The sequence below is a fragment of the Cuculus canorus genome, chromosome 2 (genome assembly GCF_017976375.1).
Source record: "Cuculus canorus isolate bCucCan1 chromosome 2, bCucCan1.pri, whole genome shotgun sequence".
Lineage (NCBI taxonomy): Eukaryota > Metazoa > Chordata > Aves > Cuculiformes > Cuculidae > Cuculus > Cuculus canorus.
The window spans coordinates 76504873-77658305 of NC_071402.1; the positions used below are offsets into that span (position 1 = coordinate 76504873).

The 1153433-nt window shown below is 38.3% G+C and overlaps 3 protein-coding genes and 1 long non-coding RNA gene across 11 annotated transcripts; 1 reads left to right on the forward strand and 3 right to left on the reverse strand.

Annotated features, from left to right (window-relative positions):
- The first annotated feature begins 23101 nt into the window (after positions 1–23101).
- ANKRD33B (ankyrin repeat domain 33B) lies at positions 23102–65736 on the forward strand. Its single transcript, XM_054059895.1, has 4 exons — positions 23102–23760; positions 52084–52213; positions 57795–57935; positions 62544–65736. The coding sequence occupies exons 1-4, from the start codon at positions 23335–23337 to the stop codon at positions 63392–63394; spliced, it is 1548 nt and encodes a 515-aa protein (XP_053915870.1). The 5' UTR covers positions 23102–23334; the 3' UTR covers positions 63395–65736.
- LOC128851400 (uncharacterized) lies at positions 44682–79837 on the reverse strand. Its single transcript, XR_008448762.1, has 4 exons — positions 79604–79837; positions 71843–71986; positions 51857–51987; positions 44682–45295 (listed from the first exon to the last, which is right to left on the reverse strand). It is a non-coding gene; the product is annotated as an uncharacterized LOC128851400 (long non-coding RNA).
- A 2894-nt stretch (positions 79838–82731) lies between these two features.
- On the reverse strand, positions 82732–136431 carry DAP (death associated protein). Of its 2 annotated transcripts, none has more exons than XM_054060214.1 (4): positions 135884–135927; positions 128948–129044; positions 88497–88539; positions 82732–85581 (listed from the first exon to the last, which is right to left on the reverse strand). In XM_054060214.1, exons 1-4 carry the CDS (start codon positions 135906–135908, stop codon positions 85462–85464), a joined length of 285 nt encoding a protein of 94 aa, XP_053916189.1. In that variant the 5' UTR covers positions 135909–135927; the 3' UTR covers positions 82732–85461. The 2 variants fall into 2 exon arrangements, with proteins under 2 accessions (XP_053916189.1, XP_053916190.1); XM_054060215.1 differs by lacking the exon at positions 135884–135927 and adding an exon at positions 136274–136431 and having other exon boundaries at positions 82733–85581.
- Positions 136432–221604: 85173 nt separating this feature from the next.
- On the reverse strand, positions 221605–884392 carry CTNND2 (catenin delta 2). Of its 7 annotated transcripts, none has more exons than XM_054059035.1 (23): positions 882318–882391; positions 768977–769110; positions 641862–641974; positions 545829–545863; positions 545263–545379; positions 522033–522205; positions 512084–512636; positions 490595–490789; positions 472032–472350; positions 397077–397209; positions 375329–375542; positions 359331–359514; positions 324543–324660; positions 321610–321795; positions 311747–311920; positions 299555–299705; positions 265857–266067; positions 262385–262469; positions 255987–256112; positions 240304–240430; positions 235371–235502; positions 228128–228201; positions 221605–225401 (listed from the first exon to the last, which is right to left on the reverse strand). In XM_054059035.1, exons 2-23 carry the CDS (start codon positions 769103–769105, stop codon positions 225141–225143), a joined length of 3810 nt encoding a protein of 1269 aa, XP_053915010.1. In that variant the 5' UTR covers positions 769106–769110; positions 882318–882391; the 3' UTR covers positions 221605–225140. The 7 variants fall into 7 exon arrangements, with proteins under 7 accessions (XP_053915010.1, XP_053915009.1, XP_053915012.1 ...); XM_054059034.1 differs by lacking the exon at positions 882318–882391 and adding an exon at positions 884219–884392 and having other exon boundaries at positions 221606–225401; XM_054059036.1 differs by lacking the exon at positions 882318–882391 and adding an exon at positions 884219–884392 and having other exon boundaries at positions 221610–225401; positions 472032–472284.
- Positions 884393–1153433: the final 269041 nt, after the last annotated feature.

The window sequence follows — 1153433 nt, forward strand, 5'->3', positions numbered from 1 at the left end:
CCTACAACATGTTCTGTTACAAAAAAACATTTCCCTTCACGTTCCAGGTATTCAGCCAAGAAATAAAGGACTACAGGTGGGCATATGGCTTTTTCCTCTGTGTCGTATTTCAAGATGTTTTCACAAGTATTTGACAAAACCCCCATGCTTTGTTTCTTCATTAAAGCAGATATTAAGCTCTTTTCTCATGGAAGGCTCTGATAACCAGGTTGCTACTGAATCATAAGTGGCTTTCTTGAAAACAGAGTGAAAAAAAAAAAAGACTCAAACTGCTTATAAATGTCAGAGATTGATCTTTATTACGCTTACTTAACTTAAACATGTAAGGAATACCATAGAGAAAACCCACTGTTTTTAGGACCCAATTAAAAAACATTGTGTTAGAAGAAACAGCATTATTGGTGTTGCGCTTGTCTTGCAATGCAGACATCTGTCTACGATACGTTGCATTCATTAATGCATTTCTCCTTGAACCCACCTGTGAATTGCTATTATTCACATGTTTATAGCTAGAGAAATGAGGCCCAGGAAGAGCAAGTGATCCATCTACAGTCATAGACTCAAGCTAACATGTTAACTAACCATTGGACATCCCAACTCACCACCTTCCAGCTCTGAAAACGTGCTCTTACAAATGAAAACCCAAGTAACGCTCTTCACAGATTGCGATACCCAGTTGCTGAGCTGGTTTTGCATTGGTGTCAGCCTGATAAAATTCACGTTTTGCTTACTTGTTCTTTGATAAATTTCATTTTGATCAAATAAAAACTCAAACCCCTATCAATCATTTGCCTAAAAATATTGACAAGGCTACTATCCTTTGTAAATCAAATGGAGTGTACATGAACACTTGGCTCACAATCTTAACTCCAAAAGAAATGTCAGGATTGCCTTCCCATTTTCTCTGCCCTGCCTCCACAGTTTTTACCACCTCTTGGCTGAGGGGAGACCTTATCACGATCTACAACTATCTGAAAGGAGGTTGTAGCAAGGTGGGTGCTGGTCTCTCCTCCCAAGTGACAGGTAATAGGATGAAAGGGAATGGCCTCAAGTTGCAGCAGGGGAGGTTCAGCTTACACATTAGGGTTGTCAAGCACAGGCACAGGCCGCCCAGGGAGGTGGTTGAGCCACCATCCCTGGAGGTATTTAAAAGATGGGTAGATTAAGTACTCAGGGATATGGTTTAATAGTGGACAGGTATGGCTGGACTTGATGATCTCAAAGGTCTTTTCCAATCTAGTGATTCTATGATTCTTTCACATTCTCTCCTTATGGAAGACGAGTCATGGATTACTGTCCCTTGACAGTTTTGTCAATGAGCTGTTTTGTCAACTCTTTTACTACCTTATTCTCCAGCTAAAACCAATGCTATTTTTCTTACTGGTAAGGAATCAATAACCCAATTAAACAGAGTAGCATTTTAACTTCCTGGGGAATGGGACAATATTTTTGCCTGGAAAATAGTTAACTTCCATAGAGCTGGAAAGCACAGCTCCTATGCACTGAAGCCTTTCTCAGATGTCAGATATTTATTTTTTTCACATCCCTTGGCCCTTGGTGCACTTTATTATGTCGAGACCTCTAATGATGCAACTCTGAGACCAATGGGATATTACTGCTAACACAGCTTGCCCCAACACAGTGTGCGCAGAAAAGAAACAAGAAGTCAAGACCTTAGGAGTATGATGTTCCAAAAGACATCACATATTTTGTAACAACAAACTCCTCCATTTAGGCAGAGACTAACCTTTTCAGAAGAAAGAGAGCAATAAATGTTCATAGGAAAAAAAAAACCAGCTAAGGTGGGATAAGTGTAATGCTGGCCTAAAATGCTGACGACATTCAGAGTCATGTCTGAACTGCCCTACTAGTAGGAAGTCAGATGTCACAGAATCATAGAATCACTAGGTTGGAAAAGACCATTAGGATCACTGAATCCAACCATTCCTATGAACCACTAAACCATGTCCCTGAGTGCAGGTTCACAACACCCTTGACCTGGTCGGCGCCGGCAAGTCTTAATGCAAGACTGGTTCATAAGTGATTTAAATGCTTTGTTAAAACCTCACTCACTCCATAGGAGCACTTTTTACTCCCTTTCTATCCCAAAAGCACTGAATGCTGACACCAAAAGCACTCAGTCTGCTTGGATGCTGTGATAAACGCATGTGACTGTTACAGTAAGCAGACTCCCCTTGTTCTCCAGAGTGCAGTACAGTGGCCAGTGGTGTTACCAGACCTCTCTCCTCTATGCTTCAGTAGCTGTGGGTTCAGCTAGGTTACATCAACCTTGGCTTAATCCACCATCACTTGAGTAACAGCACAGTTATTATCAAGTACTTGGTGTGGTCTTCTTTCCGCTGGAAAGAGATTTTTACTTTCTTAGCTGGCCCCTTGGCTGATATAATTCTGTAAGAGCCTGGAATAATATGTTCTTCACTAAATTTGTCATATACTAACCTCAACAGCCTTGCATCAGATAGATGTCCTATTTCCCTCATTTATCCCCCGAAAACAGTGCCTTTGGGTAAACTGTGTCATCATTCAGCATTTGACAATGGGAACTTTATTTACCACACTGCGAAGGAAATATTTTTTTTTATCCATATATAACAAATATACCAGGGAATTATTCCTACATTAAGCATTAGGAAACATGGCAACGAAAAATCTTGTTTCATTGGACGACTAATTATACTTGCTGGGGATGGCAGCTTAAAGAGTAATGTAAACAAACACACTGATGCAGCAATTCCCCTCAGGACACACTGTATACAATTCTGTAGTGAAAATAGTCAGCTGAGACCCTCTGGGCCAAAATGTCATTAGTGACATTAAGAAAATGCCACTGCTTGCTGATTTATGCAAAGTCCAAGGACTCGTGAGAACTAGAGCAAATGTTGCTTGTAAATTTTAAGTCACCTAAAGCACAGTTTCATATAGTTTTTGCAAGTATTTTTGTCATTCCCATGCTTTATTCTAAAAAAAAAACCATAAAAATTTTCATGATTTCTTACTTAATTCAGCCACTGAACTAAGAATATAATCATTTACACTGGAACAACAGGCTTCACTCTACAAGGTTGCTAGAAAATAAAAAAAATTACTCTTTTTTTTAAAACAAAATTCGTGTGCCTCTACAGGGAATATCTAGTTTCACCAATTTTAGTTTGTTCACTCACAGTTCGCATGCATGCTCACAGTGTAGTACCTATATCTGGGCCAGGTGTAGAACCCACCTAATGCTGTCGGTCTTCATTGACTGTCCTTGCAAGACTCCTCTGACTGTAGCTTGATCCCACATAACTGTCTTAGACATAGATATAGGTACCTTGTGCCCTTGCGGACACAACAGAGCATCTGGCTTTCTTCTGCCCCAGAAGGCTGCTCTGCCCCAGAAGGGTACAAGTATGCTGTGGGACCCATGTCATCTCATGTAAAAATCCCAGGCTTCATGCAGCATAAATGTAGGGAGCTCAGCGCCTTTTAGATCACTGACCAGCTCCTATTACAGTGTAAAACATTTTAAAGACACAGCCTGTGCTGTTTGCTTCCCTAAAGTTAAATGAAAAGTTTCCTGTCCACTTCTGCTTTGTCCATCTCATCAATCAGATATAGCCACAAAGCAATCTAGAAAGATTTTTCACACCTATTATTGAAGCTGATTTCTGTGTGCTGCATAGCAGCAGCGGAAATGCTGCAGGTGCCCTTTGCTCATTGAAAGATGCATATTTGCAATCAGAGAAAACTGAACCTCAAAGCAAATTCCCAAGACTTTAAATCTCAGCTCTAGCCCTAACTCCAAGCCCCAGTTTAATGGATTTTACTAGCTCATGCACAGCACCACACTGCTGGAGTAATTCATCTCTGCACCTCCTGGTTCTGCATGGCAAAGGTGTGGACAAGCCACAGGATAAGTGAAGCGGCAGGCTCTTAGGTTTGCAAGGCTTTGCCACGCAAGAGGCTGCAGCTCTTTTAGAGATGCCAAACTGGTCAAAGCTTTCTGTGCCTCTTTTGGAAACACCTGTGGTTGCTGATCTAATACTCATTTTTACTCAGCATTTTTTGTATTTTGGGTTTTTTTTTTTAATGTCATGTTGTGGCTTACTTCTTTCTGGTCTGCATCCAGATGATTCAGTCCTTCCTGTATTTCTTTACTTGCCTTTAAATTGACCACTGGTTGTCTGAACCCCCCTGCTCCCACAGTTAACCACAGCAGGGACTTGCTGGAATACCCCTAGACCCCTATCTAACATTTGCTACCAAGTTTCCTACCTATAAAAAAAAAATAAGAGTAGGGAAAAAAACTGGTGAATGTCTCAACCCCTTACTGGAACAGCTGGATCATACACCAAAACCCAAACCTTCAAAACACTTCACCAAACTGAAACTTACTATTCCAATTCTCGGAAGGTTTTCCCCCATCAAGCGCTAGAGATGCCTCCTCTTCTGACTTGGGCATCCATTTAACAATACTTTTACTTCTCCACTTTTAAGTGGAGAAGAAGGGACAATTCCTCACTTGGATACAATCCAGAAGTAAGTTGTTTTATTCTGACCTAGAACCTAGGCCTAAAATGGGGATGGTCAAATTTTGGTGTTTACTGACGCTTTTGCTTTAGGGCTATTCCCTTCTTACAAATATCTCAGGCCAAACCCAAGTTCCAGTACCTCAATAATGGTACAAAGGAGTAGCAACAGAGTAACCAAACACTAATCAGAGCAACCTTTCCAAACAATTTTATTGCATTTAAATAGTCACAAGATACTTTGATAGTTATTTATTAAATACTTTATTGTATCTAATACTTACACAAATTAAAACAATCTGGAAGAGTAGAACCACCCGTCCATATTTGTCTCAAAATTGTTGGGTTCATCTTGTCTATTTCTCGATTATTTTTCTTTATCATAAAATCTGGAATGACGTACTTTCAAATTCTGTGACTATTTCCCTACTTGCTACAGCTTTTACTTACTTTCAAAAAAACCTGTTTTCTATTAATCTTCTACAACTTTACAAAGGAACTGTTTTTCTTTTCTTTTTCAATTTTCTTTTAATGTCATTTACCCTTGATTCTGTTAGGAACAAAGCATAGTTAAATGTATTTCCTTTGTCTGTCATTAATATAAGCACAATTAATATAATTGAGATGGGAGTTCCAAATCGAACCTGCCTTTCAATTTCTTTCAATTATGTTTCATTAAAATTACCCTATGTCATTGGTAACAGTTATGTCAGGTTTATAAGTCAAGGCAAGAAGCCAGCTTCAAAAGACAATTTTCTACCCTACCAAAACCATAACATTTCTGTAACTACATTACTGAGTGTCTATATTATTATTCATTAGATGCAAATCTCTTTGTGCCACTCCTGAGTACATAAATGCATTTTTCCCTAATAAAAGTCTTGGATGTGCCACTTAGCTTGAGCACTATTTTTTTTTTACATTGTTTTAAGTGATAATCAACAGCCTTCTACATCTTTGTATTCAAACAAGAGACTGCTTTGGAGACACAGAAACAAATTGCACACCACTTAATTCTGCTCTAATAATATTTGAATCATTTAGGGGACTGGTCATCTTGAGAAAAAGAACATGCAAATCTGATCCAGTTGTAGTGTGGGGAATTCCTTTCTGGAGATGTCAAGGTCATCAGAAGCTGTGTAACTAGCAGCATGGATGACTTTTGGTTTTCGTGTTTATTACACTTTTATAAAAATGTTTGTAACAACTCTCCTTAACCTGTTAGCAAAAGTTATAGGCAATACAATTGCATGCATGCGAAATGAGTGTTTGTTCTATTGTTTTCTCTAGTTTTATCATCTGGATCCCATTTCTTCTGAATCTTGTGATTTTCTAGTTTCATTTACTCCTGTGTTAAGTTTGCCCTTTTAATTATGTTCTCTTTTTGTGGCACAAAGACATCACTGAAAAGCTCAATATAGAGAAGCTTTGCAGAGAGAGAATACAGAGAGTAGTTTCTTAGAAAACCATCCTAAGAAAAAGAAACCCTTGAAGATGATCCAAAATCCAGTGAATGCTGTGAAAAAACACCCTTCCCATGTCCTTTGGAATAGGTCCCAAATGTGGCAGAAGTAGGTGTTGCACTTTTGTGCCTGACTTCCATCCCAAAAGGAAAGCAATGATGACCGGGGTCCAGCTCTTGTTCCTTGCAGAAAACACTGGAGAACAGAAGGTAATACCTCGACTTCTCACTCAAACAGCCCAAACGATGAGCCAAATATGTATATACAAGAATGTATGTGAGTGCTTATATGTCAGCCCCGTTCTTAGAGACTGTAGGAAAATGAGAAAATAAACTACTTAACTGTGCAAGTAATTTCAGCTGGAGCCGATTATCTGTGTGCTAATACAGTGCAGCCTGGAAGCTTTGCCAATGGCAGATTAAGGTCAAACAAACGATCGTTCCCGAGAGATATGCTCCTCTTCCTAAACATATTTTTCTTCAATATGTTTGAAATGGTGATCAAAGAGCCTAAAATAATATTATATTAGCATAAATTTCATATAGTGAAGCTACAGCAACTTTGTGGAGTAACACTGGGATCTAGACAGGCCAGACGATATGTTTAAGACATAGACTCTGGTCTTTAGGAGCTGACAGGTGAAAAAGGGAAAAAAACCCCAGAACGTAGGAAAAACTGCAGAAAGGGAGTGTTGTTATTTCATTCAGAGGGCAGCATTACAGCAGGGAGCTTGTGGGAAAGGGTACACAAAATGTGCAAACACTGGAAAAGAAACAGCAACTTTAAAGCCTGCGTCCAGTGACAGTGTGAAGCTGAAACTCCCCCATGATATACCTAAGAACATTATCTCCAAATTTTAATTTGTGCTGACTTGTTTTTGCAGAAGCAATTTTTCTAAAAGATGTTTAATGATCACCTTGAGACAGCTTTGAAAATCCCAACCTGCGCAGATGTGCACACACACACGAACCACAGTACCTGAAGGGGCTAAAAGAAAGCTGGGGAGGGACTATTTACAAGGGCACATAGTGATAGGAAGAGGGGAATGGCTTTAGATTGGAGAGGGGAAGATTTAGACTAGACATTAGGAAAAAATTCTTCCCAATGAGGGTGGTGAGGCAGTGGTACAGGTTGCCCAGGGAAGTTGTGGCTGCCCCATTCCTGGAGGTGTTCAAGGCCAGGTTGGATGGGCCCTTGACCAGCCTGGTCTGGTGGGAGGTCCCTGCCCATGGCAGGGGGGTTGGAGCTGGATGATCTTTAAGGTCCCTTCCAACCCACACAATTCTATGATTCTATGAATTAAAGAAAAGGTCTTGGTATGAAAAGTGTTAAGCAGACTGAGTAATAAGGATTACTACTTCTGCAGCCCAAAATGTAAGACAGACCCATAATTAGTATTTAATTTTATGACTGTAAGGTTATGCAAAGGTAATTTAGGCGTGCTTTGAATTCAGACACAGGTCTTAAATATCGAATCAGTAAACCTCATTCAGACGCGTTGCTCAAATGTTTTAAATCTTTGCACAAGCTGTCTCATCTTTTACCACTGCTTTGACCATGAGAGAATGCTCAAAGCCAGGCAGCAAACATGTAAATTGAGGATAACAGTGACCTGTTTTCTTGCATAGAGCACTATAATACCTACTAATGAGAAGTGCTGCCTAGAAGCTGGGTACTGTTACATAAACAGAGCATCCTCATGTCATTAATCCACAGATGTCTCGCAAATTCTTGTGTAACGGACTGGCAAGGAATAGTGTGCATGTTGCCTCCTCTCAAAAAAAGCTGCTTTGAACGAGGGATAAGAGCCTACTTAGCCTGTCCCACAGTATCTGAGCTACAACGATGACCCATCTGTGCCACCCAAGGCATAGGTAGGAAAAAGAGTAGCATGTCACTAGCTATTTAGGGACTGCAGTGCAATGCCAGACACGTGCAGAATAATGAATGAAAATGTTTTGAGCTGCACTTTTGAAGAGGGGGGCTGAGAAAAACAGGAGTTTGCTGAAAGTGAAGGCAGTCTGGCTGACATCAAGATTTTTTCAAGGTAGTTCAGAAACTATTTTAGTTCCCATCTCTCCTTAACTTTTGAATTTCCTGGTAAAAAAGAGGGAGAGAAAAGGAGTAATAGGAGAAGTGAAGTAAAGCCTGACTTTTTAAAGAGGATGGTTCACCGTGAAATAGATTTGTCACAAACTAGAAAAGCTCTTTTCAAAGAAGATAAAGCATAAGGAGGCAGGGGACATAAGTGTCCACTAATTTAGAGTTGACTGCTGGAGGTGCTTATGACCTGGATTTTGCCAGTGCATGCCAGGTGAACAATTTATATGCGTTTAGATACTTAATACACACGCTTAATTACCTTCATCATTTCCTTAAGAATTTTACAGGATGTTCTCCCTCTTTAGCATAGGTATGTTTCACCTGCAGCAGTGAATGATGAGCATTTTTGAAAAGCAGATGGAGGACTTCAAAAAGAAGGAATCAAGACCCTCTGAAAATCTGAAAGATGACACTACTGGGAAAAAGAAACAGCACGCTTGTCCTTTCTATTTTTCCCTTCCTCAAAGTTGCAAACCAAATTAGGGTAACACCTCCTCCCACCCCCTAAAGTCATAAAAGCAACCTTCCTAAAACCTAAGGAGTTTTGCCTAGGCATTTAAAATTTGGTGAATTTTTAAAGTAAGAGAGCAGGGTTCCTTATAATGTGAAAGCATTAAACTGCCTTGATTACATCTGGCCCCAAGAGGCTGAATCTTTGTTGTGCGAGGCTTGATATTGGTCACAAACTGCAGAAGCTTCTCTCTTCAAGTCCAGCACAGATCTATAATGAAACCTGCTCCCCAGTAATGAAAGGCTGGTCATTTGAAATCACTTTACTATGTCCTTGGACCACACATGGAAAGCTTGCAATACAGGAACTGAAATTAAAGGTAGATACAGAAAAATAGGCAAGAATTTGTTGGTTATAGATGCTGGACAGCCTATTATTTCTGAAAGATTATTTTGCCTATATAGCAGAATAATGGGGCAATGCAGTGTGGAACTGCCCGCTGTACTACTAACCCGTAAATATATGATTCTCACCAGATGTCAGCCAGATGTACTTCCAAACCACTGATTCCTAACTGCTGAACTTAAAATGCAGATTTTCTACTAGTTAATAACTAACTTGCAAAACCATTGTGTTACTATTGCACTGTAACTATCAGCAAGGATTGGGAAAGTGTGATCTGTCCCCCAGATTGCAGAAGAATTTGCTGAAGAACGCCATGTGTTTGGGAACTGCTCCCAATGTATGCATTGTTTTGTAGGAAATGCGTCCCAGCGAATTCACAGATTTCAAGGGCCACCCCACTCAAGCTTTCAAAGACTCTGCAGTCAGCAACATGAATCACCAGATTATCTTCAAAATAATCAGATATTTAAAATAGTGTACTTACTGTTTCTTTTATGTACCTTTCTAGTTTAGAAATACGATTTCCAGATAAGCCAGTGATTTCAGGAGGTCTGACTTTGCGTGAAAAATTGGGACATCATGAGACACTGCTGGAAACTGAGACGGTTGTTTTCACAGGACCGTGGCTTATTCCTGCTACTCACAGGGAGTTTTCCCACTAGTGCATATCTTGTTCTCAAAAGTTATACCCAGTGGACCTCAAAGCTTTCCAAAGACCATCAACGTGACTTTCCTCATCAGCCTTTCACTACAACTGCTGCTAGGACCATCCAGTTGTGTTGGCAGCCTCTCTGGCCACATGGACCTGGGAGGTAATCCTTGTTTCATGGAATCCATTTCAGAGGCCTGGGTATGTTATTAGTATTGACTTGCAGAAGGCAGTTCTCTTCATGCTCTCCACATGAGGAACCTTTGCCAACACCATTCCTTGCTTCCCAAACAAACCAGAGGAGCACCACCAGAGAAATGTGCCTTGCTCCACATTTCTAATTAGCTCAAATGCTGTGATTTAGAGAGCACTTGTCTGTTGACATAATGAATGGTTAAAATTAGTTTTCTCTTAAATCCTTGCTGACAGGGAAGGTGTACCCTGCTGCGTAGTCCCTGCCTGGTGTGGTTTTGAGTTACAGTGCTGGGGAGGTCTCCTTATTCAGCTCATCCCACACACTCTTCCTCCATGCCCGTAGGAAGCAAATCCATCCACTGCATGAAGCCGGGTGTTTCATCGACAGGGGTTTGCACCATCTGTGCTGAGCCAACACACCAGCACGCAGAAATACCACCTATTGCAGCACTTGCGGAGGCACAATTGGCATACACAGCCCAAAATGACTCACTCCAAAACATTTAAATGGGGAAATAACGTGTGAATTGAACAGCACTCAGCTCAGTTTCTCTCACAATTCTAAAGTATTTTAAAGTGTTATTAATGCATTTGTGTTACCCACGGAGGGATTTAGTAGGTAAAGGTAAACGCAGCTAGGGTGAAGAGTGTGGAGAATGCCACTCAAGGGAACCCTGAGCCCTAGTAAACAGCTACTGCTGCCACACCAAGAGAGAAGGAGGATATAACCTGCTCACAGACCAACCAGGTAATACGGCTGTCCCGACTGGTGCACAATGCATTTGTCTCCTCTCAGTTCCCTTCATCCACGCCAAGTCTCAGCCCTCCTCCCCATCCCCAAAGGGACTGTGCTGGCCTCGTTCCTTACCCTCCTGACTGTGGGATCACCTGGAACACCCACTCACTCTGCTCACTTTGTGAGTGTCAGGAGACTTCTGACTGCACTATTCAAATATTTAGGAATGCCTTGTGTGGTATAAAACCAGCGGCACCTGCTGAAAACATGCATGTGATCTAAGACATACCCATTATCCAAGACTCTGTCCATTTTACACTGTTGCATCTTGCTACAGAAGTTGTCCATATGGCATCAGCAATGGATTGTCTCTGCAGAAAGGTAGTCGTGCTTTGTACACATAAAAAACCCCTGAATCTCACCAAGGTTGCTGTAACAAGTCCCCATTAAATGACAATGTTTCTTAGCTATTTAAAGGGCCTTTCATTATCTTTCATAAATATCATTCTAAACTCCCATTTTTTTTACAGAAATGCAGGGGATGCTTTTTATTCTAACACCAGGAAAGGTTTATAGGTCGCACAGTGCCAGAGTGAGGTTTAACATGGATAAGCAAAAGGCAAATTTGTAAAACTAAATGTTAGATATCCATTTTTGTTGAGTATTGAGAAAGGTGTTATAATTTAGCTAAAAACAAAAGAGAGGTGCAGGAGAAGGATTTTTAAGTTGAAGGCCATGTGATTAGCAAAATCTTAACTCTTGTGGTTTAACTTTAGAGCATGCCGTACAACATAGCACAACGCAAAAGTTTACATCAGTGACAACATTTCTGTTATACCTAGAATGGGTTTTCCTCTTTTAGTAACCTTATTTGAAGATACTTAACCTTACAACAAAAATTAACAACAGTCTGTCTTTTTAAAATATGTTATAACCTATTATTCCCAAACGAACATTTCCAGCAGAGTCTACAGTCAAACTCAGCTCAATATACAAGTCCCTGCTGCTAAATCTCATAAGCAAAATGCCATTTTTATAAACCAATCAACAAAAAAATTAAGTCAGCTTGCTAGCGAATTCTGTTATCTCTAAATATTTTGTAAATAAAAATTCTCCTGGAAATTGCTAGGAAATGTCAAGGTTTGTTTTTCCTATTCAGACTCTGAAATGGCATTTTTTTTCCAGATCAGTTAGTTCACATTGAGCCCTTGTACCAATTACAGTTCATTACGTTGCTTGTAATGTTAATATGCTAACTGGTCCAATGAAACTTTTGTAAGTAGTATTACAGACTGCATTCACTATTAAGGCAAAGCATGTACCTTTCCCAGACCACTGAAATACTGTCTTCAGGCTTTTGATGGGAGAGTTATAATCTTTCTCACGAAGCAGGCCCCTGTTTGTGTTTCCCCCTATCAGCTGGCCATGTGTGAGTCTGGACATGACCAGTGTGCCCAGTGCCTCCAGGCAGGGCACGGCACCTCCGGGTGATGACAAGAAAGGGTATATCTGACTTGAGTCTCACTCCTCTGCCAGGGGAAGAGAAAGATATAGCAGGATGAGGAGTCTGATCATGTGAATGCAGAGCTACGATAAAAGAAGAATCTGCTTTCTTCCACCACTGATTACTAAGTTAGGCAACTTTACTGTATTTTCTGTTAGGTCTGCTGCAAGTGGAAAAATGTCTGCCATGGCCACATGCCTTCAAGTGAGGGAGAGGACTAAAAGGGTCAATTGGTCCAAGATGTTCAAGTTTTAGAATTAAAAAAAACCCTTTTAAGAGCTTTACAAAATCCATGCGTTCCTGCTATGCGTTTGAGATGCCCTGTGGTCAGCAATTCATTAACAAATCACCCATAAGTGAAGATAACATGCCAGTAATGCTGCTCCTGGTGCGCATCACCACTCACCAATATTCTCTGGACTACCTTTCAAACAGGACTGTGTGGATGAGGAAAAGAATGAAGTGCAAACACTCTTCTAAAACGCTGCATTGTCGTGCCCTGTTCCTTCCCTACTGCTGTCCTCTGGGAAAACAAAATGCTCATTCTTCCTTCTTCACCAGGAAAGTGCATGTTTTAATCTTTTCCACGATCACTTGCAGAGTAGATGATACGCTTTTTCCATCACATAGTGTGCAAGTTCCTTCATCAATGTGAGACAGACTGTAGTGAGGGAAACTGAAGGGCATCTAAATACAAATTAACTTTAACAGCAACCAAGATATTTAAGGAAATTTTCCTCCCAAGATCTTGATATTACACAAGGGCAAATACATAGAGGGGGGTAATTTAAATTCAGGTATCTACTGCTGAACATAAGACAAAACTCCAAAACTAGAAAGATTTAGGATATGTTTGGTCATGACCTGACATTGCCCTAATCACTAAAGGAAGAACATTTAACTTGACTACACAACTTCTGGCATGTAAATGAGCATTCCAGGATTCCCAAGAATGTGCAAACCTTTTGATTTTGTAGGTTTCAGAGGTTTGCAATTCATGTCACTAATTTAGCTTTAGAAGTCCAACCATAAATTTTAAATTGGAAGAGTCTGACCTTCACCTCTTTATTTCAGTTTCACCAACTGAAAAGCAGAGATAACATTATTTACCTATCTCAGTGTCTTCTCATTATTAATTGCTGCTTGTGAGGCAGCTTGACTATGGAAATCTCATCCCTCGATGTTGCCTTCTTACAGAGAAAGTTAAAGACTTTTTTGTTGCTGGATGTGCAAGAAGCTCTCAAAAGGAAATCACACTAGACTCACAGGATGTTTCCAAGGAAAATACAACCACACGGAAGCATTTATTTCCTTTACTGAACCAGTAACAGACTTTATTTGCAGTTGTAAAGAAAATACACGCAATGAGAGCAGTGCAGGAAGGAGATCTTGCACTCGTCATTTGGTATTACTCATTAACTCACTCTGTACAGGGGGTCACAAAGACTCTCCATTCATGCCCTCTGTGACATAATATGCTTCAAGCAGCTACAGCTCTCCATTTTAATACACTATATCTATATAGAAGAGAGCTGTACAAGTAACAGAACTGAAGCCAGTGGAGCTGCATAGAATTTATCACAGAAGTGTAGTGAAATTAATAGAAACATATTTTCTTAAGTCAAAGGATTCTGATAAAAAGATATGCAACAGAGTAAGTAAGATACTTAAAACTGCTCAAATAATGAGCACATGAAAGGTATAGTTTCTAAAGAGGCAGGTTATACAGCTAATATTCTGCTTTTACTTGATTATCTTCTGGGACTAGTCCCATGATACTTGTGATTTGTGAAAACTGCATTACAAAACCACCAAGAAAAAAGAGAATCATTGGGTGAGATGAGCATCTATTTATTTTAACCTGGCAGTATGGCAATTTAAATGATTCCAGGAAAACATTATATAAATAATCTCCTTGAAGAGCACTGCATTTCTGCAAAAATGAAAATGAGTATGATCCTTGCAGAGACGAGGAAACCTAATAGATAATGTGCACAATATGAAAATAACAATAGCCCCGCAGTTATTCTATGAGTTTCTAAGATGTTTTCAGGGTAACAAGTATTTTTATAAGGGCGCTAATTCTCCAAATCACTTAAATACATGCACAAATCCTTTCCAGAATATTTAGAAGTATTTGTCTTTCAATTCAAGCTTCTAGTTAGTGGTAAGATTGCACACTCTGGTGAAACGCCAGTTAATACCAGAAAGACCAGTTATCTCATGAAGAGGTGGGAAAGGAAAACCAAGAAATCCTCTGAGTATTATTAAATTCATATAAAAAGAATCACATTTCCAAATACAGGGTATTATTTTGATACTTTATGAAGAAACAAATGCAAGCTGAAATCCCTTACTGAAGCAACAAAATGTCTTTTTTATTCACGTGGATTTGCTGGAGACCACTTTGTTTCTTTGTTTCCTTGTTTATATTTAATAATGTAGAAGAAACAGAGAAAAATCCACTGTGCTGAATATAATAACTGTGTTTGTCATAAACTGACATTTATAATATTTGCTGGCCAGCATTCATTATCCACTAAAAAGAGAAATAGTTTCAAGATGACCACTTGTTGCCCTTGGTGGAGCTACACCAGACGTGTTCAGATGGGGGTCTCTAACAGTCTCAGTGAGGAGCCATACCCTCTTCCCGATTTGCCTGGCTATACAGATTTGGACAAGCCATTTAAAGCATGAGTCATTTAAAGCATTTGAGTAGTGCCAAAATAAGACCTCTGTATGTTTCAAGTTACATTTCGCAAATCAATTTCAGCACCTACAAAATGAGGCTGATATTCACCTTTACGACACGAGCTGAGATGCTTTGCTGAAACATGTCAAGCACTTGAAATTCTTACAGGAGAGTAGATAATAAAATGAAATGGTATATATGAATGCATTATGGCAGCAAAACTTCTAGACATTCACTTTTATTTCTTTACTTTGTGGAATTGTTTCTATTTCTGCTTTTGTATCAATGTTTCTCCAGTACTGGATTGCATTAGATAGCAGCATTCAACCCGCAGTCTGAATTAGATAAAACTGAAATAGAAAGAGGATTAAAAACATAATATTTCAGAAATAGAAACTGGGTCACATATTAAGGCTTTCTCCATGGTTTGCCAGAAAAATTAGAATTAGGATGAATTCAGCACTGACTCCCTTACGGTCTGCTGATGTGGGGCAGTAGTAGGGATAAAAACACCATCTGAGCCTCTATAAAACTGTAATGTCCTTAGGTTCCAAACATCATAGGAGTGGAGAGGTGTACCATTGTCATTCAGGAGCAAAACCTCGGGGATGGAAGGGCTCGAAGCCCCCACAATCGTGCAGGAAATCTGTAGAAGAGGGGTGAACTGATCTTAAGCTTCAGAAGTGTAAGGGTAGATGTGCTACACACTGCATATAGAATGGCATCAGCAGACTTGTTCATACCAGTATCAACACAACCTGGTTTTGGTTACACAATTTGACAATAAGGAAGAGGAATTATTGTTGGAAAATGTGAAGCAAACTCATGGTTTAATCCCTGTATGTGGAAAACTGTTCCTTTAGTAAAGAACAAAAGATTCTAGTGAAAACATAGCATTTACTTTAGATACCAAACAGAGTGACACATTTTCACATATATACATGAAGAGTCCTTTGCTACACTAGAGTTCAAAACCAAAACAGTTCACAAATAAATTCTCATGCACATTAATACAGATAAAAAAAGCTGATGATCCCATAATTATAATCTAGTAATGGAATATATATGGGATTTTCCCCTAATCAATTTTACACTTTCATTAATTTCTAGAACTATGTTCTTCTGTTAAAAGATATCAAAATCTAGGAAAACAAAATTTAACTTATTGTTTGAGAAGCGTTTTGCTTTTCCTGCTCTCAGTCTTTGTTAGTCTTCATCCAATGAAAGACAGAGATTGACATTTCAAACAATGAATCTTTTCACCTTGCTATGTGCATACGTAGCACTTTAAGAAATAATATGCAAAGTAAAAAGAAAAAAGAAATATTTTGAAGTGGAGATTTCTGAAATCTACTCTTCAGAGATGGCAGAGGCCCAGGCAAAGATTTTATGCAAACTTCTTTTAGTGCTCAGTATTTTAATAAAGCAGCATCTGAACAATAATAATAAATTTTCATCAGTTTTCTCACAAGAAACTCCCTAAGAGAGGAAAGAAGAGAAATATGAAAACAAAAGTTCCACACCAGAGAATTGTTGAAAAGCCTCAAGAATCTTCACTGTCAACATAGTCTACAGTAGCATATATTTGGCTCTGTAGGAACTTTATCCATCCTTCCCTGCCTTCACTTGCATTTGCTTCTCCACTGTCAGCCTTCTACCCATCACCTTATGAAATATCAAAAGAACGTATAAAAGCATAATATTAGCTTATTTGATCTGCCTTACCAATGCCACAACAGTTGTTCTTCACAGTCCCAAGGAAATAATCCCAAGAGTCAATTCAGTAGCTTCGAAACTTCCTGCAATGAAGATGAGCCCTGACAACCAGTGCAGAGGAGGTAGTTGTACAACTTTCAGGTGCTCCTTGCCCCGTCTACTCAAGCCCACCAAAATTTACCTAGAGAAACCTACTTGCTACTGAGCACTACTATCCTCGGTGAGCTTAGCACTGGCAGGGCTTGCGAGCTTGACTATAAACTAAGCTGAGATCAGCTATACCCAATACTGTTCCTTGACGGAATGATCTTTTTCTAGAATAGGCCATGATTTCGATTTCAAGTAGGAATAAAACATCGATTAATGTTAAAACCAGTACACCAATTATTTTCTCATAGCTATCAAATGAAATTACAAGAACTAGCATCAAATCTTTACACTTATGTCCTTTTGGCATATTAACTGAACAGAGGCACCAATGGGCTGTTATTACTGATACTTGACTTCCAGCACCAGCTGGAAAATACCAGCAACTGAGAAAACACCAACATTTAGCAAGATGATTACTAATATTTCTTATTCTTTGGCTCTACTCTCAACATTCAGCTCAAGCCTTTGGTTTCTAGGAAACGTATTGCAACTTCCACCCATAGCCCCTTAGCAGATGCTACTTCTCAGATCAAGCAGGATTTCACATCAAATATTGTCCAGAGCTTAGGAAAACTGAAGTTGCAACCCCACTCCTTCCAAAGGACTTTGTAAGTGGGGTAGTCCTAGCAAGTTCTGCCGAATCTGTTAATTTGTAAATACTCTCTTCACCTGCTTCCCCAGCTGGAGGAATACGAAAATGAACAGTCTCTCTTTGACTCTTTCTAACTGACCGGAAAGGTTTCCCCAGTGATCTCTGCAACTTAATTAATCTTTACCTTGAATGTCTTCTCCATACACACCTCACCAACAGTAACACTCAAGTATGGTACATCACCTGATGTCTTTTGACTAACATAACGGCAATTTTATGCCTTGCAGCAGCTAGCATTTTTACAATCCTGCTACAGCCCTAGTAAATTATCCAAATAAAAAATACATTATCTGGTGTAATAAACACAGTGTTGGATTTATTCGTCTGCAAGCCCTGCCAAGAACTCAGCTACTCCAGGAACCAGTTTACTTACATCTATGCATAAATATTGTATTGAGACTAACTCTATGTAGCCGGGTTTTGGAGCTGCAACTGGACTGGTTTTGTTTTCTGACCAGCACAATGCTTGAAGACAGCAATACTGAAAGAAATCTATGTCTAAGAATCAAGAATACTATGTCAGTAAAAAATGATACTCCATATCTTTTAGCAGTTTATTTCCCTCAGTGCTCGTGTTTCCCCCATGGACACCTCCCTGGCACCAGTTGTGACCTATGATATGAACCAGTTTGGCACTAAGGTGATGCTGGTGTAGTTCATACCACCAAACCCATTCCCCCATGTTGGCTGTTTGGAGGCTTCAGCTCCTCTTCTGTCTGTGAAGATGGACAGATTTCTCAATGGATGTTTCCCTGTGGTCCTTTGGTGGCTCTGGTATAATACCATCGAAAAGAGGTCCAGCACCCGCAGTAAAATCTTCTATGCGTTTCAGAAAAGGAGCTTTTACAAGCTGTTCAACAGAGAAATAAAGTAAGGAAGCAAGGCTGCTTGTAGGTTTAACAGTGTGTACATTGCATTCTCCTTTTACGTGTTCCCAGCACAAACCTACGAAGCAATGAGTGAGGAGACACACAGCTGCAGGAAAGAATATCTGATGTGCAACTGAGAATTTATAAAACCCTTGAACCATTAAAACTGCTTAAATTGCCAGTTTATGGGAATACACTGGGAGATGCATAAGCACCAACAAATGTTAACAGCCTCAATTTCTCATCTGGTAGATTTTTACAGACAAATAAACTGAGGAGAGAGAAATACCCTCAGAATTTCAGAAGAAAGAGCATAGATCTCAGATGGGTAAAAATAAAACAACAACAGGTTTCTTGTTAACCAGAAATTTCAGAAACCTATACAATCTTAGCAACTAAGCATATATGCATATATATAGCAAAATATGTGTATATGGAATAGAAACAAATACTTTTGTTCTAACTGTATTTTCTTTTTAAGAATATTGGCAAAAACTTTCAGTGTGTTATGAATTTTTTCCTTAGGTTAAATTACTGAATGTGAGAAGGACAGGTAACACTCACTGAACCTTCCTAATAATTTTACTCTTGCACATGGATCTCATTAAATCTCAATTTCAGAATTGTTTAGAAATGAAATGGCTTGCAAACCTTAATGAGGCAAACTGAGGGCACCTGATGCTATAGTCATTCCAAAAAAGATTATCTTCAAGGGAAGGTCTGTCTACATACAAACAGGTGGTATCTGCTCTGGATATATTAATTTCCTGCCTTGTTAATACCTAGCAATAAATTTTCATGAGATGCTAATGATGATTATGACTAATAATTTTGCGCTATTTGCTTTAAGATGATAAACTTTATTTCTTTGCTTTTATTACAACGTTTATAAATACCATCATTTAACTTGACTGATATGAACTGGTCTTTTCTAGATGAAAGCTTTGAAGACGTTCTCTTAAAACTGCCATGAAAGCAGCTTTTTTTTTTAATATACTTTGAACAAATTTGTTGTCTTATTCTATGGCCTTTCATCATGTTGCTTTGATTTGATTCGCACAGTGAAACACAAATGACAAGAAACCCCACGTGCCACGTACAAGCTCTGTCACTAAAAGAGCTTAGATACCAGACATAATCTGTTTTAAATCAATAACTGTGTCCAAGCAGACTATCATTTGTGGTAGCTTATTGTCAAGCTGCACGGGGATTAAATAATTTGAACTGCAGTCTCAACGGCAGTTGTAAAAGTGAAAAATTCAGTGGGAAACAGTGTCTGCTCTGTACTAGCCTGACGCCTTGCTTTGAAAGCTCAAGCAATATAACATTATGTTTTGAGAGAAAGGATGAAAGCATCAAGCTTAGGCAAGAGAAAACAGTTTTTATCTCTGAGGTCTCCGCAGAACCTTGGCAGCTGTGGGAGTGAACGGATTCATTTCTCCTCTTTTGATAAGCCAATAAGGTAAATGCTGAACCCAAGGGGAGAAAGGATGAACGCAAGAATAATTTTTTTTTTGCCTGTATTGAAATAACTGTTGTTTCCCTCTAGTTAGAAATAGCAGTTTTCAGGTTTGTTTGTTTGTTCATTTGACTGGTTGGTCTTAAGGGTTTTTTTTTTCGCTATTCGAAGTTAGTGGTGCCTGCATCTTTGCTAACATGGAATCATAGAATCATAGAATAATTAGGGTTGGAAAGGACCTTAAAGATCATCTGGTTTCAACCCCCGTGCCATGGTCATGGACATCCCACTGGATCAGGCTGCCCAAGGCCCCATCCAACCTGGCCTTGAACACCTCCAGGGATGAGGCATCCACAACTTCCCTTGGCAACCTGTTCCACTGTCTCACCACTCTCATGGTGAAGAAATTCTTCCTAATGTCCAGTCTAAATCTGCCCCTCTCCAGTTTGTACCCGTTCCACCTCATACTATCCCCACAAGCCTTTATGAATAGCCCCTCCCCAGCTTTCCTGTAGGCCTCCTTCAGGTACTGGAAGGGCTCTATGAGATCTCGGAACCTTCTCTTCTCCAGGCTGAACAACCCCAACTCTTTCAGCCTGTCCTTGTAGGGAAGGTGCTCCAGCCCTCTGATTATCCTTGTATCCCTCCTCTGGACATGTTCCAACAGCTCCATATCCTTCTTACATTGAGGATTACAGAACTGGACACAGTATTCCAGATGAGGTCTCACAAGAGAGGAATAGAGGGGTAGAATCACTTCCCTCGACCTGCTGGCCACGCTGCTTTTGATGCAGACCAGGATACAGTTGACCTTCTGGGCTGCGAGTGCACGTTGCCGGCTCATGTCGAGCTTCTCATCGACCAGCACCCCCAAGTCCTTCTCTGCAGAGCTGCTCTCAATCACATCATCTCCCATCTTGCACTGAAAATGGAGATTGCCCTGACTCAGGTGCAGGGCCTTACACTTGGCTTTGTTGAATGTCATGAGGTTCTCAGACGCCCACTTCTCCAGTCTGTCCAAGTCCCTCTGGATGACATCCCGTCCTTCCGGTGTGGCAACTGCACCACTCAGCTTGGTGTCATTCACAAACTTGCTGAGGGTGCACTCAATCTCACTGTCAATATAATCGATAAAGATATTGAACAGCACCGGTCCCAGTACGGACCCCTGAGGGACACCACTCTTCACGGATCTCCATCTGGACTTTGAGCCATTGACCACTACTCTCTGAATACGACCATCCAACCAATTTCTTATCCACCTTACTGTCCACCCATCGAATCCATATCTCTCCACTTTAGAGAGAAGGAAGTTGTGGAGGACTGTGTCATATTTTTGCTTCCCTCCTTTTATGACGAGTTCAGGCTGAGAACAATGCATATCCTCCTTCTCAGCTGCAGGGTCTCAAGGAAAAATAAAGTTCTTCCAAAATACAAGTGCTACTCTAAGGAATAACATCCTACAGAGCTGCCATGCTGCAGGTAATGCCGATGTGGAAACATTTGATTTGGGGACAGATGCATACAGCTGTATCAGATGAAGGGCCTTTCTTTACACAAAGTAGTAACAGCAGACAGATAGCGTCAGCATGAACGTGGCTGGTAATATACGTCAGCTATGATCTCAGAGCTGTCTGGAGGTGAAAGAATAGTTTAATCTCATTTCTTCCCAGTTCAGCTTATTTGCAGAAGGAGCCAATCAAGGAGCTATTTATTACCAGTTCTTATTACAGATATCCTTTTTCTAGGTGCTGGTCTACCCTACCAGCTAGAGATCAGCAAGAAGCCACTAGGCTTTGTACCACCCGTGATGTCTGTTCACGTGACATCTTCTTGAATGGCTGTAGAAAGCTACTGCTCAGAGCTCTTTACTCACAGCTACATTTTACTTTTCATTCATACTTTCTTTTAATGTAAAAAGTTTGCATCATACTTTGCCTCACCTCATGCAGAAATACCAGCTCCCATCAGAAAGACAGGGACTTGGACCCTGGATGTTCATCTGCTGAAGCACATCATATATTACAAGGTTTGCTTCGAAGTGCTATTGCAGAGACCAGCTACCCTGTTTTACTGGCTAAAAGGCTATCACTCACCACTTCCCTGCCAGTAAGGAGTGCTAATTCGTGACATTTGAAAGGGAAAAAGGTTTCAGAAGAACAGCGATAGTTTATACATACATTATTCTCCTCAATCTAATCTCCAAACGCCTTCCATAAAAAGTATGTCTGATATCTCTACGGTTGGTAAACTGTTGGGGCTGTGTTATGTGATTTTATGAATTATTTGCTTTAAAGGAAGCTCTCTCTCAAAGCATTCAAATTCTGGCTTTTCAGGTTGATTCTGTCTTTGCCTCTGACAGAGGATCTGTAGTTATTTTGCAGGAATTGCAAGAGTGAGATCTACGGCTGTGCATGAATCTGCCAAATTTCTATAGAGAGTATGTGAACATGTTTAAAAGACTACAGATAGTTTCACTTGAATCCTTTAATTGCTGCACAACACTAGTACTCACATAAGGGAAAATTAATGATCATTAACTCAAATCTAACTTGCACTGGGCTTTAATAAATGTAAGTTTGTAGTCACTTGAAGAATTCTGTGTGGTTTGGCTCCTTGCAACTGTTTAGTGATATGGCAATTATCTGGATCCTAATTGAGATTTAGACTGTATATAAGGAAGACATTTTTTACAACGAGGGTGGTGAAGAACTGGCACAGGTTGCCCAGGGAGGCATCAGAGGCCTCATCCCTGAAAACATTCAAGGTCAGGTTGGATGGGGCTCTGAGCAACCTGATCTGGTTAAAGACACCCTGTCGGACTGGATGACCTGTAAAGGTCCCTTCCAAACCATGATTCTATGGTTTCTATTATTCTAATACAATCACATAATTTACCTTGGTTTCAGTATTTATTTCAGAGATGAATTCGACTCAAATTAGTTGCATTACTGAAAAGTTTCACATACATCACTGTATGCAGGGCTTTTGCCACCCCACAATCTGTGCTGCAGGACTGGTGGCAGCGTCTCCCTCACCCGCCCCAGGTACAGCCGGCCCCACTCCTCCTGCCTCTCTCCACCGGGATGCTGTGGGGATGCTCCCACCTCTTTCTACCGGGATGCTTTGGGGATGCTCCCATCTCACTCAGCCGGGATGCTGCAGGGATGCTCCCACTTCTCTCGGCCGGGATGCTGCGGGGATGCTCCCACCTCTCTCCACCGGGATGCTGTGGGGATGCTCCCACCTCTCTCAGCCGGGATGCTGCGGGCTGTGGGCGGTCGATCTCCCCGCAACCATCGCTGAGATGTCAAGCAGGACTCGGCAGTCCCGCTGCGGATCTTGGAGGTGTCCTGGAAACTGAGGTTTCCCACCTGCCGGCTGCGATTCGGTCTCGCGGCGCGTAAGGAGGAGCAGCCGCCCGCTCCCCCCGCTCGGACACGGCGCCCCTGATGTCAGCGCGCTAAGCCCGAGCCCCAAATCTTCTCACAGAGATATTTGAGCGGATTACGGGCCAGGAGTTTGCAAACTGCCCGCATCTCCCCTGCGGCAGCCTCTCCCCGCTTCCCTGCAGCAGCAAGAGAGCCCGAACCTTCCCTCTCCAAGAAAAAACGGAAAGCAGCAGAATGTCCCGGCCGCCGGGATGCTGCGGGGCGACCTGAAACTTGGGTGAGGGGCGGAAGGGGCAGAGAGGATCCCTGCCCGCCGCGGGTTGGGACGGGGCAGCGCTCGGGGCGCAGGGGAGCGCCCTCGTCCCCGCGATGGTGCTGCGGTGCGGGGACGGCGAGCAGGGAGCCGGGGACCGGGTCTGCCCCGCGCCCCAGCGCGACAAGGAGGTGCCCAGCGCCCAGGAGAGCGGCCCCGAGCAGGGGGATGCCGCCGAGGGGCTGGACGAGGAGGAGGACGAGGAGGAAGAGGATGAGGAGGAAGAGGAAGAGGACGAGGTCTATGAGGACTTCTCCGAGCTGCCCGACACCTGCAGCATCGCCTCGGACGACTCGTTCTACCCGCCGCGGGGGCTGGAGGACGAGGAGGACCGCTGGTCCTTGGCGCAGGGGGACCGCGACAGCCCCGAGGCGCTCAGCCTCTTCCGAGCCTGCTGCACCAACAACGCCGTGGTGCTGCGGGCGCTCATCCGCCAGGGCCCCGAGGGCGACGAGGTGCGGGAGACCGACCGCAACCGCAGGGTGAGCATCCCGCCCCGTATCCCCTCTGCCCGGGCACCCCCGAGCCTTCCCCGAGCCGGGCAGGAGGGGGGAGGCAGCCCTGCAGGGCTGGGGGGCGCTTTTCCTTGGATGGGACGCTGGTTTGCAGTCCCACGCGGGATGGGACACCCCCCGGTGCAGCCCGGGTGGGAGCAGGGCAGCAGCGCGGGGGTTATTTGCTGCCCTTGGCAAAGCAAGCGTCGGCTTTATGGGAAGAGAGAAAAATTGAGATTCCGGTTTTCCTGCCATCCGTTTTGAGTCGGGTCTTGCTTTCCCGCGGTTTGTTGGGAAGAGCGGCATCACTAGTAAGTGCAGTGTTCAGGAGGGCTAACCTTCCTCTCCGTGGGGCAGCCCACCCGCTGCGGTTCTTCACGCTTGTCACACGCAGAATTTGAACAATTGTTCAAAGTTTGTGTTTCCCCTTTTTTTAAAAAATTTATTTTTACTTAGCTCCCCCCAAAATGTAAGGTTGCTCCCAGTTCCTAGAATGCCAAACAGGGCTTGGCGTGTACCTATGCGAAAATCAGACTTTTGGGAGTTCTCCTGGTATTTGTTTTGTTACTGGTGGCCTGGGTTTGGATTCTGTGGCAGTACAGAGTTTGTGGTTTTTGCCTGTTGCTCACTCAATTGTATTGTGCTTCACTGCTTCAGAAGGTGAAAATGCAGGGAAGATTTCCCTGGATGCTGTGTAAATATTGTTTGATCAACAATATTGCAGGTTAGCACAGCAACTCCACTTACTAGTATTGTAGTAATACTATATATATATATATATAGAGTAATATATATATATTTTATATATAAAATGTATATAAAAATAAAGAATTTTTTTACCCATTGTGTTCATAAACAGCAACTAGCCTGTGACAGGAATGTTTTGAAAGAAAGCCCGAGTGATTTTACCTGGGCAACTGATTCGCACATTCTGGCAAAATAAGTAATCTTTGAAACAAAAGCAATGCAATGGTTTGCATTTGGAGCTGTTTGGAAAAGGGCTTTTTTTGTGTCTTAGGTATACGTACTTGTAGGACTTTTCCTGAAAAATATCTTTACTCCCCTCCAAGGATTGTTTGTAATACAGATTTTTAGTGATCTGATTTACAATAAACTTCTGCAGAAGAGTCAAATACGAGGAGTTGTATTGACACATCTGAGAGGACAGCAAACCGTGACACAGAGGTGGGAGTGGGCAGCATAGGGTAGAAACGTTTTAAATCAACTTTTCAGCTGGAGTCGACATTTGTTGCAGTTATACTCTTAGTCAGTACTGTGTGAGGTCCAGACATGTATTATAGGAGATTTTGAAGACTCTGCAGATACATCTATCCACTATATGAGATTTAGACCCGAGTTGGAGGCATTGTGCAAACGCTTGCCTCCACAGAGGCCCATTGTTTCCCTGTGCCTCAAGTATGTGACAGTGGGGCAAGTTTGGCCCCACCATACATGTTGCATAAAAGACAAAGTACCCCACAGCTGTCCTTTCTGAAAGGGTGGCCCTCCCACCCAGCAGAGAGCGTGCAACCGACTGCAAAGCTGGAGGCACTCTCTGCCTCAGGGCTGGCGCTGCACAGAGCTGAGTCAGGGACTGTAACAAAGTTGAATGTAAGCATCAGTCTTCATCTCCCAGCAGCTCATTCTGCAGACGTGATTACATCAGGGGTGTGAAAATAGTGGATTCACCTAGTTGGACAGCACTCGCTTCTCCATCTCACTTCCCCCAAAAACAAGTTGTCATGCTTTATCCCTCCAGTTTCCCAGAAAAGAAACAAGATTTTAGGTTGAGTCCAAGCTGTGTTCCTCTCATCTGTCTAGGATGAACTTCTGTTTCTTCTAAGATTTTATTTCTTTTCTGTGAGGCAAGAGAGAGAGGGAAGAACTTTTTGAGAAGTGGGATGGTGAAGGGAGGGCTGTCCAACTAGGTGAGTAAATCAACTGTTTTCACAAATCTGATCTGATAACCTCTGTTATGTATGCACAGTAAAGTTTCATTTCTGTAATTATTTTTTTTTCTAAATAGACAAGGGGTTATGGTAGTAAGACAATGACATGTTCTGATTCTGAAAGTAAACTCAAATCTCAAAGCATAACATGAAGAAGAAACTTCCTAATGGTAAAATTCTTAAAATGCATTTGGGCACAAACAGCTGAAGTTTTGCCATTGTTTTAGTTTTAAATTTTGACTGTGTCCCTAAAGCAATCCTGTGTGTATATTTAAGATTTGGAAAGAATTATTTCCAAACACGCTAATATCCAGAGTTAACTTTACTTATTTTCCGCAATCTTTTTAATCAAAATGCATCGATTCTCTCTTTTGAGACAATTTTCCAGGGCTGGATAGTGGCTTTTCATCAGATTTCTGCAGTAGTGTATTTTTTCTGTGCTGTTTGTGAGCTGCAGAACCACCTGCCAGGCTCAGGTTTTCATTAAATTCACCTTTCCTGCAGTAAACCACACTCCAAAACATCCGATTTGTTAGTCACCACATATAGCCTGAAGACCAGTACCTTCCCTGTCTCGTTTTCCTTACTATTAAGACAACACCAATTTATATGTCATTGTCTGCACAGCATCCCTAAAGGCTTGATCCCCTCATCTTCAGTTGTACTGCTGTCTGTATATGGAGTCCTGAAAGACTGGCTTGGTACTGCTTGTTTCTTCTCCCTGTCAAATACAACACTGAAATATCTGGAAAACAAATATGACAACATATAGTATACTAATGGTAGATCATGCAGGGTGGCTTCTCATGAATGTTAATATATTTAACTGACTCGTGCTGACAATAAAGAGGGATTTGCAAATATACCTGAGAAAATAATTGTGGCTCCAGTGAAATATCCTGATCTGTCTGAGACCAGAGTGTGATCCAGAAAACGATGCTGCTTTTCTCCATGTGCGGTGGGGACTGGTTTTGCCTCCTTACTAGCCACATTTCTAAAATTTCAGATATTTTCATCTCCTAAGTTTAACATCACTTCGTATTAAATCTTGCCTGGAGACCAGAATTATATATACTCAGAGAGATAAGAGTTTCAAAATCTAGTGTTACCTAACCATAGAATGAAAGCAAATTTAGAAATTTGCCATGACAATAGAGAAGGCAATAAGAAATGTGAGGGAGAGAGAAAAAAGAAGGCAAAAAACATTCTTATGCTAGATTGAAAACAATCACTGCAGCTCATCAGCAGAAAGGTTTTGTGTTAACCATCCACGTGGTATAGTCTGTATTAGTAGATATGCTGTATAACTCTGTATTTTAGAGTTGATATATATGCCAAAATACTCTGTTGTGGTCTTTTTCAGCTTTCTCCAGTTCCATAGACAGCTAGAAATAATTTGCCGTTGAATAGTTTATTTTAAACATACCATTATAGAGGAAATCATACATTTGTGATCTTCATTTTGCTGCCTTAAAAGTCATGAAGGCAAATTAATCTATGTAGCTCAGCTCATAAGCTCTTCTCCTTTCAGAAAATATTCCTAAATCTGTAAATGAGCATAGTTAACTTTTCCGCTTAATACTTTAAACAGGGTGCTGTTGATCAGCATTGCTCTGGAGTAAATTTTCCTTTGAGACACAGCAGTTCTGCAGCTCTGTCACCAAGCAGGTCTGGATTTCTCTTCTCTTCTCTTCTCTTCTCTTCTCTTCTCTTCTCTTCTCTTCTCTTCTCTTCTCTTCTCTTCTCTTCTCTTCTCTTCTCTTCCCTTCCCTTCCCTTCTCTTCTCTTCTCTTCTCGAAGAAAACGGAATTTTGAAGGCTGTTGTTGTTCCTCCTGATCCAAGTTTTTTTTATTTTCCCTGTCATGATGCTTGGTAGGAAAAAAAAAACAACCGTGAAGGGACAACGATGCATCAAAAGCCTGGAAGTTGCTGAATAAAGAAAGATAAGGTAGTGATGTCCTGGCTAGAAACCTACTTGAAAAGATTATGAGAATATAGAATTGTGCCAACTGTGGAAGTAAGCCCAGAGAAGTAGGAGCAAGGGAGGGATTTCCTGTGGGGTGATTCACAGTGTAGCGTAGTATATAAATTAGGGATGTGGTTTCCCTTCTCTCCTTCTTTCCTCAGCAAAGAGCAGTGGGTTTCTCCAGAGAGTGATTCAGGTGTCTATGTTATGCTCATTTATACCTGCTGTCCCCTCACTCCCTGCCAAAGAGTCTTCCTCTGCTGACTTTCAAGAGAGTTTGCAGACACTGGGTTCACAAGACTCCTCATTTGGGCACTATGCGTACCTTCAGACGTGGACATGCTGTATTGGAGAGCATCAGAGAATGGAGATGTTTCTCTGAATGCATGCTAGGTTTGTTTGCATGTTGCTGGCTGTAAAAGGAGGTTTCAGAATGGCATCACTCATATAATCTCCTTATTGGGCTCATGGTGGTATCATACTGGTCTTCCTGCCGTATGCTGCAGACTGCTCCTCAGCGAGGCAAAGCAGCCCACGGGCTTTGTACTGCCACAGTGAGACTGCATCAGGCAACTCAGCTGGTTTAGGGAGCATTACCCTTCAGAGTTTTTCACAGAGAGATGCACAGTGAGTCCCTTATGGCACTGACACCCAAATTTGTCTTTGCCAAAGGGTTGTGCTCCTAAAATTGTGGCTGTCTGAGAAGGACAGGGAGCAAGTCGTTCAGTTCCTGCTTCCTGGATGAGGGAATATTGCGCTAGATAATGCTTTTCTAGAAAGTTATGTATCACAAAAAGTGCCAGAGCTCGTGCAACACTCCTTTAACATGTTTTTATTGTTTTTGTTGTCTTCATGATGCTAATGTGCGAAAATAAAAAATAAGGACTACAGCATTTTGTGGTAAGGGATAAACACCTCTTTGTCATGTACTGCTTTTCAGTTGTCATGGCACATAGTCTAAGTCATCCTGTCTCAGAAAAAGGATTTGAAGAATGTCATCTGCTACAGTGCTGGGAACTTTTCTTCATATTTTCGTGGGCAGTTTCAGTTCCCTCATATTCTCTCATACAAGGTGTTCTCATGGGAAGGATTGTATTGAAACTTAACATCACGACAATAAATCATGAAAGGGAATTTTTTGGGATGGAAATAGTTTAAAAAAGACCTAACAGTAAAAGGAATCTAATTTAAATCCTTCAAAAAAAAAAAAAAAAGTACAGAAATAGCCAAATGCACTAAAAATGTCCCTGGAAATATGTCTGTGTTTAAAAAGGAAGTAAGTAAGCAAGGCAAGCCAAGGAATAGTAAATGTCAAAATAGAGAAGCTGCTCAAAAGAAATTTTGAACCCTTCAAATACTATAATGGCAAAAAACCTCAGGAAAGCCATCAGAAAGTAGTAGATAGAGCATGGAAAATTTGAAGTCAGTTGGCTAAGAGGGAATTCACTGAGCTAACCAGAGCCTGGACTGGATTGATACAGATAGGCACTCAGGGGTGTTGTCAGAAGAGCGTGGGCAGGTTAGCTGTCTGCCTGCCCTTGTCTGCATTCATCTGAAGTGTTAAGTGAGTAATGCCTTTGTAAATCTGGCACAGAAATATCCTTTAAAATAACTTAGATGAAGAAGTATATGCCAGGAACATATTTTCTATGGAGTAAATGAGTAATTCATCAGTATGACACTACGCAGAGTTCACAGTCCTGAAAGCCTTCAGTTGCTGATCCTGTTGCTTTAGGTTTACCATGATGTCTTTATATTCATTAGCAGATTTTGTCTTTCTATAAAGGAGATATAGTAAGACCGAAAGTAAACCAAGCTGTAGCTTCATGCTATTTTGTAGTGGTACCAAGGCATTAATTTCTGAGTTGTTTGATTTCAGTGTGCATCAAGAGTGTGTGATAATATTGAGAACCATTGCAATGTCTTCATCCCAGCAACTCTACTGATACCTGACATACCTGTGTACGCACAAGTGGAAGTGATTTATATCTGGACATTGTTGTTCTTCTACCTTCCTCTCCTCAAGGGCTAAGATTTCTAACTTACAGAAGAAAAATTTATTTTCCAGTAGTACTTCTCCTTTACCCTAAGGCAGCATAAATGCTTGGCCTTAGGAATGTTTCACACCTTTTGGTAAGGAGTACTCCTTGAACTGGGATGCTACTCCGTGTAGAAATCACTTTTCAGGCCTAATATCTGACCTGAAACAAAGTGCATGCCAATACGGTTTCTCAGAAAGAAAATGGAAGTTGAAACAGATGCCATGACACAGCACCTGAAAAACTGCATCCTGTTGAGTTTCAGTAACCTGTAGGAGATACCAAGATTTAAGTACATTGCGAAAGGAAGCAGGTCCAAAATCCCCCAAATTCCAAAATTCTTCAGCTCCAAGGCAAGCACCAGTAAATCATTGCTTGGTATCTTGTCTGTCAAGGCTGTAGGCCTCGAAGCAGGGTCTGTGAAGAAGAAAGAATAAATGGTCCCATCTCAGACACTGGGCTTAGAGTTGTCTGCTAAGAAGCACCATAGGAGTGATGGATTGAGGTGCCAGCTGCAGGGGACAGCACACCCCCAGTGCCACATCTTTCAGCATCATTAAGAGCTTAATTTTGAGTTCCCTTCATGTCCTTTTTCCCTGCTAATGCTAATGGGAGCGGTGACACAGGCTGTGGCTTCTGAGGGACCAGAATCAGCGCTGTCAGGTGGAAAGGCAGGGATGGGGACCCCTAGCCCCTTGTTGGGTAGTTTCCTTTTCACAGATGTGAGATTTGTTTGTTTTCCACTTAGTCAGACTTGTCACCGGGTTTCAGGGGACACTTCAAAAGGGCTTTTGGGGTAGGTTCACTTTTACATGTGCCACAGGCACCGCTTGTCGTCATATTAATTCAGTCACATGTTATTATGTGTGTGCTTGGGAATAATGTAAGCTATGAAAATAAATACTGACAAATGTTGAACATGGAGTAGAAGTAATCAAAATATCTATTTGGGTCTATTCAGATGTTGCAGTAGGTACTGTTGTGTTCAAAATCTGTTCTACTACTCAAGAAGAGGTAGGCTGAAAGATAAAAAAATAGGGACTTGTTACACATTTTGATAATGATTACTATGTAAAAGAGTCTCAACAAAAATTAGGTGATTTATTGTAATACTATCACGTGTTGGTGGCACTTCACAAAGGGGAATGATAGCAAGACTGAGTAATAACTCTTGTGTGACCTTACAGGTGCTGATTACTTCATGCTAGATGAGCCTAATGAGCATCAGGTTTATTTTTAATTGCATTTTATTAAAACACATTTTTCTTCCTCCGAAGAAAAGTAGTACATGATCAGTAACTAAAACTCACTGGTAATTTTGAAATAAAGGTTGATTTGGAAAGGGTCAGCAGCCTTTTACTTGCAGAAGCCCCCACTAAGTTGAGCGTGGGCTGTGTGTTTTTTGTCAGAGGCAAACACCACCGGCATGAGTTCACGTCTGCCCTACTCAGAGTTAGCCTCTCTGGAGGGGACCAACAGTGTCCCCACAGCTGGCAATGGGCTCAGATTTTCTTTGAGTCCCAAGTGGTTCTCCTATTTTGATTTTTTTTTAGGCTATTCAATTCAAAGTGCCCAAACTAGCATCATTTGAAAGGACCGGTGATAGCTCCTGTTGGGTAATGGTTTTGGAAAGCATTAACTATCCTAATACTAAAATTGGTACATAACGTATTTGCAGATGCTGTGCACTTATTTCAGATATGAGGAGATAGCTTTCAGATAGGATAGCATACTTAATATGATGCTCCAGTTTTTCCGAAATCAATGTGGTTTCTTTCACTAATTTTGGTACCTTTTCCAATTTTCCTACTTTGTTTATACAAGTCATTTTGCTTTGGGTATTTTGTTGGCAATTAAGACAAAAGGTATATCGCCTGCTAATGATTTTTCTTCATGTTCTTATATTGTCTGTTGCTGCGCTGTGGGATTAAGTTTAACTTTTGTGACTGAGGTGTAGTTGCACAAAGGCCACTCAGTAAACACTGCTGGTAGATTTTTTTTAAATAGAAGAGGATATCTCTGGAGGATGGGAAAGCAATGAAGAACTCCCACAGGCTTTACTGGAGACAGGAGTTCACCTTTAGTATTTTAATAAATAAAGTTACTCTCAGAAGGTTACCCTTCTGAATTATTTAAAATATTATACTGCATTAGTTTAAATTTACCCATTTCTAAGGGTACTTTCAGAACAAACAAAAATGAGAACCCTCCAACTTGGGCTAAATATAATCCTGTAGTATATCCAGTGTGTTGTATTAAGAAATAATTAAGTACTATAGGAAGAGCATGGTTGTCACAGAGTCTGTAGTTGCACATCTGGCAGTGAATTAGTGATTCAAATTGTATCCACTGTGGGAAAACCCCACAATGTTGAAATAGTTCCCATTTTTCAATTCTATTATTTTCTATTATGTCTGTTAAAACCCACAGGGAGCAATTTGAAAGTAAGCTGATGTAAAATGGGAATGACTCATGGGCAGGCTTTTGTTGCTTCATTCTTTGGGATGTGTAACAGTTTGAGCCTGAGCCTCTAATACCCTATATGAGGGTGGTGGTGGGCTTTTAGTCTTTTACCTCTTTGCTTCTTATTATGTGAGGCTCAGTCTTTGGGATAGTCTGATTGCTGATGATGAGAGACATTGCCAGCGGCCACTGAAGCTCAGAAAATTTTGTCTCTGTTACTACTGAACAAGTGAGCTTACATGTAAGCTATTGTTATTGGTTTTCTGAAGTGGAAAAGTGGCAGATAACTAAGCATATTAAGTTTGGAAAAGCAGCCTTTCACGGGCATATTTAGCTTTTCTGTCCATTTGTTTGTTTGTTTTAGAAAAACTGGATATCTTGCTATTCATAGCTTATGCAAAAAAAAGAAGTCTTGGCATATTTCTTTACTATTTGATTGGGAAACACAGTAAGGGTAGTTGTGTATTCATAAAAGTGTCTTTAGATGTGGATGAAAGGAAAGGGAAGAATGGTTTTGGAAGGTGCTAAGGTACTTCTGCATATCTGGAAGTGCCATACAGGTTTGATAAAGGTTTCGAGAGAAGGCAGAGCTGAAGCTCAGGTCCATAAAGGAATTCATTTAAAATATTTTTCTTTCTGCAAAGAAAGATTTTCTCTGAAGAGCATGAAATAGCAATAGCTTGCTAGATAAGGAATATAGAATAACGAGTATTGATTGGTTTTGGAAAACACCACAAATATTAATGAAACCTTAGAGTTTAGATTTACGAAGCCTTTCTGAGCTGGAGAAAAATGCAAATACAGTTGATGAGTTTTCTGGTTACACACAGATAAGTGTAAATGGGTATAGTAAATGCCTAGATGTATGGACTAACAGCAGCCGGAGGAAACCTTCAGCTGGGAAGCAACAGGTTAGTTTCCCTGCTGTGCTGCAGGCACTTAGGTCACCGCTGTGTCAGGTGAGTCCTGTCTGCTGACGGGAGACTGAGCAGTGAAACCATGTCAGAGACATTGCTCTGTGGCACTGCTTCAGCAGAGGTCCCTACCCAGAAATGCCAACCTGGAATAAAATCCATGTGGAATACTCCCTGCAAATCAAGATAATTAAGCCTCATCAAATTAAACCTGTTGCAATAAATATAATTGACTGAAGACTTTGAAATAGTTGGTTTTGAATTTAAAAAATGTAATCAGATACCACAACCTTTTTCCACCATACGTTACCTCCAAATCATCCAGTTAGTGATATAACATGACCAGACACTGAAATACTGAATACTTAAATGAGGCATTTTAGAAGCAGTAAGCAACATCAGCATCCCAGAAAAAAAAAGAAAGAAAAAAGGAAAGAAAAAGAGAAAGAAAAAAAGAAAAAAAAAAAGACACATGTGAACAAATGTCAACTTTTCTTCTAAAATTTATCACCCAAATTATTTTTCTCTAAGATGCAAGATTGTGTCTTTCACTTACTATTGTATTTTTTTATTTCTGTGAGCATTTTTAGCTTGACCTAGTTTATGCTTATTACACTCAGCACAGCTGATTTATGAGCAGAGGCTCCATTCACAGATGGGTGTGGGAAGAACTGAGGTATTTTGGTGTGCAGCTATGGGATTGATGCTGCACACTTCACAGTTCACAAATGTACAGCAAACAGATCATCCTCTGAGGGTCTGTCTTCGAATAAGAAAAAAAGAAAAAAAAAACCTGAAAGTTTCTAGTAAGGTGTTGCTGTTCCCCAGTGTTTCTCATGTCTCAGGTCTAGTATTCTCTTTTCTGATGTCATTAAAGCTATGAAATCCCCTAGCTCTCAAGTGCCAGCAAAAAAATACTGTGATCTCTCTTTGGAAGTCTAGTACCTGACATTAGATCGGTAGGAACTTCTACTGCACTGTAGTAGACCCAAGATCAGTCACCCTATTAGACATAGACAGTCACTGTGAGAAAACAGATTAACATCACCAACTAAACACCAGTGATCCATGTGGTAAACATTGCAGAGAGGAAGGATTTTAAAAACACGAGGTCTCCTTTGGTATTTTTGCAACGAAAGAGCCCACCATGGGCTGTGGCAAGTGTCAGAGGGAGGGGGCAGCGCTCAGGGCACAGGCACCAAACCTCCTCCTAAGACCACATTCATAGACATTAAATAATTATGTGGGAAGTTCACTCTGTAGAGTACTTACACATGTTTTACTGAAGTACATCCCCACAGCAGAGGGAAATGAGGGTTTCTAGCTGGACTGCTTACAGTGAAAAGCAGCCACTGCATTTAAAAATCCCAGCATCTAGCTTTCTTATGCTGCCATTATTATTTGGACAAGTTAAGTGTGCAGAAAAGTACACATAATTCTGCAAGTAGTATCCTTGGTAAGCTAGATTACTGTCATCGATCTGACAATCTCCAGAGTTTGAAAATTTAGATCGGATATACCCATGGAATAAATTCATATTTTGAGAATTTAAAAAAAAGAATAATTTCATTATTTTGAGAATGTTTAAAAATAATAATCAGAAACTACTGTTTCTGTAATGCAAAATAGTAATTGTAATTGCAGTTGGTGAGTTTAATGTGTATCTGTTTACTCCTTGCCATCCACGAACTACATTCCTCTGTGGAGGAAGTTTTCAAAGTAGTGCTTAGGTATCCAGTTAAGACTTTAAATACCTGTCTAAAAATACTGTATTTTTCACTTCCTCATGTACTTTCCATTTCCAGTACAGTGACTGCACCAGTTCTGATTTATCACTAAATTGTTAGTGTGTCTTATAGGAAATAAGGAGCCTATACAATTTGGCAGCTTATCAGTCACAGAGGAAAGGGCAAGTGAGGATTGTCCACGTGATATACAAACTAAGAAAAGCTTTCAAATATTGTTGTCCCATAGCTGTCTCCCGTTGTTTCCTTTTGGATTTTAAGGTCTTCAGGGATAGCATCTGGAAAGGTTTTACCTCACTACTGACACTACTGGTGTAGAGAATATTATTCCATAATACTTGATTTTGAATGTATGGGCTGAATTTTTAAGATTATTGCGACAAAGTGTTGTCAGTTAGTATAATCATCTTCGTAGAATCACAGAAGTATAGAATCATTGAGGCTGGAAAAGACCTCCAGGATCATCATCTTATTTACAACAATTCTACTGTGCCAATATCCAATATGAGATTTCCAAATATTAAGGGGAAGAATATGATTTTTGGCTGTAGGGTTTTGATACTAATGTTAGTTACATCATTTAACTGTAATAAGCCTTCATTTTGGATATTTTCTTTTGTATGTGTTGTTCCAGAGGTGGACAGAAGGTGTTGTACTCTGAAGGTAACAGGAAAAGTCCTGCTCATATTTTTTTAGATAGAAATACAAACACAAGGCATTCTGCTCTTAAAAATGTAGCAGTATTACCAAGGAGCATTCCCTCATGTTGCATTAGAGAAATAGAGCTCCAAACACTTAGCAAAACATTTGAAAATGTGTAGAGGTTTATTTTAGGGGTAAATCTGGTGCAGCTTCCAGGTGCCTGAAAACTGGGGGGAGAAAAACATAAATTTTGTCATTCTTCCACTGCTGTTTTGTGATCTTTTTAGCTACTAGGGATATGGAATTCTTGGAAAATCTGAACTATGAAGCTGCAGCCTTTGGTCAGTAATTACAAACCATCCAAATATGTTACCTTCCACTCCTCATGGAAAAGAAGATTAAAAAAACCCAGTAATTTCTGAGATTATGAGAGAGATGCTTTGCGTGATGAACTGATAAGTGGATGGTGACCATACTTGTTCATAGTTTTTGATTTCCATTTCATTTCACTTATGTAAATTTTTGCAAGTAGAGGAAAATCTTAATAAACCTTCTTGTTGTTTTTTACTACACTGTAGCTTTTCTGCACAGACCTAAGTCACCTTTATTGCTACCGAATTAAAAATAAAAGCCAGTGGAAACTGGCAGCATATCTCCAGATCAAGAGAGTGATGAAAATTTTAGCAGAAGCAATAGTTAAACTAGAAATTACATAGAAAATTGATTATATATTCTCTGGAAATATTTTAAACTTCTCTAAGCTTATTGGAGTTTTTGTCCTTTAGCAGATATTTAGGCCAGAGACATCTGAGGCAGAAAGGCATGTACCGGTGAGGTTCCTCATACCACAAAAATGTAATATGAATGCATGAAATTATGTGGAAAGTAAAATGCTATTAATCAGTAATTTTCAAATCTGTGTGTAAAAGCTATTTCGCTTGTACATAACCTTAAAAGAAAAAGAAGGAAATTGCAAGCTGTTAGTTTTCCAAAACAGGTAAGAACTTCATATTTCCTCCCCGTCCTTACTAATATCCAGCTGAATAAGATGAGTTAGCATAAAAGGAAGGGATGTGAGGGGAAACCTGATTCAAAAATAGAAAGGATCAAAACCTGAAAAAGAGTTTTTTGAAACCATTAAGGTACAAAACTATTTCAGTTTATTGCTCCAGTATGAGTCATTGCCGTTGTGTATCTGATACAATTTAATCTGACCTGTATGTCCTTCCTGAGATATGGAAGGGGTTTTTGGTTCTCACTCGGGGTGTTGGGGAGCCTGGTATAATCCTGTAGCAAGTGGGAAGTTCTCTGCAAAATAAAAGGCTCAGAGGCTTCGAAGGCAACCCTTATGATTCTATGATTGTTAGCACATCACTTCTTACCTTTTCAGAACTGAAAGTATTAGTTGCACATTTCATTTCTTTGGCAAAAGAATGAGGTGGGAGAGTCACTCCTAAGAAATGAAACATTCAGCACTGGGTGATTAAATGCACATTGGGGGGATTAAAAAAATACCAGACAGAAAATGTAGACCTTAGTGCATTTGCATTATGACTGAAGAAACAATATGTTTATAGCTTTGCTGGTAATGAAGGTCAGATAGTGTTAGCTGCTCCTGAGTCCTGTGTCCATCCGCAGGGCAACAGTTGAAACAAGCTTTGGCAATGATGTCTTGTGTTGCTGATGTATATCAGCTCAGCTCTGTGGGGAGTTCTGCGTAGAGCTGGGAGTTTAATGCTGCTGAGATTTACTATTCTCAGACCATGCACAGATGGATTCAAAGGAGCTCCTCAGGGTCTGCTGCTGAAGGAGGACAGCTACTGCTCCTTGTACTCAAGTTATAATGGAACAAAAAAAGACAAATGACAAAAAAAGCTGCAGAAAAAATGTTTACCATTTATCATCTTGATTGTTGTTGGGTATGTTTAATCATCAATCAGCTCCAAAAATGCCAGTCTTCTGGTTTTGCCTCAGGAAAATGGCTTGATTTGTCCACTAGTGTTGCCTGTGAGTGATTGTTAAATGAACGAGGACTAATTTTTTGAAAATTACTGTTACTCATTTATAGGGTGGAAATGTAATTTTTTTGGTTTTATTTCATGTAATGTAAGGAATAAGGCTGCATAGATGAAAATTTACATTGTGTTGTACATTGTGGATAACAAAATGACAAATTTACAAATAAACAAATTTATAAATTTTATATTTAGTTATACCACACATGGTATTTTAACTTTAAATGCAGAAATACATCTTCATCCCAGCTTTTTATTCTTATTATTCCTGCTTACTGCTAGCAATCCTGTGCTTATCCAACACTTGGAAAGTTTCCTTCTGTAACACGCTCTTCATAATTGTGAGATAGAAAAATTGCACAAATATTAATGGAATGTTTAAGGTAAATGTGTTTCTTTGCTCCTGTCTCTTAGCAAATTCCAGTGTTTTGGAGCTGGGCACCACAAAAATAAAGACAATTTTGTTTACAGGTCATGTCTATACTATTTTAATGGACAAGTGACTCTAAGCAACCAAGTCCTTTTCAATCAATTGTCCTCATTTACTATACAGGAATCTCTGCAGTTGTTGGTGTACTTTTGTTTATATCTTTAGTAGAAATGCAATTGCAGTTTGCTGATTTTGCCAGCCTTTTTACTTAGATGGAGCTTTCTAACAGCAACAGATGAGCCATGAAAGCCTTGTGTGGCCTTGTGCCATATTGAGCTGATGGAAAGTATTCTCCTGTAACAGAGAACCAGAAAATCCTGGAAAGCAACACAGACAGCTGATGGATATGGAGACCTATTTGCCAATTCCTACTTTTTTTTTGAGAAATGAGTAATATGGCTGCAGCTATATGAGTAGTTATGCTAGTCCAATAACTGCTAAGCTGTTTGGCCCACATTGCTTGCAATAGGATATAGGGTGAGCAGTATTAGCTGTTCCAAACTGAGGTGGAATGTGTTAGGTAGCCATTTTTTTTCTGTATCCTTTTTTTAATTATAAATGTATTTATTTACGAATCTGCTGGAGAGACTAGAGGAGTCTTGGACATAAGAACACACTTATTTTCTTTTATAAGTTGTATGGTTTGCAGACAGTTAAGCAAAAAGAAAAATACTTTTTTTTTTTTTTTAGGCTGTAGTTCCCAACTTTACATTCAAAATTCCCTATACATTGAACATATTTTTTTTCTCCAGGGGCCTCGGACATCATTCAAAGGTCCCCAAGTATGTTCACATACCACTCTCATTAGTAAGCCCCTATCAGCAAAAATGCCATTCTGCAGTCATCAGTGTCTTGAAATACCAAAAGACTCTGTGTCAAACTTGTAATTCTTCAGCTGCTGTGAGGCTTGGAGACATATCAAGCTCACTGCAAACAGCTCTGAAAAACCTCCATCAGATACGTTTGATACATACTGCTTTTTTATAGCATGTTCATTTTCAGAAAAAGATGTTCTTTTGTTAAGAAAATTGTTTTAAATGTCTGCTATTTCTTTCATAGATATAGATCCTTAAATTAAAAGGTAGATCACTTATATGAATTCCCGAAGTCTTGACTCAAGAGAAGCCGTTTTACAGCTTATGCAAATAATCTCCAATTTTATGAGGTAAAAGAAGAACAGTTTCTAGATTGTTTACCTGAAACCGTTCAATAAAGATAATATTTTGAATTAATGAGTTAGGAGGTTTTTAAAAAGACAGGTCATCTCTAGTAGTTCTAGACATTTGTACATAAATGTGAAATTACTCCTCCCTCTTTTTTCCCCAGATATTTAATTCTATCTTCTTTACTTCAAATTCAACAATATATTTGTGTTCAATCCCTCTCTACTCTTCTTTATTATTTACATGAATGCAGTATTCACTGGAAGATGCGACTGTTAGATCCAAACACAGAGGCAGAAGATGTTTTCCTGCCTTTTTTTGCATGGAGCTGAACACTCAGCTGAGAAAAACAGAGTCATCACAGGCTCTATATAAGATGACAGACTGCACCAATGGAGAATACAGCCTCACTCGTCTCTTGCCACTAGGTAATAATGAGTGTGTGCTGTATTTGCTTATTAGACTGAAGCTGCAGTACTGTACTTTACTTGAGACAGAAATGATTGTGATGGTACTGTCTCTCACTTGGATATTATACATATGACTTTTCAAGTTTGCTGAACCCTGCTCATACACTGATACCTGTTACAGCTGCAGTGGGTGATAAATCCTTATTTAGCCAATTGAGATAATAAAAGAGAGACATTTAAAATGGGAATGCACATGAAAAAAAGAAAAGAGCTGCCTTGGAACTGTCTACTTCAGGATTTGTAAAAAGTTAAATCCACGAAAAATTGTGAGCTATCAGAGGAAAAAAGATCCCCTCCGAACAAATTAATTCAATGACACAGGGTGTGTTTTATCAAACAAAAAAATCAGGCTGAACCTCTAGCAGATACGTGTCATTCAGGATAAGCCCATTCTCTAAGGCAGTGTTAAATTAACGTGAGGCTACTTGCTGGGGCTTGCAAGTCAGTAGCAGCAGTGTTCTTCATACAGCCAAGTGCTAGTCTCTGATCTTTCAAAAATGTGATTCTGCCTTTGTTAAGACAGATGCACTTTTCACAGGATGATGTTAAACCTGCAGGAAGGAACCATTCCTTAATGGGAAGTATAAGGCACACTGGATTTCCTGTCCAGTGGCTGTATGCAGCCTATCAGTTACTTTATTCCTAAATTAGACAGACTAGTAGTTTGATAGGTTTTATAGGAGGAGTTAGGTCTTTCTCTCTAACCAGCCGTGAACATTACAGAGTTGTCAGTACTCATAGGTGTAAGCCACAAGACTGCAACCCTCTTTGCCCTTGACCAAAGCATATTTACATAGAAACTAGAAAAATCTATCATCTGGAACATAACCCACATGTTCTGCTGTAATTTAAAATGTGATCATATTCATCGGTGTTTCTAACAGTTATAAAGCATGAGAAACTTGGGCATAAAATTATACTCTTATTATTAGCAATGCTAATTCAATCTGCGCTACTTGGAACTTGGACACTTTTTTGAAGATGATGTTTTCGCTCAGAACTGAAGATCTCCAGTATCCAGAGTGTGACTATATTCAGGAAGTGTTTATACAATTACAATTATTAGTGCCTCATCTTTCTTGGTGGAGATCCACTTTTCAGTGCAGTTCCTGGAGCACTAGTAATTAGATGGGAAAGAATGAAAAGAGTTCTTATGGAGTCAGGAACCATAGCACTTTCCTCCAAGTTTCACACACCTAAATCCAAGTAGTAATATAAAAATCCAGGTTTTGACCTCCAGCATGGCCTTCTGTGATATTCAGCAGTAGCTACATTGCATGGAGCTGTGGGATTAGAGGATTGCACCCCTTAGGATCACAAGAATTGACACTAATCCATACATACGGAAATCCACTTTAGGTCACAGTGCAAAATAGACACCTCTCATCAATTCACCATAAATGTGCCTATTGCTTAAAAAGTTTATTTGTTTTCTAAGGAGAAGTAGGTGACATTTTTTTGTATTTATGCTCAAAGAAATCTTTTGCTTTGTTGGAGCTGGGGAAAATACAGGAAGGAGCACAACTGAAATGAAAGCCTGTCTAGGTAAAACCAGCTGTATATCCTAGATAAAGGAAGATCTTTTATTTTGGAAAGCACAATAAGGGATTTCAAGAACCTGGATGCTTTAAAATCTGAAGAACCATTGCTGCTTGCACTAGTTGATAATCTGAAGAGACAAGGTAGTGAGATCCCATCAGTGGGATCTTTGCTTGATAGAAAGAAAATAATAACACCTGGTCCAACTGATGAATCTTTTTCATGTTAACCAATAATATTTCAGCATACTTTCCTTCCTGAATATCAGCATTTATCTTGTGTTTCTATGAACAACAACTACTGATTGTTGTTACCATGTTCTCCTCTCGTCTGAAAAGAGGATGCTGACTGTTGCTACATGGTAACACATCTAGAGTGAAGTGCATAAGGAGAATCCACTAGGCTAAATACTAATAAATTTCTGTTATCTGATGGTCACTTGTCATTGTTCTATAGAAAGGCAGCTGGTCTTCTCCTCTCTGTTTTTACTGGTAGAGAAGGTTTACCGCAGTTTCCTGGTCTGTTCAGGTCAGTTGCAGGATCAATAAGGCTTATTATTAGAAGATCCAAGATCAATAAGGAGAGTTATTATTAGAAGTGTTATAGAAAAGGAAGTAATGACGTTCAAAAGCCCAGGGAGCACTAAAGAGCACAGGGGAATTTGGGAAGAAGAGACAGTGAGGGTGCTACTTATCCATTGATGTCATTATGAAACTTATTGTCCAATGGCAGACTAAGATGGAGACTGGGCTTTTATTGCTTTTAGAACTTCTTAAGATCTAAGGGTAAGAAATAAGCTGGTACTTTTGTGTGTGGTACTGTGCAGTGTTGTGTGTAGTTTGCAGATAATCCCCCTTCTCTAGTGTCCCGAGAAGCATATGCAGTTGCTCTTCTTGGTGAGAACAGAGCCTCTGAAAGGAACGGCTTTCACCCTGATATTTTTTTTTTTCTTTATAGAATTGCTTTCCTTTTCAGGAGATATATAAATATGTGTGTGCGCCCGTGTATTTTAGTGGCAGATTAATTGCTGGTGTACAGACTTTTTCCTGGGCTCTTACTTTATGATGTTTGGGTATGGTGTGATTCCACAACTGAGAGGCTCAGAGAAACACAAGCAATGTGAATTTACAGAAGTCGTAGGAAAGGAACTGCAACTTCTTGGCAAGGCCTTTCCTAATGTAACTGCAGGAGTTCATTGCCACAAGAGGGTGCTTGCAAGCTCTTCGCTGGCTGTGTCTCTTCAGAGAACTCCACCGTGAAAAATCACTGGGGTCTTTAAAGTGTGGTTTACAGAAGGAATAGACTAGATACAGTGACAGATTATGAGGAAGTAGAAGCCTGTGCATTTATTTTGTAGCCATTGTAAAACTGAAAATTATTGCTTAAAAAGTTTTTGTGAGTCATTACTTTTGGCTGAAAAAACCTGCATTCAAATACTCTGTTTAGCTGCCAGCAACAGATCTGAGCTATGGTCAGCCTGTATCTGACAGAACATACCAGAAAGGAAAATGTTATCTATTAAACACATAGAGGGGAGTTGAATCATACACCTTAAAGCCAAAGGAAGTACTTTTGACAGAGTTATGTCAGTACACAAAATGCATTTCGCATGGCTTCTGAATGATCTACAAAACTTGTTTTTAAAATGCTGCAAACTCTCCATTTTATCTTAAAAGTGAGGATTATGTGTATATATTTAGAGGCCAGCAGAGATGTTCACAGTAGTGTCAAGCCCAGGATGTAAACTTATTTCTGAGTGTTCCTAAAGGTCTTACATGGTGAGAGAGTGCACTGAATACAAGTCATGTCAAGCTTGGGTTGTGCTGTCAAATGATCCACCTTTGGCTGTCATTTTATTTAGCTCTTAGGAGTTTTGCCTTTCTGAAAGTAAATAAATGAAATGATTTGGTGATGCAATTGATAGGAAATCTATTATTGTAGCACTGGATTTTGAAATAATCTTGTCATCAGGAGATTCTCCAAAATGTTTTCCATATAATTATTTCCACAAAAGGTATATTTGGGTCCTTGTTACAAAATGGCTTTCTTTTAATCATTCCCAAACTCACTGCAGCTTTGTGCAGCAGTTGGCCAGAGCAGCAGGCCTCTCCAGCCTCATACATTCACAGGAGGAAGCAGTCACAGCTTTACTGTTTTAAATCTATTGCAAGCTAGATACCCCTGCTCAAGCAAAGCATAATAATGAGCGGTTCATTGAATTATCCAGAAATACATTATCCTTGTTCACATGATGGTTCACAACCCTTGGAGACCTGGCTAAACGTTGCATAGCAAGACAGTGAAAGACCAATAAAATCCACTCGCTATTCATTGAGGCAGGATCCTGATGTCTGAGGGAGTCTGTTAGATGCCTTCCTCAGCCCTCATCAGTTAATGGTTTGGGTTGGTAATGTTTAGAGCACCTCGAGGTGCAGGCATAGGATTTTTGCTAGATATACTGTCTGGCTTTACAGAAGGATCCCCGCATTAAAAGTTCAGTACATCATTTACCTTGTTTTCTGAAGTCAGACCTCTCACTTTCTTACAAATCTCTTCCTTTTAAACCAAAGTGACCCACATCTAGCATAGATCTTGACGAACAGGCATAGCAAAGAGGGATGTATAAATTCGTCTGCCATGTATCATTTGTTATTATTGTCAACACTATCAAAACTTAGCACTAACATTTGACAGTATTAACACTGATTAGTATGTGCTATACAAACAGGAAAGCTAGGATTAGTAAGGCTGCATTATTTGTCAGGGATCATCACTGCTTAGTAGTTGTACATAACATGACAGTCTAAACAAAATGAAAATGTGAAAACTAACCTGATAAAAATTGTGTTACTTACCCTACCATCTACCCACAGTATTCTTTTTCCTTTACGGTCAGGCATCTCATAAGCAGAACAGAGAACCTTTCCCCCAGGATGGTATCCTGGGCTGAATTCCCATGCTATCGAATTAGAGATAGTGAACATATTTAACATATGTGTAATGGCATAAGCTCCACTAGGGGACCTATCAGTTCTTTTAAAGTATGTTTTATTTTTATTAAATATTTTTGCCTTAAAGATTCCATACATATTCCTCTTCTAAAATTATACCTTATTTATTTCTGCTGTGTCAAGATATCTCACATAAATTACAAAGCTTGATTTTGGACTGATTGGACTACATCAAATGTCACTTCTTTTTTTCAGTTGTGTGAAAATGATCCCAGTTTCCTCTCTTTCCATATAAACTTCTTCATTCTCTGTATTGCTCATTGCATAAGTTTGCTATCCCTATCAAAGACATTTCTCCCACCCAATGAAACTTAAGACTGATGAGTGTATTTCTAATATAGGCTTACCAGCTGTCAATGCAAAATAATGTTATTTTATCAAAACTGATCTTGAATATGAATGTGTATACTCAATAACATCCTGAACAAGTATTTTTTATTATTTTATATATACGTATATATATATTTAAATGGAATCACATTTAATTTCCTCGCTTAAGCGCCTCACCATTAAAATACATGAGTCAGTTGAACCTGCAACTAGCTCTTGTCCATGCATTCAGGTCTTCAGTTCTTTGTTTCAAGCTGATATTCAGAGAGAAAAGAATAATAAAAGATTTTTCATATGATAACACAAGTCCAGTTGCTACTGTCTTAAGAAGTATCACCAAGTGTCATCTTACCATGTAGTAAAACAGTTGGCAATGCAGCCCAGCCCTTCTGCCACTTGATTGACACAGTACCCCTCGGCTCATATGTTTTTGTGGGGATATTTCCACTGCTAGGTGTAATCCTGAGTGCCCTTTGCTGCTGTCCTCCTTCTGCAGTGAAAAGGGTGACCAAAAGGATGTGATACAGTGAGGAACAAAGCGGCCCTTTTCTCTGATCGTTGTGAAAGAGTGTTCCAGTGAGCGTTGACTGTTGGTCAGGCCATAAAATCAAAAGATGTCTTCTGTCCTTTAGCAGCTTTTTAGCCCTTTGGATGTGGCATGACTTGGAGAAGGCACATGTGGGGTAAGAGCTGGCAGCAGATGCTGTGAGTAAAGAGATATGAGAAAGAAGCTGCCTTCTGCATCTCCGGGAGCATCCCTGGGGGCCAGGGTATGGTGAAGGTTTGCTCCTGAGCAACCAGGTGTTGTCTCTCCCAGGGCTGGTCTCACAGGAAGATGAGAACTCCCTGCAGGAGAGAGGAGAAGAGAGGATTGCTACTTTTGGTGTAACACTTTCCTCCCATCAGGCTTCCCGTGGCTTGAAGATACAATCATCTCATTCTTCAGTCACCCTCTCCCTTCAGCTCCAGTGGAGGGAGCCCTGTCAAGAGGCAGCTGTTTGTCTGGTGTTGGGCAGTGCAGGAGCTAGGGACATGTTCCAGCCTGCTGTGGAACAGCATACAACCTCCAAGTCCCCATCAACCCGAGGTTTTTTGATTTCCCATTGAATTATTTGCTTTTATTATGTGGCTTCATATTAAAAAAATATAGAGAAGAGTTAATCCCTCGTAAGTTTCTCTCAGTATTGCCGTATAATAAAGCGATTTGTTTCCTGTATGTCCCACCTAATGTAGTATCTCTGGCAAATGATTGTTTGCCTTGTGTGTATCCCTCCCTGGCAGTAGCTTTCTGAGGTGTTTGCCAGCTCCTTACATCACTAGTGGCGTTGAAAGTGATTCAGAAAATGTACGTGTTAGTAAATAAATCAATTTTGTCACCTTTTCTTGTAGTCTAATTTATTAGACAAGTAGTGCTGGTTTTCTTTGTTGTGTAATGCAAGCTTTTGCAGGCGTGGTAAAATGATTTTCCCTGGGACTATTTTTAGAGGTGATTACAGAGATTTGGATTAGAATAAAGTAAGGACTTCTGCAGAGATGATACATATACTCAGCTATACCTTTACTTAAAGTCATATGGCCTGACTGAAACAAGAGGGGTTTATGAAATAAGTGAAGTAAAACGTGTTAGACAAAATGGAGGGGGAAAATAGTGGGTTATCATCTGCATGTCCACAGTCTGGCCAATGTTTTGAGCTAGCAGAGTGCAGTTCGTGCTGAGAAATGAGTCTGTGAGCACTCATATGCTGAGAAGCAAAGGTGGCAATTTTGTGCCATCAGTATTCAGGTAGTGGAGGTGGCAGTGGCATTTAAGCGTGCTTTTTGATACAAGATTGTGCTTCAGGCTACTGTGTTCCTCTGCAAAGGAGGCAGAGAGTTTTGCACACTGCTGATCCATCCCTGCTCAAATACGCTTTTGCACTTGTCTCATCACCTCCCTCCACAAAATCAGCAACTCTCCCCTCACCCTCCACCAGGCACATGGAGTCTTGGCCAAGCAACAGAAGGACAAAATTAATTTAAATTTCCAGCTCTTTTTTTTTTTTTTTTTTTGTTATTGCATTCCCAGCATAAATTTGTATGTGACTAAGCCGTTGAAGCCTTTTCTCTAAAAGGTCAGTCTAAATTATTTTGTGCAGATAATATTAAAGCTAACGTGCTTGATGGATTTCTCTAGCACATAAACACCACTTCTCATGGGACTGATGACCTGAATAATTACCTCATCTCAGTCACCGTTGATCTAATCAGCTAAACCAATTATAATATAAGCTCAAGCCGTTTATGAAAGTTTCTCAGATTGTTTTCTGCAGACTGGAAGGTTTTATGCAATATACACAAATTAGTATATAGCAGATGGTGATGCTCAAAATTTTGCTAAATTTTGCTCTTTTTCAATACAATGTAAATTTAAAATCTCTGTTAAGCTAAGTTTCACAGAATTTTGGAGTTTTTAGTGGAGATCAGAATCTCCCTCAAATAAGTTTGGGAGATTTATTTTGAGATACTTGACCTGATTTTTTTTCCTCTTTGTATGTGGATTATGTTATAGCGAGTGATAGTTACGTATAAATCTGTTATTATAGTGAGTTACGTATAACACAAAATATTAAATATATCAATTATTCATCAACAAAAAAAAGCTTAAATGCAACTTTGTATTATTTTATGTTTTGTTATTCTTCCATTTCTTTTGCTCACAGTATTGTTTGTGTAATATGTTTTAACTTAGACATAATTTTTATAGTTGTCCCTGCATATGAATATGGATTACAATGAAACATTAATTCAATTAAATTAATCATTGTTGTTAAAATAACTTCACAGAATTGTCATTAATACTTACAGATGCATGCAAAGCAAAGCGGACAGTTGTTTATCATGACACTTATGGAAAGCGATGGGTCATGTGAATTTAGTCCTTTGCCAGACCCATTTTTGTGTGAATAATCACTGAAAAGCTACTATCAGCATCTTGGTGGAAAATAAGTCTCCTGAAGAGATCTATTAGAACCTAAAAAAATGCTGTGTTTGATTTGTTCTGCTGTTCAGCTTGAGTTCATTATTGATCCTCTAGTATTTCTTGTCATCTCTATTATCTGTGATGATCTAGTCTACAAATAGCCTTACATCTGTAATTTTGTCACAACATCTGACTTGTAAAACTGTCTCCTGAGATATCCATGACCTCACTTAATCATACGTCTTGTTGTGTCATTAGCCAACACAACTGAGCAGAGCAGAGTTTATTTATTTTTATAGTGGCAACATTATTCCAGGCTTATGTGAGGAGGCACGTGAAAAAAAAACCCAACAATTTAAAAGGAATCAAAAGTTTCCCAAGACTGTTTAGTTCTATTTCAAACATGCAAATTTAAAGTTCATGCTTTTGTAGGGTATTTTAATATAACACTTTTAGTCTGATTATAGAAGAGCACGATGAAACTCTAACAAATTGTAAACACTGATTGAGGAAGGTGTTGCAACATATCATTAACTTCATGTAGTTCCATGCCTGAAATGCCCGTTTAAGTACTCTGTGGTGAAATTAAGAAAATTACTTGTGCTTTACTTAGATTATTCAGAACACATGAAAAATAAGTAATTTCTCCCAGATTCACTGTTTTGCCATATATTCTAAATAAAGTATTATTAATTTTGCTGTTTCTTCAAAACAAAGAGATCTTTCAAAACTGTGTTAGTTACATAAATATAAAATATGTCATATACTATGGAAAACCTGTGGGGAAGCTCTGCAAAATGCCAAATGTTGCACAGAGGAAAGACAGAAACCTCAACAGTATTATGGCAGTATTATGACTTCTACTTGAAAAAAACCTGTTATTGAGCTGAATTTCCAACTTCTCTCCCCTAATGTGGAAAAATCTACAGTAAATGTTAATGTAGCTGATGTGATGGATGACCAATGTTTCCTTACTCCAATGTTTCCCTACTTACCGAGCAGTATCTGTATGTGATATTTGAAAAATGAAATGGGATCTGTTGCAAAACTCAAAGAAGCCAGCAACCTTGGTCTCCTGTAATGAAGAAATCACTTTTCCTATATTCCAAAGGCATCAGTGCCATTTTATGCTTAAGGTCTCTTCTACACAGAGGATCAAAGCAAACTTTTTTGCCTGTTCTGTTTCATTGGTCTGGGAGAATGACAGGCAGCAACTCTGACTGCTGAACGAGAGAGAGCAGGTCTTAGCTAACACAACAGTCCTTGAAAAGCAGGGATACCATGCTTGCATGCTGTGATGTTTGTACAGTTATTCTTTCTAATGACTGGTTATTATTCTACATCAACAGGAACAGGTTGAGTTTTTGCTATAATTTAAAGTAGGTGGTGGTGGAGGAGATTTGAAAGGGAAAAGGTGGAAAGGGATGCAGTTGAAGAAAATATTGAAGCCTTAGAGAGAGTATAATACATCCATTTAGGAGTTATCAGTGTTCCTTCTCCTAAAGCTTTCACATAGAGTGAATATGCCTGACAACTGATCTTACTGACAAAATAATAGTAAGATTAAATTTAATTTTTGTTTTCCATGTACACTGAGCACTTCACAGTTGCACTATGACTCTTTATGTGAGGAGCAGAATAACTGATGTCTTGCTAGAACACTAATGAGATGTTTTCTCTTTTCTGAGGATAACCAGATTGCTCAGGTTCTGAATTTTCTAGGTAAAATTCACTTACATTGCTTTCTTTTTACGTTTTTAAAAAGCATTAACTGCACAACTGTATTTTACTGCTGGCCGCTGTCATGCGGGTTGCTGCTTTGCTGATCGCTTCAAAAACCAGTGTGCTGAAAGCAGTTTTGCACAGTATTTCTTGGTACTCGATTAAGGATTTCAGACCAATAACTCACGTTGCAGTTGATCGATTGTGGCTGATCTGCTTGTACTTTCAGCAAACAGAATACAGAAAGGGCCAGAAATGGTTGCAAAAAGAAAAAAAAAAAAAAAAGTAAAAAAAAGCAACCTGAAACCACAAATTAAAATGGAATCATTGAAACAGGTTTGGGGAAATAACTGTTGAATGCAGGTGTTTATTGCAATTTTCATTCTAAAACTTCTGCACCAGATATTTCAATATCAGATGCATTTGCAAGAGTTATGCAAAGGAAAACAGTCCCTCAGCAAGCGGTCTGTCTCACCCACCTCCCTGTGAAACACAGGTAAACAGAGAGTGCCTGCATGAGCTTTACAGCTCTGGACTGTGCTGGGAACCACATGGCAGTGAAGCCGCTTGGTTTTATGTCCTCATGCTACTCCTCATTTTGCTTCTCAGCCAGGGAGTGCTGGGAATGCTCCACTGGATATCAGATTCTCACACTCTTGTCTGAACTACTTTAGATGTACACAACCATCCTCCAAAAATAATTTTCCATGTTACTGCATCATGTAATCCCACAGAAAGATCCTACTCTGTCGCCTTTCCTTATCCTTAAGCAAGCAGTCTTTGATAGCATCTTCGGAAAACAAACGTTAGAAAATGTTGATACCTAAGTAATCCTTCTGTTTTGTAAACTTAGAACAGTCAATAAGATTAATTGATCTTGAGATCATTTGTGTCTCATATCTTCTAAAATCAGAGTGCTGACATGTGTTCTATATGCCTTTAGGTGTCTTATGTGATGGAGATACCCACTAGAAGTAGGACAGAAGACCCAAAATTCTATAATGCAGCAGCCTCTTGCAAACAAGACCTAAGATTCTTTTTGCTTCTTTGGCTGTTTTACAGTTTGTTTTTCTTTTAAGGAGAGCAAAAATGAACTTATTTTCTTTTTAAGCATCTGGTAAATACATTTAGAAAACAAAAATTGCCTGTGAAAATAAATTGCAAAAATATCCTTCAGGTCTTCAGATACTGGATTTCGGAATTATGAAGTCCTGTATCCTGAATATCAGGTGAAAAATGAAATTATACTGAAGAATTTAAATAATGCACAAGTGATTACCAAGTGCACACTTCTAATTTTGGGGTTTTTTTTTTGTTTGTGTTTTTTTTTTTTTTTAAAAAATTTAAGAATCATTACATACTTGGATTAATCTGAATAATCCCACCAGGAGAGAACATATTTTTGGTGGTCTATTTCAGGTGATATGTGTATAAATATATATATATATCTATTTGAGGAGAATCCTCTATACAATTTCAATAGAACGGTTTGAGGTATTACAGGTGCTTCATAAGGAAATGCAGTGGTGGGTGTTGTTTCATACTGAGGACAGGAATGAATTGAGAATAAAAGAAATCAGAGTAATAATTTTATTGAAAGATGTAATTAAGAAATACTGCACATAGCTTGTGAGCATCCCAAAGTGTTGGCGCTCCCTGTTTTTTAGTGAAGCTGTCTGCCACCTGCTCCAAGCAGACTATCCAGAAAAATAATAAAACAGGACACTGAAATATTAACTAACTAGTTATAATGACAATAAATCAGAAACCACAGCTGTTGTTAGTTGGTGAATGGCTCTGGCTCAGTAGCGTCCATGGAGAAAAGACATTTTAAAAGGAGTGTTTATGTAAAAGCAGCTTAGAAAAGGGACAGAGAAGTCAGGGCGGGCCATTCAGATTTTGTAACTGTGTTCTCCTGCTTGCTAGTCTTTTGTGGTTATGAACTTGCAGCATGTCTATGTGAGTGCATCTTAGGCAGAACAAGTTACCAGAAAGGTTGAGATTTGTGTCTCTGCCCTTATCTTATTAATAGTCAGGTACTGATGCTAAGCTCAGGAAAACTGAGTCATGTGTTTGCAATGAAGAGGGACTGGAGGGAGCACTGATTTATCCGCCCCTGCCCTCCCTTACACCGGTCCACCACACGCAGATGAACGCTGGGCTCCCTAAGTAATCCTGAAAACCAGAGATAATGGTCCTAATCCTAGTGGTCAAGTGAGCAGCCAAGATTAAGTACTGTAGTTCCATTTAATTAATGACAAGTGTACTTTGATGTATTGTAGGCAAGCTGTCTCTTTGCCACTGTGGAGTGAAACGCTAGCTGGGTACCAAGCTGAGTTATAAGGCTTACCTTCTGGCTTGGCTTCCTTCAGGAAGTTTTACAGCTTCCAGCTGTCATAAAGCACATTAAACAGGAACTCTAAAAGCAATTTTATTTTAGTTATGACTGTAAAAAAGGTCTGGTTATAATGGGAAACCTGAAGCTTTTAAATATAGCAACAGGCAATATGAACACAATTACTACCTACCGCTTTCCCTTCAGAGAACAAGTAGTTGTTTTACAAATAATTATTATTCAGATCAGATCCAGTTCATCTTCTCTGCTGGCTTCATTTTATTGTATAATAAAATTTGATTTATTCTCATTTGGATCTAGATTATATAGTCATATAAGCATAAGCCATTTATAAACAGTTACTTTCCAAGTAGCATAATAGAATACTTACTCTCTTAGGTATTTCTGAGGAATATCAAATGTTACTCGCCAAAGGGTAGAGATAAAAAGTAGTAGTTTGGATCTGAACATGGTGCCTGGAGCTAATCACTAGTTATACTGATATTTTCTCAGTTCTTCGTTCTGAAAGAAAGAAATGAAAAAGCAGGCTAGTATGGTTCCTCAGTGAACTTTCCTGAGTCTGGTAAACCTAACTCTCTCTTTGTATTTTACTTACAGAATGGTCTTATTGTTGCCTGTTATCAAGGTTATGTGGATATTGTAATAGCCTTATCACAATGCCCTCACCTTGATGTGAACTGGCAGGACAACGAAGGGAACACGGCTCTAATTACAGCTGCACAGGCAGGTAAGGTTCTTTGATTCACCTCTCACATACAGAGTCTTAGGAGAAGTGTGTGTTTCAGCTATTATTTTTAGGATTTTGTGAAAGTCCTAAAAGAAACAAGTTTGCATAAAATAATCCTGGCCAAGCCCACTTCCAAATAAGTTTGTTATTATTTTCTTTGAATAATTAATATACAGTAATATTTATCCAATGGATTAAGACAGAAAAAGCTATACATTTCTAATGGATGCCATTAATATTTTAACTTAAAAAGAAAAAAAAAAAACTTGCCCCATGTTGCAGTACTATATTGCTTTGTTCCTTTAAGCTTCTGTGCCTGTGTTTTCTCTGGCAAGCAACCAGTCAACGTTGTGGTCATATAGTGTGCTGTATCAGTGCTCACAGCATCTCTTTTCCCATCTTGCTGCACCTATCTCAGTAGATCTGTAGTAATTGCTGACTGCAGGAAAATGTATCATCATTAAGAAACATCTTAGCTGCTTAGACATTCTTCAACTACTCCACAGTTAAAAGCAAAGAAAAAACAACCCCCCCAAAAACCAACAAAAACCTGTTTATATAGACTGTGCAGAAATCAGTGTTTGCCAGTGCTGCTCTTAAAACAGACTGGTTATATTGACATTGACCATGTAAATCTTGATGCAGACTGGAGTGAGAGCAGAGTTTATCTCCAGTTTTTCTTCTATCTCATCCACCATGGTAATATTCAGTGAACAAGTGTAACAGATCACATAAATGGAAGAGACGCTCCTAAAAGAGTTACTAGTTTCAAGCATACAGTTAAAAATTAATCAGTCAATCATTTCTGTTAAAACTGTAAGACTGTGCTTTAACCTTTAAGGGAAGCTGTAGTTTTCTCTTAGAAGTGTTAATGAAATGCTGAAGCATGTGAATCAGGAATGAGCTGACCAAGAGAGCCATCCCTTTGTGGTCTAAAAGCTATTCAGAGGGCTGCCATGGCTCTGCATCCGTGGTTTCCTTTGCGTGCTTCAATTGTGCTCCCCAAAGGCAATCACTTAATGAGGAAGTGTATATTTGATCTTTAGCCCATCTTCTTACCGACGAAGAATGAGGGATGTCCATGGGAGTTCACAGGGCATAGTATTCCCTCTCAGAGCCTGTTTATTCTTCCCTGGCTAGGTGGAGGAAAAAAGCTTCCATCAGACAGCATCCCATGTCCATGTCAGCCATGTCTGAACATTGGAGCAGTCAGATTTTGATTTTAATTGACTAATATTCCTGCTAGACATTTCCATGTAATACCAAACTTTACTTTGTGTGGTACCAAAAAGTAAACTCTGCTAAAGAATCCACTGAGGTAGGTCTTGAATATCGAAAGAGAGAATTGGGTCCAGAGTTGCTACTTTCATAGCAAAGCCATAAGTATAGTAGCTTCCCAAAGAAAGTATAGAAGTCTCCAACACTCTAGCCTACTTTATTTATCTGCCCTAATGTAAACTTGGACTGCAAAAGGTTTAACTTCAACACTGACTCCTTGCTGACCTTTATAACCGGTGATAATGAGCTCAGAATTAATCCGGAGGGCTGACATTGACTTGACACTCTCTGCCAGTACTTGCTATTGATCCTCAAAGCAAAAGGAAATTACTGTAGTCAGCAGAAGCTTATACAAACTGCTAACAACTTGGATGTTTTCCCGTCTGTGATAATCCTGAGCTACAGTGTTGACACCAGTTATTTAATTCATTATCACAGGATACTGCTGTAGTGTTATTGGAGATTACCATGAGGTTAACGTTGCAACCAGAGGAGCTACGGTGCAATAGATGCTGCCTAATTATTGCTGAATGTTAAGTAGTAACAGAGCAGTGTATTATGAAGAACTGAATGCAAAGCTGATGTGAGCTTTGGTTTATGTGTTTTTTTTTTTTACCCCTAGGCCATGGAAATAATAATAATTTTTGCAAAATAAACTATTCTGAGAGCACACTCTTATCTATACCAGAAGTATTGTTTTTCCTGTAGAGAATCTAGTAGCAAATCCACAATATTTCACTTGATTTTGAAGTGCTATCAGAAGGTTTCAGAAAGCCCTGCCATTTCTGCTATGTTCCACTGACCAGGCGGGCCATCACGTATGGCCAGACCCTGAAGAGGAGCTGGATTGGAAAGAGCCTGCAGTCCTGGGAGATTGCTCTGTGTGTTTCAGAGGCTAGGTACAGGCACTAAGGGAGATGAGAGGGAGGCCTCTTTACTTTCCCTAGAGGAATGCAAAATCCGTACTTGCTTATGCAATATCATGACTGCCCAGAAAAGATGCTCAAATCTGAGCATCAGCTTGATTTAAATAGAATTATTTTGAAGACTAGCTAGAGTCTCAGAAGAGAAGCAAATTCAATTCTTTGTATCCATTTGCTTTTGATAACTTAAGATCCTCACCTTAAAGTATCGAAAGGTGAAGGTTTTCTTCATGGCTGACGTGAGGAAGATAGGGTGGAAAGATGGATGAAAAGCATTATTTTCTTAATAAGCTTATTAGTATAGAAAAAGAACAACAGAGTGCTTTGCTTAGTGTGTAAATTTCAGTTTTCAAAATGTATCTGTTCATTTGCTCTCTCAATATTTTTTACTTAGGTGAGATCCCTTCTCAAATCCTTGCTTTTCAAAACTGTAAATTTGTTGCAGTGCGCAGCATGCAGTGCCCAGACATGGGTGATGATGCTGTTAAAGCAAAAGAAAAATCATTAAATGTCCGTTTAAGGACAATGCAGGAAAAACAGGGAGATTGATGGAAAAGAGATTGAATTAACAGGTGGGAAGAAAGGAGGGAAGAAGAGTGGTTTCAAAAGTGGAAAAAGGAAGGAAAATTACATTTTATCTTCGTTTTTCATAGTCCTGCTGCTGCCGAGGACATAGGTACATCAGTGGCAGTGTATGGTAATTGGCATACACTGATGTTTGGAAAGAGTCATATTTGCATAGATGTTTTATGTTACAGGGACTGGTTTGGGGCAAAGCAGTAGATCTAGGAACATCAAGTGAGAAGTTATCCCAGTTTCTGATTATTAAGGGGAACATGAGAATATAGCCCCCTAAAGTATCCAGAGGATAAGGATTCCAGATGTTTTCAGTTCCACCCATCCGCCAGAAAGCATTCACCTCCCACAGATCAAACAAAGTCTTTCAGCAGGTGTCCTTCAAAATTATAATGTTATATGACACAGCATCTTCCTTACTATGCAGCTTATCCTTCTGCCTGTATTGCATAGATTATTAGGTAATATTGTGATCATTATATTCATTTCCTCTGTGGCAGCAATTAAGTGGATTAAGCTATTACAGACATCTGTGCTGATCTCTAAATATGGCTCACAGGGCAAAGAACTGTACCCTTGCATGCCAGCTCTGGTAGAAGATAGATCTGGCTTAGAAAGAGCAAGACCCTGATACGAATTCACTGTCACTAAACTGAGTGAGGCCAGGCTAATTTATGTTAGAGCTGCACACAGCTTTCATAGCAGACTTTAAATCATGGAAGAGTCGGTTTACAATTTACAAACAGATTTCTAGTTTGCCCAGACGAGAAGAACTGAAGCAAACTTTATGGCCTTATATCAAAAGTGTATGACAGAGTTTGAACAAAAACTTGGCAGCTCTGAGTTTTGCTTTGATTTTGATATCTGTTTGAACTAGGAGTCTGAAGCAAACCTCAGAGGACAGAAGCTCCTGCAGATTAAAACTGAAGTGTTTTTTCAGGAGTCCCTGAGACGCAAAACTTCTGAGAATCACAAACCTCTTCATTTTCTTTGTTACTTTATTTCTGGTAGTTTTTCTGTCTCATTTGGGGCCATCTGTAGTCCCCTGAAGGGTTTAGCCGAACAAGGTCTTTCAGGATTGACTGTTAGAATCATCCCAGATTTGCAAAACATCTCTTACTGCAGCTATACTTTTGGCAAAGGGAAGAACATCTTTAGTAATGTCATAACTACTGAAAAAAAAAATCCGTTTTATTACTTCTCCTTGTTTCAGTTCCTGTCTTTGGTTTCTGTGGTCAAAAAGCGTTATTTTAGCTGTTCCAAAACCTTCATGAAGACCCACACTGTACATCAGTGAAACAGAGCATATCCTGCAAAACACTTTTGAGCATGAAGATTCTCCTGGTGATCACCAATACCCTGCTAGGATTTGATCTTATGCCACAAAGTCAGTGAAGCTGAAGTATCTGCATTGAGTAAGCAGGACAGAGTCACTTGATCCTGCCCTAAACCTGGTTCACTTTTGCTTTGTTCAGCTTGTTGTGGTTTGCCACATCTTTATATTTCATTTGCATCAGACTGCACAAGGTACAGGCAGCACCTTATTTGGTTTTCTCTGACTCTAGCATTGCTAAGCTGATCTGCGCTCTCTCTTACATCTGCTCGGGTTCCAGGAGTTTCCGGTCATGCAGCAAGGTAGCAGAATCCAGCAAATTCTAGAAGATAAGGAGTAGCATCTGGAAAACATCTTGAGTTAGTAGATAAAGATTTTCTTAACTTTCTTTCCATAGTGAATGCAGGACTGTGTTGGTACAAAGTGACTGCTGATGAAATCTGCACCTTATATGACACTACAGACTTTTTGAATTGTCCTGTATGAATTATAATCTGCTTCAGTAACATTCCTAGATGAATTTGAATGACATGCATTACAGAATACTCAGCTGGACTGCAAAGTGAGATGAGAGACTATTTTTACAGCTCCTCGTAATTAAATTGTGATTTTTGCAGCTGCCTGACAGACTGCATTATTTTATAAAGCGTTAAAGCATCATAAAGTGAATGACAAGTGAAGGGAAAACTGTTTTGAATGAGTCATAATGGAACTAGATGTTCGTTTTGTTCTGATAGTCCAATTATAAAGATTTGATATTTTAATTGGTCTTCCAACCACTTAACTAGAGATGTCTTCAGCTACTCAGCACACCCTTGCTGACACCGGTTAACCTGGTGTACAAGCAACGTGAATGGCAACAACAGTTCCTTTTAGAAAAGGAACTTAAGTCATTTATTTTACTAACAAAACTGAACATCCGCCTTATTTTCCCGTTGCTGGAGACTAGGCAAGTGGCTTCACACTGTCAGATGGAAAAATAAACTGTGGGATTCTACACAAAATATTCCTTTGTCTCCTATCAGGCCTGGCATGGTTTGTTACTATTATCAGCTGTAAACCTTTGTAGTCAGTTTCCTCAGGTGACAGATCTTCCTTCCATAATCTGTAGGAATTCCCTTTGCAGAGCTGCTCACTAGGGTGAAAAACTGAGGCCCCTTGCAATCACAGAGTGACCATCTCTGTTCTTCAATTATTCCTTTACCTTAAACTGGCTTTTAAGAGAGCAGACCAAATTGGGAGAAAGTGGGAATCCACTTCCAGCTCCTATGCCAACACTCTGGTCACAAGGCAGTGCCACCTAATCCAAGGGCTAATGACTACAATGAGCAGAAAAGGAGATGAGAAAAAGAAATCTTATTAATTGTATGTATTTTTCCAGTTATCAAACCCTCAGGAGTAATTTTTGGCTTAATCTTGAGACAGAGTCTTAGTTCTGTAACATGTTTTCTGCTTTTTAATTTCTTTACAGGGCACATAACCATTACAAACTATTTGTTGAACTATTTTCCTGGGCTTGATATTGAGAAGAGGAACGTCTTTGGATTCACAGCACTGATGAAATCCGCAATGCAGGGCCGAACTGAATGTGTGAAAGCCTTGATGATGGCAGGTATGTGAGATGTTTTGCTGCTTCTTCATCATAATCTAACTGTAAATACTGGACAGTCACAGGCAGACACGAAGAAGAAAATTGGCTCTTGGGGTGTTTACTCTGAGAGGTGTGGTGCAGCCTTCCCTGCAAAGGGATGCAACCTTTAAATAAATTGTAGACGTAAAGTCACACGCTGCAGGTGAAGGAATACTCAGTTTGTCTGTGGAAACTCAACTGGGAGCTCTCCAAGAGCTCTCAGCATGAGATTCATTCTCTCCAATAGAGATCGGGGGGGGGGGGGTGTGATCATCAAGATTTGTAGACAAAGAGCTAATGAATTTGATGATGCAGCTGGGAAAGACACACAGGTCTGTTGCTGCCAGCTGCTGTGGTTGTGATGGTGCAGGGGTGGGTGATGGTGGTGGGACTGTGGGGCTCTGCAGCTTGACCTCTCTCTCCAGCTGGGGCAAGGAGTGGAGAGCTTTGAGGGCCCTGGCTCCTGTCAGGAGAGTTGGGCGTAAGGTTCATACCTCACAAGGGACATTGGTGGGAAATTTGGCAACATAGGAAACAATCTCACTTTCTAACTCCTCTAAGCAGAGTCTCCAGGTTTATGGGCAACAGAGCAGGTCTGTACCTGCTGCAAGGAGGGAGTCATGGCACAGGGAGTGAGCAGGTCCCTCTCTGTCCACCTGCCTCTCTTCACATTTGAGAAGAGGAAATATGTTTCTTGCTGTTGGTCCTTGACTATTGTTGAATTTCCAGACGCATGAATTATAAGGTGAAGCGGTTCTGGAGGGGAAAGTCAGAAATCAAGAGGCATCAGGGAAAACAGCCTCTACAACTGCAGTTCCAGCATATGTGTTAAAATATAAGAATGTATGTAAATACAGGGGAAAAACATCCATAATCAGCTGTGGGTCTACTTGCACAGTCACTGACTTTTGTATAGCTACAAAGCAGGTATGTGTCTTTAGCAAAAAGTCACAGCCAGGAGGACTTCGAACTCAATATCTGTTTAGTAGCTTGGGTAAGACCTCTGTTGATGGGCACCTACTTATGGCAGTGGAGGAGGTCAGTAAAGAAAAATAACTCACCTTCCTAGCCGCCTAAGCAAGGATTTAGCAGTCAGATGGGGAGCAGTTAATGGCAACTTGTGACAGATGGTTGGAGCTGGATTGTCAAAGTGACTGCTCTTTCCAAAATTTGAGTTCTGGAGGGTGGCCAAGGTCAATCACTACAAGATTAAGGTGCTCTGAGACACTTGGCCATCATGTTTGCTCTTTCAAAGCAAGTCTATGGAACATGTGAATTTGCTATTCATGAGTGAACAGCAAGTAAGGGGGGAACCCAGTCACTCATCAGCAGTTTGTCACAGGCTGCTGCGCTGCCAGCACCGAGCTGCTGCCAGCATTCAGTAAGCAAGCCAGCCTGAGTGGGAGCACAGAACGTTGGTTGTAATTCACACCTCAAGCCCTGTTGTAATCTCCAGCGTAAACTCAGTGCTGCTTTAGTAAAGTCATTGGAGTGTATGTGTATCTAGAAACTGGGCTTTAAATAGTGTGTATAAAACAGCTCTCTAACAGATGCCTGAGCTCTTTCACTCCCTGTCTCTAAACGCTGCAAATCAGTTTGCATCTCAAGAGACATGAAACCTTCTTAGTTGAATAGGATATTGATATCTCAAAGAGGCGTATGTATTCAAACTAGTTGCACTGAAAATTATCTTCAGGGCACCTTTCGTAGGAAAACCAAGGCAAGTGGCAAACACAATTTTCCTAAAAGAAAACTTAGAAGCTATACTTACACTGAAGTGACAATTAGTTCAATAAGACTGCTATCACACTTAGAAAATAAGATGACTATTCATGTCTCTTCCAGATGAGACATACTGCTGAATGACAAGTTTATTCAGAAATGCCTCCTGCTTTGTACAGAAAATCAATACCACTATAAAAAAATCACGCCTTAGAAGAGATTTTGTGATACAAGGTACAAATTCAGCATCGATTTCTGTTGAAAGATCAGAATTTCAAACTCTGTAGTATTGTTTCTGGAGATAAAGTTTCTGAAACTCCTGGGGACACATCTGTCAGGCAGAAGCAGGAGTGGACTTATCTACAAAGGGAGGGGAATCAAGGGTGGCCACAGAGGCACTAGATTCATCAACAGCTGTGCTTCATGAAGAAACAGAGCAGGGCTAGCAACAATAACCAAGATCACCCATTAATGCAGTAATTGCCAGGGAAGTCCACGGTGACAAGGCAAGTCCACAAAGGCAAGATAGGTCTGAAGTCAAACAGGAAATTAAATCTGTGGGTCAGGATCCAAATCAGCAAGACATGTGGCCAGGCACAGCACAGGCACAGCTGCAACATAGCTCAGGCAAGGACTAGAGCTGATCATCTGTGCTTCAATGCAGCCCCCAAGCAGAGGTGGAAAGCCTACAGTGAGCACTTTCTCACATAGCTCTTTTTGCACAAGTCTGATCCAAGGTCCCACAGCTGCACCATATTGGAGCTGGCATATCTTTTTTGTTGAAGATAATGGTAAGCAGCAGTCTATACCTCTTGCTTGTTTCCAAACAGAACATACTGTTAATTAAAATTTATGGGGTAGATGCAGGGGTAGGAAGTTTGAGTAGGTTGGGTCAAAAACAGGCTAGTGGAGCAGGAGGACTCCTCTTACTGGTTTGTAGCTTCTGCAGTCAAACTTCTGATCAATTTACCTATTGATCCTTTTCCCTCTGTTTCTCTGAAATGGCAAAACATACTTTGTGTGGAAGGTTGTGCTAGAGCTGCTGCAAACGGATTCCTGGTTGCTATTCCTGATACTTAGTTCCCCTTATGCTTGTTTGAAATGCTATTACCAAGATAAGCAATGGGTGCAATGCAGAGGGCATGATGCTATCTCTCAAGGCCTCATCAGGCTCTCAGATTCTTTTTGATTCAAGCAGCAGGCTAGGTTTTGGTGAGATTTTTGTGCCCTTTAACGGTCACCAGCTGTAATGTGTTGGGCATTTATGACAGTGTCTTGCTGACTTCAGCCACCAAAAGCAGTTATTGCAGCTTGTGGTTCTGCAGCAATGCTTCCAAAGGTGTGCTCTGCATTGAGCTTCCTCTGTCCTTTACAGAGCTCTTCTGTGTGAGAAGAGTGAGGTGTATATCATTCTCAATGACAAATGCTCGTGCTTCCACCCTAATACCAGAGCTGAGAGGACTTCCTGCAATTTACTAGTGGTCAGGGAATGTGGTGCCATTGGATATAGTACTGCAGAAGTTGTAGAGGAAACGGTAGAACAGACTAGGATGCTTGCTCCTCCTGTACTCTTATATCTTCTCTTCAGGCAGCCAGGTGCCCTGGAGAAGAGCGTAACCCCACTGAAAGCAAAAGAGGGAAGAACAAGGGCAGAAGCCCATGTAAGGGGGCTTGTAGGAACATGGAGAGACCAAAAGGGAAGCAAAGCTAGAAAATGGATGCAGAAATATGCAAGCAGAAAGAATGGTGATGGAGACAGATGTCAGAATCTGATGGATAAAGATCATAGATTGCGAATGGGGGCAGGACAGGCTGAAAGATAATAGCTGCTAGAAATATTTTCCTCCCAAAACACCGTACATCAAAAGTCTAAGCCTCTGCTGTCCAGTATATGTCCCAGTCACCTCTTATGGATGGTCCACTTGGCAATAATAGCATGTTTTTGTTAACAACTACCCCATTTCCTCGGAGTCAGTAGTCTAAGATAGATGAGAACAGCTGTTCTGGGCTCAGACTGAAAGTCCATCTTGCCCTTTATCCGCTCTCCAGCATTTATTGAATTTTTCCTTATTCTCCTTGTCACTATCGTCTCAACTTTTCCTTATTGTAGAGTATCTTTCCAGAGATAAGAGAACCTGAATTGTACACCTGGTGTTTTCTCTATTTTTTTTGGGTTTTTTCCCCTATTTTTCCTCTATTTTTCTCTATTTTTGACTGTTTTATAGAAATTCCTTGTATTTTTGGATGTCCCTGCCCAGGGTGGGGGGGGTGTTGGAATTAAGTGATCTTTAAGGTCCCTTCCAACCCAAACTATTCTATCATTCTACGGTTTTATTTGCTATTTTGGCCCTTAGTGAGCATCGAGTTGATATTTTCATGGAACTTGTGATCAAGATCAAGATCACAAGTGATCACAAGTGGTCAAGATCACAAGTGGTCAAGATCTCTCTTCTGAGTGGCAGAAATCAGTGCAAAGTCCATTATTCTGTATGGGAAGGATTTTTATGTACAGAATTGTTTCTTTCTGTATTCATCAGTCTTTTCTTGCAAACCTGATTGAATGGATTTTGAAATAGCAGGGAAATCCATTATGTCGTTTGAGATTCATTATGTCATTCTTTACATTGCTTTAAGAGAATTTCACATATATATCTTTAATTTCTTTTATTATTTTTTAAAATAAATTAGGAGTTCTGAAAGTCAGGAACCCTGATCTCTCCTTATTATATGTTCATTTTGACACAAATATTGTAGTGTGTTTTATGTGACATTTTCATTTCAAGGATCTGTTTGATTCAATTCTGATTATAGCAATAAAATTATGGGCAGTTTCATTAATTAACACTGTTTGGTTTTCTTTTCTTTGAGGTGCAAATGTTCATGCAACCGATCCAAGCCGTGGACTGACTTCATGGGAATGGGCTTGTTACACAGGAAGATCAGAATCTGCCTTCTTCATGCAAAAGCTGATGGACAGACCATGCCCAGAGCAGTTTTGTGATAAATTTAAACCAGAATGGCCAAAGATGAAGGAACTTCTTTCCAAGGCTGCAGAGCCAAAAAGCTGTTTGCAGAGGGTTTCTGAGTGTGTGAGGGCAGCTGTCTCATTCCGGCCTTTCTATGGCCCTGAAGAAGACGGGGTCCTCGATCACATGGTGAAGGTGACAACAAGCTTGAGCAGTCCTTTCATTGCTCCGTCATGCCGGACGGTGTGCCCAGGCAGCCCACCTTCTGTGGGGAAACGCAGACTGGCTGTGCAAGAAATCCTTAGGAAGCAGAGAGCTGAGGAGATCCGGTCTCAGGACAAAGACCACGTTAGCAGCTATGAGAAGCTATTTCAGAACTCCAAAATAACACTGATCCCCAAGAAGAAGGACCGGAGAGCCAGCCTGCAGCCCATCAGCCTTGCAGTCTCTCAAGTGAATACCATAGCCACTAGGAAAGCGAGCCTCTTGCCACTCCACCTGCTTAGACGGAGCAGTGTCAGGCCAGGATTTTTCATCCCCAAAGTTCGTATCAGCAAGGCTCCTCCACCCACCTTCCAGCCGGAAAAGGCAAGAAGGAGGAGCAGTGCAAAGGATGACCCCTATTTGCAAATTCCCAAATGGAGATACAAAGAGCTAAAAGAGGAGCGGAAGAAGGTGGAGGAACTGGAGAAGAAAAAAGCAGCAGAGGCTCAAAAGCAGAGGCAGGTGTCTCCTGCCAGATGCAGGACCTGATTTAAAGGCATTTGCTTAGAAGGTTTTAGAGCCATTAGTCTTGTTATCTGAGCAAGATAACAGACTGCATGCCTCTGTGCATGCCTAATGCTCATGGAGCTGGAATACTGAATAATGGCCTGTAAGGTGCAGAAAAAAGGGCAGGGGCTAGGCCACAGTGTGTCTGGTGGTGGAACAGGAAGGTATTTTGAGTTGAAGACTTACTAAGTTTACCTGTCTGCTGTTCATAGGAAGTCTTAAGTGGTGCGGTTCTTTTGCAGCTTCCTTTTTTTTTCCCAGTTCCAGGTGAATGACTGAGAAAATGTTTGAGAAACAACATGTGTGTGAAAGGATCATATTTTGTGTTTGTTCATTTTCTAATGGACAAAATTAAGGAGTTGTTTTTTTTTACACTAGACATTCTCCCTTTCCTTGCTTAGGTAGACATATTGCAAGGTTCTATAGTGATAATGGAAAGTTTAAATATACCGCAGTGTTGGTGGGCAGTGAATATCCAGGTCTACAATTGTTTTGAACATACTAAGCACTTTATTTGAATTTGAGTAATCAAAGTTTAAGACAGGATAGGTATTGAACTGTACAGCTTTATACAGTCTATATGGATGCAGTTCTTAATGCTATTGTTTGTTCTGTTGAATATAAAAAGGGCTGCATATGAAATATCTCTGTAGCTGAGGTATTACATCCTCTCCAGGTATAAATCAGGGGCAAGAACTGATTTCTTTGGAGCAACAGATTAGCTGAGCAAATTTTGGAATGCTACCATCACTTAAGACTGCTTCCCCCATTAAGTTTCCCTGTACCTGCTATCTGTTGTCTCCTCTTTAGTCTCAGGGAATTTTTTGTCATTGCATTTAACTGTGAAATATGGGAGACTGTGAACCACAGGTGGGGTGTTTTTTTGGGGTTTTTTTGGTTGATATTTAAGTTCCTGTTAAGAACACCCACTGGGTTTATTGTGAGTCTTTCCATATTGTAACCAGGACAGGAAAATTTTGCAGCTTCTGGAAGTTCAAGCAATTTTTCCAGGTATTGTGCCCAGCCATATCCTGTGAACGTCCAGTCAGAGATGCAGTATCAGGCAGATTGGCCACTAATGTTTTGAAACTGTGGCCAGATGTCATTGTGAGCTTTGGTAGTATTCCTCTGGGTACCCAGAGAGGGCAGTACCTCAACCGTCTGTCTCAACACTGGGAAGAAACCTTCCCTACTACACGAGTGCATCTCAAAGTGGCAGTTACCACAGGTTGCTGCAGGTTCTTGTGGTCCACATTAAGGCTTTTAACAGCAGTCAGTCTGAATGACATGCCAAACCCTGGCAAATTCCAATAAGGAAGCACTGTAAACCTGCTGCTTGCTGAAGAAAGACCACATTCATAAAAGTAGAGGTCAAAGGCAAACAGCAAGTCATACAACACATGCCTAGGGTATGTTTTTCCTCAGGCTGTGCTCCTGTTTGAAATTAAATATGCTATGCTGTATTGTCCGGACAGCGTTGCTCTGCAGGAGCCCAGGCAGACCATAGCTGCTGCCGTCACCAGCTTCTCCCTTCAGTTAAAGAAAGTGAAGACTCTTCTGTCCTTCACTCCCACAGCACAAAGGCTGACTGCAGACTCACTGTAATGAAACTGTACACATAATGGGAGAAATAAATTCAATTGTTTGAAAACTAGCACCCAGATTGGTATGCTAGCTAGTGTCTAGGGGGTCAGGGCTTAACAGAGGTTATGGCAGATGTGGGAAACAAGGTGTTTCCATACAGCCTCTTCTTTGTACCTCTTACTAGAGTAGCTGCATTGCCAGGTAGCCTTCCAGGTCAGAATTGAAGAAATATGCAGCCTGCTAGTAAGCCTCCCCAGCCCTGTGGATATAAAGAGGATTTTAGTCTGCAAGCGCATCAGTGCTTGCAGCTCAGAGGCCCCAATTTTGTAATGGATTTGGTGTGACCAGAATATAAGCTGAACTCATTTCTTTGGAGTGTAGGAAGACAACCTTTTGGCTGTCGGTAGCAAAAATATTAGGGTGGATTTTTAATTGGATTTAACTGGATTGAATGGTTTAACTTTTAATATTTGTTTGCTGCAAGCCCAATTTACTGAAGATTTAGCATTCAGATACACCGTATGAAAGACAACCTGTGCTGCAGTTGAACACTTGAATTTGCACTCTCGGTGTCACTTGCAGGAGACATACAATTGACAGGTGCTCTCAGGGATTAATGTACAGTATGTTAGATTTAGGGGCTGAAAAATGAAGCCTGTTTTCTAACCCTTTGTACTTTACTGTCTGTGTGTATAAATATGTGATACTTCCATTAAAAGAGGAACAAGCTGTTTAACTTATTTGGTGACCTTATTCTTCAGAGCGGTTTGGGGATGCTGCTTTTCACTTTTCAGAAGATCAAAAAGCCCAGCCATTTTAACCAATGGACTAACCAGAACTATCTGAAAGCAGTTTGGTTTCCCTGGAAGGAGTTGTTGTGGGCTAAACTCCACTTACCCTATGAGTAAAAGAAATCCACTGCATTTGTCATGACATTGGGCTTTGGCCGGCTACCTCACTGCAGAAAGAAGTTGTGTAATGGTGTCCCAAGGAAGAGACTACTGACACCATGGAAGGTTTTTGGGCAGGAACACAGAATTACACACGATTGGCTCTCTGTATTACCATGTGATACTAATCTGGGTTTTTTTTACGCCAATGAAAACTGTTCCTTAAGGCTTGACATAAATATTCATTGGGCCTCTTCATTGAATGCCTTTTTCTGGAAATGTTCTTGATAGCCCTGAGTGATCATGCTGTCCTATTAAAGGACAGAGCAGCTGGTAAAAAAAATGCTTTGAATAGAAAAATGGCATATGGATATTCCACGTTCCTCGAGGGCATTTCTTTTTTAAACATCTACATTTCAGCAGGAAACTTCCAAAAGCTGTGACTGAAATTGGGGCCCAATAAGCAGGAAATGCTGATTTGCAGATGGTCTGAACTGAAGCCTTTTCTTTTTTTCTTGTAATTCATGCGATGCAGCCTGGTTTTGGTAGATATGCTCATTGTGCCTCATAATGTAACCCTCACAGTTTTGTTAGGTACCTGGAGGCTGCAGGCAGGAAACAAGCTCGAAAGGGCAGTCTTGTCCCTCTCTCCTGCCTGTGCGTTCCTGCTTCCCTCCAGCAAACCTGTCATTTTGTTGGATTAGTATTCTGCCAATTTAACGAGCTAGACAAAATCACTGGAGCCAGTACAGGGGAACAGGGAAGGGGAGGGTCTTGCTGAGAGCCAGCACGCTGCCAAGTGGCTCAGCCAGTGCTCCAGACTGCCCAAATTAGCAAGGAAGAGCTCCCTGGCACAGATTAGGCAGCTCCAGAAAACATCTAGCTATGTAAAACACAGAGGTGATACTCTTTTACAGGTAATTGTCCCTCTTCTGAACACCAAGGAAAAGGGCTTGAACTGGTTCGCAGATATTCAGGAAAATTATAGGACCCTCTTGCCCGCTGCTGTGTCCTTTGAGCCCTCTTCGGAATGATTGAACAATCACCTGCAACAGAGCTGCTCAGCCGTAAAGTAGGGCACAAAGATTTTAAGAAATGGGAATTAGCCTCACATTTTTCTTCCTTTTAAATGATCACAGGTAGAATTACAAATCCATACAGTCATTTGGGTCATTTAAAGAGCCTCTTCATTACTTAGATAATTATTCACCCAGAGTGTATTCAGCTGAGAGAGCAGCGGAACAGCCAGCCAGTCATCTTCCTAAGGCAAGCAAAAACTGGATTGGCACTTCTGCAGACTCTCCCTGTAGTAAATTTTGCAACTCAGTCTTTGAATTCCAAATCACTGAAAACTGCTAAACTCATGATATCAGAGATAATAGTGGGCAGAGATAAGTCCTGGGGGAGCGGGCAAGAGGTAATGGAGGCAGTGAGGGGGAAAGAAAATGTGTGTCTCCAATTGAAAGCAAGATTGGTCTTTTGACCCAAGTTTTTCTGACTATTATGTAGACAAGAGTTAAAAGCAGCCATAAAGGCTTGTTCTGGTCTGCAAAGAAATATATTATTTTTAACAGAAAGTGATTCAATATGAGCCTCTTTCAGTATCTCCTCCATTCTCGGAAATTAGCTTTCCCAGTAGTTTTGAGCAACCGTTTTCAACACCTTTGCACATCTGCCTGAATGCAAGGTAACCTTGCAAATTTCTTACAATTGGTTGGTGAAAACAACTAGCAAATCCAGTTTCCCAGCATTTTCTTTTGAAGCTTTTTAGTTATCAATTACTTTGGACAGAGTTGTAAAAGACTTGATCTGAGGTGGGGAAAATGTCTCCAACAGCATCTTGAAAATAAAAATGCCAAATAAACCTGTCGTCTAGCAGACTGGCCACAAGGGATCCTGTAGATGCTCCCGTAGAGCATCCCGTCTACCACAATGTTTTGAGTTAAGATGAGCACAAAATCAAAATAATAGCCAATAACAAGAAACATTACTTAGGTTCTTTACTGTGAACCTGTGTTGAAAATGTTCAAGTCACCCAGGCCTACCCTTTGGAGAAATAATGCTGGCTGAAGGAGCTGGAGAACCAGAGGCCCCGCAGAGTGGTAACAGACTGTATGGGGGATACACCTTGATCAAACAATGAAAACCTGAAATCAGTTTGATCAGAATAGGAGACGTCAAGCAATTAATTTATTTCAGTGTGAACATGTTCCTTAAGCAAGTCCAAAATTGCTCCTCTCTGTTAATAAGGAGCCCAAGACATCAATTCTAGGGTGGTAAGCACAAACCATGACTTCAGATATGCAGTAAAGTAAAGGCTTCCACAGAAATAAACCTTTTCACCTAACTAACTCACACTGGGATAGTCCTGTGTCTGCTCAGTTGGACTGTATTATCCCCTCAGGAGCTGTAAAGGTTGTCCAACTGATGATCCCGGGAGCACTGATTCTCTAGGATCCCCAAGCCAAATGGAAAAATTAAAGAAAAGAATTGCTCATCATCCCCAGGTACTATTTCTCTGACAACACCTTCTCTGTTTGCACAAGGCAAAAGGGGATTATTTCCAGGGAAAGACAGGTTGGAAAGTCCATCAAGGAAGAGGACAGGTAAATTATAATGAAATACATAGTGTTTGAAGTCTCTGACCACAAGCTCTTGAGTCATGCAAGTAAACAAAAAATACAATGTGTTCCTAGGTACATCCAAAGGTACTACAGGCTGTCATGGTATCACAAAGGAGTTCTGGAGAATGACTTATGGCAAATGAAAAGGGCCAATTCATCTTGCTTTGGAGAACAGGAATCTTTTTCTGCCTGGAGAATTCCTACGTATAGATAAACATAGCATTTAAGGAAAGAAGTCTTATAAACTCTGGACCCTTTTTGCTTTGGCTGTGGAGCTGCTGACCACTGAGGAGCTGTTGACCACTGAAATTATGTCAGCCAGAGCCATGCTTGGACCAAGATGTGTTCTATAACACTGAGTAAGGACGTCCCAGACTTTCCAAACGGGATGCCTCAAATCATTTCCCTACCTATAAAATAATTATATAATTAAGTTTCATTAATTATACACAATATTAAATTAAACCATACCTATAAAACTATCTATTGGTAACATAGGCACACATAAATAAAATAATAAATGCCATTTATATATATAATACATAGATATTCATATATGTTTAGAAATAAAATATACATATATAAAAAGCCTTTCACCTCCCAGTGATAATGTGACACATTCCAATATGTAAATGATGACTGCATCTAAGAAAGCTGGCATTAAATAATTGTTCTGTAAGAGGAACAAATCATTTGGGATATAATACAGAGGCTACAAAGAGGAAACAGACCAGCTGCCTTTCCACTGAATACTATGGAGCACTTGCATGGGAAGAGGCAGGAGATTCTGTGAAAAATTGTACTTCACGGGGTAATTAAAGTTATTATGCATATTAATTTTGCTTAGTCAGGTTTAAATTCGGCACTTCTCTTGCCACATTTGAATTTACAATGTTTGTAATGTTCTTTTATGTCTATAAAACCGTGCAGAGGTTTGGGGATAATTAGTGGGCCAAATGCTGCTGTTTCAGTCCACTCTTGGGAAAACAGAAGAGGTTGGGGAAAATGGGTTCAGGTGGTTCCTTTTTTCCTTCTTGTTATGAATGACATTCTGCTACTTTGCCCAAACCCTTCCTCCCAAACAAATCAAGAATAAGCTCAAACCCTCAAGAGGCAGATGTGCAAAAAACATGCTTATAGGTACCACCTTGGATGCATTCAGCGATTTCCCGTAACACACTGATCAAACATCAAACTCTAGTAAATGAGGATGGAGAAAGTGGCACAGGGACTACTCAAAGACCTCTGTTGCATGTGTGTTCATGCGCACGTGTATGACAGTGTTAATTTTGATGCTGTAATAATGGAAACCTGCTCAGGGCAGTATTAACCACCAAAGATGCTTTCCGAGTATATATCCACAGCCTTCTACCAACAAATGTGACAAAATATTTACTTTCCAAGTGCATCTAGGAACAGGAGCTAAGGTTTTCTCATGCTTGCTGCCATTATATTGAAGCCACTTTCTTGCAGAAGCTGATAGAATGGGGATGCTCGATGTTATTGTGTGACAGTGTTAATGTGACACAAATCAATAAGCAATGCTACTAAGTAGTGGTCCCACTAAAGTTCTGTTCCAAACCAAGGTGAAAAAGCTTTTCAAAAGGATATACAAGCATAGTTCTATTGAAAGCAGACAAGCTGTATTATCAGTTTGGCTACTTTCCCAGGGAAGTGTAGTGGAATAATTGTGACTCATGATTTCCCCAGTTTCCATGCAAGATCTGTGCGGTCTTGTAAGTGATCACATTGACCACTTGAAATCCTTTTCCAATAGCTGCAGTCTCAGCCTCCTGAAGTGTATTGTTATAAGTGAAATAAAACAATACTAATTTAGTGAACAATAGAAGTGAGTAGACTGGTCAAATGAATTTTTATTTGTTTTGCCCTTGAAAATTTGTTTGGCAAACTCAAATTTTACTAACACGATCTGTTAAAAAAATACTTCGTAAATGTTTTACCTGGTCCCTTTTTCACTTGTGGTTTGTTAAATCTGTAGGCTTTATTCTTTGCATTTTTCATATTAACCGTTCTCTTATGTTCCTGAGCAGAACAAGCCTATGGTTTCCCTGGCACTATGAGGTAGCCTTCTGCAAGAGCCTTATTTGGCTTACACAGGATTTCCTGCACCAGTGCTCCTGAGAGTCTGCACCTAGAAGAAACTCAGTTAGCTGAGCCACAGGAACTGGGCTGCTTTGTGTGCCAGTGCTCACCTCAGTCACAGTGACTTATGGGCACCAGTTTTGGTTGTATGCTCAAGCCAGGTTTTCCACATTCTAGGGTAATCACTTGCCCATTTATGAACCTTAAATACCCTGAACTGCCTTAGGATTTCCATGACTGACTAAGCTATTGTGTTCAGAGAAAGTCATAAAGTGCTCAACTTAAACTGCATGTCAGCTGTTCGACAAAGAACTACTCAGGTATCATGGCAAGATCTTGTCTGTATCTAAAACCAAAAATAAAAAAGCTGTCCCACTGGTTTAACTGCAAAGTTAAGCTGAATAACTGTGCACAGACTCTCTTTGGTTGGTTTTAATCAGGCTAATATTCACTTGATTAAATCACTCAGATCCAGCTTGAAACTAGAGCAATATAGATCATTCATCCTGAAATCATAGTTTCTACCCCGAGTTATGGCAGCTAGACCAATTTGTTTTTCAATAGATAGTGCTGTTCTACCACTGGGCAGAGGGCCGTATCCATGACCTGGGGGAAGGCTCTGCCCATTCTGGTATCCTTGCAGCTTTCATTTTTCCAACAGAACAGTAAGATACTTCTATCTCTTCTACAGCTCATCACTGAGGAGCTCTCTCATACACAGCAGAGTCTATGACACCTCCTGAAGCAGTTCAGTGTCTCTTGCTCACTTTCAGCTGATTACCAGTCTCACTCCCACTAACGTGGCTTCTTACCTCACTTCCACCTACCAGTGACCCTTCCCCTCACAGAGTCCCCAGCACCATGCTGCAACTTTGCTGTATCATTTGGAACTGGGGAAATTTTAAACACCCCTTGCATGCAGAGCCGGGTAAGAACTGCATTGTCAACATCCTCCACAGAGAACTGCTCTCTTTCCGCCAAGTAAAACACTGGCTTAATCTTTAATTCAAGGCTGTCTTTTGAGGATCGCAACCCCAACTCAGGAACAAAGTGAGCTTGACAACAGTCAGAGGCAGAAGATGAAATATTAATCCATGCTTTCGTGACATCCAGGCTGGATTATAGTAATTCCCTGTCTGTAGGTCTTCCCAAGGCTGCCTCCTACAAAACACAGCTCATACAAAAGCCAACTGTGGGATTTAACCATGCACTGCAGACAAACATCCCACCTCCCAGGCACCAGTCTTGGGGCTTGCTTGAAGACCTCTGTTCCTTCTTCATCTCCATATTTGCTCGCCAATCGCCAGTTGTAGAGGACATCCATAACTGTTGTTATTTTTAGTCACTAAAAAAGTCTCAGATTCAGGATGCGTCTACCTGTATAAGAAAAAAAACACAGAAAATCTATTTACACGGCAGGCAAAATTTATAAACATGGTAGGCAAGTTCTGGTTCTTCCCCTCCTAAGCCCATCATCCCAGGACACAGAACATGCATTATATAAGTTCACCCTTCTTTTAGGGTATTGAGTGGCATTTTCTCAGGCCAAGAATTAATTATTGTTATTTCAATAAATTGAAATATTGATAAAAGTATGTCATTGTGATGAGCTGATTGCTTTACACCAGTCAGCTTTGATATGACAGAAGTAAAGAAAATGTCAGGTTGGATGAGAGAATGGAAACAGATAAAAGACAACATCACCATCCAGGTACTACCAGAAGCGTCAAAGCTGCAGTTGTGCCTGAGTTGGCACATGCTGGATCAAGTGTAGGACTTGTTCCACTCAGACTTGCTTGTCTCTGCTGTGACTCAGTTTCCCCATCAATTACACAGGAATATTTTCCTAAATCCCAACTTTACTCATAAGGGCAGCTCTTGGTTATCAGGTAATGAGGGAAAAGGATGTCTGGGAAAACCCACAAAACCAAAACCACATCATGAAAACTATGTCAATCAAGCAAAGAAAGCACATGTTTTCTACCAGCTTTGGAAACCATGTGAAGTTCTCTACAGATGATAGAGGCAGTCTGGATGGCAAGGGCCAGAGTGGAGCCTTGGATGATCCTAATGATGGTCTGCAGATGTCAAATGATTGTGAGGCCAGATACATCCAGATCACCTGCTGCTCGTGGCTGGAGGGTGGCTGAACTCTTACAGCTTCTGAAGAAACCGAAGTGCGAGAGTGCTCACGAGTTCCCCACAGTATAGTTAGATACCATTAAGGGTATCACCCTTCAAAACCCATGAAAAGAAAGGAAATACTTCCCTCAGAGAAACAGGAAGATCGTACTGTCGTTGGCCTGCTTTTCCCATGAAGTACCTTCCTTAGGTGAAAGAATATTTGCAGTAGAGCAAAAAGTCCCTCGCCTGTGCCAGAGCAGGCATGCCAGTCATATCACAATTATCAACCCCAACCATGTGATAACAAAGCTTGTGAAACAAGCACGAGATGCTCTGATCACACATTGGTAATGCTTTAGGAGAATAGCAGACATTTTACTACTTCTAGTCTGGGCAAGATTGCTTTTTAAACAGGCTGTGCAGTGTTCAAGAATCAGCTTGTCTCAGTTCCTTTGAGCTTGTCCAGAAATGTAGCTAAGGCAGGTGATGTTCGGAGGAGACTGTAAACATTTCTAGGCACCGAGAAAGAGTCATGAGTGAGGATGAAGCAGAAGGTGGTAAACTAAGGTACTGGGGATGCTACAGCCAGCTGAGCCCAAATCCTGTCACAGGCAGCACTTTGATTCATACAAAGTCATTGAACTAAACATAAAAATAAATACTACTGCTGGTGCAGTAGTCAGAGATCTTATTTTGATATGAAGTTTCACCCTGCTTTCAGATCTAGTTTTAATGATGCTGCCAATTGCCAACTATGTGTTTTGAAGCCAACAATCCCATTAAGATACCTGAAGAGTACTTTTTTCTTAGAGATTGTTTCAGGCAGCCTGCAAACCTGTATGTCAATGCACTGGTTACACTGCTCACATTTTCAAGATAGCACAAAGAAAATCATAGTAGTGGTAAGGAGGGGAAGAGGGAATTCTTGAGCATTACACTGCACGCAGACCTCTGCAGTAAGGTCTGCATCTATGAAATACTCTGGGAGCCACTCATACCTTTCCTAGGATTCCCTACAAAATGTTTCTGCTAATTTCAATTGTATTGGTGTTTTCCTTTGAAAAAATATCTACTTAGGCAGTCAATGCTGGGATGCTGGCAGAGCACATTTAAAGGCTTTTTCACATCTGCTTTCACAGGAAAACTGTATTAAATTGTAACAATACCCACATGCATTTTACTGGTGAGCAATCAATTTCCATGAACGATAACAAAAGCCAAAGAGGGCTAGAAATCCATATCCCTTAAAATCTGAGTCCATATTCTAACCATCATGCTCTAGGCATTGCAGTAAACCCTGCTTATTGAGGGACTCCATGTGTGCTTTTCTTTGGTTACTCGTAAGCATTACCAGCAGGTGCAGTCACATGTGGCATGTAAGCTCACATATTTTATGTCTGGTGCAAACTCATAACATATCCTGTGGTCTTGAACAATACACACTTGTTCCCCTGTCTCCTGTCAGCTGCTCACCAGCAACAAGCCTTCACAAACTCTCCTAAAGAAAAGCGCCTCATGGTTGGATGCTTCTGGTCACCAGAAACTCCCCATGTGCTGGGATTCTCTGAACTGCCTGAGTCCTAAAGACGATGCAAGACAGTGTCTAGAGAAGCGGCCCTGGCAGTGGCCCTCCAAACTCCTATCTCAACAGCATTTGGGTCTAAACCTCAGAGATCCTCACCAAGTCGGGATACAAAAATCATGTTCTGGTCTCCTGTGCTGGTCTCCGACTAAGACCAAGGGCTGTCCACTGCATCACTCCTATAAGTGACTGAGAGAGAACAGCACAGGGGTACTCACCTCTAATGCGCAAAGCTGTCAAGAATACTCAAACTCAGATAATTCACAAGCTCTTCTAGGCTTTGTTGGCACTGATAGTTCAGGTGATCAAAGCTAGCCTTGAAAAGCCTTTTCTTAGAGATACTATTTGTTTTTTTCCCCAATATACAGATCTCTCTCATGTCTGGATTCTTCCAACTCGTCTGACTCTAGGAGAAATTGCTGTGCCAGCCAAACACATCTTTTCAGCTCTGCTGTTTCTCTCCTTGCCAAGAGGCTCTCATCTGAGATGCCAACAGCAACGATGCACAGCCAGGAGTGTGCCTCCAGGAGCATAGCTCCAGGAAAGCAGGACAGGGGAGTTTGAGACAGGGATCACCAGAACGGCTGACAGACGGGGGTCACTGTGCAAGATAGTGTGGCTACGCCTTCCACAAGAGTGGAAGGGAAGAGAGAAAATGATGGGATCTGTGCTTAGAGAAATGATGGGGCCAGACAAGTGGAAGTTGCTAGGCACTCATGTGTGTATTTTTCTGTCACAGGTGTTGGATCCACAGATTATATGCTTATGATTTGCTTATTCCAAGTGCTGTAAGCAAAGTAGTCCTGCATAATTATGTGAGCTGCATTCACTTCTTTTCTGAATTGCATTTCCAGGGTGCATTTCCAAGAAGGCTGTAGCATTTTTCTCTTTAAAATGTCAAGGTTAGATGAGCCTATCTGCTATCATGATCTTTTGTTAATATCTTCCACAAATTCTGTTTGTCTGCCAAACCATCCCTCAGTGAATCCACAGAAAATGCCTACCTGACTCTCAGCATTCAATGACAGTTTTAGGGAGTGAAAAGACGCACATTCAGCTTGAGGTCTCTCCCCTGGATGCTCTCCCAGCCACTGCTTTTAGACACCTCCCTACATCTGGACAAGCTCACCTTTGAGAAGCTTAGCCCACCACAAATCAGTACCAGCCACTATACCAAAATCAATCAGGCAGTTTGTAAGGCACATGTGGGACTCGGGCCCCAGCACGATGTTACAGCCTGTCCTTGAGAGCAGCAGTGCTAGGAGGTGAGATGCCAGCAGATAGGACAGATCTACATGTTATATACATTGCTGCCTCTGAGGGACTCAAGGTCCAACAGGTTTTGCCCACAATTTAAGTTCCTCCTCCCACCCCTTAGATGATATTTTTGCAGAATCTTTCTCTCTCTGTCTCTCTTCCTTTTCTCCTTTGTTGTTGCTGATGGGAAAGGTTGTGAAGCCACAAAAAATCTCACCCAAATCTGCACTGATCACAATCGAAATGATGCACGAACCAACTCCAGCAGCTTCTGTCAGCAAGCTGCACTGGGATTGGTGATTTTTTCTTAATAAGCATTTTTGTTAAGTTTGCAGTGTAAAAACAAGTTCACCTTTCCTTTTAGACTTGAAGAGCTTTTGCTGCACAGCTGATGGAAAGTAAAAAGTCTTCAGCTCTGTTGTTATTAATGTCAGAAAATACGGCTGAAAACACACAGGGCTCATATTCATTTCCTGTAGGTTATATTACCCATTAGAACTATAATGCCCTCAAAGTAATATTCTCCATTTACATCAGGTCTAGCATTTTACCTTAAGTACATATTATAAGCTATCAAACTGCAGTGGCCCATAATGAACACAAAGGTGCCATCTTTGTTTAGACACCTTTCAGACTAGTAGTGCTAGGTCACTAATGCTATTTAGAATTGCTTCTTGTGGCAATTGGTATATCTCTTCTTGCTGAAATGCTGTGCTTTAATCTTTTCACTCTATAACCACAGCTCCTTACAAACAGCCACATAAATATTTGTATTTTCAAAACATAAGGGACAATGTATCAAGAATAATTGATTGCTTGATTCTGACTATAAAAGCATCTCAATAGTATCTCCAGGCTGAGCAGCTAGCTTGCCAATTGCTTTGCAGTGTTGTTTGATTACATGCAAAGCAACGCATAAGTAGAGGTGAGAAGAGGGTTACTGTAGAGCAGTAACCCTGGGAATGCTTTTGGAAATTAGAATATGGTTTATATCATTCCTCAAAGAGTGGCTCTGCTGGAATTATATTTGTTTCTGCTGAGACATATTGTACATTTTTTAACTAGGAATTGCAAAACCAAGGCATTTTCCCTAGGTTATTAAAATCAGACAACACTGGTTTATACAAGTATATATAAAGATGTACATGTACATCTGTGTGTTATAACAGTGAATTTTTAACTTCTTATCTAGGAATTTCATCTACCCCACAGCATTCTGTTCAATTGTTTTCAATTTCAAAATCAGGTTTTCACTCATACTACCCTTTCGTTTAAACTTGCTATTCCATCAAGAAGCACTACACAGACAGGTGGTCCTTCTTCCAAGGAGTTCTACTGAATCCCAGTCCCCTATTTTTGAAGTCATGGGATCTATACAACCACAGGCTGTGCTCATACTTGGCATGACAAATTTCATTTCACTCCCTCAAGCCAGAGCTTTACAACACATTTGGGTGTCAGCAAAAAGCTCAGAAACCAACGTTAAACAAGTAGTTTAGCAGCCACCAAGCCACAGACTGAAGACCGGACAAAGTCATCTAATGCTGAGATCCACAGAGACAACTTAATAATTGAATCATAGAATCATAGAATCATAGCATAGTTTGGGTTGGAAGGGACCTTTCCAACCCCCCTGCCATGAGCAGGGACATCCCACTAGATCAGGCTGCCCAAGGCCCCATCCAACCTGACCTTGAACACCTCCAGGGATGGGGCAGCCACAACTTCCCTGGGCAACCTGTGCCAGTGCCTCACCACCATCACTGTGAAGAAAATAAATATATATATAAAATAAAAGAAATATAAATAAATATAAAATAAATATAATAAAGCAAAGGATCAGCCCACAAGTCTTCTCCTCCACCATTTCTCAGGCTGATAAGCCCTACAGTGTCTGAGAAGAAATACATCTGGAGGTCCCTACTTTAGTTCATGTAAAAGATATAGTCTGACCCTCCACTCCTACAAAACAAATCAGAAGTTAGCTTTATACTTCAGAGACTATCCCTGAAGTTAACAGGATTCTGTAAACACAAAATGAAAACCCACTCTGAAAGATCAGTGGCCTGCACAGGATGGGAAAATAACCTGCCTTAAAGGTTGTTTAAACCCTGAAAGGCTTAAAGGTCTGTAGGAATCTTAAATCTCTCAGGAAAGATCTGCTTAGATGCTATTGGTGACATTTTCTATACTTTTAAGGTATAGATCCTGCCTTTTGAGATTCCACCTTTTAATCTGCTTCCACTGAACAAAGTCTTAACTGTTGCAAAGGATAGACCATCAGAGAGCCACATGCCGTGCACAATGGCAGCGAGGAAAACACAGTGAAAAGCTACCTGCAAAAGGATGTGAAAGGTGTTCTCACAAACTGTGTGTTCCAGGGAATCTGATCTCACACTCTTCAATGCCTCTGAGATGAATAAAATATTAGATTTTAGATTCTAAAATTGACTCTTCTCTCTCTTTCTAAGTACACACATACTAGAATATTAATTAGGTCTCAGTTTAACTAGAATATGTCTCAGTTCCACATCCTAGATACGCATACACCCTGTACTGGGTTTTGTAGCCAAGAGATATAGAATATATATTTCTTTAAACTAAATTTTGTAGGTTACAAGAACCAGAAGTTTGTAAAAATATGTTTGCATTTGCAGATCTTCCTTATCCAAAGGTCTTTCCCATGCAAAAAGATTCAAGGACGTAAATTTACAAATCAATGAACCTTACTTTTGGTATATAATTAGGCAGTGGAAATTGAGGTCACTGAGCAACATAAGAAAGGGTCAGTATCCAGTTCTGAAAGGAGATGATAGCTCAGTTCCTTTTCTCTCCTCATCTTCTAACAACAGTTTTACAGAGCACAACTGAATTAATTTCTGTGCTGATCCACTTACTATTCTAGTTTTAATACTTGAGGGTTTACTGCTTTAGTCACAGCCCTTATTCACTGTAGATTAAAATACATCAAAACTTAAAATGAAATGTGCAACATTATACCACCATGTGCCCCAGTCTGCTGGTTGTCAAGGGACAAAGCTGCAAGACCTTTAACTTCCTCCAAGTCCCCACTAGCGTGTTACAAAGCCAGTTGACCTACCCTGCCACTGGGGACAGACCTGCTCAGAGCAGCGGCTTGGAGCTGAGAACCAGAGTTCCACTCAGCCCCTGCTTCTATGATGCTTCAATAACAGGCACCAGGACAACAGAGGGAGATGAAAATGATGAGGTCTGTATATCTGCTGTGTCCTGATGGCTCAGGACTACTATCCCTATCATTGTTCCCCACCTTCCAGGCCTTTACTGGCAGATGAAGGCTCATGTCCCTCCGTCATCTGTGAACCTTTTCCGTGGGCTCTCGCTGTACTCCTTGACCTCAATCAGCATTCAGAGTCTCTTAGGAGGAACCCGCTGTCCATGGCTCCTGTTCATGAAAATCTGCTCTGAATTCACTGTAACAATCATGGATCAGAACAGATTTTAAAAAGAAATGAACCATGAGGTTAGCAGAACTCAAACAAGTGGAAGGTTAACCCTCACCACAGAGTGATGCATCACTTGCAAAATGAAATGAAGCCTGAGATTAGATGTATATGACTTTAGATATAAGGCCTGTTTTAAGAAACGCTAAGCAAAGTTTTCAGGTAAATAGGTTCACAAGTAAGTGTAAAACAAGAAGAAAACTGATGGTTCTCTTTCTTCAGACCCAAACATAGCACGATGGTGCAATCTTACTCAGAAAGGTGTTGAACATACCTGATTCAGTCAACTCTGAAGCATGATGAGATGCTAGTTATTCCAGCTGCTAGAAGCATGCAGAGACTAGTAGCTAACTTTTGCTTTTCATTTTAATTAAATCCACTGATTTGTATTTCAAGAGACGCTTCTGGTTTAAGAAGAAAGTCAGGTTAGTTGCTGTGCTCTCCAGTTCATTTGCTCCTCTTTAAGCAAGCGATGTCATTATCCTTTTTAACATGGTATCCGACATCTACCGACACCAAAACTAGCATGTAAAAAGTTACGTTACCTACCTGCATAACATGTCTCTTCTTTGCCAGCCAGAAAGAAGGATTAAAAATGTTTTGCTGAACCAGCTTTGTCACAAGAATGTGAGAATGCACCGAAGGTGATACACATGTCTTGCTGTCAGCTATCAAGTGCTCACAGCTCGTTAACAGCTAAACAATTTTTACAGTCCTTAAAATCACTGTGGATTACAAATGCTTTTCTTTTTCTAAAGCCACAAGTGACCTACAGAACATCAGCCACTCCTGTTTTCTAAAAATATCTCCAACACAAGCTGGGCAGCAGAGATTGTATTACAGGGCTTCTTTCAAGGTCACTTGCAAGATCTATGCTTGCAATGGCTTTAGCATCTGTGTTTTGGTTTTGTCCCTGGTAGTGCTGGGACTGTGTTTTGCAAAAAAATCATCAGTATCCATGCATGCTCATTAGCTCCAAGCAGTAATAAATTACATTCCTAGAAAACGGTACTGTGCTCTTGTTCTCTCATCTGATAAGCATCCTGTAAGGAAGAGGAAGAGTCTTTGCAGCAGAATTGACTCCTTCATTCATGGAGTGCTTTTGTCAAATACAACCCATTCCTCCTCCCCTCTCAGGCTTCTTATCTAAACCCTAGTGTTACCATTTTATGAAAAGACACAAAAAATAGTATACACTAGATGCAGCCTTTTCTCTGACAGGGAATGAGGAAAACGAGTAAATGTTCTTGAAGGATGCGGTTGCCAAGCCACACTCCATAATATCTGAAAAGTCATGGCAGTCAGGAGAAGTCCCTGGTGACTGGAAGAAGGGCAACATCGTGCCCATTTTTAAAAAGGGTAGAAAAGACAACCCTGAGAACTACCGACCTGTCAGCCTCACCTCTGTGCTTGGGAAGATCATGGAACAGATCCTCCTAGAAGCTATGCTAAAGCACATGGAGGACAGGGAGGTGATTAATGGCAGCCAGCATGGCTTCACCAGAGGCAAGTCCTGTCTGACCAACTTGGTGGCTTTCAATGATGGAGTAACCACAGCAGTGGGCATAGGTAAACTGACAGATGTGATCTATCTAGACTTCTGTAAAGCCTTTGACACGGCCCCCCACAACATCCTTCTCTTTAAATTGGAGAGAGAGGGATTTGATGGGTGGACGGTAAGGTGGATAAAGTGTTCAATATCTTTATCAATGATATTTACAGCAAGATTGAGTGCACCCTCAGCAAGTTTGCAGATGACATCAAGCTGCGTGATGTAGTTGCCACACCGGAAGGACGGGATGTCATCCAGAGGGACCTGGACAGACTGGAGAAGTGAGCCTGTGAGAGCCTCATGAGGTTCAACAAGGCTAAGTGTAAGGCCCTCCACCTGGGTCAAGGCAATCCCCATTTTCAGAACATGACAGGAGATGATGTTATTGAGAGCAGCCCTGCAGAGAAGGACTCCGGAATGCTGGTCGATGAGAAGCTCGACATGAGCTGGCGATGTGTGCTCGCAGCCCAGAAGGCCAAACGTACTCTGGTTTTCATTAATAAAAAAAGCGTGCATGTCAGAGACGTAATAGAGAAATTTTGAGAAAAAAAAAAGAAAAGAACTCTTTAGGAAAGCAAATCAGCTTAATAATTACCCTTTACTAATTATACATAATACAGTCATGCACAGCACTCACCAAAGGCTACAGCTACAACACAGATCTATTTTACCCACCTGTTGAAGAAGTCTCGCTGTAGACTTGACTCAGTTTCTTCTCATCAAGGTTCCTCCAGTCACTATGACCCGGATTCCTCTTTTACTGACACAGAAGATAATGTTAGCTGTAACATTTTAAATTTAAGTGTCTGTCATGTGAGGGAAGAGGTTTGTGTGCAAAGAAATTCAACTAGAACAGAGATTTATCTTCTTAATTCTTTATATCATTGCAGCATCTGAACAGCAACATCTCTTCCTGCTGTAAAAGTAACTGTGCCCTTACTGATATCCTCACATTTTCTAAAATGTGTAGCTAATTAATATATCTTAATCCTATAGCTAAAGGCATTGACCTAGACCTAAATTTCAATTTAAACTTGATATACTCAAATCTGAGGGGAACAGGAGAAGCAGTTTATAAATCTCCTACAAAAAGGAGGTTTATAAACTCCTTTAAAAACCACCTCCCTCCTCCATGAACATGCTGAGTGTTCAAAATAAAGTTATTCCAAAGGGACAAAAATGTATGTCCAATTCATGCCCTTTGTATGAAATAGATTTCTATAAATATTTTTGTTAAAACAGCCAGGAGCATGTAGTGATTGTACTACCACAGATAAAATTACCAGACTTATATTTCAAGACATCAGATGACAAAAAGTTAAACCATACTGTTGAAACTAGAAGTAAATAATTTCTGATTACTAGCAACATTTGCCATACTGCTGATAGCAGGGCCACAGATGAATGATCGACAACTCCATCAGCAGCAGGCCAGATGTCAGGCACATATATTTTCCCCAAAACTTAATGAAGAAAGATATTTTATTAAAAAATGTAGCACATTATTATGTGAGTGCAGAGTCTAAGGATGTAAAATTGCAATTGTCCCAGGGCAGTAAATCTATCATATCTGCACTGTATGCTGTATATTTGTTGGATTACATACATATTACATAAATACTAAATATAGAACAGCCAAAGTATCAAAAAACTGCCAGAAACACTGCAGCCATTTATCTAAACCCTTTTGTGAATCACCTGCATTACGGCACGCAACATGTAATATTAACTGCAGTTTTACGAGAAGCTTGCTATCTCTTCTGATTACAGTACTTTCTTCTTCTGAAAGATTAAAACTTGAAAAGCAATGGAAAGTGCTAAATTTCATTTCTTTTACCATAATGATTTATTACCAGGCTTTGATTCTATAGCTTTGCAGAGATCAAGTGACGAATCTCCAATTTCCTAGATGCTACCAGCAACTAGCATTCTAGGCAGCATCATCTAGCTTTTCTTTTAAACGAGACTGGACTATCCAAACCAGCTCATCCACTGTGTCATAAAACTTCCTATTAAATTTCACTGTCTATGAAATGTTGATTAGTCATGCAGCATTCTATAATAAAATCCCATAAACCTCACAAACCCACACCCTGCTGATTTACATTCCACTTACAGAAAAAAGAGCCCAATATAGAACTTCATGCTTTATTGTTGCATTATAGCCACAATGACAATGACAGAAAATGTCTTTTGCAATCATGTCAAGGTAACATCGCCTGTGACAGTATGTTGCTGTAACATATTTTAAAATTATCAATAACCATCAATAAGGCAACCCAGATCACAAGTTATGATTCTTTATTTCGGGCAAGGCAATGCTTTGGTAAGGACACCTATGTATAAACATGGATACCTCCCAACAATATATAATAAGCTTTCATACAGAGACATTTTCTAACCATAAAGGAATTCCTGTACTCTAAAAGCCACTAAAGCTATCTTGAGAGTCATAATCCATTGTACAAACTTACATATTCATCTAAGTAATCAAAGACAAAATTCAGGTACAGTCTATATATGCTGTATGTATTGCATTAACAACCAGGAGCAGTATTTCATAATTCAAAACCATCCATGTTCCTAATTTTCAGTATTAGAATGGAAATGTGGTGTTGCTTTCAGAAGATAGACAGAAATGTGCATTTCTACCAGCTGTTACTAGACACAGAGCAGAGGTACCCAGCCCCACCTGATCGTGTGGTTCTACACTGAGGTACATCTAGGTTTCCACTGCAGTCAATGGAAAGTGATTCAGCTTGTCTTGAAAGACACCTCCATTTGGTCAAAGACGTCATACCTAAACTCTACCAACTGTCTTGACTACATCACCATTGACTACAGCTGGAGTCTAGACTCTACCTTAGATGTAGGCACAAGACTATCCAGCTCACTCTCAAGCTAGCAGCTGCCAGTACCAGCCAACTGCAATGACCTACTTTATTGCCCACACAGCACACTGACAGCTACTGGCTGCACCATCAACAGGATGCCACAACTTTCTGTCCTGAATCTCCAAATGTTTCTGTCAGCAAATTACCTGGTGCAGATATTCCATGAGGCTCAACAATGTTACCCTTATAAATGAGTTACTCATATGTGACTCGCTTGTAGACTCATGAGTGGCTACAAACAAGGCCTCAGATGTACCGACATCAGAAATGGAAAGCATATTTTAAAAATTATAGATATTCTAATGCAGAATAGTTCTTACAAACAACACTCGTTCCTTAAGGCAAGTACGGTTATCTAATTAAATTGAAAATAAGGACTGTATATACAGACTGTGCATCCCTCCTTGGGTGTAGGATAAGGATAGATTCATGCATATCCTTTGCAAAACATCACTTCCATTTCAAGCCTGTAAAGAAATGGAAATGCCAGGTCCCTCTCACCCACATGAAGTGAGTTATTCCACTTGTGAAATGGGATATATTTCACATGATTCTGTTGCTAATGTTGTTTTAAATCAGCTATTCAAGGAATAATTACTTAACCTACAGAAATTTTTAAAAATCATATCGTATCACTGTTTTTCTGTATTAATTGATTTTAAACATAAATGAACTAGTAAAGCTTCAAGTGACTCCAAGTTTTCAACGGTAAATGTTTGTAGCACCAGCTCTGGTACCCACTTTTTGGACATTATTATAAGTTTTATAAACCTAGAAGGTACTAAAGGATTTATTGCATTTGTAGTCAGTTAAAACCAGAAGTACCCTATAAAAATGTAGGTGGAATGTTTAAAAAATTGTTTTCCTGGGTTTTACAGAGATGAGTTGCAGAAGGAAAATGATACGAGCTAAGTGACTTTGAACTGTGCAATCAAAAGATTATATGGCCAAAAATAATCCAATTGCTCTCTTTGAAAAGTAACTTTTTTATTCCCTCATATCACTACTGTCCTTATTCACAACAAGATGACTAGGAAAAAATATGATGCGCAACACAAACTGTGTCATAAAGTTGAGCACATTTAGTAATGGTATTTCTTAATTTCAAACAGTGATCTCAAATTGTAAGTAAAAAAAAGAAAACAGATTTTTTGCCAGTATATTATAAGTTTAATTCTGGAGGGTCCCAAAATACTTCAGCTTGCTATTGGAACTGAGAAATCACCACCTCATAAAAATACAGCCCTCAGTGAGACCCTTGAGATCACAAATCGGTTGCCTACAGCAGCAGTGTTCCTGTAACTGATTTATCTTCCCCTCTCCACACCCATAGACCTCCAAATGGAAGAACCTCAGCAAGCCTGTGTGAGCGCAAAGGGGTGTAAAGAAGATTCAGCTGGATTTCTGCCCACTTGAGAATATTTTTTGGGCCCTTTTATCATCTCACTAGTTGAAATCAGAGGGCACAGTCACTCATATGTAACACCGTAGGATACTGAAGACTCCAAAGGTTCTATGTAATCAAGACAACCACCGTTTTCTGTCTCAATGCACACAACAAGCTCCCTCCAGGTAGTAAAGGTACCAGCACAAAGGGGCTATTCTTCTTTACTAGCACAAAAATAACACTAACTATCTGCTATTGCGATGCCACAACTAAAAGTACACGTTTTAAGCCCTTTAATCACATTATTCATAGTATAGTTTTATCTTGGCAATAAGAAAATCTTATAAAAAGCCCACTCTGATCAGCAAATACTTAGAGATTTTTCCATCTGGGACAACAACTGAACAGTGTCTTCATTCTTATTAACCCTTGAGAACTAAAGTAAAAGAAACAGCATTTTATTTTAAAGGTCAATTTTACTGATTTGATAGTGTGAATCCTAAAGCATTCTCGTCTTCTCTCAAAAACTTATTCACTGATGGCAGTTTGGCAGAGATTTCGATGGAGAGCTCACTTGCGAGGCTGATGGATGTGCTGTTTGATATGTTGTGGGTGAGGAAGCTTCTCCACAGAAGGATGTGGTTTCTGATGAGCCACCTGAGCCGCAGCTGGAGGGAAGTCCTTATCACCCTGTTCAAACAACACACCAGGAGAAATTTAATAAATTTTAAAAGCATACTTTCCAGTTCAAGTGGATCTAAGTTTTTAAAAATGTGATAAGCAGATGGAAAAGTGTTGCTTGTTGCTCTGAAGACCCCCTGTAAACATCCTATCTTGCCATTCTTTCAGCCAACTTCAAAATTTCTTATTCAACTTTCATTTCCTCCAATTACACTCACCGTCCAAGAATACAGTATCTTAAAGTGATCCAAGGGAACACAAACCTCAATGTTCCTATCTTCAGAGCTTAACAACTTCTTGTGCTGTTACTTTCACTGGCTCAGTAGGGTCAGATCTCCTTGACCTGTCTGGTTGTCACAAAACAGCCAGAAAGAGGAGACTATTTTACAAATAAGGTAAGGTAGTGTGAAAAACTGCCTGCACAAGAAATCCTACTGTAGGATTGCCAGTTCTGTAGGAAGAAATGTAGGATCTGAAACTATTTCTGACTCAAATCCTAGGGCTGGCTGGCTCTTAAGTTTAACATACTTTTTTTAACCAGGTCTGCTGGTGTAGTTGATCTTTAAGGGCCCTTCCACGCCAAACTATTCTATGATTCTATGTGCTGCTGTTAGGCAGACTCAGTTCAGGTGTAACCCTTACAACACCTATTTAATACTGTCATTTCTAGGGTTAGTGCCATGAAGTTTTCAAAAAAGCAATGGGAAACAAGTACTACCAGTGCTCAGTGAGGGGGGAGGAGAATAGCATCACAACTTCTTTCTTTAGGTGCTGGACAAACATATAAACTAGAAATTCCCTGCGTGCCATTGGCTCACAGGGTAACAACTTTACACACAGGTACTTCGTACAAAGCTGATGTCTCAGATGACCTGTTTCACACCTGATCCCACTTCAATCTACTCCAGACTCTCCCCTTCTGTTCTGACATAATTTTATTTTAATCTCGATCACTAGGTTACCTTCTCGATCACTAGGTTACCTTTTTATATTTTTTTTTTTTTCTCTACTCCAAGTTGCTTCCAATTTTCAAAGATCTCCTCTTCTCAGGCTTGAAATTTTCCACCTTCTTTCCCCTGATGCTGCTGTTTGCCCTTCCCACACTTCTCTGACCCCTCACACCTTGCTGTTTCAAATGGGTGATGTGAATGTGGCTCTTCTATGACTCATGTGTACTGTAGCGGTTGAGCAGATGACAGAGTCAATCTGTAGATGCCTAACTTGGAATCAAAACACTGCAGAATAATTCAGGTTGGAAGAGACCTCAGGATATCTTTAGCCCAACCTCCTGCTCAAAGCAGAGCTAGCTGATCAAACAACTTATTCGCGCTGTTGTCTCTTGTCTACTTGCCATGCACCACTCCAAACAATCTGGCTCCAGATTCTTGAAAACTTTGTTGTGGGTGTGGGAAGGCTGCTGTTAGGTCCTCCCCAAACCACCTCTTCTCCATGCTAAACGTGGCCTGTTCCCTCAGCCTCTCCTCTTAGGGCTTGTGAGCCAGCCCCCTGACCACCCCAGAGGTCCTTCAGTGAACTCACTATGGTTTATCAACACCTTTCATACACTGGGGTGTCCAATATGGGATGAACTATCCCAAATGTGGTCTAAAGCATGCTGAGCAGAGGGGGATAATCCCTTCCTTCAATCTACCAGGTACTTTCCTGTTAACGCAGCCCATGATGTTGTTGACTTTGTTGCTGTCTTACATGTGACTGACTAGTGTCCAGCTGCTGCCTGCCATTCTTCCAGTCTGTTCAGGTTCCTCTGAGTAGCAGCCCTACCCTCAAACTTAACTGTTCCTATCAATGTGGTGCCATCCACAAACCTGATTAGAAGTCTTCTGTCTGATAAAGACATTAAACAGGATAGGTCACGGTATATAAACCTTCACTTGATACTGATGAGAACTACTATATACCAAGAAACTTGAAAAATATAATTGAAAAATTACTCTGGATTCAAAAAAGCATCAGCAGGTTTTGTTTATTACACACAGAAGAAATTTTGATACATTTAGGTACTATAAAGTCTCAGAAAATAATAGAACCAGTTTGCTCTTCATAGGTTAACTATAAAGCTGTAGCTGACAGCTTATTACCCTATCAATTAACCAGTTAGCTAAAGAAGAGATGCATTACAAAATTAAGGAAATATTTTCTTTCCATTTTGAATCTTTTGCATGCCTACTAGACTTTAGGGTCTGTGGTTTTTATGTCTGAGATTTCCTAAGTCACTCATAAAAAAAAAAATCACTACCTTACAACTGTTAAAGCTCTATCAAAATTACTAAACGTTAATGCAATAACTAGTTAGAAGTAATTAGGCATCTAAATGCCTAAATAGGTATCCACCTTGGTGCAGATGGAGGTACAGAAAACACATCCGTGTCTGTCTACTGTCCTTATGGGCTAGGGAAAATTACTGATCATACGATTAATGGTTAGCTAATACTAATGATTAGCTTATGGATTCCCAGGTCCTGCCTGCTGTTAAATTCCAGGGCCTTGAATCCCGGGTACCTTAAGGCATGTATAGCAGCTGAAACACTTATCTTCAAACAAGTATCCTTACAGGCAGGAATGCTGCTTCTTATCACAGATCAAGCTAAAGCAGCAGACTTACACGCAACTGCTTTCAAAGAAAATGAATGCGGTAATATCTACCCTGGATATGAAAAGAAAATCCAATAAAGTCCTAAAATTCTAAGTAAAATGATAAAAGTAATTTCAATAAATAATTTCAGTTTCACACAAAATCAAAAAGAATGCTCAAAGGGACTCACACAAATATACAAAACATAAAGCCTCTTTTCATAAAAGAGGAAGGGGAATGAAAAAAAATTAGTTTTGCTCTGATGAGTGATAATTCTGAGAAGCCTACAACCACTTTTGTATGACTGAAAGAAATTTAATGGTAATCTTACCCTAGCAATGACACCAGAGATGAACACCGCTGGTTTGGGTGGGCTGAAAAAAATAAGAGGGATTATTTGTATAGATTATTGAGAAGGTAAAAATGAAGTATAGCAGACATACAATGCAAAAAAAAAAAAAAAAGAAAAGTGGCATTTTTGGCAATTAATGAATGTTTCAAATAGACAAGATAAATCCCCTCTTCAAATGACTATAACTTTACTGGTACTTATTGCAAGAATACACCTGTAGGTTTTGGTTGCCATTACTTCACATTAACCATGACAGCAGTAAAACAATACACTGTTCCTCACTTAAAGCTGAGTATCTTTGTTTGCATTGGCTTCTTAATCCTCAAATTTTATACATAAGACGCCAGCAGACATTTAGGCTTCATATATTTGAATTGCAACAATGAAAACTATAGTTGGACTAAACTTACTGCTGTGATGGAGAATAAAATAAAATTCCAAGTGTATATCTGTCAGTCAAAAGGATTTTAAGTGTCAGAAAAAACCAGCACCCAGTACTTTAAATCGTAGATTTTTCAAACAGATATTTATCTACTCTGTTACACAGCAGGGGAATTATGTCTGCAATAAAACAAATGTAAAAAACATAAAGAAAAGTCTGCCCTGCCTTTTCATTTGAAGACCATCTCTCACACCAAGAGGAACAGACTCTCCATAGGCAGAAAATTACTCTGAAGCTTGGCCAGCCTGAGGGATCAGTTTCCCTGGGCCACAGATCTGCTGAACTGACCACTTCTACACGGAAGCCAAAGTGCAGACAGGCTGCCACATTTAACAGCTCAATTCTGGTGGCAGGCATAGTCATGGAATCTAAATTATAAATCCTCAGTGGTCACCTGGGCAAGTAAACCCACATATCTGCAGACAGTCTGCAGAAGGATTGAGACCAGAAGGTCCAAAAAATCTTCACCAAAGAGGTAATATATCTGTAAGAAAACAATGTAACCTGAAGCACTGGAAAGGGAAGGAGCACGTGGAGGTAAAGTTGTGCCTCGTCCTGAACATGTCCATAACTGAGGACTCAAAGCAGGTGGTTCATTAGCTTGGACCATGAGAAGGGTCCCTATCCCGTGATGTTATGGCTGATGAGGTTGGAAAAGCACAAACAAATACAAGTAAAATGATTTATTAGAGGAACAATAACGATTATTATGATGCACTTTACAACTACACAGCCTGTAAAGATTTATTAATGTTACATGAAGTTAGGGTAACAAGCAGCACAATATTAGATCTAGACATAATGGTCTAATAAATGTTGCCTGAGCCCTTTTAACTTACAGAATTGCTACACAGTCTCTGAACACCTTAGCTATTAAAGCAAGACTCATCATCCCTTTGACAAATTTTTACGTCAGAAAGACAGGATTAGAATAAAGGAGAAAGGAAGGAAGTTCTGCTCTAAAATACTTCAATTTAAGAGTACCAGTGATATTTCCTGCAATGAGAAAGTATATTTTGATAGTGTATTAGATTTCTCCAATCTAATTTTCTGTTACTATAAACTAATAACAAGCAAAGATCAATAGCAAAACACTTCCATTTTATCCTGATTGTACCGAGCCAATTAGTATGTTACAGGCTGCATGAGATTTCCTGGATGCTGAGTAACAAACTCAAAGAAATAACTCTGAGAAAACACAGATGTACCCCAGTGGCTCAAGGTAGCATTCATAAACTACCACTATGGCATTATAAAGGAAATGAACAGTAAATGGAAAAAAAATTGCGTGGCAAGTTATTCTTCAACTATACATGAAATCTGGCTTTAGTCACACTCAGAGCAACAGTTATTTGTTTGACATTGTATTAATAACAATATTGGATAGTGAGAAAGTAAAATCAGATGGATTTTTTCCCTTGTATTCTTATTATGACCTTTCAGTCTTCACTATGCTTGGATGATGCATGAAATTGAAATGAACATTTCCCAAAAACCAGCTTATACTTGCTGAAAGTACTAAGGCTTGTCTGCCTACCATCTGACTGTATTATCTGCTGTCTGTTCTATACTTCTTGCTTTAAAAACAAGCTCCATGGGTTTGGCCAAAAATGACAACCAGAAGGAATCGATAGCATAATGGCTGTTTCAAACGTAGTTTTTCCTGATGCAAATCATAAGTCTTCTTAGAAGCCTTGATCCCCTGTTCCAAATGTCACGTTAGCTATACTCAAAGTCCCCAGCTTGCAAATGCTAAATTCTCTGGGTACACAAGAAAGCTGGATAAACTTCGAATATTTGATGCATTTCTGTACTTATTTTTACTTAGCTGTATGTTCTTTTGACTAAGGAACTAGGCTGAGATCCTACAAGGACCATTTCAGAATCAGTTAAGCTAAAAATCCAGCCTGAAGTTTATTTTTCAGGCAGTACTGCTGAATTAGCTACCATATTTTTATAAAGAAGACAAAAACCAGTAATACTATTTTCTTGGTAAAAACTATAGTGAACTATGGTAAAACTTCATATATAAGGCATCTATCTTGAGCTTTACCATGAAATAACATGTTTACTCGTCTGTATGCAATTGGTTCTGCGACTGTCTTCAATTGGACTGTCTTAGGAACAGGACACTAATTAGAACTATCCCACAGGTGTATGCTAGCCACCAAAACACCTCACATGAACTAGTCTAAGGTTAATGTGGAACATTTTAGGACAGCACAGGACAGTTCACTGACATATAGGGAACAACCTATTACCAAGGCAGAGTTGTAAAAACGTATCTAAATACAGATGCAGCTGGAACAAATTTGTCCTCCACTTTGTTTGTCCTCTCCATGCCTTTTTGCTTGGACTCTTCTTGTGTTATGCTAAATTTCCAACTTATAAATAGAAGAACTAATGGAATGCTGATATGGCTTCCAGCTCAAGCACCTCCATACTCCATCCACAAAGATCTTTTCTATAAAACCCTGCATTCATTTCTTGCCGAACTGAGTTCCCACATCCAGCTGCAGGCACACACTGTAATGAGGCTTCACGTCTTTACTTAACTGATTAACAAAGGCAAAATGCTGCACTTCTATAGAAGACACCTTATTTTCATGCATTAATTATCCCTAGTAGTGAAAAAAAACACAGAAAGCTGGCCAGAAATGCAAACGATTGAGTGTCCGTATTTATGTTCTACATTAAAGCCACTGGCTTTCCCCTCATTTCTACTAGATTACATTGTCCTGGAAAAGATCTTTAAAAATGTAATATTATCAGTTGGTGAACTATAGAACCAGAATCAGGCATATATAATCACAATTCTGTACTAATGAAGAATTCAACAGATCAGAGAAAGGCCTGGATAATCAGTCACTGATTCATGCTTTAATTTCATTCCTAATGAAAGAAATCTTTCTACAGATGAATGTCTTCACACTAAATCTGTCTCTACTGCCGGGCTCTCATTGGCTTTTGTGGACCCATATTAGCTACCAACAGCATAACTCTGTAATTGCACTCTGAGACATCAACTGGGATTGTAGTATTGCAGCATCACTCACTATCTTTCCCAAGGATCTACTGAAAATAGAAACAAAAGTGGAGGCTATCATTGCTACATTTGTAAAACACTTCCAAGTGCTTTGAATTCTATTGGTGTTTTATGCAAAGCACAACCTACATTTTCAGTATTTTATAAGCTGTGATGGTTGCTTTGCGGATATACTTAATCTGATGAAAATCGGTTTGACAGATGTTGTTTTGAAGTTGCAGCATTCCTTTGTCTAGACGTCAGTAAACAAGAAAGCATAAAAAATATCACTTTCTGACAAAAATGATTTTGTTTATACATATATGTGCTTTATAGCCATATAATGGACACATCTTTTTTTTTTAAGTTAAATAATAACCAAAGCTGATATTGTGTAAGGAATACAATGGTGTGCTTGCCGCGACTGCTTCGAGTGTGTCAATACTTCCCAAGCAAATTGTTACTTTATTATAACATATGGAGAAAAAGACCACATCTGTTAAGATTCGAGTGTTCAAGGAACTTAGCCTGATTTTACACATGCAATGTTGCTGAGAACTGCACCTGTTTAACATCAGACTCTCTACTGGATTAATTTCTGATTGTCTTCAAATAAAATAAAGATTTCTAGTATTTCATAATACTTAGCTTAAATAAGAACTTTATCTGACATTGTGAGTAAATCACAAAGATGATGGAATACTTGAAAAGATCATTAACTAGATGAAATGAGGCATTAATAATACTAAAATCTTATGCCTTCACCTTAGAGGGATTGGTCTAACTGACAGACATACTGTAAAGACACAGTGACATTGGAATTACTGTGAAATCTCCTGCAGGACACAGGATATACATAGGGCAGATGACTATTTATCCAGCTCTATTTAAAATACAAATGGAATAAATTAGTATTCTAAATTAACAGGCAATTTTACTCCTATTAACTATATGTACCTATACATGCAGTGTACGGTCAAATACACATGCAGAGGCTATGCATATACACATACACAGCTTACACAGATTCACAGCTGTTCAAGAGTGATTCCAAACGCAGGAAAGAACACAGCATGTTCCCAGGGCTATACACGAGATGAATGCCTGCAGCCACTGGGTTTTGCAGCATCTGAGCTGCCTACTGCACTGTTACCTGATGGGATGAATCTGAATCTGATGACAGTTTCCAGTGGCAGGTTGAATGGCAGATCCAATCTGGAGGAAGGACTATGAGCATTGCTCAATGTGCAATCCAAAACAACAGCCTACGTTTAGAGCTGACAAACCAGGAAACAGAACCATGCATATAACCATTCCTTTCCACGTGAACTATAAAAGTTCCTGAAAAGGGAAATGGACATTACTGCAGCCAGCTGGTATGGAACGCTAGAATTCCATATTCACTGGTGATCAGAAAAATTAAACCAACATACTAAGACAAACATAGAATGAGTAAAAGCAATGGTAAAAATAGTGCCTCACAGTATACCTCATTTAAAATAATGTATTCAGTCCAGGAACACCATAAATACAGAATTAGAGCAGAAATAGTTGAGAGAGCATGGAGAACCTTTTATATGAGGAAAGAGCTAGGAACTATTTGCATTCAGTATACAAAAGAGTGGAGTATATTGTTTCCATTTGCCTACTTTATAGCAGTACAAGTAGAAAATAACACTTGAAGAAAGCAGAAGACGTACATTTAAAACTAATAACAGCAGATACCTTTAAAATACCACAGAATTTTAATGCAGAACCTCCTGAAAATAAGGCAATATAAAACCCAAGAATTTCAAGAAGTTCAGATACTTCTTTATAGCAGCGCTTACTTGAATTTGCACAGTTGCCTTTGATTTTGGCATTGTCTGAGAAAATAATTTCCGATATAATTAAAAGCACATTTTACAGCAACAGAGTAAAGCTAACAAGCACACTGCTCACCTGCTTGCCCAAAATACTTTCCCATTTGTTATAATCCATTTAGGTTATTAATTTTCTGGACAGAAAAGTAATAATTAGTCTGACTGACTAGCAGAGGGAAATATTCTAGCCGACTACATGGGGATATACAGTATCTGATATTCTATGATAATTTATGCTGTTGAGATCATTTATTTATCTGTCATAGCTTTCAAACCTTTAAGATCACCCACAGGATGGCACTGTTGAACCTCTAAGTATCACATACAGTAAGTAGGGAACAATCTTAAAGAAATCCAGGTGGTGTGGAAAACATTAAGACAACTAAAAAGCAATACCTCCCCTTGACGCCAAATCTTCCTAAAATGTAGTACGTATACACACACACAAAAATTCATACACATACCTACAGACGCTACTTTTGGAAAACAATTTTCTTGTTCCTGTGGATTATTCTATGCCTGATGAGCTAGCTACCAACTCAGCTAAATGATTCCTCTTCCTATGCAGCCAAAATTAATGTAAGTTTCAAAGAAGAACTCAATGCCCTATCAGGAAATTTTAATGACTATTTGTTTTGCTATTCACGTACAAGCAAATTGGGTGTCCTGATCTTTTAATGAGGTGGTAAATCTCTGGCCGTTATATTTAATAGCAACTGATTGACATTAATTGTTCTTACATTCACTGTCAAAATATTGCAGCATGTGGCCTGATTAATCTCACCAGCCTCTCATTCATCTTTGTTTTTAGTGCATGTGTTAACTGTAAAAGAAAATCATTTATGAAATATGTCCACCATCTCTTTTCTATATTGTTGTATATTATATTGCTATCAAGGAATAAATTTCTCTTTCATGCCTTCCTTTGATCACAAAATGAAGATTTATGTATTTCACCTTTTCCATAGACTCAGAGGATTTACAAATAATCCCTAATTCTCCAGCTGCTGGTTCGGGGGTTATTGCCGTATCTACATCAGCTCTTAGCGAACATCAACGACCAACTTCTCACAGCAGTGACTGCAGCATTAGCCCAGTTAATATCTGTAGCCACTTCACCGTGGGAAAAATGAGAGCTATGAAAACTGAAGTAAAGCAAGCAGTACTTAAGTGGGGATACAACTCAAAGGGAACTCGAAAATAAGGAAATAGGACAGACTTTAAGCATTTGCAAAATGGCCAGCAAAAACCATGATGCAAAGGAGGGAGAGGACCGAGTCTTCCTTGTGTTAGTAAAATGCTTAAGTGTATACCCATGTGTGTCCCCATGACAGTAACACACTTCCCTGAGGATACCATGACCATGGACATGCAGTGCAGCATCTCAGCTAGAGAGGCACATCAGCCAGTTGCAGCACTGCTGTAGATCCTCCATCTCTGAGTAGATGAAAGATGGAGTGGAACTGGTGAAACAACAGTGTGACACTGTACTAGGAATTCTTGCCCATTTCAATGGGTCACTCTTGGGAAAGCTCTGAGTACAATAAAGGGCATTATGGAAGGTCACGAAGACTCTGGTACTATCAGATCTCATGCTGGTTATTGTGTGAGCTGGACAGCCACTTGCTTTAGTTCAAACATTGCTAAAGTTATTGACACAGTTCTTATTCTTCAGTGGCAAGTGGCATTTCTAGAGGCATAAATCCTGTCATAGGACTAAGACACAAATCAATGCTGGAACCTGGAATTCCTCTTAATTCAGACAGAGAAAACAAAGAAAACACTCTTTAAGTAGGTAATCTTACATGTAAAGCTCATAAAGATGCAACAGAAGACATAATTAAAAAACATTTTAAATTTAACAGCTTATTTTAATAGTAAGAAACCATTTAACTCCTAATAAACTTAGCCCAGCGAGGTTTTCAATGTGACAAAAAACAAGGAACAAAGCTCTCTAGAAGGGATTCAGACAAGGATGCATCTTTGTTTAAATCAAACATAACGGGAGAAACATAATTTCTCCACAGAGACGTTGACCTCCATCGACCTGAGAGGAAGCAACCACTTCATTCCTCAACTACCACTACTATCCCTGCTGCTGTGCTGCAGCGGTCAGAAAGGCAGCATCTTCATTTTCCATCCATAAACTTCCATTCACCTGAATACAATCAGAACAGGCTGTTTCTTCCTTCCACATTTATCTTAAAGATTTAAATCAGAAGGTCAATATCAGATATTACTACTATCATCTGCAAAACACCCACTGTTGTCAATGGAACTGGAACTTGGTACCAAGTAAATACACAGAAAATGACCTTGAAGAAATCAATAGTAAGGGGATTCAAAGCATTACAATGTGAAGGACTTCCAAGAGGAGTTCTTAGATGGTAAGCTTATACTCAGTGTGAAATAAATGTCTAGCTTTTTGAAGTGGTAATAAAAGCCATGACAATGCAAATGGGTAACAGATCAACGTGCTTTAAAACTGAATAGAGTTCTATAATAGTACCCATTCATTTCAACGGATGTAGAAATATTAAAGCAACTACAAACTTCTGAATGTCAATATCACAGTGATTTTTGTGTTAATCTAACAAAAGCAATTGCTAATTTTCTAGTTCAGACTGTTTGATTTGTGCTCCATTTGTTTGAATGGCCTTTAATTGCTTTAATAACAGCTAAAGCAGATAATTTCCTTAAGAAAGTACTATAGCACCTGCAAGATGGCACCTAACCACTTGGCAACATTACCTTCTACCATACAGAACAGGGTTCAACTATGTTCTTTCTGCTTGTGATGCACACATAGCTTTACTTCTTCACTTTGCTTCTACAGGACAAACAGATCAGTCTTTGATGAACAAAACCAAAACAAGCAAGCACAGTCTCAATTGAGTTTACGCTTATTGAACAGCAGCAATACTGCTAGTACGATATACTGATTGTTTGTACTAGTATTTTAGACTGGTCATTTCTGCACAGATCACAACATGGTAAAAAAGACACTAAAAATGACTCATTTTACTTTAGCGCTGTCTAAAGTTGTGTTTCTGTAGTTCGAGTTGAAGGGTGTTCTCAATAAGAGCACATTTTTCAAAGCACCTGCCTAGTGGTAGTACCTCTGGCTGCTGTCTGGATGTTGTGACAAGTGACAGTATAATAATGAGAGTTGACTTAAGAAATCATTAGCCTACTCAACTTTGAAATCAGGGACAATGGGCATAAGTAAAATGTACTATTTATTTAAAAATATCTAAGTATCAATTTAGGTTAGATTAGCTAAAAAATTTTTTTCTAAAGATTCCTTGATTCCTCTGTACACTTCAAAAGGCCATTTCTGTCATCCTGTATGTGCTTGGACATATAAACATTTTAATTAATAGCTTTTTATTTGCTAATGAGATAGGATATACCTTTTGCAGAAGTCTATTAACATGCAAATATAGCGATCTCTCCTGATTCAGTCTATGTAGTTCAACAAAGTCATGGAGTCCTAGTACATATGTGTAAAAATTACTGAAAACGCATCAGCTATCAGATTTTCAAGCAATTAAGAAGTGGAAATAGTAATTGTTACAATAAGTGTACTTTCTATCATACACACAAACAGATGTGCACATTAGTAAACCCTATAGTGCCTGACTGTTCATAACATGGTAAGACTTAATGACAGTTTACTCTTTAGAAATTCTCACAATCTTAAGAAATACTTCGTACATATGAGACATTGCAACTTATCTCTTGGTTCCATTACACTCTCTTATTTCTCTTCTCATCATTAAGATCCTCCAATTTGTTGGATGTACAGCTAAGCATCTGTGTAACACTCATTCTTTATTTTAAGAATTCAGTGTAAAACACATCGCCATTTAATTTTCATTACAAAAGCAAGCTGTTAGAGGGAGCTCAAGATCTGCAGTAGCAGGAACCAAAGGAAATTTTCTACTGGTACTTTTTGGCAGAGGGTACAGGGGAGGTAATCATCCTGTCCTCCTCCCCATTCCCTCCACCTCTAAATACCTCTAACAGTCCAAGCGCTAGCTCCCAAATCAATAGTTTTTTTGTTTTCTTTTTTTTTTGTTTGCTTTTGTTTTGTTTTGATTGTTTGTTTTTAATAACAACATGATAATTGTGCACAATGGCAAGTTAATCATCAAATATTCTAAGGAGTGATGACTTTGGGTAACATATGTCCAAAGCTGGTGCTTTGCAGAGAAAACATCTCTGTAAATTACAGCATAATCACTTCACATGTAAATAGAGAGTATAAGGAATTTCGAACTTGCAACAACCAAATTTTGCTGCAGGCTGAAGTGTACAATGATGCGCTACCTAATTCAGCTGAACTGCTCTGAATTCACACGATCTTAGAAGTAGCTGAAAACTTTTACAATGAAAAGTCTTCAAAATACTTTAGAGGAACAGCACCATCATGAATCTTAACTTCCTTCTTTTTTTTTTTAGCAAAGACTTAGGGAGAAAATTAAAGATACAGTGGCCTGAGATTGCTAAGTCAAAGAACACCAAGAAAGGACTCAAATGGTTAACCTGCTCACATCAAGAGAACGTATCATGAGAGAGACAGAAACAGCAGAAATCATGCTGATAGAAATAGACATCTGAGAAAGGTTGCATACTCCATTAATGCTCTAAAATCTGGTCTGATAACTTACAATACAGATAAATCTTTAAAAGAAAAACCCTAAGTTTTCATCTAATTCAAATCCAGAGATCATTATTTAAGCTTGTTATTCAGATCAGACAAAAATCTTGATGAATATATATACTATAAATAGTGAAGGCCAGTGGAAAGAACAAAGCTATAGGAAACGACAACATATTTTTGAAACAGTGTCTATCTGAGGTCACTTTGCTCAGTCTTGGAGATTCCCAGAGCACCCATCACATGGTAGATGCAAATCAAGTGGTTAAGTGAGATGACAATTTAGGCTACTCCCAGACACATAATGCTGGAGTCCAGTGAGTATCTACTCTCTGATGGTAGCTGAAAAAAATAAGTCAGGTGGATTACTACAGTTTTTTGGTCACAACCTGACAGTTATGTTTAAGAACCGAAAATAAGAACACAAGAAGCCAAATTTATACTTGATACATTTACTGCTATTACTTCTGTATTGACTTATATGAAGGTCCTCCTTTCACATTATTTCCTGAGATGACATTTGATAAAGTGGTATGTACAAACTTTTAATCAGCAACCCTGATTCTCCCTTCATGTCAAATACCTACCCACTCATTCTAAGTTTATCATCACAAAAAACCGAAAACAGGCCAGGTGTAAAGAGAACATCCTTAATTTAATAAAACACCAAACCATTTTCTAATTTTCACCCTCTATCGCAAAATTTTGTATTAACCAACATGGTATTCCTATTATTGACCTGCACTTTCAAGACTGAAGGCAGACCCCTTGTGTGTACTTGCTCAGAATACTTGCTGCTATGACATTAAAATTGACAGGAGGGTATTGGGCTCCTGTCACGTTTATTTAAAATCTTTATAAAGAAGTCACCCATGGAGACATACCCTAGGCACCCAGATGACAGCAATGCTATTGCTGCCACATAATGGCCAGCTGCAAACTGAAGTTTAATTTCAGTTTTGTCTACCAGAGAGATCTCTTCTAGCTATTTCCAGTTGCAAAGAAAGAGAAATATCCACAAACTTTACAGTAGGGATCCTCATTCATTACTGTAACACATCAAGAGAATTAGAAAGTAAAAAAATGTATAGGAGCATTAAATGAGAAAAGCTAGCTTTGGTAAGAAGATCTGCTGTGAAGAACATTATTGCTTGATGTAACATGGAGAGGATAACAACGCAATCCACAATTCAGAAAAGACACAGTGCAATCATGCTACTTGATCTGTGAGTGGAAGTAAGAGGACAAGTTCAGATAGCTTAAGAATTTTGTAAGTGCTATGCAGAAGTACAGCAGGAGAGGAACTGGAGAGGCAAGGAGAGGGAAAAGGATGGAGAAATGGGAAGAAAAGAAAAGAATGAAAAAGGGATATTCTCTCTTTTGGAAATACTGCTGAATAAATATCAGGAAAAATTTCCTAAAACATGGTGGAAGTATAAGCTCCTGTGACAGGCCTACATGACAGGGCAGAAGAGACATTCAGGGACACTCTTAATGTTACATGGTATCTTGTTTTGTAGACAACAGTCATACTGGAGAAAGTGTATGAAAAGACAATGCATAAGTGCCACAAAGTGCTTCGATGTAGATACCACAGGGTATCAGTAACAGGCATGTTGCTGCAGGCTTATCACCTCATCCAAAGAACTCCGCTATGACCTTGCTAAGGGTACAAAGGGAGACACTGGTGCACAATATTCTGGTGCACAAATATTCTCCCTCCTCCCCCTTTTCTGCGGGGGTGAGCTGACTACAGTCACATGTATCCAATCCCCCCCAATACATTTTATTGATGTCACATGAAGAAATGATCCAAATGTTTTGTAGGCTATGCAGAAACAAGGAATTCTCTCATCCTCTTGAAAGAGAGCACCAAACAACATATTTGCAACTCCTATGAAAAGCTCTGATAAGGAGCAACCAAGCATCTATGTACGAGTCCTGGTAACTCTGCTATTTCCAGAACCCTAGTTTTCATATGGACCACTGGAGATCCTCAAGTCTTTTATGAATCAAAAAGTTATGACTTGAGCATTTGAAATAGGAAGCTCACAGCTGTCCACAGCAGAACAAAACTGAATGGGAGATTGCCCAGCCTCTGTAACTGTTCTGTGCTGGCATGGTACAATCATGACCTGTGACAGAAAAGATACACCTGGCATTGTGTCTAAGGGGAAGCTACGATCACTCACAGAAGTAACGGAAGTCATGCTGATTTCAGGCTGCATTCGCTTTGCAGAGCTTCAAGTAACAGTAGGGTGTTAACACAGAATGGCAACACTACAGAAAACATGAGCTAAGCCAATTTGATTAAGGAAGTCCACCCTGAAGCAATTCCTGTCTGTCTTTCTCTAGGTCTCGCAGACTGGCAAGCAGCCTTCTCTTAGCTTTCTCATCAACCAATCCATGTTCAGAAAGTTTCATTTTGATTTCACTTAGTGTTATCTCACTGTCATTCTTGGCATGTGAAGCAATTTGATCAGCTGTTACCATTTCTTTTAGGTATGGTAATCTTGAGGAACAAATTAATTAAAAATTTAAGCCAGGCTGACAGGTGTGACTATTCAGTGGTGTTTTTTTAATGGAAATTCATATTTAGAACTTCAGAAAGGCTTGTAATTATTTCAGGTAGGTCAGGTTTTTGATCAGATCAAAAAATTAACATAGCAATTGGAAGATGTACTTTGGTGGTGTTTATGTCCTTGGAAAATCTAAGGAAAACCTATTCAGTATCTCAGCTACTGTGCAAATAATGCAATGGTTTCAAAAGCAGTTTTCAAACTTGAAGTCCATACTTTCATTAATATACCCTGCTGCAATTTCCAAAGGGGTAAGGCATTCACAATTTCACTTATTTAAACAGGAACACTGCACCTTTGAACAGAGAGTGAAGACTATCAAGTAGGGTACTTGCACTTGAGAAACCACTTAAAAATTTTCAGTAGAATACATAAGTTAGCCTGCATAATCACTGTCAAAGAAGCATGTCAAAAGGGAAACATTTGAGATAAACCTTAGGTTAAATGTGTAAAGAATTTGAGCATGAATTAACAGATTAAACAGGATCACGTGTGCCACCTCACACATGATCTTGATCTTGAGTTTTAGTCTATCTAGTCTAGTTTTGAAAAGCTAACAGATATTTTCCTATAAACAAGTTGGTTGTAGTGGTTAGGGAATAAAATATTGTGCAAAACGTGAATTTGACAGCTCACAAGATCATAGTCCTTTAAAGTACAGAGCAGGCAATGCAAGCACAGGCCAACTCAAACACCAGTGCTAATGTGACCTTGACCCTGGCCTGTACTTTAGTATCTTCCCTAGTGGTTTATCTGACTGCAGCTTATGCTCTGTTAGCAGTGCCCATAAACAGATGCTGGGCCACAGATATCACTCTCATCACTACACTGATGCACTGGTTCAGTGCTCAGAGCAGGCTGTCTCTGGAGGTTCAAACGCCCATGGCAGTTTACAGCATGTTTCACACTGAAAATCACCTTTTTCTTCGTTTGTGGGACGTGTCATTGCATATATATTTTTTTGGCACACAAAATGCATTAGTCTGACACTGTCAGTCTGTTGATCAGACTTCAGACCAGATAGTTTGGACCAGTAAAACTTTAGAGGTAACCAGGAGGTGGTTCCCTGTTGTCCCACCAGCCTGATTTGTTACATCTGGGGAGGCCTCCATAAGATGTCACTCTGAAAAGGGCAGGTGGCTCTCTGGATCATCGAGCGTCTAGCATGTCCTGCTTGGGTGGCTCTTCCCCAACCGTGGCACAAAGGACAAGTGCTTCCTCTATGTCCATTCTTACTGAAAGTCTACCACGACACTTCAGACTGATTTAAAATTGTTGGCTCAGATTATATTGCTCCTTTAATCTGATATACATATCGGAAGTCTGCTCAGAGTATTGGAAACACTCATTCCTAACCCATTCCCTATACTTGCTATTTACAGAGTTGCTGGGGAAGGTCATGGAACAGGTGGTCCTGAGTGCTATCATACAGCACGTGCAAGATAACCGGGTGATCAGCCCCAGTCAACATGGGTTCATAAAAGGCAGGTCCTGACAAACTAACCTGATTGCCTTCTATGACAAGGTGATCCACTTACTGGATGAGGGAAAGGCTGTGGATGTAGTCTTCCTGGACTTCAGTAAAGCCTTTGACACAGTTTCTCACAGCATTCTGCTTAGGAAACTGTCAGCCTCTGGCCTGGACAGGCGCACACTCTCCTGGGTGGAAAACTGCTTGGATGCCGAGGCCCAAAGAGTGGTGGTAAATAGAGTTAACTCCAGCTGGAGGCCAGTCACAAGTGGGGTTCCCCAGGGCTCAGTGTTGGGTCCAGCCCTGTTCAATGTCTTTATCAATGACCCGGATGAAGGCATTGAGTGCACCCTTAGCAATTTTGCAGACGACACTAAGCTGGGAGGAAGTGTTGATCTGCTTGAGAGTAGGGAGGCTCTCCAAAGGGATCTGAACAGTCTGGACTGATAGGCTGAGACCAATGGGATGAGGTTTAACAAGGCCAAATGCCGGGTCCTGCACTTGGGGTACAACAACCCTGTGCAGTGCTACAGACTGGGGGAAGAGTAGCTGGAGAGCTGTACAGAGGAGAAGGACCTGGGGGTGTCGGTTGACAGCTGACTGAACATGAGCCAGCAGTGTGCCCAGGTGGCCAAGAAGGCCAATGGCATCTTGGCTTGTATCAGAAACAGTGTGGCCAGCAGGGCCAGGGAGGTTACTCTCCCTCCGTACTTGGCACTGGTGAGACTGCACCTTGAGTACTGTGTTCAGTTCTGGGCCTCTCACCACCAGAAGGATGTTGAGGCTCTGGAGTGTGTCCAGAGAAGAGCAACGAAGCCGGTGAAGGGGATGGAGAACAAGTCTTATGAGGAGTGGCTGAGGGAACTGGGGTTGTTTAGCCTGGCGAAAAGGAGGCTGAGGGGAGACGTTATCACTCTCTATGACTACCTGAAAGGAGGTTGTAGAGAGGAGGGTGCTGGCCTCTTCTCCCAAGTGACAGGGGACAAGACAAGGGGGAATGGCCTCAAGCTACACCAGGGGAGGTTCAGACAGGATATAAGGAAAAAAAATTTCACAGAAAGGATTTTCGGGCACTGGCAGAGGCTGCCCAGGGAGGTGGTTGAGTCACCATCCCTGGAGGTATTTAGAAGATGGGTAGACGAGGTGCTCAGGGATACGGTTTAGTGGCAGATAGGAATGGTTGGACTCGATGATGCAAGAAATCTTTTCCAACCTGGTGATTCTATGGTTCTATGAATAAAACTGTCTTCAATGATTCTGCTTGTTTTTGAGAACTCAAAGAATAACCAAGTTATTCTAGACAAACAATACTGAAAGAACTAATAAAACAAATTACAGAACTTAAACTAGAGAGCAGTCCACAACAGAACCACCGAATGGCTGAGATTGGACATAGTCCTGAGCAGCCTGCTCTAAGTGTTCCTGCTTGAGCAGGGACTTGGACCAGATGACCTCTACACGTCCCTGCCAGAAAGACTGAATATCTCTCCAAGAAGTGAGACACCACAACCCTTCTGACACAACCTGTCACTGCTCAGTCACCCTTACAATAACAGTGTTTCCTGTAGTTCTGAGGGAACCTCCTGTGTTTCACCTTGTGCCCATGCATCTGTTTTATGATCAATCCATGCTGACTACTCCCGATCATCTTTTTGTCCTTCTAGTGCCTGGAAATGGCTTCCAGAACTAGCTGCCCTACCACCTACCCAGGGACTGTGGTGAGGCTGACTGGTCTGTAGTTCCCTGGCTCCTCCTGCCTGCCTTTTTTGAGCTGCTTATAAATATCAGGAATTTTCTTCTGTCCTTTGCTGAAAGAAATACAATTCTTATTCTAAGAGTTTCTCTTAGGTGCTTCAAGAAAACAAATCATTACTATAAGGGTGGGACTGAAATGTCAAAATTATGAATAAGGTGTTTTCTTCTTCAAAATGTTTTATTTTCATTTAGCTTTTAACTTACATGAATCTTTTAAGTGCCCCCTACAGTTACATAGAGAGCAATCAAAAGTTTTAAAATTGAGACTTACATATCAGATTGTGCAGTGATTATTCTGCAATAAATACCTAAGATGATTACTGAACTAGGAACTCACGAAGAGTGTGATATCCACATTTACTTTTTTATGGGTTAGAATTAACTACATACAGGTATACTCTTCTGTGAAAAGCAGCAGAACAGCAGACTTTGGCATTAGTACATTTACATGCTAAAGAATCTTGTGATACAGGTAAGGTCTTTGAAGTTATAATCTATAAAAATTGTTTTTACATAGTGCTGTTCGTACAACAGAATTCAATTTCCTCCTTCCTTGTATTCAGGAATTCAACTTCTGCAGAAAACAATTTAACCATTCTAATATCCTCATCTAACACATGAGAGACTGAGGTATGGAAATGTCAAGAATTATTATATGGAGACATATTTGAAGTAAGGCATATAACTAACACTAAAAAGTATTGTATTACTGAAATAAGGTCTAGATAAACCTCGGGCTCCTGAAACTGCCTGGGGAAGATTCATGTAAAATTCCTGGTAGGTAAATGAATTGGGAAGCATGGACCTCCACAATCAACAGCATTCATCTTCAGAGAAACTATGTGAATTAAGGGACATCAAAAACTTAACAGAAGACTGGTGAACTTGTGACTCAGCAGCACATTATTTAAGTCCTGTGAAAATTAACTTGTAGATTGTCTTTTTTTTTTTCCATTAGAGATTTCACCCTAAAACAAATATAACAAAGTTGCCTAAAAGTCTCTGTGACAGATCTGTCACAACAGAGGAAATGAAGTCTCTGTCAGTTAACCGCAGTACATTACAAATGTAAAGACTTTTAAAAATCAGTTATGAGAGCAGAGAATCGGGAACCTCTGATGAAAGAGACATCATAAAATAATTCTAAAAATGGAGTAAATAAACGTAGACAAATAAATTAAATCATTGTGTAGTAACTGACTTCTACTTTAGTAGGCTGAAGACACTTTATCCTGTTTATAGCTTGGACACAAGAACCTGCAACATCCCCTTAAAAAGGAATACATAATACCCTGCACATCAAAGCTTGCTGTAGCTGAGATTATTTCCATAGCCAGGAAAAAAAAAAAAAAATCACATTTCCTAAACTACACCAGTCTGACACCAACACTTTAAATAACACGTTTTTCTTACTATAAAAGTAACAGGACCAACTTTTTTTCTAATGAAAAGACAAAGCTTTGAGTTAAATTTCCACCCATGATGAGCTATCCTTATGTTTATGCAACCGTATAGATCTTTAAAACCTATTTCTGACCAAAAAACCCCCAGTATAACTCTTTTTTTTCCCTGTGTGCTCAGGTCCATTAATCCAGTGCAAAGAAAGAAAAGAAACCCAATGCATAAGCTGTACAGCTATTCCTGTGCTGTACTCTAGCATCGTTACTTCATGCATTGCACATTACTTTCTCTAATTATAAGAAATTCATCTAAGGTAACATCTATCTTGGGGAGAATGAATCCCTTATGCATGGCAAGCAGTTCTCTGAGATGCTGAACTGTTTGGTTGTAACAGACGGGTGATAATCTCACATGTTTTATAGTACTATCCTCTGAATTAAAAAAAACTCAATAAAAATTACCCGTTTCTCCCAGATAGCTAATAAGTCCACTGATCATAAGGTAAGAGTAATGTTCTTGAAGCAAGTGGTTCTTGGAATTTATCAGCTAAGAGAAGGTAAATGCAAAAAAAGATAATGACCTTGAAGAGGTGTACAACAGAAGTCATGGGGTGGGGTTCACATGACATTACTCTCTGCAACACCTCTAGCTATACAGAAGTCAGAGCGTATTACCTCTTAACTTTTAAACAATTCATCCTGATACTTCTTGAAATATTCACACATGACAGACAATAGAACTGAGACAGTTCCCACTAAGACTTGACTTCCTCCACAGCCAGAAGACTGTCTCTCCTCTACAGGTAGAATAATTCTCTGCCACAGAAAGCATCGGTCCCCTGGAATACAGGGATGTAGCCCAGCTGTTCAAATAAACAGCTTCAAGGGAAGGTAAGTTATTCCGCCATACGGAGGGTGGAAGCAACTTTAAGCAGCAGCAGCATTACCACAGCTTATAGGGGAATCTCAACTGCTGCTCATTGTCAAGAACATTCCCTTCAGCATTTGTGAATATGGCAAAAAAAAGTGAGGTCTTGAGGTGATACCACTGTTCCCATGATGGCCTATGGACATAGGCAAGGCAAGATATGTAGGCATCGTCAGATAAGGAACAGAAGTCTGAATATTTCAAATATATAAAGGTCTACAAGCCGAAAAAGCTCATCTGAATTTCCAGCTATGTTAGGAATTCTAATGAGATACAACATCTGTACTTTTGTGCTTGCATGTATCTGCTACACATATGCTAAAGCAGAGTGAATACTGTTCACCCTGTACAAGATTCCTCAAAGCTTCATGAGCGAAATGGAATTGTTCTGCAATTTCGGCAGACAGCAATACCTCTAAAACCAACACGCAAAGCACCAGCTATGCTTCATCATGACTGCTTTTTAGTGTTGTCCCCTCTATACATTGTTACAGAGGAAAATCCCAAGAGATCTGAGTGCAGAAAATACAGGCTTGGCAGGCTTGGCAGGCCAGGCAGGAACAAATGAAACCAAAAAGATGATGAGGCTGAAGAAGAGATCAGACTAAGTTTTACAAGTAATGCAGTACATATCTCTCCTGGAGTCTTGGTGATCAGCAAGCTGTACATGAGCCAGCAGTCTTCCCTGGCAGTATATAAAGCCAGCAGTATTTTGTGCCCCCCTCTGCTAGAGCACTCACTAGACCACATCTGGAATACTGCATCCAGTTTTGGGCTCCAATATAAGATATCAATAAAGCAGAGTGAACTCAATGAGGGCTATGAGGAAACTCGGGGTGTTGGACCACTCACCCTATGACAAGAAGCTCAGGAAACTGGGTTTGTTCCGCCTGCAGGAACAAAGGCTTTGGGGAAATCTAACAGCAGGCTGCCAGTGTCTAGAAGGAGGTTAACAAGAAGACAGAGCCAGGTCTGACTGAGAAGACAGGTCACCTCCACTTACACTCCCATCTAGCATTTATTCAAGCAGAAAACAAAGTCTCCTAATGGTATGCACATTCTTTAAAATGAAAAAGGCTGTTAAACTGATAGAAAAGTGGCATGAAGGCAAGTATGAACTGGATGCTACTTAATGGAATTCTAGATGATTCTACTCAGGTTATCTACTAATAAACAGCTAATTAACAGAATTCACAAACTGCTTTGAAAGCTCAACTAATTTCTTTTATACTTCACCCACATATAACTCTGTCTTTCTTCTGCAAACAGAACAGACATGTGGTGATGAATGAGGGTTATGCAGAAGGAGATCTCCTTGCTTTAACACTTGGAAAGAGTTTACCAAATAAGCTAGAGAATGCTCAAGAGAAAAAACATCTAGGACTAAGGGAGTCCACGTTTTCCTGGAAAATATGCCAAAGCAATATGTAGCAAACCATGTAACGAAACTTTTCACAGACTATACTTTTTTTTATGGTGTTCAACTTGAGATCTTCGATTCAAAGAAAGAATGGCCAACACAAATAAAGGCAACGGGAACTATGGCTGGAAGACACAAAAAGCTACAGGCAAGCTAAGTATTCTAATGTGACTGGATCTTCGGGTCAGGCTGGCCAGCTAATTAATTGTGCTGTCTGTACTTCAACATTAAACTCAGCCTCTTCAAACCTTAAGAATGTTATAAAAATAAACTAATGCTGGAAGTACCACTTATAAGCACCATGAAAAAGCCCATGAGAAAATTATTCAGACTGCTGTGAATAAAAGATTTTTGAAGTGTAATAAATAGGAACTAGAGCCACAGGAAATTCAACAGGGATTATAAAAGGTTGAGTGAGTAGCAGCTTAATGGCATGAATTCTGTGAAATAAAGCATGTTCTGAAGAAAACTCGGAGAGCTGATGATGCAACTAAATTCTGTCAGTGAATAAACAGATAGGAATAGATTTAATCCTAATTCTTAGTTTCGGGGGGGTTGTCATTTTCTGTTTGTTTGCTTGCAGTCTTACTGTTACTTTAAGACAACTTTTGCACATATGAAGCTTCTGATTGGTATCATCTAAGTGTGACAGTCTAATAATTATGGGAAGTTGAGTCTGAAACAGCTGCTATTAAATTCACAAACACATCTGAAAGGACAGATTTTCCATTACTCCTGCTGCTTTTAGAAGAAATCACCAAACCAAAGCTCAGTGAAGGTCAAGTACATTTGTTTTATTAAGCTTATTTTAACCTAGTTATATTAGTCAGGCTATCTGAAATCCCTCTTGCAGCAGTATAAGGAAAAGGAAGATAGCTTTTTTGCTCTTCTTAAGATCACTTTCACAAGGAGTGCACGGTTGCACATAGCTCATTAGATAGTAAGCCTGCATGGGGTGAAATTTTCTGCAAGTTTGCTTTTATAAGGCAAAGCGAGAAAACAGATTTCATCACATAGCACCATACTGACCATCACACTGATGAAGATTTGTAGATTGTTATATCCACTGAAAATATTAGTTACCTAAGCCAGAAGGGTAAGTGACAGCAGTAACGAGCTGTCATCCTCTGCTCAGGCCAGCACTGCATGAGGTAAGGACACTCTGCTAATACCTTCTGCCTAGTCCCTGACCACAAAGGAGCTGGAGAATTAGAAGCAAATATACCTTTCTGCACTCCCTTCTGTTTCTCAAGTTAAATCCATTCTGCCATTCCATTTCCAATGTTGATTTTGATCTCCTTCCTCTCCCCCTTTCTACCTAGCTCCTTATTAATTTCAGCAGGCCTCTCATTCAGTTTTCTACCCTATCTAATGCAGTCCAGGTCACTCTCTCACACTTAGACAATTCTACCTTCCCATTATCTGTTCAGACAATTACAATCTTTTCTTCCAAGAGCCTCCTCCTACTCCCTGAACCTCCCTTCTTTGTCCTAGAAAGATATTCTTCCCCTCAGGATCTTTAATTTGTCACCTTTATGATCTAGCTCTGAGGAATTACTACTTGGAGATGTTAGTCCCTGGATATTTCTACAGCAAGGATCTTCTGCTGATTCACTTCTTGTTGCAGGATCAAAAAGAAACTTCAGGAAGTGGAACATCTCCCTGCTGCTGCTAACCAGTACCACTCCAGAGCTGACAGCAGGTTGAAAAGAGAGAGAAAAAAGCAATCATTCAGGAATGAAACCCATGCCAACATATATTTAAGTGTCAACTTAACCTGAAAGTTTGGCTAAAATTCTTTCTGGTACAGTTTTGGCCGCTGTCACAAGCCAAGAGCTGATAAGCGTTATGCCACTATAGAAAATCTGAACAATTGCTGGAACAAAGCAAAGATAAGAAACTGGTGGTAGCAGTAAAGACGGCTGCCTACAAAGACAGCACTTAATCCAAATTGGACCCAGAAGCCTTACGTTCCTGAGAAACCACTGTCTTTTCTATTTCAAAGCCAGCGTCACAGCAGTATTTGGCAAGCTTCTTTTAGGTTTGGAGCGAACTGACTGCATTCTAAAACTGCCTAAAAGGTAATGCCTAATTATACTAGTTTGAAGCGATAACAATAAAATGTTGATGACTCATACAATTGGTTCCAAGTTTATCTACGCCAGTTGCCAAGCAGTTCTTTTCAGTTTTCGCTTTGATTAGAGAAAGTGACTTTGCTATCCTTCTAATACCAACTATAAAACCAATAGCAGGTACTGCTCTCCCTGTAACCCCACAAATTCTTACTGCAAACACAGCAAACTTCTAACTTACCCTCAGGATGTGACACAAAAAGATTTTCTCCTCTCCCTAAAGTAGCAGACGTGAAATTTGGACATAGGTGTTCCCATCACCCACTAGTGTAGCTGCTAATAATGCATAAAATCAGAATCAGAGAGAACTTCTCCTACATTAGACTGTTAAATGAAGATGATAACATTCTCTGAGAAACTGACAATAAGCATAATACCCTCTCTGCTTCATTGCCTATACTCAGAGAGATTCTTCATCTATCTGTGACCGTAACCTTTTGCAACTGAGGTCTACAAAGTGACTTTGAGATCGAGTAACAATAACCAAAGTAACAGAGTGAGGACATTTGATGTTTAGCTATGAGAAATCAAGGACACCTGTCTTCCCATATCTAAGTGAAAAGAAACAAAGAAATGCCAGCAAAATTTGCCTCGAAGACTCGTTATTTTAATGCATTATCAGCCAGCGTTCCCTCTCATTCACAGGCTTACCTCGCCTCAGGATGGCGTGTCAGACACACAACAGTAAACAAACTATCCAAGAATCTGATTATAAGGAGGTTTTCTACTATACCACACAGAGTCTGGCACTTTTTCAGGAGGACAATTTATAGAAAATAGACTACAAACATTGCTCTTGGAAGTCTTTGTTTTTAAACACTCTGAAGCTCTTGTTTGTAAGGACATCAAGTTTCTAGGTCAAATGTGCTTCAGCCAAACATTCTTTTTTTTTTTGCTTGGACTTCATAGTTAGAGGCTATCCAACACACTGAATTTTCACCCCACAAAATATAAAACATAATTAAGGAACTACCTGTAGACAAGGAATCAAAAAATGGTTTGGGTTGGAAGGGACATTTAAAGATCATCTAATCTTGATGATGGACTTGATGATCTTAGAGGTATTTTCCTACCCTAATGACTCTGATTCTAGTCCATCCTTCCCTGCCATGGGCAGGGGCATCTTTATGGTTGCTTTGATCAGGTTGCTTTAAACCCCATCCAACCTGATATTGAACACTTCCAATGATAGGGCATCCATATCTTCTCTGGGCAGCCTGTTTCAGTGTTTCACCATCCTCACTGTAAAAATATTCTTCCTTATATCTACCTTCTTCTAGTTTAAAACCACTACACCCCATGTTCTCTCACAACAAGCTCTACTAAAAACTTTATCCCCATCTTTCTTATAAGCCCCTTTTAAGTATTGAAAGGCCACAAATAGGTCTTCTCAGAGCCTTTTCTTCTCAAGGCTGAACAACCCCAATTCTCTCAGCATTTCTTCACAGGACAGGTGGACCATCCCTCTGATCATTTTTATGGCCCTCCTCTGGACCTGCTCCAACAGTCCTCTGGACTCATTATAACAGATTCAAGTCCGCCTGTGCTGAGGCCTCCAGAGCTAGATGTAGTACTCCAGGTTGGGTCTCATGAGAGCAGGGTAGAGTGGAAGAATCACCTTCCTCAACCTGCTGGCCACGCTTCTTTGGATGCAGCCCAGCATACGGTTTACTTTCTGGGCTGCAAGCACACTTGGCCATGTTGTACTTCGTGAGGTTCACATTGGCCCACTTCTCCAGCCTGTCAAGCCTGCCAATCAATCCCAACTCATTCCTTCTGCTCTCTTAGGCAGGAAGTGCCAAAGTATCTGGCAAAGCTGATCTTTCTAACAGACTTGGAGTACATCTGACAGATTTTCATAACCTCCTCAAAGCACTCTTGCAGCATGTTTTATTGAGGAACCTCAAGTTCAGCAGCTGAGTTTACCGCATGCCAGGTAGCAAAGAACAAAATCATTCAGGACTCACAGATTAAAACCAAAACTCCGCATTTCATTTATGAGCTTCAGTAAGAACCAACACAGATCTCCACAGAGTAGTGGCATAGTTAAGATACAACAGTTTATTTTATAAATAAGTTGTGGATCTGTGCACTGGATACAGCTTCTCAGTGGGCCTTGATGGAGCACATGGCCACAGAAGGACATTTCTATCCCAGTGCTGATATCCCTGCACTAGGGAGCAAAGGTCCTAAGTTTAAAGGCAAATACAGAGGGGAAAAGAAGTGTGTAAAGCTAGGACCTCCACACTTCTGCTTATGGCTTTGCAGGGCTCATCAATAATATCTCATCTCACCTGGGCTGAGTTTATGCTAGCTTGCTGCCCTTAAAACATGCCCAAGTGCCTGAAGAACATGTTCATATATTACCCAGAGCGGGAGATGTTGCAGATGCCCGTGGCTAAAATGTAAAGTTGCCCCTGCAGCAACAGAACAATTGCCTGCAATGCCTCTTGGATGATCACAGACAAGCAGGAACACAATCCAACAGTATTTCATAACCAATATTTTCAGAGACTGCTTATAGAAGTAAACATTAACACAGCTGCAGTTTCTAACATACAATCAGGCTCATATAAACAATTATTCACCTCTACAGAAATGTGAGGGGGGAAAAAAAAGAAGTCAGCTCTGAATTCTCTTCTCTTCAAGAAGGTATCTCAATTTGGAGTTAGAGGGTTAGCACTTTAGTCCGCAAATCCAACAGCACTACAAACTGGTTCCTGGCTGGCCTGGAGAGCAAATACAGGGCTCAAACTGCCTGTCAACAACCTCAGGCAACAAGTGCCTCCTAGCTGGTGGAAGTCAGGGAAGGAGATTAATTTACATTCTGGCTGCAGCCTAGACTTCAGTCATTTCACCTGTTAGACAGTGCAAAACTCAGCCCATGGCCAGGGCTCCAAGGTGAAGCTTGCAATAGAGTCAGAGTTACTGCTAGAGAAGAGAAATTTCACTGTTCTACGTCTGACTCCACTCACAGCATACTGTCCCTACTTCCACCTTTCTTTCCCCACTAACATGCCAAAGACAGGAATCTAGTCAAGATGGCAAAGCACCACAAGAACATTTCACATAGCAACCAGACTGCCAGCCGCTCAGAAGTGATTCAATGTGTGAGGCAAGGCAGAGACTACAGTGCAACCAATGGAATCTATATCAGTTTCCCACATTGCTGTGGTATTTGATCATAAAAAACCCTTTCTACATACACATTAACCAGTTGGTTTGCCAAGAGACCTACAAACGAAACTTCAGTGGTATCTCTGTAGCTCATCTGAGAGAGCTCACATGATACATATTTCCTTTTATTACCCTGTATTTTCACTGGGTGTTCCAGCCTTGTGTTACAGAAGCGGGTAAATAAAAGCATTCCACACCACCGCTTCACATGTTGTACTGATACTTCTACCTGATCCTTCTTTTTCCATAGTACTACAAATTGGAAGGACTTTCTAACTGACCAGTCAAACCTGCTGCTCAAAGTGGGGCAACACTGCCATGCCTTGACCTGTCAACATCTGACTAGCTTCAATAATGAGGATTCAAGAACTCTTCAGGCAGCTTTTTCAGTGGCTGACCACTACCGTCAAAATACTCTTTGATATAATTTTACCACCGGTGTATCTGTGCCCAGCCTTGTCCCCCGCCAGCCCAGCTCCCCCCCAGGTGGGCTCTAGCCCTGACTGGCTGCCTGGCATGCTTCAGTCATGGCAGCCGTCCTGGGGACCACTCATGCCTGCCGATGTACTGCAGGGCTGCGTGTTTTCTCCAGCAGCTGCTCCTGCCACACCTGCTACTTGCAGTATCTTTCACTTGAAGAAAGTATGGTTAGCACAAAGGTGCTGCTAGTACTTTTCGACTAAAGAAACTTTTGGGATTCTCTGCAAAGGCTTTTATTACCATAGTTGATTCCCAGTTTATGGACAGCCCAAAAGATCTCTTCCTTTGGACAACATGCAGTCCTCCTTAAGACGCTTTGATTTAAGAGAACAATCAGAATAATTCTCCCCTCTGAAAACATACCAAGTGTTATGTTTAAAAAAGTGAATTTCCACATGGATTAACAGAAATAAGGCTCACTACTCTGTCAGACTTACCTTTATGCTGCAACAGTAGCCTCAAGTTTTGTCTCTCCCTCCCCTAGCCATCAACTCGTGGATTGATTAAGACTGGGAGAGATTAGGAAAACCAAACTAATGGAAGTTCTCGTTTATCATGCACCCTCAGAGCGGAGAGCTAGCATGAGGACTGAAGCGAGTAGACAGGTCCTTCCTGAGGCCAGCCCTACCCACCACCTCCAGGCTGGGTTTGCACTTTGAGCCACGTAGTTGTGATCTTGTTTCCAGAACACAGTACCACCCCACGTGCTGGCCCTCAGCACTCACTAGCCTTGCTAACACTCCTTTAGTTAAATATCCTGATAAAGGTGAGGAAAGCCAGGAAGACAGCACTAAATTCTGCAAAAAGCATATTACAAAAGGCCCTGGAAAATAGTTTGTTGAGGGCTACTGAATACAAGGACAAAGAGGCCACAGGTTTTCAGAAGACTACTCTTGCCTCAGGAAATGTCGTTGCTGCTCTAGCTTGAAGACATTTACTTTTTAACAGCGCTGAAGAAGTGTCTCTGGTCCCAGCTACTGCATGGACCGGTGACAGACCCCTCTTCTGATCATTCCAGGATTGTTCACAATTACCAGCTGACGAGTGCTAGCATGGAAGGCAATATTTATGCTGCCATCATGTCCTCCAAATGTGACCTTTTCCAGGACGTTGTCTCCACAGCAACATCACTTCCAAATAATTTCAAGATGTCTAGCAGCAGAGGGACTGCAAACCTGCATCTTAAATGAAAATTCTCACACCAGGAGTTGTAGGGGACAAGGGAGCGAAGAGAAGCTCATTTCTGAATATGAAAAATCATGAATGCCAAGTACTACACACTGAAATAAAGGCACTATACATAAAGATTTTTCAGGCTTCTTCCCATATAGCGATATTTCATCCCTTCCAACAGTTTACTTTAGGGAAGAGAAAGTACATGACAGATGTACAGAATCAAATTAAACTTTTACATCTAAACCATCCATGTCTTGATGTCTATCCAAAGACTGACTAGTCTCACTGTAGAATTAATTTACACAGACCATGTTAGTTAGACTAACAAGCAGCATTCAAATTTTTCATCTATATTTACCAGGTTGTTTTCTCAATTTTCAACTGGAAGAACACAGATATCTCTCTAGAAAAATCTCTTGCCAAGTTTGTGGTAAAATTATTTTTTTTTTCAGACAACTCTTATATTTCCTTCCTTTTTCATATTTCAAAAGCTAAAACACGGGGTTTGGGTTGGGGGTTTTTTTCTTCCCTTTCAGTGAAATTGATTTTGGCAGATCATGAATCATCAACTAACGCTGCCACTCTTGTCTCCCTTCATTTAAGAAAGAGGAAATCAAACTGAAAAATGTATAAATCAAGGCTCTTTTCCTCTCTTTGCTCTTCAGTCCTTTCTTGTGTCTGCTAGAAAAGCTCAGTCTATATTTATGCCCATGACTACAGCTTGAAGACACCACAAAAGAATTAATCATACCCAATTTATGTCACATATTAAAGATAATAGATACAATCCTAAGCAAAGTCTAGGATAGTTAAGGTGACAGCTCAGACATTGCTGTGCCAAAAATGAACTCCTAGAAGCATTCCTTGGCAATCAAATCTTAAAAATCAAACAAAACCAAACTCATGCATATGCCTTAAAATTCCCACCCCACCCCCCTGATTAATTCTCAGAGTCTACCCAGGAGAGATTTCCTGAGGTACTGTAAACAGATTAAGGCTTATGGTAAGCAATTAGATTTACATTTTCTCTACCCCTTTTTGCCTAGGGAATCTTGCAAGATTAAAGGTATTAATAATATCATGTACAACAATGGTGAATCCAGAGAATAACACTGCTTTTGTGTTGTTCCCTCGATTTGCTATAAAGCCTACAGATATCCCACATAGACTAAACATGCGTAGTATGCAGAGACCAGTTCCTCACCTAAGGGTCCAAGGCAGGCCTGCCAACACCAGCTGAGGATCTGGCCTACTTATGCTACTTACAACAGGGTTAAAGCAGCAAGCAATTTTTTCAAATAGTTTAGAATTCCACTCCAGAATGCTTCCCTGGAAGGTGCTCTGATGCAGGTTTCCAACTTTTCAAGTTCCTAAAATCAACCATACATGTTCTACAAACTACTCCTGCAGTACTACTGGACTGCCTCTACCATCCGCTAATGAAACTACAGCCACTGAGAAGCCAATTTTCCAACTACTTCTATTATTTAGTATCAGTACATAAATGTTTCATGAGGTCACCACTTCCTCCCAACACACATATATCCCCATTGAAATTGGAACTGATCTTAACATTCATTCAGCCTACAACTAGCCATACAGTGTTAAGAGCACATATTCACCTTCTTGACTCCCAGTGGGCAGCAGTGAACATGTGGGAAAGGAGATGACATTGGAGCACACAGAAGAGTGCTCCTGAGAGCTCTTTCCAGAAATCTGCTGCTTGTGAACTTCCTAAGCCAGAGGCTGTGTCCTCGTATTTAGTAGCCCTCAACAGTTTTCCATGAATTTTGTAGCGGCTTTTATAATCCAAAACTACTTTTTGCATAGTTCAATGACGTCCTTCTGGAGTTCCTCAACATTGGTGGGGCATTTAACTAAGCAAACCAGCTCTGTATGACCTGCAGACATATTTCACTGTTAACTTCCTTGTTAAGGTCACTGACGACCAATGCCTTCACTGTTTGCATATATGAAATTATATGTCTACCATATCCATCAATAAAGCTTTTGTTTATTAATTCAAATCCTAAATGCACGACTATTTCCTCAGAAACTTGGCCCAACACTGCCTTCCCTACTGAAGGGTGAGATGGGCTATAGAAACCCATGGCAGTAAACTTGTTGAAATTATGGCAGACTAAATATCAACTGCAAATATTCAGTAACTCCGGTGTTATCAAACATCATTATAAAGGCTAAGAAAATCTAAATGACTTCTGATAGAAATTCTTCCGTTAGGCTCCTTGTACACATGCTTTGCTCCATTTGATAATCTTATTTTTCTCTACATCTCATAGTAACATAATTAAGTTTAAATAAACAAATGAATGCCGCTTCTCACACAAGCTATTTACTTGCCAGGGTTTCCTCTCTAAAACTGGTACAAAGAAATAACTTAGAAAAGGAAATATTAAAAGCAAGCACATAAAGATTTAATTTATTTCAGCAACATCAATGCTGAATTAGATTCAGCATATGAATCTATTACTAAATTCCTTTGTTTGCATATTTTTTGCATACCACCTAGTGAGTGTAACAGTGTCAGAAAACTTCACCTCAAGATTTTCTACAGAAAATGAGCAGGTTTTCAAGGTAAAGTTTCTGTAAAGTTACCCCCAAAAGAGAGGTTAAATATGTTGGCTAAACATTTGATGCTATTGGTATTAAAATCTGAATGAATAATCAAGTGAAGAAAAAACCTTCCAGTCTATTTGGTATGCGTAGAAATCAAGAAAATGCAAACAAGGCTCCTCATTAAATAAACCAAGTTACCATGGGATATGGCAGAAGACGCTCTCCAGGATCAGAGGCTGGAAATAAAGCATAGGAATAAACCAAATATTATAACAATGAAGGTTAACTCTGGGATCCTACAAGAATCTCAAAAAGAAGTCTAAATAGTGAGACAACAATATATGCTAATGTTAGTGAACTATTCAGGATAAAAAAAAACCCTGAATATATACAGTTACAAGGGATCTCAGAGGAACAGTGGAACAACTAAGTGAAAGATGACACCTTGATAAACGAAGAATATACAAACTGGGAAAACCAATTGTAACCGTACCTACATTATGATGGGCTCTAAAACAGGTTATTAAACTCACAAACAAATGTTGGAAATACTATGAAAAGATTTTTGAAACCACACCTTATTACCCTAAAGGCATTTAAAAAGGCAACTGGAACACAAAAACTATTAGGATAAGGAAAAGAAGTAGAAAAATAAAACCACGTCACTGTGCAAGTCTGCAGTATACTTATACCCTGTGCACTGCAATTCTAGTTATCCTGCCAAAAAAAAAAAAAAAAAACCACCAAAAAAAACCCCCAATAAAACAAAAAAAAAACCCCAAAAGATATAAGAGAACTTGAGGAAATATACACAGTAGAGAGGAGAAAGTAAAACAAAACCAATTATTCCATGTTTCTTAGTACATAAGACTTGGAGGGCACAAGAAAAAGTTATCAAGCAAGCAAAAAGAAAACATCTCCTGCAGCATACACTACTCGGAGACAGTGATACTTAAGACTATTATCAAGATGAGAAATACAAGTATACTCAAAGGAGGGCTAGAAAAATAAGAAGTAGGTCCAATGGCAGTAATTTGATATGATTAGCAACTTCCTAAGCAGTAATTCGGATTTCTAGATGCTTGGAGAGTTCACTGGACTGTTTGACATGAGCTCTCCCTGTACGCTGCCTCAAAGTACCACCTGTTGGGGAATGCTGTACAGGCAGGTGAGGACAGGCGGAGCTTCATGCTGGTCCCTCACAGCCATTCATTTTCTTTAAAACAGAAGAGGAAGGAAGAGATGATAATGAGGTTAGAACTCCCCCTTTCCTTCATTGTATTAAATAGCTCCATATTGGTTTAGAAGACATGGCAATAGGCAGAGGGAAGTATGAACTATACAGTGTCTTAAAAAAAAAAATACCTAATAAATCTACATTAATTTTGAAAAGTGACAGAGAAGTCAAAATCTGGTACATCAGCTGTGAGCAGTTATCTCCCCTTTCCTTCTCCTGTCAGGGAAAGAAAAGTGTCCATTAACTTGGCTAATTGCTAACTTTATCCTTCGAGTAAGAAGCATTAAAATCTGAAAGAATGATAAATAAAAAAAAGTCTTCTGGCCTATTTGGTAAACATAGATTTCCAAAAAATGCCAGCAAAGCCCCTCATTAAATGGAATTACCATGGGATATGGCAGGAGACATTCTTAAGGATCGGAAACGGGACTAGCCAAACACAAAAATGACATGTTACTGCTTTAAAATATCTATGGCTATTACGTACTGAGGCCTATTATAACTATGGAACTCCTAAACACCATTTTTATTTCTCAGACTGACACAGAAAATATAAAAGAGCCAATTCCTGATAATCAGATGAGCTAAACTGTTAGTCAGCTCTGCACGGAAAGAGGAATACATACACAAAGGCCTCTCAATATTATAACTCTTTTCAGAATGAAAAAAGGTAGGTTTAGGAAAATACAACAGGAGAACAACTGACAGTCACTAATATAAAAATCATTTCAAGTGAAAGACACATTATGAAGTAAGAACATGAATACTGGGAAACAAGGTATCATAAATTGAGATCCTCGGAGGGGCAGCAGCAAGAATAAATAATATATTAGCAGCAAGACTGCAAGTTTTATACAATTGTATCTGCTTACAAGACAACAAGGAAAAATGTAGTATTAACTTCAAACCCATCTAGAGGTCATCCAAACCATCCCAATACAGGGAAGGAGCCAGAACAGCCAGTGTTATCTGTCAGAAAGTCTGTTTGGAGAACGCAGCAGAACACAAAGCTCCACTCCTTAGAAGCTTTTGAAGTTCTGCCATATTTTCTCTATTGTAAACTGGAACAAGAATAAAATCTTTCAAACACAACAGAAGAAACAGAATTGCGTAATGTCACAAAACAGGAAATTAATCCTATGGCAGATTTCAAAGTAGTAAGAATGCTAAATTTCATTTAGTCAAAAGCCTCCTAAATAGCCTTATGTGGAAGAATTTGCAGTAATGTTATTAGTGTCACTGTTGATATAAAACAGCATACACATAGCTACATACACTCCTCCTCTAGAATCACAAGTTAGCACAATCCCAGAAATAAAAGGAGAATCATAGTTCAGTTTGCTGAAATTTAATCCCATCAGCTCCAACAAATACAACTTCTTAACAAGCAAGCTAAAGGGCCTTTGCATTAACTGGTCAATTAATCAGTGCCCTAGTCAAAAGTCTAGCATGTTACATGGAAATAAGTGGCTTATTGGCAAGAATAATATGTTGCATAATCGCAAATATGCTAATATGTTGCAAGCAAAAATAAACTTTTTTTTTAAAAAAATCTTCTTTGTAGAAAGAGACATGCATGCAAAGTACATTTTATCACCCCAACAACCACCAAATAGTAAATACAGTTTATCAATGCAAGTTCTAAACGCTAACAGAGGTTATAGTCTCAGAAGAGTGACTTCAGGACTACTGGAGGACAATTAAGCTCATTATTAGTGTTTAAAGCACAAGGATGGACACATTCAGTAACAAAATTCTGCTTACTGTGTTACTTTGAAAACTTCCAGTAGTTCCAAATACTCTCAAAAGAGACACTACAACTTAAGCTGTTCGGACAAAAGAGTGTCACCCTTCTGCTGTATCACCTGGAGCTTTGCATCTATAATCAGAAAGAAGGCTTTAGAGTAGGCTTTGGGAAGCAATTAACAAGCACTCAGCACTACAAACCACAAGAGTTTGTCTTAAATACAGTTCTCTGTATTTGTAGTTTTCCCAGAGTGAAATTTATAATTTAAGAAGACACCTTCAGCATGTCCTCATTTACAAGCTTAATGATAGTTTTCCCCACTCCAGAGAGAATCTCAAGACAATCAGTAGGAATTCAGTCTGAATCAATGCCTTGAGGTTTGCAGAAGGCAGAGTCCACCTGCTGCAAGACACCAGTGAAACCAAGCACCCTAGGACGCTAGGACTGCTTGATTCAGTAGTGCTAGATGAAGCACTTTGTGGGTTTCTCTATAACTGAAACTGTAACTGAAACTGTAACTGAAAGCTAGCCTAATATTTAATTGTGGTTCTCACAATTTAAAAACAAACAAAAAAAAAGTTACATTTCAAGATCATTAGGGAAAAGAATGAACCAGTTTGGTTGTACCCTGCAGGAATAAAACCGGCTCCTCTTTGATGTGTTAACAGTTCTAGGCTCATCGTGTCACATATACTCTAAGGAATGTGCCCCAGAGAAATTGAAACTCATCAGAACTAAGATTTATGTGAATGGTGCTCAAGTATTTTTTACTAATCATTGTTTATGTGGCAGTATGCCTGGGACCAAGATGCAATCATTGAAATGTAACAGTAAAATCAGAAGGTAGCAAGTCTACTACATGGGAAATTGTTCACTGCAATATGCTCCAATGAACAGCTCTATCAACTGCTACAGCAGACTAAACAGAACCTTAATGATAATATAACAAACGTTTTCAATGTTGTCTTTAATTATATCTCATGTATCTCCTGCTTCTAGCACCAGTGTCATGGGAGCAGCCAACTGAAATTCTCTCGTTTGGCTCAATGACAGTCAACAAATGATAACTGTAAAATTTATGTCAATATTAAACTGTTTCTGAGTTCAGTGCCTGCTGCAGCTGAGGTAGAAAAAAACCTAAGGGAGAGGAAGATGCTACTTGAAAAACTAGATCTGCCCCCCTCGGCACACATGGTGCCAATCTCACATACCTCCTACCCATTTTAAGCTTATGGTGACTTCACTTCAAACATAGGGTTTTGATTCTAAATAAACAAGTAGCATCTGGTTCTCTGGCAGGTTGTTTTTTTTTTTTAGTAGGAATTCATACCTTTAGCTTTAGAAATGTTATCAGTGTTGCTGAACACTTATTTAATAGAGATCTTCAAAGCATTTGATTATACTTTTGGGTTTGGAGACTTTTGTGCTTTCTAATGCCTATGTAGTATTAACACCATCTTTGCCTTCAGACTGGCATGGTGACTGTCATCCCATGCATTCCACTACTTTAGAAAGAGATCAAGATCAAAGCACAAATCAAAATGCCACCACTCCAGCTATTACCTTAAGACATTTTACTTTTCTGTACAGATGTGCTAACTGAGCTGTGCCACTGACAAGATACTACTTCCCTTCCCAACCATTTCCCTTTCGCATATGACTAAGCTTTTTGCACTTTCCTCATCACACAGAATACAAATTATAGACTTCCATTCTTTTAAAATCTTTTTCTAACAGCAGCTTGGCCGACAATTTAAGTCAGCTTTCCAGCTAATTTCATAAGACAGCATATGTTTCTTTGGGACCAAACCACCGAACCTAGCTGTTGCTGAGCTTCTATTCACTTTGAGAGGGGGATGTATCATGTCTTTTTTAATTCTTTCACACATGCATACAGTACTTCAGGAATATGAAAAGAGCTATCCATAGAATGTCAAAACTAACACACTGATGGATTTATCAACCTACTCCCATCTTTCTGTATGAGAATGCTTCATTCATAATCTTGTCCAGTTGCTTCTCCACTCCCCACATGTACAGATATTTTCTCTTCTTAAAGGGAGATATGCCTCTTGCCTTACAGCAGTTCTGCATCTAAAAATCACTATTCCCACAGTTAAACTGTATATGCATTTCATATAGTTCAATACAGGTCACAGCAATCACTTTGCTACTTCTCCAAGAAACTGGTCATCTCCAGAAGGTACTGTCCTTTAAGTCGTATGAAAATTACCAATCTTGTGGGTTTGTTTTATAATTAAACAAATGATGTATATATAAACCTTGAGACTTGAGCATCTGCTAATCAAAGAACTCCATGCAAAAGATTAAGCCATGAAGATGAACAATGAAGTGGGAGAATGCATTAAAGGCAATATCACTTCTGTAACAGAGAAGAGTGTGACACTATTAAAAAAGTTATTCCCTTAAATGTAAAGTGAATTTAAGTCCAAAATAATAAAGATAAGGAGGAAAGAGGAAAAAGACACTAAGCACAGAATCTTTTTGGAAAAGAAAGACGTTACGGCAAAGGTAGAAACCCGTTTCCCTCACCACACTAAGTTCCGTACTCTGTTTAATAATTAATTATAAAATTATAGTTGCAAATATTTTACAGCTTTTTTGCCAGCACAACTTCCTTTCAGTTTTTAGAATATTTAACCAAGTAAAGAAAAAGTTACAGTCACACCAAACTCTGGTATGAGAAAGTGATAATGTCTATTGTTTGATGCAGTTCGCATCTTTCCGAGAAACTGCAAACATGGTGTTCATACCCAGGTTGCTCTTTCATTGCATTTCCTCCAGACATTTCATCCTCTCAGGCAAACTGCCTCTACTGCTCCACATTCAAGAATGAGATATGAGAGACCTCAAAGTCCAAAGACATGAGGATCTTGAGATCCCTCAAGAGTCATATCCATACATTTTATCAAGTCCCAATCCATCTCTTTCTTTTACCTTAAATATTCACCAGGTTAAGTCAATGACTGCTTGCTTTTCCAATATTGTGGTTTTAGAGATACATGAACACAGGTAAAGAGGTCTATTTTTAGGGGGAGAAACACTACTGGGCTATTGACTCTGCACATTTATGGAAGTACAATGTTATCTGTTCATGGCGCTTTGGTTTCCATGTTTAACAACCTGTAAAGTATCTCTCTTTTCTTTTTTTTTGGGGGGAGGGGCCTCAGAACTCCCAAATTTTCCCTCTGTCAAACACTTGCTGTCTCTACGACAAAGAACATTAGAACTAACTAGACAAACATTTTCATCTACAATGGAAACTACCTCATACAGGACTTGTGTGCAAGTGAGCTGAACACCTGACAATTTCCCAAGTCTTGGCTGTGAAGGGCTACTATTCCCAACTTAAGAGTCAGGATTTTGACTCCACAGCTTCTGCCTCAGCTAAACCACCAGAACAACAGGGTGAAATATAATACAAAGAGCAGAAATAGTTTCAAGCACTTCCATATTAGGGTGTAAACAAACATACATGTCTGCTCAAATGGCTTAGTTGCATAATCTATTTTTTAAATTCAGTCAGAAGATTGCACAACAAGGGTCACTGCAAGACAAAATTTAAGTGTATGTCAGTGGCAAAAGAATCGTCAGTGGCAAATGAAAAACGGAAATAATGCCTGTGGTGCATTTCTTGTCAGTTGCAACAGAGTGGAATAAGGGAAAAGGAAAACAAATTTACTCTTGAATGAAAGTATATAGCCACAGCTTAAATTTTTGAAATTTCCACCACACTTCTAAAAGAAAAAAAAGAGAGAAAAAAAAAGGAAAAAAAACCCAGTTGCAGCTTAACTAGCACATTCAGGCTTTACAAGCAACATAGAGAGATATCTGACAGATGAGAAGTACCTTTGACAACCCCTCTCTCACCATGTAAGTGAATAAATACTGAGACTGGCTCTTTGACATATGTAAACACATATGCCTTATTAGCATGATTTTGCTTTTGAGTCATCGCATTCAAAATTTAAATCTTTTTGTTTTACACAACAAATAAAGGTAAAGCAAATATCCATATCCTAAACTGAATTAAAATCCACACTGCATGATTTGTTCCTTATAGAGGTAATGGGAAAGTCAGACATAATACTGGATCCACGGTCTCCAGGTAAGTTTAAGATACAAAACACATACAATTTCCATATGTATGCTGAGAAACCACTCTACTGCATTAATATTCAGTAATTAAATCACTGTAATTATCCATTTTGTTTCAGAAATATAACAAAAGAGAAGGAAAGAGTCTTTAGACATGAAAGTCTGTGCAGTCTACCCGGTTAGTTAGAAGACAAAATGAGCCAGACATTTGCTTTAAATATTTTTTAAAATCCGGACGCTCATATGCAATTATAGTTTCTTCTTCTTGAGGCTCCAGAGCGACAATTAATGAAGCTCTTGGGCAAAAATGAACAAGCAGGTCTCGCTTCAAATTATCTCTTTCAGGAGTATTTATTATGGCTTGAGTCAGATGCTGGCACAGGAGTGAGCATGATACTGCAAATCTGAGTTAAACATGCATTCTAATAAGCCCAGGATTATGAGTAACCTACTTGTTCCAAATACTTTCTATGGCAATACAGTTCCGAAAAATGATGGTTTCTATTCATAATCCTACTTCTAATTACATGTTTTACTTTCATTAAACATCACAAAAAACCACTCTTCTGGCAGCAATCAGTTTGACTGTCACTCCATCAAAACTGCAAATCATATCCAAAACCCAAGACTTAAGGAACTACAGAAACATAAGAAAATCATTAACAGATCAGATATTCATCCAGCCAGTATCCTATGTCCAATGATGCTGATCAAAATCACTCTTTTTCTGAAGAATACATGGGCCAAGGACCTCACTTTACAGTCAAGTTTGCCACTGAAATTTTGACTACAGTAGTGCCACTGGGTTTGGATGCCACATACCTTTTTTTAGTTCACCTAAACCAAAGGACGTAAGCCATCCCTTCCTTCATTGAGTCTTCCCCATATAATCATAAACAGCCAGCCCTCTTTAAGTAAAACTATACTTATACCAGACGTATAAAATTATTTCTATTATTGCTCAAGACTGAGAACTGCCTTGCGGGGAAAATTTTAAATTTATATAAAAACATCTCACCACATGTTGTTTTCTGGAATCACAAATCACCATTATGACAAGTTAGCCTGCCATTTCATGAAATGGTAGGTTGTCATAGCAATTTCATTTTAGGAACCAGAACTGAAAAAAATACTTTACAGAGTAACTTACAGTAACTGGATTGCAAGTTACTGAACAACTAAGAAAAAGAAATGTCAAAGAACATACACCTGGTGCAAGTTACTTTAAAGTCACCTTTATCACTTATCACAACATGGTTAGTCACCTTCAGGGGTGTTTACTTTTATCAGCTTTGTTTACATTAAGGCTAGAAACACTGACCCAATGTCTTTTTCTACAAGCACATTGCAAAAACAATGCCAAGTCTCTCTAAATGCACAAATGCTTCCATAGAATCTAGCCGAAAACTTTCTTGCTGAGCAGCTGAGCTGCTCATATTTTTGCCACTGTGTGGAAGACATGCTCTCACAGCTCGCAGGGCACTCTCTGAGATCTTGAATCTTCTAACTCAATTTACTGCCAACTCTACTAATCTGTCCTCAACTAAGCCTGCAATGAGATTAAAATAATCACTCAATCATCCTAGCCTCCCTCTTCACACATGCATAAATTTCTCTTCTCTGGTTTATTATTTTTCTCTCACGTCATTGTCAGCTGCCCATATCACCTGATAAGAATTGACCAAAGGTCTGTTTGCTTCTTTTGAGTTTCAATGCAACAGGGAGTAGAGATTGCATCATACCCAGGAGACCGCTTTAAAATAGTTGTCTCAAAATGGTAAAATCATGAAAATAGAAAGGTAGAAACACAAATGTCCCCTTGTTTAGCAGAGTGCATAAAATACCAGCTAGTAACGACCAAGAAATACATATATTGGTGCTAGAGAAACCAGAACAGTGGCCTCTTCTCCCTCCCCTGATAAAACCACCCCCATTTCCTGATAAACCTCCTTCCATGGGCATCAGAAACCCAAATGGTTTAGAAGGGCGCTGTGAATTACCAGGAACAGAAACGCAGGAGCTCCAGAGGACTGCACCTTCCAGCATGAAAGCAGATGACATGCTGCAAATGTAATTTAATTTTGACAAAACCCAACAACTTTGTGTACTATAGCCCGTGGAGTTATGGCTAAATAACTCCCTGCTCACATCTATAGCTTGTACAGCCACCAGCTGCAAAAGTACTCCCACAGGAGCCTACAACAGGTACATTAAACCCTTTCCCTCACAGTTGCAAAGGTTTCTTAGCTCTACCAGACAAACAGCTTCTCCCAGACTTGTAAACTAACTTACAGTTTTGTTTTATAATTCATGCTGGTTCCCATAGAACTATGCTCTTTATGTCCTTCCTGCCACTTCCTTTCTCAGGAGGATTAAATCAAAGAAATAAAGTTCAGACCAATGGCTGTATGTATTAACATACAGGCTCAAGAATAACTGTGTGCACAAGTGCCAAGGTGTGAATCGATAATGTATGCTCTATAAAAAAAGCTCCATGAAGAGCATACTCTGAGTGCATATTTTGTCAATAAACCAACCAGCTAGCTGAGGGAACAGATGCAACAGTTAGCTATTTCCTAATTAATAAGGTAGCTCTAGAGGTCTTCCAGATCGTTCTGTTGGTCACGCATTGTTTTGCAGTGTGGACTGGACTCAGGGCGCCTGACCTGGACTCCTTGCAGATGAAGCTAAACTGGTACATGCAGCCCAAGGAGACACCTAAAACGTCCCAGCTAGCATTGGTCCTTTAGTCCAGAAGACCAGACTAAGTAATTACAAACGCACACAGTGTGAACATGAAGACCTCAGCACCGACTACAGATCTGCTTCTGTTGTGCCACAGCACTTGCTAAAGCAGAAAGAGACACAAATAACAAGGTTAAAATTTAAATTTGCCCTATGCTATTGGAGTGAGAGGGGAAAATTATAATCTTGTTTGAAGAAAGGAACAAAATAGATAGCTATATTGTAAATGAGTTTTAGATCTGTGACAAGCCTAAGAAGTTTTCTCATTTGGATCCTAACGAGATTCCTTCTCCGTGAGGTTGGCATGCCAAGAAAACGCAAGAATAAGCAAGTATATAACACACCTTAAATAAAAGGATGCATCTCCAAGCAAAGTTTAAATCAACCACAAGACAGGATTTCTCCCTTTGGACAAAACCTGACTGCAATACAAACTGTGCTTCAACTTACATTCCGCTCAACGGAAATACAAGATGACCAACTTGCTTAATGAACAAATGGCATAATGTTTCATCTTCCTGTCTTTCAGTTGAATGTATTAATTAAAATTGCTTTTCCCTTCTCATAAATGTGTTTCCTAGTTGAGCTGTGATTTAGTTAATAAACACGTTTGTTCTTATGTACACAGACATTTTCAGAATTCCTATTTATTGCCACTGTTTTACATGTAAAATAAATATCACAGAAGTCAGTCTACTTACCAAAGAACAAGAATGGTTCTCCATTTTTTTATTTATTTTTTGCCTTGAGCAAGCAGCAAAACCATGTAATAAGCTAGCACATAAAGATTTCAGGTAAACGTAGTCTTGTCCTCAAAGAAAAACAGTTAGCTGAGGAAAGCATCACAAAAACAAGTGGCTCTTGTACAAAGAGAAATACAGCAGCAGTCCATTGAACTTCCCTGCTTTCATTTCTACACAGAAGTTACTAGCAGTTTTAAGCAGATTATTAATCTACAGTAACAGGTGTTTGTTTTGGTATCCTCCACCACTAAAACTGCCAAATTCCCATTGAAAATAAAAGCAGATAATATTTTTTTACTTGTTTTTTAAAAAAGCACTATATTGTCAAGCACTTTGCAAAGGCAAGAATATGGGCCAAATGGTAGAAGGAATCATCTAACACACAGAGAGATGACCTTGTATGCAGATTGACAGCCTAATGCTTGTGACAAAGTGTGCCTAGCCCCTATATTGCTACATAGTGTTAAATGATTTTCTGACATTTTAGGGAAGCTAATGTCTAACTTTTAACCGTGCAGTTTTCTCTAATCTTCTCTTACCTGTCAGGATCACTTAAAAGAGGCTCAGCAAGGTAAGAATTCCCAAATTCCCAATTCTCTTGAAGGAGTATATAACTAACTTGCTACCGCTTTAAATCAATTTTATGATACAAAAATTGGTTTGCTGTCCGCAAAATAAAACAAAACTGGTGATAAGGTTCAAGGTCATGGAACCTATGTGCTGTACTACAGGCACCAAATCAAAATGCTTACCTGCTGGTTTCCCAGTCTTGGTCATCCTTATCTTTTTCTTCTTTGGCATCAGAATTGTGTGGGTGCTTCTGCACAATCCGCATCCCACCAGCTTTCACTGGAACGAAAACGAGAGACACAACAAATCTCAGCCAAATCAACATAACTAAAGAATGTTTTAAGGATGATGCTCCACTCCCCCCTAGTATTTTACAGAATAGTTTCACAGTAATCACAGTTTGAAAAAAGGGGCCCAAAGCATTTAAGAGTGGCACACATGAGGATCAGCTACTTCAGCACCGCATCTGCCATTCACTTTCACATCATGCCATCTTTGCTCATCCTGAGAAGTTGCAGTTCATTTTACCGCCTGCTTCCAAAATAATTTTAGAAAACTCAACCCTGTTTCAACTCTCTCCAACCCCTGTAAACTTGCAGCAGTCAGAATAAATGGAGGCAATGGCATAACACTATGCAAAAGGCCACAAATTCCCATAATACCACCATAAAACAGGAAGGGACAAAGAACCTCACCTGTCATTTCAAGTTAAGAATTACAGCTATAATAATAGCATTTCTATAAGGAAATACTTCAAGAACAGTATAATAAAAACAAAGTTTAGGGAAACTCTTAACTTGCATTTACAACAGAGCCTTTCATTTTGGAAAACAAGCATTTACCACTTTTCAAGTCCTTGTCATGATTTAGTTTTAGAAATTATGCAAATGATAAAGCATAAAATCTTTGAAACACCGAACAGTAAGTGAAAGCAATGTTCACTGTTTATCCCCTCCGAAGTGAAATGTAAAATAGGAACCAAGCCAGGCCTAACACTGTAGCTACCAGTCAAGGCAACAGGCAGGCTGCTCTTGATCTGCTTTCTGTTTTAGTATTGTACTTTCGTTTTCTTTTGCTTCAATCATTGCTACACATGCTTACAAGACCCCATCAGATACAATGACGCATCTTGTTAGCTAATTGGACGGGTTACAGTGCCATCAGAAAACATATCAGAAAACCATTATTGTGGTCAGGTGTCAATAAAATCACCTACAGATGCGTTGGTTTGTGTTTCACATTGCCATTGACACAGTAAGCCTGCAGATAGCCTCAGCAGAGATGTCACAGCTTGAGCAAGAAGGATGCCAGAGCAGCAATAGAAAGAAGTCAAAGCGCCTTGGCAGCACAGCTAGGGAGGCTGTTCTTCTGACAGCTCTCCTGTTCCAGCCACAGAGGGATTAAGGCACCTCACAGCAGTTCAGTGCTAATCCCTGAAATCCAGAAACGGGTTTAGTTCTCAGTTCTCAAACAGGACAGCAATGGAAACGACACTCCTGGGCATAAATTTTACAGCCTAGGTGAAAGCAGGCGGTAAAGAGAAAGTGACCTGCCCTAGGAGAAAGTGACAGCTCCCTGGCCCTGGAATTCTTAAAATATATTTTAAGCTTTGTGTGATTTTTGAAAGATAAACTCCTAATTCAATAAAGGACATGAACTAAAGACAAGTGACTAACAGACAAAACTAAAGAAATCTCTTTTAAAACCTATCAAAACTGTCCCTTAATCATGCACTAAAAAAAAAAACCCCAACCAACCCACCACACCAAACATTTTGTGTTCTTTCTCCAGCATAAAACTGGTGACAAATATCTGACATGGGATAAGGGAAGACAGAAAGGCTAGGCAACAATTAAATGTAGTTCTAAAAATCAAACTAAAAATTAAAATTCCTATTAATTTTTCTCGATGCAAACTCCTTAGAAGCTTGTTTGCAAAAGCAAACACTCCAAGTTCTGTTGAGTGCTGTCCTGTTCTAACGCCTCAGTTAATCAAAGTGATTGATATTTTTTATTTACATTAATTTAAAAATTTAACATCATTGCACACTCAGTTCTTACTAGTTCCCTTTCAGATCACTTTCTGTGGAACATGCTGTCTCCACAGCAACATCTGCCAGGTTACAAACAGCACTTCTGGACAATGCATGCACACTTCCATTTTCTTTACCATCTAATAGAAAACTAAAGAAAACAATATCTGAAGATTTAGTGATAATTTAGACAATCTAAAATCTCTCTTCTCTCATGCTGCATATCATCAGACCACCAGCCCCTTGCTTTCTCTTTATCTGTCACTGGCAAACATGTTCATGCAGCTAACACGTTCAGATTTTTCTGTACGTTGAATTAGTGACTAAAAAGCAAATAACCAGACAATTAAAAAGTGTAACAGTGAGTAACCAATGCAGTAACTTAATAGCCTCAAATGCCTGATTTTCTGTGCCAATATATACAGATATAGTACAATCAGCTAAACGTACATTGGTGCATAATTGGACAATCTTTAGCAATCCAGGGTTACTGCACAGATCTGGGAAAGCAAAAGAAGAATCCAGCAAACATGATACTGCTGAGAACAAACACGAAATAAGCAGACCAGCACCGTGTACATATAGATACATCTCTGCCACCTGTGGCACAGCATGTTCATACCCAATCTAGTTTCAAGAGACTGCTTAAGAAGAGGAATACACTCGCAACATAGTTCAGCTTCCTTTTCAAAATATTTCAAGCAAGCTACACTACCTCAAGGTTAGACAGAGAGAAAGATTATATCTACCAATGCTGAAGAAAAACCCACTCCATTTGTGAGATTTTCTTGGGCTTGAGAGGATTCATCTATTTCTTACTTGCATAGGATTTACTACATAATTTGACATGGTGATTTTGTCATTTTAATGTCATTCTTAAAAGAATATGAGATCAGATTTCCTTATAGTAAAACCTGCACAGAGAGAAGATTTAAATAACCCAGAAACTACCCTCCAGTACGCTGCCAGAAATCGGTGCCCGCAAGAGGACAGTGTCAACGACACCATGCTGGGATTATGAAGGAAGCAGTTCTCACACTAAAGAGGGAGATGAGGCTGCAGTTGCTCAGGAGAGGTCCAGCAGGACCTGTTCTAAGGCATGAAGGGACTGAAAACAGCTCCTTGGAATGGGGACAGACAAGGGGGGCAATCAGCCTCCGAAATGTGAAATAAAGAAGGGATCATCTGCCATCATACTTTGATAAGAGCAACAGCACAGGTCTGTTTGCCTCACTGCTGGGTAAGAGCCAAGTTTTGAATTTTAACTGTTATCTGCCATGTTTTACTCCCAAAGAGGTAGATGCGACTGTCGTCTTTTACCGTGAGCACTAGCCTGCATTCTTCTTAAGGATATGATTGTTCCGTTTGGAAATGTATTAAACAACTATGTTAATCAATTACCATTCAAGACGATCTGGAGTCAGTAAACATTCTCAGCCTATTCACCTTCCCCCGCCTCCACTGCTGTGCTCCTTCAGGACTTCTCCCAGCTTCTGAGACTGAATTCTGAAATAAACCCCACTGAGCCACAGCTTGCACCAGGTACCTAGAGAAGCCCACAGCTCTGCAATGGATCCCATCCCAGCTCGCTCAGGTTGCAGACTTGAGCCACTTCTTCATTGGGAAACCTTCCACTTCAATCCAAATCACCCACTGGTCACAACAACCAGACACGAAGTTTTAGAAATCCAAAGTATAACCAAGAGCTTTACCAGCTTCCCACTTTCCTTAGGCATCATATTAAATATTAACACAAAATTTATTTCTTACATAACATGTAATAACAGATTTCATTACATTTAAAAGATGTATGAAAAGCCAGAATTGAGAGAAACAAAAAGTATGCTGTTCTGCAAGCTTAAGGGAGCATACATTAGTATCCGACATAACAAGAACGGGAGTAGGAGTTATTATATACCTTTATTTCACAGAAAACTTGGCTCAGAGCTGTATTTTTTAATGCAGGAAAAAAGCACAGAACAGTTTTCATGAGCCGACTGTAAAGCTTCATAAATAAACTATTATACAATCACCTTGCTTTATTCCCCCAAACTATCTACTAAAGAACAGCTAAAAGCATAATTACCCAGGCTCCTTCAGAGGGACTGCAAGCTGTACAAACCTACTCAGCAAGGCATTATAGATGCACTGATCTCACTGACAGACAGATATTTAATAAAGCTTAAGCTGTTGCCCTCTTTTTTCAGAACAGAGTTCAAAGTCACTTTGCGCACCCTGTAACCAGCCTGAGGTCTTGAGGTTTCTCTCCATTTCAGTATCTCTTGTCTTTTCAAATGCTTTTCTTGTCTTCTCCCTCCCCGTGTGAAAGATCAATACAGAGAGGAATGTAACAGACTGCATACAGTCAGCAAGCGAGGGCTAGGAACGCAAATGAAAAATAATGCATTTGTCAGTTCTGCTTTAATTTGATGATTCAAATTCTCCCTAACTTTTACATGTGTGGGGTATGACATATCTATAATTAGAGGCAGGGCATAGGCAGCAAACCCAGAGCTTTTATGGCATTGGTAAAAAAAAAATGCCCGTTCCCATCTTTGCCTTGCTAGGAACTATCTTTGTTATTTATGAACACAACTCCACCTGTATTTATGTAGTCACCTCTTATTTATTTACTGAAGAATTTTTTACTTTCATTTTGTTAAAACTTGTTTGCAAACTTCCTTGTTGCATTATATTATTATTACTCTTCAAGGATCTAAACCAGCTTGAGACAGTGATTTAAACCCAGCTTCAGCCCTTACAATAAACATAAACTGTCACTAGTCAGCACATTTATTGTGGATTTTCCAAGTGTTAGAAGAACACAGGGCCACCTTCCTCTGCCAGCCAGCTCAGAACCATCTTCCTCCAGAAAAAATCTGAATATACTTTAAGGGATTAGTTTTTCTCTGGCCTCAAAGACAAACTTGGTGATCCCCTTCCTTCCAAAGCTGAACTGGCGTACACTTACAAAAAGTGCTCAGAGATCTTAAAAGGTGCATAGCTGAAAACATTCTTCAGTTCATATGTGGATGCACGTTTTACAAAGAAAATAATACCGAAATACCCAGATAGCAAGGAAAACCTTTGTTATACTCCAATTGTGCTTTTACATTGTTCACTGCCTGTTTCTTGTGCAGCCTAGAGGCTCACTACAGATCTTCAGAAAAATTCCACCCGTTTCCAACGATAGTTTTTGAAGCAAAACTCTCAAACAGGCAATGACATCAGAAAATGCAGTTACGAAGCACCTAATTGAAAATAGCCACCATTTATCCTTCACTGCCTTTCCACAGATGATGCAGCAGGAAGACACAGCTAAACCAACCTAACGTCCTAACCATGCCCTCACACCGAAGCTGATGCTTACCTGACCTCAAGAGAAGCCAGCTTCAGGAGCTATGGTGGCAAAAGCTGTTGACATTGGGAAAGGTACTTCAGTTAAGTTCCCTGAACCAGCTCACCAGGATGTCACATAAGAGCTAATGCCATGCCAAAAGAGGCTGCATAAGTGGGATGACTGCTCAGTGCAGAGAACAGCTTCACTGTACTTGTGAGCTGTTATCTGCCACGCAAAGCAAAGTTGCCATTTCTCAATTCTATTTCTATTTAAAGGAATGTCAGGTCCTCATTATAAACAAATTCAATTAGAGGTCAAAAATTGTTTTCAAATTTAGCTATTAAATCTCACCAATTGATTTGAGCATAAAACTAACCACCCTATGTATTAAGAATTTCTGCATTTTTTGTCAGAAACACTTAAAAAAACACCAACTATTCCACCAGGAAACACTAGAAGACAGATGAAAAGTTGTTGGTGCAGGGATCATGGTTCCCTTTTTTAATAAAACCATAATAAAGAAGAAAAACTAATAGTATGTGAAGGACCAAGACAACCTGAATACTGTAACTGAACCCCATCTGGGTAAAGTGAGAAAGTGTCATCTGTGGACCCTGGCAGAACAGTGCCCCACTGAAAGCGAAACATAGCTCCTACCCCAGCCACCTGCTGCTCTTCTCACCCCTGAACACGCAGTGCTGGGTGGGAGGTGCTGGACCTCCTTCGCTGGGCAGCTGATGAGCAGCATTCCTTGGTTCTTACCCTGCCAGCCTTCAAGAAATAAAGGCAGGAGAGCGCAGCCTGCTCTAGCCTGCATGCAAAATGGATGTGCAGAGTACTACTGATTTCATAGTTTGTTCACGCTCAGCTTGCACCATGCTACAAGCAGCCACATGGGCTGTGATGTGGCTGAGACTGCTCCCTTCTCATCTATATTCAGCCCTGGGCAGTTGGTTTATAGGCCTTCACTGCCTTTTGAGATGAGGGCTGATGAGGACAATGTTATCCATCTCCTGGGTCCGAAACTGGAGATCAGAGAATCACAGAATGCTTTGGCTTGGAAGGAACCTTAAAGATTATCCAGTTCCAACACCCCCGCCATGGGCAGGGACACCTCCCACCAGAACAGGCTGCCCAAGGTCCCATACAACCCGGCCTTGAACACCTCCAGGGATGGGGCAGCCACAACTTCCCTGGGCAACCTGTGCCAGTACCTTATGGCGAAGAATTTCTTCCTAATGTCTAGTCTAATCTTCCCCTTTCCAAACTAAAGGCATTCCCTCTCGCCCTGTCACTACATGCCTTGTAAACAGTCCTTCCCCAGCTCTCCTGTAGCCCCTTCAGGTACTGGAAGTTCACTATAAGATCTCCTCAGAGCCTTCTCTTTTCCAGGCTGAACAAACCAAACTCTCTCAGCCTGTCCTTGTACGGAAGGTACTCCAGCCCTCCGATCATCCTCGTAGCCCTCCTCTGGACTCGTTCCAACAGCTCCATATCCTTCTTATGTTGGGGATTCCAGAACTGGACACAATACTCCAGATGAGGTCTCACAAAAGACGAATAGAGGAATAGAATCCCTTCCCTCGACCTGCTGGTCCCACTTCTTTTGATGCAGCCCAGGATACAGTTGGCCTTCTGGGCTGCAAGCGCACACTGCCAGCTTATGTCGAGCTTCTCATCAAGCCCAATCCTTCTCTGCAGGGCTGCTCTCCATCACGTCACCCCCAACGAGATGCCGATACGCACAAACCAGACCAGGATCTGTCTGCATCCACACAGCTCCTCTGGGAAAAGGCAGGGAAGGGCGCGTCGCCCCGTAACCGGCAAAGGCTGACGGGGAAAGCCGCGAGGGAAGGCAGGGAATCATGGAATCACAGAATAGTTTGGGTTGGAAGGAACCTTAAAGATCATCCAGTTCCACCCCCCTGCCATGGGCAGAGGGGAGGAGGGACGCACGGGCGGCGGGGCCCGAGCCGAGGAGCACAAGGAACCCGCCCGGGGCTCCGGGCAGCGGCGGCTCTGCGGGGACCCGCCCGGCTGGGCTCACCCGTAGCCGCTCGCCCGTAGCCGCTGCCCCCCCGCCCTCCCCGGGAGCAGGAAGAGAAAGAGCGGAGAGACGGGACCCGGCGGCCGTACCAGCAGGAGGGTGTCCGGCCCGCGTCTCTGCTTTCTCTTTGGGAGGCGATGACATTTTTTTGTTTTACTGCGGCAGCGGCCCCGCTCCCGTAACCCCGCACCGCGGCGCCAGCCCGGCCCCAGCCCGCCCCGCGCCCGCCCTGTCAACGTGGCCGCCGGGCAGCTCCGGCTCCGGGACGCGCCCACCGGGGCGGGGCCGTGCCCGCGCCGTGCCCGCGCGCCTGGCCGCCAGGGGGCGGGGCCGAGGGGGCGGGGCCGCGGGGGAGCTCTCCCCCCGCCAGCCCGCGGTGGGGGTGCGGGACCCCGTGGGTTCGCCTCGGGATGGCAGAGTCACAGAATCACCAGGTTGGGAAAGACCTCTTGGATCAAAGAGTCCAACCATTCCTATCTGCCACTAAACCTTGTCCCTGAGCACCTCGTCTAGCCAGCTTTTAAACACCTCCAGGGATGGTGACTCCATCCCCTCCCTGGGCAGCCTCTACCAGTGTCGAAAAGCCCTTTTTCCTGATGTCCAGCCTGAACCTCCCCTGGTGGAGCTTGAGGCCATTCCCCCTTGTCTTGTCCCCTGTCACTTGGGAGAAAAGGCCAGCTCCCTGCTCTCCACAACCTCCTTTCAGGTAGTCGTAGAGAGCAATAAGGTCTCCCCTCAGCCTCCTCTTTTCCAGGCTAAACAACCCCAGCTCTCTCAGCCGCTCCTCACAAGACTTGTTCTCCAGCCCCCTCACCAGCTTTATTGCTCTTCTCTGGACGCGCTCGAGAGCCTCAACATCCTTCTTGTAGCGAGGGGCCCAAATGCACCCAGGCAGCTGGGGGGGGGTTGGGGGACCCCCCGGGCTCACCTGGGAATGCACCTGAGAAGCTGCGGGTGGTTGCAGGACTCACTAGGTCTGCCTGGGGATGTACCAGCGGAGCTGGGGATGGTTGTGGGACCCCCTGGGTCCATCTGGGGAAGCAACAGAACTGAGGGTGTTACAGCCTGCCCCGTTGTGCAGCGCAGCTCCACCTCTTGATTTATCTATATCTGATTGCATTTCTTTAGCATTTTGTTGTTTTTTTTTTAAAAAATTGTCTTCTCATTATCCTTTTTGCCACTGTGACATCACATCAGTGCTGCAAAACTACCACCCTGCTGACGCCTGCCTTATTTTTTCTCTTCCCTGAGCAATATGTATTCATCTTTATGATGAATATGAATTTCATGCTTTATGTAACCGGTTCCTGCCTCTAAAATCACCACTGGATAGCATATGCAATTTTAGAATTCTAGGTAATCATAGAACCATAGAGTCATTAAGGTTGGAAAAGATCTGTAAGATCATCCACACCACAATCTGACAACCCTGTTCCAGTGTTTCTTATGTTTAAACAGAACTTGTTGTATTTCAACTTGTGCCCGTTACCTCTTGTTCTATCACTAGATACCATGGGGAAAAGTCTGGTCCTCCTTTACTCCCTCACATCAGATCGTAGAATCGCAGAGTCATTAAGGTTAGAAAAGACCTCTAAGATCAACCAGCCCAACTGTCAGGCCAACACCACCATGACTACTAAACTATGTCCCAAAGTGCCACGTCTATGCTTTTTTTGAACACCTCCAGGGGTGAAAACTCCACTACTTCTCTGGACAGCCTCCACCTGTTCCAATACTTCACCACTCTTTTGGTAAAGAAATTTTTCATAATATCTAAAGCTCCCCTGGCCTTATGCAACTTGAGGCCATTTCCTCTTGTCCTATCGCTTGTTACTTGGGAGAAGAGGCCAGCACCCACCTTGTTACAACCTCCTTTCAGGTAGTTGCAGACAGCAATAGTGTCTCCCCTCAGCCTCCTCCCGGCTGAAAAATCCCAGTTCCTTCATCTTCTCCCCACAAAACTGGTGCTCCAGACCCTTCACCAGCTTCGTTGCCCTCCTCTAGACACACTCCAGCCCCCCAGTGTCCTCCTTGTTCTGAGTGGCTCCAAACTGAACACAGTATCCAAACGCTGCCTGACCAGTGCTGGGTACACACCTTTTTATTTAATTGATACACGAAAACCATACAGGCAATTAACACAATTCTGAATTATATGCTTGTACACTTCAAATAATACTTTTCATTAGTGACTAATTGGCAATTCACATATTCCTTTTTATTTTGTTCTGCCAAATCATGTATGTGTAAAGTGGCACATGTAGTGCTCGTCTTGCCTGTGCTTCAGATCTCATTACTTTTTCCTTTGAAATTACAATGCTGATTCACATTGGTTTAAGAAATGTCTCAAACGCTTCAGTTACATTTTCCAAGTGATGTGGAACATCATGAAGCACAACATCAAAATTAATTATATTAGCAGCAAAGTGTATATCATACAGGCTGTTCTGTTTTTCTTTTCTAGTTTGACATAAGAAAAATTAGTCCCTCAGAAGACGTGTGGAAGGTGGTTGGTAGTTGAACCCCACTAAATGTGCCGTAGTAATACTGCATGTTAGAGGGAAATTAATGTAATATTTTAGTTATTTACTATCACACTTTGTTACAATTTTATTGCCCTTGTCATAATATAAGTAAGAAGTAAATATACGGGGTTTTTTTTGCAACAGTCCAAAATATAATAACATCATAGTATCCTTAAAAATCTGCATGATCAAATGTCATAAAAATGCTGTATCTAAGTTCTTGCATTTTGCTGCTGTGTAATTGCAGTTTCTTACGCATACAGCACTTTAGAGTCTTGTTATATAATATTTTCAGCTCTGTCACCTTCTGTGTAGCCTAACACAAATGACTGCAATTCCCTTTCCAGTCTCTGTCAAAGTCTATTCAGATTATAATTTTTTCTAGACCAGATTTATCTCCTAAATGGAGATTTTAATGCTTCTTTGTCTACTTTCCTGTGGATTCCAATTAAAAGATTACATTTGCAGTTATTCTTGGTTTTCCCAGTTATGTTTGATTTGTAGTTCCCTGTGCTAGTTACTGGAGCTGGTATGAATTTTTGTCCTTGCAGGTCAACCAGCTGTTACGGAATTGAAATTAAAGAAAAAGTGATTTATGACAGTGAAAGACCCACAAGTTAATGGTTTTTATCTAAGAATCGGTAATAATTTCATATTTCAGCGGAAGGATTTGATACGTGGAGGTGCACAGGGAAGAAGACTTGCATAAAAAATGAACTTTGACTGTTCTTGTGAAAGCTGGCAACATTTCATAACATTACAAGACTTTGCATGTCACCATTAACACAAGTGCTTGCATGAAGGCTTGCTGTGGCTTCACTGCTGAAGCATGACATCCGTCCTGGGTACATCTCAGAAACAGTGGGCTGAAACAGAGTGTTTTCCTGCAAACGCAGCTATGCATCAGGTTTGGAAGCTGGGGTTGTAAGACAAGCCATTCTGATGCAGAAGGAGCAAGGACTGGAAGAGGGGAAGAGAGGTGGAAACAGGAAAAAACAAAGCACCAGAGGACTTGGGCCTGAGTGGACTAGGAGAGGACAAAATGTTGAGTAGGGGGTGGTAGAGAAGTGGCATGCAAATTGTGGAGGCAGAGCAAGTGCCAGGGTGGGACACAAGAAAAATCTTTCCTTAGCCAATGAATTGGAAACCAGGACTGGCTGGGCAAGGATGAAAAGTGCAGAGGAGGGTAGGAAAGGCAGAAGTCAGGTCAGGCAGAAGTGAGCACACAGAGGGTCAGGCTTTCAGGAGGGAGAGGGGAGAATCTGCACTGCTTTCAAGAGCTGGGAAGTTGTCAGACCTTACTATGTGTGTCAGTACATATAATGACTCATAATTTCAAGTGACAGGGGCCTGTGCAAATGCTGTTTCTGTGCTTGCTGAAGGATTAGATAGATCTCAGTATGATACCAAAGGACAGAATTTTATTTTCAGTTAGTTATTCTATTATTGTTTCTTTTTAAATGTTGCAAGAAAAATAAAAAGGAGAAAAAAATCCCTAAATTAAAAATAAATCAATTTAATCGAGTTTTTTAAAACCAAGGATTTAAATGAGGAGATACTGTAAAGGCTGTGAGTGAGATTTCACTTTTGTGAAAGAATGAAGATCTTCCTTAGCAGATCCGAGGCAACATGCATTCCTCAGGCTAGTGGTGTTGCCATATCAAGAAGGAAGCAATGTCCTTCTTGATTATGTGCATGCACAAATAATACAGAGGTATTCTTAATTTACGACAAGCATTAAAATGACAGTTGTCAGTCACTTTGTCATTTTTGACAATCCTGCTATTCATACCATCACGCACAATGGGAGTAACTGTGGGAAACTGCAGAGGAAAACAGGCAGAGTTTTTACAAAAAGTTGGCTGTGGAGTCATTTCCTTTGCCAAGTCAGCCACACCTGGCATTGACACCCCTTTCCCAGAGATTGTAGCAAAGGCAAGTCTCCACTGGAAAACTAGTGAATGACAGCATCACAAGATAGGGCACTGAAACGCAGCAGCACAATGAAGGAAGCGTAAATAAATCAGGGTGCTTAGAGTGTTTTTATGTTGTGTTTTAACGTGTTTTGAAGACCAGTGGATGTTTTAGCATTTTTATGAAGGATTCCACAGTGCACCTTGATTAATGGGTAAAAGCTCATATCAAGTATCTGTGACACTATGCAGTACAACCAAGAAAGAGTAAGCTCTAGCTACTACTAACTTTAACTAAGAGAGTGAACAGAAAGAAGCTATGTCTTTTGTGGTGACAGTGCAGGCAAAAACACCCCAGCTTCCACATTAAAATAAGCCAGACAAACAATAAACATAGGAAAAGAGCCTTTGCAGATCCTGAAGACTTGTTATAAAAAAAAATATATGAAGAGGTTAGATAGGGGGAAAAAAACCCACATGTGTATAAAACCTATTTTCAGTTGCAGTTGGCCCTTCACACCTCTGACAGTAATACTAGGTTCTGATTTTTGTGTTTCATAGACCAAAGTATGCTCAGTATTTTAAAAATAGGCAGTCTGTTGAACTATGATTAGGACACCATTTATGTCTATTTTGAAAATACTCCCCAGTACTTAACATATGGCTGTAATTTTGGTACTTTCACTGAGGCCTGAGGCAAAGCTTTGCGTTCTTTCTGAAAATACTGAAACACGTAGCAAAGCCTTTTCTAGGTTCAAGTCAGGGGGAAATTATAATAACTCAGCCTAGGGTCACTTAACACTTAAAAGGTAGCTAAATGCTTTGCCAAGACCATCTTGACTTCTGCCATCATTTCCAGTATGCATATGCACATGCATGCTATAAATCCTGGGGAGCAAGATAGACTGTTCTCTATTTAGCTATAGGGTGGGTTAAACTCTCTCAGTGAGTAGTTTTTTCGCCGCATTTATAGATACACATGAAGTTAATGAAAACTACTGTCTGGTTTAAATAATGCATCCAAGATATTTTCTCCTGAAAACAACTGGTTTCTTTGAACATTGAGCTGGTTTATTTCATCAGCATGTTTTAAGATTTTGCTGTTTTTAAAGATTAAAAACCACTGAGAAATTAAATTACTTTTCTATCTTTTTTTTTTTTCCCAGCCAGTTAACGAAAATATCAGTTCTTCACATAGTTCTAATACTTTGAGACATTTTTTAGGGTTGCATTTTAAGTTTCTGAGAAATTATAGACAAACTAAACTGTTTTGTTTGGAATTTGATCCTTCACTTTGACTTCCCTGGTCTGCAGGTTTTTACCTATATATGTTGCTACCCACTACTTAAAACAATGGGTTTACAACCAGATACAGTCACAAGATAGGAAAGTTCACTGGTTTTCTACTTCCATGGAAATATATACAGACTTTATCAAAAGCCAAATAACAGTCATTTCTGTTCTTTCCACTGCTTTTCCAGGTTAAGAAAAGGGTATAGTTTTTAAGGCTATAGTTTGCTAGGAAATCTTCAGAGGTTGTGTGGGCTGCCATCCAAAAACATACTTCTGTTATAATGTGCAGATTTGGGAAAACAGTTTGTGTAAGAAACAATTAAACAGATCTGGGGCAAGAAAGTAAGATGTACTTTAGAATCCATTTTCCACTTTATTGACTGTTGTTGACTTAGTGATTGAAGTCACTTGGGGTGCCAGTGTTTGCTGGTTTCTTCATATCCTGATGATCTGATTGATTCCGTGCTGGTACTCTAACTGCACTGCTACTCTGACAAGGAACACAAATATCTTTGCTTGCTGGATTTACTAGCTCAGTTTTCCAGGAAAACCTTTACAATTTATTTTTTTCTTTAGAATTAGAATAAGTTTCCAACAGGGCAAATATATAAATCTGTTGAGATTGCTGAATTGAATCATAATGTAGCTGTAAAACTCAAACACCCTTTTATCTTAGTGTTTTATAAGTTTCCTTAGAAATGTTTCTTCTAAAATGTATGCCACAGATCTATTTCATCAGAAAGGTGGAATGATGTTTTCATAAAGAAGTGTTGAAACCTTACATTGCCACTCTTATGTTATATTGTCATAAAGTTCAGAATTTTGAGCTGTTATCAAACATTAAATCATCACAAAAAGCATTTTCCCAGTATGATGGATTACTGCTGAGTTGTGAATCAAATTCAGGAGGTTTTTAGCAAGAGAAGAAGTTGCTCTATATGCCTTTTTCACAAAGCATTCTGTTTTCTGTTAATATTTATCTTAGGTGCAGTTACTACATTTTACATTTGCTTCTCCCCGCTGTTGTTTACAATATTTTCTTAGCTGTTAGGTGTTAGGCAGGGTGCATGCTAGAGTAACATAATTTGTACTAGGTTTCTTTTCTTTCAAGAGCAGTTGCAGGTTGTTATTTGCCATACCGCTGAAGCAGAAATTTATGTTGACTTCACAGAAAAATTCTACCTTTAAGGAAAACCCAAATGGAAAACACTGCCACAATACAGTCTCACATTAAGCTAAAATTTAGTGCTTTTCATTAAAATCTTTATAAATGCCTCTACCACTTTATACTAAAAGGAAAATAAAGCAAAATAAAGTGAATAAACCCCTGTGACCTTATAGAGACTTTGCAGTACAAAATGTCACTATTCATTAGTCCTCGAATTCAGTGCAATTCAATTCTGCCTTAGGACACCATTCACGGTGATAGCACTACAAAAGTATTCTGATACACAAGATAAATAAAGCCATTTATAGATTCAAAGGAAGGAAGGAAAGAAGGAAGGAGGACAGAGGGGAAAAGAAAGCGAAGGAAGAGAAAGAAAGAAGGTAAATAGGAAGGGAGGGAGAGAGAGAAGGAGGAAGGAAGATGTCCAGTGCAACAGAGAAAGTAAAACCCATCCTTTGGAGTTTTTTCATCCAAAGATCTCAACATTCAGCATAAAGGCCATCATTTTCATTATTCCCTGCCTTATGATGGGTAAATGGAAGTACAAAGAAGTACAAAAGGTTACCAAAACTAACTAGCAGCAGAGAAGAAAACAGAAGCCAGGTTGGATGGGGACTTAGGCGGCCTGACCTAGTGGGAGGTGTCCCTGCCTATGGCAGGGGGGTTGAAACTAGATGATCTTTGAAGTCCCTTCCAACCCAAACCATTCTGTGATTCTCTTGAGGCACAGTTCTCTCTCCATTAGCTCTCATTTGTCTGGGCCTTGCTAAGGAACCTGTGTATTATATCATTATTCATAATAGGCACATTACTGCTGCCCAGTTAGAGAGGATCTTGTTCTTCCGGCTCTGTATACAACAAGGTTTCCCTCTACATGAATGTGAGTGTGCACAGACCGTTGCTTTTTTTGAGGCACATAGAAGCTTCACTGCCAGTGGCAATGGGGTCTGCAATTGCTCCTGGAAGCTACTCGTGTGGGTCACGATTGAGGCTCAAGAGAATTAGGCATTATACTCAGCTTTGGGTCTTATCACTTCTCTGCTTCTCTTTCCCATCGCACTCTGTCTTTGAGATTGCAACTGATTTGAACCTGTGCTATTTCATTGAAGAATTAATGTTGATTCAAAAATTAAAATGATAAAAAGGTCAAGGTAATTTAAATTCTTAGTATTTCCAAGCATATTGGACACTGTGTGTTGGATTCCACATTTTATTTCTAGCAACAGTTAACATCAGAAGGTTGAGGTTCTTTTGTAGTTGTAATGGGAACTGAGAACCTGGCTGACTGTAAGCCTTACAGTAAGCACTCATTGCAGAAGTGATGGTTGCTTAGTGTCTGTATTTCATATTTAGGGTCAGATACCATGGTAAATACCAAGAAATGCATTGATTTCCATATCTTCAGGTTCTTTCTGTTCTTTCATATAAACTGTTCCTGACATCAGAGGGAGTTTTGCACATACCCAGATATGGGCAGTTGGCCCTAGCTTCTTGGAAATAACCATTTAAGACTGGAGGATTGCCTGTTATAGGTGTTAAAAAGCTGCCATTAACACAAGCTCATTATAGGCCAGCACCTTTCAGTACCTGACAAGAGGACTATCTTGGAGCTTAGGCACAAGCAGCCATTCCTAAGACGTATGAGTGAAGTTGGTACTCAACTTCCCACAGCAACAATATGTGACACAGGCTTTGCTTGACTCCACTTTATCCTTCCAAGAGATAGCTAGACCTACTAAAACCCACTAAAACCCACTTTTTCTCCTGGAAGAGCCTTAGTTTCAGACCTTTGGTAGCTGACTTAAGATTTCTGTTAACTTTGCAGCAAACATATCAATTGCAAAGTTTAGGTCTTTATGCATTAATTATTTATGTTCCTTTCAGAGAACATTAAGTAATAGACAACAAGAAATGATAAATTGTGGTGTAAATTTAGTCCAAACCTGTCTTTGTCTAGAGCAATGCAGTTGTTTTTTATTCTTTGAACTGATCTTAGCACATAGCTCAGTTGTAAATCTACCCAATAATTTTCCTTTAGAAAGACTACTTTATGTTACAGAGAGAACTAATTGCTAAACAGCAAAAATCCCTTTTCAGTTGAATTCTAGATGTCAGATTTCCAACTATAATTCTTCTTCATTCTTATTAGAAGGAGTCTGAGTGTGTCAACATTTTTATTGATGCTTTCTGTTGAATGCTTTGTTATAAACTGAACATAATTAAATGTAAGTAGATTAGTATTTCATCACAGCTCAAGGGTATAAGGCTAACACATTCTTTCTCCTGTTATCTCTCTAGTCCTCTTTCTTCTTACATGAAAAGAATGCAAAGTATCATCGTTCTTTAGGGCTGGAAAGTCTTATGACCTCTCTTTAGGAAACTGCAGCGTTTGAACAATGGTGAAAGGGCTGTTTTGCTTTTCAGTTGTGTTCCAGAATTATGTCAGTTTAAAAGAGTACATTTTCAAAATACTTGGTGGCTGAGAGCTAAAGGGTCATAAGACATTTTTAAAGTATGAATCTATATTTTATTTTTCTTTGCACAAAGATTCCATTTGTTTACCAGTTTTCATTTTTTCCCCACTTGTCTAGGCTACATAATTTAATTTAGTTTAGTTTAGATTAGTTGTTAGTATTACAGTTTTCAAACTTTTCACAGAAGCTTAGTTTTATTTTTGTCAATTATCCTATGTTAAACATTGATCAAATATCACTAGAAAGTTTTTTGTGCTTGTACTGGGTCTGGCTGGTTGGGAGTAATTCTTGCCATAGCAGCCCTTATGGTACCGTGTTTTGGATTTGTGACAAACACAGTGTTGATAACACACAGTGTTTTGGCTATTGCTGAGCAGTTTGCACAGCATCAAGGCTTTCTCTTTTCCCCACTCAGTGCCCCCTGTGCATGGGAGAAAGAGAGGGAGGGAGCAGCTGTTTGTGGTGCTTGGCTGTTGGTTCAGGTCAGCCCACCACACTGTTGTACTGCGGATACACCTTCACTCATGTTTTAAGAGTGGCTGCTTGTGGCTAAGCTGCAAGAGAGCCACCTTGTCAGGGACTGAAAGGTACTGACTTATGATGACCTTGTGTTACTGGCAGCTGTTTAGCACCTGTAACACTCAACCCTACCATTCTAAATGGCTTCCAGGAAAATTTGTTGCCCAGCTTCTCCATGCATGGCTGACTGGCCTGTATTTCTCCAGATTTTCTTTCTTGCCCATGTTAAAAAGGGATGTGACATTTGTCTTCCCCAGTCTTCAGAAACCTACTTGTGATTGCCATGACCTTTCAAAAGTGATAGAGATCTTGCAATGACAGCAGCCAGCTGTCCCAGCGCTGTTGGGTGCACCCCATCCAGTCTCATTTGTCCAGCTGGCTTAAGTGATCCCTAATTCTGTTAATTACCTTCTACCATGAGTAATGCTTCAGTTCCACTGACTGTTATTAGGTTCCTGGTACACCTGAGGAAAGACTATAGCCATAAAAACTGGGACAAAGAAACACTGAGTACCTTACCTTCTCCATATCCTTTATGACTATTCCCCCTACCTAGGGGACCTACAGCAAATCTAAGTTTTCCCTAACCTTCTGTTTGCTGCCAGTGTACTTGCAGAAAACCTTCTCAACAGACCTTCCTAGCCATGCTAGTTTCTCATCCAACTAAGCTTTAGCTTTACTAACTCCATCTTTGCCCATAGTATAATATATCATAGTGGATAAATATGCAATTAGATACTATGTATATACACATATGGGCAGGTGTCAAGGGGGTGGGGCCAGACTCTTTTCAGTCATGCCCAGCAACAGGACAAGGGACAGCAGGCACAAGCAGGAACACAGGAAGTCCCTCTTCAACATGAGAGAAAATTTTTTTACTGTGAAGATGATGGAGTACTGGAACAGGCTGCCCCTGAGAGGCTGTGGGATCTCCTTCTCTGGAGATATTCAAAACTTGCCTGGATATTTTCCTATGCAACCTGCTCTAGGTGAACCTGTTTTAGCAGGGAGTTGGACTAGATGGTCTCTGGAGGTCTCTTCCAATCCCTACCCTTCTGTGATTCTGTGATATCAAGGATCACTTCAGTTTCTTCTCAAAACTCCAAAAGAACAATAAGATACACTTCAGTATGCAACACATGCTACGTAACTAGTAGCTGCGTGTGAAGGCAAAGCTCTGTCTAGCCTAATGAATGCACTCTGGAACTGCCAATAAGTATGAGACCTGTATTTTCTCCACTTCTTTCCAAGAAATCCAAGTCAGGCCACCTGTCAGTCCCAACATCTGAGTTGGGACTCCTACACTGTTGCACTGAATCCATCGTCCCTATACTCAGAGCAATGGCTATGGACTGACCTTCTCTAGTGGATGCTGCCATGCCCTGCTCAGTGAGGAAATCCATATTGTGCTACATATGCATTGCAGAGGTCATTTTTCCTCCAGATTTACCTTCCCTGAGAACCTCAAAAACTTCTCAGAATGTGCTTTTGTAGCCCCTCGATATCTTTGGTCCAAAACAGGCCTGCAAAATTGACCCTTACTCAGGATCCATAAGCACAAAGGTTTTGGCCTGAGAAATCCACTGGACGAAGATCTCGTTTCCCAAAAGAATGTGTTGTTCTGAAACTGAAATTAATTGCCTCAGGTAAGTTTACTCAGGCCTGCTATGCCCTTATTTGGAACAAGGTGTAACACCAGCAGCACTGCACCACGGACTTATTACAAGTTTGTGTTATGGTGAACCATGTTGCTCATTAAGAGACAAGCCTCTTTCTGTATGACCATCACATTTTGCAGTGGTTAGAGCATTATGCTTTTGTGCAGTCACTGCTACTATGCTTACAAGATCTAAGTGCCCCACAGCAACACCTGCAATTGTTTGAGTGATACTTCTTGGCCCCTTTGCCCTTCTGATTTCTCTCCACTCCTCATGTGGCAGCACGTGTTGATCCCATATGGGTATCTAGCTTGTTTACCTTGTCAAGGCAGCGTCTGTGCAGAGACAAAGCGTCTGTCTTTGTCTTTTTATTTGACCATAGAGACTTCTTCCCTTCCTGCTACCACAGACTGCTACCACATTGTTCTGTACTGCTCTCCTTTCTTCCCTCCTTTCCAGCACAGTCCTGAGGACAGTGAGCTGCCATAGGCTTTCCACTTCCCATTTCACTGCCTGTACTTCATTTTGATGAATTATCAGAGGCTGTACCAGCCACTGAGCAACCTATTGACATTGCTTTGTTGAAGAAATACTGTTCCTGGATCTTGAATCCCAGCAAATTGAAATCATGATAGTGAGCTGGTAATAGCTGAAATACCAATTTGGTGTTACAATTTGCAAGCCATGTTACAAGGCCATGGGGAAGAATAACTGGTGCTGCTAGGTCAAGGAAAATGTGTATCAAAAAAATAATCGAGGGTCACCACCATCATTTACGAACACTGCGAGGATATGGGGGATGCTGAATGGATCATTCTGAATTCAACTCATCCTTTTGTCAATATCTGTCCTAGAGGAGTAAAGGGATCCATAATCCTCTTTGCAGCCACCTCATTTATTATTTTTTATAGGCCATTTCTTTCCATCCCTTTAGTGATTTTAAATTCTTGGCTGTTAGAGTACTCTGGTTCCCCCTCAAGGACAACCCTGCTAGAAATATTGTCTCTTATGGTCATCCTGAAACAGAACCTCAAGTTTACACAGATTAACTGGGAAAGTTCTGGCTCCTGAAACTACTTCATCCTTCTGCCCAAGGATTAGTGCTCCTTCCTTGCCCTTTTCATCTACTTCTTATCGTCCTACTTGCCCTTTTCCATGGCACAAACTTAATTTTAGTTTCCAAACCTGTGCTTGGCAGAGCAGTGTGAAAATTTATAAGCTGTCTAAAAGACAGAACTCTGCATTGAAACTAAACTGCACTTTTGCTGTCATTATCAACAGCCAGAAGTCACGCTTCGCTCCACTGTCCCTTGTTCATCAGTGAATTCTTGTCTAAATTCAATTACATCTTAAAAGTGCATGCTTCAAAAAATTCTGTACGGCCTGCCTCTGCTTTTGCAATGTGTGTTTTTAGCTCTTGCTTCTCCTTTCCCTGCTCTGTTGCTATATTTTCCAAATGCAGCAATGAAAATAGCTCCTCATGGTCCTGTTCCAAACGTCTTTCCAGATTAGCCAGTCTTCCATATTGCAACCAACTCTGAACAGCTGATGGAAATCCCTCCACCAACAGATTGTTCAGGAGGGAGTGCCCTGTTTCTTTCCTCTGCTCAGTCCTATACACGAGCTAAATACCTGTTGTTTTGCCTGCCTTCTGTTTGAATAATCTTGTTTGTCCTTTGGAGACCATCCTGGAATGAAGTTCTGCTGCATCAAACTCACCCTCAGCAAATGAAGTACATGTGAAATCAATCTAGCTGCTTTTCAGTCTCATGGGCACTTCTCATATCTCATGACTCAAGTCTCTAGGGAAAAAAACAAAATTAAAAATCCCGAACAAAAAATCTCACAATATTCGTAAGTGCTTCTACTCCATCTGTTGGAGTAGGTTTTGTGGCCCTATTGCCCATACTCCTTGTCCCACCCAGGCATCTCTGCTGTCCTTACAGCTATGAGGGTCTTTACCCTGGACATCTACTTGGCAAATGCTGGGACTTCAGCAAAGGTAGCCTGTTTCTGGAGGACTCCTCTGTTCCTACAGTAGTCTTGAGATGTTGCTGCGATGTCTGTGAAGATCTGAGTCAGATCCTTCATGCTGCGCTGATTCCAGTTAGCTGTGTTGTAGACCAAAAGTGAATCAAACCCCATGCAATCAAGGTAGTTGTCAGCTACGGGTACTTTTCAGACATCCCATGCCTGAATTACCCTATGCTGAATTACCCTATACGGTAAAGCTCAGTTGTGTCTAGTCCAGTGATCATGTCTGAAAGACAGATATGGCATAGGCCATTGTTATGTTTGTATAAAACAATGGTGAAACCTTACATGAATTAAAACCTTCTGATTAAAGAGACAGTGTACACTGACTTTCAGAAGTATTTTCAGTTTTGATCAGGTAGGAAGAGAAGTGTAACAGTTGGTGATAAACTGATTAACAGTTTGCTAACAGTGAACCAAGGAAATAACTGTCTGGTTTACCAGAAAGAAAGCAGCATTTTCGAAGAGGCAAGGGCATTTAATCACCAAGAAAAAGATCCAAACTTAAGAAGTGAAGGTGGGAAGAGAAACTTGGTTTTGAACGAATGCTTAAAAGGTACTTAAAGGCACATATTAAAGGCAACATTCTTCCCTGAGCCAAGATCTTCCCTGAACCCAGCCTGAGAAGGTAGTCACTTCAAGGCTGGATCCTCAGTCGAGAAGATGTAAATTTCTAACAGTCTCTCAGCTGCCTCACAATGAGTGAGAAGAAAATTTAGAGCCAACATAAATAATGACCAGTGTACATTTTCCATTTTCTTTTGGCACTTTCACTTTACAAAATTTCGTAACCACTGTTTTAATTTCTGTAGTCAAACATTTTTCTTCCCTTTTACTTTAGGCTGGCTTGAATTAAGGATGATTTCATAGTAAACAGTTAATGACTTATTCCCATAGGTGCAGCTAACCTTAGAACCACTTTACTGGAATATTCTTGTAATGCCCAGCATTTGTTTTTTTTTTTCCTTTCCATAGCTTCTCAGGTAGGATTTTAAGTGGAAGAAGCATTTTCTGATGACTGATGCTAGTCAGGGAAACAGCAGAATAGTGGAGGAGTATGCTTAACCCTAGAAGTATGCCAGTTTGGGTGTTAAAGCATTTCCTAACACTGAATGAAAGAAATTTTTAAATGTTTACTTCCGTACTGTGAAAGACATGCAGCACTGTGAGAATCAGTAGGAAAATGATCTGTTGTATGTATTTGAACTCCTCCTGAGGTATCTTTTCTCCTTTGTCCTCCCTGGAATAGCTAAAACTAACATCTCTATTTAGCTGCAAGAACTGAGCCAATCAACTATTGAACACAGAGCATTTGTCACCAAGAGGAATGAATAATTAATGTAGCCTCACTAATCTGATACCAAGGGGTAGGAAATGTAGTTGCAAATACTATGCATAAGGGGAAAAAATAAAATAGTAATATCCTATCAGGTCTGTTTTAAGTGTTTCACACATGAACCTGAGCTGAGGGTGCAAACTGAAATGCCTAGTGAAAATGGGCTAAGAAACCAGAATAACTTCTTTTGCTGGGAAGAGAAGTGAGATGAAGGCAGAAAAGATTTCTGAATCTGTTCAAAAGGAAGCAAGGGAAATGTTTCCAGCTGAAGATTTTGGACTTAGAGATGAAATTATACTGCTAAGCTTGGCTTTTCTCTAAGGTAATGAAAGATTCAGGCTGATTGTATTTCTGTAACTTCAGTATATCCTGCCTCTGAAATATAACTTAGGCAAATCTAGAGGTAGAAATCCATTTAATTTGCTCTTCACTATGAGAATATTTCTTTTTAATGGTTCTTTCTCTATTTAAAAGCAGGAATGCATTGGGGGATGGGGGAGAATATATATTCCAAAGCTACTCCTAGAAGCTTGGTTACATTTTTGAAGGAAGATGCTGTAGATTAAATGTTCAAAATTGCTCTAGAACCAGTGCAGTCTGCAGAGACAGTGTGGAAAAAGCAGTGCAAAAAGGGAAACAGGAACTGATGAATAGGAAGCGTAACCACAAGAACATTTTGAATATTGTTGAGGTCCCCAGAAGCTACAATGAAATCTGTGCAAGTTTCTGTTTTGGGATACAACTAAAAAACTGTGCTCGCAATCAGAGATAGAAGTGTGGAAAAGATGGGGAACTGGCAGTATAGAGTTAAAAATACTCTAGGGGACTGTATTTTTTCTTAACTTACTGTATATAGTTTAAAGCCTTTTCTCCATGAGAAAGTTGAACCAGTCTGTTTAGGTTTGCAGTTTTAAATAAATATTACAGATATTCCTGTTTGAACTTAAACAAATTTCTTTCACTTCTAATTCAGGACAATGAAAAACTTGCATATGCTGTACCAAATAAGAAAGTCTACACAAGAATTTACATTAGTTAAACTAGATTGGTTTAAAAACTGATTTAAATTACGTCACTGCATCTTTCTGTTGTAAAGAGGACTTGTGCACTGTCCACATTAGAGACAAACACGGTATAATTATTTCATTGTTGAGAAGGTACAACTGAAGATTCACCATTGTTCAGAGAAATACTTTGAAAAACAAACTAGAATTAAGAAAAGCTGACTGCCTTATGAGAAAAAAAACCCCAAACCTACTATAAACAAACAGAAAATTCTGAATACACAGCATGAAACTGGACCACAAAATCAGGAATTAAAGACATTGAAAGACAGAAAGGCCTGCTCAACAAGAAGCATTAGGGAAAGCCAAAACCATTGACACAGGCAGACAAACATTACATTTAGCTTGGTGAAGGAACCAGTTGACAAATTCAGAGAACTTAAAGCATGTCATGTTTAACACACTGAAAGATGAAAGACGATTCAATGAATGCAAACTGGACTTTAAAAAAATTCAATGTCACTACTGCTGCATGATGGGTGAATCATTGAAAATCTGTTGTGGGAGAAGGAATCAGAACTCCTTTCTCAATAGGCTGACATGGAGATTTTTCTCTTCTCCAGCAGTTCATACATCTTTGTAAAAATATAGTAATCAATAGAAGGAATTCTAGTTAGAAAGCAGACTGTACAGATCTAGGAAATAATGCAGATACAGAATTTGAGAAGAAAGAGCAAATTTTGCAGTATTTTTCCTGAGCAATTTCCTCTTTTTTTTTTTTTTTTTTCAGTCATCTGTATACACAAATGGAGGTGACTTCAAGAGAAATATGAAAAGGTAAAGCATTTGGGAGTCTTTCAGTAACACAGAATGTCAGTGAAGGGAAAAAACCCAACTCTGATAAAAAATGTAAGCTAGGAAAAGAAAGAAGGCATATCTGAGAAATAAGAGAATCCATGGACTAAAAATACCTAGTGGTAGTAGCAGAAGACCATTACATGGCTGACTGCAGACTAATTGCATTTGTTCAGTCATTGTGAAAATGGATACAGATGCGATGCACAAGTTTGAAAATATCCTACTGTTAAAAAGAAAATAAAGCAAATGTTATGTGATAAACCATTACCTAAGATGATGTTGTTGGAGAGAAGTCAGAAGATCATATGCCTAAAATGTCGTTCTCTGCTTTAGCAGCTCTTTTAATTAATTTTTACTGATTTTTTCATAAAAAATAAACCATCGAAACATAGAATCATAGAATCCTAGAATGGTTTGTGTTGGAAGGGACCTCAAAGATCATGTAGTTCCAAACTCCCTGCCATGGGCAGGGACATGTCCCACTAGATCCGGCTGCCCAAGGCCCCATCCAACCTGGCCTTGAACACCTCCAGGAATGGGGCACCCACAACTTCCCTGGGCAACCTGTGCCAGTGTCTCACCACTCTTATTGTGAAGAATTTCTCCCTTATGTCTAATCTAACTCTTCCCCCTTCTGATTTAAAGCCATTCACCCTTGTCTATCATTACATGCCCTTGTGTGGAAAGTTCCTCCCCAGCTCTCCTGTAGCTTCAGGTACATTAAAGCTGCTGTAAGGTCTCCTTGGAGCCTTCTCTTCTCCAGGCTCTCTCAGCCTGTCCTCATAGCAGAGATGCTCCAGCCCTCTGATCATACTTGTAGCTCTTCTATGGACTCATTCTAGCAGCTCCATATCCTTCTTATGTTGAGGATTCCAGAACTGGACACAATACTCCAGTTGGGGTCTCATGAGAGAGTAACAGAGAGGCAGAATCACCTCCCTCAACCTGCTGGCCACACTTCTTTTGGTGCAACCCAGGATACGGTTGGCCTTCTGGTCTGTGAGCCAGCTCATGTTGAGCTTCTCATCAGTCAGCACCCCCAACTCCTTCTCTGCATGGCTGCTCTCAATCACGTTGTCCCCCATCCTGTATTGAAAGATTACCCCAAGCCAGATGTAGGACCTTGCATTTGGCCTCATTGAACCTCATGAGGTTCACACAGGCCAACTCCTCCATATTGTCCGGATTCCTCTGGTTGACGACCCATCCTTCTGGTGTGACAACTGTTCCATTCAGCTTGGTGTCATCTGCAAATTCAGTGAGGGTGCACTTGATCTCGCTATCTATATCATTGATGAAGATACTAAACAGCACTGGTTCCAGTACGGGCCCCTGAGAGACACCACTTGTCATGGATCTCCATCTGGACATTGAGCCATTGACCACTACTCTCTGAATGCAAACATCCAACCAATTCCTTATCCACCGAACAGTCCACTCATCAAAAACCGTCTCTCTCCAATTTAGAGAGAAGGATGTTGTGGTGGATCGTGTCAAAGGCTTTACAGAATTCCAGATAGATTGCATCCATTGCTTTTCCTGTGTCCACTGGTCACCCTGTCATAGAACGTAAGATAATGATTGGGGGGAAAAAAGAGGGAGGCAAGCCTTAGCCATGAGATAGGTTTTCTTAGTCTGCCACTGACTGAAGTAACATAACACACTCCTTGCTTGAAACTGAACTTAGTTTTGTGAAAATCTGCTAGAGTTGGTTGCAGAGCTTCAGGGGCTCAATGAGTGTTTTGCATTTTCATGACTGCTGTGGTATTGAAGGTTCTTCCGTGGATGCCTTCAAAGGCACAGTCCAGATTTTACAAGCTTTTTCTAAGTAGAAACAGTTAGGGAAGCAGCTGATATCAAACTTAATAATTCCTCACAGTTCTGAATACATTACAGATTAAAATGGAGAAAAACCCAGACCAGTCTTTTGTATCTCGCTTTCATATACTGGTAGTACACCTAGTGGCAACTGCGACTCACAGCTGTTATTCCCAACTGCTCTGATTTTATTACATCATTCCTGGAAAGTTACATCAGGTCCCAGCAAAGCTTGTATTGGTTAGAGGGAAGACATTAAAGTATAAAAACTGTTTCCAGTTGCATAAACAACACAGCAGAGTCCTACTTAGTTCTCAAAATAGTAGTAGGTGGCTGATTTTCCAGGGAGGAAATCTTCCTTGCCAGTTAGCGTCCGTCATTTCTCGCAGTGCAGACAGATTTACCAGTCAGAGACACTGGGTAGCCTTTGGGCCATATGGCTGGCATGTCATTCTCCACAGCTGAAGAAGGTCGTGTGTTACCCTTCATTAAAGAAATCATAAGATGCACTTGGCAGTGCATTTCTCTGAGCAAGGTGACTGTGGCATTTGGTGTGAGTCTATCAGAGAGCTACTTCTCTTTCCGTTTCTGCACCCCAGGTAAATCAGCTTTACTATATGCATCCTTTTGTTTATTTGTCTCCTAGGAACACCCCAACACAAGAGTAGTACATATTTTTGCAAAATGCTTTGAGGCTGCTGGATAAAAGCAGAAAGAAAATGCAAAAGACATTTTGTGGATAAATTTAAGTCTGAAGATTAAAATACGACTCCATGGCAGGGAACATTTAGGATACTTCTTTAGGCTCTGTCAGTTACCCAAATAAAATGTTAGATGAGCAGGCCCTTGAGCTCTGGTAATTTAATGTAAAATTCCATTCATTTTGGCAAAATTGCTACAAACTTATGCAAGCCATGTTAATTAAAAAGGCCCGGGGAAGTCTCTGTATTACAACAGTAAGAACCTGTAAGAAAGGACCTTCCAGCCTTTGAAGAAAATTCTAGAAAGCCACAGGAAAGATTAAAATTACACCACAGAAACTCAGAAAATTGAATTGTCAGGGGAAAGAAAGAGCTTGGGAAGAAAGGGACAATAGGGAGGGGGAGACAAAGCCCATGATGATAGTTTCAATATAATTTAGAAGAAAGAGGAGGTCAGGCAGAGCAGTATAACATTGTGTCTGAATCTACACAAGTCAGAAGGAAAAGCTCACACATTTTCTACCAATAATCCACATTTCTTACATTAGCTGACAGCAACAGAGGAGACTGAAAAAGCACTCCTGCAGGTACATAGCTAAAAAAGTTTGGAGAACATTACTATTCACTCTGTGAAAGACAGATATTAAATATTTAAATCAATTTAAATGCAACTGTTCTTTTCTAAGTCAGAGAAAATCCACAAGCACACCAAAGATGTGTGAGGATTTTGGTAGCAGGCTTTCCAAGGAAAGGACACAAAAAGCAATTACCTGATATGTAATATCTAAGCATGTCAGCCATGGCTGCAAATCAGGTGCTTAAGCTGGTATGACAAAGCCGTGGCCCAAATGTGCAGGCTGTGGCTGCAAAGGAGAGGCTCTAATTAGTATTCATTGATGTGTTTCCTATGGATTCCCAGCCTTCGAGGCCTTCGTGTAATCTCCCATCTGAGCCTACAACAGACTAAGCAGAGATGCGTAAACCAGGCTACATGTCTTGCAGTTTCACTAAATCCATGACTCGTCTGGCTGAGTAAGAGCCAAGCTCCCAGCAGGCTGGCAGGAAGGTGGAGATTGCTTGACAGAGTGGAATGGAAGATAAACATGCTGCAGAAGTGTTGCACAAGCAGTCACCGCCAAGAGCCATTCAGGGCTCTGAATGTTTCAATAAATGAAGCATTCCCTTGGGTATCGTGTAATCTTCTCATTACTTAAGTTTATCAGTTGTGGGGGAGTGCTGGGAAGAAGATCCAGAGCAGCAGGATTCACTGTATGACTAAAATAATCTTATCTAATGTTCTTCCATGAAGTCCTTGCTGCAAAGATTTACATATACACAGGCATCTCTTGCTTTACTATACTGTCCTTGGCTGACTGTGTACTTTATTATGTTTTTTTCCCCTGGAACAATGTGGTGGTGTGGCGGTCAGCCATGTCCAATGCAGCAGCTGGTTGTTCCCTTGTGTCTGGATTAATTATTGCCTTTTATATGGCCCATAAATGCACAACCCAATGTTACTAGCTGCTGGCTGGGCTGGGACTGCTGGTTTCCCTCAGGGGATGCTTAAGCTCCTGTGTTGGTGACCAGGCTTGAATGATGGTACCCTCGGGCTCATTATCTGGCTTAAAGCCCCTCTGCAAATGATTGGTAATAACTGTCTTTCTGAGCTAAGAAGTCCACCTCTGGTCTTCCATTACCTCTGCTAGCACAGTTAGGTTGTCCTTTCTGCCTCAGTGGCTGACCCAGGACAGCTGGAACTGTGGTGAGTCACAGTATTTAATAGTTGATTCTGTGATGTTTGTTTCACCATATGTTGCAAATATGTTCAGGTCAAATGAAACTGCTGTGCAGGGCTCTGGATGTTTCAACAAGTGAACCATCCCCTTGGGTATCATGTAATCTTCTCATGAGTTAAGTTTAACAGCTGGAGGGGGAAAGGAGCAATGGGAAGAAGATCCAGAGCAGCAGGATTCACTAGGTGATTAAAATAATGTCTGGGCAGAGGCTGCCCAGAGGCTTGACATGATAGCAGCTTTAGCTTTCATCCTGGGAGGTGAAGTACAAGCCTGGTAGTGTGTACTCTTGCCTGAGTCCAAAAGTTTATTTGGACTTGGAGCCATGCTGATAATGGCATCTAGCAGTCTTGATAAATAGTAGCTTGTGATCAGGCCTTCCTGCTGCACATAGCTTCATCAGTTTGTGATCTTTACTAAAAATTCAGTCTTTGTGATAAAAATTAGCTTGTTTCTTTTCTCATTATGCCTTTGGCATTTGATTTATTTAGAGTTACTTTCCTTAAATATTTCATTGTCTTGCTTAATCATGCCTCGATAACTAACACTTAGAGAACCAGGGACTTCCCTATCTTCAGAGAAAGCATTGACCAGCTGCATTTTTTAACACAGTACTGCAATTTCATAGTATTTAATTAAATACCCAATTAACTTACATTGTGAAAATATAAATGGGCCCTTTGCTCTCAAATTACTTTGCAAAGTAGTTATTTTAGTTGGTACTTTTTATTTCAGAAAATTCTTAATAGTAATTGCCCTATCTGATTCTAAGATGTAGTAAATACTGTCTTTGTCTTCGTGTCTTGCCTAACATATTCTTTTCATTAAATTTCCTACTCTGTGTGTGTGTGTGTGTGTGATGATGCTTGGGTGGTATGTCTAGTAAATTGAGCAAAAGCTTCAAATGGCATGACTTAGATTTTCATGGCACCGGTTCTTAGGGGTTACAAATAATATCTCTTTCACTGGTTGAAAAAAGGATTTTAAGGATGACAGGTTTTAGGAGGACATCCTGAAACCATCATTTGTATTGTAAAGCACTGGCTTTTAGTGAGACAGGCTCTTCATACTTTATGGAAAATTAATGAGTAAGAAATAGAACTGAACAGAAGTAGAGCATTAGTTTGATACACATTGCAAGGCAAATTCCAGCAGGTTAGAAAGAGGGCAGCTGAGTGGATGACATATGTACCTACAGCTCTGGTTTAGTTCTTCACAACATGATATTTGAAGTGGTGGCCTTAAGCAAATCATTTAATAATTCTTTGGACAGAATCAGTTAGCTCTTAAGTTTGACATACGCAGTCACCTGAGTGGGAGCTCTACCTAGGAAACAGAAATCAAAGACCACACTTCCTCCAGTGCTTGAGGAAGATTCAAATCCACATTAGAGTTTTCTGCTTGGAGAATATTACCAAGACTGACCAGTTCATTATCCTAATGGAAGGGAGTAGGAGAGACTGTTCCTTCCAGGACATATCTCTTGGCTGCACTGGCTGGAGCATGCTTAACCTATGGATCCATATTATGTTTAGAGACAATTGCTCATCTGCAATGAAATCTCTACCAATACACTAAACACAGATAGTATTCTGTGACCCTGAACTTTGTAGACCTGGCCTACCTTGTCCTGGCTTGTCCTGAGTGCACCCACCCATGCTGTAGCAACTAGCCTTAAGTCTCCTCCATGGGGTGCTTCTGTGACTTCAGGATGTAGATGTTTCTGCCTATCTTTCAGCTCATAGTGTCCAAAACAATGAGGGCACTGTAACAGCCTGTCATTGCTGAAATAGAAGATGTGTGTTGCATGGATTACAGCGTGGCATGATAGCACGTAAATATGTTTGAGATTGCAGTCATGTGCAATTGTACTGAAGCAGAATGCAGGCCAGACAAATGTGGTGCAGTCTTGTCCATGCTGCCTAGTGTTCTTGGTCTTTGGTTCTGCTGTCTCAGAGACTGTGGGTAGGCATGGGGCAAACCCATGCTAGGCAGCGTGTTAACAATGAAGCAGTAAGAACAGAATACTGCAGCCATGGAGTGCTTGAAAACGTTTCTAAATCCTGTTCTAGTAAACTGCACAAACACAGTAAAAAAAAAAAAAAGGATAATTCCATCTACAAGAGCGAAACTTTAAGCATCTAAGTGACTTGACTGCTGGAAACAAAAGTGTTCATTGGGGTAGAAAGGAGCTTTTAAGAATTAGATGCTTAAATTGATTTCTGGCCTTCCTATGCCTTAGCTAATCAGCAGTGAGGGCAATCACATGCCCCTCTACTCAGTGTTGCAAGGATGAGTAATATAATGATTTTACAGAATTCAAATAAAAGAATAATGAGGGCCAAACAAGGACCTTGAATAGTTTGACCGTGGGATCAATAATGCAGTTTGACTGCAGTAATATCCTTCAGTGTTGTAGACTATCTCAGCTCTGTCAACTACAATTAACTGCAGTGTTGTAAACTCACTATAGTACTGTGTTGAAATTTTCTAATTCTATCTGCCTGCATAACCATTTGGATGGTCACTGAATCAGTAGCATGTGTCTAAAGCTGGTTCCTCTGATGTGACTATTGATGAGGATACAAAAAAATGTTATAAATAATTATCCTTGCCCCCCTCCTGTCATTCAAATCTCCCACATTATTCAACAAAGTCCTCAAAGTATACCACGTTAGCCTCTGAGGTGCACTGAAGTCCTGGGTGGGCCAGGCTTTGTCTGCTTCACACTGTAAGCTACATGAAAACACTATGAAGTAGAGTTCTCTTCAACCTCCAGAAACTGGAGATGCATTGCAATGTGTTCACCCCTTCCCAGGCTAGGCTTAGTCCATCTTATTGTGTTCAGGATAACAATTTGTCTGATGCTAGCATACAAGTGCTGTTAAGTGCTAGCATAAATCCGAATTAGTTTTGTTTCCCTCTGTGGACCAGAGCAAATATTTTAGATGTCCTCTAGTGTATTGGTTTTGGAGTGCCTTTAAATCTTCTGAACTTCATGGAGCCCCTCTTCTTCAATCTTTGGTGTTTCTTTTGTAAGATCCTACTGCTTCCAACCACCATTCCCTTTGAAAGACACCGCAAAAGAAATTGGTGGTTTGCCCAAACACATGACATGGCAACATTTTAGCTTGGAAATATGAAGCACTCTGCTTGGGGTCACTGGCAACTTTGTCAAGTAGCAAAGGGGTTTATAACTTAAGCGTTTCAACTAATGTGTAGGGACTCTGTTGCAAGGATCTCTGGTTTTGGGAGCTACATGCTCATTTCCAAGGCGATATACAGTTTGCTTCATTTGTAAAAGTACTCTCTATGGTTCCTCACAGCAACAAAAGCTGGATCAATAGACTTGGAGTAAGAAGCTGCACATGGTCTGAAACCTTTCCTCCTCGGATAAAAGGCAGCTCTGCTTAAAGATGCCTTGAATTTAATCACCCCAACAGCTTTGCAGATTCATGGAGAAATGCTGCAAAGACTCATCCCTGCTGGAAGCCTGGCACTGCCATCACTCAGAGCTCCTTGGGGAATGAGCCCATGGGGATCCATGGGAAATAGGACAGCACTCCTGCTGGTAAACAAAATAGGGGAAGGCTTGCCTGGTGACTGTCCAGACTGTTTAATTGCTAGCATGTTCACCCATCCAGCGTTGGCCCATGCTGGCTGGTATTCCCTGAGATGCTGCTGGGACACAGTTCAGAGTTAGCAAGGGTCAAAACCTGTTCTTAGCTGGTGTTATGTGTCATATAGTGTTTAGGGAAGGAAGGATTCAGTTGTATGTCTACCAGTCATGCCTTGACATTTGCCCTCAGGGCCAGAGAAGAGGGGATCTAGGTGATGATGGCATTTAGGAATGAGAAAGAGTTACTTTGGTGGACAGTATGCTGACACTGTAATGAGGGATATATCCAGTACTTCATCTCATCCAGTCACACTTCTGGCTCCTGTGTACCACTTGAAAGGGACTTACTGATTGATTTCCAGACAGGGAATGCCCTGGCAGCAAGGGAGTGTGCCTTCTAGTCCAAATCATGCTTCCAAGAGCCAGCCTTCCTGCCCTGTGCCCCACACCCCCAATGCAATCTCTGTGCCCATGTAAGGCAGAGCCAGGACAAGACTCAACATTCAGCAGAGAGCAGGGCCCCCCCAGAAGATCTGTAGCAATGTGAAGGCTTGTTGCAGTTACAGTCTGCCTCACCTTCTTGGCAAATTGCCCCTGCAAACTAAGCTTCAACAGCCTCATTTCTGAGGTTAACTTTTTAATGTTCTCCTTTTTCTCTCTCTCTTGAAGGATTAACTTCAGTTTGCCTTTCTGGTTTAGAAGGGAAAGCTTCTGTACAGCATTTCTGGATTGAGTTTCTGCAAATGGGGGTTGGTAGACAGCGTGATTGTCTTTGTGTAGGGAATTTTTGAAACTATTATTGCTCCAGCAGAAAGGTCTGGGACTGTAAATCATTTAGCAATTGATTGTTTGACCATCAGCTGATAAGTTTTTCATTCTTCTCCCATTGTAAGACATGGCAGCTTTGCAGTTTAGATGCCCTCTGCTAGATTTCTGAACCAGCCTTTAAGACCACAAAGTCTAGTCCTGGCCTCTACAGTGGGGATTAGGCAACTGTGGTTAGGTAACTAATGGTTAGGTCTCAGTGGACTACGTTTATCAGAAATCAAAGCTATCTGACGCTGAGTTCATTTTTATTGCTTTTTTTTTTTCAAATGTGAGCAAAACTTCTTCATACTCAGAGGGAATTTTATCAAATTTCCAGTCCCCTACTGCACAAAATAAATCCCAGTGGCTGAAAAAAAAAGAAGAAAAGATTCTGTAGTAATGCTTTCTGTGAGATTTAAGAATAGCAGTTCCTACTACAGGAACCATACCAGTTGCTACTTTTCTACCATTAAACTGGGTGACATGGTTCTTACAGTTCACAGGCAATTTTGGTATAATGGAGATAATTCCCCAACAATTTAATACAAATTTAAAGTTTTAATTAGTAGTATTTTATGGTTTATATCTCATTATTCTGGACAACTTCAGGAAATCCAAGTAAAATATGAGCATATAAGTGTCTTAATTTTTGCAGATAATATTATCAGAATTATAATAGGATATGTAGATCACAATAATGTATTAGTATTATAATGTCTGTGCCCATTTCAGATGTAGAGTTTTAAGTTTTTACTAAGTTGACCTGAAGATCTTTTTATGTCAGAGAAAGCTGTGTATTAAACACACAGCGCTAACTTAAGAATATTAAATGGAGTTACAGTCTTGCCAGAGGCAAAATTCTGCCACAGTGACTAGAGGTTTTTACTACTGTACAAGTCCCACATTTTGTAAACAGTAAGAAAAATTACTCTAGCAATACTTATTAAACTTAGCGTCAGTATACAAATGAAAATATAAAAGATAACTATATTGTTCTCTACAATTCTACACAGCCTAATACATGCACTTTAACTTTCCCTTTTGAATCTGTCTGGTGATTAACTCATCAATCGTCTGGTAATTATCAAGAATTGACCCTCAAATGGTGATAAATCTGATGCCTGTTATGTGGATGTTATGGAAAATGCAAGATGTTCTCCTGAGGATTTTGCAAGCAGTAATTCAGATAAAAATATGTTTAAATAAACACTGTGTGTTGTTTAAATTATAATATTATTATAGGTCTACATACTATAATATGACAAATATTAGATCCTATGGAATATTTTGTGGCTGAAGGCTGAGTCTTTATGAAATAGTTAGCAATGTTTGATAGAAGTTGACAAAATCCCCAGACTATTGATTTTGTTTTCATTGGGTACTACTGAATCATATTTCTTCTTTTAGAGGTCTTTTCAAATAAGCTTAGCTTTTACATTTTGGTTTATTTTTTCCTAGATAGGGAGGAGCAGAGCTTCAGCTTGTTGAAATTGTTGAACATCTTCAAAAGCCAATAAAGAACTGATGTTTTTCCCAACTCAACCTATCCAAGATTTGTGTCTGAAATTTTCAAAGTACCAGCTCGATACTACTTCTGTTTTTCATATATGTCCCCTCCATGTAAGGTCACCCTCATACATACACAGTGTAGCCTAATTTTACATCTAATTTTTACTGTTTTGAAGAACACACTGAAACTATGAATTAGTTTTCTTCCAGTATTTCCTTGTAAAATAACTGAAATTCTTGCCTTCTGCTATAGCACAGCTTCAGAAGACGATCAAGTCCAATCAGCCTGGGTGGAACACTTTGCTAGTATGGGCTTGGTTGTGTCTGGCATGCCAGTGGGTAGTGCGGTACCAGGTCAAACACTGACATTCTCAAAATTCTGCTATTCTCTTTCCTGTTCATGGAACTATCTCAGCTCCTCAGAGTGCATACATTTCTGTGGATGAGACCTCACAAGGCTGCTCAGATACAGTCCCCAAAATTATTTCTGGATGTGTAGAGGACAAGAAGCTTAAGCAACCTGATAGCCTTCTGCAATGAAATGACCAACTTGGTTTACCTCAGCTCTAGTAAGGCTTTTGGCAATGTATCCCATAATATCCTCACAGACAAGCTGATGAAGTATGTCATATGTGTAGACAGTGAGGTGGATTGAGGACTGGCTGAACTGCTAAGTGAAAGTGTTATGATCAGTGATGCAAAGTCCAGCAGAAGGCCAGTCACTAGTGGTGTGTCCCAGGGGTAAATACTGCATCCAATACCATTTAACCTCTTCATTACTGACCTGGATGATGGGACTGATTGCACACTTGGAAAGTTTGGAGGTAACATAAAACGGGAGAAGTGATTAATATTACAGGTGATTCCACTGCCATTTAGAAGCACCTTGACAGGCCGCAGAAATAGGAAGATAGGATCCTCATGGAGTCCAACAAAGGAAAATGCCGTAACCTACAGCTGGGGAGGAATGACCCCATACACTACTAAAGGCTAGGGGCCAACCATCTAGAAAGCAGCTTGGCAGAGAAGGATCTAGGGGTCCCGGGGGATGAGCACAGTGGAGCACAAACCAGCAGTGTGACTTTGAAGTAAAAAGGCCAACAGCATTTTGGGCTGTGTTAGGAAGAGCATAGCCAACAGGTTGATGGAGATGATCCTTTCCCTCTGCTTAGTACTGGTAAGGGTGCTGGGTCCACTTCTGGGCAATCCAGGACAGGAAAGACATGGACTTGCTGGAGCAGGAGTGAAAAGCTATAAGATGATTAAGGGGCTGGAACATCTCTCATATGGGGAGAGGATGAGAGAACTGACACTGCTCAGCCTGGAGAAGAGGGGGCTTGGGGGGCCCTCGTCAATGTATATAAGTACCTGAAAAGAAGGTGTAAACAAGATGGAGCCAGGCTTTTCCCAGTTGTGTCCAGTGACAGGGCAAGAGGCAGTGGGCACAAACTGACACACAGGTAATTCTACTTGCACCTAAGAAAACCATGTTTTTACTGTGAGGCTGAGTAAGCCACCGGAACAGGGAGTCCAGAGAGATTGCGGTGTCTACATTCGTGGAAATATCAAAAGCTGACTGGATATGACCCTGAGCAACTTGCTCTAGGTGACTCTGGTTTGAGGAGGAGGTTTGGGCTACACAATTTTCAGAGGTCCTGCCAGATTCAGTGATTGTCTGATTCTGTGATTCTGTTTTATCTCAGTTTCCAGGGTGTGTTTTTCTATCTCACAGGAGCGCTACAAGAGATGATGAAGGCTGTGAGGTGTTTAAACACTGCGGTAAAAGTATGAGAAATTACCTATATAGTCTAGTTTTGAAAATATAGTTTTCCCTGTAGTATATTGAAGAAAGAAAAGCAAAATGCCTAAATACATTGCTCACTGAACTCCATGCGGTTTCAGGTGTTTTAAGTACAGTCATTTGCTGTTTACTCAGTAACAGAGACACAGTTCAGGCTGTCCAGGCACATTTAAGAACTGTGTTGGGAACTTAAAATGACGTAGAGTCAGTGCAGTGAGTGCTATAGTAAGAGTTTTCCATCTTTGTTTTCTGTCATGTTTTCGCAATTACTTCATAGACTGCACTGCCAAGATTCAATTCTGGTACAAATGGAATTTATTTATTGATTGATTGATTGTAAGAGGGAATTTACTTTGTTATATATTCCAAGTAGCATGATGGAAGTATTCTACAATTTCAAAAGCCTAATGTTAAGTTACATTGCGTTATTGTTTTCCTGCCATGGCATATTTCATCATTGCCAAGCAGGGTACATTTCTGTAATGCCATGGCAGATTCTCGGTGGAATGGAGTTTTTATCTACCATGTTAATGAATGGTTTAATAATACAGTAAGAAAGACTACTCACATAAAATGCTTTAATGATGGATGTCAGAACAGTTTCTTGAATGGATTTGTTTTAACAAAGGCAAATGCGCTTCCTCAGGCATATAGGGGATTGCTAGTAATAAAAGGAATGAACGTCATTAAATTGGTAACATCATGCGCCTATGCTTTTATTATCCTTACTTTTTCTTTTATTATGTTTTACTAGATGTTTTTGAAACATAAATTATAAAATAATCTTTGTCACATTTATCAGTAGAGTTGGAGAACCTGCGCTCATTGCAGTATTCCCACAGTGTGTTCCCCTCGTAGCATGTATTTAAATATATCTAAGCCACACACACACAAAGGTTATAAGATTGCCATTCTGCCTATTAGACTGGTGTTTCCTGTGGATAATCAAGAGCAAATGATGATGTTATAAAAAACTCAATCACTGTTCTGTATGAGAGAGTGCATTATAAGCTTTTTTTTTTTCCCTTTTGTTTGACTGGCAAGTCATGGCTGCAGCTTGACCCCAAACTGAAATAAAGGCTCTACCAGGCAATTTTGGTGATTACCTTAAAGTACTAAGCACCAAATCCTTCTTCTTAGTGTGTCTGTAAAGCCATAATTAGAAAAGTTCTGTGGTTTTTTTATACCATGTACAGAAATAAAACGGGTTTAGACAAAGAAGTCCTGAGTAGAAGTGGATAAAGAAGAACATATTTAAGGACAGTACAAATTTCTTCACAGTATTGAAACTCCTTAGCATTATAAAATAGTAACTCTTGTTGAATGTTTCCCACTGTAATATTATCCTAGTCTCTAACATCATGTACAAAACTATTTTAATTAGCAGCCGATACCTGCAAAATATCTAGACTCTTATTTGCTTGCTGAAGTAGAAAAAAAAGTTGTGAATTTAGTTTTTATTGGATAAAACCATATTTATGTTATGTACATCCTGAGTACATCCTAGGTAATGCACTTGGGATCCAATCTTTCCTTCATGCATGAAACTCTCATTTATTTGAGCATAGTGAACCTCAGATTAAATTATTTATTCAGTCTCCCATTACTGTGTCTTTGCTGCATAGAAACCAAGCAGTTGCAAAATTATATGAAATACATTTCAGTTCAAGTCTGAAATCTTGCCTCTGGCAGTGAGCAGCACTTGGGTTATCAGAGGAGGGCAGTAAACAGAACAAAATTTATAGTTCAGTTATCTGATTGCGTACTATTAAACACATAAGGGAAAGATTTAATCTTCATTCTTGCTAAGACCAGTATTAGGTCTGGAGTAACAGACATGAATGCCCTTGTTTCTAACGTTTACATCCTAATTTTGTTCAAAATGAATTTTTGGAAACCAACTGCCGGTAAAATAATATATAACATAACATAACATAACATAACATAACATAACATAACATAACATGACAAACATATACTATGTGTACATATGTATGCATATTGAGTTAATATATGTATATATGTAGAATATATCAGGTAAAACAGAAGTGGAATACTATATAATTTTGGTCAGATACGAGTTATTTATTCTGAGAAATATACCACATTGTTAGTTGCATTGATGAAAATAACATTTAAAGGTCAGTTGCAAATATTTTTCAAAGTATTGCTTTTCTGAGATTTTTGCCTGAACAGCTGTACTCTAAGGCTTTGACAAGTTTCCAGGGGAACTAATGGCTGCAAATGTGACTGATAATTGAATAGTACTATTTTATTTCCTAGTGGTACTACTAAATCCGATTGGCACAATGCACTTCCTGAAGTCTTTCTGTGTTTAAAAATTGACTCTTCTTTCTTCACTTCTATCGGAAATACATAATTAGCACTTATTATTACACAGAAGTATGATTTATCCTTTCTCCTAGCACCCTAGAAAGCCGGGAAAAGATGCTTACAAGCAGATCCACGTAATTTCTTAGGTAGGATTTAGGTACCAAAGATCAACATTGTAGTGCTCAAAAACTTGTTCTCTGCCTCTAACTAATTCCCTCAAAGTTGTCTTTTTTTTTTTTTTTTAATATTCATATTACGAATGCACTTCTGCTTGTGAGCAAATGTTCAAGCGTCTTGATCCTGAAAAGGCAGAGCCTCTCGAAACCTGTTCATGCCTAAACCCTGTTAGCAGCCATCAAACAGGTACTTGGCCACCTATTTTGCCAGAGGGACCCTGTCACCAGGCGCTTCCTAAGTGCATTTAGTGGCTGGTTTTCTGCTTGGAGGACAACAGCAAAAGGCTTTGTCTCCTCCACTTCCATTCACTTCTCCTGTCTATGGCCAGTGCTCAGTTGCTCAGGCAACCTGAATTTAAGTCCCTGATTTTGCTTTGCAGAAGCTGGTTTCAAGAGTCCAGCTTTGTTGAGATCTACATTGCACATTTTACACCTTTTCTGTATTTAAATCTCAAAAATGTGCTGTAATTGATTAAAAAAAAAATCAACGCTTCATCTTGGGAAAAGCATATTTTTAACGGATTTTATGATTTCCTGTGTTTGGTATTTCATGTATCCAGAAACCCTGAGGCTTCTGTCACCCAAACAAATTCCCTGAAAGTGTTAATTTTTCCCACTTTACTATGCTAATCTACAAATGCTGTTTTTTCTTGGGAAGGTCATTTTCTGTGACATCTCAAGCCTTGAGCTTCAAGCTAAAAGTAGCAACAAAGATCCCAGATGTGCCAGTCATTTTGGCAAGGCAGCCTTTTAATAATAGGTCAGCTGCAGAAGGTGCAGATATCTGCAGAGCAAACCCTCCTGCATCGTCTAGGGAAGGATGGGAAGAGGAGCCCTGAGGGCTGTGCCAGGGGTGAGGAAGCAGCAAGATCCTAAAAAAAGCGGGTATGGGAGAGATGTGGTATAAGCCAAAAGCCCCTGGACATAGGGAAAAGGAGGTAAGCTGGTGATAGACAAAGAAACTAGGGTAGAGGTTGCTACATGCCACCTAGGTGGGCATCAGATGAAGTGAGCTGGTGACAAGTTCATAACAAACATATGGAGACAATTTCTCTTACATCATGTGACCCACCTTCCAAACGCCTTTCCATCAAATGATATGAATACTGGAAGTTTCTGTGAGTTATAGGGTAATCAGACAATTTTAGGAAGAAGAAAATAGATTTGAGTACCATATCATCACGTCTGGCTCAGTTACTCCCTGAGTCATAAACTGTGGAATGGTGGGAGAGAATTTAGGGAAACAGAGCACATTGTTACAACAAAATCTCATTATAGGCATACATGCGGAACCAAAAATTTATTTTTAGCCTTGTTAATGTCTTAACAGTCTACTTGTAAAAAATATATAGTTAATATAACAAAGCATCATTAATAATACAGCTAAAATTGTTATAGAAGAAAACTTATTTATACCTACTCCTTTTCTCCTGATGTCCCTCTGAGCGCTAAAATAAACACTTGAGTCTTCCTCAAGGTGAATGGTGGGAATCAGAACAAGTCATCAGCATCCTCAGGTCTCATCTGGGCACAGAGCAATGTCCATGAAAAGGGGTGTTCCTCTCTCCTCAGTCTTGGGGTCTGTTCAGGGCTATTTGTATAAGTTTTCCTATCACAACCTGCCTCCTCCTCCCTGCTCCCCAGACAAAGTTTGGGAGCCACATGCCCTCCCCCATACTGTTATCCCAGAGAGGCTGAATTTTTTTCCTGCAGTGACTATATAGTGTGCCAGTCCCCTGCCGTGGGCGCTCCCAGAGAGCAGCCAACATGGGGAGGCCACAGGCACGTGGCCACCAGGCAACTGCTGCCACAGCTAAAACCAGCACCCACTGAGGCAGTGCCAGACACGGTCTGAGACCCTACGATGCCACCAACCCTTGTGCTAGTGATGACAAAACCTACATTTACTGATTTTCTATGTGTTTGCCCTGTTTTTATGTCTGCCCTAAGTTTTGGTCAGTTTTTCCAAGTTTTGATCATTGTCACAAATACAATACAGATTGTTGGGCCTAATATAGGTGCTCTTATTTGCTACCACAAGGCTCCCTCTCTTTTTTAGGGCTGATGAGCTGTGGAAAGGGGTCACAAAGAGGGAATAAGATCTCCAAAATTCACACTGGACCTTTCTGTTCCTCCACCCCTAGTCAACAGATATTCTACAGATCACTTTCAGTCATTCTTGAATCTCTTCTAACTCTCCCCATAAAGGTAATTTTTCTTTGGAAAAATTATTTTGTTGCCTCAGAATGACAACAAAGTAGGCATTCACCTCCTCTTCGAACAGAAAATTTCAACTATGCCTGTACTTCCACAGAGCCTTGAACCAGCTCTGCCTCAGGTTAGTAATGTGGGATTCATGTCATACCTTTACTCAAGCTTCATCATATATTTTAATCAAGTAAATTCCCTCAGGAATTAATGGAGTAAAAGCTTTGGAGTTTGCAATAGTTCCAATGAAAATATTGGTTAATAAATAATCCTCCAGGACATCCACAGTGCTTTTAAAAAAGATGAGTCTTCACTCGTTGTACTAAACTTGCAGAAATATTTTCTCTGGTACACAGTGCCATATGTCAAAATAAAACTACAACTTCTCACTAAATTAAGATATACAATTTCATGAATAAAACTTTCAGAACACACAATTTTGATTTGCAAGATTTGACAAAACTAGAGAAGGGATGTTGGCTGCCTTCTATATGCAGGGCAACTCACCAGATCATGGTGAAAGAAGCCTCTGCCAGACTTCATTTAGCACTGGCAGTGCTCCGGTTTTAGTGTCTTTTGTGACTTTACTCAGTCAGCACAGTATCTTAAAAATCTCGGATGTGGAGAGGTCTATGGACACATGTACACTGCTCTTCCAGGAAGGTTCCTGGGCTTCCAAACCATAATAAACATGTTTCTGCTTTGATAATATGTTTTGCTCTCAGTAATGTGCTACATTTTTTTACTATCCTTCTTTAAAAATCAAATATAAATTAAAAGCAAGGATAAGGAAAGACTCAATTTTTCATTTATTCCTGAACTGTTTGGCTAGAGTTATGCTCTCAGATCCAGATCAATAATCACATCTGATAGCATCAAGTGAAGGTTTATGCTTGACTAAGGAAAAATAAAATAAAAGTTGGTATAGAAGGAATTTATTTACAGAGTGACCATTTTTCTCCATTACCATAGAGGTGTCACAGAGATGGACTGCTTGCAAGACACTGAAGAGTACTGAAAGGGCCACGAAGTGTTTATTTATAGACATTTGAAATATTTCACGGAGGCCTAACTTGTCTTCAGTAGCCTTTTTACCCCAGTATAAGCAAACTCTGATTTTAAAGGCAGAAGCTACCCCTTAATATACATTTAAGTGATCTTCATCACTTCTGACAGGAGAAAGTTCGTGGTTTTCTTTTTTTTTTTTAAACGGCAGGCAAATACCTTTCCATTTCAGCACACAGCATGGGCAGAAAAAAAGCTCAAGGGCAAGTGTGTGCCTGACAGAGAAGAGAGAACTGCTTTAGGTATGAAAATTTAGCAATGAATTCCCTTAAAAGCAGAACTCCTTACTCTGTCTAGATAATTTCCCATCTTGTAAAGGATGTAGAGAAATTATAGTACAATTCCAAGTGGCCTTTAGGTTTATTTTTTCTTAGAGTTAATATGTAAACTTAGCACAGTAGCACTCCAGTAAGTTCTGCATTTCACTAACTATAAGACATAGGAGTGCTATTACTACTGCTACTGCAATTGAAAGTCCCTTAAGTGTTGACAAATTACAATAGTAATGCATACCTACCATCGGGTTAGTTTTGCACTGAAGCATAGTGTACAGTTTAAAGAGGTGTTTGATACATCTGCCTTAATGTTTTGTAACAGCTAATACAGATACACTTCTGCTATGCTGATCTTCACCTTTCTTTATTTTTTGTTAAAAGCCATTTTAAGAATATCTAGTAATTCCTTCCTATTAAGATAAACATTAATGTTCAAAATCTGTTCCTCATTTCCAATGCATCTGCATACAACATTTTTACAGCAAGTCCATAAGTCTGTGAAATTTCTCACTGTCCATTCAACATGGCAAAAACCAGTCACTTGTACTGGGCATTCTGACAGGTAACTGAGAAAAGAAGCTCCCATATCAAGAAGCAGGCAAGTATTATTCTTTTGAAGTTATTTATAAAATTACTTGTTTTGCAATCACATGCAGGCACTCTCCTTTGTGGGAAGGCTTATGAAGCATAAGTACATCCTATATCCTAAAAAGATTTTGATCCCAGTGCTCCAGCCACCTTCAGATTTATGTTTCTACTTTGGCAGAGCCCTGATGTCAAGCACATGGAGGAGTGCCTGAAGGACTGGACCAGGCTAAGATTAGAGCCAAGAATAAGCATAAAGAGCAACAGAGAGGTGGGGCAAACAGGCGGAATAAAAATATAAGCACACGATAAGAAAAAACATCTGTGAGAAGTAAGATTGTTGTTTTTTCTTTTTCAATTAAATTGAAAAATACCAAATGTAACCTATGGAAAATGTTACAACTAGCAGAAATAAAAAGTTATTAATAAAAACCATGTTTCTTTTATAGGTTTTATCAAAAGTCGCTACAAATACTTGGTCTCCCTCTAACATAATTCACATTTTTATTTTATAGGGTCTTGGCAGATGCATGAAGCAAATCACAACCACACTGAAGCTTTACTCATTCAGGAGAACTTTTGCAAAACAGACAACTTTGAAGATGCTTCAGCTAAAAGACATCCAATTCAATAAATGCTCCATTATTAGATATAGTCCAGCTTGAAATAAACATAGTCTTGATTCTCTGTCATTAAAAAAAAATAATAATATCAGAACAATTTCAACAGGAGAAGACGCTTGTGTTGACAATGTCTCATTTTTTTGCTTACCTATGTGAGGAAAATGAACTCAAGCTGCAAATAATGCTGGAAAGAAAATCTATTAGAATTGTGAGTGTGGTGGTTTGACCTTAGCTGAACAGCAGATGCCCACCAAGCCACTCGATCACTCCCCCTTCTCAGCTGGACAGGGGCAGAAAAAATATGATTAAGGGCTTGTGGATTGAGACAACAACGGGGAGATTACTCACCAATTACTGTCATGGGCAAATGAGACTTCCTGTCACCCTTCCTTTCTTCTTGGGTTTAACTTCCCTCCAAATTTCTTTACCTCCTCTCTGCCCCAAGTGATGCAGGGAGACAGGGGATGATGTTTGCAGTCACTTCATCACCCATTGTCTCTGCTGCTCCTTCCTCCTTACTCTCTTCCCTTGCTCCAGCATGGGGTCCCACCCACTTCTCCAATGTGGATCCTTCCCATGCATTACAGCTCTTCAGGGAGAGACTGCTCCAGCTCGAGTCTCCTACAAGATCACAAGTTCTGCTAGAAGACCTACTCCAGTGTGGGCTCTCTGTGGGGTCACAGCCTCTTTTGGGCAGATCGACCTCCTCCAAGTTGGGGTCCTCCATGGGCTACAGATGGACGTCTACTCCACTGTTAACCTCAATGGGCTGCAAGGGCACAGCCTGCCTCACCATGGTCTTCACCATCAGCTGCTATAGTCCAGTGCCTGGAGCACCTCCTCCCTCTCCTTCTCCACTGACCTTGGTGCCCGTGGGGTTGTTTCACTCACATATTCTCACTCTTCTCTCTGGCTGCTGCTACTCTACAGGTTTTTTTTACCCTTCCTAAATAAGTGACCACAGAGGTGCTACCACCATCATTAATTTGCTCCTCTTTGGTCAGCAGCGAGTGTGTCTTAAAGCTGGCTGGCATTGGCTCTATTGGACACAGGGGAAGCTTCTAGCAGCTTCTCACAAAAGCTAACCTTGTAGCCACCTCTGCTACCAAAACCTTGCAATGGAGCTCCAACTCAATGAGACAAAGAGAGGTTTACATACAGAAGATTATTGAAAGAGCCTTGTTAGGAAAAGGAGTATGAATGTCGTCTAAAAAACACCAGGGTGCGCTGTCAGGAGGGAACTGTTTAAAATGTTGGACAAGTAGGGGAGGTATTCACTGGATCATCTGACCAGAATTCAGCAGTTTCAGCTTCAACTGCATCCTCATTGAAATGTGGATAGTGACTTGAATTTTTTTTTCTGCCCAAGCAGGTAGCCAAATCAGTAGAGACATGTTTATTCTGTCTTTAGTGTGTCCCATAGTTTTTTTACACCAGAACACTGCAGCCTGGTAGCTTCCAAATCATTGCACCCTCAACAACTATGAATGCTCCAGCTTCTTCCCAAGAAGAAGATGAGAAAAGGTTGCTTTAGCAAAATATATCCTTTTACACAGCCTTTGTCTCCAATGCAAATCAGCACAATATCTTTCACTTTGGTAAGGCTTGCCCTTCTTTGAGGATTTCTGGAGCCAGATGATCAAAACATTTTCTTCCATAAGAATTATATCAAGAGAGAGCTGAACCAGAAGCTCCCACTTTGGTAACTGAGCTGTCACATGCAATTTATTTCTGTCCTCTTTTTTTCTGTGAGATAATACCTTTGGCTCTTGATCCTGGGAGAGAATATAGAAGCCTAAAAGGAACCAGCTACCTTCTTCTTCATTAGGTTCTAAAGAAGGCAAAATATAAGACAGATATCTCAGCTTTTTAAAAATTTCTTTTTGGTTAGGTAAGCTGGCAGAGCCAGCCAGTCAGCTTATGTGGATCTGTCAGGCAAGTATCCCTCTGTCTTCATATGGAGAACCTAAGCCTGAAAAAAACTTGTGTATTCCACCTCATTGATGGCTTCATGACAACAGTGAGCAAGTTTTTAGAGTATGAGAAAAAAAAGTTGCGACAGATGTTAGTCAAATTGCTTCACTATCTACTGGAAGGTCCTTAGATGACAAAAAGTGTAGTCTCCTTCAAAAATTTCTGGATGCTGATGGTAGAGATCATATAAGGCTTTAGTTTAACGGAGGTTCTTGCTTACATAAAACTAGCTGGAAATCTTGCAGTCCAGTTGAGTTTATTGCACAGAGCACATCTTTATTCTCATTTGTACTCTATCTTATACTTTCAGTACATATATACATACCTTGTAAATTCAATACATGGTTTTTAGTGCATCAGTGTTCAGGTGACTAGAGGTCAAGATGATCTGATCTCAGTATAAACTTTTTCATTGCTTTGTCAACAATCTTGTTATTTTAAAAAGCAGACACTGAACACAGTGCTACTAACTTTGCCTTGATGCTTTTCCCCCCTCCTGTCCCATTTTTCCCAAACACACAGCAAAGTTATAAAAAATTGAAAAGTAGAACTATTAATGAATCACAGCCAACACGACAGTTTTTCTTTTTTTTTTTTCTGTGCATCAAAGAACCATGGCCTTTTTTTCTTTTCAGCGTAGCACAGTTCCTTAAGGCATCTAATCAAAAAAAAAGTTGGCTCCAGTCAAGGAAAGAGGGTGAAATGTTTAGCTCGACCTAAGTCAAAACCTATTGAAAAATCCCTGTCAAGAACATAGTCTAATGCTGCACTCCTTGACCACGCTTTCTTTCTGAGCAGTCTGCCTGTAGCGTTGCAATTTGCAGGCAGACCTCAGAATTCCCAGAAGATGTCTGTCAGAGCTGGTGAGCAGTTAAAAAGAGCATCAAAGGTAAAATTTCTAACACTGTAGTTGAAGTGATGAGTGAAAAACTGGAATAAAATAGGTAATTAACTTTGAGAGTGTTGTCAGAGCAAAGGCAGCATAATGAGCACCACAGATTATTCAGAATTAGGGCATTTAGTTTTGTTCCTAAAATAGCGTGCAGATTACCTTTTGAATGTCTTGTTTTTACAGTCTTGTTTATGAGTAATCCCATGAACAGCTGTTTAGCCCAACATTTTGAGCACAGAGCCCAAATGACTGACCTGATGTAACCTCTTTCCAGCTATTACCCCTCATCTAGGCTGCTGTCAGAGACTGACATTACTCTACAATGGCTGGAGTTAATGGATAGATTATTTTTGCTTCCTGTTTTTAGGACTTCACTGAAAAAATGCTAGTGAAAGCCAAGCTGCAAGCAAAAGGAATAAAGACCTTAATACATAAAAGAACAAACAGGAAGTAAGTAATTATGCCTGAGATGTGCAAGACTGCATTGCAAATTAAACACAAAGGATTTTACTATGTGGTATTTCACATTTGATTCTTACTTTCATACATATGCTTAAAACCTTTGGATGTTCCAATTTTGTCCTTTCAGATAATATCATCTTCTGGGTGTTGGGCTATTTTAGGACATGGGCAGTTTGCAGTTGCAAACTTTCAGACTGCATAATTACACAGACAACTCTCTAAATTAGTGTTGGGCATGGTTTCCATGAGCGGTTTCTAGGAAAAGGAGAACATTGCCTATTTGAATTTTGGTTTCCATGAGTTTACGTTCTTTGAATTGTTACAGTTGAGGGTTCACAAATGCAGAAAGCAAAATTTTGTTATAGCATTTCAGAGCACAGCCTTGTGTCTGGGCTCTGTTGTGCACTGCCAAATCTGTAGTAACCCTTCCTTGCTGTTGGCAGTGTGTGCCTTATTACTATACACTAATGACAGTTACAATTAATTAGGGTGCAGCATTTCTGGTGGGAAGTAAGCTCATTAGAACCTTTGTCTCATTAGAACCTAGAAGTATTCAGGGAAGAGACTTACGGGAAACTCTGGAAAGAAAACTTTCTCCTTTGTGGAGTCTCACATGGAAAACGATATGTTTCTTAGCTGGTGAAATAAGAAGGTGCATTTTGGATCACAAAGGCTGTCTAAGAGAATGATCTGGTGCTATTTTGAATCAAATCTCCTTTCTGTCTACAACTTTTTCGCAGTTTCTTGGTATGACTTAAGTGCACAAAAACTTGATTCTACTTGGAGAAAAATCAACTGGAAGTACTTCTTCAAGTTACATCAGAGCATCAAGTTCTGAACTACCGTGTGGGAAGTTATATATATTGGAACCCATTTTCCAGTATAAGAGTTTTTCTTTAGAAAGTTTTGAGTTGCCTATATAATAAAAACACTTGGGCTAGGGGATGAGGCTAAATTTAATCTGAATTCAGTTTCCTGTCAGGCAGCAGCAAAAGCAGGGTGCTCCACAGGAGAAGGCATGCAGAGAGCTGAGGATGGTGATGAGGCAGACAGGGGCACCATCATCAAGAATAAGGGAGGCAGAGCAATGTGCCTGAACAAGAAGAGAAGAGCAGTATCCAGGCTCAGCTGGCAACGATCACTAAAACCATCTGAGGGTGATGAAGCAGATCTGAGGTCAAATCAGGACGAGGTCACATCAGCAAGGCAAGGATCAGCAGGATACATGACAGGGCACAGGCATACCTGCCATGTAGCTCAGGCAAGGAGCAAGGACCTGAGCTGAAACACACCTTCCAAGCATAGCGTGCTGTCCTCATACAAGGCTTCTCACAGCTCTTTCTCACAGTATAGCTGTTTTCACAGCAGAATAATGAAAGTTTTCACTGCTGTACCATGTCAAAGGTAATCCTGAACACAAAATGCTAAACCTTGTGCAGTGATGGAAGATGTTGATAGACTCATGGCCAGTTTAACCTAATTTTATATTCTGTTCCTCATTCTCCTGTCACATTTGAGGAGCTCTCTCCTGACTCTCTTGACTCGTCGTTTCTGTTACTGTTTTGTTCTCTGATCATCCAGATATTTGTTTCATTTTCATTTGTCCATCGTGCTGAAAACTGGTAGACATTTCATTAAGGGGTTTACATTTTCTCATTTGGGGAAAGACCCCACATGGGCTCAAAAGGCTTTTCCCAAGCAGTCTGGTTAGCTGCTTTGTGCCAGCAGGAGTGAAGTCTTTCCAAACAAATGAGAGGACACGCTCATTTTTGTCTGCAGAAAGAGAGCCTTCACTGAATTTTCTATGCCTTGAAAAGAATTTCTGCATCAGACAAGATTTACCTGAGCATCACTCTGAGATTAGCTGAGGCTCAAGTTAATTTTGTTCAAAACTTGACCTGCGCCACAGAAATTCAGCCCTTGCTTCCCGGAATCTTTTACAGGACTTATGCCTGTGTTAAATACTCCCACCAGTCTCAGGACCAGACTAATTTTGCCTTATTCCTTATTTTGTTATGACGTATCACATAATTCCAACCCAAGCAGTGTGCTTATGCTAATTTTTTTTTTTTTTTTTTTTTTAGATCATCAGGTAGAACTAGGAAATCATTAACAAGTAAGGTCATTTTGCTGTCAGTATATTACCAACATTTGGGCTGGTTTTCTCTTTTCCTGTTCACCATGGTGAGGTTGGCATTTGAGGTGCGTGCCAACACACTCTTCTCACAAAATGCCAGTGAAGTAATTCCAGAGCAGCTCCACCGATTCCTGTGGAAGTAGGAAGTGTCCAGTGCCTTTGAAAAGCAAGTTCCTTATTTAAAGACTAAACTCCGGGCATGCGAGTCTTAGTAAAGCTTATCTGGCAGTGTTGAAATCGGAAGATGATAAAGAGGTATGGAAAAGAAGTAGGGGAAAGTGATACAGTGCAGAGACCTGTGTCAGCTGTTAGGCATGCAAAGAAAAAAGAGGAAAGAGCTGTGAAAAGGGCTTTGAAAGAGGTTTGGGGGAATGATTTGAAAGTCACAGCCCCTCTTTCCAGCAAGATGTCCCAGCTGGATTTCAAAATTTTATACAGATACCCTAAATTCTTAAGGTTTGAAGTCCTTGTTATAGATCTACTGCAAGAAAAAATTTAGGAAATGTTCCCTGTTTTCCCAGCTAATCTGGATCTGACTGTCTTGGGCAAGAGTGTGCCAGGCAATTTAGATTTCCAATTTTCACTTAGGGTAAAGCTAATTGAAGAAAACACAGCAGCCACAGAGGTGTTTAAAAAAGTTAATCAAATGAACAAAAATAGAAAATGTTTTATTATGAGTGAAACTTTCAACCTAAATACTGCCATGTATATACCTGGGAAAGAAAAGAAAAGATGATAAGTAAAATCAGAATTAATTCTTATTTTACTGTCCAAATCAACCTGGAGGACTGAGAGGTGTTCTGCTGTTTGTGTTATCATTGCATGCCAACATTAGATTCATTGATGTCAGGATGTAACAACAAATCCAGGCCTCTAAAAAGAAGTAAGATTTACTTTTAGTCTATGATACAAGTAAGGGCTTTTGAAATGTGCCAATGTCTGCTATGAATATCTATACAGAGGCAGACATTCCCTGATAAGTATAATAGATTTTTTGAGATGGAGCTGCCAACTGCTGATCAACTTAGCAGCTAAAGGTGCATATGGTCACTCAATAGACTTCAACAATTATTTTGTAAAGTGACAGCTCCCTCAGAATCCCCCTCACCTTCTGTCTGTGGTTGTACTTGGCTCTGAGTCATTGCCGCATGATCTGTACTTTATATCTGGGAAGTCAGTCTACTTCTACACCGTGACAGGCATAGTCTGCCAATAGCATAATGTGGTTTCCCCTGGCATACAAAGGCTGACACACCAATGACATCCCACTTATTAATGCTGTAAGGACTGGGAAATAATTATTCTGTTTTAGCTGTCATCCAGCCTTTTGCCCTACTCTTCTCCTCTTTGAGTGTGTACGTGTATGTATGTGGTGTGCGTGATTTTTAAGAAACTTATAAACAGCTCCATTTATGCTGAAGACTCCACCCATGAAACAGATTTCTGAATTAGCTCAGGTTAAGAAAGAGATGATGAACGAATGGAACGGAGCAGTTGTGAAACCCTCCTTTTCCTCCATTGACTTAATGATAAGTAATGACTTTCCAGTCTGTTTCTCAGCCATTTGGTAGAGCTAATATAATGACATGTTTTTAGTTAATCATTAGTTATTTTATTAATATAAACTACAGTTTGTGAAAGGTAGTGAAGAAACTCAACATGTCAATGTGTTAAACAAAGGTGCTAAAGCACTCTGTGAGTTTGAAGCTTCAATTATTTCCTCATTTACCAGGCACAGTGCTCTCAGGTTAGGCCTGAAAAACAAAAGTAATAACAAAGAATCATGTGGCTCATGTAGACTAGCAAAGCCCATAATGTAGCCAAATCCTCATACTATGTACATAACGACCTAGTAACCTCCATGATTAATGTAAAAAAAAAAAGTCTCTTACCAAGGAAAGAACTAGAAGTAATTTCTAATTTTTTTTTGTCTCCAGAATCTAAATGCTTTTTGTTTTCAGTCTTGCTTGGTTATTAAGGTAGTCCAAGTAGATGTTTGATAATTCATTAATACACAAATTATGTTATCTTACAATACATCATTAGTTTAGATATTTAATACATTGTACATACATGAGGTTGAAGGCAAACACACACTTATGCTCGAAGAACAAATCAAATATTAAGAGTTTGTAGAATCACTCCCATGCATCAAAATCATAAGAAGCCATAGTCAAAATGTTCCATACGGTAAAATGATTTATTTTATAACTAAAGTCATACTTTCAATTTGTAAATACTTTTAAGCTATAAAATACTTCTGTATTATTTTATAGTGACAGTTTTTTCTTTCCTGATAAAAATTCTTTTGCCTGAATAGTTTGACATGGGAGCTAATGGCCAGTTCACCAACAGCACCGGTGCTGACTCTGCTTCCTTTTTTTGAGATGAAATAAGTCACTGAGGCCTCACCAAGCCTGCCTGCTCTCTCAGGACTCCAAAGGATTAAATATGTTATTTGGCTGGACTAGCCCATAGCATTTACAGTTTTTGCAATCCATGAAGGCTGCTACTGCCAAAAAATTACTTTCCAAAGCCTCAGTAATGCCTGGGAGACTGTGTAGAACAATCTGCATCCTGCAGTACACACAGAAGCCATGACTACAATAACTCAGAGAAACCCTCTAGCACCCTTGGCTTACTGAAATCTTGTTTCAAGCTAATATGCAACCTAAATACAATCATCTTCACTCTCAGCTGCCCTGTCTCTGATACAGAGTGCCAGGGACCAGAAGTGCACATCTGAGGCAGCTTCAGGCCAACGTGCGAAATTGTCTCCTGCAGAAAATCTCTGTAATGAGAACTTAGTGACTTACTGAACTTTCTGCTTGGAGGGATATTATCCATGTCTCCTCTTGAAAGAATTAAATCCTTCCTTTTCAAGCTCTAAAGTCTCTATAATGCAGTAACCATCACAGCTGTGATAGTGACAGATGGCCTCAGATACTATGGCCCTAAAAGGTAATATATTCAAGGATATCAGTGAGCAGATCTTCTTAAATGTAAGGCTTAGAAAGTGATAATTTGCCACTGAGTTTGTTGGTCTATTTGTTGCACTTTCCAGAGTTTTCTCTTGATCATAACTGAAGAACTGCATTGTGATTCCAGAAGCTAGAGAGTCTGAGGAGGCTCTACGAGGCATAGGGTCTTCCAAGCAAATCAGTTTGCAGGACTGAAGCTTTTCTGAGCTGTCACCAAAGAGAAAGATTTGAACAGCCGTACAGGTAATATCAGAATGATCTGGTGTGCTTTGCTAAGGCACTGAGGTTTTAATTTTGCTCTCATTACTTAGGGGCCACATGTTTACGTGTTCACTGAGCTGCTTGGATTTTGCGTTGCTACACAAATCTCTGCTCACAGAATCCTGGGACTTATCTAGAGGAAAAGCCGGGTCCAGCAGAAAGCCATCTGACTCTAGCAGCAACTTAACAGTGACTTTATATCCTTTTGTCTATAGTTTTATTTACTATACATTCATATCTTAAAGTAGCTTAAAGTAAAAAAAAATAAAGAGAACGTGTGAGGGTCATCAAAAGAGAGCAACCCTGTGGAAAAGAAAGGTACTATTTTTAACCCTTTGGCCAATAAACTCTTATTTTTTGATTGTGTCAAACACAGAAAAGCTTTATATGTGGAGTTTGGCACCTTCCTAGCCCTTCTCCTAACTTCTCAAAATCAACAGTGCAGAAGATAAGCAAGTTTATGATAGGGAAAGTATGACTACTGAATCTGCAGATAGTGTCAAACTAGGAAGAACCCTAGAGAGCAAGCCTAGTGTTCTGGATAATTGTGTTGAACTGGAGGAATATTCTACAAAGACAACAGGGTATCTATCATTCAGTAGTGAGAAGTAATATACTTAGGCAGGGACAGTCCTTTTTGTAAACAGAAGAAGAGCAAGAACTGGCAAGAAATCATTCTGCAGGGGAAAAAACATATACCCACTATGCTGAAAGATATTTTCTGTTCTTATATCCCTATATATAGGTAGAGAAAGAAGGGATTATAGCTTAAAAGATTGGATTCCACTGCAGTCAGCATTGCCAGGGTTTCAATGACTTTGCCTGGGTCTCAGCAGGAGGACTGTCTGTTTTTGGTGAAATGCTTTAAAAGCAATGTGCAGAAAAGCATTGCAGAGGGAACAGTGAGAGCACTGGAAAACATCACCTACAGGGAAAAGTTAAGTCAGTTGAGGTTATTTAATCTAGAGAGGAAAATGTCAAGGAGAGGCATAAGAATAGTCTTTGAATGTATAAAGATGTTGCTGCTAAAAGCAAGTAAATAAGCTCTTCTCTATGTCCATAGTAGGCAGAGGATAAAGTAATAGGTTTAAGCTCAGGAGGAAAAATTCAGGTTAGACATCTGGATATCAGGCATACTATATGTTTCCACAGAACGAAGAAAATTTAAGTCAATTGAGGTTGATTTATCTCAGCAAGGGGACTGCACTTAATGGGGGCTCGGGGAATGATCAAAAGATTCCTGGCAATTACTGAATTTGATGCTACTCTGCTGATGCCAGGGAATGAAAGAAATGGAGGAAATAATGCAAGTTGTAATGGGGAGAGAGGAAATATGTGGAGTACCATGTAAATAACATTGCAGAAGGAAGATTAAAGAGAAGAAGCAGGAGGCAGTAGGTGAGAGGAAGCAATGGGGAATAAATTAAGGTGGTAAAGGGAAAGTAAGTATGCACCCAGAAGATAAAAAGGTGAAGACAGGTGTCAGAAATAGAAGACTTGGCACAGAAGATTCAATCCTAGTTGGACCCCTTTAGACATCTGAGGTATAGACGCAATAAGATGCTCAGAAAGATTTATTGCTTCCAGACCTTTCCAGACCATGCTGCTTCCCAGATACTTCCACAGAATCCTCTGCATTCTCCTGCATTCAGAAATGATGGTGAAACTGAGTGGCAGAGTTTCATCACTTTCCTCTTCCTTGTTTTCTCATTGCAGCTCATTGCACAGCCCCAAGATTTCTCAGTCACTGTTCTCAGAGATCAACCCTTCAGCAAGCCAGGCCCTTTTAATTCTTAGTTTTGGGTACCAAGAAACTAATCACTCTGGGAAGTTTAATAATAAGCATCAGATAAGAATTCTCCAGCAAGATTCTGGGGGATAAAATACATGGCACCATTCCACTTGCTCGTTCATTTTTTTTTATACCTGGAGGCAACTTCTTTACTCACCACATACTTTCCAAAAGCCGCAACATGGGAATTAAGGATACTATAGGAAAGAGTGTAGTTTGGTGCTTGACTGCCTCTTCCATCTGCACGCAGCCTGCTCTCACTTCAGGCACTGCACAACCAACAAGGACCAGGAATTAGACATCCAGATAATACTTCTGAGGGTCCAGCAGTAACATGAGGGTATCTTTTACAGCAGCTGTAATATAAAAATAAAATAGTAATCATAAACATACAGAGTTTAGTTATCTATACATGAAGAAAGAATATATAAATAGCACAAAGATGGATGTTCCCACTTTTTTTCTGTTGGAGTGGAAAAGAATCACCAGCCATGCTGATTTCCTTGTGCAATGTTAGTATCAGTGGGAAAATGACAGGGTGGAGAACCATCAAACAGCACACAAGAGGGAAAAATGTCTGAGCAATTTACTTCCCATGGCAGTAAGTGTAGTGTTGCATCTTTGGTCTGCCAAATATTTTAACAGCTAAGATCATGCAGAGGAGGCATTTAGAGTTTGTTGCAAAAAATCAAAGTTTTTAAAAAATATGTTTCCCCATTCATGTTTTCAGCCACGTGCCTGTTATTCATCGATCAGCTAATTCTCTGCAGGTGTATTGTCTTGGAACTACAATTTCCATCCCCCTCAGCAACACCATTTAATGTGATGAACAATGTTGTCACAATGAGCCTCAACAGTTTTCCCCTAGCCAATATTTCATTGAATTACAGCCAGAGTAGAGGAACTTTGTGGAGATAGAAAGAGCCCCCCAGCAAATCCTTCTATGAGAAAAGGAACAGAGCACTTTGGTGCTTTATTGCCCAGGAAATGAGTAAGATGAGTGTGTCACCAGTTTAAAGAAGTCACTAGTCCAGACCTGTTAAGGTTATTGGGAAGTGGGGCAATGATACTATAAGCCAACATTTTCCAGCATATTAGGAAAAAAAATATACATGAAAAATGCAGAAGTTTCCAGTTTTAATGAAGCCCTGTTCCTTACGCTTTTTTTTTTTTCCTTTAGGGAATAGCTGGATTGCTATTAACATCAGTATACATTTGTCAGTGCAGGTTGTTTAGCTTGGTAGCAAAACTCAGAGAAAAAAATCCTGGTAATGGACATTAGGATCTGTCAGGCTGAAGAGAAACTCATGAGCACAAACAAAGCAAGGTGAAAAAGGTCAGCTAATAGCAAACAAATAGTCTCCAAACCTTCTGTGTGATAAAGCTCTCAGAGGCTGAACACAAAGCCATACTCCTGTCATTCTGCCCTTTTTGGCCTGTTGTAGCCTCATTTTTAAGGCTATTTCCTAATTACAAGGGAAGGAAAAATGAAACTGGACAGCTCTGAGGTCCCAGCAACTGTACGGTGCCTCTCCCCGCATCCTGGACTGATACAGAAGAGCACCTGTAGCGTACAAAGAAAATGTGCTAATGAGCTTATTTGCTCCCCTGCTCAGAGATGAAAGATAGCTTTCCTGAAAAGGGAGTTGCTGTTAGAAGCTGCCATTGAAGTAAAGGAGCAGCAGGTTGCCATCATTTCTGGATTTCATTAAGACCAGAGGAAATAATTTTCTTGTTTTGAACAGCAGATAAAGTTCTACATTTGAAAACAAAATTCAAAAGTATTACAATATAAATCTACCCTCCCTGCTTTCACCCCATTTAACAAGTTTTCTCCCCTTTCTTTTCCCTGCTAGTGAAAATGCACTGCTTTGGTAAGATTTCCTCAGACAGGGATTGTGAAGATTCAGCTAGCAGTCTTCCACCACTTTTTCAGTGGAAATATTCAAAAAAAGATGAAAGCACTAGAAAGCATTTGTTAGATGTCTTGGAGTATTAACTCCATATTGGAAAGTGGACAGTCTCCAATGAGAACAAATTATTTCTTGGTTTCAATAGGTTCTTCATTAACAGGAGGACTGTCTAACATAACCTTTTCTGATTTCTTTTTGTCTTGGTTTGTGCTTACTTTTTACATATTCAGCAGTTCTTAAAAATGAAAGCTTTGTTTTCTACCCTTTCCAGAAATGGAGAACCATGTTTCACAGCTAGAGAAAACCAAACTTCCCAGTGGTTGTTGCACGCAGCTAGAAAAGCAGCTTTTGAAACCCGCACCACACTACCTTCCATTTACTCAGAGAGATTTTTATAGAGAAGATTGTTCATGAAGGAATAAGTATGAAATAACAGTAGAGCAGGCACAATATTCTTGCAAAGATGACTAAAGGGAACTATCCTGCATAACTAGCTATTTGAGAAACTGTGCAACATTGCAGAATTCGTGCTGGACAAGAAAGCACAATGCTTCTATGTGTTAACATGAAGAGAAAAGTAGGGGAAGGCTACAGTGATTCAGGTGCTGTGCCCTCCCATTTGCCTTGGCAATGTGGTACCTCTAGCGATTTCCCTGGGTGAATAGTTTCCAAGGACCTCACTCCTTCATTTCTCCCACGTATATTACAAGCTAGTGACAAGGATGCACTCTCAGTCCAGCTTCACCATGCCTGCAATATCTTCTGTGGCTGCTGTTCCTGTGACTGCATCAGGGTGTTTGAAATTATATACTTGCGATCAGCGACAAATAGCTTTATGAAGCACAAAGGGATGCATCCCTTAAGCAATACCTTGGGGCATTAAGCCAGCTTGTACTCTACATGCTTCTCTTTAGGGATGAAAAACATCATGTTGCCCCCATGGCATTAAAGATCTAAACGGAATGATCTCTCTGATTGAATCTTTTTGGCCACCCCAGACAAATATCAGACAGTCAGAAGAACAGAACACATCTTTTTCCAGGGAACTGATTATCACGTGCCTGTCTGGAAACAGAGAAGATGCTGTCTGGCAAGAACCTCTTGGAATAAAAACACTGAGAGACACAGTGCAGAGGGCAACCTGTGAAAATTTACAAAGGTAACACATGTGGAGCTACAAGACGGCAAATCTAAAACACACCAAAACCCCACAGTTTTACACCTGCAGTATACTGTCAATTACTGCAGATGTCTTGCAAAAAAACCCATGAAAATAATTGCAGAAACAGCAGATATTCTGATGCAGGTTTGCCACAAAGTCCAATTTAAAGAGCATTAAGTTACTGTAGTAGGTGTGCTTGTGCTGAACAGGAATAGGATCTGTGTCTGCTGCAGATGGAAGGAGCTGTGTTGTTAAGGTATATTAAGATGGTTCCAGAACATCATATCAGTGCTAGAATTGACTTAGTAATTTCTGTACACATTTGAATCTGTTATCCCACAGTTCTTTTGGAGTTTGGCACTTTCTGAACCAATATAATGTAGTTGGTTGTCTTTTAATATATATTATATACATGCTGAATCCTACAAAATGCATAGTTGTACTGCACTAGATGAAGATTTGCTCGTTGCTACTAATATGCAAATAGCAATTGATGCACTGATTCAATGCTACCAGAAAAACATCAAAATACAAACTGCAGTTTCAGTTATTACACAACATGGTTCTGCAAAGGTGCTTGGTTGTGCAGTTTGCTCAAAAAATTAAAGTTCAACATAAAGTAACATTCATATAAAAAAATACGTATCTCTGATCTTGTGAGAGAGATTATTCTGCAAAAGCTTAAAAAACTCACTCAAGTTATTTTATCTTTTTAAATTTATTGATTTTTGTTTTCTTGTTTGTTTCCTGCCCAGGTTTCACTGGCAGATGTTTTCATTAATTTAGTAGAATCAAATAAAGCTGTGGGGCTGACAGCCTTTCTCTGTGCCTCCAGGATAGCCAAAAGTTTACAGTGAGAGGGAGTTGGGCTTGTGTCGTCTGCAGGAGCGGAAAATAAGGGGCCACGTAATAGCTGCCAATAGCTACTTAGGGAAAGTCACAAAGACGGGGAAGCCAAATCCTGCATAGTAGTTGTAGATGATGCAGTGTAGTGCAAAGGACACCAGCTGTGACTTGTGAGGCTCAGGTGGACTTGAGGAAAAACTTCTTCACTAAGAGGTCAGAGCAGCACAAGAACAGCTTATTGGGGAAGGCGGGAAACCTTGAAGATTTTCAAGAACTAGCCTGGCAAAGCTGTGGCGACCTGATATTGCAATGTAAGGTAAGGAAATTTTGCTTTGAGTGGCATGTTGGACTGGACAACTTTTAGACATCCCTTCCCACCAACATAACTACGATTCTTTGATCTGCTTACTAGCCTATAGTACAAATGAGAGTCTTTGTACTGGCAGTAGTTGCGAAGTCATTCTAGATCACCTATCTATATGAGCTATTAGCACATTAATAATTTCCAGTAAGAACAGTATTACATTTTTCCCAATGAGGAACAGTTCCAACAGTTCACTTCTCAATTTTACCTTTTACTTTAGGCACTTTAGGCACAGGCTGTCCAAAATAAGGGTGCTTTCCTGAAATAGGGATATATGCCACCACATTTCTGCCTTCCTCAAAGAGAAAAATTAATATAGGCCTTCTGATAATTGTTGTTACGTTGAACAAGATTGGCTAAACACTGGGGGTTTTTTTTGCATAACGATAACATTTAGCTGTGCCAAAAGATCTTTCACTACTAAATCTGTTCTTACCCATGATGAAAGCGAGTAATTGCCTTAAGGAAAGGTCAGCCTAAGGCAGACAAAGAGTGGAAAAAAGGGAGTGTATATAATGTTTCATAGAAGTTTTCTTACAATGGGGAAAGGTGAGCTATTACATAGATGCTGTTCTCCTAAGATCTAGCTCCATGATGCCACAACATAGCGATCTTCCAATTCTTCCAGTCATTTTTATAACTTGTGGTGGTTTTTCTTCCAATAATGAATAGTGTGGAGTTTTCAGAAAATCATATTCTTCAGCTTCTCAAAGAAAACAGACACTTTCATAATGCTTCTGATGAAGCGTTCTGGCCTTCTGCCCCTGCCAATTACTGCACAGCCAGAGAAGGTCCCACAGATTGTTTCATAAAAATTGCAGACAAGTTTTGGTGACAGCTTTATTTCATTCATTGCCTTGGAGAGTATATATATATTGCCCAGGGCAGAGACACAGCTCAGTGGCAAATTACTGGAGTCACAATTCACATTTGGATATTCTAACAGAGGAGTCAGTTATAGGGGGGACAAATGATATCATCAGAAAACAAACCTGTGGATGTAAAGCTATGGCTTGCAAAGTACAAACACAGGAAAGAATCTCCATTGAGTCCTGAGCTGGTTGGTTTCTTGGGTTTAGGTAATCTGACAAATTTTTATTGTGCTGTTCTGTAGTTCCTCTAAGCCAAGGGTGAACACCAAGGCCAGACATCCCAAATACTAGTTCCTCCTTTAGGAATTCAAGATTCTGTTCAAAACCCACCTCTTTGCTTCTGCATATCAAGATGAAGTATTGTCTATAAGGCACTTAAGTAAGTGCACTTCAGTTGCCAGTAGTTTTCCTGGACTCCAATGCATTCACATTCCTAGGGATACTTCCATCATGGGAATGAACCAGAGTTGTTTCAGTGGCATCAGTGTTTCAGATTTTGCAAAATGATATTAATCTGACCTCTAGTGACTTTTTGATACATTATGTATTAAAATTGTATATGGAATCTGAACATTTATTTTCGCAAATCAAAATAATGAGAAACTTATGTCTGAATGCTTTTTTATGGATATTCTCTTTTGTAACATAATTAGGCAGTTGTTGAAGCTATTGATCAAAAAAGAGTAGGGTGATAGGTCTGCATTTTTATACACTGCATGTTGCCTTTATAAGCCAATTGATCTAAACAATCTGCTTCACGCTGAAGCATGATTCTTTCAGTGTTAACTATTACTTTACCTCTGTTATTAAATTACTTTCTAAATGAGATATGCCTGATTAAATCATTTTAACAACCAAACAAACAGCTCCAAATTTGATTAATTTGCTATTCATGAGTCACACTGAAGTCAGAAGAGGCTTTGTTTGGCAGCAAATGGATATTAAACAATGCAAGTTCATGTTCATACAGTATCACCAAGAACCCAATTGAGAGTATGCCTTAGTTAAATACTTCCTGACTGATAAAGAATAAATCGTCACGTTCATCAGTTTCTACTTGCCTGTACTGTAAAAATTTGGGAATATTTACACTGAATTCATTGTGATTGCTGAGATGCAAAACATATAATCAATTGAAGGCCCGTACTCCTGTTAATGTAAACCATCCCCTCTTTTTTTTTTTTTTTTTTTTGTTTAAGAAAGACAAAGATGGTTACAGTGGAATTACATTGACGTAAATGATCATGAGAGAAGAGTCAGGCCTTGACATTCCTGAGTTTAATGGGAAGAAGTAGTGAAGGCTGTCATCTGTCATGCTATCATGCTATTTTATTTTTTTCTTCCTTTTTTTTTCCATTGAGAAGTCTTATTTTGAAAGCTTTAGCTCCTGGAATTGTAAGACTATACTAGGGGTTTATGTTTCTTTTTAAGACAATTTTTAAAGTCTTGAAGATCGCTGGACATCAAGGGTTGGTTCTTGTGTCTCTTGCATCTGTAGTTAACACTACAATGTCCCACACAATCAAAACCTCTTGACCATTCCAGGTGGAGGAAAGGAGAACCAGCTCACATGGCTGCCTCCACTCAGTGATGATTCCTGAGGTCACCTTAATGCCTTCTTGTTTGCCAGGTGTTTGCCATCATTTTTTCCTTTTCTTCCCACCTGAATTTAGCAAGATTTGTGTTTTAAATGTCTATACCTAGCATAATTGTTGTCCTTTATTTTGTTAGCCCCATAGGGTGTTAGGTCATGACTATTGAATATACTGACACTGGATGTCACTAAACATAATCATGGAATTTATGCTTTATCATCCTAAAAGACAGATCCTTGATTTAAGGATGGTCATATAAGCTTGCTTCACAGTTAACAGAAATAGAAATAGGTGCCTCTAGAAGTCAATTCATCTAGGAAGAATCCCTTTTTACTACAGAGGAAGACTAAATAACTAGCTTAAACTAGATACCTCATAGAGGACTGCAGTTTGGGGGTTATGTCTCACCCTTACATCTGTGGAAGAAAAAGGGCTGCAGCCTCTAAGGACTGAAATTCAATGTGGTGCATACTATTTTTAATGGGGAATACATGAAAAATCATCACTGATAACTCACCCAGAACTGCAACAACAGGTCACTGAATTGCTATTTATAGCAACGCTTATTATCATTTATCCTACTCAGATTAAGTGACCTTGGAATTTTTGCTCATCAGACCTTTAAAATTTCATTTATTGCCTGGTCTCTGGCAAGGAAAGGAGTCCAGCTACATGCTCTGATTGTTAATGCAAGCAGTAGAAGCACTATTGACTACAGCACTCTAGCTCTCCATTTTGGCCTTCTACTGTTGCCCAATGTCAACAGCAAGGTGTTACTGACAGTCCCACATTCTAAAGAACGAAGGAACTGCTGAGTTTCAACCTAGCACAGCTGCTGCTGTCTAAAGTTTCATCTGTCCTTCCCTCCATTCTTTTTGATTCTTCTTGTCTGTTTCTATCACAGGCACCATGAACAATGCTCTCAAGGCAGCGTGTCACAACCCAGAATATAGACATAAAGATGCAGATATAGAAAACATAAACCCATGTACAGTGCAGAGATTTCCTTTCATTCTGATCAAATAAGTGTAACCTCCCTCTCTATTCCAGAGAGGCTAACTTTTGTTGCTTTCTGTCCAATACAGAAGACTTTTAAAAAAACAAACAAACAAACAAATGTGATTTCCCACATAGTAGAACATTGACTTCCCAGACAGTTGCATGTGTAGATAAACACATAGACACAATAGTTCAAGCTAAGGTGATGGGGCATTCTGGCTCTTGCTGACCTAGACTGGCATGACCTTGCAGCTGCAATGATGCCCTTCCTATGAATGCATTTTGTGCACAACTGAATGTAGCTGTTCAAATGCAAACATAAAAATAATAAGAAAATCGTCATGAGTATTCCTTCCACTGAATCACCAGTAGCATCAGGGGCTAAAAGTTTTTTATCCTGAAGTTTCCCTATTCTAAGGCAATTTTTGAATTGAAGACGTTTTTGAGCATTCTTTAGTCATAAATGGCTACATTCTTAATACCTCAGTGCACAGGACAAAGTTCTTCAAGAGTGGTCATATCACTGATTTTTCTCCAGAACCGCAGCAGGCAAGTACAGAATGTCCCGTTTGTTCTTTTCAAGCTGCAATCACTTCATTGCAGGGGGCCACTGAGGCCCAGCTGCAGCCTTGGATGGAAGCACATGTTGATGCTAATTTCATGTAGGTATTTGACTCCTCTTTGTGTGTAGACAAGACTAACCAATTATTTGAACTAAGATTCCTGTAGGAAGCTAGGCAAGGCTACCGCGACAGCAAACACAGCTGCTGCAAACTTAGGTGGTAAATCCTCCAGTGGGTCACCAACCAACTTTCCACATTCTGCAGATTGGCTTTACCTACTGTTTGCCCACAATAATTAATGCCTTTTACCAGAGAAGGGAAAAATAAATGCTCCTACGTACTTCATGATGAAACCTAGTCAAGCAGAACTGAACATTACCTCAGAAAATGTAAAATGCCTTTGACACTGTCCCCCACGACATCCTTCTCTCTAAATTGGAGAGTTATGTATTTAATGGGTGGACTGTACAGTGGATAAGAAACTGGTTGGATTGTCATATTCAAACAGTAGTGGTCAATGGCTCAAAGTCCAGATGGAGATCTGTGATGAGTGGTGTTCCTCAAGGGTCTGTACTGGGACCGGTGCTGTTTAATATCTTTATCAATGATATTGACAGCGAGATTGAGTGCACCCTCAGCAAGTTTGCGGATGACACCAGGCTGAGTAGTGTAGTTGCCACGCTGGAAGGACAAGATGTCATCCAGAGGGACCTGGACAGGCTGGAGAAGTGAGCCTGTGAGAACCTCGTGAGGTTCAACAAGGCCAAGTGCAAAGTCCTACATCTGGTTTGGGGTAATCTGCAGTTTCAATACAGGATGGGGGACAATGTGATTGAGAGCAGCCCTGCAGAGAAGGACTTGGGGGTGCTGGTCGATGAGAAGCTCAATGTGGTCCGGCAATGTGTGCTTACAGCTCAGAAGGCCAAATGAATCCTGGGCCGCATCAAAAGAAGCGTGGCCAGCAGGTCAAGGGGAGTGATTCTGCCCCTCTATTTCTCTTTTGTGAGACCTCATCTGGAATACTGTGTCCAGTTCTGGAATCCTCAACGTAAGAAGGATATGGAGCTGTTGGAACGGGTCCAGAGGAGGGCTACAAAGATGATTGGAGCACCTTCCATATGAGGACAGGCTGAGAGAGTTGGGCTTGTTCAGCCTGAAGACGAGAAAGCTCAGAGGAGATCTTGTAGCGCCCTTCCAGTACTTCAAGGGGGCTACAGGAAAGCTGGAGAGGGGCTATTCATAAAGGCTTGTGGGGATAGGACGAGGAGGAACAGGTATAAACTGGAGAGGGGCAGATTTAGACTGGAAATTAGGAAGAATTTCTTCACCGTGAGAGTGGTGAGACACTGGAACAGGTTACCCAGGGAAGTTGTGGATTTTATTATTTTCTGTAATGTCTAAACTATTCAAAGTGCAGCATAATCTTCCCAAGCCTGACACCTTCATTTTCCATCCCTGGAGGTGTTCAAAGCGAGGTTGGATGGGGCCTTGGGCAGCCTGATCTAGTGGGATGTCCCTGCCCATGCAGGGGGATTGGAACTAGATGATCTTTAAGGTCCCTTCCAACCCTAACTATTCTATGATTCTATGATTCTAAAATAATTTCTCCAGTTTATTCAGTTGCCACAGCTTGCAATGACACAGAGAATGGAGGTGTAGAAGTATTTGATTGCAAGGGCTGCCAAGGAGTTTAGTGCTTTGTGATTAAAACCAAGGTCTGAAAGCCATGGTTCACATACAAAGAAGCAGCATAGGTTCCCAGAAGCAACTGACCTCATCAACAACATGTGAAGCTTCCCTGAAGAAGCAGTAAAAGAGCAGGACACGAAAAAAGGCATAGTTTCTTCCCTGAGTCCAACTATTATAAATGTACCCAGTTTGTACACTGTTGAGGATAGCAGTCGCTTCTGGTAACCAAGGACAACCTAAAAGGCTGTATTTAGCTATTTGTTTTTCACAAAGCCTTCTCCAGGACTCTTAGCAGAAAACCCTGATGTTCAACAAAAATAGAAAGAAACTCCAGATATAATTCCCACCTGGCTCTTGGACACATGAGTCTTAATCCTCTCAAATGCTCCAGAGAATTTATCAGAAAGCCATCCTTGCTGTGAAAGACTTCTCTGTCCTGCAGCAGTCAGGGTTTCTGAAAGATCCCCCCACTCCCAGCTACAGCCCGTGTACAGCATGGTCCCCACTCAGAGGAGAGGAATTTATTCATCATATAGTGTCTTCTCTCTCTAAATGTTGTCAAAATATATTTTCCTTCCATAACACTAGTACTCCTTGCTAGTGGTGTTAATACTTAAGCTTACTCTGTTCTCTATTCATCACACAACGTATACACAGCAAAGGCTTAAAAACAATACCGAGGTTTTAATTTTACAAGAGCGTTTTGTCATTTGGAATAGGTAGTATAAAATCAGAATAAGTTCCTGTTATTTTCAGATCAGTTCTCTATACTTTCCTTCATTGTTTTAAATGGTATCCATTTCTTTGCCTTATGCACTACGTAATATGCAGTCTCTGTGGACTCTGCAAATTATTTTCTGTAATGTCTACCAAAAGGTAAACTATTCAAAGTGCAGCATAATCTTCCCAAGCCTGACACCTTCATTTTTAAAAAGCATATATAAGATAACCAAATATTGTGCCACATGGGGCCTATTCATAACCTAATTGGGCAGCATCAAATTTGAAACACATTATTCCAACAGCAGCTTATATAGGTAGTTGTTCATCATTAAGAAAATAGATATTCCAGTTGCTGCTGGATATTATGCTGTCCACATTCTCTCTGCTTTATGGATCCATGGAGAATTCCTGACTGCAGGCATTATTTCTTGTCCCATACAGGTTAAGCTGCCTGTAGGCTGTGCTCAGAGAATGGAATCCTCAGATGTTTGATTTGCTGTGTGTTCAGTGAAAAATCATCCTGCTTATCACCTCTTAGGTAATCCACCCAGGACCTGGGTCGGTTACTTCATATATATAAGGGGAATCAGCCAGATAAAAGAGATTTCCATATCTCTAGGTGATCTTTGGGTATTTTTTCATTTAATTCCTTTGATCATTATTTTGAAGACTTAGATTGTAACTGGATGTTTACTGTTCGATCCTAAAATTTACTACGAGGAATAGTGTAGGCATAACTCAAACATTAACAAGCAAAAGAGAATACACTTGAGAACCACATTAGTTATATCTTGATGTCCTGGAATCTACATTGCAAAATCTTGTTTTTGGCTTTGGTCTCCTTCATAACATTACAGAGCTAAATATTATTTGCACTTCTGAAAGTCATTCTTCATTTTCATTCATTTGTTTTTCTCAGGAGCATAGAAAGGTGACGTGTTTCTCAAGCAGGCCTATAAAAACAGAGCACTTTAAAGGGAAAATATGCTAAACATTACCCCCTAGAATGCTTAGCAGTAATGACATTATCTTACTAGTAGCCTGCAAAAACATTCCTATTTAAGAGTCTGTCCAGATACTGCAAACCAATGATACTTCACTTGAAAGCAGACCTGAAACTGTACCCTTTCGACGGCAAATATGTTAATCATCATCTAGACAGATTCATTAGTCGTAATGTCAGTAAACTTACAGACTAACTTAACCAGTTTCCCTGTCTACCAATCTGTTGCTCCATATGTCCAAATCTACAGCAGAGAATTGTCTCAAGGGACAGCAACACATTTTGCTCTTTGAGGCATCTGTCACAGCTGGGGCTGAGCTCTGCCTCCTGAAATGCTTGCACCAGTGCCTGCAAATGCGTTCGCTATAGGTGACATCCAAATGAGTGTGTCTACCGCAGTATTCAGCTGCTCCAGTTGACAGGAAAATGTGGAGTGGTAGTCCAAGGTCTTAAAAAATGAAAGTCTTCCTTTGAAGCCAGTCAGTTGCCAGACAGATGATGGAAGGGCTACAGCCCAGTAGCTAACACAAACAAGCTATTAGAAAGTATCTAGTGGTACAGGAGGTATTGCACTGTCAGCAGACATCATATGCAATGCTTTGGTTTGTTCTCTGAGAATGAAGATGTAAGAAATGTGCGGAGGAGCACTGGGATACAGCAGTGCCATTTGCCTTGCTTTTTCGTGACACTGAATGAATGTATAGACTAACAACTTCCTTGGAAGTGAATAGGAGAAAAAGTTACACACTTTCAGGCAGCTGCCAAGAGTGTTGATTTGGGCATGTTTGGTCCTTGGCTAGGAGGCCTATACTTGACTCAAATACAGATCATGCTTTCCTTCTTCCCCAGAAAACTGGTAAAAACCAAATGCTACCTAAAACCATCTAAGATATCAATGAAAACACCTTTTGTCCTTCTCATAGGCCTGGCAGTCTTTCTTCTTTAAGAGATAGTGGGGGTTAAGGCAAATCCCCAGTATGCTCCATGATCTGATTCCTTTAATGGAACAGATGTTTAAAGGTGCCACAGGCAAGGCAGGGAAGTAAGGCCAACTGCTAACCAAAGACCAGTCCCAGGACAAAAGAAAAGTCCAACTGGCAAGTCATCTTAGAGGGCTTTTTTGGGGGGGCAGTTGCTGTTTAGGGAAAGCAGGTCTATCAGCATTGCCTCTACTCAGGGATTCCTTCTTCATGCAAAAGAGCAGCTGAGGAGTGAAAGTCAAGTTTAGAGAAAAATCTTGTGGAGAGACTAGCGGAGAAAGGATTTTCTTCACTGAGGTTTGTAAGACAACTACAAGTGGAAAGTTATGTTGATAATCTGAACACAATTTCAGTACTAGCAAGAAATTAGCTTCTTTATCTGGGTACTTGGTTGAACTGCCCTCCTTACAATGTTTTCTCCTGAAGCAGATAGAAAATCTGTCTTGCTTACCACCTCTTGCAAGGCTGTGATCCAAAGGAAAACTTTGCATTTGTTTTAATATTTTATGAAATGTATATTATGAACATATGATTAGAAAACATATACAGATGCTGAGCTATATTTATGTAAATATGCAATATATATATAGTGCCAAAATATATAATATGCTATGTATGTGATAAGAAATCACAGAACTTTACGGAAGAACAAAAAAAAAAAAAAACCTAGCTAAAACCCAGATAGCTTTGATTTACTTTTCAGGTTATCATTTATCAGTGTTTTTATTGTTTTCAACCTTCCTTGGAAAACCATAATTAAAGTTCACTGCAAATCATGATTTCCAAGATTCAAATGAATTCTTCTCCCCCGCTCTTTCTGTGTGCTTTCGTAACCTCTTTTTACTTCCATTTTCCAAAAACTGTTATGGCTTCCTAGCCCTTAAAAATATTTCTTACTAGTTTAGATTTAGCTGAGCCAGACAGGAACTTATTTTGGGGCAATATTTATTGACACCTACTCATAGCTTTCATGCGCCTATTCCAGCCTTTGAGTATCTGAAAGGATGTGGTGTGATAAGTAGCATAGTGCTTATAAGAACCCCTAGCTTGTATGAAAACACTTGTACAGATTGTGAACAAGGTGGACATACATGGACATGTATTCAGCTGGTTGTAATAGACCTGACTGAGGTCTTGATTGGTTTGGAAGAGGAAGGGGAAATTAGTAAGAAAACACAATATGTTGCTCCATATTTTAGAAATTCCTGTGAAGAGCTCCAAACTATGAAAATCTACTATTTGGTAACACCCAAAGAATACCATACTCCATTGTTTCTGGGTATGCTGAAATTTATTCAAAACTGAGAATAATTTTGAACTATAAAATGAAAAAAAACTACATAAGGAATACTTTGCATGTCAAAGAAAACATAGTTTCTATACTAAATGAGATTTCTGATTAGGAAGTTAAACTATACAAAGAAAAATAAAGAGCGCAACATAAAAAATATTAGAGAAATGACACAATTCTTTCTCTCCTTGCATTGGGTAGCCCAACCAGACTTTACTACTTCACTTCAAAAAGAACATAAGTGAAATAGAAGTGGTTGACTTGAGAATAGCAACAGGAGGTCAGTGAGCTGGAGCTGCTGCTGATGTGAAGGGAGTTGCAAATGACCATGCTGTTACTGGAAAGAGTATTAAGAGAAGATATTATAAGGGAACATGAATTTGTTGCAACTATTGTTCCAACTCCAGACGACAGACAACTACAACTCAGGAAACAGATCTTGGAGCTATTGATGACTATTTTCCAAAATTACTGACCTGCTGTGCAACAGCAACCAGAAAAGCCAGTAAGGCTCTGGGCATCATCAGGAAAAGTATTTAGAACATTTCAAGAAGGACATGGTAATGTTAGAGAAGGTACAGACAAGAGAAACTACAATGATCAAAGGGATGCAGGATTTGCTTCATAAGGAGCAACTAAAGAGGCTGTGGCTCTTCAGTGAGTAGAGAAGGAGATGTATGGGGGATTTAACTGAAGTTTACAGAATCACGAAGGCAGCAGATGAAATAAATGCAGAACTGGGCTGTTGACCAGATACCATGAAGTACTGGCACCGGAGATAATCGAGAAAACTAGTAGGAGACTAGTTTAAAACAGAGAAATGAAAGCACCTCTCTGGGCTGTGTGTGGTAAGCATCTGGGGTTTGTTGCTGCAGGATGCTGTGGAAGTCCTGTGGACACTCAGCAGGTCCAAAGGGGAGAGGGGAGTAGTCAAATATGAGGTCTGCAGGTTCAAGCACACATGTTAAAGGAAACAGGCAAGGCTGTGTACCCTCTAAAATCTCTTACACACAGTTCTGAGTGCTGGAAAGGTGTAAGGAAGGTGGGCAGCACATCGTGGCAGTCATGCACCACTTGTGAGAGGTGGACTGTTATTCAGAACCCGTGGGGCATTTCATACATTCTTGATACATAGTACAGTAAAGAGTAGTTGGGAGATCTCATTATGACCATTATGTAAGGAAGGGAACACTTTATTTATTCCATAATCAGCAAAATGTAAACAAAGCAACAAAAAAAAAGAAATTGTTTTGCACATTCCAAATTCATGGAAATCACTGGGAATGACATGGAGTTAAGTAGGTCATGCAGCCCAGACATAAGCCTACCCACCAATTAGGGTAACATCAAGAGAATTATTTGTCAGCTAATCCCTGAAGACAGGAAGAGATTCTTTCTGTGTGTAATTTGCTAATCACAGTATGACTTGGGTTGGTTGGTTTCTTTTCTGGCACAGTTATTATCTTGCCTATGTGGAAGAAGGGAACTAATTCACAGTGTATTGCTGTCACTTCCTACAAGGGCAAAGATTTCAAAGGGCAGGCAGTGGAAGGTAACTTCTGTAAAACTAAACGCATTTACTTCTGCTTCCTTAACTGTGGCAATTATGAATTCAGGAAAGGTTTCTGTGTTCAGTTCCTTCAATGCACAGATTTTGGCTCATAAAAAGAAGGTTGATGGACTTCATTAAGCAAGTATATTTCTAAGCTTCCTTCATGTAAACTTTTTCTTGAGTCTTTATCTCTCTAATGGTCACGTCTGCCAACTGCCACATCTGCCACTATAAGGAGTCATTTTTCTTTTGCTTTTATATTAGAGCAGCTTGAGGACCTTTACTGCCACAGCTGAGCTCCATACTACTGAAAGACAATGAACCATGACCAGTAATATCTCCAGTAGCACAAGTGAATTCCTCAGTCTAATGGTTGGAAAATATTTTCTAACTGCAAAACAAGAATGAAGCCCCAGGTGGTGACAATGTGCACGGTTTTGTTTGAATACACTAATTGTTTACAACTTTTTACCCTTATAGAAAACCCAGGCTTTCAACAACCAAATTTATAGCAGTTGTAAGGAGTCATTGCTATTTTCTCTCTAATTCCTCAGTATTGTATCCTACTCTTGTATTTAAGAAGATAATGTAAGTTCTAAGGTGAGACTTCGAGCCACTATATAAAAGACGCTTTTCTTTTAAACTCCGAGCTTTGAGTTTAATAAAGCCTTGAAGATCTGGACATGTTTTGCTGTTCTGTTTTTCTTCTCTTGATGAGCCTACTATTAAATGTGGATATTCTACTATAAGAGTCTACTGATGTAGGGCTTTAGAAGAAGATACTGCACAGTAATGCTGTCAGCAGATGTTCCTAGTGCTGAATCTCTAAATTAAAATGGAAGACTGAAAACTCACCTACCTTATTACTTCCATGTGAAGTCACAACTGTAAGAAATGTTTTGCTGGAAATTTGATTTAGAGAGACTTTAATTACTACTGACATTTCTGGAAGACAAGTAATTGTTTCCCCTGTAGCAAACTTGTACCCTTTCTGCAAAATCTGAGCAGTCTGAACAAAACTCAGCAATTTCAGAAGCTGTCTTCTACCCTGCAAGGGGAAAATGCATTACAAATCCTGCTAAATTTTAGATGCTTTATATTATAAACCTACTCTCCTACCCTAGACAGCATCCAAAATCCCTGGGCAATCTGACATGCTTTTGTGTCAGTTCATACCTAGATAACGCAACAAGACAGTCCACACATCCTTTGTAAATGCAGGTGCTTTGGATTACAGGATATACCACTTCTGCAACGTTCTTATTTTGCAGTATTAATGTGCAAGATTCATGTCAGGGCCTGACTGACAGCAATAAGGGCCCAGGTCAGTTTTCTGAAGTGACTAATAAAACACTGGCTTGCATTCCTACCCAGAAACCAGGGTAAATTAAATTAAACCAGCAGTTACTCAATGACCTAAACTTCCTCAGTTGTGAACAGTGAATAAACTGGCCTAAATAAAGAGAACAGCATAAAGGAAGAACAGGAAAAACAATACATTAAAATGCTCCATGGATCTCTTTTATTAAACTTCTCTCCATTGGATATCAAGAGGAAGGAGTGTCCTACTTTTTTAGGTATCAGCCACTTCAAGCTCCTCTGCTAACACAGAATCCATCTGCTTTGACAAGAAAGGGGGCTGAAGCTGCAAAAGTAAATAAAAAGAGCAGTAACGCCTTCTTTAAATGGAAATAAATGGTGTTTCTCTGAAAGGAATAAAGCATTTTTATCTGTAATATACTACAAAATTTGTCCTGAGGGACAAAAACTAACAAAAAGAAAACATGTTTTTAAAGTAAAGAGAGAGGAAACTTCCCTGCAGGCCCTTCTGTACACCTACAGTAGCAAAAATAATTGTATTAGTGAGAGTAGGAGAGCAGTGTCCCCAGCAGCTGGGGAATAGGTGCTAAATATGCATAGCCTTGGTAGCGGTGGGTCATGCCTCTGTATAATGCTCAAATACAACTAAAATACTTCAGGCTGCTTACCTCTGTCAAATCTCTCCCATGACCACTGAACCTGCTGTGCAAGTAGGGAAAAAGCCCCGACAAAACCAAATAAATCAAAACCAGCAACAACAATGAAAAAAATGCCTAGAGAAACAGCCTGGAAAGCATGAAGAAGCACTTGAAATCTCCAGGAAAGCTGAACCTGTCCAGAAGCCTGAAGAACACCTGGGAGACTGAAAGCAGCGGCTTGCTCTAGGTCTGCAAACAGCAGATGCCAACAGGGTTCCTTCAGTTTTTAATTCTGATGTTTTCACTAGTTTTCACTTAACTGCAGTTATGTTTTACAGACATGTGAATGGTATTGGTCTGTGTTTACAGAGAGTGCCAAAGAAGGTGAAAGTGAAATAAATTGCAACCAACTTAAGACTGAGAAACATATTCTTCAATGTTGGCAATAAAACCAGACAGAAGAAAAAGAAGTTTACCTTGGCATCCTAGCTATTGTCGTCATCCAAGGAAAGCAAGAAAGCATAAAGGTATCCCAGGTGTTGTAGGGGTTCAGCCCACATGCAGATGAGAGTCGTAGAATCATAGAATGGTTTGAGTTGCAAGGGACCTTAATGATCATTTAGTTCCAACCCTCCTGTCATGGGCAGACAAATCCATTTTGCAAAGTCACAAGCAATGTAACCTCCAAATTCCATAAAAAGAGGAGCAAGGGAGGCTGTTTTTTCCTGAAAAGACCTTAGCAACAGCCATAGTTTTGAAATTAGAAGTCCAAGACCCACTAATGTCAGAGCAGAGACTGCAGGCTGTTGCACGTGTTAGTCATCAGGCTCCAAGTAATGCAAACTATGGTAGGACTTCAGTTTTACAGTATGACTTTTCTTCATTCTTAGCTGTTGCTGTTGGATTTTTTTTTTTCTGAGAGAAAAGGAGAAGGCTTTGTCATGAGCCATCTGGAACAGGTCACTGAGTTTTGGGAATGCTTATGGTCTGGATGTAATGCTTTGAAAGACAAGTGCACTCCTCAGCTACCCTTCAATGAGAGCACCAGGTCAGGGATAGAGGATGAGCTGATTGTGTCTGAAAGAAAGGCTTGAGACCTCCAGATATGTTTCTTTGAAGCAGAGAGAGTTATAGAGCAAGGACATGTAAACTGAAGTCTAATGGGACAAAGGCCCTTCAGCATTTACCACCTTATGCTCAAAACTGCATGTGACAGGACTCCAGATGGTGTACAAATGTGAGGAGGGTTTGCCTGGACCTTTTCATGCAGTGAATTCCCCAAGCAGCTTTTAAACTCAAAAAAGTCCAGGCTTATTACAATACAAAACTCCAATGTTTAGATATGTCAGTGGAGGCAGCAGAAAGGTACTGACTGGGGTTGCAACACCACAAAGAGGGGAGCAAAGGAGATATAGACAAGTCTGTAGATTTGACCAGAACAGTGAATACACAGTCAGACTTGTGTTGTTTTTTCAAGTACCTATAAGATTTCAACTGTCATTATATTGAGTTGGAGTTGGAAACATTCCTCCAACTACTTCTCAGCATCTCAGTAGTGGGTTGGGGTTTGGGTTTTTTTTTAAGACGAAACTTTCTTGTTTTAATTAAGCTCTAAATGTTGGCTTCATGACAGGTTCTCAACTCCTGACTTCCTTTCATACTTCCTTTCTAAGGAGATCTCGCTGTAAGCAGCCTCACAATGTCTTCATCTCCATGTTGTAAGACTGTGGTAATTAGTTGGAGCTTTGCTGAGTTTGTGGAAATCTTGTGAGCAGAGTCATTGTAATAGAGGTTAGTGTTTTAGCCTCTTGCTTTTATTTGAAAGATTATTGATAAAAGAAACAGATTTTGACAATGTGATAGCCGTAGATATTCGAAAAATTGTCTCCAAGTTGTTTCCTTAGTTAAGTGTGCAGTACAGTCTCTTATTCAAGGAGCACAGTGACATTGTGGGTAGCAAGCCCAGGGAGATGGTGACAGGTAGGTACTGTTCAGCTTACATGATTATGCACACACTGTCATCAATTTAGTTATCAGGCCCAAGCTGTGGCTAAACATATATTTGCATCTTTTTGCAAGTTATTATGGGTCCCAATTTGCCTTTAGTTTTTAGAACAAGGATCTGCCTTTTCTACTCTATACAGTAGTGATTCAGACAAGGTAAAGTAAGCTGTGAATTTGAAAACCAAAGAAATTCAGTGTTATTGAAAAAAAAAGCATAAACTTAAAGGTCTTTAGAAACAACGTCTTCCTCTTCATCCTATGAGAAGTGCAATCTCAGAAAGATAAATCCATCCCTGGTAAAGTGGGCATCAGCCAGTGCAGCTTTCTGCATAGACTAGTCAAAATAAAATGCTTTGATAGAGTAGGTAATGAACTGATGCTGGAAGGGGCACAATAAGAATAAAAGAAAAGGTGGATATGCTTGCAATAAAAGCCAGCTGACTGGGAAGCCAAACAAGTGTTGAGTGAGTCATAGTCTGGCTGAGAGCTTATATACCAGGTGTTAGTGATTTTTGAGCCAAAATGCTTGAACAAGTCAGGCCAGGGTAGGGATGGCTGCGTGCCTAACTTCTACCTTAAACATCAGCCGACATGAACAGAAAGACAATGAAAGATCAGCTTGGGTACAGTATTGGAACGGGAATTAAAAATTACTGTTTTATGTTCCAGTAATGATATCCAAGGATATGTAACGGTGTTTAAACAAGGGGGTCTGTAGACCAGGCTCGTTCATACGTCTTGATAAGATGGTTAATGGTGGAGGCCAGAGACGATTTACCAGCATATCTTCTAAAACTTGTTTAATTCACATAGGAATTGATTTTAGACTTGAAAGTCTTACAATCCTTATGGCTAAAAAAAAATGTCAGTGCAACAAGTGAAGTATGTAAATGATTTTGCAACAATTGTAGCTCTTTTTCTTTTATGAAATTATTTGCCAACAGGCTATGAATTTGGAATTTGTTCCGAAAACCATTTTCAACATAATTTTAGCACAATTTTTATCAGCTTGCCGTCATGAGTATTTATTGTTTATTTATGTCATATGAATATTCATTCAAATTTGCAATGATGTCTATCTCTACTGATTTGGCAACAAACATATAAGCAAATAATTCAATGAATACCTGTAATTTTTAAATACACCTTCAGTGTGAAGTCTACCAAAAGCATTGAAACACTGAAAATGTTTTTCTTCCAGACACTCTCAAAGGTGATTATGTTACTGTGTTTCATGTTTGGCTCCTGATAAAACTTCATGAAAGCATCATCCTCAGCTTGCCACCTCAGTGCTACAGCACAGACTCCAGTCACAGCTTTGTGTAGCTGCTGAAGTTTGAACTACTGACTTAACAGTTTATTCATAGACTGAATAACCTATAATATACATAATTTAAGATTTAGTAAACCATCTTGTGTTGCCTATAGGTATGGCTGTGTTAAGTGTTACACGATTATGCAAGATGCAAGTTTTCAACTAAGCTCTTAAAGGCAATGTTAAGCAAGGGGATTTCAAGATAATATAACATAATAAGGATTATGTGTTGATTATGTTTAATGCTGATGATTATGATTTAATTATCCAATTTCCCGATAGAAAGAAGTAAAAAAGGAAATGGGTTTTCGAATGGAGATGGATTTCAGAAACAAGAACTTTTCAGTTTTCCATTGCCTTCTATCTTTTTACTGTCTTTACATATTTCATTTTATATTTTGAAACAAGGGAGAGACTAACTAAAAGTACATTTGTGCATAACACTTTTTCTGCTGCCTTCACAATTTCTTTTATGTCTTCCAAGCCCACAAAGAAATCATAATTGTGAGACTTCTCTTCTGACTTTGAATTGTTAATGACATAGAGACTCAGACTCCTGCTAGCCTTTCAAGAACATTTCCTATCACAAAAAGTGTTTAAAAAAGATAGTAAAAATGATCCAACGATATTTTAAAGGGCTAGTGAAGTTCAAGCACCTATTTGATAAAATTTTCAGGCAGTACATTGTGAACTTATCTGCAGTGATTCAATCTAGAGATATTTTCCAGTTTGCAGTTTCCACAATTGTTTAAGTGGAATAAAACCTGGGAACAGAATAAAAATTTTAAAAAAGTAAAACTTCTTCACCTTGGTTTATACTTAGTGTTTGGCAGACTGAGAAATTTATCATGCAACTGGGATGCTGAGTTTCTGTTTTCATAGTTGTTCTGTGTGTATTTCTAAAATAGAACATTTTGGATGCAAAACAAATGTACTACAATTCCTGTTTTATATCTTTGGTTCACTTTGTTGGCTGTTTGATCAGAAGAAAAATCATTAAGCCTTATGACCATATTCGTTGCTATACTCTGCAGACAAAAAGGGACAATAAACATGGCTTGACTAACTACTTAACATGATTTACCTTTTACTTGGATTAATGCAGCATATTGCTTAATATCCTGCTCCATATATATATTAAGGATAAAGCAGTTGCAACTGGTACTCAAAGTATGCAATGGATCTGGAACTTACAGTCAGACATCTGCTATGTGTGGAAATGAATGTGTGTGTGTATATATACATACACAAATACACACATGTATATATAAAAACTAGTATGTATATATCTGTGTGCACATGCATGTAGAAGCAAAAGTAAATGGATATTCTAGATCTTCAATAAAATCAAAAAATCAAACCCCAAACTGACCAGCTGATACATTCCTCTTAGGAGTTTTCTTTTATTTCACTGCTGATATTTCCGTGAGGGTTTTTGTTTTTTTTTGTTTTGAAAGTAAGCAAGCCATTTCCTGTCTGAACCTGTTCCAATCACACAATCTTGCCAGGCAAGACGAAATATCTCCTCTTTATTTTCCATTTCATGTTCTTTCTCAAAGGAGCACCTCTGTCTCCTCCAAAATTGTAAGGCTCTGACAGCTGTCTACTCTGAACAGTTTTTATTCTTTCTTACAGAAATACAGCATTCCTGGCAGCCCAACACCCTGTACTCTGGCTGCTTTGTAGCTTTAAATTCATCTCCATGCTCCACATCTATTAGTCACATTCTCTTCCTCGTGGTGGATCTCTCTAAGTTATCTTGGGCACCCTGATGAATTTCCCCTGTGCTGGTTAATGATGAACTCACAGAGTCAACTCATAAAACTAAGTTTGGTATTTATTAAAAGCAATGATCGAGAGGTACGATTGCACCTGTCTTTCAGTAATATTTACACTGACTTCAAATCATGCCTTCCTTGGATTTGAACTCTTCTCCGCAAAACATCCCCAATTCCCAGCTCAGTAGCTGATTTGAAAAATAGCTTGTAAGGGCTTGGATTTCTTACAGTTATTCTACTATCACAGTGTATCACTGCCGTGTCTATGGCGCTGCTATAAAGCCACATGTAAAGTAATATACATCGAATATTTTGCAATGGGGCAATCAGCCTTAAGACAGCATCTCAAAAGCATTTTATTGACCTACTCAACTATCACGGTGTTTGCAGCAACGTAATCTTTATTTAAACAGCTGTGCTAGAAATCCCATCAATGTTCCTCCTTCCAGTAATTAAAAATGCCTTGGAGGTAAGCCTTTCATCTGCTTTCCAACAAAACTGTTGGACATTTGGGCAATGTTTTATGTATTGTTTTATGTGAGAGAAATGAGTCTCAGAGAAATTGATTGTAAAATATGAGTAAAGCCCACCTGAACTTGTGCCCTCCCACTTCTGTACTGACAGGTACAAGCGCAATAAGCAAAGGCATGACTGCACTCCTGAACTTAATTTAGCCAACGTTTGTGCATGGAGCAATAGCAATGCCCAAACCTTTCCCTTCTCCAAAGAGAAAAAGAAAACCCTTTGAAGCAGTTCAAGGCAATTTGCTAAGGGTGGGCAGAGAGTGACTTCTCCCAGTCCTCCCACGACTGTACTGAAAGAGGCAGCAAGCTGACAGCCAGCTCAGATGGACCTTTCAATTAAAAACCGCAGGGTATTTTTTCTAGAAATAAAAGTTGCTGTATTTTACACAGTAGTTAATTCTTCAAAGCTTATGTTCAGAGAGGTTAGTAAAATCTATTTCTGTGCAAATGATGTGAGACTTTTGCAAAGTGCTGAAAAAAAAATTTAACTACAAAAGAAGGCTCAAGTCTGTGTCTTCTCGCAATTACACCAGACTCTCCAGAACTTCAATTGACTTAATAACTGTCAAGAACTGTTTGAACCATTTTGAATGTAGGGTTAAAACTGCAGAAGATAGTTGCTCTGGTCTGAGTGTGATACCTTGCCATTACAAAGATGTTTAATTTATGGAGTATACGTGAGCAAGAGAAACTGAAGCCATTTACCTTGTCAAGTAAAGGCATTTCCTGGCATGTGCTGCTTCCCAACTTCTCTTATTGCTCCCAGCGGCGTTTGTTCAGAAACGCATTGTGGATTTCCTCTCCCTTTGTGTATGGTTCTTGTTTTGGAAGGGCACCATTATAATGAAGCATCTTCTTGCTATGAAAAAGGGATATGACGCTGGAGAGCAGGACTGGGGCATCTTGCAGGGCTGGCAGGTTAGTCTGAGTGCTTTAGTTTTATGGTTCTAGTTTTGATCTTTGCAGCATTGATCGTCCAAATTTCTGTCTGTGATGTTATTATGAATCTGTAGACAGCATGCATTACGTTCTACTCGGATTGGGTAATTAACAGCATCAGAATTCTAAGCCATCTGCTAAAATTAAAGCTTCTGTACCAAATATACACAAACTATGAATATATAAATATTAAAATATATAAATGAAAATGCACAATTTTTTAATAGCACTGTTTAGACACTTTAAAAATTCTGTACTTAATTTTATTTTCACTTTGTATCTGAAAATCAGTTTTAACTTTGGCTTTCAATGTTTTGGCTTTTCTTATTTCAAAAAGCCTATAACTTTGATGTAACGTTGACAGAGTTCATTTCGGTTTGTTGCTTTGGGGTTTTTTTTTTTTCCATTAGAAAGGAAATTTTGCTTTGTAAATGAGGGTTTATTTATACATTCCAAGCCAGGTGCTGTAAACAGACATGAAAATGATATGAACCCTCCACCAGGCACAACCTCTCTGCGGAGGCAGAGGTTCCTTTAATGGAACAAGTTGCATGGTGCCAATTATACAAAATTTAACGAAATCGTATCAGAAAAAAAACATCTTTGGGTGGCTGGGGAGAATCAGCTCACTTTCCTGCACGTTCCTTATGACTTTTAATAAGGTGGTTGCCAGGGGCTTGGGGCTTCCAGTTGAGAAAGTAATTTTTTCACACCCTAGCCAGTAAAAGCAACACCCAAACCATGTCCTTGTTTTATGTATCTGCAACTTCTCTGCAAGTGTTTTCAGCACTAAAGGTACTTCTGACTTGGGCTGTCACTCATAACATTTTGACCAAGGTTCAAACCTATGCAAAGCACATCATCTGTAGGAGACATGAGCTGGTAAGGTGTAGGTACAACACCTCTCAGTGATGAAACAAGAAGTAAAGGCTCAGCCGGATGGACCTATCCTGGCAGCATGAAAACAGTGATGCTTGCTAGAAACAGGAAGGGCCATTTTGCTGGAAATGAGGGCCTTAACAGCGTACATTGCACAATTCTCTCTCTGGCTGAGCCTTTATTTCTTGTTTCATCACTGAGAGGTGTTGTACCTACACCTTACCAGCCCATGTCTCCTACAGATGATGCGCTTTGCATAGATTTGAACCTTGGTCAAAATGTTATGAGTGACAGCCCAAGTCAGAAGTACCTTCTCTTTGAGAGAATTGTCATTTGATTATCCCTCTTCGAGAGAATTGTCATTTGATTATCAAAAAGAGAAAAAGAAAAGCTGGAAATGGAAACCAGACTACAATACATTGTTTCCATACTGAAATTTCTCCATGAGAAGAGATATGTCTTGCTCTATCCGAAGTTTTGTGACTAAGGTACTAATCTCTAACAGTGGTTTCTGTTGGAAAAGTCAGCAGATCTTTAACTAGATCTGAACAAGGTTGCTTCCTTTTCGTAGAAAACAAAGATGCCCCTTGAACCAAACAGGATGAAACTCATAAACAGTGAATAATTCAAAATGAAATATTTTTTTAAGCTTAGTACAAAAAATTCCCATCCTGTGGTTAAATATGTGAGAAGTTCAAAATTTCAGACAAGAATTACTTGCTCTAAATGTTATCTTTTGTCAGCATAATATACATCCCATGTCAGAGAAAGGACTACTTGGTGAGCCTGAAAGCTATAAAAGTCCCCAGGGAGAAATTACAAGCTGCTTTACTGAGCAGTGTCTAATACTACAACTGAGATAACATAAAAGCAATATGGGAAAATCCTACCCATCAATATGCACCCATCTGAGCTGTAGTGTCCTGAAACGCCAGATTTTCATCATCATCTTGTCTCTTGATCATGCTCACTAACAGTCAGAAAAACAGTACAAAACAAGAATGTCATATAGAATTTTTTCAGGCGTTACGTATCATGCTTGGCATTTGAGTTCCAGGGAGTCAAAAAAAATAGTTTTAAGCAGAAATTCTACTCCTTTACCTGGAAGTGATAGAGGAAAGGAAAATGAGAGCTGTGTTCACCTTCAGGGTCTAGAGGCACGTTTTGAAATAAAGGCACGTTTTGTACTTCAGAAACTGACCTAGAAGTTAGGACTCTGATCCTAGAAATAGAACACAGTCCTGTGCATCTTAACATCTACAAACTCACTCTGTTGTGAGTCTCTTTGTGTAGACATCTGCTTTGTGAAACATCTGCTGAATCAAGCCCCAATGATCAGTGGCAATCCCAGATGTGGTATCTGTAGTTTCCATTTCTCAGGTCTAGTTCTAATGACCAGAAGGCAGGCTGAAAATAAGCAAGCCTACTGTCCTAATTATACAGTGAATTGTGCTATTAATCACTGTATAATTGTTTAAATCATAATAAAATTAAAAAATATTTACCCAACCCTTTTTTATCCTGAAATGTGTCATATTGTCATATTTCACTTTTCCCTCACTGACTCTGAAAGCTGTTTCTGTTTCAGCTGTTTCACTTTTTCTCTCCACACTCTTTTGGAGAGAAATAAGTGTTCTCAAATTGGAAAGGCTTTGACTGTTCCTATTTGCTGATTAAAACTCAAAAAAGGTCAACCTTAACTTTGTTCAAGTAAAAAAAAAATAAGCTTTTATGCAGTTCTATTGTTATTGTTGCTAATATATTCTAAGTATGCCTCCAAAATCTCCTAAAAGTGAAACTAACATCTGGTGCAGGCACTTCCGTGCCAACATCTAGTCTCATGGCAATGCATATTTTAGCCTGAATTTCACCTCAAAATGAAGAGGCAGAGGGGACAGCAGTGATTCAAGACCTGTCAGGTAATGCTTATCTGTCAGGTTTCTTTCTATCACTTGCCAACTAATTAAGGTAACCTTGTCAAAGAATTGAATTAACATTCAAGTGAAATGACAGAGCTTTAGATGTTGTGGTTAGAGGTTATCCCATTTCTCTTTTCTTGGCTGTAGGTAGCTGTTGCACACATGCTGTCTGCTGCCGCACTGAAATTATTTTCCATTGAAGCACTGAGACATTGCAAAGGTGATTAATCTTTCCTTTTCTTCAGAAAGCCATTTTTTTGCCTGTGCTTTCTTGTTGAATTTAGTGCACGGTAGCCAGACAAAACAAGGGCTGCACAGTAGAAAGATTTGAGGAAGAAAAACCCCACAACATAATGAATCAGGATACAGTGCCCAGTTTGTCTGGCTTTACTACAAAAATACTGTGCGGCCATCAGCTGTTTGGTAGAAGATATATTTCATGAAAAAATATCATGAACCAATTTTTCGGAAGGAACTCATGTTTGCTAATGGGATCTTCTAAAAATGTCTGTCCATAAAAATTATATTTGAAGTATTAGAGCATTGAGCATTTTATAAAATCTGTTAACTGCCTTTTTATGTTTCCCTGTGTGCTTTGCATTACCTTGATTACTCATCCATGTAACAGTGGTTTGCTACTTACCAACATTTGGGGCAAATGAACTTACTGCTGTCTCTAATACCATTGCTACCTCAAAAAAAAAAAAAAAATTGATGAGGCAAACCCATTGAGTGGGCAAGAACAGATCCTATTGTATGTGTGTAACCCCCCATTTTCCAAGCAATATTAACAACACCTCTGAGATCTGTGATCTGCTTAAGACAACTAATGTACAAGTGATAGCCTAGGAACTATAGGTAAGTTTTCTGCCTAAAGTCCCCAGAACTAATATCAGATCTAGATTGAACAATGAAGTAGACTTGTTTGCAAAAAACTCAAGTAAAAGATGGGGACAATGAGTTGAACAGTGAAAATATGACAAGCAAAAAAAAGAACCCAAAGATGTAGTGTCAGCTAAAAATGGAGTTACCAGTGAATTTTATAGCTTTCCAGGAAGGGGAAGAACCAAGACATAGAAAAATATCATTTGCAAGCTCATCCATGCAAGAGAACAAATGATAAGGGTTACAAACACACTTGCTTATGTTAGAGGTAAATGAGGTATATTGGAAATGAAGGCTGAATTAATTAGCAATGCTTGGAGTGATTATTTTGCAAAAGTACCACATGAAGAGAACGCAAGAGAGGATTTAAATCATGTAAATCCAACCAGGATGAGATTGGCTGTACTTAGAAGGAGCGAGTCATAAAAGCAGGTAGGTAAATGAAAGTGAGGGAAATCTCTTGATGAAGTGCCAATGCATTTGCTGAAGTGATTTGTTATGGAAGGCCATTTTGATTGCTTTATTGCTTTTCTAAGTCTAAGAAAGTACTAAACCAATGTTGTAAAATCTTTGCAGAATATGTGTTTAAATGTGGAGAGGTATTAAGCCTGACACAAATTATCCAAGTGGCATGGTGCTGCAGAATATGAAGGCTTGGCATAGATTACTGGCATCATCTGCAGAGAAACCGAAATTATAGAGGTGTTAGACAGTTCCATGGTGGGGAAGTTTGGAAAGCGGGCTATATGTATTTTCTTGGAAATTTAGAGAAAAGAGACAGCTACTGGAATGGTCTTTGTAGAAATGGAAAAGGCACATGCTTATGTTATGAGAACAAGCACGTTAGTTTGGTGAATCTTGTGTGTGCCACCTGTGCCAAAAAAATGTGCTCAAAAGTGAGAAAATATGAGGAGAACTACTGCAGAATGTGCTATTACTTAATGAGATGCACAAAGCTTGTGTTGTCATATTAGCTAAATTTTAACAATGGAAACATTTTCTTACATAGGCATGAGTTAGAGTGATTGTCAATAAGACTGAGGCCTCCAGTGGTGGTGAAAGGCATCCTCCACAAACAGGCGCAAAGGACAAGACCTTAGAGGAAACAATTCTAATAGTTCTTTCTGATCACTTTTTCATTGCACATTAGTTCTGTGATGAAGGGAAGCTCATATGGACTCTGTTCTTTAATGTTAGTGGGAAATTACTGTACTTAAATTTCTGTAAATTATGCTATTTAATTGATCAAATGGTTGACTGCTCTGAAAAAAAAAAGGAAGGAATGGGGGATTTTAGTTCAGGTTATTCCGGTTAAAGGTGTGCAAGGGAAGCTAAAAAAGGCTGAACTTTGTTTGAATGACATATATGCACCTCAGGACTGTATTAGTATAATAGTTCCAAAACAACAGTGTAAGAGACAATTATAGGAGTGGCCATAGACCTTACATTCAGACTGGGTTTAGTAGCAAGTAAATTTGTAGGAGATAATTGGCTACAGATAGGCTAAAGAAACCTGCAAATGTTGCTAACTTAAACCAAGGAACCTTTCATGACAGAAGAACTTTGATGATTTTTTTGTCTCTTCTCTAAAATATCTGCCATTATCAAAAAGTACCATACCCTCTGGGATTACAAAATACAGGAGAAATGTGTTTGTCTCCTCAAACACAGGAAAATAACCTGTGTTATAGATATATTCAGTTTCCTCATCTTTTGGTAAGAAATGCACAGTTTGTACATATGCAAGCATATATATATAGACAGACAGTAGAGTGACTCTGTTTCTCCCACCTACCTTTTCAAGCAGTCAAAGAACTTGGTTTCAACACTTTCAATACTCAAGTTTACAACCACATCAGTCTTGCTATGACCACCAGTCAGTCCGCATGTTAAATCCTTCATAAGACAGATATCATATTGTGCGCTTTAGTACTTTTACTGCTAGGCAAAAGGGACTGAAAGCTGAGCCTAACAGCTGGACTATTCACCATAACAAGCAATTACTCAGTCGTTTACTTGTTCTACTAAACATTGGGTTTGGGATGCTTGTTTTTCACGATGTTGTTTTCTGTGTGGGTAATCCATGTCCTCCCAGCTCAGCTCTACAGATACAGCACGGTAGTTAAGTATTAAGTGTACTCAGAATGATTTTGTAGTACAGACATCTGTTGGAAGGTAAAAGGTTTTGAAACAGAAGTCTCTCTTCCAGCCGTCAACCCTGTAACTAGCTACTGCCTTGTTAATTCTCTAGGATGTTATATATTATTTTAGTCTCTGCAATTATTTTCTCTAACATTAATTTAGCTTACAGTTGGCATCAAAGTCCATGGATTTCACTCACACTTTTTCTGCAAGAAGAAACAATTCTTTAATATGCAAATCAGAGCAACAAAGTTGGATGAATTTAGTTAGCATGCCCTTGAAGGAGAGAAAGGCTTTTATGAAAAGCTCAAGGTTATAGTTATGTTCCTAAGCATGATGAAAAAGCTACTTAACCCTTTAGAACATAAGTAGGAAGATTTTCATCATAAAAAGGAAATTTTTCTTGTGTAGGATATTAAAAAAAATGGGAATCAAATTAGTGGGAGGGATGATAAGCAGAAGCTGAACTGTAATTTTGACAAATGCTGCAGGCCTGTCTTTCTTATTTTGTTGGACAAAACTCTAGTCAACATGGTAAAATAACCTGTCCTCATAGGCACATTGTAGGAATCTATCTGGAAAACATATTGACAGATGTGTTCTTTCTATGCTAAGAGGTGTTAGCATTGGCAAATAAAATTGACTTCAGTGAAATTGTTAAATAAGAATAGTAGACGCTAAGACTTGAAGCCTGACGTGATACTGCCATACAGATTCTTCATAGTTTACAATACAGACACAGGCAAGGAAAATTTCTCTAGTAAGCATGGTTTGCTTCAGGACTGAAAAGTGATATTAACTTCATGAAATTTCTAAAAGCTCTTTTCAGCAAGTCCCTGTGCATGTGCTTTTCAAATAATACATATCTAAATGAAAAGCTCAATTAAAATGGATGTTTGGCCTAATTCAGAACTTATTCCTTCAGCCTATATCACGCCTGAGTCCAAAAAAAAAGAAGAGATGCTCTCTGCAACACAAAATGTTTATTGATTTTGATCGATTGGATAAGCAAGTGAATTCTGGAACCAAGCTTTACCCAGGATGAAGTGAGATATGCACCCTCTGATGCAAATCCAGTCTTAGGATCTCAGTTTGAATTTTATGAAGACAATTAAGAGAGTTTTATAAAGAAAAGACCTCCAGTCTTTATGAATTGATAACATTTCATACTTGATGCTCCTGAAATCCAATTATGCATTATTTGATTATCAGTATAAGGCAAAAATGCCTTCAGTGAATTAATAGAAATTGCAGACAAATATTTTGTTTTCTGAAAAATCAATATAATCCATATTGTACTACTTAGCTCTATCAACATCGATGAAATCAAATAAGTAAATAATGAAAATCAATCATCAGACATATTAAAAATAACATTCATCATCCTTTCAGGGGACAATAACAACAGCATAAAGAGCACAAAGAAGAAAACCAGTATTTGATGTCATCTTTCTACACTGAAATCTGTCTATATTTTAAAGTATCTGTCTTCATCGGAGTCCACTTCAGCAGGCACTAGGCAATGGGTCCTCTCACTCTGCTTTCAGAGAACTGAGGTCAAGAAGAAAGGCTGAAAAATGCAAAAACTCCACAAGATCAAATACTATACTTTCATTATCTTGTGGCTATCCCCTCAGCTATCCCCCTCAGGTTTGAGGACCTAGCCTCAAACAAGGCTTTTGCTCCACAGGGTGCTGAGTCCTTTCGCATCATATTCCAGCATGAAGGAATGCCATGCAGCATTTTCCTCTTCTGGAAGGTATTTTTTTCTAATTGAAGTTTGATCCTGCATTAACAGATGTTCCCAAGGAACTTTTTATTTCCAGTGAAGTTAGCCAAAACCAAAGTTGAGCAGCTCTGTGATTTTGACAGCTGAAAACTAACTGACACAACACCTTATGAAAATAATCTTTGAGGTCCTTACCTGTAAAATCACAGCTCTAGGTGTGCTAGTGAGAAGCAACTCACCTTTTTGTGAGTTTTCATTCTGTGGTGGGCCCAGATGATATGCTGTTTTACAGATCTTGGGGACTGTCTGTGCTGCTCAACAGCCACTTGACAACGATTCTTCATGTAATTTTAGAAAGATCTTACACATGTGAAGAACAGACACGCTTTCAGATCTGGTTATCCTTCCCTAAGCTTGCTAGGCCTGAGAAATGTCAGGCAGGGTCTTCTTTTGTCCAGAGCATCCTCTTCTGATATCCCTTCCATGGGGGGAAAATCTGTAGCTCCCTTACATATTTGCTGTTAATCAAGTTAATATCCAATCCCTGTTATTTTCCCTCAGGTTGTTTGGCTTATGGGCACACCCATGATCCATAATGCCTGTCAGCTTGGCCCTGGATGCAGCTCATGTCCTCCTTTCCTCACTTAGCACATGCTGCTCATGCCTTAATCTACAACTGTTTAGTCAGTTATACTTTATCCCTCCTATATTTGGATGAGTATTTTTGTTCGTGCTGACACCACACAATTGTGCAAGACTAAGCAAAACCTCAGCTTAGACTTATAAATCCTAAGACGGCCAAAGAAAGATGGATAAGAGAGTTGCTGCAAATTTTTGCAAATATTGCTAGAACAGACAAATCCAGAGAAGGTCTGAGGCTTAATACATTCTGTTATTGTTATAAATAAAGCTTAAAACTTACTATTAATACAAATGCATACTTTCCATTAATATTAATATTATTATTATTGCTTGACAGCCTTGCTGATCTTGGCTTATCTCTGTCTCAGTGCCTGAGCACAGTAAAGTCTTGAATTTCCTGCAGGTCTCCTTAGTTCTTCTGCCTCTGCCACCACTAACCACGCACAGGACGAGTCACATTTCTATCTAGCCACCACCCAGACATGGCCACTCACTAGGATTGCACCAGAGGACAAATTGCTCCAAAGTCTTTGTCATTTCCATCTCCTCAAGGGTAGTAAGAGTGGGCAGTGACTCCCATCCCAAGCAAAGGCACTGAAAGCACATAGAAAAGTACATGCCCAGCTTAGCAGGTGGCTGTCCAGCGTTGTGCAAAGACCTGACAGACTCAGTGCACCTCTGCCTCTCCTGTAGGCATGCTGCCCTTCATTGCTGCCCCACAGTAAGTCACGCAGTGATTAGGGGATCTCTCCAGAAACCACTTTAAATGGCCTCAGGACCTTTGCTTTGCAAGTCTGTTCCGTTACATCAAACTGGTTTGACTTCATTAAGCCTCAGTTAACTTCAGTTCCCGGTGGCAGTATTTCTTATCTTGCTCATTGACCCAAGTACAATGACTAGTCAAGCCCACGAGTACTTGATTGGCAGTAATGGGAGCAGCTGGTACATTTAAGGAGTTTGCTAGTAAAACACTGGTTTCAGTGCCCTTCAAAGGTATGGGGAAAAAAATTAATCTGACAACTTTTTTTTGCACTCAATAAGGTATATTTCTCTCTTTGCCATTCAATGGGATTCACCCATTGCTTTAAACTATTTTATTGAAAGGGAGAAAACTGATGACCGAACTAGGAGAGGAACACAGCATGTAGTTTTGCCCCACACTGTGCCTTGCTCTGCCAGCTACTCCAGCCAGCTCTGCTAGCTGTTTCTAGTATTTCACCTTGCCACAAAATCCATATATTGCTTAAGACCTATAAAATCCTCTTGCAAAGAGGACACTCCTAGAACAGCGCTTTCACTTTACACTTGACTCCAAAAGAGATAAGCAAAAAATGGTGTTTTCTTTCTATGGAGTGTAACTTTTGCATCCCAGGCCTGGCTGCTATTGCTTTACTTTAGAATAATTACTTACCCCGGTCAGCTAACTGACCTAGCCATCCATGCACCTACAGCTACAAACCCTTCTCTCTTTTACTGTGAGTTATCTTTTTCAGCAGAAATGGCTTCCAAGGACAGTGAAATGACCAATAACAGCTATGGCTACTACAGGCCAGCCTACTGGTCACTACAGTCATCTTTCCTTCTCTCCACCACACGTTCATAGAATACTCCTCCCCCTTCTAGCACCTTTTCTCCTCTCAAATAATTTTACAGATAGGATTATTTTAAGGCATCAGCCACTAGATCTATACAGATGGCACCGAAGAGTGAGTAGCACCTATAGCTAGTAGTGTCTGAAATACCCCATATTTCCAGGGGGTTTCTCGAAGCTGAAAAAGTCTTTAGGAAGCTCAAACTCTTCTTGCTGTAACACAATTATTTTTCTGTTGCCTTTTAGCCAAAAATCACATAATGAAACTATATTGGGGCGCACACACCAATAAATTAACAAAATAGAACTAGAATATCTATAGAACTAGAATATCTACTAGTTCCAGGTACTGATTTATTTCCAATAGCAGGCTGGGGTGGTCACATCCCCTTTCTGCTCCTCCAGCCCTGTGTGGGATAGATGAAGGTTTTGGAGGAAGGATCAGGAGTTCTGTTGCAGTAAGATACAGACCTGGTGGTTTTCTTCCCAAACACGTGACTGTTTGGTGAGATTTCATGAAAATATTGTTGGCCATATCGTGAGGATCCATCGTGCCTTGACAGATGGCCTTACAAACGGCAGTAAGTGCTGTGAGCAAGGCACAGAGTAAACCCCTGAAGTAAGAGAGTCCTAGTCTTTCAGGGATAATTCATGATTTCTGGACATACTATTGGAAATACAATAAAAGAGTGTATAGTTAATTTCCCACTTTTTACATCCCTTTGTTCAAGTGTTGAGGCTTAGCTGTGACTGAAGTTGTTCTGGTTTATAAAACTGCTTTTATTATTTAAATCAAAGTTAATACAGCAGACAAACACCAGACTTAAACTGCGACGTGGCAGAGACAAGATGAATGGCAGCCATCATTTGTCAGTTCATGAAGCAGCTCCAAAATCCTCCTGTATTTAAACACCTGTTTAACCTTCGTTTTGTTGATTTGCACAGTCATTAATTAACTGCGTATGCTAAGTACACCTATCCCGATAGATCAGGAATTTCACAGCCTATTAGAGCACATAATTTGCATTTACATCACAGTGTTGTCAAACCAAATAATTATCTTAACCTACACATATACATCAAATTTTAGGAAGTCAAAACAACTTGTCTCCAACTGTATTTTTCAATTATATATATTAGCATCACTTTTCTTTTTGCTCAGTCAAAACACATTCCACAGATAGTGACATCAAAAACTTTATTGCCCTAAATTCTAATTGCCGAAAGTAAGAAAACAAGCCAAAAAGGACCTAAATCCCAGACCTTAGCTGTGCAAAGGTTAGCTTGCACTTGCCCCTGCATTTAGCAGAGGTGGCTTTAGTTGTCCTTGCCTCTGGCTTACAGCACTATATTGCCTTCTTGCTAACTTAGACATTACTGATGCCCATATGCTGGCACAGAGCCCTTCTCTGTGGTGGAGGCTGTACAGTAACCTGTGGGCAGTACCTGCTCACTCAGGCAGTCTGTAGCCTCCTGCTCAAACACCTTCTTCCTGTCTGCCCAGACCTGAGCTTAGCTTAGGGGTGTGAGCTGCTGCCTATGCTTTAATGTGCCAGCAAACTAGGCATATTTAAGGTTTCCTGGCTTTTCATTTTAAAATTTGAGGAAGATGCAAATTTTTTTTCAGGAGACATAATTATCGGTTCCCACTAACTTGAGATATTTTTTTTTCTCCATCACAGATAAGCTGTGAGTGCAAAAGCAGAATGAGTTGCTGATGTGCAAGCGCTGGCTCTGCACCCGGGTTTTGGTAATTGGGGTAGATCATAACAACTTCTACAATATTAAAAAAGAACAAGAAGGAAAAAAACCCCCAAAGAAATAGATGACTTCTTAAACTATACTAACTCAAGGTAAAGCAAAAAATTGAACTGGAAGACCCCTGGCTGAGCTGCAGCAGAAATGTAAGGTGATAGTGCTCAGTCAGCGCTGCCCCCCCGCTAAGCTGCAGCACCTGCAGCTTCCCTCCCACTAGCGCTCACTCCTTTGCTCTGGCCCCAGTTGTGCTCTGCTACCAAGGTGGCCAAGGGCTAAATGCTGCCTGCTTTTGGCTACAGTTGCTGTCCCTTGACCGTGAGCCCACGGTGGCCCTGCAGGTAGCAGGCTGCCCCCTGAGCTTGCCTTGCTCAACCCCACAGCTGAGTACAACCCAAAGTTAGTGGGTCTTTACTGACCAGCTTTTGTACCACTCACACGTCTAACACTTGACTGAGTGGCCACTTTATTCACATCCACAGACCGTGGGCAGAAACCAAAGCAACGCAAAGCACCATTCAAATATTGCATATAAAGCAAATTCTCCTCCCCTCCTGCCATTGTGATAAAAAGTCAAACCCAAGGTAACATATAAGAAAAGTTTTGGGGTATTTTTTGAGGGAAAGGGTGTAAATCTTTTCTTAAAGGGACTTATGTTTGCTATAGGAGATGTTAGGCTTCATACAGTAGATGCTCTCTTTTTTTTTCTCTGTCAGTTGATGTCAAAGAGGGATAATAATTGGTTGTATCTGTAAAGAGCAGTGTGAATTCTCTGCCACAGATTTTCTCTTCAGCCTCGATGTGTTATTGTCTTGATGGTTTTAGTTATCAATATATTCTGCATGTATAACATTCATGTAAAGTAACTAAATTATGTAAAAAGCAACCCCCATAGCCACTGGGCTATGCATAAGGTAAAAGGCTTATGTGAATTTGTATATTAATTGATTTTTTTAAAAATAGGGAAACAGCAAACCACTGCTACCTTGCTTTCCTAGATTTAGTGTCAACCTTCAGATTGTGCCTGTGATTGTGATTTGGAAAAGAAATGTATTTCAGTGTCTGAAACTACTCATGTGACTACTGAAATTAACTGTAAAAAACAGTCACTGCAAGTAGTTTTTATCTAAGTCACTCTCCTAAAGCAGTGAAAATAAAATTCAGAAAGCCAAAGCTTTATAGTGAATTTTGACAGATACTAGAAAATAACTTGGGTATTTTTCCTCTTTCAGCAACTAGAAGAGTGCAGCCTTTGACATGCTGGTTGGGACAGCTGTCCTGCACTCATCCTTCTTTGAGAAGGTTGCATCAATTCTTCACCTGTTTTTACTTTGGGCCATATCCATGGCTTGGTTAAGCTGATGGAAGTCTTTCTGTGGACTTCTGTGGGCTCTAAAACTAGGTGCAAGCTAAAAGTTTACACTTTGCAAGACTGTAGCACGTACCTTCTTCTAGCAAAGCAATACTGATGCCCACAGAGGAAGGAAACTGCTTTTACAATTGCATTAAAAGTACTAAAGTGAGTTTGACTGGGAATTAGACTTAAGAATAATGCATTGGCATGGTGCCTGGCTGGACTACTGTGCTTGGCTAGCACCAGTAGTCTTGCATGTGCCTCGCTGGCCTTGCAGAGGATTGTGGTGTGCCAATCGTTTGAAAGATGTGGCCCAGTCTAGATGGTGCAAAACCTTAGAAGGGGGTGAGTGGGTGGGTGGGGAGAAAGAACTTCACGTGCTTGTGTTACATGGATTTGTTTGGCTTGGTTGTCAGAAGAGTGGAGGAAGGTCTCCCAACCCAGGTGTATCAAAATATGTCATAGTCACTGTTTTTCTCACTTGTTTTTTAGAACAGCCTGGAAGCCAGAGTTGCTATCCCTCTCTATAGGTATCAGCTTCAGTCTTCAATCCCCTCGCCTGGGGATGAAATTCAAATCTCCCACTTTCAGCCTAAATGTCTGAAGCTGCCTTTATGCCACTGTTTAAGAACTCACTGGTCCTCTGGAATAGAGCCGGTCCTGCACAGCTCTTCATCAGATGCCAGTGTGCCTCTGGCCTTCAAGGAAAATGCTGGACTTCAAATTGCAAGTGTTTGGAGCCTCTTCTTGGCAAGTCTAGCTCCAGCATTAGCAATATTCAGCATGGGTGGATGCTCAGCTGCGCATGTCTACTGGACATTGCTCAGCTGATACTAAAGGGCCTTTGCAACCGGGGTCCTTGGTGGGATTGTCTCCCACGTGTACTATGCCCATGTACCCACTGGGGAGACCACACCTGCTATTAAGGATGGTAGAGTGGAGGGGAGTGGGAGTTTGCAAAAAATGCCTTTATTTTAGTCTGCCTAATGTCTTTTTTACTTAGTCCTAAAGTCTTTGATCAAGTCTCATCCTCCTCCTCTCTACAGCAGTGAGCAGTCACTACCCTCATACCTAGCATCTGCTGGCTGAAGCTGGAAGTGCCCAATGGTGACCTGTGATTTCCCTCTTCTGCTTCCTCTTAGTTTTCTAGCATGAAACCTATTGTTCATCATGTTGCATCTACTAAATATTCAATCTATTAGCTTCTTAGTAATATTTGATGATGTCAGTGCATAAAATCTGTTGGGCCCATTCCACTATCAGTAATTAAGGGTGTGTACCTGTCTTCATGCACAAGATCTGAGTTTCTGTATTTTTAGGCCCCTTGTTCGCCTCCATCCCTCCCTCTTCTTTCACTGCTCACCATAATACAATAATGGTAAACTCAGAGCTCTTTCTGCCTCTTGGCAGGAGAGGATGAGCAACAGGGGTGGAGGAGTTGAGAAAGCCGCCCTTGCAGTGCACTGGCTTCCAGAGCCTGTGTTGTGCCAAGGTATGAAAAAATAAGTCATCATTTCCGATTTGAGTTGCAAGGCTCCCTGGCAAGGCGTTTCTGCAGGCTAATGCAACCCAGTCCCATGAAACAATTATTCCCGAGCTGTAACACACACTGCACTCCATGGTTCCAAGCAACACACACATAAATTAATGGCTTACTCGCTGTTTCTTGGCTGCAGTCTACTCAAGGTTGGGGCCAAGATCGTGTTTTTTTACACTGTGTTCCTATCCAGGGGCACCAGCCTGGAGCTTTTGAGTTTTTTTTCACAAGTGTAGATAAACTATCTCTCTGTAAGCAGTGACAGCTGAACACCCTCAGTCATAATTAGGGGTGAACTGGGTGTGACACTCTTCTCAAATACTTTTCCCCTTCGTTTGCTGTTGCAGTATAGGTTGTGCTCATAAACCTGATGGAGTAGGAGGGGGTAGTGAATGACTTGAGAGCTGAAAGTTAGCTATCTGATTAATATTTATGATAAATAAATGGCAGGGGGTTATTGGCTGCGTGAAGCTAGGCATCAGTCTATGGGGTCACCTTCTGAGTTTAAACATATTGCACTATGACCAGCGATTCTCCACAATACAGTAGGATTTATTAATAGAAAATATGTCAATATGAGTTTGCCTTTGTACATGTTAGCAACATGTACAGTGAAACACATTTTTTTTCTCAATCTATATTGTTATAGTTCTTTTGTGTTATCTGACATAACCATTTATAATTTGGGCTTAAATATGTTATTTGTCAAAATGTACTTTCAGTGTTAATATACCTTTAAAATCATAGTTTATCTTTTAAATATTGAATTAATATTTTTTTCAAATCAATATTGCTCATATTAGTGCAAATTTGTTAATCTTGAGATAGGTTAACCATTCCTTCCAGACCATAAACAGCATTTAATAAAACAGTGAGATTTATATAGCTCTACACAGCTGAACAAGATTCTAATACGAAGCTTGTTTAAAAAAAAAAAATCTGACATTTTACAGTACATCAATTGAATTTTATACATTTTTTTGGAACAGTTTTGTTTCTTCTCTATTTCTGTGTGTGATCTAGTACAAGAATGAAGGGAACAGCAACAGGTAATGATACTTTCCTCAATATTGAAAAGAATGCATCAAAGAATGCATCAGATATATATCTTGTTCCACATGGCAGCAGTGTTGGATTTCCAAGCCTGGAAAAGAAGCCAGGTAATTAAAAATCTTCTCAAAACTTAGTACAGCAAGAGGGAATGGCATCAGTCAGGGCACTTGCTGCTACAGAAGAATGGAAACAAAACAACACAAACTATAGACAAAAAGTATTTTATGCCACTTTATCAATCCAGAATCTCTCACTTGAGCAATGGTCAACATTTGACTCTAAGGAATTTCTAAGAGGAGCTGAAAGGGGACAATGTGGGCATTGCAGTAGTCTGAAAAATGGAAATAAATCCAACTTACAATAACTTCCTGTTCTAAGAACTTTAAACTGAAAGGCAGATCCCTTTGGCCTGTTACAATACTGCACCTGGAGAAGCGTGCCAGCTTGGTGATTATCAGGCAGTCAAGAAGAACTTCAAGTTACAAGTGACATTCTTTATTAAAAAAAAGCTTTTATACTGAAAACGTGCTTTGTTCAAAATAGCACTGCAAATGTCACTTATCTTATTAAAATCAATGTAATAAATAAAATATAAACAACCTGTGTCCAAAACTATGAATAATATTTTTATCTACCTCACTATACATCTGGCCCACTGTGCCCCTCCCACCCACACCCTTTCTGAAATTTTTCTAAATTTTTTTTGCATGCGATTTTTTTTCCCTGTTTACTACAAAGAGCAGATAAGGTTACATATCGTACACTGGGAAAAGCTGCCAAAAAAGATTAAGCTATAGTCCTAGATCACTGATAAACCAATTCTACATCACAATACCTGCCTGCATGAACTACTTGGGCTGTGTCCTGCAGGGCAGGCAACAGACTTGCGAGAGACTTCTCCCCCTGCACACAGCGAGAAGTGTGCCAGGTGATGTTACGACTATTACAATGACTAATCACGGAAATGTTTGCAACCTAAAACAAATTCCTTAATTGCGATTTGAGCAATTTACAACTACTCCATTTGTAGTGTGTCTTACGCTATGAAAGCTGTGAACTGTTGCCTGAATCAAAGAATTGAAGAAATGCTAGATTCTTCTTTTTCACTTCCAGAATTCCAAGAGCTAAGACGAATATGCCAGCTCTTCTGGCCTCCTAGCCTAGCTTCCTTTTCTAGTCTTCAATTAAAAAAAAATATCTCTGTACCTTACATTTTGTATTTTTCAGGGTTTTTCTTTACATGCACAGAAAAGGTCAGTATCTTTCATATTTGAGGAATGTGTTCTGCGTATCACATTTTCTTTTTGGTATGGGTTAAAAGAAATGATTGTCCTAATGGTTCAGGAGTTGGACCCTTCTATAGCCCAAAGAGTTTGGAGACTTCAGACTTAAGTCTGATGGCTCTTTGTTTTCCATCCCCTCGGGAAGATGGGAAGATCAAATTCTGCCTTCCTTGAGTACTTGCTGGTTGGTGGCTGGAGAGTAATGAAATTTCTTCAAGAGATGCTATTTCAAAGGAAATGGCACCTAGGGGTGAAGGAGTCAGGGAAAAAGATCTGATAACCCCTTTCCTTGTGAGTATGTGGCCTAACGATTTTGAATTGCTATCACTTGTTAAGAAAGTGAGTAAGAGAAAGCACATACTGGAGTTTCCACTGTTTAAAAAAAATGAAAATCAAACAAAAATTGAAGCTTGAACAAGGAAAACATTGGATGAAAAGAAGTCTTACGCCACACAAACACACACACTCAAACACATACACACACACACACACACACACACAGAATACTATGCATACGTGGACACACACAAGTAAGAATGTGTATTTTTATGGTAGGTTCTTGGAAATAGACATTCTTAGCAAATATGGATGACAGACCAATTGTAATTTATTTTCTTTTAACACTGTATCATCATAAAGAAAACTGGTATAAATGAAAAAAATCTATTTCAAATATCTACATCTAAAATTTTAGGCAGTGAAAAAGCACTTCGTTGACAAGGAGTGTGGAATGATGAATGTTAATTGTCAGAAACTGCTGAATGCCTTTTTTTTTAGTTGCCACAAACAAATTCACATATCAGAACGAACAATACTGCTAAATATTCCTTTTTGGTTTTTTTGATTTTTTTTTTGATTTTTTTTTTTGTTAAAACGCACCGGGGAAAAGAAAACAAAAACCTGGAAATTCATACATCTTTCAAAATTTGAAATTGAAGCAATATTTAGAACCATAGATGAAGAAACACTGTGGCATTGGTGTAATATACACAATGCACTTTTTCTTTTTATCTGTAATGTACATCAAATACTTTACAACAATGCATTAACAAAAGGCAAGAAACATCTTGCTGTACAGAGGAAACCCCAAATGCAACTTGAAGCCTAGATTCACAATGAATGAGGATATTAAACAAAGTGTGAGAAGCTGTTCCCCATAAAGTATGTACGCTGCTCAGTTACTTGTGCTTAACTCTTGACCCACATCCACTGTCATGTTCTCCCTCCTTCCTTCAGCCACATTCAATATACAGCACTGAACTTAAGACTCTACGGGCCAACAGTAAAGTTGTCCCATACTGTAAAATATATATATATATGTATATATATATTTCTTTCTAATTACTCCCAGGTTTAGCTTTCGTATCTTTTAGCCTTCTAAAAAAATCTCTTAAATTTTTCCATACTGGTTATCTGGGCCTTCCTATGGAACAGGCTTTAACAAACTAAATTTGCAGGAAAAAATGTCTTGTGGTATGCATGCACATGCACAGTTCCTGGAGCTTTTGTATCTGCCCAAGTCTCAAACCCAGGAGTCAGGAGAGGCTGGATAGTGGCTTGTTTCATAGTTAAGTTCACTATATGGACGAGCAGCTGAATAGAAGTCGACATAATTGCCAGTTGACTTTAGTCCCAGGTGCATGTTGTATTCGCTTGCAGGTGGACGATGATGTACTTGGTCCTCAAAGAAGGACTCATCATAGTTTCTTGTTGAATTCTGAAACGGTTGATATGGTTCATAATCTTTTCTGCTGGGCTCCTGTGGAACTGGCTGTGTTGAAATCTGAAAGACAGTAATACCCACAGCTTGTTAGATACAATTTACTGTGGACAACAAGAAGGAAGGAGCAGTAAGTCTCTATCATGTTGGAAATAAAAAGTTTACCTTTGTAATCTTAATATGTGCTCAAGGTATTGTTTGATAGTGAATAAATTCCACAGCTTTGCCTTGTCATTATGTTTCATTACATTTATTTATGTAATACTTTTATTAAAAAATATTATTTTTTATTTATTTTACTACTGCTAACAGGTACTGGTTTACTTAAAATGTAATTTGAATGTGGATCTGAGCAGAGTAGCTTTCAGTTACTTTTGTGACTATAACCCGTGTATAACCTTCTGACTATTTTGCAGCTATTTAATGCAAATAGTGGCGGCTAAAATTCAGCTTTGAAGAAGTGAATGGAAGTGATATACACTCCAAAGATACTAAACATTTTGCAGCTGCCTTTGCCACAAGTGAGATTTTGAGTGATACCATATCCTTAAGAACCATTTATAGTCTTCCGGGAACTGAAATGAGAAAATTTCAGGGTAAGTGCCCTGAAATGTGTTCTACTACTGTTAAGCTGAACCATCTTCTTATTATCTCTTCAGCACTTCATGTTGGCAATCTTGTGTTGTTGCTACATTGCAACAAGTTACTTTGAAGCTGAAATATTTAGGATATGAAGTAAAAAAAAATCTCAGGCAGTCCCTTAATGTAAGTTTGCCATAAAGTTTTTTTTGTAGGCAGCCCTAGCAATTCTCTGTTTTTATAGTTGGGACTTAATCAAAATCTTAATTTTATAACCATTTTCTAAGTCTCTTAGTGGCACACTACCTTTTACTCTATCTCACCTTTGTTAAGTTTGGGCAGTCTTTGTGGCTGAAAAATGATATAGCCCTTCAATCCTCAAATGGTCATATTGATGCTCAGGCATTGGTGTCAGAATACTCTTTGTAGATCCTGCTGTCTCTGCAAGATCTAGTAATACTCCCTCAAGAAGAGAGGAACAGTTGCACTGTTGTGTCCCAAACACAGTCATACTCTTTCAAAGCATTTCTGTATAGAGTGCAAAAGGCTGCCCATGTCCTTTAACAACCCCACAAGTGATCTTACAACATTGGGCCCAATATTAGAAGAGCACAGGGGAGCATAACTGCTCTAGTTTCTATTTCTGGTATTGCTATCAAATTGTATATGATCTGGAGCATCTCATTTTATTTCACATATTCAAACACAGATGTTTAATTCTGGACACGGGAGAAAAATTCTATACTAAGCAACCTAATTACATGCCAAAAAGTTTTAGACAGGCAATTTCTGAGTAGAAAACAAGGGACTGAAGTAGTATTTCTGGGTTCTTTTTTAGCTAAAAACATTATTGCTGATCATAAACCTAATGCTTCTTTGAGAAAGCAAGTGGGAAAAGATGGGAAATTGGGTTTGGGTTTTGTTGTTTGTTTGGCTTAGTCTTCCTCAAAATTTCACCCACAAAATCAAATTAGTTGATTCATGAGTGCAGTTAGAGTGCACCTGCTGTTACAATACCTCATACCCTTATTTTCTTGAAATACTATGTTAATTAGAAGAGCTTAATCCCTTTAAATGCGATAAAAGCAGAAATACCTTCATGCACTGAACTGGCTCACACAAATAAAGGAATACGGTGCACCACAGGAAATACTGGCTAATTAAAAAGCAAAAGCAATAAAGAGAAATGGGGGCAGAGAATATCAGAAACCCTCTTCACGTAAAATTTATAGATTAAAACAGAGATTAATTTATCTGTCTGATAATACTAATCACTTTAAGTGCTTTCCTTAAATGGTTTCTCATTTCTCTAGTTGAAATATGCTATAACTTTTGCATATTACACAAAGAAGTTGTGAAAATATTAGAGTTGTGATAGTTAAGTACAAAGCAGCATTATGCATAATGATGAAAAAAAAAAAAAGCCTATCCATGCAGAAAAATATCTGTATTCTAGGGATTTAGGAAATACTACAGGGGAAATACAAGCTATATGAATGCCATATATGTCAATTTTGCATGCTTTGTGTGAGTGCATTAGCTTGACACTTATGCTGACAATTACATTTTTGTAATGTCCAACTTCTTCAGACATACTTATTGCTTTCTGTTTTTCAGGGACGGGACATTTTACACATTTTACACAGTCCTACACTGCTTGACTTGGATATATTTATGTGAGAAAACGTCCTTGCTTATGAAACGCTACATTTTCTTTTGCCCATGCCCCAATGCATACTTCAAAAAACAACCAAGCAAATGGCTTGTTACAATCATGCTTCTGGAGTGACTAAATAGCAATTCTGAGGGCTTTGGCTACACCAAAGTGTAGCGTACCTATCCCTGCCGAAGACATAGGTGGTTCCTTCTCCAGGACTGTTCCATACTTGAGTTTCTATCGGGATGCCTTAGCATGTGAGCTGTGTGGTGTCAGCAGTAGAGTTGGATTTTATTATGCCTATACTCAAGCAATAAGATGTGACTGGACTCAAATTCATTGGCACAGGATGTCACAAGATACCTGAGACAGCAGAAGTGCCCATTAACATTAGCTTGGCTTTTGTAGTCTCTGTCACACACATCCAGAACTTTAAAGGCATTCAGCATCTCAAGCTGCTCTTGACTTCATTGCGAGCTGCAGGCTTAAACACCTGAGATAATTTTTGTGCATATGCCATCTAGAAAAGTAACAGTTTAGTCTACTTGCTTACCTGGTTATGTTTGATGTCTTCTGCAGGTGCACCATATGAATTCCTGTACAAAGTTGAGATTCCAGTGTTCTGAGCTGGAGAGAGAAAAATAGGAAGGAAAAAGCGGGTTTATCAAACATACCTCTTTGGCCTCAAAATGAATTCTCAAGGCTTCGTTAAATACATTATACAGAACCTGTTTCCCATGCAGACTTTAAAAGCATCTGCAGACTTCTATGTTCCTCCACTGAGCAGTCATCATCTTTGCTTTGGTGCACATGCAGGTACATGGTATACACTTACTAAACTTAACAGGTGCTATGTCATGTTCATATCAATTTTGTTCATTTCACATATAAATCAACAATATAATTTCATATACAGCTAGCATTCAGTAATATATTTCAGGTTATATATGGGATTTTATATCACGCGTACACAAAGAGATAACAGTTGTAAATATCAGGATTAAGAAACATTTATTTCCTTTCACTTCAGTTGTATGATACAGCAAAACCTGGATAGTTATCCTACAGTGCTTTTGCTGTATGGAGAAATTATTCATGGAAAAATTGACTAAGTGCAAGTGAAAAAAGAATTATGCAAAAAAGTAACAAGTAGTTATACTGAAGAAATCTGGCCAAGATAGTCTCAAATCAATGAACTGCTGTCACTTCCTTCTCAGATGTCCTACTACTAAAATGCAAAGACAAAACTGAGCTATGAGTTTGAAATCAGAAATAATTCTAAAGACACAGATAACATCATACAGCTTTGCTAGAATTATTTCCCACTTTGCCCCCTCCAAACACATAAAAAGCTAAGGATTTTTCCTGCAAAGCTGACTTCAGTGATCACTTTGATTTAGCTGTTGAGCTGAGGCTCCCTTTGAGGCTAGAACGACTGTAGTAATTTCTCATATTTGGAAGAATATGAGGGCAGTATTTTGTGTGGCTGCTGTACACTGTGCTTACGGGGCATGCATTATTAACTTCCCAGACGTTGTTACCAATGATCCGATGCTGTCATGATGACTCTCATTATATGCCTGAAAGTAAAAATTGCGTAGTTGTGAATCAAGAGTCATCAGCAGTACTGAAACGTATTGTTCATGCAACTTCTCTCAGGTCTCTGTGCAGTGATGTAATATCTGGAGGCACTAAAGAGTTGCTTTTAATACCTTCACAACTCAAAACCTTGGAGGGTGATGACTGAGCATCAAAACTGAAAGCTTGGTTTGGGATTCATGCTAGTCGTATCACTAAGAAGAACTACAGTTACTGAAGAAGTAACCATTCTTTCTTCCTTTGCAACCTGCTAGCACAGATCCCAGCATGTACAATTGCCTCCATCTTTCCCCCACCCACTACACTCTCACTGGAGAAAGGAATGGCATGGTGTTTAGTCACAGTTGACTGTAATATGCCAGTTCTGTTCTTCAAATCTGCTAAGGTTTCCATGCTGAAGGTATAACTCTTGTTAGAGTTTGGTGGACTGTTCCCTGTGGGGCTTTACAGATGTCAGATGGTGTTCTTAAAAATCTCCAGCACATTCTTGATACAGATAAAGGCAGAGCTTATGTGTTGGGGTAAAGAGCCCTAACAGCTGGAAAAAGAGAATTTTCACTTGATAACCATTAACTAATAGGGATGAAAAAACTCTTGCTTCTTGAAGATCTGGATGCAGTACATAGTCCACTGCAGGAAATGGAGAAGAGCTCTTCAGGTCTCCAAGGACTGCAGCAGGATCCTCTCTTTGAAGGCAACACAACTATGAAGTGTAGTAACAGATGATGATTAGTCTTTCCTAGTGGCAGGCAGATTTAATTCTGCCTGTGTGCCAATAGGCGGTAACAGATGGAAATGATAACCGCTTCAGCAGTTTGTCTTTGGCCATAGACGTTAGTACTGAAGGGCTGATCCGCAGAGGTTCTCTCTGCTCAGGCTGTACTTTGTCACCAGACTTGAGTGCTGTGTGTGACTTGACTGACATTTCAGAGTTTTTTATATCCCATCTGCATCCTCTGCTTTGGATGTGTTTGGAAATTTTCCTCCCAGTGACAGTCTTTGGTATTAGAGGAGTCTGTATCAGCATTGCTATTTATAGTGCATCTCATGAGGGCATGACTCTCAGTAGTACAATTGCCATATCTTTCCTTGATACCATCTTTTTAGTGCTGTTTTTGTGAGGTTTTTGCTTGTCTTACAAAGTGCTAGAAGATGTTGGGTTATACAGATTCCTTTTCTCAAGATCCAAAGACAGTCAGTATTTCAGCTACCTAATTTTGTGAAGTGCTACATCTTAAAAAAAATGAAAATGATATTCAGTGTGTTGGACTCCCATAAACAGGGGAAGAACTTCTGCTAACGATTTTGTTTTCACATATATAAACTGCAAGATAAGCATGATTGAAGTTTCATACATGCAAGTTTTCAGCCATGTGTGACTGAACACATTCAGTCCAGACAGGACAATACTGGTTGAACAACTTGGATGCCAAGAATGAAAGACTGGTATACGGTGCAACACCTGAGGCTTTATGAAGACTCTGATGAAAAACAGCAAACTGGACACATGCTAATTTATATGTACTTCCTACAGCTACCAAAGAGACTTTAAGGCGGGTTATGACCTTGCCATTTTTATTTATAGGTATATGAAAAGGCACAAGGTTCATATGTACCACTAATAGCCATGACTATGATAAACAGAAATAGTCTAGAGTTGGTGCATAGCACCTGTCCAATGCAGCACTGTGACATTTGCACTGATGCTCAGAATTGTCACATGCCAGATTGAAGACTGTTACAGTCTCCCAGATCACATATTCTGCAATGGAAAAATGGATAGTTTCAGCTTATGAAAATAGCTGCAAGGTTTGCATTGATGGTTTTACTGCAGTGATGTGGACACAGATCAACAGCTTTAAAATTAAAAAAAAAAAGTATTATTTCCTTAATGTAATAAAAAGAAACATAATGACACATTGAATGCTTGGAAATGAATGCCAAGAGATCAAGAATAAGAAAACTTGGCTTAGTCTAGCAGGGAGGCTGGGATAATATGTCTCTAGAGGAAATGTAAGTCAAGCAATGTAGCTGCTAGCAACGCATGCAGCCCTGCTCCATTACCTGCTTCTGAACACACAGGTGGCATCCCTGGGAACTCCTTTCCCACTCTGCCATGCTTCAGTGAACACTTGACTCTTGCTGTCCAAAAGTAGAGGGCAATTATAAAAGAAAGAAGGGAGAGAACGAACTAGATGAATGGACAGAGATTGAGTGGTTAGCATCTGATCTTTGCTGTTAATGTCGTATACGTACCATCATAGTAAAATTATCAAACAGAGAGAAAGTGAAGTTAATGAAGTGATGCTCTTTTTAAAAACGTGGCAAGAGAAGAGAAAGGGGTACAAGGAGCAAGAGATGAATTTTCCAGCAGCCTTACTCGCTTACAGAGATGTGAAAATTGTAGGTTTAGATGAAATGGCTTATGGAGTATGTGTGTATGTGTGTGTATTTTATGTAGTAGCTAAACATTAGTACATGATAGTACTGAAGAGGTACTTTTTACTAGGCAAGATTGTGAAGGTTTTAAAATGAGTACTATGATCAACCTGCAATACTTTGTAGTTGCATTGCACAAAGAACATTATAGAAAAATACTCTCTTCCCCCCCCTTTACCTTTTCAAGGTAATATTGTTTTTTTCAAAAAAAATATCATATAGTTTCCCACAGCAGTTTTTGCAAAGCTGCCAACATTGAAAATTATGTCACTCAGTGGTTTATATGTCAAAGGTATCACTGACTGAAGCCGTCCTCATATATCCCAGTCACTTGATTTGTGGTTTAACAGTCAGCTTTCAGTTCTTGTTAAGTACTTATTCTAAATACACTTGCAGACACTTTGAAATAGCAAGGTGCTAGCCTTTTGCCCTCACAAACACAGACTGACAGTAAGAAAGGATAGCCTAGCTGGACAGGTAGTCATCCTCATCTGGTATTGCACGAACTGCTTTTTCTGCAGCAGGACTACATTTTCTAAAATTTTGTTCAAGACAGTAATGGAAAATGCTTCTGTGCCTCACAATTCTCAGCTAAAAGAGATCATTACCTGTCACTACCATTGCCACTTTCCTACATGGTGAAAGATGAGGTAAGGGCATGGGAAAAGATTACAGTGTATTATGTTTCTTTTAAGTAATAGTGAGTTCAAGTACCCTCAGCGTTTGTAGCTGTTGTAGCAGATGATGGCAGTTGGTTGTGTTCTAAATGTGCAAGGACTTGCAAGTAAGTTTAAATAACAAAAGTACAGATGATCGATTATTGATAACAAGAGGAAAATAAATTAATCAGAAGATGTTTCTGCTGGTGGAAATGAAGACACAGAGTGCAGACTAGGATGCATATATTAGCTCATCAAGGGAACTAACAAAGTAAAAGAAATTTTAGAGTAGGAGTCCCATGATAGTATACAGTAAGCTTATCTTTTATGTTCTGAACAAATACACCATGGCATAAATAACTTTATCAGATGTACTTATAGTTCCTGTTTTTTAAAAAGGAATATAATCATTTTTGTCTTAAAATACACTTTAGGTAATAAAATTTTATTATTGGTTATTATTTTGTACAGAGACGATGGACAGTAAATATACCACGCATCATAAACCTATGAAGGGAAGATGGCAATGAGAACTTTGATATTGTTCCTCTATTTTTTAGCTGTCTTTGTGAAATCAATATAAGTTACCATCTTCAGCCAAACAGTTTACTTCATAACAGTGCCCATTTTTCAAAGAAGTTTCCTGACAACTCCCCACAATGACAAGAAACCAACATTTCTACTTTGAAAATCCATCAAAAAACCTTCACTACAGTCTCAGCCAAGAGGTCATAAAGTTTTTCAACTATAAACTGAGAAAAGCTTTGGAGAAGACTATGGAGAGAGTCATGGATATATTTGGGCTACAGCTATGGCTCTGTATTCTATGTAAATCCATAAGTCAAAGAAAGCTCTCCGTAATGCATCAACTTCTCACAAAATAAAAGAGCAGCTCAAAAGAAGTATATGCTAGGTGTAACCTGAGAAAACATTTATCTAAGTCTCATGGGCACTGCACAAAATGAAATACAGGCATTGCAATGAACTTGCTACATGAACTTATACTAGACCATCCAAGTAAAGCCAAAATGTCTTACAATTAAAATCACAAATACTGATTTTATACTGTCCTTTAATGAAACATTTATTTTATGAGCTACAAAAATAATACACAAATTTCATGGTGAAAGTTGATGAGTGAAACTCCTTCTGTTATATTCCTTTGTTCTAAAGATGGTGGTTAATTTGAGCTCAGACCAAATGAGCTGACACTTGATGATCTGAAAGAGAGAGAAAATGATTTGTTAATTTCATGTTCATTTATACAATGGTTATATAAGACTGTGAAATATTATTATACTTTTCAATTTGATTTTCTTTTGATTTTTCTCACTGAGCTCAGTAGCTGGAAAAATAGTCTATAGCTGAGCATGATGCTGAGTTTCAAATTTCCTTACTAAAAGCTCACCCAAAAGATCAGTAGAAAAGATAAAGTACAAGCAGGTATTAAAGGAAAACCTGATGCAAATATCAAAGTGGAGCAAAGGTTGCTGGGGAATTACAAGCCTCACAATCTGAAAATTATATTGAAAGAGAAAGGAAACAAAGGAAACAGGAATGGGGGAAGAAAACCACTGCTGTAAAAGATAAAATAAAAAGAGATGGGGAAAAAGAAACACCATTTCTTTTGAAGTGTGGAGAGAGAGAGAAGACTATCTGCAAGGAAACAGATTTTCCACATGGAAAAACTTCTTTTTGTGAACTTTCTGAGATAATCTGGTAGCCTAAATTTGCAGATACAGCTAGAATAAAATACTAATGTTTCTGCTTTTTCAGCCTGCTGCTTTTACTTCTGAGATTCCCTCTTCATGGATCCTTCACAAAGTGCTGAAAAAACCCACAGTCCTGTCCTTCACAATCAAACACGTAAGGACCACTGAAGTGTTTTAGAGAGCTGTCTTGTGCAGTGACTATGAAACACTCAAAATATTAGATACAGAAAATGCAGTACCTTGACTGAATCTACTGCAACTTCATGTAGTACTCTGCAGATGCTGTTCAGGACACTTCTCATTTCTGTGGTTTCCAAATGCTCTTGACCGTCATTCGTCTTCAGATTTTCACTTGCATGATAATTGATCTTCTGTATTGCTTTGTCACACAATTTCAAATGCTGGCCTTTAGGTTTTGATTACACAACAGTGCATAACACAGTAGACGCAGTGTGTACCATAATACCCAAAGTACACTCTTGAACGCTAGTATGGATGGCCTGTTGCTGAAGTAGCATGCTACTGGTGTCCTTAGTGAGCTGAGAAACACATTCTGGCATCCTCGGAGCAAGACCTTTACAGGGGTCATGGGAAAAGGTAACAAGCATTCAGAAAGTGCAGAATGACTCCTTGCTGTGATCTTTTTCCTTGCCCCAAGGGTGGCTTTTGGAGGAGAGGACACCATGACGCTCAGTACTGCATAAATGTAGCAAAACGCTCAACAGATGTATAAGCTTGTGCCATGATGATGGAGACCAATATGTATTTTGCAAGAGAAATAAGAAAGAGGTGCAAAAGACTCAAAATATTATAATTATTAGAATGCTGACAGGTTAATGAGTTCACTAATGGAGCCTTCAGTGAAACCTGCAGTAGATGCCACAACATATGCAGACATCACTGTTCCATTTACATCAGCCCAACTGAGAAAGTAACAGGGACAGACTTTACAAACTGCTACTGAATTTCCTAGGAATGACTGACGTGTAAAATAAGCTAACTGCTCCCGAAAAGCCATTGCCTGCAAAAGACAGATGGTAGGGATCACTCATTGTCATGCTTCAGAAACAACATTAGTTAATACAAGGTGGATTTATTCATTTCCTTCTGAAACAACACAAAATTTCAATTAAAAAGAAATGCAAAATTGCTGTCAGAGCCTTTCCTCTGTAAAGAAACATGGTCATATAAAAAATTTTTACACAGCATTGTATTCATTCATAAAAATCAAATATTTCTTCGGTTGCATTGTGCAAGGTAGCTAAAACTCTGGAATCAACCAAAGCAGGTTGACTCTTTTCTATAGTAAAGTAAACCCAGCCAAGCCTATAAAATCAGCAGTCTATCACAGCTGACTTTTATATATACTATGCAAGCATAATCTTACCTGTCATGGTGTCTTTCCTAGAAGTGTGTTCTCCTTTATTTCCATGGTAAGTGGCATTTGTTCCAGTTGATTCATAGTCTGTTTTTCTTTCTTTTAGGCTTATCATTTCCCGAGGTGAGGCTGGGGCACTTGCTAGATCATAAAAATGCATTTATTTCTTTCTTGCCACATATGACTAAATGTAGTGTTTAACTCTAGAGTAAGCATTTCAGTAAAATTTATATTTGCTAGCATATTAACATTAAGCTGTTTGAAGAAACACTACCCCATTATGGAATACAAGACAAGATGCTGTATTTTCAAATACAGAAATGCAGTCATTCACGGGACAATCAACCACAAACATTTTATCTCTGAATGTTTTACTTTTTTCACTTCCACCCAACATCTAAGATGATCATTAAGAAAAAAATTACAATAATGATTTTTTCTTCCCCTTTAACTTTTAAATTTATTTATCTTGTCAAAACTTTCTGGTATAGGCACTTCCTTCTTTTTCTCAAAATGGATAATTTCTTTCTGTCGAAAAGACCATTAACTTTCAACTGTGTGAAAAAAAGCCTTAAAAACTGTTTCCCCCCTCACCTGTTGAAAATAAGGAAACCTTTTAAATGATTCTAATGGGGACAGGAAGAAAAGAAAGGTCTTTTTCACAGAAAACATACAGCAAAGAATGACTAACACTTAAAGGTAACTCAAATAATTTATCTTCTTTAAATATCTATGTATGAACAATTGCCATTGAAGCAACAACTGCCACTTTAAGGTATCATTAAAATTAAATCCTTCATCAACAATACTTGTGTTATGGTTAAAAGAAGGAAAATATGAGGTCACTAGGAGGAGAAGTGGGTTTGTACTTGATTCTCACGCACTGGAAAATGTGAAGGTGATCACTTGCAGATCGAGATGCTTAGGAAAAAGAGAAAAGCATTGGTAGATTCAATTCACATTTCCCTGCTGTTGAAGGCAGGGAAAGAAGTACAAGGCAAGTGGCAGAACACCTCAGAGCGTCGTGAAGGCACAGTGGTACCAAAATGACCAAAGTACTAGTGCTTACTTACACTCCCTCCCCTGCCTCCACCTAGATGGCTGATATGTCAAAAGAACCTCAAAAGCAATAACAATGTCCTTGCATAAAAAACGAAGAAAAAAAAAGAAAAAAATGTAAGACAAACTCATCTGAAGCTTGGTCTTGTGATATGTCTTTCAACATCTCTAAACTATGTTACATTTTTTTAGTTAAGGCACAAGGAAGCACATGCAATTAATTAAGGAGTAGGGAAGCACAAGTGATGTTGAATTCTGCTTAGCTTGGTTCTGCTGGTTCTGGCCTTTGACTTTACAGAGCAAACGTGGGACAGACAGTTTTTCTTATGAAGCCATTAGAATTGGGTATTGCTTTTAAATTGCTTGTCAATACTGATGTAATTCTAAAGCTGATAATCCAGCAGATATAAAGAAACATGACATTAAATTACCAAATCAGCTCCCAGCAACTTGAGTCTACTAGGGAACAAAACAGAATGAAAACCTTGAAAAAGTTCCTAACATGAGGATGCATTTTGTTTCATATACTCTGGTAATGCTTTTAAGTGCTCTGCTGTTTTGAACAAAATTTACTGATAGAGACAAAACCATTTCTCTCTGGTCCCTGTGGGAGTTATGTGTCTCTTCCCATGTAAGAACAACTGCTTTCTGGCAAGTATTACAATACAGAAGTGCCCTCTTTCAGCATTTTTACTGGAAGCAGACACAAAATTATTGGTTGACATTAGACTGAAAAGTGTTATCGAGGCTTTCTGCCTTATTCTTAAAGGACACGGAAAAGAAGATAGCTCTCTATGCTAGTTATGGCATCTTATCACAAGTCCTATGGATGGATGGGACATTGTGAGTTCATTTACTTCAACTGTTTACCCCAAGGTAGCATCCAGTATACCAAAATAATTCTTGACAGATTTTCATCTAAAACTAAAGATCTCTAATGACAGAGACCACATAACTGCTCCAAGTGGTCTGTTCCAGTGCTTTGTTTTCCTACTGTTCCCTGATGTCTAGTCTGACTCCTTGCTGCTCATTATTTCCATTTGTCTGCTATGAAAGCAGAGGAAATTTATACCATTCCTCGTCACAGCTGGATGTTATGCGCTTGAATACTTGATGTGTACTTCTCTGCCCACTGCCCCTATCTTAGTCTCTCTTATTCAAGTTAGAACAATCTCTTATTCAAGTTAAAACAACTACAGTCCATTCAGTGTGTTCTCATATCCTGATTTCTCCATCTCCCGATTCATGTTTGCAACTGACAAAAATTCCTATGGAATTTCTAAAGCATTTTTGTCTTGCTAGGTATTCTCCTTAAAATTTATTTGCAAAGGACTGGATCTTTTTTTTTTTTCCTTTGGACAGTGTAAGGGTTGATTTATTTGCTTTTGATTCTTAAACACTCAACGTGAAACTGTGTGTGTGTCTGGGGCTTTAAGCCTTTCAGCATCTGGCTGCCCTAGTGTCTGAGTGGTGTGGTGAGAGAAGGGAGGGGGCTTCAAGCCTTGTGAATAGTGGAAAGCTGCTGAATCACTCTTGACTGGGTGAAAGAGGCAACAGTACCTCTGGCTGGGTGAAAGAGGCAAGAGTGCCCCTGACTGGGCATGTGCACCCAAAGAGTTCAAGTAGCAGCTATTCTGGCAAGGTTCTCTTGAACTGCAAGTGAATCCTAAAACCCCCAGAACCAATTCTGGAACCTTCCAGAGAGGACTTCTATGCATGCACCACTTGGAGAACTTTCTGAGCACAGATATTGTGCATGTGTGGTGAGATCCCTTCTCTATTCACCTCATAAACTAATAGGGGGCATAGACAAATATATTTGTCTATAAATAACCTGTGCCAAAAGGCACATGTGCATGTCTGCCTCTCCATGGACCACATTTTCTGCTGAGATGTTCACTGGATCCATTTGGGTGGTGAATTATTTTTCTGCTAGTTTTCCTTTCCTTTTTTTTAAAAAAAAACCCAAACCAACAAATCATATCAAAACAATGTTTGGATTTGATATAATACTACAAGAGAGACAACAACTTACACTACTAGGTAGAAATAATACAGGCCTAGAGTTAAGCAGTACCTTATGTTCCTGCTAACTCTGAAGTGCTCAGATTATGATTTTTTTTTCCAGTAATTTTCGAGAATGAAGTTGAGTTGATTGGTCTGCAATTACATGGGCTCCTCTTCCTTCAGAAACAGCCACTAAATTTGTCCATTTCCAGTCTCATGATAACCAATGATGGCAATAAGATTCAATCCAAAATTTCCTTAAGTATGTTCTTCAAGCAACAGAGCAACAGAAGCAAGAAGACAGTTCTGGCAAGAGACAGAACTAAGATCTCAGGGCCAGACATTTCAGTGCCTTGCACTTACAGGCAAAATGAGATTTTGGAGAAGAACAAAAGGAACAAGAGCCCTTTATGAACTTGTATAATGACAGATTCTGAAAACTGAATAGCAGGTCTCATTGTACTTCTGGTTACATTTCTAAATTTCCTCAGTGGTTGTTCTGCAGGATCAAGGTGCAGCTTCTAGATAAGTAGAACTAGAATAATTAAATAGAACAATTTTCTTAAAACTAAAACCATGGCACAATCTGATGGTAATTATCAGTTTGGCCCATTTTAATCCTAACCTCTTGGTGTACCTGTAAATGACAGCATTTGATTGAAGATGTAGTAAAAAGCACATTGAAAGGCTGATTGTTTTACTCTGTTATCTTAGATTTTCACTGGAAATGTTTTTATCTAACCAAGGTAACTTCTACCTTAGAATAAGCTGAGGGAAAAATGCCCAATTTCTGAATAGAAAAATTAATTAAAACTGAGGCATAAGCTAAGCTAAATCCATCTGGAGGCCAGTCACAAGTGATGTCCCCCGGGGATCAGAGCTGCGTCCATTTCTGTTCAATATCTTTATCAATGACCTGAACGACAGGACTGAATGTACCCTTAGCAAGTTTGTGGATGACACTAAGCTGGGTGGAAGTGTAGGGAGGATCCACAGAGGGATCTGAACAGGCTGGATCGATGGGCTCAGGCCAGTGGGATGAGGTTTAACAAGGCCAAGTGCAGAGTCCTGAATTTGGGACACAACAACCCTGTGCAGTGCTACAGGCTTGGGGAAGAGTGGCTGGAAAGCTGCCTGGCAGAGAAGGGCCTGGGGGTGTTGGCTGACAGCTGGCTGAACATGAGCCAGCAGTGTGCCCAGGTAGCCAAGAAGGCCAATGGCATCTTGGCTTGTACGAGAAACAGCATGGCCAGCAGGACCAGGGAAGTCATTCTGCCCCCCGTACTCAGCACTGCTAGGGATTCTATGATTCTAACTCATTGTATGGATCATAACAGAATTAATGATAGCTGGTGTACATATGCCATCAATGTTACTTGAATACCTGCAGTAAATCTGTTATGAAACTTACATATGCGTGTGTATGCACACTTATGTATACATCCACATATAATCAGAATAAAAGCTGAAAAAAATAATTTGGACCCTTCAACTTCTGCTAATTGTGCAGCAGGTCATAAACAACACGGCAGTTTTCATATCTAGCAAAGTGATTAACAGAATTTCATCATGGTACAAATGGGCACCTTTGCCCTGAGATCTAGTCAGGCAATCCCAACCAGGAAAAAGCTGGAATTCATAAAAAATGTTATGGAATATTCTTTCTGCTGTAAAACTTTACAAGGTTTTAATAAGAAAATATAAATCCTGTTGTGAACAGACACTGCAGGTTTAAAGTAAAGAATATATTTTCTGCCCTTCTACCACTGTTAACAATAAATCTGGATGCCAGCGATGTTCTTTAAAGAAGGAAAATAACAGTGATGGATTGCCTCTGTCTTTACTCTTTACTTCAGTCCTGAAAGCCTAGCCTTACCTGAGCGGTTGTTTGGAGACATGCGCACGGGAGAGATGGAGGGCGTGCGTGACGAAGAGTACGGTCTTTGCCGATCCCTTTCTATTGTTGAAGATGAGGCTACAAAGTGATACTGTGACCATCCATCCTGCAACATCAAACGACGTGATAGCAGTCAGTGAAAATACCATACAGTTCCCCAATTTAAATACAGGTTACCTGCCTCTATTGTTTTCACTACATATGCACAAGAGGGCTACTATATTTTTCCTAATACTGGATGGCAAAAATTCATAGTGGTACAGGATACGATGTGCTGACACACCGGAAGAAAAATGAAAATGCAGAAAGTTCTGTAAAGTAACACATTTCAGAAAGATGCAAATTATGAAACCATTTAACTTTTCAGGCTACTTGTTTAATAGTTCTGTCTTTTTTTCATGCCTCTGTTCTCTCATTGCAAACTACTTATTGGCTATGAAAATATTTCAAACAGTGAAAATCAGTTTTTGCTTTAAATGATTTCTATCTTCTAAGGAAATTTTGGAGTAAGTAGATGGGGATGCTCCAGGATTATCAAAATTATCATAAACATTTTGGTATCTATAGTACAGTTATATTAACTGCCCATTTGTTCACATTTGAAGGAAAAAGAATCAACACGTTTTCCCTGTATTTTTCTCAAAGATGTACAGAAACAAATTCTACTCTACCTATTTAAAAGCGTGGTAATAGTGATGTATTAAAAAAAAAAAAAGAAACAAAGTAATACAAACACCAGAAACAGCTAGTTCAGAAGTAAAAAATGAGAGTTTTAATAATTCATGTTTTGTTCCTGTACCAGAACATAATGCATAATACAATACATTAATCCAAAATAATGTACTTTACATTTTTAGAAGGCTATTAAAAAATAGTTTGAAAGTATCATATTAGTGCTCTTATTAAATGACAGCAATTCCGATATCTTAAAGTTTTGATAGATTTTAACCATCTTTATCACTACTTAATGTCAAATCTAAAACAGTAACGGAGAGTTTTCCCAGTCTTGTATTGAAGGCACAAGTCTTTTAAAAATGTTTGCTTTCTCAAACAAAAAGAAAGTTTTGGGCTCAGTGGAAATCAAGTCAAGCACCTGGAATGGTGCTAAACAAAAGTTTTGCAATGAGATGCTGAATAAAAGCAAACACAATATAATATTACCAAAAAAACAGCTGGAAGTTTTCTCTTGCTTACAGAAAAATAATTTTGTGTTGTAGAAAAGAATATCTCCACCCCGTACTTTAGGCTACTCCAGGCATCCAACCCTCAGTCCCACACTCTCCCACTCGCTGACTTTGCCCAAGGCATCTCTCTGACTTTGTTCCCTCCACTGAAACTCCAGGCAGCTTGTTGTTGTAATTGCAAGAGAAAATGCCCTGAAAATACCCCTTCCACTAATCTTTTATGAATGAGAACTCAGTAAGAATGTGACATTTTCTCTTTTTAAAAGCAGATGAGAAGCTGGAAAGAAGATACTCATACTTGATGCAGAAGAAAATGTTATAAGTAAATTAGGACAGACAGATATGACACCTAACTACTAATTTCACGTCTGTAGTCCTTACATAAAGCATTTGTATAAACATGTGGGTATCTCAGTTGCAACTTCAAAGTAAAGCAAAAAGAGTGAAGTCTGTGCCACAGCTTTCACTGTAGAATCATGACTTTGCCTAGAGTCAATAGTGGGTGTTTGTCCACAGAGGTCACTCATGTTTAGGACACTTCACTGAATAGCACCTTGTATTTCACTATAGTCATATAAGAAAGTATAAGGAAGAAAACCCATTAATTAATAAAAAATAGTGAGTAACCTGAAAAATAATTACTCTTTAATACCACTTGCTTAAACCAAAATTTTCTATATCCAGTCTTTCATTTCCAACAAGCAGCTTCTACACAAGCCACATCTTCCAACCTAGGATGATCAATGAGAAGACAAACAAAACCCTCTGTGAAGCCCTAATGTCTTAATGTTAAATCAAATTGGAAATTATTAGATTTTTCAATATATATAGACACATAATATGTGTATAGAAAATACATATATATATCTCTTAAAATAACTAACATAGTTATAATTGCAATGAATAGCTTAAATTCAATAATCTTATCCAAGCATCAAGACTGTAAACAACATACTTAGCATTATTTTTACATCTCCTTCTAATAATAACTTGCATGGTGATTTCTCTCCTATAAAAATAAAGTAGCAAACATGTAAGAAGCCTGTGCCTTTATCCTCCTGAAGAAAAACGATTTCCTTCTCTGGGATCAGAAGTCCTTAGAAGAAAAGGTGACTCTGTAGTTCAGTCTGTTACAGTTTTCTGATCATTTATGTATTTTTAAAAAGATACCAAGAAGACAGACTCTAGATGTGATAAGATGAGAAATAATAGACTATTTATTTCTGTCTGCCTGCAAAAGGAGGAGACAACAGTCATGCTTACACAGTGCAAGTCAGAAATGCTTACAGCTTTGTGGATCTGGGTGCATGCCTGGCCAAGTACACACTCATTTTACTCTCGCTTCCTTCAAATAAATCTCTGGCATGTGGGACAGAAGAAAAGTGACCAGAGTCTTCCCCTAAGCCTTTCTTCCTGTTGTCTATTCCTCCTGTTGTATACATCAACACCTGGATGCTAGCTCCGATGGGAAGTGAATGAAATAAATCCAAGTTATCTGCACTGTCCCGTGGACTCTAGAGAAACAGCACATGGCACCAGTTTTATTCTGCAGAATATCAGTGGGTACCTTGTCAACATTGCTTCCTCAAAAATAGCCTTGCAAGGTGCCTCAACAGTGAGGAGACAAACTTCAGCTGTAGTTGGCATGCTTGGCAACAGCATTCTTCTGAAGCAGATATTTTCGTTTCTTGTCCTCCCTGCAATTTTTTTTTCTCTCTCTGCCAAGAGTAGTGTCTCTAGTAAGGTCTTCAAATAAAATCTGCCACAAGCAAGTTCACAAGCCTTATCAGCTCAGTGAAACAAGACTAGGTGAACGATGAACTCTAACACAGGTACAGTAGTGACTTGGCATTGCTTTTGACTAAACAAAACATATTGCTATCACTGTGTGACAACCTTCTTGATGTTTTTCAGCAGTATTATGGGCAGCTTCCAGACCTCATGCCATTTCATAATCCTAAATACTATAAGTCACCTATCTTTAGCTCTCCTCTGCCACAAGGAACAAAATTCTGTACTTGGAAAGGTAAATAGCTTGTAACAAATTCATTAAAACTATCCCCCACCAACAATTCCAAAAGCTATTAGCGTTAAATATTGAAACTAATTTTTAAGAGCCTAAAGGGAGTATTTTCAATTTAATGCTGAGATAAATACCACCTGACGTGATGGCTGCTTTCATTAGTTTGTTTCAGCTCTAGTGCTTGCAATGAAATTTAATTAAATTGATTTGGGTACTTAAAGGTACAGTATATAGCAGTGTCCTGCAGAGAAGAAAGCTAACTCAAAAGCCAAGTGTGTGAGACTGCATTTCAGAAACCAATTTACCAGCCACAAATGTGATCTAGGAGAGGAAGAGTAAGACAAAAAGAACTGGCATTTTGGAAAGAAATTCAATGCAATTCTGTTAAAGAATGATGTATTTGTTAACTGGCAGCAACTAATTAATAGGTGGCAACTGCAAACTACAGGAGGATGCAGAATGACTAGAGTACAGAAATACCACTACACGTCCTATTGCCTCTTCCAAGGATCTTCGATTGGGCATTTCTCTGCATTTTGACCATAACGAATATAAGTATTCTCCCTCCATTGTACTCCACGAAGTCCAAACATTGAAGTTTGATTGCTAGTTAACATATTTCTGATAGTATGTTCTTGCTAAAACTACAAGGATTAAATTTGGGGTGAGACTGGATAATCACTGCGGGGGAAAAAAAAGTGAAATGTAGCCTCACTGTTCTTCTTTTACTTAAGGAACGAACAGGTCCTTTGCTCCTCGATAAACTTTCAGTAATTTTGAAAACAAATAATTTTTTTCAGGCTTAAGGGAAATAATTACTTTGTCAGGGTAACTAAACTAACCATGCCAAACACCTATTACATAGGTAACTTATGAAAATATTAGGTTGGTGCAAAAATAATTGCCATTTTTCTCATTGTAAAGTGTGATGCTTATTTTGGATTAAAATTTTATTTAACTGTGCTCATGTAATACACAATTTTGAAGCATGAAATTTGCTCTCCTTAATTATGCTGCTTTTGTTTTCACTGTTTATCCTATTTTATATTACATCAACAAATTAAAGATGGGGAAAAAAGCAAATTTGAGCTATTTTGTTGTAGGAGTTCAAAAGTGAACATAAAGCAGCAGAAATTGCTAGCAGTATCAACCAAGGATTTGGCCAGGGGACCATCAATTAATGTACAGCTCAACATTGGTTCCAAAAATTTCATAATGAAAACGAGCCTTGAAGATGAGGAGTCACGGATGTCCTTCTGTGATAGACACAACCAATTCAGAGCCATTATTGAAGCAGACTCATGCAAAACAACTTGACAGGTTGCAGAAGAACTAAACACTGACCATTCAACATTCGTTTGACATTTGCACTAAACTGGAAAATTAGAAAACCTTGAGAACTGGGTGCTACCTGAACTGAAGAAAAAATAAACAAAATTGCTGTTATGAAGTCTATTCAGAGCTTCTTTTGTGCAACAGAAGTGATGCATTTCTTGATTGCACTGTGACATGATAAAAAATGGATTCTATTTGATAACCAACAGCATTCCATGCAAAAGTTGGACTGAGGTGAAGTTCCAAAACACTTACACAAACCAAAACTGCATCAAAAGAAGGTTATGGTCACTGGTGGTCGACAAGTGCAATTATCCATTACAACTTCTTGAATCCCTGTGAAACCCTCACAGCATAGAATATTACCAGGAAATTGACAAAATACACCAAGAACTGCACTGTTTATGTCCAACATTGGTCAATCAAACCTGACCAATTCCTCTCCATGACGACACCCAACAGCCTATCTCGCAAATGAATCTGTAGAAGCTGCACAATCTCTACCTCACCTACCTCACTTACCAGACCTCTCTCCCAAGGATTACCACATTTTCAAGCATCTCGACAACTTCCTGCAAGAGAGGATTTTCCACAACCAAGCAGCAGCTCAAAATGCCTTCATGGAATTCATCAGTTCCAGGACTCCAGAATTCAAAACTACCAGAATAAATAGACTTGTTTCTTGTTCGCAAAAATGCACAGATGCTAATGGTTCTTATTCTGATTAATGAATTTTAGTCTAAGTTGATATATACCACTTTAAAGTTGATGGTTAAAAACAGCAATTATTTTTTGCACCAACCCAATATATTAGGGGTGTTCAACATTACTCTTTTTGTGTTTAAAATGTAGGGAATAAGAGAAAGCAGTTTACTATTGGTTTTGCAAGAATTGCAGATTTTCAAAACTCTCTGGTGGCAAGAGTCCTTGACTTGAGGAGATGATTTGAGGAGATGGGTGATACCACACACCCCATCTTCTCACTTGTAGTACAGTAACACTAGAAGGATTGAATGAAATTAGGCCCTGATGGGAACTGACATCATGTGGGCAACAAGGGAAAACCAGAGCTCTTGCCTGAAGAATTCACAGATGTGAAAGGAAAGACAGGGGACCAGATAAAATGAGGTAGGCAAGCGATGTGTGGTGGAGTTGGGAAGTAGCACCGACATCGCCAGACTCGGTGCGATGCCCAGCCTGGATGACCTCAGAGCATCCAGTCAGGAAGAAACCCCACATCAGCTCATGTGCTAATAGCCATGCAGCAAAAACAGGAATAAGCCCTACCTTCTGACTGATTATACTGATCAGCTGCTAAGAAGACACTGACTTAAAAAGCACTGAATGGTTTAGAAGTGTACTGTAGCTGCATGCGCATAAATATCTCTCAGTGCTGAAGAACACAGACTGCCCTGACTCGTGGCCACTTAACATTGTTGAGAGTGACTTCTCAGAAACAGAAATCCAACTAGGGAAAAGAAGCAAAAATGTTGCTACAAATCCAATAATGAAACAATTGCAACTTGAGAAACTACAGAGAAGGTAGTGTCCTTCCTCCATGAAGTTTACAAACTCTCCACCATGTTACTTCTTGCTTCAGGCCCGATACTCCTCTGACTTGATTTAATAAACATTTTTCCAAATGATTTGAAGCATAATGGACCAGATTTGTTTTGCCATCCTACTTCTTTATCTGTAAGCCAGCATTTTACTGGTTCCAGGAATTAATCATAATAATAACTATTTCTGTAATGGTAATAAGCTGTAGGAAAGTGAGGTTTTGATAGGCAACCACTTGCAGGAACTGGTAACTAGACCCACCACGGTTTTAGAAGTAGGGGATACAATAACAAGGTAAAGTGTCTGTAAGTAGGTAAAATAAGCTCAACTTCCTTTGAAACTCAGCCAGACACTGCTCTGAGTTGCTGGTGTTGAATCTTTCACAAGCTGAAGCACTGCTGTCAGGTTAAATGAAACTTCCCCACTAGTGTGCACCAGTGTGACACTGTCTAGAGTAAAAGATAAATCTGATGTGAATTAAGTCAAGGTTCATTGGACTTACACAGGTCTGGGCAATCCTTCACTGGGAATTCGTTGTCACAATACTAATAAGACGTAACAGAAATTAGAACTGGATCAAATTATCTACACACATTGACATATGAAAGTTATGCACGTGACTTGACTGTGGTGAGAAATCTAAAATGGTAACAAGGTTGAGGTGATCCACATATCCACATTAAGGAGCTCTTAAATGGGATTTTTAAAATAATATGGTTTAAATGCTCACTAACCACCACACTTATCATTAGGCTTTACAGTCTGGGATCATATTATTTTCTTTTAACACAAAAAGAAGAATAGATAAATTTCCCACGGCTTTTCAACAAAGATACCAAGCATGATTTCTCTCCCTCTGCCAGCCCCATGGCAGGGAAGGCCAATCACCCCTACTAATACACCTGAATATTGAGTTTGCTGGCAGGACTGCTCCCTGCATGCCACCAAAGTATATGTATGACAAGGAAATATCAGCTGCTGAAGGAAAGATGGAGAGAAGGCTGCTCTCTAAAAAAGCCCACATCTTTGTATTGAAGTGTGGTTATTTTGGAAGAAGGATTTCAACTAAATACTTGTATTTTCAGCAACTCTAGAAACGCTCCTGAAAATCAAACAAATGATCTAAGTTAAAAATAAAGGTGTTCTTTCATTTTGCTTTGACTTTACAGTGCCAAATCCTATTATGAGCAAACAATTCCTGAAAGGATTGTCCTTTATGGATTTGATTGTATCGTTTCCAGAAAAACTCAAAACAGCAGACAATTTCTGGGCATGAATCTACTTTATGATGTTATCTGAATAAATCTGCTTCAATGATGGCTTTTTAATGCCACCAACTAAGCTACAAACCATTACAAGCAGAATATTGACATTTTTACTCCTAGGATTTTGTCTTTTGCTCTTAAAGTAGCAACTGGAGACGTGTTGTTGAACAGCAGAGTAGGGATTGCGCCTGGAAGACCTGGTATTCTCCCAGCAGCAGTTGCTGTTTGGTTTAAACCCTTTGAAGTGATTCTACATTAAGTCTATAAGTGGAAATCTAGAGTAATTTCAGTGTGTGCAAAAGACAAAAGGCTGCTGTCTAGTTGTCCTGTCTCCACTTCTGTCCCAAGCAGTTATGAGCCAGGCTCTCAAAATCAAACAATATGAATTGAAGACATGGATCACTAAAGCTCATCTTAATTTGAGGATTTTAATATTTGCATTTATAGTCTTATTTCCACAGCTTATGAAAATCAAAAAATTACTTACAACAGAAAAATTATTCAAGTTTGGGGGATTTAAAAATATTATAATAATATGGATAAAACTGCAGGAGCTCCTCTCAGTACAACCACTCAGCTGAAGTGGTTAAAGGAAAATACAGTTTGCTTCCCATGCGTTCTGATGAATGATACTGATGCCCGTTACTTGCTGGTTATGGGTTACCTTAGGAGTACAACACCTGCTGCTGCGCGAGCCTATGAGGAAGGCCCCTCAGTCCTCTTTTGCATAAATATAACTGAGGGGAGAGGATGGAGACCCTGCTGAGAACACCAGGGGGGCAGTGCCATCACTTGAGACAAGGCTAAGAGCCCGGCAGGGAAGAACCAAGTCAACCAGGCGGCAGACCTGCAACTGAAGCACTTGTCTCTCACAGTGGCTCTTGGCCTCCTGCCTCAGTGCCCGATGCTGGAGAACTGCCACCCCACTCCCTGGCTGGTGCAGCTGTTTGATACACACACGCACTGCTTCAGTCTCCTTTCTTATGATAAGCAGCGGGCTTGACCTCAGCACTTCTCTCCTTTTCACTCTGAATTTCAATGTACAAATGGCTTTTACTTTAAGTGACCATTTCTACATTCCAGACACAGCACAAGTTCAATTGCTTAAGAAGCTGAAAGAGAAATACATATTTAATGCAGCATGAGGCTTAAAGAAGGGCTCCTAGTTGGTCATTAACCACAGAAAATCTATCTTGCACTGGATGAAGATTATTAAGTTTTCCGTAGGCTCTTTAAAGTGACATTTTCAGAATCAGTGCTTAAATTCATTCTTTTTGAAATGACACATGTACTTCCCAGTCTCCACCTCAGCTTCTCTGAAAGCAAAGCCATTTTTCTCCTATTGTCAGCACTGTACCCAAAAATAATTTGGAATATTTTCTCTCTCAGTTCTTCCCTTGTCATGACAGAGCCTAAGGTAGTATGTTCTTCTGAGAGTATTGTCCATTTTTTTTTCTTTCAAAATACCACAAATGGCCTTGGCCAGTTTTCTCTTTTTCAAATACTTCTTTTCTGTGCAGTGTTATCATCTTCTAAGAACATTTCTTCTACTGTAATTTTGCCTCTCATCCCTTGATTTTAGCTATGAAAAGACACACAATAAGGGAGAGATATGTTAATTACTTGCCAAATCTATCCAAGTGAGGAACAGCTAGGTAACTATCTCTGGTTGTTTTACACAGCACAACTCTGGGATGTTTTTGGAAACTACTGAGGTATTGCTTTACCTATCCATAATTAATTATTGATTTCCTGTTGTGTGAGTTGTGAAGATGACAAGACCTAATTTGATGAATCAAACAGCTATAAGATAAGGGAATTGTATGTGAGGCAAAGCGTGAAGGACAAGACTTCAGATACAGCAGGGCACTACTTGGCCCTTTAGCTAGAATTTCTGTTCTCCTGTTTTCCACTGCATAAAGTATATATGCTATAATTTAACCTTAGAATCACAAAGAACTATTTTGCTTGCAACTTGTATGCCCACAATAACTTCCATCCAAGAAAGTATTTACAATAATTTTTCACTTGTATGCTGTTTTCAATCCAGTAATGCAATTTCACCTATCTTAACATGTTTATGACCTAGAAATGCAAACTATGGCTCTTCATCACAAAATCTCAGGAGGAGGACAAATGCTACTTTTTGTTAAGGATCAGTTTCTTACACCTACTGTCCTTACAAAGACTTGAAACCAGTCAAAACCTCTTACTCTTACTTTGCATACATTAAATCATAAAATCAACCAAATGCAACTCTGTATTACACCTGTGAACATAAAACATGGAAAAATCGTTATTTAAAAAAAAAAAAGTCATTTATGGTGAAGAACATGTTAGGACTGGTGGTACTGACTGTGATCAAGGGCCGTTAGGTGTTTTTGCTTCCTAAAGACTGGCACTGTGGCTGAAAATGGGGGATCATTTTATTCAAATGTGTAGCTATCTGACAAACAAGGAATCAGCAACCCCTTGGAAAAATCACTAGGTGACAGAATCATTAACTGGTTTGGGTTGGAAGGGACCTTCAAAGGTCACCTAGCCCAACCCTTCTGCAATAAGCAGGGACATCTTCAACTAGATCGGGTTGCTCAGAGCCCCATCCAACCTGACCCTGAATGTTTCCACGAATGCCATTTCTACCAACTCTCTAAGCAACCTGTTCCAGTGTTTCACTACTCTCAATGTAAAAAAAAAAAAAAAAAAAAAAAAAAAAATCTGCCTTGTATTAAACGTATGTTTAGTCTGAATCTATACTCCTTTAGTTTAAAACCATTAGCCCTTGTCCTATCGCTGCGGACTCTGTTAAGAAGTTTGTCTTCATCTTTCTAATAAGCCCTCTTTAAGTACTGAAAAGATGCAATAAGGTCTCCTTGAAGCTTTCTCTTCTCCAAGATGAACAATTCCCAGCTCTCCTTTCCTCACAGGAGAGGTATCCTGTGTCTCTGATCACTTTTGTGACCCTTCTCTGGACCTGCTCCAACAGGCTCATGTCTTTCTTCTGCTAATGGTTCCAAAGCCGGACACAATACTCCAGGTTGGGTCTCAACAGAGGAGAGTAGAGGGGCAGAACCACCTCCCTCGATCTGCCGGCCAGGCTTCTTTCAATGTGGTCCAGGATACGGTTGGCTTTCTGTGTGGTGAACACACATTTCTGACTCATGTCCAGCTTTTCATCCACCATTACCCTCAAGTCCTTCTCTGCAGTGTTTCCTGCAATCCTTCATCCTCCAGTCCATATTCACACTGGAGGTTACCCTGACCCACATGCAAGACCTTGCACTTGGTCACGTTGAGCCTTATGTGTTTCACACTGTCCCGCTTCTCAAGCTTCCAAGCTCCTCTGGATAGCATCCTGTCCCTCAGGCATGTCAACCACACCATTCAGTTTGGTGTCATCTGCAAAGTTGCTGAGGTTGCACTTGATCCCACTCTCTATGTCATGGATGAAGATATTAAACGTTACTGGTCTCAGTACGGACCCCTGAGGGATACCACGCATCACTGACACTCATGCTGTCGTTGGCTCTAGGTCTATAGCATAAATATACTTAAACTAGACAGTTTGGGATCCACAACTTTCTCTGAAAGCACTTTGCAAAATTAAAAGTAATAAAAATGATTTAGAAACTGCCATTGAATCGTCTCATTTCTACTTTCTGCAGGAAGAAGCTACAACTGTTTTATCAACACAAACTGCATCAGCCAGTAAATGAAGTAAAACAATTAAAAATCAAGCACACATACTTCAAAAGAGACACCTTTCAAAATACAAGGTTACCTTCTTTGAGTCTGAAATGGCAGACATATTTAGGCTGTTTTTTAATTCTGTTAGCAGTTTTAGGATGAGAAGAGGAAGGAAATTGTAAGGATTTCTCAACAATTTTTTCCCCCACCCATTATTAGATTCTGTAGAATATCAAAGAACTGAAACTAGGATATTGATGCACCAGTTTCATATTTCATCAGACTTTGATTACATTTACATGTACCAGCCACGTTAAACAAACACTTCTAACCTTCTTATAGAATCCAGAAGAATGAGGATCATGGTAGCATAAGTACAGCAACACAGAGGAGCATCGGCAAAAGATGCCCAGTGTTATATATCAGATCATCACAGCTGAACTATTCACCTCTGAAAAGAAAACTTGCTTTGATCGCCATAATAATAAATTTCATTTCCACCCCCTCTGTGCTGCTTGCATATGCTACTGCTACTAGAAAAGTTCTACTGATCCAATTCACTTGCAAAACTATAAGCAGCCATACAACACAGCGCTTCAACTTTGCTGGGAGAAAGAAGAGTTTCTTATTCATAGTCTTTACTATATAAGTGCTTTTACCTGTGTCTGAAGCTACACATGCAAACACCAAGTATATAATTTAAGTAAAAATGTTATTTTGTACTGAATGGTAGAAATCATGATCCTCGAAGGGATTTTGGAGAAAAAGGTTGACATGAATTAAAAATAGCTTTGCTAAGCATGTATCTTTAGAAGACATGTGAAAGTCTTTAGAAGACATGTGGAAGTCTTTAGAAAGACTTATGGATTCTTTTCAGTATTGTACATATGATTCCAGCTAAACTTTCTTTGCCATTAATTAATGTTATTTATATTTGTTTTAAAAATGTATTATTTGAGTGGACTAAAAATGTTCCCACACCTAAAAGACATGCCGATAATTTTCTTAGGTATCTACTTTGTATTCAAGTGTTAAAATTTCATCTCATTCTGAGGAACTGCACTTTTGAGAAGAAAAACTCTCTAGATGTTACCTACCACTTATGCATGACCCTCCAGATTCTGGACGCCTACTTATATCTCTACCCTAAGGATATCTTAGAAACTTCAGATATACAATTCCTTTCAGAAAGAAAGCTCCAAGTCAAAGATACTAACCCCCGGCTGCATTTTAAATTTTATTTTCTTCAGAGAAGTTCAAAAGTTGGAGTTTTTTAGAGACAGACTTCACACAAATATGAGATAATATTTCTCTCTTCTAAATCTGTGCCTAGTAAATTAAAATTCACTCAGGTTTTCAGGTGAAAAATATCTAGTGGTTCCCACATAAGTCAGCTAGAGCTTACTATGAGACTCACTATCACTGCTGAGGATGCTTTAGCATCACATATATGGCTCATTCTTTTAATTCTTTTTAATTATTTTCTTATTTGTTTAGCACCTCTTGAGTCTAGCAGGTTTTGGAAGAGAATGGTGTCAGCTTCCACACATCTCATACTAATAATTTAGAAGAATTGCTGCCAAGTCTGGTTGTTGAATTACTGCTTGCTACAATGCTGAATGTTAAAGGAAAGGACTATTATGCCTTTAAGGCCCTCACTGGAAAATCAACAGTCAAGTATAGCTGCAGATACTTTCTATGCTCATAGCCCTCTTTTCAGATATCATGCTTAAAGTTAGCATCTTCTAGGTCCATGCTGTGTTGTGAGTACATTTTGCATACATCCTCCCATTTGTGTATACACATATACACACAGAAACATTTATTAGCAAAAATGCAGATATGTTGTCACACAAACACACAAATATTTGCAAGGAATGTAAAAAAACCCAACCCATTAGTTTGGCTTTAATTGTGCTTTGTCATAATACCTGATTTTTTTTTATACCATTCATTAAAAAATCCTGCAGCAAAATAATGTAAGGATGGGCAAGGTCTCACCTGATCTGCACAGGACTGTTTACATGAACATACCATCATCAGTATGGAATCTTCAGTTGAGCACAGAATGTACCTTAGATTACTGCTAATATTTTAAATAACGTAGTACACATGGAATATGGTTTACAAAGAAACTTATAAATACTGAAGTAACTGCAACATGATGAAAGGAATGGTAGGTGATAGTTAACAAACCTTTGTCGGGAGTATCTCAAAGAATTTAACTAAGTAAAATGCAAAATTTTTAAAATAAATGAAGTCTATTGTACGGTAACAATGAAATTTAGAAGTACAAAACATTTGAAAACACCTCCTTCTAGCAACTGTTGCAGAAACACAAATTTTGATTCTCCATCATGTACCGTCGTTGTCACGTAGGTAAGAACATTAATATTTTGGATTCTGAAAGATTTTCTACCCTCTTTAGGCCATGAAAATATATAAAAAAGTGTAATAACATAATAGCAATCCCATCTCTTTCTAGTATAGTCTGCTACTATTAATAAACTCAAAGGCAATTAGAAGAAATTAGGAAAACCAATATTAGATATGATGGATAAGCTAGGAAAATCGGTACATGATCTACTTGACCGCCCAAGTGAAATGACAATTATTTGAATTAAATTAAAATTGAAATAACATTTGGTTTGACTTAGCATTTTGTAATATTTTGGATATAAATTTTGTCAAGCAGGATATTACTTAAGAAGGCAACTGGCAGTGAAAAAGCCACAAAGTTAAAATTTACTTGACAACATTTTGAATGAAAAACAAGCCCTGGGAAAGCATATGCAATCAAAATAGGAGCTAAGTTAAATGATAAGTTTATACTATACAGTGATGCAGCCTAGCGCTAATTATGTTGAAAAATGTAGCATCAATGTAAAAAGAAAAAAAACCCCAATTTTCAGACTACCATATCTATCATTCCTCACTGAGGGGGCCTTCTGTCTCTAAAAAAGAATGTGAAAAGATTAACAGATTATTCTTTGGTCTGTAGCTACTATTTGTTATTTCTTGCAGAACAGAAAAAATGCTTTTGCTTTAATGACGAAATACTTCACATTTGGATGCACATTGGGAAAGGCAAGCCTAACTGACATGAACACCAGAAATTAGTATACAGCATAAAATTTAGAATTAATAATAATTCAACACATACAGACAAAAAATCAGCAATAACAACTTTTTCTCCAGTACCGAAATCAATGACAATTTCATGATCAAGTATTTGACATGACTGCCATTTCATAAAAAGCCACATTTAAAACGTTCATTTAAATGTGAATAATGTTTTTAGCAAGAAAGACTTAAAGAGAAAGAAAAAAAGAAAGCATATCTTTCAAGACTACATTTTTTACTATATTGGTTATAAAATCTGTCTTCTTAAATACGCTGATGATGCCTTAAAAAGGCTTGAATGTGTTAATTTCACAGATTATTTCCACACTTCCTTTATTTAAAATCAATTTTAGAAATTTGCTTAATTCTCGATTAACAAAATAATGTTATATATTGGATCATGAAGTTCTAGGTGTTTTAAATATCATATTCCTATTAACTAGAGATTAAAAGGAGTTACCCTAACCTTGAAAGACATTTATGTCTACAGTATTTAAATGAGATCTCCGCTGATGTCTTGTCTCTTCCAGGAAAACTTAGTAGCAAATGCAATAAACTGAAAGAAATAGTGTAACTACCATGTCCTGTCTAACCAGCACAAAGATGTAAATGTTAATTCTATTTTCTCTGAATGTTTTATCAGAGATAATACACAGACATACACACATACACACATATATATAAAGACTTCTTCATGAATTTACTTGAATGTTGTGCTTATGTAGAAGGTATTTTGGTCTGCAATAATGCCAGAGTCACATTTTATTATGGAAAAAAAAAAAAATAGGAGGACAACAAAAGACTACACTTCGTTAAGGAAATGGAGTTTTGTACCTAAAATGAAATAATGCCGCTAATAAGAAAATGCCTGGTCACACTAATTCTCAGCAGCAGCACTTATGTCTGAAGGAAATCTCTACTGTTTTTATTAACAGAGATTTTGAAAATTAGCATTTTAAGAAGTTAATTGACTTGCGGACACTCTTTTTCTATAGATATCCTAGCTTGCCTAAGAACTTCTTACTGAAATTCAAAGCTATTGCTTTTTTTTCTTAGAGATGCCATTAGGCCAGAAAAGAAAGCAAAGTGCTTGATAAATTTAATCTGCTATTGCAACATAGTGCTTATTAGTAACTGCCTTTCTGTTTGAAAGCTTCAGACAATAAATAAAGAGATTACAGAAATGCTAAGAAGCTTGTCAGGGAATTTGTCCCTCTCTCTGGTATCTGCTGTCCTCAGAGAGAGCAAAACTCTGTGCACCTTCCTCATACAGCAGAAATGAATGGAACTTCTAAGTAAAGTGAGACAATTTCCATCTAAAACCTACAGGGTTCAGTAAATTAAATTGTAGAATATTAAAATATATACTTTAGTAAAGCTTTGCTATTTTTGATTCAAATGTCTGTTGTAGAACTCTTTTGGGTACCAATCTCAGTATGCATGAAACATCACAAATCAACACAGGTCAGCTGACAGCCAGAATACCTGGGTTGGGGAATAGATTCGGGTTTCTTGGCTCTGGGAGAGAGTATGCTGAGCGTGCCATGACCCAGAGTGGTGGGTTGGTGAAAATCCTCTGTCATCAGTCACACTGAAGCTTGGGGCCGCCCACTGCCATAAATCAATCAATCAGTCAATCACTTATTAATCAGGTATTTGCATTTTCATAGTTAATATAAAAATGCGCTCCAGACAATGCCTTCTCTATAATGACAATCTAGTTTTATATTCCACTGGGATGGGGGGCTATCTTAAACTAATCCATCCCTTTCTAAAAAGGTGAAATATTATTCACAACAAGGCCTTGCTAATTGTACAGAAATCAATTAAGCCCCACTGAAAGATCAGCACTGCAAAATATATATGCTCACAAACAATTTGAGCATATGAATAGTTTCAAGTCAAGCCACTTTTTTAAAGAACTGTTATGTTCCGTATTTGGAATTTAGATGCAAGGTTTAAGTTCTGCACAGATCTTTTTACTAGGTAAATTTTACCAAAAGATAGCATCTTTTTTGAGGATGTTTGAATAATGATAAGCTTACCAGAAGAAAAGCCAAAGGATGTGTTCCAGGTCTACATAATAGCATGATGTAATTATCATTTTTAAAGGGTGAGTAGGTATATTTTACTTCAGAAAGGACTTTAGTTTCTAAAACTCCTTTCAAGTTTATTGCTGGCAATTTTCATGGAACATTTAGCAATAAAGGACCTTCGCATAGAGTCATTGTTTTATTATTCTGAAAGTCACATGAAAAGAGAGTCCTCTTCTACGTCTGGACTGTCTCCACTGCTCCTGTGACTCTGGGCAATTCTAAATATCTTTTCCAGATAATTACAGATTCTGCCTGTTGTAAATGGCACACTACACACTGAAAGGTGACCACCTTTAGCAGCCTCCTTCATTTCAAATTATTGGTTGTACTTTTATTCATTTGGTAGGTGAATAGGACAAACTATTATTCCATGCAGAACAGAAACCTAAGACAATAAATGGAAAAGAAAACTAATTTCTACAAATTCATTGTGATCTCTACTCATATACTTGAACACAGAATAAGTGTAAACAGAATGACAATGTAAACATATTTTGTTGGAGCCTAAGTGGTTAGGCAAAGCATATCAATTAAGAGAAAACATATTCTTCCTGACAATTGCTCCAACTCTTGTAATATCACACAGATTTAATGCTCATTGCAGCTTGTTTTCAGCTAATACATTTTCTTTCATGTTGCACTCATGTAGCACAGCCCTTTTGCTCAAATTTCCTCATGTCATTTAACAAGCTATCTGTGGTTAAGAGTAGTCAGCTATTTTCTTTAATGTTGAGACTGACAGAATTTTCCAGCTAATGGAAATCTGTTCTCCTACAGTTACATCTGTGTTATCTAAGCTGCCCCCAAATCTTCAATTAGCTGACACCCTAGAAACTGGAGTGGAGGCCAGTGTTCCTCATTTAGAAATAGGTGTCTTCAAAGAATCACCACAGTATCTACTTTCACCTTGCTTGAGTAGCTAAACATAAACGACAGGACAAGACTTCTCTGTAGACTGTAAGCATCACTTAATTCTCCTGCTAACTGTACAAGATACGTGAGGAAGAGGAGTGTACCATGAGTCTGAAGCACAGCCACAAGCAGGATAGCTCCCCTACTTGTTTTCCATAAGGGCTGAGCCACTGACCCATGGTGTTATGCATCATGTGACCATTAGGTCACATTTTTTTTGAAAATCATTTTTTACGTGTTTTGGAATGGACTCACGAAAACAGAGACAGATAAATGATAATTTATGAAAATTTAAGTCTTACTTGTAGAGAACAAAGAAGTTTGAAAATGACACAACATTAAAATCACTCCTTGGGAGACAATATTTCCTCTACTGATGAAGAACTGTGACAATCGCTTCTTTCTTACTTGCTAAGCTTTAGCAGTATTTAAAAATTAATCACATTAAATCACCCAAACAGTGTTCATACGGGGCTGAATCTGAATCTTGTTTTCCTCTTGCTGGGAAGTTTCCAGATTAGACTTCTGTTTCAACCACTGCTCAGTAAACTAAACACTATTTTCCGTGATGAAGTACTTGCAAGTTAAACATCTGGGATGACTGGCAACACTTTCACTTCAAGACTAAATTCACTGCTTTCTTTCGGTCTGTCAATTTTGTTTTTCCCCCTATAATTTCAGGACTGGAAATAGTTATGCTTTTAATAGCTTATCTGTTGACTGTGTTAGGATAGTACCACATTAACCATACCAGGAAATTAAATCCTTTTTTTTTCCCCCAATGCACAAGCCTACAAAGGATGGTAAGCACTGTCATCTCACTCACAGATCTGAATGTTGACTGTTTATCTTCTGTGACTTTTCCACGTCAGCACAGTCTAATAAGACTATGTGTCCCATTAAAGTCACAGCACAGTTTTGAACTGGAAATCCTAGTACACTGGATAGAACTGGATAGAAAAGTACAGGGCATGACATGGCCTTGCAAACACAGTGCATAAGTTATTGTGGACTTAGAGAGTTTTCCAAGTAGAAATTGCTACAACAAAGCCCATGCATCCTACTCCTCCTTCAGTTTGCAGCTCAAGCTGTAGGAAGTTAGAAATCCATCTACCATTCTCCTGCAGCAGAAAGCCACAGTCTACACCTTGGCATGCATTCTATAGGATAAAAAGCTATTGGAGAAGAGAAGACAACAGCTCAAAGAGTGTAACTCCTGTTTTATTAGCTATTAATAAACAGGCATGGTGTTCCTGCTCCAGAAAACAACACACAGACCTTCAACTGTTTTTTTTTTATAGGATCTTGGTAATCCCAGGACACATCGGATGCTGCAGACTACTTAGCCTGTCTCCCAAGTCAAGTTCAACTGGTTGTAAAAGTTCTAGCTTTTGGAGGCCTTACAGAAAAAGATCTATGAAACCAAAAGGGCCTTCCCTTTGCTTTCACTGAGTGTAGGATGAGCCTGCTGCAGAGGAGTTCCTGAGTACCAGAACTGTGAGCTCTGGAGTGTTGGAAATAAGCTGCTTGCAGGGTTTCTTCTGACCTTCTGCTCTCCCTTACTTTTCAAACACGACATTTGGGTTAGTCTAAAACTCTTTTTTTTTCCCCAGAAACACTTACATATCTAGATTAGCTTAGTTTATCAGGTTTAATTTTCTATGCTTTCTACCTCACTGACTTCTGGAATAATTTTTGCATTTTTCAGGACGAAAAAGGACAGGACTTTAAATTTCTGTGTTGTCAAAAAATATCTTTTGTATTCTTTGTCAGGCACACTATGATCTTGAGACAGGACATATTGCTTAATTTGGGCAATGAAGCTAACTAACTAAGTTGTTGACATTGCTTCTGCAGCTTTTGGCTTTGAACTGACCAGAGAAACAGGCAATATATGTAAGACGAGCAGTGCAATGAAAACCGTGCTCATTACTATCCCTCTTCAGCTACATAGCTGAAACTCTTACCCTGAAATCTGTTATATTTGGGCTATTTTTTATGTACTAGCTGATTTTGACAGTGTCCTTAGAGGCTGCTTAATTCAGGTTTCACTACATGGTTACATCAATGTTGCAGTCTTGATTAAAGCTGAAGAGCTTGCTCACCTATGATGCGACAGAATTTGCAGAAAGCTTTGTATACCTTGCTTAGGGCAGCCCAGCTACTGGCAACAGGTAGGGGACTAGTTTCTGCAACTCATTTGACAGACAGGACTTTACTGGGGAGTGGTGCTACTGGAATACTGGTGCCTATGCACTTCTTGGTTTTTGGTCCGTCACAGGTATGGCAAGTCATTAGATGACCATATCAATCCTCAACTCTGGACAGACTTCCTGTCAGTGCACTTTATATTCTGCCAGCTATGGGATGATTCCTGTAATGTTGAGCAAAATTAGAAAAGTGAATTAGGTTTTCATGTTTCTGCTGATACAATCTCATTTGGAATAAATACATCAACTGTTACTGTACCAGCAGCAAACTATAGTGCCTTCTCTCACCATTAACACAAAGGTTAACTCTTCTATTCTCTTTACCCCTCCTTACTTACTCTACTGTAAACATGTAGCTTTAAAATACACCACAATTCCAACTATTTTATTACACTGTTCCTCAACAGCAAGGCAACTGCTGCTGCTCTTCTTAAATGTGATCTGATGCCTGTAATAGTGTTGTATTACAACACAAAATTATGCCTCTCTGTAGGCAACAAATTCTTTGAAAGTAATTGTATAGATATTTCAGTACGTACGAAGAAATTGCTGATGGTTTTGCAATAGGATTTACCTGCATTTGAAAAAAAAAACTGTACAAGTGCAAGATACTGCAAAGTGCTGATCATATTATACTGCATGTTCACTCATTTTTACTAGCAGACTGCCTTGACCCACTATCTTTATGTTACATAACCAGCTGATTATTAGTATAATGATAAATTTTTTACTTTTCCTATCATAAAAACATTTTCCCAACAGAGGTGAAACTCAGACTGTCAGGACAATAGTCAGCCTCCTCTAGGCAAGTTTAATAAATATTATGGGCTTCACAAAGATCACTGTATGTCTTTTAAAAAACAGGAGTATCTTAATTTAACTATCTGAACATATTTATACAATGCTCAGCTGAATATGTAATGGCATATAATAACTATATGTAAGTATAGACTGACCTTCATTTTAAGATTTTGTGAAGCCTGTAGAATTCAGCCAATATAGAGATTAATGAAATGCTTCCTGAGAATACAGACAATCTGTCTACTATGAGTGTCCTGGAAGCTACCTCAAAGGCTAACCTGCCCTATTTTCCATACAACAACTATGTTTTCGTGGCTGCAGAAAATGTCCCTTTAAGCGTGCAAGGTACTTAGTTACCAAGTATGTAAGTATATTACCAGACATTCACATTGGCAGCCAACAAAATATCCTTTGCAGTATCCTCAGAAACCACACAGCATATAGATAACCTCATGCATGAAGCAATCCCTGAAGCTACTTTTCCATCATGGCATATATATAGACAGAAGGTCGGCAATGAGCTAGCCGTTGTAAAAACTTCTAAGAGATTATGGTGCAACAAAGTTCAGCCTCTATATTGCAGCCACTCACATGCACAGAAGTCAGGCTATGCACACTTCTAGTCTGTTACTGTCTTGTACCAAGAAGTCTACTCTAGCTCATGTTTGTTCCCACCTCTTAACAGGACAGTTGAGTATCAGCTCAGTTCCAAGCTCAGTTCCAAGCTCAGTACTTGGAACATCTTCACATATGGTATCCCTAGGGCTGCCAAGGATGACTGAAAATACTGGAAGTGAGCAATGGGAGAGACTCAGTAATCATCTTCTTTACTGCTCAGACTTGACACAAACAGGGCTGAGGCATGGAAAAGAACAGCATTTCAAACAGACGGTCAGCTTCTGCTAGTTTCAGATCTGGTGCATACATTTCAGTAACCAAGCTCTCATCTTGTGCAAAATTCATACAGCACAGACTACGCTGCTGTAAACCTTCCCTACTTCACCATTCTTATGCCTCAGCCTTAACTAAGACCTGAACTTTTGTGCCACATGAAGTCATACCTCTCATTGCTGAGATTACAAATACAAATATCAATTAGGTCAGCTGTGAAATGTCATTTAACGAGAAGACCTCTGAACACTAAATCTGCAGGTTGATCCTCACATGGAATGTAATTCAGTTCAGAAATATTCGGCAAGAGCTGCTTTAAATGTCATGGACTAAGTAGACACTTATGTTTTATAAGCTATATAGGATGCTGTTTCACAGGATTGTATCACTGTATTGTGAACAATTTTAAGAGGCTAGCAGGCCTGTGGGAATGGTATGGTACTATAGACTCCATAGACTGAAAAACAAGCATATGATACTAGTGTCTGCCATTGATCAGAAGTGTAGCTATCAAGTTTCAGCCCAGCTCCACATGTAACTGGTCCCTAAGTACCACTCCTTCAGATACTCTTGTTTACAATCTCATGAGGAAATTTGGGAGCTGAAGTCCTGGAATTCTGGTAAATCTCCTCAGGACAGGGTAGGGAGCTGCAAGGATGAAAGGTACAGTAGAGAGAGTGCATAGGTTTGTTCTACAGAGACCTTAACTCTCCAAGGCTGTCAGATTCAGCACTTTCTCTATGAGTTCTCTTGCAAAATTCTGATCCTCCTTTCACCGTCACATGTATTTCCAAAAGGTATTTCTATATTAAAAGTAGAAATGAGGGAAAACCCCATAGCTCCAAGTATCTGAAATTTTAAAACTCTAAGTGAATATGTAGTTCACATAAATGTTTTGATCTAAAGTCTTTCAGCCCCCAGATTTGGATAACCATATGAAAGATAACAAATCAAGAAAAAACACAAGCCTTACCTTCTTGTAGAGACTTCTCAGGTCTCTGTACTGCCACATACTATTGAGGACCTGAGATGCTGCTTTCACCACTTTTGGCGAATGCCTGTTACACACATATATTAAAAGGGGAGAAAGAGAGAAAGAAAGAGTGAGAAAGAGACTGTGAAGTACAAGACTCCATTCATCCCAATTTGCAAATGCATTGCAATGGTTTTAAACCCACAACTAAACTCTGTTTCAATGTACCATAAGATCTTTGTTTGGCATCTTGGAGACCAATTTGTTTTAAGCAAGGGCAATACATGTTACTCCTTTAGTACTAATTATTCAGTGAGGAGAAAATATGCATTCCTCAGCATACTGAGAACAAGGATTCATGCTGAGACCACAATGAGAAGAATGGGAGAGGCAACAATTGGCACAATGAAAGTAACCAACTGGTGATGCGTGCATGTAAGAAGATGTCCTGGCTACAACTTGTGGCATAAAGGACAAGAAATTAAGCTGCCATACTTCAATGCTTAAAGAACCTCTTCGCTGTGGCCAAAAGCAACACTCTAGATGGGTGATTAGCACTGTTCTCAAAGTGCGGAGCCAAGACACAGAAATACAACTGATTATAAAAAGTCATGACAAATTTCATTAGGTATCCAAATTAGAACTTGCACCTTGCTCACACCATTACGCTTTGATGACAGCAATGTAATGTTATGTTGAAAACCATATATAACTTCACATGGACTTGCTCTTCAGAAAGGTTTTGAAAGCAGCTCTGAACTATTGTTACAGTTAGTTGGAGTCATATAATCCTCTTGGGATGTCTTTTAGTTCTTTTTTTTTAAAGTTACCCATATAATTATGGATTATATGGGTAACTTAAAAAAAAAAGAACTAAAAGAAAGTATATTAGAAAGTATTCAGCTCAGTGAAGAAGTTTCAAATAGAAAGGGACTGGAAGGATAACCCAGCCCCGTGAGGAAGCACACATTGTGTAATTAAGATCTTGTGCTGTACCAATAACATACATAAAGCTGAAGAGCGCTAGAAAACCTTGCAAAGTCTGGAGCGAGGATTGATGGAGCTCAGGGCAGTCATTGAGGTAATTGTTTTGCTCAGAAAAGCCATATGGATTGCAAAACCAAAGGGAAACCAGGAAACAAACAGCATATCTTAGTGGTTTGGACAGGAAGTCCTCTCACGGGTCAGGCTCTGGTGCATCCTGTGACCTCTGAGAAGGAGCATTGGTAGGTTGACACTCAAGATGGTAAAACAATGTTTATGACACAACCGATTCAATTAACTTATACAGTATTATCCTAGGAATTTATTTGGTGCCTTTTTATTTTCTTCTATTTCTCACCCAGAGTACAGCATTAGGTGGGCAACTGGTGAATAAACAGGAATTTGCTAAACACTTTCAAGCATAGCTGTTTTAATTATATACTCCCAGCTGTACTGGCTTGTGAGGTGCTGTAGCATGGAGTAACCGGAAAAATAACTCCGCCAACCATACTGAGAGTACTAAGGAAAAACAAGAACTCTGTGAAGGCAATATGGGCTTGGCCAACATGACCTTATGAACAAATTCTCTTGTGCTGTCATACAGGGAAAGTGCTCAAGCCCTGGGCGCGTTCAAAGGGCAGCGGGGCCAGCCCCACTCTCCTGGCACTAACAGATACCAGGATGCATGGCCAGGCTAGTATTCTGCACTTGCAGAAGCAGACGCTTCAGACTGGACAAGAAAAAGTCATATTGAATAGTGTTTTACTGTATTAAAATGAGCATGCCAGAATTTCCTACCAATCAAACAACTAGCAGTTCTGATTTTTGAGTAATGGATTACCTATAAGAAACCAAACCAAAGCAATGGTGCAGAATACTAACATATCTGAAAGTTGAAAAATGAAGCTTTCATTTAAGATAAGCACTTGCAGCATGGTGAGCTCACCAGTTTTCTTGTTCTAGGACTGTGTAACCTGTAACAGTAATAACGCAGGACCTCAAGTCTAAGTACTTGAGAGGAGGGATACTTATGATTTGGGAGGGCATTTTGGAATTACTCAACACTACCTCGGCTAACTACTATAATTCAACATAGATGTCTTTCACAGGTATGAGGGATACTTAGACAGGGAATTATACCCTTGAATCCTCCTAAATCTGTCCAAGATACTTTGAAAATTCCAGACTCAGCAAATATTAATTATCCCTACCAGATAATGAACAGATAGACAAATGCATTTGTCTGAAGAAAGACACATTCGACTTAAGAGAAATGGATGTGAACCTGTTTGCAATACCATTCATTTGACCTAGACAATAGAAATAAAAATTTAAAGTAGATTTAATAACAATAAAAATGCAAATGTAAATAAATCAGGAGAGCATGGGGAGCTCCCACAACTGGAATCACATACTTTGATACACTACTACATTTTAGCCCTTACAATCAGAATGTGAGAATGTTTCAGTAATGAATTTGGTATGAAAAGAAAAGGGTGACAATAGAGGAAAAGAAACGTGATTAAATTATATTGGCAATGCTCTGATCACATAGGCGAGCATAAGTTCTCATACCAAATGTAAGGTGCATAAATCTTTCCTTCAAGTTGTAGCCTGGCTTTGTGGGGCTCTTTTAGAGCTCTGATGCTGCAGTAGGCTGTATGATGACAGCTTCAAGTAGGTGGACTGGTGGGTTTTGTACACTACAATGAAGCCTTTTTATTTTCAAACTGCCATAGTCCCATTGCACTCTAGTTCTGCAGAAATATGAGAACGAGGCTATCTGTTTTAGGCAAGAGAAGGATAAAGAGTGAAATCTTCATGAAGAGTGCGTACATAGGAAACCAGACAAGATGAAACCATAACTGCTCTGAAAATGTCACAGTTGTGTGTTAGAATTTTGCATGTTTTGGTGCCTCACAAAGTAGCCTGCAGGTATCCTAATGCTCCCCCAGAAGCATGGTGTTGGGAAAATCCATGGATCCATTTTTCTACTCTGTCCCACCTTACCAGCAAGCTTGTGGCAGGGAAAAGGGTACACTGAAGAGGGACAATGACTTTACATTCTTCACTCCCAGAGCGAGGGGAGCAGTAACAGACCTGTGGTGAGGTCCCTTCCTTTCATAGGATCCCTTCATCTGCACATCACCCCTTCTGCAACGTGCAATCCAACAGCTCTGGTCCCTAATGTTTATCAGGATCTTCTGGAAGTGCTTAGAGACAGTGGTTACTGTAGATAATTACTGTTCATTGAACTGCACATACAGTGCACTCCATACACTGCTGATGGTACCTCAAAAACAAACCACAGCAGAGACCTTTGCTATTGGTTATTGTCTGTTTCTTGTCATCTTTCACACTCGGCGTATGATTTCTGATGAAACTAAAGAATTCAACTCACGATTGCACAGAGGAGGCAAACACATTCAGGACTAGTAACAACTACTGGAGATGTTATAAAAGGTGCAAGATGATTTGCAAAACATACTTGTCTCCTTTACTCTTAGATATGCCAACCAGTTTCTCAATGCCGCCTGCGTCTCGTAAGGCCTTGGCATTCTCCATGTTTTTAGTGATGACTTCATGCAGAGTGCAGCAAATGGCAGTAACGGTGTCATCAGACATGGCCTTGCTTGCTGAGCTGTTGCTGTTGTTAGCGCCTGGCAGTCGGTGGACCAGATCCCTCATGGCATACTTGCCTTTGTTGAAAGAAAATGAAGGGAGAATTCAGAAGATAAAATAACAAAGGGTGATGGGGAAGAAGTACAGGGAAAATACGAAGACTATTACCACCATTTGCATCATCGCATGTAATCTAATTGGCTACTGATACTATTTTGGAATAAATCACATTTATACGATTCCATATTCAAGCATTTCACACATTAGGGACTTCTAGTATTTCCATATTACGCTAATTGGAGACTTCAGATATGGGCTACATCATGCCTTTATGAGAATGAAATGATGATATGTAGGCCGTGTATACGTATAAAGATAATCTAAATACCACAATTTACAGAGTTTGGCAAGCCCTCATCTCCCATCACACAACTCATAACCCAACTTACTACAAATAAAATATACATCAGTTAAAAACACCACACCGAAGGCAAAACCAATGACATCGTTGTAAAAATGCATTCTCTAACAGTTCAGTTTCACTCAACAAAGTTAATTCGATACTACATGCAGTAATTTAACTGAGTTTATTAGTGTTATAGAGTGCTCGGGGATGACACTGCACTATTCCACACATCCTTAGTTGAACGCATGGTGCTGACAAGAAAGGAAGACATTCTGACATCTATTCTTGTCTGATATTTGGAGATTATTTTATGTAACACTAACTTGAGAACTTAAGCCTCCTACGATGTAAACTGCGATGGATTTTTAAAATGATCACATTGACCTGAAGAAATGAAAAAGAAATTCTGTTGATTATTGTAACTTTTTCATGTTTAAATGAACAACTTTTTTTTTTTCAAAATTGTGCCTGAAAGCCATGCAGTTCTTGTGAAAATAACACAAACAGCTTTTGAGATTTTTTTATCTATCTATCTATCTATCTATGAATGTAAGGCAGGATTAGCACCAGCACAGACACATGAGAAGCCTCACACCAGTTCTACTGAGTCGCTGTTATGGTAAAATGGCATTTGAGTCCTTCAGTGTGATGAAGACAAGATCAGAGAGGGTGAGGTTTCGTAAAGTTCTTGCTGAAGTCAGTAAACCAACTCTGAATCACTTTCAGTGCAGCTGTGCTAGGAATTTGCATACAGCAATCATCATGAGAGTGTATCACACTGGATGAAAAGGACAGGAAAATTTGGATAAGTAAATATAATTAGTAATCTAATCTATATCACAATTTATGAATGAAATAATCAGGTATGATTATTTTATATAATATGATAATTTAATCAGTTTTTGATAACTTAAAGAAGTTCTGATCAAATAGTATTTATGAGTACTCATTAAAAGTCTTATTTCTGAATTCATAAATTCAGTTGTTTGTGTCCATATTTGAAAGCAAAGGTAAGAGGAAAATCACACCTTAACTATCAAATGTTAAATTATTTTATTTCTCATAATTTTGCCTCCAGTGGTAGAAATATAGCCAGCCACTTGGAACAGAAGTCATTGTAGAAATCTCTGTACTGGAATGTTAAACTTAAAGGTTATCAGATAAATGTTGTGGTAATGCAAGATCTTAGAATCTACTTATTCTATATCATGTAAAAACACTCCTGATTATAAAAAGGAATAACACTACCTACCTACTAAATGCGTACAGTAAAATTTGAACGGTACTGGTGTTCTGCAATTCAGATTCAAATCTTGCCCTCAGACATTTTTATTTCTCTGTACTTTTAGTCTGTCATTATTGGCTTTTCATCAATATTATTAATATCAGACATAACATGAATGTTATTTTCTCTTTTAAAAATGGCTTGTTTGAGCAAAGTGAAATTCTTTTTTTCCCCTGAAAAGGCACAGAACACTGCTCAAGAACAGCCTGAAATGCTATTTACATCTGCATTCATTTGTTGTATGTAATATGAAGACATCAATAGTTGCTTATCACTTATGGTGCTTACTTCAGCCTGTAGCATATAGTAAATTAAACTTGTCAAAAAAAAAACCCAAACCCTAACAAACCAAGATTTGCTGTAGCTTTTACTCTTCTGACTAGTGTCTGCCACTGGTCAGGAACAAGTACAGTTAGATGAACCAGATCAGCAGGACTTTCTGCTTTACTTTGTACACACATCCAGAACAAACCAATGTTGCCTTTCTATTTTGTACCTCATCTAAAGAGCAAGAGTGTGTCATCACCTCAGTCCTCTGCTGGAAGCAGATAACAATGATCACTCCATTAGCAGCCAAAGACTGTATCCCTTAGCTCTGGGTTTAAGGAAATCTGGATGGCTGCCCCAAGAAGATTTCTTTCCTGAAATAATCCTAGTATTGCAGGCAATAATATTCATGCCAGAATGCATGCCAAGACACACAAGATGCTTCTTACAATAAATAAAGCTTTTGGAGCTATCAGGAAAAGCTGATGAGGAAAACTGAAATAAACACATACAAACACGGTATAAGCATTCTAGACATGCTAATGTTCAACAGTTCTAGTATTTCTGCTGTGCACACACTTAGGCATGAGAAGATCAAACCAGTGTTATGTACTTCAAATACATAAACCCTGCTTTTTACAGATAAGGTATAACAATGGGACAGTACAGAATTCTGAGCAGCTATAGTAATTCTGGCTCAATACTACTATTCAATTCTGAGTCAGTTGCATATTTAAACTATAATATATTCTAAATGTTTTGGGATTTTTTTTTCCCTATGAATTGCATCAAATTTAGCTTTTGAACAGAAAGTGCCAAAAGACTCACAATGCACATTTTCTAGAATTAAAAAGCAGCAAGGATACTGCAGCCATAGCAGCTGTGCAAGCTGGTGTCCAGTTGGGAGACCTCCTCTAATAGAACCTGTTATGACAATGACAGGCTCCTTGTCCTGCGAGGTGCTACCTGTAAGGGACACAGGCTTATTGTTCCTGAAGCACAACAAAAGCCAGAACTGGCACCTCCAACAGAACTGCTCACACAGAAAGGTAAAGCAGCTGACTGCACAGACAGGCATCGCAGCTCAAACTCTCTTTGCAAAGGTTCACCTGAAAAAGGTGGCACACCAGCTGGAAGAAGGAGTAGCTGGGCTATGGGATCATTTACATGGGCTTAAAATCTGTTAACAAGAGTAACTGCTAACAGATTTCCTGTGATTTTAGTATTTGAACACTTTGGTAGCTATTTGAAAACATATTTGGGATGAGAAAATCCCTGCCTTAGCCACAAAAATGTGTCTAATTTAATTTAATTTAATTCAAACCAAATTAAGTTATCTCAAAACAAAGCAGCAAATTTGCTTCAATAGGGACTTAAATCATGAAAGCTAGAAGTTAAGGACTATTCTTCAAACTGTAGAAAACATTCTGCAGTAACTTGCTGGCATTCCCAGTGTGTTTTCTAAAACAATACACAGTTAATTGATTCCTGTACTCCATTCACAGTAAAAATTCAGTCATCAGTTAACTTCTCTGATCTCAATTATGTTCCTGTTGCTTTACAATTGGCATGAAAGAGAGAAGAGTCATGTTTTTTAGCACTAACTACAGAAGAAATCCTGCTCTATTTAGAGTCATGCAAATCTTAAGTAACACCAATGAAGCACAGCTACTGCTACATCAGCTCAACACAACTGACAACACATGCAATCCTTGACTTCTGCATTAGTGTATGTTCCAGTTTGCAGAGAGTTTGCATTTACAGTTATTGCTTTAACATTAAAAGCCTTTTCTGGAAACAGACTGAAACATATAATGGAGAATAGTCCTGCAACATCAGTGAAGTTTTATTTAGCACTACTATTAGGAAGGCTGGGGAATTCAACTTGCAGCTCAAGAAGTATCCCTGAGCTGAGGAAGTGAAAACTGATGAGAGTCCTGGGAAGAGAGGAGTATGTGTGTGAGAACAATATTAAAAATAAATAGGATTGTTAATTTTAGTTAAGGTTCACACAGAATTGCTTTGATATACAAATAAATTAATGTTTTTATTCAAGCAACTAAGACCCCAAACTGATTTGATGCTTTTAAAGAGGATTTACATAATATGATTAAACATAACCACCAGCTTGAAAAGGAAAAAAGAAATCACATTTACTTGTTCAATTTCACTCATAAAGGAAGGAAGACATTACATAGCCATAATGTGGGGGCAGCATCACAAGAAAGAAGTTGTCTTTTATGTGTTTGGGGCAGCGTTTCTCTGACATTCTATGTTTTAAAGGTTTTTTTTAAGATAAGTCTTCCACTGCTTCTACACTGAGAGCCGGACTAGTCTATCACCATACACTAAGTCTTTGACTGTAAGTTGATAACTTTTGCTTACTAAACATTCCAGCAATGCAGATTTAACATCTTTTCCTTTGCATGATAAAACCTCATTAGCACCTTAGCACATTCCTCTGTTAATTTAGGGAATTTTTTCTTTCATAGGATCAAATGGATAGCTGTCCTAAAGAAGACACTGCCTTCAGAGGAAAACAGTAGAGCAAACTTTTCTTCTGGTAGATTTAACATGAGCAAAATATCACAGATAAGGTTCAATTACCGCAAGTATTTCCCTACTATTGCCTTAAGACAAATTCACTGCTGATGTAACCCCATTGACTTCATTTCCATTTTCACTCATCTCTGAAAAATTACTTTGACACATTGGCACACTTAATAAGTAGTTGTGACATGGTTGCTAGTTTCAGAGAACAAGACTGGGAAAATTACCCTACTGAAAACATGAGAAACCTCAAACAGATATTATTCCCTCACCACAAGAAGGTTGTTGAGGTTCTGGAGTGTGTCCAGAGAAGTGCAACGAAGCTGGTGAGGGGGCTGGAGAACAAGTCTTATTAAGAGCGGCTGAGAGAGCTGGGGTTGTTTAGCCTGGAGAAGAGGCTGAGGGGAGACCTTATTGCTTTCTACAACTACTTGAAAGGAGGTTGTTGAGAGGAGGGAGCTGGCCTCTTCTCCCAAGCGACAGGGGACAGGACAAGGGGGAATGGCCTCAAGCTCTGCCAGGGGAAGTTCAGGTTGGCCATCAGGAAAAAAATTTTCACGGAAAGGGTCATTGGGCACTGGCAGAGGCTGCCCAGGGAGGTGGTTGAGTCACCTTCCCTGGAGGTGTTTAAGGGACGGGTGGATGAGGTACTGAGGGACATGGTTTAGGGATTGTTAGGAATGGTTGGACTCGATGATCCAGTGGGTCCTTTCCAACTTAGTGATTCTATGATTAACCCAAACTAAGAACACACTCTACTGAGGTAGAGTTTGCTGTAATAAAAGCAATACAATCCCATTCCCCTGCTCCATTAATTCCCATAATAGCTAAGTAGCTAATTAATACAAAAAATAGCGAAATGCCACCATATTTTTTTATAATGATACAGATATCCTATTCCTGAGCTACTGCTATTTGTATGTCACAATGTAGGTGAACTTTGTCTTTTGGTTTTGAAACATGCTCCACTGAAATTTCCAGACATTTTTGTGCATTTTCACCATCCTTCTGTGGTATTAAGACCATTCAACTTTAGTATTTCACAGCCTTTTTGGAACGTATATTACTAGGAGAGCTTTTATTATTACTTTCAATCATTATTTAATAAATGTGCCAAAACTGTCTATTTAATTTGAGTGGAACAAATTTTGATCCTGAGTCACTGTGTACAACTGATTAATAAATTAGAGGGCATTTATCACATGACAGCAGTGGCAGAAATACCGCTTCTGTATTTGAAAAAGAGTTAATTTGTGCACCATGCTTTCTCTTGTCAGATACTGATTTTTTTAAGGCATAACTGATAACAACTATAGCATCTGAAAGTGCCCCTTCCATACATACTGCGGTGCAGGAGTGGGTTATAACAGCCAACAAAGAAATGATTATGCTTAGTACAATATGTAGGAAACTATAGACTCAGACTGATTAGGCAGTACCAGGTATTTCGTAGGAATCAGAGCAGCAGTGAATCCCACGTGATTTCAGAGGTTAAAGGTTTGTTAGTTTTCATAAGGAGATTTTCTTCTGCTACTGAAACACTTGAGGGGGATAAACTCTCCCAAATTTTAAAGGCAAAGTTAGCAGATGGAAGGAGACAAAGTTATAATTTTGAAAGCAAGAGAGGCTACAGTACCGAAGTTGAGAGACACTTGTCTATGGGAGTAGATGATTACTCCTCAGACTCCCGGGAGCACCAAGTAAGGTGCAGGTGAGTCTATAACAAGAAATAATCAACTTTGCAATGTTGGTTTATAAAGGAGGACTCCTATTGCAGAAGATAGAGCAGCACAAACTAAAACAAGGGTTATGAGCCATCCCAAACTTTAATGGCATGTCATTCAGCCTCAAATAACATGACTGTCTCCAGACAGGCTATCTACTGCAACCACTGAGCCAGTGATTTTGCTATCCACCCCTATCCATAATATATAGTCTCCAGCATTGCTGACTGCAGCCTACATTGCATGTTGTGGAAGTATAAGTGAAGATCGGAGAGGAAGAACTATAAACGTGTTCAAGTGACCTTGCAGCAGAGATGCAGAAAAACACATAAATCTTGCTAATCATTGCCTTGTCTTAGGTGCTTAACAATCAGAACCTTTTGTATTCAGGTAACACAGGCCTGTGAAACTCAGGGCCATCCTAGAAAACATCCGACGTTCTGGCTCTGCTGTGAGAAAGATCATGCCTGTGTTCCCACTTGCATTTCCTACGCACAAGTACTGCTTTGGAGTTGCCCTGGATCATGAGGTAACAGAAAAAAATTATTCTCTTCACTTTCCTGTGGCTTTGTGGTTGTTCTTGCATTCTGTCTGTGTTCAGCTCACAAACATGTAAAGGAACCAGAAGTCACAACAGTTTGTATACAGCAACTCTCTCTTCTCTTTGCCTGCTGACTTCTGGTTTGACAAGACTTAAGCTGCTCATAGGGCAGGTTTATGCAACTCAAATGCAGTGGCTACTGTCAAACCCACACGGTCTGACCAGTGCTAGCTAATGACCTCTGTTGTTGCTCATCACAATAGATTAGTTTCAAGTTCTTGAGTCCACTGGTCATGAAGCAGTATTAGGTGTGGAAACCAGAAAAATACCTGAGCAATAGTACTGAAAAGTATGCACCCGAGAGACATGGGTCACACTAGTTTGAACAAATGTCAGAGAACAGAGGATCCTAGATCAGTTTGGGATTTAGGTATAAAAGGAAAGTTAAACCCATTTTTTAGGAACGTAGAGGGCACTTCATGTGTCCAAATATAGGGGGTTAATGCAGTTTCAAATGCCCTCAGATACCTGAGATGTTTGCGCAAAGTTAGTAGACCCGTGGAAGACACCCTTCTGGAAAAGCAGCTGAAGACAGGGTAGGATGCCCTATAGTCTTTTAACTTTCAATGTTTGTCTTTAGGCACCTGAATGTCACTCCCAATGTTTGGCCAAAAACCTTTTTAGGCACCCAATTCCTTTCACTTCTTATGTTTGGGATGTGCACGCACGTGTAATCTCTGGCACTTCAGAGTACATGCATATCAAGACTTTTCCCTACACAATGTGAATTCACTACAGTACAACAATTATCCCTATTAAAAATATTATCATCTCAGTTCAATCATTTGTAAGGGAATGATTGATGAGTTAACTTAGACAGTTTCGAGTAAGCATCTGAAAACTCATGGACTGGAGCCACCCCTTTAGCTGCTTCACATTAAGCCTAGCCTGACAATTAAGCTGGGATAATAAGTGCTTTGAGCTAGAGAATAATGCTGGATTTCATGGCCTTGCAGCTTTATTTGGGCTTAAATTTTAAGACTCTGTAGAGATAAATTACTTTTGGATAGAAATGTTACACATGCCCTCCTGTGCCTCCAAGCACCCAGGTGCAGTTTGCTGACAGCTGCTGAGCCAGAACAAAAGATTAGGTGGAGGTCTCAAGATTCCTTCTTCCCCTTAGAAAAACAACAAATATTTTTTCGATTTTCCACCACCTCTGATGACAGGCAGCAAGATTTCAAGACATAAGATCGGTATATGGTGTGGACCACAACAGAGAGGAACAATATATTCTCTGATTCATTGTATGTGACGTGCCTTTCATTGGTTTTCTTTTTTAAAAACCTTTTTTATCAAGAATAAACTCTGTGACAGGTAGTGTAGCATATAAAGCCCTACAGGGAGCAGGAATAGTCATCTTGCACAGTTTCAAGGAAGAAACTCTCAAACTTTCATAAAATGATCAAAGTATGTGAACCACCAATATCTGTGTTGTCAATGTCAATTGAGATATTCTTGTAAAAGAATCAAGTATCTAAAAGAGCAACTAAAATAGATGCTTTTATCTTTCAAAAAAGACAAAATATGCTGGTTCTATGATTCTGTATTTTGCATGAGAAAGGTATAGCATGAGGAGAACTAGGATGACACAGGGCACAGCCATAACAGGAGTGGAAAAGTAATATATATAGAAGCTAGCAGTATTGCGCAGATAAAAGAGAATAGTTTGGTATTTTCACTCTGAACATGCCATGGGAAATCAAAACTGGGTGCAATGCAATCACCACTTTTCAGCAAATTGCCTTCTTAGATCCATGATCCTTCACAGATTTCCTTTCCAGTAGCAGCATTTTAACCCAGCCACCTTCCTCCTTCAGCTTCTGTTTCCAGAAATACAACTTTTCCATTTTATGTATTTCCTGCCTCCCTGTGGCTGATCATTTCTCTTGCTTTCAACTCACCTTCTCAGGGCCACCTCCTGTCCCCCCTATCATATGACTAATATCTTTCTCTTCCTTGAGACGTACTCCCTCAGCCTCTGGGTCTGAACCACTAAGCTTTCATGTTCCTTCACCATCTCTTACATATCTGATATTTAAACATACATCTCTGCGCCCACTCTGTCTGCACCCACTCTGTCTGCCAAGCTTTTCCATTATCTCCTCGTATTGGTTTAAACGACCTCCAATTTGATGCTAAGCTATATCCTATTTTTGTCAAATCCCTGCACGGCCATGACCCCTGCCAGACTCCTTCTTTTTAATGTTCCAAAGTAAAGGACATTTTAGTTAGCTTACAAGCATAGATTTTAGACTTGAAAATACCAGTGTGTTTAAAAGCTATTTCTCTTGTACTACTCTTGCTCTCTCTCTCGTATATCTCAATTCCATACACAACTACCTATTTAATCTACTCTAATTCCTAACACTGATTTTACTCCCCACTCAATGGAAAACTTTCAGACTCTGCATTTCTCTCACACAGCAAGACTGCAGATATTCAGTCTTTCTATTAGCAGCTGTCTTAAAACCTAGAGATTAAAGAACTTCCAGAGCTCTTTAAGAGGACGTAAACTGCTAAGTCATACAGTATATCTGTCCCAACGCATGCTTTAAAGGCTAGATCCACGTCTAAACTTTGCATGCAGAAGCACTTCGTCTGGCTCCATCAGAGATACTGCTAGAACTAGGGCAATGTATTGAGAACCTGCTGTAGATCTCTGCCTCTTTCATCTTCGGTGCTGTCTTTTCGGCAGTTGTCATGGGATGCACACTGCCACAGAAAAGCCGATTTCTGGAGAAACTAGCTCTCCTTTGGGGACTAGGTGTTTGCAGCAGACAGCAGAAAACTATCAGAAAAATGAATTCAGGGGTACAATGGCCAAATGGAGTTTCTGTTTCTTAACACCACCTCTCATCCAGTGTAGTGGTTGGCTTCGATTTTAAATGTTAATCCAGGTATCAGCTGAGCATTCTCTATCCCCTCTCTGACGCTGGAGAGGCAAATCAACCATCAAACACAGGCAGCCCAGCTCAGGATACATTCTCAGGCTCACAGTCTGGTTTTGGAAGATGAATTTACAAGAGACGCATGCATAAGCTGTTGACCGTCTCTCCCCCACTGTGACTATATAAAATGAGTCAGTTCAAGTCCAGCTTGACCTGCATAATTATCTGTTGATTTGATGCACCAAACTAATGCGTCCACAGGAGAAGAAAAATCTCCACCAATAAGCTTCTATTTGTCACTCTCATTTGCAAAAGAAACAGCGCTTTTTTTTTAAGGTAAACCGCTACAAATTCGAAGACATTACTGCTCTTACGTTGTTCCCCCATCCCCTGGCCAGTAAAAAGGACTTGGGTGGTGGCTCTTGCACTTTTAGCTTTGGTAGGCTAGCTTGGAACAAAAATGCCAGACCCAGATTTTATCATTCTTGGATCTAAGGAATTTGATCTGGCATGCTTGGATTTCCAGAAAGGATGGAGTCCATGCAGACAATCACTCAAATAATTTTGGTTTTAATTAGTCCTGTTCACATTTTCTGTCAGGTATACAATCCGGAATAGACATGGAAAGGAATTGTTAGCCTACCTATTGACACAGGCAGTGCAAATACATCTAACTAATCAGCTGCTTCAAACTCCAACACATTTATTTCTTGTTTAGACTGCACTGTCATCTTTCTTTTCATCTTTCCACTAGCCCAAGGTAAAAGAGATTCTGCTAAGGCAAGTGATTCCTCAGTTTAATTGCTGCAGGCTAAGTTTTTTGATTACTGGAGCTGGTTTTACTCCCTTGCTTTCCTCTTCCCTGCTCCCTGCAGAGAACAGAGCTTTTGGAAGGCTGAATTTTAAAAAATATAGTCATTTAATTAATGTTACGATTAATCAGTGTTTCTAAAGTGCTTTGAAGAGGAAAAGTGCTATGTGAGTGTTGAGCGGAATTTTAGTTTTATCTGTATTATTTTCTGAGATAGGATAATATTTTGTTAATAGTCTGATTCAAGGGACTTTAAATTAGGCCATAATGAAGAAATAAGAATGTAATCTATTTTTGGAAAAATAAGTTTAGGCTTGAAGATCTATGCCCTGATCCAACAGCCATTGAAATTAATGAGCCTGTCTACCAATGTCAGAAGGTATTAAATTGGATTCATAAAGAAGAAGCTTTTCTCTTCTACTTTGGTTTTTACTTTGTGTCCAAAATAGAACAAGATTCTGACAAGAGAGTGATGTAGCCAGAGTGAATTACAACCAGACATTATCCTGCTTTAACTGGCCATGAAGCAATTGCTATTTATTTGCTACTATTTTTCTTCTTTTTCACTTGTGCTATAATATTGCCTGAAACTAATGAACAAATTGGCCCCCATTGTATTGTCTGAAAGACTGATTATTTTTGCATGCTTTTATATGCAGTTACGACAATATCACGGTGAAATGCATAAAAAGTCTTGTTTAGAGATGTACATTAAGATGTTAAGAAAAATGAACCCAAAAAGGATCCTTATAATATATTAGTAAAGATTAAATAAAATGCATGTGTGAGACCAAAAAATATCGATCTTGGTAAGGTGATAGTATCTTTTGAAAACAACTCTTCCAAAAAAATATAAAAGACACTCTAGGTCTAATTACTGCAATGTTCAAATATTTCTTAAGTCATCACCATGAAAACTCTACATGGAGCTGTTAAGATAATTAAACTGTTCACAGTGGCAAAACAACAGTGCTGTGGATACATATCAGTATTCCACATTGCTTCACTGTGCAGCATAAAATAAAATAATTTATATTTAATAACAAAATCCTAGTTAGTATCTAAGGTCCAGTGAAACCATACACTAACTTCACAGATGACAATTTTTGGGAGAAGGACATAAGGGAAAAGAAAAAGAACAAGTGTAAGAACAGCAACAGGAAAAGTACCAACTGTTTAAAAAATATTTTAAAACCTTTCAAAGACAATTTATCCATGAGTGGGTAAAACTAATACAGTATTTGGTTTGGGGTTCTTTTTCCGATTTGGAATTGTAGACAAAAAACTCATGAAGACACAGCAGACATCTGTTGAACTGCTAATGCATCAGATCAGGGTAACTAAAACAGACCATACAAGCATCTGCTGTAGTAATAAAATTATAGGTGCCTCTATTGTAAATTGTGTATCTCAGAGGTCATGCAGAAAGTGGACAGGCAGTCAGTTTTACTACGTATTTTTTTACAGGCCAAGACATTTTTGCAGATAATACTAATGTACTGACTCAGTTTAATTCCTGCTCTTGCCAGAATGCTTTGTGTTCTTAGCAACACAGACGTTGGAAACAAGCAAATTATATTGAAGTTTTATATTTTAATTCATCTGAAGCTACTACAGTTTAAGGCCGGTAAGTAAAGGTATGGTGCAGAGTTAAAACAAGCTTTCTGTTCCCATGGGAAGGGCAAAAATGTATCTGATAACCTTCCTTAACTAATATGTATCACATTAATTTTTGTTTTGACTAAAACAGGAGTAGTTTTTACATTTCTCATGATAAAACATCCTTGTCTCTTCTTACATCTTATTACTACTTGTGTTTAAGGACATTGTGGCAAATGAATCCTAGTCCAAACTCCCCCATCAGAGTACAGATCTACTAGAGCATAGTTCTTTTTGTGCTTCCTCAGGAGGTGCTAGTCAAGAGGTTCATAATGTGACTTGGTTTAGGGTTGTGCTACTGCCGTTCTTTTCAAAGTAACAGCTCCAGGTGGCATCTTCAGGCTAGTAGCTGATGAAGCCTTTTCTCCAGTGTCTCGCAAGGAAACCTTACCTCTAGACTTCCATTTGAGCTTGCTCCGTGTCACTATATTATTGCCTATTTAACCTGAGTCACAGCTCCTCATCTACATCTCAGTAACATACAGAGGGAGGATTCTCAGGACTGTACATTCACTGAATTTCCTCCTCTTACCTCCATGAGGATGCAAGTGCTCACATGGCAAGAGTCCATAGATTAGACTTGTTGCACTAGACTTGATCTCCTTTTCAGAGATCAAGTTGGACAAAAGAGATCTGCTTAAGGCAAAGATCTTTCAAGTTCATCTCTATCAAACCTCTGCTATGTTGGCTCATCTCTGTTAATCCCAAAGAGAGGGGGAGAATTGGGCAAGCTTTCAAAAAGTCTTCTCTCTCATTACTTGGGGAAAAGAAGAATCTGCCAGAGAGCAGTGAGCTCCCTGGCTCTACGTGCCTTACTCTAAATGATGAGTGCTCTGAAAGACTAGGGTGAAGTCAGAGTGAATTTTTTACAGCAGCTTCGCTGCTTCCCTGCAACGTGGTAGAACATGAACTACACTCTACACTGCAGGGAAAGGATAGGAGACAGGTTTGAAATAGTAGAAGCGATTTCACTTAACAACAAGGAAAAAAACAAAGCAGAAAAGTAAATATTCTGTCAAACAGAACAAGTGAAACAGCAGATACAATGCTGACCTCCTAACCACAGGAGATTCAGAGGACAATATTCCCAAAGGTAAACTATTTCTTGATAGACTGCTCCACTGTGAATGATAAATTAAATTTGCAGAATACCATGTTCCATTTATGAAATCAACCGTTGTCAGTGTCACCTTGAAAAGTTTTGCACACAATTATATGACTTTGCATATATTCATGCTAATAATATGCATTTTTTCTACTTAAAACTAGCACTCTGATTATTTCCTAGAATAATCTTGAGTCATGAAATTCAAATAATGTATAAAACATATCACTTTAAGAGCACCCCGAATAGTACAGAATCTAAGAGATCCTGTAACTTTTCTACAGAGAAGAGTAAGTAATGAGACAGTTTATTTTCCTCATGTGGCACATTAAATCTACCAAACAGCAGGTGAACTCCATCACTGCACACATTCTTTTGGAACACAGAGCTGAATTACTGCGTTATGCAGCAAAATCTGTAAACTTGGACTAAGAGGTTTTTTCCTCTTTCTCAGAATTGTGGAAGACTTCTCAGGATTTTGAGAAGAAAAGGAATGTGGAGTCTGTATCTTGAATAAAATGCAAGGACTGACATAACAGGGTCATTCACTGATTAATTAAAAGACTAAGTTTGCTACGTTAGAATGACTAGCCCACCTCCGCTCCTGTTCCCCAAAGGGCTAAGCTTATAAAACTGAGGTCCTACCATGAACGAATGAGGCGCCCGGGTTAATCATGCCTGACTGTGGACATTGATAATTCTGGCAGCAAAAATGAAACAAAACCTGATGCAAATAATTTCCTTTTAAATCACAGAACATTTGAGGTTGTCAGGATCCTCTAGAGATTATCTAGTCCCACTTCCCTGCTCATAGTGTCAGCTTGGTGTCGTCTTACATTCCGACGGAATTTCCTGTATTTCAGTTTATGCCCATGATATCTTGTCCTTCACTGGACATCACCAAGCAGAGTCTGGCTCTGTCCTCTTTACACCCTCCCGTCACGAATTTAGACACAACGGTAAGATGCCCCTAAACCTCCCCTTCTCTAGGCTGAACAGTCCCTGCTGTTTCAGCCTCTTCTCACAGGAGAGATGCTCCAGCCTCACAGTCATCCTTGAGGCCCTTCACTGGACTTTCTCCGGTATGCCCACATCTCTCTTGCACCACGAAGCTCACAATTGGAGCCAATACTCTAAGTGAGGCCTCACCAATGCTGACTAAAGGGGAATCACAGAATCACAGAATCACAGAATCACAAGGTTGGAAAGGACCCATTGGATCATCGAGTCCAACCATTCCTAACACTCCCTAAACCATGTCCCTCAGCACTTCATCCACCCGTTCCTTAAACACCTCCAGGGAAGGCGACTCAACCACCTCCCTGGGCAGCCTGTTCCAGTGCCTAATGACTCTTACTGTGAAGAATTTTTTTCTGATATCCAACCTGAACCTCCCCTGACGGAGCTTCAGGCCATTCCCTCTTGTCCTGTCCCCTGTCACTTGGGAGAAGAGGCCAGCTCCCTCCTCTCCACAACCTCCTTTCAGGTAGTTGTAGAGAGTAATAAGGTCTCCCCTCAGCCTCCTCTTCTCCAGGCTAAACAACCCCAGCTCTCTCAGCCGCTCCTCGTAACACTTGTTCTCCAGCCCCCTCACCAGCTTTGTTGCTCTTCTCTGGACACGCTCCAGAGCCTCAACATCCTTCTTGTGGTGAGGGGCCCAGAACTGAACACAGTATTCGAGGTGCGGTCTCACCAGTGCCGAGTACAGAGGGAGAATAACCTCCCTGGACCTGCTGGTGACCCCATTTCTGATACAAGCCAAGATGCCGTTGGCCTTCTTGGCCACCTGGGCACACTGCTGGCTCATGTTCGGTCGGCTGTCAACCAGCACCCCCAGGTCCTTCTCTTCCGTGCAGCTCTCCAGCCATTCTTCCCCCAGTCTGTAGCGCTGCATAGGGTTGTTGTGCCCCAAGTGCAGGACCCGGCATTTGGCCTTGTTAAACCTCATCCCATTGGTCTCGGCCCAGCAGTCCAGCCTGTTCAAATCCCTTTGCAGAGCCTCCCTACCCTCCAGCAGATCCACACTTCCTCCCAGCTTAGTGTCATCTGCAAACTTGCTGAGGGTGCACTCAATGCCTTCATCCAGGTCATTGATAAAGACATTGAACAGAGCTGGACCCAGCACTGAGCCCTGAGGAACTCCACTTGTGACTGGCCTCCAGCTGGAGTTAACTCCATTGACCACCACTCTCTGGGCCCGGCCATCCAACCAGTTTTCAACCCAGGAGAGTGTGTGCCTGTCCACACTGAATGATCACACCTCCATCAACCTCCTGATAACACTTCTAACACAGACCAAGAGGCTGTTAATCTATTTTGCTGCTTGGGCATGCTGCTGACCCATGGACTTTTTTAGACTTTTCTTGGCAGTTGAAGCAATGGCAATGTCGTCAGCGCAGTGAATGTGAGACCACATTGTTTAGGTCCTTACTCTAACTCTTGCCATTAATCCTAAACTCTCATAACTGAATGCCTAACCCTTTCCCCAACACCCTTCTGTAATCCCAACACCAAGCCAAACACCAAAACCCTAACCCTTTATCCTACCCCCACCCTAAACCCTTGCCCTGGTCACTAGTGTTAAATTGCTGTCCCTAACCCTAACTGTAGCCCTTACTGCTACTTCTGACAACTACCCCACCCACACCCTAACCACTGTACCACAAGCCCTTGACACCACCCCCAGTCCTCAGCCAAAGTCCTTCTCTAACCCCAAAGGCTAATTCCTCGCTCCAAAAGGCAAGCCCAATCCCCTTGCCCTAACTTCTACTCAGATGCCCAAAAGCTAAGCCAACCCCCTCCTTCCTTGCCCTGCATGTTCACCCCAGATCTAAGGCTGGCACATGAGGACACAAAGGGTGTAGAGAGCTGGGCCAACAAGGGTGATTTTGTGGCTGAAAGGGGGATTCAGGTAATGGGACATTGATTATGACTCCACATGTGTTACACCTTTACCCTAACTCTGACCAGTAACCCTAATTCTGCCTTCTAACTGCTACTTCTACCTCCATCCTCTACCCCAACCCCAAACTCTAATCCCTGATCCCAATATCACAAAGTCCAAGCCTTTAACAAAATCCAATAACGAATAATCTGTAAAAAGAAGAAAATCAATTGCCACAAGAAATATTTATAACTGTCAAAAAAGAAACCAGATTTTTTTTTGGCATGATCTTGATCTCATAAAGCTGAGCAGGAACAGTGAGGTAAGGCTTCATTTATCACTGTCTCAGGCAAACATTAGTATTCGCTATGTGAGAAAATTAAAGATTTTGCTCCCATTAGCCATGGTATTTCTTCCCCACAAGCTGGTTCCCAGTTACGTGACTTAGCAGAAGCACCCAATTAAAATTCCTATGAATCAAATCCAGTGTAAAGTAGCTGGAGGATAGTGATGGATCTGATGCAAAGCACTAGCAAATGGTACTGGTCTTCCCTTTGACAATTATCCTAAATACTCTATTTAAAAGGCATCACTAAACTCAATGGATCTTAAATATCATACCCCTACTTAAAAAAAAAACCCCTCAGATAAACGAAAATTCTGTGAAAAAAATGAGAAGAAAAAGAATATAAGTATTGGCATATCAGCTTTTGAGTGAGATGCAGTCAACAGCAATATCATGCAGCCACCCATTCCCCTTTAAAAATATGCTCCTTATCTAATATAATCAGCAATACAAAAATATTTGTAGTCATGTTACATGAAATTAATAGCAGACAAATCATACTGAAAAGATTCTCTAAAAATCATTAATACGAAGCACACCCTCACCAATTATGTCATATTCTATTGGATATTTCTTAGCATTCAGATTTATTCTTATCTTTGAAAATGTCTGAAACATATTCTCAGTACATATTTATTTCAAATATTAAAAGTAAATATCCTGGAGAATATCTTGGAACCTGGCCCATTTCTGTGCTACGAAATCTTCTTCTGAAAACAAATTAAAGGAGATAAATTTGTCATTTATGTTCAAGTCCTCTTTATCCTGGAATTATTTTTCTTTCCAGAGACTGAGTCAGAAAATGGTCTCCTTATAATTCATAGAAGTATTTGGGTTTAGATACACACGAAAAAATGTTTATATTAATAACAAGTAAATTTCATAATTATATCTTGAATCAAGATAACTCAGGTTGGAAAGGACATCTGGAGTTTGTCTAGTGCAAGCTCCCTGCCCAAAGCAAACGTAAAACCAATGCAATACAAACACATCCCAACGGACCACTGCATATCAATGAGAGAAGACTGTTTAAAAAAAAATGTATTATATCTGATATACTTGACATAATACACTGGATGGCCCATAGAGTCCATTTGCTGCTCTCCTGCTAAAAAGGCTGCCATCCATAATGAAAGAAATTCTTAAATACGTTGAATGTGTCTCTTCATGTGTGCACACACGTTTAGTCTCTTCTCCCAGTACAATTTTAAACCATAATTTTGCCTACACAAACACCACAATGGACTCCATTCTTTCTGATACGCATATATTTGGGGAGATGATGCAACAGTACGTAAGTGAAAAGATAAGCTAATACAGAGCAGAAAATTTGTATTTAATGATAGAACAGGAATGGAAATTAAGATGTTTTCTATGCATTGGTACACACACATGATATGCAGCTGCAGATGCCTTTAAAACCCAAATCTTTCCTCAACAGAAACCACTAGTACACTATGGTTTTAAACTAATTGGTGTTTTAGCTATCTCAAACCCCTATGCTTCTTTTCTTCTGCCATGGCAGTTGAAACTTGATGCTACTTTTCAAATATTTTGTAATTTGGGAGAAAAGTGGCCATAAAAGTATGTCCCTGGAAGGAATGCAATTTACCGTATTCCATACAGGTGCAGTTTACTCTCATATGTTAAGCCTTTATCCTGCAGCCTGTAGGAATGATGAACAATACAGAAAGAACTCAGAAAGGAAGAGCAAACTATTCAAAATCATGACAGCAGAGCTAGGACAAGACTATTGACCGAGGTTGTGTATACTGTACTAAAGGAGCAGAAGAGGGAGTTGTAACATGAGGGACTGGCTCATAGAGATTTTCACTCATGGGCCTATCCATGGGCTCAGCGTAAGTTGGTTTCCCCTCAGAATAATTGTTGAAATTCAGCTGACTCCGTAAAGGCATTGATTTAGTGGGCTCAGAATGACAGCTGGTAGGAACCCGCACAGAGGCTTATTTTCAAAACTCCTGCAAGCAAAGTATGAGAGCTGCTTTCAATAATACCCTTCATCTTCTTCCGGATCATAATGATTTGAGAACTTCACTTCAGGTCTTTGTGATTCCAGGGCCCAGTAAGTATACTTCTTAGTTGAAGTACCCTCTTAGCTTGTGAATGAGGGTAATACACTGGTAGGAAGATAATGTAACATGATCTTGCATAAGGTATGAACTGCTTAAACTGATACTTGGAAGAAAGGTAAAAAAGAGGTCCAAGAAGGGAAGAAAGTGAGATGACAGAAATGGCAGATTCAGCAACCTGAGTAAGCAGATCTAGGTTTCCGAATCTCTCTTTTCTTCACATTTTCAAATTGCACAATTCCTCCAGTTCATTTGATCACCATCCTTCTTTTCTTACTCCTTGTTTCTTTCAGGTTCAGGAGAAACAGAAAGCAGAGACATCCCCTTCCACTCCTCTTCATAATCCAGGACAAATTCATTCACTTTGTTCACTCCATTCAGGTGACTCAGCAATCATGGATTCTGGATCAGCTGCTGCCATTGCACCATGGAGTAAGTGCCGGCTCCTGCAAGGGCTATGTAGATGCTGAAGCGCCAATACTCAAAAGCACTCTCTTTCTGCTAGATTAGTGTGTGAACAGCTCACCTTAGGTGCTTTCTCCTGGCTTCCCACTGCATTCTAATCTAGGCTACGTCCCAGGAACGGTAATAAAGAAAGCTCACGTCATCCTAACTTTTAAATTAGTACCAACACTTCTGAAAGTACTTCCATCAATTTTGTAATAATGACGTGCTTTTTAGAATGCTTTTGAACTGATGATGTCTAGGCATTTTCTGCACATTAACTGTCCCTAAAAAGACACATGATTATTCATTCACAGTCAAGGAAACTGAAGGCAAGACAGGCCAACGACCAACTCAAGAAGCTATCTAAGACTTAATGGTTTTCTACCTCAGGAATAACTGAACAAATCTAGAGAAAAAATTAACTCCTCCAACTTCTAGATGTGATATTGTTGTGTTTGCTTTCTAAATCATTTAATTCTCTTACTTTGTTTACTTCAATGACAACTCTACAACAAATCTCTAGCCACAAGGCTCCTAATTGCAGCATATTATTAGTACTCCCAGGCTAATAGTTACTGATTTCTTATATTTTAAGTAGATTTTATAATAAATAGGGTAATGAGTGAGACCTTAAGAATGTGGAAATGGTTACATCCAAGTTAATCTCTGACTCTTAATAATTTTTGTCTTGTTTGAAGCACGAAGTAAAGGTGCAGTTCATCTTTATTTCTCTCTTTAATAACTTTGCCTCAGCTTTGAAGTTTCTGTAAGCTGAGGATATCTTATCAGAAACGCCTCAGTGAATGAAAGATGCTTAAATAGGGCTACAAGCAAATGAGTCTACGTAGGAAGAGGCTGAGCTCTTCAGTATAAGGCATATACATATTCAATCCCTTGGCAGAAGAATGGATTTCACTCTAGTGGATAATGCAGAAAAAATACATCCTCGCTATCCCTGTCTCGAAGGCTTTGCTCGTGATGTAGTCAGTATCTTGGATTGTTAGTGGCTAACAAGAGAGAAGGAGACGTGCCTTTTTTTTGTGGCTTGATTTAGACACTGCAGTACAGTACTGTACAACAGAGGATAACACCTTTAGCTGCTGAGGATTTAATACCTATAAGGGGAAACTAAACAGGCTGACTCGCAGGCCTATCCGATATCAGCATGTCCAAAGGAGCTTGGTTTTGTCTGGCTGAGAAATGCAGCTGATCTGTTTTGCTATTCTAATTTTCTAGTAAAGACACAAAGGAATGACCCAGACTGCTTTTTTGGGGGAGGTTGGGGTAGAGAGGAGGGAGGGTTTGTAGTAATGTAACAGTTTACAATGGCGCAGTAATACTATGGTAGGACTCGTGGTGGCTGGTTTCTAACAAAATGAAACAACTTTTAGGGTGTCAGCAGACATCCAGTACACAAGTATTAAAAGTTTATTAGACAATGACCACATTTTGAGACTCACGGGCACTACTGGGCCAAATCGGAGTTTTCTACCCCTCATACTGGATACTCATGCAACTTCTTTGAGTTTTTTCTGTTTAACTAAGTTTGTTTGTAACAGGAAGGAGTAATATTTTGCTCACTCAGCTCATTTTAACCAATAAGTCAGGCAGAGCTGACTCACACAAGTGGTTTCACTGTAGGCATAATGAGTCAATGAGAGGCTGGAGGGAGCCTAGGAGCAGGAATACCTTCTGCCACTGACTGTCTCAAGGTGAGTTACTATGTATAAGGTGAAGAAGCTGTAATTTCCTAAACATGCTAAATCAGTCAACTGAGAATCTATAATTTTAGAGTGAAAATAGAAATTCCACTGTCAAAAAGGAACACTTTTATATAATATTATATTTTTATACATATTTCTATGAAATACACTTAGGGGGGAACCTGAATATTTTCAAAGGACCAAAGTGACTGAACAAGCATCCAACTCCATTTTTGAAAACAGAATATTAGTCCTTTTGAAACAGTTGCTTAGAGCCTATGTCATGACTGAAAAGACAAATTCAGTTCTTAATTCACCATCAAGCACCTAAAAATTTTAACTAGTAAAAATCATTTGTACCTTCACTTTCCCTGCTCTCATACTGAATTCATTAACTTAAAGCAGATCTCACCACTGTTTGACACCGATAATGAGCACTGATTCATCCTACTCACTCTACCTTAATAATACTGCTTTGTTTCTTGGAGTTGAATCCTGGTTCTCAGGAATTTGATGAAAAAATTCCTTCTAGCTTCCAAGAGTATAAGATTAAGCTGACAGCTACAATATGTTATTAAGGTTGTTGTAATTGTGTGCCATAATATATGCTTTTTAAATGAAAGGATTACCTTTCTACGTGCAAATGTACCTCACAACACACTTCCCTTTCCTCTCTGGTGCAGGATAAAGGTTGCAATAAAACCTATGTACATACCCACATAGAAACACACACATATATATTGTGTGCATATATTCATATGTATATAAAGATTAAGTCAAACACACTTTATGTCAGTTTAATATAAGGATGATACACAAAGGTGAAGTTGAAGGAAGTTACCATAAAGGAAAGGACTGAAAATGCCTTCGGACATAAGAGTGTTTATGATTACACTTCTTACAATGACCACTTTTTTTCCATGAATCTGCAATAATTAAAAATCTATGTTATTGCTATGTAATTGAATTATAAATCAGACCAGAATATATTAGTCTACATGTGATTACTAAGATTAGTTTAATAATAGGCATCACTACTGAACACTAGGGAAATCATTTATTGCCACTGATTTTAAAGTAACCACTTCCAAAGTTTAAGACATTCACACAGCATTTCTCTTTTAAAATCTGCAAGTATGGTGCCTTTCTGAAAATGCAACATTTTGAGCTACTCTAGTCATTTCCTCTTTGGTAAATACAGGAAACTTCTGTGTCTAAGTGAATTTAGTGGCAATTATGCTATCATGGCCTTGATTCCAAGATTATTTGACACCAGTCCATATACATTGTCAAACTGAAACTGTGGTTCAAAATTTGCTGAAACTTGTCCTGAAATAACTTAAGTATATGCAATGATGTCGCTGAGGTTAAACACATTTAGATTTTGCCTATCCACTGCTAATTTAGGAATTCCAGAGTTAATTCTGCATGGCTTGAAGCAACAAACATGTCAACTTACCCACTCCTTACTCACTATGGTATCCTTACTGAGATTCTGACCAGATATATCGACGATATGCTGGGTGGAACACTGTCTGGACTGCTGTGGTCAAAAGGCGGTAATTGCCAGTATGAAATCCAGCCAGCAGATGGTTACTAGTAGTGTCCCACAGGTGGTAATACTGGGGGCAATAATTTTTAACATCTTCATTAACAACCTGCATGATAGGATAGAAAGCATTCCCAGAAAGACTGTGGACAATATGATGTTAGGAGGAGGAATCAATATACTGAAGGGCAGAGTGCTATTCAGATGGACAGCTGATCAGGAACCTCAAATTTCAGCAAAGGCAAATGTAAAAGTCCTGCAGCCAGGATGAAATAATCCTCAGCACCAGCACAGGCGGTGGTGAATTAGTTTGAAAGCAGGTTTTCAAAAAACCCCTAACTTAAGGGTCCTGGCAGACAAGTTGAGCATGAGTCCACAATGTGTTCTTGCAGCAAAGGCCAGCCACATCCCAGGCTATGTTAGCTAGAGTCTAGCCAACTAATCACAGAAATGATTCTTCTCTAGAATCAAATGATTCTGCCTTTAGACTACACCTAGAGTATTGCATCCTGTTTCTGTCTCCCCAGTACAAAAAAAGACATTGCAATGTTGGAGTTCAGTGGAGCACCACAAAGACAGCCAGGGGACCAGAACCTAAAACACACATAAAGTCCATTTTCTGAAACCTTTAGAGAATGTTAAGAAGAGATCTTACTGTTGTCTACAACTTCTTAATGGGATGGGGTAGAGAAGATGGAGTCAGGCTCATCTTACGGTTACACAGTCTAAGAAAAAAAATGCAAATAACACAAGCCGGAACACAGGGAATTCCAGCTGATAAAAGAAGGAGAACTTTTACTAGGAAAGTGGTCAAACAATGCAACAGGTTGCCCAGGGATGTTGAGCAATCTCTATCCTTTCATCAACTGGACAGGGTCCTGAGCAGCCTGCTCTTACTGGCCCTCCCCTGAGCAGGAGCTTGTACTAGCTGACCTCTAGAGGACCCTTCCAAGCCCAAAGGATTCAGTTAGATGAAATACAGACTTTTGTTGCACTGGCAGACTGAAGCCTTCCCTACAAACTGAGAAAATAAGTTTATTTTTAAATGCATTTTCTTAAGTTACTCAGTAAACTACATTGTCCAGATGGATTAAAAGGAGGTAAACTGCCACAAGATCATGCAGTACCCAGATGAATTTCATAGTATACGTATCCCAAACTGCGAGCAATTATTTGACAGTTAAGACTGCCTATAGAGACAAGTAACTTTTGAATTTTGAAATTCCCAAAATTATCTCTTTAGGTGTGGTTTTCTGATAAATTTGTTCAAAATCTTCATTATGGAGTACAGGATGGATCACATCTAAAATATTCAATTATCTACTTTCTTTACAAAAAGAAATATCTTCAACTATGAGTTTTAACGAAGTGCTGTATTGTCTCAACCTGATCATTCAAATTGCACTATGTATGTTACATTTCTACACAAAAAAGAATAGGTTTAAGCAGCAACGCATATAAATGCTTTCTTAGATCAGTTCCTGAAGTCTAATTTATCAGTATAAAGTATTATTAATTATTAATATATAAAATTGCTAACTCTAGGGGGTAGTCATTATATCTTTTTCATGTTTGCACAATCTCTTGTATAACACAGCCAGAAGAAGCAGCAAAAGAAAAATGAAAAACATAGTAATACTAAAGATGGTATCAGTAATATCAGATTTCAAACAGTTTTATAGAGATACCATGAAGAGATCAATGGACCTTTGAAGCTGATTCTAAGGGTTCTCTAGGCCTTCCTTGGAAGGAAAACTAAATTTCTTTATTTTTGTTTAATTGAGCCCATCGAGATGTTAAGTACTAGAATCACAGTCCTACCTTAAGGAATTATGATAATAAGGCCCCAAAACAAATTGATTATTTCCTCATTTATCTCAGATGAAGAGAATTTTTTATCATTTTACTATTTTGTAACTGCGTATTACAAAACTGCTGCTATGCAATCCCAGCACGAAACAGCAGATTTGGATATTTTTAAGAATCGCTTGATAAGTAGGGATGCAAGATGATTTAATCTGAGACCGACTCAACTAGTATCCAAAAGAAGAGCCCTAGAAATTAATAAGAACATAAAACATGATGACAGTGCTTCCAGCCAGTGCCCTTTTAGAGATACTGCTTAGAGAGATAAAGGTACAATATTCATGGGGAAACACAAGAATTCATTTACAAAGACCGCAGTGAAAGACTATTACTCCTTTCTGTAATCAAAAGGGTACTCGAAGTTTTAATAATATTATCTGAAACAAGAGCCTTTAACACTAAAAGCTGTAATAAGAAATGGAAACAACTAGTCTGTGACTTAGTTCTTAAGAGCAGGAAAACACTACATCCAAGTACTTTACAAAGAGCAATTACTTTGCAAGAAAACAGCAGCATCTGAAAATGTCATGCAGAAATCAAGTATGAGACTAAGTTTCCTTTTCGTAACTGTCAAAGACTAAAATAACACTAGGATTGCCCTTATTCTGACACAGAATACATATAACCCCGCAGAGAAATGCAGTCACTTTCCATGTATACTGGGGCAACTGCAAATAACCAGACACACTGTGTAATGACCTAATGGTCAGAAATGGAAACAAAAACTAAATACAATTTCACTGCATTGAGTTTTAGTTAGAACGCAAATTGTAAGAATCCAGACATCCATACTGTTTCCTAATCTTGCATTCTTTCAACAATGCCTTTCTGATATCTTTCACCTTTGTCATATTTTCATCCTGGGAAAATAAGACATTTTATGGTATAAACATTTATCTAATGGATGATGACAAACATCTGTACTGCATATCCACAGGTATTATGCTTCTGTGTTAGCCTACATCATGCTAGTATAGTCCTCTTATGTGAGGGCACAGAATCTGAAACATGCACAAAACAAGTTTGGGAACACTGAGATAGAAGTATGTCTCAAAAGCCAACCGTGGGGCAAAGGACATTGTGCACTGCCACTGTCAAGATCTAACTCATGAATTAGGATTGTATTACATATTGCAAGAACAACTGTGATAATTTAAAGAGTGCAAGGATGCAGATGCACAGAGAAAATTACTATTAATGTGAATGGAAGCAATCTATAGATAGCTTAAATTTAATCAAAAGAAATTTATTTATTTATTTATTTACCTCCACTTTCCTGTGCAACTACAGTGCCCTAGCCCTATTCCCAGTCTCTCCACATGTGAGAAGAAAAAGATGTTCCATTCCTCTATCAAATGCTAATTCATCTGCCATGTTCTACTCTCTTTCATCCACATGTATTAAGAATAGGATAGAAGTTCTAGTTTCTTCAAAGAAAAAAGTGCTTTCAGTAAAAAAATGCCATATATGTAATTTCTATCATTTGAAAATTGCTTAAGTTGATTAGGATTCCAGGGAAAAAAAGGTTATTTTGTATCTTGCATAGAATAAAACTATCTCACTGTTCCATGAATTGAAGCTGATACAGAACAAGCTGGAAACATCTGTTTTGATATACTTATCTGTTAACGTAAGGCTGTCACAAAACTTGAATATTCAAAACCACTTTGCAGATTTAGGGTAATTCCTCACAGATTTAAAAGTACTTTTAAAATTACTCTGGCAGTTTATGACATTTTCTTTTCTCCTTTTCTATGTTTTATGGAATAAGTGACTGAATTATATGCACTTTTTATATGAACTCCAAACTTTCAAAAGATAAGTAGCACTTCTCAGCATGAACATACTGAGAAACAGAGATGAAAATTAATATTGAATTGTTTGAAACGTCAATCTTCTGAGTGAGAAAAGTGGATACAGTTATGGTTTAATTGCTTTCTACCTCGCACAGAAGAACAGAACCAAACAGAAATTGTTTGTCTCAAACTAAATGTAAGATGCAGACTGGGGCACTTTCTTATGTGCAAAATGAACATAAATGAAGTGAAAAGGCACATCCATTGCCTGCTTGTGGTTTTTTTGGTGGTGCTGTTTTTGGCAGTCACGCTGAATCTAGGGTATCCTGGGCCACCTCCACAAGATTTAAAATTACCGCTATTATCTAGATAAGCTGTCATAGTGCAATGCTGAAGATTATAATGAAGTGATGCAGTCTTCTTCCCTGAAGGTGTTCAAAAAGTGTGCAGACCTGGCATTTTGGGACATGGTTTAGTAGACATGGTGGTGTTGAGCTGATGTTTGGACTGGATGACCTCACAGGTCTTTTCCAACCTTAATGATTCTATGATTCTCTTGAGACTGTCATTTGAAACTGAAACACAGCCATTTGCAGCTATTTCTCCACAGGAGAACTCCTTCCACAGGGAACAGCTGACCTAGGGCTGGGTTGTGGTTAGTATTGTGAGGCATCTTGATCTTATTCTATGGAGATGAAATGCTGTGTGATTCTTTGACGTGGCATTACTACAAAGGAACAGATCTGTGAAAGTGGTATTCTTTGTTATCCTAGACCTGAGCCTGTATACAGTTATTTCTGTTGTCTTGAGTAACACTGAAAAAATTGCAGTTCTTTTCCACTAATTGTCCTTTCAAAGTCTACTGAGCTAAGTAAAGGGGAGCAGGACACTACTTATTCTGCATCATAAGAACAACTCCTCATGGGATCGCAATTGCTTATCTTCAGTCACCCAAAAGTAGCCACAGAGACTCTGCTACAAGACTCATCCCACTGTATGATCCAAGACTTTAAGTGACAGAGGTAAGTGGGATGAACATCTAGAAATGCCACTTCTTCCCTACTGTCCACAGTAGATGCCTACTTGGCTGGCTGAAACACCAGCTTTTTTAAGATGGTCCAGGCAGAGAAAAACGCCTCCAAATCTAGACAGTCGTACTTAGGCAATAGCGAAGTCCAGATGTAAAAGACTTGATCTAGTCTTGAAAATGCCTGATCTTGACTTCAATACTAAAAATGAGAATTCAGCTTTACCAGCCCTGTTTTTCCCCCTAAATCCCCTTGGTTGAGAATGTTATTTAATAATAAATGAATGAGGGAAGAAACCTTTCCTACCTCTGTAACCACTAGGTCTGCTTGTCAGAAATATATTTGAAACAAACTGGAGCAAAAGGCAATGCATAAATGGTTGAAGGCACATGGGAAGTAAAAATCTCCTAGACCCAAAGCTTTTACACTGTAATGGAAAAAAATATTTAATATGTAAAATTTTAGGAGTTTAAATTCTCAGCTAACTTATGTATACAACAATAGAAACTAGGGAGTCTGGACTTTGCCATATAAGTGTTATAAAACATCAAAGGATAGTTATTTCATTTATCACCTTAATTAACATATTTTCATTGATATAGAGTAAGGAGCACCAGCTATTAATGTGTTACCATATCTTCCATAACCTAAATCAACTTCTTGATGACAGCCTCTTCTTATCCAGGTATCTGTTTATTGTAATAAAGGTTTTGCACAGCTCAATTATTAAACACAACAAATGAAGTGCAATAAAAACTGACACAAATTAAGCAAATTGCAGCATACATTCTGTCTTCATCTTCTTCCAAACAAATGTCTGATTCTTGATTAATGCTTTCTAGCATATTGTGCATTGTCAGTTTATATCCATTTAACATTTCAGTGACTAAGCTACTTTATAAGTCAATTAAAAATTCAATAAAAATATTCAGTGTCTCTCTTTCACATCTTTGCATATGTCTGTGTGAGAAATTCAGAACTGCTCACATTTAAAAGTGAGAGAGAACTGCATGTAGACGCTCTAAGTGGGATGAAAGCTGCATATATAATCATTTCCAACCCATCCCCACATTCTCTGTCAATGTACTTTACTAAAGACCTGGAAGTTCTTACAGCTGCTGCTCTTGTAAGTACAAAAGTGAACACTGTTTTCATTTGAATTTATTACTAATACTGACACAAAGCTAGGGTCTTAAAATGTGGCCACGTTCTAAGATAGGAGAACTCCATATACTTATTCATGCTCCAGAAGAGTCACGTTCTGCTGTGAGAATGCAAATACTTGTCTCTGATGTGTTTTCAGCGTAACAGCTGAAAGCAAACCTTTCCAAATGTGAATCAATACTGTATACCTAACCCTGCTTTGAGTGCAAGGCCAGGCACGATGACCTCCTGAGGTTCCTTCCAATTTGAATTACTCTGCGAGTCTAACAGTTCATTAGAGCTGTGAACTCCTGATATGTATGTCAACCAAACTTCATCAAGTTTAGCAATAAAACTTTGAAACAAATACCAGTTATTTCAGGCACTCAAACAGATCCACGTTGCTCATGTGATAGCAAGGCACACACTCACTGACAATCTACACATTCCCTAGAATTCTTTCATCACTCAACAACAGTGAGACAGTAATACAGGGAGAGATCCATTTTATCACACGTTGGATAAAATAAATCACTTCCCTGGGGGACTCGCTCTCTCTGTCAGCTATAAGAGAGTCTAATACAGATACACTGGATGCTGAACTTTTAGACACTTAGTAAGATTAAGCTGGTTCCAATACACATTAATCAACAATTTAATTGATATGCTATCCTTGATTTTTGTGCATATCTTATAACTGCATTACCAACAGATGAGTAGCGAATTGAGAATTATACAATACTGACACCAACTAGCCCCCAACTCAGGAACCATTATTACAAAATGACTCCTGATACAGGCCCTGTTTCAGGACTTGTTTCAAAACCTTATGAAGGTGCAAGAAACTGTGCCACTAACTTCACTTATCTGAATCATCCTTTTACAGCAATAGCTTTCAATATTCCATAGAACTCCCTAGAATCTAGAGCTTTGAATAGACACATGGATTCTCTACCTATTTCAAGAAAAGAGATACATAAGAACATATTTTCCACACAAGACAAGAAGCCATCAAAAACCTTTAGATGGAATTGTCCCAATTATTTTTCAAGGGTGACTGATCAAAATTCTTCCAGTTTTCATGGTTAACTAAAAGACGGTTTTAACCACAAAAACACAGGTCAAGAGAAAGAATGGTGCTCTTGAATTACTAGTACTATACTTTTCCCAATCAACATTGAGCCGGAACAGCATTATAAACCACTGTCAGGATAAGAGAAAATTGATAAAAAGACCCAAAGCACAAGACTGTGCACTGAGATTTTATACATTTTACCTCCAGCTATGCATTCACTCCAAAGCCCATACCCTGTAGACCTACTGCTAAACAGTATGAAATGCATTACTAATATAAGTTCTAAACTGCAATTCAAGAGTGAAAATCCTGTTTTGTACATACTCTCCTCTACATGAGTAGCGAAAAGATTCTTACCTGGGGCAGCCTGAAAAATCAGCTTACCTCTTCTGAAAGACCACCACTGCACTTTGAAATGCCAAAAAAATTGCCATTAAAAATCAAAGTTAAATGCCATGCACATACAAGAACAATGCAAATGCATATTTTGCCCACAGAGATTCAGCTTTTAAAAAGCTGACAGTGAAGATTGAATGGGGAATCTTGATTTGGAAAGCCTTCTCGCATCCTGAGTGGGGAGAGAAACCAGCAAAGAGGGAGCCTGCTGTGCCGGTGCTCGCTGGGAGACTTGGGAGGAAAAAAGAGTTCATGTAAAGTAGGACACAATTCTACAATGCAGGGTCAGATGACTTACAGAAAGTTTCCTAGAAGTCCAGAGAGCTGTGTGGAAGGTGTTCAAACTAGAAGGCCACTGAAGGTTGCTGGGGCAGATGAAACTGCACGGAAAAAAGTCATCCTCCAAAGACGCTGTTTACAGGAGATGTATTTATTTTGAAGTCTTTCTGCCCTTCCTAGCTGATCCAAGTTTTTGCAAAAGAAAAAGAACATTACTCTAGATCAGTAACGTTTTTGACATCATTACAACAAAGTGTGGCTTTAGAGAATAGAAGTCTGCAGGTGCACTCACTGCAGGGAAGACAGTGGGACAGCTCCAATGTGAGGCACTAGCCTGACTAGCAACCTACCACAGGTAATCTTCAGGTTAAGAAGAAGATTCCTAAGGAAGAGAGAAGAATGCCATATCCTCAGATTAAGACATCTATATAGCATCGAGGGACACAGAAGAGTGGGTTTGTTATTCTACCTTTTCCCCTTTTCGTTTTTGAAAAAGAGTGGAAGAGAAGGGAAGAAGGAAGGAACATGAAAATGACGTAACAGCACAGAGATGATTGACAAAACCCTTGGAGAAGCTGTGGGACAGAAGTGACTCTTCTATTGAAGTGAGTATCAAAGGCAAAAACTTGTTATTTTCGGTCAGCTTGGAGGCCTATAGGAGGGTTGGAGGGAGATACGTGGAGAAAAACCTACTTCCAGGAAGGAAAACAAGCACACCTGGTCAAAATGGGGGGAGATCAAGCATCCCAAAATGCTTCTGAAACACATGAGAAGAAGCAGGAAGATGGTGGGGTACCAGAGGGTTACAGGGGCATTGTGCAGCTTAGACTTATGAAACCCAAACCAAGAACCACAAAGCAGGCATCAGCAGTAGGTCTTTTCAAGACCCACTTCCCTCATCTGTGGTGTTGCTGGGAGAGAGAAAAGGCCAATAGCCTTTCCATGGGGTTCACTTTTGGGAAGTAACATACTATTTCATGTAGCTGAGGGTCCTGAAAGGCTAGAGGAAAATTAATGTGGTCTGAAGGAAACCAAAACCACAACTAGGCAGTACGCCCAACGGGGGAAACCCAGGTGCTGGATTACCTAGTGCCAGAACTAAGTAGGCCAAGTTTAGTATATGTTTTCCTGGATGCGCTTTAATTTTGGGGAAGAAGATAAATATTCCTACTGTGTTGGCCTAGAGACATATGGTACAATACAAAAATCTATGAACAAGGCAAAAAAAGGAGGTTGTATTAAGGACATAGAGCATGCTCAAAATGAAACCTAGGAGGAAGACTTCACTCTAAATAAAGAAAATGGTGTTGTGGGGTTGGCTGAGATAAGAAAAGCCTGGCACCAACCTTTAGTTATATAACACCACAATTTATAGATCTATGTGGAAACTGAAAGAGATTGGTCAATTCAGTCTAGAAAGAAACTTATGGTCATTAAAAAAATAGCTTTTCTATTTATTTGTAGTTCAGTACAGGTGATTCTGGATCTTACCACGCACTCTGATATATTTGCAAGATGCCTCAACAGTGATTTATGGGCTGCCTGGCAGCTACAGGAAGAAATATTTCATTCACTGGCACATTTCAGTAAAAATTTGTCAGTCAGGTATGGAACAACAGCATCACTTAAAAGAAATGAATAAAAATAAAAAATTCTACTTATTCAATTTTACTACATATACAGTACAACAATTCATCTTTAAAAAGGGTTATTTAAAGTTCAAGATTCACAGCCGAAATGGTTAAGGAATTATAATGTCCATGTCATATTGGCATGTTTTGACTTTCCTTAAACTGCAGCAAATTTGTATTGCAGTTAAAAGTACAATTCCCCAGAATCACCCCACAAATAACTTGAATCTGAGCAGCACCACATAGCCATTACAGGTTGACTACATAAATAAATTTATTAGATAATTATTTTCAACAGAATTTTTCCACCTTGTGAAAATTCACCTTTATTTATATCACATGTTCTCCAAGAATTCCATAAAATATTAAAATGTAGAGGTTAAATAAGCTTATTATCCATAATTTACTGAATATTCTAAGTTGCACATTATGTGAAGACAGCTCCATTTTCACATTAGACCTTACTTTCCTAAATAAAGTTTGCAAATTTGGAAAGAAAATAAACCACTCAATCAAAAAATAATAGTCAGAGCAGAGAAAAGGTAACCATATATAGTATAATCCATGGCATTACAGACCATGTTTATACTCAGTAAATTCAACTTCAAAAAGTTTTTTTGTGATGTCAGTAGGTAGGGAAAAGAGAACATAGAAGAAAACTCAGCATGAATGTGGCTCATGAACCTTATTGAGGAAGTCCCACAAATAATACGCTAAATAACAGGGACTATAGCACACTGTAGACTGCCTGTGGAGGTGGATCACGAGAGAAAAAAAAAAAAAGTCTGTTATTAATCCAGATTAGATAGCCTGATATACTTGCTTCAACAGTAATTTCTACTTTCAAATTCCTATAAAACAACAAAAAATCCACTAAGAATACATATACAACATCCTGCCTCAAGAAAGCTGAACATAGAACATTGAACAAATCTGATTTCATGCCAATTTTATCAACTACAACATGAGCAAAATCTGAACAAGCAGGCTAGTCTTGCAGGTTAAGCATCAGTCTTGAGTTCAGTCCCTGAGCAACCACAGCAGGTTTACATTTCTCAGCAACCTCTACTTCTATTTGATTTAAAGCATTTTGTCAGTGAAGTCTTTCTAGTTCATAGAACATGGAGGGGAGTGATTGCTTTAACAACTTGTAGAACACTACTGCAATGAAGCCCTAACCTTGAGATAGCACTAGATACAAATAATAAAACATTATGATAAAAATATCTATTCACAGAACTCTGTAATTAAAAGCAGAGAAGTATGCTGTAATGACGTTGAATTAAAAATATGCTCTTAATGTACTGAAAAGTAGAAATAATTTTGTCATGACTCTTGAAATAGTTCAAAACCAAGGAAGTGCTAATTATTTTTTGAAGACAGAAGATGAAAATAGAAGTTCAATGATCCACAGTGTTTGGATGAATTTCAGCTAAAAAATCCCACCAAAAACCTAAACAAAATAAAAAACCCAAACCCTATGATGATTATTTACTATGTGATAAGAATCCAGGGGCAACAGTGATTTATACAAATTATTGTCGTCTTCCTTTACTGCATAAGTTTGTGAATCAAGCATCTCCCAGTTCTCTTGTTGGAGCTACTAATAAATCCCTGGAATAATCTTAAAATCTTTATGATTTGTCACTTCATGACCCTAAAATTACTTGCAACAGACAATCTGAGGATCAGGAGTGGCTGCTCCACTTTGATCCTCAATCTGGAAGATGCAAGTTCTACTGCCAGCCTAGAAATGAAGCGCTAAAGCAGAACAAAGCCATTGCTTTTCTTCTAGAGATTACAGTATGACAGATCATGAAACACTGCATGATGTTTAATTAATTTAGCAATTCCTTGCAATATAGCACTAAGCTGTCACACAAAATGTGAATATGACACATTAGAGAAAGAATTGAAGAAATTGTGCTAGCAGTGTGGGAATAACTGTTTTCATTATGCTCATTCTGCTGCAAGCTGGAGAAAAAAAAAGTCCAACCCCACAGAATATACAGATTGTTTGGAAAGAACTTACCTATTAACTCCTTATTTCTGACATCTAAGGCCATGTTTCGTAAAGCTGTAGCAACTGCACATACCACCCGGTCATTGTCTATTCGAAGCAGCTCCACCAGGATTGGCAATCCTTTTTCTTTGCGGACAGCAGCACGGATATACACTGACCACTGTAAAGACACATGAGTAACCATGAAGAAGAAAGTGAGAAATCCACTACAGAAGGCAAGGCACCTGAGATTATAATGGACATGGAGAAAGGAGTAACAGAAGCATCTGGATGCAAACTCATAAGAGGGGAAATAAATGCATTTATGATCCTAGGTAACTGCTTGATTTAGAAATCCGTACTAAGTTTTTTATGGTGGCAGAAAAATTAAATGATGATTTGTCCTTACTGCTAGCACACCTGGTTACATTTGTACAGCCCAAGTCTGCTGACCACTTGCTTTGCATCAGCATTTCCTATGCATCATCTAATGATGCTTGTTCACCAACAAAACTTATATCACAAAATATATATTACAAAACACTTCCAAGAAATTTGAAATATTTCTTTGCTATTACCATAAAAATGATTAAGTGTAAAACCATGAAAATGCTCTTATAATTTCTCCTGTGGTTGTCAATGTGTTCAGAAGGAAAAATGAGGACAACTATACATCTGGCTTTGGCACCTGTGGCGGTCCTAACTGGAAGATTATTGTACATTGAGGAGTTAAGAGATTCACACAAGAGTTAACCTGAGGTGCAGGCCTGTCCTGTGCTGTGCTGCTCATAACATGCAGCTGCAGGATAAACCCACTGGATGATGACATCAGAGAAGCTTGTAGGCATCTCTCACTTAGAAGTTGGTCATGAGACCTCTGGTGGGCCTTGTCTTCATCTCAAAGTGAAGTAGCATGTACTGATGTGAACGACCTTTTTGTCTGACAATAGTAGCAAAGAATAGAATTGTTTACATCTAATAAAATCCTCTAAGAGCTCTGAAGACTATCATGCTAGTGAACCTCTCCATGTGGATGGGATGCAGCATGCCATAACTAGGAGGTACATCCAATGTTTCACAACTTGGGTTTCCCAGCATCTGAAGGGATGGAAGATTAACTAAATTATCCTCTTTTTTCGTTCCACTGTTAGGTCCAGAAGTTGAAACAATGCAAATAAGACTGAAACTATGACTGTGATTTTAAAATCAATGGGTATTGCCAAATTTGAGATGCTTGGGCACGTGCAGGATGTGCAGGTCTTCTCAACACAGTCCACTTCAAAACAAGCCATCTGCTAGGCATATATTCCCTCCCACATCCTGAACTCGTATGGAATTTTCATAAAGTTCATATTCATGCTCCAACTGACAGTTGAAAGGAATGTATTGAAGCAGAGCTTCCTCCTCCTTTCAGTACATGTATCCTTATCCTGTCATTATGCCTGGAAGGCGAGGACAAAGTTCTGGAAGCCCTTAAGACTTTGAAATACTTCAAATATTTCAGAGGCTCATGATTTTCAGATCATGATGACCTTTCTCTTCCAACAAACCCTCCTTGAAGAACAGTTCAATCACACCTTAAAAACAGTTATATCACAATAGTGTTCCTCCATAAACAGAAAGAAAAATTCCATTAATTAAAGCATTAGAAAAAGGTAAGTACACTCACTGTCAGCTGACCATGCTTAACCTTTGCATACAGCCTCTACTCACCACAGTTGAAGTGCTCATTTTAAAAGCTAATATCAGCTTATGCTATAGAAAGATGCCCTGAACAGCAAAAGCCAGAATATATTTTATGATAACAACTGTAGATATGAAGACAGGCAAGGGCTGCAGTGTCACACTATAAATTCATTGCAGGTGATGTTCTTCAGGTGAAATAAGGACAAAGGAAAAAAGGAAAAGAAACAAGCATTTGAAGAATATTATTTTATTATTTTTCTGTTCTAGTACCTATGCATTAGAAAAGCTGGCTGGACTTTGCTGTAGAGGAAAGCGATAATGGTTATGATAAGCTTTCAAGTCAGGTAAATGGGACATAGGATTCTCAGCATCATGGAACACAGTAATGTAATATGTCTAAAATGTAAACGTGCCATCATTTGCTGCAGCAAAGCAAATAGCTCTTAAGTGAGAGAAGCAGCAGCAGCATGATTCTTGATTGATCCTATTCTGTGCTCTTTCCTCCAGTGTATTCTCTAGAACCAGTGTATGGGATGATCATCAGATAAAAACTTAAAACGCATCTTAAGGATCGGTGAGTTTAACTGAAAGTATCTGCTGAAAAATAATTCCTTTCCTATACCTTGATTTTAATGGGATGTGAAATGTAAAGGATGCTATGGAAACAATAATCTGTCTAAGCTTCCTTTTCTAACAAGCACATTCTTAACCTGCCACATAAACACACTCTCACCTGCAGCTAGGAGCACCCGAAGCAATAGCTCTTTGCACTTAAAAAGGCTGTATTTTCTACACCTCTCCCAGGGGAGGCCTCTGCTGTGTCTGCTGTGATTACGAGGTGACTGCAAGAGTGAGAGTTCATGGAAGCACTGAGCCTACTTCGAGAAAGTAGCGAGCCTCTCTGGTTGAGGTGAGAGTTCAAGCTAGAAGACAGCACGAAAGATGCTGTCGTTCACTGCAGTAGTGCCTCCAATACAGATTACATGGGAAATAAGTGGGACTGTTCTGTTTTTTCGTTTGTAGTTTGTTGGTTTTTTTTTTAACCTTACGTCTGTTTATTTGATACCAGAGAGAATCTAAAATGATCATTCACAGTATTATCAAACTCTCTATATTAAAACTTCAGTAAATAGTTTTCCTTTGATTTTTTTTTTGGTTTTTCAGTTATCCACCCAGGGAAAACACAGACACTTTTTTAATGAAACGTAGGTTTACAACAGACTTCTTGGCTTGAAGTATTTTCATCATCCGTTCCAAAACACAAGTCCAAAAGAAACAGATTAAGAAATGGGGTTTTTAACCCTAGGGAGAGTAGAAGATGTAGGAAAAATACTGAGATAACTCAGCATGACAAAAAGAGAAAATACAAACCTAATTACTGATTAAGTGACATGAAAGCCTTCAGCATCCATAGTGAACCAATTAATTTGTTCACAACAGTGAAAAATACAGGTCCAAAATTTTCATAGGGGAAAAATTCAGATATAATGTTTTACAGATTCACATATGCACACACATACATAAAACAATGGGAGGAAGAGTGTAAAGTATGTCTGAAAACGCTCCTCTTCCCTGTGCATTCCTCCCCCCACCAAGCAGCTCTTTCCAGAGAATGCCATGCACTTTGGGAATAGTCCAGAGACTTCTCAAAGTGTGAGTTGCTATCATTTCATCTGCATTTTCAAGTTATGCACCTTGGGCAGAAAGACAGAAATGTCTATTAATTGTTTCAACAGCCTCCAGAGAATTTTCCATGTGGAAAGCGGAAGGAACTGTCTGTATCTCCTTAAGCTGCCAATTACGACACGTCTCTGCAAGCAATTACGCTGTGCTGTGTGGATTTCAGGAATGCTCAGACAGAGATGCCTCAAAATGGCTATTTTATTCTCACAGAAAATGGAAAAATTGATTCAGTCTTGCATACACTGATGATTTTTTTGTTTGTTGAAAGCCATCATGAAACACACCTGCATTTCCACTTTGCAGGTCAATTGCTAGTATGAGCTCAGTGAATTATAGAAGGGAAGAGATGAAAAATCATAAAAAGGAAAAGAAATAAAGGGTTTGTTGCCTATCAGTCAGTAAATGAGGCACTCTGCCAATATACTTAATCATCTTGTTACTCCACAAATCAGTGGCAGTGTCAACGATCAAATAATTGTTCAGTTTGTAAAGAGAAAGGGCTCCTAAGGGAACAGCAAACACTTTAGAGGGAACTAGGAACTGAGAATAAAACAAAATCATTACTGTTGCATCAGACTGTGGCTAAATTGTCAGAGACAAGCAGAGGAGCCACAATCTGTGCACGAATACTCTTCACAGATAATTGAATTCGGGTAGCATAACTGCTATACATCACTTTGAAGGTATCTAGTGCATCTCTATGTCCACTTCCATTAGTAGTTCCTTTTTTAATTTTTGTCATGGTAATTAAGTAGAAAAATACAGTAAACAGGAAAATTATTCTTTAGTTTGTCATATTTATTATTATAAAGGACCCTTACCAGAGCTGAATGCCTATCAGGACTAAGAATATATTAGGCTAAAATTCCACAAAAGAGCAATTAATCTAGATAAAACTTATGTATTTTTTTCAGAAAAATCAACAACATTTAACCAGTTAACTCCTTTTTGTATTTCATATTTTTTCTGGCACTGGCACTGGTGAGATCGCATCTTGAGTACTGTGTTCAGTTCTGGGCCCCTCACCACAAGAAGGATGTTGAGGCTCTGGAGCGTGTCCAGAGAAGAGCAACGAAGCTGGTGAGGGGGCTGGAGAACAAGTCTTAAGAGGAGTGGCTGAGAGAGCTGGAGTTGTTTAGCCTGGAGAAGAGGAGGCTGAGGGGAGACCTTATTGCTCTCTACGACTACCTGAAAGGAGAGGAGCTGGCCTCTTCTCCCAAGTAATTGAGGACAGGACAAGGGGGAATGGCCTCAAGCTCCGCCAGGGGAGGTTCAGGTTGGATATCAGAAAAAAATTCTTCACAGAAAGAGTCATTGGGCACTGGAACAGGCTGCCTGGGGAGGTGGTCGAGTCGCCTTCCCTGGAGTTGTTTAAGGGACGGGTTGATGAAGTGCTTAGGGACATGGTTTAAGGGAGTGTTAGGAATGGTTGGACTCGATGATCCAGTGGGTCCTTTCCAACCTGGTGATTCTATGATTCTTTGTTTTCCTATGAAGCACCACCACAGGAGACCAAATTAGAAGTGAAGAGATTTCCAGCACAAAAAAAAAACAACTAAAAAAACTAACCCAACCCAATGCAAAACTCCAATACCCTCTGGCCCCCAATTGATATTTTGAATGGATTTACTTCCCTGCCACTGCTATCAGTGTTATTGGAGTACCTCAAGAATATTCCACTACCACATGCTTCAGATTGACTAGAATCTGCATTCTATTGGTACGGTTCAACACTCTAACTCAAACACTCTATTAAGATATTAAATATTAGAGAGAATTAATTGAATCAAAGAATGGCCTGAACTGGAAGGGACCTTAAAACATCATCTAGTTCCAACACCCTGCCATTGGAAGGGACACCTCCCACCGGATCAGGTTGCTTAAAGCCTCATCCAGCCTGGCCTTGAACACCTCCAGTGATGCAGCATCCACGACTTCTCTGGGCAACCTGTGCCAGTGTCTCACCACCCTCACAGTAAAAAAATCCTTCTTAATATCTACTCTGAATTGCTGAAACATAAACAACAAAACGAATGCCAAAACAGGGCAGCAAACATAACAAAGCCAGCTAAGTTACCAACAGAACGAGAAGGATTAGAGAGACTTGAAATTTGCTAGGAGAGGCTTAAAAAGTGGCTGTCTGCTAACAGGAGGGGACCAACGGGAAACCATCAGGAAAAAAAAAAAAAAAAGAGTATTTTTACATTCTTAAAATACACTTAGAAAATTACATTTTTACTTTACTCAAATAACTCTACTGGGTTCCCTGAGCAGTCACACTACCTGACACAGAGCGAGGCTCTGCAAACTTGGTTATCTTTTGCAATTTCTTAAAGAGAGTGAGAACATCTCAGAGGCTTTCCATTCCCTAACTGCAGTGCTTCCTTCTCAGAAATGATCCCATTTGGAAGGCCTCCAGTAAGTTCTCTCCAGTAAGTTCAACACATCTACATGTGTTGCAACAAGAGGAAAGTATAATGTTGAGCTGGTTACTTTTCCCTTTCTCCATTACTTTGGTCAAGCTTAAAAAATAAAGGAAAAATCTAATTGGTAAAGATAGACAGGTAAATAAATAAATAAAACTAAAATGGTATTAACAGAAAATACCTTGAATGTTCGAAGAAGTGAAGTTCAGAAGGAACCACCCTCACATCTTGTCATTCATGGTTTTGAAATACAAGTACGTATTGAGTATTCAGAATGATCTGAGAGTCTTTACAATGAATTTTCCAAACCTTTTACCTAATATCATTAGAAAAGAATGGCTTTGAGACAAGTGACACATCTCACGGGAAGCAAGCCGACTAAGAAATTACTTGAAGCATCGCATTCATTATAAGCTACTGTTCTCCCATTCCACTAATTGATGTCCATGCTGTTCTCCTTATGATGTCTGTGATACAGGTGTTTCCAGCAGCAGGTCTTGCTTCTTGAATATTGTCCTGTCCCTTAAATTTTGTTCTCTTTTCTACAGAGATAATGTGCTTCTCTGTATTAATTGATACTGCCTCATCTACTGCGGGAATAAGTAAGATTTCCTGCCAGAATAATGTATTGATATTTAACTCCTTGCCTTTTTTTTTACTAGCTAATATGTTGCAAGTGGCATTCTCCGTCTTATCACATAAGGATTTATAATGTTAATAATAACATTTTCACTGGAATCCAAAAATCTTCCTCCAGGAACAGCTCTATGAAGTTCCAGAGGGTTAATATGTAAATAACTAGTCCTCAGAAAAGTCTGACAAGAAACCCACAATATGTCCTGCCCTGATAAGAGGAAGATTGATAACCTAGATGTCTTCTGCTTGAGACAATAATTATTTGTTATCTGCTAATGTTTGGATGGCAAACAGCTTGAAACTCTTTTCTTACTACTCTTTGAAGTAGCTGAACTGACCTTGTGACTGCATCAGTCCCTTTTATGATTTCAGTTTCCTTATCTAATAATTTACTTAACAGAGCTCTTGCTCCTATGAGACTTGGATCTCTCTAGGACAGAATTAAGAAAATAAATGTAGTTGCTTGCCTAAGGAACAAAGACTGAAATCTCATCTAGCTACCTCAAAAGATCAGGCCACTGATCCATAAACCCCATTCACATGGGTATTGTACCTCTTGGGGATCAAAGGCAAGGACATCCAGTTGTCTAACGAAAGAGTCTTATGATTCCCTGTTGAGTATGATCAAACATGGAAGTGAAAGGCGATAGAACGAATTAGCCAAGGAATGCTATGGCCTCATGCAACCGCAAGACTTAAACAGAACAGCATCTGTTCCTGATGTTAAGGCGCACAAGAAACTAACACACACTCAGGAAAATGAAGTGGTCATCCTGTCATTAAAGCATATGGGGAAGTTTGTACAGCCTGAAAAGCAACTTAGACAAAAGACTTGGCGCACAGAAGGAAGTGACTGAGGCCCAGAGCAAGTGGGCTACCTGTTCTAATATAAGTAATTATGTCAGCAATAGAAACAGAAATCTTCTTTCCTGTTTTTAAAAGATATGTATTACCTATGTGATAGTATTTGAAAACAAAACAGAAACATATGAATGAGGAAATTATTTTTAATGGTATGACAAAACTAAGGAAATCCTACTTGTGGTGACAACACTGTTTTTTAACTGCCTGCAGTCAAAAAGGTAATATTTTAAGACCAGAGACAACGGGAACAAACTGAAACACAGGAGGTTTGCAGAACATCAGTAAATGCTTTTTCACTGTGAGGGTGACTGAGCACTGGCATAGCTTAAACACAAATGCTGTGGAGTCTCCTTCCTTGGAGACATCTAAAAAAACCATCTAGATGTGGTCCTGGGCAATTGGCTCCAGGTGACCCTGCTTGAGCAGAGGGCTGGAACAGATGATCTCCAGAAGTCCCTTCCAACCTCAATCATTCTATGATTCTATGAATTCACAGCACCAAGTACTTCAGAAATTACTCTGGCAGATAAGCTGACATCAGCCTAAACTTAGCTATGAGTTATGTATAGACAATAATATGCAGATATTCCAGTCCGTCCTTGCTTCCTGAGAGGGAGATTTTCTTCAGAAGGGACATAACCTTGGATTCTTGACATCGTTAACTCTAGGACATTTTGCACATAACTTTTTACATGCTCAGTATATTTAATGTATTAACACCTTATTGACCAAGGTGAAAACAAAAAAGAACTCGGTACTTTTATTCTCACCATCTAAGGAAAAATACTGATGCCAGACTACATATAAAAAGATGTATGGCGATTTCCTTTTACAGGATGCCTCTTGTAATTTTATGTCTCATAATTAAAAAAACCTCAAGGTAATAAAATAAGTTCTGATATGAGGTTGAAGAAAGGACTTCAGGTTGGCAGTGTTATAGTGGGAGAAAGTTCTTAATAAGGGGGCAAGTGTCTTCAGAATAGAGCTGAACGAGTTAGCAAATGTCCTATTTTTATTTGTGCATTTATGCACTAATGTGGCAAAACCTAAATTAAGTGGCAAAGAAAACTAAGAGTTCCCAATGAAAGAAGGGAGTTACTTGCCTAGTGACAAGTAATGAGTCTTCACTGCTTCTAAAGGCATATCTCAAGCTTTATTTTCTCAGGAAAAACTTCAGCTAAGCTTGATTAGGAATGTATTTTCCTGGATTTTTATTTCATATTACTATGCAACTTTAAAATACACGTTCATATCAAGTATGATTAGAAAAAGACTACTTTTGGAAAATAATGCATCTAGGAGTGGCAATAAAAGGAAGCAAACCCAAAACCTATGGCCATCTTTTTATGCATTTTTCCTTCTGCTTGTAGGAATTTTATGATACAGTGAAATTACCCTAGTTATGATTTGATAGTAGAAAATATTTCGCAAAGCAATGACTCTCCTCTAACAGAAACCCATCCAGTCCAAGGTAGCAGCTGAGTTCTGCAAGAAGGGGGTAGGCATGAGCACATACAGCGCTGACAACCTGACCCGCACCAGCAGGTTGCACCTGTACGTAGGAGTGTGTGTATGGCCATCAACCCCATCAGCAGAGGGACATGCAGTGACCAACTGCTAATATCACAGGCCACTGTGCAAAGCAATCATCAGCCCTTAAACAAAGTAGTTTCCTGGTAGTGACATGGGAAAACTTTAATTTGCCAAATTTTCCCCAAAGGCTTACATACATGGCTGTCTCCACATACATAATTCTAGAAGGGCCATTCATATTTTGCATAGATGCATCTATTAATTATATGAATAAAACAGAGATCTCTGAGGATACGCATCTGTTTTCCCATGACAATGAGTTTGCTTCCTTCAGGTTTTAATACCAGTGTCCTCCCTTTTTAAGGATATCTTGGTGCAGAAGAACAAGAGGAACGAATATCCATATTCACCTGAAACAGCCTCTTCCAAAATGAGTTCTGCTTTGTATGCAAGCTGTCAATCTCTTCTTCAGAGCCAGAATACAAATCAAGGGCAAGACAGGCAGACGTGCTCTATCCCAGGTTAAATTTTTACATAGAAAATATCCTTTCTCATACTTCAGATCAGTATCTTGTTTTATTGAAAAACTTTCATTTTGACCTGTAATATATTGGACATCAATATGCTCCTTCTTTGATTTGTTAGAGATTGTATTGGTTCTATTGATAATTGCACAGACAAAATACTGTAATAGTCATAGTGAAAAAAAAGTTTACTTTGCAGATGGGTAATATATAGCAAGACTTTGGTCCGAAGTGTTTTATCTTGAACTTAGAAAATTTATATGCAAATATATATATGTCACACTTTTTTCGTTAGTTGGCTTTAGAAGGAATTCCTGGAACTGAAACAGTACTAAAAATGTCCTACAGATTAAGATTTATTACATGTAAGTGATGATTTTATATGTATATATCCATGGAAAGCTATATTCCCTGAAATAATGAAAACTTCAAGCCTCTCTGTGCTGTTAATCCTTAAAGCTACGTACTGCTGCTTTGGTTTTATGTTTGAAATTTCAGAAAGTAGTCTAGGGGATTTAGAGACGTATCTTTTGTTAATTCTCGTGGTAGACATTTATATAAATCCCCCCCAATTTTTTATTTTTTAAAAATTACTCAGGCTTCCTTTTATCTGTTCCGTTTCCCTTAATTATGGAATTAGTTAAGCACTGCCTATGTTAAAAGTGTTACTTCTTGGTCACTGAAGAGGACTAGATAGATTTGTATCAGAGGAACCAAAATGATGAAAAATGTAGAAAAGAATTATGCAAGTATATGAACTGCACTATATTTTTTTCCAGAACGGACCGTATCTTCAGAAGTGTGTGAACATGCCTGGTGCACCTGCTGCCTCCTATGTTCCGGGATTCTTCTGGCATTAAAATAATGTTAATTGGAAAATAAACCACAACTGCTATTGCTTTTAACAGCAACATTATTTATTTTTATGCAATTTGCTCTTTTTTGCTCTTTTGGTCCATCAGAAAGTTCTTCTTGAAAGATTTCAAGTTAAAAAAACCCCAATCTTTTCCCATTCTTTATACAATTACAACTTCTTGGAGGAACTAAAAAAAAAAATAATATCTCCCTTAGGAATAACCTCTTCTTTCAAGAGCTTTCTATCTTTTACTTCAGTTATTTTATATCCAGAAGACAGCAGTAGTGAAAAGGAGAGGTCAAAAGGTAGAAACATCAATGCTTATGTAATCCCCAAAGAGGATTATTCCCCTCACAAAAGTTGCTAGTATGACATGTGAAATTAAGGATATTCATTCTGTGCCAGCACATCACTTCTAATGGAATTCAGGAATCTTTAGAAAAATTGAGCAACACAAGAACAATTGAGCTTTTCCCATGGTATCAGCACAGAGAGTGTTAAAGTTCAAATCGGTTTTTCTAACCTGGCACTTGCCAAAGAGCTCTGTGGATCTGTCCTTCCTCTCCCTGTACAGATCTGCCAACAGAAGGATGACAGGTAAATAGATTTATTAAAAATGGGAGAAGGGACATCACTTGGATTTTAGCTCTCCTGTTAGTCCTGGCAAATATGTACGCATTGTTTTCTCATTTGGATCAGGGCTACACCATCCCCAGATGGATAAACCACATTTATGGTGTTTCTGTGCCAGGATCACACAATCTGATGTCATTTACAATGTAAGAACAATATAAGTATAATGCTTTTCAGGCACAGTGCAGACATAGCACTTCATAGGACAAAAATCACTGGACAGATTCTTTGTTACTCATTTCATATGTCATTGAATGCAATAGCTAAAGGCATTTTATAAGACTGGTGGAACACAGTGTTTCAAAAAATCGCATGCCTCTGAAGATCTATGGAATATGCAAGGTACACTTCCAATAAAACTTTAGGGAAAAAAACCCCAATTTATTAGTGTCAGGGCTAACATTTAAAAATGAACACCTAATGAAATCAGTACTTACTTATCACCTTCGAATGCTCAACTGCTTAAAATCAAACAGGATACCTTCTGAGACATAACACTGATGACCTCATTTCCACATACACACATGCTTTCATAGTAAATCAGAAAACTTGCCCATGAGAGTTAACTTAAAATCAATGCATTATATTTATACAACAGAATTAGATAAGTTAGCACTTTCACCCAATCAAACCAGGTTACCACCAGGAAAACAATGAAGGAATTACCCTAAAAAATAAACCAAGCTTAACTGTTACCATAAATTTTATTTTTTATTCTAAATTTAGAAATATTTTCAAAATCTAGTAATAACTTGTTTTTTTTTTTTCTCAATTCACTGCAAGTAACAAAAGAGAGAACAACGGACCTTTTAAATACAAATGAAAAGTAGGATTAGCTGGAATAGACTGCCTTGGCCGAGCATTTCCTTGCTCACTGTACATATTTAATCATATTGTCAATGTATTTTAATAGTTTCTTATTTTAAAAAAATTGTAGATGATAAGATTATTGTGTTGCTCTGCTCTTGCCCGATTTCTCTTATGAGACAGAATGTCAACCAGTTTCTGAAGTAAGAAAGCAATATGGTTTCATTTGATTGTCACTCGTGATAGTTTTGGCTCATTTTTCATGGCTCTGTCACCCAGATTCATAAACAAGCTGCTTCTCCTCACTTGGATACTGGTTTTCACTGGCAGTTTATCATACTACCAATGTGATTTTCACTACTGTATGCTGACTTTTGCTATGATATGACTACCTGTATCAATTCCGAGGACTTAAAATACTATCTCAAATTTGACTGCAGATAGTTCTGTGTAAACAGAAGGTTATTTCACTACCAGGAGCATTCAGATACCTCCACATCACCAATTTTCTGTTATCTGTAGGGTTTTTTCTGAACTGTAAAAAAAAAAATTCTTATCAGGTTAATATTCCTACCTTCCAACTCCCAGCAGCCAAGTTCTGCAGTGCCCCTGCTGCCCCCTCCAGCGTGTCTGGATTTGAGCACTCAGAAAGAAGTGTGAGGTAGGGTTTGACTATTGAAGGGTGCCACAGCATCTGGATTCCTTTGGGTGGTTCTGCACAGTCTGGGAGAGGTCCTACACCATCCCACTGTTGGAAAGCACAAATCAGATTGTCAGCAAGGACCAACAAAATACTTGAGAAATGCCCCAGTTCGAGCTATAAGATCTATCTGTGTGAGCATGAGGGCATCTGCCCTCAAGAAGCCGTTTACAGTTTTAGCATATCACATGATTCTTCACAGAGAAACCAAATTTCCTACTCAACATTCCTCACAGAAGAGCTACAAAACTGGCAAAAGTCACAGTGTTTTAGCTAGCTGACATAACAGAACCACATTTCACTGCATTTATTTTTTATGATGGGAACAGAAGCCCAGTGAATGTGAATGTATCTCAACAGGCAAATCTAGAACTTGCACGGAAAGAAGAGATTTTCCTTTTTCACATCCTGCTCAGTTCTCCACATTCCCTCTCTTCTCATGAGAGAAAAAAAAGACAAAACACTACTGTGGAAAACAAAATAACTAAAGGCCATGAGGCCTCCCATCCTCTGAAAGTCCCAAGTGTGAAAAGTCTTCCTCAACTGCACAACTTCTTTTGCCTTCTCACGTTGTGAGTGCATAAGGGATTAGCCATACAGCCAGTCGTATGCTGAGACTCTGACGTAGTCGGTAGAACCACTTTGCACAAACCAGTCTCTTCCTCTAATCACATATAGAGTTTTGCCACGAAAATAACTTGTCTGATATCCCAAATAGGCAATATTAAAACCTGGACATCAAGTAGATTATTGCACAAAACTCACTTTTACCAGGAAGAGAAAATTTACTCCAGCAGAAGAGTGATTCACTCCTCCTGTGGAATACAGAATACTTGTACATAAGCATCAAACCTCTTAAAAGAAGGAAAGAAGGAAATTCAAGGACTTATTTTTGCTTCTTTAAACAAAAGTAAGAAACGGAATGCACCTTTAATGAAATTTCAAATGTGATTTCTATCTATATATGTAATGTATATTTTGCTTTGCTTTGTACAGATAAAGGGATTTAGGAAACGCATAGCATTAATACCACTGTTAGGAACAAGCCTTAGCTGTTTAATAAAATCCCTCTTCTAACACCTCTGACATGTTCAGATTGCACAATATGATACTAAGTAAACCTTTTAATGCCATGGGTTAGAGTTTACTGTGATTATGTAGATAAAATACGTGTATCATAGCATTGAACATTCACTACACAAACAAAGATAGCACAAGCCAATTTAATTCCTTTCTTAGATCTGCAACAGTTAATTTAATTAGTTACACCACAATACTTACACTGGGAAAGATCTAGAATCTATTGTTTTCAGGAAGTATCAATCGTTTATTTAAGCTGACTTTAAAAATCAACATACAGTTTAAGGGATAATTAATCAAGTCTTATCTAATAATAACTAACACAACTTAATTTTAACAAGGTTTTGTAGATTACTACCATACAGAATGCAAACCGCTCTTTTTTTCCTAAATTAAAACAGAACTCCAAAGTGGAAAGCTTGTGGGGCCATTTAATACACATGAGCTGTTAGTGAAAAACAGGAACCTGCTCAAATATGAAATTCACTGTGCTGTACAAAAGTTACCACAGTTTACAAGAACTGGCACAGCATTACCCAGTGTTGGTTGAAAAACTATGGGATAATTGCTTTCAGAAGAAACTATCCCTTTAAATGACACTATTACAGGGTTGTACCTTTGAATTTCTGCCTTTAAACCAACAAGTTGATTTCAATGCATGTAACTCAGTTCTCCTTTTTTCTCCATACAAATCACCATCCTTGCCAGAAATTACTTCCTGTCAGCTCATAAAGAATACATTTAAACCAGCTTCTTATTTATCTCTCAGAATTCCATCATCTGCACTTTCAGAATTCTTTGGAAAACAAATGAGAAACATATCTTACAGGTCAAATCTGACCTCACACCAGATTTGGACTTTGTACTTAAATATTAATTCCACTAACAAACAACTTGTGATGTCCAAGATCTTCATCCATGTCATTTCGCTTTTGCGTGAATTATGGATGCGTTAGACAACTGAAGAGTGTTTGCACAATGTATTTAATATACTATTTCAGGGGTAAAGTACATATAATCTAGAAAATATATCAGATCTACCCAATTCACTTTTGGGCATATGTGGGGATAAAATGATCTTTAAGCTCAAGTATCTACAGTTTTATAAACCCAAAGACTACTGAAAATCAGCTGATATAAATAAAGCAGTATGTGTTCATGCTGTGCTGGTACATATAAAGCACTAGAAGTGATACTCGCAGATAAATGAATATTTAATGTGGTTTTGTCATTCTTCCCAGTAATGAGAAAACATTTAAAAAAAAATGTGAGACAAATCACTGCATTTCCATGCCCTTCTTGTGACTTATTTTTAGCATGACTGCCTTAATTTATGACCAGCTGTAGGGGAAGACCTTTTTCTCAAGACACTGTTATGCCTCAGGGTCCTTTTAAGAGTGATGGAAGTCTCCGGTAGTGCATGCATGGGTGCAGTGAAGGTCCAGTAAATCCAGTGACATTGGATAATGTCCTGTATCATTCTTCACACGTGGTGTGTTTGCCAATAGCAGATGAGCGGTATGCACAGCGAAGGTGTCGCTGCCAGCCATGCATGACACACCATAGTAGCCTCTTCAAGGTTCTGTGATAAAGGGTGACAGAACTGTAGCTGCTTTATAGGAGGAGAGGGCACAAGCTACTATGACCTGTCACATGCTCCTTGCCTCCATGTTTCAGCTCCTCTCTGCTCCTGCATCTGTGATCTCAGTTAACCCTTCACTGAAAGGCTTCTGGCACCTTCTGCATAGCTGAGACCAGTGCCTGCAGCTGTACAGCCCAGCTGATGCAGGGCACGCAGGGCTCATCGAGATCAGAAAAGAAGCTAAGCAAAAGTGATTTTTCTGATCTTCACCAATTTAATTAGTACTTCATAAACATAAACATCAATTGCTGAATGAAAAAAATATCTTCCCCAAAATGATACTACAGTCTATTTTCTCAAACGGCGGCTAAGGCATGGCAGAAATTGCTTTATGGTTCACATTGCTCAATATTAATGAGCCAAGGCAGTGTGCTAAACAACACTACCCAGCGAATTACTGGAAGAGTTACTGTATTGTTGCAGACTACCAGCAATGATCAGTAGGGTCTATGTCAGATAGGCTGTGGATGTAGTAGGAGTCTCTGAAAAACAAAACAACTGCATGCAATTACTCTTCCTAGCTTATGCTAAGGAGGAAAAAAAAGTCATAAACAAATATTCCTTCCAGGCTTCCCTCCTTCAGCTGAAATTACCCACATATATATTGTGAGTGAAGCTGACAAACTGTTTGTTACGTGGGTGAGATACAAATCTCTAATTTCCTGAAACTGGTGCAAAGACAGAATGAAAGTCAAGCAGAATCAAAATCCAAATCCAGAGATCTTCAAGAACAGCAGACTTGTGAGAATAAGAGTACTTTTAATAAAGTTTTCCAAAATTGCAATAGAACTTCGAAGAGAGAAAAAGATCACTCATCAAGATGTTCCCCCCGTGCCACATAACACATTTGTTCTCATTTTAATGAAAGCAAATTCGTGTTTATAGTCTATCGTACTGAATATCAGGAAAGGCTTCAACTCAGTGAGACAAGTGCATTCTTCATATTTTAGGTCTTGTACTAAAACCCTCAAGTTAGTGGAGTTTGTTACTAAGGAGTAGCACGTGACGATAGGTTTTCCTGTGATAACAAAACAACAGTGTTGTATTTCCATTTATTAAATATATATATTTTCCTTCCCACCAGTCTGTGGAAAATACCACTGCTAACAAAAGAAAATCTAGGACAAAAAAAGCCTCCAACAAAACCCAGCAATGCCCACAACCATCTCTCTCCAGTGATCCCAGACATTTGAGATAGCCTGATAATGCTGTAGCTACTCCCTTTTAACAGCAGTGATAAAATTTATATCAGCAACTGAACAGCGCTCCACAGAACCATTATATATTGCATTCTTAAAATAATTGTCAACGCCTTTATTAAACTTCTTTATATTAATACTCTTAGCTAAGAAAAATAATTTTATTTGATTTGTGGATTTTGTCTGCTTAAAATCAGACTCCTCCCAAGAAAAACAGGATGGAGTTCAATCCAGGGACAACAATCTTGAACATCTCACTGCATCTCCTTCTCCTCTCCACAGGGAGCTGAAGCTAATGGGCTCTGCCCTGTGTTCCACAATCTGATAAACACAAATTTTATTTAATACCCCTACAGTTTTGACTTTGAAAACAACTTGGTCATACATGATACCAAGAGATTCCCAGGGCATATGAGGTGTTTCTGTGTAAGCAAGCAAGAACTTAGAAATGGTTGCTAAGAAGCTCCATCGGGAGCTGCTCAAGACAGTAGATGTCTTGCTAGTAAACACGTGGCATAACCACCTTGTGGAAGACAAGGAAGCAACAAGTGGAAATAATATCCTTCCTGGGCAGAACATAGTGGCAATAGTCTTTCACCCTAATTTCAGTTTAAATTATTAGCTAACAGCAGGAGCCACCGTCATATCTGTTTCTGTGCTTATTAACCTGGTGTGGCTTAGTAGAGTATTGGTATATACATGGTAAAATACCAGTTCCATCACATGAAAAGACATATCTGACAGCTTTATTTTTTATTCTTTTTGAAATATTATTTCCTTAAATCTGCTATTTTACCTGGACAGAAGAATTTACAGCCCATTTAGCAAGCATACTAAAGAGGTGTGCCAGTCAATTCATAACGATATATAACTTGAAATGTTGCTTTTATACCTTAAGGCTCTTGACAGAAGGTGAAAGAGAAGGTCAGGCTCATTTCAAAAGTGTCACTTCCAATCAAAAATCAGTTTTTGGGCTAGATTCTAGGTTGACAAGAATGATCACAGATGAGGAACTCGAGAGGAGCATGAAGCCAAGAAGCCAGCCTGTTTCTTCTTAGCAGAGGAAAAGAAATGAAATAGTGCCACGTGTATATATGGGCTGCATAACAAGAAATAAAATAAGGATTAATCAGAACTCCCTGGGTCTTTTACTGAAATTGGTCCATACACCTTATTTTCCCTCACTGCTTTTTCTCACAATCCATGTTTCTCGTACAGCTCAAAGAACAAACCTGTTGGCGGCAGCAAGCATACTAATACCAGTGACAAAATATTCAGCAGTGGAAAAATTAGTTTCCATCTGAAGAGTGACATGACATAAGGTCAGAGATGAAGGACTCTACAGCTGGAGAGAGTAACAGCTGATCATAGGTAAGCAGCAGAGAGAATATAATGAACAACGGTGACAAAAGGAATTACAGTGCTTGAGGTTTGAGACAGCAATAAAGTCAGGTGAGTTTTACTTATTTTTCCTCAGGCCTTTATAAGTTTTGCTTTCTGTTTTTCCACAGACAATACCGACGCTATAAGTGGCTTTATTGCAAATCTTTAGAAGGTTTGGATCTCTTTGGGCATTAAACTTGCGTGACACAGCATATGCCTCAGGAATCTGTCTGACCTCTTGTACACTGCTGCAGAGAGGAATGATTGTGGGCTCTTTTAACACCACCCACCTTTATTCTGAAATGAGGAGAACACTTGTTTCCTGTGATCCTAAGGGAACTTATAAAGTTAAGCGATCTGGAAGGTGTCATTAGACAACTATGACCTGAATAAAGAAATATCTCTTATTCGGTTTTAAGATACAGAGAAGTTGCCATTGGTATAGACAACTGATGCAATTAATGAAAAATATATTCCAGTTTGTTCTTGAAAGGCCTTTCAAAGAAAACCACATTTTACATTACCACTCAGTTCTGTTCTTGCCCTGAAGTAACTTATATATGACTACAACTGAAATATAACCTAGAAGAACAGGGATAATTGTTTCATGAACCATAAAACAAATAAACTAACTTCTGCTTTCTTTACAGAACAAAATAATGAAAAAGTGACTTTAATGTTACAGGTTTCTCCTGTTTTATGGTTTAAGAAACAAACATCTTAGCAAGGTATGGGATTATTCTTTTTTTAAGTATAGAAAACCGTGTCTTCATCCACATCTGCTGTCTAAAATGATACAGCTGGTATAATTGCCCAATTACAGTAGTTGTGCTACTAGTAGCTTTTAGATAAGTTGAACACTTCTACTTAAAAATTGAAGACCACTGCATAAATGCCCACATCTGTCACTTCAGGAGGAGTTCAAGAAAATACACACTTGAGAAACCAAGTGAAGAACTGAAGAAGTACACTGTAAAAGTTTTTATCATACACTGAACCCCATACACTGCCAAAAAGAACAATCCCTATACCCACAACACTTTTTCCAGGGACATAAAATGTAGCAGGCTACAGAACTGGAAATTACTTCCCTGTACTGAGTTGTCACAACTCTTAGAGATGTGTCTGTGCTTTGTCTGACATGAGAGGCAAACCCCTCAAGTATTAAAGGAATCTCACAGGTAAATGACTGGAGTTTTTACACTGTCTGAATTCCACTTTGTGTATGTGTAAGTGACAATAATAATAAGCCCCAAAAAAGATTTGATTTTACACTTGTGAAGAAATTTTGCTACAGGTAATTAGGTTTGTATTGCCTAGTGTGAACAATTATTAAAAGTAGCCTGAAGCTCAATGCCATCTCCTTAAGGGGCACGTACTTTTATAACTTTCTCATCTTACGTTTCTTTGAGGTTTCTTTCCACAGGTTCTGAATCCATGTCAGTTTGCAACGCTTTAGTGCTTCAGATGTTGTAAATCATTGTATCCTATAAAGATGCCATTAAGTACACCTTCATTATTTACATGTAAAACACTGTCCATCATGAGTGTGATCTTTAGATCTATACTATAAGATACTTCAGAGCAGGAAAGCTTTCCTGCTGAGGCACTTAAAGGAACAAGCATTCAAAAAATATCATCCCCAGGAAAGCATGAGACCTGTTCTAAGGTACAGAACAAGCAGCAGGCAAGAGCTTAAGCACTGCAATTGAAAAGAGATTATGAAAGACATTACCTGGAAAATTTAAAAGTCTTGCAGAAAAATGATGAGATTACTGTACGAGAATATGGACATGTTCAATACTCGGGCAGCAGTCAGCACATAGGGAGACAATATATGGTTGGAAGGGCATGTAAAAATGTTCTCCTCCAGGAAGTGTTGATAAGCTTAATTTAGATGGGTAAAATCTGACTAACCTGAAGAACACAAGACGATGTTGTCAGACACTCTTGCCTGGAAGAAAACAATCCCAACAAAACATCTAAGAAAACTAATTTTTCTTGATAGACATAGACACAGCGGTGAGAGTATTCCTGATTGTGACATAGTCTAGAAGAAGAAAGGTTTTCCAGTTACTCCAAGTTTTCAGTAGTATGAATCTACTGGAGTCCCCCAAAACAGCAAAAAAATGACAGAGCAAAAGAAGCAGAAAGAACTTTTTTTTTTACATAATTGGACTGTGTGGTTTCCAGAAAGAAAAGACAATTGAATATAATTGTGTACCTATTTTCACAAAAATAAATGGACAAAAAATTACCTTTCACTTTACCCCAGTCTGAGTTGGGGGTCAGGCCCTATGCTATGAATACAAAGGTACAGATACATAAGAAACCTTCTGATTTTCTTTTCCACTTATGACAATAATGTGGGAGAGCTATTTCTGGCACGATAACCTAGCTGATAGACCTCAGACACATTTGGTTTTAGTGGCACTCTGGTTAACTTGACAACATACTTTAAGATGTTTGATGTAGTCGACAACAGCCAGGGATCATGGGGTGAGAATAACACACTCTGCAGAAGGCTCACAAGGCTCCCTGAGATTTCTGATGAATAATAACCACAGGTGAGAACTGGTAGGTGGCAAGATGGGTAGACTGTCCAGATTTAAAGGAAATTAAATGAAATAAGAAAAATAATTAGAAAAATATTTCTAATATTTGTAAGGCAAAGGGGTCCTGTACACCATAAAATTATTTCTGGATAGAATAAATTTATTTCCTTGCCGCAGAAAAAAACTAGTGAACATAAATCTGAAAATATGTGCATAGTTTTACTTTTCTCTGGATTTAAAAATTTATATTAAACCATTCCACTAAACAAACACAAGTAGATCTGAAGAGACCTTTACCATGCTGCATGCTGAAAATGAGCGCTCACAGAAACAGACAAAGGACACCTAAGAGCAGGCAGGAACACGTACATTGTAAAGAAAATCAGCCAAAAAGATATTAGTTCTTTGGCCTGGAGAAGAAGAAAGATCTTCTATAGAGAATCTTTAATGTACAGAGAAACCTGACAGGAACATTGAAACAGTCAGTGGTACAGAATTAAAGTATAAACCCAAGATCCAGAAACTGCAGAAGGAATATAAGAGTTTAAAACGACTTTCTACAATGTGTGCATGCACACATGCATGCATGTTGATAAACAGAGCACCAAAAGAGAAAGGTGAGCTGCAGTATGACCCATTCATATCCAGACATGCTATTTTAGTTTCTGCACCTTGAATAACTGCAGGCATTAATTGTGTGGGAACTGTTAATTAAGGAAGAGGGATGATGACTGCTTTATGGGTAAAATTACTTTGCTTTGGCGCTTTTTATCTTCCACGTAGCCTAATACATAAATCACAACAAAAGGCAATAATAAATCCAAGTTATCTGATGACTGCAGTGTCGTCACAATAGGTGAAATAAAACTCCTACTAGTCATGAGTGCTGTGTTTTTCAGCACCTGAATCTAAGCTTGTTAATGTTTCTATAACTTTTCCACATTACCAAAATTTACCTTTATGAACTCAAGAATATTTTCAGTACTGGTTTACTACATTTATTCAAATACTCTGTGCGCCTAATTGCTTACTCAAACAAATATTTTCTTTGAGCAACCTGAAACAGAAATAAATGGCAGTGGAAAAGACTAAGTCCAGGAAGACATGGAAAACTACTTCCTGCCAGCACAGTTCATAAATCAGTAGCCATTCTCATTGCTAATTAGTATCTATACTGATACAACCACATCTTTCTCTGTAATATCATTGACAGCATTCCCCAGATTTTAAGTTGTTAATGGGAAAAAAAGGAGATAAATACACATTGAAAGACAACCCACTTGAAATAAAAACCCGCAGCACCTCAAATAACTTCAGGAAACTATCACTTCTCAATCTTTGTCTGGTAACAACATTAAATGTAACAAAATATACATATTTTATCCGTCACTCATATTGCTTGATTCAGTCCCGTACAGTGTTCTTTTAAGATGTAAAGTCAAAGACTAACTTTGAAGCAAAGAAGTATACAAATTTAAGTCTACTTGCTTGCATCAAAGCCTCTCTACACATATACGGCTGTGTTGAAGTACAGTGTCAAGTATATGCAGATTAAACCTGAATATTAAGACTTACACTTTTCATTACAAATAGCTTCCTTTAGTAGACTGAGCATTTTACAGTATTTATGACATTCACCGCGTACCCATGACTACAGTTTTCCAGGTGTCATTACATAATATGCACCGTTCTCAAGCAAATACATTTAATTACTACAGAGCCATACTCGGCTTTAAGCTCTCAGCTAATTAGCAAAGGCAACAGTTTTGTATATTATGCATCATGTACTTAATTTCTAATACAGTGAATTCATTATTTATAAGTTAAATGATGGGCACTTCAACAACTCACAGTGCAGCTGCAAGTAATGTTCATTACCTGATCTTGTGATTTCTTTTTCTTCTTCTTCTTCCCCCAGCACCCTGAACTCTCTGCATCTTTCCCATTGGCATCACCACAGAGTAATCCATCAAGTTCATCTGTTCCCATCTGCTGTCCCTGAGATGTTTCAGCAGCTAGCCTGTATGAGAGGTTCCTCAAAATGCACACACAGTTTTCAACGGTCTGAGAAGTGTGACAAAAAATACACAGAAAACAACACAACAAAAAAGTCAAAATCCTTTATTTGCTCACTCTATATAGAAAGCAGAAGAAACATCATTGATCTTTGCACACACATCTTCCCAGCACAACTCTTACCTCCTCATTTCTGAGTGCTCCCCAAGTAAAAACACCTTAAGAAATTTAGGAATTTTTATGGAAAGTAATCAGTAGTCTGGACAATATTTTTCTGGGTGTGTTTTAATTGTCATTCTGAATTTCACACTGGAGCCCCATGTGAAACAGAAGGCAAGTTAAAAAGCAATCAAAAGAACCTGAATACACACGGAATGGCAGCAAACTCCCATCTTGGTGAATAGAAAACGCTATAAACAGAAAAACTGCAATAGGTTCCGCATTTGTTTTCTTTTCTTAAACCAGAAATCACCTCTTTTTCTGGCATAAATTCTGTAAATTATCAGAAAAATAGGATCCAAGTTCTATTTCACAAGTACTTGCAGCATGAACAGATGATTTTTCTTGAGCCCCAGGAGTAAGACTAGAAATTTCAAAGTCTTGCTGCTTTTACTGCTTCTAGCCAGGCTGCCAATACCTTGTGGGTAGCCTTTCTCTTTCATTGATTTGTCCCCCAAATAGGTTGTGCCTTCTGTAGATGATGCTGGCAGGAATCCAGAAATGGAGCAAGACCCAATGGAGGAGAATTCACTGATTATTCAACATAATTTCTGTAAGTCTAAAATAAGCTCATTTTAGACTGACTTGAATGGTTCAATTTGGTATAACCATCCCTAATAAGAAGGATATAAGTTTAATTTTCTGGAGTACAGTTTAAAAAAAACAGTCTGTATCTACATTTATGCTCCATGGAAAAGCTACCGTCACTTCATTCCAGGTCTGTTGCTTCATTAACCCAGGGCAGAATGGCTGTGAGGCTTTCGGCTCTGTCTTACTCTACCATATTCACCAGTGAGGCAAACAGATGGGGCTTCATTTACTTTCAAATACTGTATGAGCTTATGCCAGGTATGCATTTGGCATACATTTTTTGTGACGGCATTAAGTTACAGAGATGATATTAAAGTCAGACCCATCTACACAGGAATATTTATTTATTTACTTTTTAATGTAGACAAAATTCCACATGACACTTGTACTAATTTGAAATCTCCAGCCAAATATGTAAACATCTGTAGAAATATATGTGTGTCCTGAAAGTGCTCTTAGTGAACATTTCATACCTGAAGGCTTTGCAGACCACATAGTGACCATGACTTTTTTAACAAGTTGGCTCTTTTACTTTTCTTTAACATTTCCATATGTGTATTTTATTCACTAGTGCTAATATTTATTTCTGCACAGCCACAGCATGCTAAAATTGAAGCTTTGTGGTTGTTGAATACGGTTCTAAATTTTAAGACTTCCTTTCACAAACAATAGCTCTCACACTTAGAATTATTATTAAGTCATAAACAAATAAGTTAAGCCCACCATGAGGACAATACTACCTCAAACTAGAAACTGATAAGCAAACTTCCAAGGCTCAAATGGAACCAACACCTTCTTCACTAAGGTGAACTCCTACAAGCCAAGAAAGCTGGTTCTGGCCAGGTAGCTGGACAGATTTCACTCCTTCTTGACTTGTAGCTTTGAGCTTTCAAGGGTCCTCGTATTCCTTACTCCTTTTTCAGTTTCATCATAAGAGGACTAAATATGAGCACAGTAATCCTTCTACCTTAATAGATCAAACTAAAACTATAAACAGTAACTTTGACAGGTAACCATGTCCAAGTCACTAATTTTTAACACTTTAACTTGAATTAGCATAGCTTTTTTTATTACACATCTATAAAAAAAATACTACTGCTAAGATGCTTTAAAAGCTGCTACGATTTATGCACTCTTAACTTTGCCAACATGAGGAATGACTTTTACAACAACTCCGCATGTGATTGCAAGTGCCCCATCTTCTCTCAGAGCCTGTAGGATCAGGGACACGTTTCCCAGTATTTTAGTTTTTAGTCACTAATGGCATTACAAAATAATCTAATAAGGCAATTGTCATGGCATTTGGAAAACAACATTTACAACTTTAAAATAAAGTTCCATTTTTTTATTATAATAGCATCATTTTTGAAATGAGATTAAGAAATTATTTAGTCGGTTATTTAAATATTTAATTAAAATTTTATGTTTTGTCACACAGTTAGAAACATGTTAGACAGGAGGTTAAAACTACTCAGATAGCGAGAGATAATTTTTCTCTCATTTTTTTCGTTTTCCCCTGCATATATGACTTAGCCGGCAGCTTTTCCAAGTCATACCAGCTACAAATAAGAGTATAAACAACATTCTATATTAACAAGAAGATGCAAACCAGGAGCTTACTGCACTTCTTATTCAGTCTTCTAAATAATGAACTGTGAAATCAGTTGGGTCACCTACAAAGAAACTGCCAAAAAAGCAGCAGCTGAGCTGTGAGATGGGGGGCATAAACTGACTTCTTTCCTCCTGCTTTCCTCCTCCTCCTCCATCCACCTCTCACTCTGCTGCAACAAAGCCCCTCTAACTTCAGCCTGACAGAACAGGGGAATTTGAAAGAGTCCCTAGACCAGCTCTTCCGAAGCTAATGATGCCCTTGTGTTTGGGCTGCTCTGTGGGAGGTGGCTTTCTTCTGTGACAATGTCACTTTATTGTCCTAATGTACCCTGCATACCTGGATTCTTGGTCCTGAAAATACAAAGATGACAAACCTTACTATCAATTTCACTGCTCCCCAGAGCAGACTGGATCACGTACAGCAATGCGTCCGTCAGGCCATCACACTCCCTCATTCTTCTGCGAGCCTCCTCTCCAGCAGAGCTGACATTCCTGCAAAGCAACAGCAAGGGTCAGCATCTTCCCTCCTGAAACCTTCTCACAATTAACATACAGATAAAAAAAAACTTGTTTTCTTTTCTCCTTCCATCAGTTCAGAGCTGTGAATAATGAAGACAGCCGTGAATGAGCTCAGGAAATGTAACACAGAGGGGAACAAATGGAAGTCATCAGGTTCTCCACAAGAAGGGGCTGAGAGGCCAAGCAGCATGCAACCACCTGAGCTGGGAGACTCACAGCCTACTAAAATTTGATGAAGGGATGATAATTTCTCTTTCCTTTTTTTTTTTTTTTAAAAAAGTAGGCTTTATGTTTGTGAGAAAGCATTTTTAAAATGTGAATATGTACATATAAATCAGGCTTTGAAAAATCTAGGAATTTTGCTGAAGAAATCTCCTAGGATTTGAAGAGCCTAGTAGTTAGGGCTCTCAACTTGAGAGAAAAATATTATCAAAGCATAACATAAAACACCTGTTATTACTTGCTTCTCATTCTGCATGAGTGGTTCCTTTTCTCTCTTATTTTGAGAGAACATTAATGCCTTGATCTTCTCTTTATGTAGTTACAAGTTGTTTTACATTGCAAAATTTAAAACCTCAGCTTATCATAATAACTGTGTTCCTCAGACAGGGCCAGAGGGCCTTCTGAACACATGTATAAAAACACAATTAAAACAAAATGTACTGGATAACATAATATATCATAAAGTTCAAAATATTGATATCTAAAGAAACAAATATGTATGAACGAACATCTACAAGTAGAATCTTTATTTGCTAACATCAAGCCTTCCTGAGAAAACCTGCTTTCAAATTTGCACAGTAGTTTTCATTGGGAAATGGGTGAATTAGCAGTCTCGGGAACAGTCTAAAAACTTCCTTGTGGTTCCCTTCGGTAGAGGAAGCCAACTCTCTGTTAGGCTGCTCATCTGTAGCTCCTCTCTCCCCACTCCTGAAGTTTATACAAAAGGAGAACAGAAAAGAGCACACCAGCCCTAAGTACTTAATGCCAATATACAGAAGTGGAAGTGAGGCCACTGGCCCTTGACTTGGAAGAAGGCAAGGCACTTTCTTCCTCTTAAGCTATTTGCAATTGCATTTGCATTTAAGATGGAAAAATGACAAGAATCTTGGGAAGGAGGAATGAATTTCAGATGAAGGAAGGTGAGAGGATGTAAGGATAGGATTCCTTTCAATTTTTTCTTTGCTCTATCTACTTCATCCTGTTCTGCCTCCCTATCATCTGAAAAAAAAACATTTCAATTTCCCTAAAGCACCAAAGAATTTTCCTAATCAAATAATCGTATAACCGGATGATCCCCCAGACCCCAAGTGCAGGTTCTTAATTGACACTGCTCCCTAAACGCACATGATTTTCCATCTACGCTTGCCACCCCACACAGTTCTAATTAGTTCTGCTCTCCCACACATAAGCTGCCCCAATTAATTCAATATGGTTTCCTTCACTTCTGCAGATCGTCTGAAAAAAACGTACAGCACAGGAGCACTAGAATGAATTCCTTTATCTCCCTAGCACACAAATTCACAGCTTCCATTCTCCTTGAGACCTTCCAGTTCACCCTACATTTCAGATCAGAAGCGTGCCCTTCATAGTGGCTTGCAAGCTTTGTGTGGTCTTGTTCTTGTTCTGATCCATACCTTTTCCCCTCTCTGCTGCTATAAGAGAAGCAGATGAACGATTTTCCTAATTTAATCAGGCAACGAGGATAAGGGGAATTAGTGGAATTCTTTTATCTGAAATTCTACTCCTCCACCCTCCAGAAAGAGAAGAGAGAAGTATCCAACCTCAGAATAATAACTGCACAAATTACAACACAACAGAAAGATGCTGAGGAAGTGTTTGCGGCACTCTACTTTTCCTTGTACCACTATAAAAATAAAAGCTGAAATATTACTGGATCTTTTGAAATAGAACTAGATGTACAAACATTATGCGCCCAGGCTTCTTAATTTTCTGCACTTACATATACTGAGTGGAAGCTTTCAAAATATATAGACTTAGATATTGGTAAAAAAGTGAGACACATTCTCTCTAATCTTTTCATTGAGGTGGTTTCTCCTTCTCTCTAGCAATGTACATCACCTCGATTCTCCAGAGCCTGCAGAGACTGGCAGTGTCTCAGCTCCTCTCCAAATTCACCAGAAACTCCTCCTCACCAAGACAGCAATGCAGACATTCTTATAGTCCCTGAGCTCTGAGCTGTCTGCCTCATTCATTTCCAGCCAAACAAAGAATATGAGGCCTTCATACAAAGTAACACAGGCACTCTAGGGGCACGTCTCGCAAAGACAATGCATTCCTTTGCCCTGTGTAGAAAAGCTGTCGAGTTCAGTTCTTCTGTTTATCATCCTTTCCCATTACGCTCTAGTTGCTTCTGTAATCAAGAGGCGAATACACCAAATTCCCATGACTGCTTTTCCTTTTGTTTTAAAAGTCTCTGTCGAAGTCTCTGCACTGACTCACAGATCTCCCTAGATTTCATATGTTTATTTACATGGCAAATAACTTAAAAACCAAAACAAATTCAAACCTTGCACCAACATTTTGGTAGAAGTAATAATTTGGTTATTTAAAAATAAATACATTCCATTATCTAACTATTCCCATTTCACATCTATTGAAGAAATCATTGTTAACTGAGAACTTTCACGGAAGGTCTCTAATACAAACATGTTCAGGCTATGTAGTTCTGCAAAAGAGAAGCAAGTGCTAGATTACTTGAGCCATGAAAGAAAACACTCTGCCTTCTTAATGTCCTTATTTTTTGTTGTTAATTCAAACAAGCTGCAGGTGTCAGTGTGACAGGGACCAAGATATCATTTGTCATTTATGAATTTACAGGTCACCCTGTAAATCTTACACTGGACCACTAGCAATACCTACTGTTGGTAAAATGTTCCACTAACGAAGCACATATTTCTCCTGTGTCAGTCTGCAACCAGGTGAAACCACGTTTTCTGGATTTTTAAAAAGACGTGGAGATACAATGCACAGATTTCAGGAAAAAAATACTTTTCATCATAAAAGCAGCCCAGCAAAACTTGATTACCTGGTAAGTCTTGATACTTTGTGGAAACTCTACTAACAAGGTAAATATGAGGTTAGGCTGACATTTTTAATTTAACAGGACAAGGAGGCCCTTAGACCTCCATAAACCAGTAAAATTAATTTCACACAGAATCCAGCCACAAAGGAATACCAGGAATACAGAGCGCTGAAGAATAATTCTCAGTTTAGTCAGCAGGTCCCACTTAAGACTTCCAAACCCCAGCTAATGTAAGCAGCTTCTTCTCAGGAAAGGAGCACCAAGAACAAGAGCTCAGACCCATGGCTCACCAAATTGCTGTTTTCTGAACAAATGACAGACTGATTTGGCTAATTATCTAGGAATGGAAAGAAAATTATAATAATCCAGCTTCAGTTTTATGGGAGGATGTACCACAGCTATGATGTCATCACTCAGTAAGTAACAGCAGGGCACGATACTCCAAACATAGATAAGGGGCGTCAATCCAATGCTCCATGGATATGAAGTGAGGGCTATAAAGGAAAGCACTGTGCAAATCATACCTGATTCCTGTCAACTCTGGCACTTATCTTAGTAATTCAGTACAATTAGTGGGATTTGAGGCAGGGAAAAATGGTTGTTGCCCATCTCTTTTAGGGTCATTTTCCATACACTCATACAATATTTTGAGCAATATTCTTTTGACTTTAGGATAACTAAGTTCATCTGTGTTATCCAGAGGAGGAACATCGAATTCTATGTAAAGACCATCCAGAAAGCCAGTGTGCTGAGATGTGCCGTCTGGATATGGGACTATTTAGCAAGCTGTTAACCTTACTCCCAGTGGCAGTTCTACAAATCTTAAAGACAAAGTTGAAGTACCTACAGAAACAACTGTGCTCCCTGAGCACGCTCAGGTCGCCAGCAACAGGTCTGCAGATCTCACTGGGAGCAAATAATCTGTATTTAGCAAAGATGAAACCAAGACTGGTCTTCTTCAAGGTTCCATGATAAAAACATAGCACATTTAATATCTAGTATATGTAATATTCTTTTTAAGGACTGATGTGATGTAAGAAAGGACAGAGGAAGGACAATATCCTAAATCAGGTAGAATGCAGAAGTTATCTTTGATACGAAACTTCCAAGGCATCTAAAGTATACTTTTATTCCAAAATTTTTGTGTGAGAGGGACTAATCATAACAGCTTCAAACTTTTTCATCCTTTTACTTGCTGTAATAGTCACCAAGAAGAGAATTTTCAAAGAAAAGGGAAAAGTTTATACAAACCAAGAATTCAAAAAACTCTATTAATGTTGTAGGAATCACATTTATAGTTCCCTGAGGATACCTAGCAAGGGAAAAGCCCTCAGGAGAATACTGAATTGCAACTGATGAGTGAAATATTCATGTCTAAAATATAAACATATTAAAAAAAATAAAATTCCCTGATACAGGCCTCCTCCACATGTGCTGTCTTACATGCTGCCTAATTTTATTTCTGTCTGATAGACTAAGCACTCTCCCTTAGGGACAGAACCTTGTCTCAGTAGCAAGCTGGCATCCCTGGTCCCATCGCAGGCTGTAGTGAATGGTGATGATTCTCTGAATTGGTCTGCAATGTAGCAGATGATCACATAAAAGCTATTGCTTTTTCTGTGTACTTCCAGCTGTTTCTACAAGCATTCAGGTTTTTTGCTGCAAGGATCTAATATAGCAACACAGATAGCAAAAAGAAGCAACCAGCACCATGCTCATATCCAGCAAGTGTGCTCACAGGCATCAGCAGTCCCTTGACAACTACACAGTTTTAAGGGATTTTCATAATGGACTAGACCTTGAGCCACACTGGCTTATCCATACAGCCAGTGCAGCCTTTGGACATACAGTAAATGGATTAGCTGTAGCAGTTACAATTACTACTGTAACTTTTAATTCTAAATTTTTATCATTATTTGTACACTAAGAATTCTTTTAATCATCCCTTACTGCTGAAAACTAAACTAGTTGATAAGAGTAGCTATTTCTTACACGATGCACAAATTTAAACAACAAAAAGTGAGACAAAAAATAAGAGAACACAAGATGGTTCATCTTCATTACTAAGAGTTTCTAAGTGTTAGGCTTTTAGTGACTACAAAATCAGCTTGATGACTGGAAGGAATAATAAATTAAAACAGATTTTTTTAGTGAGTGCTACAGATCCTGCTTACAATTTTGCCTGATTTGAATGACAGATATCTTCCTGCTAAAAGTTCTTAGAACCAGTTATAGCCTAGTTTATCTTTAAGCTGGTCCTCAGAGGAGTAATAAGTTACCAATCCTGCATGTGGATTAAGAATAACAGAAGTTTTGGGGCAATTTTTCTCTTATTAATTATAATGGCTCAACTGTAATTAAAGAAGCAAGACCATTTTATATCAACAAGCACTTTGGACCTAGATCTTTATCTCTTAAGTACTCATTTCACTTTAAAAGCATACTTTGCAATTAGACAAACATCTGACAGCCTAACGTGGATACAGCTTCAGTTATTAACCTTTCTGTCAAGTGCTATGACAATGTGATTTAGCTTTGATTGTTGAACACACCTTTCATTTTCAAAACATTTGAGTAATAGGCCCACCAAGTGAAGCACTCAACAGGTAGCTTTTACTGTTGTGCTTCTCCGTGTCCAGTCCTCAGGCTAAAAGCATTGTTTTTAATGACTGCTCTGCGTGACCTGCGACACAATTGATTTCTCACATAATTTTTGGCTATATGCGATGTTTTAAGAGATACACAGTGGAACAGAACATAAACTGCAATAAACATCTTAATAGAAATTGTCTACATTAAAAAAGAACCAAAACAAACAAAAAAAAACCAACAAACTTTTATGGCATGAAATACTTCCGGCAAGGGTTCAAGAAACAACAAATATTTCTAACTCACCTATCACTGCCTTGCAACGTGCTCCCACTTTAAGTGCAACTTCTATTTAAATACAGTATGTATATTACACACAGTGTATTCAGGAAATCACAGAATCATAGAACAGTTTAGGTTGGAAGGGACCTTAAAGACCACTTAGTTCCAACCCCCCTGCCATGGGCAGGGACATTCCACTGGATCAGGCTGCCCAAGGCCCCGTCCAACCTGGCCTTGAACACCTCCAGGGATGGGGCAGCCACAGCTTCCCTGGGCAGCCTGTGCCAGTGCCTCACCACTCTCATGGTGAAGAAATTCTTATGACTAGTCTAGATATGCCCCTCTCCACTTTACACCCACTGCCCCTTGTCCTATCACTACATGCCTTTGTAAATAGTCCCTCACCAGCTTTCCTGTAGCCCCCCTCTCAGGTACTGGATGGTCGCTATAAGGACTCCTTGGAGCCTTCCCCAGGCTGAACAAGTCCAACTCTCTCAGCCTGTCCTCGTAGAGAAGGTGCTCCAGCCCTCTGATCATCTCTGTAGCTCTCCTCTGGACTCATTCCAATAGTTCCATATCCTTCTTACATTGAGGATTCCAGAACTGTTTTAAGTTACAGTACAAAAAATTCCCACCTGCAGCACATTTCTGATTTGTTATTTCATTTTTCTGGCATGTAGAATCTGGCTCCATTAACGCTCATCTGTTTATGCATATACTGCTTTTAAAGCACTACCTGCAGGAGTTAAAAGTCACTTTGACCAGTGTTCATTCAGTCAGTAAGAGCAGAAACACCGAGCCACTTACTGCCCTTGGGAAGAAGTTGCTGGGGTGCACACTCTGAAGCCAATAATTGGAACAGTTTAGAGATGTCAACATCAAGACACTCTCCAGTTAGAACTGCAACACTGACAAATGAATCTTCACATTTTTTAAAGTTTACATGCTATTTCACCCAAGTGTGAAGTGGTGTGGTGTGTGGTGTGGTGGCCCCATCTATCAGCCAAGCACCACGCAGCTCATGCCCAGAGACTGCAGTGAATCTAAAGATGCGGAAATACAGACTTCTCGTTCCAGTAGTCTTTCCATTTTCCTCCTTATCTGAGAGAGCGCAACAAACTGGCCAGTCTTAAGACTTTCAAATAGCTGCCTTTTCCGCTGAAATGTAGAAGGATGTATGAATTTAAATGATAAAGTATCAGGTATGATTCAACCAACTTTTGCTTGAACATACACTGTATTCAGTCAGTAGTGCTTTGCAGATCTTAGGAGGCCACATTTGAATCTAGTGGTACTGCCCAAGCTCTTTGCTTTTACCTAACTGGGCCATAACCATGGTGTACTGCCTCTCACTCTAAACTGCTTTCGTATCTCAGGACTGGAAGAATGTAAGTACAACAGTATGCTGAAAAATGCTATACACTAGAGCAAATCACAGAAAGTTACAGAAAGAGTGGACATACGAATAAATAAGATATGCTAGGGGGAGTAAAAAAGCCTGTTTTTCAATCCTACCTTTACACTTCGAAGACGAAATGCATAAGCAACAGGCATGTTAGAGAAGAGACAGATTCATTGATAGTATCTATTTCACTTTTCGAAAGACTTCTGTCTTGTTCTCTTACAAACACACTTTCATAAGAATAAGCAACCATGGGAAGATGGGACAGATAATTGTTAAAACACAGGAAATAAATGGTCAGTTTTCACAATGGAAGCTGGTCACCAGTGGAGTGATTTATTCATAACCTATCAGAAACAGCAGTTGAACAATGAAATGAAAATTTGCTAAAGATATTAAGTTATTCAGTGTGATAAGCCAAGTGCTAACAGGAAAGCACTGTAGGATTTTAAAATTAATGTACACAAATATAAAGTGATGTATATATAAAAGAATCCCATATATTCCTGATTTTGCTTACAGTACGCTGGGCTCAGAATTGACCACTGAAACCTTGGAATTAGAGCAGACATCTATGAAGAGATAGCTCAATATTCAACTGCAGCCACATGAGCAAAATGGACTGTAAGGCATATAAGGCAAGCAACATAAACTGAAACAGTGTATACCCCTGTATGGACCTCATTATGCAATTCTGATCCTCTCATCTAAAAAATTAAACAGCAGAAATCGAAAAGATTCGGAGGAGGGGTACACACTTCCAAGTTAGGAACAATTTAGCAAGCCAGAATCCAGCAGGCTGAAAGAGCGGCAGATAATGGGAGCAAGAGAATATAATAAAAATTTATGAAGGCATTACGTTCACAGAGAAAGTGCATAGAAATCAACTTTTCATTCCTGTTGAGAACTGTCTGTCACTAGATGGAACCAGACAATGAAGCCTTAAAACAAAAAAAAGATGGTAGTTGAGTGAAGTTGAAGTGTAGATATCCTGCCCAAAATAAGCTGAGGCTTCCAAAAATGTATATGGGCTCAAAGCGTGGCAAGCTCATGGAAGCAAGACCTGTCAAAACCGAAAGAAATCACATCTGTTTCAGGAACACTCGAAGGCAGCAAGAGGTTGGAAGGGTGAAGAGGATGAGTGCACCTGAAAAGTCACTGCCCTCATGAATTCAGAATACTGGATTTAACCCTGAAAACTGCTTTGGGTCTTTTAGTTAGATCATTATGTACAGATGAAATGCCAAGATGTCATTCAGCCTCCCAGAGAGAACAGGCAATCTGAATAGCTGTTCAGCAGCTGGAGAAGAAAGAGATGTACAGCATTTTAGCAATGGCTTCTGAATCAATGCTCAGCTGATGTTCTGACATACATTTCCTAACTTTTATTACTCTACAACTACCTGAAAGGAGGTTGTGGAGAGGAGGGAGCTGGCCTCTTCTCCCAAGTGACAGAGAACAGGATAAGGGGGAATGGCCTCAAGCTCTGCCAGGGGAGGTTCAGGCTGGATATCAGAAAAAAATTCTTCACAGAAAGAGTCATTGGGTACTGGAACAGGCTGCCCAGGGAGGGGGTCGAGTCACCTTCCCTGGAGGTGTTTAAGGAACAGGTTGATGAAGTGCTTAGGGACATGGTTTAAGGGAGTGTTAGGAATGGTTGGACACGATGATCCAGTGGGTCCTTTCCAACCTGGTGATTCTATGATTCTGTGATTCTATTATGTACAGTAATAAACACAGCTGAGTATGCAAGAAGGATGTGGACATTGCAGAAGGGTTTCTGGTCCCCCACTGCTACTACTTGATGAAATGGAGGTGCACGTGCAAAGTACAGCAGAGCAGCCAGTGAAGACATGGAAGCTATCTCTGAAAGAGCTACAAGACTACTGCTACTGGTTCTCTCACCAGCTTCTCGTTGATTGCCTCTCCACACAGCTGAACAACCTAGCACAAATGCTGGCCCAACTGGATTGTTCCCTGCAGCTGACCTAACTGTTCCAGCATTATCTGAGGTGCTTCTTTCCTATAGAATTTCTTGCCAGAGGATACAGCAGCTTTTCATGTTTGTATGGACCTAAAAGCAATAGGACAAATTTGTGGAGATGTATGCCACTGAGGCTGTTAAATGCAGGCATCACCTCCCATGTCAGCTCCCAGATAAACTCCTGCATGGTAGGTTGGAGGATACCCCAAGGAAGTATTACTCGTCTAATTTTTTCTTCCCTGGTCATCTACTCTGTAAAAACTCAAAAACATTGTATCAGATGCTTCCGTATTGTTAAGTAGTCTATCCTGGTTTTCATTTTCCTGATCAGCTTGTTATCTTATTCAAAACAAACCCACTGATCAGACATAAATGGTTTTCAATTAACCTCATTCTACCTAATATTTATCAGATTATTTTCTTCAAATGCTAACAAATTGGTCTGATTTGATATTCTTACTTGCCTTCCTCTACACTAGCTGTTCAAGCAATTTCTAAAGTATTAAAATTCAGGTTATTTTTTCATCGTTTCTACGCTACTTTTCTCCTTCACTAAAAGATGAATCCTGTATTTGGCCTGTTTAGTCCTGTGGGAAAGTCTCTGCCTTGTATGAGCTGTACTAGCAAAATTAATCCCATAAGAAGAAAAATATTCCCCTTTTTATTTTCTGTAGGTTATATTCTCAGGAAAACTTGGCATTACAACTGTATTCCTAAGAACACTTGAAGAAGGCAAAATGCTTCAAAGTTCAGAATAAGCATCAAAGAAACATGCTATTTGTAAAAGACAGTAATTTACTATGCGTTCAAAAATAGTTTCACTGTATTTATCAGCATGTCTTACAATGCTGAGATTACTTTATAAATCCATTGAATATTATTTCACTAATATAATTTAAATTTTGTAAAGAAAACTCATTCTACTTCAACCAAAATTTTAACATATACAGCAGCTGGGGAAAAGGATTTTCTTTCATACCTGAAACTTGTGAAAAGGAATTTAGCCAACTTCACATAGCGTGTGAAATTTCTTGCCATCCTCTGATGTATTTGACCTTGTTTTAGCTTAAGAACAACTAGTACGAACAAATGAAAATAAAAACTCTTGGTTTTGACAGTTCTTTCCCCTTGGCTTATTCTCAGCGTAGCTCCTGCTTTTCAGGGATACACGTGAGCCTCTCTTCTATATACTCAGAAATATTTTGAACGCCTGAGTTGATTATGATAAAAGTGCAACTTCAGAATCCAACATCGGGTCAAAATGCATTCCTGACCCGCTTCCAAGTTCTACCCTGATTTGTTTAGTGCTAGCAGGCATGTCTTAGCTGCAGAAGATATATTTGTCTCTAGAGTAATAGGAAAGGACCAGACCATCACATAAAATTAACAGCTAAAAACAAGAATGACACTTTTCCGAATGGAGGAGGTTTGCTTATTTAATAAAACTCTCAACTAAAAAAAAAAATCTGGGAAAAAGTTCATAAGTATAGTTTTTGGAATCAGAAAAACCCCACACCAAAACTCAAAGAAAATAGACTTCCGATTATGCTTTTTTCAAGTTTATTTGTTCACCATCTTGCTTTCTTACAGGACTATTTTGTGCATCCTTTCTTCTCCTGTCAACAAATTATGAACCCTAGAAGTCCTGAGAGTTTCTGCTCTCTGGAGTCATTTTGTACGTCGCTATAACAAGGCACTTAGAATCTGGGCTCTAGCACTCTGAGATGTCTTTTCTAAAAGAATGTGTCTGTGCAACCCCACAGAAGCAAAAGATGAAAGTGTTTTGATGTCCAATATCTGCATTTAAATATTCTCAGTCATTTCCCTGTCTTGGATTCCAGTGAGGCTCAACTGCTGTCCAGACATTCTCTTAATTGTTGATTATAAAAGATAAAACTTATTTAGATAGTAAATTACAGTTCCCTATCTTGTTGCTGTTATTACTTGGGTCTCCTTTATTGTTCATACATAGAATTGAAACACCTAGGATTCAGTCAGTCTCTGAGATAAAACAGACAGTTTAAATAACCAATGCATATAGCCTGTTCCCTGGAAGAAAGTCCGCATGCAAGATGGACCCACTGGCCGTATATTTGAAACATCTCCTAAAATTGTAGTAAAACAAATTCCGTTGAGGACAACCAAGCTTGTGCAGTAAAAAGTCTTGTGCCACAATTGTCAAATTCCTTCTACAAGATGACAAAAAAAGATTAATCTGTGATTCAGTTATAAACCCTGTAATTTTACAGTGAGCAGCCAATTACTTTCCCAAATAGGTAGACACTTTGCATTGGGAGTCAAACCAAAATGAGATCTCCTAGTCTGACGATATACTGTGCATGTTTATAGAAACATGAGAGCTGTATTTAAAGAAAAAAAAAAAGGAGAAAGAGTTGATTTCATACAGAGTACCTCAGAAGAGCATCTGTATGAGGGCAAACTAGTTTAAAAATTGGGACAAAATCCGAGGACCTTTGGTTTGGCACTTTGGTTTCTGTTTTAGACAAGCATTCTACTTGGGCTAGATGACAATTCAAATGTGACTTTCTAGATGTACAAATACAAAAATAAATAATGCCATTACAGATGTTTTCTCGGTTCCATTTTGATGTAAGATTCTACATTTTATGTCATGATTTTCACTTTTCCAAATGTTATGCTCATTTTTAAATTAACAGTTGTCAATAAATCAAAACAAAGAATATTGTATCATGTATTACAACATACTGTGTATTCTTTTCATATACTTCAGTAGGCACCTAAGCTCAGTAAGTCTGTTTGCATGTGCCCTTGAGTATGAAACATTTAAAAGCATTATTAGTAATGCACTTCTTCTCAGGTCTTATAAATCAAAATATTGGAGAGTTATACAGTTTTTTGTTTTGAATTTAGAATCAAATGAAAAAGATAATCACCAAAATCAGACAATAAACAATGCAAATAGGTATCTTCAGCAGAGTCACCAGTCTGAAAATTCTATGAATAAAGATTAGATTCCAGAAAAAAATAGATGACTTGCAATAAGCAATCCTATCAACCTGGAGGAACAAACAAATAGGATCGTGATTGCTTAAGTACGATGATTCCTCTAACCTACAAAGCAATCTCCCTGTCACATCTGAGTTTCAAGTGCCTTCCTGCATCTATTTTACAGTCTTGAAATGACATTATCAGTGCAGAGCCTTTAGAAGGAAGGATGGTAAATCAGCTTTGGTTGTTGACTAAACAGATGAGCACAATTAATTGCAACAACAGTCAGTTCATTAGATTATTAGGTTCCTCTCTTTCTGATCAGCTACTTACAAATTTTAATACAGAGGATAAGAAGTCACAAAGCAGAACACTCATTAGAATATTGGAAAATATGAAACACTGCTCTGAACGAAACAAGTTACAGAACAGCATATAGAGAAGTAGAAGTCAAATGCTTTAATGCTTTTCAGCTATATGTATACTAATTCAGTTAATTGACTGCTAGGGATATTTCTCTGGCTGAAGTTTCTCTCTAAAACTGTGATGTCTTTCCCTTCTACCAAACTAAAAATCCTTAGAAATGCTGTCTTATCTCTCATATCTCCCCATTCCTATTCTCCATTTGTTACTAGTCATTAGTTCTACCTTTTTTTTTTACTGTTACTATCCACATGCTCTATATTATGTGCACTTCCTTCAGAGTTTTCAGCGAGGCATCTCAAAATTCATTTATTATTTTTGTTCATGTCACTTCTGTCCAGTCATATAATTCACTATTACACTACTGACCCTTTGAAATTGCATTTTTCTATTTCTAGAACAATCTCTACCCTGCAATTTTCTTATTTTTATACTTTAACTCCATTAAAAGCATCAAGGTATCTATGCTGTTTTCACTAACAACATCTCACAGTGTTATAATTTGTTAAGTTAAATACCAGGAAAAAAATTCATATTACCATAAAATGCCTAATTGGAAAAAAATACAGTGTGATGCACAATAAACTGCAATTCCTGTGTTTTGGCTAAATGTGCCTTCAGCATAAGAAATATATATGTAAGATCATGTCCTATTTTCATGACAGTTAACCTGAAATTGCAGGGAGTGTGTATCCTACCTCAGATTATGTCACTTCATCATATCTCCAAACGGCTTTATGTGCATACTGAGAGATGATGAAAGCACTGACCCTCTAGCGTGCCTTTCAGCCTAATGAGTCATTGTGCATCACTGCTGCTTGAAATAACCTGTAAAAAAGGAAGGGAATCACTCTACCACAACCCTACTTATCTCCATCTAGTCCATGCCATATAAATCGATGAACAAACTCTACTACCACTATAGTCAATGCTCTCTACCCCTTTGCCTTATACCCTAGAAGTGATGCCTGACAACTCGTCTCTTCTGCCACGGCGAACCTCTTACAAAACCCTGCACCGCCCTCAGTACCCAACTCTGTTGTCTGTCACAGTACTTGTTTAGGGGGCAGAGATTACTTACTGAGATTTCATTTTTTCCCATTTCAACACATACCTTCTGAGTCAACTCACTCATTCCTGTTAAACTAAACATCAAATTCAAACTTCCCATTGATGCCTCAAGACGCTTACAAAACTCCTGTATGAACAATGGGCTCTCTTCTTCCACTTTGTGATTTGCTTTGCCATGAAACGTACTATTATGTTTGTATTCAGGTATATCACCCTCCCATTTGCAAATGTATACATTTAGCATGTTACTGTAATTGCTTCATCCCGATTCTTCCTATAAATTGATGCAGAACACTTGTATGCATCGAAAGAAGAGGATAAAAACCAACCAAACACTCACCACCATAAAAAAAAAAAATGGACTAGGCAGGAGCTGTGTTTATCTGAGCAAATGTTTCTGCAGAATCGATGTGTTCTTTATCTCATGATCACTTTTGTGCATTCTATTTCCATTAAGTCTCACCTTACATACGGGCTTTTATTCTTTGGGTCAAGGGGCTGTGAATAGCTGTGTCCTTAAAACCCACGACAGACCAAGAACAATAGAGTGGGGGGAGAATTATGCAAACCAAACAACCGAAGTTGAGAGCTGGTTTCAATTACAAATTGACTGATGCTGTGACAATATTCAGCTCCTATCTCAATAATTATTTCGACACTAAGGGATTTTTGCAGTGGTCATTATTCTTTAGTTGACAGATAAGCATTCTCTGAGTGACAGATACTCAACACCATCAGACTTGCTCCCGTGTGACCTGCTTTTACAATATACACAGTGTATAAACCTCACCTCTAGCACAGTGCATTGACGGTAGTGGTGTTATGCCTGGCAAGAGTTTCATCCTTTGTATGCTTTGTGTGCCAGTCAGGGACCAAATTAGCAAAAAACATAATTACAGTTATAAAGGTGTGTGTTCTTTTATGAATAAACACTTGCTCTAATTTTGTAATTATTATTTTACCATTCTCAGTTAATTGTCAGTTGCTCAACAACATCACTTCCCCCAGTACGGTGCAAACACAATTCCCAGAATTACAGTAAAATTTCCTACATTAGGTATAAAAGAGCGCAAATTATTCAATACAACTTTGTGAAGCTTAGTACTCCTTCCCCTGCTCAGAGCTGATTTCCGTTGCCAAATCTTGCTGAAATAAATATGCTAATACCAAGCACTAGCGGATTTTTTCTGTCCTTCCTGAACAGGTGGCTCCAGTAAAATGACATTCCATCAAGATGGTAACTGAATGAATCAAGTGTCACAATGTTCCAGTTCCTTGTGTTTGAGTTATCTTTCTACCCAGAGCAGGAGGGATACAGAAGGCTCATGTGATCATAACTGATAAACTACCTGTTTGTTTCCTGTGAGATGATTCATTTACAGACACTGGACTAAGAAAGGCAGAATTACCCTGCAATTTATTAATTATAATTAAAGTTATTCCTACCACTTCTGTATTATTTGACCTACCTAATCTTTTACACACATATCTACTCACCTGCCAGCTTTACGTAACAGGAATATAACACTACAGCCCAGGAACCCTGTGCAGCCAAGCCAGACTCCCGGATCTCCATCCCAGTGATGCTGCAGCAGTGCTGGTCCTCAGCTCTGTTTCTGGCTCTTTGTTTGCATTTCCTCCCTTGGCCTCGGACCTGGCTTGCTCCCCTGATGTTGCCTGATGCTCCCTGGAGGAAGCCTGCCAACAGGACCCACTGCTGTCACCCCAAGTCTTCCCCCTTGGATGAGCCCATTGGTGAGGGCACCACCTGTCCATACTGCAGCCATCCTCACCTCCTGGCTTGCCAACCCTGGGGTGCATGCCTGCTCTTGCTGCTCTCTGGCACAATTCATGAAGTAGCTGACTCTCTCAGTTTTGCTATACTGGTCTTGATAATCCTTCTCTTCCCACTCCTAAAACCACTGAAGACTTAGCAGTGCTTTTGGTTAAAGATCTATTATTCTGAATGCGCTAAGACCTGCACACTTAACTGGACTAGGCTGAAAATCATTGGCCTCCACAAGTGCAAAGTATACGGTCTCCGTCTAAGATTCCCTGAATCTCAGCTCCTCAATATAACAAAAACCATAACTACTGCATGTTTAAAATCTGCTGTTCATATAATTTTTTTACATGCATCGACTGGAAGGTGACATCAGTCTCGTATTTTCCTCTCTCCATCCTGTGGATTTTGTTCTTTGAGATGTTATGCCACTGAGGTTCCTACACTGTCCTGTACCATGTTGGGTACAGGAGGCTCAGCCAAGGCTCAGCTTCCCTTCCCAACCATAACCAGGATCAGACTTCAACTTGGGCCTTGCTGGCTACAAGTGTCTCTCCCTGCATCCCTGGATGCCAGCAGCAGGTAAGTATCCCTCTGCACAGAGCTCTGGGGACAGACTTCATAGCTCTACGTAACCACATCAACGCTGCGATGAAAGGAAGAGCTGTATACCTCTACTCCAGAAGCACTCACCAGTACTGACGGATGCCACTGAACATACCAGGTAATGTAGAGACTCTTCTGCAGGAGGAAGATTATGGAAAAGGTATTTGAATTTCATATGCAGTATTTATCCAGCACTAGCTTCCTCTGGGGACACATGGTCTACCCTGACAGTATTCACAGGGAGAATTACTGAGAAACAGCTATTCTGCAGTTCTTTGCTTACTGCTATTCCACTATTCCACTTAGGACAAGTTCCTAAGACAAAACTCTTGGGTACAACACCCAGGTTGTAATTCATACTCATTTTCAATTTAACCTTTAAGTCTACTTCTCACCAACCATATCTGCACTCTTGCTTGATAATTTAACCTAAAATGTTGTCCTCAGCATCATGGCATTAAGCCATGCAATAACACTGTCATCAATGTCATCCACTTTCTGAGAATTTCCATGGAAAGCAGCGCCCTGGCAGATGGAAAACATGAACCTTGGTGTTTACACACACCTTTTGCGGCTGTGTTGGGCTTTTCCAACTACTGCCTCTGCTGGCCAGTGGTACTGCCGTGACAGCTGCAGTCAAAGATGCTTGAATTTATGCAGGTGGATGCCAGACTTCCAACCCATGTAGAGAAATCTTTTCTCAGAACACGCCTAATTACAGTAAGCTATTTAACATCTATAATTCAGACAGCAAAATCTCATACACCTGCCTTTGCTGTTTGCTATAGTCTCTTACAATAATCATTCCATGACATACAGTATGCCTCCCTTCCCCCAAATAAAAGTGCTTTAGACCACTTAGATCTTCAATTTACACATCTATAACCTAACTTCCACTTGAAGAGTGGCATTACAACCTGCCCCAGAAGATGCAAGCAGCCTGTCATGCTGTACACTTACTTTAGAAATCTACCCCATTAACTGAAGGAAGCTCAACATCCAAAAAAAAAAAAAGTGGTGCCAGAGGAGTTGATTGCTACTATTAATACTCAGAAGGAACAGCAGTGACAAGCATAAATGCTGAAACTACTTCAAAGATCAAGTGCAACCGTATTTGTTTATTCAGCCCAATGATGGAAGTCTAAAATAAACAGCAAAGAGTTCTGGAAATATTTCAGTATTAATAAGCTCAGGAAACTCCGGAAAAATATGGAATTATCAATGAGATAAAAAAACAACACCTAAATGGTCCAAAGTTATATTAGTTAGGAATATGAATTAATGAAAAATCCAGTGGACCTCTCCCACCTCCATTCCTTCAAAGAATGTAGTATTAATATTTTGCATAGAATTTTGAAGTTTCATCTCAGTTTTGAGGGGATTTAATTGATTTTGGAGACTTGCAGATGGCACTTTAGACACTGTGCATGCAAAGTTCAATACTTTTTTCTGACTGCAATTTCATCATGATGTCAAAAATTATGAACAGTAGCTTGTAACTGCAATTCCCAGACTGTCTTTTCATTATAAACATCTATTTGAAAAAGTGGTAGTTACTGATGCCTCCTTCCCCTAGTCTTTTTCTTACAGAAAAAAAATCTTTCATCAATGTCTTTCTGATCTATTTCTTTTTCCGTAATGCCACCTCTATCTTTTCCACTGTTGTGTTGTATTTTTCACTTCCACTGTGTGACAGCTAGCAAAGAATTACATTTAATTAAAAAAAAATACACATTGCTAATGGGATGAATAAAAGTTCATTCAACCAAGGCAATGTTCTGCTACACAAACAAGCTAAAAATGTCCTTCCACAAAGAGTGCATCATACTGTTCGCCCTCTCAAAGAAAAAAACAGCCCACTAGACAGGCAGCCTGCCATCAGTGAGGGGAATCTCCCTGGGTACTTGGCAGCAGGACCCTCTCTTTAGCTGCTATCAAATTCAAGTAGCAGATACTACTAGTGTGTTTCATAATGCTACTCTAATACACAGAGTACAGTTCAGAATTAATTTCCAGAGATTTCAGTCATTCCACAGCCACTTTTATTAAAATTAAATTTTCTAGAGTGGTCTCACTGCATTTATGCTATGTTATTTATGCAAAAAGAAAAAGTATATCTTCCTTCACTATGTGTCTGAAAGGAATTCTTACTTTGAGAATTAAATGCCACTTAAATACCTTGTGTTCAAACTGTATGCTTAGTGTTTCAAGTCATGGTGATTATTTAATTCTGTTGTGTGTGGAACAGAGTTTATTTAAATAAACATCTTATTACACATGTCCAATGTCAAAATTACATAATTCAATTTAAAATCCCATCAAAATACCACTTACTAATTCACAAAACTTTATTTACTTCATAAACCATTCTATAACTTAAAATTAGTCCTAACAAAAATTAAGAGAAACCAAATGAACATTCATTAACCTACACTACCGTAATTAAAAGAATATGTTTCAAATACAAATCTTTCTGTGTCTGTTTGTCTGATGTTTGAAAGCAATTATACTTGCAATTGCTAATCAGTTCATCATTATGAATTATAAAATACAGAACAGTATGGTTAGAAAGTTAAGCACTGAAAACCTAAGTAATATCCAAATTAAGTTTGCCTCTGTGTCTGTAATTCAGGCCTCTTTAAGAGAATGATCAGGATACGTTGCCTCTTCTGTCACTTTTCACCCCCACAGGAATCACACCTCATCCATCGCAAAGAATGGACTTACTTGGTGTGGATCAGAGTTACATTCTAGAAGGGGTTGTTTTCTGTTAACTTGCTCACCTCTGTTACCAAGTATTCTGCGACCAATGCAGGGGAAGAGAAATCATGGCCCTGAGAAGGGAAAGGTGGTAAAGGAATTTTGTTCTTTTCCAAATCTGATTTCAGAGCTTGCATTTTCTGTACTGCTTATCTTTCCAGAAGCTTGACTTGAAGCCCTGGAGTAATGCACAGAATCTCAGAAACGCTGGTTGGAAGTAATGTCTGAGAGGTCCAGTCCAGCCAGCTGCCTGAGGAAGGACTGTCATCAACAAGAGAAAAGGTCGGTGATTTTGCTAGGGAGCTTCGAAGACATCAAAGAATGGACATCCCACCACCTCTCTGTTCCAGTGTTGCACTATCTTCCTGGTAAGCCATGATGTACAATATGAACCTTCCAAGCTGAACTGGGTAGGCCCAAAGCTGGACACAGTATTGCAGACGTGGCCACACCAGTACCAAGTGAAGAAGGAAAATCTTCCATGAATCTCCTGGCCACAGATGCACCCCAGTCTGCCTTACCCACAACAAGAACATATTGTTGGCTTATATTTGCTTTGACGTCCTCTATAAGCAAATCCCAGTTCCATTTCAAAATGGGTGTCTCTCAGTCAGAGGGTTTCCAGCTCGTACTGATAAAACACTTAATAAAGTGATGCTATATTGCATCACTGCTCGCATTTATCCATGTGGCCACACACTTGACTATAAAAGCACACTGGGTTCATTAAGCACGATTTGCTGCTGGTTAAATATATGCTGACTGTTCCTCCTTCACATGTTTCAAAATAGATTCCAAATATTCATGCTCCATGTTTTTTCCACAGTTAGAGGTGAAGGTGGTCCCTAGAATGTCCCTTTTTTCCTCCTCAAAGGCACATGGATTTTTAGCCTTTCTCTAGAACTCAGACACCTCCCTCAAATTCCAGCATAACAGATGCCTCACAAACATATTGCCCAGTTTCTCTCACAGTACCCATCCAGTTTCATGGATCTGAGAGCATCTGCTTGCCCAGTGCTAGCTTCTTCTTCTCCTTCCTAAAACATGGTGAAATGTATAGGACTTGCCTGCAAAGAATGAGGCACAGAAGTATTGAGCTTTTCAACCTTCTCCCCTTTTTCTGTTGCTAATTTGTCTTCCCTGTGCATCAATGGGTTCACAACGCCCATAACTTCTTTCTGCTTTTAGAATACATATGCCTGTACAATCCCCTGCTGTGACCCTTTATGTCCCTAGTTAGCTCCAGCTGGGCTTTGATCATCCTCACTTCAGCCCCAAGTGCCAAACCAAGGCTTTTCATAATCCTTTGTTGTTCTAGTTTATACCTCTTGGTCTCTTTTTGTGCTTCAGGAAGCTTTCCGTTTACCCATGTGAGACTTCCACCATAATTTCCAGTCTTCCTGAACAATAAGGTGGTTTGATCCCAAGTTCTCATTGAGTTTTGTTTTGTTTTGTTTTTTTAAAGACAGTGAGCAACCTTCTCCTATGAAGCCACAGAGGCTTCAACATCCATTGAATTTGTGACTGCAAAGGATACATCAGTGTTGCTGTCAGGAGGAACAATCAACGCATAGGCAGGGATGGTTAACAACCAAATGTAAAACAAAAAGTATGCCACTACAGTTGAGAGTAACAATCTAAATTGATAGTCCAGGGCCACAGGAGGTTTATATCAAATGCAATTATCTGTACTGCTGGCTGAACATGCTGACAGGAAGCTGCTGCAGGTGCCACCTACCCAGTGGTGCGAGTTAGCCTTCCAGTTCTACTGCCAACATTATTCCTGTTTCCTGCCTGGGTATCAAGAATCAACAAAAGTAGTACTGCTTTGAGTGAGACAGTAGCAGGAATTGTGCTGAGACCACTAAATGAATTTCACACGAGCTAGAAAATGAGCAGAGCAAACTCCAAACTGGCATCTTCCAGAAACTCTCCTGTTTCTCACAGCAGATTTTGAGCATGAACAAATATTTATTATTGATAAGGTAGGTTAATCACTTATTTTTTACTGAACACATGAACTTCACAATATAAACAGCACAAGGACAGACCTCAAACAGAGAGGTGTACATGTGAAATGATTAAGCAGGAAAGAAATGAATAAGCTTAGATGCTTGCCAAGAGTCATGTTCCCAAAACCACTGCATGCCTGCAACAAGGACAACTCCAACCATTCAGATGTGATTGTAAACATAGTTGTCTTTCTTTCTTTGTTTCAGTAAGAATGAGAAAGAAGAAAAGAAGAAAAGAAGAAAAGAAGAAAAGAAAAAGCACTACTGGTATTATTTGAAACCAAGAAGAACACTGGTGGATAGTTTCACCTATCATGACACATTCCTGCACTTCATTTAAGAATGGGAGCCATTATGTTAGCTTGGCTTATAAGGTGCTATGGAAGTAGTTTACTTTTACTGTGTGGCAGGTACCTCTAAGGTCTGTGATAGATGAAGGCCCGTACACGACAGTTACCAAAGTATTAAGCATATTCCAGTTCCTGGATATTTGTTTTTACCTATTATGTCTGATAATACAAGATGTGGTTTGCATTAACATCCCCTAAACTCTTTGTGTACTAACTAGAAAATAATTTGACTACCTTTATGCAAATTAAGATATATTTACTTTGCCAAAGCATGATAAATTAAACTTCTCACATACTTGGAGGAGAGAAAACAATAATCATACCTAGGGATTAGGATACTTCCATTTTGTAAACTCTAGATCCTCAGAGTTTATAGTACAAACATATTTTACAATAACAACCTACTCAAGCCATTGAAGAATGTCTGATTACATAACATATTCACTAGCAATAAAACATAATGATAGGGCTCATGCTATGAAAAACTAACATTTGTTTACATAAATTGCCCCCTATTCAGTAATTATACTGTATGTCTGCAATAAGGTCAAGCAAAATGTAACCCTGGCAGAAGCAATACTGCATGCATTATAGTCTAGACAGAGCTATTACAGGGGATGATTAATTAATTAATGCCTTCCATGTGTCTCATGATATGTGGAACCATGACTCTAGCATAAAAATGTTTGTGCTAATGAAGTCACTTTCTATTTTCTTAAAACACATACTACTGACTACTGTTATTCAGGTTAAAGGGTACTAAAAAATAAAAGCATATAGCTATATAAACACAAACAAACACAACACAGATGCACACACATCTTTCTTTCTATTATATTAACAAGTAGTGGTATATTTTCATTATAGATAATAATAATACCAATGTATTTGAAGTATGTACACATTCAGAGGAGCAAATGGTAAACAAACTGCTTATTTACAAGTCATCTGTATACACAAATGTGCACATAGCAGTAATATGCCTCAACCACCAGTATTACAGTACCTCTCTACAACCAGTACCTCATTCCAGTGCCTAGTTAAGCAACTCACCTGAAACAAATCATAATTGCTTTTATGATCAATGGAAGGTACCTGATTTCACTGAACTTCTGCAAGGTCATGATGCTGCCTACTTAAATTTGGGTATCTCAGTTTTCTTGATTAAAACTCAAACAAAAAAAAACTCAATTAAAAAAAAAATCTGGGAAATCTAGGATTATTTCAGTGCCCAAAGACTGTTTTAGTCCACTTTTCTACAATCTAACTGAAGGCAAAATCAAAATCTGCAGTTCTCTCGTAAGTAAAGCTGAACTAAACCAAAAAGTGTGAAGACATGACTTCCATAAAAACATTAAATAAATCCTGCATAATTCCTGTAAATGATGTAAAATTTCATTTCAGAGAAAAAGCAGAATTAATGCGAATTTCTCTCTTCCCCATTTCAGTGGTGGTGATCCCAGCAGCAGCCACATTCCAGCTGATTTTGCTGGTGAATCCTGTGCCCATTTGTGGATTAGTTACTGAGCTGTTGTCCTTAGTAACCTTGGGAACTTCGTAATAGGGAAGGGTGACACAGTTGTGCCAAGGAGCAGGCTAAGGAGGACTACATCATTCTCAAAAGAGAAGATGTCTAGCATAGAAGACATCAACCTAGTTGCATCACTGTCCTTGATGTGAAGTTAACAAAGCTGCACCTTCCTTCTTAAATTTGTCCCGGCTGATCCTTTTACAGTGCACAGAAAATAATTCTCGTAAGTCAAGCTCGTAAATGTTTGTTTCTGCCACTTGGGCATGCTGAGATGAATGTAAACACAGCCATTACTCTCTGCTGTGTTCCACTTATCACATGGCCTATAAAAAGAATGACTTGCCACCCCCACCCTGTTTGTTGATTAATATGAGATCTCCCTTGTTCCTGTGGGTTTATGCAACCTAAATACTTCTGAGGTCACAGGCTGTGCCCAAGGCCAGGCAGCCTTAAGGCTGCATTGACTGCATGAGCTCACCTGAGCAGCCTGGAACGCAACCAGACTGTGAGCATGAGCAGCTAGTAGTTAACACATGACTTAACTACCAAAACATAGATCACATTGCACATTTTCTCATATTTGCACAGATTAGAAGACACCTCTTCTTTGTGTGAAGTCCAGCAACCACAGACAGCAGAGTATCATTCAAACTCAATTAATTTGACCAGTCTACTGAAAAATGTTGTCAACACAGATTAATGATACAAAGTGAATGCAGGGAATTAAATTTAACATTTTTTTTGTAAATATGTTTTCTATTTTATTATGCATTTTTACTTCATTAGGGGATTACAAAAACCCCACACCCACATCTGTTTATGCACAATACGTACATTGTGCCCTTTCATGACTATCTCTTTTGAAACACTTCCCAAGTATTGTACTTCTGCGCATAGTAAATCAGATATAAAGATGGATGAATGACAGCAGGTGAAGAGGAGGAGGTATTTCACAATGCTACTGTCCTTCAAGATAAAATGCTGAAGCTGTAACCATCTAACTATAATAAATGAGTACCTGACAAAAAGAAATGAGCTGTGAAAGTAAAAAAGCCACACTAGGATGAATACTTCAGAAGTACTTTGTCACAGAAATCCTCTATGTAGAGTGCAATCCTAGCTAAAAATACTCACAGGCAAATGTTAAATGTTTTCATATAGTCCATGCAGATGCAGTTAAAATAAAGGACTGTTATTATTTATTTTTTAAAAAAGAATGTGTCCTTTCTTTTCGAAGGAAACTATTAAAGAACAATATGAACCTAATTTAGGAAAGGCAAGAGAAAAAAAACCTAAACCCCACAAACCTGCAATATCTTTGTTTAACTCCTTTTCAAAGAGGCAAATATTTTACCCTGCCTGTCACATTACATAGAAACCTAGCACAGATCTTGTTGGCAGAAGACAGGAAAATCCTCTTGGCCTGCTTTGTTGTTGCCTTTTTGAGACACTGTCCACAAGGCTGTGTATCAATGAGCTGTTGCTGGAAATCAGCATCACCTTGCACTGAGACCTAGCTTTGAATCCTCCCACTCCATGTGTGTGTTAGTTTTTAACACGTCCAGAGAAATATTAAAATTAGATAAAATTGATGAAGCTGAATCATCATATGCTTTTTACTTCAGTCTTTATATAAAGTCTGAATTTACCCCCAAATTAGCTGCCCACTTTGCCAATCTTCTCAGAAAGGGGGAAAACCATTTGATTGCAAGTAATGATCTCTTTTTTCTCAAAATGTTCTATTAGGTTGTCTTCTCTACTCTAGAGAAAAACCTCACAAAGTGCTAAAACTCCTCTGTGGATGTGTAGTCACAAGAAGACAAGCTCAGCGCTCACTAGGCAAAGTTTCACAAAAGACGTCATCCAGAAATGATCTGCTGCTTTTTAGTCTTCAGCTCAGACATCGTGAGCGGACTGTAAACTGTGCTGGCTTGGCAGTCTGCAGCTTATTTCATCACCAACCAACAAAAGCTGTATCTTTATTTATTTACTTACTTCACCAGGAGGCTTCCTGGGAAAATATTTCCAAACCAGATAAAAGTAATAAGCTTGTAAGTGTGGCTAGTGGGGACTGCAGGCCTTAGTGCTTCACTGCTAAGGATATTACCAGAGAGCATTCCTCGTAAGCTCTCAGTAGCTCACCAACTTGCAGAAATGTGGAATGGCACCAAAGCCTTCTCACAGCAAAAGACTTGAGCACTGGCTCAACTTGAGCTGCTGGCATTAATTACTCTTGTGCTAGAAGCAAGACAGTTCACATGCCCAAAACATTCTGAAAGGGGGTGATAAACTGTTTACCCTGTGATGTTGGCTGCCTTATCCAGAAGGATGAAGCAAGCTCAGTGTACTTCAAACAGAAACATCTACTGAAAATCCTCAGACTGAGCAAAAAAGACCAAATGATCTTCTTGCTCCTAGGGGAAGCTTCTTCAGATTTGAAGTAATCTATCATAAAATAATGAGGGAAAGCTGCACTAGTACACCCTGCCTTTTCTTCACAACGCAGGACTGTTTGTTTTCACATGTTCCTTTTTCTTATAACCTAGTAAAGCAAACAGCTCTAAGAGGAGACAAGCTAGTTAATATAGAAATCAAGCAATTAGCACCAAAGAACCTCAACTTTACAAAATATTATTTTGTTGTCTGTGGTGGAATTGAGTGTGTGTACAAACTCTGGGTGATTGTGTTCCTTATTTTCCTTGAGTAAATAAAACATCATCCTCTCTCACCAGTCACTGTGACCAGAGTGGTGCTACAGAACTGTCACAACCAGTTTTTTTCTCATGCTGAGACAAATAATACTTCCTTCGGAGGCAAACTACACCAGTTTTGCAAAGTACCCATTTGAAAAAGACCATCCAAAACTTTGGATAGTCTGCAAAGCAACAATAGAGGTAGTCTTTGATTCCCATTGAAGCCTGTTGCCCTTGTGGTTCTTTCCAATGAGCCCAGACAGTTGAGACAGGACTGGCTCCATCTCTTGAGCCTCCCATGAAGTGACTGCGTGGGCAAGCTAACATGTTTTACAATACATATGGTACCACAGAGGCCTGAGGACTCTTCCTAAGAAGAAAATAGGTGTGCCTCTGTGATAGTCATCTCTGCAGCTGGCCAGTGAAAACAAGGTCCCCTGTAGTGAGCTCGGCTTGGCGTCGGACCAAACCAAGTCATCAGGCCACCAGGATTCAGATCATACTTTATTATAGTGTCTGCCAAGTTAACACTCACTATTGCATAAACAAAACTGTTCTGAAATGAAAAGAACCCCACAGAATCTAAGCCCTTTCATAAAACAAACAATTTCATTTTCTTCAGAGCATTCACATCCACACAGTTTAAAACCTCTGACAGAAGGACATATAAATTAACACTAACAAAACCACATAAACATGAGCGGACATCTAATTTTCACATTAGGCACTAGTTAACAGCAGCCATTCAACCTGAAAGGAATTAAAACCACTAAAAGCTGGGAAAAGAGTCAGTCATTCAAAACACTCAAGATGTTAAACACATATCTAATACAAGGTGAGGGTACACCACAAGCCATTCAGCATAAGAGGCAGCAGTTGATAGTTTTGTCACTGTTGTGTCACTGTTGCTGAGCCTAAGAATATCATAAGGTGAAAGCAAAGGTACTAAGGCACATGCATTCTTTTGATATGCATATAATTTCCAGCAACAGTAGATTAGTAAATTACAGGAAGAACACACTCCTGCCACAGCAACATGTAAATATTTATAACTGCATGACACTCAGTTAAACTGTTGTTTTTTTCCCCTAAAAAAATCCACGTACATTCTTGTTAAAGAGAACAAAAGATCTTAGCTGAAGAACAGGAATTAATTTTTCATTTGGTCCTAAATTATCAAGACTCTGACATATAGGTCAAATATTTCTAATTTGTATCCTAACATGAAGTCCCATTGAAATATGAATGAGTATTTTGAAGATGGAGGCCCACAGATTACTTTTTGTCTATCTAAGGGCAAAATCAGCAAGCTAGGAGTCCCTCCTGCATTTGAAGGCTGATTTAGGCAGAGTAACCCAGCATCTCTTATCAAGAAAAATATTGGAGGAAGGAAGTATGTAAAAGAAGTAAAGCTTGTTAAATGTTTTTAAGTATAGAAGACCAAAAAGTACCTGGAACACTGTACTATTTTTCAGACCAAGGGAGAATACAAAAGGCATTCTGTAACATCAGGTTAAACCTAAAATTTCTGGTTGAGATTTTGATCGACATGAGCCCAGAATGAAATTCCAGAGCTACGTGGAATTCATAGCCTCAATTTTATAGTTTAAAGTAAAGCTCTTACCCGAAATGCTGAAAAAGCATTAAACTTCAGTGCTGTTTGAATACCACTGCTATAATTAATACAATATGACCTTGTATAAACCTTATAAATTTGTTCATGAATATGTAAAGTGGGAGTAAAAGCACTGTGCAGAAAAAGTGGGGTGCTTAAGTATCTGACACAGCTACATATTTAATTTTGCTGTTACTCTTCCCTTGAGTATCTTATGAATAAAACTACTACAGCAGCAATCCAAAGACACTGATATATTCATACTAAAATCTCCTTTCCCCCTGAATCTTATAATTCAATTTTTATTTCAGCTACATTTCTGAATGATCACAGTATTCAGTAAGGAACAAACTCTCCCATATAGTCCAGAAATTCACCTCTGAAACTTTATGCTTAACCAGGATGCGGTCATTGTAGCCTCAGATTGGTTTGTAAATTTTTTCAAGACTGGATGTTTCAGCTTCTTGAAAAGGTGAAATCTGTCTTCCACAGTAGACTGATTCATCATTATTATAACCCCATGATTGTTCCTGTTTTGATTTGTGGTTGGAAGACCAGGAATATGGCTGTGCACTTTTACACATGACCTAGTGAACATTTTAAGCCTTTCTGAAAATACCTTTTGTATAGTTCCTGACCATGAAAGCAGCCTGTCTGAAAGCTTTCAATTAGGGTGCCTTAAATTAGACACTTAAACTCATTACCAACAATACCAAAATACAAATGATTTTCAGAGCTGCTGAATCAGTGGTAGTCTAGAAATACTGAAAGACCCTAAAAACGAGGCTCTTACTCAGACACTTATTCACTGATTAAAATGTCTGCCACTAGGTAAACGCACTTAGAGTTAACTGCCTTCTATCCTTTTTTAAAGGACAAGAACAGCAATTCAGCTCATTTTCCCTCCTGTGAACTACTTTCCTCCTCTGGGAGGCATTATCAAGCTTATTAAAGACAGTTTTAAAAGATCCATTGTGTACAAGTAATACAGAACTCCTGAATGAACTTATTTAAAAGTAAGCAATACGACATCCAGCTTTGATCTGGCAAGACAAAATGTAGAAGTCGTGATCAAGATACCTTCATTTATATTAAATTGGAAAATATCTGGTGGTCATTATACAGTAGATGTCAGGAATCCTTCTTGGTTTCTTCAAGGCTTTTCACTGTACTTACTTCCAACTCCAGGCACTAGGGAAATTCCCAGACTGAGAAGAGTTGTTACAAGAGTGTGTGTTTGTTTAACAATGGACATACCAGTCTAACCCAGGAGTTTAGGAACTCTCTAACTCGGTTCAACATCCTAGTTGTAGTCCAATAAGGTTTAACATACGCTGTGCAAATCTGTAGACTATATAAAATACAAGATGTGTTTCACCACAATACAGTCACAGAATGTAGCTAGATAATTTGCATCAAATCTGCTAATCTGATGGCTCTTGGGATGTTAATTACACTGGCTTTGTAATTTTATTAGCTCAAAATCTATTAAAAAGACAAGAACAGTAGTGATTACCTCTTTCTCTAAGATAAGACTGGCTTTGAAGAGGCTAAGGGGAGGAAAAAATGTGGGTTTGGATTTGGACAGCTTCTTCTCTACAAGGGGGATAAACCTGCCTCAGTATCCCTCTAGCTACTTGTCTCTCTCCCACGCCTCTAGCTTGCTGGATCTGTTGGTAGTATGAGTCCCTCCCTTGAGCAGGCTGCTAGTGGAAATACACAACCAACATGACTTTTGTCCTATCTGGATTCTGACAGGCTTCTTAATGGAGTGTGGGTTTTCTTGGTATTTGATGCACAAGATTACAAGGCCAGCCTGACAAGAGTGAGTCCAGCTTCTCTATATTCATTACAGCAGGCACAACGATGGACAAAATGCAACTCTTCCGCTGATATGAGGAGAACCATAAAATCAACAGCAAGGGTCCTGGGCCTACTGTACAAAGCTAGCTCCATTTATACCCAACTGAAGATATCCAGAGCTTGCACCAGTCAAGTAAAGACAGAAACATATTTTAGTTTCAATAATCAGCACTTACATACATACCTATGCACATGCACATGTGTATGTGTATCAGTTTGGTTTCTTAAGAAACATGTTTCATATATTAAAAAAAGAGCATTTCTTCATATGTATGTATATTTCTTAAGAAACTAAACAGATGATGGATATGCAGTCTGTGCTATTTATTTCATGCTGCTCCCACATTTTCTTTTGTCAGTATGCAGCAGAATGTTACATTCAAAACAGAGAAGTTCCTAAGAGTAAGGATCAATAGACTCTGTGTGCTTAGAAGAGAACTGGAGCAGAAATAAGACAGCAAGGTAAATGCATTAATGTGCATATCTATGAAACAGGTAAATCATGCACAAAATAGTTAAAACCATATGATATTCAGGCTTCAATTTTAATAAAAATTGTCTTAAGATAAACTTGGTCCTTCAAAAAGTTGATATATCCACAAAATACTGCTGGGTCAGTTACATTCAACTCATATTTTAAAAGCACATTTCCCCTCTGCTTTTCATAGAATCATAGAATCATTAGGTTGGAAAGACCTTTGGGATCATCAACTCCAACTGTTCCTGTCTACCACTAAATCATGTCTCTAAGAGCCTCATCCACCAGGTTTTTAAGCACCCCCAGGGATGGGGACTCAACCAATTCCCTTGGCAGCCTCTGCCAGTGCCTGATGACCCTTCCTGTGAAAACTTTTTTCCTGATATCCAGTCTGAACCTCCTCCGTTCCCCCTCGTCCTATCACCTGCCACTTGGGAGAAGAGACCAATACCCACCTCTCTGCAACCTCCTTTTAGGTAGTTGTAGAGAGCAATAAGGTCTCCCCTCAGTCTCCTTTTCTCCAGGCTAAACAACCCCAGCTCCCTCTGTTGCTCCTCACAAGACTTGTTCTCCAGCCCCTTCACCAGCTTCATCGCTCTTCTCTGGACATGTCCAGGACCTCAATGTCTTTCTCGTAGTGAGGGGCCCAAAAGTGAACACAGTATTTGCCATGCAGCCTCACCAGTGCTGAGTACAGGGGCAGAATCACTTCCCTGGTCCTACTGGCCACACCATTTCTGATACAAGCCAAGATGCTGTTGGCTTTCTTGGCCACCTGGGCACACTGTCAGCTCATGTTTAGTTAGCTGTCGATCAACACCCCGGGGTCCTTCTCTGTCAGGCAGCTTTCCAGCCACTCTTCCCCAAGCCTGTAGCGCTCCAGGAGGTTGCTACATAATTTTTTTTCAGTTCAATAATAATTCATAGTATTTTGTGAAAAGTTTGACAAGGATGAAAGGATCAATCATGAAAATCTGAAAACTATGGGGCTTTATAAACAAAAAATTCTTGAGTTACTCTTCCCTACAATTCCTATTCAACTAATGGGGTGGGAAGATACATATTTTACTTTAGCATTTTATGATTTTTATTTTAAAACCAGATTAGAATCTTAAAGCAGTAAACTCATAAAATTCCTTAAAGTACTTGGATGACACTCTATAAACTGAAATTCATCTTAAATTCATAGAACAAAACAAGGTTCCAGATTTATCAGGACATAAACCCTGGAAAAGATTTTGTCTGAAATTTCTTTGGACAGTCTTTGGATGGAGATCTAGTTTGGTAATACGTAAGCTGGGCACTTCAGGTTAAGACAAGATTGTACAACATGTCTCCTCTTGATTTCTAAATTTCAGATTAGGGATTCTAAACCCCCTATAAAATAATGTGATTCAAAATTCAGTTATCACTTGACTTGCCCTAATAAGTCTAAATGAATCAGAAACTACAAACCAAAGATACAGTATTTCCTTAACACAAATAAAGCAGTGACAGTTGAAATCCAAAAAGAAAAAAGTCAAACTTTGACAGAGCTTAATGAGGCATGGTACAAGCACCTCAGCAGGGAGGCAAGTAAATTGGATGATTAGTCTAACACATCACACTGAGGTCTGGCAATTTATGAAAGATGAAAATTAAGAATAAATTTATAAGCCATAGGTATACCGCAGTATTTAGAGCTTTGAATTATCTAAAGCATTTCAAAGTATTCAAGTTATGTGAAATTAATTATTACAATATTGTACTAAAGCTTTTTTATTCTTTTCCCAAATCACAAAAGTAAGCAAAGCGCAATTTGTAAATAACCTCTTACAGGAAAGAACGGAAAAAAGGTGTGATTTTACTCCTGTTTTCCATATGATTTCATATGGATTTCAGCTGGATAACTCTGTGACTAGAGTTGCAGTACCGGTTCTGCATAGTTTAATTTTAAATGTATTAAGAACTTGCTTAAGAACGATAATGAATGAGCAGAAAAGAGTATTAAAAATTGTAGTTAATAAGTGACTTTTAAATTGAAAAAGCTTAAGAAACTCATAAAGAAACTGAGTAAAGGGATGATCAGCAGAAAGTATAACTCATATACTGAAGTAAAAAAACCCCACAAAAAAAAAGAACTGAAGATTCCTACAGAATGGGCATTGCAAACTATGCATTAACACTGTATATAGGATGGATTGTATGACAGCAACTATCAGATACTATTTAAAACTTTTGTCAGTGAATGCATAAAAAAGCCAGAAGACTGGGGGAAAAAAAAAGTCTCCGATCTGTTAGCATTAAATCTTCTGTAATATAACCAGATGTCTTTAAAAACTGTCAACATAGAGATTTAGAAACATTTGTCAAGTATTCTGAAGACCACTACTTTTCCTATGACACTGAGCACTGTCACTGACAATCCTGATACAATTCATATTGACTGGTGTCCCTTCAAAACAACTTCAAACCAACTCAAAGAAAAGGAGTAAAAGAAAATAGTGGAGGACAATCAAACCAGAATCTTAGAAGAAATTCTTCCATGAAAGATGACAACAGACTTTTCATTTCCAGCACAGCAATGTCTCAGCCAGCAATGCTATTACATCTTCTTGCTTTTCATTTCCTCCCCATCCAGTGAGATGTTGAAATGGAAATACGAGGCTTGTAACGAATCACAAGTAAAGAGTGTGAGAGCTGTTCAGTTCATTGAAGGTGGTTGGTTATTTGAGGATTGCTAGCTAAGAGACTACCTGCATAGAGTATGCCTGCTTCAATAATCTCCACTAAAACACAGAGCTTTCTCTCTTTTGTTACTGACATTCACTGGTTCCTCTACTCTGCTGCCCCATTATCTTAGCTGAATAAAACACAAGACTCCAGTCACCATTTCAGAGCCCAAATTACACTCTTCTCCATTGCAAAAATTCAAACTTAATGTTTTGTTCAGAGAGAGAGAGATTTTCAACAGCAACTGGGGAAAGGTGAGCAAGAAAGTTCCTGCTGCTGTGAAGCAGAAGTTCAGCCTTCTACAATGTTCTGTCTATGCCAAAGAGCATCCAAACAGACTGAAGTGGGATGGAATTACAGAAAGAAGATGGATGAAAGCTAAATAAATATCTGAAGCAGTTAGAGAGGTGAGAAAGATGCATCTGGGAAATAAGGAGCGTTTGACATCAGAAAGATATTAAAAAGCCATAATGTGTTGAAGGGCTTGGATTTAGAAGGAAGACGAATCTGCTCAGGAAAGCCATTCCAATTATTACAGCTATCTGGGAAGGATTCAAGAGGTATAATATGCAGTCTTTTGCAGGCAGATATGAGCTTATTTTGCAGGAGCTGACCAGAAGCCATTCTGCTATGACAGTGTACCATCAAGCACTTGGTAGTAAGCCTTGCTGCAAAGCAGTGTGTATTTAATCAGGGAACGTACCATTCTCATGTGGCCACAAGTCTTCAGGCTGACCCAGAGTGCAGGCTACAGTAAGCTCAAATCAGTTTGCAAATGGGCGTGCACATACACTCACGAAAGAAACAAAAACAAAGAAGAAAGATTTCAAGACCAATGTGCAACGAATCCATCAACTATGAGGCAGGATGAATGGAGGTTTGCAGGATCAAGGATGAACATCAGTCCCTGAGAAGCAGTTGGGAAAAATTAACAGGAAGATAGAGCTTACGGTGTGGGGAGACCAACACTGGACATGTTCATTCAGAGAAGGGGCACTGCGAAGCCCCAAATTTATAATGGATACATCTTTTAGAGGCCGCTTTTTAACTGAGACGTGTTAAACACTGACTGCAAGCATGAGAAATATAACATGGTATACCTCTCTATGGGATGACATGTCACAGTAGCCTAGTGACTTCTCTTCAAATTTGACTGTAATGCAATAAATTTATACTACCAAATTATTTTCAAAATCTACACAACTCAGGTACTAATACCTTGCTTCAGTCACATACCCAACATAGCTGGTATTCACACATACATACCTGCATTTACGTCTAATACAGGTATATCTGCAAAATGGAAGTTATCACCTTCTACATTTAATTTTCCTCTGATCGTACGTAAACAATCAATCATAATTATTACTTTTTCCTTTAAACTTTTCAGATATTATCTCTGAAAGGGAGACATTTCATTTGATGAAACAGCACAAAGACAAGAATGTGCTTGCTATAAATATGTAAAAAAATACAGCTATTTTACTTTGCTTCCTAATCGATTTTTTCACTTAACTTTTTGATGGATATCTGCCTTGGATTGTATTACTGACACAAAGTATTCAACTGTGATGTATATAAAAATATTAACTAACTGATTTTCATATCTCTGAGATCAGTTTCAGAAGCTCCAATATCCAAAGAGAGAAAAAAAAAACCAAACAACAAACCATTTAAAAGAACTTGCCTGATATGTTAAGATATTTTAACAAAATTACACAGACCAGAATTCAGAAAATGCTATGACTCAATCCTTTTGGAAGGCTTTGTCAGAACTCAAACAATTCTTACTCATCTGATTTTCATTCTCATATCTACAGGCATTTTTAGGAACAGACAGACCATGTTGCACATATCTATATAAGTGCACCTTGGTGTTGCATATACAAGTTTGGCATACAAATATAAATACAAACACATACCATACTTGTTAAAGACCTATTTAAGTATTCTAGTTGAACAATGTTAAATTGCTTGGTGTCTTATTGAAATACATTTCTCCTCTTCACAGATCAGAAAAATATCTACTTTATATATTTACCATAACTCCAGCAATGGTATCTGGAACCCGTAAGATATGTTACTTTTTGTGAGCACCTTCATTATTTTTCCTGCTGATTAAATTGGATGTAACAGTGAGAACATATTGACTTCACTTAAGCAACTGGGGAAATGGGATGAATATACAAGGAAAAAGAAATCTGCAATATAGAAGCTTGAATGAGAAGATCGGTCAAAGCTGTTAAGAAAAGAAAAAAGGAAAACCCCTAGTAGCGCTTTTAGAGATTGTTTCTTGAATGGCCTGAAGCTGGTTTTCTAATTAATTTCCAACTTTATGTTTACAGCACTGAAAGTCATTGTCTTTGCTGACAGGCAAACCAATTATTTACTTTACAGATGCCTAAGAATGAGAAATAACAATGCAAGGCAAAGCAAGATGATTAAGGCAAAGCAAATAGTTTTCAGTACTCACCTTAGGCACCCAGTGGCATTGCGCAGCACCTGTGATGAATGGAGTTGTATTTTATGATCATCCTGGAGCGGAGAGTTTTCCCATCCAGAGTGAGGGATGATCACGGCATTGGTCAACACTGCGAGGGCATCCTGGATGATTGGCATTTTCAGTGCATCACAGGAGGATAGATTCCAGAGAACACCTGAAAAAAAGCAAATTACTAATAATTAACATGCAAAACTGACTGAAGAGATATAGCCTTTTTTTTTTTTTTAAAAAAAAACCAAACCAAACAAAAGACATTTCACAGCATTGGTGCACTTAATGAAGCTGTTTCTGTCAAGAAAAAATAAAGGCGTTTGGTTGTAAGCGGGGCTGAATGATACCTGCAGACTTTTGCAGTGAGAATGCAGCTCTGCATACACAATAAGTAGACATGGCCACATAGGAAATTTCAACCTAGAAGCTGAGCAACTGGTTATGATCTATACCTATTTAGGCTGTGAACCACATGTGGAATGAAGGAGTATTACATAATTTTTTTCAGGCTTGGCTTGCAGATTTCTTCCTTCTAAACAAAATTAATAAAAAACAATAGGAGACAATAGGTTCTGATTTACACTGAGATTATTACTGTTGATAGATAATGCACGAAGAGATAAACCCCAACTCCTTCTGTGATCTTCACTCTTAACTGTCTAGGCTAGCTGACGCTACAAACAAGAAGACTTCCTTCACAATCCATACTATTTTGGCACAGAAACAACAAGCTTAATGGTGCAAATCACAAGGAAATTTACTAGAATATAAAAGTCTCCTTTATTTAAAATGCATAATGTGCAAAGAAGAGGAAGAACAATCAAGAGTCAAAGCTTTCTGAGCAGAGCCACAAGGATCAGGGCCACTACAGATGTGCCATGCAGAGAGAAAGAAATTGCTGAGGAGAAAAGAGAGCCTGGCTTTCATTCCCTCTTACATATTTGTGTAAGAGAGCACAAAAAGCACATTTGTTTTTTGTGCTGTGACAACAGCCTGCTGGTGCTGGGCAGCTAGTAGTGCTGGGGGAAGCCAGAGAGCAAGTCCCTGCTCTAAAGAAGCAGTGGTCTTTATTTCAGCCCAGCATCTTCCCAGCAGCATCTGTAAGAGTCAGCCTGCCTCTTCCCATCCCTCTCCTTGCTGACACACGTCTTCATCTCTGGATTCCAATCCTAATCCTTTTTACTTTCTTTCTGGTAGTTACAGTAGCCTTGCCCCATACCTAATCTTGAGCACCAAAACTGAGTTTCGCCTTTATGGCTATCAAATTTTGAACTAACACGGAGACCAACTACCATCATTGTAGACACAGGGTTATACATGCGAACATTACACTATAAAAAACCCAAAGTGAGTGGTGGTGGGAGGAAACTGCTAAAAACCTTACGAACATAGACTCAGACATTTATAAACATAAGCAGCAAGAATAACACTTGCTCAAGGCTTTCTTTAGCATTTTGTGTTTTGGAGAAGAGATCTAATTAACAGGAATCAACCTACATTTTTGGGTTTCCCTTTAAAATTAATTACCTCTGTGGGGGAAACTGTTTCAGTTATAAAATTCCACGTTTTAATTATTTTATAAGGAACTGTATGGAAAGACAATTATGCATTTTGATGTAAAAATTTTGCTCAATGTACCAACAAAAAAACCCCAAACTTTAAAATTATATGTATGTGGCAAACAGGCAGAAACCAACAGACTTCAGCTACATATTTAAAAAAAGGCAGAAGTGAGAATATTGTTCAACTTTTTTCCATTTAAGAATTTCTTTTTTAAAGGGAAATGAGTCATTGTCTGAATTCTGTTCTGAATGTCTTTATGAAAGGTAATGATGTATTTGAAGGAATAAAGACCTTCATAAAGATATTTAGACTCACTTCTCTAAGACCTGTTCTTGGTAAACTTTACTGGCACATTTACTATTTCTGAAATATCTACTATTTTCCTGGTTTTAGTCAGTAAAAAAATCAATGTGGTTGCCTTTTTTTTCTTTTTACATTTATCTACACAGGGGTAAACGATGTGCATGATATGGAAGAAGAGAATCAGGATGCAAATCTATCCTCCTGGGTCTGATGTGCTTCTTATGCAAGACAATGCACTGCTTTGTGAAGAAATCTTATTTTAAGAAATTAGGCAAAAAAGTGTTTTGATGACAACAAAGCAGTACTTTGGGCTTCCAGAACTAGTCATATTCTGGAAAAATAGGAAATAAATACAAAAAAAAAAAGCAAAAATAAATGCATATTAACTTTTGTTCAATAAACTGTTATAGTAACTGGCAAGCTCCAAATCTAAATAGAAATCTACATACACATACAAGAGCCAAAATGTAATGTCTGGTTTCAATAACTAGAAATTCAGCCTTCACAGTAAGAGGATGAAGAGATCATCAGACTAAATTAGCCATTCTACCCTCTCCTAAAATGACTGTCAGTCAAGGCAGAATCAAGCAAAACGGCACTGCCCAGTATTTAGTCTTTAAAGTTTTTGAACCTCACACAGAGTTTTAAGGAGTATGATAATCTCCTTACACCCTAGAAAAATGTGTTTTAACTAATTTTAAGTATTTTAATACTACCACCCACATTAATGAAAAAAATACCAATTTCATTCGGACAAGTATAATTTATTCTCACAAGCAGTGGAGTTTGCTACTTGCTGAGGTTGGCATTTCAAGTGCCTCCTTGTACTCTTCCTTAATTAAGGATGTGCAATTATGAAAGGGCACTGGCAATTCACTTGTCATTACTTTTGCTAAAGATGACCTGGAGCTAGATTTATGTGGGGCCTAGGAAGATGATCCATTGCCTTGACTTTACAAGGGGAAGCATGATAAAAAAAAAAAAAATCTTTTACCTGAGGCGCCTTCCATTATGGAGCTCCCTCTACTCCTTATGACTATGAACATATTTTTCAAGCAGGTAGGCATTACATGCCCTTTAAGACTAGAGCAGGGAGATAGTCACTGTGATCATTTGCCACTTTACTATGAAAGCCCTGACTGAACTTAAGTTTCCAAGTCTGCAACAGCTTCAGAGACGCCACTACTAACTGCTAAATCATTTGTGCATCATCATCTGTTCCCAGAAAAGGAAGGGACCGGACTTGGCATACAAGTGAGTCATCACCAATAATAGGACCCATCTGGATGTATGTGGACTGGAACAGAGCTGTTAATCCAACAACTCTATAGCCCAACTCAACAGTTTACAACCTGTAGACTGACTCTTGGGAGGGATGGGGAAATAAGGAACTAATCAGATCAGTGCTGAACATCTCTTACTTAATCATTTTCATTTAGAGTATCTTTTATCCTCCTTGCTTATAAGGTTGTGATGCATTCAGAGCAGGCATTTTGTCTCTATTTGCAGATCACTCTAGTTTGTGTTGGATGCTACAGAGAAAAATAGCTACACCAGATTGATCGTGTCTATTCTCAGGTTGAAGGTTTTCACCCTTACATATAACAAACTGAAGCACATGCCCTCTCGTTTTATTTTTAAAGCTAAGGAGAAACAGGCACTGAAAGCATTTACACAATTCTAGTTGGAAGATGGATTTTGAGTCTGAGTACCAATTATTAGTATTGCAGACATCAGATGAAGGACTCCTAAAGGAGTCTACAGGAATGCTTGCTATGGAGATCTTGCCGTAACAAGCTACATCTTCTGGGATAGCTTATCAGAGAACATGCATCTAGAATGTTCAACAGGCCATTTTGCATGCATCACCTTCTTTAAGAATGTCTTCCACAGATAACAACAATCAAATTTAGAAACCGGTTATAAATATTGAGAAAATTTATAATCATCATTTTCAAAGATATAGCTGTACAGATATAGTTTATAAGGAAAACAACACATAGATCTTCATGATAGAATGAGGCGAGATAGATTTAAATAGGAAGGGGGAAGATTCAGATTAGACACAATGAAGAAATCCTTCATGAGGGTGGTGATGATGCACTGGCACAGGTTGCCCAGAGAAGTTGTGGCTGCCCCACCCCTGAAAGTGTTCAAGGCCAGGCTGAATGGGGACTCGGGCACCCTGATCTAGTGGAAGGTGTCCCTGCCTGTGGCAGGGGGGTTGGAACTGGATGATCTTTAAGGTCCCTTTAAACCCAAACCATTCTATGATTCTATGATTTTATGATCTTAGGAATCAGAACAACTTTGATTTACCTTTCTCTTTTCTAAGTCCAGAAGACTGAAGATAAGACCAACCCTTTGAAAAGCACAGTCTGGGCTGATGAGGTACTACTGTTGCTTAGCAGACAGAGCTTATCTACTGTGCTTTCAGTTTAGTAACAGCATTCCTTTTTACATAAATTTATTTAAGTTATTGCAATAGATACTGCATCACTCACCCTAAAGAAATAAAGCAAAATATTTTAAAAATTTGTAGTCAATCAATTTAATGGAGCAGTGTGACACAAAAAAACCCATCACCTCTGAATCAGGCCAGAGCTCAAACTCATCCTGACTAAACTTGTCAATGCATTTTTCAGCCAGTTTCACTTTGAACTGGTACTCACGTATGTATATATATAATTATATCTGTCTATCTCTTTCTCTCTCTCTCTCTCTCTCTCTCTCTGATGAACCACATGCTATCCTACAGGGAATTTCCCTCATGAACATGACAATTAAGACTGAAAACTGAGTGCAGAAACCCTACACAGAAGCCAAGCACACAGGATCTTTTGCTGGAGTCCTTCGGAAAACTATATTCTATCCTAAGCTCTCAAGTGCTACAAATGTCATTTGTAGCTGCTACTGCAGCTTTGACACTTTGAGCCCCCATGTAATTGCAGTGCTGCTCTGCAAAGCATTTGTCCATTCCGCGACAACAGGGTGTGAGGTCCCAATGAATTACGGCAGTTCTGCTCTAAAGATGCTCAACACCAACTACAATATTTCTTAATATAAAACCCTATAAGACTTCACAGCCAGCTCAGTAATTGGTATCGGTAACAGACTTTCTGTAGGAAACAAAAAGTGGATGATTTGAACTCTGGCACCTGAACAATTCATAGCTCATAAGACAGTTCCTTAAACGCACACGTGAAAAATAAGTTTAATCGGCCTAACAGAGGAGGAAGTTTCACCTATTTTCTTAAAATACTTTTTTATCTCTCTACTGAATGAATACCTATGTGCACCTTCCTGTAATTCACTTATTTACATGCAAAGAGGTGGTTTATACCTGTGTATAAGATGGCCAATGAAATGTGCAAATCGAGAAAGACTGGATTTCGGTGAAAGTCATAAGCAGGCAGGAATTTAAGGAACAGTAAGCAAAGCTGCAGCCAGACAACTCTTTCTCCCTTTGCAGCCACTCCATATGATATAAGTCATATAAGCATTTTCTCTAAAAAGCTAACTCTTTCTCAATTATTGCTCTAACTGAGCAATACGTCTAGGATTTTATTGAAGCAAAAAGGGGAGACCAATTTTAACATTGTTTGCAAACAATTCGTGTCTAAATGTTATTGCATTAACTAAAAAAAGTCTGTATTTTTCTAACAGGACTGAATTTTACCCTAACTTTGCTTCTCACTCTCTGTTCAAAATAACATATAGCTGTGGAAGGGAAGAAGTGTCAGACAAGAATGTTAGACAGTCATTAGCTTTAATGATAGGCAGTAGAGGAATTACTTGAAGAGCTGAATAAAGTTACCAAGGAATGACCAGTGGTTTCTGCTTAACTTGTTTTCCCAACTGATGAAATTAAACGGTCCCATAACATACAAAAGCCAAACCAAAACCAATTAACACTAAGTGAGAGAAACACAGGAAAAAATAAATCAACTGCTTTCAAACAAAAGTTGATCCTAACACGACTAATGGCAATACCATTCCCAATGAAACATCTCATTAGAAATCAAAGAAAGGTCCATATATGAATGGAAAGATTTTTAATTTTTTTGCAATACTTACATGTTTTAAGTGTTATGACTTAAAACTGACCACCAAGTTGCAGCGCTGTGTACCCAACTCCTTTCCCATGAGAACCAATTAGGAAGTTAGTCCTACCTATAAAGTCACATCTACATGCAAAATGAAAGGCTCAGCATATGCTTGCTACAAGGCAAAAAAAAAAAAAAAAAAGAAAAAAAAGGAAAAAAAAAAGAAATACTTATTTACCAGCCAAATCTTTAAACTGCTATATCAGATAAAGACAGCACTGAAAATAGAATTTTGGAGAAAGGGGCAGGGGAGGAGCAGCAAGTTGGCCTCTGAATCTATACATAAAAGATACAACTAGTGGTCATAGGGAAAAAAATGTAATTTCATCAGAAAAATAAAACATTTCGCATATCTTCAAACTTTCCTTTCGTAAAAAAAAAAAAAAAAGCTAAATACTCAGACGTGTCAAAACCCAAAAATACTTTCCAAAGAAATTTTAAATTGTCTGTGTTGCAAAAGGTAAACATTTCAAACTACAGAGAAGTTTCAAACTGGTTCTAATATTCCATCATCCAGGCAGGAGGAATAAAATTATATGCAGAGCTGAATTTTTCTAAAGGATTACTACTTCCTGAGAAAGTTCAATGCAGCTGTTATGTCAGGCCATATGCTTCAACAGATGTCCTCTATTTACCACTCCAGATTGCCTTGTTTGATATTTCCTTTTAAACTTAGATTTGACCAAAGTAAAAAAAAACAAACCAAAAAAAAAAAACCCCAAAATCATTTCTGTAGTCTATGAACAAGCAAATTACTTGAATGAATTTTCCAAAGAAAATGCCTCTCACTGATTGTATAAGGAAGAAATAGTTATTTCCCATTTAGACTTGGAATTTGACATGATTCATACATGGGAGTGATCCCACTGTCAGACAGATAAGGCAAGCAAAAAAGGACCACCTTGTGCTAGGAGTGATAAATTAAGGACAAGTGAATGGGAATTCGCCTGGGAAGTAGGGAGAAGGAGGCAGGCTGCAATGGGAAAATAGACAAAACCATCCACAAGCAGACCTCTAAGGGAGAGCAGAGAGGGACTCCTCTGCCAGGGGTATGGTGATGCTCCCAGCTGAGATCTCTGAATCTCAGGGACTTCTCCTGGCTCTCCCCCATTCACCTCCAGGGAAACGTGCTGCCAGTCTGCTGAAGGTTTTGTGTTGCTGTTTTATCAGTATGTTTCCTTTTACCTTAACAACCCTTTGAATATGACACCTTACAAAACAAATCAGTGCTCCAGCCTGCTGCTAAGAAAGCAGGGCGGAAGATTTTTGAAAGCATCAGTTTTAAAATCTCTCCTTATTTAACCGGGAGCAGCAGGGGGTGAAGTAGTTAATCTGATAATTCATAAGAAAAGGTGAGAATGACTCTTCATGAATACAACAAATCCTATCAGTGGGGTTTCCCATTTTCAGAGCCAGAATAGTAACAGCATATTGAGAAAGGGGGCAAAGTTTGTTTCATAATTAGACAGTAAATTGTAATAGATTATAAATGTATAAAATGATCCAGTTGAACTGTCACTATTGTCTGCATAACTGTTATTTAATAAGACAGCACCATTTCTGAAGCAAAATGACACAATTTATTAGATTACTTTTAGATTTGCTGTTACATACAAGCCATAAATAGGATGTGCTTTGAATGGCTCTGGAATTTCTTCAATATGTTGTAGCCTGTGAGCTGGAAATCAGTTTCCCAACAACTTACAGGTGTAAGCTGTACAGCATTTTACTCTCCTGGTTTGTAAGGAAAATGGCTATGAAGATTTGGTGTCTCAGTAAGTGACTTCAAAATGGGTTCACAGGGGAACTTTATAAAATGTCAATTAATTCCTGCTCTGTATTCATTTGGAAATTACTTCCATATTTCTAGAAATCATGATAATGTTTTTTGTAGGTGAGGCTAAAATCTATAATTTAAACCTTGCGAGACTGTAGAATTGTACTGTAAAGTACAATGGAGTTCCCCCTTACACAGCTTTGTCTTGTTATGGCACATCCACTGCCTGTGAAAGGTCAGCTCATTAGTCTGGAGAAGTACGAACAGGTATTTAAAGTATTTTTTTTTAAATTATGATGATGCAATATCAATTTCTGAAGAGTTTCTGTAAAATCTTAAAGTAACTGATTACTGGGAAAAGCAGAGTAGCCCTGTAACCCACTAATGACACCGATGCGATTGCTAGTAAGAGGACAGAGGGTTTGTACTACCTTGGTGAGACCTCTGAAGCTGAGTTGCTTGAAGTCGTGTTGGGATCTTCAGTTTGATTAACTCTAGCAACTGGTTGTTCAGACCAGGTAGCTTCACTTGTTTTGCTTTTGCTTAGCTCTGCATAACGGTGTGGCATAAACTTAATTTTATCAAAGCAGCAGTTTTTCTGTGTTCAATAAATCCTTGGTTTCTCTTTTTCTCCATAACAAGATTTTAAGCGTAACAGCAAGGAACTATAAACTATTCTATGCAAAGTCTGAGCTGCGAGATGAAATGCATGTTTTTACTGCAATCTGAGACTCGCAGAAGATTTCATAGAGTTTGGCAATTTATAGGATATTCTCACTGGCTCAAAAAACACAGGGCAGAGGTTGAAGAACACCTTGATTAAAAGCATCTCAAGGAATGGGAGGGAGTGAAATGATTATGTAACCTTTGGGAAATGGAAAGGCTTTTGTACTTGAAGAAATTCTGACGAAACTGTAGTACATAATTCCTCATTCAGCTACTGGCTTCAATCCAAAGTAAACAGCTCGGAATATTCAGCACAAAAATAATTTTATTAATGCTGAAAACAACTGTTATTTAAAACACCTAATTAGAAGTAAATTGGTACAAAAGATTTAATCAACTTTTAAAATTGATTGTGGTAGGATATTGTGCTTGCAATTAAATCCATTTAAAGAAAGAGTAGAAAAGATTTATTAGAGCTAGTACCCTCTGAATCTCCCTTTTTAATGAAAAGCATTTAAAATATACAAGCAAAGTTTAGCGCTAAGCAAGTAGATTTGAGCATTGTGAATCTTATCCTAAATCTATAATTCAAAAAATAGTTTAAACTTAAAGTCTGTAAGTCACCTGTCTCCATGCTTGGAAAGTTCCTCAAAGCACATGTTTTAAGTTATTAAAGAGAACTCCAAAAGTTACGACAGGGTAGAAATTTTAAAGTTATTAAAGAGAATGGATAAATTACCCTTTTTTAAGTTAGTATGGGGAATGGAGAAACACATAATACAGTGGGTGAACTATTGGCTGATGGGTTGGGCTCAAGGGATCATAGTGAATGGGGTTACATCAGGCTGGTGACCAGTCACTAGCGGGGTTCCACGGGGATCCATCTTAGGACCAGTACTCTTCAATATCTTCATAAATGACCTGAATGCAAGACTTGAAGACTTACTAACCAAGTTCACTGATGACATGAAACTGGGGGAGCTGTTGACACTCTTGAGGGCAAAGAGGCCCTGCAAAGGGATCTGGACAAATTGGAAACTTGGGCAATTGCCAACCACATGAAGTTTAACAAAAGCAAGTGTCAGATTTTGCACCTGGGACACAGAAACCCTGGACATACATACAGACTGGGAAGTGAGAGGCTGGGGAGCAACCCTGCAGGAAGAGATCTGGGGTTTCTTGTTGACAGCGTGCTGAACGTGAGCCAACAGCATGCCCTGGCAGACAAGAGGGCCAGCCATGGCCAGTCGAGGGAGGTGATTGTCCCGCTCTACTTTGCACTGATGCAGCCCCACTTTGAGTACTGTGTGCAATTTTGGCTGCTGCACTATGAAAAGGATATCAAGCTACTGCAGAGTGTCCAGAGGAGGGCCACAAAGTTGGTGAAGGGTCTAGAGGAGTGACTGAAGTCACTTGGTCTGTTCAACCTGGAGGAGACTGAGGGGTGAATCTGATCGCCCTTTATCGCTTCCTCATGACGGAAGGAGGAAGAGCAGGTGCTGCTTTCTTCTCTCTGGTGACCAATAATAGGAGCTGAGGGAATGGCAGGAGGGGAAGGTTTAGGTTGGATATTAGGAACAGGTTCTTCACTCAGAGGGTGGTGAAGCCCTGGAACAGGCTCCCTATGGAAGTCGTCATGGCACCAAGCCTAACAGTATTCAAGAAGCATTTGGACAATGCACTCAGACACACGGTGCATTTTGCTTCACTGCAAAATTTGAATACAATTAAGAAATGGGAAATATAATATGATCAACACTGGAACAGCACCGAATATAAACCTGCAAAAAAGGGAGATGTAACAGAGATTTTGAGAACTACATCAAGGTGAAATACTATAAGAATGCAACTCATGGAAGAGGTTTCTTTTTTTTACTTAGGTCTATGGGAAAGTCACCTCAGAACGGGATAAACCAGCCTTTACTCATTTCAAATCAGATTTCCAAGTAGCAATAAGGCTACAAATAGATGCCACCTCTAAATGAAAAGTTTATATCACAATAAAATCCCACATCTGTGTTTACACACTCCAGTAACTAAGCTAACCTCAAGGGCACTTCTGCAGAAAATTATTAAATTGATAAACAGCTGCAGTATCCTAAGTACTAAACAGTCAGCCCTTTGACGTAATATTGTTAAATATGATCTACTACACAAAAAGAATCATAAGTGTAATACCTTACAAAGTCCAATTAGAAAATAACATCATGGACAGGAAACTTCAGGCATGTGACTTTGACATTAAGAACTCCCAACAGAAGAACTCCCATTGTGCTGGGGAGCTAAAATTTCTGCTCAGAATTGCATAAAGAGTAAATAAATAATCATAATAAATCTTCCACTGATGTAAACCAAAAGGTCCATTTAAATAGAATACTTCCTTAAATCTGCTTTACATATCACTGCAGGCTTGCTAACTTGCAAAGACACTGATTAGCAAAGACACATGCAAGGCTCAAAGGGACCTTCTGGAGTGTCTTGACCAACCTGCCAACAATTTATGCACATTCTAATAAGCAGTATGCAATCAAAAGGAGGTTTAAACTGCAGTGGTTACCTAAAACCAGACAGATATAAGGAGCACAATATATAATTACTTTCAGTAACACTGTCAGAATATCAATAAGGTTATAAATACCTCATTATAAACACGTGGCATCTACTAAAACTAGAAGAGAAACATAAACCAACTACATAAAAATGTTGCATAACATGGGGTGACACAGAGGACCAATCAAGCCAAAAAATAAACTGGCCACAGCTGAAATCAAAGACAACATTAATGATATGGGAATCTAAAATCTGGGAAATGAATGAAATTTATTTTCCAGTGCAATCTGACCATGGGTTAAATCCACCTGGACAAGCAGTGCTTCTTTGAATGGAACACTACATGCAAAAAAGGCCTTATAATTTCTGTAGGAATGTAATATATGGGTTTTGATGGAGTTAATAAAAATGTGAATGAAATATACAGAATCTATTATTATCCACCTACATGCAGTATATATGCAGAGAGTGCTAGGTAGTTTATGCTTTTTAATTTTTTTTGTACATGGGATAATTTTAATAATTCATATATTTTCAGCAGACAATAGTCAAATTTCTCACATCTTAATGTCAACCACAATAAGCAGCAGGCTGGCTGCCAGCACAGAAAAGCAATTTCCCCGTCATTATTTATAGCTATACTTCTTTACCATAATGTGCTTTCCAAAAGTGGATCATTCACTTTTACCTTTCAATCAAATATGGTATATACAGTTTGAAAATGGATGATACAGTCATATAAGAGGCCTCTGTAAATGGACTTGGTTTTGATTCGGTTAGCTTATTGTTCATAGCAAAATACTATGCTTCTAGCTGTGATGGATTTTGTTTGCCAAACTGAGAAGAATAGCCGTTTAAATCATTTTGTCTGAGACAGGTACCCAGTTATCAGATGGAGATGATGAAACAAGGAACCAGCACAGGTTGAATCCAGCACCAGCTGCTCAATCTCACCTTCTCTGAATGGCATCAACAGGATTCCTGTGTTATCCTTGCTAGCACTTCACATTTTCACACTGCATTATTTTTTCCTGATAGTAGACCAAATAGAAATAATGCTAAAATTGAATTTTGTGGAAGTGTTCATAATTAACTTTAACTCAGGAAAGGCAAAGGAGTCACAAATCAGCTACTCACTGTCACTATTAACAAGTGAAAACATTTTTACTACCATACGCAGGATCTGTGCTAATTTTGTACTGTGTTCTTGTCTGTTTATATTTATTAGGGAAAAGTTAACATTTAATTATTTTAAAATAGAAGGCTTTAATTTTTTCCCATTAATAGGAGATACTGTGGTAGTAGCCCAGCACGGGGTGTGTGGGGGGAAGATTGTAAAATTAAGTGCAGTGCATTCAGCTTATACAGACTTCTCCTCATTCACAGACCTATGTGAAAAAAGACACTGTAATTCAGGTTCTCCTTGACTCTTTGGATATTAGGAGAGGGTGTAGGCCATACTTAAATCTTTATTTCTATGAGAAGATTTAATTTTGGCATCTATTCAACAGTATTCTTCAGTTTATCCAGGTTCTTCTCGTAAAAACCAGTGACTGCGGAAGTGCTCCTGGAAGAGCAGTGTTTCAACATTTCATGAAGTATTTCCTGGGGTTTATTAAAATTCAATTGCATAACAGCCAAGCAGCAAACTTCCCTCAGAGCTTCTATATGTAAGCCAGCACGAAGAATATTTGCTCCATGTGAGAAAGCCTGGAAGCTGTATCACTTTACAGTAAGATCATATTTGCCCAACTCAAAAATCTGAGCATGACAAGGTTTTCCAACATTAGCCTAAGTCCTCTGCTACCACGCAGGAGAAAGACAAGATAAAGAAAGAAGTGAAAAAAACTCTGATTTGGGGAGATTATGGCAGAGATAATTTTCTGGGAAAGAGGAAAAGCCATAAGCCCACCAAAGGCAATCCTGACAAGCAAAGAGCTACCGGGATAGAAAACTGGTCTGCAGGTTTAAATACCTATTCCAGAACCAATCTTGAGATAGTTAGAAACTGAAATTATAATCACCTTAAAGAAAGCAACAAGAGGGAAGAAAATGTACACGTCTGAGGAAGGAACGAACAACATAACTTTTGCTTTGGTGAGCACGTGCTTTGTGGTACTTGGGGAAGGCAATGAATGCTTTGCTACTCTTCAAACTAAGCTGCTATAACCAACTTCTGCCCATATTTCTTACCTCACAGCTAAATGCCTACTCAGAATGATTCACACCTTCGTCTTGCCAGATTTATGGACAGGTCATTTAGATTTGATAGGCTCAGTTTCCCATCTGTATAACTGAGATAATGACACTTCCCTATCTAAAAGAAGCATTCTGAGGACAAATGCTGGAGGATTATTTAGGGGTGGGCCCGTAAAATTTCCAAGACAAAAATTTTGTGTCCTCTCTAAAAGTAATGAATAAAACGAGCTTTTTGGTAGACAGGATGCACAATGAACATAGAATCATAGAATGGTTTGGATTGGAAGAGACCATAAAGATTATCCAGTTCCAACGCCCCTGCCATGGGCAGGGACACCTTCCACTAGACCAGATTGCTCAAAGCCTCATCCAGCCTGGCACTGAACACATCCAGAGATGGGGCAGCCACAACTTCTCTGGCCAACTTGTTCCAGTGCTTCACCAACCTCACAGTAAAAAAATTCTTCCTAATATCTAATCTAAATTTCCTCTCTTTCAGCTGAAAATCGTTACCCCTTGTCCTGTCACTGCACTCCCAACATGAGCAACATGAAACGGAAAGGCTCAAGGTATTATGTTTACTTCTAAAACACTTATTTGCTATTATTTTCTCTGTACTTCCTTCAGGCTATGGTGGCTCTACTGAAACAATTATCTTCCTGCCACTTCAAGTGAGGAAGGCTGATGGGAAGCAGGCAGAACTTCTTTCATTTTTCCTTGTGCTCATGACCAAGTCAAATTTTTTTTCACTATTGAGGCAGCTACTGCAGGAGCTGGAAAGACAGAAGGAAGGAATTTAACTGGAGCAGCTGTCACATTACAATACTGTACAAAAAACCAAAAGAGAACTGGTTCAGATGCACGACTCTACCCTGATCTGCAAGATCAGAGGTACAGCTATGAGTGTTGCTTTGGAAAGGAGCTTTGCAGAACATTACCACTTCCAGGTTTGCGTTTTCAAAGCAAGGGCCAGTGATTCTCATTCTGAAAGGCACAAAACCCAGCCAGGGCAAGCAGTGGGCTTCTGGAATGTACTAGCTCTTAAAACAAAAAAAAAAAATACAAAACCAAGCCCATGAATAAAACCTTGAAATACCACTAACTTTGATTCCATCATGGTTACCATCTTGCTCTGCTCCCTCTTCATAGATGTCCAGCACTCTTGATGCTCATCACCCCTGGGAGCTGCATCTACCCGTAACAAAGGCTGGTTTACTGCCTACCATTGATGGTCAGCACTCACTCTTCTCAGTGGTAACAGTTGGGGGGCATGCTGTGACACACATCCTTTCTTTCTGTAGGAATTCAGGAAAATTTAAGAATGTACTGTGCAATGCAGGGAATGTAAACTGTAGCCTAGCATCTTTTCTTTAACTGACCTAGTGACATCATGTGTTCAGTCTACACTTCCCGTATGGGAAGTGCCACTGTGATTACTGAGGTGCGCTGCTGATGTTCATTAGCAGTTTGCCACTTACAACTCAGAATAAATAGGCAGAATGTTCCCTGGAGCCAAGACACAGACAGCAGAACTAAGAGACCAACAAGTATGTTGAATCCGAAGCAGCGGTTACATTTTATTAGATCTGTCAGTAATTCTGTCACCCTGCAGGAGGTATCATCTGAGCTTGTGTGACCCAGTATCTCTGCCCCATTAATCCCGCCTAACAAGTATGAGGTGACAGGTGTTGTAGCTAAAGAACAAAATTAAATATAAAAATCTACATTTAATAAATACCACGCAGTTTATTCAGACATCCTCCAGGAAGGAACCTGGAGTTAACTAAAGGATCTTATCAGTTGCATCCTGAATTAGGCCTGATCCGCAAAGGTAAGTAATTTCTGCAGAAGCACAGATGATAGTGTGCATTCTGATGGTTCTATGACAGAAACGAGAGCTTTTCTCTCATATTTTTATAGGAAAATCATAATGGAAATACAGGCATTATAAAACAGGATAATGAAAAGATCTTAAGATTTCTTTATTTGTAGCGTCAAATTAACCACCACATTTATGTTAACAATCAAACAGAATGAAAACACAAAGCGAAAAGTCAAACAACCCATCTAGCTTCTGCTTAGTACTTTAAATAGAATAGCTTAGGGGCCCAGAGGAAAACTTTCCAAATACTTCAGATTGGTGCTGTTTGACTGCATTTCTGAAAAAAAAAAACCTACTGTGGATTTCACAAAGGAAAAAGTCCAAACTATCCTAAAAAGACTGGATTCTACTGTATCAGAAGAAGAAATAGACTCCTCCACCACCTGCATGTTCTCTGTCTAACCTACGTCACATAGCTTGCTATCAAACATCAGAAAATAGACGATGCCTCCCTCCAACATGTTTTTCCATTTTCCTACCAGTATCACAAGAAAAGTAAAATAAGAACCCAAACAAATCCTCCTCACTATATCGGATATAAAAGAAATGAATAACAGCTTCTAAGGAAGTTCAGTAAAATCCGACTTTGGCATGTGCAGCCTACACCAGACAGAAGGGAGAGCAGAAGATTCCCACCACAACGTATCTGTGTACTAAGAACACCTCCCACAAGAGTCATTCATGGCTAACCAAGAACAAAGTGACCCACAAGTATAAGCATAAACCATGTTTGCATCTGTAAACCATCTGTATAATACTGAATAGAGTTATTCACAAATCACTTATATCCAAAGGGTCTGAAAGTGTTTTGTTACTGTAAAGAAGACGGTAATAAAATAAAGAGTTACTGATGGAGCAGGCAGCATGCAGCACAGAACTGTGCTTGCAGCACCTAATAGAGTTTGAAGAAAAAGTATTGAGAGACTCAAACCTGTGACCAGTTCTCTGATTTCCAAATCTGTCGTCTTGCGGAGTAACCGTACTAATGCTGGGATACCACCACAGTTTTTCAGAGCAATTTTGTTGTCATCATTTGCCTTTCCATATACCAAGTTTCTCAAAGCTCCACAGGCACTACGGTGGACTTCGGTCATCCGATGGTCCAATAGGTCCACTAGTAATTGTATTCCTCCTTGTCTTCTTATCTGAAACAGGCCAAAGCGATAATCATAAAATTAGGGAATGAACACCAGCGTTATATATACTACTCAATGAACTTAAGCAGTGCTTTATGCAAACTCTGATCCAGCGAAGGTATGCCGGTAGCCCTGCAAAGCAGCTACATTACATTCGTTTGATTCCTCATACTATTTTTCCAGTGGCAACATAACTGTACAATGATAAACCTGAACCTTTGTAAAAGTAGCTGAAAACTAGTCAAGAGTGTTGTGTCAGCAAGATTTCTCAAGGTTCAGCAAGGTTTGCCTTGGCAAAGGTTTCTCCTGCACTGGAGAAACATCGTCTGCTTTGGAGCGTAACACATCACAAGCTAGGGGAAAAACCACAAGACTATGGCAAATGAAAAAAAAATAAGCACTTAATGCAATACAGTTTTTAGGAGTCCTCTCCTTTCACATTTAATTACTTGGAATGTGAGCAGCTACTGTAGCTTCCATGAGGATGTTATGCCAACAAAACTGGGAAAAGCAAAGATGAAAGGAAAATGAGGAATTCTGCACAAACATAATGACAAGGATGATGCATAAATCATGGAATGCTTATTCTGTTATGATTGAGAGTGACCCTGAAGTGATGCAGGAAGAGAAGTCTTATTCTTTCCTAAAGTGTCCTACAAAATAAAACTCTAGCATATAACTTTATACAAAATACCATTCTAGAAAAAGCCCCAAAACATTTCAGGCAAATGATCAAGGTCAGGAATATCATGAAATATTTACTATTAAATCCACTTGCTACAAATCCATCCTTATTGTTCTGTGGCACTATTCGCTCCCCAAACAGTAACTAGTTTTGGATCTAATTTTAAGAAACTACACTGATTCATGACTGACATCCAAGGAGTACAATACTTTAGCTTCAAGTAAGTTATACAGATATCTCTGTCCAGAAGTTTCTCCACATGTGTTGTTGGCTAAGACTCCAAGCAAGCCAGGCACTTCAGCTGGCCATTTTACCACCTCTAGTAATATTTTCTCTAAAATAGTAAAAGAGATATGGCTGAAGAGTGTTTTCAAAACTACAGGGAAAGGTGAGACATGAATTTTAGAACCAAAGTTTCTGATGAAAAGTTCTGAAAGCTTTGTGAAGTTGTTCTTGCATGGCTATGTATTCCTGGGGCTCTCTGCAGAGTGGAGGCTTGGGAGTAGGAAATAGTTAAATGAAGCACATTAAAATTCATTAGAGATTCATGCTTTATCTACTAAATTCCAAATATTTCAGTACAACTGATGTATAGCATTTTGTGAACCTACCATGAGCTTCACTGCAAGTAAAGACTGAAAAATTATTCAGCCTTTGAGCTTCCAAAATCGAACTACACAAAATTACTCATGAATAGAAGTTCTCTCTCTCTTCCACTGGCTTATCTGGCATATTCCTGTTTTTGTAATAACAGCAAGACCCAGTAACAGAACAATTTTGTAGTTAAAACTTGTATAAATTGAGATGCTACAATATTAAATTAAAATGTTAGAATATGTATACAGTCACAACACACCTTTGGGCTTAATGCCAAAGTGATAGTACTTAAAGATAAACTACGCAGGCGTCATAGCAGTATATTATGTCCAACTTTCTGAGCCATATACAGCAGCTACCTCTAGATGGAGAGTGTGGGAATGTGAATGGACATTGCTTTAATACATCGGCTTCAGGTGGAAAAGTTCATTATTCTTTTTGAAAGCCCGTGTTTCTACTGCTCAGAGGAACCATGACATCTTTCGATTTAGAAACCAGATGAAATTTAGATTGAGAAACCAGATGTATTTAGAAATACAGATGATGCAATACATCTCACTGATCAAAACTTTGCCCATGTGAAATGGATGACTTGCAATGACATAATGTGCTCCTTTCTAAGACAGGAATAAAAAAACCATCAAGTTTAACTGGGAGCGGTGAGCAGTGGGGTTGGTTAGTTGCTTGCTTTTACAATCCATTGCCATCTAATATTCAGAATAAAATACGTTCACTTGCTCTACTAACAAGATTCTCCAAACCAAGCATACTATATGAAGAACCACCTATATACAAAAGGAGAGGACATATTTTGAAACAGATTAGGAACAAAAATTTATGCATCAGTTCTACAAAAGGTGAACCAACCACTGAGCTTCACACTTCAACCTTTGAAAAGAAACAAGATCTGATGGAAAAAAGAACACAGTTAAAAAATACAGGAGTTGTTCTGATATAATGAGCAATATCAGGAGCAGCAGAATGAAAACACGCCTGGTGATCTTTGGGTTTTATATTTTTGAAGCACAATATGCTGAAGGAATATTTTAATTGCTTCACTGATAAAAGAAGATTATGAATGAGAAAATGAACTTTGTAGCAAAAAATCATTCCATACTCTACAATTCGTCTGAAGACTCAAAGCCTCTGCCTCTGTTCCAAGGCACGCTGTGCCTGTAGCCATTTTCCTCATTCTCCCTCTCCCAATCAGCCAAGTGTCATCTCAGGCTCCTTCACAGTTTCTGTAGTGGACACTCTCAGGTGACAGGTCCTGCTATCTTCAGCTCCTTTCTAAGGAAAAATATGTGGTTCTGCCATGTTCAGCTGGCATTCCTGAGCTGTACCTTCCCTTTTCAGTCAGGGTATCTGGCAGCACACTAGTATTCAGCTCATGCAGTTTCTTCTCTCCCAGGAACCTGAAGTCAGCAGCAGACTGAACTGATTCAAAGATACTTTCTTAAAAGCAAGGACATTAAATATTCATCTAAAACTCATTTCTGCCAGAAAAAAAACAGGGATATTACAACAGAAATGAAAAGGATGTTACATAACACTTTACCTAACTTGACAAATTTCCTTAACTTGTACTGAAGAAAGAATGTATTCTTACACGGGAAAGAGAAGACTTATTTTGCAAAATTTCTTTGGATTTCCAGGCTCAGTTATTGGGCAAAGTAGCTGTGTCAAGCAGGAAGAGATAAAGCTCATTTTTTACAACTGGGAGCTCAGTTTCTGATGCTGTTCTTTACCTGGATTACTGTGTTGCTTTGTTTTCCAACAGCCCGTTATTCACGAGAAGTCTCACCCCATCTTCTTGTTTTCATCACAAATTTATATAGCTGTTAAATACTATACTCTCCAGCAGATTTAACTATGCCTGACAAATTGTGAGACGGTGATGAAAGCTATTAGTATTTATTTTCATTTACAGAAACTGAGGCAAAGGAAATGAAATTATTTCTTCAAGTCCTTTATGGAGTTAGAGCTGCAGCCTGGAGGACAATTCTGTCCTAGTGAGTCTCTTGGGGCAGATCTCAGCTGAGATATGTTATCAGGGCTCCAGGGAGTCTGGCAGTGCTACTGCCAAATGCCTTTGACAAAAATACTGGGATAAGCAGCAATTTGCACCAATGAAGCATCAAATCCAACTTCCCCAAAGGACTCTCAGTAGATACTTCTGTCTCTCTCTCCTGACTTTATACGAAGAGACCATTTCTTAATGTAATATTTAGCGACACATCAGTGGCTGCTGCCTTGCTACATCTGGATGAAAAAAAAGATACGCTGGAGTCTGCCTGCCTGCTACAACGAAATAATCGCCATAGTACCAAGTCATAAGGAGACACAGGAGATCAACTTTGTTCTCACACAGACCAATCTCAGAGTAGCTCCTTCTGAAGTCAAAAGAAAGACCTTCAACTCTGCAGCACAACTGAGTTTACCCAGTCATATCATAAAGTTTATTCTTCCTGTCTCCAAAATGCTGGCCCTGTTTTACACTGTCTCTTCTCAAAATAATAAAAGAAGAGGCTCAGATTACATGTATTAAAAACGTTGGGTGAGTCTGTGTAGCGGTGTTTCTCATGACTCTGAATCCATGGACACCACTGACTTCTGAATGTTCCTTCCCTTTTTTTTTTGGTCAATAGAAATATTTTGTGTATGTCTTTGGAAGATGCTGTCGGCTGGTTGCTAAACAAATACATCAGGCTGTGTTCTTTCACACGTGGCACTATGCAGTGTACTGTAAATTCTATCTGACTGGGAATCCCAGCATGCATGAACCTGAATTCATTCTGCCGAGCTTTCTTACTAACAACTTAGTATAAACTTGTGGTGATCAAAGTAAAAACTGAAAGAACAAAGACTATATGAATTTTGTCATGATAAAATATCCACAGACAAATGCACAAAGCCTCTCGCCTCTGATGAATCATACGTCTCTTACAAAGGCCCTCCACCACTGACGTTACTGTCTACTTGCTGGTCAGAAGGACTTGCTTTGGTCAAGTCTCATGATGCCACAACACAGACAGGAGAGGAAAAGGTGCCAGATTTTCTGCTCCACAGACTGAGAAGGGTGCACTTATGTCAGCACGATATCAGAGTCTTCTCCTCTGGCATCATATGAAGTTTGGGTTCGCACAGCATCTGAGAACATATTTGTATCCACACTATGCAGATATAAAGTGAATTTGGACTCAAGATGGGGTTCAGACCAGTGCTGAAGGCAGTGAAGGTGTTATTCATGTCCTAACATGGACAACTTGGATGCATCATACCAAGAACCTTTGAGAAATGCAATTCATCAATTTCAAGGCTGACCTTTGATTCAATGGATTTGGCTTCAGTGGTCAAGAAGCCAAGATTAATTCAGAGTGTGTTCGCCACAACAAATGTTCCACAACAGTGGACTGTTATCTACCAGGAGTTACACATGACCAGCTCGAAGCATGTGCATTGGTAAAACAAGTCAATAATACATTGATGATATGTCTGAAACAATATAGATAAACTTGATTACTGTACAATTTTAGCATATGAATTACTTGACAGCTGGCTTTTCTAATGTGATACAAGAGATTGGATATATGTGTAGAAAGAAATGTAGGATGGGAAGGATATATAAATATCCGGAACGTAAAGACAGCTGTTTTGTGAGGACATCTGGTCAACAGCTGTCCAGCACATAAACAGATGAGACAGCAAAAGTAATAAACCATACACAGACTGTATAGAACATGAGGCAATACCAAAGACCAGGTCTGCGAGGTCACTGGTTGACAGGTCACTGAAGGAACTGCTCAAAGGCTTGGAAAGGTTCAAACAGAGTTTTGTTAAGTGGTAAAGTGGGAGGAAGGGAAGGAATGAATGAATGATAAGGTTATCACAGGTCTTAGGGTGAAAAGCATACTTATGGGATGCTTCCAGGGGATTGGGGCAATGTGCAAAATTTATGGAACATTCAGTAGAAGGGCAAAAAACGACATCTAAATGCACAAGAGAGGAACGACGTGAAAACATAGAGAGAAGGGCATGATGAAAGGGGCTAGTCATGTATAAGTAAGCTTCACTTCACAATGCTTGTCTGGTCAAACCCTGTGCCTGATCATTAGAGCCTGGTTTATCTTCTTATTAAACTTAATTCCTAAAAATTTTCCTGGAGGATGACAGTAGGTGCAATGCTAATGAACCTCAACCTGGAGTAGATGATGAGCAAGACAGGAGATCTTGGAAAGAGCTATCAGAGACACTGTATATCTAGAAGATAAATACCAGTGATACCAAGGTTTGAGGATCTGCTACTAGGCAGATCAGAGGTCTCAGTCAACTACCAGAAGGACCTCTTTGTATCTTTGTGTGTGTGAGATGAGTTCTCCCATCAAGCTTTAAGCCTGATCAGCTGGAGAGCAAAGATCACATATCATCATTTGTGTTTGTGTGAGTGCTGCTTTGTGTGCATGGCATACCTGTGCAGGCACCGTTCTCATGTTTGCATTGATCTGTTGTGCAACCTAAGTTTCTTTAACATATATATCCAACAAAAAAAAATGGGGATGTTTTTACTTCTAAGATGATCTGTATCTGATGAATTTCTCATTCATTTATTGTATTGGTTTTGTAGATATGTAATTTAGGTTAATACATGCTAAAACATACTTGAAATTTTAATTGCGTTGAATGTGCAGCCTTATATCATGTTTACTGAAAGATCCAGAACAACAGAAATCACCAGCTGGCCTCCTAAGCTACTCTAAAGGAGAAGTGCCCACCTTCTGATGCCGAAACACGTTCTGCTCTATTTCCAAGCAGCAGAGTTTGGTCCCCATCCCTCTGAAGATTACTAACACTAATCCACAGATGGGAGCAGGTGGTTTCCGCAGCATTCAAGCACTGCCCTTGTACAAAAGATATGTTGGAGTCAGTGGATCAAATATAGAGCTCCACTAAGAAGAAATCCAGAGAGCTCTCCCCAGGGATATATAGCTCCCTTTGGGAAGGAAGTCTGGATCTATGGTTTTGGTATCTTCTCCCTGCTTTGTATTAAATACAACCTTTGTTTAAATATAACCTTTACTCTTGAGACTATTCTGGTCAAATGATACTTTATGTGCTCTAAAAAGTATTGAAAAAAGGAGTACTTATCAACATCGAACTTCTCAGGAAAAAAAAAAGAGAATAGTGTAAATATTGTAGGAAATATTGCAGCCTTCTTACTCTGCCTTTTACTTTTCATGACAAATGTATGCCAAAGCTTGCACAAATCATAACACAGCTTGAAACTGAATTATTGTCAGATGTAAGCATAACAGCATTTCAGCCCATGACCTTAATTGACAAAACATGCTACCTGTCAGTGATTCAGCACAGAAGCCATGCCGTTCCTCCAGGGTCTCTGTTTAAAGTCTAAGAATTGGATGTGAAAACTCAAATGGCTTGCTTCCTTGGGGATGGGGAGTGTTTGCCCAAAAAATGAGGATAACTAGGACTGTCAGAGTGAGCAGAATTCATGCTTTACTTACAAATGAAAGTAAAATTTTCTCACATTTATAAGAACAGACAACTTCTCAAAAGTGAACACTATATACGTGAGTGATCTTTCTTCATATGAAGATATCAGAAAACCGGCCCTGGAATCTGGCTGTTGTTTATGGCTTTAAAACAGCAGAAGCAAAGTCAAAGCAAACAGATGTCAGCTGTTCTAACTATTACTACAGTTTGAACTCTTATTTTGAACTAAAAATCCAGCAATGAAGAAGAGGAAAAAAAATCTTCCCAGCAGTGAAGAAGAGAAGCAAACCCCTCTCTTTCAATCAGTGCATAATGGAAATTGCCTCTTCCAACCCTAGGAAGGCTGTAAAAATCAGAGCTAGAGATACAAAAAGGATGAAAAGTAAAGCTTCAATTTTTAAACTGTTTAGCTGAAGACTGTTAGGTAATGAAGTATTCTAATACAGCCTAAAAATATTGCTGTGATAAAAAACAAAACACCCTTCTTCTATTTATACTCAGCAAGTGGGTATCTGAGATATTGTTCAAACTTCGCCAGTAGGTATAACTGGAACATCCTCTTCTGACTATTCTGACTTAAAAAGTAAAATATAATGGAAACAGAAGAGGATTAAGAATAGGTGACAAAAACTGTGAGAGACAGACAGATAGATAAAGTGTTTCTAAAATAACACAATCTCCTCTTCCCAGTAAGACATTAAGCGTTCTACTACTAAGAGCTCCACAGTCCTAATTTGAAGATTAATTCAGTGTTAAATGCTTACTGTTCACATTTCTCTTAATAATCACACTTTATCCAGAGGAGGAGAAGGAAATCTTACAACAATCAAATCTTTTTGGACCTCATAGATATTAATTGCCAGCTTAATTGACACAACATGCTTCATCATCCACCATTTATTCTGTGACATTTCCATTATTAAGCAAGCATGTTTCAATATATCAAAACACAAGTGTTTGAACACATGGAACTTTTTTTAATGCCACTGTGTTACATATAGAAAGGCACCAAAACATAACTCACTACTAGCACAGGTGACGGCATATGTTCAATAAATTCCAAATTAAAAGGGCAATTTAATTTAAGTCTGCTTCTGAAAATTTTTAGTAATAATTGGCTTTAATGTTCTTAGATGTTGATTTTCTAACTAGCAGGATAAGGGCTTGTTATTTTGCATGCGAATGGGTTCCAAGCAATTCTGTTCCACAGGTGCAGAATGGAGAAGCTATAAGTGAGCAGAACAAAAAGGCAAATCCTATTTAAACCCTGCTCCTCTCATGCTCCCGTTTGAGCAGACCAGTGCATCCACAGAGATCAGGGCATACCAAGAAAGTCCTAGAGGCATAACCAGCACTGCAACTTGACCTCACCGACTCGTTATACATAGTATTCATAAAATTATTACATTTCTAGGGTTTTTTTTAACTGCAATTCCAAATCCTCTCCATGAGGCCGCCCTGTTACTTAATTCTGCCTATTTTACATTACTAAAATGACTTTTGTCTAGGAGGGAAAAAAACCACTTTTATTTTTTTGAGAAGGGGTTTGGAAATGGGCAACATTATAGCTAGCAACCTTGCTAGCTAGTTTCAGACAGCGGATTCCTTAAAATCGATATGAAGGGACAAACATAAATAATAAATAAATAATATATATAAACATAAATATTTTTTAAGATAAATGCACTGGTTCAAATTTTAATTCCTTTCCACTATTTCTTCTGACATGCCTATAGAACAGGCAGACAGTACAAAATCTGTACACTGCAAACACACGTGAGATTTATCACAGACAAATTTACCTGTAACATCATAGAGTAATTTAGTTTCATTAGCAAAGTAATTTGCTATGAGTTTAAACAAGTGCTGAGCAATTTTAGCTTAAAATAGATCGGAATGTTATGTAAATTGCTACATTAGCTCTGAAGTCTAATTTGTTTAAGGAATCTAAAGCAGGGTTTGGATCTAGGTCCCATTTACGAATGGTTTTGTAGAACTGTCATTAAGTACTTGTTAGATCAGACACAAAGGCAACATAAAGCTGTGAAGAGGCATAACTTTAATAAATTTAACCACTTGTATATATATAGTGTTCCATGCCAAGCTAAATGAGAATTGCTCTTTGTGTGCTAAACTACTGCGAGTGGAGAAGGAAAAGGATCTCTTCCCTATGTCTGTAGAAATCAGGTAGGCATTTGGAAGAATAGTTGTGCAACATATGAGGGTGCACAGCATGGGGTCAGCACTGAGAAGCTTTTCTTCTAGGAGTGGGTAGTCTATTTCTGTAACCAAGTATACAATTGTTTTTCCCTGTGTTTCTTAAGTGCCCTCTTTAGATCTTAGGATCTATGTTTGGGGTTAACAGAGATTCAAAAACATGTTCTGAACAGGAACAGAATCAAAATCATGTTCTAAAATTGCCCTGAAAAGGTATGACTAAATGTGCTGCCCTCTCCATCAGTAAACCTTAATGTATTCTGCACTGTGATACATTCAGTTTTTCATGCTTTGTAGGAAGGCTATACCTATTATAAATCAAGGTTTTAGCATAATTTTATTTTTTACTAAAGAAATCTCCAGCTTGGTATAAGTTATCCATAATAGTAAAGCAGTTTACACCTAATACTCTTAAAAACATTAAATTTGTAGGCTGACACAAGCATCCTATTCTAAACATCAAGCATTAATGGGATCATAAAAATAACCTCCTAACTGCAGGTGTAGAGCTGATCTAAAGTGCTTGTCTGACTGTGAAGGTATCAGAAAAGCGATTTTCAATCCCCATGTTAAAAGCAGTATCCACTAAAATGAACAGAGTGGCATTGACCTGCATTAACCAAGCTTCTCAGCTTTTGAATCACTGCGGGTATAAACTAACACTGTGGATCACACACAAATTAGGAAAAATACACACAACCCAAAGCTCTTAGAAGGTACTGTAATTAATAGACTTTAATTCAAGGCCTTTGCTTTCTGAAACAGCCAAAAAAGCACACTATTAAAGAAGGTTCAGCAGTGCGCACTTTATAGATAATGCAACAGTAATATTAATTTACGGTGCAAAAGATATCGGCATTACTCAACTACTGATCTAGTACTGTGTGAAGGTAAATGAAAAATGATTAATTCCAAGTGTTTGGATCACTTGCTTTCTGGTATTCAGAAAGAACTGTCTACTTGAGAATGAAGGATTACATTTATTATTGATGGAAAAATATCAATATGTGTATTTAACCTAAGAGCACCCTGGTATTCCTATAATCAGATTCCTAGTGAAGTTTAACAAGATACAGAAAATTCAACAATCTTTTTATGTAGAGAAAACTAAGTTTTTTAGACAAATGCTGTAGGCTGGTACTTCAAATAATCTAACAGTAACAGAGGACATCAACTTAGTGTCAGATGAAAATTTCTGAAGTGGTAGTTAACTATATTTAGTTAGGCATATTATTAGTGGGATTTAGTCAATGTGAACACAAATACAATCTTGGAGCATAGTGGTCACCAGCAAGATCACAGAAAATTCCTTCTTTTCAGTCATTTAAACCCAAACAACAGAACAATTCCATCTGATATTTCAGCTATAACTGGAAATTAAAGACTATTCTTTTTTTGCTGTTTGCTGTAGCTATCTTGGATACCTCACACAATAAACAACACACTACTTCTCAGATTAAAACACATTTAGAATTTATTAGCTCAAGCATCATGCTGTCACCCGATGATCTCTGCTCCCATGACATTCTCTGTTGCCATTTAAACAAGAGGTATTCTCTCTTTATAATGGATGTATGATCCTCCAAGAATCTCTCAGTCACATGAGAATTTTCTGCCTTAAAGCTGAAATATTTGGGAGGGTAGTTACTCCCTCAAAAGCTAACAAATGCCTTCTCATAACCTCTTTCTTTGGTAGGAAGTTTTGCTAAAAGAAACTCAGGCACAGAAAATTAAATTATTTGTCTAAGGTCACAAAGGTAGGCTGTGGCACAGCTACGACTACGACCTGTAATTTAAGAGTTCTAGTGCAAAGCTGCACTCCAGAATCTTTCCTCCATCTCCTCATTTATGTATTGTTAATGGAGTAAAAGTCAGCACAAGCTAGACTACCTCATATCTAATGTGCTTTGTAATACTAACAGTTCAATGTGCAAAACTGTATAAATAAAAAAAAGTATTTATCATAATAACTGTGTCTGTATACATGTATTTATAGTTATACCAGTTTGAATATTATTTCCTCTCCTTTGCCTAGCTCAGGTTCTCTTTGCCTTCTAAAATCCACAACTTACTTCTGATTTTTTAATAAATCACCTACAATCTTTGAAATACGGGAGGACCAGAACCTCACACAGTACTATGTGTAACATGGACTTACAGCAAGCCCCAGGAATGTTCTCCATTCATATTTTTTTCCTGATACATTTAACTTTCCATTTACTTCTTGGACTGCCAGTGAGCTTCAGATGATAACTCTGAAAATCTGTCCAGCATTAATCAAGACTTCTCTTTTTCCAATCAACACAATACAGAAAAAGCATACAGAAAAGAGGAACAAGCAAAATAACTATCAAAAATAATGCCACCTCACTGCCAAGGGACTAACTCTGCTTACTACTCTATAAAGCCTGCGAGTTGCAGCAATTTTTTGGTTGCTTCTGGATATAAGAATAGCGAAGTAGTAGTTAAAAAAAAAATCATCACCCAAACCCCTGTAATACTTTTGTGCGTGGAGTAAAGAGTGTGCCCCTTTCACAGGGTCGTGCTTGGTTAATCATGTGCCTGCAATATGTCTAGTGAAGCAAACAGCCAGATCCAGCAGCGCTGCTGATGCTGATGGGGAGCATTCCCCCCTTCTCTTCAGCAACTGCAGTAGCTCAAATACAAGGAACTGATTTGGACCTATTGTGTCATTTATCATTCTGCATGAAACATCTTTATATAAGTTAAATGTCCTTATAGTGGACATTACAATCCCTACTTTTTATACAGATGAGTACGCAGGAATAAATCAAATTTCTTTGTTAAACTAAAAAACACTATTATATTCCAAATAACTTCAAGCCATCTCTCAGAGATCTAATGCATTTCCGCACCTGCCTGAACCAAGGTCTCTACAAGATACTAACCTTAGAAATGTCAGCTATTTATCAGGGTTTTTTTTAACAGCACTATTCTGGCTTGAGGAGCAGCGAATCTGGCCCATGGACAGTAAAAAATTGACAAGACTTCAGAATTTCACCACGGATAATTTTTTATATCTTGTTTTTAATTGTCTTGTTTTTCCTTTTATTACTTATGTGATATGAGTCACACCCTGTGAGTTATACCAGTGTAAACCCTAGAAGATCAAGATTGACTTCTGCAGCATTGGCATAAATTGACTCTGAGATTACATTAAGGGCTCTGATTCAAGTGACTTCAAACAGTTTTCTGCAGTGGCTGAAAGGTAGGCATTTTAATTTTAGAGTCTTAGGTGTGCTTCTGCCTCTAGAAACTTGTGCCTTCTGCTGCAAGCACTCTCAGTAGCTTAGTAACAGCCATCTCTTTGCATTTTTAAACACATTTTGAAGATCAGCTGATGCTCTTTACTTTAGATGTTTCATTGGCATGGTTTTTTTGTCAGGCCTACAATTCACCTTATTGAAATAATTTTCTTGCCAACCTTTTTAGTGCAGATAAGTTAAGAAAGTACCAAATAACACATATTGATATCTAGGTTATTTTATTTCTATATACAGTGTGCAAAGTCTTACTGTGGCCTGCTGGATGATGAGAACAGTAATAACAAAATATGCTCTACAATAGGAAAGTAATCCTCTGCATTCACACATCACCCTAATAAATCAGAGAAGCAATTGGCAGAAGAGTTATGAATAGAAAGAAATCCATGGCATATATACTAGAATATTATAGAGCGCTTGAAAAAGTTGCGAATATATTTATTGCCCATTCAAAATGTGGGAACATCATATTACTCATGTCAAATGACACTGCCTTTCAGTGGGTATTACCTTCCTTTCCCTACTGCCTAATATTTTCAACAAAAGATACAGCTTTTACAAATGTTACAATACAACTGGGACATTTTTTCCTCAGATCAGTGAAGAGAGATTCACACCACACTACAATGTTCTTACTGCATCTGCTGCATCCTGCAGAAAGTAGCATAAAGACATTCATCTTGCGCACATATTAATGTTTTTTTTTTTCCTCTCCTCCTAACTGCATGAAAAGCATTATCGCCAGATGTTCACATCTGAATTTTCTGGCTAATTGAATTTATTGCCTAAAATTGTCTTTGATGTAGTTACTCATTCAGAGGCAAACTGTTGCTGCCCGGAGCTGAAAAATATAGAAACCTTGAGCCAGTACTCTCATCTCCTGCAGGGCAGACGTTGTGGTAGTGAATGTGAAACTCTGATAAAGACGAGATCTAGACAGGTTTTATTCAAGACCTCACTCACTCCCTTCAGCCCACAAGAAGACTGGTAATAGACCCTAACCAGCAGCACAACAGAGCTCAGGCTCAGTATCCCAATGATGTGTGCAGACACCGTTAAATGCTAGCAGTGTAGGGCATAAACAGGAGAGTAAAAACAACAAAAATGAAGCTGCAATTATCCATACAAAACATGGACTGTTCTCAATAAATAAAAACCTGATTTTATCTTGCTTTGGCTCTAAATAATCATTGCTGATTACCTATTAGCATCATAGAAAAATGTATCTTAAAGAGGAATGTCTGTGAAGAGTGTGCAAAAGTTTGCCCATTTGGCTATTCCCTGGAGAAGGAATAACTGGAGTGGGGAAAGAAGCATGAAAGGAGTGTAAAGTGATGTGTGTGGTAAAAATACAAACAAAAATTCTCCATATTAAACCCACTATTTTGCTAATTAATAATGTCTTCAGTCACTATAAACTCATTTGATTCAGTCGCTTTGTGAGATTAAAGTGATGCTACAAAATGACTGAAAACAACAGGGAGGCACCAACCAAACTGTCTAATTTTTGTTTATCTAGCATTAACTCAGAAAAAACAACACAATTAGATGTACAATTAGTTCTATGAAATCATCTATTTGTGTTTATTTATTTTTGAACCAATGTCACTTTACAGGGCTGATGCTTTGTTCCCAGTTGATGCTGTTTTTCAAAAGGAATAACTTTAAAATGTGAAAGCAGTAAACCCAAAGCATTAATCAAGATCCTCAGCAGAGCACAGGAGTAAAAGCCAAAAACTGCAGCCTTCAGTTAACATTCTAACGCTTCAATTTTCTTAACTAAATTTTATTCTGGTGGGGCTTATCATCAACTATTTAACAACTATAATATTTTCCTAATCTGACATATATGACAGCTGCATAGTAAATCATTATTATAATTCAGGGAAAGTATCCTAACTATAAAATCAAGAATAACCATGGTTAAATGACCCCAGAGGGATTCCACAGTGTAAAATGCCATTCCTTCTGTGCTACAAAGAGCACAGACTGTGGGGACACAACACAGCACTCAGTGACATTCATTAATATTCTGTCTTAATAAATGTAAAGACTATGCACAAAACGGAGACGTGCACTGTATCATTAGAAATCTGAGATAGATGTCATAAAATGACAGTGCATAAATTAGATGGTGAATCAGAGTGATGCACTCAGAAATGCTTTTCAAAGCAAGATGATTTATTTAAGATTTAATTCCCTGATAGAAGGTGGGTTTTCATACATTAAAAAAAAAAAAAAGGTGAATAGGTCAAAATTAACCGTGTTTCCAGAATTTATTACAAATTAAACACAGATTTATATATTTTGATAGATATTACTTAGTAACTCTGCACTGCACTTTAGACTGGGAGATATTAGTGATTGAAAGTGTGGTTTTGTATTATCATTATTCTAAATCATAATGTTTTAAGACCATTAAGAGTGTAAGTGGTCTTAACAACAGAGTGTTAACATAGATTACTGTGTTAAGACCAATGCAGCTATTTCTGCCTAATCTGTAATAGTTAACAATTAAGAGGGAAAACGTTCAGTCACAGGGTTGTATTTTTGGCCATGAGTTAGTGCTTCTTTGCTTCACACAATTTAAACTAAAAGAGGAGAGAGGGTATCATGGAGATAGCATAAAGTGACATCCAAAGCAGAGATATAAGACACTTCAAACTAGTGCTGTAGTTACTGAAATGCCATCAAATACACTGTCTTGCACATCTACCAAGAGAAAAGGGTTTGAAGTGCAGAAATCATTGTTTTGCAAACTATTTATAATACATCTGCCTTCCTTAACACTGAAATACTTCTCAAATCACTAACTGCTGGAATAAATAAAATAGAAGGGAACAGAGACGACATAAGAGGTTACACAGACCTGAAGATGGGATTAAATGGGCCTGATTAAAAAAAAAAAACCCCAAAACAACAAACCAGCAGAAAACAAAGGCTGCTTCCAGAAAATCTTCTACAGGAAGAAGGTGAGACAAGCCATAGTTACTATATCAGAGTGATGAGATCTTGCTAATGGGGAAAAAAAGGGCTTTGTTCCTATGAACCTAACAAAATAGAGGATTCATTCTTCATCTGTTTCTGGTTTGTGTTTTATGAATCTTCCAATAGGATAGGGGAAAAGATGTCTTGAGCTTCTATATTCCGCTCCGAATTAATATGACTGCAAGAATGCCACACGACACATTCTGTCAGGCAAACAGGAGACAGAAAAACCACTGGGGGACAGCCTTGCACCTTTAGCCTATGGGATGCACTTTTAGCCTGAGCGATGGGAAAAAGCAGTGATTTAGGAAATCGTCTAAAACCTGTCACCACTGAGGATCCAGTATCATGTGTCCATCCCCATGGCACGCGAACCACCACTGTCAAGTTTGCGCAACTTTCCATCTCCTGAAGCAGCTGCTGCTGAAACAATAAGTACCCAAGAGTCCCACAAGAGAGGAATATGACAATCCTCTAACATGCTCGCTGCTCAGCGGCGGCTCATCTCTGCTTTCATAGACATCTGTGTCAAAGAGCAAGATCTGACATTTTCTGCACCATTTGAGTATATAATAAGGCATACAGAATGAAAGCAAAGAGGGACAGCCCTCACAAATGTTTTGAACCTGAAACCACACAGGTGTTCATACTGACAGGTTGTTGCCAACTTACCATCCTTCAGAAAAATAGAAGGAAATAATTAAAGTAGAATAAAATGATCATCCCAGTTTTACAGGAGAGCCCGTGGTCATGTAGGGCTAAAAACTGACCTAAGGCTTGAAACTTAGTCAAATGCTTTCAGTCTAGACCCATTTATTTCAGGTACATTCAGGAATACGGCTTTAATCTGATCTGCATAACTTATGACATCTTCACATACTTACTCCATCTCCCTCTTCTCTCTCTGGCTACAATGAAACACAAATATGTAACTTTTTTGTGTCGCAGCAGGATAGGGTAGATTTGAGCCATAGGTATGATAGAGAAAGCTAGAAATAACAGGTACTCAAATTGATTAAATTAACCATTCTCTTCACAGTTTGGTTTTGTAATTATTATAATTCCCCACTTTACCAAGTCTCATTTAACAATTATAGGTCAGTTATTTTACACCTTGCAGTTACTTCTCATGTAGATATATGCAGTACGCTACAACCTTGTAAAAGTGCAGCCTGTATTGGTTAAAATACATTCTCCAAGTACCACCAGCTCAAAAGCTCCTTGAAAAAAATAACATTAAAAATTAAATTACTCTTCAGAAGGAATGAAAAATGTCATTCCTCATGGTAAAGAATAAAAATCTTGAAGATAATGGGATAAGAAGTAATCATAAGGCTATTCGTGTACTTTGTTTTGCTAAGGAAAGCAAGATTGTGGTGCTTATGATGTTTGTGCATGGAAGTTAATCTTAACTTTCTTTTAGTGTAAAACTATATGCTTGAATGACAAGGTGCAAGGAGTGGAACATCTTGCTGAAAAACTATTCCAACAAAGAAAACTAAGACAATTTACAAAAGACAAATCAAAGGGTCATTTCCAAAAGTACTTTGAGAGTAAAATATTAAAAAAAAGGCTTTTTGTGTATCAATAATTGACAGTAAAAAAAACCCTAACATGTATTGTGGAACAACACATCTGTTGATTGGCTTCTTAGAAAACAGTCTAGACGTTAGTAAAAACCTCAAAGTGAAGTCCTGTAAAATCATCATTAATGAGGCTAACAATTTTACATGAAGAGTGTTGCTGAGTATGCCAGTGGGTGCTGCTATCCTCCATTAAGTGTAATTTGTACCAGTAAAAAAGACACAGAAAGTGTAGTTGAAAGGGACTGTTTTACATTTACTCGCACAGTAATGCCCAGGGTGATGGGGAGATAGACCCAAACTGTCCTGCATGCAGTAATCTAAACATAGGTAAACAAAAGGACAAATGAATCAGGGCTCACTGGGGACTCAGGTGCAGGCAAGCACCTCTTCCTATAAACAATCATCATTAAAATAGTAAATTCCTTGTGAAGCCATTTAGGGAAGTATTTCTCAAACTGTGAGATTTTACTCATACAGATGTTTAACATGAGAGCATTATGATTATCAAAGTACTAATAAAATGTTTATAACCGAAGAGGGAAGTATACTTTCTCCAAAAGTATGTAATTATTGTCCGCATTAAAATGCACTCTCAAGAAATGTCTTAGAGTCCTTTCGCAATTTTTACACTACTTTCCAGTATCATTTATGAGATACTTCTTTCATTTAAATTAAATACTATGTCTATATCATCTGGCATGAAGAAATTAAAAGAGTTTACATAATGTCTGTAATGCAAACCTGACAGTATCATCGCTGGACCAGCCAAATTCCAGCTTTTAACTGAAAGGATTTTAGTGGGAAAAGAAAAAGTGGAAGCTATGGGAAGGTGAATGCAAAACTATGATACTTCTTCAAACACATTGGAAAAGAAAGATACTCTGTTTTCTCCGGAACCCCTTATGGAAACAGAGAGGAATACTGCAGAACACTGTAGAAACAAAATCAAGATATACTTCAGGGACAATAAGAGAATTTCCTAAACCCTTTCTGGATCCTTCAAATGTTACAGAGTGAAGAATTCTGTCAGCATTAGCCAGCAGTTCTAAAAGCAATATCACGGACTCATCCTGGGTATACGACAACAACTAGCATTATACGTAATGAGATATCTATTCTTATACAGTTCATGCAAATATCCCATTTCAATCAGATAGGCTAACATGCATTTAACAGAATAAAGGATGGGGAAGAAAAAAATGCATATTCAACAAGCCCTCACTAATAATAATAATAATGAACAACATAAACATAAAAATAATGAAATAAACAAGACTTCAGCATAGCCTCTGCATGCTGCCTGACGCATGAAAGACAGGTGGTATCATGCTGAAAGGGTTCTGGGCACATTCTGAAGAATTTACAGAAGATGCAGAAAATCTTTTAAGGCTAATGACAATTTATGGTTTTGAGCAAGTTTGGAAAATAATTGCTTTCAGCATGCAATCACTCATTTGTTTTTAGAACCCCGTGCAATAACGTCTGCCCTCATACTTTTAAGATTGTGAAGTGTGTATATGGGAATGCTCTCAAAGATAAAGACACAACCGTCTGATCCAGTGAGATTTATTAAGGATGCAAGGGAAGACTTCAGGCAGGACAGTAGTCACTGTTCTTTCATTTGGCATTTTTGCACAATTTTCCTGAGATGAGAACCTCAAGTGCTGTGACTTTGATGGCAAAAATTAATTTCCTAGCTTGCAGAAAGGAGTCATTGGTGCCAAAAACCCTGAGTGACCTGTTACACCTTTGCAGCTGATGGCAGGCTGCCATTTTCCATGAGAGTAAAATGGTGTTGGCGTGTGAAACTGCACAATTCAATCCTTTTATATGGTGACCTCATACAAAAGAGTAAGCTGTCATTATAGGAAGAAAAATTGCTGTGGAAGAATGAATCCTGTGTTTAATAGAATGTGCTCTTTTAAAGAAATGTTCTCTACTGACCATTTTAAAATGCTTCTCTTTTCCTATATCCCCGGCCTGTTCCTTTTTGGCATCCAGGACCAGCTACTCTGGCTCTGCTCACAGTCTCACCATTGTTGGTGTAAGAGCCCTCTCCTAAGAAGAAAACACCATCTGAAAGGGACTTCTTGTGCTCTTCTGCCTGATGAACTTTCCGTTTGCCTTCAAATATCTGATCAAACCTTCTTCCCTCCTTTCCTTTAGCCTTTTAGATGCATTCTTCACTGTCATTAACGAAAGAATAACTTAAATAATGAATCACTGAAGTATTCTGAGATTCTGAATTTCAGAATTACTAAACCTAACTAACAGGCTGCCTGGTAATTTTTACAACCTTCAGCCTTCTGCCTCCCTATGTCCGCTTTCATGTATGTGAGATCTTCAGCAAGGATTGTTCACTGCTCAACAGGAGATGAAAAAAAACAACTATTAGACATTAGCAAAAATGATCTAATTCCTTCAACTCCATTCTAATATCCGCTGTGATACCTAAGCACCAAGCACAGGGGAAAACGGCAGAGAATGAGAAGCCCTACTGAAAGCAGATGTAGTGCTTGACTTGCAGTCAGCAACACTTGAAGGAGACTCAGAAGTAGCACTTGTGGAAAACACAGATATGAGCAGGAGTTACAATCGCACTTTTAGATAAAGATTACCACTGAAAGGTTTTGGGCAGCATAGAAGCAGCAGCATTTGCAAGAAATAAGAACACCATCTTTATCAATGGCCAGTGTTTATTGCATTTGCCTATCACTGTACTGTTATGTTCAGGGCTGGAAGGGGAAAAAATAAAAATTCTACCAGAAATATAAAACCTAATTCACTCCAGAAGTTCTTTTATGTAAAAGTAAATGACTTCTGACACCTTACAAGCCAGCCTGGGGGATCTTCATGTGAATGGTTACCAACTTTCACTTGCAAGTCCTTTAACCCTATAGGACAAGCGTGATGCTTTCTATGAGGAAGGAATTGGATATTAAATGTAGTCATTGTCAGACAGGAGAACTGGCCACAACACACAACACAAATATTTCACGGAAGAGTGATTTTTTATATCAGTTTCTATTATTTAGGTATTAGTTCAACTCATAATTCAGATACATCCCATTTAAAAAAAAAAGAAGTATTTTGTTTGTTTCCAAAGACAGTTTATGCATTATGGAGAGGGGAATATATATATCAAAGCCCAGAATAATAACAAATGAAGGCGGAATATCCTCAATTTCCCTGTTATCATTAGTCAGAGAAGAAGCTCAGAGCACTGCCTAGTACTCTACTGTTTTCTGTACTTGCCTTCACACTGCCAGATCATGAGCCTGAAGCTTACAAGTGGCTGACGTCCTAGTGGGATGGGTTAGATCAACATCAGTCTCCGTTTTCCCTAAATGGTTAGCAATGAAAATCAAACCATTTCTTCCCTCAAATGTGACAGCTACCTCAGGGCTCTCAATCTATGCCTAACAGGAGGAGGCACAGATTGTACAATGAATAAATTACTCTAATATTTTAACTGCCTTTCTCAGAGATTAATCAATTCTTTTACTGAAAAACTAACTAGTGAATAAGGATGAGAAAAGAAAATGGGGAGAGTGTGCAGTTAAAATGTTCAGCAACACCTGTAACTGAGTTCGCTTTTCCAGTGTACAACCATGTTTCCTTTTAAAATTAATGTAAATAGTTCTTTTTGTTAATTATTTCTAAGATGCAATGATGATTGTGATCAGTGCAGTTTAGTGCCAGCAGACCACATACTCAGTCAGCATGAAAAAGCCTAGAAGGGAAAGCTTCTATAGCCAAGGAGACCCACAGAGTGGTATGCGCTGAGGGGAAGAATAATGAAGTTCTAGCAAGCCAGCATCACTGCACAGTTCTGACAAATAAGCGGTAGCATAGCCTGATCTCAGTTTACCTTTACATGCCAGGCTAAAAGGTGCCAGTACAGGCACAGATTTATGTGCACACCACATGTCCCTGATTAGCACTGTCTCTGAGAGGGCCAGGGGAGGCAGCTGGGGCTGGTAACAGCTTCACTCATTCAATTTTAATTGACTCCTGTGTGTTTGTCAGATCCCTCAGAGCTGCCTTCCTTCTGTTTTAACTTGTGCCAAAAGCTGAACTAGTCCCATTAACCACAGGGAACAGGCAAGCAAGAAGTACTGATCAGGTACAGAACAAAGTCTATACTGCTCGTTGAATTACATTTCAGATACAATCTGCACTGAATTTCAAGATCATACACCAACAATCACAGTTTGAGCGGCAAAATAAGTAAAATTAAATTCTGTTCAAACAATTACACATTAAAGCAGAGTTTGATTCAGAATCTTTCTACTTAATTTCCATCTTTTTTGTTACTATTTAGTGTCCAAATAATCTCTCTTTGAAAATCTGAAGGAAATGCCCATACAATTCAGTTGGAACAAGACTATACCACTACTTGTTTATGCAACTACTACTGATAAAATGTTTAAATGGTATGCAATCAATAAAAATATTCAAACCCAAACAAACACAATCAAACAGAGTGACAACAATATTTTATGCATTTTTTACTTTCTCTCATGGTAACAAACTACTTGAGTGAAAGCTTGAGTAAAATGGGTCCAGACATATATATATGACTACTCGTGTGACTCTCTGAAGTAAATATAAATAATTGGTGATGATAAATGGCAGACAGCATCACTGTCACAAAAAGATTTATAAATCTTACCTCTGCTTTTATTTTATTGTCTCCAAAACAGAGGTGTTGTAAGTAGGCTGCAGCATTGGACTGTACTGAGGGAAACTGATGCTGTAACATCTGTATAACTTCTGGAAGCTCTGGATCTCGCCATCCAAACTCTCTGTGTGAAGACAAACAAGAAAGATTCATCAAATTTCTGCTCTTAGCAGATGAACGTGACAACAGTTGGGCCAATAAAGACATGTTGAAGTAAAATCTTGACCTTTTTCCCCATTATTTTCAAAGCAAACATTAAATCAAATATGAAGCTATTCTTAATTTTTTAACTATACTTCTTTGCAAAATAAAGGTTATATAAAGTATAAGTAGAGTAAGTAACTTTTTTGAATTAGGTCCCTAAGTGCTAAAGTTCCCTAAATAAAAATGATGAGATGAAATCTTAATAAAAGAAAAAAAAGAAAGAAAATACACGCTCATACCATTATAATTTCACTATTAAAATATGGAGGCTAGCACCAGAACCACAAAAGTTTTGCTCTGAACTGCTAGTTTGTCAAAAAGTCCTTTTTACTCACCAAAAACCATAGTTGATATAAATTGCTTTCTTATATAAAACGTAATGACCTATTTTGTCTTTTTGTTCATATGGTCCATGCTCAATGTAAAACTATTCTCAGTTCTGTCCCTGCTATAGCAGGGTGCTGTACCAGATGACCTCCAGAGGTCTCTTACAATCTCATCCCTTCAACTGTACAATACAATTATTCCACAGTTGTACAATACACACTTATGCATCGTATCGCTTTCACATCTGCATTTATACTACTCAGTTTAAAGTAGCTGGGCAAATACAAGGACTTGGCCTTCACATTTTTCTTTAATCCTACAAAGCATGAAACACCATTAGCATCAAATGAAACAACTGAGTCCAAGTGTGTTGAACAAGTCCCAGCAGGTATTCTGCAGCTTCCAGAACTGAATCACTTCAGGTAAATCAAACTGTCACTTCAGGTATATTTTTCCCCCCCTGCACTTAAGGGTAACATAATTCATGAATATGGTTTTGGACTTTGTGTCCCAAGAGCCAGAGATACATGCAGCCATTCTGCATAAGAGAACTTAACTTTCACATGCCTTTTCCCCAGAAGCTAATTTTCTTGTGCATAGAAATATCTTCACTGTCTTCCATCTAATGCTACATACACAAGGTAACAGAGGGAAATGAGGAGAAAGAGGTGACTCGTGAAGAAGTTTGTAGGTTCTCTGTTGCAGTCACCATGACCACTTTGGAGTTCATTGCCAAAAAAATCCACAAGAGCTGTTGCAGAGTCCAGCTATAATACTTGAAAAAAAATACACCTGATTATTACTTTCCTGCTGCACTGACACCAAAACGTACATCACTGGGAGAATTCACCCGTGTTTGAGTATCACTGACAGTAGCTTTGCAGTTTGTCTCTAGTAAAATCCAGCATCACACTTTAAGTACAACAGTTCTCCAAGACACTGGATTGAAACAAGACTGATTTTACAATAATAATGAATTACTACAGAACAGAGGTATTGTTCGTTCTCTTCTCATACAGGATGTTTGCCAGGTTGAGAGTTGCCATTACAGCTATATCTTAATGAAGACCCAGTTAATAACTAGGAGATCTAAAAAAGCCACTTAGAATTTCATTGGCTACTTATCTTCTGACAAAACAGATGTTAACTTATGAATATTAAATTTCACATCAAGTGTTAATACAAAGAAACCATAAAGATGTAATAATAAATCACACATGGACTATCACAGGGGATTCAGAATTAGATGATCTTTAAGGTCCCTTCCAACCCAAACTATTCTGTGATTCTATGATTCTACAATTCTACGATTCTATGATTCTGTTCCAATGAATCTTGAGATAATACAGACTGTTTGGAAGCTTCAACAAGAGACCATTTGCATATGTTTAGAAAGATCATAACACTGTGTTGATATTTTGAAAGGTCAGACAACACTGAAAGGAATAAGGGAAGGCTAGAAGTTTTGGCAGCTGAAGACAGGTGAGAAGGAAGTTTTTGGTTAAGTACTTATTTCTGTTTAAGAATGGGTAGTGTAAACCCATAAACAGATTATAAATTAACAGAGGTGATAGAAACAATGTTATCTGATGTGTTAGCTTCTTGTATTTGCTTCAAGCACATTAGACCCGCCTCCAATATAAATGGCTCCCAGCCAACCAAAGACATACTCTAGAAAATATTTTTAAATAAAAATTAAAAAACCCAATCCATCAGCCTTACTGAGGACAACTTAATTATCCTATCTGCACCTCTAATTTAGTCTAATTTTCAATCCTACATGCCAGGTGTTGGTATTTTGGAGGATACAAAATACCAGAGGAAAAATGCATGTACAACAAGACAACAAGGAGGAACATTTGAAATTAGTTGCTCTACACCAAATAGCTATACGACAAAGTGTTGGAACATCCCTCACCAAGTTCTGTCCAAACAAAATTTCCTCTTTCATAATATGCATCTTGAACAGAAAACAAACTAAAAGCCTGTTAGGTACAGCAGTACACCATGGGGCCTGACAACCAGCTCAGATTCTTCTTCCTCTTGTCCTGGAATCTAGGCCAGAAGAGGCAATGAGAGGGCAAAAAGACCTCCATCAAAGATATGTTTAATTGTTCTGATGAACTTGCAGTCTTGATGTGGTATTTACACATGAAAACAAGGCTGTGCCTGCTTTTCCCCTCTCGTACCCCAGAAGAAAAATCAGCAAAGAAGTGATGTATGAATACTTGTTAGAAATGGTTGCGTGCACGTTGGATGTAAGCAGAAAATTATTTCAGAAAAGAAACCCTTGACACTGAATACTGAGTTCATAACGTAACCAGTTTCAGGAAAGATAATGAAGAAAGGAGGAAAAAAGTTTAAACATTTAGCCCCAGTATGCACTGTCATTTCAAGCAGATGGTCTCTGAGATGATTATATTTTTAGCACTTTCTAAATGAAATACGGTAGCTATATAAAACAAACAAAACCTTCTGTCAACAGTTAAGGCTGCTTGAATAATTGTGATAATTTTAGCAGCCTCCAGGGCAAGAAGGACTAGTTTCCAGGGGCTTTTTCATTTACTTTTACAAGTCTCTTGCAGGTGGAAAAAAGCTAGAGGAAGATAGGATTTTTTTCTTTTTAAGAACAGCAAGCTTGTGGCCCTATTAGCATTACTTACTTGAAAATTTCATATATTGCTTGTTTTTTTTTTAAATTTGCCTTCATTATGGAAAGGCAGTAAGGAAAGCTACTTAGGCAAAGTCAACTGGAAAAGGTTTTGAGATGGGAGGGGGACTGGAATTTCTAGAAGACAAAGGTACAATACTATCTGGAATGTTTTGCGTAGATGTGTGGGAACTTTCAGGCTGTGACTCCAAGTATACCCATATGACAAACATTAAAATAGACAGCCAAACAAAAAGTAAGAGAAAAAAACTAGGAGGCAAAGCAGGTATGTTGTAGAAGTCAAAAGCTGGAATAAACTGGGTTGCACTCTGAAAAGATAACTGAAAATAGATAGCAAATTATCTTTTACTGATTACCAACAAAAAGCAGTATTAGGGTCAGGACTTGATAAAGGATGGACTACAGGAGGAAGATAATGAAAATCAAATCTACCTCCATTTCTGCAGTATGTCTGATGTTATGCCACATGGGAATTACTTAAACTGGCAACATACAGGAATCCAATCCCAAGTAAAATTATGAAGTAGAATTAAGCAAAACTTCAAACTGTAGTGAATATCTTAAACAAACGCTAGCTAAGCCTTTGTCCTTTATTAACACTCTCATGCTTACAAATCCTGAGCAAGGCGATCTACACAGATGGTCAAACAAGCCAGAAGGCTGGAGTAAATCTGAGGAGGTGCATGGTACTTAATATTTAGGAATGCCAACAAAGTATCTGTGTAGCTGATTCAAAGATGAAGAGTAAGCTAGCATCTGTGCATTCAAGACTTTCTGCTATTGCCTAGGTTTTCCTTAGAATACCAACATTAAGCCATTATGGTCTGCTGAAAGCTTCTGGTGCTGGTACAGGTTTTTCCACAAAAGAATCATAGTTGTGCAAGAACTTCACAGTTTTGGCTGGAAAGCAGTACTTGCCATGCACTTCAAATATTTTGGCAGGTTGAAAAGTGCATTATTTCTAGGAAGTGGCTCATCTGAGGAAACTGATGAAACATGCTAAGGTGTTCCACCTTCTTTCTTTGATGGAAACTGCTCTCCTAGGAATGTAGGATGGATCCCATTTTGATCCTGCATACGGTTTTTAGCTTTAATTGGTGACTAAGGCAGATGTTCCATGGATTACAGCAGGCTACTGTTCCAGGAGTGATAGAAGAACCAAAGGGGAACACTGAGTTAAATGTAAGCTGGCAATACATATGCCTAGGCTATCACAATAGGCTACGTCTTATCTTTTGAACAACAGATAAGCAACAAGGACCTGGACATGAGCCACAACAACTCTGAAACTGAGCAGCATGAGCAGTAGCATCGAGAAATCTAGTCTGACTTGGGCACAGCAAGTGTTGCACTGAAACCAATACCTGCTCCTGCTGTTGTATCACACACCTGTGTCAGAAAGCAAAGGATATGCAGACTGAAAAGAGACTGTTAGTAACACAGTTGAGTGTACCAGCTATGTGGGATCACTTAAAGGTGCTGCTGAATACAGAGTACTGCATCTGAATATTTGCTTGAATTATGCCAGATTTTTCATCCTCTGCTACTGCAAATGCCGATGACACACAGCAAAACCAAAATTCCTGTTACATCTATATCTGCATTGATTTTAAAAAGGCTACAAAATAAATTCTAAAAGCATAGGTCTCCAGTTGGTAAGTAATGATACTCATCACTTCTACCTAGCATTAGAGAAGCAGGTGTGATGCCTCTATCTGCTCTCCATCCATTGGCTACAGTGAATCTCACGAGAGCCTGGCTTCTTATTTCTGATTTACATTACTACAGCAGAACATTCACATCTGATCAAGCAGTTGGCACAGGCAAGCACTGACACCCAGAGTTATTCCTGTCTCAGCAGCATTCCCCAAAGGCAGCACTGTGAAGATGCCTGCTACAAAGAACCATATGCTTGACAAAGACTGAACTATCACCAAGCATTTATCAAAGAAAGAGAATACACAATTTCTAAACATATTTATTACAGAATTGTATGCTTAAACCAGACTGGACCGTATGTGCCTGCTTGTCTTAATATGCATGCGTATATGCAAGACCGTCTTAGATCAGAGAAGTGAAGGTTTTCATATATGAAGTGGTGCTCAAAGGCAAAGACAACACAAGGTGAGCTAAGGATAATCTTTCCCAGATTTCTAACTCATATACATTGTGGCATCCCTAATGCCAGTTTATAAGACTTTCTGCTGAACTTATGCCTACAAAGGGGAGCAGTGAGGTTTTGGTTTTTTTTTTCGGTAGTACTAGGGAAAAAAACAAACTACATGTAGCTCAGCATCAAACACAAGGAGAACTAATAGAAAGCGAAGAGAAGATCAAAGGAAGAACTACTTCCCATGGTTAAAGGGAGAAATTTACTTCTATTAAAAACATTTGGGAGGGAATATACCAATACTACAGGAACCCTTCTCTAAGGACTTTAGCTTAGTACACTTAAAAAGAGCAAAGGCAAAATGTTAAACCTAACTGCTAAAGAAAATTAGAAAATACTTAAATTAAAAAAGAGAGACAAGAACTGTGATGTAAAGAGGAAGAAGCCATCTAACAAATTGTTCCCTCATTTTCTTTCTGTGACTTTGTGATAGGTGGCCAAACAAAAGTGAACACATACTTACTACATTGCATTTTGGGGGAGTTAAATTTAAAGTTTTTCCTTGAAGTATTTCACCTTATTCAAACATACTTCACCACATGCAAGCACATACAAAGGCACAGATTGTCAGCCTGCTCTAAATGATCTGCTACAGTTTAAGAGAAGGAGGATCTACTACATTTGCTTTGAAAATGTAACATGTGAACACTGGATACCTTCAGAACACTATTTTAGGAAATTAAAATCCAGAGATGTCAATCTCTGTCCCACCTACCTCGGAAAACCCTCAAAACCCAAAAAGAACAACAAGCAACAGATCACCTTCATCTTCAGCCCCACACTGATACAAACAACATATATCCACAAAAGTAGTAACAGCAGGGTTGAGCCTAATACAATCCCCCTTAGGGCAGCAATGAACCCTTATCTGCAGAGCTCCCCGTACTTCTGTTTTGTCCTTTCAAGAAAGATAAACCAAACCTAGACTACTGGACAAGTTAGGGACAAAATAATATGACATAGTTAAGGCTAAATTTGGAAGCACCAGAAGTAAGGACAGAGAAAAGGCACTGCAAATGTATCTTCTATGAATGTTCTAATGGAACAAAGAAATCCATCTACATTGTTGTTTATTCCAACTTGAAAACTGCAGTCTGTGTGGGGTGCTCCCTATGACTGACGCTAATGTATCCAGTGTCACACAATCAAACTAAATGTAAACATCTCACCAAACCTGCAACTCTTGAATCTCACAATATTTACCATTTTTAGTTCCTCTCATGGAGTTCTTAACACTTCCTGAGGAGCTGCTCCTGTTAGAGCAGTGTGCTTGCCAAATGTCTTTGTAACATTAAAAATGATCGCAATAACTGATCCATTATTAGGTTGCTGAGGTGTTTTTTAATACATGCACAACTGTCAATTTGATTTGCAGGGAAAAAAAACACAAATGGTGGAAATGGAATCAGAAAGAGGAGGAAGCACTTCACCACAGTCTGATGACACTTAAGATATGGGAAAAGTTTATTTCAGAGCTTGTCAGCACTTGAGCAGGCAAACATCAGAGAGAGACAGTTGGCCAAACAGTTACCAATTTTCATTCAAGTAACACTACTCAAATCTACTTACTCAGGTATACTGTGACCTGTTAGAATATGCAGTGTTAAGATATTACCTACCATAACTGGAACCAGTATACTGAAACAATAATTTCACTGATGCAAATGGGCAATACTTCGCATTCTGGCAATATTTAAGTGCATGATACATGAGCAGTCAACAACATCTGACTGTACTTCTATATATACTTTATTTTTAGTTAAAAGTGTAGCTTAGGTCTTCCCTAGATTTCAAATTTAGCACAGCCAAGTACAAAACAGCTCTCTTGGGTAATGGTATTTTCCTCGATGCTTCCACGTGGCCTAAAGTTAGAACTGTCTTGCAATAGTGTTTACACAGATTCATCAAAAGTGTGTTTTTTACAATGTATTTGCGCTTGCTCATGAGGTACAGAGGAGGATACTGTGGCACATGCACGGGATTCCTGCTCAGCTCTGCCAGGCAGCAATGGAAATGCTTAGAATGTCCCAGGTCTTTAACAGAACTATAAAATGGAGATATCAGGGCTAATTCAACACTTCAAAAAAAATCACCTCTCCAATACAGCAAAGGGCTAAAATTGACTTGTACAATGGCAAATGTACCCTCCTGCAGTTCTGCTTTTGTATCCTTTAGATGTTCTCTGATAAGGCATCACTTTTCTGTTCTTACATTACTAGCTGTGATTTAGGTTATAAAATCAGAAAACCATAAGAAGTGGGTTTGTGAAGAAGCAAGATGAAAACTACTTCAACGTAACAAAAATGGTCTAGAGCTGAATGATCTGAAGATTTCTTGAACATTTTAATCTTAAGAGGAAAAGACTTGATACAGTTGAATAAAGATTATCTAATGACACTGGCCCATGTGGTACCACTCACAGCTCCAGATTACCGCCTCCAATACAGTATGATTACATTCAGAAGTATAAATACTATCTGCTCATGGTTACCCAAATATAATTTATGAATCTCTTTTTAATTGAAATACATATATGAACCTTTATGAAATAATCTTTTAAGCTACTGGTGGTCATCCATAAATATGGGAGTGAGGAAGCTTTTAAGAAAAAAGTTTCTCTTTCCTCAGGTAGCCATACCCTGCTGTAGCTGGTATAATATTCTCTCTCCTCCAGACTGTGGAGCTGGGTGCAGAGGAAAACAGCGACTTCAGTGCTTTAGGATATCTTTATTTTTGTCATTTTTACTATTGGGTTTATTTAGTGGGCTTTTTATTTTGTTTCTTTGTTTGGTTGTTGTCTTTTTTGTTAGAAAGTGTCATTTATCTTCTAGGGCTGTTGAGCTTAAACAGTCTTGAAAATCTTGCTTTATCTCTTCCTCTGCAGATATTTGCATAAACAGGGACTGCTTCTTCAAAAGCAAATAAGAGGCAAATTAGGTAAGCTATCAAGACATCTTTAAGCTGCCTAATTTATCTTCTTTCTTCCTGCAATGCATAACATTTTCCTGACCTACTACAGAAGAGCCTTACAGTAGCTTAATACATTGCATCTGTGAAAATATACCTAGTTAACTCCACCTTGAGAGACCAGCTTACGCTTGCTTCTCTCCATTTACAGTTCACACTTCACAGGGAAGATTTCAGAAGACTGTGAAATGTTGTTCACCAGCAGAACAGCTGTTACAGATGTGGGTATGCTTTTCTCATAGATCAAAAAGGTGGCAACGTAGACACGAAATTAAAACAGTAGACAGACCTAAGGGATTCCAGCCTTGACTCTGTCATTGACTCACTTTGTCGGACACGGTCATTTACTTTAATGCCTTTCAGCAAGGTCTGATAGATTCTCTGCCTCTGGAGACCTGGTAAATCAAAATCGTGTCCTTTTCTAGAAATAGTGTACCCATCCAGAGGCTTTTAAACCTTTCTGTATTCCAACAACTGTTCAAAAGCTTTTGAGGTCCTGCTTCCATCTGGCCATGTAGAAATACATCCTTTCCAAAGAATAAATGCTACTCCACAAAGCCCTGGTTTTCCTGCAAAAATGGAAGGTGCCCGTTGAAGAGGAAGACTTTTACTGTATTTCCCCTCATGCATCAAGATACCTAACCATTTCAGATATTTAAAAAAATAACAAAACAGCAGCAGGAACAATTTAGCATTAGCCTAACAGCACCAATTTTAACAATTCAAACCATGCTCATCTGCAGGAGAAGTTGGCACACACAATGCTCTGTGAAAGTCTCAGAGCATCCACATCATTTTTTTTTTTTTTTTAAATAACCACCACAAGAGTTCTCAAAAGTTTTGGGGCACTCCACCTCACTCCAGTCAACGCTTTTAATGTCATGTTATTAATTGCAATAAGTTTCATGACAACTGACACGAAAACACATGGATTGCCTCTTCCTTTCTTTTATGAAGCTTCTGGCCTCAGAAGATCTCCCAAGTCCAAGGGCAGTGAGAGGAGAACTGATTCTACCCTTTTCGAGCAGGGATGATGGACTCAAGCTTTTTCAGGTTTGGAGAAACAAAAAAAGCAATCAAGCTGTGTGTTTTCCTCCTATCCACAAGAAAAAGCATGGGCAGACTGCCATCCGGGAAACCTACAGACTGCCATGGGAAAGCAGGGAGCACCACAACCAGAAACTGAGTATTTTTCACGTGTGCAAATAGCAGACAGCAGGTGCCAACATTACATACAGCTTAGTACAAGCTGAAGAAAAGTTTTTTACAGCAGCAGTCGGGGGAAGAAAAAAGCGTCTATCTGAACTATTAGGAAGTATTAATACTAAATATCTTGTGCTATGTCATTCCTTAGTGGTTACAATATTAGTGCATTATTGGCTTACTCACTGTATGGCAGCAACTGTCCCCTTATCTCCACCCCTACATACACAAGAATTGTTCTTATTTATCTAACACTTTGCAGCATTCTCTGTCTTTCTGAGCACAGTAAACTCTTCAAATTAGACAATCTTTGATGTTTAAATAATGAATATTAAATAATAAAACTTAAAGGTGGTTAAAATTTGATAGGTCCCACAATTTGCCCTGGAACATTCAAACACTCTGGAAAGCCAGAGAAAATCCCACATAAATTTCTAATACTGAATTAAAAAAAAAATCAAACAACAAACTGTTGTCATTTTCTTTTCTTCCAATTAGACTCCTATTCAATCTTGTAGAGAAGCAGAGGAACTAATACTATCCATTAAGCTTACAAGCTGTACAATTCTACAAATATACTTGAATGTGCTCTTGTCAAAGGGAAATACAGACTAATGGCTTTTCTTTGCTGCCTTTATTTCAGTTTTCCTTAAGCACGAAAAAAACCTGCATGCTAGCTTGATGTATCTGAATGCACAACCAAAATAATGCAATAATGCAAGACATACTTGACACTCAGGAGACAAGAAAGTTCATGGATCAGCAACAAAAGAGTCGAATTGTGAAAAAATCACTCCGATGGAAATGTGTTGGATGGAAGGAAAAATATCCACCAGTAAGGAGTAGTGACACTCAAATAGTATTGCTACTTCCCATCACAAGCCTCTCATTTACTTCAAAGTATATTAGAAGTTCTAGGGAACTCTAGGCAAGTTCTAGAGAACTCTAATGGAGTACAGAGATATCATTATCATCATGCCAAGCATGGCTAAAGAGAGACAATGCTTACATGCCCCTCACAGGGAAAAAAAATAAAACAAAAAACCTGGGCAAAAGTTAAAATCATCAGCCCTAGTTTTCAACTGTCTGAACCAAATACGCTCATTCATTGCCGGCTGACTGCAAAAGATTAAAGAAATTAAAGAAGGAGAGTATGGGGACAGTATTTCAGGGGAGCGCAGGACAAGAAAAGACCTTCTGGGATATCAAAGCCAATTTCTGACTGTGAGTCTCCTGCTATTTGGCATATATGCTGCAAATACACTGCCCAAGCTAAAGATGGCTTCATGTAGAGAAATTTTAAGCAAGCTCAGATTTTGTTGACCTTAACAACAGTTTCAGCTTATAAATGGAAAAAAAGAGATTTGTCACACACATATTTTTACACACATGCTTCTTACTGTTGCTGTTTCTAGCAGTCCCTGCCATGGCAGAGGAGTTCGAACTAGATGATCTTTAAAGTCCTTCCAATCCAAATCATTCTATGATTCTGTGACTCTATGATTCTAACACAGTGTTCCGATCATGTTCTTTTCTATTCAAAGCACCACCAAACCTAATCTGTATCCCCCTTTTCAGTGTAGTAAATCAGAAAATAAAACTGTACTTCTACAATTGCAAGGAGGATTAAAGGAGAAAGGATGGTTTCTAGCTTGGTATCTTGCATGATGATTCTGTTCTCTGTCTGGGCCACAGGATAACCCAGAGTCAGAACCAATGACACAAAAAACCAGCAGAAGAACGACAAGCTTGTCAATGAACAGGTAAGACTAACAGAAAATACTATCAGTGTTACCATTACAATATCAATGAAGTTCCTAACCCTCACCTGCTCTGCCATCAACAGACCAAGAACAGTATGTACTACCAAAACAAACACCACAAAACCCTTATCAGAGAAAAATATTTACAGGGAGAATGTTCAGTTTATGGCAGAAGTAGGCTGTAGATTTTGAATAAATGTGAAATAGACTTCTCATATGTATATTTGATTGTTCAACCTCAGTAAAATAAAACTCAGAAAAACAGCCTTTGAATGAGGAAAACCATCTCCTCTCATAGTTGCCATCCTATCAGCTAACAACTGGGACATGACTTCTCTATCCTTTACAAAAAGAATGAGTCTGCAGACTGTTAGGCACAGCTCTGCTGCAGAAATGTTTCCAGCTGAACTGTAAAACACTATGTGTTTCTAATAAATCCACCGAAGAAAATAATCACCCTACTGATTCAGGGCAATTGCCTTTATTAATGAATGAGAGAAATACTGCCAAGGATCTGCCATTTAGAAATCAGAATCAATACCTTAAAGAGGTCTTAGACACTAGAATATATTAAGAGAAAATATAAGCCTCAAACTATCAAAAATCCTTCCTCAGCCTGTGGAAGTACAGTTACCTACAGAAGAAGGGTGAGTTAGTTGTATGGTAATAAGTATTTCCATGCAACATGTTCTGGGTGGGATTTTTTGTCTGATATACTGAATTCCAGTGCCCATTACATTCAGTGATTGAAGAATTTAGCTCGTGTGTGATACCCTGCGTACTTTGCCAACTGCAAGAAGTACAGACTGTGAATTGCACTTTTCTCTTTTCCAGCTCAGAGTTAATTCCTTATCAGACTTTGAGTAACCTTCTCACTCCCTCTTGCCCCTGACTTCCTTATTTAAGCTACAAGAACAATGCCACTCCCTCTGACTTTGAAACCATTCCCATGTGTACAGCTGACAGCACTGGCTGCAGCTATAAAAACATCCAGTATTTACAGCCTATAGCTCTAACATGAATGACTGCTTCAGACTTCAGCAACTGAGCTAAGATCATGGTCAGAGGTAACTAAGCAACTGCTTCTGAGTTGTTTATAAAATGATTTCTGATACGTTTCTAAGTCAGAGTAGTTTAAAGTGTGGTTAAAGATTTAAGCATTGATTCTGTCATATGTGCAATTCATGTAGCATGTGTAACCTGAATGCATCTATTCACTTTTGACTAGATCACCATTTAAGAAATTAGATTTTGCTCTAAAATGCTCACAAAAATAAATAGCGTGTTTATTTGCTGGACTGGTGAAAATCATAATGACAGGTGGCTCCAGTCATCTCTATTAACCCTCTTTCACAGACATTGAACCCATTCTGACAGCCACTTATTTACTCCCCTCTGCTTCCTCAGATACACTCAGAGAGATACACTCAGAGCAAGGCTGGACAGTATAATCTCCCTTACCGAAGACATGAGCATGCTCGCACAGAACAGACACAAGAGCTCTATGTCTAACCTGGTAGTGAAGAGCTCTATGTCTAACCTGGCAGTGAACAGCTGTCATACACAATGCAGAAGCAAACTTTTTTTTCCCTTCCCTTTTTTAATAGCCACTGATGTCTGCAAGCAGAATAAATATGATCCTTACGAATTTGTAATTTTACATTTTTGGTCATCTTAGGACAAATCTGTACGATTTTGAAATACGCATTTCAAACTGCTGCTACAAATGTCAAAGTCAAGTTCAAACAACGAAATTCACAGATTTTTCTGGTGTGTTGTTTGTACAGGAGAGGGCTGGGAGTGGGAAAAGTGAGATTTTTTAGGTCTGTGTCAATACTTGCTTTAAATTTATAAACAGTTCCATAAACTTCGTAAGTTTTGTTTCAATGGCAAATATGAATTCATATATGAGCTTGTCTTCTTGATATAACCTGATAAAAATGAAACTGATATCCAGTTTCATTCAAACTGAGCATGGTAAAGCCATGGAACTGTTTTGCAATAGAGGATATTGTATCTAGCATGATTTATTTATTAGTAGAAACTTCACTGTATAGGCCATCGAAATTATTTTTCTCTGTTTCATAAAAACATCTTTCTCTCCCATGTTTTTTTCATTTGAGCGTAAGGAAAGATGATCACACCACAAGCTCTGTAGGCTACATTGCACATGAAGTTTAGAGGACACCACACTTCACTTCGACATTGCACTTTTTAATCACTACTTTAATTTGCACTGGAGTCTCTTTTACTCCAGGGTCCATGTAAAAAAACAATACGCTCACAGATGGCTTATAAATAATTTCTATACATGAATTTACATGCACAAATCAAATGGCTCTATGACATTTTCCCAGAAGCTGATACTAGTTTACCTTAAGAAGAATGTTTTGGAGCCTTCTTTTCACTGATGTCTGAGATGTCTAAGAAGTAGAGCAAACAGGTATTTTTTGACCATACAAAATTACATATTTGTTGGCAAACTCCTGAAAGCTTTCAGTCTTTCAGACAGGGGTTCAACTAGAACTTGGAAAATAAAGTCATTGAGGGTTTTTTTTCTTGGTTTTCAGTACTTTACCATAACTATGCACCCGCAATATTATGACTGGTATTTAGTATATTTGTGTTCAGTGTGTAAGTGCTTAGGTCTTTCCTCTCTTAAAACATACTGAACACAAATTTAATGAAAAATAAAGTTAGATATGTACAGTAAATAAAGTCTTTACCTTAATTTGCTCTATAATGAGATTAAAATATTTTACCTTTTCAAGAGAGCACATAACGACATCATAATCAACTTACTATGAACTACAGATACGTAACTGTCAAGCCAGCAACGATACGTTTTACTTGTTTGATACATATTTTAATTAGAAATAAAGTTATATAGCTACTTGTGCCCATTGTAATTTCAGAATAAGGAAACAAAATTCCAGCAAAAAATAATTAAAGACAGATTTAGAGTACGCCTCCCATTGGCTTTGCAATATATTAATTTCTCAAGCTTTTGTATAACTGATTACATCTTTTTTTTTGAACTTCTATGAGTAAATAGCAAAACTAATTAGCTGCACACTATTAAGTTAATGCACATTTATCTACAACAATTCAGTTCTGACTGTGAAATAATCTTTCTAGCCCATAATTACACTCCAGCTTAATTAGCATAATTTCCGCAGCACATTCTTTAATAAAGAAGCTGACATAAGGGTTTGTCTTAAATACCAAGGATATTCCAGACAAGTAGAAAAAGAGGGGACAGGCAGAGCTGCATTAAACACCTATTATATTACCAGGATAGTACATGTAAAACAGAATTCAAAATCAATACTATCTGAACTATCACAAGCATCTGAAGGTGCTTTTGCAGAAGATAAGCAAAACACTTATAGGGCTTGAGATGTGTCTCAGCCACTTCATTAGAAGTGGTACATGTCCTTTGCAGCTCCTTCATCCCGTCACTCATCTCATCCCCCTCACCAAGGGCAGCCAGCAGATTACTCATTATCCCATTCAGTGGATTAGTTTCCTTCAAAAAGAAAACACATGTGGTCTCGTATCTATTTCTTACACTAATTTAAGTGCCGGTAGTCAGTTCCCACTGCAGAGACTCACTGTAGGTGAAAAGACAGATCAGTCTCCAGGCTTGTTTAGTCTTTGGTTTGCTGGTGAGGATTTAGCAACAAGAACCCCAGTTAGTAGCAACTGGGCCTCTGTTCTGGTTTGAGCTGAAGCAGAATAAGTTTTCTAACTTCAGCTAAGTCCTGTCTGCATAACTTCAATTTTCTGAAAGTTAACTGCTTGTTTTTTCAGACGGTGTTTCTCTCTAAAAATAATAACATAGGACACTGGTATGCAGAAAGGCTACTATTTACAAATACCTGATACTACTATCAGGTATTTGTATGCATTTTATTATTTTATTATTAATACTACTTTCTCCATTGTTATTATTATTTCATTAAACTGTTTTAGTTTTAGTTTCCAACCTGCGAGTATTTTTTCTTCTTATTTCTCCCTTCCATTTTCCCTGGGCAGGGTGGTGGAATTGGGACCACCACAATTGCTCACATTTTAGCTGCCAATTCAGGCCAGAACACGGTTAAACCATGACAGCCTCTTATGGCCACTGTATTCCCTGGTACTTGGGCTGACAGCATCAAACTAGTTTTCTGTGGGCCAATGTGGACAATGTGTACATGGAGGTACTTGGACAACTGTACCCGAGTACTGCTGTGCTTGATGTGAACAAGTTGTTCTAGAGAAAAGGCTCAGCCTCCCCTCAGCAACTCTGACTCATCTTGTTCTTCTCCTGCCTGAGCCCGAGATGCGCTGGGTACCAGTGTGCATCAGATGTATACACCTGGGCTACAAAATGTAACCTTTGCCATAACACAAACAGCCACAAATCTCTCCTGACAGTGAACTAAAATGAAAAAACACTTGCTTGTGTCTTGATCTAACTGTATCCAAATACTGGTACTTTAAAATGAACTGTTCTCTGAAGTGCTCTTAGGTTCTGTGAAGGACTTTGACTAAATACATGCTGTTGGCAATGATGTCCTTGCATTCTTCCATAGTTACAAATGGTATAAAGGTAATTTCACCTCTGAAGGATTACCGTTTATTGTGTGAGATGATGAAAGACACTAAGATTTTCAAAATCACCAAGGTGATGTAAAGCCAAAGTCCTATTTTCACATAACCTCATAAAGGATTTTAATTTGATCAGGTTTCCAAAATGCCTGTGATGCTCCTGAAAATGTAGACTTCAGCTTTTAAATTACACAGGCACTTTTAATAACTTTACTCGCTCTAATTAACTTTTTATTTTGAGGTTAGTACTATTAAGCAGGACCAGGACCAAAACGATCTCTGCATACTAATCAGTCACTGATTCCCAATGCTGAGGTGTAACATGTGAGATGTCCTAAAAATTCAACAAAAATTCAGAGCAATGGAAACTGATAAATCAGTTATTGGAGGAAAACAAATCAACAATATGTATGTCAACTTATGGCTTAGTTAGGAATACGTACAATCAGACAAACGCCGCCTGATTAGAATTTAAGAAAAGGAAATGCATCATAAATGAGGTTATAAGGTATTTTTTTATTCAGACATATAAATGATGCATCAACTACTGTCTCCAGACTACAGAAACACAGCCAGTTCAAGAGGTTTCAAAAACACAAGGAAAACTGAAGAAGATGCCCCAGGAAGCTGCTCTGCTGCTCATTCTGCCTTTTCTCTGGGAGTAATGTAATCTGATTTTGAGGCAGCCCACTCCTACCCTTGGTAGATGCAGGGAGAGAGGCAATGAGGCCATGGCCAACTAGTTCTATACCTGCAAAACCTGCTCGGCCTTTCAGCTCAGGGTTGCTAAGAATGCTCCCAGGACAGGCATCTTGTTGCCTTTTCTGAACCAGCACCAGCCACATCTGCCTGCGGCCACAGCTTTGCAGCTCCCGTCAGCTGGCAATACCCAGCCACCACCAGCTGAACCTTTTGTTTCAAGTCATCTTTTGAACTGGAGTTAAATGCATCAGAAATTAAAAGCTAGCTTTCCAGAAGCCAAGTGAGTAATAAACTTTTCAAGAAGGTTAACTTTTTTTGTTATAGTTAAGACCACAATACCCAAGCAATAAAATTGGCCATAATTTCCATGAGACTTTAAGTATCTTTTGTAATGCAACTTCATTTTAGCTATCTGTTTAAAATCAGGTTATCTAATAAAATACTAAGGTAGCTGAAATTATCAAAAGAAGCTAATGATTTTTGCTGCCAAATTACAGAGGCCTGGCTGTAAATGAGTCTCCTTTGTCAAACTGTGCACCCAAAATTAGAGCATCTAAAATTACTACTAATTTTGAGAATCTTGGTTTGTCTTGTTCTTTCTCCTTGACAGCTACTTAGCTCTGCTGATTTTTCTTTCCAGAGCATCAGGGCACAGAGAGGAGAAGAAAGAAATTAGCTCCAGCCTTCAGTCCTGCAGCTTTGAGTCAGCAGATAAAGAGTTATGGCTTGGAGACATGAGATAAAACTAAAGCAATATACTCACAGCCACAAAGTCAATGAATTAAACCAAGAAAAAATTCCCTGTAGGTCAGGCAGAGATCATGCAGAGTAAGCACAGCAAGAGACACGGAAATGGGAGGCATAAATGTATTATCTTTTCCATGTCATTTCATCTCCCTATACATCTGTTTTGCTACCTACAAAAAAAGCACACTTTTGAAAGGCTCTTCTGAAAGATTTTTGAGAGCTTGCTGTAAAAATCACTAACTCCGGGGCAAAATATTATTACCAGTGCTGCCACAGAGGTGCAGAGTAGTCACTGGCTGGTTTTAAAGTGGGTAAAGATCTAAGACAAAAGGAACCATCAGGAGGCAGATTATTGACAACAATTTGTTGAGCAAGCACTGTATAAAGAGAAAATGAGAGAAGCTTAGTAAAAGGCAATTTGTTTCATATGCCTAAAGAGGTTCTGTTTTTCATTTATGTTTTCCGGTATTTTCCTCTTGCCCTAAAAAATGGAATTCCCTTGGAATTGCCTCTTTGTATCCCAGTACTGAGAATCGATGCCAGTTGGAGAATATATACACAATGGATACAAATACAGAGAGGCTTAAAAAGAAAATCCCTCGGTTTATTAAAATTAATGCCAGTGTATGCAGCTACAAGATAGGTCCATCACAAATACTCATGGAGCACTTAATAAAATGACACCTGTCATCAAGTAGTCAATAACATACCTGAATGCCTCTCTCGGCTGAACACTTGGGGAGGTTTCATAACTGTCTTAGCAAGTTAGACTTGCCCTTGGTTTTTAATGTGATATGGGAATGACTCATCGATACTAAGATGTCAAAAGGAAAACTTATCGGCCTGAAAAGTTGTGTTTTACTTCACATACTCTAAACTCGCACTCTCATACTCCGTCAAATCTTGAACAGGTCTCAGATGTGCAAACAGTACAGCCTTTTAATCTACCTGATATCACTCACCAGACTCATCAATACCTATCAGCCTTTATTGTCATCTTTTCAGCTGTCTCAACAGTTTACCCACTAGGAAACATCTAAATACTACTCACATCATCTTCCATATCAACATTTTCACCATCCACTATAACCAGGTAAGAAGCTTACATTTCAGGAGTATGCTACTAGTCGTGGCACTGATTTCGTTTTGGGTCAAAACAGGATAACATTTGCAAACCATCAAAATCAACATGAACACTCAGTGCTGGATTTACTTTTCAGACATTTTAATTTTTATATTGAAGCCACATGGCATGTTTTATTCTCTTCTAAGTGATAACAAAATAATTATCAAAGAGCTCATTTTTTATTTAAATTCATTGCCACGATTTTTATTTATTGCAATTTATGTGTTAGAATTTGGCACTGTATTTTGTCCAATGTATTTTTTTTCCATATATGGTATCTACAATCGTACAAGGCAGCACATCAGATTCTCAGGGGCCTGCCTCATAAGGAAAGTACAATGTAAACGAGGGACAACAAGGAATACAAAATGGGCTTTTCTGTTATCCTGGAGGAGACTTAAGAGTTTGAGATCAAATATGCTGCCTGCCTATTTAATGAGTAACTAACTCATGATCCTAGAAGGAGGATACAAATTTGGTAGAAATATTGGATGTTGACCACATAACACTAAACCAGGCAACAGGTAACTGAACTAATCAAGTCATTTTTTTATCTTCTTTAATTCACATTTCTGGTAAGGAGTTGTTAAGAATGCATTTATTACCATATTAAGCTTTATCTTATGTCTTTCCAGGACTATCTCCAGTTGATCCTAAAACTCATGATCCAAAAAATGTTCCTCTGACTTTTAAGAGTTTAATGACATAGGGCAGGCATACTCCCTTTGTGCCTTCTACACATTTCAGAGTAAGCATTTTAAGGAAAAACTGCTTGAGGAGGTGTGCTGTGCAGTGAAGTTATGAGCCCTGCACATTTAAAACATACTCACCGCCTCTTTCTTCAGTGGGTGGCCAAATTCCCATGGTCTCTCAGTACGAGTGGACTAACTGACAAACTTTCATAAAGACATAAGCATAAAACCAAAGAACTATACTATAGTTTATTGTGATGATTCAGCATAACTTGAACAGTCCAAAGACCCATTTGAACTCAGGAGAAGGCAACACTCTCCATGACTATTTTATGCTATGAATGCTGTGAGTATACTTTTCCCCAGAGAAAAGAAGTCAGCCAGGAGCCTGCCCAAGCTGCTGAACATTCTCTGGAAGGAAACCTGCACCTGCATACCCAGACCATGATTAGATCAGGGGTGTCCAGGCCTTAGGGATGCACTGACTGAAGAAGCTGCTGAAATGATGGAAAGCAGTTTGAGCAAATCCCACTTTGCACAGATAAGAAGTCATGAAATTGTAAGAAGCAATTCCGCTGATCTTTAAAAAAAAGAAAGAAAAAGACATGGCACTCATAAGCATGTTACACTAATGCTGCAGTAGATCATATCTCTTCTTCCATACTAAAACCTTCAGAGTTTTTCTAGAGTCATGTAAACATCTTCAGGCATTTTCAATGTTTGTAATGAAATCTCAGAAATTAAAAATCCTTGAGAATTCGAACGCTTCCCAGACCTATAATGGAGGCAGAGAACTAAGAAATAATTATGAATACTTTCATGTGATATGTTTTGAACTGTACTGTATAATGATGTTTCAATGCTCACTATCACTGAAACTCACATGGGATGTTGTAAGAGGTTGACACCATCCAGCACACAACTGAGTGACAATGATATCGATATGGCTTAAAAAACCTTACAGTTCCCTGCGAGATTTGAGATTCAATCGGCAGAGGTGGAAGCTAAGGACTAGTCAAAGGACTACAGAGAAAAAAATAAAGAATGACTTCATTTATAGTTTAAGCTATATTCAGAGAAAGCTGGCCTTCAAGTATCTTCTGATACTAGAAGTCCCATTTCAAAGATAGGCATATATAAGCAGGCAAAATACCCCAAATATTTTGCCTTTCTGGAACTAAAACAGAAGTACCTATATAATTATATGCTGTAAGACTGTTGTCTACCATTGGGAGGATGCTCTCCTCTGGCTCTTGCAGAGCAGAGAATTATCAGATTTTAACTTCATAAGATCCACTGAGATATGTAGCAATAAGCTGCAGAATACTGCAGTCCTGGGACAGCTTTCTGCTGGTACAGGCAGAGGATGCCAAGGTAGTACCAGCAACTCCAAAGACACAAGCAAGTGATGCCATAAAGCATTCCCAGGGAGCACTAAAATGTACAGTCAGCCTGGAAAATGTGTGCTGCTACAAGTTTTCTTCTAAGATTTCTGCATTCTAGTTTTTTGTCTTTATACAGAATAGTCACTTTCTATACAGACATTCTGCTACTGTTTTTACTTCAGTAAAGGATGTGAAAGAAGCAGAGATGAGCTTTCTTCTCCCTTAAATACTCATCAATTTTTGGTAGAGACACAGGAAACGTTACAAGTTACAGACACTTTATTCTTTGCTTTCTAAAATCTTTCTACATACATCGAAACTGACAATTAATAGTGCCAAATTTTGTGGAAATAACTAGAAGATTATGAGATCCAGCTGTCTAGTCAGGCATAGAAATAAAGAAAAAAAAATACAGCATCCACCAGCTTCACCATCAACTAGCTTTACAAAAGCACTGGAGGTTAAGCAAATGAAGAACAAAGCCAAAAGATGTCCTTCTGCACCAACTGGACCCTGAAGACCTATCTAAAGTTTTTCTAACCTATACTTAACATGCCTTTTGTATTATATGGAAACAATAGTTGTAAAAATATTTTAGCTTATATATTACACTTATATGGTTGTTCAGCCTAGAGAAGACTCCAAGAAGACCTTCTAGCAGCTTTCCATTGCTTAAAGAGGATCTACAAGAAAGCTGGGGAGGGACTCTTTATCAGGGAGCGCAGTGATAGGACAAGGGATAATGGGTTTAAGGTGAAAGAGGGGAGATTTAGAGTAGATAACAGGAAGAAATTTTTTACTGTGAGAGTGGTGAGAACAAATTGACCAGAGAAGTTGTGGCTGCCCCATCCCTGGAGGTGCTCGCAGCCAGGCTGGATGAGGCTTTGAGCAACCTGATCTAGCAGAAGGTGTCCCTTTCCATGGCAGGGGGTTGGAACTGGATGATCTTTAATACCCCTTCCAACCCAAGTCATTGTATGGTTCTGTGATGATTCTATGAAACACTTCTTAAGCTAATTCAAGAACAGTCCTCTGAAGTGGATGAAAAAACTAACATACATAGAACAACATTCACATTTTCAAACACAGCAGTTAAAAACATATCTTTGCAACAGGAAGGAGGCCAAACTGATACTACCATCACACAGTAGAGCCGTGTCTGTACAAAGCAGTCTAACATGCTCTGTTGACATTTGTGAACAAGAAAGCTTTATCCTGCTTCAAAAAACAATTGAGCTGACTACAGCCAATTTTTGGGAGGATACCATGTACTTCACAATTACAGTATTTATTATATAGAATTCTGAATCTGGAGTTACATTGACTGTCTTATCATTAATACAACACATACTTGAATGAGTTTTCTTTTTTCACCAATAAACAAAAGGGACAGACTACACTGTTAACATCTCTTAATTCAAATTTTTCTTTCAGACTGTACATACATGATTGTGACCATGAATTCAAATCAGGTTTAAGACACTTGCATAGGCAGCTATTTAGCTCTTAAATGTTTCCTAGGCCTGGCTATGTATGAAGCAAAAATGCAAACATTCACATTTCTTGGCAATCAAATGAGACATGGGCCCACTACAAGTTTGGTTTCTTTCTCACTGTAATAGAAATAATATACAAAATTGATACAAATAATATCTTATTTATTAAGAAAGGAAACATTGTTATTTAAAAAAAATTCATTTAGTTATGGCACAGATTATATCAATATATTTTTATTTGAATCTATGCAATTCCGCGCATCAAAGTATGGTAACCACTGATCTAAGCAGATTTTAAGTTTCTGACAGGTTATCAGGTATTTTTCTTAATGGAATTTAATTTCAGTTCAATTGTTTGGTCATACAGCTTTTTCACCATCCAGTGCCAAGAAAAATTTGGGAGCAGCATATCACACTAAAACCCACAGTGGGGTAGCTGCTGGCATTGCAGCTCAATGCGGAAATGTGTGTATTTTAACTGCCAGAGCTACCCAACTCTGAAGACACACCATTTGTGCACAATGACATTCTGTTAGCAAACTGCACTACTGAGCAATCTCAACTTTATTAGATTCTTAAATCCTAATTTGTTTCAGGTTGACATGACATAGTATGTTTCGGCTCCTGCTGTTAGTGATATTGTTGCAATGAAGAAAAAAATCCCATCTGTATCTTCCCACACAGTCAATGACTGAGAATCTGTGTACTAATGGATTTTTTTTGCTGCTCTGGAGTGTGAAGAAATCAAAATTTATCTTTATCACAAACAGCATGAATGAGTATTTAAATTTTCTTGTGGAGCCTTATTTTTTTCAGTTGTCTTTTCATTGTACAAATACACATTTTATCTAATTTTTTTCTAAAATCTTCAGTCTTACTCTACATTTCTAAACCTCAAACAGTGCTGTGGATCATGTAGTTGGGTGATTCTACTTGTTTATAAATTGAATGTGTTAAGTTAGACTAGCCCTCCTGGGGCAGTATGGAAAATGGCAGTTGATCGTGGAGAACCACAGATATGGTCTGCAAGGCTACTTGGAACACACTTGTTAACATAACTTAGGACTCAAAGCAAAAGCTCAGATGATAGACAGTTAAGGACTAACAAACGACCACAGAAGAAAGGACAGGATGATGTTAGTCTCGATGATTCAATTTAATAATAAAGACCACACTCATAAAGTGAAGTAAAAACATGGCTTACTACTGGATTAGATTTTAAGAAGACCTTTGTGAAGTACTGCATGTCAACTAAAATCTTTTAATGCACAACACACTAAGGCCCATAGTTTTGAAGATAGCAGTAGCGGAAGAACAGGCACTTTCTGATTCTCCTGATATATGGCATAAAACCATGTATTTCTATCTAAAAAAAATGAAATATTTAAATGAATCCACTGCTTATTTTACTTACAAATGGTGGTAATATTAACCCACATTATGTTTCGAGTGACGAAATGGTATTCATCAAGGGTTTGGGCCTGAAGATCCTCATTACTTCAACCGAACTAAAATCTCTGTGTATTCTCCGGAAGTTTGCAGCATGGCATTGGAAGGTCTCATGAAGAGAAACAGAGCTGCAATAGGCAGGAGGTGACGTTGGCAAATCCGGGAGGCAATTCAGGACTTACCGTCTGAAATGCTATGGAACCTATTAAGCTAAATAAAAGTTGTCAAAAGTGCCATGCTAAGTTATTTGTTAGAAAGCAAGAAAGGCTTGGGTTGGTCTAGCAGTTGGCTCATTTCAGCCATTGCTTCCAAGCATCACCTTCTATTTAGTGTTGTTACTGACCAGCAAACAGCCATTTTAATGGAATGACCTCTTATCAGTACAAGATCCTTGGTTTTGCCTCATAACAGCTTAAAATACACCACCACGTATTTGAAGTCAGAATTTTGTCCACATCCTTCAATCTGCATTTAACCCAAAAGAATTTCATCTGGTTTTGACGTGGCATCACAAGTTTTTTCATTGCATTTCTATCAGATTGAAGCAAATGTGAGTTGATTATATCTACTTTGAGGCCCTTTTAGAAAACAGGCATCACATCAGACGATTTTTAGGGGCTAAAAGAGAAAAAGATCATCACACTATAGCATACAGTTTGGTTATTTTGTTTCTGGGTGCACTTGCTACTCTTGATAATGAACACTATCTAGTCCTGGCAAGTTGTTATTCCTAATTTAATATTTGTTCCCCAAGTTTTGCTACTGATAACATGTTTTGAAATGGATCTTACGATACATTCCTTTCCCCCTTCCTCAAAAAGGAGAAGGAGGGAAAATGAAAACTTTTCACTTGCTCTTCAGATGTTTTGATGGAAATTGCTGTGCTGGCAGGGAAATTCAGGAAGAAATAAATGTTTTTGTAGTGTAACAAACACTGTGATTCACAGGCTGAATGGGCTATTGGCAAAGTCCATATAAGCTGTTCTATACCAAAGGCGTTCTCACTGAACCTCTTTATTATGTTTTTCTCCACCACACACAAGCTCTTGACATTTCTAAGCTTTGCCTACCTTGATTTCAGGACATCAGAGTCCAGAAATTTGTACCATTTTAACTGATCACAAGTGATATTTTCCCAGTTAAAAAACTGTCTATGGATTGAGAACTGGCATATATGCTTTTATGCCATTAAGAACCGAAGGAATTGGATTCCAGGCAGTGTCGGAGCTACGGGAGAACACTAAGCCTGTAGTGCTTATTGTTCCTCATGGACATATGACTGAATGGCAGAGCAGCTCTTAAAGCAGCAAATGAAACCTGTGCATGTTCTTTATAAATCCGAGCAAATGAAGGAATAGGAATCTAGAAGCTTCGTAGACCAAGATTACCTTCTCAGTCTGTCACAAGAAAAGGAGTAAACTGAAAGTTAGATAGAAATGTTTATCCTGTATTATGGATGATATGAGTAAAACCACATAAAAGACTCACTAAACGTAACAGGTGTAGTATATCACACTGCAGACAATACATAAAACCTGCTTGTTTCTAATAAATAAGAAGTCTTTTAGCAAAGGTTAGGACTTGCTATTATGTCAGAATTTCAAGTTAGCTCTCATAAAAATACATTATGAATTTTAAAATTTTAGAAACAAAAATTCTAATTTCTTAAGATGTTCTATCTCCTCCATACATGACAAACCACTTTGACATATCAATCAGTCTCATATCTATTCACAAGACAGATTAATTTTGTAATTAATGATGTCTAAATGTTGCATTCACATTCTTTGTACTTCTAAAACCTGCCTAATTATGTAAAAAATCTTAAAAAAGATAATCAAAAGAAGAACACATCTTTGGTTTGGAATTTCATTGATGAGTTGATAAATACTTGTATCTACTGGACAGTGGGCTGGGACTAAGGAGAACTGATTTCCAGATTCGAGAACACTAGTTATATTTATGGCTCCGTGCATACTAATCCTATCTTGTGCTTCTTCACATTAGATTTGTAAATATTAAATGGTTGAAGAAAAAAGGAGTAAGTCGGATTAGAGCACTTCCAGCATTCCAAGTTCTTCTGCATCCTCAAGGAATTATGCAGAAACGGATTACATTCAGTGTGTGAGCCTTGGCAAATCTTGTCTTCTTAGTAAGAAGCAGATCCTTTCTTGATGGTAGGTATAATATAGATTAACAACATGAAAAAAAGAGCTAGCTAAAAGAACACAAGCAGAAGCCTAGACATCACAGTAGCTTCTAGAACAAAGAAGGAAAAAGTATTTGATTTTTAGAGAGGCTACACTCTCAGTATGGAGCTGTGCAAGCATGCGGCACTTCTGGAATGTAATTCCTTTCTAATGTATTGCTCATCTCTGATCACTAATAGCTCACTTCTAATACATTGAACTTTGTATTTGTTTGTCCTGCTTTGGTCTTTTCATTGAAAAAAATGCGATCAACTGGATCTTGAGAAGTCAAATTATAGTAGTTATTCCAATTATGTATTTTAATATTAATTCTACGTTAATGAGAAACTTCATAAAATTCTTTTTTAACAGCAACAAATGTTTATGTGATCTGCTCCTATATTATTTTCAGATTTTGCAATTTGCTTCTTCAATGAAGAGTAAAAATTTGATTTAGATAAACACAATTATTTACATTTTTTCAGCAAACGTTTCTCAGATGAACTGGAAAACAATTACACTCTGAATACCCAGAGGAATAGCAAAATTCTTGCAAAGAGCAATCCATACAGAAAATTTTAATTAGCTTTGGCTTTCCTGTGTTGAATTTTATGCACAGTGGGTACCTGTCCATCTTCTGAATAATTCTGCAGAATATTTTCTTGTATGTTAGCCTGTTTAGCTTTCAAATAATGCAGGTTTTTTTGCACTTCACCACAGAAAAAAAGCCTTGCGAACTACTGTAGCTCGAATATTGTAACTTTCAAATACCTGATTTGCCATCTACTATCCTTACTTCTTCACATTCTTTTTCATACACATTATCAAATTGTATGTAAACATGACTATTTTTACTTATTGACTCTTGCAATTCTTTATATTTCTCTACCGTTATCCTGAGGTACTGCCAGGAAGACCGAGGTACTGCAGAGAAGGCTTCCGAACCAGAATTAGGTATGGCTTTCATTGCTATGCTTCCTCACTCTCTCCTCCACATTGTTACTAAGAACATCTCATTTAGAAAGATAAGATGAAGAGATTCTTCTTTTTTGAAAGAAGTATATTTCCACAACCTACAACACAAGCTTTAATAATCATGCCTAATTCAAAACATTTCAACAAACCCTCAGAATAGATGACAACATTCAGACTGAAAATACGTGAATTAATTTGAGTCACATTTCATGAGGCACAGTATGAAACGCAAAACAAAATCCTAACAGATTTTATATAAATATATAAAACCTCCAGCACATTACTAAAATATTAAAATTGCCTGATGGAGAATTCAGAGGCTACAGAACACCGAATTATAGATCTGTATTCAGTTTTTCTGTAATGCAAACAAACAATTATAATGAAACAATAGTCATACAAGATTTATGATTGCTGGAAATTTGTAATTAAAGTTTGAAACAGTCCTTTAGGAAGACATCCAGGCTACAGATGAATAAATATAGCAAGATAAAATAGGGATAAGTAAATGAATCAACGTTTCAAGTCTTGTATATTGGAAAAACTCATGTCATTTACACATCATACGTCAAAGTCTGTTCTGGTGGAACATTGATGAATCATTCAATGTTCAGCAGCTATGTATCATTCCTTACGCAAAACTCATTCTGATACCAGATATATTTGAAAACACATGTTATCTATTCTGAGCAAAAGAAAACAGAATACTGTGCTAATATACTGCAGCCAAGCACAGACACGCAGCCACAGCAATGGGAAAAAAAACAGAGGTGAAAGCTCAGGAAGTGTTTCTGTGAAACACCTGAAGGACCACACTGGCTATTCATAGCTTAGGATGCTCCAAGCCAATTGTGGAATTAACCCCCAAAACCAGCCTTTACAAAACTTGGAATTTCTTGGTATGGTAAGAGCGCGCATTCATTTTGCTCATTTGTGTTGAGGATGATGGACTTTCGCTCCAGTGGTCGTAAGCAGTTAAAGCTATTTACTTCAGTGAGGCTGAGCTCCCAGTTTCTGGGCGCAATAGACACCACACAAAGAGCTTATATGGGATTGATGCATGTTTGCATGGTCTAGCCAGCAAACCGGTGCGCTTGACAAAAAACTCATTCAAGAATCTTGGTCTCAGATTATGGGAAATACCTAGTGAGAAAATTCAGAGATGCTTTAAAGAAGGCAGGCCCACCAAAGCCTTATCAACTCCAAGAACACCCTCAAAAATGGGGGACTGCAGATCAGTGACTGTGTTATGGATAAGGATGGCAAGACAACTTGAAATTGTGACCTGACTGTCCCTTCAGTATAAATTATTCCTGATCAGAGAATGTAGCTGGTTTTGGTCTGATTTCCTTACACTCAGGGAGCTGCGACCCTTTTTGGTTGGTTTTTTTTTTTTTTGTATTGTCTGTGTTTTATAACTGATGCTTAAAGACGAGAAGCTCCCTAACGCAATTCCCCCAGTAAATTGCTTCTTTAAATTGAAATAAAAACTGTCAGAAATTCTGCTTTGTCCATGGCGTATTTTTTAATGCTCTTCCTATTTTCAAAAAAACCCACAGATTCTGGGGTTTTTACCTCCAATAATTTAAAATACCTTATGCAAATATTATACTTTGTGCAACATAAAATATTGACATGGATTTTTTTAGTCTCTCTTGCATCAACAAAAATTTGTTCTTATCTCTGAACATTGTGAGTTAAGATCAAGGACAGAAACTCAGTCAGGAAAGCATTAGGGATGGCAGGAAAGAGGGAAGGAAGATGCAGCTGAAAATCCTAACCCAGAAGCAGGCAAAAAGTCCTTGCTGGAGCAAAGCAAGTTGTAGCACAGAGTGAGCAGAGCTGTTGGAGACATAAATCGAAGCAAGCTGAGAAGATAAATGGAAGTTTGAATCCAGGTGGATTTTGGCAAAATCTGGAAATGCACCAGTCAGAAGAATCATTGTGATGTAGAAACCATCTTAAAGAACCGCTGTTACACCAGATAGAAAAATAAAGACAGAGCTCCAATGAGAAGGTGTCTGTTACGCTTTTCCTGTACAAACACCTGCCCCCTATTAAATTTAACTTAAGAGAAGGGAACTACAGAAGAACAAAAAGATGGTCCTCATAAAAAGGTTAGATAAGATACTTAATGTATTATGAATGCCCCCTTAGGACACCATAAAGAAAGGACTACAGTAGAGCAAATGACCTATCAAAAGGAGTTTGGGGAAAGGTAAAAAGGAGCTAAAAAGATGAGAAAAGTTAATTTTCAAGAAGCGCTTCTGAGGTCTTTGAAATCTGTTCATCTAAAAACCACACCAGCTGGTGAAGTTTAAGAATAAAGGAGAATTAGAGAATTAGAGAGAAGACTTAGGACTTATCATCAGCTCGATAGGCATAGTGAAATGATGTGATCCTGCCTACAGGCAAATAAAATAGTAAAATCTGTCCCAAGGTGGTGTAGTGAAGGGGAATTCAAAAGGCATCTAAAGCACTGATTGTGCTTTGAATACATGAGATAACTAGGTAATGGCAGAACCATCTGCATAGAAACAAAGGACAACAGCAATGGAGTATTTAAATTGTTTTTCAATGTGCGAAGTCAACAAGAATCTATGAACTGAGAACTTTAGGAATTTTTGTGTATTTCACATTTCATTCCAAGAGCTGAAAATAGATCATAAACATCAATTTACTGAAACTAACAAAGTGGTATGGTTTAAGAATCTCCATCCTTTATTGAAGGCAGGGGGGAATGTTGCTACCAAGGATAAGGAAAAAACTGAGGTACTTATTGCCTTCTTTGCCTCAGTCTTTAATAGTCAGGCCAGTTATCCCCAGAGTATTCAGCCCCCTCCATTGGAAGACAAGGATGGAGAGCAAAATAAATCCCCCCATAATCCAGGAGGAAGCAGTTCATGTCCTGCTGTGCCACCTGGACACCAACAAGCCTATGGGCCAGATGGGATCCACCTGAGAGTACTGAGGCTGTGGATGTTGGCTCAGTTGGCAAGAATTGGCAGCAAGGATGGTAAGTTCTGCAGCCGGGCACTAGACTGAAGAAAAAAGGCGCTCTGTGGAGTGAGGGAAGTCCAGAAGGGAGTTAGTGGCAGCTGCCACATTGCAGCTGATGATGGAGGGGAGGTCCTGGAAGCAGCCACAAGAGATTTAAATAGCCCCTAAGGAGCACCATCGACCAGAGCGTGGCAACAGGAGCGGGCAAACAAGAGTGGGGATCGTCAGAAGGGCAGCGTGTGGCAGTTTGCACGGGCAGTTTGAACAGGCAGGGTGAACAGTGAGGTGCTTGACCTCAGCCAGAAGGACCAGGGAACAATCGTGTCCACTCGGCAGAAAATTAAGGCTTCTGTGAGCTCTGCACCAGCGATGACTGATGCAGCCTCCCAGACAGAGCCCCAGTGGGTACATGCTGCCATCCAGCTGCCGGGCTGCAGGGCATGTCCCCCTCTTGCACTGGTATTGGACACCAGTGGGAAATTCACCTGTGAGAGTTGTGCTTGGGTGGAGGAACTCCTCTGCTTGGTGACAGAACTCAGGGAGGAAGTAAGCAGGCTGAGGACCAGCAGGGAGAGTGAGAGCAAAAGTGACCATTGGAACAACACCCTATGCTCCCCATCTCAGACCCAACAGGCAGGTGTGCCTTGTATGACAGAGGACTCTCCATCCTCTCTCCATTCAGCTGATGAGAGAAATTTAGGTTCCTGCCCGGCACAGCAGGTGTGTCTCCCGTGTGCCAACCTCAGCCTCCCAGGTTCCCATGCACAATAGATATGAAGCTCTGCAAGTGGAACCAAACCTCAATGAGGATGATGGGTCTCACAACCTAGAAATAGTCTCTAGGTTAAGACACTCTAAGCCATCCATCAAAACAGCCTCTGTTAAGAAGACAAGATGAATCATTTTCATAGGGGGGTTCCTCCTGAAGGGAACAGAAGGCCTGATATGCAGACTGGACCCATTACACAGGGAAGTCTGCTGCCTACCTGGAGCCTTCCTTAGAGATGTAGAAAGAAAAATGCCAACTGGTCAGGCCTGCAGATTATTATCCTCTACTGATTTTTTTCAAGTAAGCAGTAATGAAATTCCAACAAGAAATCTGATCTGCAGTTAAAAGGGACTTCTGGGCCTTGGGACGTATGGTGAAGGGATCGGGCAGGGCCTTGGGACGTATGGTGAAGGGATCAGGTTCACAGGTGGTGTTCTCCTCTGTCATTCCTACTACAGGGAATGATGAGGGAAAGAGTAGGAATAGCTGGGAAATGAACACCTAGCTCTGAACTTGGTGTGAGGAGCAAAACTTTGGGTTCTTTGATCATGGGTTGGCCTGCACATCACCAGGCTTGCTGTCTAAGGATGGGGTACACCTGTCCCTGAGGGACAAAAGGATACTTAACCAAGAATCTAGCAGGGCTCATCAACAGATCTTTAAACTAGATGTGAAGGGGGAGAGGGACAAAACCAGGCTTGATAGAAAAAGGCCTGGGAATGGCACTCGAGTGTCTGAGAAATGCTGTGCTGGTGAGGACCTTGGATTAAAAAAAACAAACAAACTGGCTGGATGGTTGAGCCCAGAGAGTTGTGGTAAATGGAGCTAAATCCAGTTCATGGGCAGTCACAAGCCGTGCTCCCTAGGGCTTCGTGCTGTGGCTTTTTTAATCTTTTTCAATCATCTGGATGAGGGGATTGAGCGCTCCCTTGCTAAGTTCGCATTTGACACTAAATTCGGTGGGAGTGTTGATCTGCTTGAGGGTAGAAAGGCTCTATGGAGGGACCTGGACAGGCTGGATGGATGGGTTGAGGCCAATTCTATGAGATTTAACAAGGCCAAATGCCAGTTCCTGCACTTTGGCCACAACAATCGCATGCAATGCTATAGGTTTAGGGAACAGTGGTTGGAAAGCTCTCTGGAAGAAAAGGTCCTGGGATGTTGGTCAACAGCCACCTCAACATTAGCCAGCAGTGTACTCAGGTGCCCAGGAAGGCCAAAAGCATCCTGGCTTGTATTAGAAATGATACAGCCACCAGGAGTTGAGAAATGATCATGCCCCTGCACTCAGCACTGGTGAGGCCTCATCTCAAATTCTGTGTTCAGTTTGGGCCCCTCAGTATCTGAAGGTCATTGAGGGGCTGGAGTGTGTCCAGAGAAGGGCAGCAATGCTCATGAAGGGTCTGGACCACAAGTGTTAAGAGAATCAGTTGAGAGAATTTGGGTCGTTTAATCTGGAGAAGAGGAGGAGGGGAGCCCTCTACCACAACCTGAAAGGAGGTTGTAGTGATGTGGGTGTTGGTCTCTTCTCCTAAGTAACTAGCCATAGGATGAGAGGAAATACCTTAAAGATGTGCCAGAGGAGGTTCAGATTAGGTATCAGGAAAAATTTCTTTACTGAAAGAGTGGTGAAGCCTTGGAACAGGCTGCCCAGGGAAGTGGTGGAGTCTCCTTCCCTGAAGGCATTCAAAAAACATGTAGACGTGGCATTTTGGAACATGATTTTAGTAGGCATGTTGGGTGTGGTCTGTCAGTTGGACAGACTTGATGAACTTAGAGGTCTTTCCCAAATTTAATAATTCTGTGATGCTAAGAATGAAATCACATCTGAACTGGAACTCAACAACTACGTAACATAATCCCCAAATACTCAGAAAGAGCATGTCGTTATTTCAGTGTAAGGCCAGAATAGGCTTTGGAGCTAGGTCAGTATTTGTTCCTTTTGTGAGATTAAACCAGAGACTGTTAACAAAGGGAAAGGGACAAATGGGAGAAAAGAAAAGAATACCACGAAACTCCAAAGAGGTAAGCCAGCTAAGGAGTGTAGCCTCTTGGTGCTTTCCTTTCAGAGATTTTGTATGGTTTGTATGAACCCTAAACAGTCCAATGTCAAAAAGTCTCTTGTTTCTCAAGAGTCTTATGGCCAAAAATTAGTATCTAAGTCCATCTGAAACTGTCTACAAAAGGATCTTGAGACACTTCTTAAAAACTTTAATCGAGCTTATTCTAGCTATTGACTGCATGTGGTACTACAAAATGAGATGACTGGTATACATTAATCAGGGAATATAATTAAGAAAAAGGCAGGCTGAAATAAATGCCTCCTGAGCATGATGAATGACTATCAATAATCACAGTATTTTAGCTACTTTTTCAACTCTTTTTATTGAAATTACAACCACATACTTTGTGAAACTCAAATTTATGCTTCCAAAGTACACTCAGATTATGTATTAATCCCAGCTGAACTCCCTTTCCATACCTTATATTAAAAAAAGGCCCCATATCCTCTTCATTACTGAACAAGCCATTGAACTTTTACGATTACAACCGGGCAACTAGCTGAAATTCCAGACAAATTACTGGGCCTTTTTTTGTGCATTTCCAGCACTGATGCTACTTCTATCAAACTGATGTTCACCAACCTCAATTCAGAGTGAGAGACAAGAGTGGCATCATTAAGTGCTATCTTCAAAGGTGAAATCTCATGTACTGCAGCTGAATTAAATTGGATAATATCTGGAACACCCAGTACAGAGCTGGCAAACATTTCTGAAGTACATAAGCATCTCTGACTTAAATGATTTTGACCTGTTTGATATAGTTGCACTTTGTCTTCCATATTTAGTCTACCCAGTGAAGTACATGGAAATAAAATACACATGTAAACAACTGAAGCTGAGCTCTACTCTATTTTCAAGACTTCCTACATATATATTGTATGTTAATACATTTCTTTTTACCCCAAGTAAATCACATTGTATAGAAATCTAAGAGGCAATTCTAACTTGCGTCATTTCTTGAACTCTCATTATTCCTTTCTTCTTGAATCAGGCTGATGTGAGTTGATGTCTAACCACTGAAAATGTGGAGAGGAGACTATTAGTTACTTCAGGGAAAGCAGAGGAACAGAAATTCATGCATAACAATATTAGGGAGAACACTGGGTCCCTAATACTCTTTGGACTGTCTGGACTTTTTCATCCTAAAAGGCAAACAGTCTTACTGATACTTTAACATTTTCATAGTGCCAGAACAGTTTTGGCTTGAGGAACCATTGCCTTTTGAGAGACAATCAAAGAGATTATAGAAAAAGTCAAAAAGTGAAACTAAAAATTAGCACAGCTGAAGTAAACTTCTCAGTCTGACAGCAGAAAAGGAATTTCTCAAAGCTAACCTCAAAAAAAGTAAAACCACCTATATTTGCCCTCATTAATAAATGCACGTGAAGCTTGCCTCTTCAATAATGATTTACATACTGTTATACCAGCTGATCAATTTCTTTCATTTAATTACTACGCTGCCAGATTTTTTTAAGAACATTTTCCAACTTGTTTATGTATTACTGTCACCTAGGTACAATCAGAAAGACATTTTAAGATGCCAAGCAACAGTTCCTCAAACAGCAGATCCTTGATTTCAAGTAATACAAAGGTGATGTGCAGCAGAAGTGAAATCACATAATAAATTTATTATTAAATCTGGAAGCCAAAGGTGTTCACCTAGATTTCTGAATCTGTAACTGTATACACTGTGAATTAAAAAAATTAAGTGCATGATTATTTTTCTAGGGCAGTCACTATAGGAAGCAACTCATAGAAATACTATGTTACATATACTACATAAAAAGCTGTCTGGCTTATTCCGCAATGACTGTTTCTTTAAAAAAAATATAATCCTCAGAAGAAACTGTAACAGAAACACAGCATGCATTGGATATTTGAATTTCCTGTAGGATTCATTTAAAACAGAAGAACAATCTGGTATCAAAATCTCACTATATCTTCATTTTCTGAATTTGTATCTATTATTAATTTCTCACTTAATGAATCCATACTTATTAAATATTAAGCTTACATTAGTTGCTAAATGCTAAGAAGTGCTTGTCCAATATATGTTATAGAAGCAAGGCTTTAAGATGCTATAGGGAATAAAACCATCACAATATACCAACAAATATCAAGCAAATGTCAAGCATAACCCCAAAAGCAGCAGAGATCATTATTTAATTATTCTCTGGTTTTTATATCTACTGAGTGTTTGAACAAAAGTTTTAAAAGAAATATGAAAACACAGGTGAGGAAAGTAGATCACAGAGTTTAAGTTCTGAAATTACTCTATTTGGTCACAAATTTACTTTTCTTTTTATTTTTTGGAAAGATAAAACCCAAACAACTGTTCTGCACAGAATGGAAGTAGTAAGGAAGAAAGGCATATTACTAGGCACAAAGATACCTATTGCCGCAATACAGCACTTCCCAGAGAGGAGACGTAGGGAAATTCTGGTCTCTGTTTACTGGCCAGAGTCATTCACTACAGTGTTGGCAGGCAAGTACTTGATGCCTGAAAGAATATCAGTGCAAGAAACATACCTGGTATTCTGGGCTGCTGGAAAATAGCTCCAGATACAGTGGTAGCTAACTTCATGCTGCTGAACTGCAGTGTTGACTTATCTTTCTCTTTTGCTGTTAATTGCTGCTTATGTTTTTAAACGCGTTCAGATGACATTTTAACATAGCAAAATGGCCAAATTCAATGGCTGCCTGTAGCCTCTGTTCTGCTTAAGATTCCACAACACTTAAACCGAGCTCCTAACTTTCCAGAATAGCCTTACAGCGGTAACAGCTTAAGCCATACACTGTTTTTCTTTTATCCCTGTGAAGTTTTAACACAGCCCTTGAACCTGCACTTGTGTAAGTGCAGAAGAAGCGATTACTAACATTACAAACCACTAAAAGCAGAAAGTCTGTGTTTGGTGTAAAGTGTTACAGAGTCTAGTAGTCTTCTTTAAAACCCAATACAACCTGTTCTACTCCTCCTGCAAAACAGCAACACGTCTGTGCAGGAAAGGGCAGCTCCTTCTCACCTCATCCATGATCCATCCTGCAGCCTCAGAAAAGGAATCCCAAAGATCTCTTCTAGTACAACTATTTCTTATTTGGCTTAATTCCCTCTAACAACATTAGTTTGTAACTTGTAAGATGTTTTCTGGGTACTCAGCCTTATAAGCCAGAAGATGGGGAGGAAGAGCAGAACAAAGCTCCCATGGTCCATGAGGAACCGGTTAAAGACCCGCTCGGCCTATTAGACATTCACAAGGCTATAAGGCCGGATGGGATCCACCTGAAGGTATTAATTGAGCTGGTGGGGTGCTTGCCAAACTCCTTTCCATAATCTTCCAGCAGTCCTGGCTGACTGGGGAAGTTCCACTGGACTGGAGGCTGGCAGATGTTACACCCATTTACAAGAAGGGCCAGAGGGAGGAACTACAGGCTTGTCAGTCTGATTTCACTGCCATAGAAAGTCATGGAACAGGTCATCTTGAATTCTATCACACAGCACAGGCAAGATAAGCTGGAGCGAGCCCAGAAAATATCAACAAAGCTGGTGAAGGGGCTGGAGAACAAATCTTACAAGGAGCAGCTGAGGGAACTGGAGTTGTTTAGTCTGGAGAAGGCTGAGGGGAGATCTTATCACTGTCTACAACAACCTGAAAGGAGGTTGTAGAAAGGTGAGTGCTGGTCTCTTCACCCAAGTGATAAGTGATAGGACGAAAGGGAATGGACTCAAGTTGCACCAGGGGAGGTTCAGATTGGACATCACAAATAAATTTCTTCACTTCATTATCAAGCACTGGCAGAGGCTGCCCAGGGAGGTGGTCGAGTCACCAGCCCTAGAGGTATTTAAAAGGCAGGTAGATGAAGTGCTTAGTTATATGATTTAGTAGTAGACAGGTACAGTTGGATTTGACGATTCAAAGGTCTTTTCCAACCTAGTGATTCTATGATTCTAAGACAAATAATATTTTGTTTGGGTTTTTCGGTGTGGGTTTTTTTTTTAACATCAAAAAATAATTGTGCTCTAATCACATTGTCCTCTGTCCTGACGGGTAACTAGAAGATTCCTCAATCTATAAGATTCCATCTAAGCAAAACAAAACATAAACCTAAAGTTAGCATATGTTTGTGTTCTTTTCAAATTAATAATGAAGAACAGAGAGTGGGACTGTTCCCAGCGTCAGTTTCCCGGCACCACATGCTTTGCTATCTTTCCCACATTGCTGCCTTATCTTTTATTTTTTTAAACAGTGTTTAGCTTTTTTTCCCTGCCCCCCACGTGACCCAGTTTTTATTTCAGCTACTGTGAATTGAGACAGCATCAAAGGCTACACAGACACACACAGGTTACATCTTCTCTAACTTCTTCTAGACAGGCCATATTTTCCTCATTTTTCTCCGGTTTGAAGAGTATCATTGAAAGAGCCTTCAATTTTTCAGTATAACAGCATGAATTTTACAGAAAGATACAAAGCACAGATCAGTTTCAGTTATCACTGGAAACCTGGTTCAAGCTCCTCAGAAAAATTCCAGATGTATGTCCTTATTAATACTCATTTACTGGTGAAATTGACATAAACAAAGAGAATGAAGTCTAATCAACTGTTTTATTGTTTGCTTTTTATCCTCACCTTTTGTCACAAGACAACGGTTGCAATAACTGGAAACAAACCTCAAATTTTAATACTGAGCAAACTATAAGCCAACATTCTTTATGTTCATGTAACAAGTAGAAAGGCTGAGAAACACACCACTAGCTCCAGTTTACCAAGGACAGGTATGTGAAATGGATGTGAGGACAGGGTATGCAGGAACATAGAAATATTGCTAGGAAATGTATGGGTACTGTTAGGAAAAGCTAAAGGTGAGCATGAGCTGAGATGTGCAAGCAATATCACAGACAATGAGAACTATTCCTATTTTAATAGTAAAAGGATAAACCAGGGAAATGCAAGCTCATTGCTAAATCAGTAATCATAGGCACAGATAAGATCAAAGTACCCGAATTGTTCTTAAGTCTTCACCAACAAAGCCTTCCAGGGTTCTGTGTATGGAGCAAAGGCTCAAGGAGTAGAGAAACTGTCAGTAGCAGAAGAGGATTAATTCAGGGATTACCTGACAAATTTAAACCTATCCAAGGCCACAGGACCAGAGAGGATGCATGTGATGGTGCTGAGAACACTGAGAACATTTAAAGGCTGCTCTTTGTCACCGCACGGAGACTAGCTCAGGTCCTCAATAGCTGGAGAAAAGTAAATATTGCATTAGTGTTTAGAAAATGGCAAGATGACAAACCAGGGCACTACAAGCTAGTAAGCACCTGGAAAAATCATGAAGTAATCTTGAAGGCTACTTCTAAGCACATAAATTAGTTAACTGGGAATAAGGAGCCAACCGTAATCACGTTTGGCAACATCGTTACCTTCTGTAATGAAATACTAGATCTGTGGATGAAGAGTCATGAATATCATCCACAGTCATCTTAGCAAGGATGGTGACCCGTATTATCCTTGTATCCAAGCTGGGATGTTGTCTAGCTAAGTGGTCTCAATTTGTTCTCAGCCTGAAAGCTCATTATAAGTGGAGTTTCCTAGGTCTAGTCTGGGACCTATCCTCTCTAATATTTATTAAAGACATAAAGGAGAAAATAAAATACACTCCCATCAAATTTGTGGACAATATGAAATTGGAGGACAGTCACAGAAACACAGAAAACTTTTAGTTGGAGGAAACCTCAGCAAGTCATTTAGTCTAAGCCCCACCTAAAGTAGGTCTAGTTTGACCAGGCTCCTAGGACCTTATCCAGCTGAGTTTTGGATATCTCCAAGGATGAAGATTTCACCAATTCAGTGAATGTGTTCCAATATTTGAATTGCAAGGCAAAAAATATTGCTAGTTAATCCAAATTTCCTGTATTCCAACTAGGGCCTGCTGTCTCTTTTCCTATCCAGTTGCAACTTGGAGAGGTGCGTAGACTCACTTGAGAGCACCTGGGCCATTCAGAAGAACCTAGACGGAATGGAGGAATAGGCTAGCAGGAGGACTTTATGAACAAAGTGGACAAATGCGAAGCCTTGCTTCTATGAATAAACACCTGCAACAGCACAGCAGAGGGCCAGCACCACAAAGCTGACTCAGTACACAAGAAGAGACTGAGGCAACTAGGATTCTTTAACTTGAAGAAGGATGGGTGCTGGACATAATAGCAACCATTCTTCATCAAAAGGTTATACAAAGTTTGACCTAGGCTCCTTACTGAGGTCCGTGGTTAAAAGATGAAAAGACAGTGGTCAAACTCTAAAATGAGAGAGGCTGTGACTTGACATAAAGAAAAGATGTTCAATATCAGGAGTATTAAGCAAATTATGGTCTTTCATTTTAAACGCAATTTAAGGATGAACACTACTAAAAATAAATTTTAATTGAGGTATTGGGTAAATCTTTATCGGTACAGCCCACATTTTACCCTAGGGGGCTGAAAGCCTGTAGCTCTGTCATGTGAAGCCTCTGAACATATAAAGTATGACAAAATACTACAATACTACACTTTAACTTAATCTTGACATTTTTTTTCTCTCTAGCCTCTGTCCTACGTTGTGACAGTAAGAAAGAATCTGAAATAGTTTTCCTAAACCATGCACAATTTTTTCTGTCAGAACTATGTTACCCACTTCACCATCACCTACTGCGGTGGTGGAATAGGATGTGAATTATGAAATAACACTACCTGACAAAGAAGTCTGGAACTGTCAGCTAGCTACAATGATGAGTACTTTTTAATATCTGCCTTATGAGTGTTCCATGGTTTGCTCCTTACAGATCAAGAAGATTACTGAGGATTTGCAGTTCTGCTCATTTAGTTGCCAAAAGTCTACTTTAAAGCAAATTTGGTTGTCTTTGTTCTTCTAATCCCTTAACACTATTACTATTTCAGAACCAACAGCTAGAAATGGTAAAGCAGAACATCAGTGAAAGGATAGCAATACCAAGCATGAATACTAACTTCACAGCATCAGTCCTTCTGAGAAAAGACATATGTAATATATATAATCATATATATTGCATATATGTTAAAAGACAGGCACACGACTATACATATTTATGCTTATATGCATATATGCACACATAACTCTATACAACTTCCTTCAGTAGTATCTATTACAGGGAGCAGAGTTATCTAACTCTTGTTATTTCTGTATCTGTTTACTCTAATAATATGCAAAAATCTATCCTGGGTGTTGGATTTGATTCTGGCTTTTAACATGCCACTAGGATTCATACACAAAATTCATTTGGTGGTGTTCTTCTAAATACAAGTTATTTAACAGGGGATTAATACCTACCAAAATCCACAAGTGGGGGGAACCCAAACCCTCTATGAGAAAAGAAATGCATTTTGACACCAAATCTATACACCAGCTATTGAAACTTGCTGCAATTTGGCTCCACAATCAGACTAAGACTGCATCATAGTCAAATCACTGCAAATAGAACAACCCCCTAGTTACCAAGGAAAGCCACATACTGTGATTCTAGAGGAAGGTAATACATCTCTAACTCAAACTGCAGAAAGGTTCATCATATCTTTCTTTGAAGTGCTTATCACAGGACTTCTCTTGCAAATATACAAGAGTCATTTAGGCTAGAGAACAAAATCCTGTTGGGTTAGCTTCTCAAAATTAAACACCACAGCAAGTAGTTATTAAGGCTGGAAGAAATGTTTTGCTTGTTATTTTGTTTAGAGGAGACCGTGTAACCTCAGACTCAGTATTATTTATTCCACAGTCATGTTCTTCATATTCAAGGAAAACTGTGAGCAACATATGCAGAATGAACACATTGTTTCATAGATGTTACATTAAACTCCTAACACTCTGTAAAAATGAAATTACGAGATATAGTTACTCTTAAGTGAACATTATGTTGTGAAATAACTATCATAAACTATTAGGTACACACCCAGAAGGGGCCTTCAAATAAATTGGTCATGAGTACATTTGAGACTAAAAAATTCTGATAAAAACTGCAGTCAAATAAAGACATTCATAATGGCGTATTAAATCTCAGATAAACTTGATTGTGTGGTTCTGAATGAAGATTTACCTTTTTCAACTGATGTTAATGCCTGCATAGAATAGAATTTACCTTTCATTCTCAAAAGCAACAGCTGATGTTCCACCCCTTTTGGTTATCTTGTGTTCCCTGTTACAAGTGTCAAAGCAGTAGGCCTGCATAGTGAAGTTCTCTCTGGGGAAAAAAGCTGTTTCCAGTCTCCCATACAGGACCTGGAGCAACCAAGTCTACAGATGAGAAGGCAGCTCAGAAACCAGATCCACTCACATCTTGCATGTTTTCCTGTCCATTACCGTGAAGCATAGTGCAACATCATTTCTGGAACTGAACATGTATTCTAGGCTCCTAATACTACTTGTCCACCTAGAAAGCATCTATGATTCTTGACATTAAATAGCAATCTCCACACCCTAACCAGCAAGTGAGCATCAACTGTAACACTGTTGCTGTCAATTATTCATCAGCTCAAGTGCTAGAGCTGAGTTGCATATCCAGCAAATTCACGCACTGGTGACAATTCTTGTCAATGGACACTTACGACTGCCTATCACAGAATTCTTCCCCTCCCTCTGCCAGCAGCAAAGATAAGCCTTTTAAAAAGATAATACTAAAAATTATTTCATTGACAGGCACGCCATAGCCTGTATGCAAACAACCAGATGGGGAAAGGAGGCAACTTACATTTACCTAATGACTGTAAATGAAAATGCTTTGCAAACACAGCATTAAGACTATGTAATATATCATTGTTACTACAGTGGCATCCCCAAATAGCACTGATGGGATCTAGGCCTCATTATAAGATGTACACTATAAATGTATATGCAGAGACATAAACCACACTTTAAAAAACCTTTCACCTATCACAGAATATCATCTACCCCAACTAACTACAACACAAGGAAAGAGAACATATGGTTTGCATGGCAACTGTAAACAAATTTTACAGACAGCTAAACTGCTCCTAATTATATCAGTTTTGAGATCTCCTGTCATACCTACACAATTTATAGTATGTAGCCTTCTTAACCTTTCCATAAAAATATCTATAAGACTCCCTTGCTTCTAGTCCAACATCTTCTCTATCAAATGGAGCTTTTTCTTGCTAACTCTACTCTTCCAAAAGGTATGGAAAAGGGTTTTTCTTAACTACCACCTGAGTCAGGAAAAGACCAGATAAAACAGCAGCCCAAGTAAAATTCACAGTAGTGGTTAAGGCAACATTTCTCTGCAGTCATGCCTTATTATGGCTTCCTGGTGCAGCAGTACCTGATTAAACCTTGCCTGGACTCTCAAAAAGCCAAGGAACTGGGGCCTTAGAAGGACATTAACTCAAGCCTCCTGCCAGGAGACAGGAGAGCATCCAAGGGTTGCTGTATCTCTGTTTCCTCATTTGTATATCATTGTTCCCTACTCCCTACAACCCTCTCAGTTTCAATGGACAATTAGTGGTGGTCAATTATGATAAGCTATTTAAGCACTTATTATTTTCATTGTTTCTCTTTACAGAAGAAAATCTAAAGCTACCTGCTATATTGTGTAGAAAAAAAATGCATCTTTTACCCATAAGGGACATTTCTGGGTGGTGAACATAAGTAAAGTGCTGAAAAGCACCATTCTAATTAAAGAGTCTGGGTCTTTTCTTAGCCTTCAGAAAACTGAACTTCTAAGAACTGCATCTTACATCATTATTACAATTGAAGGTCTTAAGCTCTTCCACAGAATCATAGAATGGTTTGGGTTAGAAGGGACCTTAAAGTTTACCTGCTTCCAACCCTCTTGCCATGGGCAGAGACATCTTCCACTAGATCAGGCTGGTCAAGGTCCCATCCAAGCTGGCTTTGAACACCTCCAGGGATGAGGCATCCACAACTTCCCTGGGAAACCTCTTCCAGTGTCTCACCACCCTCATCACGAAGAATTTCTTCCTAATGCCTAATCTAAGTCTTCCCCCTTCCCATTTAAAGCCACTCCCTTTCGTCCTATTGCTACGAGCCTTTGTAGAAAGTCCCTTCCAGATTTCTTGTAGGCCCCCTTCAGGTACTGGGAGGCTGCCATAAGGTCGCCCTGGAGCCTTCTCTTTTCCAGGCTGAACAACCCCAACTCTCTCTGCCTGTTGTCACAGCAGAGATGCTCCAGTCCTCTGTTGATCTTTGTAGCCCTCCTCAGGACACGTTCCAACAGTTCCATATCCTTCTTGTGTTTGGGATTCTAGAACTGGACACAGTACTCCAAGTGGGTTCTCACAGGAGTGAAGTAGAGGGGGCAGAATCATCTCCCTCACCCTTCTGGCCACACTTCTTTTTATGTAGCCCAGGATACGGTTGGCCTTCTGGGCTGTGAGCGCACACTACTGGCTCATGTTGAGCTTCTCATCAATCAGAACCCTTAAGTCCTTCTCAACAAGGCTGCTCTCAACCATGTCGTCCCATTTCCTACGTTGAAACCACAGAATGCCCTGACTCAGGTGTAGGACCTCGCACTTGGTGTTGTTTAACCTCACGAGGTTCACACAAGCCCACTTCTCCAGCTTGTTCAGGCCCCTCTAGATGACATCCCACCCTTCTGGTGTGACAACTGCACTGCTGAGCTTGATGTCATCTGCACACTTGCTGAGACTGCACTGGGATCATTGCCCTCAGATAAAAGGAGCATGTGTGTTAACTGGAACCAAGCACAAGGATCCAGGTTGGAAACACACTCCCTTCTGTTCACAAAGCCAGTAACTGCATGCACCTCTTCCTTGCACCATCACACAAAGCATCAGTTACAGACAAGGAAAGAAAGAGCACATGCATCTCAGGTCTAAATGCTCTCTTAAAACAAGATTATGCTGAGCTCATTAACCATCATATGAGAACCCTGTCAGCAGGGTTTAGTTAATAACCTTCAATCCAGTTTAACGATGGAAGGTTTTCTTTAATCTGTCATTGTGAAAGTGTACGTAATTTAAATCATGCTTTTCATTTTTAAATGTTTCACAAATTAAGAGTTTGTCTGCATTACGTCCAGGTTGTTATCATAATACCTTTAATTTCATTTTCAGTGCTGTGTCCTAGCGATATTTTTAAATTGAGATCTTTGATGGATGTATTCAACATTACTTGTGAGGCACAGAAAGATAAGAAAACCAGTCTAAATGAAACAAATGCATTAGGAAGAAAGTGCTCAACAACCTTTAATCAAGCAGAAAAAAAATTCTGTTCATATATAGCAGCACTTGTGTTAGCTTTACTTCTTTTCTTAGCAGGTGTATTAGGAATTCTATATACTTGAATTGAATTTAAAAGCTAGTAAATCTTATAAAGCTCCATCAAAGCCTTAGAAAGAGGGGGAAGCATTTTTCTTCCAAAAGAAGCACTGAGAAGTATCAGAATTGACTTCACTTCAGAGACTATTTGTCTTCCCAGGCCAGCTTTCCTAACTAAGGATAATAAGAAACATAAATGAGTTGGGTTCAGATTGTAGCAAAGTAAATAAATATTACTCTGAAATTTAAACCGGCTTAAGCTGCAGCTAATTAGAAAACCAATGGATATAAACAGCGAATGGAGAAAATATTTGAAGAGTACTTGAAAATGGTGGATGATGACCTAGAGAAGAATAGAATGCTTTCGTGAAGAATAGAGGCAGAACAAGCAACTGTACAGGGACAAAAGGATAGCTATCAACACTCAAAGTCTGAGCACATCGGTCCACTGCTTGATACTGTGCTTGATAGCTTCCCACCTCATCCTCCTTTTTATGAAAAATCTACCCTGCTTTCGAGAACTCCATGTAATAGCAACGAGGCCTTCAGTCCTGGAACAGTAAATTAGTATCTTCTAGCAATGGACTACAGTACCCACAACTAACTGCTCTGTATTTCACATCATCAACAACACTTTTGCTCCTAGACACTCTAAAAATTTTTATTAATATGTCCCCAATTCTTTATATATATACACACATATATAGGTGTGTTAATACATATATACACACACAAAAGCACCCAAAATCCTCATAATTCTTTTCTGAACTATATCAGTCCAGTCACATAACTGACAAGGATGCTTGGAATCATCCTTGGATGAATGTGTAACCAAAGTCATCAAATAATTGAGGTTTGAAGTGGCATCAGAAGATCACCTAGTCCCACCGCCTGCTCAAACCAGAGTAAGCTTCAGATCAGGTTGTCTAGATCTTGAATTTTACATGTCTTGAATACCTCTCCAAGGATGGAAACTGCAGTACCTCTCTGGGCAAACTGTTTCACTGCTTAAGTCCCCTTTGCGGTAACAAAGTTATTCCTATATCAGGTCTGCACCTCTCCTGTTTCACCCTTTACCTCCCTCTTGTCCTTCTACCATGCACCACTGCAAAAACTCTTCTCAGTAACATCCTCTTAATCACTGGAAAGCCATCATTATGTCCCCCTCTGCTGTCTCCCCCCACAAGCTTCCTAATAAGCCCCTCTCAGGCTCTCTTCATAGAATATAGGTCTTAGCATCCTGTCCATCTTCGCACATCTTGCCCCCTCCACTGAACCTGCTCCAGTTTGTTAATGTCTCTCCTGGATCGCATGGGGTGTGTGTACAAAATCTGACACAGTAAATTACATGCAGCCAAACAAGTCCTGGGTAGAGGGGGCTAATCCCTCCCTTTGATGCCCTGGCTGTGCCCCTGGTAACACAGCCTTGGGCACTGCTGTCTCATGCCCAGCTTGTGCTCACCAAGGCCCCAGGTCCCTTGATGGAGAGCTGCTCCCAGCCAGGCAGGCACCAGCCTGAGTCATTGTGGAGGCTTATTCCTTGCCAGATGCAGGACTTCTGTATCTGTCCTCCTTGACTTCCCTAAGGTTCCTCTGCTGGGCCATTCCCACAGCCTGTCCAGATCTCTCTGGGTGGTAGCCCTGCCCTGAAGAGCTATCAACTGGTCATCCTAATTTGGTGTCACATGCAAATTCAAGTAGAGCATTCTCCATTACTTCCACCAGGTTATTCATAAAGACACTAAGCACAACAGGTGCCAGGATATTCCATTTGGTACTGGCCTTCAGGTATAGTGCATCCTTTAATCACTACCTTTTTAATTTGACCATAAATCCAGCTTTCTACCCATCGAGCTTCCAGCCCACTGAGGCAATAGTGTCCAAACATAGATAAAATACTTTAGGAGACAATCTTGAAAGCCCTGCTAAAGTGAAAGTAAATGACAGGCACCACTATTCTCCCATCCTCATATCTAGTCAGTTTATCAGAGATGCTAACCAGGCTGGTCAGGCATGATTTATCCTAAGTAAATCCACACTGACTGCTTCCAGTGATCTTTTGCTTCACATGCCCCTAACTTATACCAGAAAGACCCACTAGACCAGACAGGTCACTTCACAGTCCTGTTTCTTTAAGTCCATGGGGACATAGTTTAAACACTCATCATCTAAAACAAATAAATAATAATTCTGATGTCAGTGGATGTCTATGTGAGGAATACTCACTCCAACACAATCCAGTTATTTGAACAATAACTTATTGTTCAAAACCAGAACATTGTTCTATAAAAGGGCACACAATATAAGAATGTATCCTACAGACATAGAAAAGAGGCCTGGAAGTTCTATAAATTTATTAAAAGGCCAAGTAAATATAGCATATAAAAATAAACATACTCTAGTTATTTATAGACGGTAAACACAATATAATATTCCCTACCTTTCACATGAAGAATCCAAAACAGCTAAATGAACATAAACAAAAAAAGAAATTATCACAACTAAACAGCATGGAAAAGGGCATAATTAGGGATTAAGAAAGTGGTTGTCAGAAAACTTGGAAATGTGTTCAAATGAGAAAAAGAAAATACAAACTAACAGGTCAGAAGTAGAAAATGAGGCAGGTCAAATCAGTGACCAAAACAGTAGCTCAAGAACAACTATCAGAACATATAAAAAGGCAATGATAAATACTTTTTTAAGTACACATAAAGAGCTGAAAACAGTCCTGAAGAATATGTGTCAAAATGTAAGGTATAAAAATAATGTTCATGAAGATGAAGGTGAGAACAAGGGAACTGCACATATTTGTTATTTTTGTGTTTACTGTGGAGAAGTTTAAAAAAGTTCTTTTTTAATTCAACACCACAGAAAAGGGGACGGAACACCTGGATGAAACAGAATCACCAAAGTCCAGGTCTACCTCTTCAAGGAGCAAGTCAATAAGACCCCTGGGTAACTGCCATCAGGGACAAGGGAGCAGAACAGAGCTGGCAGATCTTTAAGGATGCTTTCCATAGAACACAAGAGCTTTTGATCCTCAAGTGTAAAAAATCAGGGAAGAAATTTTTTTCTACAATGAGCATGGTGAAGCACTGGCACAGGTTTCTAGAGACGGGGTAGATGCTCCACCCCTGGAAACATTCCAAGTCAGGTTGGACAGGGCTCTGAGCTCTGACTGAAGATGTCACTGCTCATTGCAGGGGGGCTGGACTACGTGGTCTTCGGAGGTTGAGGACAACAGCAAAACACAACAGCAGAAGAATGCACAAACGAAATAACGTAACTGCTAGCTGGAGTGTGGAGTCTTCTGCTTAAAAATATATTGTATTAAGGAACTGGAAGGTGGATAAGTAACGCCAATTCAAAAAAGAACAACGTTGTGGGAGATGTGGGGAACCACAGGCCTGGAAAAATCTGGCCAAATTTTTAGAAACTACTCTAAAAAAATAAATTAATGAGCACTTGCAACCACACAAGCCACTGGAATCTTGTGGAAAAGCCAAGGAGTGCATTATTTTTCCTCCCAGCCCCCCCCCCAAATTTATTATAATGGAGTTATAAGAAAGTATCAGCTCAATATTCTGAAACATCTGTGAAATTAATATGAATGTGAATTATTAGGAAAAGAATACAAGACAAAGGAGTCACCATCACTATCTTAACATACATATCTATGATATACCTGTATCTTGAATGTGTGCATGTTTCTAATCTCACAAAAATAATGAAAACAAAAATAGACAAGTCTGGCAGGGAGCACTACAAGTTAAGGAACAGCTTTCAGAGTATGAACTGCTAAATACATGGGGAATGCTTCAGCCTGGAAAGTCATGAGTAATAGGATGTATGGTAGAGATCTACACAATTATAAACGGCATTGAAAAGGGGAATTATGGATCTATTTTTTATAGCTGTGCTTAGTAGAACAACTAAAGGACATCAAATGAAACTATCAAGTGGAAGTTTCCAAAGAAATTTTTACAGAAGTTGCATATAAACTGAAAAACTCCCTTTGAAAACTCAATTGATGGATGCTAAATCTTACGTGTCTTCAAAGAGAGATTAGGCATGTTCAGGAATGACAAGTCCACAAAGAAGTACTGAGTGTGAAGCTGCCACGTTCCTGACTTACGATACTTGGTGGGGACTGCAAAAGCATTCTGTGTAATTACAGCAGACTTGCTCTGTCCTCCTCCCCAGGCATCTTAGTGCTGTCCTCTGTCAGAGGAGATATGGGGCTCGCTAGACCTTTGATCTAACTCAGAATTGTAATTCTGATGGTACATTGCTTTCTCCCTCAGAATGCTTCAAGTGTACAGACTCCATTTAAAACCACAGATGCACCTTATGATAAAGGCAAATCCTGCAGCACACGCACATTTCAAACCTAATGAAGACAATCTTTGTTAAATAAAAAAGATCTACAACAGAAAGCAATTCAGGAAGTTAGCACAATATTTAATTGTACATTTTTTAGATGTAGTTGGATTAGTATCTTGTCTTAAAAAGGGTCTCTAAGTTGGTTTCTGTCTCAGCTTTTAAGTAGCAGCTGATTTTAACAACATCAATTCAAAGTGAATTCAAAGTAAATTAGTAAAATTCAAAGCCAAGGGAGAGCAGGATGATGATTTTTCTTGGCTATAGTTATAACTTTTGCCAGTCAAAACAAATGCCTGTAGGAAAATGTTCCCGGTGAAAGGTAAAGAAAGAATAACAAAATATCATGACAAAATCCTGCTAGCAAACCTGCTCCAGAATGGTCTGTCTTGGAGTTAGCTGGTGTTGGCTCTACTGGACACAGGGGAAGCTTCTAGCAGCTTCCCACAGAAGCTACCACTGTAACTCTGCCCTCCATTACCAAAACCTCGCCATGGAAGCTCAATACAACCACTTTTTAAAGTACAAGTTACTAATGCAAATTTTTATGTGGTTTAAAAACTATTAATCAAAAGAAATTACTTGCATCAAACCAAATGTCACTTTTTAAAAGTGTCCATGGTACCTGACAACAACTAGTCCAAACACTGGTCACATTAATTGTCCAAGATTCTCATTTTCAGTCCACCTCCACAGTCCTTGCAAACATTTCAGGCAATTCAGTCTTATTCTTAGGACCATATAGCTGGGTCACATCTCTCTATTTTCTCCCTCCAACAGGAAAGCAGTCCTAAACCAGTTTCCCTTCTTTCACTGAGGGACTGGCCAAAAGTGAGCATACCCCAAACAAACTTCACAACCAGACACAGCACACACACCTCAAGCATAGTGATGTATGTCAGTAAATACTTCTGAAGAGAAACAGGCTTAATACCTCAAGAATACAACCCCCCACCCCAAGCTTATGCTGCTTTCAGGATTGCTTCCTCCTTGTTTATTTTTGCATTAATGGTGTCAAGACTGTAAGCATAAACAAGCTGCAAATGCTGCTTTTCCATCTAGGTGTGTAGATACCATTAGCATAGTAGTGGTATGACATGTGCAGACAGCTGTTTGTCTCCAGTCTTTAGATACTGTTGTGCGGCCAAGGCCTTTGGTCAAAAGATTCTACATCTCTGTCACTTTCTCATAACAGGACACCAGAGAAGTCTCATTTTGATTCACAGTAAGAATCAATACGTAAAAAAAGTTTTAAGATAATTTCTTACAAGACTACTGAAGCTGTTGCTTTAGGAAATCGTGACTCCTTAAAACTGTACCTGACTGTAAACAGAGGTCTCGATTATGTATATTGATATTCAGTATCAGCAACAACAGTCTTCAGAGGAAAGACAAAGAAACTTGGTGAAAGGTAGGGATTACTGTGAATACACAAATAATATTCTATCGGGCCTTGGTATCAGCTGACCTTTTTAGAAGACTGTGCCAGCAAGAGATGACAAACCCTCTTTATGAGGTCAAGCAATCTCTCATGCAAGTTCTATACTCTCATTTTTTTCTTAGATATGCGCTTGTGTGCATGTACAACTGCAGATAAGGAAGGGAAAAGAACTAGAGCCCTGAACACTTTCCTAGTAGCTGATCTTTTACATTTCTATCAGCTAAGGGGAGATCTCCATAAAGTATAACTAGTATTTCTAATCTTCTAGAGATGAATAAAAAAAAATGTATAGCAGCTTTGGTGCAGAAAATAGGCTGAGATACCTCTTTTGCAGAAGTTACACCTGAGGTTCAGAGGTTGGGCATTTAGCCACGTAAGGTAGCTGTTGATGTGACCTTGTTTCAGACAGACTATTAGCCTGCAAGGACAGGCTCATCTTTCATGCACTCTAAATAATTTTCTCTTTAATCAGTAATACCTTTCCTTCACTACGCTATAAAAGCCCAAGAGCATTTGCCTTCATATAAAAACCTTAAGTGTAGTTCAACTATCACTGTTTCCCTGAATTGAAACCAACAGGTGCTATGGATGTGGAAAAACAGACTTGAAGAACATGGGCTAGCTTTGAGGTACTCACTTCTTTTATTTTTCTTCATTTAACAAATCTAGGCTTCAACAAGTTACAATGTCCAGCATTTCCTGATTAGGCTTTTTCCTTCAGTGATGGCAGCATTTCTGGTAGCAGGTGAACTTCCAGGGACAAGGACTGTTTTGGACTTTGAACAGAAGATCTTATCACGCTGTTATTCTACTCTTCTATTTTATCTGGCTAAACCTTCCTGATATCTCTAAGATAGTTGCAATTTTAGAGATAAAAACATCTTCAGGATGTTTGGCAAACAGAATTAAGTTTTGAAAACTAAGTGGCCACTTCCTTCAAGGAAAACAAGATATATATTTACAAAGGGAAATAATATTGTAGGGTAGATATTCCAGCACACTTTTCATGTCTCTTCTCTCTTCCAAACCTTACAGATCTCAGAAAATCAGACTTTTTTAATAACCCCGCTTTATTTTCTCAGACTTTCTCAGTACCCTCAGAGTGACCGCTTTTATCATATGATAGAGAATCAGAATAAAGAGAGCAATATGCCATCCTGAAGGTCCTCCAGAGAAGGATTTTCCAGGAAGTTGTCATCTTCTGTACCACTCTATCACTGCCTACATGTGCATTTTAGCCAGGAGTCCTTTCTTTTATTATTATTTTTTTTTTGTGCTGAACAGTGTGATGTACTTGAAAAGATGTTTTGTTGCTGGTCTGAGAAAATGTCTGTGATGAAACTGCTTTGCAAAGCTCCAAGCTGAAATTCACTTACTCATTCTTCAGCAGCTATCCCAGAAGACTTATACAGCACTGAAGTAATGATGAACCCTCAACACTGCCTTCCCTAAGCAGAGTATATACAAGCTGAGGAGAGGCTGTAGCAAAGCTTCTCACAGAGCAGCTCTTCTGATAGATCCATTAACATTCTTCATAGCCACTCATCAAGCAGGTAAGGTTGTCCTAGGAAAGGAGGTTTCCGTGTTGTAGTAGCTCAGCTCGAGGCAACCAGCCACATTTGTTCTTTCTCAGTGAATAGCCTTTGTAAAAAGTCAGAGAGATATTATGTCACCTAATTTCCACACTAAGCACCCAAATTCAAGTCTGGAGATTAAATAATTACGTCAGTTGAAGCTGAGTGACAGACACTGTAGCAGGCATGTGTTTCAACTGTGAATAAGGGGGTGCAACACTATCAGGGTAGCTCAGAGCTCTTAGGACATCTGGACCTTACTGTGTCCCCATGCAAACAAAGCAGGCGGTGCTGACTTACAGGCAGTTTCATTTACATCAGGGCTGACCTCCCCCTGCTGATATTGTCAGAGTAACCCTTCAGCCCACAGCACTATAGATATTTCCTCTCCTTACAACAAAACGGCTTCTGTGGCCAAGATCTTTTACATCACTCACACTGTTATTAAATGACACAATCAAGATAGGCAATCTAGACATAAAAGTCTGAAGAATAATGTATTAGAAAAACTGAAGTTATCTTAAAAGCATTCCCTAGCAACATCTTGTAATAAACAGACAAGAGGCCACAGAGCCAACAAGCTTCCTAAGAAGACTAAATGTCTTGAAGATTCATTTCTTTCCATGTTGCATAGTGTAACAAAAATAATTACAATTTTGGAAGCTTATAAACTACTTTAACCTACATAAGGTACAAAAGACTCAGAATCAACACAATTTTGGATTTTACATAAGCAAAATTTGTAAGCAGGGCACAAAAAATGCTGTGGTGGGAGAATGTAAGACAGACAGATGATGGGGAAGCCCCCAGGGAAGTTAATTTTAATACAGATCTTGCACTGCACTCCAGAATATCACAGTGTTAAAAAAAAAAAAAAATGAGTACATCGTTTTATCACCTAAAAGCCCAGATGAAGCAGTTGTTCAAGACAAACTCTAGAATCCCACAGGATCTTCAGTTTAGTAATACGAAGTCAATTATAAATCTGAAAAAGTAAGCCAGCACTATTTTTTTTAATCTGAAGTCTAGTTCATCTTTCTCAACGTATGGAGAGAGATGTGAGTATCAGAAGAAATCAGCATACTACAGCTCTCATGGATAATTTGTAATGCACTATATGACAAACATGTTAAGTGTTGTGGTGGCTACTTTTCAAATGAGATTATATTCCCATCCTGTACAGATGTCCTTAAAACATAAGAACTTGTAACAGGAACACAATTAGAACTGCTGTCCTTTTCAAAAATTCAAACCACAGTGTTCAGCCCTTTTCACTCTGAGAAAATTTTTTAGTAGCAACAGACTAACTGTATGTCTGCTTTTAACCTGGACAAAATGATACATATATAGTTTTTTTGTGGAAACTGGGCAACAAGATTTCATATGCAGTACAGTTGCTTTCTTGCAAGATGATCTTATAATCATGCATGGCTGAAGAATACAACTGCAATTAGGAAGGGTACTCACAATTCACTTGTATAAAAGACAAGATTCCTATCCTTTATTCTCACTACTAGCTACAGAAACATAAAGCAGGTATTTAACCACCATAACGCCAAGCAGACACAGTTTATAATAAAACTATGTCAAACAGTGTAAAATATAAAAAGGGTAAACACACAGAGAAAAAACGCAAGCAAAAACCTATAAGAAGGCACTTTCAACAAATGAAGTAAATCCCCCCAAAAGTACTTTGGGTCAACACCTTATCCTACTTCTCAAAACACTATCAACAACTACACGACAAGTTCATCCTGAGGTATCTCCCTAGTAAAGTTCTCTGCATGAACTAGAAGTATGAAATAATATGACTTACTATCTGTTACAATAGAAGTATGAAATAATATGACTTACTATCTGTTACAATGAGCCAAGATACCACCACTTCATGAAATCTCCAAGGAATTTTCCAATTAGTAGATAAGGTATTAAAAAGAATAGGTAAATATCTTTGTGCCCAAATAAAACAAAGTGGATCATAGCTTTGCAAGCATGGCTGTAGAATACCTAGCAACAACACATGAAAAAGATCATGTAAAAAAACCCGTGACTTATCTCAAAATACTGGAAATAAAACTGCAACCTGCATCAAAAATTAGTGTGTATGACAATCAGAAAAGAAGCCTTTTGTTTCATGGGTAAGACTGAGACAGGAAAACACACGAACAAAAACTATTACACATTAAATCATGACTGTTTTTTTACAAGCCAAATGGGATCGTTATATGCTGGGGCTGCTGCACAGCAGTGTGCTGAGTCATCCTGTGACACGACACAGGCAGAGTTCTGTACCAGACACAGCAAACAAAAGATGAGAAGTGCCACACACCTTCTCTATCCCCCCTACTTTTCTGTAATTCCCTTCTATCACATCCTTCCTTGGACTTCTTGGACTTCTAGGTCAATTCTAGATCTGTCATACACACACACACACACGCATATGTGTATAATTTCCCTTAGTATGATCAGTCTTCTGCTGGAGATGACAGTGGAAAGTAAGGTTGATAAAAAACCCACACCAGAAGGAAAAGGTATCTTTCTTTCACATACAGCAAACAGATTTTCTTGACAAACAGGACAATTTGCATTGGAGAATTCAGTAATTTTAGAGCATGCACAAGCTAGAGTTTATGCTGACAATTCAAGCTGGCTTTCAGCTATAGCCTCGTCTCCTACCCACTGAGACCACAATTGATAGCCTTCTTTTTTTGAGTGCTTTGTGGAATAACCTTGGTTCTACACATTATAAAAACACAGGCTGCTGGGCTTAGGTTTGTATTATACTATCTGTGCTACCTGTGCAACAGTAACAGTACTGTATGCTTACCTTTAGAGAAAGGTGGCACCATCTTCAACACTAGGAACTTAAAGACGTCTTGAAAACCATTTCCATTCTGGTTTATATCTCTGAACCAGTAAATTTGAGATCACTTCTTGTGAATCAGATACTATACTTACTTTTAAAGAAGAGTTACAATCAAGTGTTCAAACGTAAAAGGTAAATTTTGTAAATAAATGGAGACCTCTTTGCATAAGATCTGTGAAATACTCAGGCATTTATACAATCTAATCTTCTTTAAAAAAAGCTGGGTAAATTAACTTCATTTAAATACATTGGTATGAACCAACTTAAAGTCATTCATTTCATCGAATACAAGTTGCTCCAATAGGGACTTACTAGCAAAGGTATCTACACCTCAGCGATATGTAAGGCAAAAAGAAACTCTGATTTTGATTAAATAGCTTATTCTTACCTCTGCTATACTGAGTAATCATGACCTTTACAAAACTTTTAGATAACTATGATCAACTTGATATCAAAAGAATTACTCATGTAAGTGATTGCAAGTAGGGAGTAACTTTTCCTTCAAAGACAGACATTTCAAATGTGCTTTGTTACTACATCACTCTTCCCTCCCACACCAATCAGGTTTCATGGACGTGAACACCTGACTGACAGGAACTATAATGATTTCAGGTTTTTCTTCCCCTTTTGCCTATCATGTTTTATTTACCCTACTGGGAAAAAAAAAAAATGCCCAACTGTCAGTGGATGGAATTTCTTTTCAAGTTAGTAACTACTGCTTCACAGAAAAGTGTAAACTCTCACCAAAACAATCAGCAAAGTTGAAATTATACAGTAAATCAGCTTGTCAAGAAGAAAGCATTGAGAAACTTCCTCCTCTCAGGATTTTACACTCCAGATACTCCTCAGATACACTCTACATTCAAATTCTGCTAAAACTCCCCTGTACTCATGCATTTGAAAGCAAAACTTCGTATTTTAAAACACAAAGACTGAAATGCAATTGTATGACTCCTTTAGTCATACAAAGCTGTAGAAGGGCACATTCCTTATCATATGCACCTATGTGCTTCTTCAACCATATAAAAATAAACAGACAAAATATAAAACAAATTGAAATTTGGTTGAAATAATTTAGAATATTTAAATCGGTTTGTAAATTCAGAGTGAAAATGCAAATACAATCTCAGAACACATTAAAATAACTTTGAAACAGCAAACATTCAACAATGACATACTTCAACAATTCATGGTTTTGTATCATCTTCAGTTTTACTGATCTGTTGCCATGAGAAACACCAGACTCCTCAACAAGCATGCATCATTCCTTGTTCTTGGTTATTTTGAAGTGTACATACAATTCCTTCTGCAGAACTTCCAAATTTACTGAGATGGTCAACTTGATATAACCTAAAGCAATTAACTGCGACATCAAGTCATTGCTTTTAGGTCAGCCTTAATTATCAAAATATTCATTAGCTTTCCATGACAGAAGATTCTTGATCCTCACTTTTACCCTCTCCCCCTCCTCCATATGGCATTCCATAAGGCAGGTAGGAAGGCAAAAAAGGAAAAAAAGCATCCTCTCCCGAGCACTCGCAGCTACCTGAAAGACCAAGTAACCCAATGTGAAAAAAAAAATTATTTTCTACCTATGAAACAAACACCAACCATGTTATAATCAGGTTTTACGCGCCTTTTAGTCACCAGTTTAATATGCTAACACTCACTAAACTCTAAGGTGAAGTGAGGACAAGTTTTTTAATAACATAATATACATCCAGTAACTTTGACAAAGGAAATATAGACATCATTTCCAGTGTTGTTTCTCAGAAGTCTGATACACACAAAGGGCTTCTGCCGTTAACTAATCCATAAATAATTTCTCAGCAGCAACATGCTGTCAACACTCACAGCGTCTTCTACCAACTCCAACATGGTTGTCACTGTTAGACCTTCTCCTGAAAACTTCAGGCTCTGCCTGCGAGAAAACTGCCAGTAAGGAAAATTCAAACAATAAATAAGTTGGGGACTGAAGTTTGATATCGCATAGCCATACCGTGTGTAGTATAGCAAGGAGTATGCCCATTGGCAAGTGTACATCTCTCTTTCACTACCAAATTTAAGCTGTAATTTGCCCTATGAGTCACTCTAAGTGATAAGGCATTAAAGCCCAATGCTTCACAGCTGAAATACCATCACATTGCCTCTTCCAGCCTTTTTCATGAAAGCAAGAGTTCAGTTTCAGTCTCCCCGCTACTCACAGCACTTTACGAGCCATAATGAAATTCTGCTCCGAATTCCTCCTCTTTCATCAGAGAAGTTAGCAGTTATCCCAAACATTTTGCATCCTGCTTTGTGAGGGGAAAATAAAGCTACACATGTGAAGTAAGGAGACAGAACTCCCACTCAAAGCAGAGACAGCTTTAGAGTTGAAAACCAGGGCTGAAGAGACGTCTGTGCACCCAGGCACACAGTACATTACTAAAGGCTCCAGAAATAAGAAGACGGGAAATGAAGGCAGATGCCAATTGCCATTCCAAGGAAGAGCGTTCATACAACTGAAACTTCCATGTCCAGCAGGTCTTCAAATTTGAAGCTTACAGAAGCCTAGGAGGCAGAAGTACTTCTAAGGATGAAAACAGCAGGAAGCGAAGTCACAACTAGACATATTTCTCTTGGAGTTCACATCCCAGTCTACTCTACTGTAGCTCTTAAGCATTTTTCTCTTCGACAAATTTAGAAGAAACACTTCCATGTCAATCTTCTCACCATTTTAATTCATACTACTTTTTTATCCGTCTCTCCCCTATGTATTTTTAGTTACTTGTTAAAGACCACTCAACTACATCTCATTAAAGTGTCAGGAAGAAAATATCTCGTGTAAGGAGTTGGAGACTAAATGCTTTGGCTTGCAGGTGGAGTAACACACAAGGGGGATTTTTCACTTGACTCTTAATAGCTTTGTATTATTGCATGGGGGTTGAGATTCCTCAGTGTTACTCAGTTAATACAGAAAATTTACTTTTATTACTTCCTCTAATTTCTCAAGCTTCCATGGACAGCAGTGTTCTCTAACAGTCTGTAAAACATAACTATCCATTAAGCATGTTCGGAGTCTGCTTCCAATCCAAAAGAAGAAAGTATCTTTGTATGTGATGCAACATGCAATCATTTTAAATCATTCTACAACCCCTCAGCAAAAAGGATTTTAACCCTAAAAAGTAGAATTAAAACCCTACTGAGGGACAAAAGTCCTTAAACAAACAACATCCCCAGTCCTGCTCAATTCAAACATAAATAGTTTTGCAAACATAAATACTATTGCATTCAACATAAATTTTGCAAACATAAATACTATTGCAAAACGCAATAGTATCATATCATCCAACAATTAAATCTGATCTCAAAATAAGTAACTTTGCTGTCCTACACAGCAAACTTATTTTTGCAAGAAAGGATTTGGTCAAATATATGTCAAATAGGTAATAAATACATATGTGTAGTATTATTACTCTTTAAAAAGTCATAAGCAATAAAAGGCTTTAAAATTTAGGCAAGTTCATGTTTTATTCATAGGTCTTCCAAAAAGAGCAACATCTTCTAGCAAGCACATTATCTAGGACTAAACCAAAACCTACTTACTCCCTGACCTCTTTTGAACTGGAAAGGTACTCTCTTTTTTATCGCAAACTTGGTCATGAAACAAAGAGAGAACTTTAATCTTACACATAGGCTCTACTGGCGTAGATTTCCAAACATCACACCCCTAATATGATGCTAGGCTTTCTTAGACATATCAGCTGACAGAAACCAAGTCAGAAGAATCCTTGTCACTTCAGAATTACAACTCTTTATCACGTTTTGGTTCTTCATACGATATGTGTGCAGAAGTAATTTGATGCAGGATGTGTCAGTCTGGTTGATCACTGAACTAGATTTGTGTTAGCGTATGTAGTGTCCAAGGTAGAGTATTAAGCTACAACAATTCAATAATGTGGAACTAGGGCAATAAAACTATTCTCCTTTAAATACTCAGATTATTTTCACCTGTTTTAAACAAAGCATTCATACTTCCTCTGTATTTGAAACCACAGAAAACCCAATAATTCTCTAATTTGTCTGTTTACTAAAAAACTGAAAATTAACACCTCCATTCACTGAGATGTCAAAATGGCAGCAAAAGATATCACAAATACAATCAAATTAAAATGATACTGCAGTTTCAACTTTTTAAGCAAGTAAATCCCAGCGGCATCAATAAAACTAGCTGCTGCAATTGTATTTTGGGTATTTATAATTTGTGGCTCCTGAGCTCATAATTTCAAAGCAGACAGAGAAGATACTTTGGACTGACCAATGTGAAGACTATACATGGATATGGGCAACGGCTCTACTTGAAGCAGGGAACTTGAAACACAACCGTATCTTTCCTGAAGATGACACTGAAAAGACTACATTCTTTGTAAATGAGGCTTCTGCGTGAAAACTACTGGAGAAGCTGGGATCTACATCAGGCCAAGTGCTTATCGCTATCCACACAAGAATGCTTCTGTGCCCTGTATCCCCACCTACACACACATCCTAACAGCATACAGCTCCATTCCACATATACATGGATTATGGAGACTATACATGTACAATATAAACATAATACACATATATGCACACATATTTTGCGTACATATGTGTATTTATACTATATGCACCAAGACTGAAATTCTTACAGGCTGCATACAGGTTGTAGGCTGGGTAGACACAGGAGGTCTTCCAATGTCCTGGCAGTGCAGAAAATCCTGTGCTCTGCGCTTCTGCAAATGCTAAGTGTGGAGTAGTGAAGAAAACAGATTCCTCCCTACCCCCAAGCTAGCTAACTAGACTTATTACTTGAGCATTTAGGTCGTTGGCCTATTTGAAAGATGTGGGGGTTTTGTTATTCCAGCAAAACAGTTTTCACAGCATTTATTTTTTTTTACAAGATGACAGCAAGAGATTGTTGAGTACAGCTGGCTACAGTTTCATAGATGTCCAATGTCCTTAAGAGTTCTGCCCTTTACTGCACTCTTTGAAATGCTCTTTCATCACCAACCTTGAGCACATATTTGTCCACATCTTCCAAAAAATGTTTGCAGTTTTCACACAGCATCCTTCCTACAGGATTTCATAGCTGACCTATCCAGAAAGAAACCACCCTCTTCCTTTATCCTTGGGTTTTCTACTGAGACGCGCTATCCAGAGTAACAGTGAGACATGACTACAGTAAAAGCAGTCTGGGAATATAATAATTAGTTGCTGTGAAGATTAAAGCTTTTAACTGATTCAGAGAAGCAAATCTATTGACATAATTAAACAATATAACTGCTTTTGTTTTTAACCCCACCTTCCTTTCTACTTTCTGTAATTCTTCATCAGCTTACCTTTCTGCATTTCATTTCAACAGAACACAAGCTTTTTGGAACAAAAATGTGAATTTTATGTGATTGTAGCATATACAGCAAAATGAAATCACTGGACCATTTAAACACGGTCAAGATGTGCAGAAACAGCAGTACAAATCCATGGTTTTACCTTTGTTTTACATATTAAAAAGTAACGCAGGCTGGTAATTCACCAAGCACTTTTCAGTCTCCATTTCATGTGGCACCTTCTTGCAGGAATTGCATCATTATCACTACCAAGTTCATATATTGAGACATATACATACATTTTCACACTAGTCTCCTTTTCAACAGGATCCTAAGAGAATTCAGCATTACAAAGCCTAAATTTTACATGGGTCTGGGAAGAGCAAGGAAGCAAATGTTCTTTCCAAAAATGTTCTTTCCCTTAGGCAATAGGAAAAAAAAGTCAGAGATCATATTTTTTTTACAGTACTATAACACTCAGCTGAAAGCAGCCATTCCACTTCCCTCTGAGTTTTCTAAGCACTCACTCAGCTTTTGAATTCCCAGAAAACTCAAAAGGTACATTTACTCTGTTTAGTTTCCATTCTTTTTCCTGTCTTTTATTTCAATAGAGCATCATTTTTCTAAAGTTACTAACCAAAACCAAATGCCAGCATAAGAAAACTACTACTTGCTCCACTAAGAGTTTATTTGCTTTTCGTTTTTAACACTGAGAAATGAGTTCAAGCTTCAGTCTCACTAGAAAAATCTGAAGCATGTTTCTCTAGAGGTTTAATTAAAATTTTAATGCTGAATCCAGAATATCCAGACTGAAACAGAATCCATGCTCTACAGAGATGCTGGCAGTAGAAAATAGTTCTGTTGTTACTTTAACATTTTAACATCTGAATGAGTTATTTTAATAGACAGTGATTATTCAAGAAATGTTATTTTCTTGTTTGAATCAAGCACTTTTATCTGTCTGAAAGTAGAAAATACCAAAACCCAACCCCTGAACTGCTTCTATGTGCCGTGAAAAGGCTGAGACTCAGCTGTTGCATTTAACAGAGTACAGGTACAGGGAGACTACATGAGTATTATAGAGGAAACAGGCTGAGAAAATTCTCACCGTGTTCCTCTTTGCCCATGTTTTGTGAACTTGACAATGGTGCCTTTTAAACATTTTCCCCCTACATAGGCAGTTTCACAAAGTGGAGAAAAATGTATTACTAAAACCCCAGTCTCTGCCTGTACTGAGAACAAATGCAGAATGTCAAACTACTGCCATTAAATTTCTGAAATTCTCTAGTTATCATCTTACTCTAATAAAGTATCATATGAAAGTTTTATCTTCTTAATTTTCCTGTGGAAACTGACAAGCTCCAGAAATCAAAATTTGCCTTTTAACCACTGCTGATCAAGACTCACTGTCAATTTTCCATTTAGAAATTTCTTTGCATTACTGAATTTACTCCATTTAAAGTTACGTTACCAGTGGAATTGGTATTGTAAGACAGAGTTTCCTTTTTGAGAAGACTGGATGATTTAGCTTACATTGCTTATATTCAGCACAACCAGGAACACACCACGAGCTTAGCTTTCCCAAGAAGCCTGTGACACCAAGAAAGTAGATGAATACCATGTGCAAAGAATTCCATTTTCCAAAGAAGTTTAAAATGTTAAAGAAGTGAGGTCATAAATAGTTTATTCTAAAATCTTTCTGAAAACCACCTCGTGCATTTCATTATCTTTCATGCTACACTGAAATTATCAACAGAAGCGTGACAGGCTACCTTCACTCTTCTGCATGTCTCAGCTGTCACCTACCAGCTCTATCACTCCTCCACCATCTATTCTATTCATAATTGTATAGAGGCAATATACATAATCTCTCAAATAAATTTTAGACAGGGTGTTACATAGATTATTTTCTTGAATCTGTTTTCCTTCCAAAGAATGTTTGGGGGGGGCAGAGGGGAATCATCAGTTCTTCCCTTCACACTTCCAAATTAATTTTTTTCCTTCCTTTTAGCAATGAAGGACTAATGAATGACTTTTCCTCATCACAGATTCCAGAAAAAATAGTTGGGATGCTGATTACTCCTATCCCATTCTTACTGTTAATTAAAAAATAATTCCCCCCCCGCAAGCCCCGCAACACAAACACCTCAATGAAACTGAGTGAAACTAAGTCATATTTAACATGACTAAAAAGCAAAATCTAAGCCAAATTCTGATCATATTCTAAAATAACAAAAGAAAGCAAGATAGATGTTCAGTATCAGACAGCTCTACGCCAATGAATATGTAACAGAACAAGAATAAGACTTCTGCATTCACATTTCAAGTTATTCTGAGAAGCTGTTTGCTTTATCATTATGAAGCAAATCTGGTCTAGTAATAAACCTGCTGGGGATTAGGAACTATTAGGCTCAATTTCACTGTACTTGTATGTACAACCAATGTGATTACAGGCAGATGGGGTGGTAAACAGCTCCTCAATGAAAGTACTTCTACCTAGCTGACTTGAAAACTGCATCACTGAGAACCCATAATTGGAAAAAGCGAAAAGGTGTTCAACATGCATTTTGAGACATCAAGCCCTGAATTTCTCCGTGAAAGTCACACATGCACATTTGTTGATGAGGAAATTTCACTTAGGAAGTTACCCCTGTGAAAGGGCTTCCTCCTTCAGCACAACCAAACTACTCGACAGTCTCTCTTAACAGACCCCTGTTTTTACTGACTCATCCATAATCTTACATACTTCAGAAGGAAGTTTTTATGCAGCACTTGTCTCCTTTTTTTCTTTTAGGAGGGGAGATTTTGGTGTGTAAATTGTGTTGAAGCAGAAAGGTAACAGATGTCTGCTGGAGCCATGCCACAGCAAATGCAGTGGCTGACAGGATCCGTTATCCCTTAGCGGCAGCAGATAAAACCTTTATATTTTAGGATAAAATTTTATTAAAAAAGAAAAAAGGTAGCTGCTGACAAATGTAAAAAACATCCTCTAGAGAAGTCTATGCAAAGAAGATTTCATCCCGCAGAGAAGATTTTATGTATTTAAAAGAATTTTTATGTACACAAGAGGAAAAGCTTTGCCTAAACAGAGGTTCTTTACAAGACATTTGGCAACTACTTCAATGCAGAAAAATGTCAAGCCTTCCCTATTAAAAGCTATCAGAAGGAATCCCAGAACTATACAGAAAAATCAAAAAGGTATAAAAAGGGTAACCCCTTACAAAAGGCAAACATACAAAAAGGCCTGGAGAAGAGGAGGCTGAGGGGAGACCTTATTGCTCTCTACAACTACCTGAAAGGAGGTTATGGAGAGGAGGGAGCTGGCCTCTTCTCCCAAGTGACAGGGGACAGGACAAGGGGGAATGGCCTCAAGCTCTGCCAGGGGAGGTTCAGGCTGGACAAAAAAAGTTCACAGAAAGGGTCATTGGGCACTGGCAGAGGCTGCCCAGGGAGGGGGTTGAGTCACCTTCCCTGGAGGTGTTAAAGGGACGGGTGGATGAGGTGCTGAGGGGCATGGTTTAGGGTTGGACTCAATGATCCAGTGCGTCCCTTCCAACCTAGTGATTCTATGATTTTGAGGGCGGGGGGAAAGGGGGGGGGAACAATTATCTATTTTAAGGCCGTTCAAGACCATAAATTTAGGTATGGCAACATGAACACCTACGAGTATAAACTGGAGAGAGGCAGATTTAGACTAGACATTAGGAAGAATTTCTTAACCATGAGAGTGGTGAGACACTGGCACAGGTTGCCCAGGGAAGCCGTGGATGCCCCATCCCTGGAGATGTTCAAGGCCAGGTTGGATGGGGCCTTGGGCAGCCTGATTTAGTGGCACATCCCTGCCCATGGCAGGAGGGGTGGAACTACATGATCTTCAAGGTCCCTTCCAACCCAAACTATTCTGTGATTCTATAATTACAGGTTTGCATCACCGAACAAAGGCCACTTCTACCTGTGAATCACTGGATATGAATTAAAAATGACTAAAACAGTCCAAGTATTTTATGTCTTCAACTGAAACAGGCTTTATTAACGGCAAAATATTTCTTGTGAGTAGGGTCTGATACCATCTCTCTGTAAGCAGACAACTAGCTGCACACTCACATTCCAGAAATACGTAGCTCAAAGTACTGAGCCAGAAAAGGGATGGCAGTAATAATTCAGTCAACAGGAAAGTATCAACTCCATGGAAATGCAAAAACCCATAGATTGCTCCAGGCTCACTCTCTGCCCGGAGCCCTAGCAGGTGAGGCTTCACTGCCATGGTTCCCTCAGGTCCTCCCTTACAGTACAGCGGCAGTTCCAGCCTCTGCTGCTGGTGTCCCAACCTGTCACCACTCATGTCTGGCAATCCCCAACTGCACACAGGGCATCGCTCTGCCCTTAATACAAGGAGCATAGGATCAGCAGGCCTCCAGTCAGCACCATTTCCCTGCATGGGCAGTCCCACGGCAGTCCACCTCCCAGAAGTGCACCAATGGCCACTGTGGTCACACGCTGACCCCACGTCACCTTGTGGCCTAGGAAAATTACTGGGGGGAATCCAACTCTGGAAGATGTTCCTTCCTCTTTTTTGAGACATGTTAAGAAAATGGAAAAGTCCTTTAGTTTTTTGTCATTGTTCTGACCCGGAACAATGGGGTGATTTAAGGTCAGCTCTTCACTCTGCCACAAACTGTCTAACACATAAGGGGCACATGATATTTGGCACTTCACCACCTATAAACCAAGAACAGGAGAACCTCATGTTGCAAAACCCTTGCAGAAATAACCTTGCTGAATTTTGGTGGTGTACAGAAGTCCCAGATAGAAATCATATTGATGTTTCCATAAGGAGACAGCCAGGACTATAGAACTGCAAAGACTGCATTCATTTGCAGTAGTTTGAGAGACATCATTGAGACTAAATATTTTTAGGACAAGATAATTACATAAACACCAGTTCCAGGAAATTTAGTTTCTGAATCTCTCCAGGGCTCTCAGGAGTCAAAACAAGGGACCCCTTCTCATACTAGTAACAAGAGCTGAAACAAGGACTGAAACAAGTGAGGCTGACTGATCAGCACAACTTCTGAGAGCAGCCGACACAGAAACATTACACTAACTAGAAGGTAAGGGTACCACATTTACTAAGAAACTGTGTTACGCCTGCATTGTTAGTATTCCTTCCTCCACTTCCACCAACACACACACACACACTAACACTTTTGTTTAGTGTCATCAGCTACTAGGGTCAAACTTTCAAACTAAGTTTTTCTATTCAAGATGCTCAAACTCAGGTAAGTGGAAGAAGAAAAAAAGTTAGCATCAAACAGCATAAAAACAAAAATTACCCTCCTATTTGAAGTGTTGTATGTGAACGAAATACATCATGTCCTGTTATGGAACGAAAAGACCATCAAGCCGTTCAAATTATTTGTCAAGAGTAACAAACTGAATTAAAATACTTTCTTCTTTAAATTTGTAGCTTTTGCGCAGTTCCTGAGGTGAATTACTTGTTTTACTTTGGGACAGAGTATGCACAGCTTTTCTTCTCCATATTTTTATCTTTGGTACATCAAGGAAACTTAGAGATCGCACTGTGTCCTCCTTTGGCCTACAAAAACCTTTCCACTTCTTTCCAGGTCTTCAGCTGTCCAGATCCCTTCACTTCATTGCATGGATAGATAAACATGACCCTAAATTATTAGAGATGAGTGGCAAGCTAAACAGCAAATGATCCCGCTTTTGCTGTGGTGGATAAAAAAAACCCTCAAAAAACAAATAAAAAGAACAAATATTTCACAGAAGTCTAAAGTCTAAGAGTTTCCTTGGCAACAATGGCTGCAGGATTTCTATGGGATCAGTAGTGACTCTTGCTTCCTAGGAAACTGCTTGCTTAATGCTAAAAACTATGACACATCTCCAAACCTCGCTTGTTCATCAAGCTCCTGGAGTGGGGCAGTGGAGTGAGATGAGAAAGAAAGGTTTAAATGAAGGTGGTAGAGATCATCAGAGGAATGGTGATACACCCAAGACTGAAAGACTAAGCTCTGGACTTCACATCAGGTTTTGCTGGTAGAGATCAGTTTATTCCCATCCAACATATTTCATCTACATAGTGAAAGGGCTCTCAAAGTCAGGCTCGTAATTTATAAAAGCTACACAGTTCTGGTAGAAACGAATAAAATATGTTCATCATTCCTTCCCTTAATAACTTTAGGCTAGATTCTATACTAGAAACATTATTTAAGCAGACTCTTCGTGGTGGTCTCGTACAGAAACCTCCTGTGCTCTCAATGACACATTCTGTACAATGGCTACAAAGTTAGCTGACTTTTGTTTCCTGCTTATAAAATAGCTGTGCAACATCCCACTGAAATCCAGATTCAGAAACTAACAACCTCTGCACAGCAATTTACGACTCGAAGATGAATTTTAGTTGCTTTTTCAAATGAGAAAATTTGAGAACGTGCCCTGATTTTAGTAAGCTGCTTCAAAATTTTTCTCATTCATCTTCTCCTCCTAATACTTTTCTCTTCCTCCAATCATATTTCCCACAAAAGTAAAAGTAAGATTATCCTTTGAACTTCAAAGCACCTTACAAATTTAACTTACTCTCAACATCCCTGTAAAGAGTAAAGATCGTTACTACCCATTTGGCTGATGAGATGTCCAAGAGTTACTACTGAGAAGCTTTGTAAGTAGTTTGTCTTGCCAGGAGATCGTAACAGCTTACCTGAAAGTATGGTTTTTCCCCATGTTTTTAATGTCTGGTTGGAAAGTATACTTACAACGTTTTCTGGCTCTTGCAGTCTGTCATCACAGTAAGACACCACGCAGATTTTGCATCTGTCAAAGTTTGCAAATGAGCCATAGGATACTGAGCAAACTGTGTGGCAAACAGAGGCAGAAACTGCACTGAGATGTATATTCACCATTAGAAGCTCAGTTATGCCATTCAAGAACCAGAAGTAAACTGTGGATGGTACTCTGTCCACTTCTCCACGAATTAAGCCATTAAAACACACAACAGATTAAGAAACAGCGGAAAGAGCTTTGTTGCTGTTCTCAAATGGCAGACTATAATTACTGGGGGGAAGGGGAATTATCCAAAAAGGTGACACTCATCTCCCTATTTCCCAATTATTAGATATACGAATACTACGGGGAGGCCTGGTCACTGTCCTCTTGTATACCTGGTATCATTGACAGATATCCAAGCGTCATTTCACTTCTCTCCCTCTAGCACAATGGAAAGGAATTACCTTCTGGTGGATGCAGAGGATTATAAGAAAAAAACTTTCAGTTCAAAACAAGAGACAAAATTATACCCTGTAAACTGCATAAATAACCTACCAAATAAAATGGCTACATACGACCGTTCTATTCTGTTGATGGTTTAGGAACTCTTAGCAGTTCTACGCAGATGTATTGTTCAAATCAAACAAACCAATATGTCCACATTACTGTGAGATAGTGAAACTGTGATTACACTAGGGCAGACTTGTTAACGATAGGATCAGATTTCTTTAAAGACAAGATGGAAACAAAATGGAGTGGCCTCCTGCACTCTCAATAAAATGTTCCTCATCATAGCAGAAAGTGGGTACTAGTGCTTTATGAGCTAAAAGCACAGATGCTTCTGTCCTGCAGAGGAATAAAAATTTGGTTTTCTTTTGGTCTGTTTTTGTTTGTTTTCACAAGTGTTTCCCAGAGAAAGGAGGTTGCTAAACAACATGGGGCAAATTCCAGAGAGAAAAGAATAGTAAATGCAGATGATGTGTTTGTGCATACTGAATTGCATTTGCTGCACTGTAAAATCATAGAATCATAGAATAGTTTGGGTTGGAAGGGACCTTGAAGATCATCTAGTTCCAACCCTCCTGCCTTGGGCCGGGACATGCCACCAAATCAGGCTGCCCAAGGCCCCATCCAGCCTGGCCTTGAACACCTCCAGGGATGGGGCAGCCACAGCTTCCCTGGGCAACCTGTGCCAGTGTCTCACCACTCTCATGGTGAAGAAATTCTTCCCAACGTCCAGTTTAAATCTGCCCTGTCCAGTTTATCACCACCAGCCTTCATGAATAGTCCCTCTCCAGCTTTCCTGTAGGCCCCCTTCAGGTACTAGAAGGTCACTATAAGGTCTCCTTTATGCTGTCTCTTCTCTAAGCTGAACAAGCCCAACTCTCTCAGCCTGTCCTTGCAGGGAAGGTGCTCCAGCCCTCCAGTCATCTTTGTAGCCCTCCTCTGGACCCATTCCAACAGCTCCCTATCCTTCTTAGGTTGAGTATGCCAGAACCGGACACAGTATTCCAGATGAGGTCTCACAAGAGAGGAACAGAGGGGCAGAAACACTTCCCTCGATCTGCTGGCCATGATCCTTTTGATGCAGCCCAGGATACAGTTGGCCTTCTGGGCTGCGAGCACACATTGATGGCTTATGTCGAGCTTCTCATTGACCAACATCCCCAAGTCCTTCTCTGCAAGGCTACTCTCAATCACATCATCTCCCATTGTGTACTGAAAATGGGGATTGCCCCGATCCAGGTGCAGGACCTTACACTTGGCCTTGTTGAACCTCATGAGGCTCTCAGAGGCCCACTTCTCCAGTCTGTCCAGATCCCTCTGGATGACATCCTGTCCTTCCGGTGTGGCAACTACACCACTCAGCTTGGTGTCATCTGCAGACTTGCTGAGGGTGCACTCAATCTCGCTGTCAATATCATTGATAAAGATATTGAACAGCACCGGTCCCAGTACAGACACCTAAGGGACACCAATCACCACGGATCTCCATCTGGACTTTGAGGCACTGACCATTACTCTCTGAATACGACCCTCCAACCACTTTCTTATCCACCGTACCATTCACCCATCGAATCCATATCTCTCCAATTCAGAGAGAAGGATGTTGTGGGGGGCCATGTCAAAGGCTTTACAGAAGTCTAGATAGATCACATCTGTCAGTTTACCCATGCCCACTGCTGCGGTTACCCCGATCACTGAAAGCCACCAAGCTGGTCAGACAGGACTTGCCTCTGGTGAAGCCATGCTGGCTGCCACTAATCACCTCCCTGTCCTCTATGCGCTTTAGCATAGCTTCTAGGAGGAGCTGTTCCATGATCTTCCCAGGCACAGAGGGGAGGCTGACAGGTCGGTAGAACTCAGGGTTGTCTTTTCTACTCTTTTTAAAAATGGGCATAATGTTACCCTTCTTCCAGTCACCAGCGACTTCTCCTGACTGCCATGACTTCTCAAATATCATGGAGAGTGGCTTGGCAACCACATCTGCCAATTCCGTTAAAGACTCTGGGATGCATCTCATCAGGTCCCAAATGACTACCTATGCCCAGAGCCTCCTCAGCCATTCATTTATAAACCACCCCAATGTAAACAGTGGAAAGACATAAGCTGTTAGCACATACAAGAATGTGTTCATATACTCATACAAATAAGTTCTTCAAGTTCTGGGTACCACTTCTCTATTTTACCACAAGTTGACACTTGCCTGTACCAGTTAGATCCTCATTTATTTTGCCACACTGAAGCTGGAACTAGGGATTCTCTAGGAAACTCTTTTTCAGCCACAGTTTCCACCTAAGTCAGTCTCCTAAAATCCCAAATTAAGAGACAGTTAAGGAGCGGTCCATGGACTATTTTGAGGAAGAAGGCTTCACCCTTAGTTACCTACAGCAGGAAGGGGAAACAGATTCCCGTTTATTTAATTGTATTTGCTATGTTTTCTCAAAGCTATTGTATGCACTAAGTAAAAATGAATGCCTTCTATGTAGAAGGTATCTGTATGAGGAATTCTAATTTGCTTTGGACTTGATATTCTACCAATACCAGGGGCCTTCCCCGTGTAAACTTGATGCAAAAAGATCCTAGCGGCGATATTAGTAGGACCTAGGGAGTTGCACCATTTACTTCTGGATGTAAATCTACTCTGCCAAGCATTTATGTGCACTGAATCACAATATGTTTCCCATGACTTCAAACCCACCACCTCTGGAGAATCATCTCCCACTTTACACCTGATTTCAGATAAGAGTAAGAGGGATCTCTGAAAAACACTGAATGAAAAAGAGAGCTGCCTATCATACATTATGTTATATAAAAGCGCAGAGGTACATCTGCAAGTCCTGTTCTATTTCATTCAGACCAGAAAATAACTTCAATTTTCTAACTCTTGGGTTAGAGAGTTATATAAGGTGTCCCTGCCCAAAGCAGGGGGGTTTGAACTAGATCACTAGTTAAGGTCACTTCCAACCCAAACCATTCTATGATTCCATGCCAGAGACCCACTAACGCCACCAACAGCCCACTAGATTCTGAAAACCCAAGCCCACATCTCAAAACTGACTACAGCAAAGCTGCACAGCGTTGCTACCAGCTGTACTGTACTCATAGCAAGGCTTTCTCCCCCATCGGAAGTTTCTTTCTGAAGGAGACAACCCTTCCCGAAGAAGTTACCAGACATGTTCCCACAAAGACGTCCAACCTCCCACACATGCAGGTTTACAGTATTATTTTCTTACATCGTTACACTGTTTAACTGCCTGGCTGCTATTCAGATTTACAGTAGACTAATGCTATTAACACTGAGAAAATCCTTGGAACAAAGCAAGATTAAATATAGGGCGAAGACTCCTGCAGAAACATTTACCTTTTAAAAGGCTGTGTTCCAAACTCTGAGTGCTAATCTCATAAGCAGTTTTACTGGAAAACAGAAATTTAACTACAGTTTATTTCACCTCTATCACTTTTCCTACGGGGGGGGGGGGGGGAAAAAAAAAAAAAGCTCTCTAGCGTGCATTTTTTAAAGAGCATATTTTTGAAAAAAAAAAAAACCAAACCCAAAACAACACCCAAAACAAAACCAAGAAGAGTTTTGAAACTGAAAGTCCACATTGTCCTAATCTAATTTTTTTCCTTTCAGAAGTGGAAAGAAAGCCAATTTAAAAGTTCAGAAGACAGATAGACACTTTCATCATCTTCTGCTCTGGAGGAAATTAAGGCCAGCAAAGGTAATGAAATGGAAAGCTGACTCTTAAAGCACAGAACAGAGCAGAAACATCTCAGGGTATTACAGTAAAATCATGCAATACCTGGCAAACTCTTGTCTCTATGCCGACCTTTATCCAGACAGTTCTAAAGGTGAGAATCACTACAAAACAGCTCATTTTAGAAATTTTGTTTTCTTGTAAAGTTGCAAAATGATTCTATTGCTAGGCGGTTTTCTTTTTAGAGTGTGTGTTTGTGTTGTTTGGTTCTTCAGTCTGCTCTGTAATGACGAATGAGCCCTTTACAGCTTCATTCACCAAATACCTTGTTTCTGCTGGATAAATAGTTCTAAAGGTTCTGAAACAGATATCTTAGGAAAGGGGATACCATAAATGTAAATGTAGGTCAATATAATGCAATGCAATATGAAAATGGACAGTTGAACTCTGAAATTCATTTTGATGGCCTTAATGGAGTGTATCCACCATAATATTCTTGCTGTTAACTCAGCTTCTTACCAGCTTCTTTGCAGGAGACGATGTGTGTATACAGGCGTGTAAATAACAATAGGTAAGAGGAGAGGAAAAATCACAAAAGAATGAAGGAAACATATTGACTCAACCCATCAAATGAGACATGGCAATTCCATAAACAAGTGAAATGAACGTTACTGCAAAATTTCATTGGTGTGTATTTAACTGAAGGATCTGAAAGTTACATATTGTTCATTTTTTGTGTAGCAAGTGCGATTTATCAGCAGCAGCATGTGCACATGGTGTCTTAGTAGGTTAAAAACTTAAAAATCAAGTAATTTACACAGATTTGTCAGCTTCCCATTTTGGAGTAAAAATTGGAAGGCACGCAGACTGAAAACTGGATACCAGGATTTCTATTTCTAGGGCTTCTCCGTTTCCCTGAATTCTAGGTAGGGACAAACCTTAGATAATTTATTGGTGGCAAGAGACAGATTAATCTTTCTTAAATGAAATTAGGCCGGAAAATATTACTTGAACATATATTTCTGATACTTCAAAATACTCACGACTTCTCTCATTCACTGTTCAGCAGGAACTAAATGCAAGACAATTAGAAAATAAATATTGTACTCTTTCCCTCCCTCCCTATGCCACGTTTTCATATAAGAGGTTACGGCACGCAACAGCTTATATCAAGGCCCCACTATATATTTCTCTTTCTTTTCTTTTGATATGAAGTAAAGGTAAAAGAATGCTCTGGAGAATCAATCTGTAAATTATCTTTAATATCCAACTTTTCCATAAATAGAAGTTGTTTTATTTCTAACAAGTGATAAGGCACTTATTTCCTTTTTAAATAGCAAAGCCTCAGACTCTCTGCCAGTATAGATGCATACAGATTTTACTACCTGCTTCACGAGCTCATATCTGCTAACAATCTACCTGTATAATATAAAAATTATCCCCTACCACAAACTTGATAATAAATATCTTGACACTTTTTAAAACTAATTTTTGTACTAAACTTTAAGTTAATGAACATTAAACTGCATTGTATGACAGTTGGATGATGCAAAACAGATGTTGAGCTAAAATTTCATTTGCCAAACATCAGCTCAGAACACATGTAGAACTGGAGTATTAGTAATCCAAACTACATGGTGAAAACAATGGAAAAAAATTGTCAACTACATCAGTGCCTGCCAGCCATTTTTCTGGGACTTCAGATGGAAATTCTCCCTGAACTGAAGACTCCGGAAAATAATGTTCAGTTTTACACACTCTAATTGCTTATTAGGATCAGTATGTTCTCTTCTCAATCTCTATTTCTCATCTTGAATTGGCTTGCCGTGTAACAAACGCTAATCAAAAGCCTGTAATTAGTATGCTTTTGTCTTGCAGTTTTTCCTCTGCCAGCAAGCCTTTGGTTGGACTCTGGATGGAGAGGTAGGATCAATGTTTGAAATTTACACCTACCATTCCCCTCCATGACTCATCTCAGTCACAAAATACCTCAACCAACTAGATAACTAAAGCAGCCATAGGTCTGTAAAGAGCTTCAAGACTTGCACCTGACAAAGCCCATCTACTGACCAACATAGAGGCTTTGGTTATACGTTACCTGTGTAACGTATAAACAATGACCCTTTGATGACTACAATGCAACTTAACATAGCCATTAAAAGTCCTTCCTATATTTGGGTCGTGTTTTCTTTTTCCTAATCGAAGCCAATAATTATATTGTAATTATACCTCCCACATACCACCCTAAATAATTTCTGTCCTTCCATAATATTTTTTCAAGCATCTGGAAAATCTTCTGTCCCCTCCTTTCCATATCTGTCATTTATCCACGTTTTTGTAGTCTGTCCACACAAATCAACACATTAAAAGTCTCACAATTGCATTTGCTGCTTTTTCTTCAAAATCCTTCCAGTTTTCCAGTGTCTTTCCAATAGGTGAATGATCAGCAACTGCTGGAGCAACTGCAGTTTCACAAGCCAGTCTGCCTGTGTGGACCATAGCTTCTGGGGACTAAGGCATAACATCATTAGGTATGCTTTTAACATTGCTTTTTAGGAATTGTTTGAATCAACAAGGGCAGCAACACTAAGTAAGAGACACCACACACAATCCATGGATCAAATGACTGAGATCAATTTTAATGTAAATCTCTTTTACAGATGCTGTTTTGTGAAAACTTGCAATCCAGCTAATAGTAATTAGGAATAATAATATTCAATGACCCCTTCTAAAGAAGTTTATACATTCAGTTTATACCTGGATACTTTCTCGCTCCTACTTTACCTACAGAAATCAACACTCATGAAGGCACAAATGGTATCAGAAGAGAGAAAGAACTAAAAAGGAGGCAAATGGAAATATCTGCAAGAGGAAATCTTTTAAAAGCACATATCCTATATAGCATCTGAATAACAGCTGTGAAGTTGTGAAGTGTCAGCAGAGCAACTAAACAGAGATAACCTTTTCTTAAAAAGATATTTCGTCTAGGATCTGTAGAGTTACTGTAAATGGATCTTTCCTGTCTGTAGGGAATAGTGCTTTCAACATCATCATGCTTCTTTCAAGAACATTTCATATGGATTACAGTAATTCCTCCTCTGGTTTAGCACATTCCTAATGTAATTTTCTTTACATTTGAACAGGAGACAATTAAAAAGTAAAGTTTTCTTTTTCCTTCACAGTCTTTTATACTCTGGAATACAAATGAATCAAAATACCAAGGTTGAAGAAAAAGACTCTTTCCCTTTGAGTACCGGTGTTTGCTCTGGGGCAGGAGGAAGAGAAGGAGAAATTCAGGTTATATATATTTTTTTTTAATTTCTAGAGGAATACCAGAAGTTAAGGGGAAAAAAAAAGTTTGAAGACAAAGGTTTTCTCAACAAGTAAAATTTCGTAATGGCTGAACTAGCTGCAAGCAGTGATGTTTCTAATATGCCACAACATTTAGCTGCTGTTGTGCTCCTGGTTGGAAAGACAGAGAGAATTGCTATAACGCTAAACAAGTCAAGAGATCAAGCTGTGAATACTGGGTTTTTAATGCATGAAAAGCAGTCTTTTCAAATTGTTTCCAAAACACTTCCAGAATTTTTGTGGCAGGAAAGATTTTGGGCTCTCCTATCATTAATTTACACATGGCATAAATAAATAAAACAAATTACAGCATCTGCTATAGAAAATCTTTGTATAAATTAACACTTTCAACAAGCTTTAACTTAAGTTAGCAAAGAGACTTGCTTTCTTTCCCATCAGAAAATTGAACAAAATCACCAAGTGCACTGAGGATTACAGTCAGCATTTTCACTGCTGCTATCATAGAAGTCAAATAATTCGTCAGAAAACTCGCTCTCTCTAATCCATATGCCTCCTTGGATTACGCATGGCTAGAAAGTTTCCTTTTTGCACATTCCCTACGTATATGAGGATGATCATGCCTCAAAGCAGCATTTCAAGTTGTGCTATATATTTCAAAAGCATGCACAGTGGCAATCATTCCTGCAAAGCTGTAGTACACGCATTCTGCTACCATGTACTGGCACTTGAAACATGCACAACACACAGGGCAACACACCAGCTTGATTATGTGTTGCTTCCACATTGCTCAATCTCATTGCCCAGTATCAGAATATCCTTTTCTGTAGCTTTTATGAACATTAACTGCAGACAAACCAACAACTGTAACAACTTCTGCCCAAGGAGCAACCTGAAAATTCAATCTGCAGTGGTTATAGAGTCAAAACAGTCATACTACACCTCCCATTTTCAGAGGAAATTACTTTTCATAACCTTTTAAGGAGTAGCATTACGGAAAGCAGGCTACACACACGTATTCCAAGACCACACCTATCATTTTGTTTCACAGAAAAGCTCATGAGAGCCTTCCAAGGTAAAGCATAGGGACAAAGCTGTTACACAAACAAAATCTTTCATGTACAATAATGGCTTTTGGGTTTTCTTGATATTCAACAGCAGAAACATACAAAGCAAACCGCGATTACAAACCTCTGCATGAACAAGAAATAGTAGACAATGAAGGTTTCACCCACCTGGGATCTTTCTGAATGCTATCAATGGAAGGTGACCTAGCCAAGGTCCCTTCAGGTGGGATGGCTGGCCCAGATTTGCTGTATGGTGATTCAACAGAAGGACAATACTGCAGCTGTCGGTAGGGGTCTGCGTAATTGGAGGCCGGGCCGGCTGCATAGCTGGCCCTCTGGAAGGTCGCTGTTGCGTTCTGTGTGCCGTGTTGACTGCCTGTGCGCTGTAAGGGTACGGAGTCGACACCAGGGGAAGATGGGGCTACGACAGGAAAGTAGGGACAAAGTAAAAAATTGAGGACCTGTTCACAGAAATGGTTAACCAGGTCTAGGCAGAGGAAAAAAAAAAACACACACATAAAACAGGGGTTCAAAAAGAATGAGAAAAAAACAAAACAAAACAAACAACATTGTCATTTTCAAAACCATTGAAGTAAACAACTGTCAAACGAATTTCTAAATGACATGCCACTTCTGGACTAGAAGACCTTTACACCAGTTCAACAGACTGTAGCAATGCTTTTCACCTGGGGTTTTAACTCCACTAACCTGAAATGAAGAAAGTATAGAAGAAGCATGGGACTAATCAAGCTAAGGTTCACAACCACCACCGGATAAAGCTTTTGCAGTCCTTACAGGGGTGGAAGTCTGTTGGATCCACCAGCAGAAGGAGGGTTAAACCACGCTCAAGACTGCAAACTGGGATGGTTGGCTCTATGGCAGAAGAAATAGCCAGCCATAGCCATTCCCAAATTTATAGCCCTGGTATTCGTAAAACAGGTAAAACCAGACACCTGCTACTGAGAGTTGCTGTGTACTCTTTGTTAACAGATATTCTGCATACTTAACCTAAATTAAGACTTAGGGGGCGCTTCAGTTGAGTCTGAAAAAGAGCTAAGCACAAGTTGATCATGGAGATGTCTTAATGCACACCAACAATGGCTGCGCTCACACACCACAGCTCAAGATTAATGCATTACTAGTTTCGAAAAGCTTAATCAATAGGTTTAAAGTGACTTAATGCGACTCAAAAATCTTATTAATCTCTCTTGTAGCCCATTATCTTTCTGTTACACCATCACGTACTGGAGATCCAGTCTGCTTTATGATTCTATGAAACAAACAATATTTTTCAACCAAAGTCCAGTTATTGGAAAACTGGCTCTCACTATAAGTGTTAGAGGAACAATATCCACACGATCTTTGGTCTGGAAACAAATACAAATTAAATGCTGGATCTGCTTGGAAGGAAAATGGGACTGTTTGAAGTGGCACGTGAACTCATGGTGGCTCTCATTTCCCCATCCTAAGATAATAAGAATACTTCCACCAAGAGGAATGGGCCCAGGTGCAGGACTATTTTTAGGTGTGTCAAATTAACAGTCAAAACAGCATATTCAGGAGACAAATTTTCATAATAGATTTCCCAGACACTTCTCATTAACACACATATTTACAGTTTAAGAAAATAAATATTTTAAATATATTATAGATCCATGAAAGGGACTTCAAGCATTTTATCTCAAACTGTCAGCACATGAAATACAGGGAGCTTTAAATGCAATTACAGCTGCTTTGTCTGATGTAGTACTTGTCAAAGTTACAAAACACCTGAAAATTTTAAACTTGTATCAAATTTTTACCTTATTTTCATGTTTTTCTTATGGTTCTGAAGTATTTGATTTTTCAGTAACGATTATTACCTTAGAAAACTTTGCCATGAACATAGATAAATGAAATCACATATTTATGTATTGCCTCATCACTGGGAGTGTTCAAGGCCAGGCTGGATGCAACTTTGAGCAACTCTACCTAGTTGAAAGTGTCCTTGCTCATGGCAAGGAGGCTGGATTACATGATCTTTAAAGTTCCCTTCCAAATCAAATCAGTTTATGAGTCTATGATTATGTTAACTTACATATATACTAACACTTTACAAGTCTCACTTTTAATTGCTAGTATAAATTTCCTGAAGAAATAAGGCAACAAGATACATACAGACCTTTTTGTAAAACTGCATCAGTTAAAGTGCAGTAACAGTATTAGCATAGTGAAACATCTCATGCACAATTCATGCTAAATTCAGAGTTAGAAAGGCAAGGAAAACATCATATTTTAGCAGAAAATACAGTTCAAACCCAAAATTTGGTACCTTATGAGAAAGAAAGTAAAAAATAAACAGTTAAAAAGAAAACACTGGGAATATTTTCAAGTGAAAAAGCAAAAGCGTAATCGCATACTGACATAGCACACTCTTCAGTACTGTTACAATGAATATGCTGCTAGCTTTTGATACGTTATATGGGGAATTGCTAAAAACCCTACACCACTAATACTGCTGAAAACAAGAACTTCATTGTAAAGTACATTCCTTTGCAAAATATACCACTGTGTTTCCCTTCCTCTTCTTTGCAAGACAGTTCAATAGAAATCGTGTTTGTTTTTAAATTCTTTGAAAACTTTTCTTTCCATTTTGTCTTTTGTCTTGTTATCAAAATAATATTTATATGACTGAAAATAGCTGTCGCCCTAACACCTACATGCTTTTTGAGTCACCCTGATTCACTTCTCAAATTATCTTCTTAGGAGTCTGTCACTTCCTTTTGAATTTTATCACAATGAACAGAGAAGTGCGATAGTCAGAATACGAGAATGAAAGGAATCTGTGAATGCATTAAATACTCACAAAAAAAACCTTGTTTGGCCATTGCTAGCCAGATCAATTAAAAGGAAACTAAAAAACCCTGGACAGCTATCAATTTAGAATAACTTGTACATCAAAACTGACTACAGCCACCTTCATGGACTGTAAAAGGATTAAGCTTTAGCAGCCAGTTTTATATAAATCATTTAATGTAAAACTGAAGCAAAGCCATCTACTACCAATACATGAATTTTACCTTAAACCAATCATTTTGACAGTCAGGCTTCCTGACTGAAGTGTAGCTCTTCAGGCTATAGCAAACTTCACATCTATTGAGATTGCCCACCTGTTTAGCTATTAAAACAGCAAAGCCATAGTGAAATATCTTGTGAAATAAATAAATTCTGCAGTCCATTTGCCTCACCCAGCAACTGCAAAACATCACAGATGCACAGGGGCATCCAGAAGGCACACACTTGGAATGGACCAGGAAGTGTTAATATACCAGTTACGTTTGCAGATGGTCATGAAATCTTTTTACATGTTTTTAAATTGAAGACATTTACCTCTCCCTCCAACTTTTTAACTTTTATATTTGACTTGACTTCTCTCAAATTCAAGCCAGCTACACCTCAACTGGAATCAGCTCAGAGTAGGTAAAGCATAATACAATTTTGAGAAGGGCGAGGGGTTTGCTCTAGCAAGGGAAGAGAGGGGTGAGAAGCAGTTCTAACAGAAGCACTCTTTCTGGAGAACTGGGCTGCTTTCCCTTCTCCCAGCACTAGTCACCAGCCCAGCCTTTCTGGTATGTCACCTAGTTGAAGCAAGGTCATGGCTAAGTCACATTGTTGCCCTGGGTCGACAGCAGACCCCATTCTGCCACTGCACAAAAGCAAAACCAGAAGTCACAACCAGCCTGTGAAGAAATAAGTCTAGTTTTGTGGACACTTTTACACCTCACTGATTTACCAATAAGCTGGGAGAAAAACACGTCCACAAAACTAGACCTGCTTCTGGTCTTCAACAGTCCCCAAACTGACAAACAGAGCAGGATTAAAATCAAAGAAATGAAAGCCTCAAAACCTTTTTTCTCCTCTATCTAGCTTTCCCTAAGGGACAACCTATGAAAGGGCCATCTTTAATAGTGACTGCTGCCCACATTTTTTAAAAACTTACATGGAAATTCAGCTGTCACAAAGTTTCAAGTTCTGTCCAGCTTCCTTTGCACTGGTCATCATACCTACGGCTCCTTCTCAGGACTGCTTAAGCCCAGTGGCCTCACAAAGGAACGGGGAGAGGGCAACTGGCACCTGGCTACCCCTTCCACGCACCCCACTCCATGCACGAGGGGCTTGTATGAACCACATCCTGCAGCACTGAGGCTGGCTCACACTGATGGTAAGGACAGCATCCCCTCTGCTGCAGCTAGCAGATACTGGGTACAGCAAATAACAGGCTCAGTGGGAGGCCAATAAATTGCTATACCTTCATGAAATTTTAAACTTCAATATATATTGAAGTACCATGCTTGAGAAAGAGAATTTTAATTTTAGGTTGAGAAGGGGGTTTCATTGAGAATTTAAAAGAATCACAAATCAAGAATTATAGTGTCAGGGAAGAGATTTCAGTTTGTCACCTAAAACAAGATCCTAAAAGAAATCTTTAATTCAACATTGTGATTAATACCTTAAAAATACCATAACATCTAAATGCTTCACTGCTGCAGTACCAAAATCACATCCCTAGAAAACTGTCAATCATTTAATAATTTTTTACAAATAGCTGCTAAAGAGAATGAAAACTTTGAAAACCCTGTTAACTATAGTAAAACCCCCCAAAGACTTGCTGTATGCTCCAATTATGGTTCTTTCAGTTGCAGAAATAGCAGATAGAAAAGCCAGCCTTTATAATTTTCTACAGCTTTTGCATAGTATCAACAATACAGCAACTTCTATATTAATGTTGAAAATTAAGGTGTATCTATAAATGTGGCCAAATGCTTTAGAAATTCACTTGAAGATTCTGCATCTTATTTTGAAATCTCTGACATCTCTAGGAAAAACTAACAAAACCCCAGAAACAAAACCACATTGATTTAGGCAGGAATACTACTTTCTCCCTACTGAAGTATCTTAGGGAGACGAAATTCATGTAAGAACTGCTAAAAAATCTAGACTTTCTAAAAGTCAAACAGCATTTTGCCCAGTTAACATATGTAGGATTAGACCTTCAGAAAGGATAAACTCATTTAGTAGACTTATCTTGTTACACCTTCTTGCTAAGAATTACTTGGCTGATGCTGCTGTTTGACTTGTGGATATTACCTTGTAAAAGTTTCCTCTTATTCTATATGAGACAGTCTGTTCCTTCGTCAACCTTCTCCTTGTGCCTTTCATACAAATTTCACAATTCTTTACTTTTTCCCTTTTTTTCACTGATTTGCACCTGCAGTTGATTCTTACTCTCACACGAAAGTTGCAAACTGGATCACAGTAAGATGTGCTTTCAATGCCAGGTATGTACACCAATCCTTCCTAATTTCATAAATGGTACAAATCTAGTGCTTTCTGTTGGTAGCAAATACACAGGAAGACTTATAAAACAGATACTTTTCCTATCTAATACACTGTAAAAATGACACGGTGCATTCTCTCCCAACTAAAAGAAAATTCATCAAGTTTGGGGGATACAAACACTTTTTATCTCTAAACGTTAAGTGACTATTGCAAAGTGTGCACCAGCTTTTGTGCAATATAAGTTTAACAAAGTAGATTATAATCAGACTAGAAGCAAATCAGCAATCCAAAGTAACAAGCACAAGCAGTCAAGATTATTAACACTGTCCAAGACGTAAGATAATACAAATATAATAATAATAAATTTGCTTTGCTTAGCAGTTACTTGTAGCAGCACTTTTCCACATTGTAAATGTAAGATTTTAGAGAAATATACGGTTAGGGAACCTGAAAATATTTACTGAAAGAGGGACACACACTCACTCCCTGTAGTTGATATCAGCAAATACCTCCAAGGAAGTTAAGATTTTATGAAGGTACTATCATATCCTCAGTTTAAAGTACATACACACAAGGAATTTTGTACTTTAACCGTGCAAACTGAATGCTTGCAGGACCTTATGCAAATATCGAGACCACAGAAATCCTAGTAGCTTGGGAACTTTATTACGTAATTTCTTGTAGTCAAAACAGGAAAACCAGAGTCAGAACTACTGCAACTTTTTACTCCTCTTTTCCGATTTCTTCTCCCTCATTCCTCCACACCCTTTATTTCTTCCTATTTAGTTACTCACCTTGCAAAGCACCATGCAATTAAAACTCCAGTTCCGAAATTCTCAGCCAGAGAGAAATAAAAAGAATCTAAGTAAATCTTCCCTTGCATTCTCACATGGGCTCTTCTCTATCCAGTCAGCCTTTGCTCTCAACACATCAACCTTTTAGGGCCTACAGGACTGCATCAAACTCCAGAGAGTCAACTGGAAAAAGCCTCTTTCCCTCTATTACATTTACATCCTCTCCCTCTCTCAGGGATTTCTAACCATGCTTATAGACTCAACTAGCTTTGTCCCCTCTAATTCTTTTTGCCGGCTTTAACTTTCTGCAGATACTCCTATGTTCTATATCTCAGGGGATATACAACCTCCTTCCCTGCAGTCAGCTCCACCATGCTCAGCACCTTTAACAGTGGGCATGGCAAATAGCCAGTTGCTGCTGTACTAGCTATGTCTTTAAGGAAATTCAACATGCTGTACAAGGGAAATGCAAGCAAACAAAAGAAAGGAATACTGAACAGCATGGTGCTTTGCAAAAGATGACTCTTTTTTTTAAACCCACAAACATGTTTCTCGCTCTCCTCAGGTACTGGTTATACCTGGCCGTCACATCTACATGAAATTAATGTGCCTAAATGCTGTTGGCAAGCATGTATTCACTAGTATTTTTACCATCAGACATTTCCATGACATGATAAGGAGGATGCCTTTTCATCAAAGCAACATCCATGTCTCCTGCAGCTGGCATCACAGGCGATTTACATTGTTCATACTCTCTCATTCCACTTCCAAAACCAGAGGTAGCTGTTCACCTGCTATGCTGTTACTGCAAGGGGAAATACTCAGCCTAACTCTGAAGTAGTTAACAGGTTCGTTCCATCACTGTCAGCTGCATTGTTAAGCCTAAAGAAGAGCATAAACGTACTCAAAAGTGATTGTATGCCCCAGTGATGAATTATTACCCATTCATTCTTTCAAAAATCTTAAAATCATCTCCTGACCATCACTGTATTTACATGACTCTGTTTTGCAGGAGAAGTCCTTGCTTTATAGAAACCAAGGATATATCACTTGTGCTCTGCATATTGTCATGTTTAATGAATCGTCTTCCAATGCAAAACCTGGCTGAAGTAAATTTTTGAAGACTGAAGAAGTGAAGTTGCTGTGGTACTGATGTATTCTTTCATTCTGATTTTCTAAGAGCATTCTTTAGATTTAACATTAACTGTTACAATAAGGCTGATCATTCCTTTGCTTAGAAACTGATGCTTTTCCATAATGCAGAAAGAACTGCTGAAAGAAAATACTGCTTACTTGGGTTTGGAGCTCTTCCTCTACTTACAGAGCAGCTAGTATCTGATCACTTCAAAGGCTCTTTTGTCTGTACTGTTCCATTTCAGTTTGCACATTCTCACATTGTCTATGTCCAAGTTTCCTTTTCACTCTTATTTTTGTTGTTTGAAATACATAACTTTTTTTATTTTATCGAACAGTTCCATTGGGGATAGACATGTCACTGCCATTGCCTAACCCTCAGCAGCTGGAATAATTTTTTTAATCACCAATTTAGACTTGCCATTTTTTTATTAGTTATTATTTTCAAGTATGTGATTAGCTGGTATCAATCTGAAATTGCCGAATTCCATCAGGGTTAGCAACAGAAACAAAAACATACCTTATGAATAAGGTAATCTATAAGGATTTTTGTACCTCTAAAGCAAATTTTAATGAGGAAATAGGTAGACAAGTAATTCAGTGAGTAGCAATGGTGGCAGAGTATATATCTTAGAAATTTGTATTTCAGTTCAATAGGTATGGTGATCGAGTTCTGATCGACATTTATGTGCAGCTGTGCTTAATGCAACTTCACTGAAACTTGAAGTCAAAACTTGAACAGAGCCTCTTCCACAGCCAAGTGTGTTACAAGACTTCACTGCTGTGTTCAAACTCACATCCCCAAAACCTTCTCAAATTCTACTTCCTTCCCACTAGTCATTCTTCACCATCAGGTTCCAAAGTTAGGGAGTGTCCATCACGGTAATACAGCCTGCATATCAAAACAGTATACAGCTAAAGCATCATTTTGAAATCCATCTAGTCTGAGGGGACAGCAAGATTTTATGCAACTCTCTGACTCAAGGCAGGAACTCCCTCCCTCCCTCCCTCCCTCCCTCCCTCCTTCCTTCCCTCCCTCCCTCCTTCCTTCCCTCCCTCCCTCCTTCCTTCCCTCCCTCCTTCCTTTCCTTCCTTCCTTCCTCCCTCCCTCCCTCCCAAACAGGGCAGAAGTCATGTTTTTAAAGTTTTCAATATTACAAAACCATAATAATCCTTTCCACATCCAGGAAGATACAGCATTTTAAATCTGCCGGATTTTAATCTCCACTAATACATGCAACTTCCATCCTCAGATTGGGCTTCCAGCATGTTTCAGTGATGCTGCTCTGCACAAGAAATATCGTATGTTCACAACGAGTGGTAATCTGATACCAACACTGGCTGCTAAAGGTGTTATGCCAAGATCTTTCTTCAGATTGTCTTTTGTCCCTCTGAGTTGCATCCTTCAATCTGGGGAGAATGTGCTGTTTAATTCATTTGTTACGTGAGCATTTAAACAAAGAAAGCAACAACAGCTGAAGCCCTTAAAAGCAACTGCCCTTTCAGAATTTGATGTAGTAAAATTCATCATGTCAGTTTCCTCACTGGAGGTAAAACTCAACCCTGAGCAATGGCACTATACAAGACATATGCATCCCTTTCCTCATCTTTGTAGTACTACATGGTCTCACATTGTGTGCATGGGATACAATGACCATAACCATTATAGAAATCCAATCACAGCAAAATCACACAGACCATAATACTGCATAGACCAGCCTACTGCAACTAAACTTTTTTTCACTCCAAATTCACCTTCTCTTGAAATCCCTCTGTTAAAAGCTCCCTGTCCAGCTGGCCAAAATAAAACAAAACAAATGCATGACAGTCACAGTTATTGTTAAAAAAGTCTAAATATTATGAGACAATAACAGATTAACAACCTGCACTGCATTATGCTACAGCTATCAAGCACGTGGACGTCATCTCCTTCAACTTTTGACTTCTCCCTATTTAGTTCATTATAATCCTCAGTAATAAAATCACTACTATCTAGTATTTTTTAGAATACCTTACTAACTTTAGCTATTTTAATTAATAGTTTCCACTCTGGAGTAGAAAGTTACTTTACTGTGAAGTTAATCGCATTTGTTTTCCAGTGCCAGATCACATGATATGTACACCTTAAACACTAACCTAACTTCTGCAAATGACAGCTTGAAAGTTGCTGGACCCATTACAGTAAAACCTAACATCTTTGAATACCTGCTGTTCTCGTACCAACTCCAACCCTACAGGCAAACTGCTGAAATTATGACAAAGGAAGAGACTACCTCTAAAAGTAGACAGTAGATGTAATCTTGAGTTCAAAAAAAAAAAAAAAAAAAAGGGGGCTGGTGATTTTTAAAAGAGTGCCTCTAAATACAGTGCTGCAGAAAGAATGACCCTCTTAACAAAAGCATTAGTAGTCTTGAAGGCATTACTGGATAGTTATATGAGGCACAGCATTGTGGTTTTATTCAATAAAGATTTACAAGAAGGAGATTTATAACACCTACTTGAATTGCTTCTTATTTCATTAATGACAATCTTGTATTTCTACACAACACTGAAGCAAATAAAAGAGAAAGGACAAAGTCCTGCATCATTAAAGTCTAAAGCAACCAGGCTTTAACCTGAGACTACACAAGTACAGTAAATAGATGATAAATAAAACAGACAGTTTCTGGCACACAGTAGGCACTGTATTTTCTCAACAATGGCAGATGAGATTTACAAGGTATGTGCTTTCCTGACCAAGATTTTATAACTACACTTCTCCCTCAATAGGTGGCAAAAGTCAAGGAACATCTGAGAAGCATTCATACACGCTCTAAGTCATCCTTCTAGTAAAGGAGACTAGAAGAACTAGAAAATATATAGGACAAGCCACGAGCCTCTGAAGGTATCCTGTTCCTCATGAAGAGGAAGGAGGCTGTGGACAATGACCATTTTAAAAGGTTTCTATACAGACCAATGATGAAATTGGGGCTGTCTTCAGATGGGTACAATACTTCTATGGAACCCAGCCACGGGGTCCATACTTAAAACCTACAAATATTTTACTTGGAGAAATGCTTCTCCTCTATAAGGGTGATATTGGTCATAGGTTACAAAGGTGGTTCTGCAGGGTTTTTTTATCCCCTTCCACTTCCCTCCCTCTCTTACTGCTTTTGTCTACAGCTTTACAGTGATCACTGGTCACCACTCAAGTTGAAAGCAATGCCTCTTTTTACATTCCTGTCAAAATTTTAATAGGAAATAGATAAAATAAATACTCTTTCTCAGAGGAGATGCCACTGTACCTTGGGGGAAAAAAAAAACCACAAACCCCCAAACACCTAAAAACATATACATAAGAACATAATACAGATAAGGCTATATCAGACATCCCCGACCTGTCAAATGAAATGGGATTATGACTTTGCATTGCTTCAAGGTGATTTGTTATTCACTATGCATATCACTAAGGTATTTTGTGCTCAATTTACTTTGTACTGAAGATTTGTTCCCCACTTGTTTCCTGTAATTCTCTCTCCCAAAGCAATGTTATCAAGTGGATGTCAGTTAGGAATACAGGTCTATTATCACACCATTACCAAACTAATACACAAGCAGTGGTAGGAATAATTTTTCTTTTTAATTTCCTTGAAAACATTATGTCCTATAGTCAGAACTCCATGCTGTGTGATTTACCAGCATGATCCTCAATTAATCTGCAGCTGTGGCATCACAGTATGCCACTGCACAGCACATCAGCTTGTGACAAAACAAAAAACAAAACAAACAAACCTGTCCCCTAACCAGAAGAAAAAACACAAACCAAGCAGAATGAAGCAATCTTTGGTATTTCTAATGTAACTATTGCATTTTAGGCCTGAACACAAACATTTGAGAAGCAGTGTAAAAGACAAAGGTTTTAATCTAAATGGAGCAATTCAAAGCTGATTTTTCTGTTGCTCCTCCTTTTTGCCTGAAGTGACCACTTTAAAGCCAAATAAAGACAAATATTTTTGAAACTGAGGTTCCCTTTTTACTTTCAAATGAAATACTTGTAATACAGGAATGAGCATATAACATATAACGTTGCATTAATAGCTAGATGCTGCTCTGAAAGCAAAGTAAAATTATACCAATTTACTCGTTGATGCTCACTGTAAGAATATGAAAACACTTAATTGCATATGGATATGAGAATTATTTTTTTTTCCTCTAACTCTCTTAAAATTCCTTTACTCATTAACCTGAAGTCTATTGAATTACAAGTGATATATCAAGTTAACTAAATTCCAATTCCATGCCAAGAAGCAACACTCACACAACCTGAGAATGGATGAGATAGTGGTGGGCAACTGGGATATAAATCGTCCTATGGAATCTGCCACTGGTGATGGGCAAGGCTCAAACTCGGAGCCTGATTCCCACAGCTGAAGTTATGCTTACATGCCTTGCAGGTGTAGAAAGCCCTGAACCAAGCCATCTGTATGGAATTCACCATTATATTAAACCTGGAGTCCCACAACATCATTTTTACATAGTCTCATTTCAACATGCTGTGTTAATTTTCCATATTTATTTCAGCATGTTTAAGTCATAATCAACTTCAGCAATTTTAAATGGCTGAAGAGAACAACTTAAAAGGGCCTGCTTGCTATAAGGTATTGTAAATGACTATCAAAAAGGTATCTCTCCAAGCAAACGTTTTTAAAACCAGTCTCATATTTGCTTCAGATATCATCTGAATACTGTTATAAACTACTTCATAACTACTAGAATAAAAGACAACACCCTAAAAAGTTTAAACTTTTAAGGTTAAGAACAGTTAAAGAACAAGTTTATCTGTTAAAGCAAACACAGAAAAACATTATCAGTTTGTGATGCCACAAGACTGCAATAAACTAGACTTAATTATTCTTGAAAATAGAGTAAATCACCCTATTTTATAGGATACCAATGTTTAACTTCCTTCACACAGCCAGCTTTTCAAACATGAGAAAATTGCCTTATAACGTGAAAAACCTTTCACCTTGAAAAAATGACTTCTGAAACCATCAAATATATCAAATGTTTTATTACATATGGAGACAAATATTTAGTGTTGCGAATACGATGTGTTTTGCATCAACTCATGTATCCTTCGTAGCCCCGTGCTCCTTTAGTAAGGGACAACAAAAGAGCTAAGAGACAGGACAAAATAATAAGAATCAAGCCTAAGTTGGGCCACCATAACAAACATGCAGCAAATAAAGTACTTGAGTATTTGGAAGCAGTATTAAGCAGTCCATGCAACACTCTTTTTTGTCCTCACTGTAAAAAAGCTCAATTGCAAAAAAATATTGACTCACACCTACTCAGCAGTTACAGCTCCCACAGATCGCCGCCTCTCTTGCTGGCGATGCAGAGTCATGTGGCAGCAGAGCAGCACTCCCAGAGCAAGGCAGGGCTCTCCCCCACAGTACCAGCAGCAAAGGGAAAGCAGGGCAAAGACAAGGACCTGGCGGTGGTGCAGCTTCCCAGTAATAACTCCACAATGCCAGACTTCTTACTACGATGTCAGTGGAATGGAAGTCCAAATGGGTTGTGAGTGTGGATGCCTCTCCTACAGGAAGGGAGCCCCGGGGAGCATGGGGGAATGGCACATGAACTTGGCTCTGAGAACAGCAGGCAACAGGACACTGAAGAGCTGGGACTGCCCTCCTTCGCTTGGGCAGCGCAAAGAGGAGAGGACGAGTAGGTCAGAGCCATTTTAACACCAACAAGCAACAGAACTAGCAACCTCCCCTTCCTGAAAAAAATCCAAACACAAACAAACCAACAGTGCAATCAATTCTGTATAGGTTTTTGTCATCTGGGGCAGCAGAAAAGGGGGGCTTTGCTCTTTCCTCTCCTGCCTCTTCTTTAGGTCCTGAATAGAGACCCAAGCCTCACCACAGGAGACTCACAATATGCAACACTGAGGCAGAAGAAACAACCCAGCCGTGCTGTGAGAAAGCCACCAGCTCAGTGACAAGCGAAGAATGCCAGTTTTCCTTGTAAATCTTCCCCTCAGACAGTGTTTAACCTCCAGGACAGCAAAAGCCCAGGCCAAGTGCAGCAGGGGCAAAGCAGCAAACACCGGCACAGCCACCTGGGTCCCCTTCTCATCCCTCCAGCAGCCCATCTAATCCATGAAGAACGACTGGACTCTGGGAGCAAACACTGCCCCTATCCCACTGAAGCATGACACACTTCTATAGGAGAAAGACAATAACAGAAATAACTAAGAGCAGCACTTCACATCAGGCATCCCTTGGTACAGACTCCTTTCCTTCAGCAAATGAAAAACCAGGCAGGAGTGGGAAGGCAGGTGGAGAAGAGGACAACAGCATCTATCCGGAAACATAACAGCATTTCTCACCTTCAGCAGCTTTTCCTTAGCTGCAACACAGGAGAATGAAATACCAAGTCCTCCCTGCCACTGGCAAGCACTTGAATAAAAACCACAGCCAGGAGCAACAGATAACTCTTTTTCTCAGGAAAGGAACTCCGTCAGTCTCTCCGTAGCTCTCCTGACAGCACTCTCCCTCCTCTGAGAAACCCAGCTTGCAAAGAGCCACGCTTCTGGTTTGCACCTGCCATCAGGAATTTCACAGGCCTCTTCTCTTTGATCAGCACTCTCCACTGTAGCACCCAGGAGGTAGCGCAGCCTGAGGCAGCACAGCTTTTGGCAAGAGACAGCCTTAGGGGCAATGCTCTGATGGAACCACCCAGACACCGCGGGAGGAACCTCAGGGAGATCTGGCTTTAAGGAGAGGCTGCCATCAGCGCAGCTGGAGGGCAGCTTGGCAACTGTCTGCACACGCAGTGACATCAGGCAGCTTTGGAGATAGCACCATAAGTGCTGCAGGAGTGCCTCTGCCCTACACATGCTCCCTGACAGATAACCTGCCGTAAAAGCATGCTTGGTAAACTTCAAGTCCCACTCAAAGCCACTCTTCAGAGGCAACGAAAACTGTGACTATTTATCCTTCCACAGTTTGACTTCCTTTCAAATAAATCATTTCAGGGTCCTCTTTTTAACTTCAACATCAACTACAGATCCTAATCTTTTTAACCCTTTCCCCCTCTCTCTGGGAGACACAGAAGGGTCCTCACAGTGCCTTCCTTGCATGCCTCAACTTCAACGAGGAGGAACTTCAGCTCCACGCACCTAGTACTCAAAACTCATGCCAGCTGGCCACGTAACAATACAAAGCTGCTGGACTTTGCATGACTGTGCTGCATCATGAGGCCTCCCCCACGGTGACCTTCAAGGGCCAGAGGCAGAGACTATCCTCGGGCTGCACATCCTGAGGCAATCCTTAAACTTTCTTTAAGGTTCCCTTGGTGCTAGTGAGATGCATACATCTTTCACAGAGCTGAAGATGACAAGTTCACTTCAATGGTGTTATTGCCAATTCATCCTTGCCACTTGTGATGGTTGGGGACAAAGCTATTTGCCCGCAGCCCCTCAAACCCATGAGGACTCTTAAAGCACGAGCACTCTCCAGGTTTTGAGGTCTAAACATTCAAGGTTACCAGAATCAGTCTTGCTTTTAACTAACAGATCGTATTTCAGCTGCTAAAGCCCCAGTTTGTGGAAAGTTCAGAATAAGCACAGCCCCCCCATTTCCTATACCTGCCTCCTAGACCACTAGGGACAGCATTTGTTCAAAGGTTTTAGTAACTTCATCTGGAAATCACATACTTTTTAGAGAGGGCTTCTCTCTTTCACCGATGCACCACAACGAAAGCAAGTGTCATTACAAACTTCCAGAGTGCTGCCAGCCTCCAGAGGGTGACAGGATCCCATGGACCCCACCGCTCCTAAAGCAGGCTCCCCCATGGTTGGTTGGCACAGACAGCCCAGAACCTGAGCAGCAAAGCTGCTTTCTCCTCAAGGCAGCTACAGAAATCCTAGGCTTGCTAAAAAGTGAGACTTTACCCACGTAGGCTTGTTTCATGTTAGTCGTGAAGTAAATGTCAATAATAAAGGACTAAACTCCTAGTCCAAACTTCTAGTTACGCAAATAAGAGAACAATTGGCTCTGTGTCTCATTCTGGCCAAAAGGCAATCCTTGGCCCCTGTTAGGTAATAGCCCTCTTCAGATTCCAGTGGTGTTCATGTAAACATCCCATCAAATAAGCTTATCTCTATTTTATTAACTTGGTGCTTAAATTAATAATGCAAGGCCTTTGAGTTTTTAAGGAAAATAGGTAATGCATCTGCCTGGACAAAAAATATTACTCTTATTTAGTTAGGTTACAAATACAAGTTACAAGATGCTATTCAGTAAGTATACCAATTTGTTACTTGTATTATGTCCGAGTACTCCCTTCAAGCACATTCCCATTTCAAAAGTAGGATTTCTTGTTTATTGCTACTTTTAGAGCAAAAGTTTGGGCTGGTACTTTTTATATAAGAGAAGGCATTACCCTTTGAAGACTAAAACGGATTCTCAAGTGAAAACTACAGACCAAAAACGCCTATGCAGCTACTGCTGTCAAGTTTGAAAGATTATTTTTAGCTTAGATAGCTCGACAGTAACACAACTGGTCATAATTTAAACCACAAAGTGATGAAGAATTCATCCTGCCTCTACCTAAAATTATACTAGTAAGGAAGATGTTCCGTAAACTCCTACTATTTTGTACCTTCTGCAATAAGAAGCCCTATCATCATGTATTTCAATCGCAAGTGAAATACACAGAAAATACAAAAGATTTTTTTTTTTTTTTTTAAATTAACTCCCCAAAAAACAGTGAGTAAACAGCACAAACTGAATTTAGTTTACCCCATAGAGAAATTTTAGCTTATTGAATTCTGTTCACAGAATGTTGATTCATCTAGAGGATGAAAAGCTCCGAGTGGGTTTTATCCTTAGTTGTGTAAACATTCTTGAATGTAATAGGTATTTAAGAGCTCACAAAAAGAGAACAAGGTGATGTCTACGTTAAAAAAAAAAAAAAAGTTTCCATTCTGTGACTCACTTAATCTTCCAAGTTAAGAGAAATTTTTAAATTCAGGGAGAATGTTCTCTATAAAAAAAAACCCCGAAACATACAAAAGTAAATGCTTTCCAAATATAACTAGCATAATTTTTGTTTCTTATAGGCAACATTGGCTGTGAAGGAAAAAAAAAGTAAAATCCAGGCTTTGGACAAAGTCTTTAGACCGAGTCTGCCTTCCCTTTTTTTTTTCCCATCAGATGTGGTAAAGCACATACCATCATCATGATTAAAGGTACTGTTGTAATAGACAACAGAATATGAATTATGATTGACAATGGAGCACAATGAAGTCTAAAAGCTCCCTTCTCCTGCCACCCTGCTGCGATTCATGCACACAGAAGGTACAGGCCATGAACCCTCGGCACGTACCTTCAGGGAGCACAGAGCAATCTGCACCCCTGATATCTTATATCAAATAGTCAAGGCAAATAGCTATTCAGTCCTACAATAAAAAGTGCTCAAAGAAGAAACACTAAAGTTATACGTGCCAAACTTCAATTGAACACCTTCCCCTCCTTTCTGCTAATATGAGAAAAACTGTATGGTTTCCATTAGAAGGCATATGTTCCTAGGGGCATTTGTGGTAGAGGCAGGAGGAGTCTGAGAGCTGATCCACTCCAGCCCAAAATTCCCCCTTGAGTGCTGACAGCTCTTCAGTCTGGTTGTATGAAAGGCTGACAGCATCCACAGTTAACAGCTATTGATGGAGAACAGAATAATTGACCTGGCACTCATCCACGCTGCTTTTATTTCCCCTGACCCTGATGATGAGAGTGGAGATGGAATGTGAAAAAGACTCAACCCAACACAGAACTGGACTGTTGGGGTCGTTCTTCATAATGAGCCTGACGGAACATTCAAATTCATATTCTAAACAGTAAAACAAAAGTCACCTTCACAGGGCTCATTTCTGCTACCCAAATCTGTGTACTTTTTTCTTAGTTTCTCCTCTTCCCTTCTGAAAATCTATCTTCAGGTATTAACCACTAACATTCGGTGTCCCAGTTTCATTCACTATAATTGTGATTTATGTTAACAGGGTTTCCTTCTTTACAAAGGTGCTGTGAAGATTACAGTCGCAAGACAACCTGCTCCTCCAGCACAGAGAACCAAGGGATATTTTGCAAGCAAAACAAGAAGCTTTTCAGGGTGTGACCGGGAAAGAGAGCATCATATAGGAAATACAAGGCAGCCACATGCCTACCACGAGGCTTAAAGTTCAATATAAATAACTGATTCAATCACTATCACTGTTTCCAGTGCTCAGTGATTTATGCAGAGGTCTTATGCCCTTTGTTTAAAGAATTGCAATCTTTTCTCATATATATGTGTGACTCCACACAAACCATATACTACGGTGGTTTCTTTAGCAAGAAGGAAATCGTTTAATGGTGTTTTTCAAAAAGCACAAAGCTGTTACAGGTATTTAACTAGAGAATGCTGTGGAAAAGCTTTCTATTAAGAATTTTGTCCTGAACACTCAAACTTAAATAAAACAATAGAAAATTTGGACATACAAAACCTGCTAGCTTTGCTCTTGGAGAAATAGGTTTCAAAAATAATTTAAAAAAAAGTTTCAAAAGAAAGCAAAGTATCTTGTTCCAAAAAAGTATATGCAACTTTTTCTTAATGAAAAATAGGAGTGATGTGAGAATGGACATAATCTTCTCTCTTTCATCAACATAGCAAAGATAAAACACCAGAAATACTTATAATTCCTAAGGTGAGTTCTTCCTACATCTGCTTTAGGCTATTTTGGCTATAGCATTTATGTAGTCTAATTATTTTCTGCATTAAATACCAGAAATATCCCTGTTGATTTGGGATCTATTTGTGGGTTCTAACATACAGCTGTATTTCATTTGGTTGAGAGGATATTCTGAAAGTAGGACTTGTTCACCAATGCATTTCATGGACAATTATTATTGTTATTATTATTATTGCTGAATAAACCAGTGATGCTAACCAGATTTTCTCTATGCAATAGTTCAATTTTATGTTTGTGTACCTATATCTAACTGTACCTCTGCTGGAGAAACAAGGAAGAACATTTGCGTCTGACACACTTTGAAAGCAAGTGAACAAACCTTTAGGATCATGTGGACCCTTTGCAGACCCTTTGAACCACAGAAAATACCTTTAGAAGCAAAGAAACCCTAGCAATTTCTTTAGGGACAACAGACTTTTCTTAAAGACAACACATATAATTGATAAAAACATTTTCTCTCTCCTTATGAGTAAGCTCCCTCCACAACTTAGCTTAACCTACTGTACATATAACAAAATATTAAGTATTTCTATGTTTCATACATGCTCTGGGGTTATATTGATAGCTGCCATCTGCACAAGGTATTTTGTTTGACTGGCATGCACATAACACATTTTGTTTAGCATATTGGAAAGAGAAGAATTATTAGTACTGAAGAATAAGGTATATCTCATCAAAAGACAATCATGCGAGCTAGATCCACCTACCTGTACTAGTGCGATATGTGCCTGTGTGTGCTGGTTGCAGAGGGTCCCCCTGACTCTGGCTGAGACTCCTCATAGGGGGCTTCTGATAAACTCTGTCTTCGTAAATAGGATCTATATGGTGTTCTGGAGACTGCAGTGCCCTTAACTCGGAGCCAAGGTGACTGTGTTGGCTGCTGTAAGATGCCCGAGACCCAGCTGTAAATAGATTTAAGAGACATTTGAGAGAGAGAAAAACAAAGACAAATACAGGAACTACTTTGGGAAAAGTTTACTTGAAAGCAGCACTTCAACAAAAAAAAAAAAACAAAAAAAACCCACCCAAATCAAGTAAATAGTTTTTTTTTCAACATACTAATATAATCAGCATGCATGGGCCGAAAAGCTCCAGTTAATCACTTTAGTTGCATTATCTAGCTGCCTGCACCTAACCCACCACCTCCTTTCTTTCAACGGAACTACGTATTTTGGAGAGATAAATATTTCTTCTTACACGAGGAAAATACTATTATTTGTAGTAGTAATAGTAATAATAAGAAGAACAAGCTGTGAGGTCCAGGAATGCCTTATACCAAAGGGGTCCACATAAGAATAAGGGATGTCAGAGAAGAACAAGAAAAAAAACAGAACTAAATTCACATGTTATGCCCATATCTTAAGACATACAAATGAAATAAGATAAAGCTTATGAACAGATGCAGCTACATGAAAGCTAATCTTTCTGCTGCTTCACTGCAGTACAACAGAAAAGTCGCGCCCCATCAATGTTTTGCTCTCAACAGTTTAAAAAATCATATTGCTAAGACTTTTTCATCTTAAATCATCTGAGGATGAATAAATTAATGTATTCTGGAAAAACTACTTTAAGGATGCAGCTTTTTTTAAAAAATAATCTACTGGAATTGCATTAACATATTTTATTATTCTACTATAAAAACATTATTTTCTATCACGACATTGTAAAAAGAAGGCCCTTGTATTTCCAGCTGTGATTACATTTGGCACTTGAATCACTTTGCCACCTAGGTACTTCAGCTCCGTGGGCTATTTGCATGATTCCCAAGGAGAGTCACAGGGAAACCATGCAAATAGTACACATTTTGAAGGCAAGAACCAAGCAAGTAAGCAAGCAACACTTGACAAAGGTTAAGTCTGTATCACAACATGGTAACATTCTATTTAAATGTTTAGAAAAGCAATCGAAGATATAACTATAACATCCTTTGCTGATAGTCCTGTGAGGTTAAACGTCCTGGGTGTCAACGATGTTCTACTAGCTTAGCTTGTGCTGCTCAGAAAAATGGTGCAGCCATGCTGGCTGAAAACCTCTACCACGTTCATCGTGTCGGCAGTGGGTTTTGTTGAATACAAAACTACTAAATATTTTAAAACACAAAGCAAAGATCTAAAGCAATGTGTGATAGCAAGGCAAGACAGAAATGAGAGAGAAACACAGACACAAAGTTACTTCAACTTTAATACAAACTGCCTGGAGGAAAAGGATACTTTACTCCATTTCCTTCATTTTAATCAGCTCCTGCCATACACAAGTTTTCTTATGAATTTTTCAACATAGGTGCATATTTTCAGTGGAATACCCTATTTTCACATTTTTCCCTTCAAATATTTCAGACTGTTCTGCCATCATCACACCACTGAAAGTAATCCTGTTGTTTCCCCTACTAGAAAGTCTGCCAAGAATCTTAAAGATATATTTTATCTATAACCACTACAAATATCCAGGAAGCTGATATTCCTATTACAGAATTGAGTTGTTCCTGGCCTGTATTTTCAAAACGTTCTTGAAGCCTGCTCCTTTGAAACTGATTTCCAGAGCAGCTGAACAACTCCACCAAAGTCTAGTATCCTTCAGAGTGGCCTAAAACACAGCCTGTTATGATTACGTCCAAATTTCACTATGCACTTGGCTCAATCTGTATTCAGAGAGATAAAAATAAATAAGAAAATAGAGGACAACATTCCAGAGGTTCAACAGTGCATCAATAAACCAGATTTGCTATAGAATAAAGAATTACAGACCCTTCTATACGGACTGCAGCTCTTTTGTCCATTTACAAATTAACAATGCTCGTTGAAACAATAGATTTTCCTGAACACTGCATTCAAGGGGCTTCACCAGCATTGAGTACAGTGGCACAATCACTTCCCTACTCCTCCTGGCCACACCATTTCTGGCAGGAGCCAAGATGCTGCCGGCCTTCTTGGCCACCTGGGCACAGTGCTGGCCCACACTTAAGCCTTGCTGAACTTGCCATACCATTAGCCTTGGCCCATCAATCCAACCTCTCCAGATCCCTCTGCAGAGCCTTCCTGCCCTCGAACAGATCGACACTCCTGTCCAGCTTAGTGTCATCTGCAAGTTGACTGAGGGAACACTCAATCCCCCTCATCCAGATCATCGATAAAGATATTAAACAGAACTGGCCTCAACACTGAGCCCTGTGGAACACTACTTGTGACCAGAAGCCAACCACATTTAACTCCATTCACCACAACTCTCTGGGCTCAGTCATCCAGACACTTTTTTACCCAGAAAAAGAGCACACAAATCTAAGCCATGAACATATAGTTTTCCTAGAAGAATGCTGTGAGAGACCGTGTCAAAGTTTTTACTAAAGTCTCGGGAGACAACATCCACAGGATTTACCTCATCTCAAGCAGACAAGGGTTACCTTGTCATAGGAGGAGATCAGGTTAGCTAAGGAGGTCCTGCCCTTCCTAAACCCATGCTGATCTGGCCTGACAACCTGGTCATCCTGTACATGCCAGGTGATGGAATAACACTATAATTTTTAATGTTTCCATTAAAATGGCATTTCAAAAACTGGAATAGCAAGTTCTGTTTTCAATTAAAATGTCTTGTCTATTGCTTTTACAATTGTTACACGTATTAATTTATTCAAGTCTCAATTAGGATCAACATGTTTTTCTCACTTGCTTTATTTAAATATTAAAATTGACTAACCAATACCTATTATACCAACAGTTATCGTTGTTGCTGGTGCTGTACCACATCTAGTAAAGCTCACAGATAACTTTCAGGAAAACTAACATGCAGTTATACTTTAAGTCAATACAAGACTCATAGATTTTTGTGTATATATATATATTTATTTTTTTTTAAGAGAGGGGAATGTGCATAGTGTGATAGATTTCAGATAACTGCATCCTAGCAGTTATCTGCACATCTCATCTACATAGTCAGCCCCTCCACCATATTCTGCTGCCACCGATAGGACAATCCATCACAGCAAAGACCATGAACGCAAAGAATTGATGCCACTAAGAAAAAGGTAGGTATAACATGCCTCCTGACTGAGCCTTGGGTTAGCAGCAAACAGCTGCATCCTTTACTACTTGAAGCTGGAAACTGATCTGTATCATCTGCTTCAAAACACTCTTGCACTAATGCAGTCTAAAGCTCACAGAGGTTGGAAAAGCAACAAGGTCAGAACAGTCAGCAGCAATCAATATACTACTAGGAAGCAATAAAACAACAGATTACCAAAGCCCATTAGCATTCTTGCATTCAAGGAGGCTCATATCCCACAGAAGTGGCTTCCTAAACTAAACACATGGCTCACTCCGAAATGCATTTGTCCAAATTTTAACCAGCCACCACTCCTCCACTCCACTACACTCCTCTTCCCTCCCTGACCAACTCTTCCCTAACAGCAATGACTTCTTTCCCTTAGAGAAGTAAGTATAAGGCATCAAGCCCATCTGAGACAGGTCTACGTACAAGTTCAAAGACAAATCACTATTAATTTTACAGTTCTGCAATCCATTAATTATGGATAACGTATTTAGCATCAAAGTAGACATAGAACTCTTATGACCATGGCTCTGAAGGAGTTTTGCTTTTTTTCCTCCCTTCTAGATAAACAAAACAAAATCCAAAACCACAGAAAAGAGCTAAACCATTATTCAGGGGCTGAAGAAACCCCTCGATAATTAATTCCTTACATACTCAAACCTTTAGTTTGACAAAAGACTGTGAAATTATTTGATTGCAATGCTGGAGATGCATCACAGCGGAAAGTGTGGAAAAGCCTAAAAGCTCTAAATAGCAGTAAGAGGCATCAGAAGTGAAGCAGGGAGGAACGGAGAGTCAAAATAGGGTACTTTTTTTTTTTTTTAACAGAACTGATTAACTGTCAGAACAAAGCATACAGAAAAGAGTCTCCTCTGTCTTCTGAAGTCTCCAAGTTAAGACTGAAACTCAATAGAAAGTGGAATGGCCATTCTTCTGTAACTCTTTGGAGCTTGTAAAAGTAGACTGGTCAGGCTCCTGCTGGAGTATCTTGTGAGCCCCCAGACAGGTGAATCAGATTAGGGCAACACTGATAACACAGACTGGCCAGCAGTTTTACCAGACAACGATATGATCTCCCCACAACTTTTGCTCTCCTCCCACATTCAAGAGGGGCAAGAGTAATAAGCCAGGAATAGGGTAGTCCCACTTACTGGATCAAAAAGACAATCTCCACCCTTTACAATTAAAAAAAAAAACAAAAAAAAAACCTAAAAAACATAACCCTACTAGCTAAAGGTTTCCGAATTATTCAGATATATTCCTCAGTAACACAGGGAAACAGTTGTTCCCTAGGAAAATGTTCTTTTTTGACAGTCTTACTTTATACAGGAAGAAAAATACTGTAATCAGACAAGTGTAAAACAAGAAAAATACATAAAATCATCCATAATTGCTCTTCAGAGCCTGTGTGGGCTGTTATGGAAATAAATACAACAGACACATTTGAATGACACTGCTAATCTGACAGCTTAGGTCAATAAAGTAAACTGTTATGTTGACAACATTTTTCATTTCAAGCAACTAAAGATATTCAAACTATTCAATTGAATGGATACTCAGGCATTTGCATATGCCTTAATAAGGCCCGATCAATTTTTATTCATGGCCCTTGTGAAAGCCTTTACAACCAGTCATCCTGCCTTACTGCAGCCATAAGAAAGAACCTTAGAAATGCATGATACTCTCTAAACAGCTCTAATGGCAGGAGCATACGGTACTGCCCTTCTTTCCAGGATTTAAGAGTCCATTGGAAACATGAAATACACAAGTGATCATCTCAACGTCAAGGAAGACATAGAGATTTGACTAGATAAACCATTCATTTAGAAATTGTCCATCACAAAACAGATTCATCAAGAGTCCTGTTAAGCAATTTCCTTATGTCAATGACACAGGAATATCATTAATGAAACATGAGATGAGGATGATGCTCAATGACCAATATATTACCACTTATCAGCAATGCGTTTACACCATTTAACTTAACTTGGTTGCAACCCCACACATTTCAACACAGTGTATCTCTGGCTGCTTGAGGCTTGAAATATCAAACTCTGCCTCTGATCACACTACAACACATTGCACTCAGAATATATTTTTTAACAAAGAGGACTGACCATTCATGACTGGCTGCATAGATTTTTAATTTCAAATATAATTACAACATTGCTAACGTAATTTGCACGGAGTTTTCCTTAGATTAAAAGGGTTTTGTTGGAAAAAAAAACCCAAAAAAATGACTTTACACGGTGATAAAATTACAGAAAGCTCATCAGTGAGGTCAAAGACGGCAGGTACAGAAACCAAAAGAGAATCACAGTCATTTTTGTATGTTGGATACTTGTCAGAGGACTGAAAGAACTTTTTGGTTTAAATGGCACATCAGGGCTGAAAAACCTTTTTTGACACGAGTTTCTTGTAGATGCTTGCCCTGAAATGTCACTGCCCTTATTAAAAAAAAAAAAAAAATAAAAATTTATGCAGTACATCAGGTCATAGAATCACTGTAATTTTCAAAAAGCAATGTGTGAGAAAGAAGATATGATTAGTAGAATTTTTACTCTGAACTCATATGTAATGAAACCTATTTTACAGATGCTAACCTAGTTTACTTTACATAGTAAAGAAGCTGATGTGAACCCAAGTGCAGAATTAGAAGTGAACAGAAGTGGAGGAGAAAAGTCAAACATTCATAGCTAGAGTTTTGATACTGACCTTTTTTTTGCCAGGAATTTATACAGACGCACCTCCAAAATGGTTGTCTGAATACATGCATCTTGTCCCCACAAGCTTGCAAAAGGACAATATGATCTACAACAAATGTTACTATAAATACAACTAATAAATCTCAGCTAATGGAAAAATGTCAGCATTGTGTGATGAAAGGTACGGGACCAAAGAGAAGAAAACACATCTAACCGAAGTACTGAAAGCGAAGGCAAATTGTCAAGACATGACAGATGGTTAAATTAACCAGTAAGACATGACAGGCCAGATGGCAGTACCAGCTAATGCACACCTTGGGTGTGTCAGCTTGTGCCCTTAGTATACCAATGACCCGCATTAGCCAGAACCAAAACAGAGTCTGGAGTGAATTCCTTTTAATTGGGTTTAGATTTCTATTAAACGCAGTCTCACCTGTTTAGGTTTTACACATTAACATTTTGTGTGTGTGTGTGTGTGTGTGTGTGTACCAATTTGAGACTGAAGTTTTTCTTTCCCCTAATACTGAAATGAAAGAGTAACAAAAATTAATTTAATTTTGAACTAAGTTTTGTCTCTGTACTCTTTTTCCCTTCTCACCATACTATTATGTTCATGACTCAGGATTATTTGTACAAATAATACCATCACTGAATTAACTGATTACACATGATGCCTTCCACTCACATTAAATTTTGAATAACAAGTATGTGCTGCTTCAGCATCCCTGATCCATACTATCGGAGATCACCACAAAACAAATACGTGCTACAATATACAAACTGAAAGAACATACTTGCTTCATTTGCCAGTATCTTAAACCCGCTTTTCCTCAGGTTTTCTATTCAAAAGATGAAAGTGTAATATGATGAATGGCCTGGACTGTTTCTTGTAAACCAACCACTGTACTGTCAAACGTATTAGCAGTTTCACTGTTGGGATACTGTCACATTCAGCAGTATGGCTAACAGGGTAGAATTTATCAGACATAATTTGTCTGTTAACCAGATTAAGTATCTTAGGAAAGTCTCCTCAAAACAGATTGGCTTTGGCTGCTTAAGGGACACTGCAAAACCAGCCTCTGACCTAAGCTTAGCACTTTTCTCATCAGTGCTAAAAATAAAAGTAGGGGAGGGAAAATGGATTATGCTTTTTGAAGTGTAATAAAAAGGCCCAAAATAAGCTTTAAAAATCATTGGATAAAGCTTATTGTGTCCTATAAGGTGTGTATGGATAAATTTCATCCCATTTGAACTAATTTTTAAGCAAATATTGAAATTAATTACATTAAGTATAACTAAATGAAAAATAAAGCTAAAAATACTTTGTCTGTGTTTACTTTTTAGTCATACCATGTGTCTTGACTGCAAAGAACTGTATTCATTTTTTTTAATTCTACAAACCTAGGAAAAGCAGAAAATCCTCACACCATAAATGTGTGTTTCCTCACAAGCATTTTCTTTTTTTCCTGCTACTGTCCTCATTCTGTTGAAAAGCATTCACCTGCTTAAAACATTTTATCAAAAATAAATTGTTAGTGGAAGAAGAGAAGTGTGACTGTGAGCAAAGAGATAAGAGGTAAAGATAGCTAGAAAGAAACAGAAGATTAAATGTGACGGACAAGTTCAGGGAGATAATTCCCATTTCATTTCTGATCTAGGGAACTGTCACTGGAGAAAGAATGAAAAACACAAACTTCCCCAATCCAACCACTACCACACGGCAACAACCTGCATTCAGCAAGGTAGAAAGCGAGAGATTAAATTTCTAATATTTTTTTAAACTATTAACTGAATGTTCACATTAGGCATTATCGTCCTTCCACCCTTAATCTCTGTCTCTTCTCTTCCCCTCAATCCTGCCAATTTTACAAAAAGCGGGAAGAAGTCTCATGCGCAAACAGGAACATTTGCACACAATGACACAAATCACCATTTCTAACTTTCCTGCTCACTAACCACTTTGACTGAAAGCTGAGTGTCTCTGCAATAGGATGATGTTACTAAGCAACAATGCCAAGCAGCCACACGTATGCTGTTTGGATAGTTCGCCGCAGCTTCTCAACAATTGAAAATCATACCAAGCCTTTGTAGCAGGACAGATATGCTTTGAAGTTTTGCTGAATATCTTCATCTTAGAAAAGATAAAACTTTACTATTCCAAATTTTGAACTGCAAAAGCCTTTGTTGCACTGTGGGCTCTGCCCTAAAGCACGTGCTGCAGCAACACATTCAGCTCAGCAAGTAAAGGAACAGAGATATTAGTACATTTGCGAAGACATACCCCAAAAGTAAATATCCAGAAAAAAACCCTCCATGGGATAATGGGTGAAAACCTACAGTTAACACTTCTCTGACAGGACTGCAAATCAAAAGGAAGAACAGTCTGTCAATAATTCCCTGAAGCTGGGTCTTCCTTTCTCCTTGAGACACAAAGTCACACAAAGGCAAGACTTGCACACCCTATTTCTACCTAATAAGCAGCAGTGTAGACCAAACATCTCCAAACCCATACATTTTTGTAGGGCTACAGACCATTTCCAGTGATACGCTAAAAAGCATTGCTGCCTCCAAAGAAACAAATCAGGCACTATTCCACTGATACCCGCCAGCGAAAATTTCATTTTCTGATCGTGTTTAACATTGTGGAAAAACAGTGTCTAAAAAACCCAGCAGCTCACAACCCTTCCCCCAAATTGAGCATCAACTCACTCATCCTTAAACAGAGCAAGTGTTTGCAGCAGCTCTGGTGCAGGGGGAATGGGAAAGAAGCCTCCCTGTGCAGGGAACAGAAAGACTATCTAGAGCTTAAATTCAACTAGAAGCAAAAGTCTCAAGACTGAAATGGAAAATCTGTTAAGGAACATGCGTTGCGGAACAGTGGTTCCAAAAAGGGAAAATAACCTGTGTAACCCCGTGGGAAGGGAAACACCAGAAAACAAAACTCACTTGGGTAATGAAGTGTCAAGTGTCTGTCCAACTACAGTATTCCTCAACTGGCTTTTGCTGGGCAACCTGATTTTTTTAATGTAATCGCACTGCCATTTCTGGGTGTTCACGGTTCCAACAGGTTGTTTTCCTTCTAACAGGGAAAAAGCAAACAGTCTCAAAGTGTTCTGCCCATGGCACATCTTTTTAAAATATGAATTTATATGAATATTGCATGTGCATCTTGCAAACCTATGTTCCAGTCTCCAACACATGCAGCTGAATCTAAGACATCACATCTGAGGTTTGCTCACAGAAAAGCATTTGCAACTTCTCTTTTACAATTCCTTTTACAATGAGATTGTATATTATTAGCCACGAACGTTATTAACTTGTGGAGATTTTATCTGTAACACTTTGTATTCAAACTTGCATTTCAACAAGAGAATGGAGAAAAGTATCAGACAGCATTTGTTCTTTTATGTAAAGTCATCTTTGACAGCATGTTAAACACTCTTCTCCTAGTGGCTTTCTTCTCCTCAGTGAGCATTTGCTTGAAATCTCTGCTTTTTAGCATTCACCAAGACCCGAGGTGTAAGTCTGTGACATTCCAGGGAAAAGGGGAGGGGAGGGTTATTATCTCTGTCTTTCTTTCAACACCACATTCAAGAAAGGGAATATCTCTTTGGATAGTCTGTAACACACAATATACTACTCACGAAGTTTTCATTATCCATTTGAGACTCACTGCATTTAAAGTATGAGACTGAAAGCACGGAGCTTCTATTAAAGGTATACATAATCAATTTGAATACAATCTAGTTACGCCTGTAAGAAAGTTTAGACTAGCAATTATCTTTTACGATTCTGGCTTTTTGTTCAATACACTATCATTGTATCATTCAAGCTGGTTTCAGGTTGTTCTCATTACATATATACTGAGATCTCTGCTAAAACACTTAAAATAAACTCCCATTATTGAAGTCATTATAATCTAGAGCAATTCTAACAGGCTTACTCTAAATAAGAAATCAAAGAAATGCTGAATGTAGGGACAAAGAAAAGGAATACCGTTAACATTGAGATGATGAGGAACTTGAGGACGTCAACAAAGTTTATGCTGGAGTTATCATCACGCAGATGTTATTCTCACGAATTTTTCTCTTTTTATTTGTTATGCTTACTAATAAAATGATTACACAATTCTAAACATTTAGTATAGAACTTCCAAAACCTCAGAAAAATAACTTACATATATCTTTCTATAATAAGCAGCAAGCAAAAGAAGGAAATAGATTGCTACAGATTTTTTCAACTTACTTAGAGCAAAAAGAGACAAAAAAAAGTCAAAGAAACAAAACCAGTACAACCAACTTTGTGATATGCCATTAATCTCACAAACTCAAATTATCCCTGAAAAGCACGGCAAGGAAAGGAACATAAGCCTAAAGAGTCTTGTTACTCAAGCATAAAGAAAACTCAAGTATGCCAAAAAGAAATAGCCATGACAAATGCTACAAGAGACAAATGGTGCCAGAAGGTTACTAGCAAAAGGAAAGCAGTAATAAGATAAGAAACGTAAGGAATGTGGTCACAGTAGTTCGCAATAAACCACTGGAAGGGTTCAGCTACAACAAGTGCTTTAACAGTGCTTTAAATTAGAAAGATGAGATGCATGTTAGTCCAAAGGTGACAAACACTTGAGGGATTCTGAGCTGTCCCACAATTAGTTTCTGGTTATTCATAAATGCAAATTGACACAATTTACATGCCAAATGGATGTCTCACGCGTGAAACCAACACTTCCATGATCATACAGGTGGCTGGAGACATTTGCTTCAAGGTTTGCCCGACTTTACACAGGCAGTCTGAAACCTGCTGCAGAATGATAACAGCAGTCACGTGCAATCCATCACAACCTTGATAAACTTAAGAGAAAAAGAGATTCTCGGATAAGACAGTTATTCCTTGAATTCCCAGACTTGGGAGACAAGATCTTAAGCAGGGCAGGACACAAATGAGATTGCTTTGGAGAAGACTTTTCAGTTATGTGTAGCATTGCCTTCAGATTCTTGTGAAAAGCAACTCAAGGTGCAACACACACAAGGATGATGTGATCTAGACAAGAACTGCAGCTTCTGATTGAAAGAAATACCAAGTTTTGATGAATAAACCTTGAAAACTCTGAAGCTTGATCAGAGACTAGATGAAGTTCAATTATGGCTCAAGAGTACCTTCAACATGGCTATCAGTTTCAATTCTTTGAGAGAAAAGTGAAGAGCATTATTTCACGAAGATCCTCCATACAATCCAAAGACATCATGTCTGGTTAGTAAAAGTACTAAGAGCAGATCCCGCTAGTGAAAACAAACCACTGGAGATACCTTTTGCCCTCACTCCCTCCTTGGTCAGATACTACTACTCTAAAGGCTGACAGGAACTTCACTGATCTTGGTTTGGAAAAAAAGTCTGGCAAATCCTTCATCAAATTATTTTTTCCTACTAAGATTCAGTGGTCTTGATGCATAATGTTTATTTACCAGTAGGTGCCATGTTAGCTAGCAACCTTTCCTCTCTTAAGAGAAGAAGGAAACGCACTAAGTCAGGTCTGTGTACAATTGGCATCTTGATTTCTTGATCATCCAGGCAGATCAGTTCAGAAGAAAAAGAGGGCTGGAAAAAGCTCTCTTGCCTACAGAGGGGCACAGTTTTATCACGTCCCCCAGATGAAGCCCTAGCCATACCTAACACTCCCAATTTTGCTGTTATGTGATTAGGCTGTGAAATATTCTATTATGTTCCTAATATAGGTGACTGAGAAGTACTGCAGTCAAGCAGGTTCACTCAGGTCTTTTCCTACTATTGCTTTCAGCCAAAGATCCCCAATTTGTAACTGGTTATTAGGTGCGTTATTAGCTCGGCTCCAATTCTATTCTTTCCCTCTGATCTGTGAAACTCATTCTACAGAGGATTTATCTTCCTTTCTTCATAAAAGGCCTCCTAATATTCCACTATCAAAAGTTTCCTTAGCGTTTTTCAGGGTTTTGTGCCAAGATAACAACATGAAAAGTATGTTTCAAGTAGACGAAACAGAGTTCTCCTTGTGGGACTTTATTAGCAGCATCCTTCCTTTCCATCAATTTGATTTTCAAAATGACAAACTGACAATGTTCCTTTGTCCAGGTCCTTTCCCAACTACACTCTTGCAAGAATATCCATCTTCTCTAGCTTAACTAAACATTTCCCAAGTGGCAGTACAGAAAATGAGTCCTCAGAGCCCCGACAGCAAATAGAAAGACATCAGATATAATCTAAGAAAAGGTCAGAAAGCAGGTTATTCCAGCACAATCAGGTTTTCCTGAACTCGTGTTGCAAATTATCCCGTTACCACCTTCACATCTTGCATTATCCTTTCTACCAGGAAAGCACTGTGATTATCTGGTCTACAATTTTTCTTTTACTCCATCATCCCTTTCTTCAGGGCATAATAGCCTCAAGAATGCAAAGGGCTGTCTTCTCATCTCCCTCCACCTTCTTTCCTCCCAACCCCCCCCAAATATCTGAAAGAGTCCAACTCACCCTCTTTTGTGGCTCATGCTCCCAGGACTTTGATACAAAGCTTTTGAGGACCTTATGGCACCTTTTGGTGAGCAAATATAAATACGAATGCATCCTTACTAAACCAGGATGCTCAGGGAAGGTGCAGGAGGCGGAAAGACCTCCTGGAGAGGAGACCTTCTGCTTTCAAGTCTCAAGAAATCTGCCTCAGTATCAGGGGGCCACAGCTCCTTCTCCACCTTTACTTTCTTCCTAGGCAACACTCTTTGAACCTAGGAACAGCTTTAGTCCTCGGATCAAAAGGTTTTAGTGCCAGGGAGCAGCACAGCTGGCTATCTGATAAAATGGATGGTTTGCACCTGGGTTGAAGGGGGAGGGTGAAGGAGTGTAAGGCAAGATATAGACATACACTGTGGAAGAAATAAATATAGAAAAGCATATGAAAAATTTTCTCAGAAAAGTGAGAGCTGACAGAGATTTAAGACTACTTGCATTCAAACTAATGTGGCACTTTCCTGCTCTTCACTTACACACTACAAGTTGCGACTTGATGTACTTATTGAAAATCTATGTCATCTACTGGCAGCTTCATAAGCCATGCCTTATAATTGTAAGATTAGTCATCACTTGGTCCTTCTCATTTCAGCATATTAAATCCTGACTTTTGCTTCTACCCTCTTATAATAATATACAGCTCCATGAATCCATTATCACTAGACAATCTCTACCCTCTGTAATACCACTTTTACTAAAAACAAAAAGTATTCTGTCTGTTCTGGGTCAATACCTAGGTGATCTTTAAGTTTGACCCTATGATTACAGTAAAACGGCCTCATTTATCTCCCATGATTGCTCATGGACAGAATTTGGTCCAGTGTAGTTTCTGGCAGCCACGACAGATGGCTAAGGTATTTCACCTGTGAGCACTCTGCACCTCAGCCTGGGCAGCCATGGGCACCCCTCCACCCAAATTTTGTCCTTAAATAAAAGCAGCCTTCCTCAGCTTCCCAGTCTGCAATTTTCTTGTCATAGTTAATCGCTTCACTTTCGATCAGAGACACCTGCACTGCCTTAAAGCCGGTGTGTACACACAATAACGAAGAAGTTATTAAATATCCCAACAAATGAATGTTTACACTACTGACTGGTGGTGTATTGACTTTCTAGACCTCAGCTACTTCAGCCACAACAAACAGTTCATGTACCATTGCAATAGGAAAGGGTGAAGTTTTCCACAACAGTAAAAATTAAGGGCGTGCTCTCGCTTCCTTTAAACACCTGGAGGGCAGAAGGAACTAAAGATTTTTGTCATTATTTATTCAGACTTTTGTAACATTTACAGGCTATCAGATAACGTCTCACAACAGGGTTTCCAACACTGAGGAAACTACCGCTTCCACATGTGCCCTCTTGGCCCAGTACACAAGTGAGACGAACACAGACACATGCCAATTTAGATCACACAGCATGAGCAAGTATTACCACTGACGCCACAAAAGCCTGAGCATCATAAATTTGAGTTGAAGGGGACATTCCCCTTGCCCAATACGCCCTATCCCATACAACAACATCCCCTTCTGCTCTGAACAAGTGAGTCCAAGGCAAAGACATTTGGGAGTAGCCAGCATCACGCTCCTGGCAACTGAAGGGGACAACAGGTATGTGAAGACACCGTTCAGACCAGAGGCCCAAAGTGGTGGTAACAGGCACAGACAAGACTCAGCCTCTCCAGTGTGCCCTCAAGACCCAGAAGTTGAGACATATCATACTCCATGAGGCCCCACTTGCTTTCTATAATCTCACATACCAAAAATACAGAGTAACATAAGTAAGAAAAGGCTATAGAGTGACCACGCTTGTTAATATATTTTCATTACTCTAAACAAAAGTTCAAAAAAGTTAGTTTTCTAAAACACTGCTCTTTGGCTTCATATATTTTGCAGGACTTCAGTAACCAAGAAAAATTCACAGAAGATTTCTAGATATGCATTTTTCTGCTACAGATACTGATTCTCTCTGGTAGGTTTTTTTTTGTCAATTTCTACTTCAACTCCTTCCCATACTTCTTTTCAGTAGATATATATAAACACAGATTTTTACAACTCCACTCTGATGCTTGAGAAATTCCTTTCAGTGGCTCGCATTTTACTCCTGGCCTGCTGAAATTCAGGATCAGCGGCCAGAAACTACATGCCAGCTTGTGTGGTTACAAGCGACAGCAAGGGTTTGAGTGCTGATAAGAAGCATCTTCAATGTTACATTCACCTAAAAGCACAGAAACAGCCACTGACTTTCAGTTAACCACAGTCATTCACTTAAGCTACCTGTAGCTTCATACCAATTGAACCCATTCTCAGCAATGCTCCAGATGGGTTTTCGTTGCCTAAGGGCTTGTTATTTTGCAATATTATTTGGTTTCTCATTCGTCTGAAACACCGTTGGGAAGATCAGTCAAATGATTTCCCACATGAAGAAGAGGACGCAAAGATAAAGGTGATGGTCAGTATGAGAACAGAACACCAGTTGAGACACATTTGTTTGCTCACATGGGAGGTAACAGCTCAAGTTCACTAGCTCAAAGACATATACATGTACATTGGGCCTCCTTATTTGGCTCTTTGTCGACTATCCCTCTCCTGTGAGCAAATTAATTTCATGCAAGCTAGATCTAAAAGATGTAGGAACAAAAATCATAGAAATAAGGAGATATTTCAAAGATACCCCTTTAATTCCTTCTGCTTTACTGCTGTAGATTGTTCATTTTAGATACCTTGTCTGAGTTGGAATGGAGTGCTATTGTAAATGTTTCAGTTGTAACAATTAATAACACAATTATCGCTGAAGGAATAGGTGGAAGCAGAAGTGGCAGCAAAGAAAAGCAAAGTGAGCATGGAGTTGTGTATTTGTATTGGCTCCAAAACCAACGTCAGTGCTTCTAACCTCCAGGTTATAATATGGAAACATATTACTTAGCATTAGAAAGATACCAAATTGTAAGCCTCTGATAAACATCTGAAGTATTACTGGGGTTGGAATTAGATGATCTGTAAGGTCCCTTCCAACCCAAACTATTCTATGATTCTATGATCTTTTGTTTTGTTTTCTTGTCCGAAAGAACAGTCTCAAAACAAAGTGTAGAAGGAGAAAGAAAACCCTAGGACTGTATTGTCTGGCCCAGAACAAAAGGGCATTAACAATGTTCTCATGTATAAAGGCTCTGACAGATGGAAAAAGGAATTTTCTAGCTAATAAAAACAAAACAAAAACCTTAGAAAAATATCTATAGAAAACTATTTTGGTTAAAATTAATGAGGCAATTTTGTTCCGTCTATGAAAGAATTACTGACAAGTTTCTATAAAAATACACAAAAAATAGTAAGGGGAAATAACCGAGCATCCTTTTTGTTATGATCAATCGTATTGATAGTCCAAGTCCCACAGTTTACTTTAAAGCCAAAAAATTCAAAGATTTTCCTTCCCTATTTGTCCAAAGAAGTTCAATTGCACATCACACCTAGACGGTTTTATTAGCTCAGTCCTGTGTCTGAGGTGGGGATTTAAGGGACAGAAAACTTTTAACTCTAGGGTGATTTAGATCCACTTTGGCTGTGAATTAACACTTTGCTTGTACCTTCCTCATCCATAATGCACTGCCCACAAGTTGAACGATGATGCATGTGGTGAAGTCTCATTTGCATTTGCAGACATTAGTGGGCATTTGAGTATGATGCAGTCTACAAATATTTTACTTGCAGAGAGTTTAAATCCCTCCAAGAGGCCAATTTTAACACAGGTCAGCACTAACACTGATTTTAATACTAACTCATCTAAGAGAAGCGTGTGGATGCACATATACTCACAAGCAGTAACGCAGCCATTCTAGCACAAATGCATAGTAGAGCACAATTTACTGGAGAATTTTAACACATAACTGGATAATTTTTTGTAAAGATGTCAATAAACCACTGATACGTAGATGATGCAATACTTAAATGCAACTGAAAGGAAACCTGAATTCATGCTGGTAGTTATGTCTATCAGTCATCCCATACACAGTCGCAGAAGCTGACTTGTTCTGTGCCCATATGATCGCACACTGAAATGCTAAAACATGTCAACACTCACCATCAGATAGCAGTGCTGCCAGTGCAAACCAGGGTTCAACATATCATATGCAATGAAAAGCACACAGAAGGAGAAAGGGCAAAGGAAGGTCCCCAGCAAAGAGGGATAAGAGCGAGACAAAACAGACAAAGGAGCAGAAGGAACCGTTAAGACCTGATAAAGCACAGAATTCTTTGCTCAATGAAAAGTATAAACCATATTTCATATGTTAAACCATGCCACATTTTTATAAACTAGTGTTATTTTACTATTAATACTATAGATGCATACAGACAGTCCTACCCTCAGAAAGGACAAATTCCTTTTCTTTTTGATTTTACAGGGATCAGAAAGAAGATTCTATTTGCAAACATGAGGCTGAGCTCTGTCAGCAGTGGTACCAGAGCTGTCAGAGGAACGTTGCAGGTCTTGTTTCAGTGGAACATGCCACCACTACAAAATGATTCACACCAACACTTATTTCTTAGACCTAACCTGACAGTATAGCTGTCAGAGCATGATGCAGTCTACAAACATATTTATTTTCTTTTTTAGTGTTTTGAAATGAAGCAATATATAAAATTTGTTGCTCTTGTCTTACGTGCCCCTAGTCTTCCCTAAGCCTGCATGTTGCAGAAATGGCTCTGCAACACCAGGGCTGCTCCTCTCTCACATAATGTGAGGCACAAACTACTTCAACAACACCCTTTCGTCACCTCCTCTCCCTTTGCTCCTAGGCAAACCTACTATTGTTTTCGTCTATCTGGTTCTGGCCAGGAGGCGATGCTTCAGAGGACCATGAACAGTGGACAGGGTCTCCCCAATGTTTCTGCTGCCTGCTGTCCCACACACTCCACCTTCCAGGCAAAATGGGCTGCTTTGTCAAGTTTGGCTCCCAGCAGCACTCCGTGGCTCCGTCCAGGGGTAGAAGCTGCAAGAAGGTATTTACAAACTATGCTTTCTGAACTCAGATCATTGATTGAAACAGACAATCGAGTATGCTTTGGAACAGCTCTCCAAAACGAAAGCTACTTCCAAAACTGTAACTGCAGATCACAGCGATGAAGCAGCTAGACTAAGAATAAACATGGCAAGTGTATGTTCTCAAGAGCCACTCAATACACACATACCCACATAACCATATACGCACACGCTTGGCAATGGTAACAGTTCAAGAATAAATAGGCTAAAACCCATTTCTGAAGATGTTTCTAAGGTTACTCGGTTAAAACTGAGTCACCGCATGCTGTTGTATGTCTTTCTCTAAATTCAGGATGCAGTCTAACAATTGCCATTTTTATAACTTCAAGTTGTTTCATAATTGAGTTTGCAGGAAATTAATATAAATATTGCCATCTCTTCAATTAAGTGTAATGCAGATTCAGCTTGGAGCAATGTGCGTTTGTTGTTTGTATTGTGCATTTTCAATTACAATCTTTAAAAAAGGTCTTCTCTTTTTTTCTAAAAGGTCTTCTTCTTTTTAATCTAACCCTGGTACCGGTATCATTCAATTTGCTGAGCACACTTGAGCCAGTAATATTCATGAACTAGACAGCTCCAGCACAAATTTCTAATATTATGCAAAAAAAATTAAAACAAACATCATTTGTATCCTTGGTAATTACTACAAATAATTGTGTTTTCTTCCCAGAGATGGAAAAAGATTACTTTGAGAAACATCATCCCTGTGATGACACATACATACCAATGCAACTTCACATTAATCACAGCAGGCAAACCATTAATCAGTGCAATGTGACAAGTATTCTTCACTCCTCCTCTCTCAAAATTTAGAAGAAATAAAATCTTCAGATATAACAACCAAGAAGCAAAAATCTCATTTATCGAATATTAGCTTTTCGACATACATACTCCTTCTCAATGAGTTTGATTTCTAACACAATGACTGGAAAGGTCCTGCAATAATATAACATACTTAAAGCTCAAGTACCAAACCTGTTATGAGCAAAACTGCCTATAGAAAAAAAAAATGAAGATTGTGTTCAGTAGTATCCAAAACATCTGATCCTGCTAACTTTAAAGTGTGTGTTAATTTTAAGCCTCCATGTAGACCATTGACTTCAGTGGATCCAGTGAAAGCCCAGAAGATTAATCAGGCACTTAACACTGCTAGCAAATGTGTAACTCCACTGTGGCAAGAAGGCCATGAGGAACATGCTACAGAATGGTAATGGACAATAACTGGTGGGAGCACACAATAGGAGACTCTTACAAAAGATTGGGTCATGTGATAGACCTTCTTTCAAGAATTACTTGAAAGGCATGTTACCACAGCGGAAAAAAGTAGTATTTACTAACATAGTGTTGCTTCCACTTTGATTTACTTTTTTTTTTTTTTTTAAAGTAGTAATATTATCTCTGAATGCCTGTCAACTAACAGTTTTTCAAATTAGAGGATTATTTATTTGTTATAAAGACACAGTGAAATTTTTAGCATACTTAAAAGTAAATCCCTATGAGACACAGTAACTCAGCAGCTTGCTATGCTTGCTCTGAATGGCACAAGAATTGGAAAAGTTCTCCATCTCAGTAAAATCCACAGAAAAATACATCAACCGTTTCCTAAATGCATACATTTATAAACTTTCTTTCACCTGAATCATAAATAGTGGTAAGTAACTCCTCACAGTGGGTCCTAAAAAGAGGCAGGGAGGGAAGTACCTACACTACACAAGATGCAGAAGTCTTACCAAAGCCCTTTATTTAAAAGCAACCCAAGAAAGTGAAAGCCAGTTTCTTTAGTCAAATCAAATTAGCAATCCCCATTAGGAATGCCTTACAACTAAAATTGGCCAAAAGGGCCAAAGAAGTTCAAATCCACGTTGCAATTTGAGCCTAGCATAAGAGGAAAGTTTCCCAAACACTGTCATCATGATGGGCCTAAAGTCCTACAGAACTAGTTTTGAATAAGCCATCATAACACATTTAATGCTGCAATGCTATAAAAGATGCCTTCTTCAAAAAAAGCCAAAACCCCAGTACAATACAAATTTAAATATGAAAAGTACATAAAGAGAAACACAGACTGTGCCTTTTGGAAACTTCCCTGAGCAAAGTCTTCTATCCTAGAACAAAGGTAAAGGAAAGCATGGAAATGCTGGCAGTTCAAATCTACAGGTACACGTGTTTTAAATTAAAAAAAAACAGAATTAAAAAATTATTCCTTTGACACTGATGGTTCCCTCCATGCCTTTTTAGGCTCAAACAACTCTTGCTATAGCACGACGCTGCAAAGCTCCCTAAAATCTTCAATCTGTAGCAATTCTACATTTCCACTGCACTCTAGAAAGGCAGTATTTAATACCTGCAGCCAGCAGTGCGTTGGCCTGCACTGGTGTGAAGTTACACTAATATAAGTGCTAAGTAAACCACTTTGTAATTTGAGACTGAATGTTTGACAACAGGATTGATGTTATGTGTCCTGAGATCTCAATTTTGGCATCATCTAGCGATGCTATCTCATTAAACATTCTGAACTTCAAAAATAGTATTGCATAAACAAAAAAGTTTTCAAAGCCCCCCCATTAAATAGGATAAAACCCCCATCAAATAGTTCTTACAAAGAGATACATTAGCACTATATTATATTATCAGCTAATTTAAACTGTATGTTTAGACACAGAGGAATTACGTAGGATGCCAACAACTTGTAGAGCAGGAGAGGTGAGGTGGGTGAGAGGAGAAAGGGGGAGGAGAAAAGGTTTTAAGTCCAGCAAGAAACTTGTGTACCTGCCCGATAAACACAGCCAAACCTCTTTATGCATCCTATTTATCTTCAAATCTATTTATGTCACACAAGAGAACATATGAGCATAGCAGCTGTTACTATAGCAATGAAACTGGAAATTTTAAGAACACAAAAACCCACCCCTGAAGGATGCTCAGTTTAGCAGAGAGATGGTTGAGAGAACAGCACACCAGTGTCTCGCTTCTAGGATCTGTTCAAAGTCTGCGGTTGCAGAGACATTAATTGAGCTGTAACAGCCTATACTCTAAAGAGCACTCACAGCCAAATAACTGCTCCCGATTACTCGGCACAACTTGGCACACCGGGAGTCTCTCCTATGTGACCCCAAACTTGTCAAATACCCCAGAACCGCCAGTAAACCCAGGGGAAAGTGAGTCTCTGCAAAAGGCTCACAGTTTTGATCGTGGCAGAGAAAGGATTCACCATAGTAACATCCTCTCCACCCGAACCGTGGGCAAAAGCAAGGAGCTCAACACCCAACGCTGCGAGCCCTGCACCCCACTGCTAGCAACCACACCTGCCCGGCACCGGGAGGATGGGATGAGCCAGGAGAAGTAAGGTACTTTCTTAAAGAAGCAGGCAGGCAGCTTGCCTCTCTCCCCACTTACCGCTGCCGGAATGGAAACCGCAACCCTCCCCGAATCGATCTGCTGCCAAACCCACCCGACTCTCCCCATCCCCTTCTCGGCTGCCACTCGCGTCACCCCAGCATCCTCCTGGGAGAGGCTGCGGCTCAGCGGGACGCTGTCACCGGGGGCTCGGCGGAGCTGGCGGAGGCGGCTTTCCCTCTCCCTATAACCTCCCTGCCCTCCGCGGGCGCAGCGACACCGCGCATCCCTCCCGGCACCGCATATCCCTCCCGGCACCGCGCATCCCACCAGGTACCGCGCATCGCCACCGGCTCCATGCAGACACACGGGCACCGCGCATCCCCACCGGCACCGTGCATCCTTCCCATCTCCGCGCATCTTCACGGGCACAGCGCATCCCCCTCCCCCCACTCTCCCTGCATCCCACCGGCTCCGCGCATCCCTCGCCCCCACTCTTCCCCCCCCACCCCCCCGCCCCCGGGGCGCCGCCGGCCGCGCCGTTACCTGCGAGGGAGCCGGGTCTCTGCAGGGTGGCGGTGGCGTACAGCTCCTGGGAGTGCTTGCTGTACTGATCGGCAGCGTGAACCAGCCGCTTGGTAGGCGACAGGGTGGCGTAAGTGCCGATGGTGGAGCTTAACTGGTGGATAGGAGAGGAGGAAATGTTAGACTGGACGGTGGGCGGGGAGGTCACTCGGAGCGGGGACGGCGACAGTCCCGCCGAGGAGACGACGATGTTGATGGGCGAGCTGGTGCTGTAGGACTTGGCCAGGCGGCTGGGGGACTGCTTCGGGGAGGAGAGGCGCTGCGCGGCGGCGTAGGCGGCGCCCTCGGCGGCGGGGCCGGCCCGCGGCAGCTTGGTGGGGGAGCCGCCGGGCTGGGCGGGCAGCGGGGAGCTCCCCCGCGGCGCCGGCAGCGTGGAGCTGGCGTAGTAGAGCGCGGCGGCGGCGTGCTGCGGCTCGGGCAGGTGGAAGGCGCTGCCGTGGCTGGGCGCGAAGGGCTCCCGCGGCTGCGGGGCGGCGGGCGGCGCGGCCGGGTGGGACCCGCGGCCCCCCGGGCCCTGGAATCATAGAATCATACAGTCACTGGGGGGAAAAAACACCGCGCGGATCGCCCGGCCCGGCCCCGCCGCGGCAGAGGGGCGGCGGGACGAGGGGATGCGCGGCGCCCCCGGGATCGGGGGACTCTCGGGAAGATCCTAAAGCATCTCCAGCCGCGCGCGCAACTCCTCCTCCAGCTTAGGAGCTGTTCGGCCACTGAAACTGCAACGTTCGGGGAGCTTTGGTGTCATCCTCGCACACCGGCGGGGCCCGCGCTTCGTTAGTGCTCCGCGTGCGGGGGGGTTTGCCCTGGGCGGGCGGTTTGGAAGCGGCAGGACCAGCTATTTGTGAGAAATTATAGCTTCAGAGGGAAGTGGGAAAAAAAAGGTCAAGTAAAAAAAGTTAAAAAAGGAAAAAAAAGTAAAAAAAAAAAGAGTAGAGTAAAAAAGTAAAAAAAAAATTGAAAAATAAAAAAGTAGAGAAAAAAGTAATAAATAAAAGCAAAAAAGAAGGTAAAAAAGTAGAGTAAAAAAAGTAAAAGTAAAGTAAAAAAGAGTAAAGTAAAAAAACTAAAGTAAAAAAGTAAAAAATGTAACGTAAAAATGTTAAAGAGTAAAAAAGTTGAAAAAAGTAAAGTAAAAGAAAAAGTAAAAAAGAAAAAGTAAAGTAAAAAAGTGAAAAAAGTAAAGTAAAAAAGTAAAGTAAAATAGTGAAAAAAGTAAAGTAAAAGAAAGTAAAGTAAAATAGTGAAAAAAAGTAAAGAATAAAAGTAAAAAAGCAAAAAAAGGTAAATGAAGTTTAAAAAAGTTAAAAAGGAAGTAAAAAAGAGCAAAAAAAATAAAAGTAAAAAAGTAAATAAAAGTAAAAAAGATAAAGAAAAAAAAAAGAAGTGAAAAAGTACCAAAAAAAAGTAAAAAAGGAAGTAAAAAAGGAAAAAAAATAAAACCACTAAACATTTTTCCAAGTCTTCCAAAGGAGGCTATTTTTGTTGATGCTATCATTATTAAAGTACACACTGCTGTGGAGTTGGAATTTGTTTAGAGTAGGAGAGAAAAACTTGTATGTACAAACTTAATATCTTAAGAGGGTTTTTTTCTTAGTTTTGAGTAAAGAAGAGTGCATGAATGTGCATTGCTTTTAAATCCTGCCTAAGTTATTTTCCCTTATATTAATATTTTAAATATCTTAGAAAGCACGTTAGCTCCACATGTATAATTTATTAAGGATAGTAAGTGTTTTTCAGTAAAAACTCCTCGTCGGAGTGAACCTCCACCCGGCTGACGGGGTCTTGTGCTCCAAAAAAAGCACCCGCACACCTACCCCAGGTTGAAATAGACCACCTCTCAAAACTTTTATTCCTCATAGAAGAGTGGGGCTGAAGTCACGGGAAGGGCTTTGATTGGGTCATCCCTGCAGGAGCAGAGGCTGCATGGAACAGGGAATCTGCTTCAGGAGGGATGGAGCGCAGCCAGCCAGGGCAGCACAAAATTCCCCTTAAACTCAGTAACTGGGAAGAGAGGAGGGAGCGGGTGAAAATCCTCTGCAGGTGCTGCCTCTTAGAAATTGCAGTCGTGTGCCTGAGCTGCTTCTGGAGCAGCAAAGGATGGAGCTTACCCTTACACACAGGCGGCTTCCCCTCTTTTATGGGGCTGGGTGGTTGGAATTGAACGGTGTTTAAGGTTCCTTCCAACCCAAACCATTCTGTGATCTGCAAATCTGGTCACATTAAACCTCTATAATAGCTACACCTCACAGTGAACGACAGCTTTGCGCTCTGTTGAGAGATGCGCTCTTGTTTCAGATACTATTTTTTTTTCCCTGGCTGTTCAGAGGATTTACTTTAAACCTTAGAAAGTGCTCCAGATCCCAGGAGTTGAAGGTACAGTTTGGATCAGTGTGACCAGTGCTCTGCCCAAACACACCCACCTCTCAGCTACTGATTTCCTTAGTGAGAAAAGCCTTTAAAATGGGAATAATGAATTCTGTGACTCAGTTCAGAAAGGTGTGGTGAATGCAGTGGTGTTTCACATTTCAATAGCAATGTGTTTTTTTAGTGGCATCCTACAGGGAACAAAAAAAAAATGACCAAACAAGTAAACAAAAGCACTATGTTCATGCTAAGAAACCTGAGTGATTTTCACTATATGTGATTTTCCCAGTAAAGGATTTGATCAGGAACTGAAGACGAGGTGCAACTCATCACAGCAAAGAATAAATGAGGTTCAAAATGCCAGAAATGTGTACTTCATCCTATGTAAGCTCTCTGGAAATTTTTCCGTCCTTTTCTTTTCTAACTTTTGGAGCCCCACCCCTCATCTGAGATGCTTTGCACCTGGGAGAAAGAGTATCTATTTTTCTGGACGTGGATAAGGAGCAAGCTTAGGAGGAGCTGCTCCTGGTACTTTGCTCCTAGTTATTTGTAGCATGGAAGCTACCAGCACTTGTAGCGCTTAGGCATCTCAAGGGAGGCCCAACCCAAACCTCGCTGGCTTCAGGAGGTTTTGCACCCCAAAGGGCAACAGCCTTAGAGATCAATGTAACGTAAACTGTTCTGTATGCTAAGTCCCGGGCAGGCAAGAGGATCACAGATGTAAGTAGCCTGCTAGCTGCTGAGTTGGACTGTTCTGATTGTGGCTGTGAGTTCCAGACACCACAGCATCAAGTTTGAGTCTTGAAATTTTCAGAAATGGCCCAGAAGCTCAAGTTGCTCATTTGAAAGGACTCCTAACAAAAAACAGGAAGGCAGACTCTGGAAACATCAATGAACTTTTAAAAGCTACTTTCATGTTGAGCCACTTACCATCTCTGCTTTAAACTGGAAAGAAGAGCTAATCTGCAACTGACTGTCCAATAATGTGTTTGACAGGAGTACAGTTTTTATTTTCAAGGTTTAAACTGTATGGTAACAACTTTTTGAAAACAAAAACAGGCTGGAAAGATTTAAGACAACATGGACAACGCAAGTTTTGCTCACAATGAAAGACTGTTTGAACCAGCTATGTTATTAATTGATATATTTTAATAAATATATCTTTTTGGACTGTAAAGTGGCATACTACTACTATATTTTGTATTATTCAGTATTGCTCCACAATACAGTCTTACACGCTACCAATGTCTTCTGCAGTGCACTGGTAACCTAGACAGTCATAATGATTTTAGGCAAGAACTGTCAACATGTATAAAGAATTTCTTTTTCTAATCTACCCCTACACTGCTTGATGTGTCAGGGATTTAAGTAATTAATTTTGAGTAAACCAATATTATCCCATATTCCTAATAAATCTCTATAAAGCTGCAGGCATTCTGTAAGTACTAATTCAAAAAGCAAAAAAAAAATAAATAAAATCCCTCTTCGTGAATTTCTGGTTTAGGGAAGAAGGTGTAATGGCAGACACAAGAATTAAATGCTTAATTAAAAATGCATTGTGTAGCACTTCGTAAAAAGCTAAGCATTTGCTGTGTGTGAAGGAGGGAACTTTTGGATGAACAGATTGGAATGAAAACATTAGTACGCAGTATTTTCTAAGACGTGACTCATCTCAGACCTGTCTTAAGTTTATTGTGAGGTTCTTCTGTTTTTTCAAAGGGCCAAGTGTATAGTCATGTTCCTCACTCCTGTTTTGAGAGACAAACTGGGTTTTAATTTCTCCCTGTGTTTCTCCCTGGCTGTTGCTGAAGACAAGTATACACACATGTCATTGTTCATCCTGCTACGTGACATTAGACTTCATATGGAAGAATGAAACACAGTGGTATTTTTCCATTATTTTTCCATTTATCCATAACAGTTGTCAGCCTGATAATGAAACTCTGTTTAAACTAATGAGAGCAAATTTGCTTCCCAGTTGCTATATCCTCCTGCATCAATCTATTTCAAAGGTGTGAGCAAAACTAAAGGACTTTCTTACTACAGCCCTATAAGTAGCTACTCTGAGACACTGTGATTTTTTTTTTTTTCCTCTGGCATCACAAAGAAAAGAAGCTTGATTTGCTTATTTGGATTCAATATATGCATTCTAATATATCCTTTTTTTATAGTAGAAATGTGTGAAAAAACATGAGAACACTAATAAAGCTATGAAAATATTTCCTTTCCCATTCAATCTTAGTAGAAAGAGCATTCTCTACTGACACAAAAAAAGATCTGCAGAGTTCTAAAAAGAAGATTACCTAAGGTGTCCAGCTAGGCTATAGTGGTGTAAGTGTTGTTTGCCTGCTATAATTCATGCATTTAATGCACTAAGTTTCAGGACATCAGCTTTGTTTGTTTGTTTGTTTGCTTTTTTTACAATTCCAATCGAGAATTTAATTTCAATTTGGAACTTTAAAAGATTAAATGAAAGACTGAATACAAGATTTCTGTTTTATGAAATGAAATTGAAAGGGGAAAATACCTGTACTGAATTATTTATTCTGCTTATATTTTTTAATGGCTAAGGAATTACAAAAATCTGGTGGCTAGACAGCTTAAACAGAACTTGTGGGTCAGCTTCTAATTATCGAAACAGCAACATGTTGATTCTTGGAGATTGCTCCCAGAGGGAAAAACAGCGTGCAAGACCAGCAAAACCTGAATAGCAAAAGTTCAGAGAACAAGATGACCGTTATGAATAGGTTAGCAGGTGCAGCAGGTCTGTTTGGTATGATACTTAAAATCCCTTCAAACTCTTTTCTTCTTCAGCGTGCCAAAACACAAACACAAAACCTGGTACATTTTGTGCATCTGTACTTAATAATTCACAGGTGCTGAGAAACAGAACTTCTGTCAATGCAGCTGCCCAAGTCTTAGAAACAGAACTAACTAAGAACAGAAAAGGCTTCATAGTAATTTATTTGGAATGAGATAATGATAACAATTTCCAGAAAAAATGCTGGCAAATTTGAATCATGGTACCAGTTACCCTTAAAAAATGATAATTTGTGTTCAATGTCCTGTATACTTCTCTGACAGATAACAAAAGAAACGAAAAAGGTACATTACATTTGAATAAGTGTGCATGCCCATCCTAGATCTGTATCAACTTGTATCCACAAGCATTTTTAGTTTAGGCTTGTTTTGCTCTCTGGAACATTAACTTGGTCCTTAAAACCTTAAACAAGGTCATATCCAATGAACAGGAAAACAGTTAGGTGGAGTACACTGTTTCCTATCAGAAGACCTTTTCCTTTGAGTCTAAGGATGTTTCCAACTGGATGCTCAAGTGGTGTGGAAGACATCCCTCCAGGCTTCTCAAACATTGGTGGCTGTTTCCAATTAAGGCAGCAAACTTGATCAATCTTACTAGGGTTTTCAAGAGACAGAAGTGGTCTTTTAAAGGTCCAGTTCTGTTTCACAATCTAAGTGATATTCTGTGCCCTTTCAATAACTGGAAGACTTGCCCGTCTATTGAGGATTTTTTCCCTGTCTCACCAAAGAACTTACCATATGGCTCTACTCAAGGTATCACTCTACTCTGGTCCAATTCCTCTATCAACACTGTTCTGCAAAGGGCAGAAGAGGGTATTGAAAATTCCTAACATTTTTTAGTCTTTGTGATGCAGACTTCAGTCCCTAGGCAGCATCTGTGGAATGGTCTTTCTTCTGCAGGACTGCTTTGCTGTCATTTGTAAGTTCCTGACGTAAATAAAAAGATGCTACCTATATTCAAATGCACTAACATGTAACACATGCCAGCCTGTACCTCAGGATCCCTCAAACATGGCCTATTCTGTCACTTGCCACAAAGGTCATGGATGGCTCAATGTCATTGCTATACTATGTTTGCAAAATATACCCCAGCACTATTAGGAAAACTTGTCAGCCTTCCTGATCCTAATCTCAAAGGTCATACGTATAGATGAATGTAGGCAATACCATCATCATCTTCTACAGCCACAACAGAGCTGAAAGAACCCTCCAGAATGTTCAGAGGTGGTCAGTCTCTGGTTTTAAAGCAGCAATGAAAGCTGTGATCATTACCTACTGTAGGATCAAACCAGCATTATGCAGATCACTTCTTCACTATCATAGGCTACACTAGTGAGTTGTTCTCTGTGGGTGTTGTAATAAGAGTAATCTGTCTTAAGATTTCATCAGCTTCCTTTAATGACAGAAAAATTCTCATGCTCATATTTGGAATCCAGTTTTAAACACGTCATCATCTGCCACATCCTAACAGAAGTGAACTCCTTAGTTTAGATTTGGTCTGGATAGATTATCAAGCCTCCCTGTCACCTTGTGGCACAAGTAATGACTGATGGCAGGAAGAGCCAGGAGACCAACTGGAAAAGGCCAGTATACAGGTTTTGCTTGACAAGTGAACACGTTCCTGTACTCATTTGCTAATACTCTGAAAAGGGCTAATGAGGTGTGGTGGCCTGATGAATGAGAAACTTATGACTTGTTTAGAGGAGAAAGGAGAGATGTTAAAAAATAAACTGTTAAATGGTTTTCCAAGGCTCTTCTTTTTTAAATTACCTTAATTTTACATCTACTTTTTTGGTTTAAGGGCTTTCAAATTCTCTGCAGGCTTGTTCAGCCCAGAAGCTTCAGGATAATATGCAGTAGGGATTTACGTCTGTTTCTGCCTCAGCCCTTGAGAAGACTGCAGGAACACCGAAAGCTTAAGAAGTTTTCATCCAGAAATGAAAACTAGTTTCACTTCTTTTCCTCTCTCCTTGCAAACACAGGGCAGAGCACAAGGAAAACCACTATTCGTAGTACATGCTATGCATTCTATTCCTATGATATTTATAATTCTCAAGACGACAGTAAACGCAGTCAATCAAGTTGCTCATGAACTACGTTGTCCAAATAGAGGATGTATTTTTGAGTAACTCATCTGCAAAATCTGCTGGTTTTTGTACTAGGAGCAACTTAGTCAAGTACAAGAGTCAGTAGTGCTGACTCTTCATAAATAAATTTAATTGATTAATACAAGATATATCGGGATCTGGACAGCATGTCTGAAAAGCTGTTTTCAATGGAGAAACAGAGTAATCCCTTGCCGTAGGAGCAGTTGTTGCTGAGAATCCCTAGCATTTAGAACATAAAAAGTCTTGTGTTTTAAAGTACTCAAAGCAGTGGAAAAACTGTATGATCTATAATGAAGTCCTCCTAATTGACAAAAACGTTAGATTGCACTTTGCAGCACTATACAGGAAGTCTCAAGACTAATTAGTTTCTCTTTTCTATACAATTGCATTTTCAGAAATTGTTCTTGTTGTCACAGCTGGCCTTGGGACTATTTACATATTTTTTCCCACGCATATCATTCATGTTCAGAGATAGCTATATTCCTTGCACACAAACACCAAAGGAAATTACCACCGTCTGAACTAGATGATCTTTAAGGTCGCTTCCAACCCAAACTATTCTATGATTCTATGATTTTGACTCTTGCGGCTTCTTTTAATTATAATAGGGATGGCAAAACAATTCCAAAGATTGACTTTTTTTCCTTAGTTGTGGGATCAGAAATGTTCATATTCAGAACTTTTTCATTTTGACTCTTTCTGTTGTTGTTTACCTCTCTTAAAACCTCCTTTAGATACCTTTTTTATGGTACTCATTCAGAGATTATATGGCCATTTGTTAATATTTTCAAGATACATTTTAATTGACCAGAACATGTCAAGCATCTTTTGCAGGATGATGGTGTGAAGAATAATTATGTTATTTGAGTTACTTTCCCGCAAGAACATCTACCATACAATCTGAAGGAACATGGGAAGAAAACCTGTTTTCTGCCCTCTCATATCAATTATAAAAAAAGGGTAAGAAAGCTTGCCTTACTAACTTACTAGTTATCTTTCTGAAGGTAGCCAGTTCTCTGTGAAGCAGATGGTTAATGAGAGCTTTTCAGATTTAGGCAATGGCTGTTCAGTGTAATTTCAATGAAAAAAATATAGATCATTATTTTTTCCCCTTTCCATAAATGCATCCTTTCCTATAATGAGGATAGTTTAAAAGAGTATAATACAATTTATATTATGAATATCACTTCTTCTAACCTCTAAACAACTGCACACTTTCCCTTCCTGCCTGTTGCTTTTTCTTTGGTTGTGTTGCTGTCATAACCTGTTCCTTTTCCTTCATCTTACTTTTTCTAACCTCTTTGAAGAATGCATCACACCCTTTCAGGCCTCAGGGTACGATACTTTTCAGAAAGCACAACTCCTGATGACATCTGCCCAGGCTACAACTGGATATTACAGCCTCCTTTTTCTTTCTAGCTGGAATCCTGCTTGCCTGCTGGCTCTAATCCCAAAGAACATCAGGGAGGTCTTCTTTGGTAAACAGAGAAAAACCCTGAGGCCTTACCACTACACAAGCTCATTTTAAACCCTTTATAGAAGGAAAAAAAATGTATCTGCCCAATTTGAAATTAAATTTAACTGTGCTTTATTTCATTTTTCAATCTTAGAGGATAGGGAGCTTTTCTGAAGGAGCTGAGAGAATAGAATATTGTATGATGTCTCTCGATATCCCACAAGCTGTGCAATGACTATATAATACTTGAAATCTCTTAGCAATTTAAGGCTTTGAAAGTCAAAATACTACTCAATTCTACAGAATCCCAAAATATAAAATGTCCCAGTGTCACATTGAGATGGTCTGCTTTGCTGGTGCGGTTAACATTTAAACAGAGAAAATAACCTAAGCTGACCAACAAAACCTACTCAGACTTAATTTATGTACAGAAGCATGAATACTTCTAGAAATTCTTGTCTAAACTGAAGCTTAACCTCCCAGTGAGCGGCTCTGATGTTGCAGTGAAAAGCACAGAAGGTGAGAGGATTACGTGTAGGGCTGGGGGGGACCATTTAGACAAGACCAGAAATTTATGAAGTTTTCATGGGTACCTGAAACAATCTTTCAGAATGTTTGAGACGTACAGATGTCTGTCTGATAAACTGCTTGTCTTACAATATGGGGGGAAAACGATGATCCTTTTATTTGGGATCAGGCCACGGCACCAGGAGATGCATAGTATCCCAAGCAGGTTTCACAACTGGTGTCAGCTTGGCTTTGTTTTTGTTTGTTGGCACTTAACTGCTCTCAGTAGTATCCTGATACCAATGCGGGGAGGTCCTAGACCTTATTTAGGGCTCCTAATCAGCACAGTCACCAAAATTTCCAATTTCCACACTTAAGTGCCTAAACATGCTATCACCAAAATAAATACGCAACCAAGTAAGTAAAATTGGCATGTAAATCCCCTTTTAAACAAGATTATTTTATTACTATGCAAGTCAACCCACGTTAGATTTACAAAAATCCAGGTGGTAACTCCACCCCGGTGCAGCTGCAGTGAACAAGGCAGAAAGTAAAGGCAGACATTCGCACACCGGCAGGCACCAAACACCTGTTTCCTGGAAGCTACCCCACATAATTTCAGGTGCAAGAGACCCAGGCTGCTTAGGACACGTACCTGGCTGTAGCTCTGGATGGCACCTCTGGCCTGACTGCTGCGGGCTGGGAGCTGGGCAGCTGCTGTTTCGCCAAGGGCGAGGGTCTGGTTGCTGTGGTAGCTGGCTGAGTACTGGAAGGACCCTTCAGGTTTGGAATTAAGCTGGAGCGCACTCTGGGAGAGGAGGCTGGGCCCTGCAGGGACAGGATTTGGGAGCTGTCAGAAAGACTCAGTAAAAGAACACACCTGTGTTATCTGTCGAATGGTGCTTCAAAATTATCAGATGTCTGTGGCTTCAGCTTTTCACAGTCTGGCATTTCAGTAATAAGTCACACACATTAAATTCCTTCTTTACCACTCAGTCATCATTATTATGGTGTTCCAGGTACAGACCACACTGCTTTCTTGGCAAAAACCACATGGTTTTGACTGGTGAAGAAATTTGAAGCCTAAACAAACCCAACCATGCTATTTGATAAAGAAGTCTTGGTTTTCAGCTTAGAATAGTTGATGAGGGTTTTCCTAGGGATAAGCCTTGTTTATTTCACTTAATTATATCCAGTCCTTCTGCATGGAGAATGCTAACTTGTCCCTCCCTGGGCCCCCAGCACATTAGATGTATTGATTACAGCCACTGTGTGGTGTATAAGTGGTGATGTAATACTTTGGTGCCTGTAGGGATGGATGGCAGCCTTTAAAATATTAATAGCTCCTCTCATCATGTAGGACTCGCCCTGATCGCAGTGAATCTTTGATGACTGTTTTGTTAGCTTATCTTATCTTCTCCATCATAGCACTGCATGGCAGGAGAGCCTAGTGCAGGCAGCGAGCTTAAATTGGGGCTGCCAGATTGAAGGGCCTGTTGGGAGCATGAGGAGTGACATTTCCCATAGCTATTTATTTGTTCTGTGAAACTCACACATGTTCTAATATTCATTGAGTTCACATCCAAGTGATTTAGCTTATCATATACACATAGCCAATTCCACAGTTTTTGCTCCAAAAGCATACTTCAGACAGGGAAAGACTGTTGAGTAATTTAGGTGTGACTTCCCACAATCACTTTTAATGGTGAACTCATTCTGTCTCCGTACAGAAAAGGCTACATTAATGAATACCCACCTAATCCTTCCCTACACCTTCAATGATTTTAGTTTCTTCTAGTTTTCAGTAAACTAGCTTACTCTTCCATGGTGTCTGGGCCCAACAAATGAAATACAAGAGGAGAGAAAAGCAGAGGATTATGACTGGGTCATTGCATGAGTTACAAAAGAAGTCTACCTTTGACCCAACAGCTGTCATCTATAGCATATTCAGTGGCTTCACAGGGAGATGGATTCATCTTCTGGTTAGCACTAAGTAGCTCATAAGAGCATAGAAGGTGACAAACCTTAAGGGATGTGAAATGACTATGTTGGTTTTGCTCCTACAGAACATGCAAAAAGATCAGTTTGAAAAAGACTCACAATATCAAAATTCCAATGTATTTTACCAGAAATAACTCCCAATACATTCCTCATACAAAGGCCAGATTCTATATCCTCTAAGTCTTTGGTATGAAGATGCACAACTGCTCCAAAGAGAGCTTTCCACTTAAGAAAGGTGCAAACAACACCCACCTCGAAATTAACATGGAGAGTATTTTTTTCTCCTAGCCTGTTTCTCAGAAGTGGCAGAACCATTATATGTTTCCCAAAATCCAATCTGAAATGCTCATATTACATACAGATCATATCAGGGTATATAAAGTGGAAGTGTTTGCATCTAAGTGTAGACTGGGATTATGACACTATTTTACTTATCAACACAATTTATACTGCAAAGTCAATTGCATTCATCAGATTATTGCAGATATAGAAAAAATCAGAAAAGTTCTAGTTCTTTTATTTTGCTTACAAGTATGCTGTGAGGTTATTAAAAATGTATCACACGCATAGGAGAGATTAATTTAATCCTGCATGGGTGTTTATAAATCCACCATTTGGTTTCTTTCCATTCCCTGATTCTGCAAAGAGGGTTTACTAAGCATTTTCCATTTAACTGGTTTTGTTGCAAGTTTTGTTCTTTAATGAGAGAAATATTTTTACAGACTTTTTCAAGAACATAAAGAAAACAGACTTAGTTTTAAAATATATCTGTAGACTTTATTTTAATTTTTTGATTCTGAATTTTCACTGAGAATTTGCTTCTGATCAAGTGTCATTTAAGTTCAGAAAAGTCACAAAAGCATAACTTTCCCAGGAGGGGAAAAAGTTGAGCAAGAAAGCAATTTTTGTGCATGAAAGTGTTTGTACTCATTCTGAAAGTAATTACGCTGTGACATTTCTAAAGCTTAAATAATGATTAAACTATCACATGCTATGAACTCAATATGTTTAAATTTTCATTGCATCTGGCTTTCAAGTGTTCCTTTCATATTACCTGTGGCTTGCTAGGGGATTTACACAGCCAGCTAGAGTCACATTTTTTGGTTCCCTGCATCGCTTTGGCTAAATACTGCAGAAAAACAATTTTAGTAAAAAGCTTGGAGCACCTGGTTTTAAGGTCACTAACTACTGTATAGCAGGTTTTATTTTGTACCTTAACAAGCAGTAATGAACGATTAAAACATACATGCATTTCAATAAAGTAACTACAGAGTTGTTGGAGAGAATTTGCCAGAGAGATATCTAAATTTAAAATAGACCCACATTTCTCAATCCAACATAGGATAGAGTTGTGGCTGCTCACCTGTAAATAACTAAATCTAAACCAAGCACACAAACTACAAGATATACTTGAGATCAATCAGCGTGATCTTGAAAAAGTGGAAGTTCCTTTCTCAGGATTTAGGTACTGCAAGCAGTCCTGTCTTGTCTGATAGGGAAAAGATGGATTGCTTTTCTCATTAAGATTCTTGAGATTTCAATCTGAAGGTAAAAGCAAACCTTCTGAAGAGCCTGCAGCTTACCCAGCATAGAAGAAAGTGGTTTAATTGTGTAATCCTATATGCTGGTGGCTCTTATCAACAAACTACTGTCTCTTCCTGGCAAAAATGTAAATTCTGTTGTGTTAGGATAGGTGTAACTATTTTTCATTTGCTTTAATACGAGTTAAGGCAGCTAGAAATTCTCTTATTTTCAGTTAGTCACGGGAAATCACTAGTAAACTACTGGAACAATTCAGTCTTATTTCTTCCTTTAGTGCTACATAATTAACTACCAACTGCAATTTAAAATAAGCTTGAAAACAAACACTTCCAGATTTATAAGGTTTAATTTAGTTGATAAGAAGGATTTGCTGTATTGCTTTGAAAAATTCATACTACATCTTGGTTCTATTTGGGGTATGAAGGAGATACGACTGCCTGTTTTCCCCTATGTTTTTTTCTCTCAACATAAAAGAAACTGGTTGCATTACGAAAGAATATTAGTGTTGGATTATTCATAGTGGGTAGTACCAAATTTTCACTGATTCAGACAGTGCCACTTTCTTCCTGTATTAAAATATTACAGATATGAGCACAGGAAATTAAGTGAGAGCCATCATACTGCAAGAGACGTCACTGTGGACTAACAAGAGTAATAAACTCTTTAATTTGTCTCCAGTTTGGTGGATGTGTACTGCAGACAATAACTCCATTTCCTCTTGACCTCGAGCAGAACAGCATCTTCCTCACCTTGGCTGCTGTAACCTGGCTCAGGAAGGGGCTCAAAGGAGAGGGAGAGGGTGTGCATCTTGCTTGGGACACAAAGTGCACTTAAGCTGAGGAAAGCTGCTGGAGTACAAAGAAGACCAGGCAAGAAGAGAACAGAAGAGGATGAAGGACATGCGTACATCAGGGAGCCAACCCACAATGAAACCTCAGAGGTGATGGAAAGCAGAGGACTTTTCTAGGAATTGGAGAAGGGAATGAAAAGTTTCCTTTGTGGTCTGGAGACCCAGATGTTGTCAGGCACAGCAGAGTTAGGAAAGGAGTCACCCGCTCAGACAGCAAGGAAAGGGGGCAGGCTTCATGTGAAGCCCTTTTAATTAGTTAATTTTAATTTAATTAGTTTCTGTTACCCACCCCTCTTACTGGCAGTTACGTTATAGGCTATTATTTTTCTCTTTGAAAAGCCTAAGAGTTCAAAATATTCTGAGCACCTGAAAGTATCTGGCACATTTACTTCAAGCTAAACAGGGAAGAGGAGCAGATGTGCTGCCGGACTCACTTCTGTCCTGCATCCCACCGCTAAAGGGAGCAGCACCAAAGCCCATTCGCTACCTTTTGCCCACATTACATTTGACAAAATAAGTATAGCCTGGCATTACACTGAACAAGCTGTTTCATGGTGTTTAGTGCATTGCATTTGGCCATAAACGTAAACTGGAGACTTACAGACACAGTAGAAAGAGAGCTGCCACAATATCTACCTGCTTCCGGCAAGGGGGATGTCAAGGAGCTGACAGAAGCACAAGGCAAAGGTTGCAGAATGAGCCCCATCATGTTGGGGCTATTACTGTTCCCCTCACTTCTGAGGGATAAAGTATTACACTGGTTGCTGGTCATGGGCTGCTGTTGTTCTTTCTGAATAACAGCACAATGTGCCACGCTGCAGTGAGGTGCATTGGAGCTATTTAAAACCAAACCAAGGAAGTGAGTGGTCTTAAAGGATGACATTATTATTAATTCAAGAACATCACAGTAGCGGTTGATTACGGGAAAACAGAGTTACACAAAGAATATGGCTTACTATTATCATCCATAGCTGGCTCAAACATGAGGAAAAACTAGAAATTAGGAAAACACTTGTCCTATTATTTTTAAGAACAATATTTTCTTTGGAAATAAAATCTTTTGCCTATCCTTTCTGATCTCTCCTCTTCCTTCTTCCAACATTCAGAGTAAAAAAACCCTCCAAACCAATCAAGCAAAAAATGAGATCGCAGCCTACAACTTTCATTTTGAATTATTTTAAGAAAAATATATATTCTTGAACAGTGAATGTTTGTCTGCAGAAATATTTTATATGGCTGTTTCAGAACAGCAGAATACTAAGATACTTCTCAGTACTTGCACATACTGTTCTAGCTCTACCAGTGTTTGCTTAAGAAACAAAAAATTAGTTACAAGCACAGAACAAATACATATAAACTTCTAACTATTCTAGTTCTTATGCAAGAAGTGAAAAGATATTAGAGACCAGCAAGTAAAAAAAAAAAAACAAAAAAACAAAAAACCCCAAAAAACCAACAATAAAATCCGACCAATATAATTTATTTTATTATATTTCTCTCTTTAGGCTATCCCATAGATTTCCTTTTTCTTCATAGAATCATAGAATCACCAGGTTGGAAAGGACCCACTGGATCATCGAGTCCAACCATTCCTAACACTCCCTAAACCATGCCCCTCAGCACCTCATCCACCCATCCCTTAAACACCTCCAGGGAAGGTGACTCAACCACTTCCCTGGGCAGCCTCTGCCAGTGCCCAATGACCCTTTCCATGAAAATTTTTTTCCTGATTTCCAGTCTGAACCTCCCCTGGTGGAGCTTCAGGCCATTCCGCCTTGTCCTGTCCCTGTCACTTGGGAGAAGAGGCCAGCTCCCTCCTCTCCACAACCTCTTTTCAGGTAGTTGTAGAGAGCAATAAAGCCTCCCCTCAGCCTCCTCTTCTCCAGACTAAACAACCTCAGCTCTCTCAAACGCTCCTCATAAGACTTGTTCTCCAGCTCCCTCACCAGCTTCGTTGCTCTTCTCTGGACACGCTCCAGAGCCTCAACATCCTTCTTGTGGTGAGGGGCCCAGAACTGAACACAGTACTCGAGGTGCGGTCTCACCAGTGCTGAGTACAGAGGGAGAATCACCTCCCTGGACCTGCTGGTGACCCCATTTCTGATACAAGCCAAGATGCTATTGTCCTTCTTGGCCACCTGGGCACACTGCTGGCTCATGTTCAGTCGGCTGTCAACCATTACCCCCAGGTCCTTCTCCGTGCAGCTCTCCAGCCACTCTTCCCCAGTCTGTAGCACTGCATAGGGTTGTTGTGCCCCAAGTGCAGGACCCGGCATTTGGCCTTGTTAAACCTCATCCCATTGGTCTCGGCCCAGCAGTCCAGCCTGTTCAGATCCCTTTGCAGAGCCTCCCTACCCTCCAGCAGATCCACACTTCCTCCCAGCTTAGTGTCATCTGCAAACTTGCTGAGGGTGCACTCAATGCCTTCCTCCAGGTCATTGATAAGGACATTGAACAGGACTAGACCCAGTACTGAGCCCTGAGGAACCCTACTTGTGACTGGCCTCCAGCTGGAGTTAACTCCATTGACCACCACTCTCTGGGCCCGGCCATCCAACCAGTTTTCAACCCAGGAGAGTGTGCGCCTGTCCAGGCCAGAGGCTGACAGTTTCTGAAGCAGAATGCTGTGAGAAATTGTATCAAAGGCTTTACTGAAGACCAAGAAGACTACATCCACAGCCTTTCCCCCATCCAGTAGTCGAGTCATTTTGTCATCAGAGGCGATCAGGTTAGTTTGGCAAGATCTGCCTTTTGTAAACCCATGTTGACTGGGCCTGATCACCCGGTTCTCTTGCATGTGCTTCATGATAGCACTCAAGATTACCTGTTCCATGACTTTCCCTGGCACTGAGGTCAGAATGACAGGCTTCTAGTTCCCCAGATCCTCCCTGCAACCCTTCTTGTAGATGTTTTTTTCTTAAAACTACACTTTGTATAATACTTAAAACAAGATGAAAGAAGCTTTCCATTGTGTCAAAAAGTATTTTGCTTTTAAATAATTTTCTGTTCCTCAGCACAGAAGAATTATATTCATTTGTGCAACTGACTTTCTACCTACATTTCGTCAGGACAATCCAACTTATACATTGAACAATGGTCCAAAACGTCCATTTTGGTATGCCTGGAAACTGCCAAGGGCTAAGGCTGCTATACCTAAATCCATTGGAATATGCTTGCTGATTTCATAGCAGGCAAATCAGTTTCTGAGATATTTTAAGTGTTTTAAAGTAGTGCATGCTAACAGAGAAAATGTACCAATTGAACATACGAATATAAGTAATTTTTAGCAAATACAATGCTAGTAAAAGAGTACCTATATTATTAGAAATATTTAGCAGGCCAACTGTGTCGGCACCACTGCTCCAAATTATAAAAGTATGTTTCTGGAAACATTCAAGGTCAGGGTGGATGGAGCTCTGAGCGACTTCATCTAATGGGACTCTGAGCAACTTGATCTAAGTGACCATGTTCCTGCTAATTGCAGGGGAAGTGGACTAGGTGAACTTCATGGTCCATTCCAACCCATTCTATGAGACTATGATTCTACGATTCTATGATTCTGATTCTACGACTCTATGATTCTACGATTCTATGATTCTACGATTCTATGATTCTACGATTCTTTCTGTTAGCTGTTCTGCAACAAGAGGAGATTCAGCACTTCCTGGCACTGCCACACTCCAAGAGTACAGCACATAGCTTTCCTTTCCTGACTCACTTGGAAGCAAACCCCGAGAGAAGCTGGATGCTCAGCTGCACACTGTCATCTGCAGTCTCAGACTGGACGGCACAGTGCCCAAATTAAGTGAATGAGCACAGTACCAACATTTTGATTCAAGAATAGTCATTAAAGCCTATGGGAGCTTCAGTGACAAGTGATAAAAAAATTGCACCAGCACTGTCAGTAATGGAATAGGCAATAGAGTCATGACATGTTTTCTTCCTTCTCCTGGAGCACAGGGCCTTGTCTGGTGATTACGCAGTAGCAAAGCTTACCCGAATTGTATTCCACAGAGGTCATAAGCAGAAAAGTATCACACGTAAGAAACCCACTAGTAATTTGAGCTCTAAGGAGCTTAACAGTGTCAGAAGTTAAGCAGTTGTGTAAGTGCTGAGAAATTATGCTGACTGCTGAGGTGGTGGGGTTTCTGAAGAAGCACATCCTATCAAATTTTGCTTTCTTTAATAGTCCTACAGCATAATTGAGTATTTATAAACAAGCTCATGATGTAAATTCTGACAAAGAATTAAGTGCAATCAGCATTCATTATGATATATTTTTACCTACAGGACAGCCAGTTGAATAGTAGAAATCTGTAGATTAACTACATTGTAAACTTTGAGAACTTGATATTTTTTATATTTCATATAAATAAAATTATTCTGGCTCACAAAGCTAAATAGCCAGACGAATATGGGATACTTGTAAAGGAGGAACTCTAAAAAAGAGACCAAAGAATTGTGCCCTGCATGGATGTCAACATACAGCCTATCCCTATTGTCTACCAGTCAGACACGCAAAAAGGTATTCCAGTTTCCTGATCCTTAGACTACAGTATCTCAAGGAATAGATCACAAATTTTAAGTTCACAGTGTGTAACAATCAAAGATAATACTATAGCAATACTATGGTCATTCTTCAAAAGTGAAAAAAAAAACCCAAACCCAAGGTTGAAATATGAAATGGGGCTAATCGATTACATTACGGAACAGAAGTTATCAGGGAACAAATATTCAATAATACATTATCTGCTAGTTGTTCAATTATCAAATAATTACTGTATAATGACAAGTTACATACAGTACTATACTATTACAAGATATAGGCATGATTACTTCAGCGTCCTAAATCTATGCAATAATTATTCTGAATTGACTAAAATAATTACACTACAAACTACAGAAACATATACCTAGTCAGCCCCCATGAGATTATTGCTTGCTTGTTACTTAGTTTTTCACAAAACTATCGTGCAAGTGAAAGGAGAAGGATTTTCTTCTCTGCTTAAGATTTAAAGTCAGTTGGCTTACTGGGACATGTTTCCTTCACCAAGTAAGCAGTAAAGTGGGCACTAGTATTTTGTTAGACACTTTTCCATTTGGTCAGTCATCTATTGCGATGTCGGTTCTAATTGACAAAGGAAACAGACCAAAACGTGCTTAAACGAACATTTAATTAGCTCCTATACCAATTACAAAAAGCACTTCACTCACCTTCGATCAAGTGACAGAAGTAGTAATGATAAATTATGGAGTAAGCGTAAATAAAGTGTTTTTAATTAGTGTAATTAATCACTTCACACGTTCTTCAACCTGCTTTGCTCATTTGAGTAACAGTTGAAAGAAAACACTAGCAAAACTCCTTTAATGTCCTTTGAATGTTCATTTACAAAGTTAATAGGTTGAGGTGCCTCACATCCCAGTGAGAGGAACTATCTCCTAACTGTTAGTATATGCCTAATTAAGGATTTCAAACACCAAAAAGTCATCACTTACTGTTTCTTCTGTTTCTGGGGTCATTTAGATTAGTGCAATATTGATTCTTGCCCTACAACCTACTTTTTTTTTTTTTGTTTATTTAACTGCGTGTATTCATGGTAAGTAGTTGCAAACCACTCCTAAAACTGGGTTGTATTTGCTGCCCAGTTTTGCAAAGGAATGGATAATTAAAAAAGATCTAATATTATATATAATACATCAATAGTAATAGGCATTGCCTAGTACTAGAATAGTACTGGGAAAATATTTCCAGATCTACCTTCTAGGAGACATTAAATATTAAAGATATGAGTACCTTTATAGTGCAGAAAAATCCCAAGGCTGCAATATAACAAAGGTATTCCATGAACGAGTAATGAAGAAAAAAAGGAAGGGGAAGCAAACACATACATAAAATGGAGAATTAAATGGTAATACTTTACATGCCAAATCTCAAGCAGCTTCCTTGTTATGGAACAAACACATCTCTTTAGATGAGAGGCAGCAAGTCTTAAATGACTGACACTGAAAACAAACTTGTTTTACAAAGAAAGTAATTTATATGCAATACCATGCTCTACCAACATTCAGAAGGCTACCTACGAATACAGAAAAAGGCTTTAATGTTACTGCAGAAACTATTCTAAGGTACTGAAATAGGATTTGGTGGAATGCACTAGGAAACATAGAATAAGTTTGTTTTCATCTAAGAATTCTATAAATTACATATATCTGGAGAAATTATGAAAAAACTAGGCTGATACCATTATGTAAGTGAACAATACAAGGATATCCCTTCTAATTCTCTTTCTGACCTAATTACTATAGGAATGAAAGATGAACACTTTATTTCAAGCTGTAAGTAACCTGGGAATAGAAAATAGCTTCATTACATGCCCATTATCTCATGATTTTTACACAAGATAAAAATCCTGCCTTTATTGTAAAAGGAAAGCAGAAGTGTTGGCTAGGATTTGAAATAACAGATCACTACTCCAAAGGATAGTTAAGCACGACAGAGGTCCACAATGAGTAGTAGAAAACTATAGGACATGAAGTGCATCGAAAAAGCATAATGCCTGCATCCCACCCTGAGAGTAAATGGTTCATTTTTTTAATACTGAAAGATTTTTTTTAATGGTCATATTAAAATTCCAGGGTCGGGAAAGGGGGACGAGGAAAGGCTAGCACCAATGTCTAATTCAGAGAGGTTTCCTGACATTACAAGGTTTCCAACTACTGCACAACGCTAAGGAAGTGCCTCCAAATAAGAAGAATCCACATGCAATTAAGCTAGAACTACAGAGTGGCAAATGTGATCTCCTCTTGGTGTTGGTAGAATCATGTTTCAAAACTTTGGCACTCACAGTATATTGCCCAGTGTTTAAAATCTGCTAAGTTTGCACCTGCGAGGGACAGGAAGAAAATCAGAGAAATAAGTCATTCTTCAATAGCTGAGCTTACTAAGGAAGTATTCAGCAGGAAAGAATTTCATTAGGGATAAATAACTTCTATGGCAAAAATTTGTAGATGCTATATTATAAAAGTAACAGAATTTCCAGTGAGTTTATATCAAAGTCTTCTTGAAGATAGAAAACACTGCAAATATGAAACGGAACAAAGTAGCATTGAAAAGCCTAACCAATCCTGAAGAAACAGGGTAACCCCAGTGTTATAGTATAACTTAGTGTATATTTTGTTTTCTATACTGCACCACAACATAGCGTTACTCTACATGTTTGTATGAAGTGTAATAGAGTCAGGTCTTCTTTCATAAGCAACACTTAGAAATGTTTGATAGTAGTAAAAAATATGGAGTTCCATAGTAATGAGGCAAATTAACTGAAGATGCCAGAGAACAAGACCTACGGACATGCACTGAGCAAGGATAGTTTTATACATATTTAAGCTCAGAATGTAGAAGTTGCCTTTGTCTTTGTATTTTTTAAATAAAAAAAGCTATCCTAAATTTAAATTGAAAAAAAAAAGGATAACCTACCAATGAAACATTTAAAATGATCCCAACTTTAAATAACTTCTTTTGTAGAAGAGCCATCATATTTTATGGAAGTGCTTGCTAAACTCTGCAGATATCAAAATCAGATAGTCTCTGAAAGAGATAATTTATCACGGGCCATTAGGATGATGTGCTTTAAAGGAGCAATAGATACAAACAACACAAGAGTAAGATGGGCAGCAAGGATAACTATTAAATCACATTTCTGCACTACAGAGGACACAGAGAGGAAATGTCCTCTGGCCTTCCATCTAGGGATATCTAAGGAAGATCTGGAGCTCTTTCAGCAATAAAACTTCTGCTAGCACTTGTTACACCTCCATGAGAAACCTCTGCCAACAAAACCTCGTCAGTGGCCTAAGGCAGACACGGTGTGAATTACACAAAACATATAAAAGAAGTGGCATGATTTGCTAATGGTGACGATAAGAAATCTGTGAAACCCTGCAGATTGTATGCAATAGCAGGAGTGGCACAAGTCACAAAATACTTCACTGTAACAGAAGTTTGCTGTCTATTAAAAGATCACACTGTGGAACCACAGGAGAACAGCCTGACCTGGGCTTCTGGATGGGATTTGACGCATTTCTGAATGTGACCACAAGAATAAATTTGCAAGCAGGAAGATGCACTGTATGCAGCGACACAGACAACAAGCTCCGACTCATAAGGAACTGTCCTGTTTCCATTTGGGAAGCACTGACTTTTGGCATAAATAATTGCTGTTTTTTAATTTGTATTTTCATTATCAGTCTCCCTTTTTGCAAAGAATAACTACATTTAAAATGGAGTGTGTGCTTTGTTTACAGAAAAAAAGCCAAGTAAATTAAGAATCCTATTATTAAATCCTATTTTTTTGGAAGTGTTTAATACCTTTGAAGACTAACTGTGAATGCCAAGTGTTCGTAGTCACCCTCTGTGCCTACTGTGGCCTAAAGCTACTATTGATAGTATTAAACTAATGTGTTCCCTTTTTATTTCTAGGAAATAAAATCAGATGGTTATAGACATCACACAACGATGACTCACATGGAAGCTGAATGCATTATCAGGAATCAAAAAATCAGACAAACCTTTTCTGGTAGACCTAAATTAGACTGTTGAGAAATAATAATATTTTTTTTTTTAAAGTGCCTACCAGCTTCTGATCATAAAGAATATAAAACTATGCACATATATATGGATCTAGTACAAAAGGCACCAGTAGATCTATTATATTATTATGTTGTTTGAGGAATTTAACTAATAGCACAGAACAGGTTTCCTCTTCTTGTGCAAAGCACAACTCCATTTTTTTCTGACCTTTGACAGGCTTAAATCTTGAGTCTTTTCTGTCCACAAATGAAAATGGCTATTTGGCCTCTGAGGCGAGACAGTTTAGAATGTGTTTAGTACTGCTCCAAAAGTCAATTAAGAAGTAAGTCAAAAAGGTCAAAACGTTATGACAATCTTTTTCATCTGCCCAAAACTCCTCTGCCATATAACAGAAAGTACGCCTTTTTACTTCTGCTTTCTCTTTCTGTCCACAAATGTGCACTTTATCCTCTCATGTACTCAGAAATTGCTTTGCTCCATCTATAAGGCTAGAATGGAAAACAATGGAGGCAACTCCCTACTCTGCGTTACTGTAGAAGGCATGAAGATCCAGCTTTATTGAGAGCTATGTAAACTGCCTGCAGCACAAAAAACATCAAACCCAAAACCATACCTGCCAAAATAATTTTACCCAGGCTAACAAACCAACTACCTCTTTTTCAAGGCTGCATCTACACGCTGCTTATAGTCACAAGCTGGCATCGGCAGATCCCAGAACAATGCAGCTCTTGGCACTTCAAACTGTGCCAAGCACGCGGGTGCTGGCATGCCACTAAGGCAGGAGTAGGGCGAGTGGTTTATCAGTCTGTCATGAGGATGTGGGTGCATTTGTTTCCTGGCCCATACTACAGACACAATATTTACTGATGTTCTTTTGCGTTGTAGGTTTGGATGCCAAAAGTCTTTCTTTGTTCTGCTCCTACAGATGCTACCATAAGTCACTGTCATTTTTTTAATGAGTTTCAGTAACTGCTTCCTGCAGTGGATGAGGGAACACCTGGTCGCCTGCGCAGGATTTGTGTTTGCCACAGGCTAAGCATTACAAGCTGATCACTACCTCCTTTCTACCTCTTATGTTGCTACTAATTGTTCCTGCATTCCTGGTCTCCACTCTCACCTTTCCATTCCCCCTCCTGCCCACATATGGTTTATCTGCTGTAACTGCTCCTGTGTTAATTTGATGTTCGCATTTTGATACTATAATATAAAGCTGGATTGTGAGGTGTTGTTTTCTTTGGGTGAGAATTTTAAGGCAGTTGCACAGCACAAAATGACACCAGGTACCAAAATTGCATTCATGTCAGGACAAGCAACTCAGAGATACGAAGTAATTTTGTGATATCAGTATAGAATTTATATATAAAAGCACATTTCATCATGTAGACATAACCAGAAATAAGGAAACTATATATAACAACCATGCTGCAGGTAACAGCATATCAAAATAAAAATACAACCTGTAGGCAGCTGTACAGAAATGGAGGGAAATGAGAAATTACTTAGTTGCAATATTGTCAGAGTGTTTCCTTTGGACTTCAAATATGACACAGCAATGAGCAACCTGAATTGGCCTGAAGTTAGGTAAGCATGTAAAAAGTGATGACAGCAAGGCCACTTTTAAACAGAAAATGTTTCAATTTTTTTTTTTTTTTCTCTTTTGCCTCGGAGGATGACTCATCATCTGTTTTGGGGACAAGACACTGAGGCTTTATTTCATGATGCATGAGAAAAGAAAAGATAAACTGGAAAAAGAAATGATGGAATTGAAACGAGAAAGGAAGTGACATATAAGACAGTATTAGGTAGTTTAGGGGAAGATGGGACAGCAAGAAAAGGCAAGAGAACACAGGAAAGGAGAGAGCTAAGGAGGTGTTAAGATGGCCTGAGTGTCTCTGGCTGGAGATTTGTGAGGAGAGGCAGCCTGTTCAGTAATGTAAAGGCACTACTGGACCATCATGCTTTGAATGGTTTCTGCCAGTGGTTTCTAGCACCTTCTCTCTGAGAAGCCCATAAACCCCCCAGACATCTTATCAACCTATGGAAGATCCACGTGAGAATTAAGGCGATTGAATTCCTGCACTGGAACGATGCCCACAGCAACTCCTGTTCCAACCCTGAGGAACAAGGGAAAGCAGAAGCTTCCTCCCTGAACGGCGATGGTTCCTTCAGCCTTCACCAGGCCTCCTGCTTGTAAACAAACACGTATGAACTTGAAGGCAGCAAACCAAAGCAGGACAAGATCAGCTGGACCCAAGCTGCAGTCAGAAACCCATGGTGGACTATAGCTGGTGAAGCAGATAACAAAGCCAGCCCAGAATTCCATTGATGAGAGACCATGCTGTGGCTGCACTCCTAAGTTTGATTCTTTGCAGTGGTCTCCTCCTGCCTGCATAATGGAAGGGACTGAAAAGGAAAACTTCAGTTTTGCTCTTTAAGTGAGAAGACTGACATGAATTCCATAGGATATGGTACGTCAGCAAGAAAGATGTGCCTGTTTTACCTCGCCTTTACCATCCTGATACCAGTTATAAGAGGAGAGGTGATGGAGTAGTGAATGACAGTGTTTGAGCAACATCTTTTCATCTGAAGCTGTTCTCAATACCTTTGAACTTTGCCTCTGACACAGGATGAAAATAATACAAGCTCAGGATACTCAGTGCTGATGGAGCATTTCCTGAGGCAGCCTGGCTGTAAACACTGATGCTGAGATGTAAGAGTTGGCTCTCGGGTAAGTGTTAGAGCCTGCTTCATTATTATCAAATCTTAATGTCTTAGGGTGGTTTAGCAATTAATCTACAGAAACTTTACATGGTCAGCTATTTTGTAAAGACATTAATCTCCTGCTGAGGAGTGCCCCTGGAAGGAGGTCTCAGTGTTTGCTACCAGCCAGTGGTATTAAAATGCTAAATGACATAATGATTATTTCATGGTCACACTTAAGGTGACTAGGGCCAGAAAGGGGATAAAGGATAAAGGAAGCATCATCTTATCTCCATTTCTCAGAAACCTCATTATCTTATCCCCATTTCTCAGAAACCTAAGTATTCAACAACTATTTCAAAAGACTGAACTTGACCCTGAGTTTAGACAATTTCTGTACAACTTTTTCTGTGAGAACATACAATGTATAACTGTAAGACTACCCTTTAACAAAAGACATCCTCTTACAAATTTGGCAAAGAGGACTGTAAAACTCCAAAGTTTTGAAAGCCAAGATATTGAAAAGGCTTGTGTTAGAAGAGGTGGATGGAATAGGGAAAGGCATCCAAAATAACCATAAATATTTACCCTGAATATATTACAATACTGACAGAAGTTTAATCAATATATTAAAGTTTCCTCAAACCTTATACTCTAAAAGATTTGTCCGGAGCTAAGAATTGTTGAGTCAGGTAACTTCCAGGTTTGCATTAATGCAGCAGAAAGAAAGGTTTAATGAACTCTGTTATGCACTTCTGCCATTCCTACTCCAAAGACTTCAATCCTAAAATGAAAGAGGGGCACACACACTTCCTAGATGTTTTTCGTTTCTGAAATGTACTCAAAGAGCATATGATTTCTATTAGTGTGTGTGTTTTACCACGAGATCCCACCAGAACACATCCTTTGTGTGCACAAAGAATGACTCAGCTGGACTGCCCCAGCTCTCAGAGCAGATAATGAAATGGAAATAACTTCATCTATCAACAAATTGTCAGGTCCACTGATGCCAAATTTCATCTTATTGAGCATGTCAGCCATCTGACAGGTGGCAATTTCACAAAGCAAGAGCTATGGGATAGAAAACAGATAAACACACATCCTTTTACACATTCATTGTGTAAATAGAGCCTTTTTGTTTCAACCCATTTTCAGTATTTATGAATAAAGCAGCTGATAAAGGATGAAAATAATAAAGGTTGAACAAGGAGTGCTCTTTCAAACTGGGACATCTGCTTTCACACTGAGTAAGGAGGATCTGTCATTGTAAAAAATTGCTGAAACAACTGAATTAAGATAATAATATAAGAGCTTAGCCCATCCTTTTAGCCTCAGAATTAGACAAGTTATTTAAGTGAAAACTCTATCTGTCTAATGCAACATTTATATATAATTTCATGTGATAAAAATAATCTGTTTTTGTAACATAAGTCATTCTTTAGAGAAAAAAACTCCAACATCTAAACGGTACTACTACCCATTTGTGCTGCATTTCGGGCAAACATTTTCAAGTAACTACAACAGTTAATATATTGTAGGATTGAGTGCTCAGTGGTGAGCCATGCTTCTTCTTCCCTAGAAGGACTAAGATATCTTCAACTGCCTGCATTTCTGTCAAGATGTAGCCTCAGTGAAGTACACTTTGAAATGGCATTAGCCAAGAAGACAGTGTTATTTAATATACATTGTATTTATTCCCTTATCAGTAAGCTGAATACTGTAATCATTATTACTCAGCTCCAGGACAGCAGGGTCACAGATATAAATAAAAATATATTTAGAAAACTTTCAGGAAAAAATTCTCTGCAATACTGGCAAGGTCAGGTAGGAAAAACTGCAAATCCAATATAAACCATCAATTTTAAAATTGAAACTTCAAATGTAGCATTTAAAAAATATCGGACAGTTGTAAGACTGATCCAAGAGGTTTTCTGATCCATGTCAACAAGAACTCTGTGGCTGCATTTGGTGATATTGATTTAGAGAGCAAAGAAGGAGGGTTGCCACATGAAGTGACTAAGCAAGCGAAAAACAGCAAAACAGTTCCGTTTCAGTGAGAAACTTAAACACCAAAAGCTTCATAAATCTGTCCCATAATCCATTTAAGACTGGTCTTATGTCCCTTTTGTGGAGACTGAAGCAAAGGAAATAGCGTAAAAGATTTAAGTATAGATGCCTTAACCCAAAATTAGAGACTTCTGTATTAGGAGACATTTGAGACTGTGGTTTAAGTTAGGAAGAAGGTGCCAATGGATTTGCTCAGTAATCTCAGCAGTATGTTTAACCTTCATTTTCCTAATGCCATGATAGAGGGAGTAAGCGTTGCCCGTTTCCACCCCTGTAGCCTGTAAGGATTCAATGAGCTTCAGCTAATTATCACAGAATTAATATTGATGCTAGTATCATGGCAGTCCTCTGATGTGGCACGCTCATGACCCGCAGGGACAGGAGCTAGTAGGAAGGAAGGAAATACAGGTTCAATAAATCCCTCTTGTTCTACTTTTAGCTCACTCTTACACAACCCATCTGTAAGATGCAAATTTACAAACTTTGGCAGGAAAATGTAGTTTGGTCCTTAATGATTGCTCATAGGCCTCCAGTTTCTCTGTGTTATAACGGATGGACATTGGGAGCCTCAGGCAGATCACCAGGACCTTTCCCACTTATCTGCAGACCAGACTGTGACCTTACTAAGCCTTAATGACAATCATCCTCAGCAATCACCTTTCTTCATTCAGACAGCTGTATATCTCTGTCTAATCTCCTTCCCTCCATGAAGCTTTCTACCTTTTCAATTCTTCTTACATATAATTGGGGGGAAAAAAGTAGAAAACAAAACAAAACAAAACAAAACTAAGAAGTATGCTGACTAGGTAATGAAAGGAACAAATCTGAAGCAGTTGTGTGATTTTGAGACTGTGGTGCAGTGTTAGGAAGGGGAGCAAAAAAGTGTCTTGTTTCCTTTATCACCCATCTTTCCAAGCTTTCTACTCGGAAATACTAATTTTTTGTCTCCACAATAGATACTCATTTCTCTCAAAATATTGTTTTCACATGCCTTTTCACACTAGATTAACCAATTCTGCCATGCTAATACCTTTCCTGAGCTATGGTCACTATTCAGTACTCCTGTGTTTTATGTCTATCTGAAACACTCATGGTATTATCTCAGTTCTGAACTAAATTTCACTCCCTTGCATGTTTCCTTCCCCAGTGAATTCAAGCCCTAACCTTACTGTGGCTTTACGTCCCTCTCCTATGACTTGTCTCCAGTGTCTTATATGTGATTAGCTTGGTGCTCACATGTCTGGTCTTCCTCTGATCCTATTCAAACTGACATTTATCTTCTTTTGTGCAAAAGCAATATTTTTGGATTCCCATTAGAAAGAGATAATGGTGGACGGAAGAAATGGTTTCAGATAGGAGCAGCCAGCTCCACAGTTAGCTTCAGGCTGCCACGATGGGTGTCACAGCAGTGTATAGGAGGAAGGAGGACAGAGTGAGTGCCCTCACAGTGACACCGAGGGATCCACATGCAAGCAGCAGCCTGTGCCTGCCCAACCTAAGGGACAGTGTATGTGAGGACCACTGTTGTCCTGCTGGTGACATCCCCACAAACACTTACGACAGGCTGAACTCCCCTCTGAATCCACAAAAACAGTCAGATCATGTCTGATGTAAACTGAAGTGATGCAGTGGTGAGATAGCTACATAAAGCATGACACTACAGGGCACTGGACCACAGAAATACTGGTTCAGATCTTAACTCAGCTGCAGCTTCTTGCATAATTCTGGAAGTTTCCCAACTTTTTGTTTGTTCACTTGTAACCAGAAGCACATGGCTTTGGGAAATCAATTTGTACTGAGTTAGGATGGAAGAAAGAGATGGGCAACAGTGTGCCAGTTCCCCGTAGATGCATATAACCTTGTCCCAGGGTCAGTGCAACCACAGAAACTTGTATGAGAGCATACAGCAGCTATGAATCTGCCTTTGTCTGCTAACAATGACTTTAAAAACAGTGATTGCTCCGCTTGCACTTCACCAAATTAATGAAGGCTTTATATATTTATATTATTTTTAGTTGCCGATTCACACTCACTCGAGCTAATTAGTGAGCATCTCTATTCACAATATAGAACCCTCCTGTGTAAGCCCCTTTCATGTGACTTGTCCCATTAGCCTTTTTTTCATGGCTTTTATTTGCTACTAAAGGAATAGCACATGTGAAGTGATGTTTGGGATTTAGAGTATTATAACTGCTATGTGATGACTTTTTAAAACTAATTCTGAGAAAATCAGAGTGCATGAAACTGAATCGTAAAGATTCTGACTACAGACATGCTAATCCTCTACAAAGGCAGAGCTACTGACAGATTAACTCCTTAGACTAGACACACACAGCTCAGAAAAAGAAGCTGTGGTCACATCCCTGGGCAGGCATGCTCTGCTTAATATGATGATTTAAAAAATCTGCCTCAACTAGACTAGAACTGCCAAGGCAGGCTGGAAATGCTCTCCTCAGAGTCAGCCTTGTTACTTTAAATACAGCTAGGCAGTCAAACTGCAGAAGTAAATGTAACTAAAATTGTAAAGTTAAGAGCTTAAAAGTTAGGAAATGCCAGACTAAGTTGTGTCTTTTGAATAATCACTCTCCCCCCTCCTTCCTTCTCTTACAGCCAGGGCACACAATGAAAAACTATTCAGTGTTTTGTAGTTGCCACATTTTTTACCACATGACCTCAGGCCTTCATTGAAAAATGCTCAACACCAAGGGAAAAAAAAACCAGCACCTTAGTGGATTATTCTATGAAAATCAACATTTACTTCAAATACATCACAAATAATGATTTTTGGAATACCTGTGAAGTAAGACATTTATGTACATCTCATTTCCTACTTGGAGATAGAGGAATTAAGACTCAAAGTGTCTATAGAATAAAAATGCTGTGTGTCAGACACTTCAGAGTGAGTTTTAATCTGCCTTTTAAATCATTCTTCATATAGTTGAGACTATGCTTCCGTGGTGTCCAGTTACATCTGTTTGTTCTCAGCACACTTGCAAACTAACTGAGAACACCTAAAAGTAGGTATCAGAAGGTGCCCTGAATTATTTCACAACTATAACGTTAGAACTTTAAGACACAAAGGAGGGATACAACTAAATTTTAAGTGCAAAGCTGAACTGTCAACTATGAGATTTTTGTTTTTATTTAGTGTTTCATTTAGCTCTACTCATTGCTTAGAGAAGTCAGTGTGCCCTAGATGAAATCCCCCCTCTAGTATACTGTGCAATCTCAGCCTTAGCTTTGGGGTAAATGACACATTGACAGAAAACATACAAAGCAGTGTATGATGATAATAATTGTTTCATAAGGCAGTCATAAGAAATTCATAGTATGTTGTACAGACAACCTTGACTTTGGTACTTTTGAATTTGCAAACATAGTAAGGTTTTAACTGTCTCATGTGTTTGTGATATTTTACTCTAAATTGAAAAAAGCCCCCCAAACCAAAAAGAAAATCCAGTATACGGCATTCTAATTGCATTTATGAGTGATCAGCAAAGCTGCAAATGTTAGCTTTGGCATGTACAGCTGACTCTTAATTAAAATCATAAATGGCAAATAGCAATCTAGTTTCATTATGAGGTAGGCCTGGAGCAGAGGAGTATGAGGCACTGTGACAAAAGGCTTCACAAATATTTCCTGACAATGAAGAAAATCAAGCTTGCAGCTCTGTGGGGAAGCCTGCTCCCTTGTGAGCACAAGCCTGTTCTCTCCAAATCTAATTTCTTAAGGACAGCTATTGTCCTGTCCATAACTCTACCACTATTTCCTTCCTCAAATATCATTCTCATCACGCTGTTGTTCTCTCTCTTTGCACCTAACTCCCAATCCCATGAACAAACCATCAAACCAAGCAAATTCAGCTTTCTGACTAGACTTCCAGCTTCAACAAAACTCACTTCCTCCCCTGCTTGTCCCCCACACAATCCATCTCTATTGTTCCTCTTCTTCTTCACCATTCTCCATTTGACCACATTTGTTATTCTCCTTCCTATCTATTGACATTCCTATTTGTGTCTTATCTTTTTTTTTTGTGATACTCAACAGAAATTTGCTTTCATAGTAGTTGTCATCACGTACCCAGATTTCTTTCTATATAAGATCTTCATCTTTCCCTAACATTTGTTCTTAGTTTCCATCTCTTCAGTCAGTTCTTTCCAGTTTCCCATACAAGCAAGTCCCTCCCTGCCCCAGTCTCCTCTATTGCAATCTACCCAGTTTCATTTTTCTATTGAATCACATTTTGAAGACCATCATTATTATGCCAGTCATTTAATCTGTTTCTTCTCACCCTTAAATGAAGAAAAAACGAGGTCAAATTATAAAGGCCTACATTGTTTCATTGTGTTTTCCCAATTTTGTTCAGACCAAGTAATATCTTAACATATGTTCATTACACAGATTCTGTTCAGATCAAGCAACATCTTAACAAAAGTGTTAGTGACACTGTGGGCCCAGAAATCTTGTACACATGAAAAGTGATTTTTTTTTTTCTGTCCCAGCCTTATCGTCATCTGTGAAGTTTATTGCAAATTGTGTTTTAAAAGCATAAAAATTAATTCTGACAAATTAAAATCCTGGATTCAATTTGCAATGCCTTCCTTCCACCACCTGATGACCACATTTCAGGTGATTACTTGTCATTGCTAGAAATGCTTTGCAAAAGGTGGCTTTCACATTCTATCAGCCTTTCCAGACAAAAGGGAAATCATGCCCTTTGGTTTCAGGAAAGCAGAATTTGTCCACCTCAAAGGACACAACTCAGAGGGCACAGGGCAGCGGAGGACTGAAAAAAGACAAAGTCTCAACTGAGCAGAGGGAAGGAGATGTAGAGGAATATTAGAGAAAACTGAAAAGCTATGGTAGTGTCAGAAGCTACAGTAGGAGTGACATGAAAGTGGGTACATATTGTGGCCAATGATAGGAACAGGTATCAGATAGGAGAGTGAGAAAAAATAAGGAAAATAGGGAATTAACCTGCTTTTTTCAATACCTAGTGCTACATCTGATAACAGATCAGTTTAACCTGTTGAAAAACTTGTCTCAGTGTACGTGACTCATGAGCACAAGCGTTTGTAGACATATGCTCTACAAATACACTGAGTAGCACATTCACTTTTGCTGGTTTTCAGCCTTGATTCACTTCCCCAATAGCTGGACCTAGCGAAGGATTTATCTACACACGGCACAATTCTGTGACCCAAATGGCTGTTAAGCGACCAGTGAACCAACCTTTGAGAAAAAACGTCAGCTTTCTTACTACAGCTGCCATTTTCTGCATCACCTTCAATTCTGCCTGTTTAACCATCTGAAAATTTTAGTCTTAGGGATTAAAAAGGAAACATTTTCTGAGGAAACCTTACTGCAGCCTTTCAATACTTAAAAGGGGCTTATAAGAAAGATGGGGTCAAACTTTTAGCAGAGTCTGTTGTGATAGAACAAGGGGTAATGTTTTTTAACTGGTAAACGATAGATTCAAACTAGATGCAAGGAACAAATTTTTTACAATTAGGGTGGTGAAACACTGGAACAAGTTGCCCAAAGAGGTGGTAGAAGCCTCATCCCTGGAAACACTCAAGATCAGGTTGGATGGGGCTCTGAGCAACTTGATCATGTTGAAGATGTGCCTGCTCACTGCAGGGGAGTTTGACTAGCTGACTTTTAAAGGTCCCTTCCAACTCAAACCATCCTATGATTCTACATGTACCGGCTACCTGGCCAAGTGGTTATGGACATCAGAATTACTCACAATCCCAGACTACCTTTCACTTTATTACTTCTGCACATTGAAAAAGTGCTGTTTGAAAGTTACTTTTGTAGTCATGATGTTGAAGTCTTGTGACACGACTTTATAGTACAGCAAAGCAATACTGCAATTACAAAGTATTTTCCTTGAAACATATTCCACGTTTGTTTCCCCCTCCCCAAACTATCAGTGAGGTTCTCTCCATCACAAACAAACCCAAAAATTAACTTGCAAAGGCAAGGAGGCAGTTTGCCTGCTTGCACATAGACTGTCTTATGCCAATATCAGAAAATAATCAAGAAAAATACTATAAGATACGCATTCAGTTTTAAAGCACAAAACATTACAAACGTGTCCAGGGTCTGTAAAACACATTTCTAGAAACTTACTTTCACTGGCTGAATAGTCCTGTGGATCGAGTATCCCTGATTCCTGCAGTGATCTGATACAGGAGTCCACCAGCTCCAGACCAGTGGTGAGCTCATCTTCTATGTCCTTCTGACCATCTGTAATAAAATTAATAACTTACAAATGTAAAAGAAAGGCAAAACCAGTTACGTGTGACAAAGCATTCACAGTTGATGAAGGAATGAAGAACATACCAAGATCCCATATTGAGAGGGGGCTGGCCATATAGAAAACAATGCCAACCTTTGAAAGTGTAGCCTTGGGTTGGTAAAGGCAAAATAAGAAAGTTCAGGTCTAATCCTATAAAGTTAGAGACAGGTTTAGCAATGCTGCCCTCTCAAACTTCTGTGTTATTCTCAGTGTTTCTTTTGTCAACCCTAACAACTTTTGCCGAAATTTGCCAAGTTTTATGTAGTGTTTTCACACAATGGCAAAGCAAATAAAATATTGCAGAAGTAAATGTTGGTTTTCCCTCCATCTCCTTTAAGAAATACGATAATTTTAGGAGAGAATATATATAATACATATAAGTAGATAAGTTCATTACCTTGTGTTTGCCAGTGAAACTGCTCTTCTGTTGAACTGAAAACAGAAAAAAAAAAGTTATTATTTTATGAAATGATTCAGTAGTGTGCCATCAATATTCAGATCTAAATCTATTGTGAAGGATTTAAGATTAAAGGAAAAGACTTGAGAAAAAACAACATACTTAGAATATATCAAGTATTATTTTACATATTTTTAAATGGATGACTTCCATAGCATTCATTCAGGAGGGAAGCATCTTCACTTCTTAAGTAATTTAAAACTACATATAGAAACGGTGCTTAAAGTTTCACAACTTTTTAGGATCCTTCCATTTGTCTGACTTTCCATTTTTATAGACAAAATTATAAATTGCTTTCTCAATTGAACAGTTATATGTGATTTCTAAAAGAAATTAGAAGTATGATTCCTGTTTCTACTCATCATTATGTGCATTTTTATATTATTCAAATGTGCAGCTAAGTTAATTCAATCGGCCTACACAAGAGAGTAAATTTAGATGTGTTTGCGCTTCTGTGTACAAGCACTTAATTTTAAAATAATGAACATGCACACTAGAGGATGAGTTAGGTAGGTTTTTTCCCTATAAAATGAAAGATATATTCAAATGAATGATAAAATGAATGATATATTCAATTAGGTAATGAGTAGACTTTCCTCCAAGGCATGATCTGTTTATGCTTCAATATAGGTCTTTCTCGCATGCCAAGAACACAAAATGGATTGAAGTTACTCAGTAATTATTTGATAACAGTGAACTGATTATTATAGTCGCAATTAAAACATTTTTCTGTATATTTTTACAAGATATTTATATGAGAGAACAAAATTATCTGTTGCATCCATTGGTTAAAACAAAAGACAAATCACTAACTTTCCAAACTACAAATTTATGTTTTTCTGATGTTGAGAATAAATGCTTTTCTTAATGAGTAAATGGGGTTTAAAACTTGAATTGTTTTCCTATTTCCCAACAGATGCTGGATCTCTTATGAATATGTGAGTAGAGCTCCTAGTGTCTATGTTCTGGACAAGAATAATGCAAATGAAATGAAACACTTCTTTTTGGAGTTCTCTTTTTACAAGAATAGAACTTGGGTTGTTTATTTATCAGTTTTGAAACCCTTTAAAAGACCCAATTTACAAATAAATAATTTAAAAAGTGCAACTTTTAATTACTAGCTGGCATGAAAAGTGTTAACCTGACAAATTCAAGTGTATACATCATCAGTTACCAGATATGTACCATCTGTGATTTACGTTGACTCACTGCAGGGAGATTTCATAGATTAAGAAGCTAGCCCTTCGATTAGACACTCAAATGCTCAAAATGCTTCCAGTCAAGCCCACTGAAGTTAATAATATTGAAGATAAACATAGCCAGAATCCTCTGGCAAATAATAATGGCAAAGTGCTAAACTGGAATTAAATTTAAATTACCTTTTCAAATGGAGCCCTAGTGGGTGGTGACTAGGGACAGTGGCTCTTTTCGAAATATTACTTTTTCAAATTTGAAATAGCTTTTGCCGAATTCTCAGAATCACTAAACCACTACAGCTTCAGCTGACATACAGACGCTTGAGAGCACTATTCCTTTCTAGAATTCGCATCATCCATATCATCTGTGGGAAGCAATACATTTCTTTCCACTACACAGTCTCTCCTCCAGTATCCAGATTTCTTTGTGATAGATACCAAAAGGCACGGAAAAAACATAGCATCTCAGGTGGCATTTTTGCTGGCAAAATGAATTACTAAATGTTGCTGGCAAGAACACGCTGACGTAAAAGCAGCCTCATCCAAATCAGTGAGAAAAGGAAATCAAGTCTGTTCATATAGAGTGAATTATCACTTCCAGGAACTCCAGCTTAGTCCTTTTTAAGCAGTAGATTTGTACAAAATGTAGAAGTTCATTACTGATGTAGTACAGATATTACAATAATGACTAGTAGCTGATTTATAGTGCTCCCTAGTATTACTAGTTTTACTTCCATAGAAACATTTTAACATATTCACCTTAACATATCTTAGATGAGAAGCTCTAAAAAAAGAACTGCAATAAATTTTGACTATATCTTGGCTTTTCCAGTTTTAGTCGGGCTTCTCCTCACAATTACTATAATGGTCTTTTAATAACTACTGTAACTTTTACAGTCAAGGTAACAGATTCACCATCAAAATTTTTATCCTAATACTACCTTCTTTTTCAGCATATATGGAATATGGCACAGGCTGCCCAGGGAAGTGGTTGAATCACCACCCCTGGAGGTACTTAAAATGCATGTAGATGTCATGCTTAGGGAAATGGTTTAGTGGTGAAATTGGCGGTGTTAGGCTTATGCTTGGACTTGATAGTCTTAATGGTCCTTTCCAACCTAAATGATTCTATGATTCCAAATTAAAAGTGTATTTGCTCCTACAAGGATATCATCTATATTCTGCTATGAAAAGAATGCTGCTTTCCCTAGCTAAATTCATGTTCTTTAGCTTTTGAACACTCCAATATTGTTGGATATTACAGTTGTCATTTCAAAGTTACAAATCTATGCCTCAGTTTTGCAGCAAACACTTTAAGAGTTTCCCTAGAAAAACCTTATTAGAATTTTACATAGTTTAAATTTAGATACTCGGCTTTTTTTTTTTCCTCTTTTTTATCTTTTAAAGATAAACTTTTTTTTTTCCCCAAAAAATGAACTTTTCCTGCTTTTGGCCTGAAAAGGATTCCTGACTGAAGCAGCCAGACGTGTCTGTGCAGGGAGCCTTTAGGCTGTCACACAACTGTGCCAAATCTGCTCAAGTGAATAAAATGTTTCTTTTTTTGTGTTTTTCTTTTAGGTGTTTTCCAGCTTCACAAGAGATCAGTACAACTGACTGCATACTCACATCAAATACATGAAAAGATAAAAAATATTTAATTAAGAGAAGTATTCCCCCTAATAAATTCTTCAGTATGTTCAGCAAAATAAAGCTTTCTGCTTTATTTTTTTTCTGAAGCAAAGGTTTTTAATTCATTATCAGCCCCTTTTCTGCATATTCCTATGCCTCATTATACAAGTTTGTAAACTTTACCAACTTTGACTGAGGAAGTTGAGCAATAAAATACTTTATTGAGAAGTTCTGAACTCAAGAAACCAGTATTAAACTGAGTGTTTGAGGAGGGAGATTTTAACCAGAATTAGATTGGTATAGTATTAGAAAATAGCATAAAATATTAATGAGCTGAGAACTCAGGCAGGTGTAACTCTTACCCCCTTAACACAAACCCAGAAGAATAACTATCATTTATTGGCTGTATTGTTCTCTCATTATCAGTAGTCATTGCATTCTATACCTACTTCAAATGTTCTAGTACAAATCAGACACTCTACTTAATTCTGTTTAAGTGATATAAATAATTGTGTGTCACCATTCAGCTACAGAAAACTTTGATTCTTCTATACTTAAATTATCTTTGGAAAATAGGATTTATTGCAGGAAAGTCCCAGGGAAGCAGAATAACTGAAGAATGAAAAGATAATGCTAAAACCAACCAACCAAACAAAAAAAACCCCCACAAACGTAAAAAGAATATTGTCATATATTTAGTTCTGTTTGTTCACCTTGAAGTTAATGAATCTATCTTCTGTAAGGATGCATTATACTGTGCCTAAAACTTTACCTTTAATAACCATCTATGCAAGTAAACATCCCAGTAAAAGTTGCTTTACCTCCCTAGGCAAGAATGAGCAAAGTAAATATCCACAGAGTGGTCATCTTGATTCCAGCTGAACTCACATGTTCCCATTTCTGCACGCATGTAATAAAAGCACTGAAGTAGAAAGAAACCTTCTATGTGTGACCTTACATGCTAGAGAACAAAAGTCAAATGAGCATAGCGTGCTGCAGGGAGCTCGTTTGAGGGAAAAAAGAATCACAGAATCACTAGGTTGGAAAAGACCTTTGAGATCATCAAGCCCAGCCATACCTGTCCACTGCTAAATCATGTCCCTAAGCACTTCATCTACCTGTCTTCTAAATACCTCAAAGGAAGGTGACTCAACCATGTTCCAAAGCAGCCTGTGCCAGGGCCTGATGTCTACCTTGAACTTCCCCTGGTGCAGCTTGAGGCCATTCCCTCTCATCCTATCACTTATCACTTGGGAGAAGAGACCAACATCCACCTCTCCACAACCCCCTTTCAGGCAGCTGTAGACAGTGATAAGGTCTCCCCTCAGCCCCCTCTTCTCTAGGCTAAACAACCCTAGTTCCGTCAGCCACTCTTCATAAGCCTTGTTCTCCAGGTTCACCAGGTTTGTTGCCCTTTTCCAGACACGCTCTAGGACCTCAGTGTCCTTCTTGTAGTGAAAGGCCCAAAACTGAACACAGTATTTGAGGTGCAGCCTCACCAGTGCAGAGTATGGGGGCAGAATCACTTCCCTGGTCCTGCTGGCCACGCTGGTCATGACACAAGCCAAGATGCTACATCACATGAATAGAGCAGTCAGGGAGCTCTACCTGTCTCTGCACAGTATGGAAAGATCAGAAACACAGAGTGTTGCAAAGATGCAGAGTTTCTATAGTCAGCAAAGGATGCCTGTCTTTTACCAGCAATCTGTTTACATCAAGTTTATCCCTTTTCAGGCATGGATAGAAAAATCCCAGTCTTGAGCTACAGTTTCTGTCTCTAAACAACCAACAAATTGGGCCTTTGGAGTCTTCATTATTTTTTCCTGTATTTTGAGTAAAGCTAAACAAGAAGCTGGTGCCCTCTTCAAGACAGACTTGATAGGAACCCAGCGTCACAAGTTGGGCTCTGTGGAGACAATGGTACTGTCCCACAACAGAAAGCACTAGTGGAACAAGGTGAGCTCCGTATGACCATCAAACGCCTCTTCCCACAGTTCACAAGTCAAAATCGGCTTTGGTGGCATACAAGTCAATGCTTAGGGTGACATAAAAATACTGCTTTCCAGGACCATGAGCTCATGAGCCATATTTCTATGAAAGTAATCAGAACCCTCATGGGAGGTAACTCACAGGTGGGAAAGGCTGTTGAGCTCTTCTGCAGAAGTTAGAACTGCCTGAGACAGTGCTGCCATAGGGCTTGTAAAAATACCCAGGAATTTGCTTTCAAAGCAGGTGCCAACAAGGGGCAAGGGCACTTTGGACTCCACTGAACTCCTAGAAGTCAGGAGTGTGCCCACGGCCCTGGCAGCAGGGAAATGGTGGGGCAAAGGCAACTTCCATCAAATCCCCAGCCCAACACACACATTTTGCACCCTACCCAGTCACAGCAGGACTTGCAGAAACACTTGGTTTTAGGCATTACATGTCATAATGTGAGACCCCAGTCCCTTCAGATGAATGCCTCTTGATAGCTTCTAAATGACTCACTGCAAGAAGGAGGCTCACCATACTATACACACTTCTCCTAGCATAGTATTTATTATGCAGCCTGCAGAAATTCATTTTTCTTATCCTGTGCACCCATACACATCAGTGCACATGCACATCAGGCCATATGATTTGTTTATTCAAGCCTTACTGCTCCTTGGAAGAGTACCATCGCAAAGAAACTCAGTTCTTGCTGGGAATGGTTGAAGGTCTTCTTTTATTCCTTCTTTTTGGCACACCTCTTGATTTATCACAGAGCCTGCATACAGACTGCCAAGGCAAACCAACACTTTTGTATTCCTTTAATTATCCAAGAAATGTTTGCCTGCCTTTTCTTTGCGTGAGGTCATTCTGCTTACAGTTGTCACTCATTTTCAGAGAAACTGCTGTAGCTATCTGCTACACAAAAAAAATTCATTTTATTGTTTTCTAAAAAAAATCATGAAATTATATGTAACTCTAGTATAAAACAGCCATGAAAGGATTTTTACAAGGAGTTTTATCAGTCATGATCTTTCCAATTATTTCTGCAATGGAGCCAAATAAAGATCGCTGTATATAATTACAGGCAGATACCGTCTCACTGATTTTTAAATTGCTATTCTGGTTGTGGAAGGTGAAAGAAAAAAGATTCAGAAGCATTTCACAAAAAGCAAGGAGGTTGAAAAACTAATATTCCATCTAAAGCAGAGGAGAAGTGGAATTAGAATCAGCAGTACACTTCAGGTTTCCTGAAAAATAGTAAATAATCTTTAGCATCAACCCTCTGCAAAAAAAAAAAAAAAACCCAAAACAAAACACCCAAACAAAACCCTAAGAATAAATTTTACATGAAATAATCCTCTGAAAAAGCACTAACCCCTCAATAAATTACCATACAAAATATCAGCCCCCAAGGGCAATTTAAAATTATGTCAAAATCTCTGACTGTGGTAGTCACCTGTATAGATGTGACACAGCGATCTCCCTCAAATATTTAATCACAATTTATTAGTCACCTGTGGTATGAACTTGGCTACCATATCAAGGAGTCCTAATCCAATCCCCTAAAATGATCCTGGAAAATGTAAAAAAAAATAAGCATCAAACAAAAAAAAAAAGAAACAATGCTCCTCCCCCTCCAAACCCACACATATTTTACTGATGCCTGTTCTTTTGTGTCATGTGAATTTCAAACTAACTTTTTAAATCATTACAGAGTTCTTCTTAGCTGTAGATGCGAGGAAACCATTTAGGTGGTTAATTCCCACCTTTATTAGAAAGACTTTGCTACAAGTTCCTACAGGGAAAGAGAACTGCCTATTTATTTCCCTAGACAAATTGTTATTCCCTAGGTTTTACAAAATCAATAGCAGAACTCTGTGGCTGTGCTATGAATGCTTTCTACTTCTTTCCAGTGATGCAGGGAAATATCCACAGCCACATTTTCAAAAAAAAAAGGTCCCGAGATCAGTGCTTTCCTCTGCATTTAACACTTGCAGCAGCTGTCAGATGCGATTTTCCTTTAAAAGCTACTTTTTAACTGCTCCACTCCTATTTATATTCAGTCTTCCTATACTGATTCTGCTTAATAATAACTGTTCTATTTCTTCTTATTTACATGTGATTTAAAGTTCAGTGTACCACACCGCTAAGAGCACTATTAAAGTACAGCAGAATGCAGAGAAAGCCAGCAGCAATCTCACCTTCCACACACTTTGCTGTTTAGGTGCTTGGAAAGTGGGCAGCAAAGGCTGCTCTTTAACGGAGACAGCATAATACAGTCTCTCTTCCCTGTTGTTTTTGACCACCACTCCTGAAACAGCTAACAAGAGTATCAATTTAATTAATTGTTTGGTTTTGTTTTATTGAATTCATTTCACAGGGTACCAACCCCCAAAAATCGTTTACTGAAGTTTTAATCGAACTCAGCCACTTAGAAACAAAACACTTGGTACTTAGCTTGCAATACCAGCCAGTTTCCTTTAGTTTCAGCTCTACAGTTACTGCTGTGACAGTGAAGACAGAGAATCCTTTCACAGCAAAAGCCTGTGAAGCTCCACTATTCAAAGGAAAAGAATTTGCAGGGCAACACATGCAGATACTTGTTATATCTTATTTAACTTAAACTCTGAAGCAGTAACAGCATTCAGGAAGCATATATTGTATGATTGCCCTATTACGAATAGGGCAATCAAACTCTTCCTTTGGTGTCTCTTTCAGGCCCCTAGTATCCCAGACAGGATATTGGGCTAGACAGACCTTAACTCCGAATCGTACAACCAGTCTTTCATTCTTATTTAAAGAAGTTAAATCCAAATGACTTAATTGTGTAATTTCCTTTTATTAATTAATTAAGAAAATAGATGATGGTTTACAAAAAGAAGTAATTAGCTCAGAACTGGATTTCTGCTAAGGTCATAATGTTAGTTCTTCCTGTTGGCTTCAAAGCTATACTTATTTGAGAAAAAAGGTCACTTGCAAAACTGAACTACCTCAACAGAAGCAAGAATGGAATGGAACAGAACGGAATGGAATGGAATGGAATGGGACTATTCAGTGGTAAGGAACCTGCAACGATCATCCAGTCCAACTGCCTGACTACTTCAGGGCTGACCAAAACTTAGAGCAGGTTGTTAAGGTCATTGTCCAAATGTCTCTTAGACATTGACAGGCTTGGGCATCAACCACCTCTCTACGAAGCCTGTTCCATTTCTGACCACCCTCTCAGTAAAGAAATGTTTGCACGGGTCCAGTCTAAACCTCCACTGGCACATCTTTGAATCATCCCCACATGTCCTGGCACAATCCCAGGGAGAAGAGATCAGTACCTACCTCCCGACTTCCACTCCTCAGGAAGCTGTAGAGAGCAATGAGATTGCTTCTCAGTCTCCTTTCAGTTTTAAATGCTGCTACTTCTCCCCAGCTTTAAAGTTTAGATAATAGTGCACGATCATATTACTTCAGACCCAGAGGTGATATTTGGATCTGATCCAAATCAAACAAGTGTCTAAGATAATATTTTGAAGGAACTTAAGTGGTCAGAATTCTTTAATTTGCAATTCCTGATTGCAAATTAGAGAAATATAACAGTGGAGAGGTAGAATAATCTATGCCTTGAGGCAAATGAGCAGTTCAGTGCCTAAATCACAAAGCAGGCTATCAGTACCTGTAACGCTGCATGCCTTCTAGACAACATAGCACAGAAAACGTGGTAATGGTTGTCATGCTTTGAAGAAAACAACACAACACCTCGGGAGAAAAAATGACGTCTAGTTTATGCTTTCTCTCCTCCCTCTTACCTCAAAAATTAAGTTATTAAAGCACTGGTGCACAATGTGATAGAACTAGATATAATCCTGTTTTATTCATGTGTGAGAAATCACAACAATATCTAAGTTGAGTGTAACCATCAGGCTATTCCCTATCTTTTCTATGAAACCTTAATCCTGTACGGAAAACAACACAGTACTTTCATCAAGGAACTCCATTGTAAGAGTCAACACCACAGCTACATCCTCTTTGCCTCAAGTTTTGAAATATGGCTTCAGAGAAAGGGTGTAAGACAGTAATATTCACAAGAGGAAAGACAGTGGAACAGAAAAGATACCGAAGATCCAGAGGTGAGACTGAATTCCACATAAGGTACCTTAAACACCATACTCAATATTTTGACTCTGCGTAAGAAATACTCAGTGAGTTGAGATTGATCCTGTTCTGAGGCTCATAATTCCCTATGCATTGTATGAGCACCACAGGAACCCAACCCAAATCATAGATGCACTGAGACAGGCACCTAAAGATAAACATTACAACACATTTTATTAAGGATCTTTTCAGTTCTGGTCTTTGGTACCAGAACATTAATTTCTAGAGAAATATGGGGTGACTGAAATAAAATTCCTGTGCGTGAAGATACTGCAGTATTTCTTCTCGGGATAACTAACGGCTAGCAGGGAAAACCCCACTAACACCATGAAGTTCCTCACCTTCTCATTACAGAAAATCTGTACAAGGATACCCCTTCTACATAAGACACAACCTTTAATACGCAGATCAAGCTGAGTGCCTTGTGTTGACCACTGTTTTAGGTAAATTATTTCAAGTATGACCACACTTTCACATGACTATTTCAGCTACAATTTTTTTTTTTTTGCGTTGTCCTTGACAACTAATAAGAGTGATCTTCTATAGGTTTTGAGGGATGATTCATTTCGAGTTCAACATTTCCTTTAGGAAATGATGCAGGCAGAAGCCAGACACCCTCTACCTTGAAGAAAGTGCATTCCGCACAGGGAACTCCCAGCACACATGTAGCATGTCACTGTGTAAAATCACACATCACAGCCCTTCCCAGCTCCGGTTCCCTACAGCCTCTTCACATTAGCTTCCCTCATCTCCTTCCAAAACAACCTATTCCTTTGGGGCTCCTCACCACTGTCCACGTAAACAACTCTCTTCTTTCTGGTCCATTCCTTCTTCCGTCTTACAGAAGAAAGCACAGATCCCAGATGTTTCTTCTTTTTCCTTATCTGATCACTTTGCTATGCTCTGGCCCACAACTTATGCCTGTAATTAGCTGCTTGGGCAAGGAGCAAACTCCTACTGTGCCGATGCAGTGGTGAGAAGTTCCCTGTAACTAACAAAAAACATTCTTAAAGTTAATACGTGGTCTTAATTTTGACACTGAACAGGCTACATGGTAGTCCTCTATACCTTATATGTTTTCTTTCATTTCTGTATTCTTCACTGGATGTGTAGAAATCAAACAATGCTATGAAACGGGAGCACATTCTGCAGGGAGCAGGAAATATTTTGTTGATCTTTTTTAAGGGATGATTAAGTAAACAATTTGATGTGTACATTAAAAAAAAAAGGCAGGTTTAACTGCTATGTTGAACAATTTATTTTCTGTTGAGAAGAAAGAGAAATAATCATAGAATAATTTATGCTGGAATAACCTTTGGGCATTAATTTGGTCCAGCTTGCACTTCAAGCTGGGCTAACTTCCAAGTCCTATCCTGAACATAAGACTGTAAGGAGGCACTTGAGAGATTCTTTCAGTATCCTCTCTTCAGAATTTGTTTAGTTACTATTCAGTTTTTAATAGAGAAAATAAAACCTGATAAAGTTAGAAGAGTTTGGTGAACCTAGAGGAGGCAAGTCTGAGCAGGGACCACAACTGGCTTTTATAATGTAGCAAGGCTAAATGACAGGAGAAAAAGAAATAATCAGAGGAAGCACGCAGTTGGAACAAGAACAAATGGATTCAAATTGGTTTGAAATTTTTGCAGTAAATGTAAAAAAGTACTAAAATATCGTGGAAGCAGGTTTCCCCATCCAGTTGGAGTTGAGAGGGCAAAATTATATATACTGTTAGAAGGCTGTTTGATAAGTTTATTAGAAAGGGCTGATGTTAGTTTCAGCTTCAAGGAACTGGACTACATCCCCAGGGTCCCTCCAGTCCTGCATTGGAAATAATCTTCATCTGTAATCCTAGCAATTTGGAGATTGTTACACGATGTAGTATACATACAATTGCATAAATTAAAAAAAAAAATACACCATGAGAAACACTGAACAATGGAGAATTTCAGTTATTCTAGAAGCAGTCACTATGAAGAATCATGTATGCAAGCAATGATGATACTTTATATTTCAGTGTATCAATGTAAATGCAGCAGAGAACTACTTTCTAACCTAAAATGTTGGATGAACATAAAGATAATTTGGCCTGTTAGGTGGGTGATAAGCAGATGGATCAATCCCTGAACAACTGCTATTGATCTATGATTTTAACTAAGGGAATGAAAATTCTTATTCCTAAACTGTCATGTTTGTATACAGAGTTGACAAATTATCCAAGTAACTAAAAAGGCACAAGGTAATAACAGCTACTTAGCTATATGGATAACCTTTAATCACACATTCATTACTGAAAATGACTAAAATTGTATTAATGCAAGCTCAGGAAAAAAAAAAAAAAAGTAACCTTCGAGCAGATTTGGAGATTTGTTCTAAGCACACATTCTTTTTATTCTGGCTTTTTCCACCACTAAGCCTCAGAAGTGAAAATGAGAATCAGTTCTCTAAGAAAATAATATTTGTTCTGTTATTCATTTCCTAAGAGTGACTGAAGATTTACAACACAGGAAACACGATGCATGTAAAACCAGGCTCGTAAGTCAGACATTTGGTAAAAACAGATGTAAGGAATATATTATAATCCTATTTTTAAAAATTGTATGCAGGCATTAAAGAGAATATTCCTTAAGAATAGAAGGTTATCTTCATAGAAGCTTGAAGAAATTATCTTCCAGACATCACACTAGTAATACTAAGGGCAATAATATTTGAATCATCTTTATTCTTAGCAGAATATTACAATATAAAATGTTGTGAAAGTTATTGTACAACAAAAATGATCCTCTGAAACGTTGTTTTTTTAACAAAAGGATGAAATGACCTTCCTACTTATATATACACTACATACAGAACATGAAGTTTCACAAGACAGTTAAATATAGAATCTTTTCATCTTAGTAGATGTACATAATTTACACATTTTAACACTGGGTTAAAACATTGCAAGAGAACTTTGACAATGTGATTTCCTGATCCTAAATGCACCAATTTGTACTTTTAAGGTCTGCCAGCCATGTAAACCATGATGGGCTGCACTAATAGTAAGAGTTAGACTGAAAATCAGGTCAAACCAAAAGACAAGTGCTCAATCAATCTTGGAAGTTGTACTCATATCTGCTTTCTTCTGTTTGGCTTTTCCATAACTGATCTATTGCTCACTGTCTGCATATCGAAAGAAGTACTAAATTCCTTGTCTGCACCTCTTATCATGCAGTTGATTTTCCTAAAGCTGAGTGGCAGATTTGTTTCCTAAACCTTGTCATACTTCAGCGCTCTCACTCTTGTTTAGGGCAATCTCACTGACATTCATGAAAAACAAAAGCATACCCTCAAATTTCCGTATTATTGTTCCTTTAAGCTGCAACTCCCCCATCTTTCTCTCCACAAATCGGGGAGAGCAAAGTGGAGAGTAAATTGGACCAGTAGTGAAAACTACTTGTTACTTAATTATCCCAAAATTTTCCAAAGCAAAATGGCCCTGATGTACTGCAGAAGTGACTTCACAAGTATTACAGGTTCTCATAGTGCATCCAAGAAAAAATAAAACCAAGAGGCTCAGTGCTGAGCTTTTATCACTTGTAATATATAAACTTATATCTCAGAACCTCTCAACAGAAGAATTCAACTGCTGAGATGGCTTGCTTGATAAAACCAAAGTCCATCTATCGCAGTCCTCAAAGAATTTCACATTAGAGAAGTTTTAACAGTTTAAAGTGTTATGATAGGGCACTGATCTTCATTCTGCTCAGGGGCCATCTAGTACTCTCTGGAAAGGCTGTATAATTATGCAGAAAAATGCTAAACTGTGTTAGGTTAAAAAATACTAATTTTCTCTACTGACTCTGCTGAAAAAGCAGACAAGGTAAATAAAACACAGACCTCAAGTAACTTGGCAAGCTTTAAATTGGACAGATACAATTTTTTACAAACCCTTTGTTTTGCAGAAAAGTTTCCTGAACCATATGAAAATTAAGTTCTTGGCTACCCACACAAATCCCTCTCCAGGATGCCTCAGCATCACTTGTTCAAAACAATTCATTAAAATTCTTTCTTCCTCCTGGCTGGTAGATCCAGAATCCTCTTAGTTTCCAGTAACATCTCATGCCACAAAGTAATACTTCTGCCTCCGTGCCTATCCTCATCACAAGCTTCATCATCAGAAATATCACATAAAATAAAAGTTACCATCTTTGCTTTTACTTTAACTTTCTTTTCTCCAATTACACTAAATGAAATGTTTTGGGGTTCTCAAGTGAGTTGAAGAAAGTTATCCCACCATTTTGCTAACTCTCCAACTTCTTTATGTATCTTAATCTAGGTTTAAAAGCTGCTTGTAAAATTGAGAAACCTACATTACTTGTTCAGTGCATCTCAAAAATAGTCTAATCAAAAACCTAAATCTGTTTTTAATGGCAAAACGGAGCTAATACAACAAGAGACTGATTTTTTTGTCTTCTCCCTGTATATGAATCACATAATATCTGTTCTACACTTGACAAAAGCAATTTCTCATAGTATAGGAATGCTGAAGCTCATAGTTGAAAACAATTAAGAAAGCAATGTGCTTTGTGGCCCTTTTGAGGAAGAACAGTATTTGCAAGTTAGCTTGAAGCAAGACAGTCAGTGTTGAAAGCAAAAAGAGACTTTTACTCCTAATTATCTACTTCAAACTCCTGCTAAATGCAGGGTCGGAGCACTGTTGGAAGGCATTATGACTCTGAAAATGCTAAAAATTGTATCTAGATTGTAATGTTTTTCGATTTTAAAGAATATAACGAGTAAAGAAAAAGTCTATTAAAAAAGATTACAAGACCTACTGATAACAAAAATTAGAACAATCTCTAGTGGTCAAACAATTTAGACCCTGTAAAATTATAACAAAATACAGTTCAGCACAAAATAACTGCAATACAGGACAACTTTGCAGTCAGGATGGAGTTGGAATAAAAGCGATCTATATAGAGGCCAAAAATTATATCTGGCCTGTTTTCAACAAGAATAATGTCCTACAGAGGGATCACGGGAAGAAGAATTCAAAGAATACAGTATACTCAACATCCCATGATAAGCCATATAGTCTCCCATCCAAAACTGAAATAACTATGATAATCGCAGACACTACAATGTATTATACCTATTTAAGAAAAGAAGAAAGAAATTAAACCAAAGACAACTCAAGTTCAGGCTGACTTCCAAAGTTAAATACTTGCTAATAATTAGAATTGTAATAGTCTACAGGAAAAGAAATAAATGCATGTGATATTACTAAGGTTTCACACAGCACATAAAACAGTAAATTTCTCTCAAAATATAAATAAAAGGAAATGTAGATCTAATATATCTGGAATTCCATCAGGTGTTTAATTCATTATCGGAAAATATTGCCAAGTTAAAAGCTTAAAAAAACAAAGTGTGAAATAGTATGATTTGAAGACTGAGCTTAAAAATGGCCAGACAAGAGACAATCAGTGGTGCTAAAGTGAAGCTGAGTGAGAGGGAAATGACACAGAATTACTCCAAAATCAGTCTGGGGCTGATCCTGGAATATACTTTTCCACAGCAGTGTGTCTGATAAGTTCAGACAGTTTGAAGATAAGGCAAGATCAGCACATGAAATGCATTAAAGCAGTCTTCTAATATCGTGTAAGACTGGACTTCTTGTTCCTTCGGTTTATTCCAGCCTCATCTTACCACAGCTTGGATTTAATTTTTTAGCAAAGCAAAACTGAAAATTGCCTTCCTCCTCCTGGACAAGCAACTTTGTACCTTTTCTTTTTCTCCCTTTTCCTTTACTTTTCCTCAAATAATTAAAAAAAAGAGAAAATGGATTTTCATCAGGTTGTTAAAAGAAAGCAGGAATTCTGAAAATACACTACTGTCATCTGTAGAATATAACTTATAATAGCAATACAACTTTTATTACTCATAAATAACTTTAATAAACTACTTCAAAGTGTATTGTCAATAATATGGATAGTCAAATTGAGAGACATTGAGGAAACCAAGGTTTAATATAATTACCCCTATGTGTATAAAACAGTAAGTCAAAAGATTATTTGGTCCAGTATAATGATTAGTTTTTCATTCAGCATGGAAATATTGACCGTAATTGAAAGAGAAGAAAAACAAACATACAACAGCGGTGAAAGAATAGACACAAAGATATATTAGAAACATAGCTATCTGTTTCCATAAGCACCTTAGTATATGTGTACATCCCATCTGTACATTGCAGTGTATTCTCATCTTCCAAGACAACAAATGCAAGTTAAGTTTTAATTATAGGTTAAAAAGTTTAATTATTAAAAGTAATTTACTCTAGTCTCAGAGAAAGCAGCTCTTCATCTACACATATATATGCATATATATGTATATATACATGCATACAGGTACACAGACATAGGATTAAAGCATTTGAGTACTTCAGAATCTTCTCTTTGTATGAGTCATTAAATTGAATACACACATTTTTAAGAGACTGAAACAAAACTCAGCATTTATCAACACACTGAAGTGATTCCCCAACATACTTATTTACAAAAGTTAACAATTTAATTACCATGATGTCAGTATCTTGTAGATATTTATAAAGAATTTATTCAGAAATAAATAATATTAGGCAAATTGCACGTGAAGTTTAGGTGATGCACTAATTATGGATAAAAGTTTTCTATCCTATTTTTTCTGTAAGTCATTTTTTTCACCACTGACAGATTAGAGTCAAAAACATGTTCTTCTGCAGCACTGTAAACCCAAAACACCTCTAATGTTTACCCATTACAAGTAAAAACTTGTCTACTCAAGACTCACGTGTACTACAAAGTCTGCTTTATAATAGCAGAAGCTCTTTGAAGAATCAATGTATAGCTAAAAATAAGATGTAGCCTGTACAAGAACACAGGTGACTCCACCACAGACTGACTGTGTGTGCCAGGTCAGTGCCAGGCAGCTGCAGATCACAGAGCCAGGGACACTGGGAGAAGACATGACCTCAGTGTGGCTGCCAGCACCCCCACCTCCCTCTTATCAGGGCAAGGTGACCCTGGTGCCAGAGGGAATGCAGAAACACCCAACAACATGGGTGCGCATATCATCAGTACTAGGGAAGAATGTCAAGATTTCTCAGTAGATCTACATGAGGAAAATTACAGAATTGAATCATAGAATCATTTGGTTGGATAAGACCTTGGATAGCATCAAAACTTTGTCCACTGCTAAACCATATTCCTGAATGCCTCACATACCTCCAGGGATGGTAATTCAACCACCTCCCTGGGCAGCCTGTGCCAGTGCCTGATAACCCTTTCGGTGAAGAAATTTTTCCTAATGTCTAATTTGAACCTCACCTAGTGCAACTTGAAGCCATTTCTTCTTGTCTTATCGCCTGTCACTTGGGAGAAGAAACCAACACCCACCTCTCTACAACCTCCTTTCAGGCAGTTGTAGATAGTGATAAGGTCTTCCCTCAGTCTTCTTTCCTCCAGGCTAAACAACCCCAGTTCGCCCAGCCGCTCCTTGTGCTCCTTGTAAGATTTGTTCTCCAGCCCCTTCACCAGCTTCCTTGCCCTTCTTTGGACATGCTTATCTTACAGAGTTTGTAAAAATGGTGGCTTGACTGCCTTGTTCATTCCTGTCCACCCTAACCACAAAGAATAGTGTCTTCTGTCAGAACTGCAATTTTGCTGGTAACTGCACCCGTACTAGAAATGCTATCTTTCTGAAAACTGCTAGCATGAATTGTTCAGGGCTTTTTATATTTGTTTGTTTGTTTGTTTTTTAGAACTATTAACTCCTCCTTCCATCATCTACCTTCCCCCCCCCCCCAATTAGAAAAAGCCTTAAAAGAATTTGTGACAAGACCAAGCCCACTGGAACCCCAAACACTATGTATCTGGTGAATAAACAAACACATTTATCTCAAACTATTAATGGATGCTTTCATTTCTTCTTAGGGAGTGTGGATTTTGGATCATTAGGAGCTGAAGAAGGTGATATTACTATGCAAGTGAGGTTGCCCATAAAATATGACATTAAAAATGGTGATTTATTCAGTAACTTGATTCCAAATACACGAAGCAGATATGTTTTGAGCATGTCAGTACTTATATTAGACACATAAATTTCACTTCTGTAAACTCAGAGCCAACACGGCTTGGAAAAAAAAAAGGTGACTTGTTTTGGCTTGTACAGTGTGCTCAACATTACTGATGTTGTCCTGCTAACTAGGACCATTACGTCTAAGAAACTTGGCTGCACTTAAAATCCAGTTTGAAGTTCCACTTCAGACAGGAAAAGAAGAAGGAAAATGCAACTCCAATTTTTACTTCTTAACTGTGAAACTGTAACATGGAATCACAGGGACAGTAGAAACAGCAGCCGTACGATATTCTCAGAGCTGAACTACATTTTTGATGAAGTATTTCAACAGGAAGGGTTGTTTCAATTTCTTCTTCAGCAGAGGGTAACAAGACATATATGACATCACCTGAAAAGCAACTGAAACTTAAGCAGCAGCTTACCTTCACTGCAATTGACTTTTTAGAGCTCTGACACAAGGTGTGCATGTAAGAGATGGCACAACCTTTCTCATTGCTGCAGAACAACTTGCCAAGAACAAATGGGACATTACCTAAAGTGTATGGCTGTCTAACAGGAGATGACTCTCTTCCGTTTTTACCTTCAAGTCCTTTGTAAGTTTATATGAGAGCAAGGAATAACCTAAGACTTCTGTAAAAAAAAAACAAAACCAAAACCAAATACAAATCATTCATTGTGAGTCTTTTACTTGCTACAGGGCACTTGACATACTTATTGTGTATGGCAAATTCAACTTCATGGGCACTGCTGACTGCAGACCTATTCTGTAGCTTCCACTTTCTTCCACAGGGCTCAAGCTTATCCGTTTACACAAATGATTTTGCGACATCTGCCCTATTATTTTACAAAAGCACTGACCAATTCAAAATGAGTCTGTAGAAAGCCATGCCCTGTCATGATGAGGATTATACCAGCCCCGATTTCACTTTTCTTTCTCTCCATATCCCCTACTGCCCTGATCCTATTTTGCATTTTCCTTGAACCTCCCAGTGTTCAGATTCCTTATTTCTCCAATGCAGTGTATGTTACATGGGTCTGCATCTTAACTTACTGTATCAGAAGAGAATCAAAACCATACATTATGCAAACATCTTTCAAAGAAGATTTTTTTGCAGCATACCCTGTTACTTCTCATATAACCACCTCTGTCTTATGTGGGAAAATAGTTACTGCATATCAGAGGCAATTATTTCTGATAAGGCTTTATTGTATGGCCTTGCTGACAGCATTTTGTAAAGATAGATGGAAGTATGTGACTAACTTGGGTTTATACACATGCCTACAACACAGAAAATTAAGTTTGAATCAAACAAAAGGGAGAGGTCCCTGTTCTCCACCAGCAGCACAGCAGAAAAAGTGTCATAGCTTCTCTGTGGCAGCATTTTGTTACAGCTTCCAGAAGAGAGCTGTGCTGGAGAATTACAAGAGTGGGCTCCTCCATCAGCAAAGAGAAGCCATGAGTGAAGGGTGACCACAGCACAGGTCATGCTCTCACCAACCAGCACCTGAGCTGAGTGAGAAGGACAGGATGCTGGGACCAGGCTATGTCCACAGCCCTGGCAAGGCAGAGTGAACAGCCAGGTCCAGGGTCCTTCCAGGAAGCCCAGCCACGAGCAGCAGGAATCAGAGCCAGAGCCAGGCTGCAGCATGGTTCAAAGTCCACCCAAGAGACAGGGCCAGATGCAGAACTAAATACAAAGTACCTACAAAATAGGTCCAAGGTCCATATAAGAGACAAGGACAGTTTCAGGCTGGCAAATACAGCTATGACACAGGCTATCAGTGCCTGGCAGGCAGCAGCAGAGCAGCCAGAGACCGACGTGACTAAAAACAGGACAAAAGGAAGGAAGATATGTCAGCCTTTGAAAGGGGCTTTATCACAGTGGCTCCTCTCAGCTTCTCAGGCAAATAAACTAGCAAGGGTCAGCACACCTTGCTGGTCCCATTCACACCAGATGTACCAGCAATTAGTCTACCTGACAGCCATATGCTTTGGCTATGGAAGTCGTGGGCTATTAAACCTAACACAGAACTACTTTCTCCACAAATTGGCCAAATCTATGCAGCAAATTCTACACGTGTTTACAGAGGAAAAATATCTGAATAATTCTATGACACTAGAATACAGCCCAATCAGCAGTTAAGGGGGGTTTAGTTATTTCTGAAGTTACCATCGCTCCACACATCACAGAGTGAATCATATTTAAAATTAAATTAGCCTTATAAATATCGCATCCCTAAACATTTATTCCACTCTCTTGTTCTGCCTTCCAACTTTAAATTCTATTATACCAATTTATCTATTTCCAGCTTTAAGGTTGTGAATAATACTTTGATTTTTATACAAATGGATTACTGGATCCACAGTTGTCAGTACAATTATGGCCAAGACCTTCCTAGCCTGAATCAAACTACAGGAACATTTAAATAGAGCCTACTTTAACAAAAAAACAATAAATAAATAGTCATGACAAATGTAACGTGTCTCCATGAAGATGGTTATTTAATAGGCTTTTACTGTCCATTAAGTATAAGTAGGATACATTTTAAGCACAGCAGCTAATTTCAAGATGTATTTCTTAAAATTTCTCTAAAGCAATGCATATAAAAAACTTTTAAACACAATGATCTATGTAGTTTGTTTCAGAATCAAATACAGATACTACTATATTTAAGCGAGGTTAGCTCTGTGAGGTTGAAGGGCCATATAGTGACATACAGTGTCAGGGAGCCAGACACAAAACTGATAAATTTGGTGCTCAAAATACAGTCACAATGAGGCCCTGCATCGGCAAATCTTGCTTACATAAGTTTCCAAGTCCTTTAGATACAAATTGGAACCAATTGGAACCAATTGGATACAAACTACTGTTCTGGTCCCCCTTGTCAGGAAATTAAGAAGCACCCTTTAGTATTTTTGTGTGCAGCACATCTATCTCCTAACATCTATCCCTTCTCCTCATCAGTTAACAGAAAGGCACCTGGATGAAAACACCAAGTTTAATATCGTGTAGAGACGAGCATTTTGACAATCATCATTTAATTATGTAGATGTCAGGACAGAGTGCGGTCTCAGCAAGTTTACAGATCATGCAAAATCATGCAAAGTGGTTGAGAGACCAGAGGCTTGTGTTGCCATTCAGAGGAATCTCAGCAGACTGGAGAAATTGGCTAGGAAGAACCTCATAAAGTGTGTGGGTGTGTCACGGGGTGTGCCATGGTTGGGGAGGAACAACGCCATGCATAGGCTGGGAGGCTAATCAGCTAGAAAACAGCTTTGCAGAGAAGGACCTGGTGGTCCCGTTGGACAGTAAGTGGAACATAAGCCAGCAGCATGCCCTTGTGGTAAAAGGCAGACAAGAGCAATATGAACTGCATCAGGAATAGCAATGCCAGTGAGCTTAGGGAGGTGATCTGTACTATACTATGTCCAGTTCTGGAATCACAGGACCTAAGAGACAAAGCCATACTGTCTAGTGAAGGGTGACAGTCTAGTGAAGGGCGACAAAGATGACAACTGCACTGGAGTCTTTGCCATCTGAAGAAAGGCTGAGAGATATGGGAAGGCTTTGAGAAGAGAGAGACCAGGGGGATCTTAAAAATGTGTATAAATACCTAATGAGAGGGAGCAAAGAAGATGAAGCCAGGCTCTTCTCAGTGGCAGCAAGTGAGAGGACAGGAGACAATAATCACAAATTACAATGCAGGAAAATCTACTTAAACATGAGGAAGAACATTTTTACAGTGATTACGCTAGAACAAGTTTGCCAGAGAGGTTGTGGAGCCTCCATCTTCCAACCTCAATGGGCACAACCTTGGGTAACCCACTCTAGTTGACCCTGCTTTGAGCTGGGAGGTTGGAGCAGATACTGCCAGGGGTGCCTTCCAACATCAACCATTTGGTCAATTTACATCAGAATTCAGAAAACCTGGAGCATATTGAGATGTCTAATGATTTTGCTAATGCTCTTGTAGCATGCCGTGTTTTGTAAACAAACACAAAGGAAGTGGCAATTTCTGGACTCCCTGATTACCCTAAAACAATTACCAAGACCAGATATGTTCTGAAACAGAATGTAACCGCAGCTATGCTGAAAAGTGCAAACCAAAAGCAAAGAAATTAATGAAAACCTCCAAAAGTTCATCGGCTTTAACCTATCCATGCAATTTGGTGGCTATGTGCAACACAGAGAAACTATGAAACTTTACACTCTGCACTTAAATCACTGCAGCTATTATAGAAAAGCTGAGCTTAGCTAGCTGACTTCTAATTGGTGCAAAGCAGAAATGCAAGCGAAAAATTAGTTATCAAGAATGTCTTGTCTTTTCTGTAAATTTTATTACTTCAGCTGTCCTCCAGAGGCATTGAAGTAAAAGCTAAAGTGGAGTTGAAAGGTACTGGTGTCACAGCTAAACTTGTCCTAACAGTGTCCCTGACAGCAGCAGTCTTTGACAATCAAGCCTGTTTCAGTTCTTGGTTCCCCAGCAAGCGCCCCTCAGCATGCCATGAAAAAGCGCAGTTCCCCATTACTCATTTGAGTAGTCTGCAAAGTTTGCAGATTCCACTGATGCCATTTTCCTCTGCCTGAAGCTTAAGTTTTATTTGTCCCTGCCAACATATGTATGTAGCTATACATCATAGGGAGTTAACACAGCACTTGCCATTAGAAGACAGGGATGTCATTGACAGAAGTATGGCACTCTCCAACTATTTAACCACACAGGGCTTCGTTTTATCTAATACTGAGGTTGCGTACAAAGAAAAAAATGCCATTTAAGTTACTCTTATAAGCCTTTCTCAAAGAAGACACTAACTTTGCTATAAATACAATGGTATATCTTCCTTTAAAAGAAGAGTAATGTCCTTAATAAGCAAATAATTGTTAAATGCTAATTAATAAGAATATATTGCTTTGTAACTCTAAGTATTTTATTAACCTATCACTAAGCTGCTCTTATCTAAATTTATGTTCTTGCTTATGCAAAACTAGACATTCAAAAAAACCAGATATTTGCTTATTTTTCATCTTAGCTACTTTATTTTTCCACAATTAAGTCCCATCCCTTCTGCCTGCTGCCTTGCTGTTTGCTGTCACAATCACAGACCTAATTAAAAAGACTTTGTATCATTAGTTTTCAAATTAAAAACATTTGGAAGACAACATAGACACATTTTTAAGAAGACAGAAAATGATGCTCACATTTGCCAAAAAAAAACCCCAAACAACAAAATCCAAACCAACCTCAAGCAAATCTTATAAAAGAACCAGAATACAAACAGGCTGTCCTAGAACTCAGTTTGAGTTTCCAAACTCAAAAGGGTGATTGCTGCATCACCTAACCATCAGTTGGATAACAGGGAGATTTGGTATCTCTTAAAGAATATTCATCATATTAGTGTAAAATAATCCAGGCATCCAGTCTCGTAGAGTCAGTTTCTTACCATTAGGCTGTAAAACTACCGATGAAGCCTCTCAAAACAGCAGAGAAGCATGACATAGCAGAACTTGCTTATCATTAGTAACTGAATTTTCAATGCCTAAGGTCCCAAGCTGTGAACTTTCACCTAGATACAATGAACCTCTCCCAAGTTACACAAAAAAGGGTCCTCAGTGCCTGTTCAAGCCAGAAGATAAGCAAGTTGCAGACCTTAAAGATAAGAGATGGCCTGCCTAGAGACAAGGAAGGAATCTAATTAAGCACTAAAAGACCTCAAACCCTAAAACACCATGGGACCAACTGTTGTGTTGACTGCAAATGGGGGGCAGGAATTTAGACTGTAAGGGTGTAATTGCCCAGGGAATTTTATTGTTCAGGTTCCCTCTCTGGAGACACCTAGCTCCAGCTGCAACCTGATGCTGTACCATCAATAAATGAGCCTGAAGTTATTTGTACCAGAGACACTACCTTGGGAATCCAAGGGTGGAACCATGAGGAGAAACTCAACAGAAGAAGAGTGAGTGAGTGAGTGAGTGAGTGCCCCTTTTGGCACCCATTGCTTCACTGGAGCCACTCCCTACATATGGACCTTGGTCCTGGCAGCTGAATCATAGAATCATAGAATATCCTGAATTGGAAGGGACCCACAAGGATCATTGAGTCCAACTCCTGTCCCTGCATAGGACAAACCCATCATTCACAACATGTGTCTAAGGGTGTTGTCCAAATGCTTCTTGAATACTGTCAGGCTTGGCACCGTTACTGCTTCCCTGGGGAACCTGTTCCAGTGTTCCACCACCCTCTGAATGAAAAACCTTTCCCTAATATCCAACTCAGACCTCCCCTGACACATCTTTCTGCCATTCCCTTGGGTCCTATCATTGGTCACCAGCGAGAAGAGATCACAGAAGTCTCAGGTGAAGTGAGCGTGACTCTCAGTGTAGTGTGTATGCTCTGGCAAGATTTTTTCTGTAACAATTTCAAACTAACAAGATATCCTGAAAATAAGACATGTTTGCAGCTCCCTAAAAAACTTGCCAGCATATATCAACTTAGCTGGATCATAAGCAAGCATCGGAAATACCATTTCTATTTTCAGAACATCATGCATCCAGGATGAAAGATGGGTTCCTCCCACATCTAAATTGCTCAGTAAATCTTATATTTCAAGAACAGTCTTATGATAAATGTCAATTTTGTACTAACTGCATTCTGCAAATATTTAAATTCAGACATTAACAAAAAAGCAGAGAAAAAAAGACCTTTTCTAAAGCTGTGGATGCACCTCAGCCAAGCAAGAAAAATATTTAAGTGATGTCCTACAGGTTAACATTCAGTCCAGACTGAGTTGGGAAAGATATTTTTGCATCCCCTTGAGACGTGTAAAAAAAAAATATTTCATACAAGTGGATTGCTTCAACATGAAGCTATGTGATACTACAAAACAATTACAGTTGGAACTTGGGGAGAAAATTAATAGACAGATGGTCTCCATTTTCTACTCTGAACAGTAAAAAAATTAGAAAAGATGATGATGATTCTGATCCCCATACAGCAAACTATTTTTAAATTCCAGAGTTTTGTGTTATATTAAAAAATAATCTGTTCAAATCAGACATGCACAAAAAAAAAAACCTTGTTAAAATTCTCTGCAAATGTTGACTTAAATTAATAATCATTACCTGACATTTTTAGTATTAGAAACCTTTGCTTTCATGAAAAGCACAGCACCAGCACTCCCTTCTCATCAGAACCATAGTGGCTTCTAAAGAGCATCTTTTACATATGAGTTATATCAATATAGAAAATAAAAAATTTACAACTCTGAGACAAACTTCTTATCATTTAACACAATGAAAATATTCCATTATTAGGTTCTAAATCTTAGAACTGAATAAAGACCTACCATGAGTACTCCTTCCCTAATACTACCTGATATTTTTATAGCTATGTTCTTGCAGTGCCCTCAGCAAGGCACAGGCAGATGTTAGGATAAAGATCTCATTTCATTGTCTAAATGGGAATCCAAATTGGAAAGACTGCCTCCTTAGCTTGCTGGTCCGTGTATTAGAAGTGAGTGGGTAGTTTTAGTTCTACTTGTCTATGGATGAAATAATAATAAAAATTAAAGAAAGATACCTTGTTTATCAGTCTCAGTTCAGCACAAGGCAGGTGTGGAGATATTCTCTGTCTCTATCACAAGACATCCTAGAGTGTATTCTTGAAAATAAGTACGTGAATATTCATTTTAGTCTTTCCTTTCCTTGATGTCCTCTTTATGAAGTCAATATATTCCTGCTGTTTCTGGATAATTGTGATGCATTAAGAAAAATCAGAGCCAAATAAGAGCAAAAACCTATATACTGAAATTTCGAGTTTTGAAGCTGAATCAAATAACAGAGACTGAAATCTGAGTGGTACATAATAAGTAGTGCTGGTAGAAAGTCATCTATCTGAAGTCAGGATAAAGGCACTGAAGATGCAAATACTGAGTTTCTCTCACTTGCAAAATATTGTCAAATCATTATGACAGTGCACACAGAGCTGTACATAAATGTTTAGTAATGATGCTGGCGATACTGCTAGGAAGAAAACAAGAAGGACGGAATAAGTGCCTCATGAGTTAACTTGACAGAAAAAATAGGCTTTTCCTGCAGAGATCTATAGATACTAAATTTTACAAGTGGTTATTATTATTAAAAAAAAAATGAAGACATTTTATAGCATAATCATTATGAAGAGGCCAAAGAGAATTTTGGCTAAAAAAATATACTGTATAATCAGGTTGAGAATACATATAGTTTGAAGGACTGTTTAAAATGAAAAAATACCTTTTGGATAGCATTACTTCCTTTGCAGTGTTTCTAAAGTCCCAATTGGAAAAAAAAACCTGTAACGTACTCATTAGGTGAAACGATCACATTTTATTTGTTCCATGGAACTCACATTGAGCTGCACACTCCTTCTCCTTGGGTTTCACTTCATGGATTAAAAAAAATTAAGCTAAGAAATTTATATTGGAATTAAATGTTTCAACAGGCAACATTGGATGGAGTTGGAATCCTGAAGTCCCCTATCGGCTAGGGGAAACAAACTCATAGGAGAACCAATGAGCCATACTTTGCAGTGGAGCAGAGCCAACGAGCCAAGCTCTGCCAGTATTCTCAAGTGTTTCCTTAAAGCTAAGGAATGGTGAGATATACTATCACTGGATGTCTTACTCACAAAAGGCAGAAAATTGGCATTGAAAAGAAACTACATTCTGTGTTACAAAGGCAAAAGGCCATTTGTTGAACAGTTAACAGCAAGCACATACTGAAGGGCAGGAGCCATGCTATTTGGATAAAAAGGGTGTTTTCTCCTGTTCATGTCTATGAATTATATATATTTTTAATTTCCTTATCATGAGTACAATGTAACTTAATCAGGCTAATCAACACTGGGTATCGAAAAGTGCTGAGGTGCTGTATTGTTCTTTCCTTATGAGCACATTCACCAGGAAAAATAAGAGTGACTACATGTAGAGTTCCCACCAATGCCAACTATATGCATGTACAAATACTTTAATTTTCATATTGTAGTTTTGCAACAGCTATGACATTGACACTAGCATTATCACATGTTCCCAGTTCCTTACATATTTTGGACAATTTCACATGAACGAAAAAGAATGGTATCTCATCCTGTTAAATTGGTAAAATCACGATGCTACTTTTTTGATGATGGAAGAAAGAATTTCCTTGCAAAATGAAAACAAAAAAGTTCTTGGCTTTATTATAAATGACTGTAAGAACCGTTCCTCTCAGTGTCAAATAAAATAATCACTTACCAGACTTAAATACGCAAATCTTTGTATTTACTCTTTGGGGAGGATCAGGGACTGTATCAGCACCCTTCCAGAGAAGTCCCCATGCCCTTTTATCCCCAAATTTATACTGTGTGGCAATCCAAGCCACATAGCTCCCACCTACATGTCCTTAGCTGAACCAAACAGTGTTGTCAAGTAAGGAGAGCCTGCTTGGATCTGTGACCCCTTTACAACTGATCCTCAGGCATAACTCAGTCAACCAGTGAATGGTATTACAAGTTGTAGGAATTGCTGAACTTACTGCTGTGTCCCTTTGTCATGCACAGTATAGAAAATATGGTTTCTTAATACTAGGGGGTTAGGAAAAAAAAAAAAAAAAGGAAGCTGGCCTTCTTTCCCTCAGAACTGGATACCACGACCAACATTCTGTACTTTGTGCACTCCTGCAGGTATACTACAAGCTACAGAAACAGATTTGTCTTCTCAACCATAAAACAATCTTGACAGTGTTGTGATTCAAATGTGAGAATCTAATATATGATATAGTCTGAACTATTTACTAGTTTGAGAAATGTCAAAGATAAGATTGAAGTTTTTAATGGAAACAGGAAAATTTAATACAGGACGCTCTTTATTCAATTAAGAGGTTAATTTATTCAGAGATCTTTTAAAAAAGAATGGTTTATTATTCACAATGGATAAACAATGCCACATCTTAGAAAGCATGTGAAAGGCAGTTACAGCAACTCCAGTACCACTTCATTTGTCCATGATCTCAAATGCTGATCACAAAATTCTGCTATCTCAATGAATTTTTTTAAAAATGCTCAATGTTAATCTCTTACACTTAGAAAATGCTAAGTTTTACATTGAAATTTAAACCATACAGCCTAATCGGTAACTAGTATATAAGGCTGCTTCCTGGTAAAGGTGCTGAACAACTGGAAACATAATGACTGCATGTTTACTTAGTACATAATATTCCACAAACTACAACATGAACAAAAATTATATTCCAACTCATGTTTTGTCCATTCCGTGTATACTTGGACTCTATAATAAAGAACAAGTTAATGGTACAACTCAACAAAGTACTTTCATTTTCTCCCTATCTCATCAGGCTTTAGACTATGTAGCTACTTTGATCACATCACTTGTAGGGTAGTTATCAGACTGTCTCTTGGTTCATACTGCAAATTGCTTTAGCAATTCCTTGGGGGGGGGGGGGGGGGGGGGGAGAGTATACTATTCTAAGCATAATTTTTGAAGTAAATCATGCCTGATTAACAGCTGTTGAAGCTGAAATTCTGCTGCAGGGTTATACATATACAACAAGAGCAAGGAGAAACAACAGCAGACAAAAATGCCTGTGTTCTACTCACACTGAGTGCACAGATCAAAACTAGATAAAAGCTTTAGTTTACCTTATTTGCTGAAACTATTGAAAAGTCTAGTAAGAGATTTTTTTTTTTTTTTTTTTTTTTTGCACTGACCAGCAAGAGCGGGTCCCAAAGTCAGTCAATAAGTCTCTACCAAGAACAAGTGTTATAAAACTTACTTGATTACCTTCTTAGATGTAACGTTTCGGTTTTTTAAAGTAACAATAGATACTGTTCCACAATGCCATTTTGATTAATATTTTCAGTTTAAAAATAGGATGGGGCAGAACCAAAGCACATGTCAAGCAATGGCTGACATCTTCCGTAGCAAATGCAGACAGTTCGTGGGACAGCTAACATTATTTCCAATGATGAGCTGGAACTAAGCATTATGACTTTATAAAGCTTGCTGATGACCGGAATTGGCAAAATTATTACATAGGAGGGGAACAAGTAGGAAGATTGATTGTGAATACTTTTCTAGATATAAATGTATTCCATTGTAGCCAATAGAATAATTCTCTTAAAAAAATGAATTCATCTCTTTCCTGTAGGGTGGAGAATGTACCCTGGAAAAACAGTGAATGAGGATTTTAGGTGTCATGGTTAAACACCTTGCTAGTGGAGACGGATGTGCTGTGGCAGGAAGAGCTGAAATAATAGCTTTGGATGTAAAAACAGAACATAAAATATTGGAAAAAAAATTCTATTTTGGCAGAAGGCTTTCAGAAATATTCTTGATATTTAAATATTGCTTACAGAGATCAAATTCCAAAAGGGTCATTGAACAGACTGGAGAAGGAAGTGAAGAATAATACAATTAAACTGATGAAAATGCCTCTGTATGACTTGTATGATTAAAAGGCTTAGTTTGATCAGTTAATCAAGGAGACTGAGAGGTTGTCTGATTACAATATATATGAAATTATTTCTCCCAGTCAAGACACTTAGGTTTTTCCTCTTGCACAGAAATTATAACAGAAGTCCATTAGAATAGCAACCTCTTCTTTTGAAAATCTGGCATAAATATTCATGATGGTAGCTAACCACTGGAGCTACAAACTACCAAGGTCAATAGTCGACTCTCCATCCCTTAAAGCCTATAAACCAAGAGTTTGTATTTCTCTAAAAATTACATTGACTAAATATGTGTTACTCAAATACATATAGTCCGACTGAAATTAAACAACTTAAGAACAGTGAGAGGTCAGAACCAAGCGCTTAATGGGTCATGGAATCATAGAATTGTTTGGTTGGAAAAGACCTTTGAGATTGAGTCCAACCGTACCTCTCCATTCCTAAACCATACCCCTGAGCACCTCATCTATCCATCTTTTAAATAGCTGCAGGGATGGTGACTCAACCACTTCCCTAGGCAGCCTGTGCCAGTGTCTGATAATGCTTTCAGTGAAGAATTTTTTTTTCCTGATATCTAATCTGAACCTCTCCTGATGGAACGTGAGGTCATTAAGGTCATTTCTGTCCATGAAACTTTTTTAAAGACTGCACCCAATGCACATCAGCCTATGAGATGAAACAGTCTATCCATGCACAAAATATAGTGATTATGCTGAAAACCAGAAAACCAAAGGCAAAAGTTGATACAATTTCAGCCACTGATACTTAGCATAATTAAATTTTTGAACTTTAGTTGTATCTATAATGTTCCCATGGACATGGCCAAAACCTCAAATTCAACTTCTCCCCTGCATCTCCTCTACTCCACCAGAAATCTGCTCCAATTGAAAAATCTATCAGCCTGAAACTTGGTCTTTGGGTAGCATAAGGCAATTAGTTTGTACAGCGTAGTGCCCAAGTGCTCTACAAATGCTCAAACAAGCTAGATCTACTTTATAAAAAAAGGTCAGTTTCTGCTCTATAAAGTAGAAAAATAGTAAGATGATGGATGAAGGAGGAGGGAAGAGGTGAGGAAGGACAAAAAAGAGGCACCATGAAGTGCCTTTTCTTATGTCACGTAGACTGTCTTCCAGTTCTATGTGAGAGTCTTCCAGTTCTCATTATCAACCTTTTCTCTAGCCATCAGAATGCTTTACGTTTTATTCAGTGACCATGAATGAGTCATCTTCTGCAGCCTCGTTCACCCCCCTCCAAAATACAGCAGATATCTGAGCTGACAACTAGATAAGCTGAAAATTAGACTTCAGACTTTAGCAAACAGCCTGTCCTATCCCTCCACAAAGAGCCTTATACAAACATTTTTAAAGGACAAAAGTGCAACAATGCATATCTTGGAATCATTTAAGCCTTGTATGTACTTGTGTAAGAAGTTTAGAGTATTTACAGGTTTTCGTCATTCTTGGCTACATACAGAATTAATAAAAGTTTTTAGCTGCCATAGGAAATTATGAATTAACAGGAATTCAGGAAATAATGATCAAAAAAGGTGCCAAGATTCAGAGCTGCAGATTAAGTGTCTATTCCTTATTCCTGATTTCACTTAGAGCATTATCACAATCACAAACACATACGTATGTTTTTTTGTGTAGCTCATGAAATTGGCTGGATGATTACAAAGATGAAGTGCACTACAATGGATTATTCTAACACTTGATTGGTTTCAGATAGCTGCAGGGCTTTGACAGCTGATACTTGGCAGATGTGCTTCCATTTTAATACTGTTTATCTCCAAGTGATCTACTTCAAGGCATTTGGTCTTTTATTTGGAATGTGTGATTGTCTTCTGTAGGATCAGGCTAACCCTGTGTAACCACTAGATCAAAAGCACTGAACTAGAGCTGTTAACTGTGCAAAAACTGTAGACTTAGCTTGTAAAACCTTACAAACAGGATTTATAAGGATAATTAATCTTATGACATCTGGTTTGAATGCTAATATTTTACAGGCTTTGATTTTCTTTTTCATGCTAGAGATTTGTGCGCTGTCACATGAGCATTCATTCTTCTGTGTGATGTTCTTTCTATGAGTGTAACTACTAACTTCCCAGTTTTCCCTCTTATTTTAGAAAAAGCCGGAAGGAGAAGCAACCAACCATTTCTCCTCATCAGCCTTATACTCTGTCCGGATCTGCTCTTTTGAACAACTAAAATATCTTCTTGGTTAATTTATTCTTACAACTAATGCAAAGTTAGGTATATTTGTGGGTAATGAGTATTGCTCTCTGCTGTCCTGGACTTCATAAAAAGTTGTGTTTGTCTAAGCTACCTTCCTTCCACCCCCCACCAAGGGCCACAAATGCCACTCGGAGAATATTCTCAGAACAGAAGTACTGAAGTTTGACATTTGTGTCTTGCCACCAGCACAAGAGCACTGAGCACAAGAGCCCACATCCACAGATCCATGGCTCATGGTTACAAGAAAAAACACCATCTTCTGAAGAAAAAGCCTGTTAGTTTAAAGGAATCACCGTATTTGATAACATATTTAAAATCCAAAGAGTTATTTTAGGATATGAATATTTTGCACAGTAAACTACTTCAAAATCTGTGAGAGGCATGATCCTGAGTTGAGAAGAATCCCTTTACTCGAAGGCACTCTGGACAGAGGCCAGAAACTTTCACCTCTATGTGCCATTCTTGTTCAACAGCCTTCAGGGAGGCAGTCATCTCTAGCAATTCCAGCTACACAAAACATATTCTCATCTTCCCATAACAAAAGACCCACTGTTTTTTATTTATCTAGGATCAGAGCGGTGACAATTAAGAGATCTTTTAATTTATATTAATATGTTTGTTTACCCGAATAAAATTCACTTTTAGAAAACATGGAATTGGCAACAGGGAAAGAAAAAAAAGAAAAAGGGAAAAAAGCTTTACATTTTAAATGTTGATGTCTCAGTCCTTGAAACCACAGTACAGAAAACTGGAAGCACAGATGGGAATACAGGTACCTCCCCAGCTGTCAGAATAATGTTCCTTGACCCCTTTCCACTCTAATGAATTTTCAGTTCTGCGTATGGTAGAACAGCCATCACAGAAAGTATAAAAATAAACCTCAGGAAAAATACTTTGTGTGTCTGATCATTAGAATTTTTTCCTAGCAGACTGAGGGGAGGAACTGAACTTGCCTCTTATACATTTTCTATTTCAAACATCGAACACCATTTCTGGTGGCTTTTTTGAGATGTGTGTCAAATAGCTGGCACATTTTTCAATATACAGGAAAATATTTAGGCCAGCATGCCTCAGATAGACAGAATTGACTTCCTGAAGCTTGCAGTGATGGGTCTAAAACACAACTAGATGTGTACAGCTGTGTTCAAATACACTGTGAATTCAGGTGATGCCTCATTCAGTATGCTGACTGTTTCAGATCACATTGAGAAGCTCTTAATCTCATGTAGTTTAGCTCACAGCCACAGTAAATTAAAGGCAAGTTATGTTCATAGTAACCAACACACATACTCTTTGGAGTTCAGCACACTCAAGAAAAACTCCAGACATAACCAAGGACACATGGCAGATGTCTAAGAGAGACATCCACTAGCTCCACTGCTCTATGGATCTATCTGTCCTAACCACAAATGCCAGAGATGAGCTTACAGACCACTAGATAAACAAAATTAAAAGGTACCAACATAAACACGAGTAGCAATCAAATCTAAACAAATTAGAAGCTATGAATCTTTCCACAACTGTCCAAAAGGTTATTGTTGTTTTTACTGTTATTATGATAAGGATGATGGCCTTAAAAATATCTGGCTACAGGGCCTCAGTATAACAACTTCTCCTAACACTATTTTACTGGACATTAAAGAGTTACAAAGAATCTGTTTTACCATCTTTCAAGCATTTAATGACAAATCTTGAAGTCGAAACTCCATTTTAACCGAGCTAAAATTTCATTCATCCTGAAAGATTTTATCAAAGCTGTAGGGTTTGACCATCGGCTAATCGATGTCAGAAGAGATATGTGCACAAATTTTCAACACAGGAAAACAAGACAGGTAAGTCCATGACAGCTGGGCAGAACAAAATAAACAGATCATCCCCTAGCAGTCTTTCAAGAAGCAAAATGGCAAATGAACCAAAGCTTTTGTTATGCCTTATACTACAAATTGCTCAACTTTACATTTACCCTCCTGGCCACCATACAATCAGGAATTATAGATTTTGTCTCAAACTTGTGTGTTCTACCACTGTGACACCAGTTCTTGTATCAGCTGCTTATTGTTTTTAAGATTCTGTGTGAAAGCAGTGTTTAGACACCAGAAGTCCAGTCATCTGATTTATGTTAAAGGAAACTTTGGGAAGAACCAGTGTATTTGCCTTGATTATTCCAAAGCAGTATTTTCGTATTATTATTTACATTTTGGTTAACACATTATTTTTTTATCTAAAATTCCTTTAAGTTGGACCCTGCATCACTCCTGTTTGATTTTCTACTATGGTGGTAATGCTACTTAGATTTAAAACCTTAGAAACTTTGGTAATTGTAAGAAGACAGAATTTTTTTTCTTTCTAAAGCATAAATGCCTAAATGAGATGCCCAGTGATTTTAGCCTTCAGCACACAAATATCCAAAGGTCCTACACTTGAAACACAATTAAAAGGTGCTTTGAACTTTGAAATCTCTTGTTGCATGCATTAGTGATTACAGATGGCTGAAAGTATACAATGAGTTTTTGATTTTTCTTTGGTGCTTTCACCTGACGAACATTATACTATTATACGATTTCTGCCAAAAGAAATATCATGCTCCATGACATTACCTCAATCTGAAGTCATATAAAACCTTGAAGCAATTAGTAATGCTGTTATCACTTCTTCTATGTTTGTTATAAAAATTAAAAGTTGCTATATCTGTGTTCTCTTAGATAAACACATAGCTAAGTTAAGATTATGAACCAGTGCTTACCTAGTAACTATTACAAGGAACTTACACTAAACTCTAGTTGCTCTGGTTAAAGGTGGAACTTTCATATAGAAAGAGAGAAGAAAAAAATATACTAGAGTGCATCAATAACTTGCAAATATTTGGGTTTTTTTCTGCTTAGGTAATCAGAAAAATCACCCAGCTGTAATTTAGGCCTATTTTTCACCGTAGAAAACAACTTCACTTCAAAGGATCAATTTTATGTCTTTTTGTATGTAAGGGCTGGGGGAAAAAAATCAGACCTGTGATATAAAAAGCAAAAATCTACCAATAAGCATATTACCATCTATCCCCTGGCTGAAATTCAGATTTACTTTCCAACAAACTTTCCTACATGTTTCTCTACCTTGAAAGCTTTAGATCTAGTCTCAGCCCTACATTTGTACTTCATTCAAAACTTTTGTACCATATCTTCTGCAAATTAAGATCACTATACCGATGTAGCCATTTTACTAGTTGCCTTCATATTTAAACATTTTAATAGTAATGGGATCTCCTTGTACTATCCTGATTTTCACCAGTTTCAAAACCAGAATGATACAAGACAGTGGTCTAGTACGTTACTGTATATGGAAGATAGAACTTCTTATGTTATTTTCAACACCTGAAAATGTACCTTATTAAACAATAAATGAATAAGAAAACATTTTAAAGTTAAAATTAAGTGCCATATGGAAATGAAAGAAAAAGCATAGAATCATAGAATAGTTAGGGTAAGGGACCTTAAAGATCATCCAGTTCCACCCCCCTGTCATGAGCAGGGACATCCCACTGGATCAGGCTGCTAAAGGCCCCATCCAACCTGGCCTTGAACACCTCCAGGGATGGGGCAGCCACAACTTTCCTTGGCAACACGTGTCACCACTCTCATGGTGAAGAAATTCTTCCTAATGTCTAGTCTAGCATCTTTTTCTCTAATAATATCTATGTTTAAAATACAGCTGTATTTATAGGACCATGGAGCAGGGTTGTTGAAATTGGCTTGCATTAATATTCAAATCATGCCGACTTGTTCACCTCACTAAATAAGCTCCCAACTTGCAAGACACAAAAGAGAATTAAAAAAAAAAAAAAAAAAAAAAGAAAGCGTTTCTAACTACTAATTCTCTCCAAGAAAGACCACAGATAAAAAGTTTACTTGATGTTTATCAGCAAGGCTTTTGTTCCCATCCCTTCTAACGGGACAGAAGACTAGCATTCTTGTACCTTCTGGAAAGCCACTCTTTCCCCAAAACGAGTTTAAACATTTATTCAGGCATCACCTGCTGTCCTTGGACTTAAGTAGAAAATAGGACTTGATAGGGCACATCTCTTTTCCTCTAAAGGGATAGCACCCAGGCACAGCAGATTTAAACCTCTAGTTTCTTGGCTTATTCAAAGACATTCTCCTAAATAGGTGACAACTGTACCTTAAACCCAGGAGAGTATTTTTACAAGAGAGGCCAAGTAACTGTACAAACATTTGGCAGTGCAGATTTTGTAATGTTAGCTGTGCTATGGCCTTTTCTACTAACACAAGAGACTTCTATAGGCATGAACACAAACAGGCGGTGTTCACTTTTAACCACTTTGTCCTTCCTGGAACAGAGACTCCTGCCCTGGTTGTAAACATACTCCTGCTCATAGAAGGGAAAGTTAGGAACCACAAACGTCTTCCTTTATGTGTTTTACTGACGCACATCAATGCTTCCCTCAAACAGTGAAAGAATGCCATTCACTTCAGCAAAGTGGAGTTGGCAAACCGTACAGCCGTAAGCTCTTTTGTTGTGGTGTAACTATTTTCCTCTCTTCTTTTCCAAACTATTACCTAGTCTCACAGATAATTAGCTTGACATTTCCATCACAGTATTAACATGAGTCGCAGTCTGGGAAATAATAGTAAAGAAAAGAACACAAGCTGAGCGTGCAAAAAGCTGAGAGAAATATGGCTTGGAGAATAACTGTTGGAAGCGCATGTATGAAACATGAGGCCACAGGGGCCAGCTTACAATCAGTGAAATTCAGATCATGCTTAAGCTCCAGACAAGGTGACATCAGTCTGAAAAACGTGCTCATAATTACAGAGGGAGGAGGGGGAAAGGAGCATTGAGGTTTTACTACCTTTTTAAGGCATTGCTCAGATGAATACTGTATTCTGCAACTTAGGAATCCTTGGGTGTAAGAAGAAAAGGATTTATGAAGATATCTCACTGTTATTGTGTAGCAAATTAGGTACCTGGATAAGTACAATGCAGCACATAAACATGGATGGAAAGCAGAAGTATTTCAGGAAGCTTAAGAAATCATATCCAAACTGAGGGTATACACCTTGCAGTTGTTTATTACGATATGTAAGAGACATGAAGATTCACACTGAAAACCAGCAGGAGATCAGCTTCTATGACAAACTTTGACCTAAATCTCTTCCTCTACACTGTTCAGGTCCTATAACAATGTATGTATGCTTTTCTGCATTCATGACACACTTTAGGACTAGATGTGATTTATTAGAATACCAATTACAGATGGCACACAAGCCCCTTCTTTGAGTCCTACACCACCACCACCAATTCTTCACAGAACCTTTCATGTTCCTGGTAGCATTCTCACTAAATGAGTGCTAAAACTGCCAAGAGAACTTTAGCTGTTGACCGGCTGGTTTCATTGTCAGAGCTTTCATATTAGAACACAAGTATATGAGAGATCTTAGGTGGTCTTCATGTTATTTGAAATTTCAGCCCTTAGAATTGGATATGAATAGTAAAATTCAAAACAATGTGGAAGTCTCCATTCTAATTGATTTGGGAGAGGTACTAATGCTAGTCAGCAATTCAAGGTTTAAGACTACATCACACATGGACATGCAAAAGCCAATGAAAAACTGAAGAAAATACTGCAAAATGTTCAAGTTCCAGAAGTAATTTTAAAGAAGGTTGAGAATGAAATTGATTCATTTTGAGGGAAGCTGGAGGGGGTGAATGCACTTCACTTGTTTACTGAAATAAGAATACTTGTGTCTAATTTTCTGACAAGTAACATTTTATTTTGAGAACTAAGTACATCACTAAACATGATTACAATTACTGATCATCAGTGATTGATATATTACTGATCATGATTAAAACTACTATAAACAGTGATATATTTGCTAAAAGGGGAAAATGTTTGAGTAGCATGTCTTACCTCCTTTTTTATCTATGGTAAATAAACCTGCTGAATCAAATGAAAAGGAGCGTTTGTTGCTCAGTTTACAAAAAGATTTAAGATACTGGAATACAATACTCTGAGGAAGTGACTAGCAATCATAGCCGTATCAGATCATCTGATAAGCAACTATAATAGTACTAAATTGATGGAAGTTAGTAGTTACTTCAGTCAAATCACCATATTATATTATTTGTCCCAGAAACTATTACAATCAGTAGGATTTCCCACATATCCTCAGTAAAGGAAACTGTCCTCTAGACAACCACCAGTGAACTTTCCTAAGTAAAGGTAAATTGGATTATGCAGTCTCATTTGGGAGTAGCCCATTATATTTCCATAGTGAACAAATCAACAATGCTCCCCTGAGCCCCACTCCTCCAGCTCAATTATGTCAAATTAAAAAGCGGAAATCACACCATCAGACAAATCATCACCTAAAGCAATATGGGATCAAGAAGAAATTTCCTTTTCAAACACAGAACCCAGCTATGTGAGTTCTGTTTCTTCCATTTTCCTTTTCTGTCTTTTTTCCAGGGCAGCAAGAGAATGGGAATACTGCAGCAAGAAAAGCAGTATTATACAGTGCAACTTCACACTAGTACATACACCAGCAAGGCAGCTCTTTTGGTCAGATCACCTAAAGAAGCCCTCAGAGGTAAAGTGTGGTTGCACGCTGCTGCCTTTAAAGTTCTTGGAAAATGTTTTGAGGCCTTCAGATGCAGCTAAGGCCTCATTCCAGGTCATTTCTAGATGGATGGTAGAATTTCAGCAGTTGTTTACAGTTTGCCTTAGGCATGGCTTACATGTTTATATGAACATATGACGTTACAAATAATAATTACAAATAAAACTGCAGCCTAGCAGTTATTCCTGTAAGACTCTCTTGTTTCTGCCTTGGATTCTCCATTCCAAGGTCTCCCTGAGAACCTCCTGTTATATCAAAACACAAACATAACTTACTGAGACAATACAACCTTATGCAGGTCAGTATTTCCTGCATCCTTCAGTGAAACTGAAGAAGAACGCAATGCAGACTCCTGGCAGCTGCTTTATCAATTGAAAAGCCAGTTTAGGAGAAAAAATAGCTTAGGAGTTTCAGATTTAAACATAATAACAGTATTTTTGCAGAATTAGTTGGCTGTGGATAAATTTCTTACACAGTGGTCTACATTTGCTTTCTTATAGTAAGAGGATTAATTATATGTGATGGCTGTATTAATACCTTGTTTATATTATACAGCTGAGATCTACATAACTTGGTGGTAACTGCTACATCTTAAGAATATGCATGCCTGTATATTATGTATGCAACATGTGTTTTTCAGTCCAGTCACAATTCTACAACTTACATTCAATGACAAATACACCAGGAAAACACTGCTATATACCACACCAAGAACTCACACTCAATTAATTTTTCTCTTTCCTCAGGTTTCATAGCTGAATCAAAATAGATGCAAGACATCAAGCGCCACAGAGACTTAATTCAAAGCTATTGGGACAAAGCCTTTTGTAAGCGAGGAAGAAGTAGACAGAACTACATAAAAGCTTTATCTTGGCAATGTGCTTCCTCCTGTTAACTTTTCCCTTTCCTCACAAAGATATACGGAACAAACTGTAATACCATATGCACCTATCGAGCCCTGCCTTAGCATTCAGCTTGTACATGTCAAAGGTCAAGCTTATAATTGCAGTGAGAAACAGGAATGGTTACTGAAGTACTTTTACTGGTGACAGAACTTTTCAAAATATGCAACAGTCTACCTAAAGATGAAAAAAGTCATAGCACATCTTTTCTTTTGCGTTCTGTAAAACTTTGTGACTTTCTAGATTTTTCTTTAAGTTCTTCCCCTTTAATCACGGCAGGTATTTAACTGAGATAAATGGGCTTTGTATCCGTGACTCCAAATTAACAAGATCTCATTTTTTTGTAGCTAATTTGCTATTAAATTCAAACATTAACCATTTATGGGACACCATATGGAGAGTGACTATATACATATTACAGAAAACAAAAAGATTGACATGTATAAAATCAAATATCTTAATCTTCTTTATATCACATATAATTTTCTCTTCATAGCCCTAATATAACTTACATTTAAATTCTCAATTTTGTTCTGTAAACAAGCCCTGTAGGTGCAAGAGAGAGGATGGTAACTTCTTCAAACAACAGCAACAAATTAAATTGCATTAAAAGGAAAGGGATATTCTGGAAGTAAAATGCTGCCTGCAAGAAAAGTGCAAGTATATACAGTTCTCTCCATTCTTCATTGAGATTACGCTATCAAGATTTGTATTTTGTAATTAACTTCCACCATAGTTATTACGGATTTTTGGTAAGTAGCTCTAAAGAGTTTAAACAACTGATGAAATCCTTCCAACTTACTATTGTTCCCCATAAGGGTGACATACTTTTTTCTAAACTTGCAGTGAGGGAAGAATGAAGAAGAAATCCAATGTAAAGGACACTTAAGAACTCCACTACTCTAGAAAGAGAATGTACTACAGTTGATTCAACACATAAGAGGATGCTATTATGCTTTATTTATTTATTTATCTATCCATCTATTTAATTAATTAATTTTAGCATATGCCTGGCCAGAAATTCCAAAAAGTGCCCCAGAGACAAAAGAAAAGTGTTCCAATTCCTTAGGCATCCATTAAGCTTTTTCCTCTGATATGGCACAGTCTTGCTAATGTGAAGAATCCAGTGTAACTGGATTAATAAAATTTTCATATGCCTTGCAATTAAATAACTCATATTGAAGCTACATTGTGGATAAATGTATTTTCCACTGACTTTAGCACTAGTTTATGTTGGAGTTTCTTTAGCCTAGTGACATTTGAAAGCAGCAAGTTTTATTTCTGAGAGAAATTGCCTGAGCTTAGTCTATTATGATTTGACATTTACATCGCAGTCATAGCCTGCAGCTCCAGCCAAGATCAAATCCCCACTGTTCATGCACATGTAAATGTATGGTCCCTGCTCCAGAGAATTTAAATCTGAGGTCACCTGCTAAGCCAGCTACAGAAAACCAGAGAATCTAAATAACAAATTATAAATGTAGCCATTCAGACAACTGCAACCCTGAGGTTATTGTTACTGCCATAGAAAAGCCTGAAGGAGGATTTTTGCTCCCCATGGTGAACCTACCTTTTATATGCAGCCCACATAATCTGGGTAAATATGCTTTCTAAGATGGAAACCAAACAACACAGATTTGTTGTGTGGCCTAATATTGGAATACAGCAGTTTTTCTCATGCATGAACTTCATGCTATGATTCAGACCACTGAGAAAGGGTCATTAATTTAGAATTCAATTTATTTTACTTGTATATGAAAGGTTTGCATTACCGATATTGCTGAAGCTTCATTATGTTTGCTTTGATGAAGACATCCTTCTTGAAATGATAGGTTTTCATTTTCCATTTAAAAAATGCAGGACTTGCTAAGGCTGGACTTGGGCCTGGTTTTTGATTGTGCAATACAACTTAAGTGGATTTCTATTTTACCAAAACTGCACAATGTTTGAAGGGCTGTCTGGAAGCCGATGACTTTGATTTTCTCCTAATATCAAAGCAACTCAACAATGAGCTGCTTAGCTCTAGCTCTGTATTAGTTGCTTTTAGCCCCTTCTAAGATCCCTTTCTCATTTCCTACTACACAATAAGCCCACATGTATTAACGAATTAAATTCAAGTATGCATCAATAAATACATATCAAACACACAGCTGTCAATAATTAACTCTTTAAGTTACTTCATCTAGCCTAAAGTCTACTGCTTGATGTAATTGCACAGCCTGCCAATGAGTTGAAAGCACTTAGCATTCAAAGCTTAATTGTATCCTACTTGGGAAGCTCACACAGTGGGATGCTGATGATGTTTCACAACTTTCCCTCATTCTGTCTCCCATGCATAGGTGTCCTTTGCAAGAAATTCCCTGGTGTCAGATAAAACACCCCTAGGCTCTAACAGCATTACAGAGGTAGTACTTGCTCAATCAGCATAGCAGCAAATGTTGGTGACTCAGCCTGTTCTAATTCTGCAGCAACTGAAGACCCATCTTTTCTTAGCTGAGGTTTTCTTAAGCATATTAATAAAAATTTCTGCCATGTCAAACTGTTTATAAGCAAACTCTATTAACCCTACTGCTTGTTCTTTGGAAGCATATCTCATATAGAGGTTCTACAATATGTCTTTTCAACTGTGTTCTTCAAGACTGTTGGATTGCAACTGTATCCAGTATTTTCTTCTATAGTCAGCTTGCTGTTTACATATGGAAAGAAAGTGTTTTATTTTTTCTTTTAATTCTGCTAATCTTTTAATCTATTAATCTATTCTCAAATTACTTCTCTGAATACAAAGAAAAATCAAAATACTTTTTTTTAAGGCTGGAAAGTTCACACTTTAAATCTCCCCTTCTGACTAATTGTTTTCATATGCTGTATTTAACATTTCTTCATCAGTTCATATCAGACAGAGGAAAATGAAAAAGGTAGATATTTCACTCAAATATAATTTTGTAGGTTTTTGTAATTTTTTGGGGGGAAGGAATATGAATATTAGAATTGAATCATACTACCTATAAAGAGGTTAAAAGGTTTAAAGGACTAAAACCTTTGCACTGTAGTATTTATAATGCAAATTTACTCATTAGAATTTCAGGTTTTTTGATCTACATTTAAGTTTTCAGATGTTCTGTTAAACATGTTAAAAGAATGTGTTCTTATTAATTCAAAACTGAGTTAAATTCTTGAGTTAACTTTTACTGTTACACTCGGAATACTTTTTGCAATGCTATTTAAACTCCTTTACTGCATGACTGCATATCGTTGCTGTGAAGGACTTTATTGGTTTGTTGGACAATCTTGAAGTCCCATTAAAGATTATTCAGGATTTTGTTTCAGTAGTTATTTTTCCACCAGCGAACACAAACTATTTTGTTGCACCTTTCACCGATCTTGATTTGATCAATTTTATGCTTTCAGGACTTTGTTTCAAGTCATTTGCCAATTAAGATGCTCAAATACATACTTATTTATTAAAAGTGGGTGAATTTTCTGCTTAGTTAGCAATAGTGGATGAACCTATTATGAATACATAATGAATTAAAAAACTGGTTGAGACCGTAGCTATTATTATAATTTTCACTGATTTGGTTTATATTGAGACCCATATTATTGATAGTGGAATCCTTTGAACTCTGAGGTTTATGGAGAAACTGAGATGCTATTTTCAAGTTAGTGAAGCTTTGGAAAGCTCTTAGGCTTCGTGGTGAATTTAAAATCTATATTACTGTCACAAAGCTCTTGCTCCTGTATGGTCTGAATACATTTCAAGCACAGCCACTAACAGAATTACTATCTCTGTTCCTGGCCTTGCCTTCAGACAGGCCTGATAACCACCATTTAGGTAAACACCTTCTAGTGTTCTCTCACTTGTCTTTATCTGTGAACGTCTGGACTGTGAACCCCTTCAGAAGGTTCAAATTCTCCTGCAGCTTCCACTTCATTAATGACAGCACCCTCCCACTCACAAAACAGGGAAGGGAAACATCAAGAGGAAACTGAAAGAAAAGACACCGCTTTAGCCCGCTGCAAACAATTCTGTTCTGCAAATTTTGGCCTTTTTGAATGCAGAAAACTCAGAAGGTGGTGAATAAGGAAAATAGGGTTGCTCACATCAGCTGGCCTCCTTCCTCCCTACTGTGATTTTACTCCACTGAACTCTGCAGACATACCCACAGCAGTGTTAAGCCTCAGTCATCCTTCTTTAGTGTTGTCACTTACGAATATTGATTGCATAACGAAGCCTTTTGCTTCATTTTCTGCTTCAGTTTTTGAGAATGTATAATGCCTATAATATCTGCTGGGATTTTTTTTTCCAACTAGATGCTGCTAATTAAGTCTTCTGTTACCATGGCTGGTCAATTTACGGGCTGCCCAGACATTTCAAAACCACAAAATGACTTGCCGTCCATGCCCAGTCTCCTCCAGGACATCCTCCTACCCTGCCCATGGTCCAGGACCCCACGTCAGCCCCTACCGAGTGATGCAGCAGCAGGGCTGGTCTCCAGCTCCCCACAGCCCTGCCTGCTGAGCCATGGGCCTGTCCGTGTCCCTAGCAAGGTGCCCGGTGCCTGGCTCTGGGAGTGCCCTGGTACCCCCAGCTGCCCTGCTTGATCCAGCGACTTCTAAGTTTGACACCAGCTCTAACTCACAGCCTTTTTTGCTGTCATCAGTGCAAAAGCCAAGCCTGCAATAAGAAACTCGTGGGCAATATGACCCTTTATGGTCTGTGTCAATGAAAATATCAGTTACGCTGTGAGGCACAGACAATAGTGAACCATTATTTAACAAAAAGAACCCAAAACTTATTGATTTAGATGTTTTGCCTTGGGTAACACTCACATGAGAGAGATCCAGATCTGAGTGGCAACAGGACCCTCCTCTGCAAGTGTCCCTGCAGTGGTGTCTTCACTGGTTTGAGCAAGGCTCCCCAAATGGTTCTGTTGGATTCTCACTATTCATCTAGCCCCTCAACCTGTGTGATCACTCCAGCGCAAAATCTCCTAAATATCTTATCTTTGTACAAAAGACTTACTGGCATGATCATTTCTGCACCTGAAGAAATGGTTTCCACCGACTATTTAAAATTACCAGTGTGCAGTTTGGCAAATTTGACCATAGGAGCGGCCTGATAAGAGTAGCTGCAAAGAGAAGTGTTGAAATAACATGACTCTAATTCTAAATATGGCTAATGAATAGGTTTATATATTTTCCAAGTAAGAAAAAAAAAACCCAAGTGCTTATTTTAAAATAATGATGGTCTATTCCACTCAGCAGCACTGCTGTAAGACCAAGTCAGGTGAGTAGTAAAAGATCAATAATGCCATAAATAAGCACATTTTCTCATGAAAATACTAATTTCTTAGTAGAGACACAGCAAGGTATTTTATTAAATAATGCCAAAAGAAAATGTTCAGGCCCATGAACTTTCATCTTTTTTTCTGAATGTTTAGGTGCACATAGATATGTAATTCTCATAACATCACTCAGAATAAGAAGCTTTATGTAGTCTATCTTGGTAAGAGCAAAGGCGGTAAAAAATTAATCACAACCCCCAAAAATCAAAGATAAAGCAGCATATCAGTTGTTTATTCTTCTTGCAAAAATGACAGTAAGAGGTGATCTGAAAGTTAGTTTGCTAGAACTAGATGTTGATTCTAAGAGGTTCAAGTTAAATTTTCGTGCTTTTCGACATGACGGAATCTGACACTGATGCCATATATATATATATATATATAATCACAGAATCACAGAATATTTTGGGTTGGAGGGGACCTTTAAAGGCCATCTCGCCAAATCTCCCTGCAGCAATCAGGGACAGCTTCAAATAGATCAGGTTGCTTAGACTCCTGTCCAATCTGACCTTGAATGTCTCCAGGGATGGGGCTTCTACCACCACTCTGGGAAACCTGTTCCAGTATTCCACCACCCTCACTGGAAAACAGAATCTTTCTTACATCCAGTCTGAATCTACCCTCTTCTAATTCTATTGACCTCTTTAAACACAAAACAAAAAATGCTAATATTTATATGCAAAATATCAAACCTCACATTATCACTAACTTTTTCATTTAATATTCAAATACTTAATTTGTAGCTTGATTTATCTCATTTTTGTTCTGTCATTCTTTGCAGACGTCTACTACTTGCTAAAAGAATAACTTCAAAATGCAGTATGAAGAGAAAATTACTTAATTTTAAGTTTTTGAGTCTTTGTATGTGCCTAGCGATATAACACGACCATTACATTTGTAAGAAACACAGTAATCTTACACAGCCTATGGACAATTACTAAAAACGCTAACAATCTCTTGACAATGCTAAAAATTCTTTGATGGCTATATCCCTTTGCGGTTTCCTTTTGATTAAATTGAAGTGATCAATGTTCACTTCAGAGAGGTAGAAGGCATTTAAAAACACTGGTAAAGAAACCACTAGACACAGACAGTTCAGTGTCCTATATTCTAAACCACCTTGCCTGGTGAGGAACAAAATGTTTTATGGAGTAAAAACAGAATAGAAATAATTGCAGGGCAGCAAAGCAAGTGATGAAGCTAGATTGCTCAGTCACACTGATCAAAGCAGCTCTGTGGCATTTAAATATTCACCGGAGTGCCTATGTCTGCGAGGCTTTTCCTGCTGCAGAGATGATACAGCATTATGCAAATTTGCAGTGGTAAAAGACAATTTCCATTACCAGCAAGGCTGCAATTTTAATAGGACTTTTGTTAAGAAAGACCTATTCACCAAATGGTGAAAGTGTGCACCAGGAAGGAAGGCAGAAGTTCAATAGTGTTATTGACAGCTGTACCACCTAGTGCAGAGTGCACACACACAAAATTTAAAAGCAGTGCTGCCATCTCTTGGCTGAGTTTTGCTGCAGTAAACACGTACTGTATTTGCTACATATATTAAAATAAAAAAAACAAACCCTCCAGAAATGACTGTCACAACATGACTTTGTTCAGCAATGTCCAAACTAAAGGGTATGAAAGGTTAGCATGTGAATATTTCAGTAAGTGGGGCTACAGATTAAGCTCATGTCTCCCTATCGGCCGTATAAGAGACACCTAGAAAGTGCTGGTTTTTTCCCTCTCTCGCTTCTTGGCTTTGGGGTAATTTTACTTCCTGAAAAAAGACCACACTTGGAGTAGACAGGAGGGAAATGTCTCAGAGAACATTTAGGAAGTTATCTGTTAAATTCTAAGCCCAAACAGGTATGAGTCCTGCAGGGAAGATCTCTGCTGGGACTCAGGATTTTTACTCCAGATAATAAGTGTGTTTTACTTTTAAATTTAAGAAAAAAATCTGTATATGCAGATGTATTTATATATATATAGGAATGTATAGGCACTATAGTTGCTCTATTACAGAGGAATAAAAATCAATTTGATCACGACTGCACAGATGTTGGATCCTGTTCTTCTGGCAGAATCCAAAAGGCAACTTTCCAATGAACTGCCAGAATTAGAGCCCTGTCTTCCCTTTCCTTCTAGATTTCAACCTGCCAATATGCAAGCAAGTGTTGTATTATATTTCCTTCCATAGGAAAATTATAATAAATCAAGGTGCAAAAGAAACCCTCCTTCTGCCTCTCCTACAAATTACCGCTCCAAATATTCTTAAAATAGACACCTATTGCTGGGCCCCTATTCACCTAAGCTTTTGCTTGGATATAAAGTTTTAAGACACCTTAAAGTGTCCTGTCTAAACTGCTTTTTAAGACACTCCAAATAAATGGAACTTGTATATACAACACCCCCGTTTAATATTTTCTCAATTCTGGCCTCTCATATGATCTTAGCTGTAAAGCTAAAACGTGACTCAGTCACTGATCTGACCTAAAAACCTGGTTAAAATGTTTTCAAGAGCAAATTCATTAGAGCAAATTCATTCCACGCAGCTCAGTACCAGAGCATCTTTCTTCTACTCCTATGGTAGAAGTTCACGAAGGTGCTTCATTAGCTACTTGCTGTTACCTTTGTGGGGCTCGTCCTTGCTTATCATGGAATTTTACAGAAATTAAGGTTGGAAAGGACCTCTGGAGATCATTTAGACCAACTCTCTGCTCACAGCTGGTCCAATTAGATCAGGTTGCTCAGGACTGTGTTCAGGTGAGGACTTGTTATCTCTGACGATAGAGATTCCACAACCAAACTGTGCAACTGTTCCTGAGCTTGACCACTGTTGTCGTGCAAATAAAAAATGCCCTGGTACTTAATCAGAATTGCCTCAGTTGCAGATTTGTCCATTGCCTTTCATTCTGTCACTGCTGGCTGGTTCATGTCCCACTTTCCATCTCCTGAACTGCTTCCTACCCAAGCCGCCCCAGCCTGTACTGTCAGATGTTATTCCGTTTCAGATGTAGGACTTAAACTGCGTGCAAAATTGGAAGAACTGCAGGACATAAAGGACAATTGTCACAAATGATTAAATGAAGTACAGGGTGGAAAGGTAATAATGAAACATATTCTTTCCATTGAGTACCCATCTCTAGCTTTTTTTCTTTTACAGCAGCTATTCAGCATCTCGGTTCTTTTTAACCTAGGGTGGAGGTGCAGGATGGGAGAGGCATCAGATTATCAATTATCTGATGTAGCATGACAGCAGAGAAATGAATCACAATTTATAATACAACTCTGCCACAGCTTACTACTGCTTTGTTTCTGCATGGATAACTCATGACTTCTCAGCTGCCTTTAGATTTGCATATATGTCACACAGGTAAACACTCAATAGTACTGGAGCCCATCTGTATGCAGTAAGGGAAGAAAAGGAGAAAACAGAGAAGCCTAAATACAGAAGGGACACACTCCACCATAACTAACAGAAATTAAAATCTGTTCTTGATCAAACTAAGACATTCTGACTATAGCTGCAAACATAGGCTAGCAATTAATATGTCAGGTACCAGAGGAGCAGAAAAGAAATGCTCTGGTACTGAGCTGCGTGGAAACAAACCCCAAAATTTCAGTACACTGTCCAAACTTAACTGATTTTAAGTCTTTATTTCAATATAAGGAAATTCTGGGGGTTTCATCAGTGTTGATACATTCAGGCAATGCAATTGGTACACAAAGTCATTTATCTTTCTTCTCTCTTTCAAAATCTCAGATTTTTTTATCTATGTGGATGTAAACAAAGGTTGCCTTTACATGAAGAAACTCATACTTAAAGCATTAATGAATACACCCACCTACTAAGCTAAGGTTTTGACCTGACAAGTCCAAAATAAGAAAGGATACTTAAATCCAAAATTTGATTAACTATTTAAAACCTGAGAAGTTGCAATGTGTTATAGTTTGAGCTTAGTTGAGCTACTGTTTGGGCTGGGCTGGGGCTAAACTGTGACACAATGGAATCAAGAACCAGTAGAAGATACTATTCTGAATCTACTTTCCAAATGCTATTGAATTAAATGATAAGTAAAAATGATAAGTGACCCTTGTTCAGATTATATTGAGTAGTCACAAATATGACAAGATAAACAGATAAGCTGTAGAAGATGTAACGTTATGTTATGTTATGTTATATGTTATGTTATTATACAGATTTACTTCTAGGTGACCATTAAGAAGAACACATAAACAGCTTTTCTACTCAATATAAAAATCTTGGTTAGGAGAACTCTTTAAAATAATTTTAATAGAAACCATGAGTAATGCTTTTTATGATACTATATGCTTGTTGCAATATTCCATCATATAATTCAAGCACTATTTGCATTTAAAATAAGCATTTCAAGTTAACAAGTGCCACCCAAATGGCATAGTGTTGTAGTAAGGAAGTCATCAGATATAACAGCTGGGAATGTCCAGCCTGAAGAAGAGAAGGTCAGGGGACTCTTATTAATGTCTATAAATACCCGAAGAGAGGGTGCAAAGAAGATGGAGCCAGGCTCTTTTCAGAGGTGCTCAGGACAGAACAAGAGCCAATGAGCCAAAATGAAACATATGAGGTTCACTCTGAACATCATGAGACACTTTTTTTACTGTGAAGGTGACCAAGCAGTGGCACGGGTTGCCCAGGGAGGCTGTGGCGTCTCCATCCTTGGAGATACTCAAGAGTCTTCTGGACATGGTTATGGGCAAGTGGCTGTAGGTGGCTCTGCTTGAGAGGTCCCTTCCACTCAGCCACTCTGTGCTATCAATTAGGCAAAAGGATGATTTGCACATACTATGCATCAGTATCATAGTACCAAAAGCAATATATATAATACCTGTGTTTATATATATACACACACACCCCTCTGTATATATAAAACTAATACCTGTATTAACCACAGGGAGCTGATGACAATATGTAACCATCAAAACATATCAAGACATTCTCAAAGCTGTAAAGCATCATTTCTGTATAACAGTTATTTTTGTAGCTTTCCAGGGCATTACATTAATCATAATAACATTTGGGTCATAAATTAATCACTTTTCTGCAGACAAGAGACTATATTAAAAGGAATGGTAATTATGACAGTGTTTTATGTACTATTGACATTCCACAAGTATATAATCTATTATAACTATGTTTTTTTATAAGACTATCAGTCTTAGGCAATGCTTTTGTCTAGTATTGCTCTAGTTTATCTAACCCTGGTAGTTTATCTGATGGAACCAACAGTAACCTGGAACTAAGTTTTCTTCTTACTTTTGATGAGACATCTCTACTGTCATCAGTGTGGTGATATACAGTCAGCATTGTGACTGATGGTCATAATACGAAATTATCAGTGTCCTATTGCTGTCACTTTCTTTACAAAATACGCCAGACAGCAGAATTTGCCCAGCTGATGACCACCCATACAATGTTTGATACATAGCATCTAAATAATAATGATCCTCTAAGGACATGTTTCTTATTACTGAGACACTAGAAAGGAAAATTTTCCAATGTCGCCGAGTCCAGAAATGTGAACAGGTAGAAATATATAGTGATCTAATGCTGCATTTCTGATAGCGGATTCTCCCTCTCTGAAAATTAATGGATGCAATACTGAAAAGTGCCCTGAAACTCTTCAGAAAAGGTTTCTCAAGGCTTCATTCATGGATGCCCATTTTATGGGCGGGACAGTGTGCCAAAGGGAAGCAACATCCACCTGTGATCTAATAGTGTCAATTTTTTTTCAGTACCAACACTACTGGCTTCCCAGGCTGCAATACGGGAACACTTCACAGTAATTATTACTTAATACTTTCACTGAATCTCATTTTTCTGTAATATATTATTGTTAAGAATTTTCTTGGGAATCATACTGATATTATTTCCTGTTTCTACTTAGAAAAATGTGGACAGCCCCTAACTCAAGGGGCAGTTTCAGAAGCTACATATTCACATTTATTTCTTTAACAGAAATAAAAATACAGGTTGAGGGCAAAACTGTTGACTGGGAGAAAAAAAAAAAAAGGAGTATCTCTTTTACTGTCATTTCGTTCATGAAAGGTACTACCTAACTGCTCTTTGCTAAAATACATTCGTGGTTTTCTCATCTTATACTTAAACTAAGACTGCCTGGCACAATGTATAAAGTTCACTTAATGATGGTTTTGTCCTCTATAAGCTCAGAGAGAATATTACTCTTCCTATATAAAGACATCAATAGCTTTGAGTTTAAAGGTTTAAAGACTACAGTCCTTTTATCATCCATGAAGTGGCCAGTAATAATGGCTTAGCTGCTGAAATTATTAACACATATGAGAGAAGACGGAGAATGTTATCCTCAGAAAAAACTTCCTTAGTGAAGCCGACTTCTCACCTTAAATTAAAAAATTTCCTATTTTAGAAACCCAGCATGCCTTCCAGGATTCGACACAGCTCTTTGGCTATTCTGTACACCCCGTGTCCACAGACAGGCTCTGGAGTCTCTGCATCCTCCAAACGTCATGACTTCAATAAAGCCAGGGAGTACGAGGTCCAACACAAACCCCCCTCCCCCGAGACTAACCTGATAGCTCAGGAACCAAGGGTGGGAGGGGAGAGACAAAGAGATGGTTATGGAACATGTTCTAACCTGTCACAGTGAGCCCTTCACTCAGTATGAGTGGCCATGTGTTCAGATAGAAACATTTTCTTGTCCTTGCTTGGAAAATACTGGTGTGCAAGACTAAACAGTGAGCTAACACCAAGTTTCTTGTGAAACTGAATAAATCTGCAATGCAAACTTTTCAATAATTGACTGATGCTTATGATGAAGAGATCCTAAAGATCAAGTCGGTTCTCAAAGGAACCCATTTTTTGTCAGCAGAAGATGTGAAAGCAAAAACAATGGAAATCCTCAACAGCCCTTCAGAAAATGATCTGCAGAATTGCTTTGAATGTTGGCAGTATCATATGTAGCTGTGTGTCAACTGAGAAGGGATCTATTTTGAAGGTGATCGTAGGTGATTTTCTTAATTTGTTAAACAAAAGGAGTTACAGGCACAGTCTCAGGGTGTTTTTTTTTGTGTCGGACCTTGTATGTTCTTCCTAACTGTCTCACAAGAGTTTCCTTAAAAAGAAATCAGCTACCGTGGAGACATCCACAGAAAAGGAAAATCTATCAATATTCTGTCACTTTCTTTCAAATCACTGTTACAAGGCTAATACACAGTGGTACATTTTGTAGTATTTATTCCTATCCCCTTCTCTGTATTGCCCACAAATGAGTTCCCCAGCTATAATAAAGATAAAAACCAAGATGTGCTCTTAAGAATTCCAAAATGAAATAATCTGTTGGAAAAAAATGTTATTTTCTTTTATTTCTAGTGTTAACCCATTGCAATGTAGCATTTGAGGTCAATTCACTTTCCTAGAATATCTAGGAGGGACGTTGCAGTGTTAGGAACCTTTTACAGACGAGGTGCCACAGGCTCACCATCTTTAAGGGTGAGATTTAAGCTCAAGAACTTATGTTATCCACAGTTGTGATAAGGATAAAAGTAAACTTCCTAACACCTAAGTAGCAGTCCTCTCTGATAGTTGCTCCATGACATATTTTCTCCTAGGGCCACATTTGAAAAAAGATTGAGCCTGTCTCAGGTAAAGTTGTTACCTGGAAGCAGTAGAAAACCTCAAAGGAGGGAACAGAAAACATTTTCAGGAATGTGACTGAGGCCCGCTTTACTGAAACATGTGCCTCCATCCTACCGGACAGAGAGAAGTGTTGGCCATGAATGTGGCAAAGATTTTGACATACTTCTGCATTTTCACTGGTTTTACTCTACGACTGTCTTATCCTACTTCCCTACTGTACTAATACCGTACGATATGAACTGGTAGCCAAGGTAGCACCAAGAATAGTTGGGTTTTTTGCTGAGGAACTGGAAAGTGAAATGGTCACTTCAGGTACACTTAAAGTACAAGATATCTACAGCTAGAGGCTGTCCTATCAGAAGCTAAGGATCAGTTTGAAGAGTCTGAAACTATAATTTCTTTAAAAGAGATTGTTCAACCATGACAATACCAGGTGAAAGATGAGACCTGAAGCAATATGTAATTCAAAACACAGCAAAAAACCCCACAATAGTTGAACTACGGCTGTCTGACAACTCAGATCTATCACCAGACTGACCACATAATCAATGGAGAAATAAAATTCTGAGATAACCATTAACAAGAAAGGGTTAAAAGACTCTCCAGACTGGTATGGTTTCCTAGATGCAACTAAACATTAACATTATTACACACTAACCTATGTAGAGGAAAGGCCTCACGATAGATTTGCATCATGCATTGTGCCAGGAACTATTACATCTTGCATGTCTTTAAAATGTATTGTAATTAAATAAATCTTCAGACTTTTCTAAAACTCTAAAGGGCACATATATATTTATCTACAGTGGACCTACAATGAGACTGAAGGTTTCTTTAAAAAAAACACTTCAATTTCTATTTTTAATAAATCATTTTTCTTACGAAATTCATTAGTAGCAACTTACCCCTTACTACTTAGGCACCACTCTGGACTATGTCAGATGCTTCTGCTGTTTATTAGGCATCAACTGACCTTGAGATAACACCCTCCTCAGAAATAATTTCAGTGAATGAAATTATGCTTAGCAATACATGCAAGACCTAGACAGTTCTGCTGAGAGAGTATACAGCTTAATAGAGGTCCAGGTTTGGGGAATTGCATTACTGCCTGCATCAGCCTAAATGATTCTACAACAACTATCTCACGTTGACACAGCTTGCAGATTTATCACTGTGTAGTGAAGAGCCAGTCTTATCACAGCTCATCCACTATCAAGTGTTTGGAAAAGATAAGAATTCATTTGCATTTTTAATGACAGCTCAATGTCTTGACTTCTTTTCAGATGCTACATTGGCAAACACGAATTATAGCTGCAAACATTCACTTGCTCAAGGCTTACTAAAGATATTTTGGGGATATATTTCTTTAATAAAGATCAAGTACTTATATGGCACCAGTTGACAGAGGTGAGTAATTACGTAGTATTTAAAGTTACATTAATTCTTTGATAAAGTATTTTAATATATCATACTAACTCCCAGATCACAGATGTCAAGCTTCATTTGCATTTTAAGACCACCGTTCCAATAACAGATATCATTAAAAAGAGTTGTCAACTGATAGCCACAACACAGAAATTAATTTTCTGCATCCCTTCTTTTCTTCCTTCTTCTGCCCTCATCAGGAAAATATATATGGAAGACTGAAGTATTCAACACTCATTTGCCAAATTACCTAGTTCTTAATGATAGCCACAGGCTGGATTGGGCAGACTTTTATATGGCTATCTGCATTGCTTAGTTTTAAGATACCCCTCATTTGATCCTGTGTCCTTGTTCAAAAGAAGTATAATAAAATGAATATATGACACCCTAATAGAAAAACATTCACAAAAAGACGATCTAAGATACTGTGAATGACCTATGCACTACACATTTGCCTTTAATTTCTCATATATAAACTTCAGAATATTATTTTCTTACTACAAAGGTACCTTAAGAAAGTATGTGAATCTCCTCAAAAGCTAAGCCGAGATGAAGAAGAATTAGTAAAGATAAGATACTTTCAAGGTGTTTTATGTTAATTAAACATTTTGTTCTAATACATTTCCAGGAACGCACAGAGCTTATGTGATTTCTTCAGTCTGTACTTATAGTTGTACACATCCTCAATTAAACACTAGTCACTCATGTTGAAGTGACTTACACTGTGTGACTATGGAACATTAACCATCCCTGCTATAATTGCAAGTGATAAACAAGCCAGCACATCTTTTGAAGGATTTGTTAAGGAATGGTGGATAAAGGCAATTATTTAAATTCCACACTGAGATACACTATATGCCATTTCACTAAATATTTCTATTTAAATCGCTGAAATATCTTGTATCATCATGTGCATTTTACAGCATCAATTTCAAAAGTGCAACAACAAATTCCTGGAGGAGCTTCCATGAAAACATCAGCAGCAGAAGAGGGAGGTTGTACAGCACTCTTTCCACATAGTTAACTTATTTACAATTCTGTTATACACTACAGTATGTTCCACTATACAGGCAGATGTAATTTTCACTCACACTAATGCTTTGGTTTTATACCAAAGAAATAAAAAGTGGAATCAATTCACTGTTGACTGAATATACTGTAAGAGACGAGACTATCTTGCTGTAACAGTGATGAATGGGCTGTTCGATGGATAAGGAGTTGGTTAGATAGTCCCATTCAGAGAGCAGTGGTCCACAGCTCCATATACAACTGTAGATTAGTGATGAGTGGTGTCTCTCAGGGGTCCATACTGGGACCAGTATTGTTTAATATCTTCATAAACAACACAGACAATGGACTTAAGTGCACGCTCGGCACATTTGCAGACAACACCAAACTGAGTAGTGCAGTTGACATGCCTGAAGGAAGGGATGCCGTCCAAAGAGACCTGGACAAAGCTTGAGATATGGGCCCATGTGAACCACATGATGTACAAGGCCAAGCACAAGGTCCTGCACCTGGGTCAGAGCAGCCCCCAGTATCAATACAGGCTGAGGGATGATGGGATAGAGAGCAACCCTGTGGAGAAGTACTTGGGGATACTGGTGGATGAAAAGCCAGACCTAAGTCAACAATGTGTCCTCACTGCCCTGAAGCCAACTGTATCCTGGGCTGCATCAAGAGGCAGGTTCTGCCAAAACTAACCTGATCTCCTTCTATGACAAGATGACCCACTTAGTGGATGAGGGAAAGGCTGTGGATACGGTGTACTTGGACTTCAGTAAAGCCTTTGACTGTTTCCTGTTTCTCACAGTATTCTGCTTAAGAATACAGGGACAGGCACACCTTCTGCTGGGTAAAAAAACTGTCTGAATGGCTGGGCCCAAAGAGTCATAGTAAATGGAGTTAAATCCACCTGGAGGCCAGTCACAAGTGGTGTTCTCCAGGGCTCAGAGCTGGGTCCAGTTGTGTTCAATATCTTTATCAATGACTTGGGTGAGGGGATTGAATGCACCCTTATTAAGTTCACAGATGACACTAAGCTGGAAGGAATTGTCAATCTGCGTGAGAGAAGGGAGGCTCTCCAAAGGTATCTGAACAGGTTGGATTGGCTGAGACCAACAGGATGAGGTTCAACAAGGCCAAGTGCAAGACTCCTGCACCTGGGACACAACAAGCCCGTGCAGTGCTACAGCCTTGGTGAAGAGTGGCTTGAAAGCTGCCTGACAGAGAAGGACCTAGGGTGTCGGTTGGCAGCTGGCTGAACATGAGCCAGCAGTGTGCCCAGGTGGCCAAGAAGGCCAATGGCATCTCGGCTTGTACCACAAACAGTGTGGCCAGCACGGCCAGGGAAGTGATTCCATCCCTGTACTCAGCACTGGTGAGGCCGCACCTTGAATACTGTGTTCGGTTCTGGGACCCTCACTACAAGAAAGACATTGAGATCCTGGAGCATATCCAGAAAAGAGTGACAAAGCTGGTGAGGGGGCTGGAGGACAAGTCTTACGAGGAGAGGCTGAGGGAAGTGGGGTTGTTTACCCTAGAAAAAAGAAGGCTGAGGGAAGACCGTATCACTGTCTACACCTACCTGAAAGGAGGTTGTAGAGAAGTGGGTGTTGGTCTCTCCTCCCAAATGATAGGTGATAGGACAAGAGGGAATGGCTTCAAGCTGTGCCAAGGGAGGTTCAAATTGGACATTAGGAAAAACTTCATTGAAAGCTTTATGAGACACTGAAACAGGCTGCCCAGGGAGGTGGTTCAGTCCCCATCCCAGACGGGCAGATGAAGTGCTTAGGAATATGATTTAGTAGTGGACAGGTATATTTGGGCTTGATGATCTGAAAGGTCTTTTCCAACCTAGTGATTCAATGAAAAGCAGCATAGCCAGCAGGTTGGTGGAGGTCATTCTGTCCCTCTACTCCACTCTGGTGAGACCCAGCCTGGAGTACTGTGTCTAGCTCTGGCACCCTCAGCACAGGAAAGACATGGACCCATTGGAACAAGCCCAGAGGAGGGACAAAACTGATCAGAGAGATGCAATACCTCTCCTGTGAAGAAAGACTGAGAAGGGCTGCCCAGTCTGGAGCTTCTCTTGAAGGCTCCAGGCTCAGACCTTATTGCAGCCTTTCAATACTTAAAAGGGTCTTATAAGAAAGATGGAGACAAACCTTTTAGCAGGTCCTATTGTGATAACAGGTAATGGTTTTAAATTAAAAGAGGCTAGATTTAGGCTAGGACAGGTTGGATGGGGTTCTGACAAACCTCATCTGGTTGAAGATGTCCCTGCTTAGTGCTGGGGCATTGGACTAGACGACCTTTAAAAGGGTTCCTTCCAACCCAACCCAGTCTATGCAACTATGATAATGAAGACTAACAGCTGAATTTTCTTAAATTTCACACCGTGTAGCTGAAAACAGAGTCATACATCAGAATGCAGTATTTTATTACAGTATAAAACTTGCCTACTCTTTTATTAAACACAATACTTAAAGCAGTAAAGCAGTGATATTTCACAAACCTCTACCTAAATGGAAAACTTGCTAATGTTCAGTTAGGATAATTAATGTGTGTCCATTAAAAGTGGATAAAAACAAATACATATTTAGTATTTGCCAACAATATATTTGGTAGCAAGCAACATATTTGTTTCTTTAGACTTCTACCTCTTAATGTCTAGATTTTTCCTCAGAAGTGAAACCTTTTCCTTCTCTTTTATATCCTTTCCTCCTACCATATAATTTTATTTATAATTTATTTTAAATTTATTTGCACTCAGACATTCATATTTTACATTTAAGACTTCATATTTGTACAACTATTTTTAATTTTTTCATCAAATCATTCTCACGAGAGAATGATTTGCATCTACGATGATATATCACATTCTCTAGCTTCAAATGAGATTTAAAGTATTTAGGCCTGTAATCTTCTTTAAAACCTACAGGAATTGATAACCTTTTCAAGACTTCTTTGAAAATCTTAATCAGAAGATTTATTAATTTTTATATTTTTTCTTCATCTACCTAACATACCTTGTTTATCCAATTTTAGTTCTTGTTTTCATTAGCCAATTTTTTTTCTCCTGTACTTTTACAAGTCTTCTTTTCGATTTTATATCATCTTCTCTTTGTGATTCCCCGTATTTTTAATGTTTGCTCTACATTTTCATTTCATTCATGCACATGGCACAATGACAAGTGTGGCTGCAACCTGTGTATGCAGCACACGTGTGTGCCTGTGTGAGGTAGAGAATATGCTCTTGCCTTTTAGGGTAAATAGGAAAAGAATTTCTTTGGCTCAGTGCTCTCAGCTACACACAAATTTAATCACAAACTAAGTCTCCATCCTTCTACATCTTGTCAGCAATGATTAGACAGATATCTCACTGCTGGAACAAAAAAAAAATGTTTTAGCTACAGACATCCTGCCTCACCCTGCAAAGAAAAGTTAAAAAAAAAAAAAAGTAAAAAGCCAGGTACTCACTAAGGTCCACATTGAACTACAGATTTGTAATTGGAAAACTGAAATGAAATTGCAAAGTTCATTCCAACTTGTGAAACCAGTAAAGCAAAACCAGATGCTTTAGGCATTTTCTCCAGTCCTACGTGGAGTCTGCCCTCCCTCCCTTTAGACATTTATCATACTAGTTGATCTATTCTTGTTTGCTTTTTATCACTAATGAATGTAATTTTGTTTAATTTATTGAAGGTGAAGAATTTTTCTATTGCTAGCTTTTCTATCCCTTCAGACTGATGTTAAATAAAGATGTTAGGCAATGTCCACACTACAGTACACACTATGGTATGTATAAGACATTTTTATTTGGTAAACTACTTTTAGTAGTTTATTAAAAAAATAATTTTTATAAGGTAAACTACTCAAAATACACCAGAAACCATGTAAACTTAATTTGAATCGCTACAGCAATGATACCTTCATATTTTGATGAAAATAATTCAGTGCAACATTTGAACTATTTAAAAAATGCACTTAAAGAAGTCTCAGTGTTGGCTGCAAACATCTGGTGCTTTCAGTAAAATATAGGCATAGTCATTCATGTTTGATTGTCTAACTTGAGAGCCAACTAAATTACCCATAGCTCTGGTAACCCAGCACCCTTCAGGCAGTTAGGAAGGTTGCCCTCCTTCTGAGGCAACAAGAACAGTACTGCTGAAGCCTCTACCTCCGTCATTAACTTATAGGTTTAAACAGCATTGGTCCTTCCACTCAAGGAGGTTTTCAAATTCATTCCATTTCCTCCCTTTGACCTATATGATGAACAAGCACTAAGTCTGCAGGAGGAGAAAGGCATTAGTATTGTTCTTTGACCACTTTTATTTTTTAAGCTGATTTTAGATAGCCAACCTTACGACCGCAGTAGCACATCTTTCTGCATTCAAATGCAAGTACTGTACACAAGCACTAACTAAATACATTGATAAAACAGGATAAGATTTGACATTTGGGAAAGCAGGAATTGCTACTAAATCAAATTTTTAGAGAGGCATAAACTTCTGATTTTAACAGAAGGAATAAATTAACTACTGTATATTCTGATATTTAACTGTGTGCCCTGCAGCACAGCATCTGCATACAAACTGGAATTTCACTAGAAAACAAGGGGCAATTTTCAGTAAATCCAAGAAGTTAGGAATATCAAAATCACTTACGGAGAAAGGAACTATACACATTCAAGAACTATTAAAAAGCTGGTAGAAATTAAGTTTCTCAAGCAGTGCGTAACAGTTGTCTTGACTGAGACAGTTTCAGTTCAGCACAACCTACAGAAGATGTACAGAAGGCAACTCTCTCTCTCTCAGACTAACATGTGTCATGAATGTCAGTGTAAGTTTCCAAGCATTTCAAATTCCCTGAAACAATTCCATCATTCTTCTGTATCTTCCTCTGCTCCCTGACATAATAGTTCAGTATTTCAACGGAGATATAAAATAGTTATCTACTGTTCACTTATGTTTCACTCATTTAGGTCCTCTAGAAGAAGAGCCTAATTTTTATTGTGGTACTGACAGAACAACAGAAAGGAAAAAATAATGAAGCAACAGGATAATAAAATGTTTCACCCACTTTCCTTGTGTGCTTTTCACAGTTTATAAAAAATTATGATAACTTAAGGGTTCACACAGGATAACCAGTCTTGTTACTGGTGTCCTTCAAATCCTCAAAAGGAACTGTTTGTCATGTTGCAAAGGGTGTTTTTCAAATAAATACCCTGCCAGTCTGGAGCTTCAAGTTGTGCACACATACATCAGTGATGAAGTTTTGATTAACTGATCCAAGATAGGATTTCTAAAGAGGTCAAGATAACTCCCTGTCTGATGGACTTACTTGAAAGCTATAGACTCAATAGCCACCAACACATTTAATGTCAGTATTTCAGTGGTTTGGAACAGTGTCCCAGATTCACTACTGTCAGACAGCTATAACTTCAGTGAAATCCATGGACTTCCATGCAATTTTCAGGGGCTAATTTGTCAATTTGACAGACAGAGTGCCTGTTGAAACATGACTGAGTTTTGTAATGTCCTCCATTAACAGCACTGACAAGCCAGCAAAAAACACAAAATGGGATTACACAGTAAGCAACATCACAAAAACTAAATATTGCTCATGGTAGTGGAACCTCTGTGTACAGAGAATAATGACAAACTGAACACAAAGAGTCATGCATGAAATTTACTATAGCTAATTTCTCAGAAATGTAAGGTTTTCCTTTCTCCCCAATACAAATCCATCTCTCCCATCACAGTCCACATTTACACTTTACGCTTCCCGTCTTAAGAACCCACAGTCAGAAAGTGTTCTCAAATTAGTTTATTATCTCAAAAAAAAACCAATTTAAAAATCCTCATCTCAAACCCTTGACAGTTCTGCAAGTCACTACGGGCATACAAATTGGCTATTCCCCCTGAGGCATGTGGGCTGAAGACCACAATTTTACTTGTCAGCTATAGCATCAACAACGATGACTGAAAGAATTTCAACTTTTGTTTGATTATAACTGCAGAGTTAAAGCAGGAAAATTCCAGTACAGAAATGGCACTCAAAAATATGCTTAACTTGAAACAAATGCTATTAGCTCTTATCTTGAATTGAGTGTTGAGGCCTTCCTGTTCCTCACTTGAATTAGAGAAAGGATTAAATCCAAGACCTTTTCTTGCATCTACATTTCTGAAATGTTTCTTGTCAATCACTGATTGTAAAAGTAAAATGAACAGCAGCTAATCTTTAGAGAAAGAAAAGTCTGCCAAAACTAAAAGCATTCTCCACACTTGAATTTTTCTATTTCTTTCTTCTTTGTAGATGTACCTCAAGTTCTGTAACTTTGGAAGTTACTCAAACTCATTTTATCATCTCACTGTCATGCCAAAGGAAACAGTTATAGGAAGCATAATTTTACACCTTTTCTGTTGTTACATTGTAGCCATTCTCAGCTTTTCTAGTGCAAACCCTCCACATATAATTCAAGTAGATATCAATAAATATTATAGCTATTTGTTTAAACATGACAGACACACATTACTATCCAAACATTTGTTCTTCAGAAACAGACAATTTTAGTGAACTCCTTTTTTTTCTCTCATGTCAGAAAACTTACAAGCAACTAACATAATCTACAATATGTATAATTGCACCCCTTGTCATAGAATCATAGAATCACCAGGTTGGAAAGGACCCACTGGATCATCGAGTCCAACCATTCCTAACACTCCCTTAAACCATGTCCCTAAGCACTTCATCAACCTGTTCCTTAAACACCTCCAGGGAAGGTGAATCAACCACCTCCCTGGGCAGCCTGTTCCAGTGCCCAATGACTCTTTCTGCGAAGAATTTTTTTCTGATATCCAACCTGAACCTCCCCTGGCGGAGCTTCAGGCCATTCCCCCTTGTCCTGTCCCCTGTCACTTGGGAGAAGAGGTCAGCTCCCTCCTCTCCACAACCTCCTTTCAGGTAGTTGTAGAGAGTAATAAGGTCTCCCCTCAGCCTCCTCTTCTCCAGGCTAAACAACCCCAGCTCCCTCAGCCACTCCTCATAAGACTTGTTCTCCAGCCCCCTCACCAGTTTTGTTGCTCTTCTCTGGACACACTCCAGAGCCTCAACATCCTTTTTGTGGTGAGGGGCCCAGAACTGAACACAGTACTCAAGTCATCTGTTGAGCTGTTATTCCGTTGAAGGTATTTTCCTAATGTCGTAGAATCATAGAATGGTTTGCAATGGAAGGGACCTTTAAAGATCACCTATAGTTCCAACTATATGAGAATGAGATGGAAAAGATGTCCAAACCGATGACAATTACTACTGGCAAAATTAAACAGATGGATATTTACACGGCCTTAAAGGGACGGTAAATTCAAAAAATAGTAAAATTAGGATTTTTTTTAAAATGGAAATTCTCTAAAAGCTGGGCAACTTCTATCATATTTTCCGTATAATTTTGCCTGCTCACCTTTGTAACAACAACAACAACAAAATCTCTTTTCTTTTTCAGTTTTCTTCTTCATACTTTTTCTTTTCCTGAATATGTAAGTTCTGATCCTCCTGCAAAAATATGGTATAGTGTCATACATGACAGGATGAAGTGGTTATCTTGTGCTAAACACAAGATAATCTGGTTTTTAAAAATTCTTCACTTTCTATAAAGCTGAAATACTGCAAGTTATACACATGAGGAACTTCTACTGGCATGGAAAAAAATGTCATCACTGGAATTAAAATGGCAAGTCATACTTTCTGAACTTTTGCCATTGGGTGCCAAAATACTCACACATTACTTACTTCTAAGATGCTTTGGACCTATTACATGTTCAGCGTACTTCTGAAAAGCTTTGGCCCCACCACGTGTGTACAGTATAGACTAGACTTTTGGTACTACTATGGATATCATGTGTGGCCTCCGCTTGATGAAAAGACTTGATAAGCTCAAGTCACTGAAGCACAAAATTAACTAAAATGTGCATTTTGTAAGGAACAGAATTATCCACAGTTTCCCAAATAAACACTAAAATCTTTTTAATCATCAAGTCAAAGAGGGCATGCAAAGACAACACAGGTAAAAAACATTGCAAAAAGACTAGCAAACTTAAATGCTTCCAGCCTATAATTAAAATACCTAGTGAATATTTTTTCTCTCCTTGAATTGCACTATGCCTTCACATTTGCATTAATTCCCATATTGGACTACAATATCTTTGAATTTTAAGAGTCTGCAACCTAATACAGGGTTCACAATGAGTATTTAAGATATATTATCATAGATATCCATTTGTTCAATGAAGAGCAGCATCAAATATGTTTGCCGCACCTTTCCAAATTTGGTGACTAATGTTTGTTTGGTGCAAACATTCAAATCAGGAACTATTTGCCATTGCTGTTACCTTAGAAGACAAAGTGGCCACTTTGGAGAAAGACAAGACCTGATTTGTTAATAAAACAGGACAAGGAGAGAAAACTGGGTAAAAGTGTCCTAGAAATCCAAGCTATGAAGTTCAAAGCCCAAGGGCTTGAAAACTGATGCATACAGTGGGAGAAAGGTTAATTTCTTCTGCATAGTTCTTCACTTTTTTCCCGGACTAGTTTCAGAAATCACAAAATCTCAGCTCAATTTTTTTAAATAGTTGTTATCTTCAGGGAATGCAGTGGCATCTTATTTTCTACTTGGCCAATCCTCAAAAGATGTTGATATGGGATAAAATCTAGACTTAATTGCACTGGAAAAGTGTTCCTTACACAAAAGCAAATAGCTGGGGGGGGAAGAAAAAGAAAATAAAGGGAAATAAAAACATTCTCAACACGTAATTTCTAGATAGGTTTCAACTATGCTGCTATACGTGATTTCTCTTCAACGCAGTAAGAATTATGAAAACCTTCTCTTGTACTTTGTTTTTGTTCAAGTTAGCATTACCTTATCTTCAGCACGACTCCATAGACTGAATGTGAAAAGGAGCCATTGATTTTTACTCTGTTTTCAAAGTCTACTCTTCTATTCAAGATCACTACTAAAGTAATGCCCTACTTTAGCAAAGAAAAACATTTCTGGAAACTTCAGAAACTAATTTTTAGACACATGATTCTTATAATCGTCTACTTGGTTTTATTCTCCCTTTTTTATAAAACAGCCCACACAATTAATTTCTTGATTTGTCTCCTAGTGTTACTAAAGGTAATGGCAACCCGTGTTGCCCTGAACATTTCATAGTTTAGACGTCACTGATGAGAATCACAACATATTTTGTAGAGTTGGAGGCAGGGGTGAAAATGTTTTCTTGAAACATCAATTCAAAATAGAGCACTGAATCACATATTATTTTGATGAGCTAAATTATTATTCTTTCAAAATGTATACGAACACATGGTCCAATTACTATCAAGATCTAGACACAGTTTGTAAGTGGGAACAGAAACAAAGAAAACATACAGGGAGTGCAAGTGTACAGTGCAGTTTTAAAAAAACAGCTGCTCAAAATTACTTCTGTGGCAAATAATCAATTTTTGCTTAAACAGTTAACCAATGCTTACTTTCTTTTGATACGCAATAACATTTAAATCGAATCACATGTCAGAATTAAAAGAAAAACATCTTTCAGACACTTTAAGTTCTGTTTTTCAAACATTTGGGGAATGAAGAGTATTGGCAAGGAGCAGGATAGTGGAAAAAAACTTAGTATTACAGGGCTTGTACTTTATTTTTCAAAATGCCTGTACAAGTATGAAGTTTGTTAGGAACAGATAATAATTTTCTCTACTTATTTTGGGATTTCTGTGGTTCAAAGAACACTGCCAGACTAATAATTTAAAAATCTGCATACAAAATGGTTGCTTTGCTCAGAGACAAACTTTAAAGTAACGGGGAGGTGAGGGAAACTAGCCAAGCTAAAAAGATAAGCAACTTGGAAGTACTCCTACCAATTCTTTACTGGATAGATACTCAACAAATTCATCTTACTTAACTGGTGAACAAGTACAACAGATTCACAATGTAATGTCAGTGCCAGTTTTTTAGTGAAAAACCCATCAAGCTGCAGTCCCAACCGCCATTCCACCTTCTGCCCAGTACGGTGAGACGCTCTAACAAATCACTCAAGCAACCCGTTAGCACAGGGCACCTTTTCTCATTTCCCTGCACTAGCAAGTTTCTGTATTGCACAGACCCTTATTAGCAGATGTGGTGGAGCACTATGGAGAGGGCAGACACTGAGAAAAGCTGTTGGAGTGGCTCTGAGCTGCTGAGGAAAACATCCCCTAATCCTGTGCTCGGAATCAGGAATTTTCTTCCCTTATTTATTGTCTCCGGAAAAGCAGTGTGAAATTACACAAAAACTAGGGTAGCTTGTTGAAATGAAGAAATAGCAGCTTTATAAAGTGCCAGTTACCAGCAAACCCATATCATGAGTAGTACTAAAGTGTTTTTCTCTTTGATTGTCTACTGCTAACAGTGGGCCTTTAAATTCAAGAATAATTAAGGCTGCAGCCTGTTATTCCTGAAGTCAAGGGCAGCTTTGTTTTGCCTCAGCCTGAACTGTGATTTAGCAATTGCTGGAAAGCAACAAGCAGCTGCATGCCAAGTAATTCAGCGGCTGTTGGGAAAACTATCATCATATACGTCCACGAGGCTTGAACCCTCAGGGGTGCATTGAGCTCCCTGAAAAAAACCTGTAGAGGGGCTGTGGCTGAGGGCTGGAGGCTGTGCCTCCCCACTGGGACATCCAGGGATAGTGCTGAAAGATGAATTGCCCAGTGGGGCAGGTGGCCATGGTGGGATGTGAAGTGTAGGGAAACAGGGGGAGCCAGTGGGATCCTGGAACAGCCGCACATCAGGGGTGAATGGAAGGGAAATGTCTCTCCATGACAAGGGAGAGAAATGTTCACTGTTCCCTGCAACTCAAGGTCACTAGCTGGCATAAGGAAACCCAGAAGGACTAATTCACTGCACCGTGACGCAGTGGGAACCACTTCCATTTCTATGCTGGTTTTCCTACTCGGAGTTTTCTGCATTAGAAAGATAAATATTCTAGGGGTTCTCTTCTATCCTACCACCCTCCCTTCTGCATTTAAAAGACTTTTTAGTCTTTTGAGGGGCCTCATTTTAAGGACGAAGACGAGGCTTATTCATCTCACCTGAAATCTTGTCACAACCTCCTACAATGAACATCTTCTAAAAGTAAGATAACTTCAGTAAAATGAAGGTTCTGTTCCAATGCATGATTTCCAAAACAGCTACCACATAATTTTTGGATTAATGCCTTTCCGTCTAGAAAGCTGCAAATGCAAAGATAGGCTGATGGGTTCTTACAAAACAGAGGCTAGAGTACTGGGGTGGTATCACATCTTTGTTAGATGGACTTTATTCTGTATATGCATTTCAGGTCCATTATTCTTGGCAGTAAACTACAATTTCTATGAATCATTTGAGTGTCCTAACACTTTCAGGTTCTGTAGAATTTTTTTCCAAAAATAATAGAGGCTGTATAACACTTAACAACTCTTAAACTGCTAAAACACCGCTTTTACAAATTAAAGTCAACAAAATATTCTGTATTAACTGTAATAATCCTGGAATTTCGCAGCATTGCTTGAATGCACTCACCACTTCAAAATAAAACTTTTGAAGTGTACATGAGCAGCACAGTTAAAAAAACCACTCATGCAGCAAAAAAATGTTTTAACTTGGCATGCAAACCATGTACAACTCAGAACAAGTACCTAGACAACAATTTTACAGCTACAAATAGGTTTTCTTCATGCCCTGTTTTGCCTCCGGGGGAAAAAAAAATCCAACTTTTATTCCTGAACACGTATGCATTAACCTGAGTATAAAAGTAAATTGTATTATACAAATATCTTGAAATTATTTTCTTCACAAACAAGCTCCAGTTTTTCCTACTCACTCTTTTCCAGTACATCGCTAATCTAGTCAGAAAAACAAATAAATAAAAACAAGTGAACAAAAATGACTGAGACACCCGTTGTGTGTCTTCACTAAATATACAGACTGCTTGGATTTAAAGGACTGTGTTTTACTGAACCGCTTTCTGCTGTATCACTGCTCTGTGCTGCTCTTGGCTGTTTCTCATTACCTTTCTGCACGACAGAAGGGCTGCTGTTACGGTAAACAGATCCCAACACCTGCCAGAGTTCCTGTTGATCACTGAAGTTCAAGTGTCCCAAGACATTATCAGAATAACTGGAAATATCTCATTAAGGTAATTATTTTATTGCAGAGAAACAAAAGCAGAGGGGGAAAAAAAAAAAAAAAAAAAGAAAACTAAGCCTTAATAGCAGCAGGTGCCTTTAGCTGTAGTGAATGCCAGAGAAACTTTGAAGCGGAAAAACACCCCAGCGATTGCCTGCAGACTCCCTGCCGAATGTCCCCATTATGTAAAGAAAGCTTTGCACACGCCTTACATAAAACACTGCCTTGATAAGAGTAATGAGGTCCACAAAAACATAATACTAAATATCTATTCTGTTACCTCCTGGAGGCAAGTCCCACTTGTCAGCAAGTGCCAGAAAAGATATGGGTTCACCTTCAAAAGTCTGCCCACTGAAGTACACCTAGGACCCCAAAAATCAGCAGGCAGGAGGGCTGAGAGCGTAAGCCCATCGAAGCATGCGGATAAACCTAATCTAGCACTGAAACCTACCCCTGTGCTTCCCAGTCATAGGAACAGGAAGCCCTTCCCAATGCTAGTATGCAGAAGGAATGGCACGGGAGGTGCAGCTTACCCACAGCAGCGCAAGGCATCATAGTCAACTTGCTCTGCTCTCTAAGTGCACACAAGACACTTCCTTGGACAATCTCCCTGCACAGTTCTTGCTGCTCCATAAAGTTTACTTAGAGGGTTAGTCCTAAAAAAAATGAAGACGTAAGGAGCCTTCATTTATCCCATTGAGGCTCTGGTATTCTGTTCCAGACCACATGAATGGATGATGTCACTTGGGCTAACCCTAAGGTCAGCATCTGTGCCAGATCCAGCAAATTCAATATTTGAGATCTCGTTAATGATTTACAGAAAATTCATTATTGGAGTGTAAATAGAAGGGAGGAGTCCCTGTCTTAACCTGAGCTTTCATCAGTTGACTTGACCTCCACCAGTCAGGAAAGTGATTAACAGAGGCACCCAACAGAGACCACCTAGCTTGCCTTCCACCAGTCCCTACCTACTGCCTTCCCTGTGGCAGAAGAGGGAGGGATGGTCTACAGATAGTGATTTTTTATAAGAACAAAAGACAACCCTTCGCTGATAGAAGCGCATTCAGGGGTCTCAAGATCTTAAAAATATTTCCTTTAGATTTGTTCTGTGGAACAAATAAGCTACTCTCCCTACAGGTACTTGAAAGCAAATGGCAGTCTCTTGAAACAGTTTCATGTCTGCCTTGTCACTAATCGACACGTATGGTCTGCCTCTGAGATCGTAAAGAGCAGGGGTTATATGTCATATACCCGTCGATAAACAGTATGAACAAGCAGGAATACTTACATCTAATATTGTTTTTATTTTTTAAAAACGAAAATTAGTTATTTGCCCATTTAATGTGCTATGGAAGATAACTTAGCAGATTGTCTTTGGAGTTGTACCAGAAATATGTTCTTACTTGGTTAAACATCAGTTAAAAGACCATATTTTCCAATTATCGCTATACAGGACGCAGAGCTCAGACTTCCCAGTGAATGTTGGGACTGCAATGCATTCTAGTCCAGCTTTGTGCCGCAAAGGCCAGCTCTGAGATGCCTTGGCCAGCCTTGAAGAATTTTTCAAGAGACAGCCAAAAGAAGACTCGGTGGCTGCCCTACTTTTGCACAGGAATGGCTGTTGAGCTGAGGCTGTCATGCACGACTCTCACCTGAGCTATGCTGCAGCTGCTCTGCATGCATCTGTGCCCGGCCACGCACCTCACTGACCCAGACCCACTACAACTTCCTAGTTTGAGCGGGGAACTGACTCATCACTGTGGTCTTGCCTGGTGACCACTGGACTCTGGCTGACCCAGGTTACTGTCTCTGAGCCTACCCTGACCACAACTTTTGTTCCTGGCTTCACCTCAGACCTGTTGCATCATCACAATCTTGTCTGACCTCTTCACTGAACCTTGTGTGATCTCAACCCTTCTCTGAACCCTGATCCTGTCTCCAGACCTGCCCTGCTTGCTTGGGTCCTGCAGGATGGCGAGTGTCCTGCTCTGCTGGGCTTGTTAGCACACTCTGCGTCCAGCTCGTCAACCCTAAGGTTGCAGCCGTCTCTTGGTGGGGCTGACAGTAATGCTGGAACTGGGAGTACAGACCGGATACCCAGAAAATAAAGGTCTGGCACCATGTTAGAGCCCTGCTGAGTTGGAAAGAGAATCCAAGAGCATCCTGTTAAGTGGTAAGAAATACTATTTTGTACTCAAACACTGTAGCCTTTGTAAGGGATGCTGGCAGAGCAGTAAAGTGAAACCTCTCAAACAGTAATTTCAAAAGCAGAATTTATACTCCTTCAGCTTGACATTGAGTGAAAAAGAACCCTGGCTCCCCGCAAATGTTTGTGGTGTGGGATGATCCCACATGACAGGAACAGACCGCCAACGCCTCTGAGTAGCCTGATCACAAAGGAAGTCTTCTGGGGATCAAATTTCAGTACTGGGCCAGTTAAACAGCAGTTGAACATAACCAGAGAATTACAGCATCACCGTCTGAATGACATCAAAAGCAAAGTCACATACACAAGAAAAGTGTACAAGATTTCCTCCATCCTGAGCAAAATTTAACATTGAGAAAATACATTACTTTTGACATGGAAATGAGTAATATACTGTAACACACAATACACAGATGAAGAGAGCCCCCAAAATCCTGTTCCATTCAATCAAAATATTCAGAGCACTTTAAATCCTTAAAAGAGAAACACTTTTGTCAGATAAAGAGTATCTAGAGGCAGTGAGCTCCTCATCAGCAATGGAGAACTCCCAGTGCTGAACAGTATCTGACATTTACTGCAGATTATAACCTATATCCTGACACTGGCATTTGACAAGTAAACAATTTGACAAATTTGCATTTTATGACTCTTTGCAAGTTGCCAATTTTAAAGTTGCCCCATACAAGATAACAGAATACATTCTTCTCTTCCTTCTGTCAGTTTACAACTTCACATAACACCATATATCAAATCCTGCTACTCGACATAGGCATCAAAACTTATATCCCCCACACTGATGGTAGGAATTTAAAAGTTCTTAGGACCACGGCTTGACAAAAGAAGAAGGGTGAAATCAGAGAAAATATGGGCCAACTAATTGTCCTTCATGCTTTTCCACTGGAACACATTATTTAAACCCATTAGATACACCTCTTAGCCTACTTTGGGTACACAGAACCAGTCAGAGCCGCAGATGCGGAGCCCTAGAGACAGCTGCTGAGCTGATTCTGTGGACTGCTTCTAGCACTGCCTGCACAGAATGGGCTGTGGCTCCTCTGCCACCACTGTAAATAACAGTAAGTACAATGAAACACAGCACGGAGAAGCCCACCCTCACTGAGACTGAGGTTTCTACAGCCAGGGAAGAAAGTTGAAGGCACGGCTAGCTCAGAACAAAGGCAGAGCAGTCACTCAGGAAAGGTGGCCCCTCAGCCCCAAAATGCAAACAATTCAAGCACTTGGGCAAGCAGTTCAGCAATAGGGAAAGCTTTTAAACATTGCCACAATAGATTCTGACTTACAATTTGTCCTCTTTACCTTCCTTGGTCCCTTCCCCCAATCTCAGCATTTCAATTACAGCTCAAAAGGAACATTTTTTCTGCAGTTTCAGTGCTGAATTAGCCTGGCTGTGCTTTCTATGCCCACAGCAGAAAGACCTAGATGGGGAAAAAGCTAGTATGTGTAAGGTACATGTCCTCTTAGGAGATTTAAGTATTGAGTTTGAGCCATCAGCCCTGAATCACTTAACTCTGCCACAACAAGCATCCTTGAAAATAATCAAACGATCAGAAGAAAGCTGTATATCTGCTAGGATTTCTTCCCAAAAGGCACAGCAGTGATCTTTTTCTCCATCAGTGACACTTAAATTACTTATTATTTTCACGCAGAACCTAAAATATTTGTGGGTACTGAGCCACAGTTTTTGAGCTCCTTTACCAATAAGTTAAATTGATGACTGGGCTGACAAATTAATATTTTCCAGAAGATAATCAAAATGCATCTAAATGAAGTACATCTTTTACTGTTCCAATATTAAACAAAACTATTATTACTTTTACCAGTCATTTAATACAGTAAAACCAAAATATACCTGCATTATAGCACCAACACAAAACTTGTCTCTCTCATTATGAATTTTGGTTTCATGCTCATCTATTATTTTGGCTGATAAATTCTTCAGCTACTAGAAAGAAAGCAGCAGGAGGCTATTGTCACAGACTAAATACCAATTTTAACTGTCTCCTACTAAGTATATCCAAAATATAACAAAAGCACAGGTGAAATATCACTTTACATTATACTGTAGCTTACAGGCGCTTTGACGTGACACAACAAAATGTATTACTGCAAGCTTACAGCAGTGGAGATGCCTCTGTGCTTTCACAAAGATATATGAGATGATTCAGAACTCACTTTTGAGAATATCTAGCATAATACAACCTGTTTATTTATTTTTATACTTTCTTTAGAATCATGGAATGGTTTGGGCTGGAAGAAACCTTACAAATTATCCAATTCCAGCCCCTCTCCCATGGGCAGGGCCACCTCCCACTAGATCAGGTTGCTCAAAGCCTCATCCAGCCTGGCCTTTAACAACTCCAGGGATGGGGCATGCATGACTTCTCTGGGCAGTCTGTGCCAGTGCCTTACTACTCTCACAGGAAAAAAACCCAAACCAGTATCTAATCTAAATCTCCCCCCTTTCAGCTTAGAACTGTTAGCCCTCACCCTATCCCTGCACCCCTTGACAAAGAGCCCCTCCCCAGCTTTCTACAGGCCCCCTTTAAGTACTGTAAGGCCGCTATAAGGTCTCCCCGGAGCCTTCTCCAGGTTGAACAACCCCAACTCTTTCAGTTTGTCCTCATATAGTAGGTGCTTCAGCCCTCTGATCATCTTCATGGCCCTCCTCTGGACTCGCTCTAACAGATCCATGTCCTTCCTGAGCTGAGGACTCCAGAACTGAGCACAGTACTCCAGGTGAGGTCTCACAAGAGAGTAAGAGTGGGACAGAGAGGGAGAATCACTTCCCTCACCCCGCAGGCCACACTTCTTCTGATGCAGTCCAGGATATGGTTGGCTTTCTGGGCTGCAAGCGCACATTGGTGGCTCATGTTGAGCTTCTCACCACCAGCACCCCCAGGTCCTTCTCTTCAACGATGGTTTCAATCCATTCTCCTCCTAGTCTGTACTTGTGCTTGGGATTGCTCTGGCCCAGGTGCAGGACCTTGCACTTGGCTTTGTGAACTTCCATGAGGTTTGCGCAGGCCCGTCTTTCAAGCCTGTCAAAGTATTTATTGATACCTTAAACCACATAATAATTGTGAACTATTCTTAAGAGCTGATCCATCCTGTTTACAGAATGACACAAATGCCTGTACAAAAATATGTCCTGACCATGTTATTAAGGATTGTGATTTGTAAAGTATAAAATATTGTTACATTGGGTGACCTTTAACACAGATGCTAGCTATTGCATAGTTGACTCCATAAATATGGCATTATGCTGAAATCCATGTAGATCAACATCCTGATGGGGCTCTCTAAATCGGCTCTGCAACCTTCCAAATTCATAGAGTAGGTCACAGATTTAAAGGCTGGTACATTCTGCCTGTATCAAGACCAGACATACTTTCCTGAGACACTTTCTCATAGTTAGGAATGGGAACATGCAGGATCAATCTTGGACTCCACCCTCCTCTCCGAAAGGACATTTGTTCCTACTCCACAATGCTCTTATGCCTCTTCTCTCATCCTAACCTCCACTGCTTCACAGTGGCAAGCTGTTTTCTCAATCCTACCTCTTCCCAGCTTTGCTTTCTTAAACCACAAGTACTTCACACACTTACCTGACTCCTATATTCATTTCTTGGGGTGGGGAGTATCAGAACCCACCTTACTGTATAACAACACGTGAGTTCACTTCTGAGCTTTTTCTACCAGTTTGACTATAACTCCATCACCTTTCTCTTTTCTTTCAGCCTTTCTCCCACAGCTCTGTAAATATGTCTTTTTACCCTCCCTAACACAAGACCAGAGGCTTGGTGTGCAGCTGTCAGTGCAAGGTCTCGGGGTGGCTTTGGCCCTGCCTTGGCAGGAGTTGGTTTTAACCAAAGCAGCAATCAACTGTGGCCTCCCTTGTGTTAGCTTCACTCTGGGAGTGCCCAGGGCAGGGGGCTGGTACCCCTATTGCAGTCACTGAGAGACAAACAGCCCTACCAGGGTAATAGGGTTGGGCGAGAGCAGCATACAGCTCCCAGACTTTGTCTGGGAACCAGGGAGAAGGAGGCAGGCTGTGATAAGGCATTATGTTCAAATATCCACAAAGGGAGCCAAGATTAAGGAGAGAGGCACCCCCACCATGAGTCTCTCCCATGCTCCCAGACCTCATGCTGCTGAAAAATTATTCTAACTGTCCCTCCTTTCTTTTTCAGAAAGACTGATGCTGTCAGCTCAAGGATCCAGAGGGACACAGGAAGAATGCACGTAGCAGCACAGCAAAGGGGCAGCTATTTGAAAGTTTCTTTTGTTTACAAATTTAAAATACATTTTAATAAGGTTTTTCTTAACTAGTCTATTTGGACTTTTAGACAATTAAAGTATTTATTTGACTAACAAGAAGTTCTTGTTTGCATATATGTGGTGTGTTCCCTTTTGCCGATAATAAGACTTTAACATTCATCATTTTGTGCTAAGAGAGATTTTCCTTATCTTTAATCTAATTTATCTACCCAGTTCCTTTGGCTCCCATTCACCTATCCTAGTTCCTTTTATAATCTCAAGTTACTTCTCCAAGTTTTGTTATATCATTGGCTTCCTGTGTTTGCTCATCCCGCCCTACTGTATCCTCTCCTGTTCCTAACTTACCCTCCCTACCTAGTTACTGCATACCTGAGCCTCTTCCCAACCATTTACATGTCTCTGCCTCTTGCCGGTTTTTAGTTTTGCTCTATTCAGTTCTTATCTTCCCCTTTTCTCAAAAAAACTATTAACAGAATACAAGGAGAACCAGATGAAGACAAGTAAGAGAGTCTGGCAGGTTGTGGTTTCCACAAGTGCAGGCTCCTCTGAAAGCCGGAAAACAGGTCAGAGGCTGCATCCACTCTCCCTACGTTCAACAAGAGGATGCAAACAGAAGGGGTTCTCCTGCCCTTTTGGAGATGTCATAGCTATCAGAATGGAATTCCAAGAGCTTAGGAAAAAGAGATTGACTTGTTTGCTCTGGTGAGAAAGACAAAGGACTTAGGAACAAGGAATCCATCAGTTCCGTCCCATTAGCTTTTAAAAGATTAAGTTTACCTATATTTAGAACAAGATTTTCTCACAGAATCTACTATTCCTATTTGAACTGTAACTAATCCACATCCCTTTCTCCCATCTAAGCCAGATGCTGCACTCCCAAGCCTGTGACATCGAAAGGGGCTAAATTTGAGAGACTGGCAGTTTTGGGTTTTTTTCAACTTTAAAGAAAAAATATATTAGTGGAGAAGGAAACTGGTTATATATCAGGAGTAAACTCTGTTCAGTGAAAGATGTACAAGGGAGGATTTGAAGCCCTCAGAGCCAGATTGCTCTGTCTTCAACAACAGAGAAGGCTGTCATTACTTTACTACTACATTAAAACCGATTTATACTGGCCATTATAAATGACCTGGACATGAGTCTTGCAGATCTGCATCTGTGCTTCCTCTTCGTTCTATTTGGAAATGTTTGCAGAGCTGTAACAGCTCTGTGTAACCGTCCCTTTCTTCTCTATTCCTTTAGGATCTTCAAAGGGCCTGAGATTCAGTGCCTGCTGGTGCACATCAGGTGTTAGTGTATCAGTCCCCAGGAGACAAAAAAACCCATAGCAGATACTGCACAGAGCAGCTAACACACTTGAGAGCACACTTTCAGATAAGTTTGTTCTGCACTTGAAAAACTCTTCTTTGAAAGGTAACCCTGAGAAACAGAACAAAGTGCAGAAGTTTTTTGAAAACACAAGTGCAGAAGTTGAGAAGAACAAGAATAGGACACCTGGCCTACAGGCCCTCATCAAAGGTCCCACAAGACTATTGGGCATTCAGGCCCTTCTATTTAGTTCTTCATTACAGGATTTCAACAATAGCATATGTTTGAAAACTGCTTTGGAAACTTCTTGGAGCCGGTTCCTGGACCTGTGCAAATGCTCATGCTTCTGCTCTTTTCCCTGTAACAGGTATACCAGCCAAACTGAACACATCATGGAAGTATTGTCACTTGCCACCACGTTCACCCCTTTCACGCAGCTCTTATCTCTTCAATGACGTCATCCCTCTGACATGCTGTACTATTTGGCTGCGATTGTTAGCTACAGTACCATGACAAATATGAACCGTCAGGGTTGGAATAGACCTTTTCTTTTTTTTTACTTGGAGCACTGGTCTCAGCTTTATTTAATTAAAGATTTTGTTTGTTTCTATAAACATATATTCTGGGATACATGTAGAATTATTGACAAAGTTTTTCGTTCATGTTGTGATAAAATGGCTTCAATAAGAATAATTAAGTAGCTGCAGCACTTATATGCAAACATTAACATCCACATATACACTTTCAGCTGTGACATTCTCTACAATGAAGCAGGAAACCCTTAAGAGGCCCTTAGAGTAGTGATAGCTGATACTACGAGGACAGACAAGTTCTTTGGGGATCCTAGGCAGAATGATAATGGCATCATGGGACACCAGTCACAGACAGATATAGGTGCCTCCTTGAGGCAAAATTTATCTTGTGATAAAATGCTACATATGCAAATGCTCTGTAAATGATGACCACATAAAGGGAATTTGTTTTTGTAATTTAAAAATACAATGACTCTAAAGCTTGTTCCAGCACACTCCTTAAGCACTCCTCAGAAGTACTGCCTTGCTAATTCCTGTGTAAAGCTCCATCACACAAACTAATATACATTGATATAAACTGTCGCAACCTCACTGGACATATTCACATGAGTATTCTCCCCTGGAGAAAAAAATCTTTTGGTTTCATGAATGGTACCCATGGAAATATCACACCAGCCAAGGTTTTAGAAGCCAGACTTGTTTATCAGATTTCACTTTCCTAAAGCATGTTTAATATAATGGATATAATAAAACCCAACTATATTAAATTGTCCAAGCATTCAGTTATAGTCATTTGGCACAATTCTACTACTAAACCTGGACTAAACCTAGCTATAAGCTCTCCACAGCTGCAGGATATAACTAAGGCCAAAGGATTGTACTTGGTATCTATCTCTTTCCTGAATGCTCTAACAAGTGTGTTGGCTGCACTATCCAGTTGAGCATGATTTGTAAACATTATCTGCTACTTTTGCTAAACGTGTGTGTGGTTAGCTATCTTTCCCGGCTGCTGCACTTAGATTTAGAGCAGTTATAAAGAGGGAGAAGGAAGGGCTTCCAGGGTGAGGCAGAGAGGGAGAAATGCAGAGGGGAGAGGCTCTACTCAGAGCAGAGAGCATACCTCAGCCACACTGCAGAGAAATCTCGGGGGAGAGAGGGCGAGGAACAAGCCCTTAGGAGCCTAGAGGGGTTGCATGATATCTGTTCAACCTAGAAAAATCTCTGGAAGCTGCTAGCGCCCAAGCAGAAAGAAACAACATACAGTACATGAATACAAAGGGCAGACTTGAATTTAGAACTTCAACTTAGATCTGCCTATAGACCAGCACTGAGACTTCCCAATTTCCAGAAGTAACATGCTCTAATTAGATAACTTTATTTCTAACAAAATGTATATTAAGGGAATACTCTTTTGCCTTTTGGTATGTTTATTTTAAAGAGAGGTAAGAGTAGCTCCACCAGGAGGCTCAGATTCAATCATAGGCTGAGCAGTGTTTTAATATGGTATTTTAAGTAGTTTTGGTTTTTGGTTTTTTTTTTTTTCCCTTAGAAAAAGACAAATGGATTGGAAAGAAAGTAGAGAACGTGAGTTTTGTAATGCATAGATAGAAAAAAAATCCATGTAAAATTTATTTTATTACCATTTTCCAAGTATAGATAAGACAAACCCAAATTAAAATTGGTAAGAAAAATGAGCTCATACTAAAACTGATCTAAAGATTTTGGAAAGACCAATAGAAGAAGCATAAACTTAGTGGTGCATTTGCTACTCTATCTGCCTTTGAATATCATACTTATATATATCAGTTTGCTACTACTTTCTGAAATTTTCCCATTCTTCTGAGAAGTTCAATAAATAAAATGAGGACAGCTGAATACACATCCAGCGTTTGCTCATTTGTTGGGAAAGACCTCCACAAGACACCTGAAAATGTGTATTATCTGCTGGGAAAGAAAAAAGAAAACAACCATCGTGAATGATCTGGGGAATTCCATCACATTTTTCAAACAGCAAATCTGCAGCTGTGTGAATTCTCAACCAGTAGCAACAATTGTAATATTCTCTGAATAAACATACATGCTTCTCCTTTAGGGTGTAATTTCATTATATTTAATTCAATCTAACAGAGGCAGAAGCTAGAGGGAGTGAACCTGCTTTATCTCTCTTCCCTTGTGTTAAATTTAGTGATTGTGCAACTCTACAGTGATTCCCATGAGCTTGCTAATCTGAGGGAAAACTCACCAGTTTTCATGAGTTAGCTTTCCCTCCAAGCAGGGAAGATTCACCGTGACAAGTCAAACTCGGAAAAGGAAGAAGTAAGAGCACACAAAAGGTGATGGGAGAATGAGAGGGCTATTACCTCTTTCAGAGGCAGTTGCTAGGCCAAACTAAGCAAAATATGAACTCTTGCCCTCAGGGACATCTATGTTATCCTCTCAGTCTGAAATCATAGTACAATTTTGAAGCGAATCCATGAAGTACTGCCCATATTCAACATTGGCTCAGTTTGCAGAACAGCTATGGTGCACGTGAACTAGATTCTTTCAGGAAGATACTTAGCTGAAAACATTGTTCGTGAGGTACAGCAAATACTCCCTAAACATTCATACGCCATCCGAAAGGCTCTTGAAAGGGCTTGGAGCTACTCTTTAGTGCTTCTCATAATCTACTGCAAGAGTCCTCAAGGAGGGTGAACTTTCCAGCATTGCTGAACCCCACACAACACCTTTGTGAAGAAACATTCAGGGACACTTTCTTTGGTCTGTTCTATGCCTCACCTCGCAGTGTGCCAAGGCTCCTCACTTCAGCCAAGGAACTGAGCAGAGTAGGATGGTGGTAACAGAGTCTGACAACTTCAAAGGAGCGAAACATTCAATCAGGTCCAGGATCCATCTAGGGTCTTCAGTCATGAGCATCAAGGAAACAGGGCTGGGGAAGGGACTGAAGGCAACCTATAGTGCGTGTCCAAGAGTTCCATCCAGGAGACAAGCTACCTGTAACATATGTCCAAGGTCCATCCAGGTGACAGAGCTATACACAGGACTGGTGACAAGGCTACTTACAACAGACATTCAATGTCCGTCCAGCAGAAAGGACTGGAAAAAAGTATACCTATAAAATGGCTCTGTGCCCTTAGGACACTGACATTTGGTCTCAGCATCATACATTTTCTGGCTCAAGGCTAGTCCACACGATAGATACGGAAAGTTTTCTAGAGACTTAAGCATTACTACTGCACCATTCTGCAAATTCATCTAGCAGGCTCGGGCAAGGATATCCATGCTCTTCGTTTATTATCTCTGGCCCCTGAATGCCTTACCGATACTATGTTGACAGCAGACAAAGAATACTACCATAGGTAATTTAAATTGCTCTGGATAGGGTAATGAAATGGAAATGACATTAAAGATACCAGTGTATAGCAATGTAACATTAACACATTTATTTCGAGCACAACCTGCCTATACATTTATGGAGTACCATAAGCAAACTGAAAAGCAAGTTCTGTATCACTATCACTCTCAGAGTCTGCAAGTGCAGTCATCTTGTACAAAGCTCACAGAGAACAAATATATTGTCACTTGGCTGCAGCACTTGGTAAAACTGACAGTGCTATCTATCAGGGAAGCAGTATACATCTTTCTGCAGGTACAGCACTGGAACACATTCAAAAAGACTTTTCAGGTCTAATTATTTCAGAAAAGACTTACACAGCCCCCATTAAATAATGCCTGGCCCTTTAATTCAACACAGTTTTTCTCCTCTAAATGTACTCTTCAAAAATGTCTGTCAAATCCTCATATTTATAGTCAGTAGCTTCCATTGAGAACTGATCTTTCCTTAATGCCATTTACATTTTATTACACAGTTACCCTGTGTACAAGGGAGTGATGACTGGTGCCTTGCTACAGTACAATAACTGCCACAAATATTTCTTTATCATTGTACAAGAACGAGCATAACTTACAATTTCAAGTGCAAAACACAGATTGAAACAAAAAAAAAATTGTAAGTGAAATAAGAACCAAAAAGAACAGTTGGTGTTCTTAGAGTTTGAAGTTAGGAAAGATTTTAGTACTTTAAGGGTGAAAGACGTTTAACACTTAAGAACAGTTGCAGAGGTCCACAAAACAACAGAAACAAGTAGTATATGAGAGGCCTGTGGGCCCAGAAGTGTTCCCTAACTGCTGAGATTGACTGTAACCAATCTACTGGTTACAGTGAGATAGGAGCATGCTTTGTGACCCCACATGTCTTCGTTTGAAAGAAATTTGGCTAAATGAACAGTGATGGAGCTAATACCAGACATCTAGGTGTCCACGTCCGGCGAGCTGCTAGACAAGTGCTATGAGACACAGTGACCCTGTAAAGTAAATAAATTACTGCAGACACCTCTAAGTGGCTGATGACTCTGTTCCTCAAATCATATCAGCACGCAGCCTGCAGTCACTCTCAGTGTGTTCAGACTCTACAGCATAGAAACACTTTTTTCTCTCTAAATTGTCACAGGACCTTGGATTTCAAGAGCAGAGTATTCTGCAAGTCTACACTCAAAATATTAGTGATTAAAAACAATGAGTTCCACATGGAAGACATTTTATTATAGTCCCTTAAATTAAAAAAAAAATAAAAGATTGTATATTTTAATCAAAAAGAAAGCTTAAACATAATATTTCATAAGTGGAGTGATTCATAGCATCCAAACTATTGTAGCTTTGAAAGCAATTGAACACAATCTTAAATAGTTAAGAAGTATTTAGAACACTTATGTTTTTTATAACTTTTCTTAGTGACATGTTCAAAATCTCAAAATATTATTTCCTTTAGTAATTAATCTATAGCTTATGAACATAGGCAAAATATGAAAAAAAAATGATATGCTACAACACTGAAACAAATCTGAGCAGTAAGACATTTCTTTCCTTTTAGTAATACTCTGAAATCTCTGTGGTCGCTATAACTTCTAATAATGTAGTGCATTTGTTTTAATCTTGTTTTTCCCTATATTTCTTTTTTATAAACATCAGCATTATTTAAAAAACCCAATGCAGTCAAAACCGGCACTTGAAGGCATTTTGACATCAGTTCAAAGAATAAACAATGCCATTCTAGATGCTGTATTTCCCGTGAGTCTTTTTGTCCTGTATTTGAACCTTTTTTTCTTCATGTTAATAGCTTTGCTCCTTGGTGCTACCAAAAGGCCATCAAGATGACAGTGGAAGAGATAAGAAAAGTCACACTGACTGTGCATAGTGTCCTGTCAAATAAGTAAAGAAACTTTGCTCCACATTCACTAGTCCTTCCCTCCCTCCCCATTTCTTTCATTACAAGTTTTCTGCTCAAAAAAAAAGGCCAAGCTTTTTCCAAGCAGTAGTTGATGGTGAATCTTTCCCATCAGACTTCATGTTATCAGATTGCAAATCCATAGACCTCAAAGATCCAAATTTTCAAAAGTCTCCCACTTGAAAATAAAGGAGGTATCACAGTGTCACAATCTTGGAGTCACAGAGCACTGATGTCATGGAAGAGAATGGATGCTTTGGCAGAACTGAATGCTTCATTCAGCCCCTGAAATCGTCCCTTTCGCCATGCAAATAAAGGTGGTTGTTTTTTTTTCCCTGCTTCCCCTGCATGTGGGACAATCTAATGAAAGAAATGAAAGAAGGAAATCAACTTGTCTCTATGAGGTACAGCGAGTAGGCCCCGTCCTTTTAGAAAGAAGCGTGACAATTCAACAGAGAAGTAAAACTTCAATATCCATCTCCGTACAAACTGTGTTATGGAAAGCTATTAAGATTTCACCTTTCTGATATAAAAATGGTCCAAGAGAAAATGACCTTGAATTTCTGCCTTGAAACTCTTCAAAATCTTATTCCTACAGATTTTCAGGAGTGAAGTTCCACAAAAGAGAACTTATAATCTAATATAGATCTTTTAAATTTAGCTGTGATGGTATTGGCCTTTCCAAAACCTCTGTGTCCTCTCGTAATTCCACCTTACAAGAAGGACCAATGTCAAACCAATGCTGTAAGGTGGAGGGTTTTTTGAGATTAACCTCTAACAATGGCAAGTCAAAGCAGATATTGCCAAGTTTGTGAAAATCCATACAGAAGCAAATCTACAAAATGTACTTTTAACCATGCATTTAGTATCTTTATTTTTACTTCTATAGTTCTCTTCCATAAGGATGATGCAACAGTTCAACTAGCAATTTAAATAGGCAAAATTAAAGGTCATTTGCTAAGTTCTTTACTGATGTAATACCATTGAAATTAATGAGAGGGCACTGAATTAAATATCAGCTGCAGGATTTGTATCTTCCATTACAAGTTCTCCTGCCTTCTTACCAGTCACATTCTACAGGATTCCTCTTTGAGATTTGGCTGCAGTAAAATTAAACATCAGTTGAAATGGATTTAATGATTTAATTTTTTATCAGATTAATTGCAAACCTTAGAAACATTGGTGTAATACTTTCAAACCGAGCAATTCAAAAGACCCTAAGGAAGGAAGGTAGTAAGCACATTTCATTGAAATGGATAAAACCTCAGCTGTAAAACCTCAGTGCATGTGTTTGCATATGATATTCTATTTATAGCTATTATCAAGACATATAGCATGTAAGATTTCTGACAGACCTTCATGGAAGTACTTGATTTGCTCAGACTGCAAGCATCTATGAAAGCATTATCTTTTCCAAACTTCTCTACCTCTAGTCTTGCAGCCAGAGTTTCTGGCCAGGGAACCATTATTCAGTGGAGACCATATACATATTTTCGTCATCACAAAGTTATTATTCCTGCAGAATATTATTCCTGCAGAAGCAAAGAATAAGATACCTCCATAAGCCAAAAGAGAAAGTGAGAAGGGGATTCTGATTTAACTGAAGACAGCACATTGGAAAGTCCTGTATCTATTCCTAGATCAGCTGAGAGATGTTCAACATAGAAAAGAACTCCGAAACTCAGTTCTTTTAGAGACATATTATTTTTCAGAACGGGTTAATTGCTAACGAATTCAGGACCCTCAGGTCTTGAAATTCATTAATATGACATGAGTACAGTAAAATAAATTATGCACCTCATCAGACATTATAAAGTAGCAAAACCATTGAATCATATGGAATGGTACATAGAATATCAAAAGACCTACAACTTTCCAGTATCAATAAAAGACAAAACGAGGGATAGAAGGAACAGCCATAGATATAACAAGAAGGTAAATAAGAACTGAAACATTCAGAAAAATATGGAAGAAAATCTTAGATTGCAAGAAAGCTATAGAATTATATTAAGACTATCAAGTCATGTTCTATTAAAAAAAAAGTGTACTGCAGATTAGTTATAATTCCTCCTTCTTTAGATCATCAACTACGTTAAATAAGAAACAAAATGGCAGAATTAAAGGTGGTGGGTATCTGCTGGGGGTTTGTCATGCAAGAATATGTCCATATGACCAGCTCATGCAGCACTGGGGCAGGAAGGCCCTGTTCAACCCAATGTCATTTAAACTACTGTCTGTCTCGGCGTAACCAGTCCTGATCCAAGTACCAATCTCCTTTGTTAGACTTCATCCTACATCACACACTAAAACAAGAAATGCTTCTTATAGTTTCTTTGATGAAAGACATTATTATATTTCACAAGCTAAATTCAAGGCCCTTGAGCTGTGAACAGCCAAGTAGTAACATCAAAAACCCCTTATTCCTGTGAAATTTGAATTAAAAAAGCAAAATAAACGTTTAAAATCCTATTTTAAACATTGGATTAGATCAAGAATATTTATCATTATTACTGCTTGCCATCACTAAACGTAGCTTTAAATTATAACAGGATCAAGCAAAAAACATAGTAAATAAAAAAAAAAAAAATGTACTCTAGGCTGGTTGCATTCTCAAATAAACATATGCTTCTATTAAAATACCCAGGTAAATGTGGTACTGTTTTTCTCTAAAGTCAGCACTAATGCAGAAAGCTGTACATTAAACACAATATCTCTCCAAATGACTGGCTACAATCTCTTTACTGTGTATATCCCGCATTATTTAAAAAAAAAAAAAAAAAAAGTCATCTATAGCCTATGCTTTTCAGCAAATGCTTTAAATAATTAAAACCTGACAAGGGTTACATTATGCATGGTAACAGAGCTTTCTTCAACTTTCACTCATCAAGGAATAAAGACCTCGCTTATTTAAATGTTGTTGATGCTACAGGGTTCATGCACAGATTCTCTTAATAATGTGAACAAGGGCATTTATTGTAAATACATCGATATCCCTTTCTGCTGTTGGGAATTTTTTTTTAAGCTGAATATAAACTGTCATTTAAATTAATTGCAAAGGAATAAAGCAACACAGTATCAGTGCCTCACTGCAGAAAGAGAGATGATTATGGAAACAGTTGTGTATTTCTTGGCCACTGAGATACACACATTCAGAGGCAATAACAGATTTTATTTTTATTTTGTCCCTTTTTCTGCAATATGGATCAACAAAGACAAAAGCTAAGTGATTTAAGTGGAAACTTATGTAAAAAAAAAATGGCAGAACACATGGAAAAGATGTTCGGTTAATTCTCCACTTCAGAGATGCTAAGGCTACAACATCTACATGGATTTAAAAACAATTCAGAACCAAAAAACAATTTGAGTTGTAGCACAATCAGATTTGAATACTGTTAAGTAGGGTAGCATACAACCTTTTGCTATTTCTCTAACTTCTGATTAGAGACAAAAATAGAGACTCAAGGAAGGTGAAGGCCTTGAAAAGTCTTGAAACATCAAATGTAAATGCTATTGCCTTCTCAATTACAGCATTAATCGAAAACACTGAGGGCAGGGAAGTCAAGAGCAAAGGAAGGGAGAAGAGGTGGATGAGAGAAGAATACTCAATAAAAGTACTATTCTTACGACAGGTAAGTTTTTAAGCTTTTTTAAATCAGGAAAAAATCTGGGAAACATAAATGCTGCTATAGAAATTGTTTCAGACTGACTTCTGTAATGTAGCGTATAAGCCACACTTCCCTTCTCAAGACCAGAATTATAAACACCATTAGGTGTGGATAAGGTTTATCTTTTGCTCATTTCTTCAACAGGATTTACATGGACTGGGCAGAAAATTAGAAAGCTTTTAGCAAAAGCTTTTCATACACGAAGTTACTTATGCCTTGACATTTATATATCCCTAGGAAGGAAAACACAATATATTGTGATATAATATATTCAGAAGACTAAGATATAAAGTGGAGGTGATGATTACTTCAAATTATTAATAGAGTCTTCTGTTTTCATCAGCAACTTGCAATGGCTATTTCCTCTTAACAGTTACGTTTATCAATTTACTTACACTACACTTCATTGACAAATTATTTGGCCACAAACTCCCAAAGATCTGCCAGAGCTTTCTGTTAATCAACTGGAAAGGGAAAATTAGATAGCTGAACTACAAAGTACTGACTATAATTGGATCAGTCATATGAGAGTAATAAAGAAAATTCTTGTAATGTTCTATATCTACTGGCCTAGTGTTTTGACTAACGGTGACTCAACATAACATAGACTAACGCTTCCAGATTGATGTTCTTGAAATGATCTTACTGTATTAGGTTGAAGTGGTTGAAATTAATTAGATTCAAATGGTACTTACAAACCAGGTTTTAGCATAAACAGAACTTCAGAATGTGTAACATATATGTAAAAAGGAATGATTAACTGAATTATACCATCCCAACTATATATGCCTCAGCTTATAGAAGAGAAGGTATTCCAGCACAGGCAACCACTTGGCTTTGGAGGGCAAGATCATATAAGCAGCAGGAGTTAAATTCCAGGTGCAACACTAACTGTGAAGATAACTGTGCATGTTTTATTCAATAAGCCCATAAATCTGAGCCAAAAAATAAATATTAATTAATTCTCCCTTTTAGAGAGGGAGACTGGGGAAAGGCAGCAGTGACAGGGGAAAAGAAGAACACTAAAACTTCGGTATACTATGAGAGGAAGAATGCAGACTTCAGATAGCCTACTTAAGGGTGGAACTCCCATCTGCCAGTGTTATCCAGGCACTGCGTAAGACAAGTCACTGGAGCGCAGGAAGGAAATATTTCTGTACCATTAATGCATAAATGAAAATTAAAAAGTGTTTATTTCATTTTTATCTCATTCTTTTCTAATTCCTGCTTTTGTTTAAGTTTTATAAGGTTCATAATGTATTAGTGCAGTAGGACAGATACAAAATCTATAAATAAATAAATATCCATACATTGTCGGTGCATGCAAATGTTTTACTGATAGGAGTACACAATCAAAAAATGTGGAGAGCATTGCTCTAACCCAGCAGGGAAGCTGGTGCAGAAACACTGGCCAGAAACCACAGAACCTGCTAGGAAGTTAGTCCTCTTCATACTGATGTCTGATTTTTGAGGGAAGGAATGCCATTGCTGTGAAGTTTTCTGAAGTCCTCATGGAAGAGAGAACGTTTCTACCCCAATAATGGGGACATATATATATATATATATATATTTTTTTTTTTTTCTGAAAAGCTTTGAAGATGGTATTTTTATCTAAACTAAAGACATTCCTTTCATGGTAGCCACTGGCTCCTGTTAGCCATTCATGAGTATAGTCAAAAAAAGCAGTAGCTATGTTGGGAACCGTTAAGGTAACTTTAACAGGATATTTGAAATCAGGCAAACGTCACACTGTAGTTAGTTTGATGCTAATCCTCTTGCAGCTGTATTCACAGCCACTTGTGCGATAACATTTATAATAAAGACTTGTAAAATAAAATGCAAAACAAAGATTTAAATGAAAATAAAATACAACTATTTAATCTTGATCTATTTTTTTCAAGATAACAGAGAGGATAAAATTGTAAAAGTTGTACTGTATCACTGTATCTTCCTTCTCTGTACCTAGGGACTTGGGGGTTATTGCTCTATAAAAAGCTAAGCAGTAGAGAGCTGGTGCACAAGAGTCTTTTTTTTTAATGTAAATTTATCTTTTCTTTGTGCAAATGAGCAGTGTGGAAGAACAACGTGAAAATAAAAGGGGTAGACGAAAGCCAGGAGGAGGCAGAATATTTATGCGCTATTAGTAGTAACTGAGACTACATCTACTATGAGCTGAAAGCATGAGGGATTTAAAAGCCCCTTTAAGTTTAACTTATAAAATCTATAAAACCTTCCATAGCTGCTGAAGTGGCAACATGCCTAGAAAGCATAAAACATTAGCCATTCAAAGTACGTTGCTATCAAATTGTGAGATGCCTCTGGAAACAGAACTGTGTTCATTCATGCCATTCCTGGAATTCAGCTAAATATATTAGTAATACTTCCTGTGCAATTCTGATACTCAAGTATAAAGCAATGAATAGCTCAGTTTCCGCTATGAAGCGGTCACAGTTGTAGCAGCACCATTAAGATGTGCTATGTTAGTCCCTCAGAAACATACACAGACAACTCAAACAAAAAGACCAATTTCTGTGCCCATTATTACACCTAGACAAGCACAGACCACTAAATAATTAAAGAGTAATAGCACTGTTTATTTCTAAAGTAAGGGAAAAAAGACTGGAAAAATACTAAACCCAAATCTTTTCAAAATGAATTAGTAAGTCATGAATTTCCCGTATCAAACACTATAGCTAAATACAACAAAATTATTTTGCATCAAGATGGATGAGAATCCACTTTTGATGTGACAGTAGAAATCCCCACTATTGAGATGAGTGTAAAGCTATCACTGATCAGTGACTTCCATTTTCATTGAAAATCCCCACTTTCTTAAAAGATTGCATTGGAAATCCTCTACGCTTTTATTAAAAACAAGACCCCAGACAAAGTCATCTTAAAGCAAAAGTAACTTAGTAACTTGCTACAGTCAGATAAACTTGCCTGGATGAGGCTTTGGCAGGACGCATTAGTAACTGTTCCCACATCTGCACTTGGTGATCAGGACTTGCCAAAGCATGAAAATGCTGAGAGCAGGAGGTAAGCAAGGGCTTTATTTTGTCAAATTACAGTATTTAGCAAGTTCAGCAAAACAAACTTATGCAATGGAAAACAAGAAAGGTATCAAAAGAGAGTATGCTCACAACAGAAATCAAGGTCACCTACACAAGCTCAGATGGTGAGAAGCAACAGGGAAGACTGGTGAAGGGAGAGAAAATACTGTGCCCAAACTGCAATATTTCTTTGAAACACAACACAAAGTTGATTTTTTTTCCTTAAGAAGAGCAACAAGATAAGCTTTGTCTTCAACTGTGGACAAAGAAAAAAAAAAGAAAATTGGTTTACCTGTAGTTCTGGGAAGCTTTTAATTGGATGCATTTTAACTTACTCCTTGTAAAAATGTACTGTTACACAATTTCTATTTCATGACCATTTCATTTCTAAACTGCTCTGGGTATAAATTATGTTTGTGTGGAGGGACACTGCTGTCTACAGGGCCAATGCAGTTTCATAACTTGCAAAATGTGCATCAAGAAAAGAAATGGCTAGCTGCTTACAACAACCGAAGGCAACCCACTGGAATTGTATCAACTTCTGCTGCCTAATTCTCTTGTTAAAGATTCATTTGAATCCTTGTCAGGTATTCTCTGCACAGCATCACAGGCATGCAGAGATCTTAATATCCAGATCGGGAACGGACATACAGATGTGATGACTACTCATAGCAGCAAATGAAGTCAGTAACACCTCTATTCTCAGCAATTAGTCCTAGATATCTCAGATTGAGTAGCCAGCAAAAATGGGTATTTTCAACTTCTGTCTTCGGTCCTTTGCATCTGCAAGCAGTGCATAATATGGTTCCCTGACTTCTGCCTCATCCTTCTGCACTGCTTTTCTCTAGACTCTGCCCGTCTTACTTCCTTCACCCTGCTCCATCCACTCTTCGGTTCTCAATCCCTCTGATTCTGGTGTGTGAACATCTTTACCTTACAGAATGCATCTAGGTTCCTTCAGGTGCCTTATCTCTGTTTTGAACACAGGTTTCTCCTCCCCAACTTCTTCCCCCTCACATGCAAGTAACCGGGATGCTAAATGGACAGGGAGATCTGCTTCTTGACCTCTTGCCATTGGACTCAGAAGGACCCTGATACCCTGAAAACACAGAGGGAATGATGAGATAACACTGAACAGATATTCCTCCCAGCTCCAGTATTCTGTCCCATTGTACACCAAATTAGGCAGACAGCAATAAACATCGTAGGAAAATGGGTATTTATCTCTTTAACTTTGTGGAAAAGTAAGTTTAGTTCCTCTGTGAATAGCAAAGTCTTCTGGTAGAAATCTAAAACAACAACAATCATGATGACAGTTAGTTGAAATTCCCTTCAAAACCTCAGTATCTGCATCTTGAGAAAGAAATATCCAAACCAGAAGGCGTAGCTTGGCAAAATAAGGAACAACTGAAATTTTGGTTTACTACAAACCAGCGGGCAACATTATTGACAGATGCTACTACAATCTCTGTCCATGATTCCTCAGAACTCACACCCTGAAGCACCTTGAATACTCTACTTCAGTGTTTGGTGTCAATTGCCCATGGGTCATGAAATACTGTCACCATGTTAAAGACCTTGTTCTAGCTACTTCTAAGGCATTATATAAAAGGTACCACAGTACCTTCAACTCACAAGCAGTAAGCACAAAAAATGAACTTTCCTGGTCAAGTTTTATCAAACTTGCCTGAAAACACTCTTAAATTCAAGAACTTTGAAACAGCAAGGCACTTTCCCTCAGCATTATCCTCAATCTTGTCTTCCTCAAGGTTCAAAAACATTTCAACATCTGATAAGTAAGGATGGGGACAAACAGAAAAGTTACCAAATTGTTGAAGCAGAGCCCAGCAAGGTATCATAAAAAGGAGAGCTAGAAGGGCTCTAGAGAAATAGTCTTGTCACTTGTGTCCCATTCTTGATAGATATTCTACATGTCCTTAAGCTTCAAACAATATTTTTTACGATTTCCTTAGGCAATCTATTATAGTGCTTATCTGTCCTTAATGGTAAATTGTATTGCTCTAATGTATCAACAAATGACTTGTCAAAAGTAGTCTGAACACAGAACCTCACTCTGTAAGACATAATATTAAGTTTTATATTAAAAAAATGTATTTCCTAAGATCAGTGTTTCCACGTTTTTCTCAAACTACTGCAATATTCAAGTGTCAGGCTTGCAATAACACATTTAAATTGTGAATGAAATAATTGGAAAGAGTTTTCAGGTTATCTTAGAATCCTACCAGAAGTGCACTAAGGTAGAGAATACAATACTGAGTACAGTCCTCATTGCCTTACATATCCGTAAATGTTGGTATGTAAATTATCTGCTGTTTTTTCTGTTGTCATCATTCTGCTTAATTTGTGGTTTTGTTTTTTTTCTTTTTCCTGGTATCAGTGAAACAGAAGAAGTAATGAAAGGCTTGATCTAACTAAGAGAGAATCTAAGTGACACCTGGCAGCCCCAGATAAGGCTTTTGACCTCTAAGGCTCTTTCTTAGGGCACAAGAGAGAAAAATATCTGTATCATTGCTGTCACAGCTTCTTTACAATAACTTTAATGAGATTAAAATAGAAGATAATACCTTAATTTCATAAACATGCTAGTGTTAAGAGTTTGGCAACGCTGAACATTACTGTGTTACTGCTCTCACGGAGGTGATATCTCAGGACAGTATTTGGCAAGCAGACGAAGAGGGAGAGCATCTGTGGAGGGGGTGTTTTAAAAGGCTTGTTGGAGTTGGTGCCTTCAGAGACATATCGTATCTTGGAATAATACAACCCATAATACTATTATGAAAGATACAGATATACTGTAAAAAAGAATGTCACACCAGACCTGATTGCTTGGACATGTGCTGGAAATTTGCCTTTCAGCAACAGAAGCTTATCTACTGCAAAACTGTGAAACCAGTCAGTTCCCTGTAGAGGATCAACAGGATTAATCTGTTTTCTTGATTTGCCTCATTGTGGAGAACAACAAAGCCCCCACAAACGTTACATTGATGAAAATACCTAAAAGTTTTACAACTTTGTACTTTATCTCATTTTCTTACTTTTTATTTACTGACCAAGTCGAAGAGGATACAGAGTCCATCACCCTTCAGGTCTCTACATCCCACAGACAAAAGATCAAACAATAGTCAAGTACCAGGTGAAACAGGAGTATTGAAAATAATAACCTCAGCCCTTCCCAGACCACCTTCTCTAACTTCTAAAACATATTGTCTAATCTGAACACTCTTACCTGCGGTGGCACACATGAAGTCAGCAAACTTACTACAGTAAGTTAGGCTTTGTATATTGCAATAGTTGTCACAACAAGTAGAATATATCCATTCAGCTTCTTGACAACTTACCGTACTTGATAAAACTCCTTATGTCTAAGCAAAGATTTCAGAAGTACCTAAATGCTGTGTTAGGGCATCTAAATCAGTAGCGTGAATTTCAGGAGTGCCGGGTTCTGGCTATTACCTAGCAGGCATGCATCAGCACAGTGACCATCATCTAGCAACCCAACATCTAGAAAGTCACCAATTATTTTTGCCATAAGTAAGTAAGACTGTTGCAGAATTTGAATGGTATGGGGGAGGAGAATCCCTAAATGACTTATATAAACTATAGGTTGAATACTGATATGAGAAAAAAGAACCGCTTTATTAAAGTGGCCAAGAATTCAAACCACACTGTTCAATCTTAGTTGTGGTCTGACAAGGACTGCTTCAGTTTCTTTTCTTTGAAGACTGCCCAAATAAACTCCTTAAGGATTTTGAATGTAACAAAACTATCTTCTCTTCAACTTTTTCTAAGAAAATCCCATTTGTTTTGGTTTAGGGTTTTTTGTTTGTTTTTTGTTTGTTTGCTTGCTTGTTTATTTGTTTTTTAAAGTTATGCCTTTTACAGATAGCAAATAAATCAAATAAAGCAAAGAATTCAAGGAAAACATTATGGTATAACAAGTATTTTCCCAAAATTTTGATCTAACTGAATGTTTCCTTCCAGCTCATTTCATTCTCATGCTGGTTAAGTAGCATTATAACCAAAAAGGAATAAGCACTTGACATGAAAGCTGGCGTCCTAGTAAAAAACGGGGTTTTTTTCTCTCTATTACCTTGAAACCTACAATATGTTTTCACCAGGATATTCTGTTGTACCACAGAACAAATAACACATAAGCTTCATCCAAGATCTGGAAAGATATCAGATAGTATCATGCTTAGCATTGACAAAATATTCCTCCTCAATGCAGCTAAACCTGAATTATCCCAAAATATCATTTTATGCAAAGCCCAACTTTCATTTTAGTTTTCCTACTGAGGACCCAATGTAAATTACATACCTGTTCAGGGTTTTTTAAATTGAACTGCCATCAAAGACACAGTAAAGATATGAATCAAGTGACACAAGCAAATATCAACAGGTCCAGTGCAACAGACTTGTAGAATTTAGGACTAGCATTTTCAGAAATTCACATTTTCAAAAATCTGCCTGTTTTACTCCCATTTCTAATTTTATTTCAGTTTAACTTTTTTATTTAGTCAGTAGACAAAAGTTCATCCAAGCACAACTTAAGCTTCACACAATCCACACGAAAGATGAGCAACAAAGTGTGACAAAACTTTAAGCTTCTTCAGCTCCTAAACTACTGAGCAAACATACATTGCAGAATGAGATTAAGTTTTGAGCTACAGCATTTGACATGAAAAGATTTGTCAAAATCTTTGTCCACTGCTGAAATTCCAGCCTTCTTAAAGAGCATCACTTTAAAAATTCTGATTACATTTCTTGAATGTGGTGACTATTAAAATCATGCTATTAGCTTATGTTCAAAAAAGCAAGCACAAAAATCACACTTGGCATCTTCTTAAGTAATGATAAAATAGTGATCCTTTTCATTTCTGCTCAGAAATAACTGTGCATTCTTTTTTCTTTTTAAGATTTAACTTTCTACTTTCCATTTAACAAAAAGGGGTTTTTTTTATTATTGTTTTAAATTTAGAAGCTTCCCAGGAGTCCTTGGAGACATGACTGTAACCAAAGCAATCTGAAAAAATTGAATCTTTTAACTGACAAAATGCTGAGTTTATGAAGAACCACAACATAAGCAAAAGTTTTCCAATAGTTATGGTGTATAAATTTTACTTGAAAGTGGCTTTATTTTCTGAATGTGATTGTTGATCAAATTCTTCGCATAGAAACAACTGTTTTGCTCTCATAATATAATAGAATTGTATCTTTTTCTTTTGGCTCATATTTTCTATAGAGCTGACACGCTAGAGCCGATGTATTTTTCAACTTTGATTTTCTTGACATCTACATTCACAGGTAAAGGCAAACCATACATTCACTAGTTTAGATTAGACAGGGAGTTCTTTTCTGAAATACTAGAAGAATTGCATGTAAAAAAATATACAGAAATCTAATACAACTATTTTTCTAGTATTTATGTGGAAATAAAAATAAAAGGAGCCCTGGAGGTTGCTTAGAAGGACCCCAGCACAAATCAGGTCCAACTAGATAATTCTTTTTAGGCCCCTGTACAGTTACAATTATAGTATCTCTAAGGATGGCTGAGGTTGGTAGAGACCTCTAGAGATCACCTGGTCCAATTCCCTGCTCAAGCAGAACCAGCTACGGCTAATTGCCCAGGACCATGTCCAGGCAGCTTTTGAACACCTCCAAGGATGAAAACTCTACAACCTCTCAGTTCAAACTGTTCTAGTGTTTAGTGTTTAACCAAACTTACGGTGAAAAAGTATATTCCCTACATCTAGTCAGAATTTTCCATGTTTCAACTTGTGTTTGTCCCCTCTCAGCCTACCACAATGCACTTCTGAGAAGTCTTGTCCTGCCTTCTCTACATCCTCCTGGTTGTCGACAGAAAAAAGACCCCTCCTGACTACTCTTTTATTATAGCTAAAACCCTGTGCTCCCTCAGCCTCTTCTCATACACCATTTGTTCTCTAGCCTCCAACCTTCTCCAACCCTGCACTGAACTTGCTCCAGCATGCTAATGTCTTTCTCATACTGAGGAGCCCAAAACTGGATAGGGTACTCAGGATATAGCCTCATGAATTTCAGACAAAAGGGAGGAATCATTCACCTTGATCTACTGGCTACACTCAAGTAAGTTGTGCACATAAAAGAGTGATAAAGAATACGAAACAGAAACTTATATTCAAGTTTAATGGATTAACTAACAAGTATCTACAGTTCTCCAATGAAGTCAACAAGATATTTATTTGTGTAAACACACACCTACCATATTTGTTACACATATATGCATGCAATTTATTTTCTTGCTTGTTCAGTCTCTCCATTCGGTGGCACTATTTTCCTTGAATTCTTTCAAAAGAAAAATGAAAACATCTATCTGAGTCTTCAGAGTGCCTTGGAGATCTTATTTTCATCTCTGGAAGGAAAAATAAACCCACTCTGACTTTCATCAGCTTCTGTTCTGAGGAACTACATGATGTGGCCAAGGGAAATTCAGAAATTTGAATACATTAATATGTGCCTAAAATTATCAGAGATTGAAAACCTCAAAGATATGCAGGCATATAATTGCCCTCCGTACAAAAAGGAGTGACAGAATGATGGATCTGGCCCAGAGGGAATAAGCAGCTCAGCCACAGGGATTGAGCAGTATAGAACATGACTAGGCTCCTTACGCAATGCAAGATGAAATTTTAATACTCAGCAGGCTGAGTAATGAACTGTTCAGAGTTTGCCAACAGGGAAACCCTGTCATGGAAGAGTTCCCTAAGTTTTGTCCTACTTCATTGGCCAAAGCATTTTATTTGGCTTTATTGGAAGCCATTGATTCTCCCTTCCATTCACTGCCAAGAACCTGTTCCTGAAGAGAAGACTCAAAGGAGGACTCCATGAAACTACTGTCCCAAGGAGGAAAAGCAGAGACCAGTTTTCCTGCTGTCTCCACAATGAAAGGTATTGTAAGTACTTTTTATGTGTACCGCAGTATTTTTAAGATGTTAGATCTAGATATGGCAGAAAACACCACTGTGAGCTGTTTTAACCCAAATGAAACTGCAAATATGGATAGCTGCTCCCTGAACTAGTTCTAAATATTTTGTTCTTAAATAGACAGAGGTAACAAACATGAACAACAAAAAAAAAAGCGCCTTTTAGATAATTTCAGTGAATTATTTTGAATTGAAAAAAAAAAAAAATCTAGCTTCCCAATACTAAAATGTCCATTTTGATTATTCCTTGATAAGGAAAAGCACCTGAATAATAAACCTCGGTGTCATCAGACAAATGTATATCACTGAGGGATATACATTCAATTCTACTGGAGACTTACAGTAGGATTTCACTTTGAATAATGACGGTATTTAAAATAAATGCAACTGATTTCAAGATTGTTTCAAAAAGCTCTTTACCAATAAAAGCTTAGTAACAACAGCTATAAATTCTCATTTTAGTTTATATTCCACCGGAAAAGCACACTTGAAACAATTAATTATTCAGTAGCTCAATAATATAAAGAAGGAAAAATTTTCAAATTACTCTGTATCTAAAAGCATTTACTATTTGCCATGAAATTAATCATCTTGTTTCAAAGCAAGTCTGCCTAAAAAGCTCAGCGTCACAGGGCATCATGTCTATGAAAAATAGTATTTTTGAGCAAGGCTCTTCTGCCCCCACAGACTCTAACAGACTATAACAAGTTAGATAACTTCCTTTCCTAACATATATTATTCCAATACATAATTCTTTATTTTCCAAGTCTCTGTCTCACTGTACTATGTGTCGAAGGAGTATTATCAAATCTGAATGAGCACTGGAAAGTAAGTATAGCTGCCAGACTTGATACTTGACTTCACTTTATAGTCCTGTTAGCTCTACCCTCTCCCATAATGATTTAGTATTCTTAAAACTAGCAGAAAATTAAAGCTCATTTAATATGTATAAAGACCAAACAAAAACGAAAATTAGTTATTATTGATTCCCTTTTTCAAATCACTAGCAAAGTTTAAGAACAGGTATCGAATTGTAAGCTTTCAACGTCATCTTGTGGACAACAGTATTTCAAGTATCTCTTAAAATGTTTTTAGTTGAAACGCACAAAGAATTTCTGAGGAAAATCACAGATGTCATAAGTTTCCACGAAATCTCCTCAGTTATTCCAGGAGAATTCCACAGAGATATTATTCATTCCACAGAGAGATTAGGAGTAAAAATATTAAACTTCTCAAATAACTGGAATCTCTTAAGAAACAGCTGAGTGACATTGATACAACTGATGATTCAAGGTATAACTTTATCAGTAGGAAAGAAGTTCACCAAGAAACCATTTGCTTCCAAAGAAGAAATTTCCCAACCTCCAGATCACTGGCTGGAATAATCCTAAAATAACAGTATTACTCAAACATAGCTCAGTAATAGTCAAGCACAGTTCATATAGCTTTTTTGAAATGCACTCATACCATACTTAAAATTTCAAGTGCTGGGAGAGTGCGCTTCACGTGCAAATCCAGAACTCTACTGCATTGCCAAATATTACCTACTCTGTGCTTAAATAATTCTAAGTAATACAGTTTCTCTAATGTTAATATAAGACTAGTTGGTGGGGAAGATGATATAGAATAAAGTAAGATTTTATCTAAGGGAATTAATTCTCACTAGATTTATTAAGAATGTTTATATTAAAGTCAACTTTGTGTAGAGCTTCTGCTGAATTAGGGAAGGATTCTTCTGACTCCATAAATTTTAATTGAACTGCTTCATTCAGCAGTTTTGTTGCATCTTTGGAATTCTACCGAAAAATTATTTCCTACTTATCATGGAAAACAATTATTTATTTGATTGTAGTCTAAATTGCTTAAACCACGGAAGAGTTTCTTCCAGTAGTTACAGATATTTTTTGTAGTTCCAACTAGTACCACACAAAACTTGGCACTAAGTACAGCATATCATATGTGATCTTATGCAGTCAAAAGATATCACAATGTTCCCACTGACAGAAACAGAAGATATGTTTATACAACGTATTTTTTCTTGATCCGTGAAACTCATGTACTATCATCTTTTATTATGTTTACACAAGAAAATAAAGAAAATAGCATCAAGAAGGTCAAAACTACCAAATCTTTACTCGCACAAAACTGACCAAGAAATAAGCTTCCTTTTGTTGCAGTTTCTTAAATAATCTTGCCATCATCAAAACCACGTACCAGACTAATTTCTTAAACTGAAGAAAACCTATGTTTTAGAAAAAAAATAAGGACTGATTCTTATCTTACCATTACATTTTGGTGTCAGGTCATCAGTTTTAAGTAATTATTTCTCAACTTTTAATACCTTGAATGATGAAATTATAATAAAACTTATCAATACATCTCTGCAAATAGGAAGCTAAAAAGCTGTGGCTGAGAATTACAGCTGTATTGGTAGTGGAAATAGGAATTTTGCTTTTAATCCATTCAGAATACAGCAAATAAATGAATTCCAAATGTGACTATTTTGTTACTGGAAAACATAGATACCAAATTGCATGAAATTAGGCTGCCTCTTGAATTTTTCATTTTAAAAAGCAGATCCAAATGCAAATTTTCCAACTCTACTAAAATCTCATGCTCCCTGGTGTGTAATTTTTTTACAAGATGATGATCAATCTTGTTCTCAGTGATGATTTGTAACAGCAACAAAATTCATTACATCACAAAGAAATTAACAATTCATACATTACCTAATGCTGCTCATGCTTCCAGTTTCTGATCCAAGCTTACATCTCTCCAGCTGGCTAGCTACAATCTGACGTTCAGCCTCAAGTTCTCGAGTCAGTCTCTCAAACTGCAGTTCCTGAAACAAAATAAAAGAAACCATTTATTTTGACTTCTTTTTAGAATAAATTATAATAAAATTAAAATTTGTTCAACAAATATTACTATACCAGCTTATGCAGTTCAATTTTTTCTAGTAACACCTACTCATTCTTTCATTCGTTCTAATGAAATACATTGTTGAATGAGCCATCAGGAATGGAATTTCCAAACACATTAAATAATTTAGGCCTACGTGAAAACCGCTCATACCTCATGTAGACCTCTCAGCAGCATTCAAATGTGTTATTAAAAAGCTGATCTAAGTATGTTCACAGATGAAAACAATTTGTGTTACTTAAAAAAGATGCAAAGTTCCACAGATGACCATGTGGTGACAAAAGCTTTTGTACTCAAAGTCAACCATCGTGGTACATACCTGTGAAATAAAGCAAATTCAAAGTATGTTGTTATGGAGTGAAGACAGTTTAATATCTGCAGATAATGATGTGCAAAAGGGAAACTTCAGTTGTCTTTTTTACAAAACCAGTGTTAAAAATCCTGCCACTAATTGAATGTATTTCCTTTTATTCTGTCATGAAAGCCAAAGCAGTCCCACCAGATAAGATTTATCCACAGAGCTTATAAATACGCTTCTAAAGAGTTTTTAGCTTTATAGACAAGAGAATATTTTTTTAATTAAAAGGAAAAAAAAGAAGCAAAATCAATTCAAGTAGAATTCCCACTATTCCTTAAAGAGCTACATTGCCGTCCTACAGCAGCAACAGATTTATCAAATACAGAATTGAAACACTTTAAGGGAATTGTTTGTTGTAAATCTGCCAAATGTTGGTGTCCTTTCATTTTTGTCTTACTTAGAATTAAACTGTTCTCACAGGTAAAGAGAAATAGCTCTCTTGCCCCTTTTCTTAAAGTTTTTCAAAAGCTGAAGGAGAAATATTTCAAGAATCCACTTGCTACAAAATTCCTGTGTCCACACAAATGCACCTATTATCTCTTTTCCCCTCTTTTCTTTCAAAAAAGATCTCACCATAAAGCAGATGTATGGGAGAGAGCCCCTTGAATAACATCCCAATAATGTCTTGCCCAGCAGAAAAACAGCAGTGGAAATTACTTGGGTCACTACTTGCAGCCACCAAGAGCCACTGAAGAACTTGGTATTTGAGAAAAAGGAAGAAATGTTAGGGATAGAGGGAAGAATTCAAAAGTCTTCATCCTATCCATTACCTAAAATCTCTGACCAACAAGCCAAAGATATATGAAGGTATTAAACTTTCAAATCACTGAAATGAGGCAAACTATAACTTTAAAGGAAGAAGGAAATGTCTGGTGGCCGTTCTACATAAATCAGCTGGATTATTCCCCTTTGTTTCTCTTGTTATTGGCATGGAATAACTTCTGTCCTGCACTGAGTAAGGCGGAAAAGTCCATACAGGGTATGTATAGCATGAACTAGCCGGTGTAAACTTAAATGTCTACTGACAGTCAAAACAAAGCCTACTTAAATCCACATTCCTTACTCCAAGTAAGACTATCCAGAGGACAAGGATAACACTCAAGACTGATGTAGAGTAAAACATCACTGTTCACTGAATGTTAATAGCGCATCAGTAATCATAGTTAATAATATTCTATGCATGTTTTTCCAGTACTCAAACGTCTTCATCATTGTTCTTTGCAGATAGGACTATTAAAAATCACCTAACAATAATCACTTATGTCAGATATGCCTACTTCACATAGAGCATTTTTCTCTCGCCTAATGGAATCAATTGTCTGAAAAGCCGAAGTGACAGTTGATCAACTTTCCAAGAGTTATTATTCAAATTCTGGCCTTGTTCACACAAAAGAATATCCTCACTACAGGAAGGATTGTAACAAAAAATATTACTAAAGTTCTGAAGAATGTAAAATTAAAGTGGCGTAGTATTTGCTATGCCAGCACACTTATATCAAAGCACGTAAGTGCTGAGAAATTTTGATAGTATAAAATACCAAACAAAATCAAACACAGCATTAATGTTTAGTTTCAAAGTAAAAGCAAAAGCTTTAACAGCTATTCTGTTCCCCTGCATTCTTTAAGTTACTGGATTCTACCATGACAATTGCATCGATGCACATTTTGATGCCTAGCATAAGTTTTCATTCAGCCAGCTTCACTTCCTTCCATTGCAAGTGAGGCAGGTCAGACATGTTCTTTGCCACGGCCTATCTGAGGGCACCCTTTTTACCTGTCTAGTGAGAAGATGCAGCTGTCCTCGTAGTATTACTAAGTAAACATAACAATCAAGTACTTGGGAAGTAATGTTTGCGACTGTCCATTTGCCTTTTCCCAGACAAGCAAATAGAGCTCATTGTGTACTTTTACTCTAGTAGATGTGCTACCAAGCCCTCTCCAGCTCCATTCTGTCCACCTATCTCAAATCAACTAAATGAAGAAAAGCCCCAAACCTATTTTATCAAAATAGCTTAGAAGTTTACTTTGCCTCCAAAATACACTTTTCTTCTCTTGACTCTATCATTTATCTTTCTTTCCTATTTACTCCTTTCTGTTCTCTTCTGCATTCCCTCTTTCATGTCATAGCATACTTTATGACTCATGCCTCCGCTATTTTCTTTCAGTCCTACTATACAAATTGCTAGTCTAACAAATGCCCTAAAGTGACCGGTTTAAGCAGCCACTCTCTCTCTGTCTTTGGATAATTGAGGGAACTCTGCTCTTCTTAGGATGTATAAACCGATCTCTTCTGATTTCACTGCCCACGTTATTGAAGTCCTGCCCTGCAGAGACGGCTGGAAGAGAACAGTTGTGTGTAAATTCCACTTCAAGCAGGAAGCAGAGATGTGCTGAAAACTTAAGAAAAGAATAATATTGGTTTTCCAATGCATGAAAATGGCTAGACTAGGTGAGCAGTAGCTTCATTACTAGCTTGATTTAATTGTTGCTACTTCCCACTTAATTGTCTTCTGCCAGGTGCTATCAGAATTTAGGGATGGAAGGAAGGAGATGCAAAAGAAGGTGGGAAGATATGCAAATCAGCAGAGTCAAGCAATCATTAGCTTAGAATTATTCTCCACATTAAATTTAAAAAACAACTCTGTTGGATATTCCCTCACGTGATGACAAAGGTGCAGGTCCACAGGGTTGCTTTTGGAATGAAAGAATAAAAGATGAATTCAAGTAAGAGTCAGGAGAGTCTGCTATGTTATGCCTCCGCATCAAGAAACTCTTGCAAAAAACAAATTAATAGGCTTACTTCTCTTTGTTCAGGAAGCAGTAAGAATGACTAATATTTGAATAAATCCATATGTTTAGATTTCAAGCAGCTGTCACAGTGCAAGATGACAGAAAGTAGAAATAGTATTTGCTCACAATTCACAAAAATAATCACCAAACTCGACTTCATCATTTGTCTTATTTGTTCTGTTTACAGTCATTTTCATCAGTTCATGCCATGTTATGTTAACTTCACAACCTTCTACTATTTATCTGAATCAAGCTAAACGGAACATCAAAATTAAAAAAAAATCAAATTTCTACTTATTGTGATTAAGCAAATCTGTTGTGGAAAACTGCAGAAACTACACTCCAACATCAACATAATTTTAAGTAAAGCCACATCAAGTGCAGCTTCCTGGTCTGTGCTACAAAGAGCAAAGATGACAAGGCAGGTGCACGTGCAAAGGCACTGCAGAGTGAAATGACCAGTCTGGCAGTCCTTAGCACCAGAAAGGGTGTGGGAAGCCAACAGAAAGATGAGAGATAATGATCACAGTAATGCAGAGAAATCACTCAAGAGAGTAGCTTGTAAAGGAAGGAACTTCTTGTTAACTAAGGGATAAAGTATCTGCTAGAGTCTGAAGCAATTTAAGTTTAAAAGTGGTATTTGCCCACTACCATGGTTTTTTTTTTTCCTGTAAAAATATTCATTATTCCATAGATGGCAAATGGTCATATTTGCCTTTTCAGTATGAGCGATACATTTTACTTGCCCTCTGCAGCCACCCTGACTTCAAGCATTAAATAAGACTTGAGTCATGTCATATGTTTCACAGTGGTCCAGAAACTGAATAAGCCCTGATGGAAAACATCACAGTCTTCGGAGAGGTTATAAACTCCTGAGCTCAGGGCATCCCAAGTAAGAGGGTATTTGGTTATTTTTATGCTTTGTATATATTTGGTGGTCTGTATTGACCCATACTGTGATTCTATGATTTGAATGGTGGGGGGAGGGTGAAACAGGTCAAAAGAAATCTGGCTGATATTCAGAGCTGATCTCACTTTACTCTGTGAAAGGACTGAAGGATTACTTCAAGAATATAAATGACAGAGAGATGTGTATTGATGCTGAGCAAAAGACACAGCAAAATCAGTAGAGACAGAAAAAAGCAGCTGCTGCAGAAAAAAGAATAAATCTAAATTTTGGCAGAACAGCCTTGTGTATTCATTGAATGCCCAAGAATCTTAAGGTCATAATAGTAACAGCAAAACCATTTAGCTTTTGACTGTAAATATGCTATTCAAAAATAAATTGCCGTGCTGATGATCATTTGAATCTTCAAATACAGACAAACAACAGAACTGAGGTAAGGCTAGGAATCCCTGATGAGATAAACAGAGAAAGTCTGACTGCACCTACACAAACAAATAAATCCTCTCCTGGATTGAAATCTTTCACAAAAGTATCTTAGTACCACAGAGCTTCCTAAAGTACATAGTCTATAGAAACACACATTGCCTCTATCTTCTTGCAACCTATTAAATAAGAAAAATTGTACCTCAATTAATGTCACAAGTAGTACTTTTATGTTGCTATGCACATCCCATGGCATCATACATAATTCCATACACTGCACGTCTATCAACTTTAATTAAATGCCATTACTTAGAGTGGTGTTGGCAACAAATTGTTCTTAACCTACCATACCAGATACAAGTGAGCAACTAAAACCGGGGCACATACTTCCCGAGGAAAACAGTAAAATCTCAGTGGAAATTTAGGCACAGCAACAGACACAAACCAAACCTGACAGCCCATCCTACCACCAGAAGGAAAACAGAATTTCTCGATGCTTTCAAACAGGATAAAAACATTACTAGCAATGTCTCTATCCGTCTGACACTGGACATTGTTCAGAAACTTCAAAACTGGGCTTTAGAACATACCATTCAGTTGTTCCACCTGATCTACTTTTTCGATTGTTGGACTGTGATTTCACTTGTACCGTTCTCATCCTTTTTCACTGTATTGTTTCATTCTTCTCTTTTATTGCATAACATGGATGTGAGTGAAAAAGCTCACATCAAGGTAATAGTCAGATGAACACAGAGGTGGCAAATTCAGTAGTCCAATGGTGGATATGTTATTGTAGGATCTTAACGAAGGCCAAAGAAACCCACCAAAACCAAAACAACAAGATAAAAAACCAAACAAGCCAACTTGTTAATAATAGTTATGACTGCATCCATATGGAAATGAGAATCTGCAGGTAACACCAGCTTGAAGGAAGCAACTCGTAGATTGGAGGGTAGGACTACTGTTCAGAGGAAACTTAACATGTTGGAGGAACAGGCCAAGGGTATTGTCAGGAAGTTCAAGAGAGAAAAATGAACTGCCCTGCACATAGAATGTAATCCTCCATGTAGCAGTTCAGCATCCCCACAGAAAGGATCTGGGGATCTGATGGACAACAAGTTGCAACTCAGCAGTGCATTCCTGTGGCAATAATGGCCAATCGCTTACTTCACTATACTAGCAAGAAAGATGCTAGCAGAACAAGGGAGTAATTATTCTCTCTAATTTGGTACTCCTGAAGCTGCATCTTGAGTACAGTGCCTGGGTTTGGGCCACCAGCACAAGAGACATGACAAGATTTTGAAGTAAGACAGAGGGCCATGAAGATGGTTAGAAGATCAACACCCCGTTTGTACAAGAAGCAGCTGAAGAATGTGGCTTGTTTAGCAAGGAAAAGAGGTATAGGGAGGACCTAATCACAAATTTTCTCTTCTTAATGGGCAAAGACATAACCAGGCTCCTCTCAGAGGTATACAGCAAGTGGACAAAGGTAATAGTCACAAGTTGCAATGAGGTAAAATCTGATTGGATATGAGGAGAAAACCCACAAAACAAACAAGCAAAAAAACCCCAAGCTTCAAAACCAAACAACACAGCAAGGGTGCTTAAACAGTAGAATAGGTTGCCCAGGTAAGATGTAGAATCTCCTCTGGGACATTTTGAAAGTCAGCTGCAGATCTGATTTAACACTGACACTGAGTCTGCCTGGAGTTGACTTTCAAAGGTCTCTTTTAGCCCAGTTTTGACACGATCCTCGAACTGATCAGTCCTGGAATTTTTTCCAAGTCTTAATACCTTTATCTGTATTATGGATTAGAGATCGGCAGCTATCGAACTCTCTTGATCATCATCATGTCCAAGACACGCAAAGACATTAAGACATCCGTAAAGACACGTTTGATTCGATGTAAGTGCTAGTATTTTATCAGCCTGAACCTGTATTTCTCTAGCTCTTTTCCTCATCTGCTCTGAGGTTTTTAGCAATTCCATGCTTCTTTACAAGAGATCAGCATGGCATCTGGGCTACTATGCATATGGATTACTTACAGGGTAAAAAACTAGTCTGGCTGATTTGGGTGTTTAAAAATAAACTATTCCTTCTTTCTCATGTAAGATTACTTCAAAGAAGTCCCTTTCATGCTTTTAACAACTTTTACAGAAATCAGACCCTATTCTATTTTCAAGACCCTGATACAAATGAGGTCACAATTGCATTCAGTTGCATGTTTCAGCTTGCCAGTCACACTGCTCTATTCCTCTGAGAGTTACAGGCAACCCTTACTCTGCAAAACCACGCGGTCCAATTGCCTGGACTTCTGTTCCTAGGGAGATTGTATTATTTCTTCTCCAGCACAATCACCAAAGTTCTTCACATCATCTCCATTTTTCTGTTACCAATTGCCTGGTCCTTTTTAATACCATTTTTCCCCTCCCTGTTTTGTATTCAGCTTTAGTCTCTCAGCTCACTTCTTTCTTCTCCTCCTCACTAGTTTTTGCATCTCTTGCCAACACTCTTAGGGGTTATCATCTACCATGATTGTTGTGCTATTCTACTGCCTCACATGCAAACTATTTTAGTCTCCAAAGTAATAAAGTGTAAGTAAAAGCCTAGGAGTGTTAGGACAGGATTAAAACTACTAAAAGCTTTCTAATCTCATACCTCTGCTTCTCCTCTTTCCACAGCAGCAATCTGAAGAGATAAACTGACTTCCTAACTCACTAGTTTTGACTTGGTTTAGGGCTTATTGAGAATAAAGCTCAATGTGGGAGCAAAGCAAAATCTCAGAGATGGTGAGTCTTCAAGAACAGAGTAACATCCAAATTCTTCAGTGTTACACTGGCCCGAGCTTGTAATTCTCATCTACCTCTCAGTTGTTCAGGTACAAAGATTTACTATGTCTAAGTGGAAAAGGGTCATTCCATTTACAGCAGCAGTTTTTGGAACCCAACTTATATTTAGCAAATGTAGTATATCAGACAGATCTGTGGACTGATGCCTTTTACATCGATTATCCAACACATACCTGTACAGTCATTTTGTTCTAATAAGTGCAACACAGTCCTGTTGCAGCTCGAAGATGTCTTATTAAGATGTAAAAATTATATGTATGGTTTAAAGACAGGTGAAAAGCTAAGAGAATGAAACAAAGTTGTTTCAAAAAGTGGAATTTCTAAAACTGTTCTAGACATCGAAGCACTAAGAAAACCTTTCTTGAGTCTGACAACATTCTCAGCTTCTAGTCTCCGTTTCAGAATTCTCTGATCTGATCTGTGGTCTGATAAGCATTATGTCAAGATGCTAGCAATAGCTACAAAGCTGTCAGTATACACACCAACCTATGTGGATACCGATACCACACAACACTTTTACTGCAGTCTGTCTCATGTTCTGAGACCTCAAGTCCTTGCATTTGGTTTGTGGGGTTCTCCAGTTCCCAATTTATGCGTCTCTAAACTAGTTCTCCCAGAGTTTGAACATATACATCCTTCCTAGGCATTGTGTACAGTTGGAGAGCCAGTGTTACAAATCTTCGGCTTCACACTTGTCCAGACTGGTGTACGAGATTAGAGACATTTAGTCCCTTCGTTTTCTCCTGTTTCCATTGGAGAAATTCTGGTGAACAATTTTCTCTTTTGATTTTCCTTGCCTTGTACAAAAGACAGATTTCTCAATCCATACATAGACTGTCAGTGCAGCATATTCAAGAACAGACTCTGTAATTTGCAATTATCCTTGAATCTCTGAATTAATTAGGACACTAGATCTGAATATTGTCATAAGCAGCTAGAAAAGAGCTAGTCATTTGTATGCAGGTAAGGGATTCAAAAATTATCTAACATCTAACAATGCAAGATGGTTTCTGGGGTTTTTTTTAAGAGCAACCTACTGCATGCAATTAAAACTTGGAGCATTTTGTTTTTTCTTTCCCTACAACTAACAACACAGAACTTTGATTTTCTACATATTTGCAAGACTCAGTTTGCTACACTTACTGAATGTGGATGGACATTCAAATAAATAAAGGACTGTAATAAAACTGAGAAAATTTAGCACAAATACAGGGATGTTTGTAAACAAAAAAAAAAATAATCTAGTATCCTGGCAGACAGTACATTGATTAGTCAAATAATTCACTTATTTCTACTATTATAAAGAAAAAAACCCCACGCTTTCAAACATCATGGGCTATGACAGTTAACTCAAGGACTGCAAACCCTCCAGATTTCCATATGTTCTCTCACAGACGACTCTGGCAGCAGCAGTTAACTTTCACAGGACAAACTATACTTTTGAGTCTTTCTTCTTTTGTTAAATATTTTATTACAAAGAAGAGAACTAGTAATATAATTAGGCAATTCATTCCTTTTCTGGCTACCCTGCAGAAATACCACAGCTTAAGTAAATTCCCCACAGATTTATATTGTTCCTTATGAAAAAGAAAAGCAATTAGTAATAAAAATGTTAGTTTTAAGAACTATCATTATGATCTTACTCTCCTAATTTCTGGTATGAATAGCTCATCTTTTGAACAAACTAAAAAGGTTTCCATAATGAAATTACAGTCTAAAAATTACCTGTTTGAAAACAAATAGATAAGGAACACACAGTTCGTGATAACATCTGTAGTACAGACAAAGATAGGGAAAGAGCTTAGAAGCAAATTAAATAAAGTGTCTCACTGAATAAAAAGAACTTGTATGGGTTGACATGGAATACTGCATCCAGTTCTTGAGCCCTCAGCACAGGAAAGACATCAACCTGTTGGAGCAGGTCTAGAGGAGGGCCACCAGAATGATCGAAGGCCTGGAACACCTCCCCTGTGAAGAGATGCTGACAGAATTTGGGTTATTTACCTTGGAGAAGAGAAGGTTCTGTGAGACGTTATTGCAGCCTTTCAGCACTTTAAAGGGGGTTATAAGAAAGATGAGGTAAGCTTTTAGCAGGGCCTGTAGCAATACCACAAGAGGCAATGGTTTTAAACTAGAAGAGGAGAGGTTTAGACTACATATTAGAAAGAATTTTTTTCACCGAGGGTGGTGAAACACCGCAACAGGTTGCCTCGAGAGGTGGCAGATCCTCCAACCTTGGAAACACCCAAGGTCAGATTGGATGGAGCTCTAAGCAACCTGATCTAGTTGAAGATGTCTCTGCTTACTGCAAGGGTTTGGACTAGGTGACCTTCATGGTCCCTTCTAGCTAAAACCATTCTATGATTCTATGTTTCTATGACATATGGGTTGACATTGTGGAGTTGGCAGCAGTCTGTCCATCAAGACAGAGATATTTTGAAAGTACAAGATGCAGAAGTTCTGGGAGTCTCCAACTCCCCAAGCTCCCGTAGCTTGTATGGTCCAAAAAAGAAGCGACAGAAAGACATTTCACATATACATGTTTAGGATGTCCACAAGAAAAGATGTAATTCTTATCATGATCTGAGGTAATGCACAGTAGACGGTTTGACATCTTGCAGCTGAGAAGACACTCTTTAAGTGATCATTCTGTGTTAAGATCTGACATCCCCACAGAAGGCAGAAAATGTTGCAGTTATGAGGCAAATAATAAAAAGAGAAAATACATAGAAAAAAAAATGAAAAAAGTTCGTTTAAAGCTAAGAGTTAAGTCCTCATTGATAGCATGGAAATTACTCGATGTCCCCATAGTGGAAACACAGGGTCAATGTAGTATGTTAAGGAAAGCTTAAGTTGTAACAAGAAGTTAAATGGTAAGACAAAAGGAGTCACTAGAAATAAACACTCTCTTCTGAAAGCTGAAATTATCTTCAAATTAATAAAAGACCATAAATACTGACAGGTTAAATATAAAAACACAAGACAGCGCAATATGATTCTAAAGGACAAACAGCCAAAGCCATCAAAGCTAGCAACAAATCCTTCTTCAAATGCATCAGGAGTATAAAGCCGCCTGGAGAGTCTGTAGAGCCACAGGGCGATCAGGATATAAAAGGGTTCATTGAAGAGGAACTAAATGACACCTTCAGAGATGTTTTTGATATTTCATGGGAAATTCCCATGCTAAGAACTCACGGAGGGAGTCTTATCAGAGGATCTGCCTGAAACTGAAGTGACCCTAGAATGGGTCTGGAAACAAACTGACAAAACAAACAGTAAAAAATTGGAAGATCAAATGGCATTTGTTCAAGAGTTCTGAATGAACTAAAAAATACATAGCTTAAAATAGTGTCTGTTTCCAGAGATCTATAAGACTACAGAGCAGCAAGACAGATAGTCATATCAGGCAAAATAGGAGAGCCTGTAACATGAAACAGTAGTACCGGAGAGCAATATAAACATGAACCACTTATCCAGAAGGTTTCTGTATGGATAAGCACTTTCTTAAATAAGAGTTCAAGACTAGAAATGTGGTAAATATTCACAGTTGCAGGTATCAACCAGTGAAGTTCTGTTTCTGTGTCCCACACTAACACATACATACATAACACATACTTGCAACAAGAAGTGAACAATGGAATGCCCAAGTTTGGCAACAATACGAAACTATGCAGGACAGCAAGGCTGAAAAGCAACAACAGATAATTCTAGAAGCATGTTTTCACAGCCTGAAATAGCAGGACACACAGTGGGAGGTGGAATTCCTTGTAGGTAAGTAGAAGGTGATCCTCTTGGAGCAAAACTCATCCTAACTTCATGGGTCCTTCAGCCACCTGGAAATGCTTCCACGAATTGCATACTTTCTCCTAGAAACATATGGCTGACTGGTCTGTAGCTTCTGGGATCTACCTTTCTACCTTTTTTGTGGATGGCTGTAATATTTGTTCTTTTCCAGATATATGGAATTTCCCCTTACTTCCATGCCCCTTAAAAGGTGTTAGGGAATAGTTTTGTGATGGTACCAGCCAAATCTCTCAGCAAGCTCAGTTATATCCAATCAGATCACAAAGGAGTTGTACCTGTCCAGTTTGCACTGATGGTCCCCTCACTTGACCCTCCTCTACTACCAGTGATTTGCCACTTTCTTTGTTGTTGCTACTTGACATTGAGTTTTGGGGGCCTGACATGACCTGTGAAGACAGATCGAGTACCTCATCTATTTCTGTGGCTTTTTAATAAATTTGCTGGCCCTATTCAGCAACAGCTCCACATCTCTCCTTTACTTCTACTTCCCACTAACATACCTGCAGAAACTTTTATGTTATTCCTGTTCTCTCTTGCTAGTTTGAGATCCAGCTGAGCTTTTGCCTTCCTAATTGCATCTCTGCATAATGAAGCAATATTCCTATATTCCTATTCGGGAATTTGCCCCATTTTGCACTGTCCCTGTGTTGCTTTTTTCATTTGAGCTCTCAAAGTAGCTCAGTGTTTTCCAGCTGATTTCTTTTTATGCCTGCTCCTTTTCCTGCTTAGAGGGATAGAGCACTGCTCTTGTGCTTCACGAAGCCGTTGTCTAGGGAAATATCTCAAAATTCCTGAGCTTCTTTGCTTTCCAAGACAGACCCTCTCTGCTGGATCCCTGCTAACAGTTCCCTGAGTGAATTGAAATCTGCTCTTCTGAAGCCAAGTCTTTATTTTATCACTTGTTCTCCTCAAGCCCCTTGGCCTCTGCACTCTTAGAGATGCTGCAAACATTGCTGCAGCTAAAATTAAGATATTTAAACATGTCTTCATTAGTAAGCACAGGGTCCAGAAAATCACTGTTCCTGGTTGGCTCATCCACAGACTCCACTAGGAAGCTGTCCTCAACGCACCCTGGAAATCTCCCATATTGCTCATGCACCACTGTGTCACCCTCCCAGTAAATATCAGAGTGGATGAATTCCCTTCTGATAACCAGGGCACACAGGCTCGATGCCTCTTGGAGGTAACTGAAGAAGGCTTCCCCCACTTTTTTTCCCTGACTGTAGCAGTCATCATGAAGTGTCTCTCAGTGGCTCTGATTTAGACCCTAAAGCACTCTACAGACCACAGTTAACCTCTGTTCAATAAAACTGTTCTTTTACACAGAATGCAATATTTTTCCTCTTCTACACTTTCTGTCTTTCCTTATAATCTTAACTGCCCAGTGCAGGACTGCAGTCAGGTCAGGTTTCCCACTGAGTTACTGTAATCCCAATGACATTGTAACTGTGTGACTGTATAAGGAACTCCATTTCTTCTGTTTTGCTCCCCAAAGCGTGTGGGTTGGTGCACAGACATCTGAGATGATGGGCTGTCTGCTCCTCATCTGAGGGGAGTGTAGTAGTCTCTCCTATGCCTCTGTTCCACACATGCTTTCACTTTGTCCCCTCCTTAATTCTCTCCATTTTCCCTTAACCTTCATTTAAAGTCCATTCCTTTGTTCCCCAGTCTATTGGCAAAGGGCATCCTTGCACTTCTTTGAAAAGTGGATCTCTTCTCCCCTTAGTAGATTATAGTCCTTTGATCACAGAAAGAGAAACGCTGACAGTGATACCAGCTACACAGCTAGGTGTTGACCTAAAAGATGTGTATTCTGCTTGCATCCTTCCCTAGCAAGGCTAAGAAGTGAACAACCCGAGCACCTGTCTCATTTACTATAAGCTTAAGGACCCTGCAGTCCCGATTAATTTTTTCCAGATCATGCTTTCAGTATGTTTGGTGCCCACACAGAAGTACCAAGTCCTTGGACTTGGTGAGTCTTGGCTGTCTATCTGTGCAGGATTTGGGCTGTATTTTGTTCCAGGCAAGTGGCAAACTTCATGGGACTTTGTGTTAGGTTAACAGAAGCATGCCTTCAGTTTACTACAGAAAAGAGTCTCCTGGTGCTAATACTCAGTACTACTTCTCTCTAGCAACTTAGACCTGTTGAGCTGTTGGCTTCGCTGTCTCTTCCACTGCACTGTAACATATTCATCTTCCATTCTATTCCCAGGACTCTGTTCTTTAGATCAATATTTTTCAGATGAAAGAAGAGCTGTTGCTTCTCTGTCATAGGTCATGAGCTTCCAGGGTACCCTGTTCTGCACTGCTATTACTCCCTTGTTTAAGCTTATTTCTGGTCTTCTGTTGTCTGCACACCAATGTCTTGTCCCTCATCCCTTGTGCCTGCAGACACCCTACCAGTTTCCTGCTCATCCTCCTGCTGCAGCACAACTTGCTGAGCTCTGCCTGCAGGTCCTACACCTGCCAGCTCCACGGTCCATCAGGCAAGAAGACCCACAGGTGAAGTCCTCACGCCGCTCAGCCCAGGGAGGAGTACTAGGCCTTCCTCACCGCCCCTCACCCAAATGGACACATCTCCCCAACAGGAGCTCTGGCTGGTCAGTGCCTCAGCCATCCTAGAAACAGCCCTGTGGGCTGCCGCAGGGGTGTCAAGTCACTGCCATCTGACCACCAGCTTTCCTACCAAGACACAAGTACCCACAGTCTTATAATATCTGAATAAATGCATAGTGTGCTAACATCTTGAAAATTGTGAGAAGTTCTGCTCTTCCCATGTCTGAAAGGACGGGGCAGAATGAAAGTATAGAAAGAAAGTTACAAAGATGATCAAAGGTGTGAAATGGATTCTACACAACGAACAACAAGGGAATCTTCAGTCTCAAAAAGAGACAGCTTAGGGAGGACATGGTAAAGGTCCACAAAATCCCACATGGCATAATTACTAGCTCTTCCAAAACAAGAAGGAGAACATATCAAATGAAGTACATAAGAGCCAGACTTGAAAAAAAGATGAAAAGAGACGGTTCTTTATGTAACAGGTGTGCTTTTCATGGTTATTATGCACATCATAACTTCACTAGGTTGTGAAAATCTGCGAACAGGTGGCTTTTGAGGATTAGGAGACTATGTCATTTATTCTTGACCTGTTCTTACTCTTCCTTCAGTATATATTTATGGTCATTGGTGGAGACAAGTTGTCTGACCAACAATGGCCATTCTTATGAGTGAAACATACATTTATCCCCACAAAATAGAAACCAGTAAAAACAATGAATCCAGGTTTTTATATAGACAGATTTTCATCCATAAAACATCCAGAGATGTTTATGAGAATCTGGGCCATTCTTCCAATAAAACACACAACAGTTTTGCAATCGAGTTTTCAACGGAACAAAAGATTCCCAGATTTGCAATATTAATTCTAAGTAAAACAATGAGTAGAACAAAAAATTAAACACACTGGACTCGATTTGTGGTTACGGCTCTGGGAGATCAAGCATACAAACTGACACTTGCTGCACTGCAGGATTACTAAGCTTCACTAAAATAATGGTGCTGCTTCCACAATTACAGGATAGATTTCCATTCAAAGACTAGTCAGCTACTACCAAAACGTTGTTCAAGAAACTGTCAGTAGATTGAAAAGGACAGAAGCATCTATACAGCAATGTTCTTAACAGCAGCATTATCAGAGCTACTACTTTGATACAACTATAAAATGTGAGTGCCATATAAATCATTGTTATTTTCATTGAAGGGGAGGGGTGGGGGTAAAAATAATAAAGGAACTAACTTGTTGCATAACTGCAATCAGAATATTTCATTGACACTACTGTGGAAGTCATCTGATATTCAAGTCTTTACTGCAGAAAAACACAGCTATCAAAACTGCATCTACCCCTATGTGATGAATGCAGGAAACTTCTGGCAGCATTGTCAACCTGAATGATTTTAAGACCTAGCATATACAGTACACATTGCTAAAGCCCCAGGCGCTGAGCAAAAACAAGGAGGCAGGAGCTCCAACTCCTTTTTCAGAACAGACCAGTTCATGATATGACAGTATTGAAAAGGAAAGACAAGTTAATAAAACCAAGGCAGAGCATACTGAATTTTAAACTTTAAGCTGATATAGTGGCAGAAAAGGGGGTTGAACCCATTTCCAGCCATAGTTTCCAAGCTGTGGTTTTGAGCCATTTCTATTCTTCCCCAAGCCCCCATCTTAAATCCACCATCTCTTCCCACAGTGGGAACTTGGACTGTGTAAAATACAGGCTCTCTCCTCCCCACACCTGGCAGCGGCTGAATGCCACACACATTCCCTTTTCAGCAACTGCAAGTACTGTTTCCATAGCAGCACCAGGAAAACCACTCCAAACCAATCAGTGAGGGAGGCTAGGAGAACCACCTACCCTAGCAAAGCTCCCTCTCACCTCCCTGGACAAGGCACTCTGAGAAATCAGGGAAGGGAGCAAAGCTGACTGCACAGCCTGGGAAGGATTGAATATACGGGCAGCACCACACAGTGTAGAAACCTCCCTTTGTGCCTGATGAGAGCTGCTGTGATTCAAACACATGTGGTATGTTGGTTTGTGCCCAATTGTCCATGTAAGCGGAAGGAGATCTGTGAGGGCCAGCATGTGTTTGGCTCTCCTCCCCTCTCAGGTCCTCGAATACCATGCTGGCTACAATTCTGTAGCAGATCGATTTCTGGCTGTTCCTTGGTTAAAGAGAAGTAGGGATGTGCACTTACCCTGAATTGAAAGAGAACAACAGGACATAATTTTTTCTTCACAAATAACCAACATCAAACCCATGGTACCAAAGTCTTAAATGGATTTCTTATCATCTTGGGACAACCCATGCATGTGTTGGTCCTCCTTATTTTGTCAAAGCCATATGATTTCCACAGCCAAATGTCTCAGAGACGAAAACAAGATTAAATGCAACACTTTCAAATGATCTTGATTAGCTTGAAATAAAGAGAATCTGAAACTGCAACCTATGCTTGCACAACATAGCAAAGATGTGAGATGACTCCAGCCACTTCCAAAGCTCAACCTGCTAACAAAACATGATGCAATCTGTCAGCACCACACATGGGCCCTCAGCATGCACAGCAGGCATCTTTACAGGATCACAGCAAGGTTGAGGTTGACAGATCATCAGCTTAAGAGATCACCTCGTCCAGTCCCGCTGCTCAAGCAGGACCACCTACCACTAGTTGTTCAGGATCATGTCCAGGTAGCTTTTGAATATCTCCAAGGATGGGGACGCCACAACATCTCTGGGTAATCTGTGCCAGTGCTCAGTCACTGTTGCAGTGAGAAAGTGTTTCCTGATGTTCAGATGGAGTCTCCTGTGCTTCAGTTTGTGCCCACTGCCTCTGGTCCTGGGCATCACTGAAAAAAGCCTGGCTCCCCCTTCTTTACATGCTCCTTTCAGGTATCTATAGACATGCATCAGATATCCCCTAGCACTGTCTTCTCCAGGCTGAACAGTTCCAGCTCTCTCAGCCTTTCCTTATGGGAGAGGTGCTTCAGCCTCTTCATCATCTTAGCGGCCCTTCACTAGACACTTTCCAATATGTCCATAACTGTCTTGCACTGAGAAGTCCAGAACTGGACCCAGAGCTCCAGGTGTCACTGCACCAGTGCTGAGCAGAGCAGAATGATCACCTCCCTCGACCTGCTGGTAACACTCCTCCTAAGGCAGCCCAGGATACTGCTGTCCTTTGGCACAAGGGCACATTGCTGGCTCAACTTTGTGTCCATCAGGAGCACCAGGTTCTGCAAAGATGCTTGCCAGCTGGGTGGCCCCCAGCCTGTACTGGTGCCTGGGACTAAGGGGCATAGCACTGTCGGCAAGTGACATTACCAAGGTTACCAAGGCATACTCGTCACCCCGGAAGTAGAAAGAAATGACTAGACAGTTAACATGCCCACAGTGCACTAGCTAACTTTCTATACCATTAAAATTATTCTCATTCCCAGAACACCTCCGCAGCAGAAGACATAATTTCTAAGAGTTTTCCCATTCTGATCAGCATAACTTTTCCCCTGTGTGCTTGAGGGCTAGGAGTGGATAGATAGAGTGCCCAATTTTAAGAAAAAATACATGGGCGAACATTATTTTATATTCTGAGTTGATTATGGATGGTCAAGTTTGTCTTATCTTGCAAGGTTCATTCCTCTCTGTTCATGGATACTCTCCAATTTCAATAATAGTCTGTCCCATGCAAAACCCTAACTCTCCTTATTCTACCTGAGAAGCTGCACTGGGTACAGTCCTGAGAAGCCTCCTTCCTCTATAAGCCTGGCTCTTTTGATTCAGACCCTTTCGAGGGGTGTCTCAGCAGCTTGGAATAAACAAGCACTAGCAACATTTGCAATGCTAAACTGTAAGAAAAGAAGAAAGACTACTTAGTTTTCTGGGCCTGTTCTGTTGTCTAGTCCTTGTATATCTTAGATTATCCAACCACTTGACAAGCAAAACATGACATCAAAATGATTACTGAGCAAGTGCTGGAAATTTATGAAGTAATTTACTTTTTGCCTTAAAAAGGGAGAGTACAGATTTAGTGTACTAATGTTACGATTTTAAGCCAAATTTCACCTCTACTGAAACCTTCTTATTATTGTGTTACTTTTCCATTCCTAAAGCCCAATTTCTATTCGGTAAAGACTGATTTTTTTCCTATTACATTGCTGGCAAAGTGTGTATCATTTTCCAAAAGCAAAGTCACTTGAATTAGAATGAAAGAATTAATTTAATGGGATGCACTGACTGTAGGCACTCTACTTCATTTCCTCAAACAAAAGACTGCATTGACCAAGAGACATTTCTCTGGCTCACATCCATTGCAGAGCAAAGTCAGAAGGGGAGAGACAGAGAAAGAAAACCAGCATTCCCTTCCTTGAATACATTCATGAGAAGTGGGCAGAGACCTTGCAACAATGTTTGGGATGTTTTTGACAGCATCAATGGAATATAAAGTATTCCTAACCACTTTCCACATCTTTTTTTTGGAAGAACAAACCCCTCCACAACAGTGTAATACCACTTAGAGAGAAGGACTTTGCAAACTTAACGCTTATAAATCAGCTCCCTTCCCTTTAGCAGCTTTGTGTCTCCACACTGCAAACAGTTTCTTTTGTTCTTCAGTTCACATTTGACACAGGAGAGGAGTAGGGAGCCCTTTCAGATTCAGTACTACCAGAAACAGCCTCTGCAGCTAGAGGAAGTCTGGAAAATCAACTCTAACGTTAGTACAAAGTTTGGCACCTTGATTATTGTCAAGAATGGACAGAGGGGAGCAGAAGTTCCTGAAGGCGTGACGAAGAGGATACCAATATTTTTTTAGGATTTATTTTCCTTTCCTGTATTTACAGAGCACATCTCTCAATCCAGTGGCACAGGCTTTTTAACTGCTTGGGAGTTCACCAAGAGTTTTATGCACACAGCCACTTTGGGTGTGTTTGGTAACACGCTCATCTGCCTGTTCTTGCAAAGAGAGGATGAAAGGTATCTCTGTCACAACTGAGTATACGTGGCTCTGGACAGAGGACTTCAGGCAAATAACCCACAACTGTTCTTCACCTTAAACAATACTCTACATTAGAACCCCACTAAAATTATTTATGGCAAATTTATTTATGGCAAAATAAACTTGAACCTGAGAAGCAGTCATGTGAGAAATAACACTGAAAATATTGGTTAGTATGATGAGAACTATGTGACCTAATTGTAATTTTAAATATTTAGAAATAGGAAAGCTTTGGATAGCTCTGATACCGTGACATTGTAACTACTGAAAATGCTAACTTTTTAATGGCAACCGCTGTATGCAAATGATCTAATTACAAACATCAACACACAATGCCTACTGAAAAAATGGGGAAACATTTCAAGCGGCCTCGGAAGAAAACATTACACTTTGAAAATATTTCTGTGTATATGGAATAATGAGGTAGCATAACAGACACTGGATCTTATTTACAAAATTTTGCTATTTGATTCAGATGTTAATTTCATGAAGCATTAAATGAATAACAGATAAAACCCCTTTAAATGCTCACATCAGCTTCAAAATCACAGTCTGATAATTTTTTAATTAATCTTGCATAACATTGAATCTAAATTCGCAAGCCATGATGATTTAGAATTTTTAATAGTTCTCTAGTAGTGGGAATGAAGAGAGAAAGACCTGGAGCAGGTAACAGAGACATGGGACATTCTTGCCATATCTGCATACTGACTACTGTACTTTCTGTTACAAGATAGTGGGGATTCACCACCACTTTCATTCACACATAAATGGACCCGAAGCACAACGACTCCTCATTTAAAAGTCTGGCTAAATATTTTTTAATAATTATCCATTTATTTTAACATTCTTTTGATCAAGCTTAGTCAAAGGTCTATTTCAGTAATTTCAGAATTGACTATACTCCTAGCACGAACAGTAGAAAACCAAAACCAAAAGTAAAAATAATTCAGCTAGATCAATCTACAGGACTTCTGTTAAGGAGTGGAGCTTGAAAAGTGTGTCATTTATCTTCTCACTGCCTGTGAAGGTCTGAAATATCCAGTTTCACTGCAAGAATAACCTGCTATATTCCGAAACCACACAGCAATTCATCCCACTGTAGGCAAACCTAAAACTCAAATATGTTTGGAAAGAAAAGTTATAAAAAGGGTCAAAAAATCTGCAAAATATGGCTGCTGCAACAGGTGGACTCTTGTAAGATTAGCAGCCTACCATAAAATCCTTCTCTGTAACAGAGCAAACCATGATGCGATAGTAGATAAACTCCATTAGAGTGAATTTAAGTACATGTATCCATGTAGACAGAATAAGCCAAACATCTGCCCATGTGTTTTTTCTGTACTTTGTTGATGTTGCTATCATCTGGAAACATTATCCACATGTCCCCTGAAACCATGTATTGCAATTTCCATCAACTGGTATTACACCTGCTGAAGAGGGCAGAACTGATTGACTACAGCTTCTCCTGCTGTTGAGCTCAGCCAACAAGCTGTTCCTGAATGCTGCAGATGTTTCAGTAAACTGGACTGAAATGATTTAAAAAAAAAAAAAATAGTTTTCAACCTAATTTAAAATAAAGGGTAAAATAAATAAATAATAGTTTTTAAGATTACTGTTTGATACATTTATACTGTGTCTTACTAATGTGTATTTCAAAAACTCAAGTGAGGTAAGCACAAGGGGAATGAAAAAAATATAATAAATATAAATTCCACAATATGTAAAAAATATAAAAAATATTCTGACACGACAGAAAGGTGTCCTGAAGCAATATACTCAGTGTTGACAAACAATGACTGGCCTCTCATTCCCAGAAACACTTCAATTCCTTTACAATGTACAGATTTCATTTTTACAAATTCCCTTCCAAAAGATACTCATTTTTAGACGAAATAGCATTTTTTTCAAAAAAATCTACTCTGTCACTCAAGAAAAAAAAAAACAAAACAATTCAAAGTCATTTGGAAAGTCCCTATGCTGATAACCAAATGGCTAATCATTATTTTACAACATTCCATTAACATTAAAAATAAAAGTCTAAAGAAAGGAAAGACAGAAACTTGCACAAGCAGGTTGCATAAGAGTTTGGAGACTGTGCCTATGTCTAAATAGGAATTCTACTGATTTTACTGATTAACTTAAACTTAGATTAAGTCTGTTTCCTGTCACAGAAATGTAAAGATAGGGCCACGAGGCCCTGGCAGGACAAAAGGTTTAACCATTAATCCCTTTAGTTTGTCCAAACAGATATCCAGCATCTATCTGGTGGTGAAAGCCAGGCAGGCAGTTTCTCATTCTGCTCTATGATGCAGCCATGCCACAGCCATCCCTATTGTATGATTTATTAGCAGAAGGAAGTGATTTCCAGAAATCAGCATCTGTACACCTTGTCTTTACGCTTATTAAAGCTCATTTCCATTTTGAGGTAGTGTAACTGATGCCAACGAACTAAAATTAAAAATTAGTTAGGGTTAAAGCTAACTTAACTTAGTTAAGGTTGCAGTTAACTTAGTAAGGTTACTGTAACAGTTCAGGTTACTGCTGCCAGACGTTCCAAGCTGAAGCCATGCAGTAGCCCCATGATTTCTGAACACACAACAGAAAGGAACAGGGTAAAGGCATACAGACAGTCAAATAATGTCATAGGAAATTTTCAGCATTGAAAACACTGATTGATATCAGCCCACTAACAATGACATTCAATAACATCCGCCATAATAATAAATAAATAAATAAATCACATTTTGTTTGGAAAAAGTTCACAAATATACAAAGAAATTTAATATGCATTCATGCACCAGCAAAATAAAGCCTCACTCACTCCGGTGAACGCAAGTACTATTTCTGCGTGCATTTCTGTTTAGGAGCAAGTGAGTCCACTTATCTCTAGTACTGCTTTTACCACAGCCATATGTGCAATTTCTATGCACTTAAATAACTAGAAAACAACTTAGAATTTAGTTAGAAAATACCTTCTGCTTTTAGACGAGCTCATGCAATTCCTAATGAAAAACATACCATATGGTTCAATACATGATGCCAGATAAAAGAATGACATCCCTAAGCCAGACCAGCCTTTGAGAATTTAGCAAGTCTCATCCACAACAGGACAGGATGCCTGGAGCAAACTCGGAGCAAAAGTTTAAGATAAGGAAGAAACTGGTGCAGTGCTGCTGGAATTATTGCCACACTCAGTCACTCCCAATGCAACAAGCTTTATTCCTGGTAAAAAATAAGAAACAAAGCAACAGTAATATCAAAGAAAATGTCACGTTTCTGCAAGTTGCATAAGCCACAGAAGACAACTCTCAGAGTCAGAAGACCCAAAGGAAGCAAGGCCACGCTGCACCCTGCCAGAACAGACACCCTCCCAACTGCCTGATACTTCCTCAATGGTCTGATCAACCACTGAAACACTTTAAATGCAAGAATACTTAAACAACCCCAATATGATTTTGACAGCTGCCCTACGGATAGGTTTGTGCTTGTATGGCATATTGGACACATATTCCTTACTCAATTTGCCATCTTTATTACAGATTATGACAACAGCTGACCATTTCCCTGCCAGTCCCATATTTTGGAACCAAAACACCAGCTGTGTATGCCCAAACTGCTCGAGAAAAAATGCAAAAATTCATACAGCAACCTCTTCAGCATACTTTCCTAGTATCCTTAATACGCTTTTACTGACCCGTAACTTATATGTGCTATGCTGGAAGAAGCCAGTCAGCACACCAAGGACTAGATCTCCCTGCTGCCTGCTTAGCAGACTAACTAAACTAGTAAAGATGCTTTTGGACTTCTGCACACTCAAGTCGGGGATGTCAAAATGTTTCAGCTCAGATGCTACGCCATACAAACAAACTTACTAGCCTCATTCCTAAACATCAGGTTAGTAAGTGAAGTTGTCTCAAGTTGCACTGTAAGCTGACCATCGCTGTCCTCTGCTGTTGTGAGCACTTGCAAGTGATGGGTGGCTGCTCTGTAGCTTGCTTCTCTACACCTGGTAACAATAGCTTACAGTCCAAAGTATGTAGGATTTCGATACTAATTAAAACGGTAAGCATCTTATCCTATGAAACATGAACACGTGTATCTCCACGCACGGACCTGCAGGAAAATGGATGACAAACAGAAGCCATAGCCAGTTATTCCCCATTTGCTTCTCTTAAGCATCAACAAGCTCATTCACAAATACATACTCATATACTCAGTAGTCTGTCGATGTGTCCAGAATATTAGTATAGGTGATTTGGTGTTTTTTTGTTTTTTTTTTGCAAAGGGAGAAATTGGCACATGTAATACATGTGCTCTGAAGTAATGATCTAGTTCTGGTACACGAGGCATTCGTGACACATGAATAAACTGACAAGTTTTAAAAATCCTGACATGATAGGCTAGCAGTGAAGGATTAAAAATAAAAGTTTCAGGAAGATATTATCACAACAGCTTATCTATGGAAGAAAATCCTGTAACTTTTAGGTCATATTTTCAGGTAATCCTCTGAATAGTGTATTACCACAGTCCAGAGGAAAAAGATTAACCTTTCCAAAGTCCACTGAATCGTTCTGTTTTAAAAGAACCTACCTTTGAAATGCATTCAAGAACACTGCAAAGGTGCTTTGGGTCTCATTCAATGTGTGATGGATCTGTAACTTATCTTGCTTCTGTCTTTGCTTAAGACTGCCTATATATCTTTACTACTCTGTTAAAATAGGAACAGCTTCTCCCTTTGAGTTGGAAGGACCGATCTCTGATCTAGACGTCCAAATTAAAAAAGTACCCCCAGAACCTTTTAAGAAAGAATTTGTGCATTCTTCTCCTTTCTCTCTCTCTCTCTCTCAGAAGTCCTGACTTATCTTTAGGTCTCAAACATAGAGGCACATCTACAAAGCAAATGAAGACCTGGCCTACTCAGCCAACAGAAAGGGACAGCTTGGCTCCTTGGGACAAATGAATGCATGTCTGGTTTACAGCAAGTCCTAAATGTACCAAAACCTTTTTTACACAATGCGCCACTCAGATCCTACAATATTTGAAAAAACTTATTTATTATGTCTTACAGACATTTATAACAATCATTTAATACTAATTTAAAGATGTACTTTAAATTACTATTAAACTCAGAGAAAATACTAACTGTGAAAGTAAAACATACTGTGAAAATAGTCTGTTACAAGTATTATTGTGTAAAACATCATTCTTCAGATGGGCATCTTGTGCAATGAACACTGGGAGAGTACTACATACATGTTCTAGATACAATTCCTATTTAAAAGCAGAACTAATTCTGACACCACTGCTTATGCAATTCTACACTCTACCTATGCATACACATGTGCTTCTAAGCAACTGCAGAAGCTTATTTAAGTGGGCAGTGGTGCTTGAAAGGCCCCCTTACAGGTAAACTTAAAAAAAAAAAAAAAAAAAAAAAAAGGAATTTTTTCTTAAAACCAAGTATTTATTAGAAATACAAATACATAGGGTACCTATAGCAATAGCAAAATTATAGCCGAAAAGCTAAAAAAGTAGTAGTTACTTCATCTAGGAAACAAAATTAAAGTAATGGTCTTTAAAAGAAACAAAAAACTGTCCATGGATTGCCAGCATATCAGTAAATGCAGCTACCTGCAGTAAAAGGGAGACTGGAAGTACATTCTGATCTCCCCTAAAAATGGATGTGAGAAATATCTAAAGCTGAAGTCCTGTGACAAAAATGAATGAAAAATCCATATATTCCATTATGTTATTGCTGAAGAAAATTCCCACCTCTATAACTACAATTTCAACATATGTCATATTTTATATTGAATACACAATGTCTCTTACAGAAGGTCTGCTGTTCCTGATGAAAATTACTAACATTGCTGCACCAGAGCATATAGGCTTAAAGCGAACTGAGGCAGAAAAAAATTACAAAGAAAGAAATATGATTAATGAAAGGATTACTCAATACTCATATGTAGTATTAATCTTGTACGTGAATAATTATGTTAAAATAAAACTGCTTTAAATTCTTTTCTATATATTTGTCCAATTAATAGTTTGAGGAAAGCAAGCTATTAACCTAATCCTACCATCACCACATCATTTACCAGAAATCACTTTCTAGGCATCCGTGCTTGGCAAAAATTAAATGAAAAATATTTCCGTCTTTGAAGCTATATGAATGTCAAGCGCATGCCTTTGCAGTGTAATGTCTAACCTCCCGACTGTTTAGAAGGGAACAAACACAGTCAGGATGCCGTGGAATGAGTTAAAACATTTCAGTACTTATTTACAAAACCCCAAGGGCTTTCACAGTTCATATACAATTATCTTTTTCCTCTTTTAATCACACCATTGAGTGAATTATTTCAAACACAATTTACGTAGACAAAGCTGGTGATGTTTCACCTCCTCCACAATATACTCCGGTATGTGGTTTAGTTTACTATGTCTGGAGTTAATTAAAGCAGGCGTGTAACTTCATTTCAGCAAAAGCAAAATGAAACCTATGAGTTCTGGAAGTTCTCTTCTACAACTACAAGAGTATCATAAAGCGACTCAACACAGACCCACCTCCTCTAGCTCAGCCAAGTTCCACTAATATCAGCAGATCTTGAGATCTCATTTTAAAGTATCTGAGAATTTGTTCTGGCTTTTACTGCATATCCTTGATTTGATTAGGAAAAAAGGAGAAAATACTAAAGGTAGATCACTATGTTCTTTGAATCAGCAGCCACAAATCTTCCTCCCTAATGGCACTGAATTTTATGAGAGCTGAGGGATGGTTGCCTCCCCAGCTAGTGGCATGGACTGGGCTGATAGCAGCTTTTTTGAAGGACTGGTAAGTCTTTTACTTGAATATCGGTTAGGTAGAACATTATTTAAAGACAGTCATAGCCTAGGAGTATAGGGCTATGCACAGATAATGGTTCTCAATGTCAGGGAAAGACAAACAATGAAAAATAACTTGAGCAACTGTGCAGAGTGAGCTGGAAAAAGGCAAAACGGCCCAGGTACAAAGATGAGAACTTACTCGTCACAGAAGGCTGACACTGAGCTATTTCTGTGCTTGACTCTCAGTCTGAAATTTGGCTATTAAATTTTTAGCACATCCCAAGCCAGCTCGGAGAGTCAGCTGTGGAAGCAAAGGCAATCTAATCTGAAATCAGGACAGGACAGACATATAGCAAGGAAAAGCGAAAAAAAAAAAAAAAAAAGAAAAGGAAAAAGAGAGAAAAGGGATGAGAATTGCCAAAGTGTTTCTTGGTTTTCTGTAGGATTTTTTGTTTGTGTGTTTAAAACCTCTACAACAGGTCTTTTATTTGAATTCTTTGTCTTTATTGACAATCATCTCTTGCAGGAGAAGCATTTTTTTAGGTTTACCAATTTGCCAGTTTCTAGTAACAGGCAAACTTTTGTATTGCTCAAAGGCCAGCTTGTGAGAACTAACAGCTCTGATAGTCTAAAAGATAAAAGCATTAGAAGGTTCATGCTAGACTGGACCAAGTGATAAAGTATTGACCTTTCTGAAGATAAGCCATAAAACCAACAGCAAAAACCTACAAGTATGTAATAGCAAGTCTTCACTTTTATGTGATTATCTACACTTCAGCCAACAGTACCCCTCTAATATTATTGATGATGGACTGATCTTAATCCTCTATGCAAGAGAATTTGTGTTAGGTTTTGGCACATCCCTTCTGCACGTTCATAAATTCTGGCACTTAAGAGAAGTTAAAAGAGTTGAAAACACATAAAAGCAAACTCAGAATTGTACCAAGTCAGCTCAGTAAGAAATCAAAATATAACTGCCTGATCCTGTTGAAATAGGTTACCAATAAATTCACTCAAAAATCAAGGAGTGAAAAGTCAAGCAGCAGAAGCTCACTCAACCCTGACAGACTTCAGATTTACCACCAACAGCAACTGTGTAGTGGTTTCACAATATAAAAGTGAGTAACAGCACAATCGAGGTGCTGTTACTTCCTATACAGCCTACTGGGCCATCCTGCAGGCTGGACAAGCACTCAGGTATACCTTTTTTCTCATCGTGGCAGTCAACATCATCTTCAAGCCACTGTTCATGCAATCAGTATTAATTACTTCATTACTCAATCAAAATACCTTAACACCTGGCGCACTCACATTCAATGATAATGTTATTTAGAGGAATGCAAGTGTTCTGGTTTGGACTAAAGCCACAGACTCTGACTTTTCAGCTAAGGCAGATAGTTATCACCAAGGTAATGGGCCATTGGTGTCCAGAAAGGCCACTGCTCCCACCTATTCCTGTGTAAATGAAGGCCATCCCAGAGCTGGTGGAGCAAAGGGTCACAGCTGCTGGGAGCAGCAGACAGGACAGGCGACCCAAACCTGGCCAAGGAAGCATTCCATGCCATACGTGTCATAATCTGTATAAAGCTTAGAGATCACAAGGGTCAGCCTCTTCTTCGATGGCCGATGTTCAGGGACGGCCTGTCTGTCTGCCCCTCAACCCATCCACATGTTCCCGAGTCCAGCTCCCACATGCCACTGAGTCCAGTCCGAGACCTTCCTGCAGTACCAGGGGTGATGTATGGTTAATGAGGCAGTTAGAATCGGGTTTGTATACTTGTAAACAGTTTTATAAATTTTCTTATTAATATTATTATTTTCCTTTTATTATTATTATTGTTGCATTAAAGCTATTTATTGCTATTTTCCAACCCGTAAGTCTCTCTCTCCCCCTCATTTTCCTTTTCCCTTTCCTGGGTCGGGGCTGGGACTAAAAACTATCCACTTTAGCTTCTGTCCTGGTCGGGGTGGGGCTAAACCAGGAGAGCAAGTTTTCCTTTAAGCAAAAACTATCATTATTCATCACGACCAAGAAAACTGAGGCCACAACTAGGAAAAAAAAAAAAAAAAACACAAACAAAGCCCAACATGCTAACATCTGCCTGAGTACCTGTTGATCATCAAATGATCAACAGTTCAAACAGATACTATTTCTCTTGCCTATAGTTTTAAGCAGAAGCTGTTAATGAACATCTACTGCAGTCTCAATAGACTTTCATAGCCTTTCCAGGCTCAGCAGAGAAAGTTTTCCCAACTCTTATTTTCTCTGACAATTTGTGTAAGTTTGGCTTCAACAGGTTTCAGATCAATGAGAAAAAAATCAAAAACTTTTAGAATCAATTTTAATACAATCTATACACAACTGTGCTAATTCCCAAGTAACATATTGAATGTAAGGGCATTTTTCATATCAGCTCCCAAGCTCTGATGTGCTCCCCCCCAGTGCCACAAAATCAAGGACCTCTGCTGAATAACTCAGCCATACACACTGTCATTATGAAGTGTCAGACACAGGATGTATTAAGGAGAGCCTTACCTCGACTGCCATGTAGTTGTGTTTCCAAGTATTTTTTCTTCTGGATCCTTAAAACTGCACAGTTTTGTAGCACTCAAGACTAACAGAGAGAATCACAATTCTGCAGCCACTTTTTTGGCCCGGTAGGAGCAAGTTCCTGCTTTTATCAAGTTAGCTTTTTCAGAAGCCAATTAATGGAATGACCACTCCAAGAACGTCATACAAAAGACTTGACCTCTGGCAGAAACTATTTGTAACAGCATGAATCCCATGCTAAGAGTTTTCTCTGGATTTCAAAGGAAATCTTTCAAATGTCTCATTAAAATTATCTCAATCATCTCCTACAACTCTAATCTCTACTGAAAATATAAATAATATTAAGACATGCACCCCTCAAAAAGAAAAAAACCAACCAAAACAATAACCACTTGCACATACCAGATTTCAATTCAGGGATAGCAGGTTCCATCAGATGTACTATATACTCTCCCATCTGAATGGCCTGCTCAGTGTCAGCATTTTAAATCTAGTGCATGCCTTTAGATCAAGGCTTACCATTTTCTGTTACCTCTGCCTCTCCCCATAGATTTAAGCAAGTTCCCAATGCATTTAAAGTACAGATACTTGTACAATTTGTACACATATGTACCTGTATATGTGCACATACACAAATGTAGTCTGTGTTAGTATCACGGACCCATTGCATGGAAGGCTGCTTTATCCTATCTTTCTGTCAGTCACTTTAGGACTCAGCAACTAGAAGACTGAACACTTTTTTTTCAGAAAGAGAAGAAAAAAATACTCCTTCTGCTTACAATTATTTTAGCGAAAGAATGCCTAAGCTACTGAACATCATTAGTTTGTACATAAATGACTTTTACCTGTATAATAAAATCACTGAAGTAATGCCAACTTTGCCTTGAACTTCCAAAAATCAAGATGTACACGTATGGCTGAATTAATTCATTTACTCAGAAATCAGTGGAGTAATACTTGGCCCATTATCTACCTGCACAGCACAAGTGAATAATGCAAATGTGTATGCAAAGGACCATGAAGTATCTCAGCTTAGCAGTGCATTTAAAATGTATCACTAACTTTCAGCTTCCTGAAATATTTATCAGCCACAGGAGGTTCCACCGAGAGCACACTCTATTAAGGACTTCACTGAATTTTTATTTCTACACCTGACTCAGAGGATTTGAGAAAAAGAGACTTGAATTAACTGCTAAAACAAATTCAGGTACTGTTCTGTCACCATGGGCTTTCCAAGTCCCTTCCTAACTGCTTCTGAGTCACTTGAATGTTTTTCCCACAGTCAAGACTAACTGCGGTCTTTAAGCAGAGCATCTTAGAGGGGAAAAAAAAGAGGAAAGTAACAAGTTTCTGGATGTTTCACCTCAGAAGCCACTAAATATAAATTTTATGCAATTAAAAGGCTACAGAAAGAATCCACAGTAACGAGCACACATCAAGACACCACAGTCAACTCGAAAATGACTCAGAACGAGCTAATTAATAAGTTCGATTTAATGACGCGAATTAGTTAACTGGATCAACTAGGACCAAACTTGGATCAAATAGGCAAAGCTTTTAAACTACTGAATGCCAGTCAAAGACCGAATTATTTTTACTAAACTTCTTTTCTTTTTCATATAAAATTAGTTCCTGATCTCGAAGCAATTGTTCTATTATGGATCACAACACGTGAATTAAGATTTTTCATACTAAATACTCTGGAATAGTCTTTCAAAGAGGAAGAGAGAGAACCAGCCCCTAGTTTACAACTGAGCAGTTTTACTAGCTTGATATAGAAAAAAGTTTTTATTCCAAATTTAACTAAAGAAAAATTAACAGTAAGAGATTATCTCAAAACCGATTTACTCATTATGGACTTTTCGGGGGTACATACTTACTCATTTAATCTGACCTGTATAATCTTCTAGTAAACAGTATTAATCCACAATATACTCCTGCAGTGTCTTGAATCAGGAACAAGTTGTAACACCGATCTGTTCTACACACATTTATTTTGATGTTGTAGGAAGCACAAGGCATAAGGTGTTTTTTAGTGGGTTTTTTACATCTGGGAGATTTCCTTTTAATTCAGCCAAAAGATCAAACTCGTAAATAAACTGTTACCTTAACAAGGACACAGATCTGTGTCAGAAAAGGACTTTTCCACATAACTGACTTAAACAGGAAATTCATTTATTTAATCTCTTGATCAGTCAGTCACATTTCCCTGGGACTTGAGCAGCACCAAATGAAACTAGGAGGCCATAATCATGCATTATTTTCATTAATCTTTTGTAATGAATTTCAAACTAGCTAACCCATCTACACAAATGCCTACCTGAAAAAGCTTACTAAAGACTTCAAGGTTAAACATAATTATAAAAAAATGTAAATCCCATTCTCAACTATTTAAAGCTATACTTTAAAATAAGAGATCTCAGTCCCTACGGTTGAGCACAGAGCATTTACTGAGAACATTATCTAAGGCAAAAGCACAAAGCAACAGGTCTACACACTCAAAGTATGCATCTACAAAACCACATTTTTTTGTACAAGAAAGTTTAGCCTGTTAGATTATTTTATCTCAATGTAATTATTGATTTTCTTAAACCTTTGCTTTAGACAAACTGAAACAAGAAAAGCTACAGTCACTGTGTGGATGAGTAAGGGCATGAAACGCTTTGGGAAAAGCAGGCGCCTCTAAAGCCTAGCATTTACTTCTTGTCTTTAATGGACTTTAAAGATACCCATTTCTCTTTGTGTGCTTTTCTTTTCAATTGAGCAAAAACTACGTTAAAAAACCCCAAACAACCAAAACCTGCCAGACAAAAGTGAGACAGCGTTTCACGTGGACTTGAAAACCCACTGTACTACTTATACACCCTCGTGTAACGAGACTGGAAACATTTTCAGGCCAAAAAAAAAATTAAAAAATAAAAAAAAATCAAATTAAAAACATTTTTAAGACATTCAGAAGTGACGTTCAGAACAAGTTATGCACCTTCCCACAAAACCACTCCTTTCACCTCCAGCAAACGCCTTAAAAAACAGCCCCGAACAACTGATCCATCTGTAACTCTTTACCTTTGTCGCCCACTTCTTAAATTAATCTCCTTAATCACTTCACCATTGGCTCCGGGAAGTCTCCTGAGCGCTCAGCGGCCTCTCCCTCCTCTCCGCAGCACCAGCTCAAGCAGGTCCACTCCTCTGGGTTTGGGGTGTTTTTGGTTGGTTGATTGGTTGGTTTTGTTTTTTTTTTATTTTTTTTCCTTTTACCACTTAGAAAAAGAAACTTGGAAAAGCCACGACGAGGCGAGCGCTGCCGGGCATTCTGAGCGCCCGTAAAGCCTTACGACAAGAAGGACCCCCACGCCCGGTGCCCTTCGCCGCTGCCCTGCATCCTGGGGCGCGGGAGGGATGCGGGCAGGGACCGCCCGGGAGACAGGGAAGGGGGGGATGGAGGCGCGCTCCGCCGGGCACAAAGGTCTCCATGGCAACGCCGGGTCCAGCCCCCCCCCCCCTCTGCCATTGCCAGCAGCGCTCCCATTCATCCCGCATCCCAGCACCGCCCCCCGCCGCCACCGGGGTGGCAGAGACGCGTCCTCGGCGACACCGAGCCCATTGGAACAGCCAGCGACTGGAATGCAGCCCGGCCGGCAGAAGCGCCAGCGCCCGAGCAGATGCCGCTGGCCCCACCCGGGGCCCCGCTGGGAATCGGAGAGTCCTTGGGGTTTGAAGAGACCTTAAAGTCCATCTCCATACGTATTTATTTACGTATTTATCTTCTAATGGGGAGCAGAAGTCGATACGATAGTACAGAATCTCAGCATAGCTTAACTTCACCCTGGATTTATTAAAACAGGCGTTCTTTCACTTATCAGTCCCTTCGAACGCAAAATACTGCATTTGGGGATTAGTTTCTTTTTTTATTATTTGGTGGATTAGAAGCTCAACATGAGCCAGCAATGTGCACTCACAGCCCAGAAAAACAACCATATCCTGGGCTGCTTCAGAAGAAGTGTGGCAATAGGGAGAGGGAGGGGATTCTCCCTCTCTATCCCGCTCTTACGAGACCTCACCTGGAGTACTGCGCTCAGTTCTGGAGTCCTCGGCTCAGGAAGGACATGGAGTGCAAGTCCAGAGGAGAGCCCTAAAGATGATCAGAGGGCTGGAGCACCTCCCTCGTGAGGACAAACTGAGAGCTGCGGTTGTTCAGCCTGGAGAAGGCTCCGGGGAGACCTTATAGTGGCCTTACAGTACTTAAAGGGGGCCTGTAGAAAGCTGGGGAGGGGCTCCTCGTCAAGGAGTGCAGGGATAGGGCGAGAGGGAACAGTTTTAAGCTGAAAGAGGGGAGATTTAGGTTAGATATTGGGAAGAATTTTTCTTTACTGTGAGGGTGGTGAGGCAAAGGAACAGGTTGCCCAGAGAAATCTTGGATGCCCCATCCCTGGAGTTGTTCAAGTTCCAGGCTCGATGAGGCTTTGAGCAACTTGATCTAGTGGGAGGTGGCCCTGCTTATGACAGGGGGGGTGGAAATGGATGATCTTTATGGTCCCTTGCAGCCCAAAGCATTCTAGGATTCTATTTTTCTTTCAAACTTCTGCTTTGTAGACAGTACGTCCTGAAACTATGGAACTTTAGTCTTAAATATGCAGGCATCTAGCAAATAAAGCTTACTTCCCCTCAAATGTTTAGAAGCATATATAGCAATAAATGGCAAGGTTAAAAGCTAAAGGATAAATGCCGGGCCTGGCCTCCAGCATGGAGCACTCCAACACACCTTACAAGTAGCAACTTTATGTACAGGTCTACTCCCACTGAACACAACACGACTCTTCACCTACCCTGAGGTCTGAGGTCCGAGGTCCCTCTGGTCAAGGATCAAAATGCCGAAGGTGGAAACAAAAGTTCAAGCGACTTTCATAACAAATTCCTACAGCCCCATACAAGACCCTTATAGATGTAATTGTGCCTATAAAAGATTACTGTCATTCTTCAACGTAGTGCAAATGAGTAACTAACTCCATTATCCTGCTGAAATAACAAGGACTTAACTTTTTTCTGAGGATTTCTTGCTAAAGTGCTTTATTCATTCTGCCTATTTCAGCTGGTCAACACTGTGCAATCTCAACACTGGAGGAAAACAACCATTGGATTATTTTGTATACAAAGATCCTGCCAGGAAAAATAGCCTTCTTTTTCTTTCCCAAAGGCTTGCAGTGACAGGACTGGGGGCAATGGGTGTAAATACTGGAGAGAGGCAGATTTAGTCTAGACATAAGGAGGGATTCTTCACCATGAGAGCGGTGAGGCACTGTGCCCAGGGAAGTTGTAGATGCCCCATCACTGGAAGTGTTCAAGGCCAGGTTGGATGGGGCCTTAGACAGCCTGATCTAGTGGCATGTCCCTGCCCATGCCAGGAGGGTTGGAATTGGATGATCTTTAAGGTTCCTTCCAACCCAAAACTATGATTCTATGATTCAATGATTCTATATGAACTCTTCAAATTCTTCATGTGAATAAACTGTCAGCTTAGACTCATGTGAAGGCTGACTTCTTTACTTGTGTTGTGTCTTAAATATTGTCTGAGTGCAGGGCTGAGGGGCTTTTTTGTGGCTCCTGGTTAACAATGAGAGGGAGAGGTGTACGAGTAGGCACCACTCTTCCCCCACACCTGCTCCCTGTCCTGGGTGGGCTGCTTGCCCAGTGGGGCAAGAAGGTGCAGCAGCAGGTGCTGCCTCACCACCTAACTACACACACACCCCCAAAGGGTTCAGGCAAAGGTTATTCTGGCAAGGGTCTGTTGAACTGCCAGTGACCTGGAGCATTCAGCTCCAGCTCCAGAACCTTCTCGAAGGAGCTTCTGCACATGCCCTGATTCGAGAACTTTCACAGTGAGACCATGCCTCACATGCTAACGGGGCATGGCCAAGGCCCACAGTGCATGCACCCAGCACCCTAATGGAATTGGCCTGAGGAAGGACTGCCCTGAAGAAGTATCAGACCACGTGTTCCTGAAGAATTGCTGCTGGAGGAGTTGCTACCAGATGGAACATGTTTTCCACAGGAACCACCATGCACCATTGGAATGATGACGATGTTTTCTTTTTTTCCTCGGTACTACTTTATCTCTCCTTCTCTGACTTATTTTACTATAGCTTCTTTTCCCTTGGCACTGTGGTGTATCCGACTGAATAAGAGTTGTGTTTAGCAACCTTAGCAACCTCTGTTCAGGGTATTGGACTGTAATCTGAACAGATTGGGATCTGTTTTTTGCAACTCTGAGAAGCTGCGACTCGGAGTGCACAAGAGTATCTGGGTTGTTGTTCTGTCTGTGTCCAAAGTAAACGCTGCATTTGAGTTTACCCTGGGACATATGTCGGTCTCTGATTTGCTGCGCAGGTACCAAAAGATTCTCCCTCTTCGACTATGCAGGTCAGGGTGAGCCCAAACACTGCTAGTGTTGAAAGCAGGCCCTGTTATACCCATTTTTATATTAAAAAAAAAAAGTCAGAGCACACAGCCTTCTTTGCTGTGTGCTTATTTGCTGCCAACATTTAGGTAAAAGACCAAAGGACTGCCCTAGAGGCTTGCATTTAAGCTTTTTCCTTATATTCCGTAGTCAATTCAGATCTTAAAGACATGGCTTCTTTCTACTTACAAAGAGCTGCCCCCTTTTTCTGAACCATGATGACCACGTGTCTAACATCCGCTATCATTAACATTCATTTTTACTAATTGGGAGTCATAAAATTTCAGTGCACATTCCAGTAGTCTTCTCTTGAAATGTCACAGTGGAGCCGAGGTCAGTTTTGTTTGATTTTATAGGACATGATACACGCACTGAGGAAAGAAGATCGACATTTCAGGCTCTGAAGGAAGAAAAAATGCTGACTTGCCTTCTGCCAACTTTGCCTGGGCTTACCCACGATCCCTGGGGCAGATGTAAGCACAGGGGTTGCCCTCAGCTACTCTCCCCGAAAAGAGGACAGCGGGGAGAAACAGAAAGAAGCTAAGCAGGTCCAGAGGTTTAGAATAAGAACTTCTTTTAAACACCGACTGAGGCAAATGCAGTAATTATAACAAAGAGGACACAAACGGCTACTTCTCCTAGGAAATTTTTAGAGGGGAAAGCCCAACAGTTAACTGTATTTGTAAAATATCAAAGAGGTAAAATGTTGCTGGGGGCAATGGATGGAAAATTACATTGTAAACCTCTTTTTTATTAAAGCTCTTATTGCTAAAATAAAAGGGAACCTGAATGGCAAACCTACTAGCTTCCTTGTAACTCTGCCAAGCTGTAAATGTCATTTAAGGGGAGTGATGCTTACATTTATTGTTGTTTTCCGTTGCTGCCTACGATGTAGAAAGAAGACTGTTTATGACAAATTAAAGGTCACAAATAAATGGCAATTTAATAGATGAAAATCTACTCCACGTGAAATAATATCTCCAAGGGGTAATTAATTACACAGCAGTCTGAGCATGTTCTCTTTCACTGAAATACTGTGAATGGCCATCCAGTTTCACCTCAATGTGCTAACATGTATCACTGTCTCAGGAAAGCTCTGTTGAAAAAAAAAATGAAAACCTTTACCATAAAGGCATTGCATCTATTGCAGCAGTGCACAACACACACACAGGTTTGTAGTAGATGTAATGGAGAAATTTAACTTAACAATAAAACTCTCATTGCCAAGATCAATGATTGGTATTAAAATAGATTGCCACATATTCATGAAAGAGTTGTTCAATAATTTGACATTTGTACAGATTGCTATCTATATATAAAGGGATCCTATCTCATAAAGCTGACTGATGGAAGTGGAAGAAAACTATTTTTATTCCAAATCCATGTAATCTTCCTGTTGTTATAGAGTGTACTTTTTCTTCATCACAGAAATTCTTGTACACTTAAAATCGATGAAATCCTTAAGTGCTCTGTTGATCTTTGACTTATTGTACAAACCTGTACAAACTTTGAGAGTCTGGACAGGGAAGCATAAGGAAGTCCTATATGTATTTTAGGCTTGCCAGTAATACTTACTCAAGGAAAACTGCTTTTTAGTTGGTATCCCAAGAAAGGTGGCTAGATGGAGGATTATTCTATTGTTTATGCAGCACGTGAATCGTTATCTGTGAACCACAATTAGGCAGTTTTATGTTAACATCCTTACCCTCACTTTAATCAATCTACACAAATGCACATTCTCATCCTTTTCACACTGATTCTTCAAGAATAATTTTAAACATCTCCACACATCAGAAGTGTAGTGACAAGGTGGATTCTTTAGAATTCAAATGAAAAACATCAATATTCAAATGTTTATGTTTTTCACAAGTGATAAATCTGTGAACATTTCAAGGCAGCCATTCTAAGGCCACAGTTAAGGGTTGGCTTGTGCTCTCCTCAACCTGTCTAGTAAGCCAACAGGATGCAAGTACAGGATAAATTGCCTGTACAAGGCAGAAATAAGATTATTTAATTTAAAGTCACACAAATATTTACTGGACTGATTTGGTAGCAGTTTCTATACGGGGTTGTGGTGTTTTATTCCTACTAAACCCTTTCTAGGGCACATTTAGCTGTTCCTCTGCTTGACAATCTATGTATATGCAGGCAGAGATCACTTTAGAATCTTCCCTTTTCTCTACTAACATTTTCTGGTTTGTGACCTTAAAGTTACCATGAAAGAGCACTGCAAATACTGCAAAACCTCAGATTTTGAGATGTTTTTCAGAAGCTCAGGCCTGTGTCAAAATCTCTTATTGTATTTTACTCATGTTTTTCTCTTGATTTCGTAACCCCGTGGTGAAGACCACCCTAAGAACAAGTAAGAGTTTTTGCAATACTGTGCATGGTGGCTTTGATGATCCTTACAATTTCTCTTCCATGACATACTTGGCCCAGGTAAATAATGTAAACAGGGAATTTTGATCTTGCATAATAAATTAAGAAAGCCATTCTCACAGTCTGACTAGACAGTACTATATAGCACTTATTTCCCCCAACTTTTGCTCTCTATGTTCTGCAATACTAATGAATGAAAGAATTCTTTCGGAAAATATTACAGGCCACAGAGTCTTTTAAGACTTACTCTGTTTCACTGTCTGTGGGAATAACCAATTCAGTAACATTAAGAAAGATGAGAACATGCCTAACCACTTGAAGATTTGCTAACTAACTTTGTTCCAAGAGTTACTAAGACATTCCCTACAGCTTTGTATCAGCTTTGGATGTATTCCTGAAAGCTATTCAACACGCAGAATTTTGCAGAATGTGAGACACCTTTAAGTCAGACAAAAGAAAACAAAATCATGTGAGAAGGGTTGGCACTTCCATGCCTTCCTGGAAACCAGAAGTAAAGCTCACTCTGATTCCAGTAGGAATGGATTTACGTCAACTAAATTACCATGGAGAGCTAACAATTATGAAGTACTGTACTTAAATCCCAACTAATTGGTTTAATGTAGGTTTCTCTGAGCTACAAAAAGGATTTTCTGGATACACTGCTCAGAAAATTTTTGAAAATGAATACTTGCATTTTAAAAAGTTCATTGGAAATTTCTTATCATATTTGTAATAGCTACACAGTTTAAGTAATTGCAATGTTATGTTTTCTGTTTTGAAAGTAAGGTTATCCTTCACAACAATCAAATCTGGAAGTGTAATCTGCTGGGCAGTATGATAAGGTCAAACATCAAAAGTACAGGTGGCTTCTGAAAACGAAAAGGATTTTTGCCTTTGCCAAAATTTACGTTTATTGATATAACAGCTTTTCCCCTTTCCCCTATTTCCCTAATGTGGAGCCTGTGCTTGCGATACCTGAGAATTCTTTTCAATTTCTTTTTTGTGCTGATATATTTCAAAGCAGTATGAAATATCTTATGATTTTGCTATGAGACAGGTATACTAACGTGTCCATTTCCAATATGAAAACACTTTCCTATTACCTTCAGCCAGCTTCATTTTCAGAATTGGTTATCTGGAGGCAATATGTTTTATCATTCCTACACTGACAAGCAGTCCCTTTTATAGGGTTCATAAATACCTCTCATACTGATGGAAATGACCAGCAAACCCTTAAAGGAGGGTAGTGGGAACAGCAAGTACCTGCCACAATGAAACCTTCAGGTGTCTGACAATGACAGAGCTATGGGTAGACTCATAAATGCACAGATGCTAGAGTCACTTCATATTACACATACAATGCTAGCTTTATTCTTGGTAATTGACTTGGCTGCCACCTAATTTCTGAGTACCCTTGATTTTTAGATCATACAGAGTAGATATTTCTGCTGCTATCCATATTTTGATGTATTAATAGAAAGTAAATGGGATTATATTTTTGTTCCCCCAGAGCCTTAGGGACTTTTATCTCCTATTTTCCTTTCCAGTCTGAAGTTAGAATTACTCTTGGCCCCTCCAAGAGGGACCATGCACACATTCACCTTCTCATCTGTCTATAAATGCTAACAAAATAAAAACAAATCCATGTTGGGTAAACTCTGCTAATATCATTGGAAAATGCTCCTAAAGAGGCAAGCTTTAGATAATGCCAGATTCACAGAGAGAACATAGATGTCTGCAACATCACCTGGTTTGTGCAAAGCCTTGTTACAGAATACTGCCCTAAGCACTGTATTAATGAAGGAGAAGTGGGATGGCTTAAAAAAGGCAGAAAATAAGTAGGCTATTCCAAATAGTTTTTTCTGTTGTTGATTTAGTCACCATCAGAACCACAGGGCCTGACAGATTAACTTGATCTCAAGAAACCCATACCATAGGCAGAGCTCAATGGTCAATGCTATTCCATACAATTTAGCACTCTATGTTATTTAAAAGTTTTAATGCAAGTATGGAAAGGGAGGACAGAAGCCATGACACTAGGGATTTTTTTTCCTCCTGTTTTCAAGTCTTGGCCGTTGACCAACACAGTAAAAATACAAGAAATTGGAGAAATTCCCCCCTAAAGGGATATTCTGTTTCTACAGTCCAAGTGCATTTATGGCTGTTGCTCTAAGCACAAATGAGACTAGTTTGAAGTCTGTAATTTGTTACCAATATTTTATCTTGAACTGCTATAGTTAAACTAGAAGAAAGTCAATGCACTGACAGGAATGACTGCTGGTTAAGTCTTCCAGAATAAATCAGTTGCCTGTTCACTGCACCAGAAAAATCCACTAGATACTCAGCAATGCCCAATACAATGCATTAGGATAAGAACGAAGACTACCAACTCACTTCCCTTTCACGTCACAAATTTGCTAGTAAAGATTTCCTGATAAACCAAAATGTGATCATCTATCCTGATTCAAAGTCTCACTTCACATCCTTTTGACACATAATGCTAGCTTACACATTAGAGAAACAGAAAAAGAAGCATCATAACATAGGCAGAAAAAGATCCTTTTTCTCAAACTAACAGTATTATGCTGAAGAATTGACAAGAACAGAGTGCATGGTACCCAAGTAAGGAAAGATCTGCATTAGTAGAGGAAACCCTGTTGTTACATCTGCTGTTCTAGGAGACCAGCACTTTGCACAACAGTAAGGAATGAAAGGAGGGCAGGTGCTTCTGTCACAAGTGGATTCATATTACATCTCACCTCAACAGCTTGCTTGTCATGCTGGTGATAAAGAACCATGGAAAATCAAATTAATGAGACAATGTGCTCAGTCATATAAAATCTTAGAGGACTAGGTAATGTGTGCTATCTTCCCTTCAAATACAAGGATTTTTTTAGTTACAAATTATTCTTTAAGTAAAGGAAAGCTCAAAATTGCTTTATTTAATAGCAAAGTAAGTCCAAGGGGAAAAAAATGGTATATCAGCAAAAGATTAAATCAACATTGCAGCTAACAAAATGAATGTGAAGATGTGTTATTATAGCTGTGTACTCCATTGCTGGTGTGGCAATCAGTGACAGAAATAACTCATCACCACAATAAAAAACACTGTAACTCAGTTTCACTTGTTACATCTTGTATGATGCATACAAATGTCAGGTAAAGTTCCACATCTATGGTGCTGAAGATTTGTAGCAGTCAAATATTATGATGGATTTTCTATCAAACTAAAAAGAGTTTAAGAACCAGATAGGTACTTTGAATCTACAGAACAAGCACACAGCAGTGCTGCATGTCATATACAGTCTTACACAGTGTCACTTCTTCAGCCTGTGAGTCACTTTGAACAAGTAGAAGGCTTTTTAAGTCTGACTTTTTGTCACAAGGCAAAGAAGAAACATATCCTTTTTATGTGGGAATTCATCTCTGACCGGGAATGAAGACTTGCTCCTAACAACAGGTTATTTTTCTCCTCTTTCTGAATATAAAAATACTCTACTGGTCTGGTAACATGAAGCTTCTATCTGCTCCCAAAAAGATCTTGAAAACAAAATTATGCCTTTTGCCAAAAAGCATGGTACAATATAGAAGATGAAAGCAAATGTGATATTTTGTACAGAGAACAAATATTTGGGTTTTCAAGCAAACCAGAATATAAACTGGTCAGGAGCAGGTAATCAAAATAAAAACATAACAGAAATCCATAGAGGGAGAGGAGAATATTGACAAACATGCTTTTCATTAGAAAAGGCTTTTTGCATCAATTTTTGAATTAAGAAAATCAATCAGAAGTGAAAATACACTGAGAGCAGCACCAGGAAGCAGCAGAAGTTAACTTTTACAGAGAGAAGCTGCACAATCAATTTGATCTTCTGTCAGACACTTTACCAACTCTGCAGAAATGGAATATTAAGCAAATAGCCATAAAATAGGTTGAATTATTTAGCAAGTGTGGGAATTCTAAATCATTCTAGGCTATGACCTACCTGTGTCAGCAAATCCAGCTGCACTGGAAAACTGTGTTCAATTCAATTAACAAGCAGACATAACTAAAATTTTAAAGGGAAAATAAAAGTGTTTTTAAAGTCAAAGTTACAGGGGAAAAAATGAGTGAGGGTGTGAAGGAGTTAAAAAGCTGTTAGAGGCTTCTGTTTTGATAGTTCCAAGACTCCACTTTTTGAAAATGGCTGTATACTGCTGATTTTTTTTCCATGTATATTTAAAAGACATTATGAAATCATTGGGCACAGACATTATGTTAACAGCTTCTCTTTTTTCATGCAAAATTTCTTTGACAGTTTGGCATGTAGTTAATCACTCTTTTAAAGTGAATGCACCCCAACACAGTGGACCTAATTTTTCAATCTGTCAGCCAGAATTTGTCATTAACAAACTTTACAAAATAGACTAAATACTTAGCCTTTTTCTCAGGCTTGTGACTTGACAATAGGCTGAAGAAAATGTATATTTTCAGCACAATTAATGAGTAATTATTAGTTGAGATTAACCTGTTATATAGATTTAATGTAATTCTGTATTGACTGTGGAAGTTCTCAGAAAAAATTGATGAATGATTGCCACAAACAAAAACAAGTTAACCTGAACAGAGGTGTTATGGAAGCTGAGGAAGAAAAGGAGAACAGATAGAATGCAGGGATCAAACCTGATGTTCAGAAAGGCATTTGAGCCATTAATAGTAACAAAAAAAAATACAGAGAGGCACATGTTAATGACTACACCCACCATTCCTTTTGGGGTGTCAGGAACATTAACCTTCACTAGCTACACCAATCATACTAGGCATAAAGTAAATCTATTTCAGAGAATTATTCGGGTTAATCATAATTGCTTGGCTACTGGGATTTTAGTTTAGGCTTTTAATCAGATAAAGAGAGATAGTTTGGGTTTGAATTTCCTTTCCTCCAAAGACAACACATTGCACCTGTTTCATAAGTTTTATTAAGGATATTATGATTTTGTAGAAAGAAAATTCTGTAGAACAGAAAGATATGGAAGTATGCTCACAAATTATAACAGCACATAGTCAAGGCCTGGAATTCTATCTGCAGAGCATTTTAAAAAAAAAATATTTACTGAAAAAACAAGAAACACTGTTAAGCACACCTCAGAGAAAGCACCTTGGTCAGTGATTAACAGACCAATTAAGAAACTTTTGTTAACATTCTCCAGCCAGCCACACTTTCACTCTTAATAACTTACTTAACAATTCTACATTTAGATAACATCCTTTCCACACTATGTCTTCACAGTGAAGCTCCATCATTTTCTTCTTCTCTCCTCAATCTCTCCCTTAACCTCTTTGTTCCCTTTTACTTTTCTCACCTCTTTCTCTTTAGGCTAAGTCCAGTCCTCTTAAGAAACAACAAAAAAAAAAATCCCAGCAACCCTCTGCAAGCATGCTCCTCTCTCCGCTGGCATGTTACCTCTCTGCCAGTCCCTCAAACAAACCCAACAAATTTTGGGGACTAAAAATACCCTTTTTGTACACACTATTGGTGGTAAGCATAGTGTGGTAAGCATGGACAACAGCAGCATTTTTTTTAAATCCGATTTGTTTTCTAATTGCCTCTTCAAACTTCAAAATATGTCACAGGGCAACTACCACCCCCCGAAAAAAAACCCATGCCCTCAAAACACCCAATCACCTCAATTCAGCTTTGAGGCCAGACCTACCATTTCCCATGCGACACCAACAGGCTGCAGTGCCAGCGCCCACTGGGGATACCCCACACCTGCTCCACTTCAGCTCCGCCTGGGGCACCCATTGCTGACCCCCATGACCATCAGAGAGCAGCAGGCCTGGGTCTGCGCAGGGATAACGGAGAGGTTGCTGACAGCATGAACAGGGCGGCATTCACCCCAAGCAGGGTGCAGTCCTACAGCATCTCTTTTATTTTTGAAAGGCGACATTACCCATCACTGCCTACAGTATCCTTCACCTCACCTTTACCTGCCCAGTCAGCCATGTGTAACTTTGACCTAGTGAATAATTATTTTCCTGTGCACAGAGTGCTCCACCACGCTATTTTCTTCTCTACCTTCACAAATTTCAAGAGATTTCGGTTGTTGCCTCTTGCCACATGGAGATGCAAATTTATTGTCTCCTTTCTTTTTTTGGCAACACGTTTTGCAGGAGTTGCTGCTTGTGCCCTGACCCATGCTGAGCTGTCTGTCAGGCTTTACACCTTGCTTGTGAGTGTTAAATTCAAAACCTGTTCCCAAGCTTTTGAGTAGCTGCAGTCATGTGATGTGTTTATAGCTACCAATAAATCAAGCTGATTCATTGTGTAGAAAACATTAGTGAAAACTATCTAACTAAGACCATTCTCCCCAAGAACTTATTTTGATATTCAAGACCATGTTACCTCTATAAACAAGAAAATGCAAAGTTACACTTTGTTAACCCATATAAGAGCTCACACTGAGCAATGTTCAAAATATGTGCTGGCAGTGGGCAAGGAAAGGTAGCCACATATTTCCCAATGTATCTTACCAGAGTAAGAAAGCCACGCAACCTAATGAGAACCATTTCTGGCTGTATATATCTATAAAAAGAATGGCTAAGATCTTCCCTAACTCATGCCTCTTGAAATATCTTTAAAATATCTGACAATAACCATATCTCAGTGAAGACCATCTCCTTCCCTTGGCCTCCAGAGGAAAAGAGTTGGCTTTTGAGTGCATTCACAAAATGGTTGATAGGACCTAATTTCTATAAATGTAGCTGCCTTCTGCGCTTTGCTAGTGGCACGACAGAATTTCTCTCAGCTAGGAAGCTAGTGAGGGTATAACACAAAACAGGGGTTTTCTGCATGAAGAAAAGCAATTACATCTGCCTAAAGGAATCTTGAGACATAGTTTGCATGCATTTGGGGAAATTACTTCTTAAATTTCCTTCAAGGAAGGAAATGCCTACTGCACATTTCCAGACTAAAAATAAAAATAAAAAAACCCTAAACTGGCACATGCTGTTTTCTTCCACTTATGAACTGGGTTACATTCCATAACCTAGGGAGAGCAATTCTGCTATGACACATGTAGGCATACCCCATATGTGGCATCTCAAGCTGTTTTGGAAAACAAAAGAACTCATTCTAATAGACCCACATGGCTTAGACGGCACACCACTTGGCCTTTACTTGTTTCAACAATAAAACTCAATGCAAATAAACTTCTAATTCAGAATAAATGATCATGGAAAGAAGTTAGACTTCCATATTTTGAAAGGTCTGAAACAGGTAAATGTTTACGCAATGATGGTATGCACGCACAGATGCCATATGCGTGCCAGGATTAAATATACAAGCAGAAGTGTTGCACCCATTTAAATTACCTTTTCCATACTAGAAAAGAAATCTTTGTGCAAAAGATACCTACAAATTAATCCATCTTAAAACTCACAGAATATTATATACTTATAAGCTGTATATAGTACATCTTTCTAGCAGGCATACAGGACAATCACCTCAAAATACAATGTTCTGCATTAACACAGCAAGACTGCATTAATATAGCAAGATGTACCAAAAGAATTATCAACAAGTTGTGGGTTTTTAATGAATAATACCCTCATACTGAGTAAAACAAACAGACATCTCAAGTATCAAGAATTTCTAGCAGATGTAAATATATGACAATCATAAATGATGATCACATCTATGTTTCTGCTCCTTTGTGTTACTGAAGACAATGAGAAAACGAGGAATGGTTCAGTTAAAAGAAAAGTCTTTTGCCAGCTGTTTAGCAGTAAGTAGTGGAAAAAAGTCAGCCTGGAGATTAATTCACACTTCTTCGTAAGCCTAAAACAAATTACTTAGCCTGCGGGAACATAATCAAAAGCAGTGAGTAAGGAGAGCGTGGAGCCCAGCAAGGCTATTTCTCCAGCTCCTGCAGCCTGTGGGATACTGGCTGTTAGCATTACTGCAGGAATCATGCGCAAGTGCTCATGGAGTGCGCTTGTTGCCTTGCTCATGGGTAGTCTTTCACTGAATAAGACAACAACTTGGGAACACCACTTCAGATGTCAGTTATATTCCTTAAATGATTCACTAGTTCACAAGCAACATCCTTTTATGGGGTCCATCATGGGCTTTGAAACATTGTGGGAACCTGATGCCAAAGATTACAGAACACCATGGAGAAGAACATGAATGAGTAAAACTCAGTCATTCTGAAGGGGCAAAGCCTTTTCGGGGTGGAGGGGGGTTGTCTCTTGATGACAGCTGGTACTGTTCATGAACCAAAGAGGTAGGCAGCAACTAGTACTGAACGCAGGGCTATGTGCAAAAAGCATTTGCTTGCTTTGTTTTTCTTGACTCTCTGCAACCTAATATTTTGAAGCTACTTTTCTTACTCTATCTCTTCCAGTTTCTTTTCCCTGTCTCTCATGGCTTTTGCTGTCTCTATTGCAAGCATCTCTCTAATTATTTTCCTGCAGGAGGCTAAGGCAAGGACAACTATGCTTTTTCTTCTCTTAACTCTGGAATTGTATAAAGTTCACATGGAAAACTAGAAAGCTACTACACAGTATTTCTCCTTTTTAATTAAGATAACTACTTCACAGAAGTCGCACCTAAAAATGCGAGGTAGTTTTTCAGTTCAGGATTTTGCATAAAATGAAAAACCCCCAAGCATACTAATAAGTGTCTAATTCGGAAAAGTTACTATGTCATGGAAGAATCAGGGAATTCTTGTTTGTGGCTCATATGATTTGTCCTCTGCTGCTATATCACTGGAGACAGAAACCTCAAATACCTTCATTATTTCCTCTATAGCAAAGATGCTTTGATTTAGCCAAGTCAAATATCCTAGAATAAAAAAATAAAAAATAGAAAATACTCTGTGCTATATCTGAGATAAGTCCTATTTTTCTCAACGTGAAGGTATTTTTAAATCCAGTATGATTAAACTCATAAAGTAGACGCTGGCCATACCTATTATGAGTGAATAAAGAGCTCTGTTTAAAAGTTGACAGCATTACATGGCCTTATAATATATATGCAATGGTAGATTTAGAGAAAATGTATGAATATTATTTATCTGACTGTAGATCAAACCACAATGATTCTTTTCTGGAAAAATACACTTTAGAAATGGCAATAAGTTCATAACCAGACCATGCCTACCCATTAAAAAAAAAAAAAATCCAAAAGCTATTTTGTTGAAAACTGAAACAGACCGCAGCCACATTTATAAGCTAAGAAAAAATAAATACTGGAATACAAAAAATTAAAAATATATAAATATAAAAATAACAATATGAACTATGCATCAGCTTGAAGCAGAATTAAAAAGAATGCACACAATTTACACAAGAAATTTTAAAGCATAACAATAAACAATGACATTTCCTTTCAATTCTACCACTATTTTACTTTTTTTTTAACTAAATATGTGAAAAATACAGATGCATTATATAGTACTTTATGTAAGATTGTTGCAAAATGAGAGAAGTTAGGACTAAACTATTGTGTAGAAGATAAAGATAATTCATTTTTTGCTCTGTTAACCAAAATAGTTCTTTACTCTCCAAACACAAAATGCCCAATGACAACAATTCCTACTACAGGTATTAGGATGCTAACATTTAGTTTAGTAGTTTCATTGTTCCAGTCAATACTACTCCTGCCAGTAATGTATCTATACAGTTCAACAATTAGGTATCATCACTATAAAGAGCTGCGAATACCCTTTCAGTTACAACAGAAAACTTTCATTCTTTCAATAAGAAGCAACTTGCAATTAATTTATAAAATGTCAGTTAAGGAAAATAAGGCAATAATGTCATTAAAGTAGCAGACTTTGTTTTCAACTTCATTAAACGCTATCAAAATAATTATGGTACAGTACATTTATTATTTTCAATAAGTAATATAATGATGGCTGAGGTACAGAGAATGGTACTATAGGAGTATTACATGTCATGTCAGGCTGTATCTGTTTGGAGACAAAACATTTAATTTTTAAAACAAAGTGATGCGGCTTCAGCACTGTAACAGCCTTACATATTGTAGGTTTCTCATCAGCACTTGACCAAAACGGCACTGCTACCCAGTGCATCTTAAATTTATTTTGTGGAAGGTTTCTAAAACCAAAACGTCAGACAATCTGCTGTTTGATAGAGGAACAAAGCTTTTCCTAGAGTATTAAACCCACCAATGGTAGGTATTTGTGACTTAGCCTTAGGACGGCAAAGAACTAAAAATCAATTCTGTGTCTGTCTCTTGCACAGAAAACTTTGTTGCTTTAAGTTCAATCATATGAAAGAAAGAGTAAGAATGGAAAGTTTGTGTGTAATGAAAACAGCATCCAAGTCAACATCAAAAGAGAAGTGTTGTCTGAAGACAATATTTCCCGAAAAAATGAAGCTTTCCTTTCTTCCCACCTTTCCCTCTCGTGGCATGACCTCAACAACCATGAGCGCTCTCTCACTCTCTCAAAACAAACACTAAAATACAGTCTCTCCACCTTTACAGGATCGATGCTGTTAGAAGAGATGAAGTGCTTGAAAAAACAACAGCAGATGTGCAATGTCGAAAAATTTGCCATGCACAAAATATATTTAAATATTTATGCCTCAACCTTGTCCTTTTTTTTTTATTTCAGGAGCTCTTTGAACCTCTGGTGAACAACCTATACACACAAACCTGTTCATCTGAGAAGGTGAGCTCCAGGTACCAGGGCTTTGGCAAATGGCCATTCACTGTGTTACATGTTTTGCACAATGTTTTTTGTTCAAGTTATGAATGAAAGTAAAGACTGAGGTTGTAGTAAAGAACTAAGGAAACTGCAAAAATCTAAGAATTCTATGAATTATTCTCACAAACCCATAATTCTAAATTTTCCTGATTTCCAGATAGCAAAAAGCATTTTCATAAGAATGAGTGAAGCGTTGATAATTCCCATGCTGAATCAGGGCCTCTGCCCTTCATCAGCTCATATCACACCAAAAACATTATTAGCAATCTAATCCCTCAGGAGGGGGCAACATATAATTTCATTATTATGTACCTCTGGCATCATTCACTTAGCACTGTGCTACACATGGTTAATGGCACTAACATTTGTAATGGAAAACAGCTTCATCCATACCTTTTAGAAGAAGGATAGCCAAAAGATTACTTTAAGAATATGCTTTCAGACCAAGCAGAGCTTTTCATTTTTATTAAGGTTTCAAACAGTTTTGTGCAAAATGTTTCAGTCTTAACCTTTTTTCGTCCATTTATTTTTGCACTGTCACACTGTTTATTATTTCACAACTCAACATTTAAAGGTAAGCTTAGAAATGAAAATTACCTTGCAAAATATTAGCACTTTTTATTGCACACGTTAAATTTCCTTAATACTTTGTCTTCCACTTTACCTGAAGTTTAATGAGAAAACTTGTAATATGGACTTTCTATCTCTGTACTAATTTCCAGAGTCCTGTTCTAGCCTCAGCCTGCCTTCTCCTTACATTGAATATAATGTCATGTTACTTTAACTTATGAAGGTGAATCATGCTGGGACAGATTCCTTTGTGCAGCTTCTACTGACAGTCTTTTGCTTGATTATTATATTTGGAGTTGAAGATAGAAAGTAACATAATATTATGATGCTGATGCTTCCAATTGGGATTGCAAGCTTTATGGCTGGGGATGCTGAGCCAATTTGGACAAAAAGACTAACAGTAAAAATATAGTGATGTACATACTAATCACAGACACCAATGGCCACAGCGCCTCAAAGCTGATGCTGCTTCCCAGCACACCTCAGAGTATTTAATTGCATGGAGTGGGGGTAAGAAAGCCATAAAGAAACATGACAGTGCCAGGACTATCCTTAACATAATTCAGCACCCCTTTGTTTTCCCCCAGAAAGTGTACCAGAAGAACCCAGTGTACCCAGTTTGCTAGTGTACCAGAAGAACCAGAATGCAGATGGGGGAAAGAAAAAACATCCGAGACAATGTTACAGTCCTGCATCTTCTGGAGGTGCATACATAGGAGTTCAGAGCCTTGAGATTATGTTGCTCACTGCTGGGTTTGTCAAAAAAACAACAGACTAGGAAGACAAAATTTAAGCCAAAAGCCATTTAGGTCAAATACCTTCTGAGTCCATTCTCCAATTTCTATATTCAGCTGAGGTCAGATGGGGGATTCAAAATATTTCTAACAAGAATTAATAAGAATACTGTAACACTGTAAAAACACTGAGAAATTCATTGAGTACTACTTCTATACAATCACAGATATGCTGGACTCCAAAGCTATGACTTTTCCTGTGCACTTCCTGTAATATTTCCTCTTGTGCCATCTATGAAGAGTTCTTACTGCAAAATGTTAGTCCAGTAAAACAGTAAAAAGTGTTATGAACACTGATTTTTTTTTTCTATTATAGATACTGCTGGGCTCTTACTAAGCAGAATTAAAATTGCAATTGTTTGTAAAGTACATCTAAGCTTGATTTACTTAAACTCAAGACTCCAACTCCTGTTCATTCCTTCTCATTTTCGTAATTCCCTCAAATAGCCAATGAATGTGTTAAAACTGAAATTGTAACCTAAGCAGAAAGTCAGGGCACAAGACTCAATCTAAAATAGCTATAAAAGCTGAAAAACAATTTACTCAGTCAGCATACTGTAAAGATGTACTATTTTGTGCTGGCATTGTTAGGCTGATATAAAGAAATACCCGTTTTGAAGTTGTACCTGAAGAACAGCAAAACAAAACCTTCTAATCCTCTCCAAAAATTTCCTACACAGAAAAAATCATCCTCCTCTGCACCAGAAAAATGAAAAGGTAAAAGAAATGCTTGAAGATAGTATGGCCATGAAGAAAGGAGCACAATAAAAGAACTTTAATATATGCAATATTATTGCACTTGTTTATAACGCAGTATGCCTTGCATGTCTTGTACCATGTACCATCATAGTAACTTAGTTGTTTTATGATGGAGGAGAGAAGATATCTACTCTTGAAATCTAAATGCAAACCCTGAATTTGCCATAACCTAAATAGAAAAAAAAATTAAAAAAAAAGAATTGATTATTCTGCATGTGATGTGCATCAGACTTCAATTTTTCTCATATCTAAAGGCCTTAAAGGTAAAATTAATAACCAAATCCAAAACACCTCCCCATATACAGTTCAGCATTGTGCTTCGGTTTGGTCTCTTAGCTGAAATAGAATATCTTTTACAAACCATTAGCATTTCCTGAACAATTCTTTTGAGTCGTAACCTTTAGGAATCACCTATTTTAAATTATTACTTGGAAGAAACAGTATGAAGTGCTTTAGCTATGGCTAAATAGCGTCTACATAAGAAGGAAAAGCTCTTTAGTTAACAGTTCATCTAGGCTCAGTTGAAGGAAAGCAAAACAAAATGAGAAGTAAGATGTAAGCCTTTAACAATAAAGGAAAAAAAAATATTAGAATAACTTCCCAGCATTGTACCAGATTATGCATCATGTCCTGCTTGAGACCGACTGTCTTTCTAAAATGATTCAATAGATCAGCCACAGCTTTTGAGACAACTACTAGGATTGTTGGCTGAAATCTTATGGCGTACAAAATGCACCATGGATTATCAGAATGGCTCCCTTTGTGCTTATAATCTGTTACATCAAAATCTAAATGGATGACAGCATAGACATATATGAAGACAGTTGTTTATAACCATACAATTGTGTAGGAGGACGAAGTAGATTAAAAAGCTTTTATTACCTCAATTGACACCTTTTGAAGGTGCATCACCCTTAGGATGTGATTATACTCAATTATTGCAGGTGTTCTGAAAGATACTGATGTAAACAGCAGTTTTTTCATGGAAATACGTAATCAATTTGATTCAACCAGAAATCATTTAAGATATGACAGAACTAGAAAGAGAAAGCAAACCAGGGGAAAAGAAAAAAGGAGTTTAATATTACCACAAAACGAAACATTAATTGTTGCGTTCTTTTAGATCACAGTCAACAATAAATACCTTTAATGTCTCATTATTAGAATTATTTCCCAAAGATGGATAAAGGTATAACACATTCCTTTTCCAAATGTGGCATAGTGTACATCGTGAATTGTATGAGAATCCTCTACCAACATTTTCACGGCTTCATCACGCCCTGTCAAGTACCCTCCTCTGTCATCCTCCCTACCCACCATCTATTCCCTGTTTCATACATATAGTCCAGATTATTTGATTAGCCAATGTACTCTAGCAGGGAAAGGTTTGCTTATTGTTCCTTTTGACTGTTCAACTGCATGTTATAAACTGATTACTTGTTGCCCAGTGATGCAAACTGATTACCTGATTTAAAGCCCTTAATTAAATAGCCATTCATTAAACCTACAGTTAAATAGAACACATGGTATTTTGTAGTTAAAACAAATTGTTGTACAAATATCTTTTAATTCCATAGATTTATATGACCTGTTAAAAATACATTAAGCTAGAATACAAAAGAAGCACTGTGACTTAAGCGAAAAAGGAATATGCTATATGCTTCAAATAGGAAATAACTATATAGCAAGCAATAGCAAGTTATTATTTACAATACTTGTTATTGTTTTATACCACTTTAAAACGAGCTCACCATTATCTCACTCAGTTTTTAATACCTCTACGTATACCATGTGTTTCCTATGAGATGATTGCTACTTTCTAAATAGAATATTTGACTGGAGCTGCCATCTACTATTATTAGAATAAAAACAATTCAGGTTCTCCTTGTCAGAATATAAAACAAGCATAAAATCACTCCAATTCAACATCAAAGTATTTGAAGTTGTTTCCTTTCCATGGTAAATCAGTTTCCTTCCTAGTCTTTTCCAACATCTCCATTTGCTTTTTTAAGCTCCAGCACAGCTTCCTCTCTCTTCCTGACAAGAGGCACAGAGCTTTCTAGCTTCATCCTCGTCACTCAGCCACTGCAATTCTCCTTCCTAAACTACTCTGTTCCCTTATCCTTAGCCATCTGAGCCTAGTCAGGTCACACTGCCTATTCAGAACCAAAGTTATTTCTCTTTCATTCTCCCAGGACAGTACAAGGACCACTGGGACTAGATGTAAGATGAGAGATGGAAGGGAAGTGATTTTTATCACAGCAGGATAAAGGGTAAGATAAAAACAGCTTACGCAACTCAATATAACATACAGTACTACTACGAAATATCTGGTTACCTTTGCCCAGGATAAATATGAAAAACAATGGCCTTTTTTTCAACGAAAGCAAAAAAACTATCTTTAAATCACAAGGCTTTTGTTGGTTTATCCTTCAATAGCCTCTTCACTTCCCTATTGCAGGTAGGCAGATTTTCACCCTCTTATGGAACAAAGCTGTATCAGCAGTGCAAATTATGCCAGGTTTCACAGATGAAGCAGGAAAGAAAAGGAAGAGGAAGAACACATAGCACATAGCACTCTTTACCCTCAAAATCCTCATAGTATAGAGAATAATGACCCAAGAAACTGAAGTACATTCCAGGTGAATTTTTTATTAGAGGGCCCGGAAAAAAAAAAAAAAAAAACAAACAAAAAAAAAAACAAAACCAAAAACATTTGCCCAGCACACTCTTTGTATAATGTGGAGTACTTTTTTTTTATATATATATTCAAAGTAGATAAATAATTTCCTGGTTGGAAGCTTCTGAATAATGGCACTTCCCTACGTTTTGAGTTCCTCTAATTTTTTTCTTCTGTCAATTAAAAATAACTTGATAAAAAATAAGTTTCTCAAAATAAGAACTTCATAAAATGCTTATAGTTTAATCCTCTAATAAGAATTAGCAAAGATTGCCAGTTTTATTCAAGTGCATTTAAAAATCTTACCTACTTGCTGCTAAAAATTGAGTTATCTGAAAGTCAAGTCAATGTCAAACTAAATCTTGCCTGTATCTTGGAACAGAAGGCTCACAAAGATCAGAACAGCTGCAAGATTAAGGCAGCATAACTAATAACTGATATAAAAGAAAAATCACTACATTTTAATTTTGGGGTACAGTGCTCTATGTGCACCATGGAATTAGACCTGCACCTTGTGCAAAAGTTTGAAGCTTCATTAGCACAGCTACCTACGCTGGGGCTAGAGCCATGATCGTGAAATACAGATCTTGGTAAAGCTGCCACCCCTATTTGCTACTTGGAAGTACAGATGAAATGTTTTTCCTTATCTCTGTAAAAAAAAGAAGGCAATTGTCAAAAATTAGTCATAAAGAAAGTTACAGTAAAGAACATGGTCTTCTAAAATACTACTAATAGAATACACTATTCATAATCCATCTTGACCACTGATAACTGCTATTGAGTTGCAAGCATAGTTCAATTCCAAACTTAATCAGTCATCATGAAATGTACCCTTTCTCACCTTTAACTACGAACATCAGCTGAAGGGTCTTGCTGCGTGCCCTTTATTTACAATATTCCCAAGCAACCTTTCAACCCTACTGTATTACTTAAGGAGATACAAATCTGCAGTGATGAGAAATTTGTCTGCCCAGGCATCAGACTTGATGTGACGCAAGACCTGCACTAATTTCAGGGGTCTGTGTATTTGTTTCTAAGCTACAATATTTATTTCTACACAAGAAGTAGTTCTGAGAATATCCCAGTTCTGCTGGTAACAACAGCATATATTATTTAATACTCCTTAAACTGTGGCCTGTGCTAAAAAAAAAATGACTCAGTATCTCAAATGAATTTATTCCTCTGTAAGTGTTGTGTTAAAAAAATGGGTATTTTCCATTAGATAAAAATATAGTCCAGTAAAAATCTATCCAGTTCTTGTAACTCCACCCTGCTTTTTCCCCAGAGTAAACTGCAAGAAAAAAAACTGCATGAAAAAAGCCAAATAGTAAGTGAAGTAGTAGCCAGACCAGATCTGCCCTGACTCTCTGTTCCTTCACTGTGCCCTACACTTTCATCACCCTGTGTTTATTCATTTTTACCATCATTTCTCTCTCTCTCAGTGTCTGCCTCCAAACAACTGCTTCCCCATGCAAATAAAATAGGATTACAGATCTTTAACGATATTTCACCTATTACTCTTGTTCGGTGCACCCCTCGCGCTACATAGCCTTTAACTATGTGGCCAGTAAACTGTTCAGGAGAAGAAGAGGGCTCTTTCACTACCTTCTGTCTGCTCAGTACCTAGCATGACCATGATCATACTTGATTGTCTAATCAATGTAACAAGAGAAGTTTAGGACTACGGTTCGGGTTATTCAGCTTGGAAAAGAGGACACTCTGAGGAGAACTTATAGCAGCCCTCCAGTACTCAAAGGGGGCTACAGAAAAGCTGGGGAGGGGCTCTTTATCGGGAAATGTAGGGATAGGACAAAAGGTAATAGTTCTAAACTGAAAGACGGGAGATTTAGATTAGATATTAGGAAGAAATTTTTCACTGTGAACTTGGTAAGGCACTGGAACAGGTTGCCGAGAGAAGCTGTGGATGCCCCATTCTAGAGGTGTTCAAGGCCAGGTTGGATGGGGCTTTGAGCAACCTGATCTAGTGGAAGGTGTTCCTGCCCATGACAGGGGCATTGGAACTGGATGACCTTTAAGGTCCCTCCCAGCCCAAACCACTCTATGATTCTATGATTTATGTGGGGTTAAATCATTTCTGCAACAGTAATATCTGAGTAGCTAACCATTTTTTATGTACTTCTCCTTATGTACCCCATTAAGAATGGAGGTGTGGAGAACTGGAGAACAGAAATTAAGTGTCATAACAGCAATAATGAAAAAGAAAGAATCACATAAGCAACAAGTACAACACCTACTGCCTTGTCAATTGTGTCTCAGCACCAAAATCCATGAGAATCATTATCTCTTCTCTCAGGATGAAATTCAATCTCTGTATCACCAATATCCTTTTAAGTGCTCCCATTGGTCTTGCTTTTGATGCCATACCACCTAAAACTCTAAATACAGTATAGTGTATCAGTAACCACTCTGCCTCCAGCTACTTCAATAACTGTCGCAATGAATATGGAGAGCAGCTGAACTGACCTACATAACTACTCACTCATATAGTTACTTTATTTTTACAACATCGGCACAGCGGGCTTGTTTGCTATATTTTAAACTTTATTTTGTTGAAATAATGACAATCTTTGCATTGTATTTTTTGTTTATATGCATAAAAAAATCCAAGGTCTTTATTACTTACAAATATTTTAATAAATCTGCAATGCATTGTTTCCATTCTTCTCAAGAGTCTGAAATGAGTTGCTATTCACATCTGAAATCTCTCTCTCTCATTGTATGCAAGTGAAAAACTGCTAATATTTCAGTGTACTAATACAGTGGATTAAATTATTCATTAAGAAAATATACTAACCAACTAAAAGTAACTTAAGTTGGCATAAATTTGCCAGCATAAAGGAATGAACAAAGTATTTTCATAATATATTAAGAAAAAAATTGCCTGGAGCATGAAAAAAAAAATCACAAGCATCTTTAATGAGAACATTGATTCATTTTCTTCTGGGCAACTCATTTTAAGAGATATACAAGGCCAAAAGTCCAAGAGTGCAGGGCTTCTTGGTAAGGTAAAAAATGAAATGCTATTATTTCAGTACCACAATTATTCAGTAAAAAATTGTCCAATTTCTTTTAGAAAACAGTGAATATTAAAATCACAGATTTTGCTTTCATGAATCTGACATTTCAGAACCAGTTACGAACCAGAAACATGACAGCAATATAAATTTTGGGATACTTCTTTCAGAGATGATAAACTGGATTTGTAATTAAGTTTCAGTTACATTGTACCTGAATTACAATTGACTATATTTATATGACTAACACATGAACACCAGCAGAATTTTTTCCTGGTCCAAAAAACGTGAGTTCCTGTAATAGGAACTGATAATGTATTTTGCTACTTAAGGAGTACCACCATCTTCCCCACTGGATGAACTTGCAACGGAAACCACCTGAGAGATACAACAGAAGTAAAGAATGACTTAAAAACTAGCTCCCATGTCTGCACCTACAGATCCTCACAAAATGCCTTCTTTGTAAATAAAAACTGAAGTTGCTCAAAGCTCTTAAATAAATTAACTCTATGAGAAAATGTTTGGGTCCTTTTCTCTGTCCCCATCTACTGAAGCCAAGGAAACAAATTGTTACAGCTGTACTGCTGAACTCTACTAATCCATCCTTTGCAGAAGAAGATTTGGTTCAGTGTGGTAAGCAAATGTGCACATTTGTGTCATAGAATTGCCGAGCCCCTCGCCTCACATGATGGCAATGGGTCATGAAGGGCTGGAAAACTTGTCTTGACCAAGAAGACCTGCATTTGGACAGTCTGCTGACCATCACGTAGGCTTGTGATATCGTTCAGGGATTTCTTACATAACGCAGTTTAAAAGATTAGTAATCAGCAACAACAGACTGAAGTTGATTTAACACATAATTTAAATAGCGATTCTTTTAAAATGCTGCCAATAAAATTCATTTAACAATCCTTTGGGATTCTCCTCTATAGCAAAAGCTACAGAACATTATATAATGGAGACATTTGTATTAAAAGTATGAGGACACCCTAGGAATGGGTAACTGCCCAAGCCAGCACATTCTAGCATGGCTGTAAAGGATGACAACACCAATTAAAGGGATCACTCTGTGCACTCTCTTAGATAATTATCTAGATAAGGTCAAGGCTCACATTCTCCTCAAGTGCTTTGATAATGGTTTATTACAGCAGCCCATTTCAAGTTACATTAGGCTGACAGCTGGTGTATGGAATACATTTCAGCACAGCTGCAATGAAACAATCTGGAGGTTAATGGGGGGGGGCGCAGTCAGAAAGGCAGGCTTCTCCCCTCCCCACGTCCTCCACAATGTCTGGGAAAGCAGCACATAAGGCTGCACTTTCTGCACAATCCCGATGGAATTCGCACCCTGCTGTGCTTTACTTCTGTAGTCACAGGAGACCTGGGCACTGAACAGGCAGCATCTGCATCCGTTGGGGTTTCTGCTGGTGAACTTGGAAGACAAAAGTCTCTTGCGGTGTTAAAGTCTACCCCTGGGATTCTTGTTATTTGCACAAGCCCTGCATAGATACCATAGTCAAGCCCTACATACTAAGGCTATTTCATCATTCTAATGAAATTTTCTTTTCATCTGTATTTATAAACCTGAATTTTCAGAAGCATATTGTAATGATTAAAATGTTCTTTAAGATTGTTGTTAGATATCTAATCTTAGAACTAATCAATGCATATGTGCACCTGTAAAGCTCTAGCTAAAATATAGAACTTAATAAAAACATATACTTTTTTCTTCCACTGATTTTAATGAACTTTGAATTATACCCATTGGTGCCACTCTTAGCTGTACTAACACTTGCTGTAGCTGCAGACACTATTCATTTTATATTAATATTAAGTCCTGCTTACGAGAGCTTATTTATGGATGAAGACTTCAGAGAAGGCACATTATGACTTCCCCATATAATGGAAGCCCTTCTTAAATTTTTTAATATTCCAAGAAGCCAAGATAACCAACATTACCTTCTTAAATCCATACTTGAAGCAGCTGTTTAAATGACCTCACTTAAAACAACAGCAGAAAAAAAACCCAAAACCACCAACTTTGCACATTTCCTTTTAACTTCAGTGAGAGCTGCTGAGTACTCAGAAGAGAAAATAAAGTCATACATTCAGCTGCCTTACTTTGATTTAATGCATTTTGTCACTGCTGAGAAATCATGGTCAGATAGATTTTAAATCAAATCTTCAAACGTAAGCTGCAGAGGTTTTTCACCTCCCAGGATTTCACTTCCTAGATTAGAAAAGGAATTTGGCTCTCTGACTTTGGTGATATTGCTCAGATAAAAAAACAAATAGATTGTGCTCTCTCCTGTCTTAGATTTAATGCTGTCCTATTAACTTTCCTCTTTGAAACTCCTTCTACTTGTCTACTTCCTTGCAACAGAGTGGGATGAAAATACCCCATTCTGCAAATGGGAGAAAAGAAGCAACAGTCACACATGCAAAAAGAAGTCTGTAACAGCAGGTATGAAAGCTCAAAAGTTCTGTCCTCAATCCACATCAGTAGATCTGCGCATCCTGCTGCACTGTGCACACTGGCCCTGTAGGCTGCCCTGCTCAATCGTTTATCAAGAGCATAAAGTAAGTGGTGGCAGCGCACATGCATCAAACAGTCTTGCTGTTACTGCATAATCTTTTGATTATGCCACTCTGTCAAGTGACTAAAATAGCTATCTTGAGACAGCATGCTATCTTGTAGCACACCTTTTGAGGTCTCCCAGTAATTCTCTTTGTAACAAGAAAATTACTCTATACCTCCAGCGAAAGGACAGTAGCAGAACAAGTGGGCCAATGAAAGGGCTGGCTTCAAATAGTTTCATCAGTCAGACGTTCTTTCCTGTTGGGAGTTCATGACACATCATAATTGTTTGTTAGTTCACAGCACACTTTATGATTTTGCTCATGTGCATAGAATGTCAGTTTGTTAAATTGTTAAAAAAAAAGGAGTAAATATTTATGCCAGTGCAGGAAGTTAAGATGCCTAAATAGACCAGACATAGCCCTAAAACTGCACAATAGGCATCTTTGCAGGATTACAGAAGGGTTGAGCTTGGCACAGGCCTCTGGAGGTCATCTGGTCCAACTCCCCTGCCCAACCAGGGCCACCTAGAGCTCGTTGTCCAGGCAGCTTTTGAACATTTCCAGGGATGGAGACTTCACAGCCTCTCTGGGTAACCTGTGTCAGTACTTGGTTGTGTTCACAGTGAAAAAGTGTTTCCTGGTGTTCAGATGGAGCCTCCTGTGTTTCAGACTGTGCCCATTGTCTTTGGTCCCATCACTGGGCACCACTGAAAAGAACCTGACTCCCTCTTCTTTGCACTCACCTTTCAGGTATTTATATGCATGGATCAGAACGCCCCTCGAGCCTTCTCTTTTCCAGGCTGAACAATCTCAGCTCCCCCAGCCTCTCTTCATATGCTCTTTTAACTGCCTTGGTGGCCCTTCTCTGGACTCTGTGTGTTCATGTTTGTCTCATACTTGGGAGCCCTGATCTGGACCCAGTGCTCCAAGTGTCTTCCCACCAGTGCAGAGCAGAGGGGAAGGATAACCTCACTTAACCTGCTGGTAACACTTTGCCTAATTCAGCCCTGGATTACATTTACCATCCTTGCCAGAAGGGCACATTTCTGGCTCATGTATCCCTTTGTGTCCGCTAGGACACCCAGGTCCTTTATTTGTTACAATACTAGTGGATTTGAGAATTAACAGTGACATGCCACAGCAAAATTCTGTCCAGAATGTAATGATGATGGGTATTCAGAAAAATATGTGAAAAGCTCTTATCAGAAAACCTAAAATGCAATAAGCACTTAGTGGGGCTTACCTATATTAAGACACATTTCAATAACTTATTTTTTTTCTTAACGATTTGCTTCTTCAAAACTGCCTACTAATTCTCTGTAGGAGGTATTTTCTAGTATTATTTTTTCAGTCAAGCGACATTTGGTTTAATTTGTGAGCGTAGAAAGGCACAGTACATGTTCCAACCTTTGTCATGCAGTACTTTAGCAGGTATCAATAGACAAAAGTAGAGTTTTAATGTATATTTAGAGTGAGTGCACCATGAAGAGAGGTTCTCGCATGCCTATGTATCCAGCAGCAACATTTTTTTCTTGAAGCTTAAGACACTTCACCCATAGCAGATTTTATTTTTTTTATGTTTCTCCCTTTATAATTGTGATTGCTAAGCTAAAACCGGTTTGATTTAGAACTTGAAGGCAAGAATACAAAGCTAAGTCCTTCAAGTGTTGAGTAATAAATCCAGCAGCTGAGCCCACGATGCACCATTCTCAAGATCTGACTGTACCAAAGGAGCAAAGCATGCTATCTATTCACGAAACTTCTGGAAAATATTTAAACAATTTCTGTCTGGTATCTTATATGTCAAATATTTTATCCTTAAAATGGTGAGAATGTTTAAGGCCCGTGTTTAGAATAATCCAAAGCAAAATCTTTTAAAGTACCTCTTAGTCTAACGTACTTCTGCTCTTCAGAGTCTCCCTTCTCAGTCTTTTCAGCACGTCAAGGCTGACACATTCACATTACATGCATTTTCCTCATAAATCATGTCTGCCGACCCACTAAATACGCACAAAATGAAAAGCTTTTACGTACAGCTGCTCCCTACTCCAGCCAAGACCCTTTAAAAAGAATGGTGTACAGCAAGGTAGCTTTCCTTTTAGACATCTTACATCTTACTCTGGTTCAACAAAGATTTCTTAAAAAGATACTATTAATTTAGCTTCCTCCCACTTCATTGAGAGAAAAACAGTAGAAAGTACATTTTTGTTCTCACGCTAAATTAGCTGAATGGAATAGACCTTTATCCTTATGGAAATTCAATATATTACAAAGTGTTGGAGATTACCTGTGTAACATTCACAGTAACGATCAACACTATATATTTATATATAAAATCCAGTAAAACAACTAAATTTTTGTTATACAGTAAAGATAGGGTTGAAAATCCTGTTGAGAGCTGCTGTTATTTCACTATTAAAGCAAAAACTAAAGAAAACTATATTATCCAGTATAGTTAAGCCAGCACGATTATTTCACTCTCATAAATCTCATTCCAAATCTTTTGCGAAAGTTAGACTCATGAGTACACAGTCCCACAATGACATCTGCTGAAACTGTCAACAAATCGGTTATAATAAACAAACAAATGAAACAATGAAACTGAATTAGGCTAGGACAAGAGAGAAGCTTGGCTTATTCATATTTGAATGGACAAAATATAACTTGATGACACTGTTGCTAGGAAATGGAAGGATGGAAGAGTAATGTAATATCTTTTCTTTTTCTCCTGGTAAGGACCAATCGTTTATTTGCTTGCATTTTAGTAGATAGAATTTCAGACATTCAGTGATATGTAGACAGAAGATGAGAGCAGACTAATATTGTCCATAATTAACACCTAGTTCATATTGCAAATAATTATCAAACATTACAGAAAACATGATGTTCAATACTGCTGCTGATTATCATATTTCTGTATTATACGGTTAAGTAGGCAACATTAAAGCTTACATTACTCTTCTTATTTCTTACTCCTTGGCTGAAATAATTGTTATGGTAGCACACAAAAAAAATGCCTTTGTCTTGGAAGGGTCTTACATACAACAAATTCCCTATTTACTTCACTAAAAAGGTCAATGCGTATTTTACTTCACCACAGCAGCATGCTGCAGGATAAATAAAACCTGATTATAAAGCTAGACTGTAAGACTGATTTTTTCAGACAGGAGTCCTATATGGTTGCAAAGAGAAGGTCAACTTAACAGCAAATACCAGCATCTATAGTGACTAATCTGTGTGTCAAAACCAAGAAAACAAACAAACAAAAAATACTAAATGCTGGAATTGACTGTTCTCCCACCTCCCTTTTCTGCCAAAGTGAGGCCTTAACCAGTTTACATGGGAGTTGAAGGAATGCATCAGCAAGAAGCAGCAAAGGCTACTCTTACAGGAATTTTGATCCTACCTCAGAAAGGAGTGAAATCCACTGAAGTCAATTAAATTTTTTTCAATGAAAATAGTAAAAAGGCACTAGAAATTAGACACTTAAAATTAGCTACAAAAATACTGTGAATTAATTTTTGTCACACTATTATAAAATATCAAAAGTATATCCGATTTATCAGGTACATTTTAATTCAAGAAAAACTTTTTGTATCTACATAGCTGACTGTAGGCTAACATGTTCTAACAAATAGGTTTATCATCTATATAGTTGCTTACAGTTCAAACATGCTGTAAGGGTTAACACTTTTATCAGTACCAATGGCATTTCCTCATTGTAAATGCGCGGAACAGAGAATGTTGGTTGAAGTGGCAATAATTATAAATTTGAATGAACTTTTAAAGAGGATCCATTGCATAGACTGTTGAAATGTTAAAGCAATTAGAACAGCTTTTTTTTCCAGCAGATTAATTCAGGAAAAATTCCAGGCAATGGTGAAGTAGCTCTTGGGAAAACATTACTAAAATAGTAAATGGAGTTCATAATCAACAAAGACACTAACTTAATGAAGCACAATTTCCTCCTGAATAGATGATATTTCACATCACCCTAACCAACCTATACAGGTCACTTGAAATTGTACCTTGAGAAAAGAACACAAACTGCTACAGGACTGCTGGCATAGAGATCACATTCCTGCTGGAACTGCTTTAATCTAGAGACACTGCAGCTACTCATCCAATTTACCCTCAAGACAACAAAGGATGCAGAGGTAAGAGGAAAGAAACAGAGAATCTACTTGTGGTAGTATCATGATAGCTGTGACAGCAATGATTTAAATAATGAGGTCCATCAATTTAAAAAAGCTCATATGTGCTTCTATATAAATGCTCAGGCAAATTTTAAACAGTAAAAATTTGGGCCTGTTTTGCAGGCTAAAGCCAGGAGAAGAGATACATGGCAGATCCCATTTGCTATCTATGAGAAAAACTAGAACTTTTGCATCCATTTAATGGTATACTTAAAATCTATTTTGTTACAAATCAACAGATTGCAACATTGTTTAAAATCTGTGGAATTTTTTTGTTACCATCCAAATACAGCTTGGACGCTGCTATTCAGCATAATTAGGGATAGTTTTGAATCTGGTAACATATCCAAAAAAGGGGCGCCTGAAGTGCCAAGGCAAAATTACCACATCTGAAAGCCAGGTTGTGGTATTTGATTCAACAGAACTGGAAGGACTGAGAGGTATCGACCAGGCTGGAAGTTCATCCCTCTCCAGTTAAGAGCGGTCCTGACAAGCAAAACTGGGTTGCATTAAGAATCTGCTCTAGTGCCAGCTCTTCTCTGTCTCAACAGGATGCCACCATCTATATCCCCAGATGCTACAGCTGGGCATGCTGTAATGGAGAGGTTACACTGAAGTTGTTATTAGTCCACTTAATGTTTTAACGGTCTAAAGAAAACCTACTGCTTTTCCCTGGGACTGTGCTCATCCTTTCAATGTTCTGTGTCTTTTTCCTGAGGTATTTGCTGAGAGCAGTGCGACTTTCACAGCAGGGGTCTCTTCTTCCTCGGGATCTGCTGGGGGCTATTATACATTTCTTACCACCGCCCGCCTCCTTCTCCCTGCTTTGCAGGTAAATTTTGAGAGTCGCACACACATTGCCCTCCCCAGCAGTGGGGAGGGGCTTTTTGTCCCACAGTTACTGCACAGGGATACCAGCCCCCACGGGCTCCCCAAGTGAAGCCAGTGCAGGGAGGCCACAGGCACGTGGCCACCAGGCAATTGCAGCCACAGCTAAAACCAGCTCCTGCCAAGGCAGAGCCAGACCTGCCCCAAGACCCTGCGCTGCCAGCTCTCCACCAAGCCTCCGGCCTTGTGCTACGGATGGCAAAACCCATATTTACTGGATTACTGAGTGGGAGGGATGATGGAGAATCCAGCTCCTGGAAAGTCTGCTTTTGGCCTGCTTAGCCAAAACGAGAATTTAAATCTTGTGCAATAAAGGATCAGCTAAAGGCAGGAAAAACATCAGCCTGATTAGTGTTTTTAATTTGAAGAGAATGGCTGGCTGAAAGCGAATGACTGTTCCCACAGCACTGTGGGTGTTGAGCCAAGTTAACAGGCACAAGGATACAACAGCTGACTATGACCTCTGATGGAGAATATTTTCTGAGGAGAAGCCTAATGGACAGCCTAGGAAGATTCCTTAATGGGACATGTAGAATCCAGAGCTAAATGTGGATAATGGGGTGGGCACTGGGTTAGGTTTTCCTGGGCAGAGGCATAGGACTACAAGGCATATTTCTGCATAGGCAGCTCTTCAATGGCAGCTCTGTCAACATTCCTTCTCAGTGGAGTCAACAACAGATGCTCAGATGGAGACTGCAGCTGCTACAGGGGAGTCTCCAGCACACTGAGGCCACCTAGGCCCTGGCGGATGACTCTCAAGGCAAGGATCACAAAGGACATGCTCTATGATACCAGAGAGCAGAAAGGCTGACCAACAGTGACAGAGAGTAGACACCCATTCTGTGGTTTTGCGGGGTTGCAGCCATATCCTGCAATGTACTTGCTCAGGGGGACATAAGCAGTTACATCAACTACTGCTGGGGACAGAGTTCAGGTTTGGCAGCTAGATACAATCAGCTTCAATAGCCTTGATAGTGGCACAAAGGAAGAATGCTTCAGGTCAACACGTTCTTCACAATACCCTGGCACAGTAAAACCACAGTGATATTCAGGTTAGGAGACTTATTTCAGTGGCTGTCCAGCCCAGCCTGGCTGACTGATGGCCTAACACAAACCATTCAATGTATGTTCTTTCAAAAACAGCCGTGGTTTATGCTCTTTTAAAACCAGTTCAATTTAGTCCACTCTAACCCAGGCAAGAAGATCTTCGCTAAAGGGACTCTGTCTCCTTCTTCTGAGTTGAAGAGTAATTACCTTTAAAGTACTTTTTTCTGTTTCTATCAAACATTAGTGCCATCTCTGAACTCAAAGACAAATAAGAGGAGCAACAGCAAAGGGTAGTGAGTTGCCTTAAAACAGCTCATTGGCTTCCAGATATCAGTGTGCTGAGATCCAGCCTCACGTAGGGTCTTCACCCCTCTTGTCCAGAGGCTTCATTTAAGCTCAAGCTGGGGCCTTCAGGCCTCAGTGCCTAGTCCTGTCTGGACTACTAGTAAGACCTCTTGCTGTCACTGCTCTGCGTGCTGGGGTCAGGCACTACAACGCTGCATCCTGGGGGAGGGCACTGCCCGTGCAGTGTTGCAGCCACCCTTGGTTTGCTAAGCCTTAGGGAGCAGTCCTGCTCCTGGTGCTGACACCAGAGCCCAAGCATGACAGCCAGCCTTAGGACAATTAAAGGACTGCCATTCTGGCCTCAGTGCTATCTGAAAGAAAGTTTCAGGTCCGGGTAATTGTTTTCATCAGAAGTAGGCTACAGCTTGTGGAGGCCTCTGTGGCTAATGCATTGAAGCCTACCCCAAACAATGAACTGTGGTGAGAATTGTGCCTTCGGGGACTTTGTGGTCAAATACAGTGATTCAAAAAAACCCATAACAGCTGCTGTTGGGAATAAATGGATGCATTTTCCTTCTCAGTTAGAAGAAACAGTAAGTGAAAAGAAGAAAGAGCAGTATGTGACAGTACAGTATTCACAGAGACCACTATGGGTCATTGTAACTGGGTCAATGCCTTCTGCATCTACTCATCTATGTAACTCATCACACCAGCCAAGCTGGCCAGTTCATATTTGGGGAGCATTAGGGTACTTTAAAATTCTTTTGGATGTACAGCTTGATTAAGATATGAATGAAAACAAGCTCACTTGACATACTTGCCCAGGAGGCAGGAGTTTTTCCACTGAAAATTAAATTTGACTGTCGTGTCCCCATTTTCTGATTCCATATTTACTGACGCTTACCTGAAGTCTTTGCAGACAGGAGTGTAGGGCAGCACATTCAAAGACTATAGTTGTGATTTTAATGAAAACACTTTCTTGTGTTTTATGAGTTTTCAGATTGTTGTACAGGACATTGAGGTTCTCCTTTACATCTAAAGGGATAAAGGGCAGGCAGAACAGGATGGGAGAGAAGAGGCTCATAAATGGGATTCAGGTAACAAGTCACCTTGGGATGGGAAGCATAAAGCTCCAGTACAAGTAAGACAACCTCCTGAAGTCTCATGCTGAAGAAATTGATATTACCAAAAATACACATATATTTTCTTGTGTTTAAAGATCAGGTATCAGGCTACCTAGAAATTTAAAATCTGCTGAGGAAGTTAAGACATGAATTCATAAAGAAAATAAAAGGTGAGTTCCACAAAGAATGTTTAGGTCCTTTTAAGATTTAGGTGTTCAGGGATCTATAAATTTGTTAGCTCTCCTGTCAGTAAGCACACCCATTCTGGCCTTGCTTCTGTGACTTGGACTGTCACCTTGAGCTCACATCAGGCCAGGCTGGTGACAACTAACTGATTGACTGTTTATAAGCCAAGCAGGATCAACCCAAGGGGCTATGGCAGGTTGTGCACTAGTTTGTAATGCTGTCGTTCCCCTAGACACGGCCAGATCTGCAGAGGTGATCAGTGATGACGCTGTAGTCAAAGACAGTCAGTGCCTAGCAGACCTTAAGCTTTGAGGGAAACAGGATAAAGTCTTAAGGAACCTGGCAAAACCATTTCTCTTTCCTCAACACAATTTCTAATGAGATTGGGGAATGAGATTTCCCAACTATGGCAAGATATCTGTATGTATGATTGGATTTTTTTATATTGCACGCTATGGCCTAGTCGTTGCTTTCTTGCGTTCAGAACATCCTTTTGCAGAACCCTGGGATCCGTATGGGTCAGCCACAGTTTCTTTTTTAAAAAAGAAATCGCTCCAGTATATATTTGGCCAATTGAATTCAGGTAAGATAATCCAATTATCTAAAACAATATATTATGATACAGAGGATATGATAGTTTGTGAAACTCTGGGAACTGTAACTCATTTCCCCTTTGTCACAGTGCAGAACTACAAAGATATGAAGGGTTTAAAATCTTGCAATTTAATCTTCTGCTTTCCTTTAGGAGAAAGCCAGAAATTAAAAATATCATAGCTGGAAGAATAAGTGCGTTGCTTTGGATTCTCCTCTGCATAATACAAAAATCTTCATTAATAGTTGAGATGAATCAATATAAACGAATCAATGAAAGACAATGAAAACAACTTGATTAATAGAATATGAAAGTCTGACAGATTTTGCCAAACCAGAAACAGGATATGCACGAAATATCACTTCACCTAGAATATAACCTATTGCGGTTTTACCTTGTTTATTTTACTGTCCATCAAATACAGATACTATTTTTAGTTGGAACAAAATGCCTGCACTGAAAAGTATCCAAAAAAGTCCTGCTGTTTTCATGAAACTTTAATTGCAACAGTAATTGTAAAGGCTTATCTTATTTGAAAGGACAATTTAACTGATCTGTTCATGCAAAAATTAGAAAGTTCATCCTAAATTGTTGTAATACCTATTACTTACCTATGAATTAAATCCAAGAATAAAGAGTAAGAAATATGAAAATAACTGTAGCTTAATCCAGCCCTTTGAAATGGTGAATGAAAAAGGGTCTTTTTAACTAACTGTTATGCCAGGATAAGATGGCACCTGTACGTTCAGCTTTCCGAACTGTGGAAGGATTATTCATGTTTATTTAAGAAAAGACTCTGTCATCTTCTTTTATAAAGGTAATTGCTTTTCTAGGCAAGTAGTCCAAGTCTCTCTGCTAGAGCTTTAATGTGGAATAAGGTATAAGACCTTTGTGAATAAAGATGGTAGGAATTGGCACAAAGTCAGTATTTTCCTTTTCTTTTGTAAGAAGCCACATTTCATTTACCATAGAGATTATAAACCACCTTTTTAATACGGTTATAAATTCATCACATCTTTTTTTTCTCTTTAAAAAGCAACTGCAGCTGAACATTAACAATTGCAATAAAACTAATTTTAATTTTAGTGGAAAGGAACTTGGTTGACACTTCTCAGTGGATCCTTTACAAAAACACAGTTCTACTGCAGAATACATTTGCTGTGAAACCTAATGATCTTCTAACATAATAAGAAACAAACCTAATATACATAAATTTAGGATCAAGTACAGCATAAAATTCTTTCTCATTGTTCTAACTGCAGTTTTTCAAAGATATAATCTAATGATCAAACACATTCCATGGTCTAAATTTATTAGAACTTTTCATTAATATCCATTCATTACATTTGAAGCACTCAGGTAGAGAACTGCAAGGACACTCAACTTGCAAGTGATCAGAAAGTGAAAAAGTTTTACTTGTACTAAATCTCAGCCAGATCAGAAAGTCTTAAAATGCATCAAATATATTAGTTCAAATTAACCCCTGCTGCTGCAGGAAATCATAGCAGCTGGTCAGGAGAGCATTCCTAACCCTCACTGAGGTGAGCTGCTGCTAGACTGCTGGCTTCTGATTGGAGGCCAAGATACAGACTGCAAAGGGGCCAAAAATAAAAAAGTGAAGGGATAATCACAACTATTTAATACTCTTTTAGCATTATCTTCAAAGCTGCAAGAGAAAATCTTAGCTCAAATTCAGCACCAGCAAAATATTTTTCACTCAAATGTCTTCTACTTCATTCTCCTTCAGAAAAGATGGTTGGTATTCACTACTTCTGATGTACAACCAATCATACACAACAAATTCTGTGTAAAAGGCTCATAATCCAGTGTTAGGTTGCAGTTTGGGATATTGAAACTCCTAAATCATGGAAATACTTCATCATGTATTAGGTGAAGGAAGTATTACTTTTGCAATTTTCTTGTTAGATAAAAAGAGCTAAATAATTCAGGAAATGTTGAATCCTAGCCTGGCATATTAACACCCCATATTATGTATTATCTTGTGTATTACTTCACTCTTTCCACCAAAAGAAAGGAAAGTGGCAATAAAGCATGCTTACACATGCACAAAAATGAGCTCACCATGTTAGTTGCCACCGCTGATGCACTGCAATTCTTCCAATTTCTTACTAGAAAACCACAAGCTGCTAACCAGGAAACCAGCCCCCATGTTCTACACTACCAGGTTAATAAGGGAAAGAAATGCTGGTTACTTTTGAACTTGGGTAGGTATTGCTGAACCTCATAGTGGAACTGAAGAGAAGGAAAGAATTTTTGCTATGCTTTGTTCAGATCATGGAAACCTTACAAGCATTCTGGCAGTCTCCCTCTATTTCTTTAGTCTTTGCTGCAGCAAAGCATTTAAAGACATAGTTAATTTCAATTGGCTTTATTGGGATTTAAGAGTATGTTAAAGTGCTTCTAACTGTATTCTGCATTGGCATCTCAATAATTAACAATCCAAGAATACTGTCTGTTGCCATGACTGGGAGCCCAAAAGGATTTCAGACAAGAGTGGCCTGTCACGAGATAAGAAATGGCTTCTTAACAAGCTGGAGGACATTTCAAGCATGATATCTTTAATTTCACTGCTTTAAAAGTGGATGGGAAATCAACACACATGGTGGTGTTTCCGCGGGTTTTGGAAATACCTTTTATGATATAACTGGTTTTTAAATTGAATTAGAAAAGGTGTTACTGAAAACAGCATTCATTAATTTTGTTCCCCTTCAAGTTAATTACTGCCATGCTCCTGCAATTTAGGAGACCCCGTGTAAGTGAATACTTACTGACCAGGAAAAAAATTCTTTGTGAATGGCGGTTAACTGATGCATCACAGAAGTAGTCAGGCTGTTCATAACCTGAGAAGTGCCATAGAAATGCTACATTACAGTCCAACACTACTGAGTCTTAAGACCCTTGCAGTGACTTTTCATGTAATGTTACCCAGTATCACAGTGGACATTCCAAAGCAGCCGTTTCTTGCCTTATTCCTGTAACAGATGTGGCTTATTTATAATACCACAAACTTATTTTTAGACATTATGGCAACCTCCACCTGCAATCCTAGCTCCTGCAGGTGTAAAATTAGAATCTGTATTTCCGGGGTCAGCATGTAAGGCTCAGATTCAAGAAAGCACTTAAGTATATGTTTTACTTTTAGCATGAGTGCAATAGCTTCCCTGCAATTGTTAATGGACTCCAGAGCAGATTTTAAAAATATTACTAAATGAAAAAAGCCCACCATGTGGACATTAGCTAGCAGAAAATTAAGTACCCCCCATGGAGTGAGAACTGCTCTTATATTAAGCTCAGCAGGAAAACGCTCAAGTTTCCTGGCTTGCTGGTACATTTCTCACTTTTTGCCAATATATTCAATACATTTGAAAAACCTGATAAAAATAGATCACCATTCCTAAAATAAAACACATTAAATTGATTCCCATCACACAAGCACTGTGACAAGGCAAGCAGTGAGGTAAATTTTGACAAACTTTTGGAATACTGGCCCGGGTCACAAGAACAATGCACCAAAAATTACTGCAGCGAAGCATTTCTTCCTGACTACTGAAAAAGAAATCGCCAATTCCAGTCATATTTAGCAGCTAACAAAGGTTTCACATGCAAACAAAATCAGTTATTTAAATATCTACACAAATTGGAGTAAACAGAAAACTTTCCTTATTCAAATGCTGGCAGTGTTCTTATGTAGCGTACTTCCCACAAACAGTGAATGTTTTGAAAAGAAAGTTACATGGATATAACTTTATTGAATCTACTCCTCTTCGGCGCTCAAATAATGATAGATTGCAAAGACATGGAAGTTGACACAGCCCGTCTGTTGGGGAAGCTGACCAGGGCCTCTGCTAGGGTGCTGCTGTGCAATTACAAGTGGGAGTCTTCAGTTCATAACAGAAAAAAGGTGAAATACACACAATTCGGGGGCTTATCCTCATTCACATTTAGAACTGTTATTCAGTTGACTACCATGGGCACACAAGTTTGTAATTCTGATTTTGCTTCTCGCATCTGAATGACTTCTTGCACATATGGATTGTGCATCAACGGTCACTAATTTTAACAACCGCTCATGTCGAGGATGGTTCCACTCTTCCGAGCCGCTGTCATCCTACCACCTTCTACTTAGCCCAGAGATCTACTTTCACTTATAAGAGAGGCTTATAAGAAAGACAGAGGAAAACGTTTACTAAGGCTTGTAGTGACAGAACAAGGGGCAAAGGTTTTAAATTGAAAGTGGGTATATTTCAATTACATATAAGGAAGAAAATTTTTACTATAAGGGTGGTGATATACTGGGACAAGTTGCCCAGAGAAGCTGTGGATGCCACATCATTGGAAACACTCAAGGGCATGCTGGATGGAGCTTTGAGCAATCTGATCTAGTGAAAGACAGCCCTGCTTATTGCAGGGAGGCAGGGCTAGACAACCTTTAGAGGTCCAATCCAAGCCATTCTATGATTCTATGGTTCTATGATTCTATGATTCCATTTCTGTCTCCAAGGTCTATGGCTGTGGGTCCTACATAAACAGAGGTTTTGACAGCCAATTAATCAGGTGAGGAAGGACAGACATTTTGGACTTGAAATGTTTTATTTTCTATGAATGGAAAAAAAGAGAACATTGTACTTTTGCCCAGTGAATTACACTTTTTATTTTTAATTGCCTTTGAGATCTGGTCTGTCCCATTTCTATGTGTATCATGAAATGATGCTGAAGCCAACCGAGTATTGTCTAGTCATCACTCTTTTTATTTCTTCAGGTTTTTTTAAGTATGGAGTCAATATCAACTGTAGCTTAGTTTTGGTTCTGCCTTTGCAGGCCAAGATTTTTGGAAATAAATAAAGTAATTGCACTTTTCTGGAATACAGCAAAATAATTTGGGCTCCTGCCTCAGCTAGTTATTGAGCTAATAATTTTCTATAATTAAAATGAAGTCAGCTTCCTTTCTAATATTCTTAAAACTTTCTCTACTAAAAAATAAAAAATCCTCTTATTTTCCAAAGGCTCCCTAGAGGCAAACTGTCTTCTACACTTCAAGAAGAGTTTCTTTTATAACACAAAGATGACATACTCAATAAAATCTCTCTTCTACAGTTTCAGTTTCTATTTAAACAGACATATTTCATCAAGCAACCTCCAAAAATTGACTCGAGAAGGCGGCCCTCTCACCTGATTGAAGTTTTCCAGCTCACCAATTTCATTGCTAAAACTCATCAAATCTAACCATTTTCCTTATTTATAAAGAAAGAAAAAAATCCCCTCCCTTTTTACTGCTTCATCCTTGAAGAGAGCTTTACTGTTTAAGCTTTAGTGTCTCAGCCCCATGGGCTGCCATCATCAACCTACGTAGAAAACAACAATAAAATGAAATTACCCATAGAGGTCATTCCTTTTGTCCTGTGATAACACGAAGAACCAGAGGACAAGCAACAAATTCCAGAACTTTAACAACCCAAATAAATTGTGAAGTACAAACCAGAATGAATATAGGATGTGACATACATTTAACGTGAGTCAATACACAGAGATGCAGTCTGAAATCTGCAAAGATATCTTCCTGTTTTTACCCAGCAAAAATGACCAAAGAAGGTGATGACTGTTTTTTACACACATCTTTCTCAGTAAGGCAAAAATCAGTTATTTAAGATCTAAAAACAGTGAAAAGGTAAACTAAATGCCATCTGAATGAAAGCACTCAAAAAATTGTAACTGAAGACCAGTGACTGGCCTGAGGTTTCTGATTATTCTACTTCATACCTCCCTCCCTTTTTCTTTTCTTTTCTTTTCTTTTCTTTTCTTTTCTTTTCTTTTCTTTTCTTTTCTTTTCTTTTCTTTTCTTTTCTTTTCTTTTCTTTTCTTTTCTTTTCTCTTTTCTTATTAATATAAATAAGAAATAATTAATATTAATAAATTTTCAGATTAATATAAAGAAGCAAACACAACAGATTTTGTCGATTAAGTAACTACATCATCTTCAAGGCTTTCAAGCTGGCAATGCTTCCTCACAACATGAACCTACATCTGTTTTTATTTCTTTTTTTTTTTTCCCCAAACATCTAGCATTGATACCTTTGATTCATGTCTATGGTAGGAATGTACACTGCATCTCTGTCTGCTGCCAATTTGTAATTTTAAGAATGCTAAACCTGAATTGCCCCAGGGAAAAATCCATAGAAAATGTGCCTTGAAGCAAGGGAACAGAGTATACCAATAGTCATAATTCTAACATATTTCTGAGTACGTGTATATTCTATACAGAATCTCTTTTCTTTCAAGAAAACAATGTTTTATGGCTTTTGATTCCTTTGTTTATTTATTAATTCAGTTCCTGCACTGAATGAACCAGATGATATATATTGTCACATAAGTGTAAGAAATCACCCCCTGTTTAGCCTGTTACATACTGCAGTAAAACGAAATTTTGCAGGGAATAATCCCTCTTGTGACAGAACTCATTGCAAATACAGAAACACAATTCAAGTTGGATAGATGAAGATTTTACAACAAAATATAAGAATTTATATTCTTCATTGTGAATGACACTAAGCTGGGAGGAAGTGTTGATCTGCTTGAGGGTAGGGAGGCTCTGCAAAGGGGTCTGAACAGGCTGGATCAATGGGCTGAGGCCGATGGGAAGAGGTTCAACAAGGCCAAGTGCAGAGTCCTGCACCTAGGACACAACAACCCTTGCAGCACTACAGGCTTGGGCAAGAGTGTCTGGAAAGCTGCCTGACAGAGAAGGACCTGGGGTTGTTGGTTGACAGCTGACTGAACATGAACCAGCAGTGTGCCCAGGTGGCCAAGAAGGCCAATGGCATCTTGGCTTGTACCAGAAACAACGTGGCCAGCAGAACCAGGGAAGTGATTCTGCCTCTGTACTCAGCACTGGTGAGGTCACACCTCAAATACTGTGTTCACTTTTGGGCCCCTCACTACAAGAAAGACATTGAGGCTCTGGAGCGTGTCCAGAGAAGAGCAACGAAGCTGGTGAAGGAGCTGAAGAACAAGTCCTATGAGGAGTGGCTGAAAGAACTAGGGTTGTTTAGCCTGGAAAAGAAAAGGCTGAGGGAAGACCTTATCACTGTCTACAACTACCTGAATGGAGGTTGTAGAGAAGTGGGTGTTGGTCTCTTCTCCCAAGTGATAGGTGATAGGACAATAAAGAATGGCCTCAAGCTGCACCAGGGGAGGTTCAGATTGGACATTAGGAAACACTTCTTCACTGAAAGGGTTATCAAGCACTGGAACAGGCTGCCCAGGGAGCTGACCAAGTCCCCATCTCTGGAGGTATTTAAAAGATGGGTAGATGAATTCCTTAGGGTTATGATTTTGTAGTGGACAGATATGTTTAGATGTGATGATCTCAAAGGTCTTTTCCAACCTAGGGATTCTATGTTTCTATGATTCCATAAATTAGATGATAGTCAAGGAACAGGTATCCATGACAATATCTGAAGCTTGAAGGAGAAGTGATCTCTCTATTTATACTGCTAAACCCAATGTAAACCACAATCAACAATAGGCTGAATTCAAGCCTACAAAAATAACAAAAAAAAACCCCACTTTGCTTTAAATTCCTGCATCTCTTCCTCATCCTGTGTTGACATAATAACAGCACTGTAATACACCATTTTTATTACGTGAGTTCCAAGCTTGCCAGATTCAATTTAAAGATATGAAACCACCTTTTCTTCCAGATGCTACACTCCCAGGAGACAAAGTCTACAGAATTACTGGAAGCGACAATGACAAGGAAGGCATAACATTTCAATAGAGTTAAGTAGAATGGTTATTAACCACTGTAATGCTAAAACTACTGCTTTCTGCTAGTCAGACCTGGACTGCAGAGTGGAAGATGATGATGCAATACCCAACAGTTTTTCTTTTAATTAAGAAACAGTAGCATTTTTGTACTGTAGAAACTGAAAGCAGTTACATCACATTAACACGGGGCCATTTATGCAAAGTATGCAGGAACAAGCAGGAGAAATAGTAACGAGACAATGTGCCACTGACTTTGTGAAAACAAAAGGAACCACTTCCTCTCTCCTGATCAGGCAAAAAAGCATACTGTCAGCAGTGATTATATGGCACTTTACAACTTTTTTAATACTATGCACTTTGAAAGCTGTACCATATTTTGAATCAGAAGTAGTGTTACATCCTCTTTCAGAAATCAGAAGTAGCTGAGCTGATTTTCATACCTTTCCACAGAGTCACAGAAAGGTTTGAAGTCAGAAGGGGCCTTGGGAGGTCATCTGGTCCAATGCCCTGCTCCATCAGGACCACAGTTTTTTAGTATCTCCAAGACGGGAGACTCCACAACCTTTCTGAGCCAGTGTTCAGTCACTCTCGCAACACAAGTGTTCTCCTCTCTACAAAATAACTGTGTTAAGATACAAATTAGGCATGATAGGGATCAGATTCAAGGAACATTCTCAAAAAGTCTCATAGGAGAAACGGTCATGACATGCACCTCCTCACCAGTTTCAACATCTACTATTGTTACAGATAACAGAATGTTACTTTAAAGGGGAATTTTCCAGAAAAAAAGAAATCCTGTGCTTTTCATCTGAATTTTCATGTGCCCACATGCTACCTGAATTAATAAATAAGATTTTTAAGAAAATTTTTACACATCTCTTTATCAGCTACATTTGCGTACGAACCAAATTTATCACAGAAAACTCTGAAGTGCTTAGACTACAGTGGTGTTCTTCCATCCTCCTCACTGGGAACTGAAAGCTTTTCTTACTCAAGTGTACTATACTAACACCAAGAGAAATTAGCATGGTTCTTCCACACTTGTTATTCCCACTTCTGGCAGGGAAAACATAAGAATACTTCCTGCCTTTCCTAATTCTACCTCCCCACCTCGTTTAAACTTCCTCTGGGCCATTCTGATGCAGGAAACCTCGTATACTCCCTCATACATAACATGCACGTGTCTAGGAAAGTGACGGAGAAGAACACCAAAGCCCAACTCCCCATACTACGCAACTAGGTGGTCTCATGGTAAACTCAACTTCAGTAAGTTCTGTAAGGGAGAGGTATTGCAAGCTATAAAAACCCTTTCTGAAAGAAACAGAACCATTCCTTTAATGTTTGTCAGATCCAAGCATGACAATCCCTCTAAACAATCTGTACAGATTTTTCTCTTAAAATCTCGATTTAAGAAGCCTGAAAATTGTTTTAAAGAGAATGCTACTACATAAATGACATTACTCAGAACTAAGTAATACAAGCTTTATTCTCAACGCTTCAACCGGTAACTCAAATAAGTTCTATTACTTGTAATTTCTAATGAACAAAGATAGCGACTGATAGTCGGAAGGGAGAAATACATTAGCAAGAAACATCCGCAAACCTAATATATCATCTAGCATTGACCCGTATAAGCTACCTGTAGAAAATGAAATTCTGAAGAAAGTAGTGACAGGAGCAGTAATAGAATGAACTAGTGATGGTAACCACAAGGCTGTGCAGAGAGAAAAGATGTGCTGCATCTCATTCAGCAGCTCACAGAATAAGAAATAGGCATCTTGTCCTGCCTAACAGCAGAAGATAACAGTTCTCTGACAGTGCGCAACATCATGTTTACAAGGCTTGTTCCTGTGCACACTAATCACATAATCCCATGTAGGTCTGGAAGACTCCATACACTCCTGAACATCATCAGTATTTCATCCATCTGCCACGAAATACCTAAGAAATACCTATATCCTCAGCGTTGATCTATGCATAGAGTTACAATTGCTGTCATTTGCTTCCTTAGCTTCAGTAAGAGAAGCCTGTGCAGATGTGTGACGGTTGTAGCTCTCTAAGTGCCAGCATGTTGCCACATACTGAAAGGTACTTTCACATTTACCTTTTTTACTTTCCCATCTCTATATAGAGGAAAGATACAACAAAATGCTATCACAAAGATTGCAAAGCAGCTCATTCAAATTCAGGAATTATCACCAAAAAATGTTCAATGAGTTAAAATAGTTCTTTTTTAACATGGGAAATCTGCCTAGTTCAAAGAATAGGTTGGGCATATCTGAGAGACATCCAAGTTCTGCAGTCAGTGAGACTTTTCCTCCTTGTTTGTTGAGGAAGTTCTAATTTACAGTCTTTCCTTTAGTTTCATCACATGACTAGACAGGATGGATAGGCAGTTCAGGCAGTCGAATGCTGTACTAGACTAACTTAAATTAAAATAAATTTAAAGCTTTTCAACATGAGCTATTCAGAAGTTGTGTGCTCCTCACTTAGTCATCCTCAGTATTCAGAAGCTATGCTTTGAATATACAAAATGCTGTATAAATTAAGTACAATAAAAGGTCATGTTCTAGACACCTCAGACTGCTAATACAAAATAAGTAGATACCTTTTACTAAAACTGCACAGTGCCTCAGTTTCCAGTCATTGAAAGATGGAACGTATATTCTTCCACTGTAGTACAGTGTGTGCTGTTGGAAACTGTCACAGAAAAGCCAATAAGAAATTAAAAATCTGTCTCAAACCACAAGTCAAGTGGTAATACGTAACAGCACCTGAGGCTGAATGAAGGAAAGGCAAATTACTGAATAACCAAGTGAATACTAAACACTTTACATATTGAAGAAGGCAAACAATGTGAAACACTGTGGTGTGATGATGTAAAAGGAGAATATCTAAGCATGAACACAAATAGGTACCTGACAAATCTTAATCCAAATGACTCAAGGTTTCAGCAACTGATTTAATAACCTCGAGTTACTTCTGCTCTCTTTCTTCAACCATTTTAAAAATTAATAGTATCATGCTTTGATATATTTAATTGTCCAAATTTCATAAAACAGAATGACCAGGGGAATGTTATTCAACTTCTCTGAAACACACAAAGTTCCCATTTCCTAATTTACCTCCTACTCCAGAGTTCTTTCCATAGGCATTCATCTCTGATGTGAAAGTCTGTCTTTTTTTTTTTTTTTAAATGTAAGGATGCTACCTCCTCTAAATTTTCCTTATCTTTCTCACCACTAATATCTTCAAAGAACTCAAACAGATTAGTTCAGGATGACCTCTTCTGCCTGAATTCATGCTGGATATTCTTTATCAAACTGTTTTACTTGGTGTTATTCTGCCACATCTTTAAAAAGATTTTTCTCAAAATAAGGGCTTTGGGTTATCAATTCTTCATTTTTCTCTCCTTTCAGACAATTACTGCACCATCTAAGAAACCTCAAGAATTTTATCAAATATTTAATTAATCTTCCTAATGTCAAGCCAGAGATGAGCATGGCTTTTCCAACAAAAGATACTTTGCAGATAATTTAACTAAGGCTACAATGTCCGAGAAAAAAAAACTCTGAGATTAACCCAATAGCTCAGGAACCAAGACTGGGAGGGGAGAGAAAGGAGATGGTTATAGAGCATGTTCTATCCTGTCCCAGTGAGACAAGGCTCAACTTGATGGCTTCACTCAAGTGGACATGTATTCAAATATAGACATTTTCTTACCCTCAGTTGAAAACCATCAGTGTGCAGGAGCGAACATCAAGTTAACATCAAGTTTCTTGTGAAACTGAAGAAATCCACAATGGAAACTTTTCAATCATTGACTGAGGCTTATGGTGAAGAGATCTCAAAGACTAAGTCAGTGCTCAAAGGAACCCATTTTTTGTTGGCAGAACATGTGAAAGCAAAACTGCCTGAGATCCTCAACAGCCTTTCAGAAAATGATCTGTGGAATTGGTTTGAATATTGGCAGCATCATAAACAGCTGCGTGTCAACTCAGAAAGGAACTATTTTGAAGGTGATTGCAGCTGATTTACTTAATTTGTTAAATAAACTGGCACAGTCCTCTTTTGTGTGTGTGTGTGTCACACCCTGCATATCTATTTGCACTGTACTGCACCTCAGATCTCTGCACAGAATTTCTGTACTTCTTTCTTGCATCTTTTGTTAGCACCATACAGTTTCAAGTACTAAATAAAACTAAAGTCAGTTGCCCCATGTTCTTAAGAGGTACCCAAGCCATCTGACACACTTTGTTCATTTGCATTTTTTAAGTAGCCGAGGCTGATTGTTAGTGTTAGAATGGAAAAGAAAATGAGACTCGTACTCAGATCACTTCTCAGCAACCGAGATTTTTACAACTATTCTCCTGAGCTGAGTTTCACTACCATTATACAGGACTACAAAAATTTTTCAGCCTTTTCTAGCAATAAGGTTGGGGCAAGAAACCTACCTTGATGTACATCCCACCAGAAGGAGGAGCACACTAGCATTAAACTGTATATAAGCAGAGAAGGAAGGGTAAGTAGGAGTGCCAATAGCTGACAGAAGCAAGACTACTAATCTTACAGAGAGCTTGTACAGAAAATCAAACCACAGCAACAGACTTGGTTGCTATTGTGAACTGCCATAGTTCTAGTTTGCCTCCTAACTTGTGTGACTGTTTCTTCCATGATTTCAGCCCCTCACCTCTCAAAACCAATGCTTACTTGCAATAAATCCATTTTTATCTTCTATAAATTAACAAACAACCTCACATCACCTCAGGCCTTAATAATACACATTTAGGCCTCTTTATGTAGTGAATACCCCCTCTTTTTCTCGGCCTTTCCTTCCAATTAAAAAAAATCTTCCTTTCACAGTTGCTGTCATCAATTTACTGGTTCTCTATTTAATTCTTTATGCTTATCCTATAGCACTGATACTAGTGTCCAGCCATTTTCCTTATTTCTTTGCATTTTAATGTTCTCAGTGTCTTAATTCTACTAAGCCACAATCATTTCTGTTGCTTTCTCAGTTATTTTTGGTTCTCAATGTGTGGACTATTCAACTCTTTAACTTCTAAAATGGTTCTTTCAGATGTTACTGCGTTTTTCCCATCTCACTCCATATTCTTTGAAAGTTTGTTTTTCTGAAGTCAAGTATTTTTCTACTACTGCTTACAGAACCCATTTTTGGTATATTAAATTCTAGGTGCTCTCCCAGATGAACTGTAATTATCATACCTGACTCACAGCCAGTAATTTTTTATGTCCGTTGTAGCTTTTGACTTCATTGATCCTTCAGCATTCTGCATCTGAGACTGAAACTGTATTTGTGGCTTAGGTTATACTGTCATGACGTCTGGTTCCAAATTCTGAGAGGGAATTACCCTGCATAAGAGGAAGCTGCTTCTGGCCTTTTGTTCTCCGCTGTATCTGCTTCTGCCAGAGAATTCTGCCAGCTTTGATTAGTACCGACTCAGGACAGGACATTCATTGGCATCACTGGAGGTAACTCCCAGACCAAATGGCAAAGCTGGCTTATTCTCCCCTCACATGTTATTCTCCTCTCTCTCTCTCTCTCTCCCTCTCTCTGCTCCAATTTGTTGTCAGTATGCCATTCCCCCTGCCCACTCCTGTGTCTTAACCTTCTATTTCCTTCTTATCTACTTAAAAATGAGAAAATGCTATATTCAACTCTGTCATCATGCTCAAGAGGATGCTAGCCAGGATCCAGCACTGCAATAAGCTGTAACTCCGAATCCCATCTTAGGGTTCACCCAGGGCAACTTGCAATGAAGCAGAAGAGGCTAACAGTGCCCTTCCCTGGCCTCTTGGGCAGTATATTCTTGGTACCAGCTAGACCTCGCTGTGCGTACCAAGATGCTCCTGCTAAGCTATTGTGCTTATGAGATCATTTCTGGGAACACAGCGAACAGGAGTTGCTTGTCTCTGTCCTTATTCTGTGTTTAGCTGTCATGAATAATTTTTTTCTTTTGCCAACTGTGTAGTGTTTGAAAGCACTGTTCTTTTTTCCGCTTTTGTTTCCTGCCAGATTTTCCTATTGCTTTCACAATTATCTACTTGAATGAATTTTTTACTACCAAGATATAATGAACGCATCTAAAAGAGTAAGTAAGCACACAATCCAAAGACAGAATGAGTTAAAGCCTGATTTTATAATGCTTATAGTTAAATTTGTTGATGATTATACTTGTATTTTATCATATGAAAAAAGAACTATAAGAGCCTCATTAATAGCATCTAATCCTTAAGAATGGAAATATTACATTATTTTCCAATCATTTTTAAATACCTAAAATTTATCTAATTTATCTATCCTAGGCAATGAGCCCGAATATAACGAAGCGTGACATTTGGAGGAAGAATAGGCCTTTAGGTATTAAGTCTTTATCTCCCTGTTTGGAAAGCAACTACAATAGCAATGCCTTCTTTCCATTGCTCATCTTATTTCAGGAACAAATATGTATGTGTATCTAGTGCCACCTTCCCACACCTACTCACTAGATATACCTTCTTTACCAATTTCAAATGATGACACAGGATTAACAGCATCAGCATAGTGTTTTCTTTAAACAGTAATAGTTCTTTCTTGGGGGTATGTTGCAGTTAGACAGCTGTGCGCAGTAAGTTTATGATCTAGGGCAAAATCCCAAATCATATCTCCACCAGGGACAGCTTGGTTAAAAGAACAATTTGTAATCTAAGGTAAACATCAGTCTTCAGTTCAGTAGGTGTGTCAGAAGTGTTAAAAAACCAACCTCTCTATCAGAAGTGTATGTTACATTCCCTTACTTGTTACATTTTTAATTTTATTGAGTAATTTTAAATACCTGAATTCCCAAAGAAAACAAAATCTATAATATATTCGTAAAGATGAACAGATCTTGGCCAGAGCCTATTAAATCCTATCTTTTAGTAATCAAATGAGCGGCAAGATTACAAAAGGACAGCACATCTTTTTAAAAAGGGGAAAAATACATCCTTGATTTCCCTTCTTTTTAAAGCTTCACAATCTTTTTGTACAGACAGAAAACCCTGGCAACCAGGCAATTTTGTGTAAAAATGAGTTAAAATGTCATTCTTTATAAGACTTATTGTTCCTCTGGTAGCTCATCACATTCAAAATGTAAACTTCCTCATGTACTCACTGGCTCAAAAACAATGTTTATTTATTTGCCTTGTACAGGCATGATTGGATTGGGTTGAATTCCTGCAAAAGTCTGTGAATTATGCATGTAAAAAGAAAAGAAATCCCTGCACTAAGCATTCACACACACACATAAAAAAGAAAAAGAGAACAGAAGAAATCCTACACATCCACCGTCCCGCCCCCCAAAAATGCAACCCACCAAACCAAAGCAAACCCCTCTACACATCAGGCTTAACATTTCTCTACCATTTGCTATGGAATAAGTGATAAAATTTTCATTTCTGTCTCAGCCAGGACTGCCACTTCAGCTTGTAAAATCTAAAACTAAACTTCTGTTTATTTGAAGTTTTAAAGAGTTATTTAAGTTGTCCTTTTTAATGTTCCCTCTTAGGAATTCTACATCTTTCAAAGACCTTTATGCATAAATATCGATTGTGCTATACAAAGGATGCTTCTTCTTCTTCTTCTTGTTCATGGTTCTTTAATTTAAATCAAAATGAAATTAAGTCATGAAGTTTTAAAACTCTTTTTCTATGGTTTTTCTATATCCTTCAAAAGAGCTCACTTCCTTTGGTCAGTAACCATTAAGACATATCTCATTTTCACTTTAAAATACCTAAATGTGGATATGACTACTAAATACAGAAATGAACAAGGAAGGGCTTAAAAAGTGAGGTTGGGAAAAAAATTCAAGACAATCAATATATGGCTTAAAAACAAAGCAAGTAATCCTTTTCAATTTTAGTAAGGACAATTGTTTAGGAAGAAGTGAAAAGAGGATGTCAAGTGGAATGAGGAAGGATATAGAAGCAAACAGCAATGTCCAAGCTGGAAAAAAAATATACTAAAGAAAAAAATCATTGAGCTTACCAGGCTCAAACCAAGAGATGCTGCAGTCTCATGTATTACCATCTATTAAGTTTTCTAAATTTCTCAGATTTCTTCTGTTTGTATTTACACCCAACAGCTTAAACTTTTTATGTATTTTGATGTATATACATACACATAAAATACACACATATTTTTAAATTGCCTTCAGATGGCATTTTTCTTGCTACTATTCTTTTCTAACCCATTTTATTTCTAAGCAGTATTATTTCCTTGTTACTCTGAATACTAAATGCTTCCCAAGAATTATTTCCTTTTCTTGTTTATATATTTTGTTTCAGATAATATGCCTGACAAGTATTCGTTGCTATGAAATCAGCTATTTAGAAACAGCACCCATTGACTTAGATTTTAATCCAATTCAATGCAATAATTAATAATCCAATATTTTATACAGATCACTTCATTAATTTTTATTTAACAGGTCAGACACAGATACGATGTCTGAGTCATTAACTCAAGTTTAAAAGTAAAATATAAACTCTCCACACTTATGATTTGAGAGCTCTGGGCATACTCACTCTTCCTTTTGTCAGACAGTATTGGCTGTAGCAGGATGCTTTTTCTAGTCATTGTTACCTGAGTTACTTGTAAATCTGGAAGACGATTATAGATTAAAGAAACCCTAAAACCTACCTCACTCACTCTTCGCATTTCTTTTGTGTTTCTCTCTCATATTGATAGGCCTTTCTCATTTTTGCTCTTAAGCAGCTTCACAAGATGCTGTTCTTTTTTGTGCCACAGAATTCTGATGTACCCCATCGTGTAGGTAAGTAGGCTTTTACTACTTCAAATTATTCACCAGAATAACTACCAGAAAAAGAATGGCATAATTGGGACTTTCCATTTTAATAAACATAGTTGATACAAAACATAATCCTATTTCCAAAGGGAATCTGCCCTTAGAAGTAAAACTCATCCAGCTTCAAGTTAATTATTTTGACAAGTAATACTCAGGGTCACAAATACCAAATGTAGAACACATCTTGGAAAATTAGTTGTCTAAAACATCAACAAGGAAGATGTATCACAGGGAAGAGGTTTTAAATGTGTTACAGTCAATGGCAAATCACCTGCACAGCTCTATGAAAAATAATCCCAAGAAACTGAGTCAAAATATGTTAAAACCAAAACCAAAAACATTACAAGAGCTTAAAGTCTTGCTGAGGACATCGTCATGGATATTATGAAGCTCACATTTTAAGGAGTACTGCAATAGGAAAAATAAAATGACAGAAGATGACAATAAAATGACAAATAAAAATGACAGAAGAGATGAAAATATTTCTTAGGAATTTACTTCCGTTGTAGGGTGTTGGAGCCAAAATACAGAGCTGACCAGTTGCTGCCTGGTAAATAAAAATGGCTAGGGCTATTTCGCTTCACTTACAACTACAGAAAACAAAAACCTGATGTATTTTTTGTTCTCTTCTCAAACATATGGATAAAATACTGCAATTTTGGTCTATTTCACTTCAATTGATGAAGTTCATCATTCTTTAACTTGCATGGCCCTGAAATAGGTGAGCCTAGTCTGAATTTCTATAGCTGAAATACCGCAAACATCTTCCAATTCTGTGCCTAGTTTGAGAAAAATAGGGGAAAGCTAAAACATGCTTGCACAATTTTAGTTTTATTCCTGTCTTCTGAAGGCACTAGAGATTAAAAACAATTAGAAAACACATAGCGTAGGATGAAAGAAGATCAATGAAGGCTAAAAAATTATTTAATTGATTGTCCTTACAAGCTGTAGTAAAATAGATGTCAATTAAATGAGTGAATTACAAATAAATATACTTGTAGTAGTAATAATAAATAACACTACGTATTTATATCACACTTATCTGAAAAGTGCTTTGCAAACAATTAATTAGTCTGTACTAAGAGAAAGTATCAAACAAATTACATTGACCAGGTAAGAGTAAAGTTATGAGTGCCAGAAAGCTGATTTAATTCCACTTTTTCTTCAGTCTTTACAGAATCACAGAATTGTTTCGGTTGGAAAAGACCTTTATGATGATCGAGTCCAACCATAAACCTTACACTGCCAAGTTCAAAGTTGTTTTGAGCAGTATTTGTTCTATCATACTACAAGTTACCTTAGAATATGAAGTCAAGACGACAAGGAGTGAAAACTGGTCACGGCTCAACAAGTTGAACTATTATATCATTTTAAAACACTCTCTTTGTCTCTTGATGACTAGCTCATACACAGTTGACAGTTTTTTTTTAGAAGAATGGAGAAATTCAAATGTCTGAACAAAGATGTCAGATATAAGTGAAGTAGCCCTTTAAGGTTGCAAAGAAATATTTCACGTTTGCACAGTAAACTGTAAAAAAAAGACAACATTAATGTAAATGTAGATTTTTAGTCATGCATATTGTGATCTGTGTCTGTGATTCAAATACAATTTAAAGCTGTGTAAACCCATTAAACAGCTTAGATTGCTGGAAACAATGCAGTGAATGCAAGAATAAAGGAAAGAAAAGCAATGCAGGGGTGTTGGAAGTCAAAACATTTGAACATGTATTTAAGAAAAATAATATCTTGAAAACTTAATTAAATTGAGATGTTTTGTGTTTGTTTGGGGTTTTTTTTTGTTTACAACAAACGGTAACTTCTCCGTTCTGTTGGTAGAATACAAGTATACAAGCAAAACGTGCTTGTTTTTTGCCTTTTTTTTTTTTCTTTTGGCTTTCTTAAGAGAGGCTGTGAATACATTAGCAATCCCATTTGGACAAACAGTGCAGTCTCAAACCAAATCTTCTGACTTGCTTCACTGCATTTCCTATGTGCTTGCACAGTTCTTAAGGCAGTTTTGTGAACATATTAGATTTTAGAAAACAAAGCTAGAGGTACTGCACCAAAGTGCTTTACAACTTTGGGTCCAAACTCACACAGAGCTGAAACTACCACACGCAACTTCAGCACCACTAAAAATTCTTAAAGCATTCCAAACATGAGGAGGTTCCTCCAACGTATAAAGTGATTGCCAATGACTGAGAGTCCTCATCTCATTCTTTAACTCTGCTGCTCCTTCTTCATTCACATACGCTTCTGGTCTGAAAAATGTTTTTCCTTTACACCGGCCCTTTCTTCTACTGCAACTGTCCCTTGCCAAACTTCATTTTTGCTACTATGATTTATTATCCCTTTTATTTCCAGCTCTCTTCTGTCCTATCAGTAAATGTCTACCTCTTCCCACTCTCAGAGAAACAGAGATGTGACCTGGAGAGTTACAATTCATACGTAGTATCAAGTTGTTGGAGCACCAAGAGGGCTACATGTGTCTTGGGCAGATACTCAGCTTGGTGACAGCACCAGCAAATTTTGCACTTATGACTGCAGTCTAGCAGGAGAAGGATGTTTCATTAAATCAATAAAGATGATGCCAGGTTTCTTGAAAACCAGGACCAATCACACTTTGAGGTCACCGAGGCACACTTTTATCTATAAAAAAGGGCTTCAGATAGGAGCACATCACTGAACCCTGCAGATTATTTTGAGCACATCTTGAGCTCTCTAGGTTGTTTGGACTCAAACAGCTAAGCTTGCCACATGGGAGAAAGCCCACACCACCCACCACTGAAGTGTTACTTCCTTTGATGTTTATCCTTGGAAGCATGGGGATAATGTGGGCCAAGTGGCTGACACAGGCCAAAACATATCAGCGGATCATTATGAGTTGGGAAGGGCATGAATAGCTCAATCAATAGCTCCCTTTGGTCTCTGCTTAGTGTTAGGTGCACCACAGCACTTGGATGCTGTTAAGGTTAAGTGTGCAGATACACTTTCTGGAACGGAAGTTGTTCCCGTCTGAAGCCTTTTCAGACCACAGGCATGACCCTTTGCATGCTGATCATCCATCATAAGGTGGGAGAAGCACAGCCATTCATAGGGCAGAGGGGCAATACCCCCCTGAGATTTGGACAGAGTGTGGGAAATAGGATGGAAGCTCTTCTCTTAATAGGAAGAAGGGGAAGAAGACACTTTATTGTTGAGAGGGCTCTTTCCCACAGGCCTGATTAGCTGGTTCTGCCCTTCATTTAGCCCTTACCAAGAAGTTGCGCTCTCTCTTGCAAGCTGTGGCCACTGCTTTCACATTACCTCTTCTATTCTCTTTTCCATTCTCTCTCATGGCACCTACTTAACTTCTGATAGCAAGCAAAGCCTCTCCCCTTCACTCCTGAAGAGTGACTGCTGCTCTCACAGTTATTTAATTTCCTCTCCATTCCCTTCTCCTTTCCCTGGGTAGCAACTTGCAGAAGTCTCAAATAGCAACCGGATAGCCAGAAGATCTTCTATTGTTACATTAAATGGTTGAACAAAGAAAATGTGTGAACTGTGGTTGAATGGAGTGGATTATTAAGTATCAGAGGATATCACTGAGGCTCCTGGGCCTCTGTGCTGAAAGGCCAGAGGAAAGGAATTAGCAGCAGTGAATGATGACCAAGTAAGGATTATTTGTGAGAACTACACCTATATGCAAGTCTTTAAGACCTGTTGCACTGCATCCAAGGCCGCTGAAAGAGGTGGTCAACGACACAACAAAGTGAGTCAGCCTCGTTTCAGGCCAAAGGAAAATTATAGAGTGAGTCCTCTTGGAGAAAGCTTCTGGGATATGAAGGACAAATGTCCATTTGAGTATGAGGTTAGAGTGAAGTCCTCCTGAGGTGCCTTCCAACCCAAATACCATCTGGAAAATTTACAAACTCCTGCCACCAATAGCGTTTTCTACGTAGGAAAGTAACAAGCCATTGAAGTAAACATGCAGATAATGGAAGCATTAAAAAAGAATCTAACATTACAAAAAAGTCTAAATACAGAAGACACATGAAGTGCATGAATGACTACAATTCATAAAAGAAATGCCAAGCGTAACCTCATTTTCTGCAATCTTATTAGCAATCTGCATAAACCAAATCACAATTAGAAAGAACAGTGTATCAGAAAGGGCACTGCACAACTACATGTATCATCGTGGCAGGTGATGTGTATCTACTGTGAAGGAAGCTAAAGCTTAAGGTAAAATGGCCCAAAACTTCCAGTTGTTTTTATACTTATAAATATTACAAATATCAGATATAGTTCCTCATAAAGAAACATTTTGAAGTTGAAACTTTCATTACTAGAAATGATAAACACAGATAATACAACATAGATTGGAACAGATGACAGTAACATAGAAACACTGAGCACTTGCATAAAGCTGATAGAAAAAAGAATTAAGACTTCTGGAGACCGTGATAGGACAGTATCCTGCTACTAACGTATGCACAGCCATTTGAAGTATAGTAATAGCAGTCTCTAGGATGAGACTTTGCACCAATACTGGATATCTGAAACAAAATGTGATTAATGAAGGAAGGAGGAACGGGGCAGAGGGGGGACAGTAACCCAGTAAATGTTAAATCCCTTTTTATGATATCCAAGAGAATAACATCATACATGTTAGGAGGTTTCTCATTAACACTTTCACATGATATTTGAAGTGTGATTACATAAAGATACAACGGCAAACGAGATTGAACAGCTCTTTCCTTGTCCTTTAACCAACAGTGCTACTAACTCTACCTTCATCTTTTTAGGTTTTCTCTGATACTATGACCTAAGACAAGGCAAAATCAGTTCTACTCTTCAGGAAGATTCCTCCTTGAATCGACACACAAACTCACTTCTGTGAGTGTATATACTTTGTTCAGTAGCCCCATTCGTGAGCTTCTTATCCTGTTACTTTTAACAATCTTTTTGAAAATAGGAACACTCCCAAGGTGCCAAAACAAGCTTGTATCTACATTTCGTCCCTCCTTTGATCTGACATTCTCACAGTCGCATATTTTTCCATGTATACCAAGCTTACTATTTTTTTACTTGGCTTTGGGTGGCGGGTAGTTCGGTGGGCGGTTGTAACTATCATGTCTCCCCTTTGCTCCTCTGAAAGCATGTTTTCTTTAAAAAATTCGATGATTTTAAAAGTACTGCAATTTTCTCCTTGGCAACAATCATTCCTCTTTTTCCTTTCTTCAATTGCTAAATTCCCAATTGTTTTGCACGCCTTGACTAAGTTTGCAAAATTTGGGGCCCATCAAGGCTGTGTGTGTAGGAATTCATGAAGGGTTGGGAACACAGCGCTACTGGAACAATGGTTATTACAAGCAATTATGACTACATAATGGTAGTGGTAGTAGTAGCAGTAACAGTAGTAGTAGCAATATTAAAATAGCAGACCTGAAATGCTTATGTTTGGCCAAGTATTAAAAATATTAACGCTCATATCAATTCTATGTTCCCCTAATTATTTACTGGAAGATAGAAAGAGACAGGATATAATGTCTCCATCACTCACTAGCTGGAAACACAGCTGAGGCAGGATAACTTAAAACTGCAGCACTGCTGATACTGTTACATATTGAGAAAGAACATGCAAATTGGTCACAATCAGACTAATTAAACATTTGGAACAGGGAAAGTTTGAATTGAAAAGTGACATTTTACTTAATGGCAATAATAACTTATTTGTGAAGTTACCTCTGCCTTTGGACTCTAGGGATGAATGAGATGACCTCATAGGTCTCTTCCAGCTCAATTTTTTAATGATTCCATGAAACAATGTAAAAAGATGGATTATATTAATCTTTAAATGAACAGTAGAAACAGCATCTCATACTGTATAAAATTATGTTAATACAGAAAAAGACATAAAAGCTGAATACACTGTGAAAACTTATAGTATTAGACCTTTGTCAACAGCAGCCTCCCTCTTACTAAAAGGAGCTACTGCCATTATGGATAATAGGCCTGGCTATAGAATTCTTACATGAAGGGTTAAAGAAAAAATAATGACCTTCTTTTGAGAGCACACTATCATACTGTATCATCCTACTTGGATACTGCAAGTGAGTGTTGATGTTGGGTTCCCTAAAGCAATTCAACAGAAACAATCAAGCCTAATGCTAAGGAAATACAAGACAAAAAATGTTTGAAAAAAGACTGTAACTATCTGCAGCAGCTTGGGGAGAGCATTTTGAGTATTAGGAAAAAGTGAGAAGAATATACTGTATTTTACATCAGTCATTTTCCACTATTTTAAAAAGCTTCATCCATTTAAAGCCATTAGCTACAGCTAACATGCCATCCAACTTATCATCCTCTCCAAGCCTTCATGCCTTAAAATGCGATTTTTGAGACAATAAAGTAAAACAAAAGGCTTTAATCTGGATAAAATATGACTTATTGTGGTTCCAATGAAATAAAATATATAAGACATACTATATGCATCTGTTTGATTCAACACCTCATGCACAAAGTGAAATTTGAGGCATGTGCTTAATATTAAATTAATACTTAAAACTACAAAATGAAATGGTGACTGACATTTCTAAGCAAAGAGTAGAAAGAATATGAGGAGCCTCGTGCTGTCAGGTGTTGTTTAAAGAAAAGTTTCAAAATACAATGAATTATTTAAAGAGGGAAAATTTGGGTGCACCTGTTAACATTGAACAGGACTGCATAATTCTGTCACTTGCACAAACTCAAGGGAATCCGAGGCAAAATTCCATCCACCAAGAGAGACAGAACTGCACAAGCAGTCAGTCAATAAAAACTACGGAGCGATCAGTACTTCTGCTGTTTTCTAACACAGAAGACATCCTGAAAAGTACCTTGGGGAGTTTGTTCTCCCACTGACATTTTTCAAACACGTAGTCAGACCGCTAAAAAGAAAATGTGTTTGTGTAACTCATTTCCACCTAAACTTTGAGATAAAAAGGATTAAAATCATTAAGACACAATCACCAAAATACATTTAAACTATGTGACAGACCGTCTTCCCAGCTAATTGCTTAAATATTACCTTTAGTCAAAAATGTTTCTTCTCCTACTCAACCGGGTACAAATAACTAAAATTTTCTGTTGTAATAGCTATATATTGCTACGTATTCCTTTCATCCTTCTTATGATGAAAGCGTTCGTGAAGTGCTTATCTATACTGCAGTGAGATTAGATGTGCAAAAGTAAACTACATGAGAATGTGTCAAAAATGATGAAAAGGAGAAAAATGCATTTGGTCTGTGAGATACTGAGCTAAAATGTAACGAAGTATGTGTTTCACAATTTTTTCACATGAACTAGCTCGTATCAATGATACATACAAACACGACTATGATCCTTTGTGCATGACGTTACCTTGCACTGTAACTATTTATATACTGACCGGAAATCTTGGTATGGAATTAGAAATCTGGAGAAAGCTCTTAACGGGCTTTTAGTCTATGCTAATCAATCCTGAAAAGGGCTTCTTTTTCTCAGTTGCTTCCCCAATTAGTAGTGAGTGAACAAAAATTTTTTGCCAATAATTTTTATGGCGCAAAACAGTAAAGCTGTGTCACACATAACTTGCTTGGGACAGCTTGCTGGCCCTTTGCAGGTAAATATCACAGTCATTGTACCTGCCTTCCCACCATTATGTTGTAATTCAATAATAGACCATCTGTAGCTCATTGCTGGTGAATCATCTTGCAGCCCAACGCATCATTTGAATTAACTTTGTACTTTTTTTTTTTTCTGCACTGTTCTTTTCTGTAGTGGACATGACGTGAACGCTCTAAGTAATACATTTAAGAAAGCTAACCAAGTATCCGAGTATCTGCTCCTTATGCTACTAAAGGAAGGTTATAATGTAATCTAAGCCAATCATACTTAACAAAAGTGCAGCTTAGCCCAGAATATAGCTCTACATACTATCTGCTGTTAGTAAACTGATGACAATGAAATGATATTGCACTTCCCCTGTATCACCAAGAATTTCAGAGATGTCCTTGCAAGGGAAACATAAAACAGCAAACAGAGAACTAGCCAAGTCCTCAAAGCAGCCTCTTGCCTTGATATCTGTATGGGATGACAAGCTTAAACCATCCAGTTAAAAGTACCAGAACAGTGTATTATTTCTCTAGATACCATCTCAGGGGAAGAAGAAGACAGGAAACTGCTGGGGGAAAAAGAAAAAAATAAATGAGAATTTAGCATTTCCTTTCACAAACCTAAGCTATTAGAAACAAAAATTATAACAGTAATTTCCAAATCATGGCAACATTCTCAAGAAAATGTAAGTACACTACAAAAAGCAGAATTTCTCTGGGTCTGCATCTTACTTTCAAACAATGGTTGAAATTTTGATCTGGAGTCATAGTTCCTCAAAGTTTTATGCTCATATTTCCCACATACCTCAGCCAACCTCCTTGCCCCAATATGCATTAGTGTAAAATGATAATCCTGTCCTCTGGTCTTTCCTTTCAGGCACTTCTTTCCTTCAGATAGTTGTTCAAGACGTTGGGGGAACCAACTGTTGTTGTTTGCATGATAAAGAGCAACCATGAAAAAAAAACCCCACTAAATCAGAACCCCTTCATTTAAAAATATTGATATATTCTTCAGCAAATGCTGAGAAAAAAATTCTTCCTTATTTTAAATATACCAACACAAGCTTTCTGGCATATCCATTTATTTAACCTGTTTTGTTGTTGTTTTTTTTTAATTTTGTTTTAGATTATTTGGGCAGGGGTTTTGTTCTTTTCTTTTCAACAGTCTACATAAATACGTTGAAAGCTGCAGAATAATAAGAGCAGAAAGAGCACTGAATCCTCTTCCCATAATGATAGCATATATATAGTTATACTGAGGAAACACAGAGGCCCAATGCACCTGCAGTACTTTGGAGAAGCAACATCTGTGGAATACAACCCATGAGGAGAATAAAAGAAAGGACTGTTTTGCTAGAGGATCAAACTATTTAATGTGTATCCTTCCCAACTTTGCCAAACTCACAGAGCTTTATATTCATGCAGGGCACCAACCTACTCTTTTCTTAACTTCTGCTTTATTATTTTGGCCCTTCCTGGGTCACAGTTCCTGTGTGCTTTCAGCAAATGAAAAGGTGTGTCTGGATGCTGTGAATTACCCTGAACACTCAGTCTTGTATTCTGTGTATCCCTTGTTCTTCCTCTTCTGTCCCATATGCTGTAGAGATCAGCAAAAGAAAACACTTCTGCCTCAGTTGCTCTTCTTCACTTTCCCAAACAGAAAGCCTCCTGTCATTCACTGACAACCTCAAATAAGTAACCAAAAAACTTCCATGATCCACTAGCCAGGGAGCAGATCCACGTGTAAATCCTCAGGGAACACACATGGAGAAGGCAAAGGAGAACTAGTGACTCCTTCTCCTTGTGCATCTGCCAGTAAACATCAGCTCTGTAATCTGCAGAGGTGGTAATAGGGAACAGAAAATAATGGTAACAATGCTGCAATGCAACTCCTGAGACAGAGTAACCAAAACAATACCAAGCTCTGGAGAAGTCCATCTGATATCAGAAAATAAAGTGACTTCAAATCTTCTTATAGAGGCCACAGTAAACACTCACTAAGACACTGAAGCATCCCAGAGTGAAAAGTGGTTTCAGCAGCTGCCCTGTTTCAAAACATTCCTCAGTTCCTCAAAGGAACACAAAAGCTCTCACACACACCTTCAGCTCAAGCAGCTTTCCCACCCAATGCATATGCCTTATGCTTCCACAGAGCAGCTCAGCAGAAGACAGCGGGTAACAGGAACTCCGGGACATAAGGCTCAGCCATAGCCAAAAGAGAAAAGAAAGCAATTGACCCTGAAGAAGGGGTCACTTTGTATATCGCCAAGACCTCCTGCTTGTGCCATGTAGCTCAGAGTCACTAACTGTTTCAAGCTTTTGTAGCACACTCTTTCCCTGAAATGATACTTGGGAGGAACTCAGATCAGTCATCTAAAGTCACGGGACAGCAAACTGGGAAGCAAGGGCAGCTGCGGACATAAGTTAGCTTACTCAACAGTACTAATCATTATTCTTTTTACCATACAAATTAATTTGTGCTTTTAAAATTGGTACTGAACCACATTCTTTGAGATTTAATAACCAAAGGTTTGATTTCACAATAAGAAAAGTAAACCAATTTTATTCTGCGATTTGGCCACACAATTAAGATGTAGGCTCTCGAATTAACTGCTTATCCTCAGTATGAAATCAGGAAAAAACCCACAATCCTTATTGAATTATTATCACACTGAGTCATAAAAGGCAAAATATCTTCCAATCAATTCTGCTAAGTTCTAAGATGATTTTTTTTTCTTTTAATATAAAAAGACTCTCAAGTGGGAGTCACCACTCAACAGTGTGCAGGAGATAACCAGACTTCTTTTGCATTTAATTTGGCATAGTGAATACACAAATCAGCTACTTCTCGGTTATATCAACTCTTTTCTTAAGTATGAGACTGTACTGGTAGCAGCTCCTAGAAGCCCTGGTAAGATGACACCAAAAACTGGCAGTTGTTTTAAGGCAGAATTTCTGAAAACTTTAACAAATCGTACCACATCTAAGAAACTTTATGATTACATACATGAGGCCTGAAATTAGGTTGCGGTTTTGTTGAGTCAGTTTATTAAGTCCTTCTCTTCTAAAGCTGAAATTTAGGTCACCTATAAAGTCACCCACCAAATCTTTTTATTTGCATATTTATAGAATTAAAATTTTCAATAGTACGTAATATAAGTAGATTTTAATAAACCTGTGATCCTGAGATATTTTGCCTCCCACTCTGATTTGACATATTGCTTAGAGCTGATCTGAAAAGCTATGATTTTCTCTATTTTGAAGCATTTTTATTGCCTCGTTCCATCAGTCTATCATTTGCAATTGTATTCAGCCCTCTGCTGAATGTGTTAACGTTCTCAGATGACACACGTTCCTTGTACCTTTATTAAAATTAACACACCCCACTTCTCACTTTGTTTCTGTGTCAGTTTTTGCAATAATCTTAACACATAAAAGGCTTAGGTAAGTTCTCACAATGTTCCTAGTTATGATTCCCATTGTTGTTTATAGGCCAAATGTGCCAGGTTGGCTTCAATGTGTATAAACTGCATCTGGTTTTAAGCACTTATACTTGCAAGGGGCAACTCTATATTAAATGCTATCTAAGTGTTTATGAAGGTTTATTAGTACAAAAGAGTATTATTGGAGGCAAATGATGGAACACAGGAACAGGAATCATAATGCCTTGGCCAACTACATCAACTGATGCTCAGAAAAGTTCAGTGTAATATTTAACAATTAAGTTTGAAGGAGTGAGATCCAGGAAGATACGCTGAGGTTGAGGTACGCAAAATGTGCAAGAAAGGTGGCACCTAAGCCAAAGAATATTAACTCCCCTGATCCAAATTAATACTTTTGAAAGATGGATTAAAACAATGACCAAGAGACTTAGTTTTGACCATACGTTCTACAAACAGCTCCACGACCTAAACTGGTTTATGCTTATGAAAGCACAGAAGAGAGAACCAAAGGCTATAAAAACAGAACTAAACCCCAAGAATACTGCAGAAAGTGACCTAAAAAAAAGTGAAATAAGACACAGCTCTGATAAAACTAAAGATTTCTTATTTTTAACAAATTTGAGCAAATTCTACCTATGTGAGGCTTGTATGGGTAGGAATCTTATAACACCTAAAAACATAGCACACAACATTTCTGAAAACAGAATCCTATGAGCTCTCCAAGAACAAAATTTCGTAACAATAAAATCAAATCATTTGAGTTTTAGATATAAAATACATCTTTCAAAAGAAAACAGGAAAAAACCAATGGTCCCTAAAAAACTCACTCGATATCTCTTCACACTATATGTTTTCATTTAAGTGGAACAGATGAAGCAGACTTCTCAGGGTTGTTTTTTTCCCCACACTTTTCCAAGCTCCAGTCCTACAAGTTACATGAAGTCCATACCCATGATATAAGAAAATAAGCTTAAGGAGAACACAAACATTGTATTTTTCTTTATTATTATTTGCTAATATATTGACTACAAATTCTATGGATTAAGGTTGGCACCTAGGTTTCCATTCTTCTTTACCTCCGTATTATAAACAAAATCAATCTATATTCCATAATACCTCAGTACAATGTCATTAATATGGGCTACAAAATAGGAAGACTACAGCAAGCTTCTCGACTGGAAGACTTTTGGTATGTCCAACAGACCTGTTTTTATTATTCTTGGGGTTAAACATAACTTATACATTCACAAAGTGTTTCATTGGGCTACTAATGGGCAATAACTGAGAAAATTATATTTTCCCTCCTTCTAACATGGGAGATGAACCATGGTTATGCTGAACATGGCACCTATAATCCATGCAAATGTCCTACTCTCTAGAAGCTTCTTCTGAACTTCTGTTCGAAGCTTGTCAGCTGCTTTCCGGCATGGTTAAACAAAAGAAGAGTTTATTTGTGGGAAGCAGCTCTATGGTGAGAATCGCCTTTTAACTACTTCTGGAAGCAAAAATGGTACCATTACAAATTTAAAGCTATCAGGATTATTACTATAGAAGTCATGACAAAGTGAGATCTTGAAGAAATATATTTAAAGCCAGCCCTAAACAAGATGCAGAGCGCTAGTAAAGTAGGAAACACAAACATAAAAATAACACAGAAAAATCTCAGCTTACTCTCTTGTTCTTCTTTAACAACTTTATTTCTTCTCTTTCTAAACAGATCATCTTTTTAACTCTAGCTCAGAAATCTCAGACAAGGTTTGCATAGAAAAGCAATAAACTTCAATTTCTCTTCCTTCTCATCTGCCATGTGATCTTAGACAACTTTAGAAGGTAGTTTCCCATCCTCTAAGATGGGAACACTGAGCAGTTGAATTTACTTCACAGATACTTCATACAAACAAAAAATCCTATAATAAGGGCTAACTATACCCCCCACTAAAAAAACATAAGTAGTTTCAACTATATGAGGAAGCGAGAAAATTTAAGTTAAAAACACTTGCAATATTATTAACTTGAAAAAGATGGCCTATTCCAATGATCTTGACTTGTTCTTGTCATGACAAGTTGAAACTCTGTAAATAAAAAAAGGGGGGCTTCTTGTAGAATAAATGCACCTTCTCACACACTTTCCTGAAGCCTACACTACACATGATAAGACCCTGAAAGTCAATCAAACCCAGATAAAGTCTTACAGGGTGTGGGTAGTGGTTTTTTTTCTAAATTCATCTTCCTTAATGAATTTCGTATGAAGTAAGAATAAAAGTGTTGTTAATGTATCGTTAAACATATGTTAAATTTTCACACCAAGAATTAACATGTAGCTTACATTGGTTTGTTAGTTTACAAGGTACACAATGCATGGGTATGTACATCGTATATCTTAGTTATTCAAGTAGAAAGAAAATTTTATTTCGTCCCTGAAACAGGTTTTAAAGTTTATTTATTTATTATGTTGTGCCTTAGGATATTGGCCTTTTTAATTCACAATTGATTTGACAAAGACAGAGTTCACATGATAACTTGATTCTCTTTTATTGACTTTTGGCTGCTAAGTAACCGCCCCAATCTTGTTACATTCTGCCCTAATTTTGAGCCCCTCCACGATTAACTACTCTGGACACGTATTTGAATTGCGCACTGGCAGAAGTCAATGTGACTCATATTCTGGTATTTAAATTACTATAAAAATTCAGTCAGTCCAATACATACAGAAAGAGTAACTGGGCAGTGGAACAGGCTCCCCAGGGAGATGGTCGAGTCACCTTCCCTGGAGGTGTTTAAGGAACAGGTTGATGAAGTGCTTAGGGACATGGTTTAAGGGAGTGTTAGGAATGGTTGGACTCGATGATCCAGTGGGTCTTTTCCAACCTGGTGATTCTATGATTCTATGATTCTATATTCTAAAACAGTTGCTTTTAGTGAGCATACCTTCTGCTTGCACACAAGTAGATCTGTATTGAAAAGCATTCAGGACGCTTCCAAGACAAAAAATATGCTTTATTTCCACTGCCTTTGGGTACGTTCTCTATAGGACAAAAATCAGATTACACACAAACTCCAAAAGCAGAAAGGAAAACAGATTATTTGTTGTAATATACTTTGTTTGCTACTGTTTGCAATACTCAGCTTACACAGTGAAGACTGGTCTCTTACTATTTCAGATATCTAATTATAAGTGTTGAGTAGGAGAGCAAAGATAAGCCACTGACAGCTACTCAACTCTGAATCTAACTGATAGATTAAAGGAACAAAAACCCTTATCTGTTTTCCTGTACTACCACAAGGACACACAGAGCCTCAGTTTATACAAGGTGATAGTTGCCCAGACACATGATTCTGCTGCATGATGCAGAAGCATCTGCTGTACCAACCAGTGGTCAACAAACAGCAAAGACACCTTAGCCCATGTTGTAAACCTATATCCGCCCTGCACTTTGAAGACTGTGCACTTGGGCCTGAGACTGCTAGTTGCCATTTAGGAAACGCTTACTCTTGTTTTCTGGGGCTGATATGCAACTTAAGTTAAGCAAGTTACGCTAGTTTATAATGAAATATGAATCTGTCAATATTAAGAGCCAAAAGCTACTGAAATAAAGGAAGAGGCAACGATTTTCTGAACATACTGAGATATTTTCTAAATCTGCTTAAGAAGCAAAAAAGCTGAAGTCGCTGGCATGCTTCCTTAAATAAAAATAAGCATCTCAGGAAAATAGTATTCACCGCAATAACATCATTACAAGGAAATAAAACCAAAAACAAAAACAATAAAAAACCTCACAACAGATAAAACCAGAAGAATTAAGAAAGATACTACTATGCAGATTCCCAAAGTTAAAATACAAGTTGCAACTTCTCAAATCAAGGGCACTGAGAAACCATTTCTAATGTCTGTGAACAAAGAAATGGAAATTACTTTTTCAGTCAAGCTTTAAAACTATTTGTATTACTGCTTATTGGCAGAAATTCTGAATCTTTAGAAGAACAGGACATGAATTTTACTAGGGAGAACCGATAAAAAACATTTCTGATCAATCTGAGATATACATATAATTTAAAAATCATTCCTAGGCAGCAAAATAAAACACGAATGTTCAGCTACATTAAACCTTATATAGCCAGATATTTTGAGGCCAGAGCATGGTCTTAAGTACAGCGTTACTAAAGTTAGTTGACAAATTGAAATCTAAGGAATATTGAGTGGATATTCAGTGCAGCTTCTAAAGAAATTCATTAAGAAAGCGATAAGATTAAACAACAAAAAAAAAAACCCCAAAGATGTCTGATTTCAATTCTGGAGTCAATTAAACACATCTTTTATAAATAAAAAGCACTAAATAATCCTAGGGCTTTCATTACAGCTAAGATGCATATGAAAACTCTAGGAAACCAGATGATGTGAAACTATTCTGAGTCTTTAACACAAAGATGGGTTAAGACAACTCTAAAAATATCCCCTACAAAAACATCTAGCATCATCACCACTGGACATACTATTATATGCACACACATATTATATCCACTGTTTACCTCGCATAACCTCCATTTTGAAGCTCTTTATAGAAAGGAAATTTATCATGTGCAAACAAAGAAAGAGAATGAACATTCTACTTCTCAGCATCCTTAGGTATTGATGTCTCAGCCTTTAAAGACAGCATTTAAAGACAGCCTTTAAAGACTCCTAAAAGGAGTAACAAGGTTCATGTAAACTTTCCAGTTGAAAAATACAGGTCCCTCTTTTTGGCCAGAAAACTAAACCCTCTTTGGAGGAAGGAGTTAAGTAATGGGTTAAATTAATCCATAGTAAAGGAAGAATTAAAAAACCTAGACCATTGAGGAAAAACTCAATATAGGAGAATAATACTTTTTCTCTTATTGCCCCTATCTTAATTCCCCATACTATGAAGTCTGCTACATTTTGCCATATGTAATGGGCTTGATTTGACTCACTGAATACCTCTTCTAAATTACTATATTACTAAATAGTTCCTCTAAAACTATGACTTCTGAAATATTCAGTATCACTTATTGTCATCTGCATTGCATAATAAATAAATAACATACTGGCTCTGTTGTGAGTGGGTAGTTAAAAGACTATTAAAAGACAACACTTGATCATCATGTGGATTATAGTTATATTGGACACTAAAAGGTAGTAATTTAACATCACTTAGGTTAAAATAATAAATATTTGGAACAGAAATAAGTGTGGTGAAACAGTGAACAGGCTGCCCAGAGAAGTGGCAGAGGCTCCATCACTGGAAACATTCAAGGTGAGGTGGGATGGGGTTCTGAGCAACCTGATCTGGTTGAAGATATTCCTGCTTACTGCATGTGGGATGGACTAGGCAACCTTCAATCCCAAAACACTCATTGATTCTTTAAGAGAAATGTATCACTAAAATGGTAGGTAAAGATACAATAGATACATTTTAGCCCATGAGATTTTCACCTGAAGAAGTTATATTTAAAAAATTAATTTGCCCTGAAGACCTCAACTTCCCTGTCCATCAATATAAAACATACACATAGTGGTTTTGAAAGATAATCCAAAGAAAGCCACATTCTTCTCTAAGATAATTATCAGTAATAAGGCCCAAAAAGAATAGAAGTATGACTCTGAATAATTTACTTACTAACTGGAATGCTAAAAGCACTAGTCACATGTAGCTTTGTTGTACTGCATCTATAAATAAAATGAGCTAAATTACAGTCACTTCAGTGATGCTGAGGGTAAATGACAACAGAAAGCAAACATTTCACACTGTGCACATTGCATCCTAGAAGCATTTAATACTGCTTTTTCACATAGTAACTGTTGAGAGAAACTGATGAAAGAAAGCCAATCTAAAAGTCTCCTTTGCGCATGTGAAAGCCAAACTGCAGCTGCTTCTAGTTTATATGTAGTTTTTCTGTTTTCACATACGTGCAGTGAGAATTCAAAAGCTCAACGTTTGTGGTATAAAACTCCCCCCTCTGTCAGGAGGTGGAAGCAAAGACAAGCTACAAACAAGGAGTTTGAAAACACTGCCCGGGCATGCAAAGACGGTTTTAGGAAAAAATAAAGTTGAAACAGAGATAAGACTTGCAATAGAAACTGAATAAATCACAAAGACCTTCTACTACTACATTACTACATTTTGGTGTAAATGTGGGAACATTGGTGTAAATGTGAGTAGAGTGGGTGGTTTAATGACAGCAGATACAGATACACATTGAGGTACTGATGCCTTTTCTGCCTCAGCCTGAAGGTGAATCAACAAGGTCTTCCAGGGCTCTGCGCCCAGAGGCAGGGTTTGGAAAGGAAATACTAGCACTGAAGGAGGATTGAGTCAATGACTACATAAGAGATCTTGACATGGGACATAATGAGCTTCACCCAAGGTTGCTGAGAGCTGTCTGATGTCCAGATCCAGAAGAAGGATAGCTGGATTATGAACGTTAAGTTAATGGGAAAGATAAAAGGTGCGTCCAAATCTCAGGTTTGTGTACATCAGAGGATGGGGGAAAGGCATGTCTCATACCTATGAGTGTGTTTTGGCCCGTTTCACTTCTGCTTCAAGGGACTTGGATCCAATAGCCCTGTCCTCCAAAGACATATGCTCCTTGCCAGTGTACTGGTAAGGTGAGCTTCTCCCCTTGCCCATCCACATTTGAGGGAACACAGCCCGGCTGCACTGTGAATGTGAGTGGTCCCAAGATCCACTCTTGATCCTATGTGAGCAGAGCATGAGATGCTTACCAAGGGGCACTCTGGGTGGAGACTGGGATGAAGTATGGAAAACAGGTATGACTGGTACCTGGTTACTGATGTGCCCTGGACTCAGAAAGAAGATGTACAATCACAGAGCTGAACAAGCTTTTGTACTTTCTAGGTCTCTAGATAAAACATTCTCACCCACCGGAGAACCCTTTGTGCCTCTGTCCTTACCAGAATCAAGATTATGTTTAAGATAAATTTATAAGTCTTCTGAAATTTGGATGTGTGCTAATATTCCAAAGGGTTGTGTCAGTGATCCAAATTTGGGAGGAGTGGCTCTTGGGTTTTCTTTATACTTGTTTATTGGATTGTTTACTGGGTTTAGAGGGTTGTTTTGTTTTGCTTAAAGGCTTAATGTTCTAATTACTAGATACATATTTTAGACACTAACATAACACAGGTACAATATAAGGAATATGTATTCAACAAAGAAACACGGCCTACAAGCCAGTGGAATGTAACTGTACTCAGGTATGTATTCAGGCTGGAGTATCTTTTTTTCCCACGGGACTTAGAATTTGGTGTCTTCCTTTCCCTTTTTTTACTTTGTTGCCATATGACAATCATAATCCTCTGTGGATTTACTGAAGTGAAAGAAATGGTCAGAGAGATGCATAAATTCTAAGTTTGGGCTGAGAATGTGCAGCTGAAGACGGGGTAAATGGGAGAGCATAATTTAACATATAAGATGAGCCAAATGATGAACTAGTTTTTGCTGTCTGAACAATACAATGTTGTGATATACACCGCAAAAAGGAGGCACAAAAAAAAAAAAAACCCCAACATTTTCAGTATTATCATCAGCTTCTAAAATGACTTAGAGAGGTTGTGGTTGAGGGAGAAGTTAAAACTGATAGCCTATATGTTGAAAGAGATGTCAGATTAGGGAGTGGAGTAGGGTAGTTAATGAGCTTAAACTTAAGAGCCATAAGCTAAAAAAGACTTTTCCCTGAAGATGCCTGAGCTAAGGCTGAAATCAAAATTGTGATTTCACTCAGTGTTACTAAGTAGTTAGGCTGAAAAATTTCAGCTTAAGCCACTCCCATAGCAGACTAAAGAAGCAGTGAGAACCCATGGCAATTCTGTATTATCCTCAAATAAATCATGGTGAGAGCACTGCCACAATTCTCAGCTGTAATCCTCATATCTACCTTGCATGCTCATGGCTTTCTAAAAGAAATACTTACACCCAATCTCATATCAATGACAAGATACATGGTTAAAGTACACCTTAATTTGGTCTTTGCTATCTCTTGCCTTTGCAAACCGAATTCAGTGACACCTGTCCACTCAGAAATCTGGCATTCAAGCTACCTGTCAGATAGCCTGTACCAAAGCCTCCAAAGACTGTTTCTAAACATACATATTTTCCTAGAAAGGTGTACTGAATTAATGACTGTAACGCTCAGTTCACACTATATAAAAAAAATAATCTGCTTATGCTTTCACTGTTTTCAGCCTACACAATCGCTCCCACGGTATACATTATGCCTTCCATGACAGTATTTGTACTTATCTAGCACTACACTTTGAGACCTCACATAACTTTCACCTCACTGCTAGCGATCACTAATGAAAAGGCCACTTGTGCCTGAACTGAAAAATGAATTAATTTGGGAGATTTTGCCTTATTCTGACTTCAGCAAAAAACAGAGGTACTAACCATATAGCATTCTATTAGCCAAAATTTAATGGAATATCATTTAAAATAAAGTATACCTGAGTAAGGGAACAACCCAACTCTTCTAGATTTAACCCCAAATGTGACAGTCTATGGTTGTGTTTTAAATGCTTGAAACAAGTAAGTGCTGAGATGACTTTATTTCATTCAGGAAAACCTTCTAAGATACAGGATTCTATATAACTATAATGAGACACCTTTATATAGTAAACTTTCAACAACCTAGAAGAAACAACTTTGTGAATATTCAATAAATGTAATTTTACCAACAATCACAACTTTTTTCTTTCTACCAGGTGTTTCTAGAAAACTGAGTATCAATGAGGAAACTAAATTTGTGTCCATTACAAATCTAACTACCTGAATGTAACTTCTTATACAGCAAGGTACTTGTGAACCAAACAGGTCTAACTTTATGGAATCACAACTCTTAGCTCAATTTTATACTGATATTTTAGGTTTGCTTGCCTTGCACGAAAAGTATTTATGCTGTCTTTCCTTCTCATACAAAACAATGTAATAATTATAGAATTAATGTCTCACAAAACACAGTGTTTTACAAGGAAAAGCCCAGAATTATTGCATGAGTTTTCTTTGTGTGATGATTAGTGTTCAAAGGTCTAAAAAAGTCTATGAAAAAATGAAACTATAAACAAAAGCTTTAACTTCATCATGCTGTAGTTAACAAAATGCATAAACGCATGTCTTCTGCAATTTGAAATATAGAAATATAGAGGTTAGGTGTTCCTGCTTTTTTTTTGGGCGGGGGGGGGGGGGGGGGGGGGGGGGGGGGTAGGCAGGGGCCTGGAAAAAAAGCTTAAAAATTAATGATCTCAAGTTGAAACAGAGCCTAGAATAATTTCAGCCCCCTGAAAAGTACTTGAGGAAGTTACAAGCATTTAAAAATCTATGAGCTATGTAATGAAAACTGCATTTCAACGTGACATTCCTTATTAGCACTGTCTTCCACAGTCTTTCAAAAACTATTTAAGCATGCTCTGAGCTTTGTATCTGTAAGCTACAGACCCGCAAATCTTTCTCTGCTACCCAGTGATACATCATGAACAATTAGACACACAGGTGAGATGTTCAACTGTATTCTTTGTGCAGAGAAGAACATGTTTAATGTTAAAACTACAAAGACAGCAAGCATCCTACTGACTAATCTCAGTTTCCTGTTGGCAGGTTCAACTGTGTCCATCAGCACGCAGCACAAAGTCAGCTCTCAGGAGAGAGAGAGGAGAACCAGGAACAAGGTATCAACTTCTTGAGGGCCCTTCTACAAAGCCTAGCTGTGCTACACTATGGCCAACACTGAAACAGAGCCAACAAGGTGGCTTATACCCAAAATGAGCCTTAATCTACAAATCAGGTTTTTCAATAATGAAGCCAAAGCTTTTATCTGTGGAGATTTATCAGAACAGTCTACTTGCGTGTACACAGGATGCATTAAGTTGAAAATCCATGTGTGAGCAAATAAACTTTTCTGGTTCCCAGAGCACTGAAGAACTTAACACACAAAAGTTATGTAAGAGTCACCTCAGAACTAGCCAACCCATTTACGCTGTCTTGTTCAACATAGATCATGCTATACATGGGCTGTCCTACTCGTGTGCAGTCACCAGGATGTGTGTGTGCACTTAAGTTTCCTGGTATCTATTTCTACAGGTGTTCCAGGGGGTAGCTGCATTTCCAAGAGTAACCTGACACAGGACAGCCTCATTGCATCTCAGGTAACAGGAAGCTAACTGTATTGTGGAAAACTGCATGCTCCAAAATACATTTAATAAAGAGGAGTATAGAAGAAGAAAAAGCAGAAAATACATGAAGGTGAAAATACATAGGTCTTTACTGCCAGAGTTTATTTTTCTTCCATGAGTTACAGTTAACAGAGAACCACTACAACTTGGCTTTTGTATTTGCAAGTGGCAATTTCCTTGAGCTAATATGGTCATTTGAAAAAGATTCTCATTAATAACAGCATCTGAAAAATGTGAAGCCTGCCCATATGGTAAGTAGACTACACAGTGAAGATCGAGCTTATATAAGATACATGTTATTTGAAATTCAATATGACGTGGATTTTCAGACAAGAATGAATTAAATGGAAAGCTGCATTAGACATCTGTTCTGAACTTTTAGTGTTTACAGGGATCAGTACACACAGGATCAACGCATTAATTAAGAATGAGGTGATAGTAAGTATTTCACATGCCTTGAGTGCCAGTTACCCGCAGAGCTGACTGTGGCTGGAGAAACCAAAACTACAAATTGAATTATCCATCAAATCAAAATATCAAATGGCTTGTATAATGTGAGTTATATTACAAGAAAACTACCCTCTGTACTCAGTTCTAACTATGACATGACTATTGACTTCAGCTGGAAGTAGTTTTCACTTTACTTGTTATCCTGTCATCAGAAATAGTACGTGGCAAAACCACGGTATTAAATTGTTTATTCTTACACACCCAGTGTTTTTACCAGACATGGTTTTGGTGCTGAAGAGAACCTAAGAGAGTGTCCTACAGAACTTGATGCATTTTCCTAGCTCTCAGATGGAAAGATTAAAAAAAGAAACAACAAAAACCCACAAAGACACTCCCCCCAAAAGAGCCCACATCACTGAAACTTATTATGACATTTTTTACAATAAGAAAGACTATGTTTTCAACCCCCACTTTCACAAATTTGTTGCTCCTGTCTCTCAGAAATTTTGTATTATTTTTGTAATGACTTCTTTAAGCAAAGAAAGTCTTCATATTTCAATTTAGGTTTTACTCTTACTGACTGTGATAACAGGATGATCAAATCCTGATCTATTCTGCTGCATCATCAAGACTCCCTGATGCTTTCACACGTTTTAATAGGTATTAGTTCAGATAACAATGGGTATCCACTCAGCTTTCAATGTAACTTAATGCCACACTAGGGTTTCTCAAAGGTATCTGTGTATGCTCCTTTAGAAGACTGTTTTAGGAGTTAAGGAGTACTACACCACGGGGTTTATTTCTGGTGACAGCTCTTGTATTCATTTACTTGCACACAGCAGTTTGTAAACTGGAATATTCAGCACCAGTTGGATACTCTCCTACCTTGGCAAGAATCCTGTAGCACTTGCTACTACTATGGAACACCACCCATGCAGGTGCTTGGGTCACTGGGGTAAACGACCACCTAACTCAACACAGATTGCCATTAAGCTGAATAAAGCTGACTTTAATAACAATTCAAATGCTTTCATTTTAGTGACTCTCAAGAAGCCTCCCACTCTTTTCCGTGCTTCTTAAAAGTTGGACAGGTTGAGGTCTATCATTTCCTCACAAGACAAAAATCTAATCAGCAGCATTGGCAAAATTTACTGGTACTCATTTTCAGCATGTATAATTATTTTCTAGCCTATCCTGAACAGACGCCATGCTAGTTTCCTTTTCTGCTCAGGTAAAATTCTGCCATTTGTTCCACTGTATTCAGATTTTGAGATTTCTGCACAAGCACAGCAGCATCCACAAAATAGATTAGAAACCATACCTGTGCTGGCCTTGTCAGCATTTCTAATAAGACTGTTACTTAAATTTAGCTTTGACAGCAAGTTAAATATTGGTTTAATTGCAAATTACACTCTAAATCAAATTTTCTAGCAGGGGCAATGAATGTTCGCTACTGAGTGATGGTTTAATTTATTTTCTAACAGGGACTTTAAAGACTTCTCTTGCAACTGTAACTCAAAACAAAGTGGAACAGACTGAATGAAAAAAGAACTCCCTTGTAGATATAAGTTCAAAAGCAATTTGGGGCATTATAAAAATGCCAAATTAAAATCTTACTGAGACTCATAGATTGTGAAATGCAAAGAACAGAAGTACCTTTTGAACTTTTTAAAGCATTAAAGGAAAGAAAACAAAGTGATTGAGGAGGAACAACATTTGAGAAATTGCCTTTATATTTTGTTTTAAATAATTCCCTGAATATTGTAAAAGGTTTCTGTGAGTCATGTAAGAGTTTGAGACCAGCCCTCCCAGTTGCCGCATACTGCTGCTACGACTATTAAAAATGACTGGAATCCGTAAAATATTCAAACACGAATTACTGACTTCTAGTGATTGCTAGATGCTTAATAAGGCAAGTTGCAAGATGTCCTACCATTATTGGATAGCAGATAATTTATTTACACCCCCAAATATGAATTTGATAGGCCAATATTAAGTTTAAAAACCAAAACAACCTCAACACACACATACATAAAACTTGGCACGCCAAAAAGGAATATTATTAAAATTAATACACTCCATAATAAAGGGAGTGGAAACAATAATGCCTCATTCTTATGCTCCCCCAAAAAACAAAACCATCTCCCACGTACACACTGTTGCTGACTGGTTCTGGGTGCACCACTCTGCACCACGCATTTTGCACTTCAAGAATTTACAAGATTGGGGCATCAATGTGAGTACCTGGCATAAAAAGTGTTATTTACTGCCTTTTTTAAGCAGGAGTGCCACTTCTACCGTTTTGGTAACATAAAGACTGAGGTCAATGATAAAAATGAGGAAGGGGAGGAGGAGGTATTCTTTTACCGGCTACACTAACGACCATGTTCATTAAAAGCACTATAAATTAACAGAGACTTGCAAACAACTTAAACCAGTGGCTGTCTTATCTTTCTTTCCCAACACATCCTGAGAAAACTTCCACAAAGCAATTACAGTAATTTTGGGTTATTTTTGGAATGGAAGCATGAAAATGTAGATCTGTAAATCCAAAATCTGAAAGATTAAATAAAACAATCCAAAATAAAATACAAGGATTTTTGTTTGTCTAGCTAGATAGTCACAAGCTTGGTACTGAAAATCCTGTCTGGGGAAGCTGACTCTCCCTCAAGGTACAGAAACCGAAATCCTTACAGACTTGTTTCTGTACATATCACTACGGTTACACAAGGCAAAAGGCCAAGTTGCTTCCCTTTTCCTTCACTGAACACCCTTGTAGGAGTCAGAAGAAGAAGTCACTCTCTTGATGAGCTTCTATATAACGTATCACTACCATTGAAAACACTTTTCCAAGCTTAAGGAAATACTATAAGACTCCAGTTTTCACATTTCTCTTCAACAGCATGCTGCTTCTGCAGTAACATAAGAGAGTTTCTTGCAACTAAAGGTGAAATCAGCTGTTTCCATACGGAATCACGACAGGAAATACACTAGTTTCAGCGTTATACACAAAGCTAGCATGTGTGAACTTCGAAACAAGCCACACAGATCCCTGAGCATTCCAAAGGTTTATTTTAATACTCACTAAGAAGTTCAAGTCTCAAAATATTTTCAGTCTTATTCATCTCCCCAGCCATATAACGGTTGTTCCTTGCAGGTCAGCCAGAGAAGAAATGGTGTTATACATCATATTGCAAAAAGAGGAAACACAACGCTTAGTGTAACTCCAAGTCAGCAGGACATGTGCACTGCCTTGCTTTCTCTTCCCAGGCAGCTTGTAAGAGGCAGTCAAGTATGTGCTGTTCTCTGTGTTGAAATATTTACTGTCATACAGTGCATCAGCAACAGCCAGAAATAAAGGGCTTAGCCAGCAGAGTTGAGGACTGCAGCAGGTATTCACACAGGAATTGAAGCATCAACCGCGACTCACACAAAGACTTGAAACAAGTAAAATTCTAAATTTAAAAGAAATAAGGGCATAGCACTGTTTTGCCCCTCTTCACACAAAAGCATCTTTTCTGTGAAACTTCCATTTTTATTTATACACACATGTAGGAATAAAGTACTTACTTGGAAATAGGTAAAAAAAATTGTATTTAGGGTAAAATACAACAACCTTTCTCCTACAGCGGAATAACTTCTTATTGCAACAAAATAAACAAACAAGGATTGCTTTTAGCAACTGGAAGTTTTCACCCTATTCAAATTTGACAGGTAGGAAAAAGCATTTCTAAAAATTGTTGAGAGGTTTACTTGGAAGACACACACACATATCAGGGAAAAACATTAAAAAAAAGACAATCAAATCAGGAAAATATAATTCAAATTCTTATGTTTTACTAAGAGCAAAGATTAAATATTTACATGTTATTTCAAAACGTCCCTTTTGGTTATTAATGTATTTGCTTGTTTCACTAAAACACGTAATAGGCAGATGGTTCTGAACCGCATATTCCTTCAGCAGTTCTACTGCTAGTCTTTCATTACCTTCATCCTTGGATGGAACTGCACTAAAAGCACCTGATCTCCTTCTATGCCTACAGAGACGATACAGTGACAAACTGAAAGTAATGGTACTTAACGGCAGATACCCAATCCAACAACTTCCTTTAATATACTTGCTCATGTCTCTATTAGCTATCTGCAAAGACTAACCTATGCCATGATTTTGTGACTCCGCTGGAGTTACAAGACTGGTACACAAGTCAGTACAGACACACCACATGTGTGAAAGTATACACTGTCTTTTGAGGTCTTACGAGTAATTCCATTCTCATTTGGGGGTTGGAACTAGATGATCTTTAAGGTCCCTTCCAACCCAAACTATTCTATGATTCTATGATTCTCAAAAGACAAACCACTGCCACTGTTTATAACACTTCCTTGAGCTGCGCAGCTTAAGCCAACCTGCACCATTGGTAAAAATCTCAGGGCAAATGAGCTTGAAATCTTCAGGCATAGTTTTTGCGAACCTCTTAACTGGGAAACTCGGAAAAGTTATTTACTAAACAAACACTAAGAAGAATCTCAGATGGACAGGTTTCCCTTTCCAAAAGAAAATGTTAGTAGTTGCCTGCACTAAGAATTACAAGCAGCAATTAAGGAGAGATGAAGAGGTGTCCCTTCACGCTCCAGTCTTTATGCCTGCTGTAATACTGTGGAACTACTTAACTGAAGACTACAAAATGGCTCATTCTGGAAGCTTAAATTATGTATTTCTACGTACACAACAACAACAACAAAAAACAGGTTTACTGTGATAGCTGATATCAATTTCCAGCCACAGCTATTTCTGCCACAATTATACAAACTCAACTAAAGTGCATTAAGATACACTTTTGCTACAGTAAGATAAATTAAACTTTCTGCATATTGGCCCAATTTAAAGGCAGTGGGAGCCTACACTCCTCACTGACTTCAAAGGATAAGGAATATTCAAGCATCTGTGAAAAAATATTTCCTTTTATTTTTCTTAATTTTTTTTTTTCAGGTTTTGTTTTTAAGATTTGTAGTGTAAAACAGTTCAGTTTTCAGAAAATTTCTTCTACATTTGTTCTGGCAAAGTTCCCAAGATCTATAATGAAGCCCACTTTTTCCTGTTTGCATATTACTGCACGTAAGGATGATGATGCCATTCAGACTAATATCACTGCAGCTGTGCAACTCCTTTTATTTCGTTTGGTTTGCAGTGATAACTAATAAAATTCAATGAGCTTGTAAAGGACAAAGTGAAGACAGAACGCAAACATTCAGAACTCGGAGAAAAAACATGATGCATGAGAACAAAAGGGATTTTGCTCACTCTTCCACAACACTACTATGTCAGGAGGGATAAAATAACCTTGTAGTTTTCACTAAATCTACCTAAATTTCAAATGCATTTAACAAGTAAGATTCTTGAAAACAATTTCACCTTCATGTTAAATAATCAACCATAACTTCTTCTATACCAGAAGGTTGGGGATATTTATAATCATCACTGTGTATACATTACGCTTATCATACCAGAACTGAGCTGTGTAAATAGTCACAACTGCTTCTACGAAGTGATTAGAGAACATTAAAATCTTAGCTGTACTCATCATTAGACTCATTTTAAAGTATTCTAATGAAATACTTCCTTATGGGGAAATGTTGACTAGTCAGGAGTAAGATAATACCATGAAAGACAAGGGTCAAGGCAGGGTAGAGGGGAAGAAGAGAGGAATATTGCAATAAGGCAAAAACATTTCATCTTGAGCATTTTTGAAAAATAAAAGTAGTACTTTGTTGGGGGTACAATCAAACAGTTTTTTGCACAATTCTCTTAGGAACCTCACAAAATACAGCACAAGACTGCACAGAGTTCAATTCTATTTTAATATACAAGATAGGAAAACTAACCTTCTTAATCACTGATAAGTAATCTTGAAAACATTAGCTGAGCCTGCACACCACACTACTTTCTCTAAGTCATCAACTGTGCACCATCTAACTTTCTACCAATACGCAGGTATTTTAATAACAACTTTGTCAAATAGAATGAATTTACAACATTTTCCAATATAAAATTATTAACATGTATGCTTAACTAGTCATTTGCTTTCAGATACTTCGCTCTAGATTTCAGATGTTTCTCTTCAGCCACCAAAAAAAAAGAAAAAAATAAAAACTAGACTTATTTAATAAAAAAAACTGAAATATATATTAAAAAAAGTAATTTTTTTACCAAGAGAGAAACAACATGCGCTCATTATGAAAACTCTGTTGAGATATTGATTTTTGTTTCTTATTTTAGGGGTTTGGGTTTTTTTTTAGGAGCAGATCAGCATGTGATACACATGCTCCTTCTACAAACTCCCATGAAATATATCTCACTTAAGAAACAAAACTAAGACACAGACATGGTACCTGGGAGGTAATTCTGCAGAACTATGGCTTCATTAGGGCTACATTTAACAGGTGCAGGAATAACCAATACATTGTAACTAGCAAGCTTTAAAGACCTAACACTGATACAAAATTTTCCTTTAACAAGCTCTAAGCCTTTATTCAACTCTTCTATAATGTGTTGAGAATAGCACAACCTACTGAAAAATAACACAATGACATCTGTGATCTGAATCTAGGCAGTATCTAAGAAAGAAAGCATATTTGTTCAAGCAGCAACCAAGAAAACTACTGCAAAACTACTTTTAACAGCCAAAGTTACATAAACTCACCGAAGACAATACAGCTTTACAACCATATGAAAACGCAGAACATACTTCAGTTTTAATGGCTGGGATGCAACAGAAGGAGTTGAAGAAAGCAAACTTTAACTGTAAACAGACTGCCAAAGAAAGCACCGGTATATAATGCATTAAACAATTTAAACTGCAGCAGGTGTTGCAGAAAACTTCACTATTATTACATTTGCCTTCTGGACACTGCTTAAATACACCAGCACCAATAAGGTACAGCACGGAATCAAAATAAAATATCAATTAAAAGTAGCACAAAAGCTAGAACAGAAAAACTGAATAACACTTCAGTAAACTACAAGATGCCCACCAAAAGCTGCTTCAGTATGGATTTCCTTTAAAGCACGGAGCATTGCTCGGTATTTAACCTGGAAGGAAGGAGAGAGGGAACTGATATGGGTGTATGGCTGCTGTATAAAGAGTCAGATAACATAGACAGAAATAGTCCAGAATCCCACTTGTGTTACATAAAATCCTCACCTGGGATTTTGACACTGGAATTTCCTCTAAATGACCCCTAAAAGAACAAGAACCGTCTCTGACTTGAACAATCATTTATTTTCATGGCAACCACTTCAGTGTTACAGTGATAACAATCAACGTACTATATCCTAAAATCCATTACTGCAACTATTACATTGTATTTCTCCTTTAGCTCTAGAGAATGCTTAACAAACCCCAGGAAATACCTTGCTGAATCCAAGGATTAACCCAAAGAATAGCCTCCTGCAGACCTGATCATGGATTCAAGAAGCATTGGTTGTTCTCTGCACCACTGAGAACAAGCAGTCAAAGCCAAATCATTGCAGCAGCATGAGGAGTTGCTGGGTTTCCTATATTGGGAATATCTTGCCCCAATTTCCTGTCTATTTATTTATATGCCATATACAGACTATGAGACAAATTAATTTTCCTCCTGAAGGTATAACTGACTGGTCTGGCCCCATTTTATGTCACCTGAGGTCCAAGTCACATGGGTAGACACAAAGTATCTATGAATTAGTCCTGAATGCTCTGAATGGAAGATCCAGCCCTCACGAGATAGGAACAAGTTTTGAACCTATTTTACTCTCCTCCAGGTATTCGATCTGATTAAAATAATAAAAAAAAATAAAATAGGGGGCTAAGGGATTGTGAAGAGAATGGATTGGTCACATTAAGTTAGACAAAAAGGATATCAAAATTAAATGTGAGGCTTTTTTCACACTTCCGTAGTATTAACAAGAAAATTAATCAAGAAAACATTATTTGTTTCCAGCATGTTGTTCTCTTGTAACTATTAAGGCCTGATAGAGTTTGAGAAATAATAGCTTTGTCTCTAAAACTTGCTTAAAAAGTGAAATCTTTATGTAAAAATAAAGACAATATCTCCAGGTGGAGAAAAAAAAAAGAAAAAAGAAAATCTTATCAAAATCTTCCAGTATCCTATTCTGTTATCCTAACTAGTTTTCCACTTTATCCACCTATTTTGTTGGCCATCTATTATTTCAGTCATTACCACTTAATACAAACACTGAAGAATAATGAGATTATTCTTCAATAATCGGCCATCCTCAGTTTCTAATCTTATTTTTTAAAGCATTAAAAGCTAAGTAATCGAATTGGGAGACTTTTTAAGATACACTATCTTCCCTCAATACGTATTTTCCATGATCTGCATACAAAAGCATAAATTCTACTTAGAGCAAAATTGTGCATTATCATTGAATTACTGTAGAATCATCACAGCAATACAGAAATTTTGGCTTGAAGTCACTTAGACATGCCTCCCACTAAATAAAATAAATATGAACGTTCTCAGCACCAGATTAGGATTTGAGTAGCTGACTCGAAATTAACAAGCACACAGTGTTTCTCCCGATCTCTTCTATTCTGATCTATCTACACTACCCTCTTCATGAAAAAGTTTTTCTGTGTCTAGTATGAACTCCCCAGACTGTGATTTATGGCTACCGCCCCTTGCTAAACTGTACGCCACTACTGAGAAAAGATTGGTACCATCACCTTCATCACACCCTTTGAAGTCATTATGGGATAACATAAGATCACTCCTTTAGCCTCCTCTTCACCAGACCCAGCTCTCTAAAAATCCCAGCTCCCTAACCTCTCCCATCACACCATGCTGGCTTCTGACCAGTTTAGTATATCCCTCCACTGGACTACTTCCAGTTTCTCAACATCCCCTCTGTACTGGAGGTTATTAAAATGACACACAGTTGTCCAAGAAGCAGCTTTACCAGCTCCAAGTAGGGGTGGCAGCAGCTTCTTTCAGTCTGCTACTCATGTTCCTCCTTCCTTGTAAGGTAGCCCAGTGCTCATATTCAGTTTTCCATTCTTAATGCTTGCAGGTCCTTTTCAGACGGGCTGTGACTCAGCCAGATGCTTCCCAGTCTGGACCGATGCATGGTGTTATTCCACCACAGATGCAGAATCTCAGTCTGCTCTTTTTCAAATACATTTGTTTTCCATTGGTTCAGCCCTCAGTTTGTTCAGAATCTCAAGACACTGTAAGACTGAAGCTCTACTTCAGCTTTCCAAGCATAACCTTAATTTAGTGTCACTCATAAATTTGCTGAGGGTCCACTCTGTTCAAGATGACAACCAGACAGATTTCTGTCTACCCTTTTATTCCCAGCAAGTGAAAGAAACAGGTACGATCTTCACAAACTAAAGTGCTCTACCTGACAGTAGCAATTTTCTCTCACACACAGAAACAATTTATCAAGGTTTTAAGTCTTGGACAATTTCTCATACCAAATAAGGGAATACACCTGCATATCACTGACACACCACTTGTGCAGAAAGTACTTTATCATTTGTATATATTTTTCTCCATATTCACTGTTGTTCACTTTCTAAAATAAAAGGAAAAGCACTTAGTGGACTTGCCACCAGACTTGAAACATTCACCTACAACTAAAGAAACAAGTATATTTATTTGAGTCATTAAAAGTAGCTCAGCTCTTCTGTATTTAGGTAACTACCGCTACGGCACATAACGTCAACAAATTTCTGTTTCCTTTTCTGACAGTGAATCCGGCAACTGGAAGTACACCATCAGCAGCAACGCTGATTCAATATCAGCAAACAGGCACTGCACCAAACCTCAGTTTGAGTGGCTATCAAATATATTATGGGCAACTGTCCATTTTCTACAGATCATCATCCAGACTCGGCATGAAAAACCTCTAAAAGGGATGCTGATGCTCCATGTAAGCCGCAGGGTTCTTGCAAATCTTTACAGACTGCAGTAGAGAAAATTCACTGTTACATACACTTCTTTACAATGCTTATCAATCCCAATATACATCACAGTAGTAGATCCAGTCCTACTTTCAGAGACAGAGGCACTTACAGAAGTTATATCTAATTTTGTAACACACTTGTTGTGCACACAGAAAGGGCGTAGGATGAAACTATACTGCTAATTTCATCTCAAGATTTTATTCACTATTAAAACAAAGCTTTGACACTTATTTAAAGAGCGTGAAAGCACGATTAAAGTGTTAAGTTATTTTAACGGGTGCAGTAATGCACATAGTGGTCAAAGGTTTCAGAAAGGTGGCTGTGCCCATGTCGCACACAGAGCTGCACTAATTCCCTTCCTGCAGCTGGAGCCACACAGAAAACACAGCCTGTCAGGTTTTTCCACATTTGAAAATCTTTAGCCTGTAGAACAGTATCTTGGAGCTGTACCTGAAGGCTGCTTTACATTGTAGCAGGAATGCATACTGATTGGTTCCTGTCACAATTTGTGGTAAACTAACTGACAAAAAACTAATCTAAAGAATCGTCAATTTCCACAGCACACGTTACTGAAAATATGTATAGTAAGAGGAATCGTTTCCTCTGTTTTCCGTAACAAACAGAAAAGTATAAGCTGTGTTGGAACAGGTTTTCATGTGCAAGCACTGCTTTGAGAAATAAATACAAGTATTAAAAAATAAACAAAAAAAGACAGTTTAAAGCCTTCATTTCCCCCTCCAAACAAAATTAGTAATCAAAATTATTCAATTCTGGAATATGAAAGTTTTGAAGATATCAATTCACTTAAAATTGTTATGCTACTGATTGACAGGAGAACGCAATAAACCTTCCATTTCATCAAACTTGGTACAAAACTGAGAATTTTCAAGTGAATCCTCTGACTTACTATGAAGAATCAAGCCTATCTATAGTACCAGATGCACTTACCCTCAAGTGTTCTGTCAACAACAGCTTCAAATAATAACCTAGATTGACATTGAAGTGAACAAAGATGGAATTTAACTACATGCAGGAAAGAATCATAGAATCATAGAATCACAGAATCACTAGGTTGGAAGGGACCCATGGTTCATTGAGTCCAACCATTCCTAACACTCCCTAAACCATGTCCCTCAGCACTTCGTCAAGACATTATTAAGGGGTGGTGTTTCTCAACTACCTTTGAAAAACAAAAATAGTACTTTCCAGGGGTACCAGTTGTAACACCTGAAGCACAGATGTACTTCAGTAAATAATTACACATTAAAAACACAAACAGGATTTTACCAAGATGTGTTGCTATGCTGGAATAAGACCAAGGGTGAAAAAAAAATTTACCAATTTCAAGGCACTAGTCAGCACAATTTCTTAAATGTACCTATTTACACTGAAATACTGAAGAGCATGAAATACATAGAAGTGAACACATAGAGTCAAAAAAGTTTTCCATTCTGCTTTGGTTATTTTCTTTATTTTTCACCAAAAAAAATTGTTGAAAAATGCTTTACAACATGAACACAAACTAGAAGACTTCCTAGATGAATAGGCTGGTGATAGTATACAAAATGCTCAATTTAAATCTTAATTATACAGGCTGGCACATAATTGCACTGTGTTACTGTTGGAGTAGATGGATAGTTGTGAACAGGAGATAACACTGCAACATAAATTGCAGGTTAGAGTGATAGAATATTACACTACCCAGCAAAATGCCATTCCAGATTAATCAGGTCATTATACTGGAGGGTGTAGATACTCAAGGAAGGAAAGCTGAACACAGACAGGTACTAGTTATGCCTAAGAGATGGGACTGTCTGAAAAATGTAAAGAAAAATGCTTTATGAGGACTCAAGGAAAAACAAATGTGGCAACTGAAGGAACAGAGATGAAATTTGAGATGTACTGCTCACATTTTGAAACAACTGAAGAAACAGACTACAAACAGCTATTTGCTATATGACAATCCAGACCTAAGAAATTGAAGAAATACAAAGTAACATTTCTATTTCCATTTAGTATGCTGTCAAGTAGATAACCAGTGGCAGTTTTTCACTCATAAAAGCTGGTGTCACAAGATATTATTACCCAAAAAGGTACATTTCTGCACATGAGAAAACAAGACTTTATACCACAGTATGTAAAACAATAGGACAAAGGGCTGCCACTGATCAAAGATACCCCCACACAGCCCCCACACAACCACTTACACACCCATAGTGAAGAAATGCTCTGAAGAGATAAATAGAGGCTACAGGACCTGAAGGCTCAGGGGAAAATAATGACATGATTCATCACAAATGTTGAAAAAAAAACCCCAAACTCATGTCAATGCAAAAGGAAACCCAAGGAAATATTTGTTTGAGACAAACAGACTATGTCAGCAAAGTATTTCAACAGTTTGCACAACCGCCTGTCCCTGGATGAAAGGAATTAAGATTAAACTGCTTCTAGGGGTGCTTCTGGTTGAAATAACAAATTCTATACATACCAGATATGCTTATAAATTATGACCCTGATAAGTCTAATCAAGAGTATCTTTTACTTAAATAAGTGTAATAGGTATTTAGCTTGTTTGTAGAGCCCAGTCATTGCCTCAACAAGTGACTTTGCCTGCTGTGATTCCACCTACAAATAGTGACAGATGAATTCGGAATGCCCAGATTTCACAGAAATGGGCTGAACTGGCATATACCTCCTGGGAAGTGAGCTGCACTTCCCAGCAGTTCCTAGCCTTGAGCTCCAGGCATGGAGGACAGGTCTCTCTGTTGGGTTCAGAGAGTGATGGAGGAAGGCATAAGTTCCCCATCGTGGTGCTTGCTGGATAGCTTTATATGAATTATACAGAGCACTTAATGAACCAAGTAATAGCTTAGCTTTGTACCAACTCTACAAGATCCCAGGACTTAGCCTTGCCAGGCTTTCTCTGTCTGAACGTTTCTCGACATGCCTGCAGCTTTGTTTTACTTTGGTTTAGCTGTAACAGCAATCTTTGTAAGCAAGCAGGGGCCTGTGGCTGATTTGTTACAACCACAATTTATGCAGAAAGAAGTATCAAGCAGTCATTCTGTGTAGAGCAAGGTATTTAATGCCACTAACATTATGAGATACAGGCCTAGCATGACAGCAGTGGCCCTCAGAAAAGAAGGCTGAGTAGCACAATACCGGCATGAAGGGAAAAGAGATGGGCCACCAGTCTGGCACCGGAGACCCCACGGCTACAAACAAATTGGCCAGATCAGCATGGGTAGTGTATATGTGGTTAAGCCAAATATAAAAAAAAACAAACAACAAACAGAAGAGCTCTGATGAGAGCTGTGAGCTTCAGCTGACTTCAACACACACATTCTCTTCTGGCAACTGGGGGATACTCAGAGTCATGATGGTAAGCATATTCAAGATAATGAGATTCACTCCTATACCATGTCAATTGTATATTGCAATTGCTATACTCTGTTAAGTGTAATTTCTAACTAAACTGTGATTTGAGTGCATTGTGTCACTGAGCTAAATCAAAATCCCCTGTAACTGCAAGTAATTTCAAATTAATTAAACTTTGTACTATATATTAAGCACCCCACGTGAAATATCTTAAAGAATATGGTCAAAGTGTATCACACTACAACAAGGACTCAACAACGAGAAAAGATAACATTCTAGAAAAGAGATTTCAAAAATTAAGCCACTAACATCTCACTGTATCTGCCCATTAAATTTAAAAAAAAAAAAAAAACCAACAACCCAAACTAAACCAAATAAAACAACAAAAACCCCACACCAAAATATTTCCAAAGAAATCTGGGGTTTTTTTAAAAGAAAAAGGAGAAAAAAATCTCCTTGGGCCTCAGGGACCTGGATTTTCTGTTTGCACAGAAAAGGAAAATGTATACATAAAGAGCAGTAGAGAAACCATGCAAAAAGTCTGGCTCCACTGTTACACACATTATGGGTTATACATGTAAAGCCTCCCTCAAAAACAAAGTGAGCGATCTATCAAAATGCAATGTTAAACATGGGTGAAAGAATTACGAATTAAGCAACTATTTTTTTGTAGAACTTTACTATGAATCTTCAGGTTTTTTTAAAGGTTAATGTTTCTTGCTGGCCTTCTATCCTTCCACACTGGAAAGGTTCTCATCAGAGCCAACTAAAGAATAAGTTTCTGTCACCAGAAGTCTCAGAGATGAATACTTCATTTTCATTTTTACCACAGAGGAGAAAAAAAAAAAGGGAAAAAAAAGAGAAGTACAAGCTGCAAATTGTTAAAATCATTTATTGTGTGACTTTAAAATGGTTTAGTGTTATCTTAACTATGTAACTTACAGCCAAAGTTAAACTTATTTGGGTAGTAACATACCTTAAGTTTCAGGAGTAGATTTAAGTGTAAATTTGGCTTAACATTTGCTGCGTTCTAGTTTTCTTGTTTGAGGATAAACAGAAAAAAAAGACTATTTTAAATTGTTAACAGGAATAGTTTTCCACTACCCGTTAAGTATTTTTTTTCTAGGAATACAAAAGATTTAAATTACCAAGTAGTTTTTTCTCGGAATACAAAAGATTTAAATTGCCCACAGAAAGATATAGTTCCATTTAGTAGTAAATGCATTGGGAGTGGAAAATGACATCATGTGAGAAAACACACAGAAACGGATTGGAAAACACAATAGCAGTATTCAAGTTTTCAAAATTACACAAAAGAAACAAAAATTGCTAAAACAATGACAAAAATTTAATCTCCTTCAAAAATCTCTTTCAAAACTGAAGCTGTTAAGAGCAAGCTGGGAGAAAACTAATGACAAGTTAAAGGGTCACTGTGGAATCTGAAGAGTGCTTTTGGTGTTTTTCTTTCGTCTCCAGAGAAGAACCGAAGCGTTGACAGTCTGGTCTCTTAACAGCACTTTCTTTTCTCTGTAGAAGAGGTTATGCCATATTTAGAGCTATGGGTCTCACAGTCTCCCATATTTGCTATGCAAACAAAACTACTTTTGATGGATATTGCTTAATTCAAGCATAGAAACAGAAAAATACTGAAAATGGGTAAGACAGGTAAGGCTCAGGAACATGAAATATACAGAAACATGACTGTGATTTCCTCTAAGACAAGAAAGTGGGGTAGAGTTCATAGAATCATCAAATCATTTGGCTGGAAAATACCCTTCAGATCATCAAGCCCAACTGTACCTGTCCACTACTACACCATATCCCTGAGCAACTCATCCACCTGTCTTTTAAACACCTCCAGGGATGGTGACTCAACCACCTTCCTGGGCAGCCTGTTCCAGCATCTGAGAACCTTTCCGGTGAAGAATTTTTTCCTGATAATCTGAGCCTTCCCTGGTGAGGCCGTTGCCTCTCGTACTATAACTTGTCACTTGAGAGAGGAGACCAACACCAGCCTTGCTACAACCAAGGTCTCCTCTCATATTAATATATGAGATAGCTATTAATAATATTATACATAATATAATATAATAATCAATAATAATATATAATATATAATTTATATCAAATTTAGTATGTTGAAGTTGAGGGAGGCACACCCAAAACCTCTGCTCCCCTGTACACTTAAATAAGGATGTTATGTTGGGCTTCCTGAATCAATTCTAAATGTTACAAAAAAAAGTTGACTAAATCTGTGGTTTAAAGTATATTTTTACACCAGCTGTGCTAAAAAGCCTGATCCTTGAAAATAAGTTCTCAAAGTGATCCAATCACCCTTTGCCAAAGAAGAAAACAACACGCACTATCCTCCATAACAGAAAACTGCCTTCTTATCTTTTCAGATGGTTCTGTTCGGCTCACTCTGCTTCCCAGCAGCATTCTCCACCTGGCTGCGGAAGTCCACATTTATCAGTACAACAGAGGGAGCTGCGTCAACACAGGAAAAAGCACAATTTCAGCAGCCACTCCTAACTCGGAGGAAATTAGGACAAGAGAAAGCTGCCTCAAATAGTGCCAGGGAAGGTTTAAATTGGATATTATTGCTTTGCCAAATGAGTAGTGAAGCAACGTAACAGGCTGTTCAGGGAAGTGGTGGAGTCGTCACCCCCAGAGGTGTTCAAAAAACATGTAGATGTGGCACTTCATGACACGGTTTACTAGGCACAGTGGTGTTGGGCTGATGGTTGGACCAGATAATCATAGAAGTCTTTTCCAACATTAACAATTCTATGATACTAATTATTTTAAGTTAATTTACATCTCCCTTTGAAGTGACTCTAAGGTGAGATTGAAAATCTATTCCACTATGCTGGTTAAAAGACTAGGCTTCTAGGTGTGAAAATACTTTACATTTTAAAAAGCCCTAAGGAATGACACCAGAGGAAAAGAAATCAACGCTGTTAAAATGTTACAAATGTAATATGTTAAAACATTAGGAATTTAATATACTAAGATTCTGGGGTTTTTTTATAATTGAGATCAATATTATTACTTTCTCACAGTATCTTTATTCTAAGTTTGAAATTCTTCCACTAATAGCAAAAAAAAAAATAAGTTAAGGCAGAAGTACTTGTGGATCAGGAAAAGAGTGTGCATATACTGGTTGCATAAGAAAGGATACTTTGCCTTTCTTTGTGATGGCCTTTAATAGTGCTTTAAATTAGCATTAGACTGAGCTGTCACTAAGTGGCATTTTACCCAGTTTCTCTGAAGTTCTTGGCTTTGAACTACTAATTTTTCAACATTACTTTAAGTCAAAATAGCATCATACTTAACTCTAATTTTATTCTAGAAATTGGCATTTTCTTCCTTCCTTTGAAAGATAGTTTCATGGGGAGGAACTCTCAGAACTCTTCTATCAGACTAAAACTTCACAGAAGCCTTTCTGCTCCCAGCTCGTTTCAAACTATCCCCAAACCACATATTTTGGATTATTACCACATCCTTTTATCAGTGAAGAAATTTTTAGTTTCTTCATACTGTATCTACTATGGCTACTGTCTCTTTGGCCTGACTTACAGACTGTGGTGTTCTGAACAGGCATTACTTGTCCAGGTCTCCATTCCTGTAAACTGCCATTTCCTGAGAAGCATAACACAAATACATTCACAGCTGCTCCAAAGGGAAATGTGAAGCCAGTCCCAGACTAAATCAAGAACTCGGAATCTTATTGAGCAGGGAGTACAGCGAGTATATTAAATTATTTCCTTCTTCACCAGGCATTATGATGACTTTTTTCAAACCTTATCCAGTCAACTCCTCATTTCCAGTAACAGAACTGTCTATCTCAAAGCAATCCACATCAACTTGAGCATGTACCTGGGAAGCACTAGTTGTGCTCACAAAGCTTTGTACTTCAGTAATGTGTTGGTCTACTCAGCAACTTGGTAGTCACTGTAGACTTGTGCTACTCCAAACACACCATACAGCCAAGTCTAGCTTAGCTAAAATGAATATATCATGGCAAAAAGGAAGAGGAATCTCTCTCTGGAATATTTTAAAACATCATTGGAAACAAGGAAGTTCTACAACTAAGGAAGTGAATATATTGACATGTTACTTAGAGAAACGACTAAAGAAATACCTATTGATTGAATATAATTTGCATGGGTCTGAAACAGAGCTGTTAAAGCTTTTAAAGGCAGAGATAGAGCCTGTTGTTTTAAGGGAAGCAAGACATGAATATATCGTAATTGAATCTATTCAGAAAAGCTACAGAATACTTAAGGTTCCTAGAGTAATTATTGGTTCCTGTAAGGCAAGAATGAGATTTTTTTGTTGTTAACATCATGTATTACAATATGGCAGGCTTTGTAGGGAACACAGCTGCAAAAATCATTCTGTCATCAGACTTGGGGCCCAGGATTTGGACGACTGTATGAAATGCCGTGACCTGCTGCTGGTCAGACTAGATGATTTCATGATTCTCGTCCAGACTTAAAAATAGTCTGAATTGAAACATCCACCTAGATACACGATTTTGTTCTAAAACTTCAATCATGATAAAAAGACATAGGAAAACCTATCTGGCAGAGACAAGAAAAGAAATTAGATCTTTCAACTTCTACAGCCATTTTTACTCACATATGTATATGTAGGATGTCCGTGACATACATAGCCCTGCTTCCAAAGAGTACTAACACCTAACATAAAGATCATTTAAGTCATGTATGTTACCCTTATTTAATGCTGACATGCCTAACAACCCTTAGTCATTATCTGTATGTGTTCATTAGTCTAGTTTTAGTCATACTTTCCTCACAAACAAGTAACTTTCTAATGGGGAAAATTGGTATTTATTTAAATGTAACAGAAATTACTTTAGAAAAAACGCAAATCTTATAAAGTTTGGATGTTTTAAGTCCTAAAGATGAAACTCATTCTTGTTTTAAGAAAAAACAAATGCTATCAGCAACCACATTAAAGACAAAGACTTGTGTTTTCTCTGGAATCAGTACTATGATTTAAGTAACACACTAATCAATCATTTATTTAAACAGTGTGAGAAATATTCCAGAAGTGTTAGAGCCTAAGCTTTTTCTGGAGGGAGGGGAAACAAAGACAGGCATTTGGAAACAAGCATCTTTATTTGAAATAGGTAGATTTTAAACGGACTCAAAATTAATAGTAAACATTACTCAACTTGCTCTTTGTATAAATCTTCTGAAAGGGAAAGACCTGTTCCTTGAAATAAGCTACTAGTAAGGTGGTAAAGGAAACCAGAGTCACAAAGAAACTAAAACAAATGTATGATACTATTTTTGTGCTGAAAATAGTTGCCAGTGCTTCAAGATGGAGCTCATTCCTAGAATTTTTTTTAACTCATGTTCTCCATCTATTTTTATTAAAAAAAACTGTCAAAACAAGCCTCTGCTAGGTCACTGTCACTTCATTCCTCCTCAGCTTCCAAGGGAGCTTTCTGTATGCCAATAACCAAAGTGCTATGAATACATATGTCTGGAGACTTCCAGGAAAAACATCACCTTTGCTATGTATTTACTCAAAAGGCTTTCAAGCAGCTATTTCTGCTTTCAAAACAGCGTTATCAATAGCTCTCTTCCCAGGAAATCTTTTAACACTGAGTGAGATCAGAAGACTCTTGCACAGGCAGAAATCCCAACCAGAAAAACACCACCATTTTTGCAGAAGAAATAGTTGTATCCATCACATATTTTCTCACAAGTGAGAGAGTCCTGGTACCTCACTTTGTTTGTTGAAGAATTTTTCCAGTATTTACAGATACAAAAGCAGATGACAAAGCAGAAACAGAAATGGCTTTCTGTTTTCTAAAACCAATGAATCATTATACTGGCAAACACACTAGGCCTACCATAAAACAGAAAGAAATCTTTCTTCATACACAGGTATTTAACCATATTTTACACAGCATGGAAAACCGAAATTATCTAGTGGTTTAACATTACTTGATGATTTCTGCTACAAGAATTTGATTCTGACACTCTAAAACCAAGCAAACAAAACCACAAAATAAAACAGCTTTCACTTTCACAGAATGCATTAACCCTTCCTCTTCATGAGGATGGCTTGAAAACACCTAAGCCGAAGTTCAGTGCCTGGCACCTCATGACTTCTTAAACATATGGTGTATAATTCTGACATCCCCTCCAGCAATGCCTGCTTCTCAATTGCACCTCAGAAGTCTGAAACTCAAAAGTGATCCAGCGTGCTTTTCCAGAGGTAAAACACAAACAAAATGGCTTATATGTTAAAGCAGGGAGCTCACGATTTGAATTTCCTAAAATCAACCTAACCCTTCAACAGAAACATAAAGGCTTCAATTTCTATTTTGATATAAATCCTCATCTTGAAAAGCACATGGCTAAATCTTCTGATCCAGTCATGACCAGCATGAATGCCACTTTACATTTGAAGCACAATTTTTCAGACTCAATAGATTTTTTAAATCAAATAAATCTGTTCTGCAAAATAGGACAGCACAGGGATATATGTTCTTCAAACTAAGTACAACAAATCTTCAGATTTTCTCAATAAATCATTTATTTTTCACATAGGAAATCTAAGTAGTGCAAATAAATAACATCTATGACTTCTCCATGCCTTCTTTCATGTCTCCTGCTCTCTTCACAGACTGTGAACACCAATCACAGTCATTGATAACATAAATCTCACAGTTCACTCTGTTGCAGTCATTCAAAGGCAGTTTCAGTTCTTTCGTGAGAAGCAACACATGAACTCGCCACAAGTGTTCCAATTGAAGTAAAAAAGATAAGGCACCAAAACATACCTTAAATATGAACTCATCTTTATCGTTATTAGTAGTACTTTTGAATAATTACCTATGTGTGTACTTCTAAAATTCTAGGTGTATTTTCAGCTACAGTCAAAGGGCACATAAAGCAATATCACATCCAAGGCAGCAAAATAATTCATTCCTCCTTCTAAAGAGCAGGGGGGTTCACGTCTGAACAGCCAGTTAGAAACTTACTTCACTTACTCCCCTAACACAGAATCAAAGTAATGCATTTCATTTGCCTGAAGAATGGGATGTTGGCCTAACCTAGAGTTCTTCCAATGGAGCATTAAATAATCTAACTATGTCAAGACACTCAGTATTGTGGGGAGTAGAAAAATCCCAAAAGCGTGTTTGAGGCATGGGTTCTCCCTGTTCAAATCCTTACTACAAAATAAAAATAAAAATAATATTGCAGTTAGATGGCTTGCTGAGCAGTGAGTGTTGCCAAACATCAGTGTTGCTATTAAGCCAAATTTACTGAAGTCATCATACACTCTGAGGAATGCATTTAGATCTGAAAAAAAACCCAAACAAACCCAACACAGTCTCATTTTTTAGTTTAGTAGTCTTTCAGCTTCAAAACAGGTCTGACTACAGACCACCTGTCAGGAAAGAAATTTACTTAACAGAACACCTCTGAGATTTTAGTAACCTGCACAATAATTCAAGACATTCTCTCTTAAGTCAGCAGTACCTTAGGTTAGCTGGCTAGGCTGTTCTTGGTGACAAAGGAATGCAGAACTCCTTTATAACAGGCTGCTTTTTGCTGTAGTTCACAGGAATCAGATATAACTTTGCTAATAATTTACCACTTAAAATCCTTCTTCTCTAGTAGATTCAGCACGAATTCCCTCTAGTACTCAGCTCACAGATTTATGGGGGTGGGAGGTTCAGCTGCAAAATACATGATGAGGGATAAACTAGCACTATAATCACAAAACCCAGTGACTAAGAACTCCTCGCTGTTCAATACTGTGTTTCACATTCTAACAGGCAAATGCAGCATAACTTCTACCTCTGTAAATTCCCTGTACATTTTTTCAACATCAGAGAATCAAAACCAAAGGTACTTTTCTTCAATATAATACAGTAACTCAGGCTAAAACATTAGAACATGCCCAAGTAATGATATTATCCTGGAAAAGAACATGCATACAAACAACTAAATCACAGGTAATTCCAGTACAACAACATACCGTACATCTTAACACAAAATTCCACATTATAACCTTTCTTTCTTGCATATGATATTTCAGAAACAGAAAAAAAAAAGATTAAACTTCAACACCCAAAAGAGAGAATTGGTACATAAAAAAAGAAAAAATAAAGACCAATTTTGACACCTACAGCAAAGAGAGTGCTGACTAAGTGCAGCTATCTTTTAATGTCTCTCTTTGGGACACCTGTTGCTGCTGTTGAGTCAAATGAGGCAGTAAGATCACGTTGTCAAAGGGACACTAAGTTAAATCTCAGACACTCAGCCCACAAAAGTTTACATTAATATGTCCAAACCTTTCTTGTTAAAGTTGGTCACAAATCACAGCAAAGACTTGTCTTTCAAAAATTTCTAGTACTTTCGTTCTTAATCATCAAAGGTTGAAAGCCTCTGTCCTACTCAATTTTGCCCTAAAATAATCTCATATAAAGCATTACACAAAAAACCCAAAAAAATGTGTATACATTAAATTTTAAAATTCTAAGAGTCTTATAAATCCTTTCAACTGAAAAGACTCGGACAACACATCCCCTCTGCAACTACTCATTTACCTATACACCTTAATTCCACAAGCAGATTGTCAATTAGGAAAAGACAGAGCTCTCAAAACGGCCATTCATAGTAAAAAGTGAAAGTGAAGAATAAAATGAACAATTCAATTAAGTTAAATTTACTGTAAGACAGCATATGGAAGTACACTAAGACATAAAGAAATATTTAACATTCATTGCAATATGCATTTGTGAATGAAATTATTCAGATACCATCTACCAAACCTTTGTAAGAAAACTCTGTATCATATTACCGTCTTCCAGGCTGCAGGCGCAGCACTTCCATACCTGTTCTTTGACTGAAGCTAGAATTGCAGAAGTTGTCTCAGTTTCAGAGCCATCGCCGTTGGATGTGTTCAAAACAGGACTAAGGGAACTTGTCTTGTCAGAAGACGAGGGCTGGTCTGGAACAGGCATAGTTTCTGCAGTTTATGTAAAAAATAAAACAATGACTTTGTTACTAGAAACCTGATACACACCAGAAATAATATGCATATAATAATAATAATAACAACAACAATAATTATTATTATTATTATTATTAAAGTAAAAAATTGTAGAACATGTTTCTGCTCAGTAATTCAGAATTAATATAGAAGTTATTTAAAACTGAAAGTAATTCTAAATTAATTACAAAACAAAATATTAAAGTCTCTCCCAGTCATACTTCAAAATATTCACCACAGTACATTTGGAGAGGGCTCAAATAGTCTATAGCTGTAATTTTTGTGTAGTATTCCAGTGGCAGCACCCAACATGAAATTACAGTATCATGAAAGTAATGAATCATGAAATGCTTTGCAAACAGAAAACCAACAAATGATACATGAGAGAAATCTAAAACATCGTGCTGACTTTCTAATGTGCATGATTATTTAATATGCATTACATTTAAAGCCTAGGTAACTAACTTTGCCTTTCTTCTAGTCTAGATGGCGATTTTGACAACTCTTTATCAGAGTATTTTTGAGAAAAACAGCACACCAGTTATTATGCCATTTTTGAGATGTTAAAAAAAAATTCTTGGCACTTGAAAGAATTTCTAATATTCTTTTTTAGAAAGGAAAATGGTGGTGGTGACTCTGGAAAATATTTATCTTTCTGAAGCCTAAGCTATAGTGTAGCATCTCTGTTAAAATGCCACTGTAGCCACAGCTCTGCCAACCAGCTGTGCCTCATTCCAGAAGCAAAGGAGCAGAAAGGCAGCCTGCACGGTTATGTGCAGGCAAGAAAGGACAAGATCGTATTCATGTGAGAGCTGGCCTGAATTATTCTGTGGAAGAGAACTGGCCCACAGGCTGCCAGCTGGATGGGCCTCCTAAAGAGCAGAGGGGATATTCAAAATTCAGCGGGTCATATATGCACAGCGCTTGCCATCCATATGAATGGCAAAACTCGTGCCTTGGCTTCATTCTGCTTTTCAAAGTCCATGTTTATACAAAATAGAACTTTTTCTGGAAGAGATAAGGAGTCCGAAAAGAGTAGGAAAGGGTAGCTCATAAATGGAAATATAAAATTCAATACACAGAGCAAGCATCCCTGCACCAGTTTGCCAGAAGAGGAGATGACAGGCTATAAAAGTTGGGCTCTGAAGCCACAGTGCTGCCGAAGAACATTCATTCAGCACAGCTGGACAGCCTTTTACAAAAGTTTCCGGAAGCTCAGAACACTGACAAGCATACATAAGACAAAAATATAAAAATACAGACTATTCATTAAAAAAAAGTTATTTCCTGTAAGAGGCATCTCCCTACACTTCAGGCCAGATTACAGAATCTTTTAGATTAGAAAAGACCTTTAAGACCATCACGTCCAACTGTAAACCTAGCACTGCCAAGCCCACCACTAAAACATGCCTCTAGGTGCCATATCTACCTGTCTTTTAAACACCTCCACGGATAGCGACTCAACTGCTTCCCCAGTCAAGCCTGGTCCAGTGCTTGACAACCCTTTCAAGTAGTTGTAAAGAGCAGTAAGGTCTCCCCATCCGCCTCCTTTTCTCTAGACCGAACCACCCTAGTTCCCTCAAGCAGTCCTTGTAAGACTTGTGCTCCAGACCCTTCACCAGCTTTGTTGCTCCTCTTTGCACTCCAGCAGCTCAATGTCATTCTTGGCCAGAGGGTCCCAAAATTGAACACAGTATTTGAGTTTATATATTGAAGCATGAGATTATATATAATTTTAATTAAAGAAGCTACATACCCCAATACATAAGCAAGACATCTGTCTCCTCCTACCACAAGTATATTGTACAAATCTTCTATATGATTCCATTACAACAATCTAAAAGGACTTATGAAGTATGTTTTCTCATTTTGTGCAACAAAGGAAGCAGCTTCTACTATTTGCAGAAAACACTGGCGTACAGCACTTCTTGCTATCAACACCACAGCCTGTAACGCCCAGCTGAAAAACTGCACACAGGAAAGGGAGAGACGGATTCAGGAACATGAATCAGGACACACTAAGCAGTCCTACTGCCCTGTGTGGTGGGTAACCATGCTTCTTAGCCAGGACGGCCCACGTAGAACTACAACAGCATGAGTCACAAAAAGCTGCCTCCCCAAGACCAGGAAGAGGCAGGAAGAAACACAAGAGCTGTGAATGAGAAGCCTGCTAAATAATTTCTGACACACTGGCTGAGAGCTTCTTCCAGGCTGCAGGACAGATTTTTCTCCAGTTGCAAAGAAGGTGCCTGGAAAAAGCCCCTTTGCTGGCTTAGCTCCTCCTCCTGCTCCCCCAGGTCTGCCTGACCACCAGCAGGAAGAGTCTGCTGAACCAGCTGTTTCATAAACAATAAAGCCAGAGGAGGTAAAACCCAGCAAACAAAACAAGACCAGGAGTCAAGAACACCTTGGTCCTGGCTCCAGTACTGCAAGTAACTCTCATTTGAAGTCCATCATAATTTTCCTCTCCACCTAAAAAAATTAAGAGGACTTGCCCACTCCCCCAACCCCAGCTCCCTATAGCAGCACAACGTTACTGGGTCTGACCAGGAACAAACAAATACTACCTGGAAGGCCTCTGGCTGCAGTCAAGGAGACCCTCTTTTCCATACTGGACCTCTCCATACCAGGCAAATCTGGCAGGGCTTTGTTAAGTGCTGCAAGCATAAGTATGCCTGCCCTAGCACAAACAAGCACTCCAAAATATTTAAAGTGGTTTTGAGAAGGAAAGCAAGGCCACACGGTCAATGCGGAAGCCACTTGGTGACCAAAAGTATTTGGGAGTGGGGTTGCTGCAGGGCTGACCTGTGTGGGAAGACCTCACCCACCACCTCACCAAACGGACCAAGTCTAAGATTCAGCAAGGGGATGTGACACCAGGATGAGGAGACGCATCTTCTCTGCATGTTCATTTAATTGGTCATCTTCTTCATTTCTCAATACCAAACCCAATCATGTAAAGCTTATGTTAACTGGCAATATAACTAATTAAGTGAAATTCCCTGACTGAAAGACTGGTTTTGGCATGTACCACTCCCTAAGAGCTAACCCGAATGAGGCCCACTGAGGCACGGTGGGTTTATCTTACTGTTAGGTTTCCAGAAAGACTGAGAGAAATGAGCCTGCCTGAGTTGTTGGAAAAAAAAATATTTGCTACATAAAATGCTTGCCCGAGCACGACCACACACTCCAAAATATTTAAAGTGTATTTGAGAGGGACAGCAAGGCCACATGGTCAACGGGGAAGCCACTCGATGACCAAAAAGATGCTACTGATAACACCAGTTTCTCCGTGTACAAAACATTAACGCGCATGATACAGGCAGCAACCATCTGCTGCTATTCTGAAACTGTTTGGGGACTGCATTTTTAGGCTCTAAGTTTTCATATACACTTGGTTTCCACCAAGGAACACTTCAAAACTTACCTTAGTAATGAACAATTTGGCAATTATCAGTTTACACAGAAAAAAACCCTGATTACACAACCAACTGCTGCAATAATTGTTCTTGCTTTAAATAGGCTCAAACTCTGGATAGAATAGTAGCTAATATTCTACAACCACTGCATGTTTCCAGGATTTTGGTTTTTTTAAAAATATAGCTTTAAGAGAGAGAAGGGGGAAAAAAGCACACACTGCATGTCCTTTTCATCTAAAAACAGGAAAAGCATGAGAAATGTCCCTGCCACTAGAAGTAATGTTTTATGCACCTTTCAATATATTTCTTCTGGGCAGAGAATATAATTTCTAGCACCGATTTCATTAGTTCAGTTTATTACTCCAGTTGTTGCAGAGGTAAAGATTGCAGCCAGTTGTGCTTAGTAAGCTAGCAACATTGAATTTACAGTATGATTTTATCCACATGAGCTGTTAATATTACATATTTTAATATTTTTTATTAGACTAATTCATATGAGAAATACCATTTAAAAAGGAAATGCAGAAGGAGTTTTCACAAGCAACAGAGAAGCCACTGTACCGAAAGTAGTTATATTAAAAACATCAAACATGAATCAGCGACGGTGTTTCAACAGTAAACATCAAAATAGTAAAGGCCTGCATTTGCACTAGTCCATCTGCTCAGAGCAGGTATACCCTTTAATTTAGCTTGGTCTCCAGTATAAGAAATCAGATGTTCTCTGGTTTTAATGTGACTCCAAACTGTACTGCAGAATTACAGAAAATAAGGCTCCAAATTACAGAAATGGGGCTCCAAGCCTCTAGACCACCACTAAATCTCTAGACCAGGCAGATTTTTTTCTTAAGTTATTGCAGATATCTAATATGCTTAACCAGTCCTTCACAGCTCCCCTCACTGCAGCATCCCAAGGCCTCTTCTCCTCTCCCCAAGGGCTCCACCAGCCCTACCAGTAAAAAAATTGCTTTAGTGTTTTATACAATACATTTAAGCTCAATGTTTCCTGTACTATTCAGTGTAGACACAAAAAAACCCAGAACTGTTTCATCATTCCTCTTGAAAAGTGCATTATCGTACATGATAATGACCACTGTACCTTAACTTCTGCTCTGGCTTCTCTTCTCTAGAACAATTACCTCAATTATTTTCATTTTTCCTCGTAAAATAAGTTGGCTAATAGCCTCTTAACCCACACTCATGGGAACTTAGTACTAAAAACAAAAGGGAAATTAGAGCAAGTATGAAAAGAAAAACAAAAATTAAGCAGCTTAACAGAGTCCACCATAGCTGAGTAACTACAAAACAAAGTAAATCTGCTGCACTGAGTTTCCACAACAGCAATAACATTTCCTATCAATGTCACAGAAATACAAATGAGATTCTGTAAGTCAGAGCGTATACACGCTCCTGAGAGAATCAAATTAAGATCTTAGATGATCATAGATAGATGAACAGGAAGAATACTACCAGCCTTTTGGGAACACACTGGAAAGTCAGACATAAATAATTCATAGATTCCTATACTCCACAGTGCTGGCAAAATTCTACGTGGAGTTGGAGAGTTTGACCCTGGATTTGGTCTTTTTTGGAGGTGTTCATTTGTTTTTCTAAGAGTATCTAAAACCTTTACCTCACTTTTATGAAAAAAGTCCAACTGTATAAACCCAAACAAAACCACCCTCTCCGCCCAGGCACCTCACACTGGACACAGATATTTCCAGGCAGCTCCAGCGGCCCCAGCAAAGGAGCCACAGACAGAAGCCCTGGGGAAATCCTGGGTCAGAAAAGGGCAAAACACTTCCCAGCAGCCAGGGCTGAGAGAAACCTTGTGAGAAAAAGCCCTATGAGCCCCAAAGAGAGAGCAGGAGAAGGGGCTCCAGGTGCTCTGGCAGAGAGTCCCCTGCAGCCCTGGGAGACACTCCAGTGGGGCAGGAAAGAGTGGCTGGGTGGGCATCTGGTGAACCCACCACACATACATGGGAAATACCATTAGACCAGTTGAAACCACATGGTAGCTGGAAAAGTTTTAGGAGGATGAGCGGCAGAGAGGAGATGATATGGACTGTCCATAGCCTGCCATTCCCCATTCCTCTCTGCTGCTCAGGGGTGGAGGAGGTAGAAGAGTTGGAGATGACAGAGCAAAGCTGTCTGGGAAGAAAAGGGGTTTGGTTGAGTGTTTCAAGTGTTCTCTTTGTTTCTCACCATCCCATTTTATTTTGATTGCCATTTAGTTAAGTGAATTTTCCCAATGACTAGTATGTCTTGCCCATGACAGTAATTGGTCCGTGATCTCCCCATCTCTATCTCAACCTATGAGCTCTCCCATCTTATTTTGTCCCCTGAGTGCAGCTGGGTGGGTGCCTGGCAGCTGGAGCAAGTCAACCCACCATACTTAAACAAGCTGATTTGTTCACTTTAATAAGAAAAGTAGACAGCAGGAATGGCTGAGTTTTTGTTTTATTTGTTTTTTTTTATCTTGTGACAACATAAATTCCTAGATAAATAGACACAATGTATGATTGTGTATACTATAGGATTATAATCTACAGCTGACAGCTACCGTGGTCACTATCTCATAAGCCAATGAAATCCAGTAGTGGAAGTATTTTAAGAAATTAATTAAACAAAATAGGAAACAGAATTAAAAAACAACAACAATCTATATAAAGCTAAGGAAAACCAGTATGATAAACACAACACGAAGAAAGCCAAACTATGTAATGAATTCCAGCTTATTATCTGGAATATAGATGGGCAAACACTGCTCAGTGCATAACCGAATTAAAAGAAACTCAATATCTTATGTGGGTACACTGGTTACTTTAACTCCCAATCAAAATAACTTCAGCAACACTTCTTTCTTCTTTGCTATCTACCTACTATAGCTCCATAATTCAAAACCAACTGCCAGGCATCCATCTCATTCAGTATAGCAACTGATTTGAACAAATTTTTTTTTTTGTTTTGCTTTTTGTTTTTTAACTTTTTGGCCTTTATCGCACCATAAAATTTGAATAAAATCAGTCAACAGAATTTAAAATTATTTAACATTAAGAAAGCCACCACAGAAACTTAATTTCTTTGGAACAGCAGGGTAAAAATCATTTTGTCATGTCAAAAACTTATAATCTGACCTGAGTCCTACCCAGAAGCATTGCTCCTAAATAAACAGGACAGAGTCAGTGGGTTGGTTCTCCAGTCAGAAGGTAAGTAAAAAAGCTACTTCTGAGTCATTCAAACCCCACTTCTCCTCGAACTCTTCCAGTTCAAATACAGATAGTTGTGTTTTCTCTTGTTAAGGCACCTTCTTGAAGGAAAAGCACAGATTTCAATTCTGGTACAAAAGGTACCCTGTATTAAAACTTATAAAAGCCCCAAAACTATCACTAAGTAAAATTCACAAAATTTCAGTGAAAAAGAATTCAAAAAGTCTGAATGAAAACAAACATTTTTGTGATGTCTGGAACCTTAACATAATAAGGTCATAACACCATCTGCAAAAACAGGACTACATTATTTTAATTTTTCTAGCTAAAGAATTGAAATACAAACCAGAAAAGAAACCTAACAGAATAGGTTATTTCAAGAGTGCCTTTTCTGAAGAGCTGGAATAGAAATACCTCATATTCAAAGTAACTGCACCTTTTCAAGTAATTTGCTGATTGTTATTCAAATTAGATTTATGGTATCAGGTCATAAATCTTGGGGCAAAGAAAGGAAAGGGAACAGGGGGAGGACCTCTTTTTTAAAGCTACTTAAAACCATGAAATATCTCAAATTGGAAGTGACTAGAGAGAGATCAACATCTCCTTCTCCACTGTACCTCTTGAGGAATTTGTAGACTGCAATGAGGTCACCTGTGAGCCTTCTCTTCTCCAACCTGAACAAAGTAAGTGACCTCAGCCACTCCTCATACAACTTGCTCACTACACACACTCTATTTCTCAGATGGGGTGGACTGCATCTCCCTTTTGGTGATCACATTCTCCTCCTTCTCCACATCAGAAATACTATGCTTCATTCACTGCATCCACATAGGACACTAAATAAAACTCTAGAACTGAAAAAGCAACAACATTAACGGTAAACCAAGCATTTCATTTATTTTCCAACTTAAACTGCATTGTTTTAATATGTCCTTCATAACCTACGCTTAAAAGAAAAACAGAACAGCGCAAAAAGGGGCAGACCTTCATTTTTAAATATTAAATTGATATTCCTTTAAAAGACACTTTGCTAATGCTGTTTACGTAGCCTAATACTACATCACTCTTCCAAGGGTAGAAAGGGCAAATAGGTTAAGCAAAGCTAATAAACGAAAATCAGCTCCACAATGTCTGCAAGTATATGTTAAAAGCCAAGTTATCCACTACAATGGCAACTGCATCAAATCGGTGGGATCAGAAAATCCAAATATGTTTCTTTAATTAAAAAGATATTGTGGTAAGGAATATGTGCTCCCCAGTGGGTTTTCCCTGTACGATGAACCATTAATCAGTGAGAGCATTCATTATAAAAATGTAAGTCATGCTGTCTTACTGCACAGAAACCAAATTTGGCTTGTTGCTGAGCTAATCTGGAGAACCATGAATGACACTAAAGTAGTCTTGGATAAGAACCAATCATTCAAACTAACTCAATATGAAATTATCAATCTTGAAATATTTCTTGCTTCCTTTTCTGTACCTTAGACACACTGTACAGAGATTACAGTATGACTCACATTTAATAAAAGGCATTTCTGTTGTTTCTATTAAAGTTGCTCTTACTTTTTTTGCTATTGTTTTAAAATCACAGGAACTTACAGTAAAATGAAAACACTTGAATACATTCTTTTTAACCTAAAATTGTCTACAATTTCATTAATTATATCAAGATTTCAGAAGCAAGGACTAATGCTGATCCTGTTTCTAGTTGTTTTTAATTTTTAAAAAATATACACAAAATAATCTAATGTTCTTCAATATAATAATTGCATGATTGCCATAGGTAATCTCTATTTCTCCCTACGTATATGAACAACAGTGGTTATTTGAAAGCCTACAATTGCTAACAGCTCCAACACAGTAGCTTGTAACAACTGTGGTAAGCAAAAAAATAAATAGGTCTGACACTGTACCTATGAACATGAAAACCACCAGCTTTCATGGCATTCAGGAGTCATTCTGACAAACTAAGAATTCAGCAGGTGTAAGTTAAAAGCCCGAACAACACAGGATACAATAGGACCTTTGCAAAAGCTTAGGTTCAGTTAAGGGTCAGGGATATAAAGGATCAAGTCAGCACTGTTCTTATTCTAGTTAACCCATCACAGGTGTTTTCCAAAGAGCAAGGACTGCTTTCTTTCAGGGATTGTTCTTTGTAAATCCAGTTGCCAATTCACTAAGACAGACAAGCTCCCTCTTGACTTTGTTTGTGGCTTGAACTGTTGCATTCTCAGTTAGTTTAATCATACTATTTCGGTATTTAGGACCTCTAAGTGGATAAAAAAAGAATCCTCTGGTTTTAAATTTCAGATAAGTAAAAGTTCAGGTTCAGTAAATCATAACATGTCCCCTCCGTGTTTTGGTTTTTTTTTTCCTGCTCTTTGCAAAAGCGCGATGGAACATATACAAGAACCTGTCACAGTGAAGGACAAAGACAGCCATATTCTAAAACCTGAATGAAGAGAAGCTATACTAGCAAATATGGCCCAACACTTTCCTTGACTTAACCTGTCCTAAAGTCCAACAGATAAATATGTAATACCTAAAATAGAAACCACAGATGTTGGCACATATACACAACTAGTGTATATGAAACTTTCTTTTCCCTTCTGTTACACATATGCCTGACACAATAAAAAGGCATTTGCTGAAACAATCCAAAGCCTACAGCTCAATAGGAAAAAAATTTCTTCCTGAGGGATTCTCTAGTCCTGCTCCAAGTTTGATTAAAACATCCCTATTTTCCTGTTCTCTAAAGAGAAGCAAAATGCAAGATCTTATAGACATAGACAAGGTCTCTGCAGGCTGCACCAAATACTTTCATACAACTACATTAACCAGTGTCAAAACATTAGAAGCTATATGAAACCTAAAGTTTTGCTTAGAGCTTAAGCCATATGCAACACTTCCAAACCTTTTAGTTTAATATGATCACACTAAATACTCCTTCACTCAAGTAATATGTCATAAAACAAGGCAGACTTGCCGTTTTTTTTCTAGCAGTTAAAATTTCAAGTACCTTGAATTACTACACGGCCTTTCTCCTTACAATAAAAAAAAATCCTAAAACATTCCCCATGATTTCAGCAGGATAACTCTGAAGAAGTGCTTATGAGAGAAAAACCACAGCATTTGGCCCGAAGGACTTTGAAAAAAGGCAAGAGAAACATGGCCCAATAATATAACCCTTCCTTGTTTCTATTGAACTTGAGTTAGCACCGCAAAGACTTAAAGATGAGATTCAAACCACAAAGACAGCACTGTGTCAGTTAACTGCCCCAGGCCCATTCTCTGTCAATATATTGTAGTAACTGAATAAGTGATTAATCGGGACAGATAAACCACATGCTGGCTTGAAACATTTTCCTATTTCATTGGTACTGAAAACACCTACCTAATCTCTAAGAATATATCCTAGCCAGCTAGCATGCACCATCTGATAACCGAGCAACCTCCTAAAAATCTTAGGAGACTATTTCACAGCTGGAGCCAGCAACACGATCACAAAGAGAAACCAATATAAAAATTCATATTCCTGCCAATATTTTAGGGGTCTCAGCATAAGGATTTATAATAATTGATTTCAGTTTTGCTGAAAAGTCTATTCATAATTCAAACAAAATTGTTCCATTCATGGAATCCAATAAGAGAATACTGTTTAGTGGTGTTACCGAGGGAACGAGAGTTATTTCAGTGACAACGCCAATATCCCCAAGCATATAGAGCAAAATGCACATCTACAAACAAAAGCCAGAAACATTCCTACAGTGAATTCTTAAAATCTTTCGTGACCTACATACCATAAGAGTACGTGATTCTAACACAACATGGGGTGTTCCTTCAAAAATTAAGCGACATCATGTTCTGGGTCTGTTTGGAATGCAGTTTATCTTCTTTATAGAAGCTCATATGGTGGTGCTGTGGTTTAGATTTGTGACCTAAGGAGAGTTTCAGCTACTACTGAAGGCACTTGCATAGCAGAGGCCTTCTCTATTTCTCACTCTGCCCTGCAAGCAAGGTTGGGAGGCAACACGGCTGGGATAGCCAACCAACTGGCCAAAGGGATACTCCAGACCATATACTATCACGCTTAGCAATAAAAAGGGGAGGCAGTTTCTATAAAGTAGGTGTTGCTTGGGGACTGGCTAAGCATCAGTTACTTTTTTTTTTTTTCCTTTTTCTTCCACTTATTCAACTGTCTTTATCTCAGGTTTTTTCCTGCCCAATTCTTCTCCCGCATCCTGCTGTGAGAGGTCAACAAGCAAGTGGGTGAGGTATTAGTTGCCGGCCAGGGTCATCCCAGCACACACCACATCTAAGTAATTCCCCTCCAACACCACCAACAGCAGTAAGATTAAAAAATAGAAAGTTGATAATGCAAGAGATGCGGTCAATCGCAGAAACACCTGAGGACACGTTCATTACAAAGAACAGAGATAGCAAGGCAAAAGCACAGTCTCTTGAGTCTGAGGCAAGTAATCCACTAAGGTTCTGTGCCAAAACAGACTGTTTATTGCTACTACTTTAAATTTAAACTGCAGGCTGATTCATTCCGACTACTCTTAATGTTTCCCACGGCTCCAAACCTGAAGGAGGATAGACATTTCTAGTGTTGGTGTAACCTCAGCACTAATCTACTTCCCCACTAATTCCTACAGTTAAGGAGCTTACTTATCTATATATCACACTGAATTGCACAGATCCTCTTTGCCTCACGTCGCACCCTTTTATTAGGACCACACAGCAGAAGACATACTTCCAAGCCCCATACAACACTGTGCAATGTAGCTTCAGACTAACCTTTAGATACACAAATAATGTCTAGAAATTACGGCTGCACTACAGAACCAAGACAGCAGTTACCCTGGGATTCCTTTCATGGCTGTATCCCAACAGAGAGCTCATAGAAGAACACTTATTCACTGCATGCTGAAGTAGGGACCTGCTAGGGTAAGGATGTTGTCTCTTTTAAGTGGCTGGATCCACCTTTCCAATCTGAGACAAGAACGACTATCAAACACTTCCTTAGCGTTTTCCTAATGAGCTAAGGAGTGTCCGCAGATAGAACGATTGCCATGCTTTTCTCTCTCTCCACATACAGTATCCTGCTGGTGTGATACTGGCAAAGCTGGTGGATGGGGAGAGCATTGAGCGGTACTCCTAAAGGGAACTATGGCTGCTCGTCTCCTCATTCCTTTTCACATGGGCTTATGAATACAAACCCCAAAAAGTACCAAATGCCACATCAGATTCCTGCATAGTAAAATGGGCTCAGAACCTATCAAGTTAGGATGTTGTACTCTCCTTCTTCTCAATAAATTCATCATGTTACATTTATCCATGTGAGTTTTTATCATAAACTATTTTGTGGTTTTGGCTTCATATGCTCTTTACAATATTTTGAGACCCTACAGCATCCCCACAAAGAATGGTGCAGTATGGGAAGCTTCACAAACATGCTTCATGGCCAAGAAAGATTTTTTTAAAAACTTAGTTTTTCTTCACTCTCTGTAGCAGTTAGCATGAGTTATGTCTAGATGGGATAGCTATTAGCATAAGCCAGTAAATGCTAACCAACTCTTTACTGTGGCAAAAGCAGAAGAATTACAGTCAACCACCTATCCTGAAGAACAAACAGAACAGGTTTTGTGTGCTGAGGAAAACAGATAGCTAAACTATGTAAACAGCCTGTTGATTATCAAAAAGGGCAAACACGACCAGAAGTATCTGTAACAAGCAGATTGTGAGCAGTAACAGCAGCAACCGCAAATCAGAGATCACCATCTGAAATGGCTAATCACCAACACCGCACTCCCTGCCCAATCTTGTAACAAAAGATTCTTAATATTGGGGAAAATAGAGTACAAAAAACAGGACAGAACCTCACAACCCCGTACCGGAATTTGGGACCATCTCACCAATACTCAGAGGACTTGAAAGCACCAGAGACTACCCAGGAGACTCCATGACCCAGCTGGAAACACTGTGCTGACGCACTTGATTTCTCTCTTAGACTTCACTCTCTCCACCATGGAAAAGAGAAAGTGTGTGAGGAACCACTGCAGTAGCCTGCCCACTTTTTCTCCTAGACCAAGTAATCTCTCCCATGGAACAGTGAAATCATGCAACTCTTAAAATGCATAGATGTGTGATGAATGTGTTTTGGTATTCAAATTCATTTAGCATCCATACTGTAATTCGGTCTTTAAATGGCAATGATCTCCAACTGTCCCTATCTACTACTAGCCCTACAGACCTGCTGCCAAGTTCTTGTTCCAGATATTATAAAGTTTTCATTAAATTTTTATGCCTTTTCTTGTTTCTTAAGCTTTTTCTGATCTGCTTATTATGTTTTTACATTTATCCTTCCAAAGCACAAAATCCTTTCTATTTCTTACATGGGAACTCCACCTCATCACTTGATTCTGCTGGATAACCACACCAGTTTTTCTTCTGCTGTGATGCTCAGTTGTTGACCACTCCAGAGTCATGTCCTTCAAGTCATCTCTGTGCCTCCTTCAAAGAATTAGTCTTGGAGTGTTTCTGTATCAGCCATCGCAGGACTCTTCAGAAAAGAAAATACCACTGTTCCCTTTTTACAGAGTAAAGTGGCACAAAGAGGGAAAGTATCTCACCTAAGATACAATCTAGCTCTCCCAAGAGTCACAATCATAAGAAAAGGTAGCAGAGTGGAAAACTGCCAGAAAGCAGAGGTAGAAGTCCTTGCATTAATGCATAATTTTTATTAAGTATATTTCACATACACAGACCAAGTTTGAAAGTTTGATTTAACTGGAATATGCTTAAATGGACAATGCCAATCATTATTAGCACGTGATGACAACTCACCTAAACTTGTTTAGTTGAAAACATATAGCCAGGCATTATGGAATTAACTGAGAAATTTACAGCAAAGTACATAAAAAAGAGAATATATGTCTACTTGTATGCCCTGTTTTGTGATTTAGAGAGAACAGTCTTTTGCATTTTCTTTTCAGTTAGCCTGTCAGAAAGTTTGGAAATTACTAGTCCCCTCATGCAGCTGGTTCAACCAAACCCTCTGTCCTGGCACAGTACATAGCCTCTACTTTAGATTCTTTCTAGCCAAAATTATATTATCCAGGAGACAGCTAACTGATGGAAAACAATAAAAATATCTATGTTTAATTGTATAAAGTTATTAGTCCAATAGTTTCAGTCTTCACTCTATCACACTAAAAGAATACTAACTTAAATAGTTATCTTTATATACATACACTAGGACTCTTAAAATATATCCGATAGGAACATATCACTTGCAAGACTTATAACAGACTGGTTATATTAAGTCTTTCTTCTTCCTGTTTTCAATACACCAAGCTGGATAATCTGTTAAATGATAGAAAAATTGCTGGGGAAAAACCAGACAAACCTAAATCTTTGCATAACTCCCTCAGAGCCAACTGGTTTAATGTCATTTAAGAATTCCTGCCCACCAGCAGCTTGGAAATTCTCATCCTTCAATCTTTCTAGATGAGGGACTTTGAAATCTTGTTTAAGGACACTAATTGATCTGGAATGTACAAAATAAAACCCTAGTGAATGTGCTAATACTTAGAAAGACTACAAAGCGTATGCAAGACCAAAGAGTGCAACACAACATATAACATTTTAAATACAGACAGGAACAGTCAGATTGGCATATAGAAATAGCAGAGAGAAGTTACTAACTACAAGCAAGTTGCAGTCACAACATATGAAGTAGGAAGCATAAAAAACGTTCACCTAAATATTTTTCCTGCTGAGTGATAAAAGGTGAGAAGCAGTCTAACATAAGAATTCTGATGCTGAAGAAAACAGAACATTTCTCCAAATGCAAGCCGAATAGACTTAAGTGTAAGGCAGACTCAGAATGATGGTTTGAACTGTAGTTGCGAAGAATGTGCATCATGACTTGCTTATCCACATGCATTTTGTCTACATGACCATACGGGAGAAGTAACGTCACCTGGCATCAATAGATGAGTTAAATGATTGTTAAAAAATTGAAGTGCCACAGTAACTCACCTACAGGAACGATCCCACAACACTATATGAAGCTCAATCAAATTTCACATTTCAATGTCAGGAATGCGTTGCCTGAAAAGCCACAAACTCCCCTAGAAAGGGGATACTAGATCCTTTTCTCAGTGAGGATAGTTAGCGCAACTAACATAGTAACTTTACCTTGGCCTTTAATTACTTCTTTTATTGCACCTACAAGTGAACTATCATAATTTTCTCAAAAATTTGTTTCCTAAACAATGGGTCCATTATTAAAGGGTACTCTAAGATATTAGAAACAATAATGAAGTTGTAACAGCAACTAGGCATAAGAAGCAAGTCAGCTTTCCCCTCAGTAAGTTGGGTTTAAACCAGCTAGTTGCATAGAACTGAAAATTACCCATGACTTATCTGTACTAGAATTTCATTATACACTGTGTAACTCTATTTTCCTAAGTCAAAGTTATTAGTGGTAACAGAAAAGAAATCAATATATTCAATTCAGTACATATCCTCCAGCATCTACTTCTTCCATTTCTTGCAGCCCTACAAAGATACACTGCTCTTTTTCTTTAAATATTCTCTCAGGGATTGACTACTTCTGTAGCATTCCATATCAGCCTCTTTTAACCATTCCTTCTGTCCAGATTGTTTCCAAACAAGAACTATTGTTCAAGCCTCCAACAGAATTAATACTAAATTACTGCCATGTGTAAGTCCTTAGAATTATCTCACTGAGTAAACTGGAGTGGTGTAAAAACTTCTGTCCCCCATTTTCCTTGCAAGGCTGATTTAAGGCACTGTTGAATTCCTTCACACTGTCACTTCCTGCAACAGCAGCAACATCCCCTCAAGGACATGCACACAATTGCTTAAAGTTATACACGTTTTCCAATGTCTGTTTTGGCTGTCTACATTACCTAGTTTTAACTACCTATATACATACTATATGATGTATTTACAGGATGCCTTAATCCACACTTATATATACAGAATCTGAATTGCATTTATGATTTTATTTACAAGCTCATCCTGTCAAATTACAGATTGTAACAGGAAATCAATTTTCTTTATCTTAAGAAAGTCTGCACAAGTTAAGCAAACATCACATTCAGGGAGGTAATGCCAGAGATACACCCAATGATACTGGGGAGGAGGCCAAGGATATGGGCAGGAAGCCAAGAAGGAAGGTACCACTTCTCTCTGTGCCTCCTCCTTCCTCTCCCATCCTCAACCAAGGCGAGAGACGCTGCCTCCCAAAATGGAACCAGTGTGGAGGGGGAAGGTGCATAATGTAGACCTGAGACATCACATCTTCTAGGAAAGCAGTCAGCAACAGCACGGAGCCCAGTACGCTGGAAGCAGTTTTCAAAACCAGCTCTGGTGACGTTCACTTATATTCACTATACCAGATGTGAAGCTGGTGAGGAACTTTCACAATTTTCTTTCTAGCTTTCTCTTCTAGTTACACGCTCAGCCAGTAGTGCTTAGCACTTCTCATTTTAAGATCCTATTTTGAGCCACTTATCTTTTTCAGAAGCTCACTGTTTGGGCTGAAATACTCCATCCAAGCAGCCGTCTCGTAATTAAGCACACCCACCCACCCTAGTCTTAAACAGTTCAGGCATTTCCAAGAATCATATTTCTGGAAAGTATCTTTTTCTGCATTATGGAAAAGTCTCTTTGAAAAAGCAGAAGCTCTGAACGTGTTTATGTTTTACAGGGCATAGCAGCAAAATTAACATTTATACTACAGGTGTATCTCTAGCCTTCAACTGCAACTGGGGATCCACTGGCCTAAAGACTGTATAAATTAAGAAAAAATAAGGGAAAAATATCATAAAAACAGAATACACAGATCTCTACCGAATCCAATATACTCAATTAAGCAAGCACAGAATTTAACATACGCAATTATTTTCTGACTACAAAATAAATTATTCAAAAGCATTACTTACAAGTTATTTGATACTGTTATTTGATAGGAGACTCAGACCTTTTTAGTCCAAACATGCAAAGGAAAAATAAATTCAACTAGAAGTTTACTGCAGTAAAGACAGCTAGGAACAGCACATATTCACCGCACAGTGGATGTTCTGAAGTCCCATCACACACTTTACAGTGACTTAAAGCTGTAACAGTTTGAATTTCATAATCTCCTTATGGCCACTTTTACTGAAGAATTTTTGAAAGCGACAGGGGGAGAACTGACAATGAAGAAAACAAGCAATACACCCTCCACAACTCTTAAAATCATTACAGAAACATTTAAAATCATTTAGAATAGGCAGCAAATCATTAACTGTTTTCTGACTTCAAACACCTGTAAGATTTACCAAAAGAAAATACTCGACACAAAGACTATTCAAGGCTAGAAATAGCTATTCATTTGCAGTCCAATTCCTTTATTAATGGTTTTACAATTTGATAGAGATGTTTGAATAAACAAATCTAAAAGAACAGTTATTCTAATACCTAACACTCTTTATTTAGCACTTACTACGCTGTTGCCCACCAAAAATAAATCTTAACAACACAGATAGCTGCTTCCTGTCCTATACCTTAAATCATCAGATGCATTCCACATAGTGAGCTGATCCGGTACTTCTTTTGTTTTTCAGCTACAGGCAGTCTTTGAACACTAAGCATTATTACTATCACCTTTAGCCCATGAGTTCAAGTTGGGCTTTTAGAGGTACTTATAAATTACATGAGTTTTCTATGAAGTACACTCAATTCTTCAGCTAGAAGAAAGAACTTGCTTTCAATTACTTTCTGAAAGAAAAGAAAGAAGTAATACTTTGGCTTTCATCTGATTTAATCTGAAGTGGATACACACTCATATATCTGACTTGCCCTGAAGAGGCATTGCATATTGCCATGGAAGAATATAGTAATCCAGAAAAAGAAGCAAAAGAAGAGAATAGCCCAGAATACATTGGGAGACATATTCACACACATCACTTCTTGCACTTTTCACAGAGCATCCCAATGATATCTAACCTGTTTAAATATATCTCTGGCCCATGAAGTAGAGATATTGCATGCAGATGAGCCTACCTTTCTTACCAGTGATTATAAAACAAAATACAGAAGTAAGTTTGACAGAAGCCAGCACTTCCTGCGTTAATTTAGCTGTTGGTATACTGGAAGAATTCTGTGGTCCAAGATAAAATGTTGCTTCACTGTCTTTTGTTGACAACTCTGAGGTTGCCACTAGACACCAGTATTGAAATAAGAAGGGAAGTAATGTCTCCTGTGAGATATTCACAGAAGGGGAAGATGAAGAAAAAAAAAACATAGGGAGAAAAAAGCCAAACAACCCAAAACCAAAGCACCACTACTGCACCAACCCCTGCAAACCACCCACCCTATGTATGTGGAAAAAGGCAGAGACCTACTATTTAACTGACTTAATGTTTGCAATGAGTCATCATGCCAGGTACATATCTGCATTCTGGGCTCCATCTGGGATACATTCCAAAATGATATGCAGAACCGGAAATTTGCATCAGCTACCAACAGCTCTAAGATGGGTTTAAGGTATTCAAGATGAACATTTTTCTAGTTGTGTTCAGTTCTGTTCCCTCGAGGTGTTTCAGTGGTGTTTGGGAAGGGAAACACAACATAGAATTAGTTTGGAAGTAGAGATATGGAAAATAAGCATATAAAACTAGTTGTCCAGTAAGAGCTAGCTGCCTGTAGCCTCCCCCTAGTTAGCAGGGTAAAATAGGTGCTTCTGCAGAGTGATTAATTCTATCACAAGACAAGCCTCTAAGGCAGACAGGATGATTCATGTTTGGGGAGAGGAGGAATCATCTCTATTACCTGCAGCGGGTGCCTAGGCAACTATTTTAAACTAATGACTACCTTTTCAGGTAGCTAAAATTAGGTAAGATGAATTGCAACTAAGATGCAGAATAAATATACCAACAAACAAGCTCATCAGGGAAATGCTATATAATCAAAAGGTTATTCAAAACTTCTGGAAAGATGAGTATAAATATCCAGTACTAGAAATTGCCCCTGACATGCAAACATCCAAGCTTTTCCTGTACCAGTTTTGTTTCATGCACAAAAATAAGTATCATTGGAGCTTTTTTCATACATTATTTTCAGCAGAAATATATGTGCATGCAAATTCAGAACAAAAATAATTATGCAAAGTATGCAGCATTTCTGATACAGTTGATCTTTTATTTTTCCTTTGGAAAGGAGATGACATAATACTCCTCCGGTGCAGGCAAGGAGGATTTATTCCAAACTAGAATCCCTCACAAAAACGACATTTTTTTACCTATTATTTAGTTATGTCTGTGTGTTAAAATATAAGAACTCAATCAAGCAGGTGCTCGATGGCAATATGAACAAATCTATTCTCCATAATATATTTATTTTTAAAACCTTATTTCTTTTTATCAAAAAATTGATATTAATAAATATGTAAGCTAGAAGATGGCTATTAATAAATATATAAGTATAACATTAACAACGATCATACAGAATGAATTATTCAGGTTGGAAGAGACCTAAGTCTTTTTATCCAACATACCAATCAAAGCAGATAAGAATAATCTGCTTCAGACAGATGATCAACCTTCAAGGCCATGCTATACATGCTGGCTCTTGAAACATCCAAGAATGAAGATCCTAGAGCTTCTCCAGGTAATCTCTTCCACTGCTTAGTTACACTTATAGTAACTCTTTTCCCCTGTAAGTCAAGTGAAAATATGTCTTCTCAATAAATGAATCAGAATGCAGCCAAACACCTCAGCAGAAGAGCCTATTTCAGTCTTCTTGGCAACTTCTTCACAGACACAAGGAGATGGCTCCTAGGTCTACGTAAGCCATCTCTTTCACAGGTTGAATAAGCCCCATTTCTCAGTTTGTCCTCACAGAGCAAGTGCTTCTGCTTCTGACCAGCCTGGGGGGAGCCTCTGCTGAATTAGTTTATTGACGTCCTTCCTGCATTGAGGTATTCCCAAAACCTGTGCGTGGTAGTCTAAGCTTAGTATAATGAAGTAACAAACGCTAGGCATTGCAAATACAGAAAAAGGAAGCGAAAGATTCTCAAACATTCAGCATGCCCCAAGAATTTCAGAAGTGGCCAGCAAAATCCTCAGAATTACTGGTAGGAAGCAATGGAATGTGGCCAGAGCAGATGCAGAATGAATCCAAGTTGTCTTCTTGAAGAAGGGCTGGTGTTCAGGAGTTACAAGGCAAAACACCATTAGTCTGTCACATTAGACAAGCACACCAACTGGAACAAACACACATTATTAAGCTCTGCTTGAGCTGGTGGATGTGAATGGAGCTCTTCCTGAACAACAAATCCTTGACATAACTTCCAGTTCAGTATTTTATTTTTGTGTTTAGGCACAATTGCTCTTGAGATATGTATTGCAGAGTGATATATATATATATATACATATATAAAGTAAAAATAATTTTTGAAATTAGGACAGGACACCTTGAAACTAAGGTCTGAATCAAAACCAGATACCTTGAAACAAAACAAGAAAACTGCAGCAAAAAGAAATGCAAGTAATGTTCATAATATTTAAAATTCTACTTTTACATTGCACATTCAGCATAAGTAAAATTATATGTACACAGAGTACAAACAACAAACTTATCCTATGTTATTGAGAATATAGATTTAAATTGATAGTTCTAATGCCAAAAGTTTCCTTAGAACTGAGGTTTTGCTTGACTATTTACATGAAGAATTTTTATACTAAAAATAAAAATTGTCTGAGTACAAAGGAAATTAAGCACACATAGATTACAGCAAATCAGACTCCTCACTCTTTCTCTTACAAGATTGTAAGAGAAGTGCATCAGGATCAACAGTGATGCACAACCTGCTGCCTGCTCTCTACTGTCCTACACATACATTCATCAACATCTGCCAAACAGTAAACAATGGTCAACTATGTCTGAACTGCTGGACTTAAAATAAAAGACCACTCCATTAACAGCTTTTCAAGTATTCCACTTAATATTAAATTCTCCTCCTGCCCACATCAGACATCTCAGTGTAAGGAAAAAAAATCATTTATCAAAGAGAGGTAATACTGCAATGTCTTACACAGCTATGGAATTGGTACTGTACAAATTCTATCTTCCAGAAGTAAAGTTCTCACTCACAAATAGCTTAAAGTATGAAAACAGGAACCCTGAAATACACGTACCGAAGATGATATGCAAGAAAGATGAGTAGATGCAATGAAGCCTTACTATAAAGCTAAGCTTTAAAAATGCCTATGCAAATGTTTTGTAACACATTTACAGGCATGCAGTATTATTATTTTCCTTAACTGAATGCAATTTGCAACGCAAAACCACAAGGTGCTTCTTCAAAACATTTTTCTCTATTTCTTGTGACTTCATTAACAGAAAAACAGCATCATTTTAGCAAGCTTACTCTTTGCTTATTGGCATTGACAGCGTTTCCTTATCCTTTACAATTACAAGCCTTGATATCAGCTGATTGGGTAGACTACACCGAATATAAAAGAGAATTTCAGCAAAGCACATGTAAAAATCGGTACACTGGAAAAAAAAAGAGTGAATTTTTAATGTCTTCTCTAATCCTGACCTCAAATTCAGTACTGCAAATTGTGCAGAAGTCTTCTAAAGAAATCTTCCCCAGATACAAGATTTTACTGTAAAACTTACTATATACATTTATTTTAAACAGTGAATTCTGTTTCTGTGAACTGATAATGCACCACAAACTTTTAGGAACCCTTCATATACATACAAGTCCTTTGTAAATGGGTATTCATGTGGAACAGCATTTTTTCCAGTTCAGGTAGACAAAGGTTTTGCTTGTGCAGAGTCAAGGTCTGTTCAAATATTATCGGAACTCCAAATCTCATATTTATATTTAATAGCACATACTGATCACATGAGAACACTGGTGTTCACAACCATAAGAATAAAGCTTTATTTCCAACACTGATAACAGCAACTAGATGCAAGAGAAACATGTCAGGAAATCTGTGTTATTACAGATCAAGAAAAACAATACATAGCTCACTTGAAAAGAACTAACTAATGTGTAATTACCAAAGGTCAGGAGAATAGCTAATGAAGTCTAGGATGTCAACACGTAATCTAATTCCTTCAGCAGATATTAAGACAAAAGCGTTATTGTACGGAAAGCTATTATTCTGTATGCTGAAACTGTACTTCAGCATACAGAACCTAAAGAAAATGCTTACAAAGTCAATTTTTGGTGAAAAATCCATCAGCCCAGAGATTGTGGAACTGTGAAGGAGTCCACCTGAGAAGTCTGTCAAGTCTGCTTGGAAGCCATATGTGAAATAAGCCATTTACAGAAGTAATGCAGCACTTATTACTGCCGTAAGGTGACTTCCACTTAGTGTGGTCAACAGATTGTCACAAGACAGGGAGAAACAATGAAATTACTACTGACAGCAGCCAGTCATTCTGAAAGTTGCTAACGAGATCAGGCAGAGAGCAGGTCTGATTAGACCAATAAACAATGCAAGATTTCCACCCGAGCTGACACACAGAGGCCTGGCTCCCTTCCTCCTGAAGACAGAGCTGAAGCAGGATGCTATTGAGAAATACAGCATTTGTAAACAAGTCCTAGACTGTTAACCAAGAGACTGAAAGAAAATGGAGAAGGAACAGGAAATCGTAGAAAATGACCTTGGCACCTTGGCTCATATCCTTTCACTACAAAGACAACACAGACATTAAAGCTGGAAAAAACACTAATGAAAACACTGAAGAACAGGGATTTGTGTGTTTCTCCAACAGTGAATAAAAACCACTTTCACAAAAGCCTTGGCATCTAATTTGATTCCAAATTTATGTTGAATATTTTCTTAGGGAAATACTGAGCTGTGTTATGTTGGGTAGACTTCTACTGTTACCATTCACTACGCAGTGAGAATCTCACTTGCCTCTACTAAAAGCATGTTAGTTTTCATGCATTCATCTTCAAGCATCTTCTCAACAAAAAGAATTAACAACTGTAAAGTCTAGTGCTTCCATTTAACCTTTTTGAAACATTTAGCACTTTCACATAGTTGCGAGGCAGATCCAGTGAAATGCAGTACATAAAAACGTTATTTCAGTTATCTACAGGAAATCACTTCTCTGCCTTGTTCAGTGCAATGCTAGCATTTCCCTTTCCTCTATCGCTAAGACTGATGGAAAGAAATAATTTTTTTCTCACCCTCTTTAACACCCTGGGGATATAGATGAGTCATGTAATTTGTGCAAAAATCCATTTTTAAGGCACCTTGTACATATCCTACTAGTAAAGAAGCTTGGCTGGGAAAGAAATGTTTTCTGCTTTTTTTAGTTTTTAATTACCACAAAATTGTACTTCTGTCCTATGGCTGGAATGAAATGAGATTCACTGATTCTCTATTTTACACTTCACAAAAATAATTTCTCCTATTTGGAAAGGCTTCTATATTACTACTTCATGTTTGTATCTATAGAGCTTTGGGGTTTTGGTTGGTTGGTTGGCTTGTTTCTCCTTCCTCCTTTTTTACATACAAATGAAATCCTTTCTGATTTCAGTCTTTAATTGGCAATTCTTTATTCCATGGTGATCTCACCTTCTGTCTATTACAAACTTGTGTTTGTGAACTGCAGCCATATTTTTACTTTTTTATGATTTAGCTGTAGGAATGTCAACAGGCAATTTGCTTTATGAGAAAGTCCGTTATCACCTTGTAGGCTCATAGTCCCGAATAAGTTGCATGATGCTCTTCTATGACCCGCCTTGCTTTGGCTGCCAGCTCATGCATTGCGCCTTGCCCTCAAATCTGATAAATTTTCCTTCTCAGATAAGATTACACAAATACTTTAAGTACAGAGTTGTATTTAACACAAAATTAATTTCATCTGGTTTTATTAGTCACTTGTCAGATGTTTCACAGCCATCTGAAACTCAACCCAGAGAACAGATGAATCTCAAAGGCTTTCAGCTAGGACTTTTTTTTCAGTTTTTCACTGATAGGGGATCCTGAGCCTGTTTAGATCTTTACAACAGCCGAGTTCAACTACACTGTCCCAAGTTCCTGCAAGCACTGGCAGCTAGGGTTGCCATTTAGATCTGCTTCACAGCATCACTAGAATCCGTCATTTGTTTTTCATTACAGCAAGAGAGCTTAAACACAGATGTGCCTATCGTATCTTCCTTTCTTCCAGATATGATGTTTATCTTTTTTATCCTTCTGTATTTCAGAATAATTCTGAAGTATTGAGGACATGCATCCTCTTTCTAAATGCCTTACAAAATTTCATTATGCCTCTCTCAAATTCATAGGTTTTGTTTACCTTATTCAAGGACTAATGTACATCTGTCCTTCCTGTATACCTTCCCACAGAATTTTCATCATTTTCACATCAGCAATTAATGCCACTCCCTTCACCTTTGTACCTTCTTCTAAGTCACGTCTCTTTATGCATAAGCTCATCTAACATCCATAAGCAAAGTCTCATCCAGTGACAGCAAGACATAAAAACGATTTCTAAACAACAGAAAGATTCATTCATTTTGTGCTTATCTCAAGAAATGAGCTTTAGTATGATTAAAATTAATTCAGAAATAAATTGTTCTATGAAACTCAGAAGGCAAGTATCATACTCTTCGCTTGGTTATAAATGGAACGGGCAAAGTTACAAAATAATTTCTAATTTAACTTGAATAATTTATTCTAAAACATTTTACAGATGTAATACTATGATGGTTCTGTCTTTTGGTGGCTTTTAAATTCCTCTGGCACTACTCTCTTACACTTGTTCTTAATCTCTAAAAGAATAAGAGAATATAAGCTATCCATAACTTACTATATAGTTTTACATAATTATAGATACTTTCATAGGCTAAAAGATTGCTTTCTTCCCTTATCATAAACTTTATCCATGAGCTGTGTTCCAAGAAAAATAGAGATGGAGTTTTACTGACCTTACTATCAACTTCAGCGATGCTTATAGGCACAAGCATAAGCAAACACTGCAGTACGGCAAAAATACAGTTAAAAATATTCAAAATTGATCAGTTCCGTGGCTATCAATATACTCAGTACTATCACTGATACTTAAAGGGCAATGTCTCACATACAATGGATAGGAATGCTCTCTTTCAGAGGCATATGCAAAGTGTTGGTGGGGGAGAATCTTTCTTTGGACATAATCTCCATAGAAGTAAAATAAGTCAGAGATTTTGCTTCCATTTTCTACTCTGTGTAACTCCAAGTCCCTTTACTGCCCTTGTCAAAACTCCAATGAACATTATGCTTTGATTTCTCTGTAATTTCTTATTTCTATGCAAATTCTTAAATAATCAGATACATAATTTGGTTCTCTGATGTACAAGATGTTCTGTTTCCAGCAGAACACCCAAAATTTGCTTCACTAAGCTAGTTTAAATAAATTTGTACTTCAGCTTTTACAAAACTGTCTATGAATTTATTCCATGAGATCAGAAATCCTGTGCCCAGTGCATAGCAACCTATACCAGCTCTCCTAGAGGATAAAAATGTTATGAAATTACAGGTAAAAGATAAAAACAGTAGCATGTGATAATGCTAAATACAGAAGTGCTCCGTTAATAGCGCTGAATTCAAGACCCTGCTCAAGTAATTCGAACCGCATGTCTCAAGTACATGACCACTTGCAATTTAATTGTTGTCCAAATTAAAATAATAAGTCCCTAAGGTCTACTGAAGGGTACACAAAACATTCTCTTCTGGCTTCATTTTTTCATTTCTGCTTACTTCACATGCTGATGAGAAAGAAGTACCAACAGTATTTCCTCTCTCTTTTCTAATTTCCCTGCTCTCCTCTGACCTCCAGCCCCGTATCTGTTGCAGAACCAGCCACTGCACCAGCAGAAACCCACACAGCTCATGGAGCTGAGATGACGCGTTGGGGGTACATGTTCTCATTCACAACAGAATAGGTACCTAGCATTCTCCGTTTCTGAGGGTGACTCAGACTGCTGATTTCATGCGTGTTTACAAAAAGAGGCTTTCCATTTCCGTAACTCAAAGCACAGTGAAGCAGGCATCTGACAAGCTGAACTATGCTCATGTCAAGAAAATCACCTGAGCACTGGTTAATCTTGTGTGATCACACGGCCATGGTGAGGACACCTCCACACAACACAAGATTATGACACTTCAGGCAGATACACTAATAATTTTCTTAAGCTGATATGAAGCAGCACTTCCACTAGCTACCGGTTTTTACTATGCACTTGCAGAATAAACTGTACTAGATTTTCAACAACAGCTCTGGGTAGCCGGGATTGAAGTTGTAGAAATTATATAAAAAAAGAGAATGCAGAAATCTACACTATGAAGCACAGAGAATAGTATTAAGAGTTACATTCTTTAAATTTCAAAGAGTCTATTGATTTAAATGTCATCACGTCTTTTTCAAGCTTGCACAAAAAGAATAACTGTTGTAGGACATGGACTTCAATGCAAAATAAATGGAGGCATCTTAGGAAACTGCCTCTCAAAGACAATTCTTTTGAATGAGAATCATGATTTTGGCTTTTCAGCTAGCATATATTTATAGAACAGAAAACCATAAACAAACTGGGTAGATGCAGTTTCTTTTGTCTCCCTTTAGACAGGGGAAAGTATCATAAAGCAGCGAAACAAAACATACTGTTCCCCGACTTCATCACCTAAGCTGATATTTACAGTATGCGTATTCACTCCTAATAAGTTAAAAGAACCGTGCATGCATCATTAATTCATAAAAACATCACAGTAAAAAAAAAAAGAAAAGAAAGTGCAAAAAGGAGGGAAAATGTTTCAAAGTACTTTATGATCCACGTCTGAGTAGAATTTGGCAGTGATCCCTCCCCCACCAATTTTGTTTCAGTTACACAGTAAATATGCAGCATTTCATCAAACTAAATAATTCTGACAAGAATCAGACGTCCCTCTTTGTAATTACTTCCACAGAGTTTGAGTAATTTTGAGAAAAAAATATTTTGAACACTAAGGTACCTACCTTTATCAACCGTTTGGGGAGAAAAAGAAAATCTCAAACACACTTTTTTTCTTCTGTTTAGACCAGAGGGAAAAGCTCTCAGCTATTTAAATAATGGTACAGCAGGAGCCTAGTGCAAAACCCAGCATGGCCACCATCCACTATGTGCAATGGGCTTCACTTATTGTTCGAGCTTCACTTGGCTTTCTATTATTATCTTACATCACTTTGTCTGCTAACACTCATTCTTCAACTACCAAACTCCATGGTAACATTCAGCAATACCACCAGGATGGCTTGCTAAGAGGAAGAGATTTTGTTATGACTTAGAGCATAAAGTTTTGACCTCATTTTATTTTTCCATCAGCAAAAGCAATTCTCATCATCAGATTTCATTCTGATCATGGCTATAGCTGCTATTCTTAATATCATCAATAAATTAGAAGCAAGTTATTGGCTTATATACTTAAAAAAACCGCCAACACAATGGTATACGACTAAGTATAGCCTTCCAGGCTATTCTGTTAAGAATATAAATTAGGAAGTTAATTGAGCTATGCAGTTCTTTCCAAATATGTACTCACTTCAAGTAATTATTTAAAAAAAACCCCTCACACTAATATTACTCCAATTCATCATTTGGCATTTGTATTTTTTTTTAAAAACCATAAAATACTTTACATAAATATATATGTAAATAATGTAGAGTTGTAGATTTCATAGCTATAAATATTTTAAATAGGAAATTGAACTTCATACAGTTGATCAGCCTATTTCATTCACTACTCGAGGACAAAAAGCATTCTCCAAAATCACTGCACGTGCAAAATTCGTCACACATTGTTACAATGGACACCACCCCTACAAAGAAAGGCTGAGAGAGTTGGTGTGGTTCAGCCTGGAAAAGGGATGGCTCCAGGCAAACTTAATTGTGGCTTTTCAATACACAAAGATTGCTCAAAAGAAAAAAGAAGATAGACTTATAACATGGCCTATAGTGACAGGAAAAGAGGCAATACTGAGGCTAGGTTTAGATTGGACAGAAGGAAGAATTTCTTCACTATATGGGTGGTGAGGCACTGGAACAGGCTGCCCAGAGAAGCAGCGGATGTCCTGTCCCTGTAAGTGTTCCAGGACAGGCTGGACAGGGCTCTAAGCAACCTGATCTGGTATAAGATGTCACTGCCTATGGCAGGAGGTTGAATTAGACAACCTTTAAAGGTCCCCTCCAATTCAAAATGACCCTGTTCCTTCTCTGAGCTATGACCTTCGCAGAACAAGAAACGGAAATTACGGACCTGCAACTGTTCACTAGGATTTTTTCCTAGCCTTGTATTTCATGTATACTTAAATATATATGAATGAATTAATGTATAAACATGCACACAATCTCAAGTGCAGACTAATTCTGACAACCTAATTAGTTCTGACTTTACTTCACCAACCTTCGGCTAGGAGAACCTTTGGCTAAGAGAAGAGGATATCATTGAGTGCCCTCCTTTGTCCTAGCACCCTTCAAGAGGAAAAGAAGAAGCGACAAAATCCTGAACATACACTCCTCAACCCATAATGATTTCTGGGTTGGATCAATACCTTCAGTTAGCAGACTAGCACTCCAACCTTTGTCCCCTCTCATCATTTTTTCTTATATTGCAAATTAAACCATCCACGCTTCAGAAATAGACAATTTCCATACCTCTCATTCCTGCTCCTGTGTTTTACTTGAGACAAGGTATGGAAAGAAGGCAGTTGTTCCTGCTCTTCTTGGTATCTATGTAGCAGATTAATAAGATTTTCACGATCTTACGAAACTGATGATTGTTGGTGATGGCTCTCTGCCACTTCCCATTATTTTGCAGTACTCCAATGGCTGTATAGCCTGAACAAGCTGAATCTAGAATACAGTCTTGGGTAAGAAAGGAAAGGAAAGCAGAAAACAACATCTCTTGCTTTCCAGAACACAAAGGAGACAAAAGGATGCAGTGTATTTAGAATGACTACTTGGGGTTTGATAGTTTCTTATGATGTTGATACTAAGTCTGGAGGTATGTGAGGGAAACCTGCTCCAGGTATTTCATAGTTAAAAAAAAAAAAAAAAGGAAGATGTCAGGGTTTTTCCACTTCCTTAAAAAAAACCCAAAAACACACCACACCCCCCCACACCCACACAAAAGCACCTCCGTCATTGGTTACTTTCTGGAATATAAGGGAGAGAAAAGGAAAAGGGCAAGTGGTTGAAAGCTGTGATTTCCAAACTGAATGGGATTTATAAAGTTTATTACTTTGCTTTTCAGAAAACAAGGTCCAGTGTTTCTCCCATGGATAGCCTAAAATACAATGAGCTTATTGACACGGAATACTACAGAACACCTTGCTATATTCTATGAAACACGTATGGATGATTACATCAACAACACTTCATTCTCTCTGCATCCCAGAGAATGCAGTGGTAATGCAAAAGAGACAACTACTAAAGATGGAAAGATAAAGAAAAAATGTTGACAATGGACTGAAAAAATACTTTTCACCAGCGCCGCACACCACTTCACATTCTGCCACCTGTAGAACACTACCATCTGCAGCACACGAATTTTAGGAGACATCAGTGATGGTAAAGATAAGCTAATAAAATTAAAAAAAAAAATCATTCCAAATCTGTAACCATATATTATGTAAGTTACTTCAAAGAACTGTCTAGGCAGTCAGAGAAATTATAGAAAATAAGGATAGAAAAAGTAGTATGCAATATCACTGCTGAGAAATATGAGACAAGAATGCTTTTCCTTCTGAGATGCCTTATATGAGGGTGAAGTAAATGAAGAGGTAGAAGAGAAACAGGACAAGTGTTAGCAGTAGTTCTCCAGCTAGTATTTCAGAACAAAATTATGCTTGAAAATATACTACAATAGAACATCTCTTCAGCCTATATGGCAGCAAAAGGAAGGCATTCAGAGCTGAATCACATGCAGAACACTGAATTTTGCCAGCCCTTTTCAAGACAGTGAATGAAGAGAACACAACGGTTTTCCCCCCTCTTAGGAAAAGCATCATTCTCTTCCCAGCCTGGAAACAAGCAGTTCTCCATCAAGGAGACTGCTGAATGCTTTAGATGCACATTTTATATATCTATATACATATGTATATACAAAAAACATTAAAAGAACAGCTAAAATACAGGATGCCAGGTGATCGTGCTCAATAATATTTTAATATCTTACCAAAAAACAGACGTTCTCACTGCACAAGTAGTTTGGAGAGTGGTACTCTTCAAAGTAAACTTAGGAATAAACTTATTGATCATCTTGATGCAAAAGTAAGAGTTATAAAAAAGTATTGCAGCAGATGAGATTCTTTCTAAATACACACTTTCCCAAGGAAAAATGTGTAAATAGAGGTCTATATTATACAAGAATTACAGAAATTTGCACCTCAATTCCAAAAAGAGAGTGAGGAGCCTCACTTCTATTTTTTACTAAAGGCCAAACTCACAGCTCCAACAAGTCTTTCCCTGTTTAAGGGAAAACCTTTCCCCAAGTTAAGGCATACTGCAAACATTCACTATTCCTGATAATCTTTCTAAGATTGTCACTCCCATACTCAAAGTCCTTTACTTTTCTCACAGTGTTAATACTGCACAAGCCATTCTGATTGTTGAGTTATACTACACTACTTCTTTCAAATTAAGTAACAGTATTGGTGGGGCAGGGCTCACCATCAGACCACAAATGTTGCAATTCTACTAAGGTCTATGTCATTCTGACTTCCGTTATGATTCTGAAAACAATATTCAGTAGGAATGAATCACATATTATATAGTCCTTACTCAAGATCAGTTAATTTTTATACTATTTTGTCTTCATTTTCACTACTTGTTCATAATTTCTTTTATATATCACTAAGTTTAAGGCCATTTTAACATAGGCTCTAAAAATAATACTGGGTATTGATAAATATTGAAGCACTTGATAGGAAATTATTCCATGCGCACATTAATCACATGAAAAAGCAAAGGCTGTTCAAATATATTCTTTGTTCAGCGACTATTCTTGTTGCAAAAGTGAATGATCAATAAAAAGAAAGTTAAAACCTAGACCACAAAAAAATCCACACTAAATCAACAGTCATTCAAACAAACTTGCATACATTCATGCCTGCATAAACTTTATAACTTTCCATTTTTGGTACCTTCCTCCACACTTTCTCAGGAGAACGTCAGTCAACATTACAGCAGCCCAGCCACACTTAACACTGAGGTTATGCACTAGATGTGACGTAGAGGAACGGGAACACAACAAATTATGATTCTGAAAGCATAAGAAAGGGGAGGAAAAGCAAGGCATGGTATTTTGGCAAACAAGAGTCTAAGCTTAGGCTAGCCAGGAGTTGCAAGCAGTACCTTGGTAAGGGCAGTTCTGCCAGGCGAACTTGAGGAGAAAAAAACCAAGTAGACAAGGCAAAAGAAGCCAACCTACTCCAGTTTGTCTGAGACAAAATCTTAAAGCAAGAAAATTCATACTGTACCTGCTTTCTCTTACAAGGCTTAAGGCTGTCTTCTTTTTACCAGCTAGGCAACATGCTGCAAGGCAGCCTCTCAGTTTCTGTGGTAGAGCTGGAGAGGAAGGTGCTGGTCTCTTCTCCCAAATGACAGGTGATAAGACAAGGGGGAATGGCCTTAAGCTGCACCGGAGGAGCTTCAGATTGGAAATTAGGAAAAAAAATTCCACCAAAAGGGTTATCAGGGACTGGCAGAGGCTGCCCAGGGAGGTGGTTGAGTCACCATCCCTGGAGATATTTAAAAGACAGGTAGATGAGGTGCTCAGGGACATGGTTTAGTGGCAGATAGAAATGGTTGGACTTGATGATCCAAGAGGTCTTTTCCAACATGGTGATTCTATAATTCTGTGAAATCTTTAGGCTCTGAAGAAGGAAACCTTTTTCTTTCTCAACAGAACTAATATCTTCTGCTGAGGATGCAATGCTTTTACTTGAAGACCTACGCAGCTTCACACAGAAGCCCTAATCATCAGAGGGACATTGGCCACATTTTCCAAAAATGAGGGTAGCACTCGGTATAAAAACAACCAAAAAAATTTAGAAGCCATTCTAAGCAGAGTACAAGATGAAGCTCAGATACTCAATTCAAATGTGTCCCGTCTACTAAAGGAGCACAACACTGATAAGGATCTTTGACATTAAGGAATTTAAGTTCTGCTTATTATGCACTATTCAGAGCCTCCTTAACTATGGGAGCAACAGATATGTTGGTTTTTAATCTAAATTGTATCTGCCACTTAAGAAATAACTCTTCTGCCATTTAGGAACATAACATTTCTATGACAAATGAAGAAATAGCAATACAATTTAAAGTCACCTTAGCAAAGCAGTTATTGCTTCTAAATACACTCCCATTTTTGTTATTACAGAGGGTACTTAAGGAAAAGTAGTCCAAACTCATATCTACATATTTCTAAGATTTTACATTTAGAAATGTTTTATAAAGCATTTTTAAAATTGATAAAACAGTCGAATTTACAACAAAAAGCATTGCCCAAACATAACAAAAGTTTAAGAAATATCAAGGCATTCCTTTACTGCTTTTGAAAGCTTCCATGTGCTGCTTTTATACCTGACATTTTTTGCTCTGCTTGCTAAAGCCAAATGCCTCCTCTACTTTGGGAAAGAAAGCAGTAGGTGAAAAATCAAGCATCACTCCATCCTTGGCGAGTACTCTTTGAGGGCCCTGAACATCACAGCATGGATGATTGATAAGAATGTCTGACAGAGGTTAGTTGTTTGGGGTGATAAAATGTTGACAGAAAAATGAATTTGTTCAGTCTAGATGTATACATACTTTCTAAAAAAAATGACAAAATGTGAAAAGACTGTACGATGTCTCCAAGTCAGGGATGGAGTTTTTTGTTTATTTGTTTTTTTAATATACACAAAAGTCAGTAAAATGTGACTTCTGATGTTCTAGCCTAGGACTTCACTGTAAAAACTATATCATGCTATCTATAACAAGGTATCTATAACAAGGTATTTTACAAGGGAGGTAAAAATATAACATGTGTTTTATGCTGTGCTGCTGCTCTGTGACAGCTGGTAATACATGTTCTATGTGAATTACCCAGGGCTGGGCAGGCAATACAATTGCAAATTGCCTGGATGCAATGTCTTTTCAAAGACCAACTGTCTACTCTTCTCTAACCCAGTCACACAAAGTGTTTGACGGGTTCCAAGCATTTTATTTTCCACAGCCAGGAGGGGGGAATTCTTGGCAGATGATACATATCTCTGGGATTTGCTACTGGCAGAAATGAATTCAAGAGCAAACTTGGCAATAATCGGAACGAATTACGAAACTTCTCTTCACCGGGTTTCCTTCTGACTACAGGTTATGACATCCTGCAGCTACATTTACTGGCCAGATGCTATTCATGTCCTGATCTTTCAAAATTGTAGGCAAGGAGGGCAGTATCTTGAATTTTGCTTTTAAGAGGAAGCATTAACAACTCAAATTTATACTACTGGGAAGTATAAACAGATAGTGTAGTCATTATCATTTTCTAGAGATATCCAATGTCATTTTCTAAAGATATCCAATACACATCCCTTATGAAATATTAACTCTTATGAAATGTCTCCCAAAGATACAATTATCTACTCACAGTTTACATCATAAATTGGAAAGGTTAGAAGCATGGCCAGTTCCAGAAGACTACTCTGCCTAAATTAAATATTGCCTCCAAGGAAAAACACTTCCTTTTTGTAAGCCAATGTCACTATTAAAAAAAAAAAAGAACAACCAAAAAACAATAAAACACCCAAAGCAAAGCACCAAACAAACCAAATACAAGAAACCCCAAACTAAACCACATCAAAGACAAAACTACCTAAACTAGATGCTAGACTAGTTTTATCTTTTTCTTGTTTTGAATAAGGCAAGATGATTAAAGCAGTTGTGTCTTTTGTTTAAAAGGATACAAAGAGATTTAAAAAATAAGCTCAGAGTATCCATCAAAACTTAATTTATATAACAATATACTCTAATAAAGCCTCATGAAAATTAAACATCTCCGTTACCTTGTCAATCGTAATTATTTTGGAAGAGATGTCAATGACACTGAAAACTGGGGCCCTGAAAAATAATTCATATATACATCATTCCTACACAGTGGTCTAGAAAACTTTAACTTTCTTATTTTAAGGTTTCCTTGAAACTGCATGAAGGGCATCTCTGAAAACACTTTAGTAAACTAGAGTAAATAAACCTGTTTTGCTTCAAAGACAACCTTTACCTAAATATGTTCTATATATAACACAGATAGGGCCTTAAAGGTATTTAAGTCACAATATGAAGAAAGCTTTTCTCCTCCCTTATCTGATTATGAAATTATCAGAATTAATCCCATAATTTTTTCAACCAAGACTGTCAGTTCTGTACCACTATTATTTCAAACAGTACTTTGTAATGCTTATTAATCATGAAATACTGTCACAGAGGTATATAAACAAAAAGCTACCACCTTTTAATCAGACCTCTGACCTTCACAAAATTGCCAATCCTGCACCACTGTTCCATTTTCTTTTCTAGCTCAGCTGCCAGCAGATGATGTCATTTCTTAGGGAAGACACACATTTTAATGACAGGTAAGTCTTTTGCTACATTTACACTGGATTTTGAGCATGACTCTGAGCCTACATACATATCCATAATTCTCTCATCATGTATGTATTGTTACTACAAGGTTGCCCTGCACAGCGATATGAATGGCCCTCCTGGGTCTGGCAATGATGCAACTTAAGTCTACACTCTTTAATCACAAAGGCAAAAAGAGAAATTAAGGCTCTTGAACAACCATCATCTTAATGTGTTTACCCTTACTGCAAAAATAAGCACCCTCCACACTCATGAAGAAATAATATATTGGATCAATATGCCTGTCAGCTGAAGCCTGACATTTATTTTAGAAAAATGTCTAGTACTCTAAAGACATTTATTGGCCAGCATCGTTATCTACAGTAGCATCTTTATCAAGCATAAATCATTATATTGCTGCAACTTGCTCTTTCACTGGTCAGTATTTTAATGAAAGACAATTAACACTCACAGAGTACATCATACTTATTTTATGTCCTTGGAATTTAAGTGTCATTCAGGGGTTGTTTTAATTTAGATCAAGATAGATATAAGTCTGCAATAGCTAAAACGACATCAGAACTTAACTGAGGGGACCCTTAAAGGAAAAAGAATGGGAAAACAGATGCTGTGTCAGCCAAAACCAAATTTTTCTGTTTTTACAGGATGTGGATAACACTCTCAGTAATGTCATTACAAGGAGGATTCTGCCCAAAGATGATGGAGATACAGCCCACAGGTAAAGAAAGTGGGCTTTTGATGATACCATACTGGTATCAATTTAATTTGTTTTTTAACCAGGGACTACCATGTGGATTATACCAATTCTACTTCACAAAGCAAAGTATGCATTTCTTTACTACTCCTAAAGGAAGGAAAATAGGAAAAGGACAAGACAAAGGTATCTCTGAGATGGCAATAATTGTCTACTTTTACGCTTTGTAGAAAACAAAATGAAAGCAAATTAACCATAGTGCTTCAGGATAACCACTTCTTGGGAACTCAATACTAAACCCACTCCAAACTTTAACTTTTGCAGAACTCTATTCCCCTAGACATGTTATTATTATCATCGATGCCTCCTCAGTTTAACAAACACCAATAAAATCTGAATCCAATGCAAACACTAACAGAGACTGAATTAATCCAAACTGGCTTCTTCTACTCTTGGAAAACCTTTTCTTGTTGCTATTCACTCAACTCAAAAATAAAAGCTATTAAAAACTTTATGGGAGTAACACTTGTCTTACCCGGGCAAAGCGTAAATGGGCATGTTCACCACATCATCCAGGAGACACACTGTTCAAAAAGCATTTTCCTTTATTCTTGCCATGAGTTGTAGGATTTAGCAGCATTTCACATATAGTCAGCTATACACTTAATCAGAACCCATGAGTATGGAAAGCCCTTTATTGTAACACAGCCTTGAAGAAAAAATAACGAACTAAAAGACTGCTTTGGGGTTTTTTTACCTCCTCCACAAAACCAAATCTTTCAAGAAGGTCTCCAAGAATGCCTGCTTTACACCCCTGATGATGTCAGGAGCTCAAAAAATTCCCAATTACATAAGAAGATAAAAAGTAGAATTAATACAAAATTACAATAAACATGCGGTTACTTTTGTCAAGAAAAGCTTGCGTGATTTAATGCTCTGCTAGGAAAATAACAAATATTTTCCGTTTTTTTTATGCTGGTCTTAGACCAAACATGGCTAATTAATGCATTGAAAGCCCTATCACTGAAGGTACCAACAGACTTCATAATTTCATTTTCCTCCTTTAATTACATAACAGTAAGGTGTCATAGCCACAGATTTATAGGTCACAAAATTGCTACAAGCTGCAACTATTGTTTTTCAGCATTTTGACACACACTTAAACTGCATCTGCAATAAAATGTCATTATAGTACATGCAAATGGCAGGACTTTAAAATTCACCTAAAGAAACCTAACAAATTCCTACAAACAGCAGAAGATTCAGCAACTCAACTGAAGAGTACATCTTAGCAATCAGATTTTGAATTAAGTATCAAATTATCATTAAGTGACTTTTTCTTTGGGGGCTGTTTCAAACTGCATTACTTTTTACTTATTACATTTTTAAAATAGATCAAATTTACTACAGGAACAAAAGAAAAAAATGAAATGCTGTAAAAAAAGAAAAATGGGAAAAGCTACTGAAAGAAATCAAAAGGTAGCTGCTGCCAGATTTCAAATGAGCATTTTTAGGAAGCCTGGGCAGGGGAGGGGAAGAGCTTGGCAGGTAGACAAAGACCGTTTTTCCCTCCAGCTTTCCAATGAGCAATAAACTAAAAGCTATTCACTTCCATCTCTCACTTAACATAGCCACAGTCAAAGCAATGATTTCTTTGCTCAGATGAAGCACCCCTTAAGCATGCCCTAGATTTACAATGAATTCAGTGTGATTTTAGCTATACAGCTTCCACTGACTTAAATGGAAAATGCATGACAAAAAGACCAAGCAATTTTATATAGAACTTCTTGAAATGATCGCTGCACTGGCAAGTCAGGTTTTGGAAACCTTCAGGCATCTTTTTTCCAGTTCATACCACCAGCAAATTACAACACATGGCATTTAAATGTTCAGTACATGCATACAAAGTATTACAGTAACTGCGCTTCAACTACAATAAAACACACTCACTTAAGTGATTAAATAAGATGAGATACTTCTATTCACTAGCCTATTAGTTTGCTTAATATATTACATAATATTAGACTCAGAACAAAATTAGCATCCCCTTTTATATTTAATTATACAGAAAAAGGTACATATATGTGTAAATACACCCTCCATGTTACATATATGTTTACACGCATATATATTGCACACACATGTATTTAAAACGCTAATTACATAGCAATGTATCCTGTGACTCTTACACCTCATAGATGCATGGGACTCCTTCATTGCAGGCTGCTATTTTCTGTGCATTGGACAAATTCAAATAGGTATACATTAGTAAGTGCAAAGACCTTTGAATATGACTGTTCCATGGCAAGAAGGAGGCTGCAAGAGAAAACTACCAGCAGTCTCCCTCGCTTGCAGATCACTGAGCCGTCTCATTTGAGCAATTAGAGGTTAAGAAGATAGTGATTTGGTAAATGGCAGTATTGGCATCCCAGATGTCACAGGCATCTTGACAGGCAGCAGTTTGCTCCTGAGAAGCTACAGGACCACATGTGAATTCATCAGCAAGAAAAGCAGGCCTCCAGGAAAAGAGCTGGGAGGGAGGTTACATCTCTCCTTCAGTCAACATGCTCTCAGGTTTACTTTCCTCTTGCTTCTGCTGTCAGAATCAAAATAATATGAAAATCTTAAGAGATACTGGTCTTAGAAATTGTGCAAGTTTTCAAAAGGTATTGGGGCACAGGTTCTCTATTAGAGCCAAAAAGACGGAGAGCACATTGCATGCCTGCTTTTCTCAGCACACCAATGGAAAATAAACAGTTTTCAGTAGCAAAATATCAGTGAATATCAGAGTTAAGATCCATGCCATTAAAGCCTTTCTCCTGCAGCAGCCTTTTCTCTGAATACTAAAGCCACATGGATTAAAAATTGCATGTTCTTTAGAAGAAACTGTTTAGACAACAGAGCTGGCATTCCAAGCTTTCATATTATGGATATCCTATGGCAGACTAGGACACCAGAAATTTCCACTTCTTTCTCTATCCACAATGTAACCTATTTTTCAGTCTACAACTAGGTCTTTGCATTTCTTCCTAGAGAGCAGTGAGGCTGATGAAATCTCTTGCTAAAGGGAAGCTTAAATAAGAGCTCACTCTTCACCTGCATTAATAATTCCCTATGGTCAGGCTGTGTGAATCTGTTGATGTGAATCTACTTCATGCAGAGTATTGAATCCACATAAGCTTAAATTCTGAAAAACATGGAGAGAGTCCAAAATAATTTTTGCACTTTTTGAACCACAAAGATTTCTAATTTTTGCACATTTTCTGACTGGAACAAAACAGCCCTGTTGCTCCAATCAGGAAGCACACTGAAGCTTGTATTTTAAGCACAGCTAAAGCAAGCTCAAAACATGGCTGCTGCTTGCAATGCAAACAGAACACATTTTGTGTGCACATGTCATTATTGGGGAGGATTAAATTGTTGCATTCAGTGATTTGCATCACTTCATTAGGTTTTACTGTATATGTAACAAATGCATACTCTATCTTTAGGGTGAATGATAAAATAAAGACGAGTAAGATGCATCTTAACTAAAGCCAACTTGCAAATTCAGCAAGCAGAGAGGGAAAATGCCAAGACAACAAAGAAAAGTGAAGGGGAAGAAATGATGCAGTTCCTTGAATCATCTCTTCATAAAGCACACTGCTGAAACAAATGTTTGAAAAAGTGGTTTAGGTTTTGGGGGGTTTATTTGTAAAAAAAAAAAATCAATGAATTGCTTATCTCAGATACACCTGGATTTGAGCTGCTAACCCTTCCTTAGCCCTAGTTCAATTGAATAGCGCTGGAGACTAACAAAACCAATTGCTTAGACCCCAGATTACAAAAGACAAAGCTCTGCAGGCAGGGCAAGCGGTGACTAGAAACAGATGAAAGCTGGTTTATCCCCTGTAGGAACAGGGAAGAAATCGGCCACGGATAAAGCACGTTGGTGAGATAAGGTAACAGCGGCAGTGCGCTGTCTCTGGAGAAAAACAAACCACAGAAATAAGCAATGCATTTCCAGAATGCAACCATTGTCTACCTCTCAGATGATTAAAGTCAACTGGAAAAGTAATTTTAAAAGAAATTAAGGGGAGAGCTTTAAGTTTAGTTCTTTCATAAATTTCACAGAGAATGCAGGCAATCTGGAATATATGAACCTTAGGGCAAAGTGCCTGTTAGTGCCCACCTTGCCATTACCTCCTACTGGCTGTAGTTTTCCATTATCATTACTTGAAAAAAAAAAGTCACAAGTGTTGTGAAAACCTAGTGGGCATCAATTAGTCATCCCAACACACAAGCATATGCTGCAAATTTTAAAACACTGTGTAATTAAAAAGATTACTTCAAAATGCTCACATATGGTGCTGCAGATTCAATTCTAAGAAAAAGTCAACAGTTTTCAACTGCTTCATTTGAAACAGTCTCCCAACATTACATTTTCTCCCCTTCTTCCTTTAAAAGACACACACCACCCCCAGTTGTATAATTCTCCGAATGGTCTTTAGACCTCCGCTTGTGGATGAAACCCTGAAACTATAAGGTTTATTATGTTTAAACAAACAAAAAATAACAGAAATACACAAAATCCAAAGCAAATGAAATTAAAGAGAGAATCCAAACAAAAGCACCATAATCACATGAAGTCAAATCTGTTACTTGAGTATTTCAGTATAACAACAACATTTTAGTATCAGAAGAAAGCATCTGGAAAACTTACTGTTTTTTAATTCTCCCAAATGCTAGTTTCCATCTAGCTACACTTCAATCACAGCACATACGATTTTTTCAAGCTGCCAATTTGTATATTAAGCAACTTTTTCCCCACAATTAAAACTGTTCTGTTGCTTTCAGACCCCAAAAATGTTTAAGGATGAGTCACTAGACCATTTGGGGAGTTTTATTTTCAATTTAGAAAGCTCCTTTAGAAGGACACTAGCATTTTTATGAGCCCAGAAGGGTTCAACTGAAACCAATGTCCTTAACAATTACACAAACTGGAATATAAAATTACATTATGGTTTATAAATAGAATTTAAGGTCTTGCTGAAGGAACTCTGACATCCTTTTCTCATCATCCTAGTTTCTTAATGACACCTTAATGAAGCTTAGAGATAGGACTAGTTCTATTTAATTAAAACTAATATTGCTTCAAAGTGAATTTTATTAGGAATACGGAAGGCCATGTGACTGGACTACAGAGACTTGGGTCTTATTGCTGCCTTTCTTAATTCACCTTGGGTAAAATATTGTCTCTCTTCTCCCCTCAGTTTCCCCAGCTTTAAACGTGGGAGACAGAGAACGAAAAAATGATACTGACTTATGTCATAAGTGTCTCAGTGCTAAGAATACATACTTACCATTTTAAATGGGAACATTTCAGATAACAGGGGTCAGAAAAGACTTTAGATACATCAATTTGTACATCCAACTACTTACGCATGCATCAACATGGGAACATTTAAATCAGTGCCAGCAATAAGCATAGTATTGACACTGCTGAGTTCACTTCAGAGTAACTCCACGGTTGTTATAACAATTTTAAAGTTCCAAGCTGCAATCTGCACTATGTATACCAGTCAAATGGAACTTTTTTGTCTGCAAAGATTTTTTTTCTTCAATATGAATACATTCTTAATTGGAGACAGACATGACATTTTCCAGAACCTAGGGGGAATAAAGCCAACTGGCTTTCTGTTCCCTTTTTAATGGGCAGACTGAAGTCCTCTAAACACAGTGCTTTGTTTACAATGACAACATGGAATATAGCAAGAAAATACAGACAGGTAAGTTCAACAGATATATCAACTTTATTGTCTTGGAAAAAAATCCTCTAATTAGAAAGCAAGCTGCACTGGAGTCATCCAGCAATGTCTAAAAAACCCCTGCCTTTTTATTGAAGAAAAATCAAGATACAGGCAAAAATCTAAATATCTGTCATAAACAATCTTCAGGTTTTAAAATATGCCCATTATTTTTTATATGTATACATTCTTAATAAAGCAGGCAAAATAGTCTGGACTGTTAAACTTAATCATTAAAACCATCCTCCAGACAATACATTCTGCTGTTCTTGTACACAGCAACGATAAATCTTGACTCAAGATGTGAAAACATTGCTTTTGGAAGAAATTTAGGTTTTCCAACACAGGAAATCTGACAATACGGTTTGGTCTTAAGCTCTGGGAATTTTACCAGATGTTTTACTGTACTGATTTGAATATTTAAAATAGTGTTTCACTGTCCAGCAAGATCCAGTAAGACCACTGAAATCTTTGTAGTACTGAATGACAGTGTAAGCAAAATACTTACACTAGCAAGTCCTTAAAAAGATATTATGTAACTTCATTATAATTATTTATTTATCCGAAACCCATGTCCGAGTGTATACACACGTCTGCCATTAACATAAATGAGAAGGCCTGTTACATTTAAAGGAGACATTACACAGGCAATTCTGAGCTTTATATGATTACAGCAGAAGAATAGCAACATTTTAAACTTAAAACCCTTTAAACTTACTCTTTAAGGTCACCTTCACAAAAACAGCACGATGGACTTGGTTCAATCCATATCATTTTCCTGTTAAGATCCTGAATTTATTAAAAAATCGTATAAAAACAAGCTCAATACACAATTAGAGCTAACTGTTGCCCTTGCCACTGAAATGCACAAAGCAATTTGCGAAGAAAAAGAAATAATAATTTTTTTTCTGAGGTTCACTGCTTAAAAAAGTATTTTCCATAGTAAGTGACATTTCTCAGCATAATTCTGAGAACTAATCAGATCAGTTTCAAGAAAATGTCAAACCATTGCCCCAGGCAATGTTCTGAAAATTAAACTTAGATTGCGTTCAATTCAAATGAAATGAATTACTTTTTCCTAATGAATGCTTTTTTGTATATTAAAAATGAGCATATTTGCCATTTAATATAAATATGGTTTCAATTACAATCATCTTTACTGTCTTGAATATCATCAATGTGATAACCAGTAACTTTGTTTCTAATGTTTCACATAACAGGCAAGCAACAAGAATGTATTTCCGATATTTTTGCATTACCAGAAACTGGTCTTTTGCTTGACAGACAGTTTGCCTCAACTGATTTTCATATGAATGTAAATTTCTTCTGCAAATTCTGCACTGCTTTTCTGAAGTAAAGGGCTAGGGACAAAACCTGTGTATTTTGGGCTCATTAAATGAGCTAAAGACTTCAAGCTGCAGTAATTTGGAGCAGAGTATAGCAACCCAAAAAGATTTTTGAGTTTCCACTTGGAAATCAACATGTCTGTAACGGCAATGAAAGAGATTCCTGCATTATTCAAACAGAATCAAAATGATCCCTCTACAATCCCACATCACCATAAAATACGCTAGAGAAACACAGTCTAGATAAGTTTAAAAAGAAATATAAAATTGCGCTGAAAAAAATATCAAAATGAGTCATCAATGGTAACTATCACAATAGAAGGATTTTGCATGCAATTCCCACTGTTTTGATCTGCTGTTATTCCCAACACCCAGATGACTGACTCTGGATATTAAACTGACAGGTTGTGTGACGGAATACAAGCAGGAGGAAAATGCAGTTAGAATCCAACATGGTGTGGGGAGGAAAAAGAGGTGAGACCAGATCCCATGCAGACAATGGATGGATTCCAGATTAAGAGGGAACAAATTACACAATAATGAACATGTAATAATGGAAGAGAAAGGAGCCCTGCACAGAAAGGTCAAGTAGTTACCAAATGAACTCGCATTAAATTCACACAGTTGTGAAAATGCCATGCTTATGCGTACAGACAGCAGCAGGATTACCTCACTTCTCTCTGTGTTGTAAACTGTCAACTGGAAACACGAACATCGCCAATAGCCCCACCTTGTTCCTCTGTCTAGAAGATCAGGATGAAGGTCCATTTGTGACAAACACACACTGTGAATCCCTCCAGTAACTGATCTGAAACACACAGTCTGAGCAGAAACTTGATTCTGAATCTTCTTGTCCCCAGTGGCCTCATACATAGACACCCCCAAACCCTCACACTGGCTTATCCTGGACCCTCTGGTCACTCCAACACTCAACTTGTTCAGGTGCTCAGCACATATACACTTCGCTCCCTGCCAAGGCACTTAACTTACTCACCAGCAAGAGCAATCCTGAAACACCCTTCCCGTGCAATCCATAATGTGCCCCAAACCCTGGTGACAACATACACACACACACTCCAATGCACTGCATGTGGAAATGTGCCTCTTATGTTATAACTTCATATTTTGAAAGGGCAGTCATCAATAAAAAAGTGTTCATAGGCATTGCTCAGAGTACGTACAAGCATAACATGGAGCAGCAAGGAAAACCTAAAAATACTGAAATAAGTAATGTTTAAATAATTCAATTAGAAACACAAGGGTGTTTCTAATAGAAATAATAGAAAGCAGAGAATTGTGTGACTAGATCCACTAACTCATATTTTGAAAGATTTTTTAAAGTCCTGTGATTCACTAGTATGGACTATTCAACATTTATAATTCAGTAGGCACTTAAAAAAAAAAACCAAACAAAACACAAACCCAAACCATGTGCACGTTGCTTAACGGTTTGTAAATATCTATTTTTAATCCCAGAGAGAGACTCTACTGATTTAGGACCAAAATTTTGTTTTCAACGTTTCCAAGTCCAGATTTTCCAGCTACCAAAGATATTGTATCCCCTGCTCAGTTTGGAGCCTACCCTATCCCAGGCTAAGGAGTAGGTTGCTCCCATGTACTTAGTTTTTGTCTAGTTTTCCCAAATTTAAAAAAAGTGCATTGCCCTGAGGCATGAGTGTAACTCCAACTGCATCTGCACTTGCTCACTGTTCAGGAACAATAAAGCATGGGTCCACGCTGTTTTCAAAGACAAATTAGAACAGAGAAGAGAAGGATGAGGTGGTTGCTAAGCTATAGCTTCTCACCTTTACATCTCAGGACTACATTCACTAAGAACTGTTGCAATGGAATGAAGAAGAGTGTGGGTAGTTTTGTGCCACTATCCAGCACCTACATGCAGAAGCAGCCATTTAATATCCAAACACAAACTTCACCTATTCACCCCCCACCAAGCACCTATAACTCAAGGATTCTGCCCATTCAGTTTTAAACACCTGAACTGTACAGATCATTGCACAATTTGGAATTCCACCAACTGAAACTCAGTCCCTCTCATTAACATGCTTTCAAAAAACAATTTAAAGTAATTCTCTTCTTTTGTGAGAAACTTGAAAGTTTTTTCCCATAACTGCTAGGGAAGTCCAGACAACGCTTCCGAGAACCATGGTACTAGGTAGAAAGATTTCAGAACAAATGTAAGCATCTTTTTGTGTGTTTTTTTTTTTTTTTTCCAAACCAGTGGCATTTTAACTCTCTTTAACATGCAATAGAAAACTCTCAAAGATCAAATATTTTCTCATCTAATCAAAGACTTTATTCAAACAGCAAATTTAAGACATTATTTTCTCTTCTCTTGAGAAGGACAGCATGTTAGAGATCATAACAGACCTTTCTAACAAATAGACAAAACACCTCATTACCTTGAGAAGCTAAACATAACACACAGTAGTGAAAGTATTTTAGCCTCGTTGATTGATCTCACTGTTGTACATAAAAAAATCCAAAAAAGCTCTGGCAGGTATATATTGTGCTAAAAATGTGAAGGTCCTTAAGAAGTATAGATAAAGACTAACACTGAGTGGCAAAGGAGAACCCTGAGCAAAGACTCAGACTAGGTGTCAAGATGCACATTTTATTTATCCTCTAATAACTATGAACTCCTACGGTAGTTTTACCTATTCAGAAATACACAGTAGCCTGTTCACAGCTCTTTGGGTCATTCTGAGACCACCTGTCCCACTCACACAATTCTCCCAGTGACCCCAACAGCTTGCAGGGGGTGGGGGGGGAAAGGGCAAGAAAAATCAATTCATTTTCCCCTGTGTCACTATATCCTATTAGACCAGGACTACCACAGATGCTGTACTAAGAGTAGTAGCAACCGCACTAAAGATAAGCCAACAGTGAGCAGCGAAAAAGAAAAAAGCCAAACCCATCACCAAACCCCTGGGAAGTCTTCATTTTGTATGCAAATTGCCTTAGATATTTAAATAAAGAATGTGAAAACCACTTGTTTTAAAGAACTCTTGTGCATAATGCCATTCTTGCCAAGGGAAAGTAAGCAGAGTTTCATACTGTTCTAAATATCCTATGGCCTGGGCTCCAACTGCTCTCCCATTTACAAGATAAATGCTTATTGTTATACTGGGAGGCTAATAAAAGTAAACTGTGAACATTGCACAGGAGCAAAACTAAATAAGAACTACTAAATACTGTATTTAAAGATCTCAGAAAGTAACTTTACACATATCACTAAAGAGTGAGTTTATTAATTTTCCAGTCTTTCCTCCAGTCTTGGTTTTCTGGACAGCATTCTGCAGTAAAATCTCTGAACTTGGTACACCTCTTCTTAATATCTAGAAATCTACCACCTTTCTCCAGACATATCTCAATTTCTGTTTGCTTCGAGTACAGCACAGATATTTCACCAGAGGACCTCAAAGACATACCTTGACCTCTAACCAGCTAATCTATCCTTTAATAAACTGGCAATCAATAAACTCCCTCGATTTGCCTTATGAACAGCAGCATCTTGGGGCCATCAAGGTTTCCTGACATCAGGAGGCACCTGGAAAAATCTGAACAATCAAGGATGAATAGTTTTGTGCCCAAGTACTATGCCTTGTTACGTTCTCTTTAGCATATTCCTATTTCGTGTCTAACTCTCGCTTCACCTATCTTTGTAGAAGGTACAACTGATTAAAAGACAGCTGCATGTGCTGCACAACACAAACCCAATTATGATCCTCATTTTCTGTAGCAGCAGGTGATCTTGTCTGAATTTCATAGAATCAAAGGCTAAATGAGGTTGGAAGGTGCCTCAGAAAGTCCTCCAAGCCAAATCCTTGCTCAAAGCAGAGTCAGAAATGAAATCAGACAAGGTTCCTCAGGGCTTTATCCATCTGGGTCTTCAAAACCCCAGGGATGGAGTCTGCCCTGTCTCTCTGGGCAACCCAATCCACTGTCCAGCTGTTCTCACAGTAAAATTCTTTTTCATCAGAAACAAATTTTTCCTAAACTGTATGAATAGTGCTGGATTCCTTACCTGTGGCGATGCCTGTACGATGGCAGTTATTCTTCTCGGACAAGAAAGTGAATACATAAGATTTCTATATAGAAGTTCTTTGGGATGACTGATTTCAGTTAGTTTCAAACAATATTTGCTGTAACCTTTGGTATTTAAGGTATTTATCTTTTGGTGACCCAATACAACCCGTGTTTAGAAGCTCTTCCTGAAAAAACAAATCTGTCATTATCACAGGATGATTTTAAGGGAAGTTTTAAAAATGCCCAAGGTCAGGGAAACTAGAAGAAAGAGATACATTTTAATAATGCTTTACCACATGAAACTCACTGTGTCCACTGCGCCAATTACCATCACACAAATGAACCTGAAAAACAGTGATAAATGTATAGTTGACCAAGAACATCCAACATCAGCCTAAACCAACCAAATGTTGGAACATAACCAGTCAATGCTGAAATTGCCACAGCTGTGGAGACAGGGAAGACACTTGGAAAACATTAGCTTAAAAAGTTGTCTCACATTCAGAACCATCTGGAGTGATAATATTTGATAGCAAAAATCTCTTACAGGATAACAGGAAAACACAGTAAAATTATGCATGCAGTTTGTGAAGAGGACAGCCCTCTAACCAAGAGAGGCCTGTTATTCTGAGTTATGTGAATGCTTCATTGTTGCCAGCCGTATAAGAAAACAAAATCACATGTCTCAACTGGGATGTGAATAATCCAAAATACACCAGTTCATCTATCTGCTAAAAGTAAACGACTTCAATAGCCATCTATAAAACTGTGCACCTATATGAAAAATTAAGTAAACAAAAAATTAAAGACACATCTAAAGAGATAAATCCTCCTTTTAAAAAAAAAATAGATTTTCATTAGGTTATCTATTGCAACTAGTAAAAATTAAAAATCTAAAAGTATAGATCATTTACTTCGAATAATTTATTCACAAGGACAAAGAAAACTTGCCTACAAAAAGACTAGAATAAACATTCATAAAAATCCCATCAGAGAGAGAAAGTGTGTTACTGCATTTATTGCTTTCTTCCCTCGTTTCTTTCTAGCAAGAAAAACATCAATATTAGGCTGTGGCAGTTGTCTCCTCACAGTAACTAACTGCTGAGAATATTTCTGCAACTATAAGAAAGAAACAGCACTGAATGATCAACGCCTGACAAAATTTAGACATTAATTAAGAAAAAAGTGAAGGTTGTTTGGGAGATGCGGAGATTTCAGTGTAGACCACAAATTAGAAGCAATATTGATTATGATTTCAAACACAACATTTAAGGGACTAAGATTAGGGGAATATGTACTGTCACCATTTTCTCCTTGAAGTTTATAGGAAAATACATGCTCCAAATACACGTTTCACCATAGCTTTGGCTAGCCATTAAAACGCAAGATGGGTTAAAATTCTCAAAGACTTTAATATCATCTCTTTCTGCTGTGAACATTTGTCAAAATGAGCGTTCCTTTAAGTTTAAAAGGTCATTCATGAAAGCTAAGATATATCCAGAAATACGATTCAAAACTATGACTTGGAATGACAACATAGATGTCTGACAGTCTAAAAATGCTTTGCAGAAAAAAAAAAATTGAAATTTCATTATTTGAAATTACATTATGCATCTAGTTATAAAATACAGGTATAGACCCTGATTTGTGGAAATAGCTTTTCCTTCAGAATTACATAATGACTACCTTATCTGTCTCTTTATAACTAACTACCTAAAATGGGAATTAAAGCCTTCAAGAGTAGGTTTTTTTTCTTTTCTTCTTGCTTTCTTTCTGAACAGAGCAATTCAGGATATGGATTGGGATTCAGGTTTGGAACTCTGTCAATTTAAATTACTAGATTAAGTTTAACACTTACTATTTTATTTCAGTTATTTCAGTGTTGTCTAGTATTTTAATGTCCTCCAGAGTACTGATACACAGACTTTTAAAAACAATTCTATTATACTTGGACCTAAACTCCTTACAAAGAAGGGATTATGAGAAGCAGATATGGGAACTGAAGTTGTCTAGCCTGGAGAAAATGAGGCTGAGCGGAGACTTTATCACTGTCTACAATTGCCTGAAAGGAGGGTGTAGCAAGGTGGATGTTGGCCTCTTCACCCAAGAGACAGGCAATAGGACAGTAGGAAACGGCCTCACGTTCCATCAAGGGAGGTTCAGATTAGACAGCAGGAAAAAATTCCTCACTGAAAGGGTTATTGAACTGGCTTCCCACAGAGGTGGCTGAATTACCATCCCTGGAGGCATTTAAAGGACTGGTGGATGAGGTGCTCAAGGGTATGGTTTAGCAGTGGACAGGCATGGTTGGACTTGATGATCCATTTTCCAACAAAATGATTGTGCGACTATTTTTCAAACTTCTATTTGTGTAGCAGTCCCAGTTTACAAATGAAACACAATACAAAGCTCAGGTGCTATTACTTTTGCTTAAAATTGCATTGATTTAAATCTTATAAATGTAAGCAATCAACTTAAACACATGCAGGATTAAGCCCCATTAAAGACAGGGGAGAGTGTGCCAGATTTACAGAAGCACTTACATACCTAAAATTACTAGCATGGGCAGAATGACATATAACTCCAATACCCTCAAAGACAGGACAGAGTCTCACACAATCTCATAGTAAAGGCTGTCTACCTTCACATCCTGAGGTAATCCTGAATGTAACTTTAAATCCCTACCTGCAATTGTAATGCAAAGCAATATCAGTGCAGCACACCTGTTCTATATAATAGATTAATCAATAAACCCAAAAATAGCCATTTAAATTGATATGCACAAGATAAAATGCCACTTAGAATCTTCCCCTGAATAGCAGATTTAATTTTACTGTGCAAGTGAAATTACTGAGAACTGTTCTTAAGATACCAAGCAGGCTGAATAAAAAGAATGGCCTCTGTAAATGCTCTATTGATAAAATAATTAGAGTAATTATGTGTCTATCAAGATAACAGTTTATATTAAATAAGGAAGAGAATACAGAAGGACAATTTTCCTTGTCTGAAAGCAGTAATAATGCTGGTGTTCTCTAATGGCACATGCCTTCATGTCCACTGAAATTCTCAAAAATGGACCTCGAAAGTCACCATGGCACACGCTAAAAGATATAAAACTGCCAGGTAGATAGAGAAGTGAAATTTTCTGTTTAATTGGAAAGAACACAGATAACATCTAAGAACTGAAATGACAGTGAAAAGACAGTTAATAAACCCAATGCCAGACACATAGTAAATGTGTCAAGTTCTAATATCCACAGTACAAAGAAGGTGCACTGAGAGAGCCATAGGAACACTTCTAGAATGAAAAAAACCCTTATTTTTAAAATTAATTATCAATAACCTAGTAAGCTACAGAAAATCTTAATCTTCATACAGATAAACAAGAGAGAAATACTATCTTTCATCTGCTAGATTGAGGAGCAGACCACAAGAATAGCTAGATTGATATTCTGAATCCATAGCAAGCTTTTTAACAAAGAGGCTAATCATCCAAAGCAGTAGTTTAACAAGTATGTTTATTCATCAGTGGACATCTTGCTTTACAAATATTATAATGTCTAAGTCAGAATTTTGCCTGAATGTTTAAGAGAAATACAACTATGTGAACTGGGCTGAGCTCCCTGTTTCCTGAAACTGACTCCTGCAAAAGATTTTTCCATTTTTCTTATTCTATTGCTGCACTTCATAAAAAGGAGTTAAAAAATGAAACAAGAAGAAGGAATAGAGAAAGAAAAGTCCAGGCTACAGAACATGCTAGACTTTCTGCTTCACTTACAGATTTTTAGAATAATTTACATACTGGGACAAACCCCAAAACAAGACCAAGCGGGGCTATGGTCAAAGCTACAAGAATCTGAGTGTCTGAAGTGCCCTTGGAAGCATTAGAACATAAGTATACAGCTCTTCTTAAGCAGGACTGTTAATTCTTTGGCAAAATAAGGATGACAATATTACTCAATATGTGAATTATCACTTCACCTATCCTTAAAAAATCAGAGAAAATTTTAAAAAAAAAGAGAAAATATAGTTGAATGATTACATTTAAGTGTATTTCGTTATATTGCCATGTGTGCAAAATAATGTGCAATTCCATGAAGGTAGAGTCTTGGATAAGATCAGAACTGCTGATTAGTTGAGATGCAGGATAAATGAGAGGCTGGAATGTAGGCATTTTGGCGTGTTTTAGTTCAGCATTTTACTTGTTGCTGCTTTTTCGCTTGCTTGTTTGTTTTTAAAAACAAACATTTACTACATAGCTAAATCTACATTCGTTTCATCCTTACCTAGCACTTGAATGAACAGAACAGTCCATTACCCTAAGAACAAGCATTCAGGGATTATTTACGCATGCAAACATACTAAGAATTCCTCATTGGTTTGTATCGACCCTTGCTGCTTTCCTTCTAAGCACTTACATACCTCTAACTGCATTCACGCTGACATGTAAGGTAATGTAAAACTGGAAGAATTTTTCCAGACCAACAGCTGGAAAGGGAAATGTTACTACTATGAAGCAGGATGTAGAAGAATAGACATGCCAAACCCACAAATAGGACCTGTAGAGAGTTCATCAGCGTTCCAAGCAGAGCAGCTTTCTACGTACCCAAAAGAACTCACAGAATTTGTCAGAGCTAATCATGTTGCTGCTCTGTGAAATCTGGTATGCAGCCTCCAGCACCAGCCAACACCTGATGCTACACAGAGAAGCAAGCAGTAGCACATTGCACCTGGCTAATCTTGAGATTTGGCCTGTAATTGCTAAGCAGAGAAGAAAAGAAACATACTGAAATTCCTCCTGGGCTATGTAAGTCATTTTGCTTATGTTTAAATTTAGCAATATAGACACCTTCAGGTGACACTGCATCAAATGCAGTTAATTACAATTAGTTCCTTGCATTTCACTGATGGAGCCAATTTAGATAGATATTTGAGTAGCTACAAATAATACAGCCATGTCTCCCATAAAAGCCAGGAGTTACTGATGTGACATCTCTAGTCACTAGATGAACAGGTATTGCTAAGGGGGTTGTTTCCTTTATATTTTCCCCCATAGCAAGAGGAAGGGTACGTTCCACAGGCACACAGGACTGCTAAAATTGTGATCCAGGCTTGTATAAAATTACTGTCCTTCCAAAACTCTCGAATATCCCCACGGAACATCCTTGTCCCCAGTTCCTCTTATTTCCCGTTTCTGGCTCTCCCAGAGAAAACTCACAACTGATAAATTTCCACAGAAAATATCACTCATTATATCCTGAAATAAGACTCAGGAAGTGAAAAGAAACAATGAGGATAGAGGAGGCAAATTTTTGTAGTGAATGGTTACAACAACTATCTCTGACAACCCGATATGAAAGTCATTTATTCAACTCAACACCAACATAATGATTTTGTTGAAAAAAAATATGAGAATCCTTCATAAATTACTTCTTATGACTAAATTATACCACATTCAACTCACATCTTTCTCAAGTTATCTCATTTGCTCCACAGATTGATGATGGTCTTCATGCCCAAGCCTCCATATTCTACAGGATAAACATTTTCAACCTACTCATCAATCTGTCACATTCCTCACATTTTTATGACCCTCTTCAATTTAGTCAAACTACTTTGGTTGGCAGAGTAGGATACAGTGCAATTGCATTTCTCACCATTTGAGATAAACAAGATGGACTTCATCCTTCCAATCTCAATTCTTTCCAGCAGTTTGCTACAGATATGAAAATGTATATGGTCTTGGTAGGCTGATTTTTTTTTTTTATTAAGAATAAATTTTTACCTTTTAAATAGACAAAGACTGAATTTGAAATTAGAAGGGAACAAGTAAGATTTAACACATGTTCAGGTCACTCCCACTAAGTACTCCTTGTTATTGGGCCTTTCACTATAAACAAATCCATCATGGGTCACTCAGCTTACAAACTAAGATCCTTAGATTCAGGAAAACAAAACAGTTTTCTAGTTCTAATAAATTGAAGTTCTGCACCTGCCATCAGCAAGGGCGACTAGCAAGGAAAAGACTAAAAATGCCTACTAGCTTAAGGCAGTATTATCTTACTATGATTCTCCCCAGTGAGGTAGTACTAGATAGCATATCTCCAAATAAAGAGGAATTACTATTTAGGATTGGTGATTTTATTCTCATTGCAGCTAACATCTTCTTAGTTGCTGAACTACTGCCTACTTTCCCAGCATACATTTCTGAAAAAGCTATTTATTCTTTAGTATATTAGTTATGTAGTAAAAACATATTGTCCAACACTTTCAGATATTTGCAATCAACAGAGAACAGGATATCCAGCCCATTGGTATTTCTAGTTCAGTACTTCTCCTTTCCCCATCTCTGCTACGTATTTTGTTTACAAAGGTTCTCATTTGTAAATACTTTATTTATTAAATATTACACTAAGAGATAAGAAGCTACTTGACCGCACAGAGGAAAAACTGAAGTTGCCAGTAACCTCTTGCTCATCCTCCCCAATATGAGGAATTTGAAAGGAGAATATGTCCAAAACAGAACATTTTCAGTAACCTGGAACATCTCTAGGTAGGCTGTAAGCATGGCTCTGCAGTGTTTACACCTTTAAGTGAATAAGTTGAGAAGTTTCATATTCAGTACATGTAGCGAAATACGAATAAAACATAAAAATTAAGCCAAACTAAGTTGGAAATTACAACACAAGTGGTAAAAGATAATGTGAGGATTTCTTCACAGAAATTATACACTCTGCACTCTTCATCTTGATAAATTAGTGAGTAGTAATGCCATACAAGCAAAGTTAACTGACTAGCCTTTCCAAGTTCATGTCCATCAATTTAATTTGAATACCTCTAAATGTACAGGACAAGAAAGTCAGTAGAATAGCCTAATGCCTAAATGTCTACCTTTGTTTGCAACATTTTTTGTTTGTTTTGCTCAAACAAATCATAGAACACCTCAAGTTGGGAGAGACCCATATGGATCACAGAGTTCAACTCCCTGCTCCTCACAGGACTACCAAAAACTAAACCATATGACTACAGCCACTGTCCACAGCTTAATGCCATGTTCACCTTCCTAGGGAGCCTGTTCCAGTGACCAAACATGCTCTCGTAAAGAGCCATTTCCTCATGTCCAATCTGAACTTCCTCTGATGCAGCTCAGATACCACAAGCTGACATGAGTAGATAAATTCTTATGCCTGCATAAAATCCACAAGCCTGGTCTGAAAGCTCAGTCCTACCCAGTCTTGTGATACCAGGTAGAAGTGCACAAACTTTATCTGTCAACAGTCTACAAAATACTATAGTTGTTATACTAACAATTAAAAACTTCAAAACAATAACATGTCAGTCCATCTTCAACAAGATTAGGAAAATTACAGTCGTACTCTGATGCATTTCCCCTCCCCTTCTCCTACCTGCCTCCATACTCCCACAGAGATGGGGGAAAAAAAAAAAAAACTCTAGTCCTCACCATCATTGTTATGCTTCCCATTTCCCCATCTCCTTAAACTGTTGTCATCAGTATGGCTACCAGCGGCTGATCATGTCAGATACCCTGGAAATGGATGGATTATTAAGGATGAAAAAAATAACATTGCAAGGTGGGATACCAAAGGGAAAGGACTGGATTACACTTGTCTTCACAGAACCCTGATGGTAAGGAACTCAAAAATCACCTCTGGAGCTATAGTGACTCAGACATCAAGTAACCCATTTTTGGACGTGTGAGGGAATCACATTTTGTGCAGCATCACTTGATCTCAAGTAGAATCAGCACTGATAAGATGGAAAGCAACAGCTTTCTTGCCATCAAAGTAGAGCACTTCTCAAAAGACATCCACTTTTCAGATTAAAAAGTTACTTGAGGCCTGAGGCTAATGTCTTTAACACATATGGTTGATGGAGAGAATCACACTTAGGCAGCAGCACTGTTTACAGGCTTGACTCCAGGAGCCAGGTTTCATTAAACTATTGGAGTCGGTTAGCCAGACGCTCCTCTTTTGCAGGGCAAACCAGCAATAGTTTCAGTAAGACTAGGCTATTGACACATTAAGACAGTAGCACAGGTAAAACAACACTACATTTTGCAGTACAGTGTAATTCACCATGACATATTTCAAGAAAAATTTAGAATCATAGAATCACAGCACGGCAGGGGTTCGAAGGGACCTCTAGAGATCATTTAGTCCAAAACCTATCTAAGTTCACGTACAGCAGGCTGCAAAGGAACACGTCCAGGTGAGTTCTGAATATCTCTTGAGGAGACTCCACAAACCCTCTGGGCAGCCTGTTCCAGTGCTCTGTCACCCTCACAGTAAAGAAGTTTTTCCTCATGCTGAAGTAGAATTTCTTGTGCTCCAGTTTGTGCCCGTTGCCCCTTGTTCGGTTGGTAGGCACCACCAAAAAGAGTCTGTCTCCATTCTCTTTACACCCACCCTTTAGATATTCATAAGCATTGATAGGATCCAGTGAAAATCCCATCCTGCATCTCCTAATCAAACCTGAAGACAGACAAAGAAAAAGCTAACTGTGGTTATACAAAAAAAAGATTAGAAAATAAAATGTTTATATACCAATTATTTTCCACAGTCTACTGAACAACATATTTTAAACTGTACAGACTCCTACAGAGCTCTCAGGAAGTTTATTTGCTTTCTAGTTGTATACTTCATCATATTAATTTTTTTGTATATAAGGACAAAGTATACTGACAGAGATCAAAAAAAATGGTCTCCATCCTAACTACTCCTGTCATCAGAGATGAGTATGCCATACTTGAGCAGCTCTGCAATTGCACATCTACCAAGGAACTGTCACCACCATGTAAGTTGCAGCAGCTGCAAGGCCACTCTAAATTGAGCCAAGGGCTGAAGAAGTCTGTGATACAGGCGAGTAATAAAACAACACTATTGTTTCCATATTGCTGCTCATCACCCTTCAGGAATTCTCACCATGGAGGCACTCATGTTCAGGGCAAGTGACAGCCAGCCTCCCTCTCCCCAACCTGGGTTGCAAAAGTTAATTATGGAATAGATTTTGAGGGAATAGGATTCAACAACATGCACAAGCAGCTTCTCAGATCATTGCTTCTTAATCTTGCTACCTAGTTCATATTAGTCTTGACCTTCACCTTTCATTTCCAAGTTCCCACCCCATTTCATTCCTCTTGAATATATGCCCATTATAGAAGAACTTATAACTTTCTATGCCAGTGAATTCAGCAATTCAATAGCTCCTTCAAAAAACTAATATCCTTTTTGTCAAACATTATATAACATTTCCTATTTAAAGGCAGTGTAAGTGCAATGCCATTTATGATTTCAGATTATCAAGACTTCAAAATGTCTTCATCATTAACTTCCACACCCACAAGCTTTCTACAACTCAATAAACTTGCTACAGATAACCTGGAGCTCTCCTCTGGGCAGTAGTGGAACACAAACAGTTTTCCTCATCTTATATGTGCTGTCTTACAAAACTTTTTAGAGGTGGTCCCTACATCAGTACTGAGAGCACCAAAATATTTGCAACTTGACTGTAGAGGGTCTAACATTACTGCTGCTATTAATGACAGAATCCAGTGGATAAACGGTAACAGGAAAAACATAATTATATTTATTATTCTTTTCGGGTAAAGAAAATTATATTGCTCAAGTGAGGTCTTTGCCAAAGCATGCATGAATAGATCAATGCTCTGTCATCAGCTTCCACACTAACCTCAGTTAAATATCTTGCTAGATATACATCATAGTAGCAGACCGTATCAAGTTCTTTACCCTAAACCAAATCCCATTTCACCACAATGATACAGGTAGGCAGTTCCTAAATGACATCAGAGCATACTCACAGTAATGACTTTTACCACCACAGTTATTACCACTGGCTGACAGAACTGAAATAATAAAACTTCCCCTGCTGTAGCATCAGTTACACAGGCTGCATTGCTGGTTTGCCAGTATAATTCACCACACGAAGGAATATGAAGTTAAATTTCACTCTACATGAGATTTGCCAGCAATGTTCCCCTGCTGCAATCACATCATGCAGTATATCCTTAGTAGCCTTTTTAGCTCAAAAGTCTCAACATAGGCTTTAGAAATACGTGTTGTTAGATTCAAGCCCCCTTAGAAACTCTATACTAACAAGAACCATCTTCTAAAGGCAGCAGTGTATGCATCTTATTCAACATCTTTCTTGAAAAGCCAATTCAGCACAGCTAGCATGTTGATCCTTACAATATAAATACACAAAGCGATCCATCTACCAGCTGAGGAGTCTTAAGGAAGGTTGATATTAACTATTAATTTCATTAGGGTCCCCCTTAGAGGGGGGGAAAGGAAGGTCATAGAATCATAGAGTCAGTTAGTTAGAAAAGACTTGAGACTGTATCTGTCCACTGCTAAATCATATCCCTGAGCAATTCATGTATCCATCTTTTAAACATCTTCAGGGACGGTGACTCAGCCACCTCCCTGGGCAGCCTCTGCCAGTGCCCAATAGCCCTTTCGGTGAAGAAATTTTTCCTGATGTCTATTCTGAACCTCTGCTGGTGCAACCCGAGGCCATTCCCTCTCCTCCTATCACCTGTCACTTGGGAGAAGAGACTAACATCCACCTCGTTACAACCTCCTTTCAAGTAGTTGTAGACAGTGATGAGGTCTCCCCTCAGCCTCATCTTCACTAGGTTAAACAACCCCAGTTCCCTCAGACACTCCTTGTTCTCCAGCCACTTCACCAGCTTTGTTGTCCTTCTCTCAATACACTCCAGAGCCTCAATGTCTTTGTTGTAGTGAGCGGCCCAAAACAGAACACAGTATTTAAGATGTGGCCTCACCAATATTGAGTACAGGGAGAGGATTACTTCCCTGGTCCTGCTGGCCACCCTGTTTCTGATACAGGACAGGATTCCACTGGCCTTCTTGGACACCTGGGCACACTGCTGGTTCATATTCAGCCGGCTGTCAACGAACACCCTCAGGTCCTTCTCTGCCAGGCAGTTTGTCAGCCATTCTTCCCCAAGCCTGTAGCGCTGCATGGGATTGCTGTGTCCCAAGTGCAGGACTTGGCCTTGTTGAACTTCATATCGCTGATCTCAGCCCATTGATCCAGCCTATTCAGATCCCTCTGCAAATGGTTTGGGTTGGAAGGGATCTTAAAGACCATCTAGATCCAAACCCTTGCCATGGGCAGGGACAATTCCCACTAGATAAGGCTACTCAAGGCCCCATCCAATCTGGTCTTGGGCATGCCTAAGGTTAAGTGATATCTTCAGATATGTCCACTCAAATTCAATAATGTCTTTTACAAATGTTTGTGCTACAAGTCTACTCTGAAGTATTTTGAGTTTCTCTCACACCAAAAGTAAATCATTGTTTCTACTCTATGTAAAGAAAAAAAAATTATATACAGAGTATCGTCTGTGTCAGAAATATATTTGTCCCTACCTACTTGTTCTGTTTTCTTCCTATTAGGATCAGGGTACTGACTTTTGAAACTCAGTTGTGGTTTTTAAGGGGTTTGGTTTTTCTGGGGGAGAGAGAAGTGTAGATGGCTGGTTAGAGTTTTTGTGTGTTTTTAATAGTGTCTCATTAAAATGAATTTTGCAAATAGCAGAGACAAACCATTGTCATATAGCAGAAATGTTTTCCTTGATGGTGGATAACTCGTTCCAGCCTCATGCTTGGAGTGCAGTGGAGAAGATCGGGGGAAGAAGAAAGGAAATGAAAAGTAGACTGAAAAGTAGGCGGATTCAAAACCAGCAATAATTTAAGAATAAGCAATATCATATGTTTTGATAAAAGAATACCTACATTCAGTTACAGTTTTGTAATTCTGAGGAGTTTCTGATCCAGGAAAACCAGCTGAAAAAAATGATTCACTTAAGACTAACCTGTAAAATGTAAGTTTTATGTATAATAAAGGCATATGCAAAGTAGAATCAGAATCACAGAATAGTTTGAGTTGGAAGAGAACTTAAAGATCATCTAATTCCAAACTTCCTGACATAGGCAGGGACATCTCACTACATCAGGCTGCCCAAGGCCCCATCCAATCTGGCCTTGAACACTTCCAGGGATGGGGCATCCACATCTTCCCTGGGCAACCTGTGCCAGTGTCTCACCACGCTCAGCATGAAGAAATTCATCCTCATGCCTAGTTAAATCTTCCCTCTTCCAGTTTACAGCCATTCCCCTAGTCCTATGACTACATGCCTTTATAAAACATAGCCAAAGACTGAGAGTTTCTTAAAATGCTGTATTTTAAAGGCATTAAAAAGAGTCATTCTGATTAAAAGCCTGAGGTTTGACTGGAAGAGAGGTTTCCAACTTATTTACAGATGTTCATTAACTTTCACAATTAATGTATCATATCATTCAAAAGTTTTCGTTGTTTGGTTTTGGTTTTTTGGGGGTTTTTTTTTCATTTAATTGAAGCATTTAAACCCTAACCCCTCTTTTCCAGCCCAAATATTCCCCATTACCTTCACCACTTCTGGGGCTCAACCTCTGAAAAACAATCATCATTTCTAGCCTTCTATCACTGACCCTTAATTTTTCTTCCCTTGACTAAGTGACTGGTTGCAAATACTTGTTCCATAGATAGACTCCCCTGCACAGCCAAAAATCTCCTAAGACACAGCAATATCGTTTTTTACTATTTTGTTTCACTTGATGCTTAGAAGCTTTAGAAAGGCGAAGTATTAGAACAAACTGACTGGAAGGACACAGACACCCTTGGAAGTGTGAGGGTAATCTTGTTTTACTGAGATTCTTGCCGAAGAGGGAGGAAATGGACTTGACTGTCTGTGTGCTACATAAGGCCTTTTACATGCCTTGGAGGTAGGGAGTAGGTATAAAGAATTTTTAAGATTTCAATCAACACCCTGAAATTTTAATTTTGAGATCTAAAGAATATTTGTTATTTTATAACACTGCTTTTTCTGTTTGTTTAAACAGATTTATCTAAACTGAAGATCTGTTGAGTGCTATAGTTAGCTAAGGTAATTATTCCACCTGAAGTAATGTGAATACTCCTTAGATGTCTAATTTGGAACATAAACTCAAAAGATTTTCATTTACAAATTTACTAGTTAATTTGTGGTTAAACAAATTAAATAAAGATCCTATATCCTCTTTTCAAAGAGCAGTACTTCCAAGACAGAATGATAAAGCAATCTGAGATGGGAGCTAATTACATTCAGCATCTTAATTACATTTGAATTACTTCCAAAGGAGAAAGTCCGGCTGTTTCCTTTGTCAGAATATAGGTCAGAAATCTATAGCCTTTATGTACTAAATTGCTGCTGTAACATATCTGAGCTGTTTACACTTTAATAACTGTAAAGTTGCATGGAAAAAGATACCCAGCTATTGGTCATCAAACCTGCTGCCCAGCCCAAATAAACAGCTGAATCAAGTCAAACTCCTTGCAGGTGTTTTTCTTCAACTACACACAATTTTTTTCCGACTTGTAGAAGACATAGCCTGTGCTTGCATTGGTCACTCATGACTAACATCACTGTAGCTGTTACAACTGATGCCTGGAGCACCACTCAGTCAGAGAAGCAAGCCCCAAGAGATCTTGCTGTTGGGTGGGACAGTTAACTGGTAATTTAGCTATTATCGACATATGCCTAAGTGATCTACTTCTCTACTTTCTAACTGTGTCAACATACATTGACTGCGACATCCCAGCTTGCAGACAAAAAAAAAAAAAAAAAAAATCACCAAAAGCCACATGACTGCTGTGCTCACTAAGTGACACATCAATAAATAAATGGCCCATTATCAATAAAATGCCACGTTTCTTTGAAAAATGTCACATAATCTATATGTCCACCTCAGAATCGAGCATAACTTCTGAAGGAATTTGCAAAAGCTGCTCAAGTGGATTAAACATGGCAACACCACTTTACAGGTTTCAACCCTGGAACAAGCAGTCCAATCTGATCACTATTTTGTAAGCTCAAGATGCCCCCAAATCGGCCCTTGGCTTACACCTGAGAAAGATAACTTTTGCCCCAAAGATGTAAGACAGTAACTTATTTGAAAACTCTGAAATTAACACACAAGATAGTTTTGCAGAGAGGATAGAGGCATAAGAGCAATAGCAGCACAACCACCTCATTATACAAAGATTAGCGATTCTACAACATTGAGTAGTGCTTATGTTAATCAGCCAGAGATATATCACTGTATCAGGCAGCTCTGCAGCAACACAACGTGACACCTCTCAATCTCTCATTTTCACAGGCTTGTTGAAAGGGAGAAGGCAAGCGTTTTTAACTGGGCCCTTTCCAAAAGAAATCTGAAATCCAAATAAAATCTGAAAATGAAGCTAGTAAAGCTGACTCAGAGAGTTATGCAGGCTTTTTAGAGACAGTTTGAGTAAGAGTTATCAGGCAAAAACTGCTTCAGGTATTTAAATGAGATACAGAGACTGAAAGAAATATGACTATAGCATTGGGGGATCAATACAGCCTACTTAAAGTAACCTTTAAGACATGTTAGATTACAGACAGTGTCTCATTTTAATGCTTCAGCTGGGCAGATTTCCCCTCTCCCCCCAAGCAAGGAACTGATGGGAGGAGTGGGAAGTTTTAACAGGGTTTTCAAAAGGCTTGAAAATTTCTTAAAGTAGATTAACAATTTAGAGCTCTAAACTGCTGGATCAAGTTTGCTACAATAGGTTAAGCTGACAGACATCTGAAAAAAAAAAAATAATCTGTTAACCGCTGAACTACACATGATTATGGAAATAAAGCTTAGATCCAGATTTGGTTCTACTTCCTTTAAGAAATTTAGAATAAAATTCTTCATATATTTCTCTCAAAGAAGAGATATTAGTCAATATGAAGACATAGCACTAAGAAACCTCTTCTCTATTGCGTTAGTACAGAGCTGCAATTAAAGATTTATTTAAGCAAAAGATCTTATTAAAAGGTTGTTACTCTCTATAAAATCTATTTCAGTTCAGTAGCCCTGATTAAGTCCCAATTTATAAGACTGGAGAGAGGCCAAAATTGGAAATCGGTGTAACTCTTTAACATAGATTTTATTTTTTTTTTATTTTTTTTTAAAGAGAGCAGTTCTGAAATAGATTACAAAGCCTTCTAAGGAAAATCAATGGCATTTCAAAGCTAAAGGCTTAAAGTGCAATCAAAGATTTAAAATGTCAAAAATGGCAACATGTGCTCCAACCTTTGATTTTGTCTTGTGAGCCCAAATTGGCTTGTCTGATTCATAAGATTAAGGCAAAAAAAGTCATTTTTCGAACTGCTACTAACCAGCCTAGGCTAATGAATGGTCTTCATAAAACTGCATATGGAGTACTAGGTAACATCTTCTCATAGACTGTTCATCGCTGATGTGAAGTCCCATTTTCCTTGCACCTGCCCTCAACATCCTCTCTTCAACTCCCACAGTGCTCGTGCCATGCCCAGCTGTGCCCTTCCTCTCTGCAACTGCAGCCCCTGCAACGGGCATCAGCAGCGCAAGGAGAGCTGCACTAAACAGGCCCTGGGGCTTCAGCAGGGAATGCTTTAAATGGTCAAAAATCTGCTTTAGCTGTAGCTGCAAATATTGATAAGGGTCAGGAACAGGTCAGGAGTGTTTTTTCCTATAGCTGAACACTGACTCTACCATGACCCATTTTCAACAGCTTAACAGGAGTTTCCTTTGTTACAGCTTAATGCTGACTCTGTCGTGATGCACTTTAACCACACTGTGATAAAGGTCTATGTAAAACAAGCAGTACTTGTGCAATTACTGTGAGCCATTTGATAAAAAAAAGAATGGCTGAAAAGACTGCAGCTGTATAGAAACAGCCCCAAACAGACCCGAGAACAAGGAGGAAGAAAGCTTCTCCCTTACACAGACAGTATTGCACCATCCCCAAAGAAGAGCCAAGAATGCCAACATCCTCCTGCCCGGCTGTCTGTGAGGAAGACTAACATCACTGACCTCAGGACACAGGGGAATGTTGCACGGTGGAGCACAACACAGATGGGGTTGATGCAAGGACATTTATGAATAAGAACTTTAAGCGTATTGTTAATGAGGTTTTTTTGAGTCCATCATAACCTGTTATTATTATTTCAATTAAAATTACACTTCTTGATCAGACTGGTACAACTTCAATTAGACTAAAAATAAATTTTTGACTTCGCAAATAAAGTGTGCTCCTTTGACCTCCAAACTACACGTGACTCAGTGCAACAGCATACACTTTAACCATGATCACTTAGCTTCTGCTTTCCACATTTATGAAGACCACACAGCCCTCTACTCTCCAAATAGTGCTCCCCTTCCCTGCTCTCCCTTCAGAGTGGTAAAGTAACTGGCACGGTAGTATCACTACCCCTCCCCTGTGCCTCCTCCATCTTTTGGCCAGAAAATACAACTTCCCCCAAAACCGACTTCCACCAGTTTTTCCATCCTCAGCTAACATGAGCACTGACCCCAGGGTGCTTCCCAACAAAACTCTTTCAGGGAAAGAAAGTATGCACACTGCAATAATGCGGTCCAATGTAATATAGGGGTGCAGTGTGTGTAGACAGTGCAGATTATCAGGCATTCACTGAACTGAAAACATGTGTGCATCTGCTCTGGATAAGCATCCTGAATTCATTACATGAGTCGTTCTAATTAAGAAATGAATACTGAAATGAATACCAAATACTAAGAACGTACTGCAAATTAACTTTCAGGAATCACCTTTACCTCAGTATTGGGATTTTTACGCATAGTGTGGTATCAGCCATCCTTTGGAGTTCCCTTTATAGAATTACAAGTTTAAGAGATCAAATAAACTGTATGTTAACTTTGAAAGACTAATTCCTTCCTGTACTGTAGGAAATCAGTAACATTAGTTTATCAGTTTGCCACATGTATAAACTATAAGATCTCCCATCAACAGAAATAATCAACATTTTTGACATCTGCATCACAAATTGAACTTTAACAAACTGACCCTTCCCTGTATGAATTAATAATTTCCTTTTGCTCTTAACTGTTTAATGAATAAAAATGTTATTTTACATCTGTATGTATCTATTATTAAACAATATCACTAAAGTTAAATTTACTTCTGCTTTTTCAATCTGTTTGTGCACGCACATTTGAACCACTCTGGCTTTAACTACAAGCAAAAAATGATAGTGGTAAATACTAACATTCTAGGTTTTCCTTGATCCACAGAATACTAGCCCAAACACAACTATAGAAGAGAGGTTAAAAATGTTTCTAGTAAAAGTTTTTTTCTGATTGATTGTGGAGGTAAAGGACTTTTCTGCAAAACAAGCACAGTCTCAGGTAATTTACACCACTGTGTCATCAAGGACAGAACTCAGTTTTCAGCTATGGAAAGACAAGTTCATAGAATCATAGAATAGTTTGCGTTGGAAGGGACTGTAAAGATCACCCAGTTCCAAGCCCCTTGCCGTGGGCAGGGACACCCCCGACTAGATCAGGCTGCCCAAGACCCCATCCAACCTGGCCTTGAGCACCTCCAGGGATGGGGCATCCACAACTTTCCTGGGCAACCTGTGCCAGTGCCTCACCACTCTCATTGTGAGGAAATCCCTCCTTATGTCCAGTCTAAATCTGCCCCTTCCCAGTTCATACCCATTGCCCCTAGTCCTACCACTACAAGCCTTTCTGACCAGTCCCTCCCCTGCTTTCTTGTAGCCCCCTTCAGCTACTGGAAGGTCACTATAAGATCTCCTCAGCCTTCTCTTCTCCAGGCTGAACAACCCCAAATTTCTCAGCCTGTCCTCATATGGGCGGTGCTCCAAGTCCATTGGTCTTAGGTTTCTTTTTTTCCTCAATTCTAAACATAGCAGCAATACAGATTCAAAATTAGTATTTAAGGGCAATATTTTGCATGGCATCAAGCAGCACCCCAAAAAACTGAGTCACTTGTCACAGAACTTCAGAAATAACATAAATTTTAATGTGTTTTAATCCATGAGAGAATCATCCCCCTACACACTTCCAGTTCTTAGTATTCGTAATTGGAGATGTATCCATCGTTTTCACTCCTTGCAACAGAAGGCCCACTTCTTCTGAACTCACTAAACATACAGATGTTAATGTATAAATACCCTTCAACCAAATCATATCAATGCCAAACAGTAAACTACGTGAAGTTTCCCCCAAGACAAAAAATTTGTATGTCCATAAAATATTGCAAGTAGAGGCTTACGGAAGAGTTGATAAATTAAATCCTGAAGCACTTCCAAAACAGAGACCACAAATATCCCTTCACCAAGTTCCAATAATCAGAACAATTGCCAGCAGAGAGAGAGGCAGTAGAAAGAGCTGGAGAAGGAACTCCACCAAGAACATAAAAGCTTGCAGTAGCACTGACAGTATGTGAGCACCTTCTCCACCAAAAGAAGTGGAACAGAAAAGGAATAAAAGGAAGAAGACAGTCAATGGACTGCTAGATATGGGTCAGTGTTTCAACCCTAGCTTTTCTTACTTCAAACCCCCATGCTTTTTTTCTCCCATCGGTTATCTTCCAAAGGGCAGCCAATTAGCTGAACATGACATCTTATTTTTTATGGTTTCCAGCTCAGATTTTTACATCCAAGATCTCCCGTTTTTTAAACCCATTGATATAATAAAACTAAAAGCATTTGGACAAGGAAGATTTCACTCACGGTACAAGCGTAATTCAGAAGAAACAGCAGAAGTACTATTAATTCACAACAGCCCAGGAATTTGTGATATGAAGTTGAAGAAATTGCAGTACTGCTTTCCCTGCCCCCAGCCCTCCTAGATAATATAGCATTTCTAACCTACAGTTTAATTTGGATCTAACAACCATCAATGCCACTTGCTGCAAAGCCAGCTACAGGAGACAAATCGCCCCATCAACTGTCCCCTAAGTTACTCTTACTCCTGAAATTGCTAGGAGAGAGCAGTAGTGACAACCCTCTCTTGGTATCATTCTTGGTATAAAAGGTTGAAGAGAATAACAGCAGTTTTCTCCTGGTCATGCTGCTGAAACTCCCAGGAGAAAGGGCAAACTCTACAATCTAGGGACTGTTTGCATTCCTAATGCTCCTTTGTATTTTTATATCTGGCAACAGACATTCACAACGTATTCATAGATTTAATGAAGGAAAAGCATGAAAAATGGTGAGAAATATTGTGGTGATCTTAAAGAATTGTGAACTTCAGCAGTTTGTTCTTCTATTATCACTCCCAGTTCTGCCTTGTTTCTTAATCTCAGCTGTAAGAAGGCAAGAATTCTTAGTTCTGAAATTCACCCAGGCAATAATTACAAGGGATGCTACAGTGAACAACTTAATTTAAGAAAGGAGGCCTTTTATTTATTTTTTTTTAATAATGCATATTTCACAAAATAGAGTAATAATTGAAAAACCCCGATCCCAGTAAAAATCATCTGGAGGATAGTTATCCATTTAAAGCAAGCAGAAAACAAAGTCTGCAGCCTATTATAGCTTGATCCTGCTCAAACTACTTCAACAGATCTCTTCCCTAAGGGCACATAGCTAGGGACAGCACGTGCCAACTCCTACCCTCATCTCAAGTGCCTGTACTGCCAGCAAGAAGAAATGTGCCAAGCACCACTCTAATAGTCCACCTCATAAAGCACACACGTGCAGACTCTGCATGCACATTTCTTCTGGAAAAAGAATATTTCCAAGAACCAAGGAACACATATGAATGGGATGGTCCACAGGCATTTTTTCCAAAACAAAATTTCTCCATTAGTTAGATAAACACAGAGCAATCTTGCATACCTGCTTTTTCTCAAAAACATAACCTACATTAGGTTGAGGAAAGCAAAACACTCAGAAAACTCAATGTTATTAGACCAAAATATATGATAATTAATATTTTGGATTTCCCCTCGTGTGTGTCTCCTTATTAGCAATATCCCCCTTGTTCACCAAATAGGTTACTAAACCCAATGGAAATTTCTCATAAATGCACCGCCTGCCCATTCTGCAGCACTGTTTTTTCTCTATGATTACATTTCACAGAGAAAATGCTTTTGTTTTACCCTTTAATTTCTATTATAGTGGCAACAAGGAAATATTACTTACATATTCACATTGCACCTATGAAATTTAAACTCTTCCATTCTTCAACAGACAAATGCTCTCTTTTGCAGGTTGAGAAAAAAACTTTTCGGCTGTTATACAAACCAGCAGTACTAGAACAAATGGCCTTATAATGGCTTTAAAAGAAGAAAAGCAACAGTTCCACAGTCATTGTGCAGCTTTCCTTGGGTATTGGGAAGCTACAGTGAGATCAACAAAAACCTCAACCCAGTAATCACTGGAGAATTCATGAAACTAAGCATTTGCTCAGAAAGATGTAACTTTTTTGCTACCTATCCAATCTCTTCCCCCTGCTCATTGTCTCACCTTGCCATCTGTCAAACAGACAAAAAAATGCTCAGTTACTGAAAACTTTTTGTCATACTTGTGCAGTAACTGGCAGCTCAGAACAGTAAAGTCTGATTAAGGCACAAGTCCAACAGCACTATATATTATGTATATAAAAATCTAAGACATAATGAAATAGCTCACAGTCATTATCAAGGTACCAGAAGCGGCTGGAGAACAGAAGTAATGGCTGAAAACAAGAATTTTACCAAATGTTTAGCAAGGGAAAGCAGACAACAAGGAGAAGTGAATTAGGTTCTGAATATGAATTTCTAAGATTTTCCTTTCTAGTACTGTTTAAAGGTCGGTTTCTGCAAGTCTTTCTCACACCAGCAACCCCACTGATTCTTTTCAATGTCTCAGTTAATAAAAGCAATACTTCAAATTTAACAAAGTAGGAAACAAAGAAACATCAGGAAAAAAAAAAAACCACTAAGAGAAAAAGATCAGAAGAGGAAAAGGCACTGTTTGCAGACTACAGGCCAGTGAAGGCAACTAATAAATGTTGCTCCTTGATACAAGAAAACAAAGATGCTGATGCCACTGCTCAATAATGGTTAGTCCTATCAGGACTTACACTGTAACAGAAAAGTTGCTATCAAGATCAAGAGAAGAGTTACAGAAAAAGACATTAACTTTCGGTTCCCCTGTTACAACAGATAGGGAATTGCGCAGCCTTGAAGTATTTCTTTAGCAAAGCTTCTGCAGTAGCCTCTGTAAGTCCCTTTCATAGTTCTATTTGACATCAAGGAAGAAGCTGAAAAATAAATTGGAGCCTTGATACGACAGCAGCTTCTGTATGAAGTGAACCATGAATATTTGCATGTGCAGGGCTTTGAAGTGTCAGAAAGATACAGAATGAAACATGATCGTATTTAGCACTGAATATTTTTTAATAATTTATTTCCAGCTGATGGCTGTACATAACCTAAACTGCATTTGAAGGGGCAAAAAAAGTGAGACAATCTGACTTAGGAAGGACGTTCAATCTCCACCACCTTCATTTGCAAATCTTTTAGGGTTCCTTTTCCAACATATCACTAAACCCAGCAACCGGTAGAAGTTCTGACGGAGGCATGCAAGTATTGCACAAGGTCCTCCTCTCCATGTGACTGATACTTTGACTATGTCACAAAAGTCCAACCTGCAATACCAAAGGACTTCAAAACATCTCATCTTAGCTTTGCCTTGCACAAACTCTCAGAGAGCCAGTTCTCAACATTATACAGTTATAACTGTAGATCCCTGTAAAATGGACACAAGTTAGCTGCAAGAGTTACGATCATCTCGAAAAGTAGTAAATCAGTTTTGAACACAAGCAGATTTTTCTCAGTCCTCTACAAACTGATTTCTAAGTGCAAGGTAAGTATTCTGTGAATGCTCTAGTACCTACCATTTATCTTCTCTCATTGACACCTTTCCAGAAATCAGTGTTTAAAAAAAAAAAAAATGTCACAGGCTCCCAAAGTAAAGATTTTCTTCCAGCATAACTGTGACTTTGGATACGTTATTGAAACTCAACACATTTTTGATAATCAGCACATACAGGATTATTACACTGACTTTTTAATGTCTTCCGTAATTGATTGTTTCCCTTTGCCTTTCCCTGCATTCTAGAGAGGCACTTGTCTTATGTAGGGCTACTTTAACACAACTTAATAGACATTGACAACTAAACCATATTTCCTTCTGTTAGAAGTCATCTTCCTATGCACAGTAATGTCATTTTTTATCCTCATTAATAAATGGTACTGAAACTATTTTAATGGCAGATACATTCAAATGCCTCCTGGTATCTAAATCAACCTGTTATTGTACCAGCAACATTCAAGAGTTCGGTAGCTATTTTGCCATTTAACACATGTATAGAATATGAGCTGGTTAATAAGAATTAGTCACTAAGCATATCTTCATCTGACACTGGCTGGCTGTCATAAACATCTCATCAACGCCATGGCAAAGACTATTTCATTATCCCCAGAACTATTTTAAAACAATTATTTGATCACTCAACAGGAACACTTTGCATATGAAAGATGACTGTTCAGAATACTTCCTTTCTTGAAATGGTTTAGAGTACTCCTACAAAACCCATCACACCATTTCAGGCTATTTATTAAATTCTTACTTTGCTGTTTGAGCTTTCTTGTGTGTGCTGTGTTTTGGGGTTTTCCTGTTGTTTTAAATGAAAGCAACTGTAATTAATGCATACCAATAAAATAATTACCATCTGAGTTGCACCACATATCATAACATGATGTTAGCGACCACCAAGAACGATTTAGTGCACCTAAACTGACACTATAAACAGAAATTTAATTATGTTGGGGAGACCACCAACACAGAGACATAAAAGCCATCTTAAGTCTTTAACATATCTTCTATATGATGCAATTGCATAAAGGATGCTAAAATCAGAAATTAGTAGAGTGTTTGCCAGTTGATTATTCTCAGCTGAACACAAATTTTTGAGCTTACAGCTTTGTGACACAACATGTTTATATAAATTTCTTCTTTTAAAAAAAAAAAAATAAAAGCTAGTACAATGTACCTTATACACTGCAACTTCCCATTTCCCTGGAGGTGATTTCAAGTAGAAACAATAAAGTGAACACAATGGAATGACTGCATTTAGGTGCTCTTAAACTCTAATTTCATTAGTTCTGAATGTCTTCAAACCAGTAATAGAAATAATCTTTAGTCATTGACTAGATCTATGGTTTTTCAAATGGATAATTAAGTAAGTGCGTAAGACCAAAATGCACTTGCTTAATTGTATCACATCTTAGGTTTTAAAGTAAAAACGCACAGGCCCTTGTTTCTTCCAAGTGTTACCTCAGCTTAAAATACAATTTAACGTTGTCTTTTGTCATGCTGTGTAAAGACTGTGCTAACAATAGCTTTAAGGACAGCTAGAACATCTATACTTATTTGTCCACCAATGCCAATGCTTAAACCATGAAATTCTTTTAATTATGTTTTCTAGGGATAGCAGTCTTGGTAAGACTTCCAAGCTCTCTAAAACATGGTCTCTAAGCATTTAAGTGGACAAAGACCACCAACAAGTAAAATAAAGTCATCAATTAAATAGTAAGCATACATGCATATGATTTCTGGCTTCTGCATACACAGATCAATGCAAAAAATGTAGCATGTGGAAGATTAAAAGCGTCTTCCAGACACAGGCATAATATGGTTACTACTAACATTTGTTTCAGCACTGCGGGGAAAATGAGAACTGTGTGTCAACCACCTACAAAAAGCATGCCAAAACACAGCCTATTTTCACTGGGAAAAATTCTTATGAACTACAGCCCTCATTTCAAGTTTCCATTTTTATAAAGAAACGTTCCTGCAGATGCAGTCAGGTCCATACTTTCCATTCACTGTCCTCTGTACCCCATGCACATTTTCCAAAGGTAGCTTCTGGATGCTATATCCACAGAGTAGATTTAATATACATCAAACTAGAAGTGGAAAAGCTCATAAAGCACTGGAAGTTCATTAGTATTTCTGGAGTTGTGCTCCTACATCTCAGGCAGTCATCACACATTTGTTGTTCGCATAAATTTATTCAAATATGAAGAAGCTGTTATAGCAGTTCTCTATCTGCAGTTCTTGAAACATGTTGTGATGATTATGAATCTCACACACATTGAGAAGAAGTTACAGTGAATAAATTTGTTACAATACCCTCATATCCTACGTTCATTTGCAGCATTCAAAGCACATTATGTTAAATTACATCCCCTTGCTTCATTCTGTACTGGAATACTTTCTATAGAATATTACATACTGCCATCAATCACATCAGACATCACATCAGTTTGCTAATTTAAAAAGCTAACTTTCTGGGCATTTGGACTTAAGTTGCCTACTCAGATTGTCCAGTAAGAGACTAAATCTTGAATATTACTGAATGTGATTAAACACTTAATACTTTGTATGCAGACACTCATACTTTCTATGTTGTCCAAAGGATAAAGTAGTCCAAATACATTTTTTTGTAGCATGAAACAGTTTCCTTCTGACCTTAATACATCAAACTACCATAAAGTTACTGAGCTAAATACCTCTACATATATGATATGCCAATTGACATCTTCAATGAACTTTTCTTCCTTAATGAGAGAAAAATAAGCTTACAGTAAGACACAAATTCTGTGAGAAAGATACAATGATAAAACACTTTTTTGCCTGAAGAACTACTGTTGAGCATCAACAAAACCTGCAGCAAGGTGGAAACTGGCCTCCATGTCCCCTTCCAGTAAAACAAAAAAAGGCCTTTTGATTCCAGACTCTCAGATTATCAGTATTAATCAATCATCATTCGGCTGTCAGACTGTGACAGCATATAGTTTTAAGGTTTGCAAGTTTGGCAGATTCAGAGTTGGTACCATTTATACATAGGTAACAGACTATTCCTTGAACCAGGACATGGCAATTCCACATTTACAGTCAGGTACTAGTCCTCTCCTCTCTTCAGCATTAATCAAAAACAAGTGTTTTCTCTCATATGCTCTTCCCAAGTAAAGGGGAGGGATAGGGGAGCAGACGCTCTGATAATTATTTCTATTTTCTGTACTTCTGTACCAATGGATGTGATCTATCTAGAATTCTGTAAAGCCTTTGACATGGTCCCACACAACATCCTTCTCTCTAAATTGGAAAGATATGGATTCAATGAGTGGACAGTAAGGTGGATAAGAAACGGGTTGGATGGTTGTATTCAATGAGTGGTGGTCAATGGCTCAAAGTCCAGATGGAGATCTGTGACGAGGGGTGTCCCTCAGGGGTCCGTACTGGGACCGGTGCTGTTCAATATTTTTATCAACGATATTGACAGCGAGATTGAGTGCACCCTCAGCAAGTTTGCGAATGACACCAAGCTGAGTGGCATAGTTGCCACACCAGAAGGACAGGATGTCATCCAGAGGAACCTGGACAGACTGGAGAAGTGAACCTGTGAGAGCCTCATGAGGTTCAATAAGGCCAAGTGTAAGGTCCAGCAGCTGGGTCAGGACAATCCCTGTTTTCAGTACACAATGGGGGATGACGTGCTTGAGAGCAGCCCTGCAGAGAATGACTTGGGGGTGCTGGTCGATGAGAAGCTCGACATGAGCCAGCAATGTGCACTCACAGCCCAGAAGGCCAACTGTGTCCTGGGCTGCATCAAAAGCAGCATGGCCAGCAGGGCGAAGGAAGTGATTCTGCTCCTCTATTCCTCTCTTGTGAGACCTCATCTGGAATACTGTGTCCAGTTGTGGAATCCTCAACATAAGAAGGATACAGAGCTGTTGGAACGGGTCCAAAAGAGGGCTACAAAGACGAACGAGGGGCTGGAGCACCTTCCCTACGAGGACAGGCTAATAAAGTTGGGCTTGTTCAGCATGGAGAAGAGACTGCTCAGAGATCTTATAGCAACCTTACAGTACCTGAAGGGAGTGTACAGGAAAGCTGGAGAGGGGCTATTCATGAAGGCTGGTGGGGATAGGACAGGGTAGGGGGGAAACAGGTATAAACTGGAGAGGGGCAGATTTAGACTAGGCATTAGGAAGAATTTCTTCACTACAAGAGTGTTGAGGCACTGGAACGGGTTGCCCAGGGAGGCTGTGGCTGCCCCATCCCTGGAGGTGTTCAAGGCCAAGTTGGATGCAGCCCTGGGCAGCCTCATTTAGTGGCATGTCCCTTCCCGTGGCAGGGGGGTTGGAACTAGATGATCTTTAAAGTCCCTTCCAACCCTAACTATTCTACGATTCTGTGATTCCACTTTCTTCATCACTGCCATACTTTTGCATCACTGCATAATTCTAGTGGTCAAGGAATCAATCTCGCTGAAACCCGAGATGTGGTGTCCTGAAAACTGACATCTTTTTCTTGATCAACTACAAGGAACTATGCCTATCTTCAATAAACCATGATCTTTCACAGGAAACATTCTGCTTCCTGGGATCTTCCTTGGTTCACAAAATCATTGTATAAATCGTGTTGGAAAGGACTTTGGAAGTCATTACCCCAAACCTGCAGAAAGCAGAGTCAACTCTGAATTCACACCAGGTTGCTCAGGGTTTTGCCAGACAGGACTTGGAAACCTCAAGGACAGAGATTCCACAACCTTGCTAGTCACCCTCTTCCATCATCTAATTATCCTCACAGTGAATGATTATTTCTTCTTAAGTCTGAACCTCTTATCTTGACTTACATAACTTGTTTCTCATCTTCCAGCCAAGCACCTCAGCTCTGGTTCCTTGATTGCATCCTTGTCTGTAGCGGAAAGCTGCCATTAGACTCTCCCTGCTTTGAAGCATCTTCTCAACACTCAACAAGCTCCATTCCCTCAGCTTCTCAAAGGACACGCTTTTCAGCCTCCAGCTGTTTTGGTGGCCCTCCAATGAACATATTCCAGGCAACCAATGTCTGCTTTGGACTGGGCTGGAGGAGAGGATGGGAGGTGGTGTCCAAGCCTTGAAACAATACTCCAAATGTGCTCTGATGAACACTGACAAAAAGGAGGATTAAACACTTCTGTCAGTGTACTGTCTAACATAGCCCAAGATGCTGTTAGCTGTCACTACTGCCAGGGAACACTGCAAGACCCCATTTTAGCCTTCTGAACTTCAAAGAAGTTTGCTCATCTGTTGCTCACCTCTGACGAAAAGTTTGACACGGTACCACAGAGAAAGGCTACACTTTCTTCTTATACATTTATAATGCTGCCCTTGACTAGACTTTCTAGGTGCTACAGGAAAATCAATTGATATTGAAGAAAAATAATTAAATTTCACCTTATCTTTACAGCTTATCAGCATTTAAGTGCAGCAGGGAAACATGTAAGTCAGCTCAGTTGGGCTTCCATAACCACACCTGAAGCAGTGAAAATCATAGAATCATAGAATCACCAGGTTGGAAAGGACCCACTGGATCATTGAGTCCAACCATTACTAACACTCCCTTAAACCATGTCCCTAAGCACTTTATCAACCCGTTCCTTAAACACCTCCAGGGAAGGTGACTCTACCACCTCCCTGGGCAGCCTGTACCAGTGCCCAATGACCCTATCCGTGAAAAAATTTTTCCTGATGCCCAGCCTGAACCTCCCTTAGCGGAGCTTCAGGCCATTCCCCCTTGACCTGTCCTCAGTCACTTGGGAGAAGAGGCCAGCTCCCTCCTCTCCACAACCTCCTTTCAGGTAGTTGTAGAGAGCAATAAGGTCTCCCCTCAGCCTCCTCTTCTCCAGGCTAAACAACCCCAGCTCTCTCAGCTGCTCCTCATAAGACTTGTTCTCCAGCCCCTTCACCAGCTTCATTGCTCTTCTCTGGACACGCTCCAGAGCCTCAACATCCTTCTGGTGGTGAGGGGCCCAGAACTGAACACAGTACTCAAGGTGCGGTCTCATCAGTGCCGAGTACAGAGGGAGAATAACCTCCCTGGCCCTGCTGGTCACACCATTTCTGATACAAGCCAAGATGCCATTAGCCTCCGAAATCGTCTCAACTTGATGATTAGGGACAGAGGGAAAAAATCACAGGCATAAAGAAAAATAAACCTGGCCTCACAACCAAGAAAGCCTCCTTTTTCCTACAGTGATAGAGGAGTAATTCCACTGTTCATGAGACTGAAGAAAATGAGATTGTAGAAATTTGATTCTGGCTCTGACAAGTATTTGATTGGGGAGATTATACGCTCTAAAATGTTTGGAATAGAGATTTTACTTGAGCATTGCCTGTGTTTAGGGAATACATTTGCCAGACAGACAGTAAACAGTATGGAAGAAGAAAATCTCAGCTAAATAGAATAATAATTTAAACAGCAGAGACGCTTGTCTTAAATTTTGTCAAAAATGCAATTGCTCACTGTAGTCTGACACATTAGAGGCTAGGTTGTTTTGCTTGAACTGTTCTTGACAGATTTTAATGTTAATTGGTCTGGGGAAGATGCCAGGCAACCTAAAACATTTGCCGCAAAACAAATGTGAAGGAAATACAGCTCAGGGTGGGGAGTCTCACAATTCACTTACAACTGCAGAGAACAAGCACCATTCTCTACAGGGAATGACAGAGTGAGCTGAAGAAAAAAAAATAATTTTAAGAAGAGGCAAGTAACAAGCGACTCTGCCACAGGATTTACTTCCTGTACATTAAGCAGCAATAAAACATTAATTTCACTATAGTGAAAATGCTGACTATAAACTCCAGCAAGGTCTCAGCAGAAATACAAAAGCAGTTGCAGTCAGCTGGATCTCTTCTGTACACATATTACCATTTATGGCTAGGCAAAAAAAAATACTTAAGAGAGCAAAAGCAATGAAAAGCAAGTTACGATGGAGTCCCTCAGAGCGAAGGCGACAAAGGTCATCTCATCCCATGCACTTACTTAAATCATTCATCCCAACTGCTAATTCCCCATGCCCGCGTCTGCAAATACCAAGCTAAAACAACTTCACCACAGACCACGAACAGTGGAATTACTCCATCACTGTTGGAAAAAGGAGGCTCGCTCTGTGGTGAGGCAGGGTTGCCATTCAACAGACCTTCAGTAACCACAGCATTTTTAACCAAGTGAGGGCCACCATTTCTGAAAAGAAGGGACCTTTGAACAACACCACCGGCAAGCAGCACAGCTTTTACTGGTTGCAAAGTCAGTAGCATTTCAGATCCCTCAGGGCATGCTCAACCAACAGCTCTGCAATTCCAGCAAAACCCCTTCTCACAACAGACACACGTCTTAACACTTAAAAAAAAAAAAAAGGACTCAGTACCACAATGTGAAATAGAGGGTTCTTTGAAACACCAAGTATTCTAGATGCTCAATTCTCATTCATTTTCATTAGAGCAGCATGATTTTAACAGACTCCCAAAACTAATGAAGAAAAATATTCTGGAGTAAAGTCATATAGGCATGGAGGCTAGTCCAGAAGATTTTTCTGTCTGGGTGAAGACTTGACTCCCAGTCCTGTTAAGAACACATGAGCACATGCAGTCTCCTGCAGAGTCTCTGTGGAATTTTGTGTGGAATGCAAAATTTTAGATTTGCACTTCTGTCTGTCCCTAAAGATCAGCAAGAATTCACCCTTCTCTTCCTTCAAAATGAAGGGGTAAAATACTTCCATATCCATAACAGGTGCCAAAAAATAAAAAGAAAAGGAAGGAGGAGAATGTTAGTCTTCATGTTGCAACTTTGAGTAACAGCTGATCTAAATCTATTTCTCGAAGGAGGAATTAATTAAAAGGACTCTAGCCAAAAAAAAAGATCATCTCATTTGTGCCACGCACAGGAACATGGTGGGAAAAAGCAATTTAACCCTTCAGAAAGAAGCAGTGAAACACAGACAAACCAATTGCAAAATATCACCCTTCTGTTTTAAGAACAGCAAATAAGCTACACAGACTATTAGGCCCTCTACCATTTACAAAATAAACCAGCTATTTCCCAAACACAAAGGCTCAAATGTTAACGCAACCTACTGTTTAGCAGACAGAGAAAACAGAGAGGTGACAGAAAAGGAACAAGAATTTTGTAATAGCAAATCATGAAAACAGAAGTGGAAGGCTTTATTTCTCTTAAATACAACTCGTCACTCACAGATAAGCAAGAAAATGCTCCCATATAACTAAAAGTTTTAAAAAAAAATCAAGTCTAAAATTCCAGCATAAATAGCTTATAGCAATCAATTGCTAAATCAATTGTGTATACAATTTGTACCTTTCTCTGAAAGCTGTAATTCGTCATTAAAAAGTTTCCCATTCCCTCTAAAGTCATTCCTGTGTTTAAAATCAGGGCAATTTTTAAACCATCTGATTAAATTTAAACATTAAGTTTAAAAAAAAAAATCATCAGCCATTAAAGAGTTTTGCATACAAGTTTTGACATCATGCCACCAGTATGTAAAAACTTTAATTAAGAAAGTGGACTGATGATGTTCTGAGGTCTGTTACAGGACATTCTTTCATAATTTATTCTTTATATAGCATCAATTAAGCATTAATACTTGCCACTACAATGAAATTGTGTCTAGCATTGTAAGAGGATCAACTTTATTTAAAAGTGTAAAATACAACTTACTTAATGAAACTGCTACTAATGAACTATTACAAACTACTGTGAATTCATTAACACTAATAATCCCCCCTCCCCCTCAACACAGTAGCACAGAAACACACCTGACCTTCATTCCAGAACTACATCCTAAGGAAAGGCATCTTCCCTTTTACTGGGAACTACTCCCAGTGGCAACACCTGCTTACTCAGTCAACATGCTTTTCCAAAAAAAAAAAAAAAAAAAAAAAAACCATCCCCACCCCACTACCACCCATTTCAGATTGGTTTGCAGGAATTGCATTGAAATACTAAGCAAGCTTACCTGCGTGATCCAACTACAAATAGTGGCTATTTAGCTCTATATTTTCTATCAAGAGTATTTCAAAGAAAACAATATCAAGCCAAATAAAATTCACAGAAATCTGCTAAATTAAGAGAAATACAGAACTAATACTTTATCTTAAGTATTGATAAACACAATTTTATTAAACAAAGACTTCACACAGTCCATTCAACGCACGATTTATTTTTGGGGTCATTTTTTAACAGTCACTTTTTTCAAAGAAATTATAACATACCATACTAGACTCTGTGTCTCATCTTCCCTTCTCCCCTCCCCCTGGGGATTAGTAGCACAGAACCCTCTTAGTTTTCATATACTTCCACTAGCTGAGATTCAGTTTACAGATTCTCTTCTCAGACAGCTAGTCTAGTCTGCCAAGCTTAAGCAATTCCTGTCAGCCTTGGTTTCCACTAAGGAAACCATTTCTTGCAAGTACAGTTGATTCACATGATTGTCTACGAATGAGTTTGACTGACATATGGGGAAAGGCATGACCAACATGACAGTGCATTGTTTATCCTTCTGAAGAGTCTGTACTTGAAGCAACAGAGCACCAGTACAATCCTGATTGCAATTAATAACGTGCATACTATATCGTTTTACTCCATCCTAAATTCTGGCATTTGCCAAAAAGAGTAACATCTTTTTTTAGCAGCCTCAATGTAGCAACAGCAGACCGCATTGATGAAGCTCAAGGAAGTATTTGGCTTGAAAGACAGAACAGATCCTAACCTGACCTTTGTACAGGGCAAATCGATACTTCGCCTAACACTGGTTTTAGTTGTGAGGGGTTTGTTGCTGCCGTTTTGGGGCGTTGATGGTTTTGTTGTTTATTTTGGAGGTTCTTTGGGGGTGGTGGTTGTTGGTTTTTGCTTGTAAACTGCTAAGTTGTTCAAACAGGGACCTATCAGAGCTGTAGCAACTACCTCTGCATCCCCCGTAGTGCTCACTGGTCAATGGATTTAAATCCTGTTATTTGGGATATGACCATGTCTGCATGAGCCTCTTGCGCCTTGATGTCCCAGATTCCCCATCTTGGATAGAGGGTCTGTAATCCATCAGTGAGGAATTCAAGAGCAGAACAAGCTTCAAACAATCACCTCACAAAAAATACTACTGTAAAAGGACTACTGTATAGGACTGAATATTAACAGCACTCTCAAGTTTCTTCAGCACTAGGCAAGTACATTATTATTCATGTTGATTTACCATATGTTCACCATCTCAGTAATTGGGACACCCTGTCCAGTTAAGAACCACTCTAAAGCCCCACTGAAGCCAGGCTCAAGAGCCTAATTACTCTGCATGAAATAAGTCAGCAATGCTGAATAGATGAGAAGAGGAAGGGAGATAGTATCATGCTTGCCTATGACAAGCAGCAGGACACACAATGGTTGGAAGGATGAGGTGCTGGTATGTGCCCTCCACCTGCTGCCCAGGAGCTTGCTGAGGATGCCATAGCACAGCTGAAGTCCTGTAGGAAAAGCGTGAAGGACTTAGGGGTGCTGACTGATGACTCAATATGAGCCAAAAACATGTGCTTGCAGCCCAGAAGGCCAACTGTATCCTGGGCTGCAACAAAAGAAGCATGGTAAGCAGGTCAAGGGAGGTGATTCTGCTCCTCTATTCCTCTCTTGTGAGACCTCATCTGGAATACTGTGTCCAGTTCTGGAATCCTCAGCATAACGAGGACATAAGGAGCTGTTGGAACACACCCAGAGGAGGGCTACAAGGACAATCGGAGGCTGGAGCACCTCCCATATGAGGACAGGCTGAGAGAGTGGGGTTGTTCAGCCTGGAGAAGAGAAGGCTCCAAGGAGACCTAAATAGTGACCTTCCACTACCTAAAGGCGGCCTACAAGAAAGTTGGAGAGGGACTTTCCATAAAGGCATGTAGTGATAGGACTAGGGGCAATGACTGTAAATTGGAGAGGGGCAGATTTAGACTAGCCACAAGGAAGAACTTCTTCACGATGAGGCTGGTGAGACACTGGCACAGGTTGCTGAGGGAAGTTGTGGCTGCCCCATCCCTGGAGGTGTTCAAGGCCAGGTTGGATGGGGCCTTAGGCAGCCTGATCTAGTGGGAGGTGTCCCTGCCCGTGGTAAGAGAATTGGAACCGGATGATCTTTACGGTCCCTTCCAACCCAAACTATGCTATGATTTTATGAGAAGCTACACTGCTTCAAGGAATATGTATCATTCATAGAAACAGTCATGTCTTCCCATTCAAAGCTATGACACCATTTTTAAATATAAGAATTTTGTAGAGTTAAGACCTTCAGGAATTACATTTTCATCAATTATTTCAAAACAGCCAAAGGGAGGAATTAGAATAAAATGATTCTTAGCATTTGACATTTATTTTGGATAGCAAAAAGAAAAGATAATTGATTTTTTTAAAAAAATTCCAACTGTGTTTCAAGCAGTTTTCAAACATTTCATTTTAAAATGAAGTTACTTAAGATCTTCCAGATCTCCAATATAAAAAAAAAATTATGTACAATAAGGTTTGCAAGATTATTAAAGCCAGTGATATTCATAGCAGAGTCCAAATAGAGCCCGTGTTTTGCAACATGGCATAAAAGAACAAACAGGAAAAAATCAGACATGACACAGCAACAGAGACACCACTACAGCTTTCCCCCTATACAAAACACATCAGTTATTCAGCTTCATAACACCATTTAACAAAACAGGTAGTCTACAAGAAAGGTAAAACATTGAACAAAGAAAAACTGAAGAGTTTCACATAAACTGAGAGAACAATTCAACTCCCATAGTCACCTGGTATATTCAAACTCAGCAGCCAAGAGCCCAGTGGATGAATAAAATCTCCAGACCCACAAAACACTATGCAGTATCCATGAAACATACAGCTACTTTGCAGTCTTCAGCAGTAATTCCATGAAGTATAGAAAATAAATAAGATCATGTATCAAAGAATTACAAACAAGAGTAAGAGTTAACTGTATCAATGCATATGTCCATAAACACCCAAATGTCGTGAACAGATACATTCTAAACATCAAAAAGATGGGATTTATTTTAAGCAGTACTTGACATACAACTCTGCCCCAATTAAAAAGGCTAAAGCTGTTCTTGCCCAATCAAAGAAGGCTTAGAACTACATTCCAGTTTGTGGAGAAATCATCCCCAAAATCCAAAATTAATTTACAATTGTCAACATTTTGATGCATCTGGGCTTAAGCGTTACACCTCTAGCAAAAGTAATTACAATAAAGAAAACAAAACAAAAAATGTTTCATTAAACTAGATTAATTAAATTCAAAACTTAACACAACTATCAGCCATATCAAGTAGAAAGCTGAAGTGTGTGTGCACAGGATGTTTTCCACAAGGTTTGGAACTCATTTTGTGCATAATCTGTTAAGCATCACCACACAGTAAGTAATTTATCACATCTTCAGGTTTTCCTCAGTATCACCAGTGCAGACAGCCAGGAATTTGCTTACAGAAAAGTTTTCCCATTCTGTATTGAATACAGCTTCACATTCTCATCGGTACTTCCTTCACCACGTAAGGACATTTGTGTCCACCAATATCCATCCTGTCCCTCAGATGAAATAATGTCATGCTATCTATACAGACTAGGAGCTTAAAGTTAGTCAAATTCAGTCACACTAAGTGAACCACAGCCTAATGGAGCACACTCTTCTTTTCAGGGGGAGCAAGAAGAACTTCAAAATCTTGTGCCAGTAACTTTCTAAACCAAGTTCTATAAGACATAATAGTTTTCCAAAGGAAAATAAAGTACTCGTAAAATATCCACCTGGACAATGCTTTTTTTCTACCTAAACTTTAAAGTTTCTGGACTGCTGAAAAGTAAAAAGCTTTTCATTTTGCTTTCAAAGTGAAAACTCGACTTTTTTCTAGATCAGTGAGAAAGCGAGCCTTTGTCACAGCCAGAATAGGAAGAAAACGTAATGCTTCATCATTAGCCTTGGGTTATAAAGCATAAATCAATGTTGTTTTAATACCATATGCACATTAAATGCTTTTTTCTACTGACAGTCATATTTTGTAATTATCTAATGGCCATATTTTATAGCTTATACTTATTTCAAGACTAGCTTGTGAATTTCTTTCTGCTGTGTACGCATTTCAGATGAAAAACTGTACTGACAAAGCAATATAGGACCCCTTAGTCTTTGTATTACTATTGTAGTCACTAGTTTGGATCTTCATTACCAGATTTAATTTATTGAACATATATATACTACCGAAAGAACAAGTTTTTCTGAGACAAAAATATGAAAAAGCTTAGCATCTTTACCCTGCAACAGTCTCCAAAGAAAAACAGAAACAGGATTCACAAATGGCAAAATCTTTATCTCAAACTCTTACAGAAATGTGGGGTTTTTTTGCAGTAATTATATTGAAGGAACATTCCAGTCCTTCGAGGTGCAAAATACTGATTTGTGCTAAAGAAAGCTCACTCTTCAGCAAGAGATACTAAAGATGCAGGAATTGACAAAAAATAAAGTTAACATTTTCATCATGCCAAAAAGAGTTAGGAGGGACACTGGTCTTATTTGACTAGTAGTGACAAGTCTGTCATTAGTGTGGTCATCCAAAAAAAGTACTTAGTCAATAGGATTAAGCTTTTCTGGTATATTTTGAAAGAAATATATTTCAGTCTTTACAGCTACAAAGAAACAGAATGGCAATTCTATGACATCCATGAATGTCACTAGCAGATTGGCCAGTCTCCTAGAAAAGCTTTCAGTGAATTAAAGCAGTAAATGAAACTGAAGAGAGAATCTATGTTCCGTTTCCAGGGTATGGTTTTAAATACGATCTCATTTATTAATACTCCTACAGGTTTGCCAGAGCTCACTAAGCATTCAATTATTCACTTTTTTAAAGTTAATTTAACTGCAGCACAAGTCCTCTTAGTACAGGAAGAACTGGCAGGAAACCAGCTAAACAGTAAACTTTTCAAATGAAAACTTAACAGTAGTTCTGCTCTGTCTCTCCCTCTCCTCTCTCAGGATCTAACCAACACAATACAACCATCCTCTCTCCCCATCCTCTTTCAGGATCTAACCAACACAATACAACACATAACTTCTTTCAGAATCCTGGTAGAATAATGAGTACTTATCCTGATAGAGTAACTTTCTTGAATGCTGTAGGAAGTAGTATTTTAAAAAGATTTAAAGAAAATATGGTGCTAATTTGTGGCAAGAAAATATGAATACTTGAAAAAACAAACAATATGAGTAAGAAAAAGTGCAGGCTTCATAAGGTTGCTATGGTTTATTACTCATTTACCTTATCATCTTTCATATTCAAAATAAATGTCTTATTGGATGGATTATCCATAGCATCTTTCAGACAACTGAATTCATTCAGCATCATTAGGACGTACTTCCAATAGAATCACTTAACAAGAACTCTGTCCTGCTTAAGAAAATGTCAAGTCTATGCCCCTGAAGCTAAAACAACTGGTGACTCAGACTAATAAATGATCCATTTACTGCTGGTGAAAATACCTTGAACACTTTTAGGAAATTACCTGGAATCAAATTTTCAAGTTAATTTCCTTACATCGGATCAACATCAATTCATGTAAACAACAGAAAATTTTTCCTTTGCCTATTTGCTGCAGTAAATTCTGCTCATCCAGGCTGATCTATGATGCCAAACAATATTCTGCGTAGGCATAGCAAGGCTTATGCAGGCATCCCAGTGGATCAACTTTTCTAATACAATCACTGCATTACAGTGTCCAATCATGGATTTCTTCAACTATGGCAACATGCATGTGCACAGTACACATTTCAGCAGTTTGGGGAAACAGCGCATGTACTACACCTTTCACCTGTGAGCTGCATGATAGAAAGGAATGAAAAATTCGTCATTCTAGGACTATAAAGACTTTACAGCTACTTAGGGAAACAAACCCAGGTGGAACCATGGCACCGTCACAACCCCTACGCAGACCTACGAATCTCTTGCTACCACGTGTCCGTGGTATAAACAACCAACTACATCGTGTTTTGGCAGAACAAAGCATACTCATGTGTGCTGGAGCATGCAGATGAAAGAACCTGAGAGTCCAAGTTAAAGAATAACTAATTTAAAAAGACTTCCCAGAGCCCAACAGTAAGCAGTGACAGAAGCAAGGATTTTCTATGTATGAGAAGTAGATTGTTTTACAGAGAGCACCATGGAAGGGGATGCAGGTCAAACCATTGATTTTTTTTAATTTTTTTTGTCCTATTAGTTCACCCAACCCATGGCAGGAGACAGAAAAAAACCAGAGCAAAAAATGAACAGCTGCACACTCAGCAGACACAGATGACCGTGAAATACACAAAACTGTTTATCATTAATCTCCAGCCTTAATTTTTAAAGAAGCATCTAACTGTACAAACAAAAGGAATGGATTCTTGTAAACCCCACAAGCCATCCAAAGCTCTTTTCCATAATTACAAAAAGGAAAGAGCAAAATCTTCTCCTTTCTTCATTTAAAACAAAACCATGAATAAATTATGCTGTTGCTTTGACCCAATACTTACTCCATAAGGGTCTCCTGCAGGAAGACCCACACCAATAAGACCCCCTACCTTCTCACCCCCTCATGCAAGCCCACCAGGCAGCATCATCCACAAAAGTGGCGCTCCAGGACCAAAGCAGTGAAAAAGCAGAAAAGCATTTTGGTGACTGAGCTTCTCTGCTGGTGTTTTTTGTTCTGCCCCATTTTTTAAAGTGTTTTTCCAATAGTTAACTGTTCACAGATGGGATATTTGTGGAGAATGTATTCAATGCCCCGCAGAGACCCCATAAGACTCCCATAACTAAAGCTTATGTCAGGAGAAATGCACGCGATGGTTCACTGGTGAGCAGATGCTCATTGCTGTCTGTATATAGGAAATGCTGCTGCATTATCACAGTCTTAAAGGAGAGAGAGGTGATTTTGTTTTAAAACAAAGCTATATTCACTCTCTCCACACTCACTTTTACAGCCAAATATTCACCAACACCAAAACTCACAGGTCTCAACAGCCTCTCCAGCAGTGGGGCTGTAAGGTTAGTGCATCACTGGCATCCATCCAGCGCCTCCCATGATGATTTGGGAGCCAAGAGGCTCCCAGAATTACTCCTCCTCCTGTTGGGATGGCAGCTACAGGCAGCTCTGGGTGGGCTTTTTGAAGCCTTCAGCAGCTGCCAGTGATCAATCCTTCTACCCTGAGTCATCAGGGTTTAATCACTCTCCTTTGCCTCTTAACCCAGGTCTCAGGAAAACCTGTATATGGACCCCTCACTCTTACAGCCCCTTTCCTGTAATTTAATCTCCTGGTGCTTCCACATGATACATTCCTAAATAGATCACATTTAAAACTGCTACTGCAATCCTCCACATATGTAATACGAGGGACTATATCCTACAGAATTATTTCAGCTATTTCTCAACCCATGACTGGTACAAAAGACAATGGGAGCATATCTTCTGAAAAATAAAACCCATTCTGTTTCAGCAAGCAAGAAGCAGGCTTTTACAGAATTTTGCTCCTAACTCCTTTTTGCTTAACAGACAACCTAAGGTATAAAGACATAGTTTCTGTTTTAATCCTGTCTAAGGACATGCTGTCTTGTAATTACAGTTTTTAAGGCCTGTTAATTTTTCTGCCCTCCAAATCTATTTTTTTCACACAAGTTTACCACCAGTTACTTAATGCCTCATATAAATAAATTAATCAGCCTTTTTTTATAAAAAGAGATATACTTAAGAACATTTTAATGTCCATTATCTTGTTCCAGAAGGATATCAGCCAGGCACAAGAGAGCAGAGACTCTCTCAATCCCACACAGTATTCACTGCTTGCAACCTACCTCGCTGCTTTTGCTTCTCATCTGACATTAGGGGAGGAGATGGCCAAACACAGGACAGTGCATCGCACTGGAGGAAGCAGCAGCTTAATATTAAAAGTTTTATCACCATCTGCAGATTTACAATTCCTGAATATGTAGGTATTTCAGTTTGCTTGATTCTTTTCCAAGCATTCCTTCATATAACTCAGAATCTGCCTTCCAGCTGAACTGGTTCCTTGTGTAGCTAGCTGATGCATTTATTCATTAGCTTCAGTGAAGCCCTAGGCACAGTGACAGCATGAATAATATAGAAAGTAAAGCCCAACATGCTCCAGAAATACTGTAGTTTATTAAGGAAAATAAATAAATTGGTGGAGGGAGGAAAAGTTCCTCTTTCTTTAAAGAAAAATGTACAACCTTGATAGACAGGATAAGCAAGCTTCTTATTTTTCCCTAGATGTGTGTATATTTGGCCATAAGTAAGCTAATACATGCACGACATGTTCTATTCAAACACTCCCATAAAACTGCATGAACCTCTATTAGTTTAGTTTTAGAGAAATAAGCTACAAGATCTAAGAGCTGAAGTTTATTCATTCTCTGTGATCTCCAACAGATCTCTCATATGGGGAAGAGGAGGTCACACAAACCCTGTCAAAATATAATTGGAAACAATAGCTTGAATTCATTAGCACTATGAACTTTAAATTTAACACTACAATAAAACTTAAGCAGTAAGAAGTATTCTTATCAAATTTAAACATCCCTAATTTTTTCAGCCAAATGCCTTTTATGTGTAGCATGGCTTATCCTTTACACTAGACAAACAGAAACCTGACCTATAAGACCTTTTCTACCCATTACTCTGCCTCATAAAGAACAGTTTATCTAATATTTTTCAGCAATATGGTCATTCCAGCAGCATTCATTGAGTGAGTTTCAGGGTAGGGGTTTTCTTGGCAGTGGAAGGAGAACTTTCTAGTGTACTACCATTTAACACTCATTTAAAAGGAAAAAAAAAAAAGCTGTCGGCCTGTTTCATCTTCTCACTCATATCTCAACAATAAAAACCAAAATAGACACAATCCCTCACTATAAACTTAAACTATAAATAAAAGGTTCAGGACAGCTATGAAGAACTATACCGTTTCTTTGTTTCTCTTCTTTTAATTAATAAAGAAAAAGGAGAAAATATTTTTTCACAGATCATGTTACGTACCAACTAATTTGCATTATTTCATATTTCTGTTATGACTTATGGTCATTGTTAAGATTACCCTTAAGATACCTAATTATGATATGATATGCCTTTAAGAAGAGCACAACAAAAAATTTAAGAGTCTTGATGACTCCCATGCCTCAGTGTCCCACAGATTTTTTCACCACGAGATCCCATTGGACACAGAAAATATGGGTAAACGAGCAGAATTTTTTCTGATGTTTACAATGGAAACAGCATACAATCATTGCACATAATAGCTGATGAAGCTGGTCATTGAATCAGCCATTTCAAAGTCTATTTTAGTATTTTAGTGCTAGTTTTTAAATATCTGAATATTATATCACCGTGGCAATATGTAGACTGCTTTTTCCCCATAATACATAATGCATTTTTTCCGATTTTTTAAAAATATTAACAGAGTAAATAAGCAACACCCACAATTAAACTAAAGTGCCTGAGATCATTGGGCAGTATATACAGTCACTCCTCCATTAGCCCTCTATTTCACTTGAACAATGAAAGATTATTTTCAGATACTAAGGATCTGCAGCAGCCACTCTTTACTTACTATGAATTGATACTATAAAAAGAAAGGTACAACCGCAAACAGAAAAAAAGAAAGAGGGAAAGGCAGACAAAATATCAAAGAAACTATAAAGAATGCAGCAGAGAACAAAAACAAAGAACAAATACCCCACAGACTTAAAACACCCAATAAGAACAAAATTAAACACATCATTTTACAGTAGGTCAAAATGGTTGTTCCTCACATAGCCGCCTAATATCTTGTTTGAGCTAATCCAGCACTTCTAGTAAACATTCAGTAATGACCTACCAGTTATTACTACCCTACACTGAGCATACAAAGAATCCAGTTTCTCATCAAATATCTACATCTTTCAACATGACAGAAAAAAATATTAATATGAGGACACCTTTCATACTTGCAGTGAAATACCCGTCAGCCAACAGGCCCAGCAGAGAGCCTGTGCTTCACATAAACCATTGTAAAAGCCATCAAAATATTGGCAAGTTACAATTCATATGATCCATAGACCTTCCGCTAAAGATATGAAAAGGGCGAATTTCACAGTTAAAGGAGAAACCCAAGCTTCACATCAGCAAAAGCCCAGTGAAACACAGAAGCACAGAGCTGGCCTTTGCTTGCTGGCACCTCAGCTAAGGTGCCTGACTGCACTGATGACCATGTAATAGGTTTACTGCCTTGATGAATATTCACTCTTACAGCCATTGACTTCACTTTTCTTGAAGAGCTTCAAAAAGTACCATAAGAATATTTTGCAGCACAGTTCCTCTGCTTGGCAAAACATTATTTGCTAGAACACTACACTAGGATTTAATTTTTAGAGCAGGGAGAATTTCAGAAACTCCACATGTCTAAAGTTTGCCCTTAAATCAAATTTCCATTCCTTGTCAGCATGTGTTTCTTAAGCTTTCTAAAATACAAGTTACTATCTGGTAAAGATTATTTTAATTCATGAAAGTTTGAAAGTTGAAAATGAGTGAATTTATTTAAACATATATTTGAGAATTTACATTGACATTGAGCATAAAGTTTACTCTGTGCATACCATAACAGCTTGGCTCTGCCACCTAGACACCTGAGAAATCACTCACTTCTAACTAATAGTGAGTAGATGGAGTAATTTCTATTTTCCGAAAATTAGCTGCAGTAGCTTATTAAAGCTCTGTCGTAACATGCAACTTCATATTTTTCCTCAAGCTTCAAGATAAATATGACATTAAATGAAAGGACACATTTTAATTTAACATTTAGGAACTAATTTTGACTAATTTTAGCTGACTTCTGAACAGTGTCTGAACTGGATGCAAATGACAAATAGTTGGCGTTTATCTGTAAGTGTTGTTCCTGCATCACTAATACACTCATCTGAGACTGAAAAAATACACTCCATCTCTTCATAAAGTGGAAGCAGCTGCAATGACAACTGATTTTTGGCAGCTTCAGTCTCTGTCTACTTCTAGGTATCAGAAGCAGCTTCAATCACATATTAAAACTAATTAACAAACCAAATAAACTACACCATAGCAAATACAAATGCCAGATATTTGCTCTGACTTATGAAGCTATCTTCTACATTGCATTTTCACAGCAATTTTGAAAGCATTTTATGGAAGGACGTTTTCTGTCCATACATCTCAGATCTGCACATGGATCTTACATCCCGGCTTCCACAGTGCAATATTGATGTCATTGCAAAGGCAGGTAATCTGGGCTCTGGACATCAGACTATGGCATTAAAACAGGAGCATAACAGCTCAGCAGATCGCACCATACTGAAAGTAAGATTCCATCTTTATGCAGTGCTTCAGAACAGAAGAGTTATGGCATTTTGTTCCATAACTTCATACCAAGCAGGAAAATTTTCTGCTTTCACAACAGGAGAGCTCACTGAGATCAATCCCCCAGAACAGGGGCAGGAGGAGTGAAGTGCTCTCATGGCAGCAAGACCAGTACCACACAGGCCACAGTGGGAAACAATCCTTTTCGTGTGACTGCCTCTTTTAAAGTACTAGGTTGAATACATTCTGGTTCACAAGGGATAAAATGCTAAATATCCTCTTCAGTGGGACTGAAACAGACTAGATCTTGAAATATACGAAGTTAGTTCCTTACTTAGCCTCCTAGTATCTTGTTTGAGCTAATCCAGCACTACTAGTAAATATTTAGTGATGACTTACCAGTTACTACCACCCCATACTGAAGATGCCTATGACAATCAGTTATTTCTTCCAGGCTTGTAAAACAGAAAAAACTTCTCCACAATCAGATGGGACCCTGCAATTTGCTGCCACAACAGCTGAGCCCAGCAATAAGGGCTCTTCTTGCCAGGATACACTCGAACAAAAAGAGCTACCTACAGTTCTCCTCTTTTATTCCTGTCTTACTCCCATCACTTTGCTTTTTTTAAGCAAGGAAGTGTCTTTCCTCCTAGTAAAACTTGACGCTTTCTTAGTGTAAAACTCACCCAGACTTCTCTGGGGACTGCCTAAGAGGGGACAGTCTAGGGAGAAGTATGGCAAAAGCTTTGGTCACCTCAGAGCTATGTGGTCACATTCCTTTAACACCATGTTTTCTTCACTATTTTCATCATACATGCACAAACAGAGAGGCAAACACATCTGGGTTCAGTATAGGTAGCAGTGCCTCACAGCAGGTAGAATTTACTTTGAGTGTGCCAGAATTGCAGAATTACATGCAGAGGCAACTTCTACCATCACTGAGAACCTGATATCCCCCAGGTAGCAAAATGCTTCCACCGTACACTTAAGCGCCATTTGTTTATTGGTGGAACAGGAAAATGTTAAAAATGAGGAAGCCACTGTACAGCGAGACATCCACTAACAGCAGCAAAAAATGTGCAGAGATCTCTGCATCCTTCCTCCCACAGAGGAGGGAAATACGTCGCAAGAAAAAGCCATGAGATCAGGACATAGATGTAACATCTCTTCAAACCTTAGATAGAGTGTGGGAAGCTGGAAAAGAAAGATCTTTTGTAAACCAGCAGCATCACTTCTGGTGATTCCCATACAGAAGAGACCACAGAGCTGTCGTGCTGCCCAGGGAGAAGCAACAGCCAGACTTTCTACAAGGAGAAAAAAGGCTGCACCCTTTCTCAGTATGGGACTTGAATGACAGCAATTAGTTTTGCTTTCCTGTGGATGAACAACAGCATGCATACCCTCACTACTGAAAATAGCAACCTCCATAGGAATGTCTCAGTTAGGCAAATGTGGCTGATATGGGCGACTTTCTTTTTATTTTTTTTTTTTCACTCAAGCCCTACTCAGTTTGGGATTATAAGTAGCAGCAACAGATTCATAAGCAGTCATTCTCCTGGTAGGAATCAGACAAAACACTTATGCTGATCAGACTACACAGCACAAAGAGGTTCCTAAATTTACACTTTATTTTGCTAATTATCAAGGGATAGAGCCTCCCAAATCAAGCCAAGCAGCCTGACAGCTTTCCTGTGCCAAATTATTCCTAAAAAATAATAATAATAAATCCTACTACATCATGTAATAGTAAACCTAAGCTTCCTAATGCAAAGTGCTGTAATGCTGTCCCAAGCCAGCAGATGGAAAGCTGAATTAATCTCCACTGTTACACACGGGCTTGTTAAACCACAGCAGAGTGAAAACAAAAAGATCGTGTTATTATCACTCAGTGCTGCCACTGAGAGCCCCGTGGGGAGCCACGACACCTCACGTGAACTACGCTTATTTCACTGCGCTGCTCTTGGCAAGACCCTGTGAAGAGCATCTGAAATGAGCGGTGCAGTTATTCATGAGCTAAATGGATGCCAGAAATGACACATAGAGGATAAAGGGATAGCACAAGAAATTTGCACCTCTCTTTTCCTCTGACAGGACTAGTAGGTAGAAGAGACAGATCTGTTTCTCTCCATTCTGATGTCTGCATCAGCACGGAGGGCATTGTCAAACCAGGAAACGGATTCTGCTCTCACACCCACTGTAAAACTATAGAGTTGAAAACACCAAAGATCCCTCCCACTGCCAGAAGAGAGAGAACAGAGCTAAGGACTTCTCCTGCGCTTCCACAAACCAATATGTATATCCTCTAAACATCGAAAACCAAAAGCAGCATAAAATGAAGCATTTTATAGGAGATACCCTTACAGCATAGATAAAGTGGAGAGACTTTCTGTAACAATGACCTAGACAGATATTAAACTAGCAGGTGTTTATCATACATCTGGGAGACAGACAAAGCAGCATTAATCTCAAAGAAAAATAATGCAGCATGATAAATGTGACATCTGGCCACACACAATAAAAATACTGTAAAACATTTATTCTTCCCTATTTACCAAGTAAGCAATGAATCTTTTAATTACCTACATCAAAACAAGGTTCAAAACATGACTATGAAAACATTTGAAACATCTGGGAGAGACTGTATTTTATGCTTAGTGAGAAAGCGTGTTGGTGTTTGTGGACCTGATTCTGTCCATGTTTATCAAGTTTCCTCCTTGAAGTCAATGGCTATCTATGCACAGGAGAGAGAGTACATTTGTACAAGCGGGATTCTAGAAGTGGAAAATAAAGTGCTACCAAAGTATTTCAAATCATGCTTGAAAATAGAGTGCTACCAACGTCATTTCAAATCATGCTTGAATCTGGCTTTGTTCTTTTGTTCTCCTCTTGAGCATTTCTGTAGCCGTTTTGTGAATTATTTGCCTATTCTGAATCTATTCAAAAAAGAGATGGTCTTAAGATACGTTTAAGAAAAATTAATCATACGATGCAATGACTCTTTGCAACTGCACACAGCAAGTGCCTACATTGAATTAAGTGTCTTTGGGCACCCAGAACATAAGTATTAATTATTCTGAAGACAGAAGCATTTTTTTTAGGCTAAGCTAAAAAAAAAAAAGAAACCAAACAAAACAAGTCTCCCGTACTAATAAAGCTAAAAGGGCTTTCTGAACTAGTCTGAACTCCACTAATAGCCAAATATGTTATATTAATGGGTGTTAATTTAGAACTAACAGTTGGGTTATTTAAACAGCCTTGAACAGAATTCAAATTACTTCCTATAGTGTCTAGTGTGCTTCTCAATGAACTTTCTACTATACTTCTAAATGGTGAGAAAACGCTGCTTACTGTTTTCTATAAGACGATATATTTCACCAGTTTGAAAAAAAAAAAAACTTACAGCCTCACAAGGGTATTTTTGGAAGATGCATATTTTATTTGCATGAAATTGTCAGACACAACATTTCACTCCAAGGTAAAGCTAGTCTTGTAACACTAGCAGTTAATTACTAGGTCCACTACCTCCTCTGTCAAAGTCAGAGTGAATTTTAATAGATTTACCATAAACACAGATCCAGAAAGCAAACTGTCAGCAAACTGGACTAAATCTTGCCCTGATTACCTCAGCTTGGGGATGTTTCAAGTCCTCTTACATAATGCTCTTTTATTTCACCTGACATCGCAATTGCTCTTTCAAGCATGACATGTATAAATCGAGAAAGCATCTTCAGTTCCCATTTCTGAAAGCCTTATTTATCTTCAACACAGCAATTTACCGCCTAGAGTGACAGTTCTAGACCCAGACCGTGCTGGTTCTTGCACCTTTCAGACCACACGACTCATCCAGACCACACAGCACAAACGGCAGCATAAAACCCAAGTCTCTCTTGACTAAGTCTAAACTGACTCAAGGAAAGCTACACATCATTTAAATGACTCCATGATTTATCCACTGCTTAATAGCTTAATAAAGCTTTGAAGGTTTAGTCAATGCCCTCAGAAAACGGTGTAAGAGGCAACAGAGAGAATACGGGCTTAACTTCTTGACTAGCAGGTAGCTATTCAAGGTCCACTTCAGAAAAACAGTGGAAATTACTTTAAGATTTAAATTCTGCCTGGAGCAAGCAGGTGACTACAGTAATAGTTTCTTCCAAATTCTGTGGAACAAATATTTGGTGCATATATTACTACCAAAAATAAAAATCAACAGATAATGTACATTTTAAGAAAGCCTGACAATCCAAATAGAGTGACTACAGGCCCATGTTAGCATTCCCTGAAAAAATAGGATCCTACAAAAAAAAAAAGCGCTTGAGTAACTGAAACAAAACTGAAAGCAATGTCATATATCTCCAGGAAAATATGAAGCACTCATGCACCAAAACATTGCCTGCAACATGGAAAAAGTCCAGGGAAAAAGTTGGAAAAAACCAACTCCAAACTTTATTCTTGTGATAAATAGCCCAATCTCCTTTTTAAGACCTCAGAAGCAGTACTACCTTCAAGCCAGGCTTCTAATTAGCCACACAATTTAAGTATGCAGCTGTTAAAACACTGAGTATAAAAATAAGCACAAGAATCATTTTCTACCTGCACGTGTGTTTCTCTCTATGCTCTATTTCTGAACTTCTAGTTCACTAAATAGCTGTCAATACTGTAGTTAAAGGAAAGATACTGAAGACCTGTTATTATCTGATCCAATGGTCATTACACTCTTACAAGAATTACCTTGTTCTAAACTACATATCATCATATAACAAATCACTTCTGCATCATTTAAAGAAGTGCTTAGGTTACATTGGTCATTACTCTTTAGAGAAAACATAATCACCAATTGACATTATAATTTGGAGGAAAACAGGATTTAAAAGATTAATGCATGCTGTCTGAAATGAACTGGACAGAGGCACTCAAAGGGCTTAAGCCTTTATTTAGAAGCAATAAAATGCAACACTACAAGTTATAAAATTACATTGTTTGACAAGCTGCACATTATTCGTAACAGTTACTATAATTTCCGAAGAAACACTTCTAACTACAGAAATTTTACTAAATTCCCACAAATGTTTCCTTTGGCAAGGTATTTACTAAAGTAAATCACAATAAGTTATCTTGCCAAAGGAAGCATTTGTGGGGAATTCAGTAAAATTAAAATGCCTGCACCTTAAGCATAGTAAGACACTATAAATGTTCTCTACATATTTTATTATACTATAAATATCTTAGCATCATACTACTAATTAAATAACATACTATAAAACTAAATAATAAAAAAATACATAAAATCGGTAGAAACCAACTTCACTGTTACAGTCATAATTCAAGATCTTCAATATCAAAACTCTTTAAAAAAGCCCAAACAAACAAATGAACAACAAAAGCCTTACAAATATTTCCCATGCACGCATCAATTAAGAGTTTATAATTGCAGAACCTTATTCACTACCCTGGAGATTTAGATTGTTCTTCACACACAGGTAAATGGCATCATGATGTGGTTACCTGATGGTAGGACCAGATGTTTAAGTACATCCCTCCCTGCCACAACAAAAGTAGTAACAAGACTCACTCTCGACAAACAACAAAATAATGACAGCTGCGCACAAACAATGGGAAATGGACTAGAAAGTAGATACAAAATATTACCTATTAATCAGCACTACCAAGGGTAGAATGCCAGGTTATAAGGATTTAACACTAGACTGATATGGCAGAAAATCATGATAAAAGAGAGAGCTACCACTTCCTATTGCTGATGTCTGTGTATCAAAATTTACACAAATTACCCTAAATATAATTTTCTATGCTCAAGAAATTTTAAAAAAAAACAGTGGTATATTATACGAGACACATCAAGGCTCAGAAAACAGATACCTTCAAACCCAAGAATGAAAGTTTAACTTGTGAGGGTCTAGGCTGTTTAAAACCCAAAAGCTACTCACTAGACTGTAAGAGCTGGATTTTATAAAAGTTGCCCGTAGTTTTTACTGCAGTCTTGGGAAGTGATCTTTACTTCTTTACAACAGAGTTGGAGAAGAACAAACTAGAAGTATCAGTCCCTTTCCCTCCCCCTTACTCTTCATAACAGAACAAATTCTTTCTTACGCTTCATAAAATGGTTAAAAATTTCCAAATTAATACTTTAATTAACACACTTGAGAAGCCTACATTAAGTTACAGAAGTGCCAGCCAGATAAGTAGCCATGGCTGCAGAAGAGATATGCTCACTCTTCAACTGCAAAACCAGTATCACCACTTCAAGGCTGTTGGAAACGCGTGTTCTACACAGTTGTCTAATGCTGTGCTGTACCGATGCATGGAAAAGCTTAAGCCTCATAACAATAGTTCATAGAATCATAGAACAATTAGGGTTGGAAGGAACCTTAAAGATCATTAAAGTCCAGCTCCCAGCTGTTTGTATTATTACCGGACTAAGTGGCGTGTATTGCTCTTAAGTATTTGGATATTCAGGTATTGCCAAGTACCAAAATAGTTATTAAGCCTGTATTGATTGTAGAATCAAGTTTAGAACAAGCTCTGAAATTTTCATGACAGGAAAGCACTCTATAGAGTAATCCTTAAGCTAAGGTGCAGAGGTGTTTGTGCCAGTATCTGAACAAATTGGCATCATTTTAAGGCTACCTCACCAAAGTAGATAAATGCTTTTAGAAAATTTTCAGAAGTATTTATTAAAAAAAAATGAGTAATTTGACATGAAGTTCTGTCTTCCTATATTCCTCAGTCTTATTTGGTGGCATCATACACACACTTTGAAGAAATTCCCCTCTGTGGCTTAGCAAATAAACTGTAGAAGAGACAAAACTAACTCCAGCTTCAGCAAATTTTGTAACCAGATACACTTCTTTAGTTCTCTTTCTAGAAAATCTCTTATTATGTTCATTATGCAATAAGTCAATTAGCCAAAATTTGGAACAGAAATTTATGACTATTAGTATTCTCAGACAGATTTCAAAACAAATTGACAAACAAAAGATCAAAACAAGGCATCATAAAAAGCATAGTTTCAGTACGTTTTACTGTATGCTAGCAAGGATCCTACTGAACTCTCCCTTATGCTCTCAAGAAGTAGACAGAAGTAAGAACATAGAAACAATCAGAAAAGGCAATCAAATGCTATGATTTGCCTTCTGGTGCTGGTTTTGAGGAATACCTAGTCAGCAGGATGGGATTCCAATAGTTCATTAATTTCAGATGGAGGAAGAACCAGAGCCCTAGGGCTGCACATGAGATTTTGTTCATGATTTTGAATTTGTTAAGCATCATGAACTAAAATTAAAAAAAAAAAAACAACAACAGTTTTTTAACTGTATTTATAAATATATTATACTCTTGGAATCACCCAGAACTAGTGGAAGCGTAAGTAACACCATCAGTAATGTAACCAGTGGCATTACCATTGGCAATATAAGTAGAAATAAAAGAGCTTCAAGTGTTTTCTCAAGGAAGGTTGGAACTAGAAGGTTTTTTACAACCCAAACCATTTACGTTTCCATGAATATACAACCAGTACACTAAACACTAGTAAGCAACTGAGAACAATTTAAATAACCTCTGAAATGCACAAGTTCAGTAACAAATCCATTAGTAAAACCAGCAAATATTATCATTTGATCTGATATCCACAGTAGAATAGTTTACCAATCTGACTATTTATGTCTTTTAAATATAGATAAAGCCTTCAATAAATGTACTGAGCACCATCATTTGATAGCTTCATTTCCATTATGAACTATGAGCAATATTAAAATTCTAAACTCATTTCTAAAATAGTCACCAACTTAAATTCTCATTGTTTTATTTGCTACAAAATTAAAATGTCTTCAAACAGAAATCACTTCCCTTGTGAGGTACTAGCAGACTGTAACCAATTTACTCCTTTCAGCTGGCAAAAGATGATAACTTAAGCTTCTTTATCATCTTCTGCAGGTGTGTTTTCTAGGTGATGATTCACTCTAGTAAAGACCTTCCTCAACACACCTGCAGCGTCTCAGCTGATTGCATGGAAGGGTAAGGATCCTTAAACTCTTTTTTTTTTTAACTCATTGAACTGATTTTTAATCTAATGCATACCATGTAATTGCGTTTGGGACAGATGCATTCCTCCTCTCTTTTTCCTAATCTTCGTGTTTTGCTCTTTCCTAGTAATGACATCAGATTTTCTCTGCACTCTCACAACTATCTTGACAAATAAAACTATGTTAATTTTTTGGAAAAAACAATTGATTTCATCAGTTGTTTCCATTAGTCTTGCCATTCTAACAAGTCTATATTTTACCAGGACAATCTTTTCTCTTTAGTCAGCCTTCTCTCACCATTTTCACTAACTACTCCAGCATTTATTCAACATTAACATCTCCAGTTAAGACTAAATGCTGACTTTTTTTTAAGACAAGTTTTTTTCAGGCATTTAATTTTGCCTGAAATTTTGTTCTTAAAGTCGTCTTTAGGCAGGTCATGTAATTAACTTTGAAGCACAATTTCTGTAGACTAAATACTGATCTTCATCATGAATCAACTAGAAATGCTCTGTTAATGCAAATAAATGATCAAATTCATCTGAGATTATATAATTCGGGGCAAATTCCATTTCACTGATTTCATTCATATAAATAAACCCACTGATGTCAACAGCATTTTGAGAGTAGATATGAACAGGTTTTGACTGTATTGATCAGAATAATAAGATCTCCCATACATTGAGTGGTGGGGAAAATGATCCTTTGCCACATACAAAAGCTCCAGGTATCTTATTGCAGAAGCTTCCAAATACTTAGAAAATCCCTACGAACCTTCTTCCACACTTCTTAACTTGTATTGATGACGGCAACTTCGATATACCACCTTATTTTTAAAGACACCTACTATTACTCTCTACAACCACTTCAACTCTTTGAGGTTATGCGAAAGGCTGTAGTTGAGAATTCCTAGGAATATATCAAACTAAAATGCATTAACATATCCAGATATTTTTGGCACACCTATACCAAGACAGAGAAGAAACAAAGCAAATCTTCTGTCTCTGACAAGGTGCAACAGAAGCAATTTCCAGCCTACTACTTCTGGTATCCTCACCACTAGCTGCAGTGGATTGGCAGTGCCATGGCTTGACACATAGTCCCGCTGGCAATACTTTGCCATGTTGTACACGTCTATCTGCTGTTAAACAGTGTTTCTTAAAAAAAAAAAGATCTACCATCTCTTAAAATATGGTTAGATGTCAAGAAGTCAATTAGGAGTGATTATTTAGAGAACCTGTTCCTGGAGCTCCTACTTGGTAACTATCTCCACTACTAAACACTTCCCCTCCTCTATTTATATTTTTGTTTTCAATGCAGTGTGTGCCTAAAGCTAGCTGGGGCTTTTGAAAACCTGGCAACAGTGAAGGGCACAACACTGGGCAAGACTGAGACTTACAAAGAAATGTGAAAATCTATAATTTGTAGACATCTAGACCACGCTGTTATAGGAAGCCTTGCTCAAAGAAACAGTATTGATCTTAGTGTATGCTCTGTGTGACGTTAGAAGCAGCATGTATTTTTCCTGTTTGAAGAAATTATTAATAAAGATTAAGTATGTTTAAAAAGAAAAATAAAATTCAAAAACAGACTTGTCAATCACGCAGTTAGTGCCTACTATGAAGATAAGCCTACAAAATAAGCCTGTCATCACAGAGCAGAAAGACTTCAGAACCAGTATTAAAGGAGCAGACATTTTTAAGGCACCTGAATTCCTGAGAGCAAGAAGAGCTTTCAGGAACTCAACTTTGACCTGCAGTTCTGACATCAGTAGTACAGGACCTCACAGCTTCTTTAACCAAAACCAGTTTTTTGGCACCCCCTAGAGGTTTTTGCTGCCACAGAGAAACAGCTCGGAAGACAACTATAGTTATCATAAAATTTGGGAGAGTTTCAGATCCAGAAGTGAAGCCTGTAACCAGTGCAGATTGGCACAAAAAGGTTGATGTAAGAATGCAAACCCAATACATTAGAAGATCAATTCTGGTTTCATTCTGTGTGATCGCATTGCCCATGTCATTCAATTAGCCCAGGATTTCTAAGACTGTAGGAAAAAAAAAATTAAAAAAACCACATCCCAATTAATACTACCCTATTAAAAGATAGGAAATCTTTTCCAACAGTTAGTTTCCAACACATAACTCTGGAACTTTATGAAATTTAATGCTTCACTAAGTTTATGAGAAAATAAATGAAAGTCAAAGACAGCTAGCAAAATAATAGATCACCCATCTAAACAACACTAAGACAATATTCCAAATCTTTAGTGTCACATGGAATTTTTTTTTAAGTGGTATTTAAATTTTATTCATGCTCTCTGAAAAAAAGGAGTATTAGTCATCCAATCTGCCATCATTCGCTCAGCCACTTCTCCCTTCCCACCAAACCCTGTCCAAACAACATGACTGGAAAAATACTTTCTATTACAAAACTGCTTTCTGACTTTTTGATCAAGTTGGTTTTAGAATGCAACTGCCTGTATTATACAATGAGGAACTGTTCAGATCTCAGTAAACTACGCTCTCCAGGTCCAAGACGTGTTCAAGCACAAAGCATTAATTTTCCGCTACGATCACCCTGTAAGTCTGAAAATGCAGGGTGTTTTAAGCAGTTGTGCAGTTTCAAGCAACCTCCTCAAAACACAGCAGAAAACAATAGCTCATTTTAGATGCTTCATTATGTAAGAAGAAAAAAAATCCACAATCTCAGTATTAAAGAGGCATTTTCTATCATCAATGATATCAGAGAAATGTAAATTCCAACTGTGAAGTGCTTATTTTTAGGGCAGTTTGATTATTGCAAGCCATTAATCCACAGCTCTCCAACTCGGAGACCACTGATGTGCTGTAAAATTCTCTCTTTAGTTTGGTTCAGAAAACAAATAAAAAAACATGGATCAAGGTGTTCAGGGTATCCCAGGAAAAACAGAAAAAAAAGGAACACACTATGTATACTTTTCTAGTTCCAGTATCGGAGTAATCTGAGACATACATGCCACTTTATTCAATGCAGACCACCATATCTGTGACTGGCGAAATGAAATGAAGACCAATTCATAACAAAATCATACAGCGTCTGCTTCAGAGAAAATGGAAATGAGACTCTTGAAATAGCCTGATGATTGCTCCCCAGGGATCCAGCTCTAGCTAGGAAACTAGCTCTTGTATGTAGAAGAGTTGGTCTCCGGCAAGACTGAATGGTGCTACACAGGCATCCTTAACTGCAGGCATATAGGCCCTACTAGAAACCATGCAAAGCTTTAAGCTCCTTTACATCCTGTTACGTCTAAGTTTTCAGGCAGCATCAGAAAATACATTGGCCACCTGCCTTCCAAGAAACTTCCCCTGCACATTGGACAAGCTGGATAATCAATGTAACTGACGTTCTTCAGACGACCTGCACATCCAATGTTCTATCTGAAGACCGCACACAGGATCTCACTTGCAGATAAATTAGTTGCCTACTGTGTTAAAAGCAAGTGTCACTGGGAACACATCAGGCCCATACCTAAGACTCTTCCCTGGTCCCAAACAGTTTCCATTCCCAGTTTAAAGCTTTGTTCCTCATTCAACTTTAAGTAATAGGTAAACTGAAACTGCAGCCCACTAATATCTGAATTTCTTTGAGAGAATGCAGATATCAAAGCAGAAGTCAAAGAACAGTTGAGAATTATCTAGAAATGCAGCAGAACTGTGCAGAGCTCTCCACGTATGGCCTCATAAGTGCTGTGCAGAAGGGTAAGAGTCACTTCCTTCCATCTCATGGTAGTGCTCTTCCTAATGAAGCTCAGGAAGCTGTTGGGCCTTTTCTGCCACGAGAGCACTCCGATGGCTCATGTTCAGCTTGTCCACTACGAACTCCAGATCCTTCTCTGCAAAGCTGCTTTCCAGCCAGTTGGCTCCAGCACGTAGTGGTGCAAGAGGTGATTCCAACCCAGGTGCAGAACTCAGCATTTTGCCTTCGTTGAACTTTATAAGGTTCCTGACAGTTGTTTTCTCCAACCCATTAGCATGTCTCTGAATGGCAGCAAAATCTTCTGATGTATCAGCCACTCCTCCAGGTTCTGCATCATCTGCAAACTTGATAACTTTGTCCCATCAACCAGATCACAAACGGAAGATGTTAAACAATATGGGACACAGTATAGACCCCCTGGGGTACAAAACTAGTGCCTGGCCTCCAGCTGGACTTCATGCTGCTGATCACAACACTTTGAGCCCAGCAGGTCAGCCACTTTTCAGCCCACGTCACTGCCCATTTCTCCAAACCATACCAAGACCTTGTCTGTGACTATGCTATGGGAGACTGTCAAAAGTCTCCCACAAAGTCATAATAAATGATACTGCTCTTCCTTCATCTATCATACGTCATTTCAATGTAGAAGGCTATCAGGCTGTTAAAGCATGTCTTCTTCATAGGTTGATGCAGACTACTCCCGGTCACCTTTTCCTTCATATGTTTCAAAATTATTTCCAGGAAGATTTGCTCCATCACCTACCCAGGAACTGAGATGAGATCGACTGGCCGGTATTACTCCAGACTGCCCTTCTTGAAGGCAGGAATGGCATTCCCTTTCCACCTGTCCTCAGGAAAAAAAGTCTCCTACAACTTGCAAAAATGTAGAAACGTAATGTAGGTGATGGGAAGACGCCACGATAAAGTGAATCACTACAAACTCCTCCACTCTTCGGTGAGCTAATTCTGAAGCCCAAGTTAGCTTTTTATTACCATTTGATAAAACACATTCTTCCATCTGTAATAGAGACCACAGTAGAATAAATGGAAAGACCCTACTGGAACCATCCTGAGACAGCCTGATAGTTACAGACCCACAATGAAATGCAACAGAATTTCATGTTACCACAGTCATGAGGAATGAGCTCTGGTTCTCTGTCACTAACAGCCCGTGCCCTAACTCAGCAAAAAGCAACATCCAAAACAAGCCAGCTAGAAGCTGAAAACACAGGTAATGAAGCCTAGAGTAAAGCCCATGAGAGCAGGAGACTGAATGACGTTAAGGGAGGGTGCTTAACTGTGGAACAGTCAATTGGAAGAAGGAGGGAAAAAAAAGAAAAAAAAAAAAGATTCAAAGTCTAACTATCCTCTAAGCACAAAAAAAAAAAAAAAAAAATATCACTACCACGGATAAAGGAGATAATGTACTCTGCTGTATACAGATAGTGGTAAACTAACCCAAATTTCCCTTCAGATTATATCTGTAGGAAATACTTCTGTCATTCACGTTGTATTTACCCTTTTGTGGTGTAAGTGGTTTGTTAACCACACAAGTCTTGCTGATTGTAATCTGAAAATCTAGAGGAACAATGGATAAGAAAAACAAAGGTGAGCTTTGAGCAGCTCCTAGAATGGAAACACAAGGAGTAAATGCCTTATGTACATGCATTTAGGATAGTGATATTTAGAATAACTAGTAAGCAGATGTTCTAAAATTCACTGTACATTTCAAAAGACCACACTATCAGGGCGAACTACATGTATAAAAATGGATCTCAGTTGTGAAAATTAGATTTCACCAATAAATTAAATTAATTTTGCTCATCAAATACTTTTTAATGATTATTTTAACTGAAATAGCAGCTACAAAAGCTACAACTAATGTTTCACAGAATTTGTTAAGTTTAACAAATTTAATTTTCAAATTAATATTGCATTAAATGTAGTTTTGATTGTGTATTATTTACTACCTGTAAATTATCCCAGAACAATGAATACAATCCATAACACAGCCAAAAAACACCATTATACAATCTTGCCAACAAAGTCATTACCTCCATCTGTTGAGATCTTTTACTTCGTTTTAAACACATGAGGTGATACAGATGACTTCTACCTAATATACAAAGTGCAAAGAAAAGTCTATGGCTACTTTCTGATCCACTGAGTCAAAGCTTAGGTGCTCAACCACCTTGGTCCCTTCCCCTTTTCTTTCCTTGTTGTTTCTTTTGTGTTTTGTTTGCTTTTTTTTTTTTGTTTCTCCTCACAAAATGAATGCCTAGGAAAACAGTCAGAAAAGACCACTTTTGAGAAATCATCTTAAAAGCTCTGAGATATTAAGGCAAACACACATTAGAATACTATTTCATGTTTTGTGAAAGTGAGAGAAAATTGCTGAGAGATTGTCCAAATATTCTAGGACTTACCTATGCGAATTGTTTTGCTGAAAGTATCTTTAATTACTTCAGCATCAACTTGACCCCTATTTGAAGAAGGCAACCTATGGGCATAAGAAAGTCAAAGATTTGTCCCTCATCTTCCTGCTCTGAGACCGCATGTTTCTTTTTGCTTGAAACACAAAAAGGAAAGGATGGGAAAGAAATCATTTCTGGTACTACAAGGAGGCTTAGACAGAAGCTTTCTGTCCAGTTCTCTCTCAGTACATGATAAAACAACAGCAAGAGACTCTGGCTCATGAATGAGATTAATACCATTCCCTATACACTCTGTGTTAAGAGAGTAGTATTAATGCTATAGTAAGAAATCAGCAGCAAAATATTTGCTGATATTTTGTACAGCTTCATTGTTCTTTGAAAAGCAAGTTTTAGTTTCGGTCTTTAAATTTCTCACGGAGAAGGGATGCCGTACAGTTTACCCTTTTCACCCCCTTCTTTGGCCCCTCCAAATTACTCCCTTTTACTATATTTTTTTTTAAAGAAGGGTCAAAAGCTCTTTTGACATTTTCTGAGCTTTCCAAAGCTCTTTGGACATTTTCTGTTTTGCGTCACATCAAACAGGTTATTACCTGTTTGGGAAAATGTCATATGAAGTTAGTCAGTTTCATGCCACCTATGCACCAGAAAGAGTATAAGAAGAGACGATATCTGTATAAGCAACATGGAAAGGGCTACATGTTCCAGAAGTCTAAGTACATGAGCAACCAGGATCCTCTTTTCATGCCTGTACCTGACCTGCTTTCAACCCCTATAAACTTGTTTTCCCTTCAGCAGTTGTGTTAGCTAGGTTTTTGAACTTTCCAGCACAAAGACCATCTGTGAGTATGTTTTGGACAGCAACAGTTCAACAGGGTTGTGAGCTAAGTTCAGTTGTCAAAACACTGATGTAGTAAAAAATAAAAATCCACCACTATGTTTGATTGGTTAGACGACTGATAAATTAACATTACAGTCTGTTACTCCATCTGCATTCTTGCATATGGTCTTTCATATATGGTACAGCTAATGAATCTACAGCACATGCTTTTCTAAATGCACCCTAGGAGGAGAGAGTTTGTTATATGCCACTCCATATGCACAGTGCTGAAGCACAGTCCTGACCGTGGCTCTTGTGTTTGTTATCGCTTGTCAAAGGTCACAGATTAACCCAGAGGTGCTGAGCTCGTTCCACAGGTCAAGCTGGGATATTAACAACCAGCTGCAAGGTCCTATTGTAACTTATGTCTCAGGTCCAGTTTCATAACAAAATTAGCCTGATGAAATTCAGTATCAGTTAGAAGTGAAAACATCGCCACTCAAACACTGAGAAGTTTCGTTTCATTTAAGTAAAATGACAAGAAAGTTTGAAATGAGAGCTTCAAACAGGACAACTAAAAGATTTTGCTGGGGCTTCCACCACAAGCTAGCCTGCATCTATGGGTAGCAGCTTCAGCCCCTTGACAACACCTTTCGCATCATCAAATTATTTCAGGTATAAAGTAGTATCGTAAACCAGAGAGGGATATAACGCATGCAAACTTGTTAACAAGTGATACCGCTCACATCATGTCAGACAGCAGGAAAGATCCCAGATGTTTAAAATACCTTTTTTTTTCAAAGCAACAACAGAATTCAAAAGGCCAAAGAAACTTCCATGACATTCTATTTAAGCCACTAACAACTATTTCAAGACAACTGAATAAAAAAGCCTTTACAAAAGAGGAAGCCTGTCTGACAGAAATATATAATTAAGAGAGAGACAGTACTGCTTTATATGTCTGCTATTTTTTGGGTAATATTTGAATGTCATATGTAGGTATTATTAAAAAACTCTGCATACATCTTCAAACTTCGAAAGTTTTGGAAATATAAATGCTCAGAACTTAACCTGCAAGTGCCTTTTTATTCTTCTCTTCTACATGTATATGAAACAGGCAAAGACTGAAACATCAGAAACATTACACAATGTTCTATAAATTCATTCAACAGGGTAAGACACCTTTTTGAAGAAGCTATGAAATAATTCATGTGCAAAGAAGAAAAAGATTTGTGCTGGCCTTCCTTTCTCCCACTGTTCCTGTGAAATGCAGATGTAAAGCTGTGCTTCAGAAATACCCCTTACATCCAAAACCTGGTGAAATAAATCAGAAGTCTCTAACCTTTTCAAATTAACTAACTAGTATAAGTTGTACGTTGATGGGAATGGAATAAAAAACTACAATTATTTTAGCTATTCTCAAACTCCATGGAAGCAGTAGATGATTTATCACAGTAATATTACCTCCTTTAGCTGATCCAAAACCAAACATACATCTCAAGTCATACCATTCCAACAGGCAAGATTCTTCATGAGATGCTGTAGCTACTACTTGCTACTAAGGCTGTTGCCCTTCTCAATAGGAGCAGCAAGCGAATGCCAATACCACGCTTCTGCATAGACTTCTCTACTTTTTCATATGTTGCCCTGCTTTGATACAGACCCTGAAGTGTGTTTCTCTCCCTCATATCATCTACTTAATTTAGTTGTAATGTTACTGCTAAGTACTGTAGTCTTGTTGTTTCACCGTAAGAAAACAAATATTTTGCTTTAAAAAAGTAAAGAACGTCATCTAAACTCAGTTTTAAGTGCACAATTCCTAGCAATAAGAAGTGTAACTTACATTCAACATACGGAAGAAAGGGTATTTCTAAATGTATTCTCAGTATCCAAAGCTTGCACTTCTATCCGCAGGTGAACAGAAAAAGTTGAACCTGAAATCCAATAGCTTATTCTAGACCTGAAGACTAAATCACATCACTAAGATGTCAGACAAACTCATTAATCTTATTTTCAGTGTAAATACCAACACAGCTTCTTTAAAGGACAACAGCACCCTAACATGTACAACACATTTACCAGCACATGGTTTTGCTGGATAAGTAGGTAAGCGTGAAGGAAGAGTGGAATCAAAAAGAGTACAAACTAATCATCACCTTAAACGTGCGCAGGGGAGGAAATCTGGTACCTACTTCTCTCTTAGAGACAAACAGTTCAAGAGACTATATACCATAAAGATGCTTATAGTCCACTGTGTTGGACCAATGCATTTCAGAAAGTGGATCAACAGGTAGAACAGTCAGAGGAATACTTTTAACTTTGTAAACTCAAAAGCAGTCACTTTTTTCCTTTTCGTTCTCCCTCTGATTTCTGTTTTAGGGACTACTTCACTGTTCCACTTGTCCCATTCTTCCTGATGAACTCAGCTTTTTCATACCAACCACTCATTTCCTTTTGTTAAGCAAAAGTATTACTATACTGCATAGCATCACAAATTAGACACTCCTAAATAAAACCATGTGAAAAAAACCTAATTTTTGGCCACCTGCCAATACTATGTACTTATTAAATCCAAATGAGAGCCAAAGACCATACTTAAATAAAGATTTGTAAGAAAAGCATCTGAAAAATTTTGATACTTCAATGTTATGATGAGAATATTAAGCATTTTGAAAAATAATGCGACTATTTGCTTCTTTATTACCATCATGGTATTTTACTGGAGGCACACTAAATACATTACAAATAAGTGAATTTCAAACCGCAGAAGGGGGAGAAATAGTTGCTTCATTCCTAAGAACACGCATTTTCATAAACTTAGTTACATGTTTGAGAAGTCTATAAGACTTTCTAGAGAGCAATACTGTTTATTGACAAGCGTACTACAGTCTCAGGTAAACAAACCTTACAGTTCCAGAACTATAATGTTCTACAAGTCAGGAAGGATATGTCTGTAAGATAAGTTGGCTAAACAAGCCTTCCAATTTTTTCCCTCTTTTTCCCACTCCTCCACCATTTTTTTTCCCCACACCTGGAACTCATATATTGATTAAGTCTGAAAAACAATCATTTAACCCCGTATGGCAAAACTAATGAGTTCTAAAATAATAAATATTATAAACTACTACTGAGATTACTCATCCTGCCTGTTTTATAACACTGTAACACCTGTAATTTTTTTTAATTAAGAAAGAAAAAAACCCAAACAAAAACTCCCACCAAACTGTGTGATGACAAATATTAGATTGCTGAATTATTGAAGAACCAAGGTGAAAGAAGGTTCAAGAAAGAGAAAAATATTTTTACCAAGGTGTATCTTGTAAACCATAGGTCCCCCATTGAATCAGTTAGAGTTCTGTTACCAAATTCAACAAGAATACAATTACGGTTTGCCTGGTGGAAAATAAAAAATTACATAACTTTTATATTAACCTCAAAAGCAACGTAACACACATGCAAGTGAGGAATTTTAACATTTGACACAGGTGCAACTAATTCCACACCTCCTTACAGCACGAGTAGAATATATATGCATGTAAGCATTTATTAAACATTTTCAGTTTGTGTTTTCCTTACTGTACCTGTGCAAGATTTCCCGTTAGAATTGACATACATTTGTAAATATAACATTCCTGAAAATGCATTTCTAAAAGTATTTGCCAGAAATCATCAGACTGGCTCAACTACCTATGTTAAAAGACTGAATAAGCATATTCCCTATTCATTGACAATACATCAATAGTGACTTCCAGCCTGTCCCCTTGCCCACACATTCCGTCCTCAGCCTTTTTTTGCTTTGCTATTAAAGGTATCTCAGATCTCTTTATCTGCTTCAGACACAAGATACACAGTAAAAAAAAAAGAAAAGGAAAACCAATTTATATTGCAGAGTCTCTGTCTCCTTGACAAATATCGTAGCTCCAAGTCTGTTCTGTCAATAGATCACCAGCAATCTGTCGTTTGGGGACCTGAAATATTGTCATCATCACTGACCAAAAGCCAAGTAGCTCTTTGCTGGATATTTTTAGAGGGAAGACCATGCTGAGAAAGTCTCAGACAGAGTGATCCATCAGCAATGTCAGCCTGAGGACTCCGGTGACCAGAGCGATGCTGTAAAGGAAACCCCAGCTCCTCCTCACCTGCTACTTCTGTTTTGAGTAAATATATATAACGGTTTTGCACACAAACAAGAAAATCAGGTTATTTGAGTGACTTTGCCCAGCAGGCTTTCCAGTGAAATATCACCAGTATGTTCAGAGGGTCAGACAGAGATGCCAGACCACAAAAATCCAAGATGTCCTAAAGTCCTAAAAGTAGGTAAAGTTTATGTGGCACTCAAATACCAATGTTGCACTTGCAAGAAAAAAAAAAAAAATCTTATTTTGGAAATCAAACTAAATTCTTTTACTTAATTTAACTGTGCAAAGTTTTAGTCATTCTAAGCTAAACTGAAGGCATAAAACATTGATCACAGTCTAGAATTCTGGTTTTACCACTCAAGACGAGGTGTCTCCTCTCCTCAGTTTAAGGATTTTTTAATACTAATACACATGAAATAGGAGAAATATTTGTTACTCACTACCAGAAATTGACATCTATTCAAACACATGAAGGGAAAAAAAGGACAGTAAGACCTATACACGCACTGTACCTCCTAGACTTAGAGACAGAAAAGTAAGAACTACAACGCTGATTAATCTTGGCTACTTTTAATTAAAAGGTGTTTACAGAGAGGGAGCACTTAAGATAACCAATCAAAACTCAACCTCAAAAAAAGCAAAGAAGAGATGAAACCTTAGCAGCTCATCCACATACAGTAATTGCTGCACAAGCCTATGCTATATAATGTGACATAGAATGTAAGGAAATGTTTGTTTCTTCCTGAAATAAGGAGTATTATCCATCCTTTGAGTGCTCATTATGACAGTCAGCAATGAGAATTAAGTGTACAGGATCCCAATGGAACCATTCTGAGGCTAACAAACTTCCCTAATTTGACCAGAAATGCATGCACTGGAATTTGTTTTTATTGGAAAAAAACATGTAATGACACGTATTAAGAAGACCTATTTACCTGAGGGTATTAAACAACTGCTTAACAGAAGAGTGCATTAGGCTCTTCAGACATGCCATGGCTTCTCCCACTTATACGAAAAAGATTTCTTGGTATCATGACTTTGCATCTAATGCCAGTTCTTAAAACACGTGATCCTAAATTTACGCTTTGATTAGACAAGCATGTTTCTATTTAAGCTCAACCTCTCCATCCTTCTTTAGAGAGACCAGAGTCAAAGTCTCCTAAGACTCTTGAGGCTTTGTGCAATACTTCACTTGTTCTTTGTAAAAACAATGTAAGTCAGAAGTGGAATATAAGTGCAATAAGCTGCCAAGCTTGTCAGAAACACTCGCAACCAAAAATATGTACTTGTGAACCTATAAAATCTTCAAGGGACCATCATGTTCATACAGAAGAAAAACAAGAAATGGTTTTGCATCTCTCATATGCATTCAACTATAGGATGCTGTATGTCACAAGCAAAATAAAAGCATGTGTAGCAGTTAATCCTTAACGAAGTCTGTGCCAGACTACAAATGCTATTTTTTCCCCAGTGTGAACCAAACTTTACCTTCTGAAAATTATGCAGACATAGATGAGAGGCACTAGAGAATGAACTTGGTGACGCCTAAGCAGGACTTCCAACTCCATTACTCAGATCCTTCTGTTGGTCATTAATGCTATGCATGTGGTTCAATGACAGAAACAAAGAAAACAGAATCTGACTGCCTTCTCTTGTTTTAATCATAATGATAATTCTGAGAATGCAGCGGGCCTTCTGTATTATTGACACTTGAAAAGACGAGATACGCTATCACACTTGCAAGTTTTCCCCTGTATCATCAGATGACATCATACACCAGTACTGCAGTGGAAATCCACATACAAAGTCACATTATTCTTGTAACTCAAACTGCAAAACCATTTGTGGCAAGAATAGCAAAAACTATGCCATTCATCAATTACTATCAACCTCCTTCATTAAAGCACAAAAGTTTTTCTAAATATCCAAAGCTTTTTTGTTCTATTCACTGCATTTCTAAGCACGCTAGGTCAGACAAGGTTAGGCACTGAACTGTAATAAGGTTCAGGTTACCATCATGTGGTGATCAAGGACACAGGTACTCATCAGAAATATTTAGAAAATGTCAAATATTACTACTAATTTTGTTAAAATTTGTCAAAATGCTCATAGATTGACTTAGATTTTGATTTGCAAGAATTCACTAGATTATCCACCCTGGATTTAGAATCTACACCGTTTAGGAGCCCAACTCCCACTTTCTGTGAGACTTCAGCTTCTAGATCATATAGAATCTCACTTCCAGAGGTGCAACTTCATTCAGAAATGAGATAATGCCATTAGGCATGTTCAAAAGTGGAAGCTGAGTTGTTCTAAGATATATAAGTGAGAAAAAGAAGGTGTTAAGAATGCCTTTGGGTATCTACCTATTTGAAGAACTCAATATCTCTAAAAATTCTGGCATAGAAGACAACAACAAGGTTTGCCCAGGGAGGCTTTCAATGCCTAACCTCGAGGCATTTACATTGCTGAAAACCTTTAAGCTCATTTCCTTAGATAGCCATTCTCTGACCTAGCCCTCTGCCTTCTCATTCTCCTTTCAACTGAATATAAACCTTCATATCCAATGCTACACCATTTTTTCATGCCAATAAATGAGCATGAAAAGGCTTTTGCCTTCCTATATGCCAAAGAGATAAAGCAACAGTCAACCTCTTGGCAAGAACAGGATTGTTTTTAAACAAGCAAATTTGACTGGGACAACAACCTGCTTTCAAAGAAACCTGATTACTCTCCAGCCAAGTACAACTTCAGGAGAAAATACCAGAATGCCAGGACGTGATTCACATAATCGCATACGCTAGTTTCAGAGAACTGCACTCCTTTGTACAAGTTAGACTCTTCACTCACATAAATCTAAAATAATGTAAATACTTTTAAAAAATCATCTGTAGATCAGCTAGCACACCAGACAGACACGCACACTCGTGAGTTTCAGTATTTTGGTTCAAAAACTATAAACAAATTTTTAAGATTCAGACGTTCCGTTTTCAACATCCACCGTGGATTTTCTTGCTTTTCAGATATCTGGCTTCAAACACTGTAGCAGTCTCATGGGAACCAGTAATTAAAATATAACACATTCCTTGAAATTTTCGTCTGGAGCTTTGAGTTACTCCTGGGACCCTTGCTAGTCACCCTTCCGAACTGCTTGCTGGTTGTAATGGAAGATCTGTGCATTTACAGGAAGCAGATGACAAATTTTAATGAAACTAGCAGTATAAAAAGGTACAGTAATTTTTTACTACCATGCTGAAAGTTATTTTTAATTATTTTCCCAAACATCTTCGTAATTTAAAATAAATTCACCTGATATAAATTAATAAGTAAGAGTTTAGTTTCACTTATTAGGTTTAAAACAATTAAGAAACCCATCAGGATCCCTATTTATGCCACCTGCCAGATTTCGTTTGGCTCCCTTCAAAAATTCAGCTTTAAGGTGATATTTTGACATTACTTAATTGACTGTGTTAGGACAGAGGAACGTACCTATGGCTGAAAAATCAGTATGTTTAACTAAGCAGACAAATTTAAGATTTACTGTCAGCTTCCAAAAGTAATTTTCTTGACCAAAACAAAATTCCTGTAGGATGAAGATTTTGGGGAGATAAAGAAATCGAATGCAAATTTGGCAAGAAAAACAAAAAGGGGGTGTGGGAGTATAATAAACGGGGGGGGAGGGGAGAATACAAAATCTTCCCCTAGAGAATCTTCTATGAAAAGCTTATTTGGCTTTAAGATGTTCCTGATTTTTGGATGCTACTACTCAAAGTAGAACGTATATCTCTGGCTTCTCAAAATGAATGAAAACAAGTAGAAAATAATGGTTTGCTATACAGTAGAACTATTATGGCTACTGCAATAAACTATAATAAAATGTAACATCAAACATGGTTATTTTATATACGAATTTAAAGAAGTTACCACCTTTTTGGTAGGTCTGAGAACTACAGACTTTTAAAGTTTCATCAGAAGCCCGGTATTTGTCCAGAAACTTCAATAAAATAGGCAGTGGACAAAAGGACAAGATAATTCCATGCTTTATGTCTCAAAGTTATCACTTATTACCATAACTGAATTTTGCAAAGTGGAACAGGCAGACTAAGAGCCAGTAGGATGCACTAGAAGTTAGCATGCCAACATTAAATATTTACTCTTACAGATAATGAGATGTTTCTCCATTTCTTGGTTTTACCCTAAACTGGCAAATAATACAAGAAAAAAAATATATTAACACAGCTAGCAGTTTACATATAAACTGATACTATATTTCCTTTTCAATTTTATTGAACTTAAATTTTGTCCCACATACCGCCAGAGAATCAAGTCAGGCAATATGCTTTTACAACCCATTCATGGCACCAAGTTAGCACTTCCCAAAAGGCCAAAAGAAATTGTTTCAGTGTGTCATGCTGCATTCAGACTTCTTTCCAAGTGAACCTAACCACAGAAGAGCTATTAGTGAAAGGGTCATGTGGTTCTGTAGTGCACAAGGCAGTGGACTGCATACCTGTCCTACACGGAGACCTCCTACTGACATAACAGAAATAACTTCTCCCATGAAAATAAGAAAAAGAAAAAAGGTCAGAAAAAACAATGTTTTCGTAGCTGTAACGTGTTTTCTCAGAACAAAAATCAATCTCTTATTTAAAAGCAAATGAGTTTTAGTCCTATTTGAAAGTAATTTTGTCATTTAAAAAATAAACACATAATATTTTAAAATGCCTCCTCCATTAAGGTTTATTGTTTACTTTCAGGTTATTAATAATTAGACTACTATATTTAATATTGTGCAGTTAAATAAGCATCCAAAACTCATCCTGTAAAAATGTCTTACTGAAACCTTCAAAGGAGAGAAACAATCAATTTGATTTTTGTCAAACCTCAGCTGTAACTTGAAATATCAAACTCTTCGTGACTTACAAGTACAATCAATAAGGATCAAAACCACAGGTCCTTATTTAAGAGTACTGTAATAACGTATTCTCCTTACGTTGCTGATACTCCTGAAAACAGTTGCTTCTAGGAATTGTTGAAATGTATGTCTGAAACCCTAACAAAGATATGCTGAAATTTCTACAAGTGATAGGCTCTAAAAATCATATAGTACTGAACCATGAAATAGAAAATGTATCCAGAATTTAGTGCAAAATTTAACACTCCTGAATTCTGCTGATTCTGTTATCTGCTCCATTTACACGCCAATCTACAGCCTTACCGAAAAATGCATTTCTTAAAACCCTTAAAATAAGCTGCTCTGGCACTGCCTTTGTAGCGTAAGTTGATTTTACAAGTGTCTTGAGAAACAAATACTTAACACTGAACCACAGACATTAAATTGATACCATCCATCACCAAAGACAAATTATGTAAATCAGAATTACGCAAACACCTTTTTTTTTAGTTGCTACTATTTCTGTTTTGCGCAGCTGTCTGTCAGAGTTCATTATGTGAGGATGAAATTATTTGAGTAGCATTATCTATAAAAACCCAGCAAAACTCACAAGCTTGTGTCACTGATATATTTACGGCTTTTAGCATCCCTTAAGGTACCTGACAAACAGAACTAGAGCACCGTAGCAGGAGTTCCCTCCCAAAAGCATCTTTCTTGCAATCCACAAAAACTCATGCAACCAGCATTCAGAAATAAATACCTTGCTTCCTGCTAAGAGCATTGAGGGGTATTTCCTTCCGTACGTATATAGAGCACTCCCTTTTCCAGAGCCTCTCTTACATAACAGACTGCAAAAACCATCTCTGAACAATGTGATCAAGATGTGATCTTCTCTTTCAGTACTACAACACTCAACATAATCACAGTCAACACAGTCCCAACCCATTAATCTACTTCTTACTAATGAGGACCATCTATCTCGCAAGTTGTCTGCAGTTTTGCAGGATGCAGACTGATAGTCAGTCAAGGCTCCCAAAGGGTGAATTCATTCACAGACAGAAAAGGAACAGCTTCACTAACTTGGCTCAGAATTAGTCTTATAAGGGTATCTGATCATTTTATAACGTCTGAGTTCTGCTTATATATCACAGTCTCCTCGGGTGGTTTGGGGTTTTGGCTGGGGCTCCTCCCCAGAGAACCTGCGTAGAGGTAAACAAGTTCACTAAAGGTAAATAGGTTGACAAAAGCCCTAAAGCCATTCGAGTCCCAAAGGCCCACAAGGAGGATACGCAGCAGCTTTCTCTGGAAACTACTTGCACCTCACTCCCTCACGCCAGGCCATTTATGCACTGACCAACTAACTATGCAGTTAGAAACATACCAACCCAGTCTACGTGAGTTAGAGGATCGGTTCATTTTTCAAGATGGGATGAACGCATCCTTAACTACAGGATGACAAAGACATTTCTTCTCTCTCTTGTTTTGCAGAAGCCCACAACAGACTTACATAAACTCCATATGATTCTGGGTAGTCCTCTCGCTATCCTGAGGTACGTGAAGTCTTGACGTACGCTGTAGGGAGGCTTGCTACCAAGCACAGCTCAGGCTGACTCACTGTTTTCACTTTACATACAGACTTACCTATACAGACAATGAAAATAATCTGCAACGTGGAGTTTTTTACATTATCTTGTTATTGCCAATAAAAAAAAGCACGCACATTTTACGGGGCAGGGGTATCGGTCAATGAAGTTAATGGCTGGGTCTTTAATAAAGGGCCTATTCATTTCTAAATATTTTTTTTACGTGGTTTGGATATTTTGCTACAATGCACAGGGTTAATCCTAACACCCTGGATCAGAACAAAGCCCACCCTAACACTTAAAACTATGAGAAAGAAAACGCCTCTGCTCAAGACGCTGTATTCCAGTTTTTCACGTACTCAAGCCTTCAATCTCTCCAGGGGAAATTTAACATGGTTTCTAAACGATCCCTCTTCAGGGCTTTTATATTCTCCTCCAAGATCCCCGGCCAGATGAATTTGTGTATTACGCGTACCGCCTGGTGCTGCTGCACCTCCTTCCTCTGTTGTGACTCGGTTCAGCTCGAAACTACGCTTTGGCCGATCGATGCGAGCACATTACACACCAGAATAAGAGTAAGGGTAAGGGTAAAAGGGAAGAAAAGCATCTTTCCTTTCAGCCATTAAATATAGATCAACGAAACCTCACGCCGCGGCTCCCCCTCCCCGCCCCCTCCTCGAGCGCGGGGAGCGTTTCGCGGCCGGTGGTTCCGAAGGCAGACCCCCACCCACCCCCAGCACACACAGGCGGACAGACACTGCCCCCTTTTCTCCTTCCTCCTCCTCGGCTCATGACTTCGCTGCCATTAACGAGTGCATTAGTGCAGGGAGACGTGGGGCCGAGGTTGCCCTACATAGGCAGCCGCTAGCGTAGAGAGAAAGGGAGGAGAGGGATGCGGGGGGGAGGAGGGAGGGAGGAAGAAACAAGGGAAAATAACGCACTTTTTGTTACCTCTTCCCTGAAGGCACAAACACAGCTGGCAGCAGCCCAAACCAAGCCCGCACCGACAAGAAATATCACGCAACCGGGAGGGGTGGAGGGGGGAACCTGGCACCATTACGGCGCTTGTGGTACTCACCGATCGGCGCCGATTCCGTCTCCTTTCTCCCAAACATATACCAAAATCCAACGGCAAATCCTCAGTCCCCTAGGCAAGGATGAAGTGAGGGGGGAGGGCGAGCGACAGCCCACAGGGCTTCACCGCAAGGTCCTGACCTTGCCCAGCTGCAGCATCTTCGCTTCGCCCCCCCCCCACCACCACCCCGGGCGTGCGCGTCTGCCCCGCGTCTTCCCGCGCCCGTGGGAACGCGCCGAGCCGCCTCCTCCTCGGGCTCCGCCGCAGGACCGCGACCCGCTGCTGCGCTGCCGGGGCTCGGCACACACCGCTCCGCCGCTCGGGCGAGGCTGCCGGGTACCCGGGGCAAAAGGATGCTCGGCGGCTGCCGGGTACCCGGGGCAAAAGGATGCGCGGCGGCGCCGCCGTAGCGCCGGGCGGGCGCACCGGCCGCGGGATGTGGCCGAAGGAGGCACCGCCGCCGCCGCAGCATCTGCCGCCACCGCTCTCCCTGCCTCCCTCACTGCCTCCGCCCCTCCTTCCCCCGTCCCCTCCCCAGCAGGAGCGCGCCCGCCGCGCCCGAGCAGCCGGAGCTGGGGGGGCGGAGGAGGAGGGCGAGCAGCCCCGCTCCTGCGCCGGGCGGGGTCCGCGGTGTAAAGGGGCGCGTCCCCGTGTCCCTCCAAGCCCTCGCACCGGAGGGGGGCGGCTCTGGTTCCCTGGGGAAGGGAGAGGCTGGGATGGGGAGCTGCCCCCTGGCAGTGACGGTGGCTCCCGGCGCCGGGGCTTGGGCGGGTGAAACTTGAGGTCTGCCAGCCGAAAAGGTGGAAGGGACAGGGGAGCGAAGGCTTATCCCCTTGGTCTTTTCTCCCTTTTGGTTCTCTCTCCCCATCGTTAGGAACGCTGGGTGGAAATGTTTTCATTGGTGCCATGTTTTCAGAAGTCTTCTTGCCATCAAAGAGGGCGAGGAAATTTGGAAGTCGTGTTTACTCCTGTGCACGCTTAACCCTTTCCTGAGAAACTTGCGTGAAATGCGATTACAGCACTCACCTGGAAGTTCCCATCCCATCGGTCCTTTTAACTTGCTGCGCGGAGTTTTTGTACCTGCGGGAAAGTACATGGGGTGGGTTGATTATTTTTTTTTTTTGTGTTGCCTGGGGTAATCACCGCTCGTTCATACTCGCAGCGGTGTGAGTAACAGCGTAGCGATTGGAAAAGCCGTGTACTCGGCTCAGACGTCAAGGCAACGCCTGCAGCCCGTTATTTGCCTGCCTGAACCCCCGGCCCGCTTCCTGCGCTCGAAACGCGCGTCGCCTCCGGGCACGAGCGGGGGACGGAGCGCGGTGCGGGGCTCGCATCCCCCCGGGTGGTCCCACCCTTTCGCTACCAAAGCCGCCGCGGAGCTGGCTGCATAAATCATAGCAGGCGCTCTGTGAACCAGCTGCGGGGCTGAAAGATGGGTCTGCAGGGCGGATTTGGGCGCCTCGGCAGCGGTGAGGCTCGCCGGCTGCAGAGCGACTCGCTGCTGCCACCTTTTGCTCGGCGTTCTCGCGGCTTTCCCGAACGCTTCTTGCAAGCAGGAGCTTCAACTCGCTGGAGGTTGAGGTGGTTACCCCTCCTTTCGTCTCACGAGAAGGCCAGAGACTGCCTCGTACCTTTGTTGCGTTCCTTGCGCTGTGTCCTATACCGAAAATGCCGGCAAATAAGCTCTCTAGGACTCAGTTTTGAGTTTTAGAAAGCAGGCATCCTTTACCAGGGCTGGGCAACACGAGGGAGTGATCTCCATCAGCCGTGTGCATCAAGACCTGAGCTGGGTACAGAATGTATTTCCCACTTACAGGCATATGTATAAATTTTCCCAGAAATCTTATGCATATGCTATTACTTTCCAAGGTCTAATTTTAATGTTATTATGAAATTAACAACAGTCAATTGGAGCTGGCTCCAGCTCTCTGCCTGACCTTGCGTTTGAGATAGAGAATCACTGCAGACAGCGGTGACTACAGAAGAAGAGACATCTGCTCAGCACAGATCATACTTCACACAAGACGTTATCATCTTCAGAGAATGAACAGTGTCTGGGAAAACACATTTTTAAAGAGAACTGCTATTAGAGGGAAGTTCTGTCTAACTTTCAAAAAATACAGTCACTTAGATGAACTTAGATGAAACTTTACTTTAGCTTAAATCAAAGATATTTCACTTTTTGCGATAGTAACTATTTCTTGTATCATGTCCTGAAATACATGTTCCTCTGTTCTATTTTTTTGTTTTGTTTTGTTTTCTCTCCTTATATAACTTGTCTTCATTTTACCTTTGCTGTTTACCTGGGGAACGATTAAATGCTGTTTTTCAAGCGCTGCCTTGAGACCAGCTTTTTTTTTATCAACTATCTGTAGCATCACAATAACCACACTTGTTTTAATCTACTCAAAGATGTACCATAGAAACGAAAGAGAAAATTAGTGTTCAGAAGACCCTACTTAAGCAATTCAAGAAGCCATAGCAGTAAATAGTTAAACAAATCTGTGGTAATTAAGAGCTTGTCCATCTGAATCTTTTCCTCATCTAATGAAAGAAGAAAAGTTGATTGCTCTGTCTTTGTCCAAACTTGTAACAGGAATATCAGGCCTGACCTGGCTGTCTGAGGCTGGAGAAAACAGCAGCTGGAGGTAGCAGCACAGCCTAGCCCACTGTTTGATGGTTATGGCCCTATCCTGGGAAGCAAACTGGTCTTTCTTTTTGAAACTCCTAGTCAGGCATGTAACTCTCCTCTTTTGTTTCTTGACAAATGTTCTAACGTCAGAAGTATAAGGAGGGAACCAGCAGCAGCTGCCCTTTCACAAGGAGAGAGAGAAAAGGTAAAACAGCTCATCATCTGCTTCTGGAGGGAGAACACAATCCTGCTAAGTGCAAGACACTGGGTTTGTGATTCACAGTGAGACACAAGCATCTAATCTTGGACTGAAAATAGTGTATTACCCAGTAGATACCTAGAGCCACTGTCTTACTGTTAAACCTCAAGATGTACTTGATTATAAAACTATGGGGCATCATAGCATCCTGGATCCATAGGATCCAGCCAACTTCTCTTCTTCAGAGATGAAAGATCTTTCTGTCATTAAAAGGCAAAGAGACAGAAGGGCTAGAAACAATCTGTGTCCTACTTTTCTTCCTGCTGAAATACAGCCATGTAAAAGGGGCATTTCATGATTCTGAGAACCGTACATATCTGGCCTAATTGTAGGATAAGCAGAGTGTGCTGGTGAAGGATACGTCTGAGACACCCAATTCTCCCCACACTGTAAGGCTACCCAACTGCCTTTACACATGTATAGGTACAATTGGTTTGGAAGTTAAATATAGTAGTAATAAAAACATATAGCAATGAGGACACTGTAGGAGAAGTGGCCCAGGAGGTTTGGAGGAATCTGGGAGGTGTCTGAAGATATCTACTTTACTTTCACAAGATTTCCTTCTTTCCTATCACTATCTTGCATGACAGGGCATTTCTCTTAAGACATCATAGGATTCACAGAGCCACTCCTTCTCTTACTGCTTTTTTTCTCCTAATTCTCCTTTCATCACCTTTTCAACATTCCCTTATGGTCAGGGTCCAGCACCCTCCTTTGTTACACCGAAGTCAGGGAGAACTGTCCATGCTAAGAACGTAACTGAAGTATAACTAGGTCTGTGAAAAAGATTAATGTTTCAGTCAGTCCATAACAAGTCTGGAATAAAATCAGTAAAACATGGGTTTTTTTCCTTTTTAATAAATTGAAAAGTTAGCTAAGCATAATTAGTTTTTCAAGTTTAGAGCAATACTTATAAGAAGTTATTGCAATTACTGTCTTATCACTTTCTAAGAATTATTTAAAGGTGAAATTATAAAAAAGTTGACAACATCCATTTAAATATATTTCAGATAAGAAAGAGTGTGCTTGTTGAGACACACAGTATGGTGTCTTGATGAAAGTGGGAATGCATTTAAATAACTGATTCAAATTTCTTTTCTCTTATTTGATTATGATATTATCGTTAATAAGTCAAGTCAACATTGAATTATAGTAATATTATTTGTATTTTCCTTTCTTCCTAACTTGTTGCAGGGTATTATATACAACATTGCTTACATTACAGCAAAGTACATGTAAATCCTGGGATGAGGATGGCTTTCTAGGCAACAAAGATAAAATGACTAGAGAAGGTTTGCAGGGCTGTATTTGCATAAGCTCATGTCCTGATCTCATGGAAATACCTTTTTAGCAGTAGCCTCTTACAGAAATATGAGGTATTTTCTATTCTGAGACACAGCTGGGTTTGACTCAGCCTGGTTATGAGTAAATTACTGTTGAAGTGCTCAGCTTGACTGGCAATAGGAGGGTACAATTGAATTTGTAGTACCTGCAGATTTTGTAAATGTATCTATATTTGCATAGGGAGAGTTGGGTTATAGGTACTGAAGACAACTCTCAGTTCCCTGGGACCTGACTGTGATTTTCTTGTTTGCAGTTTCATCCACAGATAATCAGATAGTCAGTTATGGACAAAATCTCTCTGAAACAGCTGGGTTAAAATCTTATTGGACCTGCTCAACTTTGAAGAGTCATTTTAAGAATTATTATTTACTTAATAGCTGCCTTTAGTTTCCTAAGTAGCTTAGTACTTTCAACATTTTTTATTTTCCTGTAAAATTATATACAAAGGTAAAAATTCATTTGAATTCATTTTTCTGTCTCGGTCGCAAACAATCAGAACTCTTATTCAAGGTATAGCAAGGGGATTGCATTATTTAATAGTAAAACTTGATCTAAGCATTCCTGATTAATGAGCTAGATTGAATTTTACTCAGCTCCAAGGAAAAACATAATGAAAGAGCTGAGGAGGTGAGAGGGAATGTGGCTGATTATTCTGATCAATTAAACACATCTGAATTAAAGAAGGTGTGGGGGTTTTATGTGTGTTTGGTTGAGGTTATTTTTTAGCTTTTGTGCATATTGTCTTTTGGAAGATGGAAGGCCAGAACTTGAAATAAAATTTAGTGCAATGTAAAACATGTTCTTTCCAGTATCCAGTAAAAGAACTTTGCCATTATAGATTCATATCCTATACACACAGGCTATGCAAAAAACTGAATGTTCTGAAACGTTTTCTAAACCCTAATCCCATGAAAGAAAGTAGTCTCAATCTTTCTTCATGTGACCCAGTCTTACAAGCACTATGATGTCAACTCAGTTGAAAATTTCAATCTAGTTTTAATAGTTCAAAAAACACTTTTATCCCTATTCATGTCAGTTGAAATACCAAGCCATTCTCATAACGTATCCCTTAATACATTTAGAGCAGCAAAAGTGTTTAAGATTAAGGTATAACACAAAACTGTATCGTACCTTCTGGATTCTTTTCCATTTCCATTATACTTGTGTACACTGTGCATTGAATAACTCCATCTCAACAACAAGAGGCCATTCCTGAAAAGGCCAAGTAGAACTCTTGCCACAGATTCAGAAATTATGCTGTTTAAATAACAGTTACTGAATCGTCATGATACTGATTATCCTTTTATTTAATACAATAATATGTGAGTTTTACTTCATATTTTCCTACAAAGTGTAAGACTGTTCAAGTCTTACACTTCAGAGTTGAAGGAACTAGTAGATTCAGCATCTAGTTAGAACTCAGTAAAGACTGAAATATTATTTTCCCTGAAAGCAAAGTGAATGACTTGACACATCTTGCAATTATAGAGTGCTGGCTCATTTTCGAATCCTTTCTCTACTATACTTAGTCAGAATAAGGAAAGATGAAGCTAAATTGAGTTGGCTGTTAACTCAATGAGCAGCACACTCCGGAAGTCACACACTTCTAATTTTTCCACACAGCATGGCTTTAAATTCCTGGAGACTGTTGATCTGTTTTTCCCAATGCTCAAGAGGCTAGCATCCCATTTGACATCTATGTCAATCAGATGCTTTTTCTCAGTTTCGTTTGATAGTTATACTAACAGCTGTTGTGAAAACCCAAGCCACTGAGGCTCAATGGGTATACAACAGCTAGCAAGGACTTCTTGCAGGAATATTTCTGCCTTTCAAAGCTTTTTCTTAGTCTTCTTATGTGGCATGTAAGTTGATGTTTTGGTGTATGGGAGGATGCTTTGTAATATTCCTTGCATCCATACCTGTAGCTTCTCAAGTATGCTCCTGGTGCATTTGAAGTGGTTCCCCCATCAGCGGAACCAAGACTGAATTCACAGATGGATGCTGTCTAGAGAGCACCGTTTGCAATATAGACCCAAGGTCCTCCAGCATGCCCTGTACATATTAAGGCCCAGCAATTGCTGTGAATTTTAGTCCTGATATACACGTAATGTGGACATGAATTCCTGAACTCTTAATAGAGCTCAGAAAACTGAGTCCACCTTTCCCCCTCTTTGCACTGTACGAGATATTCCCTATTGGAACAAAGAGCATTTCAGTGAAGTGGGACAAGAACAAAACCCACTTCATTCCTTTGCTTTCCTCAGCTGAGCTGCTTTTGGACTTCATAGTTGTGAAGCAGATGCCTGCTTGTCTCCTGCTTTGGCCTGATGATTCCCTTGGTCGGGCACCAGAATTTGTCTTAAAAAGACATTGTAGTGTGTCAGATCATCTGTTTCATCTGTGTGTTAACAAGTCTTACCACTTTTTCCTACAGGCTGTCCCACATAATTGGATAACTCTAGTCCTATACATGATTTGTACTAGAGACGTGTTTGTCATCATACCGTAGAGTTTTCAGTCTTAATCTCGCTTCCATCAACTAGCTTGTTTTGGAAGAATAATTTTCAGCAATGAAGGAGCATCAATTACTGCATTTTAAGTGGCCATCAATCTAAGAGTAGGATGAATGAGTGTGCATTTAATTGGTATTACGCTGAATTTTCCTTATGTGAGTTTACAGCATCACGGTTTTCTACTTGAGGAATCAGGTTTTCATAATGGTATTGTAAAAATGAAAGTAATGAAAGAAAAAAAAAAGAAGACTGAAACAACCTTTGAACAATTATAATTTATCCAGTTTGGTACCTTAGTCAAACACTGTCACTGTCTTCCTGTGTTCTGTGTGATATTTTTCAGCATTGCTTTTAAATGCCTCAGGAAAACGTGGAGCACATGGGGTGGTATGTGTTTTCCCTGAATTCCCATTCTTCTCTTGCTATTTCAGTTTCGGGGAAACAGCTGTTGAAGGAAAACTTAAGGTTTGTATTTTATGCTTTTTCAGCAGGGAAAGTAACTGCTTTTTTTTTTTTCATCTAATTCTGTTATTTAAATCGCTGTGTTACTGCGTACCTGACCTTCCTTTTGTTATTTTTAACTTAGTGGAAAACAGAAAGATATGTTTTATCAGTGCCACCTGCTTAAATTAAAAAGGCAAAGATAACTGAGTTTAGTATTCTCTGACATGTCATGTAAGAAGAAAAAATATGGAAGTAATGAACTGTGAAGTAGCATATAGTACTAAGAGGGAAATAAGAAGTTTCTAAATCCTAATGTAAAGATTTACTTTTTTTTCCCAAGACCTGATTAAAATATATTTATATTAAATTTTTTAGCCAGTGATTTTGGCTAGATTTTGGAATTCTCACAACTTCTACCGTGGCCATACAGTATGAGAACAACTGTAGGTGCTCAAAAGTAGGGTAGTAAGTCCCACCATCGGTCCTTTCGGAGAGATGTTAAAATAGACTGTGACAGCTCTTATAAACTGAACAGCAGGAATACTTTTAAAGTGTTAAAACCTTTTAAGTGAGTTGCAAAAAACCTTTGACATTTCCCATGTCAACTCTGTCCCTAAAATAAGTTACTATTATCACATACAGAGTTCAGAAACATATTTTTTAAACTTTTTAAACTCTAGGTTATCAATTTAGAAAATTGTATTAAATTCAGTGACCTTTCGTTGCGTTTTGGTTTATGTTATTTTGTGATGCTGGGAGATTTTTCGGGTGTTACAAAACAGCAAAGAATAGTGCTGTACTTTTGGAAGTTTGAACATATTCTGTAGAAAAATACTGGTGAGCAACTGTCCATCTTTGGCTTCTTTTTTTCCTGTTGTTTATTCCAGTGAGTGACTGACAATGTGGTTGCCAGCTTAACCTAATACTGCATTAAGCAATTGTGTGACACAGAGTAGACTCTGGTATTCATACCCTTAGTATGAATTTTAGATTTAGAATGGAGATTCAGTTTGTAGATCTGGCTCTCTGTTCCTATTGAAAAAAACCCAACCTATTAAGTCACAAGGCCAAAATGTATCAGAGCTCGTCTTGCTGCCATGTCATTGTAGTCGTCCACAGTGGCTAAAAAAGAAATGTTTCATAAGCTATAGTTTTTGTTTTCTTACACAGAGCTCAAAAGAAACAATGCCTCTTTATGGAATGCAATGTCTGTTTATAAGTATTAAAATTACAAACATTATTTTGAACAATGTGTAGAGTTTATTTTTCACTTAGGTTTCACGTGTAGAAGTAATGGCCAGTGTACTACAGTGAAGAAAAATACTTTGATATGTAAAGGATATTTCATCAGAGGTCAATTAGTGACATGTTATACAGGTACACTACTGCATTAGTCTATTATAAGAAATGTGATCTGGAACTTTATCATTTCTAGTAATAATCTCAAGATTGTTACAGTGATAGAGATAACAGAGCACTAGTAAGTTCCATTTAATATATATACGCAAGGCAGTCAATAGAACAGCTGATTGAGGGTCAGGACTTTCCATTATGGGTCTTTGCTGAGTCAGGACAAGTCCGTAACTTCCATACAACTGGTTTCTACTTTTTCACTTCTAAAATGTGGATATCATGCACACTAATGGACTACATTGAGGTCTTTGGGTAATGGACAACATATATGCAAGTAACAAAAAAATCTCTGAATATAGCCAGTATACTCCAGAGTGGACAAATAGAAACAGCCACCTCAACAAAAGGCTGCAATAAAAGACAGACTGCACTGGCTATGGCTGTTACACCAGTAGACTTCTGCTGTTCCGCTGTTTCGTCCGATGGTCTCAGCTTTACTTCATATGATTAACTGTCGAAGAAACATGATGTTACTGGAAGAGGTGAGATTGCCAACCATGTCCTGCAAATTGTTACATTTTGTTGTGGAGAGTAGCCAAAATTACATACTCCTGACCATTATGATAACAGTCCTAACTACTCTTTCAGACCAGTGCAGACAGTAGAGCTTCATTAGCCTTCTATAACAATGCGGAAGGCTCTTTCACTTGCTGTATCACAGGTGGCTCCTTTGTTCTTGATTTCTTGTCTCAGTATAGGTGATCTATCATCACCTGATTTCTTTTCAGTTTTGTTGACTACCAAAATCAGTTCTCTCAGATTTCTTTCCTTTTTTGCTTCTGAGCTCTGTACAAACTTGTCACTACTTTCAGGTCAAAATTAATTTCCACTACCCTATTGACTCTATACCATAGTCCTTTATCCTAAGAGACTTCCATGCTTATTTTTAGGGACCCTGTTTTCCTTCTCTGTCCATCATCATGTTCCTCCTTGTCTTAAGCAGATTTAGGAAACTATGACTACGGATTTAACAACACATTTAGACTTAGCCCTCTGCTTTCCCTGAAGTGTTTAGTTCATTGTCTGTACCTAATCTTCAGTGGCTTGATAGAAAGATGGTATATAATTAAAAGATGAGAATGCAAAAAGACTATACATCTGGGAATTCCAAACTGCTGCCTCTTCCCTGTTCTTCCCAATCATTCTTGAACAGAAGATATAACATAGCTATTACTTGAGGAGTTTTGGGGTATGTATTAAGGGTTGCCAAATGGAGTGTAAAGCCCAAAAGATTTCTCCTACCCAGTCTGTTTCTGGTCTCCCTGTTAGTAGGATCATTTGTTAGCAAGACTTCACATGCTTTCTGAATAGACACAATATACACACAAAAGACAAAGGGTGCACCCACATAAAGACCAACAGCACTGTTGTGGAAATAAGCATCACAGTCTCATTCCCCGTCCCCAGATGATCAATTTACTAGTGGACGCTTGCACACCTTCACTCTTCATTCACAGTCACTCCTAAATTCATGGGTCCCTAGATCAGACAGGTCTGCCCAGGATCCGTGTCCAAACCTGTGGCCCCATTAAACTTATCTCCAGGTCTGACCTTGTGTCTTTCCATATTCTGGACTCTTCCTGCTTGCCAGCTAGTCCAGCTTGAAGTGTGCTAATGAGTCATCTTCACACACCTCCACATGAAGAGCAAGGTCACACAGGAAAGAGTAAGGATGGGGGTTTAAGAAGATAGAGCAGGCTGCAGTGATCAGGTATGGAACTCAGCTGGACAAGGCTATTGACTCTTTCGCTGCCTTTGGTTCTGCCTTTGGTTCTTTCCCCTAAACATCCTGTAAGAAGTTTCACCCATTCCCATAAGCCGCTTAAAGACTCTGGGAATAAGTTTGCTTTTTTCTCATGAGACCCGTGACCCTCTTCTTCTACCTTCTTATCAGTTATAAAAAGCTGATGGAACCACTCCAAGGCCTTGAGTGATTCATTCAGTTGTGTTCCCTCAATCTGTGACCTGAGAGATCTCTTTGATACTGTCTCTATTATCTTTTGGTCCTTAGGGTCTGTGTATTGAACTGAGTGGTTTACTTTTTCTGTCTCTTCTTTTTGTTTTTCACCAATATTCTCCAGAGATGTTGTTACATTACAGATATCTACATATCCTTTACATTTCACACAGCTTTTATCTTCAACATATCCTTACAGTACTTACTAGTATTCCCCCATGTTTGAGCAACTCATGCTCATCTGCTTACAAAAAACTGTTCTACAACCAGAAAATAGTCTTCTTTGTTAGAGTCATTTATTAACCAGATTCTGAGGATAACATCAACCAATGTTCTTCTGAGCAATACAATGAACTTTTGTAGGCTCTGAAGAGAGCAACAGTTACAGAAAACTACTTTGATTTTTACACAGTATTTTACTGGTAGAAGAAATACGCTGATATTAAAAGAAAAACACCTCTGATAATAATAAATAACTAGCCACTTGGAATCTATCATAATTTAACATGAAGACTCAGGAAGGACACCAGACCTTTTTTAAAGACCTGTGATTTTTAAAATACCCAGTAATCTTCAGATCTTTTATTGCCACTATGACAGCTTTTCTACAGCAACAGAAAAAAAAAAAAAAAAGGAAAGCCAGAATATTTTAGCTGCAACACTCCGCATTTCCCAGAGTATCTTCTTGAGCTGTTCCTTGGCAATTTCACTGGTCTAGTACCTTATGTGAGAAGAAGTTGCACATGAGACTTCATTTCACATGTTCTTCGGCTGCAAATCTGAGAATATTGGAAAGCTCATTTTTCAGTAATTATTTTCTCCTACAGAAAGAGGATGCTCGATGTACACAAACTGTTAATTGAAGGGCAAAAAAAACCCCTAACAATGCAACTGAACAATTTTGTCTCAATTTTGATTAAAAAAATTTACCTGCTATAGAAAGACTGTCAAGGTATTCCATAGGCAACTTACCCTTCACAGTTTTGTCTCCGTGTGACACAAACCAGACCTATTCCCTCACCTTGAGGCAATCATAATTTTGAATGAACTTTGGATTCAAAGGATTTCTTCATTCTGGTGCTCAAAGCAGTCAAAAAGTAGGGAGGTTGAATTTTAAGCCATTTTGTTCTTTCCAAGAACTATCTCAGAAAAGAAGAAATTTTCCTAGATATCGAAAAACACATGGATGAATAAAAATGGTTTCTAAATGAAATGGCATAGACTTTTACAACATACAAATGTTAAAAACTCCTGTGGAAAGGACCAACATTGCATCTTTCATAGCACAACACAAAAAATCAACATGTCTTCCTAGAAATTTGTGATGATTTTGTTCATCACAGATTTTTCAGAGTCCTTAGGTTAAGGAAACTTCCCTCTAAAGTCCTTCCCCACACTCCAGTCTAAGGGTCAAAACACCCACCAAGTCTTCTGCAGCTCCACATTGGAAAACCCAGGGAAGGAACAATTTCTTCAAGTGGCGATATATTAAAGACTATGCATCTCTTGCTCAGGTTCAAAATCCTAATAAAGAAGCATTGTTGTCTAGATAACCATTGTTTTCTGCCACTATCTTTCCATTGAGTAGATCTCATTCTTTTGCCAAGTGCATCTAAAGCCATTGAATATCCCAAATTAGGTATTACCTTGCCTCAAATATTCAGTTTACATAGTTGAAATTAAATTTTCTGTTCCTTTCCTGGTATGTGGAGAACAGGAGTAGATAACAGGTGCACATTGCGGATACATGGATGATTTAGAAGTGTGCTGTCTTTCAGATATGAAAAATTGCTTTGACAGTGACCTTTATATGCTCACATTGTTTATCTCTTCCCATAGGACTGTTTTCTAACAGGTTGCTTTTCACTGTTTACTAGCACAACTGTGCACTGCATTTCGCACTGCTGAATTTCTTGTTTTGTCAGATCATTTCTGCAATTTGTCAAAGTCATTTTGAATTCTAATGTTATGTTTCAACATACTTGCAGGCTCACCTGGTTTTCCATCATCTGCACGTTTAATAAACTTGCTTTTTTACTTTAGTATCAAATTAATTAATGACACAATTTAAGTAACTACAGATTCTGAGCAGACCTCGTCTACTGTGGGCGGTAATTCATTGATAGCTACTCTTCTGATTACAGTTTTCCAAGATTTACACCCACACTGTAGCAGATTTTATCTAGATCATTCTTTAATAATTTTTGTCTAGATCACGTCTCCTTAACGTGGTTATCAGTGTGTCATGGAGGATATCCTGTCATGATATAAAATACATTTCTGTGTTTCTGTGTTTCCATTCTATCCTCAGGTCTCATTAACCCACTGTAGAATAGAATTATATTGATTTGACCCATTTAATTTTTTACAAATCCACATTAGCTGTTATTAATCCTATCGTAGTTCAGTATCTGTTGTATTTGTACCTGTTTTCCCCTTGCTCTAGGCTGAGATTTTATCCCATTGCTGTGAAGTCAACAGCTGTGGGAGCCCGTGCTGACAGACGGGGAATTTGGGGGCGGGAAGATTCAAAAAGAGCACAGAATACGTGGGATTTCTTAGCTGTTAGTAGTTTCCTCATCTGTTGGGTAATGAGCCAGGATTTTTTTCTGCTCTTCTGCTAGTATGCTGTGCATTTGTAATTGTGATATGTCTTGTGGGTTTATGGGGTTTATGCCTTGGTCTTTTGCTTCCACATAGTTGCCTATGTTATGATGTATTCATCTTTAGCAATCTGATTTAGTCTTCACTTCCTGAATTCTTCTTTTCGTTGAAGTAGCTGAAGAATTCATTAGTTAAATCAATTGCTTCTTATCCTTCCTCTTCATTTCACTGTAAGATTGTGTAAAAATACGACTTTGGCTTAGAAGTCATGTGTGATGTGACATTCTTTCTGAATAGGTGTGCCTGAACAGAAGAAGACGAGGATACAAATTTAACAGAAGTATATACATAGAGCTGATAAAATACTGAGTTAGTTTTTTCTAAATCAGCCATGCATTTCTTTTACATGGCATGCAGAATCATTTGAATTGTTGGAATTTAGAAATTAAATACTTTAAGATTAATATGATAACCTTGTCTAGGAGAGCATCAATACCTTTTTTTTTTTGTCTCTCACCTGCTTTTATAGTCTGTTTTATAATCCTGCAACTACTTCATTAACTCTTATTTGCAAACAATACTAATACTATTCAATTATACCAGCTAGCATTTGTCAAGACCTAGAAAAAGCTTACAGATTACCAAGTCACTAGATGAGCAGGAATTTACAGCTATGAACAATGCTGACATTTCCATTTATAATTGCTTCTCACTGTTTTTGTTTTGATTACTTACATGCACATGCACATATGCGGGACTTATCAACTCATTGTGGCTTGAAAGTTGACTCAATCTGGCAACTAATGCATCTACACCAGATCAGCTGTTCCTTCATTAAAAGCTGTCACTGTGGCCTGTAAGGATTATTATTATTAACATTACAGAATTCAGTATTGGTGGACAAGAGTGAGTTCCCTTGTGCTGAAAGCATTAAATAGCCTCAGTGTTTACATAATAAATAATGTCTGATAAGGCACTGCAAAGGGACAGGTCTGTGTGGCCAATTCTCCATGGACGACTGTCCATGGCAGACAAGTCTCCATGGTACAGCTTTCTGTGGGACACCTCTACGTGGACAGCTTCCTGTGGGGACAATTCTATGCAGGGAGGGCTAGGGTTAGAGTTATTGTTTGAGGCTCACCGTGGAGAGTTGTCCTCTCAGAGAGCTGGCTGCAGAGAGCTGGCCACAGAGCTGTCCTAAACCCTAAGGCACAGTAATTTGGTCCTTTGTAATTAATAATATTTTCTATTAATTTTGGAGAAAAGATTACCATTCATTCTACTAAAAAATAACCAAAACCCCAAACCAACAAACCCTAACAAATAATATGCAAGGCAAATAAAATATCTTAAGTTTGTGCTGTGATACCTGCAGTGAGCAATGCAGGAATGTCTGTATCACGTGTCTCAGGAGGTATTGCCATATTTTGTCTGCGAAGAAAGGCTTCCAGGGTCTAGGTGACCTCCCATTCTTCCTCTGTTACTAAGTCAGAAGAGAGAAGTTGTCAAACCTTGTTGTTCTGAGCTAAACAGTGAAACTCCCATAACACTAGAATACGTGCTTAGAGCCAACTTTTTTTTTACTATGTCTTTAATCTCAGGATCTTTTTCTAATGGAGTTACCTCTGATGTTCCCAATTCAGAGATGCAGTTGCTTTTATGCAGAAAAACTCCTTACCATTACAGGAGAATATGCCATTGCACAAATAGCTCTGTCAAACTCCAGCCCTTACTTCATGAAGCTTTCTCCATGCGAAGAAGTACATAAGGAACCTTTGTATCACTGAAGGTTGAATATGTATCTCAAATTCACAGAGCTTAGCTTTATGGAATTCAGTGCTCTCACAGGCATTGATTGATAGCAAAATGGACTAGATTTAGTTGCTAGTGTTTCTTACTCATAGACTCAAAGAATATGCAGGGGAAACTAGTCACTTGCTAACCACCACTCTGCTTTCGAGAGGCACAGTGGAGGCAGTGCTCCACGCTGTTTTTTATAGTGTCTGTGTTGTCTGATACTCTTATTTCTGCTCTGTCAGAAGCTATCGCTGTCACAAGGAAAAGGAAAAGGGTGAGACGAGGAAGGGTGGGAATTGTCCATCAACTTAGCAGGTGCATGTACATTTTAGAAACCTCTTCTGTCATATCGGTGATGAAGATATCTTAAAACCATGGGGCCCAAAATTGTTTCTTCCTGCCGAATGCCCGTGCCCACACAAGAATGCAGACATATACACCTCACACCTAACATGCCATGAAGAAAGACACCAGGAAACTGTGGGATGTGGTATTCTCCTATTATTTCAGTGGCCAGAGAGGGACATGGAAATCCTTCACCCAACACCTGTGTATGAAAGGGAAAGAAGGGAGGTGCTTCTGAAAATCCACCTCATTTAGGCAGCTTAAAGGTTTCTGAACCCTCCTCAAAGGTCCTGGAAAGTACATATTCTCCTCCACTTTTGGAGGGCTGTCCAGTTGTCATCTACTGGCAGACAGTAACAGTAGCCAGGAAGAAAAGCAAGAAGCAATGAGCAGGGCTCAAAGACAGAGACGGAGCACCGCAAAATGACTGGGGAGTGTGTCCAGCACTCTAAACCACAGGTCAATGTCCCCCATGTCTTAGAGACCTGGGTCACCCATGTCATATGGCTGCTCTGGCTGTAGCTGGAAGTAAATGAGCTAGGTGTAGGCAGCAGAGAGAATGGGTTGGAAATGCGGGCCATAGGTGCTCTGGCTGTAGTCAAACGGTGGGGCGTATGCAGTCTGCACAAGAGCTGCTATCACGTCTGCTGTAGGGCCTTTTCCCCCTCTCGTCAGCCTGATTTTCAATGCAGTAGCAGTACTTGCTTCTGATTGCATGAGAACAGACATTTTGTGTGGTAAGATTCAGTCAGGTATCATTCGGGAGACCATTTGGCAGCTCCTAGAAAAAAAATAAGGGTTTTAAATCTAGGCACAAAATTAAGCTAGTATTATTTTTGACGGGAAAAATGCTGAAAGGTTTTTTTTTTCATGATTGAAAACCATCTTATCAGAATTTGCCAGTGGTTAATTTTCCTAACATTTTATGCGTGTAACGCAAAGGGACAATAAAAAATTGGGAAAGGTAAAAACAATCGTAGATTGTTAGATAGACCATATGGTGAGGGCAGACCTTGAAGAACAATAAAGTCATCATCTTCTGGACTTTATTGTTCATTTGTTTTCGTATTTGTTTGTAATGTGCCCTGTGGCAGCACTATAAATTTTCTTCCTGGGTAATAACTCTTACTACTTCTTTTCTCGCAATTACCAAAGGTGTTTTATGTTTACCAGCCATTCCAGACAACACAGATCCTATCTAATGTATATCTGGAGCAGTAAAAGATTGAGCATATCAGTGCCTCGTATAGTGTGATACATAAAATCAAACATTAATAGAGGCTTTTGACAATCTCCATCTGCTTGATCTTCACACTTCTCCGTCTGTTTTTCAAGAGATAATGTCTTGAAATATTTCAGCATTTCCTCTAACTCATCTAGCCTGCCAATTTTTTTGTAGATATGAAGATCTCATTTTATGAGTTACTTAGTCCTCTGACCAGAGCAGAGAACAGTGTGTTTGTTGGGGCCATGGGTGTTACTTTTGTGTCTCTGGAAAGCATACAGAAAATATTTTGGAGCACTTCTGAATCTGAGGATGAGTTTGAATTGACTGTAGGGTCATGGAAAGCTGCGGAAAGTGTGATTGCATATACTAAGGTGTAGGAGAAAAAATGATTGAGAAGCTCTTGAATAGAATATCCAGTTATAAGGCTTCGCTTGAGCTGAAAATAGAATTACCATTTCACTGTTACAAGCATAAACTATCAGTGCAGTTTTTCTTGATACAGTCTGTGGAATGTCCATCTCAGTAGCTCAGGGACAGGAACTGCAGAACTTTATCACAAGAATTCTCTCTTCACAAGTGTAACCTTGTCTAACTTAAATTAGATCAAGAAAGATTAAAGTAAGTGCCTAAAGTGATATTTTTGTCTCTATGTTTAGATCACTGACATAGCAATCGTATTTTGTCATTATACTGTCCACCAGTTCAAAACTAAAATCCAAATTTATGGTGTTTAAAAAAAATCCAGAAAATAGGAGGTATGAATCCATAAGCTGAAAATGATCAGGTTTAGCTCAGTTTCAGTTTTTGCTTGTCTTCCACACGTTATTTGCTACTTTCCTGTAAGCATGAGCATTAGGCTGTAGATTCATGCTCTCAGTGGGTTTAATACAGATGAAATAGATTTAAGCTTTATACAGGAGAAAAAATATTAAACAATGTATTTTACTATGTGAGGAAATGGCATTCCAATTAAACACATCTCAAGAATTTTCATATAAAACTGTGAAATCCTTGAAACAATTCAACCTTTGCCTTGTATTAGTTCTCTTTTATGTAAGTAATTATTTGCTTCTGTTTGTTTAAAAATAGTATTCATCTTATATTTTGAAAGATAAAAAATCCCAAAATCAGAGCTCGTTCACATCATGTTATGAGCAACAATTTAGCAATATTATGAACTGCTTTAGCCTAGGTCAAACTTTTATTCTTTATGAAGATGTAATCTTATATCCAACAGAGATAAAAATTCTCCTAAATGATTGTACCCTATTGTGCTTTTATAGTTGATGCCACACATGTCATAAAGAAAATTTGCTTATCAATTTTAATTTTTTATAGATTCTCATTTTGACATATGTTAGCACCAGTGAATGTATTTTAAAATGAAATAATAGAAAGTAACTCTATCTGTAGGATAAATATATTATGCATTCTTTTTCATGTAAACAGATTGTTTCCTGAATTTTCACAATGTGACACACCACTTCTTAAGAGCATCAAAGCCAAGTAGTACCATTGCAAGCATCTGTTTGCTATTTATAAATGAAGATCAAGCAGAAAATTTTATTCTTGTTAATTTCCTTAAAGAAGAAGTGCTTCCCTAAAACTGTAGCCTATGGTTGCGTCAACAAAACAGCTTAAGAAAATACTCATCAGTGGACCGTGGGCTGATGTCAGTGAGGAAGCTGGTTATCCTAAAACACAAGCTATGTGCATTTCTGTAATTCCAAAAAGGAGGGCTGCTAAAGGGAATACAGATCAAAGGAAAATTGTAGATGTCTAACAGAACATTTCTCCCACTCCACCAGTTTGTTCAATAGACAGTAGGATCAGGTAACCTATTCACATTTCCTGCACTGGAAAAGTGTATTGCTATTGCAGTTCTGCTACAATAATATCCCCTGGAAAATTCCTGAGGAACTTCCTTGCTGATGTAGCTCCAAGGTAATCTTTTTCTGAATCAATTCAGAAGCAAATGTCCAAAGAGATCTTAAAGTAATTTTACTGTTATTCATATCATGGATGTCTTCAAATAACTTTAAGGATTTTTTCAAGACCTAATTAGACAAAGCACAAAGCAGTCTGGTCTGTATTGAACATTGACCCTGCTTTGAGAGGGAGGTTTTAAGTAGCCAGTCTGCCAAGGTCCTTTCCTAACTGAATTAACCTATCACTCTGTGACCTCAGTCTGATTTTTAAAATGCTTATTTACAATCAAGTAACTGAAATTATTTTATTCTTTAATGACTGAAAAAAAAAATTGGAGAACTGTAGTTCTTATAACTGTATTACACTAAATGTTCCTCAAATTCTAGATCTGCATAGCTTTTCCCATATCTGTTAGGACAAAAACTTTACAGTAAAATGACGGGTAAAAAAAGTGTGGAACCTTGTGTTCTCATAATCCAGACAAAAAAAAAATACCGTTCAAACTGTGATTTTCTAATTTTTGTGCATAATTTTGATTACAATAATAAAAAAAATGAGATTCAGGGCAGAGTAGGGGGATGTGAAGCTAAAATGCAAGGATGTTTCATGAGGAAATGTGATAAACCATCCATTTGTATTCTGCTGCTGAAGCTACCATTCTTTTTCCATACATACAGCAGCGATGATCAAACTGCAATTTTTTTCTTATTGCTATTATGTGCCAACGTCTTTCCTCAGCCTACAAGGAATTCTCATGGTAACAAGATCATTTCTCCAAAACAGAATGAAACTTCATATACACTTTGTTCTCCCCACTGCTTTTGTCCATCATCCACCAGGATATTCCTTACTAATGAAAAGAGGTAGAGAAAGACCTTCTTGTGCTGTCTGGGCAGGCTCTTCAGTGAGAGCAACTGCGTGTGACAGCACACTGAAGGGACAATATTTCTATCATCCTTGACACATCTACTGTCATGGTTTAGCATAGAACTCACTAGTGGACTTCACCTGATCAATCCACTCGTTATTTATTTTTTTCTCATTTCCATAGATCTTATATTCCATGATTCTTAAAAATAAGACCTCATACCTGTATTCCTCCTTCCAGGTCTTTTTCAACAGATGGCACGGGATGACTCTGATTATTTTTCTTAGCCACCTTCAGACTAAGGGAAGAACCTCTCTGATGCCTTCCTCCCATTTTCTGTAATCCCAAATTCCAATGTTTGTAAGAGTGTCCCATTTGTACTACCAGTCCCAAAAGTGCTTAGAATATGAATAATCTCTATTTATCTGAAAACTGTCTGAAACTGTGCATAAACTGATAGGCATAAACAGATGTGTGTCTGCGTGTGTTTGTGCATGTATGCATATGTTTGTGTATTATAAGTGTAAACAAGGGATAATTTCTATTCTTGTGGGAACATGAGTTCTTCAATATCCTTGCAAATGGAGAAAACAGAAGTACCATCAGTTTTCTTGAGCAAAATAAAAATGTTGTTTTTATTTACGAATGCTACTTTTTGCAAAGAAATCTTACATGCAACAAGACAGCTGCTTTCCAACTAACTGCAAAGCTCCTCTTTCTTGTATCTAAAACTAAAACAGAGGCTAAGAACAAAAACAGTAACACAGAAGAATTTTCTAGGTGAATATTTCCTGTCAGCTCCCTCTCTACATTTTCCTGACTAAGATGGCCCTTGTACCAACTTTCTGAACTGTGTTACAAATAGTGCCTAAATCCCTTCTGCATTTAATCAGTTGGTCTTCACTTTTTACCTTTTTTGTGTTCTGTCCATTATAACATTCATTTAGCCAGAAGGATAAAAGTCTGGGGATCTCTGTACGTGAATGAGTATATTCCTACAGCACCATCATGCGAATGCACTGCTGAATCAACGATCAGAATTCTTGTGGAAAATCAATATGTCGTTTCATTTGAACTGAAATATCACCTTACCTTCCATTTATGTAAACCTCAATGCTCTTTGGAGATTACTTTGTGGAACATTTATTTCAGAATGAAATGAAAAATTAATTCAAATTGTCTAAGTATTGTTAGGAACCAGAATCTGATTGAAGACTTTTATACACAGGAGATGATACAGACAATAAACTTCAGGTATGACAGTTGTTGGTCATATGGCACAGCATGATTTTTCCTTGTTTTCAGTCTGCTTAAGTCACTTAACTTCATCATAGCTTGCACATACTGAGTACAGAGGAACAATAGGCTGAAAATAAACTCTGAGCTAATATAAAGCATTTCCTAAGGAGTTTCCGTCTTAGGACTTGGTTCTTGCAACTAAAGAATGTCATACATTTTGAACATTAGAGGCTGAAGAAGATGTTGAATCATTTCAGTTAAACAACTTTCACAATGATTTAAAAACATTGAAAAATGAACAATTCATGGCCAGTTAGTACTTGAATTTTACAGTAATACATACTTTCATGAATATGAGATCAAATTGCCTCTCTACATTAGTTTCAGAATAGAAATGTACTAGCAACTAAAGATATCGTAATGTCAACTGATAAGGAAATACTGTGTATCCAGCTTATTGAAGATCCAATAATCACTAAACATCAGTGCTATTTCACTGTGATGAATGACAGCTGAACAGCTGACCAACTGAACCTCCTTCAACCATAAAGCAGCCTATCATAAAGTAGACATTTATTTACATCTTTGTTAATATAGGATTTTAATAGTTGTGTCATCTAAGGAGGAGATGAACTGTGTATTCCTATAATAAAGAGAATAGTGTATTACTATAAACTGATATGTGATATTACACTGGGTGATGTAAAAATGCAAGGATGCATTTGACTCAAACCTCTTAAAATTTACCTACTAAAATAAAATTAAATACTTAAATTGAGTCACATGCTTTGGAATGAATTCTGTCTGAAATAAAAAATAAATGGTTGAATGAGGTAAGAAATTAGACTATGGCAAGATTGTGAGAAGTGCATGATAATGCAAAAGGAAGTTAAAGAAACCTAAACCATGTATTCAGTAGGCAGTGGGGAACGTATCTGAGCAACAGAGACATGTAAATAATTCATGGAGAAATTACCTAAGTATTAACAGGTTCACATGGCTTCAGAAGAATTTCAGTTTGGGTTGTATTTGTGTTGCAATCCTGCTACATATGAAAGGATTTCTTATACCATGATAATAATTTACGCTTAAAAACTGGAAACTCCTTCAACCCACAGAAATCATTATTCAGACAAGAGCAGTAAGAACCTCACTGTTTTGCACGATGTAGGTATACAATGCATAATTCTCTGTAAGCCCTCCATGAGTTTACCAAATTAAAATGTATTTTAAACTGTCACGGGCCTATTTAAAGAGAACTTATATTTCAGTTACATTCTCCATCAGTAGTCATGGGGGAAACAGTGCCTGTGGTTCACTTAGAGCAAAATGTGGTTATTCTAAGCAGTATGCATTTGATACCAGCAGCTGTATTCCAGGAAGGAAAGCAAGAGCGAAAACTTTTCCAGGAATGGATGAAAGTGGATTGGACAACAGTTGCTGCAGCATGAGCAGTGTACTTCAGCTCCGTGGTATGATGTTCTTTGATTTCTCAGCCAAGTCTCTGCTACCTCCTCTGATACTGTCACAGACCATGAAGGGTGATTTGTTCAGTGGTGTGATTTAGCACATCTGGAGTCACATTGCCTGTTATACCTGAGATGCTATACAACTGCCCTTATTGCGAAAGGATAAATAAGTTGACAGCAATAATTGTACAGATATTCCATTGTGATAGTGTGTCAGATGATAAGTACATTTTAGGTAGAAATACTTGTACTTAGTTACCATTTCACAGAAACTAAGAAATACATGTTAAAATTAGAAATAATGATAAAAAAAAAAATCAAGCCTGATAACAAAACTGAAAACTGGCCAAAAAATCATCAAGGTCCTGTTCTACATAAGAAGCTTAGTTAAAATCTAATATATTGTCATAGGGATATTTGTTATAGGGGAAAAAATAAAAAGCTATTTCTGTTTTCCAGTTCTTCGAAAGACAATAATTTTCCTTACAAAGATGTATGGGGAAAGTAAAATTTGATAATGGAAGGAGATATAAAATTGGGTTTTTTTTTCATGCTTTTTAGCATCCAAGTCTGCATCTCAGTCACAGTAGATTCTATATCCAAAGTCCTTAAGGCCTCACGTTAATCAGGAAGGAGTTTTTGCTAATTTTGTGATGAGCTAATCTGGTAACACCCTTAGGAAGGTGAGTTCAGGGCTTACAAACAAAGTCCGAAGACTCTGGAGTGAAAAAAATAGCTATGGCTTTCCTAATGTTTGGATTTTGTGTTCCCCTATTCCTCTCAAACTGCAAAGGCCATTAAAAAGAGAATGATTAAGAGTAAGTGTTGAATAGACTATGTCCAACACACCAGCTTTGGTTCATTCATATCCATGCTGCTGCTTTTTTTTTTTTTTTTTAGTGAAGGTGGCTTTTTTGCAATCCTTTTATGGTATTCACGGGCTGGTATACTTTGTTCTTAGACTGTTTTTTCTCACTTTTCTCTCTCTCTTGTACTTTTTCTCCTCACTATATATTATTAGCAGTTATTGGAACATTTTATAAACTTTCATTGACTTTGCAGCACTTGAGTTCACAACTGGGATAGACCTCATGAGCCTCAGTTATTACAGTCATCAGAAATAGATCCGTTATTTTCTCAGTGTAGAGCTGATTCAATACTACAGTTAACAAAATTGAAAAAAATGAGAGTACTTGCTGCTACATCGCCTGGCTTGACATTTCTAAATAATCTTAGTGTTTCCCTTGTCATTTCCACTGTCGCTCAAAGGTCCAGGCTCTGGGAAATTTAGTCAGGAAATTACTCCATTATGCAGGAGACTACATAGGTGAGTAAGGGTCAAATCTGAACCACAAGGAGCTTCTCATAAAAACTGAAGATTGTTCATTACCTTTGTGGTATTGCATAAATATAAAACTTAATATTGTATCTCATGAGCCTAAGCTACTCTGTTTGCTTATGACTAAACTCTTCAGTTAAAATAAGACTTAGAGAAACTCTAAAGTAATGCCTGACGCTGGAAGTAACTTTAAAAACTCAGCAAGAGCCTTGACTGAATAAGGCCTGCACTGTTAGGGCCATAATAGCACAAAGTGTTAATTAAATAAGACAACTAAGTCTTAGATGTATTGCTTGACTGACAGAAGATAAGCAGAAGTGAAGAGCAGCAGCTTTTTGGTCCTCTGTCATTGTAGTTTTCATCCCACTCCAGGGTCAAATTCCCATATTTCCCTCTCTTCAACACTGAGTAGAGGGGTAAACCAATAGTTTACAATTCTTTCCTGGTTTGGCTTGGCTAATTCGTGAGATAAGAAGTATTTTTGTTCCTGGAGAAACAAACTTTGCTGTAGTAGAGAAGCAAAAAAATGAGTCAGGTAGAAGACAGGGTGAGAAGGACAAGAAAGAAGAAGGTTCTTCCCAGCAGAGGAGAGGAATAAGAAAGTGGAGGCAGCCAGAGGCAGGAATAAAAAAAAAAAAAAAAAAAAATAAAAGGTGGATGATGTCAAAGAGACCAGAAGAGAAACTGTAAGTGAAATACTTGGGAAATACAAGGGACTCATGCAAATGTTACAAATCAGTTTTTGCTAGTGGGAACTGCTGTTTAAAAACTGACAGGCCTGAAGCCAAAGCAGAATCAAAGAATGGAAAACTGAATTGCTTGCCAGACAGAATAAAAATAATGAAGATAGCGGTAAGGTGAAAAAAAGGGAAAAGGAAGAAAAAAAGGAGTCTGATGGGAACAGGGAAAAATCTTCTAATTACCAAGGACAAATATTCCCACTGAAATGGCTCAAGCATGACAGAGCTAGATATTAAAAGGAGTAGAGGCCCTGAACTAATGTATTAGTTAAATTAATTTTGGGAAAGGGCTGCAAAAAATTAGTACCACTGCAATGACATAAAAAATATTCTGTAGACTCCAAGAATTTGAATTTACGGTTATTCATATTATAAATATTTCAAATATTTTTATTTGTGTACTTACCAGATTTTTAATTTCCTGGATATGGATAGCAGAAAAATTATTAGTATGAATAGCACTGTCATTTCTGTTTGGGGTAGCTGAGAGATTTCATCATTAAGGAGCAATAAAATGACAAGAAATAAAGTTATTCCAGAAGCCTGGTAAGTACTAACTACGCAACCCAATAACTTGAGCTAGTTCAGCTTCACTTAAAAGAAAGGATAAACAGGCTACTAAACAATGTTTTTTCATTTAAAATCATGCATTTAAGGTATATAAAGGAATTCAGAGAGGTCAGACTGAAAAAAATTTTGTATCAAAGGCTCTGGAATGATGTGAAGGAAACACAGAGTGCTTTGTGTTTGTTGCCAAACACAAGGGAAATTCTGAAGAGAGCAGTCTAGATTTATCTGGATAACTAGACAGCTGAAATAGGATATTAAAAAAAACCCTGAAACTTGTAAGCATGAAAAAAACGAGAAAAGACTGGACATGAAGGAATCTTATTAAGGAGATCAGAAAGTTGAGAAAGAAGATAATAATTAACCAAAGCTGAGCTCATCCTGATCGGTGATGAAAGGGACAGAATATCTACAGGTGTGGCTTCAGCCTATATAAAAACTCTGCTTCAGTTTGCAGAAAACACTGCTGAATAAGTAGCAGCTGTAGGAAAGTTATGAGAATGGTGCTATGGAAGTGCAAACTGAGACATATGGAATGACAGGAAAAACTGAGGAGATCAGTACCTCCTTGTCAGGTACCCCCTCAGTGTAACGAGTGGGCTAGCTGGTGGGATGGATTATCTCCAATTTTTAGATTTCTAATGACAGAAATGTAGGAAAATGCAAATGTGCCTGGTAGCAATGATTTTTTTAGTAAAAGTTCAATGTTGTATGCATGGAAAATAGTTCATGAAGCAGTAACTTTTCAGAAGGAAAAAGTTATATAGGCAGACACAGATACCTTACTTTGACCTCTACAATGTGCAAAACTTGGAACATATTTTCAAAGAAAAAGCAATTAAGGCTGGAGAGGCAAATAGGAAAGAGTATAAAGTGCAAGAAAAAGAAAGTCTTCCTCGTAAGGACTGATAAAAGAATTTTCTTCTATAAATGAAAGGTTCATGAAAAGGAAATGACAATGGACGGGAAAAGTTTGAGTTCATCAAGATGGGTTATAAGTTATCAGTGTGATGTGACCCAGAGAAAGGAAATGCAATTAAACGTATCAGAAGAATTTGCAAGAGAATAAGAAGTATTAATGTATGGCCCTAGAAAATTATAATGAAGACTACTACATATATTGTGATCATCCATGTTCAAGAAAACTGAATTTGTATTTAAAGGAATACAGACTGCTCAGACAATGCTTAGAATTTTCTGCAAACATTGACTAACAGAATATGGTTTAATAGTCTTGACAAACAAAACCTGAATGACACACACTTGATCTCTCTGCCCGAGACCTTCACTTTCCTCTCTACTTTTCCAGAGAAATTTTTAAAGCCAAAAGACAATATTGGTACAAAATAATTAAAAAAAAAAAGGCTGTATGTTGTGCGCAAGTAAGTTTAGGATGGAACTAAGAAAATATTCTTTATCAAAATGAGACCTTCTTTCTAGTGGGAAGTGGGATGAGAAAACTCAACAATTTTCAGAATAGAATGTGATTGCTTTGTGAAACTATTCAACTCAGCTGCCTGTCGTGGTTCAGCACTCATGATTTTTTTCCTCCTGATATTTTTATAACCTGCTTTTTATTGTACTAACAGATCATTTTTTCTAATTACTATCCAATTAAAATGGCCGAATAAGGCCAGGTATTCTTTGCAATGTTCAACCTTTTGATATTACTGATAGCTTACATTTATTTATCCATGGTAGACATGTAAAGCTTCTATCCAAAAGATGTGGTATTCGTTGCTGCTAGATCTAGAATGCTAATTGGTCAAAATAAATTTGAAATTATTATTCCCATGCTTCTCTACTTTTATTTGTAAAAGAAACCATTTGTTTGAACAAGGGAAGAAGAGCATAAACCCTCTTTGATTGTCACAAGTATTAGACCCTCCATGAATTGATTCATAAAAAGCTTCAAATACCTATTTTAATTCCAGCTGTCAAATGTAGTGACAATGCACTGAAATGCTTATTGACTACACAAGATTAAATAGACCCCTGTTATATTGTACTAAATGAATTAAGAAAGTAGGAAAAACATTGAATTCTTATAGGTCATAATTTAGTGACAAGAAGTAAATAACAAAACATCTCCAGCAAATATATGTGTGTTAAACTGAGTACTATATACTTCTATGTAATAATACTGGTTCGTATGTGTATGTAGGCTAGTTCACTTGCTGAAGCTTGACATCACGAGTCATGCATTTATCTTAAAGATCCTGACAGTCACAAGGAGATGTGTCTAAATGACAACTAGACTCTTATGAAGCCTTTTTTCCTAAGTAGCAATAAAGACTGACTTTTGTGTCAGTGGCAGCATGAAAAAGATGCATTCCTTGTTCAAAAAAATGAAATGAAATATGCTATAGCTGTACTTGGCACCTTTGATTCCCCGAAAGACACTTTTAGTCAAGTTTCAACAAATCCCAGTGATACTGTATACTGTCAGATAGTAAAATTGAGTTCATAAGCCAAGCTTGACATAATGCACTTCTTATTGCAGCACGTATTCATGATGGAGAAAAGTAATTTAGATGCAGTCTGTCTGTTTTGGTGTTTTTTCTTTTGAAAATTTGGGAGCCTCAGCATCCAATGACTGAGCACTAAATGTTGGATAAGTTAAATGGATACTGCACCAGGAGCAGTATCCATTGCTTTATGTTAAGTATATTTCCACACGCCTAAACAGTATTTATGTAAGTCCACATACTTATGGACTGTATACCTAAATATGCCTACATAAACGGACACGTGTGTGTGTGTATATATATATATATATAGTATATGCAGTGCAGGCAGAGTTGGAGGATCGTGTCAAGGTGATCCACAAGACCAGAACACCAGCTGAAAAAATGCTTTCAGACAATTTTTATGTCACCCAGGGTCTGAAGCTCTTTATTTGGAGCTGTTTCTAAAGCGTTTGAATGCATTGGGACACACTAGCTATTTTTTAAGCACATCAGCAGGAGTTTTCATATGCCACTTAGTTCTTCTTGAATTTTTGTTTACTCAGGCCAAGACCCGAGTCATGACTCTAAGTGTTTAGCCAGGCAGGATTAGGTATATGTGGTTTTGGAGAACTTTCAAGTTAAAACCAGAAGGAAAGAAAAGAAGAAAAATGGAAAAGAGGAAGCTCTAGCAAGCTTTATTTGCTCCAAGGCTATCTGGTCACCTGGGTGATACAATATGCCTACCCCTGTTGCAGACATTTGCAAGTTAAATTAAAATCTGGATTGCATTCTGATAGAGAAGAATATTGCTTAAAAAAATGAGTGCAAATATGTACTTTTTTCTCTTTTTTCCCCCTAGAAATGAATCTAGATCCTTCATGAGGAAAACTTTTTTACAGAAATCTTGCAATTTATTTCTCTTTCTGATTAATGAAAGAAACTTGACAGATAAATAAGCTAAAATTTATTAAAAAGAAGTAGACATCTTAAGCAAATTCACTGTACTGTTCCTTATTTGATAGGTACCCTTTTTTCCCCCTTCATATCTAGTTTATTATTTCATATATTCACCTGGTAAGGAATTTTTTAGTGGAAAAAAAAATCCTCATGGGTGGATATATTCTTAGATCTGGAAGAAGTTAAGTCAGCTGAGACTTACACTGTGGTTTTAACACAGTATACTTTGAATTGCATATCTGTAGTTACTCTAGGACATGAATTCATATGACAAACTTCAGAATAACTTTCAAGTCTTTCAGATATTTCAAGATGACTGAAGTTGAGTACCATTAGAAACCTCCTGGTCTGTAGTGTGGCGATACATTGAAAAATGCTCTGTTGTAAACACGCAAAAGCATTTGTAGCAACTATAAACTACAGCAGCTTTCACATGACTGAAGTGCAAGCCTTCTTTTTCTGTATGTGTTTATGTGAATGTGTCTCTATCTGACTTTGATGGCTGGCTAAGATACGTGTGCACTACACCTTTTTTAGGGAAAAAGCTATTTTCCGCTACCTTCAGTAGCTTCTCTCTACAATCTCCACTGATGCGCCTTAATGATAGAGTTCGGACTGCAGTACTGCAGCTTTCAAAACCTCAGTATTGTTATAACAGTTGTTAATATTAGAATGGGCTCTGTGCTACATTAGATCATCTCACATTCTACTGCTTCTCTTTTTTCACTGCATGATTATTGGGGTGGAAAATTTTAATTTAACATATTTATCCAAAGAAAGTATGGCATAAATAAAAATCCCAAACAGAGACATATAAACAAATTAGATAATGTTTGCAAAATTCTGGAAATGTGGTTTCCTAAATCAGCACTACATACTATGAACCTGAAATAATTAAATAATAAATAACTAGGATTTCTTGTTATTCTGTTTCATATTATGTAGCCTGGCAAATTGTCAAGAACTATGCCTGATCCCAGTTCTTCACTAAAGCACGGCAACTACCATTTAGCAGGAAATTAAGTGACTTCTATTTTTCACCAACAGGTGGTACTCTGAATTTCTATAAACCTTAAAATATTCATATTGCAATATGGATTTTACTTAACGTGGATCTTACATTTAAGAAAAATACTTAGGAATTAATTTTTTTTCTTAGTAACCTTAAATGAATTTAGTGAAAAAGAAAGCATAAAAATTGCCCAAGTATATATGTAATGGTTCTGAACATCCTACTGATTTGCTGGCATTTGTATAAGTCTTCCAACATATCTTTGCATACTGTAAAGATACTTCAACAGTTAATCATAATTAGCTGTCAGTGTATAATCTTTAGTGTCTTGTCTTTTCCTTGGGCAATCACATTCTGTATTTGGTGCCAGGTTCATATAAATTCTGAACCTTCCCTACTTGATTGAGTTACGAAGTGCTAACTGCCTGAAAATATCAGGATATTAAGAACTAAAAATTAAAATATAGTCCAATTAAAAAAATCACAACTTACACTCCTTAACTACAATGTACAGTGGGAAACAGCACATAAAAAAGTAGAAACCAGAAACTGAAGTGAAAGGTAGAGGTAGGAATAAGCTGAATTTTGGTTTTGATTTAAATTCTCAGTAGAAAGCAAAACTTTCTGAATGATGATTCTCTGGAAAGTGTTCCAAGTATTGTGTAACAAATGATGGAGGATTTGAAAATGCCAGCTCTAGTAAAATTATGCATGTAACGATTCTTTTATACTGACAGATCACTCATGAGGAAAAATATCTTAAATGAACCTTGTCCAAAATAAAACTACAGGACAGGAACTCATATTGTTCATCACATTTTCATTGAGAAGTTAGTACAATGCCTTGGTTACATAGAATTCAGGGTTAGATATTCAGGGAGATGTGTGCATGCAGATAGACTTTTTACTGATCTTTGATTCAAAAAAATTAGAGGATTCAGATCCACAGTATTTTTGCAGTCCTTCAGGCCCCAGAGCACCTTTTGGCTGAAACTACCTCATATTTTACAAGTGAAAAGACCAGAATGGAAAAAGGACCAGGATTAAGGAAGAAAATAAATCACACTTTTCCTAGCATTACACTTTTGATTTATTGCTAAATTTAGAGGTCATGTGTCCTGTAAGTCATCACAACAGAGTAAATAATGGAAAGTGATTCTTAGTGGTCTTCTGTTTATGAGAGTTCACCTTTTACTTCACAAAGTCACATGGCAATTTATGGAGCTATAATTAACATTAACATATGAAATGTGTTTGTGCAAGAAGTTTCTTTTCAAGAATATGATGGTCATTACACTTTTTTTCTGCAATGTATTAATTAAGGTACACGATAAAACTTTCATGCAACCAAGAAATTCACCTTCAGCTGAACTGTGAGAACTGTGAGTGCACAGGCTTGAATCCAGAGGCCGTGGGTTCTATTTTCAGTGTATATGGATTCACTGGCAGTTGAATGCTTGTGCATAAAGTTACACCACAATAATTGAATTTTAGAATTTCCCATGTAATTGTCGCTATTCGATTCTGGAGGAGAATATAGTCCACTGTAGATCTACATGTATGTTTCAGAGATTAAAACTCAGAGGTAGTTAAGTAAGTGTTCTCTGTTTTGAGATTTCACTAAGAGTCACAGAATCGGGCTAGACCTGCTGTACTCTTATGGATTAAAGAGCTTCTTTAAGTATAGGGCAACCTGGGGCAACCTTTTCAGTTTCTGATACATGCATCATAAGCTTACATGTTAGATACATTCAATACCCAAAGCATCTTCCCACAATGCAGTTTAGAAAAGTGCACTGTCTTGAGAAATTTGTGGGTCTAAAGAATTCTTTTCTTGTGTCATGGAAGAATTCCTATTCTTGTTTGATTTTTTTTAGCATGTGCTTTCCATGGGATAGCAATGTGTACCTCTAAAAAGCAATGAGGAAACAAAATATGCAAATACACATCACTTTATCTGCAGCTGATCCATGCTATCGCACAACACAGATACTTCAATAAGCAGGGGAAAACTGGTCCAGTCTTTCTGTTTGCATCTTTTTATTTCCTCTGTGCTGAATCTATTTTTCTTAAGGTATGTTACGAAGTTAAAAAAAATAACAGATGGGTGTATCCTGTCTCATTAGTCTGAAGATATACATGGAGAGGAAATGACTAGTATTATTTGCCTACCTGATCGCTGTTTGTAGCCATAGAAAATACTTAAACTACCTCAGGATTAATGATTGCTAAGAAACCTTTAGTTCTTTTAAGCACAGCTACTATATGCTTTCTGCTGACGTGTATGCATTTTTTTTTTATTTTTGGATGTACCTGCTGTATGCAGTGTATCACAGAATACCTGCTTGGAAATCACATGGTTAGCTGAGCTCTCACCCTTTTTCCAGTTTCTTGTTATTTGCATTGACAGCTTTCATGAGATGCTCAATCACACTTGATTTTCAAGTTATTACTTCATTTCTGATCTCTCAGTCTAAGCTGGCAGGCCTGTTTTTGCTGATATTTCATACAGGGAGATAGTAGCTGAGAAGCAAGATTCCCTGCAACGATGAAGACATGATGTGTAGTTTCATAAATATGGTGTGGAGATCTTCAGAAAGAATGGGAAAAGCCCAGTTCAATAGGATGGTGGCATCTAAGTCTCTCAAATCCTGAATGTTAGTATTGGATAATGAAGGTAAATTATCTCAGCACTTCTCTGATTTTCCTTTGTTAATTCCAGTACTCAAAGTAATTTGGATATCTGCATCTGTATTCTGTCACATCCTAGGTTGTGACATTTTGAAGGCATGACTAAGGCAAGCAAAGATTTTGTTTTGTTTTGTTTTGTTTTTCTTGTCCAGGCTTGTTAAATGCCTTAATGGTCCAAGTAGGTTTTTTTCAAAGGTATTTGCAGCCAGCTGATCACAATGAACTTTTATTTTCCCTTCTCTCTCTCTTTCTATGAATGTCAACTTTGCTGAAAAACTAATACTAAATTCTTTATCTCATATGAGTTTTCTAAGTTGAGTCAGTTGCCCTCAGTTCCTCTTCCTTGCATGTTAGAGTATCCCTGACAACGCAGTAACATCTTTAGCAGCCTTTTTGTTTCTTTTAAGAAAAGATCCTCTGAGAAGCTCCTTTTTACCATAGATTCAAGCGTACACTTCCTATGAAATTGTCAGAAAACAGACTTAGATGAATCCTTTTTCATTCCCCAACAATATTTGTGTGAACGTTACCTGTAATATTGGCTAATAAAAATATATGCGGCGATAAAGAGCTAATAAAATCTTTAATCTTGAACTTGCAGACTATATCGATGCTATTCTGTAATAAGTACCATTTTTGTAAGTTCAGTATATTACCAGGTTTTCTTGAACTCTTTTTTCAAGTGGATTGAAGAATAGTGAAAACAATTTGGTTGTAGTGCTTTTGTTGTTTTGGGCTTTGGTTGGGTTTTTATTCCCACAGATGAAAATCTGTTTCAGAATTTGTTGTTGAAGGTGTCTAACATCTTGATTATTTTCTAGAATATGTGGAATATTATCCACCAATTCTCTCCCCTATAGCATAGACTAATATTTTGTATTGTCTTAGAAAATATATTAAAACAATTAGTAAGAACAAAGAGAGAAACACAGAGTTATCAGCATTTTTTTAGTAAAGGTAGATAATGACAGACAATCTTTTCTCCTCCCTTCCCCCTCTTTAAAAAAAAAATTATCTAAACATTTCTAGTTTCTCAGAGAAGTGATCTAATTCACAGAATATCACTGATCTAGATTTGGGTTAATCATCTCCATGATTCCTGCATAATTATAAAATGAGGTGCGGATGACAGAGATTGGATAAAAAAAATGAAAAGGGAGAGTTTAACAGTTGTCAGAAAGGAGAGGGATTGTCTTCTGACAACACTGTTGGCACTGATTCTGGTTAATAGATGCAGTTGTGGCCACAGGGTAAAGAACAGGTAAGGGTTCATTTAATTGGGGAAACAAGAAAGCTGGAAAGTATTGTTGCTGTCACAGAGGACTAAACCATGGAACAGCAGGAATAGAATGATGTTGAACAATGAAAAGACAGGCACTGAGGAAGAGACAAATAACTGCTGTAGACTGGTCAGTTGTCTAAACAGAAACAACAGAGGAGAAGAGAAATCTGTGAGCATGGTCAATTGAAGAAGGCATCTGAGCTGCCATCATGACACAAGTGTGAGAGGAGCTACTACTGTCCTAGATACATTTGGCAAAGCAGAGAAGCAGAGAGTTTGAACAGAAAAGTCTATCATCTGGTGAAGATGTAGAATTACAAGAGTTCTTCTTCAAGACACAGGTAAGATGTCCCCTGGAATAACAAATAAACTTTAGCTTAGCCTTTTTCAAGGAACAAAAATTTGTTCTGAAGACAGACTGTTGTTTACTAGATCGATTAAAGGATAGAAGAATCTGTCTAAGAAAGTGAGGTTAAAAGTGGTTGGCTTATTTAACTCACACATACTCTGACGGCTCTTTGACTGTATGATAAATATAAAGATAAATTTCAGGAGAAGAAAATAGCCGCAGAAATGGAAAATTTGACACAAAAATAAATTTTAAACACTCTTATTCTTGTTTTATGCACAAGAATAATCTTCCAAAACAGTATAGCAAGAACATAGAATCTTAATTGTATGAAGAAGATGACAAGTTTATGGGAAAGATGATAGAACATGAAAATTTTTGACGTTTGAAATGAAATCTCTGGCTATCTGATGTATTGATATCATCAAAGAGATTTGAAAGGATTTTTTTTGTATATGCTATATGTGGATAGTTTTATTAATATCCTTCAGGAATTTTTCCTGTTGCCAGATGAGGCCTTTTTTTTTTATTTTTCCATGCATAATTTGGTTTGGGTTTCTTTTCTTTCCCAAAGTTTTTTCTTAATTGAACACAATGGCAGACAGGAGACTAGTGTTCACTAGGGCTCTCAGTAACATTGATTTATCAGCTACCTGGCTGCTGAGCCCTGCTCACCTGCTCCAGGCTGGAATGATGAAGGAAACCAGGAAGACTTTTCTTCTTGCAGATCAAATCAGAGGGAGCATTCCTTTTCTTTTTAGCAATTTTGCCTTCTTTTGTACAATGCTGTGTGTTTTGGTTTTTTTTGATTAGTCTGAAATTCTATTTAAATAATAGTTCACTAATACAAGAACCTGAGACTTGACAGTTGTCAGTCTCTTCTAGTCTTCTCCTGTGGCCTATAATGACCTATAACTACAGATAACCATTAGACTTTTTGAGATAATTGGAAGATTCTTCATAGAATCTTTCCTTGCTAGAAAATGCCCAGTCTTTTTTTTCTAAAATTCCAACTGAATGGAACCCCTGACTCACTAAGCTGAAATTTCCTATTACTTTGGCAAGATTTTCTCTCACAAAAAATAAAACTAGTATTATATTTTATTGCTATGACTTCACTATTTGATAAAGGAATATGTGTTTTTCAGCATGTCAAGGAATGTGATACCTGCTGCTACTGGTGCATTATTTTTTCTAGGTCTAGGCTTGAGAAATTAAAATTACTTATAATAAGAAATTAAACTTCTTATTTAATTGAGAAATTAAAATTAATTAATTAATTGAGAAATTAAAATTACTTATAATACCTCCATTGTTGCTTGTTCATCTTGCAGTCTTACAAAAATTTCTATCCATCCCAAGAGTCAGTTCTCTATATTAAACCCCCCCACTAACTTTCAGGACATTTTTACCGCATCTCATCAAACAAGACTTGTTTTATACAAGTCTTAAGTTCTTTACTATCGACTATTTAACTAAAACATCCCTTTGACTCTGCTTTCATTTATGTCTTCCCATAAATATGGCATAATTATATGTTTCTGTTATGCAGATTGCAGGTCTGCTTCCTGTCTTGTCTTGAAGAAATATTTTTATTTGTCAGCATTATTTATTTAGGACATTGTACATGCGTTTAGGACACTGATGTGAATTGTACTGTGATGTACAAGAGCATGAAATAGACTGCCCATTATGAATTGTGATTTCAGGCTAAAAATAAGGTTTAAACAAAACAGTAGAAATAAAATATTTCTTTTCTCATTTGATTTCCATGTTTTTACTTAGTTGAGGTTTACTTCTATGTTAATTGTAACTCAGTCTCAAATCCTTACAAGATCCTGGTTTTACAATGGCTAGAGGTACCTAATTCTAGCTACTGAAAATAACTTTAGTTAGACTCAGTATGCACTCATTGATCTACCTGATCAGCCAGTCCTAACACTGTACTCAAGTTTCTTTCTCCGTACCTTTTTGTTTCCTTTGACAGTGCTTCACTCTGAAAACTTTCCTTCTGCTGCTTTCTGATTCTCTAACTCCTTTCTCTTCCTGCTGCTGTGTATAGTCATATAAAGCCATTGACTTATTTGACTCCTGCTTTGTTCCACTGTCTCCAATATAGTTCCAGCATGTTTTGCTCTTCCCTCACAAGCTCTCTGAATTCATCCATATCTGAATGCATTAAAATGGAAGGAACACTTCATTATTTTGATGCTATTAAAGTAAAAGAATCTAGCAGTGTTGTCATCAGTAAAATTTTATAATTGACTTATCTGAAGTATGAGAGGCTGAACAATAATGTTGTTCTCCTTTAGCATGTACATTCTATGAATCTTGTGGGTCCTTCAGAATGCTGGCCTGTTGCTAAGGAGGGGTAAAAGTTAATTATCCAGCAACCTTAAAAATACTTTTAACAGAACTGAGGGATATGAAAGGAAATTTTATGTAATTCATTACAGCTTTCTTTAATAAGCAAAATCTTACTTCTAGTGGATAGTCAGAGGCAATTCAACTGGCAGAAATCTACCACCATATAGTAATTTATATAACTAAGAAATAAGCGTATGACTAAATAGTGATGCATTAGAATACAAAAGATTACAATATATCGCAAAATGCCATATTCTAAGTAAAACGGACATGAAATCTAAAGCACGTACTCATCATACAGTGAAAACAGGGACCTAATAGAATAATCTTACATAATAGTAATATAAAACAAGGAGTGAAATTGATCATATGATTAAAGGAAAACTATGCCAGGCAGAAAATAAAAGAGATGAGACAGAAAATGAATTGTTCAGCTTGCTTGGAATACGAGAGAGGCAGAGGAACTGTGTGCTTTGTTTTTCAGCTTTTTCACTTTTCAGTTATGTTTTTCAATTTTCAAAACAAATTTTTTAAATTGGTTCAGTTTGTCAAATATGTTTTCATATACTTAAGCCTAATGTGGTTTACATGAACAAAATGAGAACGGGTTCTTTCCTTTATGTGCTGTATTATATGTGTGAATAGCCGCATAGTCATTGATAGTATGTATTGTATAATGCTTTTATATATGAAGTTTGCTGATGGTTCTGTAGCTACTCCTGGATAACTCTAGTATTTGAAAAGCAGAATGAATTAGAAATAAGTCCCGGATTTGGGAAGGGAGTAAATTTTCTTTTCCTTTTCTGTTTTTTTAAAAACTAGTCTGTGGCACAAATTCTGCTGTCATTCATCTGAGATTGCTGTAAATCACACGTGTGTCACTGTGGATGCTATCTACCAGCTTGCATAACAAAACCATATAAATAAGAACACCAGCGTCGCCATTGGACATAACAAACTGAAGCCTTCCATTCTGTATATGTTTACCTAGTCCTTGTCTAATACATCCAAACAAAAATATGCATGTCCACTGTGTACTGAAACTTGTGACTTCTACTTACCTGTTGTATCTATAAATCACCTCTTTCTTTTGCATTTCACAATTCTCTTCCCTACATCACTTTAAGGATAGGGACCATTTAAAGAATTAAACAATATTTTCTTCTGTTTTCCTGTTTCCTAAGAAGGAAAAGGGCTCCTGAAGTAGGATAAAGACAAAAAGAAGTATGAGTAGCAGAGCTTAAAATAGGTGAAAAAATAGGTGGAAAAAAAGCAGGGTAAGGAAATGTGGAAAAAAGTGTGGCTGTTCACTGTGCATGACTGGTCATAAGTAACCTGCAAGCAGTTTACGAGTCTGCTATCTTATGCACATGGTGTCCAACCATCTCTTGTGACAGGAAAGGCTCACCTGTTGAAATATGGAACGTCCTTTCAGACAAAATTACAAATGACAAGCTAGTCTCTGTCCTTTCCGTGAAAAATTAATCATTGGACCTTGAAGCCAGAGTCCTTGCTAATACCTTGATATAAACCTCATAGTGAGGAGGACGGAAGGGAGTAGAGGAGGAGGGAGCTGAGTCTGACAAGTAGATGAACGGGTGAGACCAATGTGAGAGTATTGAAATGAAAACAAGAAGCCTAATTCTCTGTAGGGTATTTTGGCAACAAGCATACCCCTCCTTCCCCACACTGCAATACCCACAGCCACCACATGACAAATAAAACCAGTTTTTTGTGCATTTCGGGGCCAGGCTGTATGGCTCTGCTGTGATGCAATGTTTTATAATCTCAGTATTGGTGACATATTAATGATTTTCTTCTTAAAGGTTCAAAGCAATCTGTTGGAATGTGATTGGTGTTCACAACCAAAACTTTTATAACTGATAATATATGCATTTGGGTTTGCTGAACTGATTTTTTCTTCCTGGTTTCTCCTATAAGCAATAGGGGAGTTATTCAAGTACCAGAAAATAGGTTCTTGTGCCATTTAAGCACAGAGTGTGTTGTTTAGCTTCTACTTGGCACTCCAGATCAAAAACAGGCCTTGTGCTTGTCCCTGTGTGTCTGACACATATTTCTCAGATACCTCTGAGCACAAAAAGGGGCTAGATCACAATGTTTAAGAATCTAAATAGCCCCTTATTATATTTGTCTAGGATAGGCCAAGATAATTTGTCAAATCCCATGATCATTTGTCAAACAAAACGTGGATTTATTTAATGTTAATTTTTCTTATTTCAAGAATCAGTTTCTACAAGCAGGTTTCTCCTAACAAAATATTTGGTACTACAGTTCCTTCAAAAACCATATGCATGAGATCAAACACAGAAACAATGAGACTATGTTTGTCACTGGTTTTATTCAATTATGAAAATCAGCTGTGATCTGCTTCAAAATAATTCCCTTTTGAGTTGACACATAGGTGCATACAATACTGCCATCATTCAAAGCAACTCTGCAGATCATTTTCTGAAAGGCTTTTAAAGATCATAGAATGGTTTGGGTTGGAAGTGACCTTAAAGATTATCTAGTTCCAACCCCCCTGCCATGGGCAGGGACATCCCACTACATCAGGCTGCCCAAGGCCCCATCCAAACTGACCTCGAACACTTCAAGGGAGGAGGCATCCACAACTTCCCAGGGAATAACAACCTGCTCCAGTGCCTCACCACCTTCATCAAGAAGATTTTCTTCCTAATACCTAATCTAAATTTTCCTCCTTCCAATTTAAAGCCATTCTCCCTCATCCTATCACTTCATGCCATTGTGAACAGTCCCTCCCCAGCTTTCTTGTAGCCTCTTCAGGTACTGGAAGGTCACTATAAGGTCTCCCCAGAGCCTTCTCTTCTCCAGGCTGAACAACCCAAACTTTCTCTGCCTGTCCTCATAACAGAGGTTCTCCAGCCCTCTGATAATCTTTGTAGCCCTCCTCTGGACGTGTTCCAATGGTTCCATATCCTTCCTACATTGGGGATTCCAGAACTGGACACAATACTCCAGGTGGGGTCTCACAAGAGCAGAGTGGAGTGGGAAAATAACCTCCCTTGACCTGCTGGCCATGCCTCTTTTGATGTAGTCCAGGATATGATTGGCCTTCTGGGCTGCGAGCACACATTACTGACTCTCATCAATGAGCATCCCTGAGTCCTTCTCCGTAGGACTTCTTTTAATCACATCTTCCCCCGTCCTGTATTGAAACTGCAGATTGCCCCGACCCAGGTGTAGGACCTTGCACTTGGCCTTTTTGAACCTCATGAAGTTCACACAGGCCCACTTCCAGCTTGTCCAGGTCCCTCTGGATGACATCCTGTCCTTCTGGTGTGACAACAGCACCACTCAACTTGATGTCATCTGCAGACTCTCTGAGGGTGCAGTCGATCTCACTGTCTGTATCATTGATGAAGTTATTAAACAGCACTGGTCCTAGTATGGCCCCCTGACCACTTGTCATGGATCTCCATCTGGACATCGAGCCATTGACCACTATTCTCTGAATGTAGTTCTGTTCACTCACACTCTGAATGTGACCGTCCAACCAATTCTTTATCACTGAACAGTCCACACATCAAATCTGTATCTTTCCATTTTAGAGAGAAGGATGTTGTGGGGAGCCACGTCTAAGGCTTTACAGAAGTCCAGATAGATTACACTGCTTTTCCCGTGTCCACTGATGTGAAAGCCACTAGGTTGGTCAGGCAGGACTTGCCCTTGTTGAAACCATGCTGGCTGTCTTGAATTATCTCCCCGTCCTCCACATGCTTTAGCATAGCTTCTAGGAGGAGCTGTTCCATGATCTCCATCAGTTTTGCTTTCACACTTCTATAGACAAAAAAGGGGTTCTTTTGTATACTGACTTGGTCTGCGGTGATCTCCTCACTGTAAGCCTTAGTCAATAAATGGAAATTTTCAATTGTGAATTTCTTCAATTTCACAAGACACTTGATGTTAACTTGCTGTCCCCTCTTGCACACTGATATTTTCTGACTGAGGGTAAGGAAATATCTATATTTGAACACAGGTACTATTTTACTGAGTGAAATGATCGAGTTGATCCTTGTCTCACTGTGACAGGTTAGAACATGTTCTATAATCAACTCTGTTTCTCCCCTCCTACTCTTAGTTCGCAAGCTATAGGGTTAGTCTCATTTTTTTTGTGTCAGACCTCATGTATATACTCAACTATACCCATTTCACCCTGAGGTGACATCCAACATGGTTAGTCTACTGTAAAAAAGGAAGACCAATATCATTTACAAGTCATGTGAATGTCGGGCTCAGCAATTCCTCCCATAATGAAATATGCTGGTCTAGATTTACTACTCCAGTGGGATACATCTGCAATGCTCTGCTGGTGCAAAGCGATCCAGTACAACTAGTATATCTGCAGATAAGCTGGAATGAGAGAGCCTCAGCTTGCCCAATACCAGGACTCCAGGCTGCTTTCCTGTTTCCCTATAGTAGCATTCATTTAAGAATATTTTATGAATTTAAACAATCATTTTGGCTGCCTTCGCTAAGGCACTGTCCCGGTGTCTCTGCCACATAGTGCAGTGTGAGACTGGAAGTGAAGATCTGTCACCTCAGCTTCCTTCCTCTCCTGGGTAAGTCCTGAGTGATGCAAAGTGTGTGTCCACAGCTCTTTTTGCCTGCTCAGGACATGTTATTCAAAGCAAGACAGTCCTCTGATCCAATGAAAGTCACAATACGGATAAGATGAGCAACCTGGCTTACAATTTTACTTCACTGCCAGCTTTCATTTCTTGATGAGGTTTTCATTTTCCAAAGAGTTTGATTTGCTTTCTCACTAAGATCTTTTCATGTTCTGAAAAAGAAGCTTTTCCCTTCAAGAGCTGTATCTTTTGTGAATCTCTCTGCTTCTTTATTCTGTAGATGCTGCCAAATTTGTCTTTCAAGACGTTCATCAGTGAAATAATTCAACAGAATTTTGTCATGCCAACACTTGCTTACTGAAATTTCATAATTTCTTCATCCAGAACGTCACAATCTAATCAGTGTGTTTGCTGTGCAGAAGTAATAAAAATGTCTGTCTTTTCAACTTTATTCTTGTAAGTACTGAGTCAAAGTTGTTACCTTTTCCAAGTTATAATACTTAGTTGAGTCCAACCAGTTTCAAGGGATTGACAGAAGAGAAGAATACACATCTGATGGAATTACTAGTTGGTGGTAAGGAACAGACAGGAAAAAAATCTATAAGCAATACCTATGCATTTAGATTGTGAAATAAGAAATATCCATGAAACAGGATTGCTAATCTCATTACATTTGTTCAGCTCTAAAACCACAGTGAGGCGATTTACTGTGAAATCAGGCTCATGCTCTGCAGATCATAGGATTTTAGTTTCTGAAGCTTATTAATGCTAATGCCACATTTTTCATTTACTTAGTGGGCATTCAATGAACCCAGAAGCATCAGTTTAACAAATCACTTCGGCGTATGCTTCATTCTGATCCAAGCCAAGGAACACGTCTTCCCCCATGTGGTAGGGGTATGTAGAAAATAAGCCACATGTGTTTTGCTCCTTGAGAGTTAAGATATATCCATCTGGTCTCCATTTCCAGTCACCTAGCGAAGCTACCTTTTGGAGCTGCACAGGCACGAGTTCTCCTCAATGCTGGGCAGAAAATATGAAGAGCTTCTTAATGCTCTTTGGAGACATTATTTACACCCTGGGAAGCTTTCACCTGAGATGTACTATACAGCAGATCATCTTTCAGCTTCAGTCCTTTCCTATTCTGTTTTAATTCCTGCAGACTGGCTAAAGCCTCACAGAGCTGCAAGTTGTTTGTGAGACTGTGGTTTCACTGAGAATGAAACGTAGAGTTGCTGTTTCTTTCCTTCCACATACTCCTGCCAAGTTTCACCAGCTGTAGCTTTACTTTGTCAATGAAAAAAGAACTTAATCCTCTGTTTGTAAAACAGAGCTAAATACAGCACTAGCAAAATAACTTGAAAATCTGTACTTTTAAAAAGACCTTTTTTTCCATTGGGTGACTCTCACACTCGTGCCATTTAGGACATGCTTTTAACACAGCACCTGAAGATAAGCAGGCCACAGGATATGGCTGAAAAGCCTATTGCTCATCATTGCATCTGCTCGTTCAGTAGAATGCTGCACATAAAAGGATAATGGGCATTGGAAGGTTTGGTGCCAGCCTGAATGGCTGTTAAAGAAACTGTTTGATTCCAAAAATATTTTTGTAAAAATCCCAAGCAGCATTAGTATATGAATTGATCACTTAAAGGGGAAACCTCCTTAACATGGTGGCCTAGGTAGTGCTCATAAACAAACAAAATTTTTCAGAGACATTTATTCTATCTCAAAGTGTCACTAACTGGTTACTAGAATTAGGTAAACTCAGAAGATAATCTTCACAGTGAGCTTTTCTGAGTTCTGGGTATGACAATATACGATAGAGCAATACTTTAGATACTGGATGTTATAATAACAGCGCAGGTAGAGAAAAGAGGGTGTAGTTGATGGAATGTTGTTGCAAGCTGACAGGCCTCCATGGACCTTAATGAAAAGTTGATTCAATCATGTTTCAGAAATAACAGTTAAAGAACAAGCTAATTTTCCTCTTTCATTTGCTAATCACTGAGGTTGTAATATACATAATTTCCTCAGTATTTTTTGAGTGCTTTCATTTACTACTATTTGTATATATGCAATATTATAATTTTAAGATCGAATAGCTTTCTGTACCTTTGTCTAATTCTGAATTACTGTTTGCTGCATGGACCACTGTTTTCTTTTTCTTATAGCTTTCTTGTGGCAACATTTACGTAAGTGAAAATTTGAACAAGTTGAGATATTAAATTAAAATCAGTACCTGGAGGCATTCCTAATAAAATAATAATTTGTTGAAGATTTGTAAAGTATGTACTTAGTGTGATGTGAAAGAATCAAAGTGAACATTAAAAAAGATGCTCCAAAGAGATAAAAATAAAGAGTTAGACAGTTGTCTCTTCACTGCAGGGATATAAAATGCAGTATTGTAAAGTGTCATCTCCAGCCACCAAATGGAAAATCTGATATGCCAGATATCTTTGCTAATTATAAAGGTCTAGGTACTTCTACGTTGCATAGAACTTTTCCTGAAAACCTGTACTCTTGATCTTCATCAAAATCATAATACATTAATCCATACTTGTTTTTTGCTTAGCATATTAAAGGGATATAATTAGTGTCTTTCATTAGCCTCAATACTTGTGATTATAAAACTGAAATGAATTCCATTTTATTCACTTTGGACAAGTACAAAATAATTGTGATCCTGTATGTTACTTTTAATCTGTTACTGTAATTCCTTTGAGATATTACCCTTATTTGTTCTGCCTATAGATATGAGAGGAAGAGGAATTTGTTAGCTGAGAAACAAAAGAAGATGAAAAAAGTGTGTAATAGAAGTATTAATACCCAAGAACACATAGAACTTTTTCTCTGGAAGCAGTGGTGCTGTTATGCTCTGAAAAGATCTAATTGTGCAGTCAATTATGTTCAAATAAGGCTTTCTACAATGTCACATAGGCATAGCTGTCAGATTTAAGACCTTTTCCATCAGAGATTCTCCTACTTCCTTATGTAAAGCTGAAGCTACAGAATGTTGATCCAGGACTAGAAATCCTACAACTGGGTTTTAAAATGAACCAAGAATCTCACAGAGGAAGAAGGAATGTTAAAATCTGTGAAAGGTCAAAGCTGATAAAGTTGAAGTACCATTCTTGCATTTGAATGAGTAATCAATAGCATATGTTATTTGATTTGATTTTAAAATGCCTAGAATCACAAAAACTCTTCTCAGTCTGATCTCTGAAGTTTCCTTTCTTTGCTTCCAGAAGCAAAATACCACCCCTGCATTTCCAACAGAGAGAAGATAAAACAATTTCCCATCCAGTGCATTTAAAGACAGGGGAATACAAAGACAGAAAAAAAGATACCTGGTTACTTTGGAGCAATCAGACAAAAAAGGAGTTGTAGACAAAGGATCACAGGAGCTCTACTCTTATGAAAAAAAGAAAAACAATAATAGAAACCGCATAAAAGAATCTCAGCTTCCATCAGCTAGAAAGAAACTTAGATTACAAGAAAAGGTAAACAGTTTTTCTCAAATGCAAATCTTCCAAGATTCACCAGTTATCAGTAGCTTATAGAACAGTTCAACATCTTTCATTGACCACTTAATTTTTGTGGGTTTCGGTTTTTCGGTTATAAAAATGTGACTTTTTTTTTCTTATTTCTGCATTCTTCATGCCCTTGTTTTGTAAACGCACAAAGGATCTGCCTAAGTGGAAATACTATTCACTGTTCTTCACTGAGTATGCCAGGGCACCTTTCCTTCTGTCCCTATTTATCTGTCTTCTTTGCGGTTTATTATTTTGTAAGGAGAATGTGTTTTGTCACATTCATGAATTGCAGATCAGTTTCTCATGAACTGGCAGGACTGATAGCAGTAGTTTTTCTTCTCAGCAGTCTATAATTCCACTTCTTTCTCATTGCTTCTCTTTTATGTTTCCCCCTTATCTATTTCTTTCTCCCCATAGATGTGCAAAGCTGCCTGGAATACTAGATGGCAATTACATTCTGCAGATGATTTCTGTAAATTGGTCTGCTTTTCAACCACTTATAAGCAAAATTATTCTAGCTGAGAGGACATCAGCTTAAGAAAATGAAGAAGAAATACATTCGTCATTTACATGGTTGAATATACTGCCTCCACATTAGGAAGTGTCAATCCTATTTACATATGTTAGATAATGTTCATGGGCTTTATTCCTTAAAACTCTTACATAATATTCCTATTATTTCAAAGCATATATTTCTAGCTAGTATGTTTAAAAAAAAATCTACTTGTCATCTGCATGTTTGATATGCATATAGCTATCTTTTTTTTCATTTTTTTAGCTGCAATATAATATATGACAAACAGATTTTTAGACTTAGTAAATGATAAATCTGAGAAAGATTATATAAAAGTGAATATTTTGGGAAATTTTATTAACGGTGCTACTGTATGTTTCATCCTAAAGAACCAAAAAGTCATTTTATTACAAACTATATTAATACAATCATAATTTTACGGATCCTTGAAACATAGAATCATGGAAAGTTTTGTGTTGGAAGGGACCTCTAAATATCATTTAGTCCAACCCCTTTGCCATGGGCAGGGACATCTTCTGTTAGATCAGATTGCTCAAAGGCTCTTCCAACGTGACTTTGAACACTTCCAATAATGTGGCATCCACAATTTCTCTGGGCAACTTATTCCAGTGTCTTGCCGCCTTCATTGTAAACAAAGTCTTCCATATGTCCAAGCAATCTACCTTCTTTGAGTTTAAAACTATTACCCCTCATCCTGTTGCTGCAGGCCTTCATAAAATGTCTCTCCGTCTTTCTTATAAGCCCCCTTTAAAAACAGTAAGGCTTCAATAAGGTCTTCTCCAAACCTTCTCTTCTCAAGGCTGAACAACCCCAATTCTCTCAGCCTTTCATCATAGGAGACTTGTTCCATCACTCTGATCATTTTAATGACCCATCTATGGCCCAACTTTAACATATCCACGGCTTTGTTTTACTGAGGACCTCAGAACTGGATTCAGAACTTCAGGTGGGGTCTCATGAGAACAGAGTAGAGGGGGAGAATCGCCTCCCTTGACATACTGATCAAGCTTCTTTATAGGCATCCCATGATATGATTGGCTTTCTGGGCTGCAAATGCATATTGCTGGCTCATGCACTTTTTTGATCCATTCGTATCCTAAAGTTGTTCTCAGCAGGGCTGCTTTCAATCCGTTCAGCCCCCAGACTGTACTGATGTTGGGGATTGCCCTGACCCAGCTGTAGGACCTTGTACTTGGCCATGTTCGACTTCATGAGGTTCACATGGACCCATTTCTCAAATCTGTTAAAGTCCCTCTGGGTGATGGCATCCCCTCCCTAAAATGTATCACCCACACCACATGTCAGGGTGTCATCTCCACACTTGCTGAGAGTGTAGTCAATCCTACTGTCTATGTCATCGATGAAGATATTAAATAGTATTGGTCCCAGTATGGATCCTCGGGGGACACCTCTCATTACTAGTTTCCCTTTGGACATTGAGCCAGTGACTGTGACCTTACAAAAGGCCTTACAGACGTCCAGGTAGATGACAGTTGTAGCTCTTCCCTTCTCTGCTGATGCAATCACTCCATTGAAAAATGCCACTAGATTAGTTGACTAATTCCTCAGGACCTTTGGAAGCTTTCACCTGAGATGCACCATCCTGATGGCACCAGCCACATAACCAGGAGCTGATAGGCATTATACACCTGTTTTTGTCTGCCCCTTTCCCTCCAACCAGTAAAATGGAGGAAAAGATAATCTTTCACTCTCACTCCTAGTCCCTGCTTTGAGATTCAGAGGCTTGAGAGATTGGGGAAGAGACCCAGGGGGTCCCATCCACTAACACTTTAAAAACCTGAAAGTTTGCTCTCCTAAAATTCCCAGTCCTGACCCTACTCTTCAGCTGGCCCAAATCCTTCAAGACTGTAAATTCCACGAGGGCATGATGAGTGCAGCCCAGCCTGACTCCAGTCTTCTAGTTGGTTCTCTAGTTGGTTCATCAATATTCATATGTGTTTCTTACTTACAATGGCTAAAATGAGATAATTATAAGAAAATATACTTCTAGAAGCTCTGAGAGATGTAAATAAGCATTTACTCAGAAATTTTTGTCACTAACAGTAGTCAACTGAAATAACAATTGTACAGATTAGAAGAATTAATGTTTGACATTGAAATTTTAAATCAGTAAACATACTCAGGTAGCCTTTATTTCTAAAGCCATTGTGTAACTGAAACATTTTCTTCTGAGGCAGATCGAAAAGTTGTCCTATATGTACTAACTTGTTTTGAGAAATTGAAATTAGGTGACTTAATATTAACAATATTGCAGTTCTATGGTTTAAACCTCTCTTTTAAAAATTCCAATGTTTTTCCTAGCTCAGGGTTTTTTTTATGGTATCTTCTTAACTTGACAGTCTTGAGTTCTCTAAGTGTCATCCAGCAAAATGACCAACTCATTGAACTGAAAAACATGGAGATAAACCCTTTATTATGCTGGGAATATTAAAGCCTGATGGCCTCTAGTATTTTTATGCTACATTTCAGGAAATTCCTCTAAATTAGATATTGATAGTTTAATTCAAGTATTCCACAGCTGTAACTGATGTATTTTTTAAGTGAAGAGAGAGAGAGAGAGATTGCAAATTATTATTTTCATTTATTTTTGTTGTGATATATTTATTTTGTTATCTTAAGTGAATGTGTCAAGTGTCATCTTTCATATCTGTGAATTTTGTAAAGGCTGTAATTGGCATGATTTTAGTAGGATAAAGTAAATGAAAGACTTGTTTCATCGTACTAAATGCAAGGCAACTAACTTATTTTTTAAAAGCTGCAATACCAGGAAACTCCGTGATACAAACTTGATAGGCATCTGGAGTACTAGCATGGCAATCAGACATTGTTATGGTCCCCAAAATCTTCAAGAGATGTATAAGTTTTAGTGGAAATTAAAGATGCTCAGGATTTTGAACTACATGCGTGTACTGTGTGCTCTGGTACAGAAGTGGAAACGGAGTGCTTTCTTGTGTTGAGAAAAAATTACTGGGAAGGCAATTAGCAATTGTTTGAGTTATACCTGCTTCAGTGAAAGAAGAGACAGGTAAGTTTAAATAAGGAACTAGAGAACACAGAAAAAAGACTTGCTACTACCTTGCTGTCTGAAATAACAAAAATACCTGTAGCCAGTCACATAATGTAGGTAAAATATTGAAAGGCTATAATAAGATAAGAAAATCACAATTCTCAGTATAACAAGAGGATCTATTTGCTCTGTCAGTCCCCTAAATAAAAAAGTGATGACCTGACAGAAAAAGGGGAACAAATATTCATCTGAGGATCTTTCCCAGTAAGACTTACTTTGCTGTCATGCCATTTTCTTTTTTCTGTAGTGCGGCTCAGCCCTGATGGAGTTGTCCCTGTTAGTATGACAAAAGCTTGGAGTATGCGGCTGCCTGTCTGCAGAGGCTCTGTTGGCACCACTGTTGCTGCAGATACATGCATTCCTCACACTTGAGTTATTTGCTTGTGACCTGTGGCTTTTTCAACTGACTTTGAAAGGTAGGAATCTTTTTCTTTTTTTTTTTTTTTTTTTTAACCTCTTTTTTCCCCCCTTTTTTGTCATGAAGGAATTGACGGATAATCCTGCATAGCTGTTCCCAACAACCTGTGTTGTCCATACCCAGAGGTTACACAGAGAAGGCAGCTTTTCTGCAAGTTCTCTGAACTAAAGCTATTCAGAAAGAATTTGAAAAGCTTTTTCTTTATTCAGAAAAATATGCTTTAAACTACATTTTTCCTGGACTCATATTGACTGAACTGAAGTGCCGTATGGGGGAGAAATACATCGGAAAGTTTCCTAGGTTTAATTTTAGGATATTATTGTATTCTTTGTTTTATTATATGTATGAGGTACGCTTACTGTTGGCCTAGCTTCATATGACAGTTTCAATGTATTTATTTCAAAAGATCATTACAAGATCGTCTGGCTTAATGATAACTGAGATATTGTTTCTGGATCTTTATATTGGAAAGAGATGTCATAACATTACACCAGAAGTTTCATCACTAGGTTTGATTTAATAGAACAGAAATCAAATGTTTCAGTCTAGTCCATTCTGCCCAAAACCTGAAAATCAAGGGAAGTATATTTATAGACTTGCAGATACTAATTTAGAACTGAAGCAGTATTTTGAAGAATTTTCTAAGGGTTCTATATTACTTCTGAAATGCTTTGATTAATTGAATTCTGTATTTAACTTCTATAAATTTCATTTACTAAAACACTAATTAAAGCCTATTTAGGGTTAAAAAGTGAATTTCTGCTTTCTCCTGCATATTAAGCTACCATTTTGTCACCCAGTCAGTCACTGCTGTCAAGTGCTTTTTGCATTTTTCACAGCCATTGATATTGGCCCAAATAACTTAATAACATTGACAGACTTTTCCACCTCACTGCTCAGCTTCTTTCGAAGATCATTAATGAATAAATTAAAAATTATGGAGTCAAGTGCAAATCTCTGAGGGATTCTTCTGATAATCTTCTTCCCTTGTGTAAACTAACTGTTTCTGCTGCTTATTTTCTTTCTCCTATTGAGTAGTTTATATATCCATTTCAGCTCCGCTTTCCACAGTCATCTTCATCTCTTTAAGAGCCTTTGGTAGAAGACGTTGTTCAACCTTTTTACTCCGCTGTGGAGGCTTGCTGAATTCTTCAGAGAACTATATCTTTATAAGAAGTGCTATTCCTTTGCAAAAGCCATGTTGCTCTTCCCTAATTGTTCATATTTATGAACCATAATAGTTTATGCTTATTCAAATGCATATGAATTTTAGTTTTCATCCACTTTTGACTAATTAACCTGCTGGGCATGCTAAGCTGCTGGTCAGATCTTGGATTTCCCTATGATCTTCTGAAATAATTGATGTCACATGTGTCAGTCCTCTACCTCCATACTGTTTCTGAATGTTTTGTGATTTACTTGGTTCATTCTCAAGTCTCCCTAGAGCCCAAATGTAAATATCAGTCTTGCAATTTTTTTACTCTTATTTTATCTGTTCCTTCAATAACTTCTGCTTAGAATTGGGTGTATCCTTCTATGTGTCTGTAGCTTAAAAAAAGGTTCCATTCAAAAATCTCCATGAACTTATTGGTTTTAAGTGGGTATAAACAAGTACGTTTTTTTCTCTACTATGGCCTCTTTTCCTCAGTATCAACTTTTAACAGTTTGATTCATTTTCTCGTGTTAAAGACTAATTACGAAATTTCTTCCTTATTTTGAAAATTAATTTATTATTCGTTTTTTTTGATATCTGCAGGTAGTTTGTCAATTTATGTTTTTGGTGCTGCCATTTTGTGGTTTTACATCTAACTGATCCCTTAGTTATTATTATTCCTTCTATCATACAAATTTCAACATAGTTTAACCTTTTTAAAGGATTTCCCTTTTTAATGATAACTTCTAGGCTGTCGTATTTTCTCAAGTCTTTGCTATTAGGTTGTCTTCCTTTACTTTGAGAAGCCATATGGTGATAGTAGATAGTCATTGTGCCACTGGGAATGATTAATCTCTGTAACCTTTTTCTATGAACTTTTCTCATTTATATGCAATTTCTCTTTTTAAATCAATCAGAAGTAGACCTTTTAATTTAGTAGGTTCAGGATTTTGGAATCCAAGTGTCCCATGATTAGTCATTACACAGTGACTTCTAATGATATCACTTGAACTGATTCATGTCTGTTGGTCTGAGCCAAAAATAAAGAAATGTCATTGGCATGGTCTAGACATTTAATCTCAAAGTCATACACAGATGTGATGTTCACTCAGATTACCAGAGAGTACTTTATTTTCTTGCCTGTTGCCTTTCCTTTCAGGTTCCAAATTCTCCCTTAATATTGTGAAGCCACTGCCAATATCTTTATCAGGTGAAGTAATATATTCCCAAGAGATGTTTCTTTTTTTCTGATACCGTCCTGGATTATTTTACCAGATGGATTTTGCATTCAGTATGGAGAACGCAGAATCTGACTTGTTCAGTTTTGTTCAACTTTGCAAAATACGAATGCAAGATAAATATAAAATAAGATAGTTCTGTGACTGCAGCTTCCTCTTCTGTATGCACTAATGTATGATAGTTTGTAGCTGGTTTTTGGGTGATATACTCCTGTGCATAACTCTTGATATTTTAAAATCACTCAGCTCTCTCAGAGCACTGTCTGTGTGGACATTTCCAATATTCCAGTCACTTGCGTCTTTGATTCACACACCAATGTAAAAAATAAGACACAAAAGAAATGACATGCATGAAAGTATGTAGCATGACAAATATATGAGAAAAAAAGCTTAAATGGTTTATTTGAATGTCATGAGGGGGTATGTCGCAAGATATCCCACTAAGCTGACCACACAAATCTTTGCAGTAATTTTTCTGGGCTGTATTTGAGTTATATCAATTAAATTAATACCAACTCTCTCATGTCAACTTCACTACAATATGGAATTTAATTGGGGTTTATATTTTAACTATATCCTAGAATGCCCTTGAAGTCTTTCAGAACAAGAGAGTAAACCTCCCAAAATAGGAAAATTGTAGAAGATTCTTGCTAAGACTCAGACAGATATGCTCCAGTAAATGCTAATAGAATTTCCTTCGAACTGTGAAATATGAAGCATAAAACCAGGTTTATTTCCAAGGGGTACATCTTAAAACATTATATTTATATGTATTATATATTGAAGAATCCTAAAGTAAAATGAAAACTACTGGGCAAATCTATGATAAATATGTGCTATTTTTAAATGCTCATATTTATATTGACCTAATATCCTGAAAGTCCTAATTTAGTAAAGATCTCTGTCCCCTTCCCTCTTTCTCCTAACTTGAATCTTAAGAACTGTAGTCCTCCAGTAATCATCCGTACGGTAAAAAGAAGATGAGGCTGACTTTCACGCTGCATGCCTGCAGTAGTTTGACTGGCCCCTCTAGCCTGAAGCACCTCAAAGAGTTGGAAATCCTCATACAGTTTGGGTTCAGAGGGGCCAGTTCTTCTGCTCTTGGTAGGAGATGCAGCAAAGCTGCCACTTCACTCAGATAAGATTTTTGTCTCATTAACTGCCCAGGAAGTTATTCATCAATGAAGAACCTGATTCAGGTTTGCTGATTCCATATGTGAACATTCTCCGTACTGGTGGGTTATGAAGATTATTTGAATGGCTGTTGCAGTGTATGTGTCTGCTATTGGTGAAGACAGTGAAAGCTGATCTAAGAAGTGGTGATAGGTTTTAAAAATGTGAAGACCATGTTCAGTAAAGCTCTTGCACCTCTCCTTCATTAAGGCAGTGTCAGAAGAACATTTTCCAAACACTTCCCTGGTTGTTGTGTTATGTTAAATCTAAAATCTGACACCGTGCAGTCCACTTCTGGGGGGCAATAAATATAGACAATCACATCTATCTTCCTGAGTGAGGATTCAGATGACTACAGGCTGTTATTAAAATGTAGCTTAGTGAAGCTGTTGTCTTTCTATTATCTTGTCTATTCAGTTTACATGAGATCTAGCTAACACCACTGGCTGAAAACCTAATGTTAGCCAGCAACAAATTAAAAGATATTGTTTTGTCTAGTTTTCTTCCACAACTATGAAATTGTTCAACACCTCCTGAAGAACAAATTGATTTAATAGGAATACTTAAAAAAACTTAATACTTAAACAAGGTAAACCAAATCTAAAAAAAAAACCTCACAAACTGAAGACAGCTATCTGTTTCACTTTTCTCAAACAAGCCCAATCCAATGACATGGAAGTGTCAGAAGTGGAAAACAGTACCAGAACTTAAAAAAGAACTATAGAATTTGCATTTTGATCTTGCAGAACTTGTAGACACTGCATCTTGTCTGCTAAACTGCTCTGCTTAAGCATACACTGAACCAGAACAAGTGGAAATTGTTCAACATCCAGAGGGAAGATAATGAAATGGGATCACATTCCTATTGGTTAATGTGTTCATCATGTGTATAGTCCCCACGTCCTTCCCTAAAGTGTTACTTCAGGGAGGATGATCAGCATTGTAAGAGAAGCTGTCTTTATGCAGGAATGAACTTATATTTGAGCTATGAAGAATGTCATTTATATCTATAATCAGAATGTGTAAACTTAGTCACAGTTATTGTGAATTCAATCCACAATAGATTTAAGCAGATCTTCAATGAAGTCGAAAATAAGATAATGAGTCCTTGTACCCAGATTCTACTTGGTCTCAGGAAATAGAAGTCTTTAAAATAGAAATAATAAATCTTAGCACCATAGAATCATAGAATCATATATGTTGAAAAAGACCTTTAAGATCATCAAGTCAAGCAATTAGTTAGGCTATATGGCTGACGTGTACTAAAACTGTGATTTGATTTCTAGTTCTGAAAATAAATAAAGATATTGCAGACTTGAAGTTTATGACACAATATTCCAGGTGGGGTCTTACAAGGGCAGAGTAAAGGGGGAGAATGCTCTCCCTCAATCTGTGGGCCACACTCCTTTTGGTGTATCCCAGGATACAGTTGGCCTCCTGGGCTGCAAGTGCAAATTGTCGACTCATGTCAGGCTTCTCATCAATGAGCACCACCAAGTTGTTCTCCTCAGGGCTTCTCTCAGTCAAGTCTTCCCCCGCCCTGTATTGAAACCGTGGATTACCCCAATGCAGGTGTAAGACCTTGTACTTCATCAGGGGAGGTGATTCTCCCTCTCTGCTTCACTCTCATGAGACCCTAGAGGAAGTATTGTGTCCCTCTGCAGTATTGAGCAGTGGTTGTTGCCTAAGACCAGTGTCTAAGTCTATACTTCTCTAAATGCTTTCTGCCATCACTGGAGCATCAGGCAAGATGGTCCTTTTGCTTTCCCCTCCTAACACAACCATGCATCTTGGGTTTGAGATATGTTTGTCTACACTGCTCAGACTAGGGAAGAAACTAGTATTTTTTCACATTTTTTAAAAATATTTAGGTTGAAGGCAGTGGATATGGGGCAGAAAGTTGCCAGGACACTGAGGTGGGAAAGATTGGCCTATTATAGTTCAGGAAAGCATGTTAAACCCCCAGTATGTTTCTTGGCTTATCCAATTGAAAATAGTTAATTGGGAAAAAAATGGTTTTTGTGGAGACGACAACTCCTCTGATGGTAAAATATGGCAAATAACCCTGGTAAAAATCAATATGGCCAAGCTATTAAACTCCAAACTATATTTCTTATTTAAATTCTCGTTTATTATTGAAGCCTTCTCCCTTGACTATATTGACACTTAAAATATCACTGTAATACAGGAAAAATATGTTTTTTCTATACTATTGATTGTACTCTGCATGAGTATAAATGGTGTCACCAGACGGAAGGCAGATCAATGGGTCAGAACTTACTGATGACATAAAAATTCCTCCAGGTTTCAAGATACATACATCAAGTCTTTCAACTGTGGTTATAAAAAATTGCCCATTTCTTTTTACAAGTTGTTTTAAAGAACTAGAAAACAGTTACTTACTTTGCAGTCTATTCTGCTGTGGCAGTTTTATTGTCTTCTTTCTGGCATGTGATGGAAACAGTATATATTTTCAGTCTGGAATGGTTTAAAATATGAAAACACTAAGCTCTGAATAGCCCATCATCAAAAAGAAAATCTCACCTCCAAGGTCTTTTAAGAGAAACAACCACTGTGATACCATTGGAGCAAATGGATACATACAAGCAAGAGATGAAATATATTTATAGGAAAAAAAAAAAGACACATGCACATCCCCTGTCATGAAAAATGGCTCTGCTTCATGTTTGGCATCTTATCTTTTATTTTCACTCAGTAGAAAACTCCTTCAAAAACTGTAGCTGAGCTAGATTAGATGCAGAAATACATGTGATCCCTCTGGAATCAGGAAATCCAATGTTAACGACTAATATTAAGGACTGGCTGTAGACATGAGGTCAGCTAAGCCATAGTGCATCATTTCTAGGTGCCCAGGGAGGATCGTTATGGCATAAAAATCTTTCCTCAGTGATGTAAGAAAACTTTGTTCAGTATTCCATCTTGCAGCTTGTTACAAGAAAGACTAAAGCACCATAAGGTGATAAGGGCGGAACACTTCAATCCTACGTTATTCTCGGGTATAGTTGCAATGCTACTATATCAGGCTCCTCATCAGCAGACCAAGAATTTACATTTGAACTAGTGGACAGGCATCAAGACTAAAGAGATGAAAAAATATGAAAAAAAGAAAAGCAATAAGTAAGAATGGCCAATGTTACTTTAACTAAATGGAGAACTTGGTTAAACAAAGTATTTCTTTTTTTGTCCCACTGCTATCCTCACAATGAGGATCTTCTATGCTTGACAATTACAAGACAAGAGAAAACAGGTCTTAGAACTCAGACGTGTATGACTTCTATTGATGACAACAGAAGTCTTTCCATAAGCATAAAGAACAAGAGCTGACCCTTTGGTAGCTTATGCCCATGCTACTGAAAAATATAAGACAGAAAACCAAAAAGAATTTCTCAGTATTAACTCAAACTTTTACTCAAAAAGACTTATTTCAGGGTTAAACTGCAGTGATGATTGTCCAAATTGTACCCATAGTGTAACATTCATGCTAGCAATGGAGTTTTCACCACCTCAGCTTAGCTTCAAATATCCCGCAGGGGCTTCATTTCCCTGACAAAACCAAACTCAGTGCAAATCCATATTTGGGTGAATTGTCACAGGCCTTTCTTTTCGTATAGTAAATAATCAGACCAAGCATTTGGAATTTTCCAGAAAAGTGTCTTGCTTTGTTAGATGCTGCATGAATTGTAACCTTGATAATTTCAATAGAATGGGTTGTTTTTTCCAGGTAAATGTTCTGCCTCTGTATAAGTGCAAATCTGTTTACTGGAAATAACAATTACAATGCAGCAAAGATAAATTTTAAAATTTGAAGTTCTTGAAGTAAGCCACTTCAGAATGTGAATAAATATTCATTTGAGGAGCACAGTTTATTTTAATGTCTTTTTGTATTCTATTTAATGACCAGAAAAAGCTCAGCTTTTCCTAGTGTACTTCAAAATCAAGTATTAGCACTATTCTGAAAAAGCTGCATCATAAAATAATTACAAGTGACTTGTGATCATAATGAGAGCTATCTTGTAAGAATTCAGCTATTTTGGATTGAACCTTAGCTATACAGGATATAAGGGCTTATCATTTTCCCAGATGAGTTAATAGGTATTTACAGACCCCTAGATGAATATTGAAATTTTTTTTGTTTTTGTTGCCTTTTGTTTTTTACAGCTGCAGTCTGTTGGTAGTCATTTTCAACAACGACTGCTAAACAGCCAAGAGGAATGAGTGACATGCAGCAATTTTGCAGGTAGTCAGACAAGAAAAACAGTTATAACAGTTATATACCTTCAAACTGCCTTACAAATATAGTACTGTAATTATGAAAGCTTTCTTAGCAACTCTGAAAGTCTACTATCTTTTATAGTAATGTGAGTTTATTTTTATCCTGGTTTCCTAAGAAAAAAATGTTTTATGCAATCATGTTGTCCATGTTCATTTATCTGTCTGTCAGTCAGTGAGTCTCCCCAATAACTTTTGAACCCAGTATCCAATTTCAACCAAATTTGAAAGTGCACCTGAGGACTCAAAGCTATTAAATCTCTACAAGCTTCACAAAAATAAACTATTGCATAGAGGTTGAAGGTTCCAATTAGCATTCCCTTGAGTGAAAGATCATGTTCTGAGTACAAAAGGTTTACCTTTTCTCTTTGTCTGACAACTGGCCAGTTAACATGCTTGTACAGTTACACGCTCATAAAGCTAGTTACACCATATGCTGGCCATATCAAATTATTTCATGAGTGGAAAAGAATGCATCTGACACTAATTCACAATCCCCCATACCTCCCTCTCTACCCCCACCACATCGCAGAAAAAACCAGAAAAAAACCAGAAAAAAAAGAAAGCCCTAATTGTTTTAATTGATCTTAAAAGAATCTGCTTCGTTTCCTTTGTTCTTGATCTGGATTCTAACACAGAATTCCTATTACTTCCCTTGGAAATTTGTTTTCTGGATTTATATCATGCTGTTGATGAGTTTGCAGCAGTATTTTGTCTAATTTAAAACTCCTTAAAAAATATGTATTCTTTTTTGCAGTAAGCTTTTTATGCACTAGTTAATTATCACGGCAGCCTTATGAGACAGCTACATGTTATCACCCATGTTCCACAGAAACTGATTTCTAGTAAAATGGGTTGTCTCTGTGTTGGGGAGCAAAGTTAGACCAGTGTTGTTCTGATCTTTGTCAAAAAGACAAAAAAAGCAATTTACAGACTTACTGCCCCCCATACAGCTATGCTTGATAGTCCTAGTGTGTAATTTACATCAATATTTTCCATATCCTTAAAGAAATCAACAATTTTTTTTTTGCATGGTAGAACTTGGTCAATAATTACACCTCATGGAATTTTTTTCCTTGCTCATTTGATACGGATTAATTTAATACATATTTACAGTATCATAGGGATTGTTATGATTTGAAGTCATCATAGAAATCAAGGAGTTAACATATCAGAGAAATATCTGAACACTTTTGCTAATTTACTGTACTGCTAACCATAATCCGGTAATGCTGTGTGTGGTATTTCCCAGTGTGAAATAATCCAGAAGAGAGTCTGGAAAAACTGGTACATAACCGAAAATGACCTTCCGTCATTTAGTCCCAAAAAGTCAGTTTATAAATTCTTCTGCTTTAAAATTCTGCCGAGACTTTATCTACAGAAGTAGTCACCAAGCATGTAAACATGAAATTCCCTTCCACTTTCTTCTAAAAAGTTTGTCCCAGTGATATTTTGTGGCAAGGAGTTCTTTCAGTGAATGACGCAGAGCAGCACGAGATTACTACCCCTTTTTGTCTCCTAAATTAAATAGCAAAGGGATTTACCATTTTGTGCCTTTTCCTCCTCTGGTATTCATTGTTCTGTTTGATACAGTAATGCATTTCTATTCTTCACTAAAATAAACCAACATATTTCACAAAAGCTTCTTCCAACCTAGTGATTCTATGATTCTATGATTCTTTTGTGCTTTTTTCACTGCTTCAACTGATTCACATTGACTGTTCATGAGCCTTCTGCACCGTTTCCCTTTTGGATTAGGATGACCAGAACTGAGCACTGTAGTGCAGCTGACCTGCATAACTGGCACCCAGTTCTTTTTCCTGAATAGCTGTGCCTGAGCAATGGCACCTACTTCTCAGCACGCACAAACAGCTCATCTTAACCTTGTGGTATGCATTGCTTAGTAGTTGTTAACTTTACCCTCCCATGGCAAATACTGCACTGTCTCTTGTCTGTACCTAGCTGCCCTGAAGATCTTTATAATATATTCTACTGCTACAGGTCCCAGACCTTTTTGATCGTTTGAGATCTGACTCTTTTCTGCTTATATTCTCTTCTAAATCATTAATTACTGCACAAAATTCTTCTAGTGCCGCCTTGAAAATTTGCACCTTTCCACAGACAGAAAATACAATACATGTTTAACATTTCTTTTCTTGTTTCCCACCCTGAATTTATGCACCTAGTTATTTGATAATTAATGCTAATTATGCAAATTAAATCACACAAAATTACAATAAATCAACATTACATTTAGGGCCAAGGCTGGAGCTGTGAGATGTAACAATGGAAAACTCTGCAGCTGTATCCAGGCCCTCACAGCCATTGCAAGGCTGCAGAACCTCCATCTCCGCCCTGCAGTGAGGCATAATAAGCATAAGAAGTTATCACAGTACTTTACTAACAGCATATACCAAATGAGGGTCATAGCCATTGCCTCTGTAGCCTTTACTCCTGTTAAACTGCACCTTGATGGGAGCAGTGGGGGTACTTTGAGGTCCTGTGCCACGTGCCTAAACTCATGACCTTGTAATTTACTTTGAAGTATAAGGATGTGGTGTGAGCTCTTCTTTCTCCTACTGTGCTTAATCAAAATTCAATTATTTGAGTTTATATTGACAAAACTTGAGCAAAGTTTCCATAGTAACCATAATGATCAGAACACTGTATGTGCTATACAAACACTGTTCGGTTTGGTAACTTAAAATGTGACGAAGCCAAGTAAAGAGCATAGAACCAGTGGCTGCATTCACTAATTTTGAATCTTTCTGACATTTACTTAAGCTCCAAGTCTTTCATGGTGCTTAAGACTACCTTTATCTCATGGGGAGAGACAGGACCCTTCAAATGATTCATTTCTCTGTAAAGTAACTTAGATCTGATATATGAAGTTAAGCAAGATCCATCCTCAAAAATTCTTCATTGCATTGATAACTATTCTCAGTTTTAGACTGCCACAGCTTTTGGCCTTTAAATGATAATGCTACCTTGCATCTACCTCACTCCATTTGGATTTCTGTTATCCATGGTAAATAATATGTAAAATCATATCAATTTTCAGATCTAGCCAATTAGCACAAAGGAAAATGCAGGAAAATAATGTGAAGAAGAGAGTAATTGCTATATGTGAGGGCAGAGCAACCTAGGATCCCAGTGGGATACTATATAAGAATAATCATCCCAAATATTAAGTGACTGTATTAACATAACTTATATAAATATGCAAATTTATGTTGTTAGGATGTGATCTTCATTAGCTCCAGGCATCTTAGTTTTCCATGCAAGTGGCCTAGACTAGAGGTATTTGTCAAAACTATAGTGACTTTATCTAATTTTAGGATGCAAGCCCTTCTGTTAGTTGCCCCTTTTTACCCATCTTAGTTAAAACAGATAGATAACTACTTTAGTTGGGTTTTTTTAGTGTAAATACAATAAAGAGTAATTGCATTCGCTGTTTTATGTACAGTTCTCCATCTTTTTGTGTCAATTAAAATTCCTCCTGTTGTTCTTCTCTCTCCATGCCTGTGTATTCATACTTCCAAATGTATCACCTTTTATCAAGAAAGAATCCTATGTTTACACATAGTCTTTTTACTAACAATGTTATACTCTGCTCCTTAGAAACTTTCATTTGCTTTAAACATAAACATCTATAAGAAGGATTTGGCACCTCCTTCCTTATTTTCAATAAATTGACTCAGTATATAAATGGTGGAAAGAAGTTCTATTCTAGTCATGTAATACAGTTGAAAACCTACTGACAATAGGTTTGAAGATCTCTTGACAACAGCAAAAAAGAATGTGAATGCTAGTTGGCAACAGTATGCTGCATGAAAAAGTTGAGGCACCAAGCTTTTAATTCTTTTTTTCTGGTGTAACCTTTCTTTTGACTCATTTTCCATGTGATACAAAGCAGTCTCTAGATCTTCTAGTATTCTCTTGTCAAAGTTCTCCTAGAAAATCTTAAGAAGAGGTTCAGCTGGGGTAATTTCTTGACTTCACCAAGTCACATAGTTGTTTCAGACTATTCTAAATCATCTTGCTTAGGAAAGATTAATTCCTGGAGACTATTCTAGAAAGTACCAAACAATACAACCAATAGTAAAAGAAAATATCTTGACATTCTACACCTCTACTAACAATCCCCAGTGAAGAGTTATGCCAATTGGATGCTGCCTGACTCTCACGTTAGTGAAATCAACAGCCTCTCTAGACTTCTGCTGTGCCTCTTCATAGCACACATTTCCATGTAGGAGTACATTTGAGTTATAATCCTTGTTATTCTGCACATTTTTGCGTTGCAAAAATTTTTCCTTTTGGAAGACTTGGAAATGAGATCAAGTGTAGGAATGGACATGGAAGAGGAAGATAAAATTTTATTTTACTGTTTGTTCACTGAGACAGTCAAAGAACACTTGGAAAAACAGATTTGCATGTGTATGTATTTAGTTTTCTAGCGGAAGAGGAAGCGTTGGCACGTAGGTCCCAGTAAAGTGTCCAACGTAAGTTTTTCCCTTGAGAAGATGACATAAATTCATTTATTAAAATAAGGAAAAAAAGAAAAAAACGAATCCATTCCTCAGCAAGCAGCCAGACACAACCAACCAAATAATGACAAGCATAATTGAAGTTTTTATCTAGCTCTAAGGACAGATATGTGAGTATTTTGTACCTATGTTCCTAGTAAAGAAAGTCTTTACAAATGAAAGATACAGCATTTTCATTTTACTTTCCTATAAGGCTTAAATTTGGGTGCATTATAAAAAAGGTTATTCTTATGAAAGTCCAGGAACATGAGGAAGTTCTGAAGCAGATTGATTACTGCTGTAAATGTTTGCTTTCTGATTCAGGCAGCAATACTGAAATAACATGTACATCCTTTGGTCACAGTTAGAAGAGCATTTGTAAATGTTTCAGCTTTTGTATATGGTGGAGGTATCACAAGTGATTTTATTGTGTTCTGCTTTATTATTTCCTGCTGTTCCAAAGAAGCTCTGTTAAAGTATACGAGATACATATGAACTTCAATTATTTTCTAAACTCATGATAAATCTTAGGTAGATATATAGGGGTGAGAAAGTAAATGTAAACAAATAGATGCAAATAAATGTTTTTATGCATTATGTGAATCTCTTTAATAGTCTCCTCCAGCATATGCAACAAAGGCATCAATGAATATCTGACAGAAATGTCTATATACTACATGAACTCTTTATGTTGTGTACTCATGTACTTTCTAGCAGACGTATTCTGTGCAGATAAATCCAATATTATTTAAACTCTGTCTTACTGCATGCCGGATAGTAGAGAAAAAAAGCCATACAGGGTACACATGACTAGTCTGTTTAAAGCACAGCTAACTACAGGAAAACGTGCACAATGTTAGCTAAAGTCAGTTTGCTTGGGCAGAAATTAAATAATTGCTCAGAGAATTATACCCTATTTCTGAACTTAATTAATTGATAGTGTGTTATCCAGATCATCATGAGACTGAATGACATTGCTGAAAAATGAACGCATTCATTTCATGTGCAGGCAACCATAAAGGACTCCGTGGGAAAAGTACTTAGCGTCAGCACTAAAAGGCAGGGTATTATGTTTAAGTAAAAATATTCCTCACTTCAGAAATCATGTCATGACTCTGTCCCTGATGTTGCCACTCTGAGAACAGATTATTGTATTTTACCTTCTGTTTTTCTACTTTGACATCTGGCCCTGGAGAAGTACAGCCAAACTCCACTGACCCTCAGCCAGACACTGGCTATGTTAGTCTTGCTGACATCTAACTGTGTTACTTAGAATGGTTTCAGAATAGTCAGATTAAACAAACCAAGCTGCATTTGGCTATTACACTGGAAAAATACACACAAAAATCCAATTTACCTTGATGTTTACTTTCATTAGTGGGCAGGTGAGACAATAATTTTTTTAAGTGTTTGCCTAGACTGTGTTTTAGTGGATTGAATCTTTTATAAATTTTAGAATTTGTAAGCTTGTATTTTCAATGCACTAATCTATAAGACTAGTTCTTGTTTGTTTTAATTTCATCTTCAAATTTCTAGTTAAGGTATTTTAATGAATTTTTTTCCCTCTAAAAATCTTTTTTTTTTGGGTTTGTGTTGTCATATGTCTTCTCTAGTCACCCAGACCAACTTGACATTTGGAAAAGCACTTAGAAGATTATTGAGGGAGAAACGTTTCATGAAGTTTCCTCTCAAAATTTTCTTGAGGCAGAAGAAGAGGAGAGTGAAATATTAGAGTTAATCTTCAAATCCATTAATCTTCTCAATGTATAGTCTCCTGTACAATTAGCCAGCGCTTCTAAGGAATCTTCCTGAAAGAAGGCATCAATGTAAATGTGCTGACAGGACTTCCCTTGAATATACTACTAGCTGTACAGAAAGAGACAATCTGACTCAGTAGCCTTTTTGGGGACTGTAGTCAGTAGAAGAGACCTGGGAAAGATTGTAAAAGCAGAGGTATCAATCAGTGATACTATTCTAGTGAATCATTGTAGAGCACTGTGAAACTCAGTGAAGCTGCTGAAAGCTTTAAAACTTCTTTGTGAAGCCTGGAAACTTTTCATTGTGCTTGGACTGTGAAGTACCAAACAGATTTAGAAGACTGATTTTCATGTATAATTTCATGTAATTTTCTTGTCCTCCTATTCTGGTCTCTCTAGGGGCTGATTTAGTGTTCATATTATCTACAGCAGCGCATTCATCTGAAACAGCCCCAAGGCCATAGCAGCTCTTGCCCATATCTTGTTCCAGGCAGATTACCTATCTTCAGAATGGAAGTACGCTGGGAAGCTGTGAGGAAGGTTCTGGTACCATAAAGCCCAGAAATGCTGCTGACAAGATGTCACTAGGAAAGCGCCCTGCAGGGAAAGCCCTGGGCATTCCCCTGCTAACAAGCGAAGTCATCTGGATCCTCTTGGACCACATAAGGGTAGAGGTACATTCGCCACATTTTGTATGCCATTTTGCTCTCCTGTTTCAGCTGTGGTAATCATCACCAAGGCAGCTTGACCGGTTCAACTAGATAGCCCCTGCCACATCCTTAGCTGTGGATTTTTATTCCCTTTTTCCTCTCTTAGGTTATTCCTTTACACCACTGTCCCCCACTCTGTCTCTAGTTACTTTTCACCCCATTAGTCCCTGTTTTTGTATGTCTGTACCTTAATTTGGTGTTTCTGATACTGTTTACCAGGTGATCTCAGCTGCTTATGTTATTGTTGGCCTTGCAAGATTCCCCTCCTCAAAAGTATTACATACGTGCCTCCTCTGAAGTTTAGCTCTTTCTTTCCTGTCTACTCCTGAACCACTAGAGAAATCCAGCCTTCCCCTCATGGCGCTTCTGTAACTTTTGTTGGATCCCTGTTGATCCATCTTATTACATCCAGGGAATTCTCTTGTCCATTAGTTTTCCATATCCATTCACCTGGCTTGACTCCAGACCAAGTCCTAGGCAGTCATCAGCCTGTAGCGTCAGCAAACTGGGGATAGTCTGAATAACAAAAATTGTCACCAAATGCTGATACCTTTTAATACAAACAGAACATCAAGCTGAGTTGCAGAAAAGTTGCTTAAGGAAGAAAACACCTGTTTTAAAAAAACCTATGTCCATACATTTTAGACCCTTACTCTGTTTAAAAGAATAAAGAATCTCATTTGTACTATGCTCACGAGAACAATCCCCACTGATGGGATAAACAGTGTGCAGAGGAATGATACAGATGCCCTTGCTTACTGAAAGGAAAGGATAAAAGCAATGATGTGCTCCACTGCCTTATTCTTGATGCATCGCTGCCTTCATGAATAATAGCCTGTGTGATTTAGTAATTAAATATCCTTTACTACTTTCCCACCTTATATAATCACATTTAGTTTTAAGATTACAATGCTCTGGAAGACCTCTTGACCCATCAAATCCACCCAGCTGTGATTACAGACAGGCATTTAATAAACATCTCATCTAGAAGGGGCCATACTGACCTACCCTGCATCACAAAGCGCTTCAGTGCCTTAAAAATTAAGATCTTTAGTGTAAAAGATCACAAAAAGAGGAAAAGGGTAGGAGTAATCACTTGTATCAGCAATCCTCGTGACAGTAGAATGGCAGATAACTTTTTTTAGGTGAATATACTCTGATGAGCCTGGGAAACAGATGACGCATGATGATACAGAATAAGATAAAAATAACTTGGTCAACACAGCAGCAAAAAAATCCAACCTCATCAGAATGATGAGCTTTTCCATCAATTTTGTATCCACGTAGATGAGTACACAAAGGTAAAATCATACTGTGAAAAATATTTTGTGGCCTAAAATGCAGAAGTAAAATTGTGTGAGGATTTTTAGCTTACAATTCCTTTTCTTTTAAATTACTACACGATCTTTTTACCATTTATTTTAGATTTTACTTTTTCTTAAAAATCATGACGTTCAACTTTCTGTTGAAAAATATTAGACTGCTCAGTCCTCAGTAAGTGTATATTTATAAAGGTAAACATTATTTTAGAAATCCTAATTCTTGTAGGGAAACTTTAAACATTGTGAGCATTATTGGACAACATATTTGTGTTTTCAAAAGAAATTCAGCAGTTAGTTATTTGCAGGGCTTTTGAAGTGCATATATAAAATATAAACAAAACTATAAAGGTAATATATATTATTTTTTTCTTCTCTTCTTGAAGATAATTTTTATTGGAAGTAATAATTGTGTGGTAATTGTGCTTATAGGATTAGATTTGTATCAGTATGTCAGCCACATAGTGGAGGACAGTAAATAATATCACAAAAAAAAACACAAGAAAGGGATATAGCTTTCTAAGAAACATATTTATTTTGCATTTGATTTCAATGATGCTTCATTGCATGCACATATCAGTTCAGTTTTATAAAGCAGTTGCTTTGCTGTATATTGCATAATTTAAATGCAAAAAGCAGTTAACTACAAATAATTAAATTATTATAAATAATTAGATATAATTTGTTATTTTCAGTAATATTTGTTGAAATAAGTAATCCAAATATTTACAGGTATCAAATAATTTCTTATCACAAATGAAATATGACTCCTCTATGTGAATCGACCAGGAAATTCTCAATACTTAAAAGCAATGCTGTTTCTTAGTAGTTTTGCAACACATAGGTAATAAATGTTAACCGCAAGGAACAGGATCATGATATATTAATGTATAATGGTATTGTATGCTGTATATTATTTAATGTTCCTTCAACTAGATGCTTGTCTGGACATTTCTAAGACTATCTTGCCACATCGCACTTTAATAATACATTTTAATTACTCTGAAAAGTTTTCAATTAAACATATTTTGTATGGAAGATTATTAAACTCTCAGTTTTCTCCTATAAATAAACTACATTTTTTTCATCATTTTTTATATTTATCTTGCAAGCATCTATGTAAGATGGGAACAGCCATACACTATTTCCTGAGTTTGTTGCTGAGGGTGTTTTTTTATTTCAAAATAGACTTCCAGTACTTCTTTAGCTATGTAATGTTAAATATTTTAAAATAACTCACTTAAGAATGACAGATTAATATTTTATTTATCTTTGAAATTTTGTAACGGAAAACATGAAGATATTGTACAAAATTACTTGTACTGTTACTTGGTTGACATCAATCTAATTTGAAATGTAGACCTATCATCTGTCTTTGGAAAGAGAAAAAATAAATACTTGGCTTCTGTGTGTTCCCTAGTGTATATCCAAGACTCTAATCACAAGGTTTTTTTACAAAATATCTTAAGATGCAAAACAAGAAACATTTCGTCATACAGGTTTCCTCTCTGCCTAAAAGGTCAGGTGGGATGAAATATCTGCAAATCCATGCAGTCACAATGGTGGAATTTGTAAGGCAAATATCTGAAGAATAAGCTAAAGAAATCTTTGTTATGGATCTGAAGGTCAAGGTCCTTACATCTGATGTAGCTTTAGAAACATGCCAAACCTACCCATCTCGTCAATCACAGTCTTACAGATATTTAATAATGAAAGTGTATAGAAGAAACCAAACATTATATTCAGAAGTGTCTGTGCTCTGTTAATCATAAACGTTGTCTTGTGATCATAACAAAGTTTCTTATAGATAAAGAGTCACACCTTAAACATGATGCTCTTAGAATAATAACACCAGAGTGTGGGTAATAGATTATTTCTACATAGGCATATTGTACCGGTAGTACAAACTGGCAAGTGTAGCAAGGAGTGAGAAATTTTCACAAGGTTCAGAAACTGGATAGTGAAGCTTTCCTGCACATTGCAACACTATCAAGAATTAGCTTACGACTCCCAGCACAAATTGTTACATGCAGTACAACCATTTAGATTCCAGAGGCTTTACTCTGTCTTTTGAGATATGTCTTTCAAGAACATTATGGCTTTGATATTTTAGGAAAATCTACAGCCGTATGTAGGAAAGGACTATACAGATACATACAATACAGGTATGTTACTTATTTCTTTTGAAAAATAAGATTCATGCAAGAAAAGAAAGAAAACTTTATTTGCTAGCAGTCAAACTTCTAAAAATTCTAATAAACTAAATTAAAAAAGATTCAGTCAGAGAATATTTGTAGTTTTCTAAAAAGACTGTCTGTGACTTACGCAGTGTAAGCTGGGATGCATTTGGAATCTTATTTACTTTTAGATTTTTTTGGCTACCTTTGTTAACTTGTAATTGATAGTTTGCTAATACAATGTAAGCATAGGACCTCACAGTACAATAAAACTGGACAACTATACTTTGGTAATGCCTCTTTTCTTTCTGATCAGATGAGACAGTGTCATTTCAGTTATAGAATTGGCCAACTCTAATGGTTATAATTAGGACATAAACAACCCAGACACCTCCATGACAAGTTTTATTTTTTGGCAGGTTTGAGCAAACTTCACCACAAATAGAAAAAATGTGAAAATGCTGCAACTTTTTCTTCCTATATCCTTTTCATTCAAAACAGTGACATTTTTGAGCAGCAGACTCAGAAAGAGGGAATCACAGAACTGCCCTTCATCTAGTGTTAGAGAATCAAGTAATAAATGAATACACAACATTCACTGTACATAGTTTGCATTACTACACTGTCTTGGTTCTTGATGCTGTAAGGGTGTCTATACAGACATCTGCAACCATGGAATCCCAGTCATAACAGTCTATAGAGCACCCATTAATTTTTAAGCTATTATTTAATTTAACTTTGTTAATTATCTGTGGCATCACATTAGCAAGATCTTTCTTAGAGTGAGGAAAGAAGCAGGAAATATTGCACTTTCCCATCAAACCTCTTTCTCCCTCTGCCTAGATATGAGACATTTCCAGTGTATCATTTTTGGCCAAAATTCCATTTAAGTCAAAAGAAGCATTGAGAAAGGAAGAAGCCACATAAAGAGATGGTCTGTTTTCTCTTTTGATATAGAAAGTTTCTTCTTAGGATGGGAGGGTAGTAAAGTAAACTTAAGTAGGAATGATAAAGCCCAAATAGAAAAAACTATACTGACTTCACTTTTTTTTGACACAAGGAATTCTCACAGAGGTGTACTGTAAATCACCTATCCAATGCTTTGGGAGCCAGAAAGCAGCAGACCGACGCAAACAATTCAGGCATCAACAGGCAGTTAATTGGACACAGAAAGGTGTCATTTAGAATACAAAGAATGATGAGTGCTATCTCACTTAGTAAGTCTGCTTTAGGTCCAAAATACTATGTGTATAGCATTTTTGCTCACAGCATGTGAAAAGTTGGGAATTTTAAGTTTGCTAGAAAATGTCAGGCTGAAATCCATACTTAGTTATTCTATCAAACATATTAAAAGACAGAGCAAAGAGGGGCATGAGGAAAACATGATAGCTAAGGATATGAAAAGCTGCTTACCATATCACTATAGGATAACTCAGGTTGGAATGGAGTCAGAAGTTTAGAAGTCTAGTTCAACACATTGGTCGAAGGATGACCAGCAATGGTCATGGCTTTTCCAGTTCTTCAAAGCATTCAGTGGTGAAGGCTGCCTGGCATCTCTGGGCAATCTCTTTCATTCCCTGACATTTTTTCTCTTGTGTCAGGCTGGAAGGCTGGACTCTTTCTGGTTTCTGGCTATATCTCTGGTCCTGTGTTCTCCCACCATGGACCACTGTAAAGTGCTTGATTTTAGAGGTATCTAAGAGAATGAGCAGGAAAAGGTGCATTGCCAAAAAAAGATTCACAGTGCTTTCATGCTATATCTGCACTAGCAACTGAAAGATATTTTCTGTTTCTTGGTAGTCTACACTTACTTTGAAACTCTCTGTTGAGGACTGAGAGGAGAAGCTACTATCCACCTGTACACTCAAAATAAAACTTCTGCACAAAAGCAGTTATTTTAAGAGGTCTATATATACTCCTTCTGCTTATCTCACAAGAGGAGCTCTAGGTTGTCTGGGACTAGAAAGGTAAAAGGTAAGTTATTTTCTTTATAAAAAGCACTAATTTTATTAAGAGGTATATTAAAGTTGTATTAATTTTAATTTTTTGTTAGAAGGAACTTGTTAAAAAAGGTGCAGATAATTTTCTAAAACTCTTTGAGGCAATGCTCTGCAGCGGCTTCAGCTTTTTCTTCTTTTTCTCTGATGTCTGTAAGTTTGCAAGAAATGTTATATGAAGCAAAACATGGTGGATATTAAGCTAACTATTATTTGGAAGGAGGGGTGGCGCTTTCATTGGATCAAGTGAGAGACTTGCCCTTCTTAATCCTACCCAGTAGATGAGACCTTAACCTAATTATTATTTTTTTAATTTCACTCTTCTATCCAATTTGGATCTCTCAAGTATTCAAAATCTCTATTGCATTTAGCTTTGGCATGTTTTCAGCACTGTGGAAAGTGAAAATGGACTGAGGACAGATTCCACTTGAGATGATCCTTGCACTGACTGTCAAGAAACAACCATCATGAGGTCGTTCTGCAAGGAAAGAGAAAGGTGACAGCAGGGCAGGCAGGAGAGCAGAGACAGATGCCTCATGAATAAGAGGCACAGTCCCAGACTACCTGAAAATGGTGAGCAGAGTTGGTCTAACAACAGTAGTAAGTTTCAGCCAGATTTCAGTGACCCGCAGACACGTCAGTAGTGACAAGACAGGCCCAAAGTCTAGCCAGATCGTTAAGAAGGCAGGTGGCACAGCACAGCATTCACACTCTGGAGATTAAGCAGCAACCAAGGCAGAGGGTCAGGCATTATAAGCAGCTCTCAGGCCACTAAGTGTGAGGAGACCTGGATGGAGTCCCCAGATGAGGCTTGCCATGGCAGTTGGAGTCTGAAGATATACTTATGATCCAGTCATTGATAATGAATATTTGATAATTACTTTGCATTTTTTTGTTGCTAGTAGAGCATATACTTCATAACAGGTTCTTCTAAATTGTATTTTCCTAATTTACTTATAGGAATTCCATGCCGTATGATCCCATCAAAATATGCCTGAAATGAAGTTGTATCATATTTGCCATTCCTCCCATTCAGTAAACCGGTTATTGTGGAAAAGAGGGACATTGAGTCTCAGCAAATTTGTGCTTGACGTTTGTTATCCTTTCATCTATTGCCTATGCATATCGCAATTACTTAATTAGTACTAATATTTTTCAAAGTTTGATCCTATTTCCATTTTCATTTGCCCTGTTTGAAATATAGGTACTGTGTTGTATCTCCCTTGCCTCCAAGATCTGACCTACCATCCCATAACTCCTTCAGTCAAACAGTAAAACATTTCTTTAACTGACTCAAATACTTCAAACCCGAAATCTGACTGATTTATCTAGCTGCTTATTAACCTATTCTTTCCCTGTTCTGTCACTGTTTTCATTCCCTTGTCATTACTAATTGTTTAAAGTATTGTCTTGTGAACCTCCTTCTTTATGTGAACATTGAAGCAAAGGAAGGCATAAAATTTTTTAAGAATAAAAGTATTGGCCTCTATCATTGTAGGAAAAAAAGCAATACCTCATTGCTCTAATGAAAAGCTATCTATAATTCTGATTGATAGCTTCTGACAAAGGTTCTTAAATTAGAAACAATTCCCTCCTCGTCCAAAGTAATACCACGAGAAGCATTAAAGAATGAGCTTTTAAAGAACTTCAAAGCGATTAGGAAAAAAAAAGTCTTTGTAATGAGCTCTACAAGAAGCCTAGAAGTGGATCCTCATCCCTGGAAAGTACGAATGGAAGAAAGTAGAAAATGAAACATTATTATGTGACACTAAAGGACAGCATGCTTACAATCTGCCTGCAAGTTAACACTGAGCAAGTGGAAAATGTAACACACAATGAATATTCTCTAAAACAAGGAATTTGCAGACAGCTGCACACAGATGTGACTAAAATCACATCCTGTCACACTGTAATATTGAGCTAATCAACTTAGTTACCAGCGTTCTTCTCTGTGAACAATGCTTAAAAAAATGATATCAGTTTTGTAATATGGTACTTAAAAGAAAAAGGGTCAAAATGCAACATTTTGATGATACTAAGGTTTTCATGGTTTAGACCTTCAAAAATTATCTTTCATTGGTTGCTTCAATAGAAGAGTACACTACAAATTAATTTTCAGCCCCTTGAAAATGGGGAGAAGCAGAGAAAGAAGAGAATAAAACTATTCTATTCTGAAATAGCCTCAGGAAATTCATTCTGCTTTTTGACTGCACTGCTGCACACAAATAAGGGTGTGGCAAGATTTAGATGCTCAGGAGATACCCTCCTCCACATCTTTCATCTGGTACAAAAATGGATAGTCACCAGGATAATGTAAATTTCATAGAGATTTCTAGTCTGTCTGACTTCTTTCTTTTTCATCACAGGAAAATGTAATCTGGGCCACAGACCAAATGAAAAAAGACTCCTTTCTTTTCCTTAGAGTAGACCCTTTTATCTAAGAATATGTGATTTTTTTGAAAAAGTGTGTAGAATAAACACACTTTCAATTTGTAAGAGAATACTATTTCCTTTTTCTGAGTGGAAGACAGCACATCCAGTCCACCCACTTATGACGATTTTTATTCCTTTTATTTTTCTAGTCCAGACCTAATTTTCTGGGTCCTGGAGCTATAGATGCCTCTGAAGCCCTCTCTGTTTTGTTTGCTAGGCTGTGAATAAAGGATTCTTTTGCATGTGACTCTCTAAAATAATTTGAACTAAAACAACTTCAAGACTCAGCAAGCAGGCAAACTAACTACCTCGATAAAAATAAGTCTATAATTCTAACATAAACAATTGCAGAGTTGACTAAATAGATATGTAAGCAGTAATCAGAGCACTCCCAATACTTTATTTTTAACACTTAAAGAAAAGAGTGCAGAAAGGAATCAGCATAGGCCCTAAAGCTGTGAAAAGCTTCAATTGTCTTTTATCTTACATCCTGTTAGATTATTACAAGTTTGTAATTACAACTATATTAATATTTCAAGGCTTCTTATCTTACACAGTCTTTCAAATAAGTAGAAACATGAGGAAAACACATAGGAACCACAAAGAAGAGTAAAAATGTTAAATTTTATTTATGGCTTTCTGATCATACATATTTGTAGTCTATTTTTAAAACAAGGAATAGTTATTATTTTATGGGTTTATGTGCAGTGTTTACGTAAGTAAGACAAAATGTAAAATCTGTTGCTGTCTATTTAGTGCAGACATTAGGAAGATAGGTAGGCATTTAGAAATTATCAACATTGGTTGGGTGGTTTTATGTTTGTGAAATAATTTAGCAAATATCAATAGTGGTAAGAGGTAACACGATGAATATGCTGTTCTTAATTCTGTGCATGGATGTAACAAATTGGGTAACAAGGTGAGACACACAGAATCTGATATTCTGTGGGTGACATAAATAATTGTGAAGTCTTGTACATATCAAGCCATCATTGTCACTGCTCAAAGTTTCTTGCATGTAGTGAATGCTGCACATAGCAATGTGCTATGCAGACAAGCAATTTTTCCTTGTCACTGATGTCTAAAAAGTCTTCTAGAATGTCAGAAATGAATGGGAATCCAATGTCAGCTAAAATTAGTGTCTCTTGATGGCTCAGAGGACAGAGAAACAGAAAAAGATTAGTCCTGTCTCTGCAAATGGAATGAAAATCTGATGTTAACTTTCAAATGCTGGATCCGAAGTCCCTTCATTGAGAAGAAACTTGGATTCTGTTTGGCTATACTAAAATTCAAAGTCAGGCCTATCTTTAGTTCTGTACTCCAAGAGAAAGAACCCACATATGTGAAAAGGCAGATTTTTTAAATGGCTAGGGATTTATTTATGTATCCAAATGAATGGTCAGATTGCAGAATAGACTCGTACATCAGGTGTCAAGTTATTTTGAAAAATCTCACATGACGACCTTACTGGGTGCTGAATACTAGAAAAAATGTCTGTATTTAATTATCTGAAAGTTTTACTGAGCTTTTTGAAAATCTGCTTCAGCTGTGAGTGTTCACTACTCTTGGAAAAAAAAATAGTACTGCTTGATTCATATAGCACTGGCTCAGAATTAAAAATGTAATAAATGTGTGCGTAAATTATGCTGTTTACACCCACATCTTCCTAAGGAAAAACACTTGCATTTATCAAGAATTAAGCATTGAAGATATGAGCTATTATTTTTGATGCTATGCCTCTTTTCCCCCAAAAGTTGGCTAAGTATGCTGTCTAGGAGCTGACATACAGTGTACTATGCATAGTCATTACATTCAGTACTTTTGCTTCAGTTTCCGGAGATGGATTCCTCCTGCCGATTTCTGATGAACTCCACATTAATAGGAAACTAGATAAAGTATAGGATTGTATGTTGCCGGTATTTTTTTTTTGGACAGAAAATAATTTATCCCTTTTTAAGAATGTTTCAAAATACAAATGAGGTTCTAAAATCTGTTTAGTAACTTGCATAGAGCAAATAGACATTCCTAAAGAAAACAACTTACTGCAAAATAAATGTGAAACAAAAAGAAATGCAAAATAAATGTGAAAATCAAACATTTTAAAAACCCAAAGGAATTATCACATTGCTTTTGCAATCCACTTCATTCCTTACAGTTGTGTACAGAAATAAAAGAGAAATCCATTCACTTTTAATCATGTGGAAGATGGAAATACAATGTAAAGCATGGCTAGAATGACTGCAGTTTTTTAAAAAATGAAGTGGAAAATAGTATATTGTGACTCATGGTCATGACTTAGGGCAGATCAAAGTAGTGACAGTGTTACTAGTATAACCATACACTAAGATAAGCTGGAATATGCCTTTGGCAACACTGAATTCTAATCATTTTTATAGTTCTTGGCTCTCCAAACCTCATAGTGGCTTCACTGAGAAATTTTAAGTTTGTGAAGAGCATCAGTCCTTATTCAGTTCTTAATTTTATTGTATTTCAAAGTTGCTGGGGTACCAAAGATAAAATATGGTTGTATATTGATCTGTACTCTTAAAACATGTTAGAAAATAAGCTTTTTATCAAAGGTGCATACAAAAGAAGCCATACATTTTTTATTGTGTGCATATTAAAACATTAATTGTTTATTATGCAAAATAGTAGTATAAACCTAACCATGTGACTGAAAATCTGTATAGAAAGAAAAGAAATTAAAGATAATGGTGAATTTCTTCACATATTGTTTTTCAGAAGTAATGAGGTTAAGAAGAAAGTTGTGTAAACCTGTATGTACTTTGTGAGCTAAAGAAGGAGTAACGAGGTGGCCCTCTTTTCTTCTAGCTGAGTGAATTTCAACAGATAACCTCTTTATAATGGTAGTGTTGCTGCTGAGATGACAATATAAGGATACAGGCAAGACAAAGTTTACAAGCAGCAATAGTGCTTCTTTTATTACATCCAGTGCCGTAGCTGGAGAAAATCAGAACAGGTTTCAGGCAAAGAAATCCTTCTTCAGGTCAGTGAACGGAAGAAGCAAACTTAAAAACCAAAAGAAAATTTGGAAGAACCAATTGGAATTTAATTAGATATGTATCAGTTAGACTATTTCTGAAAGATAAGGCAGCTGATACCTGTGAACTGGAAAAGATTTTTTTGGGGGTGACCTCTATTTCTCAAAAAATCAATTTCTGAGAGCTGATAAGGTATCAATCTCCTAAGGGAAAGAGAGAGACAAATAGTTTATGGTCTTTACAATCTAGAGAGGTGAGGGAAGGAGGAAAAGATTACAGCATGCCATAAAACTAATATCTACAATGAACCTATAGTTTTAGACATTAAGTAAAACTATGAAACTTAGTACTTGAAGGACAAGATTGTACTGCAGAAGGCTGCCAACTGTATGATCCTAATTACTGATATTTTTTAATGACTTGTTACTGCTTTAAAATCCTGGTCTACTGTCTCATTTCATAATGTAACTACTAAGCTTAGAACATTACATATTAGGGGACCTATAATCCACATAGTACTTTAGTATTAGTTCAGAGGACTTTCAGAAAAAAGCATTGACGAAATCTGTCATAAAATAATTTTAAAGAAAATAAATACATGAAAGGAGTAAGAGAAACAGTATTAGCATGCCCAACAATTATTTAATATTATTACATAACAGGAAATTAAGTGAAATATTCAGCCCTCGTAATGGAAGATGGTCAGCAGTGGAGTTCTGAAGGGAACAATGCAAGTTAGTATAACCCTAAACACCCATTAAAAGAGCAGGCAGTGAGGTATGAAAATCTGCTAATGATACCAGGACATGAAATGTGAGGGTTGGTTACTTGTAAAATTGCAGGGGGGAAACTGAGACACAATACAATGTCAGCTGAAACTCAGTGTAGGTGAATATAAAGCAAAGCACATCAGGAAAATGAAGATGAAATGCTCGGCCATATGCTGATTACTCAATGAACAGCCATATATCTCCTCCACAAAGAAGAGGCATATCCTCAGTGAGGTTTTGGTATTGGGAGCCTTGATGAATTACCTTGAAGAGTCTATTTCCAAGAGGGAGACAAACTCCTAGGGTCTGCCAGAATGGCCATGCTGAGGGGTCAATGGGACGCTTGTTTTGAGGGAAGTGCGTTCACAATGTCAGTTGTAAGTCTTTATTTATTAACAATTGTATGGGTCCATCTGGGTGCACTTTGTTTGCACAGTTTCATTAGCTACTGTGGTTGCACCTAGCACACTGAATAAAGCATATTGTGCGACCTCCTTTATTCCTAAATTGCTCGGTAATATCACTTGAAAACAAGAATAGAAAAAATCCCAAGTAATGAAGTGTTATTAAAAATTACTAAGACCCTGAATTTAAAGGTTCAGTGGGGTGAAAACCTAGACAGAAATTCTTGTGATTGGCAATATATTTTCTGATATGTACTGTCAGCGCGGTGGGGTGACCCTGGCCAGCAGCTAAGCACCAACTCAGTTGTTGGCTCACTCCTTGCTAAGTAGGATGGGGAAGAGACTTGCAAGAGCAATTAACTTGTGGATTGAGATAAAAAGTTTAATATGTGAAGCAAAGCTCACACACCAGCAAAGCAAAACGAGGAATTTATTCGTTACATCCTATTGGCAGGCAGATGTTCAGCCATCTTCAGGAAAGTAGGGATTCATTGCTCATAACAGTTACTTAGGAAGACAAACACTGTGACTCGCAAGTCTGTTGCTCCTCTTTTCTCCCATCTATAATTTCTAAGCATGATATCATGTGATATGGAGTATCCCTTTGGTAAGTTTAGGTCAGCTGTCCCAGCCATGTCCCCTCTCAGTTTTTGCACACCCCCAGGCCACTTGCCAGGAGGCTCAAGTGGGAAAAGGAGAAAGCTTCCATTCTGTGCAAGTACTGCTCAGCAACAGGCAAAACACTGCGGTGTTATCAACATTGGTTTAGTCACAAATCCAAACCACAGAACCATATGGGCTGCGAATGTATAAGATTAACTCCAAACCACCGGATCCAGCAGAGCTGGTAAAAATAGTGAATATAAAATCATGATTAATAACCAGAAGCCTATTTTTAAAGATACTTCTACTAAAGTTACTATAAAGCAACAAAATTCACATACTAAGGAAAATGTGGCTTTCATAAAACAAAACCAAGTTTCAACAAACCAAGAAAAGGTTTCCCAACAGAGAATTTTCAAAAATTACATGAGTAGAAAAGTACCATGGAATAAACTTCTTTTTGGTACAGTTTAGAAGGTAACAAAAGGACCTAACACTGAAATGCTAATCTTCATGAACTTCTGTCCATTTTCTTTTCTGATTCTGTACACAAAGATGGTTTTTGAATGTGCTTTTCTGCCACACAGAATAAGGAAATAAACTGTCACCCCCTTTCACTGTACAGAAAATGTAGACAACAGCATGAAACTTAAATGCCAGATGAAATATGATTTCTATTAGATGTAAAGAAGACTATAATTAAGTGTACTTAGACATTAGTAAATTGTCTGAGAATGGTGTGGAATGACTTTCACTGGGAATTTTTAAGAAATAGATTGACAAGCATCTGTTAAGGAAAGATGGTTACGATTGTACTGGCTGTAAGTTGTTTGCTCTTTCCTGTATCTTCTTAGTTTCATTTATTTTGTTATTGTTCATGATTTTATCACTAGTACTCTACAGGACTGCTTATCTCCATAGTTGAGATGAAAGAACTGTCATTGTCAGGAGGTAAAAACCAAGAAACACACACACAAAAGCTTTCTACTCTCTTTGAAGTACCTACTTAAAAAATAGCGTAACTAATCCAAACACAAAGCCACATAAGTTTGACATATGTTCATACACTGTATTTCATACTGTTTACTCTTAGGTTTTCATTCCTACATCTTGTGTTCCACTCTACTTCAAATAACTGTCATTTCCCTTTCATGCCTATTTCCAAGGTCTATCAGTGGTTTAATTTATCCATTGAGAAGATAACAGGTGTGCTTTGTCAGATTGCAACAGTAATGTAAACCTGCTTTCTTGACTTTCAAATAGATGTTTTATTTGCAAGTGTCAGGAAAAGGGTAAAAAGATCACGAACAGTGTAATCCTTGCAATGAGAGCTCATGAACAATGTGTTCAATAAATCAATAAAAACACATTTGTGAGTAATTAAGGTCTGGGACCTTGATTTCCTTAGTCAGTTTCCAAGTGCTATGTTGACAGATGTAAAGTGGAGTGTAACAATGACATGACCGTGTAAATTGTTCAATTCTAAGGTCCATAGACATTTTCAAAGGCATCTCCTCACATTAAAACAGAAACTGCTAAAAATAGTGCAATTATTTGTAAGACTTAGTGCAGTATACGGTATACATATTAGGTAAAATGTTAAAGACCTTACCTGGAATGACTTCAAAGTATTAATGGATGGTTTCTTCACTAATCACTTTTTTAATTTCTTTCCTTCTGTTGAAATCCTCATCTTCCAATACATACTCTTGATGTAAGTTTCCTTTGCTGCCAGGTCCAGATACTATCTCTGTATCCAAGAAGCAAAGGCAGAACAGAATATAGGGTGACAGAGAGGAGGAAACAATTGCTACTGTTCCTCTTTTTTGAGTACTTAGAGGCATAGCGGTTTGTCATGGCACAAAAGGGGTGAAGAAGGACAGAGAAAATTCACTCAAGACTGGGTGAGAGTGCTTGAAAACTGTCCAGGAATGGTTTCAGCATGCTGAGGGTGCACTTTCATACAGTCTGCTACAAATGACATTGTGACTTTGAAGGCATCTTTGGTGACAGAGCTCCATGGGAGGGATGCTACTGTCCAGATGTGGGACTGTGGGGAATGCCTGGTGCTGAGGACCTTTCTGTTGGAGAATGGCTCGAAGAACAAGGACACGGCTCTTTAAAAATGCTACATTCAAGCAAGGCATAGGCCTGCACAATAGACCTAATGGAGGAGTACCAAGAAGCTGCACAATCATGTTGATAGCGCGAACTGGCAAGGACACTATGACCTTGAGTAGTTTCATAAATAACCTTAGGGAACTAGCTGTAGAAAGAATGAGAAACTAGCTTAAGCTGAAACCGCAAGTAGGAGGACACATGTAAAAACCTAACCCTTAGGCTTCACCAATCAGAGTAGGACTAGTAGGCATAATTAACTCGCACTGTATATAACTGAGCTATCTGAAGGCAATAAACGGACCCTGCTTATAACTCATATTGAGTTGTGCACATCTTCCTTCCTCGACAAAAAACAAGAGCCTCTGAACCTTAACTCCCAAAACCTTTCATGTGGGAGATGTGCTTTGGCTGAGCCACTTGGTGAAGGAGTTGAAGGAAGTTGTGCTTGGTTCTATTTAATATCTTTAGCGATGATCTGGATGAGGGGATTAAGCGCACCCTCAGTAATCATACAGATGACGCCAGGTTAGGCAAGAGTGTTAGGGAAAGGAAGGCTCTGCAGAGAGATCTAGGCATGCAGGATTGATGGGCTAAGGCCAACTGTATGGTGTTCAACAAGACTAAGGGTCACGTTCTACTCTTAGGCCACAATAACTCCATGCAATGCTACCGACCTGTGGACAAATGGCTGGAAAGCTGCTCAGTGTAAAATGACCTGGGGTGCTGGTCAACAGCTGGCTAAATAAGAGCCAGCAGTGTGCCCAGGTGGCCAGGAAGACCAACAGCATTCTGGCTTGTATGACCAATAGTGTGGTCAGCAGGACTAAGGAAGTGATCACACCACAGCATTTACCACTGTGAAAAACAGATGCAAACAAGAAACTCTCTTCAATTCCCTTTTAAAGGGGAAGAAGTAGTATATATTGAAAGCACAAAAATAAATGAATGGGACAACATAATTGAAATTGGCAGAAGAGTTAGTATCAGGTGGGATTTATCAACTGATGGTCTTCCTGTACCTTGCAGTTGTAATATATGCATGTGCTTGAAATAATGTAAGGTACTTGGAGCTACAGGAAAATATTTAAGGTGCAGTCTGTTTTCTTGCAAAAGGGTAACATAAAGCAGGATTTAACATTCCAGATGACTAGGAGGTCATAATATGTTACTTCTTAAATACAACTGCACTGCAGAAAGAGCTCTGTGGGAAAACGAAAGAAGGTAAATTAGCTATCAGAATTTTAACTTTTCATCCTTGTTTATGCTTAAATACTATCCTGTCCTGATTTGGATTTCAGTTGCAAGCAATTTTTGTTGCTTCATTGTTTTTGCTTCACTAGTATTTTTCTCATGCATTTATATTTTAAAGAAGGAATAAATACAAAATTCAGTTACAATATTGACATCCTAAGTCTTCAGTTCCAATTATCTGGAGTCAGAACTTCTTTTTTTAGTAATGAACAATATTTTTTGTTAACTTCAACTCTGCAAGTTCATTCTGGATCCTCAAGATCAAGTCCTACTTTTCCTTGAAACTTAAACCTTGTCAGTGATTTAAAGAAGAAGCTGTTCCTCTGTTTACTCTGTGACCATCTTGCTTTTGCAGAGTAAGTGTTTGAGTCAATTACTAGAATTTACAAATATGTTCCCTTAATGCGAAGAGGGAGCTGAATTCATCTTGTGACCTCTCAGCCTTGAGGACTAAGAAGAGTCAACAGATAAAGGTACACAGAAGTAAATCTGTTAGTCTGGCTAGCCATTCATTTTACATGTAATTTTTCACGCTGTGCTACAGTAGTGAAAAGCACTGGTCAGGGTTAATGCAAACAACCAACCAACAGTGAGAATCTTAAAAAATATATAAGTGGCTATCCCAGATCACAAGCGATGGCGAGCTAAATACTCTGTAACCATCAGTAATCAAAAACGAATGACAAGGAAACAAACCTGAAGCCAAGGTGAGCACATTGTACAACTTCCTCCGAGCAGAAATTGTTGAAGACCGAGTGTGTGAGTCAGGAGCTTTCCTAAGCCAAAGCTAGTACTTTAATAGGTAAGGTTTAGCTCGTGCAGTGGACCTTTACATTATAGTCTGTTTAGTCATACAGAAAACTACATTGTGATAAAGAAAAATTAGAGCTGGTGTAAAAGTCATCATTAAAATAAAGAAAACTTTCACTTCTTATTGAGATGTTTTTGTTGAATTATTGATGAAATACAGATGAAGCTGAACACATGACTAACTTGTTTAGTACTGGAACTTCGGTGAAACTTGTTTGAATGTAGGAGCCTTGATGGACAATCCATTTCATTTAATTACAGAGAATTATGACTTTTCATCCATTAAGATTCTACATAATGAAGGTCTTTTTCTGAAATGCTTTCTTCCTTTAAAGATCTTTCTGTCTCAGTTTTACTTTGACTTTTTTTCTCTTCTCATATCTTGTGTTTACTTAGAAACAGAATAAAAATAGATTTTGTAACGAAATAAAAATAAATTCACTAGGGTGTTTTCAAGCACACAGCAAATCTAAGCAACTTTCTACAAATTGGCAAATGTAATCTGAGAGCCAGCCAACGAAAATTTCAAACACTTTCATAGTGCGAGTCAAATTGCTCAGATTGTTCTGATAACACTGCCAGTAGTTTTTCCTTTGCATTTTAAGTGTGAGGGCAACTGTTGCTTTGTCGTACCTTCTACTGAATGATTACAGGCTAATACAATTCTCTCATTTTTTTCTTTATGTAAAGCTTTTGTTCTAGAAAGCTGTGCTACTAAAAATCTTACATTGCTTATATTATTATTTTAGGTTATTTTGCCCACCTGGAAAATGAAATTGGTTCTTTAGGTGTAAATGGCTCAGTGCCAATTGCTCACCAAACCAGTCTTCCCTTGCTCTCGGATTTAAAGGGAAGGAAAAAAAAGGGAGAAGATTCCAGTTGCTGTGAATGGCGAGTTTGTTTTCAGAATAGTAGTGTAACTCCTTTTTGTTTCTAATCATGGCATTGTCACCAGAATTGTCTATTTTAATTAACTTAGGCAAAATGGTGCATGCACACTTCCCTGGCTTTATCCAGTTACGCTGTCTTGAATTCCCCTCACCATTGTGTATGGGATCACTGAATATGTTATTTTAGACTGTTGTCTTGTTCCAGCTGGACAGGTTTCTAAAAGATGAAAATGCTTTTGGAAAGTTGCTGTTTCAGTATTATACCTTCTTCTTCCTCCCATACATTTAAGCTGGAAAAGTGAACTTCATATTGACTTGGTTTTATAAATAGTAAGTGTTAATATTTCAATTTTAAACCTTGGACCAACTTGTCTTATGTTGCCATTAGGGTAAAAAACAGAAGTGCTTTACTCAGCTTTGATTTAGACATTGTTAATTTAAACATGTGATTTAACTAATGTGTAATAGCTTTAAAAGTCTGGAAATATATTTATATACATACAGTAGATTTACTAATCCTACATCATACTTTATAAACCTCTCCTAGGCTTATAAATCCTCCCTTCTATATGTAATTCCAGTGATTAATTTACAAATCATCCCAATAAATCCTAAATTAAAATGAGTAGATTTGTAAATCCTTTCTTTGCATTTGAAGTGCAGAACAAGTAGGTGATTTGTAAGTAAGTGAGGTCTTCAAAGCTTGACAGTTACAATTAAATCTATATCCGGTCTTATTCTTCTTCCCTGTCTGCATTCCCAACTTGACCTGTAAATCCTGATCATCTGCTTCTTTCATGAAATTAAGCTTTATTTAAACAAGATGGAAATTCTGTAAACTTTCATATGCTTCAATTGACTTAACCACATCACAGTAGTCACACCAGCTTCAAGCCCTCCCAACTTGAACTGGAGAAAATGTATTGAAGCAGAGACCTGAGAGAGCACACAGGATGTGTCAGGAAGTGGTGATGGAAATTCAGTTGAAAGCATTTTCTTCTGAAAAACAGCAACTGCTGCATGCTCCATCATGATGTTTGATTATTCTATGGCATCACAGGATTCTTTGTTAATGGCTCCCCAGTGTGTTATTCCTCAAAAGCTTAACAGCTTTTGTGCCAGCAATTCTGGCTTTACAGACAGTTAAAACTTGCTTCATTTATAAAGTCAAAAGCAAGAGTGTCTGTCTTCTGCTCTAAGTTTCAGAGTAGCAGAGAAGCAGAGAAGACAGTCTCTGTTCATATCTCTGACAGCTTCAAATGTGTTATCCAAATTACTTTCACAGATTTTTCAAGTCCGTGCACCTGTATAACGTTGCCTATGCCCTTGTACAGCCCCTCAGTATGCAACTAATGGACCTGCACAGCTCGAAACCGAATGAAACATCTTTGTCTGAAAATTCTGTCTGTCTAACTAGGTATTAAGTAGCAAAACATCTTTGTTATTTTGTCAGCATTTTTGAAGTCAAGGTTGTTTTGATGCTTTTCTCTCTACAAGCACGTAGCAATATTAAACATTTCAAGAGTTTTGTTCAGCCCTTACTCTGCTCAAAATTCAAGCAATACCCTGCCCATTCCACATCCAAGTCTCACTTTCACTTTTGTAACCAGCTCCCTGGTACCACTGCCTGACTGCAATAAGCAGGACAAAATTCCACTTTTTCTTCTTGCAAAGCCAGATACCGCTATAGCTTGTTCTACATAGATCTCCATGTATTCCTCTACAATGATTTCTTGCCTGTATCCCTGATTTCCAACAAAATGAAGAGCTCAAGAAGGGTGGGTAATGGCTAGCCAGACCGAGAAAAAGAACTCAGTGGATTAAGGACTTCTCTAGCAGAAATGAGAGACTGCGAAAAAGGTGTAATTTGTGCTTTTAAACTTTTTTTGGAGGGGTAATTTTGAACTCAGGAATATCTGTATTTGTGTTTATATGTGAATTCGTATGTAAGAGGTATGCCAGGGAAGCTTGTAGCATCCCTTGATTTCAAGAACATCCCCAGTCTGAAGTCCATTGACTGTTCAAGACAAATTAATTTTTAAAAGTTTGACAGTAATCATTTGACTACAAAGTATTATAGAAACTTCAGCTGGCTGAAGGAGGATGAGTAGAAGTCTAAATACCAGTCTCGAACATTAAGCATACAGAAGAATTATTTCACTTCTGCTTTAACCAGCAGGTAGGTTTGGCTATGAAGTTTCCTGGGTATCTCCATAATTCCTTTATTCTGAATAATAATCAGTAGAAACCTTTATTTCAGTCAAAGAAGTCAGTTAAAGCAAACAGAGATCTCTAAACTAGTACTACAAGGACTGTCTGGCATTTCGAGAAAAGAAATAGTTGAAGGCTCCCTTTCCTTCTGCGTTGAGATTTAGTCACTTCTGTTTCAGCTACAGCTGCTGGTGTACCAGAGGCAGATCAAGCATTAAGTTTTAGCCAGAACAAAGTTGCCGACAGGTGATGTCCTCAGCCATTCTGATACCTGGCAATTCAAAATAATTCTACTGCTAGCTATCCTTTCAAAAGTAAAACTATTTGTATCTCTTTACATATATGCTAACGCATTACAAGTTCACATATAATATACCTGTATTAGTATATTTTTTTGCCTGTATGTATGTATGTATGTGTGTGTGTATATACTAACACATATATACTATACTAGTAATACAGGTTGTATTATACTTTCCTGATATATATACAAATATATGCTTCTATATGAATATGTATACATTCATACATACATCTACATATTATTGCATACTGAAACTTAATTATCCCCCAGTGTTAGAGTGAAGCTATTATCTGTTCAGTGGCAATACTGTCTAGTGTTAACAGCTCATCAGGGAGACAGTGTATTCTCTGAGTCTTCATATGTAGAATACGAATAAGGAGAGCAATAGCTAGAAAATATGTTTTACTCAGATTGTACTGCTCTGTATTCTTCCTTGCCTTTCCTAATCAGTTTCTAATCTCCTATATGGCTTCTTAATTATACAACTACACATTTATATCCTCTCTCACACCTTCTACTCCTCTTCTCGCTAAGCCATTCTTCAAAGACATTTCTGATGTGGTTGTTCTTTGTAAGTAAGACTATCTCATTGCCATCTATAAACAGGGATGGAGTGAAGCTATAGCAATAAGCCAGCTCCTCTGCAAAGGGGTTGGCAAAATCCCATCCAAAAAAAAAAGGAATTGAAATCCTAGAATCCTACAGCTATGAACATTAAAGTGAATCTATTTAAATGTTCTTAAATGATAGCAGCAGTTCCTAAAACAGCAGCCACTAAAATAGCAGCCAAGAACTAGGTTTCAAAGAGTGCCTGGAATTTCATTATAAAAAAAAAAAAGCCTTTGTTGGCCACAAAGAAAGTGTTCTGGGCCAAAAGAAGAGTAATGGGTTCAAGAAAGGAACACTCTTTATTTTTAAACAAAAACCAGAAAGAAAATATTTCTGTAGTCCAATTTTCCTGACACTTAACAATTTTCCTGTCAGTTAACAGTATCATGTACAAATACATATGAACTTTTCACTAATTAATTACTTATATAACACAGATCGTTATCCACTGGGCTATCTTAAAATCTTCATCATAGATAAGGGACAATATTTGTGCTATAACTATAGCTAGACTAAATATAAGAAAACTGGATTTCCTAAAAGCATGATTCACTCATCTCTTTTTTTTTCTACAGTTTTTGTTATCATGTTTCCAACTAGATAAGCCTAAAAGCCCAATTATAGCCTGACCAAAGATGGCACCTTTATCATCGTGTCTGGAATTTTCTAGTAGCAGTTTACCAGATCTTTTGCGTGCCATTGCATTTACAAATGAAGCCCTAATTGTATGCTTAAAAGTTAAATTCATTTGAATCCTGTGAAGTATCCTGTTTATAATACTGTATATCTTGCACCAAAAGCATCCCAACCTGAAGAAAATACAATTCTGTCCCCCAGAGTTGCCAAAGCCACAATCACTGGCCCAGCTCGGTTTTATAATGAAACTGCTGTAAATATAATCACAACTCACAGTTTATTTTAAGGCTCTGTATCTCTGCCCTTGTTACTGAACTTCATAATTGCGGTAATTGTTTCAATTAAGCCTGTAATACTAATGATAATGCAGGACAGCCTAATACCTCATATTCTGGTGATTTTTTATCTGCTTTGACAGAGGATGGATATGCATTTTGCCAAGAGAAAAGACATAAAAACCTCAGTCCATTATGGAAAAGAATACCTCTGACAGATAAAAGAGGTATATTTTTGCAATACAATTGGAAATCTAGGCCTCTTTCTTTGCCATCTGTCAATATTATTTTTTGTACAAAATCAAGGTTCAGAGATTGTAGAGGCTGTAAAAATATATTATCAACCACCCTAAATATTTTATTTTTTTTTTTATTTTCAGTCTGGCAAATATTTGTGCAGCAGAAGTAAGCTCAGCATTAAGGATTACAGAAAAATAATATTTGAAAACATTCCAAGGAAATGAAAGACATTCATTAGCCTACCCAATTTACAGACAGAGGTTCAAAAGGTCATTGTAAACAGTAGTAAACAAAGAGAAAAATTTGAATAAGCACTCACAAAAAAAGATTTTGAAATTAAAATGGGTGAATAATTAATTGAAAATAATTTGCTAGAGATGGAAAGCAAATCGAAATTCTTCATTTTTTCTTCAGGATAGCGGCAGCACCATCAGCAGAAATAGGAGTTTGCTGACATTATTTCAATTCAGTGAGGAACTGGACCCAGATGCCATTGCTTCTTCCACAATGTTTTGTGACACTGAAGTAAGTGTCAGGACCCTGGACCCATCCTACTTCATGTGGAGCTTGGATCCAGCTCAGAGGTAGTGTAGCTGAGGGCTGCCCTCTTCCTGATCATCTCCTTGGGGAGAGCATTTCCATTCCTATCTAACTTCCCACATGCCCCTGATTTCTCTCCCTGGGGAAGAGCCCGATGTGTAAGGCTGGATCTGCCTGTGGTGTTTCCCATCCCGTCCTGTTCCTTGACTGCTCCCCGAACTGGGAAGCCCTCAGCCCATACAACACTGTAACATGCATCTGTTTTGGTGTAGCATCATTTCATGACCTTTATTTGGGTAAAACTACTGCATAATTTAAAGGGGAGAGAGATTAAAGCTAAAAGTAAACAAAGATTATGTCTTGATACTGACCATTGGAGTGTATAGGAGAATTTCCATCTATTGTACCGAACATTTGAAACACACTTTCCTCACTTAAATGCATATCCTCATTTGAGTGACAGACATTAGCTTCCCCCCAAATGAATAACTGCTTAATATCTCTGTACAGGTATCTCTGTACAGTCTTCCCTGAAACTTGAAATGAGGCCTTGATGTTCCTGAGCAATTCAGTTTCTCTTGCACAATTTTAACAGCCTCTTTCTGAATACTTGTATGAAGAAAAGGAAAGTACTCTGGGAACCATATGGAACCTACATTTCTCCAGTCATTTTCAGCTCAGTTAGGTCCTTTATCTGCTTAGTAATTTCATATCTCATTAATCTCAACCCATTCTTATATTAGCTTCCACCCTGCTCACTTCTGAAGCAGTCACACCTCTTACATGTTGACTACTCTGGATACTCTCTGTAAATACTTCCATATTTTGTATTCTCCACCTGGATTGTTGGCTTGTTTTCTATGTTTATTAGTGTCAGCGGAGCAAAAGGAAGGTGTTTAAAGCAGCAAACTGAGATGGCAGTTCCATACTGTTTCCCTCAGAAACCAAAACATTCTGCTTGTCTTACTGAACAGCAGGGGAGACTGGACATATTTTCAGACGGAAAAACTTTGACAGCAAAGCAAAGGTGTCACACAATATTTATAGCAATTTACATACATCGAAGTGGAAGCTGTCATTTCATCATGTCACAAAACACTGTCTTTATGAATTTTTCTGTCACAGGCAACAGTTTGCATTACATCAGCATATTATGAATAAATTCAAATATAAACTGCCCAGAAATAAATCGCAGTTCTTAAAAGTCTCAGGAGTATATGCAATTATCTTTCAAACCAAGCAGACCTTCAGACCACTTTATGCTACTGCTTAGCTTAAAAAATTGAATGTCACATGAAAAAATGCAACATTTTAGTGTTTCATTCAACTGTGAATCCATGGGACACAATTGCATCGTGTACTTGTATTCTCATATAAAAATAAAACGAAGTATCTCTTTACTGCTTTAATGCCCCAGTCACAAATGAATAAAACAGAAACAGAGGTTACTAAAGAGCAGAACACTAACTTCACCTAGTTTTATCAGGAAATCAGGAAATTTTAGTTTCTTAAAATTTGGAAATATATAGATAAATAAGAATGATGACTCTCACACCCATAGCTATTCTGGGCATTGTGTACCAGTGTGTTCCTATCTACGAAATTAAGAAGTCCTGGCACTAGCCAAGGAATTGTGGTTGGAATTACTTGGCAAGTATTAGACCATAAAGACCAAATGAGTGGAAAGACTCATTTAATTCCATTCTTGCTGCTGAGCTGGCAGTAAGACATGAAGCAGCATGGCTCTCTGAACGTAAGCTTTTGGTTTTATAAATAGAAAAGTACTTGGTTGACAATCTGATTGTTTCCTTTTAATAAGACCAGAGACAGTCCTTTCTTTTCCCAGGATGACAACAGGCAGTAGTTCAAATTTTTGAAACCTGAAACTTTAGTTTTACTTTACCAATCTAAAACATTTTCAGGACTAACTATTGAGCTCTTCTGATAAGTGAGATGTGTTCTAATTTATTAAGAGAGAGTTTTAGCTCGAATCAGGGCTAAAAATGCATTACCAGTTGTCAAAACTGTGGAAACCGCCTTTCCCCTCAGGCTGCTTACTCTAAAATCAGAGGAATATCTTAATCAGTTGGGTCTTATGCGTCAACAACATAGGGAAAACACAACTGGCGCCTTGCCACTCTTCTGCAGGTAGGTGGCAACTCAAAAGTGTATCCGACACCAAGAATTTGGGTATGGAATTCATGAATGGAGGAAACACCAATGGCTACAGACTTTAAGGTTTAGAACAGAGGGCTCAAAACAAAACAGGTCAGGGTTAGTTCCATGGCTCTGGAGTCAAGAAGAAGGTCCACAATGCTGCACTCTGTGGGAAGCCATACAGAAAACGCCAGCTGGGAGGAGTTCTTGGTTCATACTATCCCTTGAACTGCACATTGGCATGGACAACATTAGGTGGCAGAGGCCAAAATTGTGCCAAGGAATGTGCTAGGAATTAAATGATAAAGCTTGTTTCATTCCATTCTTCTGCTTTTGCCCTTCCCACCCTGGATGTTACTGGTATAAATATAGATAGGGGACTGGAGGTGGGACACTTCAAGATCTAGAGGTGTCCCAGCTTAGAGACTACTTATTGGGTAGACCTACTACATGATCTTTCTTTCAAACAGTAAGGCAGGTCTCTTGTTTTACGCTACTGATTACTTATGCTGTCTAAAGTTACTAAAGCTGCCTAATGTTACTAATGCCCCTTACGTGGCTGCAGATGATTTAGTCAGTTTTTTCCCTTAAGTAAGAGAATGTAAGCCTACATGTCCTATTTCCTACAAGTATGCTGTAAGTATATTCTGGTTTTCTACTTCTGGAGACATTTACCAGCAATCTTATGGGAGATGTGCCATTGTGTAGATAATCCAAGATCTATTTGGTCAGTCACCAATCATGAACAAATCATTAATCCAATTGTTATGATCTTATTTAGAAAAGGAACCATTTTTACCTTCTTCTTCCTCAGGAACTACGTCTTACATATTTATCCTTTTGCACTTGGTCAACCATTTATAGTTAAATGTAATACAGATCCTGATCTTTTCAGACATGTCCTCTTGAGGTGTTTCACTCTGCATGTACTGAAGTTGGTGAACTATGGAGGCTACTGTGAGAAAAGATTTCAGAACAAATGAGACGTAAATGAACATGATTCTAAACTAAGCCTTTTAAAAAAATCCTCATCAGCTTAAAAAAAAACCTTATCAGCCAATCTGTTTATTAAATTAATTTGTTAGGTTACGTATCTTGGTGAATTACCTATGGATTGCTCAGAAAAGCTCTTTGTTTTTACCTCATCCAGAACTATTAAAACAAGGAAAAAACCACCTAACAATCAAAGAGAGAACGTACAAAAAGTTTAGAGCTCTTCAGACGCAAAGATGCTATATAGCTACTCTAGTTGACTCTTGTTAACTAGCAGACCTAGATATTCATTTGAGATTTTGCTTAATATATCTAACACAATTAGAAAAATAAAACCTAAGGCTGTCTTAATAATGTCATGTACAGTTTCTTGGTGTGCATTTGTTTTTGCTTCCATTTGAACATTAATTACTCTAGGGAAAACATTGCCTCCAGCATAAGGTAGAATATTTCAATTATTTAACTGCATTGCTGATACCAACACAGGGACCAGCAGATATCATCATTCTTTATTTCTTTAAATTATTATGTAACCTTGATAGAACTCTGTATATTAGAGCTTAAAGTGGGAATAAATTTTGATTGCCAAATGCATTTAATTTGAATCTTAGTTTGATGCTCAATTTTTTTTTTCTTGAATTTTCAATGAGTACAGGAAAAAAAAAAACTAGTGTGATGGAGAGAGGGAAGGAAGGATGTTTCAATTTATTTTAAAAGTTTGGTTATATAATCTTTTCAGGGACCTAGCAAGACATTTCTACAGTTATCTTGAATAGTGCCTTACCGTGACAAAAACAAATGTAGCTTTATAAAAGTAATTCTGTTAAACCCTGTGAAGTTCATGAATACTCAGTACCCGTGTTTTCACTGAAATTTATGCAAATAGATGTCAAGTAATTAACAATAATTATGTAATAAAACTTTCATATTTTATAAATTGGACAAAAAAAATCACTGATTATTGCATAACTTTGACATTCAGGTTACTCATAGCTGTAACCATGAAAAAAAACCCAGAAACTCATAGGATTAATCTGTATTAATCTGTATGTCAACACAGTACCAGGATGATTCTTTAACATAGGATGTATTGCAGAATCAGGGAAAGAGTGAGGTTGGAAGGGACCTCTGGAGGTCGTATGGTTCAACACTCTTGCTCAAGCATGGTCATCTGGACCTGCTTGCTCAGAACCATGTCCAGGAAGCTTTTGAGTATCTCCAGCATGTCACAACCTCTCTGGGCAATGTGTGCCAGGTCTTGGTCACTCTCGTGATGAAAAAGTGTTTACTGACACTTAGAGGGAACCTCCTGTGTTTCAGTTTGTGTTCAGTTTGTGTTCATTGCCTCTGGTCCTGTCACTGGCTACTACTGAAAAGAGCTGTCTCCGCCTTCTTTGCACTTCCTTCAGGTATACATTGATGAGGTCCCCCCTGAGCCTTCTCCAGGCTGAACAATCCCAGCTGTCTCAGCATTTCCTCATAGGAGAGATGAAAGAGTACCTTCATCATTTTCATGGCTCTTCAGTGATGTCTCTCTGGTGGCTTCTTATCTCTCTTGTACTGGGGAGCCCAGAACTGTCCACATTGTTGTTTGAGGCATACATCATAGAAATCATAGAAAAAAATTATTTTGGAAAGAATCACTCAAGTTTGCAATGCAGGACTAGCTTTAAAGGTAGATAAGTTTTCTCAGGACCTTGTCCAATCTAGTTTTGAAAATATCTAAGGACTGAGGTTTCATAGCCTATAAAGTCCACCTATTACAACACTTGACCACTACATCTGTTTGTTAAGAAATTTTTCCTTGTGTCCAACTCAAATGTCTTCGCTGCAGTTTATGGCATCTCATCTTTCCATCGTACAGCTCTGAAATAATTTTGGGTCCCTGTTTTCAATAATCCCACCTTAACACAATGGATGGCTGCAGCTAGATCCCCCTAATTCTTCATTCATCCATGTTAAACTCAATTCCTTCAGTGTCTTTGTGTATGTCTAATGCTAGCTATTTCAGTGATACTTCAATGGACTCTCTCCAGTCTGTTACTTAACACTTTAATTAGTTCAGTATGGCATTATGTTACCTTTGGGCTGTGCTTGAGTTTACTTTGGATAAATTCCATCAGTGCTTACTTCTTGGGTTTTTCACTACCTTGAGAAATGTCAGTCTCCAAGCAGTGAAAAATTTGGCACAGATTGAGGAGTCCTCTGAACTTAACTTGAACCTCACAAGCAGTATAGATATAACCAGCTTACAGTGACTGGCCTAAAACCCTTAATTGTGCAGAGCTAACAGGTCACTGCAGGGTTAGTAAAACCATCTGGGGGACTCTTGAGATTCTGAGTGCAAGTGAAAACCAAAGAATAGTACATGAGATTACTTGATTTCTCCCACCACAGTAACTAAAAAAATAGCTAGACCACAGTTCCTTAGTTGTCCACTTAAAAATGCATTCACAAGGATATATGCAAGGCTTTTTTTCATCTAGATTTCTATAAATCTATATATCTGAGTATGCTATTGTAAGTATAGGTAATAACACCGCCTACACAAAAGACAGCATAATCCTTTTCCTGATAAGAAACTGCTTACAGTGGGTTACAACATGGCTGAAGTCAAAGTTTTGGAGGTAACTTCCTTATTTCACATGCTTCCCTCTTCCTTTCTTTCCCTATGTATTTGCTTTCATTGGATTGCTGAAATTTCTGCAGCTAAGGCAAACAAGGAAATATGCTGTTCTATAGCAGTCATTTCTGAGAAGAAAAATGTGTTTTCCTTGGCTGTTCTGTTAACAAACTGAACCTTGGTCTTGAGTCTTATGGTGCTCCATGAAATGTTATCAAGTTATAGGACTCTTGCAAGACAGTTTCCTCACACTTAGAAAAGCTTCTTTAGTGTTTGACAGCTAATTTTTTTCTGCAATCCCATCTGCAATGGGAATGTGCTCTGTGCCTTTCTAACTAGTATTGATGACACAGTGTTATTTAAACTGCCTGGCTTGCACAGAAAGAAAGTTAATATATATTAAAAAAGACCCATTCCTTAAGACAAAAAGGCTGAACAAGTGATTCGATCTTCTGATCTGTTTTGAGTTTTGTACATCTAAGACAAACTTTTCCTTCTGAATAAAAAAATATGATATTTTCTGCAAGGTCTACCGAGACTTTGATCTTTCCATGGGTATTTGCTTAGCAGTTGTAGCTATCCTTTCTGAAAGGAATGACTCACCCTGTTTAGTTACAGTACACTCAGAAACTTATATCAGCTGATTACCTTCTTTGATAAAGTAGATATTCTTTCTGTCCATTTATGTTTAATAGAAAAAAAGACCCGGAAATCCTTGGTAAAGAACCTTGGAGCTTCTACATCATTTTAAAAGAAAAATATAACATTCACCTAATGTTAGGGAGTAATCACTGGACAGAAACAGACTGTAGTAGAAATAATGTTTCAGATGCTCTAGGATGATAATAAGATGTTGCTTAAAGATAAGAAGTAGGCATTTTTTTTTGTGATAAACTCAAAAGGAAAATTTATTACCATAATACGGCTGTTGGTTTTCAGTCTCACATGTCCCAGTTCAAGTTTCACTAGATTATGGCATTTTTCTTCCTGATAAAACTAAAAGCAAGCCACAAACAAAACCAAAACAAAATTGATCATAATTTAGAAAATGCACATTTTAAGTCCATCTAATTAAGTTAAATCAATTTGGATTCAGTATTTCCTAGACTGAAACAAACTGATAGCTTGAGAAGTACACCTCCTAGCACACCTCCTTCAACTTCCACAACACATTGTGTTTTGGTAAACTGATCCTAGCTACCTCACTATCAGAAAACCCTTTCCATTATTCCTTTACAGGTATTCCTTTCTAAAGGGAACAGAAGGACCACTCATCAGACCAGATCCATTACACAGAGAAGTTTGCTGCCTTCCTGGGGCATCAGTTAGAGATGTAGTGAGAAAACGACCGACTCTGGTCAGGCCCATGAATTATTATCCATTGCTGATCTTCCAATTAGGTAGTAACAAAATCTCAATTAAAAAAAAATGAAAGTAGTTAAAAGGGATTTCAGGGCCCTGGGAGTTATGATGAAGAGTTCAGAGGCACAAGTTGTTTTCTCCCCTGTCATTCCTACTACTGGCAATGATGAGGGAAAATTAGGAAGTGCTGGGAAATAAATTGGCTCCAAAGCTGGTGTGAGAAGCAAAACTTTGGGTTCCTTGATCATGGGTTGATGGGCAAATCGCCAGATTTGCTATCCAAGGATGGGGTACACCTGTCCCCTAGGGGCAAAAGGATACTCACCAAGAAGATAGCAGGGCTCATTAATAGAACTTTAAACTAGATGTGAAGGGGGAGGGAGATATAACCAAGCTTGATAAAAAAAAAAAATGGGAATAGCACTCCAGTTTCTGAAGGATGATGTACTGGCAAAGACCCTTGGTCTGCCACCTCACAGAAAGTGAGGAATAGCACTTCAAATGGCTCCACTGAAGGGTTAGATAATTCAGTAAGCAGTTGCTCAGGAATTAAGACTGTTCCCCTTAGAAGCATAGTGGGATCAACAGCCCAACTGAAATGCATCTGCACCAATGCACACAGCATGGGCAATAAACAAGAGGAGCTAGAAGTTATTGTAAGGTAGGAGGACTATGATATAATTGCTCTCAAGGAATGATGATGGGGTGATTCACATAACTGGAGTGCTGCTATGGATGACTGAAGACCCTTCAGGCAGAATAGGTGAGGAAAGAGAGGCAGTTGGGTAGCCCTCTATGTTAGAGAGAGTTTCGACAGCCTCAAACTCATTAATGGTGATAATAGGGTTGGAATGAATATGGGTGAAAATCAGACGTTCACCTAATAGAGCAGATATCATAGTGTGAGCCTGTTATCGACCACTCAGCCAGCATGAGGAGGCTGACGAGTTATTCTATGAGCAACTGGGAGAAGTCTCACAATCACTACCCCTTGTCCTTGTGAGAGAATTCAACTTACCGCATGTCTGCTTGAAGTATAATACAACAGAGACGAAAGAGTCTAGGAGGTTTCTGGAATGTGTGGAAGACAACTTCCTGACACAATTGGTGAGCAAGCTGACTAGAGAAGGTGCCTCACTGAACCTGCTGTTTGTTAACAGAGAAGGACTTGTGGGACATGTGACAGTTGGAGGACACCTGGGTCATAGCAATCATGAGATGATAGAATTCTCCGTTCTAGGAGAAGCAAGGCGAGGGGTCAGTAGAACAGCCATCTTGGACTTTTGAAGGACAGACTTTGGTCTGTTCAGAGGGCTGCTTTATCAATTTCCATGGAAGATAGTCCTTAAGGGCAGAGGAGCTCAACAAGGACTGAATGCTCTTTAACAAGGAATTTCTGGCAGCACAAGAACAAGCCATCCCCATTAGCTGGAAAATGAGCTGTCAGGGAAAAAAACTGGCATGGCTAAGTAAAGAACTCTGGATGGAAATCAGAAAAAAGAGGAAAATATTCAAACTCTGGAAGAAGGGGAAAGCAATTAGTGAGGACTACTGTCAATCCAACCTCAGTGCCAGGGAAGGTCATGGAGCAGGTTAACATGGATGCGATCTCACAGCACATACAGGACAACCGGGTGATCAGGCCCACTCAGCATGGGTTTATGAAAGGCAGATCCTGCCAAACTAACCTATTTGCCTTCTATGACAGGGTGACCCCCTTGATGGATGGGGGAAAGGCTGTGGATGTAGTCTACTTAGACTTTGGTAAAGCCTTTGATACAGTTTCTCACAGTATCCTACTTGAGAAACTGACTCCACTGGCCTGGACAGGCATTGCCTCTGCTAGATTAAAAACTGGCACATGCCCAGGCCCAAAGAGTTGTGATAAATGGAGTTAACTCCAGCTGGAGGCCCATCACAAGTGGTGTCCCCAGGGTTCGGTGTTGGGTCCAGTCCTGTTCAGTATCTTTATCAACGACCTGGACGAAGGCATTGAGTGCACCCTTAGCAAGTTTGCAGATGACACTAACCTGGGAGGAAATGTTGATCTGTTGGAGAGTAGGGAGGCTCTGCAAAAGGATCTGAATGGGCTGGGTCAATGGGCAGAGGCCAATGGGATGAGGTTTAACAAGACCAAATGTAGAGTCCTGCACTTGGACACAGCTACTCCATGCAGTGCTGCAGGCTTGGGGAAGAGTGGCTAGAAAGCTGCCTGGCAGAGAAAGACCTCAGGGTGTTGGTAGACAGATGACTGAATATGAACCAGCAGTATGTCCAGGTGGCCAGGAAGGCCAATGGCATCATGGTTTGTAGCAGAAACAGTATGGCCAGCACGGCCAGGGAAGGGATTCTGCCCTTGTACTCTGCACTGCTGAGGCCACACCTCAAATACTGTGTTCGGTTTTGGGCCCATCATTACAAGAAGGACATTGAGGTGCTGGAGTGTGTCCAGAGAAGAGAAACGAAGCTGGGGAAGGGGTTGGAGAACAAATCTTATGAGAAGCAGCTGAGGCAACTGGGGTTGTTTAGCCTGGAGAAAAGGAGGCTGAGAGGAGACCTTATTGTTGGTGTTGGTCTCTTCTCCCAAGTGATAGCTGATAGGACAAGGGGGAATGGCCTTAAGCTGTGTCAGGGGAAGTTTAGATTGGACATTAGGAAGTTTCTTCACTTCTTTCTTCACCGAAAGGGTTGTCAAGCACTGGAACAGGCTGCCCAGGAAGGTGATGGAATCACCATCCCTGGAGTTTAAAAGGTGGGTAGATGAGGTGCTTGGGGACATGATTTAGTAGAAGACAGGTATGGCTGGAGTTGATGGTCTCTGAAGTCTTTTCCAACCTAACGATTCTATGATTTTATGACCCAAAAATATGGAATGGAGGTGGAATCATGCATTTCTATGATTAGTAGAAAAAATTAATAATCTGATCAACTATTAAGGTCCAATTAAGTATGTGATCCTGTTTCTGATAATGTTATTCGTAGCAGTGCTGCCAGAAAAAAACCAGAATTTTTTAAACTTACGCTAAATTACTAAGGCACAGTCAAGTGAAAATTAGCTATAGTTTCTACTTTGCTCAGTGTAATAAAGTATATTCCTTAGCCACAAAATAACAGTTCTGTTTGGATCTGGTTCCAATTTGCCACGTGACATGGTGGATTTGTCTCCTGTTAGAGTGTGTCATATCTTACAGGATTCTTATGGCTGCATTCATGGTTATTTTTAGATCTCCTAGGTATCCTCAGTAGGATACAATATGTGGTATTATCAATTTTAATTTATTATCACAGCACTGAAATAGCATTGAATAAGCATTCAAAAGCAACGTTTTCTAGTTTCAGCTGAGATTTACATTCATTGCCTTAGCAAAACTCCAGTCCCCATATACAGAACAGAAACCAAGTGTTAGCTTAGAAATGACTGTTACAAGAAATGCTGTTCTTCTGTTAAATTGCAGGGGGTGGTTGCACATACAAATAGAGGAATTCAGAAATTTAACATTAACAAAATATAGCAAAAGGAAATTTGTAAGAAGGGGTGGATGGTGTAACATAATACAGCCGCTCTCTTTACTTGTGAATTATTTATATGTAGAATAATTGAATTGGTATAGCTTACAGAAAACCTGAATAGATTCTCATTTTTCAGTATTCCTGGACTTGTGTGATCAATATGCAATCATAGAATCACCAGGTTGAAAAGGACCCACTGGATCATCAAGTCCATGTAACAAATGCTATAAGATCACATAATAGCAAAAAGCTACCATGTTCAGTTAATAAATGATAGACAGGGAGCCAGGAATTCGGTCAGCAGCAAGCCCCAAAGGAAGCTGTTGTACTAAAGTATGCTCCTCAAGACTCTGGAGGATGTTTGAAGCCAGTAAGACAACATCCTTGTGGGGATGCCAAGCAAGCCAAAGTCTTTTATAGTGTTACTGTCTAAATCTGTTTCTCCCTAGAAGAAATACTTGAAATAGTTAGATGTAGTCAAAGAGGCAGAAAAGGAAATAAGACTTAAAACTTACAAAATTGACAGTCCTGCCCTGAAAAAAAATAGTTTCTATTTGCAGATGGCTAGCCTGGGTCTGTAGCACATGTAAGAAGCGCTAAGGATAGTGTCATGGCACATTTGTATCTCTCAGATTTGCAGGACAATATACTCTATAATTTAAAATTTACTTTACGAACTCAGTAGGAAGGAAAACAAACGCATTAAACATGAGCTCAATCTCTTTTATACAGGCTAGTCTAATGTGAATTCACTCATTCATCACCTCAGTAATTCACGACTCAGAAGTTCTCTAACTTGTAACTCACACGCCAATGAACAAAACCCTGTGGCAAATAGATTTTTACACAGTTTTGATTTAGCAGAGGTATAACAGTTTTGAGGAGATAATAAAATGGGGTTGCAGAGTTTTAACAATGCTTAATCATTAGCCAATTTAAGTGATTCAATGGAATTTATTACAATCAAAACTATGGCTTACTTAAAATTTTGAGAACGGTGAGTTTCACGCAAGGCTTACTACGAAATTTCCTAAATCACACAGATCCAAGCAAACGTAAAGGTACTTTGATGTCCAGACACACAGAAGTTAATCTATGATTAAAATTTCCATCTTTGCAAGTTCAACTAATTACACATTTTTAATGCATTGTCAGTCCTCAATGGGTGATAGTTGAACTCTGAGAAGTCTGACTTTACCCTTATCCTTTGTTTGCTTTGTTAGCAAATGATCTTTAAACCTTAGGAAGTCTACCCTGAGAGACATCCCAGCTCAGGTGGGGACACTGGTCACAGCCCCCTGCAATCCAGGAAAGCTCAGAAGAGGTTCTAACTTAGGATGACCATTTACAGGACCATGAAATGATTGACCTGGTCAGTGTTTTTCCATGCTGGTCATGACTCATATTAGGTCACCATGGTACTTTCTACTAACTGTACAACTCCAACACTTTCCACATTGCACAGTTCTGATATGGTTCAGATCTGGCTACAATTCATGCACTAGGAGTTACAGTTGCAGTCAGGGAGCACCGAACCATGCCAGCTGTTGTTCCAGCTCATTGCCCTTGTAACCAAGACAAAACCACAATGGGAGTTTTCTCACATAACGTGCATGGCTTGTCCTGAGGTTGCAGAGTGGCCTGAAGCGTGGAGGCTGCACCACCACAAACCACACACACTCACAAAGGATGAGAGTGCTCACTGTTTCTCCTCCTTCACAGCAAAAGTATCCTCTTGTGTTTCTCCTCCTTCACAGCAAAAGTATCCTCTGTGTTATGTGGGGAAGGAAGAAAGCCTCATTAGTCTGGGTACTGCTGGGTTTATTTCAGAATCTCCTTGGATAAGCTGATGTGATTGTACCTCCCAGCCTGGAATATTGGTCTATGATATTTCCATAAAATAATGGATACTGAAGAAACTTTGGGCAATTAATATGCAAGAATGCAAGAGACAATGTCTGCAGGAGACAGCAAGCAGCAGGTGATAACAGCTGCATAATGACCTCTGTCCTTCCCTGTCTATCCTGTCCTGCCTACGTATCACTCTTGTGTTGACCTAGCGGTGCTGCTCCCAGCATACACAAGGCCTTAGCATGAGTTATGTGTTAGGGCAAAACCTGGGCAGAAGTTGAGTGAACAGTCACAGGGAAGTCGTTTAGATTTATATTTCTCTTGGAATGTGAATAGATCACTCCTAAGCAAGACAAGCACTTACATCTCATTTTAATGCTGCTGTCCTGAGTAAACAGTGCTTTCCTGGGTGAGGTCTCACTGGTCATTAATTGAACTTATCACTCATCTCACAAAGGAAGAATGCAAATACAAATCTGAAGTCAAATTTGTTGAGGCAATTACTGCATAGTGCAAGAGGAAAATAAACCATGTAATTCTTCCCTTTCTCTGCCTAAGGGTGACCCTGATTGTACAGTAAAGTGTTAACTCTAGCTCAGAATAAGAAGGCTCATTATGACATTATTTCTTCATATCTCTGTGGCACTGCATTATTTCTGCTCTCTGGTGGGGTCATGAGACTTTCTGGCTGTCATATTCTATGGAGATAACCAGGGCATCCCTGTTCTGCACCTGCACCCTAAGGACTGCATTTCCATGTGTGGAGCTTGGTTTGAAGAAATGAGACAAGGTTTTTTTCACAAGGTAGGCTTTGGATTTGTGCACTTTCACTACAGGTTTAATACTTGGAAAGCATTTGACTAATTACAAAAGCAACTGGATATTCCTGCCACGAGAAAGAACCTGCAGCCAGGCGGCTATCTATGGCCAAGCAGGCCGAAGCGCGCAGAGACAGAGTCTGAGCAACAGCAGATGAAAAGCCCCTCATCCAGTAAATGTTAATTGCTATGCTATCTTCTATGTTTTGCTATTGTGATTCCTTCTGCTACATTATGGACTATGTTATAGTAACAACAATGCCTGTCCTTAATTTTGGGGCTTGGTGGCGTGACAAATCTGATCTCAGTGCTGTCTGGTGATTAAATAATGGAGCATTAACTTCTAGTATGTCTTTCTATTTCTTTCATCCAAATTTCAGCTAAATACTTTCTCTGAGTTATCTCCTTTTTCCCTTTAACCAATCCTCCAGAACATGTAAAATTGTCCTTACTTACATTACTTAATTTTATAGGTGTTTACTCATAGCAATGGTAAAACTTTGCAGTGTTTGTGCTCTATAGAACTCCTGAGTAACCGTGTGGTTATTCTTTGAATTTTCTTTTTTTTTTTTTCCAATATAATTGCATTTCAAATGTTATAGTTGCTGTTATGGTAAATCTTTAAGTATATACATTTCACTGTGTTAATTTTTGTCATACCAACTGGTCCTACAAGTTAGTTCACTTAAATGAGGTCCAAACTGAACAGAACACTATTAGCTGTAGATTTTCTAACAAAATATCAGACATAAATAATTTGTGACTGTTTTCCTCATTCTATCAGAATGACTGTGCTGGTGATCTTTTGATTCCTAAGCAGCCTTCTAAAAAGCCACCTTTAGAAATTAGAAATTCAATGGTAATAGGGTTTGGAGGAAAAGTATATGGAATGTTGTAGAAACAATAGTCCTGTATTTTAGAAATCCAAATGATTTCTTACAAAGAAACATAAGAGTCCACAGTGTCCTGAGCCTGGTAATCATTCCAGAATGTGATTATATAACTAAATAAAAAATGGGGAAAAGTCACAAAGCTGCATTTGTGAAGGAAATAGCTTACACTGCACTGGGAGGAAGGGAGGTAGGAAGGAGGCAGGGAGAATTAGTTATACACTTTTCTGGCTTTATTATAATAAAAACATTGTTTAAAACAGCCTTCTGTAACAAAGCCTTAAGAAGAACCCAGACCATGCAATCCACTCAACAGTATCTCTGCTAGTGGAACATTAAGAAAGTAAGATACACTAAAATTAAAGCTTTGCCTTTTTGGCTGTACATACTAATTGTGGATAACAAAGGTAATTTTGTTGTCTATGTGGTGATGAAACCAGCTGACTCAAAGAAATTTGAATTTGGGAGCAGGAGGAAAAGATTTGTGTAGAAGAGGAAATAAGATAAGACAGGACACGAGAAGGGGATAAGAGTTTTGAGAAGAAACTGAGTAGAAAGCTGTAAATTTAGGAGGAAGACATAGACATGCAAAATATGTAGGAGCAAACAGTTACTATATAGAGCAGTGCTGAAGATAAGGAAAGCGGCTGGGATTTGGGTGGTTAGATCTTCTTTCCTCCAGTTCCATAGATTAGTTTTATTCACTCAGGTGCATATGCAATCAATATAAGTATTCTAGGTCTCATGCATAACTTATCAACCTGTTGATAAAACCACTAGCTATGTACCTGTCTACAGTAATATTTTGTAGTGCAGCTTAAAAAAGAAGAAAGCATGCCTTTGGATAACACAGTGCTCTGTAGCAGGAGGCTAGGCTGTGAAGAGAAAGCACAAGAGAGCAAAGGGAAATTGATGCAGGAAAACAAAAAGAGAAGCAGAAAAGAGAGCATGAAGAGGAAAAACAACATTGGCAAGCAACGATATTAAGAAGAAAGAGTAAAGATATTAAATATCAAAAATACTCCTCCAACCAATGATCAGCTTCCAGGAAGTCAACAAGAGTTGTTGATTGTTGTGAACAGTTTAAAGCTCTTATAAACCTTTTGCATTTGTGAGATGAAGGAGGTGTCATTTGTAAAGCAATGGTTTTGTCACCTACCAATATACAGAAGTGTTCTCTAGATAGTAAAGTCGGACCAAGAAAATATTTGAATTTCTTGCGCAGGCAGGATGCAGAACAAGATTTGCACATGACCCCTGATTTTCTTTGCTTTGGCGTAAGCACAGAATTGTGCCAGCTTATCCTAAGCTTTCTGTCATGCCAATTAAATACCTCTTGTTTAATTGTTGAGTTTAGTTATTAGAAAATTTAAACAGGATAGCTGGAAGAGAGATAAGGTAACTGAATCTAACTTGTCTCACGGGGATAGCAGATCCTTTGTTCAGAAGCTGGTGTGTGTAGTGGGTATATAGGAAACATTATAGCCAGGTCTATTCATTTAAGTCTTTCGCTAAGAGACCCTTATGAAATAAGCGTTTTGACCAGATCCTTAGTTGGTAGGAAATGAATGCGTTCATAAAAATGCCTCGATTTTTATGAACTAAGCACAGAGTATGTTTTCTTTTTTCCTTTAATGATCTTGGAGAACACTGGTCATACAATGCCACAACATATATTTGTATGGAACAAGCCAAATTCAAATTAACTTTATTCATTTGGTTTATGGAAGATAAAACAAGTAGTTCTCATCTAAAGTCATTTAACATTATAAAACTTAAAAACTTATGTAAGACAGATTTCACACAGATTTTGCTTGTAAACACCACTGTGTAAAGACTCAGAAACTGTCACAGCCAGGCAGTTTAAGGAGAGAAACCACAGTGTGCTGACCCTAACCCCCTGTCCCCACCCTTTCTCTACTGGTGTCCTCACTGAAGAGGCTGAAGGTAAACTGGCAGTAACAAGGATGAGAGGAGAGGAATCAAGAGTGAAAGACTGAAAATGAGCCTGGGAAAAGAGGAAGGAAAGGTGTTGTTTGTTTGTCTTTTTGTTTCCCACTAATCAGATTAATAATTAAATTTTTGCTTTATTTGGCAATAAAATAATTTTCTGTCGAGTTAAGTCTGTTTTGCCCACAGTGGCAATTTGATAAACAATCTTCTAGTCTTTAACTTGACCCATGGGCTTTCTCATTCCTGTTCTTCCTATTTTCCTGTCTCACTGAAAGTGAATGAGCAGCTGGGTGGATGTTTGGTAAATCTCTGGAATAAAACCCTTTATTCTTTTAGAATAGATACTGAAACTGACAGCAGCTTTCATTATGCCAAGCTTTCACACAAATCAAATATCAAAATAATTCTACCTAATTCTATCAATTCTTTTAGTGTAAAACGTTCTTGGTTTCAGATGCTTTAAGGAAAGTTTTTAATATGTGCATTTGACAAAAAGAGTGAGAGAGTTCAAAGCTGACTCTGAGACAGGAATGAGAAAGTTAAACTTCCTGTATTTTCAAATGGTTAACAATACACTCTTTCTCATCCTGGTCACTGAATTATGGGACACCTATTATGATTTAGGGTTTCATGTCTTTACATCTAGTGTAATCTATCTTTTTTTAAGGGATGTTGTGAAGGACAGTGTTTTGACAAGTACACTTGTGCCAGTGAGTTTTCTGAATTAAAATTGAGGACACACATCAGATCTCTCTGTTCTACTCTATCCTGGCCCCTGATCAAATAACAAAGCACTAGCCTTATGGCTGGCTGCTGGACCTATTGCCCAACAGATCCATTTTCTCCCATCCCCTGAGCTTCTCATTACTGCCAGGTTATGGGCAATGTTGGGTGCTAAGATGCTAAAGCACAGGCAGAGCACACAGGCTGCTGCTGTGGTGCACTGCCACTGCTCTCAGCACACTGGTGTGCTGCAATACAGTTTGGAGGAACAACAGACTCAGAAGCCTGAGGCTATGTGACCATGACACAAAAGACTTGACCAGCAACACCTGTAGGTGCTGCTTCCCTTGCTTCCTTACAGGTGTTGGCTCTGCTTCCCTTGGTATGTGTGCGTAGCTGAGACCTTGCAGAGAATGAGGTCGAAGGTACTCACTATCCATTTAGGTCATTAGCTCTCCACTCCTGCAGTAACTAAAAGCTCCCATCTACAATAATCCTAACAGGCTGCTTTATTCCTGGAAAGGTTTAATTCTTGTGTTTTACTGCGTCAGACAAAAAACTTCATACAGCACAAATGAAAAATAATATTTGAAACAGGTCACTTTTAGTAAGCAGTGGCACTCAGCTATTAATGACCGTAGGTAGTTCTTAATTATATAGAATTCACCACTATTCAAGCAGGAAAAGAAGGAAAGATATACTCCAGACTTTATTTTCTCTTCACTTCACTTTGCAAAACACTGAACGGGTGCAGGAAATCTCAATTGTTGCAATAAGAGGGAGATAACAGCCTGTGCATTGGCTCACAAACTTTTTGGCTTTTAAACGGCTTTTGAATGCCCACTGTTCTCTACTGTGTTATATCTTTCCTGCCTCTACAAAACAAATTTTATATACCCCCCACTCCAAATAAAAATCTGAGATTTTTCCGTATATCTGTCTTGCTTTTGTTGGGACAGACATTTAACTCCACACTGCATAACACTGAGTCATGCAAAGGAAAGGGCAAAATTTGACTTTCTATTTCTCAGTGCTTTCTGTTCTCAAGGGCTCACACAGAATTGCAGACCAATGCTAATGCCATTCAGAATGGTTCATGTCCCTTTCCAAATTTATCACATCCTTCTTCATGACAGCAAAACATTGCTTTGTGGCCACTTTCCTATGGCAGATGCTTTATGAAATGAATGTGCTAGAAGTGAAATGGAGACAGTTTGCACTGCAGGACCTAGACTGGTTCCTTCAGTTTTAACTGAGTATGAAAGTTTCAAGCTAGTCGCCACATAGGCCAACCACCCATTAAAGGTGCCTTATCTAGGGAATTTTAGCTGTTAACAGACCACACAGGCTCTGTTGAATTTAACTTCTGATTTTAGGGTGGTTTTGTACATATTAAATACATGCATTGTGAAGATACTCCATATCTGAGAGCAGGTATGTTTTTGTCCCCTTTTTTTGAGATGTAGATCTGAAGCTCTTTTTCCACATCAGATAAAATTGAAGGCTGACTTCAGGTGTACACCTGAACATATCTACATATGGTATATATCTAAAAAGCAGAGGATGTTCTTCCTTTAGAACTTTCTTGCAAAGCATAATAAAGTTGCGGACTGGCAACTGGTTATGACATGAAAAAATGTATCCTCATGAAAAATGGAAGCACAAATACTCATATACATTGGCATAACAAAAGCACAGGTTTTGTTGTTTTGGCTGTAGGCAGCTAAAAAAGTCAGAAGTTAGAGTAATAGTCTATTAGTTCAAAGAGAAGACTTCAGACATGAATACCAAATCTACAAAGAGTATATTTTTGTAATGTGCAAACACAGGTAAAATGTAGATGTATACTCTTGTAAAAATAAAATTTGATGGAAAGCAATAATGCATTTACAGCAACTGCGGAAGCAGAACATCCTCTTTAGAAGAAAAAACAAGTGAGACAGAGGTTTTTCAAGATGTTAGAATGGTTCATTTCACTCCAAATGAAGTCAGTTGAAGTAGCTCCATTTAAATACTGCATTGGGTCACCTGTTTCTGCAAGTCTTTTCAGATGCAGCCTGATATTTTCAAATTTTCTGGCAAATAAAATAATAACAAGAGAAGATTAAATGAATACTATAGGGTGGTGGGAAATAAAGCAAGGAAGAATAAAAAAGAAAATTTTACAAGATATTTGGAAGCAGTCGACTCACTGAGTAGATAAGAGCAGACAGAAAGTCAGCAAAAACTAATTAAATACCCCTACAGTTAAACGGTAGCCAATTTAAAAAAAAATAAAGGATTAAATCAGATTTAACTGTTTAAATATAAAAAGAAAACAGCAAGGCTGTTTAATGTTAAAACTAGTTTTATCCGCATCTAGACTTTTCTATCATTGCTTGCTGAAAGTAGTTTATGATTTTGTCTTGTGCATTTTAGAGAAGAAATGAAGAACTTTACAGACAAAAATCACATTCTGAAGGATGTATTATGTGCTCAGAAATTGTGATGACTGATGCTTGTATCTGTCATTATCTTGACACACTGCATCTTTAGTAGTGATATTCCTGATGTACTGCATCTTTAGGAGTGATAAAACCATTCTTTACTATGAAACCAAATATATTCTTAGAAAGATAATGAAATCAGTGAGGCAAAAATTAAAAATGGAGTCTAAGTTGCTCATATTACATAAAACGTGAACTAGTTCCTGATTTAAAACTAATATTAAGCTCTAGCCACAAAATCTAATACTGTCTTCACATGCATCTTTGTAAAAACTGTCGTTGTGTTAAAAAAGAGCACAGAACACTTTACACTATCAAGCATTGCCTCTATTTTCATTCTGTACTTTTTTGTAGAAGTTCATTACAGAATAAAACTGTCACAGTAAATCTTGAAGAGTTCAAAGCTATGCTGCTCCATAATTATTATGATTAGGCCTCTAACTGCAGCCTGACTTCAGCATCTAGGAACTGATATCTAAAAGTTAAGTTGACTTCTTGCCTTGCATTTAACATCTAGTGCCTAATAATTAAGAAAACCAAGAGCTCACTGAATAGAACAAATAAAATTAGCTGCTCTGTGTATTATTATGGATAGTCTCATCTTAAAGATCTGGAAGTGGCTATAGGCACATTGAAGACAGGACATCTCATTGTAACACAGAAAATACATGTCAACACCTCTTATTTTATACTACTCTGCAAACAGGTCTTCTGTCACCACTGAAGCGAACATTTATTTCCATAATAGGTCTGTTTTCCCAAAATACCTTTGAATATACTCAATGATTTGCTGTTTAGACATTGCTCGTTTTCTACAGGGTTGAGTAAATATTTATTTACATCATGGTGGAATAAATATGTTTTTTACATGGCATTGAGTCTAGGCTGCCTTATCCCAAAACACAAATGATAGTGAGCAGAAAGAGTAATTGGTCACGTTAGGGTGAACTGAGATGTTTTTATGCATTTTTAGAGTAATCACTACAGTAAGACTGTATTTTATACAGATAGATTTTTCTCCATTAATCGTGTTTAATTGTCAGAATGCCAGCAGTGTGTATCACTAAGCCAGCTACAGAACAGCTTCTAATGACATTGGGACTTTATTTTTCTCCCTATTGCTAGGAGTACCATCTAAAACTGAGTGACAGAAACAACAGAAGCCAATTAAGTCAGTCAAGATAAATCAAAGGACTGCTAATAAAGTAATGAATTATCACTGAAAATTTACCTAAAGCTCAATACTACACCTTGGTAGGGCAATATATTAACTTCTCTTTCATTTGAGAAGAACAAAGGCTTAAATGAAAATGGCTTATTTTATTCCTGTGTAGCTGTTGCCATATTTCATTGAAATATTGTTGGATTTCTGACAGTTACTCATTATTACACTATCAAAAAAAGAAATTAATTATTTCATGTTTAATTGTTTTATGGACAGAAACAAAACTCTGCTAAGAATATTTGACAACAAAAGATATGCCGCAATCAAGTTGTTTGAAGCTTGACACTCGTCTTTTCTCTGTTAATAATTCAAAGTTAACTTTCAGAGCTGTCTGTAAAGAATGACTGAAAAGTGAAAATAAGCATTCATTTCCAATTTTTTTTTTTGTGCAAAATGAGTAAATAAATTCCAGGCGAGTCATCATTCAGAGGTTCGTTTAATGGTCACTAGAAAAAGTTGGAAGTTGAGAGAGCTTTTCTGTTATTTCTTCTCATCTTCCAAACTCTAAATATATTTTCAAAAGTTCTGGAGTCTGCCTTTGTCTGCCTGATCACAATGGCACCTCGAAGCACATCCACTACCAGAGCATTATCTCAATACTCTGACATGTAAGGACGTGGAAACACTTTCCAACCTCTTGAAGCCAGTTTTATATAGTAACCCAAAACCAGTAAACCAATTTTAATTTTCTAAATGCTGCGTATTATTCAAGTCATGAGGAAAAGATGTTAGCAAATGAAAATATGACTATTTTTTTCACAATGCCATTTCATATTCTGAATTTTAAATCCTATCCAATACGTCTGCATGCTGAAGTTTATGATACAATACTTTAAATAGCTCAGCTTTGTAACTAATTTTTTTAAAAGCTAGTTGAAACAGTGCAGAAAAAAATGAACCATTAACAGCAAAGACTTAATTACTGTCATAAATATTAAGACTGAAATATCCAAATCATCATCCCATTTCAGTTGCTTCCTCTGAAGGAAGGTGCTGACTTTTCAGGAAAACGAATCTAGTTTAAAATTTGCAGTTCAACAATAGCAACAGAAGTGTACAAAAAATTGCCTGTGTGCAGAACAGTATGTATTACAGGTTTGATAGTATGGACTTCTATTTCCGAAACCTTGCATGGGTTAATTTTTTCTAATATATCTGAGGTTTTTGCCTCAGGTTATGGCATAGAATTTTATACCAATTCTTATTTTAAATACAAGAAAGACAAGAATGATTTCTTTAGTCAAAGAGATGTGTGAAATGCTAAGATTTTTTTATATAACAATAGTTTTAGGACTAAGTTCAGAAAAGCTGAAGTGTTCACCTGTGGAAAATAGAGACATACATTTAAGAGAAAAATAAATGCTCTACAAAAAGAAAATAGTATTGCCTTCAGAAATGTCGAAAATTAATCCAGATCCTTGTGCTTTAGTTTTTTATTATCCTTTCTTTCCTCCAGGAAAGATAGTTATCCCAAATCATTATCACTGTTGTCTTTAGCTTTATCTTACAGATATTGTTCAGTGAGGAAAAAAGATTGAATGACTCTGTATGAAGACACATGTAAACACTGAGGTCAGGAGAAGATTTTGCTGTCTGGGTAAGAAGACTTTGAGATGAAGCCCTGTTATCAAAGATGAAAGAATACACGGTTTGTTGTGAGGAGCCCCGCCCTCATGTAGATCTTCTGTGATTCATCTGTGACTTCATTGGTCTGTTTTTATTCAGTTTGAAGACTATTCTAATTTTCCAAGGAAGTGAGATGGTCAGGTAAGCTTTACAGCCCAGGACAGGAGAGCTTAGAAACCACTCTGCTAATGACATCTTCCAAGCCTAGCTCAGCTTTCTCTCTTCCCCGTACTCTCATCCTGCTTATTCCAGCAGAAAAAGGCTAGCATATCCAAGGCAATTCTCCCTGAATTAAGTAACTCTATGTGACTGAACAATCACTAGAAAAACAGCAAGGAATAATCTATGTATCCATAGTGAAAGTTATGTAGTATTTTTGACATTTAAATGTAGTTTCTGGCTGCTAGAAATAATCATCAATTCAGGTCTTCTATAGAGAAATATTTTAACATAAATAGAAATGTTTGGATAGATATAACATTTTAGGGGACCATGAGAATAATAACAAAGGATGGAAATGATTGTCTTTGCTATTGACTCTTCATTTAAGCAGAAAAATTAGAAAGATCTGCCAACAAAAAGAAATTAACTTTAAAGGTTACTTGTTTGAAATCGATCCCTGATATAGTATGATACTTGGTGCAGAAAAAAAATGAGTCTATCTATTCAGAGGAAGTAACATGCTGAGTCTACTGAAAATGAACAACAAAAAAAAGGCAAATGAAAATGATCTATTTTCCTCATATTAAAAGGCAGAAAGACAGAATCTATACTACTGTTGATTTGAGGATAATAAAATCAGGGAATGACTGCAATAAACTATTAAGAACTGTTTGGGGATATTTTTTTGCCTTACAAACAATCTTAAAACATCATCTAAATCTACATTATCAATGTTACAATCTGAATGCTTCTGCAGTACTAGAAACTCCCAAGAAACAAGTTATATCATGTAGCACAACACAGGCTTTTCACATAGACTGAGAAGGAAGAAGAAATCTAACAAAATTCTAAACACATTTGCCTTGAAGGAACATCAGGTGGTCCTTTCAGTCTGTGCTATAGGAAGGAAAATTATATACCTGAACTCATATCCTGAAAGCTTTTTGGCTGCTTCCTCTTTCCAAAAATAAAAAGATTTTATTAACCTCCCAAGAAAACTTATTTTCTGTTTATAACTAGGCTCACAAGTAGAAAACTTTTCTTAATAACTGATAATTAAATTTTGTCAATTCTCTCTCTAAATGAACGAAACAAGCAACCAAGAAACGTAGAGAAAAACTGACTTGACCATTTTTATTAAGCTTGTCTTCTATGGAAACCTGTGCCCCTTTTTAGCGTCTTCTTTTCTGGAAGTAGTAAAACTTGATCTCTTGACCTGCTTCTTACAGTTCAGTATACCGAAGAGATTGCATCACTTGTTAGAATCATTTTTAATTCCCTCTCCTGTCAGTCTCTACGTTCTTACCAAGCTAAATGCAGTTTTTTGGCAAAGTTACAGTATTGGCAAGTATTCCCATTCCCTTTCCCTTTCCCTTTCCCTTTCCCTTTCCCTTTCCCTTTCCCTTTCCCTTTCCCTTTCCCTTTCCCTTTCCCTTTCCCTTTCCTTTCCTTTCCTTTCCTTTCCTTTCCTTTCCTTTCCTTTCCTTTCCTTTCCTTTCCTTTCCTTTCCTTTCCTTTCCTCTCCTTTCCCCTTTCCTTTTCCTTTTCCTTTTCCTTTTCCTTTTCCTTTTCCTTTTCCTTTTCCTTTTCCTTTTCCTTTTCCTTTTCCTTTTCTTTTCTTTTTCTTTCTTTTTTTCTTTTTTTCTTTTTTCCCTTCTCCTTCTCCTTCTCCTTCTCCTTCGCATTTTTTAATTTTTCTTTATTTTAAGGAGCATTCTTTGGCAAATATGTTAATGGAGACGTCACTCAGAAAAGCATCTGCAATAATATTGTTTCTGTTGGAATATACTTTGATCAGTGAAAGGAGATCCACTTGAGCATAAGCTGTTTTCACACAGCCCCTGATCTAGTTTCTCTTTGTGCAGAGATTTCTAATTATTGATCCACTCACTGAGGTTTTCAGAACAGTCAGATCCTTTGCAGTAAGAGGTAATTTCTGGTAATTAATAACTGTAATCAGGCATAAACCCTTTGCTGACAAAGGAAAAGTAGACCACACTCTGTTTGCCAAAGCAGAGATTTATATATAAAAAAAAAAATATCCAGGAGATCTGTGAAGTTGACAGAATGTAGCTTATTGTTCAGTTGTTGCCTGCATCAGGTGCTTAACTCATATTTGGATAGCTGGGTTTTGTGGGATCCTTTTCTTACAGAGTGTAGTTGCTGCATTTCTGGCAAATCTCAAGATTTTTCTTGTGCTCCTTTATTGAAAAACTTTCCTTCATGGCTGGTACATGTACTGAACACGTTTAGCAAGTTATGTTCTGCCCTTTAGACCTTACTTGTTAAATTCATGGAATATACTATTCAGTATAAAACATAATATAATCACTCAGTCCAAACAGTCTAAGAAAAAACTCAATGTCTTATTTCTGTTCTGAAAAAAAAAAATCTATGTTTCTTTCTCACTTCACACAAGTGCAATTTTTGTACAAGCCTTTTCAGATTCAGACACACAAAAAATAAGTTAGAAATTTATTGCAGTGAGAATGAATTTCAGCCTATGCAGAAAAACCCAATGATTTACACTCAGAAACGTAAAACTGGGAAAACAAACAAACAAAAAAATGTATCCGTATTCCATTAGACTTGGATTAGTACGAAGTCAGTTATTTCACCTTAGGTAGAACCTAGAATAAATAGTGACAGAGACTTTATTCATAAAGGAAACTATGTAAGAGGGATTGATTACCACCATGTGAATCTTCTGCTTCCTAGCAGAAGAAATAGCCTCCAGAAAAACTGTCTTCACAGACAGGAAGAGTAATGAACAATTTCCAACTGTGTAGAGTATCAAGTTTAATTCTGTTGAGAAATAAGTTTTTTTGTTAGCAGAAATAGCTTCACAAATCTCTAATAATCCAGTGAGAATAGCAATGAAATGAGAATAAAGAAAAGGAAAAGGACATGGTTGGTACAGGAAAAAGAATTTAAGGCTCTTCCCCTAAACTCTGATATTCACAAGAACAAAATAAATAAAAAGCAATAAGTACATCCCCTAAACTGAATTTTAGCACCCAAAGGCTAAATCAATCAGTCTGTGACAATCAATGGGCCATACCAGCTAACAAGTATTAATCTAACCAGCGGTGATGATCTTCCCCCTAGCTGGTCCAAAGGACAGCTATTACAGGTAGGATTTAGAGTATCTAAACTGTCATTGTGGCCTGTTTTATGGTACTGAGGACAGAACCTCTGGAAACTGTGGTGATGTGTTATCACCAAAGGAGTGAAGAGCTGAATCCAATGTGCAGTAACGCAGCTCTACTCCTGAGCCAAATTGACCATCTCCTGTGGCAGCCAAGATGCTTGCAACACAACCTCCTACGCTCTGTAATAGTTTTTGCAATTGTAAGAAACTGCACTTGGTCCATTTATTTCTTTTCAGAAAGACGCAAGCAATTATCTACTATGTTGTTGTGTTCTTTCTTTGATGCAGGGCAGACACTAACATCAAACAGGACCATGCACATAATTGATCTCACTACAACATTCATAGCAAACCACTAATTTTAATTTTATGTTGCGGTGGTTAAGAAGAGCAGGATCACAGTCTTCTAGGGCTTTTCTCCAGCCTCTTACTTCCTGGTGGCTATTTTATTTACCTGCACTATTATTAAAGTCATAAAAGTCAGGCATAAGAAGAAACATACATTGTGTGTGCAAAAGGTGTAATATTTTCTTCTCAGCCTTCCTGCTGTTCTGGGAGTCTGGGTTTGTTAGATGCTGAATGCTAGATTCTTAACCATTTTGTTAATGAAGAGGATTATTTTATCTCCATTAAAAAAGTGAAGGATAACCATGTCAGTGAATTGACTTTGTAATTTACTCTTTCCTAAGGCTGGACTTATCTCTGAGATCTTTTGAGAAACTTGGACCTGTTTCTTTCCATATAAGGGATACTGAGTTTTCAACCCTGAGCAGCCCTGCGTGGTGGTGTTAACACCCCTTTCTAGGGGAAAGGTGTGAAAGCTGGAAGTTTATAGTATCCACAAGTTTTTGGTTTCCCTTGAACAGTCACACTCAGAGTAACTGTTGGTAACAGTTTGGCCAGAGCCCAAAGGTAGCTCTGTTGTGACAGTGGAAAGTTGTTTTTGGCATGAACCTGTCGCAGTCAAACAGAATTTTGCCTTGAAATCTATCTTTCTCAAGGTCTCAAACAGTAAAAGCAAATGTGCCTTGGCCTTACAGAGGAAGAGGAACTCTAGTAGAATCTAAAGACAGTGTTCTTCTAGAGTCAGCTCTGGAAAAGGAGAGAGCTTTTACAACTCAGAAAGATATAGCAGGAGCCAATGAATTTACTAGTGTCTTGCTCTGGAGGGTGAACTTTTGATTGCTTAGAGTCAAGAAGAAGGAAAAAAATTTTCGTTTAGACTTCCCACCTTCAATTTTTCTAAGGGAGTCACCGTAACTGTAGTTGGGGTTGGCACTGGGGTCATTGGCAGGGTCATCCCTGTCATTGGCAGGGATTTGTTCTTGTTTGAAGCCACAGTGGTCCCCAACCACAGAAATCCACAAAGCTCATTGCCTGCTGCAGAGCAGACTGTTCTCTCTCTGATGGATTGTCTGTTGTCTCCTTTCTAGAAATGTACTTATTGCTTTTTATTTATTTTGTTCTTGTGAATATCAGATACATTTTGAATTCTCATCTTATTCTTTGAACTAGCCACTCCTCTGGCATTTTCTGCAAATGTTTCAAGCATATTCTGGAATATTTCTTTCAGGTCATTAATGAAAATATCAATTAGAACTTGGCCCAATCCAAATCCCTGCAGGTATCCACATGAAGTATCTTCTCAGCTCATCTGTGAACCATCATTATCTACTCCAAGTGTACACACTAAGTTGGTAATTTGGCTTATGACCATAATATCAGTTTTGGGCCTCTCGCTGTGAGAAAGACTTTGAGGTGCTGGAGTGTGTGCAAAGAACTGTGCAAAGATCAACTTCTTTATTTGTATATGTCTATATGTCTTAAACATCTGCCTTGGTATGAAACTGTGTGTGTGCTTGGGATTTCAATAGTTTGGCAGCAGTAGAGGAGAGAGAGGGAGGTGTTAGAGGAGGCAGTGGCCTTTCTCTGTTCACATCTGTGGTTGACTGCTGGTGTTCTTCAGACTGTCCACACTAGACCTGGTGCTGAGGGAGTGCAGGAGTGTACCTGACTCCACATGTGTGCCCAAAGGGTTCAAGCAGTGGATATTCTTACAAGGGTCATTTGAACTGTCAGTGACTCCTGGACCCCCCAGCCCGAGCTGAAGGACTTCCCTAAAGGAACTTCATAGGACAAGAGGAAGTGGCCTCAAGTTGTTTCAGAGGAGGTTTAGACAAGATATTATGAAAAAATACTTCACAGAAAGAGTTATCAAGCGGTGGAACAGACTATCCAGGGAAGCTGTTGAATTACCATCCCTGAAGGTATTTAAAAGATGTGTAGAAGTGGTGCTTAGGGACATGGTTTAGTAGTGGAACTGGCAGAGCTAGGTTTATGGTTGGTCAAATGTCATGTGGACTAGTGCCAGAAAGCGTATTGAGATCAAAATATATTGCTTCATCCTTATCTTTTAGGCCTGTTATGTTTCCAAAAAGGAATTGTAATGATCAGAGACAGTCTATGTTCTTAGTTGTTGTCATTCAGTTGCTTATAAATTGATGCCTCAATGATCTGAGATGGAAAGTTGAAGCAATAAATCTATAATTCTTCATCTATACTTTTTTTTCCATTGATACAGTTTCTTTTGGAAGGTAAACTTTCTGAAATATCATACCCGAACCATTTCCTCAAAAACAGCTCTGAGATGGTCTCGATCACTTATGAGACAGTCCAGGATGAATTTTATCATTCTCTGCACATTTGAAGCTCCCTCTAGCTTACCCTATCTAAAGTCACCCTCCACACATTTTGTAGGACTGTGCCCTACATGCTGTTTCCCAATAAATAATTAGGCATTTAGTCCCACGTTGCTGTCATCCTTTGGTTGCTGCTGTTGCCTGATCAAAATTTTCATCTCCAGCTTCTCTTTGATAAAGACATTTCTTTTGTTCTTTCTTCTTTTATCTGCACCCAGAGAAATGCAACAAATTTGCCTCTCACCTTTTCCTCAACTTCAGAGAGTGACTTCAAAGCATTCTTGGTCTACAGTGTAATATTGGTTTCCCTTTTTCCTGTTCATGTTTCCTGACTAAACTATATCTATTTTACCAGCCTTCCAATTCTATTGATTGGTTTCACCAGCTTTCTGTGAGGCTGATTAACCACTTTTTTTGTTTGTAAAGCATGATTTCAGATCCTTTCTTTTTTCATGTGTAAATTATGTGTTGTCCAAGGCTCCTTGTAGGACCACGGCAGGCTTCCCACAAGGTCATGGCCTCCTTCAGGCATCTACGCTCTCCAGTTTAAGGTCTTTTGTGTGCTGCAGGTGGATATCTGCTCCACTGTTAACCTCCATGGGCTGCAGAGGAGCAGCCTGCAGCACCAGAGTCTTCACCGTGGGCTGCAGGGGAATCTCTGCTCCAGTACCTGGAGCACCTCCTCTCTCTCCTCCTTCACTGGCTTTGGTGTCTGCAGAGTTGTTTCTATGCTATATCAAATATTTACCATTAGGCCAGTTAACAGCACTGCTAATATGTATAGTCCAAATTAGCACTGCACAGCCTCATTAAGACCAATAACCCTAAAATGTTTACACAAAAATTCTCCAAATACCTACTCCTTTTCTTTGGTATTTTGCTTACCCTTACAATGTCCTAATCGGTACTAATATCAACAGTGACCATCTTCCTCAAAGAAAGAGACCATGGGTGACATAGGGAGCAGTCATCATCCCAAATTCTTAACCATGGGACATACAATGTTTATAGGTGAGATCACTTCCCCCTCACCCTCAAAGTCAACTAGGAGCTATATTAAATTCCTCCTTCTCACTGCTTCCCAAAGCAAAGTTAGTTAGGTACATGCTACACTTTCCCCAGTGCAATTGCCCAGGGGAACTGTTTTCCCGCCTGGTGACTGCAGTGACTACTCTTTCCCCAGACCTACCCCCCAAGCCACCTCTGAGTGAAGCCGGTGTAGGCGAACGACAGGCATGCAGACACCAGACAACTGGTGCCATGGCTGAAACCAGCTTCTTCCATGGCAGGCAGACAAGTCTTGAGAACCTGCGCTGCCTGTTCAGACCGAAATTTGTGCTTACTAGTAAAGACAAAACATTATTTATTGGGCTGTTAATTATTCGTTGTGGTTTGTCAATGGAGAGTCTGATCAGAGCACTGGAAATCTGCTTTCCTGCTTCTAATCTACTAAAAATTACCCAAACTCCTACTTCAGTGAATCACAGAGGAGTGTGCTTCAATCTAAATGCCGTGTCTACTATGTTCTATCTTTAAGGAAGTTTTGGTGCTTTCCTTGAGTATTGCTGTTTATAATGGCTATTCCCAGTTCGCTGTCATTACACATACGCCTAAGTCAAACTTTAATGATACGAACAAACCCCAAATCAGTGGCAAGTCTGAAGAAAGATATATTTGTAAGATGTTTGTAAGATTGGGACCAAATTTTTCCAAGGAGCTAATGACATCGAAATTAGACGTACAATGTTATGGTCATCTAAAAATGATTCAATGATTTTCTTAAGTCTTTTGTCCAATATAATGAATCAGTGGGAGCCCTCAGCCACTCACTAAAACAATGAGTGCTAAAGACTTACTACATCAGGTCTTTAATCTTTTTTTTGGTGATCTCACAGTCTATATTAAGTGATACAATTCTTTTAGGCCTAAACTCATCACAGATTAAGACATTTTAGTAGCAGTTTTTGGTGCCCAAATAGATGATGTTAAATCTGGCATGCCTCAACAAGATGGAGATATCCGTCAAATTGTTTAAATACTTATACTGAAATACCTGCAAAAACTATATATATCTTAGAAACAGTAGTTAGTGCAGTTTCATGTAAGAGCTGTGTTATGCAACTTTCAGTTTTATGATTGCTCTTTGACTAATGAGTTGTTTTCACATCATGCTGCTTTTCTAGTTTGCAAACTCTTGGAAAAAAAAACCTTACAGGATGACTTTAAATATTAAAAGATGAAATAATCTCATTCAATTCAATATGATTCCACTCAGGTCTCACTATCAAGAATTTTTACTCAGATAAATAACACTTAAGCTTATGCATAACTGTCTACAAGATTAAGAATTGATTAAACTGTGTATAAATCCTAGCCTATGCTGTGACAAAAGCAAGCATCCCTCTTTCACTACAGCACAAGCAATATAAAAAAAGTCATATTAGAAGGAGTTAAGAAACCTGCCTATTGTCCATGGCTTAGATACAATATCCAAAATCACCACTCCCAAGATGTGCTTCTGCATGCCCTTGAAAGTTTGCTGCATTGGTTTTTCTTATTATGCACGCTGCCTGCTTTGGATGGTTTGCCATCTCTTCTCCTGTCTCCAGCACACATGAAAGCAGACGGAGATCCAGTGAGGATGACACCATTTTTATACTAAATATTGCCAAATAGGTCTGTATCTTATACATAAATTTTCATATTTTGGAAAAATGGTCCAATATATTATTGCTGTTGAACTTATGCATGAATATTATATATGTGTATGCATATAATAGATATATGCATATTTGTATGTATATAATAGATATATGCATATTTGTGTGTATATGTATCAGCTAGAGAAACATCATGATGTAACTATTTAGAAGAGTGGCAAATCAGGCCAGCTTTAGGCTGTAAAAATAGGCTTTTACTCAATTTGTTAGTTGGTAACACATTTGTTAATTGTCAGATTTTAGTTTTAATCACCACCAATTCATTCACAAAACTCTTTATCTTTTGACAGTCATATAATAAATTAACTGTGAGTATATAATACCATGAGGCACATGTCATATAGTTAGTATTGATGGGCACAGTCCTTGGTAGTTATTAGTTGGAGAGATCCCATTGATCAAGTTTGAGAGTCAACAGTAGAAGTCTGAACTGCAGTGACCTTGTCTTCCTTCAGTTCCTCCACTTCTTTGGTTCTCCTCCCTTGTGCTTGATGTGTTTACACTGGTGTCCTCCCATTGAAAGAGGAAGGTGATCCTCCTTTACTGTTTGTCTTGTTCTCTTTGTTTTGCCAGTTATCCTTGTGTACTTGGAAGTAAGTCCCTTGTGCTTACCTTTTTCTCTGACAGCTTTAGTTGTCTGTATGCCTTTTATATGAACCAGACCTAGCTTTGTTCACCTCTGTGATGATTATATTACTCACACATAGAAGTAAAATTTTGCCTGACTGTTCCATCACAGTATTATAAATACATACTACTGTTAATAATAGTGTTTAACAGTTTAATAATTTAATAGTTATGATATAGTTGATGTTAATTTTATCCTGATTAATCTATTTAAAATTTATTTGTATCACAGATCTCTATATTGGCTACAGACTCCTTATTTGTCCTGAGTTAATTATTTTCATCTAATTTTTTTCAGTCTACTGTGAAAAAAAATTGCTGAAACCTTTTGGAATGACAGTGCTCTTACAGAGGAAGACCTATGCTTTCTGATTGTCTGCAGAGATGACTCAGCCTCTTTTAGACAGTGATCATGAGAAGACTGCTTTGCTTTTGCTGTCATTAGTTACAGGGTAACACCTGTCATTAGTTACAGGGTGACGCCATCTACTAAGTTGATTGTACCATTGTCTGTATGGAAGGAAGTATTAAATTCCCACCAGTTATCAGTATGTTGGATATTAATGCCTCTAAAGCTGAAGTGGTTTACTTATTTTTCTAATAAACAGAAAACAGAAAAAACATAATTATACAATACAAGTCTGAATGGCAAATTAATCAAACCCCTTTAAAGTTTCTGTTTTGCAGCTGGATGGTTGCCTGCCCTAGCTTAAAGCACTTTGCCAAGTGCTTAAGGTGCTCAAAATTTACAAACCAGGAAGGATGTACTTTTTCTTGGCAAATGTCCTCTGGATTTACTTCAGCTATGCTTCTCTTAGCTGTAAATCCAGAGTAACTGTGCTTTTGTAGTTCTCGAATTATATATTTTGGTATTAGGGAAGAAGAAATGCAGTCAGTAATTTCTTGGTCCAGATATATTTACTACTGATGTATTCTGAGTTGTTAAATTGTCATGAATAGTGAAGCTTATCCTGAGAACGGACTTGGTAAAAGCAGAAGTAAATAAAAGTTTTCTTCACTTTTATAAATGGTTATTCAGTGAGAATCATGAGAGAAATCCATTTTGTAAATGTTACCCTGTTGTTCAAGTGCAGCTTTCTCACCCCCCCTTGTGATCGTGGCACACAGACTGCCTAAACAACAACCTGTTGTGCAGCCATGAATCATGTGTAATTTGTGATAACACTAAAACATTTATTTAGACTTTACTTAGTCCACTTCAACAGAAATTCTACTTTGGGAAAGAATTAATGGCTTAGAGCACACTCTCTTAAACACTAACCCTGAGTGACACTTTCACCAAAGCAGCTCTCTTGAATGTCAACAAAATAATTCAGCTTGGGAACAACCCACCATCCATTTCTTCTCTGACCCATCTCCTGTGTTAAGGTGGGAAAATGTGTGTGCCTGCCCCAGAAAGGAGAATTAGCTTGTACTGAGGTGGCTGTGGCCAACCTGGTTTTTTTTTTTTTCCTGTTTTTAGCTGTCTCTGCTCAGGAAAAAAATAACTGAAAATGCATGGAAAGGATGGATTAAAAATGTTGTTTAAAAACGTATATAACTTAGCAGGGTCCAGTAACTTGCAAAGGCTAGAACTAAACTACTGGGGGGAAAAAAGCAATTAATAGACTAATACTATTAAAATGAAAAGTTGTATGAAAAGTATCCTTAATGCTCATCTGTAAAACAAGATTTGGACAATATAACTTCTGTTAGTCTCAAGCAAAAAGTTTCTTGGAAAGAGTATTTCGGATAAATGAGCTTCATACAAATTCATGAGGTCAGATTGAACTCGACAGGTACCTTATTGCATTACAAATCTAATATCTCATGCTGGGTTGGCAAGAAAAGATAGAGACAGGGACATCATAAATTAACATTTTCCAGAAAAACAGAATATTACCCAGTTATTTCAAGAAAAAAAGTCAAGAAGGAGAGACATTCATAAAATTCCCAAATAACCAGATTCTCTATGTTTACTCACCATAGAGCTCAGTGGTGAAAGGCGGAGTGGGTCCAAATGCAAATTTCACTGGCACGTAAATATTCTGAGTTATTCAGAGACAGAATGCTTCCTTAGTTTGGCAATAAAAACAAACAAAACCCCTAACTAACTAACTAACTAACTAACTAACTAACTAACTATCTATGTACAGGTAAAGCCTCGATCAAATGACATCCATACTACCCATTTTATATTCGTAGCAGTCTTGCAAAAAAACAATGATAATGGAAATGATCTTGTACTTCCAATAACACATTCACAGAGGCATTGGTGTCTGTACTTGCTCTGCCTTCAATAATCAAACCTCAAACATGAGTTTTTCCCACCTAATCTTCAGAACACATCCACAGCCAGTCACACTCAATGATGGATCTTTTGAATTGAGGTAGATACAAAATATTATTACCACATGACCTCCATTTGGTAATAAAAGCATCTTTTCATTCATGTGATGATGAAAATCTAACGACCAGCATAGACTATCATGGAAACATAACTATTACAGAAATTACTCAAAGAGTATAATATTCTGGAAAGTGGTCAGAAACTCAATTAAAGAGAAAAGCCCATACATTTAATTATTTCAACACAGTGCTGGCCCTCCTGAAAGAAAGGGGCACACTGGAAAAATGAGGGACTGTGTCTGTGGACTTTAAAATAAAGCTGAAGTCAGAAAGGTTAAAAGGTAGCAGAGCTTACATTTTCCAAATATTTGTCTATTTATTTTACAGCCCAGAATATTCTGAAGTGTTCCTGGAATGAAAAATTATTTATAGATAATTTACTAATCAGAGTGACTACTGAGAGAATGAAAAGTTGGTTATATTACATTAAGGTCCAAAACTGGTAATTATCCCTGCCTGTAGGATTCCAAGAACGGGAACAAAGCCAAGTTCACCTCTACAGCCTTGTGAACTGTGGAGACTTCCACATAACTCTGGGGACCTATCCCTATTTTATCAGGGATAAGAAACAGAATTAAAAACTGTGAGGTTTATGAAAAATTCAGCATCTCTTTTTAGATGAGTTGTGCTGTATCCTACTGTCATAGGTGCAGTAAAACACAAGAATGATATGCAAGAAGAGTTCTGTAGAGAGAACATAGTCCTTATCCTTTCCTCATTTTGTGGTCCCCTTTTAGGACGTCTCAATGGGAAACGGCATTGCGATCCAGTATAGTCTATCAGCTAGCCTGCTTATTGTGTACTCATTTCAGTGAGACGGTTGTGCTTCAAAAACTTGCTGCAGTTCTACAACAAAGAAAATAAGTGACTTTAAACTTTACTCTTTAACCTCCTCTGTTTTCTACTCAGCTGTATCATACAGTGTTTGGCAAAAATAATTTTGCCTAGAGTGAAAGCTGGTGGAATAGGACAACAAACCTTCTGTGCAGTGCTTGCAAATCTGGCACAATGCCTAGCTTTGCTTTCTGCGCTACATTTGTCACTGCAAAGGCCTATTATACTACTGAGGTGAAACAAAACTAGCTCTCCTTATCACCTTTTGCAATCTCATTGAAATCAACACAATGCTTTCTTCCACAAAAATTGGGTTAATTCCTTTAGTCAGGCAGCACAATGTAATATTCATTTAATGAGAACTATCCAAATCCACTCATCAAAAATACAACCACAGTAGGGAAAAAGACTTCTTATTATTTACATAACACCAAAGACATTAATTTGTATCTTTATTTATCTATTATACTCTACTAATAATTAAATAACTAAATTGAATACCTCATTCTCTATTTGCATGTAAAAAAGAAGGAAGTCAACACTCAGTATACTACAAAAATTGACCTTCTTCCGTGGTTAATTTAAACACATGCAGTACGAATAATCTTACTTGAAGCAGCTGGACAGCTCAGAAACATTAATTTTGTTTACCAGAAAAGCTTTTGAGTTACAAATATGCAAATGTGCACATTTATCTCAGGTTCTGCTGCAGTTAAACTGGGAATTTGTAGGTCTCTCACATTTTGCTATTATAATTCTTCTCCATTTCTTCAATCAACAACAAAGGGTAATAAATACATTGACTTCACAGAATCACCCACAGATACACCAAAATGAGTTTAACTATAAAGAAATTTTTTTAAGATAAAATAATCTATATGGCCTAAAGTGTTATTTAAATAGCAGAAGAAAAAGTAGTGTTTTTTTTTAATAGAGACATTATGTTTCAGGTTGTATTCCAACTCTTACCCAGCTCAACTTATTCTCAGTCTGGTTTGTTACACAGCAAAGGTCCTGTGCCTCATGGTTTGGATTTATATTCAAAGTGAAATCTCTAATGGCTCAAACTGTGAATAAACCAAGGGACTGCTAATAGTTGCTTTCTATATCAAATCAGTTTAATAAGAGATTTCCTTGGCCTGAGTACAATCACAGAAAGACCCATGAAAAGCACTAATTTTAATCACTCACTGGATAAATTACAAAAGGTGCCGAGGAGTAGGGAACAAGACAGGCTCTTTCTCCAAATAAACACTTTAATAACTAAGACACAGTAATGTCAGGTTTATCTTTCTTGAGCATGAGCTCCTCATCTCTCTCTAGCCTGATGAGTGAGATTCTTCACTGTGGAAGTGCAGACCTTTAGCAGGAGCAGAGGAATTCCCTGGTGCAGGTTGCTGGCCATGCACCTACTTCACCAGTGAAAGAGAGGTGAGAGGAATGCTGCTGAAACAAAATGAAAGGATTGCAAGAGGAGTTGACAGTGAAACCACTTCCATTAGCTCAGCACTGACATATGCTGACTTCAAGTGCTCATGGAACTGTTGTGCAGTATGTCAAAATAGTTTTATAGGGCTTGAGTTCTTGTCATCCGGTCAGCTAAGGCTTTGACATTGCTATCCTAAGTAACACATATTTTCCCAAGTAACACATATTCCTTGTTCTTTCAAGTGATCTGCATTGTTTTGTTTGGTTGCTTTTCAGTTTTGACTTGTTTTTCTCTTCTTTTTAATCGCTAATGCAGCAGTAGGCTGTTTATTGTTTAATGTAAATCACTTGATTTACATTAAACATTGATACTTAAGAAATTTAATTTACTTGGCAAAGTATCTTCCTCTGTCCACTACTATGTCTTTCAAATTTAAAGATGAGCAATGAGAGGAGCTTTAATGCTAGTAATCATTTGGTTTATCATCAGGAATAAAGTATTTGAGAGTAGTGTAGCCTCCTAAAGCAAGAAAACTATTCAAAATTTCATACTTATCCTGTTAGCAAGTGTCTTGCATTCTGTCATATTTTCTCGGTGCCACAACCTCAACATAGCATATATCGAATTTGTGTTCAAGGGATGTTTTAGGTTGGAATATGGACGAGTATCAAGTTAGTATAAACCAATTACAATTTCAGTGGACTCAGGATTTCACTAAGTGAATGTAAACACCGATGCTGATATACAACAGCCTAATATTTACCCCCACATCTTTACAGGTTAGATCTTCATTCTGCCGAAAATGTAGCATAATGTCCACAAGTTTTCTAACTCTCAGTGATACTTCCAAGCTTTCATTCAAGAACAAAGTCAACTATTTTTTAATTCTGAACTCTAATTCTGGAGGCTTTGACTCTGGACTTTGTAAGAACAACTCAAAATTAACAAATTGCATAGTCCTTTAGTAGTCCTTATAGACAACAAGGAAAATAAAGGTGTTTATGATCCACCAAAGGCAGAGCACAAGCAAGCACTTAACGGTAACAGCAAGAGCTTTAACTTTTCTGTTTTGTGTTTCTCTATAACCTGCTGTCTGCTTGAGCACAAATTATGTATATGATATATAGCATTAAGAGGAATAAGTGAGAGAGCTAACTTGAAAGAAAAAAAATTGCTGTGATAATCTCAATTTTACCATTTTAATACTAGATTGTTTAAAGAATACAGCTAAACCAGTACTGCAGCCTACTTTTCACCAATGGGTTTCATCACATTTGAACAAACACTTACTCTGATGCTAAAATCTAAATTAACCTACAAAGAGCGCACTTTTTATCAGCAAAAATATGACAATATTTTTAGAGTTCTCTATCCTCAACACATATTACAGTTTGAAGAATGTGATTATATGATGAGAGAACAATTTTTTTGAACAAATTATTTCTCACTCATTCACCTGGAGTCTATATTTATTATCTAGAAAATACTTAATTTTATTTCATTTTTAGCATATCTGGCTATGTCATAATCTTTTTTAATTGCACTTTTAAGAGAGAATATGGAATAAATCTGCAACATTTGAAGCTGTGCAGAGATTGAAGACTGTGCTGCACTGAACAGTTAAACAAGAATTAGTGTATAGTCAGAATGATATATTTCAAACTCAGTTCTGGTTTTCATTACATCTTTAAATTGTGACATAAGCTGTATTTTAAAATGGGGGTATTCCTCCGTTTTAAGGAATAGGGATGTTAGTGGGCAAAGAAGAACGAGATCCATTAAACCAAAGATACTCTTTCTAAGATAAGCCAGTGGATTTAGTTTGTTTATGAAGATGCAGTGGCTATGTCCCTTCTTAATAAAGGTGGCCTGATGGAAGTCTTGTGTCTTCATTAGAGCTAATATGTCTGAGACTAAGAAATTACTTTCCCTAGTTTATACCTTTTTTAATTTTTTTAATTGTCAGTTTTTTCTTTAAGAATTTAGGTGTGGGGAGCCTTGGGAAGGGGGTAATGGTGGCAGAGAAAGAAGATAATTGTACTTCTAAACAACTAGAGTGTCAGAAGAGCAACAGAATGGGTTAGGGTGTTTGTCATATGCAAACTTTACTTCCCATGGACGAAGAAAGTTACTGGAAACTTAGTCTGCACTGGTATATCTTGGACTTAGAGAACAATGATGTCCTTACACCCTAACATAGGAAGGCTGGAGTTAAATAGGAGTCAACGGCAAATATGTATACAGAGGACACGTGTCCCATCAAGGCAGAAAAAGCCGGCTGTAACAAGCCAATTGTGGTGCTTTTCAGTGTTTTCAGAAACTGCCAGATCGACAACAATAAAAAGGTAAACTATGTAATTCCAATTTCATTTTGTCAGAGCAGAGACTGCTGCAGCATCCTTTGTTAGGCTGCAAAATCATCTGAAATGTATGCACAATGTCTTGAGCAAAAACCTGACACGGGGACCTTTCTAGTTCTCTGTTGCAAGTGCTCAAACTAAGCCTTTCCACTATGTTCTTATAATATATTTAAAAGAAGCCCTTTGGTTGAGAAGTATCCCTACTAGCTACCATTTAGAGGAATTTAATAGATCTTGCTGAGATTTCAAACACACCTAAGGGTAAAAGAGGCCTTTAAAGATACTCATTTTTTCTATCTGTCTACATACATTGTCTAACAAAAAATACAAAGGCTCCAACATGATGAATCTATCCTGTAAAGATATTGTTGTTGATCTGTTATCAGAGCCGAAGTTTCCATTTAATCTTGGAATTCAGTCACAGAATATTCTCTCTGAAGTTACATCTCTTAGAGCTTACATATATAAGATACTTATTATATTAAGATTGATTTCAATTTCTGAGTTAGTATCAGCTGTATTTTAATTAGGATCTTTAAGAAATATATGGCCTTCTGTCTGAATGTTCTTTTGTGAAGGATAATAACCGAATGCTTGACATGTCAAACATGTCACACAGAGCAGTGTAATTAAGTAAATAAAATTTTTACATTTTTGTTAAACTATCCTGAATAACTATATAGCTAATATGAGTGACAATGTAAGTTAATACATACATGTATGCTAATATGCATTAAAAGTTCAAGTTAACGAGTAACTATTCTGAATAGCTTAGATAATTCAGATGGCATAATACACTGTTTGGGATGAAGTTTTTAAATTTTAAAGCATTTCCTAAATGGCTTTTACTTATTTTTATTGCATTTCTCAGCCATATCCATTCAAAAGCACATGTAAATGTTTGGCTGATCTGATATGTACCTTTCAGTGATAATTTCTTGAGTGAAGAATATTTTTTCTCTCCTATCCATATAAGATTAATTCACTTCTTATGTGCTAGCTGCAACTGGGAGCTTGCTTTTTTCTTGGTTTTTATTTTTTTTACACAGGAGTAGTGAGTACACGGGTTTAGTTTTAAAAATGGTGAACAGTAATTTTGTAATGTGTGCTAAGGGATTATTTGTCATTCCTTCATTTTAGCTTATATTTTACACTTTTATTTTTGAAGTAGAAAACGTCATAGAGACAAGAGAAGTTTCTTCAAGTATTTGTGTATAAAGTCTCAAGGAAGAACTTCCTGGCAATATACAGCAATCTAAATTGCTATTAGTGTAGTGTTGCTCTCAGTCTTTCTTCTTTTCTCCCCTCTTGTTGTCATTCACTACCCTATACATTGTATACATTGCCTTTCTCTCAATTAAGTAGTGGAGTGATTTTATTTTATGAAAAAAATATTTTGGGGGTTTTATTTTGCAGGTAGTTTTGGCTGGATGGCTTCAACCAGTCTATCTCCTGAACACATGGCAGTGAGGACAGAATTTTATCCCACATTTCTAATACTGCTTTACTTACTGTGAAACAGTGTCCCAAATTTACTCAGTTGCAACATTTTTTTGAGTGCAGTATATTGAATTTCTCTTAGTAGTGCACATAGACCAGCTCAAAATTACACAGGACGCTTGGTGCACATAAACTTTGGCTGATAAATATAATACTGTGTAAAGTCCATTCAACATTCATGCAGTAGGTGTTATGGGTGATATCTCCAGGACATATGTCCCTCTCACGCAGTTTCTGAAAACAAAGAAGAAAACCTATTCTTGCACTCATTCTGTAGAGTTCATGCATTCTAATGTTATAACTGTCATATGAAAGTATGAGAAAATTTTAAACTTGATTCATACCTAAAACTTCCAGAGCAGTGTTGAGTGTTCTCTAAATGGTGTTTCTTGAAACTAGATTCAGGTAATATTTTTTCTAAGCTGCTGCTCCAAAATAGTTTTAATCCACTTCCTTTTGCATAATGAACATTTAAAAGTTAATTCAAACTAAATGAAAGTTTAATAATCAATACATATGTGTAAAATTTGTATATGTATACCTATAAGATTAATATATCTAATAAAATTCAAATTTATCCTTACTTATGTCTCATCTAAACATATGCTTCTTCAAATAAGCAGTTCAAATTTTAAGTCCCTTAAAAAAAAAAGAAGAGTGTGTTTCTAGCAAAAAATTCTTTCTTTTGGAAATTCTAGACTAAATGTATTGATAATTTCTTTAATTTCAGAAATCCATTCAGCATTTTCCACCACAAAAATTTAGACATTGAGAGACAAAAAGTACAAAACTCATTCTTATGGAATATTTTACCAGCTGAAACACTGAAAATTTTTTCTTAGCTACTACTTATCACGCTATATTTGTATTATTTCTTGTAACAGGAATGCCTAGACAATACTTGTGAAGGAAGACTGTAAAAAACATCCATGGATAAAGAAATTCCATGTTATGAAAATCTGCAAATTATTTTTTTATCTAGTGCAAGCAAACATAATGACAACATTCTTCTGTTTAATTGTTGAATTTTGCAATCAGAATTTTTCATGAAATAATAAAATAAAGCTAACCTCCCAATAATTCTGTTATATTTTTCATTAAAAAAAGCAGTTCAAAGTAGTTAGAAACATGAAAAATAAAAATAATTCTTAATTTAATGTTTCAGCACTGTTTGAACTTGTTTCTAATTTTTCTTTTGACATTCAATTACAAGAAAATTAATCCGAAAGGAGGAAGATTGGATAGATTGAGAAAATTCCAAAAGGCCTTCATCAAAATTTCATCTTTAAGCATCTATTGTACTTCTTTTGACACAGTTCAGCTGGTTTACTCACCTCCTCCTGAATTCCCCATGTAAAGGAATGAGTTAATTCTTGGCTAACCTTCCTGTCTGGCAGGCTTAACGGGTTTTCCCTGCTTTTCACTTCACTGCCTTTTCCCAGCCTCTTTTATAAAAATAAACAGGATGGTTTACTGCCATCAGACTAGACAGCACTTATCTTCTTTACTCCATAGTTCATTTATGAATTTCATATTTGAAAGATGAAATGGATTAAATGATGACTTTGATAAAGATAGTGCCTGCAGGAATAAAGCCTCCATTTAGCTAGACCATGATCTTTGAACAACACTGAGAAAAATAATTAAGTAATATTATATTTTATTTTTAAAGTTTTCTTATTTATTCCTAAATTGATACCCTGAAACTGACATCTCATTAACCAATACTTAGGTTATTTTCCTGTAACTGTCATTTGCCTAATAACTCCATTTTCCTGTTCTGCTCCACACTCCCCCTTTAAAATTAGCAGCATATGTGATTTCTCAGACTGGTATGTCTAAACGTATAATAAGATGCCTCTGTCTTTTCCAGTAATGTTAGCTGAGCTCATAAAAAGTACCATTTCTTTTGTTGTATTCAACTATAATGATTAAAACATGCAGCTGCAGAGGAAGAAACACTTGCATCAATTTTTTTTTTTTAACATTCGTATATGCAATTATAACATTCTTCTGATTACTATACTTAAAATTAACTGTTATGTGCCATAGCAGTTACATAATTCAAATTATCAAACTCTTTCTGAACTACCACCATCTGAGGTCTAATATTGTGGAAGTCCATGCAGTTAATGTTTCTAAAGTTATACTGGATTTAAAATCATCTTCATTAGTAGCCCAGTTTCATTCCAACTGCCTTTCATGTTTTGCAAGTATGATTAATATTTTTGCCTCCTAGAAAGACTTCTTATAACCATTCATTGCAATAAATTTGAAATGCAACAATTCAATTATGCAGAAAGACAGGATGAAGAATTCCACCATACTTATAAATACTGACACTGAATATTGGAGTTTCTATATTGCGTATAGATCAGTTTGGAATGTGGAACATGTTATGTTTTTTCCCTGCAGAACTTGTTATTCACTTATAAGGACTCCCATTTCGTGCAACCAAACTGCACTGGAAAATTGTGTCAATGATGGTAGTGCTTAAAACTATCCATTACAACATTAATGGCTATAAGGAGAAAGCTGAAGGCTGCTCAGCCAATGGCGTACAGTGTTGTTAGTGGCTTTGTTGGGTTTCAGAGCTTTAAAACATAGTAGGAAAACATCTTCACTGAATAGAAGATGTTATGGCTGTTCTTCTGACAAAATCACATTAATTCAGAAGAAGTAAGCTTGAGTAAAAGCTAATAATGTCTGTGGAAAATCCAGCATATCTGACACTTAAGGAATCTTACTTTCTTGCTTCGAAGTTTAAAAAATAAAACCAGACCAAACCACACTAGTATGTTTTATTTTCCTTTTACATATGTGTATGTACCAGAATTCACCTACTTTTTGTCCCAAGTTTACTTATTTTGCGGTGTGAAGGTAACATAGTTTTTAGGTGAATTTCTCTCAAATGTTTCCACTCAAGTGCTAGGATATTTCTAATTTTAGAGTAATTTTACTATTACTTATGTTAGATGAATTTTCCAAAATCTACAGTCATCCTTCCAGTAAAAAACATCTACAATGTCAGTGCAAACGGAAACTGCAATCCTCTTAGTCTTAACTGCAGGTATGATGAGATAAGACAGCTACTTGCCAACCATTGTCAGACTGAGTTTCTGTTTTTATAGAAACTTCAAAGTAAATATTTGCTACTGGAAAAGTACCGGGTTTGTCTCATAACAAATATTCAGGGCCTTACATCAAGTACAGCAGAGTACTACAAATGGTAATTCTGTTGCTGTGTTTTGCTGATAACCCAGCTGCCATGGTTTCTGGATGAGTATCAAAAGTCTGGGATTCTGCATTGTTTTGTCATTGTTTTGGCGTGACAGATCGGATAGTGTCTGTACCTGGCTGAAACAGCTCCCTTTCCAGAATTTCAAACATATTCCGTGCTCTTATCTGAAAGAGAGCTGCTTTCCTGCCGTATAGATATGAAATAGTTCAGATGGGAATAGTCAGGGAATGTGGGAGACTCAGGGCAATTGTCAGTCCTTAAAGAGGTACTTCTCCACACTCATTCATAAAGATATTAGGCATGCAGAAGACTGAATGTTGTCAAAACAGGTAGTGCCAAATCTGCTTCATGTCACTGCCAGAACCTCCTGCCAGCACTAGCATTTTCAGGACATCTCTGTGCTCTGGCCTGTTTAGAACAAGGTTTGAAAAGAGCTATAATATTTCCTTGTTCTGTACAGTTTTGAAACGCTTTGGCTTAAAAGGCACGACAGCTTCAAATAACTTTTTGATTTTTTTTATAGTAGCTGGCCCTTTATTACAACTGTGGGTACAGAGGGCTCTGTTCAACTAAATAAAAATAGCACAATAAAAACCATGGGGGCAGTTTTCTAATTTTTCTAAAAGCCATCTCAGTCCTATTATTCTCATATGCTGTAGAAACCCCAAGAACACACTCAGCTTGCAACTCTTTTTTAGGGGCACTCTTTTGTATTACATCATTTGTTGAGTTTGATTTCAGAAACATCATAGATAACCTAGTCACACTTAAACCCAGCGCGAGCTACACATCAGTGTCTGTACTGTGTTGTCATTTGCTTTTGTCATTGAAGAGCTGGAGCAAACTTTCTTTTCCAGCAGAAAGGCTAACCACCTCCTCATACTGTCTCCATGGACAACTACATAAAAAATTTTTTGAAACACAGAGTCAAAGAGCAGTGATTCTGCCTAAATCTTTTTAAAGCAAATCTCAGTGAACGTATAGTTGTGTTTAGACAACATGCTTAGCCAATTGTGTTTCCTCATTTTACTCTCAATAATATTTTAACTCTCTGTCATGGTATGGGAAATCTGCCATTTATCATAAATTACAGTACCAATTTGCTCATTGTGCATCAGTGAAGATTCAAGTTTTATTTCAAAAATTCTGTAAATTTTTTGAAAAATCCTGGTGTTTATCTTTGAAATCTCTCTATATGTCTGAAAAATATCTTCGTTTATTAAAATGATCTACTCTAGAGTCTATTCTGGTTTATTGTTCATAACTTTATTTCAGATCTTTGATTCTCCTGTCTCTTTTGTGTGATTTTACAGTCTTGGTTATCTGGATTAACCTTTTCTAACTTCAACAGGGACAGTGGAAAGTGTATGGAACAATGGTACCCAAATTACTCAGAGTAATTTAGCAACTAATGACCTATATTGCATGTGTCACATAGTAAGGAAGAAAGTCACACAAACCCCCACTTTCTGGTCACATTAAAAGAAACCCACACCTGTGAGAGGATGTCCTGGATTATGTACCATTCTCCACAAAATATAATGGGCCAACAGCCTGCAAACTACAGTCTTCCTTTGTTACCTGAGTCTTATAATGTCTTCATCCAGAATGTCTTTTAATCTAGAGAGCTCAAAGCTCCTAAAAAACTACAAAAACTCAGATCTCACATGCTGGGTAACAACTGTTTCAGTGTTTGGTCCTGCGGTGCAATTTGTTACTCCTTACAGTCATTACTCAAGAAAAGGAAGATGTTGAAAACCTTGTCCTAGGAACACAGAAGGATAACCTGGGGACTGGAAGAAATTGATTTTTTGGTCTGATTACGCTGGAAGAAGAGTTGTTGCCTGGAGAACTTCCCAACGGGAACACATGGAGAAACATAGTTGAGTAACTTCTGACAGAAACATAGAACAGTGCTGCTTCAGGAAAATTAATGCTGGCTGAATGAAGGTCAAGGACAGCAACCAGTGGCCTGGAAAAGTTTGTCTAATGTAGTCATACTGTAATGAGGTCACCCAAAACTTCATTTGAAAAGACATTATTGTACAACCACTGCCCACAAATACACTAGGTACTGTGAGGCAAATGAAGACATTTTGCTCTCTGGGCCAACATTGAAATCTGGAGTCAAACACAATGAAAGTGCACAAGCAACAACATTACAGGGACAGTGCACTAATTTTTCACACCTTTCTTCCCTCACGACTTGACAGTGCTTGTGGGAGCAACCTAACATATCACAACTTGTTCCTCACTAGTTCAGAGGAAACTTGATGAAAAAGTTGATGACTGCTTCTGGGGAAAATGAAAAAAAAAATTGTTATATATTCCCAGCTAGAATTCCAAACAGTATTCTGCTCTAGGCAAATATCTTCCTACTATATCTGTCACTGAAGACCCAGAAGGTACTTCAGGAATGATCAGCATGGGGTAAGGAGGAAGAACAAATTTTTAAGTGGTTTTCACTCAAGTAAAAATATTTCCTTCTAATTCTTACAATGCATTGCAAAAGGAATATTTTCCGCTAATCACCCCTGTGCCACAGGCTGAGATAATATTGTCTCCAGACCTTGCCTTACTAAGGACCGGCTGTCCGTGTGTCATCCTCTCTACATCTCTAACTTTCCATGGGTCTAGACATATAGCTGGAACAGAAGCAAGGAGTCCTTGAGGAGTAAGAACTGGAGGGGGTGTAGAGGTACAAAGTTGTTCCCTGTGGCTCACTCGACAATTCTTGGTAAGGCAAAACACCTTTAAAAAGTTTAAACTTTGCCCTCCACTGGAGTACTACTGGATTTTTCAGGACAGTAACTGATAGGAGAAAATCACCTTGTATCTTTAAAATGTAGTGTTAAGTCATGGTAGAACAAAAACCAGTCTCCATCGAGGAAATAGTTGATCTTTCATCTGATGTCTAAATCACTGCTTCTCTATAATACACATAGAAATGTTACTGTTTGATGATTTGGAATAGTGTAAAGAAGATCTTAACCGCTAACTGCTGTTACCTCTGGAATCAGGTAGTGGAGGAGTAGGGGGAAGAAAAAGGGCTTGATATCAAACATCTACCGCGTTTTCTTATGATTGCATGAATAGATGTTTATTCCAATAATTATTTACTCAATATAAGATGAAGGTTTTCTCATAACTTGTCCTAAATATCACTATAGGGAAATGAAAGAATATGGTAATGTACACAGTACTAAAACCAGTACTTAGATCAGGATAAATTTTCTTCATACATGTCATTTAATACAAATTGTTGCAACGTAAGGTAGTGAAGCAGTGTCATCTGCAAACTTGCTGAGGGCACACTCTGTCCCATAATCCATATCATTAGTGAAGATATTGAATGTTGGATTGGATCCAGTGTTGACCCCTGAGTAACACCACTAGTCCCTGGCCTCCAACTAGACTTTGTTCCACTGATTATCACTCTCTGGGCCCAGTAATGCAACCAATCTTTTATCCAACTTGGCGTCTGCTCATCTACCCCGTGCTTCATCAGCTACTTTACAAGGATCTTATGGTAGACAGCACTGAAAGCCTTACTGAAGTCTAGGTAGACAATATCCACCTCTTTTCTACCAAGCCAGTCATCATGTTGTGCAGGAATGTTGATCTCCACTGCAGGGGGATCTGGACAAACTAAATCAATGGGCTAAGGCGTATGGTGTTCAACAAGGCTAAACTGCACACAATGTTACAGCCTTGGGGATGAATAGCTAGAAGGCTGCCCAGTGGAAAAGGACCCTTGGGGTGTTGATTGTCAGCCAACTGAACATGAACTAGCAGTGTGCTCAGGTACCTGAGAAAACTGACAGTATCCCGGCTTGTATCGGCAATAGTGTGGCCAGCAAGAGTAGGGTAGTGATTATCCCCCCAAACTCAGCACTGGTGAGGCTGCATCTTGAATACTGTATTCGGTTCTGGGCCCCTCACTACAAGAAGCACAAGGAGGTGCTGGAGCATGTACAAAGAAGGGCAATGAAGCTGGTGGAGAGTCCAGAGCACAAGTCTTATGAGGAATGGCTGAGGGAAGTGGGGCTGTTTAATCTGGAGAAGAGGGGGCTGAGGGGAGACCTTATTGCTCTTTACAACTCCTCGAAAGGAGGTTGTAGTGATATGGGTGTTGGTCTCTTCTCCCAATTAACAAGTGACAGGATGAGAGGAAATGGCCTCAAATTGTGCCAGAGAAAGTTTAGAATGGATATTAGGAAAAGTTTCTTCACAGGAAGGGTTGTCAAGCATTGGAAGTGGGCTGCCTACAGAAGTGGTAGAGCCACCATTCCTGGAAGTATTTAAAAGATATGCAGATGTGGCACACAGGGAGATGGTTTAGTGGTGGACTTGGCAGTGTAAGGTTTATGGTTGGATGATCTTGAAGGCCTTTTACAACCTAAATGATTTGATTTGATTTCATCCTATCCTATCCTATCCTATCCTATCCTATCCTATCCTATCCTATCCTATCCTATCCTATCCTATCCTATCCTATCCTATCCTACTCTACTATATTCTATTCTATTCTATTCTCTCTATGGTTGAGAGAGTTGAGGTTTTTCAGGCAGGAGAAGAAAAGGCTCCAGGGAGACCTTATAGTGGCCTTCCAGTAACTGAAGGGGACCTACAAGAAAGCTGAGGAGGAACTTTTTACAAGGGTGTTTAGTGACAGAATGAGAGGGAATGGCTGTAAATTGGAAGGGGGGGAAGAATTAGACTAGATGTTAGGAAGAAATTCTTCAGGATGAGGCCTCTGAGATACCAGAACAGGTTCCCAGGGAAATTATGGATGCCCCATCCCTGGAAGTGTTCAAGGCCAAGCTGGATGAGGCCTTGAATGGCCTGGTCACCTGGAGGTGTCCCTGCCCACAGCAGGGAGTTCGGAATTAGATGATCTATAAGATCCATTCCAAACCAAACTATCCTATGATGATTCTATGATTCTATGATTCCGTGATTGATTCTTTGATCCTATCCTGTCCCATTTTATTCCATTTTATCATAGAATCTTATCAAGGTGATAAAACATGACTTCCTGTTGGTAAATCTATGCTGTCTACTCTTGACGATCTTCTTGTCTTTTGTATACCTGGAAATGGTTTTCAAGATTAGTTGCTGCATCACCGTCCCAGGACTAAGGTGAGTTTGACAACCCTGTAGTTCTCCGAGTCCTTCTTGCCCTTCTTAAAGATAGGATTTATACAAGAAAAGGGAGACCTGCTATGCGTCTTGAACTCAAATGTTTGCTTGGCTATGGTTTCATGCCTTTCAGATAAAGTGACCTATGTATCACTCCGTTGGTCACATAAAATGCCAATGCTAATATTCAGGTAGATGTAATTAGGAGTGCTACAGGTATTCCGGTAAAACAGAATGAAATAATGTCTCATTTTAAGAAATAAACAAGGACTGTATGAATTATTCAGATTATTTCTCAAGAATGTATGCATGTTGTTCTCAATTTATATATACATATTAGGCAAAGCCATTCTGTACTGGGTTGGCAATGTACCTATAAACCAGAAAAAGTTAAAAACATCATATGATCTACTTTTAAGATGTCCTATGCCTAAGGGTCATTTTTTCAGCAAAGTAAGACAGAGCTTATAGAGGCCTCAGACAATGCAAAATGAACTAGAAATATCGGTCGATGGGTACTATCTCGGTTTGCACAACATGTCTGGAACTGCTTCTGGCTACCCAAGGAAGGAGAAGCAGTGCAAAACTTTACCGGCTTGCAACATCACCACTGCATCAGTACATCACTGATCTCTGAGACTAAGTGTGCCGCTGCCAGATATCCTCACTGTTAATCCTCCTCAAGTAGTGTGCTTTGCAGAGAGCTTCAGTGTAAGTAAACATACAGGGGGCCTACTGACATACAAGGCTTCTGTTTGATGCACTAACCGTATCATAGCTCAAGTCTTCATTTCCACTATCACTCTTGACCTATCCTGTAATTTAACGCTAATTTTTTTCCCATAACTCATCAAACTTTTTTCATTTTGCCATCAAAACTCCGTGGATCTTACACAGATCCATCAAATGCTTATCTCAGCCTTTACAGAGGTGCTCCTCAGAGACCATAATAGAAGAGGTAAGGAAATAGGTTAGTTCTGGAATTTTAATTATCATATCTTCTCCTATGCTTTAAATCCCTGTGTCAGCTAAATTCTTGCCCTGTTCCCACTGTCTCCCTCTGGAAGCTTTCCTGTATTTAACTTGGCAATGTAGCTTGCACTACCCTTTCCCTACCATTGAGATGATAGAATTCTCAGTTCTAGGTGAGGCGAGGTTTAGGAGGGGGGGTTAGCAGAACAGCCACATTGAACTGCCAGAGGGCAGAATTTGTACTGTTCAGAAGGCTGGTTGATAGAGTCCCATGGGAGACAGTCCTTAAGGGCAAGGGAGTCTGGGAGGGCTGGGTGCTCTTCAAGAAGGAAATGCTGGCAGCGCAGGAGCAAGCTGTCCCCATGTGCCAGAAAATGAGCCGTCAGGAAAGAAAAACACTCTGATTGAGCAGGGAGATATGGGTGGACATCAAAAAGAAGAGGAATGTCTATGGACTTTGGAAGAAGGGATAGGCATCCCTGTAGTCCTCCCTGTGGACTACAGGGAGGAAGTGAGATCATGCAGAGGAAAAATGAGGAGGGCTAAGGCCCATCTAGAGCTCAGATTGGCCAAGTTGGTGAGAGATAATAAAAAATCTTTCTGTAAATACATTAATAGTAAAAGGAAGACCAGGGAGAATATTAAATCCTTATTGGATGCAAAGAGAACAACAGAGACAGAGGACGAGGACAAGGCTGAGGTACTTAATGTCTTCTTTGCCTCAGTCTTTATTAGTAAGAAAAGTTGTTCCCTGTGTGTACATACCCAGGAGTTAGAGCAGCAGAACAAAGCTCCCATGATTCAAGAGGAGTTAGAGACTTGCTTGGCCAATTAGACACTCAAAAATCTATGGGACAGTATAGGATCCACCCAAGAGTATTGAGGATGCTGGCGGATGTGCTTCTCAAACCCCGTTCCATTGTTTTCCCGCAGTCCTGGCTCACTGGGGAAGTTCCGCTGGACTGGAGGCTGGCTGATGTTATACCCATCTACAAGAAGGGTCAGAGGGAGGACCCAGGGCACTACAGGCCTGTCAGTCTGACCTCAGTGCTGGGGAAAGTCATGGAACAGGTGATCTTGAATACTATCATAAAGCATATGACAGAGAACCGGGTGATCAGCCCCAGTCAACACGGGTTCATGAAAGGCAGGTCATGCCAAACTAACCTAATCTCCTTCTATGACAAAGTGACCCGCCTATTGGACAAGGGAAAGGCTGTGGATGTGTTGTTTTTGGACTTCAGTAAAGCCTTTGACACAGTTTCTCACAGCATTCTGGTTAGGAAATTGTCTGCCTCCGGCCTGGACAGGCACACACTCTCCTGGGCAGAAAATTCATTGGATGGCCAGGCCCAAAGAGTTGTGGTAAATGGAGTGCAGGGGATACAGGTCAAGAGGGAATGACCTCAAGCTCCACCAGGAGAGATTCAGGCTGGACATCAGAAAAAAATTTTTCACGGAAAGAGTCATCGGGCACTGGCAGACGCTGCCCGGGGAGGTGGTTGAGTCACCATCCCTGGAGGTATTTAAAAGACGGGTAGGCAAGGTGCTCAGGAACATGGTTTAGTGGTTGATAGGAATGGTTGGACTCAATGATCCCAGAGGTCTTTTCCAACCTAGTGATTCTGTGATTCAGTGATTCTCAATAGAGTTTGACAGGATCTTTGACTTCTTTCATAGTCTAGGCATTATGACGAAATTTAGCTTATCCTTTTCCCCAGAAGATCCTAGTGACCCCGCTGGACTTTGAAGTTGGATGGAGAGAGAAGGGAGAGAAAGAAATTCAGAATAGGGCAAGGTATAGCTTATAGTCTAACTGGAAGAAGCAAGTCTGTGACAGCAAGGAGCAAGTCAGAGAAGCTCTGGAAATTACTCAGCCACTGTCCTTTCCCCATTTGAAGACTATACATTATATTAACAAATGAGAAGCTGTGTAATATGACAGATTATGAAAGGAATATTTCATATCTTATCTTATCTTATCTTATCTTATCTTATCTTATCTTATCTTATCTTATCTTATCTATAATATAGATTTCAGTTGCACAACACCATTTATACACCTCTAAATCAATTTTGTTTTTCATTAGGCTCTGAAGAATTTTAACTGTGTTTTAGTTAGGTATGTAGATATGTGCACAGTAGAGAAATAAATTATTTTCTCTGTTACTCTAATCTCATTTATTTTTTAATGTAAGTAATTTCCTTTTTTTTGAGTACATTTTTCATATTATTTGTAGGAATTAAAAAGCATTTCACGGTTTGAAGTAAATTCTTCCCTTATTCAAAGAAAATATTAATGAATCTTTAAAAATGAGAGGTTAGGAGAGTTTTCAACCATTGGAGAACACTGGGTACAAAACCAGAGTATAGTAACATTCTTATTTTCCATCTTATGAATAAGCATCAGATTTCATCAAACAACAACCTAGACACCTGAGAAAATTCCCTAAAGATGGGAATATTTGAAAATCCTTTGGCTTTCTTCAGCAGAAAATAACCAGCTGATTCTACACTACAAGCTGCCTTTAAACACCACAATAATTCTCATGATATTGAAGAAATTAAACAACTTTAATTTGTCAGTTTTACTGAAATGGATATGGAACTCTCAAAATGCCAAAAACAACACCGAAACACCAACATAGGATTTAAGTCAAACAGTCCTCAGGATATAGGTAGTTTGGTTTGCAGCCTTACTCTATGACTTTCGTGAGCATAGAGTTGGAATAAATGACCTCCTGAAGTCCTTTCCAGCATGAATTATTCCATGTTTTTAATCATTACCTTTCAGAAGAAGTTGCTGATTCAGAAAATGCTGGTTGTTCTAGCTCCAGCGAGAGACACGATATGCTATGCAATAAGCACATACCTATAATTTCACTGAATCAACGATTTCAGAGAAAAGTCAAACACTGGGGATTTCTCTGAACTGATACAGAATTCAGATAGAGTTAAAGTAAAAGTTAAAGAGGATTGGTGTTCATAGTGACATATTTCATAGCTGTATCTTTGTCAAACTTTTGTAAAAGTATCAGAAAATAGTAGAACTTCCAAAGATCTTGAGGATAAACCAGGTGCAGGAATCTCAAAGCACTTTCTTCCCAGAAGTGTTTGAGAGCCACAAAAGTTAAGTAGTGAAAAAGGTAAAACTTTTCATTTTTGTTACTTCTCCAAGGAAAGGTTGTAGAAAATCTAGCCTGATCTCAGAGGAAAAAGTCAGTCTTTGCTGTGTAAAGAATGTTGGTACCTGTGAGTTGGATAAAAGCTGTTCTTACCTTGTGATATGTTCTTTCCAGATAGAAAATTTCTGTCCTGATCAGCTTCTGTGCACATTCTTGATTTCTTGCCATGTAATAGTAATACAGTTTTCTTATTTGATCTCTTTATTTAACAGGTGTTTCTTTTGTGCCTTCTTTATGTGCCTCTAGCACATAATGAGTATAAAATATTCCTTTAATTTTGGCAGAAAATGAACTGAAATTAAAGCTATTGATAAAGGAAACTAGAAACAACAAAGGGGACATATGTTATATATCATGGTAAAACAAGAAATCACAGTATGTATTTTTCAGGTTGTTCTTTCCTGAGATGTGGTATATAAGAGGCTCAGTTAGTACTGGCAAGAACAGCTGTGCACTGAACAGTTCCTGATCATCTGAATGCCACCTAAGACTGAAAAGGAAAACACAAAAACTGCAATGTAAAAAGCTCTGATTGTACACCAATGCTAGAGTCCACGCTTATATTCAGTTAGTGGTTTTCTTTAATTCAGTGCAGCACAACATCAAGAAGACGTTGAATTTCCATCAAACATCTCTTGATCATGCAGTTCACTGTTGTAATTTACTAGCTCTGGCCATTACAGGAGCGCTTTATGTAGCTGATGATGGTATTTGATCTGAAAAAGTATTGATGTACAGTAACTGATCTTTATAAAAGATCTTTGACTAGAGCAAGCAAGCTCATCAAAGACAGTAATGCTTTCTGTTTTTCTTCTCATATATTATTCAAGAATAATCTGAGTGTATTAATTGGCTTATTACTTGAAATAATCACTGACTTTATACAGAATTGTAGGTCACTAAGATCTTCATGTTGCTGATATTTACAATTAGTGAAAAGACTTAGTTTTTCTTCTGATTTGTTATGGGTCCTTGAGCATTTAGATGGTATTTAGACACATCTGCTCTGAACGAGTGATTGAAACATTGTGGGATGGAAGTTAAAAGTTCTAGTAATGTCTTCAGTGTGAATATGTATTTTTAGAAATTCTTTTCAAGTTCTGAAAAAAAGTTGAGTATCATTTGTCATCAAAGTCATGAAAGATATGGTTATGCCTCTGAAGAACACATATAGATTAAAATTGTAGCTTAAGAGAAATTTGTAGGAAAATCATGATGACTTCAACAGAAGCCAGGACTGCGGTGTTTTTAATATTTAAATAATTGTAAAGATTTACCATATTTTACCATGTCACCTAAAGAATATATTATGGTCAATACTGATAAGAAAGGTTGAAAAACGATACCTAAGTATCTTTTGATTGCTTTATTCTGTGCCTTTATTGTTCAATTGACACAGTTGCCCAATAAAACACTAGATTAGACTGTCACACAGATGCAAAGGAATATTTAAAAAGAATGTTCCATGTTGCCAGAAAACTAAAAATTTTGGGCCAAAGAAACAACAAATAAATGCAGTCAAAGGAGGTGGATGCAACAAAAGCTGTTGGGAATATATGAAGTAATATGCAGGATTTTTTAAGAGGCATGGAGCATTTGTGCTCTCCAAATTTCAAACTAGGAGATTTCTGTATTGAGAGAAAAAGTTTTCAGTGTTTAAAAACTGTAAGATATGTAATATATCCTGGGTTTATCAGAGTTTAAGAAAAGGAGACAAATATAACCCAGTGATCCCTCTGGTATGACTTGATAACTTCTGTTATTCAATGTTTTTTGTACCATCTAGGCAGATGGTGAATAATTATTCTTTACTTATTTTCTCTGTATTGTTTGTGATTTTATGTTATTTCTCAATTTTCTACTGTTTAGACAGAAGCATTGCAATTGGTTTCTTCTCTTCTGCGTAAAGCGTTGTATACTTTTGACCACCTTTGTTATCTTCTCTCTAGTCCTGGACAACGGGGTAGTTAGGAAAACAAAAACTGCAAGCAGTACCCAAGACATATTAGCAATGAATTCACGAAGTTGCATACTGCTATTTTCTGTTTTAATCTCTCTAATGATTTTGGACACCCTGTGAGCAGTGAGGTGATCGTAGAATCATAGAATCGTTAGGCTGGAAAAGACCTTAGATATCATCAACTCCAACCATAATGGTCTACTACTAAATCATGTCCCCAGTCACATAATCTACCTGCTTTTTAAACACCTCCAGAAATGGTGATTCAACCACCTCCCTGGGCAGCCTGTTCCAGTGCCTGATAACCCTTCCTGTGAAGAAATTTTTCCTAATGTTCAATCTAAACTTCCCCTGGCTCGGCTTGAGGCCATTCCCTTTTGTCCTATCACCTATCACTTGGGAGAAGAGACCAACACCCACCTCTCTGCAACCTCCTTTTAGGTAGCTGTAGAGGGCAATAAGGTCTCCCCTCAGCCTCCTCTTCTCCAGCCTAAACAATCCCAGTTCCCTCAACCGTTCCTTGTTCCTTGTAAGACTTGTTTTCTAGCCCCTTCACCAGCTGCTACCCTTCATGCATTCTATTAGCCCTCTGACCTGAATGCCTTTAGTTTCCAAACTAAGCCCAAGTGCAAATTTAAGGTAGTTCAGGTTGGAATCAAAATCAGAGTGAAAGTATTCTTCAATCTTTTAGCTAGCGAGCAACATCTGCATTTAGAATTCAAATATCACTTTTGAATTCAGACAGTAGACAAAACTGGTTACTTAGTGGTAACTTAAAATGCCTTTCAGCCGCAGTAGAGTTCTTGCAGCTTTTATGAAAGAATCAAAGCAAGGAGACTGAATAAGAACTTCTACTGGTTATTATTTAAAGTCCGGATTAAAATCCTCTGCTTGTTTTCGAAATCACATCATACTTTAAGAATTTGGGAACTTTCAGGAAAGGACAAAAGAAGGTAATTTAATTCAAAATTTTGCACCCGACCAGCTCTTATTGATGTCACTGGAAATTTTTCAGACTTAAGTGTAGCATAAAGTGTACAAAGGCAGTATTCTGACTCTCTGTTCTGAGTGAATTTTCCCAGATGACTGGGACTCTTATCTGATGTACATTTTTAATTTTCAGTAACTGGAGTAGACTGCTTGTTCTTTTCTCTGCTGACTTGACAAAGGTAGAAATTTTGTATTATGTGAGGTCATAGAATCATAGACTCATTGAATAGTTTGTGCTGGAAGGGACCTTAAAGATCATCTAGTTCCAACCCAGCTGCCATGGGCAGGGACATCTCCCACTAGATCAGGCTGCCCAGGGCCCTATCCAACCTGGCCTTCAACACCTCCAGGGATTGAGCATCCACAACTTCCCTTGGCAACCTGTTCCAGTGTCTCATCACTCTCATGGTGAAGAAATTCTTCCTAATGTCTAGTCTGAATCTGCCACCTCCAGTTTATACCCATTCTCCCTCGCTGATATTGACAACTACTCAGCTCTTCCTGAACAGTGTCAGCTACTTTTGAACCATAACAGTCTGTGTCTGTGTATTGTTGTCTGTGTTCCGATGTTTTATTTTTCTTATGTGGATATAGAATTTAATTCACATTTTGATTCAGCATCATAGGATCCTCATGCAGTTCTTCAGAGTCAGTTTTATTTTAGACTCCCATAAAGGTGTTTTTTTTCGCTGCAAACTTCATAACCTTGTTGGCCACCCTCCTTATCAAGCACTTATGAGAATCTAACTGCACCATTTCCTCTTGCTCCTTTGCTATTATTATCCCTCACCAGGCAACCTCTCCTGCTTAGCCAGTGCAACATATTTTCTAAAGAGAAGAGTAAATATTTACTGCACTGCTGAAGGCCCATGGGATTATTCCTTGAAAGCTGTGAATTACTTGCTCAGTGGCACTCTGATAAGACAGTGAACTGTATACCTTATCAAGGCTACAGATTTTGTCCTACACTTTTTGAAGACCACAAGAAATTCTTCCACATACACCAGTTCTCCACATATGCAAAGTATAACATTTTTTTTTTCATTCTTGAAAAAGTGTACATAATATTATACTTCCTGGATACACTGGTTATATAGATAGTTATTAAGACAAATACAATGGTATTTTTTACTCATCTTTTAGAGGGAAGTCTAATACAATTACCATCAAAATATGTAAATGAACTGATAGAATTAAAATCAGAACTTAAGGACATATGGAAATGAATGAAGTGCTCTGCTGATTTTAACTGGGTATCTAAACCCACCAGACTAGCTACAGTTGCAGTACATGAAACATCAAATCAAAATCATCCAATTATTTATTTACTGGACTATGATCTGTGCAAGGAAATGATGTGAGTTAAGAGCTCCCCTTCGTGCAGTATTGTCTCTGTCAGTTTAAACACAGCACTCTGAAATTCACTGAATACCTACCAGTCTCCAGGAGCCCCCCTTCAAAGGAATCCTGAGGGCTTTCTTTAAATCCAAAGAAAATCCCAGGAGATTGCTACTTCTCTTTTCCAAGTAGAACCAAAGAATTGCAAAAAAATCTGTTTATACTGTAGAATGTCTTTATACAGCAGAAAAAGCTCCACATTTATTTGAAAGAATAAATATTAATAGCATATTCTGAGCTACTTAATAAACTTATTACCATATCATGCTGTTACAAATAATGCTGTGGTGTATTCCTAAATTCAACCGAGTAACATCTGGTGAAGGATACAGAAAAACTTACCCTCTTTCTTTCCCTCCGCTCTCCTTAATCACACAGATGAACTTGACCACCAAATGCAGTGTTTGTCCTATAGTCAGGCAGAATTACTTCGAAGATAATGAGACCTTCCACAGATTCAGGAATGTCTAGGACAATTCTAGTTCAAAACATTTCCTTTCTATTTTGCATATAATTTACGTCAGTGTTTAAGCAAAGAGAAGATTTCCACTCCAATTGCCAACTCCCAGAGCTATATACTCTCCCCTGACATGCCCTTTGTCTGAATTTGCATAGCAAAATTATGGTATCAATAATTTAGGTAGAATAACTCAATAACTAAAAAAATTAAACATCTAGCAAGAATGATGGATCCAAAAGATAATATAAAATACAGCAAACTGAAGTTCAGATATTTCAAATTTGAATGCCTGACAGAATAATTTGCACTCCACATGAATGACACATGTTTTGGTGATTCATGCTATAAGAGGATAATAGAGTTATGGTAATTTGGCTCATGATGTGAATCTATGGGTTTGAGCTGCTAATCAAAAAAAGTACACTTCAATAATCTTAAAGGACAAGTACTTACAAGTGAATTTCTAAAGATGAGCTACCAAATTAACTGAAGAATACTATAATACAAGGAACTAAAAACTAAAAAACTCTGGTAAATTATGACGTCTTTAAACTCAGCCATTTAAGGAGCAAAAGAAGCAGAAAGCAAGACAATGATATTTTACAGTAGATAATCTCACCTGAAATGCCCATCATAGTAAATTTTATTTTCCAAAAGAAATCCTATGATATCATTCTAACTTTAAAGATTTTTTTTCTTTCAAAATTTATTCATTCATATCTAACAGATGACTGAGACTAACAGGCATGACTACATGTGTATGTGATTTAGTAAAATCTGTTCAGGAATATTTTTAGAACTTTGTTGAATCATGGTTTGAAAAGTCCAAACTGTTGACCCAGTTGGAAAAGAAAAATCTCCTGTTACTAGCACGTTAAAAAACAGTGTATATCCATTGGGACAGAATGGTACTATGAGAGATAAAAGCAAGCTTCTGAATTGTTCATCTAAACACATTCATTTTTAAGTGCTCAGGTAGATAAAGTATGACAAGATACGGTACATATTGTTTCTGACTGAATCACCAGGAATAGTGAAGTACCATTCTATTTGTAAATCACCTGAGTTAATCACTCCCTATGAATCAATGGGAGAGGGAGGAGATTAAAATTACTTTTGGTTATCTGCATTCTGAACAGGCAGCTACTCATGCAATCTCGGATGCCTTAGCACTGTCCTCTGACATGATGAGACACTTAGTCAATCTGCCCCCTTTGCCAAGAAGAAAATGTGGTAGTGAGTTTCAGCTCAAATTGTCAACACTAATGAGTAAGTATTTACAGATATGTTCTGTATAAAAAGAAATAAGGGGGAAAACTTTAGACTGGAAAACGGGAGTGGATTTTTTTTAAAAAAATCACGAAAATGGAGCACTTTTAAACTTCTTTATTTTAACCAGCGTAGAAAGTACTGCTTGAAGATCTTCTTCTGTTATTTCTATGTCACCTAAAGTTAGAAGACATTGAAATTTTCTGAGGAAAGGTTGATCCTGAGCTATTGTTATGTTAAATGCATCAAAAGGGACTTGAGTATTTTCTGATTTTGTCCTCACTCTGCAATAATGCTTGGCTACTCATTTAATCTTATTGCTTTCTGAAGCCCACTATGATCCAGGAGGAAATTTTCTTTTCCTTCCTGTAAACAGGATTTCTAATTACTAATTGCACCAGAATCACCTCGGAAACACCAGTACTCTGAATTAATCTCTTTTTGGAGATAATTAATCACATCCAAAATCTGTATAGAATCAACAGCAATGTTATATTAGTGGAAAAAACATCATCATGATATTTGATGAAATTTATCCTGAGGACGATAATTGAAAACTCTGATAAAATAAAGACTTTAATTCATTAACCCACATCACTAAGCACTCTCCAAAACAATACATATGGGGAATAATGCCTATGACAGCATTGAAATGGGATGATCTCTCTAGTTTTGGTGATCAGGATTGCTTTCAGTAAGTTTATACTTCCATCCTTACGAAGTGTGGGTTGTCTGAGCCAAAGTAATTGTAAATACTTAATGAATAACTTCAGTCAGTGCATAACGAATTTTCTGTGTCTATGGTTTCCAGTGGAGCAAATCACAACTCTTTTTTCAACTGGAACAGACACTTCAGGACAGACTTTGTCAACAAAATACTTTCCTGGTTGCACTGCTGAGTGGAGTACTATATTTCAAAAATATCAGATTTCTTTGTCTTTACAGGTTAACTATTTCCCTCTTTTTTTCTGGAATGACAACAGATGTGCTTTTTCCAAGGCATTCAATGTCCTCCCATAAAAGCACTCCAAACACAATCAATATCTTTTGACAAATTAGCTCATGCCAAGAAATTATGATGTAAATTTATGTGACATTTAATTTAGCAACTATAATAATTAGGTCAGTAAAACTTCTATTTAAGGAAATGACACTTTTTCCTAGTACTCATGAAAACACAAATCGAAAGTAGCAATAGGACTTAATAGAAGGGAACTGTTGACACAGATTCTTAAAAAAGCTGAAGAAATAAGAAACACCAAACGTGTTGGTTTGCTGTACCAATGTTTGCACTGGATTGTGCATGTGTAACATGTCCAGAGAAATACTTAAATTTAGCTGCTCATGTCTCTAAGATTTGTGATGGGTTAATCATAAATTGTGGCTAAAATTTCAGCACCCAAAAATGAAATATCAAACCAAATCTAATAATTTATAAAATTCAATAATTCTTTTCCTTCATGTTTTACTTCTGGCTCCAAAATAAATGAAATATATCTGTTCATAAACTGTATTAATTCATTTCCATATCACTGAAGCCTGAGTAACTGCACTCACAATTAGTGCTGAATGCACTTAGCACAGAAATTACTTTTTCTAAATGTAGAGAATGGCTGCTAAACTTCCACTCTTTAATGCTCACTGCAATCACTTGTAACTCCTATTTACCACTTTGGGTCCTAAATCAGTGTGCATTTAAACTAAGGTTAATAGTTTTCTCACGGAGGCTAACACTGATGGGCTTATTTTTTGCTGATCTTGCTGAATCAGATAATCTTGCTGACTAAATCCTGAAGTACCACAAAATAAGGTTGAGTCTTGTTCAAGGTAACTTATTTCACTTTTAAATTGTTGGTAATTTTGTTAATGGCTTCATTTTGAACACATTGGTATTGTCTGGATGGGCTTAAGTAGCTCAGCTTTGCCAGTAAAACTTGAAAGTTTTGCAGAGACTTAGTAGTTTCTTAGCAGAACTACCTTTGCAGTCCTCAGTTTAAGCTGACCAGAAATTTCTGAGCTGACTGGCATTTACACTTTACTCTAGTAACACCACTGTGATGTGCATTAGCACCTGGCAGGCTTCTTGGGAAGTATTCCCTTGTGAGCATAAAACATTACTGGATAACCAGCACTAATTTCAACAACAGAAATATCTGGAGAAAGATTCCATAGGATGCCCAGAAGCCTCAGCTAAAAGACAGCAAAGGGATGAAGAAAACAAAACACAAGGAAGAGAGTTACACTTCTATGAAAATCTTGCAAAGCAAGTACCGAACCGTGGATTTTACATATAGGGCTAGATGCTCAACCCATTGTGAAGGATTCAAACCTACTTGCATGAGTGGGTATACGTGTGGAAGAGGATGGTAAGGCAGAGTGAGAGGAGGGAGGGAGAAAGATGTCTAATAAACCTTATAAGTTAGGTTCCTAAATCCCAACTTTTGGATAAGTCTAAGAATGCTACGTAGAAAAATGGTGAAAAATAATATGAGAATATAATAATATACTTGAGTGGGTTTAGTCTGTACATGATACTCAGATGCCTATCCTGGAATATGAAATTATTGCAGAGTTAGCTCAATTTAGCTTTTTTTTTGTGTGCGTGTTATCCAAAGAGAATCTATTTGTTTCACACAAGTTCATATCCTTCCTCAAAGGTTCATAACCAAGAAACAAAATGTAGATTAAGTGAAACAAAATACCAGCTTACTGACATACAAAACTGGAAAACAGGTAACTTATGTTCTATTTTATCCTTAAAGGAACAGAAGCCATGGTGATTTGCATACTTAATTTTTGACCAATTAACATTAAAAAGCTTTATCACTCTACTGATTATCACCTGCTGCAGCCATATACTCTGTGCAAAGTGATGAAGTGATGTTAATGGTGAAAAATGTGGCTGAAGTGGCAAAAAAAGAGAAGGTAGATCATATTAATGACTCAGTAAAATTGCATGCATTCTGAAACTGCCTTGTAGTTCACTTAATCTTTCCCTTGCCAGTCTTGCAATTCTGACTCAGTTAAAATTTTCATTAGTACATATATTTCCTGTTAGCTGACACTCTGCCTTTATTTCTTGAGTATCTCATTGCTTTTCCCTGTTTTTCTTATGAGAGGAATAGACTTATCTACTGTAATCTAAATTTCATTTGTTCTAAATTACGAAGTCCAAATAAGAAATGAAATGGAAGGAAATTACACTATGAAGTTTTACTAGGGTTTTTTTTTGTTGTTTTGCAGGCATCCTGATATTGAAGTTCTGTTCAGTTCGAAAGCTTTTGCTGTCACTTTCTGAAATGCTATATTCTAAAGGAAAAAAAAATTTAAAGTCATCAGTTTTCCTCTGTTAATACTTTCTTTTAACATCTTCATGTGAACTGAGAATTTTATGAGGTTCAGCAACATGCCCTAAACTGTTTGCCCAAAGGTCATTATCAGAGCATGCCACTTGATAGTCTAGATTTTGATTTTAAAAATATATATGTATTTGATATTCAAGACACTATATGTGTCTCCAGTCCTATGCGGTTATGAAGGTAAGTTCCTCTCCACAGACAGATACATATACCACATCATACCTATCATACATGTGGGATACATATAAAGTAAATACTATTTGTAAATTTGTTTTTCTACTGAATTTAAAAAAAATAATCAGGGTTTCAATTTTCTAATAAAATTAAAAAACACATTAAACACATACATATAAAAAACATTTATGTATTTTTCAATCTTTTTTTCTTTTCTCCTCATTACTCAAGTTAGGGCTATTGTATGCTTATTACTTTTCCTAAAAGACATACATATCTTTTAATGTACAATTACGTATGACTAGAAGTTGATCTTATGACTAGTAATTTTTTTGGTAATCAGAATAACAGATATCATAAAAAAATTAGATATTAATTGGAAGTTAATATTGCAATTGATATCTTACTGCTTTGCTGTCTGGATACAGGTTTTCTCATTAACTATTCTAATTGAATATTGTAAAAGAATACTGTAAAAGAATTTCAAGGAAAAAAGTTAATGCAAATAAAAGGACAATTCAAAACAATTTTCTATGCCAATACTTATTGATGTATATGAATATATGTTACGTATAGAATATGCGTATTGTTTAAAGGGTTATAAGACCCTCCTCATTATTCTGACTTTCCTCACAGAATGCTTCAAAGAAAATTACTGGAAAAAATTATTAAAGAAAGCCACGCCTCTCCTTGCGATGACTCTGTTTCACCCATCAGTAAGACTGAATGCTGCACTCTTCTTTTCAGGAGAATGCCAAAGCAGGCAGATCAAAGCCCTTGAATGCCCTTGGGAACCTGACCTAAGCTGCTCAGTTCTGAGCAGTGAGAAGGATCAGGTGATGTCCCTGGCACCCCAGACTTACCCAGGATTCTGTTCTGTGGCTTTCAAGAGAAGCAACCGGACTCCTTGCTGGTCTGGAGATTGAGTGAAGTCTAGCAAATACAGAAAAATCTTCACAACTGAAAAAGTAAGCTACTAAAGATGATGAGAAGAAAGCCTCCAGAAAGAAACCATCTTTGTCAGACAAGTAGAAGCAGCTGGTCTTTAGCATATAGATGTACTAAAAAAAAAAAAAAATAAAAATTCTGCTATGTAGTGATAACACAACATCAACTCTTTGGCTTTAAGAATCACTGTTGACATGCCAGATTCTCACATCAACATTTTATCTCAACAGGGAGGTATCACTAATTACTGCTATACATTAACAATAAATACTGAACGTGACCTGGGACACACAAGTACAAGGAAAGATGTGCAATCCAAACCTCTTCATACAGAGGCTGTGAGCTTTGGCTTCTCGTTGCATCCTCCAAGAAGGATGAGGGGACGCTCCTCTGTATTTCTAGACATTGATCAGGAAGAGCAAGCCTATTTTACATCTCCTCCCAAACACATCCAGAAAATGTCACCAGCATCAGCCATTTCCAGACTATAAATTCCATATTGTGTAACCCTCTGTGTACTGGAGAGAAAGGGAAGGAAGAGATTTTACAGTAGGCTGGAGTTCACCTACTAGGACAAAGGCTTTTGCCAGGAGGATGTGCAGAAAGAGCTCTGAGTTGAAGGACAGGATTTTTCTAGTGTAGCTGTTCCCGAAGTAAGAAGAGTTTTAGACTGGCATCTTCCATGGCACATATTTGCCCAATCACAGTTTTCCAAAACCATCTGCACTTGCAATACCTGTGGTAGTAATATGCCCAAGATAAGTAAAAACCTCCTCCTTCCTCACTATACGCAAAGGTTACTATGTTGAGGCCCACTATGTTGAGAAGGATGCACTGGAGCTGATCTCCTCACCGCTACTGTGCTACAATCAGGATGGCCAAGACCAGAAGTGTGGCCAGGGTCTGGAAGACTGGTGGCTGTACATTTGTTGTTGATAAATTTTGTTTTGATGATTTGAATAAGTTTATAAGAAGCAGTTGTTGTGCTATCTTTGATACTTTTTAAAAAACAAGTAGACTCTAAGACTGATAATTTTTTTTTACCAAACTTAGCGTATAGTTCTGCAGTTCATCAGTCCCAGCATGAATATTTTAGGTTGAGAAGACAGGCAGGTCTGAATCCCAACTCCAAATGCCATTATAAGTGAAAAGTGATACCAGTGGTAGCTTTGACTCTTCCTATTAGTAAAGGAATTCATAGTTTGGTCCAGGCTCCTGGCCTCTGCAGTCTATATACCCTGAGATAAAAGCCAAATTTCAAGAAACAACATGATACTAGCAGGAGTGCTTTTAAGAGGGTAGACCATAGCTGTGGAAAAAAGGCACATTGTCTGCCAGAAGTCTGGCAGAGAAAGAGAGCAAGTAATAGTCTAACACAGCTGCAGTAGCTGCCATGCACAGTTCATATGTCTTCAAGGGTGTAATGATTTTTCAGTACACTGTCATATGGCAAATCCTGCCTGCTTCTCCATCTGGTAGCCAGCTAGCGCAGTGCAGTCACGACTCTGCAAGATTTCAGTGCTAAATTAGTTGGACATACCAACAATCAGAGTGTAAGAGCTGTCTCCATCAATACTGAGCTGTAGTTGGCTCTATCCTTTGTGGGAGTGGGAAAGGAATGACACCACACCTCAGTAGGATGAGATAAAGTTACAGACAGTAAAGCATATATTTATTTCTTCTGCATACTCACCCTTATGTGGAATGGACACTTCTTATAGAGCAAGAAAGTATTCCAGCCAGTAGGAAAATGACTTGGATTCAGATCCTAGAAACACAACTCCAATGGTAACAGCACTTCTCAGTTGCCGAAGTAGCAGAAGTATCAGCTCTTTATCACCCCAAGGAGAAGTAAACAGAGGCTATAGCCACAAAATAACATGACAAAAAGTATTTCCTTTATTCTCTAAGATCATGGTAGTATATTTCATGAACTTAGTATCATTTGACTCTTTAAGTTCTCTCTAGATACGTTCAAACAAAAAATGCAAGGGGAAGAAATGGATAGATTAACATTCACTTCAAGACTGCGGAACTTAATTGGTTTTGTTACAAATAAATGTCAGTTTGATGCTCTCTGTCTCTTTTGCATCTTTTCAACTTATAAGGACAAATGTAAGTATTATTTTAAATTAGGGCAGTTGGGTATTGCAGTGCGGAAGTGAAACATAAATGAGAGCCACAGAGGTGCATCTCTGACCACACATGCATCAGTTGGAACAGCACATAACAGAGCAGCTGAATTTGAAACTTGAAAACTTTAATCATTGCATGGTGTTTAACAGTGTGGCTGGGAGGTCAGTTATTATTTTTTAAGTACAGACCATTGCTTATCTTGATCATGACAAGTCTTCATCACTACGTAGAAAGGAATATCCAGGTACCAAATAAAGTAGCAGATTTATTTTTTCTAGCAGACAACAACAAAAAAAATAACTGTAAAAATCATAGGAATCAGTTTCTAGACTCGTGCTTGAAGCAGTCATAGAAATAAGAAGGCCTTTATTTGTCTTAGGAATATCCAGAGGAAACAATTTCAAAGAACATGTCTAGGAAAAACATGTTAGGGAAAACAGTATTTATACCTACTTACTTTTTTTCCTATCTCTTCATTTTGGAAGGCTTGTTAGAGTATTCCAAGTTAGTAATTCTGGCTTGAATAAAATACTATTTATACTGAAATATCAATGGCATTTTTCTCTAATTGACCAGCTGGCTCTTCCCAGTGTTTTCTGTAAACAGCATGATGTAGTGCTATTTTCATGTAGTATGATTACTGTGAAGCAAGTATTGGAAAGTTGTACAAAATATTTACATTCAGTAACAGCTAAAATAGAATTTTCTTTGCTATTATAATAAAAATACAGTTAAAGCTCCAGTGTATTGTTGCAGCAGTGGATTATTTTTAATTTATTGTGATTTAATATTTTTAGACTGCAGTACAGTGCAATTTCTTGGACATAAGCTGAAAAATTAGGAAGTTAGTCAGAAAAAGATATGTCTGTGTTAAGAGCAGATGATCCAGATAATTTTCGGGATTAGCAGCTCTGAGGAAACTATCAGAATAAATATACATTAATATTTAATGCATTTAAGGTGTTTGAGATCTTAAAGATTTATTAAGATCTGCACTGCTTTGTACATTAAAAGTATGCAATTATACGTCAACCTCATTACATAGTTATATTCCAAGACGCAAGATACTGTTAGAGAAAATCAATTTATGAGGTAAATGAGCTCCCATCTAGGGAGGAGTAAATAGAGATTAAACACCCCAATGAAACTTAATTAGGAGATGTTTATTAAAAAGCTGTGAATAAACCAGCAATTCTCACCCTGTTAAAGTGAATAGAATTTTGCCATTGACCTTTGTATGTGTTGTTATTTCCCTCAGAATGAGTAACAGAAATTATTTAGGAACTTCAATTAAAGATCTGTTAAGGAAAAATGTTTATAATTTGCTAGTAGATCATTTGAGAAAATATATATTTCTTTTTGAGAAAATAATTAGTTGCATCTCAATTTTTTCAAATTTAGGATGTCTTTTTAAAAGTTTCATCTTGTTAGCTGAAATTGTCTTTCAAAGACCTCCTCTTTCATGCTGCCTGTCATCAAGGTACTGGCAACTTATTTTAGTTTTTGAGTACCCTGTAGGCAGAGAATTGTTTTTTAAGGCCCAGATCTCATTTCTACATCACACTACATCTGTGTTGCATGCTGAGAGGAAGGAAGTGACATTTGCAGGTAGCTTAAAGGAAAACTACTCTCATTTTATGAAGTCCAACTTTCAAAAAGTTCACAGATTAAGAATCATTTGTCATCTGAGATACAGGATGACATTAAGAAAAAGAGTTAAATAGCAGTTGGCATTGCTGAATGGCTATTTTGTGGGCAAGTAGTGTGTGCATTACGGCTCATTGCAAGAAATTAAACAGTTTCTCAGCATTATTTTGCTTATGTCTTTAACAGAAAAAAAAAGCTGTAGCCTCCTATAGTATTCAATGTCAGGAAAGTTTATTGCACAAAAATTGGCTGTGAAGTTCTTAAGAGTTCCTCTGAAGCAGATCTGTAGACAATGTGCTGGACTAGATAGCTGCTTGATACATACTAGACTCACCCCCTCGTATGCCGGAATGTGAAGAGCTGTCTCTAAACTTTCTTTTGAAAAGGTCAAGATCAATCCTACAAAATTACATGAACACCATTTTTTATGCTGAACAAAGAAATGAAAATCTGTGGCAAATAATATCTGAGTTGTGATGATGATATAATGAACTTTTTGAAAAAGTGAAGGTTCAACTGATTTAATTGCAATTTAATTTAGAGGTAGATTAACTTCAGCTATCCTCAGAATAATTATAAATTATGAAGTACTCCAAAGTCTGATTTTATATGGCTTTACAGTGTTTATAATTGCTCTCTTTTTTCAATTCTGATGCATAAGCCTTACAAGTATTTGAATTCATCTGATTTAAAGCAAGAGTTAAAAACAATACAGAAAAAACCCCAAAATAAATAAGACACCACCCTTGATAGCTGAAAAAAACCCTATTCTATACATATGTGGAATTGTATTTTGGGGCATTGTCACTACTGTGAATATTGAAGATAGATTAACTGGAAAAAGATAAAGTGGTTTCACAGGCACATGTACAGATTTATGTCTCTTTTTAAGCTGTCTGGTGAACAAGTATAGTTTTAAAAATATGCATTTTTATACACATTAAAGCCCTTTGATTTGAAAACTTTGACCTTAATTCAGTAATTTATTTTTGTCCAGGAAAGTATAATCAGGAGACATAGGAAAGAATCCTAGAAAGAAAGATTAGCAAGATAATGTCTTTGAGAATGAAAGAAGAAAGGTTATGACTAAGATGAAAAGACTGGGAAAGGAGTTGGCTTAATGTAAAGAGAATCTGTGAAAGAGAAGTGCAGTGGTACAGATAAAAGTGTGATTTGTGAGAGGATGATGTGAGTGAAAGAAGCAAAAGCATCATCTCTGAATGGCAAGATGCAGATAGAAGAAATACAAGATTAGAAAATAGGTATGAAATAGGACTTGTAAGAACTTTCACCTGGAATACAAAGCAGTAACAGACAAGTGAGCTGTTATCCTTGAACTCTACAAGTCTACTCTGCTCATCGAAGACTGATTTCATTCTTATATTTCTGTGAACATACATTCAAAAATATTTGACAAAACCTTCCAAATGTTTCTGTTTGTAAATATCCAACAAAACATTTTTTTCAATTAATTCAGTGATAATGCCTTTTGCTCTCTTCTTCTCAAACAGTTCATGAATCTCCTTCCACAATTCTGTGAAAGGTTACACTACATTACAATGTGTTACTGCTTTGAACAGTACTTTGCTTTGTAGGCTATCGTCAACATTTTCAGAAATTAGTATCTATAGAAAGTATCCTAAGTTGATGTTTATTCTGAAAGTTTTGAAGAAAATACTGAATGCCTGACAACTGCTTTCAAAGGCAAAACCCTGGCAAATCAAAATAATAAAGTGACACAGTTTTGAAAGATATATGATTATTTAGCTATCAGGAAATTAAGTACAATTTTTAGAATTGCTGGTTGAAAATAACTACATTTTATATCCTTATAGCAGTTTATATGCCTATAGACTCACGCATGTAAGTGTATACCCATGCTATCATGTTTTCAGTTAGTGCTCTTGATAGCGTTTCAAAGGTGTATTATCTGTATACTTAAATCTCTGCTATAATATATGAGAAACAGACACAAACTATCTGATGATCTGATTTCTCCTGTTAATAGTAATAAAACTGAAAATGAAACAGTGTTTTCGACACCTCTGTTCATCACAAGTGCTCCCATCACATCCGTGTGACTGCTGCACATAAAGTTAATGAACTAGTTTCAAGGCATGGGGCTTTTCAGACACAAATTGGAAATACTCAAGGAGATCAGACAGAAATCATTCTGTTTTGACAAATAAACTACCGGATAGAAACCTGCAGACTGAGGGGTAGAGATGAGAGCCCAGGCTACAGATGAGTCGAAAAATACTGTCAAGTGACATGGCACTACTGGTTGATCAAAAATGCATAATCCATATGACAGTAACCAAAATATTATCCTGATTTTTGTGTAAAATGATAGATACTTATCTCTGTTGGAAATAAATTATTTTTTTTTAAGAACCTGCCCTTTGTCTGCTGCTTGTTTATGCACCTTCTGGATTTTAATATGGAATGAACTTAAGGTTAAAACAGAGGGTAGAATTGTTCTTCAGAAATAGTGATCTTTGTGTCCACTTAGGGAAATTCTACAGCTATTGTGAAATTTTATAATCTTCCCCATAGTTCAGCATACTGGCAGAAGGGAACAAAAACCTGCATGGAGAAGTGGTGGTAAGATAGGACATCTTATAAAGTACAAACAGAATGAGAGTTTTTTAAAAGAATTTGATCATTGAAAGCCAGTGAAAGGTATTCTTAGGTTTCCTCAGAGTCAAAACCACCACAGAATACATCAGGTGTAAGAGAGAATCATTGAAAATCAAAGTATCTCAAAGAGAATAATTCAAAATACAAAAAGATCATATAGATGATACAGGCAAATAAGTAAAACTGCAAGTCCTTTCATAATACTGATTAAACACTCACTTAAAAATAGTTTTTTGGCCCTTTTTCTCTGATCCAAGAGATTTTTCTGAAGTTCTTTATTTTGATGTCAGGCATCTTGCAATACCTGTGCTAAATTTCATTGTAGCAGTGTGTTCCCCTCCATGTTTGTGCCAATGCTGTTTATTTAGCTTTAACAGGTACTACCTTTTCTAAGAACTTCCCTTATGACGTATTCCAACACAGTAGTCGTACCCCTTTTCAATCATTACTTTGTTCATCTGAACAAGCAATGCTTTTCTACCAGAATCCTCCTCAAGGACAGGCTCCCTGTTCCTGCGGTGATCCTTGTTGCCCTTCTGTGTACCTTTTCCTGTTTTGGTAATTTTTTCTTAAATATGGCTGTCTAGAACTTTAGAGTTTTCAGAGTGGGATCTTACACAATGGCACTAATACTTCCTCACTTGGAAATGTTTTGCCTGGAGCAGCTTAGAATTGGATTTGCCTTTTTCACAGATGCATCACATTATTTCAGGGATTTGATTCAACTGAAAGGAACAATTAAATTAAAATGATGTTGAAATAAGCTCATTCCCACCCTGTTGCTATGTTAACTCAGTAAACAGGGTACATTTCTTGCATGCATCTTTTCTTCTTTATGTATCAGATTCTATCTTTTCATCAAAAAAATAGACTTTTCAGTTTAACAGTTTTATTTCCCCCAATAGACCTAACATGATGATCCTCCATATGTGAACTTATGAATGTGGTTTAAACAAAAACATTTAGAAAGCGCAGAATAAATTTTAATGTAGCCAATTCTGTCTGTTCCAAAGCATTACCTACGATATGTCACCTCTCTGGAAATTACAGTTTTCAGAAACATATTGCAAATTACTTTAGATAGATAAGAACATGTTGAAAAAACACAGGAGTTTTCAATTGATTGACATTATTATAAGAAACGTTAAGAATAGGAAGTGAGTAGCTCCTTTGCAAGCACATAAATAAGTAAATATTCTATATACATTTTAAAGTTATATTAAATATGTGAAAATAAACATTGAACTATATTACCATTTCAAAGCAGATACTTTTATATCAAAATCCAGTAAAACTCCACTAATTGTGGGAGATAAACAGTAGTGAAATGACTCCTTATAATAAAATTGAGAGAAAAAAAATTAAATTCAAATTACATGGTGAAAGACAAGCATTACATTCTGAAAGACCAATGTTTCTTCTCAGTGTTCGTGGTAAAAAGGACCTAAAACAAAACAATACAAAACAAAAACCTCCCCATATTTTTTCACCGCAGATTGTAGAAGAAATTGCAGGAAAATAATACTATTAAATTAAGACAAGGGTTATGGTTTTATTAAAATGCCAGGCAAATATATTGGTTTGTATAAAAATATCAGTAACAGAGGAATGTGAAAGAATTTTTAAAAAGGGTAAAAAAGATGACCCTGGGAACTACTGACCTATCAGCCTCGCATCTGTGCCTGGGAAGATCATGGAACAGATCCTTCTAGAAGCTATGCTAAAGCATGTGGAGGATGGGGAGGTGATTAGCCAGCATGGCTTCACCGGGGCAGGTCCTGTATGACCAACCTAGTGGCTTTCTATGATGAGGTAACCATGGCAGTGGACACAAGAAAATGAAAGGATGTGAACTATCCAGACTTCTGTAAAGACTTTGACACTGTGCCCCCGCAGTATCCTTCTCTCTAAGTTGGAAAGATATGGATTTGATGGGTGGACTGTGTGGTGGATAAGGAATTGGTTGGATAGTCATATTCAGAGACTAGTGGTCTCGACTTGAGCCAGCAAGGAGCACTCACAGTCCAGAAGGCAGACTGTATCCTGCGCTGCACCAAAAGAAGCGTGGCCAGCAGGTTGAGGAAGGTGATTCTGCCCCTCTCTTCCTCTCTTGTGAGACCTCATTTGGAGTATTTTGTCCAGTTCAGGATTCCTTAGCATGAGAAGGATATGGAGCTGTTGGAACAGGTCCAGAGAAGAGCTATAAGGATGATCAGAGCACTAAAGCACCTCCTATTTGAGGACAGGCTGAGAGATTTGGGCTTGTTCAGCCTCAAGAGAAGGTTCTGAGATCTTGTGGTGACCTTCCGGCACCTGAAGGGGGCTATAAGAAATCAGTGGAGGGATTTTTTACAAAAGCATGTAGTGTTAGGACTAGGGGCAATGGCTATAAATTGGAAAGGAGCAGTTTTAGACTAGACATAATCATAGAATCATAGAATCACCAGGTTGGAAAGGACTCACTGGATCATCGAATCCAAACATTCCTAACACTCCCTTAAACCTTGTTCCTAAGCACTTCATCCACTCATTCCTTAAACAACTCTAGGGAAGGCGACTCGACCACATCCCTGGGCAGCCTGTGCCAGTGCCCGATGACTCTTTCCGTGAAGAATTTTTTTCTGATATCCAGCCTGAACCTCCCCTGGCAGAACTTCAGGCCATTCCCCCTCGTCTTGTCCCCTGTCACTTGGGAGAAGAGGCCAGCTCCCTCCTTTCCACAACCTCCTTTCAGGTAGTTGTAGAGAGCAATAAGGTCTCCCCTCAGACTCCTCTTCTCAAAGCTAAACAACCCCAGCTCTCAGCCGCTCCTCGTAAGACTTGTTCTCCAGCCCCCTCACCAGCTTCCTTGCTCTTCTCTGGACACACTCCAGAGCCTCAACATCCTTATAGTGAGCGACCCAGAATCGAACACAGTATTTGAGGTGCAGCGTCACCAGTGCCAAGTACAGAGGGAGAATAACCTCCCTGGACCTGCTGGTCACACCATTTCTGACACAAGTCAAGATGCCGTTGGCCTTCTTGGCCACCTGGACACACTGCTGGCTCGTGTTCAGTCAGCTGTCAACCATTACCCCCAGGTCCTTCTCCTGTGTACAGCTCTCCAGTCACTCTTTCCCCAGTGTGTAGCACTGCATAGGATTGTTATGCCCCAAGTGCAGGACCCGGCATTTGGCCTTGTTAAACCTCATCCCATTGGTCTCGGCCCAGCAGTCCAGCCTGTTCAGATCCCTTTGTAGAGCCTCCCTACCCTCCAGCAGATCCACACTTCCACCCAGCTTAGTGTCATCTGCAAACTTGCTGAGGGTGCACTCAATGCCTTCATCCAGGTCATTGATAAAGACATTGAACAGGGCTGGACCCAGTACTGAGCCCTGAGGAACTCCACTTGTAACTGGCCTCCAGCTGGAGTTAACTCCATTGACCACCACTCTCTGGGCCCAGCCATCCAACCAGTTTTCAACCCAGGAGAGTGTGCGCCTGTCCAGGCCAGAGGCAGACAGTTTCTGAAGCAGAAAGCTGTGAGAAACTGTGTCAAAGCTTTACTGAAGTCCAAAAACAATACATCCACAGCCTTTCCCCCAAACAGCAGTCGAGTCACTTCGTCATAAAAGGCGATCAGGTTAGTTTGACAAGGTCTGCCTTTCATAAACCCATGTTGACTGGGCCTGATCACCCGGTTCTCTTGCATGTGCTTCATGATAGCACTCAAGATTACCTGTTCCATGACTTTCCCTGGCACTGAGGTCAGACTGACAGGCCTGTAGTTCCCCGGATCCTCTCTGCAACCCTTCTTGTAGATGGGCACAACATCAGCCAGCCTCCAGTCTAGTGGAACTTCCCCTGTCATCCAAGACTGCTGCTAGATGATGGAAAGGGGATTGGAAAGGACATCCGCCAGTTCCTTCAATATTCTTGGGTGGATCCAATCCAGCCCCATAGACTTGTGGGTGTCTAGCTGGGCAAGGAACAGCCTCCTCTTGGATCATGGGAGCCTCATTCTGCTCCTTTAACTCCTGGGTTTGTACACAGGGTGAACAACTTTCCTTGCTATTAAAGATTGAGGCAAAGAAGACATTAAGTACTTCAGCCTTGTCCTTATCCCCTGTCACTGTTGTTCCTTCTGCATCCAATAGGGACTGAATATTCTCCCCAATCCTCCTTTTCTTGTTAATGTATTTGTAAAAAGATTTTTTATTATCTTTCACAGACTTAGCCAGTTTGATTTCTAGTTGGGCCTTAGCCCTCCTGATTTTTTCCCTGCACGATCTCTCTTCCTCCCTATAGTCCACACAAGACACCTGTCCTTTCTTCCAAAGCTCATAGACCTTCTTTTTGATGCATTCCAAGATCTCCTTGCTCAACCAAGCTGGCTTTTTCCCCTGCCGGCTCCTTTTCTGGAACACAGGGATGGCTTGTTCCTGAGCTGTTAGGATTTCATTTTCGAAGAGTGCCCAGCACTGGTGGGCTCCCTTGCCCTGAAGGACTGTCTCCCATGGGACTTTGCCAACCAGCCCTCTGAACAGTCCAAAGTCTGCCCCCTGGAAGTTTAATGTGACTGTTTTGCTAATCCTCTTCTTTATCCCACCTAGAACTGAAAACCCTATCATCTCATGATCGCTTAGTCCCAGACATCCTCCAACCATCACATCCCGCACAAGACCTTCTCTATTCACAAACAGCAGGTCAAGGAGGGCACCCTCCCTTGTTGGTTCGCTAACCAGTTGCGTGAGGAAGTTGTCTTCCACGCACTCCAGGAACCTCCTAGACTGTTTCTTTTCTGCTGTATTGTACTCCTAGCAGATATCCGGAAGATTGAAGTCACCCATGAGGACAAGAGGTAGAGATCTATAGACTACCCCCAGCTGTTTATAGAAGAGCTCATCAGCTGCTTCTTCTTGGCCGGGTGGTCTATAGCAGGCACCCATCACAGTGTCTGCCTTCTTGTGGGCTCCTCTGATTTTAACCCATAGACACTCAGTCCCTTCCTCACCGTAATTGAGCTCAAGGGTATCAAAGCACTCTCTAACATAGAGGGCTACCCCACCTCCTTTTCTACCCTTCCTGTCCTGCCTGAAGACTTTGTACCCCCCCATGGCTGCACTCCAGTTATAGGAGTAGTCCCACCATGTTTCTGTGATGGCAACGATATGGTAGTCACCTTGCCCTACAACAGCTTCCAGCTCCTCCTTCTTATTGCCCATGCTGCGTGCATTGGTGTAAATGCACTTTAGCTGGGCTGACGAACCTTCAGCCCTCATAAAGGGAATAGAGTTCATTCACAATTGACTGGTCCTTGGAATAACTAACTCCACAGTGCCAGTTTCATTCTTGCTGTCCCCAGCTGTACTCAACTAGCCTGGTCTCCTCCCCCTCCCCCTTCACAACTAGTTTAAAGCTTTATTTAAAGGAGGAATTTCTTCATGACGAGAGTGGTGAGGCATTGGAACAGGTTGCCCATGGAAGTTGTAGATACCCCATCCCTGGAAAGGTTCAAGGCCAGGTTGAATGGGGCCTTGGGCAACTTGATCAAGTGGGAGGTGTCCCTGCCCATGGCAGAGGGGTTGGAACTAGATGACCTTTAAGGTCCCTTCCAACACAAACTATTCTATAATTCTACGATTCTACGATTCTATGAATGCTAGACTGGAAAATAAATGAGAGGGAAAAGTAACTTCTGCATCAGTCTTTAACAAAAGGAAGACAACTTTTAGTGGTTAGTAGACAGTATATTTATTGTGTCCTTCTCCTGAACTATTCTGGTTTCTGTTAATTTTATTATGACATATTAGGATGAAAAGACTTTTTATGAAAATGATTGTGACAATAAAATTTAGTATAAGTTATTTGAGTGAATCAAGACAGAGAGAAGAAATTAAACTCTAAGTAGGTAAATCCACAGTTTTATAAATTAATTGATGAGTAAATAATTTTTTATTACAGAAGACAGCACTGAATGAATGCTATACACCAGACTACCCAAATTTTATTGAAATATTAGAGAATAACACCTCACCAATTTGCTGAGACCGATTTGTGTCATTGTGTCATTGTATCATAAAAATAAATCTTGTTGACAGTTCAATACAAAGTGTAATGATATAGAAAGTGGACTGAGATGAAAGATTCTCTAACAGCAGCTGAATGCATTATTTTTTCATTCTGGGTTTCTCAAATAAATAAAATACAATAGGAGCCAGAAAGGTTTGAATTATGGTTAAAATTAATAAAACAAGACAACTAGTCATAAGGAGAAAGAAAAGCAAAGGAAAAATTCTTTGGGGGGAGGTATACTAATATTGAAAAAACAAGAGGGAGGCAATGGCCAAGAAGTGAACTGCATCATATATATTTAAACTGAAATCTCTAATAACATACTCTAATTGAATGATAAGAGGGATGTAAAAAATGGAAAAAAGAAACTGGAAATCAACACGTGATATTTGAATTTGTGTTTATGTATGGTCATTGTTGGACCATACAGCTCATGGTAACTGGTTTGAAAGCTGTACACACCATCAGACATGGATTAAAATCTGCAACAGAAGGAAAGTTCACCCTTACTGTACATAGTAAGAAGAAATCGCAGCCCCTGATAAATCTACACTGATTATGGTACAAGATTTTATTATGTATGCACACAGTGTTTTAGACTTATTATGTTGAGTGCATTTTCTTGTACCTTTAAATTATATTTTAAATTCTTCAAAAACTCTCTCTGCATTCTCCTTCTTGACAGTAAATATAGTGCTTGATCCAAAGCCAAATGCTCAGTGGTTCCAGCAGTGCAGAATCAAGCTCAAAGGACCCCATCTGTAATTGTTGCTTTCAATCCTGCTGACAAACTTGCACAAGTGAGCTGATTGTACCTTATATGTAGTTCCCTTCAAGTTAGAGGATAATAAAAACAGAATAGAAGATAGAACTGCATTTTTAAGTATCGTTGTAGAGTAATTAAAATAAAAAATATGTTTATAAATGGTATAATTCCTGAATGAGGTGACTAGTCCAAACACTATTTTTAGCAAGATTTTTAAATTATAGAAATGTCTGCTACAGCTATTTCTGTGAGACTATAGGATGGTGGAAGCCCATTACTTGAAGAAATTCAAGCAAGACCAATGTGTTAGGAAAAATTGGGTGGAATAATCCTGCAGTGGGGAAAAAGGACAAGCTAACGTTATCACTGGATGAAATCCCAGCTGCAGGGAGTCGATGACAAAGTTATTTCATTACTATCTTCATGAAGACAATTCAGAAATTTTCCAATATTCCATGAACAGGTGTTAAATCTGCTAAAAATACCCCAAAACAACCCAACCAATACAACCTACTCTTGCTAAGTATGGACAGAAGATGGACCAATAGCAGAGTTCTAAAAGATTGGTTTGAAACAGTTTTTGAAAGCAAGTTCTGTATTAATCTTTTTGATACTTCAACCTCACATTCACTTAATTCCGATGTCAAAAGAATGTCATGAAGAATACTGCAAAATATTGTAAAAAAAGGAAAAAAAAGAGAAAAAAAGCTCAATAACTTGCTATTGCTATTAACTAACTGGATGTCTTGTTTCCCCTGAATCATGGAAGAGTAGTATTTGAAACCTGCTCCTTAACTAGATATGGTATTTTTATCATTCGCACCTTTATTAATATGCAACAACATGTGCCTGTGTAACTAAAAGTAGTTTTGGTTTTTTTTTTTTTGGCTGATGGCACAAGAAACAGAGATGAAGAAATGACTATTGAAAACAAATTAAGTTTGGAGATTCTGTAATACAATTCATCCCTACCATACCAGTAAAGCAGCTAAGCTTGCAGTGCTTTCGATCTCGAGTGTCTCATTATTATACTCCATTGCAATTATATAAGCTTTCTGATACTGAATAAATATTTATTGCAGGAAAAAATGGAATATGGGAACCCAAGAAAAGTAATGTAAAAAAAAATGTGCCTAGTTTGTGACAAACTGACCTCATTCTTGCATGTATGTTCAGCAACTGAAACAAATCCATAAGAATATCTTTACCATCTTTACTGTTTTAAGTTTAAAAAATACATGTAATCTTTGAAAAAAGACAGTTTGTAGCTGCCTTACAATGATATTGTAAGATCAAAGACCTCAACAATGTAAATTAAAGTAAGGCTTATTAGCATCAGTGGAATATCTGGCTCCAATCTTTTTTTACAAGATTCTTTGTAGAAGAAGTAAATTGACCTGTCTGCATCACTGAAAAATTTTCACTTACAGCTCTGTAAAAACCTCAAACAATAAAAAAAAAAGCCCAAAGCTATGAGACTAGGCATATCAGCCACTTGTAGTGGATACCTGGATAACCAAGGAAAAGATCTTCACATAGAATCGTAGAACAGTTTGGATTGGAAGGGACCTTAGAGATTATCCGGATCCAACACCATCATCTACCTTACCTTCACAGTTATGTACATCATTAATCTCTTTTCTAAAAGGGAAGATCCTGTTCCAATGTGCACAACTAAGATCACCTTTGTCGTCATAGCCCATTCAGCCTGTATCTCCACTGCTGAATCTGTCAATACAGTCACTCTGTCTTTGTTAGTGTAAGTACTCTCCTACTGGGAGCTATTTTGAGTTACAGACAGATAACAGAGAGTGCTGAGAAATACAAACTCATAACACACTTCAGCAGGCTACGTAAAAATGAATCACACTATCTCAGAATCCTTCCAGCAGCACCCATCAGTCAGAACCTCCAACACTTTTCAGGGAGCAGGGGCAGCTGCTGGCAGTGTGTCTATTTCTCAGGCTACCTCTCTGGTTCCTCATTGTTCCAGTTTTGAGCCTTTGGCCTTCCATTCAATCTGCTCCTCCCATTGCCCCCTTCCCCTCAAATTTGTTGTCTTGAATGCCTTTTTCTTTTTTTCCCCTTGACATCTTTTATTAACCTAATTCTCAGGAAGGACTCTGAGGATATATTAGAGACTTACCTGCAATTCATCTGCAAAAGAAAACAAATAAGCAGAGTAGGCTTGTACTAATGCTTAGGAGAGTGTAAAAATAGGGCAAGAATACAAGATATTTCCTCTTAATACATTCCAGCCTATTAAGTATCGTGAACTCAGGGCCCTTCTAGGATATCTCTACCCATGAACCAGTCTTTAAAACTAATGAAGTCTTCTTATTTTCTCAACAGCCTCCGAAAGGGTTGCTAAATGTTGCATGAAGACTCATCTCTTTACTTGTTTTAACTTGACTCCTAAAAGCCTTCTTAATTGGATTTGAAAGGATAAGTAACTGCAGAAAGCATCTTTATGCCATTATTTTCAGCTTTTCTTTTTAAAAGTGAGAACATTGTCACATCCATCCCTTCCAACAAGATCAGTTTTAGTTATCACCAGTTTAATAATAATAAAATGAGCTAAATGCTGCATCTTGCCTCATCTCCTGGACATAGTTCTTCCTTTTGTAAAAACAATGTTTCTCTTCTGAGCAGTATGGCACATTGCCCAGTTACATCCATTTCATGGTGCTAGGTTGGCATAAAAGAAAAGTCAATTGTAAGTTAATGAAAAATACCAAAGATCAACCACGAAAAGCTGTATTTGTTCTGTTCATCATTATTTCTAGACTGATTATCACTAGGGGTGAGAAGGGCTGATACACATGTTTTTTCAGCTATAATTGTCTTGCACATTTACCTCTATAATGTTGGTCTATTACATGCTTTCAGATTTTCTTAGACTAGAAAAGAAAGCATGGAATAATTCTCTATTGAGAGACACTATTGGTACTGTTAAATGTAGATATTATTAAAGTGTAACACTAATGCTAGTTTTACTTAAATTTATTGCAGAACATCCATCTTAAATCTATGATACCTAGATCTGGTTATTGTGGATTTGAGGTAGTACTAATTAAAGTGTACTTCCTAATATAGAATGCAAGTGATTACCATTAAAGAAGTAATAGAGTTAGTACTTTCCTGTTTAAAGAAGGAACAACAGTACTTCAATGATGGACATTAATTTTTCACAAATCTTTTCTGAGTGGAAAAATCTCAGCTCATTAACATATTGCAGAAACTACAGTGTGAGAAGTTTTCTGACGCCATTCGCTGGATCAGGTGAGACTCCCTGAACTGCTGTGCTGCTTAACCCTTATCCAGTGGGTCCACAATTCTGACAGACTTCTCCACATGTACGCTATATTGCTAATAATTTACTTAACCTATGTACAAACCATCTCCTAGCTACTATACTGCACATACTTTTTACATAACCATATTTGCACCTGTAGAGTAATTTTCACTATTTACAAGTTTCTTACCTATGTAAAACAGTAATTACTGCATCAACAACTCTTGGTGAGTCTCTGGGTGGGATGTGTCTCTCTAGGATGGCCCAATTCTCCACGTAGGTTGTTAATCTATATATTGAAACGTACCAGCTGGTGTGGATGCAGCATGAGCTTCCTGAGGAGGATCTCCAGGGCAGTCAGAAGGGTTGTAGAAACTACTGAAGTGTGTAATTATGAAGGTGGCTGGGAGTTCAGTCCATCACTTGGCCTGAAGTTGGTCCACTATCCCGAATTAGTCCATTGCCTCACCTATGGATTTGAATAACCGGGAAATTATTAACTGAGGAGTTAATGACTTAAGTGCACTAGCTGTGGATGAGAGCACAGCCCTGACACAGCTGATTGCAAATATAGATCAAATTTTAATTCCACCTTTACATTTCTGTTGCAACTTAAATTCCACCGCTGTTGCCACCAGCCTAAACCAAAATGTATGCCTGCAGCATTGTATGCATTTGTGCTCACTGTATATAGCACTTGATCTCCTGGCTTGATTACAGTCATATTCTAGGCAGACTATCATGAATCTAGGTAGAATATCATGAAACTTCATAATGAACAAACTATTAATTCCCACAAAATGCAATCAAAAGTAGAAATTAGGATGTGCTTGGTGTGTATTAAATACTTTCCACAGTCACACACACAAGTCTTGATGCACATACATGGATAAAAAGATAGACTAGATATCAGGAAGACTTTTTTTACAAGTGAAGGTAGTGAAACACTGGAACAGGTTGCCCAGGGAAGCAGTTGAGGCCCTGTCTACAGAAATATTAAAAATAAGGTTGGATGGGGCTCTGGGCAACCTGATCTTGCAGGTCGATTGGACTAGGTGACCTGTTGAGGTCCCTTCCAACACAAAGCATTCTATGATTCTATGACATAATGGTGTACTTTGACTGATATTTCACTCTGTCTTTTGCCAAGAGCCAACAAAAAGATCATCTGATTTCAGAACAGGCACCTAACTGTGGAGTTCGTGAAGCTTAATAATAGTACAGAGCAAAAAATGCAGGTGAAAGCGGTTCTGAACAAGGCCTATATTTTAACTCTTTATTGATATAGTTGTATCTGAGAACTCACTTTCATTTTAAACTCAAGAAAGGAGAAGATCATGTCAGAACACAAGTGAATATTTGACACCGTAGTGCTTTTGAAAAGGTGCATGGAAGCTAAAATAGGATTCTCAGACTGGAGTAATGTTTTCACCTGAGCAGTACAGTTGGTGTCAAGGTCTTATATCATTAGTTTCCATGTGCTTCTGCAGCCTTTTCAGAGAGTTTGGGTTCCAGTCAGTAAAGCAAAGTAATTTGACAGTGTATTCTCTCTGTTTTTAATTGTACCACACAGCAATTAACAGATTCTGTATATGAAGAGCAACTATAGCCCTGTCTTTCATTTTGCTCTCTATTTTAGATGTTAAGAAGAAAAAAAAAAAAAGGAAAATCTTTCAGATATTTTAATTTTGATCACCATAAAAATATACTGATCATGGTTGGATCCTAACTTTGTAATAATAAAGTGAGTCACATTTGCAGCTGCCGTGAGTGAACGACTGGAAGGAGAAGACCAAATCACCAACATGTTTTCATAGGCAGGCTTTGATTTAAGTGCTTGTTCCTTCTTTAAGGGTGGTCCTTTTAATACTGCATGAGTAGGGACCAGGTCCAATACATTTATGCCATAGCTGTTTCAAGATAGCTATATTACCAAAATCTGAGAATCTGGGAGGCAGAGAAACAGGGAGGTTAACAGAATCAGCAACTTCTGTCATTTCCCTATTCACTTCCCTTTTCCAGAATGTATATGAAAGAACCAAGCACATATATATATATATATATATATGTTGTCTGTGAAGCTTCTGTAGTGAACTGTCTTCCGCTACAAGGACAGTTGTTCATTTGCTCTTGCCTTCTATTTCTTGTTTTTTGAATAGCCTCTATCCTTAAAAATACTTTCCTTGTTTAGTTTCCTTAAAAACCTTTGGTGAAATACATGAGTGAAAGCACTTGGCAAATCCAAAGGACTGGCAGTCAGATCTCCTTTACCTAAATGTATGTTACTCTTTTCAAAGTAAACCAGTAGGTTATCGTAGTTATCGATATGTTCCTTAATTCCAGTCTTTATTCATCTGTAGTTCCTTTGGAGCTCTTTTTCAAAAATTAGCATCGTTTAAACCACTTTCTAGTCCTCTGACACTGAGTGAGTTTTCTACACACCACAGCTTGTAGTCTGGCTATTTCACACTTGAGTTCCCTCAGAACTCTGGGTCAGAAACCATTTGTTCATGATGATTTTTTATTGTTCACAACACCTCCTTGATCCATAACCTTTTCTGCCAATACTTCCATTTTAGCCAGAGCCTCTGACACATACTCTGAAAAGATGGATCCCTTCTTCTACACATCAAACTACTCCATAGTTAATACGGATGAAAAAAAAGGAACAAACCCAGAAAAATCAATATTAAAAACTTTGTTTACTTAGGACATCCTTTCTATGTTTCAGTTGTTCTGTTATTTCTGCAGATTCTATGGAAAGCTTCCTCTTTCTGTAGTATATGAAAAAATGTGTAATAGCAGCTTTCCAAGTTGTCCTTCAGATGTTTTTGTGATCCATATTGTTGTGCTTTTATATGGAGTTTATGATATTTTCTTGGATACAAATTAATTTTTTTGAAAAATGCCTTAATTTATTAGCTTCCTTTACATTGCTGTTTAGCTGTTTCTCTTTGTCATTTCTGAAGTCTTATATTGACAGGTGTTATGCTTTTGCTCTGTGCCTTCAACATGATTTCCATGCTGTTTTCAAATATATTTCTTTTTTTGACTGCTCCTGCTAGTTTCATCTTCTCGTGGTTCTCCTTTTGCAAACTGTGTACATCTATGCTGGATTTCTCTTTTTGTTAACCTCATGAAGGAGTCATGATGTATAACTAAGAGTTCAGCCTTAGCATCATGCTTCAGTGTCACCTTTCTCCAATGTATAGCAAGTTAAGTTAAATACTCTACTGCTACCTTGCTTCCTGTTCTAACTGCTTCTTTGACTTCCTCATCATGTTAATGACACTACTACTATGCTAAAAAGAAATCACACATATTCCTGTATAGATTTTTGGATGTGTCTGAGGTAGCAAAGCATAGAACTGAAAAAAACAAGAAACAGGAGTCTTGGGATAGTCTTTTCAGTTCAGATGCACCACTTTGCATTTACTTCATGTTTTTCCTTAATGACACATTTTTGACACATGAATTTACTACCAAAAAAACCTTGGCCAAATTCCTGTCTCTTCTCTGCTTATACAACACACGTAATCCTGTCTCCTTATCCAGTTATATGCCTCTACATCAACATCCACCTCTTTCCCTCTGCTACACTCCATCTCATATGGTTCCTCTACCTCAGTCTCATTTTCTTTCCGCCTTTATTGCAGATGTTATGCAACTATAAATTCAAAATAAAGGAGTGGTTAGATGCTATGATTCTAATTTGCTGTTGTTCAAACAAACATGCATAGATGTAAATGACTAAGTAAGTGCAAAGCCCTTGTGCTGCTATAAATCAGAACATTTCATACTCCTGAGGCAATGAGTTAATATTTATCATTGCAATATTATATAGCAATATTATACTGATAGGTCGTACTGCACAGTTGCCTTCCATTGTTAATGCTCTTCTTCAGTGTTCAGAACTTTCATTTAATCTCTTAGTGAAAAGGTAAGTAGCTATGAATAGATGATCCTTTCTAACTGCAAGATATAACACATAAAATAAAACAATTGATCACACATATATCCCGTTCATATTTTTCCAGAACAAGTAAATGGTCCAAATTAAAACAATCTGAATATTTTCCTTTCCTCATTTATTAATATTTGCTCCATACTCAGCAGACTTCCCAAACACCATTTCCAAACAAGTCCTTTCAATATAAATCTTCAGTCTGCAATGCCTAGGCAAATATCAACAAAGATGATACCCTATGCTCCAGACCCAATCCAGTGTAAATGACAGATGTTGTCCATCTGTCCTGGGAAGACTGCCACCTACAAATCTCAGTGACATTCATTCAACTTCAAAAATGGAATGAGACTCCTGGATTGTCAAATCCACTCTCAACAGTTGCAAGCCATAATGGTGTAGAAGTTTAGTTCATGGGAACACACATAAAGCCAACTGCATACAACATAGGCTACGAAAGGCAGCTTCTTACCTCAAAACGTGTTTAAGAACCATAGGTCAACAACCATACTGACCACATAAAATGAGAAGTACAGATCAAGAACCTCATCAACACCCTACATTCCTTTGACTTGTTAAATTAGGTTGCAGTTTCCTCTTTTTGCAACAGAAAACTCACAAAAAAATTCATTTGGATCTGTCCTGACAGTTCTAAGAATATGAAAGAGATACAAGTCTAGGAAAAAATGGTCAAGGTTGAAGACAGCTTTACTACAGGCTGTTAGACAATGCTTAAAATCAGGCTACTTGTTACAACAATTGGAAACCTTTCTGGTCACCCTGTTAGTCTGATCTAGGCCAAAAATTCCCCCCTGATCTCTAATAAGAATTCGCAGAATTGCAGCTACATCATAAAATCATAGCATTAAAATCATAGGGAATCATTGCTTCCCATGCTACAACAAACATTGAAAATTACCCTTGCTAACTCCTGCACTCCATATCTACCGCCTTTCAAAGGGGATGGCATCTGTTGTATCCAGCTCTAGTTACCAAGAGCCTGGAAAAATCAGAGATGGTCCAATGTGTGTGGGAGTAACTGGCTTGAGAAGATTATGGGAGTTGGGCAGTGTGCTGCTGAAAGTAATAAGGTCTGAAGCGTAGTCTCTGTCAACAGAGGAAGGCATTGAAGGGTTTTACTGGTGGCTGGAGTATGTTTCTATGGTAGAAAAACAAATATAAGTAGAACCTCTATATGACCCTGAGAAAAAGCCAGAAATAACTTGTAAAACAAGCTTGCTTCAGCACTGAGTGTTGTTATCTGAGGTGTACAGCTTGTAGTGCCAGGCATGATGAAAAGAAAATCCCTGTGAATCAGGAGTCATTCTAAATATAATTTTGGCTTCAAGTGTATAACAAGACTTTTTTTTTCTTAAATTGCCTCACTTTTGTGTTGATGTATATTTCTAAATTTGATTATTATTTTGGATGTGGTAAATGAATACCTTCTCTTATATTTTACCTTAACTTACTTGATTTAAGGGTGATTTTCAAGCTTAATGGTTAATATTAAGCCAATTGTCTCACAGGGATATGTTGAGCAAAAGTGAGGCATTTGCATAGGCTCACCAGTGTCCCACGTCCCATCACACAGTTCCTATGAATATGAAGAAACTCTATGGTCTAGGATTACTTGATATCATAGGAAACAGAAGAAATATCTTCTGGTGACCACCAAGGCCCACTTAGCAAGGTAATATGCAGTAGAGTTGATATGACCCCAACTGTTTTAATGAGAGACATTAAAAAAATACTTAGAGATATTAATTTCTCAAGGGTCCTGGGTCATCACCTAACTGCCCAGGTTTATATGACATTTCTAGTGCATCTGAATCAAGAGATTAATATGCAAAAATCAAGTTATGCATCAGGGGAAGTAAATATTTGCTGTCTGGTCTCAGAAGACAAGTCACTGCCTGTGGTCGTAATATTTATTCATCTTTTAATTAATTTTATGACTTTCATGCTTTTGTTCCACAAATCCTCAATCAGTTTTGCCATTCTTATTCTTTAAATTTCTGGGAGCTTGTGTTTTCTCAGAATAACTTCAGAGGTAGTGCAATATGAACACACAAGAGAAAAGCATCATTTTTCCCTCTTTTTTTTTTTCTCTTCCTTTTTTAATAAGAAGGAGGTGTTATTCTATCTTCTGATGGATAGCCAATTAGCATGCTGCTACTATGTCTCTAGAATGGCCACATTAACAGGACAAAACACAAGTCTGTAAATCACTCCTCTAACTTAAATTTCTTTTCCTTGTGAAAACATTTTAATTGTTGGCTTTCTGAATTCATTTGCCCTTTATTATTGCTTTCCAAATATTCTAGTCCATTTTCAATATGTCAACCTCATTACTGCTATTAAATTTCAAATACATGTCCCCAAGATCTTGCCTTCAGCTAATGCATTTACAGCTTCTAGCTTTTGACAGCGAAAGGCAGGAAGTAAACAGGAATAAAAATTGCTGTAGCAGAGTTGACCTATACCACAAGTCTTCCCCGATCTTGTCTATTTTGGTGAACATCAGTTGAGTGAAAAAACACAAACAACAAACAGTTCAGTATTTTAGTACAAGACAACTTTTCCTTATCTGATTTAATCATCACTCTGTGTAATGTATGTGAGTGTTTAAACACAGACTGACAACAGTAGTGCCGTAAGAACCAAATATCAAAGCCAAAGTTCTATTTACTTGCTGTGTTTTGATACCTTAACAGCCAATTGGTATTGGTTTTAAAGACCGATCTCTCAGGAGAAAACATTCCCAGAAGGTTTATAACCTAGAAAAAACTTATATCTACTGTAAGTTACCTTCTGTTCATGTGAAAAAAAGTTCAAAGAAAAAAATCCACATTTTTTGGGAAGTGTGAGCAAATAATCAATAATTACTGGGAAGGAGGGGGGCAACTCCTTAGGTTAACTTTAATTCCCATTTACTGCATCTTGAAGTGGAGGCATCTGATCAGACCTGTTGAGCGAGCAGAATGACCTCCAGTTTAGGAGTCTAGTGCTGCTTTGAACAAGCTGAGATTGAATGACCTGTAATTAGCCCAGCAGCTTTCCCATTCCCTCCACTTACTCTCACCTGGAGAAGGTGCTCTATACTCCTGGTCCCTCCAGGAGTGAGGGCAGAATTTTAAGGGGAGAGGAGAAAGGTTAGTAGAGGCAGAACGCATCACCCTGGTGTTGTGGGGCAGTTGTTGAATAAAACCTTGTGCGAAGAAAGGACTGAGGTGGGTATGAGGTGGCAGAACCAGTTTTTCACAGAGAATATCTGGATTTGAAAGGATAAGTTGCTGCAGAACCAATGTTTCAAATCTCCTTACATGAGATGGAAATAATAACTATCACCAATGATAGTAATGTCTGTGTGGGAATAGAGAGAGCTAAAAGATAAATGAGTGAGACTGAAACCCAGAACAGAAACTATCCAAGAATTTACAGTATTTCAATCCAGTGATCAGGAGACATTAATTTTTCATCTCTTAAGAAGGGGTTTCTTCTGTCATACCCACTGTATTATTGAAGCTAACAAACCTGTAACCAATGAAAATAATTTATGAAGTTTTAATAGAAACAGCAAGAATTTGTGAATGAAACAAACCAATACTAAAATATTTTTCTAAGGCAGCGTTATAAAAGACTATTAAGTTGCAACATAACTAACACTTTTTCCAGCATAACTAGATCTTCAGAAAGAAGCACCAATATGAACACAGCAAACATAAAACACAAGCCAGGCACCACACATTTTATGTAGGCAATAATTATTTACCTCTCTTCTCTTGTATAAATCTATGATTGGTATAACCTTGGGTGTTTGCCAGATGCCCACCAAGTTGTTGTCCCAACACCCTTCTCAAAAGGACAGGGAGAGAAAATAAATGAAAAATCTCATGAATTAAGATGAGGACATAGAGATCACTTGCCAGAGACTGTCATGGGCAAAACTGCCTGGGTGTAGGGAAGATTAATGCATTCACAGAATCACAGAATCACAAGTTTGGAAAGGACCCATTGGATCATCGAGTCCAAACATTCCTAACACTCCCTAAACCATGTCCCTAAGCACTTCATCCACCCGTTCCTTAAACACCTCCAGGGAAGGTGACTCGACCACCTCCCTGGGCAGCCTGTTCCAGTACCCAATGACTCTTACTGTGAAGAATTTTTTCTGATATCCAACCTGAACCTCCCATGATGGAGCTTCAGGCCATTCCCTCTTGTCCTGTCCTCTGTCACTTGGGAGAAGAGGCCAGCTCCCTCCTCTCCACAACCTCCTTTCAGGTAGTTGTAGAGAGTAATAAGGTCTCCCCTCAGCCTCCTCTTCTCCAGGCTAAACAACCCCAGCTCTCTCAGTCGCTCCTCATAAGACTTGTTCTCCAGCCCCCTCACCAGCTTTGTTGCTCTTCTCTGGACACGCTCCAGAGTCTCAACATCCTTCTTGTGGTGAGGGGTCCAGAACTGAACACAGTATTCAAGGTGCGGTCTCACCAGTGCTGAGTACAGAGGGAGAATCACCTCCCTGGACCTGCTGGTGACCCCATTTCTGATACAAGCCAAGATGCCATTGGCCTTCTTGGCCACCTGGACACACTGCTGGCTCATATTCAGTCGGCTGTCAACCAGCACCCCCAGGTCCTTCTCTTCCGTGTAGCTCTCCAGCCATTCTTCCCCCAGTCTGTAGCGCTGCATAGGGTTGTTGTACCCCAAGTGCAGGACCTGGCATTTGGTCTTGTTAAACCTCATCCCATTGGTCTTGGCCCAGAAGTCCAGCCTGTTCAGATCCCTTTGCAGAGCCTCCCTACCCTCCAGCAGATCGACACTTCCTCCCAGCTTAGTGTCATCTGCAAACTTGCTGAGAGTGCACTCAATGCCTTCATCCAGGTCATTGATAAAGACATTGAACAGGGCTGGACCCAGTACTGAGCCCTGAGGAACCCCACTTGTGACTGGCCTCCAGTTAACTCCATTGACCACCACTCTCTGGGCCCGGCCATCCAACCAGTTTTCAACCCAGGAGAGTGTACGCCTGTCCAGGCCAAAGGCTGACAGTTTCTCAAGCAGAATGCTGTGAGAAACTGTGTCGAAGGCTTTACTGAAGTCCAAGAAGACTACATCCACAGCCTTTCCCCCATCCAGTAGTCGAGTGATTTTGTCATAGAAGGTGATCAGGTTAGTTTGGCAAGATCTGCCTTTTGTAAACCCATGTTGACTGGGCCTGATCACCCGGTTCTCTTGCATGTGCTTCATGATAGCACTCAAGATTACCTGTTCCATGACTTTCCCTGGCACTGAGGTCAGACTGACAGGCCTGTAGTTCCCCGGATCCTCTCTGCAACCCTTCTTATATATGGGCACAACATCAGCCAGCCTCCAGTCTAGTGGAACTTCCCCAGTCAGCCAGGACCTCTGGAAGATGATGGATAGGGGTTTGGAAAGGACATCCGCCAGCTCCTTCAATATTCTTGGGTGGATCCCATCCGGCCCCATAGACTTGTGGGTGTCTAGCTGGGCAAGCAAGTCTCTAACCGCCTCCTCTTGCATCACGGGAGCCTCAATCTGCCCCTCTAACTCTTGGATTTGTAAACAGAAGGAACAACTTTCTTTGCTATTAAAGACTGAGGCGAAGAAGGCATTTAGTACCTCAGCCTTGTCCTTATCCCCTGTCACTGTTATTCCTTCTGCATCCACTAGAGACTGGATATTCTCCCTCGTCCTCCTCTTCCTGTTAATGTACTTGTAGAAAGACTTTTTGTTGTCTTTCACAGACTTAGCGAGTTTTAATTCTAGTTGGGCCTTGGCCCTCCTGATTTTTTCCCTGCACGATCTCACTTCGTTCCTGTAGTCCACCCAAGATGCCTGTCCTTTCCTCCAAAGCACATAAAGCTTCTTCTTATTATTGACGCATCTTGAGATCTCCCTGCTCCACCAAGCTGGCTTTTCCCCCCGCCGGCTCCTTTTCCGGAACACAGGGATGGCCTGCTCTTGAGCTGATAGGATTTCATTTTTCAAGAGCGCCCAACCCTCGTGGGCTCCCTTGCCCTGAAGGACCGTTTCCCACTGGACTTTGCTAATCAACCTTCTGAACAGGCCAAAGTCTGCCCTCTGGAAGTTTAATGTGACTGTTTTGCTAACCCCCTTCTTAATCCCACCTAGAAATGAAAACCCTATCATCTCATGATCGCTTAATCCCAGGCGTCCTCCAGCCGTCAAATCCCCAACGAGACCTTCCCTATTCACAAACAGCAGGTCTAGGAAGGCACCCTCCCTTGTTGGTTCGCTAACCAGTTGTGCAAGGAAGTTGTCTTCAATGCACTCCAGGAACCTCCTAGACTGTTTCCTTTCTGCTGTATTGTACTCCCAGCAGACATCCGGAAAGTTAAAGTCTCCCACAAGGACAAGAGGCAGGGATTTAGAGACTGTCCCCAGCTGTTTATAGAAGAGCTCATCAGCAGCTTCTTCTTGGCTGGGTGGTCTGTAACAGCCTCCTATCACAAAGTCCCCTTTCTTGTGGACTCTTCTGATTTTAACCCATAGGCACTCGATTCCATCCTCACCGTAATCCAGTTCAAGAGTATCAAAGCACTCTTTGACATAGAGGGCTACCCCGCCTCCTTTCCTACCCTTCCTGTCCCGCCTGAAGAGTTTATATCCCAACATAGCTGTAGTCCAGTTATGTGAGTCATCCCACCACGTTTCTGTGATGGCAATGACATCATAGTCACCTTGCCCTACAACAGCTTCCAGTTCATCCTTCTTATTGCCCATGCTGCATGCATTGGTGTAAATGCACTTCAGCTGGGCTGATGAACCTTCAGCCCTCATAAAGGGAAGAGAGTTTATTCTCGATTGACTGGTCCTTGGAATAACTAATTCCACAGACCCAGCTTCATCCTTACTGTCCCCACTTGTACTCGCCCTCACTTGCCCTGTTGTGGTGTACTGGTGGTCCTCTCCAGCACACCATTTCTCAGCCACCGGTTTCCCACTTCCAGGCTCCTTCCCAACTAGCCTGGTCTCCTCCCCTTCCCCCTTCACATCTAGTTTAAAGCTCTATTTAAGAGCCTAACTAGATTTTTAGAGATAACTTTAGTCCCCCTTGGAGACAAGTATGACCCACCCCTAGTAAGAAAACCTGGGGGTGGGTGGGTCACCCCATGATCAAAGAAGCCAAAGCCTCTCTCCTCACACCAGGCTCGGAGCCAGGCATTAATCATCTATATGTTCCTGACCTCCTGTTCCATATTCCTTAGTATTGGGATAGAGCCAAACACCACTTGCGCTCCAGAGCCCTCAATCATCTTCCCTAAAGCCCTGAAGTCTCTTTTGATGACTTTCAGCTTTCTGCGCTGTAAGTCATCATTACCTATTTGAAATACTAACAGGGGATAGTAATCCGTTTCCTTCACCAAGGAAGGGAGTTTTCTATTGATATCCCTCACTGATGCCCCCGGCAAGCAGCAGACCTCCCTGTGGAGCGGATCCGGTCTGCAGATGGGACCCTCCATTCCTTTAAGAAGGGAGTCCCCTAAGACGATCACTCTCCTCTTTTTCTTGACAGAGGATGTTTTTAGGGCCCTCCGAGGATGCTGGAGCCTAGGGAATGTTTCCAGGCTGTGGGGACCATCTCCTTCTTCCTCTGCTTCTTCCTGGGGGATAGGTTCTACCTGCAGCGTTTCATATTTATTTCTGAGGGCTATCTGGGGGTTAATTGTCCGAGTGGGGGGAGCAGGTTTCCTGCGCCAAACAGGAACTTGCTGCCATCCCTCATCTCTTGTTCCCCCTGCCTCACAGATTATAGAATCGAGCTGCTCCGCCGCATTGGCTCCAGCAGCCTGCTGGGTTTGTGCGAGGGCACTGCTCCAAAGATCTATGTCCCTCTCGCATTCCCTGATAGTCCTTAACCTGTTCACCTCCTCCCTCAGCTCTGCCACCATGTGAAGGAGTTCTGCGACTCGTGCACAGCTCTCACAAGTGTAGCCGGTACCAGAGGCACGGGCTGGTGTGGGAGGGGTGCACTGCCTACAGCCCAGGGTCTGCGTGGCTGCATGGACCCACTGAGGCTCTGTCTGGGTGGCAGTATCCATCCTGCTCGCTGCAGCACCCGGAGCAGTTTTAATCTTCTGCCTGGTAGCCACCATGGTCAGCCACCAGCCTCTCCCTGAGCCCTTCCTGCTCGCCCTGACCGCTCGCACTGCCGCTCAAACTGCCCCTTTGTAATAACGTGCCCCGCACCTCTTTGCCGCGCTCCTCTTCGCCGAGCTCCCAGTCGCCGAAAACCTGAATATGGTGGTGAGAAATAAAACCAAAACTAAAACCATCCCCAAAACCCATCTTTGCAAACTCAGCTCCACTCCTAACTTTTCTACCTCCTTCTTCTCTCTCCAGAGAGGATCCCCCGTGGCTCCGGCCCAGGGTCCCTCCCATAGGATATAATCCTTCACAAATTTCTCCAAGGTGGATCCTTCCAATGAGTTGGACTTCTTCATTAACTGCTCCAGTGTGAGTCATTTTTATGGGGTGCAGTCTTTCAAGAACAGACTGCTGCAGCATGGATCCCTCACAGACCACAGAATCTGCTAGAAAACTTTCTTCTGTGTGGCCATCTCTCCATGGACTGCAGATGATAGAATCTCAGAATCATGCAATGTTTTGGGTTGGAAGGGACCTTAAAGATCATCGAGCTCCTACCCCTTGCCATGGGCAGGGCCAACCCACCGGATCAGGCTGCCCAAGGCCCCATCCAAACTGGCCCTGAACACTTCCAGGGAAGAGGCATCCACAATTTCCCTGAGCAACCTGTGCCAGTGTCTCACCACTCTCATCATGAAGAATTTCTTCCTGATATCTAATCTAAATCTTCTACCCTCCAATTTATAGCCATTACTCCTTTTCCTATCACTGCGTGCTTTTGTAAAAACTCCCTCCATGGCTTTCTTGTAGCCTCCTGCAGGTACTGGAAGGCCTATATAAGACCTATATAAGACTATAAGGTCTCCCCAGAGCCTTCTCTTCTCCAGGCTGAACAACCCCAACTCCCTCATCCTGTCCTCATAGAGGAGGTTCTCCAGCCCTCTGATTATCTTTGTGGCCCTCCTCTTGACCTGTTCCAACAGTTCCATATCCTTTGTATGTTTAAGATTCCAGAACTGGACACAATACTCCAGATGAGGTCTCACAAGAGAAGAAGAGAAGGGCGGAATTCACCCCCCGCCCCTCTACCTGCTAGCCACACTTCTTTTGATGTGGCACCGGATACTGTTGGCCTTTTGGGCTGCAAGCATACATTGCCAGCTCACGTTGAACTTCTCATCAATAAAGACCTCCAAGTCCTGTCTCTTTCTTTGGATGACATTCCATCCTTCTGGTGTGACAACAGCACCACTCAGCTTGGTTTCTTCTGCAAACTTGCTGAGAGTGAACTCAATTTTTCTGTATGAACCCAATTCAAAATCTGAACCCCTATTCTATATCATTGGTTTCAGTCTGAGTGGAATGCAGCTAGATCAGATACCAGCCACTCACTCTTAATTTGCTTTTCTTTCTTGATCAAATTACAGAACAAAATGTTTTAAGTCAAATTCATTTTACTCAGAATACAGCATGATACAATTATATAGAAGCTTACGCATACAAAAAAGTAAGATACAAAAGGCTAAATGGGGGACCTCTTTGAAAAAACTCAACCAAACAAAGTTGAAAATTTTTTCAGCAATCGTTCACTGGAACCCATTCTTTATATATAACAGGCAGAATGCTCAAAAGCCCAAGAAAGTCTGCATTTTTTGGAATTTCTCTGTCACATGTTCTCAAGTTTCACTGGAAAAAACTGATGTCATAAAATCATGTAATGGTTTAGTTCGAAGGGACATTTAAAGATCATTTAACATTGCTGTCATGGCCACGTTGTCTTCTGTAAAATCAGGTTGTACAAAGCCCTATCCAACCCGACCTTGAACACTTCCACAGAAGAGGCATCTGCAGCCTGTTCCAGTCTCACCACACTCACAGTAAAGAATTTCTTCCTTATGTCCGATCTAAATCTATACTCTTGGAGTTTAAAATCATTGCTTCTTGTCCTGTCATTCCTGATCCTGGTAAAGTATCAATCTATACTTTTCTTATAAGCCTCCTTTATATACTAAAAGGCCACAATAATTTGTCTCAGAGCCGTCTCTTCTCCAGACTTAAGAGCCCCAACTCTCTTTTCCAGCCCTGTGGTCATTTTTGTGGCCATTTGTCAAGTACTAATGGAAGTAACAAATGCAACAAAGAAGCTTAGCTTGTGGGTTAAAAATGTAATTAGAGCAGGACCTTAAAAAATGAAAAAGTTATTTTGTTTTGTTTTATTTTGTTTTGTTTTCCTGAAACTTAAATTCAGATCCTGTTTATTTCTTTATGAAAGAAATAAAAATGTCTAATGTAGTTCTATCATTCTGAGTTTACACAATTATAGAATGTAAATATCTGGACACGTGTTTCTTTTGTCTGACTGTGGAATTATCTATTGCTCCTCTTTGTCTTCTACATTATTATGACTAGACTTTTAAACTCATGTTTTAAATTAATTTACAAGTATTTTAAAATTTCTAATACATCCTGAAAAAGAATCTAGTGGAGATTGTCCCATATAAAAAGCGGAAAGCTTTTCTATTTTACCACTTCTTCACCATATCTGCTAAATCTTTTACACTGTTTTGTTCTGTTTATTAATGGAAGAGCTTAAGACAAATAAGAAGTAGTTTTTTGGTTTGCTTTGCAGTGAGTGCTTTAAAAAGATTGGTTCTACTATGTATTGCCAATTTCAGTTCAAAGTGATAATAACTAAAGGGAGATTTTTAGTATTTCACCAAGAGTGTAAAACTGAAAAAAGGAACAGCCAAGTTCAACTCTTCTGCTTCAATAAATAGAAGCTTTGCCTTCCCTGGGGTACTTTACTATTAGGACAAGAAAATCATAAATCCTGCCTTCTTTTTGCATCACAAATGGGTCTAACTGGACAGGAAATAAGTAACACTGTACAAAATTGCAAACCGTTATTCAGATAAGAATCAGGGAGGAAAAGTTAAACTTCCAATGTATATTTTACAAATATGCCTCTAAAAAGGTGTGCAAAAAGATCTTTTTTTCATATAAAATAAATATTGCAAAGTATTATCGAAGCAAAATCTTCCTGAAAAAAAGTTTTCTGAACTGGTAGGAAATACTTTAAACAAACTTCATTTTTCTGTCTTGGCATGGACTTCAGTATCCCAGTGCTCCCAATCATCCCTCATAGCTAGATTGCATACTCATAATAGAGCATGAGGACCTGAGCATAGACGTTATCTGAGTGCTCATACCTTCTAAGTAGAAGAATTGAGGCAGTAGAATCAAATTATACTGGACTGACTTGAAATGGTTTCTTCCAGATCAGCTCAATGAAACATTCTATTTCATTAATGTTTAACTAAACCCATGATATTCAACTATTTGCTATTTTTAAAAAAAATAAAGGCGTTATATAACCGTATTTCAATACCTATAAAATATTAATCTAGAAAAAAAAATCACTTTATACTACTTCTGTATATGTGAATAACTATCTTGATGAAATTCTAGGAAATAAAAGTAAAAGGCAAAATATATAAAAGTAGAAATTTATAAGTATTTTTCTTTATTTAACCTCTGCCATTTTAGCTAATACTAAAGGTTATTTTATTACTTCTTTTTAAGGGGAATGTTTATTAACAGTTTTCAGTCACTTGAATTATATAAGAGAAAGACAGACAGGTTTTGTAAACAGAAAAAAAACGCTAGAAAGAAGAAAGCACAAAATAAAAACCAAAACAGCCAATGAACAAATGTTTTATTACAAAGATGAACTTGACAAATCAAACATAAAACCTCCTCAGTGAAATACACAAATCTGCTGAAATGATACCCTTTGTTCTTCAGGAGAATATTTCAACACTTTAGTAAAAAAGTTAACATCACCTGAGGCACCCACTTATAGTATACAGGTCTCTGAGGAAATCCCAAATGTTCCATATAATAGTATCTTTCATGCAGATAGCCATTTACATTAAACATTTTTCCTCATTTGAAAGAGAGAAAGCATCATTATTAAAGGAACAAATGATATGTTTCAAGTCTTTCTCTCCTGTGAGTTCAGCTGGCTTTGACATGAAAAGAAAAATCTTTTAAATCATTGGCACAGTATCTTCCTTTCCCAAAAGTAAGTAGCTGATACAGTAATAATGCTTAGATACTTCAGTGTTGCTCTGATAGAGGCCAGCAGACCTTTAGCAAATCTGAAGTGGAATTTATCAGGGGCTAGAAGCCCTGTGATATTTACATGATAAATTGCTCCTTGCCGAGAGAACGTTGCTTTTTACCAGTACAAAACCAACAAAATTGTCTTGCCACAACTACCCCTGAGACCGCCACAATTTTAACAAAAGATATATATAGGTTCATTTATCCTATTTGACAAAATGCCTGCTAAAACACAAAATATTTGTTTAGCATTTTTGGGTATTAATTATGCTAGTAGGCAACAGTAATTTGCTCCTCACTTAGAACTCCAGCTAATAGCTGCCACAGCACTCATGGAAATTTTCCTAGATGCTCTTTTCCCAGTGGATGATAAATTGCTTGAAAAGATATTAAAAGAATGAAGAAAAAAGGCAGAGCCATAAGCCATTCTCTGTTCTCTTGTGAGTGCTTGCATCAGTACAGGTGCATTGAATGTCATCAGATATTTTTCTGATCCTCGCATGAATGCCCTGGGCATTACCCAGTGTTCGGAAGATACTCATTCCAACTAGTCCAACTTACTATCAGCCTACACTCAAAGAGTTAGTACTTTTAAACAGGCATTTTTGGGTTCTTAATGACAGAAGGCTTTTGCATAGATGACCAGAATTACAGCTGACACATGGTCAGACCAAAAGTATTTTATTCCTGTAGCTGTGGGAGAGACCACAGGTAGCAGACCCAGACTCTGCTGATACCAGCTCTGCCCGCACTGGGCGGTTACAGAGCTGAATGTAAAATTAAGTCATGCAACACACTCTCCAACAAAACTGTGTCAGATACACAGGATACATTCAATCCCAAACCCGATTAAAATTTTTTCAGATCCTCGGGCTCCAGACAGTGCATCCTTTTCCGAATAATCCACTCTTTTGTTAGTTAAATTTTGCTGAGTGGCAGACTGTTAGATACAAATGTTTATCAATTAGTGAAACCTGCAAAGGTCTAGCTAACTAACTAACTAACTAACTTAACTAGCAATAAGGGCTTTTCTTCCACATGACAGGTGCTGGAAATAACATGGAGAAGCACAACTCAAAAACGTGTACTCAGTGGAAAGAACAAAGGTAATTTATATCAGTATCTGAGTTTTGATATAGTTTCAATTAATTGATTATATACCAAAAATTTAGAATGGGGTGGTTCTATGTTATTCTGTTGTATAATTAACTGACGTGTTAGGGCATCAACATTCTGAGCTACGTGATTTGTTACAATTCCAAAATGCCAAATGAATTAATGACTGACACTCCTGCACAAATTCTGTTGTTCTCTCTCTGTGTGCTAGCACGCACTTCACACTGATAAACTGCTGAGACTCAGGAAGAACAGAAATGTAGAAGAAATACGACAGTTTATCATTGGATATGTAAGGATGTTCTTTGTTCTTCCTTTTTTATTTCTAGACTAAGAAAAGCAAAAGATAAAAAAGATGGAAATAAATGGCAGAAAGCAGCCTTCACCAGCAGTCCAGGAGCAGACAACATCTGTCCATGCCTAGGAACATAAGGAATTAATGGAAATAAAGACAGTTCACTTTCCTCACCAAACAAAAATAAAGGCAGTTCTTGAAAAGTTCATGTCCTTTGAACATTAAAAAGTTATTTCTAAACTTCTAATTTTCATAGCAATTCACCTTCATACTATCAAGGAACAAAAGACTAAAGAAGAAACTGAGACCCAGTGATTAAATCAGGAATAATTTTTTATATATATATATATATATATAAACCCTCCATAATATAATTTTAAATGTATAGTGATCTCAAGACAAACTCTTTTCTCTGGAAGATAAAGAAAAGTCACAGTTTACTGAAGATTATCTTTGATTCTAGCAGAGGACAAATAAATTCTTCCTTTTGATACTGATTTTTAAAAGAATATACAAATTGACCAAATTAATTGACAGATTTCATCACATATTTACAACCACAACTTGTAGGATTTCTGAGGATGAAAGAATGTATAGAAGATCTTTTTGGTTGGCTCACAAATTTCTTTCCGTAAAACTCCCAATTTGAGACTAAAAGGTGAATTAAGAGAGAAATGCATAGAATTTTCTTCAATTAGTGTTTCAAGACAGTATGTAGGAACATTTATTATGCATTAAATATACTATGATATATTTCAGAAATATATTTAAAGCTTACCTTTGTGCACAATAAAGATCCCTGAAATATTTGAAGTCCTCTGCATAGTCTGTAATCTATATATAGGAAGATGAAACACAATTCAGGTTTGTTCAAGTGTTACCCAAAGAAGGTGAGCACATAACACTTTTTGAGTTAAAAAACAAAGGAAAATAATAGCTTTCCTTTAAAGAAAGGCACTAGCAACAAGGGTTGTAACATCCCTGGGCAGCTTTCAATTCAGGGTCAAACTTCAATCCAGATGAGAAAAAACGTTTCTAGAGTGAATCTCACTGTCCCGATTCCCTATAATTTTCTTTCAAGTGAGCAAACTCTTACTATTTGCAGCTTATCAGCTGCAACAAAACTTTAAGATATGCTCCTGGAGGACACCAACATTTTTGCTGCATGCATCTACTCTTTTGCACCACACAATTTGCTAAATGAAATATAATTTGAGAGTTCCACAGCTCTAGAAACAGGAGGGATTTATGCGGAGGCACAGAACCTTTCCCTGATAGAGTTGCTATGGTGCAGGAGTATCGCACTTCTGCACCACAAAGTAGACTACTACCTCCCATCTGTCTTGTTTCTCACCTCTGCAGGTCTTGTTCAACAGATTTTATGAGGATTTTGGGTAGGTTGGAGATGGAAAGGGAAATTCAGTTATACATTTAATGAATGATAAAGAATGGATAGAAAATTTGCATTCTTTTTTCCCTCCTCAACTCTCAAAAAATGTGCTACAGTGACATATCAATAAAGCTTGGAGAGTGAGATTTAGGTAAACAGTTGGCAAGCAGAAAACTTTATGTCTTTTTTTTATACTGTGCTTGGCAGTCATTTGGGAACAATTCGACAAAAGAATTTGTTAACTCAATGCAAAAATGCACATAAATCCTTGCTGACTGTATTTGGCACTAATAAACTGTGCATGAGAACTCTCAGCTACATCTTGGTATGAGGCACTGATGACCATAAAATTAAGCAGGGTGAGCTTTTCTTTCCACCTTCCTTCGAAATGCAAACCATAGCTAAATTAACTCAGAAAGAAATGTTTGCTACATGCTGTGTGAAAAGGCTGAGCTGTGTCTGTGTGTCTTCAGCAGCTAAATCAGAGTCCTGCAGGCAGAGATGTTGTCAGGAAATACTCTCTTTTTAGAACAGGGATGTGGGTTGTAAATCACAGCTCAACCTTTGTTCTTAAAAAGAAATTAAAAAAAAATGAGGAGGCTTTCTTTGACGGTGTTTGTTAAGAGAAAGCCCTCTGCACAGCACTCTCCACTCATTTAATAACAACACATAACTTACTCCATTCTTCCTGCTTGAGCCTACATGCCTCTAGGTCTAGGAAGAAGAATTGACTTAAGTGTTATTTCACCATGAGAAATTAACCCTTTTTTATGCCTTTCTCCACATGTATAAGGTAATGCCTCTCAAAGATGTAAATGGTAGCTCAAATAGTGTGCCTGCACTTACATAAAAGAGTGCATGGGAAGCCCTTCGGGGAATGTATTTTCTACAGTGACAGGCACTTATATAGACACAAAATTGTTTAAGCGTGTTAATAACACAACTTGGAATATACCATGAAACAAAAGATGTCTCTGTGAACTGACTGGAAAAAACAGTGGAGCAACGCAGACCTGTAATCATCGCAGCTCACGCCACACACTACCGATCATTGCCTTGGCAACCGACAGTGTTTCGTGACATCACTGAAATCAAGAAGGGATAAGCAACAAGGGCGAACAGATACCAGACAATTTCCAGAAGGAAGAAATTTGTTTGAATATATACTTTGAGCTATCTGCAATGTCACACAAACCAAAGGGTAAAGCAAGCAGGAAAAAAAGATGCACATACAGAAATTTCCACTGAATAAACCAGCTTCATTGTAACCTTACAATTTTACCACGGAAATTGCACTTGTGTTCAACATCTTTAGTCTTTTCTGATATTTTTCACAAATGTGATATGGGATAGTCTGTAAAACAAACTATCCAGGGTGACTCAAAAAGAAAGAGCAAGGTTTCTATAATTTTTCTCCAAGATTACTCTATTTTCTTATTTGTTTCACATTAGGAATATCTACAGCATTAGCCAAGAGATAAAAAAAAAAAAAAAACAAAACATGAGCTATGCTTGTGCAGAGGGAAACCTATCTCATGTGAATAGAGAACAAAAAAAGAAGTAATGTGAGGAAATGGAGCCAAAATACTGATAATGAGTCTGAGAGAGTCAGTTGGTATGACAGCTCACTACAATCCATGTGGTGAGCATAATGTTCTTACAGAACATACCTTCATTGAAGTCTAAGTCTTTCCATTGATTTCCAATGGTTATGTACCTTACTAAAAACATAGAGTAGTTAGACCTCCAAGGTGTGCAAGAAATGAAACCTAGAAGCTGATCCAAACCTCAGATTTCCCACGTTACTGGTGTCTTTCTGCTGTGCTGTAAGTCTAAAATATGCTAGTGAGCCTAGAAATATAACTTAAGGAGATTCTTGTTTCCCAAACTGACTTCATTTTTGCAGATTGCTCTTTTGGTAGCTTTTTTCATTTCATATTGCTATTCTCTGTCACATTTTTGCATTAACTTGCACAAATTATATAAAAGGAGTGATAAATTATGAATAAAAACAAGAGTCAAAAAGAAAAATAACAAGTTCTTGAAGCAAAAATGTAACATACCTTAGTTTGCTGAGTGTGAAAGGATTACCTTCAGCTACCAGTATTCATTTGGAGGTGAAGTAGTGTTAGTTCAGACACAAAGGTGAATATTACCTCATACAGATTTACTTGAATGTGGCCATGTATGATTTTCTATGTAATGATTGCTTCCACACCTTCTCCCATAACAGAAAAGCTGTAGAAGTAATTAAGCCATGGCAACAATTAATCGAATAAAAATAAATATAAAAGAAAACAGATGATTAAGAGGCTTAAAAATGTACTTGGATATTTATATACATAAATATTTAAAAATGTGTCAGTTGTGGAACCTACTGAAGAAAAAGGTGCAATTTTTCAACAGGTACTGAAGTTCATAAGTTTTTTTAACACCTGCTTGGATCTATATTATTTAAATTTATTTTTTATTGCTGGTAGAGTTACAATGCTAACTGTATGCAGAAAAATCACAGAATGTAAGATTTCCAGGGTGTAAGAATATAGATCTATCGGTCAGGCTTTTAAACTAAGCTTCCTTAGGAAATTAAGATTGGCATTAGAGAAGGAATGGATTTGAATCAGGCTGACAATATTAACATGTGACGACATGTTAATGTGATGACACTCTTCATAGTGATAGTTTTAAAAATAATACCATGTATTTTTTATGAAAATCGAGGTATTACTTTTACTGTTTCATATTCCTAATAGAAATAAAACTCACATTTGAGATGGAGTGACTTGATCTGCTTTTAAGAAAAAGAGGAGCTCTGGTTATGCTTAAAAGAGTTACAGTATTAATTTGCTTATGAGATAAGCTTGAAAAGATTTACTTATTAAAAATATGCACAAATCATCTAAAAGTGAGATAATCTATTTTAATAATAACATTTAAGACTTCTATTGTGCTTTCACTTCAGAGCACTCATACAATTAACCAATTAAATAAGCGTAGTTCATACATGAGACATTTTGTTATTGAGGTAACAAAGCCTTTTTAATTCAATTGACATGTGCAAGCCCTTTTTATATGCATCACAAGTCATCACAAATCTAGTTCCAGAGACCAATCCTTTACAGACAGAAGAACCATAAAGCCCAAAATACAATATGCTACAAATGATAGTCCAAAATAATCTTATATACCATAATCACAACAGACACTCAAGGAGCCTTATTTGCTTTATTTTAAAGGAGTAAAAAAAATCAAAGGTTGTGCAATTTCACTGTCAAGTCTGTTCAAAGTAAAACAATATATTTTCTTGATGTTTGTCCTGAGTAGTCCATAATAGTATGCCAGCAGGAATTGTTTGTTGCCGCTTCTTTACAGCAATTTCTGACTCTACACATGTCAACTGCAGGCAACATTTCTAACAAACCCTAAAAAGTCAACCTGATATGCCTGTTTATGTACAAATACAGAAGTACAATGTAGAAAATTGTAAAAATCATAACAATGGACTTTAATTAGGATTTCAGTATTAACAAGTTGCTTAACTGGAAGATATGACTAATATTACAGGAGAGAGGAGGGAACCATGATTACTGTTTTACTGATATATTGGTAGAACTTTAAACAGTGTAGAGCTCTCACAAAGTGCTGTGCACGTAGTAATCTTGCAATAAATAGTTCTACTGACTAGACTGTCACAGTTCACATAGTTACAACTTAGTCACAAGGAATTCGACTCTAAGAAAACGTCCTAGGGGCAGGTCCTGAAAATTCCATAGTTCCACAATGCTCCCAGTGATACCTACACAGTGTTCAATTTTGCTGAAATGAATGTAGACAAAGTTGTTAAGCAGCTTATGGTAGTGAACTATTAATTTTGCTGTAGCTTTTATATACATTGACTTCTAAATAAAAAGAAGAGGTGTTAAGGTTATATGTTTGAAACGAGTCCCTTAAAGTATCAGGAATCTTACTTTTATTTGCTTTTTTTTTTCCAAAATTTTTTGTTTCTATAAAGAAAAAATCTGTAGTTATTAAATTAAAGAGCTAAAAATCCCTTTATTTTAAAATAATCTTATAATGAAATTACCTGCAAAGAGCATCAGTTGTTGGTTTTGGCTATGTTTTCTAAAACATATCTCAAACTGCGAGTAGAGAAATCTAATCTAGATATTGCGTAATAACCCCACTTTTAGGGGTTTTTTTAAATTTGCTGATGTAATAAAATAGCCTGGTCTTCTGGTCAGAGCCCTTAAAAAATGCAAAAATTCTCTTTTATAAAACTGAAAAATAGAAAGAACCATAAATATTCATCAATATGACTTAAATATTATTTTTTTTCCTTTGAGATCTCTTACACAACAGTGTTTAAAAAAGACAAACAGTAGCCGCCATAAACCCATTTTATTCTATTTGGCTAACATGAAAATACTTTTTACTAAAATGCAGAGTAAATAGCAGGATTCTAACTGCTCTTATGCTCAGCATTTTTACTCCTTCACATAAAAGATCATTAATTATCAGTTAGAACACAAAAAGCTAGGTAGCTCCACTGTAAAATGTCTGTTTTCTTGCTATTCAGCTTTTAGTATTGTGTTTTAAATGTCCTACCTGTCCTGAGAATTTCTACAAGAATCTTTAAGGATTCCAAACTGAGATACATGAGTCAATCTGATGTTCATTTTTCAATATGAAGATAAGTGAGGGTTAGGACTTTTGGGTTAGATAAGCAATGAGAAATCCCCTAAAATTTTGAGAGAGCTTTTCAAGAAAACGAAAAGATTATCTTTTTGTCTGTTTGTTTGTTTCAGTTTCTTTCATAGTAATCATATTTGGTCCAAATTAATCTTAAATTTCAAGTGGAATCAGTGATGGTTCTAAGCCAGGAGAAATGAAATTAATTCAAACATCATTAAACCTGATGTATACTGAATCCTAGCAGGATTTTGAAAACATAAGATTAGATTGATAGGAACCCAAAGAAGCCTCCTAGAAGACCTCTCTTCACCTCTCTTTGAGTTTTATGAAAAGATTTTGAAAAAGGTAGTGGTTTACTGGTATATATTTATAGAAACGAATTCAGCATGAACAGAAAAGAAACAGAAAAATATATTTTCTCATATTCTCAGTGTGGAAACCATACTTTGATCAATTCACTTTAGGAATAAGGTGAATTATCACTAACAATAGAGATTATCTGGTGCACTACAATTTAATATACTTAGAATGATAAGACTAAGCGTTAATTGCATAACAGCTGATCCTTTTTCATGATTAGAGACAAATACATGCGATCACTTCATGCTGGTCAGATGTTTCTGGGATGACACTGCACATCTTCTTGTACTACATTTTTTCTGATACTCATGCATATACGTTCGTTTTATCTACAACACAAGCTACACAGAAACAATATTTCACCTGATTAATAAAATAGTAAGAGTATGTGTATGCAAGAAGTGTTTTTATAGACAAAAAGTACTGCAAGCTGGCACTAGTTTATGTTTTCAATTGAAATACTTTAGTAAGGTTGTTCATAAAAAATAATTTTGGGGTACAGGAGGGATCTAAGGTACCAAAACACTCAGAAAAGGAAATTTTCAGCTGTCAGTTTCATTCAGATCTTTACTGCTCTAAGGTGTCACCTGGAAAGGTGACAATATTGTTTTTTTCATGTGAAAGGATATATTTTGTTGGTAACTGGACTGAAATCACAACCTCATTCGATCATGGTCACTATCTACATAAGAGTCATAAGACACAGTTATTAGGCCTGGCCTTGCTTAAACAACAGTCAGAAGACCTGTACTTGTTATCAAGATAGTGCATTTTTAATCTCTGTGAACAGAAAATTGTACTTGAAAGAAGAAAAACTTCTTGTGAGGAGATCCTGGGGGGAAAAAAATAGTAGTTTGATCGTAAGTGGAGAACTTAGAAGTGTATTTTAGAAGTAGAACAGTTGATATTGAAGAATATGCACAAGTCTAGCATCTGGTGCCTCTGATGGGATTTTGCTAGTGGTGTGGACACTTTTATTTTTCAGATTAATTTAGAGCAGTTTAAACACTTTAAAGAACCAAATCTGAATCTAATGTAAAATAGAATTCTTACCATTCCAAGTCACAAAAAAACTCCAACAAAAAACCAAACAAAAAGCCTCACCTGTTCTGCAGAAGCTAAACTTCTTATTTTCCTTATTGTGCTTATGTTAAAATTAAAGTTTTAACACCTCTGAAAAGGGTTGCAAAATCTTGTGTTTATACCATTATGAATAGGATTGATACTTCTACTTGCAAATTTTTCTGTGTAGTAGCATTCTGCAAACACAGAGTGGGCTGCAGACTGAGAACATCTAAGCAGAATAAATTGAAACTTCAGTAATAGCATTATAATTTGCTTGTTTTTTCTGCTATCTAATTCTTGCCAACCCATGCCATATTTTCACATTTCACACACTATTCTAAGAGAGGTTGTCTTATGGTATGTCTGTACTTTGGCCAAGAAAATGAGATTCTGACAGGTACATCTGAATACAATCCCCATTCAAATCAAATAGAACCAAGTCCACTAATCTGAAAGCATGGGTTTTATTTGATTGGTGTACTAAACCCACTTCTAAATAATAATTTCCATATTGGAAGTATCAGGCAAGAGACATACAATGGCCATACCAAAGCCTTTGGCATGACATAACAAGGTTTTGCAGCTTCTGTACGTGTAAAATGATGCCACAAAAAGAGATTATGAGAAGAGAGCTGCAGAGGACACTCCAGGGGACAATTGCAGTTTCACAAGAAAACTTCAGAAGGGGTAGCTCTGTCTCTAAGTATCCTGGAGGGCTCAGATTCCTGTGTAGGTTCATATGAAGATGAGACCTTTCTCCTTCCTTCCTTTCTTTCCATAGAAGGCAATGAAGAAGGCAGGAAGACCACAGTCCAGCAAGACTGCTTCTTAAACAGATGAAGCACTGTGATGCTGATACCCACTGTAGCGTTCACTCACAGGTTAAGTTAAGCATAGTGTACAGGAGTAGGTGCATCTAATCAATCAAAAATGCTGTTTCTGTACCACAGCAAACATCTAGGAACTACGTCTTTACATCTTAAAGGTTTGGATTTTAAAGAGTTCTCTCTTTATAAAGCAGGCAGAGAAAGAGAAGAAGAAATTAGTTTCCTATATAAGATGCGTTGTGTTTGAACCTACTCTGTATCTCATATCAGCTCATGACTAATTTATCCCACATTCTGTTGGAAGCATATCTTAATAGTATTGAAACGTACTTGGTAAATGGGACCATTAGGGTGTCTAATGAAGTGTCCATATTCACATCTGTAGGGGCAAGCTACCTTATTTTTTTTTGCACGGTAACAAACTAAGAAAGCTGAACAGTGTGCAGAAAATTAATGTCTTTCAGTAGACAAAGAATGGCATCTAAGGCTAATGAAATCTTTCAGAAACTGATTTAGGATAAGAAAAGAACAACTGTTCTTGAACATGCCTAATCAGAATCAGTATGAAGGATTTTGATGTTAACTCCAAATTCCTGTGTTTGATGAGCTATCAGAACATTGAATAGATTTTTACCATTATCTGTGTATTCTTAACTTATTATTTCCTCACCTATCTGCCTAAACATAAATTCACTGAAATGCACACTGATTTCTTTATAAAAGCAAGTAGATTTACGAGCTGTTAATCCACCTTCTGTGACTTCTTCTGCCTTGTTTAAGAGCCATATGCTCCATAGAACTGAAAGTAAAGCAAGCATAAAAATATCTTCCCTTCTCCAAATGTATGAGTCATTTTATGTTTGATCATATTAACCTACTTTTGAAGGAGTGTTTCACTGGAAGACCTAAGTTTAACTATGTAAGTAGAGTAATGGAAAGGTGCTGTCAGTACACATATACATAGAATAGGTATACAAGGGTAGCATAAATGTGTTTAAGATATTCTAGTATTCCCTTCTTTGTCCATCAACGTGACATCACTATACATACCACTTTATGAAATCATGAGATTTATTCAAACCGTGGATTGCCCCAATCCAGGTGTAGGACCTTTTACTTGGCCTTGTTGAACCTCATGAGGTTCACACAGGCCCACTTTTCCAGCTTATCCCTGTCCCTCTGGATGACATCCTGTTCTTCTGTTGTGGCAACGACACCACTCAGCTTAGTGTCATCTCCAAACTTGCTGAGGGTGCACTTAATCTCACTGTCTATGTCATTGATGAAGATATTAAACATCACAGGTCCCAGTATGGACCCCTGAGGGACACCACTTGTCATGGATCTCCATCTAGACATTGAGCCGTTGACCACTACTCTTTGAATAATGAAATCTGCAATGTGAGTTGCCTGAAAGTTTACCTAAGTGCTAAAAATGTACTTGGCTGAAAGATATTCTACCATTTCACTCTAGATTGGGAAGGATAGTTTATTATTTTTACTTTTATTTTATTGAAATTGGAATTTCAATGCCATGGTTATGTGAAAAGTGGTACCAGGACATGCAATTTACTTAGGAAAGTAAAAATTAAGACTAATATTTACTGACATGGTCAAAAAAAATAAGCCTTAAACAATTTTATGCCTTATTTTGGAAGCTAAATGTGGGTTTAGAAACCTAATTTTCAGGCACTGTTATATGAAACATGTCAACTGTAAAAGTATTTTATTACAGAAAGAATGCAGGTTGCTAAATTACAGTACAAAGACAATGGGTATTCAGGTAACATGATTCATCTATTAGTCCATTAAAAACTTATGAACTCCTCCTTGCTCCTTCTCTCAGTTTAACCAGAAGCAGCAACAAAGTGATGGCTAGAAGGGCAGGAAATGTGCACGTCACCTTGGGACACTGCATCTTCCCTTGCTGTTAAGCAAGTTCAGCCTAAGGACAGAATACACTTCCTTGTGTTCAAGGCAGAAGAGCCCAGGGCTGAGTGTTCAGCAAGTGGTGCAACAGAGACTGCTGAGAGAAGCAGGCACCACGGGAAGGACATGGATCTGTTAGAGCAGGTCCAGAGGAGGGTCACTAAGATGATCAGAGGGCTGGAGCACCCTCCTATTAGGACAGGCTGAGAGAGCTGGGCTTGTTTAGCCTAGAGAAGAGAAGACTCTGAGGAGACCTTCTAGCAGCCTTCTAGTACTTAAAGGGAGCCCACAGAAAAGGTAGGGAAGGGCTCTTTATCAGGGAGTGTAATGACAGGACAAGGGGGAGCATTTTTAAGCTGAAAGAGGGTAGATTTAGGTTAGATGTTAGGAAGAAATTTTTTGCTGTGAGGGTGGTGAGGCACTGGAACAGGTTGCCCAGAGAAGTTATGGATGTCCAATACCTGGAGGTTTTCAGGGCCAGGTTCGATGAATCTTCAAGCAACCTGATCTAGCAGAAGATGTCCCTGCCCATGGTAAGGTGGGCTTGGAACTGGATGATATTAAAGGTTCCTTCCAACTCAAACCACTCTACAATTCTGTGAAATACAACCAGATCACAGAGGTCATGGGAAAAAAAAAAAAAGGAAAAGAACCTTACCTGGAGACTTAGAGGGGACTTAAAAAAGTTTGTTGCAATCCAAAATAATTGCAAATGTTCTTGACTAAGAACAAACCCAACAGAACAGAACTGGCTTTATTCCTGTCTCAACTCATTCTGGCTAGTCTATTTGCAAAACTTTGAGGCTTTTTGCTTATGTTCAAATACAGACTGATTTTTCATCTTACATAAAGATAGCAGTCTACTCATAACCATTTAAAACTTCCGCCAACTCAGGGTCTTGTCATACAGAGACAGCAGTGAAAGTTACAACACAATAGAGCCAAGTTCAATCGATCTGTCTGAGTGACTCTAAATAAATAAAATCAAACAAGTGACCACTTCCCTTTTCGTCTTCCAAAACAAATGTCAAAATACAAAATCTGTTTTGTCATCCAATGAACATGACAAATGATATCCTATTACACATAATCATAAATTGCTAGACATTCTGGAGATGTAACAAAACATTCCCTATCTTTCTAACTACTAGCATAACAGTGCATGCAATTAATTTTCAATTTCATTGATAGCCTTTAACACTCAAAGTTGTCATTGCAATCCAGATTAATCCAGTCTCCTCCTGCAGCCTCCAGGGAACAGAATTTCATCTGTCAATTTCATTATCAAATACTTAATTTCTGGTTTATTTCCACAAATCTTTTAGAAAAATACCTTGACTGAAAACAAAGAAATAATGGTCATTTACTTCCATGTTTAATCTTCCTCACTGCTACACTTCACAATTTAGAATTGAGTGAGGCAAGAATTAGTATGCTTGCAGGAGGAAAATTCACATAGCCATTTTCATCCTTTGTTATATTCATGTATCAGTCTACCATGTGTGTTTTACAATTTGCATGAGTCAGATAAGAATACAAAAGTTGTGTATTTGAAGTCTAAAACACTCAAAAAAAGACTTAACTGTGAGGAAAATTTCGTAGAGGTCATAGTCATGATACAATGTTATTAGCTCGAGATCGCCCTTGTTATTAGAGAGCTCGCTCATGGAAAGCTTTGCAAACAAGCACCCAGAAGCAGCATCTGTCGGTAAACCAATAGGAGACCTAATACAGTTTACCACCAAAGCTGAAGGGATTTGAATACTACTAAATTTATACTGAAAGGAGATGAAATTACTGGCAACTATGGGCAGTTACTATTTAAGTTATTTACATTGCTTGAAAAACATTGCCTCGTTCTGTAACATCAAAACCAACACAGATGATTCCCAAAATCCATTTATATCAGTGAAAGATACTTCTAATTAAAACTGTATGTTAGATATAACCTGATTTGGGGTGTCACCGTTCTGAAGGCCACCAGCCCTGACTGTCTTTTCCATTTGGAGAAAGGGACAACCATCTTTGCTGGCCAATTCTCTGCAGGACAGCTCTACGTGGGGAGCTCCAAGCACCAGGCTGGCTTTTTCGTTCTCTTTTTTTGGTTTTGGAAGTGTTGTTGTTTTTCAAGTTGAGGGACTTACGTGCATGGCATCCCACCACTTAAGCATCCTTTTTATTCCTGGGAAACTGGGAACATGAGAAACCAGTGGTCCCCACTGCTGCGTAGAGTTGTGCTTGTGGACAGATGGCTGAAGAGAATCGTTCCGCTTGCTGCTGCTCAGCAGAGTGTTCCTGGTGCACTAGTCACCACATGGCGCTGGATGGGGGAGAGAGGTGGCAGGAGAGAGAATCTCCCTCTGTTCAGAAATTGCCGACCACCCTTTCTTCATTGTGTGCCTGTTCTTTCACCAAGAAGGAATGTCTTCAAGCTGAAGACCACAACCGTTGTGGAGGTCCCGTATCATTCTGCCATATTTCTAAGTTAATTGTCTTTCTTGATACAATTTAGTGCATGTTATTTTCCTTCACTCTTGGTTGAAAAAAAACAAAATAAAAAAATGACACTTTCATTCCCAATACTCAAGCAGACTCAGCTGTTTCACTTTCTCAAATATTTGTCTTTCTCTGCATTTTCCTCTGAAAGTGCAAATTGTGCTTGGCATTTTTGATAGTTTACGATGACTCCTCTTTGTCTCTTCCCCCTGGTACATCACACCCTTCCACCTCTGCCCACCCCTCCTCCAAAAAAAAAGCAGCAAACTAAAACGAGACAGGGAAGGAAGACGCCTTCATTCTTAACTGCAGCTCACTCCACAGTCCCAGAGAATCACTTGCTGACCGGGTCATTACCATCACTAGTAAGTGCCCACTGTTGTGTAAGTCAGCTGCTGCGTTGTAGGATGCCCTATAAATATAGGGAAGCATTCAGAAGAACATGATTTAACTCTTTTCATGGTAACAACTGCAGAGTAACATTGTTACCATAATAAAATAGACTTTTTAATGGTATAGAGGCATGATTCTCACTACATGGAACCAGATACTCGCTGCTCGCCTGTATGCAAAAATTCACAGCCTTCAAAATTCTGCATGAATATACGTTGAGCAAGGCACTGTTGAAAATTTCTTGGTACGTGGGTAGACAATGCTATATTTTAATTAAAACAGAATGCATCTCTTCAGAATTACCTATATAATTATTCCTCTGCCAGTAAGTAACATTCCTATTTATTTGCAAGCTAAATTCTGAAAGATATTCTGCCCTTCTTTTCAAATACTTTAGTGGGAGTTAAAATTCAGTAGGAGTTATATTTCACCCATGGGAGAGGGGGGAATCTGCAAGCCAAGGTAAAAAAATCTTCTCCAAGTCATGTGCACAGTATTTCTGAATTTCTTTTTCATGTCATCCAAACACAGGATTAGGGATGAAACAAGAACAAACAGCTAAAATGGTGCAGAAAATACATTTGCCGTCACTGGGCCAGACTCTTTTTATGTGTAAATCAGGTTAGTGCCAAACGGTCAAAGAAGCTATACCAGCTTGCAAAAATTGAACGTCTCACTTTATTCTAGGTTAGAAGCAAGGTCATTAGTATCTCTTCAGGCTTATACTTGAAACCAGAAAGATATATTAAAAAGCTTATTATCATGAAAACCCTGGTGACATCTTTCTGTGCATGCAATACTATTAATGTACAATTCCAACAGTTTGTCTGTGCAGTGGTATGAGTGATAATCAAAGGTAGATGTCAGTAAGGGACAACTCACCATCTCCAAGCATAAAAGACAGACTATAAACTAAAAAGGTCTTTTTCTTTCCTTTCCTAAAAACGTACAATGCTTGTATGATCACAAGTCTTGCATAGCCATTAAATAACAAAAGCAAATAAAACTTTTACAGATGCATTTCTAAAAGCAAGAGCAGGAAAGTTGATATGGTTCCTTTTGATTCTGAGTATCATAGGAAAGATGGATACAGAATTTCTGCTTCTTCAGTTAGCAGAGTGTTTAAATATATCTAGCAGTCTGACCTAGACTGCTTGCGTTTCTCCACAGAAGTCAGTACTAAAAAATCCCGAACCAAGGAAGGTTGTTTTTATTATCTATTACAATATTATTTCACAGATATTCCACAGCCATTAAACACATAGGTACCCTTAAACATATGCAGTTGAAAAACTTGAGAAAAATTTAACCAGAAAAGAGGATCTGAAGTAACCAGATAACAGCAGAAACAAAACACAGACTTAAGGTATTCACACATTCGCCGATACAAATAAATTACTCCAATACAATCCAGTGCAGAGCACATAACTGGAAGGTTGGCAAGAAGTGAACAGCTTTACTAAATTGTGTCCTTCACACACCTACTCTGTACTAAGTGAATTCAACAATACAATTTCTTGAAACACAGAATTTAAACATAAAGAAGTCATATGCAACTAGTTGTAAGCTAGCTGGTAAAGCGTTAATAGTACTCATCTTCTCATAGACATGCTCTGCCCATATATACAATTCCTTGATGGGTCTAGGCTGCTCTTTTTGCAGGTGACTAAAACATGCCAACAGTGTGTGGCTCTATCATTCAAGTGCTAGATATTACTTCTGTAAGAATAAAACTCTTGTGCTGTGCAGTTGGGATGCTGCATCTCAGGTCTCTAACATCATCTAAACAACTCTTCATGGTCTCCTCTTCAGCCATGTAACACAACAGACATTTGTTGGTAATCAGTACAATAGTTGATGGTAATCAGTACAATTCATGCCTCACCTCTCCTGTGGCTTTTTCTGCTGTTCTACTGCTCACATTTAGTGTTTACCATAAGAATTTATTTGCTTTCAATAGATATCTACTGCCTTTCATTTTTTCTATATCTTACTGATGCAATTCTTTGTTCCAGAGAATTTCCATTCTGTTTTTAAGGCCATTTGTTACATTCTCGATCTTCCCATTTTTCCATCAACTGAACATTTTTTTAAGTGGAATCAGTTCTTTCTATTCTCATTTCATCTATTGAACTGCTACTCTGTCCTTTTCTTTTAAAATTTTGTTCTTAAGTTTAAATTATAATTATTCTTTAGCTTTCTTCTACTCTGACCTAGCAATTCACAGTATGTAGGTTCTAATAGAGCTCAGACTTTGCTACAGGGAAATAATATACAGTTGTCATCAGGGTAATTTGTGTTTGGGGAGGTGTCAAAATTAGAATGAGGCGAGACAGAGACACATCACTTTTTATCTTACGATGATAGAACAAAGTACATGGAAGCCTTCTTTCCTTTGAACCTCACATCTTCATTCAGAAGATCACACAGTCTAGAATGCCCGAGATTCAAAAATATCTCTTCTGCCTTGTGGAAGAGGATATTCTCATCTCAGTGAAGTAAGTTGATGATTGTAATTTCCAATTTTATATTCAGCAAGCTGTATAGAAAATTCTAGAAGTACTTTGTTAAGAGTACACTTCTAAATATGCCCTGTATAAGGCTCATACTTCTAGTGCCAAAGAATGCGCTGGTAGTAAACAACTGAAGCACAAAACACCTGTGCTCTGGGGAGCTTATTCAGTTCTAAATAAAATTTTCATTCTGTCATAACGTTATAAAATAAATATGAAAGAAATAACCCATATGCCACTGTCATATTAGTAGCTATGTCTTATAGCTGTAATAAAAAGATTACTCAAGCTGAAACCGAAACCAACATTTTTAATGTAGTTAACATTGGAACACTTAAGACAATTACATAGTTGAAATAGAAAAGATGTCATTTCATCTCAAACAGTTCTAAGTTAATGACTGTTGCATTTCCTATCCTAACATCAATGAAGTAAATACTCTAAGCCCTATCACAACAGCAAAAGTTAGTAATTTGTGATGCACATAGGAAGGAGTAAATTTTAGAAAATGCTTTTTCTTCGGACAAGTGCATTATTATTTAGGCAGTGAGAAAATAATTTAATAAAGGAGATAGCAGAGGTAACTTTTTATTTCTCTGATAAATCATGTTAGCAGCTATTCACAATAAAATAAATCCTGATATACTATATCAAGAGATTTGCAACTTGCCTATTAGACACAATAAAATAATATAATTTGTCCTTCAAGCTAGAAAATAAATCTGGTAACAAGGGACATCTCAGATTGAACTGTAGTCACCCGCTTTCATCATCAACTTCCTTTTCTGAATAAATAAGTAGTAAACAATATTTTTTTTTTACAGTATTACTTAAGTTAGTTCCCTTCCAGAATAATTCAGAAATCTTTTGAGAATAGGGTAATAGAAGTAATAAAGTCTGTTTTAAGGCAAATCATCTTCATCTCTTTGACTAGTGATTGAACAGATTGAGATTTGATTGGGTTGGGTGTAGAGGTGGAGTCATCCTCCCCTAAATTTCCAGGAGTACATAACAGTGAACTATACATAGTCAAAAGTCTGTAAGTCAAGCAAGGTGGAGTGTGTACACAGTTATTAAGCTAGACAGAGAAATGATGGAGCCCTTAAATGTTAACTGATATCTAGAACATAATGTACATTTCTAGCCTGAAAAATGCCCAGCAGTTAACACTGTTAAGTTTGCTTTAACACTGCAGTAGGATAGTACTGACAGAATTACATGGGATTTTGTTGATGTTACCTCACAATCTTAGCATAAAAATTATATTTCTGGTTACAGTAATTAAAATTATATTTATACTCTAACTAAGCACATAGATTAAAGTGGGTACTTTTCCTACTGGATTAGATGAAACATTCAAACAATAAATACTGCAAGTAACAATGATTGACTTCCACCTCTTTCATAGCCCCAAGTGTTTAGTGTTAAACACCAGCATCAAGAGGAAACAAACCAATCAACAAACAAACCAGCTTTAGATGCAATTGTAAATTGCAGTATTATAATCACAAAGAACAGACGGGCTGCATTTCCAGGGCTGCAGCAGGAGAAAGGTGGAGAAGGAAAGAAAACGATACAGACTGAAGTGGTAAATTAAGATTACTGGAACTGATCTGGGAGATAAAAGCAACTTCATGTATTTCTGTATCAGAACTATTAACTAGACAGATATTGATTAGGTCAAACAACAGAAAGTTACAGACTTCCTAGAAGGAAATTTCACTTAGTCTGTCAAGTCAGTCATCTGAAATGTCACATGCTATCAATGTGAAAGCCTGAGTTGACTTACAATGAAGATCTCAGTATCTTAGTTGGTTATGGAGAAATAAAAGATAAAAAGAACTGTTTTGATGTGTACCAGTGTTGGAGATGAACATAACATTCTGGCTTATGCAGGGACAGAAAATGGTGTAGATTGCATATAATTCTTTCCTGTGCACTGAATACAGCATGTTGCTTAAACCAAATGCCAGAGGTACTTAAGCTTCTTTGACTAGAAGTGATGATTTCTTGGTATGTTGCCTAACTTTATAAGGAATCCTCAAGTAAAATACCGTGAGACAGGACATAACAGGCAGTTCAGTCCAGCATGTGAAGTGTTTGGCAGCAGTTAAGTGACAGGTTTTTTGTGCCATCAAGGCAGGACATGAGTGTGTGCAGTTTCATATGTGCATAGTACCATCTAAAGAAACTTTTCTGATGACACTTCAAGTACGTCTCTGCAACACCGTCCAATATCGTGAACCAGATGCATCTTTTTGTATGCAGTGCAAGGCTGCACAGGGAAAGGAGATTATGTCCAGAAGTAGAGTAGTTAAATCAATTGTACTCCTTGAATTTCTTCAAGCAATAGAAAATACGAAGGCTGATTACTACCCCTGTTTGACAGTACTTTTGTTATCAATAAAAATAAACATGCTTTCTCTTCTGTGATATAATCTTTTAGCAGCCAGCAACAAAAAGAATAAGATGCTCTATTTAATCCATTCCCTATTAGACTACCTCTCTCATGCCCACCTTCCTGGGCAATTTTCTACTGCTCTTATTAGTTACAGAGAAAGTCTTGTTCAAAAACACCCTATTGCATGAACGTGATTGAGCTAAATGTATTTAGATTGGGTGCATTAGTGGGATTTCTTGTTTATGGGATTCTGACAAAAATTAGGAAAACCATATCTTATGCAAGAATCAAATTGCTATTTTAAGAGAAGTAAAGGCCTAGTTTGATGACAGAAGAGCTCTCATTTCCATGTGAACTGAGCTATAAGAGAAATATATAGAAGCTAACACGTTTAAACACTCGGAACAAAACTGTGAAGCTAATGTCTAGTGTACATGACAAGAAATTAACATGGATTTACTCACATTTTGATTCATAGCAGGTTCTGAAGGAAAATAACTGCTTAGGAACAGTCAGAAATGGTGAACAAACTGTTAATAGTATAGGTGATTTTAGATATAAAAAAAATGACACATATCCGATTACCTAAGCTACTTGCCTTTCTTGATCTCAATGGGATTATTTCAAAGGTCATTCTTTAAAGGTCTTTCTTTTAAGGCAAAGATACACACATATTTGTATAGGAAATGGGCTTTAAATAATAAGCTCCTAAAAGAAAGAATTAGCTTACCTCTGTTGTCTAGGGTATGGACGCTTACTGAGGTCAATATAAATCCATATAGATTAAATGCCTTCATATATTCTTAAGCATATAAAATGTAAGTTCAGGATTAAATAGAGAACAGTTCACACGATATGTAACCTTGTACTGGTAATTTTTGTGAGTATCCATCAAATGAATCAAACAGTGTCTTTCATTAATAAGCTGGCTAGACTTAGAGAAGGCTTAGTATGACTAGCAACTGGTGTGGCAACAACAATTTCCAAAGGCAGCTTCATGTGCAAGGGCCTACCACTTCTAAATCAATCAAAAAAATGCAACCAACCTGCTGACTCGGCAGTTTAAAAGGAGACAACAGCCTTTCTACGAAGTGATCCAAAAGAACCTTTGAATGATTCAACACTACAGATCAAAACTTGATTGCTTTCTAAACTTCATATGAGTATTCTTGTTTCGTGACATTTTAATTTCTAGCTATGCCTAGCAAAGATTTATTTTTAATTTTAAAAAAGAGGAAAATATTTTTTAAACTCAAAACTTCCAAACCTCTGCTAAAGGCTTTAGACTTTTTGCTGATCAGAAAAAAGACCTTTCAAACAGTAGGAGGGTTTTATTTTTTAATGAATTTTCTGACTTTTTTTCCTTCTTTGTTGCTAAGGAATATGGCTAGGGTGACATCAGGCAGTCTATTGGAATCTATGGAAGATAAAGATTTACATATATTTAGCACTTCTAACAATATGGAAAGCAAGCAATCTCTAGCAGTACAGTGTCACAAAAAATTAAGAAATGCATTAGCAATTCTTAACATTAGTAAAGATCTTGCTATGTACTAAGATATTCTTACAGCCTTCAACAATTTCTTTAAGTTATGGTCTAGTAAGCCTTCCAAGCTCAAGCACAATATAAGTTTTCTAAATAGGATAATAGATGTCAATACGACCAGTTAAATACTTAAATCTATGGATATAATTTTATGTATTCTTGGGATTATTGAAGTATTTGTTTTGTAATCAGTGTTACACCTCTTCAATAGATATTATTCTCATATTGTTGCAACTGTCAAAGCTATACTTGCCAGAATATTAAAACTTTGAGAAAAGCCTAGAAAACATCTCTAAAAATTCACAGTAGTGAATGTCTATTTTTTATGAAACAGAGCTCTGTAGGAAAATCATGGAAAGATCCAAATAGTCATCAAAGTGTAATGATGGAAAGATAAAGTACTGCAAGCAGATTACATCACATTTTATGGGAAGATCTTTGTCACAGTTGTTTCATGAGAGGTAAGAAAAAGCCTTCCTTGAAGCTTCGCTGAGGTTTACATTAAAGAAAGGATTTCTCATCAGGTAGTAATTCGGTCCTAATGTTAAAAGAACCCATACACTTTCAATGACACTAACTTAAAAACTGATATAATAAATCAATTATAAAACATTTTATCTTATGAATATCTGAAACAGTGTCAGTACTTTTAAAAATATTCTAGTACAGCGAAAAGATAAGAGAAGACAAAGTCCTGAAATGCTAACTTCAGGATATTTTTTTCACTACTAGGAAAAAACTTACTGCACCCTCATGAAATCTTAAAACTTTATACCAACAGAATTTCTATCAGTCCAAAAAGTGCGCCCACTCTCTTTTTTTAATTTGCTCTGCATTTCTTTACATTTAATATGTCAGCTTTAATTGTTTTCTTCCCCATTACTAAAAAAATTAGATAAGCAGATATTGACAATCACAAATAAACCAAAATTCAAAACAACTTAACAGTTCAATAGATTACACTAATGAAGAATGTTCTGAAGCACAAAGGTTAAAAAAAAAAGATACTGAGACCTACACTTCAAAGAGTTGAAAAACACCATTAGAAAAACTATCTACCCTACAAACCACTCACATAACTGCTCCGGATACCTAAGTCAGCATATAGACAGGAAGGCTGCTCAGTATACCTAGATAATCTGATTAGAGATTCAGCCTTTGTGAATTATACCAGGAACCTGCAACACAGAGAGCACGTTGGATGATTCTCCACTAAGCGCACGAACTGAGCAGAGTGGTCTATGCTCACTTCTGGCTTACATTAAGGCAGGCACAGCAGAGTACAGGGGTGTAAGAAGTTTTATCAATATCATGAGATAATAGTGCAATGTTTAAAATATGCATTGGTTTAAAACCAAAATCACATTGTGGAAGTAACAAAGCCATTGCAAAGAATACTTTTCAGACAGTACAGCCAGTAAAGCAAAAATTTATGAGACAGCAATAATGACCTTGACAGCAAAGCTGTACCTTTATGAGCTTTCTTGAACTATTCTGTTTGAAATGCTAAGTGAGGATTACTACCGTAGATAAACAAAAATGAATGTTTTCAATTCAAATTATCCACAGCATAATAAAAGTTTTTAGAAGGTGTGGCTTCAGCAGCGCAAGCATTGCTAAAACTTACAGAATTTAACTGTTTTCTGGAAGATGAGACTCCCCAGCTATGACAAGGATGTATATTATAGCAGCACTTATTTTATCCCGGCCTTCGGACTGTACTGCTTTTTTTCCTACTCAAAAGGAAACATCAGGATGTGGATTTCTCTGGTCTTTTGATGGGTACAATCCAGTAGTGTGCTACAATTTCAGTTTCCTACTAAAAATGGGTCTGTGAAAGCAGTGAATCGTCTATGCTGCATGACCTAAAAATATTAGTGGAGGTAATGGTATCTTTATCTTCATTTGGTAACTGTTTTACGCATTAAACCAATATCACCCTGGGTTGTCAGCAATTAGATTTTCTCTCTTGGCTCTTACCTAAACTTCAGACGCACATTAAAATAAGAGTGGCAGTTTTGGTGGATTGCTAAAATAGAGATCAATGTAGGACTATATCATCATCCTTTAGAAACTTTTTAGCCTATGCTTGTTTCTATATTTTTATATGTAAATGTTCCTTATGACATGATATAAAGTCACAGCCTGAGGAACAGAAAATGAGAAAGCCTTCCAATACTATCAAGTGCAAAATATTTGTCCTCTGGGACCTCTGTGGAGTGCCCCATGATGAAATCATGTAGGCTGTTTGTTCTGTTTGCACAGCTCCAAATTCTCCAGGTTAGGACTGTAATCTTCATACTCAGACTAGCTATTAAGAGTCAGCAAGGCAGAGTTATTTCATTACTTGCCTGGATTTAACTCATAATTAATCAGATGTAACTTAAAACTGTATGCTTCATAAAACATTTGTAGGCTTTTCTCCTTGGTTAATCCTCTATTTTGAAGGATGGGGATGAGCTAATGGCTCAGCTCCTCCAGCCCCAGGAAAGTCTAACTCATTGCTAAAGGAAACACTGACCCAACTGCAGACAGACTCCACTGGTGAGCATAAAATCAAGGGCAGTCTTTGGCCTTGCTCATATGCACTTAGGAAAAGCCTGAGAGCTGACTGAGAATACTTTTCATTCAATAACACAATGCTAGCAAAGTTTTCACAGAAATGTTTGTGTCATTAAGTACTTTCATTCTTCTCTCTTCAATGTTTTGTTAACACTTGATCCCACAACCCTCCCTCACTCAAAACTCCCACTACCTTTAAGCACAGAGAATAGTGATTTGTTGCTGTTTAGTAGTAAAATCTGTTCACAGTTCTGCCATATTTATTCATATTTGAAGAATATCCTGCTCACTTGAACTTGGCAAGTGAAAAAGCAGTATCTGGCAGTGTCAAGGATCTCACTATGATCTATTTTTTTCCTCAAGGTAAAGGATGTCATGCAGTATATCCTGCGCTGTGTTAATATTCTGCCTTAGGAGGTCTTCAGCTTTTCCAAGAGGCAACTGGAATACACATTTTTTGTACTGCCAGACAAACACATATAAACAGAAACAATTAGTGGGGTGGTAACATTTGCCATGATTATTACCACTAAATAGTCAAAGGCTAATTGCGTATTGGCAGTTTTTAATTCAGACAACCACATAACACTGAAGAGAAGTTCACCGTGTTTTTTTAAGTGCTTTCTAAGTGATTTCAAAACTGTTTTTATGAGAAATCTTGCTATTCATTAATAAGATTTTTTTTTTAAAGGAGTTATTAAAGTGAAAAGTATGTAGATTAAGGGGTGGATATAGTCTCGGTGGGGAAAAAAAACCCAACCCACAACCTGCGACATCTAAGAAAAACAAATTAGCCTGACACAGCTTTGCAAGAATATCATGTAGGAGACTGGAGGAAATAGAACAAATATCCTCTGACACTGTTTTCAAAACTGTTATATTAATTCCCTTTTATGAAACAGGATTATGTAGTCAGATTCCTAATCCCAAATCGAACTTTCCAAGATAGTGTAAATGTGTATGGCCATTATTTCTTTATATGTATATATTACCTGCTACCTGTGTTGCATTTTTAGGCAGACAGTTAAGAATATCTGTATGGAAACATGATAAATTTTTTTCATATGCTCAGTCTGATGACAAAATCAACTAAGATAACAGTTCTTTTGTTCATCCTAGGAAAAAATATTTAAACTGAAAGGGGTCTTTAGAGGAGAAAATCACTCCTTCTGTAATTAAACATAGACAAAAAAAAGTGCCAGGGGAGTAAATCCTACTGATTACTCACCCTTTCTCTCTGTTTCTGTGAGGCTGGAATAACAGTAACAGCTTTTACCATGGAAGTGATAATAACCATCAATTAACACAATTAAGTAAGCTGCTTACCTATATTTACATTTTCAAAGCACTGTGAAAGAAAAAGATTATTTTACTTTATCACCCAGGGAATTACCCTTATGCCCCTGAACCCTCCCTCTGTAGTGATGCAATGCCCCCAGGCCACAGATACGACCACTTAGAACAACTTCCCACTCACTTGGAATTACACCAACGCTCCCCTCTCTCTCCAGGCTGTTAGCTGATTCAAAGGGAGCCAGGCACACTAGGGAAAAGAATTCCCATTGTGAAAAGGCAGTGAATCGAGTTGTTCAGGCATTCACTTTAGCATACCCAATCCGCTGCTTTTGGGACGAAAATTCCCGTATAGCCTGAAGAAGAGAGTTGACCATTGACCATCCTGACCAGGCATACTACAGGAGAGACTACTCCCCGTAAGGATACAGTGGTCCTGTGTACTTAGGCATACCCTCAGTGCACGTCTGTGTTTGGAGCTGGCCCTTTATTACCTGGATTGCAGCACACATGTGGTGGTCTCATGTAACTGTAAGAAGTTGCCAGAATTACATTAAGTTGTGGCCAAAATGAACATTAAAATATTCATTTGAATATTCAAATATCTGATGAAAGTCAATTATGTTGTAGTCCTATAAGTAGGTGATCTTATAGAAGGCCCCTTTGAGCTCTTCTAGATCACAGCAGGCTATGATCAACACCTCTCCCTGAGTTGGGATGCCTCTCAGGAGTAGTTCACGGAATCATTTGCTAACAAGGCACAAGAGGGAAATTTTAACAATAAGGATAGCCTCTCTACTTGTTTCTTTATCTATCTTTCTATCTACCTGTGTGTGTAAACATGTGCATATACCTTTGTAGGTCTGATACAAGAAAAATTAGATTGTGCCTGTAACTGTTTTTATTTAATAAATAAAGAAAATCAACTATGATAACCTTCAAAGCAGTTCTCTTCTGAGTTGACACACAGCTGCATATGATGCTGCTGACATTCAAAGCAATTCCACAGATCATTTTCTGAAAGCCTGTTGAGGATCTCTGTCATGTTTCTTTCATATCTTCTACTGACAAAAAATGGGTTCCTTTGAGCACCAACTTGATCTTTGGGATCTCTTCACCATAAGCCGCGGTCAATAATTGAAAAGTTTCTGTTGCTGATTTCTTCAGTTTCACAAGAAACTTGATGTTAACTTGCTGTTCATTCTTGCACACTGACATTTTCTGACTGAGGGTAAGAACACTTCTACATTTGAACAAAAGTCCACTCATCCAGAGCAATTTGAGCCTTGTCTCACTGTGACAGCTTAGAACAAGTTCTATAACCATCTCTTTGTCTCTCCCTTCCCACTCTTGTGTTAGACATTGTGTATCTCTGCATATACAAATATTCTTACACTCTGTGTTTGTGTATATGCTTATTATACTGTGTACTAAATAAGAGTGAATCTTGTCATTTTCCAACCTGTAACTAAGGTGCTGTTTTGATTGTAATGGATTTCAGACAGTGACCTTGTTAAATACAAAATAGGTTTATGGTTAAATACTGCTAAAAATCTAATGATGTAATCAACTGTAAATTATCAATAAATTCTAATTGGTGATAAATCATAACCATGTAAAATACTCTATCCACAACACCTCCAAACAAAACCAAAAAATCCCCATGGATCTTTTTCACTAGGCAATTGCACATGCATTCAGCATCTACTGATCAAATGTGGGGATGGAGGGAGAAACGTGGAAATATGGAGAAGAATTTGAGGAAATTTGGGAAGTCGAGGAAATAAAGCATTCAACAAATATTATACTTTTGCTTTTCTGCATGATTGATGGAAAGCTGTTTTTCACAGTAAGAATTGTTATTCCTTCCAGTAGTTGTTTCATATTGTCCAGAACACAATCAAGACTGAGATCTTACAGACTTAAAAAGTAATAAGAAATTTCTTGGGGAGCATAAACTGGAAGTTATGAAGCTAAAGCTTTCTGGAATGTATCTAATGGTTAAGGTTAGTGAAAATATTATAGTGAAACTGTGCACCCTGAGGATTAGATTTCTGATGGAACCTGTTCCTTCCCTTAGAATGTATTTAATATTCAGACTCAATTTTTTAATTCCAACAAAGGATTTTATGGAGAATATATTCATCAGTTCATGGTTTCCATACTGCCATACTTTTCTGATCTCAATAAATTCCCTTTTATATACAATGAAAATTATCATGTACCAGCAGGATTCCTGAGGAGTGATATTGTCAAATTTGTCAAACAAACTTAATTGCTTTTCTTCTCACTGTGTATTCTACACACATTTCTTACTCACTACTGGGAAGTTGACTCTTTCTTCCACTTCAGCAATGCAGAATCTTTACTTCCAATTTAACAATATTCTTTCTAAGAAGTACCTTTTCTTTTGCTGGCATTCTGTTTCTGTGTTTGTGACAAGCTCTTTGTAAACTCATAAATAAATGGACAACCGATTTGACATCCAGAGTAAAAACCTTTCTTAAAACTCAGTTTTGCTACAGAAATACCCCACAGAGGTACACAGCTGGTGTCTCATGATTGCTCATTCTTAAGGCATTCATGAATGTCTGTTGCTTTATGTATTATATGTTTATTTTTAAACTATATATGGTTTAGAGTAAAGAAAAAATACCTTTTTTATGTCAGAGCATAGCTGCAAACAGCTTGTGATGAGGCAGTGCATGTTGGAAGATTCTAAAATAACAATAATTTAAAAAAATGTTGAGCAGCACAAGATTTCACCTTGATGTGGTAGCTTTTGCTCTCCTTGCCACAGACCAATTCAGAAGAAATACATTTCCAGTGATACACTAAATAATGTGCAAAGTGCTCTGAGTTGAAAGGTGCTATATAAATTCAAACGCATTATTAAGGACTAATGCCACACTACTTTTTAAAAGCCAGATGCTGTTACCACTCATCACTTGGCACATGTCGTTCAAATTAACTCAGCTTTTAGCTCTTCATTTTGTTTCTGGTCTGTCATAAAATCTGTATTACTTTTCCTGAGAACTGACTGCTTGTTGAAACACAGTGTAAATGAGGTCTGGTATTTCATCCTCTTACCCTAAGGCAGGGTCAGCTGTACCTACAAAATTCCTGACAGATACTGTTATACAACCTCTTACCAAAGATCTTGAATGATGGAGAATTCACAGTCTCTGCAGACAAGGCTTTATAATTATACTATTCCATCCGATTTCCTCTCTGTTCCCTGTTCTGTAAATGTAACTGTGCTTGCTGCAATATAAAGATCTCATTTGTACTACTAATGAAGTCTGGTAAGTATCTACAAATACTAAGTAAACTACTTCAATAATACCACTATATTTCTCTCTCTAGCTTTCTGCTATTAAGAGTTTCTGAAACGAAAAGGAAATAAATGCTCTGGGGTTCTAAATTAAGGACCATTTTAAAGGTTATCAATCCCCTCTACAAAAAAATAACACAGAATTTTCAAACTCTAGAGACCTTTCTGTGATTCTTCTGATGGAGGCGAAGACTGTCTTTTTATTGAGTGTTGGGCAAATGTGGTAACATTTGTTGGCTCACAGAGTTGCCACACCCTAGAGAAATATCATATTGTTCTGAAATGACCTTAAACCACAATTATAATTTGGCAGTGAAGAATATATCCAGACATTGCATGATTGACTAATGCATTAAAACATACATGGTGAAAAAAATTCAAAGCAGTGGAGCTTATGGTTGCCTTCTAATGATCCCATGACAACTAAAAACTCTGGTGCTTGTGGTGACCTTTGACTTCTTTCTCCTAGTTGTCCCAAGGAGCCTATTGCCTGGTACTGCTCAGCTGTGAGCTCAACTTCCCCTTGCTTGCTCATGCAACAGGAAAGTAGTAGGCACTACTGCATCCTGCCACGAGCTGAGCAGCAGCCCAGAGGTGTCGATCGGGAGTCCTGTGGAGCTTTCCAGGAATGCTTCCTCCCAGCTAGAAGGTTAACAAGATCTTGTCTCTATCACCATTCAAATCCAGAAATGATTGCTTTTCAGTAATAATGTGTCAAAGGGTTTAAAAAGAGGTAGGGTTGGAGATGAGGAGGGGACAAAAGAAACCACGGTACTTTGCTGAGAAGTTTGTGGATGTTCGAAGGTCTTAAAAAGGTTTAAAAACTTCAGATAGTACCTTAGGAACAACAGCAACTTGCTCAGCCTGTCCTCTTACAGAAAGTGGTCCTTGCAGCCTTCTGATCATCTTCATGGCCCTCCTCTGGACTAGTTCCAAGGGTTCTCTATCAGCCTTATTTTGAGGATTCCGGTACTGGACACAATATTCTGAGTACGATCTCACAAGAACAGAGTAGAGGGGCAGAATCACCTCCCTCGAGCTGCTGGTCACGATTCTTTGGAATACAAGGTAGAATTGGCCTTCTGGACTGTGAGTGCACATTGCTGACTCATGTTGAGCTTCTCATCAACCAGCATCCTCAAGTCCTTCTCCGCAGGGCTGCTCTCGATCATGTCATCTCCCATCCTATATTGAAACAGCAGATTGCCCCGATCCAGGTGTAGGACCTTGCACCCGGCCATGTTGAACCTCATGAGGTTCACACAGTATGATACAATATGTGGCAAAAATTCTGAAGGGTTAACTCTAGAGGTTCTTCTTTTCTTCTTGTTATTTTAAAATGTCAATAAATGTTTTGTGTCTCATACAAGTTAATCAGCAGGACTTTTCAAGCCACTTTGAAATTAACAGATATTTAAGTTATTAATTTCCTCTTTTTAACCTCAGTTTAAATTAATCTTTTCTTTCGACAGTGGGTAAAATCCCTGTGTTAAAAGGTTGAGAATGGGAACTTTCTATCATATTTAATCAGTAAGGCTGAAAAGAATTGATATTCCCAAAACTGAGATGCTACTTCTGTCAGTGAAATTAAACCTCAAAGAGGATAAATAATGATCCAGGTGACAACACTGAAAAGTTATCTGATTTTATGGTGTAGATGGACAGCTTGTGAAGATAAATGTAGACATTGAGAAAGCAGGAAGAACAATTTCTGGCAGTAATGCTTTGATTGCTTAAAAAATCCATCTTCAAAGATCATGAAGAAAAATACTAAAGTACAGGGCACATACGTGTGTCTTTGTGTGCATGCACACATGCATAAAAACTACTCTATTATGTTATTACTAGTTGCACTATTACTAATGTAAACAAAATTTAAACATTTGCAAAAGGAACATTAACAGAGAGAAATCAAATCTTTAATAGGAAGGAAATCAGTGTGTCAGAGTCCAATACTCTCTGACCAGGTTCTTTTAAGTGTTCCATGAGTGGAAGGTGTAAAGTTTAGTGTCAAATTTACTTATCTGAAAATATTTGATATTAAATGGGATTTTTGATTTAGCAGATTGATACAACATATACTGAAATCACAATACAAATGCAAGTTAGTAAAAAAAAAGATTTAAATTATAGAGTGGATAAGAACTTCATCTTTATTTTGTCTATTAAGTTTTTTTTCCACTACTGCTTACATAACATTCCTGTTATTTAAAGCCAGATCCTGAGGTTTTAATGTACTTTTTGAAAAGGATTGGCTAAGAAACCTGTATAAAAGCTGTGGGATGCATCTTGCTTTCTGTGAATGGTAACTTATCGATTAGAAATGTCACTGGTACAGTTAAAAGTCCATTGAACATTCACAAAGGGTGGATTTTGCCCTTGTACAGAAAGTCAGTATTAGAACCAGCTAGCTGCTGCTAGCCTGTTTAATTCCAAGGCTCTGAGGATAATGTCTCTATGACTGTTGTAGGAAGAATATCAAAGGTAAGCTCAACCTATTATTCCCTTTATGAAAGAGAGGTTTCCTTCCCTTATTCACCACCCACGGTTTTTAAACAATGTTTTTTCTTTTTGTTCCTTCATCTACCTTCTCTGCTCATCCCATTAATCCTAATGGTCAGAAAGTAAAGCTCATATCTAAATTTTGAAATTGGAGTTTTCACGTTCAGGTCATGGACAAATAATTTGTTGCATTGCTTACTTCATCCAAAACTGACCTAAATATAGACGTACGTAAACATAGCTGTGTAAGACACATATAAGTATTGATTAAAAGCACATTAGGAGTGAAAGAAGGACAAGTTCAGTCTGGAGAGGGTAATTTCTCAGTACTTAAGTAGTGCCAGAACTGACCTATGCTTCTGTATCTCTTTAGATATCTTTTGTTGCTCTTTAGCATGGTCTGCCCATATATAATCAAAACACTTTTAAAATACCTTAAAGAAATTAACTTTATTTATTTTTTCCTATTTCCATAGTTTAACAGTTGCTTTGGCCGCATACATCCCTCCTTAACCCCCACCCCAAAGTCATATCACCGTGTCAGCTCTCAGACAAAGAAAGTAAAAAGCCTATCTAAATACTTGGGTGTCAAGGGAGTGATTTACCTAGCAACAGTAACCACATGAAAGTTTTTCAGAAATGTGTCCCTGTGCATGTGATGGTACCTTAATGGCTTGGATTTTAGAGGATTGAAGAAATGGCTAGAGGTTTTCTAGCCAAGCAAAGCACCAAGCAACATGCAATGCGCATACATTCAGGGAAATTTAATGACATCAGCACACAAGGGAATTTATGCACATCCTTTCCATTAACTCTGTAAGGAGTTTTGGTCATAAATCTATAGTTAGAAAAATATTATTTTACCCTGGGCTACATTAGATATAATAAATATGTGAACAGGGGAAATATGTTAGGATAGATGTTTCTGGGTTGTAATAGCCATGATTTTTTGGAAGCAAGTCTCACATAAAGAATTACTTGAAGTATTACAAAAATAACCCTGAGATCGAAGAGAGGCAAAAAGCTCAGATGGTACTGTGAAATACAGCAATCTACTGCTGTGCCAGTAATGGATACTGTTGACAGATGACCCAGGGGATCAAACCCCAATGTACAGAGCAACCAGCTTTGTCTTAAGCAACATTTCATAGATCCTACTGAAAGAAAACTGTGTCCACATCAATTTAGCATAGAAACAGCTGAGCACAGGTTAAAATAATGTCAGCCTGGAATAATCCAAATGAGGATTTAATCAAAGTCACTGTACATAGCGATCCATATTATTTGAATTCAATGTATATTCTAAAGCAGAATGTCCAAGTGAGACCATAGGTCTCCAAAAAACCTACGTTTTATATCCTACTCTATTTTCCCTCTTCCCATGGACATTTGCCCTCCGTTTCTGTGAATTCAGTGTCTTTTAAAAAAAAAAATACAGTAACCTGAGTCATCAGACCTTTGACATGGGTATTCTGTAGTTAGCTCCCAGGGAGGACTAGAAAAGTGAAATAGAGAAAAATCTACTTTTATTATAGAGAAGTAATTAACTTTTTAAGTAGAGAGAGTTCAAACTAGATCAGGCTGAAGAGAAATAAAGAAGGGCTTACAGCTGACCCTGTCCAAAACGTGTTTGTTTCCAGGTGTGATTTTAGGATACTTACACATTTTCCAAATTGCAGCAAACTTAGGATGTTCCAGATTGGTCCTTCAGTCATCTCTCAGGCTGTCAGGCTACTTGCTGCTCCTCTGAGGAGGGTCCTGCTTCTCACTTTTCCCTGCCCCGTGCCGCAGGCCTTAAAATTTTACTCCCAATAAACAAACCCAATTGCTACCCAGACATTGTCTCTATCCTTCAGGAATCTCCGTCAGATCCAGTCTTCCACTAACTCACAGCTGACAATAAACTGTACAAAGCATAGAGTTCATTACACTTGAGCTCATAGCAATATTTTCTTTGCTCCTTACTCTAGGATACAATTTCCTCTTCTCTCAATATTTTTATTGTCTTTTCCACTTCTACAGCTCTAAGTTCTTCTTCCATCTGGCTTATCAACACCATTTCTAGATCTCTGCCTTTTCCATACTCTATTTCTCCAACTTCCAGGAGTCAGAGCAGATATCCACCTGCAGCCCTTGGAGGACCCCACACTGGAGCAGGTAGATGCCTGAAGAAGGCAGTGATGCCATGGGAAGATTGTGCTGGAGCAGGACCTGTGGACCCATGGAGAGAGGAACCGTGTTAGGGCAGGTCTGCTGGCAGGACTTGTGATGCTGCAGGGCACTCATATGGGAGCAAACTATTCTTCAAAGGCTGCTCCCTGTGGAAGGGACCCAGACTGGAGCACTTTGTGAAGAGCTGCAGCTGGTCAGAAAGATTCATATCGGAGAAATTTATGGATAACTGTCTCCCATGGGAGGAACCTCACACTGGAGCTGAGAAAGAGTGTGAAGAGTCCTGCCCCGCAGAGGAAGGACCAACAGAGACTACGTGTAATGACCATCAAGTCCCATTCCCTGCCTCCCTGTGCTGCTAGCCAGGAAGGAGATAGAGAGCTCAGGAGTAAAGTTAAGCCTGGGAAGAAGGGAGGGTCTGGGAGAAGGTTTTGAAAGATTTTGTTTTATTTCTCCTTACCTTACTTTGATGTGACTGGCAATAAATTAAACTCTCATTTCCCCAAGTTGATTCTGTATTGCCTGTGACAGTAATTGGTGAACGAACTCTTCCTGTTCTTTTCTTGACCCACAAGCCTTTTGTTATATTTTATGTCTCCTGGTCTGCTGAGGAGGGGAAGTGATAGATGACTTTGGTGGGCAACAGGCACCTAGCCAGGGTCAACCCACCATAACTATATAGTAGGAAGCATACCAAACAAACAAATACTGAACACCCCAAAAAAAGTGTTTTACTTAAATTCAACAGAACTCATACACTCAGCAAAATTCTACTGACAGATACTTGCTATTGTGTTTGGTTTTTCTTGAAAAAACATTTTCAACTATCTTTCTTTAAGCACTCCATGGTTTTACATGTTCTTACACAGTTTTACAGAGAATTGGTAACTCCTAAACTTCTATTTTACAAACTGTAACTAAAGTGTTGTGGTTTCTGTTATTTGGGCATTGAATTCTCTCCTTTCCTTCCATTTTGCTTATTTAGTTTCAGTACATATGTGGCTCATTCTAGCCTCACACTTTCTAGCATCTTTTGCAGTAAGTGGACGAAAATGAGGTCTGTGCTACATGTTAAGAGATCTATGTCTGAATATTCTCAATGTATCTAGCTGTAGTGCTCTCAGACTGTACTCTTTTTTCCCTTTTTCTCTTATCATCATCTGTACTGACATATTTAGATACATATTTCTTACCCTATAGCACGCAAACCACATGCACCCTCTCTGTTTGCCTGCATAGTTCATCTCATCTGACCAGTTGCAGAGGTTGAGTACTGGTTTAAAATGGATGTTGGGTTTGTATTTGAATAACACTTCATCCTCTTGTCTGTCTTGCTCTATACTGGTTAAATTCTAGCTTTTCTCTATATCTAAACCAAGAAAACCACACATAATCTTCATTATTACTCCTTTAATTGACAAGCATGTTGACTGGAGACAATGAGGTCCTCTTATGTTCTAGAAAAAGAGTAGAAGTGAAAAAGTCCATAAAAAATTTTTCAAAGATATGCCATCTTTAAAGTTAGTTAGTACACTTCCCCCTGATTGCAGAGGATTCAACTGTTAGTAAATGCTGTCCTTTAGGGAAAGTATACCCACACGATGCCCACTTTCACCATAACGAGGAAGGGAGAATAGCAGTTGCTGTTCCTGTGAGTTTGGCTGTTCCACTATTTAGACAAGATTCTTGCCAGAATAACCTGCTCTGGTTGTGAAAGATCTAATTTCACTGCAACCAGCACAGAAAATAATAGCCACTGATGACATGCATCTCCACTGAGCTGTGTGTTCACAGGCAGCATGAAGAGTCAGTTTTCATGAAAATCTAGATCTTGAAAGGAATGGTACATGAGTTTTGCAAAGGCTAATGGGAAAACAATTTACACAATAGTGTCCTTAAACTAAGGGTTAGAGACCATGAATAAGGACATTAGGTGTTCTCCTCTTTATAATGGTATGAATGATAGTTAAAAAAATAAATTGGAAAAGTTGTTAGTTAAAAAAACAACTACAGCTCTGTAATTCTTCAAAGATTCATTTTGTTCATCATCAGTGTATTATCACTGTGCATTTAATTTTACTTTAACTTTTTGTCAGATATTGGAAAGAATGCTAGACTATTATATTCCCTTTCATGTACCCGTCATCCAATTTATAATTAAAATTCCATTGTGCATCAAAGCTACAACTTGTTACAGAAATTTATAGTGTCAGATTTAAACTGTATGAAATTTTGTGGTATTTGTAAAACTGTTAAAGTCACGTATTTCATTTCTAGTAAAATGTCTTTGTAAAGTACAGTGAGCATGCTATACCTGCTAATACTGTACAGGATACATTTAGAGAAGTATCTGGGCAAACAACAGACCATACAGTCTTATGAAAAGGGCATATTTTAAAGTGGCATAACACTTATAATACAAATGTGTTGCATTGCCAAATAGTTATTTTCACGATTGGTTTTCAGTTTTATATCTGAATTTCTGTGATTTAGTAGGGTTTAATATTTTTTGGTAGCTCTTAGTGGTTATATTTCTCAAGAAAAAATATTTTCCTTCAGTGATTAAAATGAGACCTACATGTATTTTTTATTAAATCTATTATACAAGCTTATCTTTTAAAAGTATATTACAGAAATGCTTCCTCGTTGAGAACTACTACATATTCCTGGGTTAGAAACCACAAAGCTTAGTAGAGGAGGTTAAGATCTACTACTGCACAGAAAAAACTCTTTGCTAAGATTTAGTTGCTGCAATAAGAGTCAGCTGTGACTTCAGCATTAGTAATTGATGCAGTTTGAGAAGTTAGCCCCTCCTATGAGAAATATTGTGGTAGGTGTGATTTACTTATAGTGGTTTACTGTGTTGTAATGTAGTGTGAGTAACAACATAGTTCTTGTATATAAATATCACTCCTTTGTACTAGCACGATTCAGCTGGTTCAAGAAACCTTTCTATATTACTTACAAGAATGAAGTTTACTGCTTTGCGTATGGAAAGAGCTGAATGGCAACATTTGCCCTCATTCTACCATGGACTGATAAACCTAATTACAAGAATTTCTCTCTTATGGCATATGCATTCCTCTGTGGGGCTTGCCATTATCCAACAGTCCTGCTTATATTAAAACTTTCATGCAGTCAGCCTCATTACAGAAACTTCTTTTAACATTCAAATACTTTGGATGATACTTACAGGTATTATTCTGGAAATTCATCTAATAAATCAATTTTCTGTTGACATAATCTCATGACACTGACAATTACTTAATTGGAAGATTTTTTTTTCCCAAACATGACCTGCATCTAAATGTTTTCAATGAATTAAATTGTAAATAACTGGGAAGTGGGAAAGGTACCATTTGTACCTCTATTTTCAAATTTCTGAATGAGAAATAGTAAAGTGCAGATCTGCATGAAATGTATCTCACAGTATATGAAACTGGCAGATACATTTTTCTATCTTCCCTAATGGATTATGAAATAGTAGATTTTTTGCCAGAATAGTTCCTTATTATTTGTCCAGCTCATAAAAAACCCCATTCATAATCAACCCAGTGGCTCTGCACGAATTGTCAATACAGGAATTATCAGCTAAGCTGAACATGTGGCATGGAAGTCAGAATTCTTGAAAATCTACAAAACACTAATTAACTAACTAAAAAGTCCTACTCTTTTCACTGAAATTTAAAGAAAAATCACATTCTTCTTGATAATATTGAATTGTCATCTCCTGTGTTTCAGCCATGAGATGACAGTTTCAATGCAAATGGTTAATGTCTGACTGACAATGCAGCAGAGAGAAGCACTTGATGTTGGCAGAGTCAGGTATTAGAGGACTGATGTTGGAGCATGACTTGGATAAATCGAGTTGAGAATCAAAAAAATAAATCACTTTGTTTATCAGCTCATCACTTCCAGTCTGACCTACTGGAAATGGCACAAAACCAAAACTGTGAAAGATTGCTTCTTGTAAGCAGCTCGGGCATTGCAGCTGCTCTGGGAATTAAGAAGAAAAGTGTTTCTCTTGAAAAGAACTCCCATTTTATATGATTTCCTGTAATACTCAGGAAAGTGGTGCACCTAAGATATACAGAGGCAAAAAGCATTTCCAGATTACAGAGTAAAAATCTAATTGAGAAAACTATGAAAATAGTGTTTTGGTCACGAAGGAAGAAAATGTTTACTTTGAGTGAGAGATAGTGTTGACTAGTGCAGGCAGCCTTACAGAACTGATACTTTTAAAGTGTCATTTTCTTTCAGAAAAGTCTGAGATATAAAGCCAAAGCAAGCTAGGAAAGTCTGGACCTTTAGGAAGTGTTCTGTTCCTGGAAGGATTATGGTTGGTGTGGTCAAAAGAAAAGCAATGGTAGCTACATGCAAAATACCTTAAATTTGACAATTAAAACCAAGAAAACCAAAACTAGAATTTTGCTTTTATTTTCCATTTAAATGATTACTGTACTGTTTGGGTTTTTTTCAGTTAAAGAAGAGTATCTTAAAGTGTTTTAAGCATCTTAATTTCATGTGCTATGACTGTTTATCAAATGAGCTACAAATTCAAGTTGGCAGCTGCTGCTGTGTGTTCACGGCACTGCTGGAGTGAGGGACAATATAAAGCTTTGAACAACATTATTCTTCATGCAGCTTAACTGATGAGGATTGTGATTAAAAATATCTTAATATAAATCTGTAATGGTTTAGTGGTTGAACTACGCTGTGATATACACTTTCTAGGAAAAATGGATTGTTACTGAGATCAAGTCACACCATTGTGTTCATATAAGAGCTAGCAAGCATGAATACTGTCCGTAGTTCCAGCTTGTAGTCGTTGCTTCAAAGAATAGGCAAAATTTAAATTTCATTAGTATTATAATGCAGAAACATAGTTTTCATGTAGCAAGATTCCTATCACTGGACAAAGGAATGTTACTTAATACACACTCATGTTACTGTGTTGATACTGCCAACAGAAGGACCTTCAATGCATTCCTTCTTCAGTCTGCAGTACATTGAGGCACCCAAAACAAAGCAGAGACATGAGTTGGTGCTGGATGTTTATTAAAATCTTTGCTGCTGCCTTGGTCTTCTGCTGTCCTGCTGGATTTCACAGGAAGATGCGTGAAGTCAAATTCAAATGCAAAGCACTTTGTTATTATGAAGAAGAAAAGTAGCATCTGCTCACATGAGTTACATGATGAATGTGTGAATTCAACTGTTTTCAACTACAATACCCTCAAACTGGTAACAGTCTGGCTTGCATCTCTATAGTATGTTATTCTGGGATTTCCTTACTTCCTAGAGTCCATCTTTTTCCAAATCAGTCACTACAGAATTGCCTCTCTACTAAGTATTTCTGAGGAGTAGGCTTCCAGCTGTACAATCCCAAAAGAAAACAATACAATGGAAAATCTTGGATGGATGTTACAAGATGTGGTCCTTTTAATATCGTTGAATCACTTTTTCCTCCACCTGTTCTTGTCCACCTGGTCAATTCCTCATTTTTCCATCTCCATCCATGCAAAACAACATCTTGATAGATTATTTGGCTAATACTTTATATATTCTCTTCAACTCTTGTAGAGTCTTTATCTCCATTTCAGTGATGAAGCAAATTACACAAAAAGCTTCCTTAGAGTCTCTGTTTTGCAGAATTCAAACCCTATAACCCAAAATGAGTTATAAAGCAGGTATTTTATTTCCAATGCTGGGGTGCAAGGGGCTTGCACACTGCACCACTTAACAGACAGCTACTTATAGTGTAAAGGCATGCATAGTTATAAGCGCCTACTACATATTCATAACTTCCCCCCCTCTTTGTATTATAATTAGTTCCAGAAAGTTCGCTCTAGTCGTGCGACTGTGTAGTGCCTCCTGGTGGTCGTGGGCCAGGGACTTAGGGATGAAGTCAGCAGTAATCCTCAGGATGAACTTTTTCTCCTCGAACTGTGCACAGGCGCAGTCCTCTTCTGAGACTACTGAATGAGATGCAGCCAGTTTCCTGCTAGGGCCTGCATTCCAATTCCCCTATCAGTAAACTTCTGCAAGATAGTTCCCCTTATCAGCTTTCAAGGCCTTTACTAACGAACAGCACAAGTTCAAGTGAGCATTCCCAGCCCCTGTGCCTGCTTTTGCTCGTCACCTCAATATTAATTGGTGCATTGCAATGCTGCAGCATAGTTTGAATGATCACTTCTCTTTTAAAAAAAATAAGTTTAACTTATTGACATTCAGTGAAAATACCTCTTGTACACTGTAGTTGTGCAACTACTAACACTCTATAAAACCAAGAGCGAGTCACAAGCATTCACTAAGTTCATGTCTCCTTGGATCTAAGGGTTGGTTTAAGTTTCTGTCTTCCAGCGTATTCAAAACAAAACACAGTAAGATATGAGCATTACGGTTCCATCATCCAGTCAACAACCTGGACAATGCAAAAAAAGAGTTGCTGCGAAGACATAACCTTTTTCTTTCTGGAAAAGCAATAAAAACCTACTTCTCAAGAAGAAAAAAGGAAAATTTTTTGTAATGTTTATCTTGAGGATTTGCATTCTCCTTGCTCAAGATTTCATAACAACTGGGTAGATGCTTTTCTAGACTTCCCCCCCGATATTATTTTTAGGTTCCTCACAACAGATTTTCATTTATTACCACATATGATGAGTATTCATTTATTTTCAGAGGATAGGATGAGCAGTCCATGGTACGTGTTACAACCCTTTTGAGGACAGAGTCAGAGAGGAGCTACCAGCTACTGCAGAATGGAAGGCAAGCCAGTAGCTCAGTGACAACAGGGCAGCATCCTCAAAGACAGTGGGCATAGTCTCCTGATACTTAAGAAAAAAAACCAACCCAGATCCAGCGTTCAGCTGACTGTCCAGATCACCAGGCTAACCCATAGCCACAAAGCAGGTCCAAGGTCCATCTTGAAAGCCTACAGGTCAGGAGCACCCAGACATATGGGTGACCACAAGCAAAGCTTTAAGATAGCTCTGGTAGAGAGAAGGCTAAGTATCTTGGCTTAAAAGCACCTCTTATGCAAGGAGGACCAAGATGCCTAAAGGGCTTCTCACAGCCTTTTCTTTCCAAGCCCTTTTTGCAGCACTCCAACCCTGGGTCCCACAGCTGCACCAAGCTGGCCTTGAGCACAGACAGCCAAACCCCAGTAGGGAAGAGAGGGAACACTCAGGGTTCTGCCACATAATTAGGAATGTTAATTTTTGCAACTGCTTGCTATACCTGGTGTGAACAGTTACTACTGGCTTTCATAAATTGAGTAAATTAATAACAACTCCACAGCATTTATCTGAAGACCTCAAAGCAGTTCAGAACTGTTAATGAATTAAGCCTCTTACTATCCCTTTGATGTGCAGAATTAGTTTTATCTTCAGCATGCAGATGCAGAAGTTGGACACCGCGAAAGAAATCCTAAACTCAACAGCAGTTTGACCTCAATGAGTAAGGTCAGAATTTCACCCACAGAAGTCAAATGAGTTTCCTAAGATCACAAAAGAGGCTTCAAGTCCCTCTTTTTTTTTTTTTCATGGATGAAATTCTCATGACAGTTAATAGGCTTGCATTGCCTTTTTCCTTTTTAAGAACTCAGTTTACATTTGTAGAAAAGTGCAGATAAAAACTATGACCTCTTTACCTGAGGCTTACAATTTGTTTCTAAAGCTGTACTTGCTTCTAAAATGCATTCTTTACAACAAAATATCTTTTCTACCTTCCTTGACTTCATTGGGCTCCAGACTTAGAATGGAATATGTACTGAGTACTTGTAGAAACAACATTTTCAAATTTTTTGTAGTTTTGACTGAAATATAAAATGATATAAAAGATGACTCTTAATTTCCTGTTGCTTTGCCACATTCCAATTTTTGGCTGTCTATGAGAGCAATATAATACACTAATAACATTTTATACCTTGCAACTACTCACAAAAGCTTCATTTTTTGTTAAAAACATCTTTGTTCACTTTCATATTTTCTCCCAATATGACTTGTTTTTTTCTCAATCTGTTTTGAAATACTGATTTGTTCCTGTTAAAGACACATGAAAACAGGTTTAAAATCTCCAGAGAGAGTGGATTTTGGACTGCTTGCCTCTTAAGACAAAATAGGTGATACAGAACTTAAGATTTTATAAAAATACATTTTTGTATTTCATTTGCTGTTTGTCTTGCCTTATATTCATATACACATACACCCACGTGCATATATATGTAAAACACTGATTTTTTCACATAGGACTGAGATTTTTCTTAACATCTCTGGGATTAAAAAAAAAAAGTGAATATAACAATGAGGATCAAGAATCTTCACTTAACTCTTTAAAATTCCAATTTCATGGAACTAAGTCTAAATAATAATTATCAGGCATGGGTATCCACACCCACAGTGGGCCAGAAAGTGACCCTGCTTTGAAGTTATGTAAGATAGAATCAAAATGCCAGCTTTAATGTTTTTAATTTTTTTTTTAATCCATGTGACCTCATTTGTGTTGTCTGAGACATAAAACACTTCACAGTTTCCACAGGTTCTGTTGTTATTTTTATTTTTTTCATGGAAGTAAATAAGCCAAAATGTTACTTGGAAATTAAGTACCTTAAAATCATGGAAATGAAAACATAAAGATAAACGCGTTGGATAAAATACTTCACAGAAATCACTGAAAAACCACCTAAAAAACTGAGTTTGCTAGCCCGCAGAACAAACAGGGTAAGAAGCCTCAATAAGAATAGAATAAAATCAAAATTAAACTAACTCTTTATCGGGTTATATAGTGTAACATTATGGATTAAAATTAAGTGTCCAAAATGAAGTTTGTAGTACTATGTTCCTGCTGATTCTCTTGAGTTGTGTGATAGTAATAGAGCAGCTCTCCATGGTGCACAACTCCAACATCCTCACCAAAATAAAATGGAAAGAATGAGATCCCATTATCATTAATGGACTGGAGAAGGTTATAAAGGGAAAAAGATAAAAGAAGTTGAACTTTCTACATTGCAAATTAGAATCACCTCACAAACAGGTCAGGACACAGCAGCACTTTAATCAAATTCTGCACAGTTCCTGTTTGTTGTATTGACAAATTCTAATTATAATGACATACTATTTGTTCCCTGGTGTTGAATGTTTCTGTTCTAATGACTATAGTGATTTGAACCAACTGAGCTTAAAATTCACTTTCTTGGCTAAGACTGAAAAGTTAAAAGTGAAAGCAATAGAGGAGAGGTGGAAAAGAATGTGAATATAGGTTGGGTGCAAAGAAAGATGTTCAAAAAACTATTTAAATATTTTCTCTACTTCTAGCACAGCCTGTCAGTTCAGCATTAGATTGTGTTCCAAAGCCATTTTTAAAACTGCAACCCAAACTAAAAATGCCACATTGCTGGTCACATTACTATCTCTTGAAAACCACTAATATTCATTAATATTAAGATAATTAATATAATTAATACAACTAATAATCACAGGGCTTTAGCTATGTAGTCACTGCAAATTTACTTAGATCGTTGTAAAAATGTGTATCTTGTCTATTTCTTTGACTTTTGGACACTAATATGAGCTCTGGTTATTTGAACTAGGGAGGCTATTTTAATAGTTACTTAGTCATTACTATAAAGCTCCAGCAGTGTTGTTGGAAAAACTAATCAGTAACATCATTCAGTGTCTTTTTAAGGCTAGTTAAATGATAAAAGGAAAAAAAAGATGGTATCGTTGCTGAGCACAGAAGAGTAAAATAATTCCTGAACCTTCATAAAGATGTTTTCTTATGCACAGAAGTAAAATTTTATAATTTGTTTGACTTATAAGAATAATTTTTTTCTCAATTTCACGCACTTTCTCAAGAACCCTCTCTTAGATTTTTGCTGCTTTAGAGATTGTTAGCTTAATCATAAAAGTTAGTAAAATCAAAAAATTTTATAACATCATAGTGTCAATTTCTACATGTTTAGAGCTTCAGCAGCCTCCTGTATATTCCCTACATAATGGCAGTCAGGTTAATGACAATGAATCATAGAATTATTAAGGCTGGAGTGGACTTTGAAGATCATCAAGTCCAACCATCAACACACCACCATGCCTACTGAACTATGTCCTGAAGCGCAACATCTACATCTTTTTTAAACACCTCCAGGGAAGGAGATTCTACCACTTCCCTGGGCAGCTTTTTCCAATGCCTAACCACTCTTTTGGTAAAGAAATTCTTCCTAATATCCAGTCTAATCCTCCTCTGATGCAACTTGAGTCCATTTCCTCTCATCCTATCACTAGTTACTTAGGATATAGTTTCAGATAGTTTTAAAGAGTAATAAGGTCTTCCCTCAGCCTCCTCTTCTCCAAACTAAACAGGCCCAGGTCCCTCAGTCCTCATTACAACACTTGTTCTCCCTTCACCAGCTTCATTGCCTTCCTGTAGACACTGGATTTTCTCTGTTCATCACAGCACTCTGGGCTTGGCCATGCAGCCAGTTTTTTACCTAGCAAACAGTGCACCTGTCTAAGCCATGAAGCATCTCCTTCTCTAGCAGAACGCTGTGGCAGACAGCATCAAAGGTTTTACTGAAGTCCAGGTAGATAATATCCACGGCCTCTCCCTTATTCGCCAGGTGTGTCACCTGGTCATAGAAGGAGATCAGGTCAGTCAAGCAGGACCAACCTTTCATGAACCCATGCTGGCTGTGTCTGACCCCCTGGTTGTCCTACATGTGCCTGATGAGAACACTCAAGATGAACCACTCCATAATACTCCATGGTACTGCGGTCAGCCTGACAGACTGAGATAAGGTATGGGATGAATTACCAGGAAATGATATGTTGTAGTCTAATTTTCCATTGACTTATTAAAGACTAAGAAAAATTAATTTTTCACATCATTCCACCATCTTATCTAGAGCAACATTGTCCTGTCTGGCCCATTACCTTCCTAAAATGAAATTTAATATCTTTTCATCAATGAAAGTTAAGTGCAGCTATCAAATATTTTATATCCAGTTTGAATTTTTGTGATGTCAGTAACTATTTGCAGTGCATAGCACCAAGTTTTCCAATCAAAGTAGAGGTGAAATAAAGTGGAAATCTAATGCCTTAACACAGATGTAACTATTCTGCAAACTTTACACTAGCAATATTTCTTGTATGTTTGAATGTTTAGATTATGTAATTCAGCATATGATATTTATAACAGAGGAAAAGTCAGGTTACAGTCAATGCATATTTAGCTGTTCCACTACAATTTTCCATCAGTGAGTATTGTTCAAGAGCAGCAGAGAAAAAAACCTACAGCCAAGACTTCATGAATATAGGAAAACATTTTTCTATGCTTCCTGGGCCTGTGAAATGCCTAAAAAAATATAGAAAACAACACCAATTACATTTATTTCACCTCCCCCCCCATCTTGGCCTCTGTAGTAAATAAAACTAATGTGAACTGTTAAAATATTACAACTTCTTTACCCAGAAATTATCCCTGTTAAAAGTGAATTGCTTATCTCGGTGAAGAAGCCAGTTATTTATGAAAATATATTTCTTAAGTTCAAGAAGTAAAGATTAAATATTTTTAAATTTTAAAATTTTGTTTCAAATTCAAACATGTTGCATGTAAATTAGTTTAGATGAAGAAGCTGAAAATATGCGGTTTGGTGTTTGTGCTTTACTTTCTCTCTTTTTTTTTTTTCTGCCACATACATTCCTTAGTGACATTCATATTTTAAGTGACATAGGAAAAGGAAGGAAGAAGAAGAAAAAAAAAACAACAAAAAAATCCAAGAGAAAGCAGAAGGGACAAGGGGAGGCAGCCTTAATTACTGAACTACAAGTTACCTGACCACTATGGAATATCTATTTTAAACTTCCACCTCAGTAAACAATTTGAAAACCAGAAAAAACTTAAAATGAATGTAGGTGTTTACTATATGGCAATGATAGAGGATCAAGGAAGAATTCCTTACTTTCAAAAGTGAGCAAGTCTTATAACAATAAATGTAAGTCATGCCCCCCTCTCTGCTCATTACTACAGCATTTCTAGTAAGAACTTTTTCCATTTCCTTCCTATCTGATTTTTTGCTGCAATTCTAGAATGTAAAGGTATACATTTTTAAGAAAAGCAAAACCAGGGAAACAACATCTTGCTAAGCCACTATGAAGGTTAAAGAAAAAAGATTAATAAGAAAAAAGATCAATAAGAAAAAAGATTAGTAAGAGAGAAGTTTTCAGAGGAAAATTTCAACTGCATTTTCTGAGTTTGGGTACAAATTGAGTCATACCAAAGGAATTTACTTTGTACTTCTTCTTCAAGGCAGACGTAGTCTAAGAAAACAAAAATAATCATACAATAAAAGAAAAATTAAAAGCATAACTTAATCTAAATAATGTAAAAATTATTAGAAAATTTTGTAAAATAATAATAAATAGAATTAATTTTAAAATTCAGTGCAGAATATTGAAGTGAAGAAATGCTCAACAACAGAAGAATAAGAAGTCTGAGGCAGAGGAAAATAAAAAAAATACATAAGATTTAAAATAGAAAACAGAAGCTCTAAAAATTAAAGAAATAGACACTTATCTTGTAAAAGAATAAGTCCAAGGCTAGAGTTCTGAAACACGAGAAAGCACTGAGATGGAAAAAAAACCCCAACAAACTAACCAACCAAAAAATCTTAATGCACAGGTGTAGAGTATTTTTTATATTTTGCAAATGCAATGCCACTAAAATTCAAATTATCTTCCCATAATTGCATTTGCACCTAAAACACACAGGTATAGTCTCTGGGCTGTATCCACAGCTTTCACTACAGTAAAGAGTATGAACCACTTTTCTTACTCAGTTCATGAAAGTGCTCTTTGGAATGTGTATTTACTCTCAGAAAGAATTCACATTCAGGAACACTGATTTATGACACTGGTCTCACATTTCTTATAGTCAGGTATAAAGTCCTGATAGAGGTCACCATTTAGGTTTTCCTTGGAAGATAATGTATCATCTGGATATGTTCTGCTACTACTTTGTCTAATTTAGAGATATGATATGTACTTCCGTAAAAATTAATGGATTTGCACCTGTATGGCTGAATAAAAAGTAAATATTATGGTTTCCTTTTGACTAAAAATTTTTACACATAAAAAAGTTTCAGATTATTGTGTTAACAACTGACTTTGTGCATTTCTCCGTCCCTTTTGCTATTGCCTCTGAAGGAGCAAAGTACTCATTCATGGTATCTTATAGGTGCAAAGTCAGGGAAAGGACTGTACTGTCACATATTCAAGTAGAGAAATATGTTGTCATGTAGTTCAGGGAGGTCCAGACTTGACATAGCAGCAGTGACTTACATTTCCCAGAGATTTTCTGTACATACGAGAAAATTTGCTTCTGTCTACCTCGTTCTTACCATATGATCACAATCTAAGCCCTTGGCCCTGTGAAGGCATCAGAGCGAAAAAGATCTACAAGAACATCTCTCTTACGAGGAGCGGCTGAGAGAGCTGGGGTTGTTTAGCCTGGAGAAGAGGAGGCTGAGGGGAGACCTTATTACTCTCTACAACTACCTGAAAGGAGGTTGTGGAGAGGAGGGAGCTGGCCTCTTCTCCCAAGTGACAGGGGACAGGACAAGGGGGAATGGCCTGAAGCTCTGCCAGGGGAGGTTCAGGTTGGATATCAGAAAAAAATTCTTCACAGTAAGAGTCATCGGGCACTGGAACAGGCTGCCAAGGGAGGTGGTCGAGTCGCCTTCCCTGGAGGTGTTTAAGGAACGAGTGGATGAAGTGCTGAGGGACATGGTTTAGGAAGTGTTAGGAATGGTTGGACTCGATGATCCAATGGGTCCTTTCCAACCTTGTGATTCTGTGATTCTGTAACAGTTACTTCTCAGCTCCTCAGAGAACATAGGACAAAACCATCTGGGTTTTGTGTAACAGTCAACATCTGGAATATTTTATTACTATGTAATAGTAATAAAATGTAATCGTAAGATGAATCTTTTTATATTCTTTTTGCTCTTTAACCAGAACAAATATGGAGAAAACATAAACCAGTAATACGTAGTGACAACTATTTATAAAAGTGAAAGAAAACGAGCTGATGTTATATTCTCTCTTCGGGTCATCACCTTGAAATTCTCTTGTGATCTGTATAACAAAATTTACACTGCGAATTTGCACATTGCAACACATGATATGGTTTTATTTTTTGCTGACAAATCATTCTGAAATAAAACAGTGCAAATTTCGTAGTTACAGAAGAGTTATTCAAGAGTATGAATTCTAAAGGCTCGCAAACAAGAACAATTTTGAATCCAACATCATTATTTTGAAAACTCCTTGCTTAATTTTAGCTGTTGTTTTGACTTGATGCGCATGGCAACCAGCATGATTTTTGGAGGTGTGGTGCTAGCACTGCTGTACCTTGTCTTGCATGTCATTTCTTGTCTAATCAGACAGATTTTCCAGTGCATAATGATCTGGCTCAAAGCCAGGTCTCTGCTCTTTTTTTTATTTCTTGTAGTGTCTTATGCATGCCTTCTTTTTTTCTTCCACAGGGAAATTTGCACGGTGGTTAAAGAGAATCCAGTTCTAAATCTCTATAAATACTTTATACTAGCACTTATTATTGATAAGATCTGTTTCAGGGACTCTCACATTTCCCCACTAATTAGGAATAGTCTGTATATTATTCATGTAGCTGTATTTCACTTGGCTGTTTAAACAGCACATTGTGTGGTCAGAAGTGAGTGAAAAGTTACATAAAAGAAGGTAAGAATGGAATTCTGTCCAAAATTTTTTCTAGCCATCTTAAGTGACCAGCTAGTCACAGCTGACTGGATGGTGACTGACTCACAGAGTTCCTTCTTCAAACGGTTGCCATTGAGCTGAACGTGTGAATTGACCATTATCTTTTCACAGCTGCTTCGCAAATTCACAGTCTTCACCTTGAGATACTTTAAAACATTTCTGAATAAATATTTTTCTTTCCTATTTTGTTTATTTTTCTTCTCTGTCTTGCCTCTTCTATTCTTATTTCATTCTCCTGGCTTCCAGATCAGGAAAACTTGCAACAGCATGGATCCCTTTTGAAATAAGTAAATGTATTTCGGCTGTAGCCCCAGTACTGAACAAAAGACATAGCTACTGACTTGTCACTGAACTGGTCTGAAAAAGTAGGGCTCTGATGAAGAAGTTAAAAATCTGCTGCAAGTGCTGTTCAAAGTCCAGGCACTACTAACAGCTCAGTGAAGCACTTTTCTGTTGCATTTATTGTAGAAATTTCTAACATTTTTTTATTACTACATGTATCCTCCAGGTAAGTGGAAGTGAATAGGTAGGCAGAAATCAAGGATCATCTCTGTTTTCAGACTGTCTTCTCGTGTCTTCCAAGAAGTCATCCAATGTAACGCAGCTGGAGTAGTATCCAGGAAAGGGCTTCTGTACTTGGTTCCATTCTTAATTCCTATAAAATGGGAATGAAATGTTCCTCCTGCCTTACACAGTACTTAATCTTAGTGTAACCTTCAAAGTTAACTATTTGCCCACTCTTTTGTGGTTTAGGTGGTTTGTGAATGGTAAAAAATAAGAAAAGTATAAAAACTTAACTTGAGCATAGAGATAGACTCTGGACAAAACTGAAGACTTCTGCAGGGTTCTTTTCCAACGGCATCAGGAGCAAAATCTCTCTCCAATATAATATCACAGCCACTGTGTAAACAAGATAGGAGATACTTTAATTTCTTTTTTTTTTTCTTTTTAAATGAAAAAGAAAATTGTTCCTGAAAATTGAAAGAAGAGAAATGCTTGGATGCAACAGCTTGGGTATATCTTTAACTTAAGATTGCTTTTAAATTTACTTCAGCTTCAGAAATAAAAAATATTTTTGAATGGCAACAACAATGGTTCTGAAACATGTATCACTTGAATCTTTTATTACATTGCCTTCCAATTTAGAGAGCACCATGACGTTGGTGAACTGTTACTACAGTAAAACGTACAGAAATGCTTCTGAATTATTGTTTTTTCTTCAATTCCTCTTGAAGAATTTGTGGTGGTGTTGTCACCAGCTTGTGTGAACTTCTGGTGGACTTAGTTTGCTTCAGTTGCCAGAAAAGCAATCTGTAGTTCAGTCTCTGCAAGACCACAGTGTATCAGGCGTTTAGTGAGCTTTCCTCACTAATATTGTATAGTGATGTCAAAACTTTCTGTAAACTCAGGCAAAAATGCTACTAATACCAACATGGTAGAGGTGTAGAAAGGTGCCAGTGGTGAAGTTCAGCAAGGCTCAAGTACATCAGACAATGTGGGTCCCTTTCTCCTTTCAGAACTCTTTTTTTTTACAGACTTTTCGGTGTTCCACTCTTGTAACAGAACTCATACTCATGGACCCTATCTTGTTCTATCTGAATTTGTGTAATTTTTGTTACTATGTATTGAAAAGAAATATATACTTAGTATTACCGGAAACTTATAAACTTTAACAGACAAAAGACTCCCCCTCCCTGCCCCCAACATTCAAAGTGAATGTGCTTAAAACATTTACGTTAAGTTTTTCTTACTTTTGTGGTAGTTCATTGAAAAAAAATAAAGGTGCACTTCTGTTGTCCTATTAGTCACAAGAAGACAGAGGTCAAAGCCATGAAAAAGCTTCAGACCGATGAGTGAAACCAGGAGAAGCATGCTGTCAGCCGTCCAGGCTGAGATAATATGCTTTTAGAAGAAAAGTGATGTTATCAGAGAAATATATCTTTGTCAGATTAATAAAAAATGAATCTCTCAGTTTTCTCTATACTTCATCTTGTGGATAACAGTCAATCATCATGAGGTACATAGGAAAGATTATATAATTAGATGACTGGAATCTGGACAGGGTTGATTTGCTGAACATTCTTTTGTGATGTTTCTTATCAAAGCAAATGGATATTAGAATTGGCAACAATAGTATAAAACGACAAAAAAAAATACTGTCTTGGAGTGATATAAACACGTGTTCACTCACTGCCCTTAACAAAAAGTACCACAGATCTTCAAAGCAAATGCCTTTGATCAAGGGATACACTGTAAGAAAACAACTTTGTAGATTTCATAGATTGATAGAACAATTTGGGTTGGAAGGGACCTTAAAGATCACCCAGTTCCACCCCCCTCCATTGTTTTGCGGAAAAAAGCCCTATAACCCAAAATGAGTTATAAAGTAGGTATGTCTATTTCCAGCACTGGGGTGCAAGGGGGTTCTCCTCCTAGCTTGCACACCATACAACTTAACAAGCTACTTATAGTGTAAAGGCATGCATAGTTATAAGTGCCTACTACATATTCATAACCTTTCCCGCTTCATCTTTTAATTAGTTTTGGAAAGTTCGCTCCAGTGTGCACCTGTGTAGTGCCTCCTGGTGGTCATGGGTTAAGGTCTTAGGGATAAAGTAAGAAGTCTTCCTCAGGATGAAAAGAAATTTTTTTCCTTGAACTGTGTACAAGCACAGTCTCTCCTAGTTATTTTCCAGCTTTCTGCATTCCAATGCCCACTTATCAGTAAACTTCTGCTAGCTGGCTCCTTTGTTATCAATTTCCAACGTCTTCAAGGCAAACAACACCAAGCTCTAGTGAACACTCCCAACCCCCTTTGTCTGCTATCGCTCATCACCATGGGCAGAGACACCTCCCACTATACAAGGCTGCTCAAGGCCCCACCCAACCTGCCCTTGAACACTTCCAGGGAGGGGGCATCCACAACTTCCCTGGGCAACCTGTGCCAGAGTCTCATCACCTTCATAATGAAGAATTTTTTTCCTAATGTCTAATATAAATCTCCCCCTCTCCAATGTATAGCCATTCCTGTCATTCCACCACTACATGCTTTTGTAAAAAGTCACTCCCCAGCTTTCTTGTAGCCCCCTTCAAGTACTGGAAGGACACTATAAGTTCTCCTAGGAACCTTCTCTTCTCCAGGCTGAACAACAACAGGTCTCTCTGCCTGTCCTCATAGGACATTGCTTCAGCCCTTTGGTCACCTTTGTAGCCTTCCTCTGGACTTGTTCCAAAGCTTCCATGTCCTTCATATGTTGAGGATTCCAAAACCGGACATCATACTCCAAGTGGGGGTCTCACAAGAGCAGAACAGAGATTTATTCTTTCGCAAAAAGCACAGCTCTGTAGATATGTCTGAATTTGTGGCTCACTATCCACTGAATGTTGTAGTGTAAAAAATACCATACAGTCTTCTTCACAAGATGGATGAAGTTTAAATCTGTTTCTGTTTTAGCTCCCAACCTGCTCTAAATAAGATTTTGGGAGAGAGAACTGAGGTTCTTAAGGTGTAAAAACTAGGGAATCCAGGAGTGTTTTTCAGCCTCAGAATTCAAATACGTATAATCACCAAAGACTGCAATATTTGCTAGTGGTTAACACTAATGCTGTAATTTGTTTTAGTACACTGGACCATCTTGAGAGTAACCTGATGATTATTAAGTTACTGAGAACCTTCTGACCTGCTTCGAAGGCATGGAGACACTACTTAATGTGAATAGTCAGTAATTTGGGTATAGGGACAAACATACTTGCCATAGCAGTACTTATCATTTGCTATATCACCAGAGAGCACTCTAGTATCATCACAAGTTCCAAGCACATGTTTAAAATCACTACATACACTGTAAGCAATAACTTGATAAGTAAGGCCAGAGCCTGTGCTTGTTGCCCCAAACAAATATGCTACTTTCTTGGGTTTGGGGCAAAATCTTCCCAAGCTCACTATTCCTGCAGGATAGTCTTTATAATTTCAGTAATAAAATAGTACACTCTTAATGAGGTCTAACTGCCACTGCTTTATCATGGATTGTACTGCATTTGAGTTACAGTACAAATCCACTGAAACCCAGTGCAGGGCTGAGGTTGTTTCATTAGGAAAGATTTAAACCTTTGTGTATTCTAGAGAATATATTGCCTTTCCTTATATAATTTTAAAGTTCACTACTTCAAAATGAAAGATTCATCAGTTGAGCACGATTGATTTTTCCTAGAAGTCTTGACCAATAAATAGGCAAATTAAATTTAGCCTATTAATTCAGTGTTATGAACTGGCAGGGTTTTAAACAAATAAAATGCCTCCTCCTGCTTTGCTTCATTATGGATAAGAAATCATATTGAATTCAAAGTTTTGAAACACAGGGTGGCAAGGAATGTTACTGTAACAAAAAAGGACATAAAAGTAAAAAAATACTTTTTCACTCTATTTTAAGGAAGACTTGTTGAGACCAAGGGGTTTAGCTCTCCAGCTACCTCTTATTTCTGTAGTAGGCATATACATCAGATGGAAGATAACTGTTTTTAGGTAATAACACAAGGACTTTCTGCACGATAGAAGAAGGTATGATACTTTTTCCTTAATATTTTTACCATTGTCTGAATTCTTTCTTGAGGTTTAATCCCATATTGTGGGTTTTTTCCTTTAATAATATCTGTTCCAAACACTAAGGTGCTCCTTTACTTAGATTTTTACAAAACCAAATGGTTCACATTGCTGCTTCCTTTTTTGCATGAGACTAAGACATCTAATAATCGCAATTTCACTTTTGCCATTAGTATAAAAAAGCCTTCTTCAGCTGAGCCATTGATGCTTCTCAGCAATGTACTAAAATTTCTGGCAGTTCTCAGTCTGTGTCATGGTTAGGACTGATTTTTGGAGACCTGTCTGAATTTAAACCTTCTCAACAGTCATGGACTGGTTAAATATTTGGAATCCTTATTTCATTCCATAGAAACCACAGATCAGTTGCATTAATCTTATATGAAACTAAATTTTTGATCTGATTATAGGAATACTCAAAAGTCACATTTTATTGGTATACTGTGGGCATTTATTTGATGGGATTTACCTCTGTCAGTTTTCTCAATCTAAGTCTCTAATAATTTTGTGAAAGTCGTGACTGCTACTGGTTGAAGTTAACTTCCTTTAGATCTGGTAGGCAGTTGCGTAGTTTAATCTGAACTCAGTCATAGGGCTCAGGTGCCCTTTGAAATCTGGAGTTTCAAGAGGTAGCTTTGATCTTTCTTTGTCTGCATTTTTTGAAACACACTGCAAGACATCACTGGTCTGTCCACACTGAGTGGAATAGGTGAGATGATTTTATTTCAGGCAACGGTACAATTTCTCTCTCGTTCTGCCTTCCTCCTTTCCTTCTAAACTTCTGTGATCAAAGTAGTTTATGGAAGTTTCCATAACAGAAACTAAGGCTTTTTGTTTGTTTGTTCCATGCAACACCTGGTGGTTTTCCTAATTCTTCTTCATCATTTCAATTGCAGAAGGCACACAAGCTGTCTCAGTGTAACTCAGCACTTGTTATCATCAGACAAGTGGGTATATGCCATGTATATCCAATTCTGTTAGTCCCTTCACTGAGATTGTGCTGATTCAATGACAGTCAAATGTAAACACACTATTTTTGTCAAAAATGTTTCCAAGAAAGCCACGTTATTTGCAGTTCTAAATACTGAAAATAATATTGTGTAGTACACTGGTAACAGTGTGTTGACTTACAAAACACAACCTCAGTGTAGGCCTTGTAGGATCATGGTGGAAGCAGCAACACAGGCGTTTGTGTTGGGGTATATGTCAGTTTCCCTACCACTGAAGACTGACTCTGACAACAGAAATTTCCAAAGACCCCTTGGAAAATCTGACACATAAATAGTTCCTACTTTCTACAACACCCTCAGATGACCTACAAGACTTCAGTGGCTTATGAGTGGCTTCTATAAAGTAGTTCAAATCTGTCAAAGCTGATCTGTAAGCGCTAGCATTGGACCTGACTAGTGTCTAATAAAGGAGGTTAGAACTATGTTAATAGATGTATGGAATAGCACAGCAAATGTTATTCCACTCAATTATTGATTGAAATGATGAGGAAGATTACCCTGGGTTTACTGCTGGTGTACTGGAAAATGTATAGTTTCAACAGCAACCTGGAGATTTAAATCTCTATTGTTCATCACAAGCAGAGGATCCTATCTTTCATACAGTTACATCCTCGAAGAGGTCCGTGTATGAAGCTATCACCGGTAAGACAACTTTAATTTCTGACATTATATTGTAAGACACTAAGTTCAATTAGATTTCTGAGATGGACCATATATTTTTAGTAATACTGAAAAAAACACATTTGACTCTTAAGGGAAGTCAATGTTTAAGCCAGCTACGTCTTTTCTCCTTTTGTTGGAGGATCCTTCCCTTATTTTTTTGTTTGCTTATTTAGTTTTGTATTATTTTCTACACTCATTTTTGCAATCTGGAAACCCTACTTGGTACCCTTACAGACTCCAGGGTTTTCTGTGGTTGCACGATCTATTAAATTTCTTGTAAAATAATTCTGGAATTCGAATTAGATTTTAGCTTTGTTCTTCCTGTGAGGTGAAATACATTTTCTTGGGAGGGGCGATGTAAAGAAAGTGTAAGAGAAGAGAGGAGGGGAATAAAAGCATTTTCCTGACAACTGGGTGGTGTTACCATCAAAATCTCTTGATAAATCCTTTCTTTTCTTTTTCTTTTCTTCCCCAAAAAGGTTGAAAGCAGAGATAATTCTTTACACTTAAGAACAAAAGCAAAAAACTGTCTTTGCCTTCTTCTTTTTTTTTTCTTCATCAACTTCTATGAGATAGAGTTTCCTAGGATCATTCCTACCAAAAAATCAAACCTCTTATCCCACCTTTTCCTTCTACCCAGAAGCTTGTTTAAAACAGACAGTTGAGAATTATGGTCCTGGCTTGAGATCCAGCATATGTGTCTAGTTGTCTTGTAAACTCAAATAAACAGTTCCTCTGGATTCTTTGAAAGGTTCAGTATACCTCTTTATTTTATGACCAGTACATTTAGATATCTTGTGATTTCTATTAAATCACATCATCAGTTTTACTTTTCTATGTTGACTGATTCTCTTGTTCTTGTTGATAATTTATATTAACCAAAAGCTGATAATTGTGTCAACATAATGATCATTTCAGAGAGTATGAAAAATCCTGCTTAAATGGCCCTTACCTACTGGCCTTCAGTTTGAAGAAGGTGGATTGGTCTCCAATTAGGCTTCTATGTCCTATACTATCAGTCTTTCTCTCTATTTACAAAGTTAATATTTATCTTCCCAGAAGTCATGAGCTCATGTTAGCCCAGTCTTAGTAGCTGTTATTTCCCATGTTTCATCCCTTCTTACTTCCACATAATTTTTGAGCTCTCTTCAGACCACAGGGATGTTTTCTAGCCCTTTGCCTTTTTTAATCCCTTCTGTGGGCTTTACGCATCCTGCAATAGATTCTAATTTTCTTCTGGATTTCTAGTCTTACTTAGCAGAGCTTTTCAGCTGGTTATACTTGGCAGCCTACATCTCCTTTATAAGTACTTCTTCTACCAATAGCAAAAAGAACCAAGATTAATTAGGTAATTACGCGTGTTTATATATTAAATGATAACAATAAGAAAAATCAATCAAATGGTGTGATCTTAATTATTTTAACACCAAAACTCATAAACCAGACTTCCACTATGTCTGTGTTTTATGTCCATAACTGTAAGGCACAGGCGGTCCTCTCCTTGAAGCGACACAGGTGAATTGCTTTAAACTGTACTCATATCAAGTTTCCCATTCATAGGCCTCTGAATGCTTTCAGAGAAAATGACTTCTAAAGGTAATAGAGGTTCCAAAGGCTGAACAATAGCTCAAATCTGTTTTGACATGAGTGAAAGGATTATGGTGGCAGCAAGTTTTCCTTCGCATTCACCAGCTTGACCCTCCTCAGCTGCAAGATTCTGTGTGACCTCTGATGACAAGACTCACTGGTCTGAGACAAGCATTGCCTGCTCTGGATTAACATCTGTACCATGGCACTTATAATCATAAACTGGAGTAAGGCACAACATTCACATTTGTTTTCAGCACCCTCTTTCCTCATTTTACAGGCATTAGTTCCCACTATCAATCCACAAAGGAAGGAAGATACATTTACCCCTAAAACTATCCATGTGTTGCATTATCTAATTTACCACTCAAACTGTGTCTAGAAGGTCACAGGCTGTGGTAGGAGTAGGTAAAGGATTTTAATACTTGGCAGGAAGTCCTGAAAAGAAGACAGCAAGCATGAACAGCTCTTCCCTGCAAATGACTACAGTGCCTCAAAATTTCATGGTGCTATATTATTTTTTGTCAACTATGTTTGTGCCTTATTAATGTTCTGTTCTTACTAAGTTTTCACTAACATAAAATAACGAGACCTTACACGCATCTAGACTATTCCCTTTACACAAAGGCATGTGTACTAGCATATTTCATCTTAATTTAATCAAGCCTTCTGAGCAGTTGCAAAACCTTCCCTGACTAACAGACATGTTTACTACAAATCACAGTCTCTTCTTTTGCCCAGCTCTTCACAATATTAGTCATACTAGTTAGTGTAGGAAATATTGTACAAAATAATGGCAATTAAACAAACAAGCCTCAAACTCAAGAACTAGCAATGTTGCTCAAGAGCCTCAGGGGCATCTAATAAGCAGCCTGAAGAGGAGCTTTCCAGATTCTGTGGCTCTGCAGGGAGGAATAGCCTTAGGGTCCACTTTTAATATTCACTTAATATTTGTTTTACAGAGGGACTAAAGAAGGGCTAACCACAGTTTGGTCACCTCTGCTCCTGTATTGAAGATCCTCATTTTTGCTGTAAGGCCATCTCTGTGACATTCACAGTAAATTGATTAGTTGTGTCATTTCTTACAGTGTGCTCTGTGTCATGTCTCTCAGGAAAGTTGTCTCAGTCAGCACTGTTTCTTTTCGTTTGTGCAACATGCAGCAACACATGCCTCATGGGAGAGCAGTAACGAGCAGGTAGTACTTTTGAACAGAAGCCTGGATGCTGAAAAATAAGCTCTTGAGTAAGAGACGTTTTCCTTCACTGAGCCTTTCTTTGTACCCATTGCCCTCCTAGTGTCTAAGTTCATATGCAGGTATTACAGCTGACTGGAAATTTTCAAATGGAACACATGGTTGCACTTCTGGTTTTCATTTCAGAAAGGGATAAAATGCAAAACTTTGACTTCTCCTGTGAAGTGGAAAATCCACTGCTCATCAGCTCTGATTGCTAGACTGCCTCTCAAAATATCCCTAGAGGAGGTGTGAGTGGGTGATGTATGTCTTGTGCTTTTTCTCATTTTTCCACACAAAGGGAATAGACACTCTTTCCCCTCAGGAATATGTGGTCACTAGACTCGCATGGAACTGTCAGTCTTTGAAAGAAAACTATATTTTCTGTTTACTGAACTCAGTTGCTGGTAATAAACAAAGTATTCCAACTAAATAAGCAGTCTCACTGCTGTATTATTTATACTGTAAAAGGAATTAAACTATATGTTACTTAGTTACAAACAAAGATTTTCTTTACAGTTTCATCTTTCAATGTAATTTCCCACTGAAGGCAATGGTTTGCCATACTTGTAAGTCAGAATTTAATCTCAATTGACAATCAATTTAAGACAATGCTTGAGAAAACATGCATCTTGAGCCATGGCACGGTATGGTTGCAGGAAAGAGAACTAGGAAAAAGAAGGCATTTAGCCTACATTTACACTGGTAAGTTAGACATATTCAGGGATATCCTTGGTCACTGATACCACCAGCATGGAACAGGCTTCTATGTGTCATTTTAACTTCCTGTTTTCCAAAACAAGTCATCCTTGATCAGACTGAAAATTAGCTGACACAGGTCCTGGCACAGAACATCTTTCTCAGGATTTTTTTACTGTTGAGAAGTATAATTGTTTAGTAAAACATGCCTGCCATGTTCTGCCATTATCTACTGTAATCACACCTTCCTCTTTTTAAGAAGCAGCCTGTCCCACCCTCCCAAGTCTGCAGTCCCTGATGAGCTTTCAGTACTCCAGTACACAGCCCACAACTGTCAGTGTGCTTTGGAACACTCCAGCTCCTGAAAGTCCCCTTTGCTGCTCATGTTCAGACTAGATGACTTTTTGTGTCTCCTTTAGCCTTTGTAGGAAACAAACCCTTTCATTGGTGAATGGCTCACATATCTACTGCTCTCTATGTCTTATCACATTGGATAGACGTGAAGTTGTTATACCTGTTGTGACACTGTTGGGGGGCACTAGGAGAACAAGGTCATTGAAGTGGGGTGAGACCACCTATAGCAGCAAACAGGAATGGTCCTCAGAATGTAGACAACAAACTGAATGTGCAGTTAATACGGTCAAAGGCAGAGCTGCAACTGAAATGTGCCTACATAGGATAAAAGAATGAGATGACAAGAACCTTCTGAAAGTCAAGATGGATGAATGCAGAAGCCTATCCTAGGAACAGACATACTCCCTACGTTTGTACAGTGTAGTGATGGACTGACCGGGGTTCTGAGCCACTGAAAAGACTGTAGTTATCCTGGTAAACAGCAGGCAAAACATAAGTCAGCAGTGTGCTCTGGCAGCAAAGGCCAATTAGCATCTTCTTGCATTATTGAGAAGTAATGTCATCGGGAAGTGATTACTCTCCCTTAATTAATTCTTTCAAGACTATGTCCTGAACACTGCACCTAGTTTTGAGCCCTCCAGTATAACAAAAAACATTGATAAGCTTGTGTGTGTCCATTAGAGAGTAGACCCTGGAGAAGAGATGGCTTGGAGTTGAATTGCCAGTAGCCTTCCAACTTCTACAAGGAAGTCACTGAGAAGACAGAACAAAGCTCTTTTTTGAGGTGTATGACTGGAGGACAAGAGTCTTAAATTATGACAGCGCAGGTTTCAAGTAGATACAAGAGAAAAATTTCTCATTGTATTCAAGAACTGGAGCCAGTTGCCCCAAGGTGTTGTATAATCTCTAGCACTGGAGGTTTCCAAGACCTAAGTGAACCAAACTAAGCAATCTGATCTGAGCAGCATATTGGACCCGTTTTGAGCTTGAAGTTGGACTAGATGACTTCACAAGATATCTTTAGTGGATTTTTTTCATAGTTTGCACTTGGCAAATGGTCTGAATAGCAATAACTGCTAGGGTAAGAACATGAATCTATTTAGTGTATGTGCCAGGCTAAAAATGCAAAACTGAAGAGCATTTGCCCACAGCTCGTTTTGCTAAATGGAAAGGCATCTATCAGCCCCCAGCTGATCATGTAAAAGAGGAACACGGGCATCAGCTGGAAAAAGAATAACCAAGGAATTACAAAGAGATTTAGTTATAGAGACATATTTAGAATTGTTTAAGGATTTATTAACATTTTTTAAATGTGTTCTGCTTTATCTGCTACACGAACAATATTCATCCTAAACATATCGGTCATTGATTGCTGGTTAATTACATGTCATTAGCAAAGTAATAAACTGTTTCAAAAATTGTATTGGTCTAAACTAGGCAAAATTTGTAGTTTTTCTCTGAGACACCTTCCAACCAGTGAATGATTCTGTAATTTTAACCTGTGATAGCACTTTAATTGTCAAAATGTGCTTGAGGATCCTTTGGGTAGGCATTATCCATCCAACATGCCATTGTTAGCACAGGCCAAATTCATGCCCACAGACATTTCTGCATGTGCTTGAATTCACTGGGACAGAGGTAACTAGTGTTTTGCTCTGTGCACCCAGCATCATGCCCTAATAGTAAAATCCAAGTTTCAAAGGGACTACGTTTTCAAGACTTGAGTCTTACATATTTTTAAGAGTGCGGCACTTTGTGCATTGGTTATTTTTTAGTACAGATCATCTGCAAGCATTAAATAAGGGGAAAAATCTGACCTCTTAGGTCTTTCTGAATATTTAACCCAGTTTGCTTAGATATTGGAATTGTGTAATCTTTTAGCTGTTTTGGGATAACTGAAGAAGAAGAAGGGAACAGCAGTGGAATTGCAGCCTCACAGCATTCTGACCAGTCCTAAAAATTCTTAGAAACAAGCCTACCACTATTCCTTAAAAAACCTAGCTGTTGTGATTCTCCCTCCTGTTTTTCAAGACACAATCTAGCCCTTAGTATATATTCAAACTGAGATCATATTTTCATCCTCTCATGAGCATATGTATATCTTTTTCTTGTAAGTGCAGATATTGCAAGGAGTAGCTGAAGATGCTCAGTCTGGCATAAGGGCTGCTGTGCTTATTTGTCTTTACACAGGAAAAAAAGAAATGTTGTGTTAAAATCTGAATTCACAAAGCTCAAACTCCAGATCACACTGTTGTTCAAAGATCATTACACTTCTCATCTTTATATAGACTGCAAGAGGCTATATTTTAGACCTGTCAACAGACCTAAGAGCCATAGCCAACACAGGAAAAGGTTTAAGTACCTGGAAGTATTGAATGTCACTAGAGTCAAATGATTAATGGAGAAATGAGAAGATTAAGTAATGAACTCTTTGGAAAAAAGAGATGAAAGTTTGGATCAGGGCAAAGGTACAAAAGTAAAATGAAAGAAGCATTTAGGAAAGAAATTGCCCTGTGCACTATAGGGGGAACTAATCTTTACATATCCAGGGTCTCCACAAGTCCTTGTAGATATTTTTTTTAGTTTGCTTTCTGGAGACTTCTTACTTTTGTCTTTGACCTTCTGTTCTCTTACAACCTCATATAAATTAATGCTCAGAATTAAAGATAAACCCCATAGAATAGATGTAGAAGTCTCCAACTGAACAAATTGGTGCAACATTGGCTGAGGTAGAAATTTGGGTATTTTAGTGTCACTGGTACACTTTCTCAGCTAGCACAACAGTAAAGAAGATAATCTGACTAAATGTAGTACTTAAGAAAGTGTATGCATTAACAGAAAAATCAGTCTTGTGCCAGGGACTATGGAAGTCAACAGTAAATATGGAAAACCAAACTACAGGTCTGTACAACCTCAACTTGCACATCTTTAACCTACTGAGGCTGCTGGACAGTCTTTGGATGGTATCACTGAAAAATAAAGTAAAAAGGACTGATAGCCATAGGAAAGTGGAAAGTAATGATGAGAAAAGCATAGACAATTTTTTAATACTTGTTTGCTGATCATAAGCAATATTTGGGAAGATAAGTGCAATCAAGTTGCAAGAAAAGAGATGCAAGATAAGAAGAGTAATTTATTACTGTATCATAGTTCACAAACATGAAAGTCCAAGTAATTGTTACCTTGCCATTTTGTATCTGAAAAAGAGGATGAGGCTCCACAGCCAACTATGAGAAAAATAAAAGAACTGCTTCCATACTAAAAGCGGTTTGAGCTAAGCTCTGTTTTTACTGCCGAATAATAGTTTACTTTTTAGACTCCATCCCTAAAATTTCCTCCTCTTTCTTCTATTTTTATTAAAATATCTTTACAATTATGAACATAGTTGCCGCAAGTTCTGGCAGGTATTTCTCTAATAAGTTTCATTGGGCTTGGTTTGATATGTCCTTTGTGGGACATAGTTAACTGCTTATATTTATAAATTTTTTTTTTTTTTTAAATGATGGGTTGCTCTCCTATACAGATAGATCAGAGAAATGTTTTCCTTCTTGTTCTTATCAGCTTGGTTATCAGAACTGAATGGCTGTTCCTGGAATTAAAACCTTCAGGGAAACAGTTCTTGCAGTGAATGGACCATAAAATCTCATTCTGTTGCTGGGACTAAAAAACATCTGACTTTTCCTTTCAGTGCAATTAAGAAAAAAGAATGCATTAGAAGAGTCTTCCTTAATAAAACACAGCTTCCATTTTAAGAATATTGTTTTGCAAATATGATTTCTGAGAGATAAATTTTTAGGCTATTTCCTTATAGATACAATTTATTAATATTGCATTCTATTACCAGATATTTCACTACATCAAGCAAATCAATAGTGATCTTGCCAAAATCTTGAATATCACCAAATCTGATTCCTCTACAAGAAAACAAAAAAAATCTCTAGAAGCATTTTATTGAACTCCTCCCACAACTGGGAAGTGGAATGTCCAGAGAGTAATTTAAAAAGTAATATATTGAATTTGGTTTTTGTTTGACATTCTTGAAGGAGTATTTTTTATTAATCAGGAATGACCAGTTTCAGTTTTATTGTTTAAATATATCACAACAGGACAGTAATATTTTTTGTGGCTGTTCTAAAATGTTAGTCAGCCAAATGTCTTTTATTTCTACTAGCATCTGTAAACATATTAAGGATCTTCTAATAAAGAGAATAAAATTCTGGATCTGGCTCTGCAAGACTAATTGATTTATATGGCACTGAAGACAGAGGAAAGGCTCCTGTTTCTTTAAATGTGTAGGAACATCACTCATTTCAATCACCACTCTGGCACCTTTAAAGACTGAGTTATTATCATTCCACTTTTATTATTAAATTACTGGCATCTGGGAAAAAAACAATTTTATAGGGACTGCTAGGTAGAATAAATACGTATCTAGATCTCACCTTTAGATTCCCATTTCTTTATGTTTTCTGCATGGATAATTCTATATTCCTGTTGTACATTATACCATAGCGTTCAGCATTGACAGATCCAAAGTATAGATTTGAAGAGAATTTGGGTGAGACTGTTTGGCAACTTATATACTTCTCACTTCATTCCTCACTCACTCTTTGCTACCAGAAGAATAGAGGAATTACCTTAACTAACAGCAGGCTCTTTGAACAATTGCATGTAACAAGCACGAACGTCACACTACATGCTGTATTATTTTATATTATCATGCATAAACTACTTCAGTTTTGACTACATCCAGTGATATACTGGCAGTGCAAGGCCAGATTAATCCTGTCTGCTCTTCATAATAGGCAGGTAGTTAGAACATGCATACAAAACTGAAGCAAGTGTTGAACCTGACTTCCAGTGTTAGATCCTTACAGTCTTTGAAAAGGTGTGCATCCAGATGCACATCCAAGTTTTATGAATTTGCCCGTATCCCTGGTGTAGGTCTCCAGATTACAGTATTGAAAAAAAAGCATTCCACATTGGTTAGATTAGCTGTCTTTCTAAGTGGAAAAATGAACTACAAAATATCATGATGATACCGAGAGAACTTAAACTGCATATTACTATAGCATTTGTCAATAATATGATCTATTGTCTGTTCTTTTATCTCTGACTATCTGTCCCAAATAAGAACTTTTTATAAAAACAAAAACACATATGTTTTATTTTCCTTTGCTACATTTGAAAGAATAAAAAAATAAACCAATTTGGACTGATTGTCAATATTTCCTTGTAAGGTGTAGATTATTTCATGAATTTACTCTGTATGGCCAGATATCCATAGACTTTATATGCCTCTATATCTTTCTTTCTGCCTGCCTCCAATAAAAGCAAACAGAGTCTATGAAGATGATTCAAGCAATAAAAAATGAATAGTGTGGATCAGAAACGTGAACACCACAAATGCAAAATGAAGTGTAAGCACCTATGTGGCTTTTCACAGTTGCAGAATTTCAGTCAGAATTTCAATTGCAGAGAGCCCTTTAGGGATCTGAAAGTAAAAAAATCATTTTCACTTTATATCTGCTCCTTTCTTTCCTTGGCAAGCACTCTCATTAACAGAAGCCAGCTCCTGGTTAAGACAAATTAAGTAACAAACAACTGACCATGTGTGATTCGTGTGACCTGGTATCTTTTACAGGTTCTAAGAGGCTCTGTCTGTATAAACAGCCATGCTTTGGGGTAAAGGGTGTTTAGACACGTGATTCCTATCATACATTAAGCCCATCATAGCTGGCACACAATATTCTCATATTAGTAAATCTGGTAACCTTCCCCTTTCTATCTCTACTGTAGTCTGACAGTAGCTTACTGTCAAATATTACTGATGGTCTTTTAAGAATAGAAGGCATCAAACATAATGAAAGTATATGAAAAGTAATACAATTATTGAAGAAATTAAAAACTTGGAAGTCTACATGTATAAAAAGAAGGTAAAACTACATGTTTGATGCAAAGAATCGATTACCAATTATTAAGAAAATAAAATACTCTTGTTGGGATGTATAAAAGGGAGATTATTGTAAAAAACAGTTCTAAGGCATTTCAACCACAGCTAAAGACATTTTATGGAGAAATAAAGAGAGTTTTTCAGTGAATTTTTCTGTAATTGCCACTATTTTGTATAGGATGTTTTCTTCATCGCAAACTGTAGAATGAGAGATATTTTATATGACCTATTGTTCTAAAGGTAGTTAGGTTTCCACATCTGTAGCAGACTTAGAAAGCTAAAAACTTTTGAAATGTATTCAGGAATATTTTTCTGAAGACACATTTTAGAGTGTTATCTTAAATCTTTCTTTTTAGATTCCAGCATGAAACTCATCATATACAGAGTGTGTAAAGCTAAAAGTCGAAGTACAAATGTAAAAGAGCTTACCTTGCCTCTAAGTTACTTATCTGAAATTCAACGGATTTTGAGAGGTGTCTGTGCCTTTGAAAATCTGTTATTGTTAGATTCTCTTTGCTTACAACAGAATAGAAAGAAACCTCTCTATAAAGAGATTATAAACATTAAATCATAAATACACGTTGATAAATTATAATGCTAGTGTTAAAGTAGTGGTGGTCTAACAATATAAGGAAGGCAAAATTCATGGGCAAAGTATCACCTCATCGACTATAGGTTTTCTTCTCAGGCATGGGATTTTTCTATCTATTCACAAGTTGTCGTCATACATACATGCACAAACAATCCAAAAAGCAAACACTTAAAAAACAGTTGTCAAACACACAAATAATGTACTAATAATGGAAAACCGCAGACTAGTCACAGATATTGCTGAAGCTGAGGAAGAAGCCCAGTGAAGTATTTGCAGAGTTCTATTTCTAGGTAGCAGTGAATCAACTTGACTACCACAGGGTGGCATTGTTAAAGAGGAATTACGTTAACATCTAGTTTATGACTTAAGCCAAACAATGTTAAGTCGAAATTCCTGCTTCCTCTGAGGAAAGAAGAACAGTAAATTTCTGATACTTTGCAGCTGCAGTAAATCAGCATAATCTTTGCATTTATTCAACGGAACTGACCAAGAAGATGGAATGTAAGGCCATAACTATACCCAGTGTCAGCACCTTGCCAGATATCCCATCTAAAGTGTGAGTAACGGACAGAAAGATAGATTTATTTATGTACACTTGAACAACAAAAATGTAATTGGGCTTTCTTAGTTACCTGACTGGTTGCCAAATCAAATTCAAGTCTACTCCTTACAATATACTCCTTCTACACACTTTGTCACTGGCAAAATCAATAACTGGCCCCACCATGAACTTGCAGTAAGATAAGCTTTATTTTAAAAATTAGTAAATAAATTTTTCCATCCCACGGCTTCTTGAGTTGTTAAGCAGCTTGTGAAAACTGAGTTGAAAATAAAGCTTCATTTTCTTGTACTCAAAAGATAAATTTATGACTTCTTATTTTATTCATGAATCGTTGCAGTTAATATACTCTTCCGCATTCTAACCAAAAGGATCCCAAACGGATATTCATAAAATAAATGTTTCTTAAATCTGAAAAAAAAAGTCATATTTTTCCCGGTCAGTAAAATTATGGTTTGACATGAACATGAAAAAAACAAAGGTCCTTTTAATAAAACCCGTGCCACTGCTTGCTGACATTTTGTCAGATACATGGTAAATGTTATCTTGAGAAAACCAGATGAAATCTACAAACATTTAAAGAGAGAATACTGTAAGTATAAAAAACAACAATAGACTAACAAAACCCTAATTATCACTATGGCACACCTACTCTGGAGAAGTAAGAGGATAGCTGTCAGTATCCTTAGAGTGGAAAGGTCACTTTACAATTACAATAGCTTCACTTATCTTCCTTTTGTCTGAAGCTGTCAGAAGAAGATAAATGCCTACATCTACCCTGATCACAACATGAGTTATATCATGTGATGACATGCTTGCCAAAAACAATCATTTAAGCCTTGTCTAGATAGACACTGAAGAAAAATAAACTGGTTTAACTTTTTTATGGCTTAAGCAACAACAAACTCTTGCACAGAAATAGTAATTCAGGACCAATATTGTCTATAATTTGGTTTAATTTAATTTCCAGCCTAAAGGAAATTGAATCATGTCACAGAATCAAGTTGTGCAAACATACACATTCAGCTAGTTCACTTTGAAGCTACACCTTGAGTCATAGTTGGATTCAATGTGCCTCTAATAAACAGGGTCTTTATTACTTTAATTAAATACCACAAAGTAGACACACTGTTAGTATACAGTGTGCCTAATTCTACTCCCACGGGACTGAGTGATAGAGCTTCAGTCAAGTGCAATAGGAATATTACTTCCAAATATTAATTAGATTTCCAAAGTCAAAGCAACGGATCTCTCTCATGTCATGGAAGCAAAAGACACCAGCTGAAGTCAGAAAGATATATGTAATATCCCAAATTTTTTAAAGTTCAGACTTTTTTTGTAACAATGCAAGGCAAGATAGATCATTAGGAACGTCATGTATGAAGTTCCCATGCACCTGGACTAGTAACAAATGTATTGATTTTTCTTCTTCATGTCCAGAATGAATGCCACCACACTTTTTAACATGCTGTGTTGTTTCCAAAACTATGGATCCACCTTGATGGCTTGTGTGAAGCTCCAGGCTGGTATGCTTAAATGGCTTCTGGTGAAGCTGGTGGGTACCTTTGCCTGATGATGCACTGCACATTGCCCAAAAACTGTTGAAAGTCTTCAGAATGATAGGTCCTTCTCCTGTACCCTACACTCATTTACAATATAGTTAGGTAACTAGCCTACTCCACCTTCTACAGGAGATTAGCAGACACGATAGATTGACATGGGAGAATGTGGTGGGTTGACCTTGGCTGGCCTCTGGATGCCCACCAAGGTGCACTCTTGCTCTCCTTCCTCAGTGGCGCAGGGGGAGAAAATAAGATGAAAAACCCACAGGTGGTGATAAAATCATTTTAATATAGAGAAACAAAGGCTGAGTGTGGAAGAAAAATAAAGCAAAAAAGATTTATTCTCTGCTTCCCATCAGCAGGCAATGTCCAAATACCTCTTGGGAAGTAGAGCCTCAGTATGTATAGTGGTTGTTTTAGAAGACAAGCACCTTAATAACAAATGTCCCCCATCTTCCTCCTTTCTCTTAGCTTTTATTGCTGAAAATGATGTCATATATTACTAGTACAGAATATACCTTTAGTCAGTTTGGATTAGCTGTCCTTGTTACGTTCCCTCTCAAACTCTTGCCTGTGCCCAATCTACTGGCCTTTTGGATGTGAATGGTATCGGGGAGACAGTTGATGCTGTGAGAGCACTGCTTAACAGTGTTATCAACACCAGTCGAGCTACAAATACGAAGCATAGCACCAAGAGGGCTGCTATTGGCAGTGGTCTATGTCCCACTTAGACTCAATACAGAAGAATAGCCTTCTTTGCTAAATTGTCTCTCTGGCTAAAGCCTATGAAATCCTTGGCTCAGCCAAACCAGAACAATGGGCAGTGGGAACACAGAGAAAGCTATTACTGAGTTTTTTCTCCCCTTTGGAGACCAAGAGTGGCATGACAGTATGACAGGAAATAAGGGTAAGTTCTATGGAGACATAAATTACTGGATGTTGAGATAAGGCTGAATTCTAGTAAATACCTCTGTAATAAAGAAAGCATCTCTAGATTGTGCATAAGAATATGAAACAGTGTATGGTTTTCCCTGTTAGGGAACTGAAGAATAGAATAGGCAACAACTTCTAGACAAATTTGATACGGTTTTGAAGACTCCAGAAGAAAAGCAAGATATTGCCCTCACCAAATCAAAATAAACCCATCTACTATGAATACATAGCCGTACGATTAACATTGAAGGAAATTCCAAAGAAAACAAAAATTTGCAGGAAATGAGTTTACTCTGTAACAATTCAATTTAAAAGCATCCTCCTCTGTTTTTCTAAAGTTGTTGAAATTACACAGTACCAGATATCCAAGACTGTACATAATACTATATCAACATTTCTTGTTAAAGGATGTTATCTTAAGGATCCATCCTCTACGCAGTGAAAAATTTTGTGGAAAATGTATCTGTGCCACATAAACACTTAAAAATATGCTTCCTAAATAGTAAGCTCCACAGCTCCTATTTTACTGAATATCTGGATATCTGGGCCTGTTTGCATCTTGAGCTAAGAAAAAGAGCTGGCAGCCTTTATCATCATGGGAATATTTACTTCATGTAGATTCCCTCCATCTGGGGTAACTTCTACTATCAAATCAGCTTTTACAAAATAAAGAATGTGTAACTTTGAGGCACAAAGGAACTGCTCTTTGCTACCACTACAGAGTATAGCAAGTGTCATTTAGTGGCAAGAAACCACGAGCCTTTTAATTCCTGTCCTTGAACACCTCCAGGGGTGGGGCATCCACAACTTCCCTGGGCAAGCTGTGCCAGACCCTCACCACCATCACTGTGAAGAATTTCTTCCTAATGTCTAGTCTAAATCTTCTCTCTTTCAAATTTAAGCCATTTCCCCCTCATTCTATCACTACAAGCCCTTTTAAAAAGCCCCTCCCAGCTTTCCTGTAGCCCCCTTCAGGTACAGGAAGGTCTCTACTAGGTCTTCCCAGAGCCTATTCTTCTCCAGGCAGAACAACCCCAACTCTCTCAGCCTGTCCTCATAGTAGAGGTGCTCCAGCCCTCTCATCATCTTTGTGGCCCTCCTCTAGACCCATTCCAATGGTTCCGTAGTCTTCTTATGTTGAGGATTCCAGAACTGGACACAGTACTTCAGATAGGATCTGACCACAATGGAGTAGAGGGGCAGAATCACCTCCCTCAACCTGCTGGCCACACTTCTTTTGATGCAGCCCAGGACATGGTTGGGCTTCTGGGCTCTGAACACATATCGCTGGATCATTTAAAGCTTCTCATCAGTCAGCATCCCCAAGTCCTTCTCCACAGGGCTGGTCTCAATCATGTCATCCCCCATCCTGTATTGAAACTGCAGATTGTCCCAACCCAGGTGTAGGACCTTGCACTTGGCTTTGTTGAACCTCATGAGGTTCACACAGACCCATTTCTCCAGCTTGTCCAGATCCCTCTGATGTAAAAGGATAGCGATGTGGGGTTTTTTTTTTCCAAATAAAACTTATTTTTCATTTAGATAGAAGGTATTTTGTTCTTAAACTTTAATCAAAACTTTGAGTTCCATACGTTAATTCAGTTAGGTGCAGAATTTAGTAATGAAGTCAAATATCTCAAATATGATCACAACTATTTATAGACATGGGACAGTGGGATCTGAATAACAGAGAAATCAAGAGCTTGGTTTCTGGCTTTGGTTTTGTTTTTTTTCCTCTTGTTTTTCCGGGCTCTGCACAAAGTTAGTCCTCAGACACTTTCATTGGTCTAAGGCCATTCTAGACTATCTCTGGTTGAAGATTTTTGAAAAAAAATATATTAATTCACTTTTTTGTCCATAAGTAGAAGTAATTAGGTTCAGACTGGTGAATGCATGTGGCAAGGGAGTATATGGGTAGAAAACAACAACTTAATTTAAACAGAATATTTGAGGAAACTGGAAGATACAAAGTTAATGGACCTGCTGTTTTAGGTCACTCCTCAATGCATTCCTTCTTTCTCAAGAATTTGTCATCTGACACACATGGAGAAATGATAGGAATATTTCTGATCCTATTTGTTAGAGACACATGGCCTTAAAAAGTTGCCATCTGGCTTTAAAGCCAGTTCTTTCTCAATCCTAATTGACTCTTTTTGGCTTGTCGAAGGAGCTTTTCACTGCCCTTTGTCCACCGGAATGAACGGAGAGGCTGACAGATGTAGAGAAGCTCCAAATGTGGGCAAGCTTACAGCCAGTGGAAGAAGATATGGGGCAGGTAGAGGACACAATCCACTCATTTTGACTGTAACCTAATCTTTCAGGACACAATGTCATGCATCAAAATGCATGTCTGAACTGAGGACAGTGTCCTCCAAAACTAAATGTAGCTTTTAGAATATGGCTGGAAATTAAATGGGTCCATTCAAAGGCCTCAGAAAATCTTCTGCCAGAGGGAAACCACCTGCTGCTGAGGGAAATGTAATTCCCACCATTTTTTTTCTGTACCCTTGCTGGCTGCTGGAAACTGATAAATCTGGATCAGTGTGCAAAAAGCAGGGAAACTGAAGCAGACAGGAACATGCATCTAAGGACTTCAGCAGGGAGAGTTATGGCCTTTTCCCAGCCACATTTTACGGCAAGCTGTATCTAATTTGCTGTTCACAGTCACCCTTGAAGCAGATTTTGAATGTCAGTTTTTTTTTCCTTTCCTCTGAGTGTGCATAGTTCAGATTAGCTCTGATTGTTATTTTTTCCCCTTCAATGCCCAGTAGGGTCAGTATTTTTTTTCAGATAAAATCTTAACTTCCAAGTCCTGGTGTTGTGAAGAGAGGCAAGGTTTTGGGTTTTTTATTTTTAAGATGAATAATAAGAAATATTATTTTAATCATAATTTATTATAAAATTAGCTCTTCCCTATCCCTTTAATAAGGGACAAAAAACTAAAATGGTTCAAACAGAGAAATAGAGAATATTTGATTTTTGGTTGCACTTAAGTTCTTTGTACATATGGGCATAGGGACAAGTCAATAGCTTTTCACTTCTGGATATCTAATTTAGGGAGCACTGTAGATAGAAAACCCCCCAGGAACTATAAATACTGTATTTCAAAATCTGTCCATCTGTAGCAAGCCACAGCTGAAGTAAGCTGATGCCTATTCTTTAGAAGACAGAAGAAGATGAGCAAGAAATTGATATATAAGGCATGTTGTATGTAGAACTGTTACTTAAAAATCTGGCATAATGATAATACAGATGTTGATATATTAGTACATTGCTTAGCACCACTTATGTCAGAGGCAGGATGCACTATCATCTCTATCAATCCTAAAATCATTTACTTGGAAAAGAAAAGTTTTTTCTTTTTTGTTTTAGCTGAGAGATTATTTAATACAACAGGGTATGTGTGTGCATGAGAAAGTTTTTAATGGAAAAAAAAATTGTAAAAAAATCAAACTACCAAGCAGGTTGATAAATTTGCATGCAAAAACAATAAAAAATGATTGTGCAAAGCAAACAATGTATCGGATTTTGGAAATCCGTCATTATCTGTTCCACTGGTAGAGGCACCAAACATTCCTGATATTCCAAAAAATAAATTGTGTTATGGAAAATACAGAGTACTAAAAGTTTTTCTGTAGTATGTGTAACTCCTTAGAGTACAAAACCAAACATAACAATGTACCACTTTATCTAACAGAAGTATCTGGCTAGCTAGCTGGCTGAAAGAGTAAAAAAAGAGTCTTTGTTTCCCATTTCAAGCACATCGATCTGTCATGAACAGAATAAAACTTTGTGAAGGAAATAAGTTTCTTAAAAAACAATTATTGTGCACTTCTTTTGTAATAGGCAGAATAACCTTTGCAACATCCTATGATTCATTAGTGAATATGTCAAGAACCTGTAAATAACACTTGAAGCTTGCTTTTTGGTCTCTTAATTAAAGTAACGCTGAAAGACTTATCCCTTGAGACATATGCTGCTGCCCTGAATATTTTAAGCAATATTTCATTTCCTGCAGTTTTTTTCACCTTAAAAATGAAGGTGAATTAAACAAGTAATAATGTTCTGTTCAAACTCAAAATTACCAGATTAAACATCTTTAATATAACTAATTTTCTTGATCTAAAGCCAAGGATCAGGCCTTTCTGATCTGAGCATCGGTTTTGTAGAAATGGATACATGTAGTTCCATCTATAATTGTTTAGAAACTCCAGTTACAGAGTTAAATGAGCTTTTGGCCCTTTTTGAAATAATCAAGCTGCAGTTACATTTTGGTTTAAATTTCAACATCTCTTTTCCCTTAAAGAGAGGCTTATATGACTCTTCATGATTTAAGAAGAGACCTTAGTTTTCTGTTTCTCTTATGTCCAAACATATAGAGAATCCTATTTCACCATCAGCTAAAAGGTGGTGAAAATTCTTCAGCCATTGCATAAACCAAAATTCATTTTGTAAACTTCTTTATTTCAGAAACATATCCACCAAGACTTAGAGAGTAGCAGTAAGAGTTTCCATTGCCTTTAGACTCTACACCCTGTTTTGATTGTATAGTGTAGTTAGGAGGTGCCAAAGGTAAGGTATAAGCAGAGAAATAAACTCTGCATTTTCACACTGCTTTGCTTCAAATATATGACAAATATGGCAACAGTGTTTTCTATCAGAAGGTGCCTTTGGCACCAACTGGACTGTTCTTCCAGCAGCTTCCAAGGGCCACTATTTACCTACTTTGCTTTCAGGTGCAAAATACTTTTCTGTCTAGAATGGAGTTCCAGTCTACTTTTCTGTTTCTGTGGCAAAGGAGTACCATAGTTTTGCATAAATTCTTTTGTTACATTTGAGTCAGTCAAATATTGAAGAAGTTGCCCATCCTCTGTGACACCTCATGCAGCTTTATGTAAATAATCTTATGTAGTCATTTTAGGGCGACATTCATTGCTGTTTAGTACTTCAGAAATCGGAGATGTAATACTGTTAACTGCTGTCAAGTGACTAATCATCATTATCCATACAAACATGGCTTATTAGTATCCAGGAGTCCTCCTTCCATGTCTCCATCTATTTCCACTTTCCATTTTTCATTCCAGCATATTCTCCCTCATTTATTGATCAGATATTTCAAAATTCTGATATTCAAATATTTAGTCTATACACAAGATGGAAAGGGAAGATATGGAAGCCTTTCCTAACTGAATTTATCTTCCATTTCCTTACAAACACAGTATTACCTGAATTACCTATTCTTTTTTTTCTCAATGACTTGAAAATCCCAGCCTGAGCACTTCAACTGTAATCAAAAGTTCTTTTGAGGAAATGGAAGACACAAAACAGGTACCAGGACCTTAAATAAATTCTTTGGTAGGTAGCAATCTAATTTTTTTCTCAGTAAAAAACTCAGTTGCATCTACCCAAAAACTTTAAACTTGAGCCAGTAAGTACTCTTCTAAATGAATCGGATGATGACTTAAATCCTTAACCTGACGCATATGTACACAGATCACTTCATAGTTGCCATGAGAATATAATGAGCTGCTTTAAATCTTGTAGCTTCTCTTCAACAGCCACAGTCCCCTCCATGGAGATCAGGAAGCAGTCAAATCACTTCTGCAAGTAATCATGTGGGGTGACATTTTGCTGTGCCCTGCTTAAAGGTGCAATGCCTTTTTTATGCCCTCTCCATAAAAGCAGGAATATGGTTCCTCTGTCCAAATTTGTCCTCATTTGATCATAACAATAGCAATACTCTTTCCCAAGATGTTTTCTAAAGAAGTTAACTACTTTTTGACATTTGCCTTTCTTTTTCACGTCTATCTTGTGTTAACTCAGTTACCCAATTTATCATGGATGGACAATAAAATATGAGAAAAGTCTCAAAATATTTAGCTTGAGTTAAGACAAACAGCTACCATTAACACACAATAATAATAGTAATAATAAACTTCAAAGGAAGGTTTAAGCAGTAAAAAAATAAAAGGCATATAAAAGTCTATAACATAAACATTTGTCAGTCTCAACTTTTCATAAAAGAGGGAAAGAGTATAGTGATACACATTATTAAGACATTTTTGAAGAGCAGAAAGTCATTGCATACTGTGAAATAATCTGTCCTAAGCATACAGCTAAGCTATCTATCCTTACCCAGGAAATTGTAAGAGACAGGTGAGTAGGCATAATTTGTTTGCCAAAATCTGAAATCTTAATTTCTTCTAATTTGTGAAATATTTGTAAATTCTAATTGGAAAAAAGTTTTGTCTACTGAAGACTAAAGAATCATGCACCTATTTAATTGATTATGTGTTGGTCATTTTCATCGTACCTTTGCTTTGTAAGCTTTACTGAGTTAATTTTCACAATGTGTCTTCAAAGTGAAAAGGCCTTATTTCCATTTTACTGGTCTAAGATAGAGCCTGCAACTGTCGAGCTGAAAGAGCTGAGCTTTGGAAATTTGTCTCTTACTATCCAATGAAGACAAGATTTGGATTTTTAGCACTTTTTAGCTAGAAAATTCAGTCTCATTTGTCCTGGAAGAACAAAGGTCTGAACCGGCACTAGTTAATGACTTGACACTGACAGTGCAGAAAATATAGTTTTCAAGATGTTAAACTATTTAAAAATGTTATGGCTTTTTTCTTTTGGTGCCTGCTCAAGTTGTGATCTGATAGCCATCAGTGCCAATAGGTGATCCACAGAGAAGTGAATTCTTCTTTCTCCCTTCCGAAGTATGAAACAGGTCTCCACTAGTGCAGTTTCTATATACTGGAGATATATGAAATGCTGCATGTACAATAATTTCTCTGCATTTGAGATGTATATGGGAGCAATACTTAAAACTCCAAGTACCATTGAACAGTCTTTCTGCAGGGTAGTATACAAGCAGAAGTCAGGAAACTGAAGTTCTAGAGCCTCAGTCACTGAATTTACCATGGAAATTTGGACAAGTCATCTAATAAATATTTACTTTTCATTAAGGATATGTATGATCTTTGTAAAAACAAAACAAAAAAAAAAAACAAAAAGAAAAACCCAAGCCCAAAACAAACCCAAAAGATAAAAATTCTGATAAAAAATAATTGATATAGTAAAAATAAATAGCATATCATGTAAGCACAGCTACAGGAAAATGACAACCAAGAAAGAACGTTCTCATACCTAAATATAGAGGATGCAGCCAAAATGCCCCATGCTACAAAGAGCCTTAAAAACCAAACCCAATACCAAAACCCCCAAACCTGTCACCCAAACTCAAAAAACCCCAATGTTCCTGTTGTCCAGTAAGGTCCCGTAACTTATTCTAAGTGATTTACAACTGTGTTTAGATACTACAAGAACAGACTGAAAAACAAGTTCCATAAGGGAAGAGTGACTTTTACTGGTTTCTATGTGTATGTGGTAAAAGATTAAGGAAGTTGAATCTGAAATATATTCAGCTTAAACCGCCTAGTCACTTAATTTACCCTCTTTACAGGATCTACACAAGCCTGCATGGGCATCAGTACCAAAAATTATGACACAAATTTTGTTCATGCTTTACACTAGTACATTATTTTTTCTGATTTTCTGTGACTTAGTTGAACCCTATTATTTACATTTTAACTTGTTCATGGATGCGTTCCATATATCTATTTTACATCTAAAAGTGTTTATTTGGGGTTTCATTGCCTTTAATTCATTAACCTTGTGCATTTAATCTCTCTCAAATCATATTCCTTGGATCTATGTTTCTTTTCTCCATTTCTAATACCGCCATCAGTGAATAACACTGGTGAAAAAAAGCACAAATGAGTGTGTGTGTGTGTGTCTTTCAATCTGTATATAGAATGACAGATATGTACATTGCTGTCTCAAAGATGGCAAATGTGATGCATTCCCTGCAGTCATTACCTTCTTGTGACAGCTGTTAAATAGTGGTAAGCTTTTGGAGCAGCAGAAAAGCTTTGGATGCTTCTGAAACCTTGGTTATCTCACAGTAGGTAATCATTTATCCTTTGCTGATGTTACCGACCCCCTGCCTGGTAAAGATGAAGCCCTTTTTTGGGGTGAGGGGGGAGAAATATTTCAGCGTCTCTTTAGCACTGAGCCATTTTCTCATGCTGTTTCTCTTGCTGCCTGGATGATCTTGAGCCTGGGATAATTGGCAGAGAGGTCATAGACTTGCAAAGGAAAATAAAACCCTTTGTCTTTATGATTATTTGATGGCAAAGGTGTTACTAAGCTGATGCATTACATGCTGTACCTAAACAGATATTACATTTGCTGTACCTTTTTAATACAGCAGTCTGTGCAGCAGAGGAGGCAAAGAGCGAGCTATAAAACATTTAAAGAACTTCCACTTGAAAGCAGGAGTATATCTGGCAATGACCATATTTTGTCTCTAGACACCTACATCTGTCAAGGACAAGACAGGTTATAGGACAAGGATGCAAAAGAAAGTGAAGCAAGTGAAGCAAATCTAATTAGCAGTAATAGGATATCAAATGTATGCTATATCACTGACTCCTTGAATATGTCTGAAGGTGATAACTGGGGATTACTCCAGTCATGTCATATAATGTCTAGCCTATAGAACCTAAATCTGCAATACAATGAGTACTTTTAATTAATGTTAGTTAGGTAGTAAGTGCACCATCTGATGTAAAAAATGATGTAGAGCTACTTTTGAGGAAGGGAATACATACAGATAAACTTTTTAGAAAGAAATCTCACATTCATCCTTCTTGTTTCCTTTAATGACAAATGTTATAAGGACTATTTTCAGTGATTTACCAATAAAAATTTAAGACATCTTCAGACGATACACCTGCAAGCCTGTATTACCTTCAAAACATGCTGCAAATGATGAGTAAAACCCACATTTTTAAGAAAAGAAGATGAACAATAAGAAGAATGGGTACATCCCTTAGTGCTGCAGTACGCTGAAATCCTATGGCAACTAACAACAGAAATACATAGAGCATAAAACAAACAAGCAAAGCAAGCCCCCAGGCATGAGAATTTAGACATTAAATACCAGACCAGATCAAAAAATATGGTGAAATTAAAATTTACAAGATTGGGTTGTTTTTTTTTTTTTTTTAAATTCAAGGAAACAGGAACATATGAAAAACTTGAATGATCTAAAAAATAGAAAACATAATGATCTTGGAAAAAGTAATATATTTTGGCAGATAATTGTAGGCTATGTTAGTGTTCTTATCATAAACTCATGGCTTTATTTTCATTTCTGAAATGGGGAAACACCTGTTCATTATCAGTTTATGACAGGTAAGCACTCCAACCTGTCCCCCAGAGAAGTTGTGTAGTCTCTGGAAAGTTTTTAAGACTGGACTAGATAAATCTCTCAGCAACCTGGCTACCTGGCCTGACCTCACAGTTGACCTTGCATTGAGTAAGAGGTTAGAATGGATGACCTCCTAAGATCCCTTCCAAGCTTCAGCTAACTTGTGATTGTAGGAAATGTGGTGTGTACCTGTAATCTCTACCATGACAAGCTTTGCTATTTGTGGCAGCTGACAATTGTCATTTTTATTTACTGCGTAAAGTTACTGCTGTAAAAGGAATGTCTCTGTCCTTCTCATATCGAGACTGCTTTTGCTTAGTACAGGATCATGGAAGACAAGGTAGCGACCACTTTTTATAATCAGTATAAAGGACATGGAAGAGGGCATCATGTGTTAGATCTAGGAATTAAATCTCTGGGAAACCAGTATGAGTATAGCAGTAGTGTCCCGAAGCAGTGATTGCTGGAACTGAAAGCACTTACCACAGTCCAGCTCTTTTTCTCTTCCTCTTAAACAAGTACATGCCTCAAAAAAATTCATACTTAACTTCCTATTCGAACTTTGAGCCCTCATATTTTAAAGGAACTTTACTCACCTACTTATTCCAATTCATACCGTGACAACCTTCTGAGTGTTATTACAGATGCCATTCGAAGGAACAGGGTCATCTCTAATGTTTATGTGTTGGTTTTGGCCAACAGTTTAAAATCAAAGATTCCCCTATGTCATTTTTCTGGCCAATGTACCTTAGAGAGTCACAATATTGTGAAGCAAGCAAACTTCTTTTATTTAGTCATAAGAAGTTCCACCGTCGGTGACTCAGGTGGAATTGGTGACTTGGATCACAAGGCGCTATGAACATATCTGCAGAAGACCTGAAAATCAGGTTAAAGATCTTACAGTCTAACACCTTAAGTAAAAGCAAATAACATGATTTCTCTGAAAATAAATCACATTACCACCAGCAAAGGTAAGAGTTTAATTATGAAGAAACAGAAATGAACTACGAGTTCCTGACTCTATAAAATCTTTTGATGTCTAAGTGACATTCTTTGTAGAGCTTAGAATATGTTTTCTAAACAAAAATATTAGATTAATAATGTTTTATACGATTAATCTTAACATAAATGTGACATAAAAATATGACTAATATTTCTCTTCAGAAAAATGTATTAGGCATATTGCAATGAGGAAACTGAGTTTTGATTTATCAAAATACAATATTAAATATATAAATTTAAATATGAATAGTAAATATAAACCATATTTCTTCCAGGTGCCATTAGTTCGTATAATTTATGATTTATTTTTTCTTCTTGGCTACATAGTGTTCTACAATACATTGTTTTACCTTGTGTTTGGTAGATTATGGAATATACCATCCTCAAAGAAAAAAAAATAATATTTTCTGATTGAACTATAATTGCCCATAACACTCTAAGCAGATATAATTCAGTGTTGAACTCTGTATAAAAAGAAGTCTCAACATTTCAAAACTAGTGTTTCAAGATTTGTTCCACGAAATGACCCTCAGCATTTCAGTCAGTTGGTTTGTAAAAATTAGGTAGGCATTTAGAATTTTATTAAATTCTATTTAAGGTATGCAGTATTTGTAAACAATTTCATAACTTTATATTAGGCAGGGATAAAAAGCTCACAAAACCCCACCAAGCCACCATTTTATACTAAAGATCAACATGGGACCTTATCTTTCCTTTCTGTCCTCACCCTCCTCTCCACCTAAGAAAGAGTGTTTAATTCTTCAGATGGTACCAGCCTGTTGTTTCACGGTTCCTTAGGTGCCTTAGCCTTTCGCATTGCTAGAGGCCCTTACTTTTCCCACTTGACAACCTGTCAGCTCTGTACCTTTTCAGCCAAGCTGCTGTGACAGCATTTTCCATAGTTTCTGTGACAGTGTTTTCCCCTTATTTTTCTCATGCTGTTGTTTTGGTGCTGTTATTTATGCCCATGGCCTCGCTTCCACAAACTCAGTAGTGTTGATACAGCAGCTTCTCATGCAAGACAGTTGCCGTCAGTGTAAGAATGGCCTTTTCTCCCCATTCTCGCTGCCACCCTAAGCTACTCCTTTCTTATCTTACTGGAGACAATAACAGCCAAGAAGTGTGCATTACCTGCCCCTGATCAAGTCAGACAGTTTCATAAGCAGAAACAATAGGCTGGGAAGCTAAATGAGTCCTGATGGAAATTGCACAGTTACTATAGGAAAAGCTTTAAAGGAAGAATCACTTGCTGCGTCAGAGAAGACACAAGGAAGGATACTTGTCTCTTTTCATGAGTGGCCACTGTGATGTATTTTCCTTTGTCTCTTCATCTCTTCATCTCTTTGTCTCATTCTCTCATTCTCTCATTCTCTCATTCTCTCATTCTTTCTCTTTTCCTCTTTATCTCGTCTTTCTTTTTTTTTATGCATAGAAGCACCTTTCATGATTAAAATGGCTGTTTGCTGTCAGCTACAGACCACTAATAAATCTCTGTGCATCTGAACCTGTCCCGACATCCATCGTGCAACCCTGTGTAAGTCTGGAGCAGGTCCACTAGGTAACTTGTCTGACAGCTTTGCTTCAAGGTTGTTATAAGAACGTCAGAACCATCTTGTACTGCATCTGCTTGAGATGCAGTAGTAATTTTCTTTATAGTACCTTCTCTAGTGCTGTGGTTTTGATTTTGAGAGGCTATGTGAGGCTATTGGGGTTAGATCACAGCACTGGTAAAGTTTCAGGTGGTCAGCATGTTATTATATTTTAAGTAAGTCCTAATATATGAGGTCTGACACAACCGCCCTGAATCAAACACTGTAGGTTGGGAACAAAGAGTAGGAGGGAAGAGGCTAAAAGATAGTTATAGAACATGTTATATATAGCTTGTCACAGTGAGACAAGACTCAACTCAATTGCTTCACTCAGTACAACTGGACTCATTTTTAAATAGAAAATTTTTCTTACCTTCAAGAAATGTCGGTGTGCAAGACTGAACACTGAGTTAAAATCAATTTTTTTTGTGAAACTGAAGAAATCTGCGATGCAAGCATTTCAGTTATGGACTGAGGCTTATGGTGAAGAGTGCATGTCTTGTGCACACATCTTTTGAATGACACAAGCAATATTTGGAAGGCAGGGAAAACGTGAAAGATGATTGCCTCAGCCACTCCCACATAGTAGTTTCTGATGATGACAATGAAAATTTCTGAGACGTGATGTGAAAAGGTAGAAGGTTGGGTGTTGGAGCAGCAGTTGAGAAAGTTCATTTGGATCAAGATTGTGTTTGATGCATTCTAGCAGAAGAATTGAACATGAAAAAGGTTTGTGCAAAAATGTTTCCGAAAATGCTATCAGTTGTACAAAAAGGACATCACAAGGAATTGTGTTTGGACATTTCACAACTCATTGAGGATGTAGCAGATTTATTGAATTTGGTAATTACTCGTGATGAAACTTGGATATTTATGCATAATCTGGAAACAAAGCAGCAATCAAAACAGTGGAAGTCAGCAATATTTCCAATACTGCAGGAGTTGTTCAAAGTTCAAGGCCATGTTGATTGTTTCCTTTGATATCCAGGGTATTGTGATGGCAGAGTGGGTTCCCAATGGCCAGACAGTATATCAATATTATTGTAGTGAAATCTTGATGAAATTGCATGAATGCATGAGAAGGGAAGGACTGGAATTGTGGAGAAATGGGTGGCTTTTGCACCAGGACAATGTGTCAGCCCACAATGCTGTATCTGTGGAGCAGTTTTCAGCGAATAGCAAAATCATTGTGCTTGAGCACCCAACCTATTTGCCAGACCTGGCTCCCTCTTCACAAAGATCAAGCCGGTGCTCAAAGGAATCCATTTTTTTTGTCAGTAGAATATATGAAAGAAAAACTGACAGAGATCCTCCACAGCCTTTCGGAAAATTATCTGCAGAATTGCTTTGAACATTGCAGCTCTGTGTCAGCTCAGAAGGGAACTATTTTGAAGGGGATCATAGTTGATGTTCTTAATTTGTTAAAGAAAAAGAGTTACAGGCACAGGTTTTTTTGGGTTTTTTTTTGGTTTTTTTTGACATTGTGCACCCCTCAAAAAAAAAAAAGACATAAGAATTGAGTTGCGAAGAAATGAAAGGAAATCTAGATTTCATGCTGTGTTCTATAAATCCATCAGGAGCTTCAGGAAAAAAAAAAAGCATTCTTATGATATTAATGTGGTATTAGAAGGATTAACAGTAAACTCACACAATCGATGAAGTTTCTATGCATAATATAGTCACAATACTTCAAACTTTGTTAGACAATTTTCCAGGAAAAAATCCTTCTTCCAATAACTGCCAACTCTAAAGCAAAATTACAACATATTATCATATAAAATTAAGGGCTGTAAATGAGAAAGCACTACCTCTTCAAAAACCTTTCAGAGAAGATTGAATTTGAAAAAGAACAATAATTAATAGACTCCTGCTAACCTTAAATACTCTTCTTCAGCAGAGGAATATTTTCTGTTTAGTTAATGTAAAAAACAAGATTTCCATAAAACACAGAATTGATTTCTACTATGCAGGATAGCAGAGCTAATTTTTTAAAAGCAATTGAGCTGGAAGAATACCCTAAAAATAAGATTTTGGACATCAACACAAAACAATCATAAGCCCTCTTAGAGCACAGCAAAAACTGTGTTTGTTCATGTCTTCTTATATGTATTTGAAATGACCCTGGAGAAACACTTAATAGGCTAATGAAGTAACCCCCAACTTCATTAATATTTGACAGCTCAAATCTCCCACGCTCATTTTGCTTTTATAAGGCCAGACCAAAATTATAACTACACAAAATAAAACGAGAAAGCAAAGTGCTTTCTTATTGTCCTGTGTGATGTGCCTTATTGTCATTACAGGTTCTGTAAATAAGAAAGGAGGTTGTGGATGAGAGCATTCCTTCTTTGTGGCAGTGCACAGATTTATTGAAAATATATAATTCTCTAATCCTTGGTGTGTTTATTTCAAACAAATTAGAATTTTTGTACAATAAATTGTAATAACTGTAAATAGATTAAGGGAGTTTCCCCAAAGCAAAGTATAACCTGAGTGAAGAAATTCTCAGAAAAGAGGTAAAGTAAAACTTCTGCTGCTACCTTTTAATACATACTCTACTTTAAGATTTTATCAGTGAAGGAAGACTTCATTTAATATTCTCATCTGAGCTTCCATTTGAGTCATAGCAGTACAGGTAAAATAATACAGTGCATAAAAGGTGATTTTTCTAAATAAATTTGCTTGGTTTAAGAGTAATTTGTAAACCATGATCAATCGTTGCAACCCTTCTGCATAAGCCTGTTCAAGATCTGGTCTATTCTGCTTGGTAAATCAGCCTTGATCTGCTGCCAACTAGGTAGGAAAAAAGAAAGACTAAAATTTTGTATTAACTTCTTGTAAATACCATCTCTGTACAAATCTAATTATGGAATAGATTTTATTCCTCTACAGTCACAGATCACAGGATCAATGCTTATATACTGACTTTATTGTATTTTGGGCATAATTTGGAACATTTATAACAGTTTTATAAAGAGAACATATTAAGGTATTGCACTATCTAAATATATCACCCTTCATGATGTAGGTTTAGAGGTCTTTTGTAAGTGAAAATCTTCCAGAGATTCAGCTATATCAGCAGCAAACTCAGGCAGAAAACCTCTACTGCATTTACTACACCCAATGGTTTGAGAAATGCAAACTGAAAGAAAAACCTCACAAACCCTTTCAGTTGTTCAAATATATTATTTGTATGAAGGTAAACTATTGTCACGTGTATTTAAGAATAATAACCTGAGAGGATGAATGAATATGTAAAAAAGGGGGTATTATGAACAGATACTTTTAGCTTTGTTAAGAGGATGAGAAGTTATTTTTCTTTCAAGGTATGTTAAAAATTTTAACATCAGTTCCATAATTCTCAACAATTTTGTCCATAATACAAAACCTTCTGCTGCTGCTCAAGGTAAAGGTAAACTTCCAGGTTTCTTTTCCCTTTATTTATATAAAATACAAAACAAACCCAGCCTCCTCTGGGAGAGAGAACAGAAAATGAATCCCTCCTTTCTAGTCATGTGCCTCTGCTACAACATGGCAGTCTAATTCAAAAGAATTAAATTTACATGTTTTCAATAAGCCAAGGAAATATTTTTATTTACATTTCATAGTGTGTGACATAAAACTCTATGTTCTCTCTTATAATTGTTAATTTAACTTCAGAGAATTTATATTCCTCTAATATTGTATTTTCTCCTAGAAGATATCAGGAAACTTCTGTTATGCTTTGCAAGTTCCTTAGTGTTTGTTTATATATCTAGTTGAAAACTTCCATGCAGCACTGGAAGTTCTTAGAATCTTGAAACCTGACTGGTTTTAAGAAGTATTTTCAAACCTGCAGGATGAAGTCTCTCAACGCATATTATGTTAGAAAAAGGTTCTGTCAAGGAATTTTAGGTTCTTTTCCAGGAGTTGCATTTGAATACTTATTTTACTTCAAAAGCTTACCTTCAGTTTTTGTCAGTTGCAGCCAAGTTACTAAGATGAGATGAATACTGATTCCCTATAGGTTTTGTATATCAATAAAAGAGACTCTGGTAAAACCAGAAAATGTGAATATTGAATCAAATGTAGTCTAAGACGATAGATCATGGGGTACAATCATCAGCAACTAAGCTATTGAATCTAATATTCTGGATATTCTGGGATGGATGACCACAGATCTGAACAATTGATACACAAATCAAGCCAACAGATTCCCAGGTTATAAAGACCATAAAGGAATTCAGATTTCTTCTCAAGAGCATAAATAAACAATTTAATATTCAGATAAAATCAGTATAGTTCTGCTTTTTTTGAAAGAATTTGGAAAACTAACTGCATGTAGGACAATATACCAGAAATGTGAACTGCCATCAGGTGAACAATAAACCACTGCCTGCTACAAATTGAAAAAAAAACCCACATCTAAAATGAGCCTCAAATTTTTCTTCATAGGCAAATGTGGTTTTGGTGAAACTTAAACTAGAAATTGTTAATGGTAGTAGTAGGAACAGTGGCCTGATTATTTTGAATTTGTGTGTATGCTTACCTCCATCAGAAATAAAACCGGTCTGTATGAGGGCTATTGACAACAAAATAAAACAGAAAAACCACCGCCAGTCCAAGAATGCACACTGTTTAGTTTTGATGGATATTTTAAAAAGGCCAGGAATTTTTAAAGAACATAATTAGTTATGCTATATACATTTAAAAAGTGAAGAATTAATGCTATAAGCCTTGGTCAATATTTTTTGTGTAAGTTTCCTCTCATCTCACTTAAACAGTAAGAAACTGCTAGCTTGAAGGGAACAATAAAAAATTATTGCATGTTTTTTTCACTGTCAGAGTAAGAATGGCAACTGTTTTTATTTTTCATGACAAGCTGTCTTTCTCCTTCTGAAAGGGCAAAAAATGAAATAATCAATCAGTCTCATCTTTATTTAAAAGTGAGTTTTGACATTGTGTACATGTATTCAAACCTGTGACACTGAAATTAACAGAAGAAAAATGAAAACTAAGGAAAAATTCTCTTTTTTTTTGAGGTTACCCCTTATTAACATTACTGATAAAACAAAAATTACTGCCTATTGAACTTTGCATTGAAACACCGTAGTTATATTTTCCATCACTCTATGTCATATCTAACTAGTGGCATGTGTACTCCAACCCTTTTTCATCACAATCTCAGATGAGTTCACCTATAGTCTGTTTTATCGATAACCTGGTTGATTTTATACTGGAAGAGAAGTAGTAGTCTGATATGTTCTCTTACAGTCAAGAGAATATTATTTGTCGTTCATCACATCTCAGCTAGTAAATTAAGATTGATAGCTGATATTTAGGTTTGGCTCATGACCATTTTTATACACAAAGTTATAACTATATTTAGAAAAAAGTTTCAATTTGTCTTGTGAGAGACATTGCAAACTCGATTAGAAGTTATGGTGGAGATACAGTGAGGATAACTGAGGTTTTGGTTGACTAAAATTAGCGTTCAGTGGTAGAAAGACAGAATAATCAACTCTGTGAATACACTGATGGGAAGAACAGCAGCATTTAGTGATTTCCAACTTTGGACCATAGAGCATTATCCAGGTGTGTGCTTGCTTTCATATGTACTGTCAATTCACATTTTAATGGAGCCTACTTTTCTAGTAAAAGGAAACTTTCAGTGGTTAATTCCTTAGAGTCTTTTTATATAAAAAGAAGAATATGAATTTTCAAATTTCTTTTATTTTTCCTTTTACCAAAAGAAGGTAAAAGGAAACTACTTTTCTACTCTTTCACAGCAGAGTAGAATATCAGATTTTTCTTTCGTTTTACTGCTTCTTACCACAAGGTTTCACCCATTGATTCTAAAGGAGTCTAGAATCTACAAATACCTTTATTTTACTCCAAGTAGTTTTTGTTGGGAAGCAATAGCCAGATCAGTGTTTTAATGTGCTCATCTTGTTAGAGGCTTTCTGCTGTTGACAATGGCTGCTTTCTCTTTTGTAACAGTCTTCCTTGATAGTTAAAAGATCATATTAAAAAGTGAAACAGTCCTAATTGGCATAGTTTGTCAGTTTTTTGCCTTCTGAAAGTTCTCTTCTATACTTTTTAATTGTATGCTTAGCATTTATATGACTTAATGCAAAACTAAGCTAGTGGTGATTTACATTTAATGCAGGAAAGTATTTTTCCGCAAACTGATTCTACATTTTGTTATTTATTGAAAACTGACCTTGACAAGGAGGCTTGGATAGACCTGACATTACCCTGAATGAGAATTGCTGCAAGGCAACCCATCATTCCTTTCCAGTGTTAGTGGGATGCTACAATATTATGAGTGCTCTGTTGACTGCTGTGAACAGGCTAGAACGAAATATATCCATTGGATAATGATCAGTAGCTTTTGGGATGACCTTCAAGGAATAAAAGACAAAGCAGAGAGAGATGGGATAGCAAGAGGAAAAACCTTTTGCGCTTGTGGGGACTTCATTTGTCCCATGAGCTCCCAAGTCTAAGAACTCATTTATGTCTTAGAGCAATACATACATGCAGAATTAGCAAGCTATGAGTTATAATAATAACAGATGTCATAGTTAGCACTGAACAGACGCACTTTTTCAATTCTTAGTTCTAAGTTATTGGCATAAAAGCAAACTAATGCTGTAGAATGTTAATACTGGTGTGAATGATGAAAAGCTGAGAAGTAATATTTACAATTCAAACGAATCTAACTGGAGTTGTAGATAGTGAGAAAAACAACAGTCTAATTGTGAACATTATTTACAAGCCACTTTTGATGTAAATAAATGAGACCATGTGACCAATGCATCCTACATATATTGATTAGTATGAATGAACGTGCTAAATGCACAAGCAATTTGTGTAACTAGATTTCTAATTTCAATTAGTAAGTGTAGTACTATACATTTTATTTGTTGCTGAAGCTAAATGATAACAAGATTGTGGCTTATTATCCACTCTATGTCAGTATGCAAACTCATCCAGATACAAAATAGACTTAAAAATCTCTTTGCCTTCTCGACTCTGAAAGAAGAAAATGAGAAAGGACGTCAGCTACAAAAGCAGGGATTGATCATTCAATTGCTGGCACCTCCTTCTGAAAAGATAGCATACATATACGTTTAATACAGACCACTTCTAGTCCTCAGAGGACATTCTTGCTTTTAAGAGCAGAGTAGCTGAACTGCAGAGGTTCACTTACAGTAAATTTAAGAACAAAGCAAACAATTCCTGTGCTGAGAAAGACAGCAGAGGCTCATAGAGATTTTTAGGTACATCATGCAGCAGAATAAAATTCAAGATAGCAGTCACGTCTTGTGGCAGGAGGACACAGAACTGAAGAAAGGGGAAAAAATCCCTCTGGGAGACATAAGCATTCCTTCCCTCATTAAAAGGTGGCCTTTTATCCTCTTGCCTTGAGGGTATCTCTTTGGTTGGAAAGAAAGCTGAAAAGAAGTACTTTAGTGGCACAAGATACTATTTCAACCAAATTGACAGCCTCTCATCCCAGAAAATGCTGTATGGTGATTTGTCTGTTGATTATAGAAGTGTCTGATCTCATAAGGAATATGGATGCAACCTAGAAAGCTTTGGAGGGAAGCCAGCCATCAGAGGTTACATGGGTACTCCTGACAGAGAAGAGCAAGAGAAAGAACCTGGAGGCAAATTCAGAAGCTTCAGAAAAATGATGACAGCCAGTACACCTGTGTTAGTGTAATGTTCCTGATTTGCAGGACTGAAGGAGATGAAGAATCTTAATCTCTGTCTTGGTGCAAGTAGTAAGAACTTGGATTCATCTGAAACCATGGACACAGTGGATTAAAGAGCACCTATACAGAAGAAATGAATTTTAACTCAGTGATAGGATAACCAAGTTTCTCATGTCCAAAATATGGAACAAAAAAGTAGAGTTATATTTCTGAGCTGAAGAGTGGGGGAAAGCTTACCAAACTAAAATATCACACGGTTGGAAAGTTGCTTCTGTTATGGAAGAAGACATGCACACTCAATATTCAAGCAAAGGAATTAGAAATGGTAGAGTGCTTTCCTACAGGATATGAAGACAAGAACAAAAGCAGCAGCATTTGTACTTCTGCATCAAAATTGGACATTTAAGAAATTGTATGAATGTTATACTTAGTCTAGCACTAAATAAAGACACATAATTGAATGCTGAATATTTGTCCGATCAAAATCAGACAAATGGGGGAATGAAATTGACCTACAACATATACAGTATTAATGCTGAAGATCAGTATATAAGAAAAACTACTAACCTCAGAGGGTAACAGAATCTGATTATATCGAAATTCCAGATTTCACATGGGAAGAGTATATTTTTTGATCTTTTTTTGTTGTGCTGCAGGATGCTGATACTGATTGTGATCTTCTTATAGAGAACGGAGGCAGCAAATACAGCAGTCATTCAAGACTTGACTTCATCTGGGCCAGACAAGTGTCATATAAGGCTATAATGCAGAGATCACATTTATGCACTGTCAATGACTATAAACAGCCTAGAGGCTTCACAAGAACACATGCAGTCTTTCAGTTGGT

Bases quoted from the DNA above. Each gene is read 5' to 3' on its own strand.
- CTNND2 (XM_054059034.1), bottom strand. From the start codon at position 884,255: ATGTTTGGGAGAAAGGAGACGGAATCGGCGCCGATCG. The intron at 522,206-545,262 runs GTAAGTTTCTAG...CTGTCCCTGCAG, and splicing joins GGACTATTCAGCCAGTGAAA to GGCCCAGCCTCCTCTCCCAG. The intron at 299,706-311,746 runs GTAGGAATATTA...GTGTCTTTACAG, and splicing joins TGGCTGCTGGGAGTTGGAAG to TGGTCAGTGTATATCCGTGC.
- ANKRD33B (XM_054059895.1), top strand. From the start codon at position 23,335: ATGGTGCTGCGGTGCGGGGACGGCGAGCAGGGAGCCGGGGACCGGGTC. The intron at 23,761-52,083 runs GTGAGCATCCCG...TTTTACTTACAG, and splicing joins AGACCGACCGCAACCGCAGG to AATGGTCTTATTGTTGCCTG. The intron at 52,214-57,794 runs GTAAGGTTCTTT...ATTTCTTTACAG, and splicing joins AATTACAGCTGCACAGGCAG to GGCACATAACCATTACAAAC.
- DAP (XM_054060215.1), bottom strand. From the start codon at position 136,328: ATGTCATCGCCTCCCAAAGAGAAAGCAGAGACGCGGGCCGGACACCCT. The intron at 88,540-128,947 runs GTAAGCATTTTG...TATTTTTTTCAG, and splicing joins CAAGACTGGGAAACCAGCAG to CCCACCCAAACCAGCGGTGT. The intron at 85,582-88,496 runs GTAAGATTACCA...TTGTTTGAACAG, and splicing joins TCTCTGGTGTCATTGCTAGG to GGTGATAAGGACTTCCCTCC.